Source organism: Delphinapterus leucas, chromosome 3 (assembly GCF_059928025.1).
Source record: "Delphinapterus leucas isolate spDelLeu-1000000601 "Yukka" chromosome 3, BTC_Dleu_Yukka2, whole genome shotgun sequence".
Taxonomy (NCBI): domain Eukaryota; kingdom Metazoa; phylum Chordata; class Mammalia; order Artiodactyla; family Monodontidae; genus Delphinapterus; species Delphinapterus leucas.
The window spans coordinates 54,218,002-55,341,254 of NC_143131.1; the positions used below are offsets into that span (position 1 = coordinate 54,218,002).

General features: G+C 40.7%; 2 protein-coding genes and 1 long non-coding RNA gene across 23 annotated transcripts; 2 read left to right on the top strand and 1 right to left on the bottom strand.

Moving 5' to 3' along the window:
- Positions 1 to 246,206: 246,206 nt before the first annotated feature.
- Positions 246,207 to 815,828, top strand: MAST4 (microtubule associated serine/threonine kinase family member 4). 15 transcript variants are annotated; one of them, XM_089908940.1, is made up of 31 exons: positions 246,207 to 246,572; positions 412,934 to 413,087; positions 441,155 to 441,279; positions 519,212 to 519,286; positions 545,675 to 545,706; positions 559,296 to 559,331; positions 695,847 to 695,935; positions 735,319 to 735,388; positions 741,413 to 741,491; positions 746,963 to 747,120; positions 749,079 to 749,154; positions 750,980 to 751,189; positions 754,968 to 755,069; positions 757,501 to 757,633; positions 761,119 to 761,186; positions 764,012 to 764,097; positions 770,494 to 770,702; positions 772,488 to 772,626; positions 773,983 to 774,115; positions 774,979 to 775,144; positions 777,014 to 777,115; positions 783,179 to 783,301; positions 783,499 to 783,611; positions 785,408 to 785,535; positions 785,933 to 786,168; positions 790,435 to 790,635; positions 793,320 to 793,549; positions 794,104 to 794,226; positions 800,827 to 800,963; positions 803,185 to 803,366; positions 803,714 to 815,828. In XM_089908940.1, exons 1-31 carry the CDS (start codon positions 246,222 to 246,224, stop codon positions 807,601 to 807,603), a joined length of 7,956 nt encoding a protein of 2,651 aa, XP_089765066.1. In that variant the 5' UTR covers positions 246,207 to 246,221; the 3' UTR covers positions 807,604 to 815,828. The 15 variants fall into 15 exon arrangements, with proteins under 15 accessions (XP_089765066.1, XP_089765052.1, XP_089765054.1 ...); XM_089908926.1 differs by lacking the exon at positions 519,212 to 519,286; XM_089908930.1 differs by lacking the exons at positions 246,207 to 246,572; positions 519,212 to 519,286 and adding an exon at positions 389,216 to 389,308.
- Positions 792,126 to 832,346, bottom strand: CD180 (CD180 molecule). The gene is made up of 3 exons (XM_022596228.3): positions 832,114 to 832,346; positions 824,337 to 824,503; positions 792,126 to 820,534 (listed from the first exon to the last, which is right to left on the bottom strand). The coding sequence occupies exons 1-3, from the start codon at positions 832,201 to 832,203 to the stop codon at positions 818,806 to 818,808; spliced, it is 1,986 nt and encodes a 661-aa protein (XP_022451936.2). The 5' UTR covers positions 832,204 to 832,346; the 3' UTR covers positions 792,126 to 818,805.
- Positions 832,347 to 832,592: 246 nt separating this feature from the next.
- On the top strand, positions 832,593 to 941,413 carry LOC111186013 (uncharacterized). 7 transcript variants are annotated; one of them, XR_016392659.1, is made up of 8 exons: positions 832,593 to 837,549; positions 839,464 to 839,583; positions 842,093 to 842,226; positions 849,786 to 849,870; positions 874,388 to 893,943; positions 899,810 to 899,947; positions 906,574 to 906,636; positions 910,370 to 941,413. It is a non-coding gene; the product is annotated as an uncharacterized LOC111186013 (long non-coding RNA). The 7 variants fall into 7 exon arrangements; XR_016392656.1 differs by having other exon boundaries at positions 899,810 to 906,636; XR_016392657.1 differs by having other exon boundaries at positions 906,574 to 941,413.
- The last annotated feature ends 181,840 nt before the right edge of the window (positions 941,414 to 1,123,253 follow it).

A 1,123,253-nucleotide genomic window follows, 5' to 3' on the forward strand; every position in this document is an offset into this window, starting at 1 on the left:
AGGGAACAGGGAAGGACATGGAAGGGGAGCTGGCGGAGTAGGTGAGGGCTCAGCTCCCTGAAGACAGTCAGGACAGCCCTCCTTGATCTCCTTGTTAGGAGATCCACTGGATTTCAAAGCTGAAGAAACAACAACAGCAACAACTCACCTTGCCCTTGGAGGGCATAGATAACAGGGAACTGAAAGGGTCAGAGGGTTCTAGCCACATGAACTAATTCTGATAAAGAGCTCCTGAAACTTTGATGTCTGGGGAATGGGTAGAAAGGGAAGGCAGAATATTAGCTAAGAAGTGCTGTCCTGGGAACCCACGTTGGGGTGGGCATCCTTTGCTGAACTTGACATTGAAGTCCACTGACCAAGGGTATTGGATCAGCACATGGTGGATGGGCATCTCAGGCTGTGGACAATCAGATTTTAACAGCTGCTCTAGTGGCAGCAAGAAGCCAGGGCAGGAGGGGACCACCTGGAGATCAGGGCCCTCCTTGCCCAGCATGGAAGGCAGACTGGCCATTACTTGGAGGGTATAGTTAGAAAAAATACTGGACTTATTGCTATACGGTAGGTGGGTGGTTGAGCCAGTTTTGTATTTATTTCAGAAAAGAGATTGCGGGAGGGAGGGAGAGAGCGAGAGTGAGAGAGACAGACAGAGAGGGAGAGAGAGAGAGAGCAAGAGAGAGCTGTTTCCTGTTAGTGGAGCAGGTCTTTCTTCTTATGTCTTTTGGAGTAAAAATGGGGGAGTTCTTTACTGCTGCCAGAGTTGCCCTTTCCCATGGGCCTTAAGTCAGGAAAGGTGACTGTTCTGTGACAAGAGTCTAGGAGCTGCACCCCTCCTCACACAGGATACCCACAACAGGAACTTGTAACCGCTTTGAGTTTCTATTACTTCTCCCATGTAATTATCACAACAACCCTGAGAATCGATATTTCTGTCCATTTTACAGATGAGAAAACTGAAGCCTAGAGAGGTCTTGGAACTTGCTCCAGGTCTTAGGGGAGGTGGTGCTGTCTGATCTAAAATTCCACATTGCTTCCACTACCCCATTCTCCACCCTGCAAGATCTCTGTCTTTGTGTGACACGCTTCTAACGTTGGAATTGAATACAGTGGTAGTTCTATCACATGAATTAATTTTTCTTTATTGCTGTGAGTCTAGGCTTATTTAAGTCCATAAATAATACATAAATTGGTATGTTGAGCTGATTCCCACCTTTTTCAACAGGCCTTTAGTTCTTCCTGAGATCAATAAAGCTTAAAAGAAAAGAAAAAGCCAGCTCAGCTTGTGTGTGGATCCTGGACCCTGCTCTAATACAGACCCCTTCCCTAGAGTTTCGGAAGCCATGCTTGACAGCTCAGCTTTCCTGTCACTAATGAGTTGGGATGTGATTGTGCATTCAAAATCTAATAAGGACTAAGCCAGTGCACTTGGATCCATACCACTGATTAAACATAGTTGAAAAGAAATTTCTTTTTGAGAGGACGTGTAAGAAGAGAGGCAGAGGACAGCAAAATTCAAATCACATAGATGAAATAAAAGAAAAAAATAACCAAATACCAGGGGGGAAGGGTGAGGGAGAGGGATAGATTGGGAGTTTGGGATTGACATGTACACACTGCTGTATTTAAAATAGATAACCAACAAGGACCTACTGTATAGCGCAGGCAACTCTGCTCAATACTGTATAATAACCTAAGTGGGAAAAGAATTTGAAAAAGAATAGATACATGTATATGTATAACTGAATCACTTTGCCGTACTCCGGGAAACTAAGGCAACATCGTTAATCAAATATGCTCCAATATAAAATAAAAATTTTTTTTTAATTAAAAAAAGAAAGGACTGGAAAAAAAATAACCAAAGAAGAAAAGAGCAACAATTCCACACAATGAGAAAAAACAACAACCTAACCTAACCCACTGGCTCGATTCATCATGTGAAAGAAACTACCCACTAAGAACCCAGAGATACTGGCAATCCAGATGGCGCTTGGTGCAAAGTGGGAAAAGCCACCCTCTCTAGGCACACGCAGCTGTACGTGGGCTGAATTTCAACCAGGCCCCCTCGTGCAGGGAACCCCCCTCATAGCTGTGCACGGGGCCCTGAGGGTCCACAGGTAACCATGTCATATTTCCAGCCTTTCCTTTTGTCAGGTTTTCATTTTTTTAGAGGTTCAGTAGATACTTTTTTTTTAGGACTATGAGGCTGCGGCCTCTGACATGATATATAGATAAAAGATATCACAGGGGTAAGAGCTAGGGAAAGCTTTAACGAGAAGAGCTTAGACCATTTTCAAAGCACCTCCGTGGTGCACGGAGGGGCCCCAGAGCTGGCTGACCTCTGGGTGACACGCTGTGGGTGACACGCCGCAGGTGACTTGCCATGGCAGTGGACTGTTGCTCATTCTAAGGCCTCACTCTGATGAGCTGGGCAACCGGAGGACTGTTTGAACAGACCAAAGAAAAATATCAAAAGGCAAATTGGAGTTAGGGAGGAAATGAATAGCCCATGATCTCCAAGGGAGATTACAGAGGTAATGACAAAGCAGTCAGGTTTTAAAAGGAGCTGTTATTCCAAGAAAGGTAATTTTGTTCAACTTTTTTTTTTTTAATGAAAAAGAGGATGAAGAGATCAGCACCAGCTAAATCATCAATGTCAGATAAAAGATAAATCCTTCATTAGGAGACATTTCTCTGCGTGTCCTTTTGACATTGAAGAATATATTTGATGTAAGGATCTGGGGCTTTATCAAAACTGTAATATGCTAAAATAAACAAAACCACGGTGTGTTGTTTTATTGGAGAGGAGCAGCTGTAAAGAAATGGAAGAGAACTTTCAAGATTAATAGTGTGTTTTCCCTATAGGAGCTTTGTTCTTTTTAATCATTTTTTAAGATCCGTACTCCTGAATGTTTGCACATTCGGCAAACACAGGCTTGGATAACGAGAGGGGCTGCCTTGATCCCCTAGAGATTCAGGTACAAACTCCCAACCAGAGTCTTCCACTGCCTGCAAAGCTTGGTTTCCTAAATAGGTTTCTTGCCCCAGACCACTGCTGAGACCTTGCTTCTGCCTTTGGAGGGTCCATTGACCTCTCACCATTCCTTCCGCCACCTTCCCAATCCCCCATTCCACCCAGCTGCTTGCAGGCTCAGGGTGTCCTTCATTCTGGGACCAATGAGGAGGGATCAAAGAAACCCTCCCAAGAAGAGGCAATTGGCCATTAGTCCTGCTGGCACCTGGTGCTTGGGCTAGGTCCCTGCCTTCCGTCTGCCGTCACACATGTCCTTGATCCCCCTTCCACCAGCCCAGGGCTGTGCATCCGCCAAGTCTCCCTGGGACTTGTGCTGTGTCATGACCCCTACCTCTGACTTCCCTAAGGCTGTTCCCAAATGCCCCCCCCCCACACAAGTGCAGCCTGTTCCCATCCCCCTGACAACAGCTCTGTCACTGGACAGGATCCCACTCATGACCCGGACCGTAATTCTGTGGTCATCACTGTGTCAGCCCCCAGCTTCTCTGCACGCTTCTGACTGCTGGGTGTCCTCCTATAGTTTGTAGCTGTGCTCATGCCTCCGTATCTGTCCTGGTCTCATGGACAGATGTGTTCCCTAGGTTACCAACCCCCTGGTCTCACTTATAAAACTCTGCCTCAGTCGTGGAGGTCATGGCTCATCGTTTTAGAGCTCTGCCATTAACACAGCACAGACACACGCTCTCTGTGCATCTGCTCCGCTCTCTGGTGGCCTAGACTTCTCATCCTTCACTCAATGTGTTTTCTCTATCAGCATCTCCATTGCTCACAGTATATGCTCCCGTAGAGCTTCAGCTTCTGCCGGGCCCATTGAGCCTGTGTGTCTTCCCTGTCCCTCTCTGTGTGTCTCTTTCTGTCTTTGTGTCTATCTGTCTCTCTCTGTGTCTCTGTCTCTGCCTCTGTATGTCTGTCTCTCTGCCTCTATATATCTCTGGAGAGAGACATGTATAGACATTTGTTTATATATTTATATTAGTAAAAATATGTATTTATACAGACGTTCTATAGAGACATTTCTCTGGTGCTCTGGCACTACCCCTGGGCCTTGCGCAGATCCCCAGTACTGGAACCATCCCCCAGCTGCCATGAGCATTGCCTGCTAACTAACAGCTCCCAGCTGCTCCTTTCTCTAGAGCATTATCCAAGGCCGTTAGGACAGCAGATCCTCCCATCCCAGGGGAGGCCCATAGCCAGAGCCCTCCAGGCCAAGGCTAGACTTTTCTTGCGGTCATAGCCTTTCTCAGCACCTTCCTCTTTTCTGTACTGCTCCACTTGCTCCCTCATAGGTTTTTCTCGAAGCGCACTCCCTCAGTAAACCATGTGTGCCTGAATCTGTGTTTCAGGCTCTGCTTCTAGGGAACATGACTTAGTCAGAAACTCAGTTTACTTCTTTGTGAAGTAGGAAGCTGGGTTAATGAGCTCTGAGGTCCCTTCCCACGCTGATAACCCTTGGTTCTTTTCCTGTGCATTGTCTCACTTCTATTTCGCAAACAGACAAGGCTTAGAAGAAAACTAGTGATAAAACTGGAATGGCTGTGTTTCTGTGTAGCTTACAAGATAATTGACATAAGCTAAGGGATGTCTTAGCCAATTAGATTACAGCACTTACTTTGGTTGCCTCTGGCAATAGGATTTGGAGAAGCTCCAGGGGTGGCCACCATGGAGCGTTTTCATCAGCATGGGTACTGTGTGCACATGAAGCTCTTGACTTGCTGAGCCATGCAGACATTTCAGGGTACAAGTTGCTGGAATGTGGACTTAGGCAGTCACTGATATCCGCCTGACCTGGTGCCTGGCGACGGCTAGGCAGACATTTGAAAGTCTCATGTAGTCTTCACACGAGCAATCTGTGAATCATTCAGAGCAGTAGGCAGGCTGTGTTCCAGATTATTTGTATCTAGAAAATGTTAGTTGCACATGATTGCATTATCAACTATTTTCAGTCTTGGCCTGGGTCATGGAAGAACTGAAGATGAATTAGATCATCCAAGTTATTAACACAAACAACCCTGCAAAAGAAAGGATCTTCCCCCAAATTAAAATTCTTACAACATTGTTCCTCTAGCGTGACTGTTCTAACCATACAGGGTCTCCCTTTTTTGTCTTTAAAAGTTAACAACATCTGGAGACTTCCCTGGTGGTCCAGTGGGTAAGACTCCACGCTCCCAACGCAGGGGGCCTGGGTTCGATCCCTGGTCGGGGAACTAGATCCTGCATGTGTGCCGCAGCTAAGAAGCCCTCATGCTGCAACTAAAAGATCCCGCATGCCACAACCAAAACCCAGCACAGCCAAAATAAATAAATAAATATTAAAAAAAAAAAGAAGTTAACATCTGCCAGAACTTTATCACATGACCATTGTCGAGTAGCCATGAGCTACTTTCATTTAGGGAACCTCATGAAACTTATCTATTGGACATATGTTTTTTGGCCTGGAACTAAAGACCTGACTGCTCTCTTGTCTACTGACTTGACCTTATTAGCATAACAGGGCACTCAACACTCATGTGGCTGGACAGTCTGAGTCATCAATGGGAGATAATAATTATTCCCCAAAGGTTCAATGAGAGTTGCTTAGGGAACACTTAGAAGGTGCTTGCCACACCTCCAGTAGGGCTCCAAGCCAGTTCACAGTGTCCCTGGAAACACACACACCTAGCTGGGATTATGGCAACATTGAATTCAGAAGTAAGTGGTTCTCTGGAGCTTCTTGCTCCAGATCTGAATACAGTCTGAGGCAGAGACCTCCTCGGGAGATTGTTTTGCTTTGCTCTGTACTTTGAGCTCTTATGGGTGGCTATGGTGGAAGAGGAAGGATTGTGAAGAATAAATATTTCCTTAAGGGCTTTATGCTAATAGCACTGCCTTTTGCCAGAGGGAGCCAAGGAGTAGACTGCAGGCTCCTTTTACCCTTTGCTATGTGCCCGCTGAGTTCCTTTTCCTAATATCCAGAACCATCTGTCTCCTAGGGTCCAGGACAGTTGGTCTGGAAGGGCTCAGTGGAGCTAGGCCCTGGAGGCAGACGACCAGGCTCTAAAGACGAGTGTGAGCTTGGCCAAGTCAGCGTGCTTCCCAGGACATAGATTTCCTCATCTGAAACAGAAGAGGTTGAGGGAAAATGTCCCTTTGAATCAGAAAATTGTGTCATTTTAGACAAAGTCAAGCTCTGGAACCCAAGACCAACTTCCTTATTGATGAATGAAGAAACAGAGCCCAGTCACTTCTCCCAAGTCCCAAATCTGTGCTGAGAGTCACTCGGCAGTGCAGCCAACATCCCCATCACTACTTACTGAGCACCTACCAGGCTTGGTGTCCCTGGCCAGGCTACCCACCCTCAGCTTTGACGATGTTGGCAACCCAGAGTCAGTTTCAGGATTTAGTTTGAAGGTCAACTTTGGGGCTCTCTGGACAGTTCCTGGCACCTGATTTGCATGCAATCCTTGTGTCCAGTGTGGGTGGAGTCGGGGTGTAAAGGGAAATTAAAAATTTTTAGAGTTCGAAGTCCCTCGTATACCTGAGTAAAGGGTAAGGGGTTCGATACTGCAGTGCTCAGTTGGATTGGGGTGGCGATGTGTACAGGTACCCCGGGACGCTTGGCACTGGGCCTGTGCCCTGCTCAGATCACAGTGTGATGGAGATGGAGAGGGCTGAGGAGTGTGACACCAGGTTGCCGAAAGAAGGGTGTTCGGTGTTCCTCAGCATACTTGCTAGTGACGCTCTCTTTAAAGGGCTGTAGACCACTTCCTTAAAAGAGTTTGGTGACCTCTAGGCAGAGACACTAGTGTGAGTTGTCTTTCAGAGATGAGCTGAAAGAATACTTAATTGGCTTACCAGGATGGAGTTAGAACACAGGGACCCAAGGGAGAACCTTTCCAAAGCACTTGCTGAGCATCCCTTTGGAGTATGGGGGTGTGGAGAGAGGAGAGAAAAATAGAGAAACAGAAACCCAGAGGCAGAGTTTGAGACCTTCCTAAGTGAAGCTTTCCATCATCCCTTGGTTAAGTGTGTCCCTTTAAGAGAGAAAGAGGCCAGCTCCCCGTTGAGGTCTGCACACCTCTGGGGGAAAATAGAATTTTCTACCAATAAACCTAGGAGTTTGAAGATTCCTAAATTCTAAGTGGGGAAGTGAATTCATAGTCAAACCCTTGAACTGAAACTTGAGTCTGAGTCAGGGTGGATGGGGTGAGGAGTGAGAATGGCCTGGATATCTCACCTGAAAAAATGAGTTGTGGAAGAGAGCTTGAATCATCCAGCCCCGCCTCCCTTCCACCAGAGAAACCTCTCACATGACAGCTCAGACAGACGAGCAGACAGCTTCCGTTTCAATTCTTCCACTGAAAGGAAACTTACTCGTCATACCTCTTAACAATGATAGACTTGAATATTCCATTGTGGGACAGCCTTAATTGTTAAAAACTGCTTCCTTGTGTGAAATTAAGTAAGTATCCCCTTGGTCATAGTTTTGTTTTCTAGATCTAAATGTTCAAATGTACTTTCAACATACTGTCATTCAACTTCCTGAAGAGGGCTGTTAGCTCTCAGCGGCCACCTTTACTCTTCCCCCACCAAGCGGCTGACTACCTTCAGTTCATTCAATGGTCGATCATATATTACACAACTCTAGACCCCTTCCTGTTTCGCTTGATGTCCTCTGGTTTGTCAGTGTGAGCCGTGGGCTGTCTCCTTTCTTTTCTCTGCAATCCAGGCGGGTCATAACACTGAGCTTTCCTGTGTGTGGAGCCTGGGAGTCTTCTGAGCCTCTCTGAAAGATTTTCTGGTGTGGTCTGGCTTGCTCTGCGCCTAGCGACAATCTGTGGCTGCTCAAAGGCAAGGGGCTTTGCCCGCGTGGGAATGCTGAGGTCTGGGAAGTTGGGTGTTCCCAACAAATATGGGAAAAAGGAGGTTGGTAAAGACTTGCCGGTTCTCTTTGAGGATCTGCCCACTCGCCAGATCTCATTTTCTCCCAGATTATGGTCCCCTAAAGCCCAAGGTTATAGCACAAAATTAACTTTGGTCCTAAAGAAGTGTGGATAATGATCTGACATCCCTTACCTCTACCCATCCATCCATCCATCCATCCACCCACCCACACATGTAATCTTTTATCAACATGTATTGAGCACTGACTATATCAGGCCATTTACTAGGCATGGTGATAGCACTCATGGGATGTTGGTTTGTGCCAGCTAACCTCTCTTCTCTTCCTGAGCCCCACTTCTCTGAGTAGCCAGAGACCCAAAGAAGACTTAAGAATATCCAAGAAGATTAAGACAGTGCCTCAAGAAGGTCACAATCTAAAATAAGTTTAAACTGAATATTTCTAGTTGGGGGACAAAAAGAGTTTCCCAATTCTCTCTCTCCTTGGCCCATCCACATTAAGCCCACTTTACTCTGGCTCTGGATCCACTATGTTTGTTCCGTCTTATTCCCTTGCTCAGTTGTTAGCTGCCTATGAGTCTGAGGGGCTCCACAGCTATTAATGCTGTTGCCATTTATCAAGGTCACCATGCCCCTGGCAGAAGTGCTTTGTATACATTATCTCTACCTGTTCAGAAACACTTGGCGGTAAGTATTTTTACCCCCTTTAATAGGGACACAAAATGACTTGGCCAAGGCCACAGAATTTATAAATGACAGAACCAAGATCAGGACAGCTTCAAAAACCCACCCTCTTTCCTCTTACCACCTGGTCTTTGAGGGCACAATTGTGTCTTGTTGATTTTTGTGTCATCCGCGGGGCCTTGTACATTGCAGGCCCTCAATATTATGCTTTTTCTTGAGTGCCAGGCTGTGTGGTAGGAGAAGCAGTCACATGTGGACCTAGGGAGAATTAGGGGTCTCAACTCCAGGTATTGCTCTGCTTCCCACACCACGGTGCCATCCTCTTCAGGTCTGAGGGCAGTGGAAGAGAGGTGGCTGCCTTACGCTGGGGATTTCTGGCTTCCAGGCTCCATTGATGTTAGGGCTTCCCTGACTCAGGCCTGATTTGCACATCTTCCTGCCTCTCATAGGCCCTGAGCTCATTCCAGCCGAGTGCATCATTTTCCTGTGTCATCTGCCTAAACCTTATCTCTTCTCTGGCCAGGGATGTGGGCTGATAACGTAGAAGTTAAGCAACTTCCCCTTGTTTCCCAAAGACTCGGCCAGTGCGGGTCTGGAACAGCCACTCTTTGCTCCCTTCCCCCGGGCTTCACCCTGACCGCTCTCAACCTTCCAGAGAGCCGTCCAAGCAGAAGCTTCCCCAAGCAGAAAGCAAGCCCAGTCACTATCGTTTTTCCAGGAAAGAGAGGAAAGAGTGAGCGAACACATGAGCAAGGAGGTTTTCGGTGATAACTGTGATTCCACTCCCCACCCTTGCGAGTATTCTAGGTGAGGCCATTTTGCACATGTTTGAGGCCTCATCTTATGTTTAATCGGAGCATTTCCCGTTGGGGAGCCTGCAGGAAATTGGAATGGTGGGTTTGGCCAACACTGTAGAATTCATGTAAAATAAAGCCTCATTGCCCTCCTGCTTTCTAAAGCAAGACTCACACGGCACCCTTCACTGTGCTTGACACTCATACCCCACCATGGACAGGTAGTGTGGCCTGACAGCCTTTGCTTTGGGACATTGTTGTCAACCTCCATCGCCCACTCGCCCCAGGCCCTGAAGCCCGGATACCTCATTAGATCTGGCTCTTCATGACTTTCATCTGATTGTTGCCCTGCCTAACTGAGTTCCCCCTAGTCTCTGAGTTTGCCCACTAATTTAAAAGTCCCCGGTTCACCCTCTCATCTTGTTTTCCTCTGGATGGGATTAGGTTAGTGACTTTGTGCAGCTTGGGATCTCACTTAGCTGAGTTCTTTCCCCCCTGGCTTATAACGAAGAATGAATTGAGAGGACTCATAAGGATATTCTGCTGATTCTTACTGTTTGGGGAAAAGGGGGTTGTGTTGGCAAACCTCATTTGGAAACAGTCACTTCTCTGTCTGGAATATTCAGCAGGACAGGTTTTTACATAAGTAATGTGGACAATGGATTGTATGTGCCTGCTGGGCCATAGGGGATTTCCTCTTTGGAATCACAGTTTAAGCGATGAGATTCCGAGAACACTGTGCTAACTGGAGTTTCCGTTTGGAAGATCCTGTTCTCTCGAGTCCTTCTATGTGAGCTGGTTCAGGTTTCATGCTGTTTTGCTCATCTCTGTTCCCAGATTTAGTAGCAGCAGAGGAAGACAAAAACCTCCTCCTCTGATGTTTATTTGACTATTGAGGCTAATTGTTCATTTGCTGAAAGGGTCTCTAAGACAGTGCTTGGTGTGTGCGGGGTGAATATGAGTGTTGTTTTTTTTTGGGGGGGGTAGGAGTTTAGTAATTTATTTATTTATTTTTGGCTGTGTTGGGTCTTCTTTTCTGTGCGAGGGCTTTCTCTAGTTGTGGCAAGTGGGGGCCACTCTTCATCGCGGTGCACGGGCCTCTCACTATCGCGGCCTCTTTTGTTGCGGAGCACAGGCTCCAGACGTGCAGGATCAGTAGTTGTGGCTCGCGGGCCCAGTTGCTCCGCGGTATGTGGGATCCTCCCAGACCAGGGCTCGAACCCGTGTCCCCTGCATTAGCAGGCAGATTCTCAACGACTGCGCCACCAGGGAAGCCCAATATGAGTGTTTTTGTGTGGACATGGATATACACTTGCTTCTGTGTGTTAGAGAATTAGATGTGAGCACAAAACTGAAAATAAAGACAGGAACATTTTGTAAAGAACATTTCCCTTTTTTTTTCCCTTTTCCCCCCAAAGGTGCCGCCTTTCAGCTATAATCACACCTTCTATTTACCACTTGCCGCGAATCAGTTACACATGTCCGTGCAAACTGTTGCATCGTCATGTTTATCTTTTGATATACAATTGTGGTTGATAGGCACAAGGCATGATGAGATTTTAGGAGGAAGAAGGAAGCTGGAATCTGAGATCACAGCTCTCTGTAAATGTCTGACCAGGGAAAGAGGATTCTAACTCCCGCGGACAATGCCTCAAAACACAGGCTGGCATTTGCGGGCCATTAGAAAAGCCATTTCCCCAGAACAGGAAGGATGAGGAGAAGGTGGTAAAAGACTGCCTGAGGCTGTGCCACCAGAGACTGCTGATGAAAACCGTGCATACCTGAAAGAGCGAATCACCCTCATTGCTCAGTGATTGCACTGGATTTTGCAATTAAACCCAACAGGGGGAACATACCTGCCTGAAGTCGGGAGCAGTGCTGGGCTTGTGGGCTTGTGAGCTGAGAGCATCTATTTTTCAAGCTCTGGAGCTCTGTGCCTGCCCTGACGTAGCTTCCATGTGACAGATCTCCGTATTGGTGATCCCTTTTTAGCTCTACTTTAGGCAGAGAGGAAGCAGATTTTACCTTGGGAGTGAGTGGAGGAGAGAAAGGGGTGGTGGCTCAGGTAGTAAATCCCAGGCCCCCTTTTTTTTTTTAATTAATTAATTTAATTTATTTATTTTTGGCTGTGTTGGGTCTTCATTGCTGTGCATGGGCTTTCTCTAGTTGCAGAGAGTGGGGGCTACTCTTTGTTGTGGTGCGAGGGCTTCTCATTGTGGTGGCTTCACTTGTTGCAGAGCATGGGCTCTAGGCACGAGGACTCAGTAGTTGTGGCTTGCGGGCTCTAGGGCTCAGGCTCAGTAGTTGTGGCTCGCGGGCTCTAGAGTGCAGGCTCAGTAGTTGTGGTGCACGGGCTTAGTTGCTCCATGGCATGTGGGATCTTCCCAGACCAGGGCTTGAACCCATGTCCCCTGCATTGGCAGGCGGGTTCTTAACCACTGCGCCACCAAGGAAGCCCCCAGCCCCTTATTTTTTGTTTCCACATCTGGGAGGTAGTTGTCCTACTCCTCAGGCTACGCTTAGGGGGGATTTAAACCGTCCAAGCTGGTCCAAAGACCAGCTCTCAGAAAGTCTTAGAAATTTCTATTTCAATTAGAATTTACTCAGTGCTAAACAGACAGGGGTGCTGGGGTGTCTCCTTTTTAGTGAGGCTTGGCTTCCAAAGATAGTGTGGAGGGTGAAAATTGCACGTAGTCAAATTTATGCCTGAGGTTCCCTTAACTGACCTGCAAATATGCATCAAGATGTTCAGACCAGGCAAGGCTGGGAGAGTGGCCCCGTTGGAGGGACAGGCATGTGTCACCCTCTCCTCTAGAGCTTACTTTGGGGCCTGTGCTCCCTGATAGAAGGAAGGGAGGACTTGTAGTATTGAAATTGTTCTCCCCAGCCTCATCCAGCCTGGTGGGCATTCTTGAATCTTCTTAAATTAAATCCATGTGAGCATTGCTAGGCACTGGTATGAGCACTTTTTATATATTAACTCTTTCAATGCTCACAATAACTCTGTAAGGAGGAACTTAATTATCCCATTTTATAGATGAGGAAACAAAGTCTTAGGGCCCATTCACAGTTTTGTCCCTGCAGTAGCTTAAGATGAAGATGGGTGCAGGAGCATGTGGGCAGAGCTGCTGAGAGGAGCTGGAACTTTTGTTCTTTCATGGGGAGCAATGGGGGTGCTACAGTGGGAGGACCTGCCCTCTTGTGCTCAGTGATGCATCCAGATTCAGCTGCCTTGTGCTCTGTCTCCAGGCTTTTGCGTGGGCTATTTATTCTCCCTCCTCTTTTTGCAATGGGGACTTTTACTCATGCCTCCCTGGCTCAGGGAGCTGGATTAGGGTCCTACGACCTGCCCCCTCCCCCCAGCCCCCACTCACTCTGCTGGCCCTCTGACCCTATTCCAAGGCTCTTCAGGACAGGAATGCTGGCTTCCTCACTGTTGTGTCCATAGCCTTCAGCGCGATGCTGGGCTCACGGTACTCAGTCAGTGTTTGCCGAGTGGGTGTCCAGTAAGTACAGAGCTACAGGGCATCACTTCCTATCCAGTTTCTAAAATACAAGCTCCTCCCACTTAGCACCAGTAATCTGCTTCGAGAAGTCAGATGCTCTGCACAGAAATGCTAACCAGAGCCTATTTCCTATTATTTGAAGTGGGAAAAATGACACTGCATTACATATCAATTCTAAATCCCCATGCAATTTCCTAAAACATAACTGAAACATAGTAAAACACCTACATGGAACTAAAAGACTCTCCTATTAAGATGTAAAATGCTTAAAACATTCCTTGCTAATCCCAGACTATTAACGTGGTTGTTGACAGGCAACTTCTCTGTGTGCAGTAAGATTTCCTTTTCCAATGTCATGGCTGTCCTCTCCTCTCCAAGTTTTTCTTCAACACTTTCTCAAATTTGGGAGGACTTGTATAACACTAAGCAAAAATCAGGGCAGGTCACCCAGGTCTTGTGGAAATACATTCAGAGCAAGGACACAGCAGGCAGAGAATGGCTCACACTGAGTATGAAGACTTACCAATTGAACTTGGGACGTTACTTAAGCCTTTCACTACACATTGTTTTGTGGAAAATGATGCATTGAGTTTTGGGGATGTAAATATAATTTTTTTTCTAAAATTCATACATTGTATGAAAAGTATTTGATCAGAGCCAGTGCCTACCTGCTTTGCTTCTTTCCTTTTCTCCTCCCTCCTTCTTTCTTTCTAAGTAATTTATTTTATAAAATTTGTTTATGACTTATGAAGGGGTCCACAATATACCACTGTGGCATAAGGATCATTTTGAGCTGAAGGCATTTGAAAATCAACAGATGCAGGAAGAGGCTTTCTATGCACTCTCTGTATATGCCAAAAAGCAGAGACTTCCAGAAAAAGTCAAATGTTATCAATCCCCCTTTAAGGGAGGCTTCCCATACCAGGTGTAAGAGCAACTCCTGTTATTAGAGATGAGAAGTCAGTGCTGGATGCATAAACAGACCTTAGTAAAACAAACCTTATGTTCCATTAGTTGCCGCATGTATTTCTCAGTATTTATTGTCTCTTGGAATCCTAAGCCCCTGCTCTTAGTAAGATGCATGTAAACTCCAAATTCTGACCACTTCTTTGAGCCACTTTCTTTGTAAGCACCCATATAGGAAAGTGAATAAACTTGTCTTTTCTCTTGGTGATCAGTCTTGTGTTAGTTTAATTTGAAATCTCCCTAATACTGAACCTAAGAGGTAGAGGGAAAGTTTTTCCTTCTTGATACTAAGAAATGTTCTATTTGGAAATTGTAAATCAGGGATAATCCTGCAGTGTGTGCCTTTATTTTCAAACTTTAAAAAGGTCCGCATATGCCTGAGAAGGACAGAGCACTGTCTTTTCTGAAGTTTGCCTGAATAGTGATGCCTACATGGTTTACCTGTTAGTCCTCTAGGGGCCCTAGACCTGCACTAACTCCGAGGCCATGGCCTTGAAGTGGGGTCGAATCCCACTTGAGAAATCTTCCTGCATGGCTCTTGGCTCCTGGCCATCCCTCCATCTCTCTGGTCTATGGAGATGCCCCAAATTCTTACCTCATCAGTTTGATTAGGACACCAAAGCCTTTGTTATAGAAGCAAATATCTTATGATAGCAGAGACACTAACATTGGTTTTCCCCTTCTTTCAATTGGTAATAGAAACCCTGAATTTTTACTGGGAATAGAATGAAGACTACATTTCCCAAGCTCCCTTGCAGATGTGGCCATATGACTAGTTCTTACCAATGGAAGGTGAATGGAAGTGATGTGCATCACTGCTGGGGTGATGATATTGTTTGGAAGCCGGGAGGTCAACAAAGATTCCCAGCTTTCTCATATAAACACTTTTGCTCGAGATGGGCCCTGTGCAAACTACCAAGAGCTCAAAGTTGCACAGCTCACTTTTAGTGAAACAAGGACATGTTCAGCTCCGTGTATGGGAAGAAGTAGGTACTCAACAAATACATACATATTGAGTGAATGAACAAATAAAGAAATGACTGGACTACATAGAGATCTAAGTGTTCATGCTGAAAGGTGGTCATTCTTCATTATTCAGGGTAGACAGACAACTTATGAGCCAAAGATGGTCTTAGTTCAGCTTTCAGTGCCCCGCCCCCACCCCCAGCTACTGCTGTAACCTGCACCCCTCCATCACCTGTCTGAGATCTCTCTAATCAGTCTTTTTATTTTTTTTTTTAACATCTTTATTGGGGTATAATTGCTTTACAATGGTGTGTTAGTTTCTGCTTTATAACAAAGTGAATCAGTTATACATATACATATGTTCCCATATCTCTTCCCTCTTGCGTCTCCCTCCCTCCCACCCTCCCTATCCCACCCCTCCAGGCGGTCACAAAGCACCTAGCTCTGTGCTATGCGGCTGCTTCCCACTAGCTATCTACCTTACGTTTGGGAGTGTATATATGTCCATGCCTCTCTCTCGCTTTGTCACAGCTTACCCTTCCCCCTCCCCATATCCTCAAGTCCATTCTCTAGTAGGTCTGTGTCTAATCAGTCTTGGTAGCACCCTCCTTACTTTGCGTGCCCATCCTACCTCGTAATGTTAGAGCAGCCCATCAAGGAACAGGGTTGAAAACAAGGCATGCTATTTTGTGGAATTTGCCAACCTGCTGTATATTATAGCCAGTTTCTTTATTTTAAAATTTTATCCCTGGACCCAAGCATGGATTATCAAATGAAGGAACAGAAACTCATTTCTTGTGTAGCAAGAGGTGAGCACAATGTCTTGGGGGGGCGGGTAACAGCCTTTTCCCACACAAGATAAAGTCGGCAGGGCCCATTTCCAGGGCCAGTTACCAAGAAGTGAGGGAGTTTTCAGGTGTTAATTTCCTTATGTAGGCTGGCTGAACTTTGCTCTTGATAGAATCAGGCCTTAGGGTGAACCAAACCTTCAGCACAGTGGCTGCAGCCATCCAGGGAGGGAGATAAGCCTGATGCTCATTAAAGGAGGCCCTCTGAGCTGCTTGCCTACATCCTTAGCACTTTGCCCTTGGATTTTTATCTTTTTGTTTGGAAAAAATATCACAAGGACATGGGGCCTAACAGCATTGATTGTCTTGATAGTTTGTTAAGTCCAGGAGATGCTGGCATCTGCAAATACATCTTATTAGGTGTGATCAGGCAAGTAAATTGTCCCTGCCCTCCAGCATGCTGCAATAATTAACTCTAACAACCAAAAGTTAATCACAGCAGGTGCGAAGCTGGGCTCTCTTTGTCTGCAAAACCTCTTTCCCACCATGGCTTCAAGGTGCTAGCTTTGAGACTTGGAACGTGTTCTTTGAAAAAGAGCCTTTCCTTCCAGTAAAACTGTTCCACATATTATTATTTTAATTTAATTAGGTTTTAAAAAGGTTAACCATGACATTTTAATAGCTTAAGCTCACATTAATATTCCGAGAACACTGTTTAGCCCAACCACTTGATTCAAAAGGATGTTTTTCCAGAAAAGGAATTGGCTTTTAGGACAATTACTGAAAAATAGCTTTCATTTGATTAAGATGGGTATCTTGCTATTAAAAGACAGTTATTGAAATAAAATACATAAAGACATTGAAAACTGTTAAAGCCTTAGCTTGGCACTATTTATCTAGGAGAAAGGGAGTCTGGGCAGTGTGTTTATGGAGATTATCCCAAAGGTGGCTGATGTCCTTCGCCTATGAGCAAATTAGCCAACTGTGCTTGTGATGTGCTGTGTGTTGTCAACCTAATGTTTTATTTATTTGCCTGAGAGCTGCTATCTTCATTAGGGAGTTTAGGGAGAAAAGCGAGATGATATTTATTAGCTTGGCAAACTAATAAACTCTGCTCATGTTTCTTCTTTTGCTATCATGGCTGATCGCTGGTTTTGAAAAAGTAGCCATTCGATATGTGAATGGATCCTGTGAGAACAAGAGTCGACCATCCCTTCCTGTAGAGAGAGACAGCAAGCAAGAGCGCAGTCTTACATGTGTGCATGGCCACCGTGTGCCAAGCACTGCGCTCGCTCTGGGGTTACAGGGATGCCGAGGCCATGGGCCAGCCCTCCAGACGTTCACAGTTAGCAGGGAGCTGGCATTGATTATACAGCTCACTCTCATTATACTGTGGAATAGGTGCTATTCTCTCTCCAAAGAAGCACAGGCGACAAGTAATTAGTTCAGCTTGGTGGGATTGGAGATGGCTGCAAAAAGTAGGGAGGAGCTGGGGCTTGAAGGACTAGAAAGATTTTGCCAGGAGAAGGGAAGTCATGAGGGGCAGACTACTGTTTACCGTAGTGGTTCCTGAAATGCAATCTCCCACCAGCAGCATCGCCATCACCCGGAACTTGTTAGAAATGCACATTCCCAGGCCTCTCACAGGACCTGCTGAATCAGAGAATGGACAGGAGAGTGCGTATCAGGAGTCTGTGTGTGTTTTTTTTTTAATTTATTTATTTTTGGCTGTGCTGGATCTTCGTTGCTGCACGCGGGCTTTCTCTAGTTGTGGTGAGCGGGGGCTACTCTTCATTGCGGCGCGCAGGCTTCTCATCATGGTGGCTTCTCTTGTTGTGGACCACGGGCTCTAGGTGCGCAGGCTTCAGTAGTTGTGGCATGAGGGCTCAGTAGTTGTGGCTCGCGGGCTCTAGGGCACAGGTTCAGTAGTTGTGGCGCACTGGCTTAGTTGCTCCGTGGCATGTGAGATCTTCCAGGACTGGGGCTGGAACCCATGTCCCCTGCATTGGCAGGTGGGGTCTTAACCACTGCGTCACCAGGGAAGCCCAGGAACCTGTGTTTTAACCAGCTTTCCAGGTGATCCTGATGCTCCTGAAAGTTAAGAACGCGTATGTTCATAGTCCCTCTGGTCCACCATGAGGAGTTGGACTTACCAGAGCTTCGAGTTTGATGGGGGGTGGGGTGGAGAGATGGGGTAATAGGCAATGCAGTTGGAAAAGTTAATTGGGACCAATTATGAAGGAAAGAAGGGGGAGGATATTAATATTTGTATTAGCCGTCTTTGTGTATGTTTTTATAATAATGATGTTTCCGGAGCCAGGTAACAGGACCTAACTTGAACTAGTTTAAACAAAGGAAATTTATTGAAAAGATATCATGCTATCTCATTGCTATACAAGGGAGAATTCAACAACCAGGGGTCAGGAAAGATATATATATATATTTTTTCTTTCTCTGTTTCATATTATTTCCTTAGGATAGATTCCCAGATGTAAGATTACTGATTCAGAGAGTGTGAAAAATTTCACAGCTCCAGACAGGTATGGCTAACCAGCTTCTAAATGGTTGTAGCAGTAGAGGAGGCCACCAGGGTGGAGCATAAACACTAGTTTACTGCATCCTTATCACTTCAGTTCTATAGTTTCTAACTTGATGGAGGAAATGACACACCATTGTTGTTGTCTGCAATTAACTGACTATTAATGAAGTCAACTATTTAAAATTGTGTTTATTTACCAATTGTATTTGTTACTTGAAAGGAGTTTTTGTTGTTATTTTAGCAGGAGAGGATCTCCTCTCCTGTCCAGAGATTCAGGATAAAGATAATCCTAGCAAAATAAAGAGGAAATCATAGTAATTTTGTTTGCTACAGAGGCTGTCAGCTTACCACTGGGCACACCCTCATTACTGTCCTCACCAGTGGCTGAAAGGTCCAAGGGGTCGAGAAACCGTGTCCAAATCCCAGCTCTGCCACTTGCTGGCCTTGTGATTTGCTGTGAGTTTCTGCATTTCTGTGAGACCCAGTTTCCTCATCTGGAAAATAGGACAAGTCTGTCCTACCCACCTACATGGTATTCTGAAGCTCAGAATGAGGTCAGGTCCTAGGAAATGCTTGATAAGCTACCAAGTACTGTAAACATGTAAGATATCACTGTTGTAACACTGGCTTCCCTAAATGAATACTTCCCATGAGGTCATGCCGGATTGGAACTTTGGCTGTTGACTTTTTTTTTTTTTTGAACCAATAAGACTTTATTTATGGACACTGAAATTTAAATTTCATATAATTTTCATGTTGTCATAAACTATTATTCTTTTCACTTGTTCCTCCATTAAAATAATTTTTAAAAATCAGATCATGGGTCATACAAAAAGAGTCAGTGGGGCTCTGGCCATGAGTCATAGTCAGGATTAGTCTGCCTCAAGGTCAGTGGTTCTTTGAAAGTTTAATGGAATTCATGCATGAGCCCAGGTGACTTTAAATGATCAAATCTTGCCAAATTTTCTAATTCTTGAGTAACATGTTCAGTAATGTTAGCTCTTTTAAAAACGTTATTTTCGGACATTGAAATGTTACCATAGGCAACTCTGACTGAAAATAAGGCGTAGAATGAAGCTAAGAGAAGCCGGATATTAGATCAGGAACAGGCGTTTCAAGATAGTCAGTTTTAGTTTAACACTTGACTCTGTAATGTTGAGTCAGTATTGTGGCTTCTCATTTATCTGCATAAAGTGTAAGGTGCTGTGACCTTGTTGGTGAGAAGATTACATCTGATGACAGTCTTAGAAAGTGTGTGGAGAACATGGGTGGGGAGGCCACCTGGCTGTTGACTTTTAAATAGAAACATCTCTGGTTCAGTTCTAGACTTTTTCACTTTTCACACCAGTGGGACTTAATTCACAGATGCAGATTCAGGAGAGACATGGGTGGTGTTTCAGGTGTTCTTCCTCCTACCAGCAGGTAACAGGCATCACAGCCATGGGGAGGACCTGAAGTTTCATACTTCCTGGACACATAAGCTCCTTCCTCCCTCCCTCTCTCCCTCCTTCCTTCCTTCCTTCTGCTGAGCGAGGGGAGTAGACAGTGAGTTAGAGCTACCCAGCCCTCACTCTGGGGGCACTTGGGTGTTCATGCAGAAAGGCACACTGCCCTTGACGGGGGTCTTCAGTGGGCTGAACAGTGCTTTACAGTTTATCAGGTTTGTTTGTAGCAGTGCACGCATTTGCCACTTCCATCACGAGGAAGGCTGAGAGGCACGATCCTTCGAAGTTGGGGAGGTTGGGTGACTTGATCACGTGGCGGAATAAGCAGCAGGACCCGGCCCTGTGCCGGACCCCTGGGTGCCTCGCTGAGTGCCTTTCCCCGGCACCACACTCACCAGCCCTTTTCATGCTCGTGTTTACAGTGGGTTCAGCTTAGTTCTGCTTTGATGAGGGAATGGAAATGATGGGATTCCCCTGCAGAATCATAACTCACCTGAGAACTGGGTTGGCTTTAGTGTGTGAAATGTGGTTCCACACATTCCACACATAATTAAGAAAAGAAAGCCTGACAGCCAGAAATTAAAAAGCTAAAGGAGAACGAGGTACCATCTGGGAAATCCCCACTGACCTAAAAAGCCAGGCAGTGGGTCCACTGGGGTCAGAGTGGCTGCAGAGCAGAGGAGGGGCTGGGGGGGGGGGGACGGCTCAGCTCTGCTTTCTGATGGAAGAAAATGTCCCCTCCAGTCAGTGGAATGACAGGAAATGGTTCCGAGGGATAAAGGGAGATAAGTGAGCCAGATAGAAAAGCTTGTGGAAAATTGAACAAAACCAGGAGAAGATGAGATGGGCTAAAAACAAGCAGCTCAGGGAATCTGGGTAAGAGAAGCCACTGGTGATTCTGAGCTTGTCTTCGTGTGGAGGGAGAGGAAAGGTGTCATGTTAGCCGGCCGTCTACACAGCCCGTCAATCAGAGGGGACAGTCAGTCTGAGACTCAGGCCGGGATGGGCAGTTTCACTCCCCCTCCCGAGCCCCTCTGTACCTGGTGTCTGTACAGCAGGTGAGTTATTCACCTGACCGTCCCCTCCACTGGACTGGAGGGCAGAGCTGCAAAGTTCAGCCTTTCCCTCCCGCCCGCGGTGTGGTGGCCCTGAAAGGCCCAGGTTAGCAATAGGCGTCATGGGACTGCTAAGCAGGGACTGCCCCATTCCTGCTTAAGATGTCAATGTTATCACACAAAATTAAAGATGCTATTATATACCAAATATTCCCTGACCCACATTAGGTAAGGGTCTTGGAACTGGACTTGGGGAATTCTTCTGCAGCATGAATCCACAGGTGAATCAGAGAGGTGGGGCAACTACCCTATAATCCAGGCCAAGGTGATTTTTTTTTTTTTTTTTTTTTTTTTTTTGCGGTAAGCGGGCCTCTCACTGTTGTGGCCTCTCCCGTTGCGGAGCACAGGCTCCGGAGGCGCAGGCTCAGCGGCCATGGCTCACGGGCCCAGCCGCTCCACGTCATGTGAGATCTCCCCAGACCAGGGCACGAACCCGTGTCCCCTGCATCGGCAGGCGGACTCTCAACCACTGCGCCACCAGGGAAGCCCCTGGGCCAAGGTGATTTCTAAACAATCCAGATTTCTGGGAAATTGCTTCATTCTCTGCCTTAATCTAGAGGTAGAATGCTTTGACTGTTGGCTCTTCAGTCTTATGTGGGCTGCATCATCCTGCCTTCCAGTGGGCAGAAATAGCCAGCTCTCTGGCTTCACCTTCTGACACCTGAAATAGGAGAAGAAAAGAAGGAACCTCCTTTCTGTACCTGGTTCTCTACTCCCCTCTTCGGCCTTCCCTCTTCCCCAGCCCTGTCCATCCTCTCAGGCTAGAACGGTAAGACTTTAGAGACCTGTAACCCAGATTGTCGGCTGTCTGAGTGTGTCCTATTTCTTCAGTGTTTTGGGGCCACACTTCTAGTTGGCAGCCCAGTAGAATGATTTGAGCCTCCCTCTCCTTCCTGGGAAGCCCAGTGTTCCCCCATATCTCCAGGAATTGTAGACAGCCCTCTGTTTCTTCTCTAGCTCCAAGTTCCTGCTTCCGGTGAATTTTTTCTTGATCTCTTCTCCTTGTCTTTCCTCCTGTACACACTGTCCCTTATGCACATCATGTCCCCCACTTGGGCACGGTCCCCTTTCCTTCAGTTCACCAGGGCAACCATGCACACAGCGCCATGACTTTATTGAAGGACCGTGTGTACTGAATCTGGTTACGTTGCCATATCACTTAGATGATTTTCACAAAATCAAAAGGAAAACTTAGATGTTAGATACCCCGTTGTTGGAATGTCCTCATTTTCACTGTCTCTGTTCGCCACTGTGGTCTTATTTGGTCTTGCATGTTCTTTCTCCTTCCCGACATCTCCCTTTTCCCTGTCCCCATTCGCTTTACCCTACCCTTGCAGATCACCTTTGGAAACAGACTCCCAGGAAAAAGAAGGGGAGAGACACTGAGCTGAGCCAGCCCCAATTATTCTCCTGAAATTTACCAATCATGGGATACATTTGGGAAGAGAAACTCCCAGGAGGAGGGATGAAAACCAGGGTGGGGAGAGAGGCCAGGATAAATTCCCATCTTGGAAATGATCCTAAGCGTGTTGAAATTTGTTAGTTTCTCCTTCTCTCTTCTCAGCCTAGCCTGACTAGCTCTCATATCTAAATGTAAAACGGTGGCCAAAAACAGTCTGTGGTTGGTTCTCAATGCTTCACTGCTCAGATAGCTTCAGCATGTACTTTTTCTGCTGTTTAACTGCCACCGTACTTCTTTAGATGTGATGTACCACATACCAACCAGAAGACATCTTGAACCTTTACTGTTTTTTTAAATTATTTTTTATTTTTTCCTGTTTCTTAAATTTATTTTTTCTTCCAGTTTTATTGAGATATAATTGATATACAGCACTGTATAAGTTTAAGGTGTACAGCATAATGATTTGCCTTATATCATAAAATGATTATCACAATAAGTTTAGTGAATATTCATCATCCCATATAGATATAAAATTAAGCAAATGGAAAAAAAAGTCCTTGTGATGAGAACTCTTAGGATTTACTCTCCTGATAACTTTCATATGTAACATACAGCAGTGTTAATTATATTTGCCATGTTGTACATTACATCCCTAGTACTTATTTATTTGAACTTTTACTGTTGACTTTTGTTTTCCTCTTATTTCATGATGGCTGTCTTGTAAGATCAACATTTATTGAGTGGTGAAATATATAAATATAATTAAGACATGCTTCCTGCCCTCAAGGAACTCATGATCTAGTAGAAAATAAGTATAAAGTATGCTATAACCTTTAACATGCTTCTGAAAATATTATCCTACAACACCTGTGAAGTAGGGAAGCAGAATATAAACTTGGAGATATTAAGTCCAGACTCGCACAGCTAATAAATGATAGACCAGAACTGGAACCCGGGATCTGATTCCTGATCTAATCCCCTTCCCACTTCCTACACCCACACTGGGTACATCATTCCCACTCTAAGCACATTCCCAGAAAGAGGAAGTATTCTGAGAATGATTGGATTGGTTCTAGGAATGGAGGAAACCCATCAGCTCTTGGGAAAAAGAATATGTTGTGTTTGGCAATAGCTTTCCTCTTTATCTTTTCTCTTAAAAGGCAGTGTCCAAATCTCTGTCAGCCCCATAAATTGTATCAGGATGATTTTCAGGAGGATTGTTCTCCGAAAGATGTTTAGGTTAGGTTTCTTTCAGGTTAGCTAGACGTGAATTCTTATTTTGTGAAGGTTGTTATCCTATTCTTGGGTAGATTTTTAAGCAAATATTATCAACACTTGTGAGAGCTGAATAACTTTTGACACCCCTAAAGCTCAGTAAATGTTTACTGAAATCACATTGTGCAAATTATGTGATAAAATCTATTTAGACACAATTCACTATTTTTAAAAACTTATGTTGATTTTTCCTGGTAGGAGAAATCCAATGAGGAAGATATGACACATGACTATACAAAGCCTTCGAGTGGTGTAATCCTAGAGACTATTGGCAGCAGAACAGACCCTGAATTGCTTTTCAGCCCTTCCCAAATCAGGTTTCCATAGCACAGCTTCATTTTCTTTATTCAAGGCTTTGTACACGCCAGAACAGCCATCAGCCATATTGAAGTGTATGTGTCTGTACTTCTGTATCCAGAGCCACAAAGCAAAGAAATGGAGAGAAACTTTACATTATTGAGCTGCTGATCAAACAGTTCCTGAAAACTGCCCTACTTCTGGTCTTGCTTCCTTATTGTTGGGTCAGATTGATTTGAGGCTTTCGATTATTTGCACAAAACCCAAAACAGAACAAATGAGAGAAAACTTATCTACTATTTTGGATTGTCTGTTTTACTGTACTCTCTCATTTGTACAAATAATTGAGAGTTGGACAGTTCCAGGATTTCTGATTTATTTTTTAACATCTTTATTGGAGTATAATTGCCCCACATTGGTATGTTAGTTTCTGCTTTACAACAAAGTGAATCAGCTATACATATACATATATCCCCATATCTCGTCCATCTTGTGTCTCCCTCCCACCCTCCCTATCCCACCCCTCTAGGTGGTCACAAAGCACCGAGCTGATCTCCGTGTGCTGTAGCTTCCCACTAGCTATCTATTTTACATCTGGTAGTATATATAAGTCCATGCCACTCTCTCACTTCATGCCAGCTTACCCTTCCCCCTCCCTGTGTCCTCAAGTTCATTCTCTACGCCTGCATCTTTATTCCTGTCCTGCCCCTAGGTTCTTCAGAGCCATTTTTATTTTTAGACTCCATATATATGTGTTAGCATACGGTATTTATTTTTCTCTTTCTGACTTACTTCACTCTGTATGACAGTCTCCCGGATTTCTGATTTAGACAGTGCTGAAGTTCTGTAGTGCTGTGTACAGATTATCAAAATATGTGGAGGTCTTTTCTCTGCTCTGGTCACAGACAAATGTATGAAAGTGGTGTGTGTGTGTTAGATTGTGGCAAAAAAGTCATGGTGGTTGATATAAATTAACCAGCCCCTGGCATGGTGCCTGGCATGAATGCTCAATAAATATTTGTTGACTGTCTAACTATAGGCTCAATATATGTTTGTTGACAAATGATGTAGTTTACATTATCATTTCTTTCTTGAAACCATTACCATGAAATTAAGTACTTACTCTCATATGGCCTAAATATGTCTTGTCATATTATTTGGTATTGTTTGATAAATAATAACATTATTGTTTGAGAAGAATATTAATGGTTACCATTTATTGTTTTCTAGGTGCTAAATCTGTGTTAAGTGTTTTATATGTGTTATTTCATCTTGCTAGAATTCTATAAGGTATTATCATCCTCACTTTATAAGTGAGAAAATTGAAGCTGAAAATATTCTTATATTCTGATGAAAATATTCTTAACTTTAATATACTTAAATTAATTTATCTTTTATTTATAAACAATGCTGTATGTGTCTTCTTTAAGAAATCTTTCCCTATTATAAGGTCTAAAATACATTCATCTAAATTTTCTTCTAAAAGTTAATGTTTTGTTTTTGACATGTAAGACTTCATCTGAAGTTGATTTTTATGTATGGGATCATTTAGGGATTCCGTTTTATCTTACTCCATATGGAAAATTATTTTATTTTCTAGCGCTATTTAGTTGAGTTTCTCTTTTCCCCACTGATATGTCCTGCTAACTCTGACGTACATCAGTGATCCACATATGCATTCACATAATGAAGTATCATACGGAGTTTAAAATGCATTACCTATATTCAGCAAAATGAATGAATCGTTGCAAAATGATGGATTAACAATGAGCATGTGTCATGATCCAAGGATTGTGATGGACTGAATTCTGTCCATTTGAGGTCCTAGGGGAAAACAAACAAACGAACAAACAGAAGTTAGAAGATTTGCCCAAGCTCACCTGGCTGGGAAAGTGGTAGAACTGGAACTCAAAAACGGTTCATCCAACTCCAAATGCCAAGCGTTTCCATTAGACAGTGTGGTACAGTCAATTCACAGCCTTTCTAGAAATATATCATTCCTTATTGAGACATCAGCACTTAATCATCTGTTATTCCTATTATCTCGGCACTTGAGATACAGCTATTATTCCTACCGGTAAACAGAATACTATACGAAGTTAGAAGGCTCTAGGTCTTGCTCCCTTCCTGGGTCCCTGAGGTGCTCAGACCACTAGTTATCCGCGCTCTCCCCTGCATATTCTGTCTCTCTCTCTTCTAGGCTCCTTTCCATTAGTGAATAGGCTTGAGTTCTTGAGTTTGCTTGGATATGCTCGTGTCTTTGCATCTTGATTGAAGAAGCACAAAAATGCTTTTGACCACTTCCACATCCCCTCTCAGCGCTCAGCACATCCCGTCATAGTTCTCAGCTGTTAGTAGCCCTCTGTACAGAAAGCTCTGCAGGAGCAGGGTCAGCTGCCTTATTCACTGTTGCACCTAGTGCCTAGCCCCCTGACCAGCACATAGTAGACCCTCAATCAACATTGGTCTAAGGATTGAAGAAAGGTGATATACTTACAGACTTATAATTCACCATTTCTAGTTTCTGTTTCCCCTAGGCTCTTGGAAGAGTCCTGTTTTGAGGTGAGGGAATTTAAAGTTAATTTAGATGGGTAGCTGACGATTTAATAAGCCAGCATTGTTGACAAGCACACTGTGACCATGTTTTCAGTTCTAGTAACTGGGTTCTTGCTTCATTTCTAGTTAATAAGCTTCTGCCTTTGATCTCAGTTCCAATAAACAGATCCCTGCCCAGTTCCTCTGGCAGCTCCAGGGGACATAAGCCCTGCAATGAGCCTTGGTCCTCTTGACCGAGTCCCTGCTGCCCTCACCACATGCCCGTGTGGCAGTCCTGGCTTCAACCTTCAACCCACGGATTTCTCTCTGCAGCCCCAGCACTGACTCCCTGACACGGTGACCTCATCCTTATCCTTGTCTCCTGCTGGGGCATTGCAGAGAGCCGCTCTACCCCACACATGTCCAGCCTCTGAGTCCACTCACCCTTCCCCATACAAGTGCCCGTTCTGAGACGTGCTGCTGAGCCCCAGAGGGGCCTGGCCACCATCTAGGATGTCTTTAGAGTCACCTCAGGCAGAACCACGGGTGCGCAGATTCTTGTGTTCCATGAAGGTGGAGGGACAGGAAGGCAGGAGAGAAACAGAGAGGAAAGTCCCAGGAAGCAGGCAGTAGCTGGTGTTGTTCTAGGTCCCCCACGCTGACCGGAGAGAAGATTCTATCACAGTGGGAGTGGGTGGCCCAGCTGAAGAGGGTATGTGCATGTGTTGGGAGGGGGAGCATAACTTACTTGTCTTCTTATCCCCAACATCTGCCACAGTAGATGTTATGGACTGGCGTGAGCACATTCCAGCCCAAGCTGTGTCCCTAACACCCTGTGTGACGTTTAGCTAGTTATTTTACCTCTGAGCCTCAATTTTCCCATCTATTAAATGTGGATCATAGTGACGCTCATATTGTTGTTTCAAGGAAAAAATAATTTGATGCGTTTGGGGATGTGACATCAATAGCCTCCAATATTTTTTTAGCATGTCCTCCTATTAGCAGGAAGTTAGTAAATATGCATTCCATTATATATGTATGTGTGTATATATATATATATTATGTACACGTAAATGACACACATGTTCTACTATATATTTACATAGTATATATTTTTAATGGATGAGACAAAAATAAATAGATATTCTAATAAATTCTTCCTGTAACACAGTGAATAATCTTGTGTACCCTTGGTGTATATTTATCTTCCTTGCAGATCATGACTTTAAAGTCTGATATATACTTAAAGGGGAAGAGATAAGATCTTGAACTGCCCTTACTCACAACACTTCTGACACCAAATGCATGGTATCTCTTCCAACACCACTTTGACCCTCTGACACCAGCTGGGTGTCCCACAATTCCATTCCATTTTGAGACTGTCTACCTGGAGTTAGTGTTAGATCCCATAAGTTAAGGGCTTAGTCCCTCAAGACTGGCCCCACTTCAGATGCCAGTCACAAATTCCAGACTGTCACTTCTGACCGATCAGCTCTAAATTCAGGGGGTGCCCACAGCCCCCTCCTTAGGTTTGATGATTTGCTAGAATGACTCACAGAACTCACAGAAGTGCTTTACTTACCCTTATTAGTTTATTATAAAAGATACAAGTCAGGAACAGCCAAATAGAGGAGATGCATAGTTTGAGGAATGGGGGAAGGGGCACAGGGCTCCCATGCCCCTTCCAGGCATGACAACTTCCCATCACCTTGATGTGTTCACCACCCTGGAAACTCTCCAAACTCCACTGTATAGGGGTTTTTATGGAGGTTTCATTACATAGGCATGATTTATTAAATTATTGGCCGTTGGTGATTAAATTCAATCTCCAGCCACTTTCCCCTCCCCAGAGGTGGTAGTGGAGCTGAAAGTTCCAACCCTCTGATCACATGGTTGCTTCTTCTGGCAATCAGCAACCTGAAGCTATTGTTATCTAGGGACCCATCAAGAGTCACCTCATTACCATAAACTCCCATAAGGTTGGAAGGGGCTTGTTATGAATAACAAAAGACACTCCTATTACCTCTACCCTTCAGGACATTCTGAGGGTTTTAGAAGCTCTCTGTCAGGAACCAGGGACAAAGACCAAATATGTATTTCTTATTATGTCACAGTCAGCTATGAATTGCTGTTCATATTAGCATTTTAGTGGCTAAAACGTAATGTCTACTGCCCACTGATATATGTCTGGTCAATAAAGTACATCATTGCAGTGGTAAAAATACACACCAATTCTTCCTCCCCATAGGATTCAGTAAAGTTACTTTTGTATTAAATTTTTAAATGCCGATCATAAACATTTGTATTTTTCCTGAGTTGGCTGTCGAGCAGAGAGGGTTGCTCACCACTAGTTTAATGTCACTAGTAACCACGTGTGTTTCTTGGTGATGTAAATTCTTGGGCTTGTTAAGGCAAAATGTTCCCTAGGGTACTCTAAACAGATGTTGTAGAGGCATTACCCACATCAACAGAGAAAACTTCACTCTTCTTCTTGCTCCATCAAAGAAGTTACCTTGGCAGTAGGCTGGTTCATTCATTCCTTCATTTAACAAATACTTATTCAGTGCCGGGCGCTGGGCTGGTCCTTGGAAACAAAAGATTAAATAAGAGTGATGTGGTTTCTCCCTTCACAGAGTTAACACACTAACTGAGATGGAAGACAACAATAACAACAAAGAAATGGAACAATCACAGATAGGCTGAGTTCAGACCGGAAGTCCTCTCAGTGTTGAGACAGAGAACTGGGGGGTAGGGGTAGGCGTGGAACCTCCTGGGAGTCAAGGAAGTTTCTCCGAAGAAGTGCTGTGTCAGCCTGTCTGAAGGATGAGAAGCCTTAGGACGAGTGTGTAAGCAGCCACGGGACAGAGTCCTGGAAAGCACGAGGTGGGAAAGGGGTTGGCAGGCGTGAGAATTGAAAGAAAGCTATTGTGGCTGGAGAATGTGAGCTAAGGGGAGAGGGGCACGATGCACAGATGGAGAGGCAGGTAGAGACTGGACGATGCAGGAAGGTAGGGATCACATCCTGGCTTACCTTCTGAAGTCATGGCAGGGAACTGGGATTTTAGTTTAACTGCAATAAGAAGTCACTTTGCTGTACACCTGAAACTAATGCAACATTGTAACTCAACTATACTTCAATAATAAAAAAAAAAAGAGGTCATTGAAGGGAAGGGGAGGCAGTATGCAGGGAATATGCTGTGAATTAGGAGTTGCAAGATGCAACTGGGGAGGGCTTCCCTGGTGGCGCAGTGGTTGAGAGTCCACCTGCCAATGCAGGGGACACGGATTCATGCCCCGGTCCGGGAAGATCCCACATGCCGCGGAGCGGCTGGGCCCGTGAGCCATGGCCGCTGAACCTGCGCATCCGGAGCCTGTGCTCCGCAACGGGAGAGGCCACAACAGTTAGAGGTCATACTGGTGTAGGGTGGGCCCTTAATCCAATACCGTACCTTAATCCAATCCAGTACCGCAAAAAAAAAAAAAAAAAAAGATGCAACTGGGGAGACATTATGCCTGTTATTAGATGCAGTAGGTACAGGTCAAACCTCAAACACACTGCAGAAATGTAACGTAAAATCTTTTTTTCTTCCTATACAATTTAGCTTTCAAATCCCCATTCTTCTAGGTAGTGGAAACTTTGCCTAGAGTCTAGGTTGTCTAGACAATTCAAGATAAACACAGTTACTTCAGTGTTTCCTTTGTCATTTTAGGATTTTGCCCTTCCTCTTTCTCCTCCTCTTCCCCCTGGGGGTGCACCAAGTTCTGGGGTTTATTTCCACACCCTCCTGGCCCCAAGGAACTGGATTCTGCCCCATGGGCCTCATCAGCCTCTGTACCGAGTGGCTTTCTTGAGATGAATAGTCCCTCTTGGACTTTTATCATCTTTTCTCACTCTTGTCAGGTTCTTGCCAATCAAAAATACCTTGGCTGTTGAGACTACCAACTCTACCATGAAATAAAAAATATCTACTTAGAAACTCAGTTGAAGTCTGTCTTCTCCTCTCACTGAGGTAGGTGCGAATGCCTGCCACTCAGAGCCATGAGTGAGTGCTGTTGCCTCTTCGGGCACCGGGGTCAGGAGAGGAAGAAAGGCATGGGGCAGATGCAACAAGAGAAAACAGGCTAATAGTCCCAAATTTTCTCTCTCTCCATTTTCTTCTAGTAAAGCGTTGAATAGCTACTTATGTCCCTTTCCCGGTCACCTCGCCCCTATCTCATTGTCCTCATTGTCCGCAGCAGGCAGCTGGGCCAGAAAACTAGAGAAGACATTCCTTTTGTGGATCTGTTCTTTTTATGAAAATGTTCCTCAAAGGCTTCTGTTGCATCAGGGCGATAAGGACATTTTACCAGGGATGCAAAGAGAAACGAGTTGCCCAGGTTCTGTCGTGGAGTACCAAAATAAGATCCTGACTATCAAGACAGTGTGGATGTCTGGAGAGAAAAAGATGTTTTCAACAATTATGAGCTAAGATCCTGGACTAACCAAGGGGCAAAGAAGATGGATCAACAAGCTCTCTGTACTGCCAGAGATGAGGTGTTTCCCAGGCTACAAGAGCAGAGGCGAAGAGTGGACCAGTGGCTGCTCACAGAATATGGTGTCATTGTCTTACAGAAGAAAGCAAGAGAAGGAGTTAAAAGAATAAAGCCTAGTTTTCTGTCAGGGGAAATGGCATTTTCTTCATGCACTCTTACACCCTGAAGTACCAGGGTGTGGGGAAAAGGACAAAATCCAGGGGAAAACAAAAGAGGTATCCTCAGGTCAGAGTGAGGTTTTAGTTCAATCAAGAGGCAGAGTGACTATTTAGTGAAAAGGGTGAGGCCTGGGGGATTTGTTTTTCACGGAGTCTGTGTTCTAGAAAAGCTTGGGAGTCAGCCTTGTGAAAGGAGATCAGGAGAAATGAAGCCTAAAGCCGGTAGATAAGATAGATAATCAGAAGGTCTTACGTCTTGGGTAGGGACCAGGCTACAGAACTGTGAGGCTTAGTGGGTTTGCGTGGCTATGCGGCTTGCACGTTCAGTAGCTGGGAAGGACTCGGGCCTCCAGACTAAGCCCTGACCAGAGAACCAGGGATTCCCACCAGCAGCCTCTTGTGACTAAAGGAACATTTGTGAGACTGTGGCCCGTGGGGTGGAGACAACTGTCACAGGCAGTGTCAAGCTTTGTATCCCTCAGAGCACCTTCTGCGTTACCCAGCCCCTACGAGGTACTTAGGAAATGTGTCATGAATGAATAAAAATGTGCCTTCCCATTGTATTCGTTTGCTAGGACGGCTGTCCTGGGTGGCTTAAATAACAGCAATTTGTCTCATAGTTCTGGAAGCTAGAAGTCCGAGATCAAGGTGTCCATTGGGTTGGCTCTGTATGAGGACTCTGAGGGAGAATCTGTTGTGTACCCTTCTCCTAGCTTGTGGTGGTTTGCGAGCAATGTTTGGCGTTCATTGGCTTGTAGGTGCATCACCCAGATCCCTACCTTCACGTTCAGTGGCATTCTTCCTGCTGTCTGTCTTCACAAGGTTGTCTTCTTATAGAGACACTAGTCATATTGGATTAGGGGCCCACCCTACACCAGTATGACCTCATCTTAACTAACTACATCTGCTGTGACCCTATTTCCAAGTCAGGTCACATTCTGAAGTACTAGGGGTTAGGACTTCAGCATATGAACTTTTGGAGACCACAATTCAACACATAACACCCACCTCTTTGAAATCCAACCCGTCACGGTGTCCCCAGACGACTGCCTCTGAAGTATGACTTAAAGCCACCCACTTCTCTCCAGCTCCTCTTCTACTTCTTAATCCAGGCTGCCATTAGCACTCACTCCAACTACTGCTGTGGCCCACTGAGTTGGATTCACACTTCTCATGCACAGGAATGTAAGTTGTCCTTTAGCTTTGCTGAATGTCTACCTCTGGTCACCATAGTGACCCATGCAGGAAGCTCAATCTAGTCACGCCCAGGTCCCCTCAGGGAAATTCAGTGATTTCTCAGTTTTCTTGGGTTTATGCTCAGTCGGATTCAAGTATCAATATTTCTCCCTCCCTACCTCTTTTTGGCAAGGCAAGACTGTTCCTGTTGGGGGGATACAGTGGTGAAGTGACACTAAGGGGGCAGGATTTGTGGTCACTTGGGGCTTGCTCCGCATTCTATAGTGCGGTCTGGTCTTGACTGTTGGCTTCTGGTGAAGACTCCCCGCTGGGATCTGCTGAAGCAGCCTGGGCCCACATCTCAGGACCATGCTGCCATCTCTAGCTGCATCTCCTCCTCCTGACCGCAATATACTCATCTAGCGCCTTCCCTGGAACCTGGGAGGATTTGTTTGCTGTCCCTGCAGCTGCTGGGATCTACAAAACCCTGGAAGGCTGACCCCAGAACCAGTGGCCTGGACACCTTGGACTGTGATTGGTCATCTGTGGATTTATCTGCATGGTTTTCCAGTGTTCCAGAGCTCCAGGTAGAAAGTCAGCACCAGCCTCTTTTATTCCCGGATTTCCTGAAACCTGTTTGAGGGTTCAATTGTCTGTTTTCAAAGGATGCACTGTCGATTGAGTGTTATTTCCTTGTCTGTCTTTAGTAGGCTATAATCCTCCTGTTCACCTTTGTATCCCCTGGACTTAGCACAGTGTCTGACATAGTGTAGGTGCTCAGTAAAATGTCTGCTGAATGACTGATTCTCCAGCTGGCTTCTGGAGAGAATATGTGACACCTCTGGTGGATGACATGCCTTAGGAGTTAGAGTGCGGTGGGTGAACCGTGGGCTTTGAAGGCAGAGCAGACCCTCATTCAGGTCCCAGCCCTGCCACTTGCTGCTTGGGCCACCTTGGGCAAATGACTTTGCTCTATAAGCCTGAGCTTTCTCAGACATAGATGGGGAACTACCTCACAGGTTGAGATTGGGTGACAATTAGATATTGTATATTAAAGCACTTAGCATGCCTCCTGCTGCTTAAGTAAGTGCACTACAAATGGCTTTTATTATCACTGTGCTTTCTTTAGCTTCTGTGAGCCCCTCACAACTTGCAGCTAAAATGCTTTTCTGTGAGCTCTGAAGGAGGGATCAGTCCTGCTTGGCCTCGAATCCGTACTTGGCGGATGGTGGGTTGAGTTTTTGAAGGCTCTGGAAAGGAGGATGTGACAGTAGCCAGGACTGACACCTCCACCCCCCTGGCTCCCTGACAGGGATGATCGCCCTGGGTTTGACACTTGAGTGTCAGCTGGAAGGTTGCATGACTATGGCAGCTGTTCATGTGTTCAGATAGAGGGATGAAAAGCTACTGTGGTTGAAACATGAAAACCACTTCTTTTTCCTTGGAAGGTACCAGACGATGGATCTGCACTTCAGGTTCCAGAAGCAGAGATAGATCGCGAGATTCTAGACTGTCGGGGAAGAAAGCGATGTATTTTCTTGGCAGGAGTTCCTGTTGGGATTTAGGGTGGGAGCTACTCCGTGAACATTGCTCATGTGCTCTAATTACAGTAATAAAATGGTGGGATATTGCCGCCTTCTCTTCTCTCTGTTCTTTACTTCTCCAGCTGTGTTCAGAAGGGCCACTGTGGGGCAGGGAAGTGGGGACATCACCGGTTTCTGTCTCTAGGTCAAGTGGGTGCCCACTTGAAGGCTTGCTCCTGTTTTCCACAATTAGGTCCCTCTTTGTTGGGGAGATTTTCCAATGTGCCATTCTGTTTTGAGCCCTGCACTTTTATTTTTACGGAGGAAACCGAAAGGAGTCTAGTGAGTCTGAAATGTAGGTGAGTTGGCAAGGAATCCCCTGTCTTTGTTTCAAAATGCACCAGGGGAAAATAAAATGACACACGAGTAGTAGCTACACGGCAAAAATCATTCTAATGTTCAGAGTGGAATTTAATGCAATAAGCAGTAAGACAGAAGGTTGAGTTCCAGACACAGCTCCAGCAACAACTAGCTGCCTTGGTTCACTTGTTTGTAAAACGGGGACAACAATGACAATGAGATCACCGGCAATTAACTAAGCTCCTGATAGCTTTTTTTTTTAGCATGATGTGCCAGGCGCTATAGGTCTAATTAGTTTCATTTTACAGGTAGAGGAAACCGAGGCAAAGGGAAGTTCAAAAACTTGCCCCAGTTTGTGCAGCCAGGAAGGGCAGAGCCAGGACTGGGACCCAGGTGGTCTCGCCAGGTCTGCCTGGTGCTAACCGTTCTCCCATCTGGTCTTGATCGCGAAGACCTTCACAGGCTGCTGGTGAGCAGCGTGAGGCGGTCCTTTGCTAGGAGCAAAATGAAGTGATGGTAGAAAAGTACATGTTTTGATAAGGGAAGTTTACTCTGTAAGGCTCTAAATCTAACGTTAGTCATTTGATGAAGTGTTTCCACAAACATCTCTCTTTTCCTCTCCTCTTAGAGTATAGAAAAATGGCATATCTGTTTATACCCTAACATATTTAGCCCAACCTGCATATCATGTACCAAAGCTGTTCCAAGCGCTTTGCCTGCATTATTGCACGTCAGCCCCCTACCAATAAGAGAGACAGATGCTGAGAATGACCCTTTCTACTGATAATAAAACTGATGCACAGAGAGGTTAAGTGACTGGTCCTGGGTCACAGAGCTAGGGCTGAGCCTGGATTTGAACTCAGGCTCTGGCTCCAGGGCTGCTCTTACTGACCAAGAGTTCTGAGTTACGCCCCAGTGGACCATGTAGGGCCATATGACAGGAACGGGCATCTTTGTGTTTACTGATCCCCGAGTCTGTGCCGAGCACTGTGCTGGGAGCTTCACAAGCCTTTGCTCATTCAGTCCTTTCCACAGACCAGGAGTCAGGTGCCACAGTAACCCTGTTGTATAGCTCAGGGGACAAAGATGTAGAGAAGTTAAGTAACTTGCCCAGCATCACATAACTAATAAGCAGGAGAGCTGAGGTTCAAATTCATGCTCTGTTGTGGAAGGCCTGAAGTTCTCCAGCTGCTCAGTGTGGCCAAGTAAATAAGTCAGGCTTCTTAGTGGGTGTGTGTATGGGGGGTGTGGTATATTAGGAACTCATTTGTCTGTAGGCCCTTTGCTTTCTCCCACTAGCTTCATCCAATATGTAAAGAAGCTGATATCATGAGCTCTGTCTCTTTGACTCTCGTGCATATTTCTCAGTCGATTCCAAAATCAGAGGGCAGGGGTGTAATCTGTTGTTTTCCTTAAGTCCTAACACAGGATCAGCACCGTAATAGAAATATGAACAGGGAGCAGTGGGACCAAAGAGGGAGGTCCTAGCAGGAACGCCTTCACAGAGGAGGTGGGACTTGAAGGGAAGGGCATTTGCCAGGTGGAGACCCAGGGGCTCCACCGCCTACATCTTATTGGCCTTTGACCCCGTCTCAGCCTTAGCACAGGGCAGGGCTCCCAGCAGGGGCTCTGTACCTGTCTGGGGGATGGAGAGATGATGAACCCTGGCCCGTGACAGAACTGCAGGCGAGCAGATGCCTGCCAATGGCTGGGAAAGTAGGAAGGCAGAGATAAGAGGATACAAGGGTGGGGTGTGAGGAGAATCTAGGGAGAGTTTAGAAGGCAAGAAAACTCAGGAGCTTAAAGCAAATGGCATTTGAGGTTATGTACTTCCTTGGAAGAGAAACCAAGGCGAACAGTTCAGTTAGGTGAGGGGCAGTTCACATTTTTTCTAATACAGAGCACCTATTTTGCGAGAGGGTTTTTCTGTGAGTTGACGGCAGGTAGAAGCATTCAGGGACTCCAGGAAAACCCAGTGCACAGGTAGAAAACCAACTCTAGCTGAAAATAAAGGACTGGAAAGTTATTATTGAAGAATTGTTTTTCTGTGGTTAATCATTCTACATCTGAGAGTTGGATTTTTTTCATTGAAATAATTAGTGATTACATTTTCTACAGGACATTTTTCATGTCAAACAGACAATGGCTCTAAAGAAGAGGGAGGGTGGGCCTTCACAGAAAGAGAAAGAAGTGTCAGGTTGATGCTGTGAGGGGGTGAAATTGGATGCAGCAAAGGCACCCTGCTTGCGCCATGAGTTACTCCCAAAGCGTCAGCAAGCATGAGCTAACTTTTGAAATGTAGTCGAAACCCTGTGATAATGCACCCCTTGAGAGCTCCAAGTGATTTGGCTGTAGTGGAGTTTTGCCGCCTCGGTTCAAGTTCACTTAATCTTTCTATCTTGCTCTCTTTCCTTCTCCCTCTCTCCCCCCTTCTCCCCTCCCTCCCTCTCCCTCCCTCCTTACCTCCCTCCCTCTCTCTCTCTCTCTTTACCCTCTACTGGGTATTAGAAATACTCAGATGAGTAAGACATAGCCTCTATCCTTGTAAGAGAGAGAGGTGTAAGTCAACAAGCACAGTGCAGTGTGGTAAGTGTTGTGAGACGATTAAGAACAGGATGCCAGAGGACCACACAGGAGGTTCATCTATCCAAGCCTGGAAGAAGGTCACGCAAGGCTTTCAGAGAGGCCATAATGTCTGAGATGAGCTTTTTGGGAGGAGTTATCACAGTTAATTACTTGGTTGTGGCTGTTAACGTCATCCTTGGAGCTAATGCTTCAAATCTCTTCTTTTTATTTCACTCTCTCCTTGGGAGCATCCCTCCTAGATTTTCGCTTTCGACCCCTGCCTTCCTTGTCCACTGGAACTTCATCAGTATCTACAACCTCCTTGTCTCCTACCCACTTCCTCACCCACGATGATCCCAGCTGTGACAGCTGACCATGGTTATCTGGTTTGCTCCACGGTCTTGCTGTCCTGGGTCCCTGTGTATCAATCAGGCTTCCCCAGGTTTGAGGATGACAGCCATGCTCCAGAGTGGGGATGAACTGCAAAGGTCATTGGATCTAGGGCAAGGCAAATATCTCAGCAGGTGTGCAGTCAGGACTCCTGGAGATCTGGAACATGGTCTGGAGTGGGCAGCGTGGTCTCCCTCTATCATAGGCATCTGGCTCCCAGCTCAAGTGACTCTCCTGTGATGGACATTCAGCCTCTCTCATCTCTGAGTTATCTACTGCCCCTCCTGCTGCTATTCTCCCCTGCTGCTTCTTCCCCCTGCCTTTTGCGTTTAAGCATCTTCACGGAACTTCTTCCCCAGTTCTGGGTCTAGTTGGCATTTCTTGGGTAGCACCTTTTCTTGACACAGGTATGACATTGTATGTGCCAGGAGCCACCCGGTGTCTGCTTTGCCTAGAGCAGGGCCTGGGCATGACAGAAACATAGGTCTCCACTGAATGGCTGGTATGGGGGTGAGTTTCCATTCCTGACCATGACCTCAGTCCCAAGCTTCCAAGCGTTCTGATTTTAGCTCCTAGGGTCTAGCCTGGCACTAGGATTCCTGCAAGAATCTACCTCATGCTCCCCGTCTTGATCCTATCCTCGCTCTGACATCACAGCTCATTGCCATTAGCGTTTTACCTTCTCAAACTATTATTGCTTTGAACAATGTCGTCATGCCTTAAGATGGACCATGAGGGCTATTTTTCTGGGCTTGGGGAGTGACCAGTCCGGCTGCAAGGGCTCAAAGTCTGCAGGTGCACGAGCCCAGCTTTGCCTCTAGGATGCCCAGGGCACTGACAGGCTGCTTAGTGCTTTCTTTTGCCTCAGCAGACTTCATTTTATTCCCATCACTCCACTTGTTACAGGTCTAGATTATATTCCTTTAAAAGTGTTTCTTTTGTGTCATATCACTAGCTATTATTTTTAAAAATGGGAAACAGGGTGCCCCAGGTTATGGGTTCAGACCAGGTTCAAACAAGGCAGACCAGCTCCACAAACACCCTGATCCCCTGTAGCATCTCCTGACTGATTCCTGGAAAGCCTTTGAGGTCGCAAAGCCAGCCCTCTGGGGAAGGTCTACAATTCCCCCACACCAAATGACCCTCCCTTTGGGCACTCTGCAGAGCTGAAGGAGGAAGATTCCCTCTAGAGGACTCTACGTTCGGCCTCAAAATAACCCAGGAGAGCTACTGGGTTAAGGGTTTTTTGTTTGGTTTTTTGTTGTTGATGAGCTAAGTTCCCTCTTTATTAGGAAAACACCAACACTACATTCCTGGAAATTACTGGAAGTTTATTTGCCTCAGGCTTATGACTTGCAACTGAAGACTGTGCAAAGAAAGCAAAGATTAAGTACACTTTAGGGAGAAGGAGATGATACACATTGGTACACAGGAGATCAAGCTGACAAAAGAAATCCATCACACTGTATGTTAATAGATTCCAATATTCAATAGCAATTTCAACAAAACTTTTTTTTAAAAAAATCAAGAGCAAAAAATTTAGCAATGTTTACAGTAGACATAAATCTCATACAATTCAAAAAGCCTTTTTTTCAGATCATAGAGCATATGAATGGAAATGGAAAAATGTCTATGTAGGTGAAATCTTAACTACTGTACATCACTGGACATTGGTGATTTTTATGAGGTCATTCAGAGTATATGCTAGTGACCATAATCCAACATTCTGCTCTTGCAAGATATGCCAAGGCAGCATATATTATGAACTGAGAGGGATATAGACAGAGTTTCTCTAATTTCAGTCTTTCATATGCTCATCTTCATCATTTTGACTTTATGTCACGTAGACTACTATTTGCTTAACTTTTTCTGTAAATCAACCCAAACAAGTAAACATAAACACCTTAATCCTGTCCTGGTCAAGTATCTGTGAAATCATATTTTTGTTTATTACTTATATTTTTCCTAATTAACATTAAATAACTTTAGAATAATTATAATAAAATATTTGCTTGTGTACAAATTAAATCCCCTTACCTACCTGCAGCAGCACATATACCACACTTTGTAAAGCACAGGCGTAGAGGAGTTTTAAGTGACTAGAATTCCTTTATGTCACAAGAATCCATTCTATCCAACTGACCCATCTTCACTCAAGATAGGGCTTAGGATTCTCCTTGATGGAGCCATTCCTGATGCTTTATATTGTGGAAACCAAGGTCACTTTCACCGGGAACTTTAATTCTTCACAAATGACTGAAACTTCAAACTCTCTCAATTCAACAAATACTTGATTATTTACAGTCCACACAGGGCCATGTGAGGCACTGCGGGTGGGGCACTTCTGGCCTCCCTTTAAGCATCTCCCTTTCCCTGTGAAGTTACAGAGGATGATGGCAAAGACATGCAAAGTTCCATTGACTATTATGTGGTGTAATGCCAGAAACCCCAGTGAAGAAGTCTGTGGCTTGGGCTGGAGGTCTAGAGGGCACCTCTCCCTCCTCTGAAACCCAAGCCATTTGACCGCTCATCATTCACATCAGGGGACAGAAAATGAAGCAGATGAGAGAGCCTGGGGGAGAAGAAAGGAGAGAGAGCTGGATGGCCAGACTTCCTCGTACCCGTTTGCACCTGCCATGTGCAGAGAAAAACATTCACGGATAGGAACTTTGAACACACTGCAACCTCATCCTTTGTAAACAAGGTCTAGTCACATCCTGGAATCTCTAGTCCAGGGCCCTCTGTGATCCCTGCATGGGGAACAAGAAGGGGTAACTGAAAGGCCTGTGTAGTGACAGTGGCATCAAGACAGATCCCTAAAGAGTAAGGTTGTCTCCAAATGCATTTGTAGATTTACAGTTCCGTTTGGGGACAGAAATATTGGTTTTTTCTGCCATCACCTCTCTATGGCCAGCCTCCATTCTGTATCCAAATACAAATTAAATCCATAACTATCCACAATAGGGAATTATTATGGTAGGGGTCCCTGGAATAACCTCCCCTAGGGCCGGGGTCCCTCCAAGAAAATGCCCCTGTATGATGAAACTCTCTGTGGTCACCAGTCTGTCCTAGAGAGTAGGAAAAGCACATAGCCTTAGATATGAGCCTGGGTGATGCACATTGATTGGATACTGCAGTTTGAATTGAAGTATCAATGCCATGATGGACATATTGCTGTGTGGTTGTGTTTTAGCTGTATATATGTTTTGTGAGCCTGTATTTGAAAGTGGCCCTCAGCAAGAGTAGGACCAAACTCAGCTGGTCCCATTTGATAAGAAGCCCAGCACCTATCCCATGGGGTCAGCCTGAGCAGCAACAACTGCACTGGGTCCCTGCCCCAGGTCTTCTTCCTGCTGGTATGCTATAAAATGTTGAGATGGCACCAGGGCCGCTTTCTGCCATCAGTATGAACATAATTCTGCCTAGAGTCGTGAGAAATTGTAACCCTGAACTCCCCACTTCATCCAGGGACCCTTCTCTTTCCTCCCCACTGGATCTGGGGCCAATGGGAAGCAGAAGGAAAGCTGTCTTGGGTTTTAGCCATGCTGTGAGTCTGGCTCTCTGTGCAAACTCCCGTTACTGTAGAAGACAAAGAACCCACTTTATTTCTACCACAGAAATGAGTAAATTAGTTTTTTTTTGTTTTTTTTTTTGCGGTACATGGGCCTCTCACCGTTGTGGCCTCTCCTGTTGCGGAGCACAGGCTCCGGACGTGCAGGCTCGGCGGCCATGGCTCACGGGCCCAGCTGCTCCGTGGCATGTGGGATCTTCCCGGATCAGGGCACGAACCCGCGTCCCCTGCATCGGCAGGCAGACTCTCAACCACTGCGCCACCAGGGAAGCCCTAGTTTTTAAACAGATGAATGCAACATTGACTCTGCCACTAGCTCACCAGGTGTCTAAAGAGAGTGGATGACTCTTTAGACAACAGCAGCAGCACGTGGCACTTCATATACTTGAGAGAGGCACCACTTGAAGGCGTCTGCAACCTAGCAGTTGCTAAAGACCACTTGAGACATCTGTCACTTGAAAGAGGCAGTCTAAGGAGCATGCTCCATGTCACTTTCACTCCATCCTCTAAGCACCATCTGTATATTAATTCAGATTTCCAGGAAACAGCACACGAACGCTTTCAAGGCCCTTAAAGAAAGGTCTAGCCGGAGAGAAGACTGATTCTTATGTCTTTGTACGTCCTGAGAACTGATATAGCAAAGGGTTCTTTTTGCAAGTGTTTTTGTACCTTTTGTATGTCTCTCTCTTTTTTTTAATATAAATTTGTTTATTTATGGCTGCGTTGTGTCTTCGTTGCTGTGCGCGGGCTTTCTCTAGTTGCCGCGAGCCAGGGCTACCCTTTCGTTGGGGTGTGCAGAGCATGTGGTGGCTTCTCACTGTGGTGGCTTCTCTTGTTGCAGAGCATGGGTTCTAGGCACGCAGGCTTCAGTAGTTGTGGCACGTGGGCTCTAGAGCACAGGCTCAATACTTGTGGCACGTGGGCTTAGTTGCTCTGCGGCATGTGAGATCTTCCCGGACCAGGGCTCGAACCCACGTCCCCCGCGTTGGCAGGTGAATTCTTAACCACTGCGCCACCAGGGAAGCCCGGTATGTCTCTTTTTGAAAGTGTCATTCATGATACAATTCATGTAACTTTTGCTGAAATTCATTGCTAGGAAAAAGCTTTGGCCAGATTAATTTATTAATTCTCCCAACAAACCTTTATTGAGTGTCTGTTGTGTGCCAGGCACTGGGCTAGGTATTTGAACACAGGTGAACCAGTATGTTTTCTTTTATTTGTTATAAGCACTATGTAACCCAAGGTATATTCAGTTTAGCTAGATCTGGCAGGAGCATCACACTCAATTGAGTGCTCAAGTACCTTGACTGCTTCTTTCCAAGTAGAACTTTTTTTTTTTACCATCTTTATTAGAGTATAATTGCTTTACAATGGTGTGTCATTTTCTGCTTTATAACAAACTGAATCAGTTATACATATACATATATCCCCATATGTCTTACCTCTTGCATCTCCCTCCCTCCCACCCTCCCTATCCCACCCCTCTACGTGGTCACAAAGCACAGAGCTGATCTCCCTGTGCTATGAGGCTGCTTCCCACTAGCTATCTATTTTACATTTGGTAGTGTATATATGTCCATGCCACTCTCTCACTTTGTCCCAGCTTACTCTTCCCCCTCCCCGTGTCCTCAAGTCCATTCTCTAGTAAGTCTGCATCTTTATTCCCGTCTTGCCCCTAGGTTCTTCTGACCATTGTTTTTAAAAAGTTCCATATATATGTGCTAGCATACGGTATTTGTTTTTCTCTTTCTGACTTACTTCACTCTGTATGACAGTCTCTAGCTCCATCCACCTCACTACAAATAGCTCAGTTGCATTCCTTTTTATGGCTGAGTGATATTCCATTGTATATAGTTGCCACATCTTCTTTATCCATTCATCTGCAGATGGATACTTAGGTTGCTTCCATGTCCTGGCTATTGTAAATAGACCTGCAATGAACATTTTGATACATGACTCTTTTTGAATTATGGTTCTCTCAGGGTATATGCCCAGTAGTGGGATTGCTGGGTCGTATGGTAGTTCTATTTTTAGTTTTTTAAGGAACTGCCATACTGTTCTCCATAGTGGCTGTATCAATTTACATTCCCACCAACAGTGCAAGAGGGTTCCCTTTTCTCCGCATCCTCTCCAGCATTTATTGTTTGTAGATTTTTTGATGATGGCCATTCTGACCGGTGTGAGGTGATACCTCATTGTAGTTTTGATTTGCATTTCTCTAATGATTAATGATGTTGAGCATTTTTTCATGTGTTTGTTGGCAATCTGTATATCTCCTTTGGAGAAATGTCTATTTAGGTCTTCTGCCCATTTTTGCATTGGGTTGTTTGTTTCTTTGATATTGAGCTGCGTGAGCTGCTTATAAATTCTGGAGATTAATCCTTTGTCAGTTGCTTCACTTGCAAATATTTTCTCCCATTCTGAGGGCTGTCTTTTTGTCCTGTTTATGGTTGCCTTTGCTGTGCAAAAGCTTTTAAGTTTCATTAGGTCCCATTTGTTTATTTTTGTTTTTATTTCCATTTCTCTAGGAGGTGGGTCAAAAAGGATCTTGCTGTGATTTATGTCATAGATTGTTCTGCCTATGTTTTCCTCTAAGAGTTTGATGGTGTCTGGCCTTACATTTAGGTCTTAAATCCATTTTGAGCTTATTTTTGTGTATGGTGTTAGGGAGTGATCTAATTTCATTCTTTTACATGTGCCTGTCCAGTTTCTGCAGCACCACTTATTGAAGAGGCTGTCTTTTCTCCATTGTATATTCTTGCCTCCTTTATCAAAGATAAGGTGACCATATGTGCGTGGGTTTATCTCTGGGCTTTCTATCCTGTTCCATTGATCTATATTTCTGTCTTTGTGCCAGTACCATACTGTCTTGATTACTGTAGCTTTGTAGTATAGTCTGAAGTCAGGGAACCTGATTCCTCCAGCTCCATTTTTCTTTCTCAAGATTGCTTTGGCTATTCGGGGTCTTTTGTGTTTCCATACAAATTGTGAAATTTTTGGTTCTAGTTCTGTGAAAAATGCCAGTGGTAGTTTGATAGGGATTGCATTGAATCTGTAGATTGCTTTGGGTAGGATAGTCATTTTCATATTGTTGATTCTTCCAATCCAAGAACATGGTATATCTCTCCATCTATTTGTATCATCTTTAATTTCTTTCATCAGTGTCTTATAATTTTCTGCATACAGGTCTTTTGTCTCCTTAGGTAAGTTTATTCCTAGATATTTTATTTCATTTGTTGCAATGGTAAATATGAGTGTTTTCTTCATTTCACTTTCAGATTTTTCATCATTAGTGTATAGGAATGCCAGAGATTTCTGTGCATTAATTTTGTATCCTGCTACTTTACCAAATTCATTGATTAGCTCTAGTAGTTTTCTGGTAGCATCTTTAGGATTCTCTATGTATAGTATCATGTCATCTGCAAACACTGACAGCTTTACTTCTTTTCCAATTTGGATTCCTTTTATTTCCTTTTATTCTCTGATTGCTGTGGCTCAAACTTCAAAACTATGTTGAATAATAGTGGTGAGAGTGGGCAACCTTGTCTTCTTCCTGATCTTAGTGGAAATGGTTTCAGTTTTTCACCATTGAGGATGATGTTGGCTGTGGGTTTGTCATATATGGCCTCTATTATGTTGAGGAAAGTTCCCTGTATGCCTACTTTCTGGAGAGTTTTTATCATAAATGGGTGTTGAATTTTGTCGAAAGCTTTCTCTGCATCTATTGAGATGATCATATGGTTTTTCTCCTTCAATTTGTTAATATGGTGTATCACATTGATTGATTTGCGTATATTGAAGAATCCTTGCATTCCTGAGATAAACCCCATTTGATCATAATGTATGATCCTTTTAATGTGCTGTTGGATTCTGTTTGCTAGTATTTTGTTGAGGATTTTTGCATCTATGTTCATCAGTGATATTGGCCTGTAGTTTTCTTTCTTTGTGACATCCTTGTCTGGTTTTGGTATCAGGGTGATGGTGGCCTCATAGAATGAGTTTGGGAGTGTTCCTCCCTCTGCTATACTTTGGAAGAGTTTGAGAAGGATAGGTGTTAGCGCTTCTGTAAATGTTTGATAGAATTCGCCTCTGAGGCCATCTGGTAGTGGACTTTTGTTTGTTGGAAGATTTTTAATCACAGTTTCAATTTCAGTGCTTGTGATTGGTCTGTTCATATTTTCTATTTCTTCCTGGTTCAGTCTCGGAAGGTTGTGCATTTCTAAGAATTTGTCCATTTCTTCCAGGTTGTCCATTTTATTGGCATGTAGTTGCTTGTAGTAATCTCTCATGATCCTTTGTATTTCTGCGGTGTCAGTTGTTACTTCTCCTTTTTCATTTCTAATTCTATTGATTTGAGTCTTCTCCCATTTTTTCTTGATAAGTCTGGCTAATGGTGTATCAATTTTGTTTATCTTCTCAACGAACCAGCTTTTAGTTTTATTGATCTTTGGTATCATTTTCTTCATTTCTTTTTCATTTATTTCTGATCTGATCTTTATGATTTCTTTCCTTCTGCTGACTTTGGGGTGTTTTTGTTCTTCTTTCTCTAATTGCTTTAGGTGTAAGCTTAGGTTGTTTATTTGAGATGTTTCTTGTTTCTTAAGGTAGGCTTGTATAGGTATAAACTTCCCTCATAGAACTGCTTTTGCTGCATCCCATAGGTTTTGGGTCATTTTGTTTTTATTGTCATTTGTTTCTAGGTATTTTTTGACTTCCTCTTTGATTTCTTCAGTGATCTCTTGGTTATTAACTAGTGTGTTGTTTAGCCTCCATGTGTTTGTATTTCTTTCAGATTTTTTCCTGTAATTGATACCTAGTCTCATAGCGTTGCAGTCAGAAAAGACACCTGATACGATTTCAATTTTCTTAAATTTACCACGGCGTGATTTGTGACCCAAGATATGATCCTGGAGAATGTTCCATGAGCACTTGAGAACAATGTGTATTCTGTTGTTTTTGGATGGAATGTCCTATAAATATCAATTAAGTCCATCTTATTTAATGTATCATTTAAAGCTTGTGTTTCCTTATTTATTTTCATTTTGGATGATCTGTGCATTGGTGAAAGTGGGGTGCTAAAGTCCCCTACTATGATTGTATTACTGTTGATTTCCCCTTTTATGGCTGTTAGTATTTGCCTTATGTATTGAGGTGCTCCTATGTTGGGTGCATAAATATTTCCAATTGTTACATCTTCTTCTTGGATTGATCCCTTGATCATTATGTAGTGTCCTTCTTTGTCTCTCATAATAGTCTTTGTTTTTAAGTCCATTTTGTCTGATATGAGAATTGCTACTCCAGCTTTCTTTTGATTTCCATTTGCATGCAATATATTTTTCCATCCCCTCACTTTCAGTCTGTATGTGTCCCTAGGTCTGAAGTGGGTCTCCTTTAGACCGCATATATACGGGTCTTGTTTTTGCATTCGTTCAGCCAATCTATGTCTTTTGGTTGGAGTATTTAATCCATTTACCTTTAAGGTAATTATTGATATGTATGTTCCTATTACCATTTTCTTAATTATTTTGGGTTTATTATTGTAGGTATTTTCCTTCTCTTGTGTTTCCTGCCTAGATAAGTTCCTTTAGCATTTGTTGTAAAGCTGGTTTGGTGGTGCTGAATTCTCTAAGCTTTTGCTTGTCTGTAAAGCTTTTAATTTCTTGGTCAAATCTGAATGAGATCCTTGCTGGGTAGAGTAATCTTGCTTGTAGGTTTTTCTGTTTCATCACTTTAAATATGTCCTGCCACTCCCTTCTGGCTTGCAAAGTTTCTGCAGAAAGAGCAGCTGTTATCCTTATGGGGATTCCCTTATGTGTTACTTGTTGTTTTTCCGTTGCTGCTTTTAATATTTGTTCTTTGTATTTAATTTTTGATACTTCGATTAATATGTGTCTTGGTGTGTTTCTCCTTGGATTTATCCTGTATGGGACTCTCTGTGCTTCTTGGACTTGATTAACTATTTCCTTTCCCATATTAGGGAAGTTTTCAACTATAATCTCTTCAAATATTTTCTCAGTCTGTTTCTTTTTCTCTTCTTCTGGGACCCCTATAATTCGAATATTGGTGTGTTTAATATTGTGCCAGAGGTCTCTGAGTCTGTCTTCAATTCCTTTCATTCTTTTTTCTTTACTGTGCTCTGCTGTAGTTATTTCCACTATTTTATCTTCCAGGTCACTTATCCATTCTTCTGCCTCAGTTATTCTGCTATTGACCCTTTTGAGAGAATTTTTAATTTCATTTATTGTGTTGTTCATCTCTGTTTGTTTCCTCTTTAGTTCTTCTACGTCCTTGTTAAACGTTTCGTGTATTTTCTTTATTCTATTTCCAAGAATTTGGATCATCTTTACTATCATTATTCTGAATTCTTTATCAGGTAGACTGCCTATTTCCTCTTCATTTGTTAGGTCTGGTGGGTTTTTATCTTGCTCCTTCATCTGCTGTGTGTTTTTCTGTCTTCTCATTTTGCTTAACTTACTGTGTTTGGGGTTTTCTTTTCACAGGCTGCAGTTCCGTAGTTCCCATTGTTTTTGGTGTTTGTCCCCAGTGGCTAAGGTTGGTTCAGTGGGTTGTGTAGGCTTCCTGGTGGAGGGGACTAGTGCCTGTGTTCTGGTTGATGAGGCTGGATCTTGTCTTTCTGGTGGGCAGGTCCACGTCTGGTGGTGTGTTTTGGGGTGTCTGTGGCCTTATTATGATTTTAGGCAGCCTCTGTACGAATGGATGGGGTTCTGTTCCTGTCTTGGTAGTTGTTTGGCATAGGGTGTCCTGCACTGTAGCTTGCTGGGCGTTGAGTTGGGCTGGGTCTTGGCATTGAGATGGAGATCTCTATGTGATTTTCCCTGTTTGATATTACATGGAGCTGGGAGGTCTCCTGTGGACCAGTGTCCTGAACTTGGCTCTACCACCTCAGTGGCACAGCCCTGATGCCTGGCTGGCACACCAAGAGCCTGTCCTCCACACAGCTGAGAATAAAAGGGAGAAAAGAAAGAAAGAAAGAAAGAAGAAGATAAAATAAAATAAAATATAATAAAGTAAAATAAAATAAAGTTATTAAAATAAAAAATAATTATTAAGAAAAAAATTTTTTTCAAGTAATGAAAAAAAGAAAACAGACAGACAGAACCCTAGGACAAATGGTAAAAGAAAGCTGTACAGACAAAATCACACGCAGAAGCATACACATACGCACTCACAAAAAGAGAAAAAGGGAAAAATATATATATATCATTTCTCCCAAAGTTCACTGCCTCAGTTTGGGATGATTCGTTGTCTATTCAGGTATTCCACAGATGCAGGGTACATGAAGTTGAGTGTGGAGATTTAATCCACTGCTCCTGAGGCTTCTGGGAGAGATTTCCGTTTCTCTTCTTTGTTCGCAAAGCTCCCGGGGTCAGCTTTGGATTTCGCCCAGCCTCTGTGTGTAGGTGTCCTGAGGGAGTCTGTTCTTCACTCAGACAGGACAGGGTTAAAGGAGCGGCTGATTCGGGGGCTCTGGCTCACTCCGGCGCGGGGAGGGGGGGAGGGGTACGGATGCCGGGCTAGCCTGCAGCGGCAGAGGCCGGCGTGACGTTGCACCAGCGCGATGGGTGCCATGTGTTCTCCCGGGGAAGTTGTCCCTGGATCCTGGGACCCTGGCAGTGGCGAGCTGCACAGGCTTCCGGGAGGGGAGGTGGGGATAGTGACCTGTGCTCGCACACAGGCTTCTTGGTGGCGGCAGCAGCAGCAGCCTTAAAGTCTCATGCCCGTCTCTGGGGTCTGTGCTGATGGCCGCGGCTCGCGCCCGTCTCTGGAGCTCCTTTAAGCAGCGCTCTTAATCCCCTCTCCTCGCGCACCAGGAAACAAAGAGGCAAGAAAAAGTCTCTTGTCTCTTCGGCAGGTCCAGACTTTTTCCCAGACTCCCTCCCGTCTAGCCATGGTGCACTAGCCCCTTCAGGCTCTGTTCATGCCGGCAACCCCAGCCCTCTCCCTGCGCTCTGACCGAAGCCCGAGCCTCAGCTCCCAGACACGCCTGCCCTGGCGGGTGAGCAGACAAGCCTCTGGGCCTGGTGAGTGCTGGTCGGCACCGATCCTCTGTGCGGGAATCTCTCCGCTTTGCCCTCCACACCCCTGTTGCTGTGCTCTCCTCCGCAGCCCCGAAGCTTCCCCCTCCGCCACCCGCAGTCTCTGCCTGTGAAGGGGCTTCCTAGTGTGTGGAAACCTTTCCTCCTTCACGGCTCCCTCCCACTGGTGCAGGTCCCGTCCCTATCCTTTTGTCTCTGTTTATTCTTTTTTCTTTTGCCCTACCCAGGTACGTGGGGATTTTCTTGCCTTTTGGGAGGTCTGAGGTCTTCTGCCAGTGTTCAGTAGGTGTTCTGTAGGAGTTGTTCCACACGTAGATGTATTTCTGATGTATTTGTGGAGAGGAAGGTGATCTCCGCGTCTTACTCTTCCGCCATCTTGAAGCTCCTCCAAGTTGTGCTCACTCTGTTGTGTTTAATGAAGTCATATCTCGGACGGCATCCCATCATCACCAAAACTGGCCCGCGGTCCCAAGGACTGTCGCGGCTTTGGCCGACGGGGCCCCTCCAGAGCCGGCAGCCTTAGTGAGGCCGCCCTCCCCTTGGGCTCCAGGGCAATTTAGTCCCAAGTAGATCTCTTTAATACTCTTCTCATTTTTATTACTGATTAAAGCTGTATTATAAAGAGATACACTCTCATTTAAAATTTTTCCTGTTAGTACAGAAAAGTTTATAAGTTGTCTGCTCTTCAAACGTCCTCCAACTCTACTCCTAGGTGTGACCACTATTAACTGTGTGTTGTGTATCATCCAGCTACTAAGCGCAAGTTCGCCTGTACGCGCATGTGCACACATGCCAAGAGCAAGGAAATTGGAATGGTCCACCTCAGGTGCAGAGAATAAATAAGTGCATTGTTAGAAGAGAAGTGCGAAAACTAATGAAGCCTCCTAAAAGTCAGTCTGCTTTTTATTAGCACCATACACCAGCAATTCTAAACAATGTTAGTGATAAAATACTCTTCCTTATGGGGTGGACTGCTCTCACCAGCTCACCTTCCCCATTGCTATAACACTGAACACACACACATGTAGCAAATGCATATGTATACACATATATATGCAGACAGATGTACAAGTATGTATTTGTACAACATATATCCTTTGCAAAATACAAATGGAGTAACATGCATTATTCTTATAATATTTTTCTATTAATTTATTTTGGGTTTCTTTCTGCATCATTTCTTACATATCCAGTTCTTTCTTAATGACTGTCAGATATTCTGTGATATGAATGTATCATAAATTTTTTATCCAAGCCTCCTTTGTTTTCACTAGTAGCAGGCTAAATAGACGAGTTTTGCTAATCCAGACTGATAGTCTTTTTCTTTTATTATGTAAATCGATCTCGTTTACATTTATATTTTATAACATATATTTGTTGCACTTAATTTTATCACAATATATATTTGGTTAGAGTATATCTATGTTTTCTGTTTATATTGTGGCTGCAAAATTTATTTTGGCTATTTGTTCTGTGTATTCTTTGCTTTGCTTTGTCTTCCCACTTCTAATGATAATATTTGAAACTTTGATTGTTAAACCTCTTTTTCTTTATCAATGTTGGACAGATTTATACCTCATCATGAAAGAAAGGAAAATTTATATTTCACACTTCCTCCCAGCTTCTTCCCCTCATTTCACTTTTTTATTATTATTATTTTTTGTATTACTGAGATTTATAACTTATATAGAACTGAGTTCTGGGAATGTAATGACACACTCAGTGGTCACCAACAGTCCTTTCATCCATGACTTTCCTGTTCATAACATGATTTCAAATATTTTTTACTTACCTTTGGGTTGGCTGGATTTTGTTATTGTGTCTTTTTTTAAAGAAGGGCTCATAAGTGCTATGTTATCAGATTCTTTGCATTATTAAAATTATCTTTAGACGTAAAGCATATAATTCTTGGGCCACACATTTTCCGCATCAGAATTCTTTAGATATGGTTCCACCTTCTTCTTGCATTGAATGTTGGTATGGAGAAGGCTGAGGTCAGCCATTTTCTCTTTGGGAAACATGCTTTTAATTTCTGAATGCCCATAGGAGTTTTTTTTTTTTATTATTATTCTTGAACTTCATGGTCTCCACTAAGATATGGTTCAAATTTGAGACTGTAGTTTTCCTTGAACAAAAATTCTATTTTCTGCAGATTTTAATCAGTGGATTCATATTTCCCTTTATTTCAGAAAACTTTTCTTTTTTGTTATCTTGAATATTTGTTCTCCACTTTAGGAATATCAGTTATACACATGATGAACCCCCTCACCCACCTGTCGTCTTTTCTATAATCTCTTTTTTTTTTCATTTCTTTGTATACAAATGTCTTAAGCTATATCTCTACCTCCATACCCTAGCTGTGTTTTCAGTATTAGCTATTCTTCTTGCTGCCCCTGTTGTGACTTTCATTCCTATGCTTTTACTGTTATCTTAAATTTTTTCCAGTGCTACTTCAGTTTATATTTAGATTCCTTTTGTTGTTTCATACTCTAATCTTTGATTGTCTGGTTTCTTTTCTTTTCTCTATCTCTCTCTCCCCAAAGAGCCTAAGTTCTCTTTCTTTAAAAATAGAGTTAAGTAGGGCTTCCCTGGTGGCGCAGTGGTTGAGAGTCCACCTGCCGATGCGGGGGACACGGGTTCGTGCCCCAGTCCGGGAAGATCCCACATGCCGCGGAGCAGCTAGACCCGTGAGCCATGGCCGCTGAGCCCGCACGTCTGGAGCCTGTGCTCTGCAACGGGAGAGGCCACAACAGTGAGAGGCCCGCGTACCGCAAAAAAAAAAATAAAGTTAAGTATATGAATTTTTCTTCTTTTCTGAAGTGCTTCTCTTTCTGAATGGTTTTCTAAAAATCTGCTGTCATTTGGTAGGTTCGTTTCTTACTTGTTAGGTACTATCTTTACATGGATCTCATTTTGCATTCTTTGTGCTAATATATGAAAGAGACAAGTCTATACAGGAGGATAGTAATAGGGGAAGTCATGAATGTCAATCTGGGGAACATCTTCTCAGAACTCTTTCTAGATTTCTCTTCTTCTGCTCTGAGGGCTCATATCTCCTCAGTTTTCTGCTCTTCCACATTTGGGGAGAGTAGATCACCCAAATGGGAGGTCGCTGTGGTTCCAAGTAGAGCCTCCACCTCACAATTGATTGTTCAAAAGTTCTTTTTCTTTTTTTTTTTTTTTTACATCTTTATTGGAGTATAATTGCTTTACAATGGTGTGTTAGTTTCTGCTTTACAACAAAGTGAATCAGTTATACATATACATATGTTCCCATATCTCCCATAAATTCTTTATAAAAAATTCAAAGTACAATATGATGTAGGTTGAAAAACAAGTCTACCTTCACACTTAACCCTTTCCCCTGAGGTAACCACTATTACTAGTTTTGTATATGTCTTCTGGATCAAGAGTCTATGCGTATACAGCTCTGTAAAATGGTATATACACATGCTTGAGTTTTCTTACTTAACAGTATGTGCTGGCAGTTGTTTCATACTAGCGTATATCATTCCACTTCAGTCTTGTTAATAGCTGCAGAGTGTTCTTTCAGACTGACGCTCAGGGCATACTGAATAACTCAGGCTCTTTCAGCCAGCACATAATTTCTGATAATGACCAGGGAGTGTTTTCCTTCCTTTTTGTTTCTTTCATGGGTTCTGCCACCTCATGGGTTGCCTGAGTTGTCAGGATCCCCTGAAGGCCTAGTTAGGACAGGAGACAGAGCCAGAAGGGATCTTGTTTGCTGGAGGTGAAAGGACAGTCAGTGATTCCTGCTCATACCTGTGTCTACCCAACCTTCAAGTACAGGACTAGGAGAAACATGATGGTGACAATTTGATTATACAGGCATTAAAATAAGAAAGAAAGGTATGTAAGTGAAAGTGGTATTCGAGATAATCTTCATTTTCTCTCTAGTTCCCCTTCCTACAAGGAATGAAAACCCAGAAGATACCAAAGTTGTTTAATTTGGGCCTGTCAGAAGTTTGGCTTATACAGCTGGCTTGACTTTACTTAAAATGTTTTCCCTAAAAACAATATACTTATATCTGAGATTGGGACAAAAAATAAGTAACAATATCAGGTAGTTAAACAAACAGGTTCAAGAAGGGTTGAGATAAATCGCTGGAAGTTTTAACCTCAATGAGAGAAATTGTTAAAACACAAATCTTGGGTCTGATCTCCCAACTTGTATTTATTATCTTCCATTCATGAAGACAAATAGAGATTTCTCCAGGGGGTTATTTGGAATGCTTTCCCTGGTGAGGTAAGACTCTTTCCTGTGGTGCTTTCAACTGGAGTAGAATTCAGCATAAACAGAGTACCCACACAAACCCCCTACACAGCCCTATGTATTGCAGATCTGTTGGTTGCAGTGGGAGTGGGGAAAGGGTAGGGCACTCTTAGTTTAAAAAATCCTTGAAAAATTTATTATATGTGCTTATCACATGCCTGGCACTGTGCTGAGCATTTTATGTGCATTATCTCATTTAATCTTCACAAACCACATCATGAGGAAGGTGGAGTCATATTCCTAGGATCAAATTCTGACTCTGCCAACTCTAAATCTTAGCAAGATCATTTAACTTCTCTCTGCCTCTATTTTTTCATGCATAAAATGGGGAGTAGTGATAGCACCCCCTCATAGGACAGTTGTGTGGATTAAATGAGGCAATGTAAGGAAAGCTCCCAGCAGGGTACCAGGGAACTGATCAGCACTCAAAAAATGTCTGATTATATTCATACTATTACTCTTAGGATTCTCATTTTACAAATGAAGAAACTGGGGCCTACAGAGGGAGTGTCTTTTGCCATGTCATCCAACCAATAACGTGGAGCCAGGACCCAGACCCGGATCTGGCCGACTGCAGAGACTGAGCTTTTAAACATGGAGCTCTCTGGCCTCTTCATCACACCCAATGTTGAAGCGCAAATATGGGGCTCAGAGCTCTTTGGGGATACCAGGTGTTCTAACAGACAAAATGCCTTTGAACTTCCATATATAATAGGTGTATTCCTGAAAACTGTATTCGTGTTGAATCCTGTTTTTCCTTGGCTTTCATTACAGGAATAATTTTATGATTGTGCCTTTCTTTCTTGCTCAATATTTTCATTCAAGAAAAAGACTCATTAACACATTTGAACCCCAGTTTACTCTTTGGAATCTTTATAATTCTTTCAGAGTTTTCATCCATTTACTACAAAATTAAGCCCCAGCTAGAGTTATTCATAGGAGGAGCTCAATAACCATTTGTTGAATGCCATTAAGAATCTCACTAATGTGTCCCTTCATCAATGAGTGAGTGTATTCCTAAAATGTTCTGCTTAGAACAAAAGATTGTTTTGTGTAAGTCCAGGTTGGTATCTACATGAGAGAGTTGTTTTTGTTCTGCTTTTCAGAAGTGTGGAATTATGTATGGAATTAAGAATATAGCTTTTGTTATTTTAAAATCTTTTTTAGAAGATAAAATCTTTTTTTAGAATCTCAAAAATAAATGGAAGCACGGGTGATTCTTATTATTTGTGGCAATTATATTCTATGAAGTCTCTGCAAACACTAAATTAGTGAGTATTGAACCATTGCTCTTAGGGGAAATACAGGGTTAGGTTCCTGTGAGCCTCTGGTCACATTTTCATCTGATCAATACATAACCTTGTTTTATGTGTCTGTCTGCTTAAAAACACCTTATTTAATATATATTGTTGACTCATTAACATTGAATTCATGGTCAACAGCAGTGTAACTCATTCCTGAACAAAGCTTATGTTTTTTTCTCCTTAAGGCACATCACAGCCTTCCCATGCTTGGGAACACCAGATAGCACTTCAGCACTACACTGGGGGGACATTTTAAACAGTGAAATCACCAATAAAAAGGACAAAAAAATGCCAAAACCTTGGCACTAAACATACTGTGAAAAGGACACTTGCTTGCAGTGTGAGAGCCAAAACAAGAAGGCAGAACATCAACTTGTTCAATTTCAGAGCATCACCTTGTTCAATCTCAGCCCAGGGCATGTATGCATCTGGCAACTCAAAGTTTCCACTGCTCTGCGCATGTACAAGAATGACTGTGAAAGTGCCCCCAAGTAATGAGGTTGAGGTTACAAACAAATTTTAGCAAGTAAGCAAATTCTCAAATATAGAATCTGCAAATAATGTGGAACAGCCATGTTTTGCTTTCAAATGTCACTTTTTGCTCATTTTCAGGTTTTAATTTGGGAACTATGGTAGATTGATTGCATTTATGGCCTCCATATTGGTCTCCCAGTATCAGGCTGTCTGCCCTGTAACTCTTGGTCCCCTCCTACATTAATTCCAGGCTTAGACATGTGACTTGGCTTGGCCAGGGGCATGTTACCAAACCTGGTGCAAGCAGAAGCTTGAGAAGCACATGTGCATTTCTTCTTTTCCTCTTGGACCCCGGCCACCATCGTGAGAACATAGCCTACAAGAGGGCTGTGAAAGGTATGTGGAAGAGAGCAGAACTGTCTCATGCAAGGCCATTTAGACCAGCTAGCCCACTAGCTGACCACAGATGCATGAGAGAGCCCAGCTAAGATTGGCCAAACCTGGCTTAGATCAGACAGCCTGCCAACCCAATCCATAGACCATGAGAAATAATCAGTAGGTTTTTTTTTTTTAAAGCCCCCATATTTGAGGGTGGTTTATTATACATCATTAACTAACTGATACAGGGACTTGAGCATCTCCAGTTTGAATTTGGGGACTTTAGCATTCTAGATCCTCTAGAAGAGCATCAGGCAACTACTTCAGCTGAAGATTGATGCCTGCCTGTCTGTCATGTGGAAGATGGAAAAGGAGATCAGTCATTTCAACATAGACCAGGGAAGAGAGAAGGGAAATAATGATCAAGAGGGAAGGACATTAGACTGGGGTAGAACTGAGAGTATAGTTTTTCACATCTACCTTCCTAGGTCTTGATGAGTATCTTCCAGTTCTATTAATTTAACTTAGGCTTGGCTAAAACATGACCTGTTAAGCTTCTTTTTTTTCTTTTACTGGTAATGGTGGTTATTTTATTTATTTTGCACTGAAAGGAAAAAAAGAGGCAGCCAGGTAAAAGGAGGGTTAGAGGTGGAAAGAAGGTAATAAATTATGTACAGAAAATAGTTTCTCCTGTTTCAGTCTCAGAACATGAAGGGAAATTCACAAGGGGTACAATACATCAATAACTATACTATGTTCCTCTAGAAAAGCTACTGGCCCCAAGGCATAATAAAAATTACACTTAAGAATACCATAAACCTTTTAAAAGTCACATTTTGAATCAAAATAATTTTCTTATAAAATATTAATTCTCAAAATGAGTTGTAAAATATGAACACAGAACAGCTTAGGCGATTCGTATTTCTGACAATAAAGCTCAAACATCTTGGAGAAAGTGACAGCTGCTAGAAGGTAGTTCTCAGAGTCAATGAATGAAAATATGAGTCTGAAATTCCCTCGGATTCTATTCAGTCTTTTAGTTCTCAGTTACTGGGAAGGAACCAGGCCCTGTGCTAGGTCCTGTAGGGATCTCCAGGCCAGGCTGTCAGAGGGAAATCTCAAAACCCAGTTGGAGCTCAAAATGCAACTTTAGGGTAACTCCTCACCCTTTGGTTGGTCTGAACTTATTTCCTGGACACTGGCTCTTTAAATGAAAAGGTAGATCTGAGCTAAAGACACAAATCAGAGGCAATTATTCTAAAATGCAGAAAAAAATTAACTTACTTACTGAAGGACAGCTCTGAGTGGAAGTAACAATTCTGTAAAGTAATTAGCTGAAAATTACCTTACGGAAATTTATGCTAATCTAGTACTTTATAGCTAATGGTAAAAGGATCAGTTCCCTGATTTATAAATTTTACTGTTGGGATTTTTGGTAGAGCAAATATTGTTTTATGACATATTACTGTGATAACAGGGGTCTCTGGAGTCAGACTCCTTGGATTCAAATCTTAACTTTACCATTTGCAAAATCTGTGATTTTAGATAAATTTCTTGACCTCTGTGTGCCCCCGTTTCATCATCTATAAAATGGAGATAATAATATTACCTGTTTCCTATGTTTGCTGTGTGATTTAAATGAGATGATGTGTGAAAGGGGTCATTCTGTGTCAGCTATTAATAAATAAACATTAGTGTCAACTAGGAAACCCAGACCTTCATCTGACATTTCCCCAATCCATTCCCTGACCCATCCTGAGGGTTGGTTTCAGTTCCACCTACATTCATGCCCTCCTCCTCTTTTCCCCAATAGTAGATGAATTTCAGATATTACTATGAGAGTCCTTTCCCACCAGGAACACTGCCCTCCCCTGAAATGTAAAATCAACATAAGTACTTCCACATTTGGCTGACTACACCTAATTCAGCTTGTTTGTGTGGGAGACTAGATGAAATGGGGACCAACTTGCCTCAAGACTCTTCAGAGAACACCATTTCTATGCTGAACCCCTAATGCCACTTTCCTGTCCTCCCAAACCCTGCCCATCACCTCCTACCTCAACTGCCCTGCTCATCCGCTACAACCTAGAAATTCCGTGGGTCTGAGAAATCCCTGCCCTGTCAGGGTTGGGCCCTTGCAATATCATTTTCTGAGGCTATTTAAAGCATTTGTTGACATTTTTGTTGGATGTCTATGTGCTGTACTTGAACGTAACTGAACTATAACTCTTTACAAATTTGCTCATTCATATTTTCCCTACATTAAAACGACCTCCTTATTTACAGCTACCAATCTCTGGGGATTTCCTGCTCAACCCTAGAAAATCTGATGCACCTGGTGGACTCCGAGGCCCAAATACACTTGAGTAAGCTGAATGTACATCCCTATTCTCCTCCTAACACTTTTTTCAAATCTGTTTAAATGCAATTCCAGTCCAGAGCCTCTGGCAACTCCCTCCCAGTCTGCCTGAGCCAACCCCCTGATTGACTTTCAATAGATCAATTCTCATCTTGCCTTATTTAACTCATACTCTCTCTCAAGCTGCTGTTACACAAACACACAAAGTGCGGGAGATAAGAAATAATTTAGAGTCCACGGCGAGGTGCAATTTGGAACGGCCTGACTTCAGCTGACCCAGCCTCCAGCCATAATTCCACATTGCCATCCATGCTAACCTTCATCAATCTTCCTTCTTCCAATTAGCCCCCTTCCCTAAAGAAAGTGACTTGCTCACAGTTACAGGGCATCCAGTAACAAAGTTAATTAGGAGTTAGGTCTCTAAGTACCACCTCCTTTCCTTAGGAAAAAATTCCTCCTGTTTCCAGAAAATAGGGTTTGAAACCAAGCAAAACAAAAAAGGCCGTGATTGAGCATAATGATGTCTCTGTGATGCGGAGCCATGCATGTAGCATGTTTGTCTGGGAGAGAGAAGACTGAGGCAGTCTTCTGCCTCAGAAGACTTCTGGACACAGAAGACTGTGTCCTATTATTTAAATAATAATAATAACAATAATGGCTAACATTTATTAAGCATATATAGTATGTCATGCATCATGGCAAGAGATTTCCATATTTTATCTCATTTTGATTCCCATGACACTGCTATTATTCATCAAAAGGCCTATATGCTTACCATGTGCTTGATAAATAAAAAAGAACATAGGTGTGATAGGGATAATATTTTCAAAATATTAAGCTGGTGCATTTTAATTTTTCTCCCGCACAGTGGCTGGCAGCCATTCCCTCCCCTGTTGTATCTGGGAAAGGGAAGCAGGGCTGTGGGATGTGCATTGTGGGTATATGGGAAGGTCAAGTATAGAAAGGGAAAGGAAGAGGAAATCCTGTTCCTGGGGTTGTGGGAAGAAGAAGGGGATAAAATATGGGGAAGATGTGGCAGCAGCATGCGGGTCCTGACCTTGCTTGCTCTGGCTGGTGTCCAGGGGGATATGTGAATGTGTGTGTTTGTGGGAGAGGGAGCACTGTTAGGTGGAGGTACAAGTTGGGAGCAGAAGATATCTTGGGACTCATGGCGAAAACTATCTTGCCGAATGAACCACAACTTGGGGCTGCCAGGCTGCGAAGCAGAGAGAAAGACTGAGTGAGAACTCTAGAGCCTGAATGGGATGGAATAAATGCACAAGTTCCTATAGGTCAGCAGTGATGGCTGGCTATCTCCCAGCTTTTTACTCCTTTGTCTTCCAAAGTAACAGAAGCCTACTTTGGGGGCAGAAATTCATCCAGTTGAAAGACTACATTGTAGCTAGATATGGCCATAGAACTAAATTATGGACAATGAAATGTAAGCAAAAATTTGAGTAGAACGTCTGGCATGGCTCCTTAAAGGAAGCTGACCCATCAGAGAGACACTCCCCATCCTTCTTGCTATTGCTTGGAAGCTGGACAAAATAGCTGGAGCTTCAGCTGCCATTCTGTAACATGAGGTGATCTTGAACATAGAAGAAGCATGCCCAGAAAAGGAAGCCTGGATCCTTAATGACTTCATGGAGCTACAAACTCTTGACTATTTACCATTAGATTTTTTTTTTAAGTGAGAGAAATGTAATCTTAAGAGAGATTCAGAGCCTGCTTAGAGTCAGACTGAAGAGATTGTAGGAGCAGATGGGAGTGAGGAGATGGATTCACAGTGGTTGGAATGAAGTGAAACTGCAGCTGAGGACTATGAGGCTGGTGGCTTAGTCTGAGGATTGAATGGGAGTCACAGTCAGATTTCAGGGGTTCACAGTTCCAGCAAGGGCCCAACTGAGTTCACGTCAGCCACGAAGTTCCACTAGCCCCTGATTTAGCCAAGAGAATAGACCAAAACATGAGAGACAGATAGGGACAGATAGCATTGTTGGATGGCAGCAGGCCACCCTGCGTCCAGGTAGAAAAGGGAGACCAGAGGAGTCAGTAGATGGTACAAGGACGTGCCCAGATGGATCTTAATTACCCAGGAAGTTCACCAAAGGCCACAGTTCTCACCATGGAGAGGAGGAACAGGAGGGAGTGAAATGCTGTGAGTTGGGTATTAATCTGGAAGAGACTGAATTAATGAAAGAAACTCCTTTAAGTGTTGGACTGGGCTGATTGTCACTGGATTCGATGGATTTATTTATTTATTTACTTATTTATTTATTTTCACTTACTACCCAGTTGACAGTGGAGGTTGTGAGGAGGATTAGATCAGATATAGGGAAAAAAAGATACTAGCTTTGTTTGCTTTACAGATGCCTGAATTGACTTTACCATGAACATGACTATTTTCATCCCCATTTTACAGATGAGGAAACTGAAGCTTGGAGAAATTCCATGACCTTAAAGTCACATGGCTCTTAATTATGTTTATAGCTAACAAATTTTAGGTGTGGGCTCTATTTCCTTCAGTCCAAGACAGGAAAGACTGGGTAGCTGCTGCAGCCACAGTTTACTTGTTCTATGTGTTCAGTGCTGGGGAGTGGATCAAACCAGAGCGCATTTTCAGAGCCTTTCCAATTTCCAAACTCCTTTCTGCTAGATCATGAGGCATTAGGAGCTGAGTGATCTTGATCCGACTCCAAAATATACCAGCATATGGATATTCATCTATCATTCTTGGCTACTGAGACTGTCCGCATATAATCAGTTTTTGAAATGAAAGCCCAAAGCCTATACATCTATACATAAAGTGACAAAACTGAGTCTAATAGATCTAAAGGGCACTGATTCACCAGGGTGCAGCTAAAAGGAGATGAAAATGGCCAAACTTAAACCACTGATCTTGGATCCTTGAGCAAGTCTTCAGAGTTATATCATTCATTCATGCATGCACTCATTCATTCATTCATTAACTATTGTTTGAATGTCTCTAACAAGCCAGGCACAGATTGAGGGGGGAAGAAAATATTGGGCTGGCCAAAAAGTTCGTTCGGGTTTTTCTGTAACATCTTATGGAAAAACTTGAACGAACATTTTGTCCAACCCACTGGGAATAGCTAGGTAAGGTTGATCTCTCACTGCTCTGTTGTCCTTTTATTATTCTGCAACCTTTCCTACCTCAGTATTTCAATGATTACAGAAAATTCTATTTAACTAGAGGCCATCTAAAACACAAACACCTTGAAACTAGAATGTGTGGGGTAAGTAGAAAGATGTGAAGAGTGTATATGCAGCTATTCCCAAAGGATTGATACTTTCACCTGTTAATGCCCGAAGTTTAGTTCTGCAAGCTACTGATAAGATTTATATTTATGATGTACTCTATCTAGCTGTATTTACCTATAAAAATGTTAAATGAGCATACCTTTGACCCAGCAATTCCACTTCCAGGAATATATCCTTGTGGATATACTTGAACGTGTGCTGAAAGATATATGTATATTCACAGTAGCATTGTGTCGAATAAAAAAAGTCTGGAAACAACCTAAATGCCCAGGAATATGGAACTGATGGAATAAATTATAGTATAAAGTGGAACACTGGGCAGCCATTAACAAGACTGAACTAGAACTTGATCTACTTCTATAGCTCTAACAGGGAACAATTCAGCATACATTGTTAAATGAGAAAAATTCAAGGAACAGAAGTATGAATACAATGCTACTATCTCAGTAATAGCCCAGTGGGTAGAAAAAATTATAGAGGAAACCAAAAATGAAAGAAAACATTTCTTCCTCATAATTATTATTATTTTTTCTTCCTCATAATTATTGAAAAGCATGTGCTAAGTGAGAAACCCTGAAATTGTGCAGTATGTCCTGAGTGTGAGTCTAAGAGAAAACTGGCTCCTTATAATACTGGGTTTGCCAAAAGTTCATTTGGGTTTTACCGTAACATCTTACGAACTTTTTGGCCAACCCAATAATATAGATATTTATGTTCACCTGAACGTTTCAATGCTCATGACACGGCGGAGGTAAGCAGGGCTTTAGATCAGGAGTCAGCAAGACCCTGGGGTGACTGCCATATACTGTCCTTGATTTTCCTTGGATGAAGCAGGAAGAGGTCTGGGGAAGGCAGAAGGGAGTTAAAATTTGGAAACCAAAGTGGGGAAGGGGACAGGGAGGGGCAGTGGAAAGCCAGGAGTTGAAGGCCCTGCACTCTGGAGGGTAGATAGGGAGCAGCCTTTCTTTCTCACTTCTTGATAGTTTCTTTCTCTGATATTCTGTCAGTGGGGAGAATTCCCTGTGGAGAAGGGCTGCCCCATCACCCACGTTTGGAGATGACTTGCTGAAGGAGGGAGAGGAAGGAGCTGTGACTCTGCACCAGAGCTAAATAGGCGGCTTCTCTGAGGGCGGGTCCCCCTGGGGTTTCTCTGGTCCCAGCCGTCTCTCTGTACCTGACATGAGGAATTCGTTCATCATTCAAATGGACAGATTTGTGGTGGGCAAACACCTCTGTGTCACCACTTACCTTGGGAATAGAACGTGAACAGAATTAAGTATTTGTAAAAACTGGGTGACAGATGGGCTGTTTGGAGCAGTCTCATTTATGGTCATTAAATGGGGCCTTTTGAAGCAGAGCACCTGGGATGTTGGTGGTCCTTTTCCAGGAAGGAATTGTAAACCCCACACTATCCAGTGTCGGGTTCCATATGTCTCCCCAGAGTTCCAAGTGACTTTTCCACCCCCACAACCAGGTCCCTGGGTCTCCCCTCCCCTGGGGATGAAACCACCATGAACCCTGGTGGTTTCTTCCTCTCCCCATCTCAGCATCATCAGGGACTCACCCCACACTGCTGTGGTATTTCACTGGTGGGGGGCAGTTTTTATTTCTTGGAGGACAGATACTGGGGGGTTATGGCTCTAACACAGAAGGAATGATGCCTAGCCATCTCTGCCTTAGCCTGGTCCATTCCTGAATCTTCTTTCCTTTCTAATTTTCTTTTAAAAATAAAGTACTAAAGTAGAAATATTGATATGTGTTTCCTGTGCAGAAATTATAACCAGCCCTCAGGAAGGCTGACATGCATTAGGTACTGTGGGCCTAGGGATGCCCCCAGAATCCCGGAATCTGCATGTCACACTGCAATGGACCATGGAGGTCCAGCCCTACCCCCTGCACATTTGGGCCCCGAGTACCAGAGTTGTAAAGTGCCTTCCTAGGTCCCAACAGCTGGGTCTCCCCACAGCTAAACTAGCAGCCATTTCTCTCGATTCCGCAGGGTGCTTGTTCCCACGTTGTGCAGGGGCCTCCTGGGGCCAGAAAGTTACTGTTGGACAAGTGCCTTGACTTCCTGCCCCATGACACCTGCTTTCCCTTGGGCTCCAGTATTCAAGGGCTCCCCTGAAGCATGTGAGTCAGGCAGCAGGAGGTTCAAGGGGAAGCTTGGGTTGAGACATTCTGCTGAGGAGCTCTCGGGGCAGTGGGAGACAGGGCTGATGCACTAATTCAGAGACTGAAGGCAGGCAGGCAGGGCAGGGGGCATCTCCTAGGGATGCATTGGTGATAAGGAACTTTGGCTGCTTTGGGTGAGCAGAACCATGGACCATGAGCCAGGAACAAGGTCACGATTCAGAGCTTCTGCCAAATTCCTGCCTTCTTAGCATCGTAGAATCTTAGTGTAAGGAAAGAGTGCAGAGAACAAGACCCAATCTCCTGCTCAGTATTCCACATCCATGACCTGTTCACTCAGCACCTGCTTGTACACATCCAGTGACAGATATCTCGCTACCCAGGGAAGAAGTCCATTCCATATTGGATCCCTCTAGTGCTATCAGCTGAACTTTATCTCCTTGTGACGTCTAGTTGATTCAAGGTCTACTCATGGAATAACACAGAACAGTTTCATTTATTTTTCAGGTAATAACACTTTAAATATTCAAAGCGAGACACCCATTTCCTCCCTGTCTGCCTTCAGTCTGAAGTCGGCTCTAGGCTCTGCATTTTTAGTGTCTTAGACACTCTTGTTTAGACTTACTCCATTTATCAAGAGAGTATAATATAGTGGACAAAGCATAGGCTTTGAGTTAAACAAGGGTTCAGTTCTGCTGGTACATTAACTTTGGAAACTCAGCATCGTCATCTGAAAATGGGGAGAAAGCGCTATAATGGAGGGAGTTATTGTTGTACAAGCTCAGGCGTTCTCCACTGCTTCAGATTATTCCCCATTGGTACAGGCACGTGGGAGCCCTGCCCCACTCGTATGATGTCCAGTGTGAATCAGAAGAAAACCAGGAAAGATCTTGACCACGTGCTGGGTGGTCTCCAGTGAAGTGAAGTTCCCAAGGAATCTCTCTCAGGTGGCCAGCGTAGTCTCTGAGGACAGTGATGGGTGCTGCGCCCTTGAGTGGAGGCTCCCACTCTCAATGCTCAAGTGGTGCCCTTCCTGGCACTCCATCCCCACAGTGTTCCTGGGCAGAGACCCCTTTGTCTTCTTGGACAACTTCTCTTTGATCAGCTCCCCGACTCCTGGGTACAAGAGTTCAAATCAGTGGAAAGCTAGCTCACCTTCTCTGAAAGAGTAGGGTGAAGTGGGGCTTAAACTTCAAATCTACCTAGGGCAGTAGAGGAAGGGAAGAAAAACAAAATTGTTGTGCTTCTATATTAAAATAGTCTGAGCCTTCATCACCACCCGCAACAGCCACCTTAGCAGGTTACTATTATGAAAGTACCGGAAATGCCCTGTCTCTGCCTGGCCTGGCCACGGAGGATGCTCAATGAGTGAGGGTCATTACCCTCCCTAGTAATAATTCTGCCACTGGTAAAGTGGGTGGTCTGCAATGGAAAGCAATACTTCAGAAGCAGTTTGCTGGGGCAAAGTGATACGGAAATATTATTTCCCTTAATTGGAGTACCCTTCTTCCACTGAACCACGTTGAGGCTGCAAAACCATCATTGGGACTTGCATCATACTATTAACCCTCACTGAGCTGTTATAAGTAAACTGCTAGATTTAGTTTTGTATGTGAACCACATACAGTTTAGTCAAATCTCTTCTGTTCTCTACTTCTGAAATTAATTAAAAAACTTGTGGTGTATAATTTCTTATTCAACCCTTTTGTCATTTTGTTTTAGACCTCTCTAAAGCTTAGCTTTCTTATCTGAAAAATGAAAGATTTGGGCTTCGTGATCTTGAAGGTTTTGTCCTGCTCTGACAGCCTTTTATTTCATAAGTTGTGTCCATCCTTAGAATCTTTCAGAAATTTAACAAATCTCTCACAACCAACTTGTCTCTCAGCTCTGCCTTCTTTGAAAATCTGGGACTTCATCTTTGTCTGACAACTTCCAGCCCTAGGACCAAGGACAAAACCTTGCCAGGGGTGATGGTTAATTTTATGTGTTGATTGAGCCATGGGGTACCCAGATATTTGGTCAAATGTTATTCTGGGTGTGACTGTGAGGGTGTTTTTGGAAGAGATCAACATTTCAATCTGTAGGCAGAGTAAAGCAGATTGCATGCCCCAATGTGGGTGGGCCTCATCCAGTCAGTTGAAGGCCTGAATAAAACAAAAAGGCTGCCCTCCCCTGAGTAAGAAAGAATTCTTCTTGCTTAATTGCCTTTGGGCTGGGATATTAGCTTTTTCCCCATTCTTTGGACTCCAATTGAAACATTGGCTCTTCCTGGGTCTCAAGTCTTCCAGCCTTCAGGCTGGAACCACATCATTGGCCCTCCTGTTTCTTAGACCTTCAGACTCTGATGGAACTAAATTGTCAGTTCTCCTACGTCTCTGGCTTGCTGACACACCCTGCAGATCTTGGGACTTGTTGTTTCCATAGTCATGTGGGTTAATTCCTTATAATAACTATCTCTCTCTAATTTATACATGTATAAGTTATATATGTATATGATTTATACATATATAAATTTTATTTGTTTTTCTATATGTATAAATTACACATTTTTATACACTTAAATCATATGTTTGCATATATATATGAATTGTATATATATAATTTATGATGATATAAATATTAAAAATATATGTATTATTAGTTCTGTTACTCTGGAGAAACTTGACTCATACACCAAGAGAGGTTGCCATCTGCATTGAGTGAATCTCTTCAGTCAACCCACTAAAACAAGAGTCAGCAAACTATGGCCCTCGCCTGTTTTTGTAAATAAAGTTTTACTGGAGCACAGCCATGCCCATTTGTTTACACACTGTCCGTGGCTGCCTTCACACTACATTGACAGAGGTTAGTAGTTATGGCAGAGACCATGTGTCCTGCAAAGCCTGAAACATTTACCTTCTGGCTTTTTCAGAAAAATGTTTGCCAACCTCTGCTCTAGGATATAGTTGTTCAGTCTACCTCAACCTACTCACACTTCTTTTCTTCTTCTAAACTTGCATCTCTTCTTAATTGTCCACCTCTAAAATATGGGCCATGTCCATCTCTAAACTTGGAGCCTTTAGCTCCAAGCTGGTTTCTGCCATGCCGGCTAGGAACTGCTGCATTAGAGATGGACTGCTTCTAGAGCCATTTGCTGAGTGGTCTAGAATTCCTAGTTCTGCCACTATCAACTATAGATGGAAATATTTAGGTGAGATGTCAGAAAGGACTTCTCAATATTGCTGGTACCTGTGGGCATTGGTACCCTCAGAATTTTGGGAACTCTACCCAGAGAGTCTAGAGAATGGAACGGGGCAATCTGATCATTTAGTTCAGGTGAGATTCTGTTCTGAGCTGGGAGGATAGATTAGATCCGTGTTTTCCAAAATGTGATATGGTTTGCATCCAATGAAGAGCATATAAGATAACTTTAGAGAATACGTGAATCAACATTTCTTATTTTAATATTAATCTCCTAATTTTATTTAAACAAACATGTCCATTTTAATGTGTACATCTAAGCTCAATCTTATGGTTATTATTGCTTAGGTTAGGGCTAAAGAAAAGCAAATCAATATAGTGTTGATCTAAGGAAAATGTTAAACGAATAAAATTACAGGTATTATGCAGCAATGGCGGGGAAAACTCTTGACTCAGTGACAGAGCTGTCACCCTTGTCTCTCACTGCCATGACCTTTGTAAGAGTTTCAACACAATTTAGATCTTTAAGGTCTCTTTCTTCCAACCACTGTTAGTGTGACTGGGAGAGATTTTGCCGGGCTAATGTGATTTTCAGGTATTTGGTGTGGAGGCCCCGCAGCCCGACCTGGATAATGAAGAGTTCCTCTCCCCGGCAGTCCAGGCAGCTTATCGTCTGCGCATGATGCATGGCCACTGATGAAGATGGAATGGCCGGGCCGGCGATGTTATTAACGCCAGCGCCGCATCTGTGAGCATCTGCAAGTGAAACAGAGTGAGATAACCTTCACTTAGGCCCACGAGGACAGTGAAAGCCAGCATGCTGCTTGGCTGGGAGCCAGCAGCCGGCCTGTTGTCAGAGTAAAGAAATTCATTAGAGGAGAGCTTGTACCAAGGACTGAAGAGAAAAAGGAAGAGGAAGTGGGTGTTGATGGAGCGACAGCAAATTAAAACTTTGTCCCTTGCTCCAGCATGCACTTAGGTCCCTGATTCTCGAGGAGATGTATGACGTAGAGGCCCTAGAGGGGCTTGTGAATGCCTGTGATCACCCAAACATACCACCCCGCTCCCAAGACGTGGGCCTTATTTACTTTCTAGAGTCAGAAGGAAGGGCTGCCAGGACACCTCTGTGTAGATGGAAGAATTCTGAATAGGAGGAAATGCTGCCAACAGACAATGAAGGTCCCTAAAGTCCAGAACAGAGAGTAAAATGGTAGTCTGGGACCTAGATGTTAGATACCTGGTACAGAGTTTGCAAATTTAAAGGAGCAAGGCAGGTCACATAAGCTGAAGTGGGCCAGGAGCATGTGGCAATAGGAAGAGGTGGGGACCACTGCAGCCTGGGAGCCCCATGCCCCATTTAAAGGAGGCAGTCACTCTGGGCACCAGCCTTTGTTTTGATGAGGAAATCCAGGTCCTTGTTTCTAGGTCTCTGAGGTTTCTAGATGTGGATATTTAAAAAATTTACAGAATCTCCCAATTTAAAAACATTTAACTTAAATTTCTAAAAGAATTTTTTAAAATATTTTTTTTAAGAGGAAAGAAAAATAAAACACTAGGCTGATAAAACCATGGCCTGTGGGTCTCTGTAGTAAGCAGAATAATCCCCCCACAAAGATATCTATGTCCTAATTCCCAGGATCTGTGAATGTGTTATGTTACCTGGCAGAGGAGAATTAAGGTTGCAGATGGAATTAAGTTGCTAGTCAGCTGACTGTGAGATGGGGAGAGTAGCTTGGATTATCCTGGTGGTCTCAACGTGATCACAGTTGCCCTTAAAAGTGGACAGAGGAGGCTGAAGAGTCAGTGTCAGAGTGATAAGATATGAGAATGAATCAGTGCACTGTTGCTGCTTTGAAGATGGAACAGGGCCACTAGGCAAAGAGTGTGGGTGGCCTCTGGAAGGTGGAAAGGTCGAGAAAACAGATCCTCCCCTAGAGCCTCCAGAAAGGAAATCAGTCCTGATGACCCTTGATTTTAGCCCAATAAGACCCATCTCAGATGTCTCAACTACAGAACTGTAAGATGAGAAATTCATGTTGTCTAAGCCACCAAATTTGTGGAAATTTGTTACAGCAGCAAAAGGAAACTAATACAGCCTCTATTTTCAAACTCCAAGCTAGAGATTGAATGGGAGAAAGGTAAGTACAGTGAAAGTGGAGAAACACTGTGGACCTCTGTTTGCTCTTTTATTTATTTTTTAACATCTTTATTGGAGTATAATTGCTTTACAATGGTGTGTTAGTTTCTGCTATATAACAAAGTGAATCAGCTATACATATACATATGTCCCCATATCTCTTCCCTCTTGCATCTCCCTCCCTCGCACCCTCCCTATCCCACCCCTCTAGGTGGTCACAAAGTACTGAGCTGATCTCCCTGTGCTATGAGGCCGCTTCCCACTAGCTATCTACTTTACGTTTGGTGGTGTATCTATGTCCATGCCACTCTCTCACTTTGTCCCAGATTACCCTTCCCCCTCGCCGTATCCTCAAGTCCATTCTCTAGTAGGTCTATGTCGTTATTCCCGTCTTGCCCGTAGGTTCTTCATGACCAATTTTTTTGGTTAGATTCCATATATATGTGCTAGCATATGGTATTTGTTTTTCTCTTTCTGACTTACTTCACTCTGTATGACAGACTCTAGGTCCATCCACCTCACTACAAATAATTCAATTTCATTTCTTTTTATGGCTGAGTAATATTCCATTGTATATATGTGCCACATCTTCTTTACCCATTCATCTGTTGATGGACACTTAGGTTGCTTCCATGTCCTGGCTATTGTAAATAGAGCTGCAATGACCATTTTGGTACATGACTCTTTTTGAATTATGGTTTTCTCAGCGTATATGCCCAGTAGTGAAATTGCTGGGTCATATGGTAGTTCTATTCTTAGTTTTTTAAGGAACCTCCATACTGTTCTCCACAGTGGCTGTTATCAATTTACATTCCCACCAGCAGTGCAAGAGTGTTCCCTTTTCTCCACACCCTCGCCAGCATTTATTGTTTGTAGATTTTTTGATGATGGCCATTCTGACTGGTGTGAGATGATATCTCATTGTAGTTTTGATTTGCATTTCTCTAATGATTAGTGATGTTGAGCATTCTTTCATGTGTTTCTTGGCAATCTGTATGTCTTCTTTGGAGAAATGTCTATTTAGGTCTTCTGCCCATTTTTGCATTGGGTTGTTTGTTTCTTTGATATTGAGCTGCGTGAGCTGCTTATAAATTCTGGAGATTAATCTTTTGTCAGTTGCTTCATTTGCAAATATTTTCTCCCATTCTGAGGGTTGTCTTTTCACCTTATTTATGGTTTCCTTTGCTGTGCAAAAGCTTTGAAGTTTCATTAGGTCCCATTTGTTTATTTTTGTTTTTATTTCCATTTCTCTAGGAGGTGGGTCAAAAAGGATCTTGCTCTGATTTATGTCATAGGGTGTTCTGCCTATGTTATCCTCTTAGAGTTTTATAGTGTCTGGCCTTAAATTTAGATCTTTAATCCATTTTGAGTTTATTTTTGGGTATGGTGTTAGGGATTGTTCTAATTTCATTCTTTTACATGTAGCTGTCCAGTTTTCCCAGCACCACTTATTGAAGAGGCTGTCTTTTCTCCACTGTACATTCTTCCCTCCTTTATCAAAGATAAGGTGACCATATGTGCATGGGTTTATCTCTGGGCTTTCTATACTGTTCCATTGATCTATATTTCTGTCTTTGTGCCAGTACCATATTGTCTTGACTACTGTAGCTTTGTAGTATAGTCTGCAGTCAAGGAGCCTGATTCCTCCAGCTCCATTTTTCTTTCTCAAGATTGCTTTGGCTATTTGGGGTCTTTTGTGTTTCCATACAAATTGTGAAATTTTTTGTTCTAGTTCTGTGAAAAATGCTATGGGTAGTTTGATAGGGATTGCATTGAATCTGTAGATTGCTTTGGGTAGGATAGTCATTTTCATATTGTTGATTCTTCCAATCCAAGAACATGGTATATCTCTCCATCTATTTGTATCATCTTTAATTTCTTTCATCAGTGTCTTATAATTTTCTGCATACTGGTCTTTTGTCTCCTTAGGTAAGTTTATTCCTAGATATTTTATTCTTTTTGTTGCAGTGGTAAATAGGAGTGTTTTCTTAATTTCACTTTCAGACTTTTCATCCTTAGTGTATAGGAATGCCAGAGATTTCTGTGCATTAATTTTGTATCCTGCTACTTTACCAAATTCATTGATTAGCTCTAGTATTTTTCTGGTAGCATCTTTAGGATTCTCTATGTATAGTATCATGTCATCTGCAAACAGTGACTGCTTTACTTCTTCTTTTCCAATTTGGATTCCTTTTACTTCTTTTCTTCTTTGATTGCTGTGGCTAAAACTTCAAAACTATGTTGAATAATAGTGGTGAGTGTGGGCACATTGTCTTGTTCCTGATCTCAGTGGAAATGCTTTCAGTTTTTCACCATTGAGGACGATGTTGGCTGTGGGTTTGTCATATATGGACTTTGTTTTGTTGAGGTAAGTTCCCTCTATGCCTACTTTCTGGAGAGTTTTTATCATAAATGGGTGTTGAATTTTGTTGAAAGCTTTCTCTGCATCTATTGAGATGATCATATGTTTTTTCTCCTTCAATCTGTTAATATGGTGTATCACGTTGATTGATTTGCGTATATTGAAGAATCCTTGCATTCCTCGGATAAACCCCACTTGATCATAGTGTATGATCCTTTTTATGTGCTGTTGGATTCTGTTTGCTAGTATTTTGTTGAGGATTTTTGCATCTATGTTCATCAGTGATATTGGCCTGTAGTTTTCTTTCTTTGTGACATCTTTGTCTGGTTTTGGTATCAGGGTGATGGTGGCCTCATAGAATGAGTTTGGGAGTGTTCCTCCCTCAGCTATATTTTGCAAGAGTTTGAGAAGGATAGGTGTTAGCTCTTTTCTAAATGTTTGATAGAATTCACCTGTGAAGCCATCTGGTAATGGGCTTTCGTTTGTTGGAAGATTTTTAATCACAGTTTCAATTTCATTGCTTGTGATTGGTCTGTTCATATTTTCTATTTCTTCCTGGTTCCGTCTCAGAATGTTGTGCATTTCTAAGAATTTGTCCATTTCTTCCAGGTTGTCCATTTTTTGGCATATTGTTGTTGCTTGTAGTAATCTCTCATGATCCTTTGTATTTCTGCAGTGTCATTTGTTACTGCTCCTTTTCATTTCTAATTCTATTGAGTCATCTCCCTTTGTTTTTTTTTTTTAATGAGTCTGGCTAATGGTTTATCAATTTTGTTTATCTTCTCAAAGAACCAGCTTTTAGTTTTATTGATTTTTCTATCATTTCCTTCATTTCTTTTTCATTTATTTCTGATCGGATCTTTATGATTTCTTTCCTTCTGCTAAATTTGGGGTTTTTTTGTTCTGCTTTCTCTAATTGCTTTAGGTGTAAGGTTAGGTTATTTGAGATGTTTCTTAAGGTAGGATTGTATAGCCATAAACTTCTCTTCTAGAACTGCTTTTGTTGCATCCCATAGGTTTTGGGTCATCGTGTTTTCATTGTCATTTGTTTCTAGGTATTTTTTGATTTCCTCCTTGTTTTCTTCAGTGATCTCTTGGTTATTAAGTAGTGTATTGTTTAGCCTCCATGTGTTTGTATTTTTTACAGATTTTTTTCCTGTAATTGATATCTAGTCTCATAGCATTGTGGTCGGAAAAGATACTTGGAGATGTTCCATGAGCACTTGAGAAGAAAGTGTATTCTGTTGTTTTAGGTTGGAATGTCCTCTAAATATCAATTAAATCCATCGTGTTTAATGTGTCATTTAAAGCTTGTGTTTCCTTATTTATTTTCATTCTGGATGATCTGTCCATTTTGAAAGTGGGGTGTTAAAGTCTCCTATTCTGATTGGGTTACTGTTGATTTCCCCTTTTATGGCTGTTAGTATTTGCCTTATGTATTGAGGTGCTCCTATGTTGGGTGCATAAATATTTACAATTGTTATATCTTCTTCTTGGATTGATTCCTTGATCATTATGTAGTGTCCTTGTCTCTTGTAATAGTCTTTGTTTTAAAGTCTATTTTGTCTGATATGAGAATTGCTACCCCAGCTTTCTTTTGATTTCCACTTGCATGGAATATCTTTTTCCATCCCCTCACTTTCAGTCTGTATGTGTCCCTAGGTCTGAAGTGGGTCTCTTGTAGACAGCATATATATGGGTCTTGTTTTTGTATCCATTCAGCCAGTCTATGTCTTTTGGTGGGAGCATTTAATCCATTTACCTTTAAGGTAATTATCGATATGTATGTTCCTATTCCCATTTTCTTAATTGTTTTGGGTTGTTATTGTAGGTCTTTTCTTTCTCTTGTGTTTCCTGCCTAGAGGAGTTCCTTTAGCATTTGTTGTAAAGCTGGTTTGGTGGTGCTGAATTCTCTTAGCTTTTGCTTGTCTGTAAAGGTTTTAATTTCTTGGTCAAATCTGAATGAGATCCTTGCTTGGTAGAGTAATCTTTGTTGTAGGTTTTTCTGCTTCATCACTTTAAATATATCCTGCCACTCCCTTCTGGCTTGCAGAGTTTCTGCTGAAAGATCAGCTGTTAACCTTATGGGGATTCCCTTGTGTTTCATGTGTTGTTTTTCCCTTGCTGCTTTTAATATTTTTTCTTTATATTTGATTTTTGATAGTTTGATTAATATGTGTATTGGCATGTTTCTCCTTGGATTAGCCTGTATGGGACTCTCTGTGCTTCCTGGACTTGATTAACCATTTCCTTTCCCATATTAGGGAAGTTTCCAACTATAATCTCTTCAAATATTTTCTCAGTCCCTTTCTTTCTCTCTTCTTCTTCTGCGACCCCTATAATTTGAATGTTGGTGCATTTAATGTTGTGCCAGAGGTCTCTGAGTCTGTCTTCAATTCCTTTCATCCTTTTTTCTTTACTCTGCTCTGCAGTAGTTATTTCTACTATTTTATCTTCCAGGTCACTTATCCGTTCTTCTGCCTCAGTTATTCTGCTATTGATCCCTTCGAGAGAATTTTAAATTTCATTTATTGTGTTGTTCATCACTGTTTCTTTGCTCTTTAGTTTTTCTATGTCCTTGTTAAACGTTTCTTGTATTTTCTCCATTCTATTTCTAAGATTTTGGATCATCTTTGCTGTCATTATTCGGAATTCTTTATCAGGTAGACTGACTCTTTCCTCCTCATTTGTTAGGTCTGGTGGGTTTTTATCTTGCTCCTTCATCTGCTGTGTGTTTCTCTGTCTTCTCATTTTGCTTAACTTACTGTGTTTGGGGTCTCCTTTTCACAGGCTGCAGGTTCGTAGTTCCTGTTGTTTTTGGTATTTGTCCCCAGTAGCTAAGCTTGGTTCAGTGGGTTGTGTAGGCTTCCTGGTGGAGGGGATAGTGCCTGTGTTCTGGTGGATGAGGCTGGATCTTGTCTTTCTGGTGGGCAGGTCCACATCTGGTGGACTTATTATGGGGTGTCTGTGGACTTATTATGATTTTAGGCAGCCTCTGTGCTAATGGATGGGGTTGTGTTCCTGTCTTGCTAGTTGTTTGGCTTAGGGTGTCCAGCACTGTACCTTGCTAGTCGTTGAGTGGAGCTGGGTCTTGGCTTTGAGACGGAGATCTCTTGGAGATTTTCGCCGTTTGATATTACGTGCAGCTGGGAGGTCTCTTGTGGACCAATGTCCTGAACTTGGCTCTCCCACCTCAGAGGCACAGCCCTCATGCCTGGCTGGAGCAGCAAGAGCCTGTCATCCCCACAGCTCAGAATAAAAGGGAGGAAAAAAGAAAGAAAGAAAGAAAGAAAGAAGAAAATAAAGTAAAATAAAGTTATTAAAATAAAATTTTTTTTAAAAAGTAAAAGAAACAAAAATGTACAGGCAGAACCCTAGGACAAATGGTAAAAGCAAAGCTATACAGACAGAATCACACGCAGAAGCATACACATACACACTCAGAAAAAGAGAAAAAAAATGTATATCGTTTTCTCCCAAAGTCCACCCCCTCAATTTGGGATCATTCGTTGTCTCTTCAGGTATTCCACAGATGCAGGGTACATCAAGTTGACTGTGGAGATTTAATCCACTGCTCCTGAGGCTGCTGGGAGAGATTTCCCTTTTTCTTCTTTGTTCACACAGCTCCCGGGGTTCAGCTTTGGATTTCGCCCCGCCTCTGCGTGTAGGTCTCCTGAGGGCGTCCGTTCTTTGCTCAGACAGGACGGGGTTAAAGGAGCAGCTGATTCGGGGGTTCTGGCTCACTAAAGCCATGGGGAGGGAGGGGCACGGAGTGCAGGGCGAGCCTGCAGCAGCAGAGGCCATTGTGACGTTGCACCAGCCTGAGGCGCGCCATGCGTTCTCCCGGGGGAGTTGTCCCTGGATCACGGGACCCTGGCAGTGGCGGGCTGCAAAAGCTCCCGGGAGGGGAGGTGTGGATAGTGACCTATGCTTGCACACAGGCTTCTTGGTGGCGGCAGCAGCAGCCTTAGCGTCTCATGCCCGTCTCTGGGTTCCGCGATTTTAGCAGCGGCTCGCGCCCATCTCTGGAGCTCCTTTAAGCAGAGCTATTAATCCCCTCTCCTCGCGCATCAGGAAACAAAGAGGAAAGAAAAAGTCTCTTGTCTCTTCGGCAGGTCCAGACTTTTTCCCCGGACTCTCTCCCGGCTAGCCGTGGCGCACTATCCGCCTGCAGGCTGTGTTCACGCCGCCAACCCCAGTCCTCTCCCTGCGATCTGACCGAAGCCCGAGCCTCAGCTCCCAGCCCCGCCTGCCCCGGCAGGTGAGCAGACAAGCCTCTCGGGCTGGTGAGTGCTGATCGGCACTGATCCTCTGTGCAGGAATCTCTTCGCTTTGCCCTCCGCACCCCTGTTGCTGTGCTCTCCTCCGCGGCCCCGAAGCTCCCCCCCTCCGCCACCCGCAGTCTCCGCCCGCGAAGGGGCTTCCTAGTGTGTGGAAACCTTTCCTCCTTCACAGCTCCCTCCCACTGGTGCAGGTCCCATCCCTATTCTTTTGTTTCTGTTTATTCTTTTTTCTTTTGCCCTACCCAGGTACGTGGGGAGTTTCTTGCCTTTTGGGGGGTCTGAGGTCTTCTGCCAGCATTCAGTAGGTGTTCTGTAGGAGTTGTTCCACATGTAGACGTAATTTTGATGTATTTGTGGGGAGGAAGGTGATCTCCACGTCTTACTCTTCCACCATCTTGAAGCTACTCCCTGTTTGCTCTTTTTAATGGTGAGAGATAGATGGAGAGAATGAATGCTAGGCTTGGCTGCTTGAATTCCTTAGTGTCCATTTTGATAAAAATTCCTGCACCAGATGCATCTGATCTTTTAATTCTGAGACATCCAGCTGTGTCCTGGAGGCAGTTTTGGAGCAATGATCCAGGGGCTTTCTAGGTCAGTATACCTAGTTTACCATGGCAGAGACCCTCAGAGCCTGCCAGTAATCTGTGGGATCAGCTGTGCTTCTCGGTCTCCCTTGTAGTTGGGTTGGGACCACATGGCCAATGAGATGTGTACAGAAGTGACACAGGCTATTTCCAGGCCTGGCCCTTCAGTAAAACCGTTATCTTTAGCTCCTCTCTCTTTTCCCTCCTATGGTGACCCTGGAGGCCATGTGTTCCAAATGATTTAGCTACAAGGTAGCGGAGCCTGTCCCACCTGTGTCATGAGCAAGAAATAAACTTTTGTTTTGTTGAACCACTAAGATTGTCTATGGCAACATTACTTACTCATCCGGTACTAAATCCAAAATGGAGAAAGCAAGATAGGGGAGTGAATGTGGAAAGATAAGTGAGTTGGAACCCAGGAGAGATGTGTGATGGTTTAGTTGTGACATGTTTTTCCAAGTGTGATCTGTAGACCACTAATGGGAACTGAGCACATGTAAGCGATAAACAGAAGAACACTAAAAATTTTAGTAGGCAAGCATTTATTTGACTATGTATTAGAAAAAAATTTTACCTGGCATGTATGTCTACCCTGTAATTTCATAGATATTTTTTGCTTAGTATTCAATTAGAAGTAGACTTAGAAAAACATTAAATAACAAATACACAAGTGGTACATAGGGATGGAATAAAAATGTGAAGGTGGCAATAACTAAAATTTAGGGACCATGAAAATAGGCCATACGAAAATAAAGGAGGCTTGGAGTATATCTCTGAAAAGAATAGATAGCTGTCATGGCTTTTGCTATGGGAAAGTCATATAATTAGCTCTGAAATGCTGGGAATTAAGGGGGACCTAAAATGATCAGCTCCTTGTTGCCTTTATAATGATGTCCAGCTTCTTCAGCCCGGCATCCAAGACCTTCTAGAGGTCTAGCATCTAACAGTAACTTGACTTGCTGGTTTAATTTCTATTGGCCACTGTACAGCTTAATTCCACTCAACTTGTAAGCCACAGCTCAAATCCCATCCTCCATGAAACTTTACCTTATTGCCCCCCCCACCCCAATAAAAATGATCTCACCCTCTTGAAAAGCCTTAGAGCACCTACTCCTGGTACCAACCGGACACACAATCCTGAAGTCGAGTTATTTGTATGAGCGTCTTGCCTTCCCATTTAAATTATAAGCTCCTGGGCAAGACTGATCCTGTTCTTACAATATTTCTTTGAATCTTTGATACTTCCTGATAATTTTCAGTAACACACAATAAACATGTTTGTTGTAACTTTTTGTTGTAAAGTATCTGTTTCTCATGCTTCAGAGCTTTTCAAAGCACAAGCCAAGAATTGCAAGATATAATAGAATCGAGCTGTCCTATGACATGAGGATAATTTAATGAGCTTTCTGTTTGAAGAAACTTCTAGGCTCTAAGGAAGATAATCTATTGGCAGTGTCATGAGGTTTGCTGTTACCTGGTTTATTATAATGGTCATGTTGGTGAAATGTTTTCAGGCAGGATGTTAAAGTAATGATAGCTGCTGAAGCAAGTAGACTTCAAAATTAAATAATAGAATTTGATTTCCCACTTATATAATAATAAAAGCAAGTCAGCTTTCCTCAACATGGTTATCCAGAAACCAAGGCTCCTTTCATTGTATGGCTCAGCCATTCTCTAAGCTGTGTCATCATTTGCATCCAACTGGCAGAAGATAAAGGAGAATGTGAAGTGGGTATTCCCACTTTTAAAAGACTCTGATTAGTAAATGAGATATATGATTCCACCTCACAGTCCATGGGTGAAAACTAGTCACACGGTCACATCTAGATGTCAAGGGTCCAGGAAATGTGATCCCTTGATGCTTCTGATCACAATTTAAAGTTATGGATTGGAGAGCGTGAACTCTGTGTGGATGGATGAGTATCTCTGGCACACAGCTAGGTGAGCGCACCAGCTGCCTTCCAAGTTTAGCCAACACTTCATTTGATTTACAAGGAAATGTGGAAGAGTTTGCGAAATAATGGGAACAACGAGGAAAACAGTGGAATAAGATAACCCGAGAAATAGTGAAACAGGAGCGAAGCCCATGTAGGTCCCTAATCGATTGTCTTCATCTTTTGAGGAGATGAAGAGAGGCTAGCACAGGTGCCGGAGCCTAGGTATGCTGAATTCTGGAATGGGGAAGCATGGGTGGAGGGTGGCTCTCCTGACCTGCGTGCTTCTAAGAGTTGCTTTGGAATACCAGCCAGGTGGAGGAGTCAAGTTGCCAGGCGCTTCCATCTGGACTCCTGGCCAGTTTATGCTGTTTCCTCGACTACTGGATGTCAGAGAGAAGAACCCATAGGGCTGGCTTTTAGGTAGAACACTTCTTTTTTTCACTTGTTCTCTTATTTGAACTTTATAATAATTTGGTGTAATAGAGAATATTACCATTTAATAGGCTAGAAAAATGTGTCATGGAAATGCCCCAAGCTCCCACATGAGTGTCTGAGTCAGGACTAGACCCTTAATCTTCTGACTCTAGATTCAAGGCCCATTTCATTGCATCGCAATCTCCCCTCGGGTAAATAGTTGGCTTTAGGTTAAAAGGAGAAAGAAGTAGGTCAGTTCTGTCCTTCAGTCTTCCAGGTTCTTTTTTCTATGAACTTTTGCCCTCTCAGTTTCCTAATTTCAATCCAAACTTGCTCTGATCTCCTTGGTTGTGCTAACTGGTACCTTTCCTAGAGGCACTGGCATCTTTTTCTAGGCTAAATAGAAAGAGATGTGGCTCTATCAGTGGCATCCCGTGGGAGGAATCAGTGAGCATGAGGGCCTGTTGCAGCACCTGTGAAACACAGTCACATGCTCCATAAAGCAGTCCCAGCTTCAGCCAGCATCGCCATAACCATCGCTTCTTGCCAGAGCATAAATCATACAAATCAGATTTTACAGCTGTGAAGGCTTTTAGAAATCACCCAATCTAGCTATTTATGTTTGGGTAATAAATATATGAGGACTTGAAAAAATGCTCACTCCCACTAGTGATCAGAGCAATGCAATTAAAACAAGAAAACAGGGCTTCCCTGGTGGCGCAGTGGTTGATAGCCCGCCTGCCGATAAAGGGGACACGGGTTCGTGCCCCGGTCCGGGAAGATCCCACATTCTGCGGAGTGGCTGGGCCCGTGAGCCATGGCCACTGAGCCTGCGCGTCCGGAGCCTGTGCTCCGCAATGGGTGAGGCCACGACAGTGAGAGGCCCCCCTACCGCATAAAAACAACAAAACAAAACAAGAAAATAAAGTTTTCTTCTGTTAGGCTGGCAAAAACGAAACCATATTCAGTGTTAGCAGGGAGGTGGGAAAATTGTCTCTCTCTTATACTGTTGGATGAGTATGGCTTGGTAACAACCTTTTGGGGGCAGTCTGGCACATTTCAAAGCAAAACTTGAAATAATAGAAAATTAAAAAGCCATTTAAAAGGGAAGAATTTAAATAGCAAAATATTTAAAAGCAAAAATTAGATGGACATAGCAATTTCAAGTGCAAGAATGCCTATATCTATGGAGGTGCACAAAATTAGGTGTTCATGAATGATGATTGTGATTATGAAAAAATGGAGAACACCTAAATGTATTTCCATAGAGGAAGTGCTAAATGAATTATAGAAAATCTATGTTGTTTTATTGTGGAATTTTGTGTAGCTTTTAAATAGAATGAATTAGAAATATAAAATGGTACAGCTACTTTGGAAAATACTTGGCAGTTCCTCAGAAAGTTAAACAGAGTTGCCTGAGATCTAGCAGGATAAAACCAAGAGTATTAAAAACGTATGTCCATACAAAAACTTGTACACAAATGTTCGTGGCAGCATTGTTCATGATAGCCAACAAGTGGAAACTACCCAAATGTCCATCAGCTAATGAATGGATAAGCAAAAGGTGGTATATCTGTACAATGGAATGTTATTCAGGCATATACACAAATGATGCACTGATTCATGCTATAGTGTGGATGAACTCTGAAAACATGCTAAGTGAAAAAAGCTGGACGCAAAAGGCCATGGATTGTATGGTTCTATTCATATGAAATGTCCTGAAGAGGCAAATCCATAGAGACAAAAATATATTGATAGTTTCCAGGGACTGGGGAGAGGGAAACAATGGGAGGTGACTGCTAATGAATACAGATAGAGTTTCTTAGGGCAGTGATGAAAATATTCTAGAATTAGATAGTGGTGATGGTTACACAACTTTGTGAACAATTTACTAAAAACCAGAGTTGTAAACTTTAAAAGTGTTAATTTTATGGTATGTGAACTATATCTCAAAAAGAAAACGAGAGATCTGTTTGTCTGAAATAGAGGGTGTCCCTGATACATTGTAGGATTCAAGAACAAGTTGTTGAACAATATATAGTTCATTTTTTTTATTGGAGCATAGTTGATTTACAGTGTTGTGTTATTTTCAGGTGTACAGCAAAGTGATTCAGTTGTGTGTGTGTATTTATATATATATATTCTTTTTAATTTTTAAAAATTAAAAAAAAATTTTTAACATCTTTATTGGAGTATAATTGCTTTACAATGGTGTGTTAGTTTCTGCTTTATAACAAAGTGAATCAGCTATACATATACGTATGTTCCCATATCTCTTCCCTCTTGCGTCTCCCTCCCTCCCACCCTCCCTATCCCACCCCTCTACGTGGTCACAAAGCACGGAGCTGATCTCCCTGTGCTATGCAGCTGCTTCCCACTAGCTATCTATTTTACATTTGGTAGTGTATATATGTCCATGCCACTCTCTCACTTTGTCCCAGCTTACCCTTCCCCCTCCCTGTATCCTCAAGTCCATTCTCTAGTAGGTCTGCATCTTTATTCCCGTCTTGCCCCTAGGTTCTTCATGACCATTTTTTTTTTTTAGATTCCATTATATATTCTTTTTTAGATTCTTTTCCCTTATATGTTATTACAAAATATTGAGTATAGCTCCCTGTGCTATACAGTGGGTCTTGTTGGTTGTCTATTTTATATGCAGTAGTGTCTATATGTTAATCTCAAACTCCAAATTTATCCCTCCCCCCTTCTCCTTTGGTAACCATAAGTTCTTTTCTATGTCTGTGGATCTTATATAGATTATTTTTATCACATAACAAAACAAACTCTATCAATTATGGTCCAACCAGAAAAATAAAAAATCCTATAAATATTTAAAAGGAAGAGAATTTAATGCAGGGAATTGATTACAAAGGTGAAAAGCACCCCTACATTGGAGAGGCAGGCCAAGGAGACAGTATCACCAGAGTCACTTAAGTACATGGTGGGTCTGTCTTGTGGGAGCTGAAGCCACGGAGGAGTTGAGCCATTACAGAGATGCCACAAGAAGCAGGGTGAGGCAGAGAAATAGCTTTGCCTTCTCTCCTCCTCCTACCGTCCAATCTTGCCTTATCATAGCCTATTGGTCATATCTACTCAGAAGCCAGGGGGAAAGAGAGCCTGAGAAATGTAGTTTCCTGAAGTACAGAATAGAGCAGAAGAGCTCAGGGAGTGGCTATGAAAGGAAACAGGCTGTTGACCTACACACTATCCCTTTTGCAACCTGGCGTCCATTCTCATCTGCCTGACATGAAGCATGTGTCATATAAGCCAAAAATGTTCTCACCCTCTCAACAAGGGGAGACCCGAAGTCCCTTCATTGTCATTATCCACTTCAAGTGCATAACTTCCGGTTGATATGATCCTTCCCAAAGGTCTGGATGTGGCGTCTCATAGTCTGGTGGTCTACTGATGTAGTTGTAAACTTAAACACCTCTGACACTTAGTGTAAAAAATAAGAAGAGAGAACAGAAAAAAGGGAAAAAAAATTGAACAATAGAAATATACAAAATATTCACAGCTGCTAAAGCTATCATTTCTGTCACTGGTCATGAGACACAGTTGACGTTTATCTCTTCCTCCTTCCTCCACCCATTCCCTGTCACTTGGCTGTTAGCCAGCGTTCCACTTGGTTGGGGTTCTTGACCCACTAGGGTGACTAAAATCAATTCCTGGAGGCTCTGAGTCTTTAGTGGCTATGCCTTTCTTGGTTTGCTCTGTTCTTCTATTGATTTTTATTTGGAAGTAATAAGAGGCACCTAAGATTATCCCTGGGCTCCAACGATGGCCTCTTTGCCTCCACTGTGTAGTAGCAACCCAATTTCCCCTTGATAATGAAAATCAACCCCCTTCTCTGTTGATCCAGTAACATGCGGAAATGCCACTAGCTAGCTGGCAGTCTCCCCTTCCTCTTCCCCGTGGAAGCAATCAACCCTTGGGAACACCTCCAAGATTGCAGGGATGGTAAGCAAATCTTTGAGAATGGGTATCATAGTGAATGGGGCCATTCTTCATCTCTTGGTCCCCAGACCCGTGTGTTCTGACTGAAGAAGAAAGAGCACTGACCATTTATTTGAGTTTAAAGCATGTATTGCATCCTATAAGACAGTACCCAGCCTCACAGGGTGTGATCTCCCATCTGGTACTGTGACAGGGTCTGTAACAAGCCATTTTATCAGGCCAGCTACTTCAGGGCAATTGAGGTATGTGTCAAGGCCAGTGAATTCCATGGGTGTGAAGCCATTGCTGTACCCCCTTCACTATAAGATGTATTCCTTGCTCAGAATGTCGTGTGAAATACCATCACGATAAATGAGGCATTCCCTAAATCCGTGGACAATGGTACTGACAGAAATATTCAAAGTTCATTATAGCGGGGAAGTTTGGGCATCTTGACGTAATTGAATGTAAGCAGTTGAATCCAAGGCTAAGTCAACCAGTCAAGGAAACTGTTGAAGCCATTTCTCATGAGCTAGAACGTTGTCTGGAATCCTGAGTAAGTGTGTCCTTATTGACAAATTCAACCTCATCGAATTTTATTTTCTATTCTTAGGCTTAGAATCTGCTTGTGCAGCGGTTTTCCAGGTCCCTGCTCGTAAGAATTAGCAAGAGCATATACTTCCTTTGGTGTATAGGATGTCTTTTCCCAGAACACACCTTGCAATTCTCCCCCTACAGTGGGATCGGATTCTATTTATTGGTCCAGGGGCAATAAGAACTAGTAGGAATGGGTCTTGAGAATAGTATCCCATTGCAAAAGTTGCCTAAGGTAGGATCATTACAGAACATTACACTGACTTTAAGCAAGGGAAGGCTAGTTTCCAGAGATAAGGGAAGACGGACTGCCTCCAAGGTTCTAAGTGTTGTCAGACCATTCAAATATCCCCCTCTCAAGGCTCGGGATCCCACTCCTTTGCAACTAATGCCCTGACGTTAATATGCGAGGCACGGCTAGGTTTTGTACTCAGCTTACAATGTTATTCTGTAACGTGTACTCTTTGATTTGGGACCAAATCTTCAGACATGTCTAACCAGTGGCTACTAGAAATAAGAGATGTTTTTAAAGACATCAAAGCAGCTCAGTGGTTCTGTGCCTGAGCTCATAGTTTCCTTCCTGAAAGCTCTTAGAACCTTTAGAAGCAACTGGCCACCTAACAGTTTACACCAGTTGAGGGCAGGAGTGATTTGATTTCCCAAAGCGTTGTCTTCACTGGCACATGATCCCAGGCAATCTTCGGGTGATAATTTAAGTGAAGATGTTGCCACTGCATGCGAGATATGACTTCCATTTGCAAGGAGATCATCAGTATATCCATGCTCTAATAGGCCAGCAACCAAAACCAGAATTCTATTTTGAGAACCTGTTTTTTAAAACTATTGCAAGAGCTATCTCAACCAGGAGAATAAGAAACTTCTCTAGAACTTAGAATGAATCTACAATAAGGGGAATATGCTTGATGCTATTGAACTGTACACTTAGAAATGGTTAAGATGACTTTATGAGTGAACTAGTACAGAGAATTGGTTTCAGGAGACGGAAGAACAGAGGAGCAAACAGAAGACCTTGAGATCATGTAGTGATTAGCAGCAGCAGGAAGCTGCCACCATCCCTCTGCTAGATGGACAAGGAGAGAAGACAGTACTGATAGGCCTTCAGAATCAGGGTCATACTCCAGAGATGAACCTGGGAGACCTGTCACGTGGGTTCTGAGACTATGGAGGAGATGCCACAGGAAGCAGACGGAGGCTTCTTCCTGCTTCCTATCCTCCAGCCTTCCACCAGAGCCTTCATTGGCAAAGCTTCCCACAGGTACAGAGGCAGAGCAGGGGAAGAGCAAATGGGCAGTTGATCTGCACACAAGCCTCTTTGCAGGTATGTATAAATGCACAGGAGAAAGCCTGGAAGCATATAGTCCAGTAACAAAGTAGACTGCATCTCTCAGGAGGACACAACCACTTCCAGACAGCCCCTCCCCTGGAGCAACTCCTGCCTTTGAGGAGAGGGCCCCCCTGAGCGCCAAGAGCAGAGGCAGCTCTGGGCAGACAGATGCAGTCAGCCAACAGCAAGTGGGGAGAAGGTCTGGTTCCTCCAGTCAAATGGGTCATGACACTGTCTTCTGTGATCCAGCTCTGCCCCAGGAGGAGCAGGGTGGGCAGGCCCGCAAAGCCCGAAGCAGAAAAGGAAGGCGGCTCTGCTGAATGGTGAGTAGTGGTTTCACGGTAGCAGTGGCTGGGAGAAGAGTGAGGGCTGGAAGGGGTGTGGGGTGTGAAGGCTGAACATAGACCCACCCCTGTTAGTGCACCGAATCCTCAGGAGGAAACAGGCGGCGGGGAGGCGGGGCAGGAGTCCGGAAGCCTCAGAATATTTTGGCTCACCTTATATTTGACTGCGTCAGTTCCAGCACATTCACTTCAATCTGGCAGTCGACAGTGCTTTTCACAGCCACCCAAATCAAATATTCTATTGGGTCCATGCAGAGCAGTTATGAAGCGGCCCTCCTCGGGGAATTGGATGCATCACTGTCATCAATTTGGTGCTTCCCTGTCAAGTAGGCACAAGTCTGGCCACAAAGGCTCGGTTATTTCATGACCCAGACTCAACCACGAGGACAGTGGCGAAGGTGCCCTTGTGAACTCCAGCCTTTGTTCTGTGTAGATCAGCACTCTGCCTTCATTGAATTATGCAAATATTCATGTTTTTGTATAACAATGAGACAATTGCTTGAATAGAATATATATATGTATTTTTTTGGTGGCTCTTTGTCTGCTGTATTTAAGGGGTCACGAGCAAGGCAACCCTCAAATAATTTGCAGTCTTGGGAGTGCCTAGTACAGGGAAGGGTCTGAAGAGCAGGAAGGACTCCCCTCACTTTGACAGGCCTGTGGGATCCCTCCAGGGCCTTAATTACTCTGGCCCTGTGCTCCTCTGCTCCTGGCCAGGAGCTGAGGTGAGCGCAGATGCTTACACGGTCTGGAGGTGTGCCTTCCCATCCTGGCCCCGGTTTGGAGGGGCAGCGGCTGGTCCCTGGGCCCCTGGAAGACCAGGAGAGGCGTGGCCCAATCTCCCCCAAGCCCGCAGTGCTGGGCCACTGAGGCCAGCCACTGAGGCCTGCCCATCTGCCACCCTGCCTTGGTTTTAATGAAAACTGTCCATGTGTTGCTGCTCATTCCTAATTATCTGCTCTGGCCTGGTTGGCTGACATGTTTATTTTGTGGCTGCCAGCCTGGTAGAGATGGCTCTTTCATAAAGAATCACACCCCATTCAAGTTGAGTTTCCTTTTTGCCCATCATTTGTTTTTGCAAACATTTCAGGATTAATTGAACACTCTTCCCCCTTCCAACCAAAACACATGCTCGCCTTCCCTGCACAATATGGCAATCTTGGCATTCGATCATCTCTGCACGCTTTCATTTCTGAGTCCCCAGTGCTGACAAAAGACTGGTCTCAAGTAACCTCAGGCCGCTGTCTTGGAGAAAATTGAGTTTCATTTCAGATTAGCCTCTTCAGTTTCTGTCTCTGAAAAGCTCATTTTCTATAAATCTAGGTTTGGGTATCTTCAGGCTCACCTTGAGCCCGCAACTGCATATCTTTTGCTCGTCTTTTTAATTTTAACTATGGGTTTGGAAGCTTCATAAAATATGTCATGTTTTGAGTAAGGGAAAGAAGAAGGAAAGAGTCAGCTCTGGGCAGACTTTAAAAAGTATCAGGTAAAAATTGTTCTTCTTTAACATGATTTCACTATTAAGACTCCAGTGGAAAAAAACAGCTAGGAATTGAAATGATTGTCTTCTTTATTTCTACTACTGCACACCTCATTTTTAAAAGCAAAACAAAGACAAAAAATTCTTTATCAATTCCATTGTCATCCTCTTTCTCCCTCTAGGGTTGCTTAATCCTGGCTGCTCAGAAGAATCACCTGGGGTTTAAAATTTTGCCCGTATGTGTAGTCATAATAACGGCCTCCCAGAGATGTCCTAATCTCTAGGACCTGTTACCTTCCCTGTGATTAAGTTAAGATCTTGGGGTGTGAAGTTGTCCTGGATTCTCCAGGTGGGCCCCAGAGTATAATCATGGGGGTCTTTAAAGGTGGCAAAAGGGAGGCAGAAGAAGAGAGTAACTGTGGAAGAAGCAGAGAGAAACAACATTGCTGGCTTCAAAGATGGATGAAGGGGGCCTTTAAGAAGCTGCAAAAGGTAGGAAAACAGATTTTCCCTGGAGTCTCCAGAAGGAACAGAACTCTGCTGACACCTTGGGTTTAGTCCAGTGAGACCCCAGAGGACTTCTGACCTACAGAACTGTGAGATACATTTGTGTTGTATCAAGCCACTAAGTTTATGGCCATTTGTCCCAGCAGGAAGAGAAAACTAACACATCATGTAAATTTACCCTTGGAGAGGTGGCCCCAGGCATCGGTAAATGGAAGGGCTCTGCAGGTGGTTCTCACACCGTGGGATGGCCCACAGGCAGTGCTGTGTCCATGTGCTCACACCTCCTTGACCGTTGGCCCACTGCAATCTGGCCGCTATTCCCATCAATCCTCTGGACTCTTCTCACACACCAGCCACCTCTTGTTGACAAATCAAGTGGACAATACTCCCTCCTTATGTTACTCAGTGTTTGACAGCACTGGCCATTTCCTCAGACACCACTCATCTGTTTTTCTTTCTCACCTCATGGTCATCCTCGTGATTCTCTTGGCTACTGCTGTTCTTCAGCTCAATCCTTAAGTGTCGATGCTGTGAGGGTTCCATCCTAGGGTCTGCTCTCTTCTTGCCCTGTATACTATTCCTGGGATGTTTCACTTGTCACTTTGGCCTCTATATGGTGATGGATACCTAACCTAAATCTTTTGGCTATTTATCTTTCCTAACTTTCAAAACCATATATTCAACAATCTACTTCAAACTCAGGATGTCCAACATCAAACTCATTTCCCCCACCTTAATTCCCTTCCTCTGTATGTGGCATTCTTTTTATTTATTTATTTATTTTATTTATTTTTATTTTTGGCTGTGTTTTTTCTTCATTGCTGCGTGTGGGCTTTCTCTAGTTGTGGCGAGCAGGTCTACTCTTCGTTGTGGTGCGCGGGCTTCTCACTGTGGTGGCTTCTCTTGTTGAGGAGCATGGGCTCTAGGCACACGGGCTTCAGTAGTTGTGGCTCATGGGCTCTAGAGCGCAGGCTCAGTAGTTGTGGTGCATGGGCTTAGTTGCTCCGTGGCATGTGGGATCTTCCCGGACCAGGGCTCGAACCCATGTCCCCTGCATTGGCAGGTGGATTCTTAACCACTCTGCCACCAGGGAAGCCCCTGTATGTGGCATTCTTATCCATGCAGCAACTAAAGCCAGAAACCTGGGAATCATCCTGTCTCCTCTCACTCCCTCACCTCTTCCTCTCCTAAGTCTAATTAATCACGTCTCTCTACCTATTCAGTATCATCCTGGTTCAGGCTACTTTGATCTCTCCCTGAATTATTGTGATGGCCAAAGCCACTTCTCAAAAATAAAAATGTCATAACTCTACATAAAACATTTTAACATCTCCCTCATCCTTAGGAATAAACTCCAAGCTTTTCACTTGTTTTTAAGACACAGTGTCACTTTATTCCTGTTTTCCTGTCTAACACCATCTCCTCCAATTCTTGGCCTCTTTATCCCCACCCAACTCTGTGCCCCAGCCATTGTGAACTACTTCAGTCATCTAAATTCACCACACCTCCTCTTGTCCCAGACTTTGCACATGCCTGTCTCTCTTCCTAAACATACCCTTTTCTCACTCTGAAACTACGTCTTCCCCATGCCTCAGTCTTGGCTTAGCTGTTGCCATGGACATTGGTCATTTTTTGGCTGTGTTCACCCTTCCTTTAGTGTCTTGATTGCCTTCTGGAGAATTAACCCTTTTTTCTTCTGTGTATCCTTGGCTAGATGGTAAACCCAAATGTCTGTCCCTTATGACAGAACCTAAAGCGTGTTAGCTCCTTTCTCTCATGGTCTTGGTACAATCGGGTAGATGATCTGTGACCTAAGCTGATCAATCAGATGCTTTTTTTGAGGACTTTGAATCTCGAATAAATAGTGCCAAGATGAAAGAAATTGGGATTCCTCCATGCCAGGAGCAGGGTTCTGACTGGACTGTTCTGGCTCAGAGACCCTGCCTGGGTTCCTATTTCCTGACCCTTCAAAACTGCACTTATTTCTGTCTCTTTATAAGCCTGTTTCTTCAGCTATTCCATTGATTCTATTGGTACCCCATATCCTTTCACTAAATTTCTTTATTTTTTAAGTTAGAAAGAGTTCGTTTCTGTTCTTTTTTCATCTATAAAGTTATTCAGTGGCTCCTCAGCCCTCATCTGGACATATTCTTATTATAGTAGTTACTACTGTACAATGTATTAAAATATCACTTCTCTGTTTCTCCTACTAGATCATAAACTTCTTGAGGGCAGGAACAATACCTTGTTCGTTATTCTACACCCAGAGCGAAGCACAGAGTCTGGTACATAGTAAACATTTAATAAGCAATTGAGGAATGTGTGAATGCAATTTCGTTCTCTGATAAGAATATGATAAATGTGGAAAAGGCTTATGGTCCATTGATTCTAACGTTTCCCAAACTATTGCCAGCTAATATAAATGATCACCAGGAAGTTTCATTAATGCTTTCTCTGCCCAATGACAAAAACATACAGATCATTGTGCAAAGCCCAAAACAAACTAAAAATACCAAAACAAGGACTTCCACTTTCAAGAAGATGAAATAGACATACTTTTCCCTTTTCTCCCACCTAAGTACAACAAAAATCCTTGGACAAACATCACTCAGCAAAACCACAATGAGGTATTATCTCACACCTATTAGAATGGCTATTATCAATTGGGATTGACATATATACACTAATATGTATAAAATGGATAACTAATAAGAACCTGCTGTATAAAAAACTAAATTAAATAAAATTAAAAAAAAAATTACCTTAAATGTAAATGGACTGAATGCTCCAATCAGAAGACAGAGTGGCTGAAGGGATACAAAAATAAGACCTATATATATGCTGCCTATAAGAGACTCACTTCAGATCTAAAGACACAGAGACTGAAAGTGAGGGGTTGAGAATAATTACTCCATGCAAATGGAAATCAAAAGAAAGCTGGAACAGCAATACTTATCAGGCAAAATAGACTTTAAAGCAGACTGTTACAAGAGACAAAGAAGGACACTGCAAAATGCCCAAGTGATCAATCCAAAAATATATAACAATTATAAATACATATGCACCCAACATAGGAGAACCTCAATGCATAAGGCAAATATTAACAGACATAAAAGAAATCAACAATAACACAATAATAGCAGACTTTAACACCCCCCCCCAAATAAAAACAAACAAACAAGAAATAACAAGTATTGGCAAGGAGGTGGAGAAAAGGGAACTCTTTTGCATTTTTGGTGGGAATGTAAATTGGTGTGGCCCCTATGGAAAACAGTATAGAGGTTCCTCAAAACATTAAAAATAGAAATACCATATGATCCAGCCATTCCACTTCTGGGTATATATCCAAAGAAAATGAAATCACTATCTCAAAGAGATATCTGCACTTCCATGTTCATTGCAGCATCATTCACAATGGCCAAGACATGGAAACAACCTAAGTGTCTATCAAAAGATGAATGGATAAAGAAAATGTAGTATTTATGTATACAATGGAACACTATTCATCCATAACAAAGAAGGAAATCCTGCCATTTGCAACAACATGGATGGACCTTGAGGGTGTTATGCTAAGTGAAATAAGTCAGAGAAAGACAAATACTATATGATTTCACTTATACGTAGAATCTAAAAAAACCAAATTTATAGAAACAGAGATCAAATTTGTGGGATGAGGGCTGGGGGAATTAGAAGGTGATCAATAGGTACAAACTTCCAGTAATAAGATAAATAAGTTCTGGGGATGTAATGTACAGCATGATGACTGCAGTTAATATTACTGTATCATCTATTTGAAAGTTGCTAAGAGAGTAGATCTTAAAAGTTCTCATCACAAGAAAAAAAAGATGAGGTGATTGGTGTTAACTGAACTTATTGTGGTCATCTCCCAGTATATACATATATCAAATCATTACACTGTACACCTTAAAATGATAAAATGTTAGGTTTAAGTTATATCTCATTAAAACTGGAAAAGAAAGTTATGAAATAACCATAAAATATAACAGTATACATTAAAAATAATGTGTAATTAATCATCAAGGAAATGCAAAACCATAATGCAACACCACTACACACCCACCACAATGGCCAAAATGAAAAAGTGTTGATAAGGCTATGGAGGAACTGATATTCTCATACGTTGCTGGTGGGAGTGTAAATTGGTACAATCACCATTGAAGACGGGAAGTTTCTACCAAAGCCGAACATATACGTAACACTGTGACTCTAAATAGATGGAGAGATATACCATATTTGTGGGTTGAAAGAATCAACATAATGAAGTTGTCATTTCTCCTTAAAATGATTGAAAGGTGTCATGCAATTCCTATCAAAATCCCAGAAAAATATTTTATAGATATAGATAAGATTATTCTACAATTTATATGGAAAGGAAAAGGAACTCTATAGAATAGTTAAAACAATTTGGGGAAAGAATAAAGTGGGAGGAATCAGTTTGCATGATTTCAATATTTATACAATTATAGTAATCAAGATTGTATGGTATTGGTGGAAGGATGGACCCATAAATCAGTGGAACAGAACAGAGAACCGTATAGCCTTTCTAACAAATGGCCCTGGAACTTGGACATTCATAGGCAGAAAGAAAGAAAGAGAGAGAGAGAGAGAGAGAGAGAGAAAGGAAGAAAGGAAGGAAGAAAGGAAGAAAGGAAGAAAGAAAAAGAAAAAGAAAGAAAGAAAAGAAAAAGAAAGAAAGAAGGAAAGAGAGAGAGAAAGAAAGAAAGAGAAAGAAAGAAGAAAGAAAGAAAGAAAAAGAAAGAAAGAAGGAGAGGGAGAGGGAAAGAAAGAAAGAGAAAGAGAGAAAGAAGAAAGAAAGAAAAAGAAAAGGAAAGAAAGAAAAGAAAAAGAAAGAAGGAAAGAGAAAGAAAGAAAAAAGAAAGAAGGAAAGAGAGAAAGAAAAAGAGAAAGAGAAAGAAGAAAGAAAGAAAGAAAAGAGAAAAAGGAAGGAAGAAAGAAAAGGAAGAAGGAGGGAGGGAGGGAAGGAAGGGAGTAAAGAAGGAAGACCCAAGTCTCACATCTTAATATAAAGCTTAACTCAGAATGGATCATGGATGTAAATATAATGTGTAAAACTATAAAACATTTAAAAAACAAGGTATCCAAAAAGTCAATAGGTAAATTAAAATGGAATAGTAAAAATATTCAAATAATCCAAAAGAAAGCAGGAAAGAAGAAATGGAGGAACAAAACAGGTAAGATAGAAAACAAATAATAAAATGATAGCTCTAAATCCAACCATGTCAGTAATTAGGTAAAGTGTAAATTATCTAAACACATGGAGAAGCCCACTTTAAATATAAAGACATAGATAAATTAAAAGTATAGAAAAAGAGATATCATGCAAACAATAATCAAAAGAGAGCTGGAGAGCTGGAGTGACTATATTAATATCAGACAAGGCAGACTTGAGAACAAGGAACATTACCAGCAGTAAAGGGGTAATGATAAAAGTATCAATTCATAGGGAAGATATAATAATTCTAATTGTGTATTCAGGTTTTGTTGCAGTTTGACAAAATAACTAATTAGTTTTTTGGTTTTTTTTAAACAACCTTGACATTGTAGCCAGAGCCTAAAAAAATGAGTGTAGTGTTTATCAGAAATATAAAGTCACATTTATTGTTTCCTGCAATAGTTTCCAAAATGAATTCTTAGTTGTTTCTCAATCAATGAAACATCCCTTGGAAGCGTGTGTTCTTCTGCCATGATACAGGGGAGGAATCTTGAGCAAATATGACAAATGGCTTCTGACAGGCTGGCTCCTGATAACTCAGGCCTGGAGTGAGCAATCATAAATGACCTCACACTTGCTGCCCTCAGTCCCAGTTTGCAGCACGCTGCCTTTCTACTTAATGAAAAACACACCTCTGGAAACCAAAGCAAAGGCCTTAGAAATTCTCTGAGATCCCAGCCCCCATAGCCTGCTCCTTACTGGCTGCAGGAAGCCTTGGTGGGTGGATCTTCATCTAACCTGCCACTAGGAGGTGTTTCTTGAGTTTCCTTCCTTTACTGCATGGAGAGTCATTACGTGATTCTGATTCCTTCTAAATATATTTCCCCACAAGGTAAGCGAGAAGTTATAGGCCAGTCTAACTACTGGATTTCGACCCATCTGCCAACTGTTTCTTTAAGTAACAGAATAGAATATATGAAGGGAGATAAGTAACTAAAAAGAAGTTGATAGATTGCTGCAATCAAGTAAACCCATGAGATGAAATTATCAGGAATAAACATCAAGTCCAATATTTATGTTTAAAAGATCACTTTTATTGTAATCAGCATACAGGAGGCTATTGTAAGGAACCCTGAGGATACTGGTAGCAAGGTCATTATCTGAGAGTGAAGCTGGTAAAAACTGATTTAAAATGGATGAGGGGGCTTCCCTGGTGGCGCAGTGGTTGAGAGTCCTCCTGCCGATGCAGGAGACACGAGTTCGCGCCCCGGTCCGGAAAGATCCCACATGCCGCGGAGCGGCTGGGTCCGTGAGCCATGGCCGCTGAGCCTGCGCATCCGGAGCCTGTGCTCCACAACCGGAGAGGCCACAACAGTGAGAGGCCCGCGTACTGCAAAAAAAAAAAATAATAAATAAAATAAAATGGATGAGGACAGAGTACACATGTACGCATACATCCATACGAGCCTACAGACCAATTTCACTCATGACAATCAATGCAGAAATCCTAAATAAAATTTGTGCAAACAGACAGCATATTAAAAGATTAATATTACATGACCAAAGGAATTTATTCCATAAATGCAAGGATGTTTCAGTATTTGTATATTTATTAATGTAGTTCCCATTAATGGATATAAATAGAAAAATTATATTATCATTTTTATGAGTGTTATAAAGGCTTTTGTGAAAATTCAATGCCTATTCTCTATTTTTTGAAAAGTTTTAATAGAATGGGAATCAGATATTATTCTATTGTGCCAAACCCAGCATTATACAAAACAGGGAAAGAATAAGAGCGTTCCTGTTAAAATCAGGAACAAGTAACGGACACTATCACTGCTATTATTTATCATGGTCTGGTGGTGTTCTTCAGCACAATTGGAGAAGAGAAAAAAAAAGAATGGTTTAAAAATTGAAACAGAGGACATAAAATTCTAATTATTAGCAGATAATATAACTATTTGCCTCAAAAATCGAAGAGAGAATAAGTTGAAGTACTGTTACAGTCAGGGAATTCAGTAGGATAACTGAACAGGGATCATATACGGAAATCAATAGCTTTCATATATGTGAACTATAATCAGTCTGAACAAGAGACCCCCAGAATAAATAAAAAATGTATGAAGTACTTATGAGTAAACTTAACAAGAAATGTTCAAGATCTATAGAAAGAACATTTTAAATACTAGTGAGGATCACAAAAGGAGACTTAGACAAATGAACAGTATACTGAATTAATAGGGAATTGTATCATCATCAAGAAATTAACTCTCCCTAAGAGATGCTAAAATTATAATACACTTTCAATAAAATGCAAACTGAAGTTTTTTGGAACTAGGCAAGCTAAATTTATATGGAAAAATAAATAACCCAGGAAAGCTAGAAAAATTTTAAAAGAGGAAATTGAGAGGAATTGGAAAGAGGAATTCCTTTTAAAAGAGGAAAATGAGAGGAAATTGTCTTTACTAGATGTGAACCCATAATATTCAAAACAGTGTTAACACTAAACAGTAAATAGACTAATGGAAAAAAATAGAGAGTCTAGAAATAGACCCTCACACGTGGAGAAGTTTATTGTGTGATAAACATGGCTTTTCAAATCAGTGGGTGGGCTGACTTTTTGGTTAGCACTCAGTTCCATTCTTAACCTTCCATGCTCTCATGTGTTACAAGGGTGCTGGCTGAAAGCCAGTATGCTATTTTTCTAGATTTCCTCATCAGCTTCCTTTGGTCAGGTTCTGTGAATGGGAGGCATTGGTTGGGATTGAGGAGTGAGAAGTAAGAAGGAGCCATTTTTATGCTTCCGGTGCCTCTTCCTGCAGCAGTAGTAGTATTAATGGCTGGCAATTAGGACTCTACCAGCATCAGTGAGAATGGTAGTGGTTTCAGCACCATCATGAAAGTTTAAGTTTCTGAGTTTCTGCTCAGTGTCCACAGTGAGATTCCAAAAAAAAAAAAAAAGCAATGACCATGCTGCCAGCAGTTCAGTGTTGAGCACCAACTGGGGGTTTCCAGCTGGGGGTACTAGGGGCTTCATGATCACTGAATAAGATCACTTTCTCCCTTTGTTCCTTTAGTCCAATGTCTTTGTCACTAATTCATTGCATTGAATTCCCCTCTGTTTGAAATATTTAGAGTGCTTTCAGATTTCCTGACTGGACACTAATTGATGCAAGGAGAAAATAAAAATTATTCAATAAATGATATTAGTGAAACTAGGTAGTCAGCCTGTGGGGGAAGGGAAATAAAGTTTGGTTTCCTGCATCACACCTTATAACAAAATACATTTTAGATAAATCAAAGATTTGAATGTAAAAGAAATAAACCATAAAAACACAGAAGAAAACATGTTGGATTTTAAAAGGTGTAGATATCCTCAAAAATAGAATGCATAAGTAAATTGTGATGCATTCATTAAAAATCCACAGTAGATACCATTTTCACTTACCAGATTGGTAAAAAAAAAAAAAAAAAAAGATAAATCACTGCGGTGATTTAAACATATATCCACAAATTCTCTGACACTCTTCCTCTTTAAGAGAGGAAGTGATTTTCCTCTGAGTGTGGGCTGGACTTAGTGGCAAACTTTTAATGACTAAAACATCGTAGACATGATGGTTTGTGACTTCTGAGACTAGGTCATGAACAGTCACCACAGGCACTACTGTTTCCTACTTCCTCTCTGTCAGATCACTTGCTCTGGGGAAAGCCAATTGCTTTGTCATGAAGACACTCCAGGAGTCCCAAGGAGAAATCCATGTGGTGAGAGAAACTGAGCCATCCTGCCAACAGTCAGCAAGGAGCTGAGACCTTCTGCCACTAGCCCTGTGAGTGCAACGTTTTGGAAGTGGATCACCCAGCCGCGGGTAAGCCTTCGGACGACTGCTGCATTGGTCAACCAACAGAGACAGTGAGGCAGAGCCGCCCAGCTATGATCCTCTTAAATTTCTGTCTCACAGAAACTGTGAGATAATACACATTGTTTTTGGCTATTAAGTGTTGTGGTAATTTGTTACACAGCAATGGATAACTAATGAACTCGCTCTGTGGTGAGTGTGTGGGAAGAGGCACCCTCATAAATTGCTGGTAGGAATATAAATTGGATCAGTGCCATGGAGACATATTAGGCAATATCTATTACAGTAAAAATGTGATTCCATGTCTATAAATACATCCAAAGAGATACTGGTACAGGTGTGAAATGTTAATTAAACAACTCTCTTTATTGCAGTGTTATTTGTAATGGCAGACTGGAAGCAATCTAACTGTGTATTGTTATTGGGACTAGTTAAATAAATATGATACATCAATATAGTGGACTTCTATGAAGCTGTTAAAAAATAATTCTATAGGGCTTCCCTGGTGGCGCAGTGGTTGAGAGTCCGCCTGCCGATGCAGGGGACACGGGTTCGTGCCCCGGTCCGGGAAGATCCCACATGCCGTGGAGCGGCTGGGCCCGTGAGCCATGGCCGCTGAGCCTGCGCGTCCGGAGCCTGTGCTCCGCAACGGGAGAGGCCACAGCGGTGAGAGTCCCGCGTACTGCGGAAAAAAAAAAAAATTCTATAAACAAGGAAAAAAACAATGTGCATAGTATACTACCATTTATGTAATGCAAAAGAAAATAATATGTATATATTATCTTTGGAAGGATGCACAAGAGACTGATAACAGATTGGGGAGGAGATTGGGGGTCAGGAGTGGAAGAGAACGTTTCACTATATATCTTTTTTGATATCCTTTGAAAAAACTGTCTTTTACCATGTACATGCATTACCTATTCAAAAATTTTAATAATCGGAAAACGAAAATAGATGAAAGGTCATCCATGTTAAGAGATAGTTTCTAAATGTGTAGCTGATAGAGAACTGGAAATCCTTCTACTGCAATCATGATAGCTACAGTGTCTTCATGCCTGGAATATACCTTAAGAAGGTTATACCCTAAGCCATTGTATTTTTCTCCTATTTAGAGAAAGAATAGGTTTATAGGAGGTGAGTGGTCTGCTTAGAGTCTAGATAAAGAGAAATTAGATAGTGTGGATTTGCCAATATTTACCCAAACCAAAGAAGAAAGACAGTATTTAGCAGATGTGAGTACTTTCCTGCTAGGAGGGAATATTTTATGTAACATAAGGGCATTAAGTTTCTTGGTTTGGATTCTGGGCTCAGATGAGCAAACTTTTAATTACTCATTGGGCTTCCCTAGGTTTTTACAAGCAATCCCTTTCATATTAGACACAAGTATTGTAGTCACTGTAAAACTATAGCCCCCATTAGAAATTTTAAAAGGGCACTTTAGTTTATATATCAGGCTTTCAGGAGTTAGATTTGTGTGACTCAGGCCCAAGAGCCTGAAATCAATGACTGCTGTGATATGATGAGTTTCTTGACACACAAAGCTGAGGAGCAGTGTCTACCTAGGTCCCATCTCCCCAAGGCCAGTGGAGTAGCCGGCCAATCTCTCTTGGATAGATGAGGGTCCTCTTTTTATCAGTGGTAAGCATAAACAAAGCATGAGGGAGAGCTTACTGCAGAGCAGTTCCTATGAAAAACCCCTGTGTGATCTGATGGTGTGACCAGCTAAAGAAAGAAGGCTGATGAAAGCTCAGCTTCCACAATTATCAGAGGGACGAGATAATGGAAAATCATCGGCCCACTAGATTCTTTGTTAGTACATTTGGAAAATCTTTCACCTTTATAATTCAAGTGGAATCTGACCACAGATCCTTGCAAATTCCCAGAATTTCTGATACCGTGATAGAGTATCATTTGCACTATAAAACACATGCATAATAAAAGTCAAATTGAGATTTGGATGTTGGAGCATCAGCTAAGTACCCTCACTAGCCAAATGGTTTAAATGACTTAACTGTCACACCAACCTGGTGGCATCAGTTCAGATTTCTTTTTTGCCATAACCCAATGACATTTGTACAGGTGTAGGCCTTTAGAGTCATTGTGACTAGTTAAAACTGCAGATGTTGTCTTGGTGATTATGAAAGGTCAGCTGTACTGAGGCCAGGTCTAGGCACCTTACTTAAAGAGGATTGTTCACTAACTTGAGAGTATGGGAAGGTTAACATCTGTGTCCACACCTGCATTTATCCCTTTATTCACTTCTTCATTTATTTAACTTACATTTATTGAATGCTCCTATTTGCCAATAGCTATAGTATGTTTTGTTGTTATCCGCTACAAGAAACAGCTGAGGGAACTTCCGCTGTACTACCAAAAGGGAAGATTTAAAGGGGACATGACAGCTGTTTTCAAGCATGTGATGAGGGAGGAGGCTTATCTGTGTTTTTCCAGAGGACACCAGTAGGGAAAGTGAGTAGATGATAAAGGGTGTCAGACCTGGGCATAAATTACAGAAGAATCTTTTGACTTTGGAATGAGCTGCCCAACAATGGAATGCACTGCCTTGCAAAACAGTGATCTTCCAACCAGTCAGGGGAACTGCCAAAGCACAGATAAGGAAGATGGGGCCCAGAAAGATTAAATGACCTAGACAAGAGTGCATAGCCAGTTAGTGTAGGGGTCCTGGCTTGGGACCCAGAATTCTAGTCAGCCTAGGCCAGTCAACCCTTGGCCTGCAGAGATTTAACTTTGTTCTTTCAACCTCAAGGCTTCATGGTGTGTTGTAATTTATAATTTTGATGAAACACATGCTCCAAGGCTAACGTGTGGGAGTGAGTCCCTGAGCTCTCAAGCAAATACCCACATCTCAAACAGTCTTTGCAGTTCCGTGCTCGCGGAGAACACAGGAATTCTGGTGATGTGTGACAACTTCTCTTTCTTTATGAAAAGTATCAGTTAATGCGCAAGTGAGCAAAAAAGTAAAAAAGTCATGAGCAAACAAATACAGATAACCAAGAAAGTGAAGTTTCCTGTCAAAGTATGAAGTTTCAGATAAATTCGAGTGGCCTGTGAAATTGGGTGGTGACGTGAATCAGCGATGAGAAATTGTTTCACGGAGTGTTCCATGGTTTCAGCAACCTGCCCCAGAGGTGTTTGGGGAAATATTCGAGAAGAACAGGAGTATTCTGTACTCATTCCACTATATTTGACAGTCTCCCTTGATCTTTTGCTCTAAATCATCTGAGCAACACTGATTATGAGGAAGGAGAGAGGATCCCTAATTCATCTTCCCATTCAGGTAAGAGGTGTGGGGAAGGAATTGTACATCGTCTCTGGTATGGCTTCCCTGCAGGTCCATGCAGGCCATGGGGGGAACTGGATCCATGCGACTTAGACGTTCCAGCTTGATGTGATACCAAATAAAGTCCCACAGTATGTCTACGAAGTCCAAGGTGTCTCTGCCTTTCTCTTCAAGGAATAGCCGTATTCATTCCTGGTCCTGAGGGCATGCTCTGGTCCTGAGGGCATTGTTTCAGAGGCAATCACTCTTGCTTTTCCCCAGGATACCAAAGGCAGTTTAGGCTTAAATATTGAAGACAGGGCAGGACTTTCAGGGAATGCCCCAGCTCCCCTAGTTTTCCTAACGTAGAATTCTCAAAGTGCGATCTCTTGACCAGCAGCATTTGCATCACTTGTTAGCACTTGCTAGAACTACAACTGGAACTCCTTAGAAATGCAGATTTCTCCCCGCTCCCTCCCCCTCCAAAAGCATTGAATGGTAAACTCTGGGGGTAGGAGGGGTCTAAGCAATTAGTGTTTTAACGAGCCCTGCCTGCGATACTGATACGTGCCGGAGGCCGAGGACCCATAGAAGACATTCAGGAGTGGGAAGAATGGCTTGGGTTTAATGGTTGGTTTGATGTCCAGCTTTGACTGCCCAGCCTCCTACTCCCCCAGAGAGGAGAGACCTTATGGAAGCCAGCGCTGGTCCACGCCATCTCTCTCTGCATCCAGAATCTACAGGGTTTGCTGGGATTTCCCGGAAGACAGAGCAGTGAGTAGAAAATGCTGTTAGATGCTTTCTGTTTGGCTTCTTGAGGCCTTGCCAAGGTTTAAGTGGCACCCAGATTTTTCATAAACGAAAAATGGAGATGTCAGCACACCCATGATATGCCATGAACAGGGATTCTGCTTGCAGAAATCGTCCCAAGACCCCCAAAGCAGCAGCTTTTTGCATATTTCTACCTGCAAGGCTGTCAACACAGCAGTTTTGCCAGCTCCAGTTTTACTTGAGAAAGCTGAAGCCCAACCATTTATAGGATTCATCTTTTATGACTAGAACTTTACCAAATTAAATGTTTAATAACTAAAGTAACAAATTATCCACTTGCATATGTGTGTGGTGTTCACCCAGGAAATATTTCAATCTCGGGTATTTCCCTCCCTGTTTAGTCACTCGGTTCTTATTTTTCTTCTTTATGGTAGGCTTGTTTATGTGACAGCTGTTTTACATTGATATAAACATGCACCCCACTCCAACTGAATCAATGTCAGCAGAACAGCAGGAAGCCTGTTTCTTCCTGTTACATCCTATCCCTGCTGTAAATATGTGTGCCCGCTAATGACAAGTAACATTTGCAAGAGTCCACACCTGGAAGCTAAGAGGTTGTCCACCTTCCAGGAAGAGTCCAGGGATGAAGGGGTCTGAATTAAAAACCCCAGTGGACCTGCCGTGACAGGGCTTGATCCCACCCACTCCTTGTTTATATTCGTAGTGTATTTATGGGGTTAATAAAGAGGGTAAATAAACAGACTGCTGAGAGGCAGAGGAAAGAGTGGGAGAAAAGAAAGATCTGAATTTGTATCAGCAGCCCTGGGTAGCAACACCTCTTAATTGAGCGGGTTGTCTGGGGAGACATCACAACACTTCTGGATCTTACCTGTTTAAAACACATAATATCTGTCAGCTCTGAAGTCTCAGATTTCCAGGTGGTGCTCTGGTTAGCAGATGGTTAACTGCTTAATGAAGTCTGTTCCTCTTTTCATTCATGACAGCTGATTTTAGCCCTTAACCCTGAGATCTCTGCTCTCTTTCTTATGGTCTGAAGGAAGGAAGGAGAGAAAAAGGGGGAAAAATTTAGATATTTTGTTCAGAAATTCTAATCATGGGGTCCTGAAGACATGTTCTCATTGGAAAATTAACTTTAAAAATGTGAGATGTGGTTCCCTCTGGCTGGCAAGAGGGAGGCTCCCCTATCACCCCCTTTTCTCCTGGCTGAGGATGCTGGGGGCCAAGTGAGGAACTGGCCCTGGTTCCACTGCTTCATTAAAGCCTGTATAAAGTAATTCTGGGTTTACGGATGGAAGTGGGCCTCTTCCTATAAACCTCTTTCTAGTAGTTAAAGGAAGGGCAATCTTTCGTGAATAGACCAACCTGGGTTGGCCTTTACCTGGCTGGCAGAATTCATTCTGATAGCGTGCGTGTTTTTATACAAAACCTCTGTGTGCTAAATAAAGGTCGAGGGAACAGTAGGCAGCCTGTTTCATCCCATTATGTCCTTCCCTCATTACAAGCCAGTTTAGCCTCCAAACCTTCCTGACAATACAAGGCTTTGCAGGCGGCTCTGTGTCCCGTTGTTCTATTTACACTCATTGTTCTGAACAGCGTTCAGGATCCTGGTGGAAGCCGGTGTGGGTGAGGCTGTAGCTCAGTTGTGGGGCAGGGACTGACTCAAGTTCTTGGAGGGTCTTGTGCCTCCACAGGCATCCCTGACATGGAAAATGCCCCCTCCCCAAATGAAAATCTGGGAGTGGGGAGGTAGGCAGGGAGTTGGCTGGAGGAAAGATCCAACACAGTATATGGATTATAAGATAGAACATTCCTAAAAGAATGGGGGCCCCAGAGCAAATCAATGTGTTACCCTCCAAATATTTTACCACGTACAATCACATTAGAATGAATTAGAAGAGCCACCCTGAAGGCAATGTGTATTGAGCACTTGCTGTGTAGTGGGCATTGTTCATAATATATGGTGTGAATTTTCTCTCCTAGACCTACATACAATGGATTCTCTCATTTAATTCTCATAATAACCTCTGATGCAGACAGCCTTATTGTCTCTAATTTCACAGATGAGTGAAGGCAGGTTAAGGATCGTGCCTGGGGTCACACGGATGGTTTAAGTGGAGAATCAGGGATGCTAATTCAGATGCTATAAATCCAGCCTTTGCACTTAACCGCTGTAAGGAGTCTCAAATGCTAATGAACATATGAATCACCTAGAGATCTCGTGAAAAGCAGAAACTGATCCCATTGGTCTGAGGTGGGGCCTGGGAGTCTGTATTTCTGACAGGCTCCCAGGAGCTACTGCCGCTGGTGGGCTGTTCCAAGCTTGTGGCTGCCCCCGGGGAGGAGGCAAAGGATTTGCCCTAGAGCCTAGGGCTTGGTCTCACATCTCCAAGAAGCATGCTTCACATGGCGCCATCTGCCCCGGCTGCCATCCTCTCCCTGTTAACCCAGGAAGAAGACAGGGGTAGGGATTTCTGGAATTTCCACTGTGATGCTCGTTCCTAGGCTGCAGAGAAGGCCTTTGAATCCCCACCCTGGCACCTGCCTCCTTCCTGTTCTCAGGGCCCCCAGGGGCAGGGTGTGCAGCAGCAACAACCTGGGAGCCGTGCTGTTCAGAGCTGTGGCTTCACATCCTTCACCCCTACTCTTGGCTCTGTTCTTATATTCTGAACCCTGTCTTATTGCCACAAGAAGACCTTTTCGTACATCTCTCATTTGTACCAGTGGAATGGAAAACAGCCCTGGCCTGGAAGGCAGGAACATGAGTTCCATCCACAACTTACATCTTGTTGTGCTCAGTGACCAGAAGCTAGAAACTTACCCTTTCTAAGCCTTCCTTTTCTCTATCTCTAAATGGAGCTAATAAAAGTAATCCTCAATCTGCAGTTTAGGAATACTCCAAAGATTAAGAAACTCGCATTTATAAAACAATTTGAGCTCCCGTGGAACTAAGTTCTCATTATGGAAATGTATAAATAATAATATAATTATGGCCAAAGTCTGTAAACACCTTCAATGACATTCAGCCACTCACGAGGCTTAATGACCAGCTCTCCTCTTTGGTTTTAAAAACCTCTCTTCATGACAGCACTTCCCTGAAGTACTCAAAGGAAATGGCCTGCTTGAAATTCACATTCAATTTCACCATCAGTTAAACCCCACTTAAGTGCCAAGACACTGCATTTCCACAGCCCCGACCCAGGCTGGAGCGGCATGTGGCTGGATTTCTGTGTGGAAACAGTAAAAAATGAGACAACTCTGCCAGACACACTCGATACAGACATGCAGATGGGCTGCAATGCAACCCAAACTGTTTCTTTGTTTCCTTGAGAACAACCAGTCCGTTGGTGAGTTCCAGGCAGGTTCATATTCCCATCGCCAGTTTGTGGGGCTGGATTAGTTGGAACAGTAAGAATTCTCTCGGCAGGTGTCCAGAGCCTGGGATGGACGGCAGGCTCTGAGAACACGTCTGACAGGTGCTTTCAATCCCTTATCCAAAGTGCCACTTCTCACTTCCTCTGCAATATGCAGGGAAGTTGTTGTCTTAGGGCGAGATTGCTTTATTCGGAAAGGGAGAAGTTCACCTGGTGTGTTATCTGCCAAGGAATCAAGCAATCACATCGTTGAGATGATGATTTATCTTGTACCTGGGATGTTTTAACAATCATTCGATCACTTTATTACAAGGTTATGTTTTTGCTTCCCCCGTCTCTTGGCAAGCAGCATGGAGTTCTCCTGCCTTTGCCCATTTGATTTTCATTTGTTCTCCTGCTGCACGCATTACGAAGCTAGGGGTTTGCATTGCTGGTGACAAGGCTGAGGACTCAGAAATTATTTCTAAGCAGCTGGGGCAGGGCTGCACGAATCCACGTGCACTCAGATACCCAGAGGGTTTGTTTTTATTTATTTCCTGCCAAACAAATTATCTTTCATTTTCATGTAAAGAGGTGAAAAGGAGGATGGAGCCCACAGTTCTCGAAATGCCCCTCAATCTAATTCATCACCCCTCACACGGACCCTCTCCTGAGGCTGGTTGCTCTGGTCCTCTTCTCTCATTGGTAGTTTGAATTATGCCCCCTTCTCTAGGCCTCCTCTTCTTCCCCTTCTCCCCACTTTCCTCTTGTTTTGTTCTTCCAAGTCCTTACTCTGTCTCTGGGACAGCTTCCCGTTTGCCTTGCCACCTTACCTAAAACTCTGGTTTCCAAATCGTTTTCCTCCGGTAAATCTCACCAAGTAAACCTAATTCATTCTGTAATCCTAGCATGACCGCCTCAATTTCCCTCTCCCCTTTAGTTTCCCATTAGATCTTTAAATGTCGGAATTGACTGTTACCTTTCTTGGTAGGTTTGAATCCATCATAGTGTCAGAAGTATGAAAATCTGCCTACAGATGCTGTGGGAACAAAATGTGACCCGTCACATGGTGCCCAAGTATCATCTGTCCTCAGGCTGTGTTCTGGTTCTGCCTAGTTGACCAGGGCTGTCTTCTACGCTGTTAACCTCCTTGTTCTCTCCGGGGAGTGAGATAATTAAGGTTCTGGGGGGAACTGGCTTATCCCAAAGTTCAGGATAGCCCAGTTTTTTTTTGTTTTTTTTTTTTTTAGTGGAACAATAAGGAGTGCCTTTTATTTAGATTAGTTGTCTCCATTTATTTAATTTTTAAAAAATTTTTATTGAAATATAGTTGATTTACAATGTTGTGTTAGTTTCAGTTGTACAGCAAAGTGATTCAGTTATATATATAGGTATATAAAAATATATATGTTCTTTTCTTACATTCTCTTCCCTTAGAGGTTATTATAAGATATTGAATATAGTTCCCTGTGCTTTATAGTAGGTCCTTGTTTGTTATCTATTTTATATACAGTGGTATATATATGTTAATCCCAAACTCCTAATTTATCCCTCCCCCATTTTCCCCTTTGGTAACCATATGTTTTCTATGTCTGTGGGCCTATTTCTGTTTTGTAAATAAGTTCATTTGTATCTTTTTGTTTTTAGCTTCCACATATAAGTGACATGATACAATATTTATCTGGCTTACTTCACTCAGTATGATAATCTCTAGGTCCATTCATGTTGCAGCAGATGAAGGATAGCCCAATCTTCATGGCAGGCCGGAATCGGACTCTCTTGTTGAAGTCTTCTCAAGCTGCTGGCTGCCACATGGGAGTATGGGTTTCACTGCCAGACGGCTCTACTTCTCAATAGCTGTTTGACCTTGAGTTTTATATCCCCATCTGAGAAACAGGAGTGATGATATGTACCACATGAGATGATTATGAGGCTAAAACCAAAAAACTTAAGTGAAATATTTAGTATGGAGGCTGGCATACATTATGAAAATGATAATTAATTCCTTTAGTCATCAAATACCTACAAAGCATGGAAAGGAATTCCATTTATGCTGTAAAACTACCTTTGTTCATCCTCTCCCCCGCACAGTTCTTCATCACTTTATACTGAACTATTTCGATTTTACACAACTTAACCCCTAGAAGAAAATATCTTTTTCCTCAACAGAATTTTTTTCTGCCAGTGAAGAACCATAATAGTCATCATTATTATGATATGAACCAAAACTCCCTCATGGATTTTGCGGAGGGCTTCGTCTATGTGGTTTTAGAATGCTCTGTTTTTACACTTAGAACCACGAAGAGTTGACATCAAGCAAACAAAATGGTTCACATTTTCTTCATATTAAGAGACCTTTTCTCACTTACCTAATTCAGTGCATTTGGTAAAATATATTTTCTAGAGAACTTTTCCAACAGTGGAGCCAGCTGCTAGATAGTTTATATTTTTTCCTCATAAAAACATCCAGGATACTATGCTGGTCCCTCATTTGTATGTTGCTTCTGGTAATATGCTTTAGAGACACCATTTCATTTCATTTTAAGTGCTTCAGATTTTAGGGAATTGAGTTTTGTTTGAATTTGTTTTAGAGGTGTGAGTGTGTGTGTGTGTGTTTTACTACCTGCCAGTCTCCCTCCCTTCTTTCTTCCTTTTTATCTATCTTTTTCTAAGACTTTCTTCCCAAACTAATGAATGATAGCTATATGCTTTTCAAATAGTAAGACTCAGCACCTATTAAACTCTAGAAAGTTCTTCTTAGTTATTTAAAATAAGGGTGCAGAGAGTGTGGTCTAGTGTTATGAGTTCTGTCCAAGCTCTACATCAGGTGATTCAATGTTCAGTATACTGGCCACTTGCAGGTCAATTGCTCCATAATCACTAAGCCCCTGATTTGATTTGACTTACCTAGATTGACCATTTTGCCTCAACAACCTAATTTTTCTGCAAGATAATATATTATTTGTTTTCTATGATTTATTATTATCAGTTATTCTATTATTAGTTATTATTATGACTGTGAAATCAACCAAGTAGAAAAGAAAATTATGAAAGAGGTGTATCGGGAAGACAGTTTTCAACTTCTCTGTCTAAATTAAAGTTACAGTTAGAACAGGTCTAAACTATGGCTCCGAATGAAATTCCTGGGTTGGTCATTTTTTGATTGTACTGTTTAATTTGGTGAAAATCCCTATCAAATTGATCAGATGCCAATTAGACCGATATATACACATGGCACAGAATTTACACAACAGCTTATTCAAAATAGTCACTACAGCAACTGCATTCACTCATTCATTTACTCATTCATTTGACAAAAATGCCTGAGCAGCCTTCTGTATTCTCAGTGTTCTGGGAACTGGAGATACAATGAGGAACAGAATAGTCCCTGCCCTCAGGGAGTTATAGTCTAGAGGAGAAATAGACATAAGCAAGAAAGCAAGCAATCTACTTAACAGAAGTGATGTAAAGAAAATGAAAGCAAGAGATTGAAGAACAACAAAGGGGATCATTTAATATTGAGTGTTAAGTGTGAGCCAGGATGCACAGGTGACATTTGAGCCACCACCTTTAATGACGATGAACCCACTATGCTCTTCTCCTTCTCTTGGTCTATCCCCACTCTTCAGGGAGGAAGCCTGGAAATTTTCATTTTTAATCAATTACCCTACAATCCCCACGAAACTACTCCTAAGCTGGCCCACGACTGTGGTTTCTCAGAGCTTTCACTTCTGTAGGATTTTACAAATTGTAGAAGATAGTACAGACAAGCAGATTTTTCTGCAAGCCACAGAGAACATTTTATGATCTCTTCCTTGTTCATTCAAGCATATCTTCTCTGATTTTTTCTTTGATTTGTGATTTAAGAGCTCTTTTTATTTTCCCACAAATTAATGGCCACTGTAAACAGAACTTAAGCAAGTACTCTGGCAAAAGTCCATTTAAGGATACAGAGATGAAACACTTGTACCACAAAGTGTCTCTTCCCTTCTGAATTCCACTTCTCAAATAGCATTTTAGTCAAAACCCCCAAACCTTGCTCCAAAAAAGCAAATGCCTTTGAAGTTCTCATAGTTCCAACCATGAAATGTGTCTAATGTGAGTTTTTGGTTTCATTTCAAAGATTTTTTTCTCCCTTACTGATTTCATCTAACTAAAGTATCTGAAGCAGTTGGGATTTTTTCCCACATTTTGTTTAGCTGAACTAAAGATGCTAATTGAATTTAGGAGTTCGTCCAAGAGGAGATCATGGTTGCATGAATGCATCATTGCCTGTGCATATGGATTCAACACATCTGAAAGAGCAAGACTCAACTCTGTGGGTTTAGGGAGGCTGATTTCCCCCAAGGCCTAGGTCATTTTCCAGAAAAAATATTAACAACTAACATTTTTTAGTGCTCCCCACATGGCAGGCATTGTTCTAAAAACTTTTTAAAACTCATTTTTCACAGTTCTGTGATTATCCTCATTCCATAGATAAGGAAATAGAGACAGAGAAGTTTGTGTCTAGCTGACTATTCTAAGATCACTCAGCTAGAATATGGCTGAACCAGAAATAAACCTCAGACAGACTGGATCTGATGCCCACTCTCTTAACCTCTACCTTATACTGCACCTCAGTAGCAATCAGTGAGGGTCTTGGGAGGTGCACGCTCAGCCACATGCACCAGTGTGACCTCACAGGTGGTTTATGTGCCAGCATGCATCCTGATTGGTTGAAGGTCCATTCTGATTGGTGGGTACCCATGCTATATTGATGGTTAAAAATTTTGATTCTATGATGCCTTTAATCCATTTCCTTCATTCTCCATATAAGAAGGAGAGAAAATTTTTACTACATGGTATCCAATCAAAGCATCTTGAGATATTGCCAAAATGGTTGATTTCCATGAAATTGTTCTATCTGGTCCTACTGATCAGCCCTCTCTGGTCTTCTGTGTGGCTTCATTTCCTCTCTCTTTCTCTGTCTAGACATACATACATACATATATATATATATATATATATATATATACATCTATATCTCTACCTACCTATCAATCTACTGAGAGAGAGAATGTGTAATATATTGATGCTCCCCGGGGGTCCAAGCTCAATCTACTTTTCTTCTCAAAGAATACATTCAAATACATTCTCCTGGCTAACTTTCAACTGACAATCGCTTCATTTACCACTGACACATCAATGATCTACATCTATTTCTGGGCTCCTCTTTTCTCCCAAGATACTGAACTTTATTTCAAAGCTGTCTATTACCTCAGTGGCTTAAGCTGTACATATCCAAAAGTAAAACCTGTTATCTTCCCCTAAAACCTATTCTTCTCCTATATTCTTCTTCCATAAACCCCATCTTGGTTAATGCTAATGTTATCAACCTGGCATCCCAAACACTATGACTCCTGGCTCCCTTGCTGACATTCAATTAATTGTCAAGCCCTATTGATTTGATTGCTGAAATCTCTGAAATGAGACTACTTCTCTCCACTCTGACTTTAATGCAGACTTCCTTATCTCTCTCCTGGATATTTTTCTTTAACGCTGAATTGAAGTATAAGATGCACACAGAAAAGTACATCCTTAGTGTACAACTGACTACATCCACATGGCCCATGCTCAGGTCAAGAAGCTCAGTATCCCTTGGAGTCTTGTTTCCTCCATGACGGGGTCTGCAATTCCACTGCTGATATGTAATGACTTTAAGGCTCGGATACGTATCAAAACTCAAATATCCACAGTGGTGCAGCATTTTAAGTCATTGTCACATATCGCTAAATGTGTGTGAACTATTGAAGAACACAGTTTGGTAAATGGGGGGAGGGAGGGCATGGGCCACTGGGCAGTTGAGGGATAAAAATTGTCTCCACCAAGGGGTGGAGAGTTCTGAGAGACATGGCTGAGGAAGCCGACCTTGACTGCCAAAGACAAACTGCCTGTTTGATAGTTAATCAAAGGACAGGCTGCTATGGTAACTAAATAGAGTAATGTGACCCTCTTGCCTCCCCCCACCCCCACCGTGTTCCATTCCCTATATTCAGTTACTTGTTGCAAATAATAATGAGAATAAAAGTCAGGATGAAACTCATGAAACCTTCAAAGTCAGAGTAGGTGAGCCCAAAGTATTGAAAATTCACTTACGTGAATTTACCTAAATTGTTATATCACATTCACTGTCAGCCTCGTAATAAATCAAGTAGAATTCTCTGAACTGAGGTCTTGAACAGCACATTCCTTACCCCTAATTAGGTCTGCAGGAAAAAACCTCTTGGAGCAAGACTTCTGTAATGTCTTCTTTTCTCTTCTAGAAGGCCTCTTTCTCTAACTTTAGGATTGCAATCTGCACCTTCTGCTAGATTTATGCTTTTGGCCACTACTGCCACAGTTCCACCTATTTAAATAGCTATTTGTTTAGAAAAACTCTCTAGCTTTCTTTATAGCCATTAGAAGAACATTCAGATTTATTTTTGATGACTAAAAAATAGATTAATATTATGGGTCAAAAATTGTTTAAAAAGTCTTCCCCTAGGCTGGCTTTCATGCAGAGAACAATTATTACATGTCATGGAGGTAGAGTTATGTATGGGCATAATAATTTTTAAGCCCAGTTGAACAGTGAGAAGTTTTCGGATGCAACTGAATTGCTCCCAACTCTATCAGACACTATTCAGTTGCCCCTGAAGATATCAACAAGCAACTCAATTGCACTCGATTTCTTCAGAAACAACTGGGTTGCTCCAGAGTAACTCAAATGACTCTCACCTTCTAGGGCAGAGCTCAGCTGTATAAAAAAAGGAAAGACATGTGGTTAAAGGAATACTCAGTGGATGTCAGCTAAGAATTCACCAGATGCCTTACTGCGCTGGAAAAGTTGTTGGGCTGGAACAAGGGAAGGAAACACGGAGGGTACAGTAACGCCTATGTACCACACATTTATTCTTTCAGTGAACAGTCTGCACTGTGCCAGGCACTGTACTAGGTGCTCAGGCTATAGAGACTGGGTAGAAAGATCATTCTCAACCATATTAGTCATTTACCTCCCCAACTCAATTCTTTTTCTGGTTATGGTCTCTGACTTTGGGGGTGAGGAATCCACCCTCTATGCTGGATCTATGTAGTCTTGGGGGATTTCCCCCCAAGGTTCAGGGTCAACATATGATCATGGTTTAAGCCAATTACTGTATCATATTCCCATGACTACAATGATTGATTCAAGAGATGCATATGACTTAACCTGGTCCAGTCAGAGTGAACCTCAGACTTGTAAGAGAATTTTCTGAAAACTCTTGCTCTTTTGCCCACCTGAGATGTTTTAGCCACTGTATGAATTTAATTGCAACAAAGAGAGAGCTCATGCTGTCAGGGATTCATCATGGAGTCTAAGCATTAAGCCAGTGTAGCAGGAGGCTCAGCCACGGGATGGCGAAAAATAATTATCCAATACAATGAATTATTTTATCCCTGAAGCTAATTGTGCCTGAATCCAGCCCTATACCCCCATACCTTGTAGCCCCATATCCAATTTTTCAGTAACAGGTGAGGATGAAATGCTCAGTGGATCTACAAGGAAAAAAGCCTGAGATGAGTGTGTCTTCAATCTGAATCAGCTCAAGATCAAGAAAATTGATACAGGTTTTCATTAGGAAGTAGTGAAAGAGGCAGATGTTGGGGTAGCGCACGGAGAAAGGAAGAACTAAGAGACAGAAAACAACATAATGGGAGGGATGTTCTTGGGGAGCTTGGGGAATGGGTTTTATTATCTGAGAGTCACCTTATTTGAAAGTCAACTTTCTCTAAACTTTCAAAAGAGCAATATATGTATATACTTCAGTTAATATTTTTAAAAAATCAAGTAGTAATACATTTACACAATGTTGATGATGTATGTTACGCTCAAGGCAGAATTTCATGGAACCCATATGTCCATGTTTAAATTTCAGGCTTAATTCCACGGCAGGACATTTAAAAATCCATTTTACAAGGTAGAGTAATAATAAGAATATCATTTGAAAACTGCCATAGAATAATTGGGTTAAACTGTAATGGTTCACCATGTATTTTTATGGCTCTAATTTTTCTCTGTGACATCATGGTGAAAATTTGATTCAATTATGGTGGATAATCTGTTGGGAAGAAGTGCCAATGATGTTTTTAAAAGGAGCTGTGGATACTTTGATTTCAAAGTAGTTAATTCCAAGGGGAACCTTTCTGAGATGAAATAGTGAGGTTATTTGGTCATGAGAGCTTTCATAGTCATGAAGAAAAAAGTAAGCACCATTCTTTTATTAAATTGACATTGCATCAGGAAAAAGAGCTAAAAATGATTGATTGCAAATATAATGTAGGGGATAGAAGCATCTGGTTCAGGCATAAGTAACAAAGGCTTTTCAACATATGGCACTAATTTGCGTTTATGCCTATGTAATCTCACCTTTCAAACGGCTATGCCTTTCTCAAGATGGGCTGTTCTGTGTATCAGTGTGGAGCAGTATAGCACAGGAGAGAATGAGTATCCTCCTGGCCTGTTTCTGTTAGAAAAGGTGTTCAGTATTAATACAGGGACTTGAGGCAGGTGTATGTTTCTGGCTCCAGTTCATCCATAATCACAGCTGCAAACCCAAGAATGGGGTGGCATTAGTCTAGGGGCCTTGATTAGAAATTGGACACAAAGTGTTGAACACAGAGCACTTCAAAGTTTTAACTGAGGCTCATTGTCCTCATTTCTAAGGCAAAACCAAATCTAGCTTTGACAAATTAGAGGAAGATGGGATTTTCAAAAAAAATTTTTTATTGAAGTATAGTTGATTTACAATGTTGTGTTAATTTCAGTTGTACAGCAAAGTGATTTGGTTATACATATATATGTATATGTCTATATTCTTTTAGAAACCCTTTTCCATTATAGTTTATTACAGTATACTGAATATAGTTCCCTGTGCTATACAGTAAATCCTTGTTGTTTATCTATTTTATATATAGTAGTGTGCATCTGTTAACCCCATATTCCCAATTTATCCCTTATACCCTCCCCTTTGGTAAATATGTTTGTTTTTTAGGTCTGTGAGTCTGTTTCTGTTTTGTAAATAGGTTCATTTGAACTATTTTTTAGATTCCACATATAGGTGATATCATAATATTTGTCTTTATCTGACTTACTTCACTTAGTATGATAATCTCTAGGTACATCCATTTTGCTGCAAATGGCATAATTTCATTCTTTTTTATGGCCAAGTAGTATTCCATTGTGTGTATGTGTATGTATGTGTGTGTGTATATATATATATACCACATCTTCTTTAGCCATTCATTTGTCGATGGACATTTGGGTTGCTTCCATGTTTGGCTATTGTAAATAGAGCTGCTGTGAACATTGGGGTGCATGTATTCTTTCGAATTAGTTTTTGTCTTTTCTGGATATATGCCCAGGAGTGGGATTGCAGGATCAAGGTAGCTCTACTTTTAGTTTTTTGAAGAACCTCCATACCATACCTCCAGCATTCTCCATAGTGGCTGCACCAATTTACATTCCCATCAACAGTGTAGGAGGATTTCCTTTTCTCCACACCCTCTCCAGCATTTATTATTTATAGACGTTTTGATGATGGCCATTCTGAACAGTGTGAAGTGATACCTCATTGTGGTTTTGATTTCATTTCTCTAATAATTAGCGATGTTGAGTACCTTTTGATGTGCCTGTTGGCCATCTGTATGTAAGAAGATGGGATATTTTTTTTACACCTGTGTCTCCATACCAAAAGGAGTTTGACTCTGTTTTGCTTTAAGGAAATCACAGTAGACTGAACAGCTCCTTCAAAGTTGGTGGCATCAAATGAACCTTCCTTTCACTGGTGACTCATAAAGAAGAGGGCAGCAGCATCTCTTCTCCCTTACACTTTGGTGGTACACTGATCACTAGGCATTCTTAACCCAAGGCAGCCCTGCAAGCACCAGACCTTGGGCTTCTGCACTCTGCTCTTAAGAGCTCACAGAATAAGAAACCAGGAGGAGAACATGTGCAGAAAATATCGATATCCAGTATACCTGAGATAATAAACGATAACATTTCCTTTGGATTTAACCCTTAAGAAAAATGTCTCCTCTCTATTCCAGGAATTGCCACATTTCAATCTGCCTTCTCTTGGTTTTCTGAGGAAAGGGCTCTAACCCCTGGCACCGTCCCAAGTGCTTCCCACTCAGCTTGACCCTGACTCAAGGCAGCTCAGTTACTCAGCCCACGGCCTGCTTTGGCCATGACCTTGCGCTTAATTTCAGGTTACCATCCTTGAGAATAAAAAGTCCTGCTCTTGTGACAGCCATTCTGTCTCCTCCTGGGAGAAACTGTTCAGCTTTTCATGACCCTTTCTCACAAATCTAATTTTTAAATTGAATTTTTCTTAAAACAATAAAAAAGTAGTTGCTCTCTGACCTGACTGGCTTCCTGCCACTCTCTAGCCAGCCGCCTGCCTCTCCATGGAGCAGAAGTCTGACACCATGTCACAAGTGTCTCGGGCTAAACATGAAGTTTTACTAAGTCTAAACTATTTTATATAGGTCATTTCTAACTTTTAAAATGAATATTTGTTTTTTCATTTTTGGTTTCATCGCTGACACATCTGAATTTTTCTGACAATAAAACTACAAGTCATCACTCTGTTGGGACAAGAGCCTCTACTTCATGTCCTGATCTAAGGCAACTCAGCAGTTGAGCTAATAGACTTTTTATCCCTCAGAAATGGCTTAAGTAAGTTGGTGTTTCAAGATTATGTAGATAAAGCATATAGTTCCTCCACTTTTATCATACTTGAAAAACCTCATTTTGATGCCTCATAAATTTTAAAATACAGATTTCAGCCCAGACTTTCTAATTATGATGCTCATCCCATATTCTAAATTTATTGTCCAAAGATTTATAATCTCCATGAAAATCCAACTGAATAGTAGATGAAAATACGTTTTGGATCCATAATAGTTCCCTGCTTCAGGGAATACAAACGACAATTTGAAATACAAACAAACAACACCTTTGTACCCAATTAACTTTTTCCTGTAAGTGTGATGGTCACTGAAACACTTTGATTCCTACAGGAAAGTGCCATTTTCAGAAAGCTACACCTAATAGGGTGAGAAGGATGGGAGATAATTTAGAGGACAGAAGATCAATTAAGGAGTATCTGTTGGAAACTCTTCTTTTTTGTTTTTCCATCTTTATTGGAGTATAACCGCTTTACAATGTTGGGTTAGTTTCTGCTGTACAGCAAAGTGTATCAGCTATATGTACACATATATCTCCATATCCCCTCCCTCTTGAGCCTCCCTCCCACCTTCCCTATCCCACCCCTCTAGGTCGTCACAAAGCATTGAGCTGATCTCCCTGTGCTATGCAGCAGCTTCCTTGGAAACTCTTGTGTGACTAGTTTTACTCTGGAAATTGAATTATATCTACCTAAATTACAAAAGTAGTTATTTGCACACATTTCTGGCAAAACTTTGGAAATACCAAATTACATCAGTAAGAACTTTCAGACTGTAGGCTGAAAACAGGATCAAATGTCCTGGTAAACATCCAGCCACTTGTGGTCTCTGTGGCAGCAAAGGCTCTGGAGAAATCTGTGGGGAGGAAAGAGGTGAAAGGCTCTGGGCACTTAGTGCTTTCTGGGAAGGATATCATGGCTCTGCACAGGAGCTTAGAAAGCCAGAAGCAGCTGTCAACTTGGGCAGGGTGGAAAGTACATGACATACCCTCAGTTTGAGCCTCCTTCATTATTATGCTTCATCTTGGTGGGTACTAAGTCTTTAATAAACCTAATGGAAGGAAGTCTTTTAAAAATAAATCTCAATGTTTTAACAGGAATTTTAAGGGTTATCCATACCAATGATGGTTATTCATTCATGTGGTATTTTGAGGACTTTACATGTTTACTAGGAGATAGAGAAAATGCCCTTGCTTTTGCAAGCTGTTTAATACTTTTTCCTGTTCTTCTCCTTATTATTTTGAAAACGAGGCATTGAGCCAGAAGTTTGATAATGTGAACAGTACCTAGGCATAGTTTGTATACAGACAGCTGGAAAATATAGGTAATCAAATTAAAACATGACTTCTGTCAATACTCAATAACAGATGAACCCCATGGGAAAATTCTGTCTGTTCCTTTCTAAATGAACCTTTTGCTTTTCTGCCCCTTTTCCATTCTTCTCACATCGTCCTTTCTCCCCTCTCTTTACCTGTTATTATTACATGATATTATTACAGCACAAAACACAAGTCTTTAAGGGACCAGACGTGATCTCCACCCCTCGCCTCTGTAGACTTAATTTCTGTGCCAGGCATTTGACACTTATCCTTCAATGGCTTGCATTCAAGTTAGCACGACACAGGTCCTGATTTGACTGGGAAGTCCAGATTAACCTCTTTTCCTGGCATCCTTTCCTATTTAGCATTTGCCTCAGATTTTTGGATTTTGTTTTAAACAAAGCCTTATTATTAGTAATGACGTTACAATAACCAGGATGGCTTCGGTGGGCCTCCACTATGCACTTCTGTCTTCCACCAAGGTTGCATCTAGGAGTGTGTGAGGCACACGTACAGAATTCTCACTTTAACATGTAGTTAAGTTAAGGATGATCAGCAGTAACTTCTTTTCCTAACCTTTTTAAGATACAGTGTCAGCTAACGTTTCCCTTTCAAGGACAGCAAGCAGGACGCTCGGTGATGAAAACAAGTGCTTGCAGACACAAGCAGTGAAGGCCAGCTTGCTCGGGGCAGCCTACAGTGGTGGGGGAAATGATTGACACTGTCGCTCCAGCTGGACACTGGTCATCCAGCCAGATATGCCAGGACCTCTAGGGGCAAGAAGCAAGGTCTCCAGGCCACTTGGCATGAGGGTCAGTGGGAAATTGGGGAAATTATAGGTCGTACCATGGAATATGTCCAGAAAACAAAAGCTGAACAATCCTGCCATAGTGCATACAGAGAACATTGTTGGAATGCTTTTGTTGCAACAGTTCTCTCATTTATCATATGGTGCAAACCAACATTGATTTATTTTGTTGCTTAGAAGCACTTTTTATTTTACAAAAAGAAAGCCTGTCGTCAACATGAGCTTTATTATTATGAATGAGATTAAATCCACATAACATAAAATTCACCATTTCAACCAGTATGAAGTGTCCAATTCAGAGGTTTTAGGTATGTTCACAATGCTGTGCAACTATAATCACTATCTAATTCCAGAACTTTTCCATCATGTCTCCAAGAAACTCTGTACCTCTTAGCAGTCACTCCCAACTTCCCTCTCTTTCTACTCTCTGGCAACCATCAGTCTACTTTCCATCTCCAGGGATTTGCTTATTATTGATATTTTAAATAAATGGAGTCACAGAATATGAAGGCCTTTGTGTCTGGCTTCTTTTACTTAGCACAGCGTTCTCCAGGTTCATCCATGTTGTAGCATATATCAGTACTTCATTCCTTTTTATTTTTGAATTATATTCTATTGTGTAGATAAATATACCACATTTTGTTTTCCATTCATTTAATGAACATTTGTAGTGTTTCCAGTTTGGGGCTACTATGAATAATGTAGCTATGAACATCTGTGTACAGGTATTTATGTGGACATAAGTTTTCCATTTTCTTGGATATATACCTGAGAGTGGAACTGTTGGATCATATGGTAAGTTTTTGAGAAACTGCCAAACTGTTTTCCAAAATAGCTGCACCATTGTACACTCCCATCGGGAAAGTATGAGAGTTCCAACTTCTCTACATCTTAACAAACGCTTGTTATTATCTGTTATTTGATTAGAGCCATCCTAGTAGGTGTGAGTTGGTATCTTATTTTGGCTTTGATTTGCGTTTACCTAATGACCGATGATGTTGAGCATCATCTCTTATGCATATTGGCCATTGACAAATCTTCTTTGGAGAAATGTGTGTTCAAATCCCTTGCACATTTTTCAGTTGCGTGGTTTGTCTTTTTATTATTGAGTTGTAAGTGTTCATTATATGTCTGAATATTAGCCCAATACCAGATACATGTTTTACAAATATTTTCTCCCATTGTGTGGACTGTCTTTGCACTCTCTTGGTAGTGTCCTTTGATGTACAAATGCTTTTAATTTTGATGAAGTCTAATGTTATCTATTTTTTCTTTTGTTGCTTGTGACTTTGGAGTCTTATTTAAGAAACCATTGCCTAACCTAAGGTTGTGAAGACTTAAACCTGTATTTCCTTCTAAGCATTTTTAGTTTTACATTTAGACCTTTTATCCATTTTGCCTTCATTTTTATATATGGTGAGAGATAAGGATCCATCTTCATTCTTTTGCATGTGGATATCCAGTTGTCACAGCACCGTTTGTTGAAAAGACTATTCTTTCCCTAATGAATGGTCTTGGCATCGTTTTGAAAAGCAGTTGACCACAGTTATATGAGTTTATTGCTGGACTCTCAGTTCTATTCCATTGTTCTATATGTCTATTCTTATGCCAGTACCACACTATTTTGATTACTCTACCTTTGTAATAAGTTTTAAACTCAGGAAGTGTGTGTCTTCCAGCTTTGTTTTTCTTGTTATAATTGTTTTGGCTGTTCAAGTTCCCTGAATAGCCCTAGCTTAGTGATCAGCTAATGATTGGATAGGGATTTCCTTCAATGCCTAGAACCAAACAAACTCCCAGGCTTTGCAGAGGGGCTTGTGTGTGTGTTGACATGCCTTCAACACTCGGCCAGGGGGCTGACAACCCTGCATTAACCTTCACTTCCTGCTTCTTCAGAGCCTCAAAGTCAGCCAGAGGTGAGAGTGTAGGGCTTTTTCAGGTCTTTCCTGAGGATGAACACAGCTAAATATGACCTTGAACCTGGGCACATGTGTCTTTCTAAGTTTCCCACTCTGAGATTTTCCTCCCAAGCTTTTTGGTTCATCTGCTGTTTGCTCCAACTATTGTTCATTGCATTGGGTAGCAACACTACAACATTTGCCTATAAATATTTTCAACAAAAATTCTGTGTCCCATTATCAGGTTTAGCACTCTTTAGATGAGAGTGCTACTCAGGTGAGATAAAGACAAGCCTTTTTTTTTTTTCATATTTGGAAATTATTTTTTTAACATCTTTATTGGAGTATAATTGCTTTACAACAGTGTGTTAGTTTCTGCTTTATAACAAACTGAATCAGCTATACACATACATATATCCCCATATCTCTTCCCTCTTGCGTCTCCCTCCCACCCTCCCTATCCCACCCCTCCAGGTGGTCACAAAGCATCGAGCTGATCTCCCTGTGCTATATGGCTGCTTCCCACTAGCTATCTGTTTTACATTTGGTAGTATATATAAGTCCATGCCACTCTCTCACTTCATGCGAGCTTACCCTACCCCCTCCCTCTGTCCTCAGGTCCATTCTCTATGTCTGCATCTTTATTCCTGTCCTGCCCCTATGTTCTTCAGAACCATTTTTTTTTTTAGATTCCATATGTATGCGTTAGCATACGATATTTATTTTTCTCTTTCTGACTTACTTCACTCTGTATGACAGACTGTATGTCCATCTACCTCACTACAAATAACTCAATTTCGTTTCTTTTTATGGCTGAGTAATATTCCATTGCATATATGTGCCACATCTTCTTTATCCGTTCATCCGATGATGGACACTTAGGTTGTTTCCATCTCCGGGCTATTGTAAATAGAGCTGCAATGAACATTTTGGTACATGACTCCTTTTGAATTATGGTTTTCTCATGGTATATGCCCAGTAGTGGGATTGCTGGGTCATATGGTAGTTCTATTTTTAGTTTTTTAAGGAACCTCCATACTGTTCTCCATAGTGGCTGTACCAATTCACATTCCCACCAGCAGTGCAAGAGTGTTCCCTTTTCTCCACACCCTCTCCAGCATTTATTGTTTCTAGGTTTTAGATGATGGCCATTCTGACTGGTGTGAGATGATATCTCATTGTAGTTTTGATTTGCATTTCCCTCATGATTAATGATGTTGAGCATTCTTTCATGTGTTTGTTGGCAGTCTGTATATCTTCTTTGGAGAAATGCCTATTTAGGTCTTCTGCCCATCTTTGGATTGGGTTGTTTGTTTTTTTGTTACTGAGCTGCATGAGCTGCTTGTAAATTTTGGAGATTAATCCTTTGTCAGTTGCTTCATTTGCAAATATTTTCTCCCATTCTGAGGGTTGTCTTTTGGTCTTGTTTATGGTTTCCTTTGCTGTGCAAAAGCTTTGAAGTTTCATTAGGTCCCATTTGTTTATTTTTGTTTTTATTTCCATTTCTCTAGGAGGTGGGTCAAAAAGGATCTTGCTGTGATTTATGTCATAGAGTGTTCTGCCTATGTTTTTCTCTAAGAGTTTTACAGTGTCTGGCCTCATATTTAGGTCTTTATCTATTTTGAGTTTATTTTTGTGTATGGTGTTAGGGAGTGTTCTAATTTCATTCTTTTAGATGTAGCTGTCCAGTTTTCCCAGCACCACTTATTGAAGAGGCTGTCCTTTCTCCACTGTATATTCTTGCCTCCTTTATCAAAGATAAGGTGACCATATGTGCGTGGGTTTATATCTGGGCTTCCTATCCTGTTCCATTGATCTATGTTTCTGTTTTTGTGCCAGGACCATACTGTCTTGATTACTGTAGCTTTGTAGTATAGTCTGACGTCTGGAAGCCTCATTCCTCCAGCTCTGTTTTTCTTTCTCAAATTGCTTTGGCTATTCAGGGTCTTTTGAGTTTCCATACAAAATGTGAAATTTTTTGTTCTAGTTCTGTGAAAAATGCCATTGGTAGTTAGATACAAATTGCATTGAATCTGTAGATTGCTTTGGGTAGTATAGTCATATTCACAATGTCGAGTCTTCCAATCCAAGAACATGGTATGTCTCTCCGTCTGTTTGAATCATCTTTATTTTCTTTCATCAGTGTCTTATACTTTTCTGCATACAGATTTTTTGTTTCCTTAAGTAGGCTTAATCCTAGGTATTTTATTCTTTTTGTTGCAGTAGTAAATAGGAGTGTTTTCTTCATTTCACTTTCAGATTTTTCATCTTTAGTGTATAGGAATGCAAGAGATTTTTGTGCATTAATTTTGTATCCTGCTACTTTACAAAATTCATTGATTAGCTCTAGTAGTTTTCTGGAAGCATGTTTAGGATTCTCTATGTATAGGATCATGTCATCTGCAAACAGTGACAGCTTTACTCTTTCTTTTCTGATTTGGATCCTTTTATTTCTTTTTCTTCTCTGATTGCTATGGCTAAAACTTCCAAAACTATGTTGAATAATAGTGGTGAGGGTGGACAACCTTGTATTGTTCCTGATCTTAGAGGAAATGGTTTCAGTTTTTCACCATTCAGAACAATGTTGGCTGTGGGTTTGTCATATATGGCCTTTATTATGTTGAGGTAAGTTCCCTGTATGTCTACTTTCTGGAGGGTTTTTATCATAAATGGTGTTGAATTTTGTCAAAAGCATTCTCTGCATCTATTGAGATGATCATATGGTTTTTCTCCTTCAATTCGTTAATATGATTTATCACATTGATTGATTTGTGTGTATTGAAGAATCCTTGCATTCCTGGGATAAACCCCACTTGATCATGGTGTATGATCCTTTTAATGTGCTGTTGGATTCTGTTTGCTAGTATTTTGTTGAGGATATTTGCATCTATGTTCATCAGTGATATTGGCCTGTAGTTTTCTTTCTTTGTGACATCTTTGTCTGGTTTTGGTATCAGAGTGATTATGGCCTCATAGAATGAGTTTGAGAGTGTTCCTCCCTCCGCTATATTTTGGAAGAGTTTGAGAAAGATAGGTGTTAGCTCTTTTCTAAATGTTTGATAGAATTCGCCTGTGAAGCCATCTGGTACTGGGCTTTTGTTTATTGGAAGATTTTTAATCACAGTCCCAATTTCAGTGTTTGTGATTGATCTGTTTATATTTTCTGTTTCTTCCTGGTTCAGTCTTGGAAGGTTGTGCTTTTCTAAGAATTTGTCTATTTCTTCCATGTTGTCCATTTTATTGGCATAGAGTTGCTTGTAGTAATCTCTCACGATCCTTTGTATTTCTGCAGTGTCAGTTGATACTTCTCCATTTTCATATCTAATTCTATTGATTTGAGTCTTCTCCCTTTTTTCTTTGATGAGTCTGGCTAACGGTTTATCAATTTTGTTTATCTTCTCAAAGAACCAGCTTTTAGTTTTATTGATCTTTGCTATTGTTTCCTTCATTTCTTTTTCATTTATTTCTGATCTGATCTTTATGCTTCCTTTCCTTCTGCTGACTTTGGGGTTTTTTTTGTTCTTCTTTCCTTAATTGCTTTAGGTGTAAGTTTAGGCTGTTTATTTGAGATGTTTCTTGTTTCTTGAAGTAGGATTGTATTGCTATAAACTTCCCTCTTAGAGTTGTTTTTCCTGCATCCCATGGGTTTTGGGTGTTGTGTTTTCTTTCTCATTTGTTTCTAGGTATTTTTTGATTTCCTCTTTGATTTCTTCAGTGATCTCTTGGTTATTTAGTAGTGTATTGTTTAGCCTCCATGTGTTTGTATTTTTTACAGATGTTTTTTCTGTAATTGATATCTAGTCTCATAGCGTTGTGGTCGGAAAAGATACTTGAAATGATTTCAATTTTCTTAAACTTTCCAAGGCTTGATTTGTGACCCAAGATATGATCTATCCTGGAGAATGTTCCATGAGCAGTTGAGAAAAAAGTGTATTCTGTTGTTTTTGGATGGAATGTCCTATAAATATCAATTGAGTCCATCTTGTTTAATGTATCACTTAAAGCTTGTGTTTCCTTATTTATTTTCATTTTGGATGATCTGTCCACTGGTGAAAGTGGGGTGTTAAAGTCCCCTACTATGATTGTGTTACTGTTGATTTCCCCCCTTATGGCTGTTAGCATTTGCCTTATGTGTTGAGGTTCTCCTTGTTGGGTGCATAAATATTTACAATTGTTATATCTTCTTGGATTGATCCCTTGATCATTATGTAGTGTCCTTCTTTGTCTCTTATAATAGTTTTTACTTTAAAGTCTCTCTTGTGTGATATGAGAATTGCTACTCCAGCTTTGTTTTGATTTCCATTTGCATGGAATATCTTTTTCCATCCCCTCACTTTCAGTCTGTATGTGTCCTTAGGTGTGAAGTGGGACTCTTGTAGACAGCATATATATGGGTCTTGTTTTTGTATCCATTCAGCCAGTCTATATCTTTTGGTGGGAGCATTTAGTCCATTTACCTTTAAGGTAGTTATCGATATGTATGTTCCTATTACCATTTTCTTAATTGTTTTGGGTTTGTTATTGTAGGTCTTTTCCTTTTCTTGTGTTTCCTGCCTAGAGAAGTTCTTTTAGCATTTGTTGTAAAGCTGGTTTGGTGGTGCTGAATTCTCTTAGATTTTGCTTGTCTGTAAAGGTTTTAATTTCTCCGTCAAATCTGAATGAGATCCTTGCTGGGTAGAGTAATCTTGGTTGTAGGTTTTTCCCTTTCATCACTTTAAATATATCCTGCCACTCCTTTCTGGCTTGCAGAGTTTCTGCTGAAAGAGCAGCTGTTAACCTTATGGGGATTCCCTTGTATGTTATTTGTTGTTTTTCCGTTGCTGCTTTTAATATTTTTTCTTTGTATTTAATTTTTGTTAGTTTGATTAATATGTGTCTTGGCGTGTTTCTCCTTGGATTTATCCTGTATAAGACTTTGTGTGCTTCCTGGACTTGACTATTTCTTTTCCCATATTAGGCAAAATTTCAACTATAATCTCTTCAAATATTTTCTCAGTCCCTTTCTTTTTCTCTTCTTCTTCTGCGACCCCTATAATTTGAATGTTGTTGTGTTTAATGTTGTCCCAGAGGTCTCTGAGACTGTCCTCAATTCTTTTCATTATTTTTTCTTTATTCTGCTGTGTGGCAGTTATTTCCACTATTTTATCCTCCAGCCCACTTATCCATTCTTCTGCATCAGTTATTCTGCTATTGATTCCTTCTAGAGAATTTTTTATTTCATTTATTGTGTTGGTCATCATTGTTTGTTTGCTGTTTAGTTCTTCTAGGTCCTTATTAAACCTTTCTTGTATTTTCTCCATTCTATTTCCAAGATTTTGGATCATCTTTACGATCATTACTCTGAATTCTTTTTCAGGTAGACTGCCTATTTCTTTTTCATTTGTTTGGTCTGGTGGGTTTTTACCTTGCTCCTTCATCTGGATCATCTGTGTATTTTTCTGTCTTCTCATTTTGCTTAACTTACTGTGTTTGGGGTCTCCTTTTTGCAGGCTGTAGGTTCCTAGTTCCCGTTGTTTTTGGTGTCGGCCACCAGTGGCTAAGGTTGGTTCCATGGGTTGTGTAGGCTTCCTGGTGGAGGGGACTGGTACCTGTGTTCTGGTGGATGAGGCTGGATCTTGTCTTTCTGGTGGGTAGGACCACGTTGGTTGTGTGTTTTGGGGTGTCTGTGACCTTATTATGATTTTAGGCAGCCTCTCTGCTAATGGGTGGTGTTGTGTTTCTGTCTTGCTAGTTGTTTGGCATAGGGTGTACAGCACTGTAGCTTGCTGGTCGTGAATGGAGATGGGTCTTAGTGTTGAGATGGAGATCTCTGGGAGAGTTTTCACCGTTTGATATTATGTGGAGCTGGGACGTCTCTGGTGGACCAGTGTCCTGAACTCGGCTCTCCCACCTCAGAGGCATAGGCCTGACACCTAGCTGGATCACCTGGACCCTCTCAGCTACATGGCTCAGAAGAAAAGGGAGAATAAAAGAAAGAAAGAAAGTAAGTAAAAAGGAATAAATTTATTAAAATAAAAAAAATTTTAAATTGTTAAAAATAAAAAGTATTAAAAAAAAGAAAAAAGAAAGAAAGAAAGAAGAGAGCAACCAAACCAAAAAACAAATCCACTAATGATAACAAGCGCTAAAAACTATATTAAAAAAAAAAAGAAAAAGGACAGACAGGACCCTAGGACAAATGGTAAAAGCAAACCTACAGACAAAATCACACAAAGAAGCATACACATACACACTCACAAAAAGAGACAAAGGCAAAACAAAACAAAATCTATTAAAAAAAAAAAAGGAACAGAGCAACCAAATCAATAAACAAATGGTTAAACTCTAAATACTAAGCTAAGATAAACATAAAGCCAGAGACCAGTCCGTTGCATACAGCAAACCCCAAGTCTACAGTTGTTCCCAGTCCACCACCTCAATTTTGGGATGATTCGTTGTCTATTCATGTATTCCACAGATGCAACGTACATCACATTGATTATGGAGATTTAATCTGCTGCTCCTGAGGCTGCTGGGAGAGATTTCCCTTTCTCTTCTTTGTTCGCACAGCTCCCTGGGTTCAGCTTTGGATATGGACCCGCCTCTGCGTGTAGGTTGCCTGAGAGCGTCTGTTCTTCGCTCAGACAGGACGGGGTTAAAGGAGCAGCTGATTCGGGGGCTCTGGCTCACTCAGGCCGTGGGGATGGAGGGGTACGGATGCGGGGCAAGCCTGCGGCGGCAGAGGCCGGCGTGACATTGCACCAGCCTGAGGGGCGCTGTGCGTTCTCCCGGGGAAGTTGTCCCTGGATCACAGGACCCTGGCCGTGGCGGGCTGCACAGGCTCCCCGGAAGGGGGATGTGGATAGTGACCTGTGCTTGCACACAGGCTTCTTGGTGGCGGCAGCAGCAGCCTTCGCGTCTCATGCCCGTCTCTGGGGTCCATGCTGATAGCCGCGGCTCGTGCCCATCTATGGAGCTCCTTTATGCAGCGCTCTTAATTCCCTCGCGCACCTTGAAACAATGGTCTCTTGCCTCATCAGCAGCTCGAGACTTTTTCCGGACTCCCTCCCGGCTAGCTGTGGTGCACTAGACCCCTTCAGGCTGTGTTCACGCAGCCAACCCCAGTCCTCTCTCTGGGATCTGATCTCCGAAGCCTGAGCCTCAGCTCCCAGCCCCGCCCGCCCTGGCGGGTGAGCAGACAGGCATGTCAGGCTGGTGAGTGCTGGTCGGCACCGATCCTCTGTGCGGGAATCTCTCCGCTTTGTCCTCTGCATCCCTCTTGCTGTGCTCTCCTCCGTGGCTCCAAAGCTTCCCCACCACCCCCCACCCCGCCAACCCCTGTCTCTGCCAGTGAAGGCGCTTCCTAGTGTGTGCAAACATTTCCTCCTTCACACCTCCCTCCCCAAGGTGAAGGTCCCATCCCTATTCTTTTGTGTCTGTTTTTTCTTTTTTCTTTTGCCCTACCCAGGTACGTGGGGAGTTTCTTGCCTTTTGGGAGGTCTGAGGTCTTCTGCCAGTGTTCAGTAGGTGTTCTGTAGGAGCTGTTCCACGTGTAGATGTATTTCTGATGTATTTGTGGAGAGGAAGGTGATTGCCACGTCTTACTCCTCCACCATCTTGAAGGTCTCCAAGACAAGCCTTTTTTAAAAATTTTATTTTATTGAAGTATAGTTGATATACAATGTTGTGTTAATTTCTACTGTACAGCAAAGTTATTCAGTTATACATGTACATACATATGTATACCCTCTTTTTCATATTCTTTTCCACTGTGGTTTATCACAGGATATTGAATACAGATACCTGTGCTATACAGTAGGACCTTGTTGTTTATCCATTCTATATATAGTAGTTTGCATCTGCTAATCCCAAACTCCCAATCCATCTTTCCCCCTCCCCTCCCCCTTGGCAACCACAAGTCTGTTCTTTATCTCTGTGAGTCTGTTTTTTGTTTCATAGATAAGTTCATTTGTGTCATATTTTAGATTCCACATATAAGTGATATCATATGGTATTTGTCTCTATTTCTGACTTACTTCACTTAGTATGATAATCTCTAGGTCCATCCATGTTGCTGTAAATGGCATTGTTTCTTTTTTTATGGCTGAGTAGTATTCCATTCTATATATGTACCACATCTTCTTTATCCATTCATCTGTCGATGGACATTTAGGTTGTTTCCATGTCTTGGCTATTGTAAATAGTGCTACAATGAACACTGGGGTGCATGTATCTTTTTGAATTACAATTTTCTTCAGATATATGCCCAGGAGTGGGATTGCTGGATCGTATGGCAACCTTGGTTTTAGTTTTTTGAGGAACCTCTGTACTGTTTTCCAGAGTGGCTGCACTAATTTACATTCCCACCAGTAGTGTAGGAGGGCTCCCTTTTCTCCACACCCTGTGCAGCATTTGTTATTTGTGAACTTTTTAATGATGGCCATTCTGGCCAGTATGAGATGGTACCTCATTGTAGTTTTGATTTGCATTTCTTGAATAATTAGCCGTGTTGAGCGTCCTTTCATGTGCCTGTTTGCAATCTGTATGAAAGACAGCCTTTTGAGAAGCTCCTCCAGAAAGCCACCAGGCAGAACAACTAAGAACAATTTGCAAAGGTTATCTGTTCGTCTCTCTCCTCTACCAGTACCAGGAATGCAAGCTGCTACTTTCAGGACTACAGTTGAGCTGGGGGATGGGGAATGGGGTAAAAGTAAGATGCCACAAAGCTCGCTGTTCTTATTGAGATTCAGTCATTTTCCTTGAATAAGTGCTGCCTGGGTTGCTGCAATAAGTGCTGCAAGTTTCCAAAGCACAAAAAGTTCTTGGTTATTATTTTTGTCAGTTTTTCATTGCTTTTATGGAGAGGTAAGATTTTAGCATTCCTTATACCCCTATCTTGTCTCAGTAGTGAACTTTCTAAAACACATGTTTAATGAAAAATTAAGAACTGAATTTTCATTTCTCAAGAAAGTCAATGGTAAATATGAAATCTGAGCAAAAACACTTCCAATATACATTTACCATTGAGTCAGTAGTGACAGCTCTGACCACTGAAAACAGGAGACAGAAATTTGCTGAAGAACTATCATTTACTTGAAAAGTTGGTAGTTATTATAAGAATACCATGTTTAAAGACAGTTTAACACATACAGCTGCACAAAGTGTTTATACATCACCCTTTGAAGTAACATTGTTTTGAAGATGACTTTTTTTTACCTTTTTATTTTATTTTATTTATTTTTAACATCTTTATTGGAGTATAATTGCTTTACAATGGTGTGTTAGTTTCTGCTCTATAACAAAGTGAATCAGCTATACATATACATATGTCCCCATATCCCCTCCCTCTTGCGTCTCCCTCCCACCCTCCCTATCCCACCCCTCTAGGTGGTCACAAAGCACTGAGCTGATCTCCCTGTGCTATGCGGCTGCTTCCCACTAGCTAGCTATTTTACATTTGGTAGTGTATATATGTCCATGCCACTCTCTCACTTCGTCCCACCTTACCCTTCCCCCTCCCTGTGTCCTCAAGTCAATTCTCTATGTCTGCATCTTTATTTCTGTCCTGCCCCTAGGTTCTTCATAACGTTTTTTTTTTTTAGATTCCATATATATGTGTTAGCATACGGTATTTGTCTTTCTCTTTCTGACTTACTTCACTCTGTATGACAGACTCTAGGTCCATCCACCTCACTACAAATAACTCAATTTCGTTTCTTTTTATGACTGAGTAATATTCCATTGTATATATGTGCCACATCTTCTTTATCCATTCATCTGTCGATGGACACTTAGGTTGCTTCCATGTTCTGGCTATTGTAAATAGTGCTTCAATGAACACTGTGGTACATGACTCTTTTTGAATTATGGTTTTCTCAGGGTATATGCCCAGTAGTGGGATTGCTGGGTCATATGGTAATTCTATTTTTAGTTTTTTAAGGCACCTCCGTACTGTTCTCCACAGTGGCTATACCAATTTACATTCCCACCAACAGTGCAAGAGGGTTCCCCTTCCTCCACACCCTCTCCAGCATTTATTGTTTGTAGATTTTTTGTTGATGGCCATTCTCACTGGTGAGATGATACCTCATTGTAGTTTTGATTTGCATTTCTCTAATGGTTAGTGATGTTGAGCATGAAGATGACTCTTGTTCTAAATTCATTTGTCTCATTTTTAATCCTAAATTCTCTTGCACATGTACAAAAAACTGAAGTGATAACTGTCAATATGTTGTCTCCGTTAGCAAAGAAATAATTTGCAAATGAATAACTAATATCTGTGACAGCCGATGCTTCAGAGAGAAATCAGTTGAATTAATACTAATAATGAGTAATTTTTTTAATCAAATTAATAGAGTCAGAGTAAAGCTTTTGAAAGTTCATTGTGTTGAATTTGAAATATTTGACATTATAGTGAACATCACTATGAATACAGTTCAAAAGTTTAACATTGAAGATAAAATGATTTGTTTTTGTAGTCATAATACAAACACAAATTTTGGGAAGGCACAGAATCATAGCATTAACAATTGTTTTTACTAAATTAGAAAACGATGGAGCAGAAATGTATTTGGAACTGGTTGTGTGCATGCATAATTCATAATTGTGTGTTCAAACAAGCTGTAGTATCCTTCCCATAAAAATAGAAGTTGTAGTTGTTAAGATTTACAAATATTTTTTTATATGCATAGAGTAACTGAACCATAAAAATTTTGGTGACAGAACTGATGCTGAATTCAGAAAGTTATTTCAGCCTGGCCACAAGTGTTTTCCCTCCTCATTGTTTGTCACCAAATGGAATTCAGAAAATTTTGAATCTTTGAAGAACTGTAAATCCACCTAAGTGTGACCTACAATGGTATATTATTTTGTAAATGAGTCCTTTATATCTTGGTTGCAGTTTGTTCAGAAAACAGCATTTAATGATAAATAGAGACAGAGTCTTTGACAAGTTTTATCCTATAAAATGAGTTGTAAAGAAAATTACTCTGAATAGAGGTAAAAAAGGCAGTACATGTCAAATATTTACACATTTCAATTAAAGAGGTCTTACACTTAGGTAAGAAGAATTTTAGAAAGATAAAACAGATAAAATTGAGAGAAAATTATTATTGAATGCATACAGTAATTACCAGGAGTGAAGGATTAACGCCTCCAGACATAGAGTCCATCAAATTTCCTGCCCAAAGAATAATAATAATTTTTAAAAATCCATATGAATGCACATTAAACAGGTAAAAAAAAAAAGCAAGCATCAAATGACAAAGCTAAAACAATTTAGTCAAGGAGATCCTTTATTCAAGAGAAAACAATCCATGGACTGTGGTGGGAGGTGGGTTACAGCGCCTCACAAGCAGTGGAGGACGCTTTCCAAGGGAATTAGGGCACGAGAGCTTTATAGGGAAGAGGCAATGGGGAAGCAGGGCATGACTGGCTAGGAGGTCAGGGATTTCCTTGTAAGGCTAGCAGGTCCTATTTTCTGGTGTAAGATGAGCTAGCTGAAGCTGAGGTGAAGGACTGTGATTGGCATTCGGTTTCCTTGTCAGATGTTTCCTGTAAGTGCAGGATGACTTAGGTTTAGATTTGTGACTTGAGCCAGACCACTGGGGAGTCCTCCATTTTGTGGGTCCTGATATGCAAGTTAACTTTATCTCAGGTCAAACACTACAGATCAGGAAAATCAAAATGATATCAGGCTTCTTGTTGGCACCACAGAAAGCTTGAAGGCAATGGAACAAGGCCTTCAAAATCTGAGTAAAAGTGACTTCTCAACCCAGCCAAATTATCCATCAAATGTGAGGGTAGAATAATGACATTTGGGACTTGCCTAGTGGCGCAGTGGTTAAGAATCCGCCTACCAATGCAGGGGACACAGGTTTGAGCCCTGGTCTAGGAAGATCCCACATGCCACAGAGCAACTAAGCCCATGTGCCACAACTACTGAGCCTGCACTCTAGAGCCTGCGAGCCACATCTACTGAGCTTGCGTGCCACAACTACTGAAGCCCGCGCGCCTAGAGCCCATGCTCCGCTACAAGAGAAGCCACCGCAATGAGAAGCCCGCACACCACAATGAAGAGTAGCCCCTGCTCACCGCAACTAGAGAAAGCCCGAGCGCAGCAACAAAGACCCAATGCAGCCAAAAAAAAAAAAGAATAATGACATTTTCAGATACTTACATTCATTCCAAACAGTGTCTCAAAAAACAACTAGAAGATGTTCTCTAGCAAAATAAGAGTAGAGCTAGACAGGAAACAACAAAAAGTCCAGGAAATGGGTCCCAGGAGAGTCTTGAAAAGAGAAGCCCCAGGAAAATTAGCAAAGCCTGGGGCCTTGGGAGCAGACTCCCTGAGGTCTTGGTAACAGATGTGCCCCATGGCTTTGTAAAAGCCTGATCCTTTAAATGGATGGCAATTTACACTTGAAAAGGGATTCTTAAATTTGTGGTGTTTTCACTGCAGCTGTTCTTTAAATTGTGAGCTTCTGCATTCTTTACCTATTTGTTTACACACCATTAAGTGTTGCATAAAGTGAGATAGCACTGGAATTCTAAATTTCCTCTCCTAACGAGAGAGAGTACTCTGTCTTTGAACCTTAAATGTGCTTTACTGTACCTCCTCTACTCTATATTTAATGTTCTGGCAGAAAACTAAGCTCCATAAGTCTTGCTGGTTTCCTTGGGTCTCTCTAGGTATGAGTCCTTCTAAGATTCTTTCATATGGAGCACTTATAATATGCCTTGCACTGAGGGGTAAATGATCCACCTGATTCAGAAATAGGATCGCTGATCTGATTCAGCACACCATTGGGAGGACTGGCTACATCTGAAGGTGAATGGAATGACCACCTCAACAAGAGTGAACGACATTTGCTGAAAGGAAAAAATGATAGAATAAAAACATTAGGGCTGTCCTTCAGAGAAGGACATCTAGAATAGTGCTCTGTCCCATAGAACTTTCTGTAGTGATGCAAATATTCTGTGTCATTTAATACCTTAGCTGTGGCTATTGAGTACTCGAAATGTGGTGAGTGAGACTAAAGAACTGGAATTTTCGTTTCATTTAGTTTTAATTCATTTAAATTTATATTTAAACAGCCATGTGTGGCTAGTTGCTACCATATTGGACAATGCAGGTCTAGGAAGAAGCTGTAAATGTTTCAACAAGTTACGTTTATAACTTCTTAGGATTTTCTGAACCCGTTATTTCCTCTCCTTTAGGGACAACTAATAACCTGGAACTATAAGGGTCAGATCGATTATTTCAGGGAGAATGGAAAGAGGGAGCATAGAGAGAGGTTTAGGGAATAAAATAACCCTGGGGGGAGGCTGTTGGAGCAGCTAGAAATAAGAAAGGCAGAAGTATTAACTAGTTTTGGAAGAAGATGGAGGGTGGGAGGAAGGAAGGGAGCTTAGAAAGCCCGTCAGGGATGAATGACTGAGCCTGGGTGCTCAGCCAGCCCTTTGCTAGGGGAACCCAGTCTGGGAGATCCCACTGCAAATAGTGTGAACTCAGTTCTTTCATTCATTTTATCAAAATTAACTTCTCTTTTCTTTTAAGTAATATCTTCCAATTTAAATATGTAAATTACCATAAGTAAACAAAACGTGTTTCACCTTGGTTAGCATAATCAAGGCTGTGATTCTTATTAAAATTAATAGGTGAAGTCTAACATATGCATTTACTAACTAATGATTTGAACGCCAAAACATGCATGATGGCACATGTGTGCACACACACTGCTAATCTTACCTTACAATTTTCTGTACATTATCTAGGTCCTTCCTTAATTTATTGACTGGAAAAACATGAGCAAAGATCCAAAGAAACTTCCTGTCATTGCTCTAGAATACATGATGTCCTTCCCTCAGCTTGGCAGGAGGGACCCCAACCTGCACTGTAGAACTTGAACATTTTCTCTTTCTCACACGTACACACACACACATGCGTGCTCCTTAGTTTTTTCATAAACTGTTGGGTAAATGAATAGATAACTTGAGTCTTCTGGGGGCTTACTTTCTCTGAGAAGAAATACCGAGTTTCTCCAGTCCAGATTGGGCAAGTACCCTTTGTCTTCAGAAAAGTATCAACATTTACTCTAAACTATCATGGTACTGCAGGACCTGAAAAATACTCTTTGTAGAGTAAAAAGTAATAAAAAATTTAAATAATTCAGATTTGACTCACGACATTATTACCAGGGCTCATTGCCTCAGAGAAACTGTTAACGATATCATAGGGAACTGGGAGGAGAATTCGTGAACATTCTACAGGTTGATGAAAAAAACACTGACTCAATGCTGTTTATTTACAATGAACACAAATAGCTATAGCAATACTTGAAGTACTATGCTTTAATATATTTAGGGCTTTAAATTGGGTTCTGAAACCCTTTTTTTCAAAAGTCAAAAATCTGCTCAGGGCTTCCCTGGTGGCTCAGTGGTTGAGAGTCCGCCTGCTGATGCAGGGGACACGGGTTCGTGTCCCGGTCCGGGAAGATCCCACATGCTGCGGAGCGGCTAGGCCCGTGAGCCATGACCGCTGAGCCTGTGCGTCCGGAGCCTGTGCTCTGCAACGGGAGAGGCCACAGCGGTGAGAGGCCCCCGTACCGCAAAAAAAAAAAAAAAAAATCTGCTCAACAAGTCTTTATTTCAAGAGCTCAAGAGATTGGCACAAGCAAATTTCAGCAGACCAGTGAGAAAAAAAAAAAATCATTCAGGAAAAGAAAAACAGACATTTTGGATAAAATGTTCTTCAGAGGGGCTAGAAAGGTTATCATCTTTCCTTCCCTAGCTCTTTCAGTTCTTGTACCAGAAATTTCCAAGAGTTCTCGTGCATGAATAGGAACATACGTTTGTCGGTCAGTGACATTTATTGGGTCTGTCCTCTGTGCAGAAATGTGAACTGATGTGGTGGGAGAGATTCAAAAGAACTGCAAGATCAGACTTTCCTCTCTGCATATGAGAAACTGCATATGAAAAGCATATGCATAGACTATATAGTGAGAGCATATGAATAGTGGAAAATCTCTAGGCACATAATTAATGAAGGCTCACTGAGTACAGGAATTAAGAGAATTAGGTCAAGTTAATCAGGGAAAGTTCTTAGGAAGTGATTTTGAAGCCAGATTTGAAAGGTGAGAGAGAGTTTAATGGAATGGTATGAGAGAATACCTCGTTCTTTGCTTGTCCATCCCCCTCTTGAGGGCTGGTGTAATTTGGGGCTTGTCTTTCCATTGCTATACTGGTTAATGGTATGACTGAAGCAAGGCCTCATTACACTGTAGATGCTGTTGTGCCGAGCTACAGAGCAGGCAGGGGATGGGCTAATATTCTATGACCCTTCTTTTTGAATGCTAGGTTTCAAGGCAACTTCAGAGCAGGTGAGGGTACAGATCCTTCTTAAGAAAAGAAGAGGCAGTTGAGGGCAGGAGAGCATGCTGTGCATTTTGAAATAAAAGAGTTGCTAAAGAGCAGAGGCACCTTGGAGGAGCGGGAAAGGAAGCAGGGCCCTTGGAGGAGAGTGGTCCTCTGTGGACCACTGGTGGGTGAGGGCTTGTTAGGGATCCAGGTGTTCCCTAGAGGCGGAGTGGAGGGCTGTGGCCCACACTGAATATCTGCCTCTACTCAGATAAGACGGTCACTGCTGTCAAGGAGGGGGGGAGGGGTGGGGACAGTGTGGGGTGGAAAAGTGACGGGTTCAGGCGGTTGTGACATGGTGGGCAAGTGCTATGATTGAAGAGAGTGAGCATGCGGTGGGGACGCTGTGACATATTCTGCCGAGGGGATGTGTGAAGATGTCACAGAGCTGTGAGTGGCAACTGACTTCTGAATTGGGCCCTGAAAACCGAGTAGTCGATTTCCAGGTAGAGAAGCAGGGAGGGTACTTCAGATAGTGGAACGAGCTGGGCAGAAAATATAGAAGCATGAAAGGGCAATGTGTCCAAAGAGGCTGTGTCTGCACCTTGGAGGAAAGGCCCCTTCCTTTGCGGGTGGCGGGGATGGGGAAAAGGAGGAAATTTTGGTTACCAGACTTGTAAAAGTCAAGCAGTGTAATGACTCCAGCTTCTAGTTTGTAGGAAATACCTAGGGCAGAAAAACATGTGGGACTGTATGATCAGCGTGCCAGCAAAATCCAGACTATGGCAGACTCTACCCATCCAACTTCCTGAGTTCTTCAACAGATAAATTATAAGGAAAAGAGAAGAATTGCATTTTCTTTTTTTTTTTTGGTAGGTTCAAGGAGACAAAGTACATCTTTATCACTTGAGTGAAAAACGATACAGGAACACAAGGCAGCTATAGGGCTTCCGTGGTGGCGCAGTGGTTGAGAGTCTGCCTGCCGATGCAGGGGACACGGGTTCGTGCCCCGGTCTGGGAGGATCCCACATGCCGCGGAGCGACTGGGCCCGTGAGCCATGGCCGCTGCGCCTGCGCGTCCGGAGCCTGTGCTCCGCAACGGGAGAGGCCACAGCAGTGAGAGGCCCGCGTACCGCAAAAAAAAAAAAAAAAAGGCAGCTATAAAAATCAGAATGGTTATTACTTTAGGGGGAAGGGAAGAGCTTATGACTGGGGCACAAAGTTCCAATTATTGACCTGAATCATAGTTATAAAAGTGTTTGCCTTAATCATTCATTATGCTATACATTTGTTTTGTGAGGTTTTCTGCATTTCTGTAAGGAAGTTTTAAAAATAAAGTAACAAGTAACACTTTTCCAAGAGTGAACTGACTTTCATGCAGAGATGGGTATTACATGCCGAAGCAATCTTGCTGACACCAACCTAGCACCATCCTAACTGAGCCGGAGTGTTGATGACAGGGAAGCCTAAACACACTGATGATGGCAGAGATCAGCTCGGCATCACGCTGGCTGCTCAGAGCTGTGAACCACCAGCTTCCACAATTTGCCTTTCCCAAAGCAGCAGCTTATATCAAAAAAACCAAGGAATATAACACACGTGACCCCACGTTCCCCTGACCAGAAAGCCTCAGATCTTTGCATCCTACTTTGGTTGGGTAACTTAATTTTAGGTCGCTTGGCTTAAAGAATATTCATTAACTCTTCAGTATGCATTTTAAGATGAGGATCAGTGTGGTTCTAGGGCAGAAAAAAAACACATGCATGAAAACCCCATGCCTTTCTCTTTTACCAATAATCTCTGCATCGTGCAGGTCGGGTGTTGAGTTTCAGATCACATCCTCCGCTCCTCAGTTGCGCATGTTTGTTTTGGAGTAAGGAGTTAAATATCTCAAACTGTGGATTCCAGTGTTGAGTGTACATGAGTAGAGCCAGACTTTAAGTGGGAATAATAATAAAGAAATAAGTAATGTGATTAAACAAATATGTTCCCAATTCCCTTTGTCTTCTTCAAACATCTAATGCAGATGTCTCTGTCCTTATTAGCCAAGCACTTTGCTTCTCTGTCTGCCCTTCCCCTGGAGCTGGTGGAAGCCACAGGTCTTGAAGAGCACTTTCCCATGAAAAAGGCTGTCAGACTCTCTTAGACATAAACAAGTGAAAGTAACCAGGGACTGTTTTTGTGCGTGAGATGCTTTTGATACTGGTCCCTCTAGTAATTCTGGCCTGCTCATTTTAACGAGTAAGGTTTGGACCTTGCTGTCCTCATATGTATATTAACTCCTCACATAAAGGCAGAGAGGATATGGTCTGAATAACAAATAGAGGATCAGATGCTCAGGTCAACAGGGTTTTCACAAACGAACACCGTTCAATGTCATAGCCAAGGTCAACTGAAACTGGAACACCCCTGGGCAGGGGGAGGAGAGACTGAGAAAGAGCCTTCACAGTTTGAAGGGGATTAGCTATCAAGAGTTAACCAGCAAATGTTAGCTATATTTATAAAAGAGAGCTCCCTTCTGAATAGTTTTCATGCTGACCTCTTCCATGGAATTTGTGGGAGAGTAAAATCTCAGCTTTCTAGTACCATTTTGGAATGGGTCATTCTAGATAGCCATGCACCCTGAATAGCCAGAAATTTGTCTAACAACATACAAAATATTCAAAAACCATGTTGGGTAAGAAATTTTCTGAAAAATGTTTTACATACTCTCCTGAATGGCCAATAGAAGGAATATAGACTTTGGAGGGCACGAGAACAAATACCCACAGCCCCATTTACTAGTTGAGTATCCTTGGTTAATTATACTTACTGAGCCTCAGTTTCTTAACCTGTAAAATGGGCATAACTGAGCTATATGGTAAGTATTCAGTAAGTATTGGTTAATTTTACCACGTAGTAAGTACTCCTCACTATTGGCTTCTCTTAGGCCACCACCCTGACCCGAATCTTCCAAATGTTGGATGGACATGATCTGGGAAAATACAATACCTGGAAGGGGCACAGAAGGGATAGAAGGATATATTTGATGAAGTTGGAAGGATCCCTGGTTCAAGAGGTCCTGGAGGGAATCAGGGTGTAGGTAGGGCTGGCTCGGAGGGCTGAGCAGGTGACCTCTAGGTGATGTGGTTAGGAAGGTTCCCCTGCTCTAAGTCTTCTCCATCTACCTGCCATAATCAGGATGCCTCCTTTGAGGTAAAACAATGATTCCTTTAAAACTTCCTCTTAAGCAGGATCTTGGAGGATATGACAGACGTGGCAAGACACCACATAGATCCCCCTTCAAGGAAGGTCTCACTGCCCAGCTTGAAGAATGTAATTAGTTGCAGGCACCAGGTGTTTCTTTGGGGTTGGCCTCAGCTTTTGAGCCCAGATCATAATCTTCTTGGGGCATCCCCCCACCAATGCCTGAGCAAGTGGATGGTAGTTGAGGGCGTACTTTTTTCTGGGTGGCCCCCAGGCAATGACTGAGGAAGATGATGTATCCATGCCCTGGGTATTTCTGCCTGATGTTGTAGTCTCCTATCAGAGAGTAGCTTCCTATTGGGACGGCAGAGAGCTTGTCCTGTCTGCATCACAGTCTGAGAGTTCTCTTTGCCCAGCCCTGTTTCCTTTCTTTTTCTTTCACAGGTAGATTCCCCAATAAAATTTTTGTACTCCTAACTCTTTCCCAGCACCTGTCTGCTTCCTCATAAGAGGGAGTTCACACATCAGCAGGGGGAGAGGAGGAATTAGCACAGCATAGATTACTGAGCCAATGACCAAGTGCTATGGTCTGAATCTTCGTGTCCCTCCAAAATGCATATGTTGAAATCCTAACCCCCGAATGTGATAGTATTAGGAGGTGGGGACTTTGGGAGGCGATTAGGTCAGGAGGGCAAAACTCTTATGAATAAAAGTAATGCCCTTATAAAAGAGGCCCAAGAGAGCTCCCTTGTCCCTTCTACGATGTGAGAATACAATGAGAACCCAGAGGAGGGCCTTCACCAGAACCCAACCATGCTGGCACCCTGATCTTGGGACTTTCAGCTTCCAGAACTGTGAGAAATAAATTGCTGCTGTTGGTAAGCTACCCTGTCTGTGGTGTTTTGTTATAGCAGCTGGAATGGACAAAGAGACCAAGAATGGCACAGGGAACTCTACCTAATTCAATGAGGACCAGGAAAGGTTATGAGGACACATTAAGGGAGACTTGCAGGCAGCCAGGGCCAGCTCCAGGAGCTGGGACTGGGAGGGAGGCCAGCTCCAGGAGCAGATGAACACTGTCTTCCTTTCTACAGGCTGAGGACTGGCATTTGAGGGGATCCACCTGAGGACACAGTTATCAGCCAAGAACAGAGACAGACATAAGGGAGGAAAGGAAGTAGCTGAATAGTGCTTTTTTACATAGATGACCTCCAGCTCTGCAAGTTGCATACAAATGAGAAAAAATGAGATCCACAGGGGTTAGGTAACATGCTCGAGCTAGTGAATGGTGCAGGTATGTCTGAGTATAGATCCATTGCACTGAGATGTCCCTGGAAATGAGATGAAGATTTATTATTTTTGTCTGCTCAGCATCTTTAGCCTTTGGAAATGGGCTGTCAATCATGTAGCCTTGCCTTTCCCATTGTGGGGATGAGGTTAGGGAGGACTTGGGCTGGCCAGTCAGATTACTCAATATCCCTGGGCTTAGTGAACTGTCTGGGAGAGCATATGAACCAAGGGGGCTAGAGTATTTTCATAGATTGATATAGATGCTGGGGGAGAGAGGGTTCTCTTTCTCTCTACTAGGTTTGGAAGCCAAAAGATGGTGTAAACCTGGAACTAATGGGGGCATCTTTCCCACCATTTGGAGAGAGCTTGTCTGAGGATGAAGCCATTGTGATGATATAATTTGAGGACATTTTAACATAAGGGAAACATATCCTTTTTTGTTTCCTTGAGCTATTTTGATTTGGGTCTCTACTATTTTACTATCTGTGTATTTTGACTAATATAATATCCCAGTTGCCCAAATTTATCCTGGTGCTAACGCTGATACTGCCTCTGAAAAGTGTTCAGCTGCTAATCAAAAACTAAGTGATATTTTGAAAAATAAAAACATCTGTTTCTAATAAGGATGGCCTAATACTGTTTACTCAAGATTTCTTAACAGGAAACCAATTATTATCTTGTAGGTGAGTCAAAAATTGCAACTTCTCTTAGATTTATCAAATTCCATAATAGCTTATTCTGACATAGCCTTAGGGTACTCTATCTGGAAAATATCTAAATTTTGTAAAAAAAATTGAGCATTAAAGGAAAATAATTAAAATATGACCATTGGGTAGCAACACTGAACTGGATTTCTCAGGGTCTGAGAAAAAATGAAAATGAAGATGTTTTAGATCCTAAACCTCAGTCCAAAATGGCATACTTCTTTCTGATAAGTTACAAGAATGTCACTGTCTGAAATTGCTCATTGAAGATAGGTACCAGCAGACATCTGGGAAAACCATCGCAGCAGTAGGCCACCTAGGAAATGATTGGTTAGGGCTACAGCTAAGACTTGGGCATTTCCAAATTCAGAAAGGGGTTTTAGGTGATGATCTTAAAAGGAAGCCATCAACTTAAGTACAACTACTGTAGTCTACAGATACTCTATAATCTTCAGAATGGAGAGGAGTAAGGACAGGTCTTAATGATTCAATACGGAATATTCCAAAAGGCAAGTTGTTGAGTATTAATCCAGACCTGTACATGGAGTGAAGATATTATCTAAGCCTGAAATCCCAGGTCCCAATGACTGGCTTAATACACCTCTCCAGACCTCTTCAGGCTCCACTGAGCTGCTACTTCATGTTTCATTGGCTTTATAAGATAATTGCATTAACTGGTAGTTCAGGTTCTACTCTCAGGTAAAGAGCTACTGCTTCCTCTCTGATTCTAAGATGATATGTCTGAAAGTGCCTTCTAGCACTTCTTATTTCAAAGATTGTGATTCCTATTGGACACAGTTTACTCCCTCCCCCAAACCCTGCCACCAAAGTTTAATGTGAGAGATGCATTCAGTCCTGGACTCATTTGCAAAGCCCCGTTACCCTCTGAGGGCTAACTTGCTCACTTCCCCAAGCTCTCTGTTCTAACTTCTCCCACCCTCCGTCACAGCACATCATTCAACAACTCATTAATACATTAACAAATACATTTGTCCATTTACATGTACATGTAGCCTGTTTTAGGTATTGAGGATATAATGGCGACAAGATAGGCAAATATCTGCCTTTCTAGAGTTTACATCCTCTGGATAACTTGCAAACAAATACAGGTTGGCAGGGAGGAACCCCTCAACTATTTGCCCCAAACCATTCCATAAATACCCATCTCTGTATCCACATACATCTTTCTTCACATCTCAGTGGAGAAGCTGTCCCTCTACCTGTTCAAGGCTAACCTTGCTACCTGAGATATTTCTCATCCCTGACTCCTTATGGCATTTTCTCCTTTAATTCCTCAGGCATGAATCTTTGCCTTTTCCATTTTGTTATCTGGTTCCCCTTTGCATATAAATACAAGCCAAATATAGGGTAATGCAGATGGTGATTGTATGAAAGCGAACACACCTGCACAAATCACAGAATATTAGTACATTTTTTCCTTGCTTGTACATTATTAGTTAAGCAGTTTCTTAGCACCCTTCTTGAACTGAAGAATATTAAACTCTTGGCAAACAGTGATCCCACAAAGACACTAACAACTGGTAAAGTATTTCTGAAATAATTAGCTCTTCCCATCTGTCTTAGTTCAGGCTGCTATTACAAAATACCATAGGTGGGATGGCTTAAACAACACATACTTACTTCTCACAGATCTGGAGGCTGGAAGTCCAAGATTGAGATGCCATAAGATTCAGGGTCTGGTGAGGGCCCTTTTCCTGGTTTGCAAATGGCTGCCTTCTTGCTGAATTGTCACATGGTAGAGAAAGAAAGAGAGAGAGTTCACTCTCTGGTCTCTTCCTATAAGGGCACTAATCCCATCAAGAAGACTTCACTCTCATGACCACATCTAGACCTAATTACCTTTGAGGGCTAAGGTTCAACATATGAATTTGGCGGAGGAGGGGAACACAAACATTCCATTCATAGTACCATCTCCGGGTAATTCTGCCTAAGTTTGCTTTGTATATATTAAGACTACATTGTTAGATGCATATTAGTTCAAAAAAAGTTTTTTAATTTTAATTTTTTCCTTTTATCAGAGAATGACCTGTTTTAGCCCTAATATCACTGTCTTGAAGTTTGTCTGACAACAATATTGCCACAACTCTTTTTTATTAGTATTTTCTTAGTATATCATTTCCATCTTTTTAAACCTTTTGTGTTGTTAAGTTCTAGGTGTGACTCTTTTAAATAGCTCATAATTTGATTCAGCTGATTCAGTTGTCATATTAAAAAATATAACCTGGTAACTTCCATCTTTTAAACAGGGAAGTTTAACCCACTTGATGCAATTTCTGGTGTATTTGAATTGATTTCTGCCTATTATTTTGTATTTTCCCATGTATCATTCTTTTTTCTTTTCCTTTTCAACTTCTATTCGATTTAATCTTTTGACAAATTAACTTTTAATCCTTTTACTCTTTTTGGAAGTTAAACATTCTAGTTCTATTTTTTGTTTTTTTCCTTAACTTGCACCGCCTGACTTAAAAATCTAAATTATTGTTGCCTAGTATTGTGGTTCTCTCTTATTTTTAAGATCTTGAACATCAGTTATTATCATTAAAGCATATTTAAATTACCCACAGAAAATGGGTCTCTGCTCAGCATTGCACACGATTCCTTCCTTTTAGCTTCAATTTCCTGCTTTCTGAAGTGTCTTCCACTAGTCCTTTCAGCGAGGGTATGTGAGTTGTAAACTTTTTCAGTATTTGTTTCAAAATATCTTTATTTTGGCCTCATTCTTGAATGATAGTTTTTCGGGGTGTAAAATTACAGATTGCTTGCTATTTTCCTTCAGTTCTGTGAAGATTTGATCCTTTTGTTTTGGATTCTCTTTGTTGCTGGTGAGAAATGTGATATCAGCTCGTTCTTTATAGATACTCTGTTTTCTCTGGTTGGGTATAAAATTTTTTTCTTGATCCTTGCATTCTGGAGCTTCATTACTATGTGACACAGTGTGCTTTATCTATATTTATTTTGCTTTATCTATATTTATTTTGCTTTAGACTCAGTATGCTTCCTCGCCCTAAAGATCAAGCATTTTAAAATTCAGGAAAAATTTCTACTCTTTTATCAGATATTGGCTTTCATCCATTATCTCTGACCAGGGGTCAGTAAATTATGACCCACGGGCAAAATCTTGTCATTGCCTGTTTTTGTAAAGTTTTATTAGAACACAGCCATGCCCATTTGTTTATAAATTTGTCTATGGCTGCTTTTGCATTACAGCTTCAAGGTAGGGTAGTTGGGACAGGGATTATATGGCCCACAAAGCCTAAATGATTTATTGTGTGTTTCTCTACAGAAAAAAAATGTCAGTGTCTGCGCTACACTTTCATTCTGGAACTTCTATTAGACATAAGTGAACTTCTTGCATCTATTAATCTCGGGTTCTAATTTTCTATAATTTTATTTTCTTTGCTGAATTCTGGGCAATTTTTTTCAGTTTGGTATTTTTCTGTTATATTATGTGTAGCATTTCTATGTATGTGTATCAGGGGTAGGGGTTGGTTAGCCAGTCTGCCATATTTTTAGAACCAGAAGTCTGCCTAGCCTTTCATACACCATCCTAACCAATATACTCATGACAGCCATCAACAAGTAATCTAATCATCCTGTATATTAGGTTTCTGCAGAGAAACAGAACCAGTTCAGAGGGAAGGAGGGAGGGAGGAAGGGATGAAGAGAGAGAGAGAGAGAGAGAAAGAGAATGAGAAAGAGAATATATACATAGAAAGAGTGAAGATTCCTTTTATTTTAAGGAATTGACTCACAAAATTATGGAGGTTGGCAAGTCCAGAATCTGCAGGGTGGGCCAGCAGGCTGGAGACCTAGGGAAGAGCCCATGTTGCAGTTCAAGTCCAAAGGCTGTCTGCTGCAGAATTCCCCCTTGTGAAGGCATCTTTCATTCTATTCAGGCCTTTAACAGATCGGAGGAGATCTACCCACATTATGGTTGGCAATTTCCTTTATTCAAAGTCCACCAATTTAGATGTTCATCTCATCCAGAATCACCCTCACAGAATCATCCAGAATAATCTTTGACCAAGTATCTGGGCACCGTGGTCAAGCCAAGTTGATACAAACTTAACCATCACAAATCTACCCCTTGGCAACTTGGCACCCATATTCATCTTAAATCATGCCTACTCTCCAAATACAGATAATAATAAGGTCACACTTATGCCTAGCATGATACAGCTATCCTATATACAATTGAAAATACACTAACCCTCTCCCCAGAGAAGGATACAAAGTCCTTGGTGATCTTTACTCTTCTCCTTGATATCCTTTAACTGAAATACTATGATGTGAAGTTAACAATACTTAAATACTATGATATAAAGTCAATACAGTTTATGTTACATGATAAGGGAATAAGAGAGGGATGAAAACAAAGATATTTGCTATACACACATACACACAGAAACATAGTCACAACAAAATAAGGAAGAAATACCCATGGCAATTACAGTCCTTGTTTCTGTAATTGGTGATGTGGGTGTAGTTGGTGTTTATAACTATTGTCTTCCAATACCCATTCTGTATTTCTTTTGCTCTCAGCAAGCACCCCATCTGGTCATGGTTCTTAGTCTGGTGGGGTGACCCAAACCTTCATTCCTGAAGGATCTCAGTCATTAGTCATCCTTTTTGGACTGGGTTGATGTAGTTTTCCATCGACTTTAATCACAGGACATGGCAATACTAAGAGATGTCCCAAGGGATCTCCTACATTCTAGACACTCTTCCTTCCACTGTGGCACAGCAGTCCCGTTTCTCCTTGGTAGTCAGCATCAGTCACCCCAGCCAACACAGTGACTCCCTATTTTACCTGTTGATTTAGAGACATAAGGAGCCCAGAGCGACTGGGTGGAAGTCTTAACTTCTAGTTCAGTGGAATCACTATTGTGTCTCCCAGTGGAAGCATTCCTCATTTTGGAGCTAAGAACTCTAGGCCATCAGAGAATAAGGTTGCAGGCACAGGAAGCAAAAAATTTGCTGGTCAGTCACTAGGGGCAATTGGAGTGTCATTCCCATTTCTATCCCTTGATTCCTGGACCCATAAATCCTGACCATAGAGGAGGAAAAGCACCATATATTAGAGACTGATGTAGAGCATAGACAGCCTCCTAGAGAACCTTGTCCCAGCCCAAGATACTGCCATCTAACTGGTGCTGTAATTGAGTCTACAAAAGTCTGTTCCATTGTTCTATCAAGCCAGCTGCTTCCGGATGGTGGGGACCATGTTAAGACCAGTGAATTCCACGAGTATGGGCCCATTGCTGCACTTCATTTGCTGTGAAGTGATTTACTGATACCATGACAGTAGATAAGGCCATGGATGGTAGTTTTGGCAGAAGCAATGAATGCAGGGAAGACAAATCTGTATCTATAGTAAGTGTCTCTCTTTTTATTTTTTTCCTGGCACATCATGTACTAAGTCAATTCTCCTTTCTAAAACTGTGTCTAATCATCAACACAGCAGATTGACTTGTTGCAGGTACCAGAAATAAACTGGAACTGTGGAAAGCTCATGAATGAATTAACAGTATTTAAAAATCAGGGAAAATGTAATAAACCTTTACATAACAACACTGAACCCACAAAAGTATTGAAGCATTTATATGCCAGAAATCAACCTGAGATACAGAAATGATTGAGTAAAACCACTGCAAATATATGCTTATTTCCCCTTGTACTAAACATAGCCACCTTGTAAAGGGAAACACCAGTGGCCCATATTTTTAACTAAAGCACACACTGCATTTAGGAAAAAAGCAAAGTCATTTAAGGCAGGTAATTAAAATGCCCTTTAAGCAATTACAATGGGTAGCAGGATCTTAAAATCGTTAGCAAAGTAGAAGCTTGTCACTGAAGCTTTCATATGATCTTATTGACGAGAAGTAGACAGGTCAGGCTTCATAGACATCAGATAACTGACGACTCCAAACTTCAGTAAGTCCTCAAGTTTAAGTGTCCTAGTTTTTTTCTGACAAGTACTAAAGCAAAAAAAAAAAGGCTATGGTAAAAATATGCCATGATCTATGGTAAGAATGGATCTGAAGTTTTGGCATAAAAACTTGTTCTAGAGGTATAAGCCACCCAGGTCAGGTACCTACTGAATACTTACACATATTAGTGCTTTGCCAGCTACTCTGGGGAAGGACAAAAGAGGTATGAAATGCTACGAGATGCTCCAGCCAAGTTGAAAAGACTTAGATATACTACAACTGAAGCCCAAGACAGTGTGTTTTACAGGGCTAAACCACGCAGTGCCAACTATTGATATGGGCTATTGACACCAGCGATGAACTCACACCCAGAAATATTTGGATAAAATCTTTTTATTATTTCAACCACTCAGTCATTTGTGTTGCCTGGAGTAGGAACTTCCAAGGAGGCCTAGCACTCCTCTCCTGCTTCAGTTATAAATCCTTGCCCCTGCGGGCCCTTGTTTTTTCTCTGGCTCTACGTATGTACCTATAAGGCCCTGACCAGGCACCTCCTGGTGGTATAAAGTGTGAAAGGACAGGGTAGCTAATCCTGGGTACAGCTGAAAGGTGTAGGCATGGGGACCTCCGAGTCCAGAGCTGGGGAGAACAGCGCTGGCAGGGAGGGGGCACCAAGATGTGTGCTGCACCCATCCTTTCTGCCTTTTCCCTTCTCCAGATGCCACTTGTCTGATTGTTGAGGTTGGCCTCCTGCTTCCAGTTCTGTCTCTTCCCCTTGATGGCCTTCACGGTTTCTCCGACCTGAGGTACCAACAGATCTTTTATGTTGGTGGGACTCTGAGTTCTAAACACCCCTGACACCTGAATCCACTATACCCTGGATTATGTCACTGTGATAGAGCGGCAGAGGAAGCAAACCCTTCCTGCCCAGTGTTGTCTTTCTGCTCTGCTCAGCCTCTGTGCGTGGCTGCTCCTCAGGCCCCTGTCCTCAGCCCACTCCTTTTTTAACCCTCACATCCTCTCCCTGCACAATTCCATTCACCCCTGTGGCTTCCACTTCTGTGTTTTCTCTGATGAACCCCCAGTCCCTCCTCCAGGTTTCCAAGCATGGGCCGGCCAGGGATCTCAGCTGTAAGCCACAGAGGCTGACTGGAGCAGAAACGTGAATTATCAAAGAGATACTGTGTAGCTCTCAGAATTGTGGGAAAACTGAAGAACAAGACTCAGAAAATGGACTGGGAGAAAGGGAGGCCAAAGCTAAGCCACATTAGTCCAGGGAGGTCCCTGCCGCCCGAGGCAATGGACACTGCAGTTTGCACTCTCAGCGGTGTTCTTTGGAAAATGGTGTTGTCACCATCTCCAGAATGAATTCTCCACTGTCGTTGTTTCTTTGAGTCACTCGATCCTAATTCACAGTCTTAGGTGGGTGCAATTGATCGGTCAAACCTAGATCATGGATACATATCCTAGCTGTAAGGGGCCTGGGAAAACACACATCTGGCCTTTTAAGATTTTAGATTGGGATATGGTCTGTCCCTCACTGGGACTCATTCAGTGGAGAATTTCCCACCTACACAAAGTGAGGGACATGGGCAATAGAAATAAGGAAGAAAAGGGAACAGAGAAAGGTAAAGTAAAGGAAAAACAAGCAAAGAGCCACCACAGAGCCGATTATCCACTTGCCCACTGTACTTCATTGGATCATTTACAGCCACCTCCAGTTCTGACCAAAAGTGTCCCAAATGAAATCTCCGTTATTTACACCAAATTACACCTCCTATTCTTGCTCCTTTTTTGGTATCTGATGGAACTCATTCATCTGGCCACTCAAGTCCTTAAACTCAGAGTTATTCTCCCTCCCTTTTGAAAGCCACTGGTCATCAAATCCTATGGATTATACATTATAAATGTTTCTTAAATGCATCTCCTTTTCTGAAAGCCCTCTGGGGTTTACAGCAGATCCAGAATTCATTGTTTCTTGTCTAGATTGCACAGGGCCTCCCTAACTATTCTCCCAGCCTCTAATGCCACTCCATGGCCCTTGTCACAGTTGCCATCCCATTTGTTATGGGATTATTTGACTGTCTGCCCTCCTCATGTTTCTAGTTCTACTTTCTTCAGCTTTGTTAATCCCATCTCTTCAGCTGTCTAAAAGTAGAACAGTGCACATAGCACAGGGAGATCAGCTCGGTGCTTTGTGACCACCTAGAGGGGTGGGATAGGGAGGGTGGGAGGGAGGGAGATGCAAGAGGGAAGAGATATGGGAATATATGTATATGTATAACTGATTCACTTTGTTATACAGCAGAAACTAACACACCATTGTAAAGCAATTATACTCCAATAAAAATGTTTTTTAAAAAAAGATTAAAAAAAAAGTAGAACAGTGAAGGAAGCATCTCTAAATAAATGGAATTAAGTTGTATCATCACCGCTCAGATTACCACCGTCTGCCTATTCTCACTCTGAAATCAAGAATGCTATGGAGTCACAGTGCTCCCCTGTAAAACCAACTCTTAGGAAAGAGTAAACTGAAAGGAAAAGATTAGAGGCCAAGTATATCAAGTTTCTTATCCGCTCTAGACCTTGACTATAACATGGTTATAAGCACGATAACATGGTTCTTATTCTCATTGTTCAGCTCAGGTTGTGGTAATAGCTTCCTAGATGGTGCCCGGTGCATCACACCTCCTAGTATATATCCTTTTATGTTTCCAGATTGTTGAACCTGGGCTGCACCTGTGCCTCACTTTAACCAATAGCATTCGGCAGAAATAACCCTTTGCTAGTTCTGGGACTGAGTCTTGGTAAGACTGCAGTTTCCACTTCTGTGCTTTTGGGCATCCTGAGCTACCATATTAGAAGTGTGGATACTCTCCTGGAGAAATGACATGGAGACACTTCCTGGAGAGGCTGCATGGAGAGGGAGAGGCCTGGAGATTACATGTGGAGACAGGGAGCCCCCAGCTGTCCCAGTGTCCCAGCTGTACCCACCTTCCCGTGCTCTCCACCCAGGCACCAGTCATAGGAGACAGCCACCTTGGATGTTCCAGTTCAATCAGGTCCACAGATGACCACAGCCAACATCATGTAGAACAGAATTTCCCAGATGAGCTCAGTCAACCCACTGAATCATGAGGGTAATAAATGATTCTTATTTAAAGCCACCGTTTGGAAGTGGTTTCTTACACAATAATAGTTAACTGAAACAGGGCTCATCGATTATATGTGTGGTCATGTTTAATTATTCATTTAGCTGCACTTCACTTCCAGGCATTTAGTAGGTTTTTCTGTGGGTTTTATTAGCTATTCAATGCCAAATCCCTCTAGCTCACAATCAGCACAGGGCTTTGACTTTTTTTTTAAGAGGGACTCATTTGATGGCCCTTATCAATATTTGAAGCCCAGAAAAGCACACACATAACGAACCCACAAGCTTCGGGCTATAAGTTGAATTGGCCAGATTCTTCCTGCTCTTTTCTCCGTCAGACTTAGCGTAGCAAACTTACCTTGACCCATGAAGATAAATTGTTCAAGCCCTGAAATACATCGATCTGAAATTCCTTTGGCAAGAAGTAAGGAAAATGATAGGCAGAAGAGGAATGAAATTTCAATTTGGAGAAATTTCATGAACTAAGAGGAAAATAAAACAAATAATGTCTATCATATTTAAAGATGTTATCATTTGATCCACTGACAGCATGGAATGAAAGCTGTATGATTTTGACATTGTATTCCCCCTTACATAGAATAGAGTTGTCTCTGGGAATCAGCTGCCTGGCTTGGGGCTATGTTACCCAGCACCTTCCACATCTAGATGTGGCCATGTGACTAATTCTTACCAATAGAATAGCAGAAATGATGTCTGATGAGCCAGGGCTTTTCAGAAGTCATTATACCTTTTCCATGCTCTCCCTCTCCCCTTGTGCTTGCTGGATATAAATGACTTCAAGGCCTTGGGGGATGGCAGAACTCCCAGATGGAAGAAATGTGCATGTCTGAATCATGGCAAGGAGGAGGATCATTTGCCAGCTAGGAACAACCACTGTCAAAAGTTACATGGAAGAAATTTCTGTTGTGTTTGAGCTTTCAAAATCTTGAGGTTTATTTGTTGCAGCAGCTAGCATTCCCCTAATGAATATAGTTGTTCATTCATTTAATTTTTTCATAGATGAGATCATTACTAGTTTTGAAATTGTGGATATGTCAATTTATTTTCCTTAGATTCACTTGTCACATCTATAAAATGGGACTAATGGTATGTACTTCATAGGATTATTGTCATACTAAATGAGATATTATAGTATCTCATTTATTGAGCATTATCATGCGTCAGACCCTGTGCTCAGCACTTTCCATAATTTACCTATTGAATCACCCCAATAATCCCATGACATATACTCTGTTAATATTCATGTTTCTCAAGTGACAAAACAGAGGCTTAGAGAGGTTAAATACCTCTCTGATGTTTCATGGCCAGTAATAGCAGAGTCAGGATTTCAACAAAGGCAGCCTGACTTCAGAGACCCTATACCTAAGCACTAGGCTGCTCTGATTAGGACCAGCACAAAGCCTGACACATAATAAATGCACAATAAACATGAATTTTATTTTCCTTCCACTTCAAGGAGAGAAGCAGTATAGACTTAAGAATAAACGTGTCCAGTTTTGGCTATGTGCACAGCACATACACACAAACACACACACATGAACTTATACAGCCTTACTTTTATTCACACATGTATTCGGGTGGGTGTGTTTAAGCTAGAAGCAAACTAGAATTGTGTTCACTGCATACATAGGTCCTCTCAACTGAGAGTGTTGCTATTTTGTGCCCACAGCCCAGCTGCAACTGCTGATCAAAAGAAGTAGCGAGAACACTGAAGAAATGCCTCCCCAAATGACTAATGCATTTTAAAGTTGCTTGTGAAACATTCATGTTACTGACTTGCTAGATGGAAATTGGCAGAAAACTCAGCTCAGGATGGACATAACTCCAGGAAGTACAGGAATCCTGGGTCCCTAAAGTCTTTGTTGTTTCACTTAATATACCACATATTTCTTGAAGCAAACTACTTTAAAACATCCAGTCTGAGGTATAGCTTAGAAATAGCCTACCTTTATAGTTTTGGTGACGTGGAATTTTATAAAGCTGAAATACTTTTCAAAAAATTACAGTGCATACTAGGAGCACTAGTGCTTTCTCTGAATTCGTATTGGCTATTATTAGGTTGTCTACAGAACCAAGCTCAGAGTGCTTTTTCAAAAAGGTGCAGTAATTTTCCCCATTCTAATTGCTATACCAAGAGTAATTTGTCTTCTGGGCTTTGGAGTTGCTGAACTACTTTCTTCTTTCGCCTGAAGTTTCATCAAGGCAATATGCTTAATCAGTGTTTGCTGATGTTTATGGTCTAATGCTTAGTGGCAGCAGATGCAAAAAAAAAAAAGAGTAAATCCCCATCTGCATAAAAATCCTTCTTAAGTTTCCCAGCATGCTGTTTTTTGCTGTAATTTTAGTAGACAGGTGATTTTTCATGGCACCTTCCTGAGTTGTTTCCCCCCCATAGCTGGCTCCATTTTCCTACCTGCTATTCCCAGAAGCTGTGCTCTTATTTGCACCGCCACGTGGTAGCTCCTTTCAGGCTATCTACTTAGCTTGTGTTGAACTCTCCTTAGTGCTTGGTTTCCACAGTCTGGTCCAGGAAACGGACTCTATCCCTGAGTAATTTAGAAGCTGTTGTTAATTCATCAGTTAAGCCAAACCAGAGGTGGGCTCTGGGATTGTACTTTTTTTGGGTAACAGTAGAGACCCTAAAATAGCTTCACTGACCCAAAGAATCTATTTCCAATGGCATAGGATGGAAGGGAATTTAACAGAGGGAAGTCCATTAACCTTAATGATAGTCACTTGGCTAATTATCTATCAAGGCCCTGGAAATGTGCATGTAACTAAAGCCTCCTCCCCATAATTTGTTTACTGAAGCAAAGGAGGTAGCTCACCTCTCTGCTCCCCATTAGGGAAGTGTAATTTGTAAACTGAAGACAGCATACAATGCTCCGCAAGCATTTTTTCATTTTGGCTTCTGTGTTTCAGTTGGCCTTAGATTCTTTTTAGGCTAAGGGCACAGGTTAATATCCATTACTGTTGAGGAGGAGTGAAGAGGAAGAGGGCTTAGCCTCCTGGAGGGATTCCTGTTGACCCCTCTGGCTTATCGGTGTTTCCAGGTCTATTCCTGTTCTGCCAATATGCAAGGATGCACCGAAAGTCATTTGAGTGTCAATGCAGATTTTCAATTTTAAAGTACAAATTTAAAGTACAAAGTTAAGGCATTATTTTACTCTATATAACTAAAATTTTGGTAGCACCAGCCATGGACCGCAGGTGTCTTTGAATCGCAGGAAGCTACAATAAAGGCAGCAGAACTAAACCACAACATTAAATGACTGTTTAGTTAGCTTGCTCTTAAGTTGTGGAAAATATACAACTGCCCTAAGCAGAAAGCCCCCAAAGATTCCCTGAGGACATGATAGACGTTTAAAAATGCAACCTAGCTGTGAATACACCACTGCTAAGATCCCAATGCTACTCTCCTGCCACCCCCCACCCCTGCCCCCAACACACACATTATTTCTAAAACACTACATGAAGATCTTGCTAAATCAGCTTTAAAAATAAGAAAAAAGAGAAAAGGGAATGGGGATGGGGAGTAGAAATCAAGCCCCTCGGGGGTTCAAAGTTCAGACATAAAACGACAAGCAAGAGAGAATTAAACAAAGCCTAGTGAGAGAAATTGCAAAACAAGATGCATCAGAACCAATAGAAATTCAAGATCAATTGTGTCAGCAGATCAAAGACAAGACCTAGCCTAGTGAAGAGTATTAGCTCTCAGCAGGGGAGACACATCCTACTTACTAGAGTGAGATAGACACTTTGCTTCTCTACGGTGATTAGGTGGCTTTGGAGTAAAGATAACCAAACTGAGCAAAAAGCATAGATTTACCCATAGATTGGGGTTAGAAACTGAGGAAAAAGTATATTAACTTTGTAAAAGATGTTCTAGAGAGCTTAGGCACCAGAGATTTTGGAGGCTAGAGTTCATCATCCCTGCTAGAGGAGCTATTCTACCTAAACAGGATCTATATCCCATTGACAGGTATTTTGTAGAAAGATTTCCTCTGACTGCTTCCATGAGTAACCCTTAGTGCTTATCTGGCAGATAAGCAAAAAATCTGTTCCTCCATTTTAATTTAGCAGACTTAAATAAATGTATTGTTGGCTGAGAATCAGGACCATGGAGTGATGGTGACAGTCACGGTAGGAAGACTTGGCAGGAGCGACTGCACAGATTTGTCCAGACTCTGTTTAATGGAGACCTGCATGAGCTAGAGGGTGATAGACTGCCAGTACTCTGTCTAGCTGCCAGGAGCCTATATTCATCTCAATACCGGAACATTTAAAACAATGCTCAGAATGAACCATACTGTTCATGCAGTACAAGTGATGTGCATACCTAGATAAGCAAAAATGTTACCAAGTAGGATTATAAAATTGAAGGCTTCTGAATGTTTATCTTTTTGGTTAAGGTAAGAAACAGTGCTCTCTAATCAAGGTAAGGCAAGGGACCATATTCCTGATGGACCACAGTCAATAGTAAGATAATCTGTGATTCCTAAGGAACAGAATGGTGTAAACAGAGCTAAAGCATTATGAGCAAGTGTGATTAAACAGATGATTCAAATGCAACAGAACTGTCATATAGTGGTTATCAACAAGCAAATAGAGGAAAATGGGTTAGTTTGGCTGTTAATTGAATATATGTATAAGCTCTGTAGTGATCGTTATTGGGAAGTAAATTATTATCACCATGGGGTAATGGAGAAAACTAAGCCACAGAGGAGTAAGATCAGCCCATCTGCTCTACAGAATGGGTAGATGTGTCTTGGATGATAATCCACTTTCTGATCTGTTGGTTAGCTCATTGTGACATAGTACCTCACCCCTGCTAAGTACATATTAGGGTATAACTGAATCACTTTGCGGTACACCTGAAACTAACACAACATTGTAAATCAACTATACTTCAATAAAAAAAAGAAAGAAATTAGTGAGACCCACTATATAGCAAAAGGCCTAGAGCTTAATTAAATAGGTAAATACTGTTGTTTAGTAAGTTCATCTGACATCTGATTAAAAGAAAAGGAGAGGTCCCTGGGGAAGTACTGAGATAGTCCCATAAGTCCGTAAATAAGATGATGCGGAAAATTAACTCCTTGAGATTCTAGACGGCTAGTCTTTCCCCAACCCCTTCAAAAATCTGTCAGTTAACAAAGCCTAGGCAGATGATGGGTGAGAAACCTTAAGATTTCAGAAGAAATTTGGGCCTTACCTGAATTTCTTTGGCTTGAACAGAGAGAGGTGAATCATCACTTAGAATAATACAGTGTTAACACCCTTCAATACAGAGTGTATAACACCCACAGCAACCAATACAGAGTGTATAACACCCACAGCAACCAATACAGAGTGTATAACACCCACAGCAACCAATACAGAGTGTATAACACCCACAGCAACCAATACAGAGTGTATAACACCCACAGCAACCAATACAGAGTGTATAACACCCACAGCAACCAATACAGAGTGTATAACACCCACAGCAACCAATACAGAGTGTATAACACCCACAGCAACCATCTAGCACAGTTCTTATTTATTGAGTGAGGATCCAAAAGAGGATTAAATGAATAAATGAGTTAGCTAATTTATTCTCAAACTAATTGGATTATGGATTCATCCATTGCTCCTTGAAGTGCTTTAAATTTTTGCTTTATATATTTAAACAATATATTATTATATGCATACAAATTTAAAATAATTTTTCTTTCTGATGAACACTTTATCATTATAAAAATGTTCCTCTTTATCTCTAATAATGCTTTTTGCCTTAAGTTTTACTTTCTATGATATTAAAATAGTCACAGTATTTTTTTTTTGGTTAGTGTTTGGATGCTATATATTTTTCCATTGTTTTGCTTTCAATATTTATATATCCTTATATTTTTGATGTTATCTCTTATAAGAGCATATTTTTGTTTTTTTGTAAATCTTGGCTGGTGATTTTTTTTTTCTCTTTTAACTGAGACATTTGGTTCATTTCATGTAACTGCTGGTATATTAAGATTTAAATCTACCCTCTTACTATATTCTTTCTATTTCCATCTTTCTTGCCACTCTTCAGGTTGATTGGAGTAGTTATTATTTCATTCCTCACCCTACTTCCTAGCTTGGTAGCTGTTCTGGTTATCTATGGTTGCATAACAAACCACCCCAAAACTTAATAGCTTGTAATAATAATTTCATTTTTGTCATGATTTTGTAAGTCAAAGACTCGGGAAGGACTTAGCTGGGCAACTCATTTCTGATGCACATGGCATAGCTGTAGGATCAACTTCTAAGGTGGCGTCTTTACTCTTATATCTGATACCATGGTGCTCCTTGGACTCTCTCTTTTTTTCTCTCTCTCCTCACGTGACATCTCATTTTGTAGAGTCTCTTTACTTTTGCTTGTGCTTCTCACTGCGTAGTTGTTCGGGATAATCACACTTGTCACATGAAGACAGGCTTCTATGAGGCAGAAGCGGATGCTGTCAATCTAGGTCACAGCTTTCCTGAATTTGACACGGCATTACTTCTGTCATATTCTACCAGTCAGAGGAGTCACAGGGGCCACCCAGATTCAAGGGAGTGGAGAAATAGAGTCTGTAACTTATCAGGGGAGAGACAAGGTCACATTGTAAAAAGCATGTGGAAGATATTGCTGTGGCCATCTTTGGAAAGTACAGTCTACCATAGATTATACACTATATACAGTTATACATTGCTTTACTGTTTTTGTTTGTTGGCTCTAGTGCTTACCCGGAGATGAAAACATGTATGCTGACTTATCATGGTTTAGAAACCAACATTTTTATCTCGGCCCATGCAAAGATCTCATTTTTAATTTTTTTTCACACTTTGACCCCCTTGACCCATTTCTCCTACCCCTCACCCTCCAACTCTGGCAACCACCAATCTCTTCTCTATTTCTATGAGCTTCCTTTGGTTTTCTTTTACATTTCACAAATAAGAGAGATCATATGATATTTGTCTTCCTCTGTCTGACTTATTTCACTTAGTATAATGCCCTCGAGGTTTATCCATGTTGTCACAAATGACAGGAGTTCATTCCTTTTTATGGCTGAATAATATTCCATTTTATACCTATATCTACATATCACAATTTCTTTATCCATTCATCCACTAACTGATACTTAGTTTGTTTCCATTTCTTGGCTAGTGTAAATAATGCTGCAGTGAATGTGGGGCTGCACATATCTTTTCAAGTTAGTGTTTTTATTTTCTTTGGATAAATACCCAGAAGTGAGATTGTTGGATCATTTTGTAGCTCTGTTTTTAATTTTTTAAGGAAACTCCATACTGTTTTCCACAGTGGTTGCACCAATTTTCATTCCCACCAACCGTACACAAGGGTTCCCTTTTCTCCACATCCTCCCCAACACTTGTTATTTCTTGTCTTTTTTTTTAATAATAGCCATTCTAACAGGTGTGCGGTAACTCACTGAATACTTTAAATCCCTCCATTCTTACATATATGATATTGTTGTCATGTATTTTACTTCTATATCTAGTTTAAGTCATGTAAGAAATTATTAACACTGTTTTATATAGTCAGTATTCATTTATATTTTACCACACACTTACTGTTTGGTTGCTTGTCATTCCTTTCTGTATCTTTGAGCTTCTAACTGGGATCACTTTCATTGTGTATCCTCCAGTATATCCTGTAATGTGTCTGCCAGAAATAAATTTCCCAACCCCAATTTATCTTTTCATATAAAATTATCTATGTTTCACTTTTATTCTTTATATATGCTGTCTACAAGAGACCCACTTCAGATCAAGGGACACAAACAGACTGAAAGTGAGGGGATGGAAAAAGATATTCCATGCAAATGAAAATCAAAAGAAAGCTGGAGTAGCAATACTCATATCAGATAAAATAGACTTTCAAATAAAGAATGTTACAAGAGACAAGGAAGGACAGTACATAATGATCAAGGGATCAATACAAGAAGAAGATATAACAATTATAAATATATATGCACCCAACATAAGAGCACCTCAATACATAAGGCAACTGCTAACAGCTATAAAAGAGGAAATCGACAGTAACACATAATAATGGGGGACTTTAACACCTCACTTACACCAAAGGACAGATCATCCAAAATGAAAATAAATAAGGAAACAGAAGCTTTAAATGACACAATACACCAGAGAGATTTAATTGATATTTATAGGACATTCCATCCAAAAAGAGCAGATTACACTTTCTTCTCAAGTGCGCACGGAATATTCTCCAGGATAGATCACATCTTGGGTCACAAATCAAGCCACAGTAAATTTCAGAAAATTGAAATCATATCAAGCATCTTTTCTGACCACAACGCTATGAGATTAGAAATCAATTACAGGGAGAAAAACGTAAAAAACATAAACACATGGAGGCTAAAAAATACGTTACTAAATAACCAAGAGATCACTGAAGAAATCAATGAGGAAATCAAAAAATACCTAGAGACAAATGACAATGAAAATACGATGATCCAAAAGCTATGGGACGCAGCAAAAGCAGTTCTAAGACGGCAGTTTATAGCTATACAAGCCTACCTCAAGAAACAAGATAAATCTCAAATAAACAATCTAACCTTACACCTAAAGGAACTAGAGAAAGAAGAACAAACAAAACCCAAAGTTAGCAGAAGGAAAGAAATCATAAAGATCAGATCAGAAATAAATGAAAAAGACATGAAGGAAATGATAGCAAAGATCAATAAAACTAAAAGCTGGTTCTTTGAGAAGATAAACAAAATAGATAAACCATTAGCCAGACTCATCAAGAAAAAGAGGGAGAGGACTCAAATCAATAAAATTAGAAAAGAAAAAGGAGAAGTTACAACAGACACCACCGAAATACAAAGCATTTTAGGAGACTGCTACAAGCAACTCTATGCCAATAAAATGGACAACCTGGAAGAAATGGACAAATTCTTAGAAAGGTATAACCTTCCAAGACTGAACCAGAAAGAAATAGAAAATATGAACAGACCAATCACAAGCAATGAAATTGAAACTGTGATTAAAAATCTTCCAACAAACAAAAGTCCAGGACCAGATGGCTTCACAGGTGAATTCTATCAAACATTTAGAGAAGAGCTAACACCCATCCTTCTCAAACTGTTCCAAAAATCGCAGAGGAAGGAACACTCCCAAACTCATTCTAAGAGGCTACCATCACCCTAATACCAAAAGCAGACCAAGATACTATAAAAAAAGAAAATTACAGACCAATGTCACTGATGAACATAGATGCAAAAATCCTCAACAAAATACTAGCAAACAGAATGCAACAACACATTAAAAGGATCATACACAATGATCAAGTGGGATTTATCCCAGGGATGCAAGGATTCTTCAATATACACAAATCAATCAATGTGATACACCATATTAACAAATTGAAGAATAAAAACCATATGATCATCTCAATAGATGCAGAAAAAGCTTTTGACAAAATTCAACAGCCATTTATGATAAAAACTCTCCAGAAAGTGGGCATAGAGGGCCTCAACATAATAAAGGCCATATATGACAAACCCACAGGAAACATCATTCTCAATGGTGAAAAACTGAAAGTATTTCCTCTAAGATCAGGAACAAGACAAGGATATCTACTCTCACCACTACTATTCAACCTAGTTTTGGAACTCCTAACCATGGCAATCAGAGAAGAAAAAGAAATAAAAGGAATCCAAATTGGAAAAGAAGAAGTAAAACTGTCACTGTTTTCAGATGACATGATCCTATACATAGAGAATCCTAAAGATACCACCAGAAAACTACTAGAGCTAATCAATGAATTTCGTAAAGTTGCAGGATACAAAATTTTTTTTTTTTTGCGGTACGCGGGCCTCTCACTGTTGTGGCCTCTCCCGCTGTGGAGCACAGGCTCTGGACGCACAGGCTCAGTGGCCATGGCTCACGGACCCAGCCGCTCCGCGGCATGTGGGATCTTCCCAGACTGGGGCACGAACCTGTGTCCCCTGCATCGGCAGGCGAACTCTCAACCAGTGCGCCACCGGGGAAGCCCCAGGATACAAAATTAATGCACAGAAATCTCTTGCATTCCTATACAATAATGATGAAAAATCTGAAAGAGAAATTAAGGAAACACTCCCTTTTACCACTGCAACAAAAAGAATAAAATACCTAGGAATAAACCTACCTAAGGAGACAAAAGACCTGTATGCATAAAACTATAAGACACTGATGAAAGAAATTAAAGATGATACCAACAGATGGAGAGATATACCATGTTCTTGGATTGGAAGAATCAATATTGTGAAAATGACTATACTACCCAAAACAATCTACAGATTCAATGCAATCCCTATCAAATTACCAATGGCATTTTTTATGGAACTAGAACAAAAAAATCTTAAAATTTGTATGGAGACACAAAAGACCCCGTATAGCCAAAGCAGTCTTGAGGGAAAGAAATGGAGCTGGAGGAATAAGACTCTCTGATTTCAGACTATACTACAAAGCTACAGTAATCAAGACAGTATGGTACTGGCACAAAAACAGAGATCAATGGAACAAGATTTAAAGCCCAGAGATAAACCCATGCACCTCTGCTCCACTAATCTATGACAAAGGAGGCAAGGATATACAATGGAGAAAAGACAGTGTCTTCAATAAGTGGTGCTGGGAAAACTGGACAGCTACATGTAAAAGAATGAAATTAGAACACTCCTTAACACCATACACAAAAATAAACTCAAAATGGATTAGAGACCTAAATGCAAGACTGGACACTAAAACTAAAACTTTTCCACTAAAACTCTTAGAGGAAAACATAGGAAGAACACTCTTTGACATAAATAACAGCAAGATCTTTTTTGATCCACCTCCTAGAGTAATGGAAATAAAAGAAAAATGAATGGCACCTAATGAAACTTTAAAGCTTTTGCACAGCAAAGGAAACCATAAACAAGATGAAAAGACAACCCTCAGAATGGGAGAAAATATTGGCAAATGAATAAACGGACAAAGGATTAATCTCCAAGACATATAAACAGCTCATGCCGCTCAATATTAAAAAAACAAACAACCCAATCCAAAAATAGAAGATCTAAATAGACATTTCTCCAAAGAAGACATACAGATGGCCAAGAAGCACAAGAAAAGCTGCTTAACATCACTAATTATTAGAGAAATGCAAATCAAAGCTCCAAGGAGGTTATCACCTCACACCAGTTAGAATGGGCATCATCAGAAAATCTACAAACAACAAATGCTGGAGAGGGTGTGGAGAAAAGGGAACCCTCTTGCACTGCTTGTGGGAATGTAAATTGTTACAGCTGCTATGGAGAACAGTATGGAGGTTCCTTAAAAAACTAAAAATAGAATTACCATATGACCCAGCAATCCCACTACTGGGCATGTACCCAGAGGAAACCATAATTCTAAAAGACACATATACCCCAATGTTCATTGCAGCACTATTTACAATAGCCAGATCATGGAATTAACCTAAATGCCCATCAACAGACGAATGGATAAAGAAGATGTGGTACATATATGCAATGGAATATTACTCAGCCATAACAAGGAACGAAACTGGGTCACTTGTTGAGACGTGGATGGATCTAGAGACTGTCATACAGAGTGAAGTAAGTCAGAAAGAGAAAAACAAATATCATATAGTAATGCATACATGTGGAACCTAGAAAAATGGTACAGATTAACTGGTTTGCAGGGCAGAAATTGAGACACAGATATAGAAAACAAACATATGGACACCAAGGGGGAAAAGCCGCTGAAGGGTGGTGGTGGTTGTGTGATGAATTGGGCAATTGAGAATGACATGTATACACTGATGTGTACAAAATAGATGACTAATTAGAAACTGCTGTATAAAAAAAACATTAAAATATATATTAAAAAAAAGCTGGGCTTCAGTCTAAGTGAGGGCCAGACTATTCTAGTTCACCTTTATTTCTAAGGTGTAACCCTTAGGGGTCCTAACCAAAAGCACAGGAGGGCTCCTCTTCCCTGGTGGGTCCTTGACTCTCATTTTTATTCCCTTGGTAAGACTGACAAAGATCTGTGTTTAACTTCTCATGGATGACTCTTTTAATTGCCAGATGCTCCTAGGGGAAAATCAGATTTAAATGCTAGGCATAACTTTCTGGTGTTTCCTTCTTCTGTATCTTTGCTTCACAATTCTTCACTGTCTTATTAGCTCCCCTATGGTCTCAATGTTTCTAAAAAAGAGGGTTGTTCTACATTACCCAGTCCAACATTAACTGAAACAGGAGTCCTATTCTCAAAGTACTTAATTTAATACTGATAAAAGAAACTGAATTTTATCTTTTCCTCACTAGAGCTGGAATTGATTCAGAAAAAATGCTAAGAATAATGAAATACATGCCAGTTTCATGATACTTTTAAAATATGATAGAATGTGTGAATCTTAATTTTTCACAAAATTCGAGGTAATGAAAAACTTCAATCATAAATGGATAGACTCATTTTAAGTTCCTATACCATTGTCACTCACCCATGTAAAATCTTCTGACTTACATGATAAAATAAGCCTGTTTTTCAAAATGTGCTTTTATGCTAAGATAAAAGCAGAAAATCAGTTTCCCAATCCAGATAAAGTAAATTTAGCACTACAAATGGACAGGACAATAGGTAACTGTTTATGATGTTCAAAGCCCAAGTGAGTAGCAACATCTGAAGAACAAGGTTACCTCTATATAATTTTAAAATCATAATTGAGCAACACCTGCCTATAAGACCGTATGCTATGTTCTACCAAGAACACAAAAATGAATGAATCATAGGCTTTCCTTTCGACAAGTTAAAGTTTTCTTTTTTCAGAAATTTACAGTTATCTATTATCAAGAGCAGATTCCCAGCTGATATGAAGATATATATTACAAAGCCATAGTTCAACAGGACAAGACAAAAGTGTGGTGCTCATCAGAAACAGGTAGATGCCTCTGTGAAACAAAAAAGAAAACTCATTAAAAGACTCATGAGTATCTTAAAACTTGCTATATAATGAAGTGACATCCAAAATCAATGTAGAAGTAAGGGGTTAGTTAATAAATCATCCTGGGACAAATGGCTTTCTGTCTGAGAAAATAAATTTGATCTTCCATATCAAGTGAAGTAAAAACCTAAGTGTAAAGGTAAAATTATAAAGTTACTGGCAGGAAATGGAGGAGAATATCCTTGTGACTTTGAGTAATGATTTCATAAACAAGACTCAACAAAGCACAATCCATAAAGGAAAAAATGATGAGTTTGACTATATCAGTATTAAAGATTTCTGAATAACAAAGAGAACCATGGATAAAGTTAATAGATGAGTAACCTTCTGGGAAAGGATATTCACAGCATCTAAAATTGACAAAGGATCCCAATGGACATAGTATATACATCATACACAAGAAATCCCTCATTCAATACAAAATTAATGAACAGAAATCTCTTGCATTCCTATACACTAATGATGAAAAATCTGAAAGAGAAATTAAGGAAACACTCCCAATTACCATTGCAACAAAAAGAATAAAATACTTAGGAATAAACCTACCTAAGGAGACAAAAAACCTTTATGCAGGAAACTGTAAGACTCTGATGAAAGAAATTAAAGATGATACAAACAGTTGGAGAAATATACCATGTTCTTGGACTGGAAGAATCAACATTGTGAAAATGACTATACTACCCAAAGCAATCTATAGATTCAGTGCAATCCCTATCAAACTACCAATGGCATTTTTCACAGAACTAGAACAAAAAATTCCACAATTTGTATGGAAACACAAAAGACCCCGAATAGCCAAAGCAATCCTGAGATAGAAAAATGGATCTGGATGAATCAGGCTCCCGGACTTCAGACTATACTACAAAGCTACAGTAATCAAGACAGTATGGTACTGGCACAAAAACAGAAATATAGATCAATGGAACAGGATAGGAAGCCCAGAGATAAACCCATGCACATACGGTTACCTTATTTTTGTTAAAGGAGGCAAGAATATATAGTGGAGAAAAGACAGCCTCTTCAATAACTGGTTCTGGGAAAACTGGACAGCTACAGGTAAGGGAATGAAATTAGAACACTCCCTAACACCATACACAAAAATAAACTCAAAACAGATAAAGACCTAAATGTAAGGTCAGACACTGTAAAACTCTTAGAGGAAAACATAAGCAGAACACTCTATGACATAAATCAGAGCAAGATCCTTTTTGACCCACCTCCTAGAGAAATGGAAATAAAAACAAAAATAAAAAATGGGACCTAATGAAACTTAAAAGCTTTTGCACAGCAAATACAACCATAAACAAGATGAAAAGACAACCCTCAGAATGGGAGAAAATATTTGCAAATGAAGCAACTGACAAAGGATTAATCTCCAAAATTTACAAGCAGCTCATACAGCTCAATATCAAAAAAAAAAACAACCCAATCCAAAAATGGGCAGAAGACCTAAATAGACATTTCTCCAAAGAAGATATACAGATAGCCAACAAACATATGAAAGAATGCTCAACATCATTAATCATTAGAGAAATGCAGATCAAAATTATAATGAGGTATCACCTCACACCAGTCAGAGTGGCCATCATTAAAATATCTACAAACAGTAAATGCTGGAGAGGGTGTGGAGAAAAGGCAACCCTCTTGCACTGTTGGTGGGAATGTAAATTGATAGAGCCATTATGGAGAACAGTATGGCGGTTCCTTAAAAAACTAAAAATAGAACTACCATATGACCCAACAATCCCACTACTGGGCATATACCATGAGAAAACCATAATTCAAAAAGAGTCATGTACCATAATGTTCATTGCAGCTCTATTTACAATAGCCAGAACATGGAAGCAACCTAAGTGTCCATCGACAGATGAATGGATAAAGAAGATGTGGCACATATATACAATGGAATATTACTCAGCCATAAAAAGAAACGAAATTGAGTTATTTGTAGTGAGGTGGTTTGACCTAGAGTCTGTCATACAGAGTGAAGTAAGTCAGAAAGAGAAAAACAAATACCGTATGCTAACACATATATATGGAATCTAAAAAAAAAAAAGGTTATGAAGAACCTAGGGGCAGGACAGGAATAAAGACACAGATACAGAGAATGGACTTGAGCACACGGGTTGGGGAAGGGTAAGCTGGGACGAAGTGAGAGAGTGGCATGGACTTATATATACTCCCAAATGTAAAATAGATAGCTAGTGGGAAGCAATTGCATAGCACAGGGAGATCAGCTTGGTACTTTGTGACCATCTAGAGAGGTGGATAGGCAGGGTGGGAGGGAGACGCAAGAGGGAGGAGATATGGGGATACATGTATATGTATAGTTTTTTCACTTTGTTATACAGCAAAAAATAACACTGTTGTAAAGCACTTATGCTCCAATAAAGATGTTAAAAAAAAAAGAAATCCCTCATTCAGTTCTCTAGTCAAACATTACCACCTCAGAGAGGACTTCCCTGAATTTCTATCCAAAACACTACTCCCTCCTTACTTTTTAATCCCATTAACTTACTTTATTTTTCTTCATAACACCTATCAAAATCCAATGTTGTATGGTTATTTGTTCATTGTCTTTTCCCCCAATATATTCTAAGTTCAATGATGTCAGGACTTTTTGTCTACTCTGTTCATTTTACTGTCTTAGCCCCTAGAACAAAGCTTGATACAGTAGATGTTCAATAAAAATTTAAGTAACTGAGTGAACAGACTCCTGAAAATGGACATGAAAAGGAGCAGAATCCCACTGAAAAGAGATGAGTAGGCAATTACTCGGAGGTAGAATCTTAGTGGCCAGTAATATGTGGTAAGATGGTTAATCTCATATCAGAAGAAATACAAATGAAAAGAAGTATAACGTTCTATATCCATCAAATTGGCAAAAACTCAAAAGTCAGAAAATAAAAGGGAAGTGGAGAAGAGGACACCCTGAAGCACTGTTGGTGGGAGTGTAAATTGGTGCAGCCATCCTGGAGAGCCGTCTGAAAGTATTCAGTGAAATTATGTGTGTACGTATCCTGCAATTCCAGTGATCCCATTCCTGGATGCACACCCAGAATAACTCTCACATTGATCCAAAAGGGGAAATGTATGCAGATGTTCATGGAAGCATTATTTGTAGTGGCAAAGAGTAGGAAACATTCTACATGTCCTTTACCAGGGAACTCAAGCACTGCAGTATGTTATATGCATGGAATGTTATGCGGCAGTCAGATGTAATTCACTAAATTTACATAAGCAACATGGAAAGCACTTTTAATTCCCTTTTCCTCATTAAAATAAAGTAAAAGAATATTTTACATCTAACTATAACATAAAAGCAGATAGGCAAGTCAGATAAATTCAGTGGCTCTCTGTTGATTATGTATTTCCTATGAGTCTGTGGCTCTTGGTAGGAGAAAGATCTCCAAACTCTAATGAAGGCTTTCTCCCCTTAGCAATTTTGAGATCCTAAAATCCACCTGTCCTAATAAGTTTACTAGTATACTTATTTTCATTTCAGGGGGCTCATTTTATCTGCAGTCTCTGGTCTTAGATTCTGTTTAATGCTTACCTTGGGGAATTACATATGGGATATGCAGTGTTCTTCTTGGGTCATATCATAGCTTTGAGATTGGATGAAATTTACTAAATGAAGGCTTCTTCAACTGGGAATCTTGTTAAAATGCAGATTCAGATTCAGTAGGCTTGGGGAGGACCTGAGATTCTGCATTTCTGACAAGCTCTGAGGTGTGGCCAACACTTTGGGTCCTCAGACCACACTTTGGGTACAGGCCTCACCAGGAGCACCCTGTGGAAGGGGTTATTCTTAGGGCTTCTGAGAACTCATTGTGGGTCCAAAACAATCCTTGGATTTATGTACATTAAGCAGAAGATTGCTGGGGGGGCATCTAGGGGTACTCACTGTGTGTTAGTACAAGGGTTTGCTCCCCCAGTGCCACCCTGGAGAAAGGCAAACACGTTCCACAGGGCTCCATGCAACGGTGTACCAACCCTGGCTTATGTCTGAGTGGTCTGCATGCATCTCATCCCAGCTCCATGCTTAGTGACATAATGTTGGTAGATCGAAATTACCTTTGGTGCTAATATTTACACCATGGAAATTGGCAAATGCTACAATTCAAGGCTTTTCTTCCCAAAGAACCGGTTTACCAGCACACCACTCTGACCATAGTGTTCAGCAGGGAGGCTGTGCAGATCCCTATGCGTGACCCAGGGTGGGAGCAACAAGTTCCCGCATGGTTTCTGGCTGGGATAGGAGTCATTTACAGAGGCATTGCAGAGTAACTAGTCCACCTAAAATGTATGACAGAGAAAAAGAAAAGGCTACCTGAGAAAACAGGAAATAGGCCTTTAAAAATAAAGCTCATTTCCCCCTCTATACAGGTTTTCCTCCCTCCAGTCATATATACGCCAACATTAAAAGAATATTATGCCTGCAGTGTATGTAGCAGAAGCTGATGAACTCTTAAAAACAAATATATCATTTTAAGTATTCATGGAAATTAAAGTCAGGGAAAGAACAAAGTAGAGAAAATATATATTATTTCAAACAAGGACACTTTCATTAAAGAATTAGTAAGCCTTTAGTGTTAGCTAGGAGCACAGAGGAAGCAGTGCAGTAATTGGGGAGCTGAGTTCCTGTTAAGGGACTAATCTGCTTATTGAATGGCTCTAGACAAATTCTGTATATTTTCCCCACACTTTGGTAACTTGTGAAATTAGAGTTAAAATAGCTTTCACCCACCTCACCTCACAAGTTCCACAGCACGCTGAGATAATAAATTAGGTTGAAATAGAGGTTAGTAAATATCTGTGAACTACTTTGATTAAGAAAGAAATGCCTACGTGTAGGTTATTGTTAGCTGCAGTGGGAAACCTATGTTTTTTTAGGGTCAATTCAATTCCTACACAACCCAGTTAGAAAGTCTAGTAAGTATATGAAAGAAGCAGATGCTATGGAAGACCTCACTGAACCATCACAGTGACTGATGCCCGTCACTCCAACAATATGTTCTCTTCATTGGTACAGTCCTATGTTATACAGAAGAAAGTCCTATATTATAGCCACTCCCTGTGTGATGTCTGTTCTATGGTTAGCCTGGGGCTTTTATTGTTCCTCCTAGGCATTGGTTAAGTGAACACTGGAAAACGTATTTGAGAAGGTCAAACTTTGAGCTGCCTTTCAAGGAACCAGTCACATCACATATAATTTCTATTCTGATTCAAAATTATTTTAAAAAGCCAGTTATAAAACATAGAAAATATGATCCTAAGTTTACTAAAAACATATGTGCCTTCAAAAATGCAGGAAGCTATTTTCCAAATTATTTCTATGATTATCTCAGAGCAGTGGGATTATGGATGATACAAATTTACTTTTATATGTATTTTTACATATCCTAAATTTTTAAAAAATATATTATCACAAAAGAATAACACACGTATTTTTGGTCAGTTTTTCATGTTTAAGCCTACCACTTTCAACAGCCCCATTAAGACTTCCAATTCACAAGGCAGCACCTTCAGAAGGGAGAGTTAAAGGATGTAATTTGACTGTCCTTCAGTATTACCATAGAATTTCATATCTGAGTTGTATTTTGAAAGCATCTACTAATCAGACACCTCACAGCTCTACAAGAGGCTTTCACTTAGATGATGAATTGAAGTTTTAGGATAAGCTGATTTGTGGAGTTTCTGTTGAAAGTGAAAGCTTCTCTATCTCACCGTCCTGTACTTCATCTTCTGGGTCACGCTGCATCTTTCAGTCCTTAAAATCCTATAACTTGTGCAGACACAGCTTGGCAGCTGGAACTAGAGTTATGGCAAACTAAGTATTGACATCATCTGGCCAAACACAGAGCCAAGGAAATGAACATGCCTGATATATGTGTGTCCTGATTTACTTTGGAATGCCGTTCCATGGCTCACAAAAAGTCAGTTGTAGTTTTTCCACATTGCATCCCAAAACCCACATGCTACTGCCAAAGGTTAGAGGGTTCTGAATGGTGAGGAAAGACAGGAAAACCTGCCACATCTTATGTACTCTCAACTGTCTGATTAGGGAGAGATTATTCGGTGTTATGTTTAGAATATTTGAACTTCAGGATTTCCATTTTAGACTGTGACTTCACCTGGTTATAATTTGCATTTTACTGAGAGAGTCAGCAGAGCACTAACTCACACATTTGGAGACATTACCTCATCAATCCTCCCTTGTGGTCCTTTGGGAGAGATGAGGTCAGGTGTGCTAGGGAAGAGACAGCAGAAATCAGCCTTTTCTTTTAGGAACGTGACTCTGAGGTGTGGGTCCCAGTTGAGAAAGGGACGTGGGCTCCTGAGTCCATGGCAGGGGTCCTGCACCTGGGAACCAGCAGGGGAGTAGCTCCACTAATTCAGCACACCCCCTGTTTCTGATCCATGCAGTGGATCCAAGGGACCTTCTGGGGGGAGTTCTATGTCTTTCTCTTCCCTCCCAATTTCTTTAATTCCTCAGCATATCCCAAAAGCTTTTTGAATTTAGCTCAAAATATGTAAACTATCTTGTTTGGTCCCCTAAATGTCAACCTGTGGTGTTCGATCTCTTTATCCAAATTGTAAAATTTTCATCACGTGGGTGATATTTTATGATTCCTGCCATTACACCTGCCTAGCACAGTGCAACGCCCGCCCACCTCTGCCTACCTCATCCCTCTCTATCCTTTCATCCAGCATTATTTTTCTGATTTGTGCTTATTGCTTAATGTGTGTTTTCCCCCACTAGAATGTAACTTCCTGAAAGGCAGGAACTTTTTCTGTGTTGTTCATTGCTGCATCCCAAGTGCCTGGCACATAGGAGGCCCTCAATAAGTATTCATTGAAGGAAAGAACTAATATTTATGGGAGGAGCTCAGTAAAGGCATGGTTATATATTTTTGTTATTACTGATTGTTGGGGGCTGGCTCTCCAGTTACTCTGCTCTGAATCTTTTTTTTCCTGCTTTCAAAGTGACCAAGCAAAAGATCACAAATGATGACTTTTGGATTTACAGAGATGATGAGAGCATTTTAAATGGAGAATAGATGGCGAGCAGAGGAACAGCTGAATTTCATATTGAGAGAAGATGTATTTCCTGGCATTGAAGAGAGCGTTTCATACCAAACAACTTAGAAAAATGTACCATCTAATACAGGGTCCAGGGAGAGTGTCACTGAAATGCAAATAGGAACAAAGCACTTTGCATTTCCTTAGACTCACAGAATCCCAGCACAAGCTGAACCCTAGATGAGGAAACAGGGGTACAAAGAGATGAAGTAATTTACTCAAAGTCACACAGTGAAATAATGTCACACAGTGAAATAATGTCTGAGCTGACTTTTGTCGATGCAGTATGCTAAATACTCTTGAAGCAGTATTTACTTAAACATAAATCTACCGGGACCCCACAGCTAGTAAGCTTCCAAGGTTCCTTGGAATCCCAGAAGTTCCTTAGCTATTTTTACAGTCAGCGATCATGTAGAATCAAGTGCAGCATTTTGTACAGATTCTGGTTATATCATCTCAAGTCAGGTTATGGCTTGGTTGAGATAAATGAGGCAAACCTTATAGGAAGACAAAAGTTCCTAATATTACAGAGCACCTAAGGACAAATCCATCTGCTTCAGTAGAATTAGGATTGCCTACAGCCCTGTGAGTATGCAGATCATCACCCTGGCAGAGGAGGGAGTGGAGGGGGTGCTTCAGGGACTGCACTTTGCGGCTGTCTTTTGAAAAGCTGAGAAGGGTTAGAATCAGGGACTCGCTACTGGGCTGAGAGCTTGAGTGCTGCCTCTTGATACGGAGCAGGGCTGGACTGCAGTGCACTTGGCCCGCGTGGGCTCGAAACTAGGGGTAACGCATGCCTTCTCTAGTCAGAGCTCGCGGTGATCCCTGCCTGTAGCATGGCTTTCTGACTGCCTCTCCTCCTTGGTTGTGTGTGTGTGGACAGAGTAATGCTGGAGTGAATCCAAGCAGTTTAGAAACAAATTAAAACCCTTCCAACAATTTGAAGCAAGTTGATGCTCTTTGTATTAATACAGTACCTATATTACAGAAGTATTAACTTTGACACTGTAAGTTCACTCAGGAATAGACTACTTAGAAATACATCATTCTTAGTGGGACAAAAGTTAGTGATGAGGTACTGCTCGTTACCACCTGTACGTTGTTCTTTCTTTCTCCTCTACCCTTACTCTTTTATCCTTCCTTTTCTCTTGATCCCACCTTCCTCCTGGCCTTCTCCCTCTCTCCCTTTCTTTCCCCCTTTCCCTTTTCTCCCACCTGGGTCTTAGGCCTGCCAGGGACCTTCACAGCCAACCTAGTTCTCTCATCAGCAAACAGAACTGAAAAGAGAAGAGACAGAGGTTCCCAGCCTCTCCACAGTTGTCAAGATGTTCTTCAATACGGTAATTTCTCTTTATTCAAATAGAATATGTAAGGCCGAGGTTTCCTGTGCTGCTGTAACAAATTACCACAAATCCAGTGGCTTAAAACAACGCAAATTTATTATCTTATTTCTGGAAGTAAAGCAGTCCTAAAAATCAAGGTATCAGCAGGGCTGAGTTCTTCTGGAGAATCTGTAACTTTGCCTTTTCCAGCTTCTAGAGGCCACCAACATTCCTTGTCTCATGGTTCCTTCAAGGCCAGTAGTATAGCATCTTCAGATCTCCCTCCCTCCCTCTCCTTACCTCCCCTTATCTCCCTCCCTCCCCCCTCCTCTGCTTCCATCATCACTTGTCCTTCTCTGACCCTCTTTCCTTCTTCTTATAAGGACCTTTGTGATTATGTTGGATCTACTAGGACAATCCAGGATAATCCATCTCAAAACTTTTAATCACATCTGAAAAGTCCCTTTTACATGCCACATGGACTTCTTTGGGGATATTATTTTTTTATTTTTATTTTTATTTTACTACAGCTCTGAAGCCAGTAACCCCAGAAGCAAGTTACTGGCTTGAACATTTTCATTCAAAGAACAAGCAGCTTTAGGTCCTTTTGTGGGAATGAGCTCAGTTTCCAAAGACAAAACAAATAAAACACATAGGCAGGGAATTCCCTGGCTGTCCAGTGGCTAGGACTCCAAGCTTCCACTGCAGGGCGCATAAATTCAACCTCTGGTAGGGGAACTAAGATCCTGCATGCCGCATGGAGTGGCCAAAAATATATATAAATAAACAAAATTTTTAAAAAAACACATAGAGACTTACCCAGAGATAGGGCTGTAGTTGTTTCTGGATAAATTTCAGCCTCACAGTGGTTTGACTTGGGGAAAGCTGAAGCAGTAGCATAGGCAACAGATCTTTGGAATAAACTGGACTCAGGGTTTGAAGTTCAGCTCTGGCACTTGCTATGGGAACTTAGGTGCGTTTGCTTAACTATAAAATGGGGATGATAACTCTTCCCTCATGTGGTTGGAGGACTAGGTTAAGTTACGTATGTAATGTACATAATATGGTGCCTGGCACATAGAGGATGCTTCATAAAAGTTATTTCTTTTAACTCTTTCCTCAGTGATTAGACTAAATGTCAAGAATGTAATTACAATGTGGCCAAAAGTAATTAGGCTGAGATGTAATCAAATGGATATTGAGCAATGGAATTTTAAAATAAAATCAGAGGAGACACCCACACAATCCAGTGGGAACTGACACCAATCCGTTTCTTCTCATCTGGCTTCAGTCTAATTACATTTTATGTCTCTAAATTGAATGAGGATATGGAAGGGAAAACTTGACCTGTCTCATGTCTATACCTAAAGAATTGTAGAAACATAATCGAATTTCTCTCATTCTCAAATTTGACAGAAACATACCATATAAGGATTCAGTGGGTCTTTAGGTACCATCTAGAGCAACCTCCCAACAAATGTCAGCACTTTGTCTTTACTTAAACACTTTCCACACTGGGAAGGTCACCTTTGAAACAGCTCATTGCAATGTTGGCTACTTCTTATTAGAAAGTTCCTCTTTATTTCTAGCCAGGAAACTGCTTCCCTAAAGGTTCTATCTTTTGATTCTAATTCTGCCCTCTAAACTTACAAAAACCTGATACAATTTTCACAATAACAATCCAACAGATGTACCCGCTCTGAGTTTTTTCTTTTCCAAGTTAGAATCCCAAAGTTTCTAAAGCCATTTGTCCCTTACTATTCATTTTGGGTCTTTCCAGATCTTCTGGTTGTCTTCTTTTTTTTGAAGATGTTGTGGGTAGGAGTTTATTAATTAATTAATTTATTTTTCCTGTGTTGCGTCTTCATTTCTGTGCAAGGGCTTTCTCTAGTTGTGGCAAGCGGGGGCCACTCTTCATCGCGGTGCGCGGGCCTCTCACTATCGCGGCCTCTCTTGTTGCAGAGCACAGGCTCCAGACGCGCAGGCTCAGTAGTTGTGGCGCACGGGCCCAGTTGCTCCGCGGCATGTGGGATCTTCCTGGACCAGGGCTTGAACCCATGTCCCCTGCATTAGCAGGCGGACTCTCAACCACTGCGCCACCAGGGAAGCCCGGTTGTCTTCTTTTACTGTACTCTAATTTATCAGCGTCTCCTCTAAAATAAGTCACCAGAGCTAAACAGAATATTCCAGATGTGGTCATATTAGTGCACAGAATGCTGAAGCTTATATTTTCTGTTGGATCTGCATTATATTTCCATTAATGAAGTCTGATTTCATCCATTTTTTAAAGAAGTAGTCTCATAATACTGTCATTTGGCTTATTCTGAGTTGGCAGTCAGTCCAATCACCAGATGCTTTGCAAACCAGCCTTTGTTTTCCCCCATCCTTACCTGCCCAATTGATTCATTATAATATTTGTTGTACAGATAATATCATGAAAAGACTGCTAAAAATGAAATAAGTGACCTAGAATCTTACTAGGCCCACATCAGCAATTTTTAATTGTCCAAGTTCCTCTCTAGTCCTTGCTCATAGGCTTATACAAATTGTATATAGTTTTCAGCATAGCCTAGACAATTTTTCATATCCTGACTTTGAAGGTAACATATTAACATTTTCCCAAGCTACTGTATTATTTTTTATAATTATACTTTAAAATAGCTGCATTAAGTTCCACAGTAAGATATACCGTATTTACTCACCCACTCTTTGTCTCAGACCTTGAGGTGGTTCTATCATTGCATGTCAAATGGTTTCTTTGGGGGAGATTTTATGATAATCCTGAAATCAAATGACTTTTTGGACCACAATCAAGAGTTTATGTTTCTCTATTTAAAATTTTCTCCTTTTTAAAATTTTCTTCCTTGTCTAGACTGTGCTGGGACCACTTCTCCAATCTCCCTCCCCTTTGCTCTTCACATCATCTTTCAATTCAAAACAAATATAATACAGAGAGAAGTAAGACAAGACTCTGAGATTTTAAGCTTTAATATCCATATTAATTCCTCCAATGAGTTCGTAACCCTCTCACCCTGACACAACAACCTCTCTCAGTGCCAGCCTGAGAGCTCCCGTTTCAGGGGCATTTAGGAAATCCATCCCTGCCCTGAATTGCTCCTTTCTTGCTGGCAAGCTGATGCCTGCAATTAATGGAGGCTAAATTTCTAAGTTCCCTGGGAGCAGACTCTGCGTTGCTTTCACTTACGGTATTCCAACTTAGTCATGGAAGGCTCTCAGTGAATATTTCTTAGGAGAAGGAATGAAAGAATATAATTAAAGATAAGACTTCACAATTTAATTCAGCCTGGGAGAGATACGACTTCATTCACACTAATGAGTAAATTGCTGGTATTAGATAGCTCCCTGGGCACAGGTTTTACTACGAGGAAGAAAGGGCATGAAGCACTCCAGTCCTGCTTGAGAGAAGATAGTAATGGACTTGAGACACCTAAAATAGGAACATTGTAATTTTTTCGAGGGCCAGCCTTGGGCTTTATAAACTCAGACTATTGCATGGGATGCTTTGTGACCTTCTATAATTTCAGACTTGCCCTTTTAACTTGCACTGACGTTACCAAACAACAGACCTGGCTTTGGCTGTTACTACAGAGCAGCAAATGTCTGGGGAGTGGGGATGGAGGTGGGGAAGACATTGGGAAATAGTAAAGACTTGATAGGATATATATTGAGCTCTACCACGTCTTTACTAAAGAGCTAGCTGAGGTGCAGATGAAGTTTGCTATTCTTTCCTGGTATTCCTCACTCAAGTCAAGCCCTGACCTAGGTGAGAAGGAATATTGGAGTGACCAACAGAGTGAGTTTGCCTAGAATTCTCCTGGCTTTAATACTGAGAGTTCCATGTCCCTGGAGCTGCTCAGTTCCAGACTCACTGGGATAGTTGCCCTCCGTCGCCCAAGAGCTGCCAGCAGTCTTGATTGGATCCTCTGAGAATTAATTGTAAAAGGGCAAAATAGCCCCAGCTCACGGGACCTCTCTCTGTTTTTTGGCCCTGCCCCTTGGCAGTGACCTATGGAAGGAAGCCCTGCCTCCCCTGTTCGGGCTGAATCAAAGTTCTACATGTTGTGACCTAACAAGTTGTGCCAATAGAAACTCCCCTATCCAAACTTGTCTTTCCTACAGACCTGTCAACTCCAACATCTTTGGAGCCTAAATAGATATTTCTAGAAAACCATCTAAAATCATCTAGAAAATCTAGAATCATCTAGCAAATCATAAGCGCTACTGCAGATTAACTCATTAATATTCCCATTCGGATGTGTATGGGTAAGGTTAGCAAACCATCACTTAGAACAGTGTTCTGAAATTAGAGGACAGCAGATTGGAATATTTTGAGGGGGCCAGGGCAATAAGGAAATCTGGCAGTGGTGCTCTAGTTAGTGCCTTGGTGGCACTTCCTGTCTAACCAGAGCAGGAAGAGGCATGGTGTCCTTCGGAAGAGAGTACCAATTATTTATAATCCAACTTTCGATTTGTGCTACCTCTATTTAGTTTCCAGAAAGGAGACACTCTCCAAGTTACCACCTCAGACCTTGAACATTCATATGACTAGTCAGACACTGATTTTCCTCTTGGCACTGTACAGCTGCACTGCCTCTGCATCTGGGTCTCATTCACTAGACCACCACCAAACACCTCCTGGTGCCGGACTTATGTCTTTATCTTCTTCTCTTTTTCCCTTCCGCTCTTGCTTTTCCACAGATCAATTCATTCCTTTTTCTATACACACATGCTCTTTTTTTAACTTCTTTCCCCCTTTGCCCTTATTTAGAGGTACCGCAGGAAAATCTTTCTTCTGACATATTATCCTCTCTTTCCCTTCCCGTTCCTTTTATGGGTATATACACTCATATGTGTGTGTGTGTGTGTACACCTGTGTGCACGCACACACACACACACAGACACACACACATGCACCCATATATCTATCTCCTCACAGGTTGCTGATATATACCTGTTTGAAGTAAAAAGGATGGTCAGGGATTTTACATTAAACATAATAAAGACTCGGGACCTTCAATTTCTAGACCACTTGAAAGTGCTCAAAAGATTTCCTTTAAAATTCTTACAGGACAGGAATAAAGACGCAGACAGAGAATGGACCTGAGGACACGGGGAGGGGGAAGGGTAAGCTGGGATGAAGTGAGAGAGTGGCGTGGACATATATACACTACCAAATGTAAAACAGATAGCTAGTGGGAAGCAGCCGCATAGCACAGGGAAATCAGCTCGGTGCTTTGTGACCACCTAGAGGGGTGGGATAGGGAGGGTGGGAGGGAGATGCAAGAGGGAAGAGATATGGGGATATATGTATACGTATAGCTGATTCACTTTGTTATAAAGCAGAAACTAACACACCACTGTAAAGCAATTATACTCCAATAAAGATGTTAAAAACTTCTTACAGAAATATCTATCTGCCCCTTTATTGTTCACTAATTTAACCAGGTTTCTTCAAGTACTAATATTCAACATAAATAGAAGAAAATAATTTCCTACTCATTTTTTTCTTATTTTCTTTACTTTTTAAAAATGATAGCTAACATAACAGCACCCTTTTGTAGTTTTCATCGTAAATCTAAGGCATATGCAGCAATATTGTGTGTTGACCAAGGTTTTCTGGACTATGTGGAAATATAAGCACCATTTTCTTAGGAATGATTAGAAACCAAGGGAAAGCAGGTGGTGAGGTGGCTTACAGAAGGGGACTAAATGTCTGAGACAATAAAAGGCAAAAGCACGTCAGGTTTTGAGCTGCATCTTTTATTTGTTAGGGGAGGGGCCTCAGAAATCTTTAAGAGAGGGCTTCCCTGGTGGCGCAGTGGTTGAGAGTCCGCCTGCCGATGCAGGGGACACGGGTTCGTGCCCCGGTCCGGGAAGATCCCACATGCCGCGGAGCGGCTGGGCCCGTGAGCCATGGCCGCTGAGCCTGCGCGTCCGGAGCCTGTGCTCCGCAACGGGAGAGAGAGGCCACAGCAGTGAGAGGCCCGCGTACCGCAAAAAAAAAAAAAAAAAGAAAAAAAGAAATCTTTAAGAGGGACCTGGAACCTGGCATGTGCTTGGAAATAGAGCAGAGGGACGCAGTATATTCTGGCAACTTCTATCATATGCCAGTGAGTTCTGGCCTGAGACCACCACTGAGCGTTAGACTCAGAGGATGTAAACCCTGTGTGAGCAGGAGTGTTCAGAATGTGGGTCTGCACGCAGGCGCAATGACTCCAGGGCCATAAGAAAAGAGGGCACATTGGTCTTGCCCTTGAAGCAGGATGTGCTTGCCTGGGGCCCTGACTGCTGGAATGGGGAGGACAGCTCTGGGCCATCTGAGTTCCAAACAGTGGATCTCAATTGCATTTGTATGCCAGAGACTTCTTACATTTTACAAAGGTCTTTTTATTAATTCACATGGCAAACCTGTAAAACATAGCCATTATCGCTATTTATAGATGCTAAGTAATTTGCCCAAGTTAATAGTATATTTGATTTCTTTCTCTCCCTCAGCTCCAAAAATCAAAGCCCTGTTGATTTTCCTTCAACATGCTGCTCACTCCTTGCACCCTTGTCATTCCACTGCTACTCACCTGTTCCAGGCCCGTGGCATTTCATGCCTACACCTCTGCAGTAGCCTCCTGACCACCCTCTGCTCTCCAGACTGCCTCGGCTTCAGTAGATCCAAATATCATTGCTAGGGTTCAATGTCGGATTCATCAACACAATGCTGCTTTAACTACATCACTTCCCTATTCAAATCGTCAATGACATCCCCATCCCGCTATGGGATAAGGACCAAATCCTTCAGCCTGACAGTCAAGGTCTTCCATGGTATTTCCTCAGCCTACTCTTGGAGTCTTAGTTCCCCTCTCCCTGCATGACAAACTCCTACCTTCCTTGTACCTTAAACAACACTTGCACCGCACATTCACACATCTGCTTATAGTGTGGCCCCACCTGAAATTCTGCCTCTTCTCCCCTCTCTTCATCTAAATCTGTGCAGCTCAGACCTCACCCTTTGGTGAAAAGCCACACTTAGGGTCTGTACCAGCCCTGGGCTATGAATCATGTAGATCTGGGTGACAGCTCTTTCCTTTCTGTTTAATATTGTTCCTTTACTCTTTACAGTTATTAACTTTTCATGAATTTCCCCATTTTTCATGTTTCCTCGGTTATATAGGCAGCTTGGAGGCAAGAATCATGTTTTCTACTATTTTGATGTTGCAAGGTATCTTGAAATATTAATCTTCATGCTGTTGTTTTCCTCTTGTCCTTGCAAGTGACTTTCCGCCTCTCAGGCAGAGGCATCTACACTGCCTTGGGGAAAAAAAAATGGAAGAGAAAAGCAGGAAACTGTTAATGTTTCAGATTTCTTTTTTTCCTTACCTTTCAAAACAGAGTTTTTGAGAATCAAATGGGGAAGTCTGAGGGCTTTATACCATACCCAGGGTTTATGCCGTAACGATGGAATTGGAAAGAGAATGTGGCATACTGCCCAAGGTCCGCTTAGCCAATGGAGGCCTGCATCTGCCTCGAGATTTTTCTGAGACTTAGTCAAAATATTTCCCATAGACACCTTCTGCCAATGCCCTGGTCCAGGATGCTCATGACAACATCAGCCTAGAAAAACGGAGGAGGGCTTTGAGACCCTGGAGGAGATGGAAGTGGGCAAGGAAAAGCCCAGCACTAGGAATTGGGAAGACAGACAATGGGAAACTCCTCTCTGTTACCTTCTGTCTTGTATCTGTGCTCTCCCAGATGTCAGCCACTAGCCACACGTGGCTGTTATGTATTGATACTTGAAATGTGGCAAAGGTGACAAAGGAATTGAATTGCAGTAGTCACATGTGACTAGTGGCTACTGTATTGAAGAGAGCAGCTCTAGAGCACCTGACCACAGTCTGTCTGATTCCAATGGCTCACAGAGTCCAGCACCATTCCTGACACATAAGAGGCACACAACAAATATTTCTAGAATGAATGAATGACACACATTATAAAAGCGATAAATGTGTGTTGACCCCTGGTTCAAGATAGACCTGAAGCCTCATGGCTTCAATATTCTCTGTTCTACTGACCATATATATAGAAGCTACTGCAGCTTACTCCATATAAAAAACTTTATAAGGACTGATGTTTTGAGGGGTGCATAATTCCCAAACTATTGACATCAGCAGATAGCTAGCTATTGAGCCTGACATGACTGTACTGCTTTGAATCTGAAAGCACCTAGACCATTCTTGCCAGAGCTTCAAATTACCATCTCTGTAACACCCAGAAGGGAACTTGGGTAACATGCTTTTTCACTTCTCCCAGTTGAGTTTAGTGTTGTTTTATATTATATTTATAATTTGACTGTGCCAGGCCTTACCAACCTGTGGATAAAGAGATATGGTCATACTGATATTCAGATCACAGCAGCTGTAGTACTTCAGCCCCTCTCTAGGTTCCTCTGGTGTTCTTACCGTTGTTTCTACTGCTGCTGTCTTGTAAGAGAACACTCTAGAACTAGGAACAGCTGGCTTTTCCTTGGAGCTGCTCCAAGCCCCCAAAGGGCCGAGGCTCCAAAGTGGTCCAGGGCTGACCTCTTGTTTTCTTCCTGGGCCCCGAAGCGAGTCGCTTATGCTCTGAGTCCTATTATGGGTTTTGCTTTTGTTTTTTTATTTGTTTCAATGAGCATCAATCTTTCAGTTTCTGGCCCTCCCCACTCCTTTGGGGATCAAAACCAGTTCATTAGGCAGAAGGACTAAGCTGAATTAGATACTCAACAAATAGTTATGGATTCTGTTATGTGTAAAAGTTCTGTTTTTTAAAATGAGTAGATTTTAAATGAGTAAACAATTTTAAAATTAAGTAGACTTAATATACACTATAACGTTTAATGTCCAGACATCTTGCTGTACTCCCATCTTCCATGTCCCTTTCCTTCATCTAGAAAACCTGAAACTCCTGTGCATCCCAGTTCATGGAGAGAGACCCATAAGGATCACCGATTACACGAGGAGCCAGACGCTGAAACCCAGCTTCAGCTCAGCTGGGAATAATCATTCTTTTAACCCACAGGCTGTCAGACCTCAGTGTGTATCAGAATCACCTGGAAGGCTTATTAAACACAGATTGCTGGGCTCCACCTACAAAGTTCTGATTTAGTAGGTCTTGGGTGGGGCCCAAGAATTTGCATTGCTGACAAGTTCCCAGGTGATGAAGACGCTGAGAACACACTTGGAGAACCTGCCCTGATCATTTGGTGATTAGCTTTCCGGAAAAAGAGCTTATGGATGCATGACAGTCCTCCAACTTCACTTCATCTTAGTTTTTACTTGCTCTAAAACATTAGTCAGAAAAGACCTTTCTTGCCTGAATCCAAGAAGATAACGAGTTTGGAAGATGATGAGAATTCTCAATACCTTCATTCTCTGTTCTAAAAAAAAATTATCCGTTTGTTTAGGGTTTTTATAAGCTTTTGGTTATATGTGGCAGAGAGCAGTGAATCACTGGGAGTCGGGACATCGAGTAATTTAAGTAAATCTTACTGTAATCTCACTGAAAACACTTGACTAATTAGGTGGAGCTGTGTCTGCTGTACGTATGAGCCCATAGGAATGGGTCCGCTGCCAGATGGAGATTGTTATTCTAATTATGTAATCTAAATTATTCCTCCCAAAAGGTCAAACAGAATATGACTCCTTTGCTTTTCATTATTTAGGTGAAATTTCCCCAAAGCCACAAAACATTTTCTCGGTTCAATTAATCCATTAAAAAATCCAGTTATCTTACAGATGTTTTATCCACATGACTTTAAAAGGTCAGCTGGATGAAATTTTCAGTATCACCAGATGTTTTGCTGTCAGGAGAGCATAGCTTCACTTGAAATGTTTTGCAAACCTAGAGCTTTCTCTGTGCTTAATCACCCCCTGGTCAATAAATTCTACTTTCAGTGACCAAATTTCACTGTTGAAATTTAAAATCATTTCTTCTTGTTTCTATCTTGTGTAGTAGGAATGAGCAATACTGTTAGTTATCTATTGGTAATTACTCTTAATTTGTTTGAAAACAGCTAGTCGCTCTTTATCTTTTTCTTTTTCATGCAAAATTACCTCCAACACTTATTATTTATTTATTTTTTAAAATTAATTAATTTATTTATTTTTGGCTGCGTTGGGTCTTCGTTGCTGTGCTCTAGGGGCTCTCTCTAGTTTCGGCCAGCAGAGGCTACTCTTCTTTGCGGTGCGTGGGCTTCTCATTGCAGTGGCTTCTCTTGTTGCGGAGCACTAGGCACGTGGGCTTCAGTAGTTCTGGCACTTGGGCTCAGTAGCTGTGGCTCGCAGGCTCTAGAGCGCAGGCTCAGTAGTTGTGGCACACAGGCTTAGCTGCTCTGTGGCATGTGGGATCTTCCCAGACCAGGGCTCGAACCCATGTCCCCTGTATTGGCAGGCAGACTCTTAACCACTGAGCCACCAGGGAAGCCCCTCCAACCCTTTCAAAATCTTCCTTCATAGATCCTAATTTCAACTGCACGTATATTAGCCTGATGGTGTCCCACAGATCACGGCTGCTCTCTTCACATTTTTTCAGTGTTTTTCTGCTTCATTTTGGGTATTTTTATGATTGTGTCTTCAAAAACATTGAAATTTTCAGTGTCTAGTCTTCTCTTAATCCCAAACAGTGTATTTTTCATTTCACATGTTGGATTGTTTTGTTTTGGTTTTTTTGTCATTCATTTGGGTCTTTTTTATATCTTCAATTTTTCTCAACATCATGGTCTTATTTTTCCATACCTTCTTAAACATTTGGAGCATATTTACAATAGCTGTTCTAACATTTTTTTTTTAGATTCTTATCTGCTAGTTCCATTCTCTCTGTCTTCTGGATCTGTTTCTATTGATTGAGTTCTCTCCTGGTTTTAGGCCTATTTCCTACTTCTTTGCATGCCTGCTAATTTCTTATTGGATGTTAGACTTTGTGACTTTTACATTATCGATTGTTGGATTTTGTGGTATTTTTTCAAATAGTGGTGGATTTTGCTCTGGCACTCAATTAATTTACTTGGAATTAGTTGAAACTTTAGAGACTTCCTTTGATTTTGTTAGGACAAGTCCAGTGCAGCCTTTAGTATAGGCTAAAGAATATCTGAGGATTCTACTCTATGTCTTGCGGATTATGGTCACTTCCATTCTTGCCCTGTGTGGGAACTCTGGAAATTGTTCTGTTTACTCCTTTTTCATGGTCATTTCCCTATATCCAGGTAGTTTCTTTTCAGACATGCACATATTAGCACAGCCAGAGACTCAAGGGGACCCCTCAGTAGATTTCCTGAGCTTTCTCTCTGCAAATAGTACTCTGACTCATAAATTCTTACAGCCTTGGCCTCTCTGTATCCTCACTTCATAGGGACCACTTCATAGAGAACTCTCTTGATTTCCCCTTTCACGCACTGCAGCCCAGAACTGCCTTCTGACAATACGCTGGTACAGTTGTTCAGCTGGCTTTGTTTGTTACCCTTTTGTTAGAAATCGCAGTGCCTTGATATCTGTTGTTCAGTATCCATGTGGTGGGCAGCTTCTAAGGTGGCCCCCAATGATCCCCACCTTCTGGTATTCACGCTTTGAGTGGGTGCTAGATCTAGTAACTAACAAATATATGGCATGTGTGGTAGGATGTCACTTCTATGATTACAGAAGGTTACAGAATACTCTAACCTCCATCTTGCTAGAACACACTCTCTCTCTCACTTGCTTGATGAAGCACAGGGAACTGAGAGCAGTCTCTGGCCAACAGCCAGAGAGTAATGGAGGCCCTCAGTCCAACTGCCCACGAGGAACTGAGTCCTGCCGGTGACTACATGAGTGAGCTTAGAAGTGGATTCTTTTTCATTCAGTCATTCAGATGAGACCATGGCACTGGCCAATACTTCAACTGCAGCTTTGGGAGAGACCCTGGGTCATTCTTGATATTGATAATTTGTGGCAATTTCATAATAGTTAAACCATGCCTGGTTTCCTGAACCACAAAAACTGCAAAGTAATAAATGCGTGTTGTTTTAAGCTGCTGAATTTGGGGGTAACTTGTTACTCAGCAATAGAAAATGCAGTCTGAAAATCACTGTGTCATATATGCTATTTTTGTTCTGTCATTTAAGGCAGGAAGTGTAAATTAGGTCTCTGCAACTCAATCTTGGCTAGAAAGAAGTCACAGACCATTCAAAGTAGAATCTATGGAGGTAGGACTGAGAGATCAATATTTTGTAAAACTTTCCTGGTGATTCCAATATACAGGCAACTGTGAAAGCCACTGTCTTAGATCAGTGATTCTCAGCCATTAATGTGCATGTGAATCATGTAAGGATCTCGTTAAAATCAAGATTCTGATTCAGTAGGTCTAGAGTGGGACCTGGGATTCTGCATTTGCAACAAGCTCTCAGATCATGCTGATGCTGCTGGTTTGTGGACTATCCTTTGAATAGCAAGGACCTGGATTACTGCATGCCTTCTGTCTGTTACATTTATTGAGGAACCTGGAATAAGTTCCTTAGTGTCTGTACCAAAGAATATTTGAGTAGCTCTACCCTCTATCTTATTCACTCTCCATTAACTGGTGTCTAATTTATTAATTCAACAATTACTTATTTTCTATTTCTTGTATGATAACTCCTTTGCTAGATGAATGAGACACAGCCCCTCCATCCCCTGCTATCTGAAGCCATTATCAGTTTAGTGAAAGAAGCAGATATGTGAGAAAGTACATTATAAAGCAGGCTGGTAAAGTGCAAAGATAGAAACACAAATTAATTATGAACTCCCTTTTAGGGTACAGTAGTCAGGAATGCTTCTAGAAGAGGTGATGTTTGAGTTGAGTTTGGAGATATGAATGGCCTCTCCACTGTGTAAATTGGAGAGCTACTTTCTGAGAGAGTGAATACTGAAATATTACCTCTGCTTCCTCTCATTGCCTAAAAGTCTTAATCTTGGTGTCTCTTGCTCTCATGCAAATTGGACTCCTGGTGATCTGCCCTGAAGTCTCAGAACCCTGAGATAGGTATACAGATTTAGTTCCTTCTTCTGTAGCTCTCACTGTCTTCAACTTCTGTGTTTAAACAAATGCACTTAAGAAATATCTTTTGATTTTTAGCCTCAAGTCAGTTTTACTACAGAAAAGTTTCAAGTATCAAAAATTACTATCTTTCATCTTTATCTTTACTCATTTCTCAGAGGGTGGAATGGGGAGTGGATCAGGTAGACATGGCATGTTTCACATTTATTTCATCTGTAGCTGATTTCCTGACATTTCCCTCTAGGAGAATTATTTGTTGTTGTGAAACCCCTTTCAACACTCTTCCAAGATATTTCAGATTAACTAATGAAAGTAACTGACGAACTTAACTATGTAGAAAACAAAGCAGAAAATCTTAAGCTTTACTTCATCGGGATCATAAGTAAGAGACTGTTTCTTTTGTAGAACAGCCGGTACAATATAGGCTTATGAAAAGACAATAACCCAGAGTTTTTCCCCTTGAGGTGGAAAAATCAGCCCCATAATATCTCTCCACAATTTTTCAATAAAGCTCAAAGGGGAGAAAGATTCCATCCTCCTCATAGAACATGAGTCCGCTTTGCTGTTATTACCCCTGAGCCTAAACCCAACTTAGCATCTCCAGAAAAGATGTGGTTAGAGAGACGAGAGAGCTGGTAAGTAGTCAGCAAAGTCCTTGTACTAGCTCACAGATTATAATGGCATTGGAATCCTAGAATCAAATAGTAATGGCATCCAGGTTTGGAAGATTTTTTTTTTTTCTAATCATAAAGACTCACTGGTTTACCCTCCCAAGGTCTAAGGAAAGAACCCAAGTGAATAACTGCTTTTGATGTTCATTAATCCTGATTGTGGTCAAAATGAAGAGAGTCAGTAGGGCAGTGTGTCTGTTACTTTTGCTATGTAACATACCACTCCATAATCTAGTGGCTTAAAGCAATAAATATTTATACTTTCTTGCTATTCTGTGGGTTTAATGGGCATTTCTTATCTAGGCCAGCTTAGCTGAGGCTGGATCATTTAGGTTGGTGTCACTCAGATGTCTAGATGATTTAGGAATGGTTGGGATAGAGCCTCTATCCATTAGGCCTCTTATCCTCCAGGAGGCAAGCCTGGGCTTGTTCACACAGTGGTAGAAGAATTCCCAGAGAACAGCAAGAGATGGTAAACCCCAATGTGTAAGCACTTCTCAAGCTTTTGCTTACGTCACAGTTGTTAGTGACCCATTTGTCCAAGCTAGTTACATGGCCAAGCCCAAATTCAAGGAATGAGGAAACAGACCCATCTTTTGATGGGAAGAGTAGCGAAGTCACATTGAAAAGGGTGTGCATATAAGGAACGGCAATCTACCGTGAGCAGCCACATCTTGCTTCACCTGCTCTCAACACCCTGGTTAAATCATCCCATGCATCCGTTATTCCAGGCAGTCAAGTAAGTACAGACTGGTCGTTAATGGTAATTTTCAGAATTACTTACTGTCAGTCTCCAACCAGTCACCTCTAGGTTTCTGTTCCATCTAAGTCACTCTTTTCTCTTACCAAATACACCTAGCATCTCTAGCTGCTATGCATCTAGTTTCATCAGGCTGGAAGGCCCTTCTATTCAATACAATATATTTATCTAATGAACTCCTCTATATATGCCGATCCCTAGTTAAGTATTATTGCCATTGAATACTTTCATGACCTGCTCAGGTGGGTCTAGATGAGCTCTCACCCCTGTGCTCTTAAGATTACAGTGTTTATAACTCTAGGGTTGTCCTGTAATATCACATCAAAATCCTTTGTCACTCACACTGGGCTATAACTCTTGAAGTTCAGGGAAGGCATTTTGTCATCTTCATCTTTGTATCCCTGGTGACTAGCCCAGGCTCTGGCTCTACGTGGACACCCACTCATTGTTGATTGAGTATATGATACATAGCATAAGTAATGCTGTACTCAGGTAGTTTATGGTCTGGTTGTAGAAATAGCACACTCACCTGCGAAACACCTAGACAATAATATAAATTTTTTGCTATAAGAATTAAGAGGAGGGAAAAGTATTTCCTGATTCAGTTTACAGTATCTTATTCACCTTAAATTCTTCCCTTTCCAACATTTCTTTTTGTCTCCCTCTACCCCCAAATCTAATCTGGCATCATTTTCCATGGCGCTGGAAACAGATGCACTGAGTCCTATTCCCTGTTCCATACTGATCTTGGACAAGTTACTTAACCTCTGAAAGTCTAAGTTTCTTCATCTGTTTTCTGAGGATCTCTGAAGATTAAATGAGTTAAGACACTTACAAGAACTTGGCACCATGCTCAATAGTTTCTACCGAGCTTCCTAATTTCATTCTTGTCATTACATTTCCAACTCTGCTCCTCCTGCTTTCATTCCAGCCGTTGTCATTCCTTTCCTGGACCACTGCAATCACCTTCTCAAGACTTCTTCCCCTAATCCATCCTGCAGCTTTCACCTCATTGCCTTTCCCACAGGACAAAGTTGACCACTTCTTTTACATGCTTTGAAACCTTCTTTGGCTTCCCTTTGCCTGAAGAATCAAGTCCAAACTTCCCCGCAGTCCCCCAGCAATACTAGACAATGGGCAGTTCTCTGAATATGCCCTGCTGTTTTAAACACTCTTGCTTTGCACAGAAGCGGATTTATGGTGATGCTATGAACCTTATGCTTTAGGGCCCATCATTGGCAGGTGCACCTTCCAAGGCTTGGCATATTCTTGGGACTCAGGGAGGAAGCAACAGCCCAGCTAGGGACCTGAGCCAAGGAGCACTGTCACACCTTGGGGTGGTAGTCCTGGGACTACAGGCAGCGCCAGTGGGCTGCCCATGCTGCCTCCCCACCTGCCCAGACCTCAGTGATAGCCTGCCCCTGACCGCCTCATTGAGCATCTGCCTGTCTTTGACCTCCTCGGGAAGATCTGAACTAGAAGCTGCCTGTGCCCCTGCTTGGGGACCACTATGCCTCGGGCTCCACGGCCACCTCACACTCCCACCTCCATCCCTGGGGTGCCATCAGAGGATGCGGAGCCTCTCAGGCTTTCCTCTGCCCCAGATAGATGCTGCAGAGCAAGTTACAGACGAGGCATGGCTGATAACAGAGTTGTAAAACCAAAAGGAACTTCTAAAATCATCAGTCACAAAAATCGGATTTCTCACACCCATGACAGAGGAAAGACTGAATTGTCTTCTCAGTGTCTCTATTGAAAAGGGTAATATAAAATCAATCAGAGGGGCTTCCCTGGTGGCGTAGTGGTTGAGAGTCCGCCTGCCGAGGCAGGGGACACGGGTTCGTGCCCCGGTCCGCGAAGATCCCACATGCCGCGGAGCGCCTGGGCCCGTGAGCCATGGCCGCTGGGCCTGCGTGTCCGGAGCCTGTGCTCCGCAACGGGAGAGGCCACAGCAGTGAGAGGCCCGCGTACCGCAAAAAAAAAAAAAAAAAAAAAAAAAAATCAGAGGAGGAGGCCAAAGTGCTGAGGGATCATACAAGTGTTTCGGAGAGTTAATTCACTAAAACAAAACAAAAAAAACCCAAAACAATAACAATAATGTGTTGTTTTTGTGGAATTCTTGATGCTCATGATATTTATCAGATGTAGAAAATTTGTAATTTTACCTATCTTCATATTTGTAACATTGCATTCATTTTTAATCAAAAGCCCCAAATGGCATTTTCTTCAGGCCTCATAAACTGAATCTGCCCCTGCAGCACATGAAGACGTTCATGGGATGTTCATTTCCTCTGAAGACATGGTGTACATGTTGTCCCCTCTGACAGAACTGACCTCCCCTTTCCTGGACTGTCACTGTATATCGTGCAGGTATCCTTCCTGCTGCACGTAGTACAGTGATCAATACCCACTATTACCTCCCTGTGTGGGCTTCCTCAGGGCAGGAGGCTGCTCTGATCCATCTTTGTATTCCCTGTGCCTCACATTGTGTCTGTCATATAGTGTTTCATAAATGCTTCTTGAATCAAGAATGAATAAATAAGTGGGTGAATATCTGGATAGACCAGCACATGGTTTATAATCAGAGATTCACAGAGACATGGAGTTTGTGTGATATCTTTTTAAAAATTAATTAATTAATTTATTTTTATTTTTGGCTGTGTTTAGTCTTCGTTGCTGTGCGCGGGCTTTCTCTAGTTGCAGCGAGCAGGGGCTACTCGTCGTTGTGGCGTGCAGGCTTCTTATTGCCGTGGCTTGTCTTGTTGTGGAGCACAGGCTCTAGGCACACAGACTTCAGTAGTTGTGACATGTGGGCTCTAGAGTGCAGGCTCAGTAGTTGTGGCACACAGGTTTGTTTGCTCCATGGCATGTGGAATCTTCCCGGGCCAGGGATCTAATCCGTGTCCCCTGCATTGGCAGGTGGATTCTTAACCACTGCACCACCAGGGAAGCCAGGGAAGCCCTTGTGTGATATCTCGACAGATGAGTTCTATAGACTTGGAAGAGCAGAGGGGTGGAGACATTCTAGGTAGTGAGATTAGCATAAGCAAAAGGTATGTCAGGCTGTCAGGGGTTATGGTGGAAAGAAGGGTGTGACTCTCAAGGGATAGCACTATAAAGGGAGTTTTGGGGGATAATGGAACTGTTCTATATCTTTTTTTTTATCGACAGCAATGGGACCATAACTCTTGAGTCTCAGTCTTGTGACTCCCCAGTTTGACCTGTCTTTTTCATCCATACTTTATTTTTGATTGTTCTGTATCTTGATTATGGTGTGGTTACATGAATCCCCACATGTATTAACATGTAGTATACATCTGCACATCAGAAGAAAAAAGTAAATTTTACTGTATGATAATTTTAAAAGTAAAATTTATGTAAAAAAACAACTAGGACCAGAAAAACTGTTTGGTATTTTTGACAGATGATAAGGAGATTAATTTGATGAAAATAAGGGGTTAAACTTTTTACTTGCATAATATAATTTAAAAAATAAAATAAAGCAGACGTTTCATATTGGGAAATGGTGGTAGATGAAACTGAACAGGCAAAATGATTGGGTCTTTAGTCAGAATTGATATTTAGCTTTGATCCAATATGTAACAGAGTATTTTGCCTTACAAAGACCTGCAGGTAAGGCGATCCATCAGGGACAAGAATGGGCATAAATTACAGGGATGACAACAGCAATACATACAGTGAAAGTCAGAGAGCCAAGATAGATTGAAGGGAAGAGTTGACAAGAATTAAAATGTTTTGGGGGGTATAGGGAATGGAATGAGAGTCAAAGATATCTTCAGGATTTCAAATAAGGTTGCCATTGAGAGAAACGGTGAGATTTGAAGGAGAAGGCGATTTGTAGGAAGAATAGAAGGAAGTTCCCGTTGAGCACAATGTACCCCGTAGGAGATGGAGGCCAGGATGGGAGGGAGACTGGAGTTCCTGGTACACAAGTAATATTAGGAGGAGGCACTTCCCAGACCTTTATGTTCCCTACTCCGGTGAAAGAGAATTGTTGCTCAAAAGAGTTGATTTATCAGTTAAGGGCTTACCGTATGTCAGGCTCCATTTGAAGCACTTTACCTGCACTGTACCTCTTTAGTTTTCTCAACAACCCTATGATGTCAATGCTAATGTAATCCTTATGTTGCAAATAAGGAAACAGAGGCTCAGAGGGTTTAAGTAATTTCCCCAAAGTTATAGCTAGGAAGAAGAGGTGCTAGAGTTGTTTAAACTCTTGAACTTGACCAGTACATTATATTATCTCTCTCCAATAACTTAAAACCACTTTTAGGTTCTGTTTATTTCAAGATATTACTAAGAAAAGATGCCTAAAATGCTATGTAATGCTTAAAGATACCACAATTTCTACCAAAGTGGCAGAGAATCTCCATTTACTCGTTTTACTTCATTCTGCACCAAATTTTGTTTAGTGTAATAAGCTAAGGTTTAAGTCTTTTGGACACACAGCAGACCATAGTTACGTCTTGGTGTGTGGTGGAGGCTTTTCCCGAGCACCGTGTTGCTTATGCCTAAAGTCTCTCTAGAACTGTTTACATTTCTTTTGCGAGGATCCATTTCATGGGGTTCTCTGTACTTGGCTCTGGGGATGCTGAGAGCACAAGCTCTGTCTCAAGCATGCGTGGGTACTGCTACTCTCTGACCAACATGGGCTTACCTATAACTATTTCTTGCTTGGCTTCATTTCCCCAAGAATGTGGCTCTCTGCCCTCACCAAAGCCAGGGACAAGTGAAGCAGTGAGTCACATGCATGATCGTCACTGTTTCTCTCGATATTTCACAAGGGAACACGCAGACACTTGTAGGTTTCCATTCTTTCAGCTGATCCTTCTTATGTAGAGCAAGAGATCATAGCAAAGGGATGTGAATCACCTGGAAATGATGAACAATGGCCTCAGGCAGAGAAAGGGGTATGTCAGGTGTGTGGTTTTTCCAACCCTAAAATATTTGCTTTCAGTGCACTTAGCAGTGTTATAATTATAGGGTGTTAAACTATTTGAAGTGCCATGCCTACTCAGCACTCCACTTGATCATTTAAAAAAAAATAACAGCTTTATTGAAATATAATTTACACATTCACAAAGTATGCTACCACCATCACCAATATCTAATTTCAGAACATTTTCATACCCAATAAGAGACTGTGTACCCATTAGCTGTTGTTTATTATTCCTGCCTCCTCCAGCCCCTGGCAAACATTAATCTACTTTTTGTCTCTATGGATTTGCCTAATCTGGACATTCCATACAAACAGAATCATACAATACGTGGCCTTCTGTGTCTGGCTTATTTTACTTAGCATAATGTTTTCAAGGTTTGTCCATGTTGTAGCATGTATCAGTACTGCATTACTATTCATGGCTGAATAATATTTCATTACCTGAGTTTACCACATTTTGTTTATCCATTCATCAGTTGATGAACACCTGAATTGTTTCCACTTTTTTTGGAATAATAGCCATTGAATGTTCATCTACAGGTTTTGTGTGGAAATGGGTTTTAAACTCTATTGGGTATATACCCTGGAGTGGTATTTTTGGATCATATGGTAACACTATGTTTAGCTGTTTGAAAAATTACTACCTGTTTTTCAAAGTGGCTGCACCGTTTTACACTCCCACCAACAGTATATAAGCATTGTGACTTCTCCACATCCTCACCAACACTTATTGTCATTTTCATTATAGCTATCCAGTGGGTATGAAGTAGCACCTCATTATGGTTTTTAATTTTATCATTGTAAAATATGCATAACAAAACTTACCATTTTAACCACTTTAAGTGTACGATTTGGTGACATTAAGTACAGATGCATGTTGGGCAACCATCATCACCATCCACTTCTGGAAGTTTTTTATCATCCCAAACAGAAACTACCTATTAAACAATAACTCGCTACTCCCCTCCCTTTGGGGGTTGAATTTGTGTATTTCTAATGGCTAATGTTTGCTTTTTTTATTTTTAACATCTTTATCAGAGTATAATTGCTTTACAATGGTGTGTTAGTTTCTGCTGTATAACAAAGTGAAACAGCTATACATATATATATATATCCCCATCTCTCTTCCCTCTTGCATCTCCCTCCCTCCCACCCTCCCTATCCCACCCCTCTAGGTGGTCACAAAGCACCAAGCTGATCTCCCTGTGCTATGCAGGTGCTTCCCACCAGCTATATATTTTACATTTGGTAGTGTATTTAAGTCCATGCCACTTTCTCACTTCGTCCCAGCTTACCCTTCCCCCTCCCCGTGTCCTCAAGTCCATTCTCTATGTCTGCATCTTTATTCCTGTCCTGCACTTAAGTGTTTCAGAACCATTCTTTTTTCTTTTTTATATTCCATAGATATATGTTAGCATACAGTATTTGTTTATCACTTTCTCACTTACTTCACTCTGTATGACAGACTCTAGGTCCATCCACCTCACTACAAATAACTCAATTTGTTTCTTTTAATGGCTGAGTAATATTCCATTGTATATATGTGCCACATCTTCTTTATCCATTCTTCTGTTGATGGACACTTAGGTTGCTTCCATGTCCTGGCTATTGTAAATAGAGCTGCAATGAACATTGTGGTACATGACTCTTTTTGAATTATGGTTTTCTCAGGGTATATGCCCAGTAGTGGGATTGCTGGGTCATATGGTAGTTCTATTTGTACTTTTTAAAAGGAACCTCCATACTGTTCTCCACAGTGGCTCTATCAATTTACATTCCCACCAACAGTGCAAGAGGATTCCCTTTTCTCCACACCCTCTCCAGCATTTACTGTTTGTAGGTTTTTTGATGGTGGCCATTCTGACCAATGTGAAGTGATACCTCACTGTAGTTTTGATTTGCATTTCTCTAATGATTAGTGATGTTGAGCACCCTGTAATGTGTTTGTTGGCAATCTGTATATCTTCTTTGGAGAAATGTCTATTTAGGTCTTCTGCCCATCTTTGGATTGGGTTGTTTGTTTTTTTGTTATTGAGCTGCTTGTAAATTTTGGAGATTAATCCTTTGTCAGTTGCTTCATTTGCAAATATTTTCTCCCATTTTCAGGGTTTTCTTTTCGTCTTGTTTATGGTTTCATTTGATGTGCAAAAGCTTTTAAGTTTCATTAGGTCCCATTTCTTTATTTTTGTTTTTATTTCCATTTCTCTAGGAGGTGGGTCTAAAAGGATCTTGCTATGATTTATGTCATAGAGTGTTCTGCCTGTGTTTTCCTCTAAGAGTTTGATAGTGGCTGGCCTTATGTTTAGGTCTTTAATCCATTTTGAGTTTATTTTTGTGTATGGTGTTAGGGAGTGTTCTGATTTCATTCTTTTACATGTAGCTGTCCAGTTTTTCCAGCACCAGTTATTGAAGAGGCTGTCTTTTCTCCATTGTATATTCTTGCCTCCTTTATCAAAAATAAGGTGACCCTACATGCATGGGTTTATCTCTGGGCTTTGTATCCTGTTCCATGGAGCTATATTTCTGTTTTTGTGCCGTACCATACTGTCTTGATTACTGTAGCTTTGTGGAATAGTCTGAAGTACTGGAGCCTCATTCCTCCAGCTCCGTTTTTCTTTCTCAAGATTGCTTTGGCTATTCGGAGTCTTTTGTGTTTCCATACAAATTGTGAGATTTTTTTGTTCTAGTTCCGTGAAAAATGCCATTGGTAGTTTGTTAAGGATTGCACTGAATCTGTAGATTGCTTTGGGTAGTAGAGTCATTTTCACAATGTTGATGCTTCCAATCCAACACAATGGTATATCTCTCCAACTGCTTGTATCATCTTTAATTCCTTTAATCAGTGTCTTATAGTTTTCTGCATACAGGTCTTTTGCCTCCTTAGGTAGGTTTTTACCTAGGTATTTTATTCTTTTTGTTTCAATGGTAAATGGGAGTGTTTCCTTAATTTCTCTTTCTGATTTTGCATTGTTAGTGTATAGGAATGCAAGAGATTTCTGTGCATTAATTTTGTATCCTGCTACTTTACCAAATTCATTGATTAGCTCTAGTAGTTTTCTGATAGCATCTTTAGGATTCCGTATGTATAGTATTATGCCATGTGCAAACAGTGACACCTTTAATTCTTCTTTGCCAATTTGTATTCCTTTTATTTCTTTTTCTTCTCTGATTGCTGTGGCTAAAACTTCCAAAACTATGTTGAATAATAATGGTGAGAGTGGACAACCTTGTCCTGTTCCGGATCTTAGAGGAAATGGTTTCAGTTTTTCACCATTGAGGACAATGTTGGCTGTGGGTTTGTCATATATGGCCTTTATTATGTTGAGGTAAGTTCCTCTATGCCTACTTTCTGGAGGGTTTTTATCATAAATGGGTGTTGAATTTTGTCAAAAGCTTTTTCTGCATCTATGGAGATGATCATATGGTTTTTCTCCTTCAGTTTGTTAATATGGTTTATCACATTGATTTGTGTGTATTGAAGAATCCTTGCATTCCTGGGATAAACCCCACTTGATCATGATGTATGATCCTTTTAATTTGCTGTTGGATTCTGTTTACTAGTATTTTGTTGAGGAATTTTGCATCTATGTTCATCAGTGATATTGGCCTGTAGTTTTCTTTCTTTGTGACATCTTTGTCTGGTTTCCTTATCAGGGTGATGGTGGCCTCGTAGAATGAGTTTGGGAGTGTTCCTCTCTCTGCTATATTTTGAAAGAGTTTGAGAAGTATAGCTGTCAGCTCTTCTGTAAATGTTTGATAGAATTTTCCTGTGAAGCCATTTGGTCCAGGGCTTTTGTTTCATGGAAGATTTTTAATCACAGTCTCAATTTTAGTGCTTGTGATTGGTCTGTTTATATTTTCTATTTCTTCCTTGTTCAGTCTCAGAAGGTTGTGTTTTTCTAAGAATTTGTCCATTTCTTCACGGTTGTCCACTTTATTGGCATATAGTTGCTTGTAGTAACCTCTCATGATCCTTTGTATTTCTGCAGTGTCAGTTGTTACTTCTCCTTATTCATTTCTAATCCTATTGATTTGAGTCTTCTCCCTTTTTTTTTTGATAAGTCTGGCTAATGGTTTATCAATTTTGTTTATCTTCTCAAAGGACCAGCTTTTAGTTTTATTGATATTTGCTCTCATTTCCTGCATTTTTTTCATTTATTTCTGATCTGATCTTTATGATTTATTTCCTTCTGCTAACTTTGGGTTTTTTTCTGTTCTTCTTTCTCTAATTGCTTTAGGTGTAAGGTTAGATTGTTTATTTGAGATGTTTCTTGTTTCTGAAGGTAGGATTGTATGGCTATAAACTTCCCTCTTAGAACTGCTTTTGCTGAATCCCATAGATTTTGGGTCATCGTGTTTTCATTGTCATTTGTTTCTAGGTATTTTTTGATTTCCTCTTTGATTTTTTCAGTGATCTCTTGGTTATTAAGTAGTGTATTGTTTAGCCTCCATGTATTTGGGTTTTTTTTACAGATTTTTTCCTGTAATTGATAGCTAGTCTCATATCATTGTGGTCAGAAAAGATACTTGATATGATTTCAATTTTCTTAAACTTTCCAAGGCTTGATTTGTGACCCAAGATATGATCTATCCTAGAGAATATTCCATGAGCACTTGAGAAGAAAGTGTATACTGTTTTTTTTGGATAGAATGTCCTATAAACATCAATTAAGTCCATCTTGTTTAATGTATCACTTAAAGCTTATGTGTCCTTATTTATTTTCATTTTAGACGATATTTCCTTTGGTGAAAGTGGGGTGTTAAAGTCCCCTACTATGATTTTGTTACTGTCGATATCCCCTTTTATGGCTATTAGCATTTGCCTTATGTATTGAGGTTCTTCTACGTTGGGTGCATAAATTCACAATTGTTATATATTCTTGGATTGATCCCTTGATCATTATGTAGTGTCCTTCTTTGTCTCTTGTAGTAGTCTTCATTTTAAAGTCTATCTTGTCTGATGTAAGAATTGCTACTCCAGCTTTCTTTTGATTTCCATTTGCATGGAATATCTTTTTCCATCCCCTCACTTTCAGTCTGTATGTGTCCCTAGGTCTGAAGTGGGTCTCCTTTAGACCGCATATATACGGGTCTTGTTTTTGTATCCATTCAGCCAGTCTATGTCTTTTGGTGGGAGCATTTAATCCATTTACATTTAAGGTAATTATTGACGTGTATTTTCCTATTACCATTTTCTTAATTGTTTTGGGTTTGTTATTGTAGGTCTTTCCCTTCTCTTGTGTTTCCTGCCTAGAGAAGTTCCTTTAGCATTTGTTGTAAAGCTGGTTTGGTGGTGCTGAATTCTCTTAGCATTTGCTTGCCTGTAAAGATTTTAATTTCTCCGTCAAATCTGAGTGAGATCCTTGCTGGGTAGAGTAATCTTGGTTGTAGGTTTTTCCCTTTCATGACTTTAAATATGTCTTGCCACTCCCTTCTAGCTTGCAGAGTTTCTGCTGAAAGATCAGCTGTTTACCTTATGGGGATTAACTTATGGGGATTCCCTTGTCTGTTATTTGTTGTTTTTCCCTTGCTGCTTTTAATATTTTTTCTTTGTATTTAACTTTTGATAGTTTGATTAATATGTGTCTTGGCGTGTTTCCCCTTGGATTTATCCTGTATGGGACTCTCTGCGCTTCCTGGACTTGATTGACTATTTAGTTTCCCATATCAGGGAAGTTTTCAACTATAATCTCTTCAAATATTTTCTCAGTCCCTTTCTTTTTCTCTTCTTCTTTTGGGACCCCTATAATTCGAATATTGGTGTGTTTAGTGTTGTCCCAGAGCTCTCTGAGACTGTCCTCAATTCTCTTCATTCTTTTTTCTTTATTCTGCTGTGTGGCAGCTGTTTCTACTATTTTATCTTCCAGGTCACTTTTCCATTCTTCTGCCTCAGTTATTCTCCTATCAATTCCTTCTAGAGAAGTATTAATTTCATTTATTGTGCTGTTCATCATTGTTTGTTTGTTTTTTATGTCTTCTAGGTCCTTGTTAAATGTTTCTTGTATTTTCTCCATTCTATTTCCAAGATTTTGGATCATCTTTACTGCCATTACTCTGAATTCTTTTTCAGGTAGACTGCCTATTTACTCTTCACTTGTTAGGTCTGATGGGTTTTTACCTTGCTCCTTTATCTGCTGTGTGTTTGTCTGTCTCCTCATTTTGCTTAACTTACTGTATTTGGGGTCTCCTTTTTGCAGGCTGCAGGTTCGTAGTTCCTGTTGTTTTTGCTGTCTGCCTCCAGTGGGTAAGGTTGGTTCAGTGGGTTGTGTAGGCTTCCTGGTGGAAGGGACTAGTGCCCATGTTCTGGTGGATGAGGCTAGATTTTGTCTTTCTGGTGGGCAGGGCTGTGTCCGGTGGTGTGTTTTGGGGTGTGTGACTTTATTATGATTTTAGGCAGCCTCTCTGCTAATGGGTGGTGTTGTGTTCTTGTGTTGCTAGTTGTTTGGCGTAGGGTGTCCAGCACTGTAGCTTGCTGGTCGTTGAATGGAGCTGGGTCTTAGCGTTGAGATGGAGATCTCTGGGAGGGCTTTCACCGTTTGATATTAAGTGGAGCCGGGAGGACTCTGGTGGACCAATGTCCTGAACTCAGCTTTCCCACCTCAGAGGCACAGGCCTGACACCTGGCTGGAGCACCAAGACCCTGTCAGCCACACGGCTCAGAATAAATGGAAGAAAAAAAGAAAGAAAGAAAGAATAAAATAAAATAAGGTTATTAAAATAAAAAAAATTATTAAAACTTTAAAAATCATTAAAGAAAAAGAAAAGAAAGAAAGAGCAGCCAAACCAAAAAACAAATCCACCAATGATAACGAGCAGTAAAAAGTATACTAAAAAAAAAAAAACAAAACAAACCAGACAGAAGCCTAGGACAGATGGTAAAAGCAAACCTATACAGACAAAATCACACAAAGAAGCATACACATATACACTCACAAAAAAAGAAAAAGGAAAAGAAATATATATATATCTATATATAAGAGAAAAAGGAACAGAGTAACCAAATCAATAAACAAATCTACCAATGATAATAAACTCTAAATACTAAACTAAGATAAACATAAAATCAGAAACCAATTATGTGCAGAAAGCAACCCCCAAGTCTACAGTTGCTCCCAACGCCCACCACCTCAATTTTGGGATGGTTCGTTGTCTTTTCATGTATACCAAAGATGCAGGGTACATCAAGTTGATTGTGGAGGTTTAATCTGCTGCTCCTGAGGCTGCTGGGAGAGATTTCCCTTTCTGTTCTTTGTTCGCACAGCTCCTGGGTTTCTGCTTTGGATTTGGCCCCGCCTCTGCATGTAGGTCGCCTGAGGGCGTCTGTTCCCACCCAGACAGGATGGGGTTAAAGGAGCAGCTGATTTGGGGGCTCTGGCTCACTCAGGCTGCAGGGAGGGAGGGGTACAGAATGAGGGGTGAGCCTGCGGCGGCAGAGGCCAGTATGAAATTGCAACAGCATGAGGCGCGCCATGCGTTCTCCCGGGGAAGTTGTCCCTGGATCACAGGACCCTGGCAGGGATGAGCTGCACAGCCTCCTGGGAGAGGAAGTGTGGATAGTGACCTGTGCGTGCACACAAGCTTCTTGGTGGCTGCAGCAGCAGCCTTAGCGTCTCATTTCCGTCTCTGGTGTCCTCGCTGATAGCCATGGCTTGCGCCCATCTCTGGAGCTCGTTTAGGCGGTGCTCTGAATCCCCTCTCCTTGCGCACCCTGAAACATGTTCTCTTGCCTCTTAGGCAGGTCCAGACTTTTTCCCAGGCTCCCTCCTGGCCAGCCGTGGCGCACTAGCCCCCTTCAGGCTGTGTTCACGGAGCCAACCCCAGTCCTCTCCCTGGGATCCAACCTCCAAAGCCGGAGCCTCGGCTCCCAGCCCCAACCCGCCCCGGCAGGTGAGCAGACAAGCCTCTCAGGCTTGTGTGTGCTGGTTGGCACTAATCCTCTGCGGGAATCTCTCCACTTTGCCCTCTGCACCCCTGTTGCTGTGCTCCCCTCTGTGGCTCTGAAGCTTCCCCCCTCTGCCACCTGCCGTCTCCCCCAGTGAAGGGGCTTCCTAGTGTGGAAACTTTTCCTCCTTCACAGCTCCCTCCCAGTGGTGCAGGTCTTGTCCCTATTCTTTTGTCTTTGTTTTTTCTTTTTTCTTTTGCCCTACCCAGGTATGTGGGGAGTTTCTTGCCTTTTGGGAAGTGTGAGGTCGTCTGCCAGCATTCAGTAGGTGTTCTGTAGGAGTTGTTCCACATGTAGATGTATTTCTGATGCATTTGTGGGGAGGAAGGTGATCTCCACATCTTACTCCTCCACCATCTTGAAGGTTTCCCCATGGCTAATGTTTTTACTAATGGTTGAGCATCTTTTCATATGCTTATTGGCCATTTGTATGTCTTCTTTGAAAATATGTCTGCTCAAGTCCTTTGCCCATTTTTAAATTGGGTTGTCTTTGTATTTTTGAGTTATAAGAGCTCTTTGTGTTTCCTGGATACAAGTCCACTATCAGATAGATGATTTGCAAATATTTTCTCTGATTCTGTGTGTTGTCTTTTGCTTTCTTGGTGAAGAATGCACAAAAGTTTTAAATTTTGATGAAGTCTCATTTACCTATTTTTTCTTTTGTTGCTTGTGCTTTTGGTGTCATATCTAATAAACCATTGCTTAATTCAAGGTCACAAGACTTGTCCCTATATTTTCTTCTAATTATTCTATAGTTTTAGCTCTTACACTTAGTCTCTGATTTTCTTTTTCTTTTGTTTTTCTTCATTTTTAAAATTTTTATTGAGTATAGTTGCTTTACACTGTTGTTAGTTTCTGCTGTACAGCAAAGTGAATCAGATATGTACACATATATCCACCCTTTTTTAGATTCCTTCCAATGTAGATCACAACAGATCATTGAGTAGAGTTCCCTGTGCTAAACAATAGGTTCTCATTAGTTATTAATTTTATACATATTAGTATATATATATATATATATATCAATCCCAATCTCCCAATTCATGCCCCCCTTCCCCGCTTAGTAACCATAAGACTGTTTTCTACGTTTGTGACTCTATTTCTGCATAGCCAGTAAGTTCATCTGTACCATTTTTCTAGATTCCACATTGAAGCAATATTATATGATATTTGTTTTTCTTGTTCTGACTTACTTCACTCTGTATGACAGTCTCTAGGGCCATCCACATCTCTGCAAATGGCACTATTTCATCCCCTGTTATGGCTGAGTAATATTGCATTGTATTTATGTACCACATCTTCTTTATCCGTTCCTCGGTCGATGGACACTTAGGTTGCTTCCACATCCTGGCTATTGTAGATACTGCTGCAAAGAACACTGGGGTGCATGCATGCTTTTGAATTATGGTTTTCTCAAGATATATGCCTCAGAGTGGGATTGGTGGGTCAGATATTAGCTCTATCTTTAGTTTTTTTTGTTAACATCTTAATTGGAGTATAATTGCTTTACACTGTTGTGTTAGTTTCTGCTGAATAACAAAGTGAATCAACTATAGGTTTACATATATCCCCATGTCCCCTCCCTCTTGCGTCTCCCTCCCACCCTCCCTATCCCACCCCTCTAGGTGGTCACAAAGCACCAAGCTGATCTCCCTGTGCTATGTGGCTGCCTCCCACTAGCTATCTATTTTACATTTGGTAGTGTTTATATATCAACGCCACTCTCTCACTTCTTTGTAGCTTACCCTTCCCCCTCCCTGTGTCCTCAAGTCCATTATCTACATCTGCATCTTTATTCCTGTCCTGACCCTAGGTTCTTCAGAACCTTTTTTTTTTTTTTTAGATTCTGTATATATGTGTTAGCATACGGTATTTGTTCTTCTCTTTCTGACTTCAGTCTGTATGACAGACTCTAGGTCCATCCACCTCACTACAAATAACTCAATTTCATTTCTTTTTATGGCTGAGGACTATTCCATTGTATATATGTGCCGTATCTTCTTTACCCATTCATCTGTTAATGGACACTTAGGTTGCTTCCATGTCCTGGCTATTGTAAATAGAGCTGCAGTGAACATTGTGGTACATGACTCTTTTTGAATTATGGTTTTCTCAGGGTGTATGCCCAGTAGTGGGATTGCTGGGTCACATGGTAGTTCTATTTTTAGTATTTTAAGAAACCTCCATACTGTTCTCCATAGTGGCTGTACCAATTTATATTCCCACCAACAGTGTAGGAGGGTTCCCTTTTCTCCACACCCTCTGCATCATTTATTGTTTGTAGATTTTTTTTTTTAATTTTTGTTTTGCGGTACGTGGGCCTCTCACTGTTGTGGCCTCTCCCGTTGTGGAGCACAGGTGCCAGACACGCAGGCTCAGCGACCATGGCTCACGGGCCCAGCCGCTCTGTGGCATGTGGGATCTTCCTGGACCGGGGCACGAACCCGTGTCCGCTGCATCAGCAAGCAGACTGTCAACTACTGCGCCACCAGGGAAGCCCGTTTGTAGACTTTGATGATGGCCATTCTGACCCGTGTGAGGTGACACCTCATTGTAATTTTGATTTGCATTTCTCTAATAATTAGTGATGATGAGCATCTTTTCATGTGCTTTTTGGCCATCTATATGTCTTTTTTGGAGAAATGTCTATTTAGATCTTCTACCCATTTTTAAATTTTATTTTATTTATTTTTGGCTGCGTTAGGTCTTTGCTGCTGCACGTGTACTTTCTCTAGTTGCGGCGAGCGGGGACTACTCTTCATTGCAGTATGCGGGCTTCTCATTGAGGTGGCTTCTCTTGTTGCAGAGCATGGCCTCTAGGCAGGCAGGCTTCAGTAGTTGTGGCACATGGGCTCAGTAGTTGTGGCTCACAGGCTCTATAGTGCTGGCTCAATAGTTGTGACGCATGGACTTAGCTGCTCTGCAGCAGGTGAGATTTTCCCGGTCCAGGGCTCGAACCCTTGTCCCCTGCATTGGCAGGCGGATTCTTATCCACTGTGCCACCAGAGAAGTCCCGTACTGCCCTTTTTTTGATTGGGTTATTTGGTTTTTTTTATATTGAGCTGTATGAGCTGTTTGTATATTGTGGAGATTAATCCCTTGTCAGGTGCTTCGCTTGCAAATATTTTCTCCCATTCTAAGGATTGTCTTTTTGTTTTGTTTATGGTTTCCTTTTGCTGTGCAAAAGCTTTTAGGTTTAATTAGGTTTAGCTTTTTAATTAAAAAGCTTTGTTTATTTTTGTTTTTATTTTCATTACTCTAGGAGGTGGATCAAAAAAGGTCTTGCTATGATTTCTGTCAAAGCTTGTTCTGCCTATGTTTTCCTCTAAGAGTTTTATAGTGTCCAGCCTTACATTTAGGTCTTTAATCCATTTTGAGTTTATTTTTGTGTATGGTGTTAGGGAGTATTCTAATTTCATTCTTTTATATGTAGCTGTCCAGTTTTCCCAGCGCCTTTTATTGAAGAGATTGTCTTTTCTCCATTGTTTATCCTTGCCTCCTTTGTCATTGATTGGGTTACCATAGGTGCATGGGTTTATCTCTGGGCCTTCTATCCTGTTCCATAGGTCTATATTTCTGTTTTTGTGTCAGTACCATACTGTCTTGATTACTGTAGCTTTTAGTATAGTCGGAAATCAGGAAGCCTGATTCCTCCAGCTTCAGTTTTCTTTCTCAAGATTGTTTTTGCTATTCAAGGTCTTTTGTATTTCCATATAAATTGTAAAATTTTTTGTTCTAATTCTGTGAAAAATGCCATTCGTAATTTTATACGGATTGCATTGAATCTGTAGATTGCTTTGGGTCGTATAGTCATTTTCACAATGTTGATTCTTCCAATCCAAGAACATGGTATATCTCTCCATCTGTTTGTGTCATCTTTGATTTCTTTCATCAGTATCTTATAGTTTTATGCATACAGGTCTTTTGCCTCCTTAGGTAGGTTCATTCCTAGGTATTTTATTCTTTTTTGTGGCAATAGTAAATGGGATTGTTTCCTTAATTTTTCTTTCTGATCTTTCATTGTTAGTGTATAGGAGTGCAAGAGATTCTTGTGCATTAATTTTGTATCCTGCAACTTTACCCAATTCATTGATGAGCTCTAGTAGTTTCCTGGTAGTGTCTTTAGGATTCTCTATGTATAGTATCATGTCATCTGCAAACAGTGACAGCTTTACTTCTTTTCTGATTTGGATTCCTTTTTTCTTTTCTTTTTTTTTTTTTTCAGTATGTGGGCCTCTCATTGTTGTGGCCTCTCCCATTGCGGAGCACAGTCTCCGGATGCACAGGCTCAGCGGCCATGGCTCACGGGCCTAGCCGCTCTGTGGCATATGGGATCTTCCCGGACTTGAGCACAAACCTGTGTCCCCTGCATCGGCAGGCGGACTCTCAACCACTGCGCCACCAGGGAAGCCCCCTTTTATTTCTTTTTCTTCTCTGACTGCTGTGGCTAAAACTTCCAAAACTATGTTGAATAGTAGTGGTGAGAGTGGGAAATCTTGATCTTAGTGGAAATGGTTTCAGTTTTGCACCACTGAGAACGATGTTGGCTGTGGGTTTGTCATATATGGCCTTTATTATGTTGAGGAAAGTTCCCTCTATGCCTACTTTCTGGAGGGTTTTTATCATAAATGGGTGTTGAATTTTGTCAAAAGCTTTTTCTGCATTTATTGAGCTGACCATATGGTTTTTCTCCTTCAATTTTTTAATATGGTGTATCACATTTATTGATTTTCGTATATTGAAGAATCCTTGCATTCCTGGGATAAATCCTACTTGATCATGGTGTATGATCCTTTTAATGTGCTGCTGGATTCTGTTTGCTAGTATTTTGTTGAGGATTTTTGCATCTATGTTCATCAGTGATATTGGTCTGTAATTTTCTTTTTGTGATATCTTTGTCTGGTTTTGGTATCAGGGTGATGGTGGCCTCATAGCGTGAGCTTGGGAGTATTCCTTCCTCTGTGATTTTTTGGAAGAATTTGAGAGGGATAGGTGTTAGCTCTTCTCTAAATTTTTGATAGAATTTACCTGTGAAACCATCTGGTCCTGGGCTTTTGTTTGTTGGAAGATTTTTAATCACAGTTTCAATTTCATTACTTGTGATTGGTCTGTTCATATTTTCTATTTCTTCCTGATTCAGTCTCAGAAGTTTGTGCATTTCTAAGAATTTGTCCATTTCTTCGAGGTTGTGCATTTTATTGGCATATAGTTGCATGTAGTATTCTCTTAACGATCCTTTGTATTTCTGCAGTGTCAGTTGTAACTTCTCCTTTTTCATTTCTAATTTTATTGATTTGAGTCCTCTCCCTTTTTTTCTTGATGAGTCTGGCTAAAGGTTTATCAATTTTGTTTATCTTCTCAAAGAACCTGCTTTTAGTTTCATTGATCTTTGCTATTGTTTTCTTTGTTTCTATTTCATTCATGTCTGTTCTGATCCTTATGATTTCCTTCCTTCTACTAACTTTGGGTTTTGTTTGTTCTTTCTCTAGTTGCTTTAGTTGTAAGTTTAGGTTGTTTATTTGAGTTGTTTCTTGAGGTGAGATTTTATTGCTATAAACTTCCTTCTTAGAACTGCTTTTGCTGCATCCCGTAGGTTTTGGGTCATCTAGTCTCTGATTTTCCATTAATTTTTGTATATGGTGTGAAATAGGGATCCATCTTCATTCTTCCACGTGAATGTCCAGTTGTCCCAGCACCATTTGTTGAAAAGACTCTTTTCCCCCATTGAATTGTCTGGCACATTACAAAAAATTAATTGAACTTTTACATCTATTCCATTTATCTATATGTCTGTCCTTATGCCAGTACCACACTACCTTAATTACTGCAGCTCTAGTAAGTTTTGAAATTGGGAAGCATGAGTCTTCCTACTTTGTCCTTCTTTTTCAAGATCGATTTGGTTTTTCTAGGGCCTTGCATTTACACATGAATTTTATCATCAGCATGTCAATTTCTGCAAAAAAGCCAACTGAGATTTTTTACAAGGATTGCACTCAATTTGTAGATCAGTTTAGGTAATATTGCCCTCTTAATTATATTAAGTCTTTAGTTTCATGAAGTGGGATACCCTTCCATTTTTTTAAGTCTTCTTTAACTCTTTCAACATTGTTTTATACTTTTTAGTGTACAAACATTGTACTTCTATTGTTAAGTTTATTTCTAAGTATTTTATTCATTTTGATGCTATATAACTGTAATTGTGACTTTAATTTCATTTTTGGATTGTTCACTGCTAATGTATAGAAATACAATTGATTTTTGAATATCAATGTTTAACGCTGAAACCTTGCTGAACTTGTTTATTAGTTCTAATAGTGTTTTTGGTGGATTTTTTAGGATTTTCTGTATATAAGATCGTGTAATCTGCAAATAGAAATAGATCTATTTATTCCTTTCCATTCTGGATGCCTTTTATTTCTTTTTATTGCCTGATTTCCCTGGCTCATTGAGTATTTTAAATCCAATTTAAGAAGAGTCAGGAGAATTTGGAATTTGTTTTGTCAGAAGAGAAAAAGTTCAGTAGGGCGAGGCCAAGTATGTCTAGGAATCCAGTATCTTGCAAATAAATCCATTTGTTGGTGTTCTTTTTTTTTCATTCCCAATTAAGCCATCTCTCTTCTCTGATTCCCCTATTTAGAAAGGAATATATATTTGAGGCAGAGTACTTTTTTTTTTCTTTAAAAAGCTGTGTTCGTTGACATTACCCAATGTCCCAGCAAGCAGCATTCATCCAGTTCTCTTTCACCCCAGTCTCCTGTCTTATCTTAAACCACCATACTGAATACAAAGGTTGGGAAAATGAAAATTTTAAACAATAGAAACCAAACAAATAACCGACTTAGGTTACTTTTCATTTTTATACCTGGACTGGCATCCCCATGCCACCAGATTAATAACTGTCAGTTTTTCTTTCCTGGCTTCCTTACTCTGGCTTGGGATATCTGATTTTAAAAAAAATATTCCCATTTCTGTCAATGTTGGAAATAAATGTCCCAACTTAGAGGTTATGTTTATCATCTGGCCTTTGCAGCACATGTTTTATTTAGCCTCCTTATTACCTGGCCAATGCAGAGAATTTAAACATAAATCTAATTTTAATTTTCTCCCAGTAAAAACTGAAAAATATGTCTAATTATAAGAATGCTACTGACTACAATGGGAGAAATATTCAGTTCCTACTAACAACCTTGAAATGTCTGAAATCATGTGTTATTTTTGGAATTACTATATTGCTCTTTGAGCTGGTAGGACTATTTTTCAGGGAAGCAAGTGTAAAGCAATGAAAAAAATAGTGTGTTCTGAGCTCCATCTTGGGTTCGGGTTCTGGTTCTTCTTCTGAAGTTAGCTAGGTGTGTGGCTTTGGCTAAGTTAAGTCACTTGAGATCTCTCAGCCTGAAATGAGGGGATTGGACTAAGGAATGCCTGCAAGCTCTGCTATGCTATGAAATGGGAATGGGAAGTGCTATTTGCCAGCCAAGTACTGTGTCATTGCAAGAGCTACGTAAGTTCAGAAAGCACATTGCACGTGCAGCGAAATCACAGCTGTTGGGGCAACAGAACCTCCTGAAGGAGGATGTGTATGTGAGGTTTGATTTTAAATTTCTACCTATGAGCTTGTATAGTCCTTCTTTTCAAAGACCACAGAGGGGTGGGTGATCGTATGACAAGATGTCATACTGGAACATGCATTCCAGATGAGAATTGGTTTTTTCAATAATTAATAAAGATAATTCTTAAGAACAGATTCCATCTAAGCAGAAGGCAATATAAACTCACAGTCTCCTGCATTTGCTAATGTACAGGCTAGAAAGTTTCCTCTTTGGTGCTCCTCCCTCCCTGGGCTCATGACCATCCTGAAGTAGGGGCTGGTGGGCCAGGTGAAGGTCCAGGAAAGGTCCCACAGCTGTGGGCTCAGAACGACTGCTCACCAGTAGATGACTGCACATCCTGGTTTGCCCAGGACAGAGTCTGCTTATACCTGTTATCTCAGAATAATTATTAATATAACCCCTTTCTTCTCTAAAGTCTCCTGGTTTATATAATAAATTATATAGTCACCATAAAAGCATACTTTTTCCTGGGTTCATTTATTCATTTACTTTTTAAAGTAGTAAAATAACTTAAAATATTATCCAGTTAAGTCTCTTCACTTGCTTCATTTTCTTGCTTTAATAACTTTATTAGCTTCCATTTATTCTATACCCACTTGCAGCACACTCTGGGCCAAGGTTTTACACATGAAATCTTATTCACAGCACCTTTACAGGATGAATAGTATTAGCCCCCATTACAGATGAGGATACTGAGCCTCAGAGAGGAAAATCAGATCCAGAACTTGAACCTAAGTCTGTTGGCATCAGAGGTCTTTTGTCATTATGCCTCCATGTGTTCCAAAATAAAGCCAATGACAATAATCTCATTTGTATTTTTAGATTTAGAGTGCTGATAATAAAATGAAAGAAGCATTTCCTATTTATAATAGCCAGGACATGGAAGCAACCTAAGTGTCCATCGAAAGATGAATGGATAAAGATGTGGCACATATATACAATGGAATATTACTCAGCCATAAAAAGAAACGAAATTGAGTTATTTGTAGTGAGGTGGATGGACCTAGAGTCTGTCATGTGGAGTGAAGTAAGTCAGAAAGAGAAAAACAAATACCGTATGCTAACACATATATATGGAATCTAAAAAAAAAGAAAAAAGTGGTTCTGAAGAACCTAGGGGCAGGACAGAAATAAAGACACAGATGTAGAGAATGGACTTGAGGACGTGGGGAGGGGGAAGGGTAAGCTGAGACGAAGTGAGAGAGTGGCATGGACATATATACACTACCAAATGTAAAATAGATAGCTAGTGGGAAGCAGCCGCATAGCACAGGGAAATCAGCTCGGTGCTTTGTGACCACCTAGAGGGGTGGGATAGGGAGGGTGGGAGGGAGACGTAAGAGGGAGGAGATATGGGGATATATGTATATGTGTAGCTGATTCACTTTGTTATACAGCAGCAAGTAACACACCATTGTTAAGCAATTATACTCCAATAAAAACCTTACAAAAAAAAATGAAAGAAGCATTTCAAATCCTGGCATCAATGCTCATTGTGTCGTCTTTCCGTTCCTCAGTCTCTACTTTAGGAAACTGGTACTAATAATAGTTCCTACCCCATAAGGGTGTGGTGAGAATTAAGAGCTCATTCATGTAAAGTACTAAGTACAGTCCCTGGCGCATTGTACTCTCTCAGTAAATGTTAGTGTTACCATCACTATCGCCATCATCATCACCACCACTGCCATCATTTGGAGCTGGATTACATGCCTCCAGTGCCTGTGATGCCCAGACGAAGCTACTGCCCCGCTGCTCTCTGCCATCCTCAGCTGTTCATAATGGCCACACATCATCCTGCCCACTGGTTTCCTCTTACCCTGCCATCTGCCTCTGGTTATATGAACTTTTCATTACCATCTCTTTGCTCTTATAATTTCAATGAGTACAAAACATGTTAGAATTTTATGTTTTTTACTGTGGAAACATATGGTTTTCCTCTGCCTACCAACTAATTTATCCAACTGAACGGTTCTGTGGTAACACTTGAAACATAACTTGAAAAGGAAACTATCTGTGGGATCTGTGGCGGTTTTTCAATTTTGCAGTAATTCACAGTATCATTTCATTCCTCAGTTTCTCTACCTCTGATAAGCGATAGACAACAGTTAATTTCAAGATTCTTTTCAAAGTTATAGTCTTAAGATGAAGAGTTGATAGTTAACTATTGACTTGATTTAGGGATCATAATGGTTGAAAAACTTGAAGTGTTGAGAATCATGTAGAAAACATATTTTTAAAGTTAAAAATAACATTTTTCCTATTACTCAAAAGAGTAACATGATCGTTGCTGTATAAATCCCTGGTGTGTGTGTATCTTTTATGTCTATATACATATACATGCACAGAAACAAAAATGAGGTGAAACTGAGGTAGTTTTACAGTTTGCTTTATTCCACTTTACAAGGTATTGTAGACATCTATTTCAATCATGTTCAGACAGTTTCCAGCTATTTTTGGCAGCAGAACTAATTTTGCAAAAGGAGCCACCCTACATGAAACATAAAATTCAAGCTTTTGAAGTTGAAGCAGGAATGGGAGATCCAGGGTCCCACTCACTTAGGCTCCCACTGACTTTCTTCCTTCCCTACCTACCTGTGGCCCCTAAGGTACCACCAAGGAAACCTGTGGACCCAAGGGTCATTACAGATGTGCCATAATATTTTTAACCAATCTGTCTTCATTTAGGTTATTTCCAAACACTTCCTATTATAAACAACACTGCAGTGAACTTCTTTATAGTTAATCTTGGCACATATGCTTATATATATATATATATATATATATATATATATTTCCTTTGGACACTTTTTTTAGAAGCAGAAATTCTGAGTGAATGAGTATGCATATTTTAAGAGGTTTTTTTTTTAAATCAATATTGCAAAAGTTGTCTTTCAGAAAGTCTGTACAGATCAACCTGCTAACCCTGGGTATTTTCATTAAAAATAAAATCCTGGTCATGGACATATATACACTACCAAACGTAAGGTAGATAGCTAGTGGGAAGCAGCCGCATAGCACAGGGAGATCAGCTCAGTGCTTTATGTCTACCTAGAGGGGTGGGATAGGGAGGGTGGGAAGGAGAAGCAAGAGGGAGGAGATATGGGGATGTATGTATATGTATAGCTGATTCACTTTGTTATACAGCAGCAACTAACACACCATTGTAAAGCAATTATACTCCAATAAAGATGTTAAAAAAATTAAATTTAATAAATAAATAAATAAAATAAAATCCTGGCCAAATGTGTTGGTTAATAGCAAAACTATAAAATTTAGAACCTATACCAGATATTGTTAAATTAATAGAGAAACAGAGACCCCAAAACCATTTTGTTCTTTAATGCTTGCAGAGGACTTCAAAGCAAAGGCCCTATCCTCAAAAAGCTTATATTTTACAGTTAAAAAGAAAGAGAAATAAATGTGTAGAAAATCTTGCTCATTCCTGTGAATTGGGCTTAGGACAGGTCTACACAGCAAACATTCTTGAAGTAGGAATCCAAAAGAGTCAAACTGGCCTTAATAATGGAGACACTTCTGCAGGCATTGCTGTAGGAGCAGATACAACCCAACCATACAGTGTAGCTTTATCCGCCATGATGGTCATACATCTGGCCCACTGGGCACTGGGCTTACGAGTTTAATGGTCTCCCTTCAGTGTGAGGGAGAGTCCTTGAAAAAGCCATCTAGGAATCCGTCCATGAAATCAGTTCCAGCTCCCTCAAAGTGCCATCTTGCTCCTGGTAATCTGCCACATGACCAGTCCTCTAACCCTGAAATTTTAAGGTGTCAGAAATTTACCCTGCATGCGGGCTACAGCCTTGGGTGATATAGCAATGCAGCAGCATCTCCTTCAAGTTGGATAGAACTTTTCTTCCCTTATTTACTCTTAAAGAAGAGATGGGCTTAATTTTCCCAGTAGGTTTTTATGTCATTTGCGTTGACCCTTTAGAGGTCCGTGAGGTCTTGGCAGATCTCTCTGCAGAGAGAAACTAACTTGATGAAAAAGTTGGTGTTGGGAACCTTGGGTTCATAGCAACGCTTTACTTTTTTATCCGATTCCTCCTGTTATGGTAGGTGGCTGAGAGTCCCTACACTAGCATGGTGCATGAATTTGAAGTCTTTTAAATTAAACCAAGTAAAAGTCTTTTCATGGATATTTTCCTAGATATAAATCATCCTTCAGGTTCTTGTATGCCATAGATTGCTAGAGCATCTGCAGGCCCAATGCTACCTGTGGGCGGAGTGCTGAACGAACTGAGTTTTTGGTCATTCAGAGCACACCCCATCAACTTGATTCAGCTCTCCTAAGGATTCTCAACACTGGTGACACACTGGAATCTCTCAGAGAACTTTAGAAGCAGATCTCTGGATCCAGCCTCCACAGCCCCAGATCTTCTGACATCATTGGCCTGGGATGTTGTCTGAGCATGGGACTATTTTAAGAGCTCCCTGGTGATTCCAGTGTGCAGCCAGGATTGAGAATCTGGACTTAACCCACTACTTCTCTGATTTCTTATTTTTGTCTAAGAGTTGGGCTGAATGTGAAGTAGTCACTTTCAGGAAGCTAGAGAAAAATAAAGAGATTGGAGAAGAAATAATTTCTCTATTTTAAGAATGTGTGTTCCACTCTCCTAAATTAAAGCATAAATGTTGGGACAAGATCATCGTTCTCTGTCATTAACTTACCTGGAGGGAGGTAAGCATCAAGGCAAGAACAAGGAAGTTGTGGAAGGAGACAGTATGAAATTAATATCAGTTTAACGTAAGTAATGCCTTCTTAGGGCGTCACTGCTAAATGGCTAGAGTGGTTAGAGCCATCTTTCCAAAGTAAGTTCTTGGCACTTTGGAATAAGGCCGCACTTTTTCCTCTGGATCAAGTGCTTCATTACTTAATTTGTCTGGGATCTCATTGTGGAACTCATTACTAAATCCATCAGGACCCAGAAGGTGTCCGAATGATTTAGCAGTCTTATAAACTTCTCTATATTCTCTAGTAATTCTCATTGTATGCTAAATGCTTTGGAATGACAGGAAGATGTAACTTATCAAAATGACTTTGAAAACATCTTTTTTATAAAAAAAAAAAAAAGAGGAGAAAAGAGCTATGGAAAGAATCTTCTAAATCCCCAAGTTAATATTGAACTAAGTTAGCATTAAACCTGTTCTCATTCAAATCCTTGATTGCTTTATTAGAAGTAATTACTTATCTCGATTTAAGAAAATTGGCTAAGGCAGGATACTCACTTTAATGTCTCATTCATACAAACTTTATATTAAGTATCTTAAATGCATTTTAACTTTTAAAGTTTTGCAAACTAGACAAGAACCTGCAGAAATAAGAGGTATGCTCTTTTTTTCATCAATATATTACTCCTATTAAAAATATCATTCCCACTAATGTCATATGGTCTTTTGGTACCTAATGATCTTGACAAGAACAAATATAACCTTGTGGATTTGGAATCGGGAGAGAATAAGGTCATTTATCTGTGGTGCTGTGGGAGAGACATTTTCTTTTTCAATTTTCTTCCTCCGTTTTCTTATTACAATTACTGTTTGGGTTCATTATGACAACTCCCATCATTATGACTTTTCCAGCTCATGACCTGGAGAAAGATTAATGGTAGAAGAAAATACAGTCTTTGGCATGAGAGCTATAGCTGTTAATATAACATAGCAGAATTACATGATATCCATTTATTAGTTTTATGCTTGTAACGGAGAAGGTGGTACAAGGTATAAAATGTTAAGCTGTAGAAAATGAAATGTTGGCAGGTGGCATGTATATTTCCTTCCTTCATTCGCTTATTCATTCAACAAACCTTAAGCATCAATTATGTATGCATGTCATGCACTGAGATAAAAATAAACCCTAATAAGATCTAATCTGAAAGGGATGTGGGGCAGGAAGAATGCACAGGGCATAGGGAAATGGGGGAGCTACTTACCGAGTTTTGCCCATTCTGAAGACTAGAATTTTGATTCTAATTATCTGGCGGGAGCCCCTGGGTCTAGGTGTTTATAAAATTGATAACTAGAGGTTGTTTAAGACAAAGCTTTGTTAAGAATAACTGAATCTATAAATGAAAACTGTATATTTACTCATTCATCTTGTAGTATAAAAATAATAAAGGCTCCAACAGTGAGTCTGATATAAGCCTCTAATTTCTCCTCACCAGAGAAATTGGTAATCCTTCTTTAACTATTATAACAAAGAGAAAAGTTCTGGGTCCAGAGTGGGTTGTTTTCTTCCAGTGTAGTTGTGTATCTATGTGACGTCCTCCTGTGATGGGTTTGGAGATGACTTCCTTGCCGCAGGTCTCTTATTACTAGCTCCAGAGAGGGATTAGACTTTGTTTCTTAACATTGGGAAGGACTACTCTAGGTCTTGTTTATGAAAGCTCTTCCAAGTGTTCTCTCTGTGGAATTTTGTTTCTCAGCGCTATAGCTTTGGGTTACTCCAAAGCGTTTAAAGCCCTTTGGGGCGTTTAAAGCCCTTTGAAGCAAAAGAGTCATTTCCTGTTTGGAGGTCTGTAAAGACCTTTGTCATAGCTCAGAATTAAGGAGTCCATGACAATTGCTGTGCAACACTATTTGACACCCTCCCTGGTAGAAGTAGGTAGGGAGTAGCTCAGAGGTGTTGCCCTTTAATCACTTCTTGCTTAACATCATGTAGGTTACACTGCTTGGCACTGGAGATGCAACAATTAAAGAGCAGTGTCCCTGTCCCCAAGGAGCTTATAGTCTGGTGAGGGACTCAGACAATTATAAAATGGTGTGATTAGTGCTATGATATGTGAGGAGTGCAGGTGTGTGGGGCGGGGGCAGGGACGGGGAACGTGCTATAGGATCATAGAGAAAGGTGGCTTAACCCAGAAAGGCTAAAAGCATTTACAACTTTGCTAAATAACACAATTTTTAAAGCTGATCACTCCAAAATAACCTGGGGACTTTCTCCAAGATTCTGTAGTTCTATATGAAAATATAAACTGGTAAATCCTGTACTGTGTTTATCCAGGTAGCATCCTTTTATCATTCAATTTCATTAACTCTTAAAATGTGAGGTATATTGATGTGGTCAGGGGAGATTTCCCACAAAGATCCTACCAAAGCTAGGGTTTAAGAAAAAATGACAGTATGCCAGAGAAAACCAAGAAGGGGAGAAGGAGTGTTTCTTGCAGAGGAAATAGCACTCAGAAAGGTCTGGAGATAAGAGGTGGTGGGTTGGGAAAGCTGCGTCTATGCCTCCCATATGGCAGTGGAGAGGGGAGTGTAGGACCAGGAAGGAATGAGGCTGGAAAGGTCAGCAGGGGTGTGATCATGGAGAACCTTGTGTGCTGAATAACGAGTTAGAGTTTATCTTGAAGGCAGTAGACGAAGGGGAGATAACCAAAGCCTTTGCACAGGAATGGGACAAGATCAGATTTTATCAGATTATAACTCTGGTTATACCTGGAGGATGAATTGGAGGGATGAGACTGGAGACCGGAAGACCCAGGGAAGGCTGAGGCAATAAACTAGGGAAGGGAAGCTGGTGGCCTGAACTTAGGCAACGAGAGTGGAGGATAAAAAGAAATGATGGACTACACAGGTAATTACTTGGACTAGATTTGGTGACCGGCCAAGGAAGGGATAAGGGAGGGGGAAAATCCTACTCAGCCTTGGCATCAGCCGGTGGGTACTGAATCTGTCTCGACCAATCGTTAAGTGCTCAATGGAAGGAAAGAAACTATAACAAACCAAATAAACAGATATGTTCCCTTCCTTTAACATCAATATGACATTTCAAATATTTTTACATCATTTTCTGTCTTTTAAAATTTTATTATTTGTTTTGAACAAGTAATACATTCATATGGTTCAAAATTCGAAAGACCGTAGCAAGGTAAACACCAAGCAGTCTCCCTCCCTCTCATCTACTTGTTTCTTGTGTGTCTTTCCAGGGTCTTTGTGCAGATACCAGCAAATACAAATACGTATTACCCCTTTCTTCCACAAAAGGCAGCAGCCTACTTTATACTGTGACCTTTACCTTGATCGTTTGTTTTGCTTTGCTTTATTTTGATTTGTTTTTTTTAAACCTAATAGTGTATCCTCCTAACTTTCCATATCAATACAGAGATCGGCTTCCTTCTTTTCTGTTTACAGCTGCATAGTATTCCATGGTGTGGATGTATCAGAGTTTGTTAAACCAGTTCCTCACTGTGGACACTTAGATTGTTTCCAGTCTGTTGCTATTATAAAAAAATGCTTCAGATAGACATCTTTTATCTTCTTCATTTTGTATATGGGCATGTGTATCTGTCAAAATGGATTTCACATATCAAAGGGAAAAGCATTTATAAATTTGAGATATAGCAGTATGTTTTTAAAGTTGATCACTCTAATTTACTGAGGAAATTTTCTTCAAGATACTTTGTATTTATATATATATGCACTAGTTTGGCATGGTAGCATCTTATTATTTTCAATTTTGTTAACCCTTAAAATGACATGTGTGCTATATTAAGTTGATATTTTTGTGATACCTGGGAAGGTAACTTAGGATATCCAGAGCACCACAAAAACAGGGCTTGGAGCCACTGAGATTCCAAATTTTAGTAACAATAAACAAGAAATTTAAGTAATCATTTTATGATTTTTCTCCTCCTATTTCTTAAAACACTCATCTTTCTAAGAGATGACAGGTCCCTGATGCTAGCAGGTCATGGGCAGGCAAGAGGAGATACATTTATTACATGTTCAATATCTCAAGACTGCCTATGCTAGTATTGTTAAAACCAGGTATTGATCAAAACGGAATCAAACTAACAAAAGTTTTTCCTGGACATGGGATGTTTTGTAGGTAAAATAAGTTTAAGATAAATGTGTCCGATTACACATTTTAGATAAATTTAAAGTAGAAACAAGACAGCTTCTCCCTTTAAATCTCTGCTGCATGAAACCTATTTCTAGTTTAGAACTGACAATGCAAATCCCAGGAAGCTTACTACCCATGGAAGTACATCTGTTCTTTCTATCCATTGGCATGGGTGTTGGACGTTGACATCTTGTGAAACACTTACAATGCCCCTGCCAGCTGGGGCACACAGTATTTCCTTTCTGGCACTCTTGGAGTCAAGGAGCCCTGCCTATCCTAGCTGCAGGTCTTCAGGTGAAGCCTGCTGAGTCTGTGGTAGTTCCATTTGCATTTGAGATTTAGTCAGTAGGAGAGTTGAAAGGAGATTAAATTTCTCTAAGTCTTACTTAAAAGCAGAGATACTGCTTCGACTATGGATACCCTTGAGCCTTCAGCAGGAGAAAAAAAGAGAACAGTGTGGTTACAGGGTGCGGTGTCCTGGGTTTTCCTGCATTTGTAACATAACCGCACCCACCCCTGCAGACCCACCTGGTATCTGGTATCCATCGACCTCCGTTATGCCCAAACTGCCTGCCCCAGATGGTCACAAGATATGTAACTTGCTTCTCAACATTGAACTGTGACTGCTTCCTCCCTCCCTTGCTCTCCCTGCCATAATTCTGCAAGACAGGGACTCTTCCCTTTCCCAACAGTTCTTAAACCCTGCTGTGCTTCAGAATCCCTGGAGGTGCTTGTTAAATTCCTGGGCCACTTGTCCTGTGTTTCTGACTCAGGCGATCTGGGCCTGGGAATCTGCGTTTTGACCAGCAGGCCCCATCTCCCATCCCGGGTGATTCTGACTTGGTGAGGAGACAACATTTTGAACAACCCTGTGCTGTTTGTGGGGGTTGGGGGAAGGAGGAAGGGGAGGCAGTGTTAGTTTCAGCTCCACCTTCTAGAAGTCCAGGGTTTCAGATAAGTCAATCTAACACCCTGTGCTTCTCTTTCCTCCCCTAAAGCATATGGGAACAGAGAGAAATTGCACTAGAGAGCTTAAACTCCCTGCCCCATTGTCTTTCCTTCTCAGCTGCCTGGAAAACCCCAGCTCTGGATGGCCCTACTGTCTGCCTTCTCTTCCCTGTACCCTGGCTACTGAGGGTGACTAGAGAAAATCACAGACGCAGGCTGACTGATGGTACTCAACCAAGCTCTCAACACGACAGATACCACAGTGCCCTTCCAGCCAGCTCACTCTCTCATTCTGTGCAAGGACCATCCCAGGTGTTCTCCTCAAACTTCAGACCCAGCCTCTTCCCCCACATCTTAACACGTGAACTCACTTTCCACTTCACAGGTAAAATAGGAGCCACAAGAAACCTACAAATGCACCTGTTTTCATGCCCATTTCCTTCTGTTACATTGTCTCTCCTCCTTGCTAAGCCAGTGTCTTCTCAGATGCTCTGGATCTCGTTCTGCAGCACTTCTCCCATCTCCTCTCAATCTCTTCCTTTCTGCAGTTATATTCCTACCATCCAGAGATTGCACTGTTAACATATTGCTATATTTCCTTTTAGTCTTTTTTATACATACATAAGCATACATTTTATACATCATTGGGATTTCTATCTGTTCGGGTTCAAACAAGGGGAGCAGAGTCACCATGCTATGGGATTTATTATATGAACTGGACCTTCCACAGTTGTAAGGAGGAAAGTAAAGGTGCACGATGGGGATGTTGGTGGAGCAGAGGAGTCGTTAACCAGAAAACTAAGAAGCCAAGCACGTTATCGTGACTATGCCGGTGGGCCCAGTATGATGTGTCCTTATAAAAAGGAAGCAGGAGATTTGACCGTAGCAGTAGGAAATGTGATGACAGCTGGAGCCATGGGAGGAATGGGTCCTGAGCCAAGGAATGCAGGTGGCCTCCAGAAGCTAAAAAAGGCAAGGAAACAGATTCTCTCCTAGAGCTTCCAGAAGGAACCAGCCCTGCTGACACATTGCCTTTGGCTTACTGAAACGGATTTTGGACATCTGGCCTCCAGAATTGGGAAAGAGTAAATTTGTGTCATCTTAAGCCACTAAGTTTGGAGTTCATTACAGGAGCAAGAGGAAACAAATGCACACGTTCAGTGAGAAGGTCAAATCACTAAGGGAATGTGTCTGAAGAAAGCTATTGAAAGCTATCGCCTCTGTGTAGCTGTGTCCTCTATGGACCTGCAGATACATCTGGTGCTGGGCCTGAGGACCGCTGTTGGGTGATCAGCAAGGCCAGAAGCAAGAAATGCTGGACACAGAGCAGAGAAGAGCTGGAAGCCTCTTAGTCACCTCTCGACCTGTCCTTCACTATATCTGGCCACAGATGCCTTCAGAAAGCCATGGTGGCTTTGTCACTTTGGCCTTCTAAATCTCACACAAGTTTCTCTTTGGGCCAGCTCTAACCCATGTAGGGAACTGAATTCAGAGTTCTGGGACCCATGATTCCCAATTTCACTAAGTCTACACAGCCTATTCCAACCCATGATCATACAGTTTTATAGGTTTTCATCTGGCTTCCCCCCCTCCCCTCTCCCCCCATGTAACATAGCAAGAGCATTTTCCTATATCGTTGAATATTCCTCTAAACTAATTTGGAAGAAATTCTGGTAAACCATTATTTATTTCGCCACCCCTCTATTACTGGTAACTTAGAACGTTTTCTGTTTCTCTGTATTACAAACGGCACTGCAGTCACTCTCTGTGCATATAAATCTTTGTCAGTATCTCTGACGTTTCTTGGGAATGGATTCCTAGCAAGAGGATTACTGAGTTAAAGGAAGTAGATTTCTACAGATCGTGATGATTCCTGACAAACTGCTTTCCAGAAGTGATGTATCAGCTTTCATTCCTACTAACACTGAGCCCTGGCCCACATTGAATACTGTATTTTCAGTCCTTTCAATGAGGCATTTCTTGGCCTTTTCTGATTCTGATGATCATTATTGCTTGAGATTTGGATGTGAGGTTAGTGGGCTGCACCACGCACGTCCAGCTGGCTGATTGGGTTGGAGGCACCTTCTTCCCTTCCCTCCGTGGAGTTTGTACCTTCAGAAGCTGCACTCATGGGAAAGGGGACAACCTGCTCTGATAGGGAATCCAGCATTTCTCAGTCAGTAACTTGGGGGAATATATTGCTTTCAATGAAATATGTCCTCAGTAAACACTGTGTACAAGGGAAACCGCCATTCTTGTTTCACAAATAAAGAGGCAGAAATAAAATGAGAGCAAACGACTTCAACTATAGCTGGCAAGTCTCTAGCAGAGTCACAGTTAGCATTTACTTTCCTAAAGCTCTCATGATTTAAGACATTTCAAAGTATTGTAGTTATTGCACCCAAAACTAGATTCTGCATCAGACGTAGGAAAGGAATGATGTTTGATTCAGTGCCCAAACACTAAAACACTGGTTAATTCCCATTGCAAAGATGTGAATTAATAAGGATAGTTTTATGACACACTATTTTAAATAATCTTTTTGATTCTCAGCTTTACTGTAATAGAAATGAAAAATAAAACACAATTGTCTAATGGAAATGACCCAAGGAGAAAAGCTCTCACACCAGAGGATGTTGTGTAGGGAGTGATTAGGCAGTCTAATGTTTTCTATTTTCCCAGATTTATATTTCAGCTAAAATGTAATGCTTTGGTGGAGAAGCAGTAATTGGTACATTGAGACAAGAAATTAATACTGAATTATCTTTTCTCCAATCTGCAAAGTGTATTTTTATATACAATCTTAGAATGCTAATAATCTAGTTTCCATTTATCAAAATTAGAGATGTCTAAATTTCTGATGACTGGTTTGCTTTATGAAATCCTATTTTAGAGTTATCAGACTGTCTGAGATCTTTAGGGAATTTCTGCATTAAGTAAGAACCAACCAACAAACTTCCATTTAACATGTACAAAATCATAGAAAGCTGAGCTACAAGGGACACAGCAGAGATGATCAGCCGCTCTTAGAGTGGTCCTCAAAGCAGCAGTATCAACATCCCTTTGGAAATGATCAGAAATGCAGATTCTTGGGGCCCATCTCAGACCCTATTCAATCCGAAACTCTGGGGGTAGGGCTGGGCAATTTGTGTTTTAACAAGCCCTCTGATGCATGCTGAAGTTTATTTCAGAGCTACTGATCTAGGGTGATGTCTTTTTTCTGCAGGTGGGGATGCTGAAGCCCAGAGAGGTTGGGTTTCATTCCCTAAATCACGTGAGAAGCTAATGGCAGAGCAGGGTCAGACTCCCTAGTCTCTAGACAATTTCAACTGTCTTTATACAACAAGTAGCTTCTCTGAGGTATTCAGTGGGGATGAAAGTGTTTAGCACTTTCTACCAGGGCAGCCATGCCAGCAATGGGTAGTGTACTTAGAAAGGAAAATTTAGTGTTGAAAGAAGTAACATGTACAAGGCTTAGCCACTTAGTAACATGTACAAAGAAAATTCATCTCTGTGGAACAGCCAGTCAACCCTTCAATGACCTAGAGGAATAAGCTATTACTATACCTCTGGATTGGTTATTTTAATCATAAGCATTAGGGAAAACTCTATATTGAGATCACAAAAGTTCTCACAGAGGCCTATGTAAAATCTGCCCAGTTATCTGTGTTATAAAACATAAAAAACTATGTAGCTCTACTCCTTTGGGGGTATTACTTTGTTCAAAATGACCTTCCTCACTGGGGCCAGGGAAAAAAGTGGGGGAGTTTTACCACATTGCATCCACACAGTTTATCTCTATGATCTCAAATCAAAGGGAACTATTTCTAAATGCAAACTCTTATCATAATACCAGTGGGAACAGAATTTGATATAACTGATTTTTGTGGTATGTTAAGAATCTCAGAGATGGTAAAGAAAAAACTCAAGTAATTTCTAACTCATATTGTGACCTTATTAAATAATTAAGTTTCTCTTCATTTAATCAAGTTGCATTTCACCAGATGGAAGAAGGGATTTATTTAATTGAACGTTTTTCATAGTCAGCAGGAACATCTTAAGTCTTACAATTATCAAGGATATGATACCTGAATTTTAACACTTTCTCAGTTCAGCAAGGATCAAATGACCCATGTGGCATTGTCCTTACTAAAATATAGGTATACCTGTACAATGTAAGCGCATATCCAAAATACCCAAGACACTCGCACTTTTAAGTTGTGGACATGGTCTATGTCTTTAGAAAGACTTGTAGCAAATACCTATGGAATTCTCATACAGATTCAAAGGTACAAAAATATGCTGCAATGACATTTCAGGAAAACCAGGATGAGACTGTGTGCAGAACATTATAGACCAGCCCAATAGAAATTGGAATGGAATGTGAGCCACATATACAATTTAAAAATTTCTAGAAGCCACATTAAAAAACACACAAACAGATGAAATTAATTTTAATGATAGTTTTATTTAACCCAGTATATCCAAGTATTATTTCAACATGTCATCAATGTAAAAATTATGAAAGAGGACTTCCCTGGCGGTCCCATGGTGAAGACCCCGCCCTTCCACTGCAGGAGGCGCAGGTTCGCATCCCTGGTCGGGGAACAAAGATCCCACGTGCCGTGCAGCGCGGCCAAAAAGTAAAAATAAAAACAAAAAATTATGAAGGAGAATTTACATTCTTCCTTGTATTAAATCTTTGAAATCCACTGTGCATTTTATATTTATCCACATCTCAATTCGATGAGCTGTACTTCAAGTGCTCAACCAGCCACAGGTGGCTAGTGACTACAGGCCAGGCCAGGTATAGACTCACTAATCCACTGAACATATTTCTAGATGCTTCCCTTAGGCTGCCTTCACCCCAATCCCAGCTTTCAAATTGTCAGGCTTACCCTCTTATCTCTATAAGAAACTCTTTTGAAATGCCCCCGAGGTTTCATTTTCCACCCTATTCTCCTTTTCTCTACATTTTCTCCTTAGGTCCTGAGGCTTTAAAGACTAGCCATATGCTGATGACTCTCAAATTTATCTCTCCAGCCCATACCTCTCCTCTGAGCTCCAGACCCTCATATTCAACTACATACTCAACATTTCCTCTTGGATGTGTAATAAAAACCAAAAATGTAATGTGACTAAACTAAGTACTGATTACCAACCCCCAGTATAATCACCATATTTACGCCCTATAAACCTTTCTCAAGGCTATAAATGGCACCACTACCTACACAGTGGTTCAGCTAAATACTTCTCTTTCCCACACACTCACACCCCACATCCAATTCATCAGCCAACTCTGTTGGCTCTGCCCCCATGGTGTATCTGTATTCCAATTCCTCTCCACTTCTACTATTATAACCTGAGTCCAAGACACCATCACCTCCCTCTGGATTACTGCAGCTGTCTCCTAACTAGTCTCCTGTCTATAGTCGAGCCGCCATTTAGCAACAAGATTGAGCTTTAAAGCATAAAATATATCTCTCTCTTGCTTACAACTTGTCCACTGGCAATAAGGACAGAAAAAATTATCAGCTTCATTAGTCATTAAGGAAATGCAAATTAAGTCCACAATGAGATACCATTTCATACTCACTTAGAAAGGACTATCATAGATAAGACATACAGCAGCAAATGTTGGTGTGTATGCTGAGAAATGGGAACCTCATACATTGCTGGTGGGAATGTAAAATAGTGCAGCCACTTTGGAAAGCAGTTTGACAGTTTCTCAAAATGTTAAACATAAAACCACCATACCAACCAGCGATTCCACTTCTAGGTAGCTACCCAAGAGGAATGAAAACATCTGTCCACACAAAGACTTGCATGCAAGTGTGCATAGCAACATCATTCATAGCAGCTGTAAACTGGAACAACCTGCATGTTCCTCAACAGGTAAATGGATAAACAAATCCTGGTATATCCATATAGTGGAACACGTTCAGCAATAAAAAGGCACAAACTATTGACACGTGCTGTAGAAACTTAAAAACGTTACGCCAAGTGAAAGAAGCCAGACACAAGAGACCATATACGCTATGATTTCATTTACGTGAAATGCTACAAAAGGCAAATTCTAAAAGGCAGAAGTTAGATTAGCAGTTGCAGGGGGATAGGTGGGAACAGGGAATAACTGTAAGTGGGCATGAGGGATCTTATTGGGAGGATAGAAGTGTCCTAAAACTGATTTATGGTGAGGGTTGCACCCCTTAGTTGAGTTATTTAAAAAATCATTGAATTGCACACCTGAAATAGGTGAATTCTTAGATATGTAAAATATACCTTAATAACAATGTTTTTAAAAATAACTGCCCATTACAGTTAGAATAAGACCCAAACTCCTTACCATCGTTCGCAAAGCTTTACACCCCTACCTAACTCTCAGACCTCAGTTCTTCCTGACCTCCTCTGCTCACTGTATCCCAGCTCCATTGGTCCTGATTCTACACGTCTAACGTGCCAAGTTAAGCTATTTGTTCCTCTGCTAGGGATGCTGTTCTCTCAGATCTTCACACACCTGCCTCCTTCTCAACATCCGGGACTCAATTCAAAAAACTTCCCCAACTGCACCAGAGCCAAAGCAGAGACCCCCCACCTACCACAGTTCAGGTCGTCATCTGCGACTTATTTATTCTCCTCGTGGCAATTACCAGTGCCTGAAATTATCTCTATGTGCTGCTATGGTCTGAATGTGTGCCCCCATCCCAAATTTATATATTAAAATCTTAACCCCAAAGCTGATGGTATTGAGAAGTGGTGACTTTGGGAGGTGGGTGGTATTAGTGCCTTTACAAAAGAGGTTCCAGAGAGATCTCTCACCCCTTCCGCCACATGAGGACACAGAGAGAAGTCAGCGGCCTGGAATAGGTTCCCTCACCCATCCATGCTGGCACCCTGATCTCAGACTTCCCGCCTCCAGAACTGTGAGAAATACATTTCTGTTGTTTATAAGCCACCCAGTCTGTGGTATTTTGTTACAGAAGCCCGAAAGGACTAAGACGTGTGTTTGTCACCTGGCTCTCCCTGCTACTCCCCCTGTTGAGGGACTTCCCAGCTTTTGGACCATGTTCAGAACAGTAATTACTGACACACAGGAGGTGCTTATGAAGCCAGCCTGACTGCCTTGCTGAATGTTCTTTGACATTTATTAAATGCTCTGGGATGAAAATTATCCTTCTGTAAAATAATAGATAATAATTATATCTGTCCTTCCCAACTCACAGGGCTGTTTGTGAGGGTTGAATCAGAATTATGTGAAAGCACTTTGGACACAAAGCTAGCTGTTACTATTTTACAAGAAGGTTACCTCATGATTCCCTTGGACCATCTTCCTGTTTACATATTGTGGGATCAGGAAAATACTGTAAATGAATGACACTTTCTATACACCGTGGTAAGGGAGACAGCATACAAACAACCATTTTATCTATGTGGTTATTTGAGGAAGCCAATGCTCTACTGCTGTGTAGGACAAACAATGCCCTTTCCTGTCACCTAATTCCATAGGTGAAAGAAGGTCTCATACAGCTTCATAGGAAACCAGCTATGCTTTTGGTGACGATGAGGAAACTGTAGGGAAGCAGATCTTTTTGTGTGCCCTTTGCCCTTGTCATGGAAAAGGGGACGTGGACAGAGCACTTGCCATATCTGTTGAGAATATAAAACTCAAAATTCCAAATATAGGAAACTGGACTTCAGAACAGGCTCATTTCACGTAAGTCACTAAATGGTTGTCGGAAGGTAATGACTTTTCACTGCTCCTTAACTAAGCTTCTGAAGGAAGTTGTTTTCCCCCTCCCTCCCTCCCTCCCTTCCTTCCTCTTTCTTTCTTTCTCCCCTCTCCCTCTTTCTTCCTTTCATTTGCAATAATCTTTTTTTTAAGGCTTAATTTTTTAAGAGCAGTTTTAGGTTCACAGCAAGATTAAAAGGAAGGTTCAGAGAGTTCCCATATACTCCCTGTCCCCACTCATGCATAGCCTCCCCCATTATCAACACCACCTCCCGCAGAGTGGTATTTTGGATAAATTATGAACCTATGTTGGCACACCATTATTACCCAAAGTCCACAGCTGACATTACTCTTGGTGTTGTACATTCTATAGGTTTGGACAAATGTATACTGACATGTATCATTTTTATGTTATCATACACAGCATTTTCAATTCCCTAAAAATCTTCTGTGCTCTGCGTATTCATTCCCTCTGATCTTTTTACTGTCTCCATAGTTTTGCCTTTTCCAGAATGTCGTATAGTTGGAACCATAATATATGTAGCCTTTTTAGATTGGCTTCTTTCACTTAGTTGTGTGTATTTAAGTTTCTTCCATGTCTCTCCATGGGTTGATAGCTCATTTTTTTTTAGCACTGAATAATATTCCATTGCCTGAGTGTACCAAAGTTTACTTATCCATTCGCTTGGATACGGAAGGACATGTTGGTTGTTTCCAGGCTTTGGCAACTATGAATAAAGCTGTTCTAAACATCCATGTGTAGGTCTTTATCTGGACATAAGTTTTCAGCTCCTTTGGATAAATATCAAGGAGCATGATAACTGGATCATCTGGTAGGAGTATGTTTAGTTCTGTAAGAAACTTCCAAACTCTCTTCCAAGGTGCACTCCCACCAGCAATGAATGAGAGTTCCCATAACTCCACATCCCCACCAGCATTTAGTGTTGTCAGTGCTCCAGATTTGGGCCCTTCTAATAGGTGCCTAGTGGTATCTCGTTGTTTTTTTTGTGTGTGTGGTGTGCAGGCCTCTCACTGCTGTGGTCTCTCCTGTTGCGGAGCACAGGCTCCGGACGCGCAGGCTCAGTGGCCATGGCTCACGGGCCCAGCTGCTCCGTGGCATGTGGGATCTTCCCAGACCGGGGCACGAACCCGTGTCCCCTGCATCGTCAGGCGGACTCTCAACCACTGCACCACCAGGGAAGCCCCGTATCTTGTTTTAATGTGTACTTTCCTGATGACATATGAGATGGAGCATCTTTTCAAATGCTTATTTGTCATCTGCACATCTTCTCTAGTGAGGTGTCTGTTCAGGTTTTTGGTCCAGTTTTTTATCTTGTTGTTTTCATATTGTTGAGTGTTAAGAGTTATGTGTATGTTTTGGATAATAGTCCTTTATTAGATGTGTCTTTTCCCCCCAGTCTGTGGCTTGTCTTCTAATTTTCTTGATACTGTGTTTTGCAGAGCAGAAAAACTTAATTTTAATGGAATCTAGCCTATCAATTTTCTTTCATGGATTATGTCTTCGATGTCATATCCGAAAAGTCATCACCATACCCAAGGTCATCTAGGTTTTCTCCTATGTTCTAGTTTTAGAGTTTTAAATTTTACATTTAGGTCTGTGATCCATTCTTAATGGTGTTAATTAAGTTAACTCCATTAAGAGTTAACTTGAGTTAATTTTTGTGAAGGGTATAAGGTCTGTGTCTAGACTCATTTTCTTTTTCTTTTTTTTTAAGATTCATTTTCTTGCATGTAGATGTCCAGTTGTTCTAGCACCATTTGTTGAGAAGACTATCTTTGCTCCATTCTTTTTCTTTTTTTAATGTACATCTTTAGCAAATTTGCTGAATATTCTTGAGAACTATTTTAAAAGCTATCAAAATGCTGCTTCCTCTCAAACTAAAATACAATTTCCCAACTGTCTTATCACTTTAGAACTTTAATCCCCTTATAAATTCTTTAATGCAAGAAGTTCCTCACTCTTAAAGTCTTTTTTTGTTGCTCTTTAGCTTGAGTGTTAGTTTTTCTAGGAACAAAATACTCTGTTCAAAATACCTTTCCCTTAAAAATTTGAGGAGGTTTCTTAGTGTCAGTTAGCAACCAGTGTTTCTGCTGAGAAGTCTGATGTCATATTGATTTTTTTTTTTTGCGGTACGTGGACCTCTCACTGTTGTGGCCTCTCCCGTTGCAGAGCACAGGCTCCGGACGCGCAGGCCCAGCGGCCATGGCTCACGGGCCTAGCCACTCCGCAGCACGTGGGATCTTCCTGGACCGGGGCACGAACCCGTGTCCCCTGCATCGGCAGGCGGACTCTCAACCACTGCGCCACCAGGGAAGCCCTGTGACGGTTCTTAATATTCTATTATTCTATATGGAATATAAATGCAGCCATCATAGGGAAAATAGTGTTCAAATTTTTGTCCTGTAATTCTTGAAAAGAGATAGTTCTTTTATGTGGTTCAGGGCTGGAGGTAGAGGGCTTTCTAAAACAGGCTGCTTGGAGAATTAACCTTATGTCAGTAACACCTTTATAAGTTCTAGACATTTTAAGGGAAGAGAGATCATTAGAGAAGGAAAGTGGTCATGCTTCTCAACTCTGTGGTCTGGGAACCAGTCAAAGGAATAATAATGTTGCAGCCAGAGTAATCAGAGCAGATATGGCTAATAGGTTTCAACTTGAGTTGAAATAAATGATTGATAGGGGCTGCCTGGAGCACAGCTGTGTTGGAAAAGATTTTGAGGCCACATCTGGGTTCACAGGACAAAGTGTGATTAATGATGTCTGCCAAGGTTGTGAGAGGAGGTGGTGGTGGTAGCCATGCCATGTATTTTTAATCCCTGAATAAGAATCTTGTGATGAATAGAACTGTTCATCCATGAGGTTGCCAGATTGTAGTTGGAAGATTATGGGCATATTCTGACAGCATGGAGATAAGATGCTAATGCTATTTGGACTGATTTTATTCAACTTGTAGTCAGTATGATTTCCTGACACTCCAGAGCTAGTAAGTTGGAGAATAAAATATGTCATATCTGTATGCCTACTGCTTGGTTCAAACTCAAGCCAGGATCGTAATGCTTCCCAGTGCAGACACAAACAGCATGTTACACAGAAAAATGGGGTATTAGGCTATTCAAATGATCATTCTAATAATAAACTTTCTGTGTCCCAGAAGACAGGGTTGGATTCTTTTTCACTTGCTTTATTTAATGCTTTGTTCAGTCAGCATAGAAATATATAAAGAAGAGAGTGATATTTACCCACAATATTTCCAGAGATAAATATTGCTAATAATTTGGTTGAGAAGCTTCTAGACTCTTTTCTATGTATATGTTTAAGTTTAATGGGATCATACCATGCATACTATTCTTAGCCTAAATTTTTCATTTGATGAAGTCTAGACCTCTTTCTAAGTTAACAATAAAGATGACTGAATTTTAGTATCTAATGGGTCAATAATATTTTATGGTGTGTATGTACCATCATTTATTTAATCGCACTTCATAGATTGTTTCTCATAGTTTGGTATTACAGCAACACCTTGATAAATAACCTTGTGCATAAGGATTTGTTTACTGATTATTTCCTTAGAGTAATTTTTTAGAAGAATATTTGCTGGGACAAATTTATAAATTTTTATTTTCATTTTAAGAGTTTTGATAATGTCTTCCAAAAGGTGTTAACAATATACTTCATAAATCTTAAAGAGAGTGACATGGAAAGCACAATCAATTATTAGGATCACTACTCTGAGTGAAGAGCCTGAAGTACTCTATACCCACCCACTCACAGTCTCTTTTCCTAACTGATAATATTATGTATCTTGATTGTCGAGACCATTATAATTCAAAACTGCAGCATCCAATTTAGAAGTAGGCACTTGGGGCCTATGGAGTGGAGCCAGATATGATCACAGGGGGTTGCTTTATTCTACAGACCAAATGCTCCATGGCTCCAGCTGTCCCGACACTGCTGAGCTCTCGGGAGGGACCAAGCATTTTTTTTTTTTTTTTGCAGTACATGGGCCTCTCACTGTTGTGGCCTCTCCCGTTGCGGGGCACAGGCTCCGGACGCGCAGGCTCAGTGGCCATGGCTCACGGGCCCAGCTGCTCCGCGGCATGTGGGATCTTCCCGGACCGGGGCACGAACCCGTGTCCCCTGCATCGGCAGGCGGACTCCCAACCACTGCACCACCAGGGAAGCCCCAAGCATTCTTTCCTGTACTTCCTAGAACATGCTGGGCTCGTGTGGACAGATTATGCAGGCCCTCAGTTGCATTGTGCTGATTCATCTCTGCGGTTACCTGCAGGCCTGCAGAGTTTGGGAGGCTGGGAAATAGAGGGCTGGTGAAGTCTGGAGGAGGACGAGGCTGCAGTTCCCCAGATGAGGGGCAAGGCAGAATGCCTCTCCTCAGAGTGAACGTGATGAGTTTTGAGTTAGTGACCTTCTTCAGGGAAGACTCAACCTTTAATGGGTCAGCGCAGTGCTCTTTTACCTAAATGCCCTTTCTCTATTCACCATGAGACTCTTCTCTCATCCTTTACCATCGTTTTCTTTGTCCTTGAAGTACTTTTTGACCTTCAAAATGTCCCCTTTGTCATTTGTGGCACTTGAGCAAGTGTTTGGTATAAATACTGGAATAAATAAATCAGTTAATATTATCATAAATTGTAGTCAATAGTATCTATAAAAAGTAGGAAACTAAGCTTCAAGTAATCTATACCTACACATTTTAGGGGGAAAAGTTGTCTTTGTTTAATTTTCAAGTAATAGCATGAATATTTAATGACTCCAGCTTCAAAGGTTTCATTCTTCCTATAATTTTTGTTGTGTTGTTGCATTTTAAAAATTGGTAACCAGAGCAACTAGGACAACTACCTCTGCACATTGGAATGCACAGTGAGCCAGAAGGCATGATGGGAGACTGTTAGCTCACCCAATTCACAGGGCGAGTCTCCAAACACACCCAGTCTGAGTAGGTGGCATGAGCAGTCATTATCAGTGATAACTGAGTTTAGTTTCAGACCTAGAAAATCCTAGTGGCAAACACACACACACACACACACACACACACACACAAAATCTCCCATGAGACTAGAAAAAAGTACAATTTTCATATGCCATTTGTTTTTTAAAATGATGTTAATAGTAGAATTTTTTTTTCTTTTCTTACAAAAAGAAAAAGACTTCAAGGGTAGGAAAAAAACTCCAAATGATGGAGAAGTTAGAAATGTACTGAAATTTAGTTCTGGAGATTTTTCACTCAGTTTTGCATTGGGAATTCATAAACTTTTTTTCTTTGTTTACAAAAGTAATACATATATGCCTATTGCAGAAAATGTATGTATAAAAGTTTGAAAAGAATAACAATAACTTACATTCCTATCATCTAGATACCACTCAAATACAAGCAGTTTTGTTTCTTCTTCAGTATATATACATATATATATGACTATATACACACATAATATCTCCTCTTTATCTTCTGAGTTTGGATCAGATTTTATACATATTTTTGTATCTTGTTTTCTTTATGGAAAATTTTATCATGACAATTTCCTCAAATTATTTAATATTTACTTAGCAACTAGTTTTGAAGTGCTTACAATGTGTCAGGTATTTTTCCAGGCACTTGGGATATATCTAATTAAAAAATAGACATGGCCCTTGCCCTCTTGGAGTTTGTAGTCGAATGAGAAGACATGCAGTTAAAAAGCAACTATAATGGAATGAGGTAGTAGCATAACATGGAATAGAAAATATGAGAGTAGCACCTATCTGAGAAGACTTTCTAGAAGTGAGCAGATAGCTAAAGGATTAGTAGTGGCTAGCCTATAAATATGGTTGCTTTAATGGCTTCATAATATTTCACAGGATAAACATGCCCCAATTTAACTAGTCTCTTATTATTGGGCAGGTAGGGTGTATCTGATTCCTTGCCATTATAAATACTACTGTAATGAAAAAGCTTATATTTAAATCTTTGTTAAATTGCTGATACTTGTATCAGATTCCTAGAAATTAAACTACTAGGTGAAAGAAAACAAACCTCTTGATATTTCTTAATACATACTGCTGAATTGCTTTCAAGAAAGGTTACACTTCTCTACACCCACACCCGAAGACGTGATGGTACCCATGAAGCTATTCTCTTGCTGCTACTGAATATTATCATATAATAAAAAACACCAAATCGATAGGCAAACAATATATTTAACTGTGGTGTAATTGATCTTTCTTTAATTATCAGAGAGACTAAATATTCTTTTTCACATGTATTGGTCTTTTGGGTTCTTCTTTAGTGTAATTATCTCTTTATGCCTTTTACCTAATTTTCTATTGGAGGTTAAGGAGGTTTTTTTTTGTGGGTTGATTTTTGAGAGCTATTTTTATATTAGGGATTATTTGATGTGTGTGTATATGTTGTGTGTGTGTCTGTGTGGTTTTAGGAATGATTTGCCCTCCAAAAGTAGCACATTACTTGGATCATTTGGAGGTATGGTTTCCTGTCATCATCCCTCGCTACGAACAAGAATGGAAGGTTATTGAACGAGCATGGATGCTGAGCAATGTTGGTAAAAGGGTAAGCAGTCAGGCCATAATCTTGCTTTAGATTCTCCTGTTCCAAATGAATCAGCGTGGGAAGCCCTCTGAAAAGAATGTCAGAAGTCTCATGCTGGACAAATATGAAGGCAGGTAGGGATTTAAGATGAAGTGACCCTTTATTTACTGATTCACTTAGGTCCATTTCCTAACTACACAAAGTCAGGAAAAGAAAATGCCCACCTGAGAGTAGCACCCATCTGCAGTGGAGGACCGGTCGTGGGTGTTAAGCCCCAGGGCCAAGTCTGTAGGTCTCTCTTATCAATCCTGGAGATGAAGTTTGGGAAGGTATCTCACCTGGGAGAAGCCATTGTGGGGCTTAAGAAAGAAGTGGATGTTTAGTCAGTCATCAAAATATCACAAGCCTAGAAGCTTCAGCCTAGGAACCAAGGAACATATATGGGGAATCCTTCATCTACCATATTGTCCAAGAGAGATTTTGCTTTAAAGCCTGGATCAGAGAGCCTAATTTGATTGGCCTTGTGAGTTTTAGAAAAGAACTAGAAATCCGTAGGAGTGCTGTTAAGTTTTTATCTGGGACTTAGCCCTAACCTAAGGATAACTCTAACCCAGAAAATCACCTTCTGCTTCAATTGTTGGCCCTATACTTGAAATTTTAAAATTCCTTATTACCAGGCTATAAATTGATTTGATTCCTTTTTCAATAAATAGGAACAACACTATCTATATAGAGTTTGGTATTGTGCTATTTAACTTGACATCGTTTTCCAATTTCATTAAATATCTTCAAAAATATGTCTTTTAATGATTGTATAGTTTTCCACTAAATAGGCATATCACATTAAATTGACCAATTTCTAAATTATCTACTGTTTTAAAAACTAATTAACTCTATAATGAACACCTGTATACATAACTCTTTTTTATGCATTTCTTATTATCTTCTTAGGGTGAAAATTAGAATTGGGCCAGCCTGGGGAATTTTATCCCAAACATTTATATTTTAAAATGGATATCACACTGTACATATTGATTTCCACCCAGATTTTTCACTTAGCAGATTGTGAGCATTATTCCATATCATTAAATATTCATTGAAAACATGATTTTTCTTTAGTGGCCATATGATAATTTCGTTTTATGATAATTTAATTTTTAAAAAATGTATCATCATTTATCACTTTTTTAGCCATTCTCTATTATTAAATAATACAGTTATTTCTACTTTTGTGGTGTTATAAATATTGTTACTGTGAACATCTTTGTATATACATTTTATTTAATTACAAAAACAGAATAGAATAATGAACGTTCTCATCCTATTATCCAGCTTCAACAACTATCAACAGATGCCAATCTTGTTTTGCTTATAACCTCCAAATCCCCACTCCCCAGAGGATTATTTTAAAGCAAATAGCCCAGAACATTTTTGTCTTATAAGGCACAATAGGAAAATGATCGTATGAGGCAGATAACATTTCATGGTCTTTTTGTTGAACATATCTGACATTTTTAATTCAGTAATTTACTAGAGAAAGTGTTAGAAGACTCACCAGAAGTAGAAAAGAACATTGTTGGAAATGTGGTTCTCAAATAAACACACCGTTCTTAATTTTAAGTAAATTAATTAAAATTAAAATTTAGGTTATGCCTGATTGTCTGAGGACAAGGAGTCATCACTGGTACTTTCCAGCCAAAGACTGTCTGAAATAGAGGAAGTAAGTGTGCTTTCTAGATAAACAAACGTCACCTCTAATCTCCACAAATTGTAAAGACAGAAAATGTTGAAATTAACTAGAAGACGTATTTACTTTATAAATGATATACCATTTTCTGTAACTTCATTTTGTGCTTTTAGCACTGAAGCTAGGAAGGAAAAGAGTGAAGGAATGGTTCATATGAGGAGACGGATTTTTCAGGGTGATCCTCTAAAGTCAGTAAAGAGGCCTTTTAGAGTGTGGTGTGCCACGTACCCACCCACTATGAGCCATGGGAGGGAGACCCCGGCGATAAACACATCCGCAAAATATTTAAGTATGTCATAGATCAGGTGTCAGCCGCAGACGTTCCCCCTTTTGGTAAGCCAGCTGAATCTTCCCTGTACAGAACATTGTCAGCCACTTCCTCATGCACACACTCCAGTGTCCTCCAAGAGGCCCCTTCCCTAGCTTCTGTTAGTCAACAAATACGTATTAATAATTCACAGGGGAGATAGTAGGCACTGCTTGTAAATTGCTTCACTCACCATAAATATTACAACAAAAATATTTTTTCCAACCGTAGGACGAACATTTCCTTAGTTCTGGTTTTGAAATCATCTATATGCTTCCTCCTTTTCCCTCACTGACTTTAAACACTTCGATCTCTCTTTGAAGCAGTCTGATGCAGCTTTTTTCTTCCCTTGTTTTCTTTAGTAGCATTTTATTTGCTTATTATTTTCTCCCACCATTCTTTTATTTTCAATAACTTTATTTGCCCAACTTTGCCATATTTGTAGTTCGCTACCTAAGATTTGATTGGCTCTTACCTCCTCTCTATCTTCTCTTCCTTGTGAAAAAACAAAACAAAAGCACTGCCAAGGGCATGTATTCACCCTTAAAATTATTGCCTTGCTTTTCTGCTAGAGGAAAGTTAGCCCAACTAGGGTGACATTATTTTATATCTCTTTTTTAAAAATCCAAGGCTGTAACTAGAAAAAGGTAATTTTGATAAGCTTTGCTTTGTAAACCTAGACCATTTTGAAAGCAGTTTTACATATGAAGTCATGATTCAGGATTGATTACTAGATGAAAGATGTTTCCTCAGTAGAGAGGGTTGGCAAGGTGGTAATATGGAGAACTTTCTCTTAGTCTAGAGAAGAGGTTTTTTAGGGCATTTATGCTGTAATTGCTGATATACTACACGTCTCTCTCTATTTCTCTCTCAATTTCTGCTAAGATTTCTGGAAAAAGAAGAGAAAAAGAACAAGGATATGATCTAAAAAGAAGAGAGTTAGAATTTGTTGGAAATTGCTTTAACAGTACCCTGGAAAAATCAGCAGTTACAGGAATATTCCTTAATCAGAAATTGTCAAGGTGTGTCATTTGGGGAAAGTGGTCCAGAAATTTGAGGTTTGAATTTTGGGAAGGTAAAGGGTGTGTTAATTCAATTTAACTCAGAATAAACCCAGGGTTAAATTAAGCAATGATTAACAACAAAGATTATGAGAAAGGAGGATGTAGTTTTATATTTATTTAATCTTATACGTCTTTAAATTACATCCTAATTATGTGTCCCATTTAAACAGCAATTATGTAGTAATATTAATAACTGTGCTTTTCTGATTTAATAAAGAACTTTACTTTCATGTAAAGAATGATAATTACAGGGGAAAACACACTAATCTTCATTTCTCATTTAATAATGCCTATGGGACATCATTTTTGGGGACAGCAAAGCCATAACCACCAACAACACTATGATGGTTGATACTATTTATAGTTTAAATGTTTATAGTTTAAGTCCTAGTAATGGAATAGGGTCCTTTAAAGATTGACCTTGGAAACCCAAATTTACAAAAAGATAGCAAATGTTAGGCCAACTCAGTTGCCTTTCTCATAACAAATAACCATCAGCAAATATTTAAAATTATATAACTTAATTATTTGCTATGTACATAACCAATAGAATTGGATAATACTTTAAAAATATTTTCTGATGGGGCTTCCCTGGTGGCGCAGTGGTTGGAAGTCCGCCTGCCGATGCGGGGGTCATGGGTTCGTGCCCGGGTCCAGGAGAATCCCGCATGCCGCGGAGCGGCTGGGCCCGTGAGCCGTGGCCGCTGGGCCTGTGCCTCCCGAGCCTGTGCTCCGCGGCGGGAGGGGCCGCAGCAGTGGGAGGCCCGTGTACCGCAAAAAAAAAAAAAAAAAAAAAAAAAAATTATCTGATGTAATTTTTTTTCCTGGAAAAATCTTAGTTGTCCTGTTTTCTCCCTATTGTATCAATGGCATTTATTGGTCAAGAAATGGTGAATGATACAGTGTAGAATAAAGCAATGTTCACTTTCAAGAAGGTTATTAAAATACAGAGCAGAGACAGTAGTCTGAAAGCCTAAAACATTTTTGATTTTCAAGAGATCTTAAGGCTCTTAAGAGAGGATAGGTTTGGGGAGAGATTTTGAAAACTTGGCTTCATGTATGAAATTCTTTGATCTGAATTGGTATTGAGTAAGAAATATACAACAGTATTTTTTCCTTCTGGTATAATAAGAAATATATAACAAGACATAATAAGAAATATATAACAGTGTTTTTTCTTTTTAGTATAAAATTAGAGAATTTCTACCATGAACTCTTGGGAAGCTCCATGTCCACTGTGGTTCTTGGGTGGTAGAGGAGGAATGACTGAGGGAGATGTCTAGGGTTCCCAGGATTCTGGCCACCATAGTGGAGGATAAGGTAAGTAGCAAGGAGGGAGTGACTAGCAGACCTGAGAGAGAACAGAGATGATTCAGGTTGTGTAGATCAACAACTGCAGGCCATGATGGGGCCTCAAATGTTAGCAGTGGATACAATGAAGACACAGGTTGATGCTCAAGATCTGGAGGAATGAGCTCCACCCAAGCAGAATTCAGCACATGCAGTGGACGCTAATGGGAAACAGATTCCCTGCCAGGACCATACATCAGCACCCCTGGGAACCCATATAATATTGGATTTGAGCATGTACTTAAAAAAAGAAAAAAAAAAGGAATGTGTTTTAAAATAGAAAGAACTACATTACATGAACGATGGCAAGATTAAATCTGCCATCAGCAGGAATGGGAACCAGATAGTTCCTTTCAGTTAACAAAAAATAGTTTTCATTTTACATATCTGAGTCTTGTAACTATGTGAAATTTGCAACATAAGCAATCACTACCCGCAAAGAACTGGAAGCTTTAGAGAGACCTTAGTTTTCAAATAATTGCCCTAGACCACAATTAAATGGATGTCAGAGATATTCTGATTGTCTACATCAACATTATGCTTTTTGGGCCTGATTTATCTGGCCCCCACATCATTAGGCACAGTTGATTCCCCCCTGATCCTTGAAACAGCCACTGACCTTGAACTGACCAAGGCAGTTCCCTTGCCTTTTCTCTGATCCTTCTTTTCCTTTGAAGGACACTCTTCCTTTGCCTTAGGGTTCTTGCCTAGGCTCCCTGCCCTTCCCACCCCAGTTTCTGGGGAATCTCATCCCTGCTGATGGCTTTCCCTATCATCAAGTGCTGATGACTCCCAGATCTAACTCTGCAGCCCACTTCTCTTTACAGAACCTCAGATTTACATACTCAGTTATCTCCAGGATAATTCTGCATCGATATCCCACAGCCTATAAAACTCAGCATTTTCAGATTCATCTCTTTGTGTCACACTGCCCTGCACAAAATAGATGCTCAAATATTTATTGTAGACACAATATATTATAATTGCCTGTTTTTTCATCTTTCTCCATCAGACTATAAATATCTATGAGCAGGAATTCGTGTCTTCCTCAAAATCTGCTGCTTCCCCAGCATCCAACACAGGGTCTATATGACTTAGTAGATGCTTCAATTAATACTGCTGGAATGATGAGAATAGAGAATAATTGCTTTGGAATTTAAAAGAGAGTTGATTCTAGGGAGGTCGGGGGGGAATTTGTGGGAATGTTCTAATTACTACTGTTGCTTAACAAATTACCTCCCCAAATTAGTGGCTTAAAATAATTGTTTATTTTGCTCCTGATTTGGGGTTGGGAAGTCGGGCAGGCTTTGGTGGAAAATTCTTTCCTAGGGCATTGACTGAGGCAGTCATCTGAAGGCTCTTTGGGCTGGATATCCAAGATGTCTCTTTCCTTGCTGGGCAGTTATGCTAGAGCTCAGCTGGGCTGTAGACCGGAGTATCTAGATGTAGTCTCTCCATTGTGGTAGTCTCAGAGTATGTGAACTTTTTACTTGGTTCCTGGTTGGCCCCAGAGCAAGCATTCCAAGACAAGCAGGTGGAAGGTACATGACCATTTCTGGCAGAGTCTTGGAAATTATGCAGCATCCCCTCTGCTGCATTCCATTGGTTAAAAGAGAATCCCTAAAGGTCAACCTACATTTAAAGAAGGGGACCTAGACCCCACCTCTCAGTGGGAGAAGTATCAAAGAATTGGAGGACATGTTTTACAATTGCCACCAAGGGGTCTGGATTTTAGTTGAGTTTCGGCAAATACATAGAATTTGAGTAGTTGTAAAACTTGAATGGGTGGCAAGAAGGGCTAAATAGGCTCCTAGGTGCATTGAAACTTATGGCGGAGAAGACTGACCTAGCGTCTGAGTCACAAACGATGAATAACCCAGTTTGGCATGAGTGTAAGATCTGTGGAGTGAGACTTGGAAGGTGAACCTGGAAAGATATGGAGCCTTGCATGCCAGGCTAAGAATGTTGGCCTTTATCTTACTGATTTGTTAGAGAGTAGCATGATCAAAGCAGTGTTTCTGGAAGATTAATCTGGTATGGGGATACAAGATAAATTGGAAGGGCTGAACTTTAAGCTAGGAAATCATTTAGAGAGCTATTGCCATAATCTTTTTGGTGATGGGGACCAGAGGCAGGGGAGCAGAAATTAACATGGAAAAGAAGCAGTGAATGGGAAAGTTACACGAAGGAAAAATCAACAAGACTTGATGACTGACTGGCTATGGAGGGAATTCTGAGAGCTGGAGCATTGTCTGCTTCCTATGAACGCAAAACAACGTGGCTCAGGCTTCCTTTGCCAGTGGTGATCTGAAGAATTCCTTACCGCCTGCTCCTGCATTAGGCATCTAATGGAATAAGTACAATTAATCTTCATCCAAGTGATATAATATGTAATATTGTGCTTTGAAATTAGGAACTACAATAGTTGGAAGAAAACATCAAGGGGACACTGTTTTAAAAATTTCTCCTTTGTCTCTCTTCTCTGCCACCTGCTTCATGAACATCATATGCTGAATCCTTATATTAGATACCACCATAATCGTTAATCTATTTATGTTTTTTTCTTTATGAAAACCACTCAAGGAAAAAAACAGTACAACAATAACAGCAAGAACAGCAAGAAACACCAATTGTGCTTCATACTATCTGCCATTTTACCCGATTTGAGAAGGCCTCTTAACTTCCCTCGGTGATCATCCATATTTCCATGGGCATGAACAGGCTGAGCTATGGAAATCACTCAATGTTTTTATTTATGGCCTATTCCACAGCTTTGAAATTAAGTTTACATCTGGTGTTAGTAGATATTCATTACCTTTCTAAAAGTGCCATTTAAAAAACTGATTGCTTGGGGACTAGATGGCAAAGAAGGGGACATTTCACACTCAGATGGTTGACCCTGTTCATAAAATGCTACATTTAGACAGGCTCCTATATTTATGGGTTTACTGCTACGTCTACAAGTGGGCCGGGCTAACTCTCCTGGGCTCCTTTGCATCTTTCTGATTTAAAACAATTGTTATCTTGTTTCTAGAGTAAAGCTTTTGTGTTCTGCAAAAATAATATGCATGTTGACAGCAAGACATAAATAATGAACCATCTAAAGCGACATTCCATCTAGATAACACAATTTGAGAGGATTATTTATATTGGATTTTTTTTTTAAACACAACAAATGGAAAGAGAAGAGGCAACCTACTAGAAATGAAAAACTAAGTAGTAAACAAGTTGTTCTTCACAAAGAACTTCCCGCAACGTATGCCTGTGAGGCTCAGAAATCGTTCAGTCCTAGAAGTTGTAAGCCAAGTCTTCTCCGAGGTGCTTTTCTTTCCCCCAAAGAAGTCATAACAGGTATATATATATATAGATAGATCTATAATGCCTTTCTGTTGGGGAAATGAAAGTACTTTCAAAATAATCTCATAACATTGCGATGGAGGAAACAATGGCAGGTTTTATATTACTCCCATCATACAGGTGATGGAAGCCCTGATAAATGGAGTTGGTGACAAAGTCACAAATAGACGCTAGGCTTTCTGATGTACAGTTAGGACTTCAGTAGTTAAATGAAAAATATGTTTCTGTTTTGCTCAGCCCTTTCTCATCTTGCAGAGAGAACCTTTCTTGTCAGTTTTAACCCTTCCTCATTCCTACACAGACATGTATTGCCCTCGCCCCCAAAAGATAGGGCTCTTGACTCAGATTTTAAATTTGAATCTCATACTACAAAATGATATCATAGTCAATAAGTGCTAAGATCAAAAAAAAATTAGTTGGAGTGTACAGCCCTTCCCAACAACAGCTTTATGATCATAAACAAATGGACTATATGTTTGGGTAGTATAGTAGTTCATTACTGTTTGAGGATCACATGCCCCTTTGGAAATCTGATAAAAGCTATAGATGACCCCCGAGAAAGATGCACAGCCACATTTACAAGGTCTCCTGAAACCAGTACCTTCTTCAGTGGGTTCATGAATGGTCTACATAAGAATCCAATGTACAGATCTTCCTTTACCTACTATGGGGTTATGTCCTGATAAACCCATCATAAGTTGAAAATATCCTAAGTTGGAAATGCATTTAATACACCTAAACTACAAACATCAGAGCTTAGCCTAGCCTCCTTTAAACATGCTCAGAACACTTACGTTTGCCTACAGTTGGGCAAAATCATCTAACGCTAACCCTATCTTATAATAAAGTATTGAATGTCTCATGTAATTTCTTGAATATTGTACAGAAAGTGAAAAACAGTTTATATGGGTACAGAATGGCTGTGAGCGCATCGGTTGTTTCCCCTTGTGATTGCATGGCTGATTGGGAGGGAGGTGCCCAGGATCACCAGAGAGTATAGCCTGGGAAAAGATCAAAATTCAAAATTTGACATATGGTTTCTACTGAAAGCGTATCGCTTTTGCACCATCGTGAAGCTGAAAAATTGTAAGTCGAACCATCATAAGTTGAGGACCATCTGTCATAACTCAAGAGAGAGACTTTGGATTAAATCCTAGCCCCACCTTACTGAGTGACTTTGAGAAAAACTAATTTCTCAACACCAAATTTTTATCTATAAATGGAGACAGTACCATTGAATTGGGTTATGGAGGAGATTAAATACATAATGCATATAAAGCATTTGGCACAGTGTCTGGCACATAGAATGTGTTCAGTATGTGATAATTCTTTCCCCTTATGAGATATTTAGCAGGGAAATGACTGATGTTGGGAGCAAGCATCCTGAAGCTGATACTCAGGCCCACTTCAACCTGATGGCTGAGAACATTACGCCAGGGGGCAGGTTAGCATAATTAATCAAGGGCTGGAGCCTTTCAAAGTCTAAATCATTCTAGTTTACCCTGTTAGCCAAATCTTTTGACACTCCTTCTACATTATGTTGGTTCCCCATGGTGTGAATCCCATCTTCCCAGGATAGAATGCAAAGCCCCAACGTTTCTCAGTTTCCTTTGCCTCCAGGGAGCATGTGACTTAGGTTCTGCTAATCAGATGCACATACAGAGATATGGATACAGGAGTGATTTATGTGAGGAAGCAGGTGGGGTGCAGGGCATCTATTTTGCATGCACAGATGGTGGGAGTGGCGCTGTAGTTCTGGAATCACCAGGAGCAGCAATTCCCTCCCCAGCCAGTTCTACATTGGGGTTCTGGGGATTGTTTCTGGAAGCTCACTCCACAGCCTGTTTCTTTAGTTCTTCCAAAGACTCTGTGAGGATTCTAATATCTTTTAATAAATCACTTCCTACTTTAACCACATAGAATTGATTCTGTGGTTGGCAATGAAGAACCCTGAGTTGGGGGCGTCCCTGGTGGCGCAGTGGTTGAGAGTCCGCCTGCCGATGCAGGGGACACGGGTTCATGCCCCGATGCGGGAAGATCCCACATGCCGCGGAGCAGCTGGGCCCGTGAGCCATGGCCGCTGAGCCTGCGCATCCGGAGCCTGTGCTCCGCAATGGGAGAGGCCACAACAGTGAGAGGCCCACGTACGGCAAAACAAAAACCCTGAGTTGTACGATGCTGAAACATCCCATTATCTCACGTCATCTTCCTCCCTGACACCGCGATTTTCTTGCATTAATTATGCAACATGGTTAAGTGTAATAAAGGGTCCTAACATTCTTATATAAGAATGGAGTTTCTGTAAGAATGAGGCTTTCTATAAATAAGGGTACAGACTCTTCCCACCCTGTGTAGGGTCCTGAGTGGTGTCCTTGGGTTGCCAGCAGGGAGGTTCTTGTAGCCTTTCCTGCCTTGCCAGCAGCCTGGACCAGCAAGTAGTCATAAATGTTCCTCAAGTGTTCCTTCTACCTTATTCACATCACATGCAGGCAGTTCTTATTAGTTTGGCTGTTTTAGGAAGCCAAATAGTTGGTAAGGAACTTCGGTGAGCAGGACAGTAATAGTGGTAGTTTGAGCTAAAGTTTTTATGCAATTATTATTTTTATTAAAATGAAGGTCTCTTCAGGAATGAGGCCACATTATTACATAAACAGATTTTTTTCCCCTAGACTTTTTTTGGGTTCTTTTATCAACCTACGCAAGTCTTGGACTGAGCAAACTTTAGATTAACATAGAGTTTTAATAAAGCTGGTTTAAAGTCATGGTGGCAATTGTTTTATCCATTCATTCAATAATTATTTACCATGAGCTACTCTATGTCAGACATTGTGCTACGTGTTAGTGCAAATAAGGCGCTAGATAAATGTTTGGTTTGCTTTTGCCCTCAAGCCTCTTGTAACCTAGTAGGAAGACAGACAACTCCAACATAGTCTGTGCTGAGATTTCTTTCTGCCATAGCTTGAAATGTCTTTTTTTCTGTAAGTGTATTCTTTTTTCTCAAGTATTTGACCCTCCAGTAAGGGAGACCCCTTCTTCTGCCTGAAACATTAACAATTTCCTTAAGTTTGACCCTTATTGAGGTCAGGAATACATCTTTAAGTTTAGTATCACTAATAGGTTTTGGATGGCATTCAGATGTCTGCTTCCCACCCGGATTGGGTGATCAGTGGATTTAGGTCAGCACACCTGTATTTCTTAGAGTTTCTTGGTGTCAAGGAATCGCTGATTTTAGCTAATTCAATAAGAAGGAAGTGTTATTGGTAACTCAGAGAATCAAAGTAAAAGCGAGAGATTAAGACTTGGAAAAGTACTGGAACCATAGCAACTCTAGGTCTAGTTAACGGGAGCTAATTGATAGCTTTGTCCAGACATTGCTGTCCTTGTATTACTCTTCTCAAGATTCAAAATCCAAGGATAGCCCACACCTGGAATGACAAGACTATCAAAAGGAAATAGGCAATTCCTTAAAAATAAATTGGGATGCTCGTATCAAAAGGAGGCAGAATGGAATCAGGGCAGCCAAGTACCATATGTGTCTACCACCACGTTTATGCTCCAAGTATATGGTCCCATGGCACGCACTGTGGACATTTCTCTGGTTGTAGCATTGATGTTGTTACTTAGTGTTGTACCCTGTCCCAACCACCCCAAGCTAGTCCACTTGATGAGGGCAAGACAGGAAAAAATTATTTTCCTTGTGTAAGGAGAAAGGAAGCAGGGGGGAATTGGGCCATTGAGGGTGGCCCAATTATTTTTCTCAAATTTGGCTACCATTATATTCAGCTAGGGACTTTTGCTTTTTAACATTTTATTTTGAACTAATTTTAAATTTACGGAAAAGTTGCAACAGTAGTACAAAGATTTCCTTACTATCCCTTACCCTGCTTCCTCTAATGATAAGATCTTATATAACCATAGTATAATTGTCAAGTGTAGGTATTAACATTGGTCCAATATTATTAACCAAACTGCAGACTTGATTCAAATTTCACCATTTCCCCCCCACCATTAATGTCCTTTTTGTTGTTCCAGGATCCTACCCAAGATCCCACATTTTATTTAGTTGTCACTTCTTAGTTTCTGTAATGGTTCATCACACTTTCCTTATCTTTCATCACCTTGATACGTTTGAAGAGTCCTGATCAGTAATTCTGAACAATATCCCTCAGTTTGGATTTGTCATGTTTTCTTGTGATTGGTGTTAGGTTGTGCATTTTTGGGGGGTCAAGAACATCACAAAACACAACATTGTAAATCAACTATACTCCAATAAAATTTTTTAAAAAAGGAATGTCATGGGCTTCCCTGGTGGCACAGTGGTTGAGAGTCCGCCTGCCGATGCAGGGGACGGGGGTTCGTGCCCGGGTCCAGGAAGATCCCGCATGCCGCGGAGTGGCAGGGCCCGTGAGCCATGGCCGCTGAGCCTGCACGTCCGGAGCCTGTGCTCCGCAACGGAAGAGGCCACAACAGTGAGAGGCCCGCGTACCGCAAAAAAAAAAAAAAAAAAAGAATGTCATAAAAATAATGATGTACTTCATAGCATGGGGTTCAGGATGTTGATATGTCTTATGACCTGTGTTATTTATATGGTTAGGTTGGTGTCTGTTGGGTTTCTGTACGGTAAAGTGACTATCTTTCACTTTATACTGGTTGGTTTCGTATTGCTAAGTATCGTGGTGGAAGTACTTCGAGTCTACGAAAATCCTTTTCCTCAAACTCTTGCTGGCTAATGTGAGCACACAGTTTTGGATCTTGTCTGCTACATTTATTTTTGTGGTGTTTGCCTAGTGGTGATTCTTATTTCCCTCTTTCTTTCTACATCTGTTAACTAGAATTCTATTGTGAAGAAGAGTTATCTCTGCTCCTCCACTTACTTTCTTATTTCAATATTTATATGAATATTTATATGAATCCATTTATATGGATTCACGATTATTGATTTTATTCTATGGTTTAATTAAGACCAACATTCTCATGATTTATTTTGTTGCTTTAGCCTGGAACCTGTGTTCTGCCAACAAGGTCCTATCTTTTTTTGAGCAATTCCTTAGTTTGTGGCACCATGAATTGTTCCAGGCTTATCTTGTATTTCCCCACCTTGGCCCAAAGATCGACCACTTCCCACCTAGGGAACTTGTTAAATCCTGGTGTTCAGACCCCAACCCAAACCATTTAAATCAGAAAATCTTGAGGGTGGGACCAAAGGGTCAATAATTTTTAAAGTTCTACAGGTGATTCTAATATACAGCCACCTGTGAGAACCAAACTAAAGCAGTGCTTTTCTAACTGTAATGTGGATATGAAGTCCCCGGGAATCTTGTTAAAATTCTGATAGAGTGGGCCTGGGGCGGGGACTGAGACTCTGCATTTCTAACAAGTTCCTAGGTCAGCTTAGTGGCAAAACACACTTTGAGGGGAAAGGGACTGGAAGACTGTCTCCTCAAGTACAAAAATCCTTAAACATTACCTCTGGGGCTGCAAGCTGGCTTATGATTGTGGAAAGAGTTGCTACTTGCTAGGTTACGATTCCGCATCATTTTATTTTCTAATTAGTTGGAGTGAGCGGTAGAAGGAACTACTTGCCATGCAGTGTAGACAGAGTCAAGGAGGTTGCTCTGTGAATTGAAAATGGAAAGTGGAACCGATTGATTCTGAAAGTAAACCGCTATAATGAATAAAAATGAGTAAATGTGTTTGCATGTCTTCTATTTCCTAAATAGGCGAAGACCTGAATAAATCTTTTTGAAAAATGAAGAATGATAATAAAAGAACATTTCATGCTGAAAGCATAACAAAAAAATCCCAGATGTGAATATCCATCTTATCCATCTTGGAAAGGCAAATGCAAAAGATTGGAGTCTTCTGTGGGAAATGGGTCACCATTTTGAATGTTGTTTAAACAGAATCCTCCAGGGAACGTTATCCTGAGTTCTTTTTGTGTATTAGCTCAGTTTTTCCAGCTGTTTTCAGAACATGCATATTCCTGTCCATCTGCTAAGCTGCTTTGGTCTCCCCAAGGTAGTTGTTTAAGAACAAAGAGGTCCAGAGAGACAAAGACTGCAATCCATCAAGCTCTTTCTAGTCACTTTCTACAGAGCCACGCACGCACATTTGCCCCACAAAACAGCTCTCTGATCTTCAAATTAGGATCATCTTCAGTAATCCTCAAGCTTTCATACACTTGATACACGATTGGGGTATTAAAGATGCAGGTCCCCAAACCTTTGGCTGAGGCCAGGGAACAAACACCTTGTTCCCCTGCCTGTATCCTGGCCATATGAAGCAAGGGCTCCACATACGGCACGTGGAGAAATATTCACCTGAGAGATCAGATCAGCAGCATCCTCTTGTTTGGTCCATTACAGGCTTATTTTAACTTGTTAATAAAACTTAGTTTCCCATCCTTCTCAACATGTAGGTTAGAGACTCCAACAGAAGCAAATCAGGATGTTATTCTTCCTCCCCTGTCCTTTTCAACTATCACTGAAGAAATTCTTCTACTTCCTTCTGAAACCTTGTACTGTAACCTTTCCTTTCCTAGACCCTCAAACACAAAAAGGAGGTTGAGATGCTACGAGAGCTTTTCCTTCCAGCTAGATAGTCAGAAACTGTCATGGTCTATACCATGCTACACCCTCTGGTATAAATAAAAAACCCCAGTCGAGGCCACCTCAATGGCCACATTTTTATTGATGTTTACTTTGTCACAAAATTGTACTTTATTGGTCACGGGGCATCAGGCAAACCTATTATTAATAATGAAATTTTTAAAACCTACCAAAGGTGAATAATATCTTTATAATCCAAAGAGCATATGATATTTAGGATTTTGGGGGGTATTGAATATGAACATATTCACTTGTAATTTTACAAAAATCTTCATTCTGAATTTATAATGTTCTAATTTTACATATGTAAGAAAGAAGGACAATTGACTTCAAGTTTATCAAGTGCTAACTTGGGAGAAAGGTCGTGACACTGGGAATAGACTAAATGTGTGATGACGTGTCCTCGAAAATCCTCCATCTCGTAGAGACAGGGCTTGACACTGACATTCACACTTGGCCTCACCCACACAGCAGAGACTGGCAGAGACAACAGGCACTCCCAGAGGCAATGTCTCCCATCACTTGGGAGAGCACAGAGAACTGACACCAGTGTCCAATCACAAGACAAAATGAACACGCAGTGCCTGGGGTGCTTGTCCCTGAGCCAAACGCTTGAGAGCACATCTAGTAGAAGGTGTGGACCCTGATTACCCTGGAATAGGCTGACCTTATCCTTCCCAGTCTATAGGCTAATCTGGTTCTGTCATGTGAGGCTACAGTATTGGCTTCCCAGGAGTAACGACTAAGTTGTTTTTATTTTTCTGGCTCTTGCCTACAGTGACACAGCAGGAAAAAAGCCATGCTTTTATGCCTATCTCTGGTCCCAAAGTCTCCAACATTAGGGATATTTATGAGAAGTTCCCTTGGAGGGGTGCTTTTCTGGCCACTGACGATGGTATTTATAATTTAATTAATAAGATAAGAAATGTGCACTGTAGGGTTTCAATCAAAACTGGTCTTGTGGTTTGGCCATACCCCAACATTTGTCCATAGGTCTAATTGGGATACCTTTGGGGAACTATCCTGACCTTCTGATCATCTTCTATTTATAGAGTCATCCTTTGAGTTTGCACAGTTCTGGTCTGGAAGCTCTCAGCCTGAAACATAGTCATATTTTCCTCATGGGTCAGCTAAGGAGATGATTAAGTACATTGCTTTCAACTGCATGTGTCAAAGTGGAGTGTGAAATTCATTTAGCTGATCACAACTAGTATTTTTATTTTCAATAAAATATAATAAAAAATTCCAGTCTTATAGAAGGGTAAGTACTATTTCATGGAATTTTATTTATATTTGTATGTATGTACATGTGTCATGAGTTGCAATGTAAAATATATCTTTCTTTTTTTGCAGTACGTGGGCCTCTCACTGTTGTGGCCTCTCCCGTTGCGGAGCACAGGCTCCGGATGCGCAGGCTCAGCGGCCATGGCTCACAGGCCTAGCCGCTCTGCGGCATGTGGGATCTTCCCGGACTGGGGCACGAACCCATGTCCCTTGCATCGGCAGGTGGACTCTCAACCACTGCCCCACCAGGGAAGCCCCTAAAATATATCTCTTATTTGAGGTTGAGGTTTAAAAAGTTCAGGAAATACTGATTTATTACTTGACTTTGATCTGTAGGGGTTAAGAGCATGAATGCTGGGGCCAAATTGCTCAACTATCACTTGCTAGCTGTGTGACTTTAGGAAAATTACCTGACTTCTCTGTGCCATTTCACACATTTCGCATATGTAATATGAGAATAATAATGGTGGCTACCTTATAGGGTTGATATGGGATTAAGAAAATTAATATTTGTCAAGTGTTTAAAACCTTGCCTGGCATACACTAAGTGCCTTATAAATGTTTGTGGGGAAAAATATCAGTTCTGCAAGTATCCTTTTATATCCTTTTACATATTAATCAAGACAACGAAGTCCCTGCCCTATGGATATTTGTAGTCTAATATATATATGTACTTGAAAAAGTTGTCTGTTCTGAGCGGCAATATATTGGAATGTTTAAGAAAGTGCCTCGGACCAGACTGCTGTGTTCAAATCACAGTTCTACCACTCATTTGCTGTGTGACCTTTGGCAAGTTATTTGACCTTGCAGATCCTCAGTTTCTTAATCTATAAAGTGGGGCTAATAGACTCTATCTCATAAGGCTGTTGCCAGGATTAAATGAAAATACCCATAGATGCTTACGGAGGAAGCAATAATAGCTATTATCATTCTTCCTGTTAGCAATTCAGGTCATGTCTTGCTTCTTTTCTGATGTACTGAAAAGTACCACTCCTCCTCTTTAATGTGAATGGCTTGCTTAAGTCATCATTTTACTTCAGCTGTGGTGAATCAACCACATAGGGGCTCAGATAAAGACCAATACTCCTGACTAGAAAAGCAATTGTGCAGCCCAAGATCGGATTCAGACTGCCCCACTGTGCTCTCTCTATAGCCTTGCTCTCATAACTAGTCAGTTTACTAGAACTGTTCTTTTGCCTCAGCAGGTCTTCACAGCCCCTCAGATAATTCTGAAGTGTCACCATGGAAGCCTGACAGCCAGAGCTGTTTTGCAGTATGACTGTCTATGGCAATGGGGTCACATTATATTTCCTTCCCCCTCATCTTGGGGAGGGAAACTGATCAGGACAAAGCTTTCTGTCCAATATGATGAAGCACTTTGTATGATGTATCACTTATATGTAGATATGGTGATAGCATAAAAGGGCTCATTAGCTGAAGGGGCTTTCAACTCGAGTCCTCCACTTCTTAAGGACGTTTGGCAAGGCTGTTCTGACAAGGAGAAATCTAAGATTCTTGAGGACTCCTGAGCTTGAGGACCTCATTGTTTTCCTGTGACTCTTTCCTCTTCTCCTGTGGCACACTGTTAGTGTAGCACTACCATAGCTTTTGAAAATTAATAATGGAACTATATTATGCATCAATCTCTTGCTTGACCATAGGCTCCTCCAGGGCAGGGCACCTGACTTATTCATCTTTGTATCCCCTGCAAGCACCACGCACACATCTCAGTCAACATCTGTGGAATTGAATCCGGTTGAATTTAGATCCCAGGTCGCAGTGCCAGAGCTCACAGTAGGACTGGAGCTGAAGGCAAGTGAGGAATCATTTATTTCCCACTGCTGAGTTGACTGCTGGCTTCTGAGATATTCAAGTCACCCCATCACGCTGAAGGCCACCCAGAGAGGGCCTTAAGGTGATTCTATTGGTGCCCTTAGTGAAAGTTCTTTCTCCTAGTTCTTAGAGGTAAGGAAAATGAAGCAACCAGTCCTGCATCTTGTTGGTTTACAAGCCAGGGCTAGGAGAAAGTAAAGTGGAAATGTGATCTCTTTTCATCCTATGCTTAGCTGATGTGGAAAGACAGGCAATGGTGGGCCAGCAGCCCTCTCAAATTCAGTTTTGTCTAGTATCTGGCACAGTGCTGGGCATATTCTTGGTCCTAATTAAATACAGGGGCATAATTTGTCATTTTCCTCCCTTTCAAAAGGTACACGTCTTTGACTTAACTTTTTAATTTACAAACAGAAATAAAGACAGAAAATCGTCTTTTGAAAACTCTCCATGTGTCTAAGCCAGGCAGTCTGCTGAAGCTTTAAATATATTTGTTCTAATTCTGCTCATAGGGAGACAAGACAGATATGACTGTCTCCATTTCCAGTTGAGAACACTGACGCCCAGGGAGCTTAAGTGGAGAATCCGGGATCGGAGATCAGCTCGGTTTGGATGCACTCACTGTACCATGAAGTTTTCCCCTTTCTCCTCCAGCACGCTGGTGGGTGCGTGCATGTGTGTGACTGTGTGTGTGTGTTTCCTTTTACCCTTAAAGCCCAGCTACTTCTCCTTCTGGTCAGTTTCCTGGATTCCACTTTTTGGAAACGAAGTCCAGTTCTTGTCCAAGGTCTCACTGCCCTCTCGGCCATCTTCCCCTGGCGTTCCCAGGACGGCCAGCCGCTCCTTGGCTAAATTCAGAGTACCAGGCTTAGGCTCCGATTCCGGGCTCCATTCCCACCCTCCCAGGGCAGGTGCCTCGTTCCGGTCCCCAGGACCCCGACCCTGCAGCCAGAGCCTCGGCCCCGCCTCCCCTACCTGACGCAGGTGCGCCTGGGGCGCCGTAGCCTCCGCCCACCGGCGTGCCTGCTCTGCCATTGGTTCTCCCGGCTGCCCGTCTCTTTCGCTGGCCCCGCTCGGTCCCGGAGGGGTAGGTTTTACTGGAGAAGCCGCAGTCCCGGCGGCTCGGGCGCTGCGCAGAGTGCGGACCCGCGCTGGCATGTCCCCGCGCGTGGGAGCCCCAGTCGACCGCCGAGTGCGGGAGGCTGCTAACTTGGCTGCAGGCTCCGGGGGCCCGGCCGCGGCCATGTAGTTGCCGGCGGAGCTCTCTGCAGCCCGGGAGCGGCAGCGAGAGCGAGCAGGAGCCCAGCAGTTCGAGGCTTTCCCCGGAGGCGCTGAGTGCGTGCCGCGCCCTCGCCGGCCCTCGGGCCGCACTTTGGGCCCGAGAGGGAAATGGGGGAGAAAGTTTCGGAGGTGCTGGAGCCAGTGCTCCGCGGCTGCAGCGGCCACAGTGCCCGGACTCCCGCTCCTGCGGCGGCTGCCGCGTCCTCGCCGGGAGCTTCCTCTGCCGAGTCCTCATCGGGCTCAGAAACTCTGTCGGAGGAAGGGGAGCCCAGCTTCTCTCGCGAGCACCCGCCGCCGCCGCCGCCGGGCGGCGCTCGGCCGCCCGCCGCGTGTGCTCCCGCGCGCTTGGTGCCAGAGCGTGGAGTCTCCGCGCCGCCGCCGCAGCCGCCGCTGCCCGGAGGAACCGCGCCCCCCGCGCCCCGGGGCAGCAGCGCGTCCCAGGAAGAGCAGGATGAGGAGGTGGGCCCGCCTTCCCTCCCCCCCGCCACCGCCCCTCTGGTCCACGCTGCCAGGCGACCCCAGCTCTCCATCCCGCACGCGGGTGGTGGGCAGCGCGTGCTGGGGCCTGGAGAGGGGGAGGGACCCCAGATGCTGTGCCCCGAGCCCTGGGTAATGACAGTTAGGAGCTTCCCTGTGGGTCACCGGTTTCCCCATGGCTGTTACCTGTGTGTGTGTGTGTGTGTGTGTGTGTGTGCGCGCGCGCGTGTGCGTGCGTGTACATGTGCTGCCTGATAGTGTGCTTCTCCAGTGTCAAAGCAGCAAACTCCGTCGGTCAGGATCTGCTCATTTGGGTCTGTGAATGGACGTGAGCTGGACGCCTGGCTTGTCCCCACAACTTGAGACCTCGTTCTCCGAAGTGGGCGTTGCTTCCAACCGTAGCGCTTGGGCAGAGGGGGGGAGTGTGGTGAAGGGACGGTTGTGAGAGGAGAGTGGGTGTGTTGGAGGTGGGGGACGGCTGGCAGCGGTACCCGCGAAGTTGCGCGGCGGAGTTTCGGTTGCATTGGCCCCGGGGTCCCCCGCGGGTGGTTTTGGCTGGTTCCGCGGCGTCGGTCCTCCGGCCCTCGGCCGGCGGCGCTGACTTGCGCTTCTGCATCTCCGATTTGGACTTGTTCCGGGGTGTCCAGATGCGTGCTGGTCGCCAGACTGAATGGGGAACGTGCCCCCTTCTTCGGGGGACTGCGTCCATCCTGGTTTCTTGGAAGAATATTCGTGCAAAACTTGTGGGTCGCGTCCTGACACATTGAAACTATGACTTGGTGTCCTCTCGCCTGTTTTCTCTGGTTTTTTTCTGCTTTTGGAGGACAGTTAAGGAAGCATAAGGTTCTTGGTGTCTTTGATTGGTTGCTTTGGACGTTTCTTGAGGGGAAGTCATCTTGATCAGGGAAAGGCCATAAATAAAACATCACCCTAACAGAGCCTCCTTGTGAAGTTAATTCCTCAGTGCCAGTGTGGTATTTTCTTCCTCTCTGATGCGGTTAGTTTTAGTAATTGTCTCTGTCCGTCAGAAGATGCAAGCTGAGGCCAGTGCTCTGACAGTAGCCCCCTGGGACCCCAGCCTGGAGGCATAGACTGGATCTGGCGCAAAGTGAGGGGAGTCAAGTCCTAGCCTGGCAGAGATGGAGCAAACCCTAGTGGTGGGCCAAGCCTCTGGCAGTAACCAGAACCCATTCCCCAGTGCCCGGAGGAACGCGAGGATCCTGGACAGGTGCCTGGAGATTTGCTTTCTAGAACTGTCTCTGCTTCTGAATTGTGAGATCTTGGATGAGCTGATTCCTCTGAGGTCAGTTTAATAATCTGTAAAATGAGGGGTGTGACCAGTGAACTTCAAGGTAAAGTTTATTTCCACACGAACCCTCCCCTGATCAGGAATTTAGGATGGATCCAAAGTGCAGGTTGATCCTAGGGACAGGGTGCCGGGAGTTAAGCTGAGCATCACACCCAGCACAGAGTTACCTGACCAAACCCCCAGACTAAACGAGTGTTTTCAGTGGTTGCATCTCCCTCTGAAAGCTGCCATGCGTGTGCTGGCGTACTTGCCGAGATGAACACAGTGGCCACTGGGCAGTAGGGGGTATGACCCAACGTAATGATTTACCACTAGATTCTAATATAGCGTTGCCATCGGTAGAGAAGATGGTAGAGTTAGTTGCCCTATGTTTCCTGCGTAGCTAGGAGGGTACTTCATGATACACAACATGGTCTTGCAGATCCCAGGTGGGGGAAGTCAGGAACTTCTCACTTTTGATCCCAGTCCTGTAGCTGATTTATTGCCTGGCCTCAGGGTGACAGTGTTTTATTTTCTTGGAAGTGGATGTAAAGATAGCTTATTACACAGGCACTGCAGTGAGGAATGGTTGATTGAAACACATATTGGAAAGTGGAATGACTAAATAACATTGGTCAGTATTTGTGAAATCTCAGAATTGGATGTAAAGTGATACAGTATTGCAATTTATTGTGTAACTTAACCTGTGGCAGGGGATGCTGGAAATTGTCCATGAGTGGAAATCTTGACTTGCTCCGAGAATTTTAAAGAGAAACTAAAACTGTGGAGTAGAGAAGTTATAGCTTTGGTGAGAGGGGTTGAAGTCCAGTGCACATTTTCTGGCTCTTACACTGGTGCCAGTATGGTGCAGGGGTTCTTAGCCTTTGAGAGAGTGTTTTGGGTCTCTTTGAGAACCTAATGAACGCTCTCCCTCCTCTCCTCAGAAAACGGGCACCACTATAAATACCATTCTAGCAGGTTCAGTGAGGAACACTGGGTTACACACTCTCAGTTTGGTGGAAAGACCTGGGTTTGATTCCCGCCTCTGCCACCTTAACTAGATGTGAGGTATGGACCACTCAGCTGATGTAAGGCCTGATTTTTCCCCTCTTAAATGGGAATAATAGCAATAGGGTCATTAGGCATTTTATACATGCCACCTAGTTTAATTCTAGTATAGTATCTAACATTTAGCATGGAGTGCTAAGTAAATATTAATTTTTCAAGTTCATTTGTGATTAAAAATGTTGTGAAAGGAGGTACAAGTTTGGGCTGGCTTATTTTATTTTTGCATAATTAATCTGCTTCCTACTTTCAGAGAACCTGAGGCCTTGTCTATACTGTTTATTACCACTTTTTTAGTATTAGCTGGGAAACAGTTTTTATCTGGATCAGGTCGCATTATGGGAAGGCACTGTTAGCATAGTGTTAGTTATATGGTAGCAAGGCACCGAGGAGAAAGCCTTGAGGGAAACCCATAAAATGGAAGGAGGTTCATTTAGATTTAAAAATTGTTAGGTCTGGCTTGGGAGACTCATTGTCTTCCAGTTTTTTTTCAGTAAGTTACTGCATCAATTTTTAAAAAGCAGCAAAATTCAATTTCCTAGTGTATTATTGCAGTGCTAATTTTTTGGGCACCCTTGTTGAAGCTGCTTGCATATACTATTAATGTCAACAGTGTTTGACCTATTTCATATTTTATCTTACTGTCAATATTTGTGTAAACTTACAAAGTCTCATAGACTTAAATCAGCCCTTTAAGCTTTTGGTGTCTTAAAAACAATACTTTACCATGGCAGTGATTGTAGTTTTTATGTACTTAATAATCAAACACACGAGAGAGATAGTACATGGTTTTTTGTTTAAATAAAGTGCATCTCACTTAACCCCTGATAACTCAAGCCTGTGGATTTGGGGGATCTCTGCAAGTTGAGGGTAATGGACTGTGTTTCGGATAGTCATGATGATCTGGATTGGAGGAGCGTCCCTCTAACATTTCTGAGATTTGCTCTTAGGCGCTCTGCCCTGTCCCTTCTCAAAGCACCTTCTGATAACTCTCATAAAGTACTCAGTGCCGTTTGCTGTGTGTCGATGAACTCATAAGGGCAGGAATTTTGTCTTTGTGTGTTTAGCACAGTGCTTCTAATATATTAGTAGGGGCTTAGTACATATATGTTGAATGAAAGAGGAAAAATACATCTTTGAAAACGGTTGCACATTTGACTGAAGGGTGACCATGTGTGTATTGTTTTGTCTGTTGTGAATTATGCTTAAACCTCTAGATCTCTTATCAAAAAAGCTTCCTAAATCACAGTGAAAATATTATAAGCAGTTTTTCCAGGTAAATTTTGAAGAAAGTCAAATCAGTGAGGACCCACTCACAATGCCTGTGCAAGACTTGCGTATTTACTCTGCTTTTTATTGTGTGTGTTAGAACTTGAAACTTTCAGGGATTCTTAGAACGGCAGAAAAAAGGCTTATTAGCTAAAAGGATTTTCAACTCAATATAAAGACTCTAATTTTGTGTGTGTGTGTGTGTGTGTGGTGTGCGGGCCTTTCACTGTTGTGGCTTCTCCCATGGCGGAGCACAGGCTCCGGACGCGCAGGCTCAGCGGCCATGGCTCACGGCCCCAGCCGCTCCGCAGCATGCGGGATCTTCCCGGACCGGGGCATGAACCCGTGTCCCCTGCATCGGCAGGCGGACTCTCAACCACTGCGCCACCAGGGAAGCCCTAGTCATCCATTTTATCCACATAGTGTATACATGTCAATAGCAATCGCCCAACTCATCACACCACCACCACCCCACCACGGTTTTCCCCCCTTGGTGACCATACGTTTGTTCTCTACATCTGTGTCTCAATTTCTGCCCTGCAAACCGGTTCATCTGTACCATTTTTCTAGGTTCCACATACATGTGTTAATATACGATATTTGTTTTTCTCTTTCTGACTTACTTCACTCTGTATGACAGTCTCTAGATCCATCCACGTCTCAACAAATGACCCAATTTCGTTCCTTTATATGGCTGGGTAATATTTCATTGTATATATGTACCACATCTTCTTTATCCATTCGTCTATCAATGGGCATTTAGGTTGCTTCCATGACCTGGCTATTGTAAATAGTGCTGCAGTGAACATTGGGGTACATGTGTCTGTTTGAATTATGGTTTTCTCTGGGTATATGCCCAGTAGTGGGATTGCTGGATCATATGGTAATTCTATGTTTAGTTTTTTAAGGAGCCTCCATACTGTTCTCCATAGTGTCTGTATCAATTTACATTCCCACCAACAGTGCAAGAGGGTTCCCTTTTCTCCACACTCTCTCCAGCATTTGTTGTTTGTAGATTTTCTGATGATGCCCATTCTAACTGCTGTGAGGTGATACCTCATTGTACTTTTGATTTTCATTTCTCTAATAATTAGTTATGTTGAGCAGCTTTTCATGTGCTTCTTGGCCATCTGTATGTCTTCTTTGGAGAAATGTCTATTTAGGTCTTCTGCCCATTTTTGGATTGGGTTGTTTGTTTTTTTAATATTGAGCTGCATGAGCTGTTTATATATTTTGGAGATTAATCCTTTGTTCGTTGATTCGTTTGCAAATATTTTCTGCCATTCTGAGGGTTGTCTTTTCATCCTGTTTATGGTTTCCTTTGCTGTACAAAAGCTTTTAAGTTTCATTAGGTCCCTTTGTTTATTTTTGTTTTTATTTCCGTTACTCTAGGAGGTGGATCAAAAAGGATCTTGCTGTGATTTATGTCAAAGAGTGTTCTTCCTATGTTTTCCTCTAAGAGTTTTATAGTGTCTGGTCTTACATTTAGGTCTCGAATCCATTTTGAGTTTATTTTTGTGTATGGTGTTAGGGAGTATTCTAATTTCATTCTTTTACATGTAGCTGTCCAGTTTTCTCAGCACACTTATTGAAGAGGCTGCCTTTTCTCCATTGTATATCTTTGCCTCCTTTGTCATAGATTAGTTGACCATAGGTGTGTGGGTTTATCTCTGGCCTTTCTATCTTGTTCCATTGATCTGTATTTCTGTTTTTGTGCCAGTACCATATTGTCTTGATTACTGTAGCTTTGTAGTATAGTCTGAAGTCAGGGAGCCTGATTCCTCCAGCTCTGCTTTTTTCCCTCAAGACTGCTTTGGCTATTCGGGGTCTTTTGTGTCTCCATACAAATTTTAAGATTTTTTTGTTCTAGTTCTGTAAAAAATGCCATTGGTAATTTGATAGGGATTGCATTGAATCTGTAGATTGCTTTGGGTAGTATAGTCATTTTCACAATATCGATTCTTCCAACCCAAGAACATGGTATATCTCTCCATCTGTTGGTATCATCTTTAATTTCTTTCATCAGTGTCTTATAGTTTTATGCATACAGGTCTTTTGTCTCCCTAGGTAGGTTTATTCCTAGGTATTTTAGTCTTTTTGTTGCAATGGTAAATGGGAGTGTTTCCTTAATTTATATTTCAGATTTTTCATCATTAGTATATAGGAATGCAAGAGATTTCTGTGCATTAATTTTGTATCCTGCAACTTTACCAAATTCATTGATTAGCTCTAGTAGTTTTCTGGTGACGTCTTTAGGATTCTCTATGTATAGTATCATGTCATCTGCAAACAGTGACAGTTTTACTTCTTCTTTTCCAATTTGTATTCCTTTTATTTCTTTTTCTTCTCAATTGCCCTGGCTAGGACTTCCAAAACTATGTTGAATAATAGTGGTGAGAATGGACATCCTTGTCTTGTTCCTGATCTTAGAGGAAATGCTTTCAGTTTTTCACCATTGAGAATGATGTTTGCTGTGGGTTTGTCCTGTATGGCCTTTATTATGTTGAGGTAGGTTCCCTCTATGCCCACTTTCTGGAGAGTTTTTATCTTAAATGGGTGTTGAATTTTGTCAAAAGCTTTTTCTGCATCTATTGAGATGATCATATGGTTTTTATTTTTCTAATTTGTTAATATGGTGTATCACATTGACTGATTTGTGTATATTGAAGAATCCTTGCATCCCTTGGATAAATCCCACTTGATCATGGTGTGTGATCCTCTTAATGTGTTGTTGGATTCTGTTTGCTAATATTTTGTTGAGGATTTTTGCATCTATATTCATCAGTGATATTGGTCTGTAATTTTCTTTTTTTGTAGTGTCTTTGTCTGGTTTTGGTATCAGGGTGGTGGTGGCCTCATAGAAGGAGTTTGGGAGTGTTCTTTCCTCCACAGTTTCTTGGAAGAGTTTGAGAAGGATGGGTTTTAGCTCTTCCCTAAATGTTTGATAGAATTCACCTCTGAAGCCATCTGGTCCTAGACTTTTTTTGTTGGAAGATTTTTCATCACAGTTTCAGTTTCATTACTTGTGATTGGTCTGTTCATATTTTCTATTTCTTCCTGGTTCAGTCTTGGATGATTATACCTTTCTAAGAATTTGTCCATTTCTTCCAGGTTGTCCATTTTATTGGCATAGAGTTGCTTGTAGTAGTCTCTAAGGATGCATTGTATTTCTGCAGTGTCTGTTGTAACTTCTCCTTTTTCATTTCTAATTTTATTGATTTGAGTCCTCTCCCTCTTTTTCTTGATGAGTCTGGCTAATGGTTTATCAATTTTATTTATCTTCTCAAAGAACCAGCTTTTAGTTTTATTGATCTTTGCTATCGTTTCCTTCATTTCTTTTTCATTTATTTCTGATCTGATCTTTATGATTACTTTCCTTCTACTAACTTTGGGGTTTTTTTGTTCTTCTTTCTCTAATTGCTTTAGGTGCAAGGTTAGGTTGTTTATTCGAGATTTCTCCTGTTTCTTAAGGTAGGATTGTATTGCTGTAAACTTCCCTCTTAGAACTGCTTTTGCTGCATCCCATAGGTTTTGGGTCGTCGTGTCTCCATTGTCATTTGTTTCTAGGTATTTTTTGATTTCCTCTTTGATTTCTTCAGTGATCACTTCGTTATTAAGTAGGGTATTGTTTAGCCTCCGTGTGTTTGTATTTTTTACAGATCTTTCCCCCCCCACTATTATTGTGTTACTGTTGATTTCCTCTTTTATAGCTGTTAGCAGTTGCCTTATGTATTGAGGTGCTCCTATGTTGGGTGCATATATTTTTATAATTGTTATATCTTCTTCTTGGATTGATCCTTTGATCATTATGTAGTGTCCTTCCTTGTCTCCTGCAATATTCTTTATTTTAAAGTCTATTTTATCTGATGTGAGTATTGCTACTCCAACTTTCTTTTGATTTCCATTTGCATGGAATATCTTTTTCCACCCCCTCACTTTCAGTCTGTATGTGTCTCTAGGTCTGAAGTGGGTCTCTTGTAGACAGCATATATATGGGTCTTGCTTTTGTATCCATTCAGCAAGCCTGTGTCTTTTGGTTGGAGCATTTAATCCATTCATGTTTAAGGTAATTATTGATATGTATGTTCCTATGACCACTTTCTTAATTGTTTTGGGTTTGTTTTTGTAGGTTCTTTTCTTCTCTTGTGTATCCCACTTAGAGAAGTTCCTTTAGCATTTGTTGCAGAGCTGGTTTGGTGGTGCTGAATTCTCTTAGCTTTTGCTTGTCTGTAAAGCTTTTGATTTCTCCATTGAATCTGAATGAGATCCTTGCTGGGTAGAGTAATCTTGGTTGTAGGTTCTTCTCTTTCATCAGTTTAAGTTATCATGCCACTCCCTTCTGGCTTGTAGAGTTTCTGCTGAGAAATTAGCTGTTAACCTTATGGGAGTTCCTTTGTGTGTTATTTTTTTGTTTTTCCCTTGCTGCTTTCAGTAATTTTTCTTTGTCTTTAATTTTTGCCAATTTGATTACTATGTGTCTCAGCGTGTTTCTCCTTGGGTTTATCCTGTATGGGACTCTCTGCGCTTCCTGGACTTGGGTGGCTATTTCCTTTCCCACCTTAGGGAAGTTTTCGACTATAATCTCTTCAGGTATTTTCTCGGGTCCTTTCTCTCTCTCTCTTCTCCTTCTGGGACCCCTATAATGCGAATGTTGTTGTGTTTCATGTTATCCCAGAGGTCTCTTAGGCTGTCTTCATTTCTTTTCATTCTTTTTTCTTTATTTTGTTCTGTAGCAGTGAATTCCACCATTCTGTCTTCCAGGTCACTTATCCGTTCTTCTGCCTCAGTTATTCTGCTATTGATTTCTTCTAGTGTAGTTTTCATTTTAGTTATTGTATTGTTCATCTCTGTTTGTTCTTTAATTCTTCTAGGTCTTTGTTAAACATTTCTTGCATCTTCTCGATCTTTGCCTCCATTCTCTTTCCAGGGTCCTGGATCATCTTCACTATCATTATTCTGAATTCTTTTTCTGGAAGGCTGCCTATCTCCACTTCATTTAGTTTTTTTTGGGGGGGGGTTATCTTGTTGCTTTATCTGGTGCATAGCCCTCTCCCTTTTTATCTTGTCTATGTTTCTGTGAATGTGGTTTTCATTCCACATGCTGCAGGATTGTAGTTCTTTTTTGTGGGGATGTCTTTTAACTGTTCTATTAATGATGTGAGTTTGAAGACTGCTCTTAATGTTATGCATAGATGTGTAGATGAATGTCTGGTCTTTACTGGTGAAGAGAATAAATAACAAAGAGCAACCATGAATTCAGTAAAACTTTTCACTGAATTGGTGTTTTATGAATCATAGAAGCTACATAATTTGAAAAGAAGAGTAGTGTGTAAATCTTGGCATGTTTATTATTGAGTCTGCTTTTGACTCCCTGCTTCAATAAGAGCCACAGGTTTAGAACGTCAGTCAGCCAATGTATATTGACTCTTGGGAAGCATCATCTTGGGTACTGAAAACACGAGGGTGGACAAGACAGAGATAGTTTTGACTTCACAAAGCTTCTAGTGTAGTGGGGGAGATAGTCCCTAGTCATAGTGGCTAGCCACATGAGTTTTCATTAATTGGTTCCCAACATGGTAGATGGGGAACAGCCTCTGAGGGAGTGTGCACCTCATCTCCCCTGGGAGGTGGGGACTGCCTCACTGAGGAGTTATTGGGGAAGGGCAGGGACAAGAGTAATGCAGGTAGCAGAGGGAGCGGTGCGGGTCTGGGGGCTGAGGACTCTGGGTCACGTGTGTGGAGCCGAGGAGGGCATGGCCTGGGGGGACGCTGGAGAGAGAAGCAGCGGCTGGGTCATGCACACCTTTTGGACTTTATTCTAAGGCACCGGGAGCCACCGAAGGTTTGAAGCAAGGAAGTGACTCCATCGGATTGGTGTTTTGGGAAGCCAGGCAGCCTGGAGCCCACCTGTGGGGAACTGCAGGTGTAGCTTGTTGAAATGTTCCAGGTTATCAGGGAGCTGATGACCTGAGAAGAAGCCATCTTAATAAGCGATGTGTCCGCGGAACTGGGGGCTCCTTCCTGGTGGCTCAGGCGTCCAGGAAGTGGAACAGGGTCGAGAGAACACCTTCGTGTGGCTATTAATGCTGCTCTTCACTGCTGTGTTGCCTTAAGCCTAGTATTTGTTGAAGGAAAACCTTTAATGATGAATGGAGACAGAGAACAGGGCCTTGCGAATGCTCACGCCCACAGTCAGTTGCAGGGGACGTTGACCTGAGGTGAAAGGAAGAGAAATTGCCTGGAGGCGGTGTGACATCCTCTGGTGGTGGGAAGTGTGGTGTTTGTGAGCTAACACGCATTATGAGAGTCTGGCTTATTTGCTTGGATGTTCCTAAAGAACGTAGGGTCAGAGTCAGGGAAGGGCTGAGGCTTTTACCCTTTCCACCCCGGGTCTGAGGTATTCTAGGAAATGTCAAATGTTTATATTTCACCAGTGTTTCGGAGCCAGTGACAAAGGCTGACTCTCTGTTCCCTCAGACTTAGTGGATACAGTGTATGAGTCCAGCTGTTTTTCATTTTGCCCCTGCAAGGAAGGGTGTGGAAGCACGTTAGAGTACGGGCTGTGAAGATGGTAAACTGCAGGAAGAATCCTGGTAGAAAAGTTCTCATGATGAGAAGGGTCCATAACCTGGTGTTAGAGAAAACTGAGCGGTGTGTGTGTGTGTGTGTGTGTGTGTGTGTGTGTGTATGTACAGGTACGCATGCGCCTGTATATCTAAGAAGAGATAATTGTCCTTTTTAGATGGAAGACACCCCAGGCCATGTTAAAGCATGGTCGCACATTCTGTAGTGTTGCCTGGAAAGGACTTGTGCCCCCTCCTCCATCCCTTCAGACCAGCAGCCAGTGTTCCCTACTCTGGGGTCAGGGTCTGTATTGCCTAAGGGTACAGACCAGTGTTCCCAGTTCAGCCACTTATAGGCCATGTGCCTTTGGAAAGGTTATTAATACTGAGAATGTTTCCTTGTCTGTAAAATGGACATGCCAGTATTTATTGCAGAGGGTCGTTATGAGAATTAATGAGGTGTTTTATATTGAGGACCCAGCATGATTCCTGGCATGTAGTATGCATTCCATGATGGTGTTTGCTAATATGACTGAGTATGGAAAAGCTGGTTGATGCAGAATATCAGCTCCATAGCCAGGAATAATCGGAAGCCTAGACGTCGCTTCCCTGACGGATTATGCTACCGGCATGGTTTGCTGGTGGTTCTGGGAGGCCCTTTCATTCATAAGTAGGTAGATATGTAACATAGCGATCACTTTTAAATTCATGGACACAGCATTTCTTACCATGTACTAATAGCAAAGCCTCATGGTTCATTAACTCTTCTGTAGACACGATCTCTCTTTTGCTCATGGAACCTGCTGTTAGTGATCATGTATTAAATGATATCCTAAAAGACTGTGAACGTGCAAATTACTAGCTATGCCCAGGGATTTAGTAAGAAGACAGCATGTCACCCCTGTGGTGAGGCTGGTGACATGACCAGGTACTTCATGATGATCTGGGGGCTGAGAAGGGAGTAACAAGGAAATCAGATGATTTTCTGGAAGCCAACTTTGGTTCCTGTAAGCATCGGGTGGGGAGGCAGGTGGTCCAGGGGCCACCCCAACTTCACAGAGGGGAAATCCGTTAGACATGTGATAGAACTATTAAAAATGCAAGAACTCATGTATGTGAATTGTCCGACAAAAAGTCTGTTATGTCCCTTTGGGGCAATGTAAACATTTCAATTTTTTAAGGCAAAATTGCAAAAACCTAGGAGTGCTTTTGATATAACTCAGATAAATGCTGGTGCAGTGACTGCAGGTCGTTTTCCCTTCCAGCAGCCTGGTGCTCTGCCCTGTGTACCTGTTTAGGTTGACATTTACACAGCTTTGCATCTTTTAGTTCAAGGATGACTGTGTCCTTTTGTGTCTCTGATATTTAGCCCAGTTTCTTATCTGGTCCTATTATTTTGGGGGTAGAGCATAAGATCAAATACGATTAAGCAGAAGTCTCTTTCTCCAGCAGCTTGTGTGCACTTGTTTCTTTCCCTGTCTTTGTCCTTCTCTCTCACCTGGTTCAGAATTCCTGGAAAGGATTGGACAGTAGTCACGTGTGTTTCCAGGCTTAGGAGAGAAAACCCTTAAATGTGAAATGTCAGTTCAGGACCGTGGTCAGCGGTACACAAACATTCAAGTCACATTTAAATGTATAGAACTTGTGTGAAATTTCTGGTTGCTTCTCCAACTTCTCTTAATGAAAAGCATTCACTGCTTATTTAGTAATTTGAATTCATAACTAGGCACATGTGTCTGTGAGACAGCTTATAAATTTGTACCCTAGGCCTGTACTCTTTTGCTAGCCCATCAATTCTCCTCTTAGACACAGTCCATATATTTTTGATTATGGTGCTTACTTCCACTGAACCTTTCAGCCTGAATGCTCTGTATTGATATTGGGGGCAGGGGGAGGTGGAGGGGAGGATGGAAATACTGACAAATTGGCTTCCTTTTCTTAACTAATTTCATAGGCTACGGTGTGGAAAACGAAAATTTAATTTTAACTTTCTTGACTGTTTATTTTTGAGGTGTTTTCAGTGGCCAACAAGCTCACAGGTGCACCCAGTTTAGTGTGGGTAGCTGAATATACATTCACAAACTTACATCAGGTGTGTGTCTTTTGGCCTCTGCCTTAGTACTTGGTCAGCTACTTTTTTAATAAGCTGAGAAGTTAGGTATATTGTTCCCTCCTGGTTGATGATTTTGTGCCTTTCCAAGTTTGTTTTAAAAATAATATCATCATATCTTGGGGTTCTGGTGTTAATGTGTGTCATAACTGGCATTTCTTTATACAGAGATGGATGTACCTTCTGCAATGCAGGAAGGGTCCCAGTGCCTCACCAGTGGTAGGGAAATAAAGTAAAATTGGGTTAAAATTGGTGGTTAAAATGTTATGTCCCTGTACACTGTCCTTGAGACTTATATTCTCAGAAATTACAAATTTAAAATTGCTTCTTAGGGCAATCATTGCTAGGTAAACTGCATTAAGGTATTGATATAGAATGCAGTTATGATGAAATCCATTTTGTGTATAAAGTTTAAGTGATTATTTTCACAAAGAGGTTCTTTATGAATAAATGGATTCCATAGGAATGTGTCTAGCTCCTATACACTCAAACTCACAGAATTTGCTTTGTCACTCCCTTGGTTTTAGCTGGAGTGCTTAATTGAAAGCACCTGAGGCTTAATTGAAATCATCAGCCCAGGGCAGCCCTGAGGCTACTCACTTAGATGGAGCCAAGAAGAGATGGGGAGAGTTGCTCCAGAGAAAAGGGCAGTCCCAAATGTTTGTTTGGAGAGAAAGGACCCTCAGAAAGTTTTACTTAAGGAGAACTTCAGACTCATCTCAAATGAGTAGAGTACAAATCAGAAAGACCCAAGAAAATGCTGACCTTCCTGTTCTTGTGGCTCTTATGAGACTAGTTAAGTTGAATCGCCAGGTTAAGCCAGTGTAGCCTTAGTGTAAACACTGAGTGAGCATGTGTGAGCACGAGAGAGCGAAGGAGAACGAGAGAAAAACTGCTTGTCAAGTAAGGAAAGACTATCTTCTCTTTCCCCTACGTTTTGGTACTTTATGTGTTGTTGAAATCTTACCTTTGTAAATTTTACTTCATGTACCACTTTATTTCTTTGGGATTTCTTGTTTTTTTGTTCTATAGACACTGTTTCCCTAATAAGCTACCGCGGTTCACTGTTGTTTGGGAAGAGGAGGATGGTCCAAAATGTGCCTCTGAGACCTTTCAGGACTCGCTTTAATCCGTGGTGATGGCGGGTCCTAGCCCTGATGTGGAGTCTCTTAGGAGGACAAGAGATAACATGGGCATTCTCACTGTGAAGTCTCTTGGTTTTCTTTATTATAATGTCAATATCACTTTGACTTTTCAAGACTTCTGCTTTTGAAATTAAAACATTTCTACTTGGAAAAAGCTGAGGGCAACGGTTTTAAAATTAATAGAATAAGACCTGTTGGGAAGAGTTAGACTGACAGAGTAGCAATGTGACAGTTGTGTAACCTGCTACAATCATACTGTTTTAAAAAATTATTTCTGAGTCATCACTTTCTGTGTGTTAGGTTGCCTGTCATTCTGTGTTCTAAATCATTCCTGTTTCTTTCATCCCCTTTTTTATATATAGCTTGGTCATCAGAATTTTAAAAAGAACATCACAAATCACTTTGGTTGGAAGAGTGTAGTAAAACCTTTGTTAAACAGAATGTTTGGGGGAGAGACTTTTTTTTGGTTACTCAGTTTTATGATTCACTGAAAATTAACTTGAAAGCTCTTTTGCTCTCACTTTGTTGTTTACCTTTTTTCTTATAATTTCGAGGTGTGGTTTTCCTGCCTTATTTTGTGCTGAACAAGTTAGCTTTTTTTTGTTTTTGATTATTGGACATATTGTAATGCTTTAGGGCTCTCACTTTGGGTATCGATCACCTTTGAAAACTATTGAAGATGGAAAAGCGCATAAGAAGTATAAAATTGCATGTGCTATTAACAAATAGTCTTTATTTCTTTAACTTTAAAGTTGAAGTTAGCAAAGTACTTTTTTTCTGAGGGTTGTGCTGCATTATCTTTGTTCCTGGGTTATGCCAGATCTCGTATATCTTATTAAAATTTGTACAGTACTTAACCAGTTTGCACAGGATTTCCTGATACTATTTCAACTGTTCTCTCCTTCTCATTTTGTACACACTTCTTTTTGTAGTATAGTTAATAGTTTCTCTCTCCTTCACCCCACTAGACTGTATAACGTTGAGAGGGTCACTTAGCCACAGTATGGTAGTGTGGGCCAATTGAATTACCAATTAAGCTTAAAAAGACTTTTGTAAAAGTTGAGTAAATGCACGTAAAGCACTCAGAATGGTGTCTTGACACAAATATGCCTCGATGGCAATTTGGGGCAATACTTATTATTATCCACTATATGTCCTGTCCATTTGGCATTAAGAGTTTGAGTTAAGTATCTGCAGAACTTTTAAGGTCGGGGGAAGATTTAACTCGTGGCCTAAAACCCAGGATCATAGGTTTAATGGTCTGAGTGGGTTTCTACAAATGAAGTTTTGACTATAAACCAATTCTTAATTTTCTGTTAGCGTTGGGAAACCGTATTCTGTTAAGTTGTTCACTACCATCACACTTGTAGCTCTAAGCCATTTTTGGCCACATGTTTAAAGGAATTATTTTAATTGCTGATGAAATATTGACAACTATCCTTAAAATTTTAACAGTGATCCTGGGCTGTATTCATTAGTGCTCAGGATAAACTGCTGTCAGTGGAAATGTCAGGAATTCTGGCAACTTTGTCAGGGCTGGATAAGTGGTGATGTAGGAGTTGGGAGTTGAACTGTGCCTTGGCTCCTTGCTGGGCAAGGAATTAGCCTCCATGGTCTTCCTTGTGTGATGAAAGGCGGTCCTTTCTGCTCCAGTTTTTTATTTCATCTTACTATAGAAACATTGATTTAAAAATTTAAAGTTGTCATCAGTATATAATTTGTTACAGAACTGTCATTCACATTTGTCTTTTGATGAATTTGAATTTGCGAATAGGCACATGCTTAAACGTACAGAAGAAATAGAGTTTACGTATATGTTCTGCTTTTGTTTATCTTTTAAAATTATTTGGTATGTTTCTGTCAGTCATCATGAATACATGTTGAGTGTGCTCTTACCTCCCAAACCTGCAAACTCTGGATAACAAGGTCACTTTTGCATTTTTCTTGATGCAGTAGCACACTGTTGTGTGTACCAGAAATTACTGTTGTAGGTGAAATGATAAAGATGGTTTTTTGGTGCTAGCTCTCAGAGACTGACTGCAGAGTGGGATCTTTTTCCCTGAGAGCATCCGCAGATCCTTAGATGAGTAGCAGAATTTGCTTATTCACAATAGCCTCCAAAGAGCAACTTGGGTTTGGAATTTGCTTGCTGCCTGGAATTACTCTGGGGCACATGTCCTGTCACAAGTCTGTCAATCCCATGTTCTAGACCAGAAACCTTTTGATTTTTAAAAATCATCCTTTCATTTAAAAGATGTGTATGAGCTCTGCTACCCTGGGCAGCCAGGGCCCTCTTGTACTGTTCTGGATCTTAGCCACCCAGCCCTTGTAGTGGACTAAAGTTTGTTTGCAAAGTTAAATCAGAATCTATAGGGAGAAATTACTTTTTACCAGTGTGGTGATTTTTTTTTTTTTTTAAACCAGAGGCTGGCAGCTCCAGCCTAAGCTGTTAGCCTAAGCTTTTGGGATTTTTTTATAAGTTCGTTTGAAAGTCAGTTGCTTGCAGAGTGTGAAGTCCCATAGAGACGTTTTGAATGGTGATTTGGTTTCCTGATCAGCCTACAAAAGACTGATTGACCCCTAGAATGGAATGTAAAGTCCGAGAAATGGGATAATAATGCTAGAAATGGTGAAGGAAGTAGAATTTTGGATTTGAAAGGTCAAAGGCTGCTTAGCATCCTGTTTTATCTAGAGAGATAAGTATACCTTGGCCAGAGCGGGTACCTGAGCCCAGACCTTCTGATCTGTATCTGTTCCTGCCAGCTGGAAAGTGTCACCTCTAGCTTTCTGTCTCTAACATGAAGTTCTTTTTGGGGTACTGAGGGGCAGTATAACATCTTCTTGAGGTGGATGACTGTGGCACAAGTAAACCTTGGCTGTCCTCAACATCTGAACACCTGAATGAGCAGGGCCCTGCCCTCCCAGGTGTTCTGAGTTAGTGAACAGGTGAGCTTGGGGAGCCTCCACTCCATCCACATGGTAGCTCTGGGTATCCTCCTGGAGGTGTGGCAATGACCTTTCTTTGTCTTTAGGGCACCTACATGGGTGCCCAAGACGCCTTCACATATTGGGGCAAATTATTTTAACCCAAAACATTGTCTCCTGCCACTTTTCAGTTCAGTTCTAATGGAGGAAACCTGCAAAGACTCAGAATTTAAGGTAGAAGGTAGGAGATACCACCTTACACCTGTTAGAATGGCTGTTATCAGAAACACAAGTATGCGCAAAGGTGTGGAGAAAAATGAACCCTTGTGCACTGTTGGTGGGAATGTAAATTGGTGCAGCCACTATGGAGAACAGTATGGAGGGTCTTCAAAAAATAGAACTACTATATGATCCAGCAATTCCACTTCTGGGTATTTATCCAAAGAAAACGAAAACACTAACTCATATATGCACACCCATGTTCACTGCAGCATTTTATAATAGCCAAGATATGGAAACAAACGTCCATCGATGGATGAAGATGTGGAGTGTGTGTGTTCTGTATATACATAATGGAATGTTACTCAGCCATAAGAAATGAAATACTGCCATTTGTGACAACATGGATGGATCCCTAAGGCATTATGCTAGGTTAAATAAGTCAGAGAAGGACAAATACTTTATGATCTCACTTATATGTGTAATCTTAAAAAAAAAAACCAAACTCGTAGACAGAATAGATTGGTGGTTGCCAGTGGCAGCAGGGGTGTGGGGCTATGGGCAAAATGGGTGAAGGGGGTTAAAAGGTACAAACTTCCAGTTATAAAATAAGTTCTGGGGATGTAATGTACAGCCTGGTGACTATAGTTAATAATACTCTACTGCATATTTGAAAGTTGCTAAGAGTAGGTCTCAAGTTTTCATCACAAGAAAAAAATTAGTGACTATGATGATGGATAACTAGTTAACTAGACTTAACTGTGGTGATCATTTTCTAATATGTACAAATATTAATCATGTACAACTGAGACTAATATAATTTTATTAATTATATCTCAATTTAAAAAAATGGTGGAAGGTGGTTACCTTTGAAAACCCATCAGAGTGCCTTTTAAATAAACCCAGTACTATTAAGAGAAGTAACTAGGGGTTAATTCTCCAAAACAGTGTTTCTTTGTATAATAACATGTCTTTGCAGAACAAATGCTGTTTTAATTTGCATAGTCTGTCTCTTTCAAACTAGCAGACATTAAATTCTCCCATGCTTGTTCTTTTAGTTTAACTCAGACGAGAGGAGTGATAGATCCTGTAGATGAGGCTGTAAATATTGCCACATATACTTGTTCCATTGGGGCTTTACACTTAAATGTGTATTTTTAAGGCCTTTTTTCCCGAACCTGAATCCAGAGCTGAGGAAGGGCGGCTGCATCACTGCAACTGGAGGATGGTTTTTCTTCACTGTGCTGTGAGCTGCTGTTTTTCTTTGTTCTCTATCCCCTCTCTCTCTCCCCTCCCCTCATGGGAGGGTTAAGGCTGAGTTGTGGAATTAGTGCAATTTTTTTAAAAAGAGTTGGTGAAGGCCCCATCCAAAGAGTTTATAGCTATGTTCCAGCAACAAGGATGATTTCCTCAGAGCCTCTCTAAATGTCCCTTTAGAGATCATTTGTGGTAATTAAAAGGAAAGTAAAACACAGATTGTTGAAAAATGATAAATATAGGTTTACCAAGTGATTTCGTGATGCTAGATGGAAGCCCTGCTGAGAAGCATCACGGGTACTCTGTACTCCTGAGAAACCTGTAATCAGAGGGGCACTGTTGTGAAATTGTTCAGATCCCATTACCTGCAGATTTTAGAAATTTATTTTGACACTTAAGGACATCTAAGGATGTAAATTTAATTACTGCTGCTGCTGTCTCTGTGGGCTTGAATGAAAGGTGGCAGATTATGTAACGAAATTGCCATTAAGGTAGAGTTTTTTTTAAAGTTAAGTTTCATGGTTGTTCAAAATTTTGTTTCTAAACTTGCAGTATGGATGGATGACTTTTACAACATTATCAAAAAGTCTTGGGCAATCACACTCATTTGACTTTTGGAGGCGGGTAGCTTTCAGTTTGGTGTGGTTAAAACTGCTGCTCACTTAGGATATTCTAGAAAACTAGGTTTTGAATACAGTGGGTTTTGTATGGGGGGGGCCCTTTAAATCTAAACTTGCAGTGGAGCTATGTATCTGGTATTATTAAAGTCCAGGGTGGCAAGGGAGCTGAGCAAAGTCCACTTCTTCTTGGGCCTCTCTCCTTTTTTTTTTTTTTTCAGTGTCTCTCTTTCTTCCCCTTGCCTGTTGGCCTGCACTTGTGAAGGGCAGAGAAGGAGGACATGTTAGAGGGCTGGATGGGTGGACGTAGGTCCTAGAAAGTAAGGGTGTTACGTGAGCATGCTGTTGCAGCAGTAGGTGCTGGTGAAGATGCCCTTGTTGGAAGTGAGGCGCGAGACTCCTCTCTGGTACACAGGCTGCCACTAACCCTTCCTGCTGTGGGGTAGAGCTGGTGTGAAAGTGCACATTTTTCTTGGTCGAATCAAGAGGTATTTATTGAGCCTTGCTGCTCATGAAGATCTGTAGGAGTTGGCGGTAGGAGGGATGGGAGATGTAAAAGCACTAAGAAATCTGGTCAGCGCCTAAAGCAACAGACAGTCGGGTTAGGAGACGCAGTGCACACAGAGTGAGTTGACTTGAATATGCACAGTGCACATTTCAACAAGTGAAAATGTGATTCAGGCTGAAGGTGGGAGTGAGGAGGGAACGCACTACAGAATCCTCAATCTGATGGGATTTACCTGGGAGCGGGTTTTCCTAGTTCCTTGAAGATGTGAGCGTTGGAAAGCAAAAGCGCTTATACTAAATTAAATGTTTTGCCCCATCAGGTATGTTCATTAGATACAGTTGTAGTTGTAGGAAAGTCTTTTTTTCTCTTTAAAAGTAGTAATATTTAGAAGGAATAGTAATTGGCAGTTAACTTTTTTTCATTCGTTTATGGTTTACTCTTTGTGTAATTTAAAATTACTAGTAAAAATATGTGACTAGGATCGTAGTATTTTTCTCTAATACCAGCTTATTTACGGCTTCATAACTTTGTAATCAAGAGTACTTTTTTTAAGCTTAATATTTCCCTACATAACTAAGCAATATTTTCACCTAATACTTTTTAAAATAACTGTTTTAACAAACTTGTTTGTTGTGTGGGCAGAGTTGAGGGAGAAAGCATGATTGGTGAGAATTTACCAGGTAAGCCATTATTGGTGCTCACTCTTGAAGATAGCACTTGCTTTTCTTGCTTTGGGATATCTTTTGGTTACTCGTTAGATGAAATCTGTCAAGGTTTGAGCAATGATTTTTTTGGCCCAGCTGGAATTTCAAACACTCTTTCAATCTTCTTTCTTCCCCTTCTCCTCAAGTGTGCTTGAAAAAATCGAAGGAGACGCTCTCACCCTCTGGGTCTTTGGCAGGAACCATGGCTCTCTCAGAGCAGAGCTGCTTACACAGTGGAGGACTTGCCCTGTGGCCATGGCAGCCCCTGCCCCGGCAGCTTTCCGAGACCTCTGAGCCATGTGGACTTGCTTGATATCCTCGGCATCCGCAGACCAACTGGTCTTACGAGGCAGCGCCTGTGATTTTTATGAAAGGTACTCTCTCCAGGCCTCAAACCTGTCAGGGTAGCTGGTTCCCAGTGCTTGCAGGTGGGGAGGGAAGTGAGCCTACTGAGGACAAAACTGACTTTCTGAAAAACCCTTGGGACTGTGTCTGTCTCCTTCAGGATCTGCAGGCCTGGGGAGGGTTCCTTCACCTAAGAGTTAGTGATTACCAGTCATGGGCTCCTGGTGAGGGGCATGTGTGATATGGGACTGCTGGCAAAAGCGGCACAAAACTACAAAGCAAGGCAGCTGGGGGTCTGGAGAGAATGAGTTTATAGCGGGAGTGGGGAAAACTCAGAGGAGATGGTGTTACTTACAGTGACCAAGCCAAGGTGGGCAGTTAGGGCAGTTCTGCTCTTAGAATTAACATTAAGCTCCCAAGTGAACTGACTTTTAGCCCTACCCCCTCTTCCCTGGCCCAACACATCTTACCTTCACTCTTCCCTTGGGAAAAATAACGAAGAAAGCCGTCTGTGAGCCCCATGTGTGTGCCCGGCTAGTTCCATGACTTGTTCAAAGATTCTCTGTCCCAGTTATTTTTATTCTAACCACAGTTTGTACTCTGGATTTTTTTTTTTTTTTGAAATTTACACTTACAACTGTGCTATTAATCTTAACTCTGAAAACTAAATATTCACTCTTCACCCAGAGCTTGCAGAACTGGTTAATGCATGAAATGATTGAGAGGGTAGCAGCTATTCCTGTAAGCCTCGAGTCGTCTGGCCTGTGAAGTCAGGGAGTTGGTTTACCCTTATTGAAAGGCATTTGGGGTCTCTAGATTTCTTTCCCTCTTGAGGAGGGCAGTGAGATCCCAATCTTAAATTAAGCTTTGAAACAGCTCGTGTTTCAAACATCCCATGAGAAAACATCTCATGGAGGTTTTCCATGTTGCAGAATGGAAGACCATTCAAGGCACCCCAACTTTCCCATTCTTTGGAGAGTGAGTTCCTCCTGTTCTTTGAGCTGTCTTTTGTGCTGAAAAGACATGGTACCTTGTGCATCTCCCAACATGAAGGGGCTGCTGGGACAGTGGTTTGGGGAGAGGGGAACCTCATGGTCCACAGATAGGGAAAGCACCGGGGACCTGTCCTGGTGGGAGGTGGTGGTGGTGCTTCTACTGGGGATGTGCATATCTGCAGCTAAAGACACGGTGTCCTTTGTGATGCTCTGTTTGAGGGGAACACACATGGCAGAGAAATCTTTTTTTTTTTAAGCTTTTAAATCTGTGTCTTGCTCTTTGCTTTTTCTCTTCTCTGACATTTTAAGTAGAAACTGGAACGGCGTAATTCATTGCCTCGGGGATACTTGCCTGGCAGAAAATGGAAGCAGTTTGAAGAACAGGTTCTTCTCAGTCTACAGCTAAGAAATAGAGAACACTGTGGGGGTCAGGGTTGGTTGGCCCTGGGATGCAGGGCCTGGGATACAGGGGTTGGGATTCATGGTCCTCTCGTGGCAGCATGAAGTAAGGGAGGGGGCCACTGGCCCCTGGGTGGGCCTGGGAAGGCTAGAACGTAGACACCTGAGCTTCCTGCCTTGGCAAAGATTCTGGGGCACCTGTGGGTATGGTAACACAGACGTGCTGGATTTCTGGGGCCCTTGGGTGCTGGCTGACCATGCACAGCAAGCATGGTAGGCTTCCCTTGGTGTCACATCACAGGAACAACTCTGAGGGATCAGTTTCTTACCATGGGCCTTGGAATCAGAATTAATTGGACTTCACGAGAAGGGTGGGGTCTTTTGTTTGGTACATCTAACTTTGTGAATTGAGGTTTCACACCTGCTGTACCCACGATCCAAACATGCGTTCCTGAAAATGCTTGGATGAAATGCTACAACCCCATATACTTAAAAGCTTGGTCCTGCCCTTCGGTGTGATTTTTACTAAAAAAAAAAGTGTGGTGATCTGGACAGATCCGAAGAAGGCACCGACAGCTCCCTTCATCCCTCCCCTCTGCCCGCCCAGCACGAGTGGCTTCTGGCACTGGGTGTCAGCCATGGGCCTGCACCGTCCTCGTCGCGTTTGGATGTCTTCTCCCCTCGCCACACTGCAAGCTCCACGAGAGCAGAGACGCTGTCTTACTCATCTTTGTAGCCGCAGTGGCTGCCTCCCCGTGTTCAATAAATCTTTGAGTAAATAAATGCACGGAGGAAACTTGGCTCTGCAGCTTAAGGGAAGCCCTGACTGAAACAAGCGCTGGCCCTGAAACACCGATCCGAGAACTCCAGGATAGAGTCCCCTCGCTTCACCTCAAGGATTGTGGGCGGGTACGGAGCATCCATTTTTCACATTTGTTCCTTGTCCCCTCGTCTAAGGGAGCAATTCAGAGTGGGGTTCAAAGAAGATTTTAAGTTTTAAAAGCATTTTTAGTAGTATATGTTCAAGTTATAAGTACGAATCAGTTTCTAGAAGGCTGGCACTGCTGGCTGGCCACGTGTCACCAGTTAGGCAGAACTATACCTGGAATGAGACCAGTTCAGCCTGGCTGGACATCCGAGTGGATAGCTCAGGGTTCCCGGTCCTCTTCCAGTAACTGCTGAGAGTGCTGGGCCGGGAGTGGGTGAAGCCCAAGGCCGGCCTCCTTGGAGGTGAGGGGCTTCTGCTCTGGATTGACAAGTTCCGTGAAGTCCCGGGGAAGCCGGGGTTCTGCTTTCCCAAGCTCCCAGGATGAGCAGCTGGCGGGGCCTCTGTGTGAGTGGGTGTGGGGGCTCCATCCTCTGAAAGGGCAAACATTTAAAAGTGTTTGGAAAAGCAGATTCTAGAAAGAAGTCCAAGACTTCCCCGTGTAAATCGTTGGTAAGTCCTGCTCCTTTCTTTCCTTTTACTAATTAATTTCCCTGACAGCCTTGCTGGCGGCTCTTCGCCACAATTGGTTGCTGAATTGCAAAGCTCAGTTTTCTGTGTAATAACATGCTATAAAAACATATAAAGCCGGGGAAAAAATGATTGCAACCAAAGTGGCTGAACCTTGAAAACAGCTGTGCATTCACATCTGGATTGAAAGGAGACCATTGGATCTGTCATTAATGATTTAATGAACTGAATTTCTTTCTAAAATGTAAAAGAAAACACTAAAGTTGAGCATGAGGCACTTAAGTTACCTTCAAGTACAAGCAGAAGCGGTATCTCATTAATATATTTGGGTTTTCTGACGCTGCTTATTAGAATTGACTGTGGCTCCCTAGCTTTTGAAAGTGTTAACACAAAGTATTTCTGCATAGGCCTTATTGAGGGCCTACTGTGTGCTAGGCACTTTACTCGTGCTTACATACATTATATTTTTTAATCCTACTTGTGATCTTACAGAGAAGGTGGGAATATCTCCATTTCTCAGTTAAGGAAAGTGAAGCTCACAGAACTTAAATAACTTGCTCACGGATTTGGTGTAAAAACCAGTGCTTTTCCCAGAGTGGGTCAGTAGAAGCAGAGAGGAGCTGATTTTTTAAAGTTGTTCATGAACAGATTGATCAATTTTTTGTAACAGTTGCTTTAAAATAAAAAACATAGTAAAAAGTATGTGGAGCAGAATTACTGAACCTGGTCTGAATTCCTGGCTCACAAATTTGTGAAGGAAGATGAAGCAGTGATTGTTTTAAGCCACTAAGTTTTGGGGTAGAATGTAACACATGATAGATAACTGGCGCCCATGGCCTGATTCTTTGTTTCTCTTGCTGAAGCTGTCTACTCTTCCCATAATAGGCCCTCTCCCCCCACAGTACCACCTTGAGGAGAGCTTATTGTAGAAGCACAAATATGGAAGGGCCAATGACGATTAAGAAAATAAAGCACCAAAGCAAACTAATAAAAGGGGACAGACAATGCCTGAGAAAGCTAGGAGCACAATAAGAGCAATATTTAGCCTGTCTTTCTGGCAGCCAGGGTTGAACAGGGTGGTACAGCAGTGTTTTTGGTTTCAGCTTTGACTGTATTCAAAGTCCCTTTGGAGCTTTGGCACGTCAGGTTCCAACTGGGAGATCGTGACTCTGCCTGCCCATCTAGTAAAGGCTGCCAGGTGGGTTCTGTGAGTGGCCAGGAGTGTAGAAGCATTGGCCTGGCTACCGCTGGCTTGTGGAGAAAGTTCATGTTTACTGTGGGTGCCATTCACCCAGTCCCTTTATGAACAGGAGCCGTGCTGGTTACTCTCCACACATCCTTTCAGTCCTCACTGCAGGCCCACTAGGTAGAGGGGAGAATCCCCATTTTACAGGTGAGGAAACAGGTGTGTCAGAGAACTCAAGTCATTGGTACCTGGTCTTCTAGTTAGTGACAGGGATAGGATTGGAGCTCATCTCTTTGCCTTTCAACAGTCTAAGTTTTTACACTCAGATTTTTCCTGACCTTCAGTGTTGACCTGAGGGCTTTATGTGAAGGACATGGACCTGTGTCCTCAGAGTAGCAAAGGATTTTGCATACTTGGCTGTACTTACTGCATTGTTGATGAGTATTTTGTAACCTGCAGAGGACTTGAAGGTTTTGTGTGTGTTTGTGTGTGTGTGTGTGTGTTTGAAGGCATAACTCCTCGCAAATTTGTATCCTCACCACAACCTAACTTTTGGACAAAGTTAATGTCTCATTACATAACTAAACACTTTTTTCTATATTGAGGAACAACAAACACGCTAGTTTAAAAGGCCTCACGTTAACTGGATGCAACTTTGGATGTTTACCCTGATCATCTTTGAGTGGATCCTCAAATAGCAAGGCAGCTATTAAAAAGTGTCGTTCCTATTACGAGCATCGTGCTTTTCATTTCCTTTAGGAGTCCGAGGATTGCTCGTACACATTTTTACAAAAAGAGAAAGTTTTTTTTTTTTTTTTTTCTGACTTCATTTTGCTGAACTAATGGATATTTGGGGATGTGAGGAGAGAGGAGATGCAGAAGGAAGCCTACCTCTCTCCCTTTCTAGGGTGCCAGCGTCTGTCTGTCTGGTCGTTAAGCCAGCAAAAGGAGGTTGTCCAGCCGAAGTACCATTTATGAATACAGTATTCCTTTCATGGCGACATCGCGCGTGCCAGCCTGTCTGTCACCCGCGTGGAGTATGATGTGGATGATGAAAACAGTGGCAGAGAGGAGACTAACCCTTGTCTAATAGATTTTGGTCATCATTTGTTAGGGTTTTGATCCTCAAATAGAAGTGTGGCCATTATGCGAGAGTTACTTCTACTGGAGTAGCTAGAGAAGACGGTTTACACTTGGGACTTGGTGGGGTTTCTGTCCTGAACCTTGGATCCCTGAACACAGTGAGGGCTTGCTGGATGCCGAGTTATGGCCGCGACACCTGCAAAGCAGCAACTTGGCGAGCGAGAGCCTGAGGGTGTATGTATTTCACTCACTCGGAGCTGTCAGTTCTTATCAACCTTTCGTAAGAATTTTTTTTTCTCCCTGAAAACTCATAAAAATTCACGTGGCAATATCAATGCCTGCAAGATCCTGTAAAATTTTGTTGAGCTGCTTGTGCCCCTTTCTCCTAATAGGTACATCATTCTCCTCATACACACAGATACAGATATGTGCTTCTGAATCTGTATAGGAGGCCCGTGTATATGCCAAAGTAGGTTTGCTGAGGGAAATAAACTAATTTTTCCCACACTGGTTCAATGTGACTAAGATATCTTTATGCATATTCTTAAAAGACTCCATTCTGACGACTATTTTAAATTTCATTAACCTTGCATATATTTTACCAGATACGTTTTCAGCATATCTATTTATTTTATTACCATGACGATGCTTTGCTTTCTTGTGTACCTGGAAAGAGAATTAGTGGATTTAATTTTTTTTTATGATAAACGTTTTTAGCGAGGTCACCTTTTGTGTTGGAAACAACAGATTTGTAAATCCTTACCGACACTGTGTATATTCTTGTGCCCTTAAAAAGAAAGTATAATGTTAGCCTAATACATTATACCAGAATTATGATATTTTAAATACAGTTCTTTACATTGAGTTTGAGATTGAGGTCACTTTTCCTTTTGATAAGGTAAGGAAAGGGGCAATATTTAAAAATAACTGTTATCCAGTAATGATAGTGCATCGTTTCCAAAATATGCCCTAGGGAAAATCATATTTCATTATGCTTGACTATGTAAGATGAAACCTTGATACAGGATAAAAGGGATAGCTTGTCCTTTTCTCCAGCACTTCTATTAGCAGGTGATGATACTGTATGGTGTGTATGTGTATCTGTGAGTGGGAAGGTACATGGAACTACAGGACTGCCCTTTTCCACCTTAAAACCATATGCGGGGGGGCTTCCCAGGTGGCGCAGTGGTTGAGCCAATGCAGGGGACACGGGTTCGTGCCCTGGTCCGGGAAGATCCCACGTGCCGCGGAGCGGCTAGGCCTGTGAGCCATGGCCACTGAGCCTGCGCGTCTGGAGCCTGTGCTCTGCAACGGGAGAGCCCACAACAGTGAGAGGCCTGCGTACCGCAAACAAACAAAAACAAAAAACCATATGGAATTATGCCTGTAACTATGTTTTAAATGCTCAATACAATTTTGAATTTTGTATAAAGTTATGTGGGACTTACTGTTTATTATAAATAAAGGAGTTACCGTGTGAAATTAGAATGGGCAGATCATCTGTGATATTGTTACAACAGTCAACCTTGATGGACTTTAGAAATAATAAAACGTGGCCTTTTGTAAAACAAAACAATATGTAGCATTTCTGGTAGTAGAGAAGAATTGAGCTCTGTGAGCAGTAGTCTCATTTATGGAATGTTAATTATAATTGTGACTGAACATTTTTATGAGTTTTATAATAGAATATTTGCTAATATTTAATTTTTGACCTCTCTCTCTGTCCATCCTTTTCTCCCACTTCACATGAGGACAATTCTGGTTTTATAGGTCCCGATTTTTTTTTTTCCTTATGTCTCACCAGAAGTGTTAATTCATTTTGTTAGAATGGTATTGATCTCAAAAGTGGAGGATTATGACTCCAGTTGGGGCTTCATCAGCCTGAGCAGGTGCATTCTAAGTAAGAGAGATACTGTTTTAATGCAAATGTCCCCCCTGATTCAGAGGAAGGGAGATGTGGATAGGAATTGACACAGTGGTTAAGCCGGAATTGCTTCTAGATAGATTGTTTTTATTTATTTTTTTCTGAATTCTCTGGGCACCAGCAACAGTGTCTTGCTAATAAATGGCAGAGAAATATAGAGGAAGAGAAGTTGAGGGTGACTGTCTTAATTTTTTGCTCTGAGGGATCACAAATGCTTAAGGAAAATGAAGTTGGAGGATCACATACATATGTGGGACCCTCAGTGGTACATGCTCATTTGAGGGTAGAATTGGATTTGGGGACCCCAGATAAGAGGGGATGGTTGTATTAAAATGCCCTAAGCCCTACTGGGAGGAAACTTAACATGAGCCATAACAGGGTGGTTTCATAGTGAGGGTCCAGAATTTTACTTGTCTTGAAGTGTGCTATTGTCTGAGAAGGAGTGAGAAAAAACTTGAGAAGTGTCTAAGAACCAGGGGGTGTGGAGTGAACCAGGGCTCTTCCGTGCCATGAACATTTTCATGTCAGGTATAATTCTACTTTGCATTTTTGTTAACTGTGGATTTTAGGGAAACACAATGTTTTCACTGAAAAGGCATTAGCCATATTTCCCTCCTTGGATGGTGGTTACATGAGTGTTTATAATTCATTACACTGTACTTTTAGGTATTCTTCTGTACATTTGAAAATAGTTTATGAAAAAGTCATCAGTGTATCTTTTATATTTTCCAGCTCAACCATATGACTGCATTATTCATTCCTCCCTCTACTTAACACACATTTATTGAGCCCCTACTATGGAGCAGGGCCTGTTAGTGGCTCTGGGAATACAGTAATGAACAAAACAAGTATAAGTGCCTGATCTCATTATTTAGAGAGGGACAGACAATACGTTAAGCAATGTGTTAGAGTGGGATGTGAGCAACCTTTTTCTGTAAGGGGCCAGATAGTAAACATTTTAGGCTTTGTGGGCCGGGGAGCTTCTGTCCCACCTACTCAACTCTGCCCTTGGCGTGTGAAAGCAGCCATGGACAGTATGTACATGAGTGGGTATGGCTTTGTTTCAACAAAATGTTACTTACAGAATCAGGTGGTGGGCTTGATTTGGCCTGCAGCCCGTAGTTTGCAGACCCCTATGTTAGGTGGCAGTATGTCCTAAGGAGAAAATAGAATGAAAGGAAATATGGAGTATTGAGCTGTAGGGGCAAGGGATGCCGCAATTTTTGACGGGTGGTCAGGGAGGACCTCACTGAGAAGATGACTTATGTAAAAATTTGAATAAAATGGGTTCAGCCCTGGGTATATGTGGGGGAAAGAATGATCCATACAGAGGGAACAGGACGTGCAAAGGTCCCGAGGCTGGACAATTCAAGGAATGGGATGAAGATCAGGGTGTTTTGAGCAGAGTGAGTGACGGAGAGATTGGTAGAAGTTGAGATCAGAGGCAAAGGCTGGGGATGAAGGATGAGGTCACATTGTGTCACCTTGTAAGGCTTTTTTTTTTTTTTTTTTTTAATTTGCAAGTCAGTTGGATAGTCACTGGAGGAGTTTGAGTAGAAGAATGAGAGGATCTAACTTTTGACAGGATCCCTGGCTTCTGTATGGATTGTAGACTGTAGGGGAGCTGGGGTGGAAACCCAGAGAACCAACTAAGAGGTGATTGAGGTAATCGGGTCAGAGATGATGGTGCTTGGACAGACTCACCGTGGTGGAGGTGGTGAGAAGCAACCACGTTCAGGATGCGCATTGGCCATAGACTCGACAGGAATTGTTCACCATAGAAGTGGGGTACGAGGACGGGAGGAGTCAAAGATGACTTAAAAGTAAACTGGGAGAGTGTGGTGCCATTTACTGAGTGGGGAAGATAGTAGGAGGACAGCCAGCAGTCTCAACTACACAGAGCCCCTGGCCTGATAGAGCATACAGCCTGAGATTCAAGGCAAATCTGCCACCTCTTGGATTTGTGTGTGCCTTGGTGGCCGTGAGTGTCCAGGCTGAGGTCTGTTGTGTCCATGCTGGCTGGGGTTTGTCGCAGACTTCAGCCTCTTGCTGTGGTTCATGTCTTGTGCTAGTACAGGTTCCTGAGATTTCTGAACTCTTAAGGGGCAGGTGGAGGTTCCACACACACATTCTTTGAGTGAATCCATTTTAATTCATGAAGTTATTGAAAGAAATCCCATTACCCAGTAGATCACCACATAGGCCCTCAAAAACAGGGAGATATGTAGGCTGATATCTGGTGGCTACAAGAGCCAGGGTCTTAAATGAATCATCAATTCTACATACTATTGATGGTTCTCTGTGCCTCTTGGAGAAGGTGCAATACTCTCCTGCTCCATTGTTAATGTGCATATAAATAACACGTATAATTCAGTGCCAAAAAGCAATTCAGGACAGTCATGTCTGTTTAGAGGGTTCTGTAATTTGTCCGCTAAAACATCTCTAGACTCTTTCTCAAATGCACTGCCAAATTTATGACAGTTCAATAATGATTTGAAGTTCAATAATGAAGTTCAATAATGATTTGAAGTCTCCAAGTGGTGGTTCTTGTTTCTAAGAAGACAGATGCTTTTGTCTTACCTTGATCTTATTAGGGAGTTGTATGTCAGTGCTTAAGATGCAATGCACAGAAGATATTAAATCCTTTGAAGTGGCAGGGGTTGAGATTTCTATTGGACATCCAAGTGGAGATGTGAAGAAGGTAGTATAAATGAATCTGGGGGTGAGGAAAGACATCCAGGCTAGAGAGAGAGATCTGGGGAGTCATTGGTAGTAGATAAAGCTGTGGGACCAGTGGGATAACTGGGGGAGTTGGCATAGATAGAAGAGAACCAAATCCTAGGGTACTTGGAGCCTAGAGGTCAGGGAGATGAGTGGCAGTAAGCAAGGAGACTAGGAGGAATGGCCAAAGGGGAGATATGAGAGGAAGACCAGTGGTGTCCTGGAAGCCGAGTAAAGATGATGTTTTGAGGAGAATGTGATTAACCGTGTCGAATGCTGTTGAAAGAACAAGGAGGGCTGGACTGAGAAGTGAGTCTACCAGGGTACAAGACATCGGCGACCTTCGAGCAGCGTGGATAGAGTGGTGTGTTTATGAGGGAACTTTTTAGATCCGTGGCTGCAAATAATTAAGCGCAGTGTACAGTTTGGGCAGCTGCGGCCTGTATTAATCATTGCCATTTTTCTTCTAACCATTTAACATTCATCATCATTCATATTTTAATAGTACTAGGTAGGGAGGGTGGGAGGGAGGGAGACGCAAGAGGGAAGAGATATGGGAACATATGTATATGTATAACTGATTCACTTTGTTATAGAGCAGAAACTAACACACCATTGTAAAGCAATTATACCCCAATAAAGATGTTAAAAAAAAATAGTACTAGGTAAAGAAAGAACAACTCTATAGTAAAATTCTTTTACAAAACACTCACTGGTCTTTCTCAGTTAAGCTACGTGATTTTGGGGTCTTGCTTGTTGTCACTACAGTTTCACATCGTGTTCTTTCAGATTTGCTAAAAATGTGTACAGATTTATTAAATACCCTTTAACTCCTCTTGGGCACAGTGCTATCAGTGCTTCCTTTTTTTTTTTAGATTGCAGAACTGTGAAACAAGGGACAAAGAGGGTTCTTGTCAGATCAAAGGTATAAGGAAAATTATAGCCTGTCTATTTAGCCAAAATCACATGTTGATTATGTATAATTACTTCACCTAACATGGTCAGGTTAAATTTCTTCCTGTAGATCTTAGAGGAAATTTTTTTTCTTGTGCTTAGAGGATAAAATTAATCAGAAAATTGGAGCAAAGGGAAAATTAAAGGTAGAGAGGAAGAAAAGAGGGTAGTGTACAAGAATGTATGAGAGCAGATCCTATATAGTTGCTGGGAAAGGGCCAAAACTTGAGTCTGAATTTGATAGAATTATAGCAGTCTAGATCAAAAAAGAAACATGATTGTTACATGATGCAGTGTTAGGAAGGCAAAAACAAACTGGTTACTCAGGAGAAGGAGAACTTTTCTTGGTCTTGAGGTCTGAGAAATTTTCCCACAACACGGGGAGTGGTGAACGATGAGTGTACAATGTCCTCAACAACATCCCCACAATAGATATTCCGGAGTTACCTAGAATTGCATGTTACATTGAGGGATAATGCTAGAAGCATGATTATGTTAAGGATCCAAACAATGCTATTTTCTTTTTTTTTAATCTTTATTTTATACTGGATTACAGTTGATTTACAGTGTTGTGTTAGTTTCAGGTGTACAGCAAAGTGATTCAGTTATATATATACATATATCTATTCTTTTTCAAATTGTTTACCCATTTAGGTTGTTACAGACTTTTTTTTTTTTTTTTAGAGTGATATCTTCCTACGCAACTATTTTATTTATTTATTTTCTTTTTTTTTTTAGATGTTGGGGGTAGGAGTTTATTAATTAATTTATTTATTTTTGCTGTGTTGCGTCTTCATTTCTGTGCAAGGGCTTTCTCTAGTTGTGGCAAGCGGGGGCCACTCTTCATCGCGGTGCACGGGCCTCTCACTATCGCGGCCTCTCTCGTTGCGGAGCACAGGCTCCAGACGCGCAGGCTCAGTAGTTGTGGCTCACGGGCCCAGTTGCTCCGCGGCATGTGGGATCCTCCCAGACCAGGGCTCGAACCCGTGTCCCCTGCATTAGCAGGCAGATTCTCAACGACTGCGCCACCAGGGAAGCCCCTGTTACAGACTTTTGATCAGAGTTCCCTGTGCTATACAGTAGGTCCTTGTTGGTTATCTATTTTAAAGATAGTAGTGTGTACATGTTAATCCCAGGCTCCCAATTTATCCATCTCCCCACCTTTCCCCTTTGATAACCATAAGTTCATTCTCTAAGTCTGTGAGTATGTTTCTGTTTTGTAAATAAGCTCATTTGTATCATTTTTTTAAAGATTCCCCATATAAGTGATATCATATGATATTTGTCTTTCTCTGTCTGACTTACTTCACCTAGTATGATAATCTCCAGGTCTATCCATGTTGCTGCAAATGGCATTTTTCATTCTTTTTAATGGCTGAGTAATATTCCATCGTATATATATACCACATCTTCTTTATCCATTCATCTGTCAGTGGACATTTAGGTTGCTTCCATGTCTTGGCTATTGTAAACAGTGCTGCAGTGAACATTGGGGTGCGTGTATCCTTTTGAACCATATTTTTCTCTGGATATATGCCCAGGAGTGGGATTGCTAGATCATATGGTAGCTCTATTTTTAGTTTTTTAAGGAACCTCCATACTGTTTTCCATAATGGTTGTATCAATTTACATTCCCACTAACAGTGTAGAAGGGTTTCCTTTTCTCCACACCCTCTCCAGCATTTATCGTTTGCAGAGTTTTTGATGATGGCCATCCTGACTGCTGTGAGGTGATATCTCATTGTAGTTTTGATTTGTATTTCTCTAATAATTAGCGATGTTGAGCATCTTTTCATGTGCCTGTTGGTCATCTGTATGTCTTCTTTGGAGAAATGTCTCTTTAGGTCTTCTGCCCATTTTTTGATTGGGTTGTTTGTTTTGTTGGTATTGAGCTGCATAAGCTGTTTGAAAATTTTGGAGGTTAATTCCTTGTCAGTTGCATCATTTGCAAATATTTTCTCCCATTCTGTGGCTTGTCTTTTCGTTTTGTTTATGGTTTCCTTTGCTGTGCAAAAGCTTTTGAGTTTAATTAGGTCCCATTTGTTTAGTTTTGTTTTGATTTCCATTACTCTAGGAGATGGATTGAAAAAGATATTGCTGTGATTTATGTCAAAGAGTGTTCTGCCTATGTTTTCCTCTAAGAGTTTTATAGTATCTGGTCTTACATTTAGGTCTTTAATGCATTTTGACTTTATTTTTGTGTATGGTGTTAGGGAATTTTCTAATTTCATTTTTTTACATGTAGCTGTCCAGTTTTCCCAGCACCATTTGTTGAAGAGACTGTCTTTTCTCCATTGTATAGTCCTGCCTCCTTTGTTGTAGATTAATTTACCATAGGAGTGTGGGTTTATTTCTGGGCTTTCTATTCTGTTCTGTTGATCTCTGTGTCTGTTTTTGTACCGGTACTGTTTTGACTACTGTAGCTTTGTATTATAGTCTGAAGTGAGGGAGCCTGATCCCTCCAGCTCTGTTTTTCGTTCTCAAGATTACTTTGGCTATTCGGTGCCTTTTGTGTCTCCATCAATGCATTTGATAAAGTTGCAGGATACAGAATTAATACACAGAAATCTCTTGCATTTCTATACACTAACAACAGAAGATCAGAAACAGAAATTAAAGAAACAATCCCATTTACCATCGCATCAAAAAAGTAGGTCTATCCCTAGGTATTTTATTCTAAGGAGGCAAAAGACCTGTACTCTGAAAACTATAAGTTGCTGATGAAAGAAATCGAAGATGACACAAACAGATGGAAAGATATATCATGTTCTTAGATTGGAAGAATCAATATTGTCAAAATGACTATACTACCCAAGGCAATCTACAGATTCAATGCAATCCCTGTCAAATTACCAACGGCATTTTTTACAGAATGCTATCGTTTCTTAGGGAAAACTTGCTCTACTGATAATTGATGCTGTCAGTTTAAGTCATCTCTATGTTTTTTAACAGTTGAGAGAGTGGACTGCAAGCTGGGGACTGACTTTGGATATTAAGCCTCATGGGGCTGTGTGACTGCATGGATGACTAGCCCTGGGGAGGGGGAGGCAAGAGAGGGCTGTGGTTCTGTCTTATTGAAATCTCTTTAGGTCAAGAAAAACATACTTGGCAGTTAAAAACATTCTTTCTGTCCTCAGACTCCTTTAGAAGGCCCAGTATAAATTCTGGTTTTGATGCTGATGGCTTTAGTGAAAGCTAGAAAAGGTGAGGAGGTTTGGAAGAAACACATTTCCAGGGAGGTCCTGCATCTCATACCCACGAGCTCAGCTGTATGATGAGCCTGGCCAAGCTCTGATCCACTTGTGGACTGGCCTTTCCCTTTGGAAGTCTTTTTCTTTACAATCCCAGCTGTCTTAACTCTGTTCAAGTTTTAGCAAATTACTTTAGAGCATTTCATATTAAACATTATGAACAATTTCCACCTGGGCCCATATATGTCTCCATTTGTCTCAGTGAAAGAATTTCAAGTAAAGCTTCAGAGTGTTTTACAGCATATACAGCAACTGCTGTTTCCCTGTCTCTAGTTGGTTTTCTTTGTTGTAACTCAATATTTAGTGGAACACTCTGAGATATTGTCAGACCCACTGATTGCTCACTTGCCCTTGGATGCTGGTGCAGGAATGACTGAAAATGTGTGGACTGACATTAAAACAACTTATTAAAAAGCTAGTGCTTAGTAACTTTAATCAGTGGTAAAGAGTGCCTGTGAGTTGCTAATATGCATATTTGGGTAGGAATTTTTGTTTTGAAACTTTGAAATATTTGAGTTAAAACTATTGACTTGTAAATAAAGATGGAATGAGGTGCTTTTTCAGAACGGAGTGCAGGGTTGAACACCATTTTTAGCTCATAAGATTTGATCTTTATTGATGAGAAGGGACCATTTTAGGGCAGTGGTTCTCATCCTGGTTGTCACTTGAGTTTTGGGGGAAAAACAATCCCTGACTCCCACCCCAGACCAATTAAGTGTGACTCTCTGGGATGAAGCCTCGCTATTACTTAAGTTCCTAGGTGATTCTGAGGTGCAGCCAGGGCTGAGAACTTCAGTTCAAAGAGATTGCAAACTTTGGCCATCAGGTTGCAGTGATATTAAACCACAACTGTAAAGAGTTGGTAGAGCCTCCGAAATGATCCTTTTTTTGGTCCAGCATTATTATGCTAAATCTGCATGCCGCTTGCATGAGTGTACTTAAGGAAAGTAAAACAACTCTACAAGTGTTGAGGGTAATAGTAATAATTTAGATTTTATTTTGAGAGTTGGTTTGGGTGGTATCTGGACTGAAGTTTATCTCTGTTCTACTTTGAAAAAGACTTTGTTATAAACAGAATAAGCTAGGTTTTAAGGAAGTTTAATTTAGTTGATAAAGCAAATTAATGAGTACTTTAGAGCACCTACTGAAATTGAAACTATTTGTATATTAATTATATGTCATTTCTCTAAAGGTTCTTTAAGACTCTACCTGACAAGCCTAATCACTGTTTTTTTAATCACCGTGTATGTATAGTGAAACTTGGATGACTGGAACTGTTTAAGATTATTCTAGTATCTCAGTTCTCTCATATAGTTCAGAGTTTACTCTAGTAGAGAGCATCAAAACTTAAAAAAAAAAAAAGGAAAAAGTAATTCCAGAGAGTAGTCTCTCTGAATCTCTGCTGCCTTCCAGATTTCTAAGGGTGATTAAACTATTTCATGCTGACTCAGATCTAGTCTTACACACATAGTAACCATGCTGGGTCATAGAGGTGCTGCATTCAGGAGCAAACAGGAAGGTGGTATGTAAGGCTATTTGTCCTTTTATTAAATGACCTCAGACTGCTGTACTTTGTATTCCGTCTTATTTCTATAGTTTTTCTATAGTAGTTCCCATTTTTTCCCTTTCAATTTGTTGCTTCTACTCTGCCATAGACCTGGAAACCACATGATCAAATTAGTTAGAATTGTGGGTCAAATAAAGAATAAATAAGCTGTCAGTAAAGACCTAAGGACCTTTTTAAAGAACAAAATCTGTAAATTGCAGTGAATAAACTTGTTTTTGGTTTACTTCTGGTCCTTTAGGTATGCTCTAGAAAGGTGAGCTTAATGGGTAGTTTCTAAATGGGGGATAAGGAGTGACTATATGAAAAGAAGCAGTGAAGTGGGGCCTTAAATGTAAAACATTCTGGAATCCTATGTTTCATGTACACATTCACCTCTAAATCCGAATCCGGTATTTCAGTATGTGATCTTGTTGAGGAGATGAGACACACATGTACATGTGAAGGAGAGAAGCCACAATAGGACCACATGTCACAGTGAGCCGTGGGAGACCAGAGTTAGGAGAGTGTATATGAGGATTTATTTAATGCCTTTTGTGTGGTAGGCAGTGCTGTAAGTGAGTTACATGTGTAACAAACCCCTCAGTAATGTGCTCTAAAATAATATAACTTTGGATATAAAGCTATTGGTGACTGTTGGACATTTATGGAGTCAGGCTAATGACAAAAGCCTGCCTTATGCATAACTTTGCAATAGCAAGATTTTGTATTTTGCATGATTTAATATTTTGGATCCTTCTAATGGTGTTGAGGTTTTGTTGTATTAATTCTTCTGTGAGGTATAACCACCATCTCCATTTTATAGATGGGGAAACTGAAGCAAAGAGAATTTAAGTAACTCTCCCAGAGTTGCTCAGCTAATAACTGCCGGAGTCTGGATTTGAGCTGAACCTTGGCAGTCTGACTCGTGACCCCATGTCCTCACAAGCTGTGCTCTACCACCTTGAGAGTTGCTTGAGTGTGTCCTATCTATTAGGAACTCAGTTCTGATTTTTTTCATTACAAACAACTAGTACTGAACATTTCCATACATAAAATTCTCTTCTTTGGATTAGTTGCCTGGGAGAAAATCCCATAAGCAGAATCCTGGGTGTTATGGGTTGAATTATATATGCTGAAAATTCATATGTTGTTAGAGAAATGCACATCAAAACTACAATGAGGTATCACCTCACACTGGTCAGAATGGCTATCATCAAGAAGTCTACAAACAATAAATGCTGGAGAGGGTGGGGAGAAAAGGGAACCCTCTTGCACTGTTGGTGGGAATGTAAATTGATACAGCCACTGTGGAGAACAGTATGGAGGTGCCTTAAAAAACTAGGGCTTCCCTGGTGGTGCAGTGGTTGAGAGTCCGCCTGCCACCTGCTGCCTGCCGATGCAGGGGACACGGGTTCGCACCCCGGTCCGGGAAGATCCCACATGCTGCGGAGCGGCTGGGCCCCGTGAGCCACGGCCGCTAAGCCTGCGCGTCTGGAGCCTGTGCTCCGCAACGGGAGAGGCCACAACAGTGAGAGGCCCGCGTACCGCAAAAAAACAAAAACAAAAACAAAAACTAAAATAGAACTACAGTACCATCCAGCAATCCCACGACTGGGCATATACCCTGAGAAAACCATAGTTCAAAACGAGTCATGTACCACAATGTTCACTGCAGCTGTATTTACAATAGCCAGGACATGGAAGCAACCTAAGTGTCCATCGACAGATGAATGAATAAAGATGTGGCACATATATGCAATGGAATATCTCTCAGTCATAAAAAGAAATGAAATTGAGTTATTTGTAGTGAGGTGGATGGACCTAGGGACTGTCATACGGAGTGAAGTAAGTCAGAAAGAGAAAAACAAATACCATATGCTAACACATATATATGGAATCTAAAAATATTTTTAAAAAAATGGCTCTGAAGAATCTAGGGTCAGGACAGGAACAAAGACGCAGACGTAGAGAATGGACTTCAGGACACGGGGAGGGGGAAGGGTAAGCTGGGATGAAGTGAGAGAGTGGCATCGACATATATACCCTACCACATGTAAAATAGATAGCTAGTGGGAAGCAGCTGCATACACAGGGAGATCAGCTCGGTGCTTTGTGACCACCTAGAGGGGTCGGGTAGGGAGGGTGCGAGGGAGACGTGAGAGGGAGGAGATATGGGGATATATGAACATGTAGAGCCGAGTCACTTTGTTATACAGCAGAACCTAACACACCATTGTAAAGCAATTATACTCCAATAAAGGTGTTAAAAAAAAATTCATATGTTGAAGTCCTACCCCCTCAACCCCCATGCGTCAGAATGTGACCTTATTTGGGAATAGTCACTGCTGATGCAACTGGTTAAGATGAGGTCATACTGAGGTAGGGTGGGCCCCTAATCCAGTATGACTGGCATCCTTCTTAAAAGGGGAAATTTGGACGCAGACATGCACGCACAGAGTATGGCATGTGAAGATAGGAGTTATGCTGCCACAAGGGAAGGAATTACTATTAGAAGCTAGGAGAGGGGCCTGGAACAGATCCTTCCCTGGTGCCTTCTTCAGAGGGAGCCTGGCTCTGCTGACACCTTAACCTCAGACTTCTAGCCTCCAGAGCTGTGAGATGATAAATGTCTATTGTTTGAGCGGCTATTTTGTGGTACTTTGTTACATCAGCCGTAGGAAAGTAACATAGGTTCCTGGAAAAAAATTCTCCTAGGTCAAAGGGTAATAAACTCACTACTATTCAGTAACTCTCAGAAACTCTGAAAAAACATAGCAAACATGCCTATCGTTTCTTCCTGGCCTCTGTCTTTTCTAGATAACTGTCCCTATCCATCTGCCAAGTGTTGCTTTCGTCACTGTGATCTTGCTCCACTGCTGATTGGCCCAAGCTGGGCACCTGACCCCAGGAAGAACAATCAGATTGGCTCTTCAGATTATCTGGAATTGAGATACAGAGAGTTGTCAGGGAGCTGAGTTGAAAGGTCATGGGGGTATATATATGTATAACTGAGTCACTTTGCTGTACAGCAACTAACACAACATTGTAAATCACCTGTACTTCAATAAAATAAATAAATAAATAAATAAAGGTCATGAGAACATTTGGGGGAAGCCTTGGAAGGGTTGTAAGCAGGTGTATGGACAGAGAAGCTGAACTCAGCAACAGAGGAGAAGGAAGCAGAAGTGGGACAAATACTGAGACCAATGGCTCCAGAGTACAAGAGAAGTTTAGAGCTGATGTCTTGATTCTTAATGTTGTACAATTTGGGGGTTGATTGTCTTGATGCCCCGTTGTTTTTATTGCAGTTGGACTTGGGGAGTTACCTCTATTCACTTTTATTAAGTTCCTTGTGAGTTTCAATTCTAATAACCAAATGAACCCTGACTGAAATAGGGGAGTGGTGTGTAGAAGGCTCCTGGAAGGATTGATGGTATATATGTCCCTTTGTAACCTCTAAAATCTGTCCCTCAATTGAACCTAGTCTCTGGAGAGCTTTGTGTCTGGACCCACCGTATTGGTCCTCTTAGAATTATATTGACAGACTTGTCTTTAGTTGTGATGCCCTCAGCATTCTTAGGGCTCTGACGGGTATTGCCAAACTGATTTTCTAAAAGGGATGTATCAATCCATCCTACAAACTTTGAGCATAACCATTTTACTGTAACTTACCAGCAATGACTAATGTAATTTTAAAAAATTGTTGGTAATCTTAAGTGTAAAATGAAGCGATTTTTTTTCAGTATAATATTTCTGTTTAGTACGATTTGATTTTTTTCTTTGTATTTGCTAACCAATAATTTACATCAGCTTTCTTGGCAGCCTAGTAACCATTTATATTTTAATAGCTTTGTCGTTATCTTGCAAAATTGTGGATTTGACTTGGAAGATCAACAGAATTCCTTCTCCCAAGGCAATAATTATAATTTCTATCCAGAGGGCACACATAACTTCTGGTTGTTTTATATGAGGAATTGCATATTTAAGAACCTGTGGTCTCTATTCCCATCATTGTAGGACTGGGAGTCTACCAGGCCGGTGGCATTCTGCAAATCAGGAAAGAAGTAGGAAAGCAGTTCTGGCTTTGGGACTGTCCCCCGAAACTTGGCCTTGGGAGCAACTGGCTGGTTTTGAATCTCCAATGGACACACTGTTTTTGCAGAGGTGGAACACACCTGGAGAGCACCTTCAGAATAAACATCCCTTCCCTTAGTCTTTAAAATCTGACTGTGGGGGTGGATGTGATTTCTGAAACAGTTAAGTGCCTTCTAGAAAGGTGTCATGCTTTGATTGGATATGTTTCTTAGTTTGATTTTTGATTTTTATCCTGCATTCCTCACACAGAACCCACATAGACAGATCTAAATGTGACAGCAGTCGGTTGCCGCCCTCTGCCTTGGGGAGATTTACTGCCCTGTTCTCTCATGGTTTAGAGTTTTCTTACTTTACCACTGGAAAGTGTGACAGTTGCCATATTTTTAAGCTGGGCTTAAAACACTTGGGCTTCCTGGACTCAAAGTAAGCTGCGGGCAGGTTTCAGGCACAGCTACGCTGCTGTTGATAATTCTGCTGTCGACTGCCTTCTGAAGAAGGCTGTTAGAAGGAATGTAGATTTATTTCCTTAGTGTTTTTAATTTATTCTTCTGTAAAGTAGCTCTGCTGGGGTGGTAGAGATCTGAGGAGTATTTTTAAATACCAGTCCTAATGATGCCATTAATATTGTGAATACAATAATGGTAATATTATTAGGGGGCAGTGTGGTGGCTGAGCAGGGGCTTGGGAGCAGCAGACCTGGGCTGAAATCCCTAACTGTGAGGCAGGGATGGGAATGTCTGTCTTGCATGGTGTGTGTTTGGTAGACAGAGGTTATTAGCCATTACCCTCCCCAGCATCTGTCTCATGTCTACCTAGCATCCCTGTGCACATTGTCTGCAACCTAGCACTCTTTTCCAAACAGTTTTTCCAGGGAGTTTGTTAAAAAGTTGTATTGCCTAACTTACCTTGGTGAAGTGGGGGGTGTGTGTTAACGGCTGAGATAGGTACTTGATCATACTCAGTATAAAATATTTTCCCGGCTAAAAATTATTCCGGCCTTGAGATGTAGAAAAGTATCTTACACAATTCAGGTATTGTTGGTAAGTGGAAAAGTCAATTGTATTAAATATATGTACATGAATGTTATATATGTTCTATATAAAAAACATTTTTTATAAATAACTAAATATATGTCTTAGTATAAATGAGTTTGAATTTTTTTCTTTCTATTGACTTAATTTTCTTTGTGTCTCTTCAGACTTCCTGAATTAGTAATAAGTGCTAGTTCCTGGGTGTTTGGCAACATACCTCATAGCAGCAGACTTTTTAAGTCTTCTATTTTTACTTTAAGAATCATGTACATTTTGCATTCTACCATATATATAACACGTTAAGTTTTTTAAAGTGACTACTTACCACTGTAAAAGGGATGCATTAGACAGATGTTCAGTGTCCATTTTGTGGCTTATGTGTACACCTCACCTATCACGTACTCTTTGGGGTACAGGTGCCTCAGTTTGAGAAGCCTGGTTCTGGAGCCTGGCTTACCCATTTGTCCTTGTGTGGAAAAAGGCCCCAAAGTTATTTTTTGAGGGAAATCTGGCCATGCCTGTTGCTATTTCCTCAACTGACTTCTCTGCAAAGAAATGTGAGAATGCCTTCTGTTCAGGGATAGGTTCCTCCGAGCTACCATCTCCAGCTTCGTTAACGTGTAACATATTTAGATTTGCACTGGAGGCAGCTGAAGTGTCCGTTCTCCGCCAGGTAGTTTGTGGGGAGTACAAGCAAGAACCCATTGCCATTCAGTTATCTAATGCTAGATCGGGAGCATAATAGTTATGGAGAATTGCCTGAAGGATATGCTGTGAATCCAGTATTCTTTTAATTAAAATATTTTATTATCACCATGCCTTATTTGCCCTTCATCTGGTCCAGTTTATTATATAACCAGTTGCATATCGGTCTCAGATATTTCCAAAGATCACTCTGGCATCCTATTGGATTCTGAAGCTGAAAAGGTTATTATTTTAGTAATTAGGATCTTTATAGTTTCATAGAATTCAAAAGTGTTGAAAAGTGTTTATTGGTTTGTTTTTTTTTCTAACCACATTTCTGCCTTTGTTCTTCAATTAATTTTTTAATACATGCATATCATCTAATTCTTCTAGATATTCTAAAATTTGTTGCTGGATCAGTTCAGCTCACCAGACAGCTGAGTTCCTGAAAGCCTAGCGTTAGACCCTCGGAATTGGTTCTTCTGAATGGTTCTTGGTTGGAGGCTGTCAGCTTATGCTGAGACAGCTCCTGAGAAGAATCCCTTGAAACCCTCATTTCCCTTAAGGATCGTGTTACACAGTTACCTCATTATGAAGCCACAGGGGACAAGTTCCTCCCTGGCCTCGGTCCTGAGAGTTGGGCTGCTCTAGAGCAACCAGTTTGTTTGTTCTTAGGGACCTTGTTTTTCATGTAACTGATTCTGGTTTTTTCTCATGCTGCCTACGACCATGATAATTCTAATTTGTGGCCTAGCTATTTATAGTGCTCAGAGCTGCAAATCATGTGTCTTTTCTGCTTTGATTTGATTTTAAAAAAATTAAACTCATCTTTTTAAAATAAAAGAAATTCTTATCTTTTTCCGTTGAACTCTTATTTCTTCCCTTGTAGAAAAATGCACACACTTGGTGAACCACTTTAAGTGCTTTTTGGGACACAACCTGGGACAAAATAACCCTAAGAGGCCCTCAGTGACTGTGGAAGCACATTCACTAAAATCTTCTCAGCAAAGGTCAGCAGAGCTCGATGGAAGGTGTTGCCCCTTTGTTGTAGCTCTCGCATCCTGGGTGTGAGTGCCCTGGCATGGGTCCAGGGGGTGGCCTGAGTGATGGAACAAGCCTCTGCCTAGTTACCCCAATCAAGCCAGACTGGCCCACTCTGCTGAAACCCAGCACGGACCCCTCTGCTTCCTGGATAGTCCTCTTCAGCGCTCCCTGTCAGCAGGAACCTGGTGACATCAATGCTCCAAATGTGACCAGCCCTGCTGAAAACCTGAGCCTGCCTCCAGGATGTGACCCCTGCCATCCTGTGTTTCCTTTGAAAATCTTAGTGTCTAGGTTCCTGAGAGAGAGTGTATGGCTTCTTGTTTTTGCACATCAGTCCCATCAGTCCACTTAAGCAGATAAAAACACCACCAAATCTCTCTAGCCTAGAGCAGCATCAAGCCCTTCACAGGTCCACAGGAGCATGTGGTCACCTGGGGACTCAGACTCCCTGAGCAGCCTCTGTTTCTAACCTTGCTGGGAATGGTGCCAGAGGAAAAGAGCTCTGAGGGTTTTCCATCAGCAGTTAAGTGTGCTGGCCTGGAAATAACACGTGTTACTTCTGCTTGCAGCTCATTTGCTGGAACTTGTTACGTGGTCTGCAACTAGGAAGGACAATGCTGTTATGTGCCTGGAAAAGGAGAGGACTCGAAATACAAGTTTGATCACACCGATGACTCAGACTAGGTTTTGGAATTAGCGTGATGTTTTGCTGTTGATACTCCTCTTGCTACCTTTGTTCCCCCAAAATCAGTTTGCTAGGATATGTGAACTTCAGCAAAACAGTAAGTTAAAGGTTGGTCAGTACAGGGATGTGGACTGGTATGCAACTATTGCAAATGTATTCCAAGATGAACTGTGTATTTGCTGAAGGTGGGAATTAAATTGGAAATGAGACTTTCTAGCAGTCCATGTGAGAAAGGAACTTGTGAGAAGGAAGCTTGGTCCGTAAGATGTGGATTCTTAACCTGGAGACGGGGGCGATGTCTCTGCACTCCCTGAAATTGTTTGCAAAGTATAGTGTGTGCATATGGAGAGAGGAGTCACAACTTTCCTCAGATTCTCAGGGGCATGTATGACCATATCCCCACCTGACTGCCATAAGATAGAGACCGTTTAGTCAGAAGAAGCACTACAGATTTCTGAGGTGAATCCCAGACAGGAATTCTTCCCAGGGGTACCAGATTCTCCCCTCACTTATGGTAGACACGATGATGAATTTCATAGGCATGTTTATTACGACACTCCACAACATAGGCTGATGGAATTCCATGGATGCTAACTCAGGAGAAACAAGTCTATAAGGGATGGGGAGTGGTAGGTTTAATACTCAGAGGTGGTGTTTGGAACAGATTATGAGGCCAGAACTGCTTCTCGGCTGATTCTGGCTTGCCCTAGATGTAGAGTAGAGAAGAAAGGTGGGTTCCATATCCTTCAAGTTATGATCCTTCAACCTTGTTTCCCTTCACCCAGCTTTTGATAAGTATTTGGTGGTACTGACATTGAGATGGTAATTACTAATAGAGCCTGGGGTATAGCTTTCCTATGTTGAGTATTTAGTATGGCATATGTGGCCAGGACATATACTAAAGAGAAGGGCATGCCACCTTGACTTGGAGATACCTGAAAGTATGTTTGGGAGACGTACCAAGATTGTCTTTAGAAGCCATCTTGTTTAAGAGGATGCTTACTTTTCATCTTACTCTATGACCCAGAATATTTTAAACATGGTAATTTCATTTTTAAAAGGTAAATACTTTTTAATCACAGAAGTAATATGTTATTTTGTTAAAAATATCAGAAAATTAAATTATAAAAAGTCATTTGTATATGACCTATAGGTGGCAGTACTCTGGAAATATTGATAGCCTTCAGGGTTTTATGTACATGTATGTACTTAAAAATAAAACCAAGATGTGGCTCATAAGAGACATATAAATTCATAATCTAGCTTTTCCACTTAATATAGCTTAAGTATTTTTCCATATCAGAAAAACTAGACTTTTGTTTTAAATGATTGCACATTATATGGATTTACCATAATTTAATTTCTTTTTGGATATGTGTACTATTCTCATTTGTTTAAAAAAATTGTAGTTGTAAATCATGCTTTGATCACACACTTTCACATGAATCTTTACACAGTTGTGTGATCTTCCTCTTAGGATAAATTTGTGGAAGTTGAATTGCTGGGACAGAGAGTCGATAAGTTTTTAAGATGTTGAATGTGTATGCCATGTTGTCCTTTAGAAAAACAATGTAATGTATATGAGTATTTCTCTTATCCTTTTGTTTGTATTAAGTGGTATTATTTATTGTTAAAATTTGTTAATCTGATAGATGAAAATATTATCATCTAGATAATATTTTCATCTATCATAGATGAAATATCCTATTTCAATTTGCAGTTCTGTGATCACTAGTGAAGTAGAAAATTGTCATATGTTTGTGGACAGTTTTATTTTTTTCTGCTAATTTGTGTCCTTAACATTTTTTATTGGGTCTTTTTCTTTCTGATTTGTAAGAGTTCTGTATGTTCTTAGAGTACTGATTGCTTCCTATCAATTTTAGTGGTATATGAATGGGTGAAATTATCCATTTTATTGTAGCTTAAAAGTTTTCCAATTTCTCTTATTTTAAAACTTCCTTCTGGATCAGTTGACATGTTTTCTGTTTTCTTGATTAAATTTTTGTTGATTTTCATTTCTGTATCAAGGATTTAAAAATTAGCTACCTAGTCACTTTTATGAATCTTCAAGGGTTCCTTATTCTTACAGTATATGGAAGTTCCCGCTCAGGAATTCTTTAATCATCTGTGTGTCATGAGCCCTGTTGGAAGACTGGGGAGGTCTGTGGTGGTCCAGGCAGCGGTGTTCCAAGGAAAGGATGATGGGAGTGATACACTCTGGGTGCAGGCAAAATGGGGATGCATGGCCTGGAGAGAACCTAAAAACAATACTAAAACTGACAAAAAGCCAGTCTCCTTTTCATTGTCACCATGTGCCGGCAATTCTGGGCAAGTTGATAAGTGAATGCTTGTCCCCACTAGGATGGATTTCTTTTACCTCTTACCCCTTCATTATATCACTAGTATGTGGACCCAGGCAAAACTTTAAATATATAAAATAAAACAGAAGGGTTACAAAGGAAACCCATCTTATTGAAATATAGTTATCAAAATATTAAAATGTATAATACAGAAAAATATTTGCTCCTTTATTAAAGCATTGACTGACAAGATCTAGTAGTAGGTTTAATAATTGTGATTTCAAAGTAGTAATGAGGATAAATGATATTTCAAGATGTCTAATTTATGAGATATGAAAACATCTGAAGATTTCCATTGGTGACAAAGTCACAGGTGTTGCAACTTGTAGTTTGTAGCCAACCTTCATAATGAGTAGAAATGCTGAATTTAAGAGTTTGAACAAAACATGGAATTGTTTTCTCATCCAAGTTCATGGCCCTCTGAATTCTATCTTTTTGGATTGCTTGGGGATCTGTGTACCAAAGGACTCTTTTCCAGGTGGAATGGTCACTGTAGCCTTCATTTTAAGGTCTGTGAATCTACTGCATAGTCCCGTGAGATAAAACTAAGAGATGGGCTAGATGTTCTGAAGTTCTTGAGTAGAGAAGAAGTAGAAGGACTCAGTTACCAAGTGAGTCAGAAATAGACAAGGAATACTTGGGGAGGCTGGGATGAAATCTGCCAATACCCAGTCAGTAGTGCATAATGTATATATAGTGCATTCTGTGAGCCAGTGCAGGGAGCAGGGTGCAGACCCTCCCTCCATGAGAAGTTAATATGCTGGGTGATACATAATTATATGTAAGTTCAAGTGATGGGCGTAGGGATTGTCAGGGAGGGCTTCTTAGAAGAGGAGACATTTAAGCAGAGAGCTAAAAGGATGAGGAAGAGCCAGCCATGTAAAAATGGAAGAAGAGTGCAGTGCAGAGCTCGCAGGCCTAAAGGAACCACCCGTGCTGAGGTTGCGAGGCAGAGGGAAGAGTTTGGCACATTTGAGGATTGAGAGGAGGATTGAGAGGAGTTCAGCATGGGGGCAAGAGAGCAGGAGAATTTAACCAAAGAGGGTTGGAGAGGAAGGCAGGGCTGACCATGCAGGACCTTGTAGGCCTTGAGAAGGTCTATAGAATTAAAGTACGAAAGAAAGGTGGGCTTCCCTGGTGGCGCAGTGGTTGAGAGTCCGCCTGCTGATGCAGGGGACACGGGCTCGTGCCCCGGTCTGGGAAGATCCCACATGCCGCGGAGCGGCTGGGCCCGTGAGCCATGGCCGCTGAGCCTGCGCGTCCGGAGCCTGTTGCTCCGCAACGGGAGAGACCACAACAGTGAGAGGCCCGCGTACCGCAAAAAAAAAAAGAAAGGCATTGGTTCATTTTACACTTCAGGGTGGTATGTTCAAATTAGTCTTGAAAAGGACCACTCTGGATGTTGGGTGATGCCTCGTGCGGAGAAAGGCCTGAAGCTTGGAGGACTGAGAGGAGGACATAGAGGTTCCTGAGGGGAGGAAGGCGGTGGCACAGGAGATGGAGAAGAGGGGACAGGAAGTAGAAAAAAACAAAACTTACAAAGGATTGCCTAAGAAGTATGAGGCAGAGGCAGAAATCAGGGATGAGGTTTGGGTTTTCAGTTTGAGTAATCGGCTGCCATTTACTGAGATGGGGGCACGCGTGTGCGAACGGTAGTGGTTTAGGGCTCTGCTTTGTATGTGCTTGAGGTGCTTGTTAGACAACCGAATATCAAAGTTTTATAGGTAGTTGGGTACCTGAATGTGCAGCTCAGAGGAGAGCTTCAGGCTAGAGAGATAAATTTGTCGTTATTAGCATATACATGGTGCTTAACAAGTATCAAGTTAACAAGTCTAACTCAGTAGACTTGTTTCTACTGAGTTAGCATCCGTGGAATTCCATCAGCCTGTATCGTAGAGTGTGGTAATAAACATGCCTATGAAATTAATCATCGTGTCTACCATAAGTGAGAAGAGAATCTGTTACTCCTAGGAAGAATTCCTGTCTGGGATTAGCATCAGAAATCTGTAGTGCTTCTTCTGACTAAACGGTCTCTTATCTTCTGGCAGTGGTTTTACATAATTAAAAATTAAAATTAAAAAATTGTGCCTATAGTTAATAATTATGTATTGTGCACTTAAAGCTTCGTTAAGAGAGTAAATCTCATCTTTAATGTCCTTACCACCATAAACGACAGCTAAAATCCTTAAAAATCAAAAGAGAAAAAAAATCATTTATCCTGCTTCTCCAGTTGGAATTGTTCCTCAGGATAATGAAATAATTGATCTTTCTCTTTACAGAAGTGTTTTCTTTTTTCTTGCTAATATACGAAGAAGAATTGATGTAGAATGTTACTATTTTGCAAACACTAATAAAATACAGTTAACCCTTGAACAAGCCAGGGTTGAACTGTGCGGGTCTACTTATATGTGGATAGTTTTCAATAAATACTATGGTACTATAAAAATCCATGGTTGATTGAATCTGTGGATATGGAACTGCGGATATGGAGGGCCAACTGCAAAGTTATCTGCAGATTTTCAACTACATGGTGGTTGGCACTTGAACCCCTGTGTTGTTCGAGGGTCAACTGTAATGGATTCAGGTAATTATCATTAACAGCAACTAACATAGAGGTAGGCAACACCACTTAGGATGTATTCTAGCAAAAAAACAAAACAAAACCAAAAAAAACCCCAACTGATTTTGTTCAAGTCTCTGGATCTGCCAGTTTACAAGAGATACTGGGAAAAGAGAGACCTGTTAAATGGGGTTGCAATCAGCAAAATCTGAACCATGGAAAACACTATATAGGACAAACCATATGGTTTTGCCAACAAATAAATTGAAATGGGTAAGAACATGGAGTAGGAACCTAAAGATTAAAAAATACTTTAAAAAGGTATCAATCAATCACAATGTATGAATGCTATTCGCACCTCAGTTCAAACAAACCAAAAACATTTTGAGACAACTGGGGAAATTGAGCAATGACTAGATATTTGGTAGTAAGGAATTAACTGTTCAGTTTTTTAGGTGTGATTTCATGGCTATGTTTAAAATGAGTTATCTTTTAAAGATATAGACAGAAGTTTTTACGGATGCAATGAAATGATGGCTAGGAGGGTGGGGAAGTGGGCAGGGACAGAGGAAACAAGAATGACCGTGACTTGATAGTAGGCGCTGGATCGTTATACTCTCCTTTTGTCTACGTTTGAAATTTTTCTTTTTAAAATGACTCTTAATCTTATCCCCATCAAGAATCACTAGGTATAATTACGGTGTTATTACCCATAATTATACATGCTGAGACTACTCAGTTCTGAGAGTACTCAAAGTCAGTAGCCGAGCACTTTGTCAAATACTGGTTCTGAACTGTATTGCACTGTCTCTTACGCTGTCTAGTGTTGTTTTTTCTGGGGTGGACATGACATTAATACCATGGATTATGATTTGCTGTAGTTTTTATGTTATTGCTCATGTTCTAATCTAAAATTGAAACTGTAGATTTTGGACATAAACCATCCTGTAAATATGAGTTTCTGAACGCATTCTCTGTCAATGGACTGAATTTTAAAATTTTTTTTTGAGTTAACGGGCAGCTGATCATTGTTCTGAGGCTTTTTAAAAAAATTTTAATTTAATTTTTGTAATTTTTTTGGCAGTGCGGTGTGGCATGTGGCATCTTAGTTCCCGACCAGGGATTGAACCCGTGCCCCTTGCAGTGGAAGTGCGGAGTCTTAATCAATGGACTGCCAGGGAAGTCCCTGAATGACTGTTAATATATATATTTAAAAGTTGACATAGGCTTATGCTCAGATGTGTATTTTAGGAGAGAAATGGATTTTGGTTGGGTCATTTGTCTGACATTACAGAATTAAATATGAAAAGTACTTGCAGGGTAGACTTAAGCAAAATCCACTTTAAGTTTCTGCTTCCTGTGAAGTGTCATGGGAAGCATATTTTTTCAGAAGAAGGAACCATTTGGAAGGGACTTCCCAGGAGTGCTGACTTAAGGAAATCTGTATGGAAATTCCCTTATTATTAAGGTAATATCTTTTGAAGCTATTGATGTACCCTTAATGGGATGGTGTCTCATATTATGATAGCCACACATATCTTCTAAAATCAAAGTTTGTTTTTCAGCATTAGTTACAGTTGCATGTGAAGTCCAAGGTAGCAAAAGGAATGAAAAGAAGTGAGAATGTAACACTGAAATGAATTCAAATGGGTATTTGTAGGCTTTTAATGTGAGGTGTTCTTCAGTATTTACTGTTGCGAAGAGGATGGGCATCCCCTATTCCATCACTGTTAGACTAGGCATCAGAGCGCTGTATTTTTAAATTTCTCTTTGGCTTCAGCTGCTTTTTTAATACCAGGCTTTTTCTTTTTATTTTGCTGGTCCAGATGAGTTTTTCCTTTTTTTTTTTCCCCCAAACAATATATTCCTCTGGGTTCAATCTCCTTCCAAAAAATTAAGCTGTATTCCTTCTGTTTAAGTCATCATTAAGTATAATTGCAAATGGAAAATCCATTTACATTCCTAAATTGTTGCTGATGTTTCTAAAGGATTTGTTGGGAGGGAAAGAAGAGCATGGCTTGATTTTTTTTTTTTTTTATCATATTCAAGTAATCCAAATAGCTTTCAGAAGTAGGAAATGGATTTTGATGAAGAGTTGTAATAGTATTTGCAATATGAGTTACTGTGCTCTGTATAATAGAGTCCTTTATATAAATAAGTGTTCATTTACAAGGCTTTTTTTTTTTAAACTATATCCTTTGATTTTGGTAGTTAATAAAATGTTGGGGAAAACTTCAGTTTGACTTAGTTTTTCCTTTTTTTCAGATTTAAAAGGAAATATTTTAAAAAAGGAAATATTAAGATTCCATTAGATATATGTGTGAACAATATCAATAGTTCTTAAATTCTTTATGTAATAAGGATCTACTGATCAGACCTTCATTTCTGCAGGGATTAAGGAGATTATTGGCATTTCTGCCAGTTTTCATTTAGGCAGAGGAAAGCATGAAAATGGTTATTACACATTTATTGTGTCAATCAAAATCTGTATTCTGGGTAATCTTTGTTCATAGTTTCCTACCATCTTACTCTAGTTGCTTTGTTTCTTAATTCACATTATTGAGAGAGAGAGCTCATAGGCTCAGCTCAGTTTATGGATTGAATCTCCCTGAAAGAGGTATGCATGGCTTTGGAATTATTACTATTCCAGAATGGGGGCATTCCATCTGGTAGCGTTGGCTTCCAGGGGCTACAGGTGGGGATGGTCAAGCCTACAGAAGCTAGGATCCAAACTGACACTTCATAATTTCCCAAGTAGGGATCTAGAAGAGATGACCACAAAGACACAGTTCTAATGAGTTAGGGTTCTTTGTTTTGGAGAGCTACATTTGAAGTAGTTGTTTTTCTTTTTAATTGAAATTGAAGAAGCTTTCACATACAGGACTTTTCTTAGCTCTCTGAAATGTACATGACCGTGTCATAGCCAGGCTCTAACCTTTTATCATTAGGTGGGCATGGCCCAATATTTTCATTTGGGGAGGTAATTTATTAAGGGGTTGTATACCCTGATAACAGGGTCAGTGTGAGAGCTAGGTGGGGCCTGAGAAGTCCTGCAGTATAGTGATTAGAGGTGGGGTTGATGGGTGGGCTTCAGGGAGGTGGTGGTGGTCTACCTCCCCATAGTCACATATCAAGTAGTGAGCATGTGTCCATGTTTTTGTAGGGGGATATCCTGGGGATTTTACTACAAATATCACAGGATGCCCTGTGACCAGGAAAGCTTAGAACCACTATAAACCCAGGTCTTTCATGTTACTGATGAGGAAACTAAGGCCCAGAGAGATGAAGAGCTGTACTTTAAATCACTCTTTTGAGTCAGAAAAATCTGGATTAACACCTAAGTTTCTGTTACTCATTATCTATTGCTTTTATAGGTGCACTGACTTCATAGACCATTGCCTAAAGCGTGACATCCTAAATTTAAGTCTTTCAGACTATGAAGTGGAAGTGAAAAAATTATTCCAGTTAGTTTCTCAAAATGACAGGCAAAGACCATGTCCAGGTCAATGCTATTTTAATAATGTAACAACTGAGCTGGGGCTTCTGGGAGCTGGTAGTGGTGTTGGGCGGTCTGGAGTTAAAGAATATTTATCTCAGCTTTATGATTTTCAACTGCATATGTACATCATTCCCAGCCAGTGGAACACGGTTAGGGAAGGTGATTTTATGCCTTAACTAACTTACTGTCTACGTGTAAAGAGAGACTTGGACAAAGTTTTTTTCTCCCAAGTAGTTAAATGTCTTCAAAGCACTCTTAGAATATTTACTTAGCTGCCCCTTTATTATTTAAAAAAAAAAAAAGGTAAATTGGGTCTAAAGTTATGTGTTTTATAATAATAAACCTTTTTTTTTTTTTTTGCGGCACACGGGCCTCTCACTGCTGTGGCCTCTCCCGCCGCGGAGCACAGGCTCCGGACGCGCAGGCTCAGCGGCCATGGCTCACGGGCCCAGCCGCTCCGCGGCACGCGGGATCCTCCTGGTCCGGGGCACGAACTCGCGTCCCCTGCACCAGCAGGCGGACTCTCAACCACTGCGCCACCAGGGAAGCCCATAATAAACCATTTTGAACTGCTTGGAATTCTCTGGCGGTGTTTGCCATTTTACTTTGAATTTTAATTTTTCCTATGTTAACCTTCTTATTTTGTCCTTCAAATTGCAGTGCATTCCATCTTTCCTCCCCTTTCCTCCTTCTCCTAGTGGTACATTCTTCCCAGATTTGAATTTTTTCCCCACCTTTTAGTTTTAAAACATTTTGCAGAGAAATATTTTCTTTATTCAGTAAGGTGTAAGATAGTTGTATCTTTTGTTGCATATAATGCTAATGCTCTGATTTTACGGTAACAGGTTAAAATGTCCTGGAATTGAGACTGATAGCGTGAGAAATTATAAGGCATTTGCTAAGGACTGAGACAATGTGCCTTGTACATTTCACTCCCCTGCCCACCATTGCTTCATATTTATGCCCTGGACAACATGCAGTGGGTAAATGCTATAAACCCGCCCTTTTGCCGTTCAATTAGATATCTGGATGAGAGAACTTTTAGTCATTAATCATTGATAAAGGGTATACTTATAGAAAATGTTTTCTGATAAATCATCTTGACTGTTTTTAGAGCCCCAGATTTATAAGCTATGCCACTAGTTATAGGCAGACATCAGAAATTGAACTGTGACAGCAACATATATTTTAAATCTCAATTATAGACTCTTATTTTAATCCTTCTTGCTGAAAACTTGATCTTCTCTAAGTGCTAAAAATTCTCTTCAGTTGCTACCTTTAAAAAAGTAACATTCTCTTGATGCTTAACTTGTCACTTTAGCTTATGTAGGAATAACAAAAATATGGTGATAACACAATTTTTCCAGAAAGCTAGTATTATTTTTGGGAAGAATACAACGTTCATTATCCACATTCATAGAGATATTATTCATTTCTTTATTAATCTGTTTTAACACCAAGTATTAGAAAATCATGTACCCTTTATTTTCCATTTAATTCCAAGACAGGTTTCACTTATTCCTAAGCTTCAGTGGATGATGTCAGATGTGCCATGAGGGCTTTATGAAACCATTTATCACAACCAAACAACAGGCCAAATAACTCAAGAATGCTCTAGCCCCAAGCAGCTACCCTAGCTGACAGAAGCCAGTGTCAGACTCAAGACTGACTCATGTCTCTTTGCAATGCCTAGGTTTAAAGCTGTAACTTTAAAAGCTTATCGTTATCAATGTGATTGAACATTTAAATAACTTTTAAAACAGCCTTTAAATAAGGTAGTCCTACTTTGCTATTTGTCTAAGTCATTTCTGTTAATTTCAAACTTGGAGATTTGCCTTCTGCCTCCAAATGTAATAGAACATCGATTTTTTTTTTTCCAGGGCACGTCACTGCCGTTGTAGTACTAAGACTTGGGATTATGAATGTCAGTGCTTAAACAAACTTCTAAATGGCCTTCATATACTGAATCCGTGGCCAAGTAAGCTGTTGCTTATAACCTGTTTCCTCATTCTCTACTGAAAAACTTGAGTTTTCAAAACTTTGGCTCCAGAATCACTGACTGGGACATCATTTAAGTATTTCATATCTCCATAACCAATTTTTTAATCTTTAAGGAAAGGGTGAATTGGAAGACCCCTCTTCAAAACTAGTTTTTCAGACCTCTACTCTCTCTCCTCCCACTCTCAAGCGGCTGCCCTGTTACCCTTGAGTCTAACAGCTAAATAATTAGCTTCAAAATATCTAATAGACTTTCTTTTTCCACCAAATGACTTAGATACTGAGTAAAAAAATAAATAGGAGCAAAAGCTATGTGTTTACTGTATCCTCAGGGTGGGAAGTTATCTAATGTTTTGCATAGATCAACCAGTTCTTAAAAACATTACCTAGAATTATTTGCAGTGTTTCATTAAGGGGAAACATTGAGAAGTTACAATGTCCTAAGTCTAATCTAACTCTGGTTTAGGTGGTTTGTAGTTTGATTGAAGACTTAGTGTCTGCATAACCAAACAAAATTCCTATGGCATGGGGGTGATGGGTTTTGGGCTCCCGCAATGTGGTACAAGAAGTAAAGCCCATTATATACTCACACAGGGTGAACTCCTGTGTCTTTTGCCACTGATGGACCATCATTGCTTCTTGAACTGACTGGACCATTCAGTTTTCATGCCTTGATCTCTCTGCCTTAAATATAAGGGGGAAAATACTGAGTTTTTGCATTGAACTTTAGAAATATAGGGGTCAAGACAGGAATGAGACCTAATTCTAATAGCCTGTACTTTATATCTGATAAGTCACTTACATACCGTGCATATACAGTCTGAGGGAAATTCTTAAGTTTGAGTAGTTAATGTAGCCCGTGTGTGTGTGTGTGTGAATTGCACTTAGTATTTACATGACGTTTCAGACTTTGTGGTAACATGGTGACTTTGGCCATAATTTAAAAATCTTAATTCTGAAGCTGCTTTTTGTTATAGATCCTAGTTGTTTTAAGGAAGCTTTACTTAGTTATTTTTACCAGAGTTTGCTGTGCTATGATTAGAACAAGAAGATTTGGGAAAGTTTAACTTGGCATGGCAGAGATTCAAGCTGAGCAGAAAAAAATACTTGGTGAAAAAAGAATGTACAGGATGCTTAAGAGTAAAGTCCAGCAGAAGCAGGAAAATAAAACAGGGTGACTGTCTCTTTTCCACAGTTTATATTTTGGTTTTTATACCGGAAATGCCTTGGGTGTATATTTAAATGGTAGCAGAGAAAGACAGTAATGGCTTGATGATTTAACTTATTTTTTCCTTAAATTAAATGATTCTATCCTTTCTGTGGCATTCCTACTGAGTTTTTTATCCAACTCTCTGAGGAAAATGGCATTATTAATTTTAATACTTGATTGCAGGCTAACAATCTCAGAAGAAGAGATTGAAGGTCGATTGAACTGTACCCTGAGATATTTCTAAATGAAAGCCTTGTCAAATATTTTATTTTCCTTTCAATATTTGAATTGTCATCTAGTGGAATGGCTTTAGTACGCTTGATTTACCAGCCTGGCTAAAATGAAGTTGGTTTTTACATTATTTGCAGGGTAGTCATACTTGCAGAATTAATTCTTAAAGCAAAAATCTTAAAGTAAGACTTGATGGTTTGTCATCATGACCATCGAGTATGAATTGGGACTGTTCAAATAAAGCAGAAGCTAACACACCACTGTAAAGTAATTATACTCCAATAAAGATGTTAAAAAAAAAGATTAAGTTTCAGGATACCTTCACATGTTACTTTTCTACTGAAAATGGCCTGTTTTAGCTGGGTAGTTTGGAAATATCTTCATAAGTGTAAGTAATAGGTGTGTATAATTTGGATTTAGAATAAGTGTATCGAGAATGTGGTGGTTTCCACATGTGTGTGTTCTCCCCATTGTTGGGAGCACAGGGCATTCCCGCTTTTATGATGCCATGTTTCCTGAAAGCCCTGGCCCAAACACTGAATTGATCCACTTGGATGTTGTACCATTTATATAGAGTACTTGTGCATATATGCTCCTATGAAATGCTGACCGAATTTGTGCTGTTGAGTTTTGTTTCTGGGACATGTTTAGGATTGTCTGGCAGGTGAATGGATAAAGCATCAACTGAGAAGTGAGAACAGTTGCAGTAATCAGTGTCTGAGCGCAAGGGTTGGGCTAGGTGCTGTGCTTATCCCTGGGGTTGTGTAGATGAATAGGGCCTCTTCCTCTGAGCAGTGTTCAGAGGTGTTCCAGGGCCAGCTATGATGCGTATTTGATCTAATCACTTGTCAAATCCAGCCCATTTTCCCTGCAGAATCTTTCCCTTTTCATTCCAGCAGCCTTCTTCATTACTTAGCTTTAGTTGTCTCTAATTGAACTGTTGGAGTATTCTCAGCTCCCAGGTCACTTCCCCTGGGAAACCTTCCAGGATGCCATGAACTGGCCCAGGTGCCTCTCCTCTGTGCTTCCCGAACACCCCACCCTGGTCCTGTCACCTGCCCCTCAGCACTCGGATTGTAATGGCCTCTGTGCTTACCTGTTTCTCCCACTAGGCTGGAAGCAGGTTGGCCGCCTCTCATTTTCATTGTTGAGTCCATGGTGTCTGGTATTGCGCCTGGTGTGTGGCAGGGCTAAGTAAATTCTTGCTAAATTCCCTCTTCAGGCAATCCTCCTTTAACATACCATGAGTCCCCAACACAGCTGTTCCCACTTTGCTCTTTGGAGCATGGCATTTTTGTCCATCTCTCAGTGGTTGCCCTTCAACTTCTCACTTTCCGGGCCTATACCTGTTCACTTTTTTTCTTTAATGCCAGTCTTACCTCTTCAGTTAGATTAATGGACCAAACTGCACTTTACCATGTGTTTTGTTTGGCCATTCCCACAATAATGTTCAGTAACTAACTCTCTCCTAAATCAGCTTATTCAGTCAGCGTTTGTTCGCAGACTCAGGGTCCTCCTGGTTGACTGTGGAGTGGCTGACCTAGGCTGGGCTTGGCCAGTGGCTCTGCTTCCAGCTGTGGTCCGGTTGGGCTCAGGTCTGCTGCATATGTGTTCCTTCTGGAACAGGCTGAAAGGGTAGACACAACCAGGAAGCATTTTTCATGGTGATAAAAGCCTAACCAGCTCTCTGGAAAAGACGAGCCCTGATTTGTAGCATTTGCCCATTTCTGTGGTGTATATACTCTTATAATGGCTGATTTCAAGCCACCAATGTGACATCACGGTAACATGATTATACAGTATTTTTCATCATACGGATGCAGTAGACAACCTCAAAAGCACATGCGATAGTAAAATGTAGTAAAATAATTAGGCAGCTGTGAATTTTGAGTACCTTTAAAAATACTTTTAAATTTATGTAATTTAATTTTTACTAATGGGTATGTTGTATTTACTGGCCTGTAAATTGCTGAAAATGTAACAGCTGGTTTTCCTGAGCTGGTACAAGCTGGCTGCAGTGCTTCACTGGGCAAACCCAAATACATGGAGTGCAGGAATGCCTAGACTCAGAACCACCATGCTGTCACTTCTGTTCATATCCTATTGGTCAAAGCAAGTCTTGAGGCAGAGTTTGAAGTAAATGGATGGGGAAGTACACTTTGCCTCTAGTGGGAGGAGTTGCGGGGTCAGGTGGCAAAGGGTATGGCTAAGTGGAGGGTGAAGGATTGGGGCCAGTGATTCACTGTCTCACCCGTGATGTCTACTATCCATGCCATTGAAACAAATTACATGCCCGTGATCACTGAAACAATATATCTGTATTATGTTAATTTCATTTAATCCTGTCTTTGAAATGCTTAAATCGTATTTCTTATGGAAGTAGCCTTGGATATAAATTCTGTTAGCAGATTTGGTTAAAGTAGTAATCCTTTTCTTTTTTAAAGTATGTCTCATACAGTGTAATAGCTGTTATTCAGCGAAGATTTAGGGGTAAAAAAATGAAGTCTGAATTTCTGCTGTGTATGTTGTGAGGCAGTGTCAGGCAACCACAGATGCGGGGTTATTTCCTAGCAGGCTGCTCCTTTATCATTCAGTATATTCTTTTTTGTTTTTGCAGTACACGGGCCTCTCACTGCTGTGGCCTCTCCCGTTGCGGAGCACAGGCTCCGGACGCGCAGGCTCAGCGGCCATGGCTCACGGGCCCAGCCGCTCTGCCGCATGTGGGATCCTCCCGGACCGGGGCACGAACCCGTGTCCCCTGCATCGGCAGGCGGACTCTCAACCACTGCGCCACCAGGGAAGCCCATTCAGTATATTCTTTGATGCTGATTTTTTTCCCCTCTAAAGACTTTTGTCTGATAGTAATGTTCATTCTTACTCTCCGTTTATGTTTTGGCCCTGTGTGTCCCCAAGTAGCACTGGTATCTTCATGAAATTTGTCAAAATTCTTCTTTTGATAGTTGATTCACCTCTAATTTGGGATAGTACCATTGATGAATTAATTAGATTTCACGTGTATTAGATGATAATGGTTAAGAAATAGATTACTTTTATTCAAGACAAGGAAGGCCGTAAGAGGACTTTTAAAAATCCTCTTTACTATTATCCCAGATGTAACTTTTTAAAACCTTATATAATGTACTTTAGTTTATAAATTGCATTTATATTATCTATTGCTATGTAACAACTTCCTCCAAAATTAGCAGTTTAAAACCACAAATATTTATTCTCCCCCAGCTTCTGGTGATCAGGAATCTGGGTGTGGCTTAGCTAGGTGCCTTGGCCTCAAGGTTTGTCATAACCTACAATCAAAGTGTCCGCCAGGCCTGCAGTCCCATCTGAGTCCTCAGCTAGGAGAGGAGCCACTTCCTAGCTCACCCATGGACTTGGCAGGATTCATTTCCTGGCGGCTGTTGGACTGAGGGCCTCAGTTCTGTGCTGACTATTGGCCAGAGAACTCCTTGCTACGTGGGACTTCTCCATAGGGTGAGCAAAACAAAGTGACAGTATCACCTGATACTGGAAGTGATACCTGTAACTTTTGCCATGTTCTGTGCATTAGAAGCAAGTCACTAGGTTCAGCCCACGTTTAAGGGGAGAGATTACACAAGGGCATGAGTTTGAGGAGGCGGCAATTGTTGGGGCTATTCTAGTGGTTGCCTGCCACAGTTACATTGTTGTATCCGGTGCTCTATCAAGTTCCTATCTTTCAGATTAGGAAATGAGGGGTTGGAGAGGTTAAATTATTTGTTTCAAGGCTCAGATGCCGGCGCACAGTGTAACTGGTTCTTTAGATTGGAATCTTCTCCAGCCCAGAAGCCCATTTGGAACATTGAAGTCAAAGCAAATGCTAGGACGTGAACTTCATGAAGGAGGTGTTCTTTGTACACTATTGCCCTTGATGTGCCGGAAACGTAGTCAGGATTCCATAAACACTTGTACGGGTGCATGATGAAATGATCATGATAGTGTGACTTTCTTAGCTGTTCCTGTTGCTCTGGTTTTCTTTGTGTTTATTTCCTTAACTACAAAGATATAGTACCATATAACAAACACATTTAAATACTTTTCAAGCTTGAAAAAAATAATCCTTCAGTCTGGACTATTCATATTGCTCCAACCTGTTTAAAAATCATTGCTCTCCACTAAAATAATGTAACTAATTTATCAGCACAGCAGTTACCATTATAATTTTACCTTTATTTCAGAATGAGGTATAAAGAGCAATATAACTGTCTACCAATAGCCGTTTATCTACCCAAATACCCATGTTGCCTAAGAAATAGAATTCAATCTTGAATGCAAGCTGAGGGATAATAATAGAGTTTTCCTATATTTTTTTTTAACAGTTCTTTGGTCATGGTAGGTCTTAAGAGTCTTAGAAATGTATGTGGCTTTGGAGACTTGGGCATAAAATCACATTACCTTTAACTTCTTTGTTTTTGCTTAAGGAAAACAAATTATCTGTTTTACTTGAGGCACGTACTCCATTGCTCACTTCTCTAAGTACCAGCCTTGAACATTTGAATTAGTGTGACTTTGAGCTTTGCCTTGTTCATGTGGATGCTGGTGCCACGAAACGCCGGCCACGTGGCGGCGGCGTTTTGCACATCTTCAGGGAGCAGTTCATATAGTGGTCTTCCGTGGTTCACAGGTGCATAGGTGTGCTGGGTCCCTGATAGATTTTCAACGGTTCATTCTTGGGATCAACCTCACTTAGCTCATCTTCTGTGTAACCAGGGGGCATAAGGACTTAGCCTTTGTCACTGATAGTAACTATATTGTTCTCATCTCCCAGGCATGTAGTGTACATTCATCTGAGGCAAAGAATGCATGTTAATTCTTATTCCCACTGAAACCACATCATTTCTCCCTTTTTGCTTTTCTTCTCCTTTTCTAACATAGAGGTAGCAGTTGTAGGAACTTGAATAATCTTGGGTGTTTTTTACTTCTGTGTTGTCATTGTCGTTACCCTGGTGACCACCACATCTTTGTTGGTCTCCTTGCCTCCAGTCTTATGTTAGCTGGTTGATTGTAACCACCAGGCCAATCCTCTCCCAGTGCCAGCACGATGTTCCCCACTGAACTTGGGGAGGTTTTCTTGCCTCCTCTGCAAAGGCTTCTTCTTCAGGCTTCTTCTTGCTTCTTCAAGCTTCTTCCTAATCTGGCTCTTCCTAATCTGTTTCCAGACTGCCCAGCTGGCTCTCTCTTCAGTGTGAGTCTTAAATGTTTCATTTCCGTGTGGGTCAGGCTTATACACACCTCCTTCCTTGGCATATGCTCTGCCAGCGTCCTCTCATTGAGGAGTGCCATCTGGACTCTTCTCCAGCCCTAATTTACTCCATCTCCTAAAGGACCAACATGAGTCCTACTTCATCCACGTAACTTTCTCTGATGACTGTGGTCATTCATTCATCTCTTTCAACACTGACTTCTTTACTGTTGGGTGCTTGTAATATGTACCATGCCTTCTGTATATTTCTCTTTAGTTGGTGTGTCTTATTTCCCAAATAAATGGTAAGTCCCATAAAATTCTGAGTTTCTCAAATAAAATTTGTTGCTGTTAAATTGTCAGTTCCGTAATGGAAGACCACCTCTATTACCTTTTTTCCCCATAGCCCCACGACGCAGTGCTGAACCACATAAGTATCCCCAATTTCATTGATTTATTCAACACATACGTTAAATACTTCGTTTTATGAGACACTGTACTAGACATCTGGCGTCCATTGGTGAATGAATAAATAAAGTCCCATCCTCAGGGGCTTGCAGACTGGTGAAGGAGGCAGACATCAACTAGTAATGCTGTGCTAGCTGTTGTGAGGGAAACTGTGCTGTGATAAAGAGGAATAGGGGGCTTCAGGTGGGTCAGTCACGGAAACCTCACTGGGAGATAATGTTTGATAAAGTACTGATGTTGAAGCTTTGTGTCTCACAGATAGAAAGAAGTACAGGATAATCTCCACTGAGCAACCAGAAGGAGAGTGGTATCCACCAAGCGTCCTACACTCTTGATCTTTCCATAAGGCAAGCAGAGGTGGTTAGGTTCTGAAAGACTGTGGTTGCTGTGGAGTAGATAAAGCTCTCCAGGAGCTTCATGAAAGAACTGGGGACCCAGAGATGCTGATGAGTGGTCAGAGAAGAGGCTAGAGGGAGCTTGAGGACAATGACAGTGCTGCAGCAGTTGGGGCCTTGCAATTACTGATTCGGAGAAGAGATGAGGTGGTGAGGGAAACGTTCAGATGAACAGGGTAGATAGGAAAAAATGGAACATTTAACTGTTGTTGAAGCCGCTTTTTTTTTTTGGAAATTAACAAAGGTGGAAAGGAGGTTTAGTGGGAACAATAATCACTGTCAATATACCTTTTTTTTCTTTTCATTGAAGTGTAGTTGATTTGCTATGTTGTGTTATGTTAGTTTCAGGTGTACAGCAGAGTGATTCAGTTACACATACGTATATATATATATACATTCTTCAGATTCTTTTCCATTATAGGTTATTACAGGGTATTGAATATAGTTCCCTGTGCTATACAGTAGGTCCTTGTTTCCTATCTGTTTTATAGATAGTAGTATGTGTATCTGTTAATCCCAAACTCCTAATTTATCCCTCCTTTCCCCTTCCCCTTTGTTTGCTTTCTATGTCTGTGAATCTGTTTGTTTTGCAAATAAGTTCGTTTGTATCGTTTTTTAGATTGCACATATAAGTGATATCATGATATTTGTCTTTCTCTGTCTGACTTACTTCAGTCAGTATAATAATCTCTAGGTCCGTCCATGTTACTGCAAATGGCATTATTTCATTCTTTTTTATGCCTGAGTAGTATTCCATTGTGTGTGTGTGTGTGTGTGTGTGTGTGTGTGTGTGTGTGTGTGTATGCCACATCTTCTTTATCCATTCATCTGTCAGTGGACACTTAGATTGCTTCCCTGTCCTGGCTATTGTGACTAGTGTTGCTATGAACATTGGGGTGCATGTATCTTTTCTAATTAGAGTTTTTGTCTTTTCTGGATATATTAAAAAGGTATCGGTGTACCTTTTTAATAGAACAAGTAAAGAAAATTTCACTTTATTGATATATGGCTTTATTTAAAATTATGTTCAGGTTATGTTTTAGCAGGAAACAAGATTCAGCTGAGAGAAATAAACACAAAATTAAATACGGAAATTCTGCATTACTAGGATGTGCTTTCTCTTGATTATATGATGTGTAGCGTTCAAGTGAATACATCATTATTCCTTTTTTTTTTTAAAGAAGTTTCTAAACAGACTCAGTTCTGTCAACTTACATTGAAACTGAGTTTTGATGAAATCTGTAGAACTAGTTCCAATTGTATTTGTTTTAATATTAGTAACAGCTGATAATTACTGAGTGTTTTACGGAATGCCAGGCATTGAGCTGAATGCCTTGCATTCATTACTTGGTTGAACTTTCACCACAGACAGCAGCACTGGGAGGCCAACACTGCTCTTAGCCCGTTGAATCAGCTCAGACATGTGGCTCAGGGGTTGGAACCTAGAATTTTGGTGTTGAATGCTTCCAGACTGACTTGAGTGTCAGGGTATTACTGCTTTTGTTAGAAGATTGCTACACTTTAAAGAACTGTTTTAAATTTAGAATCATGGAACTTTCATGGAGGAATGGGCTTCAGCATTTTGTAGCTGAGGGAGAGAAGTAGAAGTGTGGCAGCAGAGCTGGAGCCACAACCCAAGTATTTGGCTCCCAGTCAGTAATAAACGAAGGCAAAGAGCCCACTTTAGAAACTGGACTTTAATGGAAAGAACAGTAATCTGGATGTTAAGAGATTTCAGTTCTAAGGCTGAACTGGCCGAAGACTAGTAATCTCAATGGTGTGGGGCAGCATTTTGTCCCAAGTTTCTTCTTCAGGACAGAAGTCTAGGTGGGTCCAGCCTGCTCTGCAGCAAAATGCTCAAACCTAGGAGCTCTGAGAGAATGTAAAGAACGCACCCTGAGAAGTTTCTCTCTCAAGGAGTTTACACCCCAGTTTGGGAAACATGATGCATCACTTCGCGATGATGCTACACTTACTCATGTGTCAAAATGCAGTGTAAAGTGCCTTTTTTTTTTTTTATCCTTCGCAAGGTGGAAATGGGCTCATTAACAAACAGACCAACGCAGATGAAGCGTTGTAGTACCTGTTCTGAGTGCAAATGAGTGGCATGATTCAAAACTTTTACTGTGTATTTTTTAAAAAGAACCACAAACCATTAGCCGTCAGTCCTTTTTTTGAACCTGAAGAATATTTGTTGAAAATTAAAGCCCTTAGAAATTTGATGGCTTTACAAGCTCAAGAGAGGTGTATGAAAGTTGGGAATGGCATCTTGAAGGAGGTGAACCAAGAACCTGGTAATGAGGAAAGTGGCACATGTGACATAGCAGAGGAGGCAGGAAAGGCAGGCTTGGTGGAGGTGGCCACATGTAGGACAAACGCACGGAGGTGGGAACTCTGCAGTGGGGCTCTATGAGGGCAGAGAACTTTCTGGTTTGTCTTGATGGGCCACTGCATATCAAATACTGCTCAGATTTTTGTTGTTGTTGTTTTGAAATAAGCTTGAAATGTGAATGCTGTCTCTACATTACCTTTCATGAGATTTATCTTCTCCAGCGTATTTTCCTCAGAAATTGCCTGTTGGCCTGCTTGATGAGGTTGGGAACATTGTTAAATCCTGTTCCATTAAATTCCAATTTAACCCTTTTCCATTTATTCAGTAATTGAAATAGCTTCCCTGGGTATGTTAACTCTGTTTAACAGTGGAAAATAAGCTTGTGCGTATCTCCCATCAGTCACAGAGTTATCTGGTCTTTTGTAATTGGGGAAGAGGAAGCGGTGAGGAATATTGACGAGAAGAGAGTGTGGGTGGGACTCTCGATTGATTAAAGAAACTCTGATAACCTCAGTTGATTAGGTTCACTGGGTTTTCCATGTAATGGAGAGACAAATCTAAGATAGCTTGCTTTATCGGCTAAAAGAATGCTTTTTGCGTTGCAAGCATATCTTTTTGCTTATGTAACTTGGCTTTATGAAAAAAGAATACCCCCCAGTTTTAAAGTACTCTGAAGTGTTAGGCTCCCATATGTTTTATAAATTGCTAAATGAAATGTTCTCCTTCTCTAGTGCCTTGGAAAGGCAAAATGCCTTTTTATACCTGTGAGACATAATTCTTGGGTATGTAATGCAGGTAAGTTCAAATCGTGGGTATATCGATTTCATTTTTCCCAAGCAAAATTGAGTTTCGAGAGCCCATGTATCTTACTTTGCCCAGTAGTATCCAATATCTCTTTCTTTCATATACTTATTTATTTTTGCAATTGTAGAGTAAATGTTGTTCACCATATTTCTGGGAAGATTCCGTAGAGGTAAGAAACTTACAAGAAAAATGTTCATTCCAGAGGTTTTATAAATTATTTCTGCTTTATAAACTGACTGCTGACCAGCTACATGAAACAGATCTGTCTTTGTCTTCTGTTAATGACTGAATTTATTCACCGTTCATTGTTGTTTGGGTATTTGGGTGTCCAGTCTAAATCAATAGCCTATCTAGTTTACTGGGTGACAAGCACAGATAAAAATTATCATTGTTTTAACAGAGGACACTGTCTTATCACCAAGGAGAATATCTTCAGAGTTTCTAATAGATGAGCAATCTGCAATCTCATGACAATTGGGCAACACCCAGAGACCCTTTAAAATTCCAATTGTATCCTCATGAAATAATGCTACCCTAATATTGCGTGGAGAAGAAATTGCATATTCTGTATTAATGTGCTGATATTCCATCCCCCCAATTCCGTAGCAGTAGTTTTCTTCAGCATTTTATAAAAGTGAAATTGGTATCTGTAATATAATTCCCCATATACATTTCCAGTTAATAGAATTTTGCTTTTGTAAATGTACCATCCTGAATGAAAGATGCGTGTGTGAGTACCATCAGCAAGGGAAGTTTAATTTCCATTCAGTTTGAGTTCTGCTTATTTCTATATGCTCTCTCTTCCTACTTTTTTTTTTTTGCGGTACGCGGGCCTCTCACTGTTGTGGCCTCTCTTGCTGCGGAGCACAGGCTCCGGATGCGCAGGCTCAGCGGCCATGGCTTACAGGCCCAGCCGCTCCGCGGCATGTGGTATCTTCCCGGACCGGGGCACGAACCCTTGTCCCCTGCATCAGCAGGCGGACTCTCAACCACTGCGCCACCAGGGAAGCCCTCTCTTCCTCCTTTGCTGCCTGTCATCTTCCTTGTTAACCGTGAAGATGACTGAAAGTGTGCTTTGGTTACTGATGGGTATGTGGGAGTATTTAGCTGTAGGCCAGTGTGATAAACCATGGAAACAGTTAAAAATGGAACCCACCCATGCAGGAGATGGCACAACTGAAAATAAAGGAGGAAGGTAAAAAGTGACACATACTTTCTTAAAATTCTCTCTAGTGTTCCTATATGGGGAAATATGTGTGTGTTGAACCGACCAAAGAACGACTGTATACAAATTTAGTGTCTGTGTGTAAACATTTATTTTATGGATACTAGTAAGCTTTGTATTATCAGTTTGCCTTTTCCACTGCAAGCTGCTGCTGCCTCAGAGCCAGCTGACCACCTCTGAAGAGAAGCCTTAAATGGAATGTGTACACTGTGTAAAGAGAACCTAGGAATAGATGAACACAGGCTACATTATTCCACTTTTTAAATTTGCATCATAAAAATACACAGATTAAGTAGTTGGTTTTCAGGCATAATTGTGAACATGCCCTTGATTCTCCAGCTGAACATTTAGTTTGGCCTGTTTAGCCTGAAAAGGAATGCAGTTTCATTCTAGAGAAAACAAAGTGTCGCAGAGACCAACCAGTTTCCAACCAAGTTTTATGTAAGCTTAACCGTTAATTGTAGAACGGTTATGGTTTTTTTCCCCTCTTTCCTTTTAAATCAGTATCAAATTAAACCTAGGCAAACAGAATTGTCAAGGCAACAACTGGCATATGGTCTTTCAGGAAAACACTGAGGACCAGTAACCGATATTTTGAACTTGTAGAAAAAGTGAAGTGGGATTTTGTAAAGAAGCATTGTGAGCCTGCAGGGCATGGTGGGCAAAGGCCTGGTCTTTGAGGCCAGACACTGTGTCTTCTCCGGGTCATTGCTTCAGTGATATGTGCATGCCCCTTAGGTGCCAGACAGTGTGCTCTGGCTCAGGGCAGGGGGGCAGCAGCAAATAAAAAAATATATCCTCACAGCAGCCTGCAAGGTAGGAGGGAAAGCAATTACCGTCTGGTAGCTGGAAGTAGCCAGGCTGGGACTTGAGCTCGAGTCGTCCGATTTCCAGTGTTATCTCTGATAACGCCCCATTGCCACACAGTCCCTACCTCATCTGGATGCTGTAGCTTCGTCAGACGGTGTCTGTACGAACAAATACTCAAGTGCTCTTTAAATGTAAGGTGGCCTTTGATATCCAGGTTTAGAAGATTTCTAGGCCAAATGGTGAACAAAAGAACCCTTTGTTCTCCTTTAAAGATTCCATCTAAAGTCATAACTTAAATTTTGATGCATTTTCCGATGATACTGGCAATAGCAAATGCCATCATGTATTCATTGAATCATTCATTCAGTCATTCAGCAAACTTTGATTATTTTTACATGAATTTTGTGGGCTCTAGGGATGCAAAGATGAAGAAAGCATAGTCTTGGTGAGGAGTTTATAGCCAAATAAGAAGTACCAGTTACACAGAGAGACTGTTATAGTGCTGTGTAGAGCATGCTGTAGTAAAGGTGTGAATGTAAGGTGCTGAGGGTATAACCATTACGGAGAGAATGAGGCGTTGGTTCTGGGTCTTCGAGGGTCAGTAGGAGTTTGCTGGGTGGGAAGGCGGTGGAAGGAGTTCTTGGCATATGGCAGAGTGCTGGTGAGGAGAGCGATGCAGTTCACCACTGTGCATTGCCCAGGGTTTGGGAGTCCCTGTGGAATGTGATGTATGTGAGCAGTAGCCTCTCTTTTCTCCAAAACCAGAGGCTATGGGATTGTAGAAGTCAAGCCTCACATCATCTCCAGCCTGACAATGACCAGGACTTATTTAAAGAATATCTGTGAGTGTTTAGCAAAACTGCATTGTGTTGTCTGCAGTAACTCAATTTGTGATAAATTCAGTAAGGCTGGTCTGACTTGCTGACCATGGTGTAGGAAACACTGTCTTTATGTTGCAAGTCAGTGGTTTTTGGTATGCTTTGGGAGGGGTTTTAATTTTTGAGATTCAGCTGTTTTTTGGTGGTAGCAAATATTTTGGAAACATTATTTATATACAAATAATTATCTTAATTACCATGATAAAAGGGATAAAATTAAATTCTGTAATTCAGACGTTCATTAGTGGTGCTTGAATTTCCCAACCTCCGTATGAATTTAAGTTAATTTTATTTAATAAAAGAATGTGCCTTCTTAAAGTTAATTTCTCTTAGCAACAGACAACAATTAGTCTCTCAATGCTGTTGCCTTGCCTAAAATGTGAAAAATCGGATATTAGCATGTAGTTTGTTTTCACTTTTATAAATGTGCCAAGTTAAGTTTAGGAAAGCAGTACCAAAAGCTATCATTTCCTCTGATTTTCTAGTCCCCACTAATATCTGGATCAGTTAGGATTCAAATCTGTGTCACGAAATACAACCTGAAAACTGTGGCTTTGACCTAGTGAGAGGTTCTGTTCTCACTGAAGGAAAAAAACAAGGTAGACGGTGCATAGCTGGTGTGGTGGCTCCTGTGTTCCTTCAGGGATCTAGACCTTTCTCTCCTTATTGTCAGCTGTCCTTGATGTGTGCGTGTCCCCTTATGGTCTTAAGATGGCTGCTGTGCTTCTAGTATTGCATCTACATTCCAGTAGGATGAAGGGAATAGGTAAAACACATGCTCCTGCTGTCTGCCTGACTAGTATCCCACCTAACCACTTTTTAAATTCATGTCACTGGCCAGAACCGTTGTGTGGCCATTTCTAGTCGCAAAGGAGTCCAGAGAACGTAGATTTTTTTTTTTTTTTCCTTTGGGTGGGCATATTGCTGTTTGGAAACAAATCTGGACTCTGCTAGTGAGAAGGAAGGAGAAAAGGATATTTGGCAGACAACTATAGTGTATGTCACCATACCCAATCTAAGGATCTTCAGATATGCCTGGTTAGAGCCTGGATTTTTCATGCATTTGCCCCATCACCTTGGAGATGGAATTAATATTCACTCCAGCTAGAGGGTGGACTGAAAAACAAAATTCAAAAAAAGCCAAAGTAGACACCTGTATTGGCCCCTAATAAATTGAGAAATAACATAGACTACACAAAGAATTTCTTAATATTTGTAACTGAACGGTGTATTCTCAAATACAAGATGGAGTTCCAAGAGCTATAGTCAATTTTAGGTCCACCTAAGTCTTTATTTTGAAAGAAGCAGCAGGATGTAATAGTAATCTGTTATAAGCTTGCCTTTTTCCCCTCTAAAATACACTTTCCAGATGCTAACCAAACCAAAAGGGAGCCATGCGTCATAGGTGATGTTTTGTCACTGGTGGCAGTGATCAAAACAAGTAGCTTTGCCCTATACTGTGTCCAGTATTCAGGGTACTACTTAACCCTTCAAATCTTTTTAATGAGTGTCTGACATGTATCAAGACCTAGTCTAGGCTCCTGGGATATAGCCGTGAAGAACAGAGAAAAAAATCTCGACCCTCATAGAACTTACAATCTAGTGTGTTGAGTGAGCTCTTATAATTTAATAATGGGGGTTATTAAAAAAAACACTCTTTGGACTATTATTGCCCTTCCAGTTTGCTCTTCTATCTTTGAAACTTTTGTTGACTGAGATGTAATGGTTGATTAATTAAGTTACAGTTTTCAATTTCAGAGAGACAAAACACAGGCAGTCAGAAGCTGTGAGCAGAAAGACTTCTTTGGAGTCTGTCAAATCATTTCATTTTAAGCTCTTCATTTCACATTTCCATCATGTAAAGTACCTTAATTACAGAATTCTTTCCTTTTCCTAATTAAATATTGTAATACAGTCAAGGAATTTTAGTTGTTTAGGCACTTCTTAGTGTGTTCAAGAACACTTACTATTCCGAACTTTGGGCGTGTAAACAATTTATTTTAAAATTAAAGGGACAGTGGCATTTTAAAAGAGCTATCGTCACGTAGTTAGCACGCTGAGCATGCTGGGTGCCTTTTCTTGCTTCCATCTGTTTAAAGATGATGAAAAGAAGAAACTGGAAAAAATTCTTCTAGGAGACTCTAGATCGTTAGCTGTAGAATGTGCTTTTTAGAAGGAAATATTTGGTCTCTTCGAGATACTTAGGCAGTTACGGATTCTTTGATAATTTGGATTTTTCATTGCTGACCTCGGTATTGTGTACTTCTGTTGTATACCGCTTTGGATGTTAGGCATTTTTTAGTACTGAATGTAGTAAGTCATAAATCCTTAGAAAGATACACCTTTTTAGGAATGGTCTTCATCTGTTCATGTAAGTCAGGCAGGTACAAAGTGATCCATTAACTTGGATTTTCATCATTCGTTCCTCTTTTCACTGGTGATTTGAGTACCTACCACATGTCAGGCCCTGATTTCACAGCAGTGAACAAAACAGATGAAATTCCCGCTTTCACAGAGCTTGAAATCTAGAAGAGGGAGACAGTTAAAATTAATAAAACACACAGTTAATGCCAAATGGTGAAAACTTCTATGGAGAAAAATAACATTAGGGTAAGGGGGAATAAGAAGTGGTGGGAGGGGTTGTTATATATTTTTTTCTATTGGTCAGTTGTGTGAAGTCTCCTTGAGAAGGTGACTTATTTATTTGAATAACGACCTAAGGGAAGAGAGGGAATGGTCCCGTGGCTGTCAGGGGCTAGGATGTTGAAGATGGAGGGAACAGAAAGCACCAAGTCCTGAAGGAGAGGATGTCTGCCTTCTGACCTGTTCAAGGCGCAGTAAGGAAGCCACTGTGGCCGGAGAGGAGTGAGCGAGTGACAGGAAGCAGAGGTGCTCAGAGAATTAACGGGGAATACCACAGAGGGCCTTAAGCACCATTTGGAGAGCTCTGCTTTTTATCCTAATTGAGAAGAAAGGCCAATCGAAGGTTTTGAACAAAGGAGTGAATGATACCTCCTAAGTCTTCAAGCCAAGATCATGCTGGCTACTATGTTGATAGACTGTGGGAAACCAAGGTAAGAGCAGGAAGCGTCCAGCTGGGAAGTTAAGGCAGTAATGCAGGTGAGAGGGGCTGGTGCTCAGGCCAGGCTGGTGGCAGAAGCAAAGGTGGTGAGAGGTGGGTGTATCCCGGGTACGTTTTGCAGGTAGATCCAAAGATTGGCTCATGGACTTGTATGTGGGGTGTAAGGAAGAAAGGAGGTAATGATACCTCCAAGTTTCTGGTCCAGGGAGTGAAAATAGAATTGCCATTTACCAAGAGGTGGAGGATTGCTAGAGGAGGTGATAAAAATTAAGAGTTTGGTTTTGGACGTATTAACTTTGATGATACGCTTATGAGACAGTCAAGTATAGATATCCATCAGGCAGTAGGAGATAAGAATTTGAACTTACCAGGAGAGATCAGGGCTAAAAATACCAATTTCGAGTAATCACCATATAGGAAGCATTTAAACACAGGGGGCTGGTGAGGTCAAAAAGGCAGTCAGTGTACATAGGGGAGAGAAGAAGAAGAAGGAAAAGATAAGACTTGTCCAAAACCCAAGAAAAAAAATAGAAACTGATGCATGGGAAATTGAGAAAATGAATACAAACTTTAGAATAACTGTCAGTATGTCCAAGGAATTAAAAGATGAGATTGAGAATCTTGTCAGAACTAGAAATTAGAAAAACAAGTGGAAAGGGTGTAACCAGAAAATAAAATAAAGAACTTAATGGATGTTAAGGGTTTAATGGGAGATTAAACTCCATTGGTTAACTAACTTTTAAAACATATTCTTATGTTTTATTCTCATACGATCAAGCAGTTACACCCCTTGGTATTTATAGAAAGGAGCTGAAAACTTACATCGACACAAAAACCTGTATATAGATGTTTATAGCAGCCTTATTCATAATTTCCCAAACTTGGAAGCAAGCAAAATGTACTTTAGTGCATGATGGTTAAATAAGCTATAGTACATTCAGACTGTGGAATATTATTCAGTGCTAAAAAGAAATGAGCTATCAATCCATGAAATGACATGGAGGAGTCTTAAATGCGTATTACTAACTGAAAGAAGCCAGTCTTAAAATGTTACATACTGTATGATTCCAACTATATGACATTCTGGAAAAGACAAAGCTTTGGAGACAGTAAAAAGATCCGTGGAGAGGGGAATGAATAGGCAAAGCACAGGATTTTTAGGGCAGTGAAAATACTCTGTGTGATACAATGGATACATGTCATTAAATATACACTTGTCTAAAGGTATAACACCAAGACCTAACCATAGTGTAAACTGTGGACTTTGGGTGATTATGATGCATCAATGTAGGTTCACTGATTGTAACAAATGTACCATTCCAGTTGTGGATGTTGATAATGCAGGGGCAGGGGTACATGGGAAATCCCTGTACCTTCCTCTCAATTCTCCTGTGAACCTAAAACTGCTCTAAAAAGCAAAGGTAGGGCCAGCCCTATGCAGAATTTTTCAGAAGTTAACTGGAAGGTAAATCATGTGAAAATCTTCAGACTGAAGGAGAGAAAAGACCTGAAGAGCTACACGAGATATGGTAGAAAGGTTTAACATACATGTCACTGGAGTCCAAAAAAAAGAAATGGGAAAATAGAACACAGCAATATTTGAAGAGATTGTGGCTGAGAATTTTTCAAAACCGATAAAAGCAGAATGGGAGAAGCATTTGATGGAATAAATAATTCCATTATTTGATGGAATAAATAAGCACTTGATGAATTCTTTTGAAGAGTTTTGTGTCAAGAGGAACAGAGAAATGAGGTGATAGCTAATGGGGCATGGAGACAAGCAAGGTTTTCTGTTTCATTTTAGATTTTGGAATATGTTTATATGCTGATAGGAATGATCCAGGAGAGATACTGTGGGTACAGGAGAGTGGGGACCACTGCTTGTACTGTGTCCTTCAGTAGGTAACATTGACTAGGATCCAGTGGCCAAGGGTATTACCAACATTTCTGCATAACTGCCCCCAAGTCTCTATTTGGCTTTAAATGATATAGATAGGAAAGTAGATCTGCTATAAGAATATTATTTTTTAGAAAGCAGAGAAGTATTTTACATTGTGTAATTCTCACTGTCATTGGCTTGTTTGGTGTTAATAGCATCTTTAAGCAAAATCCTTCTCATGTCTCACTCTGCAGTCCACCTAAACTCCCACTCCCCAGGTCTTATTAGATATGGAGGCATCTACTTGGGACCTCTGGGAGTGTTCTTTAGTGGTAATATTTGAACTACAGAGCCCTTAAGAGAGCTGACTTGGGTGGCAGACGACAGGTCTGAGTTCTATTTTCTTCACTTATTAGATGGGGAGAATTGGGCAAGTTATTTAACCTGTTGGAGCCTCAGTTTCCTTGTTGGTAAAATGTAGTGGGATGGTTATTATGAGTTTCGAATGAGTTAGTACATACACATTCCTAGAATAGTGCCTAGCACATAGGAAATAGTAGATGTTGCTTGCTACTATCTCTGGCTCTGGGAAAACTTATTGGAAGTGGAAGAATGGTTCTCATTGGCTATAAGAGGCTTATGGGGACCCCCCCCAAAAAAAAACAATGCCTGGGTTTTATCCCTTGAAGTTCTAATTTAATTGATCTAGTGTCAGGTCCCTAGACCATTGGTTCTTTGTAGACCATTAGTACTTTGATAAAAACAAAAACATTTCAATTCTTCTAATTTGTAGCCAGGGTTGCACTTGCCCTATGTGATTGATTCAGTCATTCAGCATCCCCTGCACTCAAGAAGCTTTGTACTAGGCTTAAGTTTGCCAAGACCATGTTTACAAATGTGCTTTGGGTTGAGCCTTCAAAATCTGACTCCTATTTTTATTCTGGATGACTTGGAAATGTCTCTGAGGGTCGTGATATTTACCTCTACAGACCCCTAACCAGCTAGAAAAAGTATGTATCCTTCTTGTTCCCCATGTCGTATCTGGTAATCTGTATTCTGCTGTATGCTTCCCTTGTATGGAACTTTGTAGTCTGGGAGAAATTGCACAGATCACACCAAATGGATTGTGTGGCATGCCAAAAATAAAATGGAATATTCATTCCTGCACATTTGCTTTTTATGTGCCTTAGAATGTACAGCCTTTGGGACAGTTGTTATCACATCGACTCCATTATGGCAAAGAAAGCTAATTTAGTGGAGAAATTGGCTGGAGTGTCTTCTCTAATAGAGATAAACATGAAACCACTTTAGTGTCTCTTCTTTTCAAGGACTGCTGTTTTTCCATAAAATTTACAAGCCCGCAGATCGATACTAAAGCCCCTACAACTCTTGTGGCTGTAACTTTATAATTTTAAATTTTATTTCCCCATAACTTAGTAGGATTGAGAAATGCGAGGCCATTTGAAAATCACAGCATGCAAATGAAATTTAGGAATAAGTTTTGGGCATAGCTAGTAGAGGGGTCAGATGAGTAAACAGGTATTTATAGTGCAGTGCAGCAAATGCTGGGGTAAGAATAGATGCTGGGGTGCAAGCAGGCACTTAGCTGGGCAATTCACCAGTGTCTTTTGGGGTGGAGGGCAGCAACCCAGGGAAAAGGGCAGAGTCTACACTGAGAGCTGCAGGATGAGTAGGAAGCCAGATGAGAAGGGGGGTGGGTTATGAAATGGTGTGGCTCCTGGGATATTTATGCCTATGGTGTATAATAATTAATAGCATCCCTCGTACTCACAAAAAAGAACTGATTTGGACAACAGGTTACATATATAGTTCCCCTACCCATGGTTAAGATTTACACAAAGGAATGATACAAGTAAAGGTAGAAGAGTTTAACTCATTAGATGCTCTCCTTTCAAATGGCTTATCATTCACACCTAGATAATTAGTCCTTGTAGGAATAGTGGATTGTTCTAAATATACTACTGTAAAATTACTACCAATGTCTTGTTCCTTGGCGTAGGGGGGGACATTTCTTGTTTTATTTTGTTTTCCTTTTGTTCTTGTTCATGAAATCCAGTCCCATTTTAGGATATATAATAATCTTACCATGTTTTTGTTGGCCCTTGTACCTTATTTTCTTTTATCATCTGTGGCCTGGACTAGACCCCCAAATGCTGCTGGCAGCATTATCCAATGACCACGCCCCCCCCACCCCAGTTAGCAGCCCCCAATTCATGGTTTATCTCAGATTGTCACCTAGTTATTCTCAGTCCTTGTTGATGCTGAGTTCCCACTCCGCCACTCATCATTGTAAATGAATTTTGTCCTGTTCCTTGTTTTACTGCCCACAGACAGAAATCTTGGAAACACTACCTGTTTGCTTGATACTTTTGTTCTGTGGAATGGGTCTGCTGCTGCTAATGGCATCTCCAAGAAATGATTGAGTTTTTGTTCTCCAATAAATGGTGATTGAATTTGGTATTCACATTGTCAAATAGCAATTCGTTTTCACCTATTCATTGCAATTTGAAAATGTTAAGGGGGACTTCCCTGGCGGTCCAGTGGTTAAGACTTCACCCTCCAATGCAGGGGGTGTGGGTTTGATCCCTGGTTGGGGAGCTAAGATCCCATATGCCCTGTGGCCAAAAAACCAAAACATAAAACAGAAGCAATATTGTAACAAATTCAACAAAGACTTTAAAAATGGTCCTCATCAAAAAAATCAAAAAAAAAAAAAAAAAAAAAGGAAAGAAAAAAACGTTAAGGACCAGCTTCACTACCTATCAACGGTGAGACTGGCTTTTAAAAGGATTGCATTTTAGAGTTTGCTGCAACAGTTGATGACTTAATTTTTTCCTCATGCATTGAACTTTAGATTGACTAATTTACTGAATCACTTCCTATTCACTCTATATTAAGGAAAATCTTCCACTTGAATTCCAGTAAGGAGGAAGTAATTCTATGGGATTAGTGAGTTGGCCCATGGCTTTGCACCAAATGCTAGACCACTAAGAGTGCAATCAAAGTTGGGCTAATTTGGAACAATTTGATTTTGTAACAATCACAATTTGAGATGCAAAGGAAGAACTAGAGTTATAATTTATATCTTTTTTTTTTTTGTATTCTGTAATTAGATATCAATACCCATGGTCAGGAAGCTTAAGTAGTTAACTCTGATTTTTAAGTCAATTTTATATGTAGTTTTTATCCTCACAAAGTCTCCTTTATAGCCCTTTTGGGTATTAGCATCACCTCTGCTTAATTACTTGCTTTGACATCTTAGGTTTTTTGCTTGTAGCAAGTGCGTGAGATGTTTGAAATCCAGTCTCCAAGCTTTGTTCCCACCTTTATAGAAAGGGTTTGAAAGATGGCTTTTCTGCTTAGGTTGGTAATTTGTACCTATTTAAGAAAGGACTAGAGCCAGTTGTGGGAGATGCTGAGGGTGAGGGGTAATCTTAAGGGGAGCTATGCAGCTTTACTACCTGTCCTAGTGAGGTCCCCCAAGAGGACCAGTCTCCTCTGTAACATGGGACAGTAGTCACTGGTGATTGTGAGGTCTAAATGTGAATTCATGTAAAGTGGTTAGAAGAGTGCCTGGCACATAGGAAGTGTAGGAATGTTCACTGTTACTGGTTTAGTATAATTTTGTTTCAGAGAATCTTTGGGACATCAGACTTAAAGTCTCAAGAAAACTGTCCATGCTTGTAAGATATGATTTGCTTAATGATCGGAGGTAGTAGAAGAGAGAAGCTAGGGGGTAGGAGGAAACATGGCCTTGGCTGAATTTGGTCTCTAGCTGCTGGTTGCTCGGAGACCAGACACAGTGGAAGTTAGCAGAGCTGTTGTTGCAGGGAGAGGAGGAATCCAGTGGGCGAGAAATCTGAAAGCTACCCTGTTCTTGCTGAAGGGTAAAAAAAAAGTCGGGAAGTGTCCAAAGCTCTAAGAATAAGAGCTTAGTGGCTATAACAAGAACGAGCCATCCATGGTTACAAGTTCCTTTTCTTAAATCTCAGTCTAGTGCCTGTGTAAGAGTTCAATTCAAGGAAAACTGTAGAACCAGCATGAGAGAATTTTCCTCTCTTCCAGCATCTATTACATCCCAGACTTAGGTCTCAGAGAGGCTAGCTGTAAAGAGATACAAGCGTGGTCTTCTCAAATAATCTCTAGCTCAGGGTACTCTGGGGCTGGGATACTGCCTGCATCCTGACAATCTAGAAATGTGCTACGTCTCTATAGAAAAGGTGCTGCTGGGGCGGGGGAGAGGCGGGGGTACCAGTTCTTTTTTAGTTAAAATGAACAGAGATGGATTGGTATAGTGATGAGTCTCCATTTTCAGATAACTCGTCGTTTCTTTGTGAGACTTGCAGGGCTAAAGCCATCTGGGGCTTTTTGGGGTGAGATCGGAGTTGGGAATGATGGCTGTGGGAAGGAGTTGTTGAAGATTCAAACAAAGGATTGTGGAGTGTTGCCACCCTTTGGAGATTTTCTTCCCTGGACTCAGAAGCAGTGAGGCTGGGGATGGGAGCAAAGACCAGGAAAGCAGGACAGAGCCAGGGCTGGCAGTGCCCTGGGCCTAGGAGACAGACAGGCGAGGGCAGTGGGGACTTGACCGTACTGGTTGCAGAGGGTGTTTGAAGTGATTCTCCACAGCACCCAGACTGGAGAAAAGCAGATTGTTGAGGGCCTGGAGAGCTCTGCCAGCACCTAGGAGAATTGTTTCTGGAATGAGTGAGCTAGTTCAGTGGGGAGCGTGGAGGAAGGAATTATACTTTTGGCCTGGGTCGCTTGGCCTCAGCATTTGAAAGAGGGTGACATTTGTGTTGCATCTTGAATGAATAGACATTTGCCAGCAGAAAAGGGGACAAAGGCAGAGCCAGAGGACAAAGCTTATCTCCTAAGCATGAAGTTGAACATCTGCCCAGTGAGTAGGGGAAAGTGACAGGAGATGAGCCTGAGAAGCCAGGTTACTGCTGGGACATGCAGGGCTTTGTAATGCCTTGCTAGGATTTGGTGATTTAAGCCAGGTTACTGCAGAATTGGGGTGATTCCCAGTGAAGTGTGGCAATTAACCTTCTGCACTAGGTGGTTATAATTTTTGTGAGGCTATTACAGGAGTTGACAGTACTGTGTGTCCTGATCTTATTCAGAAGGAAGTATAAGAACAAACGTTCCAAGGTCAAATATAAAGGCCTCTTGGAGTTACTGTTACTTTGAATTAGTCATAACTCTGTAGCTTCTGCTCCAGTGTGTCTGCTTGGTTGTGTGTGGGTCTCAGTAGTAAGAAACATATAACTAAAATATTTTAACTTTCAAAAAAGTCATACTCATTTGAAATAATTTACCAACCCCTCATCTTTGATTTACTTTTCTTCTAGGTTGATCAATTCTTCCAGATTTGTTATAAATCAGGATTCTGGAAGCTACTTAATTATGTTACCTGGTGAACATGAGTTGTATTTTGTATAAAGTATATTAATTTACAAGGAAGTTTTGGCTGGAGAGATTCTCAGAAAAATGACTTTTAATTGAAGGTATATAGAAAAATATTAAGCAAGCGATTTTCTTTTCACTGAGGATTGCGGGCAGTGTGTCACAACTATTTTGCACTGACATCTTTATAAGGACAAGCACAGAATCCATTCCGAAGGAGATAAAGGGCTGTGGTTGGGAGGTCGGTTAGAGAGGTAAGCATGAATTTTTTGCTCTTTTGTAATTGAAAGGGTGAGATAAAGATGTTATTTGAATATTTTTGAACAAACTAAAAACATTACTCATGTACTGCATTGCTGCACAGTTTCCATGTTTTTTTCATTGCTGCTGTATCAGTTAGGAATTCATTTAGCTGAAATTCAACTAATAGTGGCTTCCTGATATGGATTTCGTTTATTTAACTTAACAAGCAATCTGGAAATAGATGGTCTAGGGCTGTTCAAGGATGTAATCAAGAATGGAGACCCAGGCTTTGCATTCTGCCATCTTGAGGGTATGGCTTTTAACCCCTGCCTCACTTTAGCATTGTTTCTCTATTCAGTGGGGGTGAGGGTGGAGGGAAGGGCTAAGAGCAAAAGAGGCCCTGCCAGCTAGATCTGTCCCTTGGTAGAAATTTTCCCTGACTGACCTAGCAACTTCTGTGAATGTCATGTTGGTCGGAAGTGGGTCCCATGCTTACCCTTAGCTGCAAGTGTTTCTGGGAAATTTCAAGTTCTGTGTTAGAGGATGACTAGGAAGAACCGTTTGTACATGGTCTGGTGACCATGCATCTGCCGCAGCTGTAAAATGTTCTTTTGTTTGATGTAGAAGGCATGATTTTTGGAATAATTCCTTTTAAGTGTTAGCCACGCATCACTGCAAACCCCTGTAACATCCATGCCTGAGCAAGAATTATGAGAGGTTAAATTGAGCTCCTTCAAGTGAGGTGCAGTGGATCTTACACAAGGTCCAACTTAATTTTTTTCCTCATTTAATTCTGAAAAATCTAACAGATTCACCAGGTGTGTCAAGAGTGTGTTTCATTAGCGTAGATTGTGTTAAGCATGACCAACTCTACAAGGTACTTAATGTCATTAAAACTTTGGAAAAAAATGCTGTTTAATTTTTAAAAGCATCTTGTAATGTCAAATATATTACATTGGCAAACCAACTTTAATTTTTCCCATTTTTAGCTGAGCTAGAAACTCACCAAGGATGTGCATGAATGTTCTAATTCTTTCAGATCCTTGCAAGTGCCTTAATTTTGTTTAATTTAAATATACAGTGTATTTTATGATATCTGGTGCTGCTATGAATACAAACCATGTTATGTCAATGTTGGTTACAGGTAACAAAATGTAACTGAATTACACATTTATACCTGGGCTTTAGCTCGGCTTACCCAGGTATGCATACCTGCCTAGCCTTCCGTAGCTCCTTTTCCCCGTCCCAAAGAAAAATTGCCCCTAACCATTGACACCTGGAAATATTATCTTCTTTTTTACAAAAGAAAGTTTAAAAGTTGAAAGTTGGAGTTGAAAGTTTCATGTCCTTCCTTTTTTTCTTCCTCCTCCTTTTATCCCATAGTCAATTCTCAATTTTTCCATCCCTTACAAGCAGTCAATTAAAATGCATCTTTTTATTTGAGCTATTGCAAAGTATTATTTGGATGCATTTATATTTTGTTTTATTATACTATATTTTATGTTGCTTCTCTTTATATTATTTGCATCTTAAAATATTGTATACTCCCAAGGATGATGGAAGAAAGAGAAAGGATACCTAATATCTTAAATGCAAGTAGTATTATAAAGTATTTCTGCTTTTTTGTGCTTCACGCAGCGTTTCTCAGATCAGTTCCGTGTTGCTATGTGGACATGGAGTCCATGTATCCAACTGTCGCCTGGGCTACATCTCCCACATTTACTTCTCCACTTTGTCATTGATTGGCACTTAGGTTGCCTCCTGACCGTCCAGCCCTTGTAACCCCACAATGGCGTGGCAGTCTTTTCCCAGGTTTCACTTCATGGGCCACAGACATACCTTCACACCTAGTAACTTTCTTGCTCATCTCACCTTGGGAGAGGTGCATTGGTTAGCAAGGCGAGCCCTGTCAGGGGCCACTTTTATCAGAGTGCAGCCTCTCCCAGACTCCAGGCGAGGGATGACACAAACAACACTCCAGTGAGCATTCCTGTTGATATTGCCTTCTGGATTTGTGAGAGCACTTCAGTGGACATACACGCAGGAGCAGAACTGTTGGGTCATGGGATACTCAGATACATTGTTTTACTTCAACAATGCCTGAGCCCTCTGTCTAGTGGTCACACCATGTACAGTTCCATGAGGTTTTTCCCTTTCCCTTATACCTGCCTGCACTTGGTATCCTCCACCCTGCTGATATTTGCCAATCTGAGTGGTGTAAAGTAGTAACTCCTTGGTCTCATAGCTTTCCTCTGATTACCAGTGTGTTTGAGCGTGCCATCAACTACATATATATATATATATATATATATATATTTTTTTTTTTTTTTTTTTGCAGTACGCGGGCCTCTCACTGTTGTGGCCTCTCCCGTTGCGGAGCACAGGCTCCGGACGCGCAGGCTCAGCGGCCATGGCTCACAGGCCCAGCCGCTCCACGGCATGTGGGATCTTCCCGGACCGGGGCACGAACCCGTGTCCCCTGCATCGGCAGGCGGACTCTCAACCACTGCGCCACCAAGGAAGCCCATGAAATGAATTATTTCTATAGTTGTATACATTTAAAATAGTATCTGCCTACATTTTCTCAGCTATTTATTGACTTTGTTCATGTATCCTTTAGACAGATACTCTAAATTTTGATATCAGAGTCAGTGTTTTGTTGTTTGTTTTTATCGATTCCTAGGCCACTAACCTCATTTCTTTTTTTGGTGTTATATTTTTCTAAAAGTAGTTATTATATCTTAATTTTAGGAAACATCATTTTTACTTAGCATCTTATGAAATCACTGTACCTTTCTGAGACATATTATAAACTTATATTTTTATCTATTGGAACTCTTAATAGTCTAGATTTTTAAACTCTGTAGACAGACCAGTTTCAACTTAATTGAAATAGAAGTTGAAAGGTTTAGCTTCTGTCATGGCTTTTGAGCCATCATCTTTCATTAGCATGGCAAACTGGTCATCTACATGAAATTGTACCTTGCATTTTTATGTTTAGGTAAAAATCAGCATTATGTAGTATAAGGCTTTCTAGATTACACAAAATCTGGAAAGTCATGTTATGGAAAATCTATTTATTTCAGCTTTGTTTCCCCAGAGAAGAACTTTAGATACATAATGTGAAAGTCTTCACAAGAATGTGCCTAGTCATTGATTCATAGCATCTGATGTTCCCTTAAAAATAAGAATGAATATGTTATGTGGGAATTTTTAGAGTCTAAACTTGGGAAGTGTGACTTGGGAATAAAATGTTTTATTAACTTGTTCTGGGACAAAGTGTAATGACTAATTTTTTGAGGGGAGGGGAAAAGTAATAGGTCTTGGGAGAGTAAATGGCTTCCTTTTGAATACTACATCCAGAGCCCAACCCCCTGCTTGCTTTGCTGTGAGAGAGTTTCTGGACCTTGTGGGCAAAGCCCACTTAGCTATTCAAAGAAAGAAACACAGAGAAAATGAGACTATTTCTTGGAGTTCTGGATAGATGTCAGAGAATAAAAAAATACTAAGTTTCAAAAAAAATACTAAGTTTCTATTTTGCTTCCTTATTAAAGAAAATGATAAGCTGGTCGGAAAGGGTAAGGACAAACGTTGGTAAGAGGGATTGGAAACCTAAGATGAATGAAAAGATAGGACAAAGCACCTTTTGGTTTAAATGAGCTCAGATTCTCTGTTTTGGATGAATTGCATCCCAGTGTACTGAGAAAATGTGTAGATGGAATTGCTGAACTTATAGCTAATCCATCTTTCAGAACTCTTGGGGAGTGAGAACGGAGCCAGAAGTGGAGATAGTGTTGTCTACTTTTTAAAAGGGATAAGAGGTGGGTCCATGTTGATACGGACTCTGGGCAGAATTCTAGACTGATTAATTGATTGTGAGGCTGTTATCAGTCCTTGGGTGTGAACAACAGAATCCAACTCTGATTAACTTGATAGAAATGGGTCTTATTAGAAAGATATTGGATATCTTGATGGGAACACAAGAGAGCCAGTCTCAGGGAATGGCAGACACCAGGCGAGGCCAGAGAGTTAACACAGCCAGGCTATGCTGAGGTAAAGGAATTGTTAGAAAGCTGCCAGTGGGGCCCCTGCTCTTAGACATTCACTGCTGCCTGCCGGGCTCTAGACTCTGACACCAATATGCATTGTGAATTGCCCTGGCTTTTCTGCGCTATTCAGTGCAAACTCAGAGTCCTAGGTAGGCACAGGTGTTTGCTGAGCTTAGGTAAGTTGTCCATACTCGAGCTGCCTGTGTTCTGGGGGACTATGCATATATTTAGCTTCCTTTTTACCTTCTTTAGAAGAAAGTGAGGCTCCCTCATCCCCACCAAGTCTCCGTCACTGGCTGAACCCTCAAACATAAGAAAAGTGTCCAGAAATTGGAGAGCCATCAGGCACAGTGAATGCTCACTAAAGTAGTCATAGGAAAGAGATTGCCATTGAGAACCAGTGTGGTTAACTGTGGGCCATTCATAACAGATGAAACTCATCCTTTTTGTTGGGATTCTTTGGTTACAGTGGCACAAAGACGGTTATTCTGAATTTTAGAAGAACCTTTGCTAAACTCCCCCACCAGCCCAAAGTCTCATGTACAAGTCATAACTGATGGAACATCTGATCTCAAAGACTGTTGGGTAATGCGAGTGATGCCTTGAGGCATCTCAAGCGGGGAGAGCCTGGGCTCCTTAATGATTTGTCCAAGAACATCAGGGGATGCTCATCAAATCTGCTTTTGAAGTTAAGCGGGAAGGGATACAGTGAGTGCACTGGAACAAAGAGCTGAATCTAACAGGATGAAATTTCATAGGGAATAAATACCACGTCTTGTTCTGATGTTCGGAAAACCAGCTGCGTATGTGTGATGAATAAAGAAGTTACCACTTTACAGCATCACAAGTGGAAATGCCTTGAACATTTCAATTTCAGTTGAATGCAAGCAGTATATGAGTCAGTAGTTTGACGTCTTTTTTAAAAAAATACAAAACTCCTAAGGTGATCTTATAGTGTGTTGCTGGAAATAAAGTGTCCATCACAAGGGAGGGATTTCCCCTCTATTTTTCTGGGGTCACATGACATATGAAGTATTCATCGATTCTGGCTACACTCAAGAATCCTTTTTTTGGGGGCAGAGAGTGACCAAAAGGCAAGGGGCTATAAAATCATGGCATGTGAGGGGCAGTTAAAGGGGTGAGTTGTTCCCCTGGAGACCTTAGAGAGGTGGCTTCTGTCCACAAATCTAGGCAGGTGTCTGGAAGCAAGGGTGGGTGGTGTGACCACAGAGGCAGAGCTGAAGCCAGCAGATGTCAGTTGTGAAGATGGGGGTTTCTAACCCCCAAAGCTGAGCCCACCTGGAAGGGAAGCCTAGTAAGTCGCACATTGCTTGTGACCACTAATTGTGACCAGCTAGGCCATGGGGCAGTTTCAAACATTTCACCAGCTATTTGCCCACACTGCTCTCATAGGCCTTAAGGTTACCTGAAGGTTGAAGTTCCCCCAAAGCTCGCCTCACAAGGCTATTGAAATTTTTAAATAATCTGTACAAGGCTAGTGAAAGACTCAGAATAGCTTTCAGGCCTGGGAATATTAATGTATCATAAAGCTGGAAGGGAAGGTCTTATAAAAAGGAGCTACATGAGACAATCAATATTTGATTTGAAAAGATGGGCTCATAAACCAATCAGCAGAGCACTTGCTGAGAAGGAGGTTTTTCTTAATTGGCACCAGGCTGCCATTGCCCAAGCAGCCACTGTTTAGGAGGCTCATGGTTTTCACGTTAAAGGTGTTTTCCTTTAAACTGATTTTCATCCTTCAGATGTCAGTATGTTAGAATTGCCTGGCTGACGAAGTAAATTCTAAAGGTAATTGTTATGGGAGTTTAACTTGCCAGAGACGTCGAGCAGTCTCTTTCATACTTTAAAAAAAATATAAACAAGTTGCAAAATAATGGTTCTGTCAAGAAAATTACATATTGATTCATCATCCAGTATTGGGAACTGGGCTAAAGAGTTCGTTCATAGAATATCATCTTTCGGAAGGTCATTTAGTGGAGGAGCAGCTTTTCGGGCTTCGTATACTTTGTAGGCTGCATTGGCCACGCTCCTCGGTGGACATTTATTGAGCGCCTCTTGCATCCGTTATCGCAAGTGAGGAAAGTTCTGGGGCCTGGACCCAGCGTGGAAGTTAAAAGTTGAAAAAGCGGTGTTTTCCAGGTTTTTGGCCTTTACGATGCCAACCAGTGCATGCGTCTTCTCCAGCAATGGTATTTATGGAGAGAGATTAGCATAAAAGCAGTTAGCTCGTGGCACGATTTGAAAGTTACAGCCTTGTAAAGGATCCCCAAGTTGGAAATGTGCAATCACCAGAAACTGCGTTGTGAAAGTCTGTGCTGATCTCTGGACTCATTTTACTCCTTGGGCATTTCTCCTTCGCACTCTCTAACCTCTCTCTTAGTGTCTTATTCTGGGATAATGAAAGACCCTCCGAAGGTAAACACCGCCAGCGCTCCATCACCTGCTTAACGTGTTGAATGCGGGTTCTGGGTCCGACCCTTCTGCCCCGCCGTCAGGTAGGACTGTCTGGGGGTGGGGTCAGGTTTACGCGACTGTGGCGTCTGACAGAGTTTGAGAACCTTCTTTTGTGAGGATTGGGGGCATTTGAAAAATAGAGAGCTAGTGAGTGCTTTATCAGATTAGATTTTAGAAGGATTCCTCTTGGCAGTGGAGATAGAGGACAATGGGTGATAGTTCCGGGGAGGGAGAGATGAGGGCGGGGATTAAAGCTGCAGTGGTGGTCAGCGAGGAGGGGGCCAATCCAAATCGTATTAGGAGATAGAATTGAACGGATGTAGTGATGATTGGATACGGCCAAGTCCTCCATTTCTGGCAGAACTCAAGGGTGCTTTATGTTCAGAAAGCTGCTTCAGTGGCACCCGCGCTGGTGGCAGACGTGGGCCCCCGAGCGGCCTCCGTGTGTGATGTTTGCCGTCTCTGGTTTCCTAACAGAGGAGAGAGGCCAGTTAGAAACCCTGTGTGTAGACCTCACGGAAGAGGGAGCCTGGTGAGGTGTTTTCTTCCCAGTTGCCATAACCTCTTAGCCGTCTTCCTTGCCCACTGTTTAAACTTGATAAACGTGGCAGTCCTAGAGCAAACATGCTGTGTGAAAAGCACACAGAGCTACACCCTTACAGCAGTCCTAACGAGATGGAAGCTGTGGGCTTCTCGGTAGGGTTGCGGGCTTTTTCTAGTGTCGGGGAGGCATAAACTCTGTACTTTCGAGCATGTACGCTCTCTGCTGTGCTCTGTGCAGGACTCTCACGTGGCTCTCACCTTGACCAATGCCCTTGGGCTGATGGTGGAATTGTCATCCTGCAAATCCCATATTCTGAATCACCAAGCTCAGTGTAGACTTTTTTCTTCCTGTTACAGTTGCTATTACTCAAATATTAGTGTTCTTTTATGCATAAATTTACCAACTCCTTGAGTATCAATTAGGTCCTCCCTTCCCCTGTGGGTAAAGGCTGACCTTGCACACCTTGAGGAAGGAAGGAGAACCTTACATCCATATCAGAGAGCCCAGTTTCATTGTTTGGATCAGGCCTATGGCCTCCATCTGAAATGCTGCACCCAGATGGAAGGTTGAGCCGGGGAAAGGCTGGGAATATGCTTTGTGAACCTGGGGTCCCTTTCAACTTACTAGTCTCTGGCTCCTTTCATTCTGGAAAGAGACGTTAAATTGAGGCAGAGTCCTGTGGACGTTTTTTCCTTTATAGGATTCACTGGTTGGTAATCTAATTTCTTTGGTTGTCTTAGAAGGAAATAAGGGAAGAGCCAAGCAGCAGGTGCTAAGCCTGTATCTGTGCTGTCATTCATCGCCCTTCAGGGTACCTCCTAACCTCACTGACAGTCCCCTCTGTGTCTGCTGCTGGCACCCCCTCCCTTAGTAATTAAAGAGGGAATGAGAATGTCAGCTCAGCTTCTTGCAGCTCAGCGTCCGTGGTGCCCACAGATCTTATTTTAGGGCAAGGCCTTTTCCCTCCACCTTCTTTAAATCCCCTGTTAGTTCAGATGCTTTACTTACTGAACAAACAAGCTGTGATTTCACAGAGAAGAGTGAACAAGTGCTATACTTCTGGGCAGGGGGGAAGCTCTTGGTGCAGTTATGCTCATGCTGAAGCGGAAGGGAGGTCTCCCTCCATTCCTTGGGGTGCCACTCTTCCCCCCAGTCCTCTCAAAAGGCAAATCTGAGGTAGAAGAGAATCAAGACTGTGTTGGTGGTCTTTCCCTGGGCAGTTATTGGAGGAGCTTTCTTTAGAGCAGGAGTCCCCTTGACTTGGAGCACATGTGCACATGGGAGGAGCAGAGTGCTCAGTCTGAGCAGCCCAAGGGCAAGGACGGGCCTTCCTGGCATCTGTGTCGGTTGTTGAGCCCCTTCTGTGTCACCTGCACCTCTGACCTCCCTGTCACGGGGCATGTGCCTTTGGCCACAAGGGGGACCGTGGCAGAGGATGTGTCCAGTTCCATGAGGTTTTAACAACGTGATGCTCCCAAATCCAGTCTGACGTCACCCCTCACGCCCGGGCACATCCACGTGCATACCAAAGGTGCTAACTTCGAGAGTTCATGAAGCAAAAATGTATTGGGCTACCAGGCTTACTATCATAAGCACTCTTCACAGTCACAGTATTTCAGAGCTAGAAGGGACCCTGAGAGATCATTTCCAGTCTCCTCATTTAACAGAAAAAGGACATCCAGAGACGTCGGATGACTTGGCGCAGGTCCTGACCCTTCTGAGCAGCAAGAGTCAGGACTTGAGCCCAGGCCTCCAGCTCTTCATCCAGAAGTTCTTGCCCAGCTGCCGGGCGGGGACGGCTGAGTCAGCATTTGGTCCATTGTGGCCGGAAGCACCTGCATCACATCACCTGGGGCCCGTCGAGAAGGCAGATTCCAGGGCCCCACTCCAGAAGGACTGACTCAGCATCCAGGAGGCCTAGGTCTCAGCAACCTGCATTTGGAACAGACTTCCTGGGTGACTCACCACACAGATACGTGAAAACAGGTGGCAGAGATCCTCTGGATTTAACTTTGGCTCTGCCCTTCTCTGTTCAACCACAAACTTAATTCTGAACATGCTTCCTTAGCCCTAATTGCTTTATATTTGTGCTTCTCATGCTAAAGGGCACAGCCTGGCTGACAAGAGGAAATTGCAGGGAAGGTCTGGCTGTTTCAGGAATGGCCTGTGGTGGTGACAGTGCACCTGCTGAACCCTGACCCACCCTGTACGTATGTCACTTTCTGTTTTCTCCCAAACCGCCTCTTCATGAAGCCACAACAGCAAACTTGCCTTCAGTTGTCACTGCTTTCTTGCACACCTCTTCTCTCACTGACATTCTCCTCCAGCCCCCGTACCCCCAAATAGCTTTACCATCATTAACTCCTCAGTATAGGATCATTTCGGGGGATGGGTAAAGACAGCTGGAGCATCAGTTAAGGTGACGGGTAACTCAGGAGTAGGCAGGGGAATGGGACGCTGGACAGTCTAGTGTGTATGTCTGTTTGTATTTTAACTGCTTTAATGTGTAAACAGGTGTCCACGCTTTATTTCAGATCATAAACATACTTGCTTCCTGACCTATAGGAAAGCATCTGGGTTGGATAGGTCTGCTGCCACTTCCTGTGGTGAAATGTCTATGTGGACCGAAGTTACAAGGCTGCCCCTTAAATCAGAGCCAAGAACAGTCATGATGGACTCACACCCCAGAAATGGATGAGGATGTGTCAGGCACACCTGGCCGTACATGCTTGGTGCCTAAAATATGGGGCCATTGAGGTTAATCTCATTCGCATTGTCATTAATCTAAGTTATAGTTCCTTAACTGCCTTCGTAAGCTTGTGAGTACCGAAAGGGCCACTTGAGGAATCACCTAGACGCTAAAAGTTTTCACACATGAAAGATGCTGTGTCAGTACGGATGCTGAGAGAGTGAATTGTCAAGAGAGAAGCTAGAAGTAAAGGTGGGCTCAGTTTAGTTAGGGCTCTAGAGTCATGCCTGGTTTGAATTCTAGACCTACTGTTTGACAACATTATAATTGGGAAAAGAGGACAATAGTGGGGCCTATCTTCTGGAATTGTTAAATTAGATAATACATAAAAGCATTTAGTATAGTGCCTGGCGCAGTGTAAGGAGGGAAGAAATGTTATGTATTGTTCCTACTGCGTGAGAGGGAGAGTTGCCATTGGTAATAACCTACTTATCTGAAGGGGTGAAGGGGGTGGGGGACAAATAATTGTATAAGTAAGCTAGAAAAGCATCTGGTTTTTTCTTCCACAAAGGCTGACCTTTGAAGAGGTTGTTAGTTGTATTCTACATTGTTCTTTGGCTGTTCCCTTGGCTGGTGGTAATAGGGAGCTGTGGATGGAATGAAAGATGGGGAAGGAATGGTGGGGCCTTTGGAGGAAAGGACCCGATAGAGGAGACCCAGCCCCCAGGACTCACCTTGGCTAGAAAATAAGACCCTGAGTTTTAGAAGTGGGTATTCACTTCCTTCTGATTGATGAGCAGCTACCTCACTGCCCTACAACACAAGCTCATTTTTTTCCAGGGCCTGTCAGCATTATTTTGGCTGCCATTTAAAAGATTAAATACCTTAATTCGCCCCCAGCTCTAGTTTTGGACATTAACCCTTTGGCATTATGTAGATTGAAGCAAGAGTGCCATTAAGAGCTAACATCGGGATGCTCTTTTACTGCAGTTATTCTGATACTTTGGACCATCAGATGCTTTCTGCTGGCTGTTGACCGCCTGTATTTAAAAGGTACATGTAGTAGTGTTTTCCAAAGTAACCCAGAGCTAGTGCCTGACCTGATGGAATAGACATCTGTCTTCAAACTGCTGTTCCTTTTTTTTTTTTTTTTTTTTTGCGGTACGCGGGCCTCTCACTGCTGTGGCCTCTCCCGTTGTGGAGCACAGGCTCCGGACGCGCAGGCTCAAGGGCCATGGCTTACGGGCGCAGCCGCTTCGCGGCATGTGGGATACTCCCAGACCGGGGCACGAACCCGCGTCCCCTGCATCGGCAGGCGGACTCTCAACCACTGCGCCACCAGGGAAGCCCCAAACTGCTGTTCTTACCTGTACTATCCTGTTCTCTTAGTTGACCAGCCTTCAAGTCTTCCAGCTAGGATCAGGGCTGATGGGCCACCTAAAGTAATGAAAGAAGAATGTCCCAAAGCTTAGCTGGCACCCCAACACCTCTGGAGCAGATTCCCCTGGTCAGCTGTGCATACCTAACAACCACGTTCCAAGGCATGCCTTGGGCTCAGTAAATGTTGTGTGTCCCCAGAAGATGACCTAAGAGTGGGATTTGGTTTGCCCCAGGTAAGCTAGACCCCTGGGCACATCATCCAGCTCCCTCTTTTAGCTTTGAGATAACAAGTGGATCAAGGTTAAACATCAGTGTTCCCCTTGGCAATGTGAGGTGGGCTGATATATGATGTAGAAACTGGTATTCACGTGGACCTGGAATCCAAGCATGCTGTTCGTGATGAGAGAGTGGAGCGCAGGGGTTCGTGCTGGGAAGATAGTAGTATACCTTAGGAATTACAGTATCAGCACACAAACCTTCTGCGTTTTTCACCCTAATCTCTTAGGTTTTGGAGAAAGGCTTCACTGCTTTAGGTACTAACATGGCAGCTTATTTTAAAAGGCACAGCGGGGTGAGTGGGTATTTAAGGGAGATCAGTGTGTTCAGTTCCACACTTAAGATGAAAGCTGAGGTAGTGCTTGCTCTGCAGAGCCTGTTTCAACATCTTTTCTTCCAAATAGGGCACAGATACGAATGGCCCTCTTCCTGTATGGCCGTTCAGGCCAGCCTGCCTCCAGCCCTTGAAAGCTGACTGCAAACCCCAAGGAAAGGGAAGAAGTCTGTCATATAACCAACCATTGAGGGAACGTGTAGTCGTTTCTTGAATCTTCTAGTTATACTAGGAGCTCTTTTTCTCTTTTCTTTTTTATGTTCTGTTATGCAAGAGCACTAGTTAATAATTCACACACAGTTAACAATTAAGTAGAAACTTCATTTGAAGCAACAGTAGGTTCAGTTAAATGTGTTTGGAAACCAGGTGCATAAATTGCTCTGGAAGGAATTTGTTTTATATGTGTGTGTGTATATATGTGTGTGTGTGTGTGTGTGTATGCACATAAATATACATATATACATAAATATACATAAATACGTAAATATATTCAGATATATTCATATGTATATCTATGAACATGGGTGTAGGTACATGTGCCTGTCTTATATGTATACTTGGCTAAAAGTCAGGGATGAAAAATTGCCTGAAGGGCTAGTTGCCAGTCACATGTCTAATTAGTCAGGCCTAGACAGTGTAACAATTGCTTTGTCAGTTACAAGCAGAGAGGTTTTCATTTTCATCCCACCGTTCCTGGAAAGAGTAAGGATTAGTCATTTTTGAGGGCCTATAGTAGGCAAGAGGAAGGGTTATGAAGAGGGGTCACCTTGACAGATTGGAAATGCTGCAGGGAACCAGCATTTGCTGGTGCTAAGTCAGCACCTCTGTGCTCTCAGTGGGAGAAGGAGGGCCTGCTGTTGGCCTCTAGGATTCTAGTGGTTCTTAGAGTGTAAGAACAGGAACAGATGGGCAAAGGGCTTGTATACTTAGAAAAATAAGAGCTACACACATAGTCAAATGAGCTCTACAAAGGTAATCTGGTAAGTTCTAAAGGATCAGAGAAATAGAAATTAGGAACGTTATTAGGAATTAGGAAATAATTATTTTAGGTATTAGGAAATTAGGAAGCAAGATATTTCCTAGGAATTAGAAATCAGGAAGTAAAGTATTTGCATAGTTGTTTCAGTAGAGGCAAACATAGTTAGCCATTTTGCTTTTCTAACTCTCTAGAGAATTTTTTTTTCTAAAAGAAATCATTGATAAAATAAGAGAGTAGGTATGGAAGAAAACGTTCCTCCAGGATGGCAGTGGTTGAGTTAATTATGTGTTTCATAGAAATAAGTAGATTCACCATCATTTTGTCCTTTGTTTCAGGAGCCATGTGTAGGAGAGAGATCTTCTCACTGTGTCCATTACTGCAGAAAGAGGATGTAGTTCCTATTGAAGTTTGCTTTAGAGGAAAGAGCATGGGGATTAAAAATGTGGGCACTAGAGTCAGACCGCCTCGGTTAAAGTCTTTAGGCCCTGCCAATAGTTTTGTGACTTGAGGGTAGTAGTAACCTCTCTGTGCCTTAGTTTCTTTACCAGTAAAATGGGAATAATAAGATTCCTTAACCTCAGAGGGTGGTTATAGGATTAACTGAGTTAATATCTTTAAGTATTTAAACAGGGTCTGGCGCAATAATCTGCATTCAACAAATGATAGCCATCAGCAGTCATTGCTACTCTGCTTATTGTTATGTTTTTATTATAGCTGTATACACGTTCAAAAGTATATGACGGTTTTATAGAAATGTCTCTTTCTGAGTAAGCAAACCGAAGATTTGAATTTCCTAATTTGGAGATTTAAAAATTAGATAAAAATCTGTCATGGGAGTAAAGTTATTTTAATAAGATTTAAAGGAAGAGCTCCTGTTTGTCTTTCTCAGCTGTCCCCTACTAGGACAAGCTTTCGCTCCATTAGCTCCACTGCCCGAATGGAACCTAAAAGCAGCACATTTCACGGTATCAAAATTCCCATTGTATGCTTCAAGTTGGATTGCTTCCTCATTAGCCCATAATCAGCTCTTTCCCTGTGCTTCTTCCCTACTCTAACCCTTACATTTTATGCTCTTGAAAAAAAAAAATTTGCTTTCTAGGTTCCAGTTTTTCCTCACTCTTTTTCAAACCCTCCCGCTTCCCCTCCACCCCCCTCTCCCCCTTCCCCCCTGTAAGAGTGTGTGAGCTCTGGGCAGGGATTACAGCATGTATATTTTTGGTATTATCAAATACCTAATTTGGTTCCTTATACATGGAAAGTATTTATACAAAATTTACAATGTATAAGTATAGCCATCATATTTAAGCCTTATTTAGGTAAACTTTTCCTTTTATTTCAAGGGATTTTGAATTGGTTGTCATTTGGAAGACTGAAAGTCAGTGTGCTTTTTCCTTTAAAAAAAATTTTTTTTATTAGTGGATGGGTGGAAATCCTAACTTCAATTGCCTACCTACAATTGTTCGGTTTCATTTTTTGTTTTCCAGCAGCATTTTTTTTTTTTTTTAAAGGACAAAGTTGATTTTAAAAAAGACAATGATCCTAAATTCAGTGGGTCTTTTCTGTCACATCTGAAGATCATACTGCAGTTCTCCAGGTGCATGCATGTGGCGCAAAACATTCACTTGTGATGATGCTGCATAAGTAGCTGAACTGGTCTTATGTCCAGATCTTATACCCATGAGAATCGTCAAACTTTTCCACGGTCGGGTAAACCTTTGGCTTGGTTTGGACATCATACAGCATGATTCACTATCCATGTAAGGTCATGGTACCTTCAGATTTTTTTTTTTTTTTTAGCACAGTTCCCACTAGGCTCAGGTGCTTCTGCCTCAGATCACATCCATGCCAAGACCGTCCTACAACACCGGTGTCCCTGGGCACATTGGTAAGGGTGCCTGCAGCTTTGACATGCCCACTCAAATAGGCATGAAGTAACCTTAGGAATGTTCTGGCAATCATAACTCCTGAAGCACTATCTGGAACCAGTTCTGTTCATGGTTTCAGAGCAGATTTGGATGTGCCAAGCCTTACTAGGCAGGCTAATTCCTACGATTGCCCTTTTGTAAAGCTGAATTCTGCAGAGGTCGAACCTACAGGGGTGACCGGGACGCTGTGCTCTGGTGAGGGTAAGACAAAAAGGGGCTGGCTCTTAACACCTTACTCTGTTTCCTTGGGCAAGAAAAGAACCAATCTTTCCACAGACTCTCTTAGATGGGTATTGAGTAGAGTGGTATCTTTTCTAGTACTTCTGGAATGAGACAAAGAGGAAAGCATGATTGCTGTATTATACAAGATTAACTTATAGGAAAATGATTCCCATTCAGTGCTCTGTGATTTCAGGGACTGAGAACTAGGGTGACGTTCTGAGCTCTTGGCTAGGCTAGGGGAGAGGTGGGAAGAGATGGGGAAGGACCTTTCTTGGACCAAGACTGGCCACTAAGGCCAGGCAGCCCTTCTAGTGAGTGGGGACCAGGGATATACTTAACTGAAGAGGAGCGTTTGGTAAAAATTTGGTTTAAAAGGCTTACGTGTAAATTTATGCCCCTAAAATGATGCTCTGCTCATCACAACAGAACCACAAAAGACTTCTCCCAGGCATTTCAGGCACTTTATTTCAGGCATTTTATTCTATCCTTGGGAAAAAAAAAGTTAAAGGAGGATCTGAGGGTCTCCTAGTAACAGTGTTTTAAGAGTCAGTAACTGCTCTGCTTAAACAGTTTCTCTTTTTGCAATTTAAGCTTTAGCGAAAATGAAAACAGTTGGTTACTTTGATCTTTATAAAAATTCTTCATGTTCATAGAGACCATTCATTGCTACTTAGTATTCTTTTCTTCAGGCTTTCTGATCCCATGCTGTTTTATCATTTTACCTTAGGTCTCCCCTGAAACATCTTGTGAGCTCTTAGAAGAGAGACCAGGGTCAGATTTGATCTGTACTGTACCCTAATCAGTGTTTCTTCAATCCCAAGGAGAGGGGGAGATGGGTCTCCTTGGAGTACTCACGTCTACTGTGAACCCCCAGTGATGACTCTGGGCTTTTAGACTGTCTACTCTTCCACTTTCTGGATACTGACTCTTCTCCTTTTTAGTTGACTTCCCTTGTCAGAGGCTTCTCTTTCTCTTTGCTTTCCTTCCTAAATCTACCACTGTCCCATCTTCCCTGAGAAGGTTTAGCCCAGTACCTTATTATGTATTTGACCTACCTTGATCTTAAAATCTAATGGCTTCCAAATCGTTGGGAATTCTAAGCCTTGTCCAATGTGTGCTGGTTACCTTTGGGGGTTTGTGTGTCCTTGAAGTTGATGGATAACACCTCCAGTGACTAGGTAACCTGAGCTCTGTGTTTCTGATTAAATAGTTTACTTTTTATCCTAACACTCATTAAAATGGACAGTACCTGGTAGTGTAGTACATTGTAGAGCACTGTCCGCCTGGAAGGCATAAGTATTACAAGAGGGTAATAGAATCTCAAATTATACTCTGTACATCCTAATGAGTAGTAACATAAATCATTTGGGTTTTAGTTTTTTCACGTGACTTGGGTACACCTGGTATTGGCCTCTTCTGTTGGAAAGCTTTAAGTGTATTGCAGGCGCGTGATGTGAAACTTTTTAGTCCTTGCAGTCACATTAATCTTCCTAAGGAATAATTAATCTGCCTGGGGTGATGGAATAGCTCTGATTTAGGGAAACTGTGTTCCTGTTCCCCTACTTACTGGGCTTGTGACCTTGGACAAATCATTTAACTTTTAATGTCTCAATTTCTTCATTTTAAAAATGAGAACCATGATACCCTCCTTGTCTACCTCCCAGGATTGCTAATCTGAGGGTTAAGTAATGAATAAAGGAGCGTTTGAAAACCTTTGGAATATTCTGTCAGTGTAATATATTTAGGGCTGCTATTTCATAAGAATGTATAGGACTGAAATCTGGGAAGGAGATTAGTTTTTATGTTTTTTGTATTGTGGTAACCACATAACCTTTATTGAGGAATTGTGTGTTTGTTTTCATTGTCTATGGTTGAAAATATTTGCTATAGTTTTCTTCTGGTTATTGCTTCCTAGCCTTGAGTTAAAACTTCGTGGGTCATTAGCTGTCAATTGTCAGAAAATTTTCAAACTCCCTTTTCTTGAAATACTAGAATGTTCTGAAAGATACCTGGTTATTCCCTTTTCTTACCTCGATTATGATCACTTCGTTCAAGCAGTTGACCCTTTATGAGCCTTCTTTGTGTACTTGTGTGAGTTCTGAGAGAAGAAAACAAAGAACTTTTTATCTAGTACTGTTGACAATTTGAAGAGGTGAATTTTAAGAGCGCCAGAACCATGGAACTTCTGGTGAAGTTGTTGTCTCTACTTTAATAACCTTATTCCTGTAGTTCTGGAAGTGTGAATGTGTCCATCCTGCTGATGATACCTTATTGTAGGATGGCTACTCTCTTCAGCATTATGAAGCCTGTAGGGCATCTTGAAGTAGAATATTGATAGCTGCTTTCAATTTAGGTTGGTAAATAAGAATCGGACGTTTTCATTTCAACATACTTATTGTGTGACTGTTTTTGAGTGCACTTTACTAAGTGACTTATATAATATTGCCTCGTTGGATTTTACTCATTCTCCAAATAACTCATTTAGAGTGACAGTAACTTAGGCAAGTTGCTAACCTAAATTACTAAGTTTCCAAAACCTGGTAAATGGTGGAGCTGCAATTGTTATTGTTGTCAAGCATTAAAATTGGATTGATTTCCTTTCCCACAAATTGTATATACTAAGAAATTTTGAATATGTAAGAAATTTTCTTGGCACAAAAGAAATCCGAAATTTTCGGATCCCTTTGCTGGAGAATTCTCTTTTGAGAAATCATTACCTTTTTGTACTATTGGCTATGATGGTTTAATTCTAAATTAATTACTGCTTTTTCCAAGTGTCTTAATTCTCGTAGGCTTCTTGCCAAAGCCAAAGAAATATCTCATATAATATTAAGTCCATTTTTAATGTGCAAAGATCAAATTGAGTAAAACATTTTTCAGAGTAGGTGGGTTACAATAACAAAAGGCTACATAGAAAATGATCTTGATAACAGCCATCTCTTAGTTGTTTATGGTAATGGTTGTTCATGTCCAAGATTGAGGCTTCATTAGTAATGTACAATTAGTGGTACCTAATTTTATTTTGACTTACATCAAGGGAGGAATTGTGTGTGTGTGTGTGTGTGTGTGTGTGTGTGTAAATAATTGTAGGAGTCCAAGGACATACATAGGATATCCCTAACAAGAGTCTTCTTCTGTGTAGCCTTGAAAGATACTGAATTAATTAGACTACTCCCTCAGCTAAGTTATATAAAAGGTGATTTTCCCTCTCTCATTTTGAGAACTCAATTCCACCTAAGAAAAGCTTTGCAAGGAGTTGAAAGAAAATTCAACCTTAGTTCTAACTTAACTCTGATTGGATCAGAGATTCAGGCACACTTCTTCCTCTCATTACTTTTCTACACCCTCTTTTTCCCTGTATAAACACTTCTGTGCTTATGCTTATCTTATATTCATTCTTTATTCAAGCCCACTTCTCTTTGGATGGGTCTTGCTTGGCCTTACTTTAGGGCTGTCCTGAATCACATAGGCTAGACCCAGCTTGCAGAACAATTCATGTTCATCTTCCATCCCTGGTAGGTGTTTTTAAAAATATATTAGAGGCAATAGCTGTCCACCACCAGAACACTCAAGCGGGTCTTTTACTGACTGCTTCTACGCAGTGGACTCATTAAACCATTTTGCTAGAGATTCTGATAATTAGTCAACTCGTTTGCATTGCATTCCTTATTTTTTGATTCCCCAACTATTCTGCAGTACGTTTCCCAATGCGCTTTGAAATAGGCCAATGGTAGCTGTCAGGCAGGTAAGAGGAAGAGGGAAAGGGATGGGATTAGAGAGTCTTGTTTAAAAACTGAATAATGAAAATAGCTCGCGTGAATGCAGAAATGTATATTTTTGACTGTAAATTCTGTATTGTTTTTCACTGAATTAAGAAGCTCCCAAATGAACTAGCCACAATAGTGCAAAGGTTACAAGATTTCACAAGATATTTTTTCTAGGGACCAGTGGGTCTCTTGCTGTGTTGAGCATGTTCTTGGGACTGAAAGTCTGAAGGTCCTCTGTTGTGGAGTTAGCAGCTAGCCTCCCTTGGGACTTCCTTACTAATGTTTCGTGTCCTGTGCTTTGCCTCGCTCTCAACAGTCTTTAAAGATCAGTACTGCAATCACATGAAGTATAAAAATTTTACAAATGTTGATGCCTGTAATATAATTTTACAATTGTAATACATTTTAAAACAATACAAGATTAAAATATTTTAAAATGTGTAAATGTGATTTACAGGGAAATGAAAGCTATAAAATACTTTATTATTCATTTTCGTATTCTTTTAATAAGTGAAGCCCTTTGAGGAAGCCCTGATTTGGGAGTGAAATATCTGAACTACCAAATGTGTGTTTTATTTTCACTCCTTCACAAGAATATGAAAGAAATGTCACTAGCAATATGAGCAAAATGTGATTTTTAGATCACATATTTTAAATGCCCACTGTTGAAAACACAGTGCTAGATGCTATGGAATCCCCTAAGATACAGCCCCGACTCACCAGGAGCTTTCAATCCAGGTAGGCCCATAGTACATTTAGAGATAGCACAATAACACAAGGGTGTGTAACTGTGGAAAGAGAAGCTGGCAAGTACAGTGGAGGTCAGGAGGCCTTCACCAAGGTTGTGATGATTACAAAAAGGCTTTAAACAAGGGAAGGATTTGTTCCAACCTTGAAGGCATGGATAAGGCTTACATAGGTAGGGATAGAATATTTTAGGTGAGGTAGATGGTATGTGCGCATACTTGGGGGAAAGCTCACAGTCTTTACGTGGCTGGAGTGGAGGCTTTTTAGAGGTGGAAATAAGTTTCAAATGGCACTTCTACCACCTGCCAGTGGTTTTCAGCATGGACTAAGCATCAGAATCATCAGGGAGATCTATGGAAAGAATAAGTTGCCCAGGGCCCACCCCAGACTTCTTTGAATTTGAATTTCTTGGTGTGGAGCCTCAAGCTTGGTTGTTTTTAAAGAGCTCCCCAGGTGACTGTAAGGTGTGGATCTGAGTACCATGCCATAGGTGAGAGAAGCCAGTGAAGCTGTGCCAGAAGCCCACCCCTCACTGATTTCTGCCAGCCAGCGGTCCCTCTCCCTTACCTCAGAGCTTGCAAGCAGGGAAGGTATTCTCACTGCTGTTATTGCCACTTCCAAGCTATTGTTCCTTCTTTCTCCTTAGAAAATCTGCAGTTCTTTGAAGCACGTCATCAGGCTTTAGTACCCCTTACAGGTTTTAGAGTCTTCCTAGTCTCAACCAGTCATTCATTAATGTCATCTCCTCATTTATTTTTTTTCCCTTTCCCTTCATACTCCTGTCGTTCTCAGTAACATTAGCACCCACGTGATGGTCATGTCAACATTTGGGCCTCTCAGGTCTTAGTCTTCCTCAATCCAACAAACTCTTCTCCCTCTGAGTTCGGCCATACACACACACGTTCATGGACATGACTTGGGCTAATAGTTCTTGAAGTGTGGTCTGTGGACACCTTGGGATCCACTGGACCCTTTCAAAGGTCTGCAAGGCCACGGTTGTTTTCATAATAATACTAAGACATCATTTTTACTGTGTTGATGTTTGCACTGATGGGCAAAAGCAGTGGTGAGTGAAACTTCTAGCACCTTTAGCACCAAATGGTACGAGCTGTTACTGTTTCCTTCACTCTCGCTTGCAGTAAATCATGCCAGTTGCACTTAAGAATGTTACTGATGGAACAGTAAAATAGTATTGATTTTATTATATCTCAGCCCTTTAGAACACTTTATTATTCTGTGTGCTAAAATGGGAAGTATGCACAAAGCATCTCTGCAGAGTGAAATATGGTGGTTGTCTCAAGGAAAAAGTACCTGTGTGATTGTTTGAATTGGGAGCTGAACTAGCCATATTTTTCCTCTGTGGAACACCATTTTTGCTTGAAAGCATGACTAGCAGAAGAACTGTGGTTATCAGACTTGGTTATTTGGCAGACATTTTCTTGAAAGAAGTCAGTTTGCCTCTTCAGGAAAATAATTGATTGTATTTGTTCCCAGTGATAAATTTAAGCCTTCAGTTGAAAATTAGAATTTTGGAAAACTTACATCTACTACCCTGAGCCTGAAAACTTCCTGGAAACTTAAAGACTTTTCTGATGTGTAAATTTTTGGAAAATCTGTATAATGTAAAGAAGCAGTATTTTCCAAATGACTGACACATGATTTAACAAAGTTCTTCATGGATAAAAGATCTATCCATTCGACGTGCAAGAAAAACCAATGGATATAGTATTACAAAGTCTGAACTGTTCATAGATATGGTTTCATATTCCTATTGCAACTAACCTTTAAGAAACTAGCACTTGTTGAGGTTTAGTGTAATATTGAGGAATAATATCTACAATTATCTGAAAGATTATTATAATACTCCTCCCTTTTTCAACTGCATATATCTGTACAAGGCCAAATTTTCTTTGTATACTTTGACCAAGACAATATACTGCAGTAGATTGAATGAAGAATCAGATATGGGAATACAGCTTTCTTCTTTTATCAAAGAGATCTGCAAATAGGTAAAAGAACGGTACTCTTCCATTGTTTTTTGAAAAAACAATTATTTGCTCATAAGAATATTATTTATGTTTACATGTATTGGATTTATTTTAAAATGAATTAGTATTTTTATTTTATTTTACTTTAGTTTTTGGCTGTGTCTCGCGGCTTGCGGGATCTTAGTTCCCGGACCAGGGATTGAGGCCAGATCCCCTGGCAGTGGATGCTTCCACTGGACTGCCAGGGAAGTCCCATGAATTAGTATTTTTAAATGTCTGCTTTAATTTCTAATATGGTAACTATTAACAGATATAACCATAATAATGTATAATAGATATGACACTCAGTAGCTTTCAAGAATACAAAAGGATCCTGAGACAAAAGTGTTTTAAGAACTGCATCTTAGGCCAAGTCAACCCCAATAATGCGCCACCTCCAAAATCTGAACTTCCAATATTCCATTATCTGACCACCACCACTTCCTATCCATCAACGTACGTACACCCTCACTTTTGCTTGGCAGCCTCCAGTCCACTGGCTCTGCCTCTGTTTTGCAATCTATCAGCCCTCTTATGGCCTGGCTTCCCTCCTAACTCAAGAGTATGTAATCTGGACTCTCAACTAATCCCTTGCCCATCTCTCTCCCTTCCCCAGTGAACTGGCCTTAACATGGCTCTGACTTTGCAAAATCCAAGCATCTTCCCCCTCAGTACCTGCAGCTGAGTATTCTGGAGACAACCACACAACCAAGCTTACTGGCTAATCTCAGCTCTGCTAGTCCTCTCTCTGCCGTCCTCATTTCCTGAGACGGTGGTGTCACATCACCTGCCCTTCTCTCCTCAGACCTTCTATTCTCCACTGCATTGTCCATCCCTACCCACCCACCTCTCTTTTTTCTGCTACTGGAACCCCACGTACTCCTGGTTTTTCTTCTCCATTTTACAGGGACCGCCTCTTTTGCTCCATCAACAAGAGTTGAAATAGTTCAGGACTTTGTCCCTGGCTCTCTCCTCCATATAGACATTTGCTTGAAGTGATCTAGTTAGTCCCTTGACTATGAACATACCTGTGAGGTGGTGTTTCCTGTCCCGTGAGCTCCAGATTCATGGTCCAACCATCTGCCTGGCATCTCTACTTGGATATCTAATAGGTAAACTAATAAGCACAAGACAGAGTTCTTGGTTTCTCATCTCAAAAGTAGCATCACCGTGTACCTTTAGCCCCCCAAATTGTGAATGGTTTCTTCATTCCCCTGTGCTTTTTAAATCTGCAACCCAAGCTCTGCACATTCTGTGGTCCCTACCTTTAAGCTGCCGCCTTGTCACCATCTCCACTGTCACAACCCTTGACCATGACTGTGACCAAGTGAAACCACCTGTGTCACTTGAATTCTTGCACATTACTGATGTTTCTGCTTTGGCTTCTTCCTTCCTGTAGTCCATCTTCCATTCATTCATTAGCATGCATCTTGTTTAAAACATATGCTTGTTTCAAGCTTCAGTCACATCACTTCTCTGCTTAAAATGTGCTACGATGGCTCTCAGTGCAGTCAGGATAAAACCTAACTTCTTTTTGCCACCTCGAGGCAGCCCTGTGTGATGCAGCCCCCTTCTCTCACTCTGCCCCCGCTCCCAACCCAGAAAGGTCTCTTCAGCCACATTTGCCATTATTCTTCCCTCATTAATACCAAGCCCTCACCTCAGTCTCTGAATTTGCTGTTATTTCTTCCTTAAATGCTGTCTGCCATAGATGTTGTGGTTGCGTCTTCTCCTCCTTTAATTCTCAGTCAAATATTGACTTCCTCATGGAAATGTCCTGACGGCTCTAGCTGAAGCAGGACATCCCCCCACCCCCACCCCCAGGCCCCGGCATTCCCAAGTGTATTATCCTACTGTATTGTCTTCAGAGAACCCATGTCCTCTGAGATACAGATGTTTTTGCGGATGGTCATCCATCTCTATTTGAGCAGAAGTTCTGAAGGCACTTTGTCTTGGTCACCACTCCATCAACAGTACTTGTTTCATGGTAGGAGTTTAACACATATTTTTGTATGAAGAATCAATGAGTGGTGCAGCTGTGATTGTGAAACTGGAATATGATAGATGCTGCATAGATGCTGTTGCAGTTATTTTTGGTCTTACCTGTAGCCTGGTTTCTTTTCGAACTTGTTGGCCTTATAGCTATTTCCCTCCCTTCTTTCCATGTAGCATTAGGGTGTTGGGACTCAAATGGAAACTGATTTTTCTGTGTTTGCTCTATTGGGAGCAGAGAGAATATAAATTGTACTTTGAAAAGCAGAATTATATTACCTTTGTGTTTCTTAACACCAAGATATTTAATAGAAATTTGTCTGTTGTTGTTTTATAATGGGAAAGTCTAATAGTTTCTGTCTCCATCCTAACCCCATACAAATTTTTGTTCTGTTTCTCCTTTAGTGTTCAAGTTGTCTGTAATCTTGGTAAAATCCTCTAAGCCTTAGATTGTGATATGATGTACATAAACGTCTTGTGTTAATCTTGCTAGAACTTGTTAAAATCGGGTAGCCTATCGGAATTTTATAAGCCAAAAAGTCACACAGAAGCTGAAAAAAATTGCTTATTGGAAAGCTTGTCAATAGTTAAGATATTTCTTGTCTTCTTAAACTTCTCAGTGCAATTCTTATGTAGACCATTTAGCGATTTAGGACATTGAGAAGTGTGGTTTCTAGTCAATTTGTCCTGGATTAAAGATTCTCCTGCATGAAAGTCAGTCATCTTCATTGGCCTTTTGCCTTTGAATATTCATCTGTTGTGATGTGAAGCAAAACTGTGAGCAGGTGCTTTCCCTGTATGGAAATGAGGCTGTGGGGGAAAAAAAAATTACAGATACACACACGTTCACACACACACAGACACACATACACACGCATACACAACACACACACACATACACACATATACATACACACATACACATATACACATGCATACATACATATATACACACATACGCATAATACATATATACACACATGCATACACACAATATGTATATACACACACATACACACATATTTATACACACATGCACACATACATACATACACACATACATACATATACATATACACACATACATACACACACACACTGCATAGAATTTCTGGATAGTAAGTTCAAATATTTTTATTTTCCAAAGCAGATTGGTTAATTTATGGCCTTTTAGGTCTTTAAATATTCACAAGTAGAACTTGGGAATGATTTAAGACTGATTAGCAAATATATTTTTAATTTTTGGTGTTGCATTGTAAATGCTATTTACAGTGCTATTTATACTATAATGTACATTTATTATTAATCATAGATATAATCATTAGTATAATTATTAAAAGAATTACTGATTATCACTACTAATGATTATTCTATTGAAATCACTACTAGTGCATATTTTAAACGTATTTCAACAAATGATGGTTACTTTAAGTTTGAATTTCAGTGACTAAAACTTGGTTATTTCTGCCTAGGTTTGTTATGTATGCAATAATTCGCATGACCTTTGAGATTAATTATACAACTTGCTTTTCTCTAAATTTATCTTAAATGTATTTTGAGAGATGATGGCATTGATGCCCGATATCTTGTGGTACTGGCTGTGTTTTCTTTTGTGTTGTTTTGCCTCTGTTCCATTTTATAATTAGCAAGGTGCCTCACTATGTATCTCCTTACGGTGGTGTGTACCTCTTAGATCTAATTTTCTGTTTCATTTAATGATTTTCCTGCACCTGTATCTTATGATAGACAAGTCACTGTGTCTTTGCCTCTCCAGTTTCTTGCGGTCCACTAGACCTTGATTTTATGATCTGGCACCACTGAGTTTCTCAAGGGCTTAAGGCCACCGCTATTTGAATTTAGATATTTCTTCAGTTAGGGCTTCACTTCAAAGACCGTTTTTCTTTTTTTTAGAACTTGGTTTTCAGTAAAAACAACATATAAATAAATGGGGAAAATAGTGGATTTGAAACGGAAGGACTAAGGACAAGTCCTGATGCTAGAATTTCACGGCCTTGAGCAAGTCACTTAACCTTTCCTAAACTTTCTGTTTGCTCTTTTACCAAATGGAAATGGCGATCATACCTACCTCATAGGGTGGTTGTTGGGGAAAAAAAAAAAAAAAGGGAAATATGCCCTAAAATAATAGTTTTCAGCTCTAAGAGGACTCTGCTGTACCAAAAAATTGACTTTTCAAGTTGAAAACAATTAAAAAATTAAATTCACATACAGTTGAGACTATACCATACTGTTGTATTGACGTATTTTTATTTTCATTCACTTTTATATGCAATTTAATTTTATCTGTTTCTTCTATCACTGAAATATATTTCTTATGTGGAAGTTTTTTTGAAGGATGGTGGGTTTTGCCCAGATAATTGTGGGTCCTCAGTGAGTGCCACCTCCAGGAGCAGAATTAGACATTTTCATGATTGAAGAAGACCCTAATGTTGATTTTCTTCTTGGCCCTTTCCTCTCTTCTTCCATAAGGAGATGGGAGCATCTGGCTTCTGGGAATATGTAACTACCCTTGTACAAAGCAGAGCATCTTAATCCCAAGTGGACTCTCACCTTTCTGACATAGAGTTAACTTTAAAAAAAAAATTCACTCACTACGACCAAGAATTTATGAAGAACCTTCTATGGGTCTACAAGCCCCTGAAGCCCCTGAACCTTCTATGGGTCTACAAGCCCCTTTCCTCTCATGGACTGACCTTCAGGTATCGGGAATGTAGAGATGGGCAACACACAAATAATTCCATATGGTCAGATGGTGTTAAGTGCTAAGATAAAGCAGGGTAGGAGGGTGTGTGTGGTGGGGAGGTTGTATTTTAGGTAAGTTGGTCAGGGAGGGCCTTTCATGTAGGGTGACCCTTGTGGGAGGGCAGAATGAAGTGAACAGTCCAACTTGTAGAGCATCTGTGGCAGGAGTCCTCCAGGCAGAGGAACTGCAAGTGCAAAGGCCCTGAGGTAGGATTGTGTGTGTGAAGAAAGAGGCTAGCGTGGATCAAGTGGAGTGAGGGACAGAACATTAGGAAAGGAAATCAGAGGTATCAGGGACTGAATGAGGCATAGCTTTGAGGCTGTTGTCGGGATCTGGACTTCTACACTGAATAGATGGGAAGCAACTGGAGGATTTTGATCAGAGAGGAGTGACCCATGACACAACTTGAAGTTTTGGAGGATCTCGCTGGCTGGTGTGTTGAGAGTAGACAACAGGGAAGGTGGTTGGAAGCAGGGAGATCAGTGAAGAGGCTGTTGCAAGAGTCGAGAAGGGAGAGAGCTATGGCTTCAACCAAGACATGTGACATGTGACCAGAATCTGGACACATGTAGAGGGTAGATCTACCAGAAAGCACTATGGATTAGATGCACAGCCCCGTGGTTTCCCCAGGGTGGCTGGCATAGTGCTCATCACCTCATTTCTCCCACCCTTCATGAGTATCTTCTCATAGGTGGTCATGTGAGGTAAAGGACAGGTGAATAAGTTCCTAGCCATCAAGGATTCCTTTGGTGTCTTGAGGAAGGCTCGATTTCCAGCAAACATCTTCAGAACGAAGACTGACATGACAAATGTTCATAATTTTAAGCTCATTTTGCACAGCATTTATGGCATAAGCAACCTTAGAAATGACACGTTAAAAAAAAGTTATTAAAAAAAAGTCAGGATAATCTTGAAGGTATTACATAGTACCTAAAGGAAGTATAATCATTCTCATCTTGAAAGTATTATATAGTCTCTGAAAGAAGTACAATCATTCTTATAAAAAATCCCTTTACATTTGAGTAATGTGAAGGTTTAATAAGTTGGATCCCCGGTGGGAGTGGGGAAGTGGGGTAGGGAATCAGACCTTTTTTTTTTCCAGTCAGTGATTCCGCTCTCTCAGGGTGAATTCTACAGTCATGTAGCAAGGGAGAGTTGTTGTTTTACCAGCTATATTGGGGTGTAATTCATATACCATAAAATTCACCCATTTTTAGTGTATAATTCAGTGGTTTTTAATAAATATAGAGTTGTGCAGCCATCACCATAATCTAATTTTAGATCGTTTCTCAAAGGTCCTTCATGCCTATTTGCAATCATTCCCTGTTTCATGCATCCAAGGGAGTGGTTTTGTTACTCTTAGAAATGTCCAAAGTTCAGAAATAGCCATCATTTTGTATAGAAAAGATCAAATCAGGGAAAAATTGTGTTTATCTATGCTCTAGTTTGAACTCCTTGGGCAATCAGAAAATACAAGCTTTCTTGAAACACAAAGACTGTAATATTTTTAGTCACAAACTTTTATAGGAACCTGAAGCATGAACACATGCAAACTCCATCAGCTTGTCCATATTTTATATGCAGTGCAGGAATGCTGTGGGTGGATGAGGTTGGTTGTTGTGTTTTTAGTGATTAATTGTGGTGGAAGAGGCCAAAGGCTCAAATGGACTAATTTTCATCAACATTATGGTTTGTTCCTGGGCTAGTGTGTTCCAGAGTTTATGATTCCGACTTCTTGAATACCTGATTTTTTTCGTATAACCATTTATATCTCATTTTATTATGCCATGTCTGTTTAGAGTGCCAAAGTCATCCTTCTAAAAGTCTACTTTGTTGGCCCAACTCATTTGGCAGTGTATTGAGTGCTTACTAAGTGCCAGGTGTATAGCCTCTGTTTCCTCATCTGTGAAACAGGGCTCTTAACAACTACCTCAAGGGTTGTTACAAAGACTGTTAAGTAGTGTATGCAAAGCACTTAGTCATGGCACTAAAGAAAGAACTTTTCACCCATAGGTAGCTATTAATAGCCATCACTCCCGTCTACAGTATTATGCCCCAGTTTTGGCCTACAGGCCTGGATTGTGTATACCTACTCCCCCTCTGTTGTCTTCTTTTGTATCTTGTCTTCTCTTCCAATATGTAAGAATCTCCCATCTTCCAGGGAAATGGAAATTTCATGTATTTCAGTGTGCTGGGTGCCCTGGAGGAGGGGTCACTCAGCCCAGCATGAGGGTTCTGGATCTTTCTGGTATAGGATCAAGCCCTGACTGTTTGGTGCCCACCAAGGCATAGAAACTGCCCTGCCACCGTCACCGTGGTTCTTCTGGGGACCTAGTTTTTGGATGAGGACCCATTTCAGAAATGCTCCTGAAGCCAACTCTGGAGAGTGGATGTGGGAGGGGCAGATATCCTGCTTTTTAGTTACGTGCGGTAATTTGTAATTCTCTTTGCACAAATTCATTTGAGATCGTCTGAAGATTCAACTTACAGTGTGCTGTCTGCATTTCCCTGTAGCTTCCTTTTTTCGGTTCTTAGTGGGGAATAGCATGAGCATGTTTAGAATGATAATGCCAGAAGCCTCTCGGTAATTAAATACATGTGCTGCTTCAGTTCTACAGAAGTCCCATGTGGGTTTCTAATCTCTGCTTTACTAGTATATAGGGATTTTTTTTTAAAAGATAGAAACAAAAGATATAAATGATAAAAAAAAAATATCTGAGCCAAATACATGATTATACGTCGAATGCTGTGGTGTGATATTGGGCAGCAAAGACAAATAATGTTTCACAGAAACAGTTTCAGGTTCCCCCAAGTCTGCTGTGACACCCCCATTTGTGATACTGTGAAATGAAAACCTAGCTGACTACAGAGCTGCATTTTCAGAATGTGTTCTTACAGCCATATGCCTGGCATTTACCATTAAATATTATTTAAACTCTGAGTGCTCAAAGCTCTCAGAGTTTTAATCACAAGACATGTTTCCATGGTTCCCTTAGAATATTCACTTTGCTGTAATGAAGGGTTGATTGGTCACTCAATCAAAATTAAAAAAATTCAAAGGCCTTTTGCATATCATAATAATAATTGCTAACATTTTTGAATATTTGCAGTGGGTTGGGCAGTGTGTGGAAAGCTTTCTATAGATTATTTTGTGTCATCCTCCAACCCCTCTCCAAGGTAGGTACTGTTGTTGTCTCTACAATACAGGAAGGGGGGATCAAGGCTGAGTAAGGTGAAGTAACTTACCCATGGTCACACGTGCTATAAATGGCTGTGTCCAATTCCACAGCCCCTTGGCCTTGGCAGATACTCTATGCTGCTTTGGGTCTTAAACTGTACTCCTTATAAGAATCAACTGGGGAGCATGATGAATGTGAAAATTCCTGGGTGAGGCCCTAAAATTAATAAATCTAGGTGTAGCCCAGGAATCTGCATTTTCAACGCGCCTCCCGCTGTGACTCTGGTGGAGTCTTTTAGGGGACTTCTCCGAGAAATACTGCTCTACTGTTCCCCAGAGTTCTTTCCATCTTCACCAGTACAGAGGATGTTAGGGGAACACAGAGACCTTCATGATCTAATCTCTGTCTGTGATGATGACTGTAATCCGTGCCCAGGGCAGAGAGAACTCAAAATCACAAGGTGAGTTGAAGGACAGGGCCAAGCCCAAACCTACCTCTTATTCATAATGCCGTGTGAAATGGCAGTGCAATTTGTAACTCGAAATTTAACTTAAATTCGTTGTAAAAGGGGGGCAGCATTTGAGCTTAATAAGACATGTTATCCTATGTGTTCTTTTAAGGAATGTTTATGACTTGTCATAATGAACGTTGTTCATAACTTCTTTCACTGAATGATACTCTGCAAAAGTGTAGAATTTTCTAGGGAAATGTGTGTTCTATCCGAGTAATGATGGAAGAAAGAAATAGTAATTTTTTTGTTCTTTAAAATCATCAGATAAAACCCTCAAACTAATGATTCATAAACATTTTTCATCTTGGGTAGTCCATTGCATTCTTCAAACCAGGCATTTTGAATAATTGCCATTATGTGAAAAAGGGGTTTCGTTCTCTGGGGATGATCCAGCAGTTTGACTTAGATTTATGAAGAACCACAGCTGAATTACTCCTTGTCTAATGAATGTTTTGGCCACAAGAAACTTTGCTCTAAGGCCTCATTTGAATGTCTAATAATCATAGTAATAACAGTACAATTTCATCATAATCTGGTAAAAGTCGAGAAACGACAAATGCAGTGTTAGCCTTTCAATGCCACTGTGAATTTTCCTTGTAATTACACCAACCATAGCTCTGAAAGCATTGTGGTGTTCCTGGTCATTCAGACAGTGAGGCTCCATTTTTTGTGCCTTAACTTGTTTCCCTCCAGGGAAACCTAAAGAGACCCCATCTCTCTTAAGCTACCAGTAAGAGACCAGGGCTCTTCTGTTCCTGAATACCAGTCCCTCCTTATGGAGTGCTGGAAGTAGCCACTAATGTTGAAAGTGCTAGAAAAAGTTTGTCCTTTCGTGGGCTGTAAATGTTGGAATGGCTAGTACATAACAGGTTCCATCTTGCCACTCATTTGTGAGCCCAGCGAATCTCCTGGCACCTTATGTGGTGATGGTGGAGGCACAGCTGGGTATTCCTCCTCCTGAGCCGAGCTGCAAGTGGGGAGAGGATGGCTGTGGGTGGGTGTATTGGCCTGCTAGGGCTGCCTTAACAAAGTATCAGGGAGTGGGTGGCTTAAACAGCAGACATTTATTTTATCACGCTTCTGGTGGCTGCAAGTCCAAGATCAAGGTGTTAGCAGGTTTGGTCTCTTCTGAGGCCTCTCGCCTTGGCTTGTCGACGGCCATCTTCTTCCTTTGTCTTCACATGGTCTTTCTTCTGTGCCCGTGTCTTAATCTCCTCTGCTTTTAAGCACACCAGTCATGTTGGATTTAACCTTTAATTTCCTCTTTAAAGACCCTGTCTCCCAATATGGTCACATCCGGTACTGCAGTACTGGGGGTTAGGACTTCAACACATGAATTTGTGGGAGACATAATTCAGTCCCTATCAGTGGAAAAACTATTAGACCCTGGAGTTATGGAGACCAAGGGCATACAGTGTGATAAAGAATAGTGCCTTTCAAACTCTTTTAGTCAGTGGAACTCTTTTGTGTTGATTTCCAAAGGTTGATTCCTTTTTGTAGTGTGCTTTATGGAAGAGTTACTATGAGGGCAGCACCTGGGTTATTGACAACAGCAACAGCTACCACTTGAGTGCCCGTATGTACCAGATCCTTAACACATTGATTCTAGGTCTCCCAGGGAAGAAGAGGATGGTGCTGATAGACCCATTTCACAGATGAGAAGACTGAAATGCAAAGAAATTGAATGACTCTTCTGGTCATACAGCTACTAAGTGGGATTCAGACCCAGCTCCGCAAAGCCTGTCTTAGTTTTATTACACCGTGTGGTCTCTGCAGCGTGCTTGCTCTTGTTATTTGTCGAAAGAGTGTGGAAGACGGAAGACAAGATTGGTGTCTTGGCTTAACCAGCAAAGTCTGACCAGCTTGGGTCGAACAGCTCTGTTTGACCTTCAGTTTCCTGATTGGTGAAGTGGTATGGGGGTTAATATCTCCAGCACCAGATGGCTTAAGGATGAAATGAGTGTGTGAATAGGCCTCTCACAATCTCAGTAAGCTCTCAGGCATGCTGAAATTTGTTGGTAAAGGCAGAATTGCATAATTACACAAAGAATCTGGTATTGGAACCCATTTAACTAACTGACTCTAGCAAGCTACTTGAACTCTGAGCTTTAGTTCCTTTTCTATAAAGGAAAAAAAGTAGTGGCTGGCAAGTGATAGCCATTGTAGAGTGTTCCAAATTTCTTATCAGGATCCTGCTTGCTCTTGGCTTTCTGCTTTGTGTAAACTTGGCCTTCTGTTGATGAGTGGAAAATATTCATTTTCCCCTGGTGATAGTGAGCTGCACACTTTGCCATCATTAAGGTTTTAGATGGGCTGTCTGTTGCAACCCCACTTATTAGCAATTAATCATTTAAAACAACAATAGCATCCCCAAAAGCGGAGTTTCAGTTTCCATGCATTTCCTTTGGCCACAGGCGAATTTATTTCCTGGTGTGGTAGTATTTCAAAAAATATAAATGATCAGGAGGGAAACACAACATTAAAAAATGCTGACCTTTAAAAATAATGAGAAAATGGGTAGATATTGATAAGAATGTACATTGAGAGATAATTATAGGTTGTGCAGATGGAAAGCATATCATTTTCTTAATTAGGACTTTGACTTTCAAACTTAGGGTTCCCCTTCTTTTATATCTGTTACTTTTCTCCAAAGGCACCCAAAACATTTTTTTGCAGGTGGCTGTTTTAATAGAAATTTTCTGTAAGATTCTCTTTTTCCTCTTTCTGTTGAAATTATGAAACATTCCACACTTCCAGAAAAGCACCAAGAATGTCACAGATACTACCCAGATTTAGCTGTTTTTTGACATCTTGATTTTTCTTAGATTAAAAAAAAAAATCTTAGTTTTCTGAAATTTAAAAATCTTTAACTGTGCCACCTTATAAGTTTCAGAGAATGTATGTTTTGGGCTTGACTGTGTTACCTTCAGGGATATTGAAGCTTCAAAATGCATTTTTAAAGCCAAAAAGGATGACATTTTGGCTATTTATCTCTCTATTTCTCTTTTAGGTTTAATTATTAAACTTATATTCAGTTATATGAATTCAATGAAAACTCAGTGAAGTTCAAATAAGTTCAGTGAGATCCGGGTGTGCAATGTTCATTTTACATCTGAATTTTTTTTTTTTTTTTTGCGGTACGCGGGCCTCTCACTGTTGTGGCCTCTCCCGTTGCGGAGCACAGGCTCCGGATGCGTAGGCTCAGCGGCCATGGCTCACGGGCCCAGCCGCTCCGCGGCACGTGGGATCTTCCCGGACTGGGGCACGAACCCGTGTCCCCTGCATCAGCAGGCAGACTCTCAACCACTGCGCCACCAGGGAAGCCCTTACATCTGAATTTGATGTTTGAGTGCGATATTAAAACCAGTCTCATATCAATATATGAATGCTGGCACTCCTTCACCAGAGGCTGAATGTGGAAAAGAAGAATCAGCAGAGTGTTTGAAAATCCCCACTTGGTGACTTACTAGCTTAGTGATTCCTGACCTCTTTGAGACTCCTTCCACTCTCTGGGTGTTGCAGTAAAGCAGTTTTAAGCTTTAGAAAATGAAGTGTTCCACCAAAGTTGGTGCCATGCAGGCATGTGGACTGTGGACTATTTCAATCTAGTGACTTACCTTTTTGAGCTGGCTTTTTCTAGTTGCCCACCATGTAGCTTGATACCCTTGGCTCCAGAAATGTAACAGAAAGGGAAAGTGCTGGGTTCTGCAGCCTCTCTCCTTTTCTGAAGTCAGGCCCCGTGGAGTTGGTGTGATTCATCTCTGCTTTCGCCCTGCTGATAGTGCTTCTAGTTTAGTTTCTTCTGCCTCTGCCTGGATCTGTTAATTTTAATTATAGGAACGGATGTGGCTTTCCGTTCAGATTAATTCTCATCTGATTTTCTAGAGGAAGCAATGGCGGCTGTTTTCTTTTTTTCAGACAGGAATACTGTATGTTTGTTTTAAACTCTACTGTGGTATAGGGTGTTGTTATGCTTTATAATATATACCATGTCAAGGTCAATGTAGTAATACTTTTATTCTTCTTTCACTTGCTAAGAACAAAAGAGAAGGACCCTGTAGCAGCGTCTTGACCTTGTTAGGTGGGCAGGGCTGTTCTCACTGATCATTTTCGTTCCCCTTTAGTTTTCTTCCCTAGACATGAATCTACAGTCCCTTGTGCGTCTTCCTGAGCCCAGTGGGTCCACTGGAACTTCTCTACTAAATTCTTACTTTATTTTGGTTAATATAAAGTAATAGATTGAGTTTTTGGAAAAAAAGAATTCTAGATATGGAGTCTTTCTATTTGCAGAAGCATATCATTTTCCTTCTGCTAGAAGCACTGGTTTATTTTTGTTTGCCAGAGACCTCATTCTTCCTGTTTCCGTACTGACTGTTTGGGTCTAGTCGGTGGCCTCTTTATCTTGGTTCCTTTCCCTCACTGTGTGAGAACAGCCAAGCTCTGGGGTTGCTCCCAGACAGTGCTTCCCCAAGAGGCACTTATTTTATGAGTCATTTGGGTCTGATGATTAAAAAACAACAACCCTTTTGTTTATGTATAATATTTGTAGACAAGAGTATACATATTATATGTGCACACTTTGAATTTTCTTAGAGTACATATGCCTGTGTAACCAGCACCCATATTGAGACTCTTACTTCAGAAGCCCACTCAGCTCCCTTCAAGTCAGTGCCACTTCCCATCAATCACTGCTGTCCTGACCTCTAACCCTGTGCATTAGTTAGGGCTGTTTTTGAACTTTATGTAAATGTTATCATGCAGTATGTGCCGTTGTATCTTGCTTCACTTACCAAATGCTGTTTCTGTGAGAATGGTGTTTATTGTTGTATGTAACATAGTTTATTCTTTCTCATTTCTGTATGGTATCCCATTGCATTAGTTTCCTGTTATTCTTGAGACAAAGTATCACAAAGCTAGTGCCTTAAAATGACATGCCTTCGTTCTTTCACAGATCTGCTGGTGAGAACATGAAATCCTTTTCTCTGGGCGTATGTCAAGGCGTTGGTAGGGCTCCTTCCTTTTGCGGGCTCTGAGGGAGAATCCATTTCCCTGTCTTTCCAGCTCCAGTGGCCGTCTGTATTCTTTGGCTTTGGGCCACTTCTTCAACCTTCAAAGTACATCACTCCAATATCTGCTTACTCTTCACATCACCTCTTGTGTCATCATATCTCCCACTGCCTCATACGCACGCACGCATGCGTGCGTGCGCACACACACGCATCACAAATACATTTCCCTTGTGTATTCTAGGAGTCAGTCATTTGGTAAGTGTAAGTTCAACCCTAAGAGTTAATGCCAAACAGTTTTCCAAAGTTGCTGCACCAACTTAGACCCCTCCTAGAAGTGTAATAGAATGCCATATATCTTTCATAAAGAATAGAGCATAGTTTGAACCTGGCAGCTTTGATTCAGAAGTTAACTCATTGCTAGATCCCCATTTTAGTAATCGAGGATTTTCCAAAGTGTGTTTATGGGAACAGAGTCCTGAGAGATACTCCTGTAGGAGAAAAGGTTTCTTTTATCAAATGAATTGGTGAAATAGTGGATCCTGCTAGGAGATTTACTTTGCGGATGAACACGTGAAATGTTTTAAGCCTGTTTAGTTTTACCTTTGTTTGACTTAAGTCTTCCAAATGGATTTAACTTTGACTCAGTTTCCCTCTATTGACATCTCAAAGAAAAAGAGTTCCAGGGAATACCCTTTGAAAATTTGGGAATAAACCAAACTTAGGATGGTTTCTTTTTAAAGACTTTATTTTTTTTAAGGATGGTTTTAGGTTCACAGAAAAATTGAGAGGAAGATACAGAGGTTTCCCATATGCCCCCTGCCCCTACACATGCACAGCCTCCCCTCTGTCAACATCTCCCACCGGAGTGGTGCCTTTGTCACAACTGATGAACCTGCAATGATACGTCATAATCACTCAAAATCCATAGTTTACCGCAGGGTTCACTCTTAGCGCTATATAGTCTATGGGTTTAGACAAATGTATACAGGGATACCTTGTTTTCTTGTGCTTCACAGGTACTGCATTTTTTACAAATTGAAGATTTGTAGTAGTAAAGCATACTTTGTTGCTAAAAAAGGCAATTTCTTTAGAATATTACATAAACTTAGTTGATAAAGCAGTGGAAGGGTTTGACAGGATTGACTGCAATTTCAAAAGAACCTCTAATGTGGGCAGAATGCTGTCAAACAGCATTGCATGCTGCAGAGAAATCCTTCTTAAAAGGAAGAGTCCATTGGTGCGGCAAACTGCACTGCTGTCTGTTTTAAGAAATGGTCACAGTCACCCCAGCTTTCATCACCTACCACCCTGATCAGCCAGCAGCCATCAACACTGGGGCAAGACCCTCCGCCAGCAAAAAGATTACATCTCACTAAAGGCTCAGATGATGGTTAGCATTTTTAGCGGTAAAGTATTTTGTAAATTAAGGTATGTACATTGTTTTTTAGACATAATTCTATTGCACACTTCATAGACTACAGTATAGAGTGGACATGACTTTTATATGTACTGGGAAACCAAAAAATTCATGTGGCTCATTTTATTGCAATATTTGCTTTATTGCAGTGGTCTGAAACCAAACGGGCAATATCTTCAAGTTATGCCTGTAATGACATGTATTCATCATTATAGTATCATACAGAGCATTTTCATTGCCCTAAAATTCCTCTGTCCTCTGCCTATTCATTCCTCTCCCCTGACCTGTGGTGACCATGGATCTTTTTACTGTCTCCATAGTTTTGCCTTTTCTCAAATATCAGATAGTTGGAATCGTACAGTACGTAATATCTTCAGATTGACTTCTTTTACTTGGTAATAGGCATTTCAGGTTCCTGCATGTGTTTTCATGACTTACTAGTGCATTTCCTTTAGCACTGAAAAATATTCCATTATCTGGACATACCATAGTTTATTTATCCATTCACCTACTGAGGGACAGCTTAGTGCTTCCAAGTTTGGCAATTATGAATAAGGCTGCTATAAACACCTACGTATGGGTCTTTGTGTGGATGTAAATTTTCAACTCCTTTGTTATGTTTATAATACCAAGTAGCATGATTGGTGGATCATATAGTAAGAGTGTGCTTAGTTTTCTAAGAAATTTCCAAACTGTCTTCTACAGTGGCTGTACCATTTTTGCATTTCTACTCGTGGTGAATGAGAGTTCCTGTTGCTCCATATCCTTTGTCAACATTTGGTATTGTCAGTGTTTTTTGCATTTTGGCCATTCTAATAGGTGTGTAGTGGCATCTTATTCTTGTTTTAAGTTGCATTTCCCTGATGACATATGAGGTGGAGCATCTTTGCATATGCTGATTTACCACTTGTATATCTTGCCAGGTTCACATCTTTGGCCCCCGTTTTTTTAAATTGGGTTATTTTGTTATTGCTGAGTCTTAAGAATTCTTTGTATGTTTTGGATAACATTTCTTCATCAGAACAATATTTGTTACATTTTGCAAGTATTTTACTCCCAGTCTGTTGCTTATCTTCTCATTCTCTTGACATTGTCTTTTGCAGACAAGCTTTTAATTTTAATGAAATCCAGCTTATCAATTATTTCTTTTATGGACTGTACTTTCTGTACTGTTTTTAAAAAGTGATCACCATACTCAAGCTCATCTAGGTTTTCTCCTATGTTGTAGTTTTAGATTTTTGTGTTTTATGTTTAGTTCTGTGGTCCAGTGTGAGTTAATTTTTGTAATGTGTGTAAGATCTGGCTCAGATTCATTTTCTTGCATGTTGATATCCAGTTGTTCCAGTGCCATTTGTTGAAAAGACTGTCTTTGTTCCATGATATTGCCTTTGTGCCATTGTTGAAGATAAATTGACTTTATTTATGTGGGTCTATTTCTGGGTTCTCTGTTCTGTTCCATTGATCTATTTGTCTATTTTATTGTCAATACCACACTAATGTGTAGTAAGTCTTGAAGTCGGGTTAATGTCAGTCATCTGACTTTGTTCTTCTCTTTCAATTGTGTTGGCTATTCTAGGTCTTTTGCTTCTCCATATAAACTTTAGAATCAATTTATCAATTACACAAAATAACTTGTTGGGATTTTGATTGGGATCAAACTGAATCTATAGATTGAGCTCAGAAGAACTAACATCTTGATAATATTGTCAGGATGATTTTTGCTGAAAAAGTAATGAGACGTTGGTACAGTTATGTTTTAGAAACATAGACTAGCTATGTCTTTGAGTATTTTCTACATAATGTATCTATAGAGAAGTAAAACCCATCAGAAAATGGGTTGAATTTGCTTCTATTTTGTTTTCCTTTAGTGAGGCCTGTACAGTACTTTTAGGAAAATTGTTTTGCATTACTGTGATGCTAAATTTTGAACCAAGGAGCCCAGTATAAAAAATAATTTCTGACTGGAAACAGAATTTGGAAATCCCAGAATTGGTGGGATTCATCCAAAAGTATTTGCCCCTGGTGTACTTTTTCTCCATCTGAATCTTTCCACACATTGTCCCGCTTCTACCTTTTTTACTTCTTTGAACCAGTCTACAATAGAGGGAACTCCTTGCTTCTTGTTTGTTCTTTCTCCTGGTCTGGCTCTAGGTTTTTTCCCTTGTTTGCATCGCCTGAGCATCCTACTTGTATCATCACAAAGGATAAGACTCCTTCCTGCTCTTGGGACACAGCCTACCTAGAAGCCACTCAGCTCTCCTGCTTCAAACAGCCCTTTTCCTTTCTTGATTACATATTAATGTCTTGCTGGTGTTGGTCTGGTGGAGAAGGAGGGGCAGGGACTAATAGGGCCATGGAATGTGAGTAGGAGGAGCCACTCACAGTGGGTAGAAGTTAGTTTGGAATTGAAAATAACCAGTGTATGTTGAGCACTCTCTCCATAATTACTTCATCCTCCTGCCTTGGGAAATGCTGAGTACCAAGCTAGACCTGATACAGAATGCAATGATCAAATAATATTTTAGGCTATTAAGTTTGGCGTTAATTGCTTATCCTCTTTAATTTCTTTTGCATTTCTTATTCACTTGGATAAAGATCTTCAATAGAATTTTTTATGTTTTAGTTTTGTATTTCTTATTGCAACTTTTTCACAATTATGGGAGAAATGACTCTTTCGAGGGAATGTTGTGATGCTTTTATTAGTGGATCAGTTGTGAATATTTACCTCTCCCCACAGAGGCTGGTGAGGCCAGTGGAAAATTAGAACTGAGGTTTTATCCTGAGGTTGGTCATCTCAGTTTAGATTTGAATACTTAGAATTGGGGCCTGGACCACATGGCCTCTTGTTATTTTTTTCTTTTTTGCAGATCTTTTAAATTTCCCCCCAGTTTTATTGAGATATAATTGACATACAACACTGTATAAGTTCAGGGTTACAGTTTAATGATTTAAGTCACTTTTTGATGTGGCCTAGTTCTCTCTTGGAGATGATGGTAATCATGATAGCTAAAACTTATTTCTATGTGCCTGTTACTCCTATAAATGCCATATATTATAAAAATATATATATATATATTCATTGATCCTCATGATAACCCCATGGGGTAGATACTTTTTTTTTTTTTTTTTTGGGTAGATACTTTTGATACTCCCATTTTACAGATAGGAAAATTGAGGCACAGAGCCCTAAGATTACTCAGCAAGCTGGTAAATAGAGGAGCCAGGATTCACACTCAGGCAGTCTAGCCCCAGAGTCCATATTCTTAATCCTCTGGTAGATGACCTCTCTCTGACTGCACAACTAAGCAGTCCAAGTTGTCCTTCATTGTAGTCTCCAGTCTTTCTCAACTACTCAGATCGTCTACAAGGGGGGAGGCTTGCATCAACAGTGGATTCAAAAATTGGGCCCAGGGCTTGTTGCAGGCTGGTTTGTCCCCAGTGACCTAGGTGATTCCATGACCAGCCAGTTTGTGACTGTGCACCATGTGGACAAAATGATTGGGACTGTCGGCCAGGTTTTAATGTTTTTTCCTTATAGAACACAAGAATGGAGTTCTCTGACTTTAAAAATCCAGGAACTTATCACCTCACACCAGTCAGAATGGCCATCATCAAAAAGTCTACAAATAATAAATGCTGGAGAGGATGTGGAGAGAAGGGAACCCTCGTACACTGTTGGTGAGAAAGCAAATAGGTGAAGCCACTATAGAAAACAGTATGGAGGTTCTTTTTTTTTTTTTTTCCACACACTGTATTTTATTTTTACAACAGTTAAATAAACTGACACCAAGCATTGTAAATGGATGACCACAACAAAAGCAACAATGATTGCAATTACCAAACACGAAACACACTCGTACTATGTCAATATTGACATTCAGTCCAGTAATCCTCCATTGTAACAGCTCCTTTACTTTGCAGTGAAAATTGATTTGTATATTTTTTGCCTCTGAGTCCTTGTGGGATTTTTTTTTAAATTCAAACAGAAAGTCACAAAAATTATAATCATCCTCATCAGTTCCCTCAGTCCCATGTAATTATTTTTTTTTCATCTTGATCTTTTGTTAGCACTTTTATGAATTCATCAGTTTTCCATTAGAGTTCTGAAAATGCTTATTCATTCAGTTCAGCAGTATAGTCAGTTACCAGAAACCTGTACTTGTCAGCGTCTTTTCCATGAATTCCTTGAAGATGAAACCCTTTTATAGGAACATTTTCGCGAAAGCATCAAAGTTCACCCAGAACTGTCTGTAAATGACAAAAGACTTAAAAATGACCACGGTTAAAGATTTGTGAAAGTTCATAATAATGCAATTGACAAGGAAATTTAGTTATTTCCGAGATATACATTTTAAAGTAATAACTAGAATTATGGCTTATAACATTATACCACAACATATAAGATTTTTAGAAATTTCATGTAATGTCTGAAACATTTATATTACCATATGTCCATACAAATAACCCAAAGAAAGTTTAGTATTAGTTGTTTTTTTTTGTTTGTTTGTTCGTTTTGTTTTTGATTTTGTGGTACACGGGCCTCTCACTGTTGTGGCCTCTCCCGTTGCAGAGCACAGGCTCCGGATGCGCAGGCTCAGCGGCCATGGCTCACGGGCCCAGCCGCTTCGCGGCATGTGGGATCTTCCCGGACTGGGGCACGAACCCGTGTCCCCTGCATCGGCAGGCGGACTCTCAACCACTGCGCCACCAGGGAAGCCCCTGTTTGATATTTTATACTGCAGGTTCTTATTAGTCATCAATTTTATACACATCAGTGTATACATGTCAGTCCCAATCGCCCAATTCAGCACACCACCATCCCCACCCCACCGCAGTTTTCCCCCCTTGGTGTCCATATGTTTATTCTCTACATCTGTGTCTCAGCTTCTGCCCTGCGAACCAGTTCATCTGTACCATTTTTCTAGATTCCACATACGTGTGTTAATGTACGATATTTATTTTTCTCTTTCTGACTTACTTCATTCTGTATGACAGTCTCTAGATCCATCCATGTCTCAACAAATGACCCAATTTCGTTCCTTTTTATGGCTGAGTAATATTCCATTGTATATATGTATCACATCTTCTTTATCCATTCATCTGTCGATGGGCATTTCGGTTGCTTCTATGACCTGGCTATTGTAAATAGTGCTGCAGTGAACATTGGGGTGCATGTGTCTTTTTGAATTATGGTTTTCTCAGGGTATATGCCCAGCAGTGGGATTGCTGGATCATATGGTAATTCTGTTTTTAGTTTTCTAAGGGACCACCATACTGTTCTCCATAGCAGCTGTATCAATTTACATTCCCACCAACAGTGCAAGAGGGTTCTCTTTTCTCTACACCATCTCCAGCATTTGTTGTTTGTAGATTTTCTGATGATGCCCATTCTAACTGGTGTGAGGTGATACCTCATTGTAGTTTTGATTTGCATTTCTCTAATAATTAGTTATGTTGAGCAGGTTTTCATGTGCTTCTTGGCTATCTGTATGTCTTCTTTGGAGAAATGTCTATTTAGGTCTTCTACCCATTTTTGTATTGGGTTGTCTGTTTCTTTAATATTGAGCTGCATAAGCTGTTTATATATTTTGGAGATTAATCCTTTGTCCACTGATTCGTTTGTGAATATTTTCTCCCATTCTGAGGGTTGTCTTTTTGTCTTGTTTATGGTTTCCCTTGCTGTGCAAAAGCTTTTAAGTTTCATTAGGTCCCACTTGTTTATTTTTGTTTTTATTTCCATTATTGTAAGAGGTGGATCAAAAAAGATCTTGCTGTGATTTATGTCAAAGAGTGTTCTTCCTATGTTTTCCTCTAAGAGTTTTATAGTGTCCAGTCTTACATTTAGGTCTCGAATCTATTTTGAGTTTATTTTTGTGTATGGTGTTAGGGAGTGTTCTAATTTCATTCTTTTATATGTAGCTGTCCAGTTCTCCCAGCACCACATATTGAAGAGACTGTCTTTTCTCCATTGTATATCTTTGCCTCCTTTGTCATAGATTCGTTGACCATAGGTCCATGGGTTTATCTCTGGGCTTTTTATCTTGTTCCATTGATTTATGTTTCTGTTTTTGTGCCAGTATCATATTGTCTTGATTACTGTAGCTTTGTAGTATAGTCTGAAGTCAGGGAGTCTGATTCCTCCAGCTCCATTTTTTTCCCTCAAGACTGCTTTGGGTATTTGGGGTCTTTTGTGTCTCCATACAAATTCTGAGATGATTTGTTCTAGTTCCGTAAGAAATGCCATTGGTAATTTGATAGGGATTGTATTGAATCTGTAGATTGCTTTGGGTAGTATTGTCATTTTCACAATATTGATTCTTCCAATCCAAGAACATGGTATATCTCTCTACCTGTTGGTATCATATTTAATTGCTTTCATCAGTGTCTTATACTGCATACAGGTCTTTTGTTTCCCTAGGTAGGTTTATTCCTAGGTATTTTATTCTTTTTGTTGCAATAGTAAATGGGAGTGTTTCCATAATTTCTCTTTCAGATTTTTCATCCTTAGTGTATAGGAATGCAAGAGATTTCTGTGCATTAATTTTGTATCCTGCAACTTTACCAAATTATTGATTAGCTCTAGTAGTTTTCTGGTGGCATTTTTAGGATTCTCTATGTATAGTATCATGTCATGTGCAAACAGTGACAGTTTTACTTCTTCTTTGCTAATTTGTATTCCCGTTATTTATTTTTCTTCTCTGATTGCCATGGCTAGGACTTCCAAAACTATGTTGAATAATAATGGTGAGAGTGGACATCCTTGCCTCATTCCTGATCTTAGAGGAAATGCTTTCAGGTTTTTACCATTGAGAATGATGTTTGCTATGGGTTTGTCATATATGGCCTTTATTATGTTGAGGTAAGTTCCCTCTATGCCCACTTTCTGGAGAGTTTTTTTCATAAATGGGTGTTGAATTTTGTCAGAAGCTTTTTCTGCATCTATTGAGACGGTCATATGGTTTTTATTCTTCAGTTTCTTAGTACGGTTTATCACGTTGGTTGATTTGCATATATTGAAGAATCCTTACATCCCTGAGATAAATCCCACTTGATCATGGTGTATGATCCTTTTAATGTGTTGTTGGATTCTGTTTGCTAATATTTTGTTGAGGATTTTTGCATCTCTATTCATCAGTGATATTGGTCTGTAATTTTCTTTTTTTGTAATATCTTTGTCTGGTTTTGGTATCAGGATGATGGTGGCCTCATAGAATGAGTTTGGGAGTGTTACTTCCTCTGCAATTTTTTGGAAGAGCTTGAGAAGGATGGGTGTGAGCTCTTCTCTAAATGTTTGATAGAATTCACCTGTGAAGCCATGTGGTCCTGGACTTTTGTTTGTTGGAAGATTTTAAATCACAGTTTCAATTTCATTACTTGTGATTGGTCTGTTCATATTTTCTATTTCTTCCTGGTTCAGCCTTGGAAGGTTATACCTTTCTAAGAATTTGTCCATTTCTTCCAGGTTGTCCATTTTATTGGCATAGAGTTGCTCGTAGTAGTCTCTTAGGATGCTTTGTATTTCTGCGGTTTCTGTTGCAACTTCTCCTTTTTCATTTCTATTTTTATTGATTTGAGTCCTCTCCCTCTTTTTCTTGATGAGTCTGGCTAATGGTTTATCAATTTTGTTTATCTTCTCAAAGAACCGGCTTTTAGTTTTATTGATCTTTGCTATTGTTTTCTTTGTTTCTATTTCATTTATTTCTGCTCCAATCTTTATGATTTCTTTCCTTCTGCTAACTTTGGGTTTTGTTTGTTCTTCTTTCTCTAGTTCCTTTAGGTGTAAATTTGATTTGTTTATTTGAGATTTATCTTGTTTCTTGAGGTAGGCTTGTATAGCTATAATCTTCCCTCTTCAAACTGCTTTTGCTGCATCCCATAGCTTTTGGATCGTCATGTTTTCATTGTCATTTGTCTCTAGGTATTTTTTGATTTCCTCTTTGATTTCCTCAGTGATCTATTGGTCATTTAGTAATGTATTGTTTAGCCTCCGTGTGTTTGTGTTTTTTATGTTTTTTTCCCTGTAATTCATTTCTAATGTCATAGTGTTGTGGTCAGAAGAGATGCTTGATATTATTTCAATTTTCTTAAATTTACTGAGGCTTGATTTGTGACCCAAGATGTGATCTATCCTGGAGAATGTTCTGTGCTCACTTGAGAAGAAAGTGTAATCTGCTGTTTTTGGATGGAATGTCCTATAAATATCAATTAAATCTCTCTGGTGTATTGTGTCATTTAAAGCTTCTGTTTCCTTATTTATTTTCATTTTGGATGATCTGTCCATTGGTGTAAGTGAGGTGTTAAAGTCGCCTACTATTATTGCGTTACTGTCGATTTCCTCTTTTATAGCTGTTAGCAGTTGCCTTATGTATTGAGTTGCTCCTATGTTGGGTGCATATATATTTATAATTGTTATATCTTCTTCTTGTATTGATCCCTTGATCATTATGTCATGTCCTTCCTTGTTTCTTGTAACATTCTTTTTTTTAAAGTCTATTTTATCTGATATGAGTATAGCTACTCCAGCTTTCTTTTGATTAGTATGGAGGTTCTTTAAAAAACTAAAAATAGTTACCATATGATCCAGCCTTTCCACTCCTCGGCATATATCTGGAGAAAACTACAATTCTAAAAGATACATGCCCCCCAGTGTTCATAACAGCACTATGTACAATAGCCAAGACATGGAAACAACCTAAGTACCCATCAGCAGATGAATGGATAAAGAAGTTGGTGGTGTATATATATATATATATATATACACACACACACACACACACACACACACACAGTGGAATATTACTCAGCCATAAAAAAGAATGAAATTCTGACATTTTCAGCAATGTGGATGGACCTAGAGGATATTATGCTTAGTGAAGTTAAGTCAGACAGAGAAGGACAAATTACTATATGATATCACTTATATGTGGAATCTAAAACAATAATACAAGTGAACTTATTTATAGAATAGAAATAGACTCATAGATAAAACAAACTTGTGGTTATCAAAAAGGGGAAAGGGAGGTGGGGAGGGACAAATAAGGGCTATGGGATAAACAGATACACACTACTCTCTATACAATAAATAAGCAACAAGGATAGACTGTATAGCACAGTGAATTATGCCCAATATCTTGTAATAACCTCTAATGGAATCTAATCTGCAAAAATACTGAATCACTATGCTGTACACCTGAAACTAGCACAATATAGTAAATCAGCTATACTTCAAAACCAGAACAAAACGAAACAGACCCCAGGAACTGAGAAGAACAGACCTCTCACTGAAGCAGAGGACACTGAGGACCTCTCTCTTGATGCGTTAGAGCCTAGCCCAGGCCTGGGTTAATCCTGTGACACAGCGATCAGAGTCGCTATCCCGTGTGTCTTCTCCTCTGTGTCGTCTTGGTCCTTGCTTGTCCTTGGCACTCAGGGCATTGCCTTTTGCCGTCAAATCCTATTTCTCCACTGAAGGTGATGTCTCCCTTTCCCTCTGTGTTTTCTTAGATCCAGAATCTAAATACAATGCCCTAAGCTTTTTGCCATTTCTCCCTGTGTTTATGTTTATGCTGCTCTTTCCCCCCACTCCTCCCTTCTTTAAATTTAACTCTTCAGGTGGCATATGCTTGCTTTGCCACACATTGAGTGGGAGTCCCTGCTCAAGTGTGGCCAGTGGAGAAGCACTGGGGTTTGCTTTCTGTACTTTGTGGGAGGGGTGTCCTACCTGTGTCTCTGCTGGGCTTGTTTTGTCTTCTGCTTCACTAGAGAGTTGGCTTCTCTGTTCTTCATTCTCACCTTCTGCTGGTATTTGGATCTGTTTTCTCTACCAAGGGACATGCCTCTGGTACTCTGGCCCTTGAAGTCAACAACCTTGGGTGTGTCACCTCTGGGGGTGCATAAAGACTCTGCAGGAGGAACCAGGCCCGTGCAAAGTTGTGAGGAAACTCTTCAGACCTTTACCTTCCCTATGTACTCTTTCCTAAAGTGGATAGTAGAGGAACATACCTGTACAAATGGGTTGCCTGACTTTACCTCTCCCAAATCTTATCATGGTGTATTGTCACAGGAAATAACCTCCTCTACTTTGGGGTGCCAGTCAAAGAGACAGTCAGTATTGGTGTGTTGTTGAGAAAGGGAAATGAATCTAATGATTTGGAAATCAATCCTTTTGCCAATCTAGTGGCTTCTAATTTTTTTGGGGAAACAAAATTGAAGATGACCCGAAGTGGTTTGTCAAGGAATACCAATTATCATATAAAATTATGTTGAATTATCCATGATTTGGGGGACATAAACCTCAGAAGGAGATCAAAGAAGTAAGTACCACTTGTATAATAAAGTTTCATTCTCTAAAATTATTTACATGAACAAGGTTTTTTACTTTGTATTTCTAATACAAAGAAAAGGAATAGAATTGCTGTTGAAATAGTTTTTATTCTGGCAATAAAGAATATTTATTCATGGACAAATGAGCTACTTTGAAAAAAATAAACCATCACCATTCATCTCATTAACAAATGCATTTCCAATAAAAAGTGACTTATGCTTGCTTTAATTTTTAACTATTACCATTAGACATTTGTTTTGTTAAATTGCATCAGTTAATAGTTGTAATAATAAGTGAATCCAGATGAAGTTTTAAAAAATTAGAACCATTTGGTCACAGGAAATAAAAAAATTTAATTTTTATTTTTGTTGCAGAGACGTATGATAATGTGATCAATAAAAAACCTTAAAGCAAAGAAGTATTACATTAGGACAAAATGTAATGTGGGAGAAATGGAATGGAAGTACAAGTTCAAGGGGAAAAAAACTATAAAAATAGAACAAAGCAAAAGAAAAGGTTGTTCATGTATTTTTAATATAGATCTTTGGTATCAAATCCCTATGGTATTTAGATAACAATGGACACATTGAAAAGCTTGAATAAAAGCGGCTTCATTTAAAAATGTCAATATTTACAAAATGCTAGAAATTAGATTCTGTGCCACTATTTAAACCTAGGTTGAACAAGCTTAGATGTCAACTTTAAATTGTGTTAGGACTTATATAGTTTTTCACATTTCTCTGGATGAACTTGGAAGACCAAAACATTTGCAGACCACTTCTCCAAGGAACTTGACCTGGGCAAGTAGGACTCATGACTTCCCTGTTCTGTTTTTCTGGCCCATCACCTCGATCACATTTAATCACTCTAGTGGAGTCCCATGGCCAGAACTAATGTTGCCTTTATCGATTATACCTTTTCTTCTGTTTTGACTCAATCCCTGGTAAGTCAACGTTCACTCAATAGTCACATGCCTCCAGTGTGTCTCACAGCTGGGGAGGACAAGAGTTCTCCCTCAAGGAGCTCAGGTCTGTAGAGGGAGACTGGCCATCTAATCTAAGGTGAGGAGCACGAAGCTAGAGCAAAGCAGAGGTTTCCATGGTGCTTTGGTTGTTAAGAGGAGGGTTTTTTAGCAGAGCTAGGTCTTCGTCCTAAGTTGAGTCCTGGAGAATGAGGACCCAGGAGTGGACCAAGACTGTTTAGTCAGGTGAGGAAGGATGGAAAGGAATGATGTACTTCTAGTAAAAATGCTGCCATTAAGACAGAAAGATGGCCAGCATTCCTACTCTTCTCCTCCTCCCCCCAATGTCTTTTAAACATTTTGTCTTTAAATAATGATCTAGGCAAAGGACAAAATATTTTTAATAATACAAAGTCATAGCTTATGCTCCTATCTGTAAAGAAAAGATTCCTTTGGCACTTTTAGTTTTGACTGTTTCCTTGCAAATCGTGAGTAAGTGCCGTATCGAATGTATTAGTTCTGACATATGGTTACACCCAGCACGGCCTCAGCCAAGCCATCTCTGGGGATTACAAAGGCATAGAGTTAAATATCCCAAGTTGGAAAAGAGGCTTTCAGAAATGAATTTCTCGCTCCACTCTGAGTGACTTCGCTACAGTTTCCCTGGGGAGGTTGCTAGGCATTTAATAGATCTCCATGTTCGGAAAATTCTTCCTAGCATCTCAGTCTTAGGTGTTTTTTTTTCCCCCTTGGCCTCAGTTTTATGTGGTGGAGGCTGCATCTAACTGCCTTTATTTTCATATGTATTAAATCTCTCTAGGTTATCTCTACCTGTTGTCATTGGGATAGTCCTCAGGTATTAGCTGTCTTAGTCATTTCCAGTTAGGCAAAGCCCAATTAACTGACTGAAGAAAAGGAGGAGGCCATGTGAGGGCTGAGTCGGGGCCTGGTTCCCACCACCTCTGCACAGATGTCAGCCTTCCTCCACCCCGACTCTCCCTGGGACGTGAGGGACTTCATTTCAGCTGTGACAGTGTTTCGTTGCTCTTGGCCATCGCACAGCAGCTTACATCCTGTGTGCTTTAAAAAAATGTCCTGTTTTGCAAAGACTCTTTTCAGTATCTATGGGGTTTATATGGTGTGAGACACACACATGTATATAATTTGAAACCAGTATTTTGTTAGCTTTGCTAAGGAAGTAAAACGTAAGCAAAATGAAAGGGGCCATATTGGAAGGTATTTTTTAAAAAGCACCCTTAAAGCTTGCCTTTAAGTACAGGTGATTAAAATATAACGTCTTCTTGCTTGTGAAATCAGACATCTGGCCTCTTCTTCCTGCTGGTATTTTGTTAGTTTATAGGGGCTTTACTTAGTGAAGGTTCTTTTGGTATCTGCTGAACCTGAGGGCACCATGAGGGTCCGGATCCGGTTCAAGCGTCAGGCAGAGGCTGGCCATAGTGAGCCTGATGGTCTCAGTGTGCGCAGGCACCTGCTTCAGGGCCATAGGCTCTGGCAAGGTCACATGGTACAAACATAGCTGCCGTGTCTCCCAGGTGGCTCTTACCAGAGAAGGGAGCTATGGGCTTGCTGGTCAACCTTGAAGATATCTATTACAGGGTTGTGTGTGTTTGAAAGAGATACAGTTTAATTGCTTCAAGAAATGCAGTGTTTGAGGTTTTCACTAATTCCCAATCTCCCCCAGTTTACCAGGATTGTGTCCTGTTACTACAATGTTTCGTTTTCCTCCTTTCATCTTCCTTCTCATGCGTATCCTACATTTGAGGTCTTGTTCCCTCTTGGTTACTTTCTACACTATTCACTATTCAATTTCTCTTCTTTGCCTCTTACTTGGCTTCCAGTTGAGTCCTTCAATAAAAACTTTGCATTTTGCAAGAGCAACCTTGCGTTATTCTTAGTTATACCTTTGTATATTCACGCGTTTAACTGTCTGGCTCTGAAGTCCCTCTTCTTTTGGCCTTTAACACCAAGTGCGGTTATATCCTGGCATTTTCCAAGAAACATCAAATTTCCTGAATTCTCTGGAGGAGAAGTAGTAGATCTTTCAAGTACTAAAGGGTTGAAGTGAGACAATGGAAGTCAAGTGCATGTGTTTGGAAATTATCTGCTTTTAGGAAGCTAAGTATCCAGCTACAGTGGATAGCATAAAGTTGCTTTGCAGCCCAGCCAGCTACTATCAAGAAGTAAGCTACTACCTTGCTTACTTCCTTTGGCATGATGATTTAAAAAGTTTTCTCAAACCTCAAGAGTTGCAAGTGAGTATGTAACTAATCCTTTCTGGAGGAAATATAAACTAATTTGATTCCTAATGAGCCTTCTTTCCAACCGGAAATCACAGTGAATTAAAGCTGGAAAAGAGAAACAAGAGTTTTTAAAGTTTTCTTTTCCTCCTTAAGCTGAGAATGTCCTATTTGTAAGCTATCAGCTGAGTAAACATTACGACCAGATGTTTAGTGGGTTATGCTTTATCCTGAATTATTTATAAAGTGAGATGAAATAAAATATTCTTGCTTCACTGTTCAGTGTTTCACAGATTTGCTTTTCTTAATTCATTGAAATTTGGGCAAACACCAATATCTACTACGTTGTTAAGAAAAAAATGCAATTAAAACACTTTTTTTTTTCTTAAAGTATTTGTGTTATATTTCAGAAAGGTTTGTGGTCGGCCTGCCTGATTTATGCTCAAGCGCTTTTTAAAAATTTATTTGATTGAAGTATAGTTGATTTACAATGTTGCATTAATTCCTATTGTACAGCAGAGTGACTCAGTTCTATGTATACGTACATTCTTGTTCACATTCTTTTCCATTATGGTTTATCACAGGATACTGAATATAGCTCCCTGTGCTATACAGTAGGACCTTGTTGTTTATCCATTCTATATATACTGGTTTGCATCTGCTAATCCCAGACTCCCAACCCATCTCTCCCCCCACCCTCCCCCTTGGCAACCACAAGTCTGCTCACTCTGTGTGAGTCTGTTTCGTAGATAAGTTCATTTGTGTCATATTTTAGATTCCACATGTAAGTGATATCATATGGTATTTGTGTTTCTGACTTACTTCAATTAGTATGATAATCTCTAGGTTCATCCATGTTGCTGCAAATGGCATTTTTCATTCTTTTTTATGGCTGAGTAGTATTCCATTGTATATATGTATTGAATAACATATCTTCTTTATCCATTAATCTGTCAGTGGACATTTAGGTTGTTTCCATGTCTTGCCTGTTGTAAATAGTGCTGCTGTGAACATTGGGGTGCATGTATTTTTCGAATTAGAGTTTTATCTAGATACATGTCCAGGAGTGGGACTGCAGGATCATATGGCAACTCTATGTTTAGTTTTTTGAGGAACCTCTGTACTATTTTCCATAGTGGCTGCACCAATTTACATTCCCACCAACAGTGTAGAAGGGTTCCTTTTTCTCTACACCTTCTCCAGCATTTGTTATTTGTTGGCTTTTTAATGATGGCCATTCTGACCAGTGTCAGGTGGTACCTCATTGTAGTTTTGATTTGCATTTCTCTAATAATTAGTGATATTGAGCATCTTTTCATGTGCTTGTTGGCCATCTGTATGTCTTCTTTGGAGAAATGTCTGTTTAGGTCTTCTGCCCATTTTTTTATTGGGTTCTTTATTTATTTATTTTTGTTACTGAGTTGTATGAGCTCTTTGTATATTTTGGAAATTAAGCCCTTGGTGGTCACACGATTTTATGCTCAAGTGTTTTTAAGCCTTGGCCATCATCATTGGACCGTTACCTCCACTGAGGGCTGGGAAGAGTTACCTTGTATAGAGATGTTAAATATCAGTGGTAGGAACAGGTATTCTTGTTTTAATCTACTACCTCTGCTACTACTGTAGCAGCTAACGTTTACTGAGCCCTTATTATGTGTTTCTGAGGTTAATGGAAAGGCCTTTGGTAGTTTATCATGAGATAGGATCTCAGATGTTGGTTAGTGATATTATGAGTTTAATAAAATTTTTTATCCGGAATTTTTTTCACATGCAGTTTTGACATCTAACAGTATGACCACGTTATAGCTGTATGTGACTTGCAGTTATTTTAGAATTTTTGACATATTTATAAATTAGATGGATTTATATTTCTTATACAATTTTTTGAAGTTTTTTTTTTTTTTAATTTTTTGAAGTTTTGATGTCAAGATTATGCTGGGTTTTAGAAAATGAAATGTGAAACTTGATATTTTTTCTGTACCATGTACTGTTTTAAATAGTGTAACAATTCTGTCTCTTAAAGGTTTGATATTGCTCCCCTGTAAAATCATTGTCAACATTGTTTATTTCGGTATAGTTATTGAATTGCTTGGAGTGTACTTCTTGAGTTAATTTTGATAATTTATATTTTCTTAGGAATCATCTTTTTCACCTAGTGTTTCCAATTTTTAGCATAAAATTGTATATATTCCCTTCTACTTGTATTGAATGTCCTTTGTCTCTTTGGCTATATCCATTTTCTTATTTCCAAGGTTGTGTAATTGTATTTTTTCTCTTCCTAGATAAGCTTTGCAAGAGTTTTGTATATTTTATTAATCTTTTCAAAGAACCAGCTGTTCTACTGTTTATATTCTAATCCCTTAATTTCTGCTTTTATCTTTTTAATGATTCTTTTGGTTTCCTTAGGTTTATTTGATTTTTTTAAAAGCTTGAGTTGAATAATTTAATTAAAATTTTTTTTCTTGTTTAATAATGACAATGCCTTTTTTTTAAGCTGTTATTTTCTGACCTCATCTCTCCTCAAACTTTAAACAACTCTCCTTCCATCTTCACTTAAGGCTGATGAACTTGATTCCTTCATTGGTGAGAAAATTGAAACAGTCAGAAGAGAGGTTCCAGAGACTTCCCTACCCATCCCCCCACCCAGCATCTCCACTGCCAAGTTCTCTTTCTGCTTGTTGCATAGGTAACAATCCGTACAAGTCCTAGAGTAGTCATAATTAACTGTTCAAGCTCCTGTGTAAAGGCAATCTCTCTGCAAGTGCCCCCATCCTATCTCCTCTTGCCTAGTCAAAAGAAACCACCCCATGGAGGGTGGGGAGATGTTGTTTGAGGATACAAACTTTTAACTCATGGATAAATAAGTCTGGAGATGTAATGCACAGCGTAGTGAATATAGTCAACAGTACTGTATTATAAACTTCAAAGTTGCTAACAGACTGCACCTTAATTGTCCTTGCAAAAAAAGAGATGATAATTATGTGTCATGAGAGAGGTGTTCGCTAATGCTACTGTGGTACTCATACTGCAATATATAAGTGTATTAAATCAATGCAATGTATACCTTAAATGTACACAGAGTTACGTGTCAATTATATCTCAAGAAGAAAAGGAAGAAACAACCCCAGCAATTCTTCCTTCTCTCTTACACCTCAGATATTCCCTTTCCTGGATCATGCATGTTATAGCTGCATCTTTCATAAACATTCTCTTGCCCTTGCTTTCCCACCAGGTGCCCACAGTTTCATTGTTCTACTGGACAAACTTCTGCAAAGAGTTATTTCTATGCACTGTCTCAAATTGATCTTTCCTTAGCCTCTCTTGAACTCAGTCTATTAGACTTTCATCCCCTCACTCCATAGAGACTTCTCTTATCAGGGTTATTGGTGGCCTCCATTGGTCACTGAACTACAGTGGTCAGGTCTCAGACCTCATGTCATATGGTTAGTCCTTCCTCTTTTGTCACATATGGTTCTCACTTGGCCTCCAGGGCGCCTCAGACTCTTGGTTATCTTTCTATGTCACTGGTGGCTCCTTCTCACTCTCCCTTGCTTGTTCCTCTTTTTACCCCTGGCCCAGAGTGTATTCTTAGTCTCTCTCTTATCTCTTTTTACTCTATCCTTCGTGATCTTACCTGGTACGATGGCTACCATCCATATACTTATGGCCTCCAACTTTATATCTGTAGCCCTAATCTTTCTCACAAACTCCAGATGAGCATATCCAACTGCCTACTTGATATGTAGCTCTACTTGAATGTATAGGCTTCTCAAACTTAACATGTCTCAATCTGAGCTTTTTCATCTGCTTCCCAATCCTGTTCGACAAACCTTCCCCATCTCAGTAAATGACGTCTTCATCTTTCCAGTTGCCCAGGCTATGTTGAAATTATTCTTAACTTTTGATTCTCTCTCATGCCATATCCAGAACAATTCTCTTGGCTTTACCTTCAGACATAGCCAGGATCTGGTCACTTCTCACCTTCTCTCTTGCTACTACCGCTTTCTCTCATTGTAAGTACTTCTGTAGTCTCCTAAATGGTCTCCCTGTTTCCATCACTGCCCCCCTATGGTCTATGCCCAAAAGAGCAGCCAGAATGATCCTTTCAAAATGCTAGGCAGATCAACCCACTTTTCTGCTCAAAACTCTGCCCTTACTCCACATTGTACTTAGGATAAAAGCCAAAGTCCTTACAACGTGACTTGGCCCATTACTTCTCAGACTTTCCCAACTCCTACTTTTCCCCTCCCTTGCTGCTCTCCAACCATGTGGCTTCCTTGCTGTTGTTTGGATGTGCCAGACCTGCTGTTGCCTCAGGGCCTCTGCTATGGCTGTTTCAAGCCTCTGTCTAGAAATTCTTCCCCTAGATATCCAGGAGATGAATTCCCTCAACCCCTTTGAGTCTTTACCAAATGTCATCATCTCCTTGAGGCTCACACTGGCCACTCTATTTAAAACTGTAGCTCCAGGGCTTCCCTGGTGGCGCAGTGGTTGAGAGTCCGCCTGCCGACGCAGGGGACGCGGGTTCGTGCCCCGGTCCGGGAAGATCCCACATGCCGCGGAGCGGCTGGGCCCGTGAGCCATGGCCGCTGGGCCTGCGCGTCCGGAGCCTGTGCTCCGCAACGGAGAGGCCACAGCAGTGAGAGGCCCACATACCACAAAAAAAACAAAAAAAACCAAAAAAACCTGTAGCCCCTCACATCCACTCCCAACTCCGTTGACCATGTTCTAATTTTTTGGTTTACATAGTGCTTTTAATTATCTACCAAATTATATAAATTATTGTATATGTTTATTATCTGCCTCCCCATTAGAAGGTAAATTCTAGGAGGGCAGGGACCTTTGTCCTTTCTTTTTCCACGAGTGTGTCCAAAGCACGTAGAACAGTGCTGGGCACATAGAGGGAACTCAGTGAGTCTATGTCGGATGAATGGTGAGTGAAGGGTGTGATTTGGCTGTGAGAAATCCTGGCTGCAGCTCATAAATTTTGATGTTCAGTATACTCATTGTCCTTAGTTTCTCAATAGTTTTCTGGGACTTGCAGCCTCTCTCTGGATGGAGAGAGGTAACCACTGAAGGAGGGAGGCAGTCATAGTTGCAGTAGCAAGGGAGAGGCATGTGGGAAGCAATGCCCTCCTTACTTCCCACGTCACTGTCTGAAGGGGAGAATGAAGCAGCGTATTATAGCTCCATCTTTCATTGAAAGGTATGTGCTTGAGTCAGGGAAGTGGTAGAAGAGTTACAAAGCAACTTCCCACCTTTGAAAGAAAATCTATTAATGAAGTGAAATGGGGGTGTGCTGTGAGCAGAAGCATTGGGGTATTTGTGTCGTATCATTACAGTGGATACTTGCCAGATTCTGTTTGTCTTTTCAGCAAGCTTGGATTTTGGAGGTACTATGAATATTCACTCCTTTCTAAATCTTCAGTGACATTTTGGTGAGAAGTTGGGAGAGGCAGCACCAGGAACTTAGATGGACACTGTTTTTAATAAGAAATCTTTTCTTTTAAGATGTGTTTATAGAAGCCTTTGTCCAGAATATTGGCTGACCATTTCCAGTTCCTGAAAGATGGTTCTTTCTTTTGGTTATTGAAATGATCCTTTTTAAACACAATGAAATCTATTTTAGAATTCTTGACTTTAGCTCTCCTATTAAGACTAGTTTATTAAGTGGCCTGAGAAATAACCCAGAACCAAGTTTGTTTCCCTGCTATACAAATGGCAGTGCTGTGGAGTAGCACTGCTAAAAAGAGCTTTTTTTTTTGCGTTACGTGGGCCTCTCACTGTTGTGGCCTCTCCCGCTGCGGGGCACAGGCTCCGACGCACAGGCCCAGCGGGCATGACTCACGGGCCCAGCCGCTCCGCGGCACGTGGGATCTTCCTGGACCGGGGCACGAACCCGCGTCCCCTGCATCGGCAGGCGGACTCCCAACCACTGCGCCACCAGGGAAGCCCTAAAAAGAGCTTTAACTATGGCATTGCTGACTGTCGTTTCAGAGGACTTCCTTCTAGAATTCTTGAAAATCACATAGAACCTTAGCGATAAGAAAATTGCTAATTATTTTTTATTTTTGATATCTCATAGAGGTGTAAATAATTTGATACATTAAGAGAAATTGTTTATTCCCTTGTGAAAAATTTGAGCTTTCTTTGTGGTCGTCTAGGAAAAGATGGTACTTGAGTGCTTTTCCCAGGAATGATCTCAAATTGATTCTTTTTTCCTTTTTAATCATATTATTACATAATATTTTTCTCACTTAACTAGGTCATTTACGAGGAGAGACCAAATTACTTAAAACTAAATCACATTTTTATTAAAACATGATGGTTTATGAAACTGACTTCTCTTAGTTTGTCTCCTGTTTTATACAAAATACTTTAGGCAGAATATTTGGTAATGGTGAAATTGACACCAGTCACATTTTCCCCTCAGCAGTCTCTAGAACACCTCCCCACCTCTCCCTTTGCCAATATGTAGCCAGGATGTTTCTGGGGATTGTGGGCTGAAGGGAAACAAGGGAGATATTTTGAAAGTTTGACTCAAGGATATAAATTGTGAAATTGTCACTTTTAGTGGGATTACTCTCATTTCCAAGCAAATATGATGATTGCCCATTGGCCCACCTTACTAAGCAAGGTATTAATTTTCCTCTTGGCAGAGGAAAGAGTTCTTGTTCATTCCCTTTTCTTTCCTTTAACAAGAGTTATATCATTATTCTTGAGATTTTGGTTGTAAGTTGTTGATTTTAAAATACACTTAAAAGGTGTGGCAGGGTTTCGTGTATTGATCTGTCTCCCTGGTTAACCAAGATATCACAGTCAGAGAAAGTTTTAAACTCAACTACCATAAATTCCTCAACCAGGTGGAATTTTGACTGCTAGTGATGAGTTAGAGATTGGGTTTTGGGTCATTCTTGCCCTGAGTTACTGGAGAGTATATTTATATATTATAAAGGGTTGAAATGTCGAACCCTTTCAAGCAGTATTATCTTAAATGGTCCTTCTATAGGCTGTAACCATCCTTTTTTTTTTTCTCTTTAAATGTCCCATTTTTTTTTTTCTTTTTGAAAACGCTCAAAAGTGGTTCGTTCCTTATTTTCTACCTATGTCTGCCTTGCTCTTAATGAAATATTATGACATTTTTAAGAAATGCCACTATTTTTCTGGTTGTTATGATTTCACTTTTTTTCATTTTAAACTGCCAGTTGTGTTTAATTTATGTCCTAGGGATGAAGTGATACAGATGTCCTAGTAAGAAAAGTGTATTAATCTTTTATTTGTTCTGAAGGAATGTTTTAAAAATGGCTTCATATTTCTTTTTTAGTTTCAAGTATTGTTCACGAATTTGTGCTTTAACAGAAATTGTTATAGTACGTGTGAGATTTGGTTTTAAGCTGCAAGAACATATGCATATTTTATCATTCTCCTTACATTCTTAATCTGATTTTCAAAATGATTATAAATATTGGATGTGCCTGTGACTTATTGCCGAGTAAGATCCTCCTTCCCCCAAAAGAATAAGATGCCTGATGATTCATTTGCTTCAAATGCCTTCAGAGCTTTAATGGTTTTAATATCAACAAATAAGAACGCTGAAAATATGGATCTTAAAAGCTCTTATATCTTCATGCCACATTAGGGAACGTCTCTTTTAATAGTGTTGACTTGCAAGATCCCTAAACATTTCTTAGATGGCTTGCCCATTATCCAGGTATGATGATATTCCAAAATTTCTTCTTCCCTTTTGGTCTGCTAGCTGGCCTGTCTAGCCATATGTTTTTTTGTGTCCTTGTGTCTCCTAAAAGGAGAAGAGTATGAAGTAAAAAAAGAGAAAGCACCATATGTGACTTTCGATTTTCACTTTTTAAAATGCAAGTATTTATTATGTACCGACTCTGCAGTAGGCATCATGATATATGCTGGAGACTCAAAATTGACCTCGTTGTGATATCTGATCTTGATGGTATTTGCTTATTTATTCCTTAAATAAGAATTTATTGAGAACATATTATGTGTCAGGCACTGGAATGTAGCAGTAATGAAACAGATAAAATTGAAGTTGGCTTTCCTAATTAGGGAAACAGACATTAAACAAGCTATTAAGTTAAAAATATGTATTCATGTACTAATATTGTATGTGTATGCATATATGTAACATGTATACACATACCTAACACACACATGTGCACACAGGTTAGTGGAAGTGATAAAGATAAAAGAAGCCAGTGAAGGGAGCTAGGATAGGGATGGGAAGGCAATCATAGGTTAGAATTTTATTTAATGTGGTCAGGAAAGGCAGGGAAGGTCTCACTAAGAAGGTAACATTTGAGCAAAGACCTGAAGGAAGTAGATAAAAAACCTTCTTGCCTAGTGGAAGAGATAGGCACATAGGAAATCTAATTTTTATGAGGTAATAATCAGACAGATGTACATTCAGGTTATGCTGCGAGCCCAGAGCAGATTCCCCTACCCATATTCCAAGGTTCCAGGAAGACTCTTTGAGCGGGTCTCAGAGGGAGAGCATAAGCAGAGGCATGGGGTGAGAGACGGCTACGTTATACAGGACACGATCGCTGCTTGGGTGGTTCTAGGGAGCCTTGGTTTTATTCTGTAGGCACTGAAGGGCTTTAAGTAGGAGACTGGCAGGGTCAGGTCTTCATTTGGAACAGGTCATTCTGGCAAAAGGGGTGGAGGTTGATTTAAGGGGACATGACAATATAACAGAGATGGCTTTGGAAGCTATTCTGATGGTTCTGGTGAGAGATATTGACTTAACCTAGGAAGTGGTGTGCAGGAAGTAGGGACTTGGGAGGGGTGTGGAGGTCAGGATATACTTAGGAAGTAATCTCAGCAGAATTTGGTAGTTCCACATGAGGGGTGTAGGTGAGAGGAGTCCAGTAACCTTTCTAACCTGCAGTAAGAAATACATTTTATATCTTAACCCAGTACACATGCTGTAAATACACAGCTAACTGATTATGGAATATGTTGCTGAAGCAGAGTTAACATAGAACAGTTTACCCTATTGTCTGTAGCAATACTCTGATATTTTCTATTCCATTCGATTTTGATTTCTTTAAAATGCTGACCTTGACTTGTTAAATGGATTCTGCTGAGGGGTCATGACCTGCAGAGTGGAAAACACCTGCACAGGTTTCTTTAGGTTATCTTCTAAGAGACAGGACGTCCCCCTCTCTGAGTTCTTTGTGGTCTCTTGTCTCCAGACAGCTTCCACTCAGGGCAGGGTGGGGGAGAGGGAGAAGGCATTAAAGGGTATTATTTCCAAGTGCCGTACACTATGGAAACGTTTCCATTGAGGAAGTAAGGTGCTGAGGTAGCTGATGACCTCTCAGTAGGACAGTTAAAGAGCCACACCCAGTATGTCACTGCCAATTACCTAAGTAATGTATCTCTGCTGAGAAGGTGGTTAGTTGTGCTGGAAACATTTTTTATGTGGGTTTTTATTTCATGGGGGGACTGGAAAGGGAGAAACATGTCATCTTCTCTTTTTTATTCTCTTTGCTGCCAACATGCCTGTCTTCATTAGATACAGAATGGCAGAATTTTGGGTGCTGCACTTGTGTTTCTATGTGGGAGTCTGGGTTGGGCCCAAGTTGGACACCATTGTTGGTTTTCTTTGACCGAATAACTTAGGTTTTTCACCTGTAAAATGGGGGATAATACCACCTACCTGGCTGGTTTGTTTCATGAATATTAAGTGAGATAACTAACATGTAGAAACTACAGTGAAGTATAGGAAACATTTAAATAAAAGACCACTGTTATTTTCTTCATGTAACTAAAGTATTTTTGGCTTTAGACTACTTTGACCATTTTAATTAGCACTAGGAAAGATCTGGAACCTTTCTGAGTTTCATGTATAGAATAAGCTAAAATCAAAATTCTTCTGTTGGTGTGTGCTGAAATTTTTAACAGAGTATAAATTTCCATGAAAAATATGCATTCAAATTCAGGAAGGAAAGATACATCCAAGTTGAGATAGTTCTGTAGGTGGCTTCTGAAGGACCTTGGTTCTTTGGAATAGCACACCCTGAATATTCCTGGAGTGAACAAAGCTTTTAAACAGTACTGGCCTTATGCCCCCTAAATTACACATAAATGTGTATGATCTTGAATATTTTAATATCTTCACTCTAGTCTTTTGTATGGTAGGTTTCCAGTGCATTTCAGATAACTAAGTTTAAATTTTTGAATATGAGATTTCTTTGAATGATGGAAAAGTCGTGACTAAGAGATTTGATTTCTGTTGTACAGTGAACAAGTTTAGCTCAAAGAGGTCATTGGTAGAAGTCTGTGGAAATAGGCAACAGAGGACACCTCCATCAGATGAATTTTACTGGGACCAATTTTCACTTTCCCTTTAAGTAAAATGTAGAAAACAGGATGAAGGGGCCTCATTTTCTTTTGGAAGGGGTTGGCAAAATGCTCTTTAACAATAGTCATGATGGCTATTTTTACACCAGTAGGTACTAAATGTACTTGTCACCCAGAGGTCAGTCCCCAGTATTTGGGTCCAGTGGAGGTACTGGTGATGTGAGCTAAGAGGGGAGCAGCAAGAGGGGCCTGCCGAGGACTCTGTGGTTCCTGGCTCTCTTTGAGTACCATTTGCTGTTTGATAGTTTTTGCTCTGCTTTGTAAACACGATACTACATTTTCAGCGAAGTTAGTTGAAGCAAAAATATATTTAGCTGTTAGATTTGCTTTTTCGAAAAGGGAAAATACTGGAGCAGCACTTAATTGACCCATTTAATAGGAAGGATGAGGTAAATGTGTGTTTTACTTAAGTGAATACAATGATCATGCAGTTAGGGATATATAGCTATGGATTTTGGGCTGTAATCTGAGTAAGAAGAGTGTGGTTTTTATTGATGCTGGGCTTTGAAGGGGGAGTGTCTGGTAAATGATAAGAGTACATTAGAAATCAGGTCTTTTGGGGTTTGTGTGTGTTAATGGGGACATTTAAATTACAAATGAAATATTTGAAGGGGCTTTGTTTAAGTGAAATTAAAGAAATGATGGTGTTGATTAGCTCTGTTCCTTGGAATTCTATGTATTTAAGCAGTACGGTACACGCTTTGTCTGTCTACTGCATGCCCAAGCATTTGGTCTGAAGACGGCATTCTTTTTCATAATGAAATGTACATTAACTATGCAGCCCCTTCATAGAGCAGTGTTCTAATCATTCTCTATTGATTTATACATCGCTTCGGTGCTGCATATCGAGGGTCTCTTGTTCTGCTTTACTCAGATTCTCATTCTCTCTACCTGACTTGCATAATGCTTTGGGACCCTGTTAAATTTTTTTTTTTTCCTGTGGGAAGCAGTCATGAAAAGGAAGCCCCAAAAGGTCAGCCGTACTGTTGCTTTTTCTCAGCTTTCTGAAGTGCAGAGGACAAATAATGGGCTTAGAGAAACGTTGTCATTGTCCATAACTGATAATGGGTATCAGAACTTACTTAAAATTAATAAATGCTGAGTTTCCAGCTTTGGCATGAGCCTGAGTGATTTATTGCAAAATGCTGTTGCCAAGAGGATGTTTTGCATTTACCGAAGGGGTGGGGTAAATGACAAGAGGACTGTCAGTGGTGCCTGGATTCCCTGCCAGGGGACCATTCTAGGCAGGGCCGTGAGCAGCCCCGTGAACAGCGGTGGTTCTTTGAACCTCGGGTTGTTGCTACAAGCTGCCCAATACAAATGGGAATATTTTATTTTATTTTTTTTGTCTTAATGTTAATTTGAGCGAGAAGAAATATAGATCTGGTTGGTGTGGATGAAGAACGCCTGCGTGGACTTGAATAAATAAATCGAATCCCTTGCCCTCCACCTGTAACTTTTAGAATCTCATTTGGATTGAAAGACTAGAGCTCGATTTTACACAGGAAGAAAACTCTGCTCACTTCCTTATTATTCATGGTCAGATCCCCAAATCTCCTCCCTGAAGAGATGTATTCTTCCCAGCAAATTAAAACATCCTTTTTTTCTAGAGGCCCCATGATGATGGTGTCAACTATTGATGAAGATGAATAGGTAATTCTTTTCTCAATTTATACATTCCTTTCCCCCCTACTGTTCAGGATGGGGTTTGCTCATTTAAACCAAGAGCCAATATTTCATTTCCTCTCCTCTTTGTAGGTGGTACGCATTGTGTTAATCTCCTGGCTAGGTAATGGAGGAAAATATTTGAAAATGTGATGGCTCATTATAAGGGCATTTGACATAAGCATATTTGCTGATGACGGATTGCCAATCAGTGGTAATTTAAAGGGATTCTGAGCAGTAGTTAAGGCAGAACATTTTTCTCACATTAATCAGTTACGATCAGGATAGCCTAAATTACAAATATCTGTCAAAGTCTCTAAGTAAAATGTAGGTTTTGGAAGCTGGTTATCAGGTGCATGTACGTACATCTTATGCTTACCTACTGTGTTTCTCCCCAACTTAATTAAATTCTCATGAAAGAAGACATGGGTTAACAACTTGCCGTTTTACTTTATATACCCATATACATTCTCAAAAAGGAAAAAAAGTACTTCTGAACACATTTTAGAAAATGAAAGCTGGGACTAGAATGGAACATTGGCTTTCAAGATTTTCGAGATATTGCCAGTAGAAACACATCAAATTCTAATCTAAATAGGTTTTGGAATGTTAATCAAGTGTGTCTTGAGCAGTGTGACCTGTTACACATACTCCTTAAAATAGACATTAGTCCACCTCTGAAAATTATTGGAGTGGTTATGTTTTCATTTATGGAAAAACATCATGGATGTGCCCCAGGTGAGAAATGGTTGTTTAGAGGCGTTTTGGAGCTCCCAAAGAGATGCACAAGTACATAATAACACTTCAGTTTCATCCTGACATGCTTAATGATAAAGCAGCGTTGGGTGCAGCTTAGCAATATCCAAAGATCAGAGCAGCTGTTATCTGCAGAGCCACTGGAGTGTATCTGTCAGACATTTGCATATAGAACAAGGTGTTTCAGTTAATGTGTCATGATAGTTTAATTACATCGCCTTTCTTGGGAGTTTGCTTGATTCCTGGTTCAAGAGCATCCGGTGAGATGGCATCCTATCAGTTTCTCTTCCTTTAACAGCTTTCACGTCTGTTACTGTTGAGTTCAGTTATATCTGCTCATTTCTAAAATATACGTAGAAATAAATAAGTTTTATGTATATATAATTTTTTTTCTGTCCCTCCCCACTACATTCCTGAGTTAAAACATGTCTTGTTATTTTAGCACTCTGTTTCTCTGCAGAGCATATATAGATATGAGGAACTCAGTAAATGTTGTTGTTGGCTGGTAAGGAGGAGTAATCCACAGATCTTCCACTGGCTGGTAGCCCCAGAGCCACTTGAATCTCAGATGGAGTCCAGGGTACTTTGTGCTTACTATGTAACGTGGGACCATTTTTCCATTGCTCTCAAAATTCTTAACTGTTTTCTACTTCCTTGTTCCTATAGAAATAGAAGAACTTAGCTGAAAACAGTTCGTCTCTGAATCTATGTACTTTATGTTCAAGACTAATTAGGTTCTTAGTGTTTTCTGAGGTTTCACTTTCCAGAATGGTGATGTCCAATAGACCTTTCTGAGATGACGGAAATGTTCTATATACTCTGCAGTGCCCAATATGGTAGCCGTTAGCCGCGTGTGGCTTTTAAGCCCTTGAAATGAGGCCAGTGCAACTGAGGAACTGAATTTTTCATGTAGACTGAATTTAAATAGCCATATGTGGCTGAGGGTTACTGAAGCTTGAAAACAATGTATGTTTCTTTCCCGTTTTCTAGTTGTTCTTTGTTTCTCTCAGTGCTAGTTCCTCCTCTTTCCTTCCATCTGTGCAACCTGTTAGCATTCCCTGCTCTATCCTAAAGAACATCATCTGCTTTGTATCTGAGAACACGTTTCTTGGAAGACACTGCAGAAATGATGAGAAAAATTAAAGAAAAAAGACCTCTGGTGCCTAAATCACTTGTCTGTCATTCTTTTTTTTTTGGACAGTGTAAATACAACTGATGTAGAGAAACTGAGCTTTTCTAAAAACTGAAATATTCAAGTGAATTTTTTTGTACCAATAATGCAGCAAAAAATTATTTAAACCATTGAAACAATTGAAGTGCTCAGCTTGCTATCTTGGAGCTACAGAAAATACTTTATCTTCAGAATCAATCATACAAAATAACGACACCCAGTGTAAGGATGCAGTTCAAAAATGCAGATGTTACAAATTTAGGTTTTACACAAAGTTCATTTCAGTTTAATTACTATTACCTGTAAAAAGTGATGCCAGACATATTAGTAAATGTTACTTTTACATGAACGTATGTGCGTTGTCCTCTACAATATCTGGTGTTTGATAAGAGTGAAGGTGGTGTCGTCAGCTGCTTGGAAGAGAGGCTAGGTTAATATCTAATGTTATATATTATGTCATACATTTATTAAACTGTTTTTCCTCCCAGTAGATGAAGAAATACTTACTACAGGATCCATAGACTTTGAGGATTTACAGGTAGCCTGAAATTGTTAGCAAAATGTTGTATTTATCCTGCCTCTGTGTTTATCTGGGGAAAAGAGCTATTATTTTTATAGAATCGGAGAACTTCAAGGGTCAAGAGTCACTTATTCGATTAAGAGATTCCTGATTGCAGGGGCTATGTTGACTTACCCCTTTATCCTACCATTCCTGTTATAGTGCCTTAACAGAGAGCAAACATCCAATCAATATTTTTTGGATGTAATTGGAAATCATTTCTTTTGAAGTTGATGCACTGCCTTTCTTTTTATCCAAGTAAAATGATCTATGATAACTTTTATTTTTTCAATGCTTCTGGTATAAGGTTTCCACTGTTCTACCTGATATGGTGATGTGGAACACTTAATCCTAGAGGAAATAGCTCTGGGATTTGGAGGATCTGGAGAAGTTAATTTTCCCATTTCCACTGCTCGCTTTCTGTTGAAGCTGACTGATTCCACTGCAAACCTTAGCACCATCCTGTTTTAACCTTCCTTACCCTCATACCATTGTCCCCTTCTTTCCTGTCTTCATCCAGAGAGGGTTAGTGACTCAGTTAACTTTTTTTTTCAGAAGTTAAACCGTAGACTGTTTAATGAGCATGTCCCTGCTATCACTGACACCTGCAAGTAGGACAGAGGCAGAAGATGCAAAATGCCAGGAGATGAAGAATACTTTGGTAACCATGTGGTTTGTTTCTTTCTGTCCTTTAGTGTGTGTGTGCCTTGGTCTGTGCGTACTTCCCAGCCTGCTGACACGCCCATGATTTGAGCCATATTATTACTCTGCATCACTCACTGAATTACTGGTTAATAAGATAGTAAATGACTTGGAGAATCAAATGCAGTTTCTCAGGAGAGGTAGGAAGGCAATAACAACTATTTAGCTACTGAAGATGGCAATGGGTTAGTGTCAAAGGAAGGGATTCCTCCTGGAGTTATTCTACCAAATTCTTTAAGCCTTTTTTGGAAAAAGTTAGAATATGAAAAAAGAAAGATATGAGTAGTTGTTTCATAGTCTTACATTCAGGTAATATCAGCAGTGGTCCATTCCTTTTTTTTTTCTCTGTGTTCTTCAATAGTTTTCTGAGTCATGCTGAAGTGAAAGGCCCATCATGATGATAGATGGTGTGATATATATATTTTCAAAAGATCTTGATAGCAATGAAGGAAAGTACTATTCTATGCTTAAATATGACAAACAAGAAACCTAGGCCTAGGGACCCCAGGGAGTACTATCCTTGGTTGAACATGTTTTCATCCCCTCAGTTATATCTGGGCTATCAGGGTCAATGTGTAGTCCATTCCATAAAGTCACTGTGAACATGTCATTGTTACAAAATACATACACAGGCACACATCCAAGCCAGAGGACACTTGATATATTACTTATCTTTTGCTGTGTAAGAAATTATCCCCTGCAGACTGAATCCAACAAAGCATAAGAAGGCTCATACACCATGATCAAGCTGGATTCATCCCAGGGTCACAAGGATGGTTCATCATATGCAAATCAATCAATGTGATACACCACATCAACAAAAGAGAAGACACCACCACACGACCATCTCAATAGATTCAGAAAAGGCATTTGAATAAATTCAACGTCTATTAATGATAAAAAAAAAAAAACTCTTACCAAAGTGGGTATAGAGGGAACATGTATCAGCGTAATAAAAGCTACTTATGTCAAACCCACAGCCAACATAGTACTCAACGCGAAAAGCTGAAAGCCTTCCTGTTAAAATCTGGAACAAGACAAGGATGCCCACTCTCACCACTTCTATTCAATATAGTAGTTTTTTTATTGACCTATGGTTGATTTACAATATTATGTTAATTTCTTCTGTACAGCCTATTCAACATAGTATTGAAAGTCCTAGCCACAGCAATCAGACAAGAGAAAGAAATAAAAGGTATCCAAATTGGAAGGAAAGAGGTAAAATTGTCATTATATGCAGATGGCATAGTACTGTATATGGAAAGCCCTAAAGACTCCATACAAAAACAGTTAGAACTGATAAACGAATGCAGCAAGGCAGCAGAATACAAGATTAACATACAGAAATCTGTTGCATTTCTTTACACTAACAATGAAATATCAGAGAAGGTGAAAAAAAATCCTTTAAAAATTGCTTAAAAGAAATACTTAGGAATAAATCTGACCAAGGAGGTGAAAGACTTATATGCTGAGAACTATATAACACTGATAAAAGAAATGGAAGATGATTCAAAGAAATGGAAAGATATCCTATGCTCTTGGATTGGAAGAATTAATATTGTTCAAATGGCCATACTGTCCAATCTACAGATTTAATGCAGTCCCTATCAAATTACCTGTGATACTTTTCACAGAACTAGAACAAATAATCCTAAAATTTATGTGGAACCACAAAAGACTCAGAATTGTCAAAGCAATCCTGAGGAAAAAGAACAAAGCTAGAGGCATAACCCTCCCAGACTTCAGACAATACTATGAAGCTACAGTAATGAAAACGGTGCAGTACTGGCACAAAAACAGACATATGGATCAATGGAACAGAATAGAGAGCCCAGAAATAAACCCACACACCTACGATAAATTAATTTTCAACAAAGGAGGCAAGAATATGTAAAGAAGACAGTTTCTTCAGCAAGTGGTGTTTGGAAAGTTGGACAGTGCATGTTAATCAATGAAGTTAGAACACTCTCTCACACCATACACAAAAATAAACTCAAAGTGGCTTAAAGACTTAAATATAAGACATGACACCATAAAACTCCTAGAAGAGAATATAGGCAAAACATTGTCTGATGTAAATCGTAGCAATGTTTTCTTAGGTCAGTCTCCCAAGGCAAAGGAAATAAAAGCAAAAATAAACCAATGTGACCTAATCAAACTTAGAATCTTAGGCACAGCAAAGGAAACCATAAACAAAACAAAAAGACAACCTACAGAATGGGAGAAAGTATTTGCCAACGATGCAACAGACAGGGGATTAATTTCCAAAATATACAAACAGCTCATACAGCTCCATATCAAAATAAATAAATAAATAAACAACCCAATCAAAAAATGGGCAGAAGATCTTTCTTCTTGGAAAATAGACATTTCCAGACATACCTGGAAAATAGACATTTCTCCAGAGAAGACATACAGATAGCCAACAGGCACATGAAAAGATGCTCAGTACTGCTAATTATTAGAGAAATGCAAATCAAAACTACAATGAGTTTCCACCTCACACTGGTCAGGATGGCCATCATTAAAAAGCCAACAAATAACAAATGCTGGAGAAGGTGTGGAGAAAAATGAACCTTCCCTTACAAAAGGGAATGTAAATTTGTTCAGCCACCATGGAAAAACAGTATGGAGGTTCCTCAAAAAACTAAAAATAGAAGTTGCCATATGATCCTGCAGTCCCACTCCTAGGCACATATCCGGAGAAAACTCTAATTCGAAAAGATACATGCATCCCAATGTTCACAGCAGCACTATTTATGATAGCCAAGATATGGAAGCAACCTAAGTGTCCATTGACAGATGACTGGATAAAGAAGTTGTGGTTGGAATATTACTCAGCCATAAAAAAGAATGAAATAATGCCATTTGTGGCAACATGGATGGACCTAGAGATGATCATACTAAGTGAAGTAAGTCAGAGAAAGACAAATATCATGTGATATCACTTGTATGTGGAATCTAAAAACAATGATACAAAGGAAATTATTTACAAAACAGAAACAGACTCACAACATAGAAAACAAACTTATGGTTGGTTTTCCTCCCAATGGGAAAAGGGAGGAGGGATAAATTAGAAGCTTGGGATTAATAGATACACACTACTATATATAAAATAGATAAACAACAAGATCCTACTGTATAGCACAGGGAACTATATTCAATATCTCATAATAATCTCTAATAGGGCTTCCCTGGCGGTGCAGTGGTTGAGAGTCCGCCTGCCGATGCAGGGGACACGGGTTCGTGCCCCCGTCCGGGAAGATCCCACATGCCGTGGAGCGGCTGGGCCCGTGAGCCATGGCCGCTGAGCCTGCGCATCTGGAGCCTCTGCTCCGCAATGGGAGAGGCCACAACAGGGAGAGGCCTGCGTACCACACACACACACACACAAAAAGTCTCTAATAGAAAAGCATCTGAAAAAGTATATATATGTACAACTGAATCACTTTGCCTTACACCAGAAACACAGCATTGTAAATCAATTGTACTTAATTTTTTTTTTAACCCCCAGACTTAGCTGCCTAAAAAACAAAACACAAAACCAAACCCGGTGAGTTATTACCCCCAAAGTTTTTTGAGTTAGTAATTCAGGAGCAGCTTAGCTGGGTGATTCCGGCTTGGGCACATTCATTGCAGCCAGGGTTACAGTCATCTGAAGGCTTGACTGTGGCAGGAAGACCCACTTCTGGGACTTCCCTGGTGGTCCAGTTGTAAAGAATCCGCCTTCCAATGCAGGCGACGAGGGTTCGATCCCTGCTCGGGGAACTAAGATCCTACATGCCACGGGGCAACTAAGCCTGTGTGCCACAACTACTGACCCTGCACACATCAGTGAGAGAGCCCACATGCCACAAACTGCAGAGCCCACACGCTCTGGAGCCCATGCACCACAACTAGAGAGAGAACCCGCATGCTGCAACTAGAGAGAAGCCTGTGCGCCACAACAAAGAGCCCATGCCACATGAAAGATCCCGCACGCCTCAACTGAAGACCCCACGTGCTGCAACTAAGACCCAATGCTGCCAAAAAAAATAATAAAAATAAAGGAAGACCCACTTCCAAGATGTCTCTCTCAACCTGCTGGCCCATTGGTGCTGGCTGTAGTCAGGAGGCCTCAGTTCCTTACCACATGGGCTTCTCCATAGGGATGCTTGAATGTCCTCATGACATGGCAGCTGGCTTCTCCCAGACGAAGTATTCAGTGTATGGGAGGGGAGGAATGAATTGATGGATCAGTGGGGGAGATGAGAGGAGAAGGAGAGAACAAGGAGAAACTCACAATACCTTTTATGGCCAAGTTTTAGAAGTTACACACCATCATTTCTGCCCTGTTATGATTCTTAGAAGCAAGTCATTAAGTATAGCCTACACTGAAGCAGGGAGTGTTATCAAGGTCTACGTCTTAGAGGGAGGAGTACCAAAGAATTCCTTCCTGGGCATGCCATAAAGCTACCACGTCTGAGCAGCTGAGAGTCCCTTCTTGGCCTAGTGTTCATCCCTATACTTTGATTCCTTAGACCTGCTTCTACTTCTAAGCTCCTCTCAAGCCTAAGATCCATCCTGGAGGGGCTGTTTCATCCTGGAGGTCTGCTTTGCTAGGAGGAGGCTTAATTTCTTCAGAGGCTTCTGAGTGAAACATCTATAAGACAAACCTTTCTCTTACTAATACTGATCATTTCTCACAACATAGCTTCTGAGTCACTCTCTCTTGACCTTGTTCAATCGAAGGACCCTTCAGGAAAGCTTGAAGCAGATGTGGAAAGCAGGGAGTGAGTGGATAACAACCCTTTCCTGCCCTTTACCCTGTCCTGCCATATGCATTTGAATTAGGGTTCTCCAAAGAAACAGGGCCCAGGCAAATTGACATATAAAATGAGCATCACAGCATCCTTTTCTTTAGGAACAGTTTTGGACTTAGTACCAGGAAGCACCTGTGACTTGTTCCAACTTAGAATGGGCTGCATTGTGAGTGCGCAGGTCCTCTCAGAGCTCATTATGCTGTGTGAGCTCTGCGAGGGAAGCTGACACATTCACCCACACATTTTTACTGAGCACCTCCTCTATCAGTTAAGCCTCAGTGGCTTATAGCACAAAGGTTTATTTCTTGCTCATGCTTTACAACCATTGGGGGTTTGCTGGGGCTCGACTTGTATTGTCTGGGATAGGCTGGCAGAGCAGCCTCGTCTGGAGCAGGTGGTCGCTGAAGCAGGGTTAGATGAGTGCACTGGAGGGTCTCACACCCCCAGTTAAGCATGGGCAACAATAAGCAAACAAGGAAGTGTCGATAGGTGCTGTGGAGGAGAATAAAACAGGGAGAGGGTAAAGAGTGTATGTGTGTCCGTGGCCGGGCGGGTGCAGGGGGCAGCTCTAGATTCTAAAGGTATTTTGGGGAGGCCAGAGTAGATGGTCTCCTTCAGTTTGAAGATGCTGTGACAGGTCTGCCTTCTTACTTTTTTCGATTGTGGTGAACTTGTAGCTACTGCCAGGCCTGTGGCGTTGTGAGCATACCATATTCTTAGGCTGCTTACAGATAGATTTCATCTAACTTCTCTGACCTTTTACTACAACTTGATTATGTCCATTGTTGATGAATACATTTTTGTTATGAGATATTGTGACTGTATAAGATTCTGAAGTGTAAGAATTCTTTAAAGATTTTAGGTAGATTGTTTCCCTCTTTGAGAGCAGTTATTAAAGTCTTGAGTTATTGATACCTTCCTTGTCATTTTCCTGTAGATTTTCTTTTTTCTTGGTTTAATTAGCTACGGTGATGAAGCGTGATTTGTTAAGTAAGAAAAATGCCCTTACTTAATTATGTTTGTGTAAAGTCATTTCTGTGTTTTCAAAAATATTTCTCAGAGTTGACTTTCCAGCTTTTTCCTTTATTCGTGTTCATTTGGGAAATAGAGAAACGGTGCGTAGTGCCCCATGTTTTAGTATTTACTTGTGGAACATAAAAAGTAAAGTAATTTTACACTTGCACATGATCCTGCTGTTACTGACTCCCTCCCCAGACAGAGGACACCCACCTGTTCAGCCACATCTTTCTCTAGTTGTTGCAGGAGAGGTCATTCTTATTTATTTTCCTTGCCCTTTTCCCCCGCCCCAACCATGGCAGGAATTCTGGGGAGAAAAAAGAGGAGATGGGTAAAACTGGTTTGCCTCAATCGGAAGGGAATAGTAGTCAGGTGTAAGGAATAACTGGGCCCATTCCTAACCCAGCTTCAGGGAATTTTTTTGCATAGTGAGTCCTCCTCTCCTTTTACACATACGGAGGCATTGTAACCTTATTTCAGTCTTCTTTTCATTCCTTCTCAGTGGTGCCTCTCTTAACTCCTCGGGGTATTTGTCACATAATAATGCCCCCAAGTCCAAAGGAGACATTTATTCATGTGATGCGTATGTAAAGTGTTGACTCTGTCAGGCCTTTTGCTAAGCTGTGGGAAGCACAGATAAGCGATTAGGATTCATGGGGGGCAGCAGACATACTAACCAAGAAGAAGATTGTGTTTTCCTGTGTATTATGCTAAAATAGAGGAATTGGCAAAGCGTGTTTCTAATTTTTTTTCCACTGAGCAGGGAAGGTTATTTTTCACCATTCTGAACACTTTTCCATTCCATTTCTTATGGGTAGCATCTATTGAGGTGTGTTTCTCGCTCTCCTAGTCCATGTGGCTTTGGAACTGTGCAGTGAATGACTCCTAGATTTCTTAGTCTTATTCTAAATTAAAGGCTACACTGGGGCATTGGTCCACATACCTGTCTTGGGAAGGTTTGGGAAATCGTGGTGGTAAATCACCAAGGGTCCTAACTGCCTGTGGGCTCCTGCACCTCTAGGAAGAGGTAAGTGTGTGTATGGGTAGATGGTTGCTTTAGAACCAATCAGTTGTGCCCAGGACACCATTGTAACACTTGTGAGCAAAGCATAAAGGCTGATGTAAGCTCTTAAAGGAGAGAGGGGGGCAGAGTGAGGGCATCGGAGAACATGGGCTGAGGTAGGAAAGATTAGCAAGTTGCTGCACATCTTGTCTCAGGACACTGGACGATGAGTGATCTTGAGGCACACGGTACAGTAGTACATACAGTACAAAAGTACAAAAGTCACAGCATGTCTGTGCTGGAGCCTCCTCTAGCAGCTCCTGCACTGTGGAATGCAGAAATCTAAATGGAAGATGTGTTTTTCTACTCCGATCTTCTCACTAAGCATCATCTCCCAGAAATAAAGTCCACAGTGTTTATATCGGTGCCTGGCCCACAGAAGGCCTTCTGTAAATATTAGTTCCCTTCCTCCTTTCTTCTTTTGCAAGTCATTTCCCTGCATCAGTGAGGCTTCCGTAGCCTGGCGAGTTTGTTTTGGAAGTAGTCTTAGGAGGCTTATGTAACGTTAGGGAAGGAGGAAGGAGGAAGGAGGAAGGATAGGAGTTCAGGGAGCATCTGGTCCAAAAACAGAGAGTGGGAAAGGGAGCAGGCTCAAGGAAGCCTCTTTCATCAGTCCAGGTGGCCCACACCTTGCACCAGGTACAACAGTAACATAAAGCTGTTGGTCTGTAGCTGGGTGACGGGGCTGGTGCTGCCTGCACAAAGATGGCATAGAGGAAGAGGATGGGTCTGATCACTAGCCGTGGGGCTCAGTCTTTATCGGTCACCAGCTTTGATTCCTGGGGCAAGTCACTTAAACTCCCTAAATAAACCTCAGTTTCCTTATCTGTAAAATGGGATGATGATAATACCATGTCAGAGGGTGCCTTTAAAGATTAAATGAGATAACCTGCCTAAAGCACTTAGGATGGTGCCTGGTGTGCCCTGAGGGCTGTGCCTAGCAAGGAAGAGAGGGACTGGTGGATTGAGACCAGGGAAAGTGGGTGTTGGCCAGCCGCCTTACTTGCTGTTTCTCACATGCTGAGCTCACTGTCACTTCTGGGTCCTCGCACTTGCCCTTCCCTTGGCTTGGAAGCTTCTTCCCCCTGCACCCCTCCCTCCAGGTCTCTGCTCAAATGGCTACCTGCCAGAGAGATGATCTCTAACCACCCATATAATAGAGTGGCATATCCTGCTGCTGCTTCCCAGCCCTTAATTCTACCTGAAGAAAGGGGCTTGGCTTTGCTCACTGCTCTCTCCACACTGCCCAGACAGCACTTGGCACATAGTAGATGCTCTTGGCACATAGTAGATGTTCATAGTAGATGCTCATAGGAGAAATCGGGCACTGGCAAACTTGTTCAGTTAAGGGGGCCAGATAGTAAGTATTTTGGGCTTCATGAGCCATATGGTCTCTGGGACAACTGATCAGCCCTGCTGATGTGGGCAGAGCGTGGATGGTATGTAAACGAATGGGTATGGCTGTGGTCCAGTAAATTTGTATTTGTCGTGTGGGCTGCAGTTAGCTGATCCCTGCAACATCAAGGAGTGGTGAACGTCAGGAATGAACATTCAGTGGCTGTGGTGGGCTTGGGCTTGGTGGCAATGGGGCCCTCTCAGCAGTAGGGGATGACCATGACCATTACAGGAACTGGAGGACAAAGAAAACCCATAGCCCTGATGGTGAGGCAGTCTGGCTTCTGGTAGCTGTGATGATACAAATGGATGGGGATGGTGTACTTCACCAGCCAGACCAGTCCAATGGGCATGGCCTTGTAGAAGAGAGCTATGCTTTCACATTTTGTGAACTGGTGTTTGTTAATCTTTGCATAAACATTTAAATGGCCGAGGAATTCATTGTTTAAAATCCCCATATAAGGAGAAGGAAAGTAATCTATCTACCTTTAAGTTTTATATACGAGAACCCTAGATTTATTAAAAGGAAGACTATATGCACAGAGTGCAGTGTTCTGTTCTTGGCTGATTTCAAGCTCAAACTTGAAACTTTCCCTAATTTAGCACGGCTCTTGATTCCAGCCTTTAGATCCACAGGCAAGTCTCAGGCAAGAGTGGAAAAATAAAGACCTGGGGCATGGGAGCCAGAGCTGGGTCAGATGCTGACTGCTGAATTGCTTTCTGGGTCCACCTGCTCAAGTCTGTTTCAGACATGGTCAGATGTCAGTGTGTTCATGCTCTCCGAAGGTAGGGACTGATTGGCTCTCTACCTTGTTTATTGGGTTGGTTTTGTTTTTGATCTTTAGTGGCAGGGAAACAGAATTGTTTCTTCTTATTGGCTAAAGTAAGTATATATTTTCTTTAAAGATAGATTTTATTCATTTTTTAAGATTTTTGTTCACTTATTTTTGGCTGTGTTGGGTCTTCGTTGCTGCACACGGGCTTTCTCTAGTTGCGGTGAGCGGGGGCCACTCTTTGTTGCGGTGCATAGGCATCTCATTGCGGTGGCTTCTCTTGTTGCGGAGCACGGGCTGTAGGTGAGCGGCTTCAGTAGTTGTGGTGCACGGGCTTAGTTGCTCCATGGCATGTGGGATCTTCCTGGACCAGGGCTCGAACCCGTGTCCCCTGCATTGGCAGGTGGATTCTTAACCACTGCGCCACCAGGGAAGCCCTAAAGTAAGTATATTTTTAATAGTAGTTTTAGAATTCTTGTTTATAGACTTGATTAAAAAAAGATGATAGAACTCTCAGTCCTCTTCAACTCTTCTTGTTGCTGTGTTGGTCTTATTTACGCAGCTCTACCCAATCCTTGGGGGCTGATTTGAGAACTCAAGGGATTCTTGACCATGAATTATCTTCTGTCTGTTTTTACTACACTGTGGCTTCTGTTGAATACTTCTTTTAGCAGAGCTATGAACCTGTACCCAAAGGCAAGATCTTTTCCTCGCCTGATTTCAGCTGGTTGTTGGGAATGTCTTGATTTGTCCTTCACTCCTGGAACCTGGAGAAGAGTTTTCTTCCCAGCAAGTGTGGGGTTGGGGGCTCTGAACAGAGAGCTCCTGTTTGAAGCCAGACCCTTTTGTAGAGAATAGATAAAAATATGTGAGTTCCCAGTAATGGTTGGTCAGCCAATCAGACTTTTCAAGGACATCAGTAATCAGAAGATCAAAGTGATCAAGTTACTCATGCACTCATGACCCAAGTGAATAGTAGACTATGAAGTTAAAACGGATTCCTTTCTGAGAGTCTATCAAGCTATTCATTGCTCCTTCTTTCTCCTTTTTCTTCTGTCTCCCTCATTACATTTCCTACCCTCTCCCTTCCTCCTCTTACATGTCTTTCTGAGTCATTTTCTCCTTCCTATGTTTCTCTAGTTCATGTTCCCCTGGGGGCCTGGTAGGTTAGACCTGGCCTACTCTTGGGGGCTGGGAGTCCACGTGGTGGATGACGACTTGGGATTCAGCCCTGGGATGGTGTGACCAGACAGAGGAGAGCTGGGCTGTTAGCACCATGACCTAAAGCTCTAAAGCAAGCCCTGAAGCCTGGCTGTGGCTCCCAGCAGAGGTGGGGCAGACGTGCGGCTGTTCACTGCGCCGACAACGCAGGAGGCATTGAGGTCAGGCACTGTGTTGGGATCTGGTCCCCAGCAGGCTGCGTTTCAGAGGCAAGAGTCAGTCAGTGCCAGACCCTGGGCACAAGGCAGCCCCCAGACCTTGAGTTCTGGGGTCCCAGGCCAGGGAGAGTAGTAACTAAGAAGCAGAGACTCAGCCCAGGGATACAGGGTAGACAGCTGGGCGGACCCTGTTCAGCTAGAGATCCAGGAGTAAGTGCGATTTGGTGCTGAGCCAGGGGAGCTACTGACTGAAGGTCTTGGGATTTCTTTATTTAGAATTGTGGACTATATTCATTTCTAAGTATTTAATACATTTAATGTTATATAATTATTTATTTATTATGGGTTATGTTTGCTAAGAGAGAAGATTGTTAGGCTCTGTGGTGAGAGCGGGACACATCCGGAATGGAAGCATGAGGTGACACGGAGCATGGGAGCCGACAGGGCATTAGCGTCCTTGAACAGGCCTTGTTGGATCACTTTCTCCTCTCCCCATCTCCCTCTCCTTTCTCCCTCAGTCCTTTCTTTCTCTTTCTTCTCCATTCTCTGCACACTCCCTGGTTATCTTTTCCCTCTTGGAGAAGAAATGAAGCTGATAAAAATAGTTTGCATGGGCCTGCACCACCCCCCATCCCCAGAGCCCTCCTTTGAGTTCTCTGTTTGCCAATTTCTCAGTGACTGTTTTTCCTGTCCTTCTAAAATGTTTCCATTTTAACCAGGTGAGGCCCCTGAGCTGCTGAGAGCATGTGACTCATGCTTCTTAGGAATGTTTTTCTGAAGAGAGTTTATTTTGTCTCTTGGGTCAGGGTTCGGTTTGCTACCACTACCCATGGCAGACTTCTTCAAACAAACCTTTCTTCCTCTTAATGTAAAATCATGAAATGAATATTAATTTATACGTTTGTCCAGTTAAAGGGCTTACACATTATTTTACAAGAAGAGCATATTTTGAAGTTTCTCCCAGACACTTGTGGAGAGTTTTTTTTTTTTGGCGGTACGCAGGCCTCTCACTGTTGTGGCCTCTCCCGTTGCGGAGCACAGGCTCCGGATGCGCAGGCTCAGTGGCCATGGCTCACGGGCCCACCCGCTCCGCGTCATGTGGGACCTTCCCGGACCGGGGCACGAACCCGTGTCCCCTGCATCCGCAGGCGGACTCTCAACCACTGTGCCACCAGGGAAGCCCGAGAGTTTATTTTTAAGGTCAATAGATGTTACTAATCAGAAGTTCTAGTGCTTGATTTTTTTTCTTTTATGGTTCTGGCAAAATGAAGCGGGTGAAGAGAGGAAATGGAAAGGGGAAGAGAAGAAACATTTTAGCGTTTTCTCTTCCTAGGAACTTGCTACTGATCACTTAACTTAATCCACAAGAGTCCTGTGAGGAGGAAGTAATTTTCCTTATTTTATAGGTGAAGTTATCATTCGCCCCCTGTAAGTGGCTGAGTGCCGTGCCAGCTGTAGGCTTGCCTCACAGCCCTGCCGCCCCCTCTCCCCTGTTTTCTGGTCCCCTCAGGAAATGGGATGTGATGCTCGCACTGCTCTTAGACACCTGCCATGGTGGGGCTGTTGGTGCCTTAAGAAGGACGGATGTTTAGGGCCAGGCTGCGTGGCACCGATGGTGGGAGAAACTCTGCTCTTCCTCCTACACACCTCCTCTCAGAGAAGGTTTAGCTGCCAATTATTCTCCTTGGTTGGTTTTCATTTAGTTGAAAAAAACACTTGTCTTTCGGTGCTTATTTCGCATTTTTCATGTTCCTTCTCTTTCCGTCTCTGGGGCAACAGCAAATCCTTCCTCCTGCCGTAACACAAAATAGTTCTTCTCAGCCTCAGACCCTGTGGACTCAGGTATTTCCCCTCTACGGTACTTAGCACAGCAGCTTCTCAACAAAGAGGATTCTCCTCATACGTCCTACTTAGACCAACTTGTTTAGAACATAATTTTTTTTCTGTACCCCATTAAAGAAAAGCTTGAAAAGCTCAAGCTAGAAGGAAAGTTACCAAGTGTTTACACACCACTCTGTGTGCCTTCAGGCACTGGCTTCAGGGTCCCTGAGAAGACCATAGTCTGTGTGATGAATGATAGTTAACTCCTTTCTGTGTTTCAGGCATTAAGTGACACCGCATGGCTTAGCCAATACAGTAAGGACCGGAAATTAACCAGGTGCTAGACCACAACTCTGCTCAAAGCCGGTACAATCCCTCATACCTAACTCCTTTGTTACATTTGCCATGTTGTTTCATGGCTGTGCTTTTGTGTCTGTCTCCTGCACTCTGGTAGAAGTGTCCTAAGGAAGATGACTATGTGCATTCTGGTTTTTATCTTCAGCCCTTAGCACGATGTCTAGTTGTTAAAACAAGTCTTGGTTGATAAAGCATTTATGAACAAAACCCATAGAAAATCCTACAAGTCAATTATAATAGAGTGGTGGATACCAGCAGGACTGCAGGAGTAGGTAAGGGGAGCAAGGTAACAGATTGTAGGTCTGGAAATCCGGGTTCTGGTCAGGATTCTCGCACCAGAAACCTAGGCGGTTATCTTTGCAAACCTGGGCGATTGACTTGGCTGGGCCTCTGTCTTCTGAAAAGCAGGAAATTAGACTACGGGTGATTGGATTTTGTGATTCTGTAATTCTGACTTGAGGATTTCAGCTAAGAAGTCCTAGAAACCGCTTCTGTAGACTGCCAATTAGGATTGAACTAGATCATTCAGATTGGTTGACACCAGAGTGTAAGACCCAGCCTTCTCTGCGGAGCCTTCTAGGACCGAGGATGAAAGAGGGAATTAAAATCAACTTTCTGGGGCTTCATGTGCTTTGCTGCTGTGAGCCCCTCTCACGGTTTGGAACAGTGGAAGGACCATGGGCTTTGGAGTTAGGAATCTTGGGCTTGATTCCTTTTGTACCTCCTGTGGAGCTGATACCTTTGGAGGGGTTAATGTTCCCCAATGTGTTTGCCCATTGGTAAAATGGGACTACTACTACTACCTGCCTGGGGGTCTACTCTCCCCACCAGAGCGGGAAGCTGGCACAGAATGTCAAGTTTTGTGGCATCGTGGAGATTTTCCCCTCTGACTTTAAGTGCAGGGACAGTGACTGGTAAGGAGTATATTCTCTGCCTGCTTTGTTAACCGCGGTCAGAAACTTTAGTTATGTTGCTGATGGGGACATGATGGTGCCGGGGGAATTTAATGTCTTCGGATAAGTAAACGACTTCAGGCAGAGATCAGATCCCTAACTAAAGGTCAGAGACACATCTAGAATATTAAAGTGACAGGAAAATAGGTGATATGTATGCAAAGTCAAATCAGTATATTCCCTGTGCTTCCCCAGTGTCATTGTTTCTAAATTAAGAAGTGCTATGTTTCGAAATACTGTAATATAACATTAGCTCTGTTTTTTCATCTGCAGACAATTGAATTTAACGCTTAATGTACACATCACAATTAAACGTGCCGTGCGGCGCTTTGTCGTTGGGACTGTGATGATATAGCTGGCGGTGTGTGTGTTGGCGGGGGCATGTTCATAAGCAAAGGAATTAACTTTCTTGAAGCTGAGTTGACAGACAAAAGTGAGATTGTGGTATCAAAGTGCTGATTTACATATTTCTCTCAGGAAGGAAGAAAGAAAATCAATTCTCTTAAGAGATGAAACTAGTGGTGCAGGTCTGTTTAGGTGAATGCCACTGTAGTTTGATCTACCAATGTATGTTAGGATGTTTCTGAAACACTTTGTGTATTGCTAATTGAAGTTTGTGATTCAAAGAATTAATTACAAAACTGAAGATGGAAAATGATATTGGTATCTAGTACATCTTTTGGTTTAAATATGTTCTATTGATGTAGTTTTCAAAACATGGATGTTCATTGAGACAGTGAAATGCAATAAACAGCTAAATAGGTTGGGTAAATTAATGTGGCTCAGGAAATGGTTTGCTTAACAAATCTTGTTGACATGAACAATTCTTGCTTAGATTCTATCTATGCTCTCCGTTTGCCCCCCACTTCTTGTTCTCAAAAGGTTTTAAGATGACCTACAGTAACACATAACTCAGCAAGATGAATAACTTAAAAATAGGTGCAGTTAGACAAAAGAAAAGCAAGTATAGAGCAGAGTTTCGTAACAGTGACATTATGGATGTTGTATGCTGGATAATTCTTTGCTGCTGGGGGCTGTCCTGGGCTTTGCAGAATATTTAGTAGCACCCTTGGTCTCTAGCCACTAGATCCCAGCACATGCCCTGCCCCCTTTATGTTGGACAAACCAAAAATGATTCCAGACATTGCCAAACGTCCCCCAGGCAACAAGATTACCACTACTTGAGACCACTATAACAATATACCGTAGAGTGGGTGCCTTATAAGCACAGTTTATCTCTCATAGTTCTGGAGGCTGGGAAGTCCAAGATCAAGCCGTTGGCAGATACAGTGTCTGGTGAGAGCCTGTTTCCTGGTTCGTAGCCAGATTTTTTTCTAGCTATGTTCTCACGTGGTGGAAGGGGCAAAGGAGCTCTATGGGATTTCCCATTCATGACGACTCTGCCGTCAGGACCTAATCACCTCCCAGAGGTCTTACCTCCAAATACCATCATTTTGGGGGGTTAAGGGTCAACATATAAATTTGCGGTGGGGTCACAAACATTCAGTCTAGCAGAGGGTAAGGTGAAATCCAGTGAGGTTACTGCAGGTTACAACCAGATCCATGAAGTCTTGATGGAGACTGGACAGGCCACACTTGCTGGTGATGGACTGCAAGCTTTGTCCTATGATTTCAAGTGGCTGAATTAGAGGAACATGATTAGTTATATGGTTCATGGGCTTCCCAGGATAAAAGAAGACCATAACCCAGCAGAAGCAGAGCTGTTTCTAGTGCAGAGAACTGACAGCATTTTCTCCAGGTTTCTGTCTCTCCAGCTGGAATGAAGCTCCTAGTGGACAAGGATTTTTGTCTGTCCTGTCCACTGTTGTGCCCAGAATACCTGGTTCCCAGCTGCTTAATATTTGTATAGAGATGAGTCTTGACAAGGAGGATACTGTTCAATATAGGCCCTTATGTTTATGGAAGAGTGGCAGGACTTATAGAGGACTACTTCTTACAATATCATTAAATGGAAACATGCATTCTGGGTGGCATAGTCCAATATGAATGTCAGCAAATTCAGTTAAATGGGCCCCAGTAAAATATGGTCCAAGATTGTAGCTCTCTCAGTGTCTGATTCGATCTATAGTAAGATCTTAGGATGCTGGGGGAAGGGAGGTTGTATATTCTTCAGGCAGTGGTGAGAATGTTAAATATTTTCTCTCTATTCTTTGAGTCAACAGGCTAAGGCAAGGGGAGACTTGAGCTGTGATGACAGTTACCATCAACATTATTACTTAGTGCTTGTATGTGCCAAGGCCTGTGTCAGGCCCTTTTTATCCATCCTCCCTCTGCGTCCTCACCACCTCTGAGGCCCATACTTCCGAGAGAGGAGTTAAGTAGCATGACAATGGGATTCTGTGCCTGAGAATTTACATTGGGAGTAGGCCCCTCACCTCATGCCTGCTGAGAACCCCATGATCAAGACCCAGGAGTCTGTGCTCTAGAGCACAGCACAAGAATTACAACCTGAAATAATTTTATTTATTTATTTATTTTTATGTTTCAGTTATTTCTTGTCTTGGCCTGAAATAATTTTAAAGCAGTTCATTCAGACCAAGTTCTCATTTGAGCCATAAAGAAAGAAAAAAAAAGACAACTCAGTAAAACTCTAATCAGTTTAATTTCCTTGCAAACCATGTATGATGAAGTACACATACAGAGATGTTTCCGAACGAAGTAACTTCTACGTGGCGATGTTAATAGCCACCACAGCTAATATTTATTGCACACATACTGTATTCTATGTATTGTTTTAAGCGCGTATATGAACTCTTTTAAACTTCACAGCCACCTCAAGAGATAGGTAGTATTCTTACTGACATTTTGCAAATGAGGAAACAGGCATAGAAAGAGTTAAATGTCCTAATTAGATAGGAAGTGTTGGCACTCCTGGCCACTGAGGAATTAGTATGAAAACAATAATGACTGTCTTAACTATAGAACCCTATCAAATTTCAAAATGTTGTTTATAGGACTTGGTTTAAATGTAAATAAAATCCAATTTTGCAATAAACTCATTTCAGGTTGCCAATTTGATTCCTTCTGGATGGAGGCAATAGAGCAATTCATTAAGATTACAAGCATAGTCTATGCAGTGTTACAATTCTTCATTTATTTTCATATCTTTGGTTTCTTAGAATATTTAAAATCAAGAAACAGAAAAAGTGAACAGTGTCTTCATAAGCCTAAGTTACTAGTCAATCTCTTTCTCTCTCTTTTTTAGCATAAAAAAGACTTTACTGTCAGACCCTATTATGTGTGAGGTGATCCCTCTGAACTAATGAACTTTGGCCTTAGGGCACATGCATTCTGGATGGGTCTTTAAAATGCAGGTGCCACATCTTGGGAATGAATAAGGAATTACTGAAAGGAGGAGCTGATAGACACAGTGATTATGCTACTTAGGATAGATTTAAAAGGTCGAATAATTCATTATTTAGGAATCACCTTCAGAGGTAGCAGTGTTCGAAAATTAGCATATTAGTTTGTATATAGAAAAGATTCTTTGAAAAGATGCCATTTACTCTAACCTAAGGGCCTTTTTCATATATGAAGTGTTCAACTTTGTCAAAATGCTAGACTCCCTTTAGCATTTTTACCTTGAGTAACATTTAATATTATAAGTTGATCCTGTTTTTTTCCAGTAATCAGAATCCTTTATTGCATATGTTTTTTTATTTTTTGTTTAATCTAAATACCAGAGATTTGCAATTTGTTCTCTCAACAAATATTTATAAGGTGCCTTTTAAGTAGAGCAGTGGACAAATGGTGGACAAAACAGAGTAGTATGTAATTTCATGTAACTTACATTCTAGTGGGAGAAGAAGGACAATAAACAAATATAAAAGGTCTAACATGTTTGTAGTGATAGATGCTAAGGAGAAAAATTGAAAAGGGAAAAAAGTGATGGGCCTACCCTTTGTAACCAAGCAGGACCCTATGGGACCTTCCCAGGACAGAATTCTCCGCCATATCCTCTGCTTTAGCTCCTCTCTGAAGTACCTAGATGGTAGTATCTGATGTATATTTCCTGAGTTTTTCAGATGCTAAAACCACCACCAAATGGAAGAAATTAACTGCTTGATGATCATGAGCTCCTAGCCCCCAGACCTTCTGGCACCTAAGGATTGATTACCATCAACCAATCAGAGAATTGTGCATGGGCTGATGACAAACCCTGGGATACCCCTCCCTCACCTTGCCTTTAAAAATGCTTTGCTGAAACCCTTCAGGGAGTTTGGGTTTTTTGAGCGTGAGCCACCCATTTTCCTTGCTTGGCCGTGCAATAAACCTTTCTCTGCTCCAAATGCCAATGTTTCCGTTTATTTGACTTCACTGTACATGGGGCACACAAACTTGTGTTCAGTAACACTTTTACGTAGGGCCATTAGAGAAAGGCCCCCCCCCCCCGAAAGAGTAACCTTTTAATAGAGACCTTTAGGATGGGGGAAACATGGTAGCTAATATCTGGAGTGTATCCCAGGTAGAGGAAGTAATCAGTGTAAAGGCTCTGGGTGGTGGGGAGATGCCTGGGGCTTTTGAGGTCTGGCAACAGACGGAAGTGGAGTGAGTGGAGTAGTAGGAGCTGGGTTCAGAGGGATAGGGGTAGAGATGGTAGGACCTTGTAGGGCATTGTCAAGACTTTGGATTTTGTTCTGGGTGAAGGGGAGGTCATGGGAGGACTCCAAGCAGAGGAAGTCATGGGAGGACTCCAAGCAGAGGATCATAAGCCTCTGGCTTATGTTTTAGAAGGGTCACTGACTGCTGTGCTGAGAAGTAGGATGGAAGCAAAGAGATCTCTTGGGAGGCTATTTCAAGAGAGATCCGGAAGGCAGAGACAGGAGTGGTAGCAGTAAAAGTGGTGAAGTGATTGGGTTCTGGATATATTTTAGAGGTTGAGTTAGGGGATTTGCTGATCAGCTATAGAATAAGAAAGAGAAGTTTAGAATAAGTGTAAGGTTTGTGACTTGAGAAGCTAGACAGAAGGAGTTGCCATTTACTGAAGTTGGAAAAATCTCTTTAGTTTCCAAATAACAATGGTTATGTGAACATGTAAATGAGAGAACTTGTGTGCTTGGGCAGGAAAGTGTCTGGAGATGAGGCTGGAGAAAGCTGTCAGTTAAGAAGGCTGCAAGTTCAGTGTTCATCGAAAGGTATAATAGGCCTTTTTAGAAAGAGATGGATGAAACTGTGGGATATAGCCATAGAAGAAACACATGGTCCATGTTTGGAGACAGTGGTAGTGGTGGTGGTGGTGATGGCAGAGACACTAAACAGAATAAGACCCAGTCTTGTAAATGATTTGGCTTTAATTCATATTCACTGATGGCAGAAGCCACAGTGTAATTGTGGTGGACTCTTCTGTGTTACTCGTCCTGCTAGTTGTAAAACAGCAGACAATGGTTGGCGATGATCACTATAGAAGATAGGTATAGATTTCTGGTGATGAGCATTTCTGTAGGACTGGTAATTTTGGAAACTTTTCCCCAAGTCTGGATCAGACTTACAGTAGTTGTGTACACCGTTTGTTCTCTAGGACGCTTACATGTTTCCTGTGATAAACTGCTAGCAAAATTATTACTGAAATGCAAATCGAAACTACAATGAGGTATCATCTCATACCAGTCAGAATGGCCATCATCAAAATGTCTATAAATAATAAATGCTGTAGGGGGAGTGGAGGAAAGGGAACCCTCCTACACTGTTGGTGGCAATGTAAGTCAGTGTAGCCACTATAGAGAACAGTATGGAGGTTCCTTAAAAAACAGAAATAGAGTTATCATGATCCAGCAGTCCCACTCCTGGGCATATATACGGAAAAGACAAAAACTCTAATTTGAAAAGATACACGCACCCCAGTGTCCACAGCAGCACCATTTACAATAGCCGAGACATGGAAGCAACCTGCGTGCCCATTGACGGATGAATGGATAAAGAAGATGTGGTGCATATATACAATGGAATAGTGTTACTCAGCCATAAAAAAGAATGAAATAATGCCATTTGCTGCAACATGGATGGACCTAGAGATGATCATACTAAGTGAAGTAAGTCAGTCAGATAAAGGCAGTTATCATATGATATCAATTATATATGGAATCTAAAAAATGATACAAATGAAGTTACTTACAAAACAGAAACAGACTCACTGACATAGAAAACAAACTTACCAAAGGGGAAAGGAGGTAGGAGGGATAAATTAGGAATTTGGGATTAACAAATACATCCTACTATATATAAAATAGGTAAACAACAAGGACATACTGTATAGCACAGGGAACTATATTCAATATCGTGTAATAATGTAATGGGACAGAATCTGATAAAGATTGTGTGTATATATACATATACATGTGTGTGTGTGTATATGTATGTGTGTATGTGTTTAACCGAATCACTTTGTTATACCTGAAACATTGTAAATCAACTGTACTTCAATTAGAAAAAAAAAAAAAACTGCTAGCAAGAGAGGTTGCTTACCTGTAAGAGTTAAGTTTGGTCCCTGTCTGTCTGACTTCCAAATTCAGTAATATGCAAATGCACCTTAACTGTTTTGTGGCTATTGGAACTAAAAGCGGTTAAGAAAACTAAAGGTAGGTAGTTTTGAGGAAAGCTAGTCTACCACAAATCAATGCTTGCCATCAGCGAATGAAGTACAGAGAATGTGTTTCAGTCCAGGATACTTTGTGGCTAGCGGTGTGCTAGGTGAGTATGTGACAAGGGAGTAGGGTCTGGCTCTCCAGGAGTCCACTGACTGCTTGGTGAGGGAAATTAGAAGTATTCAGAGCAAGTATGACAAATGCAGGCTTAGATGTCCTTGAACATGAGTGAAAGTTGTAAAGACAACCTCAGTCTTTAGTTGAATTCCTTGTACTGTGGAGACTTTGGAAGTTTGGAAAGCTTGGAAAACATTAAACTGAAATCATTCAGAGGGCAGTGTCCAAAGTGATATGTTGACTGTCTGCCTTAAGCTCCAGGGTCTGATGAAATGTTTTAAAGGGATCATGAGTGTTTGAATCAGGACAAAAGATGAAAAATAAATTGCAGGGCTGTAGTGGACCATTTTGAGAAGCTCTGACTAACTGTAGAAAGAAAAGTAGAGCGACTGACAACACAGCAAATTTGGAAAAATGATATATTTAGAGAGAGCGCTGTTGAGAGTGTGATTTTGATGTGAGGAAGAAAATGGGATCCTGGAACATGGCGCAATGCTTATGGGTTTTTCTGCTTATATTGTGTTGGGAACATTTGCAGCCCTCACAGTTCACTGCCTCGATTTTGCCAGATTTAAAATAATACTCCTCTCTTGGGGTTGTGATTCTGATTAAAAAACTCTGGCTTATGGACCAGTAGCTCATGACTCTATATGTGATGACATGGATTTTCTTTTTTATTTGCCTACACTTTCTCCTTGACTTCCTTCTCTTTCTTCTACACTTGTTTCAGGTCTTTTATGGCTTTGTTGGAAATATGTAAGGAGATCACATAATTCCTCCTTAGGAATTATCTTCTTTCCTCTGCTTACTTTTTTCACCCTCTGTTAATTAGCAATACAACAAACTTCCCCAGAGAAATTAATTATAATTCCACAAGCTGAAAAATTTAACTTCGGGTGAAAAATAAGTAGCAGAAGTTGGTGAACCTTAAACAATAAATATTTGTATTTAATGCAGCTGCCACTAGTAATTAAGAGAAAATGACTAGCTGAAATGGACCCTAACTCACTTGGTTATTCTGAGGGGTTCTTGGTGCACTTATGCGAGTAGTAGCGATTCTGGGGCATTTTGTTGAATGTCTATGACACATTGCCACCTTGTGGCTGCATGTTTTTCTTTCGCTGTAAAAGCAAATTTTTAATATTAAGTCCACATATTTTATTTTTTCCCTAGAATTTATACTTCCCTTGATAACAGAAGATTTGAGACATCTTAGAAGAATACATTTAATACAGGGCAGGAGAATTTAAGACAGTGTCCTTGTTATTTGAAGAGGCAGGCCAAAGTATTGAGGGGTAAAAATCCACAATGTCTGCAACTAACTCTCAGTATAGGGGTGGTAGGGCAAAGAGAAGGGGGGGGAGAGAGAGAGAGGGAGGGAAGGAGGGAGAGGGAGGGAGGGAGGGAGAGAGAGAGAGAAGGAGTAAAAGTCATGGGCGGAAGTTAACAATTCACCACTGGTCAAGGGAACATGGTTTTTATTATACTAATCTTACAACTTTTCTGTTGTTTCAAATTTCCTTAAAATTTCCCCAAAATATTGGCAGAAAAAAAAAGAAAAAAAAAACAGGGGTAAGGGCATAAAATAGAGCTAAGAAGGAGGCAAAATTAACCTCTGCGTTGTGTAATGGACTGACTGCATTTGGACCCCTGGCTGGGTTCTGCGTTTTCTAGTAGCTGGTGTGTTACTGTCCAAGGTGCCCTTGCTACATTTCATTGTCCGTAAGGTTTAAGGGCAAAGTGTCTAACGCTAGACAGAAATTCGCTCTTGGAGGCCGTTCTAAGGAGGACATGGATGTAATGAACAGCAGCCCTGACAAATACTTCCAAAAGTACAATCTGCAATTCCTTTTCCCTGCTGATCAGGGCAGGTCCTGGAGTGGATGCGCGTCCAGTTTGTTGAGGACCTCTCACTAAACTACTAAGTGGCAATGAAATACAGTAAAATACTGACTGGCAATGAATTTCAGATGGTACTGATTGACAAGTGCTTGAAATTCAGCTGTTCTGTGTTACTAATGAATACAGCTGAGCTTGGGGGAGAGTTGACATCACGTAACAGCTGAGTGAGCGTAGTCTATTTCATTTCAACTGGCTTGAGAGGAGTTACTCATAGGCAAGGTCAGATTTCTTTTTGTGCCATGGTTTTGAATATGCTGCATGGCATAGACAGACACATAGATGACTTCATCCATGAATTTCCTTTTCCTGTAAATGCACCCATGAGAGTCTTAATCTGAAAAAATTCTGACAAGTATAAGCAGATGACCTTCTTCCTACCCAGGAAAACAAAACAAATCTCAGTGAAGCATCCCTAAAAATGCCTAGCTTTGAGCAGTGTTACCCAACTCTTGTTTGTTTTTAAATTTCTATGAAGCTGGCTCTTCTCTGTGGCAGTTGGAATATCCATGAATATTTTTTGTACTTCATTTTTATTCTTAATAACTATCTGGGTATATGCACGTGCACATTAATATTTTTGTCTTTAATAACCATCTAGACACATATACATGCATATATACCTACCTGAAGGAGAACATTTTAAAACATAGGGCCCTATTCAGGTATGAGAGGTTTTCTTCTGAAAGCAGGACAGATATTGAAATAAGTGTTGTGACACAAGGGATTCTTTTGTAGAAAGCTGTCTTTTGAAGTGACTTTGGTTTCTATGACTCTTGTGACAGGTTTTCTTTTAAAAAGCTATGAAGTGGTATCAGGACATATTAATTTCCATTAAGGGCTGTGGTGCTTAGAAAGTTCCCTTCCCTACGTATATTTGTGAGTACCGAAAGCTTGTGAATTTTCTTTTGTGAACAACTAAAGTGATCTATGGATTCTCTGTAGAATCTATAGAGCGATATTCTTCATTTTTTTTAGGAGGATCATGGCCCACAGAAAGATATATTTTACATAATGACTCTGGATACACACACATACATGTGTAACTTAACCATTTCATGAAATGATTCTTTTCCTTCCTTCATTGGACTCTGATAATTTCTGTTCTGCTGGTCACCATCTACTAAACTTGATTTCATGATCCACTAATACGCCATGACCCACTAATTCGCTTGAAAAACACAGCAGTGGAGGTTTTGCAGCAAGCCAGATACTTTTTCAGATGGAAGACCCAACAGTGGAACCCTGAAGTCTCTAAACCAGCCAAATTCAAAACAGTGTTAGGAGAGAGGGATTTAGAGAAGGAAAAGAGGGAAGAAAGTATGCCTGGTGGGGAGGGGTGTGGTGTCTTTCATTCTGGTTGAGAGCATCCCCAGGAAGTGATGTCGCTGTCCTTCTCTCTGCAGCTTGACCACATACTATCCCCTCCGCCCATGCCATTTCGGAAATGCAGCAACCCAGACGTGGCTTCCGGCCCTGGCAAGTCGCTGAAGTTTAAAAGACAGCTGAGTGAGGATGGAAGACAGCTGCGGCGGGGAAGCCTGGGGGGTGCTCTGACTGGTGAGTCGCATGGGTGACTTGTTTAAGAGAGGGGGTTACATTTATACAGTACAGTTGGCCCTCTGTATCCACGGGTTCCACATCCACAGATTCAACCAGCTACAGATGGAAAATATTAAAAAAAAAAAAAAATTCCGGAAAGTTCCCTAAAGCAAAACTTGAATTTGCCCTCTGCTGGCAACTATCTACACAGCATTTACGTTGTATTAGGTATTATGAGTAATCTAAAGATGACTTAAAGTATCCGGGAGTACATGCATAGTTGATAAACAAATACGGTGCCATTTTATATAAGGGACTTGAACATCTGTGAGAATCCTGAAACCAATCCCCGTGGATAGGTGGGGACAACTGTAGTGTGTCCCCAATGACAGTGGAGTTCCCTGTGTGAAAATCAGCCCCTTAGAATGTACCTGCCCCTCCACAGACCATTTGGTACAACCTAATCCAATTCAGAGAGCCATTAAATTGAGGATTATATTAGTAAACTTTACTGAAGTATAATTTACATAAAATAAAACGTACCCATTCTAAGTGTACCTGTGGATGGGTTTTAGCGAATTTACACCCCAGTGTAATTACCACCAAAGTCAAGATATAACATGTTCCCTTGCCCCTTCTTTGGGCCTAGGCAACCCCCGAGCTGCTGTTCGTCACTATAGATTAGATTTATCTTAAGAATTTTATACTAATGGAATCATACATTGCATGCTTTTTTGTGTCTGGCTTCTTTCGCTCAGTTTGTTTTTAAGATGCATCTATGTCGTTAGGTGTATCCGTAGTGTATGTTGAACCTCATAAGAAACCGCCAAACTGTTTCCAAAACGGTACCATTTTACATTCCCACCAGCAACAGGTGAATGAACTAATTGCTCTGCATCCGTGGCCATCTGTGGTATTGCCAGTTTTTTTTAATTCTAGCCATTTAAATGGGTTAGTAGTCGTATCACTTTCTGTTTTTAATTTGTATTTTCTTGATGACTCAATGATGTCAAACATCTTTTCATGTGCTCATTGGACATTCATATTTCTCCTTTTGTGAAGTGCTTGTTTAAATTTTTCACCCATTTTTTCCTTTCACCCATTTTTTCCTTTCACCCATGTTTAAATTGTGTTGTTAAAATTTAATTAAAAAATTAAAATCTAGAAAATCTACAGATAACTTTTATTGGCTTGAAAGATAGCCAAATTAAAATAACTTAAAGCATGTTTTTAAAAAAAAATAATATCCCATATAAATTTTCATGTTATTAAACTTAATTGTAAATCACTAAAGGTTAGATTTCTATTTTTTCATTCTAAGAGCTTTTTCCTCTAAATATTTTAAAGAAACTTTATTGTTTTTTAACAATAAAGTCTTCTCTTGTCTGCCAGTTCATAAATGACCTGGAAAACAAGTTGAGTTCTTCATTTTTTTGGAGAATTATGGATTTTGACTTTTGGGAGATGAAATTTCTGGGAGCAGAAATGCTTCTGTACCATGATCAGCGCAGAGCCTAGAACATGTGACCCACTGTGGCACACTGCTGAGGTGTAGGGTGAAGCTGACTTTAGGCCAAGGGGAAAAAATTCATCAAAAAATTGCTGCACTTCATTAAAATTAGGGCAAATATTCACACTTGAGTTTTACTGATGTTCTTTTAATGCTTGTTAGGACATTTTCCTTTGCTTTCATTTCTATAAATGCAGAATATTTGCTTTTTTAAGTAGGAGATCCTAAAGATTTAGTCTAACCCTTAGTTTTTTAGCAGGGGAGATTAAATCTTAACCGTTAAAAGGCTCACCCCTTACTTACTAATTTCACTTAGGGAATTTACTTACTTTGGTTAAACTATTTTTGACCAATAGGAGGGGGGGAGTAATGGTTGCTCCAATTTTTGCTAAATCCGTTTACTTAAAACTTTAAAATAATGCAAAGGTATAGCACTTGATGCAGATATATGACCAGAAACATGAAATTTGGCCTTTACCTTTAAAAAATAGAAAAGAAAAGCTGAACTTGATTCCCATTTCAAAATCTCAGCAGCTCTAGCAATTCTAGCTAACCTTTTACAATTTAGCTTGAGACAAAATTCTTTTACTTAATTAATTTTTGGTCAGATAATTTTCAAAAATGTTTAATACTCCTTAGGAGAGCTTTTAAAAAAAATCTCTTGAACATCAGCCTGTTTTAAAAAACAGTAGCTTGAAAGTGATTTTGGAATATGAAGAAAACATTCTTAGTTGGTCTTCTACATAGCTTAGCTGAGGATTTAATGAAGTAACACATACAAAGCAGTTAGCCCAGTAATGGTGGCTATTAGTATTGGTGCATAACAAATTGAATTTAGGATATTTGCAGTTTATGGATAACTTGGTCTTGTGAACATCAGTTTGAAACCCTTATCAATTGAGTTTCTGCTTTGTGTCAGGCACTGTGCTAGTATCAGGTGTTAGAGCAGCGAGAAGAAAGCATCATTTCTGATCATTAAGAAACATGGTTTCCACTAGTTTTAGGCAACTGTAAATAATCACATATGATCTTCCCTTGGAATAGACCTTGTTGCTAAACTTATGTCAAACTGGTTTTGACATCATAAGTTTGTGCCTGATAGTTTCTGTAACTTTAAGACCAGCCGCCTTCCTATTGTTTAACTTTGTTTTATTCCAAGGTTTGTTTTCCTTTAGCAGTTTTCTACTGTTTTCTTTGAAACAAAGACTATGTGAAGGCTTAATTTATATTTTGAAAATTTTGCCACCCAATTAGCCTTTATAAGTTTCACTAAACTCTTAGGTCTTTGAGAGGAAGGTCTGTGACCTTTTCATCTATTCATCCCTAATGACAGCTGACACGAAGACTTTACTATGTGGCAGGCACAGCTTTTAGGGAATTACATTTATTGACTTATTTAATTCTTACAACATCTCTGTGCACTTATGAGGGAGGCACTCTTATACCCATTTTACAGATGAGAACACTGAGGCACAGACAGGTTGAGTAAATTGCACAAGATCACGATGCTCAGAAACAGCAGAGCCAAGATTTGAACCCAGGTGTTGTGGCTCCACAGTCTGTACTTGTGGCCACTGCACTGTGCCTAGTACAGCTGGTACCCAATAGGTTTTCAATATATTCCAGCAGGATTAGTTCGAGTAATTTTTTTTTTTCAATTAATTGGAAAATTTGTGCTCAGTTAATATCTGGGGCTGACTCAATCTGTATGGATCCTGGTCCATTAATTACAAAAGTAAATTAAAACTAGACACTTAAGACATAGTAAAAACTTTAAAATTTACATATTCCTTAATCCAGCCATTCTGTTCCTCAGATTTCATCACAAGGAAATAGTCGTGAATATGTGTAGAGAATTAACTTTAGTTATGTTTAGAGCAGCACCACTTATAATAATTAAAATCGCATATTATCTAAAATCTAGATATCTGGCAAAAGAATACTGGTGAAACATAATATGTTATACACATAAAGTGGAAAACAATTATAAACATTAAATCATGTTGCGAAAAAATACATTTTAACATTGAAAAACTCAATATATTTTTAATGTGAAATCTCATTGTTGAATGGACTCATCTTTTCATAGGACTTAATATAATTGTAATTAAATAATTATATATTTAATGAGAGGAAGGAAAACAACTCCTGTCTACTAAAGAGTTTTCTCAAACTGGGATTATGGTTGACTTGGTCCCCTTTATAATTGGGCAAGTGAAGGTTGCTACATGGCCCTTTTTATACCCTGCAATTCAATCCATGAGTTACTTTTGCCCCTGAGTTTTTTTGTGGTATTAGGTGGTGTACCAGTTGACAACAATAATGCTACATAACCACAAAGTTTCACTTTCAGACAACAATACATATTCCCTTTTTTCTCCTGTGGCTGCGGATCACCTGGGTTTTGGGTTATTTAACCTGGCCTCTGCTGTGATTGGTTCTAGGATGCAGTCTGGGTCTAGATCTGCTCCATGTGTCTCTCCTCTTCCTTGAGCCAGAAGCTACCCAAGGTATTATGTTCTCCTGGTAAGAGACAGGAGCAAGCGTGTGCACGTCCACCTGCACAGGCAGGTTTCAAGCCTCTGCTGGCACCATGTCTGCTAACTTTCCATTGGCCAAAGCAAGTCACATGGCCAAGCCCAGCATCAATGGGCAGAGGCATGCTCCACCCACCATGATACCTTGGCAAAGATGCAGATCTATAACATTCCCGGGGGGAAGCAAAGAATTGGCACCAATAATTCAGTCTGACATAGTTAGCTTTCGTCTCTCTTTAAAAACAGTCTTATAGAGTGAAAATATTTACATTTACCAGTTTTTCAATTAAGAAAGTAATATGGGGCTTCCCTGGTGGTGCAGTGGTTGAGAGTCCGCCTGCCGATGCAGGGGACACGGGTTCGTGCCCCGGCCTGGGAAGATCCCACATGCCGCGGAGCGGCTGGGCCCGTGAGCCATGGCTGCTTGAGCCTGCGCGTCCGGAGCCTGTGCTCCGCAACAGGAGAGGCCACAACAGTGAGAGGCCCGTGTACCGCAAAAAAAAAAAAAAAGAAAAGAAAATAATATGTGTTCAATGTGGACAGTTCAGAAAATACAGAGCACCATAAAGGAAAAAGCTGTAAGCCCATAACTCTACCATGCAGAAACCCTTGATGGAACTTTTGACATTTTCTTCCTCAACTAAAATTTTGAATGACTAACAGGATTAGATCAGAGGAAAAAACAACCAGTACCTTTTACGCAGGGCTGGCATTTAAACAGCAGACCTAGTGTTCACCACGCCCATCCCTGCCTGGATTTTTTTTCTTTTTTTGAAGCTGATGATGTTTTACATCTTCATGGCCTGCAGTTTGCTAAATAGGCACCCCGAAGCATCATGTAAACATTGACTGAGCTTTGCAGCCCCCTGATGAGAAATAGAAGCATTATTCAAATCATACGGATTCTTAAATCTGGGCCTAAGTGGTAATGTGCCTGACAGTTCACAGCAAGGAAGCTGCAGAATGAAGGGCAGAACCTCAGGATCTTGACTCCTGGCTTCTTGATATGCAAATGATTGCCCTAGGAGATATGGGGATATATGTATATGTACAGCTGATTCACTTTGCTATAAAGCAGAAACTAACACACCATTGTAAAGCAATTATACTCCAATAAAGATGTTAAAAAAAAAAAATGATTGCGCTGAATCCTACTCCTGCATTCCACAGCTGTGATGTTTGTGTGTTGTAGTCCTAACACGCAGAAAATGAAGGAAGACTTCCTTTTCTTATGCAGAGAATTGTGGTTTTCAAAACATATTTGGGTTGTTTGGAATGTAAAACAAAGAGGAATCTTTGTATGTGTGTCACTTGCACACAATAATAGGAAATCAACTTTGTAGACGGTATAAATTAGAACTTCTAAAACTGTTAGCATCGTTGTATTCCATCTGGGGGAAAAACTTGAGAGATTTTTCCTACTTGTTGGGGATAACATCTGAAAATTCAAAAAAACACATTTCAAAATGAATTTTACTTCAAGAGGGAAAGGAAAAACAAACCACACAATGCCAGAAAACATTCTTTTCTTTAAAATTAACTTGAAGGCTATTCTGTTTAAGTGCTGTGTAGAGTTTAATGGGTTTCTCATCCTAAAGGCCTCCTTAGCATAGTGGGCAAGTCTGACAGAATTTAGATTAAAGCAAATTTACATGAAACATAACTATGTTATAGGTAGCCTTGGTATTCAGTAAATATTGCACCTGAATACTCTCGTATATGCTCTGGATTTCTTCATGTTTGTAATACCATCAAAAGAATGCCTATGTAAAAATGGTGTGTATTAGGATAATACCACGTGCTAGAGCGAGCAAACCAAAAAAATTCTGGGGCTTAACACAGTTGTCACATATTTCTAGCTCATGTAAGTGTTTTGGGTTATGAGGCAGCTCTCTCCCTCTTGGTGAGTTAGGGACCCGCATTCCTTCCACCTTCTGCTCTGGCTCTTATTCACGGCCTCCACATTCTGCTTCCAGCTGGTAGAAGTGGACAGAGAAGAAAAACTTCCTAAAAGTCCCATCCTGGAAGAGACACACTTTATTTCCATTCGCATTTGTTTGGCAAGATCCTCTCACATGGTAAAAGCCAAATTCAAGGCTGGTGCTACTGTTGGGGGAGTGCTAGGAAGTGTGGTCCCTGCTGGACTGTGGCCTCTGAGTCCAGCTACACAAGAGGCAAGGGAAATATGGCATTTACAAAATCAGGGAAGACTGAGAAATAGGTTTTAATAAAGAAATTGGGTGTGATTAGTTTTCAGTATGTTAGGTCTGAAATGCCTGTGGGGCATGTTAAATCAGAACGTCCAGGGAGGACTGTGCAGTAACAGAAGCAAGAGGCATATTTTGAGAAGGAAAGGATTGGCATCATCTAAGAGAATAAGATGAGGACATCTTAAGAAGTTGCCATTGGATTCAACAGTGTAAGTCACTGGAAACCTTGAGGAGGAAGGTGCTGAAGTGTGGATGGCAGCTAGAGTGAACTGGCTTAGGAGCAAACAGTAATGAAGGACTTCGAGGTACCTGATGTGTTGATGAGAGTGTAGATAGCTCTTCTGAGAAGTTGTACAGTTATAAGAGACTAGAGAAAACGAGTGTGAGCTGGAAGGGCATGAGGGGTCAGAGGGGACCACTGTAATGTGGGAACCAGGCAAGCATGTTTGTAAGGTGTTGAGGATGGTTCAGAAGAAAGAGATGATAACCAGAGAAGTCAAGTGCTGTGGAAGCACCTGGCAGGGTATCCGGAGCACATGTCAAATGGTTGGCCTTTGTAGGGAGAGAGGTACTTCCTTCATTGTAACAGGAGGAAGGAAGAGAAAATGGATGCAAAAGCAGGTAGTTTAGGTACATCTATACAATGAAATACTACTCAGCAATAAAAAGGAACAAACTACCAATTGTCTACTGAAAAAAAAAAAAAAGCACAACCTAGAAGTTGAGAACTATGTTTTATTCGGTGGACTTGCTGAGGACTTAAAACCTGGGAGGCAGCCTGTCAGATGGCTCTGAGGAACTGCTGCGAGGAGGTAAGGAAGAAGCCAGGATATTTAACAGTTTTCGGAAACAACAACAACAAAAACAGGTAGTAGGGACAGCCAAAGATTACTGTTAGTTAAAGAAAAACACACATCTCAAATTAATGAATTTAGCGCTTTTCTTTTCTTCGGTGTATGGGAAGATGCAAGAGCCTGGACTCTGAAATCATTCCTTTGATATGCACCTTCACTATCTAGGGCCAGAATCCTGCTTTTCTCCACCCTGAATTCCCTCAGGGTACACAGTTGGGAGGCAGCTGCAGTGGCTGCTGGCTTGATGGCTGCACCATCCTTTGTTTACTGATACGGCAGGTGATGCACGTGACAACCTGGGCGAATCTCCAAAGAATTAGGCTGAGTTAGAAAACAAAAACAAAACAAAAAAAACCCCCAAGAGGTTACATGCTGCGTAATTCCATTTCTATATCATATTCTTGAAATGACAGAATTATAGAAGTAGAGGACTGATTAGTGGTTGTCAGGACTTAAGGAGGAGGACATGGGAAGGAAGTAGGTGTGGCTATGAGCGGGCAACATGAGGGATTCTGCAATGGTGGAAATGTTCTGTATCTTGACTGTAGCAACGTCATTATCGGGGTTGTGATTGTACACCATAGTTTTGTAAGATGTTAGCATTGAGGGACACTGGGTAAAGGATACCTGGATCTCTCTGCATTATTTCTTACAACTGCATGCGAACCCACAGTTACTTCAAAATAAGTTTAATTTTAAAATATTCCCTTTCCAGATCAGTGATTTTAATAAATTTTCTTTTCATAAAAAAGCAGGAAGTTTAATTGATTTAGTGGCTTCACTTCTCTGCAGTATGAGATATCTGTGTGGGCTTCGGGAGGGTTCTGTAGGAATTGACTAGAGAAGGAAGTCTGAAATGTTCTTAGAGAATAGGAAGGCAGACTATAAATGTAGTAGGGTTCCTTGGAAGCACTGACAGCCCATTCAAGGTCTGTGATCATGAATTGAAAGTGAAGTCAGTGTACATGTTTGAGGGAAATGTTAAGACACCAGGGAAATTTGTGAACTGGGAACATCAGTTCCACAGAATATAGCAGAGGGACCTGGTCCAGGGTCAACTCAGGAGAGCCATGGGGAGGGTGGAGCTGAGCTGTGTAAGAGTCAGGGGGTTTTGGCGCCCAGCGTGGAATTCTCCAGGGGTAGAGCCAAAGCCCATGGGAGCTTGGAAGTGTGGTGGGACTGTGGACCGAGCAGTGGGTGGGCTGTTCGACTTAACCAGCCCATGAAGGATGACCGATATGTTCATATTTTTGAAATCTGGCAAGTTTTAAAACTTTTAAAAGGTAAAGGTCCTTACAGTTGTTGTAAAGACAATGATGCTGTCAGTTTGGATTCTTGGCTTTTGGCCAACAGGGAAAAGAACCTAGATAATTTGCACTTAGGATTTTACTGGCTTAAAAACATCTGGCTTCTATTTGTTTTACTGTTTCTCAATACTTACAAATTTTCTACGCTGAGGGCATATAACTGGGGGCAGGAATTCTTTTACGTGGCTTTAGTGTTCTTTTAGAACTTGTAACATCGTGTACTTCCTCCACAGTGGTTTATGAGTCTGGAGAGTGTCTCTACCTATTTTTTCTGAGTCACCAAGCGATCAAGAGGCAAATCCATGAGCATCTTCTTTCTGGTGAAGGTGCATGATTTTAAGTAGCCTTTAAACCTACTTGCTGTCTTCACTGTTCCTATGTCCTATGTCCTAATTAGAAGATGGCAATGTAGATGTATTTTGTGTTTGTGGTATCTCCTTGTCAGGGTAGGAGGATCTCCTGAGACTCCGCCTTAATGGGGCATGCAGCTGCTAGCCAGCTTCTTTGGCAGATGCTGCCTCCCAGTGGCTGTCTGTCCGGGGGCCCTCTGCTGTAGCTCATGGCCCATGCAGATGGCTTACCCATGAGTCATTGCTCCCACTGACGGGGGAGCATCACTTGGTGGTTCACAGGCCCCTGGTCACCTGCTGCTTGGGAATTGCCAAGTGGTCACCTTGTTCAGAGCCGGGCTGCAGAGTCCTATATGAAGCTCAAATCTCTCCTTCAGACATTTGGCACCAATAAAAGCATCCCAGGAGGTGATGTCAGGCATGAGAGGAGAATCAAGGAAAGAGTCTAAATGAAGACATGAGAACTGGAATGTGCTGCTCTTATACTGAGAGTCAGATGAGCGACTGGGGTGTTTGCTTTGATGTGTGCATGAGCTCCAGAGAGCGCTGGGAGCCGTGCTACACCAGCGAGTCCGGCTCTTCAGAAATCCGTTTTTCACTTCTGTACCAGATAGAATTTGAAGGACTTAAAATTAGTCCTGAGTGTTCATTAAGAAGGTGTTGTTGCTGGAAGACCTGATTTAAGTTTCTTGAAGCACCTTCTGCGAGGCAAAAGGTAACTTGGGCCTTAAATCATTGTGATACAGAATTTCAAGATTGCTAGGGTAGGAACATCAGTTGCATACAGCTAAACCATTATCACCTGCAAAATAAGTTAGCCTTCTTTTTTTTTTTTTTTTTTTGCGGTACGCGGGCCTCTCACTGTTGTGGCCTCTCCCGTTGCGGAGCACAGGCTCCGGACGCACAGGCTCAGCGGCCATGGCTCATGGGCCCAGCCGCTCCGCGGCATGTGGTATCTTCCCGGACCGGGGCATGAACCCGTGTCCCCTGCATCAGCAGGCAGACTCTCAACCACTGCACCACCAGGGAAGCCCTGAGTTGGCCTTCTTGACCTTAGGCTGGGTATGTTGGATGTGATCAAACCCAGTGACTGAAATTCTTCCAAGTACCCCAAAGAAGAGAGTGTCTAGTGGTCATTTAGTTTTTGCTGGCATTAATTTAAAGGTCGTATGTGTCCAGATATATAAGGAAGTTCTCTATACCGATTAGGCTGAAGAAGAAACTTAATAGAAACAAAACAAAGATGTATGAATATTAGGATCCCCAAAACAGTTTTTCTCTCTCCAGTTTTCTCTGTTTCTCTTTCTCTTTGTCTCTCCCCCTTATTTCTTGTGTTCTAGGGTGATTCTATAAATAATGGACTTCTGTTATTCCTGATTGAAAAAAAATGAGTTTATTGAATCCATATCTCAAAAATTTGTTCTTAAAATTTTATTTAGAATAGAAAACTGATTTCAGGTTTTCTTTTTAAGCATTTTATCAAGGGGTTAAATTTTTTAAGGAGCATAATCATTTTTCTTCTTTTCTCCCCAGTTTTTTCCTAGTACTTCCCTGAAGATCTGTTTAATGCTGATAAGATAGACCGAGGCCTGGGTATGCAGGGCATGGTTTTCCTCTCCTTCATGCGTTGTGTACTTGTAGGTTCTGAAAAGCATGCTGGTTCCAAGCTTGTCTTCTCAGTTTTGTATATGTATCGTCTTTAAGAGAGACGTGGTTTTAGATCCCTGTGACTCTTCAGCATAAATGAGAAAGCCACAAAAGTTGAACTGATTGTATTTACAGTTAAGAATATGAAACATGAATTTAAATAATTGGAAATTAGTATCAATTATTTATTAAATCCCACCTATAGCGCTCTTTGAGTTATTGGGGAAGGGGAGGTAAGGTCGGGGAAGGCAAGGAAGATGGTGGGTGCTGCCATTTCCTGCCACACTGGAACCCATGTAGGAAGTTGGACATAGGTAGCCGGCTCTCGTGGTGACATTTTCTTATATACAACCCAACTGCAGTGCAGCTGCACAGAGGTGCATGTGGGTGCTAACTGCACATGTACTGGAATCAGTACCTTGGACCACACGTAAGTCCTCTGGAAAACAGTGACTGGGGGGGATGCAGATCCGAAGGAGAATGGAATACCTGAGTTACACTGAATGGGGTTTAAAGATGGGAAAGCAAGTGACTTGTCTGGGTGGGGATAGCGTCGCGACAACTCCTGTACTGATTTTTCGAGGTGTAATGTGCAGGGCCTGAAGTGGGGATCTGAGGCCCAGATTCTTGTCCCAAGTCAACCGCTAAGTAGCTATGCCTTCATTTCTGGTTCTCAGTTTCCTCATTTGTAAAATGAGTGCGTTGGACCAGATACTCTCAAGGTCCCTTTGACCTTGCATAGTGAGTACTTTTGGCTACCAAGATGAGGGATGGGGGAGTCTTTGCAGAGGCTGGTTTTCCTTCCTTTTCTCCCTTTACACTTACATCCTTTCTCCACTGTTGAGCAAGGAAGCCCACCTTCTCCCCTAGAGGAGCCTGGCAGTGATGTCCTGTCCTCTGAAACTGAGCACACCAGGCCATCCATCTCTTGTTTAAAACCCATTTTCAGCGCTTCCCTGGTGATGCGGTGGTTGAGAGTCCGTCTGCCAGTGCAGGGTACATGGGTTCGAGCCCTGGTCTGGGAGGATCCCACATGCCGTGGAGCAGCTGAGCCCGTGTGCCACAAGTGCTGAGGCCCGCGTGCCTGGAGCCCATGCTCCACTACAAGAGAGGCCACCGCAATGAGAAGCCCGAGCACCACATCTAAGACAACAGCAACTAGAGAAAAGTCCACACGCAGCAACAAGGACTCAACACAGGCAAAAATAAATAAAATTTAAAAAAAAAAAGCATACATTAAAAAAAATTAAAAATAAAACTCATTTTCAGGGGCTAATCAAAGATCAGGAATGTAGACTTTTTTTTTTTTTAATTTCCTGGATGGAAACTGAAAATGAAGCTGACTTTTTTGTCATCTCCGCAGGAAAAAAGAGTAGGCAAAGAAATGCAAATGCCACCAACCGGGATGTTTAAAGATTGGTAAAAATTAGTGTTTCTGATGTATTAATGACTCTGGTGGTGGTAGCCTGCATTTGTCATTGTCATGTTCCATTGTCATTCAAGTACTTAATCAATGCATATTGTCAGGGCTAAATTTATTTTCTTGTGTCTGCCTAGCCAGATCATTTCTCTGTTTTTTGACAGTACTGTCTCAGTCCCCTGCATCCCAACAGGGCCTGAAGGGAGAGCTGAAAGTAAGTCCCCTCCTTGCTTTTTTTTTTTTTTCGTTGCGGAGCACAGGCTCCAGACACGCAGACTCAGTGGCCATGGCTCACGGGCTCAGCTGCTCCGCGGCATGTGGGATCTTCCCAGAACTCGCGTCCCCTGCATCAGCAGGCGGACTCTCAACCACTGCGCCACCAGGGAAGCCCCCAACTCCTTGCTTTTTAACTCCTTGTTGACTTGATCCCTGATGGGTAAAACCTTTGAAAAGAGAGAATGGTACCATTTAAACGTCTGCTTCCCTTTTCCTGAATAAGAATACAGGTGGAGTCATGACCACTGTGTAAATTATTAACACTGCACCAAGTTAGACTTGAGTAAGAATTTTGCTTAAGGTACCTTAGTTCCCAGTTTCCAAGTCCCTGTAAAGGAGAGGCATGTATGTATGTAAAGTGTATACATGGACTTTGATTATGTGTTCACATGTATGCGTGCACACACAGCATTGCACCCTCAGTTTTTATTTAGTGTTCCATAATGTAGGAGGTGCCCGCATTTTTGCCCTAAATTACTCTAGACGACAGTGAGAATTATGTATGTCATTGCCCTTTTATTAAAACCTCCGAAACAAATTTCTCTGAGCTCAAAATGAGGAAAAAGAGGTTGTGTGGTCTGACAAATTTGAATTCTTTCTTTTATTAAGTAATGAGAGCTGGGTATCCCACTGTGTTTCTGTCTTTGCTTTGTTTGCTAGGAGTCTCAGTGCAAAGCATTTTTGTTGTCGTTTTGTTTTTACTCCATTTTACTAGCTTTTGGCTGCACTGGTATATATAAATAATATAAAAATGATGGTAGGTGATACATGCACAAACCCAGAGCGATGAGACCCCCATGTTCGGTGTACAAAACAACGAGATGAAGCTCATGATTCTTTGCCACATTCACATTCCATCTCAAACCCCTTCACATCACTTCCACAACTATACATTCACTCTCTCCTTCCTGCTACCATCTTACATTGTCCTCTTCTTCCAGGATGGATCACTTTTAACTTCCTATTATTTGTCGACCTATAATCCCTTTTACTACTTTATAAATTCCTTGAGGACCTTTTCCTTGAACCCTCAAAGCAAAGCCTCCTACATTGCCAATCCTAAGTGCTCAGTGAATTGGGTCGCCAGATAAAATACATGACTCTAAGTTAAGTGATAATTTCAGAGAGACTGGTAATAATATTTTTAGCATTGACGTGTACAACGTAATATTTGTGGTATACATAATCCAGTTTATTTGCATTCCAGTTTATTTAGGCATCCTGTAGTTCTGTGAAACCTGGCAACTCTATCAGTAACTACAGGAAGGGTTCTGTACTGAGGCTTTATCAGACATGTTGTCTCACAAGTACATGCATGGCACGAGGGGCAAGATGCTAGGGGTCTTACACACAGACATTAGTACACTATCCTTTCTCATGCTCCGTGCCCTCCGCTCCTTTACCTGCAGTCGCCTTGGAGACAGGACCAGCTTTGTGGACAACCATAAGCAGATCTGACGTATGATACTCTTTGGTGTGTGTTAAGTCTGTATGTATATGCCCACTGCCATTCTTTCAACGGTTATAGTGCTCTCGGTGGATTTAAATAGTAGGAGATTAAATGCATTTAATGAATGGCTGGAAGAAAATGATCAGGCTCTCGATCTTGAGAGATGACTATTTGGAGGATGATTGGAACAACCCAATAGCTACCTGCCCCCTAGCTGAGTGCCAGAGCACACTGATTTCCTCATAAGCATGACTGAATTCCCTAAAAAGGAATGTTAAGTAGCCTAGTGATACTGTTACTTTAAGACATGAGTCACTGATCCTGGAGTTCAAGGCTACTTAATGTCCTCTGAACTCTCAGAAGTCAGGGGCTACATAAGAGACCAGAAATGGCAAGGTTGAATTCCAACCCTACACTGGTCATTAATTTCCAAGCAGTGCTTGAGGCAATCATGATGCTAATCTTGGCTTAAAATTTTCTCTTCTTAAAAACAAGGGCAATGTTATGTTTTGCAAGGCACTTAGTGATTTGTTAGAACTTAATTCAAGGCACAGGGTTATAGTTCAGATAACAGTGGTTCCTAGATCTTATTGCTTTTAAACCAGGTAGAGTGGACATTAACTTTCCTAGTAAGGGTTATACAGCCCTTGATTGAGATCTCCCACCCCAGAAATAGGGCATTTTAATAGATTGCCATTTGGAGGTGCTGGAGGAGACCTACTATGCAGTATTTTGGGGAAAAAAATTGTATAGTTTTGTTCTAGATTTCCTGTTTATTCATTAATCAGTATCAACAAAGATTTCTTAAGACAAAAATAATATGTTCTTTAGGGGGCACACATAGACATTATGGAAGAAGAATTTGGAATCTGTTTGGAACAAAAGCTTACATGAAACTAGGAACTATTCCAAAGAGATATATATGGAAATACACCGTTAAGTGAATTAGATTGTACATAGACGTTTCCTTGTAATAAAGCTAGAGAACTTGTTAGGAAATTTGGACTTGTCTGGAAATTTCTGCTTCGACTGTCATATGGAGTCTATTTTATGCCCCTGTGGCTGCCTTTGTTCTTTTTGTTTCTCTTGGAAAGCTCCTGATCCCCAGTTCTTCCTTGGCCTCTGTCCTAACTGTTTAGATGTAGGGCAGTTGTCAGAAATGTTTAGCATCTCAGGATGCCAGTGACATTTGGGTGTGTCAATCAAAGCATCTTAGTGGGCAAAAGAATGTTACTGAGTAGGATTCATAATTTCTTCAAAAAGTAAGATACTAAGTGCAAATTGTCCTCACGTGTACTCAGGTTAAACAGTTGGCCTTGGACATACACAGTGTTTTGTGGCAGTGTCAGACTCTTTTGGAGATGGGTTTTAGAAGAGAAAATCAAAGCCAGGAGAAGTGATACGATGTTCTTGTATCAAGTTTAAGGCCGCTGAGCCTTTTTTCACTATTGCTATGGTTACAAAACAAACAACTGAACCACATTTGAACATTCTAGGCAATGGGGAGCTAAACAAAAATGAAATAATCCGAACCCTGGGAGAAATATAAATGAGAGACAGAGTGGAGAGTTAATAGGCACAGGCATAAGTATATAATCCTGTAAACTGTCAGTAGCTTCTGTGTGCGGGCTGTGATGTGGGGCTACAAAGACAGATGAGATACGGTCCCAGCTGACACTGAGTTTGCAATGTAGAAAAGCATATTATGTACAGAAATAGATGGCACCCTATACGCAGGCAGCCCCATAGAAGCAGGTGATTAATGGGGGGGAAGGTAAGGCTAGTAACGCCCCTGGTTGTAGATTCAATGCCAATGATGCCAAAATGGGTAAAGCATCCTGGAAGGGACCTGAGCCACCACGGAACACACACTGTGTGTTCAACACGGTGCTGGGCACTTGGTGTGTGTTACCTATGATCATCATCACTGGAGGTCTAGACATAGAAGCTCAGAGAGGGAAAGTAATTTATCAAGGGTTTCGCAGCTAATAGATGGTGAAACCAGGGTGCAAATCCCTGTCTGACTGGTTTCCCACTCTGTGCTCTTGAGTCCACTTGGTGAACGGAATGAGAGCCTCTTACCCCGAAGGGCCCTGAGCTGGAGAGTATTTGATCCAGCCTGAGAATGATATCGAGGAGGAGTGCTGTTGCCAGGAAGAGTTGTTTAGCAATGGAAAGTAGAGGGGATAATAAGTCATTGTTTATTGTGGGCCTTCTATTTGCCAGATGGTATGATAAGCTCTCTGTGTACATCCTGAATCGTCCTCACCGTCGCCCCAGGAGGTTGATCAATCATGTCCATTTTTTTTTTCTTTTTTCTTTTTTTTTTTTTTTTTTTGCGGTACGCGGGCCTCTCACTGTTGTGGCCTCTCCCGTTGCGGAGCACAGTCTCTGGACGCGCAGGCTCAACGGCCACGGCTCACGGGCCCAGCCGCTCCGTGGCATGTGGGATCTTCCCGGACTGGGGCACGAACCCGTGTCCCCTGCATCAGCAGGCGGACTGTCAACAACTGAGCCACCAGGGAAGCCCAATCATGTCCATTTTTAAAGAGCATTTATGGGAAACTGAGGCTTAAGAGGTTAACAAGGTCACAGAGCCACTACATGGTAGTTGTCAGGCTTTGAATTTTAGATTTGAGTCTCGTGACTGGGGCCAAATGGTAATGGATTTGAATTCAGCAGTTTTACTTCAGCAGTTTAAAAATTGAACGTACGGTTGACCCTTGAACAACCCTTGAACAAGGTGGTTGGGGAGGCCAACCCTCTGTGAAGTCAAAAATCTGCAAACAACTTAAAGCCTGCCCTCCCTACCCATGGTTCCTCCACATCCGTGGTTCCATATCTGCGGATTCAACCCTTCCACATCGTGCAGTACTGGCGTGTTGACCATTGAAAAAAAATCCACAAATAAGTGGACCTGCGCAGTTCAAGCCTGTGTTGTTCAAGGGTCAGCTGTCTTTCCAGGATCCACAGGGGGCAGCCAACATGTTAGGATAGAATGACGTTTTGGGAATAAATAAATAAATAAATAAATAAATAAAAACAAAACGAACAAACAAGAAAGAATGACATTTTGGAAAGGGTTGGACTAACTGGGGTGAGCAGCCAGACTATGACAGGGGAGGAGGAAATGACTCCTACTCGCTTGATGATTATTTTGAAGAGAGCAAGATACTGGTCCTCCGGGAGGGTTTAGAAAGGGGTAGAGAATGCAGATGGGGGTGAGGAAGGAGACAGAGGAAGAGAGCACAGGGAACTGACAGGTAGTTTACCAGCTGCTCCACATATCCGCAAAATGACTGAGAAAAAATGGTTCTATTTATCTGCCGTTTCCTTCCATATATCTTCCCAACAGCATTCATCAATATCTGTCATTTCCCAGGGGCTTTAGACACGTCTAGCAATTCTTTCTGCTGAATTATATTTCAATACAAGGATGGAGGGAGGCGAGATTGCACATGTTCGCTCTGACCTGTGCCTGGCGTCGCTCAGACACCGTCCCCACCCAGCTCCCTGGTACCCTCACTCACACATCCTGCTTGGCGTCAGATTCTTGTTACCATGTTCTCACTAGAGTAGCTCTACTTAATACTTCCTTAAAAATCAATTTTAAGTTGTAACGTTAGCCTTTGGTCTGTACAGCTAGAGCTTAGAGCCAAACCATTCTGTACGTGTTGATGAGAATTTTAAATCCATACAATCACCCCTTGAAGGGAGACTACCTTGGTGGTCTAGGTGCAAGAGGGACTTGCTGGCGAGGGCTGGGTCTCATAGCAGAATGGGAGAAGTTGCTGGGTGTTGGTATACCGAAAGGCAGCAGTGCATGTACTGAAAATAATAGGAACACTGAAGCTTACTAAGCTCTGTTTCGTGTATTAACTCATATGATCCTATTATCTTCCCTTATTAGAATGTGGTAATCATGGTAGGTGAGAAGAAATATTTCTTCTTTAAGAGCAAGTTAAGGGAAAAGAAAAGAGAGGCCAAATATATTTCTCTGTAAGTGTAGATTTGAATTGTTTCCATTTAAAAATAGACTGCGTGTTGGCATTTTTTGCCCTTTTGTCATTCTGTGGCAAGGGTAACAGGGTGGCTCTCTGTAATTGAGGGTAAAGAGACCACTGTCCCGTTGAATCATCTTGGCGCATTTCACTCTGAATGTTACTTTTGATTTAAAGCTGCAGTTGACAGTGGCAGCGGCAGCTTGAGATGCTGCTCCATAGCCTTGCGGTCTGTCCGGCGGCTTTGAGTTCTGCATGGTAGACATGTTTGTTCTGGTATTTTTCCGCAGTCCCTAGCTCTCTCACGGTATGGAATTGGGCTTTAGAGACTTCGTGAAATAATTGTCATGGACCCAGTCAGTCTGGGATTGCCTTAAACTGTTAGCATCTGCTGTTTGCTCTGCTTGCTACAAGCTTCCTTTTGAAGCATCCCCCTAACTTTGTCCTCAGGCCCTTGTGGTTAGTAATATTGCCTTGCCATTCTATGTTAAATATAGAATGCTGCCGCTAATATTCTAAGAAGTGAAATTGGGTATCTCTGGTGGAGTTGAGTCTAGCGGCAAAACAGTTTAGAGACTGCTGCACTGGGCGATTAATTTGATTCAGACCTTGATACCCCATTGGTGTCACTGTGCTCTGACAGCCAACCTCCCGAAAGGCATGTGTCCTCTCTCCATTCATCTTTCAGTTTCCTTGTCAGTTGGAGATCCCTGGCTAGTAGGCAGTGATGCCTTCAAGGACATGGGGTCAAGCCTACGCTTTGGACTTTTTTTGTGTGAGTCAACACACACCACGTTTTCTTTTAAGGCTAGAATAGCAGCTCAATATAAGAGTCAGTGAACTTCAGCTCTCCCTGGTCACAAATCTGTTGGTTTCTCTAATTATATTTATTTATGCCATTAAGAAGAATGATTTAGCAGCATTGTCGATGCTGTCTAGGTATAGTTATTCTTTTGCAGTGGGGACAAGAAATTGGAAGTCAGTCACCCATGTGAGAGGGAAGATGAAAGGGACCGTGTCTCTGTGTTGTAGTAGCACAGTTGAAGACGAATAAAGGGAGGCTGTAATTGCCTGTGAGCATGACAGTCACTATGATGAGGGGACCGATGTTTAGAGCTGAGCAATGGGGCATGAAAGAGGAATATCTTCATGATGATGGAGTACACGGTAGGGTGATGGCTGCTGACTCATGGATTCTGCCTGGATTCTGCCAGTGACTTATCACGGTCTTTAAGCTTTCTCCATTTTGAAAGTTTGGAGGGGTCTTGAAAAACTCAGTTTCTCTGACTTGTGAATGATTTGGAGGGCTTAAGTATAATTTGAGTATAATTTGTGAAAGCAGGTGCTGGTGTAGTTCACTGTGGATACCTCCTTTGGACAACAAAAAGGACTCCCTCATTTTTTCCTATAGAAGGTATGGTGGTTTTGGCTAAGCAAGGGAGGATATGTGTGTGTGTGTATGAAAATATACATGACAAAATTTACTATTTTAACCATTTGTACTTTATTGTATTTTAAGTATACAATTCAGTGGCATTAAGTACATTCGTATTGTTGTACAACCATCACCATTATCCACCTCCAGAACTTTTTCATCATCTCAAACTGAAACTCTGTACCCATTAAACAATAACGCCTCATTCCCCCGTCTCCCCAGCCCTCCAGTAACCACTGTTAAACTTTCTATCTCAATGAATTTGACTATTCCAGGAACCTCATATAAGTGGAATCATATGACATGTGTTCTTTTGTGTCTGGCTTATTTCACTTAGTACTTCTTCAAGGTTCGTCCGTGTGTCAATTTCCTTCCTTTCACAGGCTGAATCATATTCCATTGGTTTGTATACGCCGCATTTTGTTTATGTATTCATCCATCAGTGGACAGTAGGGTTGTTTTCACCTTTGGACTATTGTGAATAATGCTGCTATGAACACGGGTGTACAAATATCTGTTCGAGTCCCTGCTTCCACTTTGTTTGTGTATATACCCAAAAGTGGAATTAAGCAAGGGAGGTTTTAGTAGGCAGTGGGGAAGGTAAAGTGGTGGGAATGGCCCTCCTCCCACTTTAGTGGTGGATGTGAACTTTCTGGGGGCTGCTGTGAGAGCTTCAGTAGATGCTCAGGTCAGCAGCAGCCTGGTAGCCCAAAGGTAAAGCTAACAGATGAGAGATGTGAGCATGCGGCCCCATCTGCTCGCTCGTGGCACCAGCACAGTGCCAGCTGCCCATTGTTCTTTTTGTCCCTAGCCCCTTGCCTCCGTGATGCTGGCACCATTCTATTTCCCTCCCTCCTGTGGGCCCCCCTCGCTCACCAAAACCCTTGAGGGCAACACGTGGACCACCTCAGCTACCCTTTCTTCCCGGTGGCGACCTTAGAGGGATAAGCAAGCTTTCCCAGAGTTCTTCTGTATAACTGAGCACCAGAAACCCTTTCTCAACACTGCTTTGTTATGTAGTTCCTGAGTCTTCTGTTGTCTTTGATGTCCTGTTTGTAGTCAAGAGAGGTAACCCAGGGCTTCCCTGGTGGCGCAGTGGTTGAGAATCTGCCTGCCAATGCAGGGGACACGGGTTCGAGCCCTGGCCTGGGAGGATCCCACATGCCGCGGAGCAACTAGGCCCGTGAGCCACAACTAATGAGCCTGCACGTCTGGAGCCTGTGCTCCACAACAAGAGAGGCCGCGATAGTGAGAGACCCGTGCACCGTGATGAAGAGTGGCCCCCGCTTGCCACAACTAGAGAAAGCCCTCGCACAGAAACGAAGACCCAACACAGCCATAAATAATAAAATAAATAAATAAAAATGTTAAGTGGGAAAACAGTAAAAAAAAAAAAAAAAAAAAGAGAGAGGTAACCCAAAATGTAAGACCATGGACTGACTGCTCAATCTATATTGCATTTCAGGTGATATGGAACTTTTTTACTAGAAGCTTTTAAATCTAGGCAGGAACCATTACTCTTCAATGACAAAGTAGGTCTCCAGAGGCTATATTTAATTTCTGCTGAAACTATTTCTGACCTGATATTTTTGTACTTCAGAGGGATACTTTAAGCTTCCGGGTGCTTTGAAAGCATGTATCTCACATTTGACGACCTCTTTATGGACGTCTTGCTTCTTGTTATTTTGAAATTCAGGGTGAAAACAAAGGAAAACCCATTCCAGGAAAAAGGCCATATGTACCCTAGGTAGACCTGGTCACAGTCTGAGTCTTAGCAATCTACTTATTGTCATATATAAATGGCTGGAGATATTTCTACTTATTCTGTTGAGTAGAGGCCCTGTGACCAAAGGAGAAACAATAACCAGTATAAGAAGCCCATTCCAATAACCCATAGCTCTGTGGTTGAAGCTTGACAAATTCTAGTTTCACTCTGGCCAACAGATTTCAGCTTTCATATGGACCTCTATTTATTGCCTTTAAATTTCTAGTTATGTCAGTAGACAGTATCTAATAAATGTTTTAATAGGCATATTGGAATTTTAGCAATGTGTTTCCGAAGAACACAGAGCTGATCAAAGTTCCAGTTGTAACAAAAAGCTCGATGCAGTATTAAAATAGAGCAGCCAGATTGCTAGGCAAGCTCACCTCTCCTACAACAAAGAGGGAATGGTATTGTCCATTAATTTCCACCCTGTGCAGCTGAATAATGCAGTTGACAGATGCTAATTTTCTCAAATTGTAGGCAGCAAATGATGCATGAATATAGCAGCAACACACTTTTTAGAGGCCCTTGGTAGTCATCAGAAAGTGAATTTGTGTAAAGTTTGATGTAATCACTACCAACTATGGCACAATGCTAATGCCTTCTAATGACTGCCTTAAATCCATCTGTTGTCCTCTTTTCCCTATTAACACTAATGGGGGTCCAGGCAGGAATAAAACATCCCATGTGTTGTGCTAACAGACCCTCTAATTTGTAACATTCATATGATTCCTACAGACGAGACTTGTGCAAGAATAACGACATCTAAAATCTAACCCATGACAGGACGATAAACATTTCATTACATATGTATATAAACGCTTCCTAATTTTATTATTTGTTCCAAATAACAGAATTTTATTTCTTGCTCACCTTGTCGTCTCTCATGTGTTGCATATCTCTTTGTGTTTCTTATTTGTTTAAGTTTATATGTATTGAATGCCCATTGTATGATGTATTTTCTTTTTTAATCTTAGAACCTCTCCGTAAGTTTACCCCTACTTTACAGCTGAGGAACACGAGGCTTGAAGTTCATGAATAAGTGATGGAATCAGTTTGGGGGGTCAGAATAGGCACTCAGCAATATGACTCTGTGTCACCCCTAACTAGAGCAATTACTTTTACCATTATTGGCAAGGAGCTTTATGTCTTGTATGAAGGTTTGAAGACATATAAGTATATGGGCTAAGTTCAAAAGTTAGTTCAGACTTAGTTCAAAAACTGATCTGTTAATGAACATGAGTTAGGGTCTATTGAAGTAGTCTCACCTTGACCAAACCCTCGCCAGGCTCCTCGGAGCCCTCTCTCTCAATTAGGCCCCCCAACCTTGGCCTACAAAGACTCGAAGAACACTAACAGTCTCTAACAGCTCAAGGCCACATCCTTAGGATGACCCTAATCCCCTTAAAGTGCCTGCCTCAGAAAACTCCAGGCTACCAAAAAATTTTACTATTTGTTCATGCCAACAGATAGGGCCTCTGTCTCCCAGTCTCTGTGGAAAGGTAGAATCCAAACTTCGGTCCTTGCCAGCTAGCAGACAGAGCTGGCCTGATCGCAGTTACACTGACTAACCCTTCCTGTTTTTCACTTCCCTGGCTCGACCCAGCCCTCGCTTGCTGCCTGCCCTACTCCCTCATTCTCCTGTTAAAACCCCCAGTTACTTCTGTACCAATCGAAGACGAACAGAGTCCATGCTGGACTCTTTCTCCCTATTGCAGTGGTTATTACTGATTAAAATCCGTCCTTACCGCTTTAAGTAGTGTCTGACTTTGTTTATCTTCGACCAGGCACACCTATGGTCTTGTTACCGAGATTAGACTTACACATGAGATAGCAACAAATAAAACGTATGTGGCCTTGAGAGAGTGGCATTGACATATATACACTACCGAATGTAAAATAGATAGCTAGTGGGAAACAGCCGCATAGCACAGGGAGAGCAGCTCGGTGCTTTGTGACCACCTAGAGGGGTGGGATAGGGAGGGTGGGAGAGAGACACAAGAGGGAGGGGATATGGGGATATATGCTGATTCACTTTGTTATACAACGGAAACTAACACAACATTGTAAAGCAATTATACTCCAGTAAAGATGTTTAAAAAAAACCAAAAATGTATGTGGCCGAGTTAGACTGAGTGATTTCAGAGAAGACAGCATACTTTTCCCATTGGCCATGGTCTCGGCTTGCTTGAAAGTGCTCTGTGAGAGCTAACAAAACTGAAAGGTTCAAAGTGTGGTTTGGCGCTTATGGAGAGAAGAGAAGGGACGTGGCTCTGGTTCCTTGAGTCCCCTCCCCCAGTGCTTGTTCTGGATCTGTCCGGTGTCTGGCTTCCTACTTGAAGCATGCCCTGGCTTATCGAGCAACGATGCTAGCATACACAGGGATCGCCTGCACTGAGGATTTATTCAGGGCTGTCCCTGCTTTTGTTCTGCCCTCCCACTGGCTTCAGAAAGGGGGCATCTACCAGTCACAGCTGTTGTGACTTTTATCTTGGGACCAGGATGAGGATTCTCGTGGTTCCCTTTTGCTCCCATTCTCTGTGGAACCTCTTCCCTGGTTCCGTGCTTCCCCAGCCCAGACCCCTCCCTGATGCGGCCTGAGGAGCTACCATTTTGAGGAGTGGAGGAAACGTGCTCCTGGCTAGTTTGCCATGTTAGATTATGCAGCACATTTTTCTGATAGGAATCATTAAAAGCAATATTATATAATATCACATACAGAAATTAATGCAGAATAATTTAGTCCCAACCTCAAATACCTGCCAGCCAGCTTTATCAAAGCTTAATATTTGCCACATCCTTCAGATATATTAAAAAAATTAATACTGAATTTATTAAAACCACAAGTGAAGGGACTTCCCTGGTGACACAGTAGTTAAGAATCCACCTGCCAATGCAGGGGACACGGGTTCAATCCCTGGTCCGGGAAGATCCCACATGCTGTGGAGCAACTAAGCCTGTGTGACACAACTACTGAGCCTGCGCTCTAGAGCCCGCGAGCCACAACTACTGAAGCCCATGTGCCACAACTACTGAAGCCCGCACGCCTAGAGCCCGTGCTCTGCAACAAGAGAAGCCACCGCAATGAGAAGCCCGCCCACCGCAATGAAGAGTGGCCCCCGCTCGCCGCAACTAGAGAAAGCAACAAAGACCCAACGCAGCCAAAAATAAATAAATAAAAATTAAAAAAAACTACAAGTGAAAACGTAATACTATAAACTTTTATGTTCAACTAATAGATCCCATTATTTCCTGTAGATAACTTTTTAAACAATAAAATATTACAGCAATACTCCTCCCTGGACCTATTCCCCATTTTCCCTGCTAGAGATAATGACAATTCTGAATTTTCTATTTCCTTCCCACAGAGAAATACTAGTCTTTATTTTAATCCTAGCCATTATTTTTTTCTTTCTTTCTTTTGTGATCTGGTCTAAGAACCCATTACCATGTTTTATATCGTTGCTGTGGTGGTGGTGGTGGTCGGGATGCATCGATGGAACTGTAAAGTTCTCAGGATAACGTGAAGAGTCATAGTGTATTGACTGCTTTCCATGTCCCAGGTTGAGTGCCTTAAGTGCATTATATCGTTTAATCCTATCTGCTACCATTTCCTATCTTTTCAGACAATTTTCTGAAAATAATTTTTATTTGAAAAATTATTTTTCAAATAGTGTGCAAAATACATATTATTTGCTTTAAAATATAGAATTATCCTGTCTTATAACTTGTTTTTTCACCTAAGCATATGTGATGAATATTTTCCTGTGGTGGGATCTGGGTTTCAGAGTAAGAATCCTGGTTTTACCCACTAATTAGCTGTGTGCCCTTGTCTAATTATGTAACCTCTCTGGACTTTAACGTGGAGGTAATATTACTTAGCACCCAAAAGCGTGGTTAAGATGTTGCAGTGCCTGGCATATAGTAAGTCCTCGATGTATTTTAGCTATTATAGTATACTACAAATGAAATTTAAGAAAATCATCTGTTCAGTTTTATTGTTCCTGTTTAGACTTGATCAGGTATTAATCAAATAGGGTACTTTAACTGCATGTCATTCAACAAACATTTTTTGAGCACTTACTAAGTTACAGGCACTATGCCACGTCCTAGGGATACAGAAATAAATACCTATTTTTTCAGCTCTGGGGGATTATAGGGTTATAGTCTAATAATTATTTTCTACTAAAAGAATAAAAAAAGTGACTTACAGAATTCTTTTTTTTTTTCAGAATTCTTTAATGAATTAAAATGTTAGCCCTTCAAATTTTTCCATGATTATATTAAATTCTAGTGTTTTTGTTTCTACACCAAGTTTTCTTTAAAACAAAGCATCTGGGGCAGAGCATTGGTCAGGCCAGAGTAGATTCATTCCATCATGTAAATCTTGACATCATGTAGCTTCTATACCTCCTATCAGGCCTTTTCTGAAACATGAACCAAAAAATATATAAAATATAAAATATAGGGAAAGACACAGGAGGGACCGGGGTGGAGGTGGGGAAAACCCTATTGATTCTGATGACTGGAGTTTGGTGTATTTTTAACAAGTAATGTTTTTCACATAGTGGGAGTTATTTCTATGTTAAAGAAATCATTTATTCATGTACTACTGATGTTGGCATTCCTAAATGCAGTCTGTGGTTTTCCTGTCCTTCTTTATTAATGTCCTGCTTTGGGGTCTAAAGGGGGCCGATTTACCAAAACACCTGTTAGTCCAGCTTTTAGTTAATGTTTCAAAATAAGGCAAAGAAAATAATTTTTTAAATTCTAGACTTTAAATGTAATACATCCTGTGCATAAAAATATATATGAGTGGTTCAAGATGGTGACTGGAACCACAGAGGGTCATTATATTTGAATTTTCAGTGATAGCATTTATGCTTCAATTAATTGGTATTTGCTGTATTTATTTGCTAGGAAAATATCACAATCTATTATGTGGGGTGGTGGTGGGCAGGTGACAAAAGTAAGTATGATCCCATTTTTGCAAGAAAATACAGGTTACAGAAAGAAAGTCTGGCAGAAAAATTACTGAAATGTTGATAGTGGTTTTCCCTGGTATGATTATAGGTGATCTTTAAATATATATATATTTACATTTACTACTTGAGAGTGAAGAGAAACCAAAACCAAGCAAAAAAAAAAAGATACTTGTCATTTTTACTGCTGTTATGGCTAAATAGCTAACATGTACTGAGCGCTTCACTTAAAAAACCCGCTAATCTCCTCAACAACTTGACAGAGTCAATCGTATGGTCTCCATTTTAGAGATGGAAAAACCAAGGCCAAGAGAGGTTGACTCACTTCGTTCCCCATAGCACTGAGCTACAGGTCAAGATCTCAAAAGTAGATCTAGTTTTCTCTAGAGTCTGTGCTTTTACTATATAATAAGAGAGTAAAAGAACAATTTTGGCAAAATAAAATACAAATTTTTGAAAGCACTTAGAGTGTTAGACCTCTTTTTTAAAAAAGAAGTATTTATTTATTTGGTTGTGCCAGGTCTTAGTTGCAGCTTGTGGGCTCCTTAGTTGCGGCACTCGGGCTCCTTAGTTGTGGCATGCGAACTCTTAGTTGCACGTGAGATCTAGTTCCCTGACCAGGGATGGAACCTGGGCCCCCTGCACTGGGAGCATGGAGTCTTAACCACTGTGCCACCAGGGAAGTCCCAGCATTAGACCTCTTAACGTGGACAGTTGATGGGAGCTGACCCTAGCTCCTGTACTGCCAGTTAGCCTGTGGACTAATAGCAAGCTAGTGTCAAGGAAAAAATTAATCAGTTGGTCTAAGAAAGAAATGGAAAACTTTATTCAAGCCAAATTAAGGACTATAACCCAGGAACAGCCTCTCAGAAAGCTCTGAGAACTGTTCTACCCATTAGAGGTCAAAGCACAGTTATGTAGATTTCTGGAGACAGAGGTCTGTACATTAAATGATATAGATAGTTTGCATAATCCAGATCAGCAAGGACAAGGTGAGTAGTGGGTCATGGGTCATTGCAGCCCCTTACAAGATTCAGAAGGAATGTTATCTTTTAAGGAGTTGTCTTGTTGGTGCTAGGAGAATGTTGCTGTTTATGGTTGAGCAGGTATTCCTGCTGATGGAGAGGTTTGGTTGATGCCTAATGCAGATATACAGTGCACAGTAGAGGGGGCAGAGGAGGCCAAAGGGCAGAGAAAATTTTTTATGTTTATGTTTTTCTTGTCTTGCCATAAAATATGAATTTTCACGCTAGTTAATGTATTTCAGCAGTTATTAACCAGTGGGTGCTTGTTAAGTGCATGCCTGAGGAAAGAGAGGGGGGTTCTTTTACAAGAAACAGATCTGCTGGGGAGAATCCAGGGCACGAATGTTACTTCTGCTGCAGGGCCACCAGCCACACGTGCTGCAGTCCCTCACGATTCTGGGAGGTACAAAGCCGGAGTCCCCACACGTGCAGCCCGTAGATGAGATTCTACGGGTGGCCTGCCGTCTTTTCATTGTCTTCACGTGTTTTGGGGGAGAGACGTACCCATTTGTTCTTTCATCATTCAACAAATATTTAATGAGCACCTACTATGACCAGTCACTGTGCTACAGATAAAAATCAAACATGGTCTCTGCTTTTACTGAGCTTCATTACTATGTGAATATTCATGTCCCTCCTAGCTTAAAGGCTTATGTGTGGATAACTAGTCTAATCCATGTACTAAAGAAGTAATACAGTGTGAGTTGGTTCAGCTGTTTGACTTTTAAAGATATACACATATATATGAGAGTTCAAGGTTGATGGAAATTGCTCAGTGAACCTACACTAACATTAATGTCCTGATTTATGCAAATGGGTACCATCACATGTCCTGTGGACATGGTTGGATATACACCAGTTCTTCAGAGAGAGAAGCTGGGAGAAAGGGGCACCAGCCCCATTTCAACTTGAAAGACTTACAGCTCTTCCTTTTGTTGGTCATGATCTTTGTAGACACTTTTCTAGTTGATTGCTAGATCACTTTCCGTATTAAATATTTTAAAAGTACATTTGTAAATGCACATGTTTATATCTACGATGGTAAGAATGCTTTGTATACTTATATATATCCTCAGCACAGTAACAAGAAGCTACAGATGCTGGAGGTGAAGAGGTTTACCTGGGTTTATGTGGAAAATAGGGGTCAGAACTTGCAACTAGATCTCCCAACTTAATTAAAACAATTTGCTTCTGGTTGCTGTATATCAGTGTAATTGCAACGTGTGGCAGAAGTGGTATAGAAGAAGGATGCCATTTCTAGGGAAGCACTGCCATTCTGCCTGCTACTCATACTGTCTTCTCTTTGACTCCAACAGGGAGGTACCTCCTTCCAAACCCGGTGGCGGGGCAGGCCTGGGCAACCTCTGCAGAGACGTCCAACCTCGTGCGCATGCGCAGCCAGGTCCTGGGCCAGTCGGCGCCCTTGCTCACGGCCAGCCTGGTGAGTGTCCTCGGACTCTGTCTGCGGTGGGTTGGGTTTGCTCCATCTCACCACCAACGTAGGGACTGTTCTGAGTTTATTGTTCTAGATAGGAAGTTAAAGCTACCATTAACGTTAAGCACAGATTTGGCAACGTGAAATTCCTTGCTTTCAGCTTGGTAATTTTTTCCAAGTCCCCCCAACCTAAGTTGGAATATTTCTGTAAACTTAATGATGTCTCAACTTTTCCCTCAAAAGAAATGAAAATGTTTCTAAGCTTTTTTTTTTTAACTTCTTATTTCAAAATAATTTCAAACTTATAGGAATTTGCAAGAATAAGACAAATACATACAACTCCAGTTGATCCTTTGCCTGGGTTCAAGTATTAACCTCCTGCCCTATTTGCTGTACTATTTGCTTTCTCTCTGTGTGTGTGTGTGTGTGTGTGTGTGTGTATATATATATATGTATATGTATACACACACACGTATACACACATGTAATTTTTTTGAACTCTTTGAGAGTAGGTTATCTATATCATGGCCTTTTGTTATCACAGTTATCAACTTCATTAAATTTATGCATGAAAGAAGTCTTTTATCTACTCTGCCATCTGTATTTTATTTTTATCATTTGGCCCAATAATGTCCCTTATAGTATTTTTCCTCCTCCAGTAGAGGATCCAGTCTAGGGTCATGGATGCCATTTAATTATCCTCTACTCTGGAACCACTCCACAGCGTTTCTTTGCCTTTTATGACATCGTCATTTTTGAAGACTATGCAACACTGCCACCTCATTTTTTAATGGAATATTTCTCATATTACAGTGTCTGCTATGTCTAATGTTTTCTCCTGGTGGGCTGCGGGTTTTGCATTCCAGGCCAGAATGTGACATTGGTGATGTCGTGTCCCTTCAGGTCATGCCATGGGCAGGTGCATGATGTATGTCCATCTGCCCCTCATTATGATGCGAATTTTTTTCACCCAGTCAAGGGGTTGGCCGGTTTCTCCGCTGTAGTTAGAACTTTTCTCTTAAATCGATAAGCCTTTGGGGGTGGGGGAGATACTTTGAGGCCATGCAAACATGTTTCTCCTCATCAAAAATCTCCTTTAGATTTCATATTCATTGGTAATTATTGCCTGGGTCCTTCTTTTCTAGAATCATTGAAAATGGTCATTATTCCATCTCTAGCACTCTCTCCACATCTACAGGTTGGCACATGGCATAAATATTTGTGCATTTATTAGCAGCATGGACTCCTACATTCCTTTTTTTAAAAGAAGTAACGTAGACTTTTATTTTTAACCATGATGCTTACTAGAATTTTGTTTTCCAGTGGGCCCATTACTTTTCAGCTTTAACCTTCGGCAGAGCCTAGAAGTCTATACAGGTTACTTTTTTGTTTTTTTTAAATAAATTTATGTATTTAATTTATTTTTGGCGCGTTGGGTCTTCGTTGCTGCATGCAGACTTTCTCTAGTTGCGGCGAGCCGGGGCTACTCTTTGTTGCAGTGCGCGGGCTTCTCATTGCAGTGGCTTCTCTCGTTGCAGAGCACAGGCTCTAGGCATGCAGCCTTCAGTAGTTGTGGAACGCGGGCTCAGTAGTTGTGGCTCACGGGCTCTAGAGCGCGGGCTCAGTAGTGGTGGTGCACGGGCTTAGTTGCTCTGCAGCACGTGGGATCTTCCCAGACCAGGGATCAAACCTGTGTCCCCTGCATTGGCAGGCGGATTCTTAACCACTGCGCCCCCAGGGAAGCCCCTATAGAGGTTACTTTTGCATCGGTGGTAGGGTTGTATGGTAATGGAATAGATTTTTAAATGTCTTTTACTGGTGATGATACAAATAATATATGTCAGTGCATTATGGTGCCTTATAATTTTATGCATTGGTAGTAAATTATGTGGGATATTTGGGAATCATTCAATAATATAGAGAGATTTGATTTAGGTCGAACCTCTAATCCTGCTTTTTTCATTAAGTAGCTGTATAAACTTGAACAGTTGCTTAGTTTCTCAGATTTTATCAGCTCATCTGCAAACTGCAAGATGAAAAGACCTATTCCAGTCTCTGGAATTCAACCTTGGAATTCCCTGTTTCTAGTTTCAGAATTATAAAGATTCTGATACTGAGTAATTATCCCTAAAAAAGTTTCTTTGAGGATATTTTATGCCTTCAAAATTGACTATGATCTTTAAACTAAAATTTATCTTTTCCTTCCCATGAAAATTTTGGGACTTATTTTTAAAGGTACAGTTAAAGTGATGCATTTTAGCATTTTCCTCCATCCCATCCTCAAGTTCAAAGTTACTTTTTCTTCCTGGGAAATTTTATTAAAAGCTTATTTTACTGTAAGCATCTACTTTTTAAGGAAAGAGGAAAATTCCTCACAATCAGTGATTTTTTTTTTTTTTAAACAGAAGTGCTTTGGGGGCCACTGCAATGTTATTCTTAACACGTAAATAGTAATCCTGTATGTTTATTGCCAGGTAAATCATTCTAATTAAAACAACATTGTTACAAAGTAATGTACCTAATACTGGTAGTTATGTGCTCAGATGTAGAAACTGATTGATTCATTGAAAAACACATGTCAGGTGACCTAAGATATTTGGGAATGTGATACAAAAATAAGGAGAACTAATAGAAAACATGAGAGTACCCCCTAAAATCGGTCCAGTGACATCAAAGAGTCACTTAACTTACCACCTTATTTGCCGTGTGAGTTTTTATAGTGTTTAGGAGAAAAACTAGAGAAAATGCTAAAATACCGTAGAGAGCAAACTTAAAATAGTACCTGGCACCTAACCAGCCTCAAATGTTAGCAATATTAGTACTTCTGTTATTAACATGTTATGGGTAAGCTTGGGCACAGAAACCAGACTGTGACTAACCATTTACTACTAGACAGTGAAGGTTTAAAGTGTAACCCTCATCATATCTTTTCTTCAGAGGTTTCCTTACTTCCTAATTGCAGCCTAAAGAAAACTTATTTGCGGGCTGTCTGACCATGTCTTCTGTCCCCAACCTTCTGTCGTAATATGCGCAGCAGAAGCCGTAGGAGAGCTGCCAGACAGAGCACAGTCTTCATTTCCTCATTGTTCGGCAGCAATCTGCTCAGGTTTCTCTGCCATATCACTTATTTCAATATGTCACTCAGTACACTTTCATGACTTTCCCTGCTTTGGGTATCCTTTGCAGAACCATTCAAGTTAATCTATGTTTCTTGGATTGGATTACATCTAAATTATCCCTGCCGATTACAACTAACAGATTTGACGGAGAATGGTGCTGAAGGGGTGTTAATGTACATCTAGTAGAACTTTTTCTTTTTCTCCCCCCCCCCCCCCGCCTTTTTCTTGTCTTCTGAATAAGTGTGATGTTTCTGCAGGTGCATTGTATAGTAGAACAGGCTTCACTCTAATCTTCTCTCCTGGCCACTATCCTCATCCTTGTTGCCCCCATCTTAGAGCTGTAAGTTGACCTTCCTCCTGACTCTTCTTAGCATTTATCAAAGGTCCGCCTTTGTTTTAGTTCTTTGTGTTTATGCCTAATATCCCCCTGCTAGACTGCAAGCTCCTTGAGGGCAGAATTCCTGTCTGATCTGACTTTCTACTCCTCGCTGTTCCTAACACCACACCTTATATGTAGGAGGCATTCAGTAAATAATGTTGACGGAATGGATAATCATTAGTGAAAAGTGACAGATTGCTTTACTTGCAAGGCGAGAGTGATGATGTGATTCTGTATGCTGTAGTGGACCATCTAATAAGACCATCCATCTAAAGCCTTTTTGGTTTTGCTCTCCAGTGTGCATCTTACAATCGTGATTAGCCTCAAAATCCATGTAGTGGGCCGAATCCCGTTTAGTTCCATATCAGCTGCTCAAAAAATACAGTGACAAAATTCTGAAGAAATTATCAGTGTCGGGCTTCCCTGGTGGCGCAGTGGTTGAGAGTCCACCTGCCGGCGCAGGGGACACGGGTTCGTTCCCCGGTCCGGGAAGATCCCACATGCGGCAGAACGGCTGGGCCCGTGAGCCATGGCCGCTGAGCCTGCGCGTCCAGAGCCTGTGCTCCGCCACGGGAGAGGCCACAACAGTGAGAGGCCCGCGTACCGCAAAAAAAAAAAAAGAGATTATCAGTGTCCACCTTCAAGGAAATTTCCTTAACCTGCTTGTAAGCAGTCATGCAGCCACACTGGTTTAAGTATTTTGTTGATTATTTGAAGAGGGAAGTATGTGTTCAAGTGTGGAAAAATTGGTAAAATCAGAATCAAGGTGGTTTATGTCCAAAGGACAAGATTACACTTCATAGCACAGTTTTACATTCAGCACAGCAACAGAACATGTCAGAAAAGTATAGACCGTCCACCTGAGTGGTAGTCATGTGTTAGGAAGATATAAATGAAGGCCTGTGGTTGGGGAGGTATGAATTTCAGTAAATGCGTGACCTATTGTGATTTGAATGCCATAGGCAAGCTTCAAAGTAATGCTAACTGCCTTCTCAAGGAGGAGATTAATTCCTAGGAGGAAGTATCTTGTTTTCCTTGGCAATGGCAAATGTAGTTGTATTCTGTCTCCCAGACACACTGGGCATTTCCGATAAATGGCACATTGCCAATTCATCCTGAGTAGCCTGGTAGCTGGCAGAATACATGCTCAGCCAGTGTCCGCCTGCTGGGACACCAGCGGGGGGTGCTGATGAAGTGTCAGATGTATACTGTGTATACATTAATCTGAAGAGGGGAAAACTCATTTCCCCATTTGCTTCCTCCATCTTTCTGTCCCTCCCCGCACACATGGGTAGTTTATCAAAGAAGTCATAGTCGTCAAAAGCAGGGGATTTGTATAGATGCTGCTTTCTGGCAAGAAAGATGGAAATTTCAGGAGGCAAAACAGGACCAGGGGTAACTTATTTTTCCATAGGAAAATAAGGTTGTAAGCCTTGATGATTAAAGTTTAGAAATGGTATATGTGGCCATTATAAGAAATATTCACTTCTTTTGTACTTTGGAGTAATAGATGGATGGCAGAAGCACAGTGAAAATTTGTTTCCAGTATTTTTCTCCAGTTTTCTGTTTGATTTGAATCATGAGCCTCATTTGTTTTGATTTTTGTCAGCATCCCTGTCACATTCTTTCTTATTGAGGGCTTCCTTGACCATCCTGTTTGAAAGTCTTTCCCGCACTGCATGCCACACACCCCATTTCACCCACTTTTCTCAATGACTTTGTCTCCTTCCAATACACCGCATAATTTGCTTGTTATATATCTCCTATTATTCTGATGAAAAATTCTTGAGAGCAGAGATATTTTTTTCTGTTTTTCCAGCTATTTCCCTGGGAGCTAGAACAGTGCTTGGCAGATAGTAGGTGCTCAGTAAAGGCTTGTTGAATGTGTAATGAATATATTTCCTTTCCGTACCTTTTAAGTGCCCTAGAACAGACTCTTGTTTATCTTTTTGTTTTTAATCTGTATTTCACCTTTTAGGTTTTTATTATTTAGCCTAATCAAGAAGATGTTTTTCAAGCCAAAGAGTAGTTAACTTTGGAAACTGTGTTCAGGAGTTAAACTGTAATTATTCAGTTGGACAATGAGAATGAGGGGGGAAAAGCAGAGTGTTTAAAAGATTACCTCCAGTTTCTACCACTTATTAGCTGTGTGAGCCTCAGTTTGTTCATCTGTGAAGTGGAGCTAATGGTTGTAGCCACCTCATAAGTTTATTGTGAGGAATAAATGAGCAAACTCTTGTGCACTACTTTGCACAGTGCCTGTGACTCAAGAAGTGCTGACATCGGTGTTCCTGGGGTTGGTAGAAAAATTGTTTCTTGGGGGTTGTCAGCTAGGCTTAGCTGGAGTGGTATTCTCAGAAGGGAGGAAATCAGATCTTTGATTTGAGTAGAAGTTTAACCTTTCTGTCCTTAGTTTTTTGCATGATGGTGGACCACCTTGTAGTTTCTTTCTCACTTTCACTTTAAATTCACCAACCCAACGAACTGAAAGTTATTTTTCTAGAGCAGTTAACTATTTTGAAGGGGGGAAGTGCTTTCAGATACTGTTTTTCAATTTTTAATATTAAGTTAAGTGGTATAATTTTATGTTTCGTCAGTGGCCCTTTTTTGACATTGTATCCATTTCTTGTAATGGAAAAATTATGTTTCATGATGTACTATAAATATTAAAACCAAACTATTTAAACTAATATATTCAGAGAGCCTTGATGAATATTCATCTTTTCCATTTGCAAAAGTGCATGATGAAGAGTAAGGGAAAATTCACTAAATGTATGCAAAAGTGCATTTTCCCTTTTTAATTCATGCAGAATGTACCGACATAATGTCAGCATTTATTTAGGGTGCAGACTTTATTTGCAGTCATTTAATATTATATCAATACTTCATTAGCCTTATAGCTCAAAAACAAAAACCTGTGCCGAAGTCCAATTAGTTAACTCTGAGTGAGTGAGTGTTAAATATTGATGTAGGAACAATTTGAATGTCCTTGGATAAATTGCATAACAAAAGTTGTAGGATACAACTGTGAATTAGCTTTTTTCCTTAGCCATCATAGCTCAATTTAAAGGCTGCATAATACTCCAATGTATGGATTTCTCACAATTTATTACACTATTTCCCCTTCTAGGTTATTTCCAAGGTTTTCCTATTGAAAATAATGGTAATGAGCAGGCTTTTAATAAGTCTGTGTTCACCTCTGACTGGTTTTTGACGGTAGATTCTCAGAGGGGATTACTGTGACAAAGGATATGAGCATTATATAGGTTTTCCATACTCTTGCTGAATTGTTTCTAGGAATACTGTACAAATTTGTGCTTCCATATACTGAGAAGTCACATCTCACTACACTCTGGCCAGCAGTCAGTATTCCAAACCGCCGCCCCTCCCCCGACCCAAAAACCAAGTTTGCTGGTTTGTCAGGTGAAAAATAATTACTCTTTTTAAATGTAGTTTTTATTTTTAGTGAAGTTGATATGGCTTTTAGACATGTCAAACTCTTACAGCAAAGCCCCCAGATAAAGCAAATACGAAATTAGGGTTATCTGTGCTTTCTCCTATAACTTCTTGCTTCCATTCCCTAGATCAGCTTACCATACCAACTGTTGGTAACCTGTATTGCTCTTGGGATGCGAGAACTGCTGAGTGATTACAGTGTATGTAGCTGAAGGCGTTATTCCACAGATCAGGACTTTTTTCATCTGGGAAGTAGTAATCTCAATAGTGAAATAGTGCCTTCAGCTGTGGACATTATAATCAAAGTCTCAGGAGTGCTTGTATTCCAGGAATAATACTGTCTAGTTATTATCCTCTGAGCTAGGTTCTACTGATAGTAAAGGGATGACTTTTCATAACTCAGGGCTGAAATAGCAGTAGGGACCCCTGAGCAGATTATTATAGGTCAGGCCTAATCCATGAAGATAAATCTCATTATAGGCTCACCTGGGCTCATCCACAGGGTAGCTGGTTTAGTGGGAGTCTGTTAATCAAAACTCAGCTTAAAAATGTTCTGTAGGGCTTCCCTGGTGGCGCAGTGGTTGGGAGTCCGCCTGCCAATGCAGGGGACACGGCTTCGTGCCCTGGTCTGGGAAGATCCCACATGCCGCGGAGCGGCTGGGCCTGTGAGCCATGGCTACTGAGCCTGCACGTCCAGAGCCTGTGCTCCACAACGGGAGAGGCCACAACAGTGAGAGGCCCACGTACAGCAAAAAAAAAAAAAAAACTTTTCTGTAAAATCTTTGCTATAATCCAGCCACTGCTTCTGTGAAAAGGAACTCTAAATGTGCATCCTTACTAAACACATGCCTGGGTGCCATGAGAATAGTTAGCAGAAAACAGGTGATTGTGATTCCGACTATGAATGAATGGAGAATTACTACTTATTTGGGGAGTGGGGGAGAGTTTTTTTCTAAGATGGAATTCCACCCAGAAGTAGTTGCTTAAAACTTTCAGTCCCAGTTTGCTCTTCTTTACATTTTGCAGAGGTTAAAAAAAAATTCATTACCATATGTACGTGTTGTCCTTCCTGGGAAGGACGGGGTGCCTGCGGCTGTCTGTGTGGGTGTGCCTGGACAGACTGGTCAAGTGTGGACTTCTTGTTACCAAAGGCATTTGAGAGTCAGTGAGATGAATGGCATCCATAAATATCCTATGGATTTACAGAGAGGAAATGCAGGCTCACTTTTAATTGCTTACCATCATAGAGGGGAGCAAAACAGATTTATAATAGCAGTACTGTGTGTGTGTGTGTGTGTGTGAGTGAAAGAGGGAGAGAGAGAGAAATTAGGTTTCACTTACTACCCACTTACCCAACTGGTATACCTATTAATATTTCGGACCTGGCCAACCTGTTTACCAAGCGTTATGAAATGATCCAGAGAGTGGAGACTGCTGGCACTTCAGCTGTCTTATCCTCCCTGTATCTTTAGCACCAAGGGCAGTGCCTGGTATGTACTGTTTTGTACTTAGGTAACGGTGGTTTATTAAGAAATGTTGTGGAGGTCTTTTTTTTTGGCCACACTGAGCGGCTTGCAGGATCTCAGTTCCCCGACCAGGGATTGAACTTGGGCCACGGCAGTGAAAGCCCGGAATCCTAGGCACTAGGCCATCAGGGAACTCTCTCGAGGCGGTCTTAACTCCAACTTTTGATAGTTTCTGAAGCTCCTGTTCTGCTTCCTGGAGCCCAGCCTAGTTGAACCATTGGGCTGTCAAGGATTTGATCGGGTTGTGTGTCTGGGGACATGGCGGAGATAAAGGTGGTGAAGCAGTCACAGCTGTCATCATGGAATTGTCCCTTGGTGTGCCGCTCTGGTGGACTCCTGGTGTGACACAGCTTGTCCTTTCTGGTGTCCTTTTGCCCCCGTGGTAAAATTACAGCACTTGCCTATTTGCTATCTTAATGTGACAAAAGAATTCTGCAGTTCCGAAACCAAGAAACCCGTAGTAATTAGACAGTGGTTTGTGGGAGGGAAGGTATTGGGATGTAACATTTCCTTTCTTGGGAGAAACGAAAAATTATTATTTAACCACCAATTATTATTTAACCAGGAAATTCCTGGTTATTGTGGCTCTGGGAAAGCTAACATACTTCAGTGTCTTTCTTACCTTACTTTTCTAGAATACCTGGGTGTTTAGTTAAGAATGAGCAGTATTGGTAATTATACTTATTCCTTGTTCATTGGTACCCACAGTATCAATGAGCAGTATTGGTAATTATACTTGTTCCTTGTTCATTGGTACCCACAGTATCAATCTGTGGTACTGGATTCTGAATCAGTGTATTCTTCATTATTCTCATTAAGCAGTTAATTGATTATTAATGGAGTCCCTATTATACAGCTGGTGTTAAAACCTATATAGAAAAGATGTCACACATGCTCTTGCTTTTTAAGGAACTTCCAAGATAGTTGAAATAAGGCTTCTGAGAAATTAGAGAGCAAAGTGGAAGATGATTACGGACTGGATAGTTTGCAGTGTGTTCCTAGACTTAGAGGAATGATATGGGCTGCAGGTTCTGGAAGGTTTTGGTTGGGCAAGCTTCAACGCATAGTGGAATTATGTCCATCGTGGAATGGGGTGGGGCGTGGTAGATAAAGTGAGCAATGTGACTTGGACAGTGATGTTTCTTCTCAACATGATGTTTCTAGAATAGTCAGGGAGGCAAAGGACCACATGAAGACCTGGAAGCTCATGGGTATAAGTGATAGAATGATTTCTGACTTAATTTGAACCCTAGAAGATCACCAGGATTGCCACCATCTATCTTTTAGTGAGAAGAATGTCTGCGTGAGGTAGATGGGGAGCCTTCAAAGACCCCATCAAGTGATGCGTTTTTACTTAGGAAGTCTCTCAGGTAGAAAGCCTCTAACCTTCAGGTATTTTAGCCATAAGGAAATAAGTCTTTATATTTGTTAGATTCACTGACTAGATGTTAATAATGGCTCAAGGAATTATGAGATCTTTTCTTTGTGATTTGACACTGCTATTTTCTCTCTTTTATTTTTATTTATTTATTTATTTATTTTTTGCAGTACGCGGGCCTTATTTTCTCTCTTTTAAGAGTAGAACCATGTGGCAGGTCCACCGTAGCTATTTGTGATATACTAACTACTTTGTTTTATTGTTCATGGCACATCCACCTCCATTTAAAGGAAACACTTAAAGAACGGGTGCTGAGTAGCAGAGAGCATTTTTACAAATGTATGAAAAGGCATAAAGCTCTCGCTTAAGTTTTGGTAATCCTCACCTCATAGTGGGACTGATAGTCATTCTAAGCCCTATTTCTTCTTCAAGTTGGCTTCCTTAGAGCCCTAATTTCTGTTTCTTCTTTCTTTTACTTGTTTTTCTTTGTCTCTCTACCTTCCTATCCAAGATGATCCACCACTAAAACTTGAATTGTTTTCCTGATGGTGTATATCCTAACCATCTAAGAATCCTAGATACTACATTACTGTTTGCACTGTAGAATTCTGCATTCACTAAGTAATAACTGGGCTTCAGTATGCCATAGATGCATATATCCTCAAGAAAACAGGGGTGTGCATTTATCATTTTTTTGGCAAGAATGGATGCTTCTTCTAGAACTCCTGTGAAATCTCTTCATTGCATGAGACCTATTTGTTTTTCTTTCATTATAGATGCCCCCCCCCCCCGCTTAGCTTATATAGGTGCTTATTTAAGTATGTTTCTTTCCTTGCTTGTTTGTATAAGTGTCATTTGCTCTTTTTTTTTTTTTCTTTTTCTATTTTGGTTCCTAGACACAAGCAGTGGTAAGTTTTAGCCTGATAAATAATATGAACCAGTCATATCATTTTGTCCCCCTTTTTACATAGCTCTGATCAAAATGTTGTTAAGAAATGTCTGCGTTTTCCCCATTTGCTGGAACATCTGTCCCCTTGACAGATTCACTTGATGGAGAGTCCAGGGGTTCTCATCTTACAGTGCTTCTAAAGTTCGGCAAAATAACTTGGGCAGTAGTGAACTACCTACCATTCCCCAAAGGACACTAGATTCCTAGTCTCATGTCCTACCTTATTCTGGAAAGAAAACACCTCTCTATGCACCTCCCTTCTTTCCTCCTGGCCAGTCCCTGTCTGTATTTTAGCATGTGCACTTCCCCTTCCAGGAAGCCTTCCCTGATGTCTCTCCCCATCCTCATGCCAATTCTCCTTTGAATTGTGCGTATCTGAGCCAAAGCACTTATCACATAAAACTGTAAGGGTTTCTCTGCTTGCCTTCTCCCGCTCCCCTCCTCATCTCCAAATGGTCTGGTTGCCTAAAGAGCCCAGGGAAATGCTCTGTAGCTGGTGAAGGTGTGAGCCTAAATATTTCATTGGATGGGCTTTTAGAATTGACACTAGGTGAAATATCATGGGTTTATATTAGGTCGCGTCCATAGGACCTCTCTACATTTTAATCGACCTTTGAGAGCCTTGCTTCTGAAAATGAATCCTGAAACTGGAGAATTTTATGGATGGAACAGACCTTGGGTCAGCCCTTTCCCCTTGCCTGGAGAGACAGTGCACTTCAGTGGCCTTTTCTAAATTGTGATCATGTTTTACAAGCACTTGACTTAGAATTTAATTACTATAGGCAGTTTAGAGTTATGTTTAAGAGTGTGGGCTCCAGAGCCAGGCTGCCTGGATTGCCATCTGGGCTTTACCACTTAGTAGATGTGTGACCTTGGCCAAGGAATGCAACCTTTCTGTGCCTTTGAAAAATGGGAATATTAGCGGTACCTATCTTACGTGGTTGTTGCTGGAATCAAGTGAGATGGTACATGTTAAGGCCCATGGAACACATAGGAAGAGCACAATAACGTTAACAGTTGTTATCATCTTGTCCAAGAGCAGAAAGCTGATGTGTTTATTAAACCAGGGAATTTGAGTTTCATTAAACGCATATCTGAAGTTTATGGTTTAAGGAATTGATGAAGCTGGCCTCGTAAAGGTAAGTTTCTCTGATTGTTTTCAGATAACTGCAGGTCTATTATGTTTTCTGCAGGGTAATTTGTAAGGCATGAAGCTTGTCTGAAATTAAAAGTTATGGGGAAAGGATAATGTGGTGTTTTCAACCTGAAGTACACTTTTAGGGATGAAGTCACTAAACAATAAAAAAGCAAAACCAGAAAAAAAGAAACCCCAACTCCTTTCCTTTCATTCCTCTCATTGGATTACACAAAGGCTTCATGAGTTTTCTTTTTGTATCAAATATAATTTGCTTCCTTTCGGATTGGCATTTTGTGTACCATGTATCACAGTGCCTGTATAGTTGGACCTTTAGGATACTAACATCAATTTTACTGAAAATGTTACTAATCTTGCCATCATTTATTTGTCATTGCCAAAGTTAGCTATTGTTTGTCCAGGTGTAACAAAGTTAGAGGATGCCTCTTGGGTCTCTAATACTTTTGCTGGCTCACACCATCAGTGAAACATTTTGAGTATGCATCCCCTAATGTGTGAATATATTTTAAAATGATTTACATGTAGTTAGAGGGGGTATTCAAAAATATTTTAATAGACCTGTGCATCTCCACTAGGAAACCATTAAAGAGAACATTTACTGTAGGGTTTTGCCAGGTGTTAACCATTTAGCTGCCTCCTCATGAAGAGGTCCAGGGTGTCCTGGGGTAGGTGATGGGAGAGGTGGAATGTACTCGGAGTGCTTGAGGCAATGGCTATTTGATAACCTGTAAGGAAGTATTTTAGCCACCAGAACTGGTGCATATCAGCTGACTGTCAGCCTGAATACTAACTTATGTACTAAAACCAGCAAAAAAACAGGAGACGTAGAAAATGGAAACTGGTATTCTAATTTTTTCCTAAACCCCATTTAGTTATATTGTGTACCCCCTGGGGTGCCCATATTCCAGTTTGTAGATCCTTGGAATAAACTATAAGGTCTCTCCTCTAGGCCTGCCAGAGTAGAGTTTTATTGATTAAAAAGAGTTTTGAATATTCAGTGAGGTTGCCTTTTCTTTTTTGGAAAGGTTTTTTATATTTTACTTATAAATGGAAGGAATAGCAGTTCTTTGCTACACATGTCATTAACTGCCACTAAATTGACACAAATGTTAAGTTATTGTGAGAACTGTTTCAAAGCTGATTATCTTAATTAGAATGTAACATACCAGTAATTGCATGTATTCAAACATTATACCATCACTTTTTGTGTTTTCTCCTCCAGATGTAAGATATTCATTTATTTGTTGTTTGAAAAGCTACAGAATTACAGCTAAGATAGCAAATAATTGTCAGCAAATAAAGTTCGTTCTTTAGAAATATGCTTTAATTGGTTAGCTACTTAAAGACAGAAACAAATGTTAACATGTTAAGCATATAAATTAGAAACATTGCTTATGAAATCCTTAGTTTTGGGCTTTTCATTTAAATAAGCCTTCTTATTGCAATTAATATTATAGCTTTGTTTATGACTCTTAAAAATATATTCCCTTTCGTCATTTCTTGGAGTTCTTCTAATTTAGCTTTCTTATACATGTTAGATGATTTGCAATTTAGATTTTAATTTGATTTTAATTCTTTAAAATGCCATTTTTCTTGTATTTCATTTTTATTTAAAGCATGATTCTGTCTGTATTCATGGAAGTTAGGCATAAACAAACTCCTAGAAAAATCAAGCTTTTAAGTGAACTGAGAACATAAGACTTTTTTTTTTTTTTTTTTCCCCCGGTACGCTGGCCTCTCACTGTTGTGGCCTCTCCCGTTGCGGAGCACAGGCTCCGGACGCGCAGGCTCAGTGGCCATGGCTCACGGGCCCAGCCGCTCCGCAGCATGTGGGATCTTCCCGGACCGGGGCACGAAGCCGTGTCCCCTGCATCAGCAGGCAGACTCTCAACCACTGCGCCACCAGGGAAGCCCTAAAACATTTTAATAGGAATTTCAATAGGAGTAACTAAATAAGTATTTGAGAGCCCAACCAAAGAATTATGGCTCTTTGCAAACAAACTTTATGGGACATGGTGTTCCTAATTTACCCTCTGTTATAGTTCTTTAAAAATAGTGTTTCTATTTGTTGATTTTAAATCCTCACCACTTCTTATGTATGTAGAGTGTTAAATATGCCTCTGCCTGATGATTTAGGGGCCATATTGTGTGAAGAGAGTTTTGTTCTCTGTAGTTTCTTTTAGAGTTTTGAGTATATTTTTTTCTATTGAGGGTGAGTGCTCATCTTTTAATTTGAGTGCGTTTAGGGGTTTTTTTTCCCCCCAATTGTGACACACAGAAATCAGCCCAGCTCTTTCAGTGCCATGACCTTAATTCTCCAGGACTTGTAATATACCTTTCTCAATTAAGTGGACTCATGGTCTGACTCCAGAGTGATGTGCTCAGAAGGGCAGAGCATTTCTTCTTAACCCCTCTTACCGCAATCACTGCATAATTCTGCTGGCGGGTGTTGTGTGCTGCCTATTTTTCTGCTAAGACTTTTGTTCCGCATTTGTGGGGCTCCCATCATCCTTAGCACACAGGCCCTTTGGCTTGCTTTATTTGCTAACTGTTTTTCGAAACACAACAGATGATGAAAGTGACCGGCATGTTTGGGCTTGGGAAACTTAGGATTGAATTCGAGGACTGACATTTCTTGGCTCAGTAATTTTGGACAGTGGTCACTTACCCTTGTTGAGCCCTGGTATCTTCATTAGTAAAACGGGAATGGTTAATGCTGACAGCATTGTTGTTTAGGTAAAGAACATAATACATATCATAGGTAACTGCTAAGTATTAGGCATTCTTTGTGTGTTTCTCTCTTTCTGGACTCTCTACCCTGTAATTGGTCAGTTTGTCTATTCCTGTGCCAATATCACATTTTCTTAATTACTGTAACAAGTCTTATTAATAACTGCTCAAGAAAGCTCCCTTATTTCATTGTTCTTTGAGTATTGGCTATTTTGGGCATGTTTATCTTTTGTATAAAATCACTTGTGATGTTCTGCAAGCTTATTAAGATTTTGATTAGAATTATGTTAAATCTAGAGCCCAGTTTCAGAAATTGACATTTTTATGATGTTGAGTTTTACTATTCTAGAGCATATAGTATATTGCTCCATTTATTTAGGACTTCCTTAATGTTTTTAAATAAGGTTTTATTGTTTTCTATTGAAAGAATTTATATGTCCTTTGTTAGATTTATTCTTAGGAATTTTAAGTAACATCTTTTAAAAATAAACACGTATACCTATTTGCTAATGTATGGAAATTGAATTGGCTCTTGTATATTAATTTTTAAATTCATCCACCTTGCTAATTTTTACAGACTCTTACTCATCTTTAGATTTGGGGGAATGGGAGCTTTTTGTAGACAGTGTAGACAGTGTAGACAGTGATGATCTGCAAATAATTATAGCTTTTTTCCTTTTCCAATCTTTATAGCTTTTCTTTCTTTTTTAAAAATCTTACTTCATTTACCGTAACTTCTAGGATTATGTTGAATAAAGTGGTGATACCATATATTATGTTGTTCTTAAACGTAAAGAGAATATTTTGAATATTTCATATTATTCTGCATCCAGCTTACTAGTATTTTTGTTAGGGTTTTGCCATCTGTGTTTATAAGTGGTATTAGCTTGTAGTTTTCCTTTCTTGTATTGCATTTGTTAGGTTATGGTAGCTCAACAAAATGAATAGGAATGTATCAGTCACTCCTACAGTACTACAATAATGCTGCATGATAAAGCACAATTCCTCAGTTGCAGTCATCAGTAATATTTATTTCTTCCTGTGGGTCTGTGGGTTGGCTTGGCGTGGCTGCTTTGGGCCACATACCTGTGAGTTGGCTTGGCTTCCATCCAGTCTGCAGGTCTGAGTCATGTACTCTATGTGTCTTACTCTGGGGCCCAGGGTGAAGAGCAGCACTTACCTGGGGTGTGGTTGTCCCATGGTGGAGGTTGGAAGGTCCTATAAGGGGGAGCTGAAACACTGACTGTTTCTTAAGGATCAGGCTTGTAACTGACCCAGTATCACTTCTGCCCATTGGCAAAAGCTGGGTAGTTAAATCCAGCATCAGTGAGGTGGGGAGTGCGAGGGAAGGAGTATCTGCTAAACAATAATTTTACTACCTCAGGAAAAGTTCCTTCCTTTTCTAATTTCTGGAAGTGTCTGTGTAAGAATGGATGGATCTCTTTCTTGGCTTTTCTGAATATGGCCTGTAAAGTCATCTGCACCTGATAATTTCTTTGTGGGGACATTTTTGACCTATTTTTTTAATATTTACATGAATATTCAGATTATTTCTTCTTGAGTCAGTTTGGTATTTTGTGTGAATTTGTTTAACTAAACTAAGTTTGAAAATTATGTTCATTCTGTGTGGCATCTCCAGTTTTGACTCCTTTCCTGTTCTTAACGTTGTTTAGCTGTGTTTTCTCCCCCTCGTTCTTTTTTTTTTTCTTGATTAATTTTGCCAGAGGCTTGTCTATTTTATTAATTTTGAGTGGCTTCTGGATTTCATGTCATGCTTAGAAAAGTATTTTTTCTTCTCAGCTTCGAACACTAGTATTTCATATTTTCTTATATCTTTATGCATTAGTTTTTAATATTTAAATCTCTAATCTACTTGGAACTTATTTTTATTAAGGAGTAAAAGAGAAGTTCAGCTTATTCTCTTTTCCAAGTGGCTAGCCAATTATTCCAATACTGTTACCAAACAACTTCTCTTTCCTTCAATCTCTAATACTACTTTTAGGATATATGAAATTCCTGAGTATATTATGGGTCTATTCCTTGACTCTGTTCTACTCCTTTGATTTGTCTTCCTGTATTTATATCATATAACCTAACTCCTGTAGTTTCATGCTATTTCTAACATCTAGTGGGCTGGTAGGGGAACCTCATAACTCTTGCAGTTAAATTTATTTTCAGTTACATTTAAAAGACTGCCCCTCGCTTTAATATTTTTATTATCTCTGGAAATAACTTCCTTATTTCTTTGAAAACCAGTGAGGGGGGAAAAATCATCCCATGTGAAAACATTATTTTTATTTATTTATTTATTTTTAATTTTTGGCTGCGTTGGGTCTTCGTTGCAGCACATGGGCTTTCTCTAGTTGTGGCGAGCGGGGGCTACTCTTCATTGCGGTGCATGGGCTTCTCATTGCGGTGGCCTCTCTTGTTGCAGAGCACGGGCTCTAGGCGCATGGGCTCTAGGCACGCGGGCTTCAGTAGCTGTGGCTCACGGGCTTAGTTGCTCCATGGCATGTGGGATCTTCCCAGGCCAGGGTTCAAACCCATGTCCCCTGCAATGGCAGGTGGATTCTTAACCACTGCACCACCCAGGAAGTCCCCCTGATGTGAAAACATTATACATCTGCTACTTTTATAAAATCATAGCTGTTTTGGGTTGTCCTGGGGGGAGAACCGTTTCATTTTTTGTCGGGGTTCCGTGTTCAGCCTCCTGGCCTGTGCACCGCACGGTGTCAGGGCACCACTCACCCCGGCTTTAATGTGGATTGTTTTTGTGGAGTTGTGCAACACAACCCCGGACCTGGCTGCTCCTTGGAGCTGGACTCATGGATTATTGCCGCCACCAGCCTAAGAAACCGGAGCTTGCTGATAGCGGGTCTCCAAGTTCTGTGGGGATGCTTTCAGAGACAGGAGTCGGGAGTATGCGATTCAGCACCCCCTCTCTATGTGGAGATTAGACTCCATTGCCAATCTCAGAGGCTGCTTCTTTGATTTCCTGAAGAGAGTAACCAAGCTTCCTTATAACTTGCAGCTGTGAAATCATAAATGCCACCAACTGCCATGCTAGCTCTAGAGATGTCCTCTGCTTTTTTTGGTGGCAGTGTCACTAGAGCCCACAAAAGAAGTGAAAAGTTAACTACCCCACCAGTTTGCTGGCATGAGTTCTTTTCCCATACTGCCTTTATTCTGAGTTATTCAGAACATCCTCTGCCTTTTGTGCTGATGAGAAGGATGTGCTCGAAAGGGGATGGGCACTGACAGCGCACAGGAATAATTCCTTTCATCCATGCAGCCTGACAACCCTTGGATTCCTCGTCCTGTTGAAGCAGGGAGAGGCTTGAACAGGATTGAATGGTCCCCACTCGTCTGGCCTTTTAAACAAATCTCAATTTGATATGAAATTAGATGCAGCTGAAGTTGCTGGTGGCAATAGTTCTCACTAACGTTTGAAGCTCATAACCTGTCCCACAAGGCTAAAGGATGTGACAAACTCACATCTGAATAATGACCACCACCTGAGCCTGTCAGTGCAGAAAGGTCTTCATTAAGAGGGAAAGATTGGGAATCTGATACCAGGGCAAATGAAACCACAGCTTTGATCAGGTAGAACTTTATTTAGCTTTCTATCCCAGGAATCTTAGATCCAGTCAATCAATTGGGAAATTCAGGATTTGATAACTTCTGTGTTCTTTAATTTAAAAAAGTAAGGTTTAGGGCTTCCCTGGTGGCGCAGTGGTTGAGAGTCCGCCTGCCGATGCAGGGGACACAGGTTTGTGCCCCGGTCCGGGAAGATCCCACATGCCGCGGAGCGGCTGGGCCCGTGAGCCATGGCCGCTGAGCCTGCGCGTCCGGAGCCTGTGCTCCGTAGCAGAAGAGGCCACAACAGTGAGAGGCCCGCGTACTGCAAAAAAAAAAAAAAAGTAAGGTTTATTTTTCTGTCATAGGATGGTAAATTCCCATAGGAAATTTAGAAAATGTTCTCAAGAGGTTGGGACAGAAATCATGTATAATATACAACCAATCTTAACATCGTTTCTCTAAACGTAGACTTTCTTTATATGCATCTCAGTATCTTATGACAACACATATGTACTTTTCATTGCTCACATCTCTTGTTTCTTTCCAAGATGCCAGTCTTGGGCTGTTACCTGTCGGATTTTAAGTTCTCCCTCTGGCTTTCTTTCTGCTCATTTTCCTTGTCTGTGTTTCATAACTCTGGCAGTGGAACTCTAGAGATTTCTGTGTCTCAGAAGGTGCTAGACCTCTGTCCTGGGTGCCACGTCTGACCCATCTTTTATTCAGGTGATCCCTTCCAATTCTCCTCATTCCTCGTGCCCACGTTCCCCCTCACAGAGGAATTTCCATTCTTACTCTCGTGGGAGTTGTGGAGCTGAAGCGGCTCTGTCTGGTTGGGCATTTCGTCCTTGCACGCCCTCTCCTCACACAAGCAGGGGACCTGTCCCTGAACGAGTGTGTCCCTCAGGCAGCTGCTTTCTTAAGACTTCCACTGCCCTTTCCTGTTGACTGCGCTGCTAAGCCAATATCCCTAGATGCCTCTAGATGGCAGTGTCTACCTCCCTCTGCCTCGAGGCTAGACTAGAAAAGAACAGTTGACTGTAGCCCCAAGGATGATGTTTAGCGTGTCACCCTGGGTCTTTAGGACCCCTGCCTCCCCTTGCCCTTTCTCCTGCGTCAAGTGCTTTTTCAACTCTGCAGACAATCATGAAGTGGGAACATCCGATACATCCTTATCCTGGGCTCGTCAACGGTCTCGACCTCACGAAGCCAGAGACAGGAATCGAATTACTCAGTCATATTTTGCCAGTAATTTTGTTTTGAGGAGCCCTGCTTCAAAATGTTGCCAGAGGTTTTCTGTTAGTAATTTTTCAAAGGAACACTCGGAGGGGCTGGTGGGTAGTGCTGCAAGCATTGCGCAGGAACTAAAATGCTAGATGCTGGGCCCTGTTCTCCTATTTCTCGGCAGGCCCTCTGGCTTGCGAAGCTCAGTTTGTGTTTGAGCAACTCAGTTTGACATAACGTCGAATACACAGCCCCAAATCAAATAAGTCATGTTCCCTGGTTCAGAATACTTTAAAGATGAAGATCATGCAGAGTTGAAATCAAATTCAGGAGAGTGTTCAGCTATTTTTAAAAATATGTATTATGTTGGAATGTTTGGCTAGTTTTAATTTTTTTAACCCGCCTGTCCCCGCTGTGAATTTCAGATTCTCAGGAGCCTGTGTCTTTGTGTCCCCTGTTGTCCTAAGTCAGGGCCAGCACATGCAAGGTGCTCCAGAATCCTCGCTTACACTAATAGCATCCTCTCTGCCCTCCATTGGGTCGTGGTACCTGAGGCTCTAGCCTAACCCTTGTATCTCAGAATATTTAAACACACATTCTCTCTGCCTTAACTTCTTTGTTCCGGTGGAATTGCATTTGGCTGTTATAGACGAAATCTCAAACAGCTCAGCGAGAGCCTGCATTATATTGGATGTGGAGCCTGTGTCCCGGGTGAGCGTTTTCTCCGCTGCTGTGGAAATTGAACCCAGGCAAAAGAGATGAGCCCAGAGCCATAAAGCTGCATTTTTGTACTTTATTGGGAGATGAGCAGGTTGATGACATCCTCTTCTTCTGAGGATATTTTTAAAATGAGACCCAGAATTTCCCCCAGGGTTAGGAGAGAGCATTCCTAACTCCAGACCCACCAGAGACCGCTTGTGTGCCAGCCGATGCTGCTTTCACCCTGCATTTTGCTTTCCTGGTGCCTTTCTCCAGAGTTTGAAACTGAACTGCTTTTTCTCCCCACAGAATGTGGCATTTAGACAAATAGCATTGGGCTCCGAGGGAAAGGTGTATTAATGCATCTGGGAGAGAATTTATAAGGGGCTGGCTCTTGAGGCATTTCCTTGGTGATCACTAATTGGAAATGCTCTTGCCGTATGTCACTTTTCTAAGAAACAAATAGGTACCCCTGAGTTCCAAATAAACAGATAGGAAAGCCTTACAGTCATCCATGACAACGATACAAATTCAATACTGTATGGTTACGATGGGCAGTCACCTCACAGTGTCCTCATTTGGGGGATAATCTGCCTTGGAGGAGGGAAAAAAGCTCATTCAATTCCATTGATATAATCCTTCCTTCAGTGCTCTGATTGACATTTTAGCAGTAACCTTTTGTTAATATTGTACAAAAATGTATGAAAAAGAAAAAAAATAACCCACTGTGTTGCTACCCCGTTGACATTTTTATAAAAAGTAATACATATACAATATTAGAAAAGGCTCTGGACCTTTAAAAAAAAGATTCACTTCTCCTCCTTGTCCCTTTCCCCAAAGATAACTCATTGGTAATTGTTTCTTGTTACTTGTTGCAGAAAAAAAAGTATGTGTATATCTCCATAAATAAAACAATTGAAACACTTCATACACTGTTGGGACCTAGCTTTTTGATTTAATATGAAGATCTCTCCTATTAGCACATACAGCTTTACTGAGTCCATTTTAATTGTGCTACAGTATTTCATCACATGGCTACATCATCATATAAATTACCCAAGCAGTCCCTAGGTCAACTCTCAAACAAGTTGAAAAGTGCTGCAGCTCTGACCTGTATGACATCTGCTGTGAGAATGCTTGCACACATTATTTTAGGATGATTTGTAGTTGTTGGTGAGGTAAGTTTTCTCCCAGTGTTCAATCATAGTGACATGGAGTGCATTGCGTTGTATAGAAGAAATGGCTTAGAAGTTTATTTACTATTGTTATTGTTTGTTTCTATAAACAATAGTTTTTCTTCCTCACCTACATGCCATTTTGGCAGAGATGTGCTCTGTTCCATGCAGTCATTCAGGGGCTCAGGCTGACAGACGTTCTGAGATCTTTATATCCTTTCCAAGGTCACCCTGGGTGTTAACACCCAGATAGTAATAGTATATGGGCAGGAATTGCATGGGAAGTATTCATGGACAGATCTTAAAGAGTGGCACACATCTACCTCATCGTCCATTGTCTGGAACTCCAAGTATAACAGTTATACTTGGGGGCTTCCCTGGTGGCACAGTGGTTGAGAGTCCGCCTGCCTATGCAGGGGACACGGGTTCGTGCCCCGGTCTGGGAAGATCCCACATGCCGTGGAGCGGCTTGGCCCGTGAGCCATGGCTGCTGGGCCTGCGCGTCTGGAGCCTGTGCTCCGCAACGGGAGAGGCCACGACAGTGAGAGGCCCGCGTACCGCAAAAAAAAAAAAAAAAAATTGGGAAGTCTTGCGCCATCGTTCATTGTCTGGAACACACTCAAGTGCACAAGAGGCTGGGAGACATCATCATATAAATTACCCGAGCAGTCCCTAGGTCAACTCTCGAACAAGTTGAAAAGCCCTGCAGCTCTGACCTATATGACATCTGCTGTGAGAATGCTAGCGTCTTACTAGTCAGTCGTGTCAAGAAAGTATAATCTGGTCAGCATCCTGATTTAGTTACGTGTTTGGTCCCAGTGCAGTAGCTTGTAAAGAAGCCAAGTGGATATGTTATAAGGAATAGAAAGACCTTTTTTCTCTCAGAAGATGAAGGTATTGCACACTCCGTAAATAATGGTGCCTGTCAGGTTTTTGGACACTTTTTCTAAGGAAGGAGAAAAGATATTAAAAAGATAGGTGTGAATGCAACAGGGACTGACAGAAAACCTGGTGACATTAGGGATTGATACTGTAATTGTGTACATGAGCTATAATTTATCAAAGCTCCTAGAAGTATTTTATGGAAGGGTTCAGGAGTGCTCTAATTTTACAAATGAAGTCGTTGACAGCTGACCATAAACCTATCCACAGCCTAGGTCTGTGTCTGAGTCTGGAGGCAGGGAACAGCAAATAACAGAATAAAAGGCTGGAGACGGCCCGCTGGACAATGGTGTGATCTTTTGCATTAGCGTGCTGTCGATAAGCATCATTGCGGCACAGCCAGTGGGTGCCGAGCTGACCACAGGGCCATGCTGGACCAAGAAGGATGCCAAGAAACAATTGATAGATGTATTCCTGAAAATTCATATTCTGCTGCCGAATTAATCTTATTGATTCAGGGATTCTGAAAGTGGCCATAGGTAATTTTAAGAAGCAAAGCCATTTGTATTTCTTGAGCAGAAGACCAGAGTAACAGAGGAAATCCCATCTTGGACATAAAACCCAGAAACCTGGCTCAGTAAACGTAAAACTTGCCTTGTGTGTCCTCCAGAGGCCCCTGCCTAGGTTGGCTTAGAGAGGTGGCTGTCTTGCGAAGCTGCCCGTGGTAAAGCTTCACTGGCCGTGGTTGAATCTTTGCTCCCATAGAACCTGTGTTTAATGATGAGTTAGAAGAGACATTAACAGCATAAGGACAAAGGGGAAAAATAGAAATGCTTGGAGTGTGTGACACAGGGTCAGACCTTTGAAGGAGGGGGATGTAAGACTGTGGAGCCGGGAGGGGAATTCTGAACGTTTGGGAGAGAAGGCTGTCCTACATCGCCCTGGGAGGACAGTGCTGCTGTGGGTGAATGTCAGTGGGTTTGGGGAGCTGCTGCCCTTGACCACGCCTGGCTTCCCTCTCATACTCCCTTCGTCCCACCTTCCTGGCTCTCTTGTCTTCCTTCTCACGTTCCCACCACTCTTGTGAGTGTATTATTTATAGTGGATAAAAGGTGGATAGTGATAAGAAGCAGCCTCACTAGGTCTCAGTTTTCCTGTCTCTAAAAGGAAGGGTTTGGAATGGATGACTTCCATCTCTGCAGTGGAATGATTCTGGGGTTCACCTCTGACTGGCCGTCCTTACTGAAGCATTTCCTGGAAAACATTAATGAGAACTCTTTTGCAGTTCTAATTTTTTAAAGGAGTCTAATTCCTGATAAAAATTATACTTGGGAAGACTTGCTCACTATATAGCTAATGATCACTGATCACCTGCTTGTGGAGCTTTTCATCTCAAGATTGTCCTATTAAGTTGAAAAAAACAGTTTTTGTCTGCATTGTATTTCCACAAATATTGATAGCAAAAATAAAAAAAAAACATTAGGGGAAATGTTCACGATTGGTGAATCAATTGGTGAAGACTATAAGGAATGTTGTATTCTTTTAACTTTTCTGTAGGCTTGAAAAATTTCAAAATAAAATATTGGAGGGTAAAAATGGGCAAGTGTATTTTCTCTTCCCTTAGGGAAACTGAGACAAATCAGATGAAGCAGTTTATTAAATGACTTTCTCAAGGGCAATCAAGAGTTAAGTGAGAGGACCTGCAGTAGATTTCAGTGGCTCAGTTGCCATTCTAGTGCTTCTCAGGCCGTATCTCCTCCCTAAAGGAAAGACAGATGTAAGAAGGAGTTTCCTCAGGCTTCCCTGGTGGCGCAGTGGTTGAGAGTCCGCCTGCCGATGCAGGGGACACGGGTTCATGCCCTGGTCGGGAAGATCCCACATGCTGCCGAGCGGCTGGGCCCGTGAGCCATGGCCGCTGAGCCTGCGCGTCCGGAGCCTGTGCTCCACAACGGGAGAGGCCACAACAGTGAGAGGCCTGCGTACCGCAAAAAACATAAAATAAAATAAAAGAAGGACTTTCCTCTAGCCTACTGCTTCTGAAGAAAATGTTTCTGAGCCTGGCAACATTGCTGTGTATTTCCACTTACAAATTATCCGAATGGGCAAAGCAGGAGATAGGGACCTGTCAGCTTTATAAAGGTGCTCAATGAATGGCATTAGGTATATAGTTCACCCATTGAGAAGAAATGGGTGGTTCTAATTCCGAACCTAGGATTTTCATGTCTGACGGCTTGAAACAGAAAAGGATTCCGTGGTCAGCAGTATTTGGTAGTGAAGGAAGGCATGTTAGGTGCAAACCTGATAGAAGGGGAGACAAAGTCAGAATTGCACGGTGTATTCTTCCATTGTTGTCCTTGGACGGGCATTGTGACCAGTAGACTCTGAAAAGGTCCTCGTCCTCTTTGTCTAGCCCAGGCCCATATGGGGTTTAGAGGAAGGAGAGGTGGGTCTCCAGGGGCAGCTTTACATGAACAGACAGTGGTATTTGCCTGGCGCCTTTCCCCATCTTATAACTCTCTCCTTCTGGAACTTCGGGGAAGGAGGGTCTCTGGATAGTTTTCAGAGGTTTACGTTGTTACCTGACCTAGTAACAAACTGTGAAATCAAAATATCTGTGTATGATGGGTGCGCACCTCACTGACATGATGGCATTTATAAAAAGCTAGAATCGTTACTTGGGTGAGCTCTGGGTGTATCATCAGCTTGGGAGGGAGGTGTTCACTTTCATCCTGGTCTGAAGCAAGCATCGTCCTCTTGTGGGTCTCTCATGACCTTTAGTTGCTTCCCTTGTGCCTCATTAAGCGTGATGAGCAGCTAGCTGTAGATAGGTAATAAGAGGCCAGCACTCCCACCGGGAGCATTCAAAACATCGTCACCTAGAGCACCCTTGACGGGTCATACTCTGTGTTTTTTGTTAGATCACCCTCCTCTGAAACATATTTTCACCTATCTTCATCTGCATTAACTCAGAGAAAATGAAGAGTTTTAAAAGCTGGAAGAAAGAATCAAGGTGAAGTGCACTGTTGCTAATGGTGTTTTGTCCAGTAGGTGGCGCCTCAGCAAATCTCATTTGTAGCTGATAGAAGTAAACACGTGGAGGATTTTTTTAAAAGATGCGTTCATAATGCATGTGAGCAAAAGGTGCGCCCTGTGTGCAGGGTGGTTCATGAAGTCAACTGGAAAAAAAAAAACAGTTGGACTATGTAAAACTAACTCTCTCATTGTAAGAAAATTGTTGGGAAGAACTTATAAAAAGCTAATGTCTGGTTGAAATTAAAATCCTTTATCACGTGACATGGAGATTTTTTTCCCACAACATTTGGGCTGCAGATTACTGCTACAAGTAAGAGAATACTGTTAATCTTGATAGCATTTTGAGCTTTAGAGAATAATGTATGATAGATGTTTAGGTATCAGATTTGTATGTTTGAATTATGTTCAGAAAATGCTGAATACTTGAGCTGGAGAAATTCCTTCCAGTAACTTAAAAAAAAAACATTTTAGTGCAACACGTTAGGTGTAAGTTCTTGAAGGAATAGACTGCGTGTTCCTGGAATGCATTGTTAGAAAGTTAATGTACGTGTGATTAAACACGCGCCAAAACAGCACCTCCATGCTAAGAATATGTTATGGTTTTTATACTCAAAGAGAGTTAAAGATGCTTCTTCAGAAGCATGCAAAGGAAGCAGCATTTTCACTCCTTAAATACAAGTGTCCCCTCTGAAAACTGAGTAGTGGAATTGGTAACGTATTTCTAAATCATGCACTTCAGAAGGCAAGTAAGGATTTTTTAAAAATTCCTGCTTTCCAGCAAAGTACTAGAATTGCATTACACATTTTTCCCTAAAGAAGTCTATATCTTTCCTGATGGCTTAAGGTAAGGAATCTCTGTGTATTGTTTGACAAAATGGAATCAGAGTTAATCTATTAATATTTTCTATAGATAAAACAGTCAGGATACGCATGTCCTATTGTGTTCAGTTTTCTTTAGAGGACAGTTAAAGAACACAATTAACAGGCTCCTCACAAATGTCCTTTCCTATCTGTCTCGGAGGAGAGTGGTGACAGGCATCCAAGGTTGTCAGGTGAGGTATAAAATCATCACCGGAGTTCTGGTGGCATCGGGGAAACCTCAAGAAGGAAAAGATGAAGGATCCTGTTTGCTTTTAATAATTGAGTCATAGTGATGTGTTTAGTAAGACCAAGACAGGACTTATCCAGTTCACTGAACTTCAGTTTTAGAGGAAGGTTGTACAAAAAGTGCCTTGTCTTTCCGTGGAAATACTAGTCTTTGGTGAAAATAGATTAAAGTGGTGTTCTTTCATGGCTACAGGAATCAATCCTCCCTTTTCCTTGCTCTTTCCCATCACCTCTCTCCTCTTGCTCTTTTCTCAAGTTGAATAATCACTTATAGGGAAGATGATAGGAGCTTAGTGGTAAGTAGTGGAGACCTTCTTACCACTGAGCTCCTGTCATCTTCCCTATCTCCCCCACTTAGTAGTCCCACTCCCTTTAGACCAGTGGTTCCCAAGCTTGTCTGCACAGTGGAAGCACCTCAGGAGATTCAGAAACTACTGATGCCTCCCCCCACCCCCAAGATTGTGATTTAATTGGTCTGGGCGTGGCTTTAGGTTTGGGAAATTATAAAAGATCTTCCAGTGATTCTAATGTGCAGATAAATTTGGGAACCCCCATTTACTTCCTCTCCCCAAACCTCCCTTATTCTCCACCCACCCTTCTGAGTCCATCCTTCCTTGGTACTTTTGCAGCACCAGCACCTTGAGTGTATGTTTGTCCATGTGACTCCACTGATCCCCTTGGACTTTGTCTGTTTTTTTCATGTGTCTTAGGATCCCATGACTATGTTCCGATGGAACTGAGTTTTTTTCCTCTTTCTATTCTCAGCATCCATCTTAATACCTAACCCATAGCAGCTGCTTAGGGATTGGTTTCTGAATCAAGGGCATAAAATATATATTATATATTATATATATATATGTATGTATATAAATACAATGATTTAAACGAGTTGATTCATGCACTTCTGACTCAGGGCATTTTTACTGCCCAGGTAGACATTTCTCCTTTACTTGAAGAGTAAAGACTAGTAAGACTAGATTTCCTAGTCTCCTATCTTTTCTTAAAGTGATGATAAGTATATAAAATTAAAGAGGAATATGTTCTCTTGTGTGCTATTAGCTTGTGTCACAAAAGCCAGCTTTAGATAAAGGGAGAAAGGAGGACTAAGCCTGTATTCAGTAAATCTCAAGGAAGGAAGTGTAGAGTGTTGTTGATTTCTAGTGGAAGAATTCCCTATTGCCTGCCTTACTTAAAGAATATTAATTTATCTAACTGATGATAATCTGGTAAATTTATTGTAGCATTAAAAATGCAAATCAGTTACCATGCCAGATATTCAGTGACATGCCTAAGACTTTTAAATTTTTATATGATTTTATTAGGTGATAATGGGAGGCATAATTGTTAATGTTTGATTCTGGCAAAATACAATTAGTTTCTGTGAAACACATTGTGCCTTAATGATATCATTAAGATTAATGAATATAAATGAATGAGCTGGGGATTTCAAATAGCACATAGTGACTTTATATCAGTCTGTAGAACTTGAGATAGATTTCCTTGATTTTTTAAGGAGAATGCACCAGAGCCCCTGCTGTATTTTCATATAGACTAGAGAGAAATTAAATCAGCTACCTTAGGAAGACTGTTGTATACTGATTTCAGTCTGTGAAAGCCACTTATTAGTTTTACTTTAAGAATTATTTTCAAGACCGCTTTTTAGAGATTTCCATGTCCTGTATATATGAGAGTGCATGTATATTTTGGTGTTTAAAAAAAAAATCAGGGTGCTAAATCATTGTTCAGTAAATTAGAGATGACGTGGTGTCTATTCCAGATGTTCCACAATAAACGTCTATTACATTTATAATTTAAAATATTATTAAGAAAGCTAGGCAAGTGAGTATTCTTCTTGGGCTAAGAGATGGAGAAAGGAAAAACTGGGAGAGGCTGGTCGTCAAGGTCTTACATGAGAGTCATGGACTAAATGTATAATGTGACCCCAAGAATCATGGTATTTTGAGTAATGATGCATGACTATATGTTCTTGTAGTGTAGAGAGAAACTCTGCCACGACAAAACAGAAACAAAAAACCCAATTTATCTGTGGTGCGCACTTTTGCGGTACGCGGGCCTCTCACTGCTGTGGCCTCTCCCGTTGCGGAGCACAGGCTCCGGACGCGCAGGCTCAGTGACCATGGCTCACGGGCCCAGCCGCTCCGCGGCATGTGGGATCTTCCCGGAGCGGGGCACGAACCCGTGTCCCCTGCATCGGCAGGCTGACTCTCAACCACTGCGCCACCAGGGAAGCCCCGCGTGTACTTCTAATTTAAGCGCTGTGTTTGCAGCATCGTCTTATTGAACTAGAGAGAGAGAGGCACTGTGTCATCAGGTAGTGCTTAATATGACTTCGTAAGTTTGTCTCCTTGGTCTGACCTTCAGTTAATGCTTCTGTTTCTCCCCTATGCATGCGCATGTGTGGGAACGCACAGGTTTGGTTTTCTTATTTGTCTGTTTGAAAGTTTTGCAGAGCAGCCCTTGCCCATGAATTGCTGTTGAAGTAGTGGTGGGAAGAACCACAAAAGTGAAGGAGGGAGGGGAGGTATTTTTGGAACGTGGCTACTATTTGGGCACTGGGACCCAGCCTGAGAAGCCTGAATTCCTTTGTTTGCTCTGCCTTTTTACTGTTCCCTTGACCTTGGGCTCTTCTTTTAACCTCATCGCCTCACTTTCCTTGTTGGTAAATTGAACCAGTCTCTTCCTTTTCTCCTTCGAAAGAAGCTGATGGGGATTAATGAGGTAGAATCTGGAGTACATTTTGTACTTCTCTGAAGAGTACATTTCAGGGAAGGTAGACGACAGTTAATATCATCGTAGAGAAGTGGAGCTCACATTGCTTACCATGTTAGATGATAGAGTTCCAAGGAGTACTTAACTGTCGGTCAACTGAAAATGAATTGCGGGCACAGCCCCATCTCTACTCACTTCTAAGTCGGATGACGTGTTAGTGCAGGATGATGGAAAGAAAGGCAAACCAAATGTGAGGAGCAGTAGAATGACAGGATTCAGGGGGGACATCTGACTGCCACCTGCTTGCCTCAAAGAAAGCCACTTATTTTTAAAATCATTTTTATATGTACCTCTCCAAAGGTACATAATCCAAACAAGATGAGAATGAGGTTCCCAGCAAAACTTCAGAATTAATCTAATCTGGAGCCTCAAGGTAGAATAAGGTACTAGACGTGATCATCAGGTTTAAAACAGCTTGCTCAAGTCTCTTCAAATCTATATCATAATTCATGTCGATGCAAACACAGAGACATAGAAAGAATGCTTGGTTACTTCATGTATGAAATCCCTTGCTAATTTTATGTAGCATGCTGTCTTTGGTCAATCAGCTTTTAAATTCCAAGGTGACTAGCTTGATTTTTCTTCTTAGAAGATTTTCCTTATCTTTTCTCCCCTTGTGTTTACTTTTTTTTTGAGAAGTTTAGATAGGTAACAGTACGTTTAACCTAGAACTTAGTTTCTTGTCACTGTAGGATTAAAAAAGAAAAGTTTAATACATGCGTAGTCTGAAAGTGCTTTTATAATCTCTGATTCTGTAGTTAAACTCAGAATATAGACAATAGAGTTCAAAATTTGAAAATAATCTTCATCTTTTATCTCTAGGTAGATCTCATCACTTTAGGAATCATTTTAGGAATATCTCCTGTTTCAGAAGCTCAAAACATCAATGCTTAGTTGATGCCAGGAGTATTATCAGGCATATAAACAGATTGACATACTCATGTCTGAAGCTCATACAATGGGCAGGCACCCTGTGCTGGCAGTACGGCCAATGTCACTTCACTCATCTACTCCCATCTCCATCTATATTAATATGAAATACAGGGGCTTGCTAAATATTAGTTTACGGTCCCAGTGTTGGCCGTGTCATTTGGAGATGAAGGAACATAATTGAAAAAAATATATATTGGAGCTATTTTCCATTGTCAGATCTTCATAAATGCCCTCGATGAAAAAAATGAAGTTGTATTACCCAGTTTTATTAGAAATGCTATATTTTGTTGGATCCGTGTGTTCACAAAGTAGAGAATATTTTCCTACTGTGATTGATGTTGGGGCATTTATGAGGATAGTCTGCTATATTTCATATGTATATGAGGGTGTCATTGTTAAAATGTTCAAAAGAAAATTACGTATGTGATTTATATTTTATTATTTCCTTCTAGGATGTAATTTTTTCAGTACCATGATTCCTGTCATATTGTCAGTGGTGATTTGATGGCTAATATGCCAGAAATAATTAGATTTAAAAAGGTGATGCAGATGTCAAGACAATATAGCTTTCTTGTGAAAAGGCTTTAAGCGAGATCATGCATGTTACATTGTGCAAGTCCCCAATTGCATACATTGTAACAGTTTTCAGGATTACAGGCAGGATGGAAAATGCAGCTCCATGCAGGAAGCCTGGGATGCAGCATATTTCAGAGGCATATCCTTGCTACTGACACCACCTGCAATTTTTGCTAAATGAAACGTGTTTTAGAAAATGCTACTCTTTGGATAAATTCAGACTTTGGTGTATTATCAGTGGGAAGATGTTAGATCCCCTCTTTTCTTTTGAGTGGGAAAATTCCTCCTCTCTCTAGAAGGCATCAAGCCCTTTGTTTTAATCTCCTTGACAGCTTTAAATTTTTTTCTTTGGGGAGAAAAAGACACATGCAATATGAACTGCATTTTTTTTTTTTTTACCTTACAATAATGTTCAATAAAGATTGAACTTTATTGTACAATTTTAAATGACCATTTTAAAATATAGGACAAGGTAATTTGTAGTTTCAGTGTTTGTTCCTGAGCATAATATCTCCTGGGACTTTAAATGCAATGGAACCTATTTCTGGGTGTCTTTATACATTTGGGCACTGATGACACTAGTGATCCATCTCTGGTTCACTTGTATGTTACTTTTTTTTTTTTTTTTTTTTGCGGTACGCGGGCCTCTCACTGTTGTGGCCTCTCCCGTTGCGGAGCACAGGCTCCGGACGCGCAGGCTCAGCGGCCATGGCTCACGGGCCCAGCCGCTCCGCGGCATGTGGGATCTTCCCGGACCGGGGCACGAACCCATGTCCCCCGCATCGGCAGGCGGACTCTCAACCACTGCGCCACCAGGGAAGCCCCTGTATGTTACTTTAATAAATAATGTTTCTGAAGATTAGACTAATGCTGTAATATCACGGTGTTAGGCAGGGATGAGGATAAGTGTCAACTGTAGCCAGACATTAAACCTGCTCTCAGAGTTAACACTGAAGTCTGCAGCGTGCTCTTCAGCCCCCATGCTTCAGCACATCCCTGGTGTCAGAGCGCTGCTTTCTCACTTGGGAGCACAGTGATGAGGAAGCGACTGCCGGGGAAGCTGAGCTTCGCCCTCAGCCTCTCGCGTGTTCCCGGCAGGGCGAAGGAGGCTTGAAACCAGGCAGGTAGCTGAGTGGCATGTCAAACAGATGCTCAATGAGATGCTAATAGCCTGGAGGAGGGAGGGGAGTTTGGAGTCCTGATTGTGGAGTCAGTAGGGGAGGGACCAGGTGTCCAGAGTGAGGGGCATGGGCTGCTCCTACTTTGAGGACACTGGGACCAGTTTTGCAATTTCCCAGCAGGTGGCCTCCTGCTCTTCCCAGCTTCCCACTGCGAAGCCCATGGTAATATCTTAATTTCACAAACAAGAAACTGAAGCTCAAGAAAGTGAAGGGGCTTTCCCCCAGCTACCTGAGTGTCTGGCTGGTAGAGCCTGCCCTGGGCACTGGCTCTCAGGGCAGGGTACTTTCTTCTAAGGATTCTGGGGAGTCATGACTTCCGGAAAACAGAAGGAAAAGTCAGGGTTGGGATTTCCCCTCCCTTTCAGCTTCTCAGCACTGCCCAGGACAGCTTTGCCCAGAGTCATTTCACCTGGAAGGAAAGAGTGATTTACGGAGTGCCTCCAGTGGTAAATTCCAGAAAACAGAAGAGTATCAGACTAGAGAGTGAAGAGCTGCTAAAAGCCCACAAATTAATGGGGATGTGTAGTACGCTGGCTCAGCAACTGAAAGGGGGGGGGGCCTTAGTTCTGTGGAATTCACTTGATTGTAAGTAAGTACATGTTATATTTAGAACTGTATAATTTTGGACCCAGAAGGGTGAAGAGTTGTTCCAAGAGTGGAGCCTCTGGAGGCCCAGATGCATTTAAGAAGTAGAGCCACACCCCAGAACTCTTCTCTGGCCGCCCTCTTCCTCTACGCACTCCTGCCCAGGGGCACCTTTCTCCCTTCGGGCCCCAAAGCAGCTGAGACCCTCCTCCTTCTGTCTTTTAGAGACACATGGCCATGGAATCAGAGATTCCAAATGCTCTTTTCTGGTGTGTTCTGACCATTGACAGCTTAGAATGTGGTAATTTGCCTTTTGAAGCTAAAAAATCTGACACCTTTCATTCACCTTGAAAGCACATTTTCCTTCTTTGTTTAAGCACTAAGAGGCAATAGGGCTGTTAGGAACCCCAACTGAAGAGTCAGCCGGTCAGGGTTCTTATCCCAGTTCTGCCTTTCCTTAGCTGTGTAATCTTAGGAAGACACTTAACCTCTCGGATGTCAGTTTCCTTATCTGTATAATGGGGATGATAATATAGCTAATTCATGGAGCTGTTGCAAGAATTCGATGAGATGACTTGTACAAAGTACTTAGAGCAGTGACTGGCATATACTGTGTGCTCAATATATGTTGGCTATTGTTATTTAGAAATAAAACATGGAGGAAAATAAAGTGCTAAAATTAAGAAGGATTTTAAATATAAGCACTGAAATATTTATATGTATTTTGAGCAAATCTCACAGTTACATTGGTCACTGGCATTCAGTGTTCTCTTTACCACTTAAATTGACACAGGAATAATAATATTCACGATAATGGATGCTTTATATACATTTTCATGAATGACCTGCTTCTTATTTGTAACTTTTTATGACCTTTATATTACCTTTTTAAAAATACAACATACTCATTGGCCACTGGCATTTATCTGTGAGTGGAAAACATAATCAATGAATGAATGAAGGGATTTATCCACTTGGCCATGTTGGTTTCCCTCATGAATGAACAGAGATCTACAAATCCTTGGTCCGTTGTCTAAAAGTAACAGACAAGATATGGTAGTTAATGCATTTTGTGGGTACTTGTCTATCTTGCTAAGTAGTAATCGCTGCTACAGATACACAAAGCGACCTTAAGGGGAAATCCCACCACAGACTGTGGTCATGGCAGATCTGGAGAGGGAAGCCCCTGCCTCCACCAGGAACTTACCCTCTCACATCCCTCACGCGTCACCTCCGTGGCTTTTGGATAAGTGGTCCAGGAGCCACAGGCTGAGAGCTGCTGGCAGGGAGTGGATTTAGCCTGTGGAGCGTAGTAGGTAAGGTTACGTTTGGAAACGTCCCCCATCCGTGGTGCTTAAAAAATTCCTCGCGGTGTTCCTCACCGCCGTTTCCCAGTGCACGTTCAGTTGCTGAAGAGTAGGTGAGATCAGAAGGTGCAGTTACTGTAGTGTAACCAGTGTGGATCTAGAGTGGAGCGGTAACTGGTTCTTAAATCTGTGAGAAATATGGGACTGCGTAAATCAGGTGACAAACCTGTATCCTGCCACCAAATGACATTACGTGGACGTCAGTGATCACAAAATCTGACCCTTTCCCTTTGTGAAAATACTTAACAACCAAGCGCTTCCCATCCCTCCCCTGATTTTTCTCACTCTGGATCTGGTCTTGTTTTTGTTTCTGTGAGCCATTTATTAATTAATTTTTACAATTAATAAAATTTAAATTTGGCCCTTAGTAGAGTGTCCACAGATGCTGAGTATTCTATGAAGTAAATTATGCCTACGGTAGAGTGTGCATGAGGTGTATCCGTACAAATAATTTTTTTTCAATCAAGTACTGTGGAGCTCCTGGATTTAGATTGCAGTGAATGACAAAGCCTACCAGATTTTATCTGAATGCACACGTAAAAGCTATACATGTTGAGGTTGGTACTTTGTGAACTGACTCACAGTATTGTGAAAATATTACATGAAGATATAAAATTGCAGGAAAACTGAGTTTATTAATGGAAATTAGACTAACTCCTAATTATTACCTGTGAATAGTGTCATCATTTGAAGTTTTTATTGCATTTTAACACATGGCTTATCTTGATGAGAAAATATATAGCAAAGGGTAAATGTAGCAATTTTCGTTTTACTATTCCCTCTGCTAAGCCGTTATGGCTTGATGTTACTTTTCAGCAGCCTTTCATTTTTGTCCCAAATGTTTTTGCCTCTGGCTGGTTTTATTTCTTTAAAATGTATGTGTATCACTTCTCAAAGTGATACATTTTGACAGGTAATCGATATTTTTTCATACCAGATTTGATGGTGCAATGGTCATAATCCTCATCTTAGACTTAGTTAATGGTTGAATACTAACCTAGATTTTTATCTCAGAATATTCCTTTGTTAAGCAACATACTTTTCACCCTTAGCCAAGTGCCTTTTTATCACTCCCAGCCACCAAACAGGTCTAGGTGCCAAGTGCCTAAGATGCACAGAACCCACTTATCTGGGATACACATCACCTGACTTTTTGTCACTCTATCCTCGAAATGTCTTCTGATAGCACTTCCAACCAGCTTACTTGGTTGGCCACAGAAAAGATACTTCTGGGCTCTACTTTTTTTTTCCTCCTGGCATCCTATGTTCTTTATTTGAAGGGGAAAAGTCTTTTCCCTTTTCTCTAGTGGGAACTTGATGTCCTCCATCAGATCCCACTTTTTCTAGAAGGACAAGCGCAATGAAGATCACAGTCCTCAGATCACAAGCATGTCTAAGGACACCATGCTCGGCTTTTGCTTTTTAAAAGTTCAGCTTCTTGGGTCATGATTTGTTTTTCCTAAATTCAGTTAGGACTTTCTTATGCCTCTGTGGGCAGATAACAGTGACATCTAAGTTGGTAAATATATTCTGAACCCCTGCCAAGGCACTTTGTTGAAGACGGCACTTCACATTCAAGGAGCTGTTTAAGCTCTTCTCTCAGGAGGGTGAATTGAGGGAGAAAGGGCAACAACTGTCATTCCTTTTCTTTTCATTGAAGAGACTGGCCTTCCTTTTGCAGGAAAAGGTTAAAGTACAGGTGGGCCTGTCAAGGATGGGATCTGTTTCCACCAGCTTTGCAGATTCTCCCACAGATAGCACACTGATTCTTCCCTTCCACCCCTAGATTTTCTTTTTTTTCCTTTTTTTGTCCTTGAATTTAAACAAAAATATGTAGTTTTAAAAACTCTTAAAAATCATTTGTGCTAGAATTTGGGGATACATTTTGGTTTGAGCAACAAACAGGTTTGTGCTTTTTCTTTGCTTTTAGAGATGGCATTACTCCTCCACCTGAGAACAAGAACAAAAACTCTCTGGGGTTTTCTTCCTTTAAGTGGTATCAAATGAGCACGCCTAAGTGGAAAAAATACCCTGATACCCTTCTCCGAGGTTGCTTCTGTGAGGGAGGGGTGACATTTCTTGACAGGGTTTCTCTTTGTATGTCTGGAGATGTAGGCAAAGATGGTTTGGGAACATAAAATGCAATCAATTTTCCTCCGTGGTTAGATTCATAAATCCCTGAGCTATTTTTAATGACATAATCTAATCAATTGATGGCAAGCCTAATAGTGTGTTGACAGGCAGAAAGAGACAGAAAGCTAGTGTAATAGCAGGTGGCTGGGTAAGGAACCATTTTTCTCTTCCTTCCTCACCCCCCGTGTTTAGAAATCGCTAGTTATCTGGATTAGGTAAAAAGCAGAAATTACCGATTTAAAAAAAAAAAATTATGCCTGCCTTCCTAACTACCTTTCTTTCAAGAAAAAAAGACTTTCTAAGGGATAAAGTGAAGAAGGAGGTAGTTCCGAGACAAACTACAGGTAGCACTAGAGTCTGCTTCTCAGGACCATACTATGCTCTTAATTTAAGTATCTTTAGAAGAGAAATCAAGGGGGAATAATTTATTATAAATTGGTAGCATCGTATATTGTTACTCCTGTACTAGGCCTGTAATGAAAACTTAATATTCATCTCTTGGTTGCTTTGAATCGAAATAAGATGAGGATGAGCGGAGTAAACAAGCTGAAACAGACTGTGAAATTGCACATGATGGGAATCTTTTTTTTTTTTTTTTTTTTAGTTGCTTCTGGACTAGAAATAGGTTACTATTCCAACTAATGATGGCTCTTAGAATTTCTTCTTCCTTTTTACATTTTGGTCCAGTATCAACAGAACGAAGTTGTTATCACAAGGGAAATTAAAATCTAAACTGTATCTTTGGGCTAGGAATCCACCGGCAAGGTATTTATGTAAATGAACTGGCTTTCACACTGGGAGGGGTAAGGTGTTCCACCCGCTGTGGCTGGAGAGCAGCCGCCCTGAGCCCTCCGTTTTCAGGTCTTCCGGCAGCGTGTGTGTTCTGCAACAGTTCCTTTTCTTTGATGCCATCAGAAAAGATGAGCGCCAGGCATGGTGGTACTGCTTGGCTGGCCAGCTGTGCCCTAGTTTCTCACCATCCCGGTCAGCAGCTGCCTTTTACAGAGGTTTCTGTCACCGCTGATTTACTTAGCCACTTTGACCTTATAGTTGCCTCCGAAGGGGCTTGACCCGAGGCCACTGCCGAAAGCCATCTTCTGGTCACCTGGAATGCCAGGGCCAGTATTTTGAAGGAGAAGAAAAAACAGGGCTCCCACAATTTCCTATCTACTAGCAAGAGGCTCTTCCGCCTGGATGGATGCATTAGGCGTCTGAGCCCACTTGCTGCGCTCTCCCACCGAACTGCAAGCATCCGTGATCCCTGAAGTTGCTGGAGTGAATAACTAAGCGGGACCAGCTGACCCCGGGCTCCAATCAGCTAGAGCGTGATGTAAGTGTTTAGCAGCTGCTGGGCTCTGAATTAGCGTGCTGAAGTAGAGGTAGTACAGCATGGCTAGACTGTTGTGAGAGGCTCAGAGAAGCGGAGGGGGAGATGGATGAGTCCAGCATTCTAAGACGAAGAGGGCTCCAGGTAGGAGATCCTTCCATTCTTGAAATGTAGGGTTGCCAGTGGCCAGCCGTGGAGGATTTCAAAGTTCCCTTTTCATTCCTTTACTGGGCACAAATATGTGCACGGTTCTTAGCAACGTGAATACGCTAAGTCTCTAGTTACAGAGCTAAGTGACCCATCACAGGGTTCAACGAGAAAGGCTCTTTTGTCAGAGACAATAGATATGACTTTTAGTTTGAGACTTTGTTGGTTGTTTATTTTTTTCTGCTGGTTGTTCAAGAATAGTTAAATCGTGGCTGGCAATGACATCTGATGAGCCTGTTGGGCATTCTGTCAGAAGTCTGGGAAGTCTGTCAAGGGTAGCAACTCTGTTCAGTTCTGGGAACACGGGACTCAGTTTTGTGTCGGGCTCCGCAGCATCTATCTGATCGCCTTGCAGATGTGTGCAGCTGCTGGGAGGTTTCCTCCTGTCAGTGAGATGAAAGTTTCTGCTGGCAGCTCAATCAAAGTTCCCTGTAATTTGTTTATGTTGAGATGAGGAAAGATATGTGTCTTACTGCCTTGCTTTTTGTGCCCAAATTTCTCTAATTTAATTACTGTGACTTCAGTATACAAATGTATTCCAAGTTAAAACTTGGCAGATCAGAAAACTTGGAAAAAACATCTGCTTGGCCGTTTGTAAGTCTCAGGAAGCCAAAATGTGAGTATGTTCAAAATTAGTATGTTTAACTCCTTGATAACTCTTTTTTCCTGTGTGTAAGTGGTAGTTTTCTCTGTGAAAGACTCTAATCATTAGCCATTGTTAAACTCTTATTCATTATTTTTGAGATTAAAAAAAAAGTGCTTGGGAAGACCGAATATACGGCACATGTAGAAATGTTTCAGATACTCCTTAATTGTCTTTGACTCACAGCTGGGCTAGCTGTCTGCTTTTTGTTTTAAATGTCAATTACTAATACTAATATTATTCATATTATTCTAATATTATAGTAATATTATAGATAAACTAAAGGATTATTTGTAGGTAAACAAGAGAGGGATTAAAAAAGTTGGGGTTAAATGTCATCTATTGTTCCAAACCTAAGTAAACAGACTGACTCTAATGATTTTCAGTGTGGTCATTGTTTTGAATGTACAGTGTGGTTAGTCACTGCTGTGGATTTCCTTTTCTTTGTTTTCATCACATCAATGAAGTTCTGGTAATGCACAGCTGTTTGTGTGGGTCCACGTCCTCTCTGAGGTCGCTGGTTAAATATGGAAAGGCTCTTTGTTAAAAAGATGATAAACTCTATTAAACTCCTAATGGTTCAGATTATTACTATGTTGATGGCAATTCTGCTGAGAGTTTTCTCTTTCCTTTAATTCATTTTAGGTAATTTAAAATGTGTTTTTGTTAAGAAACTCTTTTTTGTGGTTTATTTCTGTAATACATATCATCACAACTTCAGAGGATATGATTGAGATATATGGTGCTTTTGAGGGGTATAGATTTCATAGAACTTTTAATTTTAGAAATAAAGAAATCATTATTGTGGCTATTTAAAATAATGAAGCTATTTTCTAAGATTTGCAACAAAACAAAGGAAACATTGCTAGTTCATATAGTACTTAGACTGTTAGATCTTCGTTGTACTTAAGCTACTTTTACTACACCTGCCATATTCTACTATATAATAGATAAAGAATGTCTGCTTTCTACTGTAAATGAAATAAAACTCTCCACATTGTGAGAAATAGCAACATAACAGTGCATACAAGTTCTGCCACCTCATAGTTACTTTATTTTGGCTTAAACAAAGCCTATTATTCTTTTACTCCCATTATATCCAATATTTTTTTAAAAAGGCATTGCACATACAGAGTAACTGTTTTCAGAAATTCCAATATTAGGAAACTACTTACAAAATACAAGGTGTAAGTATACATTTGTATTACAAATGATGTCACTGTAGAGTTCTTAAGAGCAACGCCACCTAGTGAATTTAGAAATTAAGTTAGTTTACAAATACACACTACTGTATATGAAACATTTCAACATGTAAATGAGGCATACCTGTAGTGAACCTAGGCTGAAACTTACACTTTTGTATGACTGATTCTGACTGTGTTGCTAGGTAATCTTGAGCAACTCACATACCCTCTTGGTGTCTGTTTATTCTTCTGTAAAATGCATGCTGTAATGTGACTTTTGAGTATACTACATGGGAGATAGACATAACTGAATTTTTTTTAAGTTAAACGCCATGTAATAAATACACTAGAATATAGAAGGTCCTCAATAAGTATTATGTTGTTGAAAGCAAAGATGATTTCTGTTCTTTATAACATGCCATATCATTACTAGTCAGATGAAATAGTTATGTTTTTATTCCATATTTGTTGTTTGAATTTAATTTTAAGTTAGAAGAATCACCAATAAAGACAGCATTATTTACAGGGGTCATTATGACAGAATATATTATCTAATAATAAGAGTCTATTGGCCTGTTACACTGAATAGATGCTTAGTGTTAGATGCTTAGAATTGGAACAGATCCGGTTTTTTTTGTTTTTTTTTTTTTTTGCGGTACGCGGGCCTCTCACTGTTGTGGCCTCTCCCATTGCGGAGCACAGGCTCCGGACGCGCAGACTCAGCGGCCATGGCTCACGGGCCCAACCGCTCCACGGCATGTGGGATCCTCCTGGACCGGGGCACGAACCCGCGTCCCCTGCATCGGCAGGCGGACTCTCAACCACTGCGCCACCAGGGAAGCCCAGATCCGTTTTTTAAATAACTTAAAGCCTTGTGTCAAAAATATGGAGCATACGAATATTATAATTCTCTAAAATTTAATTTTGCAATAATTCAGAATGTGTTTAGTATAGAATAATGCAGTGTGTGTTTAGAACTTAATTTTAGAATTTCAGTACCTCTAGCTCTTAAAACACAGGCTACTAGTGGTGTTTTTAAAATTTGGACTTTGAAAAATGATTTTTAGTCAGAACATATTCTCAAGGCACGACTACCTCATAAAATTGCAACACAAGTTAGTTGTTCATCTTAAGTGACTGCACGTTTCCATCTTTTCTGTGGACTGTATTAATATTTCCAGTACTACTGATAGCACTTCAACCACTGCCTTTGAAATGAGAATGAGAGAAAGAGGTCCCAATGGCTTCCCCTGTTAGAATCTGGAAAACTTTTCAGATTGCATCTCCAAACGTGGGAAATTCTGACGGATGGATGGGCTTGGGCAGACTTTGGACTTGGGGCAATTTGAATTTCTAGACAGGTCTAATTCGTCAAAGGATAACTGGCTCCTTTCGGGCCTAATATCCCTTAAACAGGGGTCATATTTTTTAACTGTCAGGGAAATTAATTGTTTCAGTGATTTCCGTTATGTGTTTCCCTTTTATTTGTTTTAATGAAAGTGTCCCTATCCCTAATGTGATAGATCCCAAGGCTGGAGAAAAATGAACAACAGGCATCATTAAAGCAGGAAGAAGGCACTAAAAGAGGGAGGGGCATCTCAGAGAGGCCTCCTATGATTCCTTTCCTGCCATTCTCTTGTGCTTTCCTTTGCTTGGTAGCATCTTCTGTTGATTTCTCCCCTCTCCAATTAAATATTACCATTTTAGTCCACTGTCACATGCAGCTGGAATGTTAAAAAAATTTTTTTTTCAGATATGATGAGGTTACCAACTAAATATTTATAATTTAGATTTCTAGATTGGTGTTTAGGTTTTTGTTTTGTTTGCTTCTCTTTCCCCTATACCTGATCTCATCCCCCAATCTTATTTGAAACAACAACAAAAACCTAACATTCTTACTTTGGCCTAGGCTCTGATTTTCCCCTGGCCTTGGTCTGGAATTTAGTTTTAGAAAACAGAGAAGCAGGTGGACTCTTACATTCTGAACTGGGTGTCAGCAGTGCTTGGATGTAGGTTATTCCAGTCACAGTGTCTCGGTGTTTCTTCTGTGTTAACTTTAATGTGCTTGTGGATGTGTTTACACTCACCTGAGCTTAATAGCAGGATCATTACGTGGGAGTGTTACCCTGGTTCCTATCATCTGAGGACTCTGGGTGGTTACAGGAAAGAAGTCTAGTTAGAGGATTATAATAGAAATACTTATGATAATTACACTTTGGGATAAGGTACTTTTGATCTCCAGAGGTTCCAGAAAGGCACAGGGATGACTTTGGGACAGAAAGAATCAAAATGGTACATGAACTTTTGGTAGTGATGAGTACCTAATCAATGAGACCAGTTGTGGTCATATCCAAGTGGTGTTTCTTATCCATTGAAGGAGTTGAATTTCTGCCTCTGAAATAGAGATAGAATACTGTAGTTTTAGTTTCCTGATCCACAAAGGGGTAAGGATGGGGTGCCCTTAAAATCTTATGTTCACTCAGATTTCTATTTTCTACTCTAAGAATTGTTTTCATAACAAACTTTTTTTAAAAACAACATCAAATAAACAAGTTTGCATACTAGCTCTTCTTTTGCACCTTCTCATCCTCTGGTACAGCTGTTAATAAACCAGAAAATTGTCATCTCTGTATTTCGGTCAAGGCAATACCTATTCTCCAGGTCACCCCTTTTCCCACCTTTGACTTCTCCGTCTCATGCCTGCAGTCACCAACCCCTGTCAGTTCTACATTAAAAATACTTCTAGAGTCTAGGCAGCCTCTTTCACACCTAAATTTCTGTATTGTCTGGTACCCCTGGGTCCAGGTTCTTCTCCATTCCATCCTGCTTGTCTCTGTAGATCCCCACATCAATCCCTGGTTTAAAATCCCCACATGGCTTTGCATCATCTCCTCGAGGTTAGAGTAAAAATGCACCTGACTCTCTCTGATTTAGCTCAGTCTACTTTTCTGGTCTCATTTCCAACTCTTTGCCTTCCAAAACCCCGTTCCATCACCCCCTCTCCAGACTTGATGTATCCCCTTTACCTACAATATCCTTTCCTTATTTTCTCCAATTCTCCCTGCTCATTAGGGACCAAAGTAAACTATAATTCTTTCCTGAAATTTTCCATAATTACTATGTTCCATTCTGAATTTTATAATAGTCATTGTCTATTTTACTTACTTGCACACCTAATCCTATTGCGTGATACATTATTTTAAAATTATTTGATTTGAGTGTCTTATAATGAAACTGCAAATGCATTGAGGATCAGTGTCCAGTGACAATGAGTAGCTCTGTAACTTTAGACGAGTTTCTTAACCACTCTGATCTCTGTGTCCACAGCTGTAAAATGGAGATAATACATGCTTAAAGATTGAAAGCAGTTGTAAACGTTTAGCACAGCCTCTGGCGTGTAGTACTTACTCAGTTAACCTTAGTTCACTGCCCTCTGGATCGGCACAGAGCCTTGCATAGTGTGATTTTAAATAATTAAATGTGGAGGGCTTCCCTGGTGGCGCAGTGGTTGAGAGTCCGCCTGCCGATGCAGGGGACGCAGGTTCGTGCCCTGGTCCGGGAAGATCCCACATGCCGCGGAGCGGCTGGGCCCGTGAGCCATGGCCACTGAGCCTGCGCGTCCGGAGCCTGTGCTCCGTAACGGGAGAGGCCACAACAGGGAGACGCCCGCGTAACGCAAAAAAAAAAAAATGTGGTATCAGGTGGGGCTTAGGCAGTAAAAGGATGGTGAGCATGAATTGGATAATTTGAGAGGAGTTTATAAAAGGGATGCTTTAAAAGGTGTGGGCAGGGTATAGGGATAGTTTAAGGGGCTGGAAGCCACAGGGAGCCATTACCTTCACTAGGCCTGAAGGAGCGAGAGAGGGAGCAGTTACAGAACCTGGAGATGGAGAAGGCAGGTGACAGGTACCGTAGGTGAGGGACGCAGGCCGAAGTGACTCTGCAGGGAGGTGGACGGGGACATCAGCCTTATTTTTCTCCTTCCTTCTGCACTCTTTCTGGTGCTCCCTGTTAGCGAAACCCAACAGAAACCAGAGGGGCACAGGAGCCCCGGCCATGCGTGGTCCATGCATCCAAACACCAAGGCCCAGTATAGGGTGGAGAGTAGATCTGGATGGGCAGTGGAAGTACATGCAGCATGCTTATAGCAAGCATGTGTTTTCCTGCCCCTTGCTCTTAGCAGTTGCCAGCCAAAGACAGTGTTCAACTTTCATAGGCACAGATCTCTGGGGCCTGAACCGAATTCAAGCATTTGAACAGATTCAGAGCTGCTTTTTTTGAAAAGTCATGGCCCCCAACCGTTTCCGACTTTTGTGTAATGATGTCTTTCCAACCAGGCTCTTAATCCTCCTGGGAAAATATTAGTCCTTCCCCTTCCACTGAAGCACGTGGATCTCCTTTGAATCAGTCATGCAGCATGCCTGCACTTCCGGTCCTGCAAACAATCTCAATTTTGAATCGCTCTGCTCTGCAGACCCTGGCTGAGAAGTGACGGCTGAGAGCAATAGCCCAAGAGACCTCTTACCATTCATCTCCAGGATTCCCTGAGCTCCGCCCTCCGGCAGGTCCTATCACACGTAGACTGTCCATCCGAATTACAACTTGACATTATGTCCTTGGCTTTTATTGAGGGTTCTAAAAGAAATGGCTCTGAGTGAACATCTTTGCACTTTTTTTAAAACTCCCCTTGAAGCCTTATCCATTATGTTGTGCATTGTCTCTTATTCTGTATTACGTCCACATGATAAATTTGCTTCGAGTTCAGTACTCAAAAAGTTTCTTCCTCTCTAGGTGAACAAGTTTGCTTCTTTTAATCAGATAATGAGAGCTGGCTTGGTCTTCATTTTTGTCTTAGCTGATCAAGACAGGGTTTCATACTCAGTTGCAATAGTTTGTAGATAAAATGAGCCACCACTTCTTCACTGTTTAGCTCTTAGTTCCTTCTTTTTAAGAATTGTGTGGTTTCATTTATCATAGCTTTTGAAAGTCTTAAGTTGCCTGAATAGATTTCTCAAAGTAGGTAAGACCTAAAAATTTAATATCATTGCATTTGAAACACAGTGAATAATGTCAGAAGACAAGAAAAAAAGACTGAAAGACCAAATAATCAATAAACTAGATAAAATACAAAAATCAAGAATTACATGAACTTACAAAGATCAATATGCAAGCAGGGATCAATAATTTTATTGTTGGCACCAGAGTCTAATGAAATCAAATAGGGTGTTGGAATTTATTTGAAACTTGCTTTTTAAATAAATTATGAGTAACAATAGATTTTTATTATTTTTTATAAAATCATCTATTTTTTAAAATTTAAAAAAAATTTTTGGCTGCATGGTGCAGCATGTGGGATCTTAGTTTCCTGACCAGAGGTCAAACCCTCTGCCCCTGGAGTGGAAATGTGGAGTCTTAACCATTCGACCACCGGGGAAGTCCCATGATAGATTTTTAAAGTGTCCTAGAAATCATACATTTGTCTTGGAAGCAACCAAAAGCATGGAGATTGGCATCCAACTTGTGAAACACACATGTTAGAAGACACTATTGCCATTAAAATCATGCTTCTGACAAATATTTGATGATATGGGCAAAAGCTTGACAGTAATGGCAAGGAAAAGAACAGGTTACTAATCTGTGTACATAATGTATGTACAATTCTATAAAAATGTGTGTGTGTGTGCGCATGTGCGCGCATGTAGGATAGCCCTGTGGGATGGAAGGAAAGAGCCTGTGTGGGTTTTGGAGTAGTTAAGACCATCTTTGCCACTAAGCTGTATGGGGTTGCCCAGGCTGGTTAATTCCTCACTGGTAAAATACACTTATTTGCAGAATTACTGAGAATGAATCAAAGTGCGGTATGAAATGGCTAAAAAATATCCATCATATCTAATATTTATTAAGGACCTATTTTCTTTTTCTTCATTATCATCATCTAAACTAATAGCAAGAAACTGCACTAAAATGTTAATTTAGTATATCTTGATGGTGGCACCATAAAATGTTAATTTATTATATCTTTTTTAAAAAATTTATTATATCTTGATGGTGGCACCATAAGAATTTTTTCCTTGAACTCTTCTATAGTAAGCATGTATTACTTTTTCTTTTTTTTTTTTGCAGTACGCGGGCCTCTCACTGTTGTGGCCTCTCCTGTTGCGGAGCACAGGCTCCGGACGCGCAGGCTCAGCGGCCATGTCTCACGGGCCCAGCCGCTCCGCGGCATGTGGGATCTTCCCGGACCGGGGCACGAACCCGTGTCCGCTGCATCGGCAGGCGGACTCTCAACCACTGCGCCACCAGGGAAGCCCCGGTGGCCAATTTTTAATTTTTTTGTTTCATTGTCTAAGAAAAGAAAACTTTATACCACTCAGTACCATCAATGAAAGGCTCTTAAAGCTGTTTTTTATCTTGTGCATCATTTTGGCATTGAGGAAGTAAATCAGTTCCATGGGATGCCTCACTCCAAACCTTAGGCCAGCAGTTCAATGAGGCTGCCCTTTTGAATCACCTGGAGAGCTCTCTAAAGCCTAGGGCCTCGAAGCAATCCACGTCAGTCTCTGGGTGGTGTGTAGCCAGGCTTGAGACCCACTGCTCCTAGGGGGATCACGTGTCCAAGGAACACCTAAGTCATGGCACATACCACTTCTGTATCCCCAAATGTAAGGTTTGACAACCTGTAACAGGTGTGTTAAACAGCTTTGCCTTCTTTCTTCCAGTGAGACTGGGTTTTATTTTTATGGAGAGGTGCATGAAGGGGATGTATACCCATTGCATTTGTTTCTTGACTCCCCTAATAATGGCAAAGGTAGTAATGCGAGAGCTCAAACCATTAACTAACCCACCTTGGGGAACTGTTCTTACAGTGGTGTGGCTGGAGGGAGCCCTAGACCTTTACCCCAAAAGGACCCAGGGCACTGGCAGTGTCCGGGTGCCGTTTTACATTTTTTAAATCGCTGGCACCCATGGTTTGCCTTACGAAACTACCTCCAGGGCGTGGTAAGACAGTTGCTTTGCGCCTTGAAACGTTCTAATGTTAAAGACAACAAACACCTGTGATTTGGAACCCTTATCATAGATACTCTTCAGTAAGGTACATGCTTGAGTTCTCAAAACACTTGCAATTTTACTTAGATTGTGTTTTGATTCAGGCAGTCACGAAAAAAACCCTCCATTCTCTGCCTTTCTTTCAATTAATGTATAATAATAATAAATAATAGCAGCAGCAGTATATATTGAACAGGTTTGTGTCGGAGGACTGAGTGTTGTGTCTTAAATCTACACTCTTGCACTTTTATCCCAGGCTCTAGCAGTCCAGAAATGAGTGGAGTCTGGTACTGACCTGTGAGGGGTTTATAGTGTGGTCGGGGAGACAGCAGTTTCTGCAACAGCAAGTACCGTAACCCCTGTCGGTCACAATGCACGGGTACTGGAGGTGGCTGGTGCCCCGCTGTGCTATAGGAGGCTGGGAAGGCTTTGTGGAGATGGGGCTGTTTCTGCCAGATGATGCTGGATGAACAAGTTCTGACTAGGCGAGAAGGGTGGGGACACAGCTGCATGTGCAAAGGTGTGGTGGCCACACAGGGTGTGTCCTTTTCAAGGTGCTGCAAGCAGTGCATGTGGGAAGCAGGAAGTGATGAGCAGAGTCCCAAGGATACCGCCATATTGAAGGGTTTGGACTTTAAACAGTAGGAAGCCACTGAAAGATTTCACTTAGGGCACAGAAATACTTTACCGACTGTCAACCGCTAATGAATAATGCCTGGGAAGAAGACAAGAACAGCTAGGAGGTTAGAAATGGGGAGGTAAGAGATGCTGCTGCTGGACTGAGATGTTCGCAGTGGAAGTAGAGAAAAGGCAACTGTAGGTACCATTAATAGGACTTGATGACCTGTTGGGATGGTTGAGAAAAGAAATGGAAGGAGCTGGAGGTGACTCCCAGGTTTCAGGCATAACAAGAAACAAATGAGAGCAAGAAATAAAAATAACGTGGATGGCGAGGTGATTAGTTGGTTCTGTGCATCTTGAGTTTGCAGCACCTGTGGAAGCTTTCAGATGGAGATGCTCAGTAAGCAGCTGGATGTATGGGCTGAAACTTCCAAAGAGAGGTCAAGTCTGGATATAGATTCTGAATTCATCCCCTTTAAATAATTTATTGAACTAGACTGTGAATAAAGAGAGAACACAATTTCTCTCAGAGTAATAGATTTCCATTAGAATAGTTTTCAAGAATTACCGATGGACCTTGAGTCTGTCATACAGAGTGAAGTCAGTCAGAAAGAGAAAAACAAATACCGGATGCTAACACATATATATGGAATCTAAAAAAAAAAAAAAAAAAAAGGTTCTGAAGAACCTAGGGGCAGGACAGGAATAAAGACGCAGATGTAGAGAATGGACTTGAGGACACGGGGAGGGGAAAGGGTAAGCTGGGACAAAGTGGGAGAGTAGCATTGACATATATACACTACCAAATGTAAAGTAGGTAGCTAGTGGGAAGTAGCCGCATAGCACAGGGAGATCAGCTCGGTGCTTTGTGACCACCTAGAGGGGTGGGATAGGGAGGGTGGGAGGGAGGGAGACGCAAGAGGGAGGGGACATGGGGATATATGTATATGTATAGCTGATTCACTTTGTTATACAGCAGAAACTAACACAACGTTGTAAAAGCAATTATACTCCCATAAAGATGTTAAAAAATAACAAAAAAAAAGAATTACCATAACGTGTATTTTAACACTTATTTTGCAGGACTGGTTAAAATTACATAGAGAGCAAAGTAGTTTTATGGTTTAGTGTCAGGCCTTGAAAATAATGTATCCAATTTTGAAGGGGTGTGTGTGTGTATTTCTGCAAATTGCTTCCAACTTTGACAACTTGCCTACAAGTTTCATTCCAATATAGTTTTGAGAAGGCAAAATGAAATATCTCAAACTAGAGGCTGTAATGGAAAAAGGAATTCATTCTTAAATGAACATGATGAGGTTGGTGCCATATTGCTTGAAACAGTGAGTGAATTTAAAACCTGAGTGAGATTACATCAAATCCAGGCAAGATTTTTGTTCCATTTGAGTGGAATATCCGTAATTGAAGATAGGGGGTTCGACCAAGAAAGACACATGGCATATGTACAATTTTATCAATTTTCTGATACAGTGGTTTCAATTTGTGTATGTATACACAAAGGCATTAAATCACATTGATTACTGAACTTTTTTTTTTTTTTTTCATTTTGGCAACAAATGAAGATCCAAGCTTAACTTTATTAGCTGCAGCATTTTATGAGTTCCTGCCTAGTAATTTAGTATGTTGACGACATGGAAACGCTCAGGAAAGTGGTGGGGAGTTAGAGGTAGAATAGAATGTATTACAATGAGCTAGAAATGATTGTAGAAAACGTTAAGTATTTTTTAATGGATTTTTTTTTTAGCTTAGTGCTCAAAGTTAGTGAGATAACAGCTAGGTCTAGAAATATTTCATTTTGTAAGATCATCATAGTGATATTTTTCATTATGAGATACTGACAGTTTTATATTTTCTAATTGCCTCTTGTTTCAATTTTAGCATTGTCATGAAGGTGAAGATGGAATAATACATTGATTTGACTATTTACCCTTTTCCATTAAAACTTTATTCCAAATATAAATTGTTGGGCTCATAGATTCATTTTCCATTAACTGTTTAGCAATCCAAACCAAAAGGCATTATGATAAATACAAATTGAATTTGGATTGTGTGATAGATTCAGTTATGCTCTTAATTTTTCACTTCTCTGGAATAGAAGGATACATTTACTCCCTTGCCCAGGGAGTGGCCTCATGGCCGGCAGGGATACTTTCCCCCACTTGACTTTGGGCTCCGCTACGTGTCTTACTGAGCTGTTAGTGAATGTGTCACAAGCAGAGGCTTTTGAAATATGCTTGTGTGGTTGGCCTTGCCATCCTGCCCTTTGGTGATCTACCGTGAGAGGAGCACGCCCTGGGTAGTCCCTGCCCATTTAACCTGGGTCCCAGAATAAACTCTGGTGGAGCTGACCTATATAATCCTGCAGCCAGAAGCCAAGCCCAACAGACCCATAGTCTCTACGTGCAGACCTGCAGATGGCTATTGTTGTTAGTCACTAGTTGTGTGGTGGGTTGTTACCCAACACTGCAGTGACAAAGATGACTCTTACAGAGGGCAAGCCTGTGTTGTGTGGTTAAGAGCAGAGGCATTGAAGCTTTTAGTTCTGTTTGAATGTTGATCCCCCACCTGCTGGCTTTACTCTCCTGGGCTCTCTTCTGCATTTTAGGTTTGTCATCAGTAAAATGAGAAAATCACTTACCTCCCAGGAATATTCTAGAAATAAGATGTATGCATGTCAATTACTTTGAACAGTGTCAAGCAGATAATAAGTGTCTGTGTTTCTAGACAATTGAGCCTTCCTTCTCCTCTGTTTGCCTTGCTCCGTGTGGCTTTGCCACATCCTAGCTGTGTGACTCTGGGGCAGGTTAAAGTTTCTCTGGGGCTTAGTTTCCTTTTCTATCACATGCACATACTAACACTTACCTGGCAGGATTATTATGAGGACTACAGCAAAGGTAGGCAAATATCTTAGTCAGTTGAGGCTGCTCTAACAAAGCAACAGACGGGGGGAGGCTTAAACAGTGGACATGTGTTTCTCACAGCTCTGGAAGCTGGGAGTCCAAGGCCAGGCTGTCATGGATTCCATATCTGATGAGAGCCCTCATCCTGGTGGAGAGATCCCATGTCTCTTCCTCTTTTTATAAAGGCATTAATCCCATCATGAGGGCCCCACCATCATGACCTAGTCTCACCCTAATTATTTCCCAAATATCCACCTCCAAATACAATCATATTAGGGCTTCAGCATTCAACATATGAATTTGTGTGGGGTGTGGGTCGAAGGACACAAACAATCAGCCCATAGCAGGAACCATGGCTAGGCGAGTCAGTACTTAGTAAAAGTAGCTTTTCAGAAAATAAAGGAACCAAAGTGCTGCAATTCGAAAGACATATATTGATAACATCGTTCACGTATGTAATACCTGTGTATTATACTTTTGCTCTTGTGGGCATTAAAAAAATAACTCCTTTGAAATAAGGAGATTTATAAAGGGCAAGGAGTAGCTAATGTGGAGTCAGTAAAGGCTTTTGATGGGCGGCCTGAAAAATGCTAATTAGAAGAGACAGCATTAGAGTGCATGGATTGGGGTGGAATGTAGAATGACAGGGGGGTTCATTTATATTAATCAGTGTAGCAGAACTGGCATCCAAAATGCCTTTGTTTTAAATGGACGAAATTTGCTAAACTTAACTTTTTGCCTGCTGGAAACCGTTCTGATGTGTTGGCTCTCAGTTTTCTGATACTTGCCTGTTTTTTCCTCTTGCTATGCACAGCCGTGTCTATTTCATTTCCGTGTGTGTGTTCTCTGACCACAACAGCATTAGCTCCTGGCATCATATGCTTCTTACCCAGAATTTGTTCCATAGAAAACCTGTGTCCTCAACACACTTGCTCTGAATCTATTTTGATCTGTATCAGTTGGAATAAGTTTTGAGCTGCTGGATATTAGCTTCTGTATGCTCCTCTCTCCAGAAGCTAATTGACTGATTTGGGGTGGAGGAGAGATGAGAGTCTATACATCTGACCAATTTCACAGAGCTTTCCTTGCAACCTATTGAAATGCAAATACAGGCTACACTTCGAGTCTCTAAGAATTCACACATGCAATTCTTTGTTTTCTTCTGAAAAATAAACATTCAAAATTCATGCACATTCTATTATTCATGTGCTGTACATTTAGGTTCTGCTTGTATCCCAAGACAAATCTTATCACCATTATTAAAAATTTCATGAATGAAACTTTGTATCTCTAGTGCCACACTGGCCTAGACAACTTGACCCAATCAAAATAATTTGAAATGCAACACTTAAAATGAGTTCTTGTGTGTGTCTGTGTATATGCATTTATGTATACACCTATGTCATTGCCTTATCTCCAGCTGTTTTTATTCAACTCTACTCTGTATAAATGGGTAAGAACTCAAAACCTCCTTATGGTGTTTTCCCCAGAAAAACCTGAATCTTTAGTATCTGCTGCTTATAAGGCTCCCATGAGATACAGCACTGATGTCAAAGCATTTTTTCTTTGTTTGATAGTTGTCACACTGGTCCTGAAACGGGAAACTCTTTTCTGTGCTGTCCATTCACCTGTATTTTCAAAGCGGTCATCCACTACTTTTCATTTTTCAAGTACTTTAAAAGAATATTATGTGTCAGCAAGGCAGTTACTCTGTCATTTGATCTGCTGTACATCTTAGCCTTCCTGGAACAGTTAATAACTTCAAGAATCCCTTTTTTCCTAAGTTGTGGTCACTTTACCGATGACACAGGAGGGAATGATTCTCCTAGCCAGATCCAGAGCCCTCCCACCCAACTTCCTGCCTAGTGCCTCTGGGTGCTGGCACCAGCTTTTTCTGATAAAGCCTTCAAAGCCTGAGAGGCTGACCGTCCAGCACTGTGTCTGGGAGAAGGAACACAGGCTTATGCGCCATCCCTTGTTAAGCCTGTGTCCTCATAGAGGAATTTTGGTGATAGCTAGAATTTAGCTTTCTGTCGCCTTCTGGGAGCCATAGGAAAATGGACTTTATTAGTTCTCTTAGCGCTCTCGAAGGTTCTGTAATTTCCAAGGAGGGTCAGTTGTTCTGGGAAAATAACAAATGTTCAAGGGAATTTTGACACAAAATTGAGCCTGGGTATATATCAGTGTCCATGCTTAGTGCAGAAAAGAGTTGCACACATTATTGTGATTGGAAACTCTTTCCTCCTTTGATGAGTTATCTTAGTTTTCAGCCTTTTCCCCCCAGGCCCTCAGATTCATTTCAGTGGATATGCTGGGGTGGGCAGTGGTGGTGGTGAACAGTGGCTGCATCATTTCCTGCCTCTGCACCAGTAGAGTGTCTTTCATTATAATAGTCCTTCCCGTCATTGTCAGATGCTTTCCTTAAGTTGTTCTAGACTGAAAACTGGTGTGAAGTCTGGCATTCATCTTTAGCAGCTGCCTCCCAGTCAGGGGTGTGGGTGTGTGTGTGTGTGTGTGTGTGAGAGAGAGAGAGAGAGAGGGAGGGAGGGAGGGAGGGAGGGAGGGAGGGAGAGAGAGAGAGAGAGAGAGAGGGAGGGGGGGAGGGAGGGAGGGAGGGAGGGAGGGAGGGAGGGAGGGAGAGAGAGAGAGTGTGTGTGTGTGTGTATTGGTTATGGGCTGTTGGTTTCTGCTTTCCTCAGTTTCCTCCCCAGGTTTTCTCAGTTAGGGACTATGACCTTTTAAACCTTCAGACACACACTTAATCTTCTTTCCTTTTTTTAAATTAAAAGCAGCTTTGCTTTGGACATAGTATAAGAATATTGATTTGATTTGAGAAAGTATCTTTGTATTTTATATTTCTTCACTGTAAACAGTGGTTGGCTACATTCTTCTAGCACCTTTTTCTCTTCCTGCAGTTAACTTACAGTCTTTAGGGAGTGTTTTAACTCTTCATAATTGCACCAGTGTCATGGGAACATTCAGTCACTTACCCAACAGATATTTACCATGTGTTTTTAATTTGTGCAAAGCTGGGGCTACAAGGACAAACAAGATCTAATTCCTGTTATCTTCTGGGAGTTTATGACCCAGAAGTAGAGAAGGCAGACTAATAACTAGACGATTAAATGCAGAGGGATAAGTGTTACGATAGTTAACCCGTGACATAGTCGGGGCTGGCTGGCTGGCTGGACGAACAGGGTGAGTCTGTAGGATGCCATGGGAGCACATAACAAGACACCCAGCGATGTGGTTATCAGAGGCGTGACATCAGTGATGGCGGTTGGCCAGTGATTTCTGTTCTGCTCATGTTAAGTTTCAGGAAACTCAAGGGGAGATGTCTCGTAGACAAGAAGGTTATGTAAGAGCTTGGAGAGATAAGGACAAAAATGGCCTGGAGATAGAGATCTATGTGGCATTATCATATGGGTGTTTACTGAAGCCATGGATGAAATCACCCAGTGAGAGTATGGGGCATGAGAAAAAAGGAGAGCCTAGAAAATAACCTTGATCCATTATGGTCATTCATCTTTAGGAACACTGTAAGGACCAAATTAATAAATAAAAAAGAGATTTATTCAGTCCACAGTATTTGTTGGGTCCTACTCTGTGCTGGGACTTCAAGGGTGCTCTTAGAAGAGGTATGGTAATTGTCATACACATTACCAGTTTCTAAGTACCAGGTACCATTCTAAGTGCTTTACATGTATTAGTTCATTTCACTTCTACATCACCCCCTTGAGAAAGGTACTGTTATCCTCAATTCTCAGAGGGGGAAACTGGGCAGTTAACTAATGTTTCTGGGTCTTAAAGTTAGTAAGTGGCAGAACTTGGCTTCAAATCTAAGATGCCTAGATTGAACCTAGGTGGTTTGACCACACTCTTAATCGTCTTATGATTTTTTGTTTGTTTGTTTTGCTTCTCTGAGGTGGGCAAGACAGCCTACCTATAGATTTCATCTACTCTGATAACTTCAGTAGACGTTGTATCCAGGATAACATGGAAGGTGAGAGATGCATGTGGTAGGGTGTCCATATTAAGGTGTTTACCTGGATAGAAATAGTAATGAGTTCCATTCATCCATACTTCTCCAGTAGCTGTGAGGGACTAACGCTATATTGTATAGTATTTTTGCAACTGTAGGCTTAGATAGCAGTTCTGGGCATTTTATTCATGGCAGGCTGGGTGAAATAATGTACAGTGTTCTAAGAGGTAGGCTCTCCTGGTCTATGGAAGTGTTGCTGGTTTGTTGCTAGGGATTAATGAATTGCTTCCTAAAGAAAATAGAGCTAATCCATAATTGTAAGTTGTAAATTACATACATAATTTTATCAGAAAGGTATCTTCTGGTTTAAAATCCCTGGAACATTCTTTTGAATCCTGGAAGGATTTCATAAACTGATTGACATATGGAGAGCCTGTTTATAAACAGGGAGAAGTGAATAAGGCAAAAAAGATGGAAGATTTTAAATTTTAGTTGTTAGGTAATTTTAGTTGTTTGGAACATAGGGTGAAAGACATCCAGTGAGCTCATGGAGATAAAGGGGTGTCTAGGAACAGTTATTCATATTATTAGGGAAGATAATTTTGAGTTGAATCCTATAGTTCTGCATGACTTAACCAAATTGAGGTCTTATTGAGTTAGAAGACGTGGTACCCTCATGCTGAATACCTCCCTGACATCCATTCCTCCCTTGCTCCTTCTCAGCAGCCCCTGATTTGCATCGGGTTTTGGAAAAGCTGACTCAGGTCCCTGTGTTGGGAGAATGTGATGTAGATTGGGCCAATCAGCATATTCCATCTCATGGACCATAGTGATTGCAGGTATGGCATGAGACCTAAACCGAGTCCAGCAGAGTGAACTTCTGTCCCTTTACTGGGAATGTTGAGGCAAAGATGCTCTTTCTTGCTGGGCATTAATTAGGAAATACATAGCCACAGGGGTAGCTTAAAACTACTTGGGGTGTATGAAGAAAGTGTGCTTTAGGAAATTGGCTGCACCATGAAAAGTAGGACCAAAATATGCAAAGAAACCACGTCCTTAACCGTTCGATTCAGGCTGCTGAATTAAACATTGTCTGAAACAAAACCTCTCACTGGACTTCAGTCACACCAGTGGGTAACTCTTTTATATTATTTAAGCTGCTTTGAATTGAGTAGTTTGTTACTTGGAACGAAAAGCATCCTCATTATTTGGTGGGTTTTATTTAGTTATCATTTGCTTAAGTTAGCAATTTTTCCTTGGCAGTATTTAGAAATTTTTATTTTGATGACAAAGTAAAATTAGTGTGTGTCTCCCCTGAAATATCTTGCTTTTTTTCCTTCTACAAAGATGTCTTACTTTCGACATTTTATAGTGTAAATGTGATTTAATATATAATTTGCTTATGAAGAGATTTGAAGATGCACAAGGAAGATGATACTTAAGAAATGAAAATTTATTTCAGTGACGTTTACAATAAAAATGAAATATTTTCGTCTTTGAAGGATTAGTATGTTTGTGTTCTTACTGTGATAACCTCTTAAAAGCAGACAGGTATTTGTTTGTTTAACAAGTAAAGAATTATTAGGCATGACTTCACCAATGATCAGTTAGCCTAAGTTATTATAATTTTTTAATTTTTTTATAATTTATTTTTGGGTGTGTTGGGTCTTCGTTTCTGTGTGAGGACTTTCTCTAGTTGCGGCGAGCGGGGTCCACTCTTCATCGCGGTGCGCAGGCCTCTCACTGTCACGGCATCTCTTGTTGCGGAGCACAGGCTCCAGACGCGCAGGCTCAGTAGTTGTGGCTCATGGGCCCAGCCGCTCCGTGGCATGTGGGATCTTCCCAGACCAGGGCTCAAACCCTTGTCCCCTGCATTGGCAGGCAGATTCTCAACCACTGTGCCACCAGGGAACCCCTATTATAATTTTTATACTAAATGATTTGACAGTGATAGATAGCTGATGTGGCAAGTCAGCATAAAGCTTTATATCTTTATTGCCTTTTATCATTTCTGCTCTAAATAAGTGTTCACATCTGTCGGCTGTTAGAGGCAGTTATGGGAGGATTAGGATGTGTGGATCAGGAAATCCTGGCTAATGATTATTTTTTATTCTCCATTTCTTTTCCATCTTTTCTTCCCAGTTTTCCTCTTTAGGGCATAGACTTTACGAAATATTCTCAGATTTGTGCTTACGATGGAACATCCAATTCCACAGATGCTCTTGCCAAGCCACACGTATGTCTGTGGCTGCAGCATTTATGCACATGGTGCAGGCAGCTGGGGTGGCTGGCGTGCTCATACCAGAAAGCTGCATCAGACACCTAGAGTAGAGGCAGTTGAAGTTCATGCTGCCCCCCCCAGCTTCATGTTCTTTTCACATCATGAGTTGATGTGGTGAGATTTTGGTGAGGGTGGGTAGCCTCTGCAAAATAGGAAACCTCTGTGACTCAGTGAAAGTAATTGGGATAAATAGGAGTGTCCTTGTTCTGGGTTCCCTTTTGGTTCTTTTGGGCAGCCTTGAATTGTGATGTAGCCAAACTGGGCCTCTGTGGTCTAGAGGTTGACCATAAAGCAGAGTTGATGGAGATCTTGAGGGTTCTGTCTAACTTTGCCCAATTTACTCCATTCTGCTTCCTACCCCAGTGGGAGGCTGAGGAAGCAGCAGAAACCCAAATCTCTTATCACATTTTCAGCAGGGAAGCACCTCTGCACTCTCCCTGGAGCAGACTGTCTGTCCCTGCCCTTCCCTTGGCTGCCTCGCTCTCCTCCTCCACCCTGCTTCCCTCCCCCGCTTCCCTTCCCTGTTCTCCTCTTCCCTGCCCCATCTCCCTTTACTCTTACCATTTTTATTATTATTATTATTATTTTTGCGGTACGCGGGCCTCTCACCGCTGTAGCCTCTCCAGTTGCGGAGCACAGGCTCCGGACGCGCAGGCTCAGCGGCCATGGCTCACGGGCCCAGCCGCTCCGCGGCATGTGGGATCTTCCCGGACCGGGGCACGAACCCGCATCCCCTGCATCGGCAGGCAGACTCTCAACCACTGCGCCACCAGGGAAGCCCACTCTTCCCATTTTTTCATTCAATTCACCTCTCCCTTTTTCTAGTTTATTTGTTTTTCTTTTTTTTTTTTTTTTTTCCAGAGCAGTAACTCTCCTTTCTAAACCCCCAAGCCCGGGGTACGTGTGCCTCTGCAGGTCCCCATCACCTACCTAAGCTCTTGTCGGACCTCATCATAATTCCCCATTCTCCTTGTCTCTCTCCACCCCCAGTGTCTGTAAACTTCTTGAGATTAAGAAAATTGTCCTGTCCCCCTTAGATCCCCAATACATGGTCAGACGTGGTAAATGATCAATCAAGTTTGTTATCTCCAGGGGCGAGGTTATACATGATTTTAATTCTTTGTGTTTTTGAGTCACTCTTTTCTGAATCTATTTTATCTATTATTTTTACAATCAGAATGGAAAGTTTAAAAAAAGAAATATCAATATAATTTGATAAAAACGATGTGTGAAATCAAGGAGACTCTTTCAAGGTCCGTTCCAATGTTAATTGGGTCCTTGGCAGAAAGCATATTACCTCACCGGCATGAGGCAATTATTTATAGTGGTTACATCAGCCAGAAGAAAAATGATAAATTCTAGATTCCTGTCCCTGCACTCACTGCAGGGTTCCAAGTAAAGAATTTGCCTGATTCGCCTTTCACTGCCTTTAACACTTCACCAAGGTCCAGTTTTAGAGCTTTTCTGTTTAAAAAAAAAAAAAAAAAGAATTCCTTTTTCTTCAACGGCTAATGCCTGAGGTGCTTAGAATTAGAGGATCATAGAATTTCAAGTCCAAGAGTGAAACCTTAGGTTTAGTCTAGCTTGATTTCTTCATCTTCTGGCTAAGAATACTGAGTTTCAAAGAAGTAAAGTGACTGAACCAACGTTACCAAAATAGTAAATATCAGAATCAAGGTGTTTTCATGTCTAGTCTGTTTACCGTGGCATCCTGTGCATAGCAGATGGTTGAGTTCTTTTGTGTCCTTTTTGGACTTTTAAATAATAGTTTTTTTTTGAAGCATAGTTGATTTAAAATGTGTTAGTTTTAGGTACACAGCAAAGTGATAAACTCTTTTTCAGATTCTTTTCCCTTATAGGTTATTACAAAATATTGACTATAGTTCCCTGTGCTCTACAGTGGGTCCTTGTTGGTTACCTATTATATATATAGTAGCGTGTATATGTTAATCCCAAACTCCTTATTTATCCCCCCCCTTCCCCTTTGGTAACCATGTTTGTTTTCTATGTCTGTGGGTCTATTTCTATTTTGTAAATAAGTTCATTTGTATCATCTTTGTAGACTCCACATATAAGTGATATCGTGATATTTGTCTTTATCTGACTTCCTTCACTTAGTGTGATAATCTCTAGGTCCATCCATTTTGCTGCAAATGGCATTATTTCACTCTTTTATATGGCTGAGGAATATTCCATTGTATGTATATACCACATCTTCTTTATCCATTCTTCTGTTGATGGACTGAATAATAACTTTTTAAATAACTAGTCCTTGCCTAACAGAAATGATGCCGTTTCAGAAAGCTTATTAATACCCTCTGAGTGAGGCTTCTGATTTAACTTAATAGCGAAAGTCTGTCCCAAGTTGTTGCCACTCCTCTTTTTCCAGACTTTGAATATATATGATTTCTTAACCATTTAACTTTATATTTTAGGAGAGTGAAGGCAAACTAAAATGCCCTCAGGGACTAGACACATAAGATAGAGGTGTAAAGGACACTAGGGGAAAAATAGGGAGTGATGGGGGCCTGTGATCAAACTGCAGAGCTTATCCCTTGCTGAAAGGCATTCAGATTCTATTTTTATTTAAAAACCCTAAACAGAGCCTATCCATAGGCCAGAACAAACCTTAGAATCTTTTGTTTGTGATTTCTATCAAATCTAGGCTCTCAAAAAAAAAAAAAAATTACAAAGAACCCAATTTAAGCCGTTTTTTTTTTTTTTGAAAACACATCACAAAATTGCATCCAAGTGAGAAGAATCTTCTCTTGCCAGTAGAGGCTGCTTAGGCAGTATTTATACTCAGAGCATGCTGAACATTTCCCCGTAGATGGTAACCTCAGTCTTTTATAATTTAGAACGATGTAAAATCATTCTAAAAACAAATGGAATTTTAGCACAGTATTCCATCTTGGCCCTGCTTTTTTGTGTGTAAGAACCATAATCTTATCTACTTATTTATCTATCTATTTGTATGTATCTATGTAAAGACTTGGCAGAAAGGCTTGGAGAAGAGAAAAAGACTCCAGTAAAGCACCTCCCTAACTAGGGTTTAATAGGAGAGGGGGCAGGGGCAGCAGTCTAGTTGATTAGGCTGCCAGGAAATTTGAGCCAACCTGTTAGTTACAGATTTTTGTTATGCAAAATTTAACGGTGGTGGCCAGAGCCACAAGGAGGCTGCAAGTAGACTCAGATGCATTCTTTCTGTGCTGGCCGTTGCTCTTAAAGGACAGTTTAATTTGTGTGAGATACTGTTCCAATTTGCTGTCTCTTTCATTCCTTGGGAAACGACTCTTTAGAGTCACCATTTTCTTAATGTTTTAAAAACCTGTGCTATGGCTTCCCTGGTGCCGCAGTGGTTGAGAGTCCGCCTGCCAATGCAGGGGACATGGGTTCCTGCCCCGGTCTGGGAAGATCCCACATGCCGCGGAGCGGCTAGGCCCGTGAGCCATGGCCGCTGAGCCTACGCATCCAGAGCCTGTGCTCCGCAACGGGAGAGGCCACAGCGGTGAGAGGCCCGCGTACCGCAAAAAAAAAAAAACAAAAAACAACCTGTGCTGCATGTCTAAAACCCTTTTTGTTTTTATTAGCTCCACATATCACTGGATTATTATAGTGTGGCCGCTCTCTCTCTCTGTTGAGTGTCTATTTGTATCAACATTACTTTGGTGTAGATTTCCTTCTGAAGGTGGGCATTAATTAATTGTGGAATAATTCTTTTTAAGAATAGTTTCTGTCTATACCCTTCCTTTTGACTGTTTTAAAACTTGCTAAGTGGTACTTCATTTCATTGCATTATTTATTTTAGGGCTGTAGAGGTTCTGGAGGACCACCTATTCTTATCCCCTTATTGTGTAGCCAGGTGAGGTTATCTGACACTAGCTAAACTTCTCTTATTTTTAACCAATAATAATTTCCATTAGCAGTTCCAGTAATAGCCTCGATGTGGTAAAATATTTTGAAAATACATAATAATAACTTTTCACAGTATAGTGGATGCCTACTAAGTATTAGATGCTGTGCTAGACATTTGATGTGTATTAGCTGTGATTCTCGAAATGACCTGTCAAGGCATTATTAACCCTATCTTACAGAAGAGGAAATTGAGGCTCAGATGTTCAACAAATTGCGGTGACATCATAGGGCTTGTTTATGTGGATACAAACCTGTGTTTCTTTGCTTCATAATTTATACTTTTCCCCTATACCGTGGTCTGGTCCTTTTTTACTTCAAAGTGATTTGGGGGGAGGGATTGGTCGAAAGACATTTTGCATAGTTGAAATTCATGAATTATGCTACCTTTTTCCCCCAAAATTAGAAACACAGGAAAATCTTTTGTATGGAAAATACCTCAGTGCAAATCTGCAACGCTCAATTATGTGCAGCATGTTTACAAGTCTCAGAGATACAGGTTAACTATCCTTTTCAAAGGATACCCTAACAAAATGTAAACTATTTTCCCTGCCTAAATAGACTTCCCACTTGTATTCCTTTTGATCAGTAAAGAAAGGGGTGTGTGGAAAACATGATGAGACGAAGATTACAGTATCACCTCACTTGAAACTGGAAAACGAACTTGGATGACATACTCTTCTTAAGAATGTCATAGTGGGGGCAGACCCTGTTGAAGCCCAAAGCTAGTCTAAGAGAGGATGCTTAATAAATCTCAAGTTCTTTTATGACTTTTTCCCCCCACTCTTTTCTGGTTTTCAAATTCTTTGGTTCATGGCCCTATGCCACTGGTGGAGAGTCAAGGAGTTGCTTCTAATGAAAGTTAACCTTTGCTCAGGCCATGGCTGGCTAAAGAGGATTGTACGAACGGGAAGAGAATAGAGCATGTTGAAAAAGGCGGCACAACCAGTGTGATAATTTAGTTAACACACTAAAAGACCTACCTGGAATTTGTAATTATTTTAGTTGTATGTGTTTGATACATCCAAGTGTGCCTGTGTATGTTTAAATTCTTCACTGAAAAATCATTTCCTCTTATATTTTTCTGCTTATTCCCAGAGCTGTTTGTGATGTTGTGGGAAAGCCGATGGTATTTTTCAAAACAAATAGGTCTAAAGAAATATTTTATGAATGAGCGAGAGAATGCTCTTATTTTTTTATCAGTTTGTTTTTTTCTAATTAGTATCACGTGAAAAGGAAAAGTTCTGTCACAAAAGATGGAAGTCTCACGTAAGTAATATTGTTCAGTAATGTTTAAGTGTTTCTCCTGGGTTTGCACAGTGGTTACTGAGTCTCCTCAGAGAGCAAGAGGAGAATGTAGCCTTCCGAGTAGTTGATTTGGAAAATATAACAGAATGTTTGGATATAAATGTTTCCCGCTCACTGCTTAGTGAGTTTTCTGCCTGTGGGAGTAGTTTTTTTTTTTTTGAATGAATGGAAGGAAAAGGCATAATTCCTGTTAAGGATTTTTGTGCAGAAGAAAATCAGAATTCTTTTCTAAATATATAACATGTTTTAAGCAGATGGAACATACCTTTAGGTATCTTGCATTGAACACGAAGTGTGTTAACATAGCAAAGACACTTAATTATAGATTTAGTAAATTTTACAGTCAGCAGAAATTAAACATTTATAAAAAGTCATAGTTTAGGTTAGTGAAGTTGCATAAAGAGGTTTGCTACAAATTTTGCAAGCTTGCCTTTTCCAAGAACGCATTGACAGTGTCTTTTTTAAGTTAACTTTTGTGTCCACACTGCCCAGCACATAGTGTTTGCTTATTGAATGAATATGTAAAAGAACAAGAATTAGGCATCAGATGTGGTCTGTCAAGAATATATCCATACTGGTGGTGATTTTTTTTTTTTTTTTTTTTTTGCGGTACGCGGGCCTCTTACTGCTGTGGCCTCTCCCGTTGCAGAGCACAGGCTCCGGACGCGCAGGCTCAGCGGCCATGGCTCACGGGACCAGCTGCTCCGCGGCATGTGGGATCTTCCCGGACCGGGGTACGAACCCGTGTCCCCTGCATCGGCAGGCAGACTCTCAACCACTGCGCCACCAGGGAAGCCCCTGGTGGTGATTTTTAATCATGGTTAGTGTATGCATTTGTAGGTCATGGCTGCAGAACAAATAGTTCCACATGTAGCTGTTTCAAAGAACAAACATTTATTTTATCAGTTTTTGTGGGTCAGGAGTCCAGGAGCAGCTTGGCAGGGTGATCTGGCTCTTGATCTCTGACAAGGCTGAAATCAGGCTGCTAGGGTATTGGCTGGAGCTGCCATCATCTCAAGGCTGGATCGGGGGAGCAGCTGCTTCCAAGGTCACTCAAGTGGTTGTTGGTAAGATTTAGCTCCTTTCATGTCATTGGAACCAGGGCCTCTGTTCCACTGGGTATTGTCCGGAGACCCTCTTCTGTTCCTTGGTACCTTGGCTTCACTGTAAGGCAGCTCACAACATGACAACTCACTTCCATCAGAGGGAGCAAGTGAGAGCAAGACAGAAGTCGTAGTCTTCTGAGACCTAATCTTGGAAGTGACACCTCATCACTTTGGTCGTATTCTAGTCTTGCGAATTGAATCACTGAGCCCCACACTGGAGGGGAGGAGATGGCAAAAGGGTTGAATACCAGGAGTTGAGAATGGTTGGAAGTCATTTTAGATGCTGTCCACAGAGTCAGAAGTGGGAACAGATGGTGTCCTGGGAGCACCTCCACAGGCAGAAGTGGGCACCCCTACTTCACAACATGGTTACCTCTTACATAGGCGTTGGCTCATGTCACATTTATTCCAAGTGTGTTTGTGTGAATTCTCCCTTATGAGACTGAGTTCCTTAATGACAGGGACCTTGTCCTGTTTAATTTTGTGATTGCAGTACATGAGCTGTTTGGCACGTAAATATTTTGAAAATAATTGGACCCATGAATTAGAAAAGTTGCGTTCAGAGCTGGACTAGGTGGTATTTTTTCTCTTAATTTGCGTTTTCCTGAAAGCAGAGCTGGAAATATGGGTTGGAGAGGTGATCTCAGGAAGCAGGAACGAGGGCAAAGGTGGGATGTGAAAGGAAAGTCTATATGAGATCCCTGCAGTGGGCACTGGGGTGTCACTGCACTGGGATCTCCTGAGACACACATGGAAAGAGCACCACCCCAGAGTCATCCATTGGAAGGACTCCTACAGGAAGCTGGAGCGTCTCCACCACTGGCTCCAATCTCTTAGGTTGAAGATTGTCCCAGAGGAATTAACCCCTCCTCACTCTGGGCGTGGCAGGCTCCCATGGTCTTGAGGAACGCCTGGGGCAGAAGTAGAAAAATGCCTAATGGGTGTGTTTAAGATGCGACACCATTAGTAACAGGTTGGTCTGAGCTTGCTCTGCGTCCCCACTGCAGCTGAGGCTGATGTTGGAGGGAGAATGGGGTGGGCCCTCAGGAAGGAGATGCAGACCACCCGTGGTGTCTGCTACACTGGCAGAGCGGGACGGCGGCCTGATCACATGTGGAACCTTAGACCTTGATGGTCAAAGTGGGAAAATGAGGGAGATCAAAGACCTATTTGGTCCCTCCCTGGGATGTAAATGGATAAATCCTTTTGTACAGTAGTTTCTGGAAGATTTATTTTACTTTACTATTTTACTTTACTATTTCCACTTGAACAAAAGGAAAAGTGAGCTGCTGACCTCAGTTTTGAAGAGTTATTAATTGTCCTCACATGTGCCAGTCAATGTCAGTGCTGCCCGGAGAAAGAGATTAGAAGTTCCTGTGTGTTGTCTTTATCAGGAAGACACATATTGACTGATTGCCTTCCTGGTGTTAAATCTCATTTACTTTTTATCTGATTTTGAATCTAGTACTGTGTGTTTGCACAAGGAGAGCTCTTATGCCCATATTATTGGAGGAAGATCTTTTGATTGTGCTTTTTATGAAATTGGAATGTCCTTGTTTGAAGTACTGACCTAGACAAGAGTTGCGGTTACATGGTTACATGGCCAGCTGTTAAATGTGGTCTTTTAAAAAATTTGAAAAGTTCATAAAATACCAAAAATATAGAGATTGACGTAACAAACACCTCTGTAGCTGACATCTAGAATTAAGAAATGTTTACATTTTGTCGTTTTCCTTCCAATAGTGTTTTTAATGAAAGCAATTGAACATTTTAATAAGCAAAAAAAACCCACAAAAAACTTAAAACATGAAAGAAGTATGACTGAAAACTTCTCTCCAGGCCTTTGTTTCCTTATCCCACACTCCCTCCCAGAAGCAACCCCCATCATAATTTTAGTATGAATATTTCCAGTCTGTGTTTTTATTCTCTCATAAATATTTTACAACTTCCCCCCCCACTCAGAATTGTTTTTTTTAATATATTTATGTTTATTCAAATAGATTTAATTCATTCATTTCAAATCCTGGCTAGTATTTCATCTTATGGATATGCCACAATTTCTTTTATCTTTTCCCTTAATAACAGACATGTTAGCTATGTTAGCTGTTTTGAGGGTTTTTTTGCTTTTTTTTGTTTTTCTATTATAAGAATGCTTCAGTGGAAATTCAGGTATGGATTTCTTGCTGCCTGTGTGTAGGGATTTTAGGGTAAGTGCCAAGAAGCAGAATTCCTGGGTTATATTGTATACAACAATACATTTTCAATGTAATACATTGAAATACATTTTCAGTGTATTAGATATTGCTAACATTTTGCTAAAGCTTTTGAACTTCTACACTTCTACACTTGAACTTCTACACTTGAACATTTCTATAGCAGACTGCTGCTTTCCCTCATACTCTCCAGGACCTGGTATTTTAAGACTTTTTAAATTTTTGCTATTCTGATGGGTGTAAAGTGATTATTTTGCTCTTTTATTATGCATTATACTAAAGAGGTCATGTATCATTTTATGGCTAGTGGCCATTTGGTTTCCTCTTACCTAATTTGTTGGGTCACATCCTTTGCCCATCGTTTTTATTTTATTTCCTTTTTTTTATTAATTTATATATTTTATGTATTAGGAATATCTTATTTCAGTCTCTCCCTTCCTTTAAAATTTATGACATCATTCAGAAGGCTTAAGTTTTGATACAGTCCAGTTTATCAATCTTTTTACAAGAGTTTTGCTTTTCATACCTGTTTAGAAAATATGTTCCTATTCATAGGTCATAAAAATATCTTAGATTTCATTTTTTCTTCGAAAATTTTTAAAGTTGTGTTTTGACATTTAGTTTCTCATTCTTCTTATTTTTTTTCTTAGTGTGGTGTGTGGTGTGGATTAAGTTTATTTTTCCAGGTGGAAATTTTTCACCATACTGAATTAGTGTATCTTTTCTTACTGTTTGTTATTCTATCTCTATTTTTTGCTACCTTCCCATCTGTGTAAGGATCTGTTTTGGGGTTCTCTAATTGCCCCAGTCTCTTTATTCTCTTGTGAATATCACATGATTTAATTATTGCAGTTTTATAATAAATCTTAACTTCTGTAGGGCCAGTCCCCTCTTCTTGTTCTTTTATTCAGAGTTGATTTGTATATTTTTGGCTATTTAGACTTCTCAATGAATTTTAGAAATCATTTGTCTAAGTGCACCAAAACAAATATACTTAGAATTTCGATTAGAATTCTAATGGCTCTTCAGGTTAATTGGGGAAGTATTTGAGTCTTCCCATCTATGTACAGTAGATGTCTCCTATAATTCTGGTATGCATTTGTGCCCATTGAAGTATTTTACAACTTTCACCATATAGATCTTGTTCATCCTTTTTTTTTAAACTGTATTTTCTGTACATTTATTCTCTTTTTAATTAGCATATACATTGCATTAGTTTAAGTTGTACAACATACTGGTTTGATATATGTATATGTTGTGAAATGATTACCACGAAAAGTTCAGTTAACATTCATCTCCTCACACAGTTATAGATTTTTTTCTGTGATGAGAACTTTTAAGATGTAATCTCTTAGCCACTTTCAAATATACCACATAGTGTTATTAACTGTAGTCACCATGCTGTGCATCACATCCCCAGGACTGACTTACAACTGGAAGTTTGTACGTCTGACCACCTGCACCCATTTTGCCCACCACTCACGCTCTGCCCCTGGCAACCACCACTCTGTTCTGTTTCTTTGAGTTCAATTTTTTAGATTCCACATATAAGTGAGGTTATACAGTATTCGTCTTTCTCTGTCTGACTTATTTCAGTGAGCATAATGCCTTCCAAGTCCATCCATGCTATTGCAGATGGTAAGGTTTCTTTCTTTTTTTATGGCTGAATAGTATTCCCTTGCAGATATATCTTCTTTATCCATTTATCCATCAGTGGACACTGAGGTTGTTTCCATGTCTTAGCTGTTGTAAATAATGCTGCAATGAACATGCAGGTGCAGAAATCCTTCCCCAACTACAGCATATGACTGGAATGGGGAGACACTTAATAAAGGTTAGTTATTAATGGTATCCAGGTGGCTCTCAGGAACTGCTTCTTTCTTGCACCTCTAACATTGACCCACTTCACTTCTAGTTATAAACTCTATATAATTGATTGTGTGAGAATTTTGAGCATTTTCTACATTTGTGAATGAACACAGCAATGGAGCCTAGACCCGGGAGTTCCAGGCTTTGTGGGATCACTGATGACTCAGATCCCCTGACGCACAGAAAGAAATCACACGTAGCAGAAGCATACAATAGGTACTTCCAGTTACCCCATTACAAGGCAAATCTTGGGCTAACCTCTGTGAAAGTAACTGAGCAGTGACTACAGACTAGAAGCAGATGGCCTCATAGCCGGCCTCAGAACAGACCTGGCCCTGCGTTTTGTTACCCCTTCTGTCGTGTATCCTGACTGCGTTATAAAAGCGCCGTCCACCCATGGTGACACAGTGACTTTCCCATGCTGTCAGTGCACTTCCACTCTGATTGTCCCAGCCCCCTGGGGGAATGCAAAATAGGAAGGAAACATGCTAAACAATCAATGAACAAAGTTGTTTTTTTAAAGTGAGAGGATGGGAAGTGGTGGGAGGGAAGTGCTGAAGCATGGGGAATAGAATGAGGGCAGACGACAGAAAGACAGAAGCAGAGGAAGCGTTTGGGAAGAAAAACACGAAAGGCTGCTGACAAAAAAAATACTCCAGCAGAAAAAGGAAAAGGCGTTCCTTGCCAAGAAAAACGTGCTAATCTTATGCAGCTGAAACAGATATTTAAAGAAACATTGTAAGACTTTTGTCTTTAACTCCTTAATACAATACTTACTCTTGAAAAAATACTTAACCCTAAAGCACTCCTAGAGGAATCAGGGGTATTCCGTGATTTTCAGTAAGGAGCAACACTTCTCTAAGTGTGAACCTTTCTTCTCGTGCAACAACAACAAAAAACTAGGGTAGCACACTTTACTGTCTAAATCAAATTGCAAGGTCCTTAGAGGAGAATAAATATTTTTGTGAATATACGTTTTTAAATAGTTAACAGTTATACATAGCACTTCCTGTGACCCAACTCTATTGTATATTACATGTATTAACTACTTAAATCCTCCTTACAGCTTTATGAAATGGGCATTTTTACTATCCCCATTTTACAAATGAGAAAATAAAGGTATAAAGAGATTTGAAATGTAGCTGATATCACAGAGGTGGTAAGAAGTGAAGCTGGAATTCAAATCCGGGAGGAGTGGCCACACTGTCTGTGCTTTTAATCACTATCCCAAAGGATCTCTCACTGGTCATAATCCATCAACAATAAGATATATTGAACTACGTATTGAGGGTAGCATTGATTTATCAGTTTGGCTTTTTTAATTCAGTGACCTCAAGTATGCTGAGATATTTGGTAAAGGACGAGCAAATACCTGCTAAACCCAAAACCTTACTGCTGTATTAAAAGTGCAATTCTAAGGGAGCCATAAACGTGTGACTTACAGTCTCACTCATGTCCTGGTTTCCAGGAGAAAGAGCCCTTACGTAGCACAGCCTTCTCCCTGCCACCACTGCTGTCATTCACTTTGAAGAGTGTGAGATGTTCAAGGACCATGCTGTCCCCATTAGATATTTTTCCACTTGTACTTAAATCATTCATTTCATGTGATATTGCACTCAGTGACAAGCTTTCACCCGGCTTCCCCAAAACCAGTGGCTGCATTTAATTCACTCTTTAGTATCACTACTTTCTAATTGTCTTTGAATTTGATCAAAAATAGATGGTAAGATAAAGATACCCCTTGGAAAATTGTTGCATAGTCTAAGGACTCCAGTGGAGGCAGCTGTTTTGCCCATTTTACAGATGCAAACATCTGTGGGTCTTTGGGACCTTTTCCACTATGATCAAGTGCCTTCCACACATGCTATGCACCCCACAGGGCAAAGCCTAGCAAGTGGAAACACTAGTGGAGAAGTCAAAATTCGATGTTTTACATTCTCCAGATAAAAGTGGGCTTTGTTTCAAGAGTGGCACATGGAATTATAGCAATGTGACCTGAACATGAGGATCTTTCTTTTTTTGTACCTGTTTAAAAAGTTTATGTCTTCTAAGCATCCAGGGCCTTATTAAAGAGGAGTGACAAGATGACCTTTCACCCATATACCCCCCCACCCAAGAATTTATAGTGATCTGCCTTGTGGTTAAAAATAAAAAACACATGGTTGTCATTGTGTTATGGTTTAGCAGTGTTGGATCAGGTATTCAGTGTTGTGATTATGATTGGCTCCGTGTGTAGGCACTTCATCTCTTTCACGTAGGAATCTCTGATAAGCAGCTACAAGATGAGGGAGAGAGATCAGGTAAACAGTATACTACCCTCATCTGCGAAGCCAGGCTGCTTTCCCCTTCCTGGGTCCCTGACCATTCTCCCCATGGCTGCTAGAACAGATGAAACAAATCAGAATGGCTTTGAGGAGTCTAGTTCATCCCTCTGCTTAATTTAAACCCCAATCAAGTCTAATTATCAGAGCCATATTACTTGCCAGCAATAATTTGCTTTGGGTACAACTCAGAGCTATGTTGAAAATTTTATTTTGCCTTCAGAAAATTGGTTTACCTTTAAATTTTTCTCCCAGATTTCCCTGTGGAAAATTGGTCCTCTTAATTTCGGCATCTTGTAATTTTTCTCATTAAAAAAAGTGTGGCATGTGATATCATTAAATTTTTTTTCTAAATTGAAGTGACTTAAGTGGGTTGACATATGTGCTGCAGTATAATTGTGCTGTGTTTTTGGAGCTCAAGTCAGTAATTACATCCATAAACTTATTGTCTATGGTAAAATATGTTAACCAGTCATCGACATAAAATTCATTAATTTGAATCAATATGTAATGTTCTGAAATGCTCTAACAAAGGATCATTGACTGACGGGTATAATGCAGTCGAAGACCCAAACATTTCTCTATGAACGGCAGTAAACGTAAACATTTTCTAAATAGCAAGTCAATACTGTGATTCCCAAAACGCACACATTACGAAGCCTGCAAGAAATTTGAACTATGACATGATTCCAGTAATTGAATGTTTTTAAAACAGGGTATCCTGTAAAGAAGATGTGACACATATACACAAAGGAATATTCCTCAGCCATAAAAAGAAACGAAATTGAGTTATTTGTAGTGAGGTGGATGGACCTAGAGACTGTCATACAGAGTGAAGTAAGTCAGAAAGAGAAAAACAAATACCATATGCTAACACATATATATGGAATCTAAAAAAAAATGGTTCTGAAGAACCTAGGGGCAGGACAGGAATAAAGACGCAGACATAGAGAATGGACTGGAGGACACGGGGAGGGGGAAGGGTAAGCTGTGACAAAGCGAGAGAGTGGCATGGACATATATACACTACCAAATGTAAAATAGATAGCTAATGGGAAGCAGCCGCATAGCACAGGGAGATCAGCTCCGTGCTTTGTGACCACCTGGGGGGGGGATAGGGAGGGTGGGAGGGAGACGCAAGAGGGAGGAGATATGGGGATATACGCACATGTATAGCTGACTCACTTTGTTATAAAGCGGAAACTAACACACCATTGTAAAGCAATTATACTCCAATAAAGATGTTAAAAAACAAACAAACAGGGTATCCTGGATATTTTTGACCCTTACAACATACAGCTAACTTTCAGAGAGGGTCTTGGAATTTCAAACCCTCAAATGCATCATGCCTCATTACCGATGTGGATGCTGAGGTCCAGAGAGGCTGAGTGACTGGTGGGGAGGAGACTGGCCCCCAGGTGATCTTTTCCCGACGCCCCTCAGAGACTGCTAGAGCTCCCTTCTCCATGGAATCTTAGCGGATTAGATGCAGACTAGATTTTTTACTTTCCTCATGTTGAATAACTTTAAAAGGCAAATTGAAATATGCCAGGGTTGGGAAATAAATTTCAATTCAAAGCAAGAATTTCATCAGGAATCCAATCCCAGGGTTTTCTTTTGACTTGAGACTGCAGACCTACCAAAATTACATTAATGTGAAACCCTGACGAGAGAAAAATCCCCGTCATTAAATATGTGGTGCTTCACAGATAATATCTGGTTCACCCTTTCAGCATTTCTGGGAAGCGAGAGCCAGATAAGAAAAGTACCGTGTGGCTTCCCAGAGGTGTGTCCGCAGGGCTCAGTGCTAATGCACACCCCAGATTCAGTACAGCAAGGGCCATTTTGAAGGTGGAACAGCACATGCTGTGGAAGAAACTGGGACTTGGAAGAGGAGATAGAAGGGGAGTAGCCACTGTGGTTGCTGCTGTTAACTTGTGCTCAGTGATGGAGTGGGTACCGCTTCTCTTTTCTTTGATGTCCAGATCACTTTGCACCTTTCTCCCTCCCCCTACTCTCCTCTTCTCTCTACTCTCCCCCTCCCCTAACTCTGTCCCCTCCCTTCTCCCCACTCTCTCTCCCTCTCCCTTTCCCCACTCTTCACCCTTTCTCTTCCTTCCTCTCCACCCTCCCTCCTCCTTTCTCTCTCCCTCTACTCCCCTCCTCTGGGGACCTGCATCCCCCTTCTGTTCTCTGGGTGTCCGGTCGGGTTTGGACCAGTGGGGGAGCAGGCGATTGGAGGAAAGGAGGGAGAAATAAAGTGATGGAAGTCATTTTTCTCTGTCTCCCTTCCCCAGCATCAGTCCAGGCTGTCTGAATGCTCTTCTGAGGGTGACCCTCTGAACCCAGCTCTCTGATTCGGGTTCTAGAAGCAGCTCCCTCCCTTTTGCCTCTTCTGGCCTAAAGAAGGTGAAGGAGTCCTACTCCTAAGTGATTCCCTTATCAGAATTTTCTCAAACTGCCTGGTCTGAGGGTGCCCTCTGTTTCCTGCAGGAACCCTGTGGATGAGCTGGTGCATCATATAAATACATATGCTTCATTTATTGGTTTCATAATTATTTAAAATTATTTTTCCAGCATCCACGAAATGCCAGAACCATTGAGACAAAGCTCCTGGCTTCATTGAGCTTATAGAAAAAAAGGTAAACACATACAATGTACCGTCAGGCAGTAATAACTGTTAGGAAGTAAAGGAGGACAAGGGGGAAATGGAGTGATGTGGGGGGAGTCCTCTTTGAAGAGGGGACAGGTGAGGTTTCCTGAGTGGAGCGAATAGGCATACTTTGCAAAAATACAAAAAAAAAAAAAAGGAGTGTTTTCCAGTGAAGGGACTCTCGGGGACCCTGGGAAGGTGCTTGGAGGGCTCTAGGAACAGCACAAAGACCAGTGTGGCCAGGGTGAGTGAGGGGTTGGGGGGAGCCGTTGGCATCCAGAAAAGGCACAGGGCTAGGTTGCCTGAGGCTTTACAGCAGCAGTCCCCAACTTTTTGGCAGCAGGGACCACTTTCATGGAAGACAGTTTTTCCATGGTCGGGGTGGGGGTTAGGGTTCAGGCGGTAATGCAAGCAATGGGGAGCGGTGGGGAGCGGTGGGGCTCGGCAGATGAAGCTTCGCTCACTCACCTCCTGCTCTGCGGCCCAGTTCCTAACAGGCCTTGGGCCGGTCCGCAGCCCGGGGGTTGGGGACCCCTGCTTTACATGACCTGGAAGGACTTGGTGTGAGTGGAAGGAAAAGGTATGGAGAGTTTGGAGAAAAGTGATATCATATATATTTTAGTAGGGTGGCTTTGTCTGCTGTTGGAAAGACAGCCTCTACAGAGGACAAAAGTAGCGAACGGGGATGGGAGCCTATTGCTGGTGTCTGGATGGCTGGGATGGTGTTATCGGTTGAATTGTGTCTCCCCTCAAATATATTGAAGTCCTAACCCCTCTACTTGAGAATGTGTCCTTATTTGGACATTGGGTCTTTACAGTTGGTGATCAAGTTACAAGGAAGTTTTTCAGGTGGTCCCTAATCCAATGTAACTGATTGGACGCAGAGACAGACACACAGAGAAGAAAGGTGATGTTAAGAGACGTGGGAAGAGGGTGGCCGTCTAGAGGCCAAGGAGAGAGGCCTGGAGCAGAGCCTTCCCTCACAGCCCTCAGGAGAAACCAGCCTTGCTGACACTTTGACTTTAGATTTCTAGCCTCCAGAACTGGGAGACAGTACACTTCTGTTTTCTCAGCCCCTCCATTTGTGGTATTTTGTCCCAGCAGCCCTCGGAACCAAATACAGGTAAATGGCTTGGATGAGACTGACAATGGTAAAAGTAAGAAAGGTTGAATTTTGAAATACATTTTGAAGTTAACACCAGGAAGACTTGCTGATGGGTTGGATAGGGGTCGTGGGGTTGATATTTGGCCCATGGGAACTGAATTTAAGGACAAGATGGTCAGTGACTCCTAGGTCATTGGGTGAGTGGTGGTGCCCTTTGCTGGAGATGAGGAACACCGAGGAGGGCAGACCTGGGGGACAAACGTCCAGAATTGGGTCAGGGACATGGGAGTTTACAGTCCCTGTTTGTCATCTCAGAGTAGGCAGTTGGCGTTGAGGGGGGAGATGTTACGGCAGAGTCATAAATGGTGACCACCCCTCTTCCCACCACAAACACTGCAGAGCCTGGGCTGTTCATGCCTATCAGCTGCCACCCGAGGTGCCGTGGACACTACAGGTTGCACACAGATGATTCTAGTCAGTACACAGCTGTTTTTATATAATGTTTAATGCATTTTCCTTAATATATAGTAGAACAAAATGTAACTAGCACAACCAAGTCATGATTTCAAGATGTTATTACTTAAACCATCATTAAAAATTGAAGTACAGAAGTTTTTAAAATCCAGAGTCATCTTTTTAAAGAAAGCACTTAAGAAATGAATAGTATATGCAGTGGATGTAATAGCACACATAGTACATGGATATGGGGAAAAAATAAATGACCGAAGTTTAGGACACAGCCTAAAGCAGTTGTAAGGAGTTACTAGGTGAGTCCTATCTCATGAAAGTTTCTCTTGTTTGGGGGGCCATGCCCCTCGGTTTTCAGGATCTTAGTAGAACCCACACCCCCTACAGTGGAAGCACAGAGTCTTAACTACTGGACCTCCAGGGAAGTCCCCTCATGACCCTTGAAAAGCACTTCCTTGGTCTGTTTTTTAACTGCAGGTCAAATCATCAATTTAGTAGTAGAGACCAGCGTTTGTTTAAAAAGGAACTAAACTAGGTCAGAAAATAGAGTGCATTGCTGGTAGTATTGGGAGGCATTGTTTCATGACGCAAAATGTATTTCTCAATGAGCATCACAGTGAGAAGTTAGAAAGTCACTGGGTTTGCTTTCATAGGTGGAAGTATCCCTTCCCCTATCCTATTTTGATGACTCTCCTCTTGAGCCAAGTTGAAAAACCTGGGTCTGAAAAGAGACAAGAAAAACATGATGTACTTTCATCTTTACAAGGTTATGAATTATGAAGGTTTTCATAAATTACTGTGGGATTTGTTCCATTGTTTTAGTAGCCTATAATATCATCATCGAAAATGTATTCTAGCACATTTCTTCCATGTTCATTTGGGTGTCTGATCCCTATTTTGATACACCTGGTAATTGCTAGATCTCCCCAGCTTGTGAATTCTTCCAGTTGATTTATTTTCATGGAGTATTTTGCCTTTGCGTGGTCCTAAATTGCTTTATTGATGTGCAGGGGTGCCTTTACCAGGGCCTGTTTGCAGTAGCTTTGTTGTACGTACTTAAGTATAGTGTTAAGTCAGAGCTTCGACTGGGGGTGAAATATATTTATTCAGACAAAAGGATGTCTCAGAGTTGGGTAAAAATGCTTATTCTTATCCAAGAATGCATGTGATTCTTTTCAGAATTAAAACTCCTTTGAATGGATTTTTAAGAAGTCCTCTAGGAGCCCTTGAAACAATTATGTGATTTTTCTATTTTTTTTCTTATATTAAAATATCTAGCTGGAAATGTCTAATGATATATTTCTTAAAAAAATAATGGAACTAATGCCAAAATTATAGATACACTTAGTTTTAAATTTTCCTTGTGGCTCTAATTTTGACATAGAGTAACTTATACCTGATTTAAAGAGTTAGGCATTTAAATAATCTGATGTCAGCCACTAAATTCATTGGGCACCCATTATTTCACACCTGATATATTGTTTTCCACAGAACATTCTTGTAAATATGTTTATGTGATGCAAATTAGGCTAAAGTACTACGCTATCAGATCTGTAATGTTTAAGGAACAATAATTTCTTTAAAAAGTATGATCTGCAGTGTTAAGGGAAGTTTATAATTTCCAAAATGACTTACTTAACAGGAGAAGTCTTGATGAAAGCATTTAGCATGGAGGTGAAATATGCCTCATTAAGTTTCCAGGTTACGTACATGTCAACACTTCTTTTGTCATCTTTCAGTAGTTTATTGACATAACTGAGGGCTGCTACTTTTATTAGTGGTGATCACAGCAAACGATTTTGATAAGTTAACCTAAGCAACATAATGTGCTTCTGTTTCCACAAAACTAATGGTGAGGAATCCAACCCTCCTCCTTCTGCCCCCTCCCCTGGTAGTAAAGAGCCCCTATTTTCATATGTAAATAAGTCATTCAGTTGAGAGCCCCTGGGGCCCACCCAGGTCCGATCTGTTGTTTTGCTGATGTTGATGGCATTAGCCAGGAGGTAAATGGTACCAGGAGACTGATGTCTCAGACTGGAATGACAGATACCAGAGGCTGAAGGCCGTCATTTAGGAGGAGAAATGGATTCTTGGGACTAAGAATTTTGGAAGAAAATGAAGGCACAAATTTTGTCTTTAATGTTGGCCTGAGAGATATAATTTAATGTTTTTCTTGAACATGGAAAGCTATACATACAAATTTGTTATATAAGGATGTTGCTTTCCTACCATACCGTTTTTGAGGGCCCTGTTTGCTTTTTAAAGAATGTAAAATATTTCACAATTGAACTCATAGAGCTGGCTATGGTCAGATACCTTCCCTGGCTGTATGAGGGAATCTGGCCTGTAATAAGAAAGGAAAGCTTTTAAATGAAGGTCTTCCTAAAGTGAAGAAGGTGACATGTCCAGTTTCTAATGAATTAAATTCTTCTCAAAGGTTCCTATCAAGGACATAGCTATGTCCACCTATCTACAAAGCCTCAGTAACTCTAGGACACACAGGCCACCGACCACCACCAACTTTTTTTTGTCAACAACAGAATACAGTGTGACTATTTTTGAAAATTAAGATGAATTTCAGACATGAGCCATATGGAGAAAAACTTGCTCTGAACTGTTCAGAATCCCTTTATTTCTATTCGATAAGCAATTCATTAAAATGACATTAATCCTCCAGGCTGTTCTTTGGTTTCTATTAAGATGTATTACTGGAATCTGTGTAAATATATTGATTATCTCATAGGCCTATTTGTTCATCACAAGCAGACTATTGTTACAGCGTCAGTGTACTTCACAATAAATGAGACTAAGTGGAGACCAGGTTTTGAAAACCCACCCTCCCCCTCCATTCCCCTTGAAGGATGTGCTTGCCCTCTTTAAACCAGCCTTTCACAAAATGGGAGTTTAAGATTGAGAGTCACAGTTTAATATCAACAGCTGCCCCCTGCTGAGTTCATGGTGCAATTAGCTAATTAAAAAATATATAACATTTTTCACCTTGAAGTCAGAAGAAAAGCAATAAACCACAGGCTCAGGATTTAGTTAATTTGCACATTGACTGTAATTGTGTATTTAACGCCAAGATTAATTTTTTTCCTGATGAGTGGGAGCCTGGCACTGTGCACTGGAACTCTTAAATTGGTTGTAATCATTCCATAGGGAGGTTGATAAGGGCAGGTAGTTCTCCAGACATATTAATGAGGATAAGTATTTATTTACATCTGATAACTTTTTTTTTTAGGAGAAAAAGCATTAAACCACTTTCTGATAAACCATTAAATTTAAAGGAGGTTTCAAATCAAGCTAAATAAATAATCTGATTTAAAAAAACTATTTCTCATGTAAAATCTATTGATTCTATTGAATGGGAAATCATACTCAATTTTGTTTGTTTTGTTTTGCCAAATATTCAGTTAATTAATGAGAACAATTTCTGCTGTTAAAGCTTTGGTACATTTTCTAGGTCAACCGAGATTTAAAACTATTGCCTTGCATTTTTTTCAGAAGAGGGTAGGGAAAGAATGCGTGTTGGCAGGGCAGTTAGTAGGAAAAACATAATCCTGATGTGCAATCTGCTACTTATAACACTTCCTGTTTGAAAGGTAAGCGTTATACTTTGGATACCGAAGCAGTGATTGTTGGCAATTCAAGTGGGTGTGATTGATCCATGTCTTAAAAGTAACAGAGCTGTTATTCTTAGAAGAAAAAAAGAATTCTCAAGTATTGTAATACAGACATCGCATTTTTACCTAAGTAGAGGTCTTTACACTCTCCTCTGTGAGCAGATGCTAATACTCATGTGACAGATACTTCACTCCCTAGGTAGATGCTCACTTGGACCCGGGGCTTTATGCCCAGGGGTTTTCTGAGACCGTCTCTCTGTTGCTTTCATCTCCCCATCCCTGAAGTCAGTGCTCACAGTGGACTGTGCTTGCTTCTTAGATTCTTGTTTACTGTTATCCAGCTTTGAAAGATGGAGAAGTGAAACTCTATACCATGGGCCCCATGGGCCTCTATACCATGGGCCCCTATTCCAAACTTTTCCTTTAAAATACAGTTGCTTGGGTGTATGTGTGTGTGTGTGTGTGTGTGTGTGTGTGTGTTTGACATGGAATGAGTGATGGGAGGTGTTAAGTCTTTCTACCTGATCCATTTGTCCAATATATTATACAAGGGTTTGTCTAAGAAAACGACCACCCTTCTACACAGGTTAGGTTATAAACTTAATGCTTAATCTCTGTTCCATCCAATAAAATTTAACTGCATTCAGGGGCAGAGTTTTTGGTGGCTGCCAGACACCAGGAATTCTGCCAGGACGAAGAAGAGAGGAGCTTCTGAGGCAAGAGAGTTTTCTTGGTTTGGGGGAAGACGGTGATTTCTGTGTCTTTTTGGTGATATCCAAATGGGCGGCAAGTCTAAGAATGCCCCTTACTGCCTTCTGCTATTCTAGGAAGATTGACTTCATGTTCAGGGAAATCGTGCTCCAGTTTTCCTTAGTATTCTTGAAATATAATTAGGGGCAATATCAGGTAACAGGAAAGTGCAGATTTGATGGGAAATGTGATACTGGGCTATGTTCATGACTTTATCACACACATGCATATACAAGGCTATTTTTAATAAAATGACTTGCACGTGGCATGTGGTTTTGTGGGGCAAAATCGTGTCATGTCTTTTTATTGTTGGATTTTAGCTGAAACAGACAAGTACAGTGCCGTTAAATGCTGTCCCTCTCCCTTTTCCGACCATTTTCCCATCATCCCACGCCCCACCTTCTCCTCTCCCACCTCGTTCATCCCCATCTTCCATTCCCTGTCAGGAAGGGCAGCCTCCGAAGAGCCATTTCAACTCAGCCCGACATCGCCAGAGACTAGTGGACCCAGCTGCTTCAAAAGTGAGTGTGTCCTGTCGCATGGTGCATGGCGGTGTGGTCCTTGTGAGGAAAAGGGTGTTGTGAGTTTTTATTTATGCTGGTGTATTTGAAGGCTTTAGAGGAGGCAAAGTCTTCTCTATTAATCAAAGGCCATTCACACCAAGGGAGTTCTGGCGTTGAATCACCAGACCTGAAAACAAGCAAAACCCTGATAAGTAGCACCTGCTGGTTTCTGTGGTGTAAATACTCCCACCGCGGCCAATTTCAAACAGCAGTTTGACAAAAGCAACTTCAGAGCCGAGAAGAGATGCCCAGTGGAGCTCTAACATATACAGATCCAGTTGACACAAATCCTAGTTAAAATATAGCAGAAAATTAGGAAGTGAACCAATTTTGAGTATCTCTTACCTTTGTTTTCAATATAATGTATTTCATTGGAAGTTTAGATATTTTTAATCAATTAATGACTGTATTTAACAACTGGCTTGTAAAATTCCTGGAAATTTACCAAGCTGGTGTGGGTGGGCTCCAGCACAGCAGTTCCAGGTGTGATATATTCGTTGAGAATAGTCTTAAGTCATTTTGGTCACGCCCAACTCTTACGGTCTACAGAAAAGTGGCTGAGGTTTTGAGCAAGGATTTGCTGTTCCCACACAGCTCAAGTAAGTCGCAGGCCAGTTCTGCTGCACACAGACTTTTATTAAACAGACATTTCCTGGCAAACAGGCACAAAGCATTGTGCCTGTCCTATAAACTCAGTGAAGTCCCTGCTCTCAGGCCTTTTAAGTGCTCCAGCCAAATCTCGTTGGAAGGTTCCACTTAAGGTTGATGACCTGACAACTTTCCGGAGGCAGGATTCTCTCATTTTTATGGTGGGCATCATGCAATGGGGCTTCTGTGCCCCAGATGCTGGACATAAGGCCATTGAACAGTTGGGCCTCGGGTGCCAGTCCTAAGGGTCCAAGTTACAGACTTTCATAGATTCTTATGCGCTGCTCATGCAAGGGCAGAGAATATCTCTAAATTGACTTTGCCGATTCACTTACCTTAAATACCGCTAGTTTCAACAATGAAATCCTGTTTCTAACATCCTGAGAACACTGACTTTGATTTCGGCAATGAAAACCCATTTCAGTATGCCAATTAGCAAAATCTCGGGTGTGACTGCGATACAGATACCTCTGAAGTAATGCTAGTTGACCACCCTCGGCGAGGGGGAGTCAATCCTGATCAGGGCTACCGACTGGGTATAGGATATAATTTTAACCAATACAGAATATCACACTGCCTGTGTGGTAGTATTTGAAAGGGGACTCCAAATGTCCTAGCCTTTTGTTACATCTATTAAGTACCTGGGGTGCCCCCCACCCCCAAGCTCCAGACAACTCACTTTGGCTGAGGTTCCTTGTGATGAAGTTATGAAAGCTCTGTTAGTATGTGAGGGAAAAAGATAAACTAGCTCTGAATAAGGTGAATGGATTCATCACGTGGATCTTGCTCAAGTAGAGCACAGCGCAGAGCACACCAGGTCCTTCTCAGGCCCCGCCTAAGAGTTTTCACTGATGAGGCACTAAAGCATCCTCTCTGGTTAAGCACACTGTTAATGTGCTTAACCGCGTACATTGTACCCAGCATGTACCTCTGGTTTAAGGACTCAACTCAGCGTGTGCTTTGTTCCTCCTCTTCCTTTTTTCCTGTGTTCATTTCATTCTGCTTGGCATTTTCAGAAATACTGTGCCTCGCCCATGCAGAGAGTTATATATTACACTGTAAATTAGTTGCGTTTCTTCTGTTGAGTCTTTTTGTGGTTCCATTTTTGTCTTGAGTGAGAATCATGGCTGCTTTTTCTAGACACACTCTTAGAGGAACTCATTAAACTGCTATAAAGAAAATGTCTGGTGCCTTCATGTGCTGTGTGAATAGGTTCAGCCAGTGTTAACAAATAGGCTTTAAAGGTCAAATCCTTTCCTTCCCCAGATACTGCAGGACTAGGAATTTGAGAAAGGCCTAAATTTTTTCCCTAATATTAGGAACTGATGGGGGAAACTACATTTCTTGTGTGGATAGGTTACTTGGACAACAAATAGCAAATGGAAATATGCATCAGTGTAGCCAGTGACCTTTTGTTATAAGTACGTTGGTGCTTAGAATCTGCACTGTATTTTCTTCAACTCAATAATCTGAGTTGTAGTAAAAAAAAACCCTGGGTCAGTGACAATTTACAGTAAACCAGCTGCCAGATCTTTTGAGAACACTGATTTTGTTGAGTCGGCATTGTAATCTGGAAAGAAGTGTGATCAAATAGAGATACTTAGTCTCCCATTAGCAATGCAGAGGGGCGGGAAGAATATCCTTGACTGGGTTGTACATTGGGCTTTGTCATAAACCAGCTCTATGGCCCTGGGCAGCCGCTTATCACTGAGCCCCCATTGCTCAAGGTTTTTCTCTTCTATTAAATGAGAGTTTATTAAATGTTCCCTTAGTCAAATTATGGAATTATGTTTCTTTTCCATCAAGGCTCTTTATAACTAGATACTTCACCGTTTAGTCTGAGATTTTTGAATCGCATTTCTCAATCCTAAAATCCCTCTACAAACGTCATCCTTTCTCTTGACTTGCAAGGCATTATTTTTGGATGGTCTTCTATCAGTGTCTTCAACGGATGTTAATTTTTAAAATGGAATTACTTACTTTAAAGCTATGGGGGAAAATATGGACCAGAAATACGGTGCTCATTTTCTGCTCAAGGAGTTGGCTTTTTTTTTTAGCCTGAATTTTTTTAATCTTAGTCTTCGAAAGCCTTCGAAAGTGCTTTGAGCATAGGAAAACAAGCTTTTAAATCTATTTTATTTGAATAAGAGTTAAAGAGTTAGAGAGAAATCAAAGGTAAGTAATGTACCTCTGATTGGCTAAACTTGTCCACTGGGAATTTCTAAAATGTCTTTTGTTTGGAGAATATGCTCACCTGTCTATCCCCCAGTATGAATGCTGTAACGCATTAAATGAACAAAGAATGAAGAAAACGGGCAATAGGAATAATAGTTCAAAGACCACAGAGCAGTTATTTGTGGAGCTGGTAAAGGCTTCTGTTAAATAAAAATCAATTTGATATGGGAGCGTCGGGGACAGGATCTGGGGAGACAGGAGGTGGACAGAAGATAACACGAGAGTGTACAGAGGATTAGTTTTCAAACCTCCTGGCATTTCAGCACAAAAGAATAATGAAGATTTATTCTAGATGAACTGTCATTTTTCCTTGGAAGCTTTGCTGATCCAGAATAAATAGGTTCATAGAGACTGTATTGAAATTTTGAGCATGTGACAGTAAGTAGCGGTGGGCATAGCATCTAATACCTTTCAAAACCAGAAAGTGCTGTAACATTCTATCCTCTTAAAAAACAAACCAAACTCTCCAACTGCACAGGTGTTCCAGCTAACCAAAACCCTGCATATAATTCTAAGATACATTGTTTCAGTATGCCTTAGGGCTTGAAAATCGTTTATACTAATTGTCAGCGATTTCTCTACCTTTTTCTAATGAGAATAAGGTTTGTAAAACCTGGGCTCCCCTGCTGGGAAAATCAGCCCAGAGCTATCTCAGAGCAGATGGTTTTCTTTTCTCACTACTATAAACCTTTTAGGATTGATCCTTTTTTCATTTTTATCTCTCTGAAGAGTAAATGTCTCTGAGACCTTAGAAACCCACTGTTCAGAGGGGGCAAGAGGCTGCCTTGACCAGAGTTCAAAGTTGCAAAGATGATGTAGAATAAAAGCCATGGAAATCATGGAATTGTGTTTCTCTCTATAATAGCAAAAGAAAATAGGTTGACTTTTCAAGTACTAAGGGGACAGGCTTTAAAATATCTACATTTTTGAGCCTTATTATGCTTTGAGTTTCTGGATGGTAATTAACACCCTCCTAGTCCCAGGAATTTCAAGTGTTAAAGAATAATTTCTTCTCTTTTGGAGGATGTAATACTTGTTACTATATTTAAGGAGGTAGAAAGATGGGGAAGGGGCTGGGAAGATTGGTTGCCATAATTATTCTGGGAATATTTTAGTCATATAAAATATTGTACTACGTAAACTTTTTTTTACAAAGGCTTTTAGGGGTGATACATTGATGACAGAAATTTTTGAGGCAGCTTATAGCTTTTGTTTCTTTGTTTGTACATCAGCCATCTATAAATTGCCTTTGGTCCCAGCTAAAGTAGGTGTGAATCTTATATCTGCAACTTAATAGGTATGACTTTGGGGCAGTTACTTAATCACCCTGAGAAAGCCTCAGTTTCTTCATCTGAGAACAAAATAATATCCACCTCATGAGATTGTTTTGAGGAGTAAATGAGAGAATGTATGAAAAGTTTTTACCACATAGATAGGCACTTAATGAGTGCCAGAAAAATTGTAGCTATCCTTTAAATTATGATTACTCTTATTATGGTTATCAGGTAATCATTATCTAACTTTTTGAGGATTTTTTTTTTCCGTCTTGTAAGATAAGGGCTTAGGACCAGATGATCCTTGAGGTAGAATGTCTGCATTGTTAAAAGTCTGTACACTTATACTTATTTTTGAATGTTTGTCATATACTCAGCTGTGTGGTAGGCATGGAGGAATATAACTTGTAGGATTTAGTTCTTACCTTCAGAATGTAATGTAATTGGCAAAGAAATAATGCAGAGACAGTAATCAATTGTTTGGTAAACAATGTCAGAGGGGCGTTGATTTTGAACCAAAAGACATCTGTGACCCACAGTCAGAAAAGGCTTCCTGGAGCCGGTGGGTTTTCATCAGGGCCCTGAAGGAAGGAAAAAGCTTTAAAAAAAGAATTTATTTATTCATTTTGGCCGCGCTGGGTCTTAGTTGTGGCATGCGGACTTCTTAGTTGCAGCATGCAAACTCTTAGTTGCGGCATGCATGCGGGATCTAGTTCTCCGACCAGGGATTGAACCCGGACCCCCTGTATCGGGAGCTCAGAGTGCCACCCACTGGGCCACCAGGGAAGTCCCAGAAAGGGCTTTTTTTTTTTTTTTTCTTTGCGGTACGCGGGCCTCCCACCGCTGCGGCCCTGGACGCGCAGGCTCAGCGGCCATGGCTCACGGGCCCAGCCGCTCCGCGGCATGTGGGATCCTCCCGGACCAGGGCACGAACCCGTGTCCCCTGCATCGGCAGATGGACTCCCAACCACTGCGCCACCAGGGAAGCCCGGAAAGGGCTTTTTAAACCTTGAATATGGGCGTGAACATTAGGAGAATGCACAAGGTAATGTGATGGGCCAGACCGGAATGGAGGGAATAGGTGACATGGAAGGGGATGCTCCTGTATGGCTGTCCCTGGTGGGATGCAGACGGGCTTTGCCATCACGCAGACTGTTCTCAAGTTCTGTGTATTAGCTGTGTGGCCGAGGGAAAGTCTCTTGTTTCCTCATCCATACAGCGGGGGAATAACCTCATTAAGATTGTTCTTATAATGAAATGGTCTGGTGCACACATTCCGTAGAGTGACCGGGCTGTTTTGGGTAGTAAAATGACAGCTCTTAGTTGAACTAGACACAGTCTGCCCTACGAACCAGCAATCCCGATCCAAAAGAACTGGCCTCTGTTGGAGGACACAGATGCTTCTTGCAGCATTCTTGTTACCCCAGAAAGTTTGGGGATGTTGTGGGTGTAGACAGTTGAGAGAGTGATTGGAAAAACAGGGTACGTCACATAACATCTAGCAGTTAGAAGCAGCAGCCTTGAAGGGACAAGCAGCAATGTGGCTGGAGCCTAAAACATATTATTGTGTGGAAAAACAAAGCTTAAACAAATTCAGTTCTTTACTACCATGCTTGTAATGTCGATTAAAAATACATGTACATCATACAACTTGCATTTTCCGGGCGCTCGTACAAGTAGATGAATATCCATCAGGCACATTAGAAAGGTGGGCTGGAGACAGGGAAGGGGTGTCGAAAGTTCGGTATGCAAGTAAATAAACTGATGGGTGGGAATAATATTCTCTGTCTGAGGAGACACTTGAATCTGTACACTTGAATCTCCCCACATGAAAGTAGGTAGATAGGCCAAGAAATATGGTATACGGGAGACTTAAAGAAGTCTCTAGGAATGGAAGCAGTGCTCTTACAAATCATGGAGCAGCTGACACTTATGCAGCCCTGACACATGTCCGCCTGGTTCTAGGTTCTGTACACACAGGACTAACGACTTTACTCCTCACAGCATCCTCAGGAGGGTGGTACTGTTTGTTGATGGCCGTTTGGCAGGTGAGGCCACTGAAGCGTGCACGGGATCGCACGGCTAGAGTAGAAAGAGAGCCTGGATTCGAGCCCAGTCAGTCTGGCTCTTGGGATCCCTGTTCTTAACTATCCTGCCTGGCTGCCTGGGATGGACATAGCTGAAGTGGTGAAGGAGGACCAGAGCCTTTCCACCCGTGGTGCCCTTGGACCACACCTGGCAGTTGCAACTACTCCCTTTTTGTGGAGGCTGCCAGTTTTTTAAAAATTGCGTGTACTTGTGTGTGTACGCATGTGTATAAAACTTTTTATTGAAATACAACATACATTCGCAGGCGTACAGCTTGATGAATTTCCACAAACTGGACAATCCTGTGTGACCAGCACCCAGATTCAGGAACAGAACACAGTGGGTAAACCTGAAAAACCAAAACTTCTGTCACTTTTACTGGGCATGAAGTTAGGATTGCTGGGAAGCGACATTATGAAAAACATAAGCCTTTAAAAGTGAAAACAATAGAGAAGTCAAAGATTCTAAACATTGCTACAGGTTTTGGGTGTTTCTGAGGTGTGGGAAGAAACGCTCTACCTTTTCTCGATTTTCACCACAGTTAGTTGCTTCCGTTACCAGCAGTGGAGGGCACAGACCACTCGTGAAGGAAAGCAGAAAGTCTCTCAATGAGTTCAAGGCAAACTCACCTTATCAAAGGATAAAACAGATTGAGCTGCAGGCCTTAGACATAAATAGATAAACACCTACATAGTGTGGATCATCAGGAAGGCCTTGAATGGACAGGTAAATGAATTTTCACCTCTCCTCTGGTCATTGTTTAACTCCATGTCTTTGATGTTCAATCTAAACTCCTATGGACTGCCCTTGTCAGCTTACAGGACAAAGCTATGACATTGTACATCACACTCGAAGGGTAATGTTTTCCCATATTCCAAACGATCAGTTCCCTTCAGGTTCAGGCTGAGTCTGAGGTTGCATTTTGGGGCTACACTAACAACATGATCTGTCTACCTGGCACACCTGTGCGCAGTTCACTGCCTTTGGCAGACAGCACAGAGAAGTTAAATCACTTGCAGGAGGTCCAGAGCTAGCACACGGTGAAGCCCAGTTAGTCCTTGCGCTTAGCTACCACACCATGCCCTTTGCACCACCATCTAGGAGGGGCTCCGCCCTTTCCCGGGCGACACCCTGTACTGAGCGGCATTTCTCAGGGTTCAAAAGGAAGGCAACCACAGTACCCGTGGTGACGTTCTTCTGCCTCCTGTGCCAGAGACCTCCTTTGACCTATATCCCACTCTCCTGCCACCTGACTCCATAGCACTAGGGTCCTACGTAATGCTGCAAAACTATCTGAAAAGCATTCATTCTCCTTACCGTTCCTTTGTGTGTCCCTCCCAGTTTACAAGGATGTATTTCTCTGTTGGCTTTAACAGAATTCTAGAGCCCTAACAATGCAGTTGAAAAGTGGGCAAAGGGCACCCCAGTTTTTTCAGCCTAACATCTCTCTACTCAGATACATACAAGTAATTCTACAGAAAGTGGATTCCACTTATTTATTTTCCATGATTCTGTGTATAATGTATCATGTAAACACAGTATTGAAGCAGTCAAAATTACAGGGCTAAAACATGCCTTTGGAATTCAGTTCCGGTAACTCATACTGAACGATTTGGCCATTTTGTGGCCAGGCATTTATGGGATTTAGTGCTTAAGCTTGAAGGTGAGTATAGCCTGCTGCCTTTTGAAAAAAATCTTGTTATTGAGGTATAACATATATACAGAAAAGTACAGATATTTTAAGTTTGATATTATCCCAAAGATCTGAGTGATTTTTTTTTTCTGTAAGAGTAACACATATCCAAAAAATGCAGATATCAGTGAACTTTCACACACTGACTATACCCAGGTAACAACACCAAGATTTAAAACACAGAGCATTACCACCACCCCAGCAGACCCCTGTGTTACCCTTGTAGCAGTTTTCAGAATGTTTTAAATTTCTATTTTTGTTTTCACAGTTGCATTTCTTTCCTGATACTATTTGCCAACATCCTAATTCATTATCCAGTAAATTTTTGTTTTTAAGAAAAGAATGGGATTGGGCTTCAAAATAGAGGTAAAGAACAAGTGTAAAAACCATAATCATTGGCTTTTAATATTTTAGGTGCTGGAATTTCTATTTTAAGGCCATTTAAATGTTGTGACTGAAAATATTGAGGGGAAAGAACTATTTAATTTGGCCCGTTTCTCTTTCCCAACACAGATTTTTGTAGCAGTTTTCTTTCTCTCTCTTTTTTTTTTGTTTCAGCTGGCAAAGGTTAAGTAGGCATAGGTGAATTGTTACAGCCCAACCTCTCTTGTCCTTAGGTGGATTCTTTTTTTCAAAGGCTTTGAAAAACTGGTGAATTACATTTGTTGACTTTTCTCAGAGTCATCAGAGTAGTGCTTACCAAAGACTTGTGTAACAGGCAAGTGGCCAAGATGAGATTAGCGATTTATTCGAGGAAGGGTGTAGGAAATCTTTTTAATTTAGAGGTGAAAAGATCATCAGTTGGGTTAAGTACAGGTTATCCAATTTAGCTCTAGCTTTATGAAGAATTACTGAAATTGTTTCTTTGCCTTCAAGGACTTCTGTATCCTGTTTGCCCCTTATACCCCTCTACCCCTAGGCAAAAAGAAAAACAAATCAAAACATAACCAGCTACTCTAAAACAGCAATTTAAACATTTAGCTAGGCAATGCTTATTTTGCCTGGGGGTGTTCTATGGATTCTGACAGGGTTTTGGAAGGAGTTTCTTTGCTGACGGTACTGAGAAGAGCAGCCTGAGCACCTCAAACACACTTGCTGGCCAATGCTTGGAGACCATGGTATCTTTTTGTAACTGGCTTGATCATCTTGATAACACCATTGCCTGTTTTAACATTTTTTCAAGTTAATTTTTTTTTATAAGTTCTCCCTTTCCACTATCTCACACATATTTATCTGCTTCTTGCCTGAAAAAGAGATTTGACTAAGATGCGCCCAAGTATGATTTTCTTTGTATTTATTCTGCTTGGAATTCACTGAGCCTCTCGGATATGTGGATTGATGCCTTTCATCAGTTTTTTTGGAAAGTCTTTGGCCATTATCTATTCAAATATATCTTCTACTTCATTTTCTCTCCTCTCCTTCTGGGGCTCTATTTGTACCTATGTTAGGCAGTTGGATATTGTCCCACAGATCTTAGACACTCTTTTTTGTTTTTGCTTTATGCTTTATTCTCTTGGTGATTCATTTTGGATAATTTCTATCATTTCGACTTAAACTTTATTTATCCCTTGTTTAGCTTTGCTCAGCCAGCTGGTAAATCCATTTCACTCTGGTATCTTTCAGTTCAGCTTTTCCTCATGTTCTTTATTATTATTATAGTTTCTATCTCTCTAGTGAAATTTGCCATGTCTTCATTCATGTTGTCGCACATCTTTGCCACTGTATCCTTTTGCATAGTTATTTTTGAGTCTTTGTCTGGTAACGTCAAGATCTTGGCTATCTCCACATCTGTTTGTATTGCTGGTTTCTTTTCTTGACCATGGATTTCAACAGTACCTGCACAGTTCAGGTAGTGTACAGAATGACTCATCACCCTGACTCAAGTGGTGTGGCATAGAAGAGACACGCCTTTTCCTGGAGCTAAATACTATTTACCTCAATTTCTACTGTTCTTTCATTCAAAATGTTTGGCACCTACTCAGAATTATAAACACATGAAAAAGCAACATCTCCTACTTCTCAGGCTTCCTCTTCCACTTAGAATGTGGACAATGACAAGAGACCATCGTTGTTATCTTCACAATCAAAACAAGGTGTGTAAGCTACAAAATCATACTTTAAAAAATAATTTAAAAAGCTAAGGGCATAAATAAACCTAAAAAGGGAACTCCAGAATGATAAATTCTTGAAGGAAAAGGCCCATGGCTATCATGGTGGAATGTCAGGAGGAGGAGGAATCTGCCATGGATGGGTAAGAGAGGAACCAGACAAAGTGATAACATACTTTTCATTTCTAGCTTTTCTTCACATCTTCACACATGTAATTGAGAGTAATGGTCTCTTGTGATTGTCTACTTCCTGAATGGAAGTGGAAGTCTCAGAAATAGGAGATTTGTCCAAGGAGATCAGGGAATTTGCCAATAGGGAAAAGGGAACAAAGAAAAGCCTAACCATTCATAAATAGGGGCTTAGTTGTGTTATTCCATCACTATTAGACACACATGACTGTGATAATAGTCTTTATTTCCTGGATGTATCTTTCACATGAACTGTAGACCTATGGCATGGTAGTCATGTGATTTTATGCCTTGGGCTTATTTCTTTAGCAACTTGATCACTGTTGTGCACGAGGGATTTGTTATGTAGCTGTTGTTTTCAGTCTTCTCTTGGAATTGTTGTACAGTCTTTCAGGGTGTACTAGGGGACACTTGATTGAATTACAGTGTAGAGCACCTACCTCTTTTCATCAGAGTGCAATACCAGACTGTGAAATTCAGTTACTAAATGCAGTCACTGGTGTATCCCATGGCATTGATTTGGTCTCTGCTCTTCTTATGGTCATCCTATCATTGTACTAAAGTAAATGCTCAGTTAAACTTACATTTCTCAAAGCTTGTTCTGTGTATGTGCCTCAGTGATGTTTTCCCCGAAGTGTTCCATGGTTCCATTAATTTGGGGAACACTGCAGACCATGGCCCTTGATCTTGTTAAATAAAATGCCAATAATTTAAAAAATCTTGGGGAAATCTTGCAGTAGGTAAATTCTCTGAGCTGTATTAGGTGTTTCTCAAACTTATTTGAATACAGAACTTTTACAAAGGAACTATTAAGTTTTTCTTGTCAATACCCATTAGCAAAGTTCTTTGGGAAATGTTGAGTTAAATGGACCTGTTGCTCTTTATTTCAAGGAATATGAATAATTCATATCAGCTGCCACTCTCTACACCTGGGAAATGTCTTCCCCACTGTTTTCTGGTAAGGAAACTAGCACTTTTGGAGGGAGGAAGAGCTCTAATCCAGAAGATTACAGCATTATACTTAGGGCCTGCTACTTAGGACAGAGCTAATGTTGTGCTCTGCCATTGTAGGTGTGTACTGGTCTCAGCCTCTCTTCTCCAAGGACTGTCCCAGTTTGCTAGTCCAGGAAAATAGGCTAGGTCAGCTGTCACATCCCTCCCAATGAAAAAAGACAGCAAGCTGCCTAGACTGCAATTGGAAGGAAAGGTCAATCAATATATTACCTTTCCTTCCATGTGTTCCTTGCCTGCTGGCTGAGTTGTGCCTTCTCACTGTGATGGTAATCTCTTCCACTAAATTTTGTTTTAACCTTGCAAATAGGTGAAAGGAAGGGCACAGTTAATAACATCTTCTCTCCTACACCTCTTGAGTATATTATTTGGGCTGACTCTTGCTCCCCCTACCCCAGCCCCCGCCTTGCATGGTCCTGCTTAGATGGAGAATTAGGCAAGTAGCTGGTGTCGCTTATTGTGGGAATTTCTGTGAGAACTCTGTCATGCTCTTGCACAGACAGAATGCAAACATGTTTGTGGTTTTTGACAGTAGCCAGGATCTAGGTGGAATAGAGGTTTTTTTCAAAACATTTCTCAGTCAATATGTTTACTCTCCTTCACCAGCCATGCAGTGTGATATGGTGCATCACCAATACTTGAAATAGGCTGCAACAGGAGGTCGGAATAGGGCATAGATTTTCTAACACAGCATGTTAGATGGAATGATTTTGTGTACTCTGAAGTGGAAAATTCAATCAGAATTTTCCACACTTTTTAGTTAAAGCAACACTGTTATTTATTGATGAAAGGTAGAGTGAGAGAAATATAGAATGAAAACAGAGTAGATGACAAATCTAGCATTATTCCTGTCCTAGTGAGAAATACTTTTTCTCTTGTAATTTAATGAAAGCTACACAAGATAAAAAGGGTCTGCTTAAAAGATACACTATGGAATGCTTGGAACATATGCCAACTTGTGTGGCATATGTGGGGGTAAAAATGGAATCTGGCTTTTTAAGAAGTTTTTCCTTTTTTAAAATTTATTTATTTATTTATTTTTGGCTGTGTTGGGTCTTCATTTCTGTGCAAGGGCTTTCTCTAGTTGTGGCAAGCGGGGGCCACTCTTCATCGCGGTGCGCGGGCCTCTCCTGTTGCGGAGCACAGGCTCCAGACGCGCAGGCTCAGTAGTTGTGGCTCACGGGCCTAGTTGCTCCACGGCATGTGGGATCTTCCCAGACCAGGGCTTGAACCGTGTGTCCCCTGCATTGGCCGGCAGATTTTTAACCACTGTGCCACCAGGGAAGCCCAGGAAGTTTGTTTTTCATTGAGATGGACTTTGTGCTTGACAAAGGGCAGTTACAATGGCCCAGGTAATCTATTTTGGCTTAGTTTTAACGCAGCAGAATTCGTTTGGAAAGCACCTGAGAGTATCAATAAGAAATTCAAGGATAGATTCTCTAAGCTTTCATTCAAGTAGAATATTTAAGTGTATTACTAGTTTTCATCTGTGCTTTGGTGCACAGACGATATATCAGCATAACTACCTATTGTGTAGATGAACACTTTACACTTTCGAATTGCAAAACCTTAGGGTTGCAATGTCAGATTTGTGAATGAATATTTAAGATAGAATAATAACCTAATATCAGCATGCTCGATGTGTGCCAGTCACTTTTCTAGGTACTTTATATGTATCCTTTCATTTAATCCTCACAATGACACTATGAACTCTTATGATTGATCGTCTCCAGTGAGGGAAGGAAGCCACAGAGAGGGTAAGTCATTTGCCCAAGGCCATCGTCCTAAGCCAGGTTCCTGAGCCTCCCTGCCTGGCTGCCTTCTTACGGCTCTGCCATCTCAGCACTTTCCTCCTGGTGAGCCTAAGGACACGTGGGTTAGCAACTTAATTCAATTAGCGTATAGCATTTAGCACTTAGGGTTTTTATATTTAGGTTCTATCTTTAAAAGACACATATTATCTCTTATATGTGGAATCTAAAATAACTGAACTAGAAAAATGAGAGTAATGGTGGTTAGCAGGGGCTGGGGCTGGGGGAATGGGAGAGATGTTGTTTAAGGAGACATACTTGCAACTAACACATAAATAAGTCCTGGAGAGCTAACACACAGTGCAGTGATTATAGACCACAAACTGTATTATAAACATTAAGCTTGCCAAGAGACTAGATCTTAATTTTTTCTCATCACTAGAAGAAATGATAATTATGTGACATGATAGAGGTGTCAGCTGACACTACAATGGCAATTATATTGCAATACACATGTATCCAATCAGTATGTTGTACACCTTAAACTCATACAATGCTATGTCAATTATATCTCAATAAAAAAAAGAGACATGTAGTTCTTTAACAGTCTATTTTACTTAGCTTCGTTTTTCCTAATTGATACATAATTCTATTCAGTGTAATTTAGTTTACTTTCTCTTTTCTTTTTTTTTTACTAGCATTTAAAGTGATAGGACCATTTAAAAGCATTAGTGCCAATTCATCAGCTTGTCTAAATTGTGTGACTTTGAAAGATAGTTTAGGCTGCCTGTAATTTTGTATTCTTCAGTGTTTGAGAGTTGATTTTCCCCCTTTGTTCATACTATGTTATAGTATAGTCAGTTTAGACTGTTGGGGTTTTTTTTTGCTTCTATAGACAGTACATCCAGACTTGACTATGAATTTCAGGTTTCCAAGGTTACTGTAATCCAGTAACACATAGCTTCTCTATAATACAGCAATCATGTCAGTACAATAAGGTCTAGTATGCTTTTTATTTTTAAAAGGAAGAACCTAATTAGTATAATAGAAACCATAGTGGAAATCACCTAAACTCACCCCTGAATTAAAATGGCAGCGTTCACATATGATAAGGGGGAGAGCCTCCTGCTCGGAAAATACTTAATTTTTCAGTTAGTAAAAATAAGAGGCCACCTTATGAAAACTTTCCTGGGTCTTCAGTTTAAATGTCCACTCTTGTAGTCCTTCTGGTCCAAAAACATCACACAAGGGGTCATTTTGACTTTGAGAGAGAGGATTCTGTCTTTGCAATGAGAATAGAATTCAGTCTTAGGGAAGAAGCAATTAAAACCCCAAAGGCTTTTATTGCTTTTGATGCTAAAAAAAAAAAAAAAAGGCAAAAACTCCACTGTACTTTAATATTTTCTGCTAATTAACTGTCACAAGTGTGATACCATTAAGTTTGGAGTCTCTTTGGTTAGCTTCAAAGTCATTAACACACGCTGCGCGGCCCTCCCAATTGATTTTGGAAAAAGGAACCACATTGACAGATCTGTAATCAGTGTTTCCAAGGATTTTGTTTCTCATACAATCTAATCTTAATTTAAGGAACATTTGATCTTTTTCTCTGGGTAACAAGCACCAGCCCTCCTAATGCTCAGAGTTGATGGTGTCAGGGTTGTCTTAATGCCAGGTGTACCTTTGGATACACTGCTCCAAAGCTGACTTTGGAGCTTGCAAAGTTCACTACTATTTTTGGAGAGTATCAGGAATGTATTTAGCTGCAAGTAACTGCAAACGCAACTAACAGCAGCTTAGGTGAATAAGGACTTATTATTTCTCACATAAAAATGTTTTTCAGTTGAGTGTCCAGGGCTGGTGCAGTATGGGAAAGGGTCATCAAGGCTACTTTGTCTTTGCTTAATGTGAGACGGCTGACCTTGGGCAAATCACAATGTAACTTTTCCAAGGTTCAATTTCCCCATCAGAAAAAAATGGCGGTCACCCTTCCTATAATTGCAGGGTAGGGGTAAGGCTTAAATGAAACCCTGTAGGAGAAAATGAGTAGCACAGGGCCTGGCACCCACTAGATTTATTGCATCACAGGAGCAGCCCAGCAGCACCAGTTTTCATGGGTGATGGAGGGAAGGTGTGAAGCAAGAAACAGGGGATCCTACCTTACTCTGTGCTCTTCAATCTCAGGGTTCCCAATTCCAGTGTACTTTCAGCTGGTGCTCTTTGAAATAGCACATTGGAGAAAATAACTTCCAAAAAAGTCCAATTCGTACCCTTTAACAAATAGGACCTATTACTTACTAAGTAAAATATATCCTTTGTAAGGCAATTGTTTATTTTATTCTGTGACCTCTTTACAATAAATTTCAGCACCATTAAAGGCTTAAGACACATTATTGATTATTTGAATACGTGTGTCATTAATCTTCCATCACCCTCATACATTTTATAGGTACATTTTAAACATCGTCTTTTGCATTTAGATGGAGAAGAGTGGTTTCAGAAGAAAGCAGACTTGTGGGTATCAGCTTCATATAGCACTTCAAGAGCTCCCTTGAGCTGATTTGCCTGTAAATTTCTACACTAAAATGGGCTTTCAGAATAGTGACTGCTAGATAAACTATAGAGTGTCTTTAGTAAATAAAAATGATTCATCAGCTGAATGAATTCACTATCACTGGTCAAATAGTCTCATCCAGTTCTGTTTCCTGGTTCTATAAAAAGCCTTTTTCTTTTTGTATTAAGGTTGTCTGTAACTTTAATAGAACCTTTGAATTATTATCTGATTTTTAAAAATTGGTTTATAAAAGGATATTGATTCTTTAAATTAGGGGTGGTTGAAATATTGTTTATGGGCCAGCAGTCTCCTTTGATGGACCCTGGAAACCTCGGTCAAGAAAACTCATCTTAAATCTGTGCTACGATACTCTTAAAAAACACAAACAATCACAACTCTTAATGACTGACTCTGGATTGGACAGTAACGTTGGTGTGGAAATGCAGGGGAACCAACAGGTGAAACAGAAAATCTGTTAAGCAGGGTCTTTTCTAGTTTTGCCAGTCATTGATATTCATTTCTTTCCCAGGGCGTTTTCCTGGGTAACGAGAAGTTTCTAAAATCAAATAAGGCTTTTGAACAGTGAAGATGTTTGCCACGGTTCTGTTGAAGAATCCTATAGATTTATAGTGATCCTAAGAGGTGTCTCATATCCACTATATTAACTATCCTTTTAGAAGCTTATGAACATTGTAGCTTTTATTGATTCCAGGGAATTGTACCCAACAGTAAGCAATAAAAGTCCATAGTAACTTTCTTCCCATATAGGAGTGTGCAGATCAATATTTTGAATTTACTGTAATTTGCTGGTAATGGATGGAAGACCTGGAAAAATTGTGAAGCCTTGCAGGGCACAGCTGTGCGGTGTTGCCTTTTTATCTAAGCTCACCATAGGTCACAGGCTTTCCCAAGTAAAAAGAAACATAGTTAAGTGGCAGGGCTGATACGCGTATTTATCAAGAGCCTTCATAAGTCTCTTCTAAGGGAAAAAAGAGAATCACAGAACTTGTCCATGGTGACCTTAATTTTATAGTCCTGAAGGACCTCTAAATGTGCAGTCTTAAGGGCAATTAAAATTTTAAATATCCAGCATTTGTGTTTGATCTCCTTCTGCTAAAGGAATTTTTTCTGCTGACTAGTAACAGGGTGTGTGATTTCACTGAAGCCTGATTTGCTTGGAATCTTCCAATTGCTCGACAGAACTGTGCCCAGGTTCTGCATTCAGAGAGGACAAGGTAGGCGTCCTGAGCACTTGCTCTTTGATTTTACCCGTTCCTCTCTTGATTAGAGCTCTTCACTTGTGCCCCAGGTGGCACATCTGATGCGGGTATCACACTTCAATAGTAATGGCTGACATCTAGGGTGCTGGTGTGTTCAGGAGCTGTGCTGCATGCAGGATGTGCGTTCTCAGTCGTCTTCTCAACACCTTATGGCATCGATTGTAATATCCTCATTTTATAACTTAGAAGACTAAGTCTTAGAGAAGTTAAAGAGATTTTTCAAGGACATTTTCCAGCGTTGACTTACATTAGAATATAGGTATATCTGACTCTAGATCCTATTCATTTCATCACTATGAAGTATACAATGGGCTTAAATAAGTATTTTTGTTTAGCATAAAGTTTGGCTGATCTTATATGCATTTTCTTGTTTTGCTTCCTTTGTTGCAAAGGACTGTGGCTCCTCTCATTTGATCAAAAGTGACACACTTTTGCTTGAAAGAGACAGTATTTTGTTCTTTAAGAAGAAAATGAAGACATGAAATACCGTATGACTGTGGGCTGGAAGCTCCTAATCTTGAGGAAATAAATGCACCTCGTTTAGTATATAGTAAGCACTCAATAAACTGGAGATGTTATTAACATTAAATACTAGTTATTACTCAGCAAACCCTGCAGAAAAACATGGAGACTTAGGAGGCAGATTTCCCTTATATAATACTGAATTGGAAGGCAGGATATATATATATATATATATATAAAAGATTCCCAAGCTTGATTTTTTGATGTCAAGGGTGTAGTTAGGAAGCATCAAAACCCCTAGTAATTGGCTGGAAAGAAAGCTTGTTTCATTTGCTCATTGACTTGGGGTTAACTGATGATTTGACTTGATATGCTTTTTCTACTTAAAAAGGTCGGTGTTAAAAGTAATGTGTTTGCAAGGCTTTGCTTCAAATAAAACCAGAGTCTATAAAAATAATTTAAGTGGGAAATTTGCTTAGAAAGAGCTGCAAAGCTGTGTTGTAACATTCCTTTCTAAGAGTAATTGCCAGTGTGTTATCAGCTATGAATGCAACTTGATAGCCTACATGAGGGGAGTCTGTGGTACAGATACACCAAATCTTACTTGGTGATGAAAAATAATTAAACTGCTCTGCACTCAGGCTGCTGCAGATTCAAAGACAAGCTAAGCCATTTACCAGCTCTGTGACCTTGTGTTGCTACTTAACTGGCCTGTGCCTCAGTTCTGTCAAACGGAAATAATAGTGAAAATTAAGATAATGTACATCACCATGCAGTAAACATTAGGGACTGTTACTAGATGGGTGAAGGCAGATGGGCTTAGTGAAGAAAAACAATTCCCACCAATTGTGTAAAAATTTTAAAGTGGAGGAGGGGTTTGTGATGAATGATATTTAACTTTCATGCAAGAAAGACCTGCGATGCCCACCTTTGCTCTTATCTTACTTTGCAAATCTATCCCACATTCCCTGCCATCTGGGACTCTCTGGTCTAAATTAAATGGTTTCGCCATCCCCTTATCCACATTCAGATTTCCATTATTTAACTTTTGGATGGCCCTCTTCCCTAATCTCTGGATGGAGCCCTGCCCTTAGCTCCTAATGTTCTAAACCTTCCCAAGAGTTAAGCATTTCTTTTCAACTCCGGTAGATCCTATACACACGCTTCTCTCTTGAATTTGCCCCTCCCCTCTTTCCCCACTACCTCTTTCTTAGTCCTGGCACTGGGCTATGCTTCCTGGGCAATTGAATAAGCCTCTGAGTTAATTTCCCGTGTGTCTTCCATAAGCCATTTGACACCCTGATACCAGAGTGATCCTTTTTGACGTGTAAGTTTGACCATCTTATTCTCCTACTTAAAATGTTCCGTGAGCTCCCCATTGCCTATGGGATAAAGACAGACTCTTCCAAAACCCTTCTATGATTTGCCTTGTCCCTGCCTCTGTTCTCATGTCCTGTTGGTTTTTTCTTTCTACCCTCAGTTCCGGCCATTCCAAGTTTACTAAGAGCTGTGTACTGTTTCCCTCCGCCGTACTTTGCAGCATCCGTTCCCTCTTCTGGAATGCCCCTTTCCTCACCCACTCCTGAGGCTGCCTAGCCAACTCCCAGTGGCCGTGGAAGAAAGACCAGGCTTAAGTATTGCATCACTTGGGAATATTTGAATTGTAAGGAACAGAAACCACAGGTTAAACTGGTTTAAACAATAAAGGGACTCGATTGACTCACGTAACTGAGAAATCCAGGTATAAGCAAGACTAGATCCATTGTTTCAAAGACATCACCCAAGACCCAGTTTCTACCTGTCTTTCTTTTCTGTCACCTTCTACCCTGCGGCTGTCATTAGCTTCTTGGGGTTAATGATCCTCCTTTCCTGTTAACTCTCTTGGAAAAAGGAAGGCATTCTTTCCCAGGAGCCTGGAGCAAACATTGTTTTGCATCTTGTTTTCCCAGATTGAATCAGATGCCATCTCTGAACCAATTACTTTGGCTCGGACAATGAACTTTGTCATTAGCTTAATTTAACCCGAGCTAAGCCTGGAGGTTGAGAATAGCTCAGTTCCACCAGATTTTGTTATCATGAATAATGGGGAATATCACTGGGCAAGAAACAATCCTGACTCTCCTTAAAGAAAACTGATCGCCCCCTCCCTTGGTACTATTGAAAAAAACCGCTATTCCAGGCCTTTCCACACTATAGAAAAAGCAAGCCAAGTCCTTTATGCCCAGTGCCTGGCATAGCACTTGCCTCAGCAGCCTTTACTAAAAAGTGTGCAATTGGATAAAAGAACCCCATTTTGCTTGCTTTAATCCCCACGTGTGCCCCTTGTTTTCACCTTTGGCAGAAGATTTTGTCTTCTCGGTTTCTGAAATTACGGAACTCCAAGTAAATTGCTTCAGTTTTCCTTTGTTCTTCTTTAAAAGGTACCTGTTTTTACTTGTACTTTTCTCCCTCTTTAGAGGAAAAGCTGCCCTCCTTTTTTTTTTTTCTTAAATTAAAGCCAACCCTCTGTGCTCATGTCCTCATTCAGACTCCCCTCCCTGTCGTTCACAACACCACTCTGGCCTGCTCTCCAGCACTTTCACATTGGAGTGTAGGGGGAAAATTGGGGTTGGGTGTCGTAGGTTCGCGTTTTGCTTCCACCGTCTCCTGGCTTTGCGATCCTGGGCAATTGCTCATCTCTGGGCTTTCCATGGGAAGGCTGGCGTGTCCTGCCAAACAGCCAGGTGAGTTTGTTAAGAAATTCATAGACTCCATTTCGGATAGGATTTTATAAAACTCAAAGAGCTAGACACCCATATTGTGACTGAGAAACTCTGTGTATGGAAAGGGCCTGTGAGGCGAATGCCTAGTCTTGGGGACGATGGCCATTGATTTGAATTCACAGGAGAAAAAGCCAACCCAGAAAGAAAGGAAGGCAGTAACTACTTCTGTTTTTTCGGAGAAAGTGAGTATGCGGTTGCGATAGAGTAAAATTTACATGAAAACGCAGCAAGGATTTTGTGTGTGTACCTTTCACGGTTTATTTTGTTGAACTTTACTACCACAGGTAAATATGTTAAAGTGCACTGTGGTTATAGACACAGAAACAGAATGAAATAAAACCTGCAAGAAAGGAGGGGTCCTTTAGGGCTCTCCACCCATCTCACATTCCCACTGAGTGGTATTTTACAGGATGAACAGTTTGAATGTCCAAGCATCTCTGTAGAGGTCTACCTACTGCTTCTCCAGCTTCATTCTACAGATTTTTATGCACAGAGCTATGTACTGTATGGGCAATTCACTGGATTTTTCAAGAGGTTTGAACATAAGCCCCTTTTGTGTGCAGCTGTGTTTCAGAACCAAGCCTGGTTCTGTAAGATCTGGTTCTGTGGTGTGAACTTTTCTGTCCTCTGCTTCTGCCTTCACAAGTAACTCAGAAATGGAGGCCAGAAAAATGGGGCCAAAAACATCCCTTTAAAAGAGCCAATCCCTTGCTGAGCCTATACCCCTAGCTAAATTTACACCCCATCAAGTAGGGAGAGTTCCATTTGGGGTACCCTTCCTTGCCCTACAGTGCTTCCCACTTGGAAAGGAAATAACAAAAAACCCTAAAACTTCACTACTCTGATGACAGCTAGAAAAGTAGTATTCCATAAAGAAAAAAATCCAAAGGCAAACTAATAGGCCTTAAGGGTACTTAAAAGTACCAGCCGCCACAAAACAACGTATACACACAACTCCCTCTCCATCTCCAGGGTGGTGTTCAGACATCGGTATTTGTAAAAGCTCCCTGGGTGACACTGATGTGTAGCCGGACTGCATTCAGAACCACTGCTTGAGCTGAATTATCTCATCCCCTTTTATTTTCTCTCCCCTGTTAACATTTATTCATTCAAATTATACTGCATAATCCTGCACCTGGTGATATCTCTTTTGCTGTGTGTGTTTCCCCAAGTAGCTTTTAAATCTGTCTTATTTTATTTCCTCCTTACGTGTCCCTAACGGTGCCCAATACACTGCTTCCCGCATCTCAGCTCTTTGCAGAAACTCAGGCGTGATCACGCTGGCTGACACCTGGCAGTAATGGGACTCTCGCGGGGAGTGGGGACCTGCCAGAGTGCTGAGGGGAAGGTGCTGGGACAGTGGAGAGGTCCTTCCTGGAGGCTGAGGCCCAGTTGAGCCTTGAGCAGCAGAGGTGTCCTAACGGGCCGTTCCCCAGATGTGGTCATGTTCTCTGGGGGTTAATTTCCTAGTTCCCTCCCATTTTCTGACCTTGTCTGTGCAACAATCCCGTCACCTGTGTGAGAGCTGGTGTCTACCCAGTAGTATTTTTACTTGCTAGCCTCATTCAGTTTGTGTTGTTTGAAGAACCCAGGGTCTGCATAGTTCAGCACATCATTTAACAGGGCGTAGTGTGTAGCAGAATTCTCCCTGCTTATAGATTTTAAATGGTCCTGTATATATACATATAGGTATATGTGCCACTTCTTTTTCTGTTCTCTCTTCTCCTGTCACTTCCAGCACACGGTTTTATGTACCATCTTATACAATAATGAGTTCAAAGTCTATTTTCAGCCCCGACCTCTCTCCTGAACCCAGGTTCGTTTGTCCAACCACCTGCTTGGAAATTTTTCTTTGGATTTCTTACAGACATCTTGGATGTGATGTATCCAGATAGGACCGTTCTTCCCTCAAACTCCCCCTGCACAGGCCAAGAACTTTTACTCTTTCTGGCTTTCTCTTCCATCTTCCACATCCAGTTCTTTTGTATATTCTGTAAAAACATATCTCAAACCTGACTGCTTCTCAACATCTTCACTGATGGTCCTAGTCACAAGCTTCTCTCACTTAGATTATTTCTATAATCTTCTAAAATACTGGGTTAAATATGGCCTTAAAATAAGCATAGAATATTTCGATATTTATTCATACATTCCATGCCCTAGCCTACACACACACACACACACACACACACACACACACACGTCTTTCTTTCTCCTTAGCTCTCTCTTTCTTTTTAGAGAACTTTAAAAAAAAAATTGAAATCATTTTAGATTTATAGAAAAGTTGAAGACAGTTGAATCTCTGCATACCCTTCCACCAATTTCCCCTAATGTTAACATCTTAATGTAACCTTAATACATTTGTCAAAATTATGAAATTGACATTAGTACATTACTATTAACTAAACACTTTATTTGGATATCACCAGGTTTTCCACTACTGTCCTTTTTATGGTTCAGAATCCAGTCTATGATCCTACATTGCATTTCGTCATCGTTCTCCTGAGTCTTCTCTGACCTGTGACAGTTTCTCAGTTGTTCCTTGTTTTTCACAACCCTGACAGTTGTTCTGTAGAATGTTCTGTAGAATGATCCTCAGTTTGGTTTTCCCTGGTACTTTTTCCAGGATGAGACTGGAGTTAAGGATTTTTAGGGAGAATGCCACAGTGGTGAAGTCTCTTCTCATGACATCGTATCAGGGGCACATGGTATCTATGATTATTGTTGGTAACGTTAATGTTGGTTGGTTCAGACGGTGTCTGTCAGGTTTCTCCACTGAAAAGTTGCTACTTTTCCTTTTCCCTCCTCTTTCTTTGGAAGGGAGTCACTAAGTCCAGCCCACTCTCCAGAGGAAGAGAATTAAGCCCCACCTCTTGAAGGAGGGGATATTTTATTTGTAATATAATATTTGTAATATGATATAAGATCTCCTTTCTCTTTTAAATCATAAAGTGGCCCATCAGTTAAAAAGAATAGTTCAAAGATTTCTTAAATACATGTGGCATGTGTTGCCATGTTGTTGTATAACTATTAAATATGTATTAAATAGTATATATTGTTTAAATTGCCATTGTGGAAATTGCTTGTACATGTTAAACATTGCAGCAATTTCTCAATTGCCTTTATGAACGAGACAAGTTATCTTCTCCTTTTGAGGCCAAGGCTGGCTGAGGAAAGGGGCAGGATCATTTGTTATGCTTTCTTTTCTTCCCAGACTCCCAGAAATTCTCTTTCAGTACTTGAGGAATCTGTGTGTTCTCAGTCTTATCAAGAGATCACAAGAAGGGAAACAGAGTTCTTCGATTAACTTTGTCTTTATTTTCAAACGCACGTATTTGCTAGTCAGCATTTTTAGAAAGGGGGGCAAAGGAGATCATATTTTCAAGCAAGTAATGATACACAGCAATTCTGAAAAATATTAGATGTCACTGAAAAATCAATATCAATGAAAATAATTTTAAAATTTTAATATTCTTAAATACACTCATGCATTTCTTTAACCTGTGATGATTAATAATCACATAGATTTCAGTTCAGATGGACGCTTCTTGCCCTTTTTTCTCTCTCTGCCCCCTTCCCTTCTCTATTCTTAATCTGATGCTAATTTTTCACACATGCTCCAAATATACTAAGCACAAGCTTTGGTTTATGGCCGGAACCAATACCACATGTCTTATCTAATTATGTAAGTATGGTTGAGTGACCTGATCCTGACATTAAGAGAATAAGGACACACACGCACAGTACCACTAGGATTGGGGCAGTAAGTGCCTTGATATTGCTCATTTGCGTCCAGCCCGTGCAGTTTGACCAGTGGATGGTCCCTCCCCACGCAGCAGGACAGCAGCCCCTCCTGGCTCTGTCTGCAATCGCTTAGCCCTCTTGGGATTTGCAGGCTTTTGCAGCCACTGTTCACAAGGTCTTGGCCACAGCACATTCATTTCTCTCACTTTATTACCATCGCATCTGATTCCAATTTGCTAGCAAATTGAGTTTCCAGTTCCAAGCCTGACATTCAAGCCGTCAGGTGGATTAGCTCCTCAGCCTGGTTAGCACAGACCCTGCAGGTCATTGGTCATTGACAGTGGCCTATTAAATGTCCTGGAACCTCGGCCGCCGTCCCGGGGAGCAGCATTGCGGGGTTACCCACTGTGACCTTTCTTCTTGTTTAGAACTCATAATTCTAGACCTGTTGGAAGGGCTTTCTGATTAAAAACAGAGTCGGTTTTCATCCCTTATCTTGCCGTTTCAGCAGTTTCTTCTCATAGCAAAGCAGCCAGCTTACAGTCGGGTCATTTGGTGGAACATGATTGATTGAACTGTTTGGGGATCATTTATTTGGCCCTTCTCCTCTTGTATCTTCTGAGTGATCTGTTTGCGTACAGAACTGAAACAACATCTGACTTATTTTTTTCTGTTTTTAATGATAGCACCTCAGGTACGCCTCCTTTTCTTTTAATACTGCTGTCAGATGAACTTACTAAACAGCAGTACTTACTTATTTAATTAAGCTCTAGGCCTTTTGCTATGTAGTGGGTCTCAGTAATTTCTTTTTTTTTATTGACGTTTATTTGATTTATAATGGTGTGTTAGTTTTAGGTGTACAGCACAGTGATTCAGTTATATATATGTATTCCTTTTCAGATCAGTAATTTCTTTTTAAAAGAAACCCTCTGGTGAATGATTACTTCTAGGCAGTTCTCCTTTTTTCTTTTTTTAACCTGAATACAAACAGATTTCTCAGTGCTTGTCATAACCCAAGACACACGTAGAGACAATTACTCATTGGTGTTCTATTTACATTTCAGTTCCCAAGGAAAACTGTCTTGGTCAAAGACTTTACTCTTCTTATTAGAGGCTTTAGTAAATAAAGGTATATTTATGTTTCAGAATCAGGGAGCCAACTTCACAAACGCCGTAATTTCTTGGGGCTAATGAAGGATTAAAGAAAAACTCTAAACAAAACAAAACAAAAGCATTTCACCACTGAACCCTGCAGTCCGTGAAAAGAAAATGGTTAGCTGTTGGGAGAAGGAAGAAAATACTCTGTCCCTAAAATTGTTTTTTTTTTTTTTCTTGCAATTAAACAGTGATCTGATTATTATAACTCTGTATCAAAATATATTTTCCAGTTAATAAGTGAGTAAAGTAATAACTTTGGATAAGTTCTATTTAAGGCAGGATCCTCCTCTGGGCTGCTGCTCTTAAGTCCATTTTCTGTAAGCTGTGATGGAGCAAATTGCATGGTTTAGAAGTAAGATGTGAGGCCACAGGCCATGACAAACATTTAAGGATCCAATAAAAATAGGGAACAGGAAAGGTGAGTTTGAAGCTGAAGGGGAAGCACCTTTCAAAAAATGATGCTTGAGCTCCTGGCAGGCAAAAAAATAAATGATAGTTATGGGAAGGAAAGCCCAAATTTAGTCAAGGCTTTCAAAGTTTGAGTTAAAATAGCCAGGTGACTCATTACTTCCTATTCTTTAATTATTGTCATCAAGTAATCATTCTCGAGTGCCCAGGCTTCTGAAAGCTCCATTAGTGGGTGGAGGTATTTCTGTATCCCTTTTTGTTTGTTTGTTTGCTGGGTTATTTTGTTTTATTTTCCCATAGACTCTCTCTAGAAAGGTAGATAATGATCTTAATTTGAGATAAGTGTAAGAGCATCCTTTGAAACTATAAAGCACTATATTAATTGTTGTTGCTGTCTGGTTACCTTTTTAGAAGTTCGTTAACCTACTTTTAAATGTCCTTAATCATAAGTCACATTTGTTTTAAGAAATAATACCAGAAGGAAAACTTTTGCTCTATTTCTTTTTTAAATTATAATCTTTGGTAGACATAATGTTTTGCATGAGTTTATTTCTGTTGGAGGCAAATAGTCTGATTTCACTACCCTTTTCATTTCACCTTTCACTTAATTATAATTCTGCAAAATTTCTCCTCCTCCTTCTGTTTCCTTTTTGGATAAGTTCTCTGGTTGCTCAGATTTCCCTTACCCTCAATTATAGGGTCACGTAGCTCAACTCAGTATTTGACTGTCATTGCTTTGGGAGGATTGATGTCTTTTCTGCTCTGGAATTTAGGGAAACAGGGTTTGTACGTCAAATACAGTGTATAAAGGGAACAATGTCAGAAGGGATCCAGCATAAAATAATTACACTAAAATCTTTTCAGTATAGAAAATGCCAAATAAAGCATAATAAGGATGATACATTTTATGTTACCTGTTTGGTGTCCTAGTAGTCTAAGGTTAATGTAGCATCTCACATACATGTTTCGTTTTTTCTTTTGCAGAAGGAGCTGAGTCTCCCCAGAAGAGGAAGTCTGTAAGTAGAATAATTTCTTTATTGAGTCATTTGTATTCTGGGATACAGTTTGTAATGTCATTATTCTCTGACTTGTTAGATTTTCAATGGCAATCAGAAGATTAATGATAATCAACTGAATTAAGAAAACACAAAGCTTTGCATTTATTTATAAATGTCAAATATTAATGATTACAAGATAAGTTGAAGAAAGTTTCCAGGGTTCCTTATGGGCATTGTAAGCCAAAATGCATATTTATTCCTGGGATAATCTTTTTTTTTTTTTTTAAATTTTACTTTATTTGCTTGTTTATTTTTATACAGCAGGTTATTCCTGGGAGAATCTTAAATTTAAAAATTCTGTTATGTAATCAAGCAAGAACATTATTTGGTCTGCAGATAGCTTAAAATGATCGGACTAAAGAATTAGTGCTTATCTACATGATCTGGAATTCAATGATCTTTATACTATGAATTTTATGCAGAGTAAATGATATACTTTTGCCTCTGGATTGATGAAGTCTTTGCATCAGCTAAACTTTCTATTAGATCTAGACCTTACTGCACTGATTCATGTAATGCTCTTACATTAAAATAGCAAATTTGTGAACATTGACTTGATTTCTTTATAGTATGTTTCCACCTTTTATATTTAAGGCTGATAATGTATTTGCATAAATCATAGTTTTTTGCATCAGCAAGTTGTAGAATGAAGTTAATTGCCTTTAATATTCTACTAAGGTAGATTTACTATCAACTAGTACTGTGTAAGGTCTGGTCTAGAAATATTTGGATTTGGTATCTGATTTATGCTGAATTTAGTGGATGGGGCAATGTCCTTTTAAAAAAAATAAGTCTAATATTTAAGATAAACTCATGCAAATCTCAACTTGGAGGATTAGAAACGTATGTGGTGACTGTTGTAAGAGTTCATTCTTTTGACTCAATTTTGGGAAATTTCAGTCTTTGCGTCTAGGAACCAAAACTTCGTGAACCATGAACATTTTATTGCTCTCCATTTTGGTCTGTACTTTTTTAGTTGCCAGGAGAACACTGGATCAGTATTCTTGGAGAATGTGCCTAAATAAATTTTCACTCGCTCCCAACTTACATCTCTGGACACTACAGGTTAACGGCCTAATAGTTTAGCATCGGAAATGTCCTTAGAATCAAAAACTTCCATTCTCCTGCAGTATGATTAGGACTCTTTTGCCTAGACTTATAAAAGTTTGAACTTTTTGATATTTCCCAACATGATGAGAAATCAGAAACAAGAAAAACAGAAATATCTACATAAAATATCTTTGTAGACAAAAATCTCTTTTCCTTCATAATTTCGTATGCTTAAAGCATCTTAGGCTTGTCTTGTATACTTTATTTAAGAACTTTAGAACTTTAGTCAGAGCTTCCTTTTAGCCTTTATGATAAATGGTGCTTTTTTTTTCCTGTTTAAGTTAGTATGTTTCCTATAAATTATTATTACAATAATGTTAGTTAGCAAAGTAGATTCCTTATACCTACTGAAGGGCCATATCTCCTTTTGCACTTGTGTAAGTCTCAATTCTGTTCATGTTAGCTGATAGCCATGAGTTGATGGGGGAAATACACGATAAGGAAAATATTTAAATTTCTCTGTTTGAGAGCATGGACTCTTTAATAAAAAAAACCAAAGTGATGATGGCATCCGTTTGTTTGGAGTACATGCTTTGAATACTTAGTAAGATAGAATTACATTTGAGCCAATTAAAATCCCCTCCTAATAAAAATCAGTTGCTCTATCAATCAGATGATGGGAATAAAAATCATATATATATATATATATGTCAACATAAATCTACCTTTTTAAGTGAACTTTGGAAAACTTAATAATTGCAAGTAAAGCAAACAAGAAATAAACATGCTATTTTAAAATTTTCTATTAAATACAAGTATTCCCCAAAGAATTAATGACATGACATAGATGTTCTGGGATGTAATGCCACTCTGAGTTTCCAGTGACCACCACACAGGATGCCAGTCATTACTCTCCTCATGCAAGGTTCTTTTATGACTTTGAGAAAAAGAAAATACTTATAAGATAAATGCTCAAGTGATTTTAATACAAATCTGATGAAGAAGAGCACAGGTGTGTTTTTATTAGGTATGGATGCTAGCCCGCATCATGGTACCTGATCATTAAACCTGTTAACACTTCCTCTGTTTATTTACTGCATAAATGCTTTCAAGTCTTTTATTACCTTCTCCCAGAAAGATTGAGGATTTGAGCCTGCTCTTCTGTTGAGTTGTCTTTCCATGTCAACAGCAAGCAACTGTGCAATGTGATGTATTCCTCATTGTCTATGGTACCCGGCAATGCGACTGAACTTGTCAGAGGGGGTGTACCTTCAGAAAAGCTGTGCTCTTGGAAGAAGGCACCTGATTTTGTTATATCTGCCACTTTTAATGTGTATACCTTGAAGGATAATATTTTAAAAATGCACTTTCATCATTCAGACACATAGATTTATCAGATTTTTAAAAAATTTTAGTATTGTCTATAAAAAATTTTAAGTAAGCTTATAGACAATGTTTGTCTGGAATCATGTGATAAAAACATATTTGTTATATAAAGCATGTATATAGTATATAACAGTTAAAGCTTTTACAAATAAAAGAACACAGAAAATAGGCTTTTCTTTTTATTACTAATTGAAAAGGATAAAAAAGCAACCTATATTCTTTCTAGAAAAAACGTAATACAGATCCCCACTAATTTGTAATTTACGATCATTTTCTCAAGGACTAACTTGAAGTCTGTGTTTCACAAATGTTTTAAAAGGTTGCAAAGACAATTATGTGACTTTTCTTTTTTTAATGGTGCAAAGGTCAGACAAGAGAGATCAAGGGAGCTTCTTTCTAGACCTGATGTTACTAAAAAACCAAGTGACCCCCGATCAGTTTTCCAGAGGCTCTTCCAGCCCTTTACCAACTTCAAGGTCCCAAATCCCGTTTCTACTCTATCTCCCTGTATGGGTGGATTTTAGCTAGCTGTCCTCTCCTTACAAAGAGTAGCCATTTTCCCAGATTCTTCTAGCATGTTCTTGTCTTTCTCCTTGGAACAAAAGTTGCCATACTCTCTGCTCCCTTTCCTCTCAGCTACCTGTCAAAATCTGTATATCCTTTGAATAAATCATGATATAGTCATACAATGAAATACTGCATGGCGGGTAGGATGATTGAACTAAAGAAGATGCGTCCACAACTATAATTATAAAAAAACAAACAATGCTGAGCAAAAGCTAAAAGCAAATTCCAGATACAAGACAACATTTATGTTGTAAAATCTCTAACAGCGAATCTAAACTGTCCATATTTATTAAAAAGTTCCTAGTGCTGTGGGTCCCTTAACTAGTCTTTTGAACTTGGGTCCTAAAATGACATTTCTAAGTGGCAAAGCTCTCTGGGTGGTGTTTGTTTTCTGACAGGGAAAGTGGAAAAAGGGTAAAAGCCCAAGGTGTGAGCTAATGGGATGGTTCAGAGCAAAACCAAGGTCCCCTTTAATTTTAAAAGACCCCCTCATGTTTTGTTAATTGCTCAAATAAACAGCTCTCTAGTACAGAGGGAGCTTCTTTTCTTCTCGGAATTCCCTGGAGAGAGGGGCAGGAAATTGGCTGGGACCAGCTCCCTTGCCTCCTCCAATGTTGATTTTTAATGATTTTTAAGACCCCCCCCCCAAGCCCCCTGCACAGAGAAAGAAACTGCACTATCTCTTCTTAGCAAGTAAATTCTCCTTGCTACCCAAAATTAAAATAGCCTTTCTTCTACCTCTTTTAATTGTGAGCATGAGCGCATTGTTTCATGGAGCCCTGTAGTTCAGGGATCCGTAGGGCTATCTGCAGTTATCACTTTATTTTAGTAGAACAGTGACTGACACTTGGTCAGTTAGTTTCTTGGCTTTATTATGTTGGTTGGCCACACACATCTAGCAGCAGAAACCCAAAGCAGAAAGCAGCTCCTCCTGTGCACAGAAGGCCTGGAGAAGTATGTTTCTGCGTGCTGAGGAATTTCTGGGAGTATTGAAAGTATTAAAAGTAATTTAGGGGGCTTCCCTGGTGGCGCAGTGGTTGAGAGTCCGCCTGCCGATGCAGGGGACATGGGTTCGTGCCCCGGTCCGGGAAGATCCCACCTGCCGCGGAGCGGCTGGGCCCGTGAGCCATGGCCGCTGAGCCTGCACATCCAGAGCCTATGCTCCGCAACCGGAGAGGCCACAACAGTGAGAGGCCCACGTACCGCAAAAAAAAAAAAAAAAAGTAATTTAGGAGTCTTCTCGGTTTAATTTCAATTTCTCAACCTAGCAGCAATACTAGTGTTTAGCAACTATTTCTCTCCATAGAGCTTTGTCCCTTCTCCATTCCCCTTTTCCTTTTATCATTATTCTGAAATGGTTGGGGTCTAGTAGGGCTGGCCACGGACTAAGTAGGGTGAGGTGCTGCTGGCATACAATGGTTTCAGGTCTGCTAGGAGGTCCATCTTCCTCTCCACAAAGAAAACAGGCATCTTAAAACACACTTACCACAGTGCCAGACATCCATTCAGTTGGATCTGTAAGAACTGAAATTCATTCAGTTGGATATTAAAGGTCTTTTCTCCTCGGGGTCTCGTTGAAATGTACATACCTTTGGGCACGGTGTCCCTGAGCTGCATTTAGCACAGCAGAACATGAGTCATTAATGGGATGCTTCTGGTGGTCTGGTGACAGACAAGGAGAGCTGTTGTCAAGAACCATTTTGCCACACGGATAAGTTAACAAGTATATGAAAAAGGTGATAAACTTGTCCCACGTCTTTCCCATATTGTCTCTCTTGGGCAGGAGCAGGAAAGGGTGGGATGGAAGAATGGAGTGAGCCACAGAGGGAGAGAGTGTTGTCACAGTGCTTAGGATGACAGAGGCAGAGGACCCCGAGGGTCACTGGAAGCTTCTGGGTGGAGCGGGGCCTGCTGGACTCAGAAGACAGTTTGTCTCACTGTAATTAGATTGAACTGGGTGCACTGGATTAGGATATTTCTTAGGTTGAAATTCCTCATTTTGAGACGAGATAGGAAGTGACCTTCTGTGTAATTGGAGAGGCTCACGTGGATGTCATTGGCATCTGTAGGTGTGTGTATTTTTCAAAAAGAAGACATATGTTCAGGCCAGTTGTATTTCAGCCAGAGCATGCTGCCTTGATGGGCTGTTTAGAAAAGCAGTTTGAGTAAAATGAGGTTATTTCTAGAATGCAAGGAGAGGCAATCACCTTGGTTTTACAACGGAGTCAAATTAGATTTACGAGATTTTCAGTAAGGTGAAGGTAACGTTTTCTGAAAGAGAGGGAAAGGGCTTAATTCAAGCAAAATAAAGGGCATGTAAACTGTATTTGGGTAAGTTTTAAAATAAATTTAGTTTTCTTCTTAGTACATTCTTCCCTCCTACCCCTACAAATATTGAAACAACAAGAATTCAGAATGCCTATCGTCGAAGCCAAATGGAAGTCCAGTGTCATTTTGAATGTTAGAAACCCAGCAGCAAAATGAAGAAAAAATTGAGTGTTGCATCTGAATTAGCATTTAAAGTGGCATGTTTATATAAAAACAGAATGGTGTAATATATCCTGAGAGTAAAGAGAGGATTTCAGACTGTGAAAGAATGTCAATTGCATTTATATATTCATCGAATAGCCAGTTTGGTATTTGGTATGTATTTGCAGCATCCTGTATCACGCCTGCATTCATCTTCTGTGAGGGGGCTGGGGGAGGAGACCGGGGAGATAGAAGCAATGTAGGATTGATCTTCTCACCTTGGAAAATTATTAGGAAGACCTTAGTTTTGCTCCGTGGGAGGGAGAGTCGGGTCACCTAGGGAGGTTTATCAAAATACGTGTGTGTGTGTGTGTGTGTGTGTGTGTGTGTGTGTGTGTGTGTGTGTGTGTATGTGCACGCATTTCCAAACACACTTGGGAGCACAAATCAGAATCTGCGCGTATGTGCGTTGGGGGCAGAGGCAGGGGGAGCACCGAGGCTTGTGGACTTTCAGCCCATTCTCAGGGTGAATCTGAAATGCCACCCCTAGATGAGAACTGCTGTTCTCAGGAGAGCTTCAGAGTGTGTGTAATGGCAAAGCGGGCTTCTGGATGTCCAAAGGCATGAGGGTAAATTCTCTATTTCATATTTCTCAGAATGACTTTATAGCAAGCCTGAGTCAGACAGGAATTTGGAGACTTTTTCAGTGAACATCTTTTCAGCAAGCCTTGTGGAGGGTGGCCCACTGCAGCAGGTGGGTGCCTGCACTTTCTCACTAAAAGCCACCCTCTAAGGTCTGTTATTCAGTAGGCATTTCAGAGCCACACGGCCTGGGTTCAATCCTACCTCTGCTGTTTAACCAGCCTGTGACCTTCAGAAGGTTACTTAACCTCTATGTGTCTCTGTTTCCTCATCCATAAAAATATGTATGCAGGGCTTCCCTGGTGGCGCAGTGGTTGAGAGTCCGCCTGCCGATGCAGGCGACACGGGTTCGTGCCCCGGTCCGGGAAGATCCCACATGCCGTGGAGCGGCTGGGCCCGTGAGCCATGGCCGCTGAGCCTGCGCATCCAGAGCCTGTGCTCCGCAACCGGAGAGGCCACAACAGTGAGAGGCCCGCGTACTGGGGAAAAAAAAAAAGAAAGTATGTATGCTATTCTATCCTGGAATGTTTTGAGGATTAAATTAGTTAATATCTGTAAAATGTTTATAACCGTGCCTGGCATGCAGTAAGCTCTATGTAAGTATTTTATTAAATAAAACGCAATGGGAATTAAGGCCCCCCTCCGACTTATTTTTGTCCGATAGCGTTAGGCAAAAGACTGCCAGTAGGCTGAGGAAGCTCCCTTAAAGCCAGATTATTTGAGTAGCATTTTCTGGGGTGGGGGGACAACTTTGTTTACCAGCCCTTCCATCAGGGGAGAGGTGTTACATAGGGTGGCTGACCCCCGTATCCTTGGGTAGATCTTTCCTGTGTCCCTCCACAGTCAACACTGGTATCAGGAGGTTTCTAGGTGTGTGAGGGAGACAGACCCCACACATGTTTGTATCATGAAGCTGAGAGGGAACTCCCTGTGCTCAGTGGCCCCTCTTCTAGAATAATCCATCACTAGAAACCTGCCCATCCTTCTCAACATAGTATATAGGTTACTTCTTGAAACTGTGTTTTGAGACAGACAGGTATTGAGGAAAATGAAGTGGGATATTATAGATGTCCACTTAGAAAAGTTTAATCCTGGGATTTCAGAGCTGGAAGAAACCTTAACAGAAAACTAATTTTAAATACCTTTGGTAAGTGAAGAACCAACAACTCGGAGGACTTGAGATTTGCTTGTGGTCAGACTGTTTCTTCACTGTGAACTGTGGCCACAGTTTAGGGGTCCCACCCACCAGCGAATGGAAAGCAAATTTTCCTTCTTCAGGGCAATACATTTGAGTTAGAAAAAGATAATGAGCAAGGGTGTGGTAGCGTTTTGTTCTATAAAGACGTGAATTACAGAATCAACATCCACAGTATGGGTCATGTAAAGGGTAGACCTCACAGAGTACGCTTGACTTCACCCTGCTCGTCATGGTTTCTTTGAACATTTTGGAAAGCATGGCCTCAAACTCTTCTTAAGAGTTTACACTTAAAACTGCAACCAGAGGGAAAACCTTGTCACATACCAGCGCCACCAGGATGCTGAGTTTACTCAGACTTGTAATGAGGCTAGTGATGGCTGCACTGGTGGGTATGGCAGGCCCCACTGTGGTAACTGGCAGTCCCCAAAGGAGTCCATCGCCCAGTGAGACATGTGAGCAGGGCAGCTGAATTCTGTATTGTTCTCCTGACCCTGTTGTATAGTAAGTCGGGCTCTCTGAGGGGAACCGTCGAGGTGGGTTGTGGCTAGAAGATTTTGCCTATGTCTTGGTGTTCCTCCTTAGAATCTCTACTTTTTCCTCTGCCATTCTGACTCCTGAGAATTAGAATCCCCGCTCTTTGACTCTTTGTGGCAGCTGACTGTCAAACGTAAGTGACTGGGGGGAAAATATCCTAGGGTTTCCTTCTCTGTTTTTCGGCAGTAGAGGCCTCAACTTCTAAGAATTCTGGCAGGTCATTTCTTTCATCTGAATACACATGCCTTGTCTTTGAACATGTTGTTATATAAAGTCACCTCTTCTGGGATGAAGACGAGGATTAGGGCTTTTCCATGCTTCTGTGTTGGAACGTAAGACGTGCCCATAGAACATGCCGGCGCCCTACACCTCTCTTCCCAGTGGCCTCTGGACTCAGCTTCACCTCAGACATCGCCCGGGTATCTTTTGACTCATAGCATAAGGAAATTGTATGCAGATAGTTCCGTAAATACAATTGCATGAGAAGAAAATGTTTTATTAAGTATATTCTATGGGGTTTCCCTGGTGGCGCAGTGGTTGAGAGTCCACCTGCCGATGCAGGGGACACGGGTTCGTGCCCCGGTCCGGGAAGATCCCACGTGCCATGGAGCGGCTGGGCCCGTGAGCCATGGCCGCTGAGCCTCCGCGTCCGGAGTCTGTGCTCCGCGGTGGGAGAGGCCACAGCAGTGAGAGGCCCGCGTACCGCAAAAAAAAAAAAAAAAAAAAAAAAAAGTATATTCTATGAATTTTATCGGCATGTGGAAAAGGGTGCCTAGCATGGAAGGGTAAATTAAAATTTTTTTTTAAGAATGAAAATTCTAATGATAATAAATTTAAATAGGCATAATATATCAAGGGGAAGAATTTTTAAATGCCCCTTTTCTAGAACTATAAAGTAATCTTTCAAGAAATATTTGCCTATTTTGTAGATGCTTAGGTGAAATTGTTCTTCCCTATTAGAAAATATTAATTTGGTCTAGGCGTTGTGCTTTTCATTGTGCAGGAAAAATGATTTCTAACTTTTGTCGTGTCCTAGAGATCAGTGAGATTAACTTCGTGGTGACATTAGCCCTGGTTGCTGAGCTCCTACTAAACCCCGATTTTCCAATGCTGATTCTACTGTTATTGGTGGTGGAGGTGTGTGCTTTTACTTAGGAAGGTCGGCTTTGAGGCAGAGGTTGTCTTTTGGATTTATTTGTATTTTTCAAAAACCGAGGAGGGCATTTTCTTGGAGAAGTTGGCACCCTCTGACATCCCCGTGTCACTGCTATGGAACAAATGATGTTTACTGCAGGGGCAGTGGGGGACGTCCCCCTGGGCTGGCAGTGGGTCCAAGGGAGGGAGTGGTCTGCTTTCCCGGGCTTCCCTTGGCCTCTCGGCTGAGAGAATTTGCTCTGCATGGGGCGTATGAGTGAGTTCACCAGGGGTTTGGTATTTCAGGGTGTAAAGAATAGTGTTTAGTATCTTAACAAATCAAGAATCAATTACCTGGGAGAATAAGCAGAAGGTTTTTTAATGTCTATGATAAATTAGTTTAAACTCTAAAACCAGTCCTTGTGGATTAAGGAAGCCCCTGGAAGCCGTGGAGTATATTTTTAAAATGCACTTGACATCATACACTGAAATGAAATTAATAGATCAGTACATGGTTTCATGTCTTAGGGGAACAACAGTGGCTTTTTTTAGCTGGGATTCTAAGGTATTACCAATTTGTATGTAAATGCAGTTGATTCTGGTAGAATCATGGGGAAAAATAATGTCATCAAACATCTGTTAAAAAGCATGTTACTTAATTATTATCTCTGAGATTTCAGGCCACTTGGCTCTATTCTAATTTTTGTTTTACTGGAAGATGTTGGTTGGACACATCCTTAAGACCACAGCAGGGGATGGTGATGGTGGTGGTTATATGGGGAGATACTTAAAAGGAGAATTAAAGCAAACATAGTTCAGATTGGTACTTCTCAAGGCTCTGTGTAGTCTCTTCCCACCCATGGACCTTTTATCTACTGTTTAACATCACCTAGGCTGTATTATGTTAAGTACCCAGGAATTGTGAATTCTATTTGTATTAAACCACAAAAGAAATTAAAACAACAAAACCACTTCCTCTTATGAAATCCCATGTATAGCATGAACCAATTTAGGGTGTCCCAACAGCAGCATAACCCTACATGGTCTAACAGTTAATGTTTTCCCCAACAGCTAACAGTGCTCCTCTCTCCCCTTTAGAAAAAAAAAGAAAAAGAAAAAGCTTAATTGACCTATAATTGGCATACCATAAATTGCACTTAAAATACACAATATCATAAATTGACATATATATATATTCACACCTGTGAAACAGACTCCATAGCGAAGGTATTGAAATATCCATCTCTTCCAGAAGTTTCCTCTTACCGATTTGTAATTGCTACCTCCTCCCAGCCCTCACATGCCCAATCAGACAGGTACTAATATTTTCCAACCCTAAAGATTAGTTTGCATTTCCTAAAATTTTAAATGAATGGAACAATACCGTTCGTACCCTTTTTTGTCTGGTTTATTTCACTTGGCATAGTTATTTTGAGATTCAGCTCTATTGTAGCGTATGTTAATAGTTCCTTACTTTTATTTCTAAGTAATATCCTATTGGTGGATACACCATAGTTTGATTATCCATCCACTTAGTGATGAACATTTTGGTTGCTTATAGTTTGGGGCCATCATAAATAAAGCTGTTATACATGACTGGTAAGTTTTCTACCAGCTTGTGGCTTGTGTTTTCAATCTCTTTACAGCATCTATTAAAGAGCAAAAGTTTTTAGTTTTGATGAAGTATAAATAATCAATTTGTTCTGTAAGTGCTCATGGTTTTGGTGTTGCATCTAAGCCATCTTTGCCTGACTCAGGGTCACAAAAGTTTTCTCCTTTTTCTTTCCATAAGATTTATAATTTTAGATTTAAAATTTTAGATTTTTACATCTATGATCTATTTTGAGTTAATTTTGTATATGGGTAAAATATGGATCGAAGTTTATGTTCTTGCATACAGGTATCTAATTGTTCCAGCACCGTTTGTGGAACAGACTGTCCTTTCTCTGCTGAATCTCTTTGTAGTTTTGATGAAAATTGTTTGTCCATATATGGGTGTCTATCTGCAGACTTTCTATTCTGGATCATGGCCTGTTTGTTTTATATCAGTACCCCACTGATTTGGTTATTGTAGCTTTATAATAAGTTCAGATATCAGATAGTGTTAATCTTCCAACTTTGTTCTTTTTTTTTTTTTCAAAATTGTTTGGACTATTCTAGGTTCTTTAATTTTGGAATCAGTTTGTCAATTTCCATCCAAAAAAGCCTGTTGAGATTTTTATTGGAACTGCATTAAATCTGTCAATCAATCTGAGAAGCTATGAAGAATTTTCCAGTGGTTATAACCTATCTTTAGTCTTAGGGATGAATTAGGGAGAATAATGTGTGAGTTGATACAATGTGGAGAGAGTGGGGTGGAATTGTCCCCCACGATATACTGATGGAGGAGGTGGCTGACCCAGCCGGGGAAGGCTGAATTGAGGAATGAGTGACCACAAATGAGAAAATATCCCCTCAGAGAAGCTCAAAGAAATGGTTTGGTGGGTGATTCAGGGAGCAGGTCAGGTAATGATGTCAAGCTGAAGTCAGAGGGGACTAGCTACATTTCTTCCGGAAAGAAGACCTGCAGTGGAGAGCTCGGGCTCAGCATAAGCGGGGATTAGAGGAGGAAGAGCATGGCCAGACAAGGGTCACGTATTCATGTCTAGTCGAGGAGAAGGCCATAATGCCTGGAAAGATTGTGATGCAGGGGACACTTGCGGGGTGGGGGGAGTGGGGGAAGGCCATCATGTGGTAAAACAATGAAGGTCAGTTCTACATTAGAACTAATTATTGGTCTAGAACAGTGGTTCTCAACCAGAGGTGATTTTGTCCCCTAAGGAGACATTTGACAGTGTCTAGAGACATTTTTGATTGTCACAACTACTTGGGGTGGGGGTGGGATTTCTCCTATCATTTAGTGGGTAGAGAGAGGCCAGGGATGCTGCTAGCCATCCTACAGTGTACAGGAAACCACACACCACCCCCCCTAACAAAGACTTATCTGCCCAATATGGTAATAGTGCCAAAGGTGGGACACACTGGTCTAGAAAGGGAGGGTCAGCAAAGAGGGTGGAATGAGAGTGGAGCTAATTGATTGCTCTGACGCCTTATGTCTGTATTGTCTTAAGGAGAAATGCTCTGAGTTGTAACCATGCAAAGTTACCCTGCATGATCAGGAGTTCGTCTTTGGAAATCTTCTCTGGGCATGTTTTCAGAAGCTGCCTAAAGGTGTTATCAAGTAAGGCTAGTTTAACAAAAGCGTGCCTTGACTGCAAATGAAGAAATATTGAACATTTGAGTTATTTCGCTTAAGAAGGAAGTATTTGTTTAGTCCATAGATGAGTTTATCAACTGGAATACATTTGATTGCAAGTAATAGAAAACCTAACTCAAAGTGGCTGAAAAAAATAAAGGAAATTTACCAGCTAATGTAACTAAGAAGTCCATGCTTCTTGCAAGGGTTGATTCAGAGGTTCAGTGTTGACACAAGGACCCAGTCTCTCCCTCATCCCAGGGCAGGCTTCCTTCCTAGCTCATAGATGGCTGCCAGCAGTTTTCATGGTTACTGTGACTACTAGAAAATTTAAAATTGTGTGACTCCAAATTGTATTTCTGGTGGACAGAACTGGCTTAGACCATTCAGGAATTTCTGGGAATGGGGTGGAGTCAACCCCACCCAAACCACATGGCTGATACACATATGGGAGAGAGACAGAATGGATATTGGGCAAGCCATCAAAAATGAACACTGCAGTGGGGGGCTTCCCTGGTGGTGCAGTGGTTGAGAGTCCGCCTGCCGATGCAGGGGACACGGGTTCGTGCCCCGGTCCGGGAAGATCCCACATGCCGCGGAGCGGCTGGGCCCGTGAACCATGGCCGCTGAGCCCGCGCGTCCGGAGCCTGTGCTGCGCAACGGGAGAGGCCACAACAGTGAGAGGCCCGCGTACCGCAAAAAAAAAAAAAAAGAACACTGCAGTGACTGGCATAAGCAAAGAAGGGAATATTTATTTAATGGCTACTATTTTACTACAGGTGAATGTCTGGAAGTCCTTCTGCTCTACTACCACTAATAAAAGCTAATATTTTTTTCTTAAATGTATTCTGAAAGTTGTAAAATTAATATAGTGTTCATAGTAACTAGTGAAACAGCACAGAGAGACACTAGGAGGAAGTAAATAATCCCCATCCCTTCCATTCCCTGTTCCCACTCCCAATCCTGGGTGGCCATTGTTAGCCTGGTCTGTGTTCTTCCATTCCTTACTCCATGTACATGTGAGTGTCTGCATGTCCATTGTTTTCTTCTGGTGGTTGTTGCCGTTCTCATAATGGAAGTATAGCTCTTCAATTTGCTTTTCTCACCTTATCAGCCTTCCAAGTCACTATGTACAGATTTATCTCATTCTTTTTAATAATACATAATATTCTATATTATAGATATTCCACATTTCATTTAAACGTTTCCTCATTAATGGGCAGTCATGTTATACCCAGTCCCCCCTCTTCCTCTGCCCCACGACAAACAATGCTGCAGTAAACATCTTTGTACCTATGTCCTTACATACTGGTCCTTTTTTTTTCCCTATAGGATAGATTCCCAGAAGTGGAATTGCTTGGTCAAACGGTATGTGTATTTTTAATTTTAATATATATTTCTAAATTCTTTTCCCCAAAGGAATAGCAAATCACGTTTGCACATAAGAATGCCCATTTCCTGCATTCTCACCAGCATTGGATGCCACTGTTTATTTTAATTCTTGCCAATCTTATTATCTCTGATCATTAATTTACATTTTCTTCACTGACTGCCTCTGATGTTAAATATATTTTCATATGTTTATTGTTCATTTGAATTTCCCTTTTCTTCATTTCCTATTTATTTTCACTGCCCATTTTTCTACTTGGTGGTGTTTTCCCATCACAGTTTCTGGGAGGTATTTATTGTGTTTTATCGTTACATATGTGCAAATATAGCTTTATTGTTCTTTATAGTTCTTGTCTCTGTGTATGATGTCTTTTACCAAAAGAAAATCCTTACTTATTATTATGTTTTGTAATTATTTATGTCTGTCTTTTTCTTTATTGCTTCTATTATCTGTTTTGCTTAGGATGGTATTGTCCATCCCGTGGTCATACAAGTATTCTTGTAAATATTCTTCCCCATTTTTAAAAGCATTGAGATCTTACTCCAGTTTTAAGTTTTGTACATGATATGAGGTAGGATTCTATCTTTCTTTCTTTTTTCTCCCCCTAGATAACCAGTTACTTAAGTCCTAGTTACTATGAGAAACTTTATTGTTCATGGGATTGAAATGTTACCCTTGTCACATATAAAGATGCCATATACATTTGTATCTATTTCTGGCCTCTCTGTTCTGATCTCTGTCTATTTCTGTGCCAACACCATTTTGTTTTGAATGCAGTGGCTTTCTAGTGAGTTGTAATGTCTGGTAAGTTCTCCCTCACTGGTCTGCTTTTCACACTTTTCTTAGGTGTTTTTAGCCATTTATTTTTTGTTTCATATTGATCTGATTAACTTAAATTTTAAAAGTTAAAGATGCGGAGTTTTATCTTAAATATTTTGAATATAATATATAATAACACATGTAAATAAAGCCAAAAAATTATTTCTCATTTTGGGGATCTCTTTACTTGATGTTACTAATTGGAAAATATTTATTGATTACCTAAAGGTTTTTCTATGAATTTTAATTCTTTAAATGTGACTTTACTTTGTGATGATTGTACAGTTACCCTAAGGTGTGAAAATGGGGATGCAGGCATGACATTTTTTTTTTTTGGCATGACATATTTTTAATCTGTCTAAAAATTAGATTGTAATAAAGCTAAAGTGAGCTTATAAATAATTTGTATTTCTGCTTATGTAACGAACTATAAAGTATACCCATACCTGGATTGGTTGAGGGGTGTGTAAATATGGTAACGTGAACAAAGAATTGTAACTGAAGTGCATAATAAACTATGTGTTTTGCAATCTTTTATGATTTGGTTTTTCTAAAATTTAAATGTTGACTTAAGAAATTGTCACATTTGGAATTTGAGGTAAAGTTGTCTAATACTTTATGTTTTTGACAATTCTTAACATGAAGTTTATATTAATGTGATATTAACTTAATTGTTTTCCCTGACATTCTTAATAGCTTTTTTGGAAACTTTAGTTATAGTATTAAGGTAATAAATACCTTTACATTTCTCTAAAGGCATTTGAAATATTGGAGCTAAACTCTAAAACTGTTTGTGATTTAAAATAATGGTAATATTGTCTCACAAATGAACACATATGCATTTACACGTGAGGTCTGTATTTTGCTTATGAAAGTAAAGGGACATCCCCATGTAGGTTCTACCCATGTTTACTTGGTTAATTAGAAAAAAAGCCATTAATTTGTTCTACAGCCAAAAAGGAAATGGTGAAATAATATATTGTGATTATTATTGAGTGATATACTTGAAAAATATAATTATGTTTTTAAAAATGAGTCAATCATGTTTTATCAAAGGTTGACACATGATATAAACTGTACTACATAAAAGGCATATCACATTTCTCATGTTTCCTAATAAGCTGTATTTTGACCAACTCAAGATTGTGTTTCCTGCACTTAAGTTTTAATCATCATCAAAATAGGCAAAGATGGTAACATAAGCATCTTTTTATATTTATGTTTATCAAATATTATATGATATCACTTACATGTGGAATCTAAACAATAACACAAATGAACTTACTTACAAAACAGAAATAGACTCACAGGCATAGAAAACAAAATTACGGTTACCAAAGGGGAAGGGGGGGAGGGATAAAGTAGGAGTGTGGGATTAACAGATATACACTACAATATATAAATTAACAAAGATTTACTGTATAGCACAGGGAACATAACTGGCTGCTACAGTTGGGATAAGGGAACATTCTGTTGGTTTCAAAACAGTTTTTTTTGGTTTTTGGTTGGTTTTGTTTTGTTTTGCTAAAGAGAAGGGATGCTTTCAATAGTGTGTGGCGCTATAAAGAGATGAACAGAACGGAAGGAACTTCTGCTGGCCAGTAGTGGAAATTTAAGTGACAGAGGTAATGCTAATTATGAGCCTTTGAACAAGCTTATAATTACCATTAAGTTTATTGAATATATCTTCCAATAACCTATAATGGAAAGGAATCTGAAAAAGAATTTATGTGTATGTTTACATATATATGCATATATATATAAACGGAATCACTTTGCTGTACACCTGAAACTAACACAATATTGTAAATCAACTATAATTTTTAAAAAAAGATATAGAGTATATTTTAAATATAATTCTGTGTGTGTGTAAATTCTGTATTGTTAATTATAAAGTTGTTTTTAAGTATATGTAGGCTATCACAGGAACTTAAAATCACAGTAAGTAAACAACAAATAAGGATATCATAAGATTAATAATAAAGGAATGTTTCTTTTATAATATGCCAAATATTTAAGCCTTTAATTTGCTCCAGGGCTGCCCAAGCTTAGACTCTGGAAGATAGAATTGTTTAAATTAGAATGGAGAACTTCTCCTTTTTCGTAAAACAAACAAAACCATTTGTGACCAGGGGTTGGAGTGGCTATAGTAGAGTCCACAGGCAATAAACAAGAGTTTTTTGTTTTTGAAGCTAGAAGAACTCTAGTTGCCACAAGTGTGCCATCATAGCCAAAAAGTCACTGTGATTTCAAGGACTTGAAGTGATAAACTGGGAAGATGTAAGCGCTAGAATAATTAAAATAGTGTTCACGGGACTTAAGGAATGAGGAAGGAAATGCCCCACAACTGAAGCACTGGGTAAAAATAATCATATGTGTGGATTTAAGTGAATCAACTAAAGTTATGTTCAGCCTGTCCACCTTACGTGAAGATACTAAGCAAGTGATGGTATTACTGTGATGGCCAAAGAACAATGATGTACCTCCAAAAATATTTCAGGTATTATGTTCAAAGCAATATTCCTTAGGGCCAGAACCCACCTTAATTCATAGGTATTCTTAATCTAGATCAAACTGAAGTGAAATGACCTTATGTGACATTGTACTTTTAAAAGATGAAAAAAGTCTTACAACTAAAAATTAAAACTGAATCAAGGTAAATATTTTGCACACATTAATTATCAATTTAAGATTTGTAAATGTTACAAATGGCCACAGTAAAATGTAACTTCACTTAATACTGTTCTAATTTAATACGATTCTCTTGTTCTTGTTAAAATGTTACCCTTGTTAAATACTACCTTCCTATGAGTGATACTATCTTAAATTGTCTCAAAATACAATATCACCAGTTTCCTATCTTTATTTTGCCTTAATTCACTGTTAGAATATGTTAAGCCTCCAACATGTAAGAGGTAGAACAAAATATTGCTGCAGCAGATCAAATGCAAGGATGAGACTTCTTCTATATTGCTTCGCCTTGAACAGGTCTGTTGCAAGTCAGGTGTATTATCACCAGAGAAGATAAGGTTCCTTTGGAATGAAGACCCACCCTGTCCCTGGGCTCATTGCAGAAATTATAAATCAACTGTAATTGTGACCTAAGCACTTGTCCTTTTTGCTGTCAGGTCTTCTGGCCATTAAGAAATGTGTTGAGACTGCTCCATTTATTTGCATGAAGCATTGGGTCAGTAGTCAATGACCCTCATTCCTCAAAAGAGAGATAACTGCTTCTTTTGAGAAACCTATTGTGAGCTGGTGACATGAACCTCCAGCTGCATTTAGCTTCCAGGTTGGTTATGTCAGAGGATAACTTTTTTAAATGGTACATTAAATCTGGGTGCTAGTTATTAATCCCCATAGTATTTTTATACATCTAAATGTTGATGTGTCAGTCTCCTAGAGTTTTGTAGTTTCTGCTAGCATTTAAATTCTGATGAATGAAATAACTCTTTGTAAAAAAAAAAAGGAAAGAAAAAAATAAAATACGATTGGTCCCTTCTCCTAGTATTGGATTTGTTAAAAGCCAGCTCACTGTTTCTTAAAAAGGGATAGGACTATTGAAATGTATGAATAGAAAACTTCAAAAGTGAACCTGTCAAAGCAATAGAAAGTAAAGATATTTTAAATACAATTGCAGTTGTATTCAGTAGTGAGAAAAAAAGTCAAAGCATTTCTCCTTAATGCCAAACTGAGGTGTGGAACATTTTATGAGAATGAGTAGAATATTCATAGGAAGGTGGGCACCTCAGCGTTCTCCAATTTAGGACGGCTCATGTCTGCCAACCTCCCATTTATCTGACCAGGTTTCCACTAGCTCTGTTGAGACCCCTTCATTTTCATCTTCTTAGACACCCCGCCATGGAGCATAAGATCACATTTGTAGGGACACTGTGACTGAACAAACACTTTATTTTACATGGTGCTTTCAGAAGAATTCTTTTATGTCCTAGATGGCTAGGCTCCTTGGATGTCTGAACAATGAAGAATCGGAGCAAGAAATTTCTACACCAGAACCCTGGGAGCTTAACACACTTTGAAGTGGATTTCTCCCCTTTCTGGGGCCGCAGTAAAAAGTGAGGGTTTTTCATAGTCCTTGCATTGATGTCTGCAAAGCCAGATGGCTTTGTAAAATGAGCCCCAAAGCAGTATAACTGATTAAAAGAAATGCCAGGTAGTTGAAGGCTTTCCTACCCATTGTGAGCCTGGCAGAAAGAATTGTCCTCTTGGGTTCCATTAATATTGGGGAATCGCACTCTCCGTCTTTAGGGGTCAGCCAGTGACAATCGAGACAGGTGTTGGCAGCAGGAGCCTTCAAAATGAAGGCTGAAAATAATCTCTCGAGCCAGCCTCTGGGAGGACTGCCTCCAAAAGAAATGACGCTGGCCAGTGAGGGAAGTAGGTGCTTGAGGGTTGTAGGTACTTTCAAAGGTTGTGGCTCACGTATTTCAAGTTATCCTCTCATTCTTGGCTTCTTTTGGTTGTGTTCCTAGAACTGCATCCTCCTGAGAGCCCCAAAGCTTCCATCGCCTCACACCTGGGGGCGACTCCCACTCATCTGTCTTCTCTGTAGAGTGTAAATGACTCTTGAGGATGCCCAAGCTCTTGCTTTTTTTGTTGCCCATATAGAAATCATTCTGCCCGTGTTTGTAACCCAGACCACTGACCTTAACCTAAGAACACAGTCATATATTTCAAGTTGCTTGCAGCAGGGGGAGGGGGGTGCTGATGAAACTTGGCCTTGCAGGCAGAGGAATTCATAGACGTAACAAATTGTTCTCTGGCTTCATAACCTACCACTTGATTATTGGGAAATGGGTTTCAGAGCAGAAGGAAGGAAAAGCGCATCTTAAGGTAAGCCTTAAAAGCCTGTCGTAAAAGAGGTAGCTGGCCCTGAGTTCAGTTGTGTTTCTATCATCAGGAAATACTTTACTCCTGCAGTGTAAGTCATATGAAAGAGATTTAAAAACCAAGCCCCCTTGCTCTCCTTTTTCTACCTGTTACCATGTCCTTTCATTTACTCATCAGACTTGGTGCTGATCTGCTCACAGAGTAGCAGTAGGGGAGAACCAGGGACCTGTGTTCCGCTGAAATAGCTAATTTCAGAAGAGTTTGTACATTCTGACGTCTCTGAACCTATATGGATCCTTTCAAAGAGGGAAATAATTCAGTCTAGGAGGCATTTCCGAGACTTGTTGTTGGAGAATGATGATATGTGGTCTATTATTGTGGTCTATTTTTTGAGTAATAATGTAGGATTTATAGTATCTTATTAAGTTAGGGCTAATTGACCTTTGTAGAAAATAATAATTTAAGCAATACTTCTATCAATCACACAGGGAATCATTGTGGAAGAACTAGTAAACACAGGAAAAAATGCATTCAAAATTTCCCTATATCTTATCACTTAGAGAAAAGACACTTTAAAAAAGCAGAGCATTTAGCTTTCACTTGTGTCTTTTGATGCATTAAATACTTTTTCCTTCGGGTATTTTCAGTATTGTAGTCATGTAGCATTTAAGAAATGGGGTAGCATTTTATTTTACTGTGAGAATTCTTAGATCATAAAGCATTGATCATTTTTCCTGATTATTTCCATTGTAGAAAAATAGAGAAGTATGAAGAAGAAAAGTTCTCATCCAGAATCTCACCTTGTGGAGAGAGTCCCCATCAGCATTTTAGTGTATTTTAGGCTTTCTTCTAAATCCTCATTCTTTGATGCTTATTGATTCTTGGAGTCCATTTTCTTTCCAGCTAGGAAGTATTTCTGGAGCAGACCAGTCATATGTGAGCTGAGTGCCCTGCTTGCCCACAAAATTCGCTGTGTCTTCCAACGGAAACAGCCAGGAGAACTAAGTGCTGGGCTGTTTCTAATGGTCATGTATCATTGTTTAGGTTCCTGACCCACTTCCTTACTTCCAGTAATTCGTTTTATAAAATTCCAAATATTAACTTTTTTTTCTACAGCTGTTGGCGATATTTGTTTAGGTTCAGAAAAGTTCTTACTTTTTATGTGTGGGAAATCACTCTGAACAGCACATTTTCATAGGTTCCACTAGTCAACAAAGAGATGCTATATTCATTTAGGGAATAGAACAGATTTTCTTTGCTTGGCTTTAACACTTGGGGTTTTATAAGATTTCCTCAGAAACCAGCACTGTGGCCATTCTTATCCAAGTTGTGATTTGTAGAGTGATTTATTGATCAGGGAGGGTTTCCCAGAGCTCCTCAGAATATGGCATTAGTGTAACTTTGCACATGCTGTCCTGCTGGGGTAGAGGTTCCCTAGGGCCAGGGAGTTTTGTTCCCTGCTATATCCTCCATGCCTAGAACGATGCCTGGCATGTAACAGTTGTTTCATAAATATTTTTATGTGTGTTTTAAAATCATGTACCTCCCTTACTGTTTAATACTCATGGACTAACCCATTAGTTAGTTGACTAAGCAATTATTGTATTCCTACATTAAGTTGTTCCAACTTCCAATAAGAATATGCTAGGCTCCAAATATGGTGGTAGATGTTGGGTCCTCCACTTAATGTATTTGAGTCTAGTGCAATTTTATTTTATTGTTTGTGTTTGTCTTTTATGAAAACAGGTAAGAGTGATGGATTCATTACTGATAAATGTTTTCATGTTTTTCCAGTTCTCTGTATAAAGGAGTGCAATTGTTCTTCTCCTGAATTCTAATTTGTTTGTTTTGGTTTGTTAGAGAATTTTGAGTGTAGGTGAAACAGGCTTCCATTTACCAATTCGAATTGAGGAGTGCCAGAAATAGATAACTATTCAAAGTGTACTTCCTCTTGGTCTGGCTTGAATTCCCTATATCACAGCTTTATTGAGGGGAGAGGGGAGGTAATGCAGTAAATAAAATAGATATTTGTTGGCAGGAATCAGATTAAGCTATTGACAGTTGTGATCCCCATGGTTTGAGTACATTTATCTGATAATTAGTCTTTTTCTAGATGAGGGAAAGAAAGGAAAGAGACAGTTTAAAAAAAAAAAAAGAAGTAACCAGTGGGACTGTGACCAAGGAGCCCTCTGATTTTAGGAGGGTTGTTTTTGTAGTAAAAGTATAAAGGCTTGCATGAGAATAAGAAACACGAAATTCATGTTGGTGGTTACCTCTGGGAAGAGAGAGGGGAACTGAGATCAGGAAGGGGTGCTGGGGGTTTCAGGGGTGTTTGATTTATCAAGTTGATTAGGTGATATTCAGGTGATATAGATGTTCATTCTGTTATTCCTTTCATAGATTTTTTTATTAAAAACAGTAAAAGATAGAGAGTGGCTATGCATAGAAGGGAGATTTCCCCCAGGTCACTTGTATCATTGAAAGATTTAGCTTTCTTCACAGCTTTTTCAGCCCCTGCCATTCCCAGCGTCTTCCGGACAGATCCTGTGGTGAAAAGGCCAGGAGAGGGAAAGAAAAGACAGGTGTTACGGAAGCAGAGAAACGTGTTTGAGAGATCTTGACAAGCAGAGTAGGCTGAGATGGTTGAATCCTCAGAAGTGAGTGACTGCAATGCCTCTTGCTGCTTGATCCTTTCCCCTCACTTTGCTTTGGCTCAGACCGTTGTTTCTACATTAAGCCAGAGGCAGTTGCATCTCCAGGCAGCTCTGTCATGGGCACAGACTTTGAAACACAGGTCCTCTGTTTAGCAGCGCCTGACTTCACATTATCTTGCATAGTGGTGAATGATCCTTGTTGGGAGTGGGGAGACCCTATTAGGGGGGGAATACTCACTCTTACCCCAGCCGTCAGTGAGTATTCCTGGAACCCGCAGGGCTGGAGCCCCAAGTATGTAAATGATGGTGGCTGAAAACTAAGGCCTTGAGAGGCCACTTGAGGCCCACACAGGAGGTGGATGCTTGAGAGAAAGGAAGCATTGTGCCTGGGCCAGCAAGGCGGGTGAAGATGCTTCAGCCACGCCACGTAATGAGTCTGCTAAGGCTGCCCTAACGAAGTGCCACAAACTGGGTGGCTTAAACAACAGAAACTTTTAGTTGCGGAAGCTAGGAGTGCCAGATCAAGGCGTTGACAGGGTTGGTTTTTCATGAGAGCTGTGAGGGAGAATCCGTCCCAGGCCTTTGTCCTAGCTTCTAGTGGTTTCTGATGCTTTAGTGCTCCTTGGCTTGTACATGCATGGCTCCCATCTCTGCCTGAACCCTCACATTGGCACTTCCCCCCTGTGCGCATGACTTCCTGTGTCCCCATTCTATAAGGACACAGTCACATTGAATTAGAACCCTCCCTAATGACCTCATCTTAACTGGATCGTTGGCAAAGATTCTATTTCCAAATCAGGTCACATTCAGAGGGGCTGGTGGTTAGGACTTCAGCATCTTTGGGGGGACACAGTTTAATGCATAGTGCCCCTCCATTCTCATCCTCACTGCTCACATCCGGAAGGTGGATTCTACCTGTCATCTTAAGCTTGTTGCGGCCTGTGCAATGTCTCCTCGTTTTCTCACTAATTCCTCTGAATGGGCTCCATAGCCCTGCTGCTAGAGAGAAGGGACTGTGGAAAAACACAGGGATAAGACAAGTTACTTGTGAGGGAGAGAGCAATTGAAAGGAGCATTTGCCAGAGAACAAAGCCAGGAAGAAGTAGGAGTTGCTCCTTGCTACTGTTTTCTTTTTCCTTCTATTCAGGCTCTTCTGCACACCTCATTAGAGCAAAGACTAATCTGTCAAAATCCAATCAATTCCACTTTAGTTGATGGCCAATGAATACTGTTTCTACTACATTACCTGTGAAATAGGCCTTTGTGGTGAAGCCTGGAAACCTCCCTCACTGTTTATAACATTGTTTCTCTGAGAATGCGGTCTGGTGTCTCAACCTTACAGATGCCCCTTCAGAGCACAGCCTAGAGTGTTGTTGAGATGAGCTGGGGAAACGGAGCTGCCCATGACTAGACGTCATGGCAGCTTTCTCCCTCCCATGTCAGGGTGCTTGGGGGGCGATGCAGAGGGGCACTCTGAGCAAGGGTGCTCTTCCCTGCTGGAAGGCTGTCGCCCCACTTGGCAGTGGTGTCCCTTTGGTAAACAAGGCTGGACCTTCATGTGCCTCAAGGATTCTCCTGGGAACTGGGCTCATGCCCAGAACTAACACCAGCTAGGGCACCAGCAGAGACATCCAGTTGTATCTCCAGTATCCTGGATCCCCCTTCTGCTTTACTGATAAAAGTAATTTTTGTCAGGGTGGTAAAGCGCTCAATTAAGAGAATATACTTACAAGCCACCTTCCCTCACACCTTCCCTCATATGCTATTATGCTTTGGCCAGTGAGATCTAAGCAGACGTTACTTGGGAGATAGACGGCTGGTGAGGATCCTTTTTCTTTTCTTCTACTTCCTTCTTTCTGTGTGGAGTGGGTTTGTGTTGGTCAGGGTTCCAACAGCCATATTGGTCCATGAGGTAGAACGTGAGGGTAGACCACCTATTAAGGATGATGAAACTGAAAGGTAGAAGTAGTTTAATCTGATGATTTGGTAGTCATCACATCAGCTGTGGATTTCCTGCTTCTGAACCTTTTTTTACGTGAGCAAGCAATACACTATTTTGCTCAAGCCACACATTTGGGTGCAGCTGTAGCTACACAGTATCCTAAGTGATGCAGAGACCCTCTCCACAGAAACCCCCCATCACTGCTCTTTAAAGTGTATCAGAAAGGAAAGGTTGGTCCAAGGATAATGAAGAAAAGAGAATTTCCTTCTAAGACCTAAAGAAGAACTAGTCTGCTGTGCCCCTGACATCTTTTCCCCAAAGCATCTTTTATGTGAGCTGAAGACTCTGAAACTGTGCCCCCCTTTAATCGCTCCCTTATTGATTCACAACTCTCTTTCCTGATACCATAGGTGGTGTTAGTCGTTACCATTTTCTGCCCGCTAACATGTAGCTTCAGCAGCAACGCCATCTTGGTAGCAAAACACTGTTTTGAGTACTTCATTGCTTTTTACCATTGTTTCAGAAAGTTGACTCGAAAACAGAGCCAGGAACGTGCTGATATCGGTGATAAGATGTGTAGCGCCCATGAGCTTAATGCAGCTGACACCAGAGGGAAATTATTTGTCTTCCAAAAAAGGACTAATACTTAGCTTCAATCAGACGTTCATTGTTCTTAGGCCAGTGGTGTACGTATTTGACTGTGAGTGAAAAGAACAGAATTAAAGGATGTGGATTTGACACATAGCAATGTGTCACAGATTGACATAGATTTGACATATAGCAAAGAAGAATAATTAGGAACTTTGGATTAAAAAAGTCCTGATTATATATTTGACTCTTTAACATGTTTTCAGCGGTGTGTGAAGCAGGAAAGTAGAAAAGTGCCTTTATATGGGGATTCGCTATCTATTTAGCATCTGATTCTGTGATGTAATGTAGGGAATTGGGAGGAAAGGAGGATGAGTGAGGCTGCTTCAGGACTGCACTTGTGGACCTGAAGGAAGGAGAAGCTAAGGTTTATAAAACTGCTGGGGCAGGACTGAGGTTATGTACTTGGTGTTGAGCTGGGAACCCACTCCACACACTCCAAAGCTTTCTTTATCCATCTTGAGCTACTTTTGTTTCTCTGCATTTCCAGATTCACAGCTAGCCCCTAGAGATGAACATTTTCATGGAGGTCCAGATTTAAGGGAAATATAGCTTCTTAGGATTTATTTTATCTATGACAAGCAGACGTCATTTTCTAAGTGTCTCATTTAACGTCACGATGGTGTGAGATCCTAAAAGGTATCTATTGCTTGAGGAACTTAGAAGGCAATTACTGCCATCCATTTATACCTACTTAAAAGTGTATGAAATGTATTTTCTCATGGAGTATGCTTTTCCTTATTTTATTTTTAAGGGGTTTCAAATATTTACCAAGGCTTTTAAAGGTTCACTCCTATCCTCAGTTCCCCTTACTGTATTTTTGCCCACAAACTGTTGATTTCATCAGTTTTCTTGGTGTTTATCAGGATCCTAACTCTTGAGGTGGGAGAGGAATTTCTGCATTGTTTTTGGATAAGTATTATTTCTTTAGCTAGCTAGCGAGGTTGGGGGAGTGGTGAAGTTCGTGAAAGGAGCCCCGCTAACTCTGATTCAAACAGTTTTCTTACCGCATTCCTGATGAAGTGATAGTTGTCACTTGTACATAAAATAGGATTGGGCATGACATTACACTGGATTTCATTTATTAACTTCTAGCTGTTAATCTGAAGCAATCTAGAAAGTTTGAAAATTATTTGTGTTTTATTTATCCATATTGTCCCTGGCCTCCATCACCAAAAATATTCAGATTATATTGAAGGCAGTGTTGCTGCCAGGAAGGCGTGTGTATATTAAGATACTGTAAAAAAGGGACAGCATCCAGTTTCTCAAATGCAGGACTCTAGTGACTTCCCACTGAAATTCCAGCCATTATGGGAATACTGACACATGGTGATCCTGTCAGATGGTATCACAGGTGTTTAAAAGACATCTTGGAAGCAGCCCTGAGTCCATGTTATCTTCATAAAATTATGGAAACACTATAAAATGAGGTTAGTATCCAGCATTCTTTTTTTTTTCTTCAAGGGTGGTGATGGTACGGAGACTATCTTCAAATAATAACCAGCTGGTGAGAAATGGAACACACTGACTGCCTTCCACTAACTATCCCTTCTGAATTGCTGTACATAAAATCGTAATCAGTGAGAGCTTTTTATAGATGGGTCTGTTTGTCACACTTCAATTACCTGAGAGGTTTCTGGAGATGAGTAGGTAAGAAGTCTTCATCAGGAAAAGCTCTGTCACATTTACTGGGAAAGATGACAGAACCTCATCAGCTTTATAAGAGATTGGCCTTTTCGCTGGGAATTCTTGGGACTGGAAAGAGGGGTTCAAGCCTAGAAATGAATGTCTTGTTTTAACCTCTAGTTTGCTCACTCAGATAGTAATTCCATAGGATACATTTTCCATAGAAGACTTTATTCTCATAGCTGGATAGTGTGATTTCAGAACTAGAGGTGACCGAGAACTCTAGGCCACCCTGCAGGTTGTGCATTTCAAGAAATAATGTAGTTTGTTTTCTCGTGAAAATAAAAAGGAAAATGTGGAGAAAAAAAGAGATGAAATAAACTTGTGTTGAAATTGTGCTTGCACTTTGAATTAAGTTCCCTGCATGGCTGGTTCTTATTTATGACGAGAAATGATGAAACCTTGATCTGAAAGCTGCAGTACAAACTGAATAGGCAATGAAGGATTTTTCCATTTGGGGGTTGATAATTAGCTATGCACGGGTCATGGGTTGACAATTAGTTCTGTTCCTCAGAGCATGTCTGCAACCTTTGATATCTACTTAAGCTATGTAAGTAATTTGCACAGTTTTTATTATGATTTTTCTGTTAATCTTTGATAGAGTGAAATTTGATATTTTCTCTATGACAAACCATGAAATTTAGTAATTAAATCCTTTTATTTATTCAAAGTCTGCACTTGGTTAAAATAAATTTCACCAAAACATTGTGTTGGGTTTTCAAAGTATTACTTAGTGGTTCTTTTTTTTTTTTCTTTTTTTCATACTGAAATTTTTATTATGAATTTTTTTTTTACATCTTTATTGGAGTATAATTGCTTTACAATGGTGTGTTAGTTTCTGCTTTATAACAAAGTGACTCAGCTATACATATACATATGTTCCCATATCTCTTCCTCCTTGCATCTCCCTCCCTCCCACCCTCCCTATCCCACCCCTCCAGGCGGTCACAGAGCACCGAGCCAATATCTCTGTGCCATGCGGCTGCTTCCCACTAGCTATCTACCTTACGTTTGGTAGTGTATATATGTCCATGCCTCTCTCTCGCTTTGTCACAGCTTACCCTTCCCCCTCCACATATCCACAAGTCCATTCTCTAGTAGGTCTGTGTCTTTATTCCTGTCTTACCCTTAGGTTCTTCATGACATTTTTTTTTCTTAAATTCCATATATATGTGTTAGCATACGGTATTTGTCTTTCTCTTTCTGACTTACTTCACTCTGTATGACAGACTCTAGGTCCATCCACCTCATTACAAATAGCTCAATTTCGTTTCTTTTTATGGCTGAGTAATATTCCATTATATATATGTGCCACATCTTCTTTATCCATTCATCCGATGATGGACACTTAGGTTGTTTCCATCTCCAGGCTATTGTAAATAGAGCTGCAATGAACATTTTGGTACATGACTCTTTTTGAATTATGGTTTTCGCAGGGTATATGCCCAGTAGTGGGATTTCTGGGTCATATGGTAGTTCTATTTTTAGTTTTTTAAGGAACCTCCATACTGTTCTCCACAGTGGCTGTACCAATTCACATTCCCACCAACAGTGCAAGAGGGTTCCCTTTTCTCCACACCCTCTCCAGCATTTATTGTTTCTAGATTTTTTGATGATGGCCATTCTGACTGGTGTGAGATGATATCTCATTGTAGTTTTGATTTGCATTTCTCTAATGATTAATGATGTTGAGCATTCTTTCATGTGTTTGTTGGCAGGCTGTATATCTTCTTTGGAGAAATGTATGTTTAGGTCTTCTGCCCATTTTTGGATTGGGTTGTTTGTTTTTTTGTTATTGAGCTGCATGAGCTGCTTATAAATTTTGGAGATTAATCCCTTGTCAGTTGCTTCATTTGCAAATATTTTCTCCCATTCTGAGATTGTCTTTTGTTCTTGTTTATGGTTTCCTTTTCTGTGCAAAAGCTTTGAAGTTTCATTTGGTCCCATTTGTTTATTTTTGTTTTTATTTTCATTTCTCTAGGAGGTGGGTCAAAAAGGAATTTGCTGTGATTTATGTTATAGAGTGTTCTGCCTATGTTTTCCTCTAAGAGTTTAATAGTTTCTGGCCTTACATTTAGGCCTTTAATCCATTTTGAGCTTATTTTTGTGTATGATGTTAGGGAGTGATCTAATCTCATACTTTTGCATGTACCTGTCCAATTTTCCCAGCACCACTTATTGAAGAGGCAGTCCTTTCTCCACTGTACATTCCGGCCTCCTTTATCAAAGATAAGGTGACCATATGTGCGTGGGTTTATCTCTGGGCTTTCTATCCTGTTCCATTGATCTATATTTCTGTTTTTGTGCCAGTACCATCCTGTCTTGATTACTGTAGCTTTGCAGTATAGTCTGAAGTCATGGAGCCTGATTCCTCCAGATACGTTTTTCGTTCTCAAGATTGCTTTGGCTATTCGGGGTCTTTTGTGTTTCCATACAAATTGTGAAATTTTTTGTTCTAGTTCTGTGAAAAATGCCAGTGGTAGTTTGATAGGGATTGCATTGAATCTGTAGATTGCTTTGGGTAGTAGAGTCATTTTCACAATGTTGATTCTTCCAATCCAAGAACATGGTATATCTCTCCATCTATTTGTATCATCTTTAATTTCTTTCATCAGTGTCTTATAATTTTCTGCATACAGGTCTTTTGTCTCCTTAGGTAGATTTATTCCGAGATATTTTATTCTTTTTGTTGCAGTGGTAAATGGGAGTGTTTTCTTGATTTCACTTTCAGATTTTTCATCATTACTGTATAGGAATGGAAGAGATTTCTGGGCATTAATTTTGTATCCTGGTACTTTACCAAATTCATTGATTAGCTCTAGTAGTTTTCTGGTAGCATCTTTAGGATTCTATATGTATAGTATCATGTCATCTGCAAACAGTGACAGCTTTACTTCTCCTTTTCTGATTTGTATTCCTTTTATTTCCTTTTCTTCTCTGATTGCTGTGGCTAAAGCTTGCAAAACTGTGTTGAATAAGAGTGGTGAGAGTGGGCAACCTTGTCTTGTTCCTGATCTTAGTGGAAATGCTTTCAGTTTTTCACCATTGAGGATGATGTTGGCTGTGGGTTTGTCATACATGGCCTTTATTATGTTGAGGAAAGTGCCCTCTATGCCTACTTTTTGCAGGGTTTTTATCATAAATGGGTGTTGAATTTTGTCAAAAGCTTTCTCTGCATCTATTGAGATGATATGGTTTTTCTCCTTCAATTTGTTAATATGGTTTATCACATCGATTGATTTGTGTATATTGAAGAATCCTTGCATTCCTGGAATAAACCCCACTTGATCGTGGTGTATGATCCTTTTAATGTGCTGTTGGATTCTGTTTGCTAGTATTTTGTTGAGGATTTTTGCATCTATGTTCATCAGTGATATTGGCCTGTAGTTTTTTTTCTTTGTGACATCCTTGTCTGGTTTTGGTATCAAGGTGATGGTGGCCTCGTAGAATGAGTTTGGTAGTTCCTCCCTCTGCTATATTTTGGAAGAGCTTGAGAAGGATGGGTGTGAGCTCTTCTCTAAATGTTTGATAGAATTCGCCTGTGAAGCCATCTGGTCCTGGGCTTTTGTTTGTTGGAAGATTTTTAATCACAGTTTCAATTTCAGTGCTTGTGATTGGTCTGTTCATATTTTCTATTTCTTCCTGATTCAGTCTTGGCAGGTTGTGCATTTCTTCCAGGTTGTCCATTTTATTGGCATAGAGTTGCTTGTAGTAATCTCTCATGATCTTTTTATTTTCAGTGTCAGTTGTTACTTCTCCTTTTTCATTTCTAATTCTATTGATTTGAGTCTTCTCCCTTTTTTTCTTGATGAGTCTGGCGAATGGTTTATCTATTTTGTTTATCTTATCAAAGAACCAGCTTTTAGTTTTAATGATCTTTGCTATCGTTTCCTTCATTTTTTTTTCATTTATTTCTGATCTGCTCTTTATGATTTCTTTCCTGCCGCTAACTTTGGGGGTTTTTTGTTCTTCTTTCTCTAATTGCTTTAGGTGCAAGGTTAGGTTGTTTATTCGAGATGTTTCCTGTTTCTTAAGGTAGGATTGTATTGCTATAAACTTCCCTCTTAGAACTGCTTTTGCTGCATCCCATAGGTTTTGGGTCGTCGTGTCTCCATTGTCATTTGTTTCTAGGTATTTTTTAATTTCCTCTTTGATTTCTTCAGTGATCACTTCATTATTAAGTAGTGTATTGTTTAGCCTCCATGTGTTTGTATTTTTTACAGATCTTTTCCTGTAATTGATATCTAGCCTCATAGCGTTGTGGTCGGAAAATATACTTGATACAATTTCAATTTTCTTAAATTTACCAAGGCTTGATTTGTGACCCAAGATATGATCTATCCTGGAGAATGTTCCATGAGCACTTGAGAAAAATGTGTATTCTGTTGTTTTTGGATGGAATGTCCTATAAATACCAGTTCAGTCCATCTTGTTTAATGTATCATTTAAAGCTTGTGTTTCCTTATTTATTTTCATTTTGGATGATCTGTCCATGGGTGAAAGTGGGGTGTTAAAGTCCCCTACTATGAATGTGTTACTTTCGATTTCCCCTTTTATGGCTGTTAGTATTTGCCTTATGTATTGAGGTGCTTCTGTGTTGGGTACATAAATATTTACAATTGTTATATCTTCTTCTTGGATCGATCCCTTGATCATTATGTAGTGTCCTTCTTTGTCTCTTCTAATAGCCTTTATTTTAAAGTCTATTTTGTCTGATATGAGAATTGCTACTCCAGCTTTCTTTTGGTTTCCATTTGCATGGAATATCTTTTTCCATCCCTTTACTTTCAGTCTGTATGTGTCTCTAGGTCCGAAGTGGGTCTCTTGTAGACAGCATATATATGGGTCTTGTTTTTGTATCCATTCAGCCAATCTGTGTCTTTTGGTGGGAGCATTTAGTCCATTTTCATTTAAGGTAATTATCGATATGTATGTTCCTATTCCCATTTTCGTAATTGTTTTGGGTTCGTTATTGTAGGTCTTTTCCTTCTCTTGTGTTTCTTGCCTAGAGAAGTTCCTTTAGCATTTGTTGTAAAGCTGGTTTGGTGGTGCTGAACTCTCTCAGCTTTTGCTTGTCTAAAGGTTTTAATTTCTCCATCAAATCTGAATGAGATCCTTGCTGGGTAGAGTAATCTTGGTTGCAGGTTTTTCTCCTTCATCACTTTAAATATGTCCTGCCAGTCCCTTCTGGCTTGCAGAGTTTCTGCTGAAAGATCAGCTGTTAACCTTATGGGGATTCCCTTGTGTGTTATTTGTTGTTTTTCCCTTGCTGCTTTTAATATGTTTTCTTTGTATTTAATTTTTGACAGTTTGATTAATATGTGTCTTGGTATATTTCTCCTTGGATTTATCCTGTATGGGACTCTCTGTGCTTCCTGGACTTGATTAACTATTTCCTTTCCCATATTAGGAAAGTTTTCAACTATAATCTCTTCAAATATTTTCTCAGTCCCTTTCTTTTTGTCTTCTTCTTCTGGAACCACTATAATTTGAATGTTGATTTGTTTAATGTTGTCCCAGAGGTCTCTGAGACTATCCTCAGTTCTTTTCATTCTTTTTTCTTTATTCTGCTCTGCAGTAGTCATTTCCACTATTTTATCTTACAGGTCACTTATCTGTTCTTCTGCCTCAGTTATTCTGCTATTGATCCCATCTAGAGTATTTTTAATTCTATTTATTGTGTTGTTCATCATTGATTGTTTCATCTTTATTTCTTCTAGGTCCTTGTTAAATGTTTCTTGCATTTTCTCCATTCTATTTCCAAGATTTTGGATCATCTTTACTATCATTATTCTGAATTCTTTTTCAGGTAGACTGCCGATTTCCTCTTCATTTGTTAGGTCTGATGGGTTTTTATCTTGCTCCTTCATCTGCTGTGTGTTTTTCTGTCTTCTCATTTTGCTTATCTTACCATGTTTGGGGTCTCCTTTTTGCAGGCTGCAGGTTCGTAGTTCCCGTTGTTTCTGGTGTTTGTCCCCAGTGGCTAAGGTTTGTTCAGTGGGTTGTGTAGGCTTCCTGGTGGAGGGGACTAGTGCCTGTGTTCTGGTGGATGAGGCTGGATCTTGTCTTTCTGGTGGGCAGGTCCACGTTTGGTGGTGTGTTTTGGGGTGTCTGTGGACTTATTATGATTGTAGGTAGCCTCTCTACTAATGGGTGGGGTTGTGTTCCTGTCTTGCTAGTTGTTTGGCATAGGGTGTCCAGCACTGTAGCTTGCTGGTCGTTGAGTGAAGCTGGGTGCTGGTGTTGAGATGGAGATCTCGGAGATTTTCACCGTTTGATATTATGTGGAGCTGGGAGGTCTCTTGTGGATCAGTGTTCTGAAGTTGGCTCTCCCACCTCAGAGGCACAGCAGTAACTCCTGGCTGCAGCACCAAGAGCCTTTCATCCACAGAGCTCAGAATAAAAGGGAGAAAAAGTAGAAAGAAAGAATTAGTAGAAGTAGATAGAAGGGGGGGAGGGGGAGAGAGAGAGATAGAGAGAGAAAGAAAGAAAGAAAGAAAGAAAGAGAGAGAAAGAGAGAAAGAAAGGAGGGAGGAAGGAGGGAAAGAAGGAGGGAAGGAAGGGAAAAAAGAAAGAAGATAAAGTAAAATAAAATAAAGATAAAATATAATAAAGTTATTAAAATAAAAAATAATTATTAAAAAATTTAAAAAAACAACCAAAAACGGACGGATAGAACCGTAGGACAAATGGTAGAAGCAAAGCTATACAGACAAAATGTCACACAGAAGCATACACATACACACTCACAAAAAGAGGAAAAGGGGAAAAAATCATAAATCTTGCTCTCTAAGTTCACCTCCTCAATTTGGGATTACTTAGTGGTTCTTTTGCAACCAGTAAACATATCCCTTCGTAATTATTTCTAGTCTGGTAGTTTCATCCTTCAATTCTCATATAAAAATGAATCAAATACATCGGGAAGCCAGAGATTTCTTTGGCCTTTCCGAGCTTAATATGACCAATCCTTTGCATATCCCAAGTTTATTATCATTTATTACTACATTTAACCATCTGTAGATTCTGTCTGTATCTCTTTAGTTGGAGTAAACCAAGTACTTATATTTCTGGTAACTCCTTATGCCTATATTGTACTTATATGCCGCTCTTATGTAGTTAAATTTCTGATGAATAAAAATATTTCAGTGATGATGAGATTTTTTTATTTTTGCTCCTTGAAGGTGAGATCATGAGATTTGGAATTGTATAGACTTGTATTTGAGCAAAATTTCCCCAGCCAAATCTATTAATAATAGTTGTTCCTAATTCTTTTACTGATCTAGCAAGTTATTTTCAATTTTTTTGGTCCCCACTTATTTCTTTCCTGGTTGCGTGTCATCGCCTCATTTCCACTTCCTAATTAAATAGAATAATTTGCCTTTTCTAAATTATTCTTATTCTCTGATTATTTAGGAGTTCTCATCCTAGGAGCTGTGAACAGCTTTCTGGAGTCTATGAACTCCCTGGAGTTATATGTAAACATGTGTGCGTGTGTGTGTTTTCTAATAGCTTTCATCTGATTCTCAAAAGCCTCATTAAGAAGGCTTATTTTGGGAATTCCCTGGTGATCCAGTGGTTAGGACTCCGAGCTTCCACTGTAGGGGGCACAGGTCCGATCCCTGGTCGGGGAACTAAGATCCCGCGTGCTGCGCAGCATGGCCAAAAAAAAGATGGATTAGTTTGTTTTTCTCAGAGGGACCTTTTCTCTCTACCTAAAATTTGAGCTCCCTGTGGTAAGGCACTTGGCCTCACGCTTGTTCTATAAGGAGTACAGATAACATGGCAGCTTATGGAGAATGCTGACTGATTCACTGCTTCCCGAAGCAATGTAGCTTGTGACCATGCATTTAGAAGTGTTCCTCTAAATTGAATGATGTGTAAAGTTCTTTTAAAAGAGAAAATTTTTCACACCCACAATGTTGACTTAAATATGTTTATTTTAATGATAATTATGTATGAAAGGAAAAGTCAGGTACAAACTTGGATTTAACAGTTTTATCACTACAACTAGAACAAATTAAAACAAATATTACAAAACTGCAGAGTAACATTTAAAATGACACTATCAGGATTACATACTTCTCTGGTACCTGCTTCCTTTATTTGCTTGTGCTTTGAGTTAGCATGTTAAGCATATGCAGTGTGAAGCTCAGGTCTGTGACTTTTCTGATAAAAAGCCGTTAGTGATGGTTCCATGTTGCTCCGTGATACCATTTCGCCTCACTTTACACGGGTACTTGGGCCTCTGATCTTTTCTCATTAGCTCAGGGCAGTTGAAATAGTACTACTTGGCCAACTTGATCATTAACACAAATGGAAATATGGCACTGAAACCGTCGAGCAGTCTGAAATTAAAGGATAGTCATTACATAGCATCAATGAAATGTCAATAAAAAATGTTTAATGTATTAAATATTCATATTTCCCTAAGAATCATTTTTAGATTCTGCTTTGAGGAACACTGGCATAGAATATATGATGGGCCAGAGTTGGTGCAAAGTATTTTTAGTGCATTAATGGATATAACTTGATTTATAACTAGTGTAATTTAATATTTATACTTAAAATGAGTGAGCCTGGGTTTAATTAATCCTTGTCTTCATAATGACTTCACAGAAATAATTATTTGGACCTAAGCTTTGTGGGGTTTTGTTGCTGCTGTTGCTGTTGTTGTTTTGTATTTGGCTTTGGTCATCTCTTATTCAAAACCCAGCCTTGCTTTGATCTGTCTCACCTACCGCAGGTACACTAACCCGGCAGCCCAGGAGGGGTCCCAAGGGCGGGATAGGGAAAAATGTCTGCAGACCAGGAGTTAATGAGTTAACATGTGGTGGACTTCTGTAGCGAGTGGAAACATGGCACGCTTGACTTGGTGATTCCCGGTTTTCTCTAAAGATTTTCCCCCAAACGTCTGTATTTGAAAGCAGTAACTATAATACTTAGTTAAGATCATATGCTTTTTTTCAGGAAGTAAGAGTATCTTCCAGTCTAGTTCTGCCGCCCCACAGCTATGTGACTTTGCCTCTGTTAAAATGGGAATGATGGAAATAGGACTGTTATGAGGATTCAATGAGATGGTGCATCAAAAATGCTCTGCAGGGAGTGTGGCTTGTGCTAGGCACCAGTGAATGTTTGCTGACATCTAATAGAATACTAGCATGAGAAGAAAAGTGTTCAAACTATCTAATTGTTTACTCAATTTATATACAGAGTACACAGGTAAAGGTCTGAGAAGAGGCTTCCCCAGTTCTCAACTTAGTCCTTAGATTTTGATACTCTGCAGTGGTTTTGGTGTAGAAGTTGGTGTACTCTTTTTTTTTTTTTTTTTCTCGGTACGTGGGCCTCTCACTGTTGTGGTCTCTCCCGTTGCTGAGCACAGGCTCTGGACGCGCAGGCTCAGTAGCCATGGCTCACGGGCCCAGCCGCTTCGCGGCATGTGGGATCTTCCTGGACCCGGGCACGAACCCGTGTCCCCTGCATCGGTAGGCAGACTCTCACCCACTGCGCCACCAGGGAAGCCCCTCTTTTTTTTTTTTTTTTAATAAATTTATTTATTTACTGTTGGCTGCGTGTGGGCTTTCTCTAGTTGTGGCGAGCGGGGGCTACTCTTCGCTGCGGTACGTGGGCTTCTCATTGTGGTGGCTTCTCGTTGCGGAGCACGGGCTCTAGACGCACGGGCTTCAGTAGTTGTGGTGCACGTGGGTTTAGTAGTTGTGGCTCGTGGGCTCTAGAGCACAGCCTCAGTAGTTGTGGCGCACGGGCTTAGCTGCTCTGAGGCATGTGGGATCTTACCAGGCCAGGGCTCGAACCTGTGTCCCCTGCATTGGCAGGCAGATTCTTAACCACTTTGCCACCAGGGAAGTCCCGAAGTTGGTGTACTCTTATTATTTCTTTTATAAGGGGAAGTACCATCTTCCAAGGTGCCTGTGGAGTCAATTATATTGTAACCTTGTAACCTCCTTGCTGCCCTCTGAATCTGCCCTTTTACCCTTTTCCAACCTAGTTATCCCTCAACTCCTCTAAATTCTCTGAGTCATCTTTCCAGTTCTGTCCTTTCTTTCCTCTCTGTCCTGGGGGACCCTGCAGCATGCCTTGCCTGCTCAGTACTTAGTGTGATGCTCAATACTAATGCAGCCATAGCTACATTTGTTGCCCTTGTTCCAGCTTTGTGCTCCTTAGTTCCCAGGTGCTTCTCCATAGACATTTTTTTCTCAGTCCTTAATTCTGAGGCTAAATTGTATTGTCTCCATTTAACTGATGAGAAAACCAAGGCCCAGAAAGTTTATTTAACTTGCCCAGTGTCTCATAGCTGGTAATTGATAAAAAGAGGATTAAAACTCTGGTCTTCATCTCTCCTTTGACTATTCCCTTTATTTCTTGTTGTTCTGTTATTCTCATCTTAAAACGAGAAAGTGTTCATTTGGGGGTCGTGCACTTGGGATAAATTTTATCAATGGGAACTTATTTATAACAGCCTGAATTCAAATCCTGTCTTTACCAATTAATAGGTCCATGGTCTTGGTCAAGCGGATGTGGTCATAATGGCATCCAAATCATGGGTTACTATAAAGATTAAATTAAATAATATTTAGTGATTTTTTGTGCTGCATAAATGAAATTTATTTTTATATCATTACATTGTCATGTCCTTTAATTAAATTCATCTTAATGAGCTTACATTTTTGTGAACCTTTTTATTATTTTGTTCCTCTAGAAGTCTTTTTTTTCTTTATGAGAGATGTTGTGTTTTTCCCTTCCAATTTCATTAAGAAATAATTGACAAACAGCACTGTATAAATTTAAGGTATACAGCATAATGATTTGCATGATATACATCAGGAAATGATTACCACGATACGTTTAGTGAACATTCATTATTTTATAACTGGAAGTTTGTACCTTTTGGCTACTTTCCTCCAATTCCCCCTCTCCACCCCCCACCTCTGGTAACCACATATCTAATCTTCTTTTCTATGACTTTGTTTGCTTGTCTCTGAAGTATAATTGACCTACAACAGTATGTTAATTCCTGGTGTTCAACATAGTGAGTCAGTATTTCTATACATTTCAATATATTTCAAAATGATCACCACAATAAGTCTAGTCAACATCTGTCACCCTATGAAGATATGATATTATTATTAACTATATTCCCCACACTGTACATTTCATACCTGTGATTCATTTATTTTATAACTAGAAGTTTGTACCTTTTAATCTCCCTCACCTATTTCTCCTCACCCCCACTGCAGCAACCACCTGTTTATTCTCTGTATCTATGACTCTGTTTCTGTTTAGTTATGTCTGTTCATCTGGTTTTTAGATTCCACATAAAGTGAACTCATAGAGTATTTCTCTTTCTCTGACTTATTTTACTTAGCATAATACTCTCTAGGTCCATCCATGTTTTCGCCAATGGCAAGATTTCATTCCTTTCTATTGCTAAATAGTATTCCATTGTGTATATATACCACATCTTCTATATCCATTCATCTATCGTTAGAAACTTAGGTTACTTTCATATCTTGGCTATTGTAAATAATGCTGCAATGAACATATTGGTGCATATATTTTTTCAAATTAGTGTTTTCATTTTCTCTGGATAAATACCCAGGATTGGATTTGCTAGATCATGTGGTAGTTCTGTTTTTAATTTTTTCGAGGAATCTTCATACTGTTTTCCATAGCAGCTGTGCCAATTTACGTTCCCACCAACCATGCATGAGGGTTCCCTTTTCTCCACTTCCTTGCCAACACATTATTTGTTGTCATTTTTTTTAAAGATTTTTTTGATGTGGACCATTTTTAAAGTCTTTATTGAATTTTGTTACAATGTTGTTTCTGTTTTATGTTTTGGTTTTTTGGCTGCAAGGCATGTGGGATCTTAACTCCCTGACCAGGGATGGAACCCGCACCCCCTGCATTGGAAGGCGAAGTTGTAACCACTGGACCACCAGGGAAGTCCCATGATAATAGCCGTTCTGACAGGTGTGAGGTGATATCTCATTGTAGTTTGCTTTGCATTCCTCCGATGATTAGTGATGGCGAGCATATTTTTAAGTGCCTGTTAGCCATCTGTATGTCTTATTTGGAAAATGTTGATTAAAGTCTTCTGCCCAGTTTTTAATCTGATTGTTTGGGGCTTTTTTGATGTTGAGTTTTATGAATTCTTTATATATTTTTGGATATTAACCCCTTATTCATATATTGTTTGCAAATGTTGTCTCCCATTCAGTAGGCAGCCTTTTTGTTTTGCTGATGGTTGCCTTTGCTGTGCAAAAGCTTTTTAGTTTGAGTAGTCCCATTTGTTTACTTTTGCTTTGTTTCCCTTGCCTGAGGAGACATGTTCAAAAATATATTGCTAAGACCCATGTCAAAAAGCATACTGCCTATGTTTTCTTTTAACAGTTTTATGGTTTCAGGTCTTGCATTTAATTATTTACTCCATTTTGAGTTTATTTTTTTATATGGTGTGAGAAAGTAGTCCAGTTTGATTCTTTTGCATGCAGCTGTCCAGTTTTCCCAACACTGTTTATTAAAGAGGCTGTCTTTTCTCCACTGTATATTCTCGCCTCCTTTGTTGTAGATTAATTGACCACATAAGTAGGTTCATCCTGGGCTGTCTCTTCTTTATGTTCTGTTGATCTCTGTGTCTTTTTTTGGTGCCAGTACCATACTGTTTTGATTACTGTAGCTTTGTAGTATCGCTTGAAATCAAGGAGCATGATACCTCTAGCTTTGTTCTTTCTTCAGATTGTTTTTGGCTATTCAGGGTCGTTCATGTTTCCATAAAAAAATTTATAATTATTTTTTTCTAGTTCTGTGAAAAATTCCATTGGTATTTTGATAGGGATTTCACTGAATCTATAGATTGCCTTGGGTGGAATGGTCATTTTAACAATATTGATTCTTCCAATCTGTGAGCACAGTATATCTTTCCATTTGTTAGTGTCTTCAGTGTCTTTCATCAGTGCCTTATAGAGAAATATGAAATGAAATAATATTTGTAAAAACACCTGGAAGAGTTCCTTGTGTCTATGAAACATGATGTAGGTGTGTTAAACAAATAAAATAAAATGACTTCATAATATAAGCAAATGAAAAAGTGTTTTTTCTTTTCCCAGAAATGTCTTTTTCGTAGGTAATCTTCATCTCTGAGCTCTTATGCTGCCTGTCTTTCCTTTTAGAAAGTCACAAAACTGAAGTGTTTGGGTATTTGGTCTTACGCTCGCAATCTTTAGCAATATCTTCTTTGCTACTCAGAAATCCTTTCTTCCATTTCTTACTTACTCTGTCCCTTTTTGCTTGTACGCTCTCTCTCCTTCTGAGTACAGTGCTTGGCATAAAGTGAAAAACATGAAAAATGTCTTTCTTTAATGAAATCTCCTCCCTTGCTTTCTTTCCCTCTAATCATTCTACCAGTGACAAATCGCAGTAGACTTTCCCTCATTGGAAGTGGAAGGATGAGAGCCCAGGCTTTTCTAAGAGAAACACACCCAGGAGAGTACTCATATTATTTTAAAATACTTACTGTAACTTGTTATTCTGTAAATACTTGAGCATCTACTGTGTGTCAGGCACTGTGTGTTTGGGTGTGAAGGCATTGGGACATGCAGTAATAGGACACATGTAGCACCTTGTAAGTTTCACCAGTGCTTACTCAAATTAGCATAGCAAAATATTTCCCACTAGAAGGGATCAGGGGACCTCAGTGCACTTTCACATGTGCTACCTCATTTATTATACTACTAGACTGTCTTTTCACTTTTGAATCTCCAATACCTAAGTGTCTTGCACCAACAGGCACAAAATGTTTCTTGTCTAAATGGATTTGTAATCTATTCTGTACATAGTAGGATAACATTTTCTTCCCATTTTGCTATCCAGTTACTCCCTTCTCCCATTACTAAATAATTCTCTCCCTGCTGATTCGTTATACCTCATCATATTTAATATATGTCCCATAATATCTTGTTTCTTTCTGTGCTCTGTGTTTTCTTTAACCAGTACCACACTCTTTTTACCAACTGTAGACATATATTTTCATTATTCTTCTTCAGGTTTTTATGTGATAGGCTCATCTCTTCTTTTTTTTTTTCACCTATTCATTTTGTTCTAGGTAAATGTTAGAATTGTATTTGAGGTTCACTCACCATGCCACATTTCCCTAAATGGAATATTAAAAATATACATTTCATTTAGAGGGAAGTGTCATCTTATGGTATCTTTTTTTTTCATTCTAGAAATGTTTATTATACTCAGCTTAACCATACTGATAATAGCTTCTTTCTGTAAAGTGGTTTTTTTTTTCCTTTTTCTTACAGATCACAGTTTTCTCATTAAGACACCTTGAAGTATTTTTAACTTTTTTTATATATAAATAGAATTTTTAAAATCACATTTTGTTTTCGTTATTGGTAGCAAAAGGGTTACATTTTATATATTTATATGGGATCTGTCCAGGCTACGTAACTCTTTTATTAACTCTGATAGGTTTTCAATTGATTCTGTTTGGCTTTCTTGACATAAAATTACATCATGCAAATAACAATTTTTATTCTTCAGTATCTTTATCTCTTTTTTAACTGTCATATCACATTGAACCCTATCCTCAAGTAAGCATTACATAACAATCGTGGTAGATGGTTTGCTCCTGGAATGCTTCTAGTGCCTTGTGAGGTGAAAGACTGTTAGTGCAAAATACACTCTCTAGTGTAAGAAATACTACAATTAAAAGGGACATAAAACTGAACATTTTTCTTACATTACATAGTAATTTTGTCACATAGTGTTCTATGCATATTTAATGAAGAATTGCTTGCCATCCAGAAAGAGAAATATCTTCAAGAAATGAGTAAATTGCCTGAATTTAGTGGACTGATCCCTTTTAATCAGAAGAACTCTTTCTTGATTGGTTCTACAGTGAGGATGCTAATTTCTATGCTCTAGTCATGAGTTTAGAGAGGAATTGGGTCAAAACCCCCCAAACCATCAGTTGAATGCCCTAGAGGGCCTGCAGTGTAGGAACAGAGGCCAGTCAGAAGTAGGCTAAATCGTTCCAAAAGTGCAATAACCTTGAATCAGCTCAGGCTATGATTGGATTAAATGTGATTCATTCTCTGTCTAGAAGAGGAAGAGTAACCCTTATTGGTAGAAGATGACATTATTTAGAGCATGTGTTCTCAAGGTGGGTAATATCTCTCCCGAGAGGGTAAACCTTGGTTATTAAGTGGTGAAAAAATATTGACTATTACAGTGGTTTGTGTTTTTTAAAGGTCACAACACAGAAAGAGATATACAGTATATCTGTGTTATTAAGAAGCCGTGGGTGGGATGGGGGAAACACTGACTTAGATTCTTCAGGGTTTTTTTACACAACACCTGATAATCAAAAGTTGTAAGTATCCTGGGCTTCCCTGGTGGCGCAGTGGTTGAGAGTCTGCCTGCCGATGCAGGGGTCACGGGTTCGTGCCCTGGTCCGGGAGGATCCCACATGCCGTGGAGCGGCTAGGCCCATGAGCCATGGCCACTGAGCCTGCACGTCCGGAGCCTGTGCTCCGCAACGGGAGAGGCCACAACAGTGAGAGGCCCGCGTACCACAAAAAAAAAAAAAAAAAAAAAGTTATAAGTATCCTAAGAGACAAGCCCATATGACCAAAATACATGAGAAAAGAAAGGGAACATAATTTATAGTTGGAATTTTGCCCCAAAGATTGAATAGAATGTAGGGACTTAAAAATAACATGAGTAATATGTTAAAAAGAAAGAAAAAATTGGAAAGTTTCACCAAGGAATTGAAATTTGTGGAAAAAGAGGCAAATAGAAAATTTTGTGACTGAAAAATACAGTGCCTGAAATTAAGAACTCTTTAACAGCAGATTAGACACAGCAGAAGACAGTATTCGTAAATTAGAAGACAGGCTAATAGAAAATATCCAAACTGAACCAGAGAGAAGAAATAATATATGCATGTATTTCCACTAGCTAATGATTTGAAAAGAACCATATTTTTCCATATCCCTACAAGGAATAGGTATTTTAATACTGTTTATATTTTTCCACTTTATGTATAAAGTGATATTTCATTGTTACTTTAATTTGCATTTCACTAACAAAACATTTTATGTTTTATTTTCCTGTTTAGGTGTTCTTTTCTGAGAACTATTTATTCATATATTTACCATTATGTCTCTGGGAGTGTATACTTATCAATTTGTACATTTTCTTGTATATGAGATACAACCTTTTGTTGTCTCCATTACAAACATATTTTCTAGTTCTATTTCTATTTCTAGTAAAATAGTTGATTAATATGCTATTTTAATTTTCAGCAATAAAATCTGAATTTCTATAGTGACAATTATACTGGAAGTGTATATAAAATGATACAAATTAGCTTTCAGTGAAGTAAGTCAGACAGAGAAAGACAAATATCATATGATATCACATATATGTGGAATCCAAAAGTATGATACAAATGAACTTATTTACAAAACAGCAATAGACTCACAGACATAGGAAACACTCTTATGGTTACCAAAGGGGATAGTGGAGGGTGGGGGAGGGATAAATTAGGAGTTTGGGATTAATTTATACACACTACTATATATAAAATAGGTAAACAACAAGGACCTACTGTATAGCACAGGGAACTATACTCAATATCTTTTTTTTTTTTTTTAGGCAAGAAGTAGATTTATTAATATAGGATGCTTGCGAGGGATACGAGCAGCAGGCGAGGGGCCCTACCCCCAGAACTAAGTGGGAAAGCAGGTTTTTTTAGGGAGACACACACTCCACAGACAGAGGGCAGGCTGTCTCGGAAGGCGAGAGGCCCTGAAATATGGGGTGGTTAGTTTGTATGGGCTGGGTAATTCCATAGGCTAACAAGTGGGAGGATTATTCCCACTATTTTGGAGAAGGGGTGGGGATTTCCAGGAGTATCTTGTAATAACCTATAATGGAAAAGAATCTGAAAAAGAATATATATATATATATATATATGTATATATCTGAATCACTTTGCTATACACTGGAAACTAACACGACATTGTAAATCAACTGTACTTTAATAAAAAATAAAATTAGCTTTCACAATTGATTCTAAATTACATTGATAAGAATAGAGTAATTGTTTTCTATATTCCAGCCTGTCACATATACAAGTTTGTGTGTGCACGTATTTCATAATTACGCTTGTAATTTAGCTTGTATGACAAAAGCTGTTGGAGATAACTTTATGTTCTCAGTTAACTTTCTTAATGATTTTCTTTTTGGTCTTGGATTAATTATGTCATTTCACTTTTATGTTTAGAAATTAATATAACTATTGTCTAATTTTCACATTACACATTTATTTAGGTATAATTAAATAGCTAGTAGCTTACATGCAGTTCAAGGTAACACTCTGTTACTGATACCGGCATGAAAGTGTGTCTCTTTGTGAAAGTGGGAGGGTGCACGTATGCTGTTCCCTTGTAGATCCAGAGTTGTTGGATTAGTGGCTTACATACATACAAAAATTTTCCATTGATTTCTCCCTGTCATAGTAAAGTAGCCATGATAGATGTTTCATTAAGGGTAATTCTGTCATGAAAGATAGTTCATCTGAGGATTGCTTGCTTATTTTGGCTTTGAAGACTGGCCATCCCAGTTCTACCACTTACCGCCCCACTTAACCTTAGACAAGTTAAATAACCTTTCTAGGTCTTAATTTCATTACCAGTGAAATGAGGTTGATGATAGTATCACCTCATAGAATTAAATGTGATAACGCATGTCAAGTGTTCACCCAGAGCAAGCATTTATGAATAGAAACTGTAGTTAGCATTTCTGGTAAAACCTGCCTGTTCACATTTTGGTTGAAATACAGAGGTCAGACTCTGAGATTAAAGAGTATTTAAAGATTCTTCCCTGTGTTCTAAAGTTGTTACTGCTTTTAAAAAGTGAGCAGTGACTGCAGGGAAGTTTCACGTGTCCAGATAGATCTTGATGTCATTATCTCATGGAAGCTGTAGCACTGCAGCTGAAATATGTTTACATAAAATTAAGATAGTAACAAATTCCAAGAGGCATATTTGTTTAATAGCGTTGCATGGTGAAATCACTTTGTCAAATTCTGTCTTTAAGCCAAAATTACTGCTAATAGTACTTAAGACTTTTTAGTATTTATTTGAATATTTCCATTCTTTCTCCTGGAATGCCAAGCTATCAATTACAATAAGGAGAGCTGTGTGCTTACAGAGCAGTGCTGTCTTTTCTCTATAGTAGCATTCTGAAATATTTGGAGGCTATGTTGAACGTATATGCTTTTCTTCTTTTTTTAAAGAATCAAAGTTAGAGCATGAAGAATGGTAGAAATTTCAAAATGATTCTGAAGTAGCAAAGATATGCTTTGCACTCACTGGTCTTCTCTGATAAGTCAGTTTCAGTTTTCAAGGAACCTCAAGGGTTCTGGTGACATTAACGTTACATATCTTACATAAATGTTGAGTTGTTTTTAGGGTACAGGTAACCCTCTTCTCACTTTCTGCTCTGTGGTTGAGTATGATTCCTATTTTTAAAGCATTATGGGGTATTTTCTGATTTTGCTATTTAAAAAAAAAGTTTGCAATTTATATTTTATTCTGAATGGTTTTGGTGCAGCTAATTGCTTTTTGCATTGCCATGTATGTTATGTTGCATCTATTTCTAAAATAACGGGTTCGTTTTCCCATTAGTAGAGAACATTGGTTCTGAATGACCTATATGATAAGCAGTAATCTTATTTTGTATAGTTGTTTTAAAGGTTACAATCACCTATCCATTGGTTGCTCTGAGAGTTTTTAAAATAAAAATCTTCAAAGCCATCTTTGGATTATATCCTTTTACTAGTTAAAAGATTTCTATCATGATAAACTTTTAAGTTGGTGGTAATTTGGCTTTAATTTGAAACTTTATTTTAGAGTAATAGAAGACACTGAAACTTCTTTCTAAATAAAACTGTTTCTTTACAAGAGACAACATTTGTAAAGCACCTATGAGAGTGTCTGGCCCAATACATCTCAAATCTCTCCCCTCCCTCTACCTTTTTCTCTGTGGTATGTATATACTATGTTACTTCTGATGCCTCTTTTCCCAGTAGTTATAGACACATGAATTTATAGCTGTGTTCTGTACCAGTTTTCTATTGCTGTGTAACTAATTACCATAAGCTTAATGGCTTAAAACAACACCCGTTTATCATCTCCTAGTTCTGGACATCAGAAGTCTGGGCAGGGCTCAGCTCTGTTCTCTTCCCAGCTCACATGGTCAGCAGAATTCAGCTCCTTACGATTGCTGAGTTCACAGCATCTTCCACCTCCTTTGGTCCAGTGAAGCCATTCTCTGGTGCTTCACCTTCTTGAAGCATTTGCCTGATTAGGTCAGGCCCACACAAGATAATTTCCTTTTGATTAACTCAGCGCCATCTGATGAGTAATCAAGTCATTGGTGTGATATTCCATCATCTTGACAGGTCTGGCCACAGTGGACGGAGCGGGGGCGGGGGGAGTATACATGAGTGTAAGTTATTGGGGTCTTCTTAGAATTCTGCCTGTCATATCCTGGGCTTTTAAATTTTTTCTCTGAGGAAAGAAATACATGAACGTGACTACTTCCTGGTGGCGAGGTAGTGTTATGACCTGCATTTTACAAACGAGCGAAACTTAGACTCACAGAAACAAAATCACTGGCTCAAGGTCTCACTGACTTAAAGGGCCAAACAAAAATCCTTAGAGGCAGAATCTCCAATTGAGGGAGAGCCTCATTTTTAGTTGCTTTTTCTTAAACAGACACAGGTTTTCAAATGAGCTCTCTTTGAACAGTTCATGTTCAGATGCTTGTTTGAGACCTCTGAACTCATTTCCCCAGGGAAGCTATGCCAGAAACGATGGGCGAGTTCCCAGGCTGCCCCACAGAATCCGACTGAACACATACTCTCAGGCAAATTGTCTGAGTAGTCCAGAACCCCTCAGGTCCTAATCCCTGAGCCCCATGGAGATCATCAAAGGTCCTGGCACTGTGCAGCTGGTGTGGCTGCCTTGTGTGATGAAAGTCCCCGAGGCCCGGGCCACCCAGGGAGGGCAGGAGGAGATGCTGCCCTCAGCTGTCTTTGTGCCTGCTGGCAGGTAGATGGGGACAACAGTAATATCTGCTTCTGTTGTCATGGGAGAAGCTTCCGGCGTTGAGTATTAGGATCATATTTAGTTTATCAATTAGGTAATTATGTTATACTCTATATACAGAATCTTGTTAGTTGAATTATCTTGTGTACAGAATCATTTGGCAAGTGATGTCAGGTTTTTAAATGGGGCCATTAAATTTGTGCCACAGCTTACGTGTGAAACTATTCGACAATCATTTCTACTCTTCACTTTTCTGTAACCATATTCTTTTGGATATATATTTTTAAAATGGCTTAGAAAGCTTATATCAAGCTAATATCTACCTGTTAGCTAGAATCGTTTCAAAATAGCACAGCCTCTCTTTCTCTCTCCTTCCCATCTTGAGTTCTATCACGTTCTTCCTGTCTTTAAAACGTGCTTGAGGAAAGAGAGAGAAATGTGAATGATTCCCAGGGAATCCCCACAGACAGAAGGAACCACTCTCAGGCTGAAATTATCGAAGAGAACCGAGGTGGTGCCCATGACCCGTAATACAGGGGGAACTGTGTCGGTGAAGGTCGGATGGAAGGTGACTGAGAAGAGAAGTGAGAGGAAGGAATATCTGGCTTTATTTTTCTTTAATTCCTTTTGTTGCTTTGCCTTCAGTTTTATAGCTCAGTGTCATGCTTTGTGACTTTGAGGAAATTATTGAACTTTATGGATCTTAGGAACAAAATACTGATGTTGACCTACATTTAAACTTTTTTCTTTTAAATCCTAAATTTTACTTTCTTTTCATTCACTGCCTCAGGTAAAATAAATAAATAAATGAATTCTATTCCCTTTTGATCTTCATTTCAGGTTATTCAAAATGTATGGCTGACAGCCTTCAAAGGAATAATGCAGGCCTTGGATGTTTTATTCAGTGCATTGCTGCTCTGCCCTTTGCTGCAGCTATTCAAATTGCTACAGAAGCGCCTGAAAGGTTGTCATGGATTTTGCCAGCAGTAAATGACAAGTCGTAATATATACGGAGAATGTTCTAGGTGTATTGGAAATTACCGTCGCAGCCCCTAATTCATGGAGTTTGTTTGTTTCCCATGTAATACTCAAGGTTCAGTCTAAATTCTTTGTCGGATAGATTTGGGTCTTATCTCACATGCAGTGTGTGGAGTAAAAATCATTTAGAATGCAATCACAAGTGGGAAAGCAGTAACTTTTTAAAAGCGCATAGTAACTTTTTTAACAGATTGGGTTTTTTTGTTTGTTTTGGGTTTTTTTTTTTGCGGTACGCAGGCCTCTCACTGTTGTGGCCTCTTCCGTTGCGGAGCACAGGCTCCGGATGCGCAGGCTCAGCGGCCATGGCTCACGGGCCCAGCCGCCCCACGGCATGTGGGATCCTCCCAGACCGGGGCATGAACCCGTGTCCCTGCATCGGCAGGCGGACTCTCAACCACTGTGCCACCAGGGAAGCCCAAACAGATTTTTTTTTTTAACAGTTTTTTTTTTAACTGTTTTTAACAGTTCTGTGCCATTGGGACAAATGCCATTCCCTTTTTATGCCCTCTCCCTTTAAGATGTCTACTTACTTTTGCATTGGCTGCAGTGAAATCTTTCGAAGATCACTACCTTAGTGCCCCCTAATGAAATGTAAATAAAATGAATGATTACAGCTTGATTATGGGTCCAGTATTTATGAGACTCCTGGTAACTTGCTGCATAAATTTAAGTATGTGAGTAAATTCTCTTAGGGACAGTCAATGTGAGAGTATTTTATTTTTCTTTCCTATTTTTTATGATGTACTAATTCTTTTCACCTCTGAATTCTTTATTGTTGTTTCTGCCTTAGAAGAAGTAGGACCCTGGAAAACGGACATATTTTTTTTTCTGGATGACTTTTATGGTCCCTGTAGGGTTTGGACCAGACGTGAGTTTCAGCCTGACCCTGACCTGTCAAAGGAACGTTAAAATAAAGGAACACAGCTTTTTTTTTAATTCCTATACCGTATCCATCTCCACACGAGGAGAAAAATGTATGAACATTTCTCTCTTCTGCATTTTCTCATAAAGCACATCAAATTTCAGTCTATACTTTATGGAAATCATGAGGGAATGGGTTAACATTGTTTTCTGATTACTTAAGGATTTCAAGTATTTTAAGTTTTCCACTTTGCCATCTAGATATTGGAAGCTAACCTCCCGCTCACTTTATTCTCAATACCAATTTCACTGCAGTCTTTTCTTTCTAAAAGAGTTATTATAGTGAAATTTCCATAGGACGGTCTCTTCCCTGCTGTAATGTTTATCCATCCTTCAAAGCATTTTCTCTGGCAGGAGACAGAATAACCCTTAAAGCTTGTACCAACCAGGCTCAGGCCCCACAGGAAAGGAAAGTTGAATTTTAATTTGGATTTGAGATCATTTGAGATCATAAGACATTTTATGTCTTAATGTTGGTTCTCAAGAATTTGATTCTTTTAGAGGCAATAGCCTACGATGTGGGGAGAAAGCTTGGGACTGAACTTAACATTAACATTAACTTACATTAACATTTATTTAATTATCTTGTGCTATCTGGAGACTTTTTAAAAAAAAATTCCTCTCCCATGCAAAGTATGAAGGAAAATAAGAGTATCTAGATGACAGGCTTCTCATATGAAGTGACTGTCCCTCTCATCCACAAGGCAGGTGTCACAGGTCCCATCCATTCTGAATCCCACATTTGTAAAGAAGGCGGTGGGGTGATGAAGAGGACTGGTGGCTTATAGGACTTAAACCTGCTCAAAGACTGAGCTCCCAAGTTGGCTGAGCAGATAGAAAAGGAAAGGTGAAGAGGAAAACCCATGTCATTTTCTGATTTGGATTCTTTGTCTTGGAACCAAAGACTGAGTTCTGTTAGAATGTGGGCATGATAAGAGAGATGTATAATCTGATTCCAAGGTTTAGGTTATCTGGGAGGGGGTAAGGCGTTGCTGATATTCACATAAAAACTGTGTCATGTCATCAGAGAATCCTCTTGAGCAGTTCTCTGCTGTTTGGCATGACAGAATTATCAAAATTTGTGGCCTTACACTTCTCCTTTCTCACCCTCTGATACTCAAAGCCTTTTTGTTGGCTCTGCCCATCTCTGCTGCTGGTCCAGGGCCAGCCACCTCAGCCCCTCTCTCTCCAGGTAGCTCTCCAGTGCACTTTGCAAGCTATATGGCTCTTACTGCTGTTCACAGGTGATGCCATCTGTATCACTGGCTTGCATGGACTTGAATAAAACATGGCGCGCTGGACTTCTCAAGATAGCCCAGAGTGATTCTGATTTCTCTAGTCAAGAATGGTAACTAAGCCTTCTAGAAATAATCTCTAGAAGTTGAATTTGATGCCTTCACCCCTGTGACTCTACTTCCAGTTTTCTTTGTTAACTGTTCTTTGTCAAGTACTTATTGAGTGCCTTCTATGTGTGAGCACTGTGCTAAATAAATATTTAGTATAAAATGGTGAACAGAAAAGGCATGACCCCTGCCCTTATGGGGTTTATATTAATATATATTAATTAAAATTTACCCTGTTTGTGATAAGTGCTCCAAAGGAAAAGGGCAGAATGTTCTAGGTGAAGACAATTATAGGTCTAATTTAGATCAGGAGGTCAGGGGAGACCGCTTTGAGCAAGTGATGTTTAAGTTGAGGTAAATATTTTAATTTAGTAAAGTAGAAGAAAGGCATTTTTTGTAAGATAAATTTGAATTGTTTTATCATAGGGTTCTTAAAGCAGTTGAAGTCATAGATCCTTCATATATATTTAATCTTACAGTGCTAAGTGTTAAACTTTAGATGTTACAAATAAAACCCGAAAAAGTAAAAAAATTCAAAATGTATAAAATGTTTATAAATAATAATCCCTATTAAGGGGAAGAATATTGGGGACAAAGAATAAATATTGTCGTAAAATGGTTGAATATGGAAATAATGAGGGTTGCGAATGAAGATAATTACTTATTTTGGCAACAGGAAAGGTCTGAGTTCAGACAACAAATTTGAGTAACTACCATGTGTCAGAGTGTGTACTAGGAGACAAGATGCCGTGTCAACCGCCACAAGTGTGCCATTTAGTTCAGAAACAGATGATGTCCTTCAGTAATCCTAAAAACCAAAAATGTTCAGTACACTGGTCTAAGAGGCACTTGCTTTTGGGGAGGGAGCAGATGTTTTAACATAATGTTGTCAATATTAGGTCAAGAAAATAAAAGTAAAGTTAATTAGGATTTAAATGGATCTCTGTTGAATGTTATATGCTATAAATGTAGACTGTATCTTCCCACTGCACTTTGCAATACTTAAGGAACATTCATCAAATTGATCCTTCATTAGGCTACAGAAAGCAATCTCAATAAATTATCCAAAGCAGACTATTACAGGTTCTCTTCTCTTCCTAGATGGGTGACCTTGGACAAGTTAATTACCACTTCTCTGCCTCCTCTCCTCATTTGTAAAATGGGGTAAGAATGCCTATAGGTTGTATATGAAATTGACACGAATGCTACAAGTTAGATATCTTCATAGTATAATACTAGAAATTAACAAGATTTTTCAAAAATTTTGGGAATGTTCTCCTAAATGAAATTTGACTAAAAGAAAAACATAAAAATTATAATTAGAAATTCTTTAAAGGATAATAATGATCAACCAAAATATTACACATTTAAAAATTCAAGTTCTGCTCAGGAGAAAATAGTTTAAAATGTGTTTTTCAGCATATAGAAAGCATTTTGTGTTTTCAGGTGACCCATCTCCATGTTGCAAAATTCACTGATCTTTGATTTTATAAGATGCTTATTTCAGCAATGCCTGGTGTCCTGAAAAGGTCCTATATTTGCATCGAAAGACTTTAATTTTCAACGGAAGAAATGGGAATTGGAGAAGGATTTTCAGATTCCAAAAAAATGATATTTGTATTTCAGACTGCATTCTCTTTTTGGTTTTCTTCTTTGGATTCATGATGCCACCTAGGCCCAGCTTATTTGTACTTGGGGGACAGGTCTTACAAGCTAAAAAAAAAAAAAAAAAGTTGACTGTGAGGGAGATGAGATAGGATACACTCTTTTTAAAAAGCTTTTAAAAATACACATTGATGAAGATGGAAAATACAACACTAACAGCAGTTTAGTTAGTTTGTGTTGCTTGGCTAATTGAAATAGACAGGCGTAAGCCCTCATTTTCTCTTTTGCTCAAACAAGATGCTTGAAGTCCGAGCAGATATTATGACCACAAAGCCAACATTAGTCTTCCCAGACTTTAATTTCACCTTTTGTATTGTTTTGTAGAACTTGGAATATCAGGGTTGAAATCAATATAAAGTCTGTTGTTAAGGCAAACAAGTTTGGGCGAACTTGTCCTTCCTTCCCCCGCTTCCTCCCCCAGAATATAGCCAATAAAACCTTTTCCATAAAATCCTATTTTTAAGCCAAGTAAACATTTTATATTAAAACTAGGAAATACTGATTTTCTTTCTTATTTCCAGGAAGGTGCACATAATAGTTATTCAGTAAATGTTCGCTGAAGGAATGGCAGCTATCAAACATGGAATATAAAGAAATGGCATTTGTTTTTTCATTGCTCTGATGGTCTCCATCGAGTGCATTGCACCTAGTCATGTAATTTTGGTGTTTTTGTTACTGTGACTTCAAACAGCAGGGCAACACACACATATGGGTCATCTGTTACGGGTTGTCAGACCGTCATAGCATTTCATAATAACTAAATGATATGCTTGACTTGGAATTATGCAAGATATGTTGGGGCCAGAAATTTCAGAAAGATGAGCATTTTTAAAAGAAGGCTACAGATCTTTAATGATGATGCAAACATTTGTGCCTCTTCGTTACACATTGTCTTCCCCAGGTTTCAAAACCTGGTGTGTCCATAGGTGTTGATGATGACATTTCCCTAAAAGAGCTTAACTACTGCATATGGCCCTTTATGTTTAAAATTCACTGATGATCTTCTGAATTTTTCCTTCTTTCTTTTAACTGGTTTGAATTTACCATTCTCCCCCTCTTATTTAAAAGATAAGTTTTTTCTTTCATTTGTCAATCTTCACGTTACCGTTTTAGGTCTCTATAGATGTTGCATCTATTATTTATAAAAATTTTCACATAGCTTCAACTGTGGAAAATGCCTTAATTGTGTAATTCACAGTGCGAAAAAAATTTTAAATATATTAAAAAATTAGACATCATTAGGATAACCTCTTGAAGAGGGACTTTCTCTAATGAGGAACTCTGCTAATGTGGGTTGAGCTCTTGAAAGATGATGGTGTGGCTGTTAATGGGTCAGCAGTTAACAAAAATAGAAAATAGTAAGGATGGTGCGATACAGTCTTTGCCCCTGATAATCTATCCAAACAGGAGATAACTATGGTGTTGCTGAGTGTGGAGATAGAAGAGGTCTGTTATCAGTTATCACCTCTAGAAAGTGCTTTGTAGTTCGTGAAGATTTTTCCCAAGCCCTGCGTCATTTAATTTAATTTTTGTTTGTTGGCCATTTTTGACAGTTTACCTGTCCAAAAATAGAGTTTACTAGCTTACCTTTTGGGTTACGTATCCAGAATATATCTGATTTTATGCAATATGTTTTCCAAAATGCTACTGAAAATCAATTTTTGGTGAATTAAGTATGCTGAATATCTTACCTAGAAAAATGCTCCTGGAATCATTTTGTCAAGTAAATGTCAATGCTTATACTTTTTGATCTGGAAAAGTGTAGTGTACTTTAATAAAAAGAACAAAGTAGGTGGGGTCAGAAAAATCTGACTTACTAACTATATAATGCTGAGTGAATAATTAATTATTTTGGTCCCAGAGACCCCCATAAAATTTGCCCCTTTACTTTAGCATTTTCTGAATATTTGGGTTTGTATTTTCCTGTGGATTTGTCCCTTTATTCCATTTTCTAGTTTTCTATTCTCTTTGGTTCTGACCTAATGTACTTGTACCTTTGTGTATGTGTGTGTACTTTTGCTTTTTTACTTTGCTTCATTTATTAATTTAGCAAATAGTGAGTAGTGTATGTGTGTACTCTTACATGTTGCCCCAAATCCTGCATGGAATGATGTAGAGTATAAGTAAGTTTTTAACAAGAGGGAGTATATTTGAGAAGCGTGTGAGAAAGCTGTAAAACCTCTAAAATAGATTCTTTGCTTTTATGAGAAATGCAGCTTGAGACTTAGAGGAATCCCCAGATTCACAGGTTTGAGGAATTTTCACAAACTGTGTGTATCGATATAACCAGCACTTAGGTCAAGAAACAGAACATTATTTGTCCCTCAGGAGCCCTCTTCGTAATTCCTGTCACTACCTCCATAACCGCTATCTTGACTTCTAAAAGTATAGATTGGTTTGGCCTGATTTTGAACTTCCTATAAGTAGAGTCATAGGATAGGTATACATTTTTTTCTTTTCTTTGGTTTTTTTAATTGTAAAATATACATAACAAAATTTACCATGTTTTTAAGTGTGCTGTTCTGTGGCATTGAGTGCCTTCACATTGCTGTGCAACTATCACCACCTTACCCCCACAGAACCTTTTCATCTTTCCAGACTGAAATTCCATACCCATTAAACACCAACTCCCCACTCTCCCCTCTCCCAAGCCCTGGCAACCACCGTTCTACTTTCTGTCTCTAGGAATCTGACTATTCAAGGTACCCCATATAAGTGGAATTGTATAATATTTATCCTTTTGAGGCTGGCTTATGTCACTTAACATACCTTCAAGGGTCACCCATGTTACAGCATATGTCAAAATGTCCTTCCCTTTTCAGGCTGAATAGCATTCCATTTCATGTGTATATCATATTTGGTTTATCTGTTCAGCCATCGATGGACACCTCCATCTTTCTGTTGCACATCGGTCTGTGTGCTCTGTAGGTCTGCTGCATGGCTGTTTTCTTGGGATTTCCTTTTACCATCACTACGCTCATCCTGGTAATTCCCTTCACTTCTCTCCATGCACTGTCCTTTCCTTGATCTTACGCATTTCTCTTAAATGGTTTACTTCATTGTTTAGCATATCCCCCAGTACTTTCTTGAGAAAAGGTGTACCAGGGGTTAATTTGGTACCTTATATGTCTTAGGCTATCTTTAGCAAACTATGTAGATGATGGTGATAAGCCTCTGTCAAGAAAGGATCTCATTTTGTTTGGGGAAGGAAGAGGAACAGGAGAGAGCAGGAGACAGGGAGGGGAGAAAGAGAAGAAGATGCTTCTGCCCTGACCTTTCCTCATCATGCCGCACTAGGAGGGGTCCTAGCTTAGTCATCTTGCTTCTCTAATGTCTTGCCCATAGGAAGCAGTTGAGGTATGTCCTTCAATGAATGAACACACATGGACAGCCTCATGATACCTGCTTTATGAAGTGATGGACAATCCTTAGAGGTCATTAACTGGCTTCTCAAAAAGGCCTGCTTGAACAACCAATACCCATTATTAAACATATCACTAAAATCGAAACCTGGTTCTTTATCTCCATGGCAGATAGAACAGATTCCTCCTTTAACTTTTATTCTATCCTTCTTCCTGTTTTGCCAAATGATAAAATCCTTAAGAATCAAACTTTTATACGATTCATCCTTACATCCCACACGATGCCATGCATTACATAAATGCTTAACAAATGTTTGTTGCGTTACTACAATCAGACACATGACTTTCTTTAAGGCCATTAAATGAGCCAGCCTGTCCCAGATTCGGAGACTTTGCAATTGCTGTTCCCTCTGTCTGTGGTACTTTTTTCCCGACTCTTCATGAGCTGGTTCCTTTTCATTCTGCAAATGAAGCTTGCACATCACTGAGTCCTTCTGGTCCCGATCTAAAAGCACTGTCTACTCCCTGAGTCACTGATTGTCCTATCACCTGTGGTGGCCCCTACACAATACCCATCCTTATCAGAAATGATCTTAGTTATGTCTTTATTTAGTTTCCCCAACTCAAATGGACTCCACAGATGTATCTTTCCATCTCATTCACTGCTGTATCTCTCATACCTAGAACAGGGACTGCTAAATAAAATTTTGTTTTTATTAAAAAAAATTTTTTTTGAAGTATAGTTGATTTGCAGTGTTTCAGGTATACAGTAAAATGATTATGAATTATATCAGCTATTGAGAGAGTGAAAATGTTAATAATATGGTCTAACTATTACTGGGTTATGTGAGTTGTAAAAGAAGAGAGCAGACACACATACACACCTTTTTTGAACGTTTTCCTCAACCATGCTCACCTTTTAAGAATATATAAATAATTGAACATTCAGGCAGGGTGATACTCATTTTCACTCTTACCTTAAGGTTTTGTATCTTTCTTCAATCTAGAGAGACAAAATATCAGAAAATATTGGATTGGGGAGATCTGCCCCTTGAATTTCGTCTAAGAAGTCAAACCCTTATGTGTAAATCCTATCTGCCTATGTGCCTCAGGTCAATGTACCCGGCCAGACGTGTGAGACACCCTTTTATCCATGGCCTCGGAATCACGGTGGAGCTCATTTGGCTGTAGTTTGGGATGTCTTGCTTTGCAGATTTCTGTATCTAGGTTACTGCTTGGGTGTGGCATGGAGACCCTGGTAATTAGGCTTCTGTGATTACAGGTACTTCTGGGGCTCTGGTAAAAAAGCCCTTCCCCCTGAAAACAGAACATTGCCTACGCTTAGGTTAGTAATATTGCTGAGAGAGGAAATATCGACTGAGAAGTGAAACAATAAGACTGCTTTTTTTTTTTCCCCTAAGCTGAGTGCAGTGAAATGAGAACCAAAATGTTTGAAACTGGTTAATGATGCTGAGGGTCCTGCAGAAATTGACGCTTGCCTTTACTGCAGGATTCCTAGAGCAGCACTGTTTTTAATTTTTTTTAATAGAGGTTTTGCAAATTAGTTTTTTATAAGTTTATTTATTTATTTTTGGCTGTGTTGGGTCTTTGTTGCTGCACGTGGGCTTTCTCTAGTTGTGGCAAACGGGGGCTAATCTTCATTGCTGTGGCTTCTCATTGCGGTGGCTTCTCTTGTTGCGGAGCACGGGCTCTAGGCGCACGGGCTTCAGTAGCTGTGGTGCACGGGCTTAGTTGCTCCGCGGCATGTGGGATCTTCCCGGACCAGGGATCGAACCCGTGTCCCCTGCATTGGCAGCCAGATTCATAACCACTGCGCCACCAGGGAAGTCCATAGATCAGCACTGTTGATTTGGGGTTGGGTAATTCTTCATTGTGGGGCTGTCTCGTGCATGGCAGGGTGCTCAGCAACGTCCCTGGCCTCTGCCCAGGTGTGACAACCAAAACTGTCTCCAAACATTGCCAACCCTAGTTGAGAACTACTGCTCTAGGGAATACATAGAAGAACCCTGCCTTAAGCCATGCCACTGGATTTGTTCAAAACCCATATGTGTTGCCACCATTAATGTGGCTGCGTGGTTTCCTTTCCCGTACATAAGAAGAGAAGGCTGCTTAACTCCAGCCAGTGTGCATGTCTTCTTAGTGATGCCAGAGTAGTTTAAACCAGTGTCTTCCCCAAATACTCATCTCCCGTCAAAATGCAGCCCCCTAGTCTAGTGTGACCTTGGTTTTCTCTGCACGCACATGTGAGCAGCTGGGCCTTGGTGTGTGCCTTCCAGCCAGTGGGGGCCTTTCTGGGTCTTCATGTGGTATCTGAACATGTCCTGATCTTCCAGTTTCTTGGAGGCCACTCTCTGAGGTCATGGCTCTGGCACTTAAGTTATCTAACGCTGTGGAGATCTATAATTATAAGAAAAAGGAGGGTAAGTCTCTTTGGTTGGTGGCTGCTGCAGTATAGGGAGGGGCATTTATTCATATTTCAGCAGATAGGTATGGGATACCTGTGTGAGCCATTCTTGGCACTGGAGGTACAAACGACCCAGTTACCTTCTTGGAGCCTCCTCTCATAGGGAAAGACAGATGATCAAAAAATGAATATAAAATATGTCCAGTTGATAAGTGCGGAGGAGAGAAAGACATTAGGATGATAAGGAAGCACTAGGTGTGGGGAAGCCTTGCAATTTCACATAGGGAGGACGTTTGGATGCCTCAGGGGAAAAGAGTTTCAGGCAGAGGAAGCAGTAAATGCAAAAGCCCTGGGGTAGGAGTGTGCTTGGTGTATGTGAAGAACAGCCAGGAGTGAGAGCAGGAGTTGTAGGGGAAGAGGCCAGGGAGGTGGGCCTGTACATGTCACATGGAGCTTTTCAGGCCTGGTAAGAACTCTTCTTCAACTTTTTATTACAGAAAATTTCAAACATGTACTAGACAGAAGAGTATAGAACCCCCTATCTACCTATCACCCAGACTTACTAAATAGTAACTCAGGGCTAGTTTTCTTTTATATATAGTATTGTGTTGGCCAAAACGTTCGGGAAAAAAACCTGTGGAAAAACCCGAACGTTTTGGCCAACGCAATATATCTTATAATCCCTCTCCAGATTGATTTGAAGCAAAGCCTAGACATATTATTTTATCTGTGAATATTTTGGGGTGTATATCTGGAAGGTAAGGAATTAAAAATGATCCTGATCCCAATGTTATTCTTAAAATAATTGATTACTATTAACAAATACCCAGTGTGTGTGTATGTATTTGTGTTTGTGTGTATATGTCTATTATACTGATTATTTCTAAATGTTTGATTATGTGTTTGATATCAGGACTCCAAAGAAAGTTTTTATGTTGTAATTAGTCAATGTATCTCTTAAGTCTTTTTTAATATTCAGGTTCTCTTTCCATCTTTTTTTTTTTTTTTCCCTCCTGCTTTGAAAATGTTTAAGAAATCAGATCATTTGTTCTGGTTTTCACAGTCTAGCTTTTGCTGATCGTTTTTCTGTGATATTAACATGTTCCTTTGTCACTCTCTTTCCTATAAAATGATATTTTGATGTAGAGGCTTGGTTGTGTCCGGGGTGATGTGGCTTTTTTTTGGTGAAACTACTTCATAGGTGTTGCATCAAGCAGCATATAATACCCAGCTGTCTCTTCGTGATGTCAGCAGTCATTGTTGGTTATGGCCGAGATCTGTTGATGGCTTAGGGTTTGCAAAATGGTGCTAATCTCATTTTGTCACCCCTTCTTTATTTACCACTTGGAATATGTCTATGAAGAGAATCATTTCCCATCTATGAGGTGGAATTTATAGGGAAAGCAGGATAAGTGCTTGCTTTTTTTCCTTTACCAGTTTTCAAAATTAATTGGGTAGTTTTCCAGCATCTTCCAAAGGTGACCCTGGCTGGCTGGCTGGCTTCCTTCCTTTTTTCCTCCCTTTCTCACCTTCTTGAACTCATGATTTCAAACTTTGGATACATTTTAATATATTGCTATTGTCAATCCTATTGATGCTCAGTTGTCCCATTTTTTTGGCCAAGTTTGCTAGATTTTTGGCTTTTATTTGGAATAAGAGGGAAGGTAGTGGAAGATTTTGAACGGAGGAGTGATATATTGTGGAAATGATCATTTTGGAGTTTGTGTGGCCAACAAAGGGTAGGAGGGTAGCAGGGAAGAAGTAGAGAGTCCAGTTAGAAGGAAATTACAGTAATCTAGTCAGGACGTGGTACATCTTGGATCACTGTGATTTGGGTGGAAAGAATGGTGAGATTCAGGGTATTTTAGCAAAGAAGCTTATTTGGGGGGGAGGGTAGAATGGGGAGCAAAGATGATCCCTCCTCTTTTGTATTCCATTGTATCTTTATTATTTCTTATTGTTATGCTTTTATGCTAATTACAGATACTTGTTTACATTCTGTCTCCCTCCCTATGGTCACTAACCAATGACTGTGTTCCCGGTGTGGATTTGTTGCCTCTAACAGGGAGGAAGGTTGGTTAGTTTTGTGAGCTCACACAGAAGGAGAAGTAACATTAACAAATGCCCCAGAGCATATTGGCAGGTTAGGATATAGAGAAAGGGTATGGGAAGATCACGTGAACCTCCTCTGGCCCACATGCACCTTTGTAGGTTTAGAAACAGGTGACACTCTAGATGGTGCAGAGCTGAGGGTGATTTTGTGAAAATGAGAAATAATAGGGTGGAAGCAGCACAGAGCATTAGTTCAAGCTTGGCAAAGTGGGAAGCAGGCTGGATTTCAGCCCTGACTTCCCTCCCTGCCCAGCACCCTTGTGCAGGGCACAACCTGAACTACTGCACACGGCATCCCTGCATATGACAGCCCCTGGGACAGGAGTGAACACACCCGAATCTAATTCCGGCACTGCCACCAACTGTGCGCCCTCAGCTTCGTCATCTGTGAAAAGATGGAGTTTGACTTCATGGCCTTTTAAATGTAACCACTTGAACACAGTTGTTTCACCACAGCTTGGCTATGTGTGGGTAGACTTGCAGTGCTTGAAAATGAGAAATCTTGCTAAAATAAAATCCTAATTTGTTCTAGTATTTCTTCTCAACAAACCAGTGGTTGCCAAATTTTAAAACATTTTAAAATGCATTAGAGGAAGTGAGTCAGATACGTTCTTCATACAGTTCTTCATACACAACAGTGGAAGTACACTGAGTTCCAAGTTATGAATACTGTGAAAAATTGTGTTCGTTGTATAAATACAGGATGAAACTTTCAGTCTTCCAGAATATATGTTCTCCCTTTCCTTATTTGTATTTGATTGCTCGTTAACGTATGTATGTATCACTGTGACATTCTTAAAAATCAGCTTTCCAAAATAAAAATACAAGCTCCAATCTCTTGTGTATCCAGTTGGTATTTTCCGATTGTTGGGTTTTGCCTGTTCACAGAAGTCTTTTCCTCACAGCAGAGTTCAACTTCCCCCAGATTAAAGCAGTTAGTTTATTCCTCTTTCTGATGATTGCCATATATAGAAAAAAAAATCTATTTATTTTCATTGGGCACCAATCCCCGTGTCTTTCTTGTGGAACATGACTGATTTTGTTAACTCCACCAAGGAAAGAATAAGCAGAACTTGCTCAGGGTGGCCACATTCTATTCAGGAACATCCCCGGGAGGTGGGGAATAGTTGAGGTCTGAGATAAACTCTTTTACAAGTATGATACCATTGCTTTGTTATTATTTTTTCCAGTCTGCATGGTGAAAAGGACTTTTCATTTCACTGAGGTGAAAACTGGGTCTGTGAGAGGAGCGACTTTCTTAAAAAAAAAAAACAAAAAACCCAGAAACCAATTACTTGATATGCAGAGCCGAAAGCCTCATTCCCTTAACGAAATCAGTGCAGTGTGCACTGCCGTTAACCTGAGGAAAGCGGCTGACATCCCTTGATTACGACTGGAGGTGGAAAGACCCAAACTTGCAGGATTCCCCTCCCCCTCGAGAGATTGTTAGTCCAACCCTTTCTAGAGGTTCCTTTCGGCTCTCTGTCATCACCGGGACGCTAGCAGGGAATATGTGTCATGGTTACAATAGAGTGTGGTAACATATAACAACCATGAAAGCCCAGCGGGAAAGGCTACAGATTCCGGGGCTGACCTTGGAGTAAGTATTGTCTCTCTTTAATATTTTAATGCTTTCTGCATGGCACTGGCTTTCCTGCGACCAGTAGCTATTTAGCATTTGTTTGTACTGACAGCTTCAGAGCACTGCAGTGTGAGCTGGAAGGAACATGTCTTAAATGTATAGCATTTGATTTCAGCTGATGTGGAAGCCCAGACCTAGCATTTTGCGTTGCAGTCAGAGGAAAAGAGCTGCTGCATATTTAAAGTTACTAAACCTCAGTGCTGGAAACATCTTAACAGCTCATTGTGAAAGAATGTATCAGCAGGCCTGTGGTGTGTCTGTCTCTTTTTTTTCTTCTCTCTTACTGTTTGTTTATCCCCAATGCTGCCTTGTTCTAAAGAAGGGCCTCTGTCTGTCTTGAATAACAGAAGACATTACAATGGATCAGAGTGCAAAAGAAGGGTTATTTGTGACACTCATTAGATGTGATCCATGTTTTATCTGTGCAACACAATAGTAATGAACTGTAGTACATTTTGCATCCTCTCTGCAGAGTCTCCATCCACCGCATGCAGTGTGTTTACCTAGTTGAGCTCTGTGTTTGCTTAGCTGGGTTTTTTTTTTTGTTGTTTTTTTAACCCATAAACGCATCTGACTGCCTTCTGATTTGATGCAGCCACGTAAAATGCCCACATCTAATTTGTGGAGAAGTTAAACATCTGTGATGAAGGAAGTGTCAGCAAATTTTTATTTTAAATCTGTTTGTCAAAGATGCAGCAGCTATGAGTTAGTCTGTGCTGGCACACTTAAAATAATTAGCAGTACAATAGAAATCTGGTAGAAAAATATAAATATGTCTTCTAACTTGCAGTACAGATACAAAATTACATTTTCATTGAAATCTGTGCAACCCAAATCATCTCATACTGGACTCCTTCCAGGAGGAGACTGCAGGGGAGACCTGTACCCAGTTCTGAGGGGTAAGTTTTCCTCTTGAACCCTGTAGGTGCGTAATACAAGGGAAACTGTTTCCTTGGTTAATAAGTGAATAAAAACATGACATTTCTGAAGGGATGTGAGCACTTTCTTAATCAGTTCTTGCTCTAAAATTATACACTGATTTTTACTGACAAGTGATCACTTATAAAAGTTAGAGGGCTCCTACAACCCTCTTGCTAGATGTGGCTTTTTATATAATAGAGATACAAAGAGTATTTACCCATTGCCTACTTTTGTCCCCATCTCCAGCCTGGCATTCAGCCCTCCTCACCTATGTGGAATATTTTAGTGGCATGCGTGAATTTTTCTACTTAACGCTCATCTCTCTAGCATTCTGGAAATGTGCAGCTCAGATGCCCATGGCTCTGTGTGCCAGGCCCAGGAACTTAGCTTTAACCCCCAGCTTCACTTTGACCTCTATTTCTGATTGTGCTGCTTCCTTGCTGTCTTCTTTGGCCTTGGTATATACCATTTCACATTACACCTTTTCTTTCTTTCGTTTTTGGTATCTCGTCCACGTTAACAGGAGATGCTTCAAAGTTACTCTGTAAAATACAAACTCAGTTGTATTCATTGTTCCATCTATAATTTGAAAGACTGAGGTATGCCACAAATTTTATGATGATGCAAGACATACAGGTCAGCTCAACACAGGGGGTTCCGTGCATTTTGTTTTCATCCCAGGCCACACCCCCTCAGTCTAGGCTCTACCCTGGTACATGTTACTGTGCATCTGAAATAGTTTATCCTTTACCTGAGGAGCTTGAGACAGTAGATTGAATTAGAGTATCACTCTTCAATGTCATTGTCGTGTTAGCGTGAAATTCACTTTGAACGTTTTGTTTACCTTGAAGTGTAAAGCTACTCTTAGGTAGACATAGCTGATTTTACATTCATTCATGGAGAAAGCTAATTCTGCCGTCTCTGAGTAAATTCCGTTTCTTGACACTGCAGAGAATGGTTATAATGGAAAGTCTTATCACTGATTTTATTAAGAGCACATTTAGTGTATCTAATTTTATTTATTTGGGGACCTTTTAACAGACTAACTGTGCAGAACAGCTTCTCTCATGAGATGTTTCTGGTTTTCTTCAGGAGAGTTTATTCCATAGGTACTGCAGCACAAACTCTTACATTAGCATATTTTATACCCTGTAGAGGCAATTCAGAATTTTCCATCTGATTTATCAATAACATGAGGCAGTTTCTGATTCCTGTTTCAGAAAGTGGAATCCTGGATGTGAGACAGCAAATATATATTTCAGAAATTAATGGATTATTAATTTATTCCAAAATTTCTGACAAGTAGATAGCCTATGCATGGATTTCTGATTTATGAGAAGCTGGGTCTTTTTTGTTTCTTCCTTTTTTCAATTTTAGTATAGAATTAGGTTCACAGATACTTCATAGCACACGTGATAATGTATCTCAGCTTGGAGGCATGGAGTGGCTTCAGTGCCTTTGCGTGCCTATTTTAGGACCAGAAGGAACAGATAAGACTGTACTTAGACTAAACGATGGCTGTATCCGTGGGCATTCAGGAGGGCTTTCCAATGAGCTGCTAAGTTAGAGTACAGTATGCTTAAGAGCAGCAGCTTTTTGAACGTGCTCTGAATGTATAAGGAAACCAATTCCTTAGTTTGCTGAGTACTGGTACCAAACCAGAGAATGGTTTTAGAAGATATGAAACAGATATAAAATGTTACTCTATTAAAACATTTTATTAAACAAATTGGAGCATTGTGAGCAATGATTTACATTTTGGTTTAAAACAAACACAGCCAAGTCTCAATTATCCACATAATGGGAAACAAGGATGGCATTAAGAATTTGGGAAGCCTAAATCTGATTCTAGCCACTGTTGCCACTTCTCTGTTCAGTGAAGGGCACAACCAGCTTGAATTAGCCAATATACCTTTGCAAAGGTAACCAATTACCTTTGCCTAAGGTAAGAAAATGTGGTTACGATGTAGAGTCATGGACCAAAGGAGAGGCAGAAGAATGTTAAGAAACTCATTGCAATATAGCAGGAGTTTCCAGGGCTCACTTCAGCCTAAGAGTTGGTACTAGAACCCTTAGCTAATTCTTATTTTGACTTTGCCATGTGAAAATAATTAAAATTGACTAGTATTAACTTCATATTTTGATAGATCTGTTGGCAAAATTGTTGCAAGTAAGATATCTGACAAATTTGTTTCCTTTCCTCCCTAAAAGAGAAGAGCCTTGAGGCCAAAAGGAAAAAAGATAAAGGGACTATAAGCTCACCACCCCATGCTGAATATTTGAGAGTTGGCTGGTGAATATGCTTGGTGGTTTGGATGGGTTGTTGGGAGTAGAAATTATAATGGTCCCTCGATAGATGAACTTGCAAAAACCTCTTTGGAGAGTAAAACACTTTACAACCATATGTGAGAAATTTTGAAGTTACTTATTATGAATATAAGCATAAGAACACTTTTTACCATGAGAGTTGGACAAAATGTTGCTGGATATTTTTCAGTGCAAAGCGCTTAAAAGTATGGAAAGGTTCGTTGCTTTGCTTTTTAAAAACTACAGTATTTAACCTGAATTTTCATTTCTGTTCTGATAACTACTTCCCTAGAGTTCTGCTACAGATTCACCATTGGTTCTTAATCAGAAATCGAATATACTCAGTATAAAAAACAGCACTGACTTGACTTTGCAAACAATCACATGTCGAAGATATCTGCCAAGTTGCTCTGTGACAAAGAAAAGGCACAAAGAAAAATGGCAGCAGTAGTTTTGAGAATGTAAATTTCAGCAGGAAGCATTGTGCTTGTTCTCTGTTTTAGAGCTAAAAAGGGGCACGTGATCAGATGATTACCTAGTGGTACTGATAGGCAAGCCCTGATCATTCTCGCCTAAAGGGAACACAGTCCCTTCAATGAGCTGTGCTATTTTTACTGCCATCATTTCTCCCACTTGGAATGACATTATTTTAACTTTCAGTCTCACTCCAAGGAGCCTGAGTCCAACCCCATCCAGCCCAGGCAGTCCCTGTAGTCCTCTCTTCGCTTTTCACTTCTGGAGGTAAGCGCGCTCCAGTGCCTGCCCGGGGCTGCTTTGTCTTCCCTTCCCTTCCCCCAGATCCCACCACGAGTATTTGAACACTTTGGATCACAATACGCAATAAACAGTTTTTTCTTAACTGTTTTCTTAGTGTTAACATAAAGTAAGGAAACTTGTTGAGCTGTTTACTTGATGACTTACAGGAACACTGAGAAAATGTACTATGCTTATGCCATTGAGCATATCTTAATGTTTCACTTAATGTCCAGTGATTGATTAGTTGTTTGTTTGATTCCTGTGTGTGTATTACATGTGGCTTTCCTTAGGAAATGGTCTGCATTGAATTTCATGAATTTTGATCCATCTTTTATAATGATACTGTTTATGACAATTTCTAAGAAACATTTTCTGATTCACATTAGAGTATTATATCTGTTGCCACAAATTATTTTATATCCTGTTATTTACAGGACAAAGTACTTGAATTGTCTAAAACCATCAGTATTTTAAAATCTTTTTTAGAATTCCCAGTTACATACCCCACCCTCTCACTCATAGGCTGATATAAATTCATTCTTCTCTGTTCTCTAGAGAAATATCTTCAAGGAACTATACTTGCATTTTAGCCTAGTTTGTTACAAGAGTACATAAGAGAAAATGCTGTTAGTATTGTATGTATAGTACATACGCTCTGTTAGGATTTTTGTGAATTTAGTGTCTGTGGGTAGAGTTGGTCTCCCTGTATCTAATCAGAAAAAATACAGAGTATCCAGCTTCCCCTCACCCTTTTTTAATCCTAAATGAGAAAGTAGAAGCAAACTCTCAGTTGATGGAAAGAGTGATTTAAATGACTTTTTAATTAATGAATACTTTTTATTTCATATATGCAAATGAATGAAAAACTTGCCATGCATGACCAGTTCCTTAAAATTACTCACTTACAAGCTTTATGCTTATGTTATCAGTGGACAATTTAACAAATTTGTTTCTCTCATTTTTCTAAAATAAGACTGAACCAAAATCTGAAGAATTGACTAGGGAAATGAAAGAACGACTTTGAACTTTGTTTCTACTCTTCTGCCGATGGGATTATGTTTATTATTTTAAAAGTGACTTTCAACATGAAGGTTCCACTAATAGCTTTTATAAAGCGTCCCCTGAATGTAATAGATCCTAAAGCATAGGAAGAGTTTTCTGACAATCCAGAGAATTCCATCACTCTTGTAGCTAGTCTATTTTTGGTAATCCAACCACAAGTAATTGGACTGTCTTCTGAACTTTTTTCTTCAGTGTAACATGACTTTATTAAATGCTCATGTTTCCTCTTCTTTTTCCTTCCCAAAGACAATAGGCTATTCGAAATAAAGGTGTTATCAGTAATGGAGAAGAGCGACTCAGAGTAAATGATGTGGTAGTGCAGAGGAGGATGAGGTTCTGAAAACTGTTTTTGGAGAGAGATGTTTTTAGAACTGGTGATATTGGAGCTGAACCATGAAAAATGGGGGTTTCAATGGGGAGAGATGGTTGTAAAGAACAAAACCGGACAAAGAATAAAACAAAGGCAAGGAGGTGAGAGAGTGTGGCACATTGTAGAAATGGTGTGTATGGCTAGAAGATAGGGTGGGTGAGGTAGAAGAAAAGCATGAGCTTGTACAGAGTCTGATAAGGACTTATACATTAATTTGAGACCATGCTATGTAGGGCCTTGAATACTGAGCTAAAAAGTTTGACTTGCATTTTGTAAGCATTCCAGAGTATTGGAAGATTTTTTTTGAAAAAGGAAATGACCGATCCAAGCTCAGACTGGGAAAATTTACCTTTACCAATCTATTCTTTAGGTATAGATAGGATTTTAGGTAGAAACTCCAATGAGGATGCTGGTACGATATTTCATGAATAACAGGTCCTGGATTAGGACAATTGCAGTGAATTAAATTAAAAATTGCAGAGAACTTGATAGCTGACAGAAAGCTTTCTATCTCTTTCAATTTAATCCACCTGACACTAGGCAGGACGGAATATTGCTTCTGTTTATAGATGAAGATGCTAACACATTTAGATATTTAAGAGGCGTAACTAGCCTAGGATTCAAAATGAAGTCGCAGATCTTTCCATTGTGACTAACTTAAGACAGACACATTGCCATGGGATCATTTATATGGGGTTTAAATTATCCAGTTTATGTAGACTCTGTGACCTCCTTTAGTCATTTTTATTTCCCCAGTGCCTTTCTCAATGCCTGGAATGTAGTTAAGTGTTTGCAAAATGTTTATTAAAGAATGAATGAATGAGTGAATTGGAAAATAGAAGATGTATTGGTAACAGTGCTGCTTACAAATCAGCCACCGTACAGTTGGCTCAGATACAATGGAATTGTATTTCTCACTCACAGAACAAGAGTGTGGAGAAGAGGATCCACTCCACACAGTCATTCAGGGATCTGGGGTAGGGGGGTCTTCAACACATGGCCTTTAAGGTTGCCCTGGCCATCATTGCAGCTGGTGGAAAAGGGAAAGAGCACGAGAGATGGTGCATTGCCAGACCTGAGAGTGGCATGCATTACTTTCACTCCCATTCCACTGCCTAGAATTTAGTATTCTACTACACCTAAGGACAAGGAAGGCTGGAAAATACAGCTGCCCTGTGTCCAGAAAACAGAGGAAATGAGTTTGGTAAATAGATAACAATCTTTGTTACAGAGGTTGAAAGAAAGGTGCACACAGTAGGTGTTCAGTGGATAGTTTTGAATGAATGATTGACACTCCGATTTCTAGCATTAACTGAGCAGAACCCAAGAGAGAGAATTGGAGAGGGAGGAAAATTGTAGAAATGATGAGTTTGGTCTTGACCACACTGAGACATCTCTAGGTAGAGATAGCTGGTTGGCCGCCTGGAGTTGGGTGTCTCCAACAGTGTGCCCCCAGATGATGGTCTAATGTGCATGGTAGAGATTCCAAATAGGTTCATGCTATTACCACAGAAAAGCATTTATTGCATCCCTGCATAGAATTTTTTTTCTTCCATTGATTGTGATGGATCAGATTTCTTCTTGCTCCTTTTTTATGAGTGGGGGTTGAAGGTCCGGGGAGAGTGATGGTGGTGAGCATTGACAGTGTCTGTGCCCTTTTGAGGTGCTGACACACAGAGTTTCTAAATGCGGCAGTGGAATATTCTGTTCCTTTCATGGTGAAGCCCTGGAGGCAGGCTGTGCTGGGATGGGAGTTACCCTCCTACCCTCTGTCTCCATGGGCTTCCTGAGAGTTGCCCTGAAATGAGAGATCTGTAGCTTCTGGGGCAGCTCAGCTGCTAAATGAAATGTAAATTTAGTTGAGTATGTCTCAGGAGTGTAACCTTACACTGCTACAGGGGGGCTACAGGGGCTACAGCAAGGCACATTTTGGCTGCGTATGAGGGGAAGAATTTTCTAAGAAAGCTTTCAGAGTGTAGAATGGGCCGGATCATCAGACCATCAGTTTCACACCACTGGAAATCTCCCAGGAAGGCCAAGTTCCCATTTACCTGGAAAGTTGTAGAACAGAGAATTCAACCACATTATTCCCAAATGCCCTTTCATCCTGAAATTGTGACATTCTTGTCTTGCAGCAGGGCTGGAGAAAGAAAGGCAAAACACAGTTTGTGCACAAGCTTAAAAAAAAAACAAACATGGCCCGAATATCCACTTATCCATATCAGTGTGATAGAAAACATCCTAAAAACCTTGAGTGGAATTTATATATGCCTTCCCTTTCTCCCTTCTGAGGCAACGATAGCCACTCAGAATTTCCACAATCCCCAGTACTTAATAAATTTACTTCCATTTAGTGGCTGTTTCATATAATGGTGACATCAGTGCTTCATGAGTAATGTGGATGTGATCCAGGCCAGCTCATAGTCTGGACTGTGATTATTATAGGTAGCAAAATTCCAAAGGAAGCTCTCTCATTTTACATTCTCAGGATCTTTCTTGGCACCTGGCAGGCCTCGCCCTCAGTAGGGACCAGTAAGTAGCTGGAGGCTGGCTACCGTTCCTCAGGGACCACATTGCTGTTGATTCAGCAATGTTCTTTTGCATTTTCATCACATGCCCCAACTTCTGAGCAGATGGCAACCATTAGAGCATCTGCTGCACTTCCTGCACTCTTTCTCTTTCACTTAATCCATCCTATTGTTCCCCATTTGGCTTCTGGAGTCTCGAGATGGTGGACACACAGCTAGGCCAGAGGTAGCAGTGGAGTGGCTATTCCATTTCTTCTCCTTTCCCCTCCCAAATCCCCATCTCCCTGTTTCAGCTGGGACTGAAATCACACACACCACACAGCTGGTAGGATTCAGTACTAGTTTCAGAGAAGACTATTGCCATTGTGCCATAAACTTCACGAGGACAAGGATTTTTTTTTTTTCACAGATGTATCCACAAAGCCTAAAATAGTGCCTGACACACATAGTAGAGGCTTCCTAAGTGTGTATGGATGGAATGAATGTGACTCCCTGGGACTCCAGCCTGGTCTGATGTTTTTACCTGTGCTCTCAACATGGCACACTCTTACATAGGATGTATGCTTTGGGGTTGGTGCTGACACCTTGAGAGACAGGGCATGCATTTTGATGCTGCCATAAGTATTAAATTATAACCTTCAAAATGTAAAAACTGACCAGGTATTAATTGTAAATAAAAGTTCAAGGAGAGAGTAGAAAGGCATTATTATAGAAAGGTAAACCTCAGAGTATATTAACAACTGTACCTGGCTATGGTGCGGGGCAGAGAAAGTAATCTCAAAGTCACGGCAGATGACATGCTGAAGAGGCTAAGCCTCTTTAATGAAAGAGAGTTCAATGTAAGCCCCACGGAATGGAGGCCTGCCTATTTTGCTACTTCCATCTCCCTGACACCTATAACAGCACTTGGTATATAGCAGATACTTCATAAAATCAATTAACTATTGTCATTAAAGGTACTTTGAAGCAGCAAGAGAGTTTTAATTGGGGACTTTGGGGGCTGCTTTGTAAAAACAAAAGCCCTTCTGTGAGTCTGTATTCTCTCATGGTGTGATTCTAGTCTTGCCTAGAGCTGGGCCACTGCTGCCCTTTTTCTATGGGGCTCCCATTCCCCAGTGTACTGCAGACCCCACCTGGCTGGCTCCTTTCATTCCTGTTACCTGACTGGCCCTGGAGGAGTTGAGTTATGGGACCCCAAAATACTAGCAGTATGGTGCCTGAATCTTGATCCCTGCCCCCAGCACATAGAAGCTTTGAGACCTTGGGCAAGTCATGAATTTCATGGACTTTCACTGTCTTCACCTACCTTGCCCAAGAGTAAGAATAATAGCTTATAGGCATTTAGTGGGATAAATTTGTATTAGCAAGAATGGGACCTGTGGTGGTCCTAAAGTCGGTAGGAAGGACAGGTAGAGGATACTTTAGCGGAGGAGGGCATTGGGGATGATGGTCACCTAGTCCAGTTTTTGCCAAGAGCTTGTCCGTTTGTCCTGCTGCTGCTAGAAAGGTTACTGGGTGTCCACAGCTGTCTGAATACCCCTCACTCCACTTGTTGCCATGGTGAGGGGCAGATATAATAAGCATTTACCAAATACATGGCAATATGCTATGATTTTGTGCCTCCTTTTTTTAATGTCTTCCTTTTTTAAATTTTTATTGAAATATAGTTGGTTTACAATGTTGTGTTAGTTTCAGGTGTACAGTTAAATGATTCAGTTTTATATATATATATATATTCTTTTTTTACTTTCTCTTCTGTTATAGATTATTACAAGATATTGAGTATATAGTTCCCTGTGCTATACAGTAGGTCCTTGTTGATTATCTATTTTATATATAGTAGTATGTATACTTTAATCCCAGATTCCTAATTTATCCCTCTCCACTGCTCCCCTTTGGTAACCATAAGTTTGTTTTCTATGTCTGTGGAGAAAAGGGAACCCTCCTGCACTGTTGGTGGGAACGTAAATTGGTGCAGCCACTATGAAGAACAGTATGGAGGTTCCTTAAAATACTAAAAATAGAGCTACCATATGACCCAGCAATCCCACTCCTGGGCATATATCTGGAGAAAAACATAATTCGAAAAGATGCATGCACCCCAATGTGATAGCAACACTATTTACAATAGCCAGGACATGGAAGCAACCTAAGTGTCCGTCTACAGATGAATGGATAAAGAAGATGTGGTACATATATACAATGGAATATTACTCAGCCATAAAAATGAATGAAATAATGCTATTTGCAGCAACATGGATGGACCTAGAGACTATCATGCTAAGTGAAGTAAGCCAGACAGAGAAAGACAAATATCGTATATAACTTATTTGTGAAATCTAAAAAAGGGTACAAATGAACTTATTTGCGTCTCCTTTTCATGGGACTCTTGTAAGTGCGGGAAAGTCAACTGGCTGCTAAACCCTTTTAGTTTCATTGACTTTGTAGGATGAGCAGGACCATTTGTCTTTTTTATTCTCTGTTTTCTCCACTTCACTTTGTGAAGAGTATTGAAAAAAATCTGAAGAAGCTGGTACCAGATGGCAATTTTTTCACAGTCTACAGACACCAGTTCCGGTGCTTTTGTGAATGTGATGGTTTAATGAACTGCCTTGTGCATCCGTGAGTTTTATTTTTGAATTGTTGTGTAGGACCGGGTCTGTTTCGTGTAGGCACTCCATGGAATGGCTCTGCAAAGCAGAGATGAGCACAACTGTGAACACTTTGCTGGTCCTGTGGGCGTGGGCTGGGCACAGGTGGGAAAACTGGGGCCTCGGGTGTCACTGGAGGGGTGGCAGGGGAGGCATGGACAGGCCAGTTAGTGCTCCTCTCGGCTACCATGGTTGCTGCAGGTGCCACCAGCTGGGGGCTTCTGTTTCTTGGAAGAACCCGAAGAAGGGAGAATGAGATGATGCATCTGTGGTACTCCAAGTGGGGAAATAGGTGAGGGGGCAGGGAGTAGACTGATGTGCAGGAATGGGGAAGGGTGAATATAATAAACTTATTGCAGAAGACGTTTAGGTGCTTTCCTTTGATTTTTTTTTCTGGAATTTATTATTTTCTGAACTGATAATACAAACTTGCCTGTTATAAAGTTATCAAGCCTAGGGGATGAGGTTTTGTGAGGTCAGATGGCAAACAGAGCTTTCACATCCCACCGGGTCCCTGGAACACGTTAGTCCTTTCAAAGCCTTCGCTTCTGCAGGTGTAGATGCCTCCATGGCCATGCCCTGAGAGCCTTTCAGGGGCCTTGGTTTCTGCTACCTGCCCAGTGCTGTTCTTAGTGTTTCCCATACATTAACTCCTATAGTCCTCACACCGGGCCCGTGAGTCCAGGAAGACGATTTCACATTTGACAGATGTGAAAACTGAGGCCCAGAGAAACAGACTTATCTGTAGTGACCACACATCTCTGTTTGCCCAGGTTCAGTTCAGTTGATGCCTCCTAGCCCAGTGTGATTATCAAAAGTGTCCCCTTTCACCTTCAAGCCCTCCATGTTTGAACAATAAAATGTACCCACTTGCCAATGTCTAGGAAGAGGCTTGATCTGGTTCAAACTCAGGCCTCTGGGGGAAGAGCCCTCACTTTTATTCTACAGCATAAGGTTGCACTGTCTACACTTTACTTGAACACATTCCAGTTTGCAGTCATTTTAAATTTGCATTCCAAGTAGAATACGCTATTTACAGGGAAGGTGATTTTGTTACTCTGACTGGAGTTCATCTGCTTGGTTCACCATACAAGTAAATTTTTCAGTCCTCTGTTGAGAGTGTGGTTATGGGAGTGGGGAGCATGTTTTGAATTGTGGCGCCCTATATTTCTCTTTTTTAAAAAGTTTTATTTTAGACAGAGCTTAAGTGATGCAATGAAGGTTAAATTGATTTCATTTGGAAATCAGGCCATGGGCCCCCAAGGCACTGATATCTACTGCTGCTCTATCCTGAGCAGTCTCTGCCCAGTTCCCTCAGCCAGGGCCGGCCTGCTTCTGTCCTGGGGAGACGGTCTCTCACCATTGCTGTGATGGTCTCAGACCCTTTGAGCCCTATTAGGAGATGTACCTCTTCAGCCCCACCCCAAGTACAAGGAGCCTGGAAACTTCCTTTGTACCACCCACCATTAGAGACTCATTTGGCCCTTCATCACTCAGGAGTATTCATTATTACATAGTTTTCCTGGACCAAATACTGTGACTTCTTTACTTAACTAAATTTTGAATTTTGGTTTTAGAATACATTGAAATTATAGCAGTTATCTTTCAATTACTAGATCATCTTGGGACAAATGAAAAAACTACTTTGCGCTGTGTGTGTGTGTGTGTGTGTGTTTGTATGGGCTGCTGCTGTATGTTCCATTTTGTTACTGCATTGCTTTGAGACTAGGAAAAAGACATTTCACGTCATTTTTCAAAACTTATTTCCTACTCTTAAAATGTGGCTACAACCATTAACACCCACCCTGTTGATAAGAGAATTAAGTTGTGATCTTCTCTGAAAGCAAAAGATGGTGATGACAATGTGAAGCTCAGAGGTGTCTCAGTAAGAGGAGTGATACAAATGCAGAATTAAAAAAAAATTTCTCAAGTTTCTCCAGCAGTAAATGGGGATAATAATACCTCTTGAAGGTGTTATAAGAATTAATTAGATAACGTTTGTGAAAAGTTCCAACCTGAGCATTCTGTTTTATTATTATTATCTTCATATTGTTCTTAGAAACCCAGCATTCAAAATGAACTGCAAAACCTGACCTTTGTATCGAGGATGTTGCATATGCTAATGGAACATGACAATGATGTGATATTATGAAAATGGGACAGCTGTACTCATGATCCCAGGTGAAAAGGAGATGAGCTCAATTTCATGGATCCTTATGCTATTCTACTACTTTTTCCATGACAATATGAACTGTTACTATTCAATGTGAACTATTACTGGGTCCAGTTAGTAAAACAATATGGGGATACTCCAAAGTGAGAGAACATTTATTTTCCTAAAATGGTATTGGAATTGTTTTTCTTTTCCTCTTTGTGTAAAATATGAACTTGGCTCAATCTTACGTTCTGAGTCAAAAAGTCATATCCCTGGATTTCTGTAGCAGCCTCCTATCTTGTCCCCCCGGCTTCAGTTCAACTTTTGTCCTCCTAAGCTCATTCTCCATCAAGCTGTCAGATTGGTCTTTGTCGTGTCAGTCACTTCTCCGCTCAGGGCCTTCCAGTGGGCTGCCCTCCCATCTTCCATGACGCACTTCCTGCTGCCTCTCACTCATTTCCTGCTGGCTGCATTGGACTCTGCTTTTTCTTGACCACTCCAAGCATGTTTGTGTCACGGCCTTTTTGTCTCCTGTTCCTAGAGTTTTCTCCCTTTTAAAAAATTCCAAACCTATGAAAAAAGTTGGAAGAATGGTACAGTCAACACCCATGTTCACCTTGATTTATCAGTTAACACTTGCCACATTTGCTTTATCTTCCTGCCTCCTTCCCTTTTAGCCCGTATATATATTAAAAGAAATGGGGTTTTGTTTGTTGGTTTGTTTGTTTTTGCTGAACCATTTGAGAGTAATTTGCAGACATTCAGACATTTCACCCCTAAATACTCCAATATTTATCTCCTGAGAGCAATTACATTCTCAATAACCATAACATCATTATATCATTATTTTTTTAACATCTTTATCGGAGTATAATTGCTTTACACTGGTGTGTTAGTTTCTGCTTTATAACAAAGTGAATCAGCTATACATACACATATATCCCCATATCTCCTCCTTCTTGCGTCTCCCTCCCACCCTCCCTATCCCATCCCTCTAGGTGGTTACAGAGTACCATCACTAATCATTAGAGAAATGCAAATCAAAATATTATATCATTATTATACTCTCAAATTGAAAATGATTACAATATTATCTGATATGCAGTCCATATCAAATTTCTCCAATTATCGCCTTAAAAGTTCTTTAGAGTTGTATTTCTTTAGGGGCTTCCCTGGTGGCGCAGTGGTTGAGAGTCTGCCTGCCGATGCAGGGGACACGGGTTCATACCCCGGTCCAGGAAGATCCCACATGCCGCGGAGCGGCTAGGCCCATGAGCCATGGCCGCTGAGCCTGTGCGTCCGGAGCCTGTGCTCTGCAACGGGAGAGGCCACAACAGTGAGAGGCCCGCGTACCGCAAAAAAAAAAAAAAAGATTATATATTCCAATTAGTTGTCATATCTCTTTAATTTAGAATACTTTTAGGGGGTTTGTTTTAATCTTTTCATAATATTGACATTTTTCAAGAATACAGGACAACTATTTTGTTGACTGTCCCACAATCTCAGTTTATCTGATGGTTTCTTCATCATTAGATTCAGGTTAAACATAACTTGAAAAGATCAGGTGAAGATGTCTTACCCATAGCATCATATTACGAAGCCCAAAATCTGGTGCCTTCCAGACCTTTCCCTTGTGGTTTTACGCCTTTTGCTTTATTAAGTAATCTCTGGAGCAGCATTTTGAGTTCACATGAATATGCTTTTCTCAACAGAATCTTACCCAATGGTTTTTACATTCATCAGTGACCTTGCTTGACTCAGTTATTATATTGCTGTTTGTCAAATGGCAGTTTTCTAATTCTGTTATTAGCTGGTGTTTTTCTGTTACAGAAGAAATTTTCCTCCTTTCTCTCCCCCTGTTTTTAGGAAAGTTATTATTAATTCATGCATTTTTTTAAAAGAATAAAATAGATAACATATATTTGGTGTATAATGATCCGTGACCACCATTCCTCCTTTTGTTGGTCAGGTTGTCCCCAAATCAATCAGAGGGAAGCCTTTCAAGCTGACTCCTGGGTCCTTTTGACATTATCCTCTTGGTCTTTGAGCAGGGCATTTTCTGGTACAACAAGCTATTCTAGCTGATCGGAACAGCTAGAGGAACACTGTCCCTCCTGGTCCCCAATCACCTGATCTCTCCTTCACGTAATGTCTGAACTAAATGTCAGTGCAGCAGACAGCCTTCGCCACCCCTCGTGGAGAGCCCCGGCCTGCTCCCCCAACCCTGCTTCATGATGTTTCCTTTGGTGTGTATCCCCACTCAATATATAACATTTGTTTGTTTGTTTGTTGTTTATTTTACCCAACTAGAACGAAACTTTTAAATTGACAACAGTTTGCCTATTTTGCTCACCACTGGGTCCCTACTGTTGGTACGTAGTGCGTCCTCAACAAATATTTGTTGAAAAAAATAAGTGAGTGGATCTACCCCCATCTTGAGCCTGCATCAAGCTCTTCCAGATTGGAAGCTGCTGCTTTTCTCCTCTTGACACTGAGATGGATCAGGCTGCGTGGAGTTCACACTCATTCGTCTGGGGTTTATGGCAACTTTACTTCTAGTAGCTCTCCTGCCTTTGGATTCTGGTGATAATTCAGAACGATTTTCACTAACAGAGCATCACAAATGACACTCAATGCAAGGCACTTGGCAGTAACAGTGGAAGCATCTACAATGCAATTCCTTTTTCCCCAGCTTCTCTGAACAGAAGGTCTGGCTATTTTAGAAAAAAAAAATGAGACACTTGACACTGTGTTAGAATTTTTACGTGGGATCTAATGCTGGGAACTAAACATTAAGTAGAATAAGGGCTTTATTTTCTATATGAACAAATAATACCTTAAAAACCTTCATGGGACTTGCAAAGTATGAGTTGTTCTTATCCTCACAGAATTTCTTCCCTAGCTTTGATGATGAGAATTAAGAAAAGAATACGGGGCAAGAATTGTACTTTAACATTTAATGTAGTTGACGGGTGTAGTGACCTGAATGGTGACCCCCAAAGATATCCTGATCCCTGGAACCAGTAAATATTATCTTATTTGGAAAAAGAGCCCTTGCAGTTGTGATTCATTTAAGGATTTTGAGATGAAGAGATTATGCTGGATTGTCCTGTGGGTCATAAATCCAAACCCAAGTATCCTAAGACAGAGGCAGAGGGAGATTTGACTCCCCGAGAAGCTGGAAGAGGCAAGGAACATACTCTCCCCTGGTGCCTCCCAAGGGAGCATGGCCTGCTAATACCTTGACTTGGGCCTATTGATACTGAGTTTGGACTTTTGTCCTCCAAACTATGAGAGAATACATTTCCATTGTTTAAAACTACCAAGTCTGTGGTAATGTTACTGCAGCCATAGAAACCAAATATAATGGTAAACTGTATATTCTCTCACCCTCAAATGACCCTGTGAGAGCCATGTATCGGAGCCCTCTATCTCCATTTCATTGAAGAAGGACCAGGGGCTGAGGGAGTCATGTAACTCGAACCGGCTTTTCTGATTCTTAGTCCAGGGCTCCTTTCACTCTGGCACCTCCCTCACTTAATGACCAGCAGACAACACAGACTTCTCGAAAAGAGAGTTCATAAAAGAGACAGACCACCGTGGCCAGAGAGATCAGGGACAGATGTGAGAGAGGTGCAACCTCAAGGGCATCCTTAAAGGGTAAAGATTCTTAAACAGTTGGAAGATGACCAGCCTATTTCCCACAGCCCAGGGGGACTTATTCCTCTTTCCAGTGCTGTTTTAGCCTTCCAGACTGTGGATGCCTTTGAGCATGTGTGTCCGCGTGTTTGTATTTGCATGGAGGAGAGAATCCCTTGCTGTCTGGTTGACGGCGCATTTTAGTCCCATCTCATGGATCTTTCCCTCTTCAGTTTTCATGTATGTGGTGGCTTCCTGACATGTTACAGGCGATGGGATCTGGGTAAGCCTGCACAAGGCTCCAGATAAAAGCCACAGAAGGATCTGCAGTTCCCGCGCACTGCAAAGTGCTTGCTTTGGCTTGCTTTTTCTCCCTGGCATGCGTTGAAATTCTCCTGTTGGACGCCCTGCTACGGATCTGTGCCCTAGGAGTCTTGGCCTGCACTGCTGCTTCTGCTACTTACCCCGATGATGGGGCCTTATGCGCCTTCATTCATTCAGCAGTCATTTTGCTTCTGAGAGCCAGGTGCGGTCGGGAGAAGATGACAATAAATGGGATTCCATCCCTCCCCTCAGGGAGCTTTCAGCTGTGTATGGGAGGCAAACAAGGAAACAGCTTGACTGAAGTGTGATAACAGTAATAGGGCGATGATAATCCCATGCTACTCCCTGCGCAGAGACAGTAGGAGAATGAAGCCATGTGTTTAATAAAGAGGCTCCTGCGGGCTCGCTCAAGAACCAGGCGGGGAGTCCCTAGACCGTGGCATCCGGCAGGGGCATCTGAATGGTTAGCATCCCCACAGTGTAGATCCAGATATTTTGTGTGTGATGATTATAATGTGTTTTGGTTTATCCATCCTTTACCTGTTACCTTAGAGCGCTACCTAGGACCCTCGATTGTATGGGCTTTCTGTTTAGCTCAGTGTGAGATAAATAGAGTATGGATACATGAGCGCCCTCTTTATTCTTTTAGTAGCCACTGACCACCATCCTCAACTCATTTGCATCTATAGTCTTCTATCATGATGGGAGTTATAAAAGGAGCTGACTTCTATAGACTTTGCACAGAGCCCAGCAGCAGCCAGAGAGCTTGAAAAGCCCCAGATCTGTGTGGCATTGGATGACTTATGGGATCAGCATCAGGGATCTGGTATAGATGGTCTCACCTTTATTGCTCTGGGGATCCTTTGTAATGTCAGGCTTTTTGTAGAACATCCCATACAATCCCTTGATTGAACGTATCTCTTGATTAAGAAAAGATAGAAAGCAGAAAGCGACTGTGAATTTCAGGACATTTAATATTTTCTAATTTATTGATCATGACAACAGCTACAGACATTTGAGAAAAAAAAAATACTAGTGCCTTTGTGTGTGGCTTTGTTTATTCAGGCTGTTGGCAGTGTTTGGACTCCCAGACTCCCCATTATAGCTTCACGGGTATGAGTCACTGTCCCCCACCTTAATGATCCATCGGGTTATACTCCCAGCTTACAATGGGCATTGTCTCTTTCCAGAAGGAAAAAAGATTATAAATTACGACAGCTATTGAAATAAGTGAGATTCCATTTGGTGTTACATTCTTTTGTGAAAACAGAACTGAAAGAGTTTGACAGAAAATGTATTTTATTGTTTTGTTGGTGTTCGCTTAATTTTGTGCGTTCCAGTAAAATGACAGTGACTGCAGAGGATTTGAACTCAGCACTTGAACTCTATGGTTGTCCTGTCTCCAAAGGCATTTTCACTTCTATTCTCTGCTTCTTTGGAGCTTCCAAGTGGATCTTATTTTTCACTATAGAATCATTGTGTAGGTTCCTGTAAAAGCACACACATTTTTATATTGCTTGCTTTATTCTGAGACACTATGTTATTATATGATACGTACACGTTTGTAAGTGTGGTTATGAATGAACATGAGAGAGGATATACTTGGCAGTTACTGTGATCAGTGTAACACAGTATTAAAATCAAATAGTTTTTCCATTTATTTTACATAAAATGAACTTACCTGTTCTCCTCTTCCCTTCAAAAATGGTAGTTTCTTAAGAGTTTCGTCTGAGGTTGGGTAGCCCTTGGGTGAGTTATGGTAATGAGAATAAGGTTTATTAAAGGAAGGCCTAAACTGTACCCATTTCTAGTTTATTCTGTATTCTAAAATCAGTCCTTAGGAAGTCAGCTTAAAATTATTTGTAAGTTGTAGCATATCAGTCAGTCAGCAAATGGAACCAACTCTGGTTGGTTTGCTCTGCTAAGGCCATGGGAGATATCAAGAAGAGGTGTTCTGATTTTCTCGGAACTTATTTTGGTTTTGAGTAACAACTTAGTTCAGCCTAGACACCTGTAAATGTAAAGGGTTATGTTACGAAGGCCACATAAGTGGTACAGCCAGAGGATTTAGGAATTCAGGAGCAGGGTTTGAACTGGACCAAGAAAGTCAATGAGGAGCAAAGTAAGTGAAAGGGGAGAAGGTCATCAGGGATGAGCCAGGAATAGGAGGGAAAGGGATGATGGAGATGTGATCAGGAATAGGGAATAAGCCAGCTTGTCTTTGAGCTTGAGTTACCTAGAGTGTGGATAGAAGGAATTTTATGGAAAAGAAAGGTTGGGCACAGACTGTAGAGTGTCTCACATGCCAGTCTACGAGACCTAGGTTTTATTTTTCTCAATGTGGGGCATGTCTGAGGTTTTTAACTGGGAAAATGGGACTTTAGTAAGATTTCTGCACTGGAGAAGCATAGTATGAATATAGGAGAGGAAGCAAAGCACAGAAAAAGGAAAAATCAAGAACAGATATAGAGGGACTTCCCTGGTGATGCAGTGGTTAAGAACCCACCTGCCAGTGCAGGGGACACAGTTTGAGCCCTGGTCCAGGAAGATCCCACATGCCGTGGAGTAACTAAGCCCGTGCGCCACAACTATTGAGCCTGTGCTCTAGAGCCCACGAGCCACAACTACTGAAGCCCGCACGCCTAGAGCCCGTGCTGTGCAACAAGAAGCCACCGCAATGAGAAGCCCGCGCACCGCAACAAAGAGTAGCCCCCGCTCACCGTAGCTAGAGAAAACCCACTCACAGCAATGAAGCCTCAACGCAGCCAAAAAATAAATAAAATTAATTAATTAATTAATTAAAAAAAAAAACATCTAGAAAGACGGCATTGAGAAAGGGAAGGAAGAATGTGACAGACATTATGGAAGAAGAGTCAACAGGACCAGCTGGGATGTGGACCGAAGGAATTATGGTAGCTCAGAGAGAAATAGGGAATTAGGAGAAAAATCAGTTGGGGAGTTAACAATTTCACTTTTAGGTGTGTGTAGTTACGTCGAATCTGAAAATGAGGACGTCACGGCTGAGTGGAAACAGCCTGCGTGCTACTGGAGGAGCAGCATCCTGGAGCTGGGATTTGTTTCCAGGACTCGGCGTGTGATGGGCATGGCGGTGTGGGATACATCGTCTGAGTCACCAAGGCCTCTGTCGGGCTGCTGGTGGGAGGTGGATGCTCTGCAGAATCTGCCTTGCTTCGTGTCCCTGTGGTTTGGGTCTCAACGAAGGAAAAACAGCGAGCAGTTTGCAGTTAGGAAAACAAGGACTGACCTTGAGGAGACATGTTCCGGCTGCAACCTGCAACCGAGATTTCTTGAGTCCAGCTAACCAACAGTGAGCCTAATGCTCCAAATGGAGAAACACCTGAAGAGCCTGAAGTTCCAGTTTGGATCCCCAGCCTCTAGACCCCCTAGAGATGCCCCCAGAAGCCCGTGGAGAAGTTCCTTCGTTTATGATGCCAGTGAGGACCTGAGTTCTAACAGTGACAGAAGTGTCTCTCCCTCTCACCTGTGGAGTTAGACCGCAGGGGCAGCTGTTGGCCAGGCTACTCTTCTTTTCTCAAGAAAGAGCAAGGACTATACTAAAGAAAAAATAGCCCTGGACGGAGACCCCAAGTCTGTGCAGTTGAGTAAGGAAGAGATCATTGGGGCAGAGAAACTTTAAAGGGAAAATTTTGTAACCTGCTGCCTTTTCTACATAATCTAACAGAACGTGCAACTTTGGGGAGCATGGCTTATTTTTAAGCCTTCTAGTGTGAGGGGCTTGCAAAATGTTACCTAGAATAGCTGAATATATTGATTTGATGCAGGAAATTATTTAATATTGATTCTTTTATTTGTTGGAAGTTATCAGCCCAACGTAGAAACTTTCATTTTGGAAAGCCATTTGACTATGTCATTTGCTCATTTCTGTATCCTAGAGGTGGCTAATAATGAATGCTTCTTTTCAACTACTCTTGTGTAAGAGGCACTCAGAACTCTGTGTTAAGAAGGATTCTGAGGCTCAACTGGGGGCTTAGTGGCTAAAAACTATGTAATCAGTCAGCAGTACTTACTGTGGTAGTGATAGGAATGAGGATAGGATAGGGGTGGCAACAGCACCTATGCCATAGATTTGCCGATGGAAATTGTGTTGTGAAATTGGCATAGTAGCATTGGGTTCATTTCGATAGAAATTAGCCAGAAGCTTTAGATGCTTCTTAAAAAAAAAAAAAAAAAAAATCCAGGGCTTCCCTGGTGGCACAGTGGTTGAGAGTCCACCTGCCAATGCAGGGGATACGGGTTCGTGCCCCAGTCCGGGAAGACCCCACATGCCGCGGAGCGGCTAGGCCCATGAGCCATGGCCGCTGAGCCTGCGCATCCAGAGCCCGTGCTTGGCAACGAGAGAGGCCACAGCAGTGAGAGTCCCGCGTACCAAAAAAAAAAAAAAAAAAAAAAAATTCCTGACTTGTATTTGGAGAGCATGCATTCTGTCACCCTATAAATTGATTTGGGTTTTTGAAAGATAAGGGAGTCTAGGGCCAGCCTCATTTTTGCCCCAGCTAATTTGGGGATTTCATTTTTCAAGAGACTCTCTGACCCACTTTGGTTCTGAGGGCTGTGCAGTGATATTGCTTCTGGAGAAGCATTAAAAACTCCGCGTCTCTGCCAAGATCAATTTGGCTCAGTAATTGTACAGAGCTCTCCAATTTAAGGACACTTCTCACATACAAACTCTACTTGGTTCCTCATAAAAGCCCAGTGAGGTCATTCTTACTGTTTATTTGTTTGAACTTTATCCCATCATTTATTTCTTTGTAATGTTTAAGGCAGCCTCACATAATTTCAGGCCGCCACTTTGTGGGAGTAGGTAGAACAGGTGGGGTTATTCAGCAGCGTTATTCCCATTCTCTGGGTGAGGAAATCAGGATTTACAGGGGTTAAGTTACCATTCAGAGTGTCTCAAACTAGAAAATGGCAAGGCCAGGACCTAGTTTCTCCTTGTATGATCATCTAGTACATCTCACCTTTCTGCAGGTGAAACGTTCTTTTTCCCTTAGCAGCATCATCTTTATCCCATCCTGTACCAGGACGTCACTGTGTATGTGTGCATGTGTATGTGTGCACACTCACCTTAAGAATCTCCATTTGTCTTAAGGGGGCTGAAGCTGATTCTCATCAGGGTTTGGTAAAGCATCTCTCTTGGTGTGAGGGTCACTCAGAGATGCAGTCGAGTGATATGAATGTGTCTGGACACCATTACCTGCATAGGTAGGAAAATTATGTCCAAAAAGGAGTATTTAAGGATGACAGGAAATTTTTATTATATATCAAAGTGTGTCTATCTGAAGACATCATGACAATGTATTGGAATCTCCTGTTGGTAGTCAGGGAGAACTAGCAGGTCCTAAAAAAATGACATCAATAAAAATCACTTAAAGAGCTGACATGAGGAACAAAACTCATGTTCCCCTTGAGAATGTCATATTGCAGCTTAAGCCCACACCCTGGGCTGTCTTGTCTTCGTGATGGCGTCTTGCTTTGACAGCCTTTTGTCCTCTCTAGCTGAACTTTTGGCGGCCGGTATCAGCACATCAGTTAATGTGCTCTCCCTCCTGTAGGAACTGATTTGACTACAGTTCTGTTAGCTCGTATTTTCTCCCTCATTAAAGTGCCTATCTTCAGTTTGCTCGAAGGAGGTTGCCAGCCTGCAACCACTGTTGTGCTGTGGTGCCCTTTGGCTGGTGATTAATTTCCCCAACTACACAGGGTTCATTGCCTAGTTAGATTTAGTTTTACTATCAATTTGCAGTACACTAAAATATGTATGGAGGAATGCTCCCCCATTCATCAAAAAGTTATAGCTTTAATTTAGCATTTTTATTTAGGGAGTTTGGTGGCGAGCATTGCTGTGGCTGTGTAGCCAACTTCATTTCATAGGAGCAGTAGAGACACAGTTTAAAGTTTTAGCCTTCAGTGAGCCTTTCCTGTGCTCTCGAAACCTCTATGCTGCTTCTTCATTAGGAGGATGTGAAATGTCACTAGTGCTGTCACAAATGGCAACATTTGTGAGTGAGACCCTAAGTTAAGCCAATGTATAGGTTCAGTTCTGGAGACACTAATGTTAATGTCACTTGTTGTGGTAGTGCCACTTAGCTTTGTTCCAGAAATCTGAACGTGTGACTCTGGATCTGATCTTTTTCATGATTTTGACAGAAGCTGGAGTTTGGGACGCTGATATAAAGGTGAATAGATAGTTATTTCATTTAATATATCTAGACCTCCCTCTGAGATGTTTTAACCTACCATTTTCAAGGCTCATGCGGCTTTTTCACTTGCTTTAAGGGACTTGATTCTAGTTATATAGTATCTCTGAGCCCCAGTTTCTTCATCTACATAATAGAGAAGTCAGGGCTTCCCTGGTGGCACAGTGGTTGAGAGTAAGCCTGCAGATGCAGGGGACACAGGTTCGTGCCCTGGTCCGGGAAGATCCCACATGCTGCGGAGCGGCTGGACCCGTGAGCCATGGCCACTGAGCCTGCGCGTCCAGAGCCTGTGCTCCACAACGGGAGAGTCCACAACAGTGAGAGGCCCGCGCATCGCAAAAAAAAAAAAAGGACAAAGGCCTTTAGGATTCCAACAGCTTGAAGGGCACTAGATTCTCCTCCTGGAAGAATCAAGCTCTTGGTCAAGGCTAGATCCCTGAGAACTATTGGTTTTGAGGCCTTTCCCTTCCCTGTTACCAAATCAGGCTTCTCTTTAGTGCCAGCCTTAACGTGAGCAGTAGGCCTGGAGTGATTTTACGACTGAACCTATTTCTTTTCCTTCAACCTGGAGCCTGCCTGGGCATGTCTGTGTAACTGAAAAAGGCCTTCAGGGTAGGTGAGATAGGAGGCCAGGCTTGGAGGAAGGATAAGGTTTGGGTAGATGGAATAAGGGTGTGGTGTATGGGGAGGGGAGTAGAAACAATCCAGTTAGGAAAAAAATCGGCACTGTATTAACATGGTAGTGAAAACTCCAGTAAGTAGTACAGCAACAAGGGGAGCCTGGGCCTCACTTTTTACTCACGTACCTCCTACTGCTCCAAGAGATTTGAAGCCACCTTCGTGTAGACACACATTGTAGAGCCCGTCATTCATCCTACAAACACGTATTGATTGCCGGTAATGACCTCACAACAGAGGCTGGGCTACCAAGATGGAAGATCCATGACCTTCCCTCAGGGAAGACCAACATGCAAACAGTTAACTGTCATATTAAACAGTTAACTGAAAACAGCTAACAGACAAGGGGAGAGAGGATTAATTCTGTCTGATTCGGTTTCAGCGGGAAGCTCCCAGAGGAGATGCTCTTTGGCTGTAGAAGGATGAAAAGATGTCAGTCAGGAAAAGAAGAAGAGCTTGCAGGGGAGCCCCTCCTGGGCAGAGGGCACAGCAAGGGCAGATGGGGTGGGCTGAGAGCCTGTGTTGTGGTTACAGCACAGGGATCATGGTTCCTGGTGAGCACAGTGTGGGGAACTGAACGGAAGGGAGAACGTGTTAAGTGCTGAGACAGGAGCGGGAGACTGGACCAAGCTGGGCTTTATTTTTGTGGGCTGTAGGGATTATAGGAGGGTTTTTTTTGTCTTTTTAAAAAGAATAATTTATCGATCGTCATAGATATCCTTTGGCCTAAACTATAGGCCAAATTTTTTCAAAAAATTTTAATTGACTTTATTTTTTTAAAGCAGAACAGTTTTAGGTTCACAGCAAAACTGAGGAGAAAGTACAGAGATTTCCCATACAGCATATACACCCTCCTCCACACATGCACAGCCTCCCCTGTTACTGACCTCCTCACCAAAGTGGTGCATTTTTTACGATCGATGAACCCACATTGACACATCATTATCACCTCAGTCCATAATAGTTTACATCATGGTTGATTCTTGGTGTTGTGCATTCTATGGATTTGAACAAATGTGTAGTGACGTGTACCCATCATTATGGTATCATACAGAGTATTTTCACTGCCCTAAAAATCCTGTGTTCTGCCTCTCTTCACCCCTTCCTCCAGCCTCCAACCCTTGGCAACCACTACTGTCTCCATAGTCTTGTCTTTTCCAGAATGTCATTTAGTTGGAATCATACAGTATGTAGCCTTTTCAGATTGGCTCTTTCACGGAGTAATATGCATTTAAGATTGCTCTATGTCTCTTCATGACTTGATAGCTCATTTCTTTCTAACATTGAATGATATCCCATTGCTGTATATACCACAGTTTATCCATTCACCTACTAAAGGACATGTTGATCACTTTCAAGTTGTGATAATTATGAATAAAACTGCTGTAAACATCTATGTGCAGGTTTTTGTGGACACGCAAGTTTTCAACTCCTTTGAATAAATTCCAGGGAGTGCAATTGCTGGGGATTGTATGGTAAGAGTATGTTTAGGTTTGTCTGGATCATTGGTTTTTAAACAGAGACGTAATTGATCTTTAGTATAGAAAGAGAATCTGTAAATGTGCATATCAGTTTTTCTTTTCCACGGCTTATTTCTAGCCCTGTGGGTGCAAGTGCTGAGAGAATATCGCTCCTTAGGTGAATGGACACCACATCAAATAAAAATTTCTAAAACTCATATTCTTCCTTCTCCAATGCAGTATTTTGCTTCATGCAAATATGCATGCACATGTATGTATTCTTACACACCTCTCAATTATCTTAAGTGAGTATGAATTTATGTAGATTTACTAGATTCTTCATGGTACTTTATGTGCTAAAAAATATATCTTGATGTTGGTGTATTTAACAGCATGAGAGAAAAAATACACTCTTTAGGGGTGGGAGGAAACAAATAAAAATGAAATACACTTTTTAATTGGGTGTATTTTATAAAAAGTTTTTTAAAGTCAAGTGTGTGTATAAAGTTTATGTGAGAAAAAACAGGAGCGCTTTGTTTCTGGAAGATCTTCTTTATCTGGTAGGTTGACATTTTTTAGCCTTCTTAAGTGAATTTATAAATGAAAAAGTAGTCACACTTCTACATTTTATTTGCTGTAACCTTGTTTCGTCAGCATACAGCACATAGTGTATGCTGATGGACCATGTGCCCTGTGTTTTTAAAATCAGAACCTTTCAGAAGAGCTGGATGTCTGAGTGGCTGCAATGGTTTAGGACATAAACTGCTAAAAAATAATTTCAATACTTTTAAACAAAATCCATTTCTCTTTGTTATATGTTCCTTATGTAACACAACTGTAGTGAAAGATGTGGTATTTTTCTTTTTTTCCCTGTCTCCTCATACCCCTGAGAAGTTAAGGAAAACACTCCAAGCCTAACAGATCATGTCAAATATTTGGTTTGGTAGGATTAATATTTTACTACACAGCGACAGTGGGAGCACTGTCCTAGTTTTAGGGATGATTATGTAAACTAATGAGCCCAATCCATTAGAAAACCTTAGGGAAAGAAAAAGCTATTTATCATGTGTATTACACTGACTGCACTTAGAGGACAATGAAGTAGGTATTAAATACCTACAATGGGGTTACATTTAATTAAAGTTGCTCTTTTTGTGATGCTACGGTTAATAATTATGACACTGTGCAAATGTTTAATATTTCTTTATGAAAAAGCTTAATTGGTTTATTATTTTGTGCCTTGCTCTCCACTGGCTTAGAATGGACTTTTCACTTAAGTTTACCATGGTCTCTATTTTCTTTACAACAGATAGCTGATTCACTTTGTTATAAAGCAGAAACTAACACACCGTTGTAAAGCAATTATACTCCAATAAAGATGTTAAAGTTAGTTGGCTGGGGGAGTTGTAATTGACTATCTCAGCCACTAGAGGGAGGTGACTCTAGTATTTATTCTGGGGAGAGCAGGTGTTTAATTTCTCTGATCCTGTGCCTATTCCTTGACCCTTAACCTGGAAGGACCTATCCTTAGCATTGGGATCACTCCTGCTCCTAGCATAGAGAGCAATCTCTGGGAAGGAAAAGGAAGATAAGGACACTGGTCCAGGACTTGGCATCTGGATATATCTGCCTGAAAATTGGGGTCCATCTACTTCCTTCAACATAGCTCCCAGTAGATGAGCAGCTTTGTTGGGGAAAGTGAGTGATTCCTCCAGAACCATTTCATGCATTAGGTCTGAAATAACAGTAACATGACTAATATTTCTAGAATATCAGGCACAGTTCTCAACACTCGAAAAATACTAACATAATCCTGGCAACAGTCCTGGGAGGTAAGTACTCGTATTCTCATTTTATAGAATAGAAAACTAAGGCACTTATCCAAGATCACAGAACTAATAAAGATCAATGCTGTAATTACAAACCCAGGCAGTGGCTCCAGAATCCGTGTTCTCATCCCTATGGGAGATCACTTCTCCGTACATACCCAGTTTCCCGAGCACAAAGAGACATTCGTAGAATTATGCCAAGTTTGATGCAAAGGGGAAAGGTGTTTTTGTTCAAAAAACACAAAAAGAAAACTGCAGGATCAAAATTTATACCATATTTTATCCATGAAAACATACATTTTTTTCCACATTTTAACCTGACTCCATGTCTGAAATCAGGTTGTGCTTAGAGCTTTATTAGAGGAATATTTGTCTGTCAACATAACATATCCACTTTATTAATTGTTAAATTTAACATTCATAAAATTGTAATCTTTGCAAACAATTTCTATTTTAGATCTTCGCACTTCATGAGAATTCTCAAGTGTGTGTGATGACTAGTTTAGCTATAAAGCAAAAATGTGAAATACTTAAAACATATCTCACGGGGAGAAAAAAGATTTAATATGTGATTTGGGTGTATTTTAATACATTTGATAGTATGTCAATTGTGACTTCCAAAGGTAAGAGTTCTTAGGACCTTGATGTTTTTTAAATGGCCCTGAATTCTCTTCTTGGATTCTCAGAAGCACCTTTTAACCATGTCTCTCTCCTCCACCCCTATTTATACATTATCTGGTTAAGGCTACTTATTTTCCCTTTAGGAAGCCAGATAAGCTCATCGAGTCTTTAAAAATAGCAACAGTATGGAATATCTGGGGAAAGCTGTTTGTCTTCACAGTGATTTTGCCCAGTCATTGATCAGTTGAGGTTCTCACTGCGTCACTAAAGTATGTGTCAGCCCAGAATTACTCAAGCAAACTGGGCAGAGTCTTTAATATTTGGAAATAGATACACAACAGCAACGCAGGTGTGTGGGTTTGGTTAAAACTCATATTGGCACACAAGCATAGCCCTGTGAAAATGCTGTTTTATATGGTGAAGTGTTATTTGTTTTCCCCCACTGACATGTTGAAACCAGCTCCTTTAAGGAAAGGAATACAGTTTCAGAGGAACTTTTTAAGAGAGTTCCCAAGAGTCTGCAATTAAACACATTCACACTAAGTAAAGGCATTTTCAACCAAGAAAGAAGGAAATGTTTTTCTAGAATAAGTAAAAATATGATCAATATTTTTACTTAAAAGAATTTTTATACTGTTTATCTTAAATATGTTTTAAATGATATTTGTATTCCATGTCTCATTTTCATTAATTTTTTTTTTAATCTGTAGTCAGTGTCAGAAAAGTCAGGCTGACTCTCTCTCTCTCATTCTCTCTCACATACACACACACACACACACACACAAGCTGAGAATTTTGCTTTTGTCGCTTTTCTCTAGATCTCTACCTTAGGGCATTTCTCTGCTATCTGGCAAGTCCACACAGGTTTCGTAGGGAGAAGCCCAAGAAGTGAAATTCAGACTTAAGAGTCTGCCAGTTGCTGACAACTCTATGGAAGGTTCATTGTGGCAAGAAGTTAAAATAATTTCATAAGATGAAATTTATGGATCGTCAGTGAATTTCTGTTACTCATGCTCTGCTTATTCTCTTTAACCAAAGAAAGAAAAATAAATTTTTATATGGCCTTGGAAATACTATGAGTTTTGTTTTGAAATCAATAATAAATTTTAATTAGAAGTATATTCTATTTATGAAGTCAGTTTTCACACCCAAATTTAAAGAGCCATGTGACCACAACTATTCTGTATTCCTTCATCTCTCAGGTGATGATACATTTATGTGGTCATATTTCTCTATGAGATTTTTTTTTAAAGTTACTTAACTGCTCTTGGAAACTTTGAGATATGAATCTATTCTAGAGTTTCTAGGAATCTGACAGGTAGATTAGATATGATTTCACTGGCAAAGGAGATGTTGTTATTGTTTTATTTACTGGGCTATTTGAAGGAAAATAGCATAGGTTTTAGTTATTCCCTCTGGAAATGCCGAGTCTTTGGATGAAAATTAAAAATAAACAAGGTTCAGAATTGTTGCAGTGAAAGCTTCTCAAGACATGATGACTCTGAAATGTAGGACCTTAAATCCCTGTATCATTCAAAGAAGCAGTTATGCCTTAATCTCCTCTGAGGTAGCCAACGGCATAGGAGAAGGACACATTTTTGTGGTACTTAGTATGCATTTATAAAACCTGGCTGTCTGGTTTACATACTCTGGTCTGTTCATCTGTTCATTGTTTCCCACTTGTTCTTTCATTTGCTTCCCTTGGAAGTAGCACATTGAAAAATTCAATAATTTATGGTGTGGCACTTACTTATGAGACGTCACAAAGACTTCTTTCCTCCTTCCTTTCCAAAACTGTCCTTGTTTGCCTACTTATGCTAACCAGTGGGCTCAACCCATTGATCACCTGTTGACAGGTGGGTATTAGATCCACTCAGAACTTCCATGCCTTGACTTATATCAATTTTTTTAAAACACATACTAAAAAGGCCTTTGTGATTTGTGGGACTGGGCCAGAGCTTTCCATTTATGAAAATTATATGCAGCAGGCTTTGCTCCCCAGAAAGGCTGAAAGTAACAAACAATACCTCATGTTTTATGTACTCTGTGGATACCTGGCAACCCACTGAATTGCATATAGTCACCCCTCAGTACCCACAGGGGATTAGTTCTAGGACCCACCATGGGCACCACAATCTGTGCACGCTCATGTCCCTTTTATAAAATGGTGTAGGATGGTGGGCCCTCTGTAGCCATGGATGGGGAAACAGCGATTACGGAGAGCTGGCTATATCTGATCCCATTTCTGGGACACAGTCAGTAGATGGATCTATGAGAGCCATGAATTCTGCAGTTATGTTTTTAAAGCTGTGGTACTAGACTCTAATAAAGGATAAATAGAAGGAAAAGGTTATTTTGAAGGGGAGAGAAAGGACTTGATAGTATCAAATGCCACTCCAGATGCCCAGATGTTCAGTTTTAGCCCCTGGCAATTTATAGTTTAGTGTTTGTGAACAACTGAAGGTTATCCCTCCCCGAGCCTCCACCAGAGGTAGCCCAAGCCTTCCTGCTTTTTCTGTGTGTTTTGCATCAGGCGGTGTTATTCTGAAGGTAGTTAGAGTTGTTTCGGGGAAGATGAGTTGGCAGCAAGGCAATTTGATATAATCGTGGAGCAAGTTGCTGAAGACCAGGAAATAACTGTTAAAATTTACAGTGTTCTTTCATATATACTAAAACAACAATAGCAGAAATAAAAGACTGAAATAAATCACTTAGGAGGAACTGTGTTCAGTTTTCTATGATGCCTACAAATCCTTTTCTGTATGCATACGTGATTTAATATGATAATCATACTGTAGTTAAACTTTTTCTCTTGTCTTTTTCAAGTTACAAATAACCATGCTTTTATATAATCTATAATGATCACTTTTGGTGGCTGCATAATTATTTAATAAGTCTTCTACCCTTGATGCTTGTGTGGAAACTAAGAGACGGTAGAATCTATATCAGGGCAAGGTTTTGCGTCTTCACTTCTGGTTTTCTCTCATGAAAAGCAGTGGGGAGATGGCATGATGGCCACCTCTCATTGGGAAACTCGTCTCCAGATTCTGATTGGTACCCTCATCCACTGAGCTCAGACTCCTGCAGTCAGGGGTGGACTCTGCCCCACACCTACTCCTTGTACCTTTCTCTAAAACTTTCAATCCTCTTGAAAATGTAAACCCAGCTATGTGGAGAAAAGGGAACCCTCCTACACTGTTGATGGGAATGTAAATTGGTGCAGCCACTATGCAAAACAGTATGGAGTTTCCTTAAAAAACTAAAAATAGAGTTTCCATATGATCCAGTCATCCCACTCCTGGGCATATACCCAAAAAAGGTGAAAACTCTAATTCGAAAAGATATATGCACTCCAGTGTTCACAGAGGCACTATTTACAATAGCCAAGACATGGAAGCAACTTAAATGTCCATCAGCAGATGAATGGATAACGAAGATGTGACATATATATGTATGTATATACACATAATGGAATATTAACTAGTCATAAAAAAGAATGAAATAATGCTATTTGCAGCAACATGGATGGACCTAGAGATTATCATACTAAGTGAAGTAAGTCAGAGAAAGACAAATATCATATGATATCAATTAAATGTGAAATCTAAAAAAACGAAAAATTAAAAACAGAAATAGACTCACAGACACAGAAAACCAACTTATGGTTACCAAAGGGGAAGGGGAAGGGGAGGGAGGGATAAATTAAGAATCTGGGGTTAACATATACGTACTACTATATGTAAACTAGATAAACAGCAAGGACCTACTGCATCACACAGGGGACTATGCTCAATATCTTGTGATAACCTATAATGGAAAAGAATCTGAAAAAGTATATATATATATGTGTGTGTGTGTGTGTGTGTGTATATATATATATGTATGTATGTATGTAGAACTGAATCACTTTATTGTACACCTGAAACATTATAAATCAACTATACTTCAATTTAAAAAAATGGAAACTATAAAGCCAGCTAAATAGTCGCATCTTCAATATTATCAACTGAAACATTAATCCTTAGTTAAACCCTCAGATGGGATTGGTTGACTGTGAAATAAGAGCAGGACTGAGATGTAGGAATGGGCACTTGCCAAAGAGGAATAGAGGTGCCAGGACAGGAGGTGGACAGAGGAGGCTGATTGTCCAGGGTTGCTCAGATCAGCTGTGTCTGTTCACCGTTGCAGCTCCTCTTAAATAGGATGGAAGGTTTTGCTGTGGAAGCTGACATAGCTGAGCCGGGGGCCCCGGGCTGCGAGGAGGTCTTCAGCAGGTTGCACACCTTGAGCACCACCGCTGTGGTGCTCTCGCTTCTCCTCTGATCACAGCAGTGAGTTGTTTGTGCTGATCATGTCCCCAGTAGGACTGAGTTTCCAGCCTCAGATAAAGGTCACCCTGCCTGAGTTCCAGTTTTTAGTCACTTTTTTCAAGAAAGACAAAGTAACTTTACTTCAGGCATACTTGTTGTGAAGGAAAAGTCAAAAGCTGATAGTGTGTTCTGATTCATTTCTTAGTGAGTCATTAAAATCTGCCTAAAAATCATAGACTTAAATTTCTATTGTTCTTTTTATTAATCATCGTGAAGGCTGTCAATAATGGCAGTGCTTTAAAAGAAAAATCATCCAACCAGTTGACAAAAGCCAACATGGTTTTGGAAGCATCCCCCTAGGGCTTGTGGGTAGAAACCCACAAGCCTTCTATTAGGGAAATAGAAAAATAATCGGTTTAGTTTTTTTTTTTTTTAACTAACTTTAGAAAATAATGTATGTGCATCCATGCATTCTGCTGAGTATATACTGTGTACTCTGAGGCATACACAGATGAATAAAAACTGACCTTGTACTTGGAGAGCTTAAAGCCTAGTGGAGAGTTGGACCTATAAACACGTCATCGTGCACAGTAGAATGAATGCTATAAAAGAGGAATGTATATGCATAAAATGCTTTGGCGATCCAGGAGAAAAAACACTCAGGCATGCGAGAGAAAGTTAGGTAGACTGTGCTCTTGAGAGGTGACCTTTCAGTTCACACTTGAAAGATGAGCAGAAGTTTTCCAGGCAGAGGAGGTAGAAATTCTAGAAACAGGGAACAGGATGTGTACAAAGGCAATGAGGTATGGCAGAGCTGCTGTGTCTGGGGAGCTTCAAGTGATTCAATATTTCTGACAAGTACATATTTTACTCTTATTGGAGCATAAAGCACGAAGGGGCACATGTCAAAGGATGAGGCAGGAGAGATAACAAGGGACTGCACTATCAAGTATTCCATTTAAAGAGATTTTGATTTTCCTATGAAAAACCTCTAAAACCTTAGTGTAGATAAGAATCCCCTGGGCACTTTGGTAGAATGCACATTCCTGGGCTTCGCGTTCTGAAATCCTAAATCAGGGGGTTTGGAGAAGCCTCCCCAAATCTGCATTTCTAACAAGCAATCCAGGTAATTCAAGCATAGTAAGACAGAAACCATCCTTGAAGAAATGTTGCTTGCAGCAGTGGGGAGCTACTGAATCTTGTTTCACAGGAGAGTGAAATGATTATATACATACGATGGAGCTGGGCAGCTCTGGAAGAATAATTTGGAGTGGGGAGCAGGGAGAGAATGGAATTAACCCAGGCAGGAGGTAATGGAGGCCACGACCAGGGTGAGGCCAGTAGGGAGAAAACCGGAAATACCGTTGTTCTTTTATCACTTTATATACAGTAAAAGCTCTCCCAATTTACTTTTCTCCCATTTTCTAATTTTCCAAACTAGTGTATTTTTCTGCCACTTTTGAGTGGGATTTTCTCTTTTCTCTTCAGTTTTCTATTTCTGCCATGTACATGTCATCTGCCCTTGTTCTTCTTTAACCTTGATATATTAGCACTCTTTAAAATTCTGTGCCCTAAGAGCCACTGGTAGAGATAATTCTTGTTTCATGTTGATAGATGTTCATCCATCTCCCATCTATCACTATAATGGATGACATGATTGGCTATTGTTGTAGCTCTTATTGACTGGAATAACTTATGTTTGAAAGTTTGTTGATCCCTTTGAAGATTAATATGGTTGTCTTCTATGACATGTATGACAATACATTGGTTCAAAGAATATTTCCATGGTTGGTACCAGAAACTTGGTCGCAGCCTTTCAGTCCTCAGAGTCTAGCTAAGTAAAGGCAGTAAAATCTGAATTATCTAGCCTCATATAGAGTAATGTTTCTGTGTGCTGAGGGGAGGGGATCCCAAATTATAGCTAATATAATTCTTGGAAATTAAGAGCATCACTTTTTACTGCACCCATATTTGGCTAATATTAAAACTGAGCTTGCTTTAAAGAGTATATAATTTTTCTGAGCAATGAAAGAAGACAGCTTTCATCTGTGGCTCAGTGGAAGGAAGCAGGTCTGGAATTCAAAACTGCTCACATAAAATGCACAGCCTGACCAATCTGCAAGTAATAACATATATATTCAACCGAAAACAAAGCTCAGTATGGATTCATAGCCCAGTCAGCTTTGCAAATACCCATTTGCCCAGTTGCCATAGACAGGTAAGGTTTTATGTCTGGAAAAGAGATATTTTTCATTTTTATTTATAGAATTCCCGAGAGTAGAGAAGACTTCTTTTTTAAAGCAATTTTAGTATATATTTCTAAGGCTTATAGAGCTTTTACATAGTGCATTAATTTTGTTTGTCAAAAAGCAGCAATCAAATTTTATCAAATTTTGGGATTAAGGTGTGTGTCTTAAGTTTGTAAACGCTTCTAAGTATTCGTAAGTTCTCAGGCGCTTGAACTTTCAGGTCCTGATAAGACTGTCAAATGGAAACTAAGGGATTCTTCCTAATTAAAAATAATATAGAGTTATTATTAAAAAGTATAAAGAGGAATAAAATCACCATAATCCCATACTCATAAATGTCCACTAAAAATGCTTTGTTTACTTCCATCTCTTTTATTCATGTACCTTCATATTTACGACATTGTAAATAATTTACATCATAGAACTCCATTTTTTCCTTTTTTAAAAAAAAAATATTTCAGGAGCATTTACCACTTATTACATATTTTTAAAAAGCATTGTTCTCGTTTCCTATGGCTACTGTAACAAATACCAACAAATGAAGTGGCTTAGAACAACATATATTTATTCTCTAATAATTCTGTAGGGTCTAAAGTCATTTTCACTAGGCTGAAATCATGGTGTCAGCAGGGCTGAGGTCCCTCTAGAAACACTAGGTAGAATCTGTTTCCTTGCCTTTTCCAGTTACTAGAGCTGCATTCCTTGTATGCTTTGACTCTGGATCTTTCCTCCATCTTCAAAACCATCAGCATGTCATCTTGCTTTAGTGTCATATTACATTCTTCTATAATCAAATCTCCTTCTGCCTCCCTCTTATAAGACATTTGTGATTACATTTAGGGCCCACCTGGATAATATAGGCTAATCTCCTTGTTGCGATATCCTTAATTTAATCACATCCGCAAAATTCCTATTAAGGTAACATATTTACAGGTTCAAGGAATTAGAACCTCGTATGTTTGGAATGCATTACTCTTTCTACCACAATGGTCTTTATTGGTTTTATAATATTTCATTTTATGGCTGTTCAATATTTATTAACAGTTGCCCTTGTACCTTTGGGTTTTTCCCAATGTTATACTATTACAAGGAATTCTAAGATTAATTTTCATATGCATAGATTTTTGTGCATTTACTCAATTAGATTTGTGTAATTTCTAGAATGCGGACTTAGTTCAAATATATATGTGTGTGTGTATTATTTATATGTATATATGCACACATAGACATTTATATGTAAATATCTGTGTATATGTACACATACGTCTATATGCATGTGCATATGTGGTATGTGTGTTTTCATTCTCCAGATTACCTTCCAGAAAGTTGGTAAAGCGTATTTATCTCCTTGTGCTCTCACCAGCATTGAGTATTACCTTTTTTTTAGTCTTTGCCAGTTAAACAGGTAAAAAATACCTGATTGATGTTTTAATTGCATTTCTGTGATTTATGAAAAGTGAAAATATTATCACTTTTTATGCTTAACATCATATTTATTCTCCTATGAGTTAATATTTCTTTAAAAATTTTGTTGTTCAAATAACGTATGCTAATGCATATATAAGGAATCTAAAAAAAGGGTACTGAGAACGGACTTGAGGACACTGGGGGGGGAAGAGGAAGCTGGGACGAAGTGATAGAGTGGCATGGACATATATACACTACCAAATGTAAAATAGATAGCTAGTGGGAAGCAGTCGCATAGCACAGGGAGATCAGCTCGGTGCTTTGTGTCCACCTAGAGGGGTGGGATAGGGAGGGTGGGAGGGAGACGCAAGAAGGAGGGGATATGGGGATGTATGTATACATATAGCTGATTGACTTTGTTGTACAGCAGAAACTAACACAACATAATAAAGCAGTTATACTCCAATAAAGATGTAAAAAGATAAAAAAAGTTTAAACACACCTAAATTGAAACAAAATGAAAGGTTAACATTCAGAAAAAAAATTTTGTTGTTATAAAAATGATATAAATTAATAAATCCAATGATTGAAGATTGCTTGAGAAATCCTTGGCTAAAAAATTTTGTGTCTTCGCTGACACATTATCCTCTGATTTGTGGAATAATTTGAGTCAACTTTAAGAATGGAATAAAATTCTGATTTCTACAGAAGCACATGGTTTCTACCTCTGTCTGTATATGTTCCCTATGTGGTACTTCAATGGAAATTTTTACCTCTTATTTTAATGGGATAATTTTCAATAACTGTAGATGCCTGACCTGGAAAAATATTCAAGAAAAGAGGAACTGATAAATTAACCTTAATCTTATATTACAGAAAGGTCTTAGTGTCAGCTACTAAAGGGCTAAATATAACCACACTGACCCACTTAATTGACATTTCTTATAATTGCACTGTAATTCATGCTCAGGAGCTGGATGAGAAATGATGTACCTTAGACCAAGCTTCTGGATCAAGAAACACCATGTCCTTGAAGTTAATTCCAGATTGAGAGTCTAATGTAATGATTAGTGTCTGAGGTTCACTGTTACTCAAAAAGCATTTTGGATTTCATACAAAGTAGTTAGACACATATTTACATGTGTCTACGGATACACAGCTACATGTGCGTGGTCTCTTTTCTGAGATTTTGAAATCTGAGTCAGTAGGCCTAACAGGTACAGTGTATATGAATAATGGTATGGGCTCATGAAGTTCCAAGAGGAATAGACAGAAAGGGCTTTTTAAAACAGGTAAGGGGTCCGTCTTAAAAATACTTGCTTTCAAGTATCTTTCTAACCCTGAGCAAATTCTTCCTCCCTTTATCCCTTGTCTTAACATTCATCCTAATGGTGTATTGAGGATTAAAAGATGGAGATACAGCCCCTGCCCTCACGGAGCTCTTACTCTAAGGGGGAGTGATCTGCAAACATACAGATTCTGATATGGTAGGGGAACACTTCGCATGCAGGAGCTCTCAGGTGCAGAGCTCAATAGAGGGATACCTAACCCAGTAGGGGTAAGGAGGCTCATAGGAAGGCTGTCTACAGTAAGTGGCAAGGAAGTTTGGTCTTAAAGCAGTCTAGAAGTTAGCCTTCCTGTTTGTCAGATGTTGGCGTTGGTCTCGAAGTATTGCTCTCTGCTCCATAATTGGATTGCTTAGCTCTGTTAGAGGCCAGTGCTCTGCTTGGTTTATTGATGGATCTTGCAGACAGCTGATTTTGAACGGAGAGACACACTCTTCTCTGTTTCTCTCCCAGTAGTCTCCTTCCTGCGGGATGACCCCCTCCAGCCCTGTAAGTATGACACATTTTCTAGCAGCCTAACTCCTCTCCCAGGGGAGATTAGGCTATGGGGCTTCTCCCAGGACCCGGCTTGAGAGTCAATGATAGGGTAGATAGAGTGCTAGGGTAATATGCTTACAATCAGTGATTCTGAAACCCTCCCTGGTCCTGTGAGCTGGGCTGCTACCATGCATATTCTTTTTTTTTAATTAATTTTTATTGGAGTACAGTTGATTTACAATGTTGTGTTAGTTTCTGCTCTAGAGCAAAGTGAATCAGTTATACATATACATATATCCACTCTGTTTTAGATTCTATTCTCATATAGGTCATTACAGAGTATTGAGTAGGGTTGCCTGTGCTATACAGTTATCTGTTTTATATATAGCAGTGTGTATATGTCAGTCCCAATCTCTCAGTTTATCCCTCCCTCCCTTTTCCCCCTTGGTAACCATAAGTTTATTTTCTACATCTGGGACTCTATTTCTGTTTTGTAAATAGGTTCATTTGTACCATTTTTTTAGATTCCACATATAGCGATAATCATATATTTGTCTTCCTCTGTTTGACTTCACTCAGTATGACAATCTCTAGGTGCACCCATTTCGCTGCAAATGGCACCATCATATGTTCTAATCTACTTATCTTTTGTACAAATCAAGGAGTCGCTAATTTGGGAGAAAAGTGCTTCATTTCCCATGTCTATCTGTTCTCTCCTCTTTAATTTTGTGAAGTTATTGGTTATTTGCTACATTTTCTGAGCCTCTGATTCTCCTGGGATCCAGGGAACACCTGAGGAAAATATCACATTCTCTTCCCATTCTGGCTCATATTTAGTCTGAACTTTCCCCTCTCGGACCTTGTCCTTCAACCTGCCCTTGTGGATTATGTACTTCTCTACTTAACCTATCAGGAAAGAGAAATCAGTTTTATTTGGTTTCCTTTGTTTTATCTATTCCCTTTAGAAATCTGAATCTCTCTTGCCCTATGATATTGTTTAAAAATGTTTTTTTAATGTGCCCAGCACGATGTAACCCTACTTATTATCCATCTCTTAGCTTTTCAGCATTCAGATCTAGCCCTACGAGTTAATTTTCATTGATCGTTTTTTATCTTCCTTCACATTTTAGCAATGTAAGCAAAAAAATTTGCTTAGTAATTCTAGAAGAGCTTTCTTACAACCCGTTCCCATTGATGCAACTTTCTTTACATTTCTAGCCCAGCTTTTAAGCTTTATTTCTTAAGGTATACAGGGATTACAAGCATTGCTCATTCAGGATGGGCAATGTGCTCTTCACACTCCTATACGCAAAACTCTCAAGACAGCATTTAGAAGATGACCAAAGTACACCTGTAGGTATGGACAGCCTTGGGGATGTAGTCACTTCTGGGTACTCTGATGACAAGAGTGGACAGAGATCAAAGTAAATTTATAGCAGAATCCCCAGACCAGGCCATGATCAGAATACATTTTGAAACTCAGTATTAACTCCACTTGCCCTCGTATCTTTTCATTGGACACGGCCTCATGGCAAGCGTGTCAGTGCAGGGAGCTGACAGCTTCCCAGGCCTCATGCTTACACTAGAAGACTTAATCTCCTATAGTGTCTAAGTTCAAGGCGAGGCTCCAGGGATATTAACCTTAATGCTGTTCTGTGTAGGGTGAAGGAAACCCTACTGAATAAGCATGGGTCAGCGGATGGAACATAGACAGGAGAATTCAAGTCAGTGAAAAGAACCTGGAATCTTGTATATGTAGGAGAGGGGTTAACAGTGAAGAATTTGACCCTTCATTAAATACTTACCTCATCTTAAGCTGGCATTTCAGGAGCTTGACAAGCTTATTTTTCAATCTCATTCACCTTTCTCATAAAAACAATGACTGATAATATCAACCTGATTAAATGAATGAGCATTCTGGATCACAAAACTTGTCCAGTGCTGTATAGGCTTAGTTGTGCAATAAGTAGAAAATCTGACTGGATGACCTAGATCGGCTGTAGTCTTAAGAATTTCCAATAATCTCAATTCCTTCGTAGTTCCGTAGCCAGAGTTTTACTGCATTTGCAACTAAAATATGCTTTAGTTTCTGCTCATATAATTATTTTGTCTGTAGAAAAATGTCAGCAGTTCTGACAATTTTAATTCTTGTATTTGCTGACTGCATTACCTTCTGAATCATAAGTTCCCAAATCAAGTCAAACAGGTTAGAAGACAAGTTACACTTCAGTGTCACACCTACTCCTACTCTTAAAGAAGTGTGGGAATATATCAGCCACTTTCACTGTATTAACTAATTCATTTCCGGTTCTTCACTCACTTTACCAATTTTTATTTTTCATTTTGGATACAACCCCAATTCTTGAAGCCTTTGAAGTGCAAAAAACATTAAAGGAAACATTAAATGTTTAAAGTAAACATTAAAGTAGTTTAAAATACTCAGGTCTTTACCCAGCACCTTGAGAATCTGCATGGTGGATTCCCCAAAATGTACAGGGTGGAGAGAGTTATGACATCTGCTGCCCACAGACCAAAATATGTATTATTCAGTCAAGAGAAGAAATTAATGTTTTATTGATTTATCCATTTTATTGCTATCATTTTTATGGGTGTTGCCCACATATGTAGGCTTTTCTGGAAGGACCATGGAGGATATGAGAGTTGGTGGTGCAGAGTTGCCCCAGAGTTCAATCATCCAGAGCTTGACTCTCACCCACTGTATCACTACAGTTTACCTCTCCTCAAACACCCACACAGGAAGTCCTTCCTTGTTGTTTCAGCCTTTTTCATCTTTGCATTTGAAGGTCCTTCCACATGGTAGTTATTTCAGTATTCAAGGACAGCTGTTGCTTGTTCCCTAAATCTTTTCTTTTCCACATTCACCAGAGTTCCTTCAACCCACAGTTTATATAGCACACTTTCAAGTCCCCTTTCACCAGCTTCATTGTTCTGCTCTGAGCAGCCTCTGATATGTAATTATCTGGATACCTAAAGAGTGAGCACAAAAATTTTTCCCTGGGCTTATCTTTGGGGATGGGGTAGGAGGTAGGATTCAAAGAGAGTTTCCCCTGGATTTGGTTGTGACATTTCTTAAAGCCATGTTAAGACCTGAAGAATGTTAGCCTAACACTTCCGTTTCCAGTTACAGAACATAGATAAAAATGAATCAATAAGAGAAAGTCTTTAGAGTTTAAAAATATCCTCCTGGGATTCTTAAAAATTCAGGATTCCTTGAGAAACTCAATTGACCTGCTAAAACGGATAAATTTCAGGGCATCTTGAAAGAAAGAATAGATACCTGAGCATCTGAAGTATCTCCATTCAAAAAACATGTCTTGAATGCTTACCTAAATCAGGAACTGTCCTCTTGTAGAAGTACAGAGATCAATAAAACATGACTTTAGCCTTGAGGAAGCTCATAGACTAACAGGAAAGGCAGCAGTAAACAGTCAATTGTAATACAGTGTGACCAGCACCCCTGTAGAGGCATCTTCAGAGTGCCATGAAAGTAGAGAGTATGATGTAGGATGCCCTCTGCTCCAGTCTTGCATCTCTCTGCATGGTATTCTTTTAGCTTCTGCATATTGCCAACATTTATGTGCGTTGTGCTCTAGACGCTGCATGAAGGGCTTTATGTATGTCATCTCATTTATGTGTGTGAACCTCTTAGAGGTTGGTCCTATCATGGACCCCATAAAAACAGGGAAAATGAGCAGACATTAAGTGACTTGCTTAAGGTCACAGTAAGTGTTGGATGCAGAATTCAAACCCAAGATTCTTGCTCTTAAGCAATGCTCTATACTACCTATCTCAGAGAAAGCCTTTATCTAGAGTGGTGGTTCTCAACCAGGAGCAATTTTGCACCCCCAAGGAACATTTGGCAATGTCTGTAGACATTATTGACGATCACAACTGGCATCTATTGGGGAGTGATCATGGAGGCTGCTAAACATCCTGCAATGCACAAGACAGTCCTCCAAACAAAAAATTATCCAGCCTAAAATGTCAACAGTGCAGAGGTTAGGAAGCTCTGCTCTGGAGTATGGTACTATCTTTGTGTCAGCCTTTAAAAAATACTTTTTTGGATATTTAAAAGCATTTTTTTAAGAGAAGACATGGCTTAGTATGGGGCAAAAAATATTGGACCAAGTCCCTAAGTATCTGGTGAAGTGTATTTTGCCATGTAAAATTGAGAAAATATTGTCTTCTTTGTCTACCTTTGTAGATTTCAAGGATCTGAGGAGGCCCATCAGAAATTCTTAGAGTGCTTGGGGTGAAAATATTTCTGGGGGTCCCCAGGATTAAAGAGCATCTCAAAGTAGACTCCTGTTCTTTGTTTAGCCCCATCCCTTGTCAGCTGACCCCCCCATCCCCTTTTTCCTCACCCTTATCTTTCTATAAGCAAGTTTGTTCCCAGTATTTAATGATTGAACTAAACCATTTTTAAAACGTTATTTTTGATTAAACATTTTTTTAAAATTTATTATCTCTTGACATATTACACCAGATTAAAGTAGCTAATTTAAATTCTAGTGTTTTCTTTATATACTTAATCATAAGCATTGGTGGGTTTGGGGAGTTATTGGAATCCTGTGGTTTTCTTCAAAATGAATAACTGTAACATTGGTTCAACCTCCCCTTCATTCCTTCCTTTCAAAGTCTTAACACTCACGGCAGGAAAATGATTCTAGCATTGGTTAACTAAGTGCCAGGTCGTATCTTCACAGGTAGTGGTTGACCAGTCCCTAGATAGGGTGAAGCCAGACAGGTGTGCGCTGTAGCAATTCATCAAATGGATGTAAACTCAAAAATAAAGTTTACTGAGGTTTTAGGTGAGTGTGGCATTCCCTCGGCGTGCTTTTCCTACACGACAAACAGCGTCCCTCGGCAGAGCCATTACTGACTTTCTTGGAGTGTTTTCCTGGTGATCCAGTCTTCAGTGAATCACGCATCAGCCTCCAGGTGTGCGCTGTGCACTCTCCACCGGGTTCCGGATCGCGCTGGGTTTAATTTCTTTGGGGGGACCGATCCACCAGGGGCTCCGCGCTGGGGGCGCGGCGGCGGGAGATGCTAGGGTGTCCCAGTCCTCCTGGGCTCACGCACCGGTCCCGTCTGCTCCCTTTCCCATGAGGCCCCGCTCCTATGGGGAGTGTCTGCGGTGGGGACCGGTCCCGCCGCCTGGCCCCTTCCCGCTGAGGCTGCACAAAGGTGTCCGGCTGGAGTCCGCCAACCGGCCAGCTTTCTATAAGTGCTTTTAAGTTTCCGTTTTTCGAGGAGGGGCGAAGAAGAGGAGCTTTTTCCATTTACATTCCTTTCCTTGTATGTAGATACCGAGAGGAAACTCAGCACTGGGCATGTTCGGATGTTGAATGGTTTTGCTGATAAGCACCAGCCTCCCGGAACCAAAGACTTAAACTAGTCCTCTCCCCTGCCCATCCCCACCCCCCCGCAGGAGCTGCAAATGGTATCTGCCAAACAGATGACAAAGTACCTTGGACTGAATCACACACAGACAACATTTTGAGCCGAACGCACGGCCCAACTCTTGTAATTACTGTTTATAGCTGGCCAAGGCTGACCAGGAGAGGGCAAACCCAGGAGGAAACAAGTTTCCTGAACCTTGGAGAAATAGCTGTGTGTTGATTAAAGGCTAGAACGGGTACTTTTCACTCACGCTCCAAGTTGTTCTTGAGATCACAGTTCGCAGCACGTTTTCTCTGGAGGCAGTGAGTAGATAATTGGGATCTTTTTTGTCTTTTTTTTTCCCCCTCCTCCCTCCGTTTTGGTCTTATGGCCTTGAACCTACAGTGAATTGAAGCGAGAAAGAAATGGATATGTCTGACCCAAATTTTTGGACTGTGCTCTCAAACTTTACTATGCCTCATTTGAGGAGTGGGAACAGGCTTCGGCGAACACAAAGGTAAAAAACTTGGGGGTCCTTTTAGCCTGGAGAGGGAATGAATGCTTTGGCTTAGGAGGCTGCCCGGCTGCCTGGGCCCCCTTAGCAACTGGGGTTTTGTTGATTGGGTTACAGTTTGAAAAGTTTATACTCTGCTGGGGGGCCCTGGTTCAGGTGTTGCCTCCTCTGTGGTTTTCCTGGGTCAGGCTGATGAATGTGCTTTTCGGAGTTCTTCAGAAATGTGGAGAATCAGACCTCGAGTTGTGAGTGGTGGGGAGAGAAGGGAAGGGGGAGGAGATAACTTTTTCCCTCTCTTTGATCTGATCATTTATCCGTTTCATTCACTCAGGCGGTGGAGCTTCTGTTACTCTGTGTAGAGCCTTTCAGATGCTTCCCTCTATGAAATATTTAACCTTTATACGATGCAAATGTACGATTCAAAGATAGCTCAAGCTTGTCTGTTTCATATTGTCTGCTTAAAGAGAAACGTCTGCATAACTTTGCATTTTTAAAAATTGATTTGCTGACATTTATTTCTAAAAGTAGACTGGCCTTTTCATTTTGTAACATGTATTTGTTAGAACAGGTGAAAAGAAGAAAGTTTTAAAATCAAGGTGAAGCTCATGCCACAAGTGAAAGACAGTTGAGAGTTAGTTGCTGACACTTGGGTGAGAGAAAATGATTTTAAAGCAGGTGTTTCTTCTCTCTCCACATTTGTGTCCAGCACAGACAGGTGGCATGATTTTGGTTTTAGAGGGGCACACCCTTTGAGTTGTTTAAATATAGATTCTTTGTTTTTCTTCAAAACTTGCCTTGAACATACACGTGAACATGCACGAGGGCAAGGGTGCAGTCAAATAAACAGGGTGCTTGGCTATCAGATTGGTAGATTCATCTCTATGCTCCAGTGTTTAAAGAACACAGGAAGATGGTTCATTCTGTTTGGTTATACCAGTAACTTTTTGTAGCGTAAGTGCAAATACATAATACTTTGGAAAACTTAGTAGTTTTTGCATTTGACATTTCTCATGGTATTTCTTAATTTTCAGAAGCGCCCTGGAATACCCTGACACATGCTGTTTATACATACACAAACAAACGTGTGTGTGTGTTTGTGTGTATGTGTCTCAGAGAGAGAGAGAGAGAGAGAGAGCATGATTGCGTTGATTTTTAAGTTATACTTACCTTTTAATGCAACTTGAACAATATTAGTCCCACTAAACCATATGATTCTAAAGTTGTGCCTTTTAAATAAGGTGGCTGTGCTTTTCTACTCTAATGTTCAGAGACACTCTTTTGGTATTGGTCATTTTTTAACAGGCTGTGTCATCCATGCACCAAACCCCCCAAACAACGAATCAGTTGAAGAGATACTTACTGTTCCTGAACCAGGCCCCTACTCCTCATGACAGTAAATCCTATAACTTCTTTGTCAGGAGCCCTTAAATATGTCTAAGTGATGTAGCCCTGGCGGTGATGCGGCTGCTGCTCTCACCTAGAACCACTTCTTGGGGAGATAAGTCTGCTCTGGCATCACACCTGTGTGTCTGAAACTGAAAAGCATCTGGAATCTTTCTTCCCCGCACCTACCTGTTTGATAGTATTATTGAGTCAAATGCATAAAAAATTCTCAGGCTGGTCTGACCATGGCCTTTGGGCAGTATCTGTCCAGCCCAGAGCACTCCATTTTAGACAGCTCACACTGTCAGAGAGCCTAGGTTCTGAAGGAACTTGGATTCCTCCCAACCAAATGAGGGTGTGGGAGGGCTGTGTCCATTCCCCAAGTCATGGGCCCGTATCTTCAGTTTAGTGATACAGAGAGGGAGGTGGAATTTCTTCCCTCCCGTCTCAGAGTAGAGGCTGTCACAGCCTGTTTGTTTTTTGGGATTTCCTAGATTCATGGAGTTTGGAAATATATATCCTGAAGATCATCTCTAGATACATCTACTTACAGGTCTCACAGGGCTGGAACTGCTTTCTATGTATTAGGTAGATTCAGGAAGGTACGGGCAGGTGTCCCTCTCTCCGGGTCAGTGTACGTGGCCATTGCTTTCTCTTATTATACAGTGATCAGTTCTGGCTCTGCGTCCTTTCGTAAGGACATGAAGTGTATGCTTATAGTATGACTCTTCCCCTTCTGTGACCTCCCTTAACTGCTCTACATCCTTTTCCTCCTCTAAGTGCCACATTAACCCTGTTTCTTACAGCACTGATCAGTTTCCCTAAATCTGCCCTTTTAAAAGGACCTCTCCTTTCCCAAGCAGCCCGATGCTTTTGCCAGCCTCACTGAGGGTGTGCCCACTGTCCAGGTGAGGGTGCCTTGCCCTCATCCTCAGCTGGACGTGCCTGGGCCCTTGGAACAGCTCTCCTGCCCAAGCCTGGCTGCTTCTCTGCACATTTGCTGACTTTGTTCGACAGATCATTCATTTTGCATATTTTATCCCAGCTACTTGTTCTGATTACATTGTAATCCAGAGGACTTCATCATAACCTTTTCTTTATATCAGCTTCTTGCGCCTATCAAAGAGTAAAATCCAGCTTTGAGCCTGTGAATGAGCATCTTGGAACTCCTAGGGATAGGATGTTTGGTACCACTTAGACAAAAGAGAGCCTGAATGGTTCCAGACTCTTCCCTTAAATCTATATCATGGTAGAACTTGTCAACACAGAGGGCTTTGGGTTTTTGCTGCATCGCATCTGCCTTGCCAGTTTAGCATGGCTCTGGTTTTTTGGTTTGCCCTCTCATGGGAACACTTTTAAGGTTTCTCTTCCAACTCAAAGCCCTGCATGGGCCCATAACTCCCTGAGTTCTTGGGGAAAGGCACCTACAGACTGACTCTCAGGCCTAGACTCTTAAACAGGTCCTGATGCACCGAAAGCCTGGTTTACTTGTGCTGCGTCCCAACGATGATAATGTTGTTCCCTTCATTCCTTTTTGCCTGGACTGCGGCAGACACTGGGTTGTCTGGATGCACACTGACTTTGTCCGATGTTTTGCTGTAAAGCTCACATTTCCATTGGTAATGGTTCCTTTTTTATGATGGGCTTTGCCCACCTCTCCCCCTCCTTCATTTCCTCAAGGTAGTCTCAATACAGCCATTCACCTGCTGCTTTGAGGGACAAAAATCTAGGCTGAATAAACAGGGTATTTAAACGAAAATGTGTTGTTTTAAACTGAAGTAAGAATTGCATGTTTTAGAGGCTGTGAGTTTCATAGACCTGCGGATTCTCCATTCACTTCAGGATCCCCTTGCAAGGTAGGATGGGAATTAGTTTGCCTGCTTTTTGTTACTATTTGTTTGTAACATCTTTTCCTTTCCCGTAGGATTAAAAATTTCGAGGCAGAAGGGATCAAACTTCTCTTTGACTTATATCTCCTCTGTGTCTCACTGTCAAGAAAGGACTACCATTGATTTATAAATGTTGCTACTTAGTTTTGAAGTGCGCTTTTAGTTTTGTTGAAGCCTAGAGACTCTAGAAGATGCTTGATTTTTAACCTCAGTGGTCAGAAATCTGTCATGTTTTCTTTGGGCTTAAGTGATAATGTCCAAACCTCAGTGACACCTAAGTCAGTACAATCCTACCCAGGCCATTGGGTAGTTGGTGACTCAGTTCATCACTTTGAGAGAGGTTCCAAATGTATTTTTCTGAGAACCTTGGGATAAAAGGTTATTTGGGTTTTGCTTTGTTTTTTGCTAAATTCACATTACTCAGCAGTGACAATGAACAGCAGGTACATTCAGGGATCTTTAACTGCTGTAGTTGTCAGAAGGCATTGAATTTTTATGCACACTGCATCTTCTCTTCAGAAACACCTGTAGTGTTTGGTGAGTTTTTCTTTTGTTTTGAGCATGAATGTATGTCTTTAAAAAGCATGGAATATGCTTCTCTCCTGCCCTGGCATGTTAGATATTGGTTAACCCGTACTTACCCCTTTTACAGAAAGCCCAGTTACATCCACGTTTATTGAGCATCTATTGTTTGCCTGGGCACTGTTACCCAAAGCCGAAAGCCATAGGCATGCCTTCAGTGAAGACCTGCAGATGAATCGTTGCAAACCAGGGCAATCGAGAAGTATTTACCAGGTACAAAGGAGCCGGGAGATGCACCAGATAGAAAACCTTGGGGAGGTTTTGAAGGGTACATTGGTATTTATCAGACAGGAAGACAAGGACTTCCCAGGAAGCGAAAGAAATGGTGTGTACGAAGGCATGGAGGCCTTGGCAACAGCAGAGTTCAAGGGATTATACATAGCTCAGTATTGCTGGAGCATAAAGAACCAGAAGCATAACTCAGTACTGCTGAAGCATAAAGTTTAAAGAGGCTACATAATAGAGCACAATGGTTAAGAGGGTTGATCTGAAGCCAGTTTACCTGAGTTCGAATCTTAACTCTGTGATATTGTATACTGAGTAAGTTACCTTCTTTGGACTTCAGTTGCTCTGTCTATAAAGTAGGGACAAGTAAATTACTTGTCTCATAGGATTGGCATAAAGATTAAAATATGTTCATATGTATAAAATGCTTAATGCAATGACTCACATCGAAAAGCCTTAATAAACTCCAACTATTAATATGGTTACTGTCATTACAACAAGGGGATGAGTAGTGGGTAATGACTGAGGAGGAGCGTTGAGACACTTGGCATTTGTGGGAGCTTGGCCTTTATCCAGTGGGAGAGAGACATGTCTAGCAGCACTTGGGGAGTTTAGGTCTGAGAAGAGAGGATGGGACCTCGAAACCAATGAATAAGTTATTGCGGTAGCCTTTCTAAAGGGTTTTGCAGGCCTGAGCAAAGAATGTGGTGAGATTACGCCTTGAGAGATATTAAGGATATAAAATTGGGAGAAGGTGATGAGCTATTGGCTCTGAGGGATGAAGAAAGATACCACAATGGCCCTGGGGGTTTTTACTTGGGAAACCAGGGAAATGGAGAATCACCTGTACATATAAGACACAAGTACTTGTACTCGCCCCTTGTGTCCCCAGAGGCTCCTTCATCCACATTTATTGAGCACCTGTTGTGTGCTGAGTACCGTGGAGCTTCCATTTCTTCATTCAGCTGGTACAGCACCAGTGTCCTGTGCTGGGCCAGGGATATAGAGGTAAACCAGACAGAATGCTTGGGCCTCACAAATAAACCAACATCTAAATAAGTCAAGTGGTGGTCACTGTGTTCTGAAGGCTGTAAGCAAGAGGTGAGAAGAGAGAGTGACTGTGCGGGGACTACTTTAGATCGTGTGGTCAGGGAAGGTCTTTGAAGAGGTAATATTCAAGAGATCTAAAGGATGAGAAAGAGCCGTCGGCGGGAAGACTTTGGGAGCAGGCATCTGGGAACAGCCAAGGCTCTGCGGCAAGAAAGAGCGAGCCTCAAGGCAGGCAGTTGGATGGTAGGTCCAGGGCACTCGAGGAGGCTGGACCAGAGATAAGAGGCTTGGGAGTCCTCATTAGGACCATGAGAAATATGTTAGATTAATCTGTGGGAGAGCTAAAGATGCCCCATTTAAGGAGTGGGCAGAGATGCAGATAGGAACCGGAAGGGAGACGTGGAGGAGAGTCCCGTAAGAGGGAAGGAAGCTGGCAGAGTGTTCTCACAGAGATCCCGACAGAATGATCAACTGCCGCTCCACGGAGATGAACCGTGGTGTGCGTTGTGTCTGACGACTGGGGAGTCCTGGTGACTTCCGCGTGAACCCCAGCAGCAGAGGGGTGGGCTCAGGGCGGCGGGAGGAGCCAGGAAAGCAGGAGTGAAGCAAGCGAGGCATTGGAGACCATGGGTGGCACCCCCCCCCTCTGTGGGTAGCTAAGCACAGCAGCCACACATCCTTGTGTACCAGCCTCTGCACATTCGCAGCTGGCCCGTCAGCCCTCCTCCCTGAATCATATCCCCTTACTCAGTGTTGCTCACTTTATTGTCTGCTTCATCACCCAGACAGGCAATGACAGCTTCCTTTGCCCTCCCCTCTGGAAGCTCAAGTTCTTTCCCCAGTCTCCTGAGTATCTGCTTTCTGACATGTTTACAGTTGGAGCTGCTCCGCTGAGGGTCTCTAGCCCCTACCTGCCCCCTCGTTGACTATGCCTGAGCCTGAATCTGAGCCAAGTACAAATGGAGGGAGGGTACGCTGTCCGCCCCGCCCCTCAAGCCTATTCCACAAGTGGCTGAAACCTGGCGCTCACATCCGTGCTCTCATCCTCTCTACACCTGACCTGCAGGCTCTGCCCCTCCCCGAGTCTTTGCACCCGTTTTCCTCCCACTCCTTGCTTTCCCCAGGCCTGTTTCATAACTGCTTCCTTTCATCCTTCTTTCTTCATGCTCTGGACTGCATTTTCCACAGGTGGGACAGGCCTGCCCATCACTGCGGGGCTCGCCCTTCCGTCCTCTCATCTTGTCATCCTCCCACCTTGTCTCTAGTTAGCTCTGACATCGGCACTGGTGCCTGAGGCCCTCACTCCTGCACCCCTCCCCCAGCCTAATAAGGGAGACCCCTGGGGGAGAGGAGAACGTGGAGACCCCAGGTTAGGAGCTCCCAGCAGCTCTCTGAGTGACTCGTGTGCAGAGCCTGGCTGCCCCACACCAGAGCAGCGTGTTCTCCGGGTCTTCAGGCTGGCCAGACACAAAGGATGTGAGCCGGAATATGCACATCTCAGAAATATTGCTTTAAGCTTCTAGTGGGAGGTTTACAACAGGAGATGACAGATCATTTGTTTTGCCCCTGAATTTGTAGGTCTTTTGTGAGGGGAGAGAGAAGCAGAAAGAGGGAGGAGGAAAGGAATGAGAGAGAAAAATGTGTGAGACCTTAAAAAGTAGATTTCAAAAGAAGTCCATTAAGAACAAAGCTTTAGAATGGGGAGCATGTGCTCCCTGGGGACGCATGGGCTATTCGTTGCTCTACTTGGTCGACACTGGAAGGGGTATATGTGTGTCAGTAAGTTCACAGTGAGGGGGGTGAACGTTATATGCTTTTATGGCTCTGTTTGCTTCTCTTTACGCATGTATCCTGTTATCAGAAGCCCAAGTGATACTTTTAAAACAGGGGAATCGTAAGCCTCAAGATAGAGACCATCTGCCTTCTGGGCTAAAAACTGACAGTCGCTGGGGTTGAGAAATCTCCCCTGTGTGGAGACAGCTCATGGAGGAGAAGGCTTGGGGTAGGGCTTTATTCGGAAGACTTTGGGAGAGTCCTCCTTGTGTAGGTTGAGATGGAAATAGGCTGGTTTCTCAGGGAGCTCAGGACTAGAGGCTCTGAACCCCTGCCTCACTCTCCAGCACACCCAGCTCTCAGTGTGAGTAAGCCCACACAAAGCTATGTTTAATCTGAGCTGTCTTCACTACGTGTAACCTAGTCATTTGGGAGTGACATCACGGTAACTGAGTAATCCCTTTGAAAGTTAATAGGAGATCCAAGATAATAAAATGGTCCTGGGGCTACCTGGATGAAAGTAGGCACAGGGTGTATGTAAAACTATTTATTAAAAGCAAAGTCAACCTCTATTGGTAGAAGCCTTGGATATCGATTGAGCAGCACACTTGGTTTTTGTGACCCGTGGCACATTTTGTAACTAGAGGAATATCTCTAAATAAAAAGTTCACGTGGTTATTAATACTTGTTCTGATACTTTATTTTCCTTCCTCTATCTTGGTAGTTAGGAAAGTTCCCTTGTGAACTTGGCTTTAAATTCTGAAAATATTGACCTTACATCTTATTAATAGCATGAGAAGACCAGTGGGAGTTTTAGCTACACTAATGGTTATTGGATATGTTTGTTAGAGAGGTAATTATAGCAATATCAAACTGAAACATCATGTTGTTTTGTTTTAAAGAAAAAAGGCCCAAGCAGAGGATTTAGGCTTTGATCAGCATTTGAAGGTAAAGTAGATTGGTAAGAAGAATAGACAGTCATTAATGTTTATCTTATCTTAAGCTCCTCTGTCACTTGCTTTATTAAAGAACCTGGGGACTTTCTACAATCTGCTGACTTTGGAATTTACATTTATCAGTGATTCTGATTTTGTTACAGTTTGGGGTTTCTTGGGAAACTAATTGCAGGCAAAATCCATATATATATCTATATCTATCTATCTATCTATCTATCTATCTAACTATCTATCTATATATATATGGAGCTCCATGTCTTTGGAAACTTTCTAACCTGACATGGAAATTCATATAGGAGATAGCTTTTGGAGATAATGTTTTAGGTTCTGAGTGAATCATCTGGGTGGAGGGAATGAGGAACGGGTGAAACTTGGTGAAGTCCCCTAGGGTGGTAGAATCAGAAAGGGAGGAAAACTGATGGATCCGCCAGGCCCATTTTGCCCTGTGAGTGTTTGCTGAAGCTGTTCTTGCCGTGCTTTATTCTGTCTAATTTTAAACATTACACTGCATGTTGATGTCTCAGGACCCTGACTTGGACCTTACGACATCTCCCTTGAGAGTCACTATTACATCATCTAGGCACTGCCAGATTTCTTAACTACTAGATCTGAAGAATATCACTGAACCTGTGGCTTGCGTAAAAATCACCGATGTCCCTTTAATATTCCTATCTTTTAAAGTGCTATATGATGGGTATCTTTTAATTAGAAATTATAGTTATTAAATGTTTTACAGGTAGATGAAGGGGTTAAGGGGAAAAAGTATGTTTGTCATGGGAAAAGCTGCTAGCTGAATAAAGCACTCTAGGAAATACGGTAAATGAAACCTTTGTTACTGTAAAACAATGGCCATTAAGTGACTATTATGTAATGTTATTTCTTAAGTCTGATCTGGAGTGGCTTGTTGATCTTGGAACTTGAGATATAACTCCTGTACAAATATTACTTTCACTTGGCTAATGTCAAGATTTCTGATACAAAAATTGAAGACTTTTCCCAGTAGATTACCTACGTCAGACACTGAGCATTGGAGATATAGAAGCCACGTCAGATAGTTTATTTTTCTAGGTAAAGGTTAATTTTATCCTCTTGGTATTCTCCATTCTAGACCCACGTATATAAACATAAATTACTTGCTAATCCAAAAAATAGTTCACTGTAAAATTAGCCTACCCTTGCTTAACTGCTCCAAAGGGCAGACAGGTGGCAAGACAGCTGATAGGCACACTCACCTGACTTGGCAGGTTGAATGGATGACTGTGAATTTGCATTTTCCATAAACGATAGGTCCCCAAGCAAAGGAATTTTTAATTTTTGCTTCAAATGGCCATGGTGGGACAGGTAGAGTGTGGGATAGTTCAGGGGTGCTTTAGGTCATAGTTGTTGATGAGGATTCTGCAAAATGAGCCAGTATGTTTATGAATTATAATTTCCTGTCTGTTTTAGGATTTGATGTCTGGGGTTAGATGTTTGGACCACAGAATTAGTAAGGAATAAAAGTTACCTCATTTTTACTATATGACCTGTGAACTTTGTATGTACTGTTCTTTCTCAATAGGTGACTCCTGTCAATTTTAGATAAGTTAGCCATGGAAAGCTAGGATTTTTTTTTTTTTTTTGCGGTACGCGGGCCTCTCACTGTTGTGGCCTCTCCCGTTGCGGAGCACAGGCTCCGGACGCGCAGGCTTAGCAGCCATGGCTCACGGGCCCAGCCGCTCCGCGGCATGTGGGATCTTCCCGGACCGGGGCACGAGCCCCTGTCCCCTGCATCGGCAGGCGGGCTCTCAACCACTGCGCCACCAGGGAAGCCCGAAAGCTAGGATTTTTAAGGTGAAAAATCAGTAGTGGTTTCTATAAGCCTCCTTAAAATAGGAATCCAGGCTCAAGATCAGAGCTCTGCTTCCTTCAGTGCAGTTCTTGGATCTTAGTGATTTTGATGTCATTTTTACCAGCATCGCTACTGCCAAGATGCCCTCTTGGCAGGCAGACTTCAGTTTTCTCTGAAATTGTTATTGATTACTTATCATTTGATTGCTTCTTTAAAAAAAAAAAAAAACTCTTTAAACAAGAGAAATTGTGGTTTATTTTACCTTCTGAGGCTTAACCTTAAAATTATTCTACCTTTTCATGTAAGACCTAGGGTGATCTTGGGATCAAAAGGTACAAATACTTGCACTGGTTAGATATTAATATGATGCAACTTTCTGATGGCATCCCTCAGGAGGAATACAAACATTCCGTTTAATGGGTCCCAGGTTTGAAATCCATAAAGAAAAGTGTTCTGACTCTTGGCACTGATAGACATATTCAGAAATGTTGTATTCAAGCCAGAGTAAATATATATGCCCTTTACACTTTCTTTCAGTTAGCAGAAGTCACTTCTGAACACTTATTTTGGCATTAAGGAAGCTCGTCATGACCTATTGTTCCAGAAAGATTATAGTTCTCATTTTAAGCCAGTTTTCTAGTTCCCATGTAAGTGAAATGCCCAGCCTGGAGCCGAGGAAACAAGCTTCGCTTTTCAAACCTTCCATTCTTTTAGGTGTGTCCCACAAGCAGTGGCTTGTAGCTGCTCCTTCAGCCACTTAACAGGTTTGATTTCAAATCTATTTAATAAGAAACTAACATGTTTGGAGGGGATTCATGGCCCAACATTTATGGATTTTGTTGGGAAGTTCCAGGTGTGTATATATATCTTAAACTCTATGTTAAGTCATGCTAGACTGGAATGATTTTGGTTTGCTTTGCTTTGTTTTGTTTTTGCCTTCTAGTCATAAGATGTATTAGGGATTGGATTGAGAGGGGGCAGCCCCCGGTCCTGAAGGCCATGCAGCTTCTCTTTCAATTCCTTGTCTTTGGCTGCCTTAAAAGCACTAAAGAGAAGTCAAGTGTTTATAAACTGGGCCAAAAAATAGAGAAACCAGAAGCCAAGAGGGATTAACCTCTGAAACATGGGAAGTTGATTACATTTAAAAATACTTGGAGGGGCTTATTTATGAGCTATGTATCTTTGTGTGATCCTTTTTTCTGCTTTGTGGCTCATGGATGAGGCTGAATCACCTTCTGAAACCTGATAACCTAATAACCTAGTTTGACTCTGTCTGACTTCTGTGGGCAAAGCCTGTGGATTTATCGCATTGCCTTATTTATTCATTTATGTACCGCATATTTATTGAGTACCTTTTATGTGACCAGGACTATGATTATCACCTGGGAAACAAAGGTATATATGACATGGTCCTTTTGTTCAAGTAGCTTAATCTAGTGGGGTTAGAAAGTGATGCTGACAGATAATTACGGTAACGTGTAATAACCAGTAGGAGATCTACCAACATCAGCACAGGAGGAGGGAGAGGAAGAATATCTGTTGAGGTCGTTTGGTGCATGTTGTCTCATTTAATGGTATATATAATACCTGTTATACAGATGAAAAAATTGAGGCTTAGAGAAGTTAATTAATTGTCCCCAAATTACCAGTAGTACATGGTAAATCCAGATAAAGGTGTAACTGCACTGCCCTACCTCCAAAGGAAATACAGCTCCAACAATATTCTAATTATTGAAAATAATATTTGTAAAGTAAGATTTTAGTCACTTAATTTTTATCACACAGCAGCCTCCTGGCAATTCAAAGGTATTTGTGGAATATTGAGCGCTGGTAATCTTGATCTTTGCTATAGAAATGCCACCTGCTGTCTGAGGGAAGAGAGTGAAAAACAGAAGTAGGTTTTACTTTGTTTTAAAATGCCACCTGCTGATTCTCTTTCCCATTAGTGGAAATTGTATATATATTCTCCTGTAATTTCCCCATCGTAAAGTATCACAGTTTATAATGGTGTTTGAGTGGGCTTGTGCTTTTGAAATTGAGGTTTCACTTATGGGGTAGCTCTGAATAGCTGCTATCTTAGAGGCCTTTTGAATAAATAGCACTACACTGCACCCGTGCTTATTTTGCTGAGATTTCTCTCTACGTATTATGAAATCCTGTGCATTCACATGAGTGTATTTATTATGCACTCATCTCAAAATCCTTGCCGATCTTGTAGTAGAGCGTATAGTCCATTTCATAGAAGGGACAAAAGTTCTCGCATCTTACATGGCAGTACAGTGGGAATGTCAGGAAAGAGCTGTTGGGATTTTAGAGCTGAATTGCTTACAGGCTTCTTCACGTTTTAAAACTACAGTAATTTCTCTTGAATGTGCTAATGCTAACTACAAATATGCTGATGCTAACTACATTTTTAGAGAGATGTTTGATGAGACTTAAATACATATTTAAGTATTTAAGACTCTGTGAAGATCATTGTATTTAGAGAACTAAGACTGCTTTGCTATGCTTAAAACAATTGTATGAGAATAAAGTATGAACAATCTACAACATGCAAAAGTCATAAACATTGCATCCAGAATTCTCTAAACCACAAAAATCCTTCACTGGCCATGTCTTAGCTCTCAGTGGTGCAGTATGTGAGCTGCTTTTGAGAAATGGCTGCTCCTTACTAAGGATGGAGTAAAAAAAAGTCTTTCCTTCAGGTGCTCTTTTTTAAATATTGAAGGAGGTGTTTATCACGGCCACTAATCCAGATTCGTACTGACACAGGGTTTACCACCTTAATTTACTCACTCTAGAAAAAGTCCAGGCAGCTAGATGTGCTTTGTTTTGTTTTGTTTTTGACACGGTTTATGAAGATACAGTTTACATACAGTAAAACTATCCTTTATAAGTGAGCAGTTCTATGAATTTTGACAAGTTATCACCACAATTAGGATATAGAAAGTCTTAGAAACTTAAGAAACTTAGAAACCTTAGAAAGTTTTAGGTACTTTTTCATTGTTTGATAACGCTAATAAAGGAGTAGAATAAGATGTTTTGTTTTGCTCTCCCTTGTCCACCCCCTGCCTTTTAAAAATTGACTCCATATTTTATTATGTTTTGCCTAGTTGTGCCCCAGTGTCCTTTTTCTATTCCAGGATGCCAGGCAGGATACGGTGTTACATTGTGTCATCCTTTTAAAAAATCATTTTGATGAGGAAGATGGTTAACACATAGTTTGATTACATGGTTGGTAATGTCAAGTAGGTACCAGGAAAAGGCATCAGAATGAGATACTCGAAAGAGAAGCTTAAACTACCTAAATTGCGTGGTCCAGTCTTACTGTATAATAGCCCCTTTGATGCTACATAGGTGAAGAAGTTTTAAGAAACCAGATAAACAAATTCTACTAGCAGGAAATGGTTATAAATAATTTGGGGTTGTTTATTGCGGAAGGAAACAGAGCCATGAGGTGGAAGACTTGGAAGCCGTGTAATTTAAGACATTGATTATGGTTGTTGGAAAATATAGAGATCCAGAAGGAAGCATGGAGTTTTTCAGTGCACGTGAAGACAGACCAACACATGCATTTTACAAAAGATAAATTCAAGATACTTCATTTGCTTTGTAAAATAAGTTATCATGTCTTTTCATGATTTTCATTATATTTTAATTTCAGTGGAATGCATATAGCTTTGAGAAGAAAATTTTAAACTTATGCCTAAGACAAAGAATGGAGAAAATATGAACAGCTGTAAAAAAAACACACCCCAAATTCTAGTGCTCAGATATAACCACTATGAAAAATATGGGTTTATCCTTCCACGTGTTTTTTTCTGGGCGTATGTGTGCACACATGTGCATGTACACACCACAAAACTCATATTTTATTGAACCTCCTGTTTGATGAGTTTTCTTTTCCCCTTAAAGAGGTTCTTTTAAACACCCACCTTTACAATGGTAAGATTTCCAGAAATTTTGAAAAATGTTTGTAATGTACAAGAAGGTATGGGTGGGGGGTTGTTTGTAAAGTTGTGGGGAAGCATTCAAAATCATGCTGTGAAAGCTGCCCTGCTAATGCACAGCCTCACCTAACTGTGGGAGTGTCCACAACAGCTCACTGGTGTGCAGAGTGGGACTGAGGTCATGGACACCTGTGATGTCACCTTGGATGGTCTCACATTTTAGGTTCTGTTTTTTTCCCCCTATATTCAGATCTCTTTTGAAATGTTCCCTTTAAAAATATTCCTGCTAACTCGGATTCCAATTAACATCTCCCCACAGGCTTAAATGTTAAACCTCAAGATCTAAACTTTATCCCTTATGTGTGTGAGCAGGCTTGCCAGATGGCAGGCCAATTAATATATTTTTGCAAGGTGTAGAAATATTTTTTTCTCCATAGGGGAACAATGAATCCATCTGCTCCACATTTTCCTTTCCCCTCTGTCCTTTGGGGAAAATCATCATTTAATTTTCAGAACTAAATTGTGCAACTCTCTAAGTGACACTTTCTGCTTTTTAAGGGAGGTGGTTTTAGAAATTGAAACTTTTTCTTCCTCAAAGGATGTAAAAACCCTATGTCATGGATTAAAATATCTGGACATCTAAGTTTCATCCAGGGTCCTTTGTTTTAAGTTGGACATTACAGAATCATATTTTAAGAAACTGATTCATAGAAGCCTTAACTTGGAAGAGGCTTCAGAAACATCTAGTCAACCCCCCTCATTGTAAGATGAGGGAGTTGATGCCTAGGTACCAAAGTTTCAAGCTAGTAAGCAACTTGGAACCTGGTCTCCAAATTAGGACAACGGTGTTAAAAGCAGAATCTTTCATTTCTCAAGGGGAATAAAAGGAGGGAGAACCTTGAATAAGGTTCAACCAGGAGAAGAAGCACACTCATATTTATTGCCTGTTTTCTCTCGATTTGAGCTGTGTGCATCACCCCTATACTCAGTGGCAATTGATATCAACAGGTAGTTAACTATTTAGAGCTGTGTGTTGCCTCCAACTCAAAGTTCCTGAAGTACCAAGTACCATGTCCTTTTTTTAAGCACTTATAAAGTGTGCTGTCTGGGCATGGAATGAATGAATTACTGAATATGTGAATATCAGTGAGGTTATTTTACAAAATCCTCTCAGGACGGTTTGGAATTCTAGGAGTGTGACTACCTTATAGCTTTGCCATAATCTGACACATTATAATACAGAATTTGCTTCCTTTTCCCTTATGGTTATGAAGGAGTTCAGTACTGAATATTCCAGAAGCTTCTCTTGGGAGGAATGTTTTACCTGTAACTCTGTTTACCAGCATTTTTGCTGTCATAGTCGGGCATAGATTGGTTAATGTTAAATGAAAGAAAGGATTTAGACTTGACTTTTTTTTCTCTTTCCTTCACATTGGCTGTTCTTCCTTATCTGTATTTATCCTAACAGACCCTGTTCCTATAGTAGAAAGAGTTCAGACTTTGGGGCAGGGAGACCTTGGTTGGAATTCTGACTCTGTGACAAACTAGACGTGTGATTTCGGCAGGTAAACTTACCTCTAATACTTGGTTTCCTCATCTTTAAGTAGGAAGAATAGCCAACAAATCTTTTTTTGTGCCTTAAATAAGATAAATTGTAAAACATTTAGATCAGGGATAGACAAGATACATTCTATAGGCCAAATTCAGCCTATCACTTGTTTTTATACATAAAGTTTTATTAGAACTCAGCCGCCCCAGTTCAGTTAGATATTATCTATGACTGCTGGTACTACAACAGTATAATCCAGTAGTTGTAACATGAGACTGTGGCCTGCAAAGCCAAAAACATGTACTGTACTATCTGGCCCTCTACAGAAAATCTTTGCCAAACCGGGGCCTAGGGCAATGCCTCGCAACTATAGGCACTCAGTAAATGTTCATTTCACCTTCTTCCCATGGATTATTTCAAGTGCAGTCTTTTCCTGTAGGCACTCTTTAAAGAAAGGCGGTTCTGGGGTGGCCTTCTCTAGTGATTCTTCTAAAGCCCCTGTCCGCTTCTGGAGTATGGCCAAACCTTGAGCCATGACTCAGGCCAGAACATGCTGAGAGAGGCATCTCCATGGCTCCCACACCCTGATGTGGATATAGCGTGCCTGGACTTGCATTGGGTGTCGTGCATGTTACAGGAAGAGAGTTTTCTCTAATCCAAGTGTAAATAAAGTCATTGCTCTTTAGATTGCAGCATGTCCAATTTAGCTTGAATTATTTCTCCCAATGAATTAATAGGTGTGTCCAACCTATACTTCTTCAAAAGTTTCCCAACACAGCCCGTCAAACCGTGGAATTGTTTTCATTTCTAAATACACTAAAAATCATAACACATTATAAATGCTGTCTTTAGCAAAGGACCTTCTTGATTCCTATAGCGGGAGTTTTCTGCAGCGACCCTGGGCTGTTTGAAAGAGAAACTTCTCACAGGAGTGATAAAATTTGGGGCTTATTTTGTTTTGTGTTTTAAGCCAAATGAACTCAGGGTTCTTCCGCAGTTTTGATGACACCCTGGTGTGTGATAGAAGACTAAGACGGGGAATAGACTGGTGGCATGTGCCCAGTGAGGACTTAGCAATCGATGGCTACACCCCACCTCCCACATGTGGTTGAGAGAAAGATTGAGGGCCTCTAAAAGCTCTTAAGGGCTGTTAGGCTTTCTTGTTATTTTTTATTTTTAAAAATGTATTGAGGGGCTTCCCTGGTGGCGCAGTGGTTGAGAGTCCGCCTGCCGATGCAGGGGACGCGGGTTCGTGTCCCGGTCCGGGAAGATCGCACATGCCGCGGAGCGGCTGGGCCCGTGAGCCATGGCCGCTGAGCCTGTGCGTCCAGAGCCTGTGCTCTGCAATGGGAGAGGCCACAACAGTGAGAGGCCCGCGTACTGCAAAAAAAAAAAATGTATTGAGGAAATTTTTTCAGAATAGTAAAGGGATTTTTAAAACATTTTAACATTCCCTGTGTCTTTAAAAATAACGTTGGGAATAAATTTTAAAAGCATTATCTAAGATTTTGTAAAGTCCTCCTTGACTCTTTGCCTTCCTATTCCAGCACATTTTAGTGTTTTTAGTGCTTCTGTACAGGCCCGTTAGCATTTTTCCCAACATGTCATAATTCTGTGTATACTTCTCTGAATTCCCAGCTGATTGTGAATGCCTTGAAGCACAGACTTTGTGCCAGCCTAGTGCCTGGTACATAATAGGCACTTAATAAAGGTTTATTGAATGAAAGCACTCCACAGTGAGCATATCCGAGCATACCAGCTTTTTCTGTCTTTCGGAGCTATTTCCTTAGGATAAATTCCCACAATAGAGATTTCTAGGCCAAAGAGACATGAACATGTTTATGAATTTTGATACATAGTGCCAAGTAGCTTTTATGTCTACTTGAGGTTCCTTCCAAGTTTGTGACTCTCATATCACATGGTACGTTATTGCTAGATTGGCGGCCTGGTGTTCCATATTTTCTCTAGCAAAAAAAAAAAAAAAAAAATGACAGGAGGGTATATCATCACCAGATTCAGGTCTGGAATGAACATTGCATATGCTTTAGGATGAAAAGCTTCTAAAAGAATCAAAATTCCTTCTGTGGAACTTGGGAATTAGAGGGAGGCAGGCAGCAGAGGCGAGGTATAGGGTAAAAGACACTGTTATAGGAGCAAATAACTCCTGGAGTTTTATTATTGCTCTGAACTTTTACGGTGCTGTCATCAATATTTCAGGAAAGCAATTGGATATTTTTTTTATTTGTTTTCTCTCATCAACACATTTAATGTTCAAACGTGAAACATTATTTATTGCAAACTGCTGTTAATGCACATTCCAAGGTCTACTTTTATCAAGGTTTGAAACTGTTTGTCTAATGTATTATGCATTTCCATCTTCAATTGATCTGATTTGTGTGTGAAATAAGATTGAGTCTCCATACTGTGACCTTGGGCAGCACTAGCTTTTTTTGAGTTTGATAATTTCCCCTCCCTCAGCTAGTACTTGGCGGGCTCATCAATGACCACCGATACATAGCCATATCTACCCTTTGGTACAAAGTATGCTATTGACGAACACCTGGAATCACCTAAATGCCACCTCATAGATGGCATATAAAGTTTGTGGGGACTAGGCTGAATAGAGCAAGGGCATCGTTCAATTAGAAATGTCCTGTGTGGAGATTAGGGATTCTCGTGAATACGAAGGTTCAACAGATACTCTAAAGGATTTATGAGTGTTCTGTGTTCCATATTCCATTGCGTATATATTTTCTTACAGCTCAGCTTCAATCCATGCTCAGAGCTGTGACTTCAGTCTCTGGAAAAAGAGTGAGATAAAAGTCTTAGAAAAACTTGTATATGATAGATCTGGCTTTCAGCAAATATACCTCATCTTTCCCAGCAAACTACAATCTCTGGGCCTTGATCTAGTTAGACATTTGTAGGAGGATCTTTGAGAAGCCAACAATTACATGGTGGCACGTGACCACACTTGGGTCATTTCAAGCCGCAGCTGTAAAGGACTCTACGAGCAATGAAGTTACGGGGTCTTGTTTCTAGTCACATTTCTGCCACCAACAAGCCATGTGATGTTAGCAAGATTTCCTGGGCCCTCTACTGCTTACCTGTTTTTAAAATTCTGGATTCCATTGGCAGTATGGTGAAGCCTTTGAACCACTTTTCTGAATAATGTTTTTAAGTGCATAAAATAAAATGTATAGAATTATAAAGGAAGCCAGTTATATTGAAATCATCATGAAAACATTAGAAATTGGGGATTTTTGTGATTCTTTACTAGCACATCAGATATCAAGGTCTAGAGGTGGGTCTACTAACTACCATAATTTTGAAGTGGTAATGAGTATAAATGATTTTTTAATGTATCTGCAGCAACTGTACCATGATATGAAAACATATGTGATTTCTATTGACAACAAAATCAAAAGGAACGCTAATGCTGTGAATGTACACGAAGGAAATGATACATTTCAGTTTGTGGTTAGTGAAAAACCACAAAACAGTCCAAGTTTGTAGACTCATTAAATTCTATTCATAGATCTCTTAGATGTCCATGGATTCTGTGGAGGTCAGGAATAGCTAGATCCAGAAGCTCACTGCCATCCCTGGCAGCTTAGACTCTAGTAGTACAGAGAAAGGCTGACACAGATGGCCTCTTGAGTTTATCAGAACACTGATTTGGGGCGCTGGCATAATTAAGGGGATGTTATGCCAGAAAAGTAACCTTTGATTCACCTAGTAATTACCTGATAAGTAAACAGTGAGAAATTCCCTGTGTTTCATATGTTGCTTTAATTTAGCATGTAGCTAGGAAGCTCAGGAAACAATAACACGGGAATGGTAGAAACAGTTGTCACCCTGGTCGTTTCCCTTTGGAGGGACCCAAAAACCAGGGCTTGTGGGAATGCGACTGTATTGCTGTTCTATGTGTATTAAGCTGTGTCCTTTACTTACATTAGAGGAACCTGAATCTTCCAGCATCTTGCCATCAGAGCATCGCCATCTCTTTGTCATAACCACATGTCTTCCCCTAATTAAGTAGGGCATGAACACACAGAAATCGTGTGCTGCGCCTACCTACTTACCAGGCTGGAATTGTATTGCCCAGCTGGAAAGTAAGATCTTTGAAATAAAAAGAAGTTAAGGAATAGTAGTGATAAAACACTTCTCATTTACTTGTCTTGAAGTTGTTTTCTTTCCTAGACTTTCTAAGTGTTTTAATCATGAAGGTCTAAGTATGTTCTACATAAGAGGAGTGGCAAGCAAAATTCATCCTGATTCTTTCAGAAAATGGAAGTCATTTCTTCTCATTACCTACCTACCCCCTTCAACTTTGCATTTTGGAGAGAAAATTATTTTTTGGGGGGGGAAGAGAACTATAAATGCTTTTACATGTCACACCACTTGCCTAATTCAGCATCATTTCACAATATTGGTTGCAAATGGAAAGAGAGATTCTTTTTGGCTTTGCAGTTGCATTATAAATGCCTCTGCATTAATCTGGGTTCAAACTCTTAGGCTAATAGACCTAGGAGTGGAGCAAAGTGTTGTGATTTGATTTGTCCATTTACTTGTGTGAAAGGTAATTCATGTGGCCATAAAAATGCTTTTTAAACGTGGACTCATTTTCAGGTTAAAACATCCTCTACCAAATTAGATAGGAAGCTTGAAGCATAGGCAGTAAGCAATTTTTCCTCCTTCAGGTGTTGCTATGGATCAATATCTTTTATTGACTTCTAGGGTTTGCATGCAATTTTCTATCATGGTCGTTTATGCTAATCATCATGAAACAGAATAATTGTAAATCATAGCCCCTTAGGCACATTTTTCCCTCCTGTAATACTTGAGACCACAGAATTATGTTCAAAAGAGATGAGAAAAACAATCCATCATTTTTCAGTGACTCGCGGAGTTGACACAGATGTGGATGGTAAGGACTCCTTCCCTCCTTATCTTTGGACTTCACCTTATATTTTAATTCTGAATGCGAATGCAGGTGAACTCCCTGTGAAAAGAAATTGGGTTTAAATTAGCCAGTTACCTTTATTTGTGAAAATGCAAATAGATCATGTTAAATATGAAAAGTAGAATAACTATAATATATCCTATTTTAATGTTGGTACATAAGATTATTAAAAGTTATCTTCATCAGGAAGGCATGTTTACGTAATTATTGTAAATTATCAGAGTTATTGCCCGAAGAAGTGTAAGGATATTTATCTACATATTTAATGATGTGATTCAGATAATTAGTATAGAATATAGCAGTTTTTTACTTTAATGTTGTACTAAGATAGATGGTTTGACTACTGTTCACATTTATTTGTAGTACAGAACTCATTGAAATGTATAGTTATTAACAAAAACAAAGTAAAATATATCTTTCTTGACCAGTAGCTCATACATGTATGCTTTATTCTCATCAGAGTCCCAACTGTGCCATGGAAGCAAAGTTAACTCTAGCTGTATGCATATCCCTGTACACACCCACAGATGAATGCATATGTGTTGTGTACATCACGGCGTCTCTATGGGCTAATGGTCTAACTCCAAAAGGAAACCCTATTTAGTAATGGGCTCTTAGATATGGTGCCTGAATGCATAGTTGCCTCTACCCATAGACCTGCATGAAAGATGAGGGAACCTCTTTCTATTTTTCTTTAGATCATTCCAAATAAAAACTTGACCTATCAGCGTGGAAAGTAGAAGCTCTACACTCCCTAAGAATGATAAGCCTTTTCTGCATGGGAGTTTTTGGGCCAAAGAAGGTTTATGGATTGTCAGTGAATAGAGAGTTGGATGAAGGAGTTGTTTGACTCCCAGTTTGTTTTAAGCACTTCAGGTATGAAACATCCTTACTTCATGGAAGCCACCCCTTAGTGTCAGATCTATTGTCGTGGTGACTTCTGAGTTTAAGATGTGCTGAAAGCAGGGGAGATTTCACTTGGGAGATGAGGCTTGGACTGTGGAGCTGGGTGCGGTCTGCTCTCCATCCTCTGCATCTCTTTGTTCATGAATTCAGTAAATAATAGCTGAGCACCTTCTTTATGTCAGGCATTGTGCTGGGGAGGCAGTGGTGAAAGAGGCAGGTGTTTCCAGCCCTCTTGAAAGCTTGCAGTTTCATGGGGAATGCAGTGGGGTGGGTAGGGAGAGAGGAGGACACAAAGGATCAAGAAGAATTTACAACCCTGTGTGTGATTATATGTCTGTGCTTACCCACTCTTAGCCATGTTGTGGTGGTGGGAATACAAAGAGTTTTGAGAGCATCTCAGGGACATGTAACAGAGAGTGGGCTTTCAGGAAAGTTAAGTAGGTTGGTTAGTTAGTGAAAGATGGAAGAGAATATTCCATGCAAAGAGACACATACCTGTACAAAGAGACCTTGGAGCGAGAGTTGAAAAATTTTGATGAGAGTGATAATTAGAAGCCTGGAATTTACCCTGTGAGCAAGAGGAACCACTGAAGGGTTGTACACAGAGCAGTGATAAGATCACCTTTGCCCATTGGGAAGATTTCTGGCAGTGGAGGATGAGTTGGAATTGGACAAGGAGGTGGCTGGGAGTTCAGTTAGAGCATTCTTCAGCAAGCTTCCAGGTCAGAGATGGTGATGATACCATGACCAGGTTGGGGGCTGTGAGGGTGAAGGGAGATGAAACCCACAGGACCAGATGACCAGTTGAGTGATTAGAATGAGGAAGGCCAAAGGGTTTGTGCCCTTATTTCTGCTTTAGGCTGTTGGGTAACGGTACCGATCCCTGAAATTGGAGACACAGGAAGCAGGGCAGGTGGGGTAATGATGATCATTTCAGTTGGGGACTCACTGAATTGGAGCTTCTGTAGACAGCCACGTGGAGATGTGCAGCTGACTGTTGGATACAAGAGTCTGGAACTAGGAAGGAGTTCCAGGTTGGGTTTTGAGAGTCATCCACAGAAAGATTAATGGCAAGCGCCAAAGTTACTTAGTGTTGAGTATTCCTCTTCCGGGAGTCTCAAGTTTTTAGAGCTGCCTAGACCCAGGGACTGAATCTAATATTTTGGGCCTTGTCTTTTCCCTAGCAAAATGGAGATGATTCGTAGATGGTTTAGGTAGTGTTTTCTATGCAGGACAAGCCACAGAACCATGTATTTATCTTTTCCATAGACATGTGTGTTTTCTTTTACTTTGGAATAGTGTTTGAGATCTAAGTTTCTTTGGTCATAGGAGAAGCCATAACTACTGAAGTTTCATGGTAATTCTGGAATTTTCCTTATAGTTAAAAGTATAGGGGACTTCTCTGGTGGCACAGTGGTTAAGAATCCACCTGCCAATGCAGGGGACATGGGTTCAAGCACTGGTCCAGGAAGATCCCATATGCCGCAGAGCAACTAAGACCGTGAGCCACAACTACTGAGCCCACGTGCCACAACTACTGCAGCCCGCATACCTAGAGCCCGTGTTCCACACCAAAGAGAAGCCACTGTAATGAGAAGCCCGCGCACCTCAACAAAGAGTAGCCCCCACCCGCCGCAACCAGAGGAAGCCCGCATGCAGCAACGAAGACCCAACGCAGCCAGAAATAAATAAATAAATAAATCTATTTTTAAAAAAGTATATTGGGGACCATCTATGTTGTCACAAATGGCAAGATTTCATTCTTTTTTATGGTGCATATATATATATGTAATCACATCTTCTTTATCATCTATTGATGGGCACTGAGGTTGGGTCGCTTCCATATTTTTTATTTTCGTCGAAGTATAGTTGATTTACAATGTTAGTTTCAGGTGTGCAGCACACTGATTCAGATATATATATATATATATATATATATTCTTTTTCAGATTCTTTTCTTAGTGCTGTATACAGTCCATATCTTGACTATTGTAAATAATGCTGCAATGAGCATAGAAATGCTATATTTTTTCAAATTAGTGTTTTTGTTTTCTTTGGATAAGTAGCCAGGAGTGGAATTGCTGGATCATGTGATAGTTCTTTTAAAAATTTTTGAAGAATCTCCATACTGTTTTCCATAGTGGTTGCACCAATTTACATCCTACCAACAGTGCACGAGGGTTCCCTTTTCTCCACATCCTCTCCAACTCGTATTTGTTGTCTTTTTGATGATGGCCATTCTGACAGGTGTAAGGGGGTATCTCACTGTGGTTTTGATTTGCATTTCCTTCATGGTTAGTGACGGTGAGCATCTTTTCATTTGCCTGTTGACCATCTGTATGTCTTCCTTGGAAAAATATCTATTCAGATCCTCTGTCCATTTTTCAATCAAGCTGTTTGTTTTTTTGATGTTCAGTTCTTTCTGTATTTTGGGTATAAACTCCTTATCGTCTATGTCATTTGCAAATATCTTCTCCCATTCAGTAGGTGGCCTTTTTGTTTTATTGATAGTTTCCTATGCTAAGAAAGACAAATACTGTATGATTTCACTTATGTGTTGAATCTAAAAAAACAAAAGAAATGAACAAAAAAGAAACAGTTATAGATAGCAGAGAACAAACAAGTGGTTGCCAGAGGGGAGGGGACTGGGATGAGGAAAAAAATAGGTGAGGGAGATTAAGAGGTACAAACTTCCAGTTGAAAATAAATGAGTCACGGGTATAAAATACCCAGTGTGGGAAATATCAGTAACAGTGTGAGATCTTTGTACGTTGACACATCGTAAGTAGACTTATCATGGTGATCAGTTTGAAATGTATAGAAATATGTAACAGGAACTAACATAGGTCAATTATACTTCAAAAACAAACAGACAAACTCAGAAAAAGAGATGAGATTTGTGGTTACCAGAGGTGGGGAGTAGGGGGAGGGTGAATTGGATGAAGGTAGTCAAAGTGTACTGTACATAGTTCCTGTTATAAGGTAAATAAGTACTAAGGACATAATGTACAACATGATACATGTAATGAACACTGCTGTATGTTATATATGAAAGATGTTAAGAGAGTAAAGCCTAAGAGTTCTCTTCACAGGAAAAAAAAATTTTTTATTTCTTTAATTCTGTATCTGTGTGAGATGATGGAGGTTCACATGTTCACTTAGCTTATTATGATACTTCATGATGTGTGTAAGTCAAATCTTTATGCTGTACACATTAAGCTTACACAGTGCTGTGTGTCAGTTATATCTCAATAAAACCGGAAGAAAAAAAGTATTTTGGGGAACCTCACCATCCTGTGTATTGTGTCTCTAAGACAAAAGAAATAAGGATGGAAAGAGACAATAGGAGTTGAGTAGAAAATTGAAGTTGCAAAATTCTGTGGCATAATGATAGTGTTTTTTTGATTGTTCAGTTTTGCTTTGCTTTTTTGTTCTATTTTTCTTGACAGAAACAAAGAGCATTTTCCATTTAAAAATGCTCTGTTGGCAGTATGATTTCTAGGTCCACGTAGAGGAAGAATGAGGTGGACAGAATGGTGGAAGTTTTAGAAGGAAAGCATGTTTCCTCATATGGGGAAAAGGGTAGGAGTAAGAAAAGTATGTTTGTTCTTTTTTCAATGTAAGTTCCTGGTAGATGGAGACCATCAGTCTCCATGGTACTTGTATCCCATCCTGGTGTCCTGTGCACGGGCAGAGAAGCCGTCAGCTTTCTGGCTGGTCCAGCAGAAAGCACTGGGCATTTCCTGGAAGAGATGGCAGACGAGGGTCATCTCTTGTCACCTCTTTAACCTGATTTATTGCTTTTGAATTTTTTAATAAGGACATATTTTAAGGTCTGTCTGGGGACCGAGAGCTCTGATCATTCATGCAGTGAACTTTGAATAAGTTGGTAAGTTGGCTGGGCCCTATTATCATAATGGATGGTGACTATTTGACATTTACAATGGTATGCTCCATTTGCACTAAAATAAATGAATTTGTATTTAAAAATAATTGGCCAGTGTGGGTTCCTATCAAACCTAAAATAGAGGCTTTTTGCATTCAAAGTTAAAAACTGAAAAACTGCATGCAGACTTAGTGAAGATTTACTGAATATGTTAACTGGTGGAATCCCATTAAACCTGATTGAACCGATCTTTAGCTGGAGAAAGCACAGGAATCACCTTACTCTCCTGTGCTTACAGTCTAAGTTGTTAGATTTTCTGAATACATGAGGATTTTTATTAAGTGCCTATTATTTGTCAGGCCTGTTGACCTTCCTGCCTACTAACCTGTTCCTAGGTCAGGACGGCGGTTCTCCCTGCCGAGGCAGTATTAATTCCAACTTCTTTTGTTAGAGTACTGATTTGTGCAGCTCTTCCAGTTGGAGAATTAGATCACTGGTATCCTTTGCTGCCCCATGATACATGTGGAAATGAGTCAGTGGAAAATTCACTTACTCATTGTGACCTACTTCTGTCGCTTTCATTGAAAGTGTGCTTATTCGTCAAAAGCGATCTGTCCCCCTTCCAGAAACTCTTGCTCCATTGCCACTTTAACCCCTTAGCCTATAGGTTCTTTAATAATATTTACAGTTACCTAAATCTGTCAATTATTCTGTTGTACATGCGGTTCATTTTCGATTCAGCCCTGGAGGCCAGGGATAGAATCTGACTTTGTATAGCTCTCAGTACGTCCTGACCCCACCATCTCTGCTTTCTAATGAAGATTCTTGGCTTTTGAGGAGAAACTGTAAAATGGTAACTTCTACTAATTTAAGAAAGGAAGGTTTGTTACGCCAGGGTTTGCTGTGATCAAACTCCTCACTCTTCCATTTTCAGCAAAACTTTCCTGTTCTCATTTTTATTAGCTTATTCTTAGAGATTACTCATTTATCCAACAAGGTTTAAAATCAAGTGTGCCCTTCTGCCAGGTGTTGTACTAGGGTCACAAAAAGAATAAGATGCTTGCTCCAGGGAGCTTACAATCCCTAGTAGAAGAGCTACATGGAGTCATTTTAGAGTAACCCAGTTTAAACATCATTTTAACTGTGGGGTAGTGTAGAACATCCCACACCAACACCAAAATTAGGATTGCTTCTTACCTGACTTTGTTTCTGTCAGCTTTACTCTTGTCGCTCCCGTCCAGAGGGTTTACTCACTCCACACTCGTATATGTCAGTATGTGAAATGGGTATTTACCATAGAATTTCATGCAGATGGTGAGAGAATTTATTGCGAGTAATACAATTCTAAACTGCAGAAAAAGAAAGCAATGTAGTGTATATTTTATTAAGCACAGATACAGAAACACACATATGTGTAGCAACGACAAACACCATATAGTAGCTCAGATTTATTGCTGTTTTTTTGTTTTGTTTTGTTTTTGAGGTGTGTGGGCCTCTCACTGCTGTGGCCTCTCCCTTTGCGGAGCACAGGCTCCGGACGCGCAGGCTCAGCGACCATGGCTCATGGGCCCAGCCGCTCCGCGGCATGTGGGATCCTCCCGGACCAGGGCACGAACCCGTGTCCCCTGTATCGGCAGGCGGACTCTCAACCACTGCGCCACAAGGGAAGCCCCTATTGCTGTTTTTTTATGTCTAGTATTGCACAGACCTCAAAGTATTAGAAGTGATAGACCATATTTACAATTTAAACAAGATAAATTTCAATTCAGCATTATTTAAGATAATCATTGTATGTCTTAAAATAATACTTAAATATTCTTTGCCCTGGTCTAACCATATTTACAGATTCTCAGATTAGGAATGAACAGTCTTAAAGTTAATGTATAGAGGAAATAAACGGAAACCAGCATTTGATGAGTAGAATTGTATTTTTGAAACCTATCTCATTCTTGGCAGTTAATTAGTTTTTACTGTGAACTCACCCTTAAAAAAAGAAACTCACGCTGACTTGATAGCACTTTTTAAAAAGTGGCAGCTATTAACATTAAAATAACAAAGTGAAACTTTTTCTCTCTTAACTGTTGGAGTTGTGAGCATTACTTTATTTGGGTCTTAATTTCTTTGTGCTTTTTTCAGATTGTTGCAGATACCTCTCCTTTTTGGGGAGAACACATAGAGAAATAACTCAGGATCAGACTGAGCTAGTTTGCTGTGATACATTGCAACATAGACGTGGTGTTATATTCTAGAAAATACTCTGTGCTTTTCCACCAAGAAACAGAAGCTTCTGGTCAAAGTCATAAGCGAAGCAACCAATTCTAAAATAAATGAGCGTTGTTTAAGCCAAGTTGTAATGCCGCAGCGAAGATGCGTGGTGCCCTGTGAATTTTGTCATGTTAGAATGATCTAGATTTTACTATATGATGAACTGATTAACTTTGACTCTACTGTGGGAAGACAGTCTGCCTGCTTTTGTTTTTCCTTACAGTTGTCACCTTTATCTTTGCTTTTGCAGCCATTTTCTGTGATAAGCAAAATAAGTTTGTTTCAAAGGAAAGTATCAGTTTATTGTCAAATAATATGACATTGTGAATCCTCATGTACATATATATTCATCTGGAGATGCATATAAACAATGAAGTCTAAGAAGAGGTTTTTACACTATATTGCCATTCATTATAGGTGTACCCTGTTTATTTGGTTCTCAATTGAAGAGGCCCTTCACGGTAGTTTACTCTTCACACCAGACCGCACTTCCAACCAGAGATTAGAGCATAAGCCTCAGTTGGCCAGTGACTTAAGTATACAGTGCCTTATCTGGCTTCCTGGAATCTCTTCATTTAAAACCACTTACCTAAAAGGCTTATATCTTTTGTTGTGGCGTCATTAGAAGCCACACCTGAGAATTTAGAATTGTTCCTTCGAGCTTATTCAGATGTTTTCTGCTAAGCTGCTTTATGTAAGATGTTGAAAGGCAACATATCCTTTCTGGGCCCTGAACTCCTAACCTGACTGAAATGCTCCCTGTCACCGCGGAAGTATGGCGTTTCTGCAACCTTTGGAGAAGGCTCAGGAGGGAAATGGATGGGGTCCATGCCCAGTGATACTTGTGGGCATTTGGGTGGAGCTTGAGGGTTACGTAACAGTGATGGCAAAACCACAGGTCCCTCTGTTCTCCCCGTGGTGCTGGATTCCGAATTTACATTTTTTCCCTCATCAGTTCTGTGGCCACAAGTTCTGTAGTGAGAACTAGGTGACCTTCCTAAAATCTCAGGCTATGTAATAACAGATGATTCGTTCCATATCACTAACCGCAATACTGGGAGCTTTATGCTTTCTTGACATGTGACAGTATGATTCGAGTTAGTTTTGCATTGCAGCTTCAACTTTGCAGATTTTCTGCAAATTGAATGTGGGACACTTAATATTCCAGTGCAATACGGTAACCACCATCGGAATACAAATTCAGTAATTAAAGCTCTAAGAGGAGTGAATATGTTTAACGATAAATGCTGGGAAAAGATGATGTCTATAGAGTTCTTTGTTGTTTTAGAGTAGCTGATTATGTCTACCACTACAGAAATTGTGTGCTCTGTGTGGATATTCTAAAAGGATAATCTTCATTTATGAGTGTGTTCCTCTAACTCCAGGGGTTGAATTTATAAACAAAAGAAAGGTTCCTCTGAAGGACTGCTAGTTTAGAGGGAACCATTGAGATGACCTGCATTCACTTTCAAACCTCTGCAACTCTAGGGTTATACGTAGGGCTTTTATTGGCATTTTAAGTTAAGGAGACATTACTCCTTTGGGCTTTGCTATTTGTCGAGCTGACCAAGGCTGCCAAAGTCTAGCTGTGTCTTCCCCACATCATTAATAACTGTTAGAATTGGGCCTGGCCCGGCTTTGATTAGCACCTCTGTGACTCTACAACCAGCAGCCACTGGATTGTAATTAAAGGGACGCAAACAATTCCTGTCATTAGCAAACTGTATGGTCAACATTCCATGCTTTGTTTCTGTTTTCATGTTTTAAATCAGGTTCTGAAGAGGGCTGAGCTTTTGCTAAAATAATAAAATGGCATTTATTGATGGTTTCCAGAGAGAGACAGTTAGCTGATACTTTGGGTTGCTGTGGCTTAGGACTGGCTGCTACATCCCAGCCAAAGGGGATCTGGTGCATTGTTTTTTCTACTATAACTGTTTTGTTTTGCTTTTAATCACTTTACTGAGGTAGAGTTGACATACAATAGGCTGTACATATTCGATGTATACAACTTGGTGAGTTTGGAGTTAAGTATACACGGATGAAACCATCACCACAGTCAACGCCACCACATTGCTTGATGTGGCCTTTCTGATATGGTCAAGTGACGTGGAAACCAGCAATGGCTTCCTGCTCATCTGCGTTACTTCTAGTAGAAGCCCACGTGAAATGAGGAGGCCTGTTCTGAGCTGGGACGTGGCTACTCGGGATGCCTATACTGTAGTGGGTAAGAACATCTCTAACTGGCACTGGCAAAGCAAGCATGGCTCCTGTTCTTAACTCTATCACCATGTACCTCTTGGAGCCCTGCCTTGGAAAGGAATGGACACAGGTCCTAGCCATTCACACCACCAGACACCTGTGCCTTCACCCATTCCCCACCTGGTCTCGGGGAAACTCACCCCTGTCTTCTAGATTCAGGCAGCTCCTTTCTGCCCATTTCCTGTAGGAGCATCACTCACATTCTCTGTGTTCTTAGCGGGAAGGGCCTGGGTGAGACTTACCTTCTGGCTCTTCCTAATTTCTGCTTCCATTCCTGAAACCAAACCCTATTAAAGACCTTCTAAGGCCCAGGAGCCCAGACTCTGAACACAAAGACTTCTTGGAATGAGGGAAGGAGACATACCTTTCATTCTCCTCTAGTAGAAAGAATACTGCAAATTAATATCTCAGTAAATTATCCTGTCATGTGGTACTTTGTCATCACTCTCTACCTCTCTCCATTCCTCCTGGGAATCGTGGTGAGCAGTGTTTTTATATTTTATTTTATTTTACTTTATTTCATTTTACTTACTTACCATGCTGCGCAGCTTGTGGGATCTTAGTTCCCTGACCAGGGATCGAACCTGGGCCGGGACCCCTGCAGTGGAAGTGCGACATCCTAACCGCTGGACCGTCAGGAAATTCCCAGCAGTATTTTTATTTTTATTTAATTTAATTAATTAATTAATTTATTTATTTATTTTTATTTATTTATTTATTTTTGGCTGCCAATGGGTCTTCGTTGCTGCGCGCGGGCTTTCTCTAGTTGCAGCAAGCAGGGGCTACTCTTTGTTGCGGTGTTCAGGCTTCTCATTGTGGTGGCTTCTCTTGTTGTGGAGCACGGACTCTAGACGCGTGGGCTTCATTAGTTGCAGCACGCGGGCTCAGTAGTTGTGGCTCACGGGCTCTAGAGCACGGGCTCAGTAGTTGTGGTGCACGGACTTAGTTGCTCTGCAGCATGTGGGATCTTTCCGGACCAGGGCTCGAACCCGTGTCCCCTGCATTGGCAGGCAGATTCTTAACCACTGTGCCACCAGGGAAGCCCCCCAGCAGTATTTTTAGAAGGCTTCTGTTTTTCTTTATAGCACATACACCTTATTCCAGATTAAGAGGTTGCAGGATTCATAGTTAATTCTTTTGTAAACTAAAGCACAAGCATACACACATTTTCCCATATTCCTGCCACTGAGAAGTAATCATTGTTATTGTTTATGTACATTTCCTTCCAGTCCAGTTTCTTTGCATTCTATGTATTTTCAAGCGTGTTTGATATCAAGCTTTGGACTGTATGCTTTTCACCATTGTAAGTAAGCATTTTGGGAAAAATACCCCATCTTGTGATTGTAGCGTAGCTTATGTAACTACTTCATTCAGGGTTTTTAGGAGAGCAAGACTGATCATTTATTTGTTCTACATCATCCTTTGTTCTCTGCCGTCTCAGATAAAGGTAAAAAAAAAAGGGATGTGTGTACGGGGTGGGGGAGGGGTGGCGGTCCATTGGCTTGATTAGAAACAAAAAAACTTCCACAGAGAGGAGGCAGTTAATTTTAGGTGGTGATTAGTGATCTTAAGACAAGATAGAAGCGGGTGGGCGAGCGGAGAGCCTTTGCTGCAGGTTCAAGCTCTGCGGTTCTCAGGCAAAAAGACAGTTTTTTGTCAGCCTCAGTCCTTGGGCCTCTTTGGGCCACCTTTTCTTCCCTCAGTTCTGGACTTTTTTGTCGTTCGATGTCAGGCTAGTGTGACCCAGGCAGAAGTAGGTCCTTATTGTGGGATAGATCTTTTAAAATACATATTTCATTGAGTACATAAAAAGCATTTGGAGGACAGAATGACCCAAAAATGAACTGTCCTAAGAAAAGCGGCCAACCCTATTTCTGTTCCTGAGTCTTATCAATTTTTAAAAAACATTCTTAAAAGAGTAGGGAAGTAGTTCTCTTCATCTCCATACAAATTGATTGACTCTTTCACATAGTTGAGTTAGAGGTTAATCTTGTTGAGGTAAAAATCATGTTACAGGAAGAGCGGAAAAAACGAATCAAAGTTCTGTTTCTGAAAGGAAGTTTTAACAGTTGAAAAATGACTAATCTCTGAAGCAAGGCTGTGACGATGAGGGCCAGGAAGATTTGGGAGATAGAGTTATTTATAAGTAATATACCATTAATTCTTCCTAACTTTGGGGCCAGACTCATTACCGGTATTTTTTTTTTCCATCTAGGACACAAATATTAATTATTGGTTCTGCTGGTATTTACTGTAGTAAAATAATCTAAATTTTTTTAATAACTGGAATTATATGTTTAGTTTAACAATGTATTATGGACACATTACATAATCTTCCTGGGACCTCCCCTACCCAGTTATTTCCTATTTCCTATTTCTCAAGGATAAAAATATTCTCACATTAATAATCTTTACTCTCTATGGTACTTACTTGAGAAAAATGCCTTCACCTGCCTAAGATAGGAACAATTTGCCTACCTGGATATTGAAAGCTTTGACAGTTGCATTTCTAATTTAGGGGATTATATGTTTATTTCATTTTGGTCTTCACTCTTTTTTATTTTTTTAAACATGACTGCCTAGTTTCTGTCAAACCTTGGGTAGGCCTTTTTTTTCCCCTCTCAAATATACAGTGTCACCTAACTAAACAATGGAGCTATTTAAAAACTTAGGGAAATGTCTCCTTCCCCAGATTTCCTGATTGCAAACTCGTAAGCACATCTTCTTTGGGGTCCTGGTAACTGTCCTCCCTCTGCCTGGGGCAGAGACACTCTTTAAAAACTGCTGGGGGGTTTTGGTGGGGTAATCAAGCTGCACATCAGAAAAACAAGTTGAGTGAAAACAAGAAGACCAAGTTCATGATGGTATTGTTGGAGGAGGGGAAGGAGGTGACTTTGTCTTGTGAAATTGTTGATCACCAGGTACTCGTCCCCAGTTTGTAGAAAGATGATGCGACCTATTGCTTACCACTCATCGGCTGTCTTATACATTATTTTAGAATATTTATGCTTTCAGATGCAAAATGCATAACTAAAATGTTTGTGTGATTTTTTTTTTTTAAGTAAAATGAAAAACAATTTTTGTCATTTGAAGAACATAGCATCACAGTTTTGATGTACTGTCCTTGAGGCAGATTGGCTAATAGCACAGAGTGTTTTTGCTTTTTACCATGTAACTGTGTGAGTTCAGAAACTTTGCGGCCTCCTGTACTAAGTAGTCAGTGTAGCTAATATCTGAAGACCCAGGCAGAAAACACTCTTCGTTATATAAGCAAACCCTACAATTTTATGATTATACTGTGAATGAAAATATGATGTGAGCGCAAAGCCAAAGGAATGACTCACTTGGAAGCTACTGACAGATTTTATTTTCATGATGGTTTAGCTGCATTGTTGTTTTCATATGTCTTTTGCTCTTTCAGTAGGATTTAGGGTCTGTTTAGAAAAAAGAAAAGCAAAAGTTGCCAGTGGACGAGTTCACATTCATTTCTTTCATAGTGTCATTTGATTTGTTTTCAGTAAGTTAAGTGTCTTAATTCTAGTCATGATGTGCAGTTTAATTTCATGGGGCGAGTTACTCTGGATCCTTTTCGATATAGGAATTCTACACAGTAGGGTGCCATCTTTCTATACCTTTGAATTTCTACTTAGAAATGTTTTCGTGTGAAGGTCAGGGATTCCATAACTTTAATAAACAGGAATCCAGGACCACAATGAAGAGGAGCTCTCTGAGTAGCTGCAGGGAATGCAGTATGAGTCGAGGTGGGATGCCTGATGAATGTGGTGAAGGGGCGGAGTGCCTGTGTTGTTCTGGGGCTCAGGGTACTTACTCATTAAGGGCCGGATTCCAGGCTAGGACGAATGAGGTCACCTCTTTGAACACAGGGCTGGCCCTGTGAGAAATAGGTGGCCATGCCCATAAGAGGCAGGCTGGTGATTTGAAGGTGAGTGAAGCCAGCAGTAAACTTTTCCTTAGGAACTGACGCTTTCCTGGCACTCTGCCTTGCCTGAACTCCTGCCATAGTTCTAATGTAATTCACACGATTCAGTGACACCTCTTTCCACAGACACATTCCCATACATGCTCTCTTAGAGTCTGGGAGGTCTTTGGGAGGCAAGAATGCGGGAAGATGCAGTTAGGACTTTGGGATTAACAGATACACAGTACTATATATAAAATAGATACACAACGAGGACCTATTGTATAGCACAGGGAACTATAGTGAATATCTTAATAACCTATAAGGGAAAAGAATCTGAAAAAGAATATATATATATATATATATATATATATATATATATATATGAATCACTTTGCTGTACACCTGAAACTAACAGAGCATTGTAAAAAATGGGGGGAGATACCAGACTAAAAGATTGACATCCTAAAGAATAAGTACAAGAGAAGAATCTTGGGGTCACAAGTTTATAGAAGTTGTAAATACATAGATTTTATAATGTCGAGTGTGTTGTATTTTGAGATATATCATTTGTAAATACTTCTTTTAAAAAAAAGCTTGTCTCAATACGGTCAATATATATGTTTCAGATTTTCTGCTGGCCAAATTCACTTCCTAATGCATATTACAGTGTCCTCCTTTTCTCTGAAACCAGTAGAACATACAAAGAGGCTTCACACCACATATCTGATTTCTGTGTTCTCTAAGTCAGATATCTAGATATCAAAAAGCAAAAAAAAAAAAAAAAAGCCATGTTAAGGGGGATATGATCCAGAGATTTGGATTTATTTTAAAATCTTATTAAGAAACAGTGGACTAAAAGAATCTGAATCACACATGCTTAAACACAAGTCTCTTTCCTACTTGTGTCTGACTAGACCAGCTGGTTGGGGCAGCTGGGTAAGGAGGAAGTGCCTGCTTGAAATGGATGATCCAAGTGCTGGGTCATCTGCCTTTGGGTCCTCAAGAATACACTGTGGAGGAAGGAATGTCCAAATCGTGACATCTTACCTGTCTGTCTGTAAGCCTGATAACTGTGTGTACAAGTATATCACAGGATGGAATGCATGCCCCACTTGGTGACACTGTGGTGTCCGTCTACCTGGGTCAGGCTTGCTGCTTCTAGAAAAACCTCACAATCTGAGCGTGAAGCTTGTTAACTTGACCTCCCTCCTGTATCTGACTGCCAGGCTACAGACTCAGAAATCCAGTTCGGGTGGTATCTGAAGAGCAGCCCCTTCTCTTAGGCATGGGTCTGTAGTCAGCAAGCTCACTGATTTACGTACAGGGCCAGAATGCTGAGACATTAATTTACAGGGAGGAAAAATAATCAGTATGGGGCTTAGGCTCTTCAAAGTTCTTATTCTCTGCCTTATAGACATTTTAACAGAACGGTTAGAAGCACAAGCTCTGAAGGCATGCTGCCTGGGTTTGAATTCCAGTTCTACAACTTACTAGCTGTGCGATCTTAGGTTTCTGAATTTGTCAGGTCTTCAGTTTTCACATCTCTAAGATGTGGATAGAAATAAGTCTTACCTTGGGATTCTCATGCAAATTAAACCCTTGCTTGCCGTGTACTAGAAAACCGTCAACGTTGGCAGTTGTCATTATTGTTGTTCTTGTTATTCACATTTGGGCAGACCTCTCCATGAAGTAGTCAGAAGATGGCTTAGGGAATATGGTAGCAGAGCAAGACTTGTTAGATGGCTTAAATGATCCACAGCATTGGGCAAAGGTGGACAGGTGCACGTCGTTTTGACAGTTGATCTGGAACTTTGGTGTCTGTGTTGGGTGCAGTCCCTTGCATGTCCTTCACCTTGAGGATGCCAATTTGAAGCCCTTGGATGAACACTTGAACTTGTGGCTCTGCAGCATTTGTTTTTCTGTGTTTCTGAAGCCAACCAGTTGCCCTTCTTATTGTTACACTCCTTCTATAACTGTGTTAATATTTACATTTACTGTCAAGTCTGCTGCCTTAGAACCAGCCTCTTTAGCTCTTGCATAATTCATTGTATTGATTTTAGAAGTTAATTCTATGGGCAATCTTGTGCTTCTTGTTCCAGGATCCTTGAGGGAAAGCCTTAGTGTAACATTCTAAATAGGAAAACATATGTGCATGAAAGAATGTATGCAAGAAAGAAAGACCAAAATGTTTTCCTCTGACAGCTAATATTTATGAAGCACTTACCGTGCCAAGCACTGTGATAATTTCTTCCCATGCATTATCTCATTTCATCTGTACTTCGCCCTCCAAGGTAGTTCATATTCTTATTCCTATTCTACAGATCAGTAAATTGAGGCTTAAGGGGGGTTGGAATTTGAAGCCAGGTGTACCAATGGCAAGTCCTTGTATTTTGTAACTGTACTCTCCTAAGAAATAGCCAATCAGTGAAATCTAAAACAGAACTACCTTTTCCCTTGTGGAATGTATAATACATTCACATAAGATGTAGTTAAATGTATTTCTGTGTCTAATGCAGATATTTCTAACTTTGAATGTGCCCTGGTTGTGGGAGCCCACATGACCTCCCTTCCTAAGGCTATTTGCCACTAGCTGGTGGTGCTGCCTTGGCAGTCATTACTTCATCTTCCCGAGCTAAAATTCTGTGGCTCAGCCCACAAATGGCGAGAGCAAGGAGCATTTATTACCCAGACTGAATACTGAGCAGTTTAAAGACCAGCATCTTCTGGTATCACCCCAGTCCTCCTGTCTTCAGAAACAGAATTGGTTCCTTGTGGCCAATTTCATCGTTGCAAAATGAGAGACTGACTAAGAAAACATCAGTGGATGCAAATGAGGAAGAGAAAAGACATCTGTCAGTTAATTAAGGGAAAACAGTCCTTTGACGTCTTGTTGCTTCTGTGCTTTTCACCCAGGTGGGCTATTCTTCCTTCCTTAGAGGTCTGCTTCCCTTTCACATTGGACACAAATAGTAGGGGACTAAGTGCTTAAGTATGGGAGGAACACACAACTCATTTTAATATCCATTTGGCAGTTTTCCTGTTATTTCTCCATTTAGGAAACATTTTCTTCTACTTGTGCCCATTATCCCGGCATTGACATTCCTGTCATTAGCAGAATGTCATTTTGCAAGATTCTGAGTTGGGCGCAGCTAGCAACAAAACATACCAGAAAGAGGATGGCTTTTTGCCACGTGACTTTTCCTCACAGAAAAGCATGAAGTGGAGCTCGGTTGTGGGTTTTCCATGTGTGTCTGTTTGTCTTCTGACTGTGGAGGCCCGGGAATCAGAGACAGTTCACTTGTGGGCAAAGCATTATGCCAAATTGCTGTGAATGCAAAATGCTTTCGAGTTGGGAGGGCGTTAAATAGTCATGCTGTTCATTCCGGGCTTGACATAAATTTCTGTTGAGTGTCATAAAAGGAGATCTGGTGATTACGGAAGTCAACTCCCCCTCCCTTTTTGTGGGTCAGATTGGAGCGGCCCCAGAATCCTCCGAACCAGAAAGAGGGAGCAGAGCTTTTGATTCGTATGGGTCGTGTTTAGCTTTATAGATAAATTACCCTACTAGAGTAAAACATATCCACCAAATTAAATGTTTCTAGGTGTAGCAAGTTAAACTGAGATTTAATTTCTGTATGGAGAAGCCCAGAGTGGGTAAAACAATATTATATCAGTCCAGCTGTTACATATATATGTTCAAATAAGATTTGAATATAAGAAAATCTCCCAATCCAGCTTTATAAAGCTGATGACCATTTCTTTAAAGCAATAAAGCAGGAGGTACTAGGTACAGGGGAAAGAAGTTAATCGTACAATTTTATTATAGTATTTCTAGAAAGGCGGAGTGGAACATTAGATTTAAGCTGTTATGTTTGCTCTGGTTTCATGCTGCCACCACTTTCTTAGTTTTTTTGGAAAGATTTCTTTGCACTGGCCAACTGAGAAAAATCCAATGCTGTTAAATTAAATTCATTAAAGGTAATTTTTGTAGTTGGACTTTAAACTTGGTTTTCTACTACTCAAAAAAAAATGTATCAAGTTGTAACTTTTCTCCATATTGAGTATGAAACATGGAAGTTTAAAAGAAAAATGTCACACACATCCCCCAACCCCCAAAACACAAACACACTTGTAAAGTAGAGGTTTAGAAGAACATTAGTTTGTATTTTGTTTATTTTTCCTTAACTCGCAAACATGTCTGTAGACTTATCTTTGGTCACTGTCCACAGCTGCCCTGAGAACAACCAAAGGCTTGTGTGTCAGTCTCATAGGTGTTTGTTTTTAAAACCCTTTAGCCAGTTATAAAATTGAGGCCACCACCTTGGTCCCTCCCTCGGCTGACTCATTGCCACTTTGATAGCCCAGCCAGAGGTCAGCCCAGCCAGGTGATAGCAGCTCTTTAGCCTTGCGGGACAGATTAGACCATATTTTTACTCCATGCAATGTTTGGCCAAATCAGCTTTTGAAGCAGTTTGCCAAGATACAGTACATGCCCTTCAACTCTTGGATCAGAGTTAATGACCCTACCTTTGCAGTACTGCACACCCTCATCTCAAGTACAAACAATCTTTATTACGTGTCTTTGGTGTGAGGTTTGAGCTATTATGCTCTGCGTGACTAGTCAGAAGTCCAGAATTCATCTCATCATTGACTGTTCCAGCCCTTAAGTGTCTTCATTCAAATAGGTGACCTGCCCTGATGTCTTAGGAATCTTGGGGGACGTTCAGGCTAGGTATGTCCCATAATGCATGTTGCAGATAAATTGCACTAAAAAAAATTAACAGGTATTGAGAGACTTCTCACTTTAATTGCTTTTTACTTCTAACATTTTCAGCAGTTGGACTTAACTCTGCTGCTATAAATCCCATATCATTACCAGCTCCTGCTTGACTTTGACCATTGTGATATGCCCCTCTTTTCATTCCTCTGATTTCCCATTGTAATTTTTATTCAGAATGACGTGTATGTAGGTTTTCTCAGTAAGATGCTTCACATCACATAAACCTGTCAGCTCTTTGTGTTTTCTGTTATACACTGCCTTGATCAAGCTAGTAGAATTAGACTATAATATCGTCTTAGATCAGTTTAGTCTTATAGATTAGACTATGTTTGTCCTCCAAGTTAAATTAGAAACTCCTTAATGGTAGGAACCATATTTAGTTAGTTATTCAAAAATATTTACTGAATCTCTATTCAAGTCATTTTTATTTTCTGTATTTTTCTGGGTATCCAAAGAGATTCACTATGATAGAAGATATAATCTTTGACCTCAAGGATCTTATCCCCTATCCTAGATGGTAAGATCCAGGTGGAATCCCTGGTTATGTTTACTGAATGAATGAGTGACCACAGAGTAGATGCTCTGCTTTCCAGGGTCACTCTGGTGCAACATGGTGCACGTCAGCCCCCCATCAGTCACATGTTCACATATGACATCAGGGCTCACCATGTCAGCCACATAGAGATAGCTGTGTTCATGTATGTCACTTTGAAATAGCCACAAATGGAATAACTGAGATGAAACAGGTTTAAAAAAAGTTTCTGTGTCAGGCAGATCACCAAGATTAAGGGGTTATTTAGGGAAGACCTATGAAATGGAGGGACAATTTGTCATACTTAGTGTATACTATAAAATTCCAGTGCTTATTAGTTATGAAAATACGTTTCAAAGCTGATGGGGATTTTATCTCACACTTCAGATAGCAACACATTTTTGTTTGTACAACTCTGCCAGCTTCTGCCTTAGAATACAGTTATCTGCGAATCATTCTTAGCTCTTCTTTTATACTTTCAGAGTGTTTTCTTCATTTTCTTATTGCCCATCGTACTTGCCCATAAATGTTTTTTACATTGAATAGCATCTTGCCGATATCTGTATGTTCAGCCATCTCTCTCTTCCTCTACAAAGAAAATTGGGCTAGACCTCACCAAGGGCTTATCTTAATGGATTAGATATATTTACAAGAAGTACTGTATACAGTAATATATATATTTTCCTCAGAATTTTTGAAAGCGTGGAGACCTATACCTTCCTCTAGGCATGTAACTAGCCAAATGTTTTTGCTCCTAGGTGAAAGCAGTATGAGCAGTCATTCATTTCCATTATAATTAATGCCTTTTAAAAGGAGTTTTTCTACTAACGGAAAAGTTAAGTTCAAGTGTCAAGCCGATAGTATCAATACTAAGCATTCACAATAATATACCCCGGATGACGATAAACTTGGTCATTGCATTGATGCCCATATGCAGAGGGCTGAAGCTCTCTGCTTGGCAGTCACCACAGTTCTAGCGACCTGCTCTTTCTCCAGTGTTTCAGAGGCTGTACAAAAGAGCATGGACTGCTCTCATACCTGCATTGAATCTTGGGGGTGATTTTGGCCTGAGTTTTTAAAATAAAATGCTGTATTTTGAAGTTGAGTCACAGGAGATGGGGTGTACTAGGCATGCCCGTCCGCTTAGCTCCCTAACTGGCCTTTCTCCCTCCTCCTTTGGTTATTGCAATCTAGCAGCCAGAATGATTCTCTTAAAACAAAACTCAGATGGTGTTTAAAACCTTCCAACAGCTTCCCTTTTCACCCAGAGTAAAACCAGTCTCCGTGCTGTGGCCTGCACCTGCCCCAGAGGTGGCCCCGGGCTCTGTCCACCGTCGTCTTGGCTGTTCGCCTCTGGCCAGCTCCCCTCCTGCACGCTGGCCTGCCTGCTGGTCCTGGAGCACACCTGACCAGGGCCTTTGCTCTTCCTGAATGTTCACTCCCTCATCCTCCTGTCTTACTCAGACACCGCACCCCCCTTCCCCCCACACCACGAGGCTTTCCCTAACCATCTGTTTAAGATTGTGATTTCCTGCATCCGTGCTCCATGTCCTACCCTCTGCGTCATTGTTCTCCATCGCCATCCCTCGTACTACAAACGTCATCACCATCTCCCATACCATCTTACTAGTTTATTATGTTTATTATCTGCTTCCTTCTCTAGAATACAGGTCTCTAGAGGACAGCAGGGATATTTGTTTGTTTAGAGTAGTACCTAGCATGTATTAGGAACTCGAAAAGTAATTTGTTGAATGAATCAGTGGAACCTTGGGGGGAGCCCTGATTTCATGGGCCATAGGGAAGACATCGGCAGTGGCATAACTTCACCTAAATAACAGAGTATGTCACGGACACGAATATTAATGCTTTGCTTCCTGTTGCCTTCTGAGGGGCACTAAAGCTTATCCAGCCAGCTACCAGCTGTGGCCTCGTTGTGCTCTACAGGAAAAGGGGTAGAGCTGTAGACAAGAGGCCCAGAGGAAGGGTAGATTGATTTACATATGAAAGACAAAAAAGTTATTTCTGGAGAAGACAATAGTATGAAGACAGACATGGAGAGAAGGGCAAGGCAGCATCTGAAGGAATTAAGGATTTGGGGGAGAAGTATCCAAAGAAAATTGTAAGGAAGACTTGCTTTATGTTGCATGATAATAATTTTTCTTTCAAATTCAGCCTCGAAGATACTTTTCAAGGCTTTTACAATCAGATTTGCAAATACACAGAGGCCTAGATATTTAGTGTTGCACAAAGAAAATAAATGTCCATGATATACATAATTTTAGTGCATTTAATAATCCTAAAATTTGCTTCAAATGAATAATCTAAAAAAGGCATGAATTAAACCCATATTTATGTTGCCATGGTTAAATCTCAAAAATATAATGTTGAGTGAAAAAAAAAGTAAGTTACAGAATATCTATAATATATAGTGTGTGCTAAAGTGCAGTTTATCCAAAAAGTCAAAAACATGACTGTCATACAAATATAAAATAAACATGTGTGAGAGATTTTATTTAACTTATTAATGAGGACAACAGTAAGAGATTTTGAAAACGATATACATAAAATATATATATTAAAAATATATAAATGTATATATTATATACATATAATCAGAAATGATGAAATAAAATTTGCTAATAGATACAAAACCAGTTAATATCTCGTAGGACAATGATATTAAATGTTTGGGGTCATCTCTTTGTGGGTGGATATTAACTGTATTTGCACAAGACAAAATTCATTTACATTATTATGGACAAGAATCACTTGTATTACTACTAGTTTTCTCCAACTTAACTGCAACTCCTACAGCGTTTAAAGTAGCCTAGTCACTAGAAAGACAGTGAAAGGTGTACACCCTTATAGAACCAGATAATCCCCGGGAGGTTCACTGCACAAAGCCTTCCCAGCCACTGAAAGGACATATATATACTAAAGATTGGGAATAAACATCAGAAAATGATACCATTGTTCATTTCAGGTGGTGAGAATTGTTTGATTATTTTTCTATATTTTCTATATTTTTAACATTTCATAAACCAAACAAAAATAATTAATGACTCCTCTAATCTGGTCTAACCCCTTCATTGTAAAGATAAGGAAACAGAAGCCTGCCTGTTTTATAACATGTTTTCAGCAATACCACATTAGCTAGACAATTTCTGCCTCCTGTTCATGCCCGGTTTCTTCCACTTCTGTCTTCCTCTTTGTTCAAGGAGTATTCAGTGTTCAGATTCTATTAAGGTATCAGGAAATAGCAGATGTTCACATTCAGTTAAAGCTATGGTCTATAATTGGCCTCCTGTACAAATTTATCAAATTTTTCATCAAGATGAATTAATAAATTATAGGCTAGCTTTTCAGAATTCCTGGAGCTCTTCTTAGGCAACTCATTGCCCCTCAGTTGTGGTCAGTCATATGTCGTACTAAACGTTGACCTTTCAAGTCGGCTGTGATTGTTAGAAATTACTGCCTGTTTGGGTTTCTCTTTCTCAGCTTGTCCTACCACGATCAGACATGATCAGTATTCATGTCCCCAAATGATTGTAATTTAAAATTAAGCTGCATTTCAGCTACTCAGAACAGTTGCAAAAAGCCACAGCCTGGTGGGCCTCACAGCTTTTACAGACCTGGTAGAGGATAATTAACAGGTTCTTCTGCCAGGAGAGGTGTGACAGATCCAGGTGTGAGGCTTTTACAGGTCCCACCACGCCCTTCATACAGAGCTCTGAGCATAAGGACAATCTAGGCAGGAATAGAATATGGATGCTTTGGACCAAAAATCCATGCACCTCCTTCCCCTCCCCTCCCCTCCCTCAGCTAGTAGCCCACGTTCCTTTGTCCCTCACTCTGATCAGGCCTGACTTACACGATGAAATGCGTGATCTGTCTCCTTATCCTCCTGACAAATGGAAGGTGCTATTGGCAATCGTTAGGAGATGGGGAAGCTCCTTGTGAAACTGCTTTGGTGAGCGGGAACAGTGAACTCAGGGAGCAGAGTGGCACCCTGTGTGATCCCAGGTCACCTGCCTGAGCCAAAACACCATGCCAACAAATAAACCACTTCCCGGTGGTGGCTTCCTGTCATGCTAAAGCATCTCCAACCGAGTACCCATCCAACTGTGACGTTCTTCTCACAGAGCGTTCTGTCCCCACCTGCCTCGCCTCCCAGCCCTCAGGGGCCAGACAGTCCTACTGACTCAGAAGTACTGTCATTGCCTTTCACCCTCCCATTCTTCTCGGATCCCAGGTCCATAGTCAGCAGTACTTATTGTACTCTGTGTGTGTGTGTGTGTGTGTGTGTGTGTGTGTGTGTGTGTGTGTGTTTTCTGTTGGTAGGTGGATCTTTCTAGGCAGGAACCAAAGGAATGAGGTAACAAGGAAAGCTCACTTAGCACCATCGGCCCCTGTTCTAATCCATCGTTTACCTTTGCCTTTGTCTCAAGTTATATGTGGCTATCTTCTTGGGCTAAATTCAGATTTTGCAAGTAAAGAATCTGTGCCATTGTGTCACCTTGTCAACTGAGAAAACAAACTGAGCATGTCATCATAGGCTGTGTCCCCATGTGTTTTTTCAACTGGGTGGCATGAAGAGGAGCAGGTTCTTTGTGGGCAGTGGTTGTTCCTCGGTTCAGCTTTCAGAATCAACCGCGGGCAGGGTGGATGGCTTCCATTTCTTCTTAAAGAGTGAAGCAGAAAGATTGCATTTGGGGGATGGATAGCTGGAACTTGAATTCATAACTGTTCTTTAGTTTCACTTTTTTTTACGTGGGCCTCTCACTGTTGTGGCCTCTCCCATTGCGGAGCACAGGCTCCGGACGCGCAGGCTCAGCAGCCATGGCTCACGGGCCCAGCTGATCCGCAGCATGTGGGATCCTCCCCGGACCGGGGCACGAACCCGTGTCCCCTGCATCAGCAGGCGGACTCTCAACCACTGCGCCACCAGGGAAGCCCTCGACATTTCTTTTTGAGTTTTTTTTTTTTTAATCACATTTTTTAAATCACATCAGTACTTTTCCACCCTTTTTTTTTTTGGTAGGCTTTAAATAACTGATACAGTTGTGAGAATTTTTTGTTTGTGTTTCTCTTTGTTTTAAATACAAATTGTTGGCTACTTAGCTTGTTGTGGTAATGTACTAGTCATTCTATATGTTTCTTAGGAAAATTCAATTAAAATGTTTTTTAAAAATATTTTCTAAATTTTAGCTTTGTCAGCGTATTTCACTGATATTCTTATGTAAGATATTCATTAGGCTACTGTTTCTATTGATATATATTTCTTATTTATTTGATTTACATATATAAAAATTAATAAATGAATGTCAATAGGAAATTTTCATAAATGATTTAGATCAAATACTAAATGTAAAAACTAATACAAATAGCCATTTTTGTATAAGTTAACCTGTATTACAATTAACTTGCTCAAATTAGCAAATAACTTTGCTGAGAGTTCCAGGATATAAATCTGTCATTTATAATTTCTCTTATTAACATCAGCAAGTTGATATATTTAATATTCCTATGTTAAAATTAAAGGAGACATTAATTTGAATTAACACTAAATACATTGTACAATATTTTTTAAAAAAACAATCACACGATCTGACTTAATGGTTATGAATGCTTATGAATTTAATAGGCCAAATTATGGTTCTTGATAGATGAGTTGATAATACCACATTCCACCTTCATAATTATCAAGGGTCTATTCTTATTCAACAACTTCTTTAAGGCTAAGTAAACATGATCTTAATTAAACTCACAGATAATGCTAGGGGGTGTTGATTGCTCCAGTAAGGAAAATAAAATGATGCAGCCTGACCTTAAGAAATTATAAATATGGGAATGTTGACAAATGATAATAAGCAGCAAACATCTAAGAGAGGGGATTGGTTCCCAAGTCAATATTGGAGAAAGAAATTTGGTTTGGTTTTGAAATGTGTTGTTTAAATAGTATTTAGAAATGTTCCTTTCAAATTTTTTTTTTTTTTTTTTGGCGGTACGTGGGCCTCTCACTGTTGTGGCCTCTCCTGTTGCGGAGCACAGGCTTCGGACACGCAGGCTCAGCAGCCATGGCCCACGGGCCTAGCCGTTCCGCGGCATGTGGGATCTTCCCGGACCGGGGCACGAACCCGTGTCCCCTGCATCGGCAGGCGGACTCTCAACCACTGCGCCACCAGGGAAGCCCCCTTTCAAATATTTTATACAAATTCTCAATTATGTCCACTATATGTTATTTAGAAGTTAGGTGAAAATTCCTGTTTCAAGAATGCTGTAACAGGTATATTCTGAATTAGGAAGACATTACAATAAATCTTTAATGGTGGATAAGGGCACCAAGTGTAGGAGGATGGAATCATAGTGCCCTGAACCTTATTATAGGTGAATTCAATGAGGTAACCTGCTGGTTTGTATTATCCTTTTCTAACCACTATACTGATTGTGAAGTACTAGTCTGTACCGAAGAAAAGCAAATGAAAGTAAGATAACATCCACTTCATCATCAACCAGTTTTGCATTTGTGTTATTCTTTGAGGCTTGTGAAAGTTACTTTGGAATCAAATTAGCTATTTTTTAACTTTCTAGTAGCAGAAACAGGAAAAAATAGTTACCCTGTGCTCATATGTAGCAATTTATTTCTACTCACTGGGTACCAGGATAAAAAACAGTAGGTAGCGCCTGTGAGAAAAGGCCTTCATTGTTATTTTAATACAAACTGGAATCTGTTTCTATGATTCCAAAATATTTACCTTAATACTGAATGTAGTATGAAGATGAAAAATGAATGAGTAGTGAAATGCATTTATCTTAGGCATTGGCTGTTCTATTGACAAAAGGCACAACTATGAAATTTGTCTAAATAATTAGATTTTTAATTAGTGCATCATTGTAAGATTAATGTCATTGTTCTTCATTGCATGTAATTTTGTATTAGAAATTTCATGTCAGCACAGATGCTACCTGTGGTTTGCTGATTTGAATCCTTAATTTATCACTTGTGTGTATGGCTTATCACATATTTGCAGTCAAGAGCCAAAAGAAAGGCATTTGATCATAACTTTGTGGTGAGGAATATTGATGGTGTTATATATGATATGAATACATTATATTTTCTAATATTCAGGAAACAGCCACCCTTCAAATATTAGTGAGTGCATATTGACTTGCAAAAATTTTAGAAATAACATGTGCGGATAGATTGTTCAACCTAAGCTATGTCTACTTTGAACATACTTGAACGTTATTATTATTATTGCTTTTAAAACTGGTTTTCCTTTCCTTTGGACAGTTGCCGAACCAGCAACCGGAAAAGCTTGATAGGTAATGGGCAGCCCCCAGCACTGCCTCGGCCTCACTCACCTCTCTCTGCTCATGCAGGTAATGAAATACCTTTTCTTGAGTTCTGTTTTACTTCGTCTTGCTAGTTTTTAAAATACAGGCATTTGGAAATTTAGATGCGTCTCCCCACCTTGTTATCTTGGTTTCCCTGTAGCTTTGTCACTAAGTTGTTCTTTCTCATCAGTCAGCCCAAACCTTAGCCTCTCTTTGAGCTCTTGGATCTGAAAGGGAGAAATCCTTTTTATATGGGGTCCTATCCCAGTTATTTTTTTTTCTCCACATCTGAATTTGTGGATGATGCAAGTCACGCTCCCATGTTAGGATTTCCTTTGGGAAACGTGGCCATGACAGTTCACATGAAGAGGGTTAGTGTCAAGAACTATAAGGGAGGAAAAATATCTTTTCCCTCTCCCCTTCTAACTCCTCCACTGGGGACCCAGTAACCAGAGACAGATTAACAAAGGAAAAGCATACACATTTATTTAACATACGTTTTACGGGATATGGGAGCATTCATGAGGAAATGAAAACCCAAAGGAACGGTTAAATTGGGATTGTTTTTACAGTAGTTTGGTGAAGAGAAGGGAGTTGTGCAAAGACGTATAGGACAAAGGTGAGCTAATTGTAGTAAACTGGGGGAAAGTTAGCAAGGACTGTTTGTTCAGATTCTTCTGTGTCCCTTTTCTTCAGCGATAAGAAGGCTCCTTTCCTCCAGGTGTAGGGAGGGTGGCTCTCACAAGAAGGTTTTATGACCTGCGTACGTGGCAGGTCAGAAAGCCCTTCCTGCACATGCTGTTTCTCAAATCCCTTCACCTTAAAATAGTCAACGTGCCAGTGCGCCATATTTTGGGGTCTCATGTCCTAAAGTGCATCAAAACTATTCAGCATTTTTCTCCCTAAAGTTGAACTTATCTATTGTATATATTAGCTAGCACGAACAATGCTGATCTGAGCAGTCTAGAACATGTCTCCTCTTGTAATGTGGGCAAGAGTTTATCTAAAGTTTTACCTGACAGTGGTGTATATATAACTTATCTTTACATCCAGAACCATTGTAGGGACAAAGAAGATTCAAGACGTGAGACTCTTGGCCTCAAGAACTACTTAGAAGGATGGTAGAACCATATTACAAAAACTATGCAATGAAGACTGCTTTGTGTGTTTTTTGTTTGTTTGAATTCTATCTAAGATGGTGCAAAGAAGAGAAGGGTTAATTCCAATCAGGAAAGTTTGGGAGATGTTGAAGGAGCCACTTGCTCATGATGTTGAAAGATGAACAAGACTTTGGCAGGGGTGAGAGATGGGGGAATTTCTAGTGTGTGGCTAGAGTGTGGGATGTACATGCTTGATTGTACAAGAATGTAAAGGTGAAAAGAGAGATGAAAGTCAGAAAGTAAAATGAATTTTGACTTTGAGTGCCTTTCACAGATTTTGAGGAGGATCTGTAGGAAGATGTGTTCGAGATATGGAAGATGATGGGGTGAAAGGATGAGTGTTTAAGCCCTACCTCTGTTACACTCTTGTAGAAACTGTCACACGATAGACTTTCAGGTGGTGTTGACTTATAAACTAGGCTATGACTGGCCCCCGGAAAGCAGTCCTTTTGCTTAGGGGGGTGCTCTCCAGCTGAGAGTGGAAGTTATCTAAACATGTTTGGGGATAAGACGGGACAGAGAGAGAGAGAGAGAGACGTCGTTGCCCCTTTGGAATAAATTTTATTTTCCTCATAGTAATAAATAAAAGATGGTAAAGTTAAAAAGGCAAAGGACAAATTCATAAAATTATGATACTGTATGTAGTAAGACCACTAAAGTCCAGAAATGCCACTCTGAGGGAAAACTTTAGAGAAACTCGTACACATATATGCAAGAAGGTGTGCTCTAGACTGCTCATAGTGGCATCATTTGTAATAGCTAGACGTTTGAAGCAGTGTGGCCCAAATGTCTATCAGTTGGAAAGTAGATAAATGAATTGTGGCATAGTTATCTACGGAACACCGTGCGCCTAGAAAACAAATGAACTAGCATTCAAAGATAGTGTTGGGCAACAAAAGCAAGTTGCAAAAGAATCTTACTTAAACCATACATGTAAGGTTAACGTGATGCTATGTGCAATGTTTTGTTTAGGAATACACACACATACACATATAAATATGTATCTGTGTATGTACATTTATAGTAAGAGTCTGAAGGAAAATGTGGTCATTTTAAAGACCCATTTTGTGTTAGTAGTTACATCTGAGAAAGTGTCAGGGGGTATAATTGTGGAGAGGGGTAAGCAGTTGGCAATGTTATGTTTCCAAAGCTGAATGATGAATACACAACTATTTATATTATTACCTTTATACTTTGGAGATATTTATTATATCATTGTCATAATAGTGAAAGCTGACCGTAGGGTCAAGCAAGGCCAAATACTTTACTCAGCGGCTGGAATTATATCTTTGTCTTATCTTTTCATTCCTCTGTCAGAGTGCCCAGCAGTATATACAAGGTGCTAAGTATATGATAAATTTTATTTCTTACATATAATTCAGTTGTGATTTTAAAAAGTTAATCCTACTCCTCTTTGTAGTGTTCTGTAGTAATTGCATCATACTTGATGTGCCTGTCGATTAGTCTTTTACTGCCATTATTTTCTTCAGTTCTAATATTGAGATTAAAGAAAGTGTAGTTAAGACTTTAATGATCCTTTTAATTATTATTTGTTTCTCTATGGAGAATTCTTTTTCCCTCAAAACATAATTTTGTATTTAATCGGAGGAATGGGCAAAGAGAAGCCTGTCTTTCAGGTTCCGAGAGCATTTTCCCTTATGTTAATGGAGGAACATAACAGGCTGTTATTCACTCATAAGCTGTAGAAAAGTCTGTCGACTTTTTGTGAGAAATGGCATTTATCACAGTCTGGTAGGTTCCTGTTTCTATATACAAGAAGAATAAAATGTAAATTAAATAAAGGACCTGTCCTCACATCTTGATAATGCGAAACGCTTTCTCACTCACTGCGTCTCTTACCTCTTCCTATTGCTACATTCTCTACTGCGTATGGTACACAGAGGCCAGGGGGACAGTTCCTTGATGTCCCCATGAAAAACAAGAGAAAGAATAAGTGCCGTCTCTCAGTGCTTAGTCACCCAGGAGATACACTTTCTGTTTTTCTTAGGTAGGGATTATGTGAGTCAGGACACGCATTACTGACATGAATTTATACCCATTGAATGAATCGGTAGAAATGAGAACATTAATTTATTTGTGTAGATATGTCAGTGGTACCCTGAGGAAGAAGAGATACTGTCATCATGTTCTGGAGCTTATCTCCACAGACAAAATAGTGTTTGTTGACAGCCAGGCATTCCTAAACGAACCATGAACAGGTCAGTCCCATTAGAAAAAAAAAAAAAGAAAGGTAAAAATCACAGGCTCCTAGTTCTAAGCATGAAATTTACTCCAGAAGCCCCAAAGGAAAGACTAGTATCTCTCTCCTAAAATGAAAAATTCTGTGTAATAAACAAAATCAAAAGAAAACAAAGTGTGAAAAATATTTTTATGCCCATAACTGACAAACATCTGATTGCCTTAATATACAAAAAGCTTGTGTAAATTGATATGAAAATGGTGAATGCACCAGGAGAAAAATGGGGAAAGGATGTAAAAGGCGTATCATAGAAAAAAATTAAATTGGCCAAAAAAAATGTTTGAAATGATGATTCATTGCAATCATAAAAGAAGTATGAACCAGAATAATGAGACACTATTGTTCACCTAGCATATTGTCAAAATTTTTGTAAAAGTGATAGAATCCAATGATAGCAAGGTTGTGGAGAAACAGTCCCTCTCACATCACATAAGTGTTGATGTGAATTGGTACCATGCTTTTGGTTAGTTGGCAGTATCAGTTAAAATTTCAACTGCATTTACCCTTTCACCCAGCAAATCCATCTCTAGGAATTTATCTTACTGATATCTCACAGAATAACAGAAAATAATAAATCTAACATTGCTGTAACTAGCAAATGGACACTTAAGTTGTTACCACTTTATGATTTAACATGCCCTTCATTAAGCAGCTGGTTTAGTAGAAAATAATTCAGGTATGTAATCCAAGACTGCATGTTTGTTACAAAGAATGAGGTAGGCTTTTATGTTCTGATTTAGAAAGCTGCCCAAGATAGACTGTTCAGCAAAAAAATACGTTGTGTAATTTTATATATGTGTGTGTGTGTTTGAGCGCGTATAGACATGCATAAATACTTGTATATTCATGCATATTCATAAGGAGTTTTTGGAAAGAGAAAGTTAGCAGTGTTTATCTTTGGAGAATAGGAAAGTAGGGAAATTAGTGTGTAGTGGTTTTATAATAAAATAAGGCTCTAAAAATAAAACCGGTAAAGGAAACAAAATAATACCTGCTTACTATGCAATAAATTACCAAAAATTTAGTGGCTTAAAACAATATCTATTTATTGATCTTACAGGTCTATACAGGTCTAAGTAGGCTTGACTTGTTTGACTTCAGGGGAGCTCTCAAGGTATCTCAAGGCCAAAATCAAAGAAAGGTAGAAAGGATAAGCTCCTATTTCTGTAGGAACCCTCACCTGCTTTTTCTGCTCACGGTATCGTAAGGCCAGAGTCAGTGTCAGTTATTGACCTTAAAAAAAAAAGAAAAGAAAAAGAGCTAGGTATTTTACCAGCAAAATGAGTTTATTTGGGAATAGCAGAGAATTACAGCAAACCATAGGTAAGTCCAAAAAACGGAAGAGAGGCTTTTGTTTTTACAGAAGAAAAGAGGAAGTTGGGAGGAGAGTCCAGGGTGGTAGTGGCTTCTCATTGGCTGAGCTGTTGCTGGACTGGGAGAAATTCTTCCTTCCCCCTGCTGGGGTCTGAGTGGTAGTGTGTGAGAGCTCCCCTTTCAGGGCTTCCCCATTCCATGTAAGTTGAGGCTTTCTTTATTTTCACCATGGGCTGGACTCTTATCTAGAGACTGGGAAAGAATCTGCTTCCAAGCTTATGCAGGTTGTGGACAGATTCAGATCCCTTCGGCTGTAGGACTGAGATCCACATTTTATCCTGGCTGTGAGCCGGAAGCTGCCCTCCTCAATCTTCAAGCTTGTACTGGCACATCCAGTGATCCTCATGCTTCATATCTCTAACTTATCCTGCTATCAGTCAAAGAAAATTTTTTATTTTAAGGGGCTTATCTGATTGGGTCAGGGTTACTCAGTCTCTGTATATTAAAGTCAGGTGCTGTGGAACTTTAATTACATCTGCAAAATCCCTTCATAGTAGTACCTAGATGAGGGCTAGGATAACTAGGAGACAGGAATCGTGAGGAGACCATTTTTAGAATTCTGCCTACCACAATATCACTTCAATATTGTATTTTGATTCAAATGGTTAAAGTCTGAGCTCTAAGAGTGATACTTACAGAGGATGAGCCACAGACTAGATGTAGTCAAATAACTGAGACCCACTGACTCCAAACTTCTAGAGTCCTAGAATCAAATGTTGTCCCATTGGTCAAAATACCTAACTTTTGGTGTCTTCAAAAATGGTTTTACTGGGAATTTGCAGCTGGCTACTTAGATTCATTTATACAAGGGTTTCTGAAAGGAAAGGTGGAAAAAAGTCTCACTTTCCTATTGGACAACTCTAGGAATTATTAAAGACAGGAAGTATTCTTAAACCACTAAGTATACATAACCTATTAGGTTAGTATCTACTTGGGAAAACTTGTATAAATTACTGTCTATCTATGTATCTATCTAGCTACCTGTCTATCTATCTATCTGTCATATATAGGGACCTCATTTCTGAAGGATTAGTTACCACTGTGTTTGCTGCTCTACTCACCAAGTCTCTCTTCAAAGATACAACTGAGCTAAAGGAGGCCCATCCAGGTGAAAATAATCAGAGAACTGGAGTGATTGTATGAACAATACAACTCCAAGTGGAAACTTGTAAAACTCAGAAAAGTATTGGGGTAGCACATGGGGTTAGGCAATGAAACACCCCGAATCCCACTCTTCAAAACACGCTGAGAACATTTCTATGTGCATTTCGTCATTATTTTCCCTTCTCCCCACCTCTACCCTTGCGGCCTTGGCTTAACAAACACAACTGAGAGTATAAATTAAGGTGGTTACCAAATAGAAACTATGATACATCATGCACATTTTTCCAATAACATTTTTATTGTTTCAGCAAACTGTGCGGCCCTTCCTCTTTTGAACTTGTGTTGGCATCTCTTTTGGAGCCACTCATTGGTCTCACCACTTCACAACTTGCTCTCCTTGTGTTTCTGCTATATCAGTTGTAGTTATTTAGATGTGACACTGAATAGGATGGGGGTAAAAGGCAGTGGTTTTGCAGACAGGCACGCCGATACAGAGAATTGAAAGTCAGTAGTCTAGCAGTGAAGTGGAGATAGAGAAGAAATACACAAGGTGGAATAATAATTTCAACGAAGGGAGTCTGGGATAGAACAGGATTAGTCAACATTCCAGGGTGCCAGAGACATACGTGAGAGCATCCCTGATGTTGGCGAGGGACTTCATTATAACTCAGTGCCCCAAGAACGTGACCATAAGCTTGGAAGATATGTAGCTGGGTGGTAAGAGATTTAGTAAAACCTGAAATGTTGGCACTTTGTGCCAACCAAGTCCTTAATCCACTTACCAATATCCACATGACCCTGAGCCATTTTTAAGGTATGATAAAATCTCCCAAGATATTTTGCATCCTCTATTCCCATGACTCTGATCTTCAGGGCTGATACGGTTAAAAAATAAAATGTGATATTCTGATTGTAACAGTAAGCTGAGAGTTTGTAGAAAACATGAGAAATTATATGGAAATATAAATCCCCTTTAAACTTACTATCCAAGGATAACCCTGCTGACATTTTATTATATCTCTTGTCTTTTTTCCTGTACATATTGTGTGTGTATGTGTCTGTACGTGTGACTGAAATGCATATGCTGCAACTTTTTCTTTACTCCACGCTTGCCAACAGTAATGTTAAAGTTTTTCAGGTTCTGTTGACAGAGGCCAAACATAATATCATAGTACCTTTTCCAGTTTTATTGGGATATGATTGACATGTAACATTGTACTTAAGATGTACAACACAATGATTAAATATATTTTTTTTTGACTGCCACAGTAAGTCTAGTTAATGTCCATCACCTCACATAGTTACACTTTTTTTTTTCTTTGTGAGGAGAACTTTTTTTTTTTAACATCTTTATTAGAGTATAATTGCTTTACAGTTTTGTGTTAGTTTCTGCTGTATAACAAAGTGAATCAGCTATATGCATACGTATATCCCCATATCCCCTCCCTCTTGCGTCTCCCTCCCACCCTCCCTATCCCACCCCTCTAGGTGGTCACAAAGCACTGAGCTGATCTCCCTGTGCCAGCCATGCAGCTGCTTCCCACTAGCTATCTGTTTTACATTTGGTAGTGTATATATGTCAATGCTACTCTCTCACTTCGTCCCAGCTTACCCTTCCCCCTCTCTGTGTCCTCAAGTCCATTCTCTACGTCTGTGTCTTTATTCCCGTCCTGCCCCTAGGTTAATCAGAACCTTTTTTTTTTTTTTTTTTTTAGATTCCATATATATGTGTTAGGAGGAAAACTTCTAAGATTTACTCTTTCAGCAGCTTTCAAATATACAATACAGTTTTGCTAACTATAGTCCCCATGCTGTACGTTACATCCCCAGAACTTACTTATCTTATAACTGGAAGTTTGTGTATTTTGATCACCTTCACCCATTTCACCCACCGCCCAACTCTGGCAACCACAAGTCTTGTGGTTTTTAATTTCTTCCATTCTGTTGTTCTATCTGTGAGTTTGTGGGGTTTTTTGTTGTTTTGTTTTTAGATTTTACATATTACTGAGATCATACAGTATTTTTCTTTGGCTTATTTCATTTAGCATAATGCCCTCAAGATTCATTGTGTTGTTGCAAATGGCAGGATTTCTTTCTTTTTTATAGCTGGAGAGTATTCTGTTGTACATACACACCACATCTTCTTTATCCATTCATCTGTTGAAGGACACTTAGGTTGTTTCCACGTCTTGGCTACTGTAAATAATGCTGCAGTGAACATGGGAGTGCAGGTATCTTTTTAAGATACTGATTGCATTTGCTTCCAATATGTACCCTGAAGTGGGATTGCTGGATTATATGGTAGTTCTCTTTTTAATTTTTTAAGGAACCTCCATAGTATTTTCCACAGTGGCTACTCCAGTTTACATTCCCACTTATAGTGTACAAGGATTCCCTTTTCTCCACATCTTCACCAAGGCCTGTTATCTCTTGTCATTTTGATAATAGCTATTCTAGCAGGTGTGAGCTGAATAACTTGTGCATATTTTAGTTACCTTTTGTCATCTCACTGGTACTCCTTTCTGATTTGCTATTTTTTTAATGCTGTTTTTTCATGAATGCAAGTTTTTATTTTTAATTTTGTTGTCCAGTTTGTCTTTTTCTTTCTGATTTCTTCCATTTTTGTTTTTGTCTTATCTAGTTGTTGTAGAGTTTCTTTTTTTAAAAAAAAAAAAACAAGGCTGGTCTTCCTCTAAGAATTGCTGCTCTGACCTCACTGTTTCCCCTGCCTCTTAATTTTTGACAAGCTTAATATCAGTGAAGTGTTTCTTTACCTCCTCGTGTTCTTAGTCTGCCATTTCGGGTGATGGTTTTCCCAAGCAGTGAGTGAGTTTTTGAGGAACAAGGGTTTTTTTGAATTCTTCCTAAACCTTATAGGCTAGCCTACAAAGGGAGGAAGGTAGCAGTATTAAAAAAAAAAAAAAAAAGCATTAAGACAGTTTCTCTCAACCCCCTAGATGACTAGGGGGAGAGGTACACTTGCATATTTCTGCTCAGATATTTGTGGCCCCATCAGGTTTGCATGCAGCACACAGAGGGAAGGCCATTACTGTGAATTTTAGTTTGCTGGTGGGAACAACCTAGTCAATAGAGATGAATGATCTTTAGGTATAAGTGAAAGATTTCTCCTTAGATAAGGTGAGACTAGGGACATAGCCCTGAGCTTAAGAACACCTTTGTTTCACCTATTTTGTTTTGTGACTTTCATTCAAGCTTTCAGCAGATTTTCTGTGCTTGAAATATTGTTTGCCAGACTGTTTAAATATGATCTGTAGATCTTTAATAAAAATGTTCAGTCAGCAGGGCAGTGACCTCCTTTGGCTACACAGACATGATGGTACAAGACAGGTGGTTGCTTTGCTTCTTTATATTTAAGGAAGAGGACAAAGCAAGATTGTGTGCTTCCAGAGTCATAGCAAATTGGTGGCTAGCCTTAATGCATATTAAGTTTGCAGATGTCCCATATAACCACTCTTTCTTTAAAGTGATAGAAACTTTCCTGTTTTACTCAAGAGCAATCTCTGATATAGCCACTCGTTATTTTTTTCTACTTATAAGCAGATCTCAACAAAATCAACTTAAACTTGTAAAACATTGTGTTCAGGTGAGAGCACCTTGATGTCCTCCTCATAGAGTTTCATTTTATGTAGGTAAAATTGGCAAATCATATGTCTGAATATAGTCACCCTTGGGTGGAACATTACCTTGGAATCATCTGCTTTTATTAAAACCTTAAATGGGCTCAAGACCAGAGTTCTTAATCTAGTGTGTGTGTCCACGGTGTATGATTTTGCAGTGCATCTGTTCTGTGATTTCAAGTATTTCATAAATCAGTTTCTCTGAATTACAGAGAATACATCTTTCTTATTTCACGTTGTACCCACAGTATTTTGTTTTTTTGTTTTTTTTTTAATACTTAGCCTTTGTGTAATTGCCAATTGTTGGCTTGAGTAATGACACATCTTGCCCTTCCTGCTTAAGGAAAAGGATGATAAAATCAGATGAACTGACGTCAGTCATTGTGTTCTTTTGGTTTTGGGTATGGCTTTGTGTTGAGTCACTAATCAGGGGTATATACCAACATCATTAATATTTGTTAATTCCTTCATGCAGCTCCATCTGTCCTGTGACCTGCATTTATCATTTTGGTTCTTTGAGAAGAGTGTAATGTTTACATGTCGTATATTCCTAATGATAATTTAATGACTGGCATCTTTCCCCTAATCTCTAGATAGTCCCCTAAATCTAAATGTAGAATTTAACCTGAATGGTCTTTGATTTAGCTTTTTGGTTTCTCCTTTATTATAAATTGAAGCTTTTGGAAGCTTACTGCTAAATTTAATCTTAATGCACCCCTGTGTTAACAAAACTGGTTTTGTTTTTGTTTGTGAACATGGGTCCCCTGGGCAGCCACTCAGGAAGATTTTGCTCTTCCATCCTGTGGGAAGTGCTCTTCCTTTTCATTTATTTATTTTTTTAAATCAAAATTTGGCAACTTTTTTTGTGTTTATGCATCAACTGTGGATTTTCTTTGGCTTGGTTTGGTTTCTTAAGTACCAATTGGATCTTCATTACACATTTTTCAAGTTAGAATTGATAATATTTACTGATGGATTTGTGGGGTGAGAGAGAGTTGATCAAGGGTGGCTTCCAGAGACCTTGCTGAGAACATGGGTCAGTGGAAGGGGTGCTTCCCAAGATACAGGAGACAAGAACAGATCTGAGGTAACGCTGAAGAGTTCACTTTGCTGCTGATTGGATTTAAGATGCCCAAGAGACTTGTAGGTGATGTAAATAAACAGTTGTTCCATGGGCCTGAAACTCAAGAGTCTGTGCTGGTGATAACAGTCTGGACCATGCATTTATAGACAGTATTTAAAATGTGGGGAGGGGATAAGATCGTTGAGGGAAAGAGTTTTGGAGGCTCTGAAGACAGAACTTTGAACTAAGTCTACAAGGCCAACATTTAGACATTCTGAGAAGACAAGTAGCCGACAAGAAACTGAGAAGCAGCAAGCTGAGAGGCAGGAGGGAAAGAGGAGAAGGTAGTGTCACAGATGCCAAAAGAAGACAGGGCTCCCAGAGAGGGACTGGTGAATTTTAGCATCAAGTCAGTAATCTCTATGGGGCACGTAACAAATATTTGTTGAAAGAGTAAATAACTGTTTATAAAGAAATGCAGAGGTCATTTTTACTCTGTTGACCAAAAATGCACCGCACTTCTGATCGAAGGCAAGGTTTGTTTTCCCCGCAAAGAGAAAGTCTTCTGAAATATCTGTCTGAGTACTTACAAAGCCCCACACATTATAGTACATTATCTTAATAACTTTATTTTGAAAGTCATTTTAGCAAATCTTTCATTTGCCTTGTCCATAATATAATCTGTTTCAACCATTGCTAAAAGCTGAGAGGGAGCTGTTGCCTTTTATACTTTTTATTAGCTTGGTTGCTAAGGTACTTTACACCCTCCCAAGTCCACAGAGCAATCAAACAAGGCAGTGTTTCACTGAAATTAAGGAAATCTGAAATGTTCTCTTTCTGATAGAGACAAGACATCGGGAATTCTTGAAGTTCTTTTTTTCTATGAGAAAAGAGATTCTTATAAATTTTGGATGGATAAGAATACTTAAGAAACTCAGGTCCCAAATAGCCAGTTTTCTCTAAAGTTAGTGAGATGTAGAATCTTTTTAATTTCAGATTCTATAAAATATTACAAATGAATATTAAAATAATTGGTTTATCAACTTTGTCTTTGAGATTAGACATTTTCAGATTTAAATCTCTTAAGTATGATAATTATGTATTTCATTGATTTAAAATATATGAATGACACATATTATTATGTCTTCTAAATCTCTGGGAAGTTTATATATTCAAATTGGCCGCCCAAAATTCCTTTTTTATATGCTAGTTGAAAAATAAGGGATTGCCTTACGTTTAGGGTTGCTTTTATTCTAAGATATATGGTAAGTAAATGATGACCTAGAAAGTAAAAAGGTACATTTAAAATCCTTGCTGAATCACTTCTCTCCTCACCCTTGAGGTTTTCACTACCTGATGGTCTCAGACTGGACCGTCTGCTTTGGTGACTGTCAGAGTGACTTCGGTTTTTCTGGCACTGTGATGCTCTGGCAGCCTCTTCACTAGCTTACTCCCAAGTTATCTCTGAACTAGAGTGAAAAATTCTCAGCTATATGTAAATACAGACTGTCTTCTTCAGCCCATTAGGCTGGTGAGAGTGTGTGGATTTGTATCACAGGAAAACTAACTGTTCCATAGAGATAAAAGAACTTGAGGTAAGGGTCCTGTTAGCCTGGGGATCAGCCAGCTGTCTTCGTTAAGAGCCCCGCGCCCTTGGTAGAAGGCTAGATGCTCCCTCTTGGGCAACCTGTAAGGGAGGATTAAAAGTCTGTGTTTTAAATTCAAGTACCTGCACTAAAGAGTATTTTCTTAAATATCATGTCTAGCAGTGCCATTTCTGTCTTTGAACTTACTCACCCTGGCATAATTACAATTTCAGCTTTGATGATGCTTTAATGCAGGTGTTGTGTTTACTGTGGTAATGTGTGAGTACTTCTCCACAAAGCCATGCAAATTGCAGGCTTTTCAAGTTCTAAGCTTTGATGTTAGGAGTAACAGTGGGTAATTGCAGAGCTTGTCATGGGATGTTAAGGTGTACATACAATCTGTTAACTATCACCAATTTAGAGGGTTCAGCTGTGGGAAGAGGAGCCCACCCACACTCCTACATTAGAGTTGATAGCAGATCTGGTTTCTGTAGACTAGGGAAGAGAGAGGTAGAGAAAATTTAGGAGAGCATACATACAAGAAAAGTCATATAGTTTTAGGAAGAAGAGATCATTTTTGTTTAGAAAATGAAGTTTTAGGTTTTTAAAAAATGTCTTTAAAAACCTTTTTTTTCCTGTTTACAAAAGCTGTACATGTTTGTTATAGAAAGTTTGGAAAATACAGGAAAGTATAAAGAAGAATATAAACACCATTTATATTCTTATTCACCACTCAGAATTAACTACTTAACAATTGGGTATTTGTCTAAATATGTAGATTTTACACATCTACATCTATTATAATGTTTATAACATTTATGTATCTGTAAATTTGTACATACAAACATAAAATTACATATGCACACATAGCTTTGTATATATATATGTAAGTATGGGATCAGATATAAGTTTGTATCTAGATCATTTTCTTCTGGTATGATTTTGAGATTTTTACATACCATTAAATACCTTTTTGTTGTTGTTTCAAATACTTGGTTTTAATGAGTAGATATATTCCATTTCATGAATGTGCCATAGTTACCTCCCCCTAATGAGTATTTTGACTCTCTCCAGTTTTTTGTTCTTATAAGTAATATTGTGGTGAATAGCATTGTACATAAATCTTTGTGATCAACTTTGATTAGTTTCTCAGCCTAATCTGGGAAGGTATTCTTTAAAGTGCTGGCCTTCTATTGTCTGGTATTTGTGTCGTTGGGCCATCCATTGTTGTCTGACTGAGATTTTGGAGTCCTTAAGAGTCAGAGATTGGGTCCACAGGAAATGCTCTTTAATGCTTGCTGCGGATGACATTTAATAAGGATCAAGAATGTGTTATGTAGGCACCGGAATAACTTTACGCGTTTCCATGTACATCTCAAGCGTGTTCTCTCTGGGTGGAACAATGGCTAGCTCTATAAACTTCCAGGAACTTTGCACCCACTAACATAATGGTGACCTGGTGAAGTTAGTGAGGTAAATGGAGAAGGAACTATTACACAAAGCTGTGGAGTTGTTACCACTTCACACTGTGTTCCTGCTTTCCCAGGCATTGAGGACTAGATTCTAGTGTAGAAACCTCCAGCTACTATGTCACTCAGTAATCATGCTCCCCAAATCCTTTTAATTTTGAGATCTCGAACAATTGATAAAAGTACTAAATGGTATATGTAATAAACACTGGACCTCAGCTCTCTATGTATCAGCAGCGTTAATTTGGGCAAATCCCTCTTTAGATCTCAACTTCCTTATCTATAAAATGAAAATAATAGAACTTTCCTCTTGTAGTCTCATATGATTGCCTGAATGTGATAGTATTTGCAATATTATAAAGTGCCACACAGTGTGAGGTTTGAAGACACTATCAAAGTATTATTATGACCAATTTGAATTCATAATGTAGTTAAAATGATAAGATAATACAGTGTGTAGATACAGAACAAAGTAGAGCACAGGCTTGTCGCAGTCTGCAGGTGGGATGCTGGCAATGGAATGTGGCCTCCTTGTAGCAGTCTCTGCTGGGGTCCATTTGTAGTGGTCTGTGGTATTTTCATTTTGGCACACCAGCCTTTGGAGGTCCCTCTGTTGTGTACTTCCTCTGGTTTACAGCTGACTTGGGAAATGAACAGCATTTTTTCAACAAAGCCAACTCCAGTGGGTCAGAACCACAGCAGTTATAGAGGAGCTGCCTCAGGGTTAGGGTGATGCGGAAGTGGGGTTTGCAGCCCCCACTCCACCTTTGCTTCAGCCAGAGAAGCTCAAACTTTGTCACATTTGGGGATAGAAAGTAGTCTTTTGCTTGAGTTAAAGATTTAGTATGTACATGCGCACACATACACATTCAGGTCTGAAAACTGTTTTAAGGAGCGGCTGGGCCCGTGAGCCATGGCTGCTGAGCCTGTGCATCCGGAGCCTGTGCTCCGCAACAGGAGAGGCCACAGCAGTGAGAGACCCGCGTACCGCCAAAAAAAAAAAACAGACCCCCCCCCCCCAAAAAAAAAGCTGTTTTAAGGACACTGAGACCCAGTGCAGCCAAGTGTTGAGGATTGCATGGCTTGTTGGTGTCAGAGCCAGGTCTGGAACACTGCTTCCCAGTCACTGCCTCTTGCACCCCTCCCGGAAGAGGCTCTGGAATCTGGCCCCAAAAATGCCTTCTGGAGAGATCAGGGAAGACCTGGGACATCCTCAGAGTGAGCTCCCCCCCCCCACCCCCAGTTTCAGTATTATTTATTTATTTATTTATTTTATTTAACCTCACATCTTATGTTTGATTTTTTTTGTATTGGAGTTTATTTGATTTACAATGTTGTGTTAGTTTCAGGTGTACAGCAAAGTGATTTAGTTATACATATACTATCTATTCTTTTTCAGATTCTTTTCCTATATAGGTTATTACAGAGTATAGAGTTCCCTGTGCTATACAGTAGGTCCTTGTTGATTATCTGTTTTATATATAGTAGTTAATCCCAAGTCATGGTGAGCATAGCTGCCTTCCAGAGTGAGCTTTGATTCACTCTTTTCTCCTGGGCGAGACACAGTGTCTAGATCAATGTTTTTCTTCATTTCTGTTTCTTCTCTTCTACTCTGTCAAAGAACTTGGGCTCCCCCTCCCCCAAAGTGGAGTGGGGAGCTCACTTTTTACAAAAAGAAACACATAGGTTTACAGGCATTTTGTTGTCACAGTTATCATTCATGGTGTGTTTTGAGGATAGAGAAAAATCCCAGATTATTTTAGGAATGAACTATTGCTCTGATGCATGAAAAGGGTAACTGGTGGTCAGGAGATGAGCAGGATAATAGTGTATTAACAACCCTCAATGTGACTAAATCAGATCAAGGATGGTCAGCAGGAAATGACACTTAACCTAGTAAACAAGTGGGCTGAGAGAGGAAATCCCTACCCATTTTTATGAAAACTGTTCCAAAGTGGTCCGTCACTTAAGGCATCAGGTGTGAACTAAAACCCAGCATTTGATTACATGCACTATGTTCATCTTTTTTCCTTAGATAGAAAGAAGTGATATTTCAGGTTAATATTTTTAAAGTTTTACGGTGGTCTGCTGTCAGTCAAGTCTCTTTATTTGGCTTTCATTTCCTTTTCTGTTAAAGGAGGAGATTGAATTACATGTATTTTTTCTAATAATCTTTTGAAGTATTTTTTCTAAGGCTATAACTCCATATTCCCAGATTTTTTTTTTGGTTTGTTTTAAAGGAGTTGCTTTCACCCTGTGTTTTCAGTATTAATTCAGATTGGCCTTGTGTTCTTCATTGGGATCATGCTTTAGGGTCTGAAGGAAAATGGTCTGTCAGCATTTAAAATATTAAGGAAAAGAGTTGGGTGGGACAGCAGATTGGACTCTACAGACCTAAATGGAGGGGGAGGGGGACATGCCTGAATGATGCACAAGCATGTTCTAGATATGGTCACTTTTTTCATTTTATCATCATGTGAGGATGGATGTTCCATTTGGACTTTCCATGGGAAAATTGGTTGTCCTGTTGCCTGGGCCTCCCAGGCACACTTTGAAGGCTATCCCCCTTTGATTATTTGGTGTAACATTACATGTCAGTTAGTGGTAGGTATATCTATAAACTGGAACTTTTAGGCCTGAAAGCCTCCTTTTGCACATGTGGAAATATTCCAGAACTCTACAATAGTTACCGGAGTGACCAACCAGTCATTAAAGGAATGAATTTAGTTTTGAAGGTTTTGAAAGAGGGAGTGAGAGAGAGAGAGAGAGAGAGAGAGAGAGAGAGAGTGAGTGTGTATGTGAGATCCTCAGGCAAAGAACATGCCCCACTTCAATGTTAAGAGATGCAAATCATTTTAAATAGGCCAAATGCAGGAAATGAAGCAAGTTCCTTAATTGGTAAAAAAAAAAAAAAAAAAAAAAAACCTGCTTCCTTGTGGGATCAGTAATTTGGCTGGGGAATGGACACATTCTAGCATCCTTGAAATTAAAAGAAAAAAAAATACGTTGAGTTAGTTCACATTTATTTCTTTTGTGCCATTATTTCAGTGGAATTCAGGAAATGTGGGTTTTAAGCTTATCACTAGTCATTTCATTTGACAGTTTTGATTTTCAAAAGAGAAAGGCCAAATGCAAATTCTTCTCCCTCCTCCGGAGACCCAGGCAGACTTTTAACACAAGAGATGTAGATATCTCCCCTGCAACAAATTTCACATAACCAGTAGTGGTCTGCTTTGTCAGTCGTTCTGTGAAGCTGTTCTATTTCATCCCTCGTGTTCTTATTGTTGACATAAATGATGGATATTTATTTCTTCTGGTGATGTGAGGCCTTAACCATTTCTGTCATGAATATGTTCTATCTAACCTGCTCCTACTTATCATTTTGTTTCCTGAAATGCCAAGATAGAAGAGAAGTTGTTATCTAAACTAGCAAGATAGAAGTTACAAAATCTAATTTTAGTCACTGACATTAACATACCTCAGAGTGAATGGTTAACTTACGTGTCAACCCCTTGAGTGTTTGGTAGTTAATCATGCTTTTCATTGAAATATTTGTAACATCCCACCATCCCCAATTTGCAAAACTGCAGTAATACTGGAGATTAAGAATACACCAATGATTGGTTACGTCTTTAGGAAGAACTACCCCTGTGTACAACACTAAATCTCATGATTCAAAAACAGTCAACTCATGGCTAGATCTCAGAAACAGTATGACAACTCAATAGGCAGAAGTCAAAGGTGGATTTCACCCTCCTACACTACTTACCCCAATAGAGGAGACTTAGTTCCTATACCAAAACATCTGGCAGTCACTTCCGGAAATAGGAAAGCTGCGTTTTGAGCTGACAAGAGACATCAGCTGCCCACCTCCCCGCAACAGCCTCATCTTTCTGTGTTAGATTTAAGAAACTATACTTTCTGGTATTAAACATCCATACCAGATAAATTGGGAATTCATTAATTAATTTATAGCAATATATCCTTTGGGTGCGGAACCAGATAAATGGAACAAACGCAATCATGAAAGATACTATTAATGAAGACTTTCCCAAGTTGGAAGAAAAATTGAGTAACAAAAAAGAAAGAAAGAAAGAAAGAAAGAAAGAAGGAAGGAAGGAAGGAAGGAAAGTAAAGAAAAGAAAAGAAAAGAAAAGAAAGAAACAGAGAAATGAAACTCTGCCCTAAATGTAGTCCCATGACTTTTAAATTTTTGAGTAATGAAGGAAAAATATCTGAACAGGAAAAAAAAAAACTAACTGCTTACAAAGGAATAAAATTCATACTGGCCTCAGACTTTCCTTCTACAAATTGCTGTGTAATGATGTTGTAGTCAAATAACTCTATTTGCTAAGATATTATACATATATATGTGTATGTTCGAGGTCACATAAAATGTACTTTCCATATCTTTCCTGAGAAACTCACTTAAAGATAAATAGAACATGACTGAGAGTTAAATTTAAATGAATAATTAAAGAATTGGGAAAATGAAGTATAAAAGTACAGTGGTGAGCATTAATGGAAAAATGAAAGCTTGAAAAAGTTTTTTAAAAATGTAGTAGTATAAATAATGACTCACCATTAGCAATATAGATCTGGAACTCATATCAACTAAACTGAGAGATGGAGGTGTGGCAGAAGTACACATACACTAAGTTCCTTGACTGATTTTGGGGAGTGGGGCAGGAAACAAAAGTTATACTGCATTCCTTTTGAATTTATTAATTAGTAAAATATGCATTCAGGTGTGTGTTTTAAAGACTTAAAGGTGATAACATACTAGCATGAAAAACAGTGATTTCCTGGTACCTCACAGAAGAAAATAAAAAGAAAATACTCATATAGCACAAAATAAGAAAACCACCAACCCACTTCACTTTTGAAATATAAATGTTAAAATTTAATAGAATACTGTAAGAATTATTTACAATAAACTCCTGAGGTTTGTCCCAAGAATGCCGATTGGTTTAATAGTATGAACACTACTAATACATCATAGCAATGGGTCAAATGTTCAGCGGAACAGATGTTGAAAGAACACTATAAAATTAAACATCCATTTCTGCTAAAAACTCTTTAGAGACTGAGAATGAACAAAGAATTCCATAATGTAGTAAGAGACATATCTAGTTTAGACTAATGGTCAATATCTTACTTTACTAAAGTAAAATACTAGAGGAATTCTGTGAAAATCTCTCCCCATTAATATTTAACTTTATTCTAGAGGTTCTTTGCAGTCAAGCAACACTTAAAACTGAAACAAAATCTGTAACTCAAAGGTGGCAAAAATTTTTTAAATTTAGATGATATAAATAACCTAGAATATCCAACAGAATAAAGTGTGCATTGAAATTAACAAAAGCATTCATTAAGTACATTGTATATAAGATGAAATATAGAAATTAATCTTACTGTATATGATCAATTTTAGCCAGTTATAAACGATAATGAAAGAAAGACATCAATTTATGATAGCATTCTACTCTTTTCCCACACTCCCTTTCCCCTGCAAAAAAGGTCATAAAATATCATGCCTCTGAAGTAACTAGAAAGAGAATTGAAAGAGATTGCTATAAAGAAACAACAAAACTTTATTTGAAATCTAAACTGTTTTTGCATGGTGAAAAGACATGCCATATTCGTTGAAGAAAAGGTTAAAAAAGCCTAAATATTATAATTTCCCCAAATTATATTACAGTACTTAGGTAGTTCCCATCAGAATCCTTACGTGTGTGTGTGTGTGTGTGTGTGTGTGTGTGTTGTAACTCTGTTTTCTTCATTACAAGCGCCACACTCACTCTATCTGGTTTAAGCAGAGGAACTTATTAAGGTGTATTACATAGCTCACAGAATTGTCAGAAGGGCCAGAGAGTGAGCACTGAAGGCCACATAGCCTGAAGGCCACAATTCGGCATTGTGCCAGTGCAAGTCATGGCTGCTGCTCCCCCCGATATCTGGATTCCAGAAACTCTGACACTGTTGCCACCCAAGAGGGATGCCTCCACCACCACCTTTGCCACCAAAATTGATTCCTCTGGCACCTCCTTCCTCATACTGCCTTCTTTCAAGCTAAAGTTGAGTTAGACTTAATTAGCAAAGCCTCACCTGTGCTCTAGATTAGCAGTCCCCAACCTTTGTGGCACCAGGGACCGGTCTTGTGGAAGACAGTTCTTCCACAGACCCAGGGCGGGGGCGGGGGCGTGTGTGGTTCAGGCAGTAATAAGAGTGATGGAGAGCGGCAGATGAAGCTCATGTCCTGCTGTGCGACCTGATTCCTAACAGGCCGCAGACCAGGGGCTGGGGACCCCTGCTCTAGATACAAGGAAAGCTGGAAAAGTGGATGGGAGTACCAAGCTTGGGGAGGCAGGTCTCATGATATGGGAAATTTCTCTCCTGTTGGGAGGCTGTTCAGAAGATACTGGGTGACCATAAAGATGACAAGTGCTCACTGTGGTAACATGGCATGATGACTCTAGAACACATGGAAGACTGGGTCGATACAGTTGGCCAAGTGAATTCAGTGAGTCAGACCTGACTACCTGAGATTAACACATATCATAAAATGATACAAATGCAAGCAGCCATTTACACATGAAATAAAAATTGGCAGAGTTTGAAGACAGTATGATGAGGGAAACATCACACACCACTGAGAAAGAAAAAGTTTAATCAGCAAATAATATTGAAAAAATTCGCTCTCTGTATGAAAATACGTGAGGTGAGCTTCCTCCATACTATATACTAAAATGGTTTTTGTATGTATTTTAATTTACCTGCAAAAACTTAAGCCCTAAAAAGTAAAATTAATATGCAGTTGAATATTTATATGTTTAGGATGGGGAAATAATTTCTGAGCATTAAAAAGTGGAAGAATTCACTAAGGAAAAAGATTGATAATATGAGTCTATTAAGAGTTTGAAATTCTGTAAGCTAAATATCGTAAACAAAATGAAAACACTAACAAATAACTGAAAATATTTGCAACAAATATAATGGGCAGAAGTTTGGTATTATTAATTCATAAAGAGCTCTTTTAAATAATGTAAGAAAAAATTCTAATATCCCACTAAATAAATTGGCAAAATACATGAACAGACAGCTCACAAAGGAAGAAATGGAAATGACAAGTAAACAAATGAAAAGTTCAATCTCTCACTAATCAAATAAATGCAAATCAAAATAATGAAATACCAGTTTTCACCTGATTTGCAAATATTAAAAGCATACATGGTAATAATCATTTTCTGGTAATGGTACAGTGAGGTGGGTATTCTCAGTACATTGATGTAAATTTACAGTCTTTTTAGAAAGCAGAGTGATATTTTATGCCAAGAACCCTAAAAATAGTTCATATCACTTGAACTATTATTTGCTCTTCATGAAATATAATTTAAGGAAATAATCAGAAAAGTATTCAGAAATACATATTTCAGGATGTTAATTGCAGCATTATATAGCACAAAAATAGAAACAGCCCAAACATTAAATAGTAAGAAGAGTGATGCTTAAATGATAGGCCATCTGTATAATAAATAATGTGTAGCCATTAAAAAATCATCACATTTTTAAAAATATTTAATGGATAGGAAAATTATAATCACAACCTAATTATAAAGACCACGATGCAAAACTGAATATGGTTTATGATCCTATTTAAAAGTATGTTTGTGTATATATGTACACACTATAAAAACAGACCAAAGAAAAACCCCACATTACATTAGTAGAATTATCAATTTCATTTCTATAATTTTAGGTATTTTCAAGTCCTCAACCGTGAGTGTGTGTTAGCTTTAGACTCAGGCTTTTTAAGGTTATTTTAAAAGTGAGCAGTTCCTTTTCTACGGATTTTAAACGTTTCGCCAGCAAGATCCTATGTGCATATTGCTTCCACCCTCACCATCTGCCTCCAGTTTAAACAGTTTTATGTTTAGCATTTTCCAGTATTAGCAGTACTACTAAAGTTATCCCCTCAGTCTATTTTATCCTTAGTCAGCCCCATGGGGGTGATGGGCATATGCTACTATATTCTACCCTAACGTCACTTAGAAAAGCGTGTGTCTGCTGAAGGGTAGTGTAGGATCTGGGTGAAGATTTTTTTTTATGACATACATTGCTGAATAAAAATGTCTTTTTACTTTCTTTCTTTCTTTTTTTTGATCTGACTTAATTGCTGTTGGAAAACATTACAAAACTATTTAGCAGAACTTTTTCCTATATTTTCTAGTAAAAGAGATGTTGTTAATTAAAAATATCCTGAGTAAAATTGTTCTGTACTAAGGTTCGACAATTAGATATTCTAGGCTATAGAGGAGGCATTTTGGTTTGCTGTAGCTTCCTATCAGAAAATGTGAAAGCCAACCCCTCACTTAGGCATTACCTCCTTGATTTTCCACCTGATAGCACATTTTTAATATTAGGTTTTAAATCATTCTATGAAATTATGAGCTATTATAACATTTGAAATGTCTTTTAAAACTTATAACTTGATTAAATTAATAACCAAATGTAGATGTTGTTATCTTCATTTAATGTCTCAGTAAAACAAAGCCCAATATTCCTACTCTAGTTCCCTTGGGAAACTCGTTCAGGTCCAACATTGGCCAGGATTCACTGATGACGTACCCAGGCACAACACCATTCCCGTCCTACTGCTCCACAAAAGCCATGGTCTTCCAGTGGTCGAATGCAATGACTTCTTTGTAAAATAATATTACTCATTGTGAGCACCCTTGCAGGATTTGATGTCAGGAACCGTTTTCTACGTCTTGACTATATCTCTTCCCTTGCTTACTATGATTCCTTTTCGTTTTCTCATCCATTTTAACTCTTGGGATCCCTTGGGTTAAATCCTTTGTCACCCTTTTACTTGTGACAGTCACATCTTGACCAAGGTCCTCTGATTGATGCATGTGCTGATTTTTCCTGCAGTTTTATCTTCGGCCTTTCTTCTGAATGCAGGTGCCTGTTTGTACTTATGGGCACTTTCTCCATCTGAATGCATCCCACCAGCACCTTAAATCCAACTGTTATTCAATACCAAGTATCTTGTCACCAATGCTGTTTATTCTCAGTTATTGGCAACATCATCCACGTGGTCACCCAAGCTAGCAACTTCAGCATCATCTTTTGTTAAACCCACCCTGCTAAGTCTCCCCTGAAATGTGTTTTACACCTGGCTCCTTTCCCCAGCCAGTTGCTCAGGGCTTTTGCAGTGGAATGAGAACTGGGCTCCATCTTTCCTGCACACTCTCACTGCCTCTCAAACCTTTCTTCTACATTGAAGCTATTATTTTTTAAGACAGGAACTTAATTATGTCTTTTAACTGAAGAAAAACATCCCATGGTTTGTTATGACATGCATGAGTGTAGTGGTTCCCAAAGTGTGATCCACTGACGAGCAGCAGCAGGAGACTAGTTAAAAATACAAACTATCAGACTGCAACCCATACTCACTAATTAAGTAACTATGGGGGTGGTGCCCAGTAAATCCTCAAGGTGATTCTGACGCACTCTGCAGTTTGAGAATGATTGCACTGTAGGTCCTAAAGCCTTGCTGCACGTTACAATCACCTGTGGAGCTTAAAAAAATACCCAGGTCCCAGACCAATTAAATCAGAAACTTCATCTGTCTGGCCTGGCATCAGTGTATATCTTTTTAAAAGCTCCCCAGGGGATTTTGATACATAGTTAGGTTAGAGAACAACTTAATCTATAAAATTCACTTTCTTTAGCAGAATCTAAAGCAGTGTTTCTCCAACTTGACTGCACATTGGAATCGCCTGGGAAGCTTTAAAAATGACTGATACTCCCCTCACCCCAATCCCCATTCTGATTTAATTGGACTGAAGTGTGACTTGGTCATTGGATTTTTTAAAGTTCCCTAGGCTGTTTGTATGTGAAACCAACGTTAAGAATGACTGTTCTAAAGCCATCCTGAAACTCTAGTGTGCCTAAGAATCACCTGGAATACTTGATACAAATAGGGATTCCATGGTCCCATCCAGGTCAAAAATCACCTGGAATACTGCCCTAAAGGATATTTCCAACTGGTCTTCAGATTTCTCTAGTTTGATTCTCATCCATTCTCTTTGTTCCCCATCATTTACTGCTCTGTCCTAACTTCCTACAGCTCCCCCTTTATGGCATCATGTTACTTGGCATTCCTTAAATATGCCTTACTGGGCTTCCCTGGTGGCGAAGTGGTTGAGAGTCTGCCTGCTAATGCCGGGGACACGGGTTCGAGCCCTGGTCTGGGAGGATCCTACATGCCACGGAGCAACTAGGCCCGTGAGCCACAACTACTGAGCCTGCGCGTCTGGAGCCTGTGCTCCACAACAGAGAGGCCGCGATAGTGAGAGCCCCGCACACCACGATGAAGAGTGGCCCCTGCTTGCCACAACTAGAGAAAGCCCTCACACAGAAACGAAGACCCAACACAGCAAAAATAAATTAATTAATTAATAAACTCCTACCTCCAACATCTAAAAAATATATATATATATGCCTTACTTAAATCATCGGGGAAAATGTAGATTATTAAGCCAATAAATGGTCTTGAATCAGTTGATTAGCCATTTGGAAAAGAAGTAAACTGGACTGCTATATCTTACGCCTTAAACCATATAAATCCCATGTAGATACAGAAAAATATTTGAATTTAAAAAAACCCATAAAACTACCAGAAGAAAATATGGTTGCATTTAGAAAATAATTGGGAGTCAGGAAGGTCTTTCCAAACAAGGTACAAAACCTTGTAAGCCATAAAGGAAAATAGTTGATAAATTTGATTACATAAAATGTTCTCTGCAGATGAGTTACCATAAGCAACATTAAAAGATAAGCATAAGGCTTCCCTGGTGGTGCAGTGGTTGAGAGTCCGCCTGCCGATGCAGGGGACACGGGTTCGTGCCTCGGTCCAGGAAGACCCCACATGCCGCAGAGCGGCTGGGCCCGTGAGCCATGGCCGCTGAGCCTGCGCGTCCGGAGCCTGTGCTCCGCAACGGGAGAGGCCACAGCAGTGAGAGGCCCGCGTACCGCAAAAAAAAAAAAAAGATAAGCACTAATAGTAGAAACATCTTCAATGTATTGACAGAATTGCCTCATTGTACAAAAAAACAAAAAACAAATTAATTTCAAAAAAAGACTAACATAATTCAGAGGAGTAAAGTATGAAGCAGGTGGTTAGTACAAAAAAGAACAAATGGTCAGTTAATATTTTAAAAGAGGCTCAATTTCACTCATCCTAAAGAAATGCATATCAAAACAATATGATTAAAAAAAACAATATGATACCACCAAATATGAAAAAATTCTGTGTTGGCAAGACTGAGGGGAGATGGTGTTCCATATGCCACTAGTAACAGTGTAAATTAGGGCAGTGTCTTTGGAGAGCAATTTAGTTATATGCACCAAAGTGAAAAGTGAACTCCCCTTTTTTTTTTCTTAAACATCTTTATTGGAGTATAATTGCTTTACAATGGTATGTTAGTTTCTGCTTTATAACAAAGTGAATCAGCTATACATATACATATATCCCCATATCTTCTCCCTCTTGCGTCTCCCTCCCACCCTCCCTATCCCACCCCTCTAGGTGGTCACAAAGCACCGAGCTGATCTCCCTGTGCTATGCGGCTGCTTCCCACTAGCTATCTATTTTACATTTGGCAGTATATATTATTAGTCCATGCCACTCTCTCACTTCGTCCCAGTTTACCCTTCCCCCTCCCCGTGTCCTTAAGTCCATTCTCTACATCTGCGTCCTTATTCCTGTCCTCCCCCTAGCTTCTTCATAACGATTTTTATTTATTTTTATTTATTTATTTTTAGATTCCATATATGTGTGTTAGCATATGGTATTTGTTTTTCTCTTTCTGACTTACTTCACTCTGTATGACAGACTCTAGGTCCATCCACCTCACTACAAACAACTCAATTTCATTTCTTTTTATGGCTGAGTAATATTCCATTCTATATATGTGCCACATCATCTTTATCCATTCATCTGTTGATGGACACTTAGGTTGCTTCCATGTCCTGGCTATTGTAAATAGGGCTGCAATGAACATTATGGTACATGACTCTTTTTGAATTATGGTTTTCTCAGGGTATATGCCCAGTAGTGGGATTGCTGGGTCATATGGTAGTTCTATTTTTAGTTTTTTAAGGAACCTCCATACTGTTCTCCATAGTGGCGGTATCAGTTTCCATTCCCACCAACAGTGCAAGAGGATTCCCTTTTCTCCACACCCTCTCCAGAATTTATTGTTTGTAGGTTTTTTTGTGTGTGTGTGTGTAGATTTTTTGATGATGGCCATTCTGACCGGTGTGAGGTGATACCTCATTGTGGTTTTGATTTGCATTTCTCTAATGATTAGTGATGTTGAGCATTCTTCCATGTGTTTGTTGGCTATCTGTCTATCTTCTTTGGAGAAATGTCTGTTTAGTTCTTCTGCCCATTTTTGGATTGGGTTGTTTGTTTTTTTGATATTGAGCTGCATGAGCTGCTTGTAAATTTTGGAGATTAATCCTTTGTCAGTGGCTTCATTTGCAAATATTTTCTCCCATTCTGAGGGTTGTCTTTTTGTCTTGTTTATGGTTACCTTTGCTGTGTAAAAGCTTTTAAGTTTCATTAGGCCCCATTTGTTTATTTTTGTTTTTATTTCCATTTCTTTAGGAGGTGGGTCAAAAGGAATCTTGCTGTGATTTATGTCATAGAGTGTTCTGCCTATGTTTTCCTCTAAGAGTTTTATAGTGTCTGCCCTTACATTTAGATCTTTAATCCATTTTGAGTTTATTTTTGTGTATGGTGTTAGGGAGTGTTCTAATTTCATTCTTTTACATGTAGCTGTCCCGTTTTCCCTGCGCCACTTATTGAAGAGGCAGTCCTTTCTCCACTGTACATTCCGGCCTCCTTTATCAAAGATAAGGTGACCATATTTGCGTGGGCTTATCTCTGGGCTTTCTATCCTGTTCCATTGATCTTTCTGTTTTTGTGCCAGTACCATACTGTCTTGATTACTGTAGCTTTGTAGTATAGTCTGAAGTCTGGGAGCCTGATTCCTCCAGCTCTGTTTTTCTTTCTCAAGATTGCTTTGGCTATTCGGGGTCTTTTGTGTTTCCATACAAATTGTGAAATTTTTTGTTCTAGTTCTGTGAAAATGCTGTTGGTAGTTTGATGGGGATTGCATTGAATCTGTAGATTGCTTTGGGTAGTATAGTCATTTTCACAGTGTTGATTCTTCCAATCCAAGAACTTGGTATATCTCTCCATCTGTTTGTATCTTCTTTAATTTCCTTCCTTCATCAGTGTCTTATAGTTTTCTACATACAGGTGTTTTGTCTCCTTAGGTAGGTTTATTCCTAGGTATTTTATTCTTTTTGTGGCTGTGGTAAATAGGAGTGTTTCCTTAATTTCTCTTTCAGATTTTTCATCCTTAGTGTATAGGAATGCAAGAGATTTCTGAACTCACTTTTGGGGCCAGTAGTTCTGCTTCCAGGAATTTAGCTCTTGGATATAATCACTTAAATATTCAGAAGATATTCATTGGATAATCAAAGCACTGAAATCAGTCTAAATATCTATTAATAGAAGACTGAGTAAATTATGGTACAAGACATATTGGAATTTTATTTGATTCTGAAGATGACAGAGATTTATTTAGATGAACTGATATAGAAAGTTGTAGCTAGATTATTAACAAAAAACAGCAATTATAGAATATATATATAAATAGTTGACAGGATAGAAATAGTTGACAGGGGTTACAGGTACCCGCCCTCTGCGCAGTTGAAAAATCTCAGTATAAGAGTCGTCCCTCTGTACCTGAGGTTCCTCTGATTCACAGTTCCTCTGTATTCGCAGTCCATATCTGCACATTCAGTCAACTACTGAACACATGTGGTACTGTAGGATTTACTATTGAAAAAATCTGCATATATGTGGACCCACACACTTCAAATCTGTGTTGCTCAAGGGTCAACTGTATATATAAGTGTGTGTGTATGTATAAATAAATATATATATATATATATATATATATATCATGGTATTATTTGGGGAATTTTTAAATATACCTAATATATACTTATATATCTACATGTATTTCTAGATAAATTCATACATCTGAAGAGTAGAGCTGGGGCTGGGGAGGCAGCATGTGGCCCATAGCTTGTTGTGGTGCCTGGCCCATAATGAGTTCATGTTAAGTGTTTGAATGAATCAATGAATGAGAGTCAGAGGCTAGGAGAGATTTTCAGTCTTTACTTTATACCTCCTTGAACTATTTGAATTTTTTTTACCATGTATATAATTGCTTTTGTAATAAAATTAAGACATGTAAAATTGTGTTGTTCACGTTTGAGACTCTGTCCCTTTGTTTGTTCAGTTTCCTCTGCTTCAGAAGGCTCCTTTCCTTTCAGTTACCACTTTCCTTCAGGGTTCAGATGAAAGGTTGCCTCTCTGCAGCCATCCATTCTTCTGTCTTCTGAATTTGTGGCTTCCTCACTTTATGTATACATATCACCATGAGTGCAGTATCCCATTATGTTCTGTTGGATCTTTCTTTCCTGCCTGGTGGGTGAGAGCATTGTCAGAGATGGTGTGATTCATCTAACTTCCTCCAGAGGCTACCAAGGGTCTGCCATATTGTAGCCAAAAAGGAGGGAAATATGGCAGGGCTTTCCTGTCCAACTGCTGAGCACTGGTCTGCGTTACATTCACACTGACCTGACACCCAAAGTGATTGTTTATTTTTGACCCTTTGAATGTTCTCAGGATACAGAGCTCTAGCTTAAACAGTCTCCAGAATGACAGTATTCCATTTCATCCAGCATCACTGCCAACATCACTTGAAGGAAGCCCCCCCATATCAATTAGCTTGACTTAATAGGCCTAGCAAGGTACCCAGCATACATCGACTCTCCCCCAAGCTTTACTGAGATATTAATGACATATCATATGTTTAAGGAATGTGACGTGTTGACTTGATACATGTATGTGTTATGAAATCATTACCACAATAAGGTTAGTTAACTTCTACATCCCCTCACATAATTAAGATTTTTGTGTGTATGGTGTTAACATTAAACATTGACTCTCTTAACAACTTTTAATATATAATACAGTACTGTTAATTATAGTCGCCATGCTATACGTTAAATCCCCAGAACTTATTCATCTTATAACTAGAAATTTGTACCCTTTAACAATCTCCCCATTTCTCCCACCCCAAGTAAGTGGCAACCAGATTTCTACTCTCTATTTCTGAGTTTGAGTTTTTTAGACTCCACATATAAGTGAGAACACACAGTATTTGTCTTTCTCTGTCTTATTTCACTTAGCATAATGCCATTAAGGTCTATCCATGTTGTCACAATAGGCAAGATCTCCTTTTCTTAACGAACAAATAACAATCCACTGTGTGTGTGTGTGTGCGTGTGCGTGTGTGTGTGTGTGTTTGTGTGTAGCCTTTCATCTGTCAAGGGACACTTAGGTGATTACCATGTCTTGGCTGTTGTAAATAATGTTGCAGTGAACGTGTGAGTGCAGATGTCTTTTTGAGATAGTGATGCCATTTTCTTTAGATAAACGCGCAGAAGTGGAATTGCCGGACCATATGGTAGTTCCATTGTTAATTTTTTGAGAAGACCCTATAGTGTCTGCACCAGTTTACATTGCCAACCACAGTGAACCAGGGTTCTCTTTTCTCCATATCTTCACTGTTTGTTATCTCTTGTTTTTTTGATAATAGCCATTCTGACAGTTGTGATGTGAAATCTCATTGTGGTTTTGATTTGCATTTCCCTGATGCCTAGTGATGGTGAGCACCCTTTCATGTACCCACTGGCCATTTGTATATCTTCTCTGAGAAAGTGTCTATTCGAGTTATTTGCCCATTTTTAATCAGATTTTTTTTTGCTGTTGAATTGTATTATTTTTTTGGATATCAGTCCCTTGTCAGAGACATGGTTTGCATATATTTTCTCTTGTTCAGTAGGTTGCGTTTTCATTTCACTGATTGTTTCTTTTTTTTTTTAATTTGTTTTTATTTATTTTTGGCTGTGTTGGGTCTTCGTTGCTGTGCGGGGACTTTCTCTAGTTGTGGCGAGCGGGGGCTACTCTTTGTGGTGCGTGGGCTTCTCATTGCAGTGGCTTCTCTTGTTGCGGAACACAAGCTCTAGGGGCACAGGTTTCAGTAGTTGTGGCACATGGGCTCAGTAGTTGTGGCTCACGGGTTCTAGAGCGCAGGTGAGTAGTTGTGGCGCACGGGCTTAGTTGCTCCACGACATGTGGGATCTTCCCGGACCAGGGATCAAACCTGTGTCTCCTGCATTGGCAGGCGGATTCTTAACCACTGCACCACCAGGGAAGCCCTGATTGTTTCTTTTGCTGCATAGAAGCTTTTTAGTTTGATGTAGTCCCATTTGTTTATTTTTGCTTTTGTTGTTTGACCTTTTGCTGTCATATCCAAAAAATTGTTTCCAAAACCAATGTCAAGTAGTTTTTTTTTTAAGTTTTTTTTAATATATAAATTTATTTATTTTATTTATTTATTTTTGGCTGCATTGGGTCTTCTTTGCTGAGCGCGGGCTTTCTCTAGTTGCGGCAAGCGGAGGCTACTCTTCGTTGGGGTGCGTGAGTGTCTCTTCGTTGTGGTGCCTGGGATTCTCCTTGCAGTGGCTTCTCTTGTTATGGAGCACGGGCTCTAGGCGCACAGGCTTCAGTAGTTGTGACGCATGAGCTTAGTTGCTCTGTGGCATGTGGGATCTTCCCCAACTAGGGCTTAAATGCGTGTCCCCTGCATTGGCAGGTGGATTCTTAACCACTGTACCATCAGGGAAGCCCAAGAAGTCTTTTCTCTGTTTCCTTCTAGTAGTTTTATAGTATCAGGTCTTATATTTAGTAAGATAAATAAATATTTATTAAATGATTTAATATGCCAAATTATGTACCTGCTATGTACCCAATTTTTCATTCAGAGGACCTTGAGGACCCTGTTGTGCTTTTTAAGAGAGTAATTACAACTTGTTTCCCTGCCTCAATACACCCCAACATACCTGAAGGGTTCAACATGTTATAATTAATATCTGTGGCTCCTTAGGGTAGTGATTCTCTGAAGGTTGATATTTGTGTATCCAGAATCTCAGGGTTGCATGTGGTTTGAAACAAGCTCCCCTCACCCCACCCATCAGTTACTTAGGATTGTGTGCTAAGAATATGGATACATGTATAGACCATAAATAGAATAAGGCCCTGAATGGACACATCCCTATCATGGATAAGGGCAGATCATGCTTTCTGCAAGGAGGAATGATTAGGATAATTAGAATGATTTTAGTTTTGCTTCTGATAATTACTGGTTGAATTGAGCCCCCCCATGCCTTGATTTTAACGTTTCTAATAATTTTACATGTTCTGATATTACCTGGGCCAAATATTAGGCGTCTGCTTAGTTAAAAAATGAAAGAGTGAGATGTACAGTTTTAAGGCAAATATCTCGTTCATATACTGTTAGATACTGATTATAACGATAGCTGGTGTTTCAGCTTGGGGCAATCGATTAAAGTTGACAGTAAAAGTATAAACAGGGTTATAGTTTATGAGTGTTTTCTTCCCTATGATTTCCTTATACAGAGACTTTTAATCTTAACCCAGGAACATAGGAATGATACACAGCTTAGCTTGGGGGATTTTCCTATTTTAGAGGAAAGGAGAAATTGTGGAAATAATTGAGTTTAGAGGAGAATAGCAATAGGACTCGGGTAGAAGAAGTGTAATTAACATACTTGATTAACCTAAGAGGACACCTGCAGGCAGGTGGGATTTCTGGAGTGTTGACATAGTGGGATAGTATTTGTTTGGTTTGATGGAGAAGAAATTTCCAGTCTTAGTCTTGTTTTGAGACTACTTGGAGGTCAGAGTGAAGTAAATGTATAAAAGGGACATTGAATTAGTATAGCTGAGACAAGAAGGCAGGGAAGTTGAGTTATAGAAGGAAAGGGGGGGAGTGTAAAAAATACAAGACTTCCTGATTGAGAACTCTAAATGGCTAATGAAGTCTTGGGCATGATTTACGGAGTACAAGGAAATTCTAAGGCCGTAGTTCTCAGCCCTGGCAGCTGACTAGAGTCACTTCATTTAAAAGGGGTAGACTAGGGCCTGGCATCAGCATTTTTAAAGCTTCCCAGGTAATCCACCTGTGCACCTCATATTGAGAACTGTTTATTGATGTTAAGGGTATGGAAGAGGAGAGTGGGAGAAAAATATTAGAGGAGAGTCTCGGGGCCAGGGAATTTCTAAGATCTTGTATAGAATGGTTTATGGGAACTGAAAGTCAGCATTCTGATTTATTAGATACTTGGCACATTACATATTATTTTATTATGAAACAATAGAACTGAATGTCTTCAATTCTTTTAACTCTCAAGATATTTCTGGAGTTATAAACCGAACATAATTAACTGTTAAAAAAAATACGTAACACGTATTTTGCTTCTTTCAGATGGAATGAATGCCTTTGTATCAAAAGCCAAAGGAACATTTACCATTTTGTTAAGTAGGACCACCTTAAATTTGGTATTTATATTTTTAAGGGGAGCTGAAAGGAGGAGATTTATAATAGAGAATACATTCAGACTACTTTTAGCAAGTTATATGGATGTGCCGCATTTCATTTAAATACTGCCTCTTTGACTAGAAATTACTCAGCAACTGAAGCAAACAGTCTGAGAGGAACCAATTTCCTGATATTGTCCACCCCTCTTCCAGGTAAAGATGGAAATTCTTTGTATCTAATTATGTTAAAGAATTGAAATCCCTTCATGTAAGATAGAAAAAAAAATATGCACACCTTACATTACATTCTTTAACTCAGTCTTTTATCCACATTCAGAGACTAATTATCTAAGATGAATAGAATGCATCACATTTCATAAAACTGCATGAAACTTAGGAATATCTGTTACAGTAGCTATGTTCTTACCTCCCCTACCTTGACCTTACAGACGCTTCTCAGTAACTTTAAACAAAGGCTAAAAGTAATCTCTTCTCTGTTGCTGGGAAGATGAATGACTGTAGATGGGAGGAAAACATACAACTAAAAATCAACTTTCTTCATCACTCTTGACATTCACCAGTCTTTACTTGGGATCACCTTGAGATATGACATCAATTCAGAGTAATAAGGAGGGGTCAATGAAAAGCTAAAACATCGCCGAGAGCCCATTATAACACATCTCCAAGAGATTCGTGTCAATGACACAGCATTTCAAATACACTGCACAAATTTCAGAGGAATGGCTTCATGAAATGGAGGCAATAGGCATCTGTGAGAGTCTTAGGACATAGAAGCTGACCTGTTGTTGGGTATCTCTCTCACTCCCTACGTGTTTTCCACCCTATAAGCTCATCAGTCATTCCTTAGAAAGCAGGGTGTGTCCATTTTGTAAGTGTCTGTTGTGACATAGTACATTCTCTGTGTGGTATCATCATTGAGAGTTTGTTTTTAGTGAGTAATTTTGACACATTTAAGGGCTTTGATCTAAGAAAATTTCTTTTTCACGTGAATAAGGATCCAGAACTGGTTTCACAAGATAAGTCTAGAGTTGGTAATGTACAGATCTTCTATCAGTAGATTTTTAGCTCTTTGGGTCTTGTTTACCTATTTAATCTATTCTAGCAGGTAACTCAAAGCTCTGTATATAAAAAGAACTTAATACATAATTGATGAATTAGAAAAAAATACATTTCTAGTTTACTGTGTTACAGGGACTAGCTTAGGCACTGAGAATTCAAAATACGCTTTTTGTGTGTCTACACGTATAACCAAAATTTATCCCTCACCAGCATTTAGAATTATGTTAGTGAGAAATGAAATACAGTATACCTGTCATTACACTTCATTCTGTTTTACCTATGGTGACATGATATAGAATGATTGAAGTTATCATTCCTCAAACTTCACTAGTCAGCCTATAGAATTTTCCTTCTCTGCAAATTTTTAACTAGCACTGTTTTCTAGTTTGGCTATATCAAACAGATCAGGGCTATTAAATCTGTTAGGTACTGAATAATGTGAGCTGGAAAAATGTTATTTGCTCTCAAGTACAATAAAAAACTATAATAGAACTTTCAGTGTTTAATTGAGTAATATAAATGCTACATCTAAGAAGTGTAACATTGTTACATGTGATTGCATATAATATGGAACATAAGTACATTTTAATATATTTAAAATTATTTGAGGTGGTGCCTCTGTAAATAAAAGAGCATAAATCCCACCCAGATTTTCAGGGGCTTTTTGCATTTTTTTAATTAAGTATAGTTGATTTACAAGATTGTGTTTCAGGCATATGGCATAGTGCTTTGGTTTTTTTGTTTGTTTGCTTGTTTGTTTTTACAGATTATATTCCATTATAGGTTATTACAAGATACTGGGTATAATTCTCTGTTATACAGTAAATCCTTTGTTACTTATCTATTTTACATATAGTAGTTTGTATCTGTTCATCGCATACACCAAATTTGTCCCTCCTCCCCTACCTCTCCCCTTTGGTAACCATAAGTTTGTCTTGTACATCTGTGAGTCTGTTTTGTTTCGTATATAGATTCATTTGTATTACCACTTCTATGTGGATTCTAAAAAGTATCATATAGTATTTGTCTGACTTATCACTTCACTCAGCATAATACCCTCCAGGTCTGTCCATGTTGTTGCAAATGGCAATACTTTGCTCTTTCCCCCATACTTCCACTCAGTCCAGTTTTTCAGTAAATCCTGTTGTCTCTACAACCAGAACATACCTGAGATCTACTCCCATCCTGTCCAAACCACCATCATCTCATACCTTGTCTATGCTGGTAGCCTCCTTACTGATCTCCCCTGCTTCCTGCATTTGTGCCTGCTTAGAGCCCATTGGCCACAGAAGAGCTAGAGGGCTCTTTCTAAAATGCAAATCAAATCACACCATTTATATATTGATAAGTATTTGTTGAATGAATTAATCAGATGACAGTGAGTAGTGGTATTGGGTAAGAAGGATCAATATGGCAGGGATGGGAAAACCAAAAGAGGTTCAGAGAGGCCAGATTTTAAGAAAGGCTTGATTTATTGTGCATAATTCTCTTTACCTGAAAACCCAGGCATAAAAATCTATTTATTGGCCTGCTGTGAACACTTCACAGCTTACCCTGAGAGAATGCCACCCAAGGCTAATCAAGGTTTCTCTCTGTCCACCTAGAGTCTAAACAGCTGTCCAGGTTTAATTAATATTCTGCAGTTATATCTGGAGAGGAGCCAGTTTCTGAGACAGCTAAGTGAAAGGAGGATTTCTAACTCTTCTCTGGCGTCCGCTGGATCTGGTAGCATAGACTTAAAGTTCTCACGTGAAACTGAACTGTTATTTTTCAAAGTCCACTCAGCTTGAGGTCCCTGCATAACTTGTTCCATTGCCCCCTTTATCTGCTGCCATAACATCTTGTGAGGGGGTCCTAGGTTTGGTCCTGTGAAGTTTCGACTTAAGGTTTTTCAGCAGTGTCAATTCGTCGCTGAGAATCTCCTGCAGAACGATTAAGAAACACAGCGCTGGTTGTTATGGTGTAAAAAAGTCACAACGAATTTAAGCCGATCACCAAGTAATGACAACGAGGATTCAAGTGAGGGCTTACCCTTTTGATCTACCAGGAGTTTCAAATGGCAATTATCATTAATTCTTGGATCCCTCAAGTCCTGATAGAAAATCACGGCAACCAGAAACTATCATTTTGTGAACAGACAGCTATTAAAAGCACGTTAATAATGTATAGTGGGTATAGCATATGCCTTCTAAAAAGATTTGCAGCTTGTTTCTCTGCGGTAAAGACACAGGACTTCTCCAACCTAATTACAAAGCAATCAAACAATTTAATTAATCTGGAAATCACTTTCTTAACAATAACTGCCTCTAAAATGAGGCGCCCTGTGTAGCTCCGTTAGGTAAAGTACTGTTTTGATGTACTGCCTGTGTATTAGCCACGCTAGTTGCCCCTGGGGATCCTGGAGTTAATTACCTATTCAACGCCTGACCACGACTAAGGTTTCCTTTACCAGGTCAGAAACAGTACTCTATAAAGTGTCATGGCACTCAAACATCCAAGAGGCAGCACATCCCTGGGAACAGCTGGATTTGTGTTCTAAGCAAGTGTCGCACATATGGGCAGAGAATTAACTGGCACCAGTTTTCGTTTGAGAGTCTCTCAGGTATTGCTTTGCAGATGGGTGGATGAATTCAGAGAGCAGTGCGGTGAGCAGTGAAGGTCAAGTATAGGACTCTGGTTTCAATCCAGCTTACTTTCTTGTCCTGGGGAAGTGCTGTGCGTGTCCACAACAGTCTCGTCCTCATCTCTAAGTTAAGACTATATAAGGTGTGTTTTATAATTCAATCTGTTCTAAATTAGTGTTGTTTTGTATAACAAAATAGTACCCCTGGGCTTCCCTGGTGGCGCAGTGGTTGAGGGTCCGCCTGCCGATGCAGGGGACACGGGTTCGTGCCCCGGTCTGGGAGGATCCCACGTGCTGCGGAGCGGCTGGGCCCGTGAGCCATGGCCGCTGAGCCTGCGCGTCCGGAGCCTGTGCTCCGCAACGGGAGAGGCCACAACAGTGAGAGGCCCGCATACCGCAAAATAAAATAAAATAAAATAGTACCCCTAAGACTTAAGAGACAACATAGAAATCAATTTTTATTTCAAATAAGAACAAAGACCTCGAAGATTGACTTCTGCCTATTTAATCTGCTAATCTTCTAATCTCTCCCTAAGGAAAATAGAGGAATTTTCTGTAACAAATGACAAAAATGTCTAGAATACTCATCTACCCTTTTCTTCTACTATTACTACCGCCCCACTTCTCTCTAAAAGTTCCCTGTTAATGGGACAGTCTACTCACACTGGAAGCCTCAGTCACTTTTAGTCTGTAATCTTTTTCATGACTTATTTCTAATCCATCACCAATTACCCTTGGTTTGCTCACCAGAATATCCTTTCCATTGGCTTTCCATGTCCTAATCTAGCTCCTTCTCCTCGGCAGCACATCTGTCCACTCGGCATACTCAATGCCAGTTTAAAATCTCTTAGCATCTCTCTTGCATCCAAACATCTCTTAAGGCCTTCCACTAGGTAGTACCAATACATGTAGTTCACAACTCATTGGCTTTACCAGTCTGAATTCCCTGCTTGTAGAGAGCCTGTCTCCACTGCATTGCCCCGCTGTGTTTGGGTTGATTCTGTCCCCTTCCTGAAGTCCTTCCATTCCTTCTGTTTATCTCCAGCTTGCTGAACTGACCTCAAATTAAGCTATAGTGTCTCGTCCTTAAGGAATTATCAGTCTAGTTGATGCCACCTTCATTTTCTCCAATATCCCGTTGCATTTAAGGGCCTTTGTGATAATGCAGGGGCGTGTATTTGCATTTCAACTAGCTCTTCAGTCAGACATGAAACAAGAAGAAAGATCTGTGGTTAGTAAGATGATAGGAATGGCTCTATAGCTTGGAGTTGAGGAACATTGTCAGTGGAAGTGCCTGAAAAGGCAGCATGGAATAGGAAGACAAAACCCGAAGATGAGAAATGGTTAATGGTAGCCCTGGGTTTTTTGTTTGTTTGTTTGTTTGTTTAAAGAGCAGAGTTAAATTAACCTACCTCTGTATCTCCATCTCTGCCCATTCATCCTCAAAGTGATGGTCCGCCATGTATTATAAGATGTTACATAGCTTCCTGGGGGACCACTCCTTAAAATCTCTAAAAGTGAAAAGGTTTTTAAGATAATTCCTTGTCTCTCCCTCCTTCAGAGTCTTAAAAACATTTAATAAGCTCTCTCTAGTTGTTCTGGTTGATCTCATATAATCTCCAGATATAGTGTTCTCTTTACAAAGAACACAGGGCTAAGAATTTGGTGCCAAGTTTCACTGGCCTTATTATTTATTCTCAGTGAATAGGGTAGCAGGGATTGTTCTCAGAATGCCTTGGCTTCAATCAATTGTTTTGTTTCTCCTCATAATTTACTGGTAGTTTGCTCTGTGTGGGGTGTGAGCAAAGCAAACGTTTTTTTCCCAAATAAAAACAAAATCGACATGGAGATTTCTGGCATTTGATTTGTTTCCCTTTAGAAACAAGATTTCTAGCCATCTTGAAATCAAGACCTTTTAAGGAATATGAAGAGTGATGCACAAACTAAATTGGGGAGGGGGGGGCAGGGGGAATGAAGGCTGTTGGGAAAAGTTCAAAGAACTTAATTTAGCTGTGTAGATAAATGGACAAAAAGAGTCCTGGATTGCTGGATGGCAAACGCAGAATCCATTTCTCCAGGGGCCCAAGGAACAACAGATGCAAAGGCATGATAAATTTCATTGCTGCAGGGGGGAAATGCTTCTTGATTCTCTATCGGTAAAGAAATGGGCTTTTCAGTGCTTCCCAGTCAAATGGCTTTAATTGTGCTGTCTGTCAGAAACTTAATGGCATCTGTTGGTGCCATCACTATAAAATCTGCAACTTTAATTGAAAAATTTCTGTAGAGGTGTAGCCAGTCCAGAAGTCCTCCAGGTAACACTGAAATTATCCACTTTAATGCATTAATCTATTCTTTTTGCACACAGGTAATAAATTGTTTACCTGTGTAGCTAGGTACTGACTTGAAGGTGCCGCCTTGTATTCCTTACCCCTAATTACAATTGTCACTTCCGGTAAGAAATCAGTAATGTGGCAACTGGCTTGTTGTTAAGGATTAAACATGTCTTCTTGATTTATTTTCTGTGTTTCAAGAACATACAGGATTAGTTTGCCACCTTTCCTAACCTCCTTATTTACACCAGCTACAGTCCCATCCGGTCCTCAGGAAATTCTCAACCTAATTAAACATGCAGAGGGAAGCAGGGTGGTCTGGAGTGCCCTGAACCTCCCCTCACCTGCTGCCTGCCAAGCTTTCTCAGTGATCAGTAGCAGGTTACATGTTCTGATGGGGAAAGTAGCAAGTCCCCCAGGAGCTGCCGCCTTACAGAAAGCAACCTGTGCTCCACCTGCCTCCAGAGGACTTGGGGAAGACACCCTCTGCCAGCCTCTGTGTGTGGCTTTTAAAGGCTGCCTGGCCAGTCACCACCCAGCTGCTTAGGAGCAGAGAGACTATTGAAGGAAATACGGATAAGGGTTAGTCCTGCTGGGCCACTAGGCCATGCTGAGATAGAGCTGGATCATTTGAGGAATAGGTCTGAACTGTTGGGTTCTCCCCAGTATTTTATGACTTGTTCTGACATTTCTCCCTTTAAAATATGTACTTTGAAATATGAGGATTCATTTTTGAGAGCTCAGAATTTTATTTCAGTTTCTGTAAATAAAAATATCAAGACTGCCTCCTTAAAATAGAAAGCCTCACCCTCCCAATTGAAGCATATACTTCTCCATCCATCCTGCTGTTGGAAATGTTAACATCTGGAAGAGTAGGAACCAGGACATTTGTATATTCATTATTCTGTAGGACTGAAATATTTAGGTTGTTAAATATATGGAAAACTGCTGGTTGGTGATGTAGGTTTGTTTATTCATATATTACACACTTGGAAAGCTGTGCTGGAGCTCAAGCTGACCCCCTGTCTCTTCTCCAAGTAAAAGTAAAACATTTTTTGAGGACATGGACATTTTACAAAAGTGTACAGAAACTTACTACTAAAGAGAAGAAGGTTTTGGATGTAGATAAAGATACAAAAACAAAGTCATGATGTCACGTTTTTTTCTTCTTTCTCTCTACAGGAAATAGCCCTCAAGATAGTCCAAGAAACTTCTCCCCCAGTGCCTCTGCCCATTTTTCATTTGCACGGAGGTAAGGATTTCTTGTGAGTAGAATAATGAAGTGTTACGTGGAGAATCCCATTCCCCCAGCCCACTCCCTCCACTACCCTTTAGAGCTATATGTACCTCTCTTGGTCCTTCCTAGATGGTGGGCTCTCACTGAGGGCAGGAGAAAACCATTTCCACCTTTTCTCCCATCCCCAGTGCAGTGTCTCATACATGCTTTTGATGATCAACAGATTTTTACTGAATTATCTGAGCTTATATTATAAGAACTTGATTCACCTATATGTCTTGGTGCAATTGCTTTTGTTGTTGTTGAAATACCTTTTTTTTCCCCCCCTTAATAAAAATGACCTTACTTGGGATCACAAGGTATAAACTCTAAGATGCCTTTCCTTGAGGGCACCAAACCAGCAATTTAGTGATCTCCCTGAGATAAAGCCATGAGGGTGTTTTATGTTTGCTCTTCCTATCTGAGTTAGAATTGGACACCACATATCAAAGTTATATGTCTCATATCTGGGTCAGTGAGTCATGAGAAAGTATTGTTGCTCAGAGGACAGTGGGCATATGATCTATTATCAAACCTTTTCAGTTCTGGATCTTCTACTGTGATTTCTCCCAGTCAGAGGAGTCTACACAGCCACCTCTTCTGTGTTGTGTGCGTGGAATTAGCGTACTTCACCCTGTCACATTCAAATCTTCACCTTCCTGGGTTCCGTCATCCCTCTCAACATGTGTATACCCTGCCTTCTTCCACCCAGGAAAAACACACGGAAAACAAAATTGTCCCTTTAGTGAGGTTTCTGCATATTCAGAATGAATTCATTTTATGGCCTGTTTATATATATATGTGTGTGTGTGTGTATATATATATATATATATACATATATATATATATTTTTTTTTTTTTTTTTTTTTTTGCCTGCGTTGGGTCTTCATTGCTGCGCGCGGGCTTTTCTCTAGTTGTGGCGAGCGGGGGCGACTCTTCATTGCGGTGCGCGGGCTTCTCATTGTGGTGGCTTCTCTTGTTGTGGAGCACGGGCTCTAGGCGCACAGGCTTCAGTAGTTGTGGCATGCAGGCTCAGTAGTTGTAGCTCACGGGCTCTAGAGCTCAGGCTCAGTAGTTGTTGCACACGGGCTTAGTTGCTCCATGGCATGTGGGATCTGCCTGGCCAGGGATCGAACCTGTGTCTCCTGCACTGGCAGGTGGATTCTTAACCACTGCGCCACCAGGGAAGTCCCTGTCCTAGATATTTGTTAAATTTTCTTCAGAGACCTAATCATACCTTGAAATGAATTAAAGTAGCATTTAATTAAGACACATAGGTAGGTTAAAAAAATAGATTTAACACGTGTTACTAACGAGCAAGACCTGCAACGTCTTCACTGTCTTTTGTCAGCATTCAATGCATTTTATATAACTAAATCCAGAGAAAAGGATCCGCTTGCAGTATTTTCAGAATTCCTGAAAATTAAGATTCTCTTGTAAAATCACACATTCCCCACCATATGGTAAATGCCTGTGTGTACCAGGCCTCCACCATAGCGAGGACACAAGAGTAATTAAGACGTGATCTCCAATGAACTTCCTGAGACCGACACCCCAATTTTCCCCAATTCCAACTTTGATACTTTCAGTGCTCATTTAAACACCATAAAGGAAATGTGACAATTAGCTGGTCTCACAAAGCCTGTGTTTGTTTGCCCAATGAATATTAATTCACTGTGGTGGTACCATTCTAAGTGAAAAGGGAAATCTTATAAAAACTGATTTTAAAAAAAGAGAACATACCATAGTCTTTAAAATACATTTCTCTTAAAAAGGGAATGCCTTTAATTACTTTAAGTAGAAAGAAAATGCAAATGTCATTGTAGCCCTCATTTAAACGCGACTGAAATCAGTCTTTTAATCCTGCCAGATTTATAAAAATGAAGAGAATCTAATAATTAAGTGGCTGACTGGAGGACAGATGAATTTGGTTTCTATGCTATAAAAAAAAAAAATACACAAACCCCTAGGCATGTTAATTTTCGACAAATAAACCGTAACAGAAGATTATCACAGGAGACCTCTGGTTCATTTTGCAGGAATTTCCAGATGGAACTCCCTCCACACTCTTCAAAAAGCATTAATTTAGATTAGGACATGAGTGATCATCTTTTTGAACTTTTATTCAAGTAAATAGAACCCTGTGTTTGCTATGTGAACTCAAATTGGCCTATTTTTATTTGACATCAGTCATCTTTCTCTTCCATTTTAAAGTTGATTTTTCATTCAAGAAACATGGAAATTCCATGGGTCTCCATTCCCTACCATTTGGCGTGCATTTCTGAGCCTTCAGGAAGTACTGCCATTTAGGGAGTCCCACATTTTATCATTTTGTATATTCAGTCCAACAGAGGGGAGAGATTGTCCTATTTTAAAAATTATTCTTGGGTGACGGGATAAAGGTCAGACTTATTAATCTTTTCTGATCTTACTTATAATGTGATAATTTACCCCCCAGTAGACATCCCCTGTAATGTTGAATTTCAGACTGGGAAATAGGATGACACACACTTGCTTTCCATATTATCTAATAGGTGTTTGAGAGCAAAATTATCAAGTTAATTTTTTAGTATCGAGTTAAAATAAAAGGATGAAAATGAGCATCATAGTGTAGTAGATTTTGTCTGGAGCAAGGAAACATATTTTGTAATTTGCTAATCACTGTGATTTTGTCTGGAGCAAGGAAACATATTTTGTAATTTGCTAATCACTGTGATGAAGCTGGTTTACAATCCATCTGATTGTGGAGTTACTTAATGTTTTATTTCTTGGTGGTGGTAAACTGGAGGTAATGACATTGTTCTGCCTTCCCCAGAAGTTGTAGAGGTTTAGGTAACATAAGTTGCTTTCATTGTCATTAGAAATATAGACAGAGGCACTTCCCTGGTGGCGCAGTGGTTAAGAATCTGCCTGCCAATTCAGGGGACACGGGCTCGAGCCCTGGTCCGGGAAGATCCCATACGCTGCATAGCAGCTAAGCACATGCGCCACAACTACTGAGCCTGCACGCTAGAGCGTGTGAGCCACAGCTACTGAGCCCACGTGCCACAATTACTGAAGCCCATGCGCCTAGAGCCCGTGCTCCGCAACAAGAGAAGCCACCGCAATGAGAAGCCTGCACACAGTAACAAAGACCCAATGCAGCCACAAATAAATAAATAAATTTTTAAAATTTTTAAAAAAATTTTAAAAAGGAAATAGAGCCCTGAATAATCGTTGTGGATGTCTCCTAGCTGTCTAGCTGTTATTTGTCAGGTTAAATCTCAGAATATATTTCCGTAAGCAAATTACTGGAACAGACCTGCCTGCTGAGAGGTCAGGTCATGAGACACTTGTTGAGCACTGGTGGGCAGAGTTACTCTGGTTGCATTATATTGGCATAATTCATCTTGTTCCAATATCAGCTAGACCATAAAATGTTTCACACCAGATGACTGTAACAAACAAACAAAGAAATCTTCCTCTTCATACAGTTGTAATAGGGACTTTTCTTTCTTCCTTTGTTTTATACCATATTAATCTAACTTTTTGTGGTTAGTGTTGAAATGATGTGGGTTTTTTGGGTTTTGGGGGGTTTTGTTTTTGTTTTTTGTTTGCCAATCTCTTTGTATCCTGTGTTCCCATCAGGTGTTTTTCCCTTCTTACTTTTTCATTTAGCGTAACATTAAGATTTCCACCCACAAAGAAAGCACTCTTCAAAAAAGCCTTGTTGCTTTGGCAAGAATGTACTCTTGTTTTCAGGTAGCATTTTACTGGTAGCTGCTGCAAAGAAAAGAGAACATTGTTAGTAGGATCCAAATTATACTTGTGATAGCTTTCTTCAAAAAAGGGCATGCTCTCTCTTAAGCACTGTATATAGCATATATAGGAATTTCTGACGGGCAGTTGTCATGGTAATGAAAATGCAATGGTCCTTTGTGCTCCATTGGAGTAGATAGACACGGACAACTTAGGCAACTTTATGAGACATAACTTATTTCTGGTCCGTGGCTGCACAGAGTACTGAGCATATTCTTGTTTAAACATCTTTCTAGTTGTGTGTTTTCCAGAGTAAGCAAATGTAATTTATGCTTCAGAACTAATAAGAACATGTCTCCTCTTGGAGTTGTTCGTTTATCTGAAATATGTTCATTGATACCTGAGGGAAAGGAGAGTTAAGGAATCACAAAGCAAAATCATGGTGGGGGAAATTGTGTCCCTCACTCTTTCCAGAGACTAGTTTCTGATAATTGCTATTAAATGGACTGAACAAGTCCATTTAAAAATTGGAGCTTTTTAAAATAGAAAGTCCAGGAATGGGTTAAGTCTTTAATAATTAGGTAAATAAACTAGATCCAACCTGTGTCCATTTAATTGATGGTCAGATGTCTTTATAAGCATGTTTTTAGAATTATTTTCTTTTAACATTTTCAGTAGTATAAAATTATTTCTAGAGAACATGTGATTTATTTCTTTTCATTCCTTTTATCTGGTATATTTACAAACATCTTATTTTGCTTCTTTTTTAAAAAAAAAAAAACCATACTTGATTCAATTGTACTCCAACCATGGTCACAGAAATGACAGGTAAATTTTACTAAAATCTTAACATTGTACTGCTTCTGTGATTTGTCCACCTGAATTCCTCCATTTTGTCTTTGTGGACCATTTGCATTTTTGGAGGCAACATCCCTGGTGGCCTATGATTGTATTCTCCCTTGACTGTGATTTAGGCTACAGTGTCGGTTTTTTACATAAACATCTGCTTGTGACATTTCTCAGATTCAAGTCGAATGCTGGTGAATTCCCCGACTTCAGCTTACTGTGAATGTGTCTGTGGTAAATTTGGTCTACTCTTGTCTCTCATTTGGTAGATTAATCTAATCATGAGTTACAAAAAGTCTACATATGATCCTGCATCTAAGAAAGCAGTATAGCTCTTTAGAAAAGTATGTGTTTCCTGTATTCCTCGTGGCAAATGTGTGTATATTTGTTTTCACACTGTTACGTGATTTTGAAGGCATAGTTCACTCAAAATTGCTAGTAAATTAATGGTTCTGGAACGCCAGAGATTTCAGAAAAAATTGACTTTCTGGTGTCCCCTTGCCTTAGCGACAGTGTTGTCTTTACTACTCCAGCAGCTCATCTGAGACCCTTGTAATGACTATAATTCATAGCCAGAGTTCAGCCCAGAAGCTATCCGTCCTGTTACGACTTGGAGATAAAAACCATACTCTGTTAAGACTCCTGACAGCTTTGCCTCTACGATTAGGGCAGGTGACCCTACTCTTTGCATTAGGCTCTATCACTAGTGGAGAATTTTCATTCTTCCCTCCCTCTCACTGGCTAGAGCTGTGCTGCATACTCATAAACCCTGCAAGAGGCTTTTGCTGGAACACTTTATAAAGCCAGGTCGTGTCAGAAGGTATAATAACTCTTAAGAGAGTCTGTGCACAAGGTCAGTCACTTTCTTAGTGCTCAAATTATTTGCCACTTAAGGCTTGAGCCGGTCTTGAGCCCCCCGATCCCTTCTCCCCTCCGTGTGATGAGTAGGACTGCTCCCTTGAAAATAATAAGCAGAAAGTCCTGAGGATGCAATGGAAGTCCCCACAGGCTCTTGTACCATGCTGGAATGCAGGCCCTTCCAAAGATCATGGCCCCGGTTATCAGTTTCCAGATAAGAGTGTTTTTTCCTCCTCCCTTTCTGTTTTTATTCATCTGAATCTGCTGAGTCTGACTGATGTAATTATCCCTGGTATTCATTTTGTCAAAGTGTATTAGTGAGAGATCAATAATATGGATCACCCCATTCACTTTCTGCTTGTTTGGGTGTATTGATTCACTTTAAATAAAAGTCAACCTGCTGTATAATGTTTGTTTACTCTGGCCCTTGCTGAACATTTCCACATCCTCACTGACTGTGTTTGTGTCATTTGTTCAACTAAAAATACTCGGTTTCCCTGGGGTTCCCATGTAACCGTAATCCAGCGTTGGCCTAAGCTAATCTCACTTTCTCACCAGGACTGATGGACGCCGCTGGTCCTTGGCTTCTCTCCCCTCCTCTGGCTATGGGACAAACACGCCCAGCTCCACGGTCTCTGTAAGTGCCCGACTTTTCCTCTCTCACACCCCAGAGCTCTTACACAGGCAGTGCTTTCTCTGGGTGCTTCCTGATAGGAAGGAAAGGATAATTTCTGCATATCTGCCCCTCAGAGTAGGCAACACATCAGATGATGAGCTGACAAACATTAAAAGGACATACTTTTCGCTGCACGCTTTTAAACTATGATGCACAAGTTGAGTGAGTCCCCGGATCACCAGTTGGGAGGAGACTGGGAGCTTTCTTTTTCATACTATTTGGTGTTTTGGGTGGGAGGAGGAAACATAATCTGGTTTCATTGCTTTGGCTCCATGCCAGTGATATTAGTACTGAAAATGCCATTAAACTTTGATGGCCTGGGTCGTTTTTTTTCTTGTGTGGCTTATATGCAGAGGTTTTCTTTTTAGTTTTTCTCATTCAAAGAAAGAAAATGTCAAGCCTTAAATCTGTGCCTTCTGGATAAGAACTTTCTTTTAAGGAGAGACTAAAAGAACTTAGTAGTAGATTAAGATCAATAAAGAGACAAGATGAAACAATGAAAATAGGATAGAGGAAGAAGGGATACTCTTGCCACAAACTACATTTCAACAGGAGCCCTAGCAATTACTAGAAGTGATTCAGTGGGTCAGATACATGCTTTCTCAGTTTAAATTAGTGATGTTGTGAGATATGTCTCCACGGAGCTTTATTTATTTATTTATTTTACTTTTTAAAAATTGAAGTATAGTTGATTTACAATGTTGTGTTAATTTCTGCTGTACAACAAAGTGACTCAGTTATACACATATTTTAGATGTTGAAAGTATGGGCCGCCACAGTGTGAACATGAACGCTGACATTGATTGACCAAAAAGCAAAAAGAATAATTTTCAAATTTTAAGTGGTGTTCTTCCCTAGACTCCTAAGCGTCTCCTATTAGAACCCAACCACCAGTAAACAGAGTATTTGTCCCCTGTGGCTTACTCGTACATACTCTCACTGAATCCTCCCCATACCCCAAATGTGTATCATGTTCCTTGACTCTAAATCCTTTTTATTTTTACTATATCGCCTTGCTTTGCCCTTCAGTCAAGTTTTATTATAGTTTGGATACAGAAATTTCTCTTTTGCAAGAAAAATAGGGGAGAACACAGGATCTTTCTTCTTTCCATCTCTAGTAAATCATACGTTATTTTAAAAAGTGAATCCAAAAAGCAAAGGTGAGCTACATAGAATTGGACCCCATTTGGTACGGATTACTTTGGAAATTATATTTTTATAAATACTTATTATGTGTTAGGTACTAGCCTCACTACTTACAACGCATTGATTGGCTTAATTGTAGAAACATACCTCATAATGTGGTTGTCATCATTGTCATCATTTTATGGATCAAAACTCTGAGGCCCAGAGAATGAACCGAAGGGCTGTCTACTAACCCCCTTGTCGTAGCAGTAAGAATACAAGTAAGGGTTCTAGGCGCTTGGCTTTTTTTTAAAGGAATTTACAAGGTATTTCTTAAAACAAACCTGATAATTAATAAATCTGACCTGGCCATCTGTCATAATGGAATCAGGGCTGTCCCTGACTTGCATATATGCCTAAAGAGAAAGCTTCCTGAGACAATTTTTAGTCACACACATGTATTCTGTGTTTCTAACAGCTTCTGCCCAGAGGTAGGGCAGCTTTTCTCTTAAGTGTTTATTTTATTGAAGAAGGTAGTATCGTATAATTGTTGATCTCTTATTCCTATTCTTCCCTTCAAAATCAAATTTTAACTTTCAAAGTTAACCTTTTTACCAAAAGACCAAAGGAACTGTTAAATTTGGGGAGTGTAGGTTCTGTTGCCCAGAAGTTTGGCTATTTTTTCTCCTTATTGGTTATTGATAAAAAAGCTAATTGAGGGCTTCCCTGGTGGCGCAGTGGTTGAGAGTCCGCCTGCCGATGCGGGGGACACGGGTTCGTGCCCCGGTCCGGGAAGATCCCACATGCCGCGGAGCGGCTGGGCCCGTGAGCCATGGCCGCTGAGCCTGCGCGTCCGGAGCCTGTGCTCCGCCGCAACAGGAGAGGCCACAACAGTGAGAGGCCCGCGTACCGCAAAAAAAAAAAAAAAAAATGCTAATTGAAAATCTAAAACGCTGCTTCTCATTTACCCCAGTTTCTTTATGTTCTCGCCCTTCATATATTAGGGCGATCATTGTGCAAAACTGCTTAGGAGTTGCATTTTCTTCTTTTCTAAATCTAACCTGAATCACTCTTAGAGTCTCATTTTCTGGGTTAACTGGTTGTGATGTAGCTAATTAGAAATGCATTTTAGTTGTTAAGATGAAAACACAGAATATGTACAAATAAGTTACAGACACTTTGAAAATGCAGCTTAAGTTTTACAGATAATTGTTGTTAGCTGAATTCCAGGATTACTAACCCTGAAAGGTAAACGCCATGTCTTGATCCTTTGGATATTATGTAAACTGCAAAATTCACAAGTGTTAAAATGCTCTATTCTGAAATTGGAAAGATTTGGCCATGTGGAGAATCAGTCCTTCCACAGAATATTTACTATTGCAGCTTCTCTTAACTTCAAATTTTGTAGTTAAAATTAATTTGCAGAGCTTTTCCAAGATAATATTCAGAACATAATTTTTAATTTGAATATAAGTAATATGGAATCGAAGCAGTAGGAGGACATCTCGCATGTATTTCTTACCAGATGAATTATTTTCTGCTGAGGGAAAGAATGGAAATACGAAAATAAATACCTATAAATATGAGGTATGACTATAAAATAATATTACTTTTAATAAATAACAAGTGGAAAATTACACATGCATATGGATACCATCCCTTGCAAAATGGTTATCTTGAGAGACTAAATGTTTATTTGAATGATACCATTACTCAGAACATTTTGGGGGAACTCTTATTGCCTTGAGAAGTAGAAGCACAGTTTTTTTCTGTAAATCTTCACTCTTTGAAAGTGGATTTGATTTTTCATGTAGTCAGAAGTCACATGCAAACTAGTTGGGTGATGAGACTCACTGGCGCCACACTTAGAGAACATACTAGAAATATAAAGTCATGGGACTCAGTTTATTGGGAAATTCCCAAACTAATTCTTGAAACTCTAGTAAAAGTGCTGTTCCAAGGATGCGTTGACCAGCGGAAGTATCTTTTCAGTAAGTATATGAGGTCCTGAGGATGACACCTGCAGCCTCTGTTGGACTCACAAGTTCTCCTTTGAGTTCCTGACCTCTGCTGAAACTGACCCCTGGACTTCTCTGCTGTCCATTATTGACTCACTTTTGGGGCCCTGTTTGGTACCTTTTGAATCCCTGGGCCATTTGGAGAGCCTACAGTTGTTCCCAGTTCCATAAACTCATCTCGACGTCGCTTGGGTTCGGTGTCACCCTTTTCCCATTTACACCTTATTTGTTCCAACTGAGAAGAGAGAAGCTCTCTCCCCAGAGAAGCCCCTTGCCTCTCACTTCTCTAACACTTACTTATCCCACCTCCTCATTCATTTTAACATATCCCCATCAGTAAGCCCAGAGCATATTCCCTATGGAGTTCAGTTATATGGTTATGTATATGGTATAACCACAAAATTTTCATCTTAGGGTTAGCACGTGTTAATATTCTGTTATATTTGCTACAGCTTTTTGTTAAATAAACTTTTAAAATAAATTAAACATTAAAATACAACTGAAGTCCCTCGCACCCATTCCCTTTCTCTTCCCTCACTCCACAGAGGGAACCACCCTCCTGAAGTAGTTTGTGTCCTTGCCATGCAAGCACGGGTCCGCGGTACCTTATGTGAAACTCTTGAGCCTGGTGTGTTTTGGAAATTAACTTTCACATTTTAGAAAGGTAACATGATCCTCCCTGTACTGTACATAACAGCTCAGCAGCAATTGGGTCAGCAGCTCAGAATCAACTACATTAATATTTCTACAACAACCTGAATCAACATTCATACTAAGTGGATTAAATACATATTTTAAATAGCTTTCCATCAGTTCAATTAATGCTTTGCCACCTGAAAGGATTACTGTATACTTATGAACAAACTTCCGGGTTTTGAATTCTTGGATTCAGAATTGTGGACATTGCTTACCTTTGAGACATATGTACAAATCCTTAATTCTGTTTTTCTGTTTGCTCATTTCATCATCTTTGCTTTTATCGCTGCTGCTTCTCTCCTGCTGACATTGATTTTCTTATTCTTTTACTGATCTCTTGAGTTGACTTAGTTTATGTGTGTTTTATTTCTTTCTTTGTAGTGACAGTATTTAAGACTATACCTGTACTTTGTGAATAGAGCTTTGGTTTACCTCATAAGTCTTTCTAGTAGTGTCCTCATTTTTATAGTTTATAAAATAATCTCATTACACTGTAAAAAGTCCTGTCCTGTTTATCTCAGTATCTACTTAGAAGGTGTTTTATAATTTCAAGGTATAAGGATACTTTTAAGCTTTAGTCATTAATTTCTAGTTACTGCGTTGTGATGCTGCAGTGTTTATGAAGTGTGCTCTTAGTGTGGCACGTTTGTTTTTTTCTTTAAATAAAAAAAAAAACCCTGCTAGAATGGAAGATTCAAATGAGGGGTATCTTTCAAAATATGCTTATTCTACCTGTGTTTCCATTACTCAGACATTCCTCATCTCTTTTGTTAGAATGCTTAAAGAGTTCACCTCTCAATAAAAACAAACAAAAAAAGCAATCACTTCGCTTTATAGTTATATTTCTCAGATTGATTAAAAGCAGCGTTATTTAGCCATTCACCTTTTCTACCTTACTTTGCTCCAAGTGGTGAATGACAGTTTTCAAAGAGCAAATCTATATTCAAGGGACAAAAAACTCACCAGCATTGAAGGTTTTTTTTTTTTTTTAAAGAAACCTAAGCCAAAGAAGACAGAAATAGAAAATTCCAATTTTTAAAACAATGGCATTAGTAAGACAAGTATCTTCTTTATCCCCTTTCCTTTTTACCCAGGACACATATTGATGGAAATTGCATCAAAGGGTAGCCTGATTTGTAAAGAGAGATCCCATTACCTATTTATGACCATACATCACAGAATTCACTTTATGTTACTTACCTAAAAGTCACAGTGTTTGTGGCGAGTGGTAGAAGCAAGGATACCAATGTGAACTAATCTGTCATTTAATGAACCTAAATTCTTACTCCAATTGTCACTTTCTTGCTGTGGCTTTGACTGGGTCCTATCCATTTTCAGAGCCTGGGTTTTCTCCAGAGAGTAAGCTTTGTTTTGGGAAATTATCTTATAGACAAATGAGATGAAATATGGAAGCCATTTTGACCTCCCAGAGACAACATCAAGGTATACATTGAGGCACTAGCTATTGTAATTATTACATGGAAAGGATGTAGTGTAAAACGGTGATATAACAAAATTTAATGTTGTGATCTCATATTCATTTAAAGAATTTCTCTAATTTTAGTCCTAAAACCTCACTTTGGCTTGTTTTAGTCATCCTGCTCCTCCCAGGAGAAGTTGCACCAGTTACCATATCAACCAACACCAGATGAATTACACTTCTTATCAAAACATTTTTGTACCACCGAAAGCATCGCCACAGAGAACAGATGCAGGAATACACCCATGCGCCCCCGTTCCCGAAGTCTGAGGTTTGTAGCCCTGATTGAAAAATTTCAATGAGTTGGATAATCTCTTTTCAACCATTTCAAGGGAAGACTTTTGGTCCTGTAATTCATATATGTGCTAATTAATTTATGAACTACTATATATAGTTTTCCATCTACACGTGGTATCGTGAATTACCCTTGAAAGGCATCTTAGTACTTTTCTTTTAAATCCTTACAATTTGCTAATTGCTGTGGTAGCAGTAACCGTGATGGACTACAGGGACCACCTAGAGAAACTTCGAGCCATTGGAAATTTCAAGACCATCTAATTATGGTGCTACATCAATTAATATTTTACGAGGAAGAGGCTTGGCTGAAAAGGAAGGACAGCACGTTTGGGTTCACATGTGGAATTCAGATTCCACTTTACGAAAAGCCACCCAGATCTTTCATTCTTTCCTCCCATCACAAGTCTTACCTTCTCCAGGATTAGGAGCAAATTGTTAGGAGTCTGTATCCCTTGTATTTTGTGGGTACCATATGTAGTCCATTTGACACTGAGTAGAGCCAGTTTTGTTTTGGCCTTGTCTCAAAAAATTACGTATATCACAGTTTGGCTCTTCAGGAAACAGACTCTATAACACAGACCAGGATGTTTATTAGGGACTGCTTGGGAAGTACATCTGTGGGAGCTGGGGAGGAAGCAGGATTGGGCAGAGGGAGAAATCTAGCTGCAGTGCAGACCTGACAGCTGCAGCCAACCCCACAGGGAGCTCTAGGGATGACACGACCCATCAGAGCTGTCCCTCTGGGCCAGATGGCCCTTCCTTTATATCCCTGCCTCAGTCCTGGGATGTGGTACCCTGGGAAGGACATGGCCTTGGGTGAGGGGGCTCTGTAGCTGAGGCCATCCTTGAAGGGACTGGCAGCTGAAGCCTTCTGCAATCCCAGCAGCTGGACAACAGGTCCTTCTCTGCAAGGGGAGCAGGGTAGTCCTTCTTCAGGTCCTCCACAGTTTGAGATCTTCATGCTGTAGAGCTGGTCCGCTTTGATATATTAAGGTTTATTGTAAAACATAGTTTGTCAGGCGTTCAGCTGAACATCAGAGTTTTCTGAGAAGCGTTTTCCCCTTGTACCCTTCTTATTTAGTGTCTTATAGTAAAAGCAGCTACATGGCACAATTGTGTTAGATTATTTTGAGATATGGAATAAAAGACCGATTTTACAAATTCATTTAGAGCTGTACTCATTCAATGGATATTCATTCGTCGTATTTTACCACATGGGTGCCATGTTTGGCTTTACGAAAAGAGTTCCTAGGATAGCTACTACAAGCAGCTGTGTCCTCTGTGGAATACATAAACTCACACTGAAATTGCCTGACTGTATACCACTAGGAAGGAGCAGGCACCTCCTGTTGAAATAGAGAAGACACAGAGTTGTATGCCTGTGTTTAGTACTGTACACAGTGCCTTCCTCAGCATCCCAAATAAATATTTGCCAGGCCAGAAAATGGATTTCAGTGGTGACACCTGTGCCGTGGAAAACTCTTAAACCTCTTCAGTGGCACGTGGCAGAGCGCAGGTGTATGGTGAAAGTGTGAAATTATACAGTTCAGCGTGCCCTAGATGTTGCTGTTTGTAGCTACCCTGTCTTCTTTTATATTGCAGTTCATTAATTGGTTTCTAGAACCACGCAAACGCATGCTACATACAAAATATAATCACAATTTAAGAACATTTTCTGAACCTTTATATTGTAGCTATAATCAATTTGCAGCATTCCACTTCTGGAGCTTTCTTTATGAACACTGTTCGGGGTTTCTGTGTGTTTGTGAGTATGTATGCGTGCTAATGACTGATTTTGTAGTTTATTACCTAATATACTTTTCTTACAAAGACTGCATAGTACTTTTGATGCAACCAATTGTTTATAAATGAAAAGCTTATTTCCATTTCATGCTGTGGCAAGTTTAAAAGGGTAATTTGCTTTGCCTGCAGCCCTGGACGCTCTCCTGCCTGCTGTGACCATGAAATAGTTATGATGAACCATGTCTACAAGGAAAGATTCCCAAAGGTAATGAGTTGCATTGAAGATGCCTAGCATCTAAACAAGTGGGCAACCTAGGTTTAGCATCTGTAAGGTGTTTGTCGTGGGAAGTAATGGTCCAGTCCATTGAGGACTCTCTTTATAAAATAGCACCATAGCCTTCTTTAGAAAGATAAAATCACTAAACATTTTTAAAAGCTGCCGAGAACTAGCCACACATTCCGTGGGCTGAACTGGCTGTAACGTGAGTGCCACTGGTTGTCCTACCCACTGGGTGAGCCTGGTGAGGTACTCCAGAGAGCGTCAGCTTTGAAAGGCCTCTGGACCCTGGTGCTCCTTCTGCCCGTGTTCCGGGCCTGCTGCTGTATGGTCAAGCAGAAATTGTTTTCTTTCCTCAGAAGCCTGTAAATTGGTATGTGTCACGAAAGTCTTTTACTTTTTTCACCCGATTTTTCTTTTCCGTGGCTTCCAATCCCTTTAGCAATCGTACGTCTAACCCTCTTAGAAGGAAAGGTCCAGTTGCAGTGTTCCCTGTTAGACCAGCAATTTGGACTGAGCCAGAGAGGCCTTGACGAGGGGTTGTTGCCGGATGCCCTGGCTGCAAGGAGCTCCTGTCACCTCGTCTCCACAGCTTTTCCACCAGCGTGTTCCTACACATTTGGGAGAAGCAATTTCTCCATTCTGTTCCTGTCCCTCCCCCATCACCTTTGTAACCCTAGGCAGTAGAGCAAAAGGAAGTCTTTGGCTTCATAAATCAAGAGTAGAGTACTTATTATTTGGAATGAACCCAACATTGATGTCATTGATTACAGCCATTTTAGCCATTTATCACATGTCACTTGTTCACCAGGGAAATAGATCCTGACTATACTAGTTAATACTGGTTAGGATTTTAGAAGGGAACAGGAGGTAGAGGGAGTCTCCCAGCATATACAATTAATGCAGGCAGGGAACATTGATTAGGCAGTCGGGGATCCCAGAAAATGAAATAAAAGTTGGGAAGGAAATTTTAGATTTATGTTACCAAGGGAATCCCCTTGGCCATTTGCCCATGATGTAGCTTTTTGAGGTATGAGTAAGGATGGTATAGGATGCTTGTTCCTAGTACATTAAAACACAGCCAAAGGAACAAACTCTTGGCCCACGCTGTGGAACTCCAGCAACGATCCTGATTTTTGAATAGGTAAAAACAGAGCTACAATATTTGATATTTTTGGCAATCTATCTGAAAGAGCCCAAGATCTGAAATGAGAGCACAGCAATTCACAGATACTGAGTTATTTGGAGAAGCTTACATGTACCACTTTACATTTGATAGGGCAGAGGAAAAAAGTAATTATCACCCTGGGAGATTCAGTTTCTCCTATATACCTCAGATCTTTTTCCCACATGGTGAGGCTGCTGCTGCTTCTTTCTTTTTTTTCTCCAAATAGACTTTAGTTTTTAGGTTCATGGCAAAATTGAACAGAAAGTACAGAGAGTTCCCAAATGCTCCCTGACCCTACACATGCACAGCCCCCTCCCATCAACATCCCCCCCGCCCAGCCCAAGAGTGGTCTGTTTGTTATAATCGATGAACCCATACTGACACATCATAATCACCCAAAGTCCATCGTTTGCATTAGGGTTCTCTGTCGTGTGGTATATTCCGTGGGTTTTGACAAGTGTATAATGATATATATGTACCATTATAGTATCTTACAGAAGGGAGGCTTCTTTTAAATTTAATTTCTAGAATTCTATTTAATAACTTGTGGAGGTCTATGTAAATGCTAGATAAATGTGACTATTGAGTTGTTTACATATATGTTTCCTTGTATTACATCCGTGTGTGCCTGTCATCTCTAAACAGGCTACAGCTCAGATGGAAGAGCGCCTAAAGGAAATAATCACCAGCTACTCCCCGGACCACGTCCTCCCCCTCGCAGATGGAGTGCTTAGTTTCACTCACCATCAGATTATTGAACTGGCTCGTGATTGCTTGGATAAATCCCACCAGGGTCTCATCACCTCACGATACTTCCTTGAATTACAGCACAAATTAGATAAGTTGCTACATGAGGTATAGACCCTACACCTTATAAAGTTTTCTGATTTGTTTTGCTTTTCCCCTGAAATAAGAAAAATTTTTATGAGAGCATTTGCTCAGAAAGTTTTAGCCATGAGACAGAGTTCATATTCCAGGGAAGCGAAGAGGAAGAAGAAAAAAAAAAATTGATTGCTACTTGCTGTGAATGGATTCTGGTCAACATTTAGAGTAATAGAAAGTTAATGTTAATAACCTTTACAGGAACCTTGGGTCCCAACAATCTATGGCTCTAGGATAAGTGGATTGTGAAGGATTTTGAAGCAGTGATTTTTTTTCCCTCCTTAACCATAAAGTTAGAAATTGCCTGAGTGTATGTACATTATTTGATGATGCAATCTAGCTCTAATATCTGGAAAAGCTAAATGGAAAATTGCTGGCTTCTTCCAGGCCATGTGTCCTATTAATCAACCTGCAGGTGGTGTTGGGTAGTAAATGGCAACTTATATTTTCATTAGTGTCAGTTTTTCTTCTAACAAAATATCCAATTTCTAAAATGACAGATAAACACAGGCCCCTTCCAGGCCTAACACTTGCAGTCCTAGCTCCTGATAACACCCAGGACAGGAAGGGAGTGTGTATAGTGGAATGCAATTAATGCATAATATTGCTGTCCTGACTGAAATTGATCAGCCACAGCCTACAAGTAAAACCTGTTTAGCCGATATGTTTGGATATATTGTATTTCTGTATCCCATCGGCATACATTATGCCGATGTAAATAAAACCGTAGGTGGTTTTCTCTAAGCATGATTGTGTAAATAATTGCATGGAACTGAAAGAAAATATTGGCATCCTAATTTTCTAGAAATTCATCTGTCCTTGCTCATACTGAATTTAGTTGTGGCAAGATGAGATGATCCCTCTCTGACTAGCAGCCACCAGTTTTCCTCCCTTTTCCATTCTAAACCTCCCAACAGAGTTTTCTATGCTCCGTTCCCATTTCTCACATTTCAACCTCTTGCAGCTCACTAAGGGCATGTTTCTCAGACTGTTTTTGGATGAACACATTGTCTTCAGGTTTTGTTGTCCATTTCCAATTTGTCATGGACCAATTCTACTATAAATTATGATGAAAATTAATTTACCTCTGTGAGATACTTCTTCCTTAATTCTATAGTTCAGTCCCAGGCTATTACCATAATTACTGGTTGAGTTCTGTGGTTCATTCCTTCATAGGCATTCCCTGAAAAGGGTAGAACCCAAAGCTGAAGCTATTTACATTGAAATCCCCCACTTAATTTTGTTTCTGTATGATAGACTCGGCAGGTTGTTTCATGGCAACTAAAAAAATCTTAGGGTTTCAAAAATCATCTGAATGCACCATGTAATAGATTAACATTGTTGACTTTTAGAGAAATTTCTCTCTTGGGCAGAGAAACATGTATACGTGTGTAACATAAAGAGCATTGTCAGGTTTGAATAAGGATGTTTTCTTATTTATTTTCACAGATAAACATTTTCCTTCAGTCCTTCTGTGAAAATTAAAACTGTCTTCAGAATCATATTCACAGTGTCCTTCCAGAGTTTGGAGCTTGGGGAAGGTCACAGGGGAACTTGCTCCTTTGGATAGAATCACATTGTGAGGCCTGGCTTTGCCTTCCCGTCGATGCAATTATTGTCAGTTCCCAGCCATGACATTGTGTGCCCGCCTAGCCTGTCTCCCCGCCACTGTTCCCATTGTCAATCCTTTGCACACTCAGGCCAAGTCCCCCTGAGGTTGAGTAGCTTGATTTAACTGATGCCTTTTTAAAGTCCTGAGGTCTAGGTCAATTCCAGAGGAACGCTTTTATGTCTCCATTCTTTTTTTCACTTAGGTGTATTTAGCCAAAGAAAATAAAATGCACAGGAAGCTATAACCTACTCTCAAATCTTAGTCTCCGTATTTTTTATACTGACCAACACTTAAAGCACAAACACAGGGAATCCAGAAATGCTGGAGCTTGCTGCCGGCAGCCACTAAACTATTTCTCTTCTCATGCTGAGTGTGTGGTTTTGTTTGGTGTTGTTTTAACAAAGTTCCCATCTCCCCTATTGATAGCAGACAAAATATTATTTGTGTTAGGATAACTCATTGTGTGTTTTGGCCTTGGTTGTGGCTGATAATTCTCAGAAGTAAGAAGTTGGAATGAACTGATTATTTTTACAATTTTTGAAATGGAATTTGTATAATCTGAGCTATTTTTAATTTTTTAAGACATAAAGTTCTTGTTTCTCCTTGAAGAGACCACCAAAACATGTTTAGGCTTTTTAGGTTTTCTTTATATTCCTTCATTTATAAAGCAGTAATTATTATAGTAAGAGGAATGTCAGTCCAGAAGTTAGGTGGGTCTTTTTGGCTTCATCTTTAAGATTTTCTGTTTAGTTTTGATTAAGGATAAACTATAAAGAAGACATATAACCTTATTTCTTGGCATTCACTGTATCTTCCTAAATCCGTTTTTGTTACAAAATGAAAAGAAAACTTAAAGACAGTTTAAATATTATGTATGTCTCCTCGTATGTGTCCTGACATCCTTACTGGTTACTAGAACCTATAGTTATAGTTGACACTTGGCTGTCTTTAAACACATTCTATTCTACAGTTATTCACCAGTGGTCATTTTTTCTTTTAAATGTTAGCTTTTTGGCTTTTCCTGTATATGGTTTCTCTACCTACATTTTGGAAAGTTGCCTTTGATTTAATGACTTAAATTTAGTAAACACACTACTCCTAGGTATAATCATTTTTCATAGGTTTGGTCTGACACTTCTTTTTATGGGCAGGCTAGTTCTTGTCAGAATAAAGCACCTTCAAGAATGATTTTAAATGTTTATTACCATATCTATGAAATTGTGTTCTATTGCACCAGCATCACCTTGATACTTTTTTTTAATCCTTGAAGGAAAGCAAATCATAAAAATTAAGAAAGCGTGAAAGTGAGCATGTGTAGAAGTTTATATTTAAACTTTTAAAACTTTGGTTTTATATCTGCCTTGATACAGATTTACCTCATTTCTTCAAAAAATATTGAAAATTAAAATGCCTGTTAATAAACTAAGTTCTGTCCTCAGGATATCTTTTGTGCTTAGATTTCACATGTTAGGCAACATGTAAAAGAAAATTTTAGAAGATTTTGAGTCAGTTAAGTTTTACTGAGTTGAGTATCTAGGTATTATTTATTCATTATGTGAAATCAAATTCATATGTATGTATCCAAGTATAAACAGTATTCACCTAACATTTGAAATAAGCAGTGTACAACTTCTTACATATTATGAAATAACTAACTTACAGGCTAATAGTGTTGTATATATAAAACATATTTCATGAATGTGTTAAATGCCCAGGTTAACAGAATCAGTCCTTCGCTATGTTAGCCATTTCATACACTTAAGAAGTTACACCTAGAAAATCAAGGTTCCTCATCGGCTGCCCACTCTACTCGTACCATGTACTCAATGTGTCATGAACTTTTAATGTGTACTTCACTCACGGTTCCCATTGAGAGCCCTAATATTTGACTTTTAACACAGAGAATAAATCAAAGTTTTACAATTAAAATTTAGCTGATAGAGCCATTTTGTAGATATAGACGTTTAATAGTGTCCATTTATGTAGAGATAATGTCTGCTTCTCAACCTTTTAAAAGTATTTTCTAAGTCGCTTAATTTTTGGATATTTGCAGCTATCTAATTAGCATGCTTTGTTGATTTTCTTTCCCATTTAGTGGAGCAGCTCTGTCTCATCATTCTTTTCATTGCTTCCTCATAGGCTCATGATCGTTCAGAAAGTGGAGAATTGGCATTTATTAAACAGCTAGTTCGAAAGATCCTAATTGTTATTGCCCGTCCTGCTCGGTTATTAGAGTGCCTGGTGAGTTGCCCCTCGAGGTGATTTTGTTATTTATTGTTAGCTGTGGGAAAGCAGGGACCACCAGAAAGCTCCAATTGCATTTGGCTTCAAAGAGCTAAATAGAAAGAGTCAAGAGAAACAGCGACACGTGAATGTTGATGACAACAGCCGTGTGTGCTTTTTCTTGTCTGGTTTTCAGTAAAAGTTCTAGGACTTGTGTTGTGTTAAGAGATAGTTATATCACAGTCTGGTCAAACCTAAAAAATGATCATGAAATAAGGTGCTTGACTTTATCTCAGCATAATTTCTATGTTGTAGCTCACTTAGAACACTCTCTGTACCCCACTTTTTTGGAGGTGCCAAGATGAAGAGAGAGGGAAATCAGAGATACGATATACGGTGACCTGTGGTTATAATTGTTACTTTTTAAATGTGGCATGTTCGAAATAAGTGCTAGTCAGCAGTCCATTCGGAGAATACAGTATGGCCTTATCCAGACCTAAAGGAATGAGACTTTCCAAGATTAGTTTGTTTTATCAATTATACTTTCTTTAGTCAGTGACCATTTTCCTGTTTTAAAATCTTTGCTTTGTTTTATGTAATTTTGATTGAGATTTCAGTCAACACTGAACAAAGACGAAGCTTCGAACATAAGAATAGTTTTATGGGGCTTAATGTAGTGTCAAAACTCACTTTTAAGTTTCGCTAATAGTTATTTATAACACTGAGTACAATACAGCTTTTCAGAATTTTATGTACACATATGTACAGACATGGTGATTATTGCTTTGGTTTTGCTCTTATTTTAATTAAGATTCATAGTTTTCTATAACAGTGAAATGTTTATAGCCCCGTAAACATATACCTGTGCATAGTGAGATGTGGTGGAAGGTGAGTCTGGAGGAGAAAGGTAGGTGTGTGGTGGAGGAAGGCTTTCCATCAATGGCCGGGACCCTTGGAATCACAGAATCAAAAGCATCATTCAGCAGTGAGTGTCTCTGGAAGGATAAAGGGAAAGAAGAATACTCAGGATGCCTCTGGGGAGGAGAACTGTGTGACTGGCAGATACAGGCAGAAGTCTGAGTTTTTCCTGCTCTTCCTGTTGTACCTTTTGAATTATGCACCACAGGCTTGTACTCCCCTGCAGTTGTTCAATTTGGGGGAAAATACCATTTAGCATCAAAACTTGCTTCTCTGGACAGCAGCAGACATGCTAAGAGAGATGTTGCCCTAAAAGGGGAAATGACTTTTTTTTTTTACAGTAATCACTCTTAATCAGAAGAGAAATAGTTAAAGTACATGTAGCCTATCAAAGATAGAAACAAGCGAGCTTAGAAGTAGATCTGAAGATGTTGCTGCTTTCCATGATGTTTAAAGCTCAAATGAAACTGGAGTTTGAGAGTTTTAGGGAATGTTTCCCCCGACCAGTCTTCTTAGGCCTGTAGTCCCAGGCTTGCCTTGTCTCTGGTTGTAGTTTTATGTAAAGGGTACTGAGCGTGGACAATGGTTTGGCTTTACTCTGTAGCATGCTTTTTCGTATGGCCTTTAGAAATACTTGAGTAATTCTCAGGCGAAATACTTGAGTAATTCTCAGGTGAAATACTGAGATTCCACAGTTGCCTATATGGGGCACTAATCAAAATGAGAAAAATTCTGGGAGTGGGAGGATCTAGGAAATCTAACTGAAAACAGTAACTGTGCTTTAAATCTATAATTGTTTACAACACATAAATCCGCGGCATCCATCTAGAGTGATGTGATCCTAAGATCTTTATTTCATACTAGAAGCAACAGACAGCAAAATAAAATAAAATACTTAGGAAAAACGTGTTCCCAAATTTTTACTGAAGACAGAGGTAACTGGAGTTACTAATTTCATATTTTTCTTTCTTAATGTTCATATTATGTGAATATTAATAACTTAATTTTAGAGCTCGGTGATAAAATTTGGGGATTTTTCTTTCTCATATTTTTGGACACCTCTGTACCAAGGGAGTTTCCTACAAAACCTTTGAGAAAAATGCATCCTAACATTATTTCTCTTGTGGCTATTTGTATAGAGAAAGAAACTGAATCTTCTGGATGAGATTCACAGATTTTTAAAACTTTACTAAAAAGGCACAATTAAAAATTCCGACCTGTTCATTTTCAATAAGATAGATATCTTAAGTGGAGCCTAGCACCTTCAAAGTCACATTACAAGGAAGTTGGAAATGGAAATTATCTTTGGGTTACCAAGTACTGAAATGTATTGTCTTAGAATATGATTAGGCTTTGAATATGAACTGAAAATTATATGCTTTTTAAATGAAGTAATCCATCTGCCTTCTTTCTGTATAAATAACTTATTACCATGTATATCCAGCAAGTTTACTGTGAATGTGGTTTATGTAATAAAACCACAGACAGTTTTGGCTCGAAGAAGTATCCATCTCTGTTTGTCTTCTGCTAGGAGTTTGATCCTGAAGAATTTTACTACCTATTGGAAGCAGCAGAAGGCCATGCAAAAGAAGGACAGGTTATTAAAACTGACATTCCCAGGTACATCATTAGCCAGCTGGGTCTCAATAAAGATCCTCTGGAAGGTGAGTACCCTGATTGGGCTAAACTTTTACTTGCTCAGGCACCGTGGCCTCATGGAAAAACTTAGTGGCAAGTCTTTATTTTTTCCTCATGTTTTGGCTGTATCTATTGAAAAGGCCAAATTTGGGGACCAATTGTGATTTAAAGGAAAGAACTATATGTTGAATTTTATGTTTAACTAGAGTAGGGAAGAGACCTTGAAATCCTAGAGTCTTATCAGCCTAACAATTCCAGAGCATCCAAGAAGGGTTTAGGTTTCCGTCTTCTCTGGGGGTATTTTTTCTCTTGCAGAGCTCCTTTGGATTCTTCTCAAGGGTGCACATTTTGAAAATGTTGGTAAATGAATTAATTACATTTAATTTAAAAGTGACATTTAAATGTAATTTGGGAGTCAGGTAACTGATGACTGATGATCTTTAAATCAGGTTCAGTGTTCGTAAATCTATTTTTACTTACTTGTCTCAAAAAGGTATGAAAAATAGTAATATACTAGAGAGCCAGTTGGGGGGAAATGTTTTTTTAGAACTTATACAAGGATTCCTGGTTGATTCAAATAAAAAAAAAAAAAAGGTCTAATGCTATTAAATGCAGAGAAGAGGAAGCACCCTGTTCATGATTTTTTTTCAAATCTGATATTGGGAAACCACTCCTTCCACCACCTTTTCCTGTTCATTATTGTTTGGGATTGTCATTTAAAACACTTAGGTTATATACTGCCTGAAAAGACTCAAAAGCAATCATAGACTCCTTTATTCAAAATTGTCTTCCTGGGTCATTAAGTTGAATTTGCAAAGTGTTATATGCTAAGTTGTTTGTGATCATGCTAACTGTTGGCAGGTATTTTCCCATCTACAGCCAGGGAACCTGCTGCTCTCTGCCTGCTCTCCTATTTCCCCTGCTTTATTTGCTCTTATGGCCATCGAATCTTTGCTTCCAGTGAAATGATGCATGCGTTACCGGGAGATAATGCCAGATAAATTTATACTGTACTGAAAGCAGTACCACAACAGATTCATCACTTATCAGAGTCTGGTGGCTGCTTTTCTGAAAAGTTCCCTGGGGAGAAATTTTTTCCCCATAGCTTTTAAATTACCATCTTTACCTTTTTGAATCATGAGTCTTCAGAAATGGTTTAAATCACTGAAATAAAAAGGGCAGATGTTTAATGGTATTTAGATGAGTTTTTAAAATCTCTTCAGGCATTACAAAATGACGCCTTAGCTTCCTGCTTCAAAAGCTGACTCTTGGTTCCATTCCATTACTACCCACTGCTTACAAATAATATGCATTTCCCAGATAATAGTTATTTAGCAGGAACTCTATTTAAAACAGAACCATCTTTTAATTTGTTTTTTTATGAAAGTAATTGGAGTGGGGGAGACTGTCAAAGTATATTACGGTGACTCTTCACGCCGGCAGAGTTAGTTGTGTCAACCTTTGAATTGTAGACTGAGTGAGCTCTTCACAGTTTTCTTACCTGGTAGTAAATATCACTGTAGGCTGAACCTTTGGTAGGTGAATAATCTGAGGCCCATTTATATGCCTTTATTGTCTTTAAAACACTTTAATAGTGATTTTTGACAAGTTTCATGTTTAATTCTACCAATCTATCACTGGGAGTTGTTTTTAACTTTTAACACTTAATTTTCTTGATTCAGATCTGAGGGTAATTTTTAATCTGTTTGCTCTAATCACTTAAAATGTGATTATTGCAAACGCTGATCTGCACTTGTTTCCCTTCTTGTCATCATGGACACCAGCAGACCTAAAGCCTGACATTTGAAGGTTAAGAGTGGGACTCTGGAATGGGACTACCCAGAGCGTCAGTGCAGACTGTGTGACCTTGATCACATTGTGATGACCTTCTTTGTGCCTCAGTGTTTTCCGTAAAAACTGGATAATGGTACCTATTCATAGGGTTGTTTTTAGGATTATATGAGCTCACCTCTGCACCTAAGATGTAATAATGCTTAATAAATAAATAATAGTAAAATTGCCCCTTTGAGCCCCTGCAACTGAATACATTATAGTCTACCTCCTAGTCTATAAATCTAAAGTGCTAGTCACATAGGACGCTGAGGTCATTTGAATGACACCAAGAAAGCACACAGTGTGTACTGAGCTCATTTTTAATTCCCGAACTTCCTCTGTAAGTAAACTGGGATAGTGTCAATCTCCAGTTATTTTAGTTTCTGGAGTTAATTTTTCTCTAAAGACAACACTCCATTGTTGCTTTGCTTCATGTGTTTTATGTGTAATCTCTCCCGGAAAAGGATGATTATATTTATAAGAACATGAATACATAAAATTCTGACAGCCTAAGAAATAATATTAGATGCACACAAAAATATGTAGCTAAAAACTATAACTTTTTATTATACACGTTTGATTTTCAAAAATTAGAAAGTTCAAATTACCTGTGATCCTACTACCACTTAGCGATAACCCCCTTTTAAAGTTTTGGAGAAAATTTTTTCATGTTCTTTTTTTTAATAAAACACGTTTTGTTTTTTCTTAAGTGTGCATTGTTTGATAAAAATCAAAATGAACGGTAAAATAAATTAGGTTTTCTCATTTACTTATATAGACTTAAGGATGCATTCCAATGTAGGTTGAGCAATGAAGTGCTTTGTCTCTTAACTAGACCACTAGGGTAGAATTTAGGCTGGTGTCAAGCATGTGGCATCCAGCCTAGTACTGACTACTTTACATGATATAATTAATGGTAATAAATAACAATCAACATTCAGCGAGCACTTAATTTTTGTTAGTCAACATCCTAAGACCTTTACATGCGTTATCACATGTGATACTCATAAAAAACTCCAAGAGATGAACAATATTGTTCCCATCTTACAGAGGAAGAACCCAAGGTTAAAAAGCCACTAGTAAGTGCTCTTAGTGGTGGCAACTCGAGTCTTTTCAACTCCAAACTCCTCTTAACAACTACTATTGCTTCCTTTCTGAAAAGTTGTGGATTCTTATGTACTAGGAGGGCTAGCTCTCAGTGGACGTGAAGGAATGGAGCAAGGGATGCTCATGACAACTTGGGACTCATCTCTGAGCTGTAGTCAGTGCATCTCCGATGCCTGTCAGGGCTTGGGAAACTTGCCTCTCTTGAGTATCTGATTACAAGCATAATCATTGAGCCCCCAAACCCTTTCCAAGCTGTGGTGATTGTATCAGCCAGTGAATCCTGCTACCGTGAGCAGAGACCCAGCTCTAAGTAGCTGTGTCTATGTGTTCATAAGAAATGGAGTTCTAGGAAAAAGGGCATGAAGTGAACAATTTCAAAATATCAATATCAGTTGTTGGTTCTTGCCATGTTGGAATTAAGATTTTCTCATGTGTACATTGGAGTATAGAGTAAATTCTTCTTTTTTTAATATGGGAGAAATTGTGCTTCTTTTGTTTTAGCATAGTACTCTTGTCTAGTTACAATTGTCCTATTTCTCTTAAACTTAGTTTTTTTTTTTTTTTAATTTAGAAATGGCTCAGCTGGGAAACTATGATAGTGGGACAGCAGAAACACCAGAAACAGATGAATCAGTGAAAGTAAGTATCTTTCTTGATGAAATATGATGTTGGTTTTTCTGTTTATTAGCATGTGGAGATTTTGGCTGTGTTAATTACTTTATTTGTTCAACACATATTTATTGTGCTTCTATATGCAAGGCACCAGGCATACAGTTTTAGCCCCTCTCTTCAAAGAGAAACAAATTAATAAAGAGAAATCACGCACAAAAAATCAAAATGAGAAACTTGAGTAAGATCTATAAAGAAAAAGGGCCATGTGCTCCTGGAACATAACATTAAAGAGAGATTTACCAGTCCAGAAAGATCTCCTAAGGAAAGGACACTCGAGATGTGAGAACTTACTAGGATGAGAAGAGGCAGAGGGAACATTCCAGGCCAAGGGACCATCATGTGATACAAGGGAGAGAGTATATCTGAAGGCTTAAGAGTGAGGGAGACCGCGCAGCCTACAGAGCTCGGGTAAAAACTGGACACAGATGTGCTTGCTGTTCATCTTTGTCAAATTGTTTCTTTCAAAGAACGGTGGGGGGGCTTCCCTGGTGGTGCGGTGGTTGAGAGTCCGCCTGCCGATTCAGGGGACACGGGTTCGTGCCCCGGTCCGGGAAGATCCCACATGCCGCAGAGCGGCTGGGCCCATGAGCCATGGCCGCTGAGCCTGCGCGTCCAGAGCCTGTGCTCCGCAACGGGAGAGGCCACAACACTGAGAGGCCCGCGTACTGCAAAAAAAAAAAAAAAAAAAAAAAAACAAAGAACAGTGGGAAGCTGATGAACTGTGGAGGAAATGGATGTGTGTGGAGGATGAGGGGGCATAGATAGGGAGATGACCCAAACAGAGTAACAACATGAAAAAAAATCACACTGATTGCAGTGTAGGAAGTAGATGAGGTGAGGAAAGCCAGCTGGAGTGACCCTGGGGAGGCCATTTGAAAGTCTGCAGCAGTGACACAGATGAGAGGTCCTGGATGCTGGTGCCATTCTTCCTAATTGTGAATAGCAGAAGAGGAACCAGGATGGACCACCCCCAGCATCGGGGGGTGGTCAGGAAAGAGGGGCAGCTGTGTAGCCTGGGGGCTTAAAAATCCAGGCTCTGGAGTCAGGTTTCCAGATTTCAAAGCTGGCTTCACTTCTTACTAGCTTGGGGAAAAGAAAATCTCTCTGTGCCTCAGTTTCCTCAAGTGTAAAACAGATATAAAAGATAAAATAAGGGGCTTCCGTGGTGGCGCAGTGGTTGAGAGTCCGCCTGCCGATGCAGGGGACACGGGTTCGTGCTCCGGTCCAGGAAGATCCCACACGCCGCGGAGCGGCTGGGCCCGTGAGCCATGGCCGCCTAGCCTGCGCGTCCGGAGCCTGTGCTCCGCAACGGGAGAGGCCAAAACAGTGAGAGGCCCGCGAACCCAAAAAAAAAAAAAAAAAGCTTAAATAAGGTAGTCTGTATAAAATGGTTAGGACAGCTTCACATCTGCTAAATAAATGATAGTTGTTTTTGTTAGTTTCATCATAACTGCCATAATTTTGAATGAGCTTAAGCCGAAGTTCCTTTGAGACATCCAAGGAGAGCCATCGAGCAGTCAATTGTATATAAGGTGTGGGATCTTCCAGCCCTCAGAGGGAGAGCTTTTGGTGGATGGTCCAGGTGACTTAGGAGTCATCCATAGGCATAGGTGAGGTCACTCAGGTGAGGAGGAGTTAATGAGACAAGAGGGCTGGTTCAGGGCCTTGTAGCTGGAGCTGTGGAGGGTAGTTGGAGTTGGGTGGCTGAACAAGTAAGGGGTCCCAGTCTTGGATTATGTTTTCTGAGGTGGGGTGTTGGCAGGTGATGAGTAGACCCAGGTCCTATGGCCAGAGGCCAAGGAGAAACAGAGAAAGGAGCTGGTTGAATTGAGGAGGTCAGGTAGCCCAGAGGCCGGGTTGTTGGCTGAGTTATCTGTGTAGATACGGAAGTCACTCAGGATGGTGAGAGAATGCAGGCACTGAGGACAGTGGGAAGCTCGGTCTAAATCTTCCAGAGGCGGTGGGGCAGCCGAGTGGGCGGGTGCCAGCACTGAGTTGGGGAGGATGGCACATACCTCAGAGTCATGGGGTTTCTTCCAAAATTATGGGAAGGGGATTCTGGTCTCTGCGGAGGGAGCAGAACGACTCTTAACCCTCTCTCAGTGCTAAGATACATGGGGCGTGAGAAAATTTTGTAAAACAAAACAAAACAAAACTTTGTTTATTCGTGTCCTTTGAACTAAACTTTTTAAAGAGCTATCTTTTTGAAAATTGGTGTCTAAACCATGGTAAGTAAGACTTACGGTGGATGGAAGTAAAGAAAGACAGGCATGCTCTGCCTGGCTGTCTCATCTGTTGCCAGCTACCTTTTCCAAACAGGAAAGGTTGCCACAGGAATGAAATGGACATGCCCTGGTCAGTGGCAGAGAGGCCATGTGATCCACCAACCCGTAGAGGGCCACTCCAGCCCATTCTTTTCTGATTGGCTGAAACTAGAATTAAGGTTTGGCATTTTGGACTCAAATCTTAAAACTTTAAAAGATTAGGGTGAGGCTCACCTGAATGGTTTACAGAGGTAAATTAAAAATCAGGAATTTTCAAAAACGTGGTGCCTCTATCTCCTGGAAATGGTGTTCACTTAAATGAAACTGAGCCAGTCATGAGGAGTAGTTTATCAGCACTGCTGTGGAAAATTGAGCTTTAAAGCCGTCCCCCAGGTTCCTTTGGCTAGAATACTGCACTTTAACATATTAAACAATAGAGCATGCAATTCAAATATTAGTTATTTTACTGCTAAAATCGTTTTCTTAAATTCTGAGCTATTTTTTTAACATCCATATTTTGTCTCCAAGAGCTCTAATGCTTCCCTGAAACTTCGAAGGAAACCTCGGGAAAGTGATTTTGAGACGATTAAATTGATTAGCAATGGAGCCTACGGGTGAGTAATTCAGGAAAACTCTCTATTATATTTTAACACACCTGAGAAATATATTCTTCACATTGATCTTATGCCAAATAGATGTTGTTGGGGACTTGAGTTTTCAGATCACTGCTCCTTCATTGATGGGTATCAGGTGAAGCCCAAATCATTTTTCATTGGATACCCAATCAGAAAACATTTCAAGTGACCCGGGGGTTATTTTAGAGCATGGGAGAGGAAGACTTTAGAAAGTAAAAATTTCTAAAGTAAGGGAAATTTTTGTATGTGCCTGTTTTTATGTAGATACACATACACATCTGGATATATATATGTATCTGAATATATATAAATTCATTTATAGCATTTCTACTTGAGAATTAGCCAGTACTTCCTGTCTGACCAGCAGTCAACCTTGGGAGAGTAGTACTTTAATAAGAAGGCTGATTGAAAATTTAAAGCAACACACTTCTTTTAGTCTTTATATAACACCAGGATTTTTTTTTTTTCAATTGAACTCTATGCTATAGTCTGACCACATTAGTGGAGCCCCTTCCTTGATTCATTTTTATAGATACACGGTTTCCCTCTCAGGGCATAAGGTCAATACTGACAAGATCCCTCTGAGTTACTAATAGTTTGGAAGAGTAATTAATACACAGACTATGTCCTGATCCATTTTAGACAGCCCAGAACTCTAGTTTAATTAAGTATTAATCCCAATTCCATCCGTAGGTGGACAGCAATAAACAATCCCGTAGACATTTATTGCCATTTATAACACACACAGCAGATGAGATAGAATCGATTTTTGTTACGCCACAAGGGATGTTTCTCCTTATGGTGTTTTTTTCACCTCTAATATTTTCCACACCATTAACTTAGTGAAGAACTTAAATATTTGTGAGTGCTTTCTATGCTCCACTGATTTGTTTTCAGGATTATGTCAAATGGCATATTTCCTGATGTGGCTTATAAATGCTTTCCGATGTTTTATTTTTACAATATTCTATTTCTTTTGAGGAGCTCACTGAAACTCTTCTACCTAAGAAGATTGTTTTAGCATGCAGTTGTTTGTGGGTTTTGTTTATATGTTATTGGCTTTTAGTCCTTTTTAGTTCTGGAGATCATCTGAGGATTTCTTGTTTGATTAGGGAAAAGACAACTTTGATTTAAGGGATCTGTGGGTTTGAGCACTGCTGAATTTTATTGCCTGTGGAATTCTGGCATAGGATTTTCTGTGAAGCACCACTTTTATAAAATCTGGGCATATATCTTAGCAGTATTTGGAGTTCTAATTGGTTGAGTAAACTCATTTGTAGTGCAAATTAAACCACTGTATAGTAGATGAGGTATATCACACTTTGGGGAATGGTTGGGAATATACAAGAAGTTAAACAAGCTGTGAATCAGTAAACACCCAGGACGGAGGCCAAGTCATTAATGGGCTTACAAGCTGCCTGTGGGAGCCTCTGCCGATCAGCCAAAAACTTGTTTTTTCTCTTTTGCTCTTCTCCAAGTTAATCTCTCATTACATTTCTGACAGATTTCCTCTACAATTTAATTATTTTTCACTTAAAATTTGAATGGAGCTACGCCCATTGGCCCACCTGATCAGGATGCTGATAGCGGGCTTCTGTGAACTGGCTGAACAGGTGGATCACGTAGGTCCATGAATTGGAGCCGTTCGAGGCTTTCTTGGGCATCCCTGTAACCGAGTCCCTCGCTCACATCAGTGACTTAGAGCGACACCCGTTCTGTGACTTTTCAAATACTGGTTATGCTAGAAACTAACCCTTTCATTCGATAGAGCTATATAACACGTCATGGTTTTTTCAACATCCTACTTAGTAACAATATAAAGCCAATTTGCCAATTTGAGAAGCACCCAATTTCCTTCTCTGTTTAACAGGTTTCAGATCCTGACTGGCAGTTGCACCTCCCTTCATGCCAACTTAGCACTTTGTAGAAAGCGAACACCTACTGTGTGCCAGGCACTGGACTAGTCTCTTTATTCTCTTTATTTGTTCTCTTCTCACAAGCCCTTGTGAGGTGTTGATGTTACTTCCACTTAGATGTGGAGAAAGAGGCTCCCAAGCCTGGTCACACATACTCTGACTGCAAGCAGAGCTCTTTTCTCCCTCTGAATATCGTTTATAACTTTTAGCCACCTTAATTAGGGTATAGAAATCCTTCTTCCATTGAGCGCTTCCACCTAGATTTTTAAATAACAATTTTGAATGTTTTCGAAGTAGAAGAATAAGATTGACCTAAAATTTTCTAAAGTAAGAAAGCTAAATTTGAGAGGCACAATGCTTCTTCCCCACTTCACATTGCTTTCTAGTCTTGCTGCCCTTTCTGCTTTTTTTAACCCTCCAAGGACAGGGTCATTTACCTGAGAGACAGACTGACGGATGCTCCCTCTTGATAGCCTTTCCCCTCAGCTTCCCCCTAACATTTGCACTCTCCTTCCCACATGCGGATCTGCTCACCGGGATTCATGTATCAGGCTCTCAGATTCATGCATAATTTTATATGCATGAGATGTTCACACTCCCAATAGGACTGATTCATTCTGCTCTAGATCCTGCCTGCTTCCGATTCCATTTGTCCCTTCTCCCGCCTCAGTTCTGCATGAGTGGAGTGATGCTTGGCTCCCCTGGCTGCCCCTCCCCATGCATCACCTCCCACCCTTGGGTCTTCCTATTTCACAGGGCGGGTCAGTGTAGGAAAAGAGACACAGAAGCCTTTTCAAGGGAACCAACCCTTGAGGCCAGAAAACAGAGAAATGGGGGCCAAATTAGTTCAGTCTAGTTTTATAACCTTGGGCAGTTTGCAGCTCTGCTTAGCAGTGTTAGATGTCTGTCTGTCTGTCCTGCTCTGTTTCTCTGTCTCTCTCTCTTTTTCAGCCTCTCCCTCCCCCTCTCTCCCTCTGCTTCACCCTCTGCTGACTTGAGTAGATTTAGAACAGCGATTTGTAAGGATGGAGGAAAGGAGTATGTGAGAGACAACACATATTACTGAATAAACACATTTCAGCATTAGAAATAATATTTCCAAAGCAGTACAGAAATGTAAAAACATAACATAAACGAAACAAACAAAAATGCAGCTACAGGGAATTCTAATTAAGTCTGGTTGGCTTTTGCAACTTGATCGAGATACGTTTCTCCTGAGGAAATGGTATCTCAAGCTACCTATAGGATTAATTTCAACTGGTTTAGGTAAATTTCCCTAAGGATTACCTGATTATTTTAAGTACAATAGCAAGGGAAGACAGAAAGTCAAATCAAATTTTATGAATTGAAAATCTAAGAATAAAGATTGAAGGCCTTTTTACACAGTACCTAGTGTAGGTACTGGTCAAATTGGGTCTGAGGTATCTTTCTCTTTTGTTCTTTCTTAAAATCATGTACAACCCTATTCTTTTTCCTTCACTTCCTGTTGTTCTCAAACGTATTGAGGAGCAGTTATTTATGTAAGAAATGGTGGAGCTTGGTTGAAAATCAAAATGGCAGCCTACTGATAGTCTAAAAGTGAAGTTAACAGTATCATATGGCTGGAGGTCCTCAGCCCTGAACTTACTCAATATTAAATATTGAAAGAAGTGATAGAAAGTGAGCTGTATTCCAGTTGACTCTCAAGAATAGGCAAGTGCTTATATAAAGATACTGGCTTTTTCCTTTTAACATTTTCAATTCTAAAGTTCATTTTAAAAAACAGATTCTGTATCTCAAGAATCCCTCTTCATGACAGTATCTGCCAATGCATGTCTCATATATGTAAGGGGAGGCCAAGTTCTTTTCTGTGCTCCCTTTGAATCTCTCTGTCCTGCTATCAGCTTCTGATTAGGAGAAGCTCAAGTGTCTTTGGATCTTGATTTTATCCAATCAGTAATTGGAAAAAGAAAAAAATTGTCGTAGCCTTTAATCTGATTCAGAAAGAATGAGTAGTTGGTAAATGAAAAAGTTCAAGTAGGAAATCACCAAAAAATGATATGTACTTTAAACATTTTAATTTAACCTAAATATATGTAAATTGGCTAGCCTTTCGATGTAAGCCCTTTATAAGACAGCCAGTATAAACAATACTTATACAGTCATTCCTTGGTATCCAAGGGGTATTGGTTCCAAGACCCCCCTCAGATACCAAAATCCACAGATACTCCTGTCCCTTATATAAAATGGCATCCTCTCATATATTTTAAATCATCTCTAGGTTACTTATAATATCTAATACAATGGAAATGCTGCATAAATATCAATAGTTACCAGTGTGGCGAATTCGAGTTTTGCTTCATGCGGTTTTCTGGATTTTTTTGTTTGTTCGTTTTTAATATTTTTCAATCCTCAGTTGTTTGAATCTGAGGGTGCAGAAGCCGTGGCTATGTAGGGCTGACTGTACTATGTTGTTTGTTTCACACTTTTAGCTTTTTTACATGTGAAGCAAGAACTGGAAGCAATCCGCCTAGATTTTTATTATTTTCTCGACGTTTGGAATCTTCTCACTCATACTAAATCAATAGGAATTTTATTTAGTAACTCACATTTATCAGTGCTTTCCCAAGCATTCCACTCAGCTTTCTTATAAACAACAGTGCTTTCTCTTTTCACACTCGTGTTTCATCAGTTTAAATATTTGTTTAAATTAGTCAGTCATGATATCAAGCCTAGCCAGAACAGGTGTGGAAATTAACCCGGCTGGTGGGAGCCCAAAGTGTTTGGGAATCCTGAAGAGGATGCCTAGCCTCTGTGGAAAGCAGTAGGCACCCAGCCAGCCAGCTCCCTTGTCAGTTTGTTGTACAGTGGGAATAAGAGTACCAGGTTATTCCTCGAGTTCGTTATGTGGAGTGTGGCTAAGACAGCTTTTTACTATACAGGGAAGGAAGAACTAGAAGGCCAGAGAAAAGAGGAGAGAGAAAAAGGTGTAAAGATTAAAAAAAAAAAGAATGTTTAAACAGAGACCCCACAAATGTGTGATTTTGTGAGTGAAGGGAAAAGATGGATACAATGAGAAGACAAAGACGTACACACTTCAAAGAAAGATGAATTCCTAGTTGAACGCTTAAGAGGAAAATGTGAATATTGGTTAAACTGAGATTGAATATACTTAAGATTTATGTAAGGGTATCACTCTGACATATTGGTCCAGCAGGAATATAGGGTGTCCTAGTCCCCTTCGAGTTCATTTTTTGGAGGCAATGAAAATCACTAGTGAAAAATGCATCTCAGATAACCCCTCGTTTAGGAAACAGACTACTGGATGTACTTTACTATGATTGATAGCTTTTCAGGTAAATTATTACTTAGTTGATCATTGCATTTGTTTCAGGACAGCCTCGTACAACCTATTACACACTTCTAATGATGATAGCTCTTTAGGTAAATTATTAATTATTTGAGAATTGCCCGACCTGAGAGTTCAAACCTGTTGTCCCTTAATAATGAGATAAGTGAGGAGTAACTTATGAGAAAAGGAGCCCGTCCAAGACATTTTCTTTGTTGCTCATCATTTCCAGGTGGGGTTTGAAGGATCCTCCTCCGAATTACTTCTTTTCTCTACATCATTTGAAGCTTCAGGGAGTCCATTGTCTTTACCCAGACAGAATTGGTTCTGTAGAGTATTTGGATGAGACTTTTGGCAGAAATTCCATGCAGCCTGCTCACTTTACAGTAGAGTTGCCAGACACCTCAGCTGTGGGTCACATGGACCAGAAATGCAGTGTACTCTGGACCCCCTTTTAGGTTGGGAAATGCATTTCCTGTTGAAACAGGCATAGGTGTAACTCATGCCGAGGTCTGTAATGAAGAAATATGCTACTCTTTGTAACAGGGAGGGCAGCCTCATATGACCTATTACATACTTCTTATTTATCTAGAAAGTTCATGGGAAGTAAATTACTCTCAAGTTGGAAGTCAGCTACTTTAAGAAGCTATAGTCTATGGTCCCTTTTTGTAGATCCCATGAGTATCATATAGAAAATTATTGCTTTAGTCAGTTGTGAAAAAATGCCTAATAGATATCTAATGCTAGAAAGGATCTCGCTCAGAATATGTATGTACTTTTTTTGTTCATTGTTTTCCTGTTTTAACTTATATATCGGATTTTGTTCTGTTATAGAAAAACTGAAAACAACAGCTAGCTATTGGAAAGTAGCTCACTCTGGAGACTGTCCATTTTCTTCAGTGAAATGAATTTGCCTTATGTGTGACCTGTAACTTTTATTGAAAGAATTTTTTTAAAAAATCAATTAGCCAAAGGGCTTTGGCCTGGAATGGAATGTTTGTAGTTGCCAGCATAGCTTATGTGGGCTGAATCCCGGCTATCACGTGAATGTAAAAAAAAAAAAAAAGTGATGTACTGTACCCAGAAACATCCCCTCTTCCTTTGAACCCCAACTCTTGTGCTCCTTTTCAGGGCAGTCTATTTTGTTCGGCATAAGGAATCGCGGCAGAGGTTTGCCATGAAGAAGATTAATAAACAGAACCTCATCCTCCGAAACCAGATCCAGCAGGCCTTTGTGGAACGGGATATCCTGACTTTTGCAGAAAACCCTTTTGTTGTCAGCATGTATTGCTCCTTTGAGACCAGGCGCCACTTGTGCATGGTCATGGAATATGTCGAAGGTGAGTCACTCTGACACAGAGAACATGACACCTGTACCCAGAAACCACTGGCTCATTTGTGCAGCTGACGCTTTCTGTACTTGTGCCATACAATAGTTGTATCCACGTAGGAACCAAGGCCAGGCAATTAGATGGCTGTCTTCCCAGTCATTATCTTCCCATAATTGCTTGTAAAGGGCCAGCTCTACTATAACAAAGGGAAAATTAGTGCTATTTGGAAAAAGGTTGTTTTCCCTTTTTAATGGCTTTTCATCCTAAGCACCTCCTCTCAATTGGTCATTAAAGTTAGAATATAGGTGATGGGATTTTTCCTACTTATCTTTATCACATATCATAAAAACATTCATTACAATGGATCTTCTTAAGGAAAATATTAAAAATATATCCTTTTTGGTGTATGGTACGAAATTAATGGTGAGTTAGGAGAAAGATACATTCAAGAAAATCTAACTTATAATCTAAAAAAATAAGATAAATCAACTTATTTACAAAAGAGAAATAGATTCACAGACACAGAAACCAAACTTATGGTTATAAAGGGGAAAGGGGGGGTATAAATTAGGACTATGGGATTGACAGATAGACACCACTATGTATAAAATAGATAAACAGCAAGGATTTAGTGTACAGCACATGGAGCTATATTCAGTATCTTGTAATAACCTATAACAGGAAAGAGTCTGAAACTGTATACCTGAAACTAACACAATATTATAAATCAACTATAGTTTAATTTTAAAAAACTAACCTTTTTTCTTTTGGAAGTTTGTGGTCTACCTTTTAAATGTTCCAAGTAATCTTATGTCCGTCAACTTTACATGAAATTTTTGAGTGTTTCCATAGCCATGACTTACTGACATAAATAAAGCTAATAAAATGAATAGATAAGCAAGGGCCAAAACAATTTTCTTTTTTTAAAAAATTTTAGTTTATTTATTTTTTTATACAGCAGGTTCTTATTAGTTATCTCTTTTATACATATTAGTGTATATATGTCAATCCTAGTCTCCAAAACAATTTTCAAAGCATCTAATTTAAGCCCTTGTGATTGTTTGAACAGAATCCCAAAACTTGTAACTTAACGAACTGTTAAATATCGTTTTCATTTTGCAGATGAATGAACTGAAACCCAAGAAGGGGTTTCACTAGATATTTAGTGGTAGATACAGGACAAAAACATAACTTGCCTGATTTCCACCCATTGTTCTTTTCACCACACCAGTACTTTGCTTTATTAACTTTTGTTATGGTGATTTTAACAACAATAATTAACGTTTATCACATGTTTAATATGTGTTGACAGCATCCTGAATTCTTTACACAGATTACCTCATTTAATCCTCACAATAAAAGGGATGACACTGTTCATATCCTGATATTACAGCTGAAAGAACCAAGACCAGCTTGCCTAAGATGTCCCCACCTGTAAGAGTCAGAGCCGGAATTTGAACTCAGGCAGCCTGATTCCAGAATCCATGTTTTAAAATGGTTTATTTTAAATCATCATGCTGTTCCTAACACACACCATCAGTTCTTCAACATTTAGTTTCACTTCAGGCCAAATCTGCTCTCTCATGAGCAGCGCTTCTTAAATAAAAGTCTATATTTTCTCCACACCACATCATAAGTAGAAACATGATTACTTAACACAGTCTCCACTTACGAACACGATCGACTATGTCTATGGATAGAGACCATTCTACTTGGAAATTCTGCAGTCTAAACTGGCGGTCTTTAATCCCAGCTGATACTATACCTGCTAAGTCTTTTTCTTGTGTTTTATAGGAGGTGACTGTGCTACCTTAATGAAGAACATGGGTCCTCTCCCTGTTGATATGGCCAGGATGTACTTTGCTGAGACAGTCCTGGCCTTGGAATATCTACATAATTATGGAATTGTACATAGGGATTTGAAACCAGACAAGTATGTACACTGATGAAATATGTCTTTTTTTTCCACACAATACAAAAGTGTTTATGTCTATAAAAATGTTTTCTTTTAATGCTGCTTTGTACATTTTTAAATTCTCCCATAATGTTCCAAAATGAGTTATTTTTAGCAGTATACATGATGATTTTTGTATAATCTTTTTAAAGGCTATGGTGTTTACAATAGCAGCTTATAAGAAACAAACAAACAAAAAAGAGTATTAAGCCAGGGTTAGTTAATTTATTTTTAGTTTTTTTTATTATGTAAATAATAGGTACATAGAATGCTATGAGTTGTTTTCTGGATAGTTTCGGCGTTTAGAATGATACTTAGATAATTTTTTCTCCCCCAAGATGATATCCTTGATATTCTATTCTATTTTATTCACAATTTCGTTTTTTATTTAATTTTTAGTCTATGTGGAGTTCATTTTGGTGTCTGATTTGAGATACAGATAGACTATCTTTCCCCAAATGACTAGGTATTCATCTTGACACCATTTATTAAATGTTCCGTGCTTTCTCCACTAATCTGAGACACCTCTAGAAGTAGTTCTTATTAATATGTAGAGCTTTTAAGTGTGCCAAAATTTTATAAAATTAACTTACGCTCATTACAGAAAATTTGGGAAGTACAAAAAGAAAAAACTTCATTCACAACATTCCCAAACGAAGACAGCTATTAGAATTTTGGCATGCATCCTTCCAATAGCTTTATTTTTTTTAACTCCTCTACTCCTTTAATTTTTTAAATAATTAAAAATTTCTTTGCCACTTAAAGTGAAAAAAAAATTAACCGTAAATTCATAAAGCTTTCAAATGTGAATTCTTTGCATGTATAAGACATGTAGGTCTTGTGCTTAGTGAGTAGACACTTAAGTTCAAGCCAGAAGTTGAAATCTGAAACAATGCTACATTTTTCTTCCAAGTTCTTTATCTTTTGTCTCATCTGAATCACGGATTGGTTGCTTATGTTAGTTACTGACGTGTGACGTGGGATTATCAGTAGCCCTTTCTCAGCTCTTTTCTTATTCTGGAAATGGAAAGGTGTCAGAGTTCCATACTTGAATTTTTCTGAGAGCTTCAAGTTGTAAATGATGCTGTATGTGACATCTCCAAGGAAGATGGGCTGAGCCCGGTCTCTGGCCTCCCCTTGTGGATTACTCTCAGCCGCCAGATACACATATTTAACATCTTTGTGTGACCTCATCTCTTTGCCGTCTGGGTTTTGTGATAAGATTGATACCTATATATTACATAGTCTTATCAATTCACAGTGGGAGGGAGAAAAGTAAAAACAAAAAATGAGCTTCAAAGTGAGTGTTGTGATATATGTCCTTCTGCTTCACAGTTTGCTGGTCACCTCCATGGGGCACATAAAGCTGACAGATTTTGGATTATCCAAGGTGGGGCTAATGAGCATGACTACCAATCTTTATGAGGGTCATATTGAGAAGGATGCTCGAGAGTTCCTGGACAAACAGGTAAGCTTGCGTGCTGTTTGGCTCCAGAGAGAAATACAAAGTGCAGTGTTGACAGTGGAATTCAGAATCAGCTCGCCTAGGCCATCTTGACATTAGTGCTGGGGCTTTAGATGTCTATATAAGCCTTACGTTTGATAAAGCGCAAATTGCTTCCATTTTTCTCCCTGGGCCTCTTTGAAATGTCGGTCCCTCCACATTCCTCCCTCGACATTATGGTCTATTAGTAAGACAAACGATCTAACTCTACACAAGTGAGAGTGTGAGAGAGACAAATGGAAAAACTGTTTTCGTAAGGAATTCGGGAGTCTCAGTAGAGTCCTCATGAAACTCATGATGCGTTGTACAATCACAGGTGCCAAAATCCAAGCCATGGCCCATTTCCCTTTAAGCATGCCTCATTACCATGTGCCCACAATCTGTTCATTGTACAGTTACTTAAGGTGAACACATCTCAACTGTCAGGCTTTTATGAAGTAACCAGGATGTGAATATATTTCAGTCATATAAATACTAAAACTCTCTCTGATAGTGACAGACAAAAAAATGCAGTATTATTTTAAATCCAAGGATTACAAATGTTTTTGTAAAGTAAGTAAAACTACTCAAATTTGAAATTAGACATTACACACAGTTTCACGTTAGAGCAGCATTTTAAACTTTGCTTTTTTTGGTATTTTAAGTAATTCGTTGCTTTTGGTATGATAGATACCGACTTAGAATCACTGTTCTTAAATTCTTTGTCCATGTGGTTCCATGTGGTTGAGCAGGTGCACTCTAGGCAAAATAATTGATATTTAGCCATCTTGCTCATTTTAATTCATGTCTAATATTCTAATTATTCTGATATTGCAATCATCTTTTAGGTCTGTGGCACACCTGAATACATTGCACCAGAAGTGATTCTGAGGCAGGGCTATGGGAAGCCGGTAGACTGGTGGGCCATGGGGATTATCCTCTATGAATTTCTGGTTGGATGCGTGCCATTCTTTGGGGACACTCCAGAAGAGCTATTTGGACAAGTCATCAGTGGTAAATATTGTCAGCAGTTATCTCTAAGCCGCTGTTGGGAAGCAGCTTTTTAATGTAATTCTGGGGAGTATCACTGTTTTTACTAAACAGTTAACCTTTATCAAAGGGTTTGGCCAACAAATTAAAAGAACTCACTCATCATAGCACATAACTGACTTTCACAATCTCAAGAGAGCAATTTGTGTTGGGAATTGATCTGGGGAAGTTTTGTTAACATGGAATTTGGAAATGTACTAGCAATGTGACCAATTTTTATGGTGTACTTTTTCTGCAAAAGAAATTGGCGTGGGATTTGCAAATGATTTCACGGCTGTCCAGTCTTCTTTTCCATAGTGGGAAAGTTGCACCAGGGAAGAAGAGGTTAACATGGGTAACATTTACACAAATGGGAAAAATGGCTATTGGCACAGTGAAGAAATTAACAAAAATGTAATAAACCCTAAAACAAATGTCTACCAAATAATAAATAATGAGAATGGGGAGGAAGCAAATTTAATCCACAGATTGTTAATGATTTCATTGGTAGTTGTTATGGTGTAATGTTATTTCTTAACAGCTGTTCATCTTTCATTTAAATTCAGTAACCTTTAGATCTTAACCTGCAAGCTGACCCTAACTATTGTTGTGTGGCTTGTGGCAAAACTAAATGATAATTAAATAGGCTTTATTACTACCCTACCTGCTGTTTTTATAAATTTCCCTGGAGCAGAGATCAAAAAGGCCTCTCCTCCTCAAAGTTTGTCAGTCATCAGTCACATCTTCATCACCTACCTGTGGTCCATTCTGGACTGCGCTTAGAGTGTCCAACAGTGGAAATAGGGGGACCATTCCTTTTGGTATGAGGAGCCTCTTAATCACAGCATTATTTTCCATCATTGATTTTGCGAGCCAGGCATATTTGTAAACTTTAACAAAGTAGATTTGTGAGTTGCCCGCAGTGTATAACCCTTTTATACAATATCTGAGCTCGTTATGGATTTATAACTAGGCTGTTTTCTGATATATCAAGGATGAATGGCAAAAGGAATCAACTGTTTAATTAACACAAGCAGCAAATGCTGGCTTTGTTCTGTCGATGCCTTATGGCTCAGATGCATATTCACGTTCTATTTTCCAAATCAGATTTGAACTGCAGCAGAGGAAGCTAGAGGCAAGCACATGCAGAAATAACCCATGTTTTTATTGCATTCCCATGCACACAAGCATGCACACCTATCTTCAGGCAAACTCCTTTAGAATGTAGAACATTCTAATATTTATGACAGATTTTAAGTACTTCCATTCCTACAATTCCTTGGCGTTTTTTTTTTCTTCTTTTTCTTCTTCTTCAGTCTTAGCATTTTGACCTTTCCTTTGTCTCTGGAAATGGTTATTTTTACAAAATTATTTTTTGCTTCTTGGACCTGAAGAACCCTGGGGCTGTGGCCAGGTTCTCAGTTGAGGATGATGGTAGAAGAGAAACCCTGACTCCCCATGATCCCTGGATGGGCGATCGCCTAAAACACAGAAGTTCAGAGTTTCCGCTATATTGAGCCCTCTTAATAACTAGAGGACCAATTAGTAGTGACCCAGTTCTACCAAAGAAAAGTGAATCTAAAAGGCAGATGAGAGGTACTGCTCATTGAAGTGTTCTCTCCCTGCCTTGTTGACAGCTGTGCTATTCACATCTTGTGCAACAGTGCTTCTCAGACTTGACTGGGCCTCGGAATCAACTGAAGGTCTTCTTAAAAATGCAGATTCTGAGTCAGCAGGTCTGGGGTGGGGCCTGAAATTCTGCATTTCTAACAAACTCCCGGGTGATGTCCACGCTGTTGGGATGTGGACCAGCCTTTCAGCAGTGAAGTCGTAAACTACTTTTCTTCCTCTTAGATGAGATCAACTGGCCTGAAAAGGATGAGGCGCCACCACCTGATGCCCAGGATCTGATTACCTTGCTTCTCAGGCAGAATCCCCTGGAGAGACTGGGAACAGGTTAGAGCACATACGTCTTAATTTTGCTAATATGCAGGAAATAATGTCAATGTGGAGCACTCAGAGGTTTGTGTTTTTGTTTTGTTTGTTTTTTTCATAGGAAACATCTGTTGGTTGATGTAGAATATGACTACAATATGTTATAACAATAATATTTTGGATTTTTTTTTCCTGATTCAGAGTAGTATGTACGCTAAGAGGGTTGGTGGCTGTTGTTTGTCTTCTTTTGTTGTTGTTTTTCTTCTTTTTTGCAAAGCAGAAATTATTCTTAATTTGTTTCAGTAAATAAACTGATTTCTTTCTCTGGAAGAAAACCTCGGGGGCACATGTAACTCTTCTGTCCTGAAAAGCATGGATCTTAACAATTTGAAACAGAGGATTAGGGATGTGGAGGTTTTTTGGTTTGTTTGTTTGGGGTTGTAAAATATATATATTCCTAGAAGGATCTGACCCAGCAGTTACTATCTGCTGGCTTTGAAACAGGTTATCAGGACTTGAACTGATTATTGGAAATGAGTGCCTGGGGTTGATCAGCACCATGGCCCAAGAAAGAGGATTAAACAACATTGACTTTCAAGATTAAGGAGATAGTAGGTTTATTTCTTGCTGATTATTTTTCCGGACTGTTCTGCCTCCAGTTTTTTGTTTTTGCCAGCTCTTTTTCCTTTTCTTCCTTATATTCTGAATAGACAGAGATCCCAGTACAGAGTTCTAGCCAACCCCAGTATGTGAATTTATCTAGATGAGACTAAATAATAAACACATATAACATACACGCATGCACACACACATACAACACACACCACACACGTACCTGTATCGATAAAAATTTTCATCAGTGAAAATTGTTGACTTGATGGGTTGTTTACTCTGAGCTGTTTCATTCTACCTGGTTTTGCTAGAAAGATCAGAAAATACTGACGAGATCTTTCTCTCACCCGGTTTTTCCAAGGCCAAAATCATTTGCAACAGCTCCAAATATATATCTTATATTGTTCTCCACTTTTGCTCACAGCTTCCCCAGTTGGAGAGCTCAGTTCTTGCTTAAGTATGGAATGCTGTGCTACCTAGAGGTTATGATGATGCATTAAAACCCCTGGGCCCAACCTTTATTTTGTAAATAAAGTTTTATTGAAACACAGCGATGCTGTTCAGTCACATACTGTCTATGGCTGCCTTCATGCTACTCTGGCAGAGTCGAATAGTCATGAACAACTGCATGGCCCACAAGGCCTAAAACATTGACTTTCTGGCTCGACAGAAAACTCTTAAAGACCCTGCATTAGAGAATCCAAGAAGTTTTGGGTTTGGTTTTTTTTTTGGCCGTGCCATGCAGCTTGTGGTCTGTCAGTTCCCCAATGAGGGATCGGACCCGGGTCCACAACAGTGAAAGCTCATATCCTAACCACTGGACTGCTAGGGAATTCCCAAGAAGTTTTAAACTCAGGACTCAGTTGGCAAAACTGCTTTGAGTTTCATACTGGAATACCGTGTGTTTTTTGCCTTTTTCAGTGGATGAGTGGGCCTTTAACTAGGAAAGGCAATATAATGGGACTTAAAGGGATAAACTCCAGAGTCAGATTGCCTGAGTTTAAATCTCAGCTGTGTGACCATGAGCAGGTTGTTTTCCCTTGTGTGCCTTACTTCCTCATCTATAAAATGGAGCTGATAGTAGCACTATGTCCCAGGATTTTTGTGAGGATAAAAGATCATCGACTCTGGCTCTTAGGACCAGATGTGACACTGCTGCGGTATTATCATTTTTATTTTTCTGTGTATATAATCTCTTGCTTTCCCCTTTGGACATATGAGATTTAGAAATTGTGGTGGTGGCCCCTACTTTTGGGCTGACTGAACTCTTTGAACAGAATCCTTTATATTTCTTGTCGCCCTGTTTGGTTTTCCTTTTGTCTGAAGTGACTAGCAAACTGGTTATTTCCCACCATCTGTGACCTGCAGTTAGATTTGCTTTATAGCTCAAGCGATAAGAGTAGCTGTCCAAGAATGGGTGTCAAGGCTCTGTGTGGGGCAGAGTTTTGAGGGATGATTTTACTCACTTGAGCCAAATATGAGAAACAGTGGCGTTTTAAGATTGTCCTACAACAGTACAAGCATCTATTTGTATATCCTAATGAGCTGTCCCAGGGGAGTGTTGTCCTAAGGTAGGGCTAAAAATATATTGGAATCAGCACACCCCCTAAAGAGTTCCCTTCAGTGTTCGTGTGTCACTTTGGAGAGTTTTCCTCCTTAGTATTCTGCCCATTTCCGTCCTCTTTAAGAATATGTGGACACTTGATTCGGCTTTACTTAACAAGACAGGGCTATGATGGTGGTCAGTACATCCATGTTTATAGATTATACGGTGCAAGTTATCTCTGCACATTTTCTGCTTGACCGCTGCTTTTGGTCTTTTCAGGGTTTGACAGATTGAGAAACAAATCTTCTAGCAGAAGCTCAAAAGAGACATTTAAAAGACCCTGCCCAAGCTCTTAGCATTGTCAAGGAGAGCTTGTCAAACAGGCAGGTCCAACGTGACAGGTCCCAGTAGGGCCCGGAGAATGAGGCTGAGAATCTCGCAGGCTTGCCATGCTGCTTCCAATGACAGCATTTTGGATTTAATGCATATTTAGCGGGCAAAATAATGCACCGTGAAAATGTGCAAGTGCGCATTTGCCCAAGAGACTAGAGAGACTGAGAAAAGGAGTGTGAAGAACATAATGGATGTTTAAGAAGCGTCTATGAAGGGAGGGGAAAACTCAAAGGAGAACATTAGTGCCAAAGCATAACTTGCAATTTGGGACCTTGTCGTACTTGAACTCGACTGTTGAACTTGCAGAGTGTTGAGTGGCAGCCAGGTTCACTGGACTTGAGAGCTGCTCAGATGTGACTGACTCCCACGCATGAGCCAGCTGGGAGGTTGTGAGTCTTTTCTTTATTGCCCGGAGTCTCAGTTTCCTAATCTATGGAAATGGGCATGTTACACACCTTGAGGGATTATTGTGAGGATTGAGTGCAGGCATGTTTATGAAGGTATCTGGTACATTAACCTGGTGCATAGTAGGAGCTCAAGAAATAGTCACTTTCCCTTCCCTTCCTGGTGAATTCTTACAGTGAGAGCTGACATTTGCATGAGTTCCTGTGTCTGATGATTTGTATTTGGCTCGTAAAGCCATCATCTATATCATACCAACGGTTTAGCCCAGAGTTAATTTTTCCCCAGTGTGTCCATTTCATTCTTTTGCTCCCCATCTCTCCAAAAGTGCATGAGAAACATGACCCAGTGAGAAGCAACTGCTTCTCAGTGGGGCACAAAGGCCAAAGGGTGAGAGCTGTGCACTGGGTCACCAGTGGGCTGGGGCTCCTTGGGGAGGACCCATTTGGCACTCATCACAAAGAGGAAGCGAATGCTCTCACCGACGTGGGTGGGTCTCAAAGGTTAGCAGGTCAGGGAGCAAAAACTCCAGATATTGTCTGGAAGTGTCTTTCGAGCCTTTGGGTCTAGAGAACTGTGCTTTTCTGGGTAAAGTTGAATGACCTGGGCGTGTCAGAGCTGTCCTTTGCTGTGGCAGCTGAAGTCATAGTCATCGCTGGATAGTGCATGGTGGGCCACTAAGTAGGGCTTGACTCTTTGGACCTCAGTGTCACTGGCACAGTGAGGGAGTTGGATAGATAAATATTTAAGCCCTTTTAACTTCTCCAGGAAAAGATCACTGGAAGAAAATGTCCCTGGCAGCTGTGTTTGAGGATGTTGATTGGGATAGAAGAGAACCAGGATACATGGAGACTGGGGTTGGACTGGGCAGAGGTGCTGGGGAATTGGCTGTTTGGCTGTGTCCCCCAGGATCGGCAGTCGAGAATCCATTTGTAAACTGACGCGAGAAAGATGGCAGGGTAGAATCCAAACTGAAACATGCCTCCCCCTTGTATGGCCTGTGGCGCTGTGGCACTGAGGATGGACCTGGGTGTTTTTAGACAGACCTCAGCTCAGCCCCTCTAACCCTTACTCACCTAGTAATCTTGGCCCAGTATGCTTTACTGCTTATTTACTTTCCCCATCCAAAAACGGAGTTGACAATACCTACTCCGTGGGGTTACTTTCAGTGGTTTAATTAAAAGAAGCAATTTCCTCTAGCATCTAGTGTAATACTAGTCAGAGTTGTCCCTCAAATCACAGGTGCTAATGCTATTGCTGTTGGGATCAACATCAGACTTGAGTATTGTGCTGTAAACACGGAAAAAGCCTGGCTGGAATTCTATATGAAGATGCTGATCAAATGCTTTGTGAAGAACCCATTCTCCCTTTTGGGGGGTGATTTTTCCACTTTGTTTCTTTCTCTCTGTTCCATTGCCTTCGGAACACCGGTTTCCCCTGGCTGGGTTTAGAGCTCTAGCCAGCCTGCCCCTGGTGCTCAAGGGGTCCAGTGGGGACAGAGCCATGTCCTTTTACAGACAGTTCCCCAGCCCCAAGATCCAAGCCCATTTTTCATTCAGATTCAATTTCTCATCCTATTCCTTTTGTACCCCACTGAGGACAGGGCGAGAAGCATGAGTGTATTAAAGAGGCATTTGCAACACACATCGAGGGGCATCTCCTGGTAGGGAGGCTGATTAGACCCTGGCCCTAGTCTTGCAAGAAATCTCTCTTTCTGGAATTGTTTGAAGATTGATTCTTCCTTATCTCCCCCATCAATAGTGTGCATGTTGGTGGCAGGGCGGGGGTCTGATTTTCATGCTGGGATTTAATAAAATGTGTACCTTCTTCTCTTTACATGAGGGATAGTGTAATATTTTGATGGGGCCTGCCCTTGCAAAATCTCTCTTTAAAATCACGAACTGAATTAAAAATATTGTTTCACTGAACTGTGCTGTAATGCTAACTTGGCAAAAAGAAGCCTAAAACGTAGGGATTGTGATTGATGTTCATCACATGCATTATAAATCTATCAAACAGGTTTGCCAGCTTCTTTTTCTTTTTCTCCTTTCTTTAATTTATTTTAATTTATTTATTTTTAACACCTTTATTGGAGTATAATTGCTTTACAATGGTGTGTTAGTTTCTGCTGTATAACAAAGTGAGTCAGCTATACATATACATATATCCCCATATCCCCTCCCTCTTGTGTATCCCTCCTACCCTCCCTATCCCACCCCTCTAGGTAGTCACAAAGCACTGAGCTGCTCTCCCTGTGCTATGCGGCTGCTTCCCACTAGCTATCTATTTTACATTTGGTAGCGTATATATGTCCATGCCACTCTCTCACTTCGTCCCAGTTTACCCTTCCCCCTCCCCGTGTCCTCCAGTCCATTCTCTGTCTGCGTCTTTATTCCTGTCCTGCCCCTAGGTTCTTCAGAACCTTTTTTTGTTTTTTTTTTTAGATTCCATATATATGTGTTAGCATACGGTATTTGTTTTTCTCTTTCTGACTTATTTCACTCTGTATGACAGTCTCTAGGTCCATCAACCTCACTACAGATAACTCAATTTCATTTCTTATTATGGTTGAGTAGTATTCTTACTTAAGAATCTGTAGTCCACAGAATATAATTCCTACCAGTGTTAATGAGCAATCCAATAAAATCAAATGTTAACCGTTATATACTGTTTAGGGAAAATTCATCTTTATTAAAACCTTACCTCCAGAGGGAATATTGCTGTGAACACATTTTGCACCTTCTTAGGTTTTTTGGGGGTTTGTAATGAGCAAGTCTGCTTTGGGCCAGTGTGTGTCCACGTCCCCAGGTTCATCACAATGGGATTTTAAGTGGCCACATTAACCTTTGAAAAATAGAGGAAGCCATGGAAGAATTAGCAAAGAAAAACTGTGCCATAGCAACTGCTGTTAGCAAAATCAAATCTCCTGCTGATAAATTATGGAAGAATTTTTGGAGGTTTTGGTTGTAGAATGAAAAAGATTTCTCTGACTTCTTTAGTTCTCTCTTGATAGAACTTTTTTTTGTTTTTCTTTTTTTTTTTGGTTGTTCTTTGAAACTGATTCTTACCTTTGCTGGGAGGATCATTTAACATGTTTCCCTGTGTCCTTCCCCTCCACTCCCTACCTCAAGGTGGTGCGTATGAAGTCAAACAGCATCGATTCTTCCGTTCCTTAGACTGGAACAGTTTGCTGAGACAGAAGGCAGAATTCATTCCCCAACTGGAATCCGAAGATGACACGAGTTATTTTGATAGTACGTGCGTTATCTGACATAAAACATGATTTGGCCTTTGTAGAAAATCAGCTCTACTTTTGGTAGTACCTTCCAGTCTTGAACGCATGGGTTCTGAAACATAATGCTGCTTTGATATAAGGACTCATAATTAAAATAGCTAAATTAAAAGCTGAAAATCTGAATAATTGGAACTGTTTCCAAACATTTCCCTGCAGCGCGGTCAGAGAAGTACCATCATATGGAGACTGAGGAAGAAGATGACACAAATGACGAAGACTTTACTGTGGAAATAAGGCAGTTTTCCTCATGTTCACATAGGTTTTCTAAAGTAAGTAAAATATGGCATAAACGTAGAAGGTCTCTGGGAGAATCTCCTACTGGCCAGGTAGTTGGTGCCTTAAACAGCTGCACAGAATTGTAAAAACCCCATGCAGTGTTTTGGGGCTTGAGATTTTTTTCGGGGGGTGGGTAATGACCCCACCATCTTGATAATCCAGAGTCCCTACCGCCCTGCTGGGGTATATTTCTCTGTTTCATGATCCAAAGATCAGTATCTTTTTTCTTTGAGGCAGAGACTTGCTTTAATAGTCATTATTGGAGTACCTGATACCATTTACATACTGTGGTCTAGCTCAGCGCTGCCGGGCCTTGGAGGCATCCTTCCATTTCTTTCATCTTATAGTGAAGAACGTTGAGCTCATTGTTTGCAGAGCCCTCTTCTAGTATCCCATGGAATACAACACAAAGGAGAAAGCTTGGTCCTTGACATAAGCCCAGACACTTGGGGACAGTTGATTGCGGAATGAGAAAGTCTCTTAACCGATGATAGAAAGTGTAAGTTATTATATTAAAGGGGCAGTAGGAAGCCAAGCTAGAATTTTGGAAATGGTAGAAGATAAAATCCACATTGGAGAAAGATGCTTTTTCACTGGTAGTGGTAAGATTTAAAAGACAAACAAAACGAAGACACACCTGCTAGTCCTGAGATGGGGGGGCAGGGCCCTAGGAAGATAGAAATGAACCTAGAGGGCATCCTGCCTTCCTTTTGCTATTTTCAGTAGCGATGTATTTTCTGTTGCCATGGCATCTTGCATGATTATTGTGTAGCTTTTCTCTAGCACTGAGTGATTTTAAAGTGTTCCGTATCTTTTTCTGAGTGACTGCCCGGGGTGCATCTGCAAATTGGCCAGCACTGCCCTCCCCATTTATAGGAAGGACATGGAGAGGTAGGGATTTCCCTGGAGGGAAGGTGCAGGTCTGGCCCAGAGCCGGGACAGAAGCTTTGATAACACAGAGTGTGGGGTTTCCCAGTACTTGTTCTCTGGCCCATCAAAGCCAGCTCCTAAACTGTTCCCTGCCCACGGTCCCCTGTTCTTTAGCCACCTTCCTCCAAATCCCAGGAGATTATAGGAGGTCTAAGGTCCATTCCCATGAGAGCAACAAGTGACTGGGTTGGGCAGTAGTGAGCGCTTCCTGGGCTGGGCTCTCAGCTCCCTATTTTAGCTTCCATCTTCCCTGTGGTACAGCAGAGATCTCAGTTTGCCTAAGCTATGATCCCCTTCAGAAATCCTGGTACCAACATATGAAGCTGCCTGTCTGTATGTGAGATTTATAAGCCAAACAAGTAAGTACCTCTGACTCCTAACGCACTGCATCTCCCCCCAACATGTTTCGAAACAGGTCATTTATTCTTCTCTTCGCCCTCGATTCCAATTCATTTTTCTCCCTCCCGCCCCTGACTGGGGGCCATTCAATTTTTTTCTCTGTGATTTTCTTTTTCTGATTGACTTCACGGTTAAAAAGTAATCTAACATGTGCATCGATCCCGGGCCTAGAAACTGCAATGCATCTATGGATTTTGTTTGCAGATACAAAGTCCATAGTGAGAGACGGTGAGAGGGTGATGAATTCATAGCTCCCCACTCCAAAAGGAAAAAAATTGTACATTGACCGCTCACCTCAGGACTCAAGTAAACAGCATTGGAAAGTACCTTTTGAATACACAGTCCCAGTTCAAACTTCAGTCATAGTCTCAGGTTGTTCTGCCAGGATTTGTTTGGTTTTTTTTATTCTGACAATCCCTTTCAAGAAGGTATTAATAAGCACTGACTATTTGCCTTGCAGGTTTTCAACAGTATAGATCGAGGTACTCAGAATCCAGGAGAAGAAAAGGAAGACCCTGGGGACAAAACCAAAAGCACAGCTTTGCCGTCCACGGAAACATTAAGCTGGAGTTCAGAGTATTCTGAAATGTATGTGAAATTCTTTTTTTTATTTTATTTTATTTTATTTTATTTTTTTAACACCTTTATTGTATGTGAAATTCTTGTTAACAAGTATCATGAACAGCAGCTACTAGGACAGTGGCTCTTAAACGTGAGTGTGCATCCGAATCTTCTGGAGGGGCCTGTACAAGAAGATTGCTGACCCAGGAGATCTGGGATAGGGGCTGAGAATGTGCATTTCTACCAAGTTCCCTCGGATGCTGATTCTGTTGGTCTGGGCACCACACTGTAAGAATCACTGCCCTCGACATGTCTTGGTTAGGCTACCTCAGTTCCATTTTTACCTGGTTTCTTCCAAAACTCACCTTGAACACAGTTTCATAGCATGTATAGATGCATGACTTTGTTTTTGTTTTTAATGAAGGCAACAGTTATCCACATCCAACTCTTCGGATACTGAAAGCAACAGACATAAAGTCGGTTCTGGCCTGCTTCCCAAACTGGCTATTTCAGCAGAGGCAGAACAAGATGAGGCTGCCCCCCACCCCAGAGAGCTGCATGAGCAGCGGGAAAAGCCAGCCCCGCCCCCTGCAGACAGTGCTCTGGAGGAGCCCGAGGTCAGCACTCCGGCCAGCACCATCAGCAGCTCCACCTTGTCAGGTAAGGCCCTGGGCGCGGCCCTGCCGTCCAGGCATCACCCACCACATTGAGAAGTGACTGCTGGTGCTCGGAGTCCCCGGCCTGGCCCAGCCAGGCAGCGATGACGGGCATTTTGTGCCACTAGACTCCCTCCATGGCCCCACTCCTTGAGCTTGGGCGATGGGCTCCTCAGAACTGAGATCAGATGTCTCAGACCCCTCCTTAGTGCATGGCTGTACAGCACGTCCTTCTTGCTTCACCTGGAGCCTTCACATCCTCTGCTGGGTTTCAGTGGCGTCCTTTGATGGCTGTCAGAACACAGTAAGGGAGCATGTTCTCTGTTGTGGGTACAAAGGCGTGCCTTGTGGAGTTGCATCTAACTCAAAGTTACAAGTAAGCGACCCTATCAAACAGTCAAATGGTCAAACTTACCCTCAACAGTGTCGTAAATCACCACCCATAAGGTGCCGTGTAAGCCAGTTTTCCTTCTGCTGTTGAGACGGGTGGTTGTTTCTTTGGAGGAGTTGGTTTTTGTCATGGGACCACTTATACCCAATAACCAAGCAGTCTGCACGTGAGACCCTCAGTGCAGCAAGATGCTTATTCTGTTTGCATAGCTGGCTAGAAACAGAGGCTGATGAGAATCTCAGGGACGTATAAAAAAAGAAGACAAGCAAGAAATTAGGTGGGCAAACATCTTGTATATATGACGGTAAACAAAAAAATACCTCATACCTCGATCTATACTTTTGAAGCGTTTTACTTCAAAAGTAACTTGGATATAAAGTTTCTTTAAGGGGGGAAAAAAAAACAGATGCTTATTCTGTGAGGTTCACGGATGGAGCGGGGAGAGGGGAGTCAGGAATACTGACACAGTTCAAATCAGTGTCTCGTGCGCCTATGAAAGAACTCCACTGCACACAAGCTGCCTTCCCAGCCTCTGGATAACTGACGCAAATAACCCTAAGACATCTTTGGGTGTGTGAGACAGAGTGGGGCTTGGGCCTTTCCTATAGGGAGCACTTTATGGTGTCATTTTTATGTGAAGTAAACCTTCCTGCCACCAGGAGCAGTATCTCCACAGGTTTTTAAAATGCTTACTGTATCATGGGTACTTGGGGCCTTTAATCACGGAGGTGTCCTCATTAGATGATCGGCCTTGTGCCTCCCTCAGAGCAAGTCCTTGAAGTGCATTTCAAATATTATTCGGTGTCTAAAAATTTTATGCACAGCATGTCCTTCTACAGAGCAATGTGTATTTATGCTTAAAAAATAAAAACATGGATATGGATTAAGGTTGCTATGATAAATGTTTTCATTAAGCCATAACCAGTATGCTATATTGATAACCATGAATGATTCCAAGAATTTTCACGAACATTTTTTTAACTTACTGAATATTCGTGGTGTCATGTTTTCATCTTGTTTTGAATCATTTCAAAATCACCAATTTTACAGGCTGGGTTTATTTCCGCCTCACTAAAGTCTGGTCCTGTGTAGCGTCACATGAGCTTACAGTTGATCATGGGGAAGAAGGCTATTGGGTTTTTTCCTTCTCTCTCTTCACCTCAGTTCTGTTTCCATGCAGGATACTTCCACTTGTCCTGAATCAGAGAGCCAAGAGCACAGCAGGGGAGAAGTAGTGTAGAAACAAGCTAGTAGTCTAAGATGGCTGACCATTTTTAGTTCATCTTGGTAATCAGATCAAATGTAGATATTTCTGGTTCCTAAGTTCTCATCTGTTTCTTAGTTATTATTTACTCTGAATAGAGTTACCTCTACTTCACATTTATTCTTAATATGATGAATTGTTTATGACCTCTTGGTCTCCTCTGCCTGCTCACTACCAGAAAGGTAGGAGGTAAAGGGAGGGGAATGGTGTCTAAGCATTTGATTGATTACTTTCACAATTGAAAAAACAATCTGTCTGTATCCTGCTATGCATTATGATTAATAGATTCAAACCACCTTTCTCTCTGTCTCCCCCATACACACGCTAAAACTAATCAAAGACCTTGGGGGCCGTACAGAATAGAGAGATGAGCTGATTTGCTCACAGCCAAGGGTAATTAGGGAATCTGAAAACCGTGACTGTAGTAAAATTAAATTTGTTGATTTTTATATTGCTTCACCATCAAAAAGAAAGAATCCTTGACATTTACAGAACATTAAGGTGACATTATCTACCAGTGGCAGAAAGGAAACACACGTTTATATACAGTGCTATGAGATGAGATGGCGGGACGAAATGGCGGAGGCAAGAGGGAGGGATGATAAAAGAGAACATTGAATATTCACACTCTGGCATTTAGGGAAGTGCAGCTTTATACCTGTCTCTCTTTTCCTGACTACAATGTACTTGAATCAGTGAAAAGTAAGTCTTGAAGTTTTAGGTGTAGTGCTTGAACGCATCCAACAAATTATTCATTGTGAAGAGATTCCACTTTTCAGTTTATGCTTGTCCGTGATCCTATCCAAGCCAAATTAGAAAGGAGAAGGGAGTGTGTAACTTACCCCAAAGTAAACTAAACGTTTTTTGAGATAAGATTTTTTTGATTTGTGAAGCAGTTTTTGTCAAGTCCCTCAGCAGTTGATTTCTTCATTTAGAGTGAATAGAGTAGATATGCTGTTATGTGGGACTGAATTTGGCATATAGAAGTAGAAAGGTTGTTGATATTTGCCTTAAGATCGTCTTCCTTAGTAGGTCAGGTGGGTGTCACGTGGAAGTTTGTGAATCTTACCCTGTACCTACAGCACAGTAGGTGGCCATGAGCTGTGCTGTGCCCAAGCCCACTGTCCCAAGTCCAAGCCTTCCCTCAGCTTGGACCCCACCTGTGGGTCTGTGCCACCTCTGTGAACTAGGACCAAACCTGCCGTGCAATCGAATGATGTGTATATAGCACTGTAACAGAAATGTCAGTTAAGTCTGATTAAGCCTCTTCTCTAGGCAAAGAATGTCATGGTCAGCACTTTAAAATGTGCTGGTTGGCCTTTCAAAGGATCATTTATAATGGTATTAAATTCTCTGTGTGGATTGTATATCTTAATGTGGTGATAGTGTTGATGATTTTTAAAGCACAGGGGCCTTATAATATAGCATTTAGAAGGAAAAAGAAGATAAGCGTTGTTTTTTTCTGGACAAAGATGTATTATCAGTGATTAAAAAAAGAAAGAAAAAAAAAAAACCCAGAAAACTGATAGCCTGTGAAAGAAAGAATAGGAGAAACCAAAAGGGATGGTCACTTGGCTTTTTTCAACATGTCACTTCTGACAAGAGTAAAGAACTTTCTTTACTCTGGGCGTGTGCAATTACCACACTGGTATCAGTGATTTTCCATTTCTGCCTCCTCCTACGTGGTTACGTGTTCTCTTATGTTCCTCTGCTGAGGGAAGTCCTAATTTTTTAACTTAAAAAAAAAAAAAAACTCTCCAGTGTATACTGAGGATTAATAAAATTAAAAATAAAGGAGGTGTGATGGCTGGCTTAGAGGGGGACAAATCTTTTCACTTCCAGTAACTTCAGGGCAGATCGGCATTTGGCACTGTCTAGTCTAAAGGCAAGAAGATGTAGGGAACCATTGGGTACCACAGTGAAGCATACCCTTTGTCTTGTCCTGTGAAATTTACAAGGAACTCAGAGTGAAAGCAGGTGTGGGAAGACAAAGGCGACACTTTAGGCACTTTTCCATAAGTTACAAACCTGAGCCTAGGTGTGAGGTGTGGCCTAGAAAGATGGTAGGAGGTGACAATGGGCATAAATGTCCACGAAGTGACTAAATGATGTCCACATAGCAAAAAACCAATATTAACAGCACTGCTAATGATGATCATTGTGTCATAGGATGGTCATACCATACGGTGGGCGTTGTGCGGTTCATGAGCTGATGTTTGGTTCATGGCCTTTCGTGGTGGGGTCGGGGGGAAGAGTTGTCTCTACTAGGGTTGTAAAAGATTCTAAAAAGTAATCTCCTAGTTAAATGGAGTCAATTGAGAGTTAGTGGACTTGTGTACAAGTAGAACGAAATCTGAACGGAAACCTCTTTCATTCTTCCTCCTCCGCGCCACTTTTCTCAAACCAGTCACATGATTTTCATGTTTGCCTGACACCACATGGACTCATGAACCACATGGGCGTCTGTTTCCCAGCGTTTGTCCTTCTCTCTCTCTCTCTCTCTCTCTCTCTCTCTCTCTCTCTCTCTCTCTCCCTCTCTCTCTCTCTCTCTCCCTCTCCCCACCTCTCCTATCCCAGATTTTCCTGAACATGTTTATCCCTTCTTCTTTGTACAGTTGGCAGTTTTTCAGAGCACTTGGATCAGATAAATGGACGAAGCGAGTGTGTGGACAGTACAGATAATTCCTCAAAGCCCTCCAGTGAACCCACTTCTCACGTGGCTCGGCAGCGATTAGAAAGCACAGAGAAAAAGAAAATCTCGGGGAAAGTCACAAAGTCCCTTTCTGCCAGTGCTCTGTCCCTCATGATCCCAGGAGGTAGAGAGACATCTACTTGCATGACATTGTGTGATTTGTGCATGCTCACCCCCCGCCCCCAGTTTGCAATGCTGATTGACATACAAGATGGCTTGAAACAGTAGTGGGTGCTGTCCTGGCGCAGCCCTCCAGAGTGTCTCCCTGCAAGACCTCCAGAGCTCCCAGGGGCATATGTGGTTTACTCCTCGCTTCTTTCTGCAGCAGGAGATGAGGCAGGCTCTCTTCCCACAAAGGCTTATTTCTTTTATTTGTTTTCTTTCCTTTTCTCCCACGCTCCCCAAGTTAAGTGATAAATGTCCCTCTTCTGAATAATTTTTCTTCCCTAGACTATGCATCATTTGTATCCTTTATGGAGTTGTTAACAGCATCTGTGTTGGAAAGCTAAGTATAGTTTTTCTCATCTAATTAACGAGGAAATCGACACAGAGAACATAAGTTTTTCATTTCTGGGGATGCAGAGTCACAGACAGCACTGAAATTACAAGGCTTACCAGCCCTGTCTGTTGGGTTATGCTTCCTCCTACTGGTATTGTTTTCTACCCTATATTAAAAAACTGGGCTTAATTAATGGTTTTGTTCAGTTGCAGTATGTTTCCACAACCTAGTTTTGCCTCTGCTAATCACAAAGTCTACAGTAATTCCACTGGCTGAGATGAAAATATATACCCTGGTGGTTACGATTTATCACTCAAATGACAGTAAGAGAGTGGAAGTGGCAGTCGAATTATATTGCAGATGGCTTGCAGTTGGAAGAATACAGACCATGTATAAAAGGGATTGTTTACATTGTTGAAATTTCAAATTCCTGCAGAAAGAAATTGGGTAAAAACAAAAGCTCCCTGGGGGGTAATGCTCACTGTAGCATATTCTCATTTCTGGGAAATGTCTGTGTAGCACCATAAAACAAACACCTGTCTCCCTAGTTTGAGTGACTATTCATAACCAGAAGGCAATGGCCCCAGTGCAGCTGCAGTCAGGAAGGTAAGTGGGATGTGGTCCAGTCCCCTTTGAGAGCTGATGAGAAAGCCCACATCTTGGTGAATGTAGGTCAGTTCTTCAATCGGAGGAGATAAGGTAAAATGTACTGAGGTAAAGGGTCGGGGGCCTGGCTCTTTTAGCAGTTTGGATCTGTGTATCGACTCTATCTTCTTCCTGCCTTTGCATGTGTTGACGTTCCCTGCCCACCGGTGTGCATCTGTTCACCTGGCCTTTGGATGAGACAGAGGTAGCCAGGAAAAAAGGGTCAGGATGCCGCATGAAGTCAGAAAGTGAAGGAGCTTGGATAGTGATACATTTAGCTAATTGTTTTCCTTTGGACAGACATAAGCATTAGAGCAAAAGTTAGTCGGGATACTTTCAGTTTGCTGTGGCCACGATGTTACTCACCGAACCCCGGGAGGCTTCAGGTGCGCTGGCCCTTTGTAGCCTGGCCCTGACTGAGCTCACATTTAAACCTCAGCATCTTTTTGTAGGTTATTCTTTTTCACACACACACACACACACACACACACACACACGCACATGCACACGCAATTTCACATGACCAGTTAGGATCTGTTTAGATTCACATAGATGAAACAGTGATAAGAGCTATAAGTTAAAAGTGTGTTTGTTCATAAAACAAGGAAAACAGAATAGTATTGGTGTTGAAGAATATGAAGTGAGTTTTTCTTAAAATTTGTCTATCCACCTGCATTATCCTCTCAGAAACCTTGCTAGAATTACAGGTAATATATGAAGAGAATCAGTTCTAATCATAGTAATAAGGAATGATTCTTTTATAGAGAAGTTAACATTACAATGTTGATCAAAATTATTTAATCAGTACTAGTTCAGTAATATTATAAAAAAGCAGAGGTAAATTGATGAATTGCTTTCCAGGCCAGGTTTTTTCGAAAAGAACCATGTTAACGTTATTTAGGGCAATATTTGGAGCCTGAGTATCTTTTACTATAGTCCATACAGCCTTCCCTGTGTGAGGGTATACCTGAAATTTGTGCACCTATGATTTGCTTATTTACTTATTTATTTATTTATTTTGGGGGCTGCATTGGGTCTTCGCTGCTGCATGCGAGCTTTCTCTAGTTGCAGCGAGCAGGGGCTACTCTTAATTGTGGTGCATGGGCTTCTCATTGCAGTGGCTTTTCTCGTTGCAGAGCACGGGCTTCTAGGCGTGTGGGCTTCAGTAGTTGCAGCATGCGGGCTCAGTAGTTGTGGCACACGGGCTTAGTTGCTCCGCGGCATGTGGGATCTTCCCGAACCAGGGATCAAACCCTTGTCCCCTGCATTGGCAGGCGGATTCTTAACCATTGCCCCACCAGGGAAGTTCCTGTTTCTTTAATTAAAAGAAAGTGCATTAAAAGATCACAGTCCGATAGCAGTGAAGTTTCGTGTGTTTTTTAATTTGTGTAGAGAACTAAGAAGTTGTAACTTCAGAATGTGAGTTTAAAAGTTAGTTTAAAAAGAGGCATTTCTGAGATTTCTTTGACAGGCTTCTGTCAAGTTACCAGTTACCATTGCTAGTTACCAGTATAAATATTTTTATATTATTTCTTCTTTATTAGAAAGGAATGGATTTGTATTGTGACTGTCCTCCCAATCCCAGCAGGGCTACCTAGTGAGGGCTACCTGAGAGCAGTTTGTGGGACCAGGATGAGCTGTGATGACTGGCTTCTCTGTTGCAGATATGTTTGCTGTTTCTCCACTGGGAAGTCCAATGTCTCCCCATTCTCTGTCCTCGGACCCTTCTTCCTCAAGGGATTCCTCTCCCAGCCGAGATTCCTCAGGAGCTTCTGCCAGTCCATACCAGCCCGTTGTGATCCACAGTTCAGGGAAGAACTATGGTTTCACCATCCGAGCCATCCGGGTATATGTGGGAGACAGCGACATTTACACAGTGCATCATATCGTTTGGGTAAGACCGACAGTCTCCCTTTCTGGTTAGTTTTTGTTCCCAGCCAAACTGGAGAATAAATATGTCAGCTGAGGCGTAGTTAACAGCAAATGATTTTTCTCTTAAGCTGGCATTTGGGACCTGTTTCATACTCCTGCCCTTTATCTATGTGGTGGGATTGAATTTAGCAATAGTTAATTCTTTCTCATAATTCTGTTAGTCTTCATATCTGATTAACCACTCTGCATACCAAGCTGGTAGAAACAGTCAAAGATAGTCCTGTTTTTATCCTTCTTTCATTCTTCTTTTCTTAGATTTTTTTCCCCTAGCCTTCCTTTTTTTTTTTTTTTTAAGTACTTTCTCAGATCACCTGAAATTGTTTAAGGAACTATAGAAATTACCCTATTTTAGGATGATGACAGAAAAAGAATAGCAAACCTTGTCTTACTGGTTTCCTCTTAGGAGCTCAGGATCATTTGCTGATTAACTGAGAACACTGAGCCACAAGAAACAGTAGGTGTCAGGGTTGTCATTTGTTTGCTTATTAATATATATACTCTCCTCTTGGACTTTAGAATGTAGAAGAAGGAAGTCCAGCTTGCCAGGCAGGACTGAAGGCTGGGGACCTGATCACACACGTCAATGGAGAACCAGTGCATGGACTCGTCCACACAGAAGTTATAGAGCTCCTGCTAAAGGTACTATCTTTTTGATGTCATGGCCATCCAGATGAAGGAGGTAGCCAGAAAGAACTAGTACCAAGAGTTCTTTGCTCAGGGTCTAGAGTTCTTCTATATGGCACATCCATACACACTCAGTCTCGTTGCTGAGAGAGTATTCCGTAGTCTGTTTAATGTAAAGGCAAAAATAACATGAATTTTTTGGTTTTATATCATGAAATGCACGTTCGTATATCTGCACAGTCACTTCCTAATTTAATTTTGCTTCTTATCCTAAATTACAAATAGAGTTCTCTTTGTTTATGTACCGCACATAGTAAAATCTGTTTGGAAATCGTTCATCCTAAAGGCGATTTTCTTCAGTAAATTTTATTCTATATAGCAGAAGACAAGGTAGTATTAAACTGTGAGGTCAGATCTGAAGGTTGAGTCTGAGAGTTGGGTTTCCTTTTGAAAGGTAGACCTGTGAATATATAACATACACTATAAATGATAGAAATAGGTGGTAATGGAAGAAGGGATTCTAGCGATCGTTAGGCCTTTTCCCATTCATACGTACAAATGAATTTGAATGTAGATCAGTTTCTACTTGGAATGTAAGCTGAGTCAAGCCAATGGCGTACGAAGATCACAAGAAGCCTGAGTATGATAGGGAGAGACAGTCTATACTGATCCTCTCCTTTCTTTTGGGTTATTTGCTCTGCCACCTGCTGACTACAGAATATAAAGTTATGGCTCCAAATATGGATCTGTTTAAAACAAAGATAAATTTGAGTTTGATGTTAAGTTTTTTCAAGGAAAGAAGACTATCTGTGATCAAAAATACAGTCTTTAATTGTAGGATTATTTTATAAGTCAACAGATGTTTACGGATGACCTCTGGCTTTTGTAAGCACTGGGAGGGCTGGGCTATAAGGGGCTATCGGAGAGGTGTGAGCCATGACCTCAGAGAACCTGCAGCCTATTGAAAGGCACAACATAAACACATATGTGTCATTTAAACAAGGTGCATTCAGACTGTTTCCAGAGCACTCGCCCTGAGGCAGGTACCACGGTAGATGTTGGCAACCTAGGAATTCAGGCATGGTCCTTGCCCTCGAGGACTATGGGAGATATAGAAGAGGTGTGCAAGCAGATAACGTTCAGCTTGATTAGCCAGGGCCACAGCAGGGGGAGGAATCCCGTACTTTTGGAGAGAAGATTCTGTGAATGAGGAGAGTCATCACAGAGAAGTGACACTGAACTGGAACTTGAAAGAAAATTAGGATTTGGCAGGTAGTGCAGGTAGGTGGGTGTACAAAGCCTTTGGAAAGTAAGTACAGTTAAATGACTTTTCTTCTTCCTTCTCTCATCCCCCAGCCAACACAAGTATATTCTTCAAATGATTCAGTGTCTGGCCTAGGTTCCAGTTAGAGGAATAGCATGCATATTCAAAGGTCCATTGTGAAATGGCCGATTGTAGGAAAGTTATTGCTGTTGATCAGTTCACAGCATTAATGAAACTTTGGTCTTGGCCTCAGTCCCCACTGGAGTTGAGGCCGGGCTTTGCTATCCTCCATACCTACAGGTGGTTCCCCTAACTCTAGTCAACTTTCTCACAAATGCATCCTATACTATTGGGCTCCCGATGGCTTCGTCACTGGCGGACCATCAGGGCAGTAGCTGTATTTTGGTATTCTCAGATGCTTTTTACACGATGTTTTATACTTGCAAACTACTTCACAAAATCTCATGGCATCCTTAGAAAAAGGTGGAAGAGCCATTACATAGGGCTGTATGTATATTTAGAGATACACGTGCAATACTTATTTATCTTTCGGACTGTGAACCTAATAAGCGTGTTTCATGGCTGCAGCTTTGGTCACACTTACCCTCACAACTTCAAAATGAGCCTGCTATGGAAGCACTAACTTACATGCACAAGGAAATAGAAAGTCACTGTCGTCCGGTTCAGTTCCCCACAGCTCTGTGAATCCCTGTGCCCCTTCAGCGTCGCCTTAAACCTCTCCTGCCACAAGGAGTTAATCACCTCCATCCAGCTTGCAAGTAGCTTGTTAAAAATGAGCTTTGTCAAAGCACCGAAATCTCTCTCCAGCCACTGCAGTGAGGGGCGGAGGCCACATGGACCCAGTCATATCCCCTGCTCACATAATTACCTGCCCAGTGTAGCCTCCGTAATCCAGAAAACTCTCTATTCAACCAGGTTGCTTTCTTAGGACAGCGTTAGTTTAAATCTCCAATCGTAAGAGAAGCCCTAAAATATCACCAACCCCTGCCTCAAAATTTCCTTTCCCTGAACTCTGGAGAACCTCTGGAAACTAAAATGGGAACCATCAAATAGCATCGTTATTACCATCCTCACATATTGGCTGGGCCCCCAAAATGTGCAGAAGTGTGCGAGATACCGAAGAGTCACACAACAAATGACACGTATGAATAATAGGTAATCGAGAGCCTTTACATGAATAAACTCAGGTAATCCTCATACCTTGTGCATAGGTGCTATAAATATAAATGTCCCCATTTTACAGATAAAGAAATTAAAGCAGGGAGAAGTTAACAAAGCAGCCAAGGTTATCTGCTAGGAAAGAGCAGAAGAGGATTTGCATCTCGGCAATGCAGCTCCAGAGCCCGTGCTTTCAACCAGCATGCCACTGTGCTCTGTACATGAAGTCTTCTGATTGCCAGTAACTTGAGTTAATACAGTCCAACGTTCACAAGGGAAACAGTGGCAATGCTAGGCTATAATCAGAGTGTCAGACAAAAGGAACAAACTGTAAATATTGCCCAGGTTCTAAAGGAGAGAGGGCTTTCCACCAGGGTGGGCAGGGGTGAAGAGTTAGGGGTTTTCTGTGCAGGGCTGTGAAGGATGGGTGGACATTTAGTGTATGGGAAGAGGGTGTAGGACGGTCTAGGCAAAATAAAGAAGATGCTTAAAAACACAAGGACAGGAAGCTCAGAGTGCTTGAGGTGCATGAGTAAACCAGTGTGGCTGGAGCCTGAGTTCATTCATAGCATCTGGGATGAAGTGTGCAGGATGGCTGGGGCTGGATCATGGAGGGTTGAGTCAGGGCAAGGACACACGTATGCAGGAAGAGTGCTGTTCGCCATGTGCGTCTTGCAGAGAAAGAAATGTAAAAACAGTCTGGCTCAGTGAAGTACCCAAGGCCAAGTGATAAACTAATGTGGAGTCAGACTGAGAGAAGAGACTGAATAGCCTGACTTCTGCTTTTGGGTTCAGTTCAGCCAGCTTAAAATAATTTCCCTCCCACCGTGCACTAATCACACCAGTAGTTTAAAGTAAAACTTAACTAATAGAACATTTAACAGTCTTCTGGGCCCATTTCGTTGTTATTTTTTAAAACAGTGCTGCAGAATTTCCCTAATAAGAGACTGCTTCTTCTTCAAAAGAATTTGTTGAGGTCAGTAGACCCAGTAAAACACTGTGTGCCGAGTTCTGACAGCACTTGCTATAGCCGATGGATCCACCAGATGGCAGTCTCCACAATTCTCACCTATTGTCCATAAAATTATAATATTTTTCAGCCATTTACTTACCATTTTTGTAATCATTAACATTTCCAACCAAATGTTTGCACTCTGCATTTTTTTTGTGTCTGTATTTCCCCTCAGGGAAGTTATCTCTTTGTGTATTTCCATAAGTCAAGTGAACTGTCATCTGGAACAGCCATATGTAGAAACAAAAAAAAGAAAACTGGGTTTGGTTTTATAGTGGAAAGGGACTTTTGTACAGAACTTAATGACGTGCTCTGATTCAGCAAACCCTGGTCATAACTTTTCTGGTGAGGAATGTTCAGCATTTATATTATATTTTTTTCATATAATGTTGACGATATTTTTTAAATTTCTTCTTGACAGTCTGATACATTGATCATTCCTTATATGGATCCAGTGCCTCGTTCCCTCACCACCACTCTTTAAGTACAAGCTGTGCACTCTGCTGGGAGGAAGAGATGGAAGGGATCAGGGCATGCCCTGCCCATGAGGAGTGGGCAGTGTGGGGTGAGGGGCGGGAGAGCCAGCTTTGGGCTCTCCCACTGGGCTCTGTGACCTTGGGAAAAAAGAATCTCAGTGTCTCTGAATCTGTTTTCCTTACCTCTAGTCACAGAATAATAATCCCTTCCTACCTCATAGGGTTTAAGAAAAAAAAAAAAAACCCTCATGACTTGGTTGTGAAAATAAAGTAAGAGAATATATGTGAAAAATGCTTTAACATTCACAATGTGCTTTTAAAATGCTCAGTGGCATTGTGAGCCTCTTATAGGTAAAGATATAAAAGTCAGTGCTGAATTGTGTTAGAAGGGGTGGAAGTGGATTCAAGCTTAGATGGCTCATGGGCTCTAGCAGCCCCGGTGATCATTGTGGCTCTGTGTCCACTCTGTATATGATGTAGAAAAGGACGGAAGGAACTTCAATGAAAGATGAACTCCCATCCTGTTTGTTGCCCCTTTCCTTCCCCTAAGACATGCAGGAAAAACTAAAACTTTAGCCTGGCCTCGCTCAGTTAGCCTGGTTTCACTCAATTTGTAAAGAGAGAATCCCATACCAAACAACCTTCAATGGTAGGCCTTTCATACTTCAAAGCTGAATTTTCAGTTTAAAGAATAAATTGAATGTCAGTCTCTACTATCAGGTTAAGGTTTATTTTTAAAGTTTTGGCATTTGCATATAAAACATGTACTTTATTCTTTCAGGATGAAGAAAAATTGTTTCTCTTGTTCAAGTTCAAATCTCATTTCCCTAAAATATTTTTTTACAATTATGACATTAAGTATGGGATTATATGTTCTTAAATATGTAAAGAACTCTAAAATCAATAATACTAAGACTTTCTGATACAAAATTGGATGTAAGACATGAACAAATCGTTCTCTAAAGAAATAGAAATCATCGAAAATAAATGAGTCAAAGTCCAGCTTTGTTAATAGCCAAAGAACAAAGATTAAAACTTGATATAACTTTTTCCTGTAAAATCAGTAATCTGTTTAATGTTAGTATTCAGTTCTGACAAGCCCGTTCTATGGCTGCTGCTCATGCGCTGCTGGCAAGAGCATGAGGTGACATAACCCTTCTGGAAATTAGTGTATCACCAGGCACCAAGAGTCGCTGAAAAGCCCACCTAGACCCTTTGCTGCGTGTATTGGGTCTAATTATGTAAACTAAGGGAAAGGTCAGAGGCTCGGACAGCGATTTAGAGATAAAGGTATTTATTCCAGCCCTTACAAGAATTGCGAGATAGAAAACAATAGCTGTAGGGAAATAGTTAAATTGTGATTCACCCATCTCATGGAATATTTTTAAATAGCCAGTAAAAATCATGTTCTTAAGGAATATTCAATGACGAAGGGCAGGTTTTTCAAAGTTAGGAAATGTGAAGTGAACAAAAAACATAAAACTAAATATGACATTAATTTAATTAAGATTTAAATTATTTATAAAGTGTGTCTATATATATATACATACTTTCTACATGCCTGATAAGAGACCAGCAGGAAATATACAGAAATGTTACCAATGTTAGCTGGGTGGTAAGCTCCTCAGTGATTTTTTTATATATATATATGCTTTACTCTTTTCTTCTAATGGCACGTATTACTTCCCAAGTTGGGAGGGAAGGTGGATGTTGATATTAAAACAATCTCTGTTTTTCCAGCCCCCAGCCCCCATCATACTCAACTCCCCATCTCTTAATACCACTTAGAGCTGAGTTGCTAGGCATCTTCCAGGCATAGGCCTTTTAAAAGGCCCTTCTCCGTATGCTTCTTGTCTTCTTAAGGTAATCGGGGCCATCTGTGACTCTGAAAGGACATGTTTCTCTCCTGGTTATTAAGAAATTCAAGAAGAGGTCATTGATATGGGAGTGAAGGGGGTGGGTCCTGCCCACTTGCCCAGGGCACACCTCAGCTTGCCCTCTAACTCTGCTCTCAAATCCATCCCCAGGGCCTGCCCAGCCAGCCCCTGTCCCAGGTTCAAGTGGTAGGGCACAGAAACCCACCAGGAATGACCTCACCATGCCTGACCTGGCAAAACAGAGGCTGTTTCATACCTGCTGGCATGAACTTTCCAGCTCTGCCTGCTGACAGGTTTTCTGGTGGTAGAAAAGGAACCTTTAAAAATAATTTAAAATAGAAGTCTCATTCAGTTTTGCTGCTTTATGATTTTTTTTTATGATTTCTAGAGAGCCCCTGGGCATCTTTATACTTAATACATATGGATGAGGATAACTGTGATTTATAGAGTCCTTTCCATGTGTCACCCTCAGTGCTAAAGGCTTTACAGACTCTATCTCCTTGATCTTCAGACGAGCTCTATGAGATAAGTGTGACTCTCCTGTTAGATGGAAAGCAAGTGCTCAGGTCACAGGCTCAGATTTGAACTCAGCTCTGTGGAGTTCCAGATCCCACCCTCTTAAGGAAACCTCACATTTTTTTTCCACCGAGTTTGTCAGGACTTCACTGCTTGAAGGGTCATTGACACATGGAAGCCTTTTGTATGTCCGTCCTTATGGATCTTTTCTTTGTCTTTGGCTCTCCTATCTCTGTTCTGGTCTTGTTTCATCACAGCATTTCGCTTTAATACCACATCATATTTTTATAGAGTGGAAATAAGGTGTCGATCACGACCACCCCATTTGAGAACACATCAATCAAGACGGGGCCAGCCAGGAGAAACAGCTATAAGAGCCGGATGGTAAGGCGGAGCAAGAAATCCAAGAAGAAGGAAAGTCTGGAAAGGTGAGTTAGAGCCGTCCTCTTCATGGGTTTGGTGCATTCCCACACTGAGCGACATTTACTCCTTGCTTAATGTAAATGCTTGCATATGAGAAGGATCCATTTCTCTGTGAGAAATGTTGCCCTGTGGTTCACATGTATTTATACATTAGCATTTATATTCCTTCGTAACAGCATTCTTTTTCATAGTGAAAAGACCTATGTAGTTACAGTGTAGAAGAATTTATATTGCTTCTTCTCATGTGTGAGAACCATGAAAAGCCCTTTGCCTTTTCTTAAGCCTCTAGACTTCATTTCAGTTGAGTTGGATTTGAGGAACTGAAACTTCAGGCAGTTTTTAGCATTATATCTGTATTTAATAACGTCCTTTACATTATCTAAAAACAAACAGTTGCTTTTTTTTTTTTTTTTTGCGGCACACGGGCCTCTCACTGTTGTGGCCTCTCCCGTTGCGGAGCACAGGCTCCAGATGCGCAGGCTCAGGGCCCAGCCGCTCCACGGTATATGGGATCTTCTCGGACCGGGGCACGAACCTGCGTCCCCCGCATCGGCAGGTGGACTCTCAACCACTGCGCCACCAGGGGAGCCCCAGTTGCTATTTTTTAATGCCAGATGTTTGAAGATAACTAGATCTTTAAAGCATCCAAATAAGCCTAGAAATAAAAAGGCTTTGTTTTACTGACTGAAAGCCTAACTTGGCTACACGTTTGCGCTGTGAGAGGCACCGTGAGTACCATTTTGTGCCCCGTGCAGGCACTGGCAAGGTGTGTGTATGTGTGTGTTTCTGGTGAGGATATTTCTTGCCAGGCAGTTGTCTAGACGTGCTCACTGCACCATGCCACAGCAGCCCTACTTTGCCCACTTGGATATGGTGTGTTGGATCACATTATGAGGATTTTTGATGATAGAAAAGAAAAATAAGCAAATGAGAAAGGAATGATTATTGACTCCAGGAAAGACAGAGTTATACAAGGAAGGAAAATAGAATTATGGCCAAGCTGTGAACAGTATTTATCATGTAAAATAAAGAAAACACCAGCCTTTTTTTTCTAACCAAAAATTTTGGTTTAGCACTACTAAGAGGAATAGAAACAGGGAAGTGTTTTCGGTTAGAAGGTGGAAGCAGTTGTATACGAGCTTAATTCTCATTTTTTGTGGTAGGAAATCAACAGATAATTTCTAAATTCGAAAAACTAAAAAAACAGCATAAGCACATTTCATAGCAATATGCAGACAAATAGGAAAAGAAACAGCTAAAAGACTAGAAAGTGGTTTCTCTGGGGATTGGGAAAAAGGCAGAGCAGGGAGTTGCTATTTTTCATTACAAACTATTTGACTTTTTAACCCAAGTACATGTATTACTGTGATTAAACTTACACACACACACACACACACACACACATTTTGAGATCTTCCTTTTTTTTTTAATGTGAGCTTTATATTTTAATGGTGGTTTAGGTCATATAGAACACACTTGCTTCAAGGGGTAGCAGAGTGTAAACTACCTGAGGATGAAGGAACTCTGTACAGCCACCTGCACTTCGAAGCCACCTGAAGCTGTGCTTTTAGCTTTCAGGTGTGCTCGTGGGGCACTAACTACACATTTGCTTGTGCTGCAGCATGGTGTCTCCTGCCCTGCTGATGTGATAAGCTTCATTTCACCTTGCTCGGTTTTTCTGTGTAAACGTACAGCGTGCACAGTCATTAGGAATATTCAAGAGCTCACAATGGAATAAGCACAGCAAACAGCCCCTCAGAGATAAAGCCTCTACCCAGTGTACCACCATCAAAGAATTCTATATCCAAGATGATGGTTTTTCTTCCAGGGATTTACTTTGTATTACCTCTTAATTAATTAAATTGTGTCAGTGTGTTTGGGGCTATGTACTCAGAAGCTTTCAGGCAAAAAACTGTGTCCTCAAAAACCTGACATATAAATAAATGAATGTATATTTATTATATATTTTTCCTATTTTCACAGCTCTTCTTAAAGTGCTTGAAATTAAGAGAAGAGAGCTTCCATTGTGTATTATCAAAACCTCTTCCTTTCTAAGTCATAAAAAAGTTTTGAATATAAAAGTGGGATCCTTCTCTTTAAGAGGATCTGCCATCATCCCATCACCGTCTCTGGCACAGGGGCGTGTACTGAATGCACTGGTGCTATGGGTAGGAGGAGTGGTTTTGAATGTAGAATCTGATCCGTTTTCTTCTGTTTTCACTCTAGGAGAAGATCCCTTTTCAAAAAACTAGCCAAGCAGCCTTCTCCTTTACTCCACACCAGCCGAAGCTTCTCCTGCTTGAACAGATCCCTGTCATCAGGGGAGAGCCTCCCGGGGTCCCCCACTCACAGCTTGTCTCCCCGATCCCCTACTCCCAGCTACCGCTCCACCCCCGACTTCCCATCCGGTGAGTGAGTCTCCTTGCCTCTCAAGAGTTGAGGGGTCACCATCTGAGATCCTGGAAGAGAGGCTTATTCCTGCTTAAGGAAAGAAGGTTGAGGTTGTAATTGACAGAGAACAGGATTTATAGGAAGGTCAGAAGATACAGCTGTTCGGTCCATTAAAAAAGACAGGAAGTACTGGGTTAACCCTTGGTGTGGGGAGGTTTATCTGAAAAGCATTTATTCACTAGGCTTAGATGCTAAGACAATTTGCTGACCTTTACCTGACCTTATCTAAAACAGCTAGGTCTGGAAGCATGGAAAGCAAAGGGAAAGTGGCCGTTGCTCACAGCATCCTGTTTTCCACCCACAGGTACTAACTCCTCCCAGAGCAGCTCCCCAAGCTCTAGTGCCCCCAACTCCCCGGCAGGGTCAGGACACATCCGGCCCAGCACTCTCCACGGCCTGGCCCCCAAACTCAGCGGGCAGCGATACCGGTCAGGAAGACGTAAGTCAGCGGGCAGCATCCCGCTCTCCCCGCTGGCCCGGACACCCTCTCCAACTCCACAGCCCACCTCCCCTCAGCGGTCACCGTCCCCTCTGTTGGGACATTCACTTGGCAACTCCAAGATCTCTCAAGCCTTTCCCAGCAAAATGCACTCCCCCCCGACCATCGTCAGACACATTGTGAGGCCCAAGAGCGCAGAGCCCCCGCGGTCCCCGCTGCTCAAGCGCGTGCAGTCGGAGGAGAAGCTCTCTCCCTCCTACGGCAGTGACAAGAAGCACCTGTGCTCCCGCAAGCACAGCCTGGAGGTCACCCAGGAGGAGGTGCCGCCGCGGGAGCAGTCCCAGCGGGAGGTGACCTTGCAGAGCCTGGAGGAGAACGTGTGCGACGCGCCTGCCCTCAGCCGGGCCAGGCCTGTGGAGCAAGGCTGCCTGAAACGCCCTGTGTCCCGGAAGCTGGGCCGACAAGAGTCTGTGGACGAGCTGGACCGAGAGAAGTTGAAGGCCAAGGTGGTGGTGAAGAAGCCCGACGGGCTCCCAGAGAAACAGGAATCCCGCCAGAAACCCCATGCACTTGGCAATGATGTGGAAAACCTCTCTGCTTTTAGGCTAGAAGACAGAGAGAAGAAAATCTATCCAAAGGCTTCGGAAAGGTCAAAGCATTTTGAAAACAAAGCAGCCGCGCAGGAGGCCCAGGCCCCGGGCAGCCTGCTGAAAGATGCTCTCCACAAACAGGCCAGTGTGCGGGCCAGCGAGGCTGTCACCTCGGAGGGGGCAGCAGCTCCCGGGGACCACAGCCAGGGCACCGGTGACCTCAAACGAGCCTCGGCTCACAGCACCCTACAAGACGGTCTCTGTCACGCCACCCACAGGCCCACCTCTGGGAAGGGTGAGTACACGGAGAAGGCCCCGCAGGCCAAGGAGGGTCCCCGGTGTGAGAAGTTAGACAGCAAGCTGGCCAACATCGATTACCTCAGAAAGAAGATGTCCCTTGAAGACAAAGATGATGGCCCCTGCCCTGTGCTCAAGCCCAAGATGACATCTGGTGCCCAGGAGGGCCTGCTGGGGAGCGCGAGCCGACCGGCCGGGGGGCAGCAGGAGGCCCAGCCGGCCTCCGAGAGCCGCGCGCCATTCATCAGCGGCCACGTGGCTCAGCTCAGCACCGTCTCCTTTGTCCCTCTCAAGGCCCTTTCTGGCCGGGTGGACAGCGGAGCGGAGAAGCCGGGCTTAGCTGCTCCAGAGTCGCCTGTCCGGAAAAGCCCCTCCGAGTATAAGCTGGAAGGGCGGTCTGTGTCATGCCTGAAGCCCATTGAGGGCACTTTGGACATTGCTCTTCTGTCTGGACCGCAGGCCTCCAAGACGGAGCTGCCTTCACCAGAGCCTGCCCAGAGCCCCAGCCCAGGCAGTGACGTAGGGCCCCCTGTGCCACAGGCTCCCGCCGGCAGCGTGGGGAGGAAGGGTGAAACTGCGGGTCAGAGGGAGTCCTCCCCTGCCAGCTTCAAGGTGAACAAATCCTACCTGCTCGAGCCTCGGTTCCCACCACCCAGCCGGGGTCTGCAGGGCTCACTGGCATCACCCCTGCCTGACCCAGAGCTGAAGCTGGACAGGAAGGTTTCCCATGCAGCCAGGACCCCGGTGACCATCGTGGAAAGCCATCCCCAGCGGGGAGAGGGCAGCCCCAGCCAACACCAAGACCACAGGCCCGATGTTAAGCTCCTTCCCCTCCTGGGGCAGAACCTCCAAGGTGCTGACCCGTCTAGATTGCGCAGCCCGCTCCCACCTGAAGGTGCCCCCTTGAGGGAGAAGCCTAGCGGGAGGGAGTCGTCCGAAAGGAGCCCTCCCACAGCCAGAAGTGAGCGGTTGGCTTTGAGGGCCGACATCCGCAGAGACCCCTCCAAGGAGCTGTATCCACCAGAAGCTACTAAAACCAGTGACAACTCCAAAACCCTCCCCGCTGTGGGGAGGACCCGCCCAGATGTCTCCACCCAGACCCAGGCCCTGGAGAAAGCATGCGGGCCTTGTGGGAAAACAAACCCCAAAGACGGCCGAGATGAGGTGAGGCCACTGGCCAGAGAAGGCCCCTCTTTGCACTCTGCAGCGACTCCTTGTGAGAGGGAGCTGGGCAAGGGAAGGAGTGGCCCGGAATCTAAGCTGGCATTCGCTTCTGCCAGGTGGTCTCTGGAGCCACCCGGGACAGAGAGTGAGAAGAGTGAAAAGCTCTCCGGTTTCGGATCTGTGCAGAAAGATGGTCCCAAGGAACCAGAAAGGAAAGAACAGCCCCTGCAGAAGCATCACCTCACCAGTAGCTCTCAGCCCCTACCTACCACCAAAGAGCTCCCTCGCCTGGCCGCTCAGCGGCATTACACTCAACAAAGCTACCCTGCTGGCTCTCTGCCTGGGAGCAAGCCCTGTGCTACACACTCAATCCTGGGCCTCCAGGACCCTCCCAAGCCCACTGCCGTGCTCTGTGAAAGCAGCAGCCACAAGCCCAGGTCTGGCCCCGACACAGACCCTCCAAAGTCTAAGCACCCAGACCGGCCCCTCTTCTCCCAGAAGCTGAGCATTGAGGCTGCAGTGGGCAAAGAGCCTGGTGCTCAGGCCCCCGGCAAAGAGGGGAAGGGCAGCAGTAAGGGTGTGTCAGAGGAGTTCCCTGCCCTCCCAGGTCCCCAGAACACAGCCCGCGATGTGATTGGCCAGGGAGCAAGTGGGCCCTCAGTCCCCCTACAGATGGAATGGGGTCCTCTAGACACCAAGCTGAGACCCACCAGCAGTGGGCATCCCCCAGAGGCACTGGAGAAGCCCGCACATCCACCACGGCAAGGACCCCTAGGGGCCAGTGAGTCGGTAGACCAGAAACTTCCCACTGTAGGGGAAAGGCAAAACCCATCTCCAAAGGCCCCCAAACCATCCACTGTGAAAGATTATCCCCCTCTGTGCAAACAGACAGACAGGAGCCTGAGTCCGCCGGCTGCCAGCGCTGACGCCGGGAAGTCTGAAGGCAAGAAATGCACCGAAGCACTTTACTCCCCTGTGGACAGTGGGAAGCCGGGGGCCAGCCTTTCCCCGGTGCAAGGTGAGGCTGGGCCCAAGGGCACGGAGAGGCCGGCAGCAGCCGCCGGGAAGGGCTGGCCGGAGGCCAAGGGGAAAGGGCCCGGTTCCCAGAAGCCACTGACGGAGGCGGGCAAGCCCAGTGGCATGAAACGGTCGCCCTCGGCCACGGCGCAGAGCTCTTTCCGCTGCACTGCCCTCCCCGAGAAGTCTCTGAGCTACTCCTCTGGCTTTCCCGAGGCTAGATCAGTAGTTTCAGAGACTTCTACAACCTGCAGCGACACCTTCTCTGCCAAGGCCGGCAGGGCCACAGCTGAGCCCTCAGCCTCCAGCAGCAGGGACCATCGAAAGCCCCTGCCTGGGGGGGATGGCAGAACCCAAATGACAAAGAGCGACTCCTTGCCATCCTTCCGCAGCTCAGCCATCACTCTGGAATCCTATCACCCTAACCCAGGCGTGGGGGAGGGCGCCAGCCACCGGGACAGGGTCCTCTCAGGAGCAGCCACCGCGGGAGAAACCAAAGGGAAAGAGCCGGCCCCCGCCCAGCCAGCTCAGACTAGGAAGCAGAATGTGGGCAGAGAGGTGACCAAGCCGTTCCCCGCTCCAAGCGCGGAGCGCCCCATCGCCCTTCCTTCTGAGAAGGACTCTGGGGTGCGACAGAGGCGGGGGAAAGAGAGTTTGCGCGGCAGCCCACACAAGAAGGCCTTGTGATGGGGCAGGCCCCTGGCGGGACTGGGGCACCCAGCCTGCGTGTGTAACTGCATCTTGACTACCTTGGAAACCAGCACTGTGGGAACCCCCCCCAGGCAGAGCCTGGAGCCTCACCGAAGAAGGGGGAGAGAAGAAACAGGAAAAGAAGGGACCTTCTTCCAAATGCCTTCCCAATTGGAACCGGTAAACTGTTACCAGATAGTGTTTGTACAAAAAAAATAAAAATAAAAAAACAAAAAATCTTTTTGGTTGAGGTTGAGGTTGCGGATTGTTGAGGAAAACGATTTTCTCTGTAAATACCTAGCAATGTGTTTGGTTTGGGGGATATAGAGTCGATACTTTGCTGCTGATGGCATCATTTACTACAGCTTTTTTTTTAATAAGATTTTCGCTCTACCATTGATCATAATGCAGTAACGAAGCAAAAGGGTTAAACCTGGGTATATGTAAAAGTATAGATACACCCATATTCGTGTATATACACATCCACCCACGTGTTCTGGTCTGTGGTTGAAAAGAATATTTCAAGGCTACATTTTTCTACGTTAAAACATTCTAAGTCGAGTTGAAGGTGAAAGAAAGCCCCAAATACACTAGATTGTAAGCCTTCATGTGTATTTTTAACGAGTGATTTTGATAGTACTGTATCTGGCTACCTATACTTCCAGATCTAAAGAACTACTCGAATCACTGCATTTGGAATCCTCCTCCATCAGAAATGGCCACAACAGTTGGAGCTAGCCATTTTCATTTCATTTCATGGTCATCCTAATAGCCATTTTGACCCTGGGCCCAGCTGTCTGAAAGGCCAGTTGTCCTTGTCTGTGGGTGTGTATGTCAACTCCTCACCATAGGTAGAGCGGGGGCTATAAACACATGTCGACTTATTTCTGTTCTTTTGCTTTCCCTTTCTGTTCTCTCGCTTTTCCTTTTCATGCTCTTAAACTCAGGCCTTTATGCTATGAGTCACTAGTCTAAGAAGCACACATTTTATAGTAGTTCTGCACCAGCCCTGCTGTTGAACATAAAGGAAAGTTGCTGGCCGCACACAAATCTGCTCATAAGCATCGGGCATTGGAAGAGGTTTTCAATTTGCTTTTTTGAGGAAAAGTCGGGGGACGGGGTGGGGTTGTGGATTTTGGCATCATAGCATATATTTTAAGGAATAATCAGGACATCAGATACATTTTAATACATAGCTGGGGCCTTATGTTGTAGATGAAGCTTGCTGTTTTTAGCAAGTTCCTGGGTTTCACATTCATTTCTGATACATCAAGTAGCTCCATACATTTCATAACATGATCTCTTTATTTGTATGCAAAAAAAAATACTGTATTAATAAAGAGCATCATTTTTGTAACAAAAAGACTTGTTGGAGCTATTTGGTGCTTGAATGTGACTGTCCTTTTTACTTTTGCTAAGCCTTATTTAAATTTTGTATACCATGGAATATGTAGAATTTGTCCAATCATTTTAGTGCTGAGGGGGATCTTTTTGTTTGTTTTTTGTTGCAGTTTTCCTTCCTGGTGGATTGTTTTATATTGTAAGACAGCACTTGCTGACATAAGTACTAAGGCACTAAGAGAAAATACACACAGATAAGTATTTATAAGATGCTTGGGATCCGTAGCAGGATTTTTTGTTTTGTAAGAGAAAAAAAAAAAAATTACCAAGAAGAAATACTAATCCAGCACCCATCCCCCCTGGGGAGTGTCTTAGTATCTTCAGGCTATAACATTGTTCACCTAAGCACAGCTTCATCTTACAGCCCTGTGGATTATAAATCATTCAGTGAGGCTGTAAACTCCGCTCCAAAAACAAAGGCGTAACTTAAACTGCTTGGTTGTCCTTCATTGTAAAATGAGTTGGCAATGGCAAAAGAAAAAAAGAAAAAAAGTCTCCTCCTTGCTCCGAATTTTTTTCCCATGAGGTTTTAGCCATTCCCCATCACTATGTTGTGAATTGTAGAAGAAACAAATATGTTGAAAGATCTTGAATGGGTTTCAAAAATGGTCTCAACATTTATAATTCATACGTGCATTTGGCGGTTGTCATAACCCGATCCTTCTGCACCCAGACATCTAGACAGGCCTATCGGGGAGGTAGTTTATGGTTTACAGCCTTTGCTTTCTAACTGTCCACTTTCCTTTAAAGCACAACTAGCTGCTTGTTTACAAATGATATTTTTGATGTATATTTTGTATAGTGTATTATCATTTTTGCCAAATATGTTTTTGCATTTTGGATGGCTACGGAGTACCTAAGGTTGCATTCATGTAATACCTGTTTGTTGTTGTAAACCTCTCCAGTCAGCTGGTAGAAATTCTCCTGTGTTCTATTTTGGTCGGTCTCCTGTGATTGTAAGATGTGCTCCTCGGTAGTATTCCCAGCTGTAGATTTACCAGCTTCAAAGTTTGTTAGGATCTGTGCAATAAAGTGTTTGCAGTCTTATTTTCTCTAAGCAATTCCCTATGGATGTCATAATTGTTGTATATTGAACAAATATTTATACTTATGCAGTTGCATAACATTGAAATAAAAATTTAGCATGAAAAGATAATGACTATTAAGTTTTTTCCCATATACACACATACATAGCGTCTCTAAAACATTACTGAATGTAACTCTCTCTTATGGAAAGGATGGTTTTCTGCAGATTCCTTTTGGTGAGTGGAATGGTTTGCTATTTTTTTTTAACCCACACGAACATGTTCCATTCTTTGAGATTAAGTCTTCCTTTAAGTCCTTCCTCTGTTTTCTACCAACCTTCTTCCTTTGCTGCAGAACTTACCAACTTTCACATCATTCTCACCATTTTCCCTACAGTCTCAGGAAGAAGTGTCCTTTCTCCATGACTCCACCTACTTCAATTCTCCCAAAACCTTGCTCCATCAATTACCATTGTGTTCTCTCATCTTTCTTTTCCTCCCATCCTGTCTCCTCCCTCATAATTAAAAAGCATTAAGACCATCCGAAAGGAAGGAAGCAACCTAACATTTATTGTCTGCCTACTATATGTGTACCCTTAGTACTGGGCAAGATGCTTTCCATCTGCCATCTTATTTGAGCCCCAACATAAGCCTCAAACCAGATGGCGGTGGCATCCCCATTTTACTGGTGAGCAAATAGGCCCAGACAGGCTATGTGACTTACTTAACATATACCCTGTAAAGAGAGCTTGGATTAGAGCGTGGATTTTTCTGGTTCTAAAGCTCTTGACCTTTCTAAACATTACCAGGTATCATGCAATTGAATTCAAGACCCAGGGCCCTCTGTGAATGATCTAAGCCATCTCATTTTCTAAGTTTACATGCAAAAAAATTCATATGGTGCAAAATTACAAACCTGATGATTGGCGGGAAGCCATGAGCCAAGCAAGCTAATCGTTCTCTGTAATAGGACTCCTTTATTAGTCCTAATTAATTACTAATTAGTCAGTAGGCAATTTCCCTTCTAGATTTTTGGTTCACAACACAAATGTTACATGAAAAAGTGTAGCTCTGTTAGCTGTGGAAATTTGCTTACTTCAGTATAGGCCAGACATTAAGGAATTCAGTGGTAGGGCAGTTCACTCAATTTAATTTCCTTCCTGCCAGTATGTTTTTAACACTTTCCACAAAGTCATTTTGTGTTATTTCTCTTTCTTCCTACCTCCTACCCCAGTTAGTATCGTATGCGTCTCATATATCTAAGAAAGCTGGAAATGACCACAGCTTTGTTGAACCTTGGTTTTATTACTTTCTGTATACTAAACGTCAGTCACTTGGCCCAGGTTCAGGGCCTGAGATGTGTGGCAGTTCAGACACATCAGACCCTGTACTGGAAGCATTAGCACCATTCGTCATAAAAAAACATGCAGCAACGTCGCCTGGATTCCTGGGAATCCAAAAGACAAGGTCACCGTCTCTTATCACAGGCTGCCGGTGGGACTGTCAAGCCCAATACTTGGATGCAGGCAATGAAAGAATCTTCTACCGAGATGGACTGAACATCGAGTCTGTTCAGATGTGGGGAAAAGGAAGATCTGTTGCATATGGTTTCTAGGAATTGCTCCATGCAGCTTTACAGAAAGTCTCTTAATATTGTAAAGCTGACAGACTCTAACAAAGTCATCTGATGTTTCACTGAAGCGCTGCCCGGAGAGGGCTGTCAGAACCTGCAGGTGAAGGATGAAGCTATTTACGAGGCCTAAAGCAAGCATGTTGCAGCTCCTGAGCCTTCGTATGTCAGCTGGCGTCTCCATATCCTCCAGCCCTAACCTGTCTAAATAAAAAATCTTTTGCCTGAAAGTTCTGTCCCTTTGGCATACATATGCTGTGTGAAACAGTACTGGGCTGAAGTGACTTTCCTCGGCTGGAGGCAGTCCTTTGTAGGGACAGAGGGTAGTTCCTGTGGAGGGCCTCCCAGGCGCATCAGTTCAGTGCTACCCAGTAATGCGAGTCCTAGCTCCTCAGCCTATTGCCCCTTTCAAGTGGAGATTCTTAGAACAACTATGGCCCCCTCTGTCCTCAAGGAAAAGGAAAGAGCGACCCAGGAAGCTTGGGCTTGAGCATTTGCATTTGAAATCACAAAGCCTTAGGAAAAGGCTGCTCCTTTCTCAGTACTATCTGTAAATTCTCACTACCTCTTTATTCTTGTGCCTTTGTGAAAACAAAAAACTCTTTAAAAAGAAAAATTCTGATTTTTTTCTTTATTGCACAATACATGATCAATTGAAGGCAAATTAAAGATACAGAAAAGCAAAACAAAATGTTTGAATCACTGCAATTCCCCAGCCACTTTCATTCTTCAATCTATATGGATTTTTATGTTACCAAAAAAAAAAAAGAAATAATAGTGGGCATAATGTTTGGTAACCTCTTTTGCTTAGTATGAAATCAAAAATATATTTCAATGTCTATAAGTATACTTCTGCAATATTATTTATAATGGCCGCATGGCATTTCATGTTAAGGACGTGCTGCGTTATTTCCTCTCACGCGCACGTGCACAAGTAGAGAAGCTCAGAGGCAGATGTTTGAGGTCATCCTACTCTTCGGTCCTTGGCTCATCAACCTTGGCGCCAAGGTTCATGAAACTTATCCCTACACTCGCATCCAGCCTCCTCTCCTACCCCACAGGCAACTTTGTTAATGGTTTGGTTTTGTGTTCTTAAAAAACATAGGTATCATTGTTCTGTATACATGTATTTTTAATTGATAAAAATCATGTTAATATGTCATTTGGGTTGTGGTTTTTTTTTTTTTCATCAAGCTCTATCTGTTGGTTCACAAAATGGCTCTCATACATAGAGGACAAGGAAATAACGCTGTACTGTGTATTGTTGTGGAATTGTGAAATTTTGTGATACACACCCAGCTCGGGATTGGTGGGTCACATATTCAATTTGATGAATTTTTGCCTCATGGTCCTAGAATAGCTGCACCAGTCTCCACCCATAAGCAGTGCATTGCAGTTCCTATAATCCTACATCCCACCTACACTATTATCCAGCCTCCTCTTTTTGCCAGACTGATATAAAACTTTATCTCATTTTAACTTGTTTTTCTTTAATTCCTAGTAGTATCAGCATGTTTATGTTGTTATCCCACCCAAGAACGTAGAATGTCTTTAATCATTTATCTCTTTTTGGACATTTAGGTTGTTTCCAAAGACAGGAGAAAGAGAAAAAGGGTCTCCCAAGCTGTTTAGAAAGCCCGTGAACCGACATAAATGGAGACGGGGAAGACAGATGAATGCTCAGGTGACCCGCTGTCTTCTACTTACCTTTGTAGGATCTAGTACCATGTCTCGAACAGCCAAATGTTTAGAGAATATTATCTAAAGATGGGGGGAGGGGTGGCGAGAGGTGAATGTTCAATGCAGTTCACTGTTTAATCTTTCATGAGCAATAATGGCTTTTAGAAACCAAATTTAAGAATAATAGATTAGTCCTTTCCTTTTTCAAGACCCACAGTATTCCATAAGTGATTTCAAGTTGTCAACAGCTGGGATGGAGTGGGGGTAGGTGGGAGAGCAGGGTAGTTGAGGGGCAGAGGCTGTGGCCTGGCAGTGATGGCAGAAGAGAGTAATGAGCTGCTTGCCCAGATGTCTCACCCTTGGATTGGAAGGCTCCTTAACACTTTTTTCCCATTTTGTTCGGAAATTTCCTCTTACAGGATATGGCGTAGTTTTTCAGCTCATTTGACTCATGGAGCCCAACACAGGTTTCTGTTACTCTTTGATAAAGTTAAGAAAAGGGAAGGACTTTACATGAAATCATTTGGCTGGGAGTCCAAGGCCAACCCTAGTCTAACAGAATCCCAGTATCCAGAGGTGGAGCACAGGAATCTGTTTGGTAAAGAATTCCCCAGATGGGGCTTCCCTGGTGGCGCAGTGGCTGAGAGTCCGCCTGCCGATGCAGGGGACACGGCTTCGTGCCCCGTTTCGGGAAGATCCCGCATGCCGCGGAGCGGCTGGGCCCGTGAGCCATGGCCGCTGAGCCTGCGCATCCGGAGCCTGTGCTCCGCAACGGGAGAGGCCACAACAGTGAGAGGCCCGCGTACCGCAAAAAAAAAAAAAAAAAAAAAAGAATTCCCCAGATGATTCTGCTGATAAACCAGTATCCGGGAGCTCTGGGAGAAACACTGGGCTGCTGATTCCTCTGCAGCCTTCAGACTAACTCCTGCCACACCAGGCATCCTAGTTCTTGATGTATCAGGCAATTGATTCGAACTCAACACCCAGGACCACCTCATCGTGACTTGCGTAGAACTAACTGCATCCTCTCTTGCTGTAATTCAAGTTAATTTTCTCTTTAACATTCAGGGCAGATAGAAAGCAATGTCAGCCACCCCTCTTGCCTGCTACACTAATATATGAAAACATTATAGTCATTTATTTCATGCTTTTGTAAACTTCAAAATTGTAAGTGGCACTTACTGGGGAATTAGATGGGTAGAAATAAAATGACAGTTTCCTGCCCTGAAATTTTATGTAGATACGTAGATAACGCCTGTGTTTGGGTCTGTGCTGCGTTCAGTTAACAGTGATGGCTGCTGGCACAGGGGAAATGTAAAACGTGCTCCCAGACTGTGGGAGTTGCAGCTCATGCAGAGAGTCCCCTGTGATGGAGGCCAAGTCGGTTTTTATGGACTTCAACGCTATTTGCTTCAGGACACTTTGAAATGCAGGGTCAGCTCACTGAGCTACAATATGCAATAATAACATGTTTTTATAGGAGTAGCTTGTCATAGCAGCCACAACATGGGATACATAAAACCAATGAACACACCGTGTCTGCAGAGTCTATCCTAGTAACCAGGATAAAGCAATAAAACTGACAGCAGCCATCAAAAACTCCCTTTCTGACTTTGTAGGGTGAATTGACTGTTGCTTAAAACAGAGGAGCTGTCACAAAGCCCTAGATAGATCAGTGCTCAGTTATGGAGTAGCACATGGCATTGCATGGAAGGGGCCTGATACATGAAAGCAAGATGGGCAATTACATATTGCTAGGGCTTGGGTCCCTACGGTCTTTAGTGCAATGCAATCCGCATCAGAGATGCTCTACAGGAAGTTTTTGTTTTTCCAAGTTACACATTAAATATTATGGAGGACAGTGTGGGTAGGGAGTGGTAGGTCAGCAATTTGCATTTCCTATCTGCAGCTTAAATCCTTAAGGCAGAAAGGAGCTTAAGTTTGTTAGAAGGCACAGGGAACTCAGTGGGTTGGTGCTATCAGACTGGATTCTTTTTTTTTTTTAATAAATAAATTTATTTATTTACTTATGCTGCGTGTGGACTTTCTCTAGTTGCAGCAAGCAGGGGCTACTCTTCATTGCGGTGCACGGGCTTCTCATTGCAGTGGCTTCTCTTGTTGCAGAGCACAGGCTCTAAGCACACGGGATTCAGTAGTTGTGGCACATGGGCTTCAGTAGTTGTGGCTCACAGGCTCTAGAGTGCAGGCTCGGTAGTTGTGGCACACGGGCTTCGTTGCTCCATGGCATGTGGGATCTTCCCAGACCAGGGCTCGAACCCATGTCCCCTGCATTGGCAGGCAGATTCTTAACCAATATGCCACCAGGGAAGTCCCAGACTGGATTCCCTTAAGAGTGTGGACTTCTATACTCTCTGATAGGATTGAAGGAAGGAAGAAAGGAGGGAAGTAAAGAGGGAGAGAAAGAGTTAAGGAATGAAGGAAGGGAAGAAACAGCAAAGAAAGAAAAAGGAAAGAGAAAAAGAAAAGGGAAGGAGGGACCAGTGAGCATGGTTTTGGCATCTTCAGGTCACCAGCAGGAATATCTCCCAAAGTTCCCAGAGCTGATCATTGAATTTGCTACAAGCAAATGAACAAAATCAACAAAACGAAGTAACTGTGTGTCCTGCTACATTCCTGCCTGAGTTCCCAAAGGTGAATGCTTCCTGCACCACGAGAGTGGGCCACATGGGTGGTATCGAGTCAGAGGGAGGTGTGCTCTCTGACTTGGGAGGGTTGGCTGCCTGCCTTCAGAAGGGTCCCTAGAATGAGGGGCCTTTCCTGTAGCAGCAGTTAGGAAGCTTCCTAGAAGAGCACCTGCTCGGCACAGGCCACGGCAGCTGCGCCCACTTCTGCGTTAGGTCCCTTCTGAGCCCAAAACTCAGGGGAAAAGGCCTTGGTCACTGCTAGACTCAGAGCCAATTACAACCCAGCAGTGGCTCGGACTGGCCTTCTCAGAGTGATGCCCTACCATCCTAGGCCTAGGGAAGGAACGAAGGTGGCTGAAGGGGTGTGTCACGATGTCCTCATATTTCCAGGCACTTTCTTTCTCCCTTTAACACACATCCTTAAATGACTGCCTTACTAAGTCTCCCTCAGGAAAGCCGAAGAAAACTCCCTTCCCAGCCACCTGTTTTCCCAAATGCTGGTATTCAAGATAATTAAAGCAGTTGATTGTGTGATGTTTCATTTCATTAGTAGAGTGTGTTCTGCTTGCCCTCTCTCACCAGGCCCAGGCCGCCTAGTGCTCAGAGGGCTTTGGTACCCATTCATCGCTGCCACCCCTCCTGGCTTTGAAGGAAGGATGCCTTTGAGCCCAGGAGTTGGGAGTTAGATGAGGATGAGGGAATAAGGTGTAAAATCTTGAATACTTCTTTCTGTTTCCAGAAACTAAAGGGGAAGGAGATGGGACATTTTGGAGTAAAACTGAGGTAATGTGGCTGCTAATTGGCCTTCAGTAAACTGCTGCTTGGGTTAGCTGGGAAGCCCCACTTCTTAACGGTCCTCAAGGCAGGGACAGGGTGAGGTGAGTGAGGCACCCACCTTGGGCGCCAAAAACTCAGTAACGAAGAAGCATAGTATTTTAATGCAACATCAAGATATCAAAACTAATGTAAAGTATCCACAAGGAACAAAAATACCAAAATTTTAAGCAAAGGCAGGACGGCTACTCGTGATTTTCCTTTTGCCTCAGGTTCTAATATGGTTCCGCATGGTGCTGTTGTGGATCCTGGCTATGTTTAAAAACTTTTGATGTTTATCACGGACTTTTTTTGCATTAATTTAAAGTCTTAAGAGTAACTTTTTTGCCTGATTACTGAGTTTTTTGGTTCCCCCTTAAATTTTGCACCCAAATCAAGTGCCTCACTCCCCTTACCCTAGCCCCCCCCGTCTTGTGTCCTTAACCAAGAACATATGGGAAAACTTAGGCTCCTGTGTAGTATTACACGAAAAAATCCCCTAAGACTGGCAAAGCATTTGCAGTGAAGGTTTATGGCTTTCCTTCACTATTCCTTTGTCTTTCCTGCTTTTCCTGGGGGTACAGAGGTAAAGAGCTGGTCCCCAAGTTTCTACTCTGTTCCACTAATATGCCCTCAACCTAAGGGCTAATCAATTCTCATTGGTCGTTAATCAATTTTTACGTTGGTATCCAATCAGAATTTTATAACTATAAGCTAATATCTCTAGCCTAAAATGGGTTATTCAGCTCAATCCAGGCCTTATAAATGCAACACCTGAGTACAAGAGCTCAACTCTGTTGTCTGCCAATGCAGATTTCAGAAGATCAAGCCCTGCGTGGGTGTCACCCTTTGGACCTTGAGAAGAAGGCCTAAGTCATTACACTGCCAGCTTCCCTGTTCTCTATCTGCATTTAATGATTTTGTCCCCTCTCTGTTGCTGGTATAATCTTTGCAATACCCCCAGCCTCAACAGAAACTACTGCTCACTCAGGCAGCTTACTGTGTTCCCAGTGGTGAGTGTGCCGGGATGCTTTCTTTCCTCCACTAGTTTTTCATTGTAAATGTGCTATCTCAGTTGCTATCCCTGGTGAATAGGCTTTTGAGAGCTGGCCTGGGAACCAAACCACCATTTATCTCATGGTTCCTGTGAGAAAGAAGCTTCTAAGGACCAGACATTCAAATGAGAAGAGCGTTTGGACCGCAGCCCACCTGTAAGTTAGGATCTGTAACATAATAAGAGCGAGAACACCAGGTAGGTAGAAAAAGTCTCCTTGGTTCTGAAGTGAGGGTGGCCAATGTGTAAAACTCCTAAATCCTGGGGGAGGGGCATCCTGGCAGGGGTGTCTTTTTTTTTTTTTTTTTTTTTCTTGGAGCTATTTGCACTGCAGAGGCATTGTAGAATCCTTGGAGAAGTAAGGACTAAGGAGGTTAACGAAGTCAATTTGATGGCAAGATTCATTTTTCAGCCTCTTCTTTTAAATTCTTTGTTTTCTCTTTGTCATTTAAAATAAGCTTTGAGACTTTATCTCCAACTTGTTTCCCAAATGGCTACATTACTGAGAACTCAGACCCAAGCACAATGCCCAAGCTGTGGGGGAGAGAGCTGGGGAGCTGGTGTCCTTGGCACTGCCAAGCTGTGGGAGTTGATGACCTCCTTTTAGGGTCAAGGTGGGAGGTGCTTCAAAGGATGCTCATGAATGGAAGTGATGGCGTCCTAGTAGGTTACTCTCCTGGCCCTTCCCTGCCATGGGTCCTTCTCAACTTCTAGCCACCTTCCATGTGAGGAAAAGGCTCTGTGTCTCTCACAGCTGCATCTGGCCCTCTGGCCCTAGTCAGTTTACCTTCCCAGGAGACTTACTAGTTCTGGGATTCAGCAAAGCACAGGGAATCCCTACCCAGCTCCAGGAACCCATCTGAAAAGTCTGGTCACTAACAAACAACAGTTCCTTTACTGAGGGCAATTTTGCTAAACATATTTATTTTCTATCTCTAGAAATCTTCAGCACTAAATGTGCTGGTATTTCCACCTAAGAAGAAATTTAACTGAAAATATGAGCAGAATGATGAGCAGGAATACAAATACTACAAGAAAGAAAATGCCCATACCTGTCATCCCACAAGACAGTTTGACATCAGACAGCTTAACTCCCCTTAAAGGTGGGGGATTTGCACACACGGTCTCCTCCGAGCCCTCGAGTTTATGCAGGTTTTCTTTGTACCATGTTATGAAATGGATATTTGAGCAAGTGCAGTCCAGGGGATTGTGACTTAAATTAATGGTGCTCTGCTGAGACAAGGTGGGGAGGAGATGGAGTGGGATGATGCGAATGTTATTGGCGGCCAGATTGAGGTAGATCCCCTTAAGAGGGCTAAGAGCATCCATGCTATCACCTGTCAGGCTGTTGTGGCTTAAGTCTAAGTGGCTCATTTTCCCAAGGCCGTGGAATGCTTGCTGGTCTATGGAGAGGAGATCACAAGAGGATAAAATCAGAATCTCCAAGCTACTCACTGTCTGAAATAGGTTGGTCTTTGAGATGCTCCCATCTTGAAAGTGATTCCCTTGTACATTCAGATGCCGGAGATCCAGCAGGCCTTCTAGAAGGTGCCGATTGCTGGTATCAAGGAGGCAGTGAGAGAGATTCAGAACCCGCAGGAGATGGAGGTTTTGGAAAGGACTTTGTGAAGCCTTAACACGCAGGTGGGTAAAGGCCAGATCCAGTAGTTCTAGCCAAGGACATTCTTTGAACGCCTGATCCTCGAGACCAAGGGGCTCATTGTAGCTCAGGTTTAAGTATTGCAAGTGGGGCAGGTTTTTGAGTTGCAGATTGCAGCAGTCAGAAGCCTCAATATCACTGTGACTTAAATCAAGCTTCTGAAGATTTTCTAGTTTTTCCAAACACCTGGCACCAAGGTCAAGTTTCTTCCTGTTGCCTTTGACATAGAGGTCTGTAAGGGATGGGAAACTGGCAGCATTGATTTGACACAATTGGTCAAAACTATTTGCATTGAGAACTAATTTCTTGAGAGAGTTCATACCCTCAATTCCAGAGGGTAATCCTTTCAAGTGAGCTGCCGTCAGATCCAACTCCTGGAGTCCAGTGAAGCACCGAAATGTAGAAGGTGAGAAGCCATCGAAATGGTGCTTTTGTAGGTTGATGCTCTCAACAGCCATGTCACAAAGTCCCTCAAATGTGGCTGAAGTGAGGTCTTGGTCATCAGTGTCCTCAAATGTCCCCAGCCAAAGAGACTGAATAGTAGAGTTCTGTAGACCTTTCAATATAACAGATAAGTTGAGAGACCCTCCAAATTTCAAACTTTGAAAGATTTTTGAATTGAAAGCCCCAGGCTCAATGCCTTTAATGTCATTGCCATTGAAGTTAAGGCTTAGGTTCGTGGCCTGTTCCAGAGCGTTTATGTCTTTACTAGAGATGTAGTGTATAGCATTATTCTGAAAATCCAGGACTTTCAGATTCCGTGTTGGGAAGTTTTCTGGGAGATTAATGGAGGAAATACAGTTGCTTCCAAGATGCAAACTTTCCAAGTTTTCCAGGTTGTGCACTGGGATAAACTCAAGACTGGATATTCCTGTTTGGGTTAAGAAAAGATGCTTCAGCAACTTGGGCCCGGTAAGTGATGTTTCTGCCATGAATATCAGGGGATTTCCAGTTAACACAATGGTGTTCAGTTGATGATGGTTTTGAAAAGTATCTTCATGTACCCAGTTAATCTGGCACCTTAAAAAGATAACAGTATTTAATAAGAATTAATTAGGGAAAAGAAAAAAATTCTGTCACAGTGACCTATAGTAACAAAGCCATCTTTTGTGTATAGTAAAAACAGTGTACATTATTATTCAAAGTAAAACATAATAAACTTTCTTCAGTACCCACAGATGGCCTGTTGAGTTAATGACTAGCCTCAGATCTGAACACTCTGATTTAGAATTTTTTTCCAGATATTTTACATTGAACTCTCAGAGGTTTGTGTTTGGAACAGTTTAGTGGTTTGATTGTAGGCAAAATCAAACTATTATTTACTATTATAAGTGATATAAAATATGTCTTATATACTGCATAATATATAACATATGCTATGTAAAGTATGAATCTGTGTCATCCTGGGCAAGTCACAACTTTTTTCAACCTCAGTTTTTTCTTCTCTACATTATAGCAACGATGATTACTTTGTAGAATGGTTGTGATTCAAATGGTATATATGAAAATGCCCCATAGAAATATGGAACACTAGAGGTTCAGAGAAACCCATCCTGATATTACACCTAAAAATACTGGATTTTATATACACACACACACACAAACACACACACACACACACACACACACACACACACACCCCTCCCCTGAAGGTCAGTAAGGGAATTACTTAGAAATACATTGTCAAAGGGAAGCTTGAATCCATAGAACCAAGGGAGTTCTGGAGCTAGTTTTGTCATATCTGTCAATATTTGCCAATCCCTAGTGGCCTAGAGCCTGGGTGTTAATGAGCCACATGGACCAGTGTCAGGAGACAAACTTGGGGACAGGATAGGAGGTCTTATCAAAACCTGCAAACTACCAAGACCCTCAAAGGATCCTTTCAATGGGTGACCTTAAAAAAGAAAACTCACAGAGGGAGACCTTTAGGATATGCTTTTGTCTTGGCCTTGGCTCTGGGTAGAACAACAACAACAAGAACAACAAGAAAAGTCTCCTCTGAGATCCTTTAACCAGAAGCTTCCACCTATGAGAACTGTAGCCTGAATTTATGCTACCTCTGTGGACTTCCCCAAAGAAACCCAAGTGGAAAATTTAGCTTAAAGCAGTTCCAGGATGGTAGTGACTTTAGGTAACTAGCAGAAGTAAAGAGAAACCTTTTCTGGAGTCATGTACTTACTTAATTTTTTATAAGAAGAACTTTCAAATGTACATAAAAGTAAAGAGAATAGTACGATGAACTTCCGTATATCTTTCACACAAATGCAACAATTCTCACATTTTTGCCATTTATGCTTCTTTGCTTCATCTATACCTACTTCTCTCTCCTAAATTATTTTATGTCAAATCCTAGGTGTCCATACATATTTCAGTATGCATCTCCAAAAAAATAGGCTTATTTTCCATAGCCATGATGCCATTGTCACACATGAAAATATTAATAATTCATTGGCATTATCTAGTTCCAGGAAAACATTTTAAACAAAGATTTACACAAAGTTCCACATGAAAAATGAGCTCAAAATAAAATTCACTAAACACGTAAGGAAAACACATTAGCTTAAGTCAGCCAAAAAAAGAAGTTCTACAGAATCAGATTTTAAAAGGTAGCAGATGCCAAAGTTATCAGATATATCTGATAATGTGTATGTATATATATATATATATATATGATATATAAAGAATATATTACATAGCTGATATGTATTGAATATTATCAGAACATATAATAAATATGCTTTTGTCAAACATATGTTTGATATGTTTAAAGGTAACACCAAGAACCAAAAGTATGATGCAGGAAAAAATATTAAAACTGATCTCATATATTTGTAAAATGAAGAATCAGTGAAACTTATTGAAATGCGAGAAGTTAATAATTGAAATTATAAGCCAATGGATAGTTTATACAGGAGATTAAACACAGCTGAAGAGGATATTAATGGACTAGGAGTAAATATGAGAAAATTACCTAGAATGTAGTCCAAAAAACAAAGAGTTGGAAAACAAGAAAGAGAGATTAAGATATATAAAGGACAGATAAGAGGATGCAATATAAGTCTCATCAGAGATCCAAAGGAGATACAGGAGTGAATGGGGGCAAACCGGAGTTCAAATTGATAGTGGCTAGAATATTTTAGAATTGATGAAAGACGCCAATCTCACATTCAAGGAGCCTGACAATCTACACAGTGCATCGCTGTGATATTACAGAATTCCAAGGACAAAGCGAAGCTATTGGAAATGTCCAGAGAAGAAAAGACAGATTGCCAACGTGCGAACAACGACTAGACAGATAGATGACCTCCCAACAGCAACAGTGGGAGACTGGAATGATAGCCTCAAAGGGCCGAGAAAAAAGCAACTGTCCACCTAGAATCATACGCCAGAAAATGCTATCTTTCAAGAATCAGAGTGAAATAAAGATATCTTCAGAAAAACAAAAACTGAGGGAGTTGACTGCTAACAGACACTCACTAAAGAAATGTCTAAGGAGGTGCTTTAGGAGAAAGGAAGATGATTCCAGAGAGGAAGATCTGAAAAGCAAGACAGAAGAATGAGAAAAGGGGATAGAAAGCAAGTTAGTAAATCTAAGGACACCACGACTGTGTTAAGCAATAAAAACAGTGCCTCATTTGTAGCCAGATAACAGGTGGGGAGGGGAGCAGAGGAGGAGGTTTTAGAAAGTATGAGGTCCTATTTTTATCACTTTTTCAAAATAGCAGTAGAGGAAACTAATAAAAGTCCTTCAGCTACAAAAGCTATCCTGGCCCAACACTTCTTAAAAATGTGGTCAAACTCCTCTCATCTGAAAATGAGAAATGATAAAGGAGAGGGAAAGTAAATTTCTTTGTGGCAAAGCTAGGTAGGTAACAGAAAGATCTGAAAGGGCAAGGCTTTCTCTCAGTTGTATCTAACGGAGTCTTGGCTGGGAGGTAGCCTAGGGTTATTTGGGGGACTCTGGACTGGGAGTCAGGAAAGCAGAGTCCCAGTTTCCTTCCCGTGTGACCTTAAGCAAGCTCATAAAATCTCCTTGAACCTCTGTTTTCCCATCTAACACAAGTGGGATGGCAGTATGTACCATACCTACCTCCCACTGGTGGTTATGCAGATGTGAACGTACAGTTCTATGTATGTGAATACTCTCCTGCTCTGTAGAAGCTTAAGTTGAAGGACCAAAGTAGAATAAGTAGAGCTGCTGCAAGGGGTGCAGACCTCATCCACATACGGAGCCCTTTCCCCCATTACACACACACACACACACACACACACACACACACACACACACCAGCTGCATTTCCCTTTCACTCTCTTCCCTTATTTGCTTATGATACTTCTGCCTGCTGGTTCACAAGCACTGGTTCAGCATTTAGAATCCTAATTCTGCCTCTGAAACCAAATAATGGAACTCTTTTTTACCAACTTTCAGGAAAAAATTAGTAGATGGCATGTATTTCTCCTCTAATTTTTTTCTTAAAATGTCACACCCATTAATAGTCAACTATGTTAAAATATACGATGATGTGGCATCTGATTTAGTAGAAGATTTATTTTCAGTTTTGTTATTGATATTCCTTAGAACTTCATAAACAGCACTGCTGACACAATCTAGTTTGAGAACAAGCCACTTTCCTCTCCATTGATTGGTGCTTATTTAAATTATATTTTACCTGTATAAAAATATTTCATGGGAAAGGGTAAACATGCAGAATAAGCATGTTGTCCCTGTGCCCCAAAAGAAGGTCGTGGAAACAATTTGAATGCAAGTTGTGTTTTGACCTAAGTAAAACATCGAGCACACTCAAGGAACTCAGATACATACCTGGTCAAATCCAAGAAGATAAGATTTATGAGTCTGCTGAAGGTTATATTTTGAATTGCAGGCAAGAAGTTAAAGCCGAATTCCAAAAATTCTGTTGTATTTGGTAGAGTGTCAGGAATCTCTCTGAGACCTAAATTTTCACAGTTATATGTCTTGTTGGCTTCTTTCTGATGAGAGAAACAATGTAAATTAATATCAGACAGTATATGGTATATGGTTGACTATCTAGCAGAATTACATGTTTTATCCTTTGAGCAGCAGTCTTACTTCTAGGAATCTTCACCAAATATAATACTTGGAAAAACACTTATGCATAACATTATTCATTTTAGTATTTTTTTTACAATAGCAAAACATTGGCAATGATCAGATTATCCATCCACATAGGACCACTTGAACAAAATATGGTATATTCACTGAATGGAACCCTGTGTAGCTGAAAAAAGGATAAGCATGATCTCCATAAACTGATAATGGAGTGATATACAGGTTTATTGTAAGGTGAAAAAAGCAAGGTGCAGAACGTCTATTAGTATATATTGTATATGGTATACAGTATGCTACCTTTTGTGTAAGGAAGGTATGTGTGTATTTTCCTACATTTACAAGAAGAAACCATGGGGGAAAACCGCAAACTGGTTATATTTAAGGGAAAGGAAGGAACCAGATGGAGGAGCGGGGATGAAAACAAGGCTTCCCTGAGCGCAATTTTATAGTTTTGATTTTAGATGCATGGAAATGTTTTCTTTCACTTTGAAACAAACAAATCAATTCTAGATTAGCTTCGACAAAAGAATACGATCAGATATTACATTCTTTGTGATGTGATGCAGTATGAAGTACACAGCACCACCTGTGAAGTATTGCCAAAAAAATTTAACCTTAAATCCAATCAAGACTTTAGGCCTAACTTTCAGTCTATACGTGATTTGGGGGATTTCAGGTAAACAGCACCACAAGGTAGCAGTCAGCCAAAGGCAGAAGGTGGAGCATTCCATAGCATGACTGACTTCGTTTTATCAACACGTGAATGATGTTTGGCGGAAGTGGAGAGCAAGGGGGTGAGACGAGAATAGGAGGCTGCTCTTATAAAAAGAGACAGATACAAAAGCTACTTCAGAGACATGACCAAAAGATAATAGAATAGCCCTTCTTTTCTAAATTTTTTATTGAAGTATACTTGACTTACAATGTCATGTTAGTTTCTGGTGTACATCAAAGTGATTCAGTTATACATATATGTATGTGTGTATATATATTATATATATATATTCTTTTCCATTATGTTTTACCACAGGGTATTGAATATAGTTCCCTGTGCTATACAGTAGGACCTTGTTGTTTATCTGTTTTATATAAAATAGTTTGCATCGGCTAATCTCAAACTCCCACTCTAATCCTCCCTCACCGCTACTCCCTTGGCAACCACAAGTCTATTCTCTATGTCTGTGAGTCTGTTCCTGTTCTGTAAATAAGTTCATTTGTGCTGTATTCTAGATTCCATGTATAAGTGAAATCAATGGTATTCGTCTTCTTCTTTAAGACCTGCTTAGTATGATAATCTCTAGGGTCCATCCATGTTACTGCAAATGGAATTATTTCATTCTTTTTATATATATACTACATCTTCTTTATCCATTCATCTGTTGATGGACATTCATGTTGCTTCCATGTCTTGGCTGTTGTAAATAGTGCTGCAATGAATATTGGAGTGCAGGTGTCTTTTCAAATTATAGTTTTGTCTGTACATATGCCCAGGAGTGGGATTTCTGGATCATATGACATAGAGTAGCCCTTCTTTAGACGCTGATTCAAATAAAGCATTTGGGAAAAGACATTTTATCAGGGAACTTTGAATGAGGACAGGATATTAGAGAATACTAAGAAACTGTGAATTTTGTTAATAATAATGACCTTGCCGTTATGTAGGAGAAATGTTCTTATTTTGAGTTGCATTTTGAAGGATTTAGAGGCAAAATGACATGGTGCTTGGGATTTGCTTTAAAATACTTTGGCAAGAAAGGAAGGAGTGGATAGCGGAAATCAGTAGGCAAAACGTTGATGGTTGTTGCATGTGGAGTGATGCACGCAAGGTTCCCTGTAACTAAGTGCTTTTGTACATATTTAGAAATTTTCTTAATACAACCTCTTTTAAAAAGAACTAACAGCATGGCACAGATCTTAGGTCATAGGTCTTGTAATCTTGAAGAATGACTGAGTTTTAAATCTCTGGAACTGTGGGCTGCTGATACCAGACCTAACACTTGGGCACAGCCCTGCACATAAATTCACAGGACTTCCTCATTCTGGGTCCCCAGGAGAGTCAAGTGTTCTGACGTCTGTTGTTTACTGCTTGCTAGAAGTGCAAACTCAAGTTATAGATCTTGGACTAACTAGGTAAAAATGGGAAGGGGTTAGTAAGAAGCCTATAGAATTGTGGGCTCGTAATTTATCTGGATGATGCCTTAGGGTAAAGGATCGTGGGGCAGGTATGAAGGTCTGTTGGGGTATATTTTGCATGGGGAGGCTCCAGGGAAGGAAAGAAATGATCTCCAAGAAAAGTACACTTGGGGATACAAAGAAGAAAGACATCCCAGAACCATAGGCCATCTCTCAGCTCATCTCAGGCTCCATGTGATTTCATCCAACCTTTCAGGCCCTGCTTTCTCTGTGCCACACAGGGGTCTCACTAGATGCCCCATTGAGACTGCCCTGGACTGGGAAAGACCTGCCCCATGAAGGTCTAATTCAGCAGCTGTCCACATCCTGAGTTGCAAACAGGTCTGCTTAGTTAGAAACAGAAGATGGCACACATCCGCCTTTGCTCTGAGGTGTGACATTTTAGAGGTGTTGCTAATTTAACTGCTTTTTCCTTTATTCACTCCAACTTCTGATTAGTTGGGCACTTTTTTGTAGGTACAGTGAGCATGCTCATTTACAGGAAATCACTGGTTTTCTTCTATATTGTGACAATATTAAGAAAGCCACTGATTTCTTGTAATCCATAATTGTTTCATGCACCCAAAGCCCTTCAGGCACTGCCACAAATCTACATAATGCCCTTGAAATGCACACTTTGCATTTAAAACATATTTGATTGACTGGTGGGGGAAAACACATGCTGCTAGACCCCTCTTTGGTGCCCCCTGAACATGGAAGACCTAGAGAGAAGATGTCTGTGCAGCTGCTAAGGTCTGGATTAGCTTTGAGGAGACGTTTTTCTTTTCTGGTCTCCACTGGCATAGCTGATGTCATATATACGTGGAGAAAGGGGGCCTTTTCTCAATTCGTCTCACTCTATTCTGGTCCTTTAGCAAAAGGCTCGACGTTGGCAATTCCCTCCTTTTCCAGAATATAATGTGCCCGTGACAACTAAATTGTATGCTTTACTAAGCACTTCACTGCATTAATGTGATCCCCAAAGTTGGAATGGAGTACTAGCTCTCCTGAGCCAGTGGCCTGAGGGAGCGCCTAGCAAATGGTAAGGAATAGCTCAGTTTCAACCCAGTGAAAACCCAAGAACCAGTGCATGACACTTCCCGGGAGTACTGAGAAGCCCACCACCACGAGCCTGGGTCGTAACACTCAATAATCTCTAGTTACATAAACTGCAATGAAGTATCTGCCCTTGATTCCTAGAGAAAGACGCAAATGACAAGAACTGCAGCTCATAAGAAAATTTGAAAACCAAACACATTTCAGAGACTCTTCTGGGCTCTTGTGCCACGGCTTTCACAGCCACACTCCCGTACAATCACTGCATCTCATTTCCGAGTCTCTTTTGTCTCCTGTAATCTGAAATGATTCTTCAGCCTTTCCTGGTCTCTCCTGGCATTGATAAATTTTTTTTAAGAATCCAAGCTCATAGTTTGCAGAATGTTACTCCTTTGGGGTTTGTATGTTTCCTCATGGTTTGATTCAGGTTATACATTGATCATAGAACTACATCAGTGAGATTGTTATCTTATTCACTGTCAGTTTTCACAGCAAAACTTTCTAGGGGTGAGTTCTGATAGCATAGCACAGGATTCCCGGGCAGCAGAATGATAATACAACGGAGCAGGAAAGGACAGGGTGTAAAAGAGGATTGCTGGGTCCTGACTGTGTGGCCACTGCCATTTTGCCCAGGGCTGGGCCAGCTGTGAGGACCACGGGTTCAGTTGCTTTTCTAGGCAGACACCCACCACCGCTTTTGCAGCTCCTGTGGTTTCTCTGAGCCCCACATGACCACTTCTTATAGACCCAGACTTCATCGCTAGATCTCAGTCTAGGGTCAGTTTCCAAAGTCACTTTCTCATTCTTCTGCTTTGGCCATTCCATCGCAGACAGGACCCTTCTGGATGTGAACTTAGGCAGCAAGCAGGGCTGAGACAAAGCCAGGTGGTATTCAGGACAACTGCCCCATGCCCGTCCCTAATCCATATCGTGGGCATTTGCACTGGGACCTGTGCCGGTCACTTCATCTCCAGCTCCGCCTCAGAGCTGTGCCTTTACACAGAGCAGGACTCCCAAGTGCTACATCTTTGTCTGCAATCCCTTTTCCCTCCAGGTATTCATTTGCATTTTTTCAATCAGGATCTTATTTTGCTTCTTTCTGCTGCATCTCTAACCCCCTGCCATTCCACAATATTTTCTCTCCTCACAAGTGCTGAGATCATTTTCTGATTTCAAATTCTCTGAGTTTCACGCAAGTGCTAATCCCACTTGTTGGGATGTCTCCTCTGCACTTGGTACCCACAGCAGCCAGCTCCGCCAGGCACGAGGAGTCTGGGACACTGAACCCCAGCCCTCCCTCGGTGATCACTCCTCTATCCAGAGATAGCAATTTGACTGAGCCAAATCACAGAGTAATAATGACTCTCTGAAAATAAAACAAAACACTCCCAAGAGGTCACAGCCCTAAAACTTGGTTGTCAGTCTAACTCCTCCAGGCAAGGGGCACTCCAATTATAAGTGGTTCTTTTTCTGTGTGTCTTGAGGCAGACTGCCCAGGTTCAAATTCCAGCTCTCAACTACCAAGCTGTGTTCTCTGAGCCTCCTTTTTTGCCCAGCTGTAGATCGAGGACAATAACCCCTGTTGGCAGACCAACTCTGAGGATTAATGAGGTAATAATGTACATCACTCTCACAAGAAAAGTTAGCATTTCCCTGGATCATCAAAACATCATTGTCATCGTCTAGAGCTATTGGGAAGCCCTTGTATCCATGAACTTGGAGCTCTCTTAAAATAGAGCTCTACTTAAACACTCTCCCCATACCTAGACCCAAAAGACTGTCTCCTACCGTGGTTTTAAGGGGGCAGAATAGTCAAGATGAGCCCATTTGAAATGAGGAGGCATGCCTGCACTCCCAAGCAATTATTCAAGAGCACATCTAAAATGTTACCTGAGTCCAAATCACAGAGCACTGAATTCCAGCTACTCTTTGCATATTGGTCAGCCTCCAAAAACCTGGTCGTAGATCTAATTTTGTTACTTATGATACACATACCTACATGAATACACACACAGAGCATTTAATCATGGAAGGTTCTATGTGGAGTATTTACGAGTGTTTGTTATAATATTTTTAGAATATTTTAGAATTTGTCAAGGTTTGACATTTTTTTCAAACAAAAAGTTTTATTAAAAAATTCATCCTGACTCTTACCTCACATCATAGGCAAAAAGCAATTCCAGATGGACTGTAAATGTACATGTGAAACTTAGAAATAAATACCATATGATAAAACTTCCAGAAGAAAACATAGGATAATATCTCCATGGCCTTGCGTTGGCAAAAACTTCATTTTATTTTTAAGTTATTTATCTATCTATCTGTCATCTGTCTATCTATCTATTTATTTAGGCTGCGCTGAGTCTCCGCTGCTGTGTGTGGGCCTCTCACTGCTGTGGTCTCTCCCGTTGAGGAGCATGGGCTCCAGGCGGGTGGGCCCCATCAGTTCCGCACGTGGGCTCAGTAGTTGTGGCTCGCGGGCTCTAGAGCACAGGCTCAGTAGTTGTGGCTCGCGGGCCCAGCCGCTCCCCAACAAGTGGGACCCTCCCGGACCAGGGATCGAACCCTCATCCCCTGCATTGGCAGGTGGACCCCCAACCACTGCGCCACCAGGGAAGTCCCGGCAAAAATTTCTTAAACAGAACAGATATGCACTGAAAATAAACAAAGGAACAATGATAAATCAAGCAATATTACAATAAAAGGTTTCTGTTCATCAAAAAATGTCAAGAGAGTGAAAAGGCAAGCCACAGAGTGGGAGAGTATATTTGTAATGTGATAAAGAACCTGTATCCAGAATACATGAAAAACCACTACAAAAACAAAAAACAAAATACAGACAACGTAAGAGAAAATGGGCCAAAGACTTGAAATAGGCACTTACACACACACACACAAACACACACAAGGATACATAAATATACTCAATTTAATTATTTATCAGGAAAATTAAAAATCCCAGTGAAATACCACTATCCATCAGAAGAGCTAATGTTCTTAAACAAACAATAGCAAATGTCAGTGAGGCTGTAGGGCAATCAGAGCTCATATCCATTGCTGGTGAGAATAAATGGGTACCAACCCATTGAAAAACTGTTTGGCAATATTTACTGAAGTTAAACATATGTGTACCCTATGACCAAATACATCTACTCCCTATTATACACCTAATAAATATTTGTTTACTAAAGACCTAGGTAAGAATATCCAAAGCAGCAACATTCATAATAGGCAAAAAATTGAAAACAATGCAAATGTCCACTAACAGTAGAATGTATAAATAGATAGTTTCACTAATAAAACAGAATACCATTCAGTGATTAATGGAGCACATGATGGCTGCACACAACGTCATATATAAATATCACGTGTTTGATACTGAGTGGAAGCGGCCAGACACAGAAGGGTACACACTGTATGGTCTCATGTACACAAAATTCAAAAAGAGGCCAAGTCAATTTTTGGTGATATAAGTGAGAGTACTGGATGGTCTTGGGGGCTAGTGACCGGGAGGAGACATGAGAGGGCTTCTGAGGTGCTGAGAAATTTCTGTTTCTTGATCTGTGTGCTGCTCACACAGATGTGTTCACTTGGTGAGAACTCATTGAGCTCTACACTTAGGACTGGTGAGCTTTTCTGTATGTATATTTTACTTCAATAAAAAATGTACTGAACTCAAAACAAAACCAAACCCTTATTTTCAGCATAGGGCCTGATAAATTCATGGTGGTCACATGAACATATATACAGTATGTGTTAATTTTGCTGAAACTGAAGAGGAAGAATGAATGAGGAAAGGAAAACAAGAGGAAGGAGTGGGCAAGCTGGAGTGAATTTCACCTGAAAAAGGGCCAAACCGTTAAATCAAAAGCTTCCTCTCCTACCACTTCTACTTTATCTCACCTTTCTGAAGCAGGACTCTTTGGGGAAGTGGCCATGTGCTGGGAGCTTGGACAAACGCTCCTCCATGCTAGGGAGCAGGTTTGGAGGTCTGCTCTTTGCACTGGGACCCTGTTGACATCTTATGTCCCAACTGGGATTATTTGGGGGAAATTGTTTGCAGACAATTGCAACAATTGCAGGAAATTGTTGCAACCCTCACTTCTTCCTACTATGAACCTTTGAGATCATCTCCCCGGCTGAGCTTTTTGGTTCCTTTTTCACTGTAAAGAAAAACTCCTGCACACCTCGTTGCCCTTTTAAGGCTCGGATAGGACTGCACGCCGAATCTCAACATTTCCAGGTGGTTTAATCTGGACAAAGACAAATAGTTTGGACTCACCTCGGTGCACATTGGATCTGAGGAGGTGACGACTTTACAGCTGGCAGAAATCAGCACCGCCAACAGGAAGCAGCCGACGCGGGGAGCCATCACAGGACCGAGGCAACCCAGCTTGGTAGGGTTAGCTAATGCCTGGAGCTGTGAAATCGAATCAAGCTATGATGGCCTCGATAATCTGGCAGCCAGAGAGTGCTCAGAAGGGTAATCTGAGAACAAGAAATGCTGTTGACGGCTCAGCGTTTGGTGGCTTTTTGCTGCAAAAAAGGGGAAGTCCTTTCTGCATAGTACCCATTCTTGCCAAAAATAGCTGAGCACCCAGCCTCAGAATGGCCCAGTGCATTTCCTGGCCAACATGAATCAGTTGCACAGTTCCTTTTCGCTGGTCACATGGACTCTCAGGGTCATGGTTCCTAGTGACCCTAGGCGAGCTTCAACGGTTTGGCCAGCTCCAACAGCTTCTGGTCCCTTTCCATCGGAGAGGTTGTGGGAGCAGAAGTCTGTCCTCACGGAGGAGGCCACCTTGTTAGCTGGCCTAGGTGAGTGACCAGGAGAGGTGCTGGGGCACACTGGAAGGGCAGAGCACTCTGTGGGGGGCAGAGGGAAAGTACCCTGCAGTGGCACCTGCTGGAGCTGGGAACTAGGGCAAGAGGGAGCAGGGTCATCCCAGAAAGGGAGTGGAGCTGCTGCCTTGGCCACCTTCACAGTACCCACTTCTGGTCTTGGTACAGGAGGAGGACAAATCCATCCCTTGACCCCGTGATTCAGGCCTGCTAAAGCGGCTGGAGTGGAATCCCCTCTTGTTCCCTCCCAAGGTGACCCAGGGAAGTAGAGGCCACTGCCATATACAGAGCAGTCTGACTAAGAGAGAGAAGAGTTAAGGGTGCCAGCCTTGGCTCTATTTTTTCTTAGAAATACCTTCAAAACAGGATTGCAACTACCCTCATTATGATGCAAGATATGGTAGTGACTAAAGAAAGTTAAAGTTCATGTATTCCTCACTGGGCTGAATTTGGCTACCTCAGACATTGTCTGTTCTCCAGTCCTTTGACATATAGGAGATATTTGGTATTACTGTCCTCCCATTCCATTTCCAAGAGCCAATTCTTAGCATCAGAGTTCACAATACCTTGAGAAAATAATACTACTACCACTACTGTGTTACAACTACTAATATGATAATTATAGTAGCTACCATTTATTGAGCACATATTATGTGTCTAAGTAGGTTTTCTTTTGTTTTATAGATATCTCCTTATCATATACTCTATCAAAGAGGTGCTATTATTTCCCCCATTTTATAGATGTAGAAACTGATGCTTAGAGGAATAAATGACCTCTCCAAGACCACACAAGTAGAAGGTGGTAGATTAGGGCTTCAGATCTAGACAGTCTCACTGCAGAGACTGTGCTATTACTCCTGATAGTTTAAGAAAGGATTTTGCCTCCTGAAAAAGCTGAAGAGTGTACGGTGTGAAGAAAGTTCTTCATCTGGAGATTTCAAAGCAGATGCGAAAAAGCAGGGGGTGGTTAGAGAAACTATGTAGTTGGCACTGTGCTAGGGCTACTACAAATAATTAGACTTTTCTGGTCACCCTTAAAACGCCATCCTCATCAACAAAACACCTTCAGATGCTTTTGGCGAAACGCCGTCCAAGCAAACCCAGACTGATGGCAACCACCTTGCTTTGAAAAAGACACGCATCACAGTGTCACGGAGGAGTTCTTGGACTGAAAAGAGATCTACTTTGAAGCCTCAGACCCATCATTTACCAACAGAGCAAACCTGGGCAAGTCATTTGACTTTTCTGAGTCTATTTCCCATCTGAATAATAAAACAAGAATTCCAATTCCTGTTTTGCCAAAATCGCAGAGTAATTATGAGGATCCAATGGGATCATTTACATGAAAATACTTTCTTAACCTCAAAGTCCTACATAAATGTGAAGAATGTGAGGCAAAGACTCCTCTGAGTAACCAATTCCAACGTCATGTAAATATCACTCTCAGGAAATTGTCTCCTGCCCCAGAGACATTCAAAAGGCCTATTACTTTCCCTCTTAAACACAGGTTTGATGGCTCAGTTAAGGCCGTAAGATTTTGTCATTTTTCTGAGGATACACTATCTGCATATGATTTGCATATATTTGCATAATGGATTCAAAAGACTCACTGCAAGTGCATAAGACTAAAAGAAAATAAATGAATATGAGTGACCTTCTGCCACAGCATTCAAATCAAATATTCAGGACATAATACCCTGAAATATGAAATAGATTAAAATTTAAACTATTGCAAACAGATGGGAAGATAAGTTGTTGAGTTTGGAGGCAAGAATGAAACCCTTATGTGATTCCAGGTTGTAAAGAATCACATACTCTTAAAGGTCACCCCATCCAAATGATTTTCATGCCTGAATTTTCTCCTCCACACCTCTTACCCCACCCATTTCCATGGACAAAACATACACACTACATTATCTTCCAGTCTTTCCTGAACTGCCTCAGGTGACAGAAAGCTTACTATCTCCCAATGAATTATTTTGGCAAATTTTGACCGTTTAAAAGGTTTTATATTATGGTGAACTGCTAAAGTCTTTCTCTAACTTCCCCACAATTGTCCTTGTTTCCTCAGGCTAGCAGGACAAGTTCAAGACCTTTTACTACTTGACAGTCCTTAAGGTATTTGAAAATGGTTATTATGTACCTGAACTATCCCCTTTCTAGGTTAAAAATCTCTAGTTCCTTAAGCTGTGTCACAAGTTCATGCATTATAGTCCCAAACAGTCTCTTTATCTGAATATTTTCCAAATCTCCCAAGAAAGGCACTGACTGAGTTGAATTCTGTTCCTAGCTTTGCCATTGACTAGTTGTGTGTGGCTGCGAAATTCCCTCATCTGCAAAATGATGGAGTTGAACTATTTATAAGGCACTTCATCTAAAAATCCCATTATCGGGGCTTCCCTGGTGGCGCAGTGGTTGAGAGTCCGCCTGCTGATGCAGGGGACACAGGTTCGTGCCCCGGTCCGGGAAGATCCCACATGCCGCGGAGCGGCTGGGCCCATGAGCCATGGCCGCTGAGCCTGCGCGTCCGGAGCCTGTGCTCTGCAACAGGAGAGGCCACAACAGTGAGAGGCCCGTGTACCGCCAAAAAAATAAAAAAAAATTAAAAATCCCATTATTCTATTTCAAAACAATGATTTCCATTTTACTTATCTAACGGTCATTGGCTTGAGCCAATAAAATAGAGTTACATTGGCTCTTGGTTGACAATCGCTCTTTCTTTACTAATGGAGGTGGTCTTACCCCTTCCACAGATATAAAAAATAGAGAGGTTTGGCTGGAGCTATGGGCATCATATCATGACTGCTGCAATCTTAATTCATTCACAGTGCCATTTAGGGATGGACTGCTGTTACCTGTTACAAGGACTAGGTCTTGCAGAGATACAGAGAGGGAAAGGAGAAGATGAGAAAAGGCACCGGTAACTCATTTATTTCTACAGACTGGTACCCATGTCAGTGGGGAAACAACAGATCTGTGGACCCCAGAAGTTTTCATAAAGTTCAAGTACCCTTATATTACATATTTACATACAAACCCCAAACCATTCTTTGTTGTTGCTGTATTCTGTCTTGTTTTGCACCAGGTTTCCATGCAGTTCATCCCTAGTGTCAGCTGTCACCCATGGGTGACTCCATAGAACCCCCAATTTCATGTCTGGGAGACCTGTGAACTCACTTTCCTGTGTTTCAAGGCGATTATAGCCTGGGGAGCGATGTGAGGTCCTTGGATACCTTGTCTGGCTCTTTATGCCTTTTCTTAGCAATGACCCAACGGCTAGTTTGTTTTCTTCCAAGGATGTGCAAACCAAAATATGCTTTTGTGATCCAACTTTAGCAAAGAACTAGATGTTTAATATCTGTTGTAGCTTATGGGCACCAGTTGGTTATTAAACTGTCCTTTTTTTTTTTCTTCTTGTACATTTAGTTTTTGTTCTGCTTTTTGGGTCATGCCTGCTTTCCCCACTGACTCCAGACGATTAAATCTACTTGCATCTAAAATGCTACTTTAACTTGAATATTCAAATGCATTTTACGGTCAGTTTTACTCTTTATCGTTATATTTCTCCATATTTGTTTATTTATTTTACCAAATTATTATGACACAAGGTTCAGAGCCATAAAGGCCAGAAGTTGTCCCCACTTCTATCTGAGGGTGTGCTACCTTGTGGGCACACGTAAACAGAGCCCTCAAGCCTGCTTGCCGTGCTGTGTAACTGCTGCCTTGCAGCTGATGGCTCTTGTGAGGTCCCCAGGCTAGACAGAGCAAGCGATGCTAACGGGCCTCTGCCACCTGGAGAGGGGACATGGTTCTTCTCATGTCATGCTTGAGTTCAAACTGAGTTGTGTTGACGGCTTCAAGATGCCAGCCTTTATCCTGCTGCTCCAGAACCGGCTCTTTCTCTGCCCTGTAATTGATGGCACTGCTGCCACCACCACCATCAAAGCAGATAGAGTGTCTTCCCATGGCATCACCAGCTCCTCTCCATCACAAAATACTACGGCCCTTTTCACATCTCAGAGTCCAAGCCTTCTTGGCTTTGTACCCAGGGAAACGGGGGGGTTCTTCCTTGAATTTCCTGCCCCAGGATTTACCCTCTTCCCGAGATGATCGATACTGGAAATATCCATTCCCTGGGGCCCATGTTATAACAATTTAAAATCTCTCTGATTTGGGACATTTCCCCAAAGCTAGGTTTCACTATTCCGTGGTCATCCAGTTACACATAAATGGTTCTGGAAATATGCATAACATAATAGAATATTTGGGGCTTCCCCGGTGGCACAGTGGTTAAGAATCTGCCTGCCAATGCAGGAGACACTGGTTTGAGCCCTGGTCTGGGAAGATCCCACATGCCGTGGAGCAACTAAGCCCGCGCACCACAACTACTGAGCCTGCGCTCTAGAGCTCGTGAGCCACAACTGCTGAGCCCGAGTGCCACAACTACTGAAGCCCGTGCGCCTAGAGCCCGTGCTCCACAACAAGAGAAGCCACTGCAATGAGAAGCCCGTGCACCGCAACGAAGAGTAGCCCTCACTCGCCTCAACTAGAGAAAGCCCGTGCACAGCAACGAAGACCCAACATAGCCAAAAATAAATTTATTTTAAAAAATGGAATATTTGTCCAGCTTTAACTTCCCTTTTTTTTTTTTTTTTTTGTGGTACGTGGGCCTCTCACTGCTGTGGCCTCTCCCGTTGCAGAGCACAGGCTCCAGAAATGCAGGCTCAGCGGCCATGGCTCACGCGCCCAGCCGCTCCGGGACATGTGGGGTCTTTCCGGACCGGGTCATGAACCCGTGTCCCCTGCATCAGCAGGCGGACTCTCAACCACTGCGCCACCAGGGAAGCCCCAGCTTTAGCTTCTAATTAACCATATGGTAAGTGCCATCTACTAACTTCTCTTTCACCTGGTGTATTTTATAAATGCAGAAATTTTAAAAGCATTCTTAGGGCTTTTCTCTCAAGCTTTAAGTTAATGATATTAACAGGCAGTGAGATATGGGGGCACAGGACTGGGAATTGGGATTCTCAGGTAAACTCTCCACTCTGAAATAAAGGGGTCCTAATAGTGGTCCATTAACATCAAAAATTTTAAAGCTAAAAATAAGCTTTAAAATAACCTAATCCAACCCTGCCATCTTTTTTCCTTTAAGAATGTAAACGATTAACGTGAGTCTAACATCCTAAGAGCTGAGATTATTCACATTATTATTAAGCCATTGACTTTTAGGCCTTCTGAAACATTTTCCACATCCTGTCTCTTGTCAGGCTTCCTCCTGTGAGCATAGTATTAGATTAAGTTCCCACAGCCCTTTAGAGTGAAGCATAGGAGGAAAGGAGTTTCTAAAGTAGCAGAGGTAGGCAGCAATTTCTGTAAATATCACCATGGCCTCCTTTCTTCATCCTGGTGATGCTCCGCGTGTCCCATTGGCATGACCAGAAGTGTTTGTTGGGGGTGGGATGGTGGTGGTCAGAGGGGAGCATGTTCATTCCTCTGCTCCATTTGCAACATTGACTTCCTTGTATGAGTAGGCTCTGTAGCAGATAGGAGTTCAACAGCCTTTATGGGTTTCTATCTTCAGACACAGCTACCGATGTGACCTTGGACAAGTCATTACCCTCTTAGAGTCTCAACTTCAGTAAAAGAGAAATACCGTCTGCCTTGCTTACCTCTCAAGAGTGCTTGTGAAAGAAAGGTAACCCATAAAGGACTATAAAGAATTATTTATTATTTCTGGTATAAAGCATGTGCAAGTGACCAGGCTGGTCCCTTGCCCTCATGCAGGTTTGTGTTTTTAAGGAGCACCTCTTCAGAAGGCAAAGTAAAGCCAGGAACAAAAATTAACAAGACTTCAGTCATCCCAAGTGTCTGTGGGGTATTGATTCCAGGACCCCAATGGATACCAACATCCACAGATGCTCAAGTCTCACATAAAATGGCATAGTGTTCGCAAAGAATCTACACACATCCTCCCCTATACTTTAAATCATCTCTAAATTACTTATAATACCTAATACAATACTGTGTAAATAACTGCTAGTTTGTGACAAATTCAAGTTTTGGTTTTTGGAACTTTCTAGAATTTTTTCCTCAAATATTTTCTATCCATGGTTGGTTGAATCTGTCGATGCAGAACCTGTGGATACAGAGGGCCAAATGTACTAATAAAATGTATGCAGGGAACCCTTACCATGTGCCTGGTTCTCTTATAAGCACTTGATGTGCATGACCTCATAAATCTTCAGAACAGCTTGTTGAAGTGATTCCTTTTGTTATCCCAGATTTATAGGTGAGTAAACTGAGGCCAGAGTGGCTTAGGAATATGCACGAGGTCACAGGTCAGAAAGTGGAGGAGCCAGGACTCCTAACTGGATCTCTGATCCAGCCACGATCTTGCCCCTCAGCACTGCCTCTCCAGAAATTCCCTTGCTTGTAGCAGAAAGAATCCCAAAGTCCCAGACATGTGGCAGGAAATTTGCCTGGCTCTATGTCCCAGGCACTCAGGTTCTCAATTGGGCCCTCTCAGTCTGCCATCTTCAGATGACTCTTCCTGGCACTATTTGACAACCACATTTTCATAGAATGGAGAGGGTATTTGGAAGAGATGTCAGCCTTAGAAATTTAATCAGCTGAGCCGAAAGCAATCAAGATGCCATCTGGACAGACTCTGACTTCCTGCACAGAAGATAAAGACATCTGGACTTAGTAAATGCCAAGGACATGCTGACTTGGTCCCCAGGCCCCTGGTCCACTCCTCATTTCAGGCAGATGTGTTTTCTTAATTGTGCAGAATCCATGGCTATGAGCTGCTGCTGGGGCCACTGAGTGCTTCCCTGCTCGGAACCGGTGACCACTGTGAGCCGTGGTGTCATTCCAGTACTGAGGAGATGGATTGACTGCAAAGGCCCCGGTAAATATCCCCTTTAATGATGGAGCAGGAGGTGGCTGTCCGAGGCCCAATTTATCGTTGTAATTAGAGCCCATCACGATTGCTGATTGTTAAGTAGGGATGAGAGGAAATATTTGTGCATACGAAGAAGATAATTAAGGTGGTTCACTGGGTTTGCATGCCCAATCTGCGCTTAGTGTTGCTGCTTCCTCCTGTGACGGAGGGTGTCTCAAGTCACAGGAGTTCTTGAACCATCCCTGGGTGGAGGACGAAGGGGTTTGGGGAAGAGCTGAGGAATTAGAAGAAAAAGGTTAAGATTCTGCACACAGGGCCTTTATAATGTGGCAACATCAGAACACGTTTTATAAACACATTTCTAGAGATGGCTTGAATTTCACACACCAGCTTCTGTCTGTTTTAAAGCAGAGAAGGTCCCTCCAATAAGCCACAGAATTTTGCACAGCTGGAACCAAACTCTTCTCCCTCTACCTCCCCCTGACAGAGGTGCTATTTGCCCCAGGTAAACTCCTGAAGTCCCAATGCCCGTAAATGGCAGTAATAAAACCTACTCCTAATACTTCTCTTTTAGCTCCTGCGTAGTTGGAACATATTGAAGGTTTGGGGGTTTGGAGGGAAGACTTGCTAGTCTGGAGCAATTGACATTTGAGAGTTTTTAATTTAATAATCATGAAAAAATTGTGTCTATAAGTGTTTACCAAGTTACTATTGTTTCTGACTTAAAAACCAAACCAAACCAACCCCAGTGGTAGGAATATATCTTCAGATGGAGATAGCTGGAGAGCTGGTCCATACCTTATAACCTCCCTGGCCTCTGTGCTCAGGAAAAGGCCTCTTCTTTCTTTTCCTTGGCTTTGTTATAGGCTGTGTTTCTTTCCTTGTCTATCTCCCATTTCACTTCTATTGCATTTCCTTTCTGAAAATCTTTTTCTTGTCAGGGCTCACTGTTTTGTTAGCATTTGGTTCTTGCTTCAATTGTGTCTCTCTATAACACTTCTTCCTTCTGATTTTCATATTTTATTTTTGAACCTCACCTTTAGCAATGGCTGTTCATCATCCTACCCACCGCCCTTTGTCCCTTACTTGTCAAAACTTGTTTTCTGTAGGATCATCGTGTTTCTTGGTCTCTGGAGGGCCCAGGCAGCATGCATTTGTTCTTTCCTCTTAGAACTTTGTTTTGTGGGTGCCAGTTATTCCAAGTCCTTGTGGGGTTGCCCAGGTGCCTATCGGGTCAGCAGCCGGGATGGTTGGAGATCTTAGCTCTGAGCTACCTTCACTTCTGGGACTGGGACCCAGTGGTCAGTTGAGCCTGGTCGATGGGATGTGCCTGGTTGAAGGTAAGTCATGGAGTGGGAAGTCCTAAACACCTGGGGTGTGTCATAGCCCACAGCCCTGACATTGACCAACCCAGTAGGCAGTTCACCTCTGAGATGGTACCAATCCAGTTTTGGCCTTTTTTTTTTTTTCATATGAGATGCAAATATGTGGAGTCTTTGGGGGGAAGATAACAGGAAGCCAAGCACTGGGGCATCTTGGGATTTTCAACAAGAGAGAGAAAAATCCATTGTATTGTGAATAAACATATATTGTGATAAGACTCTCCATAAATTAACATCAAGTTAAAAGAAAAAGTCTCTACATGGAGAGACAGTGGCAATCAGCAGTGGCTAAGTATGGGAAAATTATAAGATTGTAGCTTCAATTCTAGCATAGTCTTCCTCTTTGGAACACAGTCTCTTCCTGTTGTAGTCTGTTATTAATAAACAAACAAAAAAAAAAGAAGAAAGAAGAAATTCTAAAACTTTCTACTTTCTAAATAGAGTTGAATTTGCTTTAAACAAATCAAGCATAAAAATTTAAGGGGCTTCCCTGGTGGCACAGTGGTTGGGAGTCCGCCTGCCAGTGCGGGGGACACGGATTCAAGTCCTGGTCCGGGGGAATCCCACATGCCGCGGAGCGGCTGGGCCCGTGCGCCACAACTGCTGGGCCTGCGCTCTGGAGCCCGCGGGCTGCAGCTGCTGAAGCCTGCACCCCTGGAGCCCATGCTCCGCAGCGGGAGAGGCCACTGCAATGGGAGGCCTGCGCACTGTGGCGAAGAGCGGCCTCCGCTCGCCGCAACTTGGGGGAGCCTGCGCACAGCAACGAAGACCCAACGCAGCCAAAAATAAAATAAATAAATTTATAAAAAAAATTTTAATCGCAGGATTGATAAAATACAAGCATTTATTTTATCAAAGAACTCAGTTTGTGACTACACTGTATCGTAGAATTCCTGTAACCAAATCTCGTGCAGTTTTTATGACCAGATTTTTCAAAATTTAACTACATGTCTATCTGCTGTGAAAAATGAGGCTGACTTGTACTTTTAAACACACGCACAGTCACTATTCAAGAGCCAATTAGAAACTAAACAAATGACAAAAAACTTTGCTTTGTATGAGTTGATAAGGTCATAACCAAGGTTGAAATTGAGCTATCCCAAGCTGTGTTTGTTTGTTGTTTGTTTTTTCAGGAAAAAAAAAATGTATAGCCTTGGTGGGGCAATGCAGTTTTGGAGTATCTGGAGAGGCTGCCGGCTGTGATGCCAGAGTTTTGTGCTCACATGGGGAATGAGAGAACCACCACCACAATCAAGACCTAGGACAGGTTGTAAAGCACCTGCTGGCACTGGGGTCTCAGGCTTTGTTTTTTCTGTAGGGAAGGGAGTGGGAAGCTGGATACCTGGAGGGTTAGATGCTTCCCTGGCAGGAGGTGGCCCATTTCCAGTCTAGAATTCTACCAGGAGAAGAACCTGACCATGGTTCACCATTCCAGAATAGATGTACCTTTTGTTGTGTTGTCACTTTTTTCTTTATACTTTCATCTGAAAAATTGGGATTCGAAGTTGTTTATGTTTTTAAATTACAACTTAGAGTGCCAACTATTTACCATCTTCATAAGGAATTTAGAAAAAAGTTCTTTTTTTTTTTCATTGAGAAAATAATAATATTTAGTACATAGTGCTTACTGTTTATTGTCAGGTACTGTTCTAAGTAAGTTAGAGATTTTAACTCACTTAATCTTTATGACTACACTCTGTCATTTCTGGGTAAAGAAACACAAGGAAGCTAAGTAAATTGCTCAAGGCCATTTGGCTCTGTGGCTGAGGTAGGGCTTGAACCTAGGGAGCCTGGCACCAGATAAAACAGGAGAAAGACGGTGACAGGGAAATCTGAAGAAGGGAAAAAACCCATCAGAGCCACTTGTTTCCCTCAGTGTTTTGAAGAAAACTTTGCAGCCTGTCCTCCTCCCCACTGCAAACCCCACTCTGCAACTGCTTCTTAGGACCGGGTGTGTACTGAGGCCCGTGTCCCTAAGGCAGAGAGGGGTCCAGCTTTAGAAGCGAGGGATTGCATATGGAGGGAGCTCTGGGTGAAATTCGAGAAACTCTACCCAATCATCCTATGTCCCTAGGACTTGGCTCCACTTTCCCTTCGGGATGGAAACAAAAAATGTTTCCAGCGAGTATCTAGCTAGTAGTGACTGCTACTGGCAGCTCTTTTGCAAACGTTAACCCTGCCACCTAGTGACCACTTTCTGAATGTCACCTGGAAGATTACCACGTAGAGCAGTGGTCCCCATCCTTTTTGGGACCAGGGACCAGTTTCGTGGAAGACAACTTTTCCATGGACGGGGGCGGGGGAATGGTGGGGGAGGAGGGATGGTTCAGGAGGTAATGCGAGCCATGGGGAGCGGCAGATGAAGCTTCCCTCGCTCGTCCACCGCTCACCTCCTGCTGTGCGGCCCCGTTCCTAACAGGCTGAGGGCCGGTAGTGGTCCTCGTCCCCGGGGGTTGGGGACCCCTGATGTAGAACATCCCATGTTGACCTCAGCATTGCCACCACCCTGCCTGACAGCTGAGGCTTTCTCCTGCTTAGAGACCCCATGTGGCACTGACCAGCTGACATGTCATTACAGTTTTAGGGTTGCTTTAGTCATACCTGCAGAATAAGAGCTGAGCTGTCATTTCCTCCTCTGTTTCCTCAGGATGATAAGGTGCTTGGAGTACAATGAATATGTCTCAAGAGCATGTGCCAAGTACTGTTATGGGAGGAGGTGACTTCTGTCCCTACAAAGGTCTACGTTCCCACTATCCCTTGTGCTTGATTCTATTACAGCTCTTGAATGTTCTGTTTCCTTGTATGTCCCTCTCCTCCATTGAATTGTGAAAGCTGTGAGGTTGGGGACAATGCCTTGCTTATGTTTTATCCCCACAGCCTGGTTTGGTGTCTGTCTGATGAATGCCAGTTGAATGAATGGATGGAAGGTATAGCTATAAATTCACAGCCCTTTCCACACTCTTCCCACATTTTTCCAGTTGAGGCATCTTCCCCTTTCCACTCTCAGTATGAACAATGTCGTTTTTTCTTCAGCTCTCAGTCTTCTCCTTATTCATTTATACACTCAGCACATGCTTAGCACTTGACCTTGTCTTGAATTTTGGAAATATAAAGGTGAAGTTGGGAAGTCTCTAACTTACACCCACCAAACCTCCAAACTTATTTGCACCTGCACCTGATTCTCCTTGGACCCAATGCCACTCCTTCCAGATGTGCTCTGAATCCCACGGACCACTCATTGGAATCACCTGGGAAGCTTTAACAGTGACTGATGTCTGGCTCCCAACTCAGAAAATCTGGTGTCTTTGGTCTTGAGTGCAGGCTGGGAATCAGAATTTTTAAAATGTCTTCAGGGACACCTAAACTACAGCCAGGATTGAGACCTGATCTCTGTATGCTCCCCTTCTTAGGCTTCAGCAGGTAACCTCACCCTCACTTGAATTTCTATTTGTTTCCATTCTATTGGGTCATTTCCAAGTCATACACAATGCCTGAAACTCTTTTATCTGAACATAAGAATGAAAAATCCTCCCTGGATCCATTGTCCGTAGCAACTATCCACTCTCTTTATGTGCGTTCCAAGTCAAACAAAATTCAAGAATAAGTTGCCCGCACAGGCTCTCTCTGCTTTCCCATCAACCGTTCAATCTTAAATCTACTCCAGACTGGGTTCTGTTCCAGAATTTATCACTCTTGTCATTCAAAAACATTCATATCTCTTGGCCTCAAAGACCCCATGATCTCCTGTTTCTTTTTCAGGCTACCTTTCTACCTGTCCTCTCAATGTTGAGAGTTCCTCAGGACATGGTGCTTGGCCATCTTTCCTTTTCACTCTACTTCTCATGGTTTCCAGGCTCTGGGACCGTGGGACTGATAATGATTGCTCAGACCATTCCATCAGTCTCCTACCTGCATATCCAAATCCCTTTTTGGCCTGCTTCTCCATTAGGTGTGTGACAGGCATCTCAGATCCCATATTCCAAACTGAATCTTGATGTCCCCTTACCCTTAGATGATCCTCTTACACTGCTTCCCATTGCGTTAGTTTCCTGTGACTTCTGTAATGAATTACTACAAATGGATTGGCTTAAAACAGCACACACTTATACTCCCAGTCTGGAGGCCAGAAATCTAAAATTAGTTCCTCTGGGCTGAATCAGGATGTCAGCAGGACTACACTTTCTCTGGGGGCTTCAGGGATAAATCTGTTCCTTGATTCTTCCAGTTTCCGGTGGTTGCCAACATTTCTTGGTGTATTAGTGAGGGTTTCCCAGAAAAACAGAACCAGTAGTGTGTGTGTGTTTGTGTGTATGTATGTATAGTTTTATTATAAGGAACTGGCTCGTGTAACTATGGAGGGTGAGAAGACCTGCAGTCGTCAAGCTAGAGACTCAGGAGGGTCCATGCTGTAAATTCCGGTCTGAGGGCAGGAGAAGAGGACTGTCTTGATTCAAGCAATTAGGCAGGAGAAGTTTCCTCTTTCTCAGACTTTTTGTTCTATTCAGGTCTCCAATTTATTGGATGAGGCCCACCCACATTAGGGAGGACAACCTGCTTTACTCAGTCTACTGAGTCAAACAAAATCTCATCAGGAAACACCCTGACAAACACACCCAGAATGATGTTCGACCAAATGTCTGGACATCCCATGGCCCAGTCAAGGTGACACAGAAAATTAATTATCAGACTTGGCTTGTGGCCACATCACTCCAATTTTCAAGGGCAGCATCTTTAAGTCTCTTTTTGTTCCATTTTCACATTGCCTTCTTGTATGTGTGTGTTTAAATCTCCCTTTGCTTCCCTCTTATAAGGAAGATTGTATTTAGGGCCCATCCAGTTAATCCAGAATAATCTCTCATTCTCAAGACCCTTAAATTAATCATATCTGTAAATACTCTTTTTCCAGATAAGGTAGCATTCACAGGTTCCAGAGTTGAGGACATGGATATCTTTTGAGGGTCCGTTATCAAGCCTCCTACACTAACCCATGCAAAGGGCACTTCAATCCACCCAGTTTCTTAAACCAGAAATTCAGGACTCACCTTTGTCATAAAATTCTCTCCAACCCCATCTGATCCATTGACAACGCCTGTATTTTCCATCTTCTAAGTAATCTCGAATCAGTTCAGCTCTTTCCATTTCCTCTGCTACCAACCTAACTCAAAACAGAATGTCTTTCCTGGACTATTTTAATAGTACACTTATGTCAATTGTAATTATCTCCTTATTTGCAGGGTTATTGTTGAATAACCCTTATTTGCAGGGTTATCTGTCTCCAGTCACTAAGTTGTAAGCTCCTTGAAGGTAGGACCGTCTATGTTTTTTTCGCCATTATATTTTAGACCCCAGCAAAGTGCTTTGTGTAGGTTAGGTGCTCAATAAATATGTATCACACGTATGAATGGATGGATGGTACCTTTCCTGCCATAGAGGAGCTACTAGTCTGGTGAAGGGGCCATTCGATGGCTTCAACCCTAAATTACTTTACTTATTCATTTAAACTATTTGTATTGAGAGCCATCTGTAAGCCAGACATTCTAGTAGCCTCAAAAAATCCACCAACTGACAAACTACATAAAACTCCTTGCTCTCATGGAACTTTGCATTTTAGTGTGAGGAAGGACAATGTATAATAAATGCATTCTATATATAGTGCTTATATATCACATTAGAAAGTGATAAATGATATGAAAATAGTAGAGCAGTTCAAAGGGGATGCACTTGTAATTTTGGATGGGGTAGATCTTCCTGAGAATTTCATATTTGAGAAAAGAATGAATGAGCTGAGGGGTGAGTCATGAATATATCCTGGGAAGGAGCTTCCCAGGCCGAGGGAAGTATAGTTGAGGAAGTCCCTGAGGCAGGAGTGGACATGGTCAGTTCAAGGAGGATGAGGATGCCGGTACGGCCAGAGTGAGGGAGTGAGGCTGAGAGCAGGAGGAGATGAGGACCAAGGGACCATGGGCCCAGTCTGCGCAGGACCTTGTAAGACAGTGGAAGGATTTGGCTTTTCCTCTGAGTAAGATGGGGAGCCATTGGAGGGTTTCCAGCAGAGAAGGGACACCATCTGACTCACATTTTCATTGTATCCCTCTGGCTGCTGTGTGGATTGCAGGGGAGCAAAGGTGGAAATAAGAACCCTGGAGAAGTTATTTCAGTAATTGAGGTGAGAGATGCTATAGATTGGACCAGGGTGATAGCAGCAGAGGTGTTGAGAACTGGGCGGAATTGAGATATATTTTGAAAATAGGGCCAATAGGATTCCCTGATAGACTGGACGTGGGGTGGGGGCGAGAGAGGGAGAGAGAGAGAGAGATGCCAAGAATGACGCCCAGGTTTTTGTCTGGAAGCAACTGGAAGCTAGACTAAATTCATAGTTTTGTCTGGAACTCCTGCCCCAAAGATCTTAATTCCCTAAAGTCACTGGAACGGCTCTGCAGTCCTGAACTTTGCAGACAGCTGCTCAGAGTTGTCATCCGTCCTCCCCTGGAGAGTGTCTGATCCCTCCCCTAAATGTGCACCCCGCTCTTCTCTCACACCCGTGTGCAGGGACTCTGTCACTTTGCCTTCAGCACAGTGCTCAGCCTGCAGCCCACATTCCATCCGTGACACAATCCCAGTGCATCCCTGGATGTTCCTCTCGAGGTTGGTCCGAGCCTTGACACACTGCTTGGGGTACCCTTCTGACCCTAGCCTTTTGTTCACACCCAGGGCTCTAGGAGGTTGACCTGGTTATTTTTCTTGCTCACAGAAGTTTCTCCTTATTCGTTCTGGTCCAGAACACTTGAGGTCATTCAGTAGTCCCTGGATCTCTGTTGGCCGGGGCGGCCTGACCAAGTACCACTTTAAGTAACAGTGCCCTGTTTACTCAACTTCTTCCTGAATTTTTAATATTCTTGTTGACAGGGGCTTTGGGCTAGTCTCTATGACAGGTTCAGTGGAAAGGCCATTCCGTTAAGAAGCTGCAGCTGTTATGAAAGAAGGCTCACTCTCCCTGTGTGTGTGCAGTTATGCCGGTACGGGTATCGGGTGCTACAGGGCTTTGGGAAATGTCTGCAAAGTCAGTGGCAAAACAGTTGTCTACAGCTGGCCTGTTTTGACCCCGTCTCTCACCCTACATAAGCCTCTCAGCAAGTAACATGAAAGGGTCAAGCATCTCATGTTTCTTCCCCTAATGAGAATCAGGGTGCCACTGTGATGGCATTTCTCCCTACTTTCAGTTGCTGGGGGACCCCGTTTGTGCGTGCACATTGTGTCCTCCAGCCCATAAACCCGCGTGTACTTGCAGAGAAAAGTCTCTAGGGGGGATGGAATTTAAAAGAATTTTCGGGCTTCCCTGGTGGCACAGTGGTTGGGAGTCCGCCTGCCGATGCAGGGTATACGGGTTCGTGCCCCGGTCCGGGAAGATCCCATGGGCCTGTGGGCCATGGCCGCTGGGCCTGCGCGTCCGGAGCCTGTGCTCCGCAACGGGAGAGGCCACGGCAGTGAGAGGCCGGCGTACCGCAAAAAAAAAAAAAAAAAAGGATTTTCAACTCGTTGTTCACGAGCAGTGGTCACCAGCTTCTCACTAAATGCAAGCTCTCCCAAATTCTACAGACACCCCAAAAACCTCAAGAGCCAAACGCTCTGGCCCTGCCCTTCCCCCCGCCCCCGCCCCCAGGGGGAGTGGTGCTCGGTCTGCCGCTGTGCATGCTGGGTAGGCTGCCTGTAAGCAGCAGCGGAAGTGAGAGGCTCCTCAGGTGTGTGAACCGAACAACGGGAAGTCCTGCAGGCCTCCGCGGGGGAGGGAGCACTGAAACTGGCGAAAATGGCAGGGATGGGAGGGTGGGGAGAAGTTTTTCAGAGCTTTAAACTGAAAGCTGCTTTCGAGGGGAGCAAAGACTTCTCTGGTGGTCTCCCAAGGGTGCTCCAACCCGCAGCTGTGCCCTGGTCTGGTTAACTTCTTAATTTACACCTCCTGGGAGCTCTCCTCTAATCAGAGGGCTTGGTAGGAGAGGTTTGGGACAGGAGCCGAAGGCCGGAGACTCTCCATGTTACCGTGACGGGGCGCGGTGCTGAGCCAGCTTGGGCAAAACCGGGGGTGCTGATTTCACACAGCGCATAGTAATTTATCTTTTGTTGCCATGTAGTCAAATTAAAGGGCAAGAAGCGGCTTTTTCTCAGTTTTCTGAAAGGGGTTGCAACAAAACTCATTATGAGGCCTTTATTCTTGCATGGATTGTTTAGCTTGGTGGGATCAGAGGAAGGGAGGTGTGTCTTGGTTGAGAGGATGAACTCTGGTGGCAGTGTGAGAGGTGACAGCCAAGTCTGCAGGAACCTGTCTCTGGAATGAGTGGAAAGAAGCACCTCTGAGCTCTCGTGCAGGAGAACTGCAGTGTTTTTTTGTGTGCTCCTAGGGTCTAATAGGTATGAACTTTAGAATCTTGGAATGTCCTCTGCTAGGTTCCATTGAAGGGTCATTGAGCATTGACTGTGGGCCAGGTACTCTTCCAAGGGCTTTCTGTGTATTAACTTAGATTTACAAGTTACTGAATATTTACAATTGCTGAATATTGTTAAGAACAAAAACCAAGTATAGTGTGCGTTGTGTTCTTTTGTTCCTATACAAAAGTGATTATATGTTATATATATTTGCAGGTGAGGGAAAACTTCTGGAAGGGTACCCAAAGAAATGGTTTAGCGGTTGTCCTTAGGAGACTGAGAGACTCCTCAACTGGGGAGCTATGGTGTGGGAGGGAGATTTTTCATATAGTACACTTTTGTTCTGTTTGAATTCTTTTAGCCATGTGGGATGTTTCAATAAAAAATGTTACATTTATTTTTTAGGAGAATGAAATGAAAACCCTGTAGTCCAAGGCAACTTTGTGGATCAGGCGCTGTGGGCTGAATCCTGGAGAAGGACAAGTCCAAGGTAATACAATGGATATAGAACCAGGGGACAGGATGGAGGGGGGAATCTTTGAGGAGATCTAGTTTGCCACAGAGGAGCTTGCTATCTTGGTGACTAAATACCAGCTCTAATCTCAAACTGGAAGGAGAATTGGAAATAGCAGTTAAAGTTCACTTGACAGGAACCAATGTCAAGCTAAAGTAAGAAATATGAGATTGCACCTGTAACTGGCCCACTATGCCACTATATATCATTCTAATCCCAAACTTGCCTCAGCCAGAAAGACAGGCGATCCTCAACTCTCTCATACTGCTAGGCTCCACCCCAGCCTGTGAAAACCTATACTGTGATTATTATTACTGTTGCAGGCAGTCAGGAAACTGGCCCAGTCATCTGGTCCTCAGATATGGAGATGGAAGTCACTGCTAGCATTGTGAGTGGTCCAAGACAAATGGGGCCCCAAACTTGCCACTCCAAGGAACCCATCATCTTACAGAGATAACACATGAATCATGAGCTCTTAATGGAGGCTTCACTGTGTTAAGTCCACCAGAGGAATAGATCCAGAGTTATGGGGTTTCAGAGAATAGGATTACATTAGTAAGGAGGCAGTCCGAACATTTATAAAAAGGACTTTGCTTGCCACTTAGGATTTTGGTAGAAGGAAGGGACGATATTTCATGCAAGAGAGTGGCTTAAGTAAAGAAGGTGAGGTGTGTTTGCAGAACAGGTGAGCGAGTTTGGTTGAAATGCACGGGGTTTGAAAGAAATGCAGGAGGAGCAGTCTGAAAATATCAGGTAGGGTGATGAGTTCAATTCTGGGTAAGCAACAGGGACCAGTTTAATTGTTCTGAGCACAGGAGTGCCAGGACTTGAGTCCTTCAGGAAGATGAATTTTGCAGCAGGGTGGAGGTGAAGAGATGAAGGACCTGGGCCGGGGAGGTGGATTTATAGGCTCTGGGATTAGTCCTCCAGCTGAGAGCTAATGAGAGTCAAGGAGGAAGAAAGAAAAGGTGGAGACATTTATGACAGATTTTGCAAAGGGCACAGAAGAGAAGTGATGACTGATTGGGTGTCAGGAGTGACGGAGCAGTTGGTGGAGTTTTGAGGCTGGTTGGCTAAAAGGAAAGGGATAGAATAAGTGGATTTGGTGGCAACAGTGCTAAGGAAGAGAATTAGGGGGTATTTTGGGGGTTCTTGACCCTATACACAGAAGTTTGAGACTGGAGCTTGGGGGAGAAGCTGGAGTTTTTCGGGGAGAGTGAGCTCTGTAGTGGGAATAGTTGAATCCCAGATATTAGATGATTTTGCAATTAGGGGTTTTTGAAAGAGAAAAAAGAAAATGATCAAGCAAGACAAGCTAAGGAAAGAGGTGACGACAGAACAGTAAGGAATGGAGTCACAGAATCTTGGCTATGGCTGTTTAACACAGGAGTTGGTGATAAAACGCCCCCCCCACCACCGCACACGGAAAGGTGAAAAACATGAGGTGAGAAAGGCTATTGGTTATGGCAGCTAAGTGGTCACTGATGACTTTTAAAACTGTTTTTAGATTTAAAGCATAGTTTGCAAATTTCAGGGCTGTAGGCTGAATCCAACCATAAGAAGGTAATTCATTTCATTCTCAGTGTTTAAAAAAATCAGATTAATAGCTAATATTTAGAAATTGTTAGATTTCACATAAAAATCCCAAATTTCAAACCACCCCTAGCCCTCATTCCTCTTGGGTTGGATGTTGGCTGGAGGCCCTGTGTCGGCGGTGTAGTGGAGGGAGTGTGAGAGGTTGGGGGGGATTGACCCCTTCAGGTTGCCGCAGCTGCCCCCAGCCTCCTTGTTGCAGTTCTGTTGTCAGTGTGTTTGCACTTGGTTAAGGCATGTGGAACTGGTGAGGAAATAGAGGTCACTTAACTCTTTCAAGTAGAATGCTCCTTTGAAAGTTTGGAGATGACGTGCAGAAGAGCACGGATGGTTAGTCAGGGCAGCAGGGAGGAGAAGAATGAGTGTGTTAGGGTAACGGAGCCTCGTGCTCCCTTTGGTGTTACCCAAGAGGAAGGATTGAAGTAAAGAGGAGGAGACTAAAGAGGTGGGGGAGGAAGGGATTGATAAAACCAAAATTATATGTGGGAACTGAGTAAGAAGCAAGATTGGAAAGAAAAGGAACCTCTCTGCCTTTGAAATAGAAGCCACAGACAGAAATAACAAGGGGGATAACTTTGCGGGGGAGAGGAGGGATTGCAGGAGAAGAGCTGGGATTCATGTTATGTGTGGATGGGCTAATAAAATGGGGCTGAGGTCAGGGCCAGACCAGCATGTTATGGGGCGGTGGGGTAATTCTTGGGGCAGGGCAATAGTTTGGCAGTCTTGAAGTGGTATTCCTTAAATATTTATCTAGTAGTCATTTTCTTATAACAAAGAGAAGCTGATTTTCTCTTTAAAAAATTGCATGCCTCTGTTTATATTTAGAAATTGGGGTTTATTACAGACCCAGACGTAGCATAACATTTACGCTTAGTTGAAATTGTCTCACACGTCACATTTTCTGTAGTGGTGAGTACTCCTATTTACTAAGTATAGGGGAAGTGTACTATTCATGTATTGAATACATGAATTGTTGAATAGTAGTAAAGTGTAGTTCAATATGTATTTAAAAGTTTCTTTTCCTGACTTACATGATAGCAAAACAGATCTCATTTTTCTTTAGTTCTCTCTCTCTCTCTCTTTTTTTTTTTTTGAGTTTCTTTTTTTATTTCTGAACCAGACAACTTCATGGAAGTCTTAGGTCAGTGCTTCAAACTGAGATAATAATGTGAACCACTTGTTGCTGATAAATACTACAGTCTGCATCCTGCAGTTTCAGCATGTCATTGGTCCCTTGGTGCTGGCCTCAGCTGTTCTATCAGCTGATCTCAAGATCTGTGACTCTGTGGGCAAACCATCTAACTTGCTAAAGCGCACCGTAGAGAAAAGGCTGTGCCTTGCAGGATGCTTTAATATATATGTTGGTGGGAGCCAGTAGTGGGCTTATGTCTGGCCAGTTATGTGAAAAGTTTCATGTGGACAGCTGAGTTCACTGGCAACAAGTTGCCAACATTCCTGTGTTGGCTTAGTGCACCTTCCTGATAAATTGGTATCTGTAATGGGTGCTTGGATGGCCCAATCCTTCTTGTGGATGTGGGTAGGATTTAGGCTGCAATATGGAATCAGTTTGCTGCTGGTATTATAGTGGATGTGAAAGTAGGTCTATTCAAGGCAAACAAAAGGACCACCAAGACTTAGGGAGGGACTTGCAGATTTGTGGCGGAGAGACAAAGGGAGAGACCAGAATGCTTTTCTCAGGAGGCCAGCAGGGTGTTGCAGTGATGGTTCTTGCAGGCTTATGTCAGGCAAGTGGGGTCAGAATCGAGTGTGGACTGATGGTGGCTTGGAGGGAGTGGGGAAGGAGAGGAAGTGAAGGAAGCTGTGATTGGATTTCAGAATTTTAGTCATTTTACTGACATATTCCTTTCAATGAAATATCTTTAAAGTTGCTTTTAAAAATACAGCCCTATAAAATTATGATTAAAAATGCATTTCTGCGATGTGTGAATTGCTTGGAGGACTGACTGCCACTATAAGCTTCACATGACTAAGAACACTCCAAATTGTCTTTGGTCTGATATGAACATCCGAATTGCAGTGCATTTGTGGCAACCTTCAAAATAATAGATTTCTCATGTGACTGAACATGATACCTCATCTTAATTTTCATTTTAGTTTTTCTATCAGTCATAACTGAGTTACACTAGTCACTCATATGTGCTGAGGACTGGCAACCTACGTGGATATAATAGTTAGGTGTCATTAAAATGATTTGGTTAGCCTTCATGGAGGGATAAACACTAGCGTCATTATGACTGTGACCGTCCCTCAACCTCCCTGAGTCTTACTTCCCTTATTTTAAACTGTGGCGGGGTGAGAGTGGGGATGAGGTGGGTGATCTCTTTTAAATGTCAGAGAACATGACAATAAGCCAGGATGGTAGTTAGGACTGAGTTTCAATGTGCTGAAAGATAAACTGATGCATATTAAAATGTTTAAGCATTTACCTGAGCAAATATGGATTCTAATCAGGCAGAGACAAACCAGAGGTAGTTAGGGGCTAGAGGCAGGACTTTCATAGAGAAGACTTAGAAGCAAAGCAAGGAGATTATATGATTGGCTGTAGCTTAAGCCTTTGCCTCATTCAGGAAAGCCTAGTCGGCTGTTTGTGATTGGTTCTACTTAGGTTTCGATTTCTTAACCCTGAGGCATTTACAGGCTTAGATTTTGGTTTGCTTATGTAGGTGCCAAGCGTTAGAGCTGCATTAGAGCATTTGAGTCACCTTGGTCTAATGCCTTCCTTGTTTAATTAATTTAACACATGTGATGAGAATAAGAAGGCAGCAGCACATACTTCTTGGGTTGGAGTTTGTACTTGTTTAGTTTTGTTAGGAGAGCTAGGCCATTTGTAGCAGTACCTCAAAGACTCTTCTGAATTCCAAGAAGACAGTTATTGTCAGTTACATGTTTAAAGCTCCTTGTAACTAAATATACATTTTTAGGCTACACAGTAGAGCTGTTTAGAGAACACAGGGAGGCCTTGTATAATCAGTGCTTACAATATATTTATTCTTATTTTATAGGATTTAGGATATGGTGTTACTACTTTAAATGATTCTGGAGCTTATGGTTTTTGCTTCTTTGTTTTCCTATGTGTTTTGGGATGCCGCTGCTGCTGTTCAGGATCTAGCATCCAGGACCCACGAGCAGGATGCGTCTTTCCTAAAATGATCCCACTCTTTGGCCCCTGCAGGAACTGAAATTTTGCAGGAAATTCTTAAGGAATGTTGTGGGTCCCCGTTGTTGTGATTTTACTTATTTCCCTTGTCTTTTTGGAGCGGTCAGCCTCTAAGCACTGTCCTTCTACTGTTGATCACTGTTGTACTGTAAGCCATCGTCGGGGAACTCTGGGAGAAAGAAAACCTCCCTGACTCCACCTCCTCCTTCCAAGGGCCAGAATCCCACTTCCCAAATGAGCACGTTAATCTCCACAGAAGGGGTATCATCCAGTGATACTGCATCAGGTACACACTGAATTTCTTGATCTGACGTCTGCAATTCTAGTTCGTTAGCCAAGCTTTCTTTCTTTCTGGTTCTACCTGGGCAACTCTGCACTGGAACATGGCTGCATTTACTGAAGGTGGTAAGGTATAGCTGGTGAACTCTGGTTTCTTGATATTTAGCTACCAGGTCTTCTAAAACCTCATTCCTTGTAGGCACATCAAAATATATTTTTTTCATACTATTATTATCCCTTCTGTTTTTTTTCTTGGTTGATCTTGCTAGTGCTACAAAAAGATTTTTTGTTTGCTGTCTGTTGTCTGTTTTCTAGCTCATCAGTATCTGCTCTTATTTTAGCTGGATAGTTGACTAGTTTTAGTTTGTTATGTTACGGATCTGCTTAGCACTGGCATTAGGCGATGACAATAGCACATGATAACTGGGAGGTAATGATGGGTTATTAATTAGATGTCTCTGTGGACAGGCATTGTGTCATGCGTTCTATGTAGATCACCTCTAATCTTCCATGCCAGGTAGGGAATATCTTACCTATTTTGCCACGATGAGGTGGAGGTTCAGAAAGGTCACATGCCTTGCCCAGGGTCACCCAGCTACCAGTGGCTGACCAGGAATTTGGAACCAGCTGATTGCCAAGCCTGTGAGCATTCCACTAGATCACGCTGTCACTCCACAGGGACTCCAGAGTTTCTATTTCAGTTGATGGATTTGATTTCTCTTGTCTCCAGCTTTTTTCTGTTCTTCCTTTCTCACTCATGTGCTCCTCATGCACAATCTCCTCTCCGTTCCTTTGTCAGAATGTATACCTTCTAATTGAGCCTCCATTAAACACACAGCTCCTCCTATTGCTAAGTAAACCTTACCTGACTTTGATTAAACTGTCCACTTGCAGGGGTCCTGGTTATCACACATTTCCAGATAAGGCTTGAAAGCGTGATTTCATTATTGAAGATAATACAGTTAATTAATAAATGCTTATTAACTTATAAAAAGAGAGAGTTAAGTTATCATGGACTTTAATGATTTATACCTAATTCCCAAAGGTATACAAGGCAGCTTAAAACAGCATATTTAATACTGTGCTAGATACTTTATGTACATTAATCCTTTTCTCCCATAAAAAACCTTATGAGATAAGGATTATTATTCTTTTCCAAGTCCATATAATGAGAAAGAAGCAGGTTAAATTCATGCTTTTCTCCAGTGCCTAAGCTCTTTCTACCACACTTATCTGTCTCTTTACTAAGTTGTTTGTAATATTAATTACCAGATATCTCAGTTATATTAGTGTTTGGAGATCAGTATTAAAATTTTCTCTACATTTTCCTGGTAGAAACGAGAAACACACACACACACACACACACACCACACACATACACACATGCATGTATATAGATAGATAATAGCAATAGGGAGAGAAAGAGAAGAGAAAAGCCTGTGTTAATAAAATGTGTATATTTTTGCACATTTAAACATAAATTTGAAATGGTAAATTTAATGAGGATTTTTTCAGTAAATTTAAAAGACTGTAATTAAATGAAAAATATTTGAAGTCACTATAATTCAGTTCCGTAGTGTTTTAAAATGTCTTAAAAGTAGATTATTTAAAGTACTGAATCATATCCCACCCCACCTCTGCCCCCTTCATGGACAGGTCTTAAATGACAATCTGAAGATGATCTCAGCCATTTGTAGAAAAACTTATTGATCAAAAGGCTCCAAATATGTGTATAAACTATAATAATTAAAAAAATATCTTTATTGGAGTATAACTGCTTTACAATGTTATGTTAGTTTCTGCTGTACAACAAAGTGAGTCAGTGATATGTATACATATACCCCCATATCCCCTCCCTCTTGCATCTCTCTCCCACCCTCCCTATCCCACCCTGCTAGGTGGTCACGAAGTACCGAGCTGATCTCCCTGTGCTATGCGGCTGCTTCCCACTAGCTATCTACTTTACATTTGGTAGCGTATATATGTCAATACTACTCTCTCACTTTGTCCCAGCTTCCCCTTCCCCACCTGTGTCCTCACGTCCTTTGTCTACATCTGCGTCTTTATTGCTGCCCTTTTCCTAGGTTCATCAGTGCCGTTTTTTTAGATTCCATATATGAACGTTAGCATATGGTATTTGTTTTTCTCTTTCTGACTTACTTCACTCTGTATGACAGACTCTAGGTCCATACACTTCATTACAAATAACTCAGTTTTGTTCCTTTTTATGGCTGAGTAATATCCCACTGTATATATGTGCCACATCTTCTTTAACCATTCATCTGTCGATGGACGCTTAGGTTGTTTCCATGTCCTGGCTATTGTTAATAGTGCTGCAATGAACATTGTGGTACATAACTCTTTTTGAATTATGGTTTTCTCAGGGTATATGCCCAGTAGTGGGATTGCTGGGTCATATGGTAGCTCTATTTTTAGTTTTTTAAGGAACCTCCATACTGTTCTCCATGGTGGCTGTATCAATTTACATTCCCACCAACAGTGCAAGAGGGTTCCCTTTTCTCCACACTCTCTCCAGCATTTATTGTTTGTAGATTTTTTGATGATGGCCCTTCTGACCGGTGTGAGGTGATACCTCATTGTGGTTTCGATTTGCATTTCTCTAATGATTAGTGATGTTGAGCATCTTATCATGTGCCTCTTGGCCATCTGTATGTCTTCCTTGGAGAAATGTCTATTTAGGTCCATTTTTGGATTGGGTTGTTTGTTTTTTGATATTGAGCTGCATGAGCTGCTTGTATATTTTGGAGATTAATCCTTTGTCCGTTGCTTCATTTGCAAATATTTTCTCCCATTCTGAGGGTTGTCTTTTCGTCTTGTTTATGGTTTCCTTTGCTGTGCAAAAGCTTTGAAGTTTCATTAGGTCCCATTTGTTTATTTTTGTTTTTATTTCCATTTCTCTAGGAGGTGGGTCAAAAGTGATCTTGCTGTGATTTATGTTATAGAGTGTTCTGCCTATGTTTTCCTCTAAGAGTTTGATAGTGTCTGGCCTTACATTTAGGTCTTTAATCCATTTTGAATTTATTTTTGTGTATGGTCTTAGGAATTGTTCTGATTTCATTCTTTTACATGTAGCTGTCCAGTTTCCCCAGCACAACTTATTAAAGAGGCTGTCTTTTCTCCATTTTATATTCTTTTTTTAAATTTTAATTTAATTTAATTTTTTATACAGCAGGTTCTTATTAGTCATCCTTTTTATACACATCATTGTATACATGTCAATCCCAATCTCCCAATTCATCACACCACCACAACCCGCCCTGCCACTTTCCCCCCTTGGTGTCCATACGTTTGTTATCTACATCTGTGTCTCTATTTCAGCCCTGCAAACCGGTTCATCTGTACCATTTTTCTAGGTTCCACATATATGTGTTTATATATGATATTTGATTTTCTCTTTCTGATTTACTTCATTCTGTATGACAATCTCTAGATCCATCCACGTCTCTACAAATGACCGAATTTCGTTCCTTTTTATGGCTAAGTAGTATTCTATTGTATGTATGTACCACATCTTCTTTATCCACTCATCTATCGATGGGCATATAGGTTGCTTCCATGTCCTGGCTATTTAAATAGTGCTGCAATGAACATTGGGGTGCATGTGTCTTTTTGAATTATGGTTTTCTCTGGGTATATGCCCAGTAGTGGGATTGCTGGGTCATATGGTAGTTCTATTTTTAGTTTTTTAAGGAACCTCCATACTGTTTTCCATGGTGGCTGTATCAATTTACATTCCCACCAACAGTGCAAGAGGGTTCCCTTTTCTCCACACCCTCTCCAGCATTTGTTGTTTGTAGATTTTCTGATGATGCCTATTTTAACTGGTGTGAGGTGATACCTCATTGTGGTTTTGATTTGCATTGCTTTAATAATTAGTGATGCTGAGCAGCTTTTCATTAATTTCTCTTCCAGATTTGTTTCCTTAATTTCTCTTGCAGATTTTTCGTCATTAGTGTATAGGAATGCAAGAGATTTCTGTGCATTACTTTTGTATCCTGCTACTTTACCAAATTCATTGATTAGCTGTAGTAGTTTTCTGGTAGTGTCTTTAGGATTCTCTATGTATAGTATCATGTCATCTGCAAACAGTGACAGTTTTACTTCTTCTTTTCTGATTTGGATTCCTTTTATTTCTTTTTCTTCTGTGATTGCTGTGGCTAGAACTTCCAAAACTCTGTTGAATAATAGTGGTGAGAGTGGGCAACCTTATCTTATCTATTTTATCTGATATGAGTACTGCTACTCCAGCTTTCTTTTGATTTCCATTGTCATGGAATATCATTTTCTATCCCCTTACTTTCAGCCTATATGTGTCCCTAGGTCTGAAGTGGGTCTCTTGTAGACAGCTTATATATGGGTCTTGTTTTTGTATGCATTCAGCAGTCTGTGTCTTTTGGTCAGGGCATTTAATCCATTTACATTTCAGGTAATTATCAATATGTATGTTCCTATTACCATTTTCTTAATTGTTTTGGGTTTGTTTTGGTAGGTCTTTTCCTTCTCTTGTGTTTCCTGCCTAGAGAAGTTCCTTTAGCATTTGTTGTAAAGCTGGTATGGTGGTGCTGAATTCTGGTAGCTTTCACTTATCTGTAAAGCTTTTGGTTTCTCCATCTAATCTGAATGAGACCCTTGCTGGGTACAGTAATCTTGGTTGTAGGTTTTTCCTTTTCATCACTCTTAAGTATATCTTACCACTCCCTTCTGGCCTGTAGAGTTTCTGGTGAAAGATCAGCTTTTAACCTTATGGGGATTCCCTTGTATGTTCTTTGCTGCTTTTCCCTTGCTGCCTTTAATATGTTTTCTTTGTATTTAATTTTTGATAGTTTGGTTAATATGTGTCTTGGCATGTTTCTCCTTGGATTTATCCTGAATGGGACTCTCTGCGCTTCCTGGACTTGATTGACTATTTCCTTTCCCATATTAGGGAAGTTTTCAACTATAATCTTTTCAAATATTTTCTCAGTCCCTTTCTTTTTCTCTTCTTCTTCTGGGACCCCTATAATTTGAATGTTGGTGTGTTTACTGTTGTCCCAGAGGTCTCTGAGACTGTCCTCTCTTCTTTTCATTCTTTTTTCTTTATTCTGCTCTGCAGTAGTTATTTCCACTATTTTATATTCCAGGTCACTTATACGTTCTTCTGCCTCAGTTATTCTGCTATTGATTCCTTCTAGAGAATTTTAAATTTCAATTATTGTGTTGTTCATCATTGTTTGTTTGCTCTTTAGTTCTTCTAGGTCCTTGTTAAATGTTTCTTGTATTTTCTACATTCTATTTCCAAGATTTTGGGTCATCTTTACTATCATTACTCCGAATTCTTTTTCAGGTAGACTGCCTATTTCCTCTTCATTTGTTTGGTCTGGTGGGTTTTTGCCTTGCTCCTTCATCTGCTGTGTGATTCTCTGTCTTCTCATTTTGCTTAACTTACTGTGTTTGGAGTCTCCTTTTCGCAGGCTGCAGGTTCATAGTTCCCGTTTTTTTTTGGTGTCTGCCTCCAGTGGGTGAGGTTGGTTCAGTGGGTTGCATCGGCTTCCTGGTGGAGGGGACTGGTGCCTGTGTTATGGTGGATGAGGTTGGATGTTATCTTTCTCGTGGGAAGGACCATGTCCAGTGGTGTGTTTTGGGGTGTCTGTGAACTTACTATGATTTTAGGCAACCTCTCTGCTAATGGGTGGGGTTGTGTTCCTGTCTTGCTAGTTGTTTAGCATGGGATGTCCAGCACTGGAGCTTTCTGGTCATTGAGTGGAGCTAGGTCTTAGCGTTGAGATGGAGATCTCTGGGAAAGCTCTGGCCGATTGATATTACGTGGGTCCAGGAGGTCTCTGGTGGTCCAATGTCCTGAACTTGGCTCTCCCACCTCCGAGACTCAGCCCTGACATCCAGCCAGAGCACCAAGACCCTGTCAGCCACACGGCTGCTAGTGTTGGAGGGTCTCCTGCAGAGGGAGGGGATGGCTGTGGCTCACCGCAGGGACAAGGGCACCTGCAGCAGAAGTTCTGGTTAGTACTTCTTGTTGTGACTCCTGGAGTCCATCATTAACCCCACCAAAGGGCCTGCAGGCTCCAGCTGGGTCATCTCAGGCCAAACAACCAATAGGGAGGGAACTCCCATATCCATTTTTAATGTTTTCATCTTTATCTCCATCTCTGGATTATAAGCTCCTTGTGAGTGGAGACCTCTTTTCTAGTTCTCTCCTATCTTTTCAGGGAACTGATCATGGTCAGGCCCTTTATATGCTTACTAAATAGTGGCGGACAATCAAAAGTGCTTTGAGGCCCTGAGAGGAGATGCCCATGAGTAAAGAGGGGAAAAAATGAAGACAACATAGATGCCTGGCAGGAGAGGCTGATTGTGCAAGATGGAAACTGGCCCTGAAGCCTCACTGTCTGCTCATAGGGCTTCTTATTCAGGCTTCAGTAACCTAAGATGTGGAGATTGCAGGATTTAATGTTGTTGCCCTCCCCTCCTCCATGAATAGGGACACTTGCTGGGGTCACAAGGCATCAGTGATCTGCTGTGACTCCAGGTTGGGGTGGCTATTCAGGCAGATATTCTTTTTTGAACAACCAGACAGGCTGTCTCCTGAGATCTGACCAAGACTGGAACTTGGAGGAGATTCAGCTGGCTTTGGTTCAAACCAGACAGACTAAAACAATGTCAACAGTCAGGGGAAGGATTCTAGATGCTGCAAGAGATGCTTCTTCACCTTCAGCCTGAAGACTGTAGACTCTTAGCATGAGCCTTCTAGCAGTGTAAGTGTCCTTCTGCACTGCCACCCTGTGCAGAACCATGGATGAAAGTCTTCAGTGGGAAAAGATAATGGTTGAAAATTTTTCAGTAATAACACTAAGTGATATTGCAGCCATGTCAACATATCATGGATAGAAACAACAGAAGCTTATTCACAAAATAGAAGATTCTTAGTTGTAGAAAATTAGCCTAAACTCCTTGGAGAACTCTTAATGCTGCTGTTTACTGAGTGTTGACCATGACCAGAACATTAGACCCATATAATTGTCTGGACTCAGTTGGGTGAAAAAGATACTGTCTCTAAGAGGGAAATAAAATGGAGTGGAGAATTGGCAAGGATGTTGTCCATGTTAACGCATATATGTGGAATCTAGAAAAATTGTACAGATGAACCTATTTGCGGCGCAGGAATAGAGACACAGAAGTAGAGAATGGACATGTGGATATGGGGGAGCGGAGGAAGGGGAGGGTGGGACGAACTGGGAGATTAGGATTGACATATATACACTACCGTGTGTAAAACAGACAGCTAGTGGGAACCTTCTGTATAGCACAGGGAGCTCAGCTCAGTGCTCTGTGATGACCTAGATGGGTGGGATGGGGCTGGTGGGAGGGAGGTCCAAAAGGGAGGGGACATATGTATATATATAGCTGATTCACTTCGTTGTACAGCAGAAACTAGCACAACATTGTAAAACAATTACACTCCAATTAAAAAAAAATACTTTGGAAGCAGGTGGTCTGCTAAGGCTAGTGGCACCTCACCATGACCCTTGGACCTGGTGTCCAGTCCCTTGTGCATTATGCAGTCCTCTTTTGGGTCAGGGCATTAGAGTTAGTTTGAAGCATAGCAGCCAGCCAATTCCATGGCTTCTTTATCTCTCTCTGTCTCTGTATCCCTCTATATCTGTCCCTGTCTTACACAGACACACAGACACACAGACACAGACACACACACACACACACACACACACTGACATTTGTATGAGGGGGCACAAGATGGAACATAGAATGTGGTTTAACTTTCAGAAGTTTAAATGAGAGGCTCTTTGTTAGTGAAAAGCAAACAAAACAAACTGGCCACGAGGTCAGCATGCTCTGGAATGTAGAATTGTTTGTCGCCAGTCAAACAGCCGCCTGATGTTGGGTTTACATAATGTTTCAGCAAACCGAAACAATGAGGACGTTTACCATTAACTCAAGGCCTGAGCCATAAAATCAGAATGGGGGAAGATGAGGGTCACTAATTCTGATCCTCAAGGCCCTCAACAAACAGCTCTGCCCAGGGCAAAATAGCTCCTTAGACCAAGTCGTCCAAATTTATTAAACACCTAGTATTTTGCCAAAGACTCTTTGGATAGGAAGATGAAAGACCCTTGCCCCTTCATAGGGCATGCCTCCCAGGACCATGCTGATGTCTAGCTGGTAGACAGAGAAACAAATAATGGTGAGGTGGCACTGTTAAAGTGAGTTTCATTTTAGACAAAATTCCCTGTGTAAGAATAACAGAAGGGAGAGGCCAAGTTCACCTACTAGTCAGAAAAGGTGCCCAGAGAGATAGCATTTGAGTTGAAACTGGCAGGAAGAGTAGAAGTTTCCCAGGACCACAAACTGGAGGTGATGGGGTAGGAGCCGAGGTGCATGCTGGAGAGAAGGTTAAATAAGTGCAAGGCGTGAGGAGCCTGGATTATTCCAGAAACTTCTAAAAATAATTCAGTGTTGTCAAGTGTGAAGTGAGGAGTGGTAGGAGAGGGGGTGGGGAAGGTGGCTGTCTGGTCAAGAAGGGTCTTATGCGTATGTGAGAGTAGGTGCTGATGTTTTTCCTACGTGGGGGAGGATGCCAGTGACATTTTGAGCTGCGGTAGTGGCTTGGCCACAGTTGCTTCTTAGAAAGGTCAGTGCGTTGGCCTTGAGGAGGACAGGTGGGAGGGGGTGACTGGAGGGATGATGTGGTCCTGAGGGAAGGGAAGGGCAACTTTGTAGTGGACACACTGAGGAGTTGTCAGGCCCAGGTGAATTGTCAGAGACCTGCACAGGCAACTGTGGGATTCATGAGGGGGACAGTGGGACAGCAGGAGTGAGCTGTACAGTCAGCTCTAGCTCCAAGCAAATGCCAAGGCTTGGGAATGGCCCTGGGCAGGTCCAGGGTCTCACCTGGCTTCCGAGAGCCATTCTTAATGCTGAGCAGTAGCCTCACTGCTGGCCTAGGGCATGTGTCAACTCTGAGGGGCACATCTGATGTCCTGCTGCTCTGCCAGTGTCTGGAGCATAGCAGAGGGTCTTGATAAATATATGTTGATTGAACAGGGCCTGGTACTAATATAGGAGCTGGGGATGCAGCCATGAGCACTATCACACGAAAACCCTGTTCTGGAGGAGTGTATATTCCAGGTGGTGAGAGAAGCAGTCAGCAAAAGAAACAAAATGCATAAAAAGCTAGATGGTGAAATATGCTGTGAGGACACAATAAGGTGGGGAGCGTGGTTTGCAATTTTAAATAGGATGAGTGAAGACCTGGAGGCGGTGGGGGAGGGGGGGTGGGATGGGGGCACCCATTTGGCTATGGGGGAGAAGAGCCTCCCAAGGAAGGGAAAGAGAGCCAACGTGTTGAGCTGGGTGTGTTGTTAGCTTGTTGGGGAGCAGCAAGGAAGCCAGCGTGGCTGCAGTGAGGTCTGTGAGGTGGAGAAGTGGAGTGAGGGCAGGGGTGTGTCGGGCTGGGGAGCCATTGTCCTCTACTCTGAATGAGATGCAAAGTCCAGTTTATTCTCCCTGCTACCCTGAGCTGTGCCCCGTTCTCCTCTCCTGCTTCTTCCGATCACGATTACAATCTACCAGTGCACATTTTATAGACAACTGGCCCAGACACATGCAGGAGTCAGTGCCATTGAAGTAAGAGGTAGGAGGACTGCTCTATTTTAAAGGGCCTGAAGAGCTATAGTAATCAAATACCATGTTTTAATTCTTAGGATAAGGAGGGTGATTGGAATGTGGGCTAATATTAGATGATATTAGTTCCCCTTAATTTGCTTAGGTGTGGTTATTCTACTAAGGTTACAAAGGAGAATGTCTTCATTCTGAGAAGACAAATGCTGAAATATTTAGGGGTGCAGTGTCCTGATACCAGCAGCTTACTTTCACATGGTTTAGCATACACACACATAGGCAGGATCAAATGGATACATACATACATACATACATAATGCCAAAATATGAACAGCTGTTCCATCTTGGTGGTGGATATGTAGATACTGGCTATACTAGCCTATCAACTTTCATTTTAGAAAATTTTCATGTTAAAATGTTGGGAAAAATTCCCTCGTTACGGTCCATTTCTTTTGGCTCTGCCTTTGGTTGCTGTTATTTATGCTCATGAGATTCTGCCTGGCGCCCTAGGCAGTTTATTTACTTTGGGTCAGAAATGTTTGTCTCTGGAGACTTAAAAGAGACACAGAGCATAGGGATTTAGGTGGGATGTCAGATGGGTGGCATCCGAACCCCGTTGGGCTGGCAGGCCCCAATAGAACAGGACCATGAGTCAAAGCATGGTAGGTAGATGCCTTATGATTTTAAGAGACACTTGTAGGGCAAGAGGAAGGCAAAGAAGAAATGGAGAGGTTAATTAACCTTGGAGAGGTTAATTCCTCGCTGCAGTGTGTGCTTTTTCCCTGATGTCGAGAACCTAAATTATTCCACTATTTACCTGCTGTGTGACTTGACAAAAGGCTAATGTGATTTAGAAACTCAGTGGTCATCCAGAAAGTCTATTTCCAGTCTGGTGGTTACAAGGCTCTGTCAGGGGATTGGGTTTCGGTGTATTAAATCTCAAATTTAATCCAGGGGCCAATATGTCTGTGAATACTAGAAAGTTCAACTCCCCTTTTCATGGATCACATCAATTCCATATGGTATTTTCCACGTGGAAGCAAGAAATAGCGTATCCAGAAAGCTGGGCTTAGCACCTTTGGATCTCCTGATGAAATTTCAGCATACAGATAGGATGTGAGCATTTATATACATACAACCTCTGCCAGGCACCCAAGACAAAAAATAAATAACCCTTTATTATTATTAAAAATAACTTAGAGCTCAGAGAAAAGATGAATGTACGTGCTAATATATAAAGGACTTCCTAAAGAAAAAGTTGTTCACAGCCTTTTATTTGGTTTAAAAAAAAGTCTTTTGTTTTGCTGCAGGAATAACAATAAGAGATAAAAATCATTTGAAACTAAGGGAGGAAGTAGAAAAATGGTCACTATTTGTAGCTTGGTCTATTCTCAGTATAGTAATAATAATAATAGCAACTATAGCAACAGTTGATGATTTTTGAGCGCTTACTATGTGCCAGGCATAGTGAGCACTTTTAAAATTCAACTAATTTAATTCTTGTGACAAACCTATGTGGCAGCTACTATTATTATCTTTATTTTAGGGAGCTGAGGCCTAGAGAAATTAAATAACTTGTATGAAGTCAAATGACCAGCAATTAACATAGATGGTATTCAAGCTGTCTCTTGAGGCGAGCTAAATAAAACTCTATCCTGTTTTCTAGAGGCATATTTTTATTTTCTCCTTTCTCTATGGTAAGCCTTGTTCTGGTCTCTCTGGAGGATATATTGAAAATGATGGCCCACTACATTCCTAGCAAGCCAGGTCTTTACAGCAGTGGTCCCCAATTTGTGACTGTAGACCTTGGGGTACCAGTGATTTCCTGTTGTCACTAACAATAGCTTGCTATGGGCCATGCCTTCTGCTATATACTTCACATGTTTTATTTCAGTATTTTTAAAAAATTTGACTCATAGTTAAAAACAATAGTGTTGTAAAGCAGGACTAAGTTATACATATATATATTCAGAAAAAAAGTTTCACGAAACAACACTTATATTTACTACTTGTGATACACTTTGTTACTTTCCATTTTATTCTGTTTCCTTTAAAGAATGCTGGTTGTCTCATGTCTCATTTTATATCCTGCTAAATGGCTTATAACCCATTGTTTAGTAAAACACTAGCTCGGCTGGAGCTGGTGGGAAGGCATGGGTTGGTCTCAGAATTTGTTCCATGTCTTGTGGAGAGTGCTGTCAAAGGAAGTGAAGGAGCAAATAGGCACAGACCAGTTGGGGAACAAATACTACTATATCCTAGAGTACAAGAACTGGAGAGATTGGTTCAAGATGGTGGAGTAGAAGGATGTGTGCTCACTCCTTGCAAGAGCACCAGAATCACAGCTAACTGCTGAACAGTCATCAACAGGAAGACACTGGAACTCACCAAAAAAGATAACCCACATCCTAAGACAAAGGAGAAGCCACAATGAGACAGTAGGAGGGGCGCAATCACAAAAAAATCAAATCTCATAACTGCCTGGTGGGTGACTCACAAACTGGAGAACACTTATACCACAGAAGTCCACCCACTGGAGTGAAGGTTCTGAGCCCCTCGTCAGGCTTCCCAACCTGGGGGTCTGGCAACGGGAGGAGGAATTCCTAGAGAATCAGACTTTGAAGGCTAGCGGCATTTGATTGCAGGACTTCAACAGGACTGGGGGAAACAGAGACTCCACTCTTGGAGGGCACACACAAAGTAGTGTGCGCATCAGGACCCAGGGGAAGGAGCAGTGACCCCATAGGAGACTGAACAAGACCTACCTGCTAGCGTTGGAGGGTCTCCTGCAGAGGTGGAGGGTAGCTGTGGCTCACCATGAGGACATGGACGCTGGCAGCAGAAATTCTGGGAAGTACTCCTTGGCATGAGCCCTCCCAGAGTCTGCCATTAGCCCCACTGAAGGGCCAGGTAGGCTCCAGTGTTGGGTCGCCTCAGGCCAAACAACCAACAGGGAGGGAACCCAGCCTCACCCATCAGCAGACAAGCGGATTAAGGTTTTACTGAGCTCTGCCCACCAGAGCAACACCCAGGTCTACCCACCACCAGTCCCTCCCATTAGGAAAATTGCCGAAGCCTCTTAGATAGCCTCATCCACCAGAGGGCAGACAGCAGAAACAAGAAGAACTACAATCCTGCAGCCTGTGGAACAAAAACCACATTCACAGGAAGATAGACAAGATGAAAAGGCAGAGGGCTATGTACCAGATGAAGGAACAAGATAAAACCCCAGAAAAACAACTAAACGAAGTGGAGATAGGCAACCTTTCAGAAAAGGAATTCAGAATAATGATAGTGAAGATAATCCAGGACCTCAGAAAAAGAATGGAGGCAAAGATCGAGAAGATGCAAGAAATGTTTAACAAAGACCTAGAAGAATTAAAGAACAAACAAACAGAGATGAACAATACAATAACTGAAATGAAAAATACACTAGAAGGAATCAATAGCAGAATAACTGAGGCAGAAGAACGGATAAGTGACCTGGAAGACAGAATGGTGGAATTCACTGTCACGGAACAGAATAAAGAAAAAAGAATGAAAAGAAATGAAGACAGCCCAAGAGACCTCTGGGACAACATTAAACATAGCAACATCCGCTTTATAGGGATGCCAGAAGGAGAAGAGAGAGAGAAAGGACCCGAGAAAATACTTGAAGAGATTATAGTCGAAGACTTCCCTAACATGGGAAAGGAAATAGCCACCCAAGTCCAGGAAGTGCAGAGAGTCCCAGGCACGATAAGTGCAAGGAGAAACACACCGAGACACAAAGTAATCAAACTGACAAAAATTAAAGCCAAAGAAAAATTATTGAAAGCAACAAGGGAAAAACAACAAATAACATACAAGGGAACTCCCATAAGGTTAACATACAAGCCAGAAGGGAGTGGCATGATATATTTAAAGTTGTGAAAGGGAAGAACCTACAACCAAGATTACTCTACCCAGCAAGGATCTCATTCAGATTCAACGGAGAAATCAAAAGCTTTATAGACAAGCAAAAGCTAAGAGAATTCAGCACCACCAAACCAGCTCTACAACAAACGCTAAAGGAACTTCTCTAAGTGGGAAACACAAGAGAAGAAAAGGACCTACAAAAACAAACCCATAACAATTAAGAAAATGGTAATAGGAACATACATATCAATAATTACCTTAAATGTGAATGGATTAAATGCTCCAACCAAAAGACGCAGGCTGGCTGAATGGATACAGAAATAAGACCCATATATATGCTGTCTACAAGAGACCCACTTCAGACCTAGGGACACATACAGACTGAAAGTGAGGGGATGGAAAAAGATATTACATGCAAATGGAAATCAAAAGAAAGCTGGAGTAGCAATACTTATATCAGATAAAATAGACTTCAAAATAAAGAATGTTAAAAGAGACAAGGAAGGACACTACAAAATGATCAAGGGATCAATCCAAGAAGAAGATGTAACAATTATATATGCACCCAACATAGGAGCACCTCAATACATAAGGCAACTGCTAACAGCTATAAAAGAGGAAATCAACAGTAACACAATAATAGTAGGGGATTTTTAACACCTCACTTACACTAATGGACAGATCATCCAAACAGAAAATTAATAAGGAAACACAAGCTTTAAATGACACAATAGACCAGATAGATTTAATTGATATTTATAGGACATTCCATCCGAAAACAGCAGATTACACTTGCTTCTCAAGTGCACATGGAACATTTTCCAGGATCACATCTTGGGTCACAAAGCAAGCCTCAGTAAATTTAAGAAAATTGAAATCATATCAAGCATCTTTTCGGACCACAACACTATGAGATTAGAAATCAGTTACAGGGAAAAAAACGTAAAAAACACAAACACATGGAGGCTAAACAATACGTTACTAAATAACAATGAGATCACTGAAGAAATCAAAGGGAAATCAAAAAATACCTAGAGACAAATGACAATGAAAACACGACTATCCAGAATATATGGGATGCAGCAAAAGCATTTCTAAGAGGGAAGGTTATAGCAATACAATCCTACCTCAAGAAACAAGAAAAATCTCAAATAAACAATCTAACCTTATACCGAAAGGAAGTAGAGAAAGTAGAACAAACAAAACCCAAAGTTAGTAGAAGGAGAGGAATCATAAAGGTCAGAGAAGAAATAAATGAAATAGAAACAAAGAAAACAATAGCAAAGGTAAATAAAACTAAAAGCTGGTCTTTGAGAAGATAAACAAAATTGATAAACCATTAGCCAGACTCATCAAGAAAAAGAGGGAGAGGACTCAAATCAATAAAATTAGAAATGAAAAAAGGGAAGTTACAACAGACACCGCAGAAATACACAACATCCTCTGAGACTACTACAGGCAACTCTATGCCAATAAAATGGTCAACCTGGAAGAAATGCACACATTCTTAGAAAGGCATAACCTTTCTAAGAAGAAATAGAAAATATGAACAGACCAACCACAAATAATGAAATTGAAACTGTGATTAAAAATCTTCCAACAAACAAGAGTCTAGGACCAGATGGTTTCACAGGTAAATTCTATCAAACATTTAGGGAAGAGCTAACCCCCATCCTTCTTGAACACTTCCAAAAAATTGCAGAGGAAGGAACACTCCCAAACTCATTCTATGAGGCCACCATCACCCTCATAGCAAAACCAGACAAAGATAGTACAAAAAGGAAAATTACAGACTGATATCACTGATGAATATAGATGCAAAAATCCTCAACAAAATACTAGCAAACAGAATCCAAAAACATATTAAAAGGATCATACACCATGATCAAGTGGGATGTTTCCCAGGGATGCAAGGATTCTTCAATATATGCAAATCAATCAATGTGATACACCATATTAACAAATTGAAGAATAAAAAGCATATGATCATCTCAATAGATGCAGAAAAAGCTTTTGACAAAATTCAACACCCATTTATGATAAAAACTCTCCAGAAAGTGGGCATAGAGGGAACCTACCTCAACATAATAAAGGCCATATACGACAAACTCACAGCAAACATCATCTTTAATGGTGAAAAACTGAAAGCATTTCCTCTAATATCAGGAACAAGACAACGATGTCCACTCTCGCCACTATGATGCAACATAGTTTTGGAAGTCCTAGCCACAGCAATCAGAAGAAAAAGAAAAGGAATACAAATTGGAAAAGAAGTAAAACTGTCACTGTTTGCAGATGACATGATACTATACATAGAGAATCCTAAAGGTGCCATCAGAAAGGTACTAGAGCTAATCAATGAATTTGGTAAAGTAGCAGGATACAAAATTAATGCACAGAAATCTCTTGCATTACTATATGCTAATGATGAAAAATCTGAAAGAGAAATTAAGGACACACTCCCATTTACCATTGCAGCAAAAAATAAAATACCTAGGAATAAACCTACCTAGGGAGACAAAAGACCTGTATGTAGAAAACTATAAGATACTGATGAAAGAAATTAAAGATGATACAAACGGATGGAGAGATATACCATGTTCTTGGATTGGAAGAATCCACATTGTGATAATGACTATACTACCCAAAGCAATCTACAGATTCAATGCAATCCCTACCAAATTACCAATGACATTTTTTACAGAACTAGAACAAAAAATTTTAAAATTTGTTTGGAGACACCAAAGACCCCGAATAGCCAAAGCGGTCTTGAGGGAAAAAAACGGAGCTGGAGAAATCAGACTCCCTGACTTCAGACTGTATTACAAAGCTACAGTAATCAAGATAATATGGTACTGGCACAAAAACAGAAATATAAATCTATGGACCAGGATAGAAAGCCCAGAGATAAACCCACACACCTATGGTCAACTAATCTATGACAAAGGAGGCAGGGATATACAATGGAGAAAAGACAGTCTCTTCAATATGTGGTGCTGGGGAAACTGGACAGCTACATGTAAAGGAATGAAATTAGAACACTCCCTAACACCATACACAAAAATAAACTCAAAATGGATTAGTGGCCGAAATGTAAGACTGGACACTATAAAACTCTTACAGGAAAACATAGAAAGATCACTCTGACATAAATCACAGCAAGATCTTTTTTGATCCACCTCCTAGGGTAATGGAAATAAAAACAAAACTAAACAAATGGGACCTAATGAAACTTAAAAGCTTTTTCACAGCAAAGGAAGCCATAAACAAGATGAAAAGATAACCCTCAGAATGGAAGAAGATATTTGCAAACGAATCAACAAAGGATTAATCTCCAAAATATATAAACAGCTCATGCTGCTCAATATTAAAAGAGCAAAAAACCCAGTCAAAGAATGGGCAGAAGACCTAAGTAGACATTTCTCCAAAGAAGACATACAGAAGGCCAAGAAGCACATGAAAAGCTGCTCAGCATCACTAACTATTAGAGAAATGCATATCAAAACTACAATGAGGTATCACCTCACACCATTTAGAATGGGCATCATCAGAAAATCTACAAAGAACAAATGCTGGAGCAGGTGTGGAGAAAAGGGAACCCTCTTGCACTGTTGGTGGGACTATAAATTGATACAGCCACTATTGATACAACAGTATGGAGGTTCCTTAAAAAACTAAAAATAGAATTACCATATGACCCCACTATCTCACTACTGGTATATACGCAGAGAAAACCATAATTCAGAAAGACACATGCACCCCAATGTTCATTGCAGCACTATTGACAATAGCCAGGTCATGGAATCAACCTAAATGCCCATCGACAGACGAATGGATAAAGAAGATGTGGTACATATATACAATTGAATATTACTCAGCCATTAAAAGGAATGAAATTGGGTCATTTGTAGAGACATGGATGGATCTAGAGACTGTCATACAGAGTAAGTCAGAAAGATACAAGCAAATATTGTATATTAACACATATATGTAGAACCTAGAATAATGGTACAGATGACCCAATTTGCAAGGGAGAAATAGAGACACAGATATAGAGAACAAACGTATAGACACCAAGGGCAAAAGTGACGGGTGGTGGTGGTGGTGGTGTGATGAATTGGGAGATTGGGATTGACATATATACAGTAATATGTATAAGATGGATAATTAATATGAATCTGCTGTGTAAAAAAATAAAATTCAAAAATGAAAAAAGAAAAACACTAGCTCATTTCAGTTTTCACAGTAATTTTATGAGCAATATAATTTAAAAAAAAATATTTATTTATTTGGCTGCTCCAGGTCTTAGTTGTGGCACACAGGATCTTTAGTTGCAGCAGGTGGGATCTTTAGTTGTGGCATGTGGGATCTATATCCATGACTAGGGATTGAAACCAGGCCCCCTGCATTGGGAGTGCAGAGTCTTAGCCACTGGACCACCAGAGAAGTCCTGAAATCAACATAATTTTAATACCCATTTTACAGATGAGAAAATTGAGTTCATTTGTTCAAGGTCAAGGTCACACAAACCAAGGTCTGTGGCTTGCACTTGGGATTATATTCCGTTTTTATTTATATTTTGTTTAACATCTTTATTGGAGTAAAATTGCTTTACAATGGTGTGTTTCTGCTGTATAACAAAGTGCGTCAGCTATATATATACATATATCGCCATATCCCCTCCCTGTTGTGTCTCCCTCCCACCCTCCCTATCCCACCCCTGTAGGTGGTCACAAAGCACTGAGCTGATCTCCCTGTGCTATGTGGCTGCTTCCCACTAGCTATCTTATTTTACATTTGGTAGTGTATACATGTCCATGCCACTCTCTCACTTTGTCCCAGATTACCCTCCTTCCCCCTCCCCATGTCCTCAAGTCCATTTTCTATGTCTGCATCTTTATTCCTGTCCTGCCTCTAGGTTCTTCAGAACCATTTTTTTTTTTTAGATTTCATATATATGTGTTAGCATACAGTATTTGTTTTTCTCTTTCTGACCTACTTCACTCTGTATGACAGTCTCTAGGTCCATCCTCCTCACTACAAATAACTCAATTTTATTTCTCTTTATGGCTGAGTAATATTCCATTGTATATATATGCCACATCTTCTTTATCCATTTATCTGTCGATGGACACTTATGTTGCTTCTTGGCTATTGGAAATAGTGTTGCAGTGAACATTGTGGTACATGACTCTTTTTGAATTGTTTCTCAGGGTATATGCCCAGTAGTGGGATTGCTGGGTCATATGGTAGTTCTATTTTTGTTTTTTTAAGGAACCTCCATACTGTTCTCCATAGTGGCTGTATCAATTTACATTCCCACCAACAGTGAAATAGTGTTCCCTTTTCTCCATACACTCTCCAGCATTTATAGTTTGTAGATGTTTTGATGATGGCCATTCTGACTGGTGTGAGGTGATACCTCATTGTAGTTATGATTTGCATTTCTCTAATGATTTGTGATGTTGAGCATTCTTTCATGTGTTTGTTGGCAGTCTGTATATCTTCTTTGGAGAAATGTCTATTTTGGTCTTCTGCCCGTTTTTTCGATTGGGTTGTTTGTTTTTTGATATAGAGCTGCATGAGCTACTTGTATATTTTGGAGAGTAATCCTTTGTCCGTTGCTTCATTTGCAAATATTTTCTCCCATTCTGAGGGTTGTCTTTTTGTCTTGTTTATGGTTTCCTTTGCTGTGCCAAAGCTTTTAAGTTTTAGTAGGTCCCATTTGTTTATTTTTGTTTTTACTTCCATTTCTGTAGGAGTTGGGTCAAAAAAGATCTTGCTGTGATATATGTCATGGAGTGTTCTGCCAATGTTTTCCTCTAAGACTTTTATAGTGTCTGCCCTTACATTTAGGTCTTTAATCCATTTTTTTTTTTTTTTTTTTTTTTGCAGTACACGGGCCTCTCGCTGTTGTGGCCTCTCCCGTTGCAGAGCACAGGCCCCGGACGCACAGGCTCAGCGGCCATGGCTCATGGGCCCAGCCGCTCCACGGCATGTGGGATCTTCCCGGACCGGGGCACGAACCCGTGTCCCCTGCATCAGCAGGCGGACGCTCAACCACTGCGCCACCAGGGAAGCCCCTTTAATCCATTTTGAGCTTATTTTTGTGTATGTTGTTAGGGAGTGTTCTAATTTCATTCTTTTACATGTAGCTGTCCAGTTTTCCCTGCACCACTTATTAAGAGGCTGTCTTTTCTCCGTTGTATATTCTTCCCTCCTTTATCAAAGATAAGGTGACCATATGTGCATGGATTTATCTCTGGGCTTTCTGTTTTGTTCCATTGACCTCTATTTCTGTTTTTGTGCTGGTACCATAGTGTCTTGATTACTGTAGCTTTGTAGTACAGTCTGAAGTCCTGGAGCCTGATTCCTCCAGCTCCATTCTTTCTCAAGATTGTTTTGGCTATTTGGGGTCTTTTGTGTTTCCATACAAATTTTGAAATTTTTTATTCTACTTCTGTGAAAAATGCCATTGGTAGTTTGATAGGGATTGCACTGAATCTGTAGATTGCTTTGGGTAGTAGAGTCATTTTCACAATGTTGATTCTTCCAATCCAAGAACATGGTATATCTCTCCATCTGTTTGTATCATCTTTAATTTCTTTCCTCAGTGTCATAGTTTTATTCATACAGGTTTTTTGTCTCCCTACATAGGTTTATTCCTAGGTATTTTATTCTGTTTGTTGCAATGGTAAATGGGATTGTTTCCTTAATTTCTCTTTCAGGTTTTCATCATTAGTGTATAGGATTGTAAGAGATTTCTGTGCGTTAATTTTTTATCCTGCTACTTCACCAGATTCCTTGGTTAGCTCTAGTAGTATTCTGGTAGCATCTTTAGGATTCTCTGTGTATAGTATCATGTCATCTACAAACAGTGACAGTTTTACTTCTCTTGCAATTTGGATTCCTTTTATTTGTTTTTCTTCTCTGATTGCTATGGCTAGAACTTCCAAAACTATGTTGAATAATAGTGGTGAGAGTGGGCAACCTTGTCTTGCTCCTGATCTTAGTGGAAATGGTTTCAGGTTTTCACCATTGAGAATGATGTTGCCTGTGGGTTTGTCATATATGGCTTTTATTATGTTGAAGTAAGATCCCTCTATGCCTACTTTCTGGAGAGTTTTTATCATTGATGCATGTTGAATTTTGTTAAAAGCTTTTTCTGCATCTATTGAGATGATCATATGCTTTTTATTCTTCAATTTGTTAATATGGTGTATCACATCGATTGATTTGCGTGTACTGAAGAATCTTTGCATGTCTGGGATAAACCCCACTTGATCATGGTGTATGATCCTTTTAATGTGCTGTTGGATTCTCTTTGCTAGTATTTTGTTGAGGATTTTTGCATCTGTGTTCATCAGTGATATTGGCCTGTAGTTTTCTTTCTTTGTGACATCTTTGTCTGGTTTCAGTATGATGGTGATGGTGGCCTGGTAGAATGAGTTTGGGAGTATTCCTCTCTCTGCTATATTTTGGAAGAGTTTGAGAAGGATAGGTGTTAGCTCTTCTCAAATGTTTGATCGAATTCAACTGTGAAGACATTTGGCCCTTGGCTTTTGTTTGTGGAAGATTTTTAATCACAGTCTCAATTTCAGTGCTTGTGATTGGTCTGTTTATATTTTCTATTTCTTCCTGGTTCAGTCTCGGAAGGTTGTGCTTTTCTAAGAATTTGTTCATTTCTTCCAGGTTGTCCATTTTATTGGCATACAGTTGCTTGTAGTAATCTCTCATGATCCTTTGTATTTCTGCAGTGTCAGTTGTCACTTCCCCTTTTTCATTTCTAATTTTGTTATTTTGAGTCTTCTCCCTTTTTTTCTTGACGAGTCTGGCTAATGGTTTATCGATTTTGTTCATCATCTCAGAAAACCAGCTTTTAGTTTTATTGATCTTTGCTATTGTTTCCTTCCTTTCTTTTTCATTTATTTCTGATTTGATCTTTATGATTTCTTTCCTTCTGCTAACTTTGGGGTTTTTTTGTTTTCTTTCTCTAATTGCCTTAGGTGTAAGGTTAGCTTGTTTATTTGAGATGTTTCTTATTTCTTGAGGTAGGATTGTATAACTATAAACTTCCCTCTTAGTACTGGTTTGCTGCATCCCAGAGGTTTTGAGTTGTCGTGTTTTCATTGTCATTTGTTTCTAGTTATTTTTTGATTTCGTCTTTGATTTCTTCACTGATATCGTGGTTATTTAGTAATGTATTGTTTAGCCTCCATGTGTTTGTAGGTTTTACAGATTTTTTCCTGTAATTGATATCTAGTCTTATAGCATTGTGGTTGGAAATGATACTTGATTTGATTTCAATTTTCTTAAATTTACCAAGGCTTGATTTGTGACCCAAGATATGGTCTATCCTGGAGAATGTTCCATGAGCACTTGAGAAGAAAGTGTATTCTGTTGTTTTGGATGCAATGTCCTGTAAATATCAATAAGTCCATCTTATTTAATGTGTTATTTAAAGCCTGTGTCTCCTTATTTATTTTCATTTTCGATGATCTGTCCATTGGTGAAAGTCGGGTGTTAAAGTCCCCTACTACTATTGTGTTACTGTCGGTTTCCCCTTTTATGGCTGTTAGCCTTTGCCTTATGTATTGAGGTGCTCCTGTGTCGGGTGCATAAATATTTGCAATTGTTGTGTCTTCTTCTTGGATTGATCCTTTGATCATTCTGTAGTGTCCTTCTTTGACTCTTGTAATAGTCTTTATTTTAAAGTCTATTTTGTCTGATATGAGAATTGGCTACTCCAGGTTTCTTTTGATTTCCATTTGCATGGAATATTTTTTTCCATCCCCTCACTTTCAGTCTGTTTGTGTCCCTAGGTCTGAAGTGTGTCTCTTGTAGACAGCATATATACAGGTCTTTTTTGGTATCCATTCAGCCAGTCCTTGTCTTTTGGTTGGAGCATTTAATCCATTTACCTAAGGTAATTATCGATATGTATGTTCCTATTACCATTTTCTTGTTTTGGGTTTGGTTTTGTAGGTCTTTTCCTTCTCTTGTGTTTGCTGCCTAGAGAAGTTCCTTCAGCATCTGTTGTAAAGCTGGTTTGGTGGTGCTGACTTCTCTTAGCTTTTGCTTGTCTGTAACAGCTTTAATTTCTCTGTTGAGTCTGAATGAGATTCTTGCTGGGTAGAGTAATCTTGGTTGTAGGTTTTTCCCTTTCATCACTTTAAATATGTCCCCCACTCCCTTCTTGCTTGCAGAGTTTCAGGTGAAAGATCAGCTGTTAACCTTATGGGGATTCCCTTGTATGTTATTTGTTGCTTTTCCCTTGCTGCTTTTAATATTTTTCTTTTTATTTAATTTTTGTTAGTTTGATTAATATGTGTCTTGGTGTGTTTCTCTTTAGATGTATCGTGTATGAGACTCTCTGTGCTTCCTGGAGTTGATTATTTCCTTTTTCATATTAGGGAAGTTTTCAACTATAATCTCTTCAAATATTTTCTCAGTCCCTTTCTTTTTCTCTTCTTCTTCTGGGACCTCTGTAGTTCAAATGTTGGTGTGTTTAATGTTGTCCCAGAGGCCTCTGCGACTGTCTTCAATTCTTTTCATTCTTTTTTCTTTATTCTGCTCTGCAGCAGTTATTTCCATGATTTTATCTTCCAGGTCACTTATCCATTTTCTGCCTCAGTTATTCTGTTATTGATTCCTTCTAGAGAATTTTCAATTTCATTTATTGTGTTGTTCATTACTGATCATTGTTTGTTTGCTCTTTAGTTCTTCTCGTCCTTGTTAAACATTTCTTGTATTTTCTCCTTTCTATTTCCATGATTTTGGATCATCTTTGCTATCATTACTCTGAATTCTTTTTCAGGTAGACTGCCTATTTCCTCTTCATTTGTTAGGTCTGGTGGGTTTTTATCTTGCTCCTTCATCTGCTGTGTATTTCTCTGTCTTCTCATTTTGCTTAACTTACTGTGTTGGAGTCTCCTTTTCACAGGCTGCAGGTTCGTAGTTCCCATTGTTTTTGGTGACTTCCCCCAGTGGGTAAGGTTGGTTCAGGGGGTTGTGTAGGTTTCCTGGTGGAGGGGACTGGTGCCTGTGTTCTGGTGAATGAGGCTGGATCTTGTCTTTCTGGTGGGCAGTACCGTGTCCGGTGGTGTGTTTTGGGGTGTCTATGACCTTATTATGATTTTAGGCAGCCTCTCTGCTAATGGGTGGGGTTGTGTTCCTGTCCTGCTAGTTTTTTGGCATAGGATGTCCAGCACTGTAGCTTCCTGGGCGTTGAGTGGAGCTGGGTCTTAGTGTTGAGGTGGAGATCTCTGGGAGAGCTCTCACTGATTGATATTAGAAGGGGCTTGGAGGTCTCTGGTGGACTAATGTCCTGAACTTGGCTCTCCCACCTCAGAGGCTCAGGCCTGACACATGGCTGGAGCACCAAGACCCTGTCAGCCACATGGCTCAGAAGAAAAGGGAGAAAAGAAAATAAATGAAAGAAAGAAAAAAAAATAATAGTTATTAAAATTTAAAAAATTATTAAAAATTAAAAAGTAATTAAAAAAAGTAACGAAACCAATAAACATATCCACCTATCATAAGAAGCACTAAAAACTGTACTAAAAAGAACATGGACAGACAGTACCCTAGGACAAATGGTAAAAGCAAACCTTTAAAGACAAATTCACACAAAGAAGCATACACATACACACAAAAAGGAAAAAGGAAAAAAATATATATAAAAGGAAGAGAGCAACCAAATCAATAAACAAATCTACCAGTGGTAATAAGCTCTAAATACTAATCTAAGATAAATATAAAACCGGAAACAAATTAGATGCAGAAAGCAAACCCCAGCTCTACAGTTGCTCCCAAAGTCCACCACCTCAGTTTTGGGATGATTCGTTGTCTATTCAGGTATTCCACAGATGCAGGGTCCATCATGTTGTTTGTGGAGATTTAATCTGCTGCTGCTGAGGCTGTTGGGAGAAATTTCCCTTTCTCTTCTTTGTTCACACAGCTCCTGGGGTTCAGCTTTGGGTTTGGCCCCGCCTCTGCATGTCAGTCGCCCTCTGGCATCTGTTCTTTGCCCAGACAGGAGAGCATTAAAGGAATGGCTGATTTGGGGGCTCTGGCTCAATCAAGCCAGGGAGAGGGAGGGTACAGAATGCAGGGCGAGGCTGAGGCGGCAGAGGTTGGCGTGACTTTGCAACAGCCTGAGGTGCATCGTGTGTTTTGCTGGGGAAGTTGTCCCTTGATCACGGGACCCTTGCAGTGGTAGGCTGCATAGGCTTCTGGGAGTCGAGGTGTGGATAGTGACCTGTGCTTGCACATAAGATTGTTGGTGGCTGTAGCAGCAGCCTTAGCATTTCATGCCCATCTCTGGTGTCTGTGCTGATAACCATGGCTCACGCCCATCTCTGGAGCTCATTTAGGCGGTGCCCTGAATCCCCTCTCCTCACGCACCCCAAAACAGTGGTCTCTTGACTCTTAAGCAGTTCCAGACTTTTTCCCGGACTCCCTCCCAGCCAGCTATAGTGCTCTAGCCCCCTTCAGGCTGTGTTCACGCAGTCAACCCCAGTCCTCTCCCTGGCATCTAACCGCCGTAGCCCGAGCCTTGGCTCCCAGCCCCGCCCACCCCGGTGGGTGAGCAGACAAGCCTCTCAGGTTGGTGAGTGTTGGTTGGCACCAATCTTCTGTGCGGGAATCTCTCCTTTTTGCCCTCTGCACCCCTGTTACTGTGATCTCTTCCATGGCTCCAAAGCTTCTCCCCCCACCCAACCCCTGTCTCTGCTAGTGAAGGGGCTTCCTAGTGTGTGGAAACTTTTCCTCCTTTATGGCTCCCTCCCAGAGGTGCAGGTCCCATCCCTATTCTTTTGTCTCTGTTTTTTCTTTTGCCCTACCCTGGTATGTAGGGAATTTCTTGCCTTTTGGGAAGTGTGAGGTCTTTCGCCAGCGTTCAGTAGGTGTTCTGTAGGAGTTGTTCCACATGTAGATGTACTTCTGACGTATTTGTGGGGAGGAAGGTGATCTCCACCTCTTACTCCTCCGCCATCATGAAAGTCCCCTTCCTATATTCCGTTTTTAAACAGATACCATTTCTGTTAAAAGCAGCTTTTCAAATTCTTATATGCTTAGTGCATTGTTTGTGGCCTGAATAAATACAAGGTCTTACACGTATGGCTGTATGGGCACTGTTCTAGGTCTAATCCATGTGGATGGGATTGTGATTTATGAAATTCAAATATTTCTAAGTAACTCTAAATTCATGGTAGCTTTTAGTTATTATTTATGTTTTTAATCAATTGATTTGAAAATTACCCCTTCCATTTTATGGAGATCTGAGGAATTCCTTGAAATTGGAGCTGCTTTTTCCCAGGAAATGGATTGAAACTTGGAGGCCACACCTTCAGAAGTGTGGCTAGCAGGCTTAACCAGGGATTCGTGAATTAAATCTTTAGTTTCACTGACCTCTAATTGAACTTTAGCATATGTTTCAATTATTAGTAGGCAATAAACCATAGCAGTATTAGCAGCATATGCATTTGTCACCAATAGAAATTACTGATATTTTCATATCATCTCACAGTGTTGCAGATATTTCAAAATATCATTCATGCTCATAATGTCATTGAAATTATGCTAGTTATCAGAGTCACCATTAGATCTTGATGTGTAGTGTACTGATAAAGGAGCACATGCATTAGTATATCACAAAATTTGTTCTGTAATAGTTTGGTAATTATATTTCAATATAATTTTATTTTATACATTTAAATTCATTATTATTTAGAAAATAGAAATAGGAAAGGGGTCTCCAGGTCTCACCAGACTGCCAAAGTGGATGATGACTCCAAAATAGATGGCAGCCTTGGCTCCATGACCGGGAGGGGCTTGAACACAAGCTGAGGGGCTCTGGATTGCCTCTCTAGAAATGGGTCATATGTCTAGCCACCGAGAATCAACATCAATTATTGTGGATGGTCTAGCAAAGGGAGAAATTGGGTACTCTCTCATTCTAGGTAATGTGGAAACAGGCACAGCAAGTTTGTTGCTCCTTTAAGTCTTTCTTTTGTCACTGTGTCTGTCCTTCCATGTTTAGTGTCACATCTTTGCCTTCTTCCTCCATTGACGTGACCCTGCCTCTTGTATTTGGCACAAAAATTCATGTAAGTAGCCTTAGAATTACTGTTTTGGCAAATTTAAGTTGAGAATAGCAACTTTGTTTATTGGATGCCCGTTGTTCATGATCTCAATAAAAAACCTAACTGACTGATTTTCTTCTCAACGTGGTGGGAATAATCTACACTTCTGGACTGAGTCCTGGCAGTAGTCTTTCTGAATTATCACATTGCTTCACAGAGGTAAAGGGCTAGGCAAGCGACCAGTGGTCTCCGTTACTTGTGCGCCTACATTGTAAAGTGCTGTGAACACTAAATAATAAATAACAGACCTGCGATCTCATAAAAGTCTCTGATGAAACCTTGCAATGGTTTTCATTTAGTCTTGTGTTAAATTTAGTTATAATGTTCTGTATATTTACAGAAAAATAGGTTATTGTGTATTCTATGAATTGAAATGTTTGACAGACTTGAATTATTTTAATCTTGGGATCATTAGATATACACACTTTAATTTACTTCTGAAATTCCTTTGAGATGATATAAATTCCCTTCCATGATGTTATCGGAGTTGTTGTTCTTCACAGTAAATTGAATAACTTCCTTCTTTATTTTATTTATTTATTGAAAAAATTTATTTATTTAGTTTTGGCTGCGTTTGGTCTTCGTTGCTGTGCGCAGGCTTTCTCGTTGCGAGCAGGGCTACTCTTCGTTCCAGTGTGCAGGCTTCTCATTGTGGTGGCTTCTCTTGTTGCAGAGCACGGGCTCTAGGAGCGCGGGCCTCAGTATCTGTGGCACGCAGGCTCAGTAGTTGTGGCTTGCAGGCTCTAGAGTGCAGGCTCAGTAGTTGTGGCACACAGGCTTAGTTGCTCCGCGGCATGTGGGATCTTCCCGCACCAGGGCTCGAACCTGTGTACCCTGTATTGGCAGGCAGATTCTTAACCACTGTGCCACCAGGGAAGCCCTTTATTTTTTTTAACAGTCTTTCCATGTTCCTTTATTGTCAATAGAAGGAGTTCAAGGTACTTAGGATGGGATCCAGTGTTTCATGGTTTGGACTCTGCTCCCTCTTTGTGGTTGACCATTTCCCCACGCATTATCTCTATTTTAACCTTTCTGAAATCTTTGTATTTCCCTGCACACATTCTGACTTGTCCAACTTCCATGACTTTCATAGGTGATTTATTCTTCTATCCTGCTTTACTTCCTGGAAAACTGCTATTGGTCCTTTGAAACGTCTCAGGCATCACCCTCTTTCTGAAGACTTCCTTTACATTGACCTCCATTCGTTGCTATCCTTCCAACAGAGTAGGATAATCTGTCTGTGTTCACATATTAACTGATAGTGTTGATCGGAATGCATTAACATGGTTTATTTACAGAATTGTGCCCTTTTTAAAAGTGGAGTTCTCCTTGAACACAAGGGCAAGAGTCTTCATCTCTTTCTTCCATGGTTCTAGCATGAGGCAGATGCTCATCTGATGTTGGGTGAAGGAGTGCTGTCATCATGCTAATAACCTAATTGATGGTGTGTTGGGAGCATTACACACTGTCTGGGACACTTCTTGTGCCCTTCCTTATATCCTCTTTGCCTGCCTTTTGACTCCAGCCATTGCTATGACAACTCTATGCAGTTGTGACCCATCAGGTCCTTGCCTCAATCGTACCACATAACTCTTGCTTTCTGACCTGGGGCTTCCCTGAGGCTATTGCTTGCAGAGACCAGGTTAGCCATTCTGCCCCACGCACACACTGGAAGTGGGAGTGAACTAAAACCCCTTGGGGCAATGATGGGAGTTGGGGGATAAATATTACCCCCCACCCCATAATATTCAGGAAGACATCAGGGCCTCATTCTACAAGGCAATTCAAAGCATCTCAGAGGTATGGAGCTGCAATTGCCCATCCTAGTTACTAGTTCAATGGAGTGTCCTTGGCTCAGCTTCCCCTCCTTCCCTCTTTAAATCTGCCCAGTCCTCTACTCCTGTTCCTTAGAATCACTTCCCAAAATAAATGGTCTTGTCTCAGGCTCTGCTTTTGGGGAGAACCTAGACTAAAGCTCTCATTATTTTTTTTATTTTTTATTTTTTTGTGGTACGCAGGCCTCTCACTGTTGTGGCCTCTCCCATTGCGGAGCACAGGCTCCGGACGCGCAGGCTCAGCGGCCATGGCTCATGGGCCTAGCCGCTCCGCGGCACGTGGGATCCTCCCGGACCGGGGCACGAACCCATGTCCCCTCCATCGGCAGGCGGACTCTCAGCCACGGCACCACCAGGGAAGCCCAGAAGCCCTCATTTAAAACCAGCTTCACTATGCTGTATTTTTCTCGGATTGAGAGATGTTTGGAAACTGTTTGCAAGTCTCAAAAGTAACCACTAAACAAAGATGGTACAGAATACAAGTAACATCCACTATATAAATGTACTACAGAATATGAAATGTTTTGTGAATTAGGCATTTTTATTCCCTCAGTCAGGAGACAGACTCAGACAATTGCTCAGTTTTGTAAGAATAGTTCTCCATAATTCTACAGCTGTGTCTTAGGTGAAACTGAATAGTGATGTTTTGATCATAGCTTTACAGATGGCGAGGCCCTAGACACAGCAGCTTTCACTGAGCAAGTGTTGAGCCCCTAGAAGACACATGTCTTTCCCATAGAGGGTCAGTGCAAGGGTCTTGGGTGTGAAACCCTATATGTATACCAGTGGGCTGGATGGCTTGCTCTGATTATGTGTGTGTGTGTGTGTGTGTGTGTGCGTGCATGTGTGCATGTATGTATATTTCTTTTTAAAACACAATGTATGGAATCCAATCTGATGGTTTTAAATATCATAATCCTTGGATTACAAATAGAAAAATGATATTTTTTGAAAATGTAAAGTATTGGGCAGTAAAATTGGCATTTGAAACCTGTGCATTACCAAATACTTAAATCACAGATTTTTTTTTATCTTTTGCAGCTAGAAGAAACATTCACGATCACTCAGAGCTGGAGACCCAGATGGTTAGTAACAGAACCAGGGCTAGAACCCAAGCCTTGGGAGCCCCCTTCTCATGGCCCTTCTGTTATACCACACTGCCTTCTCTTGATGATCCTTCTTTTAAATCAGAGGTTGGCAATTTTTTTCTGTAAAGGGCCAGATAGTAAATAATTTAGGCTTTGCAGGCCAATGGTTGCTGTCACAGCTGCTCAACTCTGCCAATTTTATGTGAAAGCAGCCATAGAGGATAGTTCCATAAATGAGCATGGCTGGGTTCCAGTGAAGCTTTATTTACAAACACCAGTGGTAGGCATGATTTATCCCCTGTTTTACACCATTGAAGTCATGGCAATTTCTGCTTGATGGTCACCAAAAGACTACTGAGTCCTAGAGAGTTAAAGCCACCACCCAGTCTGCTGGTGAGCCAGGCTGTTGCATCACAACCCACACATGACTGGGCTTCCTTCCAGGTCTGTGTATAATCGGACTCTGAGCCAGCAGCCAAGAGAGTGAGCCTGGCACCCACAGCACTCCAGTTTCCAGAAGGAATCACAAATTCCCTTCCTGTGCAGATACAGAAACAATTGTACCACAGGAGAATTACTGGAAAGTAATGCAGGGTCATCAGGAAGGAAAAGGAATTCACTCGTTGGTCACAGTCTTCAGTCTGGTTGGGAGTCACTCAGACCTGGAAAGGTCAGCGAGGATGCATGTCTGGTTTGGGCAGGCCTGCAGGACTCTATACTCACAGGATGATACACTGGGCTTTGGTGATTTCTGTGGCCTCAGAGCTTCCTTTGGCTGCTCCAGTCATCCTTTTCTCCTCACAGCCAGGTATATCATTCCCCCCACTGTTTCATCCCTCACCCCATTTATCATCTGCCAGTGCTAAGCTTTTGTTCCTGTTAATCAAAATCTTCTATAGGCAAATATTGTCTTCTCTCAATTTTGTCTTCCACAAAACTTGACAACTTGACTTTTGAGTCCCAGGTCTGAGGCCCTCTAAGACAAATGTACAGAAAATAAGAAGATCAGTGCAAAAAGCTTGGGTTAAACCCTATGCTTATGCCAATGAACTGGATGACTGTTTCAGTATGTGTGTATTAATATGTGTGCACGTGTGTGTGTGTGTTCACGTGTGTGTCTTTGTGTACATATCTGTGTGTATCTGAGTTTGACCTTTAAATCAGGAGGTCACCTTCCCTTTGGGCCTCTCTGCACAGGGAAGGTCTTTTAGTAACCTGGATGCTCTTGCTCTTAGACTCATGAGTAGTTGTTCTCCAGCCACCATTCTCAAGTCTTCACTCCTTCCCTCTCATTTTTCACCATGCAAATCCACGTAATGGTCTTTTTCAAAGTTGAAAGAGTCGAGGACTTTTAAAGGCTGGATGATGTTTCCAATGGATTTAATGATCTAATCCTCAAAAGAGTACATGCATTACCTGTTTTGATGACCAACTGGTCAGACCTGCTACTGGGCATAAGCTCCTAATGAATGTCTAAATCCTTGGAGCTGAAGCGATTTAGGAAAAAATGTACATTATTATTAGTTCCCCAAGTAGCACTCTGGCCCCTGGGGAAAGGGATGCTGGTAGTTAATGTGAGAGGAAGCAGAAATGAGGAGGAAGGAAGAAAGGAAGGAATATTTGATTATTTCCTCATAAAGAACCAATTCCTTGAGCACCTGGCTATGGTTCCTGCTGCTGTGAGAAGAATATAAATGGCTTTGATATTCCATTGTTTGTTTCTGGGAAACATTTGCTTACTCTTCTGAACTGCCTGGCTCTCAGACTGGCAACAGGGAAGAAAATGTGGTGGAGATGAAAGGAAAACTCCAGCCCAAGTGCTTTAAATCAGATTAGCTTTTCCCTTAAAACCCGCTTGCAAATTCTTCTTAATAAATCTCTGGTTGATTTTTAGTTACACTTCTTTCCCCTGAAGAGAGGCATATTCTTAAGTGTACGGGTTCTACTGTTCTGCTCACACCATTGCTTTTTTGTTAGTTTCTTTAATGACCTACTTTGTTTTGATGAAATCTTTATCATCCTCAGTAACACTAACGCTGAGGAATGAAATGAGTACAAATGAAAAAACAGCTCACAAAACAGAAGCGAGAAAAGGTGGGGGAAGAGAAGTGATGGTGGGTGGATGAATTTGAAATGGCTCATCACCACAAGGTGGCGCTGTTAAAACACCTCATTTTAAAGTCCTAAAAAGGTTGCAAATAAAGAAGGAAAACACAAAATTAAAGAGCCTTTCGCATAGAAAATACTTTGTATCAAAGGAGTGGTGTGTGTGTGTGGGTGTGTATTAAAGATAAAATCATTTTGGGAAGAGTAAATGTTATAGGAAGCAGTGATAGAATTGTGTTTGTTTTTGAGGGAGGTGTTTTATAGTTGATACTCTTATAGTTCAAATATTAAATATTTTTATTGGATATTAAGTATATTTAATCCCAACCAGATATTTCTGGGAATCTCCTGAAGTGTGACATTGTAGACACCAGAATGATGGGTTATGCTTACCATTCCTTAATCCATTTTCATTCTACACGGAGAACTTGCACACTAAGGGCATTTATTTGAAAACAATTAGTGCCCCATTAGGGGAAACATGAAGCCTGCAGGGTCTCAAATGTTCTTGACTGCTTTGGGAACTTGGTGTGTGGAAAATTGGTAAATTAATACTCGGAAAATAATTCCTTACTTTAAAACATGTTGTCTGTTATGCGACTCCCTTGGTACTGGTACCATTGTCATTAAAAATGAACGTTTTCATGTTTGTGCATTCTGTGTGTGCATAGGGCATCCATTTACTGATGGACAGAGAGATGAAAAGCTGATATTTTGCAAGTTTGTACCCTGAAGGTGGGGTATTGATATAACGGTGCAGATAATCTTACTCCTGAAGAAAGGCAGGAGTGGCAAATGATCTAATGTAAGTGAGTAGAAGCGCCCAGAAGTTTACATTGATGCTCCTTTATTTCATCACCATAGCAACTCTCCGACAGATGATGTTAATATCTCCATTTTCAAGGAGAGGCTCTAAGAAGTTAAGTAACCTGTCAACTGTCACAAAGCCACTGTGTGGCAGACTCAGGAGGTAAGCCCAGAAATTATTCATGGGAGAACAGTGCAAGCATGTGAAAGGGAAAAAGGTCTAGGTTGTCTTGCAATTTGTATTTGGATAAAACCTGGGAAAATGACATGGGTCTCTTTGAAAGAAAGAGACCTGCTCTGTACTAATGCCTGTTTCCTCTACAACCAGGTGAGGTATGTATATATCGTAATACACACACACAGGCACACACATTTTTTTTTTTGCTTCTTTTATATAAATTTTCATCAACTTCTATCTCAGCATAACTATAACATTTTCTACCATCCACAAAGCAGGAGGCCTGGAAAAACTGCTGGATTTTTGCCATAGCTGGGGAAAACAGTGCAAGTTGATCATGAAAATTGTAGCTGTGATATCTCCCAGATAATTCGTACTACAGAGGCATTGACCCAGCTGGAAGTTCAGTTCATCGTATAGAAATCAACTGGTTCCTGCTTCGGGAAAAATATGTTAATGAGAATATATAACTCCAAGGACAGGGTGATATATAGTAGATACTCAATGTGCTGTTAGAATCTTAAGCCTATAGAAATATTAAAAAAATGCTTTTTGTTGTTTTGAAGTATCTGAAAGAACTATATATCTCTTACTAGACTTTATGATTGAACTGTATTTAGGGTAGTAGTGTTTAGCCTATCTTTTTCAGAGGTGCCTCTGTGTCCATCTGGGAAGTTGTGTGTAGGGAAATATTGTGTGTGAGGGTGGTGACGGTGTGTGTGGAGGGAGTGTAATGGGACAGGTGGGCTTTGGTCATCCACTGCAGCTTATTCTGGAGCAGCTGGGCTATTTCTGACACATATAGTGCTTTTGTACTTGTGGAATATTCGATTTTGATGGTAAGTCCCATAATACATCAAGGATCTAAGAGATTTATTTAGGACAGTTCATCACTCAGTCATACTTAAAATATTCAGATATTTTGATGTTTTTAAAAAAATGAGAGAATATCCACTTTGTCCTATGGCTATCAAAATTGAATGTGACATAATATTTGAGAAGAAAAAATCATTATAGATTTTAAAAAGATGCACCACAAAGGATTGAATTCCTAATTTTACATAAAAAAAGGAAAGAATCTCACTCTATGATGACAAATCTTGAACCAGCTGGAGGCTGATTAATATAGAAGTAAGAGCAACTAAGAAACATTTTGACGGAAGCAGAAGACCTGGGGTTTATGTTGAAGTTTTTGGTGTGTCCTCTGGTGGTTCTGAAACATTGACAGGAGTGCCATTTATTTCTTTGTTTCTTTGCTCGGTTGTTCACTTCTATATATTATGAAGGGACCTCAAATGCCCACTGTATAGAAGTGAATCAGGAGACTTGGATCCACTGACAGCTGTAAGACTTCTTTGTTTCTGAGAAAGGTGTGCTGTTTACATTCTAGCCTATTAGTTGTGTTTTTAGGATAACATCTTTGGTAAAAGTGCCACCTGCTTGTTGTTGCAATTGCACTGTTGCCATTTGCCTGTTTTGCTAATGATTTGCTGCAGTTGAAACATGGTGTGACTTGGTCTGGTTCCCAGGTCCTGAGATCACAAGAAACACAGACAGGTACCTGCTTGATTCTCCAAGGCTGCAGACATTCCTCAGCATGCATCGTGCAGTACATGCTGAACTTCCTGTGCCGTCGCATATCCAGCCATCAGGCCCTCACCGGAGGGCTTGGGGGATACTTGGGAGAACTTTGTTTATATGGGCTCAAGGTCAAGCAATCTGTTTTAGACCTTCGGAAACTTAGCTTAAGGAATATTAAAAGGTCTCATAAAGGAAGTTTGGAGTGTTGGCTAGCAGTTGGTTTGTTAATGAGACTTAAGAATCATATCTTGTCATGCTAGTTAATCAGTTAATAAATTATTTTCAATATGATATTTCCTTTTTTCTTAAAAAAAAGTTTGTCCCTGACAGTAAAGGGTTGCCAAGAATGTAGTCTTTGGTGATTTCTTGTGGAATATGCCTTTGCTTTTTTTATTATGCCCCACCCCTCCTCAGTATGGAGAAACAACAAAGGAGAAAGGGAAATTTAGGGTAAATAAGGAAACTCAGGGTCAGGAATCAAACTGAGATTTTTGGGTTCCAAGTTCAGTACACTGTTTTGACATTATTCCTAGCCAACCAAGTATTTAATAGCTCATCAACAAGAACTTGAGACTCTGGCCTCATTTTTGAGATTCACATACACCAGAAACTAACTGTTAGGGAGCAATGCCCAAGGGCACAGTTATCACTAGTTGATTCATACACAGCCTCATTCCATAAAAGGAATGAAGTGGTCTGCAGCAATGACACATACAATAAATGATGGTAAAAAGTAAATTGGAGGAGCTGGAAGATCCAGATCGGGACAAGAGGCTGATGTGAACTTAACCAAAGGACTTCAAGTGTGTTTGAGCTCATCAGCTGTGACAGCCCAGCCTCCTCTGTGGCAGCGAGCCAAGCTGAATCCAAGTGCAAAAGGACCACAGACACAAAGTAAGGAGCTAAGAAGCCTTCCCTCATAAAAATATCCTCCCTGAGTGCTTAGAATATCCATCACCACTCAGTTCACTGCACACTAGAAAGTGAAACAATTTAATAGAGTTAATTTACCTGTATATGAAATCACCGTTTATTGTTACGGAATCAGGCACGAAGCGGGCAGTCTTGTTGGTGAAAGCAGGTCAGGTTGGGAGGTTAGTGCCCTGAGGCTGAGGCCCAAGTGGGCAATGCAAGGACCTTGTACCTGGGGAGGGAGACAGCAGTGTGCAGGTGGGGAGCTCTGATGACAAATGTGATCTACATCACAGTTTTTTTTTTTTTTCCTAGCGTTGGTCCTAGTGTAATAAATTACAAAATAAAAGGAGGCAAAGGATTTATAATTGCTTGGTAGAGAAATATGTACAGTTAGTTCTAAGAAAAGAAAGAAACCTGGCAAGGGATGCCCTCTTTTCACAGAATACTTTTTTGAACATTAGTTAGAACAGGATCATTCTAATAAAGCCACATCAAGACACAGGGAAGCAAAGAATTTAGGTTAGCATGATTTCATGTCATAGTCTTTTGCAAACTTTCATGGGTCATATTGTGATGTAAGGAATAGATATCTGCGGATGATCTTAGGTACCCTCTCTGTGTTGCCTTGACAGTGATTCAGCTGGCCCTGGGGGTTTCCCCCTGACAGGGAGAGGTGTTGTGTCCAAGCTCAGCTTCTCACATGAAGGGTGGCTTTTCTCCCTAGCAGGATGGCCTGCAATCCCTCATGGGCCTCAAGATCTCCGGTTGCTGGGTGCCTGGCTTTCCTGGACGATTCTAATAAACAGCTGGCATCTAAAGCCAGCCCACTTAGCAGCAGGAGTCTATCTGCCCTTCCTATAACAAAGCCACCTTCTCCTGTGTGTCCTTAACAAAGGCATAGAGAAAGGGGCTCGGGTTCCTCTACTGGGACATAAGCCACACTGCTTGTCCAGAAGGGTGCCCTGGCCCCCCTCTCTATGGATACAGTGGGTGACCTCACCTCCTCTACTGTTGCCGAGCCTAGCTGTGCAAATCTCCACTTTCCTCAGCAAAACCCTTTCCTTAACCCATATTCTGTGACATTGCATTTCCCTCTAAGGTCCTTGCAGATAGGTTGCCATCCATGAGATCCACATTTAGAACAATTGTTATGAAGGCCTCAGGAGTGACAGTCTCTTATAGCCCCGGTTTAAATGGTAGCTCAGAGATCCTTCTGATAACATAAAGCAAAATGGCATTTTCTTCATGATTGCATATCCTCTTGTGTTTAGGGTGAGCTCTCAACCTGCAGCTAATTGACTCGTTTTAGGCACCGTTATAGCCTTCCATAGTAAAATGCTCCCTCTGCTTAAATTCTAATCTCATTCCTGTTAATCATGTTGCTCTCTCTAGGTGAGTACTAAGCAAACCATAAAATGAAGTGTTTATGATCAGATTTCATACTAACTCCTGAACGATTGATGCAGAATGCTGTGGATAGTCTCGTCAACGCAGTCACCGTCACAAATGATTATTTATTCAGCTCAGACTGGGCTCTCTGCTCCGCTGGCTGCGTGCTGGGTGAATCCTAGCGTTGGTAACAAATATGGGTTCTAATGTCATGGAAACAGCAAAGCCTTATACAAGTGGAAGGTCATCGCTCAGTTGTTATTCTTTTTATTGTTGTTGGAACATTAATTAATTCAGTTCTGTCCTCTGAATTGAACTTTAACCAGGATTAGTTTTTATGACAGCAAAGGACACTGCTCATGAATGAGGGAAAATAAGGACTGAATTGGTTTTTCACAAGTCTTTCTTTTAAGCTTTGTGCCTGAATATAGCAGAACCTGTTGTCTTTGTTTTCTTTCTTTTTATATTAACATAGTTTATTGTGTAGATTCAAATAGGTCACGAGTCCATAATGTCCCCTAAACAGAACATCTGCTTAAAATCGTATCACTGTTCAGCTCACTTATGGTATTGAGTACTGTCTATCTACCATTTTCAGTATTAACAAAGGATTTTTTTAAGCTCTAGACAAAAAATCTAAATCATTAAGTAAGATAGAGCACTGAGTGCTAGTTAAGTTGAAGAGCTATACAAAGACAAATAGTCATAATAAAAGATTGAGGATTATACATTACAGGAAGGTTTGCTCTTTTTAATTTTTTTAAACCCCTAGCTGTGTAGAATTTAATTGATCATTGATCACAATCTTGGGTTTAAGACCTGTGTGGTTCAATATTTTTAATAGGATAATGAATGCCTAGGAACCCACTGCCCATTTGCAGAACAAGAACATCACTGAAAATAACATCTACTCATACTGTTACTCTTTATGGTAAATTAACCTGTATTGCCCTTTATTGGTTTCATGTCATAGAAGATTAAGGTAATACAACCAATACTGGATACTTTTGGTTGATCAAAAATTATCGTGCTACTTTGGGGGCACTCTATTTGCAGTTGCAACCTCAACTTCATACTTAATGAGAGAATTGTACTCCTAGGAGGTGTGAACATCCTGTGTTCCTAGGCTTCCTAACTGTTTAGTTGCAATCTTTAGTTGATTAATTTTTTCATCCATTCATTTATTCAGAGAACATTTCCCAAGAGCTGGGAACTAAGCTTGGATCTAGGGTTTCAAATGCCAAGTCGGGGAGACAGACTTGTAGAGAGATCACTGTAACAGGAAGTGATGCTTCTGAGAAAAGCTCTGTTTGGTCAGGAGGGTGAGGGCTGTGCTTTGTGTTCTGGGAGAGTTGGGGAAGGCCAGAGCAGCTCATTTTTCATATGGGGATTTCTGGATGAAGAAGAGATGGAGGTTTACGGCAACAGTGAATGAAGTTACTCTAATGGAGAACAGGGAGGGAGACTTGAGACAAAATTTCAGGCACCTCTTGTTCCTCTGAAAGCCCACAGGCCTTGTCAAGTTGTTTACACCTGCTAGTAGCCAGAGAAAGAAAAAGTATAAAAGTGTGCTGAGACCCCACCCCTTGGCTAGGGTTTATTCTGTGCAGATACTATTGGAGTTAAATTCTGTGGGCAAACGGGAAGATATACTTCTGCTGTCTCAGAATGTGCAATGGGCAGATATAATGAGCAGCGAGCACATGATTGTGAGAAGGCTTTGTGGTTCCAACATCTTTACTAACTCCACAAATAGAAAGTATTGTAATATCAGTAATATTACAATGCTATCCCAGAAGTAATTGCCCTTCTGTCTTTTATGCACCACTCAATTGTGTCTTTTCAATGGAAATACAAAATGCATTTGGAACCCCCCCAGAATACAGTGTCCCCTGAGGTTTCTCCTTCATCTGTTTGCTAGAGATAATGGGGGGAGAGACCAGTGAACAAAGATTAGAAAAGCATCGTTTGGGTGTGCAGTCTACATAATGATGTCTTAGCAACAAGTCGTTGTTTCTTACAGTAATCAAGTCAAAGGCTTATCATAATATGATTCTGCAGCCGGAGCAGACAGCAGATTTCTGTGGACCTGAGTCTCTCAATTAGATTTCTATGGCTTCGCCACAGGAAGCCATCAAAGGTTAAAGACTTAATTTTTCTCAGTGGTGTGTCCTGAAGAAAAATGATCGTTATGCAGTTTTCCTAACTGCCTCGTAACATTTTATTTTCTCTGCTTTCTCCTGCCATTGTCATTATGGTTCTTCATTATTACAGTAGTGATGAGTGGGGTGATGTTGTCTCTGTTCTCACTTTCTAGAATTATCCTCTGGGTAGGAGAGTCTGCCCTGGGTTCTGGAGATCCATAGCTCATCTGGACTGGCCCCAAATCCGTGAACAGCCCTCTCTGGTGGGTACCCAGGTTGGGTTCACAAATTACACTTCCTCTTCCCCCTCAGAAACTTTAGTTTTAAAACCATCCCCATCTCATGGTAAAGAAAGCTATTCAGAAGTTTCATTTAAATTTTCTCTTAGCAGATGGGCTGCTTTCATGGAGTGTACTGAAAATTATTTTCAGATTTCAAAGAGACCACCCAGTACTTAGTGGGCAAAGGTAAGACATAGCAAGGCAGTGAGCGATAAGGAACAGGGCACAGTCAGATTGACACTGAAGAATCTGAAGGGTTCTTTTCATGCTGAAGCATTATATTCTCAGGAGTATTAGAATGATGTTGTCTTATTTTACTTCTTTTGACTCCACGGTGGCCCTCAGAAGGTGGAGATTTTGACATTCTTACTTTGCCAATACTTATCTTCAGGATCTGTGCCCTGGGAAGAGATCACGATTTATAATGATGCCTATAGAAAGTGACAGGGAGGCCTGGAAACCCAAGAACTAGGGTTCAATTTCTGCATCCTCCTTTGATTTTTAAGGTGAATGGGATTGGCTTTTTTATTCATTTCACTTCTGTCAGTTTTTCACTTAATAAAAGTGTGGCAACTCATGTTTACCTCTTCCACCTTCTGGGACAAGGGGGGAAAAGGTGAAGAGAGCCCCTGTTCATCACCCCACTAAAGGTGGGGTGGTTATCCCTACCCTTCCCACTGAGGACACACATTCACAGAACAAAAACACTGAAAATCTCCTTTGAGTTAGGATTGACTTACATAAGGGCTTTAACAAGCTTTATTGAGTTCCTTACAAATTCTCATTGGTTCCTCATTACAACCCTACAATGTAGATACTGTTATTATCATTATCATTCCATTTTACGGACAAGAACACTGAAGCACAGAAAGGTAAAGTAGCTTGCCTGAGGTCTCACAGCTAGTAAGATGTGGAACAGGGATTCAAACCCAGTAGTATGCTCCGAAGTCCATGTTCTGAGTCCCTGAGCTTCGCTTGTACTCTTGTCTGGTGCTGGCTGGCTCTTCTCTTGGGAAAACGTATGCTGCATGTTTGTTTAAAAACAAAATAAAAACTACAAAAAAACAGGCTCATACAAATCTCTTTGTAGTAGCAGATAACCTGTAATTTTGTGTTTACTACTTTCCAGGTAGTGTTGCAAGTAGAGCGAACCCTGATCCTAAGTAGGCCTGTTCACGATTCGGAGGGTGCCACAAACTGGGATTGTTTTCCTTTCTGGTGGCCCTTCCTGAGATTTAGGAAACTTGTATCCAAGTGCTTAAACCCCCAAAGTATAAATAAAAGAGAAACAAAATGAAGTGGCTTCTCAGTTGTAAACTCCAAAGGAAAGTATAGAAAAATCAGTGGTGGTGTTTTGATAGTCAAGGTTAAAGAATTCATTTCCTTTTTCAGAATGAACCACTTTTACTGTGTCAGGCTTTATAGCCTTGTATAATTTATGTACTCTCTTGATGTTGGGAGGCTCTTGGAAACTCAGTGAACTTGCTCTAGGAAACCGTAATCATCGATTTATTTGAATTTTGGATCCTCCATTGGGGATTATGTTTAATGCCTCCTTTTATAATTCCAATGTGCTATGTGACATCTGAGTAGTGAGTATTTTCCCCTTATGTGTCATTAAGATTAGAGTCCCAAATCATGTTGATCTGTAGCAAAATTAAGTTTTTTGTTGACTTGTTCAGCTATGCTTGTCTTTGACTCCATGTTCCAATTTAGGGCAGGGAATAATTTGCTGAACTCTGTATTCCTTCTGAATTTCAGAAAACTAATTGAAACAAAGACCCATGCCAGATGGTAGCACTTTCTTTCTTTCTTTGTTTTGTGTGTTTGTTTGTTTTACCGAATTTGAAAGTTTTGTTTAACATTGAGGCTCTCTGAGCACTAAATTCCATAGCTCCCCAGTTGTAACATAGGTAAAGGTACTAGTCGGTGAGTGACAAAAGCTCAGGAGTAGGCAAAGAGCTAACATATCTTGAGTTTTGTGTACCAGAAATTATGCTAGTGCTTTATGCATGTTTTCTCATTTAATTCTCAAACCAATCCTACGAGGTAGTAACTAATCACCCCATTTTTATGACTAAAGAAAGCAATATTCTAAGACTTTGAGCATTTTCCCCTAGGGCTCAAATTAAATAAGGACTGAGACTGAGAATCAAACATAGGTCTGCCTGGTTATAAAATGCCTGCTGTTTGCACCAAACTGTTCACCACGACTCACAAAGCCTGAGTTTGTTCATTTATTCATTCATTTCACAGATTTTTATTGAGCACCTGCTCTGTGTCAGGTACTCATCTAGTCCTTAGAGATTCAATAATGTTCAAGACAGAAATTATGACTCTTCTGAAACTTTGCCTTCAAGGTGGGGATGTGGGGAGACAAATTGAGGGGAGAAGATACACACTACACAGATAAGTTAACATTTCATGATAATGTTTTTAGAAAAATAAAACAGGAGGGTGTGATAGGAGAGTGACGGAGTCTACTAAACTGAATGGACGGGGAGGACCTTGTTGAGCACGTGATTTGTCAGAGTTAATGTTATTTCTTTATTTTTTACTGTTGATATTTTATCAGTAATGAAAACTACTCTTTCAAAATAGAAAAGATTGATTTTACAATTCAATGAGAATTGAAAAAATAAGCATCAGCTCCTCTTCTTGGAGGGTCAAAACTAATAAATTTTATTTCTTATTTTTCACCTGTCCCTGTCATCGTCTCTGTATTTTGCAATGCAGGTTGCCACCATCCAGGGCAAGGCAGTCACCACTCCTTGCCAAGATTATAAAACCACCTGGACATGACTATTTCTGGGTATAATCCCTGAGAATTCCACGTGCTCTACAGTTTCAGCTGGTTAGCTGTGAAACTACTTGATTTTGGAGGAGAAAAACAGACTAAGAATAGCACATGAAAACACCACTGAGTAGTCTTTATGTTTCCCTAAGTGATGGACAAGCAAGATAGAGCATATTCAAGCAATAAAGAGAGCCTTGAAAAGTTTGGTTTGGTGCGAAGAGTTTGTGGTACAAACAGTGCAAGTAATTCCTTCTAAAATTTGTCAGGAAGAGGGTGAGGGTGCCAGTCTGTGGGTTCTTTATCACGAACGGTATCTTTGTTCAGACCCCTGGTAACGTCATGCATGTTTCAAGAAACAATATTTTTGAAGGTGGTGCCTCTTTGGCTTTTGTTCGGTTACACATACAGTTATCTGGGGCTTAAGATGAGGAGGGAGGATTAATTATGCCTCAGCTGAGTGTCTGTTGTTGAACTCCTGATTCCTCACTCTCCTTTTTCCCTCTGGCTCAGTTTCTTCTTCTTTCTCCTTATCTGTGAAACACATTCATCAACTGCTGTCAGTTTTTCATCCAGAAATGGGTAGATCTCCCAGTTTTGAGTGCTTTGTCCACATTTGTTATATAATTTTGATACATTTAAACATATTCGTCCATCTGAAGATTGCAGAAAGTAGGATGGTAATGACTTACAGCCCCTCTTTGCCTAGTTAAGGAATATCACCAGCATTTTTATTTATTTATTTAACATCTTTATTGGAGTATAATTGCTTTACAATGGTGTGTTAGTTTCTGCTTTATAACAAAGTGAATCAGTTATACATATACATATATCCCCATATCTTCTCCCTCTTGCGTCTCCCTCCCACCCTCCCTATTCCACCCCTCTAGGTGGTAACCAGCATTTTTAAAGGGACTTTCCATCTAGTCCTGTAAGCTGGAAGTTAAGAAAGTGAATAAATCCCTGGAACTGGCCGGTGCAATTTTTTTCCGTTAGGCATTCATTTAAGTCACAAAAGAAGAGCTGGATCCGATAAGATATATGCAGGCTGACAAGTGGCTTATTTAACTTAATATGGAAAAATATAAAATAATGGGAACTAGGTCAAAAATGGCAAAAAGGATTAGGGCTTAAATAGAGACAGGCTTGCAGACAGTGAAGGGAAGAGGATCTGGCAGTAATAGTGTCTATAAAGGCCGACCCATCAGCTTCATGTCTGGCAGTAATTAGGAGGCCAGAGGAACACTGTGATGAATCGACTGAGGACAGGAGTGGAAGAGAGAAAGGGTTGATAGGCTCTGTGGAGCTGGGTGGCTTTACAGAGGAAGAGGAGGACTTGCAGGAGACAGTCCCCCAAGGTGGAAAGAGGCAGCAGGGGAGCCTCCTCTCTGGCTCTTTGTGGGGGGCCAGGTGATTGACACTGTGAGAGGAGACAGAGGAGTAGATGGAGGGAGTGGTGAGAGGTACATGAGGTTTCCTCACAGTGACCTGTTGGGATTCAGGAACCACCGTCCGTGACTGTTTCGGTTTCTGCAGTTTGCCCTCTGTGGGCCTTGTGGCCCACCTCTCACTGCTGATTTCTATCCATCTCCTTGAAACTAGACTCCAAGAAGGATTCAGCTCTTTAGTAGGGTCTTTCTTAGTTGGGACAGCTCCATCTCCCTTAGCAGCTTGCTACTGAGTCTTTCTCCCCCTTGTCCTCCTGCCTCCCAGGGAGGCCAGGCACACACAGACATGACAGCCTTCTGGACTTCAGCACTGGGTTCTCTGAGACTTGCCAGTCTGTTCCATTATTTAACCAGAACACATACCGGCTGGGTTTAAGAGTGCAGCTGGATGCCTTTCAAGGCTCATCTGAGCCTTAGCTGCAGTGCATTTTTTTGTGTTTGCCTACATCAGGGATGCCAGTTCATGCTGGGAAGCTGAGCAGTGATCCTTTTTCTTGCATTTGCTCTGCGGAACACCATGTGCAAGGCGGTGTCCAGTCATCACTCCAAGACCATTAGGATTGCTTCAGACAACAGGGGAATGAACTGTGCAAAAAGAACCATAGGCTCAAATAGACATGCTGAGCTCTGGAATTGGAATTCAAATGTGCCTCTCATGCTTGAGACAAACACAGTATCCTAGGAAGATGGGAAAAGCACAGTCTGCATGGTGCCTCTGTTGAGTCAGTCCTCAGCAGGGGTGGGGTGAAGACCTGAGGCCTCTAGGGACATAAGAGCTATCAAACAGTTGAGCTTAGCAAGGTCCATACTCAGGGAGGAAAATTAACTCTCACGGGTCACCTGAGATGCCTATAGTGTCCTCTACCGGGAATAACTCAGGCCTTGGCGTACACATGTCTTATTTTTAGGACAATCAAGTTTACGTGGTCAGTGTCTCCTAATGGGCCTGCATGACCGTTTGATGCCCAGTTATAGGACAATGGATATTGTGATTTGGAGATTTCTTCATATTTGTGTTTCAGGATATTTCCTAGCTACCAAGATATATTTATGCAAGCTCAGTCATCCCTTTGAAAACTAAAGTGAATTCACTCAATCAGAAATAAGCTTTGCTTGGAGCACGAGGTATAGCCACGAACAAAACAGACCTAAATTCTTGCCCTCAAGGCTCATACAGTCTTGTGGGTAGTCAGGGAAAACACAAAATAAGGTATTCCTTATAGGGTATGATAGATAGTGGTAAGTGCTATGAAAAAGGGAAGACAAGAGGAGCATAGGGAGTGAAGGGGCATAAGGCTGAATTCGATTTTCTTGAAATAGCCAGACATCTGGCAATACGCAAACATAATTTTGGATATCTGGGTGATTATTTTCAGTTATCTCTTAGGTATGCAGTTTGTATAAATAATATTCTTAAATTTGTGTAGTGCAGTATAATTTTCAAAGTATTTTCCTATCCACAGACTGTACCTCTGCCAATTTCACGTAGATAAGCAAATTTGCTCCGATTAGGCACATATTTGAAATATATTAAATTTGGACTTTACAATACATTTAGGTAACTTACTGGGAAAATGCCCTTTTCCATCTTATGGATGTCTTACAGTGAACTGCATCAATTGTTCCTTCAAGAAACGGAAGAGTGAGACATCTCCCCGGTGGCCTGGTGGACTCTTGAGAATCCCTGGAATGAGGATGAGTCATTGAACACATGACATGTTAGTGATCTGTCACGCTGCCTCGGGTATGTGTGAGGATAGTCCCATTCCTCTGTCATGTAGGTAGACCATGTAAGTGACTGAGGGCCCTTGCAAACCATTCCTGTCACGTATGTAGTGACGCTCCACGATCACTGTCATGCCTAGGCCCTAGCACCCCACCTCCTACTTGGCTGTACATATCTCCTGGGAGGGTCCTACTTTCGTATCACTGTCATTTGGTCTAAATGAAGCTCATCGTCCTCTGCCTGCCCCTTCTAATGTGGCCTCTCCTCTGGAGTCTTAAATCTTTGTGGATTTCTTAGATAACCTTCCCATCCTCCAACACATTTAGAAATCTGCCTTTTCTTCTTGTCCTTTCTTCCAGTCGCCTCTGGGCCAGTTCAGGACTTGTAAACCGAACAAATGTCTGAATAATGGCTGTACTCTTCTCTCTGATCACTTCCATTTCCATTTCCATTTCAACGTTCTCCTCCTTTTCGGCCTCTCATCCTCGGTGAGCACAAACCTCGGGCTCTAACAAGACCAATCTGAAAATTCCTTGCAGGTCCCATTCTCCGTGCACTTTGCTTATTGCCCCTCCCACCAGTCTCCAGTGAGAGAAACCAGTCCCCCTTCTCTTGCCCTCTCTGAATCTGACTCATCCATCAGGCTTTTGCTCAAATGCAGCCTCCTCAGAGATAGGCTTGCCAGATAAAATGCAGGGCGCCCAGTTCAATATGCTCTTCAGATAAACGAATACTTGTTTACTATAAGTATTTCTCACGTATTGGACGGGACATACTTATAATAAAAAAATCATTGCTTAGCTAAAATTCAAATTTTACTGGGCATCCTGTATTTTAATTTGCTAATTTTGGCAAATCTACTCCAAGAAGTCTTCTCTGGCTACCCTGACTTCAGTGCTTCCCGGAGCTCTGTGTCTGTGGAAGGGCTTATAGCACCCACTCACAACCTTGAATCTTTTTACAAGAGGGTAGAATGTAAGTAGTAAATTAAAAACCAGCACTGTTTGTTCTTTAATTCAGTGATTGCTGAAAACCTACACATGTGCTAGGAAGTACGGCAGGCAGTATGGATACAAAGATAAAAATGATGCCTGTTCTCAAAGGTGCCTGGCTACAGCAGCAGCCCTGCCATCACACAATTACAAGGCAGCATTTGGTGGCCACTATGCTTGCTAAGGGCTGACTATCTGGTGGAGCTAGGTCTGGAAGGATGACTTGGTTGCGGGGGAGGCAGAAAGAAGGTCTTTCTGGGCAGAGAGAGAAAGATGTGCAGAGGCCCGGGTGAGGGAGAGATTCGGGCGTGGCCAGGAAGCTGGAAGAAGTTCATTGTTCAGGGGGAGTGTGCTGTATAAGATGACACACGGTGCGTCTGGAGGCCTGGTTGTTAACATTTACCAGCGCACCACTGAAGATGAGGTTCGGAAAGTGGACAAAAGCCAGATGGTGAAGATTTTGTGTGTCATGCTTAGGAGGTTGAGCTTATCCTGAAAGCTGTGGAGAACCATTGAACCATTTAGAGCAATGACACACTCAGATTTACTTTTCAGAAAGATAGCTCAGAGAATGGACTCAAGAGACAAGATTGGCAGCAGGGAGCCTGATTCAGAGGCTGCTGCAGCGATTCAGGCTAGAGATGCTGAGGGTGACAGACATTCAATAGATGTGAAGGCATAAGATCAACAGGACCTGTGGCCAAATTGGACGTAAGTTGAGGGGGAGAAATGAATGTTTCTCCTTGGGCAACCACAGAATGGCAGAGACATCCATTAAGGTAGAGGGGACAGGAAGTTAAACAGGTTTTGGGGATGGGGATTACGAGGAGATCCATCTGAACATGTTTTGTCTCACACTTGACATTTATTCCGTTTGGCTGTATTTTGTTACTCATCTTTTCATGTGCTCTGTTCTCTCCCCAAGTGGACTCTGATCCTTCTGAGGTCCTGGGCCATATTAACCCGCCTGGGTGAGCCCCAGTGCATTTAACTCAAGGCACTCCCTGTGAGTTCACCTCCTGCACAGGCCACATGGAGCCCGAAGCCTAGCCTGCCAGCAGCTGCAGCCAATATGTCTACACGGTTGAGCATGGCAGGAACTTTGAGCCAGGACACAAGTTCACCCAAGATATGCTTCCTCTCAGAGGGAAGCTAAACACCCGAGCTGACCTTGCCCCCTTCTGGGAGGGACCCCATCTCACAGTGGCAGCAGGGGCTGTGGGTCAGTGGGGTGATGACTGGGCCCTCAGAGACCTTGCTCTCTCTCTTTGCAGAACCCCATAAATCCTTCCAAAGGGAGTAATTCCCTCAGGATCAAGAGGGCCCTCCGCATTCCTGAAATCAATGAAGGCAAAATGTACAGGGATTTCTGAGAAAAGTAACTGTGGTGTGAGCATGATCCCTGGGTGTTACTATGCAGCAGAGGAGGCCTTTTTTTTTTTTTCCCCTCCACTGAATGGTGTTCTTTGCTCTCTAGTTAACTCATGCACTGGATTTGGTCCAAGTACATTTTGTTTCTTGATTTCCAGCCAGCCTTCTCTCAGTTGTGGTGAATTCTCTGCTTCGCTCCTGTCCTTCCCCCATCCCGTTCTCTCTCTTTGTCAGCCTTTCAACTTTTCTACGTGACTGAACCGATACAGAGGCAAACCCACCGGCTTAGGTAGGGCTTCCCCTGGAGTGAGGCCGGAGGGAGTCTTTGAATGGCAGCCCCTCACTCAGCCACAGCCTGCGCAGCAAGGAAGGTCTGCGAGCGGCTGAAGCAGAAAATGTTTGAACTCTGCCCCCTGCCAAATGATTTCCAGATGTGTAAACTCCAGCCTCCCTCTGTTCTCTGAGTGTAGCCCTGCCAACATACATCTGCAGATTTCTAGTGCACAGGAAACATGAAAGAGTATCTTTTACAACATCTGCTCTCTTTCCCTAGTTCTCCCCCTCTGTCCTCTCAGACTGCCCAATATTTCATCTCCTCCCCTTAAACACATTCGTTAAGGAATCATTGCATAGCTCACCTTGACTCACAGATGCCGGCTCGTCAGTCCTCACCCACCCTCCCTGCCCCCACCAAGCCTGTTCTTGGCTCTCTGGACAGTTGACCATAGCACCACTAGACTCATTAAAGGAGCATATTGGACTTGCTGAGGGAGAAAAGAACCGAGTTTTCTCCATTGGGCTGGTGCCAGTCCACAAGCTGCAAGGGGAGAGTTTGGCCATAAGGAGGACAGGGCAGACCCTGAAGAGTTTGCCCGCCGCACATCCTTGGGAAGAGGTGAGGTCTTTCAGGGCAAACCATTTTCCACGGACATTCAGTTTCCTGGAATAAACAAGGCAGGCTTCTGTAAAATTGGAAGTATTTATATGCAGAATGAGTTCCTTGCGTCTCATCTCCTGGGGGATGGTACCCATCAAACTAAGAGGAGAGAAGAAGACCTGTTCTTAACTCAGAGGGGGAGTAAAGAATCAGAGATCCCTTCAGCAAAATAGAACAGAAGATTGCTACTGAGACATCCACTCGCTAGGAAAACAGTTTGATCACTGTGGAAATGAACACTTGACCTTCATTCTTCCCTTCATCCACGTGGACCCTAAACTCTCTTCAGCTCCATCCCAGGGGACGTGGGATGGAGCCAAATGACAAAATGTAGGAGAGGGAAAGAGGGTGCCCTATGGAAGGGAGCAGAGAGTTGAAGGGGCCTAAGGGCTCAGGGCCCTGAGAGAGGAAAGCTTTTAGGTGAGGGGTCCCTGCCAACCCAGGACCTGTGTTGAAGGCCTGCAGGCTAACCTGGGAGGCAGTATAGCTTTCAGGGGCTCAGGAGAGCTGCTTCTGAGTAACCCCCTAGGGCGAGCCTCATAGGTAGCTAATAGCGGACTTTCTGGACCCTGGGTAAGACTGTCCTGCCTGATCTGAAGGGTGCAGTGGAGGAGAGTGGGCGGAATTTACGTTCTGCTTTTTTTATTTTTATTTTTTAAAAACTTTGACCGTGTTTAACTGTACAGTTCGGTGGCACTAAGTACATTCACGTTGTTGTGCAACTCTCACCATCATCCATCTCCTGAATTTTCTGTTTGTAGGACATCTATTAAGTTAACATTTTGCTTTAATAGTCCCAAGCACCTCAGTCTCTGTTGTCAGATGAAGCCCTAAGATTTGTCTGGGTTTTTGCCACCATAGCCTCCCTATTTGAAACAAACAAACAAACACGTCAGCCTCATATTTCAAGTAGGGCTTGTTTCAGAAAAACAAAGGGAGGAGATAAAGCTGGTTCAGGAATTCCCCTCCTTCCACCTGTGTCTTTCCATGCAGCTCCCCAGAGATGCCAGAACACTCCTGCAGCTCTAGTAGCTCCTTCCTAAAGAAGAGCATGATCTGTAGGCTCTGCTCTTTACCCAGGGTGGCTGAGGGTAAATAAGCCTTTCTCTTCTGCATGAGGACTTGACCTTTGGGTAACTGTAAAGCTCTGTTATTCTGGCAACCTCTTAAGGGTAAAATGCAAACTGTATTTCCAAGCAACATTGCTGGCAATAAAATAACCACTGTCTGGTCAGTTGTATTGGGGCTGGGAGGAGCTATCAAGGACCATACATTCCTGCTAAGGACACCATTCTTTTCTTTTTTTTTTTTTTTCCGGTACGCGGGCCTCTCACTGCTGCAGCCTCTCCTGTTGTGGAGCACAGGCTCCGGACGCGCAGGCTCAGCGGCCATGGCTCACGGGCCCAGCCGCTCTGCGGCATGTGGGATCTTCCCGAACCGGGGCACGAACCCATGTCCCCTGCATCGGCAGGCGGACTCTCAACCACTGCGCCACCAGGGAAGCCCAGGACACCATTCTTTAGGCCTCCCCGGGTGTGCTGACTTTTATAACGGGGTGTCCCCTGGGAGGCATGAAAGCCTGTCTAGGAAGTTGTTATAGGAGTTACTGGCGCCTTTGGGGAGTGAGGATATTAAACCAGGTTAGCTCTCACACCTGCCCAGTGTGGCTCTAATCCCTTGTATCTGAGCAGAAGCTAGTGCTGAATGGCTGTGCAGGTTGATATACAGACTTTCCCTGATGCAGACCCCTGGCGCCGACCTGCTGGTGACCTGTGGTCCTGCCCTACATTGTTCTGAGTAGATCAGTTGTGGCCTATGATTATCGTGTGAGTGTCTAGTTGGGGCTAAGAAGATCCTCTGATGTGTGATATAGAAGGTATAGCTGACTTCCTGTTAATGTGTTACTCCCCTCAGGGGTAATTACCTTTTACAAAAGTAGACTGGTGGGCGGAGGGCATACTTAGGGTGCCCAGGGTGCCTCACATTACACCCATAGGGCACATTCTGGCTTCAGGACTTTTAAACCCCCCTCAAATGATGCCTGAGAAGAATATGGGTGGTATCTAATTTTGCTTTGCATATACCTATTACCCAAAGCTGTTAGAACTATAAAAATCACACTGTGGGGGGGGCTTCCCTGGTGGCGCAGTGGTTGAGAGTCCACCTGCCGATGCAGGGGACACGGGTTCGTGCCCTGGTCCGGGAAGATCCCACATGCCGCGGAGCGGCTAGGCCTATGAGCCATGGCTTAGCCTGCGCGTCGGGATCCTGTGCTCCGCAACGGGAGAGGCCGCAACAGTGAGAGGCCCGCGTACCGAAAAAAAAAAAAAAATCACATTGGCCTTCTACATGACAGTTCTTACTATAAAGGCTCTAACTTCAAAATTCAGGGAACTAATGTGAACACGGGTTTCCATTTTCTAAGTTTACCTATCCCAATTATAAACTCAATTACTGGAGAAATAACTAGTGGTTTCACTATGACATGGAGCAGGGTGAGAATTTCATTTATTACCTGTCCTCTGTACTTTCTCCTCTAACCAGAAAAATAGTAGCAAATGGCATTTATGATTTCTTGGTAGCAGTGTAAGGTCGAAACAACTCTGTATTTCCCTTTCTCCAGTACACAGTTATTCTGGTAAGTGTCCCTAGGTCACTTTGGGGAAAGATTGAGGGAATGCTTATTGTTTATACTTGTAATGGACTTGCAGGGCTCTTCTTCGAGAAGACCCAGTCTCCCCTTCAATCAGCGGGCTCTGAGTCTATGAACAAACTTACCTGGGAACCCAGGTGGAGGGCCATGATTTTTCCATTGTAGCATCCAACTTAAGCTTTCTGCTCTGTAGCTCTTAAGTTTTTTTTTTTCTTCTTTTAAATAAAATTCAAGAAACACTGTACTTCTGTCCATCTATGTTACCCCTCAGAATACTATGATCTGTATCAGACGTCAGCACAGGCTCGAAGCAAAGCACTGTCACGTTGCACCTGTGTAAAGCTAATCAAGACTTGGGACTTTGTTGCACTGGTACCTCGAGTAACACGTGGGAGTTGAGAGGATTTGAAATAGAACACAGATGTGTTCTGATGTGTCTAGGCCGAGGGTCAGTCTTTGCTGGCCCCAGGTGAGTCCTATCTCCTGGCATTGTGTAAGCCACTCCCCTTGCATAACTTACCTCTAACCAAAGAAGACAGCAATATTGAACGGCCATCACTTCTGTGACTAGGTTACCAGAAATGTGACTTCTGCCTTGCTAGAAAATTCTCTCTTTTGGCTTTAATGAAGCAAGTTGCTATGTTGGAGAGTCCTACATGGCAAGGAACTAAGGGTGACCTCCTGTCCGCAGCCACCAAATAACCGAAGCCTGCATTCCAACAGCCCAACGGAACTGAGTGCTGCCAACAATCACGTAAGTAAGCTTGGACACGTCCTCCCATGGTTGAGCCTTCAGATGAGGCCCTAGCCCTCTTTGACGCTTGAACGCAGCCCTGTCAGAGGCTGTGAACACAAGTTCAGCTGAGCCTTGCCTGGATTCCTGACTCAGAAGTTGTGAGATAAATAACGTGTATTGTTTTAAGCTGCTAAATTTTAGTGCATTTTGTTACTAGGGTGACAGACAGTTCCGGGTAGCATTTTAAGTTCTGTTTTTTAAACTTTTTTTTTTTTTTTTCGCGGTATGCGGACCTCTCACTGCTGCGACCTCTCCCGTTGCGGAGCACAGGCTCCGGACGCGCAGGCTCAGTGACCATGGCTCACGGGCCTAGCTGCTCCGCGGCATGTGGGATCCTCCCGGACCGGGGCACAAACCCGTGTCCCCTGCATCGGCAGGCAGACTCTCAACCACTGCGCCACCAGGGAAGCCCCATCACATATTTTTATAACTGGAAGTTTGTATATTTTAGCCCCCTTCACCCATTTCTCCCCTCCCCCCAGTCTTCCACCTCTGGCAACCACCAAACTGTTTTCTGTATCTATGAGCTTGGTTTTTGTTTGTTTTTTAGATTCTATGTGTAAGTGAGATCATATAGTATTTGTCTTTCTCTGTCTGACTTATTTCACATAGAAATAGCATAATGCCCTTGAGGTCCATCCATATTGCTGCAAATATCAAAAATTTATTCTTTTTTATGGCTGAATAATATTCCTGTGTGTGTGTGTGTGTGTGTGTGTGTGTATCACATTTTCTTTACCCATTCATCCACTGATGGACACTTAGGTTGTTTCCTGTATCTTGCCTATTTTAAATAATGTTGCAGTGAACCTGGGGGTGCATATATCTTTTCAAGTTAGTGCTTTTGGTTTCTTAGGATAAATACCCAGAAGTGGAATTGCTAGGTTAATTTTTTGAGGAATCTCCATACTGTTCTCCATAGTGACTGCACCAATTTATAATCCCGTGAACAGTACAAAAGGTTTCCCTTTTTTTTACATCCTCCCTTTTTTCTACTTGTTATTTCTTGTTCTTTTGATGGTAGCCATTTTAACAGGTGTGCGGTGATCGATATCTCATTGTGGTTTTGATTTGCATTTCCCTGATGATTAGTGATGTTGAGCATCTTTTCATGTACCTCTTGGTCATCTGTATGTCTTCTTCGGAAGAGTATCTATTTGGATCTTCTGCCTATTTTAAAAATTGGATTGCTTGCTTTTTTTTTGCTGTTGCGTTGTATGAATTCCTTATATGTTCTGAATTTTAACCCCTTATCAGATATATAATTTGCAAATATTTTCTCCTATTCAGTATATTGTCTTTTCATTTTGTTGATTTCCTTTGCTGTGCAGAAGCTTTTTAGTTTGATGTACTTCCACTTGTTTGTTTTTGCTTTTGGTGTCAGAAAAAAAAATCATTTCCAAGACCTCTGTCAAGCTTACTGAATATATTTTCTAAATTTTAGGACAATTTGTTATTAGAATGACCAACAGTCTGTGTTTGCCTGGGGCTGTTCTAGTTTGAGCACTGAAAGCTATGAGTTTCAGTAAAATCCACAATCCTAGACAAACCGAGACAATTGGCAAGTGTATTTGTGATGCAGCAATAGGTAATTAATACACTTACGCATATGCTATTTCTCATGGATGCAGGTGTATTTTCAAGATATATTCCTAGAAGTGGATTTTTTCAGGTCTAAATGGTAAATTCATCTAGAATTCCAAATTCCCCTTTGTAGGGATTGTAACATTTCATACTCCCATCTGTGATATGAGAGTGCCTCTTCCTCCATGGTCTCTTAACAGTTTGTTCTAATTATCTTTTTTTGATTTAAGTTAATTTTTGATTACATGTGTAAGTGTAAGCTGACTCAAATTAGAATAAAGTTATACATTTAAACATTAATTAAAATTTGTAGAATTAAAATGCATGATTTATACTTTGTTTATTCCCATAAACTCATTTCACTGAATTCACAAAGGGAAACAAATGAATATAGTCAATCAATCATTGGTTACTCAACCCGTGTGTGTGTGTGTGTGTGTGTGTGTGTGTGTCTGTTTGTATGTGTCTGTATGTGTCTTCTCAACCTCCCTCCCCCATAACTTGCTTTCATGTAAATTGTTGACTAAACTTTCAATTTCACTTTCAGTCTCTTGCCCCATCATGGTAGAATTAGCCAAAATGGCATGTTTAACTTCAGTATTGGAACGTGTGCTGTGGTAGACGGAAGAAAAGATGGTGGTTTGAGTGGACCCCTGTGTGATTGCTAGCAGATTTGGCAGATTCAGATGTCTATAATAATGTTCCCCAGCAGAAATTAAAGTGTAGTTGAAGTGATTCCCTGTTTCTCTCAATTCTGTTACCCAGTGGCATAAGCTGAACAGACACATTTATGGTTACAATTGTTTGGGAAGTGTCCTTAGGGTGGCTCCCTGGACAGTGCTCCATGGAGTGTCACCCTGTGTGTGTACAGTGGCTTCCTTTCAACAGGAAGTGCACCCAACAAGAACGTCTCAGTTTTGATTTCCCCTGAACTGGTTTAAACCTCCCTTTTAGGAAACATGGGGGTGAAGGAAACGCAAACGAGGGTAAAATTAGATTAGGAGCCCAGTGTAGACGAACTGTTTTGCCTATGTCCTGTACCTGGCAGGACTTGTGATCTTGTTTATTATGCGTTCTGTTTATATTCCTTGCTTTCCCCAAACTGCTCCCCCAGGACAGCCTGTGAGGTGGTGTGAATGGAGGATTTGTAAGGTGGTGTGAATGGGGCTCTTGTAAACAGAAGTGAGGCTGAGAAGGTTCAGGCCCACAGGCAGTCAGTCCCACCGGCTGCTGGTCCTCTTATATTTTATAACCTCAGGAGGTTCTTTTATTCTTATTCTCATTTTTATCATTTATTCTAGGTATTCTTTTATAAATCTGCTTTTAAGCACTTCACTCAGCAATTGTCCCTATTCATTCCCCTCATCTGAGAGTTCACTTTTTTTTTTTTAAGATTTTAGAGTTTGCATCTTTATACCTGTTTTGTAGATTTAATTGTGTTTTTAGTGATCAGGAGAAAATTGTCTGAATTCTTTAGAATCCAAATAAGTTAGCCAGCCCCTACAAAATGCAAAATTACATACTTTAGTAAGGAAGTGTTTTGATGCTCTTTGAGTACACTGGATACTAATATAAGAAGATGGGGAGAATTAGTAATTTGGCTGCTAAGGTATCTTTTTCCTGATTTGGAACAAGTAACAGGGCTGGGTACTCTTTTCATGCAGTTTTGAGGATATAGAGTGATGTGACTTATAACTAACTTGTACATTTCTATTCATTTTCAGTTTAACTGAAAAAGAAAAAAATCAAAGATTAGCATTAAAATAATAGGAAGCTTCCATGAGATCAGCACATTTGTTCTCAAGAAAACTAAAGCAGAGGAAAATCCAGATATTCACAACTTTTCATTTTTAACTTTCCAGTTTTTCAGTATTATTTAATAAAGTTAATTAGATCCTGAAATCAGTTAGGAATTGCTTTTGAGTTCTATTAATAGAGACTCAAAATAACAATGGCTTCGACAAAATAGAGGCCTTTTGTGTTTCCTTTCATGTGAAACAGAAGCAAGCAGCTCAGAACTAGTACAGCAGCTCCATGTCCTTAGGAACCCAGGCTCCTTCTGTCTCTCTTGCTACTCTATTCTTGGCGCATGCCTTCTCTGTTCAAGGTCACCTCACTGTCAAGAGATGGCTGCTGGAGCTCTATCCATCACTTCTGCCTTGTAGACGTCAGGAAGAAGGAAAGGAGGTGAGTACAGTCAGTTGCATCCCATTTGAATCAACTTCTTTTGGAGACCTTTCTCTGCAGCTTTCCCCAGTAACTTCTACTTAAATCTCATTGGCCGCCTGTATCTAAAAGGGATGTTTGGAAATGTAGCTTGTCTGCTGAGCGCATTGCAGAGTCTAACTGTGTAGGTGCCTGTTACTAAGGAAGAAGGGAGAGTGGCCACTGGGTCGGCAAGGAGCAGCCTCTACTGCAGTGGCTGTGGTTCTGCTTCTTCCTCTGGGCAGGCCCACCACCAGGTGTGATGTTGAGAGGTGGGGAAACAATCCAAGCAACATGATACCTTGGTCAGTACAATCCAAGAAAAATTCACACAGGGCCTACTTCCTGTGGTCAAATTAGGCATGTATACTCATGTCCTTATATTGCCATATCATTATAATGTACAAACAGTATACCTATATGTATATGTATATACATATATACGTATACATATATACAAACATATACATATAATGTACAAACATTCATTTCCTATAGCTGCTGTAACAAATTTACCAGTAAACTTGGTGACTTGAAGCAACAGAAATTTATTCTCTTGTAATTCTGGAGGCCAGAGTCGAAGATCAGTTTCACTGAGTGAAATCAAGGTGACAGGGCTGTGCCCCTTCTAGGGGCTCTAGGGGAGAGCCTCTTCCTTGCCTCTTCCAGCTTCTGGTGGTTGCCAGCAGTTTTGGGCTTGTGGCTGCATCACTCCAACCTCTGCCTCTATCTTCACATGGCCTTCTCCTCTGTGTGTCTCACAGTTCCCTCCTTATAAAGGTACATGGGATTGTGTTTAAGGCAGACCCAGATAATCCTCCTCTCAAGATCCTTAACTTAATGACACCTTCTGCCATGTAAGGTAATATTCATACTTTTGCCATATAAGGTAACATTCATAGGTTCCGAGGATTAGGACGTGCACTTATCTTTTGGGGCCTCCATTCAGCCCACTATGTATGGGGAATAGTTTATATCCTAAATTGCTTTCTCTGGCATCTATATAAGTATTTTTCTTGTTGACAGCCCAGTTAAGCACAGTTGGTTTTCTTCCAAATATATGAAAATTTATTATATAAATATGATTAAAATCATACAAAGAACCAGATATTTACCTTCCTCGTATCTTATAGACATCAACTAGTATTAAGCTGACTTGTCACCTCATATGACTTTGTATTTTGGGTTTCTTTTTTTTTTTTTTTCTTTTTTTTTTTTCTGTACGCGGACCTCTCACTGTTGTGGCCTCTCCCGTTGCGGAGCACAGGCTCCAGACACACAGGCTCAGCGGCCATGGCTCACGGGCCCAGCCGCTCTGCGGCATGTGGGATCTTCCCAGGCCAGGGCACGAACCTGTGTCTCCTGCATCAGCAGGCAGGCTCTCAACCACTGTGCCACCAGGGAAGCCCTTGGGTTTCTTTATATTTGTTTGTTTTTTTGGTGCAAGTCTATTTTCTTTCTCACTCTTTTAAAAAGTAAGGTTTATTGAGGTATCATCTACATACAATAAAATTCACCCATTTTAAGTGTATAGTTCTATAAGTTTTGAAAAACATATACAGTCATGTAACTGCACCAAACTAAAGTTATAGAATATTTCCACCACCCCCAGGAAAAGTTCCATCATGCCCCTTTATAATTAATTCTGTCCCTCCAACATACTCCCTGGAAACCACTGATCAGATTTCGCTCCTACAGATCTTTTTCTTCTCAACAGTGTCATAAAAGTGGAATCATACAGTATTTATCCTTTTGTATCTCACTTCTTTCACTTAAAATACTATTTTCGAGATTCATCCATGTTGTTGCATGTATCAGTAGTTTGTTCCTTTTTACTGCTGAGTGGTATTCCAACGTATAGATGTACTGCAATTTATCTATCTCCTACTTGGGTTGTTTCCAGTTTTTGACAATTGTGACTGAAGATGCTATAAACATTTTTTACAGTTTTTTATGTGAACATAAATTTTAATTTCCTTGGATAGATACCTAGGAATGGGTATTGCTGGGTTGTGTGGGAAATGTATGTTTAACTTTCTAAGAAATTGCTGAAGGGTTTTCCTAAGTGGGTATACCACTTTTTATGCCCCCTGGCAGTGTATGAGAGTTCCAGGTGCTCTGCATTCTCACCAACCCTAGGTAATGCCAGTTTTTTTTGTTTGTTTACATTCTAATTGGTGTATTGTGGTATCTCAGTGTGATTTTAATGTACATTTCCCTAATGACTAATGGTTTTGAGAGTCTTTTTATGTGCCTATTTGCCATCCATATTTCTTTGACAAAGTGTTTCTTCAAATCTTTTGCCCATTTTTAATTAAGGTTGTTTGTTTTCTTATTATTAAGGTTTGAGAGTTTTTTATGTATTCTGGGTACCAGTCCATTATCAGATATGCATTTTGTGCATATTTTCTCACAGTATGCAGCTTTTCTTTTCATTTTTACAACTGTCTTTTATGCTGCAGAAACTTTTAATTTTGATATATTCGAGCTTATTATGCTCATTGCAGAGCTACGTGGGAATGCACAGCTAACCACATCAGCTAAGCCTTCAGTTCTATTCTTGTCTTTGCCAATTACACAGGTAATAAAGAGCAATTCCTTGAATCAATCAGTTCATTAATCAATGAGTGTTTATGAGTCTCAGCTCTGCGATTTACTGTTTATATGACCTTTGGCATTTTTCCCCTTTGTCTATAAAAGCAGAATGGGGAATTTAATAGTACTTTCCTTTAAAAAATTTTTTTTATTATAGTTGATTTACAACATTGCATTAGTTTCTGCTGTACAGCAAAGTGAATCAGTTATACATATACATATATCCACTCTTTTTATATTCTTTTCCCATATAGGTCATTACAGAGTATTGAGAAGAGTTCCCTGTGCTTATATAGTAGGTCCTTATAATAGTACTTTCAATAAAATGGGTACAGTCATAATTGCTTCTTTGTTTCATGTCAAGGTATTTTTGATGATTAAATGAAATAAAAAAGGTAAAAATATTTTATAAACCATAAAGTAGAATCCAAGCATATTGAGCCCTGCTGCATGACCAGTAATCTTCTAGGCCCCTGGGGGAGGAGGGATGTAAGGAATATATAGAATATAATTCTTATAACTGAAGAACTTTAAAAATTGGTGCTATTCTACATGTGGTGTCATTACAGCAATCATGTGTCTAGGATTTCCTGGAACTATCCTCTCTCCCCCTGCAAATTCTGTGTCAGACATTGTGTCTCAATTTTTGGTTCAGAAATATATTAATCACAGACATAAAGCCTGTTTTACAGGAAAGTTCACAAACCTCATTGAGGCTAACAGTATTCTTCAATAATTTTAATTGTTTTAGTTTTGAAAGAGGCAAAAGGCTAGTTGTGTGAATGTATTACTTCTTTTGCTTTTGGTAGACCTGAAACATGGTGTGTGTGTGTGTGTGTGTGTGTGTGTGTGTGTGTGTGTGTTTAAATATATGTTTACCAATGCATTTTTAATTGGTAAAAAGATTCTCTCTCCTTTTAGAAATAGTATTCACATGATCAGTTTTATTTTTCCCTCATTCGATATAAAGTTGATTTTGAATCAACTAAACACAAAGGAATGCCTTGTCTGAATTGTTTTTTCTTTTTTCTTTTTAAATTTTTTTTCACTTTTCAAAAACTTGATCCAGCCAAGTGAGAATCTTCAGTCTTAGCCAAAAGTTTGTTCCCGAATTGATATTATCCTATAGTCTAATTCCAACAGAAATAGTTCTTGCTGAAGATAAAGAACCTTTATCTTCAGCAAGAACTATTATCTTCTTTTTCTTTAGAAAAGAAAGCATCTTCATAAGGAAAACATGGAAATATTGCTTCTGCAATATTACCGAGTTGGGCAGCAAGTGCAGCCCATCGAGGTCCACACGAGCAGGGATACTGAGGGAGGAACAGACGCTCTTCTCAATGATGCTCGCTTCAGCTGAGGGCCTCGGCTGGCTCTGATGCAAAACCACAGGGTAAATTGATTTTGATAGGAACCGTGTGTACCATGTCTTCTCATACATAAGATTTTAAATTAGTGCATCATTAAAAACATACTACTTGTGTGTCAACTTCTTCTTGGTCATTTGTGAGGTAAACAACAAGCAGAAACCTCCTTAGTTGTGTTTCCAAGGGCCTGTTGATCTGTCTGTGCCTGACATAAACATAAAATCAAACACAGGAGTTTCTAGCCTCAAGGACTCCCACCTGGATTTTGAGCCCCCCCCCCCCCGGGTGAAGAGTCTGGAAATTGGATGGGGAAGCTGAAAGAAATTGGGCTCTTTCCCGTCCCTGCCCACCCTCCCCTTCCTTTATCCTCTTCCAGCACTGAGGGGCCCTCTGCACCCTTCCCTAGGGAACCTGAGCATCCCAGAATGGGCCAGTGTTGAAGGCCACAAAGCCCCCTTCCCCGCCATGCAAACCTGTACTCTCTTCTGACTCTGCCCTAAGGCCAGGTGGGAGTGGTGGCTAAATACAGGAAAAAAGTTTTCTTACTTGATGATTTACTGAGTAGAAAAGGAGTATGCAAACTAACAAAAAATGTGCTGATTGGGCCGAATCATTCCTGCTCTGGTGCTGGAAGTGGGGAGAACAGAGAAAAGCTTGTGTTGAATGTAGATCTGGTGGTGTGACTGCTCCATCATTGCCAGGTTCTAGCATTCTCCCACCCGGATATACCTTTGGGTGAACATATTATCAATGGAAGAAAAGAACCCAAAGTTCCCTTACCCACCTCACAGAGGCTCTTGGCTGCAGAGATTCTCAGCCTGGGTATGGGAGGAGAGTAGCAGAACCTTCTGGAGGCTTTGTGAATGACACACTCTGGAGCATCTGCTGTAGTCCCCTACTTACCCCCTTATCGCAAATCGTGGCCCAACTGAACCATGGTTTAGATATAAAACTGTCACATCCCTTAGGTGGGGGTGGAAGAGAATCGAGAACAACTTTGCTGGTGGACTTTATAACGTCATGGGCCTGTGTCATGTCCTGATTTGCAAGGCTAGACTAACTTGTCCTCTGTATGAGTCAGGTTCGACCAGAGAAGCAGAACCAGTAGATATTACAAGGAATTGGCTTACATGATTGTAGAAGCTGGAATCCATGGGCAGACAGATCTAAGAGGGAAGATCAAGAGCAATCTGAACCCCATAGGCATAGGCTGAAGCTGTTGCAGGCAGGCAGGAATGGAAGTGCCTGTGAGGGGAGAGCGGAGCCGAGCACCAAGATGCTATTGGTGTGTGGTGCAGGGAATGCCCACACCCTCGTTAAAGGGCATCCACTGGTTAAGTTAGGCCTACCAACATAATTTTATTTTAAGTCGATTGATTAAGGACTTTAATTTGATCTGCAAAATCCCTTTATAGCGGTGCCTAGATTAGTGTTCGATTGAATAACTGGGAGAAGGTACCCGTTTGCTGCAAGATGGCTGCTGCCCTCCCTTCTGTCCTTATAGTTTACCCTAGCCAATTTGCCATATCAAAACCCATCACACCCTTCCCTCCCTCCCTGCCTCCTTCCCTCTGTCTCTTCCTTCCTTCCTAAAGAGCTCCAGAACTCTTTTTCTTTAGGATTTGGAATTCAAGCAGGTTTCCAAGGTGCAGATTGGATTTTTAGAATGCTTTTTGTTGGAAAAATTCATGCTATAAGTTCGAACTGTGTCAGCATGTGTCCTCTGTGTCAGAATCCTTCTTTGGCCTTTTCCCTCCATCTCAAGATGCCTGTTCACCCTCAGACTCAAGGCACTGGCTGCCCTATATGCTACCCCATCCCCAAATTATTCCAGGCTGGTCTGTCAAGTCCAGGAGCATGGTAGGCAAAGAACTGTGTAACTGGAGAACCAACCACCAAGTGCTCAGGAGAATGACTTTAATATGGAAATCTCTCCCCTCGCCAAATCTGTGCACATGAAGCAGCCACAACAAATGGGGCTGTAAACAGTGCCAACTGTGCTGACTCCACAGCACACACAGATGCAGCCGCTTTTTAGGTTCATTTTAACAAAGGGATGAATCAAACTTGTTGTTGGCGAACAGTCCTACATTGTGTTCCCTTTCTCTCCCACAAGTAGGGCAACATTCTCCGAGCTCTGGGAAGCACTGCATGCTTGGGTGCAAAGCTCTGTGGGACACTCAATGGATAAATGCCAACTACCCCAAGATCCAGAATTGCTTGACACTCAATCTGAGCATTGTAAGAACAGGACAGCATTAAAACCTTCAAGTAATTTTCATCTTGAGAACATCCTTTTATCAACAAGGCAAGTCCAGAGTTCTGCCCCTGGGTATGAGTTTGGAATGTCTGACAGGTTACACAGCCCAGTGCCACAAACTGGGGGCCCATTTGCCTCTTTTTCCCTCCTCAGTGTTTAGCTGATGTAATTACACATTTGTGTGATTACAGTCTATTATTTACCATAAGATAACAGGGGGCCCCAAAGCAACTTGAGTGCAGGAGCTGAAAATGCATAGATCATTTACTTTAATGGCTGCACAGCCAGAGGGGTCAGAATCCCATGATAGGGTTGCTTATCTCAGGCCTCAGCATCCAAGAGCAACTTGGCCTCCAGGTTCTCCCCCATGGTGAAGGAATCTGTGATGGGGAAAACAACCCTCTTTCCTCGTGGCCCAATGCAGAAGCGCACAGAATGTTCCCTGTTCTTTACTCTCTCCCTCTGTGATCTTAGAGGGAGATGGGCAACTTTTCTGTAAGGGGCCAGATAGTAAATATCTTAGCCTCTGTGGTCCGCAAGGTCTCTGTTGCAACTACTCAACTCTGCCGTTGTAGTTAAAACTCGGCCACAGACAACATGTAAAGGAACAAGTGGGGCCGTGTTCCAGTAAAACTTTATTTATGGACACAGAAACATTTTGATTTTCGTGTAATTTTTACGTGTGGTAAAATATTCTTCTTTTGATTTAAATATGTAAAAACCATTCTTAGCTTATAGGCCATACTAAAACAGGCAGCAGGCTGGATTTGGCCCAGGGCTGTAGCTGTTGAATCTTGTCTTAGAGCATCTCCAGATGCTACTTGGAATTTGGAAAAAGAGGCAGCTTTGGTGCTCCTTCCAGCCTTAAGGTCTGGCATTGGGTCAGGAGCCCTAGACCTGGCCTGCGGTACCTCAGCCTTGGTTTTCTCATCCGCTCTCTGGCACTGCCCTTAATCCCCTAGCAGCCTGATGTAGGAATGAATGAATGATAGAAAAGCCCTCAATGCAACCTGAATTCAAGTTCAAACATCCTTTTTATTTTGACTTCCATTTTTCTCATGTTCATTGTGGTTTTTAAACATTTTCTTCCTTCTTAGCCACCTGTGCTGAGAATCTTTTGGTTTTGAGGATGGTAGTAGTTTCAATGAGATAAGCTTGTCACTTAGATTTTGAAGTGTGAAAAGTCACTGAATGTCAACATGCTGATGGGGCCATTGGAGGCTCTGCTGGTGCTATTTCAGCCAGGCTGAGTGCCCAGTGGAGCCCACTTAAAAGCTTTGTCTTGTCCATTTCTCTGAGTAGGAGAAAACCTTTCCTCAGATGTCTTTTCATTTTTACTGTGATATATTGCTTTTGTTAAGCTTTAAACGAAAGAAATACTTTTGAACATCTCTGTGTCAGGCTTGACTCCATCTTGAAAATATAATGAGCTCTTTGGATAACATTCCTTGTAAGAATTTAACCACAACTCGTAATTTTTGTTTTCTTTAGGTCTGAACAAACTTTACCGTACTTTTAATTTTACTACCTCTTCTCAGAGGATTTCAGACCCCCTGACCTCAAATAAAAGGCCAATATATAGGGATAACAAAAGTGACAGTGGGTCACAAAGGGTCCCCTTTTCCCTTTGTCTGCATTGATTCTGTTCTTATAAAAGAGCTGGGAGATGAGCTTGCAACACTTTGTCATCCTTTTGGCAAAGAATAGGACTGCACCAGCACTGGCCCCTCCCTGATTTTCCTTGGCAAAGAAAGACAGAAGACAATACTTTTATCCTTTTTAATGCACTAAGGTTTGGAAAGGATTTTGGAGTACAGTTTATAGTAAATTAGATTGAAAATCACAGTGTCATTCTTCATTCAAATGGCACATGGCCTCTAAAATGCTCAAAAGCTTTGCCAGCCACATACAAAACTTCAGCAAGCAACCAAGTCCTTATCCCTCAGCCTGTCAAGTTCAGACGCGAAGCAGAGCCCAAGGTGGAGCAGAGCTGCCCGGGGGCCAGGGAGCAGTCAGCGGCCCCAAAGAGATTCCTGCCCTGAGCTATCCTTACTGTTAATGGTTGTAAAGATCATTCTCAACACAAGGGAAGCAGCTTTTCTGTGCTCCACTCATAGGTGGAGCCCTCCCTCAGGGCTGGGAAACACTGTGCTGGAGGGCAACACAATTTTCCCGGGGCCCGGAGGGAGGGAGTATTGATGGGGTTTGGGCTTTCATAGCAGTAAGTAAGAATTTGCTCTTCTTCAATTTCATTTTCACCTGCAAATGTGGCAGGATGCCTCCGGCAACATGGACTGCTGCAGCGGGACCTGGTGGCACAGGAACTGCAGCCCTAGGCCTGCACCCCTGGTCTTTCTCACCACCTGCTGTCCCTACCTGTGAGAGGCAGTAGTTATGTTTTGGCCTCTGCCCTATCTCTCCCCAACACATGCACACACACACAATTTCATAATTTCCCACGCAAGACCAAGGGCAAGACATGGGACTCATTCACAAGCTACACAAAAGCATGACCACATCTAGATGTGCAGGTGACAGGAAAGGTGACCTTCAATACTCAGAAGATTGACTACACCCTCAGATCCTTCAGCTCCAGGTTCCTGGTCCTCTTATCTGCTGGCCATAGGAATAATAATAAAGGTGGTTTGCATTTCTGTTCCCTGTCCCACCTCCCATCAAGAAACAGAATGATTGGTTCCATAGAAGATATGAAAAGCATTCACTTATTGTATCAGATATAGGTTGAATGGTAACTGTATGCCAGGCACTGAGCTAGAGATAAATGAGAGAGTGATGAGAAGAAAAACACTATGCTACTAACTAGGTATGTCACTAACTAGCTGTGTGACCTTCGGCAAGTCACTAAACTTCTCTGGGACTGGACTGCATCTCTATTACTTGCTCTCTCTGATAGTCTAAGAAGTCAACAGAAATGGGGGAGGGAGAGGGATGGCTAGGTTAGGTGTCCGTGGCAGAAAGGACTTCTGAAAGGATGTTCTGTTTGGTGACAGTACTGTCCAGAGGGAAGAATAAGAAAACTCCACCTGGATACGAGATGGAAGCAGCCCATTGTCAGGGGAGTTCACTAGACGTCAAAGTCCCCTTCAAAAAGGGATCATTGCTCCCTTCCAAATAAGGAGCTCTCCTGCCACAGGGGTCGTTTGTAGAAGGGAGAGGAGGAAGAAGTTCTGTTTGGCTGGTTGCCTTGGTCTTGTGTCCCTTCATTGAATAGACTGAGGGGTCTAAGTCCCTGTCAGTAAGTGGGTGCCCCTTGAGTTTTGGGGATTTACATTGTGAGAGGAGTTGAGGAGGAAAAGCGAAGGTCTTTAAGTCACTAAAAGCTGCCTTGTGTCATACTCTTTGATGTCTTGGTGTGTCTCTGTTTCTTCATTTTTACAAAGGGGGCTGATAGAATTCTTCGTGTTTGGGTAATGAGTTATACTTTTCAAAGTAACCTCATATGCATGCTTATTTCATTCCGCCAGGGAGGTAGAGAGAAAGGAAGGCAGGTATTAATTTGCACAAGTCCTTTGGTAATGGACTGTCCTGCGAACAGTCCATCTATGAGAAGCTTTTGGCCTAGGGCCCTAGTCTATCTAAGGTGTCTTTTGAATTGATGTTTTAGGAGACCTTCAACCTTGAGGTCCTTCAAACTTACAACAGTTATGAAGGTGGTCATTATAAATGTCATTAGTCATACTCAATGCAAGTTTTCAATTCTACACAAAAACGTGAGCTGCACCTACCTCTGAGGAACGTGTCATTCTGTTTCTCATTACTGGCACAACAAGCTCTTGGAAGCATTAAATATTACTGGGAGGTTTTAGATACGTTGAGCTAGTACTTCCCAGGTGGTTGGCTTTGTAGGTAAAGCACCTAGTGAATGAGTGTTTGATTCTTCCATCAAGTTGTCTCTAACCCTTCAGGATGAACATAAGAATGAAACAGCAGATTTTTTGTTCTCCATCTCAATAGAATGTTGAAGGATTCTTGCTGTATTGTGCATCGAAAGCCTTCATTAGCAATGCAAGCACTTCAGAAGGCAGAGAGTGACTCATACACGGTCCAGAAATAGTACTGAGGAAAATTGCATTTATGTGATTCTTTCTCAGAATGTCACGCTGCGAATACTTATCATCTCAGCAGAAACACATGGGGACGATGGCATCTTCCAGGGCCTGCAGGGATGCTCTCTCTCCCAGAGCCATGTCACGCCTCCCAGGCCTCCAAGAGCCACTGGCAACTTGAGGGCAGCTGCTGAGGCACAACAGAGGAGTGAAAACGTGAAGGGAAGCCCAGGAAGTGACTTCTCTCTTCAATTTCAATAGCAGAGCATTCAGCACGTATGCTCCAAAGAGGTGACACTTTGATTCATTTTTGTTAGTTTTATTTTGCTTCCAAATACAGACTCTTAATATTTAAAAAAAATAATTGTAGTGAAATATACATAACATAAAGTTTATCCTTTTAATCATTTTTAAGTGTATAATTCAAAGACATTAAGTACATTTACAGTGTTCTGCAACCATCACCACCATCCATCTCCAGAACTTTTTCATCTTTCCAAACTGAAACTTCATACCCATTATATTGTACAATAACTCCCCCTTCCCCATCCTCCCAGTCCCTGACAACCACCATTCTACTTTTTATCTCTATGACTTTTCATACTCTAGGTAACTCACATAAGTGGAAGCATACAATATTTGTCCTTTTCCGACTGGCTTATTTCACTTAGCATAATGTCTTCAGGGGTCATCCATATCCATCCACATCCATAGCATGTGTCAGGATTTCATTCGTTTTTATAACTAAATAATACTCCATTGTAGGTATATATCACATTTTGTTTATCCATTCATCTGTTGACAAACTGGGACTGCCTCTAGCTTTTGGCTCTTGTGAATAATGCTGCTATGAACGTGGGTGTTCTAGTCCCTGCTTTCAATTCTTTTGGGTATATATCCAGAAGTGGAATTGCCAAAAATGGACTCTTAAAAATGGAAAGGAAAGATCCTGAGGGGAGTAGGTCATACAATTTATACTATCAACACACTGGAAGAGAAGGGGCATAGATGATCCAGGACTTTGAGTCTAGTGGGATTGATGGATACAGTCACCCAGGCAGGCTGGAGAAACCGAGAGGGGTGGGCTTGGTCTTAAAGAAGCTTGAGCTATTGGCGAATTGAGGATTAGATCTTGAGATTCTCCCTGGTGAGGTTGCAGCCAGCTTACAGGGAGCTCTGTAAAGCAAAGTCAGGGCCAGCACCTCTAGGAGCCATTCCAGTATACACCATTGGGAGTGCATGCAGGGGAACCAGGCCAGCTCTTCTTTGCTCTTGAGGCCCTGCCATGGGGCAGCTCTGCCCCATACCCAGTGATGGTTCAGCACCAAGATGTCTGCCGGCTCTTCTATGTGAGAAATGGGATGAAGCCAGTGTTCTGGGCTTCAGGCTGCTCTGGGGTAGTAAGGATAGGTGCATTTCCTGCAGCTTCCTGCATTCAAATGACCCTTGGAAGCCAAATCAGACTTCGGGGTTTAACACATGGTTCTTAAGGAGCCCCCCCAAAGGTGGCTTTGCTGTGTGTACTCTCTGGGCTGTGAAAAGCCTTTGGGGGAGAGGGCAGATGAAATAAACACATAGCTTGGAAGTCACAGCAAAGGCTTAGGATGGTCACCTTTGATGGCCTGGAATGATCTGACCTGGCATCAGGGCCTCCCCTCCTTGGGACGGGCCCAGCCAGTGCCCCAAGGACCTGCATTTTTGTTCCATGTTGCCTCTCCCATTAAGCAATGACTATATCACCCCCAGATAATGACCAATCTTGGAAAGATTAGCATTCTACATACTTGGTTAAAAATTTTTTTATGCAACCGGTGTTCTACTTTTTCCTAGAATCTTTGCCTCTCTAAGGACTAGTCCTTGCTCTTGCAGAGTGAAGGAAGAAAGGGATCCAAAAAATATTGGTACAGAGTAATTTTCAATTAGCACCCCTAGCCAAGTGATAAGATATATTATTACATGCTCTGAAGTTCTATGAGAGCCCACCCAAATCCCTGCTTCATTGTGTAAAGAGGCCCTTCACAATAAAATAGCTTACACTTCGGGCCTGGATTTCAAGAAGATTTATTAGTCAGGGGCAAGCGGGGAGTTTGGCCCCATGACAACTTGGAACATTTGCCATTGATTTGGAAAGAACGACAGCCCATGTTCTGAATAGAGAGAGGGAAAAGGGGACAGAGTTCTCAGCTGAACACTGATGAGAATAAGATGAAACTGCTTCAAAAAGATGTCCAGCCAGTAGGGCATGTGGTGGATGGTTTGAGTATGGAAGGTCACACCCAAGAGGGGCCGGACAGGGATAAATGGGACACTCACTTTAAGAGTATCTAGGTAGCTCTAATCAGAACGTTCTTTTCCCAGAATCAAAAAAATTAAAAAAAAAATCGATCTGCATATAAAACAAGGATGCTCTTGTTTAATTGTCTAGACCTTTTACATTTCCTGTGGCCCCTTTAGAGTTGAGTGGCAGCAGAAGACACTGATTTTTATGTATCTTGGAACTGAGATATAAATAAACAAAAAGGATAAAAAATTCTTAAAATGATTTACAAAGCAGTGGAAAAAATTTTGCTTTAAGAGTCGAGGGAAATGGAACTAGCTTTGGCTCGGCTGCAACTTTGGCTCTTCAAAACTAGAGATATTATTTTACCCACTGGGCCCCCTGCTTTCTGATTTTATAATGGGGTAGGAAAAGTGAGAAGTGGCTGGGTTAGATGTTTTTTGCTCATGATCCGGAGGGCCTTAGAGATCTTGTGAACCCTCCAAAATAGTTTGCAGTGTGTTATATCTTTGTGCAAATGGGCATTTTTCTGGGGAAGGCTCATTACTTTGGTCATATTCCCTGAAGTGGTCCATGGCTTCCCAAATGTTAAGAACTCCTGAACTGGATCCTTAAATATCCTAACAGTCTTTGAATATGCTGTTGCACATCTGTGATTCTAAGGTTGTTCTGGTGTATTCTGTGAGGGGGCTGTGATTCCCTAAATCTATTATGTTTTCATTGTAACGTGAGAACAGTTGCAGGTACATGCTCCGGTCCACTCTTGTGTCCTGGTGTTGGTTGGGCTTTCTGGAGAAAAATAATTCAGAAGTAAGAAATATGAGTCTTTAGGTTCTCTATTCATCCCACCCCTGAGGGTCTTGGACAGCCCCATTGTGAAGCCCAAGCAGGTTTCTGCTCTACATCTTTGCAGCTGGGTCCCTTTCACCCTGGCCCCAGCCGTCCACCCAGATATACCCATTTGACATCCCATGCCTGTCTTCAAACAATTGATTCTAATTGAAAAGCTTGATGGGAAGTGATCTTTGGCAGGTGAATCTTTTCATACCCTCAGGATACCCTCTCCCTCTGGTGAAGGAACATCTGCTGCTGAATTATTAACCTCTGCACACACCAAAGGAGGTAGAGATGGACAATGTGTTCTTTTTGAAGGGGAAGAGTTCCTGGGGTAGAATTTCATACTGGGTGAACTTGCTGGGAACACCCACAGAAGTGGCACATCAGACCATTCTGCCCACAAGCATTTTATAAAACAAAATGAAATCAAATGATCCTCTGTTTGACATACACAAAATTCACTGTTTCAAAACACTTTCAACGTGATTTTTGTTCCTTTAGATTTCTTGTTCCAAGGATTTTGCCTCCCCCAGCAGGGGATTACGGAATATTCTGAGAACTGTGTCTCCCGTCCTGAGTGTGACCTTCTCAGTGTGATGCCTGACAAAGGGACGGTCACAGACAGAGCATTGGCTTCTTAATAGGAGTAGGGGGCATGGGGGTGTTGGGGTGAGGAGTTTATCAGACATCATTAGCAGCTTTATTTTCCTTCAATTGTGGGAAAACTCTTCCCTTGAAATGGCACCTGAGATTGTCCAATTCTAAGGCACAGGCTGAAGTAAGCTGACAAAGAAGTTGCTAGGGCACTGCTGTTACAGGTTAGCTTGTATCTGTTCTGGACAAGTTGGGAAAGCATGAGTGAGACCTTCTTATGTCTCATATGAGCGCTCTGATTTTGTTTCCAGAGGATAAAAAGTTCAATCTAAGCCATTTAGAATTCTGAAAATCATGAAATTTCTTTTCTTTCTTTCTTCTTTTTTTAAACAAAAGCTCTTCTTCATTTAAGACGCATTAAATACGCAATTTTTTAAAGGAAAATTATTTTCTGGATATAAATTTATGGATTCAGTTTTACACTTGTTATCCTTAGTGTTTCAGGTGCATATCAGCACGAATGCACGTGACTCCACAACTTAGCTCACTATGCGGGATGCATTTCAATGATTTTTGAAAGCTGCAACAGTTCATCATTCCCCCTTTCACTAAGTGATTCTCTTTTACCAGCTTTGGTATTTTCCCTAGAACATTTTAAGAAAGAAATTGTATAGAAACTTTTCTGTTCACATCACATGTCATCAAAGCCCTGTTGTGGGATGGGATGAGGTTTAACTCTTGAACAGGAGTCCTTTGATAGCACAAAATTTGATGTTCAGCAATTATTGCTTTTTGAGAACTCCAAGTACACCCAGCATTGCAGTTTTTGAAACAATCGTCTCTTTTCTCTGGTTTCTCATCTTACTTGGCTCCCATAGAGACATGAGACAGGCCCTCTGTTTCTGTTTAAGTAGAACAACTGACATTTATGGCCCAGCTGGAAGGAGAGAGGTGGGTTGACTGATTCAGGCTCTCATTTTTTTTTTTTTTTTTCCAACTAAAAATGTGATATGGGTTTGTTATATGTTTATTTAATCTTAATTCAGGCTCCTCTATAAAAATCCTGGTGGGAGAAAGAAAGCAAAACTTCAACATATGTGTTGAACTTGGAATGAGAAACTTTAATCCTTGGAAAAACAGTATTGTGTCAATTGCAGATTACAACTAATCACAGTATATTCAGACAGTGGCAGGAACATTTTATTTCCCATTTTAATATTCAGTTCACACAATCATGCATTAAAGTGACCTTTTAAATGCATATTTTCCCTAAATTTTCTTCAGGCCTATATTTATTTTATTTGACTGAAACCCTAGTGGCCTATATGAAGTGAACCAGATGTTTTCCATTTACAGAAGGTGCACCTGATAGAGCCTTAGCAGGTTTGCTGGCTGCCAGCTGTCAGCTTGTATTCTCAGCATCAGTATATATTTTAACTGCAGAGAACAAATAAAAGGCTCCATTTATTGGGCACTTATGTGCTGGGCCCTGTGCTCCATGTTCATCAGTTGATTTATTACTTAGATGACCTTACGAGGTGGGTCTTCTTAGTAGCCCACTACTTTATTGAAGAGAAAATCGAAGGTCAGAGAAGATAAATAACTTTTCCAAGGTCACAGAGATAGAAGTTAGAAAGCAAAACTGGGGTGTCTGATTACAAAGCATTATTACGTTATATCCCTTTGACCCAAACGTCTGTTGGGCCCCTCCTGCCACTTCAGATATGAATAAACAAGAAACTCACCACCATCCAAAAATGTGAGGAAAGTCCAACCGCATCTTGTGAGTTCTTGGGGACGATGTATCCTTTTTTGGGAGGGGCGGTTCAGCGTCTTGATTAGGAGCATGGGCTGTGGAGGACATAACATTTGTGCCTCACCTTCCTCAGCCGAACGTAGAAATAAGAATGGTTCCCACTTCGCAGGGTGGTTGTGATGATTAAACTAGTTCACCCGTGCCAGAACGCAGTAAGACTTGGGGCCTAATGATTACCATGGATGTTACTCCTGGACTTGGGCTCCTACGTATTCTAAATAAATTCAGTCCATGGAGGGCCTCATCCTTGGCTGCCTGGGTTCTACTCCCATGTCAACCCCAATGTAGAATTTAGTCCTGATTTCCATAAAACTAACCCTATTTCTCTGGGCCCCTGTGTGTATGTTTAGTTTTTACCAAGGGCTCTGAGGGATTCAGAGGGGAATTTGTGTCTTCACTTCTCAGAAAAACATATATTCTCAGTTCAACATTGGATGCGCTTTTTCTTAAAAGTCCACATTGTTCATGTCATAGCTGTTATAGCCTTGTCTCCTGCTAATTCCTGTTCTCACAGCCTTACGCTCTACCTTATTAAGATGTTTTCATTATGAAACGGTTTCCTAAAGAGAATTCTGGAGCTGGCTGTTAAGGTAATTTCTTTTTTCACTCTGACATTGATTTTAAGGAAGAGAAACCTTTTTTGTTGGTGGTGGTGGTGGTCTTTTTTTCTCCTTTCCTCCCTGCCTGCCTTCCTTCCTCCACGCCTGCCTTACTTCCCTGTTCCTAAACATAAGAAAAGGACTGAATACACTGGTTAGGTATTTTCTAATATCAAGAACAATGTGTGTCTTGAACGTTATTTTGTCCCTTTCCAACGCTATTGAATTTTCAGAGAATCCTTCCTTTCTCTCCCTCTGAGCAGTGGTTCGTTGGTCACACTCACTTCCTAGCTCTTTCACAGACCGAGTGAAGAGCCCCTGGGAGCTGTTGTCTGAGAGCACATTGTCTCCTCTGCTGCTCCCAGGGTGCCATCTCCCGTCCTGGCTCTGTGGGCTGACCCAGTAGAAGTATGGTTAAGTATGGTTAATATAAAGTGTACATGTGTGAGTGTGCATACATACACAGATAAATATTTATGAAATTATTTTTCTAATTATATAATTAATACATATATAATAATTTTGGTTAGGGAATTTGGAAAATATGGAAAAAACCCAAAGAAGATAAATAAAATTATCCATAATTTCACCTTCCAGAGAAATCTCTGCAAAACATTGCTATGTTTCTTTCCAGTTGTCTTTGTATGACTACACACATGCTGCATGTATAACATATATTTTAGATTAGAAATGACCACATGTCTGCTCATTATTGATAACTCTATTTAGGCTAAATTAGAATAAGTATGTTTTTTGCCTGACACAGGGAACTTACTCCCTGGCCTTCTCTGATCTTCACAGTGTTCTCAGAGCTTACGCTCCTTTCCAGTGAGCTCACCATTCAGTTTAATCTGCACAGCTCAGTCACATACGTCTCAACATTTGCATTTCTCCTCACCCTTTTGCAGAATGCTTTCTTGACCCTTTTGTTAAATCTAAGTAGCTTCAATTCTCTGTACCTCGGCTGGCCCCACCTGGAGCATCACAGACAGAAGTACCCGTTTGCAAAAGATTTTAGACATGGCTGAGCTGCAGGAGACATCTGTTCCTTTACAGGTGTCTATGAAATAGATCTTTTCAGCATTCAAGAGCAAAGCAGTGTAATATTAGGCTTGGAGGTATAAGCCTAGATTCAGGTCCATTTCTCTAGACATAGTTTTATCATCCGCAAAATGGGGTATTAAAAGTGAGCACTTGACCCAGGATTATTCTAAGGACTCAATGAGATAGCTCAGGAAATGCACTCAGCCCAATTACTCATGATATGGGGAGTACTCAATTTATGGATATAATGGTTCACCAACTGCAAGACTGTAGAACAAAATAATATGTAGAATCCAAGTGATATTTTCCCAAGGTGAACCATACAAGGTGAAACTTTCCTGCAAAGAGTAACTGATGTGGAAGGTGTGTTGAAATGGAAGTAATGGAGCCATACAGTAGTAGCAATAGCTACTTGAGTACTTCCTACATTCCAAGCACTTCACAGGTTTCATTTAATTTTCACTATAGTCCTAGGAAGTGGATACCACTACGTTGTCCATTACAATATTTGAAATCCCAAAGCAAGCCAGCTTAAATGATGAGAAAATTCATTCTCTCACATGACAGGAAGTCCAGAATTAGAGCCGTCTGCAGAGTTGGTTGATTCGATGATCGAAAATGTCAAGTGCAAGCTTATTCTTTCTCTCTCATCTGCCATCCCTACATTGGCCTCACTCTCAAGCTAGAAGCAAGATGGTGGCAGTAGTTTCAGACATCCCAGCCAAACACAGCAAAGTCCAGAATGAGATAATCTCTTCACTTGGCTGTCTCTTAAAAGTGAGAGCAATTTCCCCAAATGTCTGCTGCAGATTTTCTATTACACTTTAGTGTTCAGAATTTTGCCTGTTTCTGAATCAGTCATTGGAAAAGCGAATATAATTATTCTTGGATCAATCAAGTCCACTCCTGGAGTTAAGGGTGGGATTAGCTGCCCCAAAGCTCATGCCTGCAAGAGAAGAGGTGGACACCTGGCAAAATTGCGGTCTTGTTAAGAAGGAAGAATGGATATAGGGTTGGTACCCAATAGCATCCAATTAAAAGATCATCCCTATTTTTCAGATGAGGAAACTGGCAACCATAATGCTTAAGTAAAGTGTGTGATGTCCTGTGGCTAGCAAGGGGCAGAGATAAAATGATAATCCATGTTCATTTGACTCCAGTGATCACACATCTCTAAAACAGGTAAATATATAGCTGTCCTTCATCTTTTGCAAGTACTCAGACCATGAGGGTGCATTTGAAGTAAGATTCTTTTAGGAGATTGTAAAAGCTCGTGGAGCAACTGAAGCCTCATACTTAGCAATGTGGAATGCTGAGAATGCTATGTGGAGCCAGCATGATCTGGCACAGAGCCAAAAGTGGGGTGGCGCCTCTCGAGAAGCAGTAGAGGTGAAAAGGCTAATCCTTCAGCAGTGACAGGTCGTACAAAGAACGTGAGTAGTCTTGTGCCAGAGTCCACGCTGTCAAAAGGGTAGCGAGACAGAAAGTGGTATCCCCATCATACATCCGTGATGTTTCCAGTGCCAGCTCCCAGGCTCTGTATTCTTCACAGATGTTTACTTAGCTGTTCATCGTGAGATCAGAGGCAGACACCCTCCTAATTGATGTATGTGGTGAGAAAGAGAATCTTGGGGAGTCGAAATTTCACCGGAGGTCCTAAAGTTAAAACCTGAGTTCTTCCACGACCAGGGGCTCCAACCACATTCCTATCTCTCTGACTGCTCAGTCAGCTGCCCTTCCCTCTGTGTGCCCATGGACTCCGTCCTTGACCTTCCCCTCAATTTACATGCTCTCCTTGACTCTGTCTTTAAAGATAGTCTGAATGTCACTGATGTTTAGGTCTGTGTTTTGTCTTTTGCCTGAACTCCAGGACTTGATCTCAACTACCTATGGACACCTTCATTTAATCACCTAGAGGCTTCTCAAACTCAGTATGTCCCAATACCTTTGTATGTGCCCCATGCCCACCAAAGCCAAAATAAGGACATTTGTTTCTATTCTACAGTCTTTTGAATTGGACACCACCATCCAGCCAATAGTGCAAGATGGAGTCCCTGGGATTATTTTGACTTTGGACTCCTAACATCTCAGGATAACACGTCCTGCTATTTCTACTTCTCCTGTCCAGCTGTCTCCAGCTCTCCATCCTTAATGACTCTGTCCTGGTTCAGGCTTTCATCCTTTCATGCTTCGGCTGTTTCAGTAGTCTGCCTTTTCTTCCTCTGTCTCTCTCCTGCCCCAGACCCATCCTCCACACTGCCACTGGAGGTATCTTTCTGAAACACAGACACACGTCACACCACTTCACTGAGTAATCTCTTGATGAGTTTAGTACGGGATAAAATCCATTCTCTTCAGAATATCATATAAGGCTCTTCATAGTCTTGAACCAATTTGTCCCTAGAGGACTTTCTACCCCGTAAAGAACTAACGTATATCTTTCGAAACTCAGCACACATATTCCTCCTGAGTTCCCCAGAGAGAATCAATAATTTCGTCTTCTGTGCCCCTTTAGCACTTTGTACATGCCTTGACACAGTGCTGTAGCATTACATTGTAATACAGCTTTTCTTTTTAGGCTGTGTGCCCCTAAACTGTGAGGATCATGGTTTTCTTTATATTTGCAGCTCTCATTTAGCTAGTAGGGCCTGCAAGGTAAGTTTTGTTGAAAATGAAATAACATCTTTCAGCTATATGTCTACATATGGTGAACATTTGTGGTCAAATACTAAACTAACCAATGCCTATGTTTCAGTTAACTTTTTTTTAAAACCTTCATACCATTTCCATAGGCAACACATACCCCTTGTCCTGACTCTTACTTTGGGTAGTGACCCTCACTCTTAAACAACAGGGTAGATGATGGTGCCCCTTTGTCCTCTCTGTTCCTCAAAAACCACTGCTCTATCCCATTACAGGTATGTTCGACATCATGAAAGTTATTAGTTTCAAGTTTATACTTTGTGCCAGGCCTTGTTCCTCATTGCTGTACATGTATTAAGTAATTTCTTTGAATTATTTCAACAACTCAATGATCTTGGTACTGTTGTTTCCCCAATTTACAGACAAGAATGCTGAAGCACAGAGAGGTTAAGTAACTTGCCCAAGATCACACCATTTAATCAGTGATTAAGCAGGTAGAGAACCCAGGCTGTCTTGTTCCAGAGCCAATGGTCTGGAGCACTAATGGGCTCTGGAACCACTAACAATGACCCGTTTCCATCTTACAGTCACAGTTAATCATTTGTTTTACCAAAGATATAACACTTCGATTAAAATCATGGATGGTCAGGAGCAAATATGAATATGTTTGATTTTCCTGCTTCTGGTGTCTCTAAGTTGGGACTCATTTCTAATCAACATATTCTTCTCCTGGTCCTTGGAATCAAGATGTTCATCTAATACTCGCCTAAGTTAACAGAAGATTATTCCTCACAAAGATGGGTAATAAGAGATCTGAGTTATTAATTTGCTAAAATGTTTCCCCCATTGTGCACTTTAGATCTTTTCCTCTTTTACCCTTGTGATATCACACCCATCTTTGTCCTACCAACCCTGATAAATAATAGAGAATCTTGGTACACACTGGAAATTTGTTGACTTGGACCTTGAAGAGGAAAGTGAATAACCCCCTCCCCACCTCCAAATCATCAACCATTGAAGGAGGAGGGCTGTAAGTATTCTGCTAAAATTTGAACCTGTGGTTCGAGGGAGTCTGACCATTTCAAACCCTCAGCCTGAAAATTACCAAACTTTCTGTTCTGTGTGTGTGTATGCAGGTGAGGGTGGGGGCAGGTAGTTAGTGTAAAGGAAAAGAATAAAATCCACTTTCACGTTCAGGCTCAGCCATCAAAGTGCTTATACTTTGGAGAGAAGAATAAGGATCCTGTCACTCGAAGTAAAGCATAAGCTGCCCTAGGGGTCTTTCTTACCCTTCCACTTTCTCTCTGTTCCCTTTCTCTCCTCTCTCTCCTCCCTCCCTCCCTCCTTCCCTCTGTTTATATGTAATTGGCCCACTCTTCTTTCCTAGTCAGTACTACTGAAGAATCAGTTTGCTGTTCCTTTGCATTTGTTCTGGGTGATTGTGTGCTTTTGTGCAGTTCCTCCTCACCTAGAAGGCCTGCCCTTCATCTTGTCCTCCTTGTTTTTCTCTCCACACTGCCCATTTAGGATGCAGTGTTCCATCCGAAATATGTGCTGAGCGCTGGCTTGGGGACAGGCTTTCGCTGTGGATGAGGAAGTCCTGTTTTCCCAGGTCATCCCGCCAAGGTTCTTTCTCTATACAAGGGTGACCATGCCCTTTCCTGTTTTGTGGGTTTGCATTTTTGCCTGTAATTAAGTATCCCTGCTTAAAATCAGTGACACCAAGTGAGGGCTGCTTCTGAGAAGCAGAAGGCACTGGGAGGAAAGAAATCATGAATGTGTAGGGCTGGACCAACCCTGGGCCTGATTTGTTCAGATTACATGAGATGAATCCCATGGAGCACTTAGAAGAGACTTCGGCATATTTAGGTGCTAACCAATGATCTTTCCCTTCTTTTAATTGCTCCCTAATGTTTTTCTTCCCAAACATTTAAGACCTGCTCAGGCTTCCCTGGTGAAAGGGGTGCTTTGGGGTGCTGCAGGGAAAAAGATTACAAAATGTGTTGACTCATACTCATTAGAATCCACTTTTAATATTGTAATGTTGTTTGCTGGATTTTAGGCTGGCAAGCTATCATTTTACTAGGCATCTTTATTGATGTCCGTATATTTAAGCTCATTCTGTCTGTGCAAGGCGGAGAGGGACAGGGGGCAAACAAAAACCACACGTGCACAAATCTCTGATGGTTTACTGTTCTGTGGAGCATGACAAAGAAGGGACACTACATTTTTTAATTCCCAGCGCAGTGGATATTTGTTCCTCATGTGCTGAGTTGTACCAACCTTCCCTATCTGGTCCAGGCCTGTTATGAAATTCTGAGTGTTAGGGGGCCTTTCCAGTGCTCCCCTGAGGAGAGAGCAAGCCTGCTGCAGGCTAACTCCCTAACATTGGAAAATGGAACCTCGCTGGCTTACTGAAGCAGGGAATGATTCACTTCCTGTCATTAACAGAGTGAGAAAGATGTAGTTCACAGAGTTCTTTAAGCTGGAAAAGCACATTATCCTAAATACTCAATTTCCTGGTGGATGGCATCAGCTCTCCTAATTTCCTTTCTGCAGCAGCATTGCTTTTGGATATTTCCAGATTCTGGAGGCTGTTGGAACACGTGCTAAGTGGTCCAGGTGCTGGATATGCTGTATGGAGAAAGAGAGGAGATTACGCTAACTCAGCCCTGGGTTTAAAATAGTGACGTCTGCTTTCTCCTAAATGATGTATTGATGTTTAATCCTCAATTTGCTATAAAACCTTTCTAAATATTTAGGTATTGGATCTCAGGTTAAAACTTTCATGTTCAGGCTCATGTGGGCATAAATCAGTAAAAACAAAACAAGCAACCCAAAAAACAAAACCCAACCTCCAACTTCAATTCTCAGTGGGTATTATTTGTAGATAATCCCTTCTTGGGAGACAAATCTTTCATCTAGCAAAACAAGTTTGCATCAAATAGTCTATTTAGTTCACTTACTGATATTGTAGGTTTATATAATCATAGGTTTGAATTTATAGAATACTCCTTTTCAAGGACCTCAAAGAATTTAATCCTCTTTCCTATTTATTTGCAGAATGCCCTCAGGAGAAACAAGATGGTAACTAAATTTCCCTTCTAACAGGTGGCGAAGGGCCTAGCTTTCCTTGCAGTTAGATTGGCTATGTGATTGGGTTTTGGCCAATGGAATATCATGGAAGCGACATAATCCATGTCAAAGCCTGGGTCCTGACAGGTATACTGCCAGCCTGTATGTGACTGTGAGAACTAGATTTTGTTGTATTAAGTAATTGAGATTTGGAGGTTGTTTCTCAGAGCAGCTTCCATTAACTACTCTGATTAATACAGACCGTAAGCAAAAAGAGGGTAAGGACCAGTCTAATTTTTGCTCAGGATTATATCCAGGGGTGGTATTCAAAACGTTAATAGATGCCATGACCCTGGGACCAACCAATCTATAAGGACACTGACTGTAGTGCTGAGTAGGGTCCTGGAGGCCCTCTGCACTTCCAGGTGTTCACCCTTTAGCTGAGAGATTTGGGAGAACTCCAGGGTTTCCAGATGGAGGGGACATTGGCTGGGGCAGTACAGAAGAACTTCAGTAGTTTAACTGGCCACACAGTTGTAGTGGTGCAAGCCAATTCTATCACTAATGCTTAGAACAATCATGGCACAGTAGTTGTCCAATAAATACTTTTTTTGAGTTGTAACCAGATAATTTGAATATAACATAGTTAGGGTCCTGATTGAGCATCGAGGATACAAATTGCAGACATCTGTTTCAAGTTCTTCCTGGTGTAAATAGTCCATAGAATCTAGAGACATCCATGTGGGCTCCATTTGATCTACTTCTTTGCCCTGAAAAATGGTTGAGGACCTCTTATTCAAATTGTGTCCTTGACCTTCGTTGAGTTTCAAAATCCTTTGGTGTTTAATGAAATTTACAAGTTTCCTTCCTAAAGGAGTGCACAAACATAAATGCAAGGATGTGGATACTGTTTTAGGGGGTTCATGTGTCCTTTGAGGTCCACTGCCAGGAATGAAGAGTAAAACATGAAGGAAAGCAATTCCTGGAAGTGGCTAGGTGGGGGCCAAGACCTATTTGCCTTTGAGCAAAGAATACATGTAACTCTTACAAACAGGACTTGGGAGGTTCCTAAAGCATCTGTAACTTTCATGATTTTTTAAAAAAATTTATTTTATTTATTTACTTTTGGCTGTGTTGGGTCTTCATTGCTGCATGCAGGCTTTCTCTAGTTGCAGCGAGTGGGGGCTACTCTTCGTTGTGGTGCGCAGGCTTCTCATTGCAGTGGCTTCTCTTGTGGAGTATGGGCTCTAGGTGTGTGGGCTTCAGTAATTGTGGCACATGGGCTCAGTAGTTGTGGCCCACAGGCTTAGTTGCTCTGCGGCATGTGGGCTTTTCCTGGATCAGGGCTTGAACTTGTGTCCCCTGCGTTGGCAGGTAGATTCTTAACCACTGCACCACCAGGGAAGCCCCTCATGATGTTTTATTTTTCTCAGTTCCTGTCCTCTTGCCTGTAGTGGTTAGCGGCATAAACTCTTAAAAAACAAAAAAGGGGTTTGTGGCTTTATATGGAAATGGATATTAGCATTTGTGTCATCATTTGTAAATTGAGTTTGACTTATACACTAGGGCAGTGTATAAAAACCTGCATGTCGTGTCCATGCACTTCCTCCTCTGTCTCAGATCCTTCTTAAGAAACAGGAGGTTCTTCACGCTGCCAGAGCCTGTATATTTTAACACCCACCATAGGGGGACCCGCTTTCCTGTTCCCCAACTGGATGTAAAAGCTGTTGGATGGTGAATCCTGCAGATCTAAAGAGAGGAATTTCTGGTGAGTGGGAGGTTGAATGATTCACTTCCTGATGTTAGTACAGTGAGAAAAATCTCATTCATAAATGTTCTCTCACTTGTAGCAACTTTAGCTTTCATAAGTTTTTATCGCTGCATCATTCCGGATCCTGATGAGCCTTTGGCATGGTCTGGAGGGATGTGAGGACACTTGTTATTCCACACTGCAGGGGCTGCTCCAGGGACCAGAGATAGACAGTCATCCCAAAGCACAGGTCAAGGTGATGCTATATGAAATGAAGTGGCAGGTTTTTTTTAAAGGTACTGTGGACTCAAAAATAACTCCCGCCAAGGTTAAAAAAAATGTTGTGGCTGCCTGGCCCTGCTGCTGTCAAATGAGCCTTCATTTTCTCATGTCTGAAAGCCGAGTATTTTAGGGAAAGGGATTTAGAGAGCCTCTGAAATTTGTAGTTGAACCTGACGTCCTGAGAGATGAAGGAACTTGCTGAAGGTCAGTGGCCGTACAGGGGCTGACAGTGCTTCTGCTTGGCGGGAGCAGGTCCTGTGGAGAGGTCTAATGAGAATAAAGCCAAAAACTGGCCGAAGGAGAGGATGGCAGTGAGTTTGGAGTAGCTCAGCAAGAATTTGTGCTCAGGTATGTGGGTCATAAAATAGTACTCAAAACCTGAGTCTGAGAGCGAAGGAACCAGCACCAGGATTTGTCCAGGAGATAAACCAGGAGTGGAACAGACCAGGCACATTTGGTGGGCATGTTGAAACAGATCACCTACTTAGTAATTTTGCCTTGGACCTTCCATGTGTGGGCTCCTCAAATACTTGGTGGTCCTCACCCTTGTCTCCAGAGGAGCCCCATACCCACGTGGGGGGCTGGCAAGGCTGAGCCAAGGGCAGGAGGCAATCAGGGAATGAGGACGCAGTGCCAGGAATGAGAGAGGCAAAGTAGAGGTCAGGCAGGGGTGAGGTTATAAACAAAACTGGGAGCAGAGAGAAAGTCAGAGGTCACAGAATCAGGATCAGTCAGGAGTGGAGGAGCTTGTGGGATTTGGAGATCCTTAAGTGTAACTCACTAAAGCCCGGACGGGAGGGCAGACCACCGATCTCCAGAGAGAGAAGCAACATGTGCTGGGCCTGTGAAGCGGGCTCCACCCCTACGCTCATTGCAGGCCTACAGCAGCCCCATTGCAATGGAACTGTCTCAGAGAGATCGGGTTACTAACACCAGATCACACATCTTCACTCTGCCAGTGTTGGAGCGAGGACTTGGTCTTGGATCCATTTAGTGGCCATCTGGGAATTGAGGTGGAGCTGGCCTCGGAGAGGAAACTTTGGTTTTCATCCTGGTCTAACAGGAACCGTTGGCTGGTCTTTCCTTCAGTTACATCCATTATATAGATGTAAATGGAGACCCTGCAGGTCCCAGAGGAGCCCGAGACTGTGAAAGCTGTGGCTGTGTCTGCCTCCTTTTCACATAGCCTGGCAGATGACCAGGCTGTGAGTGGAAGTGAGGTCTGTGCTGGGCACGAGGCTGGGCTGCCTTCTCCATCACCAAGATCTGTATGGTTCTGCAGGGTGGATGGGTTCTTTTGTTCCTCAGCAGGAAAGAAGGAGAGAGCAGAAAATTGGTAGGTCACAGGTGATGAGAGCATCCTTTTCTGGGGAACCTTTTGTGTTTTTCTGTGTATCACTTAGAAAGACTCCTGATAAGAGAATGAGTTCCAGAGTCAGAATGTCCAAGATCTATCCTGGCTCTATCACTAAGTGGACACAAGGCCTTGAGCGAGTTATTTACTTTCCTTGAGACTCTAAAATGAGCTAATGAGTTGCCCCCTCATTCATTTGATTTTAGGATTGAATGAGATGATATAGGAAGAGGAATAGGTTAGTGCCTGACATAGAGTAAGCCCTCAAAAATGTTAGCCGCGACCACAATGGTGATAATGTCCTCATAGTCATTACCAGTAACCCATTGCTGCCCACTTTCACATTTCTCAGCCTAACCTGGGAAGGTGACGCTGAGTAGGGATATTTTGGGGGCGGTTGACCTTTTAAAGAGAGAGTGTTGGTTGGCTGTTTGCAGGAGGAAGGGCGTACCACCCCTGAAAAATTACTTCTCAGCTGGTGAAACCAATGCTCTTGGACGACTCAGTGGAGGAGGTGAGCTGCACAGTAGGTGATGAGGGAGAATTTCCTCCCCAGCTGTGGAACTGGTGAAAGTTCAGACCAAGTACCAATGGTGAAGGTGATGATGAAGAGGCGAGGTAGAGGGAGGGAAAAGGAGAGGGGTGGTGGGAGAGATAACCACTGGCTACGAACCGAACCAGAACCTCAACTCAAACAGGAGACAGCTCATGAATCAGCATTAAAAGTCCCTCGTAAAGGCCATATGTGCGGCCCCATGAAAAAGTTTATCCCCCAGATGTGACATTTTAATATGATTAAAACAAGCCTTGACAAAGTTGAGCCAGATGGGGATGGGGGGTGGGGGTGTGTGTCTGTGAACTCCTGCAGATTCATTGTGAGGTGAAGAATATGTATAGGAATTCTCTCAAAAGCCTCAGCAGACCAGAAATTGCAGATTTCATGTAGTTCTAATGAGAAAGCATTTTAGTTTGGCAAACACGTCGGTGCTGTGTGTCCCCAAAGCCCAGTGGTATTTGTCTGCTTGGCTTTTGAACTCTGAGAAGTGGCACAGCAATCTCCAGTAATCACAGGAGATTTCAGATCGCCAGTGGATTTATATCAGAAACATCTTAGCACAGGGCTTAAGGAAACCTCACACTCTAATTACGTGCCGAAAAAGGTCATTGGATGGAATTTCCTTAAGAAGGATTCCAGTGTTTCATACGGAGAGGTCGGCAGGCTGAGGCCATTTTGACATCCTGCTGTAAAGCCAGCTTTTTGCACAATTTCCATGGAAAAGTGGTGAAGAATTCTGTAGCCATTAAGTCTATGTGATTTTGGAATGCTTCTCCTTTTGGCACGGGGGCTTTGGTAAAGAGGATTCTAAAAGAGTGATGTATGTGGAAAAAGCAGGCAGATTTTGAAGATTTAAAAATAACAAACGCATTCTTGGGGTTCATGTGACTAGAGCTCTATTGTGTGGTTTCTTTGAAGTGCTGAGTCCTTTGACTGAATTTTCAGACTCATCTCTCACTGTGGCCTTTGGGAACAGAGCACTAAACCCCTGCCATGGTTTATGCTGGGGCAAAAGAGAACAGAAGATAATTCTGTTCCTCAGTGTTCACACTGTGTTTCGATTAGATAGGGTGAGCTCTCACTTGAGAGCGTGTGGGGGTGCGTGTATGTTGGTGGTAGTTTTCTGTGTCTTACGCCAGGTGCAGCAATAGTACAAGAGTCACCAGGATGCACGAGTTCACTAAGGCCCGGCGAGGCAGCAGATGAAAACTTTAGGTGAGCCGCAGATGCCTGAGGTCCAGGCAGGCAGTAAATCTGTATACACCTAGTTCAAAGGCAAGATCTAGTTGGTCTGAGCATGTGGGTGGGTCTTATTTTGGTATTCACTGTCCTAGGGGATATGTAGGACTGAGTTTACCTGTTTAGATGGCCTTAGAGAACAGCTCTACAAGGTTTGAAATGAGCAGATTCTGTGTCAGAGCCAAGACTCTTTCTGGAGCCAGTTCACCATTGAAGCTGTCTTCTGAAATAACATTAAGACTTCTGACTAACTAGGTATTAAGATATACTTTCGGGTTCCTATTCCTGATAGGATAGGACCTCTTAGATCCAGCGTCCAAAGCCCAGATTGCCCAGGGAGCTGACCGTCATCTTTCTTTTTTTTTTTTTAATAATAAATTTATTTATTTTATTTATTTTTGGCTGCAGTGGGTCTTCGTTGCTGCGCGTGGGCTTTCTCTAGTTGCGGCGAACAGGGGCTTCTCTTGTGGAGCACGTGCTCTAGGTGCACGGGCTTCAGTAATTGTGGCATGTGGGCTTCAGTAGTTATGGCTCGTGGGCTCTAGAGCACAGGCTCAGTAGTTGTGGCGCACGGGCTTAGCTGTCCTGCGGCATGTGGAATCTTCCTGGGCCAGGGATTGAACCCGTGTCCCCTGCATTGGCAGGCGAATTCTTTAACCACTGTGCCACCAGGGAAGCCCAACTGTCAGCTTTCAGCATGCCATTCTTCCTCCTCAGCCAACCTTCCTCTCCCCTCTCTCCTACTGTTGATGGTAAGAATCAGTGATTGCTTGTTGGGTATTTCTCTCTTCCTCACATTCTCTGGTTACTTTATTCCTGGTAGTGCCTCAGCTTTTCTAGGATGGAAAATGAAAGGTCTGTTGTTTTGGTCCTGAGGATTTTTCTATTTGCTGGTGCAGCCTGTAGAGTTTAGAAGAACAAGGTGTAGAGTCATAAGTACAATTTGCCAAATATATCTAGCTCTTCTCTGGGTACATGTGTAGGCTGCATATCCTAGCCGCCTGTTGGTTGGGAGGGACCATTTGAGTAGACCTGGCAAATGAGTTGTGAGCAGAGTGACAGTCATCACCTCTGAGTTGGAATATCTCTTTGCCTATGCAACACCTTCCAGAACTCTCCCTTCCCTCTGGGGAATGCTCAGGATGTTGACTTGACTATGATAAAAAGACCCTTTCTGCTGACCCATGATAACAACTTGTGTTGCTTTAAAGTCACTAAGATTTTGGAGTTACTTGTTATGGCAACATCACCTGGCCTATCCTGATCGATTTTTAAGCAGGTCCGATGAGAATTCAGGGTCTTCTTTCCCTGTTGTGGAGTAGTCTGCTGTGATTTAGAGGTTCTAGAAAGGCTATTCTACCTTAGAATATCACCACCTCCTCATACCCCCTACCCTGACCCTGAGCTTGCAACACCTGAAGCCATGTGACTTAGGGCATATCACTCTGTCTTTTTGAGCCTTTGTTCTCTAGCTTTAAAGTAAGGGGTTGGATGAGATGACCTCCAGGGCCACAGTTGGCTCTCTGCTGTGTATCTCAGTGGTAAATTGGTCTCCTCGGCACCTATTCTGGTTAGGCTAACAGCCTGAGATGAGCTTGGAGTTCATGGATCTTTTTCTTAGGCCACAAATGCTTCTTCCCATTCTATCTCCAAGATCTTTGCATGTTCTGTTCCTTCTGCCTTTGTCACTCAGCCACAAGGAGCTCAGTTGTCATCTCCCCAGAGAGGACTCCCTTGAAACCCAGAGTAACACAAGTCACTGTCATGTCACCCAATTTCATTTTCACCAAGATGCTAACAGTGCTTGCAATGGTCACATCTATTTATTATTAATATTCAAACAAATTATTGTTTATTCTCTGTTTCCCTTTCTAGAAAGGAAACTGCTCTGAGGCAAGGACCTTGTCTTTTTCGTTCATTCCTGTATCCCCCTGAGCCTAAAACAACCTCGTACCCGAGGTCCTAAGTTACTACTGGTTGAATTATGACCTCCTATGCTAGGGACTGTGGAAGCAAAAGGGAATAGAGGACCAAGCCATATGTGAGCAGCCCCTGGTTTCACAGTAAGCAAGCTGCCCCCATGTACCTGCCCTTCTGGGCAGAGTTTGCACGCAAGAGCTGGTTTGTCGGGAGCCTAATCAAAACAGAGGCATTTCCCCTACAACTGGAGAGTGAAACTCATGGAATGCATTACTGTCAAGGTAAAGTCTGGGGATTTGCCCGCAACAAATGCAGCCTGTCTGCCTCTGAGGAACAGGGCAGCAAATAGGAGACAGGAAGAGCTGGCCTAGGACCGAAGGAGCAGTGGCAGCCTTCGTATTGGTAGTTCCCTGTCCCCGGCTGCAAATGAACCCAGGAGTGAGAGCTGCTTTATTGATTTGCTTAGAATGATTACAACACTTTGAAGGAACGGCTTTTTAAAGAGACGCCTCCGTTCTTGAGACTCCCACTATATACACTTGGTAGTGAATTTCCAAGGGGGTGCATGAGCATTGGTTTTATAAAACCTTGGTTTTCTTTTTCATGATCCATCATCCCTTAAAAAATAAATATCTATTCAGCTTATACGAGGTACCTAGAATAGTCAAATTCATAGAGTCAGAAAGTACATTGGTAGATGCCAGGGGCCAGGGGGTGGGGGGATGGGGAGGGGGAATGGGGAGTTAATGTTTAAAGGGGACAGAGTTTCAGTTTAGGAAGGTGAAAAATTCAGGAGATGGACAATGGTGAGAGTTGCATAACAATGTGAATGTACTTAGTGCCACTGAACTTTACAGTTAAACATGGTTAAAATAGTATGTTTTATTTTATGTGACTTTTACCACAATAAAAAAAAATAAATAGATATACCTATTCAGTAATAGCCAGAAAGTGAAATAAAACCCTGACAACAGAATCTCATGTGGTTTTATATGGGAGAAGAGACTAGCTCTTTAGGGAGCATCTGAATTGCCTTGCAATGAGGTGGAAAGAGCTTACTTATTTATTTATTTATTATTTTTTGGCTGCATTGGTCTTCATTGCTGCGTGCAGGCTTTCTCTAGTTATGGTGCGCGGGCTTCTCGTTGTGGTGGCTTCTCTTGTTGCAGAGCACAGGCTCTAGGGCACACGGGCTTCAGTAGTTGTGGCACGTGGGCTCAGGAGTTGTGGTGTGCAGGCTCAGGAGTTGTGGTGCACGGGCTTAGTTGCTCCACGACATTTGGGATCTTCATGGATCAGGGCTTGAACCCATGTCCCCTACATTGGCAGGCGGGTTCTTAACCACTGCGCCGCCAGGGAAGTCTGAAAGGGCCAATTTAGAAGTAGACAAGTCTGCTTCTTCTGTCACTTCCAAGTGATACGAAATATAAAAGTCAGAACGTTGAAAAACTGGTATTTGGAGTCCCAGACTTTTTCAGAAAATGTTTATTCATTGCCAAACGTCTGGTCCATTGGGTACCAGCAATGTGGTTCTACAACCTACACGGATGTTGGGCAAAAAGCTGGTTAAGCAACTTGGCGCGGCGGTGGGGGGTCAGGGGGGAATCAATTAAATTGACCCAGTGTTTTGATACTGTCTTTAAACCTCTGGAGAGTCAATGAATCTGAATGTCTAACTCAGAAGTTAGGATTAATTTACCTTTTTAGAAAAAAATTTGACTTTTATGCATTATGCACTTTTCATTTCCTTCTTCCAGAAAACGGAAGGAATGATTCCCTCTTTCATACCCAAACGAACTGTATCTGTACAAGAGGTCTTCCCATCACCCCAGGGATTTGGCCTGCGGATGATACAGCTGGGGAGCAAGCTGGGGCTGTTCTTGGCTTGGGGCAGAGAGCTGGGCTTAGCAGACTCTCAGCACAAAGCCAGTTTATTCAGGTCCCACTATTGGCAAAGCAGCAAATTGCTCTTTTGTGGGCATTGGGATAATCACAATTGGTTGTCTGTTCCTTGATGGACACAATAAAGAGGCAGAGTGGCCTCTTTCCCCTAGCCCAGGACAAGAATTCAGGAGCTTTGCCTCTTGCCTCCAGCTCTCCCACTAATGGGGCCTGGTCCTCCTGGCCCTCCAAGTGAGTCAGCCAAACCCTCTGTGACTCAGCTCCTTTCTTCGTAAATTGGGGGTGGTCAGATTAATTCGAGAGCTGTGAGGCACGTTGGAAAGGCCTTTGAAAATCTCAGCTCCTGTAGAATGATTGGCTATATCTATGGTTTGGGAACTGGCACAGACACTGGGGGAACGTCCCTTTCTTGGGTGGAGGTCTTTGGCTTTCTGTATAGAAGGTAGGGCTGGCCTGGCATAGAATTCCCCTGATGCCATCTCCTAACTCTCAGGATCTGGGCCCCATGGTTAGGACTCTACCCCTGGCAGTCAAAGCCCATAAGCCCGTCTTTGCCCCAATTCTCTAGAAACTCCTCCTGTTTCACATAAAAATTCACTTCTAAGTGTCAAAGAATTTGAACAGACGGTTTACATAGAAGAAAATAGAGTAAGTGAAACATCACATAGAATAAAATACATAGCTTTGAAAATAACTGAGAAAATGAAAATGACAACAACTTGAGTTAGAAGAAATAACTGTAACTGATCCAGCCTAGTGGGCTAAGGGCACACAGGCACATTAATTGTTTGTTAGTGGCTCTCTATTGTTCTAGCCTTTCTGAGCAGTGACCTGGCGTGGTATAATAAAAGTTACACACTTACTTTGAAGACTATACCCCCAAAGGAAAGAAAGAATGATTTATTAAAAAGTGTCCACAGCAGTGAAATGTACCAATTAATATATACTAAAGAGAACAGTCACTCAAATGATGATCAGCTGAGTAATGTTTAAGTAAACTCTGGTTCCTCAGCACCATGAAATGTTATATACATATTGGTGAGGATCAGAATAGGGGATAGGAGTGAGGGGTCTCCTTGGCCACTATTCTAACATGTCATTGTCACTGGTAGGAGGTTATCACCTTTATAAGGTATATTGGAACAGTTAGAAGAATAAAAATTACTGTCATATATACAGTTGTTGAAATGTTAACATTTAGGTGTATGCAGGGATATGATATGTGTGATATAATATTTATTGAAAAATATTCTGTGAATAATGATTTTGTGTAAAAAAGCATTTATATGTCTATATGACTCTCCAAAATGCACTCGGAGTGATGGACGAAGATGTGGATTTTTTTCAGTATTTATTTATTGTAAACCGTGAAGTTTTATAATAAAATTGATGATAACAAAGGAAACAAAACAAGTCCCAACCATTTTCCAGTGTGTCTCTTCGGGATGGAGATAGGGAGTTTTGCTTCTCTTTTCCCTTAGCACCTGACACAACGCCTGGCGTGTAGTAAAGGGCTCTCTGTACACTGGCTACAAGTTGTTGAATGAATTCCAATTGCGGTAGGACCAGACCTTCTGCCACTTAATCTATGCAAGTATATTGACTAGCTAATATCAGACCATTCTCCTCTCTGCCTTGCCCCTTAACGGTTTTATCCAGGTGAGATTCACATGTATCCAGAGGGTTATTAAGAAAGAAATTCAATGCCAGGAATTAAAAACAACATGTCAGGAAGGGAAGAAGGGACTAACTGGTTTTGGTGAGAAAGTCCTTTATTTGCCATTCAAACTATACAGTGAATGAAGGTAGCTGAATAAACATCTGCCTGTAGGCCTTGTCCTAGCTAAACAATAATGAGGGGAGAATGGATTCTTCTTGTCATGGTCAGCCTTGTGATGTCCTTTTGCGACCCACAGGCGAATAGAGAGCCACACAAGGGGTCTCACTGAAACAGCCTTCTGAATGATCATGATGTTCTCATAACCTCTTATAGTAAGCTGAAATTTTCTCTGAAAAAAAAAATCCATTCTTTTAAAGCAAGAAATAAGGTGGCTTTCAAAACGAGAAGAGGGAGATATTTTCTCGTCTACTCTCAAAGGAGGCACCAACGTCATGGGGTTGGGGATGGAGGGGAATGGGTTCCTGGACACAGTATAGTTAAGGATTGAAGCCCCTTCTGTCCTAGCTACCCTGGCCCTGGGGTGGAGGTGAGATATTTTCTTGGAGATAAAGTGAGAGAGAGAGTGTGTGTGTGTGTACGTGTGTGTACTAAAAGTACACTGCTTCTAACTACAGCAGCATTAGGAGCCCAGGCTACAATGGTGTCGAGTAAATAGAGCTGCACATAACATATATGGACACAGATTTTCTCCGTTTGCTAGGAACCTGAGATGTTTCAGTTTAATCAGCAGAGGTAGAGTCTTATCCCAGATTTACTAGAAAATAGCTTGAGGGAAAAGCTTATATGCTTCGCTGTGCTTTATGGAGAGGGTATCATTCCAGGGAAGCAAAAGGCAGGGGGTGGTGTGGAGGGGAAAGATGCGAGGCAGGGAGAGAGGGAGAGGAAATACAAGGGGGTGTGTTACAGAGCAGACCGCAGCTTCCTGCTCAGTCATGTGGGATGCCTTCAAAGAGGCCTTCTGAAGAGGCATCTCAGAACCCTCCCCCCCAACCCCGCACTTCTGGGTTGAGCAGCTGGTCATTCTTGGAAACAGCCGGAACAGTCAGTTCAGCAGTGATTCCCTGCTGAACCAGCATTCTTGGGGTCTCGGATTTATCACAGGAAGGGAAGACGTAAGTGAGCTAGAAGTCATTTAATTAGAACATTTAAAGATAAGTGATCTAATTTCTATATCCCAGCTTAGTGAAAAGGGATCTGTGCAAGGTCTATAATCATCCACACCACTTGATCAAATTCTTAGTTATGAATGAATTCCTTTGTCAAGGTAAAAAGAGAGAATGCTGAAGGTAGAAGAATAAAGGAAAGGAGACTTCTTATTTAACACTTCCTTGATAGTATTTTGCTTAAGTCAGTACAAGTGGATGTTTTAAGTTGGGAGGGCTCAGCATGTGTACTGAAACACATTCATTCCAATTATTCAGCTTTTAGCAGCACGTGAAATACACCTGTGTCAAGAGCACTGGGATCCATACCCTTCCATCTTAATGTCTTAGTTCATATGTGCCCCGCTATTCTGGTGAGTAAATAATAAATGGCTGTGGAAAAGCTGAATGATAAAATACCATACGATATGAATGGCAACTGTATTCTTTCAGTCAATCACCAATAAATATTTACTGAGTACTAAATTGAGTTTTAAACGCTCTTTGGTTTAGGCCCAAACTAGGGGTTTTGTCTTGATATTATGTATTTTTAAACTTTGAGGTTATATTCAATCAATGAACTTTCCATTTTGAGTATTTGGCGTTTCTCCCAGAAGCACCATCTGCTTAAGACAGCAAGATTAAATTCTAATACATCAAACGCTTTCCATCTTGAGGACTTGGTTTGCCTTCTGGGTTTATGACGCCACCAGAACATCTCATTCGTAACCTGTTTAACTGGCCTCATCATCTTGGTGAATTTAGAGCTGTGGCTACTTGAGAAGATAATAACATTAGGCCACAAAATGAATAATTGATTTGACATGCGTATCGATTAGGACCTAATCAATGAAGGATAAAAAATTTATGATTTTGTGTATGTAGAAAGAGTTTCACATTATTTGGAGTTGAAATAATAGTCCCCGGGTTTGGTTTGATTTCCTGTTTTTCTATGCCTGGACAAGATTAGCATCTATTTTTCGTTGGTATCCAATGACATTTTTCACATCCTCCTTCATCTTAAAGCTATTCTTTTACATCATTCACTTTTTCGCCTAGGTTATAAGCTCCTGGTGTGCTCACTGGATATATCTTAATTTCTATCGCATAACTTATAGGGTATTTACTTATTTATTTTTTAACATCTCTATTGGAGTATAATTGCTTTACAATGGTGTGTTAGTTTCTGCTTTATAACAAAGTGAATCAGCTATATATATACATATATCCCCATATCTCCTCCCTCTTGCGTCTCCCTCCCAACCTCCATATCCCACCCCTCTAGGTGGTCACAAAACACCTAGCTGATCTCCCTGTGCTATGTGGCTGCTTCCCACTAGCTATCTATTTTACATTTGGTAGTGTATATATGTCCATGTCACTCTCTCACTTTGTCCCAGCTTACGCTTCCCCCTCCCCATATCCTCAAGTCCATGCTGTAGTAGGTCTGTGTCTTTATTCCCGTCTTACCCCTAGGTTCTTCATAACATTTTCTTTTTTTCCTTAGATTCCATATATATGTATTAACATATGGTATTTGTTTTTCTCTTTCTGACTTACTTCACTCTGTATGACAGATTCTAGGTCTATCCACCTCACTACAAATAACTCAATTTCATTTCTTTTTATGGCTGAGTAATATTCCATTGTATATGTGTCACATCTTCTTTATCCATTCATCTGTTGATGGACACTTAGGTTGCTTCCATCTCTGGGTTATTGTAAATAGAGCTGCAATGAACATTTTGGTACATGACTCTTTTTGAATTATGGTTTTCTCAGGGTGTATGCCCAGTAGTGGGATTGCTGGGTCGTATGGTAGTTCTATTTTTAGTTTTTTAAGGCACCTCCATACTGTTCTCCATAGTGGCAGTATCAGTTTACATTCCCACCAACAGTGCAAGAGGGTTCCCTTTTCTCCACACGCTCTCCAGCATTTATTGTTTGTAGATTTTTTGATGATGGCCATTCTGATTGGTGTGAGGTGATACCTCATTGTCGTTTTGATTTGCATTTCTCTAATGATTAGTGATGCTGAGCATCCTTTCATGTGTTTGTTGGCAATCTGTATATATATATACTTTTTGTTTGTTTGTTTGTTTTGTTTTGTTTTTGTTTTTTTTGCGGTACACGGGCCTCTCACTGTTGTGGCCTCTCCCGTTGTGGAGCACAGGCTCCGGACGCGCAGGCTCAGCAGCCATGGCTCACAGGCCTAGCCGCTCCGCGGCATGTGGGATCTTCCGGACCGAGGCATGAACCCGTGTCCCCTGCATTGGCAGGTGGACTCTCAACCACTGTGCCACCAGGGAAGCCCAATCTGTATATATTCTGTGGAGAAATGTCTGTTTAGGTCTTCTGCCCAGTTTTGGATTTTTTTTTTTTTTTTTTTTTTTGATATTTAGCTGTATGAGCTGCTTGTAAATTTTGGAGATTAATCCTTTGTCAGTTGCTTCATTTACTAGTATTTTCTTCCATTCTGAGGGTTGTCTTTTCGTCTTGTTTATGGTTTCCTTTGCTGTGCAAAAGCTTTGAAGTTTCATTAGGTTCCATTTGTTTATTTTGTTTTTATTTCCATTTCTCTAGGAGGTGGGTCAAAAAGGATCTTGCTGTGATTTATGTCATAGAGTGTTCTGCCTATGTTTTCCTCTAACAGTTTTATACTGTCTGGCTTTACATTTAGGTTTTTAGTCCATTTTGAGCTTATTTTTGTGTATGGTATTAGGGAGTGTTCTAATTTCATTCTTTTACATGTAGCTGTCCAGTTTTCCCAACACCACTTATTGAAGTGGCTGTCTTTTCTCCATTGTATATTCTTGCCTCCTTTGTCAAAAATAAAGTGACCATATGTGCATGGGTTTATCTCTGGGCTTTCTATCCTGTTCCATTGATCTATATTTCTGTTTTTGTGCCAGTACCATATTGTCTGGATTACTGTAGCTTTGTAGTATAGTCTGAAGTCAGGGAGCCTGATTCCTCCAGCTCCGTTTTTCTTTCTCAAGATTGCTTTGGCTATTTGGGGTCTTCTGTGTCTCCAAACAAATTTTAAGATTCTTTGTTCTAATTCTGTGAAAAATGCCATTGGTAGTTTGATAGGGATTGCATTGAATCTGTAGATTGCTTTGGGTAGTACAGTCATTTTCACAATGTTGATTCTTCCAATCCAAGAACATGGTATATCTCTCCATCTGTTTGTATCATCTTTCATTTCTTTCATCAGTGTCTTATAGTTTTCTGCATACAGATCGTTTGTCTCCCTATGTAGGTTTATTCCTAGGTATTTTATTCTTTTTGTTGCAGTGGTAAATGAGAGTGTGTCCTTAATTTCTCTTTCAGATTTTTCATCATTAGTGTATAGGAATGCAAGAGATTTCTGTGCATTAATTTTGTATCCTGCTGCTTTACCAAATTCATTGATTAGCTCTAGTAGTTTTCTGGTAGAGTCTTTAGGATTCTCTATGTATAGTGTCATGTCATCTGCAAACAGTGACAGCTTTACTTCTTCTTTTCCGATTTGGATTCCTTTTATTTCTTTTTCTTCTCTGATTGCTGTGGCTAAAACTTCCAAAACTATGTTGTATAATAGTGGTGGGAGTGGACAGCCTTGTCTTGCTCCTGATCTTAGAGGAAATGGTTTCAGTTTTTGACCATTGAGAATGATGTTGGTTATGGATTTGTCATATATGGCCTTTATTATGTTGAGGTAAGTTCCCTCTATGCCTACTTTCTGCAGGGTTTTTATCATGAATGGGTGTTGAATTTTTTCAAAAGCTTTTTCTGCATCTATTGAGATGATCATATGGTTTTTCCCCTTCAGTTTGTTAATATGGTGTATCACATTGATTGATTTGCGTATATTGAAGAATCCTTGCACTCCTGGGATAAAACCCACTTGATGATGGTGTATGATCCTTTTAATGTGCTGCTGGATTCTGTTTGCTAGTATTTTGTTGAGGATTTTTGCATCTATGTTCATCAGTAATATTGGCCTGTAGTTTTCTTTTCTTGTGACATCTTTGTCTGATTTCGATATCAGGGTGATGGTGGCCTCATAGCATTAGTTTGGGAGTTTTCCTCCCTCTGCTATATTTTGGAGAAGTTTGAGAAGGATAGGTGGTAGCTCTTCTCTAAATGCTTGATAGAATTCACCTGTGAAGCCATCTTGTCCTGGGCTTTTGTTTGTTGGAAGATTTTTCATCACAGCCTCAATTTTAGTGCTTGTGATTGGTCTGTTTATATTTTCTATTTCTTTCTGGTTCAGTTTCAGAAAGTTGTACTTTTCTAAGAATTTGTCCATTTCTTCCAGGTTGTCCATTTTATTGGCATAGAGTTGCTTGTAGTAATCTCTCATGATCCTTTGTATTTCTGCAGTGTCAGTTGTTACTTCTCCTTTTTCATTTCTAATTCTATTGATTTGAGTCTTCTCCCTTTTGTTCTTGTTGAGTCTGGCTAATGATTTATCAATTTTGTTTATCTTCTCAAACAACCACCTTTTAGTTTTATTGATTTTTGCTATTGTTTCCTTCTTCTGTTTTTCATTTATTTCTGCTGTGATCTTTATTTCTTTCCTTCTGCTAACTTTGGGGTTTTTTGTTCTTCTTTCTCTAATTGCTTTAGGTGTAAGGTTAGGTTGTTTATTTGAGATTTTTCTTCTTTCTTCAGGTTGGATTGTATTGCTATTCAGTCCCTAGTCGGGGAGCTAAGGTCCCACGTGCCTCATGGCCAAAAAACCAAAACATAAAACAGAAGCAATATTGTAACAAATTCCAAAGACTCTAAAAAATGGTCCACATCAAAAAATCTTAAAAAAGAAAAGACAAGAAGTAACAGGAGTTGGTGAGAATGTGGAGAGAAGTGAAAGATTGTGTGCAGTTAGGGGGAAGGTAAGTTGGTGCAGCTTCTATGGAAAACAGTATTGAGCTTCCTCAAAAATTAAAAATAGAACTGCTGTATGATTTAGCACTTGCACTTTTGGGTATTTATCTGAAGGAAATGAAAACACTAACTTGAAAGCATTTGTGTGAGCCATTGTTCATTGCAGAATTACTTACAATAGCCAAACAACGTAAGTCTTCAGTGATGGATGAATGGATAAAGAAAATGTGATATGTACATATATCCAGCCACATAAAAAGAAGAAAATCTTGCCATTTGCAGCACCATGAATGGACCTTGAGGGCATTAGGCTAAGTGAAGTAAATCAGACAAAAAAAAATACCATACGATTTCATTTACATGTGGAATCTTAAATACAAAAAACAAGTTCAGAGATGCAGAGAACAGTTTTGTGGTTGCCAGAGGTGGGTTGGTGTGTGCAAAATGGGTGAAGGTAGTCAAAAGTTACAAACTTCCAGTTCTAAAGTGAGTGTCATGAGGATGTAATGTACAGCATGGTGACTACAGTTAATACTGGATTATATATTTGAATGTTGATAAGAAATTACATCTTAAAAGTTCTCATAAGAAAAAAATTGTAACTATATGTGGTGATGGATATACTACTAGACTTATTATGAAGATCATGTCCCAATATGTACAAATATATAAGCATTATGTTGTACACCTGAAACTAACATAACGTTATGTGATTTATATGTCAATTAAAAATTATAAAAAAAAGAAGAACTGCTTTTGCTGCATCCCATAGGTTTTGGGTCGTAGAATTTTCATTATCATTAGTTTCTAGGTATTTTTTGATTTCCTCTTTGATTTCTTCAGTGATCTCTTGGTTATTTAGCAGTGTATTGTTTAGCCTCCATGTGTTTGTATTTTTTACAGATTTTTTCCTGTAATTGCTCTCTAGTCTCATAGCATTGTGGTCGGAAAAGATACTTGATACAATTTCAGTTTTCTTAAATTACCAAGGCTTGATTTGTGACCCAGATATGATCTATCCTGGGTAATGTTCCATGAGCACTTGAGACGAAAGTGTATTCTGTCGTTTTTGGATGGAATGTCCTATAAATATCAATTAATTCCGTCTTATTTAATGTATCATTTAAAGCTTGTATTTCCTTATTTATTTTCATTTTGGATGATCTATCCATTGGTGAAAGTGGGGTGTTAAAGTCCCCTACTATGAATGTGTTACTGTTGCTTTCCCCTTTTATGGCTCTTACCATTTGCATTATGTATTGAGGTGCTCCTATGTTGTTTGCATAAATATTTACAACTGTTCTGTCTTCTTCTTGGATTGATCCCTTGATCATTATGTAGTGTCCTTCTTTGTCTCTTGTAATAGTCTTTATTTTAAAGTCTATTTTATCTGATATGAGAATTGCTACTCCAGCTTTCTTTTGATTTCCATTTACATGGAATATTTTTTTCCATCCCCTCATTTTCAGTCTGTATGTGTCCCTAGGTCTGAAGTGGGTCTCTTGTAGACAGCATATATATGCGTCTTGTTTTTGTATCCATTCAGCCAGTCTGTGTCTTTTGGTGGGAGCATTTAATCCATTTACATTTAAGGTAATTATCGATATGTATGTTCCTGTTACCATTTTCTTAATTGTTTTGGGTTTGTTATTTTAGGTCTTTTCCTTCTCTTGTGTTTCCTGCCTAGAGAAGTTCCTTTAGCATTTGTTGTAAAGCTGGTTTGGTGGTGCTGAACTCTCTCAGCTTTTGCTTGTCTGTAAAGGTTTTAATTTCTCCATCAAATCTGAATGAGATCCTTGCTGGGTAGAATAATCTTGGTTGTAGATTTTTCCCTTTCATCACTTTAAATATGTCCTGCCACTCCCTTCTGTCTTGCAGAGATTCTGCTAAAGATCAGCTGTTAACCTTATGGGGGTTCCCTTGTGTGTTATTTGTTGTTTTTCCCTTGCTGCTTTTAATATGTTTTCTTTTTATTTAATTTTTGACAGTTTGATTAATATGTGTCTTGGTGTGTTTCTTCTTGGATTTATCCTGTATGGGACTCTCTGTTCTTCCTGGACCTGATTGACTATTTCCTTTTCCATATTAGGGAAGTTTTCAACTATAACGTCTTCAAATATTTTCTCAGTCCCTTTCTTTTTCTCTTCTTCTGGGACCCCTATAATTCGAACGTTGGTGCATTTAGTGTTGTCCCAGAGGTCTCTGAGACTGTCCTCAGTTCTTTTCATTCTTTTTTCTTTATTCTGCTCTGCAGTACTTATTTCTACTATTTTATCTTCCAGGTCACTTATATGTTCTTCTGCCTCAGTTATTCTGCTATTGATTCCTTCTAGAGAATTTTTAATTTCATTTATTGTGTTGTTCATCATTGTTTGTTTGCTCTTTAGTTCTTCTAGGTCCTTGTTAAACATTTCTTGTATTTTCTCCATTCTCTTTCCAAGATTTTGGATCATCTTTACTATCATTTTTCTGAATTCTTTTTTAGGTATTTCCTGTTCATTTGTTTGGTCTGTTGGGTTTTTGCCTTGCTCCTTCATCTGCTGTGTGTTTCTCTGTCTTCTCATTTTGAGTAACTTACTGTTTTGGGGATCTCCTTTTTGCAGGCTGCAGGTTCATTTTTCCCATTGTTTTTGATGTCTGTCCCCAGTGGCTAAGGTTGGTTCAGTGGGTTGTGTAGGCTTCCTGGTGGAGGGGACTAGTGCCTGTGTTCTGGTGGATGAGGTTGGATGTTGTCTTTCTGGTGGGCAGAACCGCGTCTTGTGGTGTGTTTTGGGGTGTCTGTGGAATTGTTATGATTTTAGGCAGCCTCTCTGCTAATGGGTGGGGTTGTGTTCCTGTCTTTCTAGTTGTTTGGCATAGGGTGTCCAGCACTGTAGCTTGCTGGTCGTTGAGTGGAGCTGGGTCTTAGTATTGAGATGAGATCTCTGGGAGAGCTTTTGCCGTTTGATATTACGTGGAGCCAGGAGGTCTCTGGTGGACCCATGTGCTGAACTTGGCTCTCCCACTTCAGAGGGACAGGCCTGACACCCAGGTGGAGCACCTAGACCCTGTCAGCGACACGGCTCAGAGTAAAAGGGAGAAAGGAAGAAGGAAAGAAAGAAAAACATAAAATAAAATGAAATAAAGTTATTAAAATAAAAAATTTTAAACTAATTAAAAAAAAGAAAGAAGAAAGAAAGAACAACCAAACCAAAAAACGAATCCACCAATGATAACAAGTGCTAAAAACTATACTAAAAAAAAAAAAAAAACCCAAAAAACGGACAGACAGAACCCTAGGACAAATGGTAAAAGCAAAGCTATATAGACAAAATCACACAAGGAAGCATACACATACACACTCACAAAAAGAGAAAAAGGAAAAAAAAATATCTATATATAAAAAAAGAAAGGAAGAGAGCAACCACATCACTAAACAAATGTACCAATGATAATAAACTCTAAATCCTAAAGTAAGATTAATATAAAACCAGAAACCAGTCAGTTGCAAAGAGCAAACCCCAAGTCTACAGTTGCTCCCAAAGTCCACCGCCTCAGTTTTGGGATGATTCGTTGTCTACTCAGGTATTCCACAGATACATCAAGTTGATTGTGGAGATTTAATCCACTGCTCCTGAGGCTGCTGGGAGAAATTTCCCTTTCTCTTCTTTGTTCACACAGCTCTTGGGGTTCAGCTTTGGATTTGGCCCCGCCTCTGCGTGTAGGTCGCCCGAGGGCGTCTGTTCTTCGCTCAGACAGGACGGGGTTAAAGGAGAAGCTGATTAGGGGACTCTTGCTCACGCAGGCCGTGGGGAGGGAGGGGTATGGAATGCAGGGTGAGCCTGCGGCGGCAGAGGCCAGTGTGATGTTGCAACAGCCTGAGGCGCGCCTTGCGTTCTCCCAGGGAGGTTGTCCCTGGATCACGGGACCCTGGCAGTGGCGGGCTGCACAGGCTCCCAGGAGGGGAGGTGGGGATAGTGACCTGTGCTTGCACACAGGCTTCTTGGTGGCTGCAGCAGCCTTAGTATCTCATGCCCGTCTCTGGGGTCCACGCTGATTGCTGCGGCTCGTGCCCATCTCTGGAACTCGTTTAGGCGGTGCTCTGAATCCCCTCTCCTCGCGCACCCTGAAACAATGGTCTCTTGCCTCTTAGGCAGGTCCAGACTTTTTCCCAGGCTCTCTCCCGGCCAGCTGTGGCGCACTAGACTGCTTCAGGCTGTGTTCACGCAGCCAAGCCCAGCCCTCTCCCTGGGATCCAGCCTCCGAATCCGGAGCCTCAGCTCCCAGCCCCCACCCGTCCTGGCGGGTGAGCAGACAAGCCTCTCGGGCTGGTGAGGGCTGGTCAGCACTGGTCCTCTGCTTGGGAATCTCTCCGCTTTGCCCTCTGCACCCCTGTTGCTGTGCTCACCTCTGTGGCTCTGATGCTTCCGCCCCACCCACCCCACAGGTCTGCGCCAGTGAAGGGGCTTCCTAGTGTGTGGAAACTTTTCCTCCTTCACGGCTCCCTCCCACTGGTGCAGGTCCCGTCCCTATTCTTTTGTCTCTGTTTTTTCTTTTTTTCTTTTGCCCTACCCAGGTGCATGGGGAGTTTCTTGCCTTTTGGGAGGTCTGAGGTCTTCTGCCACCGCTCAGTAGGTGTTCTGTAGGCGTTGTTCCACATGCAGATGTATTTCTGATGTATTTGTGGAGAGGAAGGTGATCTCCATATCTTACCCCTCCGCAGTCTTGAAGGTCTCTGGTCCCTCATCAGATTTTAATTTAATAATTCATGTGTCTTGATATATGGACCGAAATTTCTCATAAATTATCCAAAATTAGCTAAAGTTATTTCAATTTCTGCAGAACTCTGCAGCTTTTTAGAAGTATTGTGACACCTTGCTTTGAATCACATCTCAATAAAGATTCTTATAAATTATTTCTAAACAGGCGAACTTTTTTGACTGTCATGTGCTAGGAACCATCTGGGAGTAAGTAGCATCAACTTATGACTTCTCAGTGACACTGAAAATATATTCCGAGGATACCTGATTACAGTGCACATTGATTATGTTCTGCTAATGTCCTAGATCTTTGAGGAAATAATAAACAACTGCATACCTGCTTCCTTGGAGCAGACTCCTTTATTTGCTTGGCAAACATTGGTTTATGGGCTACCCTGAAAAGAAGGCTGAGCCCAGAAAACGGACAGAGAGGATGCAGAAGTGCTTCTGGATAGAAAACCAGGGTATCCAAATTCCCATGGAGCCAAATTTTAGATTGAGAAGTACTACTGTTCATTTGATCCTGCATATTCTACACTGGAGTTTCTCTTGGTGGATCACAGTAAAGGTCCTAGGAACTGTTAATGCCCATGATCTTCCAATATCATGCCAAGAGACAAGGCTTAGAAGACAGACAGTGCTCTGGGATTCAGACTGAAGGCTTTTGGAGCAGTTTTTACGTATTCTTAGCAGTCATCTTTGTTTGGTTCTATTTTTCCTGGTTGCTTTGAGTCATGAGCCCCCCAGGTGCTCAGCTGAGCCTTGAAGGTGGTGTGTGTTTGAACCAAGGTCAGACTGGACACTGATGGTCACCTCTCAGCCCACTGAAGTCTTGAACGTACAGGGGTGGGAGGCTGCATTATCCCCAACATACCCAACCTGTAGGCGGTGGGGTGTAGGGATACGTGTGAACACAAGGTACTGCTTTTCTTCTTTTGAATTTGGAACCCCTCAAACCTTTGTGAAGGGCATCCCAGTGCGTCCAAGCTGCTGAATACCACTTCCCTGGACTCTCTCCGGGGTTTGAGAAGGGTGTCACAGGGAAACTGTGGACGTCCAGCACGGCTGAATGGAGGAGAGGAAAATGCGCCCTCTAGCCCTGCCAGTGGGTGTCAGTGAGCCCTCAGAACAGCAGTCTCTGCAGGGGTCTTATTTAGGACCCTCCTTTAGGGAAACCTGCCTATGCAGGTAGCCTCTACTCCTCCTCTCCCCAGCAAGAATTTGGCTATAATTAGGTCACAGAGCAGATGCTATAAATCATGTCATTACCAGGGGAAATGATATATGGTACCACGTAACCACAGGTACAGGCTTTTACCCCCATTTGGAGCTTCCTGCTTACATTTACCAAGAGATTGTATAAAGCTAATATAAAGCTGAAATGGGCTCTCTCAGGAACAGACGTTATCTTGCATGGGACGACTGGCTCTTTGTACGAATGATGATTAAACAACAGCAACTAGAAAATAGCCTTGGTACTCAATGCCCATTGCCATTTCTCATTACTGTCAGAATGTCTTCGGTTGCCCAGGGGTGTATTTTTTCCTTGTTGTTATTGGTTTAATTATGGTGATGCCATCCTATGGGAGAGAACTAATTAACCTTCTGTCAAGAAATCATCTGCTCTATTGCACGTGACATTAATGGCTCTGTGTGTTGCAGGGCAAGTTCTTAAAGGTGCTTTGCTGTTTTGTTATTGTTGTCGACACCTTGAGAGGAAACGGTTTTCTATCAAATATGGATGTATGCAACCCTCTGAGGCAGATACTGATATTGTATTGCTGTTAATAATTATTATAAATAAAATGATGGTAAACAGAGGGTTAGTGAACTACAAAAAATTTCTCACAGGACTGTTTACTACCTGGAGTAAGTGGAAAGGAGAGGTTGAAGTGGGGTGGGGGGAGAAGGTGCAGGGAGCTGACATATGCTGGCTGCCACCACACACAAGGCACTGCATAGCTCCACAACCCTGCAAAGTATGATTTATTCTCCTCATTGTATAGATGAGAAAATTTGAGGTCCTAAAAGGCTGTAAAAGAAGCACACAGAGCCAGTGGTCACACTGAGACTGGCATGATATCAAAGCCTGGACTTTTCCCCCAAAAACAAGTAACAATCACGTAGCACTTGAGACCTTCCTTGGCCCTCTTCTGTCCATGATGTCACTCACTGTCCACAGCTGTCCAATTTATGGCTTACTTGTAGCAAATATTTAGGTCTTTACGTAATGAACTATTTAAATTTTATTCCCAATTCCATTTTTTTTTTTTTTTTTTGCGGTATGCGGGCCTCTCACTGTTGTGGCCTCTCCCGTTGCGGAGCAAAGGCTCCGGACATGCAGGCTCAGCGGCCATGGCTCACGGGCCCAGCCGCTCTGCGGCATGTGGGATCTTCCCGGACCGGGGCAGGAACCCGCGTCCCCTGCATCGGCAGGCGGACTCTCAACCACTGCGCCACCAGGGAAGCCCCCCAGTTCCATTTTATATCCCGTATTGTTTTTACTTGTCTTAGTCCCATTTTGGGGGCCATCTTATATTCTTATATCAATATATTCATGGAGACTGTCTTAACTCTTTTCTGAAAGAGCATAAGGTATAAGTAAGTAAAAATGATTTTCACAATAATCCTGTAAGGTAAATGTAGTCATTCTCTTTATTTTATATTAGTCACTTGCTTAGGTCACACACCTATGAAGAAGAACAACTGAACCCTGAACTTGGTTCTTTTGATCTCATGCTTGTTTCACTTATACTACATGGCTTATTTTAAAAAGTACTAATAATGGTGAAAAAAGCACTAGAATCAAGGACATGTTCAATACTTAGCTTTTGCTGAGGAGTAGTAGAACAATATCCTCTTTGAGGAAAGAGAAAATTAGTAAGAAGGAACATTTTCGCCTACATAGTAAGCTGAAAGCTAAGCTGGGCGTAACATTATTGGAATATTTCTGTAGACTCAAATACATGAATTTTTGTAACCTACTTTTATTGTTTGGGCCTATTATTTCACACCAGTATAGGAATAGTTTACATACCTGAGTCGGTGACTGAGATCTTATTTCTTTACTGGACCCTTGAGTGAGAGTGACTTCACCCTCATTGGTACAGTCACTGAAAGTACCCAGGATCTTCTGAACACGAGGCGCTGTGTACATTTTTAGGCACAGTGTCTTCTCTGTTGAGCTTAAAAAGTGATAACAGCCTTACGTCTATTGTAAAACAAGATAGTATACAAATAAGTGTTACTTCTGAGCAAACAACACTAGAATCCACATTTATATATAAATACCTTTTTTTTTTTCAATATTTGAGACTTCTGGAAGAACTCTGAAGGTTTAGCCAACCCCCGCCTTCTCCCAATGTGCAAATGAGGAAACTGAAGCAGAGGGAAGGAAAGTGATTTGCTTAGAGTTATCCAATAGGTGATAGTCTCTAAGTGCTGAAAAACTTGGGTGTGAGGACCAAGATAAGACCAATGTCTTATCTTGCAGACATTTTTCAACAAATTTCTGTACCACAAATCCATATGGAGTTTGTCACTTCACTTTGGAAAAGTCAAGTAAAGTTGACTGCTGCTTAAGGTCACATTTTCCGAGGATGGTGATGCAAAGCAATGTGCCCAGCTAGTCCTTGGATTACTTTTCCTGTCCTAGCTGTATCATGAAAAACATCACTCATCCCACCTAAGAAGCTAGAAAGTTCTTTATAGGAAGAAATATCTTCTGAGCCTTGGAGGCAACCCCTAATAACAATGTATTTCCCTTTCTAAGAGGAAGTAATACTGAAATGACTTAGTCAGGTTTCAGGACACACTGATGGAGCCACATTTTCTAGTGGGAGAAGTCCCACACATGGGCATGGCTGTGTGCTGCTTCCTCCATCTGAATAATGTTTCGAACAAGAAATTGGCCCTGGATTTGTTTTCTCTTCCTCTTCCGTCACCATGCTCTCAGCTAGGTAGGATCTCTCTCTTCTTCGCAAAGAAACATTTAAGTATTGGGGCGTTCTCCTTACATTGAACTTGGTGACTTGGAAAAGAAAGACCATCCTGAAGTCTTAAAAAGCCTTCATCAAGGACTCTCGTCAAATTTACCAGGGAACTCTGCTTTGGGTGATGCGTACCTGGCAAGTGGTAAGGTGGGGTTTTATTTCCCAGTTCCCTTTGTCCTATGTATACACATCCCACAGGAAACCACAAAGCTGGAGGTAAGGGACGGGGGCGGTGGTAAGGAGGATGGGGGGCAGTGCTTACTAAAGCCAAGGCGGAATTCGGGCCTTCCTGCATTATTCTGTGTTGCCATGTCACTCTCTTACCTCAATTTCTAACATGTCTCTCTTTGGATGCAGATGAGAAAGCAGTTCTCCTTGGGAGCTATATTGGGGAAGGCCACTGTATGAATGGAGGTAATTCTGAGGTGTGGAAAAAGGAAGTGAGAGACCAAATAGGTCCCAGCCCCACTGTGAGAACCTAGGATAGAGACAGTTTGAAACCTGCCCTGTTTCTGGATTTTCTAGTAATTGATCTAAAATTTTTCCTCTGCTCTTCAAGCCTTTTTGAGTTGGAATTTCTGTTTATTGCAACGGAAGTGATTGTAAACTGCAAGGATGATTTCCAAGACAGGAAAGTTCAGATGAGCGGAGGAAAGGAAGAAGGGAAAACAAGCCATCGGAGCATGGCCAGATGAAGAGAACCTTTTGCTTTACTTCGGAATCTGCCTACAGCAGATATTGATCCCAACTCTATCTCTTCTGTCTTCCAAAGTATTTCTAGGGTCACTGTGGGCGTATGACAACATCTTTCACTTTGATAGGAAACAATGCTAGCTTCACGTCCATTTTCTAGCGCTGCCAGGAGTGTGGCCTCACCTAGGACTTAAGCCCTCACACACCTGATTACCTTGTGTGTAAAAGAAGTATAATACCTGCTTCACAGAGATGGGGGAGGAATGAATGAAATAGCACATGTAATTCATAGCACACAGTCTGTGCTCAATACACATAAATCTCTTTCTCTTGCTGTGGTGATCTGACAAAGGAAGGCTTAACAATTAAGTCATAGATGGATGTTGAAACATCTATTCAAAAGTAACTAAGTCTATGTAAATGCAAATGATGTTTCTAATGTAAATGATGTTGCTACTAAATTTTGTAAGGCCTAGAGTTTTGTATAATTAATTAATCACTTTGAAAACAACTTCTCAACAATAAGAATCCCAATGAGAGAGCAAAATGTGTCTTTTGAAAGAGGTACTGATGAATTTCCTGACATTCTCTTTTTAATTGGAACAGTTATGGTACAGTTACATGATTTTGCTCCCCTAAAACCTGGTGGGGCTGATTGAAGGATAACTAAATTAATTAGGAAAGAAATTATTATTTTTGATGAGAAAATACAGAAAATACTTGAAGTTCTGTTTTTTTCACTATAAAATCCTACACATTTATGTATATGAAACAACACGTTTTCTTCTGGACGTTTGAGTGAATGGGACCTGGCAAGATCTAGGTCCTGTGCTGTTTGCCCATGGAAAACCAAATGCTTTTCTTAAGCATTTTCTTGATAGTTGATCTATCAAGTTTAATGCAAATTCCCAGTGTCCCCTCCATAACCGGTAGGTGCAAGTGACGACATATGTTTACAGTTCATTTCCGTTTGAGTTAAATCTGTGGACCGCCTATTGTGTGCTTGATAGAGGGAGGTTTTACAGCTTGAAGTTCTATCCCAGAGCATTATTGTCTTTGTGGTTGGTTTTAGGATTCCTCCTTAAGTTTATTACCAGAGTTTTATATATGTCATTCATTTCCTATTTTATGCTGTTCCAAATTGTAAACATGCCACAAGTAATTTCCCTTTTTCTTCTGCTTCCAAACCTTATTTATTTTCTTTGGAATGCTTACAGACACATCTTGATGTTCCGAGGAGTTGTCACTTACGTGCTCCTCTGGGATCAGACTGACTTTGACCATGAGAATTGGCATCTTTGAGATCTCATGAGAAAGGGCTCCACATCAACATTCCAGACCTGGGAAATGCCATCCCATTGCCCCCATCGAGTGAATGTGGGCCACAATGAGACAGAATGTTGGATCTTCTGTTATTCTTTTTTTTTTTTTGCGGTACGCGGGCCTCTCACTGTTGTGGCCTCTCCCGTTGTGGAGCACAGGCTCCGGACGCACAGGCTCAGCGGCCATGGCTCACGGGCCCAGCCGCTCTGCAGCATGTGGGATCTTCCCGGACCGGGGCGCGAATCTGTGTCCCCTGCATCGGCAGGCGGACTCTCAACCACTGCGCCACCAGGGAAGCCCTGATGTTTTTCTCATTGGTTAGACTGGGGTTATGGGATTTTGGAAAGAAAACCACAGAGAACATGCATTATTAACATGCATGTTATTGGGGATACACGTTATCAACATGACCTTTCACTGATGAGGTTAACCCTGATCGTTTGGCTAAGGTAGCGTTCGCTAGGTTGCTCCACTGTAAAGTTTTTATTTTTCCTTTTCTATACTCTAAACTCTATTCTTCGGATGCAAATCACTAAGTCCAGCCCATGCTCAAGGCAGGAGGGGTTGAAGCTCCAGTTTCTGGAGGGAGGATATCTACTTATAGTTGCTGGAATTGTTCTGTAATAAAGATCTGTCCCCTCTCTCCTGAATGATTTTTTGAGATGTCAGTGTCATGGAAATCTTCTGAAGCAGTAAAATACCTAGTGCTGTTTGTTTGGGAGAAGTATAAATTTTGATTTTCCCACCTGTTTCCTTGGGCACATTTGGAGACGTGAGAAATTTTCTGAGGCAGTTATTTCTGCATCACACAGACAATAGGACCACATGCTTTAGATCCTCTCTGGCATTTTCCCAAGCAGGTTTTCCCCATATCCACCGCCGCCCCCCCGCCCCCAGAACCTGCACTACTCCTTTAAGATCATGCCCCTGGTACCCAGGACCCTGGACTTTCCTGCTCAAATGGCCCTCCATAGTTCTCTTCTCCAGGTCTGTCTCCAGAAGGCATCCTGGGCCACTGATGTGGAAACTTCTAGGTCTGAAGGATGGTCAAATGACTGCTGTGGATGGAGTCTGGATATGTAACCTGGGTGTCTACATATGTGTGGATAGAGGTGCAGGATACAGCTGGGTTTGGGAAGACAAGGGGGTGGTCCTCAAGTCAGAGGCTGGGGTTGGTTCTCCCCTAGATGCCATCCTCTGATGTCATGTTCTGGTACAAATTCTGAGTATTCTGCTTTGGAATCTGGCCATCCAGGTTGTTGAAAAGGAGTATCTGTTAAGTAGGAGACTAGAACATACTTAATAGTTTACTTCTGTGAGTGATAATTCAGATATATGGCATGTGGGCCTCCATTTATACTCTTGCCCTAGGCTCTGAAAATATTTGAAGCAGACCTGTTTATGCACGAAGTTGCATATGAGAAAATTTCGGGGCTCTTGGCCATAATCTGCTCCCCAGCTCCAGCACTCTGGAATACCATGACCTCCAGACGACGTCTAGCCCTATGCCTCTGGGGATTTCCCTTGGGACACAGTTTTTTTTTAATTTATTTATTTTATTATTTATTTATTTTTATTTATTTTACTTTTGGCTGTGTTGGGTCTTCATTGCTGCGTGCGGGCTTCCTCTAGTTGCAGCGAGCGGGGACTACTCCTCATTGTGGTGCACAGGCTTCTCATTGTGGTGGCTTCTCTTGTTGCGGAGCACAGGCTCTAGGTGTGTGGGCTTCAGTAGTTGTGGTGCGTGGGCTCAGTAGTTGTGGCTCGTGGTCTCTAGACTGCAGGCTCAGTAGTTGTGATGCACAGCACAGTATGTGGGATCTTCCCAGACCAGGGCTTGAACCCGTGACCCCTGCATTGGCAGGTGGATTCTTAACCACTGCACCACCAGGGAAGTCCTGGGACACACAGTTTAAATTCCTTGGGAGGCATGAGTGGAGGGGCTTCTCTGCTGTCATCATAGAGGGCTTGTCTTTACTTTCATCTACGTAGAATCCCCTTTATCAACCAAAATCTCACTCTCACTCTTCTTCACCTATCCAACACTCTATTATCTGAAATTCTACTCTTCCCATGAAGTTTTCCTTGATTCCACAAATGCCTTCTTCAGAAATACGATATGTTACTACTTTGTAGCTGTGGGTTTCCACAGGTCACTGCCCTTTTCCTCTGGGTACTTTGAATGCAGTTGTAACATGAGGCCACCAGGTATAAATAGTGGCTCCTGGACTAGGGGTCTGCGTGCCCCCAACTCTAGGATCAACCCAGCGCACAGTCAACAGAACTCAGCATGGTTTTACACTCAATGTGCTAAGTACATTGTATTTTAAAGTCTATTTAAATAAGATATATATTAGAGAAGGGCTGAGAGAAATGCTTACAAATAAGTACAAATAGATGGTTATTCACTAATCATTATTGATTCTTTAATCAAATCATGATTTTCTCCTAGGTTTATTAGAATATTTTCTGTAATTCATCTGCAATCACTTATCTGATTTACTAAGCCCTTTGGGGGAAAGATGAGAAGCTCTAGGATTTCCAGTAACCCTAGGAGGTGCCAGACCCTGTAGTTAGAGTCTAATCAAAGAGACTTATTGGCTCTCAATGGTCACTTTTCTTTTCCAACCATGCGTGGTACCTCAGCTCTCCTCTTTCTTATAATCTCTGTTTTTTTTTTTAAGTACCTATAAAAGGACTGCCTTTTCATTGTTGGGGTGAAGCCAAAATCCACAGAAGACAGGTTAACCAGAGAATGATGTCTAGTTTGGAAGGAACTTGTCCTCCTTTTTGGCCCCTCCTAACACTGTAAATTATTAAAGGTATATTATAGTCCTCTTCTGTGTTTACTAATCATTGCTTTTGAAAATAACAGAACATACCTAAAAGAGCATAAAAGGCATCAAGGTTTTAAGACAGAGACATGATATGATTTCATCATAAACTTCTATAGCATATATTTTCAATTTTATATAGTTTAACACTTAGCTGTATTCTGTCTTGCACTATTCTTTGTTTCATTCATTCACTCAACAAAACTATATTAAGCATCTACTATGTTAGGCTGTGTTCTAGGTGCTAAGGGTAAAGCAGTGAACACACAGACAAAAATGATTGCTCTCACAAAGCTTCCACTTTGGGGAACTCAGACTATAAAAAGAAATAAGTGAAATACACGCTCTGTTAGATAGTGAAAAGTGTTACAGAGAAAAATAAAACGGGACACAGGGTTACAGAGTGTTGGAGCAGGGGATGGGGATTTGTGGCTTAAATAGGATGATCAAAAAGCCCTTACAGCAAAGGTGATATTTGAGCAAAGATTGCTAGAGGTGAGGGAACAAGGCACTTGCATCTGAGAGAAGAGGCATAGGAAACAGCAAGTTCAAAGTCCCTGAGGGAGCAGACCTGGTGTGTTTGAGAAGCAGGGAGGAAGCTAGTGGTTACAGCATTGAGTGAGAGGGAGTCAGGGAAGAGGAGGCTGGGGTGCCAGGGGGGCCAGTTCATGTGGGGCCTGCTTTGGCTTTCTCTCTAGTGAGATGGGAGTTACCAGAAGGGTTTGAGAAGAAGAATGATAAGATCTGACTTATGCTTTCAAAGGGTCACTATGGTGCTTATGCAGAAGGGTCCAGGTAGAGCAGGAAGAGAAGCCAACGGCCAGTCAGGTCAGGAAGATGCTGCAGTAATCAGGTGAGGGGCGATGGGGACTCGGGACAGTGAGGTCATCATGCAGATGGTGAGAAGAGGGCGGATTCTAGAGAGATAAAATTATATCTGTGTGTATATGTATACTTCTTAATAACCAGTGTATTGAGATATACCATGCAGTTCACTCATTTAAAGTGTACAACTCAGTGGCTTTTAGTATAGTCACAGATTTATGCAACCATCACCACAATCCATTTTAGGACATTTTCATCATTCCCAAAAGAAATCCTGCACCCCTTAGCCATCATTCCTCAATCTCCCCTCAGCCCTAAGCAACCCCAATCGTGTTCTATCTCTATAGATTTGCCTGTTCTGCACATTTCATATAAATGGAATCAAACAATATGTAGTCCTTTGTTACGGCTTCTTTCACTTAACAAAATGTTTTCAATCTGGATATATTTTGAAGGTAGCATTGAGATAATTTTCTGACTAATTGTATATTTGGTGTGAGAAAGAGGGAATAAAGAATGATGCCAATGTTTTTATTTGAGCAACTGAGATGGGGAAAACTGTAAGAGGTACAGGTTTGGGGGATTAATAACAGTTTATTTTTAGACATGCTAATTTGAGATGTCTATTGGATATTTAAGGTGAGAAGGTGAATTGGCATTTGATACATGATTTAGGAGTCCAGGGGAGGAGGTCTGGCTAGAGATAAAAATTGGGGAGTCATCAGCATATATATGTAAATTTTATCTTAATGAGATTGTTAGCTCCTGGAGGTCAGAGACCATTTTATATACTGATGCCCTCCAAGTTTCAGGGATCTTCCTTACAGACATCTCATGTTCATAGTAGTGAAGTGTTGTACAGAAGCTGGCCCAGTCTCTGCTTCTACCAACCCTGAGGCTCAGCCCAGGTGTCAGACTCCACAGGAGGGACTTTTTTGACTTGCCCAAGGCAACTCTTTTAAGCTATCCTGTCTACTTCCACAATATCAGGGGTGCTCAATCTGGAACTGTCCTCCTTGATCTGTTCTTTGCCCCTTGCTTTTCCCTACTCATAACTCTCCCAACAACTGGCTCTTTTTCTGCTTTGTCTTACTCTTAGTATTTGATGGACAGTATCATCTTCTCAATTGCATTAAGCCTTGGGTTGTCAGATCAGCCATTCCAGTTCTCCACCTCATTACCTTGCTGTAGAACAACCTGAAATGCTTCTCGCTAGTCAACCAGCCTGCGGCCATCTTACCTGTTGTTCCTTTCCTCCCAGGCAGTTTCTCAATCTCAGTACTATCAACATTTGGGGCCGCATTTTGAGTTTCTGTGGTGAGGGGCTGCCGTGTGCATTGTAGGATGTTAAACACCATCCCTGGTCCTTACCCACTAGATGCCAGTAGTACTTCTCCACCAGGTATGAAAATCAAAAATGTCTCCAGACATTGCCCGATGTCCCCCCACGGGGAAAATCACCCCCAAATCCCCCATTTTATAAAACACTGCCCTAAGGGAAAATGTGCTAATTCTGACTGTGGCCCCTTCCAGTTCTAAAATTCGGTGATTCAATTATTCAGTTATATCTACTTTACGCAGTCATTCGTATACTGAGCCTTTTAAATTCCTTCTAGTATGCTAGGCTCGCTAAACTTGTGATCACTTTCATTTTTCTTTCTCTCTTTTATTTTTTCCTTTCTTTTTTCTCCCTCTTCTGAGTTCACCTGTGAGCCACAGAATGGTGATACATGTGGAAAATAAATGTAAAAATGAAGGCACACCTACATGTTTTGTAATAAAAAGGAGAATCAGAAGTTTTAATACACTATTTTGAAGAATTAATGCTATCCATCTTTAAAGGTCTTAGAAATATACAGAAGTCAGCATCTGTAATATTATCTGTTCCTACCTCCTAGTTGTCTTCTGATGCAAACTATTCCTTAAGCACCAAACATCAAGTTGAATAAAAACCCATTTGGACTTAATTTAACATTGTTGCTGTTGATTAGTAGTATTGTAAGAGTAAGGCTTCCCACCCTTGAAGTCCAGCCTGACAACAGTGGGAACTGAAGGAATTGTTTGGGAATAATACACTCGAAGTTCCAATAAGTGACTTTGAAATGAACTCTTGGGAAGCAGCCTCTAAGCTGGTAACAGCATCTGCTTTTTATGACTGACAGCACAGAGTCGGTGAACAGAGGCAGGCGGTGGGTTTTGTCGAAGTGCAGGTGTTCCAAGGTGGCTTTAAAACAGTTTCTTTTCTGGCTCATGAGATGGAGAATTGAGAACAACAGTGTTAAGAATGGTTCCTGGCACCACCCAGCCGCATCCATTACATTTTTCAGTAAGTACTGCTTTGCTAGGTATTGTGAGGAGTTAAAAAAGCAATCATGGTCCTTAAGTAATATTCTATCCATTAAAGCAGGCAAGAAAATAGGAAAATGTGCAGAAAATGCAAATGTATATAACTGCACCTATGTTGCCATCACCCTGAGAGCTAAATCATTGTTGCTGGTGGGAACAGAATGAATAAGGAGACCCAAGTGGGGCCAGTCAGTAACCACCCAGAATAAATTGCTAATCAGAAGCGAAGCTAGCACAGGCTGATAAATAACAAGGTTACTTGATCTGAAGAAAGAACCTGCTTCCCCTCATGTCAGTAATTATATCAATACACAGAAAGAGACAACTTGGCTTTTGCTGGGTTACAGCCAGATGATGTTGTAAATCAATTACACGTTCGCAGGCACCCTCTCCTACAGTCGCCTGGCGGGGTACAAGCAGCAACTGATCCCCATTTGCAATGCCCGAGCAGCTTACTGACTGCCTTTGTACGTAGCATACGTCGGCACAGGAAGCTTGGGCTCAAGTCTATGTAGAGCGGTGCTTTGAGACTTACCATGCCCACTGAGATTACCTGGGGATCTTCTTCTTTTTTTTTTTCCTCAGCAATGCATATATTTAATTATTTTAGTTTGAGGCTATCAGTTACATAATAAATTAATCATTTTTAGATCCTGCTGAGGGTTTCTTTCTTTTTTTTTTTTACATCTTTATTGGAGTGTAATTGCTTTACAATGGTGTGTTAGTTTCTGCTTTATACCAGAGTGAATCAGTTATACATATACATATGTTCCCATATCTCTTCCCTCTTGTGTCTCCCTCCCTCCCACCCTCCCTATCCCACCCCTCCAAGCGGTCACAAAGCACCGAGCTGATCTCCCTGTGCTATGCAGCTGCTTCCCACTAGCTATCTACCTTACGTTTGGTAGTGTATACATGTCCATGCCTCTCTCTTGCTTTGTCACAGCTTACCCTTCCCCCTCCCCATATCCTCAAGTCCATTCTCTAGTACGTCTGTGTCTTTATTTCTGTCTTACCCCTAGGTTCTTCATGACATTTTTTTTCCTTAAATTCCATATATATGTGTTAGCATATGGTATTTGTCTTTCTCTTTCTCACTTCACTCTGTATGACAGACTCTAGGTCCATCCACCTCATTACAAATAGCTCAATTTCGTTTCTTTTAATGGCTAAGTAATATTCCATTGTATATATGTGCCACATCTTCTTTATCCATTCATCTGATGATGGACACATAGGTTGTTTCCATCTCTGGGCTATCGTAAATAGAGCTGCAATGAACATTTTGGTACATGACTCTTTTTCAATTATGGTTTTCTCAGGGTATACGCCCAGTAGTGGTATGGCTGGGTCATATGGTAGTTCTATTTGTAGTTTTTTAAGGAACCTCCATACTGTTCTCCACAATGGCTGTATCAATTTACGTTCCCACCAACAGTGCAAGAGGGTTCCCTTTTCTCCACACCCTCTCCAGCATTTATTGTTTGTAGATTTTTTGATGATGGCCATTCTGACTGGCGTGAGATGATATCTCATTGTAGTTTTGATTTGCATTTCTCTAATGATAAGTGATGTTGAGCATTCTTTCATGTGTTTGTTGGCATTCTGTATATCTTGTTTGGAGAAATGTCTGTTTAGGTCTTCTGCCCATTTTTGGATTGGGTTGTTTGTTTTTTTGATATTGAGCTGCATGAGCTGCTTATAAATTTTGGAGATTAATCCTTTGTCAGTTGCTTCATTTGCAAATATTCTCTCCCAGTCTGAGGGTTGTCTTTTGGTCTTGCAAATGGTTTCCTTTGCTGTGTAAAAGGTTTGAAGTTTCATTAGGTCCCATTTGTTTATTTTTGTTTTTATTTCCATTTCTGTAGGAGGTGGGTCAAAAAGGATCTTGCTGTGATTTATGTCATAGAGTGTTCTGCCTAAGTTTTCCTCTAAGAGTTTGATAGTTTCTGGCCTTATATTTAGGTCTTTAATCCATTTTGAGTTTATTTTTCTGTATAGTGTTAGGGAGTGATCTAATCTCATAGTTTTACATGTACCTGTCCAGTTTTCCCAGCACCACTTATTGAAGAGGCTGTCCTTTCTCTACTGTACATTCCCGCCTCCTTTATCAAGGATAAGGTGACCATATGTGCGTGGGTTTATCTCTGGGCTTTCTATCCTGTTCCATTGATCTATCTTTCTGTTTTTGGGCCAGTACCATACTGTCTTGATTACTGTAGCTTTGTAGTATAGTCTGAAGTCAGGGAGCCTGATTCCTCCAGATCCGTTTTTCGTTCTCAAGATTGCTTTGGCTATTCGGGGTCTTTTGTGTTTCCATACAAGTTGTGAATTTTTTTGTTCTAGTTCTGTGAAAAATGCCAGTGGTAGTTTGATAGGGATTGCATTGAATCTGTAGATTGCTTTGGGTAGTACAGTCATTTTCACAATGTTGATTCTTCCAATCCAAGAACATGGTATATCTCTCCATCTATTTGTATCTTTAGTTTCTATCATCTTTAATTTAATTTCTATCATCAGTGTCTTATAATTTTCTGCGTACAGGTCTTTTGTCTCCTTAGGTAGGTTTAATCCTAGATATTTTATTCTTTTTGTTGCAGTGGTAATGGGAGTGTTTACTTGATTTCACTTTCAGATTTTTCATCATTAGTGTAAAGGAATGCCAGAGATTTCTGTGCAATAATTTTGTATCCTGCTACTTTACCAAATCCATTGATTAGCTCTAGTAGTTTTCTGGTAGCATCTTTAGGATTCTCTATGTATAGTATCATGTCCTCTGCAAACAGTGACAGCTTTACTTCTTCTTTTCCGATTTGGATTCCTTTTATTTCCTTTTGTTCTCTGATTGCTGTGGCTAAAACTTCCAAAACTATGTTGAATAAGAGTGGTGAGAGCGGGCAACCTTGTCTGTTCCTGATCTTAGTGGAAATGCTTTCAGTTTTTCACCATTGAGGATGATGTTGGCTGTGGGTTTGTCATATATGACCTTTATTATGTTGAGGAAACTTCCCTCTATGCCTACTTTCTGCAGGGTTTTTTTTTTATCATAAATGGGTGTTGAATTTTGTCGAAAACTTTCTCTGCATCTATTGAGATGATCATATGGTTTTTCTCCTTCAATTTGTTAATATTGTGTATCACGTTGATTGATTTGCGTATATTGAAGAATCCTTGCATTCCTGGGATAAACCCCACTTGATCATGGTGTATGATCCGTTTAATGTGCTGTTGGATTCTGTTTGCTAGTACTTTGTTGAGGATTTTTGCATCTATGTTCATCAGTGATACTGCCCTGTAGTTTTCTTTCTTTGTGACATCCTTGTCTGGTTTTTGTATCAAGGTGACGGTGGCCTCGTAGAATGAGTTTGGGAGTGTTCCTCCCTCTGCTATATTTTGGAAGAGTTTGAGAAGGATAGGTATTAGCTCTTCTCTAAATGTTTGATAGAATTCGCCTGTGAAGCCACCTGGTCCTGGGCTTTTGTTTGTTGGAAGATTTTTAATCACAGTTTCAATTTCAGTGCTTGTGATTGGTCTGTTCATATTTTCTATTTCTTCCTGATTCAGTCTTGGCAGGTTGTGCATTTCTAAGAATTTGTCCATTTCTTCCAGGTTGTCCATTTTATTGGCATAGAGTTGCTTGTAGTAATCTCTCATGATCTTTTGTATTTCTGCAGTGTCAGTTGTTACTTCTCCTTTTTCATTTCTAATTCTATTGATTTGAGTCTTCTCCCTTTTTTTCTTGATGAGTCAGGCTAATGGTTTATCAATTTTTTTTATCTTCTCAAAGAACCAGCTTTTAGTTTTATTGATCTTTGCTATCGTTTCCTTCATTTCTTTTTCATTTATTTCTGATTGATCTTTATGATTTCTTTCCCTCTGCTAACTTTGGTGATTTTTGTTCTTCTTTCTCTAATTGCTTTAGGTGCAAGGTTAGGTTGTTTATTCGAGATGTTTTTTGTTTCTTAAGGTAGGATTGTATTGCTATAACCTTCCCTTTTAGAACTGCTTTTGCTGCATCCCATAGATTTTGGGTCGTCGTGTCTCCATTGTCATTTGTTTCTGGGTATTTTTAAATTTCCTCTTTGATTTCTTCAGTGATCACTTCGTTATCAAGTAGTGTATTGTTTAGCCTCCATGTGTTTGAGTTTTTACAGATCTTTTCCTGTACTTGATATCTAGTCTCATAGTGTTGTGGTCGGAAAAGATACTTGATACAATTTCATTTTTCTTAAGTTTACCAAGGCTTGATTTGTGACCCAAGGTATGATCTATCCTGGAGAATGTACCATGAGCACTTGAGAGCAATGTGTATTCTGTTGTTTTTGGATGGAATGTCCTATAAATATCAATTAAGTCCATCTTGTTTAATGTATCATTTAAAGCTTGTGTTTCCTTATTTATTTTCATTTTGGATGATCTGTCCATTGGTGAAAGTGGGGTGTTAAAATCCCCTACTATGAATGTGTTACTGTCGATTTTCCCTTTTATGGCTGTTAGTATTTGCCTTATGTATTGAGGTGCTCCTATGTTGGGTGCATAAATATTTTCAATTGTTATATCTTCTTCTTGGGTCAATCCCTTGATTATTATGTAGTGTCCTTCTTTGTCTCTTCTAATAGTCTTTATTTTAAAGTCTATTTTGTCTGATAATGACAATTGCTACGCCAGCTTTCTTTTGGTTTCCATTTGCATGAAATATCTTTTTCCATCCCCTTACTTTCAGTCTCTATGTGTCTCTAGGTCTGAAGTGGGTCTCTTGTAGACAGCATATATATGGGTCTTGTTTTAGTATCCATTCAGCCAATCTGTGTCTTTTGGTGGGAGCATTTAGTCCATTTACATGTAAGGTAATTGTCAATATGTATGTTCCTATTCCCATTTTCTTAATTGTTTTGGGTTCGTTATTGTAGGTCTTTTCCTTCTCTTGTGTTTCCTGCCTAGAGAAGTTCCTTTAGCATTTGTTGTAAAGCTGGTTTGGTGGTGCTGAACTCTCTCAGCTTTTGCTTGTCTGTAAAGGTTTTAATTTCTCCATCAAATCTGAATGAGATCCTTGCTGGGTAGAGTAATCTTGGTTGTAGGTTTTTGTCCTTCATCACTTTAAATATGTCCTACCAGTCCCTTCTGGCTTGCACAGATTCTGCTGAAAGATCAGCTTTTAACCTTATGGGGATTCCCTTGTGAGTTATTTGTTGTTTTTCCCTTGCTGCTTTTAATATGTTTTCTTTGTATTTAATTTTTGACAGTTTGATTAATATGTGTCTTGGCGTGTTTCTCCTTGGGTTTATCCTGTATGGGACTCTCTGTGCTTCGTGGACTTTACTATTTCCTTTCCCATATTAGGGAAGTTTTCAACTATAACCTCTTCAAATATTTTCTCAGTCCCTTTCTTTTTCTCTTTTTCTTCTGAAACCCCTATAATTTGAATGTTGGTGTGTTTAATGTTTTCCCAGAGGTCTCTGAGACTGTCCTCAGTTCTTTCCATTCTTTTTTTCTTTATTCTGCTCTGCAGTAGTTATTTCCACTATTTTATCTTCCAGGTCACTTATCCATTGTTCTGCCTCAGTTATTCTGCCATTGATCCCATCTAGAGTATTTTTAATTTCATTTATTGTGTTGTTCATCATTGTTTGTTTCATGTTTAGTTCTTCTAGGTCCTTGTTAAATGTTTCTTGCATTTTGTCTATTCTATTTCCAAGATTTTGGATCATCTTTACTATCATTATTCTGAATTCTTTTTCAGGTAGACTGCCTATTTCCTCTTCATTTGTTAGGTCTGGTGGGTTTTTATCTTGCTCCTTCATCTGCTGTGTGTTTTTCTGTCTTCTCATTTTGCTTCTCTTACTGTGTTTGGGGTCTCCTTTTTACAGGCTGCAGGTTCTTAGTTCCCGTTGTTTTTGGTGTCTGTCCCCAGTGGCTAAAGTTGGTTCAGTGGGTTGTGTAGGCTTCCTGGTGGAGGGGACTAGTGCCTGTGTTCTGGTGGATGAGGCTGGATCTTGTCTTTCTGGTGGGCAGGTCCACGTCTGGTGGTGTGTTTTGGGGTGTTTGTGGACTTTTTATGATTTTAGGCTGCCTCTCTGCTAATGGGTGGGGTTGTGTTCCTGTCTTGCTAGTTGCTTGGCATAGAGTGTCCAGCACTGTAGCTTGCTGGTCATTGAATGAAGCTGGGTGCTGGTGTTGAGATGGAGATCTCTGGGAGATTTTTGCCATTTGATATTATGTGGAGTTGGGAGGTCTCTTGTGGACCAGTGTCCTGAAGTTTGCTCTCCCACCTCAGAGGCACAGCACTGACTCCTGGCTGCAGCACCAATAGCCTTTCATCCACATGGCTCAGAATGAAAGGGAGAAAAAGTAGAAAGAAAGAATTAGTAGAAGAAAGAAACAAAGAAAGAAAGAGAGAGAGAGAGAGAGTGAGAGGGAAAGAAAGAAAAAAGAAAGAAAGAAAGAAAGAGAAACGAGGGAGGGAGGGTTGGAGGGAGGAAGTAAGGAAGGAGGGAAGGAAGGAAATAAAGAAAGAAAGAAGATTAAAATAAAATAAAGTCATTAAAATAAAAATAATTATTAAGAAAAAAAATTAACAAAACAAAACAAAACGGATGGATAGAACCCTAGGACAAATGGTGGAAGCAAAGCTATACAGACAAAATCTCACAAGAAGCATACACATACACACTCACAAAAAGAGGAAAAGGGGAAAAAATCATAAATATTGCTCTCAAAGTCCACCTCCTTAATTTGGGATGATTTGTTGTCTATTCATGTATTCCAAAGATGCAGGGTACATCAAGTTGATTGTGGAGCTTTAATCCGCTGCTCCTGAGGCTGCTGGGAGAGATTTCCCTTTCTCTTCTTTGTTCTCACAGCTCCCAGGGGCTCAGCGTTGGAATTGGCCCTGCCTCTGCGTGTAGGTCACAGGAGGGCGTCTGTTCTTCGCTCAGACAGGACGGGGTTAAAGGAGCTGCTCACTGAGGCCGGGGGGAGGGAGGGGCACGGAGTGCGGGGCTAGCCTGCGGCGGCAGAGGCCAGCGTGACGTTGCACCAGCCTGAGGCTCGCCGTGCCTTCTCCCAGGGGAGTTGTCCCTGGATCTCGGGACCCTGGCAGTGGCGGGCTGCACAGGCTCCCCGGAAGCAGGGTGTGGATAGTGACCTGTGCTTGCACACAGGCTTCTTGGTGGCGGCAGCAGCAGCCTTAGCGTCTCATGCCCATCTCTGGGGTCTGCGCTTTTAGCCGCGGCTCACGCCCGTCTCTGGAACTCCTTTAAGTAGCGCTCTTAATCCCTTCTCCTCGTGACAAAGAGGGAAGAAATCGTGTCTTGCCTCTTTGGCAGGTCCAGACTTTTCCCGGACTCCCTCCTGGCTAACTGTGGTGCACTAGCCCCTTCAGGCTGTGTTCACGCCGCCAACCCCAGCCCTCTCCTGGTGCTCTGACCGAAGCCCGAACCTCAACTCCAGCCCCCGCCTGCCCCGGGCGGGTGAGCAGACAAGCCTCTCGGACTGGTGAGTGCCGGTCGGCCCTGATCCTATGTGCTGGAATCTACCCGCTTTGCCCTCCGCACCCCTGTGGCTGTGCTCTCCTTCGCGGCTCCGAAGCTTCCCCCTCCGCCACCCGCAGTCTCCACCCGCGAAGGGGCTTCCTAGTGTGTGGAAACCTTTCCTCCTTCACAGCTCCGTCCCACTGGTGCGGGTCCCGTCCCTATTCTTTTGTCTCTGTTGTTTCTTTTTTCTTTTGCCCTACCTAGGTACGTAGGGAGTTTCTTGCCTTTTGGGAGGTCTGAGGTCTTCTGCCAGCATTCAGTAGGTGTTCTGTAGGAGTTGTTCCATGTGTAGATGTATTTCTGGTGTATCTGTGGGGAGGAAGGTGATCTCCACGTCCTACTCTTCCGCCATCTTCCCGGAAGCCTCCCTGCTGAGCGTTTCTTATCTAAAACATTGTGGTGTCCCATGTCTGGAGCACATTCTAACCATATGGGCAGACAACTCAGGATATGTGAGGCCTTTTAGTAACCCTGGTCTGCATCCCCAGAGTTAGCACCCTGAAGCTGTAGTTCTGATTCATCCTGGGGATCTTCTTAAAATACAGATTCTGATTCAGTAGGTTTGGGGAGGGGCTTAGGATTCTGTTTCTAATAAGCTCCCAGGTGATGCTGATACTGCTGATCCATGGAACATTCTTTGATTAGAAGACTGCTGGGGAGAGAGAAGTGAAATTGAAAGAAGTGGGAATAGAAGTAAGAAATGTGTGGATTTAATCTTTCTCTCCAGTCCCTCTTGTCTTGGATTCTTCTCTTTTCTCCCTTCAGGGCTCTTTACCTCTTCCTTCCCTCCCCTCATCTGCCTGTATACACACTAGGGCAAGAGATCCTGATTCAGTTGCCTTGGATTGGAGCCTGGGTACTGGTATTTTTAACCAGAGGATTGGCTCCCCAGATGACTGTAACATGCAGATGGATTTGAAAGACGCTGATTTATCGTCTTTTAAAAACTACTTATTGAAATTGTCTTAATTCAACACATGGAATTACTATATGCAATTAAATTAATAAATGATTTTAGTTGATGATAAACTACATCTATTATGTAACAGAGTTTGTCTTTGCCTAAATTTGGATGAGAAGCAGAGCAGCATTGCTTGTTACCTGGACTCCTGGGGCCTCACAACAGCCTCCTAAGAGGACTTCCTCCCCAGTCCATCCTCATGCTGCAGCTGCTTCCCTAGGTTCTAGACAGCCTGTTGGAATCACTGGGAGCTTGTTCTGGTTGCAGAATTCTAGGCCCTTGTTCCAGACCTACGGAACCAGAACCTGCATTTTAACAGGATCCCTACTTGCACACTTGAGCATGGCCCTCTCTTAGTACCGCCTTTGTCTGCTACTCTCTGTGAGCCGTGAGGCTTCAGCTCAGGGCTCCCATGTGTCACTGGGGAGAATGGAGGCGTCTGCTTTCCTTTCTCTGGCTCTTCCCCTCTGTGCCCATTGTGTATTTTTCATTCTGTCAGATGGTGGTGCAGCTTCTTGTGGGGTGGAAATCTTAATAAGTCAAGTTCTGGTTAAATGAGTTTCCTTTTGGGTCTTCGCTGATTCCCAAATGCCAGGCTCGCTTTGGTGGGGATGGGGCAGGGGCACGGGTAGCACTGAAATTACCCTCAGGTGGGTAGGTTCTCCATGTCTGACTGATTCTGGTTCCCATGGAGCAGCTTGCATTCTAGTCACAGGGCTTCTGCTCAGAGATGGCCTCATAATTACAACACTTTGGATCTCTGTTGCTCCTTTCTAGAATATCATCTTAGCCCAGATTTCATAAATGTCCCCACTGATGAATGGAAGTATCTGTACTCGGAAATGAACACGCCAAAGTCAGCTCAGACTATTTTTCTCCCTGCAGCTTCCTGTCATTTGTGGTGTTCTCTTCATAAACCACAGGGCTCGGCAGTAACTCGTGGCTGTTTACAGAGCTCCAGCAGTAATTAAGTCAAATTGGATCTGCTCTCTTAGTATGGTGAGGAAATATACTGACATCCATTATGTACAGGCTGGATGCAGGGAACAAAAACAATTCTTGTCAGTTATGTACATGTTCAAGCTGGGGAGCATGTGAAGGAAGAAAAATTTCTGTGGAATGAAAACAGAAGGCTGTGTCAGAAGTGGAACTGCTGATGGAACTCTGAGGCGTTGGGTTCAGAAGAGAGGAGAGGAGAGGCCAGATCTCTGTGGTCGGGCTGAGAGGAGCATGCAGAAGTGGAAGGGAGCACACTCCCCGGAGTGTCCTGGCTGGACTGGAGAGAGTCCGCCCTGGGTGGATGTCCCAGAGATAGCCCGCTCTAAAAGGCAATATTGCCCTGCCTTCCACCCTGGTCCTGCTCTATCACATAACTCGGGTTTGTTTTTTCATGAAATTGATCCATTCTGAAAGAACCCTATTTATTTATTTGGTTACTTCCTATTTGTCTTCTCCACTAGGATTTTCGCCACGTGAGAACAGGGATCTTAGTTGTCATGCTCATTGCTAAACTCTTAGTGCTTGGTACTGTGAGGAGAAACTATTACGAGCTATATGTTTCCTGTGGCTGCTCTAAGTTACCACAACCTGGGTGGTTTCAAATAGCAGAAACATACTCTCTCCCAGTTCAGGAGGCCAGAAGCTGGAAATCAAGGTATTAGCAGTGTTGGTTCCTTCTGGAGGCTCTAAGTAAGGCACAACTTGTTCCCTGCCTGTCTTCTGGCCTCTGGTGGTTGCTGGCAGTCCTTGGAGTTAGTTCCTTGGCTTGTAGCTGCATCACTCCAAAGCCTACCTCCATCATCACGTGGCCTTCCTCCCCAGCTGGATCTCTCTGGGTCCTCTCCCCTTCTTATAAGGGCATCAGTCATTGGATTTAGGGTCTCTCATACTCCAATATGACTGCATCCTCACTAATTACATTCGCAAAGACCCTCTTTCTAAATACATTCTGAGGTTCTGTGTAGACATGAATTTTTGAGGGACACTATTCAGCCCTCTACAGGTGCTCAACAAACATTGGTGAATAAATGAGTCATTGGAGGTTTCCTTTGACCTTCAGGTTTAAACCCCAGTGGAAAGAGAGGACAAAAAGAAAGGGAGGGGATACCTTTGATTCTAAATAATCTAGAGGACAGCTCAACCTTATCTGCTGAGTACAAAAGCCCATTGTTCTCAGGAACACTCCAGTAGAAAGACAATGGAGAGGAAACACCGTTTTTTTTTACTATAGAAGGTTGGTGGATTTCTCGGCAGGGGCTCTTGTGACATTAGCGGGGCTCTGAGACTAAGCTCTACACGTGTAATTGGGGGTTCTGACACTGGACCCAGTGCTGCGCTTCCCAGGAGGCTGAATGGCCTTGGGGCACCAGCAGGGAAATATTGCAAAGAAAATGAGAGCATCTCGAGGAAGTATTTGAATTTAAAAAAATGTTTTGAAAAAGTACCAGAATCATCATGATGAGAAAAATGAGAATGTGGTGGGATTTCGTTATACTTATATGATGGTGTAGGTTTCAATTTGTATTTCATACTGGCGGGGGGCACTAGAATGTTCTCAGTGCTCTCCAATGGTTTAATCCAACCCTTATGGAACCCCAATATTTCTGAAACCTCAATCAGAATAAAGTGAGGGGCAGGAGTGATAGCTGCTCTTTCTAAGCTGTTGGCAGTTCCTGTTGAGTTAGAGGCGTAAGTAGATTCCTCACGTCCGTAACTTGGTTCATGCAAGCTAAAGCCCAAATCAGCTTCAGGACACTGAGGAATCAAAAGGCCCTGCCTGATGATATGGAAGCCACCTTTCTTGAGCCAGAATTGCATCTCTGAGGGATGTTGACCTTTCTAGGTCAACCAGTGACCAAGGGCAAAGAGGAAGATACGTTCCAGTGGAGATGCCAGTGGTGCTGAACTACTTGAAGTCTAGTCAGAGTAAAGTATAATCTCCTTCCCTTCTCCCATAACACCTCGGCAGGCTTGGGAGCACTGAGGCGCAACTGGCCACCACGTAAGCAATGCCCTGGTCTGTGGATCCTTGTATGGGTGATGTCCACTAGCCTGTTTAAGATTTTCTTTCTGCATGGTTATTCCCTTGAGTATCCCCTAGCCTGTCTATTGTTAGATATTATATCCTGGTCTCAGCCTTTCCTGAGGGCATTAACACCCAGCTCAGAGAGTAGTTCAGAGAAAAAGACAACAGCCCGGACAGCTGGTTGTGAGCTGGTGAGTAATGATCCATGCAAGTGATAAGTTGAGTCACTGAGAGCCAGGAGGCAGATTGAGGTGGTGGGTGACAAAAAGGATGAACTTGTGTGATGTGCAGGTATCTCCAGAAAGGTTCAGAAATAGTTGAGGAAGGAAAATTTCCCCCAAACTGGGCTTCTTGAAGTCCTGCAGAATGGGTTCTCAGGCTACTGGGTGTTAAACGCAAGACTGACTCGTGACAGTTAAAGAGATGGGAAACCTGGATTGCGCATTCTAATTCATATTCGTCCAGGGTTGCTGGCTTTTGACTTTTGATATAGCCTGATTCAAATTGTCTGCTGTTGTTGCATTTTTTCTCACTTATTGTTGTTTAGTGACCGTGGCAAGTTTGCTTCTCCAGTTGATCTGCGTGTTGCTTATAAAGTGCCACATCACAACCACTGCCCTGGCGAAGTGTGGTTGAGCTGCTGAGGCCTGGCAGCCACTCTGAGCAACGCTGTGTGTGGGGCCCATGTGGGATGGGGGCTTGGCCCAGTCCCGAAAGGCAGGCAGTGAGGTTCACTCACAAAACTGCCGGCTGCGACAAGGCTTGCATGGGAGAATAATTAGCATATGATTTTTAAAGTGTCCCTTAATTCAGAATAGCTGTGTTTGCTTTTGTGTCAGTAACTGACAGTGTCCTATTGGGTGGACTCTGGAAATAAATGTTTCAAAGCATGTGTCCTCTTAGAAGATGACTGGACATTTGCACACATTTGCATTGCATGATTAGCATACTTGTGAGTTAAGTAAAAACCTGGTGACTGACCTGTACCCCCTACCCCTTCACGTGAGAAGGTTTGCTCTGTTACAGGGTGGGAGACCCAGGGTGTCTTGAGGTCTCTGCCCGTGCAAAGGCCCCTGTGGACACCTAGTTAATCCCGAGAACCCCCTGTGCTTCGGAGTGGATGACATCTTCTGCTCCTCAGCAGAGGGTTGAGTTTGAACTTCGGATGGGCCCTGCTAACAGCTGGGGACTCCTCTCCCCCTCTGTTTTCCTGCCACCCGCAGTCTCCGAGAGGCAGGATGAAAGAGAATGTCGTTGCTTTTCCTTTCTTCTCTGGCTTTGATTTTCTCTTCCTCCTTTATGTTTTGGAAAATGGTAAAACAAGCAAACAAATAAAATATAGCTCAGCCCCCTCTGAGCCTTGCTCTCCTTCCTCGTCTTCCCTCCCTCAGCGCCTATCCCCACAGTCCTACACCATTTTCCTGCTGACTTTCTTCTCCGTTTTTCCTTCTCTTTTCTCTCTTTGTATTAGTTAGGATTTGGGTTTGGCTGCTTCAGAGCAGAACAAATAACAGTGGCTCAAACTAGTAAGAGTTTGTCTCTCCCATGACGGTATGTGCTGGTCAGTGATCAGAGGGACCCAGGCTCCTTCTAGCTTGTCCTGCCACCTTGTAGGCATGGTGCCCTGGTTGGTGTCGACCCTCCGTTACCCTGACATCTGCATTCACTCCCAAATGGAGGGAGAAGGAAGATGTGGCAGTACAGCACCACCTGGTAGGTCCTGGAACTTGTCCTCAGCACTTTCACTCACATCCTTTTGGCTACCTCTTTTGGCATCATAGCTGCAAGACACACTGGGGGAGGAAGTCTCTAGGTGGTAGCCAAGTGTTCAGTTAAAACTAAAGGGTTCTATTATCAAATGGAGAAAGTGGAGAATGATGTGAGGGGACCAATATCACTCATGCTGTTAAATTACATGTTGAAAAATGATTGAGGATTGTGGTAAAGCAGACTAGACTGTAAGTTGCTCATGGGAAAGAAGAAGGAAAAAGTGTTAAACTGTACCAGTAAGTCCAAATATGTTAGTCACCCAATCATGCCCTATAAATACACAGACTCCAGAACTGACCCTCAGCAGGTCTTACAGGGAGCAAAAGGAATTAGACTTCATGGTCATTGATGCTAAACCGACATGCATTCCAACCCAGCTCTCCATCTCACTTGCGGTTAGACTTTGGCAAGTGAGTTAACTTCCCTGAACTTGGATTTCCACATCTATTAAGCGGGGATAATAATACCGTCTTTATTGTGATGGTTAGAGATAGTAAACGAGAATTGATTCTTACGATGGTTGGTACAAGTTGAGCTCTCAAGAAACGTTGGCTGGTGTAGTCTCCCACAGGGTAAAAGCTGTTTTGGGAGCTGTATAGGATGTCCCTAAATTAGAAATCCACAAACAGAAATGGCAATTGCTATAATGCCCATGATAGAATGGGGGTGGGGATGGGAACTCTGTGATGAGGAACTGCAGGGAGCCTAAAGGAAGGACTCTTCTGGGTGTGATAGGTTGGATGTTTCTAGAAGGAGACCTTGAAGAAAAGGAAATGGGAGGTGGTCCCGGAAACACTGGTAGGAAAGTGGAGAAGTGAGAGAAGGGAAGGAAACCGACCTCATTGAACAGGTTACTGCTGTGTGCAACCGGGACTCAATCTGCTGGGGAGTTCTGGAGACAGTGTAGAAATGTCTCAGGTTATCCCACCCGAGGAGCCAGTGATCCGCCAGCTTCCACCAGTTATTGGTAGAGGTTGGCTCCAGGAGATATTAACTCCCTGGTACTCTGCCCACTGCCCCTTCCAGCTCAGTGGGCCAAAGAAAACCACCCAGCAAAGATCCATAGGTGCGTGCAGGTGGAAGCCATTGGGTTGGCTAGTGCTGAGGGGATAGAGGTGAGGCACTCACAGGATGGCTTCTGCTACACTGGGTGGCCTCACCCAGGGCACAGACCTTCCCCCTGTGCTCTGGGGGTGAAGCCTGTAAAGGGGGCAGAGGATGCCCACACTCATTTTATAGCTATGCTTCCACTCTGCATTTGAGGGTAATTCAGTCATTTGCCATGTTTAATAACAGCAAGATCCCTTTGGTAACTGCTGTGAATCAATGCCCAAGGATTTTATTTTTCCTAAAATGAAGGTTGATGTGGTGAGTGGCCTTGTACTTCACGGGTCAGTATAATCTGGCAGAAGGTGGTTCCAGATGGTGACATAGGAGGATCCTTTAGTCACCTTCTCCCGTGGACACCTCGGATCTACAGCTACATATGGAACCATTTCCTCTGAAAAAGATCTGAAAACTAGCTGAGCAACCCCTTCACATCCACCGGGAAGAAAAAGGAAGGAGAGGCTGAGACACAACCTTTCCATAAACTCCACACCTGGCATGGCAACCCATATTGGGAGGGAACTCACAACCTGGAACTCCTCCCTAAGGAGTTAAGGGCTCGGACCCCACATCAGGTGCCCCAGCTTTTAAGACCTCACCTGGGAGAAAGCCCCCAAAACACCTGGCTTTGAAAACCAACAGGGCTTGTGTCCTCCGGACCCAAAGTGTTGTAATGAACTGGGGAAGGGCTGGCGCTCAGACTCACCGGCCAAGGGCATGTGCAGAAGCAGTTGTTTGAAAATCACGGGGACTTTCTGTCAAAGAGCTTCGCCTGCTGATCCTAAAGCCTCAGGTGGACGCCATTTTCATGCTCGCTAAAGCGGTAGGTTCCATTTTTTTTTTTTTTTTTTTTGCGGTACGCGGGCCTCTCACTGCCGCGGCCTCTCCCGTTGCGGAGCACAGGCTCCGGAAGCGCAGGCCCAGCGGCCATGGCTCACGGGCCCAGCCGCTCCGCGGCATGTGGGATCCTCCAGGACCGAGGCACGAACCCGTGCCCCCTGCATCGGCAGGCGGACTCTCAACCACTGCGCCACCAGGGAAGCCCGGTAGGCTCCATTTTTAAAAAAAATTCTAGACTTTTTTTTTTTTTTTTAACACACTTGGTGGGCACCATCTTCTCATTCTCCCACTGCCACACTCCACAGAGCCGCGGCTCCCACGGGGGAGCATTCGCGCCTGGTTTCTGCAGCTGCTGCCCAGGGGATGCCCCTTGATGATCTGACTCTGGAGGCAGGGGACTTAACGTTCCTGGGTTCCCCGGGATGGTAACATACCACCCCCAGGGCACTGCACAGATGGCAGACTGAGATGCCCACAGTCTTTCCAAGAAAGAGGCCTATTGCTTGTTCTGGAGCTTCGGCTGGAAGGCAGGCTTCTGGGCTGGCGCACCCCTAGGAGCCCACAGAGGGGCTCTCGGAAGTGGAGGCAGGGGGATGCCATCTTTGTGCCCTTCCTCTGCCTGGCTCCAGCTCACTGGTATCACCCAGAAAAGAGCTCATACACTTGTCTGGAGCCCTGAGTTTTGTGCCTTTCACCCTAGGGACACCTCCAGATCACCTGGCCAGAGGAACTTATGCATGCATTCCCACAGGATGGTATATATTCGCATATTTTAAACCCTGCTTCCTGAGGGTCTGGCTTCCAATCAGCCTGAATCCAGGTGCTGTCTGAGATCCCCCTCCCTGCCTTGGGCCAGCGACAGGTCTTGGCACACCGTCAACCACTGGGAGAGATGAAAAATGAAATAGGCTGCTTGGACACTCACAAAGGTTTGAGAGACAACCAACAGCTAGGGCAGGACTGAACAATAAGTTTCACTTCCTATACAAGCTCTCCTTCAAGACTGGGAGAGCGGATTGTTTCATCTAATATATAGAAACCAACACAGAGAGTCAAGCAAAATGAGGAAACAGGAATATGTTCCAAACAAAAGAACAAGATACAACCTCAGAAAGAAACAAGGAAACAGGGATCATTTGGCAGTTTATCTTGTCATCCAAAGGTAAGATTCTTGCTCTGCTTAATCATAATTATGGTCATAATGGATTGAGTGCCTTCACAGTACTCAATCTTTGCTAAGCACATTGCTATGTAATCTCTTTAATCCTCACGACTTCCCTGAGATATATGCATTATTCCCATTTAGCAGCTGAAGAGGCTGAGGCGTAAAGGTTGGGACAGATTATCAGATGGTTACTTCTTTGCTTTTATAAGGTGATGAATGCTTATGCCGTGAATATACTCTGGAGTCTTCCCTTGAGTTTGTGTGATTTCGCCTTAAACTGCTCAGAAGAAAGCTGTCACATACACCCACATGGAGACCTCCATCTTCTGCTTGTCCTTTAATTTTGCATCGTTGTCCCACTCTCTTCCTTCTCTCTCTCTCTCTCTCTCTTTTTTTTTTTTTGCCTCTCAGATCTTTTGAGCCTGGCAGAAGAAAGAAACTTGCTGGAGGTTAGCTTGTCAAAGTTCTAGCTTATGCAGTGAGAAAGAGAGCAGAAAGAAGCAAGGTATATCAGAAGGGAGGCCTCAGTCAAACATCGCTCATCTTAGTGTGTGATGAGCAGTCTCTATAGTTTGTACGGGGAGTGCTCTGTGTAGAAGGCCAGCCTTTCAATTTACTTTAAAAAATAAATTTAGTACTTCTGAAAGGGCTTCCTATTGAGTAAAATCAGAGTGCAGATTGCTAATGGCTTTCTGGTCAGTCTGCCTTAACCCTGTTGGAGCAGACTCACCTAGGGATGTGGCTAAGTAGATGTGATGTGTTTTACATTCTTGGCCCTTTTTCTAGGCTTCCATTATGAGTGCCAGTGGGGAGAGCAAATCGTGTTACGAGGACATATTTCCAATCTGTTAGCTCAACATTTAACTCCTTTTATATAGCCTGGTAAATAGCCCTCAGATGGTAATGAATTCTAATTGTAGCCAAGGAGGAGAAAAAAATAATGCAAAGCTCCACTCCCTGCAATCCCTTGGAACAATCTGGTCCTTCAGAAGAGTCTGCCATTGGAATCGTAATTTCTAAATGAAAGGTCTGATTGAATTTGTGCTGGGCAGTTTGGGTGAGTGGATGTGTTGGTGAAAATCCTCGGATGTTCTGGAGGACGCTTGTTAGCAGCCGGTTACTCCCTGTGGTTTCTCTCTTATAATTGTGCACAGCAGGCTGGCATGAAGAGTGTAACCTTTCTTTGAGGTGTGAAAAATGCATTAACTCGTGCTATCATTTTGAAGTCATGACCAAAGCTGGAGTGAGCAATATGGAATAAATATACACAGGCGAGCCTGCACTGTTAAGAGCTTTTGTAACACTTTCTCTCCTCTCTGTTCCTGAGAGCACCCTTGCAATTGCTAAAAAAAAAAAAAAAAAAAAAAAAGAAAAAAAAGCACCTTTTTAGGCTGTAAAGAATAAAATCTATATGGCACTTTTATATAGGTACATATATACATTAAAATTTTTTGTTGGTGATATCAGTCAGAATAAAGCAGCAACTTTTTTCCCAGAATTACATTTATTTATTCATTAAACATTAATTGAGCAGTGACCCTGTGCTGGGCCCTGGCTAAATACAAGGACATAAAGACAAAGAAGACATAAACTCTGCCCTCAAGAAACTCACAGCATTACTCATAAAATAAATTAATGTTCCCATGTTCATTGCGTGACTTCTTGGGTGTAAATAAAGAATGATTAGACAACTTATAATTCATACAACTTATTCAGATATAAATAATGATAATCCTTCAAAACCACTAATTGTACATAAGACCTTTTATTAACATGTGCTTGCTTTGCATGGTGAAGATATTAAAGAGATAATATGTTTTTATCATAGATATCAATATTCAAACTCTAAATTACCCTGCTATAGGCCTGCAGCATGGAATTTGATTACATTTTTACTGCACTGAGGAAAATTTCAAAAGTCTAAGATACTGGTGAGTGTTAACTGCTAGCAACCCTACAGACTTATCTGCATTGCCTTTACTCTTTGCTTCTCACTTTTTCTTTTTGTAACAGTGAGAGAGGTATCTCTCTTCCTGTCCGAGGTTAATTCCTAAACCTTTTCTCCAAGTCCCATCCCTTCCTAGCCCTCTGAGATGACTATCTCAAGTCCCCGCCCCCCTTAATAATGAGGTGAGTCCTATCAAGGTGTCAAAGTATTCTAAACTCAACGTATTAAACAAATCCCCTTCCTGAACTCTATGCCCCCTCCTGTAATTGCCCTATCTTTTCCTTTCTCTTTATAACCAATCTTCCAGAGTGAGTTATCTATACAGATTTTCTCCTGTTTATCTCCCATTTCAAAACAACCATCCACAAATGCAGCCCCATCACTCCCCTGAAAAGCCTTCCATCAACTCACTAATGACCTCCTTGTTGCAAAGCTAATGAATATTTTTCATTTTGATTTTACTTTATTTCTCTGCACCATTGATACTGTTGATCACTCTCATCTTTTTAAATTAACTGAAAAAATATAAAATATAATACACACTCAAGGTAAAATATTCCCTCAATACTGGAGGTACTAAATGTTAATTTACAGTTGCCTTTTCTTTTCTATGACTCTCCAGCCTTATTTTCTTAAGGACCTTTTTTGACAGTCTCTTGTATGTCCTTCCAGAAATATTTAATTCGGATTCAATATGAAAAAAATACAAGGAGGTCATGCCACACATATTGTTCTTCAACGTGCTCTTTTCATGTAATGTGTTTTGAACATCTTCACTGAGCAGCGCATTGTTCTCCTTCTGAGAAGATCCTGCTTGCCAGGCCACAACAGTGCTCCTCCTTCCCTCTGTAGGCATCTTCTAGTCTCCTCTACAAGGGCCAGTTCCTGTGTCCTGTTCAAGAGTCTCAGAGTCTTAGCTCCCACCCTCTCCGTGGCAGATACCATCTATTTCCATTCACTATTATATGCTCTTGACTCTAAGTTTTACCTCCTGTCCAGATCACTTTTCTAACCTCCATACTTAATTGCCTACTGCATACTTCCTCTTGAATACACTGCAAAAATGTGGAATGTATCAGGAACCCAGCTTATGTTTCTTCTCTGTTCCCATTCCCCAAACCTTCTTCTCTCTAGTTTCTGGTCATAGTGAATGCTGTTCCCACCCAACAAATTGCTGGTGTCAGACACCTGGAGTCGTTCTTCATTTCTGTATCCTCTACCTTCACATGTAACCATCAAGTCTTATTGATTCTAACTCCTAAATATTTTTTTAACACAATCACTTATTTACATCCCATTGCTAGTCTTCTTGTATAAACCACCATAATTTCTCATCTGAATTATTACAATAAGCTTCTTAATAAATAATCTTTCCTGTAGTTTTCTCCCACTGTAATCTATTCTCTCCACCAAACAGTGATATTTCTAAGACACGAAACATGACAAAGTCTAAATTTCTTCATGTAGCTAGTAAGAGACTATCCCCATCACACTCATTACAGTTCTAATAACACTGCTTTATAAGTGCTTGTTTCCTTGTTTTCATCTCCCTCTATACTGTAGACTTGCTGAAACAACAGTCATGGTCTTCTTGTTTGCAGCTCTATCTGTCCCTACTGCCTAGCCAGAGGGGCAATACCATGAAATGATGCCTTAACTTCATGACAATTGACAGTCCCTTCCTGATTTTCTTTCTGTTGATTGGGATGAAGATGTCCCTGTGCTGTGTCCTTCCTTTCTCCCAACCTCTGCTTATCTCCAAATTGTTTACCTTTTTATTTCTCAAGTAGGAACTGGACTCCTAGAGTCTTTGTAGAATTAGAAAATGTCTAATAACTTGTTCCAGCATTTGCCCTAGTTTTATGCATATGTCGTCTGTGATGGCGCCCTCCCAGGGCTCAGGGAGCCCAAGGCTGTGTCTGCTCTTGGCATTGGGAACCTCTGCATTGCAACTTACGAGGCTGCAGCTAACAGATGATGATGTTATTGGCCTAGCAAAGACCTGAATTCTGGAATTCTTCAGAGTTGATTACATGCCAAAAGAGAAACTGGGAGGGTTAGAAGAATATAAAATGCCAAGGAAAATTAAAAATGCCCAGGACTTTACTATAGGAGTAAAAACTAGTTACTGGAAGGAGAAAATGTATGTGGCTAGAAGGGTGATGAGTCTCTTGAGCGCTCCTTACAAGACACCTATGTATTCTGGATTTAATCACTAGGGCTAGCCTGGGGCCAGATCAGGGCAGCTTCTAGAACTCCTTGAGACCTTGACTTAACAGTGGAGATGTGTGATGGAGCCACAGAACATTTGGAATGTGAATTTATAAGATTTCTGATTGGATTTGGGGAATGGGAGTGAGAGAGATTGGAAATAGGTTTCTGCCTTGGATAACTAGATGGATGGTGGTCCCACAAAAAGTCTAGAAAACGGAATGAGAAATAGGTTTGAAGGTAGAAGATGAATATTGTGATTTTAGACATTTTTAGTTTGAGTTCCCTGTGAGATATCCAGGTAGAGATATAAGGCTATGAAGCTTGTGAGAGGTATTATGCTAGAGATATAGATTTGGAGAATTCCTCAGCATATAAATAGTAACTGAAATCAGTGCAACAAAAAGAATTAGCTCTTAATTTTCTCTGCACTTATTGTTCAGGCAAGGCTCCCCCATTCAAGCCTTCTACCCTTTACTATCAATACAAATTTCCACAACAGGTCTTCCCCTTTCTTGGGTCCAGCACCATTTCCTGAAACCCCAGCAACCCGAGAGAAACCCAGGTGACTGTGTCTGGGAGGGGGAACCTGAGAGTAAGAATGGGAAGCATGGGAAAAGTGGAGGTGTCTCCACATTTCAGAGGTAGGTGGAGACAGCGGACCTCACTGGGGACTCAGTTGCCTGTCAGAAAAGCGGGAGGGACTCCAGGAGAACACTAATCACAGAAATTAAGTCAGGAGAGGTTCAGGAAAGAGAGGGGTTGAGAAACAACTTGTCTGAATTTTCTTTAGTGCTGGTAGAATCCAGGTTGCCTTGGATACATTCTCCCAGAAGATAGTGACTGCAATTGCCCTATTTCTTGTTGCTTGCTATGATATTTTTTCATTTTTAACAAAGTTTCTAGAAGGATCCAGAATGAAGTAAGATGAAAGGTTTCCCTTGGGGAAGTCTAATATATGGGAGAAATAACTACTTTGAGAAACTGCATTTAAAGTGATTCACATACCAAGTCCTACCTGTGGTCGGGAGGCTCAGCCAGCCCTTACTCAGACCCTCAGCCCTGAGGAGGCCATCCCATGGCTTTCTACCTTGAGCAAGGCTGTTTACATAAACTCGACTCAGTATTTGAGAACTATTTCCTTGGATATCACTGAGCCTCCCTATTGACCACAAAGGTGGGTATGTGCTACTTCAGGATGACTTTTAAAAAATTTGTTTATTAAATATAATTTAGTTTTGCTTTAAAATTTTTAAAATAGATTTTATTTTTTCAAGCAGTTTTGGGTTCTCAACAAAATTAAGAGGAAGCTACAGAGGTCCCCCATATACCCCATACATGCCTAGTCTCACCCATCATCAACCTCCCCCACCAGAGTGGTACATTTGTTACAGTTGATGAACACCGCCACATTGTTTATCACCCAAATTCACGGTTTACATTAGTGTTCACTCTTGGTGTTATACATCTTATAGGTTTGGGTAAATGTGTAATGATATTAGCATGTGTCCATAGCAAGATGCCTTTTGACCCATATGTTTTGAGTAGGTTACAAAAATAAGCACTAAATTTTTAGTTCAGAAAGACTCAGTGTGGGAAATAGACATCCCTAACCTCTCTCTTGAAGACGGGCTTCAGTTAAGTCGAAGGCCACGGTCAAAGTAGATCAGTGATATCTGTTTTGCGCATCACTGTAATTTTTTAAAAAGCCATTTCACATTTTGTTCACAGTTGTTTTGATGAGGCTGTGTCCTGATATTCTGTACAAATAAACAACAAAGTCAGAGTGCCCATCTTTGGCAAAACGATCCCAAGTACATCTTGTATTGCTGTAGAGATAGGAGAGGGACTCTGAGGTAGGCATGGGATAGACAGACAGCAGCAGCAGTTTTTTCAATATGGAATGATTGTTCCAGCTACATGTGTCATGTTTGTTTTAAGGCCCGTGGAAAGGGAGTTACTGAGTATCAGGCATTGTGTTGATTGCTTCCCACGCATATATTATTGTATAGGTACTACTATCCCCATTTTACCCAGAAGGGAACTAATGTTCAGAGAGATGAACTTGTCCAAGGGTACATCATGTAGGTTGTAAACATTCACGGTTCCTGAAATCCCCAGTGCAGGAAGATTTCTTAAGAAAAAGATGAGGTGTACACTTGATTTGGGGAACGCAATGGCCTTATCATAGCGTTATTTTTGTTTCAGTGCCAATAACCACAATATTTTTCCAGCAAGATACTGATGTTTTGTCTTTTTCCCCCACTTGCTCAAATGAGTCGGAGACTTTTAAAAGCTTGAAAAGGTAATTGAATAAACTGTCCTTGTAAAAGCGCTCTGGGCTTAAGGAGGTTTGACTGTTCCAGCTTATGTTAAAGATGGAAAATTATATTTTTAAGATAATTACATGTTCCTTTTGATAAAGCAAAAACGTTCACAAACACAGATGTAGTTTCAGACTGGTCTTGCTGATCCTATTGCCAGCTGTGATTAGCTTGTGATAACGACTCTTCTCCTCCCTAGGGAGAAGCCAGCCCAATCAATGGTAGGGAGTGAAGAAAGAGCAGACTGGCTTAGTAGGGTCACCCTTCACGTGTAGTTCACACTGCCTTCAGAGTCCAGTGTCTTAAGTTAGGAGGCCATGGATGAAGACTATGTTACACCAGCTGTATAGCTACTTGCAATGTATTCTTTCAACTCTCTGAGTGCTTCCATAACTTGTGTAGCACTAATATTCATTGATGGCCCCTTCCCTGTGTCCTTTGCCTCTTCCAGACCTCTACAGCTTCCACGGCCAGGTCCTACTTTTCTCTAAGTGCATTCACTATATTATCCCAACTCATCAAATAGCACCTGGAAGGTGATGACTTCCAAAGTTAAATCCTCAGCCCAACCTCTTCGCCAAACTCCAGATTTATGGCTAATGATCTCCTTGACACTTACTCTTGATGTCTAATAGACTTCCTAAACTCAGCCTTCTATCTTCCATCAGCCCAACTTTTCTGTATCTTAGTGAAAATCCATCTTCCCAGTTGATCAGGCTAAAGAACTTTTGAGTCATCCTTGACTCCTCTCTCTCACTCTCTACATCTAAACCATCAACAACAAATGCCCTTGGCTCTATCTCCAAAATATATCTGGAAGCCAGCCACTTCTTACCTCATGTATCTCTGTTCCCCTGGTTCAAGCCACTGTCTTCTCTTACCACCCTTTTCCCCATCATTTATTCCTAACACAGCAGTCAGAGGAATCCTCCTAAATGAGATTTAAGGACATTATGTTCTTCTGCTCAAACCCCTCCAGTGGTTTCCTTATCCCTTGCAACACACGTCAAAATGCTTATGGTGGTCTGTAATGCTCCCTGCAACTTGCTTCCCACTACCCCCCATATCCTCTTGTTACTCTCCCTCTGGCTCACTTCCTCCGGCCACACTGATTTATTTCCCTGCTAGTCACTGAACATGCCAGGCACAACTCTCACTAAGAGAATTAAATATGGATTTCTGAGCCCCGCCCCCAGAATTTGTGATTCATCAGGGCTGGGATGTGATTGGTTAATTTGCATTTTTAAGAGGTTCCAGGTGACCTCCTTGCTGGTGTTGCAGGACTGGCGCCTGGAGAACCACTGGTGGTGTGCTGATAGATCTCTGGGTTGGTGGGTGGAAGGCCTGATTAAAGTGTCTGCTGATCTCTCTGATGTGACTACTCCCACCATGGCCAATTTCAAGCTCTTGGCATGATATCAACTGGCTCACCAAACTCCTAAAAATTTAACAATCAGCTCTCACGAGCACACCATGGGAATGGAACTGCTGGTCTAGAACAGCTCTCCAGGGCCTGCTTGGGGAAGAGGATTAAGGAAGGGAGTGATCACTTATTTTATAATTACTGTGTGCCAGTCACTGTTTTGATCCTTGGCATAAAATCTTTCATTTGGTCCTCATAACAAATCTACGAGATTATATCTTGCTATTTTTTTTAAGGTAAGGAAATTGAGAAGTCAGTGTTTCCTTTTCTGAGTCACAGAACTGAGATTTGAATGCAGGATTGAGTGAACACAAGTTCCTCTCTCTCAAGAAATAAAAAAAATAGTACCTGAATCTCTGTGGATGGCATCGTATCACTGGAGTCATCATTGTAGGGCTAGGAAATGAAAAGGAGATAAGCTAAAAGTAACCTACAGCATAGGTATAGATGTAAGCTGACCTTAGAGGTGACTGAATTCTGTTCAACTGGGTGTTTGGAAAAGAAACTTGATGAGTAAATCTATATACAAAGTAGGCTAACCATGTGGGAGCTGCAGCCTTCAGAGCTGATCACAGCCCATAGGCCAAGTGCAGCTGGAGAACATGTTTATTCCCTTGGTTACTGCCTGATAATCCAGGAACTAGTAAGTGCAGATCAAAGGAGACTGCATAGCTCATATGTTGAGAATTCTGGTGCCAGGTGCTGAAATAACCTTCCTTTGAGGGCAAGTAAATTCTCTCAATTGATGGAACAGAAGTTGCTCCAGGCAAAGGCCCCACTTGCTCCCCTGCTTAATTGCCTCACGAACCCGCATTCTGGATTGAGCTTCAATCACTTTACTTTCTAAGCTTGGAACCCCTGGGACAGGCTTCCACTGGCATGCTTTGCAAGCAATGGGGGCAATTATCCAGGCATCAAAATTGCTTTTCTCAGGTCTTTTCTAGCCAAGCTAAGTCTCTGTTCTTCCAAATTGCCTGGAACACTGCCCTCTGCCTCACCATCCCGTGTTGGTGGAGACCTGGTCTCAGGCTGGGTGGTCCGGCTCTCTGGCCCAAATGAAAAGACTTCAAGCCTAAGTGTTACAAGACCCCAAAGTGTTATGCTGACCCCAAAGTCTAAGGCAATGCAAAGCGAAGTCCAGTGCGATGAGAATCGAGTTGCTGATCTCTGAGCTGCTTTGATCTTCACACTATTTATTAAGCTGTTGGATGAAGAGCTTTTCAGCTTCTGTTGTCCCCAAGACATTTCAATATGGCAGAGAAAAAGTAACCCTAAAGAAGATCAGGGAAGGTTGCATCTCTCTTAATATAGATGGACAAGCAAGGGATATTCCATTTTTAAAAAACCATTACCCTTCATCCATTCAAATGTGATTAGAGCAAGCACAGTGGAAAATTAGAAGAGAGAGACTAGAGAACACTTCTTAGAAAGTTTTAGGAGGGATTTTTGTAGATGTAGCTATGAGAACATGGTAGGTAGGAGGAAGGGAGAGACCTAAGGCAGTTATGTGCCCAGAATATGTGAATGTCAGAATGTTTTTTTTACCTACCCTAAAGGACAAGAATCAAGTTAAAGCCATCAAAAAGTAGTTTTCCTAACTTGTTCTGCCCTATCTCAGGGCTTTCTTATAGCCCTCAAGATGGACTGAGAAATCTGTTGCCATTTCCCTTTCTCCTAGTGAGCCCTCCTCTACCTCCAAGCCGAGGAACAGAAAGCAACATAATGCTTTGGTCCATTAAAAATCTACTCACAGTGAAGTCTGTCCTCTTAGAATTCATATCACTGTTTCTCACCTGCAGAAGGTCTCCTAGAGGACCTAAAAACAGATGAAGAACCAAAATGACACCTTTACTATGATAAAACTTTAGTTTGGACAGTGGTTGTATGACTCTAGGCAAGACAGCCTACTGATACTGAGCCCCAACCAAGCAGACTCACCCACCTAAGCCCCAGTATGGAGGAACAGTGGTGACCTGGCCCCCAACTTGGAAGATTTGGGGAGAAGCAGGCTCAGTTTATTTTTCCCTTTAACCACTTCACTTTCCTGGGGTAGAATGAAAAAAGTTGGGGACATAGACTAGGAGTGTTATTCTGGTGGAGCCCCTTCCATGTGAGACATTAGAAGTTAGGAAGAAACGGTTATTCCTAATGTTATGCACTGGTCAGAGAAAGACAAGGTGGCCAGGGCTCTGGTTGCGGGGAATGTCCTCAGTAGAGACAAGGTGAACTTCTTCCCCAAAGCAGAACCATTAGAAAACATTTCCAGTGGGGCATTTCTTTTTTTCCCCTTCCATGAGGTGTTGAAATGGAAGAAACCTACCTCACAGAAACTTTAGTCCCTGGCAGGCCGACCCTGAGTGGGTTCCATTGACAGTCGTTTCTGGCAGTCATGAATAAGAAGAGGTAAAAGAGAAAAGGCCTGGCTGAGGGAGAGACAGGATTCTGGGGCCTCTGAGGCTTTGGGAATAAAGCGGTTTTAACTTGACTCCATCTCTCCAGGACCTTATTAAAAGAAGAAAGGATAATGGGGATTTTGTGTGGCAAGAGTAGAATAAGACTGAGTTTGTGCTCTCTTATGTATTCAAAAAAGGAAGAAGGAAAGAAGGACCAAATATGGAGTTGGACTTCATTTCCAAGCATGAACCTCCATCACTTTCATCAGTAGCCATCTGGCACGGAGTGTTCTGTGGCATTTCTCTAAAATGACTGGCAACCTCCAACAGTTTCCTTGACACTGCCACTGAGAAGGCTTCGTTCTTAGCAATGTGCTAGAAATAGTCAGAGCTCAACACAGGCAGGTAATGATACTTATATAATCGGCACCTTATTCAATCCCAGTACAATGAAGCCCTCAGCCCTGTGTGATGCTTCCAGATGCATATTCAGAACTTCTTTGTTTGGCTGCCGCCTCATGAGGCTTCGTGAAAGAGATGCCAGTGATGGGGAAAAATAACCACACACACACACACAAATCCTCCCCTCCTTTGGGTTTCACATTACTGTATTCACATATCCTTATAGCACTTAGTCTAATTATCTGTTTATGTATCTGTCTCTTCCAGTAGATCTTAGCAGTTAGAGGAGAGAAAAGATATCCATTTCATCTGTTTATCCTCATCACTTAGCACAGATGCTCAAGGAAGATTTGGATGGACAAATGCTTTAGCTTTATGCTTTGTACCCTTAGTACCCTTAGTACAGGTAAACCAATCAGTCATTTTCAGAATATAAGTAAGACGACTAACTCTTACAAGAATAGATGGTTTTGAAGAGGACTTTTTTTCCCTAAGAAGTATGGACCTTTCTCAAGGTGCTATGGGAGGAACCAAGCCAACACCCAAAGCAGGTCTGACCAGTAACCCCCAGGACACTTTCCACAAGCACAGGTGTGTTTGTTCTGGTGCTGTAGCCAGCACTTGGACCTGGCAATTTGATCTGACTGACTTAATCCAAGAACTTATTCAGGCTTTCAAGAGAGCAAACTGAATCTCTTTAGCATTTTGGAAGAAAGAAAATGTACACATGAACAAAATCACACGCACACAAAAATTTGAGAGGCCCAGAAAAGTTTGTGATGATTCTGTGGTAAGTTTGCTCTATGCTGGGGAGAAGAGGAAACACACAGAGCCAAGATTTGGACAGAGCTAAATTCTTTCAGGGAAGAACCTCATAGAGTGGCAAGCTCCTGTAACATTCTATGAAAAAAAAAATTCCAGTTGAGTGAATAACTTTTATTGATTCAATTTGCATATCCAAATAGAGCTCTATATACTTGTTTTATGTCACACCTGGTTTCTAAACCTGTAGATCCATGTATATATCTGTGGTGACACATGCATACAGTTTACTCACTAATACCTGATGATGTCTGATGCCATGCTAAACAAAATAAATGCACCTCTCAACCCTAGGTAATGGCTAAATTATGTGTATCAGTGTTTGATACAGCAAAATTCCTGGGCAAATGAAGAACGTGGACCATATCTTGGAGCTTGTCCTTCTGGTTTTTGACTTGTAATATAATTGTCTTGTAAGAGTTTTTAGACTGTTAATGCTCTGGTGTGGAGTAACTTCTTTTGTAGGCAATGCTTCCTAAAACTGTGTAGGCTTTGATAAGAGTTGTTTGTGTTGGCATTTGGATATCCTTCTCCTTCTATCCTTGCAGAATTTTCATTATTAGAATGTACATGTAAATACCAGGAAAATTTGGAATATCTGTACAGAGCATGCATTTTCCACCTTATTGCCCCACAACACACCAAGGACATTTATTTTGCTAGATATCACCTTTAAAAAACAGTGTTTCTGTTTAGGCCATATTGGTTCATTTTAAAAGCAAAAGAAAATTCCTCAATATTCCCTTGGAGGTCCTTGGAACCCAGTTTGATTGGCATTGACTTGAGAAAGTAGAGTTTTAATTTATGAAAATATCTTTTGAAAGGAAATATCAATGACCTGTGCTTCCTCTGATAATCAATTAAGGAAACATATCAATCATCTGGTAGAATTTTAAAATCATAGTTATGAAGGAAGTTGAGACAAAGGGTGTACGTATAAATGAGTTCTGTAGAACTCTAACCTCCAGAAGTCTAGGTGTTTTGAATCTCAATTAAGCAAATGATGGAAAAGAACTAATGGTTTCTCACCTTAAAGACTTAAAGATTAAAGAGAAGCAAGTAAGCTTTTGAATTGAATAGAGATAGTTATTTTAAACCTTGCTTTAGAAATATTTTATGATGTGTTATACAGGCATTTCTCTTAAAGCCTGAGTTTCTATATGCCAGTTATTAAGCTGAAATCAAATATAATGTCAAATAATTACAGAACACAAAGTGAATGATGTGAACCGTTATTTGGAATTTGTAATTAGCACCTCAAAAGTAAATCAAAGCTCTACAGAATAAGTTGAAGGGCTTTGTTTGAATAGCTGGCCTTTGGCCTTTCTACTTCTTATTGGTGTTTGTGATGGAATTGTCAGCAATATTGTTTAGGGCAAAGATGACAGAGGAGATGAGGAGTCCTCTGAGCATGAGGACTGAAGGGCTAATAAGAAAGGATTTGCCTTTGTTCAACCAGCTTATTTTTAGCTTACAATAAAAAAATACCTACACAATAAAACTGCTTTCATTATTAGAACCCTAAAAGAAAAAAAAACCATTTTAATTTGTGAATGTAAATTTCTCTTGTTTTTGATAGATTTTCCTACATTGAAACAGGTATTATTTTAAACATTTTATGATAGCCTGATGTTTTTTAAATTAGAAGTACCATGTTACTAATGAAAAAAGGTTGATTTTAATGTTATTATATATTTTAAAATTAAGAGCTTTCTATTCCCTATGGTGATAGCAAACTCTGAATTTAAAACACCCCATACCTACAAGGAAAAGTTAGTATTTAAGACTTTATACATCCTGAGCCTCATCTCTGAATTTTTATTTTTATTTTTTTTGCGGTACGCGGGCCTCTCACCGCTCTGGCCTCTCCCGTTGCGGAGCACAGGCCCCGGACGTGCAGGCTCAGTGGCCATAGCTCACGGGCCCAGCCTCTATGCGGCATGTGGGATCTTCCCGGACCGGGGTTACGAACCCGCATCCCCTGCATCGGCAGGTGGACTCTCAACCACTGCGCCACCAGGGAAGCCCTGAATTTTTATTTTTTATATCCCTACATTCTGCTATAACAGGCTACCCCTTGATACTTAAATATAGGCACTTTTATTTTACCATGCTGTTTTTGTGTGTGTGTGGTGATGCGTTTATTTAGACTACCCTTTCTTATCATTTCAGTGTGGCAAAATTTTGCTCACTTGGGCCAGTTTGAGTGTCATGTTCTCCAAATCAGCCATTCTTGTGTTTCTTTCTTCATGCCATGGTGACTATGGCATGACAATTATTGACAATTATTGGGCTTCTGTTGTGAGATAATTCTATAGCAGAGTGAGGTTGTAGATTATGGAGTCAGAAATATGCAGTAATGGATTTATATCTCAGTCTCTTAGAAACTGGCTATGAGATTAGACAAATTATTTAACCACTCAGACTCAGTTTTCTCAAAGTGGGATTAACTACACTTCAGCAAGTTTGTGAGGTCTAAAAAAATATATACAGCATGGTTCCTATCATATAGTAGACCCTTAGTAAATGGTTATGATTATTTTTGCTGTATGTATGTTTGTTTCTCATTGTATTTTGACCTACTTGAGGTTAGAGACTGTCTTACCTACATTAACATGCCCAGCACATCAAAACCCTAGATCAGGGTAGTAGCTTAACAAAGGTTAAGTGACTGAATGAATAAATGGTGAAATATCGAGAAAGTAAAACTGCCTCCTGAATCCTCAGCTTACAGCCTGCACATTTAAAGTAATGAGAAAACCTCACACCCGTTTCTAAAGCCTGTCTTTTTTTTTATAATCAGGTTATGCAATTGGTTAGAGCCTGATACTAAAGAAGTTGAGGCCTTTGATTCCTAAATGGAGAAGTTCCCAAAGTCACTGACAGTATTCTTAGACACAAAGAATTATTTAGGAATCTTTGCTATCACTCTCCTGGTGAGAGAGAGCAGGTGAGGGAAGGAGGAGGAGTATGATCAGCCCCGAAACCATTACAGTCAATAGGTATGTTTGCCTATTAAAGGTGGGACTTCTATGTTAGAAGTTATGTCCTAGAGATGGCACTAAAGCTGGAAAATGGATGAATCTTATAATCAGAGGGTTATAGGATTATAACCCATGACTCCCAAATCTCAACCCCTTGTACTGGATTCCCTGTGATGTTTAATTTTGTATTAACTTGGCTGGACCTCAGTGCCCAGATATTTGGCCAAACATTATTCTGGATGTTTCTCTGAGAATGTTTATGGATGAGATTTGGCATTTAAATTGGTGGACTTTGAGTCAACCAGATTGCCCTCCTTAATGTGGATGGGCCTCATCAAATCAGCTGAAGGGTTGAATAGAACAAAAGGATGACCTTTCCTGAGCAAGAGTGAGTTCTCTAGCAGACTGCCTTTAGCCTTCGTCTGTAACATCAGCTCTTCCTGGTTCTAGAGCAGACTATTGTGGACTTGAACTGCAACTCTTTCTTGAGTCTCCGTCCTGCTAGAATCCCCCAACAGATTTTGGAAACAACAAGCTTCCACAACCTCTTGAGGCAATTCCTTAAATTAAATCTCTTTATATATATAAATAGGCAAGACTACACACAAACACACACACACACATATATGAAATATGAATTGTCTGTTTCTCTGGAGAACCCTGATGGATATACTGACCTGTAAGACCTGTAGTTTTATGAATTATTAGTATATTACTTTTCTCTTGTGGCATCATTAAGCAAACTCAGACCAACTTTTACCCAATTATTTTCAGAACATTTCCCAAAGAGTCCTAACCTGTTAAACTAGGTACCTGTCCAATGAACCATTTATATCAGAGTCACTTGGGAAGCTTGCTAAAATTCAGATTTCCAGGCTCCACCTCAGACATACTGAATCAGAATCTCTGTGGGTGAGACTTGGTGATCTGTATTTTTAACTAGTTCTTCTGATTCTCTTGCACATAAAAGTTTGAGAACCACTGATTTCTATGGTATTCATTTTTGATTTTGCCTGGACAGTGAAATTGCTGAAGAGGAGACTATTATAACTGAGACCAAAACTAGCAACTGAAGAAGGATTCACCAGTGGGGAAAATGATAGATGATAAATGCTATATGGATTATACATTTTCTTTTAAATATGAATTATGGATGGGTTATATATTTCTTTTAAATAGGATCTAGTTATTGTCATTGGATGGAATTATATGATAGATTCAAGTTTATAACATCACAGAAAAAGCCCCATAGTGTAATTATTTTATTTAAAGGGAAATGAGGAAAATACTAAGGAAATGTACATAGATGCAAAAGAGGATGGAAGGTGACACTGAGGCCCATGAAGAAGAAACATGTGATTATATAGAGCAGGCAGAGACCGACTGGGTCTTGGTTTAGAAATGCTCCCACAGGAATTGATAGAAAACATGCAGTGTCCAGCTTCTAGCTGTAGCCAGTCCCTAATTCCCTGAAGGAAGGTTGGGGAAAGTTGGAGAAGGATGGACCCTGTCTCTATCGTGTAGATGCCAATCTCGTAATGCATAACATATGAGATATGTTTTTTGTCAACATTATGCCAAAAAGATTTTGACCCACCTGGTTGTAGAGATGAGTGGGCTTGGGAAACAATTAGCATATGGAATACATTATGAAGAGGGTCACCTTAGCATCTGGCTTACTGAAACTCCACATTTCCTATAACTCTAGGTCATAAGAAGAGCAATTCCCATAACAGATTAAGGCCAATAACATTTGAAGAATGACTTATTTTCTCCCGGGGTGACCCTTATATTTATTAACATGGTATTGATTTCCTGGTTGCTTTTTCTGAGTCAACATGGCAAATGATCTTTAACCCCTAAAAATGTTATGAGGACTAAATAGTCAGACAAGTGAATGTTGATGAAAGAACTTAATTCCTTATATTCATTTTGACTTCTTTGTGTGCTATTCATATGGGTTGATGGATTTTTCAGAGACTCTGAAATGACTGGTTAAGTTCAAAGTGCTGACAACTAGTAAAGTTTAGCCCAAGAAGCTCAGAAGTCCCATTTTCTCCTCCTTTTATATCCAGGAATTTTTAGAAATAAAAGACACCATGCAAAATCCTTGCAAGTTTAGACTACATAAGATATTTTTAAATCAAAGGGTTTAGACTGACATTTTTCTACTCTTCATAGAAATATAGTCAAATTATCTAGCTCTTTTTGGCAGAAAAATCACTTAGTTTAGAGGCCTATAAATTCTAAATTTAATTTTAAAACCTTTGGGAAGAGAATTAACCATGAAAAAAGAATCAAAAGTCCTACAATTGCTGTTGAACAAACAAATGCACACTACTGTCTCCCCCAAACAAAAACAAAAACTGGTGTAAAACCTGAAGGCATTTAAAATTTTACCTGGTTCATAGGACAGGGTGTAAAGTAAAAAGCAAATAATACGTCAATAAAATTGTTCTAGTACAGAGGTTGACAAACTATGGCCTGTAGGCCAAATCAGTCCACCACCTGTTTTAATATAGCATGTGAACTAAGATTTTTACATTCTTAAAGGGTTGTAAAAATATAACAAAGAAGAATATGCAACATAAGCCAAATGTGGCCCACAAAGCCTGAAAAATTTACTATCTTTCTCTTTTCAGTAAGAGTTTGCTGACTCCAATATAGACTAAGTAAGAAAGGATTTAGAGCTATTCCATCATCTCTGTGATCCCTGGCAAATGGCATGTCTTCTCTGAGCCTGCTCCCTTGTCTGTGTCTTTGGGATGATTAAACCTGATAGCCTCACAAATAAAAGAGAATGGGGGGAAAGTTTGAAAACCATCGCCTGCAACTAGACACTAGTAAACAGAATCATCCAAAACTTGTGGCCTCTTTCCATTGAAAAATGAGTGCTTTTAAATTGGAAGAGGGAAAATAATGGACTTATTTTGTGGCGACTTTGTTTGGGGGACAATACATTTCATCAAATTATTTGCGTTGAGCACATGTTGCACATTGCTCCCAAATCAGACCTTGGTACTTTGGACCAAGTCTGAGCTCTAGCATATCTTTGTTGAGTACATGAAATCTTCCTTACCAGATTGTGCCAGTTATTATGAACAAAAAGATGACTGTGTTTCTGAGTGTAGGAAGGGGAAACTATTTAAAAAATTTGAAATCAGACTCCTTTTAAGCTCCCACATTTTGGAAGTTTCAAGGTGACACAGGGTCCTGAGTGTTGTAAAATTATTAAGGCTGAGACACATGTGAAACGACAGTGTCTGGGACAGGGGAACAGTGGAAATTTTAATTAACTTCCTTCTGAGAACTGAGAAAGATGAGGGGAGACCCAAACCCTACCAAATAGTGCAGAGGTTATCAATTGGCAAGGGGAGTGCAGGGTGAGAGCAGACTGGGGCAAGTACATTATCAAGTTATAATAATGAAAATGATCATGTATGCAACCACACTCCAGATCTTGGCTAACCACTTTATGTACATTATCTCATTGAATCTTCACAACTGCATTGTGAGGTAGATGGAATGATCTCCATTTTATGGGTGAAGAAACTGAGTAAGCTCACAGAGAAGTTAAGTAACTTGTATAAGGTCAGCCTGGACGAGAGTAACCAGGAACTTCTCAGGAAGAGAAGAAGCAGGGACAAAATAGGCAGGAAAACAGATAACTGGCTGAAGCCCTGAAACCTCAGTCTTGATAATGAAACATCTGGATTTTTACTGCTGTGGTTACAGCTGTCACCCTGGTGATACCCTGATCCTAAGTGGTTTAAATGAAGGGCCCTGCTGGTGGTGATTACAGACCTGATTGAGTAGTGAATTTGAGGAATGAGGAGGAGACAGGGTTGGTTTTTGTTTTTGCTTTTCTTTTGTTTTTAACAATCCACTCACGTGCGAATTAGTGAAATGAAAATAAAAACCACGTGGTGTTTTCTTTTCATTAAAGTAAGATCTTTACTAAGCATTAGCCTAGTGTACTTGAAAGTAACAAAACCTCAAATATTTTACAATTGAGATTGTTGTGAATTTCTGCCAATATATTTCTCTACAGAAAATAGTAATTCAACTGTTGATGGGCACTTAGGTTGCTTCCATGTCCTGACTATTGTAAATAGAGCTTCAATGAACATTGTGGTACATGTCTCTTTTTGAATTATGGTTTTCTCAGGGTATATGCCCAGTAGTGGGATTGCTGGGTCATATGGTAGTTCTATTTGTAGTTTTTTAAGGAACCTCCATACTGTTCTCCATAGTGGCTGTATCAATTTACATTCCCACCAACAGTGCAAGAGGGTCCCCTTTTCTCCACACCCTCTCCAGCATTTATTGTTTGTAGATTTTTTGATGATGGCCATTCTGACTGGTGTGAGATGATATCTCATTGTAGTTTTGATTTGCATTTCTCTAATGATTAATGATGTTGAGCATTCTTTCATGTGTTTGTTGGCAACCTGTATATCTTCTTTGGAGAAATGTCTGTTTAGGTCTTCTGCCCATTTTTGGATTGGGTTGTTTGTTTTTTTGATATTGAGCTGCATGAGCTGCTTATAAATTTTGGAGATTAATCCTTTGTCAGTTGCTTCATTTGCAAATATTTTCTCCCATTCTGAGGGCTGTCTTTTGGTCTTGTATATGGTTTCCTTTGCTGTGCAAAAGCTTTGAAGTTTCATTAGGTCCCATTTGTTTATTTTTGTTTTTATTTCCATTTCTCTAGGAGGTGCATCAAAAAGGACCTTGCTGTGATATATGTCATAGAGTGTTCTGCCTATGTTTTCCTCTAAGAGTTTGATAGTGTCTGGCCTTACATTTAGGTCCTTAATCCTTTTTGAGTCTATTTTTGTGTATGGTGTTAGGGAGTGTTCTAATTTCATACTTTTACATGTAGCTGTCCAGTTTTCCCAGCACCACTTATTGAAGAGGCTGTCTTTTCTCCACTGTATATTCTTGCCTCCTTTATCAAAGATAAGGTGACCATATGTGCGTGGGTTTATCTCTGAGTTTTCTATCCTGTTCCACTGATCTATCTTTCAGTTTTTGTGCCAGTACCATACTGTCTTGATTACTGTAGCTTTGTAGTATAGTCTGAAGTCAGGGAGCCTGATTCCTCCAGCTCCATTTTTCATTCTCAAGATTGCTTTGGCTATTCGGGGTCTTTTGTGTTTCCATACAAAATGTGAAATTTTTTGTTCTAGTTCTGTGAAAAATGCTAAGTGTCCATCAACAGATGAATGGATAAAGAAGATGTGGCACATATATACAATGGAATATTACTCAGCCATAAAAAGAAACGAAATTGAGTTATTTGTAGTGAGATGGATGGACCTAGAGTCTGTCATACAGAGTGAAGTAAGTCAGAAAGAGAAAAACAAATACTGTATGCTAACACATATATATGGAATCTAAGAAAAAATAATGGTCATGAAGAACCTAGGGGCAAGACAGGAATAAAGACACAGACCTACTAGAGAATGGACTTGAGGATATGGGCAGGGGGGTAAGCTGTGACAAAGTGAGATAGTGGCACGGACATATGTATACACTACCAAATGTAAAATAGATAGCTAGTGGGAAGTAGCCGCATAGCACAGGGAGATCAGCTTGGTGCTTTGTGACCACCTAGAGTGGTGGGATAGGGAGGGTGGGAGGGAGGGAGATGCAAGAAGGAAGAGATATGGGAACACATGTATATGTATAACTGATTGACTTTGTTATAAAGCAGAAACTAACACACCATTGTAAAGCAATTATACTCCAATAAAGATGTTTAAAAAAAATAGTAATTCAGGCAATTCAAGGAAGGGCTTACTCTGTATGGATTTAGGGATTAGAGTGACATCCCCATCCCAGTTCATTAATATCTTATCTTCATATCATAGTATTTCATAGTGTTGGTCATGGAAGAAATTTCAGGGAACATTTAGTCCAACCTCCCTTACTATTCATAAAAGAAAACTAAGGTGTAGAGAGGCCATGTGATTTGCTCAAGGTTGCCCAGTGCCTTGTGCAGTGTAGATAGAGTGGTGGCCATGAACTGTGCGCCACTCAGATGTATTCCCCGCTGCCTCGCAATGGCCTACCTGTCTGCAAGAGAGCCAGATCTGAGCCCCTGATATAACGTATTCCTTGAGGAGTCCAACTGCCCACTTGGTGGTAAAGTGGCTACACTGGGCCTGTCCCGGAAGGTCGAGTGGTTCATCCTCACAGAGATAGATACCTCCTCTGGGTATGTGCTTGCCTTTTCTGTCTGCAGAATCTCAGCACTACCACTATCCAGGGACTCACAGAATGCTTGATCCACAGACATGCATCCAACCAGGGATCCGACTTTGCAGCACAGGAGGAGTGGGAGTGGGACATGACCATGGATCCACCGACCTTACCACATACTGCACTGCCCACCATCCAGAAGGAACTGACCTCGGAAAGCCCTGGAATGACCATCTGAAGGCAAGCCTGAAACACTAGCTTAGAGGCAAATTTATGAAAGGATGGAGTGCCATCCTTCAAGATGCAGTATATGCATTACATCAGAGACGTCTCTATGACACAGTGTTCCCAATAGGAAAAATCTACAAGTCTGGGAAATAAGGGGTGGAATCAGGAGTGGCTCCATTTACCTTCACTCCCAGTGACCTACTCGAGATTTTCCTCTCCCTGAAATTCTGTGCTCACAGGGTTGAAGAGGACACAGTTAGGTCCTATTGAAGTCCAAGTTACCCCTTCTGCCAAAGCACTTTGGACAACTCATGTCCAGAGCCCAGCAGGCAAGAAGAAAAGCTACCATCCTGTCAGGGGTAACTCATCCCGACTAGCGGGGGCAATAGGGCTGCGTTTGCACAATGGGATGTGGAGGAATGTGTGTGGAAAATTTCTGATCCACTTTGGCATCTGCCGGCACTCCCTGCCCCTATGGAGCTGAGAATGAATATGTGTAGCAACCTCAGGTGCAGAAAGGTGTGATTTCCCAGAAGGAATGGAAGTGTGGGTCCTACTACCAGATAAGCCACCAAGATCTGCTGAGGTGATAGGGCGTGAGGGAATTTGGAATGGACAGTGGAGTAGGGAAAGGATAAGAAGCAGTGGTCCTAAGACCCACTAACCACCTCCAGTAAGAGAGGCCAACCAGGAGCTGTGGAGGAACTGCTCCGAACTCTGCTTACAGAACAAACGTGCGCAGCACAAGTAGTGTGTGGTGGCCATGAAGTGCACGCTCAGATCTTCTCCTGCAGGAGCATAATTGGCCTATGGCCCCAGCTACTGTCCTGGATCCACCACCATTTCCCACTGGAGCCTCACTTCCCACAGGCTTCTCTTGGCCAATGACTGGGCACAGAGGGGTACTAAAGCAGGTCCTTCCTTGTCTCTGATGGACGACTTCGGCTTGAGGACATCCCACTGGGCTGGCCAAGACTTTGGTGGAACTGCACTGCAGTTTGGGACTCTTCCTGCCCAACCTCCTTCCTTCCCCCTCTCCTTCACAGAACTCAGACCTGCATCACAGTCTCCAGGTTCTCCCTGCCCTTCTCTGGCTCCCTTCCCTGTTCCCTTCCCAGGCATTTCCTCCAATAAATCCCTACCCATCTAATCATGTCTTGGTTTCTGCTTCTCAGAAGCCCTGACCTAACACAGTGGTGATCCTTACCTTCTCTCTGAGTTCCTGGTCACTTATGCTGGGTGAGGGCTACCTTCTGGCCTTCATCTTCCTCCTTCCCTCCCAACAACTTTTGTCAGTTCTCCTAACCTTAAGTTTCTTCCCCAGGGAGTGGACACATCACAAAGACCCTTTTGTTTCTCCTTATTTTCTACCACCACCTGCCCCATCTGCTCAGATTTTTATGTCCTAAACCTTGAGTTAAAGTCTATAAATTCTCCTCAGAAGACTACATGCTACCTCGTCTCCTTACGTGAAGTGTCCACTGTAGAACTCTGCTTCTCAATGACTCCACGTCACTCAGGGACATCCTCACAAGTGTAGCGGTCACTCCTGTCTTGCAGATGCATGCAAACCCAGACTTGCCATGGTCTCGTAGCATCCTCATAAGTTTAGGACTCTTTCCAGGTATTCAGTCAATCCTTACAACAGTACAACGAGGTATGGAGCCTTAGTATCCTCTTTTTACAGATGAGGAAATAAGGTACAGGTCATTTAAATAACTTGGTCATGAACCTGCAGCCAGAAGCAAGATTTGAACAAAGCCAATATGAGGCAGAGAGCAGGGAAATAATAATTAGAGGAGGAGATTGGGTCAAAGGAAGGCCTACTTTGATTTTTGTTTTTTATTTAATCAAACAGACTTGAGTTCCTCCCTTCCCATTTTTGGACTTTTTTTAATCGGCGAAAAGCATGTGTTGGACCCAATGATTTCCTGTTTATTTCTTATTATTTTCTTGATTGTTTGTGTGATGATAGCCAAAGACCTACTGAGTTGCAGAATTCTCTCGACTCTTAGTTTTTCTCCTCTTGTCTACTCTCGGACCTTTTTGGGTTGGCGCCTAGAGCACCACAGCTCCTGGACATTCTCAGTTTGCAGATGTACCAGCCCCAACCTATAACCCCTGATACTGCAAAAATCTGATTGTTTTCTCTTTCTCGCTCTTGTTTTTAAACAAAAATAAAGAATATATAAACTCTTGTAAGACCCTACATGATACAAAGCTGGGACAGACGTGATTTTCTTATCTGAGTTTCTGAACACCATGTGTGAGTCCTTTGGCAGTGGCACGTGTGTGCAGGGTGGAGATGGTGGTGGAACATTCTCAGTAAATTCCCTTTATGTCACCAGCTTGGGGCCCTCCTGACACCCAGCACGTTGGAGCAGAGTTAGATAAAGCCTTGAGGATTTGTGCAGGTGGGGTAGAACAAAAGGACAGAAACAGATGAACAGCTTTTAATGTCTAGGCGGCTAAATCAGGATTAACCTTTTTTGGCTTTTGTGTTGATGAGATTTAGTGAGCCCTGCACTCGCCCAGCTTAGAAGCAGTCTTTTTGCTAAATAAGATTTGTACTGTTTCATAAATATTAGCCTAGATGTATACCACCAGTTAAAAAGTAACAATGCCCCTGAATTGAAATCTGTATGTTAATTTCAAATTCTGTTTGAATTAACTGGATTGATATTAGGAGGGTAATAAGCTTTGTCAATTTATGTTTCAAGCCATACATTAATGGGAAAGATAAAGCACCACAGGCATTTTCTCCAACTCTGTTTTTCAATATAAGTATGGATGATGTCATCTTTCTTTCAACAAGATCATTTAGACCTTGATGGCCCTTGTTTGTTCATTGTCTAACATGCAGCAAGAGCTTTAAAATATATGTCAAGGATAAGTAGCTACAGTGCTTCTGAATAGCCAAGGATGAAGATCACTTTGAGGACTTATTATTTGTCAAGTTTTACTATACACCAGGCACTCTATTTTCTTTGTAAACCTATTTAATTCTTAAAACAGCCTATGTTAAAATGAGGATCCTGCCACTCAGTGATATTAAGTAATTTGCCTGCAGCAGGTGGCAGAGCCAGCTTTTAGACTTACATATTGTAACTCCAAATCTAGTGCTTTATTCCCCCCATATGTTAATGTATTTATCTCTTGATAAGTGTAAAAGACCATGGGCTCTGGCAGTGGAAAAACCAGCAATCGAAAGGCATCTCTGTGGCTACTATAGTTGTGTGACCCTTGGAAGCTATTTAATCTCTCTAAGTCTCTATTTCCTTATCTGTAACATGGTGATAATTTTCAGCATACTGAGTTGTTTTAGTGATTCCGTGAGGTAAAACATTCAGCATGTTGCCTGGTACATAGCTGGCTCTTGTTCAGTAGTACTGATTTCTAGCTGTGTGTGTGTGTTTCCTGTTTGAAGTCAGGCCTTTGGATGTTCTTGGGAGTGTAACTCATGGGGAATAATTTTTTAAAATACTATGCTTTTTGAAATATGTTTCAAACCTTCTTATGTTTTACTGCATCTTCTCCTGTAATAGAGTTCTGTTATACACAAGGAAGGTTTCACAAGAGAAATAAAGCTGATTCTTGATTCTTGATTCTTGATATCCAGGCTGGTTGGACCCTGATGAGTATCCACTAACTGCAGGGCACTGGGACTTGGTTAATGGTCTTGTATTATATTACCACTTGAGCTTACCTAGTCATTGTTCATTAACTTAAGGATTTTTTTTTGTTCCACTTCTTTTTGCAGACACGACCAGAAGGCTTGGGTCAAAGGTGAAAACTCTGTAGTATTAGGATTTGGATATTTGGAGAACTAAGCTATGGAATGAGATCTCAAGGGTAACTTAAAAAGACTGACTCCCCTGCTGATGATAGACTCTTGCCCTATGCCAGGGGTTGTGCCATCAGAGAGAGCTGCTCCATCAGGAAGGGCTTTTGACCCTTCATTGACCCACCCCTTGGTGGGGCCCTAGATGGACCCTTCAAACTTCCATCTGTAGAAAGAAAAAGGTACAACCAATTTTCAGGCCATGGACACACACTATATGAGCTAATTTGGGTGTCTAATGTAACAACTGTATGTTAGTGGCTCTGGAGTTAGACTTGTCCCACACTAAGGAAGAAGTCTATCAGTGGAGTTGGTGAGTTCATAGTTTGATTCATACCCTGCCTTTCATTAATGTTAACATTATTCTTCATTTTTCTTCAGCTTTATCTTATTTTGATGATTTCAGCTACCGGTTGTCCTAGGATAATCTATAACTTTATTTCATGCACAATATCTGGCAATAGTTATTCCTTTTTACTTATATAGTCTACCTGATAAATGCCTAAGTAATCTGTACTGAAAAAACTTGTGAATATATAACAGAGCCATTTTCTGGCTTTGTAACATTGCCGTTTGACTTTAGGGGCAAATTGTGCTTACCAGTCTTTTGTCCTGTGAATCAAGCCATATACTTGTCACCACTGTCACTGCTGCCCAACTGTAAATGGAGAAAGAAAAGACCACACTGTGCTGACTTGATAACAAACACTTTTTCTGTCGACATGATGCGCATGCCAGCATATGAAGTGTATCATACACAAAGGCTTAGGCCTTCATAACCTGAGGATTTATTCTGTTTGTTCACTTTATTCATCTTTGTTTTACTGCTTGGAGGTTGGCAATTGTGCATAGATTACTGTGAAAATGCCCATTAGCACCTAGGGAATCTGAGAAATGGCTTCGGCTGATGTTGATTTGGGTTAACAGCCTCTTTGTGTTAATGTCTGCATTCTGGAGCTAATTGGAAATAAGATTGTTCCATCACTCAGAACTTACCTCTTGGGACTTCCTTGGTGGTCCAGTGGTTAACACTCCGCTCTTCCAATGCAGGGGGCACGGGTTTGATCCCTTGTCAGGGAACTAAGATCCTGCGTGCTGTGCGATGCAGCCAAAAAATGTAAAAAAACCTTATCTCTTATGTGCACATGTATTTTTTGTTTGAGTATATATGAACGTAGACTAAGATGTAGGATACACAGTCAACATTTAACATTGATTATCACAGGTAGCTAGGATGGGAGTATTTATTAACTTGTTACACATACAATTTTATGTTTAACTTGTTACATCAGGTACATAATAGTTTTTAAAAATGCAATCAAATGAAACAAAAGACAAAATATAGTGTTATAAAGAAAAAGTTATAAACTAAATCAGTGCTTAAGATTTAATGTGCATATAATTCACCTGTGGATCTTGTTAAACCGCACATTTTGATTCACTAGGTCTGGAGTGGAGCTTCTGTTGCTGCAGTTTTTAGAAGGTCCAAGGTGATGTCAGTGCCATGGACCAATCCACGGAACACACTTTCAATAGCAAGGATTTAAGCCTGGAAATAGATAACAGGACTTGGTCCTCATCATGAAAAACAAGAAGGAAATAGCATTTTTTAGTCCTGCATCAGTTCTTCCTATTAAAAAAAAGAGAGAGTGAAGATTTTAGTAATTTCTCAATTCTAGATTAAATTTAACACACTTTTTCAAACCAGACTAGAGAAATGGCTTAACAGGTAGTTGATTTCTGCAGCACGGTGCTAGCTCTGAGTAAGTACCCCATATAAACAATTACAGTTGACCTTTGAGCGACGTGGGTTTGAACTGCGTGGGCCCACTTACACAGTTTTTTTTCAGTAGTAAATACTACAGTACTACATGATCCACATTGGTTGGAACCATGGATACGGAAGAATTGTGTATTCGGGGGGCTGACTGTAAGTTATATGTAGATTTTCAAATGTGCAAAGGGTCAGCATCCCTAACTCCCACGTTGTTCAAGGGTCAACTGTATATTTAAGTCAATCAAGGACGCATTTGCTCTAAAAGCATTTACAAGAATTAAATGCAGCCAATGTTCTCAAAGAATGTATGCTCTTGTTGTAGAAATAAGACTTAAAAATCACTGGTGCCTGTTAGAAAGTAGTGTTGTTTGTAGGAATGTGGGAGATAGGCTGCTTGAAGGTAAATACAGGGTAAGTACTGGGGCATTGCAAAGAGGGCCGGGATCACAGAGTGGGAAGCCAAACTTGGGCTAAACTTACATACCCAGAAGGGGTGGAAGGTGTGAAAGAGCCTAGATTGCCTCTTAGCTGAAGTCGTTATTTCTAGAAGGTGACTCTGGGTGCTTGAAAGAAGCTTAGAGTTTTTCCTAGCTTCAGGTTTCATGCAGCCGAAGTGGGATTAGCTACTGATTAGCTAGGAATTGCTGACTGGGATCAGCTCTGTTCAGCAAAATCTCATTCTCCTCATCACATCCTCATATTCAATTACTCTGACTAAAATAAGTATTTGGGTTGTGTCTGCCAGATGGTCAGCTTTCTTTTCTCTAGAAGAGCTGTTCATTAAAGTAGATTAGGGAGAAAAATACTTGGTAGGAAATGTATAAATAAATGAATTATTTATTATATCTTTTTGCTATTATATGAAGATTCCATAAGGGAAATAGAAAAGGACAGAAACACTGCTTAACTCAAATTCCTGCTGTTCGCAAAGCAGATTAGGCAGACAGTGGGCCAGACAGCCTGCATCTTAAGACGCTGCACTGCCAGCATGGTTTACTCATGTTACGACTTATTTGGAGGATGGACTTGTCCAATTGTCCCTTGTCTAATTGAAATAGGTAGCTTTTTATAAATATTATCATTCTCATGTGATTTTACAACATGTATTTTGTTTGCACATGACATTATTTCACTTAGAAACCCATTTTTCTTCCCAGTAGAAGACAAAATGTAATTTGTATAAAATCCAATAAGAAGAAAGAACTTCTGTGATGGAAATTGGGTTTAAAGTTTTTCAGAGTTGTGTTCATGGTATTAGGTGGAGACTACTCGCTTTACCATATGCAATTAAAACATAGCTGGTTGTCTGATATGGAAGAAATGGATTTTTCTCACTTCCAGTTGAATTGGTGACAGTTCCATTCAATGATCCAGTCAGGTCTGTGACCAGCGACAGTGAGTATGGAAAGTGTCAATATATGAGCATTTGAAATTAATGCTCACCTTACAAAATCAGTGAATTCAGAAGTATTTGAATTTTCTTTGAGTAAGTAATTTTGATCAACAGTATTTACTGATTATATTATTCAGACTTAGCCTTTTAAGTTATATACAGGTGCAGGTTTTGGAACATAAAGGAATGAGATTAGGGATGGAGGCACAGAGCCAGGGGGAGACAGAATTGTCCAGACTAAGGGCTCAGTTCTGAGGATAGAATTTATTTCTAGGTTCAGATCCCAGTTCTACCACTTACCATCTCTGTGATTTGGGGGATGGCTGTTTAACTGAATTTCCTCATCTTTAAAATGATAATCTAAGTAACATCTAACAGTTTTAGAGCAATTACTAGGTGTGAGATATGGCTGTAAGTCCCTTTCACAGATTGCTTCATTTAATTATTACCAATAGGAGCAACTTCATAGGAATAGATTGTTGGGAAGGGGGGGGGGAAGTGCTAGTAGCTGCCAATTATGGGTGTGATTTTTGTAGTTCCTAGCACTGTCATCACCACTATCTCAGATGAGGTCTACATCTAAAGGTGGGTGACTCTCTGCTTCTTACTGAGCAGAGCCTGTCACTGGCTGTGTTTATTAAAGTTGGCAATTTGTAAAGCACTGATTGAGAGGTTTTATGTCTACATTGGGTATATTTGGAAGATGTAAGTTATGCCTTTTATTCTTCTGCAGGGAACTTAGAATCAGATGCCTCCTGAGCTTATTTCTATAATCACTTTGTCCAAAACCCTCCCCAAAATACCTACAGTTTTATTACACATTTTGAATCTTGACCTAATTGTATAAGTGTTTGGCAATTTTTTATTTAGCAAGAAAGCATGTATCTTCAAACTAACAAGCAGTTAGTTGGTAAGAAAAAAGAAGACCGTGGTTTCTTTCAGCTCATAGAATATTCATTTATGGCCATCAACTAAATATACACATCTAGTTATCTAAAATAATACATTCATTTAACAAATATCTACTAGTGCCTCTGTATAACAGACACGGTTGTAGGTTTTGGGGGTGTAGCAGTAAACAACATGGACAGAAATATCTGTACTCACAGAAAGAACTCACATTCTAGTTGAGGCACTAGGCACACCCACACAGAAGCTAGTAAATACATACATATGTGTGTTGTATAGATAGGTAGGTAGATAGAGGGAGAGAGAGAAAGAAGGGGAGAAGGGGAGAACACAGCTAGAGTAGAGCAATCAGGATTGAAATTTTAAATGGGGTCCCAGAGAGGGCTACTTTGAGGGGTGACATTTGCACACTGATAAGCTCACCACGTGAGTTGTTAAGAGATACAGCTTTTGCTCTGTGTTAAGATAAACGACACCCACAGTGTATTTTGGGTGCTCTGAAATACTCACCGTCAGCTCTGTTTCCCCTATATTAATACCATGTGAATGTGAGTTAGCTGGGATGAATGACCAACAAGGGGGAGATGACAGAATACCTCCTGAGGTTACATATCTATAACTCCCAGCAGTGGCAGGCAGCCAGAACTGGACAGCGCTAGAGAGTGGGATTGAGTGTGCCACGGCTCAGCCAGCAAATGCTGAAAATTTCAACCACCTAGAAAGAATTCTTTTTCTTTTTTTTTAATCTGCACTTCTTCCTTCCAAACAGTTTGAGTTTCCTTTCTCCCAGCTCGCTGGACTTGCCTGCCCCAGAAGGCCCTGGCACATCTGTTTGGATGGGGCACTTGAACATTTTGCATTTAGATAGATGATGGGAGAGAAATAGCCTATAAACTCTATCTGGCATTGTGAGCACATATCCTACCTCCTTGAAGAAGTAATCCAAGGTTGCCAGCTGTATTTAAGTTTACTCATTCTACTTCTTTTATACCTCATTTTAGTAAACATTCTACCTTTGTTTTGCTGCATCACATTTTTTTAATTTTTGAAATCAGAAGAAGAAATGCTAACAACTGGTGAATTTTCTGTCTTCACTTTGCAAAAGGAAAACAATATATTCAATTTTAGTTCTTTTAATTATAGATAGTCTTGAGGATAAAGTAAACCTAGTTTAGGTTAGGGAAAGTGGTGGGAGGAGGGCTGTGGCTTTTACCCTTACTGCTTCTCCCACTGTGAGCTACATGGGAAATTACCCCATGAATGATTCTCAGTCTTTCCTGTGGCTGACCTAACAGTCTCAAGGGGTTAAAGTACTTTACACACACACACACACACACACACACACACACACAACACACACACACACACATCCAGACCATACTGCTTAGTAAGCCTTTTAAAATACGGAATTAATTTTAGAATCTCTTAAATGTTTTCTTAAATGGGAAAACTAATATTTCTAGAAAGAGAAAATGGTCAGCATAGAGAGTGTCATATTCAGATTCAACAAATTGTATTCTGGATAATAGAAATCAAAAGACAGTGAGAACTCTTTAAAAAAGATCCCTGTTTTCCCCACTTACTTCAAAACTTTAAGTTTTTATAAAATTTAATTTTTTATTTACTAATATTACTTTCAAATTTTATTTTGCAATTAAATAAAATTTGTCTCATTTATTTTCATTTTTTCTCCTTTATTTTTAAAGTTCTAGTAGAATCTACTTGTAGCTACTTTTTAATATAATGTTATAAGATTAAAATTTTTTTTTACATCTTTATTTGAGTATAATTGCTTTACAATGGTGTCTTAGTTTCTGCTTTATAACAATGTGAATCAGTTATACATATACATATGTTCCCATATCTCCTCCCTCTTGCGTCTCCCTTCGTCCCACCCTCCATATCCCACCCATCCAGGTGGTCACAAAGCACCGAGCTGATCTCCCTGTGCTATGCGGCTGCTTCCCACTAGCTATCTATTTTACGTTTGGTAGTGTATATATGTCCATGCCACTCTCTCACTTTGTCACAGCTTACCCTTCCCCCTCCCCATATCCTCAAGTCTGTTCTCTAGTAGGTCTGTGTCTTTATTCCTGTCTTACCCCTAGGTTCTTCATGACATTTTTTTCCTTAAATTCCACATATATGTGTTAGCATATGGTATTTGTCTTTCTCTTTCTAACTTACTTCACTCTGTATGACAGACTCTAGGTCCATACACCTCATTACAAATAGCTCAATTTCGTTTCTTTTTATGGCTGAGTAATATTCCATTGTATATATGTGCCACATCTTCTTTATCCATTCATCTGATGATGGGCACTTAGGTTGTTTCCATCTCCGGGCTATTGTAAATAGAGCTGCAATGAACATTTTGGTACATGACTCTTTTTGAATTATGGTTTCCTCAGGGTATATGCCCAGTAGTGGGATTGCTGGGTCATATGGTAGTTCTATTTGTAGTTTTTTAAGGAACCTCCATACTGTTCTCCATAGTGGCTGTACCAGTTCACATTCCCACCAGCAGTGCAAGAGTGTTCCCTTTTCTCCATACCCTCTCCAGCATTTATTGTTTCTAGATTTTCTGATGATGGCCATTCTGACTGGTGTGAGATGATATCTCATTGTAGTTATGATTTGCATTTCTCTAATGATTAATGATGTTGAGCATTCTTTCATGTGTTTGTTGGCAGTCTGTATATCTTCTTTGGAGAAATGTCTATTTAGGTCTTCTGCCCATTTTGGGATTGGGTTGTTTGTTTTTTTGTTATTGAGCTGCATGAGCTGCTTGTAAATTTTAGATATTAATCCTTTGTCAGTTGCTTCATTTGCAAATATTTTCTCCCATTCTGAGGGTTGTCTTTTGGTCTTGTATATGGTTTCCTTTGCTGTGCAAAAGCTTTGAAGTTTCATTAGGTCCCATTTGTTTATTTTTGCTTTTATTTCCATTCCTCTAGGAGGTGGGTCAAAAAGGATCTTGCTGTGATTTATGTCATAGAGTGTTCTGCCTATGTTTTCCTCTAAGAGTTTGATAGTTTCTGGCCTTAAATTTAGGTCTTTAATCCATTTTGAGCTTATTTTTGTGTATGGTGTCAGGGAGTGTTCTAATCTCATACTTTTACATGTACCTGTCCAGTTTGCCCAGCACCACTTATTGAAGAGGCTGTCCTTTCTCCACTGTACATTCCGGCCTCCTTTATCAAAGATAAGGTGACCATATGTGCGTGGGTTTATCTCTGGGCTTTCTATCCTGTTCCACTGATCTATCTTTCAGTTTTTGTGCCAGTACCATCCTGTCTTGATTACTGTAGCTTTGTAGTATAGTCTGAAGTCAGGGAGCCTGATTCCTCCAGCTCCGTTTTTCGTTCTCAAGATAGCTTTGGCTATTCAGGGTCTTTTGTGTTTCCATACAAATTGTGAAATTTTTTGTTCTAGTTCTGTGAAAAATGCCAATGGTAGTTTGATAGGGATTGCATTGAATCTGTAGATTGCTTTGGGTAGTACAGTCATTTTCACAATGTTGATTCTTCCAATCCAAGAACATGGTATATCTCTCCATCTATTTGTATAATCTTTAATTTCTATCATCAGTGTCTTATAATTTTCTGCGTACAGGTCTTTTGTCTCCTTAGGTAGGTTTAATCCTAGATATTTTATTCTTTTTGTTGCAATGGTAATGGGAGTGTTTACTTGATTTCACTTTCAGATTTTTCATCATTAGTGTAAAGGAATGCCAGAGATTTCTGTGCAATAATTTTGTATCCTGCTACTTTACCAAATCCATTGATTAGCTCTAGTAGTTTTCTGGTAGCATCTTTAGGATTCTCTATGTATAGTATCATGTCCTCTGCAAACAGTGACAGCTTTACTTCTTCTTTTCCGATTTGGATTCCTTTTATTTCCTTTTGTTCTCTGATTGCTGTGGCTAAAACTTCCAAAACTATGTTGAATAAGAGTGGTGAGAGCGGGCAACCTTGTCTGTTCCTGATCTTAGTGGAAATGCTTTCAGTTTTTCACCATTGAGGATGATGTTGGCTGTGGGTTTGTCATATATGGCCTTTATTATGTTGAGGAAAGTTCCCTCTATGCCTACTTTCTGCAGGGTTTTTTATCATAAATGGGTGTTGAATTTTGTCGAAAACTTTCTCTGCATCTATTGAGATGATCATATGGTTTTTCTCCTTCAATTTGTTAATATTCTGTATCACGTTGATTGATTTGCGTATATTGAAGGATCCTTGCATTCCTGGGATAAACCCCACTTGATCATGGTGTATGATCCGTTTAATGTGCTGTTGGATTCTGTTTGCTAGTACTTTGTTGAGGATTTTTGCATCTATGTTCATCAGTGATACTGCCCTGTAGTTTTCTTTCTTTGTGACATCCTTGTCTGGTTTTTGTATCAAGGTGATGGTGGCCTCGTAGAATGAGTTTGGGAGTGTTCCTCCCTCTGCTATATTTTGGAAGAGTTTGAGAAGGATAGGTATTAGCTCTTCTCTAAATGTTTGATAGAATTCGCCTGTGAAGCCACCTGGTCCTGGGCTTTTGTTTGTTGGAAGATTTTTAATCACAGTTTCAATTTCAGTGCTTGTGATTGGTCTGTTCATATTTTCTATTTCTTCCTGATTCAGTCTTGGCAGGTTGTGCATTTCTAAGAATTTGTCCATTTCTTCCAGGTTGTCCATTTTATTGGCATAGAGTTGCTTGTAGTAATCTCTCATGATCTTTTGTATTTCTGCAGTGTCAGTTGTTACTTCTCCTTTTTCATTTCTAATTCTATTGATTTGAGTCTTCTCCCTTTTTTTCTTGATGAGTCAGGCTAATGGTTTATCAATTTTTTTTATCTTCTCAAAGAACCAGCTTTTAGTTTTATTGATCTTTGCTATCGTTTCCTTCATTTCTTTTTCATTTATTTCTGATTGATCTTTATGATTTCTTTCCCTCTGCTAACTTTGGTGATTTTTGTTCTTCTTTCTCTAATTGCTTTAGGTGCAAGGTTAGGTTGTTTATTCGAGATGTTTTTTGTTTCTTAAGGTAGGATTGTATTGCTATAACCTTCCCTTTTAGAACTGCTTTTGCTGCATCCCATAGATTTTGGGTCGTCGTGTCTCCATTGTCATTTGTTTCTGGGTATTTTTAAATTTCCTCTTTGATTTCTTCAGTGATCACTTCGTTATCAAGTAGTGTATTGTTTAGCCTCCATGTGTTTGAGTTTTTACAGATCTTTTCCTGTACTTGATATCTAGTCTCATAGTGTTGTGGTCGGAAAAGATACTTGATACAATTTCATTTTTCGTAAGTTTACCAAGGCTTGCTTTGTGACCCAAGGTATGATCTATCCTGGAGAATGTTCCATGAGCACTTGAGAGCAATGTGTATTCTGTTGTTTTTGGATGGAATGTCCTATAAATATCAATTAAGTCCATCTTGTTTAATGTATCATTTAAAGCTTGTGTTTCCTTATTTATTTTCATTTTGGATGATCTGTCCATTGGTGAAAGTGAGGTGTTAAAGTCCCCTACTATGAATGTGTTACTGTCGATTTCCCCTTTTATGGCTGTTAGTATTTGCCTTATGTATTGAGGTGCTCCTATGTTGGGTGCATAAATATTTACAATTGTTATATCTTCTTCTTGGGTCAATCCCTTGATTATTATGTAGTGTCCTTCTTTGTCTCTTCTAGTAGTCTTTATTTTAAAGTCTATTTTGTCTGATAATGACAATTGCTATGCCAGCTTTCTTTTGGTTTCCATTTGCATGAAATATCTTTTTCCATCCCCTTACTTTCAGTCTCTATGTGTCTCTAGGTCTGAAGTGGGTCTCTTATAGACAGCATATATATGGGTCTTGTTTTAGTATCCATTCAGCCAATCTGTGTCTTTTGGTGGGAGCATTTAGTCCATTTACATGTAAGGTAATTATCAATATGTATATTCCTATTCCCATTTTCTTAATTGTTTTGGGTTTGTTATTGTAGGTCTTTTCCTTCTCTTGTGTTTCTTGCCTAGAGAAGTTCCTTTAGCATTTGTTGTAAAGCTGGTTTGGTGGTGCTGAACTCTCTCAGCTTTTGCTTGTCTGTAAATGTTTTAATTTCTCCATGAAATCTGAATGAGATCCTTGCTGGGTAGAGTAATCTTGGTTGTAGGTTTTTCTCCATCACTTTAAATATGTCCTGCCAGTCCCTTCTGGCTTGCAGAGTTCCTTCTGAAAGATCAGCTGTTAACCTTATGGGGATTCCCTTGTGTGTTATTTGTTGTGTTTCCCTTGCTGCTTTTAATATGTTTTCTTTGTATTTAATTTTTGACCGTGTGATTAATATGTGTCTTGGCATGTTTCTCCTTGGATTTATCCTGTATGGGACTCTCTGTTTTTCCTGGACTTGATTAACTATTTCCTTTCCCATGTTAGGGAAGTTTTCAACTATAATCTCTTCAAATATTTTCTCAGTCCCTTTCTTTTTCTCTTCTTCTCTTGGAGCCCCTATAATTCAAATGTTGGTGCATTTAATGTTGTCCCAGAGGTCTCTGAGACTGTCCTCAGTTCTTTTCATTCTTTTTTTCTTTATTCTGCTCTGCAGTAGTTATTTCCAGTATTTTATCTTCCAGGTCACTTATCTATTCTTCTGCCTCAGTTATCCTGCTATTGATCCCTTCTAGAGTATTTTTAATTTCATTTATTGTGTTGTTCATCATTGCTTGTTTCATCTTTAGTTGTTCTAGGTCCTTGTTAAATGTTTCTTGCATTTTGTCTCTTCTGTTTTCAAGATTTTGGATCATCTTTACTATCATTGTTCTGAATTCTTTTTCAGGTAGACTGCCTATTTCCTCTTCATTTGTTGGGTCCGGTGGGTTTTTAATCTTGCTTCTTCATCTGCTGTGTGTTTTTCTGTCTTCTCATTTTGCTTCTCTTACTGTGTTTGGGGTCTCCTTTTTGCAGGCTGCAGGTTCTTAGTTTCTGTAGTTTTTGGTGTCTGTCCCCAGTGGCTAAAGTTGGTTCAGTGGGTTGTGTAGGCTTCCTGGTGGAGGGCATTAGTGCCTGTGTTCTGGTGGATGAGGCTGGATCTTGTCTTTCTGGTGGGCAGGTCCACATCTGGTGGTGTGTTTTGGCGTGTCTGTGGGCTTATTATGATTTTAGGCAGCCTCTGTGCTAATGGGTGGGGTTGTGTTCCTGTCTTGCTACTTGCTTGGCATAGAGTGTCCAGCAGTGTAGCTTGCTGGTCGTTGAGTGAAGCTGGGTGCTGGTGTTGAGATGGAGATCTCTGGGAGATTTTTGCCATTTGATATTATGTGTAGTTGGGAGGTCTCTTGTGGACCAGTGTCCTGAAGTTGGCCTCCCACCTCAGAGGCACAGCACTGACTCCAGGCTGCAGCACCAAGAGCTTTTCATCCACACAGCTCAGAATAAAAGGGAGAAAAAGTAGAAAGATAGAAAAAAAGAAAGATAGTAAAATAAAATAAAGATAAAATAAAGTCATTAAAATAAAAAATAATTATTAAGAAAAAATTTTTTTAAAAATTAAAAAAACAAACAAAAAAGAAAAAACGGACAGTTAGAACTCTAGGACAAATGGTGAAAGCAAAGCTATACAGACAAAATCTCACACAGAAGCATACACATATACACTCACAAAAAGAGGAAAAGGGGAATAAATAATAAATCTTGCTCTCAAAGTGCACCTCTTCAATTTGGGGTGATTCGTTGTCTATTCATGTATTCCACAGTTGTGGGGTACATCAAGTTGATTGTGGAGATTTAATCCACTGCTCCTGAGGCTGCTGGGAGAGATTTCCCTTTCTCTTCGTTGTTCGCACAGCTCCCAGGGGCTCAGCTTTGGATTTGGCCCCGCCTCCGCGTGTAGGTCGCTGGAGGGTGTCTTCTTCCCTCCAACAGGACGGGGTTAAAGGAGCAGCTGACTCGGGGGTCCGGCTCACTCAGGCCGGGGGGAGGGAGGGGTGTGGATGCGGGGTGAGCCTGCAGCGGCAGAGGCCGGCATGACGTTGCACCAGCCTGAGGCACGCCGTGTGGTCTCCCGGGGTATTTGTCCCTGGATCCCGGTACCCTGGCAGTGGCGGGCTGCACAGGCTCCCCGGAAGGGAGGTGTGGATAGTGACCTATGCTCGCACACAGGCTTCTTGGTGGCAGCAGCAGTAGCCTTAGAGTCTCATGCCCGTCTCTGGGGTCTGTGCTGTTAGCCGTGGCTCGCACCCATCTCTGGAGCTCCTTTAGGCAGCACTCTTAATCCCCTCTCCTCGCGCACCAGGTAACAAAGAGGGAAGAAAAAGTCTCTTGCCTCTTGGGCTGGTCCAGACTTTTCCCCAGACTCCCTCCCGGGTAGCCGTGGTGCACTAACCCCTTCAGGCTGTGTTCATGCCGCCAACCCCAGTCCTCTCCCGGCGCTCCGACCGAAGCCCGAGGCTCAGCTCCCAGCCCCGCCCGCCCCGGCGGGTGAGCAAACAAGCCTCTCAGGCTGGTGAGTGCCGGTCAGCACCAATCCTCTGTGCGGGAATCTCTCCACGTTGCCCTCCACACCCCTGTTGCTGTGCTCTCCTCTGCGGCCCCGAAGCTCCCCGCTACGCCACCCGCAGTCTCCGCCCGCGAAGGGGCTTCTAGTGTGTGGAAACCTTTCCTCCTTCACAGCTCCCTCCCACTGGTGCAGGTCCCGTCCCTATCCTTTTGTCTCTGTTTATTCTTTTTTCTTTTGCCCTACCCAGGTACGTGGGGGGTTTCTTGCCTTTTGGGAGGTCTGAGGTCTTCTGCCAGCGTTCAGTAGGTGTTCTGTAGGAGTTGTTCCAAGTGTAGATGTATTTCTGGTGTATCTGTGGGGAGGAAGGTGATCTCCGCGTCTTACTCTTCCGCCATCTTCCCAGGAGTCTCGAGATTTAAATATTTTAATCTGTATTGAACAGAGTAAGTGAAACTATACTCCTTTGACAAGGGGTACATATGTCCAACTGACTTCCGCTTTGCTGCCCATTAAATTAGGGTTTCCTCAGGAGCATCGGGGGGACACCTTTGCTCTCCTTCCTCTTTATTCCTGCCCTCACACTGCTCACCTATTTCTGATGCGACCATCTCGTTTACGTAGATGACTTACAAATCCGCTTCTCTGAGCGTGACTTCTCTCCTGAGGTCCAGTCCCATTTCTCTCTCTTCCTGATAGTGTGGTGGTCCTACCGTTACTTCAGTCAGTACCTCTAAAACTGAGCTTTGCTTGAGAGAAAGCTCTACTTTCTCTTAAGTCCCACTCTAGGTTTCCATATTTCTTTCAATGCACCCCTACTCTCACTGCAGCTGAAAACTTCAGTGTGCCTTTATGTCTTCCTTTCCCTCCCATCCCTAACATATGTAGCAGTCACCTGGGACTATCCCATTGGCTCTTTCACTCTACATCCTTCCCCGCTTCTCATTTGTTATTTCCCACCACCAGTACCCCAGAACTTAACCCTACTCGCCTAATGCCTGGATTGTAGCAAAGACTGCTTGACTTATCTTCCCTTTTGCCACCACTCACTTATCTATTCTCTTTTCACATCTGGTTAATATGTACATTGAAGATGGGACTATACCTTAGAACTCTTGTATTCCCAGAACAGAAATTTCCACAATGCAACATTCAAATTCTGTTTTTTTTTCCAAAATGACAAAAGGTCATTTCTCATATTTGTCATATGTGTCTGGTTAGAAATATGAAATTCAACATTGTGTAGATTTCATTAAAAAATGTTATGCAGATATGTTCATCTTCTGTGATTATTAGTTGACTAAGAGGGACTCTAAGTTTTTTCTCAACTTCTAAATTTCAACTCTAAATTTCCCTGATAATGGTAGTATAAGTAGGTTCTACATGTACTTCACAATGTGAAAAAATGTATCATTTGGGCTGCTAATACAAATTTTTATTTGAAAAAGATTTATTTAAATCTAGTAAGAGAATCTTTTATCTTCCTAGTTGCTTAAAGATTTTTAATTTACAGTTGTACATTCAGCTGTGAAGAGAATAGACTTATGAAATATCTATTTTGAGCAAATATTTAAACTCAAGAAGAAATAGTTCAGTCTGCCAAATGGTCTTTTAAAGAAACCAGAGCAGGAATGCCTGAAGTTGACCAGTCGTGGTTCTTAGTCATGGTAGAATTCAAATCATTTACTCTGAGGAAAGAATCACAATTTATTTAACTTTTCTCTTTTCAATGTGAAGAATTTGGGAATATAGCACATGTCTTTTAAAATGTTTGCCTAGAAATTTGACAGTTATGCTTTGAACTGAAAACAGTACATTTTTCTATGCCACAGTTATAGGTGGACTTAGTTTCAAACATCATTTTATTTAATAGCAAATAATGAGAATAATAACAAAACATCAAAACCCATCATCACCACCCCCAAACCAGCAAACAAGAAACGCTGTATCTTTCTTACACTAATTTAGATCAAGTGTTTTCTAGCACTGCTGCACTTGACAGGGAAGTCAATGCCATCTTATTTTTTAGCTGACTTCTTTCCTCCATCGAACTCTTACATGCACATATCTCCCATTGTGAAAGGAGCCCTGAGAAGGCTACAGGACATGTTTTCAAAAATCATTCATTATTTACTTTTGCACTCTGGAAATTTTTAGTTGCTTCTTCTCTGCAGAATTTGTGAAATTTTCAACTTGCTCCAAGAAGGTGAATTCCTATGTCTTCATAATGGATATCACACTCGGGCCTTTGACTCTTGTAACTGAGTAAATCCTTAAGCAATCCAGACCATCGTAGTGGCATGAATTTACATTCAAAATCAGAGGAATCATGTGGTAGAATCATTTTCTGCCTGAGCCACTGATGCCTGGATTTTACCTCAGTCCCTCCCCAGAAATAATTTTCATTAACATTACCAATGACTTCCCAAATTGCTAAATCCAGTGGACTCATATTTTACTCATCTTATATGACCTCTTAGTGGTTAACTGCTCCCTCTCTTTGAAAAATTTTCTCTCTTGGTTTTCATGACACCTGATGTTCTTTTGAATTTTTCCTTCTCCTCTGATGGCTCTTTCTCAGGTTCCTTTGAAGATGTCTCTTTCCCTTACCAGCCAGTAATTGTCCTGGGGTCTTTCCTGGTCTTACTCTACCCTCTTCTTCTAGGCATCTTCATCTGTGGGTTTAAATTCCAGCTATATACAGACAAAGCCAAAATTTCAATCTCAAACTCACATGAAGACCAGAACCACATATTCGAAAGGATATTCTACAATTCACTCTGATGTACCATTGACGTCTCAAACAGTCTTTTTCCCAAACGCGCCCTTCCTCAGTTTTTCTCCTCTCAGTGTATGGTACTTCTATCAACCCACTAGTATGAGCTAGAAACTAGAAGTCATCTTTGACTTCTGCGTCTGTTTCACTACTCACACATCTTTATGACTCCTTCTTCCAGCGTGTTTTGAATCTCTAGCTCTCCATCTTTGCCTTCCCTATCCTGTATCAACTCAAAGTCACATTTCTCCTGCAAGTACTTTCACAGCTTCCTGCGTTGAGCTTCCTAATTTTTCTTCATCATCCTAATAGCTCTTCAACTTTCATACTTTTCTCCTCTTATAATCCTTTTTCCGTACTGCATCCAGATTGACGTTTTACACTTTAAATTGCATTTTACTCCCTTATTTGAAGCTTGCAATGACTTTTTGTTAAACTTAGAATAAAACGCCAACTCTTCAACATGACTGGTGCACAGGGAAGTGTGTGATCTGACCCCTGCCCACTTCTCTGGCCTCATGTTGTGCTTCTTCTTTGTTCAGAATAAGTTATTTTTCTTTTTTTTTTTTTTTGTTGTTAAAGTTTCCCCCCAGCTTACTTGAGATATAATTGACATATAACGTGTACATTTAAGGTGTACAATGTGATGATTTGGTAATTATATATATTGTGAAATGTTTACCACAGTAAGGTTAGTTAACACATCCTTCACATCACGTAATTATTATTATTTTTTTTGGTGGTTGTTATAGTTAGAACACTTAAGATCTTCCCTCACAGCAGCTTTGAAGTATACAATACAGTATTGTTAACTATAGTCACCATGCTATACATTAAATAAATCCCTGGGATTTATTCATCTTATAACTGAAAGTCTGTACCCTATGGCTAACATCTCCCCATATCCCCCCACCCCCACCCCAGGGTAACTCTCAATCTACTTTCTGTTTCTATGAGTTTAATGTTTTAAGATTCCACATTTAAATGAGATCGTGCAGTATTTGTTTTCCTCTGTTTGACTTATTTTACTTAGCATAATGCCTTCAAGGTCCATTCATGTTGATACAAATGGTAGGATTTCCTTTTTTTATGGCTGAATAATATGTATTGTATATATACAAACATAAAAGTGAGATATATATCTCTTACATTTTCTTTATCCATTCTTCTGTCTATGGATACTTAAGTTTGCCTTGGCTGTTGTGAATAATGCTGCAGTGAATACTGGAGAGCAGATATCTTTTTGAGATAATGATTTAATTTCCATTGGTTATATACCCAGAAATGGGTTTGCTGTTTTATGATAGTCCTATTTTTAACTGAGGAACCTACATACTGTTTTGCATAGTGGCTGTACAAATTTACATTCCCACCAGCAGTGCGTTAGGTTTCCCTTTTCTCCACATTCTCACCAGCATTTGTGAATATTTAAAAGATAATTTTATTTAATGGCAAATTATGACAATAGTCATTTGTCTTGTATTTTTGAGGATGGCCATTCTTACAGCTGTGAGGTGATACATCATTGTGGTTTTGTGCATTTCCCTGATCATTAGTGATGTTGAGTACCTTTCCATGTACTTGCTGACCATCTGTATGTCTTCTCTGGAAAAATGTCCTTTGTCCATTTTTAAATCAGATTATTTGTTTTTCCTATTGAGTTGTATGAGTTCTTTATATATTTTGGATATTAACACCTTATCAGCTATATGGTTTTCAGATATTTACTACCATTCCCTAAGTTGCTTTTTCATTTTGTTGATTGTTTCTTTTGCTGAGCAGAGCTTTCTGGTTTTCTTCATCCCATTTGTTGATTTTTGGTTTTGCTGCTTGTGCTTTTGGTATCATAACCAAAAAATCATTGTCAATACCAACGTCTAGGAGCTTCCCCTGTATGTTTTCTTCTAGGAGCTTTATGGTTTCAGGTCTTATGTGTAGGTCCATAATCCGTTTTGAGATTATTTTTGTGAATGGTGTAAGATAGTGGTTCAATTTCATTCTTTTGCATGTTGAATATCCATTTTCTCAGCACCATTTATTGAAGAGACTATCTTTTCCCTATTGAGTATTCTTGGCTCCCTTGTCAAATATTAGTTGATCATATATGCATGGGTTTATTTCTGGGCTCTCAGTTCTGTTCCATTGATCTATGTGTCTGTTTTTATGCCAGTGCCATAATATATCTTCATAGTACAGTTTGAGACCAGGAAATGTGATGCCTCCAGTTTTGTTCTTCTTTTTCAAGATTGCTTTGACTATTTGGGGTCTTTTGTGGTCCATACAAATTTTACGATTGTTTTTTGTATTTCTGCAAAAAATGTCAATGGAATTTTAATAGAGACTGCATTGATGGCTTTGGGTAGTGTGGCAATTTTAACAATACTAACTCCTGTCCGTTAACACTGAATATCTTTCCATTTATTTGTGTCTTCTTTAGTTTCTTTCATCAATATCTTATAGATTTGTTGTATATATCATTCATTTTCTTGGTTAAATTTATTCCTAATTATTTTATTGTTTTTGATGCTGTTGTAAATAGTATTGGTTTTTAAATTTCTTTTTCAGATAGTTCATTGTTAGTGTATAGAAACACAACTGATTTTTGTATGTTAATTTTGTATCCTGAAACGTCACTGAATTTGTTTATTATTTCTAACATTTTTTGTGGATCTTTATAATTTTCTATATGCAACATCATCAGCAAACAGACACAATTTTACATCTTCCTTTCCAATTTGGAAGCCTTTTATTTCTGTTTTTGATTGCTCTGGCTAGGACTTCCAGTACTATATTGAAAAGGAGTGTTGAGACTGGGCTGTCTTCTCCTGTTCCTGATCTTAGAGGGAAAGCAGGTGCCTGAGTAGTGGCAGGGGCCAGTTGCAGATATACATATGGTGGCGAGGGCCAGGGCCAGCAGCAAGGGCTGGGGCCAACTCCAGGTGGACTTGCAGCTGCAGGAGCCCTAGTTGTCAGTGTGTACTTCTGTGGCTGTAGGTCTCACCACTGTTGTTTGCACAACAATGAAGGCTGGTGAGGAGAGTTAGGCCAGCCAGGTGCAGGTGCACAGCTGGAGGAGCTAGCTGCAGGTAAGCCCAGCAGGGCAGGCCAGTGACAGGAGTCAAGGCCAGATCCAGGGCCCATAAACAGCTGAGAAGGCTCTGGCTGTCAGCATTCACCCATGTGGCTCCGGGAAATCGACCGGATTCCCACAGTGAATATCACAGGAAAATCCCTTCCTAGTTCTTGAAACAGGCTTTCCCCATCTCATTGACCTTGAATTCCATTTCCTGGAGCACCATCCCCCAACTTTGCCTGGCAATACCTACTAATTCTTTAATAATCAGCCTAAAAGTCACCACTTCAAAAATTTTCTTTAACCAGGTCTCCCTGTTACAGTCTCTCGTTAATCCCTTTATTTTTCACTCGTAGGACTTATCCTACATTTATTTGAGAGGTTATCTCTCTCATACCACACTTCTTAGGAAACTTGAAGCCCTGACATTTTTTCTTTCACTCACTCTAGTTTTTGTTTTCTCTTTTCCTAATGTCCACATAAACACAATGGTGCTCTGTTTGTGCCCATCTCTTCCAAGCTCCCTGGTTAGTGAAATCATGTTGGTAGCTTGAAATCAGCTGTGATGAGAGAGTATGTACACCATGGAAATGAGTACATGTTACAAATCAGGCGGCCCTCTCCCCAGCTAGTTGTTAAACGTTTATCACCAACCTACTGCACACATGTATACATACATGTAATTTTTACTGACCACTTGTGTTAGTCACCTTCCTCTTTTAAGATTTTTCTCACTTAATATAATAATTACTTTGTAGATATTATTTTATCCTCATTTTAGTCATTTTCCAAATAACTTTGGAATTGCCAGATTCTCATCACATGTAGTGTATATGCAGCACGTTTGGCACTTAATAAATATTAAATATTTTTATACAGTTGAAAGAATAACTTGGTAAAGATAGGCCTGCAGAAGAAACATTGCTTATCATTTGCACAATCTCTGCTCTCTCCATTAATGAAAAACATTGGTGAGGCATCCCAGGTTATGTTCCTGGGAAACAAATGATATGATTTCCCCACTTAGCTACCTTTGACTAATTATGCTAATTATAAAACAAGCTGTAGGGAGCCAGCAAGCATGATGACTTGAATTTTACTCTAAGAATTAGGTTTGAGTTGCTAAACAGAGGCACATGATGGACTATTAAAACCATTTCTGTAACTGTAATAGGTATCTATGCAAAGAGAAGAGAAAAATTATTTGGATGGTTATAGGGCTGGATCCTAAGTTTTAGAGAAATTCCTTTTAACAAAAGATTTTAGAAATAAGACCAGTGTAAACTCGAGTATTTATACTTGAATATTTTAAGTGGTGTACCAATACTTTGAAAAATATTCTCCTCATTGATTGGTGGATTGTATGATGCTCTGAATCTTGCTCCATTCCCCACCATGCCATCTTTCCCTTTCTCCAATGCAGCCGGCATGTGAAGTTTGTTTTTTTTTTTGGTGGCAAATGAATCAAACAAAATGAAAATATTGTTTATCTAAACTGGTATCACTGTATCACTGTTTTTTAGAAAACTGCTGGTGTGTTGGTGTAATTTTTTTAGCATGTGCTGACACACAAAAAACCAGGTTAAGAAGTTTTTGGACGCTAGTGACTGTGAAATGGGGTGGCATTTTGGGCTGGGGTCAATGTTTTCTAGTTGTAATGCTTTTAATTGTGGAGGTACTCCCTGCCATGATGACTACTGAATACTTTTAGTTTTCAAGGGCACTCTTTATGATTGGAAATCATGATCTCCTAAAGCAATCATTGCAGCCTTCTGTTAGTGTGGTTTTCTACTGCTTTTCATTATAAAGGTAAACAGTATTAGCTGCATTATTTGTTAAATAATCTTTCATGGACTACTCTAGATACCTAACTACTATTTTTCACATTTCTTTTAAGGGGAAAAAGTTGACTCGACTTTCAAGTTTACAAATGAAATTTTTGAATGCAAATATTTTAAAAACTGGATTACTAAAAAAGTAGAGTGCTTTATGCTGAGCACCTATTATTGGCAAGGTTTATCAGGAGGAAATAAAATAGCTATCCTGGGCAAGGGGCGGTGAGGCGATACATTTTGTAATGAAACTTGTAATTTAGTGAAACCATTTATAAGATATAACAATGTATGTGTGAGTGCTCAGTGGGTCGTATGAAATGTACATGTTATTGAAAGTCAGAACCCATAAAATTGTTCAGCTGAAAGAATATACTGCAGTCTGTTCCTACTTGCCTTTACTTAAACCAGGAGTCCCCAATCCCTGGGCCAGGGACTGGTACCGGTCCGTGACCTGTTAGGAGCCGGGCCGCACAGCCCGAGGTAAGTGATAGGCGAGCGAGTGAAGCTTCATCTGTATTTATAGCTGCTCCCTATCGCTCGCATTACCGCCTGAGCTCCGCTTCCTGTCAGCATTATGGCGAGTTGTATAATTATTTCATTATCTATTACAATGTAATAATAATAGAAAGAAATGCACAATAAATGTAATGCGTTTGACTCATCCGGAAGCCAACCCCCCACCCCACTTCTGGTCCGTGGAAAAATTGTCTTGCATGAAACCAGTCCCTGGTGCCCAAAAGGTTGGGGACCGCTGACTTAAACCACTTGTCTTGTACTCTCACGTATCAGAGAGGAGCTATACATAGGGAATGTTTAAAAACTATTTTCCCATACTAAAATGATGAAAAGTCTTCCTGTGGAAGTGAAAGCATGAGCTACATATCTTAATCGTTTGTGCTGTTATAATTTCATGTTTTAATGTATTGTATGTAACAATTATTTGTTGATTAGTGGTGGTTGGGAAGCATATACCTTATGAATCCTTTTCTAACAATAGTCTTCAGAAGTCATTTGGCTCTGCATTGATGACTGCATTAAATATGTGTCACGTAGTTATAAGCACAAATTGTCAGACTTACTCCAGAGAGTTTTCCTCAGAAGAACTGCATTCTTGGTTTTTTTCTTCTTTCCTTCTTCAACAAAATATATAACTTACTTTTTTTTTTTAATAGTAGAGCCATCGAACAATAAGGCATTTATTGCTTTGGATATTGGCAGGGCTAGTTGTAGAAAACTCAAAACGAGTGGCATGTGTTCCCTCACTAGTTCCTCTCTGGAATCTTCTTCATGTGCTCCTATATCTTTCATGTTAGTATTTTCCCCTGTGGATACCCAGATCAAGCTCAGTTCCTTTACTTTGCCTATTACTCATCCCCTTGGTAGTAGCCAACATTCATTCTCCTTGCCATCCTCTGTCCTAAATGAGTCCTGATTTAGTTTAGACATTCACCCTCTTCTCTATAGTCATATGCTGACCCATCCCCAGTCCCAGAGAGTGGATTCTGATTGGTCTAATCCAGTGGTGGCAGTTCTAGTCTGCTTGCCAGTGATTGATTCAGATATTGGGTTGTGATATGTTTTAGGGCAATACCACATGAATAATAGTATTCTATGGACTTCCAGGAAAAGCTTCCTTTTTCATAATAAAGATATAAGAAAACTATGGCTTTCTTTCTGCCTGAGAATATTGTCAGACTTGGATATGATACCTGGAATATCTACCTTTTGACCCCCAGGTCAAAGAGTCAGGGTCTGAGCATGGAGTCAATACATGGAAGAGAGCAGAGCCTAGAGAGTTATAGGAAGACAAAGGTAGAACAGGGTCAGAAACACTTTTTTATGTAAAGGGCCAGATGATAAATATTTTAGGATTTATGGCCATATGATCTTTGCCACAAGTACTCACCTCTACTGTTGCAGAACAGAAACAGCTATTGACAATACATACGTGAATGCCCAAAGCTATATTCCAATACAGCTTTATTTAACAGCAACAACAAAAAAAATGCCACAGACCAGATTTGGCCTTTGGGCTGTAGTTGCCAAGCCCTGACGGAGAATCTAGCTTGGTGTGTATCATGATACGTTTCTACTCATAACACCGCTGATACCAAATGTGTGTGGGGTCTTTCCTGAAACCAAAGAATTCTCCAAAGCCCCAGATGCCAGCCGGGCGTCTTACAATTCAGCTCAATTCTGACACAAACTACTGGGATTTAGCACAGACGCCCCCCACAGGTTAAAGGCTCAGTACCACAGGACTGCCTCTACTTTAGGTGGCAAGGGCAAGCCTTTGACCAAATGGCTATAAATCGGGGTTCCCACAACCCTCTCCTCAGGTTCAATAATCTGCTAAAATGGCTAACAGAACTCTGGAAAGTGATTTACTTACTTCTATGGGTTGGTTATAAAGGGTACAATTCAGGAACAGACAAGTAGAAGAGAAACATAGGTCAAGGTATGGGAGACGAGGTTCACAGAGCTTCCTTCCCCTTCTGGGCATACCACCCTTCCATCCCGTTGCTGTATTCACCAACTCAGAAGTTCATCAAATCTCATCATTCAAGAGTTCTTATAGAGCTTGGTGTCCAGCCCCACATCCTGTTCTGGAGGTTGGTGGCTAGGGCTGAAACTTCCAACCCTCTAGCCACTTGGTCTTTCTGGTGACCAGCCCCATCATGAGCTTATCTAGGGGCCCCACTATCAGTGACCTCATTAACTCAAGTGTGATAGAAAGGGGCTTCTTACGAACAGCAACAGATACTCCTATCAGTCAGGAAATTCTCAGAGTTTTAGGGGCTCTGTGTCAGGAACTAGGGACAAAGACCAAATATATTTCTTATTATATCACAATATGTGTCTAGATCTCCCCTATGTTTGTACTTCTTTATATGTGAGACCATAAATTTTCCAGTTGATTAAGGCAGTTGTATCTGTGGTTTTTTGTTACTTGTGGCCAAAAGCAGCCTCAGAATCTTGACCTTGGATCATAGGATAAGGCCCATCCCTGCTCCTAAGTAGTATCTGTACTGCAAAAGAAGCCTTCTGGAAACAATATCATTGTCTTTGTTGTTTAATCTGTTCTTGTTTCTAATGACTCAAATCTTAGGCTTGATCAGAGGTAAGCAGAACTCTAAGTTGGTAGGAGGTTAGTTATTCTAGGGCAAATGAGGCCTTATGGAGAATCCTATATGTTATTATGTTAAAAGTTACCTGCCTTGCTCATGGAACCAGGTAGAGTGTATTTTGCTGGATGTACACTTTGAATGGTATTGTGATGACTGCTGACCATTCTGGATGTGGCTGCTCCTATTACCTTTTCTCAGGAAAGATTTAAATATGACATCTTTATCATTCCCCGTCGTGTGACTTGTGAGCTTCACAGGGCATTTGAAAAAGTTTATGTAAATGCTGTTCAGAAATGGTGAAAAAATGTTTCTATGAGAGAGGAGACCATTGGTAATCTGAGAGAAACATGACTAAGATGCTCTTGTTTCTAGCCTTGGTGTAAATCTTCATAATGTAACTATGAGGTTTGTAATTAAGTTCTTCTGGCCACTTTGGAGTACACCAGGAATGTTCTATTTACTTTTTATGGGTTATTATCATTTATTTCCTCAAGGGGCTGTATCTTTAGAGTATTTCCATTCCTTTGGATTACATGTTGAAATATATATACATGTAAATATACAAATAATATTTTATAAACATATATAAAATAGTAGTTATTCAGCAATTACATTTCTCCCCCTTCATATTGTATTTTTAACTAAACTGTGTGCAGAATCTCTTTGAGGATTATTGTGTAGGGGAACCAAGTACTTTTAGTTCTTTTGAAGTAGATAAAAGGCTAGAAGTAAGGAAAGACGACACATAAGAAAGAAATCTTGATGCTAGAGACAATGAAAGAAAAGCTATTGAAACTTTCAAAACTCAAAAAAGCCTGCTTGAATGAAAGGTCTGATGGACATATTAAGTTAAGAGCTTGACCAACAAATCTTTAAGAGACTTGAGGTTAACTCACTTACTCCTTCTGCACTCAGGGCTGGACCCGGGGCTTTAATTGTCCTTGTTCTGCTCTTTTCATCTACCTTTGTTACCAAGATAATCAGTTAAGTTGTTTTTCTCAGATACAGTGTATCTCAGATGATTAAAAACAAAGTAAATGCTATTGGTATCTGCTTGTGTTAGCAAGTAACGTATGCTTTTCTGAGGATGATGATTTTACCATGCCGTGTCTTCTGTCTGTGACCTGAAAACTGTGACGGTCAACAGTTACTGTAAGACCAGCCACAGCAAACACAGGAGGAATTCCTTGAGAACCACTGGCTTATCTTCCGATGGAAGGAAGTCCTAGTGGGAGTCCTGTCTGTATCCATGCAGTGAAATTTGGATTTCTTTTTCTATTTTATTTATCTGAAGCTTTCTTCTTGTCAACTCTGCTTGTATCCGCTGTAGAAACACTTAGATTTCTGAGTTGACCTGATAGAGAGGATAATTTGCAGTCCAGGGTGTGAATCAAGAATACAAACACAAAAACAAAACTTCAAGTGTTATCCAATACCTGACTCCATATTTAAATCTACACAGGAGTCTGATGAATTGAGATTTTAATGAGTTCGAATTTGGCCTGCATATGGAAGGTAGAAAAAAAGAAAGAGGACCAAGTTAAATGTCAGAGAGCAAGAGATAGCCTTCTCTGCTTACAATCTTTTTTCTCTTTCAAAGTAAAATTACTGCCTAAATGCTCCCTTGCTTGTAAGGATATTCAAGAAAGGGTGCTTCTGCTGTAGCTCCTTATGTTGTGTTCCAATTGTTTTTGTTTGTTTGTTTGTTTTTTGAGGTACGTGGGCCTCTCACTGGTGTGGCCTCTCCCGTCGCGGAGCACAGGCTCCGGACGCACAGGCTCAGCGGCCATGGCTCACGGGCCCAGTCGCTTCGCGGCATGTGGGATCTTCCCGGACCGGGGCATGAACCCGTGTCCCCTGCATCAGCAGGCAGACTCTCAACCACTGTGCCACCAGGGAAGCCCCCAATTGTTTTTGTTTGTTTGTTGGCTTAAATAACAGAAATTTGTTGTCTCATAGTCCTGGAGACTGGGAGTCTGAGATCAAGGTGTCAGCAGTGTTGGTTTCCTCTGAGGGCTGTGAGAGGGATCTGTTCCAGGGCTCTCTCCTAGCTTCTGGTAGTTTGCTGGCAATCCTTGGTGTTCCCTGATCTCTGCCTTCATCTTCACATCTCATTCTTCTTGTGCGTATGGCTCTGTGTCCAAATTTACTCTTAAAAAAAATTTTTTTTTTACAATTTTTAAAGGTTATACTCCATTTATGGTTATTACAAAATATTGGCTATATTCCACATGTCATACAATACATCCTTGTAGCCTCTCTTATGCCTAGTAGTTTATACCTTCTACTCCCTCATACTTATTTGCTCCCACCCCCGCCATTGGTAACCACGAGGTTGTTTTCTATATCTGTAAGTCTACCTCTTTTTTTGTTATATTCACTAGTTGTATTATTTATTTATTTATTTTTACATCTTTATTGGACTATAATTGCTTTAAAATGCTGTGTTAGTTTCTGCTTTATAACAAAGTGAATCAGTTATACATATACATATATTACCATTACCTCCTCCCTCTTGCGTCTCCCTTCGTCCCACCCTCCATATCCCACCCATCCAGGTGGTCACAAAGCACCGAGCTGATCTCCCTGTGCTATGTGGCTGCTTCCCACTAGCTATCTATTTTACGTTTGGTAGTGTATATATGTCCATGCCACTCTCTCACTTTGTCACAGCTTACCCTTCCCCCCCCCCATATCCTCAAGTCCATTCTCTAGTAGGTCTGTGTCTTTATTCCTGTCTTACCCCTAGGTTCTTCATGACATTTTTTTTCTTAAATTCCATATATATGTGTTAGCATACGGTATTTGTCTTTCTCTTTCTGACTTACTTCACTCTGTATGACAGATTCTAGTCTATCTACCTCATTACAAAGAGCTCAATTTCGTTTCTTTTTATGGTTGAGTAATATTCCATTGTATATATGTGCGACATCTTAATCGATTCATCCGATGATGGACACTTAGGTTGCTTCCATCTCCGGGCTATTGTAAATAGAGCTGCAATGAACATTTTGGTACATGACTCTTTTTGAATTATGGTTTTCTCAGGGTATATGCCCAGTAGTGGGATTGCTGGGTCATATGGTAGTTCTATTTGTAGTTTTTTAAGGAACCTCCATACTGTTCTCCATAGTGGCTGCACCAGTTCACATTCCCACCAGCAGTGCAAGAATGTTCCCTTTTCTCCACACCCTCTCCAGCATTTATTGTTTCTAGATTTTTTGATGATAGCCATTCTGACCAGTGTGATATGATATCCCATTGTAGTTTTGATTTGCATTTCTCTAATGATGTTGAGCATTCTTTCATGTGTTTGTTGGCAGTCTGTATATCTTCTTTGGAGAAATGTCTATTTAGGTCTTCTGCCCATTTCTGGATTGGATTGTTTGTTTTTTTGTTATTGAGCTGCATGAGCTGCTTGTAAATTTTAGATATTAATCCTTTGTCAGTTGCTTCATTTGCAAATATTTTCTCCCATTCTGAGGGTTGTCTTTTCGTCTTGTTTATGGTTTCCTTTGCTGTACAAAAGCTTTGAAGTTTCATTAGGTCCCATTTGTTTATTTTTGTTTTTATTTCCATTTCTCTAGGAGGTGGGTCAAAAAGGATCTTGCTGTGATTTATGTCATAGAGTGTTCTGCCTAAGTTTTCCTCTAAGAGTTTGATAGTTTCTGGCCTTACATTTAGGTCTTTAATCCACTTTGAGCTTATTTTTGTGTATGGTGTTAGGGAGTGATCTAATCCCATACTTTTACATGTACCTGTCCAGTTTTCCCAGCACCACTTATTGAAGAGGCTGTCCTTTCTCCACTGTACATTCCTGCCTCCTTTATCAAAGATAAGGTGACCATATGTGTGTGGGTTTATCTCTGGGCTTTCTATCCTGTTCCATTGATCTATCTTTCTGTTTTTGTGCCAGTACCATCCTGTCTTGATTACTGTAGCTTTGTAGTATAGTCTGAAGTCAGGGAGCCTGATTCCTCCAGCTCCATTTTTCATTCTCAAGATAGCTTTGGCTATTCAGGGTCTTTTGTGTTTCCATACAAATTGTGAAATTTTTTGTTCTATTTCTGTGAAAAATGCCAGTGGTAGTTTGATAGGGATTGCATCGAATCTGTAGGTTGCTTTGGGTAGTAGAGTCATTTTCACAATGTTGATTCTTCCAATCCAAGAGCATGGTATATCTCTCCATCTATTTGTATCATCTTTCATTTCTTTCATCAGTGTCTTATAATTTTCTTCATACAGGTCTTTTGTCTCCTTAGGAAGGTTTATTCCAAGATATTTTATTCTTTTTGTTGCAGTGATAAATGGGAGTATTTTCTTGATTTCACTTTCAGATTTTTCATCATTAGTGTAAAGGAATGTCAGAGATTTCTGTGTATTAATTTTGTATCCTGCTACTTTGCCAAATCCATTGATTAGCTCTAGTAGTTTTCTGGTAGCATCTTTAGGATTCTCTATGTATAGTATCATGTCATCTGCAAACAGTGACAGCTTTACTTTTTCTTTTCTGATTTGGATTCCTTTTATTTCCTTTTGTTCTCTGATTGCTGTGACTAAAACTTCCAAAACTATGTTGAATAAGAGTGGTGAGTGTGGGCAACCTTGTCTTTTTCCTGATCTTAGTGGAAATGCTTTCAGTTTTTCACCATTGAGGATGATGTTGGCTGTGGGTTTGTCATATATGGCCTTTATTATGTTGAGGAAAGTTCCCTCTATGCCTACTTTCTGCAGAGTTTTTATCATAAATGGGTGTTGAATTTTGTCGAAAGCTTTCTCTGCATCTATTGAGATGATCATATGGTTTTTCTCCTTCAATTTGTTAATATGGTGTATCACATTGATTGATTTGTGTATGTTGAAGAATCCTTGCATTCCTGGAATAAATACCACTTGATCATGGTGTATGATCCGTTTAATGTGCTGTTAGATTCTGTTTGCTAGTATTTTGTTGAGGATTTTTGCATCTATGTTCATCAGTGATATTGGCTTGTAGTTTTCTTTCTTTGTGACATCCTTGTCTGGTTTTGGTATCAGGGTGATGGTGGCCTCGTAGTATGAGTTTGGGAGTTTTCCTTCCTCTGCTATATTTTGGAAGACTTTGAGGATAGGTATTAGCTCTTCTCTAAATGTTTGATAGAATTCGCCTGTGAAGCCATCTGGTCCTGGGCTTTTGTTTGTTGGAAGATTTTTAATCACAGTTTCAATTTCAGTGCTTGTGATTGGTCTGTTCCTATTTTCTATTTCTTCCTGATTCAGTCTTGGCAGGTTGTGCATTTCTAAGAATTTGTCCATTTTTTCCAGGTTGTCCATTTTATTGGCACAGAGTTGCTTGTAGTAATCTCTCATGATCTTCTGTATTTCTGCAGTGTCAGTTGTTACTTCTCATTTTTCATTTCTAATTCTATTGATTTGAGTCTTCTCCCTTTTTTTCTTGATGAGTCAGGCTAATGGTTTATCAATTTTTTTTATCTTCTCAAAGAACCAGCTTTTAGTTTTATTGATCTTTGCTATCGTTTCCTTCATTTCTTTTTCATTTATTTCTGATCTGATATTTATGATTTCTTTCCTTCTGCTAACTTAGGGGTTTTTTTGTTCTTCTTTCTCTAATTGCTTTAGGTGCAAGGTTAGGTTGTTTATTCAAGATGTTTCCTGTTTCTTAAGGTAGGATTGTATTGCTATAAACTTCCCTCTTAGAACTGTTTTTGCTGCATCCCATAGGTTTTGGGTTGTTGTGTCTCCATTGTCATTTGTTTCTAGGTATTTATAATTTCCTCTTTGATTTCTTCAGTGATCACTTCGTTATTAAGTAGTGTATTGTTTAGCCTCCATGTGTTTGTATTTTTAACAGATCTTTTCCTGTAATTGATATCTAGTCTCATAGCATTGTGGCCGGAAAAGATACGTGACACAATTTCAATTTTCTTAAGTTTACCAAAGCTCTATTTGTGACCCAAGATATGATCTATCCTGGAGAATGTTCCATGAGCACTTGAGAACAATGTGTATTCTGTTGTTTTTGGATGGAATGTCCTATAAATATCAATTAAGTCCATCTTGTTTAATGTATCATTTAAAGCTTGTGTTTCCTTATTTATTTTCAGTTTGGATGATCTGTCCATTGGTGAAAATGGGGTGTTAAAGTCCCCTACTATGAATGTGTTACTGTCGATTTCCCCTTTTATGGCTGTTGGTATTTGCCTTATGTGTTGAGGTGCTCCTATGTTGGATGCATAGTCACAATTGTTATATCTTCTTCTTGGATCGATCCCTTGATCACTATGTAGTGTTCTTCTTTGTCTCTTGTAATAGTCTTTATTTTAAAGTCTATTTTCTCTGATATGAGAATTGCTACTCCACCTTTCTTTTGGTTTCCATTTGCATGGAATATCCTTTTCCATCCCCTTACTTTCAGTCTCTATGTGTCTCTAGGTCTGAAGTGGGTCTCTTGTAGACAGCATATATATGGGTCTTGTTTTAGTATCCATTCAGCCAATCTGTGTCTTTTGGTGGGAGCATTTAGTCCATTTACATTTTAGGTAATTATCGATATGTATGTTCCTATTCCCATTTTCCTAATTGTTTTGGGTTTGTTATTGTAGGTCTTTTCCTTCTCTTGTGTTTCTTGCCTAGAGAAGTTCCTTTAGCAGTTGTTGTAAAGCTGGTTTGGTGGTGCTGAACTCTCTCAGCTTTTGCTTGTCTGTAAAGGTTTTAATTTCTCCATGAAATCTGAATGAGATCCTTGCTGGGTAGAGTAATCTTGGTTGTAGGTTTTTCTCCTTCATCACTTTAAATATGTCCTGCCAGTCCCTTCTGGCTTGCAGAGTTCCTTCTGAAAGATAAGCTGTTAACCTTATGGGGATTTCCTTGTGTGTTATTTGTTGTGTTTCCCTTGCTGCTTTTAATATGTCTTCTTTGTATTTAATTTTTGACAGTTTGATTAATATGTGTCTTGGCGTGTTTCTCCTTGGATTTATCCTGTATGGGACTCGCTGTGCTTCCTGGACTTGATTAACTATTTCCTTTCCCATATTAGGGAAGTTTTCAACTATAATCTCTTCAAATATTTTCTCACTCCCTTTCTTTTTCTCTTCTTCTTCTGGAACCCCTATAATTCGAATGTTGGTGTGTTTAATGTTGTCCCAGAGGTCTCTGAGACTGTCCTCAGTTCTTTTCATTCTTTTTTCTTTATTCTGCTCTGCAGTAGTTATTTCCACTATTTTATCTTGCAGGTCACTTATCCGTTCTTCTGCCTCAGTTATTCTGCTATTGATCCCTTCTAGAGTATTTTTAATTTCATTTATTGTGTTGTTCATCGTTGCTTGTTTCATCTCTAGTTGTTCTAGGTCCTTGTTAAATGTTTCTTGCATTTTGTCTATTCTATTTCCAAGATTTTGGATCATCTTTACTATCATTATTCTGAATTCTTTTTCAGGTAGACTGCCTATTTCCTCTTCATTTGTTAGGTCTGGTGAGTTTTTATCTTGCTCCTTCATCTGCTGTGTGTTTTTCTATCTTCTCATTTTGTTTATCTTACTGTGTTTGGGGTCTTCTTTTTGCAGGCTGCAGGTTCGTAGTTCCCGTTGTTTTTGGTGTCTGTCCCCAGTGGCTAAAGTTGGTTCAGTGGGTTTTGTAGGCTTCCTGGTGGAGGGGACTAGTGCCTGTGTTCTGGTGGATGAGGGTGGATCTTGTCTTTCTGGTGGGCAGGTCCACGTCTGTTGGTGTGTTTTGGGGTGTCTGTGGACTTATTATGATTTTAGGCAGCCTCTGTGCTAATGGGTGGGGTTGTGTTCCTGTCTTGCTACTTGCTTGGCATAGGGTGTCCAGCACTATAGCTTGCTGGTCGTTGAGTGAAGCTGGGTGCTGGTGCTGAGATGGAGATCTCTGGGAGATTTTTGCCGTTTGATGTTATGTGGAGCTGGGAGGTCTCTTGTGGACCCGTGTGCTGAAGTTGGCTCTCCCACCTCAGAGGCACAGCAGTCACTCCTGGCTGCAGCACCAAGAGCCTTTCATCCACATGGCTCAGAATAAAAGGGAGAAAAAGAAGAAGGAAGGAAAGAAGAGAGAAAGAAAGAGAGAAAGAGAGAGAGGGGGGGGGAGAGGGAGGAAGAATGGAAGAAAGAAAGAGAAAGAAAAAGACAGAAAGAAAGAAAAGAAAGAAGATAAAATAAAGTAAGAAAATAAAATAATTATTAAAATAAAAAACAATTATGAAGAAAAAGAAATTTTTTTAAAGAAAAAAAACAGACAGAATCCTAGGACAAATGGTGTAAGCAATGCTATACAGACAAAATCTCACACAGAAGCATACACATACACACTCACAAAAAGAGCAAAAGGGGAAAAAATAATAAATCTTGCTCTCAAAGTCCACCTCCTCAATTTGGCATGATTTGTTGTCTATTCATGTATTCCACAGATGCAGGGTACATGACGTTGATTGTGGAGCTTTAATCTGCTGCTTCTGAGGCTGCTGGGAGAGATTTCCCTTTGTCTACTTTGTTCGCACAGCTCCCGGGGCTCAGCTTTGGATTTGGCCCCGCCTCTGCCCGTGCGTTCTCCTGGGGAAGTTGTCCCTGGATCCCGGGACCCTGGCAGTGGCGGGCTACACAGGCTCCCTGGAAGGTGGGTGTGGGTAGTGACCTGTGCTCGCACGCAGGCTTCTTGGTGGCGGCAGCAGTAGCCTTAGCGTCTCATGCCCATCTCTGGGGTCTGCGCTTTTAGCCGCAGCTTGCGCCCATCTGTGGAGCTCCTTTAAGCAGCGCTCTTAATACCTTCTCCTCACGCACCAGGAAACAAAGAGGGAAGAAAAAGTCTCTTGCCTCTTTGGCAGGTCCAGACTTTTCCCCGGACTCCCTCCCGGCTAGCCGTGGCGCACTAGCCCCCTGCAGGCTGTGTTCACGCCGCCAACCCCAGTCCTCTCCGGAGCTCTGACTGAAGCCCGAGCCTCAGCTCCCATCCCCGCTCACCCCAGCAGGTGAGCAGACAAGCCTCTCAGGCTGGTGAGTGCCGGGCAGCACCAATCCTCTCTGCGGGAATCTCTTCGCTTTGCCCTCCACACCCCTGTGGCTGCGCTCTCCTCCGCGGCTCCGAAGCTCCCCCCCTCCGCCACCCGCAGTCTCCGCCCGCGAAGGGGCTTCCTAGTGTGTGGAAACCTTTCCTCCTTCACGGCTCCCTCCCACTGGTGCAGGTCCCGTCCCTATCCTTTTGTCTCTGTTTATTTTTTTCTTTTGCCCTACCCAGGTACGTGGGGGGTTTCTTGCCTTTTGGGAGGTCTGAGGTCTTCTGCCAGCGTTCAGTAGGTGTTCTGTAGGAGTTGTTTCACGTGTAGATGTATTTCTGGTGTATCTGTGGGGAGGAAGGTGGTCTCCACGTCTTACTCTTCCGCCATCTTCCCCTCGTCCCCCACTAGCTGTATTTTTTAGATTCTACATATAAGTGATATCATACAGTATTTGTCTTTCTCTGACTTATTTCACTTAGCATAATGCCCTCCAAGTCCATCTACATTGTGGCAAATGGCAAAATTTTGTTCGTTTTTATGACTGAGTAGTATTCCTTTGTGTGTGTGTGTGTGTGTGTGTGTGTGTGCGCGCGCGCGCGTGCCACATCTTCATTCATCTGTTGTTGGACACTTAGGTTGCTTCCATATCTTGGCAGTTGTAAATGGTGCTGCTATGGACATTTCATTTTTGATGTGTACAGGGCTGAGTGGTTTGTATTAATTGAACTGAGCAAAGAATAAAGAGGCTTTGGCTCTTCAAAAGTTTTTCTTGGAAATCAAAATATGAATTTTTGTCATTAGAGGTGGTGGGTATGTGAACAGTGTTGTCTTCCCTAAGCACATATAACAGCTGAGGTTGGGATGGGAAGGGGAAAGATGTGGTGGTAGTCCAAGGCTTGTATTTTATGTGAGGGGAGATAATCTCTATCTGCTTGGTCAATAAAGAGCACCTTTCAGTTCAACCCATTTTAGTTTTTTCCGTTTAATCACAGAGGAGTTTAGAGTGGAAATTTCTTTTTCTTTATCTTAAGGAGAATGGAGCATAATATTTTTTTTCATATTTCTTGAAATCTTATTTCAGTACCTGAGATGGGAATTAGAAATATACTTGCCAGGATAAGGAAGCTTGTCTTCTAAGACTCTTGTCTTTCTTTCATTCCTGCATATCCCAGTTCTCTACTGTCTCTTACCAAGCATAGAAAAATATAGGTACAATGTGTACCCTGAGAAGACTTAGGGATGTATTTTGTATGGCAGTTGAAAACCTGAAGAAACAGTTTTTGATTTGACCTAAGATTGAGTTGAAATCGTAAGCAAACATCTTAGTTCCTGTAGAGAAATGCAGCTCTCGTTGCTGAAGATGCTGGTTTATTTTCATCTGACCTGATTAATAAATTCACACTAGAGTATAAGATAATACAAAGAGGACTGAGACTCTCAGAGAACAAAGCCTGTTGTTCTTCCCTTAATATTGGTATTCCCCAAGGCTCCACTTTGTCACTTCTTTCTTAACCTAAGGACTCTCCTTGGGCATTCTCACCCACTCCCATGGCTTCAATTTTCTACTCTATATGCTTACGATTCCCAAATCTATATCTCTAACCAAGACCTCTTTCCTGAAACCAAGTACTACTATATATGCAACTGTTTCTTCGCTTTGTAATTCGATCCCCCATAGGACGTGTTTAGGACTCAAATCATTACCTTTGCCTTTAAACCAGATGCTCCTTCTGTCTTCCTTAATGCTGTTGATAGTTACACCGTACACCAAGTTACTCAGTTGTCCATTCAACCTCAGAAGGATACCTCATATTCATTTATTCTCTTCCCTCCCAAAGTCACCTCTCTAGCTCTGATCTTAGTCATTTCTCCACTTGTCTATTTTCATTATCTCCTAGTTAAATCCTTGCCTCTGTATCTCATTATTATGAATGTCATTATTTTTTTAATCAGATTTACTGAGATATTATTGACAGACAATATATGCACATATTTAAAATATACAGGGCTTCCCTGGTGGTGCAGTGGTTGAGAGTCCACCAGCCGATGCAGGGGACATGGGTTCGTGCCCCGGTCAGGGAAGATCCCACATGCCGCGGAGTGGCTGGGCCCGTGAGCCATGGCCACTGAGCCTGCGCGTCCGGAGCCTGTGCTCTGCAACAGGAGAGGCCACAGCAGTGAGAGGCCTGCGTACCGCAAAAAAAAAAAAAAAAAAAGTACAATTTGAGGACTCTTGAAACCACCACTGCTTAAAGATAATGAACATACATTCATCCTCAAAACATTCCATGTGTTTCCCTGTAATCTACCCCTCCTTCCCCTCCCCACATAAATATATTTCCAGTCAGTCATTGATCTCCTTTCTGTTATTATAGATGTTTACATTTCCTAGAGTTTGATATAAGTGGAATGTCCTCTCTTTTTCTAACCTCTTTCACTCTGCATAATTTTTTCTTCCTTTTTAATTAGGATTCCTTTTGTTCCTTCTTTTTCCCCCCCACAGATTTTTTTTTGAATTTTATTTTATTTATTTTTTTATACAGCAGGTTCTTATTAGTCATCCATTTTATACACATCAGTGTATACATGTCAATCCCAATCTCCCAATTCATCCCACCACCCCCCTACCACTTTCCCCCCTTGGTGTCCATACGTTTGATCTCTGCATCTGTGTCTCTATTTCTGCCCTGCAAACTGGTTCACCTGTACCATTTTTCTAGGTTCCACATATATGCGTTAATATATGATATTTGTTTTTCTTTCTGACTTACTTCACTCTGTATGACAGTCTCTAGATTCATCCACGTCTCAACAAATGACCCAATTTCATTCCTTTTTATGGCTGAGTAATATTCCATTGTATATATGTGCCACATCTTCTTTATCGATTCATCTGTTGATGGACATTTAGGTTGCTTCCATGACCTGGCTATTGTAAATAGTGCTGCAGTGAACATTGTGGTGCATGTGTCTTTTTGGATTATAGTTTTCTCTGGGTATATGCCCAGTAGTGGGCCTTTTGTTTCTTTATCTTGCTTTATTGCCTTTGCTAGAAGTTCCAGTACAGTGTTGAATACAAGGGGTGAGAAAGGACATCTTTGCCTTGTTCTTGATGCCAGTCTTTGATTGTTAAATTCAATGTTAGCACACCATTGTAAAGCAATTATACTCCAATAAAGATGTTAAAAAAAATACAATGTTAGCTGTAGGTTTTGCATAGCTGTCTTTATTCAGGTCAAAGAATTCTCTATTTCTAATTTGCTATTGTTTTCATACATTTTATTTCTGTGTATGTTATAAAGCCTACAATACATTGTCATTGCTTTTGCCTTAGTCAGTTTTCTTTTAAACACGGTAGTTTTTTTTGTAAATTTATTTATTTTATTTTTGGCTGCATTGGGTCTCTGTTGGTGCGTGTAGGCTTTCTCTGGTTGTGGCTAGCTGGGACTACTCTTCATTGCAGGGTGCTGGCTTCTCTCTGTGGTGGCTTCTCTTGTTGTGGAGCATGGGCTCTAGGCTCGTGGGATTCCGTAGTTGCAGCATGCAGGCTCAGTAGTTGTGGCTCATGGGCTCTAGAGTGCAGGCTCAGTAGTTGTGGTGCATGGGCTTAGTTGCTCCACGGCATGTGGGATCTTCCCAGACCAGGGCTCGAACCCTTGTCCCTTGCATTGGCAGGAGGATTCTTAACCAGTGCACCACCAGGGAAGTTCCTAAATACATTTTAAAAATTGAAAAAAGATTATTTCTAGTGCTCTTCATTCTTTTGGTAGATCCAGATTTCCATCTGGTATTACTTTTCTTCTGCCCAAAGGACCTCCTTTTAATTTTTTTTTTTTTTGTAGTACAGGTCTATGAATCCTTCAGCCTTTCTATGTTATGAATAAGTCTGTATTTAATCTGGTTTTGAAAAGAAATTTTATCTGGGTATACAATTCTAAGTTGACAGTTTGTCTTTTCTGTTATTCAACATAGTTTTGGAAGTTTTAGCCACAGCAATCAGAGAAGAAAAAGAAATAAAAGGAATCCAAATTGGAAAAGAAGTAAAGCTGTCACTGTTTGCAGATGACATGATACTATACATAGAGAATCCTAAAGATGCTACCAGAAAACTACTAGAGCTAGTCAATGAATTTGGTAAAGTAGCAGGATACAAAATTAATGCACAGAAATCTCTTGTATTCCTATACACTGATGATGAAAAATCTGAAAGTGAAATTAACAAAACACTTCCATTTACCATTGCAACAAAAAGAATAAAATATCTAGGAATAAACCTACCCAAGGAGACAAAAGACCTGTATGCAGAAAATTATAAGACACTGATGAAAGAAATGAAAGATGATACAAATAGATGGAGAGATATACCATGTTCTTGGATTGGAAGAATCAACATTGTGAAAATGACTCTACTACCCAAAGCAATCTACAGATTCAATGCAATCCCTATCAAACTACCACTGGCATTTTTCACAGAACTAGAATGAAACATTTCACAATTTGTATGGAAACAGAAAAGATCCCAAATAGCCAAAGCAATCTTGAGAATGAAAAACGGAGCTGGAGGAATCAGGCTCCCTGACTTCAGACTATACTACAAAGCTACAGTAATCAAGACAGTATGGTACTGGCACAAAAACAGAAAGCTAGATCAATGGAACAGGATAGAAAGCCCAAAGTTAAACCCACACACATATGGTCACCTTATCTTTGATAAAGGAGGCAAGAATATACAGTGGTGAAAAGACAGCCTCTTCAATAAGTGGTGCTGGGAAAACTGGACAGGTACATGTAAAAGTATGAAATTAGAACACTCTCTTTTAGTGTTTTAAAGTTGTTTCTCAATGACTTCTGCCTTACATTACCTCCAATAAAAACCCTGCTGTTGTTGTTATCTTTATTTCTCTGTATGTAATGTCTCCCCTCAACCCCAACTTCATTTGTGATTTTCTGTTTATCACTGTTGTTTAACCAACCGGACTGTGGTGAACCTTGGTGTTATTACATGCATGTTTCTTATGCTTGTGGTTCATTTATCTCCTTGAATCTGTGGGTTTATAGTTTATATCCATTTTGGGGAATTTGGTCCATTTTTCTTCAAAAAATTTTTTCTGTACAACTTCTTTTTCTTTCCTTCAGGGACTCAATGCACGCATATCAGGAAGCTTGGAGTTCTCCGCGGCTCACTAACACTCGCTTAAGTTTGGGCATGAGGGTGCTTTTATTCTCTCTGTTATTTTGGATAGTTTCTATTACTATGTTTTAGGTTCATTGATACTTTTTCTGTAGTATCTAATCTTCTGTTAATCCTATCCAGTTTATTTTTCATCTTAGACTTGTTTTGTCTCTAGAGTTCAATTTCGATGTTTTAAAAATATCTTTTAAGTCTCTACTTAACATGCTCAAACATTACTTTGACATTTGTACATTTGGAATATAGTTATAAATTTTAATGTACTTGTGTGCCAATTCTTTAATCTTTGTCACTTCTCACTTTGTTTCTGTTGATTGTTTTTTCTACTCATTATGGACTATATTTTCCCCCTCTGATGCTGAAGCCAAAAACCTCTCTCCACACAGGAATCTGGGAAATCATAGGGCTCAGTTAATTTCTCCCCCTTATGAAGAGTCAGTGTTTGGCCCTACTTGTTGCCAATGTCTGAAAACCTTGTTTCATATATCTTGTCTAGTTTTTTCAGTTGTTTCAGGCAGAAGGTTAAATCTGGTTCCTATTATTCCATCTGGGCCCAAAGCCAGAGTTTCTTTACAATTAATTTTGTAAACTATTGCATGAATTATTGTTCTGAACCTCTGGTCTAATTTTTGTCATTCTCCTGCTTAAAAACCTTTGGTGATAACTTCTTACCTTCAAGTCAAAGTTCTAACCTTTAGTAGAGCATCTAAGGCCCTTCACATTATAACTCTTTCTGCAGTCATTTTTTGCTGTTAATTCTTCCTTTCCCCACCCCACCTTCTACACATATAGACACCCTATAATTAACCGCACTCAATTAGCCACAATTTCTGAATACACCATCCTAGTGTTTTGATCATGTTTTTGTGCATAATCCTTTCCCTTCTCAGGCTGATGAGATCTTACCTACTCTGCAAGTCCATACATCCTGGTTCATATATGATCTCTTCTGTAAAGCCTTCTGTGTTGTTCTCTCCACTATCCCTGGCAAGATTAATAGCCTGGTGTTTCCTCACCAGAACCTTTCTGTTCCTTGTGGGACTCTTACCATAGTATTCACTAGAATAATATTCACCCTCATTAGACTGAGAACCTTCCAGAGCAGCACTTGGCAAATTTATTCTCTAAAGGGCCAGGTAATGAATAATTTAGAATTCAAGGGTCTTACAAGTCTTTGTTGCATATTATTATTTGTTTTTCTTTTTAACCCTTTGAAAATATAAAATTCATTCTTGGGTTGGAGGCCAAGCAAAAACATGCTGCTGCAGGTTGCAGGCTGCTGACATCAGCCTTAGAGGAGGGAGATTGTATTTCATTCTGTCAATCAGTAGAGTGCCTGACCCTGAGAAGGAGCTCAATAAAAATGTGCAGCTCTTTAATAATGAACATAAAATATCCTATAATATTTTAATGCTTCATACGTGACAGTAACTCTCCTAAGAATTTAACGTAGGTTCTATCATTTGGTTTGCACAAAACCAGATCATATTGTTAGATCATGCAGCTGCATGTCTTTAAGAAGTTAGAAAAGAAGTAGGACTGGGACAGAGGCAATTGTATATGTTCTTCCTCTGTTGGGTTAGGCTCCAAAAGAAGACAGAGTGTCCCTGAGATTGACGTATTCAACATCCCTCTCTCTGATGGAAAACAAATGTAGATTGACACATATTTACAGAATCTTGGCCTAAGGTTTGCATGAGTTTCAAGGATAAGTAACCACATTGGCTCACTTTTATGTTTATCATACAGTTTGGAGAAAATAACAAAATTGGGTTTCTAAGAAGAAGGGTATTACTTTTTAAAACATGAAAAGTCTTAGATGTGTTGCCTTCATCATATGTGTTTCATTAAAATCTCGAGAACTCCTGTTCCTCTTTAAATATAATGTCCTTCAAACAAAACACTTTATCTAAATTAGTTTTCTTCAAAGAATATCTAGTTGAGTTAGAAGCTAAAGAAACATATTATTTTAAGCCACACACAAGTGTTTTATTTATTTTTTAAATTTCTTGACCAGGAAAAGATAATTGTCTTTGTGTTTTACAAAGAAAACACATTACCTCATGGCTGACAGTTTGTGACAGAGTGAACCAGTGTGAACTGGTATTTAGAATTTTGATGATGCCTTTCGGAAATCCAACAGACTAGAGAAGGTATCATAGTGAAATTGGAGATCCATCAATCAATCAAACCATCATCATGAAATACCCTCAAAGCAGCTGCCATTTACAATTAAGTGATAATGATCTTTATAGGAAAAATTACAGTGGCATGAAAAGCACCTGCCGTCAAAATTAGCTTTTCAAAAAGCAGAAGCTGTTTCACTGCCAGTAACTTTAAGCAATAATTATTATTAGGCCAATTTAAAGCAAATTCATATATGGTTTGGTATTAAATATACAGCATATTTACATCAAGAGCAGTGTTGTAAAGACCATTAATTTTCCCCACTGGAAATTAAATATGTTTTGTCAAATGGTAACTATGCTCTTCCCTGCACTGAATTCTGCCAGCTAGAAGACTGTCACAAGAGGTCTGCAGGGGAATAGAAGCACTGAACGTGAAGTGGGCTGCCTCCAAAGCAAGGGCCCACTCTTTGGAATTATGTGACTGGCAGTTGTTTCGGCTTCTAAATATGAACCTCTTTGACTTTTAATCACTGACATTTCTCCTTCCTTCCAGGATTTTATGTCACTTATGTCATTGTCTTCCTAAGCATTGTTATTGACACCCAGACAAAAAACAATAAAATAAGCAGAAAAGAAAATGGTGTGGTAGCCGCATAAATACAGACTGCAGATAGGTTGTTATAGGGTGTCACTGCCTGTTCTAGCAAATATTAGGATTACCGCTGAGAATTAGGGGAAATTGGAGTTGTAAATATTGTTCTACATTCCTTTAAAATAGACTCCAGTCCTGCGTCCTTCTCTGAGGATACATCATTCCGAATCACTGGTTCAGCTTGAGTCAGGTCTTGTGGCCGAAAGCTGAGAGGACTAGGGCTGAGTCAGCTTGACTGGTCAGGGAAGCTGGGGAAGAGACAGTTATTGAGTCCACACCCTTGGCTCACCTGGCATAAAGCCACACACCTTCCCGTGGCAAAATTAGCTGTCACACAATGGGGCTGGGGTTGGGAACTCTCTTCCCTTACTAAATTCAAAAATGAATTTCACACATATTTCATCTGGGGAGCCAAGAGTGCATGCAGTGACAGGCAGGGCTGAGAGGTCCACAGCCTCTTTCAGTTAGTGAGGTCATGGGATTACCATTTGATGGTAGAGTTGATCATTCAGTAATGTACGTATTTTTGAAGAGTTGAGCAAATGCTATAGGTAAGTTGGGAATGTTTATTTTACTTATTACATATTTTATTTATCTACTTCTTTTTTATATGTACAAGCAGTGGCTCCCTGAAAGAATCAGAATCTAGGTAATGATTTGTGCATTTCTGCTTTTTAGAATGAGTTACATTCAATGACGAATCAGACTCCCTCTGTGTCCTTGATCGTAGGTTAAGTCCCTGTAAAAATGAGGTTGCCTTTTTGGGATCACTATGAAATATCAAACTCACTGGAAAGGGCCTTCCTAGCTGGCTTCACACATTGATCTGTTCTCCCTAATTCCATTGACATCTTCCTTTTTTCTCTCCTGGAGCCACTTTTTCTTTAGATTTCATAGCATGTGGTCTCCAGGCTTTTTCCCTTTGTCTATGGGCAATGTTGGTTTTTAACCCATTCTCGTGTTCAATTCCTCTTCTTTTCCATTTAAATGTTCCACCAGGACCTGACCTATCACACTCCCCACTTGGGGAATGTCATGGCACCGACTTTCACCTCTGTGAGTCAGTGTCAGTGACCTCAACTCTCCCTCAAATTCCTTGCCCCTGTTTGTTTGTTATTACAAACAATACCTTAATTCATGGCTTCCATTTGAAAGTAACAAGCCCTAAACTCATACTCTTTCTTCCAGAACTGCCCTGCCTCTTTCTTCCTCCATCTTTTGACAGTTGCTTCTCCACCTTTCTGGAAACCAGGCTTGGAATCTCTCCATCAGCTCTGAGTTTTCCTTCTTCCTTGCCTCTCATCATCAATCAATGACCATGTTGTTTCATTCTTATTCTTCAGGGAAGCAGTATACCAGATTGGTTATGAAACAGGGTTCTGGAACCAGAGGCTGAATCCCTTAATGAGTGACCATAGGCAAATTTGAACATTTCTGTGCTTCAGTTTCTGCATCTATAAAAGTGAAAGAATAGAACTTACCTCATAGCCCTGCTATGAGGATTAAATGAGTTATTTACTTATTCTCAGAACAGTGCAGGGTACACAGTAAATACCCAATAGATATGAGCTATTATAATTGTTACTAGTTTTTGCATGTGTCTCACCCTCTTCCTCTCCTCTTCCTGTAACAATGCTAATCCAGGCACTTTTGGTTCTTGGTTGGGCACTGAAGTAGTTCTTAATTGACCTCATCCTCAGGATCTTCTCAGTCCAATTCACCTTACATTCTGCTTCTATTCACCAGATTAATCTGAGAGATGGCAAACATTTTTATTCTCCTGCTCAAAAAGATTTAATTTAGAAAATAAAGTCTTTAACTCCTTTGCTTGGCATTGCAGATTCCCTACTATTTTCCACTGTTAGTTACCACTACTCTCTTGTAGGGGCCTTTCAGCCCAGCCATGATGAAAGTTTTACTTTTCTCTGTTTATGTTTTGCACTTGCCCACCACCTTGCCTTTGCTCATGGTGGACCATCTGCTGGATCACCTTCCTCTCCACACTCTTCCGTATGTGGCCAAGTCTTCCTTATCTTTGAAGGCCTGCTCACAAGACTCTATCCATAAGACTTCTTTTACCACGTCCATGGTCCCACAGGAGGTAATATGCCCCCCTTTTACCTTCCATAGAAACTTATCCGTGTAACTCTGATAATTCTTTTTAACTTTCTGCTATATATTTTAGTTACTTACCTTTATTATTCATAAGTTCAGAGCAAATTTATACTTGAAACAACTTTAAATTCCTCTCACATCTACACAGTGCTTTGCTTATAGCCACTGGTTAGTACCCAGTCCCTGGGCCTGTGGGCTAGTAGATGCTCAATATATTTTAAAAATATCTTACGTGACTTGAAAAAAGAAAGAAAGAAAAGATTTATTTTTTTATTCCCAGTCAACATTATTTATTATTCATGGTAAAGGCTCTCTGACTCTTTCTAGTAAGAGTTGCATTTGAACTTATAGAAACCACAGCATGTGGGAGTCAACATTAAGCTTAGAGGGAGGGGTCCAGCCCCCTATGGGAAAACTAAGGCCCAGAGGAAGACAGTGACTAATCCAAGATGCAGACCAAGTTGTAAGTAGCTAAGTATCTCTGTAGCTGAGACTGCTGTTAATTTCTGTACTCTTGGACTAGCATGTTTTCTTTCTGATCATTCTAAAATAATCTCTTTGTGGTCTAGGAGTAGTAATCAGAGAGTTCAAATAAAGTTTCTTTCAGACTCTAAAATAATTTCCAAATGGAAAAATTATTCATCATTTATGAAGAGGTTATAATTAGCATAATGGCACATCTTGAAGAATGAGACAATCAGACTGCTGAATATTTGTGATACTTAAATATAAGAAGCATTGGAAACACTAGAAGGAATGGAATAGGAAGACATTAGTGTACATAGGTTCTTCCTGATGACAATAGCTGGCTCATAAACTTTTTTGTAGGACTGGTCATTTGCACATTGCCTTTCCTTCCCTCTATTACAAAGTGATTGGTTTTTTCCCTCTTTCTTCAAATTTCACTCAGAGGATGATTTTCCTCATCTGTGAAATGTTAACCTCATTGGATCCAGGAAAATTTACAGAATGTGTGTGAAGCACCTGATGCAAACCAAGTACTTAGTTACTATGAGTCCCCATCTCTTCTTCGTCCCCTATCCTAGAGATAGCAGATACATAGAATATATGTTGCCATTCCCTATTTTATGCCAAAATTAGACATGTCAAAATCTTCCTAATACGTTCTGGCTGAGCTCAAGGAGAGCCTTAGAATCCCTTTCAGCCCTCACTCCAGGCTGCTATTATCAATCAGATAGAATTCACACATGAGATAAGAGTTATTTGTCATCTTGTGGTGGATAAATGAGAGATGATTTTTTTTTCCATTTCTGTATATGGTTCAGCTACATCTGTCTGCTTAGTTCCCACTCCATCTCAGTCTAGCACTTTGCCTTCTGACTTTGTTTTAGAACAGGTTCTATGCACGTTCTCCCTTGATTTCTGTTTCTTTTCCTGTATTCTAAAATGGTTCAAAGAAGCCAAAGGTATGGTTTACTAGGGCTTGGATATACAAAGTTATACTATCCTGAGTTGATTGTAATACTTTGTTACTTTGGTTATTATTATATTTTATCAAAAGAAAGATGTATTTCCCATTTATTTTAGCAAAAAATATGAAAGATTTTAGTCTAGAACATATTTTTTGAAAGTTTGAAGACCAGACTGAAAAAAAATTAGAATTGAATGTAATATTAGGTAGACACCTCTCTATAAATCAGAGAAACCCTAGTTTGAACATATTCTGTTTCTGGATTTTGGAAAATCGTTGAGTAATTTCTAGTCCTTAACTGTGTGATCTGTAAAACCAGAATAAAACTCTCTGCTTATTATGAGGACTTAAGATAATTAATGGAGAGTGCTCACTGAACAGAGACTGTCACTGAATAGGGATTCAATCACAGAAATTATTAATTTATCCAAATGTATTTTCAGTGTAAAAAACAAGGAAAGTAATTCTGTAAATTTTCCACTGGGAAAATAGCATCTCATTTCCTTCTTCTGAAAGAATGCATGACCTTTGACAAAGATCTCAAACTTAAGCAAAAAATTGCTTAATGTGCTAGTTTGCCAGACTTAGTGAGAGATGTAATAAAAGTTCTTTTACATTTGGATCATCTTTTCTTTCTTTTTAATAAAATAATTACCTTCAAATATTCTAGAGAAACCTAAGATAATTTTTTGAAAAATAAGCTTAATCCAAGGAAACTATAATGGAACTGATTGTAAAAATTTAAGCTCAGCATTAGAGGTATACTTTAAATATAAATATATACTAAACTGTTAAAATAATGTATCTTGATGGTGTTGGGTATAGCATTAGAGACAGCAGTAGAGACTTTTCTATATGTATTTTTATATTACTTGAACCGCTGCAACAAGCATGTACTATTATTTTTGATAGTGAATTTTTAAAAGGAAATTACATTTTTAGTAAATTACTTTCAGTTTTGACCCTTGGTAAAATTACTATGCAGTTAAAGTTTGTGGTCTGTAACTTCTGCCTCCTTATTCTGTAAGATTTGATTCCATTTCCTTCTCTCCTATTGCAGCACCCATGTTATTTTTCTATCAAAACTTACTGCCCAGAAGAGTATGAGAAATGCATATACTCTTAAATATAAATAATTTCTAAGAGCATACATTTTTGCCCTTGAATATATATTTGTTATTCAACAAAGATCAAAGTCATAAGGTCAGACATAAAGATCCCCTTGCTTCAATTTCTAATTTTCATCAGCAAGAGGAGGGTTTTTAAGTGAGGGAGACTTTCTGGCTCCATAAAGTCATATCATTAGATGTTGGAAGTGGTCTATTCTGCCTTGTACATAAATATGGACTTGGTTACTGGACCATATGGTAGCATTATTGACTGATTATTGCTGATGGTTCTGCACCAGTATGTGTAGACCACATAAAGACCTTTAGTGTTTTGTGGTTGTTGATGTTTGTTTGTTTTTCAGTGAAATGAGGAGCCATGTCAGAGTTCTGAGCAAATTACTGACAAGGTGTATCTTCGTTGTAAAATGATTGCTCTGGCTATTGGGTTGAAACTAGACTATAGGAAAGTGAGGATTGGAAACAGAAAGATCACTTGGGAGACTATTGCAGTAATATAGTTGAGAAATGGTGGTAGCTTGGGTAGGATAGGAACAGTGGTGGTAGTAAGAATTGTTCAGATTCTTTGTATATTTGAAGGTAGAGCAAACAGGATTTCCTGGTGGGTTGGATATAAGATAAAAGAGTCAATGATGATTCCATGGTTTTTGGCTCAGTCAATTAGAAGGATGACGTTGCCATCACCTGTGATGATAATTGGTATTTCATACCAATTCTCCGCAACAAGGTACAGTTGAAAATTTATCTAGAAGGGGCTAAGGCAGGTACTGATCCTAGTCTTGATTGTCTTTCCTCTTTCATCTCCTGGTTCTGAGCAGTCCTCAAGCTTCTTCTAAAGAAGTTTGTATCTGCTTTAGATCAAATGAATAAGCTTCTCATATCATGATTATTAGACTTACTGAAGAGAATTTTTTATCACTTTTTAATTGCTGAAAGTTCAGATTTTAAGTTCAGAATCTTCATAATGTGTCTTAATAAAGCTATGATGATTTATGTTTTGATTAGTATTCATGCATCCATATAGTACAGAATTTAAGGAGATGCAGCTGTCTAATATCTGCACTGCCAACAAATGTCTGCTGCAGAACTCTGGAAATTTTAGAGGCCTGCCTCTTCTTATCATTGCAGTGCATCAATGTTGCTGTATTAAATGCTTCCCTGCATCAGCAGTTTTTTTTTTTTTCCAATTTAAGTATCTCCTGCTCACTTATGCATGGATGACATCAGACCAATCAAGCCACTGTGAGAAATCTGCCAATTATACATCGTCATTCACTTAGATTACCCATCCCAAGAATATTACCTATTTCACATCCGTTTAATCAGGAAGAAACAATAGAGAAGATGTTTGTTCATTTCTCTGTTAAAAATGCTTTCTATCTGGCCACGACTATAGGACACAGTTTTTATTTTTGTAGGAACATTTTTATACTTTCTTCTTAATACCCCAATGGCATGAGAACATTCTATGGTCATATTTTCTGAGCACAGTTAAAGAAATCAATGGAAACCAAGCTGTAAAATGTTCGGAACAACTGGTAAGTAGAATCAAGGGACTAAACAGAAGAGGGCTGAGAATGCTTTATACTGCAAAGCTTTTAAAAAAGGATATGGATAGAATATATTTTCACAGACCATGATAAAGCTGATCCCTTTAACAGACTATTTATTTTAGTCCCTGCATGATCTTTCCTTCCTTTTCTTCTTTGACTGATTGGTATTCCCAATAATCACAATGAGGTAAATAACCTTTAATACAGAAAGCAAAAATATAGGATAAAAACATCCATATTGTTAAAAATGTCAACTTTTCTCAAATTGGCGTGTAGATTCAATGCAATCCCAATAAAAATCCCAGTAGGTTTTTGTTGTTGTTGTTGAAATTGACAAGCTAATTCTAATGTTTATAGGGAAAGTAGAGTATCTAGAATAGAACAAAGAACAAAGTTGAAGAACTTACATTACCGGATTTCAAAATGGACCATAAAGCTACAGTAAATAAGACAGTGTGGGCTGAAGTAGGGTTAGACAAATGGTACAAAACAGAGTCCAGAGATAGACTCAGAGGTATACAATTGATTTTTGACAAATGTTCCAAAGCAATTCAGTGAAGAAAGGAAAGGTCTCAACAAATGGTGCTAGAACAATTAGATACCTCTATGGAAAAAAATAGAGAAACCAAACTCCTATCTCACATCATAAACAGAAGATATCAATAAAAAATAAATAGGCTGGCAGAACATAGGCACAACATAAATATGACAAGTTCTTGTATTAAGAATCTATAAAGGATTCCTATGACTTAATAAAAAAGACAAATATCCCAATTGAAAATAGGGCAAAAGACTTGAACAGACACTTCACAAAGGAAAATTTATTAATAGTGTACATAAATATGAAAAAGTGATCAATGCAATTAGAGAAATGCAGAGTAAAATCACAATGAGATACCACTACATACCTACTAAATTGGCTAAAATGAAAAAGACTGATTACAACAACTTTTGCTGAGGTTGTGGAACAACAGTTCATTACTGGTGGGAGGGTGAAATATTACAAACTCCAAAGAAAAAAGGTTTTGCAGGTTAACAAAAATTGATTTTTTACAAAGTTAAACATGTACCTGATCTATGATCCTTTTTAGTATTTATCCAAGAAGAATGAAAGCAGCTGTTCCCAAAAAGATTTCTTAAGGTATGTATATGGCAGATTTATTATTAACAGCCTATTAATGAAAATAACCCAAATGTCCATCAATAGGATAATGGACAAATAATTGTGGTATGTTCATGTGATGTAATACTACTCAGCAGTGAAAAGGAACAAAGTACCGATACACCCAATAACATGTATGAATCTCAAAAACGTGCTGCGTGAAAGGAGCCAGACACAAAAAAGTTCATATTGGATAACATAACATTTTTATGAAATCTTAGTACAGGCAAAACTATTCTATGGAGATAGAAATCAGTGCTGTTGTTGCCTCTATTGGGGATAGACAGGAATTGACTGGGAAAGGCATTAGGAAAAGTTCTTAGGTGATGAAAATGTTCTATATCTTGACAGGGGTAATGATCATACCAAATTATACATTTGTCAAAATTTATCGAGCTGTACAATTAAAATAAAAAATAAATTAATATGAGCAAGTAATAGAAAAAAGTAATGGGCACAAAAGAAGAGTTTACTCTCTCCCCAGAGGGTATAGCAGAAGGAAAGGGCACTTCCTATATTTTGAGGGACGAAAAGAGAGGGGAGGGGAAATTCTCTGCAGTTCCAAGCAGAAATTTACTGTTTCACCATGAAAGATGAAAGATCTATGAGATTTCTTGGCCCTTGGTCACTCTAAGTTGGAGGGTGTGGTGACTCTGAATTGAGGTGTTTTGGATCAGTTATGAGGTGACTCAGAGTTCATTTCCTTTCTGATTTATAGCTCATTTTTGAAAGTGTTGTCCAGAATTATTTTGGAAGTAGAATGGTAGATTGAGCTCTGGGCCTGAAATCGAGCATCATCTCTGCTATCCTCAGTTAATGTATTTGTGTCAAATTCTTAACCCCTGTAGACTTCAGCTGTGGAATAATATAAATTCCATCAGATGATACTTGTCAGGAACGTTGGGAAGTAGGAATGAAAAACTGGTGAGGAAAATACTAGTCTTTATTTCATGGCTGTGAAAGTGTTCTCTCTCTCTCAGTGAAACTGGGCTGTTAAAGTAACTGATTCATATTGTTTGCCCTCATGTAAATATCTGTTTTGTTGGCAATTCCTGGTGCATTTGCTCAAGTAACTATGTAACTGTTAAAGCACTCAATATACTCTGACTTTTCCTCCACATTTGTTCTTAGGACTTAGTTTATCTTCCCTTCTGGAGAAGACATGCTTTTAATAAACAGCACTTTCATAAAACTTGAAGCTCAGATTGAAGATGGGACTTCTAGGAGGGTTTTATTTAGAGAGAAACACTTAAAGTCCATAGTCAATGTGTTTTCTAAGAATTTTAAATACTTCCAAGACTCTCTTGGGATAAAAATTAATATTTAAATATTAACTTAATATTTAATTAAACCAAGCTCTAAATATAAAAGTTTCTTCACTGCTCTCTCTTAAGCCTCTGGGCTTATCCCCATCAACTGTTGTCTTGGCCTGGGATGCCCATGGTCACATTTTGTGAATAATGGCTGTGTTATTCTTCTAAGACCCACCTCCATTAAAGCCCTGGTTAAGCTTTGAGTGTTGATCGCTCCCTCTTCTGCACTTTGATAACTGGACTGTGGGCGCTTTGAGGGCAGGGGCTGTGCTTTATTTGTCTTTAATTCCAAGTGTAGTGTCTAGTACACCATGCTAAGTGTGTGCTGAGTACACGAGCAAGTAAAATAATAAATCAGTAAATGAAATAAGCTTGTAACTTCTTAAAATTCATTTAGCTTTCAGAAAAAGATAAGATTTGTTTTGTTTTGTTTTTTAAGAAAATACACCATGAGCATTTTATAAAGGAACCTCCATTTTACATAGAGCCATAGTATATTTAGAACTATCTAGTAATGAGTTTTTTATATCTGTAGTGAATGAATTACCAAGGATGGATATGAGTACTTTTGCTTATGTGGCGTAAAAGGAGTCACCTTCTTTTTTCACTTGCTGTCTTGCATCTGTGTCCCAGCTGAGTTGTCTCAGCTGCCTAACATAAGGTCATTTTCACCAACAAGCTGAGGGATTTGGTATAAACACATAATATGCTTATCTGGCTTTTGTGAAGATTATCATGTCTAATTGAGGAACATTACCTAGTATTTAGTCAGGCTACATTCATGGTCAGCTCAATAGCCAACATATGTTTGACTGCCCTAATTTTATTTCTCAGCAGAAATGGGGTTCTTGGGAGATAAAACAGCAATATTGTCTGTTACTCATAAATGGATCTTTTGTACCATAGGTGGACATTTTCAATCCCATGACCACACTTTAGGGCTTCCTGACTGGGAAATGGAAAGCACAAGGATATATCTTATGGGGGGTGGGGAGGAGGAGGCAAGACTGCCTGGATATTGCCAAGTTATAAGACCCAGCACATTACTTTGGTGATTCTCACCAAATGTTATTGCAATTACATACACATATATATATATTATAATATATATATAATATATACATATATATAATATATATGTAATTACATATACATATATATTATTATTATATATATATATGTTATTGCAATTACATATACATATATATTATATGTATATACACATATGTATATAAAATGTGTGCTTTCCTTATGCGACTCCGAGCTACATAGTGGTTGGGTCACTGTATCTTGTCACTCTGTATCCCCCCACACCCTTACACCTTGTGGGCAAGTGATAAGTAGTTGTTGAATGAATGAATTGGAATATGCAATACGGATCAAATACTACTTAAAAGTAATCTCTCTATCCTGATATTAAAAAAGCTAAACATGTAGTATTTTATCTGGACAGTTCTTACATCACTTATTTTCCACTTATATTGTAGTTATTTAAATGCATATTTAGTCATACTACTAGATTGTCAATTTCTTGTCCAGAGGAACTATTTCCTACAGTGCCTACACATGCCCAGCAGTCAATTAGGTGACTTGTGGAATTACTGAGTTACAAGGAGCCCTGTAAAACTTAAAGTGATATTAACATTCAATGACTATTTTATTGGGACAGCAAGGAATTTTACCTCTATTTATATCAGATCAATCAAGCTTTTAGTCAATGACCAGTGCTTTTTTCCCTGGGCATGTGACTAGTAGAGGCTCTGGAGGACTCCTTGTTTTAAGTAGGAGACACTGTGGGCAAATGCATCCCTCTGTGAGTTCCTAATTCCATTATGCAGAACTTCTTTAATTACATTGCCCTTTTATTAGACAAACGTGCTGATTCTCAAGGAGTGCTTACAGGCAAAAGATCCTTTTAATTATATATCATTTTAGCTTGCGACTGATCAGCAGCAAAATTCTGGTTATTAGAGAATCAAATTAAGTGTGTGGCCCTTGTGCTATGAACTTTGAATCCTTGGCAGCTGGCCTATAATGATGGAGGTAAAAAGGTTCACTGTTTGCTACCAGCTTGGGGAAGACTTTGACAGAGAGGTCTCTGACTCCTTAGATAACTTCATTCAGCATGAGATTATGAATGTCTCAACCCAAGGAAAATGCAGTGTCCCTTGCCTTCCTCCATAGTCTTTTCTAAGCTAAACTCTGAAAACACTTTATATTTGCAAGTAGGAACCAGTGCTATCAGATAGACTGAGAGGGTAACACATAGGTTTTGAATCCTTTTTATTGTGGGAATGGGAATGGGAAAAATAGCAAAACAGGCCTGGGGACAGAGATTAGCAGGATGTTCTGTAGGTAGACCCAGAGAACACAAGAGAAAAGTAGCAAGTGGAGAAACAGGGAAGAACCTGAACCCTGGTATGCCCCAATGGCCAAAGGCATGGAGAGTTTCAAGAAGGGGAAGTTAATGTTACCGAACCAAACTTGGGTCATTTGCCCATGCACAGTAAAGCCAATCTACTGACACCTCATTGCAGTGAAGGAAAGTGCAGCATTTATTGTAAGGCACCCTGTAAGGAGTTCCGGACACCTAGTGCTCAAAAAGCCCAAACTCCCAGAAAGCATTTTTAAAGGCCAGGTGAGGGAGGGGAGTCTCAGGGTATGTTATCAGCTCATGCACAGTTCTTTGATTGGTTGATGGTGAGGTAAAAGGGCAATGTCACAGGGGTTAACATTATCAATCCTCAGGCTCCAGAAGGACTGAGGGCTATGTGCATATGATCATCAAGTAGTTAACCTCTTCCATCGGTGGGGGTTTTGGCAACTGTAAAACAACTCAGGGAATGTGCATCAGACACTATTATATAGGTACTCCATAGAGGAGCTAAAGCAGAGGATATGGGGGAAGGGTGTGCCCCACAGGGAAGGCCCCATAGGGCCCTGCTTGGTTTCATTAACAGAGTAAAGGGCCACCTAGAGAATGCAGAAAACAAGGAATGAATAAAGAAGGAATCTGACTTGTCATGAAGGGGCTGTTGGAGACTCTAAAGTGTGCCATTTCAGTAGAATGGTAAGGAGGGAAGCTGATTGCAAAGAGGTAATAAGATACAAGTGGTGAAAAAAATGGAAGCAATGGCTATAGCCTGCTTATTCTAGAAATGTGGCCATGTTCTCTGGACGTCATTTTCCATGTCTGTTACCTTTACTTTTCCATTCTGTTGGCTCATTTTGAGTTATAAAAACTTTTCATTTGAGTCAGGAAGGGAGAAGAATTTCCTGTAGCTGGGGAATTTGGGCAGAGTTGGCAAGGTCACCTCTTTGGCCATCTTCACATTCAACTTCTTTCTCTAGTTTAATAACATTGGATAACGATGAGTCGTTTTGTTTTGATGTTAGAACTACTTTCATGGTTTCCACATGCAATAAAATGAGATCTGAGTTCCTAAAAGGGCAAATTTGTTGAAATATCGAAGTGACAGTGGGGAGGGGTGGAGAGGAGGAAGCTAGTGGAAGACAGTTGAGAAGACTAATATTTGGGGGATGCGGTGCTGGAGGCCGAGGGCAAAGCATTTATTTTAGAGGCAGAGATTCAAGGGTTCAGTGTTTGGTGTTGGCCTTGGGTTAGATGGATGGGCTCGTTTGTGGATGCTCTCACAATGAAAGTCATGAGAGAAGATTATTGTGTTAGTGGTTTTGCTCCTTCTGAGTTCCTGTGGCTGTGTGTGACTCTCATTTAGCCTGGGATGGGCCCGGGGGCATTTTTTGTATTTAGAAACTAATGTTATTTTGTTGAGGAAGGTTGGCTTGTTTACCATTTGCTTCTTACACTTCTTCAAGGGATGGAGTATTGGAAGCTCACTGGTGATCATTCTGTTATTTGCCTATAACCTTCACCAAACTATCCAACATCTCTAAATTTTAGTTTTTTGGGTCTTTAAAGTGGCTTTAATAACACCTGCCTAACTTCTAGGGTGGTTGAAGGGTCAGATGAAATATGATAAAAAGCACTTTAAAACCAGAGTGATTATAAATAAAATGCAATATTATCAAACAAGGAAAGAAGTGACAGACAGTGAAGAATTGAGGCAGGGATAAACATCCCCCTTCTCTTTTCCATTACATTCATCCCTATGGGGGTAGCTGTGGACCAACTGCCTTTGTAGGCCCTCACAATTCAGCTGAACTGACTTCACGCTGAGCCAGGAAGTGAAGGGCAGTCTCCAAACAGGAAATCAAAGCTCTGGAATCCTGTTGAAGCTTTACTTTATACAAAATACCTTTCATTGGGCCTAGGACATATTAAGCACTCAATAAATGCTATATATATCATTCCCTCTTCCTGGCTTCTCTCCTTCCAACCATATACTGACCTTATTAATGCTACTCAGTGGTGCATCCAGGTTTGTGAGGCCAAAAGCTTGCACAACACTGGGCCACCTCTTTGTGTAGAAAAATGAAACAACATCTTCTTTTACAGATTTTATTAAAACATATGGTCAGTTGGTCAGATTACTAGGACAACTCAAGGTCTTAGAAGGGATCTACACAAGGGAAGCTTAAATGTTAGTAGGTTCATATAGAATCTGCCTCAGATGGTGATGAAATGCTCACTACTATGTTCAGCAACTCCTGTGTATGTGTGCGTGTGTGCGTGTGTGTGTGTGCACGCATGCTCATACACCTGGGTGTGAATTGACACATAGTCTATTCACACATATGCAAACGCACAACCTCCTAGAAAAACTGCATGGTGCATATATTTTTTGACATTAAAAACTTAAAGTGAGTTAAAAATGATTTTGGTTTGAGAGTTATATGACATGTATTGAAAACACTTGAGAACTTTGAACTTCCAAAATATCATGGGTGAGAATCTCTCTTCCAGGTCACTGTACTTGAAACTACCTGTGAAGCCCAACTGATAAAATGTGTCATTTAGGTTACAGGGGATTTTGCTATTTTTCCTGTCTATAGGGATAGAGCAGAAAATAACTCGAGTCCTTTGGTCCAGCCCACTGCGTGCAGTAGACCACCTAGAAATCCTCGCAGACACACAAGAAGTTGTCGCAGAGAGGAGCCCTTCTCACCTTGCTTTGAAAACTACCACCCCACTAGGACATTTCATTTCTGACTAACCCACAATATCCAGGGTGTAGTGACAGTGTTACTTGAGGAGCAATTCAGGATGCATCTGTTTTTTTAGGGCTAAGAAGATGTCATGTAAGTGTTTGCTCATGTTGTTACTGAATCCAAACTTGTATTGCTTGCCTCATGACAGCCCAGTAAGTGGAGAGATGAGGTGGTGGAGCATGGTGTAGTGACTTGATTCAGAAAGCCAGCAGACCAGGAAGACGGTGGACTAGTGTCCCAAAGAACCATCTTACCCGTGTTAGAATTCAGACTTCTTTTGTACTAAAAGGGAAGGGAGTGTAGTTGGTTGTTACAAACTTCTTGGTGCCAGCCAGACCCCAGAGGGTATGTGATAATCCTTGTCAGGCTGGTCATCAAGTTCCTGTAAACCTCCAACAAGACAAAATTTTCTGTTCTGCAACTTTTTATCTTTATATGAATGAAAAGTATTATACCTTTAAAGGTCAAACCTGGGAGCCAGAGCCTTAAGAAAGGGCTTTTATGTATATTTCAGGCTATAGGCAACATTATTTTACCGATTGAGGAGACAAGGCACAGGCAAAGGAGCACAAATGTAGATCCAATATGGAGTCAGGTTTGTTCTTCTCTGGTACAGTTTCACTGACTGTTAAGAAAAACTCCTTCTCTGAATCTCTCTAGTATGCTTTCTCATTTTGTTTGTTTTGTTTTTAGTAAAACTGACAGAACCTTCCAGCCTATGTCACAGACCATTGCCAGTTTCTAGTTAGTGGAATCATTGTGTATCATCCACCACACACAGCCTTTGTGATGAAGATCCATAACAGAAAGCCCTACATGATCCTCAGCCCTCCTGGTTCTCTGACCTCATCCCCTGCCACTCATTACCACACTGGCTCTGCTCCAGCCACCCTGGTGTCTTCACAGTTCCTGCATCACATTCCTGCATCAGAGCCTTTGCACCTGCTATGACCTCTGCCAGAACGACTGTTCCATCAAATATATGCATTACCAGCTGGGGGAAATTGCTAATCACCTTATATAAAAATGGAACTATCTATAGCACTTACCACCAGGCAACTGTCTGTCTGTTTGTCTATCTGTCTATTTACTTGAACCCTGCCCCCGCATGACACCCACACACACCATTGTCTGGTACAAGAGGGCGTGGATATTACCTGTTTTGTGCACTGCTGTGTCCCCAGTTCCTGGAAGAGTACCTGACACAAAGGTACTCTCAATAAATGTTTTGAAATGAATGAATGAAACTGTACAATAATCTGGGAAGGTAAATATTTTATTTTATGGATGAAGTCAACAGTGCTCAGAAAGATAAAGTAATTTGTGAACACTCACACAGCTACTAAGAGGTGGAAACAAATACAGACCCCAGGAAGCTTTTCTAGTCAGGATAGAAAAGAGCCAGGACAGTATTTACAAAATGCCCTTGTGGATAAATAATGTATTAGTATATTATCCTTCCTAACATTAGGAATTTAATTTAAAAGAGGATTAATTTGTAAAGAGTTTATCTAGGAATAGGCAGTGTCTTAACCTGAGGGAATGTGTTTTTAATGGAATCTCAGGCACATTGGCAGGTTCCTCTGGTGGTGTCTTGGGCCCAGGGACCAGCTATGCTGCTAGTCCAATGATTAGGCTGTGTGCTGGCATCTGCCTGGAAACTCTGAAAGAATAGATTCTTGGCCAAGCTCGCTTTAATAGAAAATATGCTTCTGTGGCATTCTGGCCCTGGCTCAATGGGCCTTCTCTGTCTTTCATTCAACCTTGGAAAGAAGATTTGGTGTGAAAATTTAGTAGATACCCTCTTTGCTCGGTCTGATCTGCTACTTAAGCCATTTTCACATAGGAAAATGGGGGTATGGTGGGTTGTTTAATGTTTCTATCGGAAATGTAAGAATTGAAGGCTAGAGTCAATAAAGGGATAATTCCTTAGAAATAAGAAAACACTACAGATCCAAAGTAGAACAAGAGGCAAGCAAAGCTAAAGGGACATTTTGACTTTTTAATGTTTGTTTACTTGTATATAAGAAAATGTGTGTATATTCTTTCCCACATAGGTTTACTTATTTTCAAAAAACACTATATTCCTACTCTTTTTTTGGCTGATTTTTTATGCTCTTTTCCCATTTTATATGGGTGGAAATACACCAGTACAGTCTGGTGCTTCACAAGCACCCAAGTCATGAAGTCTGTACCCTGACATATTTGGCCGTGATTGATCCCTCAACTAGATTCTGTTCTCCTTGTTCATTTTCAAAGAAGCCTTCCAGTGATATGTGACAGTACAGTTGCAGTTATTTCCTGACTGGAAGTATGTATCTATTTACATGTGCGTACACACGCAGGGTTGTATTGCAAAGACAGAACATCGATACTTAACTGTGTATGTGCTCTATCAGTATAATACTGGCATAGGTGCTTGTATGAGGGATAGGAAATGGTTAAAGATAGGCTAGAGGGAAGAGGTTTACTTGTTCTTCAAGCATCAGACTGCGCCGTGAATGAACCGGTAAGGGTTCAGAAAAGGTGAGAGACCTGGCCCAAACCTAGATTAGGAATTCTGCAGAAGTTACTGGACACTTGTCCAGTTTAGAATAATTTATACTTTTCATACTAGTTCGGGATGGTGGGGTTACTCTTTGAAGCTGTGGAGTAGCCTGCTGCCAGGTGGAATGAGGGAGCCGAATGAGCTTACCTTTGCTTCTCATGGTATCTTGGGTAGCTCATTTACAAATAAAGGCAATCATATTAGAAATATATAGACTAAACACATGGGCAATTATTTTAGATAAATGACCTAATTATAAAAGTTCTTATAAATCTGTTAAAGTCACACTAGAAAACATAACTGAGGAACTGTTGTTTTAATAGTTGTAAATTACTAATCCCCTGTTTTTTGGTATCTTTTCTTGCATAGAGAAATATTTTAAATATAGAACTCTAAACTCAATAGTTATGTCCACAAACACCCATTGGAAAAGTAAACAAATTGTGTACTCCACCATAGGAAAGATATCAAGGACAATAGTGCAAATCCTAACTGAATAAATTCTACTATGGCCAATCAGTTCTTTCCTTAATTCAAAACCTGTTTTATGGAAGAAGGTAAAAACATCGTTGTAAAAACTGAGGGATATGAAACCTCAGAAGCTTCTCTCAAATATAGCTATAAATATGCCGTTGTTTCAGCCATGGGCTGTCTCAGATTTTTGTTCCAACTGCAGGAGAATGAGTAAGAGAAGTAAGTTAGCACAGTTCTCCACCATTTGAGGGGTGCTGGGCAGAGGTCAAGTCATAAATCAAAAGGAAAATAACATGGAGAGCTAAGCTGAACATCCGGGGAAGAAAATTTATCACCAGATTCACCGTGTGCTTTGGATAGTCATGTTATTATGAGTCTAGGTTACAGAAAAGCTGGTAGAAAAGAAGGGAATAGCAGTTTCTCTCTCTCTGTCAATCTCTTTATTTTCTTTTCTATTTCTTAGTTTTTCTCTCTTTTTCCCCATTATTCTTTCTTCCATCTCCCACTTTGGATTTCACCAGCTTGGTCCCAGAGGCCTTGGAGGCTTTCTCTTTGAGACTTACTACTCACTGGTGGTCAGAGCCTCACCTTTAACTGTCTGCCCCTCCTTGGATCATCCTCTCAGAATCTCCTCTAGCTGAACACGAGAATGATACAGTCCTAAATGAAGAGAGTTTAGGCCTGGGTGGACCTTGAGCAGGACACAATGAAGAGCTCATGAGGTCAGCCTCTCTTGCTAATTCCTCTTCTCTCCTCTGTTTACATGATGTATTCTGAGGCTCCAAAGCCTCAGAATTCCCTGGAATTTATGCAGAGCAGAGTAGGTGCTCCTGCAGGGAAAATGGAGGGGACAGGAAACGATACTGAAAAATGATAGGAAAGATCATGTACCAGTGGTGTGATATAGGTGAATTAAATAGTATTTAATAATTTAAACTAATATTAATTTTAATTGTTAAATTTAGTGAAAATAAATTTTATTTTTCTATTTTCCAGTTTTTCCTCAGAGCATGCATTTTTAAAACAGAAAAAAATGCTTATGTTATACTAAGTGAAAATGAAAATTCAGTATTATGTATACAATCTAGCTACAAATATATAAAAATCATGGCAGAGAAATAAAACTGGAAGGAAATATGCCAACCAATTAAGAGTGATGGCATTTGGATGGTGGGGCTAAGGCTTATTTTGATATTGTTATTGTTTCTAGCCTGATATCGTCTAATTTTGCTCAAATGCATGTGTTTCACTTTTAGAATAGAATATATACAACATACTTCACTAAAATGGTGTTCCTTCTTTTCCTTTTTATTAAGGACTTGGGTTGCAATAAAAAGCTAATATAAATCAAAAAGGGAGTTTATAAGCAACATTCCTTGCTTTTTAGTTACTTTAATTTGAAAAAAAATATATATATATTTAATTAAAATGCTAGATATAAAATGTAATTTCACCACTCTTTCTTTTGTATAAACCAGCACCATGGAACACAGGATTAGACTAGAGTCAGGCAACTGAAACCTCAGTTCCACACTTGCCCCCAGCCATCTAGGTGACCTTGAGTGACACAGGTTCCTCCCTCTGCTTCAGTTTGCCCACCCATGATACTGAAAAGTTTGGGCTAGCCAATGCAGTCTGGCCCTTTATGCCTCTAAAATACTCTTGCAGTATCTTTTCTGGCTGTGTACCTTCCCTGGTGTCTCTCTGCTTCTCTCCTCTGTAAAAGGATGTAGTGGCAATGGTTTTAGACACTGTATCCTCAGGGAGTTTAGCAGCACATGAGAAAAAAAAGTTTTAACATAAGCAACATTACACGTGAGAGTGAGATTTTGTGACATTTGTGACTCTGTAGTATAACTGTATTTTTTTCCCTGCATGTAACACCACTCTACTTCTATTTGTCCAACTCTGAGAACCAAAGATATTTTAAAGTTCAGCAATGTGTTTTAAAATAAATCCTTTTTTAGTCCACCTACAAAATGATTGGCCATGAATGGAAACAGTGGTACTGCTGCTTCCAGGGTAACATTGGCTGGGATTACACAGGAAGAGTCTTGGTGCCGGAGGATGTGTTCTTAACTCATAATCCAAGCAAATAGTGACTTTTCCTAACGTGGTTGAAAGAACATCCTGGTACAACCTTGATGAAATCCTTTTAGACTTTTGAGGCTTACTCTCTTTGTTTTATTTGTTCAGTCAGTTTCATCACTGCTGATATAGATGGATTTTCACCTGTTAAAAGTACAGAAGTTATTATAAACCATGAAGCAAAAGGATGAATGGAATTTCAGAATGACTTGGTTTGTGTATCTGTAAGAAACATGGTTCCCTGCAGTTTTTACTCCAGTCCAGGGAGTAGATAGGACAAATAATAATGTTAATGATGATGATAATGGTGGCTGATACTTAGTGAGCACTTCCTATATTCTAGACATTTTTCTAAAAATTTTAAAGGTTTTAACTTACTTAATCCCCATAACAACCTTACGAGCCAAGGTGCCATTGTTGTCTCCATTTGAGGAGGAAACAGAGGATGAGTAACTTGCCCAAGGTCACATGCCTGCTAAGTGGCAGTGTTAGAATGTGAACTCAGAAAAGTCTGACTCTAAAGCCCTGGTTCATAACCTGCTGACTATTGCCTCTCTGCTCGTCAATGTTCAGCCATCTGTGCAGGATCTAGACATGAGTCAAGAGACAGCCAGGCCTTCTGGATAATGTATGTTCCTCACTTTCTGTTCCCCATACCAGAGGTCTCAGCCTGCCGTCTCCATGCTTTCCTGCCACATAGAGTCATCTTCTTCCTAATCACATATTTGCTGGGACTGTGGGTAGAGATTTAGAAACAAGTCTAACTTTAGGCAGGTGTAATGGCTCCGAACTTTGGGGATGACCAGTAGAGCAACAATTTGTAAAAGAATGCCCATGTGGGAGCAGGGAAACCTTGGTTTGATTTGCAGTTCAGCTACAGATACCTCGCCACAAGGGAGGAGATTCTGATCCAGTGGGTCAGGTATGGAGCCTTGTAACTATATATTTAAAATTTTTCCCCAAGGAATTCTGACACTCTTCCCAGGTTTGATAATCCCTAAACTAGAGCATGGGGAAAGTAAAATATTCAAGGGAAAAAGGACAGTGAATCATCACTGAATGTTTATGTTCATTAGGTAAGGTGATGGCGTTCTTTAACAGCCTAATCCTGGAGAGCAAGAGGGAAGAATCAGGATCTAGGGCAGGTTTACTCTTAAACCCCTGTGCTTAAGCAAAGTATATTGAATAGCTCCCCAGTGTTGCATGATTGGAGCCTTCTCAACACCTTCCATGTGTTAGTCATGCTGTTGTAGCATGATGAGCCCAGAGGGGAGGCAGCTAGCTAGGCCTGGGGAGTGAAGGAAGATTTCTCAGACCAGGTGACCTTTAGACAGAAGGCATTACATGTAGGGTCTTTATTTGGACCCACATCTAAGTGGTGCATTATAGAGCCTGAACATAAAGAGGTTTATTTCGGAAGACATTACAACCATTCAGTGAACAGCTCATCAGCCCCCGTCTGACCAGGATTCCACGCCATGGACAGTGACAGCAACGGACTCCCTCACGTAACTCCACCCCATCCTGACCTGCCTCCTTACTTCTGCTTCTGTCTGTCTAGATGAAGTCCCTTCAAGTGAAAGTCAGTAACTAGAAACTAAAACAGGAATTTTATCGGACACATTGGTGTGTTTTTATTCATCTTTACCGCATGTTGAGTCTGCCCATTCTGGATTGTGTTTACATTTTTAAGTTATTAATTTAATTATCAAATATTTGAAACATACAGACAATTCAGGAAATGAATTGACACCCGCATTTCCATCTTCCATCTTTAATAAATGTTAATATTTTACCCTATTAGCTCCAGATCATTCTCATTTGCGAAGAAATAAAATGTTACAGAGACTGTCAGTGCCTACCCCCATCTTGCCTCTGGCATCTTGATGTTTGCTAAGGAAAATATTTCAGTAATATTGATATTTGCCATGTCAAAAGTAGTGTTACATAAGAACTGCATGGGACCTCAGGGATCCTATACTCCAAATTCCTTTGAAGCTGAGTCCTAAAGGTTCTAGAAAGCAGGCAGGGTTCTGGGAACACGGCAGAATTGGTCACCCAAAAATATTTGTGTTTTTTATTATTGATTGGCTTCTGTGCTATACCAGGAGTATTTGCATGAGTGTGAGAAAGATAGTAACATTCCCATTTTGATTTTTAGATCCTATTTACCCATCTTTATTCCCACTGCAGCTGGGCTAATTCAAGCCCTCATTAGCTCTGGGTGATAGCAGTAGCCACTCTATAGGCCTCCCCTCCTCACAACTTAGCTATTACCATGCACAACGCACGTTTCGATGGCAGGATGTCATCATGTCTCTTCTGATATGTGTCCGTTTCCATGTGAGTTTTGGTAAGAAGATACAAGAGAGGAGGAGATTCTGGTGTCTGATATAATAATAATCATGATAATCATCCCAAACATTTATTGAAGTTTCACTCTCTGCCAAGAATTGTTCTATGAACTTTATATGAATTAATTTATTAAAGTCTCATAGCTTCTCTATGACATAGATATTATAATTATCCCTACTTTAAGGATGAAGAAGCTTAGGCACTAAGACTAAGTGACTTGCTTAAGTTTTCCCAACTAGTATGTGGCAGAGGTAAGGTTTGGACCTGGGCCACCTGGCTCCAAAGCCCACATTATTTACCACTATGCCACCCTGCCTTTCACTGTAGCTCTTGATGACAATGAATGAAAGAGCAAGCCCATTTGAGGGCTTCTAGATTTGCTAGTCCTTAATACATAGTGTAGTCTGTCAGATTCTTCAAAAGTCCGTATTTTGCATCTTTTGAATGGGTTCTGTTTGGCAATTATTTTGAAATTGAAGAATCCGGAATACTGGCATATTTCTCCACAGGAACACTTTTATAAGGAGTAGTTAAATTTCCAGACAAATCTGTAATCTAGTTAAGCCATGAAATAGCTAAATACGCTCATTTGCAATAAAATAAGATAAAAAGAGCAATGCTGTTACAATATTAGTAAAAAGAGAAGGTCAAAGTTGTTACATTTTACTCTTAGATAGTTGTGCTTAAGGGAAAGGAGGATGAGGAAGTAGATAGAAACTTTGGGGATGATTTTAGATTTGTGAGTACTTTTAAGGGTTTTGGAGATAAATATTTATTATATCTAATTTCATTTAATATCTAAAGGCTTTCTTTTTATTTGATATAGTTGTCTAGTAGTTGTGTTTTTATACTTCTCAAACTCCAGAACAACAAGAACTTGTTGTCTGCATATATAACCAAGAGAAGATGAGAGATTTTGCTGAAGTAATTAGGCAAGAGTTAGAAAAGAGGAGGGAAAAGAGTTGTAGAGAATATACATACTAGTTTTGTAAATAGAGATCATTTGAGCTGCAGTTAGTTTAAAGAATAGACGTACAGTAGGCAGTGTATGTACATGCCTTCCAAGTGGGAAAATGATTGTGAGGAAAAGATTTTGAGTGATGTATTTCCTTCTGTCAGTCAACAGTAGCATCATTGACTCAAACCAACATAATAGATGGAAGGAGGAGGAAACTGCAACCAGCTAGGAGCTCATGTTACCAAAGAACATTTGTAATTTAACACATACTTTGTATTTCTCTGATGTAAAGTGTATTCTTTTAGGTTAAAAATGGATTAGGCATGCTTTCAAGAAAATGACTTTAGAAATCTTGTGTTCTTAGAACACAAAAGTGAATGTACTGTGTATATATATATATATATTCTCTATTTTTCACGGCACTGTTAATGTACCTCTGCAGGGCCTCTTCTTTTATGTCTACTTATTCCCTCTTATGAGGGATGTAAGAAGCCTTGCAAGAATGGTTTCAAATAATCTTCTTATTGTGGCTGAGATAAGCTTGCCTAGTTATTCAGGCTCAGCCCTCTTCCTATGCCACCTTTCCTATATTTTGTTTCTTTGTTTCATGACATAGTCACTGGGGTGGACATACATTTTTTAGCTACCATAACAGAAAGCTTGTTTCCTTATTATCCATGGAGCTGGAGGTTAAGCTCAACCTTGGCTGCAGTGAGAAGGAAGTCCTGGACTTAACATTGCTAAGGGACTTAGAAACATTGCTGTTTTCAAAACATGTCACCAGGCCATTAATTAAACGCTAAAGTGAGTAACTTGAATGGACTCAGCTCAAGAGAACCCTTCCCCCGCACTGCTCCCATTTTGGCCCATGTAAAATACACACAATTTAAATCTTATCGAATACTTCTGAGGGCTCCAATCTCAATAGTTAGAATCACAGTTAGTAATATAATTTTTTCCAGTTTGTGAAAGGAAGAATAACGGACCTGAAAAAACTGGATCATTTTCACTTTCATTGCCTAGCTAATGATATTGGTCGGAATAACTGATTTAAGATACCTACTGATTTGAAATGTTTTGGGTATAAAGCATTAAAAGCCCTGATTACATGATTCCCTTTGAAGTTAGTCCCGGAAACACTTTGTTCTTAGAAGATATTGGAAGGAGCTCCAAAATGGACATTTGTTCCCCAGAGGGTATAAAATCTGACAGAGGGTCTAAAATTCTTGGAGAACTGATAAATACCATGGCATCTTATTTATTTTTCTGCAGCTCTTATTTATAGAACTGCAGCTCTGAAATATTCCAATGAAATTGTTTAATTGCACCAACCAACTCAAAACAGTGTAAGCAAAGCTTTTTCTCCTGATTTCTGAGTTTATAGCTCCCAAGTGGACTGAAACTAGGGATTTCTTTCTGCTGAGTAGCAATTTTAGAGAGGGTACTTTTGAAATTTTGTCAAAGTAAAATTTCAGAGAAGCTCCTTTAGATCTTTTTCCTGGAATAGGGTGATCAGAAGGGAAAAACATGGCTGGTTGCACAATCCCTTTGCCAGATAAATGTCAAAACACCCTAATTCCACATTGATGTTCCTGAAAGTTTTTATATGAGGACCTTGAAAAACACTTCATATACATACATTTCCTACCACCTTTTTCAGTTGGAGGCAGGGTGGAACATGACCACATTTTTAGTGGCTATAGGTGGAGAAGTGCAATTTTTAGTCACACAGAAGAAAGCTTATTTTAAAAAAGTCTCTTCATGAATATTCTCCGATACCTCTACCTCCAGCGTCCTTATCCCCATAGTGAGCCACAGCTGCTCCCTGCCTCCCCCGAAACCCTGCAAGACTAGCAGGTAGGTCTAGTCCAGGCTTCTATGAAGTCACTGCTTTTTCCCTGGGTCCTGGTGCCCACGAGACCTTGTGTGCACTCTCCAAGAGGAGAGTTTCTGTTTTCCCCAGTCCTACGGAGTTCCTGAGATCAAGCCCCGCGGGGCTTCAAAGCCAAATGCTCTGTGTGACATGGTGCTAATTCCTGGACTTCTCTGAGGCTCTTTCCCCCTTCTTCTAGACAGTGTAATAATACCCATCTCACAGTTATTTTGTAGATTGGATAAGGCCCCAGAGCGCCTAGCATATTAGTCCTTGACAGATAGAAGTAGGAATAACTCATACACACAGGACTTACTATATATCAGGCATAGTTCTAAACACCTTAAAGATGTTAACCCACTGCATTCTCACAATATCTCAATGGGTCAGTAATATGTTATTCCCATTTTACAGATGAGAAAACAGAGGCACAGGAGATCAAGTAACTTGCTCAGCATCAGACATCTACTCCGTGTTGGAACCAAGTTTTAAATTTAGGGCAGACTGATACCAAATTCTATGTGCTTAGCTATCACACCAACCTATCTCTCAACAGGAAAGGTCTTTTCTATTAAGGAATACAAGGCTTTGATTTGGATTTATGGAACATATATTCCTTTCTAACATGCAGGATACCTTGATTTCTGCAGAAACTTCTTGCAGAAACTTTTTTTTCCTAAAATAATGGCTTATTAATAACATAATTTTTGTGAAGTAATAAGATGCAGTAGGTTCACAGATTTTCAAATACATACACAAACTGAGAGAAGCAAAATGTATTTGATCAGATTAATTTCCCATACTGTGCTTGAATTAGCATACTCTTAATTATCCATTTTATTGGAAGTTTCTTAAGTACTATATAATTTAATGATTTGAAATAAAATTAGTAAATGCTTTTGTACATTTGCAGAAGTAAATTGGTGTTAGAAGACCTTATTAATTGTGTGATTTTAGGCAGGTCACATAAATTCTTTGAGTCCTGCTAGTGTTTGAACCTGAAAAGTAGGAAATATAATCCCTCTTGTGTCTACAGTGAGAATCAGATGAGAACATTGATGAAAATGGTTTTTGGCAAACCTGCAAATGCTATATAAATGCAAAGGTCATCATTAGTGTCAAGAGAGCTTCAGGATTTCATGTGATTGCTCATTAACGTGCCAAGAGAGCTGGGATATGAAATCCACATTTCTCAATCCCAGACCTTGGCCAATCATTTGAGATATCACCCCCTTGGAAATACATGGAGCTTAGACCACATTGCTTAACTGATTCCTATGGGAGGTGTTGGCTCATTGAGAGACATGGTTTCTATAAAGCCGATAAGAGCTGGCCTAGTTGACTTCCGTAGTCCCAACTTTAAGAATTTAGAATTCGAAAATTAAAACAGGGGAAGTTCTTCTGGAGCTTAACTGAGCCTACAAATGAAAACTTCAAGTTTATTTAGTACTAGCATTTTATAGTAGAGCATTTGCCAAGAAAACCAAACACAATCACCCCCAGTGTTTTGAGCAGACTCCAGTTTTTCACAGGAAATGGAGAACTCTTTTTCATTTTAGCCATAGGAATTGGTATTGTTTATTTCCTCATCCATATGTTTTGTGTCTGGAAATGTCCCAAGATCCTCGAGCTCAGCGGGTCAACCTGACCCCTTCCCCTTATACTCTTGAAGTTCACTCTCATCTTCCCCTTCTCTTTACAGTTCCTCCAGGCTCCCGACCGTCTCTTTCTCTTATTCAGCATTCTTCCTCACATTCTCCCTGGCCCCATATCCCAAGTCCTCCCTCCTCTTCCTCATTTGCTGAGTTTTAATTATGCACATCCAAAAGCATTGAGAAAGAAGGTCAGCAACTCTAATTCTACCTTCTTTTCTTCCAGCACCAAGCAAGCTTTATCTGGGGAAGATAGAGGTTGGGGGACATGGGGAGGGAGGGATGAACCTAATATCAGAGTTCTACCATTTTGATAGAATAAACAATTTTCTCTTTTAAATCAGGGCAGGCTGTCTGCTCTTGACCTCTTTGGAAGAACTCCTTCTCATCATGCCTTGCCTTGCACTTTTCTCTCAGAGCAATTCTGGCTTCCCCTTCCCCCATAGGTTTCTGGCTGTCCTCTGGCCATCCTTCAGCTTTCTCTGTTCCCTTCTCTTTGAGGTGTCTGTGCTGACTTCTCGGCTCTCCTTGTGCCTTTCCAAATTCTTCACACTTCTGCTGCCAGTTTGGGAATGATTCATGATTTCTGCGTCCAAAATATTAGTTCTAGAAGATCTTCCTGGTTTCCCAGTCTCATTTGGCTGAGGTGTTCACTATCCCAAGCCAGAGAATGGGCAGGAGAAAATTTGAGATTCTTGCAGGCCCTTGCCCTGGTTCCCTCGTGGGCTGTCATGTTAACTGAGGTTTCCAAGCCTGCAATGAAAGACATGATCTCAAATATACACGCTCCCTTTTGGTTATTCTGTTCCTTTCACATTCACGGTAAAGTAAACACGCTATTATTTATTTCACAGTGCTCTTGCTTTCTGCTGAAAATTGCATTAATGATGTTTGAGGAATTGAAATTCTTCATTTGGCCTCATCAAATCATTTTGTGTCATTGGTTTCCTTCACTTTTCTTTGGATAATATCATCTTAGCTTTTGGTGTAGTTAGAAAAGTTGTTTGCTCTGCTCAGATTAAAGGCTTTCTTCCCCTTAATTATGTTATTCCTAATTATGTCCTCTTCCCCCTTACCAAGACCGTCTAGAATACTATCTCCCGCTCAAGTGTTTATAACCTTCAACATCTTGCACATCATAAATGGAAAATGGCCAAGTATTTGAACTTTGTAAGCACAAACCATTAATGGAGAGTCAGTACAGCATATGGCTGTGATGAATGAAACTGTGTTTTTGACATGACTGTTCTGGTAAATTTAAGTGATTCTTGACCCACCAGTGCTACAGTCTGAACTATCAAAAATCCCCTACATGTTTGATATGGTCCCATGTTGTTTTCTATCACATGCTCTGTAGAACTTCTGTAGTATTCATGACAGTAATGAGGTATGGAATCTTTTATTCAAATTCATGAATTTCTTCTCTGCTCACTTTTCAACAAGTGGAAGATATGTTTTTTACTCATGATATGTAAGTTAAACGGTAGGATTTGAAATTTCTCATTTAAGCAAAGACCTTGGCAAATATGTTTCACAGAACATCATAATTCATTCAGATGTAATAGGAAGGGTGTATAATTTTACTTCAGTGAAGAAAATTAACAAAAAAAAGGTTGGCAGAACTGGAGAAGATGTGACAGGTAGAGAGTAGTAAAACCCCGTATTTACATAACATGTAAATACATTTGTCTGAGTACCTTGGGATGGCCTTACCATTAGTTCTACCTGTAAGCATTCCAAATTTACTAGGCTTTAGAAACATTTCTTAGCCTTAGGGCTTTGTGTGGAAAATAATAATAAAGTAATAATGCTTTATAAATAACGCTTACTGCATGCCTGGTACCATATTAAACACCTACATGTGTTACCTCACTTTATTCTGCGGACAACTTAGTGCAATAGATACTACTATTATCATCCTCATTTACATATTTGGGGCTCTGGTTAGGGAAATAAGGTAACTTGCTTAAGTTATGCTCTAGATAAAGCCAGAATTTGAGTACATTTCTTTCAGACTGTAGATCCTGCCCTCAAGCATATTGCTCACCTGGAGGAAAACTCACCTTTTAAGAAGCTGAGAGCTTCCCACAGTGGGTGCCGTCTTAACCTGTGGGACATAGATTTCTCTTCCTTGCTTCCTTTCCTGGCAAAGCCATTAGCTAAGCCCGGCTCTTTCAGGAAGGACGAAATGTTCTTTGTAAACCTGTCCTAAATACATTTTTTTCTTGAACAAGCTGGAATTTACCACTCTCTTTTATTATAGATTCTTAAATGATTAAACTGTTTTTACTTTATATCCCAGTGAGACCCAATCAAATTTCCCCCCCTCACTAAGGTGAAAGTAGAAGACAGGGAGAAACCTCCAGTTTGGGATAGCAGTTAGTGTGAGATAGCTGAGAGTACCAAATGTGATGATATAAATGTAGAGTGGTGAAACAGCAGTGCTGTTTCAACATTCTGTTTATTTCAACACTTGGGGCTTAAGGAAAGCCAAGATTTTGGTTGATCACTCTGCTTATGTTGTCAGTGGGGTAGCTGCAGTCTATAATGTAATAACTCTAAAAAGCCAGCTTTTTGTGCTATAAAATTTTGAAAATCATGTTTAATTCTCATACGGAGTTTTACGGGACTACTAGGATAGAGTCTGGAGGAGAACAATGGGATCTTTAAGTGGGAAAGAAGGTGAGAGAATTATTGAGGCCACATCGACTAATGAGTTCAGATTGATTCAGTTCAGGGCAAGTTATCCATTTGATTGATTATAGCAAAAAAGTTCCACATTAGGAGAGTTTTTCTGATTAATTGCCTAATGTCATTTCATTCTATCCTTAGTAAATACCTACTGAGATCATTTACACACTAACAAAGAAAAGAGTTTTTCTTTGCAAAAATTCTGGTAATTTACACATTTTCTGAACAGGCTCAGTAAATGACTTGTAAAACCATGGGAGAATAAGCCAGTGCTTTGTCACATTATCTACCATATGTAAAAAACATTGTATTACTTTGCATTCTTTTAATGTACCATGCCATCCTTTTCCCATGTAGAAACATTTGAAATCTATTTTGTTTCTCTGAATACTCCTAGAATAGAGGGCATTAACATACCCACAAACCATAAGCACAAAGGGTTGAAAATTTCTTGCTTGTAAACATCATGGCAAAAGGTTTGGGTGCTTAAAACTAACCACATGTTGATTAGACCATTTTTGGAAATGTGTAAATAAGGTGGAAGGATGTTCAGTGGGCGCCTCTGTATCACTAATCTATCCTACATGTGCTGTACAATTAGAAGTTTTTGTATTGATCCCCTTTGGAAATTTCATTAATAAATTTAGAAGGTTTAAGATTTTGAAGTCAAAAGTACCTGGTTTAACTTGTACCTTTGTCATAAGTCATACGTCTTTAAGCAAATTGCTTAACTTACTTTTTCACTCATCTGTTTTCAGTTTTTCTTATCTGTGTAATGGACTGAATAGCAGAATTTCCCTTACAGGCTAGATGTGGAGGTTACAAGCTAATGCACACAAGTTGCATATGTAGGAACCGGTACTTTTAAAAAAAAGATAGCGCAACTTCCATGGCGGTCCAGTGGTTAAGACTCTGCGCTTCCAATGCCAGGAGCGCAGATCGGGGAACTAGGATCCCACATGCTGCACGGTGTGGCCAAGAAAATATTAAAAAAATAAAATAAAATAAAATAAAGATAGCACATCTTCTTTTATCAGCATTGATACATTTGGTTGGAAGTTTAATTTTTATTATATAAATATTGGCCTAAGATATGTTATAGTTTCAGCTGTGTACAGAGAATTAGACCATTCTTTTTGAAGGGAAGCAACACCAAACTGATGGAATCTGAACTGTGTAGGGTATGGTATAATGTTTCATCCAAAAGGTTCTCAGGTTATGATGGGATGCCAAAGTGAACTGATGTCCAAGGAGGAGGAGGGCTGGGAGTAGATAAAAAGAACCTGTGAGTAGGGCCAGCCTCTTCGGAATCTCTCCATGCCGGCTCCTGTGTGCTTTGCTTTGCTGTGGTACTTCTTCTCAATGCCCTTCTCTCTGCTTCAGTTCCAGGCTTTAGCTGGGGTTTTATTTCCCTCTTGGAGGCCTAGCACTGGACTCACCCTCAGAACCTCTCTGGGACTGAATGCCCTTCAGTTTTAAAAACTTGCAGCTGGAGTAAGAGGTTTTCTCCCCCCTGGACCACTGTAACCTTGAGGTACCTGCCTTGCCAGGAGACGGGAGATCACAATTATGGTCAAAAACAGCTAAAGCATTCAGAGCCTCTGGAACCGTCTCCTCTTAAAGGATGCATTGCTTAATAATGATCTGGAAAAAGAATCTGTCAGAGTAGGAAGCTTAAATAACTCAGCCCCTGCATGTTATTTTTAGATACTTAACATAAATGTTCAGATTCAGGGTGGGCCCTTCTTTCGTTAGAAAAACCTGCCGCGTGGGTGGTCTTGGGGGTTCCACTCTGGGCTGGGAAAGTGTCAGTTCATATTTCCATCAGAAATTTCCTTCTGTTTCGTCACTCTCATCTGCTTGGAACTGTGCCCTGCATTTTCCTCTCCGACATTTCAGTGAGAAGACAGGCCTGAGACCAAAGGGCCATCTGAGATGTGGACATGGGTTTACTAACGTTTACTGTTTAAAAAAAAAAAAAAAAAGGATAAATCTCCTTTTAAGAACTTTTTAAAAACTTATCTACCAAAATGGCCATGATTATCATTCTCTGACAGCTCACGTGGAACCGGGATCCGACACAAATGATTTCAATTCATATTTGGTCCACAGGGTACATGTGATATTTTTCATTGTGCATTTCAAATGCATGGGACTTGTTTTCACATTGAGTAAGTGTAATCAAATGAAACAAATTTCAGTGGTACAGCGAAGGTAACAGAACTGCAGTCTAAATTCCATCACTCTCCCCCATTTCCATCCTCCTGGGTGTTTTCACCATGAGCATAATGGGCTAACCAGTTGTTTGACTGACTGGCTGGAAATTCCTACCCATCATGACTGATAGCTCTATAATCCTTTGTCAAAAGTCAGCAGAGCCCGGTGGCCACTCCAGATATCTCTGGAACTGAACAAACTCATATACAAAGCTGTTTTCTTGTAGAAAATGACTAGAGTAATATAACAAAATTAAGGATTTTCCTTAAAGAATGAGGGTAATTTTGAACTTAACTCCATATTTTATTTATTTTTAAATTTTTTATTCTTATATAATTTTTAAAGGTTCCTCTCCATTTACAGCTATTACAAAATATTGGTTATATTCCTTGTGTTGTACAATACATCCTTGAGCTATCTTACACCCAATCGTTTGGACCTTCTACTCCCCACTCCTATAGTGCCCCCCCACTGGTAACCACTAATTTTTTCTCTATATCTGTGAGTCAGCTTCTTTTATGTTATATTCACTAGTTTATTGTATTTTTTAGATTCCATGTATAAGCAATAACATACAGTATTTATCTTTCTCTGTCTGACTTATTTCACTTTGCATAATGCCCTCCAAGTCCATCCATGTTGCTGTAAATGGCAAAATTTCGTTTTTTTCTATGGCTAAGTAGTATTCCATTGTGTGTGTGTGTGTGTGTGTGTGTATACACACACACACACATACGTACCACATCTTCATGTCTCAGTATATACTTATTGTAATGGCAGAATTGTTAGTAGTGCTTTTTATGACTCTCAAAAGTGCCTGGGTTTGGACAGTAATTTTTCAGTCACTCTAATAGTGAGGCTCATGAGAATTAGGAGCCTGAGCTCTGCCTATGAAATCTTAGTATCAATATTAGAGTATATATACAAGATGTAAACCTGGCAACAAATGCGACTTGCAGAATCAATAATGTTCTTAAAAGTTCTGTGGTGATAAATGTTCTCTCTCAGGTGTCTAATAGCTGAGTATCTAATTATGTCCTATGTGCAAAGCTTGAATTAATCACAGACTAAAATGCCTAGTATTTATACCCCTTCTCATTTTAAACAGAGTAGAGATGTCTTATAAAAATAGGCCTAACAAGAAAAAAATTAAGCGAGGAAAAGTAATAAGGTTAGTAAAAGTAGGATGAAACCTGGGATATAGTTATTACTCCAAATGTATGGGAGTGAGTTGCTCAAGTGGAGGCAGAGACGATTAGGAGGTTAAGAAATTTGGAGGCTAAGGAACTGAGGCAACTCTCTCCCATGGCCACATTTCAGAAGAATATATCTTTTGAATTCATAGCTGCCATATCATGCTTTGGAGAAAACCTCCTATTTATCCATCAATCTTATCTCTTTGCCTCCCCAAACCTTCCCTTTAAGCTCACTGAGACCTTCAGTGCTTTGACTTCTCTGTTGTATCCAGATCTATTAGCATTTTAGGGGCTGTTTCCTCCTCTATTTAAATATCTCCCCATCTTACCAATACCTCACTCTCTACTTCTCCTACCAACACTCTCCCTTTTTCTCTCTGCTACACTTTCCTCATAATCTCCAGCTCTGGATCCATGTGAGCATCTGCATTTTACTCCTATACTTAGACTTCTTGGCACTGCTAGAGAAAGTTTCACCCCATTTAAGTGTCCACATTGATGCTGTTAGCACTGCACAGTCTCCAGTCTGGTTGGGGTGGTCCTTCAGTCTGTAACCAGCCAGCTCTTTCTTAGGTTGCTTCTGGTGACTGTTCTAGATTTTTCTCCTGCCATTCACTTGTGAGCAACTTGAATTCAGTATCTGGTCCTGACTGGCACATTAGTATTGAGTAAATGTTCATTGAATGAATGAAACCTTCATACTAGCCTAGCCTCCTTTTCCTCATCTCACCTCCTTCCTACTCACTGGCAACTGATAACCTTGCCTTTTTTTCATGGGAGAAAATAGAAGCCATCCTAAGGATATATGTCTCAACCTTCTGTAACTCTCCTCTCCTTCATCACTAACTCAGTGAAAGAGGTATTCATTCCTTTGTTCAGGACCTACCTCTTCAACTGTGTTCTCAACCCCTTTGCTGACTATCCTCCCCAGCTCCCCCCAATGCACACTCGTTCTGCGAACTCTATAAGTGGTCCGTTCTCTCTTTTAGATCTTCAGTTATTTCATTTCTAATGATCTTCACTCTCAGTATATAAGTTTCTCCATGGCTTTCATAGTTTCAACCTAAACTCCCTCTCTTTGTTATCTTTTGAAATTACTCTTGCCAATATACCAAAGTTGTTGGATTTAATGGGAACTCTTCCATAGTGTTGCCTCCATCTTCTCTGTTGATTATTCCCTCCTTCTCAATGCTATCCTGCCTTGGGTTATATGACACTTTGATCCTGTGTCTTGCTGCTGCTTCTCAGATGCCTTTATGGATACCTCCCCCCATTTATCCACTCTTCTAATGAATGTGTTTTGCAGAGTTAAATTGTCTTTCCTCTGCTTCCTCACACTATACCCTGTCCTTTGGTGATCTCAGCTTTACTCATAGCTTTGATCATGGACATTGTGATGATTCCAAGCCTGCATCTCTAATTAAGACTTCTTCGTTGGAGTCCCTGATTGCTACAAATTATTCATTTTTGCACGATCCATGGATACCTCCCAATCAAACATGTCTTAAGCTAACTCATCACCCTCTAAATCCTTCTCGTATTTATTATTTGTGTTTGATGCCACTGTCCATCTTCTCATTAAGCCTGGGAACACCCAAGTCCCTCTTTTCTCTCTGCTCACTGCATCTAGTCCACCTCCCAGTTCTGTTGACTCTGCTTCCTCATTATCTGACAATTTCATGTTCTTTCTTCCATTTCTTTTGTCATTGTCTTAGTTCAGGCTCTCATCACTTCCCTGCAACAAGTTCTTAACTGGTCTCACTGGCACTTAAATTCATCCATCATATAATTGGCAGAATGATTCTTCTAAAAGGAATATCTGAACACGTTATTCCCTTGCTTAAAATCCTTCCATGTCTCCTATAACTTTCAGGATCAAATTCATAATTCTTAATAGGGCACACAAGGCCCATGTTGATGTGAGCACTACCCACTTTGTAGCATCATCACTCAACCGTAGCAATATTATGCACTGGCTGTTTCCCTCAGGGTGTCCCATGCTGTTTACTTTATGATCTGGTATAAACTGCTCCTCTGCCCAACCTACACTGTGACTCAGATCACTCTTTCCAGGCAGCTTTTCCTAAGCTTTGCCTAACATGTCAGGCCCCATAGCACCTTAAGCACATATCTTTAGATTCTGCTTATTTCTCTGTCCACTACGAAACTGTGGCGCCTCAAGTAGGAATTACTTCTCTCTTATTTGTTATCGCTCTGCCATCCCTACCTCCTGTCCTCACTTATCAGAGTTTTCACAAATAACATTTTCTACTCAGTAAATCAATTCCAGAGACCAGCCTAAATTGTATCCCAAAAAGGAAAAATAAACCCACCCCACAATTTTAAGACAATAGTGTGTCACTGCTACTATTCATAAATGTATACAGGAAGCCCCAGAGTGTGAAAGGGCCACATCTGTGTAGCTTTTGCCACCAACACACTATTAGAATACCTGTATGATTTATGACCCTTTGATGTATCTATTTACAACAGCAGATAGATTGAAGTTTGAGAATACTAAAAGTATGTAAATTAAAATTTTAGTTATACATTATATATAGAAATGTAAAATGTATCAGTACATATAGAGAGATATAATATCGTACTTAACCACAAGTTTTTATTATTTTGGAAATTTTTCTCTATGGAAGCTTAGCTTGACTTTCTGCACAATTACTGTACAAACTCTAGCAGTATCACAATTTACCATATCATTAAATTCTGTTCCATTTCTCACTTCCTAAATGCATTGTGGCTGGTGTCAGATGATACTTCCATTTCCCCAGCACTTCAGTATTTACAGGGCCTACCTATCGTGGGAGGATGTGACCCAGGCAGATTGAAATTTTGTTTCTAGTGTCTGCAAGAGGGCACCTCCACCATGTTTAACTTTGGACTTATGAACTTCCCATCTGAGACTCTGAGGCACCTGATTTGCATCAACTATATACAATCTCAAGCTCTTTGGAAGTCCAGAAGCATGTAATCTTGAGGGAAGGAAATTTAGCAATATGCTAATTTTTCATTGTGCATTGTACTTACAGTGCTTACTTTGCTCCAGCTTTCTCTTCCTTTTCTTCTCTGCTTGGAATTGTGTTTCCTGTTTATATGAGCTGGGGTGATCCAGAGGCCTCCACAGGCAATAAATCCTGCAGGGCAAAGGCAGACTGAGATAGGAAAACATTTTTTCCCCAGCTCAATGGACAAGGCAGTTCTGGAGCCTGCAGTATGGTTTTTATGTTTCTTTCAATTCCCTGTGTGGATTGTTCACAAGGAAGGACCGAGAGCAGCAGACCATTTCTCTTTATTCCAATTCTCACTCAGAACAAGCTCTAGGAAGCAGATTGGAGACTGTGGACAGGAATAGAATCACACATGATCTGATGAGTACGGTTTAATTATGAACAGAACCAGGGAGAAAGTTATTTCTGAAATCCCTCCTTGCTCCCTGTACTTGAATTCTCTAAGATAAAATACAAGAAAATGTTTATTTTTGATCTACAAAATGAGCTACATGTGGAGAAGTGATTTTCTCTGCTTTTTGGATTATTTGCTTAATTTATTAGAGTGGTCCAAATAACAGGATATTATAGTATTGGGCTTTCCAGTCAAAACTCCCATTTTATAGATGAAGACACTGAGGCCAAGAGAAATAGATCTTCTTTTCTTAATATACAGGCTTTCTTCTTTCCCACTGATGCCTTATTCTTTTAACACTCATTCACATCCCTTGCCTACTCCCTGTCCCCCAAACACTTCCATGTTACCAACTCTGGTTTTGTTCAGGGTTCACTGGCAGTAGTAGACTGAGTGTAAAGCTGGGGTTCCTGGAGTATCCTTAAGTAGTGATTAAGCAATTAAAACTCAAATCGGTTTCTCTGCAGTTATTTCAGAAGAGGGGGAACAGAGCAGGCACGTGCTCCTCAAGCTCCCGCGAGCATAGGAGGACAAATTTACAAGAAATTACGTCTCAAATTCCTGAGACCATCCATGGTGCTCAATGAAGGCTGTCCAAGATCCAAATTCTGGGGAAAAATCCAGGAACTTCCAAGAAGAATTAGATTGTTTTTAGCAAGTAAAGAGGTGAGAGGAGATAGGAAGATGGTAGAGAAGAAAGAGCAAGTGTGTATAGAGAAGGGTTAAAAGAGAGGCAACTCCCTCAAGTGACCAAATGGCTGAGGTCGGGGCAATAAATCTCTCGACAGTTTTTCAGAGTCTGAGAAATCTGTGTTTAGAAGTCAGCTAACACACCTGCTTGAATTTCACTTTTGGGTTGCTTATGTTCTGTAGAATTTAGCTTGAATTTTAACGGGTGATGAGTGATTAGTGAAGCTGACCCTGATCCCTACTGAATTTTTCAAATAAAATGAATTGTATTTTGCACAGATAATGTGTGTGTGGGTAAAGCGTCAGCCATCAGTGTATTTGAAGAGGAATAAACAATGGGATGAGCTCTCAACCTTTCCATTAACTTTTTATTTTAAACTAGTTACAGATGCATAAGAAGTTGCAAAAAATAGTGCAGAGAGGTCTCATGTGCTCTTCACTCAGCTACCCTCCACCTGCCACCCGCCTTACAGTAACATCTTACATAACTCTAGTCCATTATCAAAATCAGGACATTGATATTGGCATAATACAGTTAAGTAGACCTCAAATCTTATTCAAAATGTCACCAGTATTTAACAAGTACGCATTTTGTATGTGTGTACTTCTAAGAAATTTTATCCTATGTATAGATTCGTGTAACCACTACCACAACCAAGATACAGAACTGTTCTATCACTACAGTGGAACTCCTTCATACTGCTCCTCTGTAGTTACTTTCCATTAACTTTATATATGACTGAATGTGTCATGCAGCCCTTTTTCTTAATTGTTCTTCATTAGATGGGAAACATTTTTCTTCTGGGGAAAATTATAAGAATTCTTTTGTCTGTAATGAATGTTGTAAAAAATTGAGATGAAATGTTCTATAAAATTATATGACATAGGTGATATACATATATATATGTGTGTATATATAAAATATGGTTCAAATCCCTAATATAGTTCTTGAACAATGTCAAAGAAACTCTTTGACAGGTATAAAGCCCCACTGTTTACAGATGTGAATGATATGTTTGTAATGGAATGAAAAGATACCTTGTCAAATTTAGCGGAAGCTGCTCTCTCTGGCCTTACTGAATGAGGATTTTGACCAAATCATGCAATCTTTTTCCTGTCTATAGAATTGGAATTGATGTTCTAACACTCTACCCTTCTTACTATGTATTGATATCTTGGATAGACTGAAAAGTGTCTTAAAGGTGCATTCTTCTTTCAAGACAGAAGAAAAAGACATTTTTGGAAGTTTTTTACCTGAAGCTTAAAAGTTAAAAAGCAGATGGTCTTTAGAGCAGGGATTTAATAAAAACCTTTGTGTTGAGTTGCCATTAGAAATGCTTCTAGAAACTCCCAAGATGTAAGAACAAATCACGGTATCCTAATCATTAAGTATATTAGCTTCCAGTTGGTGGGGTTTGGGTCTATCTGAGACCACACATTCTTGTTATGCTTTTTGTAGTCTGCACCTGGGGAAAGCCATTACAGGGATAGACTAGGAAGACACCCAAGCCTTGTTTCTTCAGGATTAGAGTTTGGTAGATGGGACCCTACTTGCCATCGTGGATGCCTCCCTACACTGTGCCACACTGCACTGCAGAGGGATGCTTGCCCTGGCTCTACCTAATATATTCAGAGGGAAAGTGTTGTATAAGGCAGAGCTGGCCCCACTAAGGACGTCTCCCTCAGAGTTATTAGTTAAGAAAAGTGACAAAACTTGAATCTCTTCTTTGAAGTCCCTGAATCCTGGAGGTCATCAATTGCTGATCTTAGAGCTGTGGCTCTCAAACTTTATCATGGATAACTGTGGCAAAGGTGTATATTAAAAATGTCTCAAACTAAATATTTCTATTTAGTGAGGCCTGGGATGGTATCTACTTCATTCTCACTGAGCCCTCTAAGTTTTCTGTTGCAGATGGTCTTGCCCATAGGCCACATTTGGAGAAACGTGCCCCAAGATTGCATAGTCTGCCATCTTCATTTTGATGGTAATGGACACTGAACCCAGACCAGTGATTAAATGCCATCTAAAAATCACACAGTGTCTGGAAGTTGTCTCCTGACTTTCAAATGAACACTTAGTATTGAAATGACAACCAAGAACCTCACTTTTTTAAAAAGGAAAATAAATGCATGATTATGGGCATAGGAAAGTTTTCTCTTAAACCAAAAAAAAAAAAGGTGTGGGTGGAAATTGTGAAACCTTGCACTGGCATGTCCAAACATCAAACAGAAAAAGCAACCCATGTGAAAAGAATGCACAAGAACATGGCGCTGGGAGTCACATGATTCCAACAAGGACAAGGTCTCAGAATACAAATGATGAACTGTGTTTACACAGTTTCCCAGGAGCTCAAAGCACTTGGTAGGCTATTTTTTTTCTTTATTGTGAATAATTCTTATGCTGAACTCATTATTATTGATTCTATCTTGCCGCCACGGAGACTACAACACAAAGAGAAGTGGCTGATTTGTGGTGATGAAAGAGGATAGTGCACACAGCTAAGCAGCTGAGTAACTGCCCCAACCTCTCTTTAAATAGATGCCAACCCATAAGTAGATGAGCCCAGTGCTGCTTCATGGTTCCACTTGGCATCAGAGAAAACATTTCCAGTATGATCTGAGAATACACCTTGCCAATATAGGCTAAAGATTATTTAGACGTTTTAAGATTAATCTAGATTGTTTTCAGGCATTGTTTTAAGGACAGATGTGAAACTGAATACTCAAGCAGATTGGCTATACCTTAGAAATAGTAGTGCTCAGGGCTGGGAATAATGAAAATGTATGGAGAAGAAGAAGCAGGTTACTTCACATACTAACTCTGCCGAAAATTGTTGGTGTGTGATATACGGGATGGTATATACAGTAACTACCTATAAGACCACAAAAAAAATAATCGTGGAACTCTTGGTCTCATTATATAAATTGTTTCCTCATTTTGTGAATTAAATTGAACCCTACAAAGGAAAGCCTTACTTTCCTGTTTTGGTTTTTGGTAGCTGGGGACAAAGAACATTACTATATATTAGGGCTAAAACCGTGATTACGTTGGAGTACCTGAAAATAACATTTTTACTAAGTTATATGTTTTGCCAATGTGGGTTACAAATTTCTTGGATTTTCTTATTTTTCTATAACTAATCTTACAAGAATTTCCCACTACTGTGCATTTATTTATTCATCCACTATTTCTTGAGCACCTATTATATGCCACCACTGCATAGGAGGTCTACGGAAACGATGATATTGCTCAAAATAAAAACTAAAAGTATTATGTAACATGTTAACTTTTCTTTGATATCCAATTAATAACTGCTTTACCTTATAACTATTAGGCAAATAGTCTCATTAGATGTATTGGCTTAACCACTATGAAGAAGTAAAGCCAAATAGTAGTTATTTGGTCAACTAAAAATGTGAAAAACATTTGTCCAAAATTTTTCTGGGTCCAAAGAATGAATCTTTTTTAAAATTTTGCAATAAATAACTTTCTTTAGCTGTGTGTTTTTATAATCCTGATCTTTAATATTAGACTCAATTATCTCACTAAGTACAGTTTCTCTACATAATTTTATTGCTATCTTATAAGCCATAAGATTTTATTTTGTTAGAGGAAAGGATAAAAGTGAGAATGTTTGATGACTCCAATTTATCTTAAGCATTGAAATAATTTAATGCCATATTTACTTCTGTCTTCAGCCTTAATTTTTTGTTCTAGCATCCAAGGGGGAAATTTGTGCAGCAATAATTCCATATTATATTATAATTTTTTTAATGTAAATGGAATATTTTCTTGTCAGAACAACTTTCTGTCCTTTCTTCATTCCACCAAGTAGTTTGGCAGTTTAGCTAATTATTCAATTTAGAAATGGAGAAACTCAGGCATAGAGAGGTATAAAATGATATTCTCAAGCTAGGATATTCAATTCGTAACCCAGATGTGACCAGAATAGGTAGTGATTTTTTTCACCAAGTCACATAACCATCTGATATGTGAAATAAAGAGTATTCACAATGCTGAAATGTTCTCTCAATTATATAATAATGCATGAAATGTGTAGGGTCTTTGCAAATCATACCACATGGAGATTCTACTTTCAATAGATCATGAATATTTGTATAATATCTGTAATTAGTCATAAAATATTACTTGTTGTGATTACATTGGAAAGAATGAAGCACATTTTTTAGTGCTATCCTGAAAGTCTATTTGCAGATTTATTGCCTGGAATGTATTTACTTCTTCATTGCAACATCTGCTAAGCCTGTTGGTGTCTTATTATTAAAATAGCAGATCTAAGTATAAAGTGGTATCATTGAACATCACCCTTGGGCTGGTCAGGAAAGTATAATTGGGTAAAGGTTATGTTGGAAACATGTGACACTCACTGCCTTTGAAGGTTGGATTCTCCTCGATTCCATAGCAGAGTTATTCTGATAACAGCTGTTGAGTATTTGGGGAGGAACACTACCGGACCTCCATCCCACATACATGGATTAATAATGATATTGATAACTATTTGTACTATTGGTTTCAAAGGACTTTAACAGATACCTCATAAACTGGGTGGATATGTAATTCTTTTCTTTATTGGAGGCAGCTGGAAGACTTGAGAAGTTTTCTTCAGAAGCCTGTTTTCGCTTTTTCTCAATCCTATTACTCTTTCAGGGTTCAGTTCAAGCCTAACCATCTCTAAACAAATACCCCTGTTTTTTCCAGTCCATTCATTTCTCTCATTTTTGGTCTTCTAAAGCATTTGTAGTCAGTATCTCATTACTTTTACACTTACATTTATATTGCCAATATATATAATGCTTATAAAGTCATGATTCACATGGCCAGTTCCAGAGGGATGTCATAGGCAAATGTGTAGCCCATAAAAGTCCTTTACTTGAAAGGAGCATATACTCATCCGCTCCTTCAAATTCTTTGTTTTCTTGCATCTACTGCCCTGACACACCACAGTTTCTCCAATCTCTTTTCTCAATAACCCTCCATTACACATCCACACAGAGAAATATTCATCTAGGATAAGTGTGCTTCCAGTCATGGCAGAGTAGCTAGCAATGAACTTTCCCTTCCACTGTAAACAACTAGGAACTTGGAAGAAATACACAGCAACAGGTTTCAGACCTCAGAATATAGACAGACAAGGTTGTGTCCCCTGAGAGAAGAGACGCAAACAAGGTGAGCCCTAGACTGACCCAAATTTCTGCCTGTAGATGTTCAATGGACCCTGGCCCGGAGAGAGGAAACTCAAGGAAAGTATTGGTGGCTTCACCAAACTGAGGTGACAGATACCAGAGTTCATGGAAACAGAAGCAGCTAGAAGTGGTGGGGCAAAGTACCAGAAGAGGGGAAGCTTCTCAGAGAAAGAGCTTCAGGGCTTTTCATGGGTGGGTGGCTCTTGAGTTTTTGAAATAAAACCAAACGGTTTATACAGGGTGAAACTCTAGGAGGACAAAGAATGACCAAGGAGCTGTAAGCCAGACAAGGTCATATTGGGAAGAGCGACATTCATATTCATCTTTAAAATGGTCCAAAATGACTGCTAGAGTGCTGCTTTCCAGTCAGAAAGAAATGGTTCGTAGAGGTGGAGAGGGCTTCAGAAGAAAACAGGCTTCAGAAGAAAACTTCTCTCTCATAATCAGCCAGAATGAAGAGACTCAGTGGACACCTAAGGCATTCAATAGAGACTCCTGAAAGGTCAAACTTCATAAATATGGCCAAATTAAACCTGGCCTAACAAAGCCTAGAAACAAACCTTAAAAGTATCAAATTGATCCTTTCAATTTAACCGCCTAACAAATTGAAAGGCAACATTTTTTAAAGGAAGACAATGCAATTTAGATAAACAACAACATAGCATTCATAATGCAGCATTAATCAAAAAGTGTCAGAGATCAAAAGAAGCAAAAACATGTAACCAATAACCAAGAGAAAATTCAGGCATGATAAATAGACCCAGCAATGAGAGAGGTGATGGCATTAGAAGACAAAGACTTTAAAAGAAACTTTAAATAGTCCACAATTTAAAATAAAACATAAACATAATGCAGAGAGGAATGGAAGATATATAAAGAACCGTGTGGAACTTTTGAATTAAGCACTTGCACCCAGAATATAGAAATAACTCATAATTCCCTAATAGTTAAGCGAACCAATTAAAAATGAGCAAAAATTTGAACAGACATTTCACGAAGGAAGGTCTACAAATGGCCAATTAGACATCACAAGATACTATGGTTAGTCATCGGAAAAATGTAAATTAAAACCACAGTGAGGTACCACTCTATATCATCAGAATGGCTAAAATAAACAAGCTGACAGTAACAAGTGTGTCTGAGAATGTGGAATAACTGGAGTTCTTATTCATCGCTGCTCGTTCTATAAAATGGAATAGCCACTTTGGAAAATAGTCTGGCAGTTTCTGAAAAGATTAAAATACACTTACCAGATGACTGAGAGAAGTAGATCTTAAACTTTAAAAAAGGTATTGAATATTAAGAAGAAAATATTCCTTCAGCCTTTGCTACTGTGTGTCCCTTGCCTAAAGGAGCCCCTATTCTCCCATTTCTTCCTGAATCTAAGTTGCAAAAGTCTGTTAAAATATAAAGTAAGGCATATTTAAAATTTTAAGAGTTTATTTGAGCGAAAATTGGTTCAAATTGAACAGCGCCAAACTGAATGTGGTTAGAAGTACTTGTGGGGACAGGAGCTGGGGAAAGACTTTTTTTTTTCCCCCCGGTACGCGGGCCTCTCACTGTTGTGGCCTCTCCCGTTGCGGAGCACAGGCTCCGGACACGCAGGCTCAGCGGCCATGGCTCACGGGCCCAGCCGCTCTGTGGCATGTGGGATCTTCCTGGACCAGGGCACGAACCCGTGTCCCCTGCATCAGCAGGCAGACTCTCAACCACTGCGCCACCAGGGAAGACCGGGAAAGACTTTTATAGAGAAAAGGTGGAAGAAAAATAAGGAAATTATTGATTGGCTATAGCTTAAAGCCTAGTTGGCTCTTTGTGATTGGTTGTCCTTAGGTTTCAGTCTCTTAATCTTGAGACATTTACTGGCTTAGATTTTGATTTGCTTATGCAGGCAGCCATGGCAGTAGAGCCCCCTCAGTCTAATGGCCTCCTTGTTTAATTAAATAAGTCCAGGCACTTCCATGGTTAAGCAGGAGCTTCTTACATGCAAGGAGTGGGCAAGACACAGGGTAGACCAAGCTGGCATTGTCTCTACCTGTAAGAGGTAAGAAGAAGGCCAGGAGAACTCATTTACCATCATTATTGTTGTGTCATAGTTGTATTATTCTTACTGATTATTCAGTTTATGAGTTAGACTCAGCTTCTCTTTCAAGAGTAATCCAGTCTTATTAAGAAGGAAAATTCATATGGGAAGTGGCATCCTAACAGAAGTATAGGGTGCTATGTGAATTCATGTGTATTACTGACAGAAGTGTTGACACTTCACTGTGCTCGATGTCGGTCTAATTTCCTTAAAATTTTAGTAAGAGGCCAAGTATAACCTCTTGAATGTCTGCTATATTAGTGGAAGCACTAACCCAATGTTAAGAACATGGAACTCCATCAACTTAGATGATTACCTGATCAGTTAGTTAGTATTAGGCTTTGCAGAATCCCCTAAATGGAAAACCCAGGAATCTGTGACATTAAAAAGACACAGGTTTTCTTTTCTCTCTTCTATAAGAGGTAGGAGGTCTGGGGCTGGCAGATCAGGGCCACAGTTATCAGGAACCCAGGTTCCTCTTCTTTCTGCTTCATCATCCTTTGTGCTTCATATTCATCTTTAAAATGGTCCAAAATGACTGCTAGAGTGCTGCTGTCCATCATGTTTGTGTTCCAGTCAGAAAGAAATGGCTCGTAGAGGTGGAGAGGGTTACATATGCACACCCCCTGGGGAATCAGCTCCCTTTAAAGAGCTTTCCCAGAATCCCCACCCAATTACTTCCACTTACGTTTCACTATTCATGACCAGTTATAGAAAGACTAGGAAATATAAACTTTCAGCTGGGCATATCACCTCCTTGAATAAGATCAGATTCTGTAGGTAAGGAAGAAGAGGAAAATGCAAACCAGGTGGTCTAACAGCCGTCCTTGCCATGATCTATTTTTCAGTAATCTCAAGCTTGTGAAGGCTAATGTGGCTACTGCCAACTAGGTGGTTATATTTTTCTGTTTTTCTAATTCCAGTGGGGGAAATTGTTGATTCATCCTCATGGTTCTTGGGGTTGTGCGTGTACTTTTCGTTCATAATGTTGAGGTATTTTTCTTGGCACGTAGCTTTCATGAAGAGCAAAGAAACATATGAAGACAGAGAAGCCTTCCTAATAAAGAGATGGCATGTGGGATATTATGGGTGATGCAAAGGTAAACTGATGACAAATTAGCCTTCCAGATCTTTATGCCAAATGGTCAGTGTTGAAGGAGAAACTTAGGGGTGCTTTGAAGTACCCAGGTGTCAGGTGAGCTAAACTTTTTTCTTTCAGAAAGTCAGAATGGGCTAATTCTCCTACAAAACAAAAATAGACAAATGCACTTTATTTTAATTTACAAGTACTAGTTTCACTGGTGCCCAATGGCTAGAGATAATAATTAATATTAGCTGCCCAAGTTCCCAGCAAAACTGAGAAAATTGAATTATTACTTTATTGGTCTCTCAAATAAGATGATAGGATATTTTTCTAAATCCTTTTGATCTGCAGCAGGAGGAATGTTGTTCCATTTGCAAGCACTGTCATTATCAACAATAATGGAAAAGACAGCAAATGGCACCCAGACCTAGGGCATCTCATCATGATACAATTTTCACTGCATCAGCTGTGTGGCAGGTGCTATGCTGAATGAAGTTTAAGCATAGCTTCTGCCCCATGGCCCAGATCAATTTTGCAGCCATTATTCTGTTTCATTTAGTTTCAGGACTAAATGGTCCATTGTGTAGTTAGGTTCTTGCCGGTGCATTGGTCTGTAGCAGCAGCATCCACTGTAGTGATGAGTCAGAAGTATAAAATTGAACAGAAAGAGGAAAAATAAATGAATCACAAGGCCTGTTAGAGGCCCTTGAAAGTCCAGCCCCAAGTGCTAGTAAATGCTAAAGGGGAACATGTTTACTGTGGTAGAGATAGACTAAATGGATTAAATTGGTAGATAATTGGGAAAGGTATGTGGGAAAATTGAATGAGTATAATGGGTAAACAGCATAGAACAAATGGACAAGTTTCTGATGTCAAAATTGGGTACAGCCCAGGCCAGTGCTTATGTCACCCAGATGAGAAGACGGCAGTTTGCTCCGGCCAGAATGTTTCCGCATGCCACACACATCTGGTTTGAAGCATCTTTGACTTAGTCATGTCTTCTGGAAACAATACTTTAATTAGGCAGAGAAACGGGGTACAGTGCAAGATAATGGGTCTGTGAGAGGGCTTGGTGACCACAGACCCATCTATTCATCCCAGAAGAAAAAGGTGCAGGGTACACACCCTTAGTGCTGTGGCATGCTACCTGTGATTAACATCTTCATTGGCATAACTGGATAGAATTGTTTTACTCCTTTTTTTTCCCCACAGTGCTTTGTTCTTGCATTCATTCCTTCATTAATTAATTCATTCAACAATTATTTAATAATTACTTCCTACACACAAAATGCTGGAAAATAAATCATATTTTAAAAAAGTCATAGTCACTGTCCAAAGGGTCAAGACAATTATATTTGGGAAGATAAAATATAAAGAATATTCATTATGTAGGACATTCTAGGAAATGTGAATGATAAATTGTAGTTAGGTCATTGGGAGCACTAGCTATTTGAGTCTTTTTTCCTAGAAGGTTTAAAAATATCCTTTGAGGAATGAAACTAAGTGTAGGACTTTCAGAGTTGCAACTATCAGCCTTACTTCTTTGTGGTTCATAAATACCAATTAAATATTTTTCAATCATGTGCTGAAAAGGAGATGATGACTTCATAGCCTATTCTTTATGGTCTAGAACTAGTGGACTTTGCTCATTTTGAAAAAGATTGTTTATTTTTAGTGGGTCTTACTTTCAGTTAGATGAATATTTTGACTAACTGAGCATTTTGATATATGAATTTGAATTTAATACAGTACGCTTAGCAGTAACACTATCCCCGAAATGATTTAATCTGATTTGTATCTGTAGATAGTTTAGGAATTTCCGAACTAAAACACAGAAACAAAAACTGCTAGGATCAACCCAGAAATTATTATGCAGGACTACATATGTGGAAGCTCTGGGAAGTGGTGCTGAGCCTATACTAAGCCTAGGATACATTCCTAGGAATTATTTAAAAATTAATCTCTATGTATAACTGATTCACTTTGTTATAAAGCAGAAACTATTGTAAAGCAATTATACTCCAATAAAGATGTAAAAAAAATTAATCTCTGATATTAGCTATTCACTTGTCTCTTTTTTTATAGCAGTAGAATGCAGAATATATACAAAAGGAAAGAAAAGAACATAAGATGCAAAAACTAGAAGAACTCAGCTAGGATTGTGTGTATATAAGGTTTTATGAAGACGTGAGAACTAGGGAAGGTCCTGTTTCTTCCTTCTGTCTTAACTTACACCATTAGGTTGGCCTAATAGCATGGAAAACCTGAACAAACTTTTTGGCCAATCCAATACCTTACAACCATGGACACCTTCCCTAACTCTTGCCTTAAGCAATGTTATCATGGTCTATACAGTGGCATCTTCTCTCTTCTTCCAGTCTTGATAATGGCAATAGTAGCAGTCCTCTCTTCTGTTATCACTGGTGTAGCCAGTGTGACTGCTGGTCCAGGGACTGCCCAAGAAGAGAATGAAGTAATACCAGAAAATATCATGCACAGTAGCTGTAGCTAGAGTGACTGCTAACTGCCAGGGGCGTGGTGCTGGAGAACTCCCCCCATTCTCTGAGGGTGTATAGTGGAGCTGACTCCCTCCTGAGTTACAGATTAAAACTTAGATTTTGAATAATAGGGCACATTGTTAAATCCAGGCATTGCTGAAACATTTTCTGAGTTCGCAATGTCAAAAGCAGGGCTTTTCAATTTTATTTTTCAACTTATTGTACAGTAAAATTGACCTTTTTGGTGTACATTGTTGTGAATTTTAACACGTTTATATTTGCACTGTCACCACTACAAGGAGGATACAGAATAGTTCCATCAACCGCCCCAGAATGCCCCCAATCCTACTTCTTTGTCATCACACCTACCTCCACCCATGATCTCTGGCAGCCACTAATTTCCATCAGTATAGTTTTGTTATTTTAGAATGTTATATAAATAAAATCAAACAGTATATAATCTTTTGAAACTGATTTCTTCACTCAGAATAATGTGTTGGAGATTCATCCATTTTATTGCATGTATCAGTAGTTCATTCCTTTTAATTGTGAGTAGTATTCTCTTGTACAGATGTACTACATTTTGTATCCATTCTCTTATACAAGGACATTTGAGTTATTTAGTTTGGGCTTTTACATATAAGGCTGCTATGAACAATCATGTGCAGGTTTTTGTGTGAACGTAGTTTTTATTTTTCTAGGTAAACATCCAGGAGTGGGAATGCTATGTAATACACTAAGTGTATGTTTTCAGTGACAAACTCTTTTTTAGAGTGGGTATACCAATATATATGAGCAATGTATAAGAGTTCCAGTTGTCGTGAATCCTTGCTAGCACTTGGTATTATCAGTACCTTTTATTTTAGCCATTCTAATAAATATGTAGTGTGTAGACACCTTGTAATTTTAATTTGCATCTCCTTATGTCCAATGATGTTGCATCTTTTCTGTGTGCTTAATTGCCATCTTTATGTCTTCTTTGGTCATTTGCCATTTTTAAATTGGGTTGTTTGCTTTCTTAATGTTGGATTTTGAAAATTCTTTATATTCTGGATAAAAGTCCTTTGTCAATTACGTAATTTGCAAATATTTTATCCCAGTCTGTAGCTTGTCTCTTCATTCTCTCAACAGTATCTTTGGCAGGGTAACAGTTTTTTAATGTGATGAAGACCAATTTATCAACTTCCATTTTTATGGATTGTGCTTTGGGTGTCACTTTTAAGAACTCTTTGCCTAATCGCAGGTCAGGAAGATTTTTTTCCTATTTTTTGTCTATGAGTGTTATGGTTTCACATTTAGATTTATGTGCATTTTGAGTTAGTCTGTCTATAATGTATAAAGTTTAGGTCTAGGTCCAATTTTTGCATACAGATAACCAGTTGTTCTAACATTTGTTGAAAAAATGATTATTTCTCCATTGAATTGTTTTATACCTTTGTCAAAATCAAATGGCCATATTTATGTGGATCTAATCCTAGACTCTCTATTATTCTATTCTATTGATATGTGTCTATTCCTTCACCAAAACTACATTCCCTTGATTATCGTTGCTTTAAAATAAGCCTTACTATTGAATAGTGCAATTTCTACATCTTTGTTCTTATTTTTAAAAATTGTTTTAATTATTCTTGTTTCTTAGCTTTTCCATACACATTTTAGAATCAGCTTGTCTATATCTACATAAAATCCTGCTGAGATTTTGGTAGGAATTGCATTAAATCTATAGATCATTCTGGAAACAATTAATGTTTTACTGTGTTAAGATTTCTAGTCCTTAAACATGGTATGCCTTTCCATTTACTTAGGTCTTCTTTGATGATTTCTTTCCTCAACATTTTGTGGTTTTAAATATAGACCCTGTGCATGTTTTTAAGATTTATACTTGTGTTTCATATTTGTTTTTATTGCAAATGATAATGTATATAAATTTTGGTTTCCAATTTTTTACCACTTCTATATGGAAATGCAGTTGATTTTTGTGTGTTGACCTCACATTCAGCAACCTTGTAAACTTACTTTTAGTCTACATGAGAGATTTTTAAAGGGATTTCATGAATCAGCCTAGAAAGATGTTCCCAGAAAAGAAGCAAAAAGGGAATTTGTTCAGAAGAGTTCAAGCCCTCAGTGAAGAAATCTCACTGAGTGTTCTTTAGAAACCAAAGATTGGAAATCTGATAGGAGGGTTTTCTAAGCAGTGAATGCTCTTTCCCCAATTTTCATGTCTTTCCTTCCTTTTTTTCCCTATTAAATGGCATTTAGTTATCAAAATAGCCATTTCTACATGCAAACATTGGAATTGTGTAAAATTGTTTTTCCTTTTCCTTTGTCCAAAAGTATGGGCTTGAACTTGATTCTTAGAGTAAATTTGCCATTCCATTAATAAAGGGAGTTCAGCTCAAGAAGAGTCCAAGTGGTCCCACCTTACCCTCCAGATCTCCATAGCTTCTTTTCCCAGGTCTTTATAATATGTTAACTGTTCTATTCTCTCTTTTTTCCATAAAAGGATTTAATTTAATAATATTACACCTATTTTAGTATCTTATAGTACAGCATTAATTTGTATGAGAAAATAATTTATAAGGAACCAAAAAATGATCTTAGGGGGGCAAAAAGCAGATAATTGAGGCAGGTTGGATCACTCAGGTGACTGAGATTCTATATGTAGCATGTAAGTATATGTTTTTCATTTGGGAGACACAAAGGTTTGATAAAGACGGGTTGAATAGATAAATCTGGATGTAGTGATATTTCAGAATAGAGGAATTTATGTCTTTGAAAATTTTCCTCAGAAGAGGTGGATATAGATCTTTCCCTTCCACACATGCTCACACTATTAAAATCTTGGGGCAATTTTATAAGTGAAATAAATGCTTTTCTGAGAGATGTCATAATTGTTAAGAAGAGTTGAAAATCCAGTGGTCATGTGTAGCTCCTAAGCTAAAGATGTATCCTAGCCCCTCCCCCTTTCCAAAATATTCATTAGTTAATTCACTTGTTGAAGAAGTGTTTCCATAGAACACTGAGTACGTTCTATACTTCTAACAAGAAATAATGAGTTATTTTCACCTCATGTAGCATAAAGAGTAAACAATAAAGAAGAAGCATATACTGCTTACAAGGGGGAAAATGGGTCCACAACAGGCAGTCACTGAGAACTAAATTAAACATACTGAGAACTGATACTGACACTACTGCAATTAAAAAAGTCAGGATTCAGGAAGATAGAAAGAAGGCTTGGTAGGGTTGAAACTGATGCATATGAGATTCCTGGATACATTTGTATTGCATGGTGAGTGATGAATCCCCATTCTTGGGATGTGCTGTCATGGAAACTAATGCTATATTTAGTTTTTCATTTCAGGTCATCTGTGTGTGTGTGTGTGTGTGTGTGAGTGTTTGCGTGATTTTTACTTTTAATTCAAGCCATAACAATTTGAAAAATATTAAATCCAAGGATTGGAAAGACATTGTCATCCCATTTAGTTTCTTACCCCAACTCCCAGTACGTCAGTACACCTGATTTTTACACTGAAATTGCCCTCCTGCCTTCCTCCCCTTCTCCTTCCCTCCCCTCTCCTTTTCCTTTTCCTTTCCTTTCCTTTCCTTTTAACAATCTCCAGAAGAAACTTTCATTCCTGAGTGATGCATTCTAGTCTTTGAAGATCTACTTAGTAAAAGAAGAAAAGAGATGTTCATTCTGCCCAAACAATAGCATTATGAAAAGTATGCCAGAGATGTTTTCACTAGCAGCAAAGTAAATTAACCCCCAGTTATCTATTGTGGCCTTTTATTGGACTCAGCCAACAATATTTCACATTAAGTTATTATGAAATTTTATAAAAGGTAAGTGACTACAATTAAAAAAAAAGCCCTGCAGAACATTACTAGATATAATTAATGGATTCAAAGAAAATAAATGTGCTGCAATTGGGATGAAATTAGCATTTTAATTTTAACAAATTTTGTAGAAACAGTCGATTCTGGAAATTATAGAATTTAAATTTTTCTTCTGGAATACAAAAGATCTTACCTTGCTTTACATAAGTGTATTTTTTCCTATATAATAACACATTTTATGTATTCTGTGCCCTTTACAGTTATACCCTTGTCTTTGTGTGTCTCATCTGTGAGTGGATGTTTTCCATCACCACCATATGTCTAAAATTAGAAAAACAAACCAGGCTCCAACTCCACCCTCACTCAATAAGAATATCTTCCTATTGAACAGTTTTGATTCTTAATGAATATTTGAAAATGTCAGACTTGACGGAGCAAAACTGATTTAACTATTTCGAGTGTCAATACTCAATGAGGAGTGGTAATTAAATATAGAACAAACATAATTACAAATCACTAGCAATATCTTCATATTTATTGCTTTATTTTGCTAGATAATTTTGATATCTAACACCAAAGTAGCCTGGATAAGTTTAGCTAAACTTCATTCATTAATACAACAAATATACTTAGAACCAACTGTGTAGTTGACACTAGTATGTGCTCTTCATTGGTCAAAGATGAACAAAGCATTATTTCTCTCTTCAAGGAGCATATAATCATGTAGGAGTGATGGAACAAGAAACCAAGTGTGTATTGTACATGTCAAAATACTAGTTCACAGTTATTGAACTCCTACTACTTGTTCAGTGTTATATTGTGTTGGCCAAAAGATTTGTTTGGGTTTTTCCATAACATATTATGGAAAAACCCGAACAAATCTTTTGGCCAACCCAATAATATGTTTCAGCTGTTTTAAATCATTTAACATCATAAGGAATTTACATGGTAGATATTATTACTATGTACATTTTTGTTTGATGAAGAATCTGAGGCTTAAGATGCTAAAATCTTGCCATTAGTCAGTCAACTAGAAGAGCAGAAATTTAGCCCCATGCCATCTGACTTCTGTGTTCATGAATGACTCCTTAAGCATAAACCTTGGAACCATCAAACCTTCTATGGTCTAAAAGTACAACACATAAATGCTTAATGAAACACCACAAAGTGGATGTAATAATGTCTGATAGGACATGGTGTAGGAGTTCAAAAGTTGTCATTAACAGTCTCCTTTTGTAAATAGTGTTGCTAAAACATTGGGGTGCATGTATCATTTTGAATTAGAGTTTTCTCTGGATGGATATATGCTCAGGAGTGGGATTGCAGGATCATATGGTAACTCTATTTTTTAGTTTTTTTTTTAAGGAACTTCCATACTGTTCTCCATATGTCTACACCAATTTACATTCCTACCAACAGTTTAGGAGGGTTCCTTTTTCTTCACACCCTCTCTAGCATTTATTATTAGTAAACTTTTTATTGATGGGCAGCATAGCAGCACTATTTACCCTAGCCAAGACATGGAAGCAACCTAAATGTTCATCAGCTGATGAACGGATAAAGAATATGACTCAGCCGTAAAAAGAATGAAATAAGGCCATTTGCAGCAACATGGATGGACTTAGAGATATCATATTAAGTGAAGTAAGTCAGATAGAGAAGGATGAATATCATATGATACCACTTATATGTGGAATCTAAAAAAAATGATACAAATGAACTTATTTACAAAACAGAAATAGACTCACGGATATAGAAAACAAACTTATGGTTACCAAAAGGGATAGTGAGGGGGGGATAAATTAGGAGTTTGGTATTAACATATACAAGCTGCTATATATAAAATAGATAACCAACAAGGACATACTGTATAGCACAGGGAACTATATTCAATATATTGTAATGACCTATAATGGAAAAGAATCTGAAAAACAATATAGATATATTATACATATACATATGTATAACTGAATCACTTTGCTGCACACCTGAAACTAACACAACATTGTAATTTACCTATACTTCAATTTTAAAAAATGGTTAAAACAAAACAAAAACTAGAATCGCCTAGAATCTGTGGATTTTTGTAATTCTTTTTTCATTGATTCTACCTCATGAAAGCCTTGTCCTTAGAAAGAAGTCTGTAATTTCTTTCTGTATACTACTTCAGCTGCCATGTTTAGTGAGATGTTTATTGTCATTCTCTTTCATTTTAGTTTCCTCTTTAACCAAAGAGTTATTTAGGAGTGTATTTTGGGTTTTCAAATATGCTTATAAATTATCTTTTAATTATTGATTTTCATTTAAATTGCATTGTGAAGTGTAGTCTTTATTATATAAATTATTTGACATTTTGGAGACTTGCTTTGTGGCCTAGCATGTGATCATTTTTTATAAAGTTTACATATGAACTGGAAAAAAATATTGTGTTTATTGGGTGTATTGTTCTAAAGATAAATACGTATATGTCTTCTTATTTTTATGTAGTTCAAGGTTTTGGATTTTTTTTTTCTGATAGAGGACTGTTAAAATATCCTATTCTGATATTGTAGATTGAGTAATTCCTCCTTATCATTCTATCAGTTTTTATTCAATTTATATTGAGATTCTGTTACTTGTAGCAAATACATTCATACTTGTTAGAACTCTTTGGTAGAATATCAGTTTTGCCTTAAATTCTACTTTATCTCCTATTATTTTTCCATAGCAGCTGTTTGCCCAATGGATCTTTTCTATACCTTTTCTTTCAGCATTTCTGAATGCCTTTTATAAGCAGAATTTAGAGGCATTTTAATCTGCCTGTACCTTTCTTGGGGGTTTTTCTTCGTATATTTCTCCTATTGTTGCTATATGTTAGGAGCAGAAAGTTTGCATCAGGGGGCTGACTCTCTGCCCATCTTGGCTGGAAGTCCTCTCGTGGGCTTTAGATAGGAGCTGGAAGTAAAGGTCAGAGTGATGGTATTCCATTTTACTGATCCCTGTGAGCCTAGGCCACTGTACAGTCTCGTGATATGGTTAAACAGAGTTTACCCTACATCTTCATGGCACTGGGTTAGTAGAGGGCTCTATAGGTAGAGCCAGGACTTTCCTGAAGATTCTTGGAGATTGATTTGTAAAGTGTGGCTGACAGAATGTAGCCAGTAAATTTTCTTCTTGAATAAAAATGGGGAAAACCAGTGACCTCAAGAAAAGGAAGAACTCTAGCTAACCATGTCACAAAAAGTTTTTTGTTTTTGTGTTTTTCAAAAATCAAGGCTAATACAAACTGGAAACAAACACAGATTAGCTTATTTGAAGTAAGCAAATGTATCAATAGAGGAAACAAATTTATTATGACCAGGAGTAACTTACCTCAGAAGACCATGTGATATCATTTTAGGGACCTGTGCCTTTTGAACTTTTCTCAGGAAGTATAGAAAGTAAATGGTTGTGGTCTTTCTAAAAGTCTGCTTCATGGTTTGGCATCTTGGGAATTTACCCTAATGCCTGCTTGATAGAAGCTGTTCAACCTTGATAGTCACTGCTCCTCAACCTGGTTTGCAGTGATTATGCTTTTAACATTTAAGAACATCTACCTTCTAATTATACCCTTTTGGCGTGACTGATGCAGGAGTTGCAGAAGTAAATCAAATCAGCATGATTACTCAATCTCAGTGTGTGCTTACTGAAACTATCTTGTGAAGAATGCAGTGTTCTAACATGCAACAGGGTATGTGAAATTGGGGCAACTACTAACGAGCTGAAAAGCTTATTTACTAAATAAGAGTCTCATTTTAAACATGGAAACAGATCTGGGAGGGGTTTAGTTTTCCAATATTAGCATCTTGTGTACATACTTTCATAAGAGTATTTCTGGGTCCAGTTAGTACATGCAGGGTAAGATAGGCGCTCTGTTTGTGCTTGTTTTAAAGACCAGTGTAAATGCTGGTAAACAAAATAGCAGAAAAGACAAGGCACAGCTCTGTAATGATTCTCAATTGTCCAGGCCAGTTGATGTTTGTTTCTCATACTAATATGTTTTTCATCAAAATCTTCAGGGAAATAGTAGAGTTTACCCACACCAGTGTCTTCCTAGATATGTGCTTTTGTCCTCTACTGGTGAGGGAAGCCTTCTCACTTCAGTTTACACCAGTGAGTCTCAACATGAGTTAAATTTACTAACATAACAAATTAAGTAAATTAAAATGTAGGAAGTTTTGATAATTCTAAATTAACTTTTTCCTTGTTTGAATGTTCAAATTATATTATTCTTAGTTTTGGGGGTTTAAAATATCATTTTGAAAAATAGTAAAATGGGGATAATAGTTGGAAAATTTTTAATGTGCTTACCTAGAAAAATAAATCAATAATTTATGTAGCTTCCCTGATTATTTTTTCTAATTTTTACAGTGTTGTCAAATTTAAAACCCTGGGAATCATTGACTCAAGTTATTCTTTGGTAGTAAACTTAGTTCCTTCAGAGAATAAGCGGATTAAGAGGTGTGTTTGAGACTAGAAAGAGAGTATTCCTAACATTCTTATGGAATGCATAGAGGAATCTGATTAAATAAAATATACTTGATTTGAATATACTGAAAGTGTTTTTTTGCCATTCCCTGATATACCTTCCAGTTGTGCTCAAAACCTAATAGAAGTGGATAAATGGGCCTGAGAGGAATTTAGGCCAAAGCAAGGCACCTGAGTCTTGAGCAAAAATCAGTACTATGCAATTTCCAAGGCAGTGTAAATGGAAAACCTGTGAAATGGCTGTGTCCTTGACCATTTCTTGTGTGTATTTTTACCATGAGAAGGCGCAGAGATCGAAGGCGGAAGAAATGCTGTATTGCATGTTACCTCACGGACTGTTTTCTTGACTCTAAGGTCTTCATGATCCCTTTGGGAACTGACATTTATTTGTCACTGTGATTTGAGAGAGGAAGGACTGTTGTAAAATGCTTCTAAAAAGACATTTCTCTAGAAACAGCAGATCTACCTAGCATTGTGTTTGTGCTATTTCCTCTTTAACAGCATCTTTCCGAAATCTGCACAGCTGCTAGGCAAGAGCTGTAACTTATATTTTAATCCTGCTATCCCAGGAGAAAAGCTTTTTTCTACGTGTTTATTATTGTGCTAAGTACAAGCTAAGCAGAAGAGATTATTGACGAGTAGGGAGGGCAGTGCTGACACACTGTAATTTTTTCCTGCAGATGATAATAAAAACATTGGTTGAACAGTTAGCATGTAAAAGAACTTTAGTGAATCATACACATAAATTTAAGGAACAGGCTCTAGAATGTTAGAATGTGCTTAAAGCATGTTTATACACTAAACTGAGCCTATAGTGCTTTATTCTCTTAATATTTACAGGACACCTTTGCTAGGTACTCTACTAACTTCTAGGGATACAATAGTGAATTAAATACAGTCTCTGACCCCAAAGGAGACTCATTGCCAAAGCTCCAAACCTTTGAGAAATAGCCACTGTTTAAACTCAGAACATAGATATGTTTAAACACAGGCAGTTGATATCTCATTGATAAGAGACATGAAAGGACCATTCAATATGGTCTCATTTACTTTCTGCCTGCCCACCTACGTGATAGCTATTTTTGACAGCTTAACAAAGCCAGTTTATGATTCTTGTATTTCATCTTAAAGCTACCCGAACTTGAACTCCTTGAACAAGGTTTCTTGCAGAGACACACATAGAAGAACCTCAGCACTATGAACTTCCTCACACTCAGGTACTTTGCCTGGTTGACACCCCACGCTAAGCCAGGAAGAGTCATGGTGCCAGGGAAGAGGCTCAGCATCCCTGGCAACCTGTTGTTAAATCCATGGGCCAGCCCACATGGCAGGGAGTGTTTGTTCGGCTTTGCATCCACCCAGCACAGAGCACGGGGTCAGGGGTACACAAGGCAGGCCACACTAGCCATAGTAGCTTCCTGGATGCCTGTGGCCCTGCCCCAAAAGCCTTTTCCCCAGTTAACTTTTCTAAACTTTTATTTTTGTCTTTTAGACCAAATTAGATGTTCTGAATTTATATCTCTTCATTAATGCTAGGTAATGAGGAAGAGACCAGATATGGTCAACAGTCCCCAGAGCTACAGTCCTTTTGATTTGGGCAAATAGATGATTGAGCCTGTAGAATAGCCCACTAACACTCAGTCAGCTTCCTCAGTTGAAAGTACACTTAAAATGACCAATGTAGTAGGTGATTAACAGGGGCCTGCCTCACAGAATTTTGCACCTTTATTTTAAAAGCCTTGTTTTTGTGAAAAAGAGAGAGGGCCTCCTTTATAAATACAAATGATGGTTTGCTTTAATTTCACAAGATATTGAGAGGTAGTATTAGCTATTGTTATCAAATATCTATGCATATACAAATGCACATACAAGTCTACTCTGTATATTTGTGAGCAAATCACAGATATATATCTTATGAACTTGGATATTCAGTGCACATACAGTAAGTCCCCTACATACGAATGAGTTCCATTCCGAGGGTGCGTTTGTAAGTCCAATTTGTTCGTAAGTCCAACAAAGTTAGCCTAGGTACCCAACTATCACAATCGGCTATATAGTACTGTACTGTAATAGGTTTATAATACTTTTCACACAAATAATACATAAAAAATAAAGAAAGCATTTTTAATCTTACAGTGCAGTACCTTGAAAAGTACAGTAGTATAGTACAACAGCTGGTGTACAGGGGCTGGCATCAAGTGAACAGGCAAGAAGAGTTACTGACTAGAGGAGGGAGAGGAGGTGGGAGATGGTAGAGCTGAAGGATCGTCAGCAATAGGAGGCAGAGGGCAAGCTGCAATTTCACTCACGCCTGATGTTGATGGCACAGTTTCTGGTTCCTTGCTGGATTCAATTCTATCTACCCTCTTTAAAAAATGATCCAGTGATATCTGGGTAGGAGTTCTTTTTTTCTCGTCATAGATGACACAGTAGCACTAGATTGCATTCTGAACGGCTGTTGCAACCTTCATGTACTGTTCTTCGTTCAGGTCCTGTGCCTCAAAAAACTAACAGTGCCTCCAAATAAAGAAATCCCCTTGCCATTTACTGTGTTGTGAATCTCTTCGGTTCGGTTACTTCTTCTTCCTCTTGTCTCTTTTCGTCCTTTCTCTGGGCCTCCAATTCCATCAGGCCTTCATTAGTAAGCTCCTCATGTTTCACAGCAAGGAGTTCAGTTAAGTCGTCCTCTTGCATATCTAGCTCCAGCTTCTCGCTGAGGTCACTAAATTGCTGAAGACTTCTTTGGACTCCTCATTCACCTTCTCAAATCCACAAAAATTGTGAACAAACTGCGGGCAAAGGTTCTTGCAAACCCCATTCATGGTGACGGCTGTAACCTCATGCCAAGCAAAGTCTGTGTTTTTTATGGACTTGTAGATGTTATAGCCCTTCCAAAATTGTCACAAGGTTATTCCTGATTTGTTACATGCCTTTACTGCTTGACAAAAAGAGTGACATAAATAATATTTCTTGAAAGTTGCTATAATTCCCTGGTCCATAGGTTGGATGAGCGATGTAGTATTTGATGGCAGATACACTACTTTGACATTGGGATGAAAGTTGTGCATGAATGGGGGGTGGCCTGGAGCACTGTCGAACAGCAAAAGAATGTTGAATGGGACGGCCTTCTACAAGAAATATTTCTCTACCTCTGGGATAAAGTGGTGGAAAAACCAGTCCTGTAGAGAGACCTTCAAGATGGCAGAGGAGTAAGACGTGGAGATCACCTTCCTCCCCACAAATACATCAGAAATACATCTACAAGTGGAACAGCTCCTACAGAACACCTACTGAACACTGGCAGAAGACCTCAGACGTCCCAAAAGGCAAGAAACTTCCCATGTACCTAGGTAGGGCAAAAGAAAACAGAGACAAAAGAATAGGGACGGGACCTGCACCAGTGGGAGGGAGCTGTGAAGGAGGAAAAGTTTCCACACACTAGGAAGTCCCTTCAGGGACTTGTTTTGTGGTGTGGTTGCTCTCTTCTTTCTTTCTTTTCTTTATAACTTTTTAATTTTTTTAAGATTTATTTTAATAACTTAATAGTGTTTTACTTTATTTTTTTTTCTTTCTTTTTTTCTCCCTTTTCGTCTGAGCCATGTGGCTGACAGGATCTTGGTGATCTGGCCAGGTGTCAGGCCTGTGCCTCTGAGGTGAGACAGCCAAGTTCAGGACATTGGTCCACCAGAGACCTCCTGGCTCCACGTAATATTAAATGGCAAAAGCTCTCCACCTCAATGCTAAGACCCAACTCCACTCAACAACCAGCAGGCTACAGTACTGGACACCCTTTGCCAAACAACTAGCAAGACAGGAACACAGCACCACCCATTAGCAGAGAGGCTGTGCAAAATCGTAGTAAGATCACTGACACCCCAAAACACACCACCAGATGCAGTCCTGCCCACCAGAAAGACAAGATCCAGCCTCATGCACCAGAACACAGGCACCAGTCCCCTCCACCAGGAAGCATGTACAACCCACTGAACAAACCTTAGCCACTGGGGGCAGACACCCAAAACAACAGGAACTATGAACCTGCAGCCTGTGAAAAGGAGACCTCAAACTCAGGAAGTTAAGCAAAATGAGAAGATAGAGAAACACACAGCAGATGAAGGAGCAAGGTGAAAACCCACCAGACCAAACAAATGAAGAGGAAATAGGCAGTCTATCTGAAAAAGAATTCAGAATAATGATAGTAAAGATGATCCAAAATCTTGGAAATAGAATGGAGAAAATACAAGAAACATTTAACAAGGACCTAGAAGAACTAAAGAGTGAACAAACAATGATGAACAACACAATAAATGAAATTAAAAATTCTCTAGACGGAATCAATAGCAGAATAACTGAGGCAAAAGAACAGATAAGTGACCTGGAAGATAAAATAGTGGAAATAACTACCACAGAGCAGAATAAAGAAAAAAGAATGAAAAGAATGAGGACAGTCTCAGAGACCTCTGGGACAACATTAAACACACCAACATTCGAATTATAGGGGTCCCAGAAGAAGAGAAAAAGAAACAGACTGAGAAAATATTTGAAGAGATTATAGTTGAAAACTTGGCTAATATGGGAAAGGAAATAGTGAATCAAGTCCAGGAAGCTCAGAGAATCCCATACAGCGTAAATCCAAGGAGAAAAACACAAAGACACATATTAATCGAACTATCGAAAATTAAATACAAAGAAAAAAATATTAAAAGCAGCAAGGGAAAAACAACAAATAACATACAAGGGAATCCCCATAAGGTTAACAGCTGACCTTTCAGCAGAAACTCTGCAAGCCAGAATGGAGTGGCACAACATATTTAAAGAGATGAAAGGGAAAACCCTACAACCAAGATTACAATACCCAGCAAGGATCTCATTCAGATTCGACGGAGAAATTAAAACATTTACAGACAAGCAAAAGCTAAGAGAATTCAGCACCACCAAACCAGCTTTACAACAAATGCTAAAGGAACTTCTCTAGGCAAGTAACACAAGGGAAGGAAAAGACCTACAATAACAAACCCAAAACAATTAAGAAAATGGTAATAGGAACATACATATCGATAACTACCTTAAATGTAAATGGATTAAATGCTCCCACCAAAACAAATAGACTGGCTGAATGGATACAAAAACAAAACCCATATATATGCTGTCTACAAGAGACCCACTTCAGACCTAGGGACACATACAGACTGAAAGTGAGAGGATGGAAAAAGATATTACATGCCAATGGAAATCAAAAGACACCTGGAGTAGCAATACTCATATCAGACAAAATAGACTTTAAAATAAAGACTATTACAAGAGACAAAGAAGGACACTACATAATGATCAAAGGATCAATCCTAGAAGAAGATATAACAATTGTAAATATTTATGCACCCAACATAGGAGCACCTCAATACATAAGGCAAACGCTAACAGCTGTAAAAGGGGAAATCGACAGTAATGCAATCACAGTAGGGGACTTTAACACCCCACTTTCACTGATGGACAGGTCATCCAAAATGAAAATAAGTAAGGAAACACAAACTTTAAATGATACATTAAACAAGATGGAATTAATTGATATTTATAAGATATTCCTTCCAAAAACAACAGAATACACTTTCTTCTCAAGTGCTCATGGAACATTCTCCAGGATACATCATATCTTGGGTCACAAATCAAGCCTGGGTAAATTTAAGAAAATTGAAATTGTATCAAGTATCTTTTCTGACCACAATGCTGTGAGACTAGATATCAGTTACAGGAAAAAATATGTTAAGAATACAAACACTGGAGGCTAAACAATACACTACTAAATATCCAAGAGATCAGTGAAGAAATCAAAGAGGAAATAAAAAAAAAACCTAGAAACAAATGACAATGAAAACACGACGACCCGAAACCTATGGGATGCAGCAAAAGCAGTTCTAAGAGGGAAGTTTATAGCAATACAGTCCCACCTCAAGAAACAAGAAACATCTAAAATAAACAACCTAACCGTACAGCTTAAGCAATGAGAGAAAAATGAGCAAAAAAACCCCCAAAGTTAGCAGAAGGAAATAATAAAGATCAGATCAGAAATAAATGAAAAACAAATGAAGGAAACCATAGCAAAGATAATAAAACTAAAAGCTGGTTCTCCGAGAATATAAATAAAATTGATAAACCATTAGCCAGACTCATCAAGAGAAAAAGGGAGAACACTCAAATCAATAAAATTAGAAATGAAAAAGTAGAAGGAACTACTGACACTGCAGGAAAGCTAAGGATCATGAGAGATTACTACAAGCAACTATATGCCAATAAAATGGTTAACCTGGAAGAAATGAACAAATTCTTAGAAAAGTACAACGTTCCATCACTGAACCAGGACAAAATAGGAAATATAAACAGACCACTCAGAAGCCCTGAAATTGAGACTGTGATGAAAAATCTACCAACAAACAAAAGCCCAGCACCAGATGGCTTCACAGGTGAATTCTATCAAACATTTAGTGAAGAGCTAACACCTATCCTTCTCAAACTCTTCTAAAATGTAGCAGAGGGAGCAATACTCCCAAACTCATTCTACAAGGCCACCATCAACCTGATATCAAAACCAGACCAAGATGTCAAAAAGAAAGAAAACTACAGGCCAATATCACTGATGAACATAGATGCAAAAATCCTCAACAAAATACTAGCAAAGAAAATCCAACAGCACATTAAAAGGATCATACACCATGATCAACTGGGGTTTATCCCAAAGATGCAAGGATTCTTCAATATACACAAATCAATCAATGTGATGCACTATATTAACAAAGTGAAGGAGAAAAAACATATGATTATCTCAATAGATGCAGAAAAAGCTTTCGACAAAATTCAACACCCATTTATGATAAGAACACTAGAGAAAGTAGGCATAGAGGGAACTTACCTCAACATAATAAAGGCCATATATGACAATTCCACAGGCAACATTGTTCTCAATGGTGAAAAACTGAAAGCATTTCCTCTAAGATCAGGAACAAGACAAGGTTGTCCATTCTCACCATTATTATTCAACATAGTTTTGGAAGTTTTAGCCACAACAATCAGAAGAAAAAGAAATAAAAGGAATCCAAATCGGAAAAAGAAAAGTAAAGCTGTCACTGTTTGCAGATGACATGATACTATACATAGAGAATCCTAAAGATGCTACCAGAAAACTACTAGAGCTAGTCAATGAATTTGGTAAAGTAGCAGGATACAAAATTAGTGCACAGAAATCTCCTGAATTCCTATACACTAATGATGAGAAATCTGAAAGAGAAATTAAGGAAACACTCCCATTTAGCACTACAACAAAAAGAATAAGATATCCAGGAATAAACCTACCTAAGGAGACAAAAGACCTGTATGCAGAAAAGTATACGACACTGATGAAAGAAACTAAAGATGATACAAACAAATGGAGAGATATACCATGTTCTTCGATTGGAAGAATCTATGTTGTGAAAATGACTATACTGCCTAAAGCAATCTACAGATTCAATGCAATCCCTGTCAAACTACCAATGACATTTTTCACAGAACTAGAACAAAAAAATCTCACAATTTGTATGGAAATACAAAACACCTGAAAAGCCAAAGCAGTTTTCAGAAAGAATAATAGAGCTGGAGAAATCAGGCTCCTGGACTTCAGACTATACTACAAAGCTACAGTAATCAAGACAGTATGGTACTGGCACAAAAACAGAAATATGAATCAATGGAACAGGATAGAAAGCCCAGAGATAAACCCACGCACATATGGTCACCTTATTTTTGATAAAGGAGGGAAGAATATACAATGGAGAAAAGAAAGCCTTTTCAATAACTGGTATTGGGAAAACTGGAGAGCTACATGTAAAAGAATGAAATTAGAGCACTCCCTAACACCATACACAAAAATAAACTCAAAGTTGATTAAAGACCTAAATGTAAGGCCAGACACTATCAAACTCTTAGAGGAAAACACAGGCAGAACACTCCATGACATAAATCACAGCAAGATCCTTTTTGACCCACCTCCTAGAGAAATGGAAATAAAAACAAAAATAAACAAATGGGACCTAATGAAACTTCAAAGCTTTTGCGCAGCAAAGGAAGCCACAGACAAGGCAAAAAGACAACCTTCAGAATGGGAGACAGTATTTGCAAATGAAGCAACTGACAGAAGATTAATCTCCAAAATTTACAAGCAGCTCATGCAGCTCAATATCAAAAAAACAGACAACCCAATCCAAAAATGGGCAGAAGACCTAAATAGACATTTTTCCAAAGAAGATATACAGATTGCCATCAAACACATGAAAGGATGCTCAACATCACTAATCATTAGAGAAATGCAAATCAAAACTACAATGAGCTATCACCGCACACCAGTCAGAATGGCCATCATCAAAAATTCTACAAACTATAAATGCTAGAGAGTGTATGGAGAAAAGGGAACACTCTTTCACTGTTGGTGGGAATGTAAATTGATACAGCCACTATGGAGAACAGTATGGAGGTTCCTTAAAAAACTAACAATAGAGCTACCATATGATCCAGCAATCTCACTACTGGGCATATACCCTGAGAAAACCATAATTCAAAAACAGTCATGTACCACAATGTTCACTGCAGCTCTATTTACAATAGCCAGGACATGGAAGCAACCTGAATGTCCATCGACAGAAGAATGGATAAAGAAGACATGGCACATATATATGGTGGAATGTTACTCAGCCATAAACAGAAACGAAATTGAGTTATTTGTAGTGAGTTGGATGGACCTAGGATGTGTCACACAGCATGAAGTAAGTCAGAAAGAGAAAAACTAATACCTTATGTTAACACATATGTATGGAATCAAAAAAAAACTTTCTGATGAACCTAGGGGCAGGACAGGAATAAAGATGCAGATGTAGAGAATGGACTTGAGGACACGGAGATGGGGAAGGGTAAACTGGGATGAAGTGAGAGAGTGGCATGGACATATCTACACTACCAGATGTAAAATAGATAGCTTTGGGGAAGTAGCCACATAGCACAGGGAGATCAGTTTGGTGCTTTGTGACCAGCTAGAGGGATGGGATAGGGAGGGAGGGAGGGAGGGAGGGAGATGCAAGTGGAAGGAGATATGGTGATATATGTATATGTTCAGCTGCCTCAGTTTGTTATAAGGCAGAAACTAACACACCATTTAAAAGCAGTTATACTCTAATAAAGATGTTAAAATAAATAAAATTTGTAGTTAAAAAAAACAATCCTGGGAAATGGCCTGTGTAACCCAGGCTTTGGGGTTACTCTTCCACACAACCAGAAGAGAGCCCTTGACTATGTTTTTAAGGGCTCTTGAGTTCTCTGAATGATAAACTAAGAGAGGCTTCAGCTTCATAATGCCAGAAACATTGCCACCAGACAACAGAATTAGCCTATCCTTTGCTGCTTTATAGCCTGGCATCAAATTTTTCTCTTTACTAATGTAACTTTGGTCTGGCATCCTCTTCCAGTACAGTCCTGTCTCATCCACATTAAAAACCTGCCCAGGTAAATACATGCTTTCATCAATAATTTCTTTTTTTTTTTTCCTCTTTCTTTTACCTTTTCCCTTCTATTTCTTTTTTAAACATCTTTATTGGGGTATAATTGCTTTACAATGGTGTGTTAGTTTCTGCTTTATAACAAAGTGAATCAGTTATACATATACATATGTTCCCATATCTCTTCCCTCTTGCGTCTCCCTCCCCATCAATAATTTCTTCAAGCGTTTCAGGAAATCTCCGGGTTGCTACCGTATCTGCACTTGCTGCCTCGCCACTTACTTTTACATTGTGAAGGTTGGCTCAGCCTTGAACGCGTAAAACCAGCCATGGCTGGCACTAAAAGACACACCTTCTGATTCTTCACTGTGTTTCTTTTTCAAGTCTTCATAAAGGCTTTTTAGTTTTCTCTTGAATCAGCATTAAGCTGAGCAGGACTTGATGCTGATGCTGATCCTTCATTCACACACTGAGAAGTTTCTCCATCTCCATCACTTTTCCACGCTTCTTCAATATTATTGTCGACATCATTGCCACAGCAGACTTCACGTGTTCCATGAACTTGTCCTTGTTCTTTAAAATAATGCCAGTGATTGAACGATTCATGTTATAAGAACGAGCGACGTCTTGGATCTTTTCACCTCACTCCACTCTTTCAATTATTTTTACTTTTGCTTCCATCGTTATTGCTTGGCGCTTCTTAGCAGTACCAGCTATATCTCCGCTGCTTTTACGCTTGCTTCTGGACATCCTGGGTTTGAAATAAAGATACTGTACTACTGTACTCTATACAGTGCTGTACAGTAAAGTACACAAGAGCACAACCACTTGTAGAGGATGCACACACGTGATAATGTACACCACACACGTGAACTAACTTACGTGATTGGACATGTGAACACACGTTCCCATCTTTGAAAGTCCTCAACCTGTAAGTTTGTATGTAGGGCACTTACTGTATATCTTATGAACTTGGATATTCAGTGCTTCCAAGTTTATGGTGACTGATGAAAATAAAAGTCATCTCTAAGTGAAAGACTTCATAATTGATGGTTTTGGACTTCAGAGATAAGAATTGACCTTCTGATCTTTTGGGTTTGAGGATGGACAGGGAAATCAGGCTCTGCTTTTGTCTGTCATATGATATAAGCCCTTTATTTATAGCCTAGCCCAGAGCACTGAGGACCCAGTGCTTTCCCATATGTGCAGTGATGTGCTCCTCGCAGGTGAAAACCAAGACCTTGGCTTCATTTTGAGCACTTGTTTTAATGTTTCAGATTTTCCATTTTATAGTAATTATAAACTATTTGGGGCTTTACTTTTAGACCAAGAAAAATTTTAATGATTGGTCTGAGAGCTTCAAGTCTGATAACAATGATCAAAACCCATGTGTCAATACCTGTTAGAAAACTCAACAAAATGCTTTGATTATGGGGATGACTTAATAGGCAATCAGTTAAAGTGTTTTAATGGAAGTGGTATGGTTAGGGCTCTTTTGCAAGGCGACTGGGCTGGATAGAAAGCAAAGCTCATCCATCAACAGAAACTTGGGCAAAGACTTTCTTCCCACAGTTTCCTTACATACTGCAATAAAGGAAGTATGAAATCCTGAGCAAGCAAATTAATTTTACAAAGCACTTAAAAACTGAATTTAAAATGCCAGTGGAGACCATTGGAAAAATATGTTGAGTGCTTTTAGAGAAAATTCTACTTACTGCTCAGTTGTAACCAACAGATGTAGTGGTATAACTGCCAGGGAGTCAGATTGTTAAGTGGAGGACAGCTAACAGAGTGTAACATGATGAATCCATGGCAAACATGATTCCCACGTCTTGATTCCAGATCGGGACTATCCATTGGGATGTAAAGTACATTATCCAGATCCATTCTCTTAGAAATTGTTCCAAAGATTTGTCCAGAGACATCAGAAGACATCTCACAAAACTGCAAGTTGTTTTTGTAAATACTTGACTTATGAATAAAATGACCACATAAATTATTATTCAGAATTTTATTTGGGGAGAATGTGAAATCAGGTAGAATGTTGAGACTCTACTGGGCACAATGAGATTTGTGGTCACTGTACTTAAGAAGAACTCGCCCAATGACGGAGAGAGTGACCGATGGTTCCTCTACTATCTCTCAGTGTGAACAGAACAAATTGCTTATTGATACTGTTTTCATTTCTCATTCCATTTGTACATGCTCCTGTCTAGCCAGCAACAAGCTACCCTAGGCAAACCTTTCTGAAAGACAGACATAACTGAACTCAGGGTTTTTCATTCGTTAATTTTGGAGTTATTTGTTAAAATTTTTTGAAGAAATTTTTACCCCCACGAGTATCTAGGACAGTGGTTTTCAACCTGCATCTTGTTGTAACACATCGGAGTGTAACCAGAGGTGTATCATAAATGATAGGTAAGGCACCAAAATTTGTAACCTACTATTTATGTATAAATTCAGGTGAGTTTAGCATTATCACTATAATGATATAACCCTCAGATATTCCAAAATGCTTTCTGGAGAAACAGAAGGAGGGAGAGCTTGAGAGCCAGCCTATCTTAATTTTTACATCTGGTTGAGTTGAACAGTGCCTCCTGTGCCATTGTGTCTCTCACCTGTGTTTAATGAGGGAAAAAAGTTGAGAATCTGTCTTACGCTTATCTATTGCTACATAACATTCCAATCCATAGGTAAAGGCTTAAAAAAAAACAATATTTTTTTTTTTTGTTCATGAGTTTGCAACTTGGGCAGGCCTCAGTGGGAATAGCTTTCTTTTCCTCCACTCACAATCAGCTGGGTTGGTGCTAAGGCTAGAGGTTGGAATTATCTGCAGACTTGCTCACTCTCATGTCCAGAGAAGAAATGTGAGTTGCTGTGGACAGTGGACTGTGGCTACATTGTATTTTGCAAAAGTGGTTATAGCTTTATTTCTGGTCCCACATGCTTTCCCAGGACCTTGGCACTTGCTCTTCAAGAAGTGGGGTTTATATTCTTTCCCCTCGATCCTGGGAAGGATAGGGAATGCTCTGACTATTCAAGTATGGCAGAAGTCTTGCCAGCCTTGACTTTAGAGACTGGGATGGAAGAGGTAATATGACTTTCCACCTGGCTCTCTCTCAGCATGCTTACCCTTAGAAGCCCAGTCCACATAAAGAAGACATGGGCAAGTGTTTTGTTGACAATCCCAGCAAAATCCTCAACTAACAACTAGGATCACTCATCAGACATGTGAGTAAATGAGACTTCACTCACTCCAGCCCGCAGGTTTCAAGCCGTGCCAGCTGATGCCATGCAGAACAGAGACAAGCTATCCCCACAAGGTCTGGTAAAAATTGCAGATTTATAAGAAGAATAGATAACTGCAGCAGATAACTGAAACATTATGCTTTAAAGATTAGAGAGAGGAAGTATTAAAATTTTTCTGAAGATCCCAGAAATTACTATGGAACAAAAATGGCTTTATTAATTGTCCCCGCTGAAATATTTTTCCTGTCTAGTTAGAAATGGGCATGAGTCTCTTGTCAAATTTCACTCCCTTCTACCAAAGCGTATATTGTGATTTTCTTTTCTAGAAAACATCCTTGCTGTAGAATGCAGACTCAACTGAGCTAAATTGGTAATTTGCAGATTTCTTTTATCTTTGGCAATGTGTACCCCCAAATTCTTTACCTCTATCCTCTTATTTCTGAGATGCTAAATGAGGTAATATGAAACTCTAATTTTTGAGCTGTATGGTAATGATAGCAGAACATTCTTATTACATTAGCATTGGTGGATGCCAAAATTTTAGGGCTTTGGTGTTAGCATGAGTCCAACTTAATGAACACACATAGGGTACATAGAAAAATTACATGACAATGTGTAATGGAAGATAAACAAGACCAAGGTTCTTTTAGTAGGATTTTGCTGTCTTCCCCATGTTCCATGTTAAACAGAAACACATTGACGTATGTTTTTTCTTCTGAAATGTCACTATATTGTTTATTCATGACAAGAATTCTGATAAATGTGGAATATTTACCTTTCAGACATAAGAAATGATAAAAATGCTGTAAAATTTCCACAAATACATCATGGAAGAAAAAATTTCCTATAGATTTTAGCTATTGTGTTATTCTGTTCTCTTAAGTAGATCTTTAAGAATCTGTATCAAAGACCACCTGAAACAGTCATTCTCAAACTTTATATTCATTGGAATCATCTAGAGAGTTTGTTAAATAACTGATTGCAGTGCTCCAACCCCAGAGTTTCATATTTCATAGTAGAGGACAGCCCAAAAATTTACATTTCTAACAGTGCTGCTGCTCCAGCGACCACATTTTGAAAACTACTGATCTAGAGAAAGAAGATAAAGGGTTATTGTGTGTGTAGAGCTTTCTCTAACCACTATTCTCTGAAATACTACTGTAAATTTAAGACAGCTTTCAAGTCATCACATGACAAAGTTGTTTTCATTTATCCATGGGTTAGATAAGCCATTTCTCTTAGCCACATTTCGTCACATATTGGGGTAGTGTTAGAGAAGAAATAAATTGGCTCTTTCAGTCTGAATGTCATCAAGTTCCAAATGAGTTCTAAAATTGAGGATGTGTCATGAGAAAGTTATTGCAAGCTTTTTTCACCAATGCACAACCAGAGAATTTGATTAGTTTTGCCAATTTCATTATAAAATAGCCAGTGTTCTGTCTCAAATATTTCAGTAATAAATGATGCAGTAGAAAAATTCAGTTATTCCTGGGAGCTCAAAAACCAAACTAGTTCTGGTCTAGATGCCTTGGACATATGAGTCTCAAGAGAATTTTATATTCTCACTCCTAAATACTATCACTCTTAAATATTTTAAAAATCTTTAGCATTTTAATAAGCTAAAATGGCATCTTGTTATGTTTTGTGATGATTTCCTTTTTTTAATAAACAATTTTCATAGGTTGAGTGACTATTTGTCTTTTTTAATTTTCTGAATTGTCTAGATATAGTTGATGTCTATTTTTTCTATTATTATGTTCATCTTTGTATTTATTTGTAGGAAAATCATTATATATTAAAGATATGTTGCAATTTTTAAAACTAGTGTATCATTTGCCATTTCAATTATTCAGAAAATTTTTTTATATAGAAGTTTAAGTTTTTATGAAATCAAATACACATTTTTTTTAAATTTATGGTCTCTGAAAACAGCCAGAAGATATTTGTTACTGTTTCTCACCAGTGAATAATACCTACTATCAATAATAAAAAATAATATATTTTATTATTAATAGTCTTAATGAAACCATTTTTTTCCTTTTGTTCATGTATTTGCATAATCATCATCTGGGTGAAGACATATATCAGCCTCTCCCAGAATCATCTCTGTGCTTCCACTCAGGCATCTCCTCACTCCCAAAGATAGCCAGACTCTGATTTTCTATAACAATAAACTACTTTTCTTGATTAAAAAATTTTATTGAGGTATAATTGACATATTCATTAGTTTCAGGTGTATAAAACAATGATTTGATACTTGTATGTATTGCAAAATGATCACAATAAGTCTAGTTAACATCTGTCACCATACATAGTCACAAAAAATTTTTTTCCTTGTGATGAGGACATTTACGATATACTGTCTTAGCAACTTGCAAACATGCAATACAGTATTACTAACTATAGTCATGCTGCTGTACCTTACCTTTTCATGACTTATTTATTTTATAAATGGAAGTTTAACTGATTGATTTTTGAATGTTAACTACCTTTGCATTCCTGGAGTCAACCCTTCTTGGTCATTATGTATTATCCTTTTTATATATGGTTAGATTCAGTTAGCTAAAATTTTCTTAAGAACTTTCCATTTATGCTCATTAGGAATATTGGTCTATAGTTTTGTTTTCTTTGTTTTAAAATTTAAATATTAATTTAATTTTTTTTATATAAGAGGTTCTTATTAGTTATCCATTTTATACATATTAGTGTATATATGTCAATCCCAATCTCCCAATTCATCACACCACCACCAGCTGCCCGCTGCCACTTCCCCCCTTGGTATCCATACGTTTGTTCTCTACATCTGTGTCTCAATTTCTGCCCTGCAAACCAGTTCATCTGTACCATTTTTCTAGGTTCCACATATATACGTTATTATACGATATTTGTTTTTCTCTTTCTGACTTACTTTACTCTGTAGACAGTCTCTAGATCATCCACATCCCTACAAATGACCCTGCTTCATTCCTTTATATGGCTGGGTAATATTTCATTGTATATATGTACCACATCTTCTTTATCCATTCGTCTATCAATGGGCATTTAGGTTGCTTCCATTACCTGGCTATTGTAAATAGTGCTGCAGTGAACATTGGGGTGCATGTGTCTTTTTGAATTATGGTTTTCTCTGGGTATATGTCCAGTAGTGGGATTGCTGGGTCATGTGGTAATTCTATTTTTAGTTTTTTAAGGAACCTCCATACTGTTCTCCATAGTGGCTGTATCAGTTTATGTTTCCACCAACAGTGCAAGAGGGTTCCCTTTTCTCCACACCCTCACCAGCATTTGTTGTTTGTAGATTTTCTGATGATGCCCATTCTAACTGGTGAGAGGTGATACCTCATTGTACTTTTTTTTTTTTTTTTTTGCAGTACGCGGGCCTCTCACTGTTGTGGCCTCTCCCGTTGCGGAGCACAGGCTCCGGACGCACAGGCTCAGTGGCCATGGCTCACGGGCCTAGCCGCTCCGCGGCATGTGGGATCCTCCCGGACCGGGACATGAACCCATGTCCCCTGCATCGGCAGGCAGACACTCAACCACTGCGCCACCATGGAAGCCCCTCTCATTGTAGTTTTGATTTGCATTTCTCTAGTAATTAGTGATGTTGAGCAGCTTTTCATGTGCTTCTTGGCCATCGGTATGTCTTCTTTGGAGAAATGTCTATTTAGGTCTTCTGCCCATTTATTGATTGGGTTGTTTGTTTTTTTAATATTGAGCTTCATGAGCTGTTAATATGATTTAATATAGATATATATGATTTATATTTTACATATTATATTTATAATATATAAATACTATATATTTTGGAGATTAATCCTTTGTCAACTGATTCTTTGGCAAATATTTTCACCCATTCTGAGGGTTGTCTTTTAGTCTTTGGAGTTTCCTTTGCTGTGCAAAAGCTTTTAAGTTTCATTAGGTCCCAATTGTTTATTTTTGTTTTTATTTCCATTACTCTAGGAGGTGGATCAAAAGAGATCTTGCTGTGGTTTATGTCAAAGAGTGTTCTTCCTATGCTTTCCTCTAAGAGTTTGATAGTGCTCAGTCTTACATTTAGGTCTCAAATCCATTTTTAGTTTATTGTTATGTATGGTGTTAGGGAGTATTCTAATTTCATTCTTTTATATGTAGCTGTCCAGTTTTCCCAGCTCCACTTATTGAAGAGACTGTCTTTTCTCCATTGTATATCCTTGCCTCCTTTGTCATAGATTAGTTGACCATAGGTGTGTGGGTTTATCTCTCGGCTTTCTATCCTGTTCCATTGATCTATATTTCTGTTTTTGTGCCAGTACCATATTGTCTGGATTACTGTAGCTTTGTAGTATAGTCTGAAGTCAGCGAGTCTGATTCCTCCAGCTCCGTTTTCTCCCTCAAGACTGCTTTGGCTATTTGGGGTCTTTTGTGTCTCCATACAAATTTTAAGATTTTTTGTACTAGTTCTGTAGAAAATGCCATTGGTAATTTGATAGGGATTGCATTGAATCTGTAGATTCCTTTGGGTAGTAGAGTCATTTTCACAATGTTAATTCTTCCAATCGAAGAACATGGTATATCTCTCCATCTGTTGGTATCATCTTTAATTTCTTTCACCAGTGTCTTATAGCTTTCTGCATACAGGTTTTTGTCTTCCTAGGTAGGTTTCTTCCTAGGTATTTTATTCTTTTTGTTGCAGTGGTAAATGGGAGTGTTTCCTTAATTTCTCTTTCAGATATTTTATCATTAGTGTATAGGAATGCAAGAGATTTCTGTGCATGAATTTTGTATCCTGCAACTTTACCAGATTCACTGATTAGCTTTAGTAGTTTTCTGGTGGCATGTTTAGGATTCTCTATGTATAGTTTCATGTCTTCTGCAAACAGTGACAGTTTTACTTCTTCTTTTCCAATTTGTATTCCTTTTATTGCTTTTTCTTCTCTGATTGCCATGGCTAGGACTTCCAAAACTGTTGAATAATAGTGGTGAGAGTGGACATTCTTGTCTTGTTCCTGATCTTAGAGGAAATGCTTTCAGTTTTTCACCATTGAAAATGATGTTTGCTGTGGGTTTGTCGTATATGGCCTTTATTATGTTGAGGTAGGTTCTCTCTATGCCCACTTTGTGGAGAGTTTTTATCATAAATGGGTGTTGAATTTTGTCAAAAGCTTTTTCTGCATCTATTGAGATGATCATACGGTTTTTATTCTTCACTTTGTTAATATGGTGTATCACATTGATTGATTTGCGTATACTGATGAATCCTTGCATCCCTGGGATAAATCCCACTTGATCATGGTGTATCATCCTTTTAATGTGTTGTCAGATTCTGTTTGCTAGTATTTTGTTGAGGATTTTTGCATCTATATTCATCAGTGATATTGGTCTGTAATTTTCTTTTTTTGTAGTGTCTTTGTCTGGTTTTGGTATCAGGGTGATGGTGGCCTCATAGAATGAGTTTGGGAGTGTTCCTTCCTCTGCAATTTTTTGGAAGAGTTGGAGAAGGATGGGTGTTAGAGCTTCTCTAAATGTTTGATAGAATTCACCTGTGAAGCCATCTGGTCCTGGACTTTTGTTTGTTTGAAGATTTTTTATCTGTTTCAATTTCATTACTTGTGTTTGGTCTGTTCATATTTTCTATTTCTTCCTGGTTCCGTCTTGGAAGGTTATACCTTTCTAAGAATTTGTCCGTGTCTTCCAGGTTGTCCATTTTATTGGCATAGAGTTGCTTGTAGTAGTTTCTTAGGATGCTTTGTATTTCTGCAGTGTCTATTGTAATATCTCCTTTTTCATTTCTACTTTTATTGATTTGAGTCTTCTCCCTCTTTTTCTTGATTAGTCTGGCTAATGGTTTTTCAATTTTGTTTATCTCCTCAAAGAACCAGCTTTTAGTTTTATTAATCTTTGCTGTTGTTTACTTTGTTTCTATTTCATTTATTTCTGCTCTGATCTTTATGATTTCTTTCCTTCTACTAACTTTGGGTTTTGTTATTTCTTCTTTCTCCAGTTCCTTTAGGTGTAAGGTTAGATTGTTTGTTTGAGATGTTTCTTGTTTCTTGAGGTATGCTTGAATTGCTATAAACTTCCCTCTTAGAACTGTTTTTGCTGCCTTCATAGGTTTTTGATTGTCGTGTTTTCATTGTCATTCATCTCTAGGTATTTTTTGATTTCTTCTTTGATTTCTTCACTGATCTCTTGGTTAATTAGTAATGTATTGTTTAGCCTCCATGTGTTTGTATTTTTTATGTTTTTTCCCCTGTAATTGATTTCTAATCTTATAGCACTGTGGTCAGCAAAGATGCTTGATATGATTTCAATTTTCTTAAATTTACTGAGGCTTGATTTGTGACCCAAGATGTGATCTATACTGGAGAATCTTCAGTGTGCACTTGAGAAGAAAGTGTAATCTGCTGTTTTTGGATGAAATGTCCTATAAATATCAATTATATCTACCTGGCCTATTGTGTCATTTAAAGCTTGTGTTGCCTTATTAATTTTCTGTTTGGATGATCTGTTCTTCGGTGTGAGGTGTTAAAGTCCCCCACTATTATTGTGTCGATTTCCGCTTTTATAGCTGTTAGCATTTGCCTTATGTATTGAGGTGCTCCTATGTTGGGTGAATATATATTTATAATTGTTAAATCTTCTTGGATTGATCCCTTGATCATTATGTAGTGTCCTTCCTTGTCACTTGTAACATTCTTTATTT

Excerpts from the sequence above, each read along its gene's own strand:
- MAST4 (XM_089908940.1), top strand. The coding sequence starts at position 246,222 with ATGGGGGAGAAAGTTTCGGAGGTGCTGGAGCCAGTGCTCCGCGGCTGC. Across the intron at positions 413,088-441,154 it reads CCTGGGGGGTGCTCTGACTG|GGAGGTACCTCCTTCCAAAC; the intron begins GTGAGTCGCATG and ends TGACTCCAACAG. Across the intron at positions 774,116-774,978 it reads GAGAGTTCCTGGACAAACAG|GTCTGTGGCACACCTGAATA; the intron begins GTAAGCTTGCGT and ends ATCATCTTTTAG.
- CD180 (XM_022596228.3), bottom strand. The coding sequence starts at position 832,203 with ATGGCTCCCCGCGTCGGCTGCTTCCTGTTGGCGGTGCTGATTTCTGCC. Across the intron at positions 824,504-832,113 it reads CAGATCCAATGTGCACCGAG|AAAGAAGCCAACAAGACATA; the intron begins GTGAGTCCAAAC and ends TTCTCTCATCAG. Across the intron at positions 820,535-824,336 it reads ATCTTCTTGGATTTGACCAG|GTGCCAGATTAACTGGGTAC; the intron begins GTATGTATCTGA and ends TATCTTTTTAAG.